The sequence below is a fragment of the Elgaria multicarinata genome, chromosome 2 (genome assembly GCF_023053635.1).
Source record: "Elgaria multicarinata webbii isolate HBS135686 ecotype San Diego chromosome 2, rElgMul1.1.pri, whole genome shotgun sequence".
Classification (NCBI taxonomy): Eukaryota; Metazoa; Chordata; class Lepidosauria; order Squamata; family Anguidae; genus Elgaria; species Elgaria multicarinata.
Window position 1 is genome coordinate 3,712,373 of NC_086172.1, and position 1,067,628 is coordinate 4,780,000.

The 1,067,628-nt window shown below is 42.3% G+C and overlaps 2 protein-coding genes across 10 annotated transcripts; one reads left to right on the forward strand and one right to left on the reverse strand.

Annotated features, from left to right (window-relative positions):
• Positions 1 to 193,509: 193,509 nt before the first annotated feature.
• Positions 193,510 to 539,637, reverse strand: RUNX2 (RUNX family transcription factor 2). Of its 8 annotated transcripts, XM_063115930.1 has the most exons (8): positions 539,528 to 539,637; positions 539,205 to 539,326; positions 451,068 to 451,342; positions 434,711 to 434,867; positions 421,707 to 421,811; positions 357,779 to 357,952; positions 329,262 to 329,423; positions 193,510 to 194,429 (listed from the first exon to the last, which is right to left on the reverse strand). In XM_063115930.1, exons 2-8 carry the CDS (start codon positions 539,260 to 539,262, stop codon positions 193,717 to 193,719), a joined length of 1,644 nt encoding a protein of 547 aa, XP_062972000.1. In that variant the 5' UTR covers positions 539,263 to 539,326; positions 539,528 to 539,637; the 3' UTR covers positions 193,510 to 193,716. The 8 variants fall into 8 exon arrangements, with proteins under 8 accessions (XP_062972000.1, XP_062972003.1, XP_062972002.1 ...); XM_063115933.1 differs by lacking the exon at positions 357,779 to 357,952; XM_063115932.1 differs by lacking the exon at positions 329,262 to 329,423.
• Positions 478,839 to 828,761, forward strand: SUPT3H (SPT3 homolog, SAGA and STAGA complex component). Of its 2 annotated transcripts, XM_063115942.1 has the most exons (13): positions 478,839 to 479,014; positions 498,050 to 498,150; positions 649,373 to 649,457; positions 709,085 to 709,171; positions 710,596 to 710,686; positions 713,719 to 713,852; positions 741,263 to 741,338; positions 746,142 to 746,254; positions 746,643 to 746,750; positions 753,298 to 753,480; positions 761,527 to 761,637; positions 825,763 to 825,848; positions 828,078 to 828,761. In XM_063115942.1, the coding sequence occupies exons 2-12, from the start codon at positions 498,050 to 498,052 to the stop codon at positions 825,802 to 825,804; spliced, it is 1,131 nt and encodes a 376-aa protein (XP_062972012.1). In that variant the 5' UTR covers positions 478,839 to 479,014; the 3' UTR covers positions 825,805 to 825,848; positions 828,078 to 828,761. The 2 variants fall into 2 exon arrangements, with proteins under 2 accessions (XP_062972012.1, XP_062972013.1); XM_063115943.1 differs by lacking the exons at positions 478,839 to 479,014; positions 498,050 to 498,150 and adding an exon at positions 537,839 to 537,873 and having other exon boundaries at positions 828,078 to 828,758.
• The last annotated feature ends 238,867 nt before the right edge of the window (positions 828,762 to 1,067,628 follow it).

Genomic DNA, 1,067,628 nt, shown 5'->3' on the forward strand with positions numbered 1-1,067,628 from the left:
CTTATCTTAAGAGGCTCAGGCTACTGGGGAAGCCTGAGGGGAAGCTGGAACTGCAGGTGCCGATCCATCTCACCACAGAGCCCTAAAGTGTGGAAACAGTAAGTGGAAGAGGTTCGTGTACATTTGTGATTCAGGAATATTTGGAGGAAGAAAGCTGATACAAAAACAGCCTAGTAAACTTGAAAAGACAAGAGGATACGAAGGCATGACACTGATTGAATTCAGGTATATACTGAAATGTTTAGCTGACTCATAATCAGCAGTATACCTGCCAACTGAAAATGGATGCTTCATATAAATTCTAGGGTAAGGAATCAATTCATTGTCATTTTGTCTGAAAATCTTGAAACCGGTAGCAGTGTCTTAAAATTATTTCTCCACCCCCCACTCGGAGAAATTACTAATAATAGCTGGACATTGGGTAGTTATGCAACAAGTGTCCCAGAGTTGGTGGCTTGCCTTCGTCTTTCATGCTCACAGATTGATTTTTTTCAGAACTGATTATTTTGAGTTACATTCATTCAACCTTTGCATTAAGAGTTCTGCTTGAAGTCACTGAGAACATTTGTTCTGTCAATTGCTTGAAAACCTGTTTTCCTATTTTTCTCTTTCTGAAATGTAGAGGTTATAGTTGGTGCTTTGGAAGGCCAAAGTTTCAGACTAAATAACAGTTAGCTTGGTTGAGTTAGTGCACACTTGGAGTCCTTTGACTTCATTACCCCCCTCTCCCCAGAAGTGCAGGCAGATGTTCTATTTGAAACCAGAGTTATATGCATATCTATTTCAGACTTGGGGCAGAGCTACACCAAGCAGGATATGACACTTTGAAATGGTTTGAAAACTGTATATGGAATGTGTCGTGGGCCCCAACAGTTGTCACTCTTGTTATAAGAGTGAATTATAACAAGAGTGGATTCCTGCATTGAGCAGGGGGTTGGACTCGATGGCCTTGTAGGCTCCTTCCAACTCTGCTATTCTATGATTCTATAAACCATTTTAAATCAGTAGTGTAGATCCTGCCTTGGTGTGGTCTCATGGACCAAGACACATGGGTTGAAGTCCCCAGTCAGCTGTAAAGCTCACTAGGCAGTCTTAGGGAAGTCACTTTGGGCTTTGCTGCACAAGGAATTTATTGTGCACTCATCATTCCTTATTCATGGTTGTATACAGGTTCTTAAGACAATGTTGTGACCCTCCAGTTTAACTTCTATGTCTCACCAGCACTTTCAGTGAGCTTTTTAGAGCAGGGAAAATGCAGTATTTCATTGTGAAAGCAGAAGGAAGTGTGATTTCCTCTTGTTTATTTGTACTATTCTGCTATACCACAGTGCCGCCCAGAGACTATGGCCTTAGCTAGACCAGCGGTTATCCCGGGCTGATACCCGGCATCGCCCCTGTGCGCCCCTACACTTTGGGCCCAGTTTTTCCCATGGTCTCAGGCTGAGCCCGGGACCGCAAGCATGTGGCCCGTTTCCATGGCTTTTCCCGGCTCTGCGTGATTACTCGCACGGAGCCGGGAGCCACACACGGGGTGCAGCACTCCTCAGGAGTGGGGGGAGTGGGGAAAGTTGGTAAAAAAATTAAAAAGCACTTACCTTTGTGCAGGATCAGTAGACTGCTCCTGCCTCTTTAAAAAAAATGGCAGGCGCGAAACCTCTCTTCCTGAGGTCGTCGTGCCTTACGTGTAAATGAGGGCGAGATCTCGCATTATTCATAACGCGAGGGCTCCCCTCCTCTCCCCCAGAACAACAGGTACATCTAGCGAAGGCCTATGCAATGGAACACATGAAACACTTCTCATGTAGTGCTTGGATCTCAATTCTGTGATGAAACTGAAAGTAGATACAGCAGATTAACAGCCTCACATAGAAAAGCTCTTTCACTCAGCCTAATCTAATTCACAGGGCTGCGGAAATAAATTGTGGGGCGGACGCAAGAAATAAGAGACGACACAATATATTGGATTTAAACTGGGCCACTTTTATTCAAGATCTGCAAAGGGTTCCTATCGGGCATCCAGTCAAGCCTGCAAGCAGACCTTCTATGCGAAGGGGCGAGCTTTCTTGGCCCAGTGGGTGGTGCTCTGCTTCTCGCCGCCCTGCTGTCCATCCCCTAATGGGGTAGGGAGACCTTCCCTTGTCACCCCCAACCCATGCCCCCTAGGCTCAAGGTGGGTGAGAGAGGTCGGCCTCATAGATGGTCCTTATCCCCCAGCCCGGCCACAAGGCTCAACACTGGGAGCCCTCGGGAATCACCTATCACTGTAACAGTGCCTATGAATGCTTGCCATTCAGTTCCCTCTGGATGCCCGCCCCTACCTGCCACGGGGGGCGTCAAGCCACTTGGGGTAAGTGACCAGCTTATATCTGGTCAAGTCCCCTCCCAGTCCAGAGTGGCGCGAATTCCTGCCCAGTGCAGGATGGACACGTCTCCCTCTCGCTCCGCCCACAAATCCCTCCCCATGCCTAGGCTTTGCCTGGCATGGCAGAATGGGCAATGTGATAAAAAATATCCCCTTACACTGATGTAATTCTGACATAATTACCATTAATTCACAGAAACCTAAAATGAGACCAAATAAAATAAATAACAATCTTGGCCAGAGATAGTAAAGATACTGCTTGCTTTATATTTATTTACTGCATTTCTATACTGCCCAATAGCTAAAGCCCTCTGAGCAGTTCACAAAAATTAAAAACATAAAATACAACTTAAGTATAAAATTTAAAGCTACAATATAGAAGTACAACCAGAATAAAACTGAGCAGCAGTGCAGAGATTTAAAATACACATTTAATACAGCAAGTTAAAAGACCAGGATTTTAAAATATTAAAATACTGGGAAAATAAAAAAGGGCTATAGCTAGACCTAAGGTTTATCCCAGGATCATCCCAGGATCATCCCTGCCTGAGCACTGGATGCCCTGTGTGGCACTTAGAGGAACAGGTTTGACCCCAGAACAAACCTGGGATAAACCTTAGGCCTAGCTACGGCCAAGGTCTTCACCTGGCATTGGAAAGAGTATAATGTAGGTGCCACGTGAACCTCTCGGGGAAGCTCATTCCAGAGCTGGGGTGCCACAGCAGAAAAGGCCCTTCTGGTAGCCACCTGCCTCACTTCCTTTGGCAGGGGCTTATGGAGAAGGCCCCCAGAAGATGATTTTAGGGTCAGGGTGGGTACATATGGAGGGGCGTTCCTTCAGATAACCTGGCCCCAAGCTGTTTAGGACTTTGAATGTTAATACTAGCACTTTGAATCAGGTTTGGACCTGGACTGGCAGCCAGTGAAGCTGGAAAAGTACTGGCATAATGTGGTCTCGTTGGCCAGTTCTCATTAACAATCTTGCTGCAGTAATCCACATTGCAGTAATCCAGACAATAATCCAGCATTTTATTTGCACTAAACTTGCATGAAAGTCCACAAACTCCTCAGTTTTCCCTCTGAGTGGACAATTTAAAAACAGCCAAAGGCTCACACAATTTTAAATACTGCTGAGAAATCAGCTGGCTCGGAAAATGCACATAACAGCCAGAAAAATCCAATGAGATCACAAAAATCTGTTGAGGCACATGAATCTTGTAGGGTAGGAAAGGAAAGGAAAGGAAAGGAAAGGAAAGGATAGGATTTACCTTCATAATAAAATTAACAGATTGGAATTATTTCTATTTTAAAAATATTAAGGGATTAGTTTCCCCCCTTTTGATTCATGCTCCCCCCTGCCCTTATTCAACATGAAGCAACAGTTGACCCTATCAAACTGTTATGAACATGGTCTGTATATTATTGTACAAAGAAGAGTGATGTCTGTTTATTTACTATTTTGTACTAGATTCAGCTTTTATAATTCATCATCAACACGGCTTTCTAGAACCAGATGTAGAGCTGCCAGTCTCTCCTTGACTACAACGTCAAGTGATAACTTGCATGTGTTTTTCACCTGATACCAATTAAAACACAACAATGTCAAATTCAAATAGTTAACCCATTTCGCTGTGAGTTATCATGTGATGAGACATGAAGTGGTTTATGAAAATATGCGAACCAGCAAGCAGATAGAAAGCCACAGATAGGTGAAGCAGCTGAAGACATAACAGCTTCGATCTTGACTTTGCTCTTGCTGGCTGGAGCATTCCAGGAATGGAGTTCTGTTCAGCAGAAGTGGGGAAAGAGACTTTCACTGGTTCTCCTTCTCCTAGAGATCTCTAAAAATGGAGTGGTGGAGGGAAGAAGGGAATTGGCAAAAATTGCTCCCCCCCCCCTTCTGCCAGCAAGATCATCATGAATGGAAGAAGCCCTTCCATTTGCAGAAGGCGTACTTGGGATCCCAGCCATAATGACTTGTTCCTTTAGCATTCCTCCCATTTCACCAAAACTGAGTTCGCTGCTTTACCTTGCCATTTTTCATACAACTGACTGATGTTATTCATGCAAGGAGTTCTACAGTCTGCATGACATCCTCTGATCTTTCACTGTTTACCCTTCACAAATCCAAATATACCATTTAAGAAAGTGGCATTTTTCAGCCACCATCACTACCACCTCCACCTCTCTCTTTATCAGAGCTTTCTTCCTTCATAAATGCCTATGTAGACACCTTCCCAATTTTGTCCACTAACTTAAGGCAGAAACCTTAACATTCTCAAAATTTGTCTACTTCACTATCCCATGTCAAGGTGACCCCTTTTTTTAAAGCCGGCGTCAAACTTATTGGAGGAAAGGTAACAATTCTGTGATGCAATTCACAAATTCAGAATTTATTGTAAAAAATCAAAACATACCGCCCCTAGTGTATAATTTGGGGTGGTGTTGGAAGAGGTAAGCAAGTGGGAACAGGAAATTCCTTCTTGGGCAGCAGAGATAAAAGGTGAAATACATTAAATGAACAGTGATGAGAGCTGGTGTGGATGCATTCTTATTACTAGTAGTAATTACAAGTGTTTTAGCTTTCATGCCCAAACCACTATCCCTTGTTCTCTAGACTGGGAAACTGAGAACCCAAGATAATGATTTCTTAAAGGCCAAGAGTATGGAAGTAGGGTTTAGGTTCATGTCTTTCATATCTGAGTCCAGAGCTGATTGCTAGATCACATAAAGTTTTTAGCGTATGTTTTATGCTATCACAGTAGCCAAGTGAGCTGTAACCCCCTACTATGTGAGCATTATGCGCCATGCTTACATTAGTGGTTTAAAATTTTATCTGATAAGATAGGATGCTATAGGGTGATAATTATCTGATAAGATAGGATCCTATAGCATCCTACCTGATAAGATAGGATGCTATAGGATGCTAATATGTAATATTTTCACAGTTTTCTGCTTCTAGATTGGAGCAGGGGATTTAAAAAATGAGTCTATGGCTAATATTGGTGGGGAACTAGATTTCTTTAAAATGTCTGCCTAATTCAGTACACCCAAAAGGCTTAGATAACCATTGGGAAAGCATACAAGTTTCTAATGTGTGTCCATTGACAGCTACCGATGGGCTTTAGTTAGAACTTCAGCCTCTTGTTGCTTTCTTTCCTTTCCATTTTGAATACGAAGTAGTATGTGTTAATCATGCTGGAGATTGTTTATCTACATTGGCAGAGCAAGGTCTCTGAAAAGAATCTAAATGACAAGACAGACAGTATGGATTAACAATAACTTTGTTCATAAATTTTGCACAAGATGTAAAGAAGGATGCAGATCAGAGGGGAAAGTAGCCAACAATATGGATTTAATCACTGATGTTTCAGAAAATGCAGACCAAATGTCTGTAAAAATGTCAAATGTAGCCAAACATTTCTTAGATATTTGTTTCAAAGACACCAGTACTTCACACAGTACTTCATTCCTTTCTGGGATCTACATTGATCTCTCTTTTAATATGAGCAGAAAAGTAGCTGAAGGACACCCTTTTCTGATGGAGTAGTTGAACTGTTGACAATATAGTTTATCTGTAAAGCCAAGCAATGGAGTTTCAAGGAATTTAAAATAAGAACTGTGGCAAACACCTCTATCAAAGATTTCCACAGACTGTGTTAGTCTGTCACAGCAAAAACTAACAGATTTATTGTGGCCTAAGCGTTTGTGGACTAGAATCCAGAAAAGTGAACTCTAGTCCATGAAACGTTATATCAGGGGTCACCAACATGGTGCATATGGGTATCATGGGGCCTGCAGGCCTCCAGGGGTGGCCAAAGCTCTCCCTCTGTGGCAGCCATTTTATGGTGGTGTCAATTTCCTATAACTGCACTCCCAAGATTTTAATCACCACTTGATGTAGCATTTTTCTTACAGTATGTGTGTTTCCAGGATTAGAAGCGGACACTCTAAACTGGTTCACACATTACATAGAAGCAGGGAAGAAAAGAAGGGCCTAGTTCTTCTTCCCCCATTTCTACTGTAATATACATGGGGAGTGGCACTCTTTCCCCCAAAATTATTATTATTATTATTATTATTATTATTTATTTATTTATTTATTTATATAGCGCCATCAATGTACAACCTGGAGTCATGAATTTCACCATTCGTGAGATACACATATAACCCACTTCCCACTTTTCAGTGGAAGCATGGAAAGAGATTCTAAATGTTACTTAATTTTTTATTTTTTATTTCCATCAAGTTCATTGTTGTTAAACAAAAGCATTTTGGGGTAATAAGTGAGCTTTATAAGTGTGCAAAATTAAAAAGTTTGATCCAAAGAAGTGGCATACATATAAAAAAGACAAAACCATATGGTTGCCTTTTAATCGCTGCAATTATTCCTAATGCCAAGCTCACCCATCCACCCACTCAGGACATTTTAAATAGCTCAGCTGCTTTGACTCTCTGACAATGGGAACTGCTGAAGCAACAAGAGCAAGCTACTGCTGCCCACGTGTGCCTATTCTTTGGATTTTTATAATTATCTTATTAATGTATTGAATGTTAGTTTCTATCTCAAAGAAAAATATTAAGCACTTTTTACTAAATTTTAGGGAAAGTATACTTGGGACAAGAAAGAAACTGACTAACTGGCACTTAGCACTGACCCTAAACTTGTATTTATTTGTTCTGCAGTAGTTGCCCACCCTCTCTATCCTTTCCAATCTCATAAATTCAAAGTTGGGAGTTAGTTGATTGCCTTCCTGTTGACTGATTCTCATGAAACAGACTTCATTGGAAATCCCTTGACACATAAATTCCACAAATAACAACAGTTTTCACTATAATTCAAAGTTGGGAGTTTATGCCAATAAAGCTTTTTTAAAAAAGAATTACTATATTTCTTCGATTCTAAGATGCACTTTCCCCCCCATATAAACATCTCGAAAAACAGGGTGCGTCTTAGAATCGCGGGTGCATTTATTATTTCTTAGAATCAAAGCTTTTTTTCTGTTGGTGGTACTGAAATTAGTGTGAGTCTTACAATCGATGGCGTCTTAGAATCGAAGAAATATGGTAGTCTATCTTCTGTAACAATGTACTATAAAGTTTTATTTTTAATATCAAAAAGTCAAGAATAAATAAACAAACACAATTAATTGCAAACTGGAGCAAAATGAAATATGAACACCAAAACACTCTCTGTACACCTTTATAAACACAGGTGCAGGCCAAAGTACAATGATATGCCAGTAACATATGACCTATAAACAAATAGGTCATATGTTACTGGCACACGTGTAGTTAAAAGTAACCCAGTCAAAGTTTAGTTAAACCTCTTGTTTGATTTTCTCCATGAACGGTGTTCATGGGTAACCAACTGGTTCACTTACATTTTATTCCTACTTTTCCCCTTATTAATAATTAAACATTGAAGAAATACACAACAGAAATAGAAATGTTATAAAAAAGATATTGTAGTAATATCTTATCACGAGTAAACATGAATAGTACTGCACCATTACAACACAATCCTACACATGTCTATTCACAAGTAAGTCTCATTGAGCTTTTCTACAAGAGGCATTTGTTGTGCACTGGTCATTCCCTGCTCACAGTGGTTTATGGGTTCTTTAGACAACATTCTGATCCTCCAGTTTCATTTCTCTTTATAAACAGGACTTTTTGCAAGGTTTTTTTGAGGAGGGAAAATGGGATATTATTTCTGATTGGCAAAAGAAAGCACAATTTCCTCTTGTGTATTTGCAATATTCTGCTATACCACAGTGCCACCTAGAAACTATGTAGTGGAAAAGCAGGAAAGGAAGTGCTCCTTCAGATCTCAATTCTGAAACAACCAAAAGTAGATGCAGCAGATTAACAGATTATACTACATTCCACAAAGTTTAATTAAACAAATACAGGAGAATGTGGCCTTTAATCCTCCATACATTCAGAAAGTGGCTTTTCGATTCAGCTTCATTTATGTGAATATTTTGGTATATTTGCAACATTTTTACATATTAATATCATTCAGATGTTTGCATAAATGGGATTGCAATTTTTATAAGGCTCCATGAGATATATCCAGTGAATCTAAATTATTAGGAATCCTTAATAGCTATGATTTAGCTGACTATAGTTGAAATCTAGATTGTAGTATTATTTTATTATTTATTTATTAACAATATTTATATACCACTCTTCATTAACAAATTCCAGGGTGGTGTACAATATTAATTAAAAACAGACAATCTAACAAAGCTAGACACAACCCCAGCAAATGCTTTGTTAAACAAATACAACTTTAATAGGTATTGAAATCTAGAGTTGGCACCTGTCATACTGCAGGTGGTAGAGAATTCCAAAGGGTGGGCACCATAATTAAAAAGCCCCCTTACTTTCTGTCAGAAATATCTGTGCAGGTAATAGAGCAACCAGAAGAGGCCCTTATCTATACATCTCCATGATATGGAAGATAGATACTGAACACGGATATGGGAGAAGGCACTCCCTCTGTTAACTTGGTCCCAAGTTGTTTAGGGCCATCTACATCAATAACATTAATTTGAACTTGGCCCAGTTACATATCATCAGCCAGTGCAGTTCTTTGAGCAAAGGTGTAACATCCTTGTGGTAGGCTGCCCCGCTCAGCAACTTAGCTGATGAGTTCTGCACTAGCTGCAGTTTCTGACCCTGTCTCAAGGAAAGTCTCATATTGAATATATTTAGGGTGACCATATGAAAAGGAGGACAGGGCTTCTGTATCTTTAAAAGTTGCATAGAAAAGGGAATTTCAGCAGGTGTCATTTGTATATATGGAGAACCAGGTGAAATTCCCTCGTCATCACAACAGTTAAAGTGCAGGAGCTATACTAGAGTGACCAGATTTAAAAGAGGGCAGGGCACCTGTAGCTTTAACTATTGTGATGAAGAGGGAATTTCACCAGGTTTTCCATATATACAAATGACACCTGCTGAAATTCCCTTTTCTGTGCAACTGTTAAAGGTACAGGAGCCCTGTCCTCCTTTTCATATGGTCACCCTAAATATATTGCAATAATCCAGTGCTGAGTTTATATCTGGCCCAGTTCAGATGACACTTTAGGTTTTGTAGTTAATGTAACCATGGCCAGCTGTGGTTACACTAACCACACGCAAAACAGGTGCAGATGACACCATTAACCCTTTTGTGGTTAAATTTTCCTTAATCACAAAAGGGTTAATGCAGCACCCGAGTCCTCCATCGGGTAGAAATCATAGAGCCCGAAGTATAGGGTGGCTGAAATTGCTGTGGCTGCTCTATACAGCAGGCTCAGTGTCCATTGGGGGTGTGCTGGGGGGAGGATGAGGGGTTTTATTTTTAAAAGTGCCCATGGGGGGCTGGGCTGGGGGAGGGAAGTTTGTTTTTGTTTTTTGTTTTTAAAAATCTACTCACGAGTGCGCTGCAGCGGTCATGCGCATCGTTTCCTTTTTTTAAATTCAAATGGCGGCCGTGTTGTGCTCCACACTCCAGGCACATCACGTGTAGAATGAGGGGGCCCACCCCCTCATTCTACAAGTGGCACACAATGTGCCTGGAGGACAGAGCACATCGCAGCCACCATTTTGATTTTTTAAAAGGAAACGGAACACAGGAGCACTGCCACTGAACTGTTAGTACTTTTTTAAAAAAATAAAATCCCTTGCCCCCCCAGCCCCCCCCCATGGGCACTTAAAAATAAAACCACTCGCCCTTCCTCCACATTATTTATTTATTTATTTATTTATAAAGCACCATCAATGTTCATGGCGCTGTACATTTATTCTAAAACAGGGAAAGTGTAGAAAAACCTAGACAATCAATAACAACCTATTTTCAATATAATAGAATAGGAGATATTTTGATGAATATAACTTGGAATACTTAAGGAATATCCTGAACTGCATCAGAGTTCATGCATGCTTTATTTCTATGAGGAGGGTATTCTGAAGAGGTGCACCGCCACAAAAAAGGCCCTTTTCCTGGCTGTCATCAGAATGTGGCAAAACCAGGAGGACCTCTGGATGATGATCACAGTGGTTTATTCAGAAAGCATTCTCTCAAGTAGGGCTGTGCACCGCCTCGGATTAGAATCCCGAATCTGAAGCAGATCAGGGTGGTTCGGACCCTTCTGAACCATATCCAAGGTGGTTTGGGGGAGGTCCAAATTGATCCGAAGCAGTTCGGATCAATCCAAAGTGCTTCAGAACTATTCGGAGCTTCAAATGACATTTTAGGCCAAACCGTGTTTTTCCCCCCATTGGGTTTCATTGGTTTTTAAAAAGTCTATAACTTGGTTAATTTGGTTAAGCACTCCACCAATGTATCCCCCAATCCTGCTCAAGTTTCCAGCAGCCTCCAATGGCAATGCTGGAGGAGGGATTAAGGAGGGAGAGATCAGGAGAGATCTTTCATCCTGGTCACTTTGTGGCGTTGGCTTTGGTGGTAGAAAGATTGTTTTGTTGGAGCTCTGTGGTGGTGTTACTTAAGAGGATTTTTGAGTGTGGCTTTGGTCTTATTCTTATCTTTAGCTTTCCCTGTTCTCTCTCTCTCTCTCTCTCTCTCTCTCTCTCTCTCTCTCTCTCTCTCTCTCTCTCTCTTGCCTTTCTTTCATTCTGGTCCGTATATTATATAAACTTTAGTTTGCTCCTGTTGAGTGTTTGTTTTCTTCCATTCCCCCTTTCCCCTTGTTTCAGCCAGGTCTCCTTTCCTATGTAAATCCCTGTCTTTCTCAGTGTGTTGATTTTTTCTTTCTGTTCATCTTTTCTATATAAAAAAACCTATATATATACTCTTCCTCTGTGTGTGTGTGTGTTCAATCATTCTTTGTCCTGATCTTTAAAAAAACAAATATATATGGTTTAAAAAATATTCTATCATCCTCTTTCTCTCTTTCCGTCTGTGTGTGTGTGTGTGTGTTTATGTATGTGACTGTGTGTGTGTGTGTGTGCACGCGCGTGCTGTTGGGCTGCCTGTTACTGTAAAGCAAGGTGTTTACAGTTACACAAGCATACCTACTGTGAGGGCAAAGCAGCACAAAACACAATTTCATATAAGAAATACTTATATAATAGTATTCAAAATGAAATGCGAAACAGCAGACGCATTCAGGCTGTGCGTGGCAGGGGGCAATTTTTTCATATTTGAAAAAATTATTGCGACACAACCGTTTTAAAAAATTATTGCGACACAACTGGTGCACAGCAAGGTCTGAAATTTTGCACACAGGACTACCTATATGGCATCTGTACATTGCTGAAGTTATATCTGTGTCTCTTGAAAAATTAGAATCTTAGAGCACCTTGAAATGACTGGATTGCCTGAAAAATTATTTTTTTAAAAAATCAGAGCAACACAATTGCTGCACAGATGTGTCTCAAATTAGGCACACATGAGCATCTCCAAGGTATCTGTAAGCTCACCAAATTTTATTTTTCTATCATTAAAAATAAAATATTTATAGGTGTTTCTTTCAGCCAATGCATGTCAATGGGAAAAATAAAGTCCGAATAGCTATTCGGAGGACCAAATTTTGCTTCAGATTTGGTTCCAAACTGAAGCGGGGGGAGGTCCGAAATGAACCAAATCGGGCCTGGTTCAGAAGGTCCGAACTGAATCGGGCGGGGGGTGTCCTTGCACAGCCCTACTCTCAAGTATTCCAGTCCAAACTTGTTTAGTGCCTTATAGGTTAATACCCAAACCTTAAACTTGGCCTAGTAGGTTAAAGGGTTAAGTACAGATAAAGCAACGTATCAGATCAATTTATATGTGGATGATATTGGTGGCCATTTTGAATATTCAGCCCTCAGCAGGAGGTTGCCAGGGTCTGTCATGCCATCTGAAACAGGGTGGCAGAGGTTGTTTGAGGGTTATTTTAGGCCATGGCCGGTTGGCCTCGGCTAGCCGGTCCGGGTCCCCGCCCGGTCCGGTGAGGAGAGCCGTCCGTCTCGGGAGCGGAGCGCAGCTGGAAGGGGGCCGCCTCTCGCCCGTAGCGCACCGCATGTTCGTGGGGCACCCGGCGCTAAATCATTTGTAGATGACCTGATTCTGGGTCAGGGTTTCGTACGTAGCAGAGCAGCTCCCTCGCTGCGATCTATTGAAAGTCAGCCCTCGACACAAGCTTTTGTAAATTTAATTTTTTCATTTTTGTGAACCGCCCAGAGAGCTCCGGCTATTGGGCGGTATAGGAATGTAATAAATAAATAAATAAATAAATAAATAAATAAATAAAGGCTTATTTTAGGGTTGTCTAACTCACAAACATCCCCTGCCACCTGGGTGTGCATGACATGACAAGCCCTGGCAAACTGGGCACTCCAGGCACCATGCAAAAAGGCACCCACTGGGGCATGCCATGACACAGCAGCCCCCACAAGTTAAATTTAAGCCACAGTTGGCTGTTGAAACAGGTCATTGTCATCACTATCCAAGAGATAGTGTTATTAGGAATATTTGGACTATCTGTAAAAAAAGAACACTAATGTTTAATAAAGAATTTGTTTATTACAGTTTATTATTTGCAAAATATTGGAAGAAGCCAAACTTAGCTACCATGGATGATTTGTTTCCATTCACTTGGCAAACACTGGTGTTGATAAAAACTAGTAATTATAAAAGACTTTGGAAAAATAGACAGTCTACACTCATAGACAATTGGACTCTATTCTTGTTGTACTGGAACAAAATTAATTTATATGAAAAAGTTTGCCAAGAAAAACTAAATGTTTGTATAATAGCTTTTCTAGTTTTTAAAAAAGTGTTGTAAATGTAATCTGTGTCTAACCGACAGTCTTGTACACAAAGGGTCAGTGGCAATTGTGGGTATGCAACTAAGTGAAGTCAATAGAAATTTCACTACTTCTTTGTTTTCGGGGTTGTTGTTTTTTAAAGATAGTTTAGAAACCTAATTTTCCCTCTTAATAGGCACTTAAGCCCTGGTGCATTCTCTTTATTTGTTACCTGTGGGCACAGCTCTAACGTAGCCTGTTGAGCACTGCCAAGAAAGCTGCCCCAGGTATATTTCCAGCCCTTCTTATTGCCAACACATGTGAAACTTGTGCTACTGTAGAACATTGTAAATTATTATTTAGAAACCAAGTACTATAGATTGGCTATGAGTGAGTCAGACCCCATATGCCTGCAGCACAGCCTCTAAATTGTATTGACATCAGAAACTACAGGGTGAGAACGCCGGCTCTGAAGTGAGGTTTTTTTGTCACCAACAGCATAACCCAATTTTATAACAACATAATAAAGCACAACAGGAGCCGGCATTGTTCTGCTCAAATTGCTTTCTCGTACGGGTACATTTAAAACACACCCATTGGCCTCTTGCCTCACACCGCACACACCCAATGCATGCAATTCAGAGACAACAACACACACCCTGTGGTGTCTGAACGCACGAAGCCCACTCACTGCATTTCAGCAGCAATCTCCTAAAACACATTTTTAGAAAATACGGAGTCTTTGCTCTGCTGCCTGTGGTGTTCTGCATGCAAGCCTTTGGAACAGAAGCATTGCTTAGCGCTCTTGAGATTAAGAAAAGTGGGGGATGCTTTTAATATATTAGTGGAGAGATTAACTGCTGTGGCTGACATTGCAAACGATTTTGTAGCTTTCTACAGTCCTGTCCCAGTTGGCTATCATGTTCCACTGAAACAGTGACTTTTGTATTTATTAAGTTCAAAAGTGAATATAATTGGGGGAAATGAGTACCTAGGTTATTTATATTAATTGTTTTAAATTTGAGTCTCAGGAAAGTACTTTTATTAACAACATCTTTAAGCAGCAATATACAAGGAAGTGTCTAGGGAGATGCCCTTTGAACCTGGAAAGAGAACCCTAATGCCAATTATTTGTTTCTGCAAGCAAGACTTGCCGAAAACGTTTTGCTGCCTAAGACAGTTCCACATGCAGAAGACAATACAGAAGGATGGGCAGTTGACACTGGTAACAGGGCAGACCTTCCATTACATCTGAGGGCAGCAGGCAGGCCATCTTAGGGGATGCAGAGCAGATTGTACATAACAAGCACACAGCTCTGTCCTTCTTGAATGAACAATACATTTGAGCTACAGTAATCTGCAGTTGTTTTTAATTCAATTAATCCTTGTTATTGAAGTTTGTCATCCAGTCCAAAAAGGAAATCTTAATTTTATTGCTGCATCTTAAAGGTAAACAAGACGTTTGCCAGCTTTTGATTTAAACAAAATGACCCACTGCCCCCTGGGAATTCTTTGACTAACAGCTGGATGGACATTTGTGATGTTACCTGTAAAGTCCAGTTCTGTAACGCTACCAAAGCACTGAGCTCTGTCCAGCGTCGCCCACTCCCTGCCCCACTTCTCCAGATTAGTCTTGGTAATCCTGCCCCTTGGTAGAAGTTTAGGGCCCTGCTGTCAGGGAGGAAGAGGCAGATGTTATTTAAATGTCAGATCCATGAAATACCCAAAATGTACAAAAAATCTACAATTCCCCCAAAACTTGTATTATCCAAATAGGTACAATACTTCTGTATTAGGTGGTAAGATATTAAGATAATTCTAATGAAGATAATATAGTGGCAATATAGGAATGTGATGGTATAGGCTTGATGGTATATTTGATGTGCCTCAAAGGTGGGTAGATATTCTATTCAAAGCAGTGTATAACTTAATGGAATTCTGGGTTTTACACATGACAGGCATCATGTGAATGCATTATTTCCAAATAAGGACACAATAATTAGCACATTTATTGATGACCCCATGATTTAACACAGGCAAAATAGAATCCAGTCTTGCCACAAACCTACCTACCTTTATTTTTTTGAATGCCATGTGGAGAGGAGTCTGTGAGTGAAATTTTGCTACTGGGCAGTTTGGTCATGTTAGTAAACATTAGTTTTTTCAAGGGCTATAGAGTTGCCTTTAGAATACGTGCTACAGTTTTGCAATCTGCCGACTGTGAATTTAATAAGGTTGAAATCCTATATCAAGGTACCTGGGAATAAACGTCATTAAACTCAATGGGGCTTACTTTTGATGGTTAAATCCAATCTTACGTTAGTGGAGATGCACTAGCACAATGAGAATTTCTCCTCCCTCCTGAGGCCCTCCACACCACCTGAAAAACTGCCAGGTGTGGGTGGGTGGATTCTTAAGGCATGTGGGCAGAGGGGGGAAATCACCACCCTTCTGGTTCCACTGATGGAAGCAGTTCCATCAGCTGATTGATGCCATTGGATTCAACCCTGAATCAACACATGTAAGATGGCAGTGTAATACACCTGACAATAGCAAATAGTTCAATAGTAAAACAATATATTTTCTTTTCAGTATATTAATAAAAGAATGCATTATATTATTTTAGAGCAGCTGAATTTATTTCACTTTGAAACTAAAAATAAAATCTGTTCTTTTCGATAGCTGTGGATAAAAAGGAGAAATTATTTTTGAAGTATTAATATTTGTATGTGTTGAAAGACACAATAGAATTTTCCAAAGCTGAGATGTTTTATAACACTTTCTCCCATTCTTGATTTGAACCTGATGATTTCAATAAAAATGGTTTATTTTCTGATATTAACTAAGCAGCTGTCTGTCTTCTTTAAGCGGTTACTGGGTTTTTCATACTTAGCTTTGTTGTAAATTACATTATGTTGGGGGGTTCTTATCAGTGGACGTTTTAAAAGGTAAATTAAACTGAACAAGTCAAAGCAGATAATCTGGAATCTTTAAAATATACCACTCTTCTTTTACAGAACCACAATTATTTTCACTCACCTGTGGGCACCTCTTGTGTGCTCCAGTGACCCAGGGAGCATTGTTCTACCAACTTTCTGAAGCTGCTGGAAAATCTGAATAGGAAATAGGGGTGGTTACATTGGACTTAAGGCTACAGATGACCCCTCCCCACACCATGCAGTTACAGACACCACATAGCAAAATTATAAGCTCCTGCTGTTTGGTTTGCAGTCATCAGAAACCACCGTTAGAATGTAAATGTACTGGATCAAATGAGATACACGTGGGCATACTTTTTATGGTTCTTACTGACTTAGGTACAAAATATGATAACTCACTATCAGTAGTATATTAGAACCAAAGTTTTGGGCAGCGTCCATCCTTCATATCTTGTGCACGTCTTTACTCAGCAGATGCCTTTAATTGCTAGCTACCGCTGTGGGTTTGTTTTTTTGAAGTACCCAGGGAACTTTGGTTCCTTTGGCATGGGATGAATCAAAGGGGCCCAGCAATGTTATGACACTTCTTGGCACTGAGCTTAGTTCTGGGAAGAACATGGTCCTACCTCCCTTTAGATAAGCACAGAAATCTCAAGCAGATGCTTGAGAAAGAAATGGATGCAGCGGCAAGAGTCCCATTGAAATGGTAAAGAGCTCAATGTACATTTATTCCCAATAGTTATGTTTTGTGCATGATGCCTGCTGGTGTTAATCAAAGAATCACTGCAAGTCCATTTCTTCCATTACTGCCTTCACGTTTTAGAGAAGTGAAGATTCAGAACTAGCAGTATTGGCTTAGGGTGACAGTCCATCAGACCATGGATTTGCATTTGGGCTTAAGAGAAATGTTATAAAGGTGTACAAGCTCCTGTATTAATACTCAGATATACTGTTTCCTGGGGTGGAAACTTTCCTGCAACAGTACAACTTTTCATTACCCCATGTAAGCTAACAGATGGATAGAACGCTGCTAACGTTTTGGACACATAGCACCCCATAAATTGCCGCTGCAAAAGGATAACCCTGTTTAACCTGGCTTCTTCCTGCAAAGAGTCATGCATGAATAATGATTGCTGCCACATTATATATTGTGGCAGAGTTTTCTATGGAGATGGCTGTTTTCTTGCTTCTTTGTGACAGTTGTCCAGCAAAATCACCCTTATGGAACTTTGCAATGAGTATGAGGTAAGGTAAAGCTCTGCAAACCAATACTCCACTTGCTCTCACTCAAATATATATAATCTGCCAATAAAATATTAGAGTGGAAATGTTCATAGTAAAGTTTATCTGCATGATTAGTGGCTGATTAAAAACAGTCCAAATTGGGATCCAAAACCCTTCCTAATTTTAGAAGCTTATCGAGCAAAGCTCCCATGGGCATTTGTCAAACCACATTGTCAAACCACAGCCATATTTGAATACAACTGTTACATAGAACACAATAAAATCCTGTTGTGATGATACTAGTGGGAATCCATACTACAGTTCTTCAGGACATGAACTGTAGTGGGGGAGGCCTACATGGCCAAATGGGTATGGTGGAGAATGGGTTGAGCTTCCCTTTCAGAGTTTTGCATAGCAAAATAGTGATGCTTCATCATGCATCCCCATCCACTCCAACTCAAGCAACCTTTAACACCATCACTATCACTGCAAAAGTGCTGAAAGTGGAGGAAACCTGTGCAATACATTTGGGCTGAGTTATATATGAGTACTTTAGCCTTGTGCCAGATTTAATGTGCATTCAAGAGATCACATTCTCACCACATTAGGCTGATCATGGGAAACTAACAAAAGAAGTTACCTAGTTACCCACCCACCCCAGTTACCTAGGGAGGTTGCGGGCTCTCCCACACTAGAGGCCTTCAAGAGGCAGCTGGACAATCAACTGTCAGGGATGGTTTAGGGTGGATTCCTGCACTGAGCAGGGGGTTGAACTCGATGACCTTATTGGCCCCTTCCAACTCTACTATTCTATGATTCTATGAAGTATATAACCTCAAATGCTCATGAAAAGATTTACAAATACAAAACTGGTTGCAAAAACTGAACTCCAGTTGGAACATTTTAGATTTGTTTATCCAACATGGATTGCTTTGTAATAGGGACTGCAAAACTGGTCATAGGTATGAATGGAGCTATGTACACCCTGATCCCTATTCCCACCCCTCTAGCACCTGCAGACTTGGAACTCCATCACACCAGTGGTTTAACACACTCTTGTCATGCCTGGTATCTGGTATTGCAGCGCAGGACTCGCATGACATTGTCCCTATCCTGCACCCATCTTGCCTCTTTTCCTCTATTTTGCATATTATTTTGGTGTGGGGAAAGTCTGGATTATTTTCCCAAAGCAGATTTAATGCACCCTTAAGCCTCTATGTATTGCTGTCCTCTCACTTTTTCCTCTGTTGGGGGGCATGTGCTTTGAATGAAGTCTTGCTGATGAAAGGGGAGGGCAGGGTGGTTCTACTCCTCCAGCACGCCATGTCAAATGAACGGACTTGTGCTTAGTCTGTTGAATGGACTTTTTACTGCTCAATCCCACCCCTCATTGTCCACAGAAACAGAGCCCAACCAATGAAACATTAAATCAGTAAATCGCTAGACAACAAAGCCAGAGCAAGGGGGGAAGAGCCCACGTCCCTGAGGACCCCAGCAGATCTCTATTTTTATGAACTGGAGATGCACAGCTGTGCATTATCAAAGTAAAGGGAAATGGATCCTTCACAAATGCAAACAGGTGGGATTTTGCATTGGTGGAGTATCAGGAGAATGGTTTGAGGGGGGATTCCTAAAAATCAAAGCATGATTCAAACTTGGCATGGCTAAAGTCCTCCTTAAGTAGGGTGACCATATGGAAAGGAGGACAGGGCTCCTTTATATTTAATAGTTGCATAGAAAAGGGAATTTCAGCAGGTGTCATTTGTATATATGGAAAACCTGGTGAAATTCCCTCTTCATTACAACAGTTAAAGCTGCAGGAGCTATACTAGAGTGACCAGATTTAAAAGAGGGCAGGGCTCCTGCAACTTTAACCAGTGTGATGAAGAGGAAATTTCACCAGGTTCTCCATATATACAAATGACACCTGCTGAAATTCCCTTTTCAATACAACTGTTAAAGATACCCTACCTTAAGAGCCATCACGTGCCAAGGGTCATATCTTCATCTCTAAAAATTATGCAGGTATACGCATTTTGATTAGCCACAGATGTCAATATCAAAGCTACCCTCACCCCACTCAGAAACTTTTTTTAAAGCCTAAAACAGCAAACTGGAAAGAAGTGTTCTGCAACCCTATGCTTACTTCTGAGGTGTTACTTCTGCTTACTCAGAAGTAAGTCTCTGTTCAATGAGGTTTACTCAAAGATAAGCATGAATCAGATTTTAGTATGACTTGGATGTAAATACAGTTGAAATCAATGGGAACTACTCTTGAGTAGGAGAATCAAGCCCAGACAATAAACGTGCTCCATTGAACACACACAGACACACATCCCTCTGATTGTGCCTTAATTCACCCCTGCACAGAATCAGAGGTGTGTGTGTGTGTGTGTTAATGGGAAGGAATGACTGGAGGGAATTAAAAATTCCTAAAAAATCAAGGGATGAATTGAACTGATTCAAACTTGGCATGCCTAAAGCCCTACTCACTCTAATACTTTAAAAAAAAACAGTTGTAGAAAGAATACTCCTTCTGTTCACTGCCATTTTAGTGGTGTGGTTAATATTGGTGATCAGACCCAAGCTTATCCAGGCCCAAGATTTATATTACCTAGCTGGAGAATAGATTTTTTAAAAGCCTGCAATCTGGAGCACCAGGTAAAGTCAGGTGGCCAACACACCCTACCATACCACACTAAATACCTAAATACTAGGCATGTGCTCCACTCCGATTAGAAGCGTAGAAGCAGGAGTGAATTGGCCTGCTCTGCCTTGCCCAGAGGCAGAGTAGAAGCAGACCGCAGACCCCTAGAAGCAAGGCGAAGAGAAGCGCCCATTTTCGGAGCGCTTCTCTTTCGCGGACCGATCCGATCGCCATTTTGAAACATTTCGCCCATAGGATTGCATTGCGGAAAAGAAGAGGGAATAACTGTGTTGTTTTTGAAGCTATCTTTCTGAAACTTCTTGTGCTTCGAGAGTCATGGATGGGGGTCATTTTGAGCCTACTCTCAGCTCTCTGCGTGGTGCAGTTCGCTTGCTAGATTTTTTTAAAAAAAGGGAGGGGAAAAAACCTTTTCCGAAGGGCTGAGGGGCAGAGTCAACTCCCAGTCATGATCACATGATCCCAAAGTTGGAGGAGGGGATAGGCAAAACGGGGTAACTTGGGATTCTGGGAACTTCTCTTTCTTAGTCTGAACGGACTTTTCCCAGTGTTTTTTTTAAAACAGTAGCCCCACCAAATGCACAAACACAACCTGAAATCATATACTAAGCCAATTATTATTATTATTATTATTTATTTATATAGCACCATCAATGTACATGGTGCTGTACAGAGTAAAACAGTAAATAGCAAGACCCTGCCGCATAGGCTTACATTCTAATAAAATCATAATAAAACAATAAGGAGGGGAAGAGAATACAAACAGGCACAGGGTAGGGTAAACAGGCACTGGGTAGGGTAAAACTAACAGTATAAAGTCAGAACAAAATCCAATAATAAGCCAATAATAAAAGCCAATAATAAGAGAGCACTGCTACCCACCCTAACTTTGGGGAACAACTGAAAAGATGTGGTGCAAGGGGATGAGCTCCCCTAGGGCATGCCATGTGGACGTGCCCTCACTCTCTCCTGTACTTGGAGGGCCATCAGAGCCCTCCAAAGAGAGTAACCTGGTGGAGCAATGCCTTTCATGAGTTGAAGTGAGAGCGTTACTTCTTAACACTGGGTCTCAGACAGGACCAGTTAAATTGGCCGATGATTCCCCCTCCCCTGGGCACGTCCCCCTCTTACTGGTAAAAGACAGATATAGCCTTTTAAAAAAAGTTATTCTTGTTGTTTATTTATTTATTTATTTATTACATTTTTATACCGCCCAATAGCCGAAGCTCTCTGGGCGGTTCACAAAAATTAAAACCATCATAAAACAACCAACAAGTTAAAAATACAAATACAAAACACAATATAAAAAGCACAACCAGGATAAAACCACGCAGCAAAATTGATATAAGGTTAAAATACAGAGTTAAAACAGTATAATTTAAATTTAAGTTAAAATTAAGTGTTAAAATACTGAGTGAATAAAAAGGTCTTCAGCTGGCGACGAAAGGAGTACAGAGTAGGCGCCAGGCGGACCTCTCTGGGGAGCTCATTCCACAACCGGGGTGCCACAGCGGAGAAAGCCCTCCTCCTTAAAAACACTGCTGCTTTTAATTCCACCCCTCCTTCATTTATTTATTTATTTATTTATTCCATTTTAAATGCATTACTGGCTTATCCTTGGCTCACTTCCTTATGCCCCCAGAAATGTCTGCTGCCTGCCTACCTTCCCTCCCTCCTCCCCTGCCCGCCTCGTAGGGATGGTTTGTGTCTGGCTTTGACTCAGGGGAGAAGTCCTTCCTGCGCTCACTTGGAGTTTTGGAAGTTCCAAATCCATTTTTCAAGTGTGGAAGAAGATTCATATTAGGTTGATGATCTCTACTCCCCAATTCATGGCATCTTGGGATTTCCTTTGAAATGGCCCCATTGAGCTGTCTGCAGGTTTAAGCCCCGCCAAAAATCAGGGGTTGATGGGATTGCCTTGTACCTTGGCATGATTGTGGGTCTAGATGGCATCTGTGAGTGTGCCCACTTCCCTTTTTTTTAATTTGTCCAAATGTCAGAGAACAGTCCACGTCTGCAAATGGGGTGCCCGGTTTTCATAAATTCCCCAAAAATCAGGGGATGATGCAACTGCCTTGAGTCTTGGCATGCGTGTGTATCCCTGGATAAGCTGTCATGGTGCTGAGTTTGAGGTAACTTTCTAACGTGCAAATTGACGGAGCTATCGAAAGGGGTGTGAATGGGGTGTTGGATTTTCATAAATTCCCCAAAAATCAGGGGATGATGGGACTGCCTTGAGTCTTGGCATGCATGTGTATCCCTGGATAAGCTATCATGGTGGCGAGTTTGAGGTTTCTAACATGCAAATTGACGGAGCTATCGAAAGGAGTGTGAATGGGGTGTTGGATTTTCATAAATTCCCCAAAAATCAGGAGATGATGGGACTGCCTTGAGTCTTGGCATGCATGTGTATCCCTGGATAAGCTGTCATGGTGGTGAGTTTGAGGTTTCTAACATGCAAATTGACGGAGCTATCAAAAGGGGTGTGAATTAGGGTTATGGGTGGTGCGTTAGAGGTTAGAGCCCCGCCAAAAATCAGGGGATGATGGGACTGCCTTGAGTCTTGGTGTGCGTGTGTATCCCTGGATAAGCTGTCATGGTGGTGAGTTTGAGGTTTCTAACGTGCAAATTGACGGAGCTATCGAAAGGGGTGTGAATGGGGTGCCCGATTTTCATAAATTCCCCAAAAATCAGGGGATGATGGGACTGCCTTGAGTCTTGGCATGCGTGTGTATACATCCATGAGGTGTCATGGTGCCAAACTTGAGGTTTCTAACTTTCACAGAAAAAAAGTTGTATACTTTTTTAGCTTAATGCAAGCCTATGGGGGGAAAACGGAGCTCCGATCCGGATCCGGAGCTCTGCAGCGGAGCGGAGCGGACATAGGCGGAGCGGGGGTGGAGCGAAGCGGCTCGATCCGCAAATCGCAGATCTGGAAGAGAAGCGGAGCGGGGGGTCCGTGCACACCCCTACTAAATACCTAGTGTGGAAAGACACATGCTCTCACTACTGTTAGATTTGCAGGTTTTGCAAGTTAGAATTCAGAGCAAAAGTCCTGCTTGTTACTGAGACAGAGGCGGGATTTTCAAAGGAAGAAGAAAATGTGTTGTTGCATATTCTCCACCGCCCCAACTGTTATGAAGTTCCAGATACAGTGCTACTGGGTTTGGTTCCAATTGGGTGAAAGAGCACTAAAACTTATGGTCAGGGGCAGCTTTGTGTGGGCCTTCAGGCATGTCCCACCCCCAACCATGCGCGTCCCTCCACCACACCATTGATGGCAGGCAGACCCAGATCTCCTGTTACCCTCCTGCCCACCATCCTATAAAAGTCTGCTTTTGGTGCATGGGCACAGAGGCATGACTACTTCCACAACAAAGTTCAGGGTGAGAGAGGAAGAAGATGTGGTGCGGTAGGGCTGTCAACAGGGGAACTGAAAGTGACAGTGGAGCAGGAGGCGGCACTGTTGGGGTATCAGCAGTTGACTGACCCTGCAGACTGGTGCCACTGGACCTGCTTGTGGTGTTTTTGTAATAGTTGCTTTAGTCACAAATATCAGGGTAGAGCATAAGTGTAGAGCAGTGGTTCCCAAACTTTTTCAGGTCACCAGCCCCTTGATTCCACAAACTCATGCCCAGTGCCCCCTAACCTACACTATAAAAATAATTATTTAGAATAGCCGTTTTCAACGACCCACGAAGGAAGATAATAATGATAAAATTCAAAACAGTAACAATTAATTGAATATTTAATCAAAATCCAAAGCACCAGGCTTGCCGAGGGAGGGAGGGAAAAGAGAGCGAACGCCTCTGTTTTGCAGCCGGTGTGGCAGGGCACACCAAGCAGGATATGTCTCTTCATTAGCGTTTTGGTGCTTTTGAAACATTTCAATTCACCATTAAAAGGACTCTTCTTAAACGGTATTAATACATGTGTGGATTCTTCCTCTATATGGCTTGGGACCAAACTACCTTCTCCCATAAAAATGTCCCTGGGTTTTAAGACCTTCTGGAGAGGCGCTTCTCTGAAAAGACCACCTTGAGTGCCCCCCTGCCACCCCTTTGCCTCTTATCGCCCCCTGCTGCCCCCTTGCCTCTTAACGCCCCCCTATGCAATCCCACCGCCCACTTTGGGAACCACTGGTGTAGAGGCAAACATGCTATCTTCCGTAAGCTCTATCAAGACCCTCAAGAAAGGTCTCTGGGAAAGAACAGGAGACCATCTCCTTAACAAAAGAATGGTACCAGAAGCCATAACGCTATTTAGCGGCAAAACTGACAGTCATGTCCATGTGGAATAACTTTTATATTTATGGCCTTTGGCTATAAATCTTTGCAAATTAAATAGAAGATTTTGCCCTTTCACATCAGCACAGCCATTAAACTGCTCTGAAAAGGTAAAGAAGGAAAGACACTGGAAGAGAAAAATGTGTGAATACAATGTTACTTACACACACACACACGCCATCACTGTCTTTACCTTAAAAATAACTCACTACTTGCTGTCAATTTAGTCTTTCTATTAGTTACTTTTACCTTTAACGTTATGGATTCTTTTTAAGATTCAGACTTTAACATACATAACTTTAAATCACTAACATCCCTCATTGCCCTATGATTTGCTAGTTCCATGTGTAGCCTCTTGGCCCATTCAGCTGGCTCAGATTCAAGTCTTGTTCTGCCTTTGGTTTGGGGTTTTCTTTCTTTGATGGTGGAGGGAGGGGGAAGAGAGAGAGACAGAGAGACAGACAGAGACAGAAAATTTGAGAATGCCTTTCAACTCTGGTTCAAATCATTCATGATCGTTCCTCAGGAATACCCATACCTTTCTATCCTCAGTCACCCTCCCCCACTCACCCCCATTCTCTCTCTCATGCACACGCACAGATACACACAGGCAGAGCACTGCTCTGTTGCCACCTTAACCTTGAGCTCATCCACCAATGCCAGAGCCCCAGTTCTGAAGTAAACCAACTTGCACAGAGCAACAGCTTAATCCAGTGCACAGCAGAGCAGCCCCGCCTGTGTCTATCTTGTGAGTCTTGACATGTGACTTTTTGCGCTACTTTTTTCCCTTCCTCTTTTCCTTTTTCTTCCCTTGGTTGACCTCTGTCCTCCATCCGCACAGCCTTAAGCTTTGCAGTACATTTGTGTGGAGTCAGGTTTGACAGCTGTCTTAAATTTGCATTTCTTTTCTGATTTATCACAGCTGCTGATGTACACCCAGGTGATTTAGTGCTGCAAAAATATCCAGGAATGCGATGCAAGGCAATTTCTACGTTATTAATAACAATAATAATAAAACCCAATGTCCCTTCTCAGAGCTTTTGATGGCCATGCCACTCAATTTAGCATTTTAACAGTGGCATGTGGCCTCTACATGGCATCTGGTTATTGCTGATGGATTTGAGCAGGCAAAGAAAAAGTTATTTGTCAAACATTCCATCGTAACTGTGTGCTGTTTGGAAAGCTCTAGGTCAGAGCAGATCCAGCTGCATTCCTGCCCATGACACTGAACGAGACTGAACTTTGTCACATTATTAAGCTGTCAGCAGGGCCATGGTGTTAGTTAGATTTCTGGTGGGAACCCTGTGCACATGCTTAGGGTATTCTAGTGGAATTATATCAACACTATTGTAAAACATGCAGAACAGAGCTGTGCCATAATTACCACCTGAAAATCTTGCTCCGCCAGGAAAGCAAATGGAAATACCCAATAATCACCACTGTAAGGAATCTAGCAAGATGATCATCTCAAAGCAATGCAATGGTTGATAAAAGAGTTTAAAGTGGAACCTTCCCTTCCTGGCTGTTTTCACTTCCTGGGCCTGCCATTCTGGGTGAGGCAACCAATCTCCCTGTTTGGAGAGAATATGTGTGTGTGTGTGCAGATATAAAACATTAAACAAGCCTTTGCCCCTGAAGAATTGCTTATTTGATTTATTTATTACAACTGTACTCTGCTTAGGGCTGGTTCCAAGGCCATCCCAAGACATGTTACTTCTTGTAGAAAAGGACAAAATGGTGTGTCCTCCTTTCACCTACACAAGTCAATAGGACTGAATAGTACTTCAACAGTGATGATGGGACACTGGTCCTCCACTGCTTCGAAGCAAAGCAGGCTAGCTTAGGAGGCACAGGACAGATCACATGGTACATATAGCTCTGTCCTCCAACACCACACTATTCATCTTGACTTCAGCAAAGCTTTCGACAAAGAGCCCCATGATAGTCTGATTAACATACTTGCTAATAGTGGGCTACATGGAACAACTATTAGGTAGTTCCACAGTTGGCTACAGAATTAGACTCAAAGAGTGCTTATCAATGGTACCTTCTCAAACTGCGGGGAGCTAACGTGTGGGGTGCCACAGGGTTTTATTCTGGTTGCACTTTTTATATTGTATTTTGTGTTTGGGTTTTTAGATTGTTGGATGTTTTATTATGTTCTTAATGGTTTTAATTTTTGTGAACCTCCCAGAGAGCTTCGGCTATTGGGTGGTATAGAAATGTAATAAATAAATAAATAAATAAATAATAACGTTATTAAGCATGGGAATAAACAGGGCAAGACAGCTGAGACTCCAGGCCAACTTTGTTGAATTATAAGTATTGGCAAGGCTTGTAATATGGGAATTTCCTTTAGGCAACTTAATTCGTTGCTGCCCTAATAAGTGGGTGCAGCCTGAGGGAGGATGCTGATCAGTGCAGCTGAAATAAGGTGAGCAGAGGGGTGCTCAGGATGCATGCCACATCAGCACAACCATAATATGTTGGCATATCAGGTCAATCCAAGCCGTGAACTGAACTTTGATCTAAAGGCCGTCTGACCCAGCAAAGATGCTGTGCACAGATGGTCACAAATATGGGGTCTAGGCCCAAACGATGATCTTGGTCAAAGGTTATGGTGTTTGCTATTCCAAGCCTGGCCATGTGACTGAATGAGAATGAAAGGATTGGTATCATAGGGATCCACTACCTGATAGAGGTTGTGTTACTTTAAGTGCATGTATCATGCACTGAATTCCTGGAAGCTCCCATCATTCAGAAGAGGGCCCAAGCCAGCCAATAGCTGAAAACTTCTTGGCGTAGGCCTGCAATTCCCAAAGCCTAGGGGTAAAACTTCAAGTATATGGAGAGAAAACACAAATTGAGATATAAATGTAGATGAAGGCTCAAATGTACAGGCTTATGCAGGAACTGCTTTTACCAGAACCAGAGAAACACAACTGTATAAAATAAACATGAAACATTTATCCTACTAAGGGAATTAAATTCATAGAGTTAGGGTGTACCACCAGGGCACCCCTGGCACTGAGCGTTGCCCGCTCGTTAGGATATACAGCCAGGGTACCCAAATCAACCGAGCTATGCCAGATCTTTACCTGTGATCATGGGTGCATGTGAACCCAATGTTTTCTCCCAGTACCGAAGGCAACCAAGCCTACCGGTAGGTGCAGCCTACCACACATCCACATCTAAAAAGATGAGGTTTCTTAAATGGTTTAGGAAATAGTCATGGACCTGAAAATACAGCCTATACTGACCCAAACCACCTTTCCATCCAGCACCGAACATCCATATTCATTGCCAGCTGCACTGCCAGCTTCCCACCAACTTCTTCCCTCATTCCTGGGTAAGTTTAGATGTTGCTGCTTGTCTTGAATAGACCAAGTGGGTTGTTCCCTGACACATTGGCAACCTCATCTATTCCTACTTACCCAGGAGTGAGGAGTAAAGGAAGCTGCCTGATACTGAATTCATAGAATCATAGAATAGTAAAGTTGTAAGGGGCCTCCAAGGCCATCGAGTCCAACCCCCTGCTCAATGCAGGAATCCATGTTAAAGCATTTCCCCCAGCACAAAAAACAGGTGTTGGCCTTAATCATAAACAGTATACTAGAAAACCAAAAAGGTGAAGGTGATGGATTTTAACAAAAAATTATAGTAAAATAAGATGAAATACATTACACAATTAAAAATACTAATTGACTATACATGAATTGACCATAGGAATTCCTTTCTCCTTATCTGTGGCACTCATAAATGTTTTGTTTTTATATATATATTGTAGTGACTGGCCATTGAAGAAGACTTCCGAGTCGAAACGCGTCTGGCCAAGCCAATCAAGCTTGTGAAGCACTTTTTTTACTGTATTTTTAAATGTGTAATGTATTGTATATTGTAAGTGCTCTATAGTCTTGATTGTTTATTTCATCTTATTTTACTATAATTTTTTGTTGAAATCCATCACCTTAACCTCTTTGGTTTTCTAGTATAAAGCATTTCCCCCATCCATAAGACCTAGGGGAAGCCTGAAAGCCTCTGATAGCCTGTCCCCTATTTCTGAAAAGGAGACCCAGATGAAACTGGGATAATAATAATAATAATAATAATAATAATAATAATAATAATAATAATAATAGGGCAAGGCTGTAATTGGGTCTCTGCATTCCACCCTTGAAGAAAATTGTGGGGGGGGGGCAAGACATGGGTGCAGACTGCCCACATGGGCAAAGCCCTGCTAAAGCTCCGGAAGACTGTCCTGGCCTCCCAGAAATCTGTGGCCTGTTGTTATGGCCCAGCAAAATAGTGATCTTGGCCTAGTTGTGCCCTACCCAGAAAAGCCGCTGCCTGTCCTGCGTGCCTGTTCAAATAACTGCAGATCGTGCAGCCCTGCAGCCCTTGTGAGTCTTTAAAAGGTCCTCTCCCCTCACACGCTGGGCTGCTCAGGCCAAGAGGTGGGTATGTGCCAGTGGTCCGTTGCCACTGTGGCCTCACCCCCTCTCCGTCTGCTGCTGTTGAGAGGAGACGGAAGGCTGCAGGAGAAAGCAGTCGCTGCGGCTCCCCCTCTCCTCTGCGTGCCCTGCTGACTGCCTGAGCATGTCTCCAATGCTCGGCAGCCATCAAGTGTAGAACTCGCACCCGAGAACGAGAGCGCCGCCGCCGCCACCTCGTCCCCCTCTCCTCATGCAATCGGCCGCTGGGGCTCATCCGAGGTGCTCGGCAGCCTCGATGCCAGCTGCACAGCAAAGAGGATGCTGGGAGGAGTGAGTCTTGTTTTATAGACCCATAGCCCCCTCCCAGCCTGGTGGCACCATGTTGTGGCTAGCCAATAGCGGGCAGGCACGTCTTATCAGCTCCCTGGTCCACAAAAGCCTCCCCATGCCCAGGCAACGCCGGGCGTGGCAGAACGGCATTCCCCTAACTCCAGGAAATAGGATTTAATGGCAGGCCACGAGAAGAGTAGCCATTCAGCAGCAGGGAAAGTAGTGTTTCCATGGTTGAAAAGTATATGGAACTTCATGCCAACCTCCTAAAAACATTCCCTGAATATTTCATTTTGAAGAATGTTCCAGGAGAACACAGCATAAACTTTACAGAAAAGGGTCTACATAGGCTTGTCTAGAAACACTGTGGAGCTCATGGCAATAACAGTTGTGCCTTAACAAGAGAACTCTGGTGTGTTTTCAGTATCTGGAATATCGAATATTTTGCCACATAATTTACAGCAACATTGTCTGCTAGTTAAGCAACTACATTTTCAATAGATCACTCAAAATCATTTAAAGGAAGTCGAAAGAAGGCTGTCTCTGATGGCAACTCATTGAATTCCAGCAGTTTCTCCTGGACTCTCAAGGTCAGCATCAAAGTACCCCACAGCCACAGGAAACATTTTATGTTTTCTCTTCTTGGAAGCATCAGTGGCAATAGAAAAATGAATATTATTTATTTATTTTTAGTTATATGGCCACCCAGTGCCTGCACAACTGATTTGGGTCCAAGCACATTTTCAATTAGGCTCTCTCCCTTGATTCTCCCACAGTGTATTTTCTTGGCAACAGCACAGTCCTCAATTATTGCTGGTGAGAGTTTTATTCCACAGTCTGTACTTATATAAATGTGCTGGTGCATGACAGCATGACCCACATTGCTAACTTCTAAAGCAGCAATGTTGAGCACCTCTGAATGCTTGAGTCTTTGAAAAAAGGAAGACAAGGCAGCATTTCACTTCCCAGGTGCTTCCTTGATGCCATCACATTTAAGTGTAAGGTTAATATTACGGTGTCTGCACTTTGCAGTTGTGCCTTCAACTTCCACCACCCATTCTTTAAATTTGTTGCTGTGTCTTCAGACACCTTGAAATGATGCTGAGTATGTTTTCTTCTTGGCTGACTGAATCTGTGCCTCACCTTCAGGTTGCATCTGCAAGACAGGGATTGTGACTGAATGTCCATGACCCATTACTTGTACTCTTACAACACAACTTCACATCCCAGGAGTTGGTAAAAAATAGTTCTGTTTTAAAATAATATTGCTTTGAAATTCAAGATTGAAAGATAATAATTTGAGACTAGCTAAAAACCCTGAGATATAAACTTGGCGCCCTAAGAATAGACCCCCAAACCTAAGTCTCAGGGCCAAATCTGGAGACTTCATGATTCCTGTCACATTTCTCTGCCTTGAGGTAGACATATTTATATAAACTATCAAAAATGAAATAAAAAAAAGAAAGTATTTCAATCACCAGTATATGGGGAGGAAAGTAAACATAGTCTGGCAGTCTCTATGGCCTTTGATCACATTTGCTACATTTTTATTTGTCTTATATAAAGATCGTTCATAGATTTATAGGAAGAGATTTCCACACATGTCTTTCATCCTCTTTGGATGAAAGGCATATAATATTCTGAAAAACACATCTGATAAAACAATGTTCATTTTCTGGATAAATCCAAATGTAAAAACATCTGAATTCCCTGAAAAAGAGAAACATGCCAAATCTACTTTACTGTGCTGTGCATAATTTTGGAGCAATATTGTTTATATATTTTAGCTTCCATTCCAGAGGTATTGCTAATGATATAATTCAGAAAACTAAACATATCCAAATGAAATCATTGTCTTTATCACTGACACACAAATCATGCAAAGGATGCAGAAAATGAAAAAAATATATTATGGTCCATATTCTTGTCTTTATGGTTTACAGCACCATGTACATTGATGGTGCTATATAAATAAAATAATAATAATAATAATACTGCTTGTCTCTGCCATGTAATAATTACTCCTCAGGAGTGCACTCATAGCTCTGGTGAGCTCCCTTAGTCTGCACATTGAGTGGTGATGATCGTCAACAATGTGATAGACCTATGTAGCAGATGTGCACCTCAAATGATGCAAATCCCTTCTTCTTCTTCTTTTTAAAAAAAGTATATTACAAGTATATAGAAAAATAACCACAATAGAAATCTGAGAAGGCACCCCTGCCTGCTGTGATGATTAACTAGCTCTGCCCGTACTGTGTCTCCCAGTTCTATGTAGCTATGGCCTCCTCTGTACACTAAGGAGAGGAGCTGATCAGGAAATAGAAATAGGACTTTTCAGAGATTAAATTCCAGAGATTGCTCTTTAAACAGATGCAGGGTCTGAAGCTGCTGTGTAAAAAGCCAAGAAGAATTTCCCCAAGGTTAGATTGGCTAGAGGCTGAGATAGAGGGAAAGTGGGGGGATGTGTGTGAGGGAATGATGAGGCACTTGCTGTGTATTGTACAAAACTTGGCTCATGTGCTTGAATGATCTGGTGCTTTTTGCTCAGTGGACAGCTTTCATGTAATACAGCTCATCTCTGCTTATGGCACAATGTGTCATGGACTGTGTAGGTTGATTGGTGGTGAGGAAGAGCAGGGATGTGCCTCCACTAGGCCCACTCCTATCAGGCAGACTGAAGTGGTTGTCTCAGGCGGCAGATGCTGGGGTGGCAAGGAGCAACTGAAAGATACTGAAGAACAGAGCTGTGTGGGCCATGAAACCTGCCCTGTGTTCTCTAATCTACCCTGTAGATCATAGAATCATAGAATCATAGAATAGCAGAGTTGGAAGGGGCCTACAAGGCCATTGAGTCCAACCCCCCTGCTCAATGCAGGAATCCACCCTAAAGCATCCCTGACAGATGGTTGTCCAGCTGCCTCTTGAAGGCCTCTAGTGTGGGAGAGCCCACTACCTCCCTAGGTAACTTGTTCCATTGTCATACTGCTCTAATATAGGGTGACCAAATGCCTGGATTTGCCCGGACATGGCCGGAAATCCCACCCCCAAGTGGGATCCGGGGGAGATTTCAAAATCCCCCCAAATGTCCGGGAAAATCGCGGTCCTGCCACTCCCTCCCATGACCCAGGCCTGCGTTGCTGGTGGGGAGGAGCTGGGAGACTCATCATCCAAGAACGTCTCTCCCTGCCTCCGCCCCCCAATCTACCCTTCTCCTCTGTGCTGGGGTAACCGCGCCAGCATACAGGAGAAGGCTTGCATCCTGGGAGCAAACACGGAGCCCCGCCCCTTACATCTCGTCGCTTTGATGCTTGTGTCAAGGCGACGAATGGTAAGGGGCGGGGGTCCGTTTTTGCTCCTCTTACCTCTGAGCGGCTCTGAGAGGGCTGCATTTTTCACTCCCCTCTGAGCAGCTCTGAGAGGGCTGCATTTTTCACTCCCCGTCCTGGGAGCGAACATGGAACCCTGACGATGAGAGGAAAGGGGCGAGGTCCGTGTTTGCTCCCTGGATGGGGAGTGAAAAAAAGCAGCTCTCCCAGAGCCGCTCCAAGCCGAAGCCAAATACAACACGGGAGGAGCACTTCTGGGAACGCGTGTCCAACATTTCTCAGAGCCATCCGGGGCTTGTTGTAAGCCTGCGCAATGGCGCTGGCCCAGGAAAAGGCCTGGATTGCCGAGGGGGCTGGGCTGGAGGACACGTTCCCAGCACTTCCAGCTTCTGCAGCCCTTCCCAGAGCCACGCGGGGCGCGAACCAGGTGGCCATGATCCAGGTAGGCGCACGGGGCGCGAGATTGAGGTGGGAGTGCAGGGCATGAGATCCAGGTGTGCATGTGGGGCATGATCCAGGCAGGCGTGGGGGGCGTGAACCAGGCAGGTGCGCAGGGCATGAGATCCAGGCGGTCAGGTGGGGCATGATCCAGGCAAGTGAGCAGGGTGCGATCCAGGCGTGCGCACGGGGCGCGAGATCCAGGCGGGGGCGCGGGGCGCAATCCAGGCGGGCGCGATCGCATGGGTCATGTTTGGCAGTAAAGTAGATTATTCCATCCAGACAACCTGTTTCACTGCCTCTCAGCCAGCAGAATGGGGAACAGTAATACCGAGCATATGTGGCCAGTGCAGCTTCCAGGGCTTCCATGAAGCATTGAAGCAAGTGTGGCTGCCAATGTAGCACAACTCCGCTGGTAAGGAGGTATTTGGAGAAAGGATGGGGATTGATGCCACCCCATTCATATTATAGTACCACCCATGTATAATTTAAGATTCTTAGCTTTGTATTGAAAATTTTAAAAGTTGAGTTCCAAACAGGAACAAAAAGAAAAATCATTTTAAATAGACTATTCATTGTGCTATTTGTCTCTGATGAATTTAGTTGATTTCGTGCTGGTAGATCTAGACAGAAAATCCTCCTTAATGTGTAACCTTTAAAAAAGAAATCTGTTTTTATCTGGTTGAGCTTTTATATTGTATTTTATATTATGGTTTTATACTGTTGTTTCATACTTTGAATGGTTTTAATTTTTGTGAAGTGCCCAGAAAGCCCTGGCTATTGGGCGGTATAGAAATGTAATAAATACATAAATACATAAATAAAATAAAATAAAATATAGATTCTTAATGGGAAAATGGGACATCAGAAAAACAGATTGCATTAAACTTGCTTTGCTTGATTACGTAATTTTTTTTAACAACATGATCTTCCCCACCACCACCACACCCCTTTCCCTGTGGATGTATAAGGAATTACTGCCTCACGAAAGCCTAATTTACTGACTCTGGACACAATGTGTTGGCCAGCCCTCTGCTCCTGCTCCCTAGCTATCTGTGATTGGTCTCAGTGTGTGTTGTTCAAGAAGGGGGAGTGTGTAGAATATTTAATATCTGTTTAGGTACAAGAAGAGCTCTCTTGCTAGAAATGAAAAAGTGAGCATTTATCAATACTGCAACTGTCCCTCAGAACTCTTGTTAAAAATAGATCCTTGTCTGACAAATTGTGAATGCTATAGCAATGGGGGGGGGGTTCTGTTCCCCTCCACCCCCTGAAAAATATATCATTCATTTCAACAGCTTTAATCTAAGTAGGGTTTATGTTGAGTGTTTCCCTTTGTCCTTAAATGCTCAGGGAACTAGCAGAGAGGAAACACTATTCTTTAATGTGCTACCTCCAGTATCAGAGACAGTAAGCCTGTGTGCACCATTTGCTGGGGAACATGGGTGGGAGGCTCTTGTTGAACCATGTCCTGCTTTGTTGGTCTCTGGTGGACAGCTGGTTGGCCACTGTATGGCTATGTCCTGATGGCTATGTGCTACCTCTAGAATCAGAGACACTAAGCCTATGTTCTCCAATTACTGGGGAACATGGGCAGGAAGGTTCTGTTGTACTCATGCCCTGTTTGTGGGTTTCCCATAGGCAGCTGGTTGGCCACTGTGTGAACAGAACCCTTGGTCTGATCCAGCATGGCACTTCTTACATTCTTATGCATAATTCTATTTGGGCCATTTCTTCCCACCCTACGTGCACATGAAATTAATTGCTCGGCAATTCCAAAGGGTTCTATCCTTAAAAGCAGCCTAAAAATAATGTAGAATAAAAATACATTTTAAAAAGGAGAGGAAGGGCAGGTGGATGTGGGGGAGCATAGCACTTAATTAACTTGCCAGGGATGGAAAACTTACAGAAGGATATCAGTAACTTGGGGTCTGAGAGTGCACGCATTGCTTTCTCTCTGTTCCCGACCAAACACTAATCTACTTATGAAACCTCCACTCCCTTGTGCTATTTCTTGTACTGCCTTTTGGCCCTTTACATGTGGAACTCTCTCCTTTAAATAACTGACTGCCCTCTTTTGTATCTAGTCAAGAGGGCTGGGCTCCTTGACTGTTCTGATGAAGAGGGAATTTCACGAGGTGCTGCATGCATACATTTGATACCTGCTGAAATTCCCTTTTCAGTACAACTGCTAAATGTACAGGAGCCCCGTTCTCCATTCCGTATAATCACCTTAACTAACAGAATAATTGTAACTTTTTTCCTGTTGTCATAGTTCTTTAACTTCCAGAGGCAGTGATGTATATTTCTCTCTTTTTTCTTCTTCCTTTAATGCACCATTTTTTTCACTAGGTATTGCTATGTCAGTAAAGTAGTTGTGTTTTTCTTTTTTGTTTATAAGTGTTATATCTGGTCAATTGCAAAGTATTGTCTTGTCCAGAATTGTTCTGTCCCAGCAAGATAATATGTGAGTGCATAGCATGGCTTGTCTTGACTTGTCTGAGTGTGTCAGATCTCCTAGGCTCTGAAAGCATCTTTCTGGAGAGCACCTGCTGGTTGCCTGATCCACGAGGCCAGGTTCTAGTTAGAGCATAGTTCTTGACAGGAGTAGCTTGCACTTGCTAGAGTAAGGTGAACAGATATGAAAAGGCTGCAATTCTATATTCATTTACGTGAGAGTAAGCTTGCTACTGACCATGGTCTTGTTTACACAGCTAATGTTCCTGAGCTATAATGACACATTTTTAGATTAGTTTCTCATTGATAAACCAGAGTTGAATTAAGCTAAGAAGTGCTAGTGAGAAGTGACTGCAACAAGCCTTTTAGTCCATTTTGTACCATGGCTAATTTTTGCAGGTTATTTTATGCTCTTTCTGAATGCTAGTTTGCTAGTTTGTTGTACTAGATTTTTTTTGCATTTGTCAGCTGCTTCATTTGTTCCATAGTAGCAGTATGCTGAATCTGTAAGTATGGATATGAGAAAGGTTATGGGGAAAGAGAGTTAAATGTTATGAAAGGTGAGACTATTGACACCCAGTGAAGGATTTGCTGAAAGAAAAGTTATGAAGGAGGGGGAGCCTGTACCACATGCAGTATAGCAAAAGCTTCAAAGAATAGCAAAAGCTACAAAAGTAGCAGTGAGTTAAGTTCATTTCAAATATATTGAATGTCTCACTTTTTCTTTATTTCTGTGATTTTTAACATTAAGATGTTATGTAGAACAGGTGTCTTAATTGTGTGCTGTAAAATCAGACATGCGACCAAGGCTACATTTGGGTGGGGTGTGCCCCCCTGGGGCTTGTCATGCCCCCCTGGGGGGGCGGCCATGTTGGTGGGAACGCCCCCTGGGGGCTGGACATGTTGTTGGGTACGCCCCCTTTGGGGATGCCATGTTGCCCTCCTTTTTGGTTTCCAAGATATGGTCACCCTATCTAATAGTCAGGAAGTTTTTCCTGATGTCCAGCCGGAATCTGGCTTCCTTTAACTTGAGCCCATTATTCCGTGTCCTCCACTCTGGGAGGATCGAGAAGAGATCCTGGCCCTCCTCTGTGTGACAACCTTTTAAGTACTTGAAGAGTGCTCTCATGTCTCCCCTCAATCTTCTCTTCTCCAGGTTAAACATGCCCAGTTCTTTCAGTCTGTCTTCATAGGGCTTTGTTTCCAGACCCCTGATCATCCTGGTTGCCCTCCTCTGAACACGCTCCAGCTTGTCTGCGTCCTTCTTGAATTGTGGAGCCAGAACTGGATGCAATACTCTAGACTGCAGGTTTAGTGGAAGATGCCAGTGTAGAACAAAATTGAATTGCCAGTCTTCTTGGCTTCTGTACACAGAATAAAAAGCTGCCAATTTTTTCTTTACCTCGGGCAGCAAAATATATTGGAACAGACTGGGGGGCTGTCTACACGCAAGGAAAGCCCCGTGGTGGCTGTGGATCTGCACCTTGTCAGACGTCACAGCTACCATGGGGCTTCCCTGTGATGCTGCGTTTTGTAAAGTCAGGGATTTACCCCGACTTTTTCTAAGAGAGCGAGGTCAACATGTCACTTCCACCATGTAACATTGCTCCACTGCCAACCCAGGGGTGGAGTCTAGTGGAGGGTGACCAGCAATTGGCCACCTTCCACCAGGAGCCGGACAGCCCCCCAGAAACCCCACACTCCCTCTTTGGCATTGGGAGAGGGAAAGCATGGGCTTGGGGAGAGAGACGGCACCAACCCAGCACCATGAAGACAGCCCGCTGGTGCTGGAGCTGGAGCTGGAGACGATAGCATTTTGGACAGGTTTATGTGTTACCCAATGACATGGTTGCTAACACCCAGCATATATGCAGAGGGCTGGGAACTTCCCATGTGATCCACCTCTTCCACATTATTTCCATCCATTACTGGAGCAGTGTGGGATGCACCCACAGGAAAACAACATCCAAACCCAAAAACTACCCTGCCCCCTTCTTCCCAATCTGTACAGGGGCATGTGGATGGTTTTGTAGTGTCTAACGCTAATTCAGTGAGAGATATCCTATTGTTATAAATATTGAAAGCAGAATTGTGCTGGAACAATAAAATGCAAACAACCCTTAAGAGACCTAGGAAGAAAATCCCCATTACAGATGTCAAGTAATATTCACCCACCCCTTGTAGCACTGCAGAAAGGAAGCCACAAACCGATGGTGTCGCATGTTGAATTCCTTAGAATGAGAGGTTGTGGCTAACCTGACTGCTTTGGTTTTATAAACTGTTCAGTCCCAATTCACTGGCTACTGTTCTCTGCATTGAATTGTATTATTTTGGTATCAATAAACAGCTGCAAAGTCAAATTAGTACTGTTTACTGTCAAATTAACATGGAAAGTGATATGTTCTGCTTTATGTTTATAGCTTCTGCACAGCCTGCACCAGCAGCGAAGTGACTAAATCAGAACGGACAACTTCCAGTGGTAGATGCTCTTTGAGATCAAACAGAAGGCAAATGTTGTTTGTCTTATAAAATAAACAGTATCTTTTCAGGTTCATGTGTTCAGAATAACAGCTATTATATTTCACCAGCTGTTTTTTATTTTGCAACTAATTGTATGTCTCGTTCGCCAGTCAACTTGCAGACCATTGTTTCCATTCCATTGCTGATTCAGGGAAAGAGAGAATGTGCTCTATGTGAAATGTGTGCCTATGGATGTATATGTGCCTCTGGGGTGGGGGGAAAAGAGTGGTGCGCACTCATCAGTCTGCGGTATGCTGAGCTGCTGAAGACATACCCTCGCTTTTCAACAACACTGTCTCTAGGGGATGCACGTTTGGGAGGGTGGGGGAAGTTAATTTGCTGAAGGAATTGTCTACCAATAGATTCTGAACATAAGCTTGAGATAGCAAAATACCATCAAATATTTTTCTATATTTTGTCATTCATGGGTAACCCCCCCCCTTTTTTTTTGAGGTTCTACTCAACTGTGGCAGTATTCAACCTGCTCTTTGCACTTTTGTGGTGGCACAATCAATTGATGCTGTTATTTTAGCACTTGGTCAATTGAAGATCCTCAGTAGATGCTGCTGCTGAAAATGCATATGTGTGCCCTCCACACAGTAACATAGTGATGTAAAAATGGCAGAGTGATAGGGACACCTGCACTGGGTCCAACCTGGACAGTTATGTAAAATGTTCATGAAAGCTAATCTCTACCTGTAGGGTGGAAAGTATGTGTGTGGGATGTATGTCTAGAAATGTTTACCCACTTCTAGATGAGTTAGAAACTTAAAATTTGACATGTTGATAGGTCTGACTGTACAACGTACCCCCAAAATCTAAAAACATGAAATTTTGGGTTGTAAGTATTTTTAAAGAATTTAATAAAAACCAAGGCTTACACCTATAGCTCTCAGCATGCCTTAGGCAGAATGCCAGACCTACTGGTCTTTGGTGGCCATTCTGAGTGTGCGGGCGGGTAGCTGCTGCATGTCTTTCACAACCCCAACTCCTAGGGTTGGTCTCAAGCAATCAACCTAATTCTACATAAAAGGAAACAACCCACATAAATGGGCTGCATCCATTTGCAGTGCCTCCTCCTGCCCGCTGTGCATGGTTTTAAAATTGTAACTTTGAGAGGCCAAACATGCTCAAAGCCGCCCGCCCCATCCTGATATTGCTGTTTTCTCAGAATCTGGAGAAAGCAAGTGCATAGCCTTCACCCTTAAGAGGGAGGAAGGGGAGGCACTCTTCACATGCTCAGAAACAGACATGAGAAAGGGGGGGAAGTGCCTGACCCGGCCCTTTAGTACAGGCTCCTGAAGGGGCACTTGGTGGGTGAGAAGTGTAGGCTGAGGCAGTCTCAGCAGGATTGGCCAGAGCTGGGTGCATCCAGCGACAGCTGCTTACCTCCCCTCCTTGGCAATCCTACTCCTCGACCCTCTATTAGGGTGACCATATTTTGGAAACCAAAAAGGAGGACAACATGTCCAACCCCCAAGGGGGTGTGCCCACCTACATGTCCAGCCCCCAAAGGGGTGTGCCCACCCCAACATGGCCTTGGTCACAGGTCTGATTTCACAGCACACAATTAAGACAAACCTGTTCTACATAACATCTTAATGTTAAAATCACTGGAATAAAGAACAAGTGAGACATTCAATGTATCTGAAATTAACTTCACTCACTCCTACTTTTGTAGCTTTTGCTATACTTTGAAGCTTTTGCTATACTCTGTGTGATACAGTCCCCCCTTTCTTCAACTATCTTTTCTGACTGCAAATCCTTCACTGGATGACTATAGTCTGACCTTTGCTAACATTTAACACTCTTTCCCCATCACATTTCCCATATCCATAGTCACACATTCAGCACACCGCTACCACTGAACAAATGAAGCAGTTGACAAGTACAGAAAAATCTAGTACAACAAACAAGCAAACAAGCATTCAGAAAGAGTATAAACTGCTATTACCCTGCAAACATTAGCCATGGAACAAACTGGACTAGGGGGAGATTGGGGAGGGAGCTTGGAACCAGGGGGGATCGGGGGTGGGGAAATTGGGGGGGGGGAGATCAGGGGCAGGAGGGAGCAGGGAAATGATTTTTTTTAAAAAAAACAACAACAACCTTACCTTTCATCGTTGGTGCACTCCTATGCACCCAGCCCTTTAAGAATTAAAAAAAATGGCAGATGCGACGGGGCTTTCCTGTAGCCCATCGCATCTGACGTCTGGATTGGAGCAACGGCCCGTGCTACTTGTACCACATGATGTAGAAGCCTCTTGATGATGTCTAGGTTGTCACTAAAGAAGTGTTAAAAACCCATCAGTGAAGTATTAAAGAAAGTACCAAAAGATTCAGTGACAGTATCACTACCCTTTCAGGCATTGACAGTTTGACACCAAATCCTACATACCAAATCACACTAAACAATTATGCTGGAAATCCAATACCTACATGATAATTTGGGAGAAAATGAGAGCTCACAGATCAACTCAACCAAGATAGCTTAGCCTCACTTGTTTTTCAAGACTGAAAATCCTGAAGTATTGCCACCAGCAAGTAATCTTCTTAACTTTCACTTAGGCCTTTGCTAGACCTACCTGGGAATCAGTGCAGGAGGAGGGGCGAGCCCGGCGTTGCCTAGGCATGGGGAAGCTTTTGTGGACTGAGGAGCCGACGAGACATGCCTGCCCGCCATTGGCTAGGCACAACATGGTGCTACCAGGCTGGGAGGGGGTTATGGGTCTATAAAACAAGACTCACCCCTCCCAGCATCCTCTTTGCTGTGCGGCTGGCAACGTGGCTGCCGAGCACCTTGGACGTGCCCCAGCGGCCGATTGCATGAGGAGAGAGGGACGAGGTGGTGGCGGCAGCGGTGCTCTCGTTCTCGGGTGCGAGTTCTACACTTGATGGCTGCCGAGCATTGGAGACATGCTCAGGCAGTCAGCAGGGCACGCAGAGGAGAGGGGGAGCTGCAGCGGCTGCTTCCTTGTGCAGCCTCCTGTCTCCTCTCAACAGCAGCAGACGGAGAGGGGGTGAGGCCACAGTGGCTCTCACAGACAAAACGTGTATTGAATTATTACATGTCACACTAACCTTGTGTCTCCCTATTCATGTATAGACCTGAGAGAAGTTACATGAGTTGTCTTATTTGAGGACTTGACTTCTATCGCATCTGAAAATCCATTGGCCTCAACAATTTCCTTATAGCTTGTTGTAGTGAAAGCAGTTGTGTTGAAAGCAGTAGCATCTATGTACCATTCGTTCAAAAGTTGAAACTGATGTTAGATCCTTAATCCATTGTACTATAGGAGATGAGCATTTACAACATTGTAATATCAGTCTTTTAGCTGAGAATCCATTCGCACTGACCTTGCATTAACGTCAAGGAAGCAGGTAGGTAATTTAAGAGGGCATGAACATCAGTAAATCTTAAAGGTGTTCCAATACAAGATTTATCCATGTAATAATGTCCTCCCCAAAAGAGGCAGCTATTGGGCATTGCTAAAACAAATAGTTTTATTACATATTAAACATTAGCTTTATTACACTTCTAGCAATTAGTTGACTTAAGGCCTTGCTAGACCTACCACTGAATCCAGCCTTTAGGCGCGGTGAGCCCGTGCTACAATTAGCATGGGCCGTCGCGCCTATCCAGACGTCAGATGCGACGGGGAAAGGAAAGCCCCGTTGCGTCGCCCATTTTAAAAAAATCTTAAAGGGGCCATGTGCGCAGAAGCGCACCAACGATAAGGTAAGTCGTTTTTTTTTAAAAAAATCAAGGGTTCCCCGCTCCCCCCTGCCCCCGATTTCCCCCCACAATGTCTGATGCCCCCCACTTGCCAGTGTGCCCCCTGCTTGCCAGTCTGCCCCCCGCTCGTTCGCTCGCCCCGCTCGCCCTCCTCGCTTGCTTGCTCACCCGCTTGCCTGCTTGCTCGCCCACTCACTCTCCTTGCCCGCTTGCTCACCTGCTTGCTTGCCCGCTTGCCCTCCTCGCCCGCTTGCTCGCCCGCTTGCCAGGTCCGATGCCCCCTCCGCCCCCCCAGCCGCAATCTCCCCAACCTGGCTCCACTCTTTCCCCCCCAGCTCTCTTGCCGGGTCCGCTCTTTCCCCGCTTGCCCCCATCACTCCCCCTACACGATTCCCTCGCCCCCGGCCCTATGGGCACAGCGCTCCTTTGGAGTGCTTTGCCCAGTGTGCGGCTTCTCCCAGCTACTTGAGAGTAAGCAAGCAGCCGGGAAAAGCTGCGGAACCTGCTAGACTTTCCGCAGCCCCGTTCTCAGCCTGGGGCTGCGGAAAAACCGGCCCAAAAGTGGATCCGGTTATCCCGGGCCAAGGGAGGGTTCAGCCCAGCCAGCAGGGAGCCTGGGCCATGCACCGGGCTAAACCCTCGTCTAGGAAGGCCCTTAGGCTCTTTCTACACCATATGGATGTAGAGGGAGGGATGGGGGTGATCCTGGACTTACCTCCTTTTGGGATCGTCCCCCATGTCCAAATGGCCAGTGTGACATCCGGGATGGGAGGAGGGATGTCGTGCGAATGGAGGTGGCCATTTTTTTTAAAGCTGCAGGAGCTGGAGAGATAAAAAAGCCCCACCCCCATGCTCCACCCCACCCCCAATGGCCCTGGACCCCTGCTACTCACAGGGAAGAGGAAAGAAGCCAGGATGGGCATCCACACTGCCTGCAGTCCTCGGGATTGTCCCGGGACTGTGGGTAAAACCGGGATAACTGAAGTCTCAGTTATCCTGGGGAAATGGAGGGATCATCCCTCCCTGATCCCGGGATCCCCTGTGTGTCATTTGGACACACATGGATGAACCCTGGAAAAATCCTAGGTGTAGAAAGGGCCTTAAACAACCCCTTATTAAAGAGATAATGGAACAAGAGTTTTTGCTGAATAAGGCATAATCTGAGATGCATAGACACTTCAGATGCTAAAATGGTGGTCCATGGATTAGGAAAAACTGCACAATCCAGTTCTCTATTCTATTCCTGCTTAAGACCCTGTCCATCATATTTACTCACCAATAATCATAAGTCATTATAACTGATTGGCCTCAATAAGTGTTTAAGAACATAAGAGGAACCATGCTGGATCAGACCAAGGGTCATAGAATCATAGAATAGCAGAGTTGGAAGGGGCCTATAAGGCCATCGAGTCCAACCCTCTGCTCAATGCAGGAATCCACCCTAAAGCATCCCTGACAGATGGTTGTCCAGCTGCCTCTTGAAGGCCTCTAGTGTGGGAGAGCCCACAACTTCCCTAGGTAACTGATTCCATTGTCCATCTAGTCCAGCATTCAGTTCCAGCCAGAGGGCATCTACATAGCACTGCTTTCAATACTGATCTCCCCAAAACCCGTTTCATCATTAAAAACATGATTCATACTTCTCCAGCAGATAAAAAGTCACAATTTTTAAGGTTTTATATAGAGTTGTATAGTAAGGGTAGTGAGATATTGGGGCAGGATATGAATACTTTCTTTGCTCAGATCAAGCTCCCTTGTTTAGATTCCTCACAAAGGCAATACCTTATGGCTCCTATAAGACTGAAAGAGATAACAAAAGCAATTAGGGTATTGGGTGGTATAAAAATGCAATAAATAAAATAAATAAAATAAATTATGAAAATCTCCAGGTCCAGACGGGTTTCCAATTGAGTGGTATAAAACCCTTTCTACCTTTCTAGCTCCCAAACTTCATCAACTTTACAAATACATATTTGATACGGATTTGCTTTCCTCATCATTAAATGATGCTTATATTACAGTCATCCCTAAGCCTGGTAAGGACCACACTAACTGTGGTAATTATTGACCAATTTCATTAATAAATGTTGATATTAAAATATTAACGGCAATTTTAGCTGACAGATTGCAACAGGTTATTACTACATTGGTTGGTTCAGATCAAGTGGGATTTATTAAAAACAGACAGGGGGCTGATAATTTGAGATTAGTTGTGGATCTGATAGCTTTAAACAGAGAAAGAAGGGACCAGGCGGCCATTGTCTCTTTATATGCAGAGAAGGCCTTTGACAAAATACATTGGAAGTTTATGCTTGCTGCATTGAGTCATTTTGGCTTTCCAATATAATTTTTGAAGTGGGTTAGAATTCTATATTCAACCCCAAGAACAAGAGTTATGACCAATGGTTGGTTGTCAGCATTTTTCATGCTTGAGCGAGATACTAGACAAGGATGTCTACTTTCCCCATTGATATTCGATTTATGTTTGGAACCCCTGGCTTGTGCAATTAGACAGAATTGTATATTCTGACTTAGAATGTAAAATTATCCTTTATGCTGATGATCTTTTGTTGTTTATTTCTAAACTTCAGGCATCTATTCCTGCTTTGATGAAATTGATTAACATTTTTGGTGATCTTTCTGGCTACTCAATTAATTGGTTAAAGTCAGAGTTGATGCCAATTGGAGATAGAATATCTCCTAGTTTGTTGGGTAATAGCCCATTTCGGTGGTGCCCCACTTATATTACCTATCTGGGAATACATATTCCAAGAGATGTATCTCAATTGATCAAAATAAATTTAAATAAACTTATTAGTGAGATTACATGAGATATAGATAGATGGGCACCACTAAAGTTGAGCTTGTGGGGTAAAATCAACACACTTGAGACGAATCTTATAACTCAAATTCTTTATGTTATGCATGGATTCCTTTACTTATACCTTGAAAATATTTTCAACAATTTAATGCTTCATTTCGTAATTTTTTCTGGGGTTCATCTCCACCTTGAATATCTCTGAAAAGGATAAAAAAGGTGGGTTTGGTTTTCCAGACCTATATATCATTGGGCCTACTTATTGTCTTGTACTAAGTTCTGGTTATCTTCTGCTCCTTCAGAAATGCCACTATGGTCAGTTCTGGAAGCCTTATGGTTAGAACCTCTTCCCAAATGGACAGCACTCGGTTCTCTTTATATCAGAATAAGTAACCCCCCTCCTACAATTTTGGTTGCTAGAGAGACATGGCATAGAATATACACCAATTACAGTTTGATCCATTCTCTCATACTAAATTGACTATATGAGGAAACCCAGATTTAAAAATTGGGGGAAAAACATTTCTGTGGAAGATATGGACAGATAAGATGATTTTTACTTTGCAACAATTAATAGGCCCAGATGATGAGTTTTTGTCCTTTTCAGATTTGGGTGTTAAATATAATTTACCTCCTATGGCTCAATGGCAATACTTGCAATTGCAACACTTGGTGGAATCTAGGTTTGGCCCAGCTGCTTTTACAGCTTCAGAGCCTCCAGCATTGTTAGAAACACTTTCAACAGTTGAACTGACACATAGATCCACAACCCACATATATAAGTATTTAATAGCAGCAAGTAAGTATGATACCCACAGTTTAAGACTAGATTGGAATAGGGAATTGGAGTGTCCTATTTTGCCTAACCAGTGGACGGTGGCTCTAGCATCTGTTTCTGAAGCTTCTGTGAATCTTAGGTTATGTCTTATTCAGCAAAAAAAAAATAATGTTTCGGGTCTATTGGACTCCACAATGCCTTTTCAATAAGGGTTTGTCTAACTTGCATAATTGTTGGAGGTATAATACATCTAATGCTTCTTTAATTCATATGTTTTGGCAATGCCCAGTAGTTGCCCCCTTTTGGGAGGAGGTTAAAATAAGGATGAACTTTGTACTGAAACAATCTATAATAGGGAACAATATGTATGTCCTCCTAAATTACCTATCGGTTTCTTGGAAGTAAACACATGGTCAGTGCAGATGGCTCTTCAGAGCCCTTATGACAGCCGAAAGACTTATATAATCAAATTGGAAGGACAAATTCACACCTCCTATAATGCAGTGGATCGAGGACCTAATAATATTATCAACTTTTGAACGAGTGTTATATAGACGCACTTGCAAGTGAATAAATATACGGATATTTGGTCTGCTTTTCTTGAAACTTTTGTATAACTCCTCCCCACTTTTTTAACAGTTCATACGATGGAAATTATTATAATTCTATATACACAATCTATGGTGGGGTTTTTTTGTTTTTTGTTTTGGTTTTCATGATATATTTTCTATTTTGTTTGTTGATATTCACAATAATAATAATAAAAAATTATCAGAGTACCATAATTCAACCAAATCATTGAAATGGCCAACCCTTTGCATGTTTACTCACAAATGCAGGATTCTTTTTCTTTTGCTGATTTCCATGCCACATAAGGATGATACAGACACCAGTTTTCATGCTAATAGCCCTGTAGTCTTGTGTTATCTCTGCAATTGCCATCTTTTATTTATTTATTTATTTATTTTTTTGATTGATTGATTTAAAATATTTATATCCCTGTTTTCAATCTAAAGCTCTCCCAGGTGGTTTACAACACATTATAGTTCAGGACAAATCTACTAACATATCTGTGGTGGAATAGCTAAGGGCATAGCTAGATAGGGCGATATCCCGGTGATTTCCCCTCCCTTAGCCTGGAATATCGCCCTACATTTTAATCATGGTTTTTCCATGGTCTCGGTATGATCCCAAGATCACAGAACGTGTGGCTGGGTGTTGCTGGTTGCCCTGGCTCCTCACAAGTAACCACAAGGAGCCGGAACCCAGGCATGGAGCCCCCAGGAGCTCTGTGACAATTAGGGGTGGAGTGGTTGGACAGCAAAGAGTTTTTTTTTTAAAAAAAAAAAGGTTTTCGGAAAAGCGCTCGTGCACTCCTTCTCCTTTAAAAAACAAAAAACAAAATGGCAGCCATGATATCATGTGCCCTGTGTAGATGAGTGCAACAATCTCATGATCATAAAGTCACCAGATCGTCACCCTCAAACCCCCTCGTTTAGCCATGGCCTAAGAGAGAGACACTGAGAGACAGGGAATGTGATGTTAAAGCCTCTCTCCAACTCTCCTTATGGGGCCTGCAGCAAATGGAACTCAGCTTCCAACTCATGTTTTGGTGCTGAGACAGTAAAGAGAGAGTCTAGGAGGATATGATTCTACAGCTCCTCCACTGCTCTCTGGAATTCATAGAATAGCATCACAGAATAGTAGAGTTGGAAGGGGCCTACAAGGCCATTGAGTCCAACCCCCTGCTCAATGCAGGAATCCATCCTAAAGCACTAATGTGCCATTCCCTCTAAGAAATGAGCTGAAAGTGGCCATAGCTCCCAGAACTGGACACAATACTCTAGATGAGGCCTAACCAGGGCCAAATAGAGAGGAACCAAGATTGACTTAGAATCACAGAATAGCAGAGTTGGAAGGGGCCTACAAGGCCATTGAGTCCAACCCCCTGCTCAATGCAGGAATCCACCCTAAAGCATCCCTGACAGATGGTTGTCCAGCTGCCTCTTGAATGCCTCTTTATAATCTTTATAATCTGTAATCTTTATAATCTTTATAATCTTTATAATCTGTAAGCACCTTGGAAACAATGCAGTGAATACTATAAGCCAACATGGATTTGTCAAGAACAAATCTTTTCAGACTAATCTGATCTCATTTTTTGATCAGGTAACCTTCCTTGTGGACTGTGGGAATGCTGTGCACATAATATATCCTGATTTCAGCAAAGCTTTTGACAAAGTACCACATGACATTCTGATTAACAAACTAGCTAAAAGAGGGCTAGAAGGAACAACTATTAGGTGGATCCACAGTACAGAATCGGACTCAAAGAGTGCTTATCAATGGTACCTTCCCAAACTTGGGGGAGGTAACCAGTGGGGCATCACAGGGCTCAGTCCTGGGCCCAGTGCTCTTCAACATTTTTATTAATGATTTGGACGAGGAGGTGCACGGAATCCATATCAAATTTGCAGATGACACAAAATTCAGTGGGATAGCTAATACCCTGGAAGACAGAAACAAACTTCAAAGTGATCTTGATGGGCTGGAGTGCTGAAAACAACAGAATGAAATTTAAAATGATAAATGCCAAGTTCTACACTTAGGAAAAAGAAACCAAATGCACAGTTACAAGATGGGGGATACTTGGCTCAGCAATTACTTCAAACGAGAAGGATCTTGGAATTGTTGTAGATCACAAGCTGAATATGAGCCAACAGTGTGATGTGGCTGCAAAAAAACCAAATGCTATTTTGGGCTGCATTAATAGAAGTATAGCTTTCAAATCGCATGAGATATTGGTTCCTCTCTATTTGGCCCTGGTTAGGCCTCATTTAGAGTATTGTGTCCAGTTCTGGGCTCCACTATTCAAGAAGGATGCAGACAAGCTGGAGCGTGTTCAGAGGAGGGCAACCAGGATGATCAGGGGTCTGGAAACAAAGCCCTATGAAGAGAGACTGAAAGAACTGGGCATGTTTAGCCTGGAGAAGAGAAGATTGAGGGGAGACATGATAGCACTCTTCAAATACTTAAAAGGCTGTCACACAGAGGAGGGCCAGGATCTCTTCTTGATCATCCCAGAGCGCAGGACACAGAATAATGGGCTGAAGTTACAGGAAATCAGATTCCGGCTGGACATCAGGAAAAACTTCCTGACTGTTAGAGCAGTATGACAATGGAACCAGTTACCTAGGGAGGTTGTGGTCTCTCCCACACTAGAAGCATTCAAGAGGCAGCTGGACAGCCATCTGTCAGGGATGCTTTAAGGTGGATTCCTGCATTGAGCAGGGGGGTGGACTCGATGACCTTATTGATCCCTTCCAACTCTACTATTCTATGATCTATGATTCGATAAGCCAGGAAGCATGTTGCTAGTTATCACCAATTCTATCAAACCTTTCTCTCCAGCCCATGCACGGTCCATCACTACTAATGTGCCATTCCCTCTAAGAAATGAGCTGGGCCATAGTTCCCAGAGTATTGTAACCTTCAGGTTTTCCCCAACCTGAAGAGAAAGAGGGTTAGAGCTAAAAAGACCAAGGGAATGTCTGGCTGCATGGAGGCTGCATCTTAAGTAAGCACTAGTACATGTTTATTGGTGCCATGGCATGAGACTTAAGCTGGATGGCTTGACTTACAATTTCCATGCATGAGTGAGTTTCTAAGCACCTTAAATTATTGAATGGAGGGCTTTTTTATCCTAGAATTTCTTTCTATTTTGGATGGAGACAGCTTCAATTAGTCAGATTGTTCTTTGGCTCTGATCAAGCTCAGTCCCTGGGGTTGGCAAGCTGTGAGCCTGGTTTGGCTACATCTTCCTACTTTCATATAAGCTAAAGGCCATTAAATTTAGACCAAATATTAAATGTTTTCATCCCCCAATGTCACCGAACACTTAAAAAAGAGTAAGAAGAAACAATAAAGGGCCTATCGAGATAGAACTGACAGATGTACCTCTATGCATTTTGTTTTGTGGCATTTCATATTATAAAACTGCTTTTGGGTGGGGGGAATGCTGATAAAAAAGTTATTATTGAGCTATTCGCTTATTTAAAAAAACATTTCTCTTTGCAGAATTGAAACTTTTATATTCATTTTTTAAAAATACCTTAGAATTAAAGATAGTTCTTAAACATTTCCAGTCCACCATAACCAGAAAAATATATGTTTTACTTTATTTCCTACATATTTTCTTCTTTGCTTCAGAATTCATGTTGTAGTTTTACAGGAACATCTGTAGGTTGTGCTGTTCTTAAGACCTTCTCAGTCATCAGTTTTTGTGAGGTACAGGCTTCAGTAAGACAGTAATATTAAGACCCTCCAATCTGAAACTAATTGAAGCCATACTCCACTATCCGTGCTTACTTCAAACAGGGTGTAATGATACCAGCCAGAACTGTTTGCTCAGTGTCAGTCTGAATTTATCTCCACACCATTTTGTTTTGCTTTAATTTGACATTATTTTTGTGTTTATTTTACCTAATACGTGAATCATTTAACTGTAAAAGACTCATTCCGAAAGGTTAAGAATGGAATTCGGGAATGGGTGAAGCTTGGAATAACCACTGACCCGCTCAATTATATTGCCGTCCTGTGTGAACAATGATGTCACATCAGCACAAGTAGTCTGGAGATCCGTGGGCCTCTGGGTGGAGCTGAGTGTGCTCTTTTAAGCTATTCCACCAGGGTAAGGATGAGCAAACCAGTGATAGATTGGAAGTTGTGTTGCCATCATAAAGAGACCTCTAACAGCCCGCTATTAATTAAAAGTGTCCCTTTTACTCTTATGTTGAGGAAAGGATTATCAAAGAAAGTGGAAGATTCTAATCCCTCTATAGCAGCATTGTTTTAAAATAAAGCAAAATAAGTTGTTAAAAATTAAGGGGTAGATTCCTCCTCCCAGTAAAATAAGAGCAATCAAAAGAATTTCAGATATTCAGGAATCCAACTGACATCCAGAAGATGTTATAAGTTCAGATGAGTTCACACAACTGCTTTCTCACTGGCACAAGGTGATTATGAGAACCGCCTCATTTTGAGACACACGATTTCTGTAAGGGAGTTCAACGAATGATGGGTTTCCACACTTGGCAACAACCGCAAGTCTAGATTTTAAGACTCGTTGGCTTTTTGTTACTGATGGGAGTATCAGATACGTATGAATCATTCACAAGAACATTCTTCCTTCTTAAGATGACTCCTGAAATCGGATATGATTGTGTGAGTCATCTTTTGGATGTTTAAGTCACTACACATTTTCGCTTTTGTCTGAAGTGAAGCCTTAGCTTTTAATATGCAACAAGTATTATACTGCCAGTTTTAATGATTAATATCTTTTTTAGCTTCACTACTGTCAGATGTCAGTGTTGCTCTATTGTATGCTTTTATGTAATTGATCTAAGTTATTTAATCATCAATTATATTTATGATTATATTGTGTTATTTTATGTTTATGTTGTAGGCCAATCTAGTTGCAATAGTAAAAAAGAAGGATATAAATTATCATTACCATTAGCCTAATTATCTGTAATCTCTTTCCCTGTACTGCACTGGTTCCCAGTTCATAAACAGGTCTGATTGCTGGAGTAAGTTCTCCCCAGAGTGTGCAGGGTGGATTGTATGGGAGAAGGCGATCCCGCAGGTAACCTAGACCTAAACCATGTAAGGCTTTAAAGGTAATAACCAACATTTTCTACTTCACCCAGAAACTAATTTGCAGCCAGTGGAGTGATTTTAATTTTGGTGTAATATGGTCACCCCTAGGTGTGCTGGTGACCAACCTGGCTGCCATATTTTGAACTAGATGAAGTTTCCAGACTAGGCACAAAGGTAGCCCTATGTACAGCACATTGCAGAAGTCGAGCCTCAAAGTTACCAGCGTGTGCACTGCCATCTTTAGGTCTACCAACCCTAGGAAAAGGGGCAGCTGGTGTAACAGCTGAAGCTGATAATAGGCACTCCTGTCATTGGAAAGTAGGGGAAGTGCACGTGTACTGCTGGTGAATGACCAGCTGTGCCCTGTATATACATGTTTTCCCTCTAGCACCCATACCTCTGTTGGTCCCAGTTATGGACAGCAGCAGTAAGGACATGCCCTCCCCACCTTGGTGGGAGTACACTGCAGTACTATGCTGACATAGCGCAGGCCAATCAGCAACCAACGAATGAGGAGGAGAGGCAGGCAGAAGCATCCCATGAGAGCATGTGTGTAGTTATCCAATCGCCTGCAGCTATTGAACTGCATGTTGCAGCATCTTCCTAGGCAGTTGAATATTCCAAATACGAAATATGCCCACAGACTGGCTGTTGGATCCTCCTGGACAAGAAGGTCCTGTGATGATGCCTTGCTTGAGCAAAAAGGTCTTCTTAAGTTCTCTTTTGTTCCTGTATTCATAGAATCATAGAATAGTATTATTTATTTATTTATTTATTTATTTATTTATTTATTTATGGATTTTTATGCCGCCATTCAGCCAAAAAGGCTCTCATGGCGGCTTACAAAAGTATTTCTTGACAGTCCCTGCCCACAGGCTTACAATCTAAAAGACATGACACAAAAGGAAAGGGGATTAGGAGGGAGGAGAAGGAGGGGGGAAAGGAAAGCAAATTCAGGCACTACAATCTTAGTTGGAAAGTTCAGCAGTTACAGGTGACAGCAGGAGGGAGGGGGCTCTCAGCTGGAGCTGGACCCAGGCTTGGTGGAGAGGTGCCCGACTGCTGCTTCCTCCCTCACTGGTGGCCTCTGCAGAGATAGTTGGTAGCAGGAGGGAGGGGGCTCTGAGCTGGAGCTGGACCCAGGCACGGTGGAGAGGTGCCTGGCTGCTGCTTCCTCCCTCACTGGTGGCCTCTGCGGAGACAGTTGGTAGCAGGAGGGAGGGGGCTCTCAGCTGGAGCTGGACCCAGGCACGGTGGAGAGGTGCCTGGCAGCTGCTTCCTCCGTCACTGGTGGCCTCTGCAGTGACAGTTGGTAGCAGGAGGGAGGGGGCTCTCAGCTGGAGCTGGACCCAGGCACGGTGGAGAGGTGCCTGGCTGCTGCTTCCTCCCTCACTGGTGACCTCTCCAGAGACAGTTGGTAGCCTGTTGGTAGACAGTAGTAGAGTTGGAAGGGTCCTATAAGGCCATCAAGTCCAACCTCCTGCTCAATGCAGAAATCCACCCTAAAGCATACCTGACAGATGGTTGTCCAGCTGCCTCTTGAAGGCCTACATAGGTAACTGGCTCCACTGTCGTACTGCTCTAACAGTCAGGAAGTTTTTCCTGATGTCCAGCCGGAATCTGGCTTCCTGTAACTTGAGCCTGTTATTCCATGTCCTGCACTCTGGGATGATAGAGGATAGATCCTGGCGCTCCTCTGTATGACAACCTTTCAAGTATTTGAAAAGTGTTATCATGTCTCCCCTCAATCTTCTCTTCTCCAGGCTAAACATGCCCAGTTCTTTCAGTCTCTCTTCATAGGGCTTTGTTCCCAGACCCCTGATCATCCTCAATACCCTCCTGTGAACACGCTCCAGTTTGTCTGCGTCCTTCTTGAATTGTGGAGCCCAGAACAGGACACAATACTCTAGAAGAGGCCTAACCAGTTCCAAATAGAGGGGAACCGGTACCTCATGCAATTTGGAAGCTATACTTCTATTAATGTAGCCCAAAATAGCATTTGCCTTTCTTGCAGCCACATCACACTGTTGGTTCATATTCAGCTTGTGATCTACAACAATTCCAAGATCCTTCTTATTTGTAGTATTGCTGAGCCAAGTATCCCCCATCTTGTAACTGTGCATTTGGTTCCCATTTCCTAGATGTAGAACTTGGCATTTATCCCTATTAAATTTCATTCTGTTGTTTTCAGCCCAGCACTCCAGCCTATCAAGATCACTTTGAAGTTTGTTTCTGACTTCCAGGGTATTAGCTATCCCACCCAATTTGGTGTCATCTGCAAATTTGATAAGCGTTCCCTGCACCTCCTCGTCCAAATCATTAATAAAAATGTTGAAGAGCACTGGGCCCAGGACTGAGCCCTGTGGTACCCCACTCGTTGCCTCTCCCCAGTTTGAGAAGGTTCCATTGATAAGTGCTCTTTGAGTCCGATTCTGTAGCCAACTGTGAATCCACCTAATAGTTGTTCCATCTAGCCCACTTTTAGCTAGTTTTCTGATCAGAATATCATGGGGCACTTTGTCAAAAGCAAACTAGTCCTGGCTCCTCCTAGTTTGCTCATTTATCTTGCCTCTGAGTTTCTCCTTCACGCCTGACTTCTGGCTTGCTCCTTGATCTTGTGTCCTGGTTTGCTCTTCTGTACTGACTATTGGCTTTGTCCCACAGGTCCTAGTTCTTGGGTCACCTCAGACTGCTGCCCTTGGTCCAGCCCTGAGAGAGGCACTTGAAGTCATATTGGCTACTCACAACCCCTTGACCACAACACCAAATGGAGACAGAAGCCCACAATGAGGGCTTTGATAAAGCTATATTAAGCAATGAAGATATATATATATATATATATATATATATATATATATATATGGTTTCTCTTTGCTGAAAGTGGTAAATAGGCAGACTTTGCATCTAGCATACTTCAATGTGGCATCTAGCATACTTTAATGCGAAACAGTTGAGTGCCTTTGCAAACCCAGGCACAACTAAACTAAACATGTTATGTAAACTTGCATTCTGACTTCGATTGATATTCCAGGCTGATGAGCCTTTGCTGAGACAAGGTTTACTGTGAGGAAAAAGGAATTTTGTAAACTTTGTAAAATGGATTAAAATTGGTACTGGGCCACGTTTTCATGACTATCTCCTTGATTAAAGAGAAAGTCAGGACACCAACGTCTAAGGAAGACATTCTGCCAAGGTTGACAGAACCCCCTACTAGTATAATCCTTTGGCCACCCAGGGACTGGGTTTATACATTGTGAGGGGTTTTTCTCACTTCCTTGACTGACCCACTCCCATCCAGAAAAGCCGAGAACTATTTTTGAGAAAGTGATTTGCCATACCACTGGCACAAGTAAGAGAGAACAAAATTAAAAATGGTAAGAACGATCCCCTACACCCATCCCCAGGTGACCCAGAAAATACTATGTTTTGGTGGTAAGCAGCTACAGAAAGCTAGGTGTTTGCTCAGCAGCTTGACTGGGCGCTCTTAGCCTCTGGCTAGTAGGTCAGTGCTTCTGCAGTGTGCTTTAGACTATAGCCTAGAGTTGCAATCTGGACCTCTAAGACTAGGACTGAGCCCATGGGCATTGTTAGGATAGGTCCCACCTGGGCACAGGCCCCAGACCCTCTGAGGCGTTCTCCAGGTTGTCTGTCCTCTGTTTCTTCCCTCTGAGCTCAGTAGCCTTGCAGTTACTAAGGTAGCCGTAGGATTCACTCCCTTAGCAGAGTAATAGGGGGTGCAGTGTGAATGCACCAGCCTTTAAACTATAGAGGAGACTGCCACATTTCTTCAACAATTTGCTCATTATTATTTTTTCCTCCCCCTACTTTTCTGCTCTTACATGTCTATTGCTGGGAGAGCTCCATGTGAAATTCCACTATCTCACACAAGTATCTGATTTTACTGCCCCAAACTGGAAGCTTTGACTTCTGTAGAAATTTAGTAGCTTCAGCACAACAGAAGATTCAACCAACCTCCACAAAAGTCATTCTCTCCCTTCACTTTAAGTTCTACTAAATAGCTGCAAGCTTCAAGTTTATTCCAAAAGGAGAGTTAGGACTATTTGTCATCATGATTAAGGAAGTGCTTGAAGCTTTTAAATAGGGTGACCATGTGCCTGGTTTTCCATGGATGTGTCTGGGGTTTTGCTCCCTCCTGGGACATCCGGGTTTGTTTTTTAAAAAATTAATGTCAGAGAAATTCCAATGGCCCAGCTGCACCAGAAATCTCACATCTCATGACATCTTGCAAGACATCAGATACCTCATCCCAGAAGTCTCACAAGACTTCCAGGAGAGGCAGGGAAGCCACTGCTCACTTGCTGGCTTCCCCACTTCTCATGGAAATCCACCATCTCCTATTACAGGAAGTGCTTGAAGCTTTTATAAAAATAGAGGTCTGGTGCGGTCACTGACAGTTTACTCTAATGGGGCAAAATTGGGGTGGGGGTGCTATCATAGGGGGAGCACCCCTCCATTTCACCCCATTCCAACAAACTGTCAGGGAATGCAGCAAATCCCTGTTTTTCTAAACTGAAGATGCACAGCTGTGCATCAGCAAAGTAAAGGATAAAAGCTCCCTCCACAAATGTGCAGATCCTCCTTTCGGATCCTGCCCTGGATAACGTGGGATTGTTGCTGTTTCCCAGAACATGATCCTGTTTTGTGTTTGTAATTATGTTTATGTTTACACTTTAGGATTGCAGCCAATGGGACTTCTGAGTAGAAATGTATAATGTTGCACTGTTCAAATTGCTTAAATGCTATCACAGTGAAGATTTATCATGAACAGCAATAAAATACTAAAATACCTTTATTTAAGCCTATCTGGGAATAAGCTTTATTGAAATCAATGTGACTTATTTCTGAGTTTTCTTTGGGCAGTTTTCTTTGGGCTGAGCATTACATTCCCTGATAGGAATTCCTGTTCTCTGCACACTGAAGCAGTGTAAATTCCGGCAATATTTGGGAAAAGGAGGGAAATATCCTTGTTCAGCATTGTCATAGTTTCTAATTGATAAACCAGAAGTTGAAACAAGCTAAGAGGTGCTAGTGAGAAGTGACTGCAACAAGCCTTTTGTTCCATGGCTAATGTTTGCAGGGTATAGTATTTTATACTCTTTCTAAATGCTAGTTTGCTGGTTTGTTGTAACTAGACTTTTCTACACTTGCCAAGTGCTTCATTTGTTCAGTGGTAGCAGTGTGCTGACAGCACTCATAGAAACATAGAATCATAGAATCATAGAATAGCAGAGTTGGAAGGGGCCTACAAGGCCATCGAGTCCAACCCCCTGCTCAATGCAGGAATCCACCCTAAAGCATCCCTGACAGATGCTTGTCCAGCTGCCTCTTCAAGGCCTCTACTGTGGGAGAGGCCACAACCTCACCAGGCAACTGATTCCATTGTCGTACTGCTCTTAACAGTCAGGAAGTTTTTCCTGATGTCCAGCCGGAATCTGGCTTCCTGTAACTTCAGCCCGTTATTCCGTATCCTACACTCTGGGATGATCAAGAAGAGATCCTGGTCCTCCTATGTGTGACAACCATTTAAGTATTTGAAGAGTGCTATCATGTCTCCCCTCAATCTTCTCTTCTCCAGGCTAAACATGCCCAGTTCTTTCAGTCTCTCTTCACTGGGCTTTGTTTCCAGACCCCTGATCATCCTGGTTGCCCTCCTCTGAACACGCTCCAGCTTGTCTGCATCCTTCTTGAATTGTGGAGCCCAGAACTGGATGCAAAACTGGATGCCTCATCTAGAGGCCTAACCAGGGCTGAATAGAGAGGAACCAGTACCTCACGTGATTTGGAAGCTATACTTCTGTTAATGCAGCCCAAAATAGCATTTGCCTTTCTTGCAGCCATAGAACAGTAGAGTTGGAAGGGGCCTATAAGTATGGATCTTGACTTAAAATGGCTATGAGAAAGGTGATGGGAAGAGTGTTAAATATTAGGAAAGGTGAGACAATGGTCATCCAGTGAAAGATTTGCAGTAAGAAAAGATATTTGAAGGAAAGGGAGACTGTACCACACATAGGCCTAATCTATACCTGCAGACCTTTTGCAACAGAGGAGGGATGATTGCGATGGTTCCCAGTTTCCACGATCGGCACTCACGGGACACACCATTGATGTTTCCTGCAATTAAAAGAGAGCTGTTGGGGGAGCACGTGCCCCATTATGGCAGTTCTGACTGTGTATCGGCAGAAGAACTAGGCAAATGACTACAGGGCAAGGAATTTTTTTAAATAACTCCTGAAAGATGCATACCAGCACAGACACACAGCAACACAAGGGGGGGGGATAGGTACTGTGTCAAAAATGCACTCCTGTGCAGAGATATGTTTGTGTAAAACAACAACAACTCGGCAATGAAACACATGGATACCCATACACATGCCCCTGACAGTGGGTTGGCTGTTCACTGAGCCAAGAGTTCTCACCAAACAGCGACAGCTTTGCGAAAGGGGGGGGGCACACCAGCCACGGACATTGGGATTGTAGCAAGAAAAATCCATGGGTGAAGGGAAGAGAAAGCAAATCACACCCTCCCCCCAAATTGGAGAACTCTCCTTCCATATGAACTGCTGTGCCCATCCTTCTGAAAATTTTCTTGTTTCTTACGTAGGGAAATCTTTAAGATGGCTGTCATTTTCAGAACAATGGTTTTAAAAAGGGAGAGAAATATCTTTTCTTTTGAAGACCCTCAAAATGTCAAGGCTGACCTTGCACAAAAGACCTTGTGGCTATCATTCTGCAGTTTGGCAGACATGATCTCTGATCAGGCAACCGATCCTGAAATTTCCATCCAATTCTTCCAAGGAATAAAAAATGTTATTGGCAGTTCCTTTTAAAAGAAAATCAAAAGATGAAAGTACATAGCACAAAAAAACGTGAACCTATTTTTCTGACACTGGGCAGGAGTAATCCCCTCCTAAAGGGCTACTGTGCCTGCAATTATCATCCAGTTCTGACCAAGAGAAAAATGTTACATTGTTGTTGTTGTTTTATTTCCCATGATAGTCAACAGGAAGCGTAAAGACTCAGTTTTCTGAATCTTGACTTGGATTGGTACTGAGCTGAAGTGGAGTGATTCCAAATCGGCCCAAGCAATAGAAGGGGGCAGAGGGTCAGTTCACAGTTGTTATCATCTATTTATCTATCCATCCACACAAACATGCACAAACATTTTAGATGTGTGCACTGACCCCACCCCCTGTTTTGACTCGCAAATTTGTGTCATGGGCCTGTGCCCTGGATCCTTTAAGAACCTAGCAATGGCCCTAACTGAGCCAAAAGTTCTCCTTAATGAACTTTGAATAATATGTTGCTAGATAACATATTTGTGTTAGATGTGCACAAATCCATACATATGCACATCTAATAACAAACGTGGCAATGAAGGGAGCTTTTCCCAAAGGTGTGGTGCAGACACAGCAGAGTTATGTACTATGTTTAAACCAAGCTGGGAATACTCTAAAGTGTGTGTGTGGGGGGGGGGAATAGTTCAAACAACCATTCAAGTCAGCTTCATTTTTTAACTCATGCACTTGTTACAAAAGAGAAAATGGCTTGGTTACTATACCAATCTACTAGCACATGGACCAGTATCCTAGTTTTAATAGTCCTAACATAGTGGTAGAGAAATACAGAGAGGGGGGAAGTTAACATTTGCAAACTAAGGACTGGGAGGAAGTGCTATGGAAATTGTAAGACAGGCTTGGAAATCTAGGCCGTGTCTTGATGGCGTCGCATCTGCACCCCGGCGGTGGTGGGAGGCTTGTGCTCCCGCATTGGTGCTCCTCCCAGTTATATGCATGGGAAGGAGCACAACTGCGGACTTTGGGGAAGAAGAGTCCATCGTGTCCATCCACCGAGCCCATGCGTGTCATTTAAGGAGGGTTGGGGGGGAGTTGGCTTAATTCCCTGGATGCTGGAGGGGTCAGCCTTTTTGCAATTTTTTTTTTTAAAATCTGTAAATGCAAAGCTTCACATTTACAAAGAAAACAGAGGGGGGAAACCAGCAACAAGGGGGAGGGGAGGAACAGGGCACTCTGGTTCGAACATCCACCCCTTTTATTTGTATGTTTGTTTATTTGGCATGATAGTGCACAGAGGCACAGAGGTGGTCCAGTGACTGTTCAGCTCGCTGGTCCACCTGCTTCCCTGCCCAGCCTGTGGGTTGCCCCTTCAGTTCCCCTCTCCCTCAGTTCTTTAATTTTAATTTTTAATTTTAATTTAGTTATTTTAAAGCAATGGTCAAGAGCCGTTCAGCTCGTTGGCCTGCCCCGTCCCCTGTCCAGCCAATGGTGGCCAATAAGAGGTCACTATCAGCTGGGGCATGCCTCTGCCACACCTCCAGAGCAAGGAGGCAGATGGCAGATGCCGTCATCACCTCACTCCAAGTAAAAAAAAGTCGAGGTAAGTTCCCAACTTTTTAAAACTGGAGCATCGGGGGTTTGCCCCTGGATGGCTTCAGGATGGCGATTGCATCATATACATGACCTCCTGCCACTCCGAATCCAGCCCAGGGCAAACTGCTTGTCAAGATGTACCCCAATATGCTGGTGAAAATTGTAGGAAATGGATAGATTTGGAGGAGGAAAGGGAAAGAAATCGAACTGAAGTGGTTATAATTACTTTGTTCCAGAGTAAAATGTTTAATGTTCGACCACTTCCTGGTTGATCATGGATACTTGGAAATGCACAGTTGGCACAGGCTACGCCCAGGTCTTCCAGCTTTTGGTTATAATTCAGAATCAGGGAAAAGCCTCAAGCCACTTAGACACACTTGAGTACTACATTGTACAGAAAGAGCCAAATGGATGATATATCCAAAGTTAATTTGAATCTTGGATGTCTAGTAGCAGCAGTGTGAACAGGGATACCATTCATCATCATCATCATCATCATCATCATCATCATCATCATCATCATCGAGCTATGAGCCACCATAATTTGCTTGAAAAAGAAAATTTGAAAATGGATAGCCTTAAAATGGGTCTTACTCTAAACAAAATAGGGACTTCTCCTACACCCAGGAAAATAACAACCATTGGGAAAGACACCAACCTCTGCAGGATTGGAACCCTGCACAACCAAGACTCTGGCTGCCGTGGAAGCCAAGCATGTAAAATTCATCACCTTCCCTAGCTCAGATATCCAAACTCAACGTGTCCAGGCTCAGAGCCAGCAAGCCATACCATCTCAGGGGTGGGGCTGGCAACATGCCCCTTTCAGTATGTGGACCACATTAGTGCAATTAATGTGCAAAGGAATGTAAAATCTGTCATTTAATCTGTCATTTCTAGGTAGTGGACATTTCTTTCTTCTTTTCTTTTCTTTTCTTTTTACACAATCATTTGTACTCTACTCTTTATCTTCTTAGGATCAAACTACATGTGATGTTAATCAAATGGTTTGCCCTTGAATGCAGGATTTTTCTTTTGCCAGTAGAACACTGTGAACCCAACCTGGACTGGGGCCATGGTATAGTAGGTAGGGGGCTTTAACTGCTGCAGTCCCAATCTAAAGGGGGGAGTGCCTGGTATTAGCAAGGGGGAAGAGGCTCCCATTAGCTTCAAGAGGAGCTTCCCTCCTCCACCATGCAGATAGCAAGCCCAGGGATCCCAATCAGGACTGCAGCAGGGAGCAAAGGGTTAAAGCCCCCTTATCCTGCATGCCACTGTCCCTATCCATATCACCCCCTCCAATAGTGGCTATTTGTGAAAGAAAAAACCTGCAGGCAAACCACATGAGTAATAGCATGTATAGTTTGGCCACTAGTACCTGTAATAGTGGAGGCGGCTCGCATAAAAAACCATTAAGATCTGGCAATTTGTGGTAAGATGCTGCTACTTTGCTCATGTTTACTTTAGGCCTATATAAGTCATTTAAGATTGGGAAACAACCCCCCCCCCCCAAAAAAAATCAAATAGAAATCAATATGGTGGCCATCTTTCAAAATGGCGGACTCTATCTTAAAAACGGCGTAGATAAGCAGTTGAGGTGTCTTTTATAAATTTTTTTGGTCAAAAAATTCAATGGTACTATTTTAAAGTAGGTATTTTAATAAATTTGCTTAAAAACTATTTTTGATTGCACTAATTAACAGGAACATTTTTATTTATTTATTTTATTCTTTAAAAACTCTTCACTAATCAAACATTTTAGTCATCTACCGCTGTTTAAGATAGCTTAAATTTTTCAAAAGCAACAAGCCTTTTTATTGTTCATTTAGGTGAACTGATGTGATGGCTATGTGGAAGAAGCTTAAACTCGCCTCCACAGAAGTAGTTCCTTCTGGGTTCGACTGGAATAAATGCTGTTTGTGCCAACTACAAGGTGACCTCATCTGTCCAGCTGAACATCATCATTCAAAACAACGGAGTGCCGGGTACAAGACATTATCAGAGAATCTAGTGAAATTTAAAGAACTTGGAAGCTTACCAAATGATGTAAAAATTGAATATTTTGACAAAGGAGAAGGAATGTAGCATACCTTTGAAAGACATAAGGCACATTGGCATAAAAATGTTCACTTAAGTACAACACAAAAAATCTGAAACATGCAGTTAAACATTCACGGTCTTGTAACCAGGAAGCGACAATTCAAAATGAACCACAATCGTGTGGGGAATCATCAACACAGACGCCACGCAAGACACGTCAAGCATCCACACCATCTCCAAGACTTACGCACAATATTTGTTTTTAATGCACTAAAGGACCACTTTGGAATCAGCCGCTTACCAATGTTGCAACTGTGGCAGTTGATAAATATGTTCGTGAGAAAGCATCACTCAGTGATAACACTGATCTTCATGCTACAACGGAAGGTACAGATTTAATTGCTTGGGAAGCTAAGTACCACGTCAGATGCATGGTCAACCTACGCCACAAAGCAAGATCTGTAGAAACGCAAAAGCAACATGTCGATGAAGACACTGTCTGTCAGTCCATGGCTTTCGCACACGTTGCATCATTTATAAGTGAAAAACTGATTTCTGAAGATACAGAGTACATGTTCCCTATGGGGAATATTTTAAAAATGTTCAGGACAAAACTGGTGGAGCTCACAGGACTGGATGCACAACCAGAAGTTCATACAACCAGATTTAGAGAGAGACTTCTCTACCATTTCCCTCAACATCGGGCCAAGAAGTCAGAACCTAGAGATTCTTTTGTTGACATTCATGCATTCAATCTGCATGGGAGATTACAGTTGCTTCAAAGAAACTCTGCAGAAAATGATACCATGGTCCTTTGTTTTTGATCATTTCAACTATGCACACTGGTTGAGTATTCATATTAAAGATTTAGCAAACTTCCTGAAAGAGCAGGGACAGTGCAAGAAGAATTTTCAAAAGGGAACTTTGTAATCTGAAAGAAAAAAGGCCCTTTTCAGTCGTTGCAGTGGATCAAGCACATGAGCAACAAAACGCTTGTATTAAAGGTGAAGCAGGAGCTATTGGGCTGTTTCAAGATGTAAAAGCACTCATGCGGTGGGCTTTCACTGATCCAGAGATAACCAGGTTAGCTGATAAAGGGCATTGCTAGACCAGGCATCTGCTGTGCGTCCAGATGACGCACAGGGGGATCCGGGCCCAGGCCGCACTGAAGCCTGCCTTAATGCGCCATAAGCGAAGTCGCTTATGGTGCGCCTTTTCCGCAACCCCGGCTTCAAGCTACTCGCTTACTCGCGAGTAGCCGGGAAAAGCCACGGACTGGGCACAGCGCTCATACAAGTGCTGTGCCCATCGGGCCGGAGGGGGGATCCCGGGGGGGGGGGGTAGAGAGGGGCAGGGGGAAGGCCGGACCTGGCAGGAGAGGGAAAGGCAGCCGGGCATTGGGGATGGCACATGGGGCGAGGGAAAGGCAGCCGGGCATCGGGGATGGCACATGGGGCGAAGGAAAGGCAGCCGGGCATCGGGGATGGCACATGGGGCAAGGGAAAGGCAGCCGGGCATCGGGGATGGTACATGGGGCAAGGGAAAGGCAGCTGGGCATCGGAGATGGCACAGGGGCAAGGGGAGGCCAGGCATCGGGCAGAGAGGCGAGGGGAGGCCAGGCATCGGGCACAGGGGCGAGGGGAGGCCAGGCATCGGGCACGGGGAGGAGGATGGGCAAGCGAGGGGGGAGGGGTCATCAGGCATTGGGAGGGGGGAGATGGGGCGGGCGGGGGGGCCTTAATTTTTTTTAGAAAAAAACCTTACCTTCTCCGGAGTCTTCGGGCCGCACATGGCCCCTTTAACAAAAAAACAAAAAAAATGGCCTACGCTGCAGGGCTTCCCGAGTCCCTGCGCGTTGGCCGTCTAGGAGGCGGGGCGGCACACGCTAAAATTAGCACGCCGTCGCCCCGCCTCCCTGCCGGCTTATCCGGCATAGTCTAGCAAGGCCCAAAGTCTGTATTCTGGATGCTAAAATCCATCCATCTCTCCACCATGAACAATACGAATCATACCAAAAGAAATTTCTCAATAAGACAAAACTGTTGACAGATTCCTTCTTAGATGTGTGTAATCCCTTTGAAGAACCGAGCACTGATCTTTTTTCTCTTCATACACGTCTTGTCGTAAGCTCTGATAGAGTGGAGGCTCTTCAAAACCTTGAAGATGGAAGAAACCTCTATCATACATTCATCAAGCAACGACTTTCATAGAACCCAAGTGTTTTCAGCTCTCTTAAGATGGGCTATTATTAGGACGTTATTAGCAGATCTAGAGGCAAGACTGATCCCTAGACATATTAAAGTTGTAAAAGCTTTGAAAAATGACGTCCAACTATTTTCAAAGCTTTTCATTGCTGCCCAATACCGTGAGTTGGATCTAGACACATTTTTCCAACAGGAGAATCAGCCGTTTCCCCCTTCTCTTTCTTTGGATGGAAGAATTCAGTCATGTGTAAAATCAGACCTAGCTTCCATTCTTGAAAACGTAGCAGATAGAAGTGATGATTTCACAAGTCAATGCGATACAATTGTGTTTGATGGTGCAACTCTTATCAACATGCTCCATCCAAGGACATCAAAAACATTTGGAGAATACTGCACACGTGAGTTTCAACGGGACACTGCAAAAGAAATTGACAACTGGGCTGTAAAAAGGGCTGATTTGGTTTGGGAAACTTACTCTGGAGATAGCATCAAGAAACCTACACAGGAGAAAAGAAGACTTGGAGTTCGCCGACATGTGACTGAAGGAAGCCTTGTTCCGAAAAACTGGGCTAGCTTCCTTAGAAATGAGGTTGTAACAAATGATGGCGGAACATTTTTATCATAGTGCTCAAACACTTCTCTCCATGGGACATTTTCGATACTAGAAGCTGATGGTCGCATAATACTTCACACTGTGGATATTGTTTCTCATGGCGCAGTCGATGTTATGATCAGAACTGTAGATACAGATGTGCTTGTCTTACTATCTTACTATATCTTACTATCACTACCTAAAAAGCCCTATGAAGAGAGACTGAAAGAACTGGGCCTGTTTAGCCTGGAGAAGAGAAAATTGAGGGGAGACATGATGGCACTCTTCAAATACTTGAAAAGTTGTCACACAGAGGAGGGCCAGGATCTCTTCTCGATCCTCCCAGAGTGCAGGACACGGAATAACGGGTTCAAGTTACAGGAAGCCAGATTCCAGCTGGACATCAGGAAAAACTTCCTGACTGTTAGAGCAGTACGACAATGGAATCAGTTGCCTGGTTCTCCCACACTAGAGGCCTTCAAGAGGCAGCTGGACAACCATCTGTCGGGGATGCTTTAGGGTGGATTCCTGCATTGAGCAGGGGGTTGGACTCGATGGCCTTGTAGCCCCTTCCAACTCTGCTATTCTATGATTCTATGATTCTAAGCCTTGGCCTTAAGAGACTGTGGATTTTGTTTGGTGCTGGCAACCGGAAGTGCCATATATCTGTGCACAACATCGCAGAGGTTCTAGGAAAATCAAAGGCTGTTGCCCTAAGTGGCTTCCACGCTTTCACCGGATGTGACACTACATCGTCATTTTCTGTTAATGGAAAATGAAGTGCCTGGAATTGCTGGATAAAATTTGAAGATGCTACAAGCTCATTTCTTGCACTTTCAAACCCTATGCCATATCTAAGCCCAGAACTTCAGCAGAAACTTCAAACTTATGTTGTTCTGCTTTACAGTACAGAATGTGCTGGCATGTCCATCACTGGAGCCAGGGAAATGCTGTTTACATCAAAAGGTAGACTGCTATAAAATGTGCCTCCTACTGCAGCTGCCTTGCAAAAACACATTCTAAGGGCTGCTTATCAGGGTGGACATATGTCTCCTATTGCAAATCCAGTCTTACCTCCACCTTCAGAGTGAGGTTGGATAAAAACTGATGGTATATGGACACCACTGTGGACATCTCTTCCAGCAATATGGGAGGGTTGTAGAGAGTTGGTCCTCTGCAACTGTAAATCAGGATGCCAATCATGCTGCAGTTGCAAAAATGCTGGCATCCCTTGTACACTGCTGTGTAAGAACTGTAAGGCAAAGTGCTTGAAGTCTACTGGCCCAATAGTAGAAGAAGAACCATTTGAGGACACTGATGTTGTATTACAATATTTAAGTGCCTAAACATCAAAGACAATGATTTCATTTAATTATTTCTTAAATGTAGTTTAATTTACGTATACTTCAATATATAACAATGTTACACATTAAATTTAGAAATGAGGAATACTGTAATAACAGTTAATAGTTCATATTTTTGGTTGTTTATCCCTATATAAATAAAAAATTGAGACATTTTAAACATTAGATGGGGCTGTTAAATGTTTGATTACTGAAGAAATTTTACAATAAAGTATTTATTTTTTCATTTTTAAGCAAATTTATTGAAATACCTACTTTAAAATAGTACCATTGAATTTTTTGACCAAAAAACCCCCATAAAACACACCTCAACTGCTTATCTACACCATTTTTAAGATAGAGTCCACCATTTTGAAAGATGGCCACTATATTGATTTCTAATTGATTTTTATTTTATTTTTTGGAGGGGGTCCCCTATCTTAAATGACTTAAATGACAAGTAAACGTGAGCAAAGTAGCACTTTCTTACCACAAATTGCTGGATACTTACATGAACAGACCCAACTATAACCTTCCTTTAGCAAATAAAGCACCGATAATAATCACAAAATTGGTCTTTAAAGGCCCCGAATTCAAAGTGAGTTTTGCCATTGTGTGTTCAACCTAACCCCTGCTTGACTGAAGCCAAAGCATCTTTAAGTCATATGAAAGTATTAGACTTTTAGGCTGCAGATGTGCATTGCAGCCAAACACAACTCTGAATTTTGGTAAGCATGATAATGACAGGGTAGAGAAATGAAGCAACCATAGCTGAAAGCACAAGTCATAGTTTTATGAGAATAGAAGACACATGTTTGGGGCTACTTTTATGAGAAGTCTAGGGCTAAAATACTGCTGCTCTTGAAAGCCGTTGGTCTTGTGTTTTCTTAGTGCCAGGAATGATTTATTTCTTGTAAACAATTTTGTTCAAGTGGGGCATCCAATTACTACAGAATTTTGTTTGGTAAGAAAACTAACTGCACAGAAAAATGTATTGCTTTTGCAAGATTTTACAAGTTGACAGCCCAAATATGTAGCCAAACATGAATTCCACTGCTCAAAATACCCTCACGATGCTTAACAACATCATAATATCAAGAGAAGATTATAGGCATCACTCCTAGAGAGCCGTGACTTGGAAGCAGTACATGGCAAGGGGACATTTCCAGAAAAAGCATAGTGTGGAAACCGAAATAGTGTAAGTCTTCTCCTTAGTTAGAAAAGAAGGAATGTCCTTCTTTTAAAAGCTTGGGGTTTCTAGTAAAAGCATGGCTTTTGCTAGAAACACTAGAAAAACATACTTCATATCAATGGTTCTTTCCCCATGCATACTCAACATAGCACATTTCATCACCTAAATATATAAATTTTTATATATTTAGCAAATACATAAAAGCAGAGGGTTTTTAAAATGGACTTTCAATAACTTTTAAAACAGAAAGTGGTTTTGCATGCATTGCACAAAGATTGTTCTTAGCATACCTCAGATGTTTTCGAAAGTATGGAAACGTTTAGCAACTGTGGAATGAAGAAAATTGGCTCCACTGAAATGTGTATCAAATGAAACATAGAGGAACTAATAATGTTGCAGTTTTCATGTTTAGTCCTTTCCCCACAAACTTGCAATAACATGTATAATCTGAAATTAACTGGGTAGTGATTAAACAAAGAGGCAATGAAATTGCATAACACGTATCCATACATAGTAATGCATTCCTCTATTTGCCAGCAAGAATCATATGTTTATCTGTTTCCTCTGATTTTCTAAAACTCCATAATGAAATCCTCTTCCAGTAAGGACAAAGAGCCTTATCACACCTTAAAAACAAACATTTATTGTGGCAGAATCTTCCCTGCACTAGACCAAAGCAAGTCTGTTGTGTCATCCTTCCTGCAAGACAGTTTCCTGCTCTCCTGCAGTGATTGGAATTTTTTAAAAATATATATTTTTATTTTCTACAATACTTAAACATACACCATTACAATTAAAGAAACAACATACTACATAAATGTTGAATAACATCAATATCATATCTATATAACATGATCAAACTTAACATATAAGTGCACCCCCCACCTCGGGATCTCATTCCTGATTCCAAAATCTCATACTTTCTTCTGCTGGTGGTTCCCCACTACCTTAGAAAACACAAATATTAGGAACTGTTTCCAGATTCCTTCAAAATCATTTGTTTTAGCTATACCTCTTCTGAATTTAATATTACAAGTCAATTTATGATTAATAGTTATGTCCCATACTTCTTTATACTATTCTTCAATACAATATTCATAGAATCATAGAATCATAGAATAGCAGAGTTGGAAGGGTCCTACAAGGCCATCTAGTCCAACCCCCTGCTCAATGCAGGAATTCACCCTAAAGCATCTTGAATGCCTCTAGTGTGGGAGAGCCCACAACCTCCCTAGGTAACTGATTCCACCGTCGCACTGCTCTAACAGTCAGGAAGTTTTTTCTGATGTCCAGCTGGAATCTGGCTTCCTTTAACTTCCTTTAATTCCCCTTGAATCTTCCAGTTCCTAGCTATAATCAATCTTGCTGCAGTCAGCAAATTCGTTATAAATTCCTTAATTTCTTTTTTACATTTTAAATCTTCAAATAGTGACAGTAATACAACTTTTGGTGTTTGTTCTATCTTCATTCCCACAATTTCTTCAATCTCCAAAAACACCATCTTCCACAATTTTTGAACATATTTGCATTTCCACCACATATGTAAATACGTTCCTTTTCCCCCACATCCTCTCCAACAATTTGCTGAATGCTGATTATTTATCTTATTTAATCTAACCGGGGTTAGGTACCACCTCCATATAATTTTAAAGTAATTCTCTTTTATTCTTACTGACATGTTTCTCAACACTCTTTGTTTCCATAGTCCCTCCCAGCTCTGTTGTCTTATTTGTACATTCAAATCTGTCTCCCAAACCATTTTACCTGAACTATCCATCGACCCTTTCTCCAACAATATTCTATATATTTCACTCATTAACCCTTTTGACGCTGTTCTTTTTCCCTTATCATTTTCTTTTTTAACTATTAATTCCTCAAACTTCAGCAATTCTCTACAATCTCCATTTTCTCTTACCCACTTTTTGGTCCACTGTTCTAATTGCCAATAATTTAACCAAGTTAATTTTTTATATTTTAAAACCTCTTCCAAATCCTCTCTTGTATTCATTTCTCTTAACCATTCCCTTAATTTCATTTTATTTTTTCTATTAAAACTTTACTTAATCTACTCCTTAATTCCTCCAGGAAATTCTTAAGCATTATTACCGGTGATAAAGGTGAGTTGCTCGGGAGCAACTCCTCTTTATATTTACTCCAAACTTCCCAGTGAAACCTCAAGAGCGGATTACCTATACTTTCAACCCATTTTTTTTCTCCTTCCCTAAAAAATACATTTTCCAACTTCATCTCTATGTTACTTGTAGTTTTATCCTCCATCCAGTCTAAATCTCCTACTCCTATAATTGCTTCCACAATATGTCTTAACCTATTAGCTACGTAATATAGGTTAATATTTGGGAGACCCAATCCTCCCTTTTTTTGACTTAAATACCATTTATTCTTATTTACCCTCGCTTTCTTATCCCCATTACAATAATTGTTTATGATATTTTGCCAACTTTTTATCTCTGATTCTGAAATTTTTATTGGTAACATCCTGAACACAAAATTAATCTTTGCTAAAATCTTCATTTTATTAATGCTATTCTTCCAAACCAGGATAAATTTAATCTTTTATATTTTTCCAATTTTGCTAAAATCTCTTTTTTTAAACTATTTAAATTCTCCTTCTCTAAACTCTCTAATTTTTTTGTAATTTTAATTCCCAAATATCTAATCTGTTCCTTAACTCTCATTTCTCTTCCCTTTCCTTCCCATTCCTTCTCTTCCTTTTTAGTATAATTAAATAACATCATCTCTGATTTGGACCAATTTATTCTTAACCCAGTAATTTCCTCAAATTCTCTCAATTGCTGTTTAATTCTTTCCATCTTCTCTATTGGATTTTTAATAGTTAGCAAAGTATCATCCGCAAACATATTCAATTTTATTTTTTTAATACCACCTATTCCTTCTATCTCCCCATCATCTCTTATTGCATTCGCCAATAATTCCATAACCATTATAAACAGGACCGGCGAGAGTGGACATCCTTGTCTTGTCCCTCTGGCTAGTCGTATCTTATCCGTGACTCCGTCGTTCACTACCGCTACGGCTGTATTTTGAGAGTACAGCTGTTCTATTACAGCTTTAAATTTATTTCCAAATCCCATTTTATTTAAAACCATCTGTAATGCCTGCCAGCTCACACAATCGAAAGCCTTAAAAATATCCAATGCCAAAATTCCCGCTTTAATCTTAGACTTTTTTATCCCCTGTATTACATTTAAAACCCTTCCCACTAAATCATGCATTTGTCTACCTGCTACAAATCCACATTGGTCTTCCCCTATATATTCAGCTATAAATTTATTTAACCGTTTTGCTAAAATAGTTGAAAATTTTTTAGCATCTTGATTTATTAATGAAATAGGTCTATATGAATCAGGGACAGTCAGGTCTTTATCTGGTTTTGGAATTAAAATTATCAATGAATGTTCCCATGATTCTGGTGTCTTCTCTCCTTCCAATATGGCATTGTACAACTTCAATAATTTCGGTACCAAAAACGTTTTAAAAACTTTATAATATTCCGGTCCTAAGCCGTCTACCCCAGGTGATTTATCCACTTTCAAATTCTCAATTACCTCTTCAACTTCTCTTTGAGTTATTACTAGGGGTGTGCACGGACCCCCCGCTCCGCTTCACTTGCAGATCCGCCATTTTCCGGATCGGGCCGCTCCGCCCCGCCCCCGCTCCGCCCACTTCCGCTCCGCTCCGCCCGGAGCTCCGGATCCGGATCCGGAGCTCCGTTTCCCCCCCCATAGGCTTGCATTGAAAGCTAAAAAATTATACAACTTTTTTTCTGTTCAAGTTAGAAACCTCATGTTTGGCACCATGACACCTCATGGGGATATACACACGCACGCCAAGTTTCAAAGCAATCCCATCATCCCCTGATTTTTGGCGAATTTTTGAAAATCGGGCACCCCACACACAACATCCCTGCGAGGTGGGCAGGGGAGGAGGGAGGGAAGGCAGGCAGGCATGCAGCTGGCATTTCTGGGGGCATAAGGAAGTGAGCCAAGGATAAGCCAGTAATGCATATAAAATGGAATAAATCAATAAATAAACAAAGGAGGGTGGAATTAAAAGCAGCAGTGTTGCTCAATAAACAGCAAGAAGAATTTTTTTAAAAAGGCTATATCTGTCTTTTACCAGCAATAGGGGGACGTGCCCGGGGGAGGGGGAAGTAGCTGCCAGTTCAAGACAGCCACCAACAGCTCTGAGAAGAAGTAAAACGTTCACTTCAACTCATAACAGGCATTGCTCCACCACTGAAAAGTGACCATTCACTTCAACTCATGATAGGCATTGCTCCACCGTTTTACTCTCTTTGGAAGGCTCTAATGGCCTTCCAGTGCAGGAGAGAGTGGGGGCACGTACACGATGAGATGCCCTAGGGGAGCTCATCCCCTTGCACCACATCTATTCAGTTGTTCACCAAGGTTAGGGTGGGGAGCAGTGCTGTGTTTCTATCTCTTATTCTTGGCTTAGTATATGATTTCAGGTTGTGTTTGTGCATTTGGTGGGGCTACTGTGTTAAAAAACACGGGGAAAAGCCCGTTCAGATGAAGAAAGAGAAGTTTCCCAGAATCCCAAGTTACCCGTTTTGCCTATGCCCTCCTCCAACTTTGGGATCATCATGACCGGGAGCTGACTCTGCCCCTCAGCCCTTTGAAAAAGGTATTTTTCCCGCCGATTTTTTAAAAACTTCTAGCGCGCGACCCGTATGATGCAGAAAGTTGAGAGTAGTCTCAAAATGACCCCCATCCACGACTCTCTGTGCACAAGAATTTTCAGAATGATAGCTTAAACCCCCCCCCAGTTATCCCCGATTCTTTCCCTCAATGCAATCCTATGGGCGAAAAGCTGAAAACGCCGTTTGAGCCGTGCGGTTGACCCGATTTTCACAAAAATATAGCACGCGACCCAGACAACGCAGAGAGGTGAGAGTGGTCTCAAAATGACCCCCATCCACGACTCTCTGTGCACAAGTATTTTCAGAATGATAGCTTAAACCCCCCCCCAGTTATCCCCGATTCTTTCCCTCAATGCAATCCTATGGGCGAAAAGCCGAAAACGCCGTTTGAGCCGCGCGGTTGACCCGATTTTCACAAAAATATAGCACGCGACCCAGACAACGCAGAGAGGTGAGAGTGGTCTCAAAATGACCCCCATCCACGACTCTCTGAGCACAAGAATTTCTAGAACGATAGCTTCAAAAACAACCTAGTTATGCGCGATTATTTGCCGCAATGCAATCCTATGGCGAAATGTTTTCAAGATGGCGACCGGAGCGCTCCGCCTGAACTAGGAGCTCCGAAAAATGGCCGCTTCTCTTCGCCTTGCTTCTAGGGGGTCCGCGGTCCGCTCCTACTCCACCTCTGGGTAAGGCGGAGCAGGCCAATCCGCTACTGCTTCTACGCTCCTAATCGGAGCGGATCACACCCCTAGTAATTACCTTCTCCATTAACTCTTTATGTTCTATTTTTATTCCCTTCTTTATGTACTTTTCTATATAGGCTTCCAACTTCTTTTTTTGGATATCCTTTCCCTTATATAATTCTTGATAAAATTCTTGAAAGATTTTTATTTTACCCTTCATTATATGACAATAATTCCCTTGTTTATCTTTCAATATTCCTATCCCATTCCTAGCTTTCTCCTTTTGTGTGAGTCTGGCAAGCAATCTAGAGTTTTTATTACTATTTTCAAAATACTCCCTTTTCATATAAATTAGATTTTTCTGAACTTGCTCTAAATTTATATTCTCTAATTCTTTTTTCTTTGCTTGTATTTCTATTAATTTATGTTTATTTTTACACTGCCAATAATCTTTCTCCAAATTCCTAATCTCTACCTCCAATTTTTCCTGCGCTGCAAGCTGTTGCCTCCTTAAGTTACACATTTCTCTAATACAAATCCCTCTTGCTACCGCCTTCATGGTATCCCAAACAACTGCCCTTACTGTTCCACCCTTTTCATTAATTTCCCAAGTCTCTGACAGTTCCCTCTGCATTTTTTCTACCACTTTATTATACTTCAATATTTTTGTATTCATTTTCCACCTATACGCTTCTTTATAGTTCTTCCTAACTGTAAACTCTAAACTTAGCAATGCGTGATCTGTTACCTTTATTACCCCCGTTTCCATTTTACAAACCTTAGTTGCAAACTCTTTTGAAACAAATATATAATCTATCCTAGAGTATGTATGATGAACTGGGGAGTAATAAGAAAAGCCAGGATTCGCCCCGCTAAGTAAACGCCAACAATCCACATAATCTTTTTCTTTTACCAATTTATTCAATATAGTAATATTATTTCTCTTTTCAACATTAGTGGGGTTTGACCTGTCCAATCTATTATCTAAAACCATATTAAAATCCCCAGCTAAGATAACATACCCCTCCTTAAACTCTTCTATTTCTTTAAATAATTCTGTATAAAACTCTTTATGTCTCTCATTACGGGCATAAACATTGACTATTGTATATGCTTTACCTTCAATTTGACCCTTTATCATAAGATATCTACCATTATCATCCTTTTTTATAGTTTCTAATATAAATCCACTTTTTTTAAAATCAAAATAGCCACTCCATTTTTTTTTTAAGTCCCCAATGACTTTTCATAATAAACTGACCATTTTAATCATATTTCGTTTACCCCATCGAAGCTTTGGTGTGTTTCTTGCAGCAGGCACCCGCTTTCTCCGCTGTGGCACCCCGGTTGTGGAATGAGCTCCCCAGAGAGGTCCGCCTGGCGCCTACACTGTACTCCTTTCGTCGCCAGCTGAAGACCTTTTTATTCACTCAGTATTTTAACACTTAATTTTAACTTAAATTTAAATTATACTGTTTTAACTCTGTATTTTAACCTTATATCAATTTTGCTGCGTGGTTTTATCCTGGTTGTGCTTTTTATATTGTATTTTGTATTTGTATTTTTAACTTGTTGGTTGTTTTATGATGATTTTAATTTTTGTGAACCGCCCAGAGAGCTTCGGCTATTGGGCGGTATAAAAATGTAATAAATAAATAAATAAATAAATAAGGATAATGTCAGATCCTTCTCTATTTAACATTTGTTCAATTCTCCTCCTTTTCACGACTGCCCCCAGACCTTTTACATTAAGCGTTGATACTTTTATTTTCTTATCCATATTCAACCTTTTGATACTCCTTCCGATCCCATGTGTTCTTCAACTCAAATTCATATACATAAAAACACAAAAACCATAAAAACCCCTTCAAATCCCTCCCTCCCACTCAATCAACCCAACCCACCCCCCACCTCTTCCCCCCCCCAAATCCCCGTAAGTCTATCACTCCGGCCATTATCTACCCTTAGGGGAGGGGGGAGAGGCAGTGCTCCGCCTGACCGGCAAGACCTCTATGTTTTAACAAAATTTATATACTATTATCTCATAGTCAATTTATCAAGTTTATTACATCCCAGACACCCCAGCTTCACTTCCGTTCCCACCTGCTTCATTCAAACTTGCACCATTATACAAACCCAAACTCTTCAGTAACTCCTTGCCCTGATCCAAGGAGGTTACTCTGTGTTGCCTCCCACCATGTGTAAACCTTAAAAAAACAGGTTAAGCCCAGGCATACTTTATTGTATTCTTTGTTAATATTTCAGTTATTGGCTTGACACTGCGTCTCCATTTGCTGACAAAGATCGTTGTAAATTTGCAGTGATTTGCCTTTGTATTGAATCAGAACCATAGACCTCAGTTTCTTCATAACTTGCTCTTTTTTGTAGTAGCTGCCAAATTTCACCAAGATGTCTTTAATTGCTCCTCTGTAATTTGGTCCTCCCACTCTATGATTCCTGTCCACCTCACAGTCCTTTATTTCCAGATCAGCCATCATGTCTTTAAACCACTGCAGAATTATTTTTCTCAAATCTTCTCCTGATACTTCGATAAAATTCTTAATTCAAAGTGTAGATCATCGATTCTGGTCTTCTAATTGGATCAGCCTTGTCTCTTGGTCCTGAAACTGTACATTACAACTTTTTTCAAAAACATCTTGCCTTTTCTCCAATAGGTTTACTCCTGCTTCTAAAATCTTTATACTCCTGTCATTCTGAGCAATCTTGTCAGCTAGCATATCCATTCGCTTGTCTGCCTTTTCAACATGTTCATCCATCTTTTTAATGAGAATTGCGTTGTTTTCTAATATGAAGCTCTTAATTTCAGCCATGGTAGCTGGCCCCTTGCCAGCTTTCCCCACCATCTTGTCACTACTCCCCCTCTCCCTCTCTCTCTCACTGCTATTTACCTCCTCTTCCGAGGACAGCTTTTCAAGGCAGGGGAGATTATGATTAGAGGGGCGTATACGGCGTCGCCAAATTACTTTTTCAGCTTTTTTTCTCTCTAATGTTCGGCATAGGGCATAAATCAATTGCTTAATGTCCCGAATAACAATCAAAACAGTCTCTCATTCCATGCACGTAAACAGCTTTTCTCTCTCAGTACTTTCCGATAGTTAAATTTATTGCCAATTCTCGCTCTACCCAGATAAGGAGTGATATATCACAGTAATTCAATTCAGCAGTCACTTGGAGAGTTCCAACAACAACAAAGTCTTTGGTTTCAGTTTTAAACTCTCCACTCTGAACTGACTGATTTGCAAGCACAGAAACCGGGCTTGCAAACTGGGCTTGATTTCCCCACTCCTTATACCGATTATACTTTCAAAAAAGTCATCATCAGCATCAGTTAAAGGTCATAAGCATTTTCCGATAATGTTCATTAGAGATTCATGCCTTTTTAAATGTGATAATTGGATTCTCGGCTGTCCCGTCCAGGAGCCTCACAAGAAATCTTACTAGTTCATGGTCATCAAGCTCCGCTCCCCAGTGATTGGGATTTTTAAGTCCTGACGTAGGAAGGCTTGCAGTCCTTCTAAAATTATATTCTTAACTTGTTAGAAATATGTTACTCAATTGTTTTTTGAATATGCTTTCATGGCATTGGCTTCTTTTCCATGTCACAAAGACAATTGTTCATTGTTTATTTTCTCCCCCCCCTTTTTTTCTTTTTCTTTTTTGCCGTAAGTTTACTGTCTCCCATTCAGTATAGCCTGAAAATTATAAAAGGCTTTCAAAGGCTTCTTCAGTCTCTTTTGCTCTCCCTCTGGACAGTCTTTCCAGTCCACTCCCAATTTCCTTTTAACTGCTTCTATTCTTTTTCCATAACTGTTAATGGCTTTTGTTCCCTCTCATCTCCTGCCTGTACTGTCCCCTTCTCTCAACCAGGAACCTTTCACCAGTATTTTGAATCTCTCCCAAATATATCAGGCCCCTTTCTTCCACAATGGGACTTGGGCCATTTCTACATCAGAGGGAGGGAGGAGGAGGATCTTGCGAGATCCTGATCCCGAGACCGTGGGAAGAATCAGATTTTCCCAGGGAGCCAGTGTCAGACTGAGAGTTTGGAGATCTGGGTTCTAGTCCCCACTCAGCCATGAAAAACCCACTGAGTGACTTTGGGCCAGTCACAGACTCTCAGTCCATCCCACCTCACAGTGTTGTTGTTGTGAGGATAAAATGGAGAGAAGGAGAATTATGTACACTGCTTTGGGTTCCTTGCAGGAGAAAAGGTGGGATATAAAGCAATAATAAAAATTAATAAAGAAAAATCCCTGGGAAAACCTGTTCTCGTCCTTCTTTCCTCCCGGGAGTCCCTGTGCATCATTCGGATGCACAGGGACTTGGCTGTGACCAGCCCACATTTTTGGGCTGGTGTAGAAATGGCCTTGGTCAACTACAGTAAGGCCTTCTGGTTACTCCACTAAAGGCTTCAAAGTAGAAAAACAATGCTTGGAACTGAGTGTATCACAAGTGAGATAACATCGACAACCTCCATGTATTGAAAACAGGATATGGAAGTGAAACCATTGTGTCCCAGTGTTTGCTGTCAGCAGTCTGGTACCTGCATATTACCAACTTGTGGGTTCCAGAAAGATGAACTTAGAAACCACTGGCTTAGAATATTCAGTACACAGAATCATAGAATAGTAGAGTTGGAAGGGCCCTATAAGGCCATCAAGTCCAACTCCCTGCTCAATGCATACCTGAGAGATGGCTGTCCAGCTGCCTCTTGAATGCCTCTAGTGTAGGAGAGCCCACGACCTCCCTAGGTAATTGGTTCCACTGTCATACTGCTCTAACAGTCAAGAAGTTTTTTCTGCTGTCTAGACAGAATCTGGCTTCCTGTAACTTGCACCCATTATTCCCTGTCCTGCACTCTGAGGGCCTTGCTAGACCTGCTGGCTTACGCCGGAAGGGAGGCAGGGCCAAGGTGCGCTAACGTTAGCACGCCTCCCCTGCGGCGTCCGCCATTTTTTTGTTTGTTTGTTTGTTTAAAGGGGCCGGGTGCGGCCTGAAGACTCCGGAGACGGTAGGAGTTTTTTTTTAAAGGGGGGGGAAGGATGGCAGGGTGGGTGGCAAGGGGGCAGGGCAGGTGCGATCGCGCCGCCCGAGCAAGCAGGCGAGCGGCGCTTGCCCAGGCAATGCCTGGCATGGGGCAGCAATGCCCGGGCAAGCGCCGCTCGCCTGCTTGCTCGGGCGGCGCGCGGCGCGATCACACCTGCCCTGCCCCCTTGCCACCCACCCTACCATCTTTCCCCCTCCCCTCTCTCCCCCCCTGGGCCGATGGGCACAGCGCTCGTATGAGTAAGCGAGTAGCCGCGAAAAGCCGCGGAAGTCGCTAGACGTTCCCCAGCTCCGGCCTGAGGCCGGAGCTGGGAAAAAGGCGCACCATAAGCGAATTCGCTTATGGCGCGTTGGAGGAGGCCTCACTGCGGCCTGCCGCCGGTTTCCCCTGTGCGTCATCTGGACGCACAGCAGGGAAACCGGGTCTGAAGGCGCGCTAAGGCCTCGTCTAGCAAGGCCCTGAGATGATCAAGAAGAGATCCTGGCCCTCCTCTGTGTGGCAAACTTTCAAGTATTTGAGGAGTGCTATCATGTCTCCCCTAAATCTTCTCTTCTCAAGGCTAAACATGCCCAGCTCTTTCAGTCTTTTCTCATTGGGCTTTGTTTCCAGACTCTTGATCATCCTCGTTGCCCTCCTCTAAACCCCATCCAGCTTGTCTGGATCCTTCTTGAACTGTGGAGCCCAAAACTGGACACAATACTTAAGATGAGGCCTAACCAGTGCAGAATAGTAGGGAACCAGTACCTCACATGATTTGGAAGCTATACTTCTATTAATGCAGCCCAAAGTAGCATTTGCCTTTCTGTTGGCTCATATTAAACTTGTGATCTACAACAATTCTAAGATCCTTCCTGCTTGTAGTATTGCTGAACAAACTATACCCATCTTGTAACTGTGCATTTGGTTTCTTTTTCCTAGGTGTAAAACTTGGCATTTATCCCTATTAAATTTCATTCTGTTGTTTTCAGCCCAGCACTCCAGCCTATCAAGATCACTTTGAAGTTTACTTCTGTCTTCCAGGGTATTAGCTATTCTACCCAATTTTGTGTCATCTGCAAATTTGATAAGCATTCCCTGCACCTCCTTGTCCAAATCATTAGAAAAATGTTGAAGAACATGGGGTCCAGGACTGAGCCCTGCAGTAGCCCACTTGTTACCTGCCCGCATTTTGAGAAGGTACCATTGATAAGTGCTCTTTGAGTCCGATTCTGTAGCCAACTGTGGATCCACCTAATAGTTGTTCCATCTAGCCCACTTTTAGCTAGTTTGTTAATCAGAATATCATGGGGCACTTTATCAAAAGCTTTGCTGAAGTCAGGATATATTATGTCCACAGCATTCCCACAGTCCACAAGGGAGGTTACCTGATCAAAGAATGAGATCAGATTAGTCCGGCAAGATTTGATCTTGACAAATCCATGCTGGCTTCTAGTAATCTGCATTGTTTTCAAGGTGCTTACGGATTGACTTCTTTATAATCTGCTTCAAAATTTTCCCAGGGATGGATGTCAAACTAACTGGTCTGTTCCTCCTTTTTGCCCTTTTTGAAGATAGGGACAACGTTAGCCCTCCTTCAGTCATCCGGCACCTCACCTGTCTTTCATGATTATGCAAAGATAATAGACAGTGGTTCTGAGAGTTCTTCTGCCAGCTCCTTTATTACTCTAGGGTGCAGTTCATCAGGCCCTGGAGATTTGAACTCATTCAAAGAAATTAGCTGTTCCTTGACTATATATTTCCCAAAGGTTTGGGCCTGGTTGTCATCAATAGGCTGTTTAAACTCAGCTCTACTTCAGCTTTTTGCCTGAATCTAAGGAAGCACTACATGTTCTGAATCACTCTCTGGAGGCAATCATGGACTTAATCCAGACAAGACAGAAATGCTTGTGATCAGATGGAAATCTTATCCAGGGGCATGTCTACACCAAGCGATATCCAGGGGATCATCCCGGGATCATCCCTGTGCATCCACATGACGGACAGGGGATCCCGGGAACAGGGAGGGATGATCCCTCCATTTCCCTCGGGATGTTGCCATACCCTTTTTTCTCAGCTTTTCCCGCATTCTCGGGGTCATCCCGAGACCACGGGAGGTGTGGGCGGCCATCCCGGTTTCATCCCGGCTCCTTGCAAGTAAATGTGAGGAGCCAAGAACCAGGCACAGGGCATGGTCTCAGCTGATGAACTGTCTAGAATACTGCACTCTTTGAAGCCTTCCACTTGTTCTTTTGATCCGATTGTTTCTCGGGTCTTTATTAATCTTATTCCTGCTATCCTCCCTTCCTTGCTTCATATTATTAATTTTTCTTTGTCCTCTGGTTCATTTCCTTCTGCCTTTAAACATGTTACAGTCTCTCCTATTCTTAAAAAGGCTTCTCTCGATGTGCTTTCTCTTTCTAATTACCGTCCTGTCTCTTTGTTGCCTTTTGTTTCAAAGAACCTGGAGCGTGTGGTCTACTCCCATTGTCTTGATTTTCTTTCTAGTAACTCTGCTTTGGATCCTTTTCAATCTGGATTCTGTCCTTTGCATTCCACTGATACAGCTCTTACTAAGATTACCAATGATCTTCTTATTGCCAAGTGTAAAGACCTTTATTCTGTTCTTCTTTTCCTGGATCTTACTGCAGCCTTTGACACGGTTGATCATGATCTTCTTTTGGATTCCCTTCATGACCTTGGATTTTGTGGCTCCATCTATAACTGGTTTGCCTCCTATCTAGCGGGTCGCTCTTTCAACGTGTTGGCAAATGGCAGCTCGTCTTCTTCTTTTCCCCTTTCAGTAGGGGTTCTGCAAGGCTCGGTGCTTGGCCCGTTGTTGTTTTCTTTATACATGTTGTCCTTGGGTAATCTTATTCAATCTCATGTTCTCCAATATCATCTGTATGCTGATGATACACAATTATATCTTTCAGCTCCGGAACTTTCTCCTGATGTTCATGATCGTATCTCGGCATGTCTTTCAGATATCTCAGCTTGGTTGCTTCATCGTCGTTTGAAACTTATTATGGCAAAGACAGAATTGCTTGTTTTTCCTCCTGAACCTTCTCCCCATCTTTCATTTTCTCTTACTGTCAATGATGTTACACTTACTCCAGTCAAGGAAGCTCATAGTCTTGGCTTTATATTTGATTCCTCGCTCTCCTTTATTCCTCATATTGAGGCAGTAGCTAAATCCTGTCGTTTTTCCCTATATAATATTTCCAGGATTCGATCATTTTTGTCTGCCTATTCTGCCAAGAATCTTGTTCATGCATTGGTTTTTTCTCTGTTGGACTACTGTAACCTTCTTCTGACTGGCCTTCCTTCTTCTCACATCAGTTTGTTGGTTTCTGTTCACCACTCTGCTGCTAAGATCATCTTCATGGCTCGCCTCTCTAACCGTGTTACTCCACTTCTGAAATCTCTTCATTGGCTTCCAATTCACCTCAGAGTCCAATATAAACTTCTCCTGTTGACCTACAAAGCTTTTCACAGTCTAGCTCCTTCCTATCTCATCTCACCCTATTGCCCCGCTCATGCTCTTCGCTCCTCTGATGCCATGTTTCTCACCTGCCCAAGGGTCTCTACTTCCCTTGCTCGGCTTTGTCCATTTTCTTCCGCTGCCCCTTATGCCTTGGAACGCTCTTCCAGAACATTTGTGAACTGCAAGTTCAATCACAGTTTTTAAAGCTGAGCTAAAAACTTTTTTTTTCTAAAGCTTTTAGAACTTGATTTTGATCTTACTTTTATACTGTTAGTTTTACTCTACCCTGTGCCTGTTTGGTGCATTCTCTTCCCCTTCTTATTGTTTTATTATGATTCTATTAGAATGTAAGCCTATGCGGCAGGGTTTTGCTATTTTATTGTTTTACTCTGTACAGCACCATGTACACTGGTGGTGCTATAAATAATAATAATAATAATAATAATAATAATAATAATAATAATAATAACGCTTTTTCAAGCACTCCATGCCCATGGGGGAGGAGGGGAGTGGGGTCAGGCCTTTTTTAAAAACAAAACAAAAAAAAAACTTACTTTTGTTCTGGAGCACAGGTGCACTCCAGGTCCTGTCTTTTTTAAAAACAAAACAAATGGGCGGTCGCGATGTCCTCTTTCCTCCCTGGACGTCACATGCCGTGTGTGGACTGAGGGGGAGGATCTTGCGATCAGCGTATCGTGAGATCCTCCCCCTCCACTCCCCTGGTGTAGTCATGCCCCAGGATTAGATGTACAGCATATTCCCAAGCTGCAACATCTAAGACGCCTCACCATGTGATAAAACAGCAGCCCAATGTCCATCCCTCTGAGTGGCATTCAGTGATATGGAGCAGGGCTGATCATGATCAAAGAACATGATCATAGAATCATATCATAGAATAGCAGAGTTGGAAGGGGCCTACAAGGCCATCGAGTCCAACCCCCTGCTCAATGCAGGAATCCACCCTAAAGCATCCCTGACAGATGGTTGTCCAGCTGCCTCTTGAATGCCTCTAGTGTGGGAGAGCCCACAACCTCCCTAGGTAACTGATTCCATTGTCATACTGCTCTAACAGTCAGGAAGTTTTTCCTGATGTCCAGCCGGAATCTGGCTTCCTTTAACTTGAGCCCGTTATTCCGTGTCCTGCACTCTGGGAGGATCGAGAAGAGATCCTGGTCCTCCTCTTTGTGACAACCCTTTAAGTATTTGAAAAGTACTATCATGTCTCCCCTCAATCTTCTCTTCTCCAGGCTAAACATGCCCAGTTCTTTCAGTCTCTCTTCATAGGGCTTTGTTTCCAGACCCCTGATCATCCCGGTTTCCATCCTCTGATGATGTTATGTCACCTATGGAGTGGCAGAGAGCAGGGAGAACTCACAATCATGCAAAATGCTCTGTACTACATATTTTTTTTGTTCAGCCCCCTTGCTATTGCCCCAGGCTTGTGCCTTTCTAGTCTGCAGGAAGCACATGTGTACATATGAGGCAGGACTGGTCAGTGTTCCTAATACAGCCTGTGGCGTTGGCTTTTTGGCTGTTCCAGAACCCAGCCTTTCTTGAACTAGGCTGTCACAGCATTAGCTGTTCTCACACTAGCTCTGGAAAAACACATCTTTGCAGAACATTGGTATGCTGCAACTCAATATGTGAACTACTACTGTAGTGCAGGACTGTCCTATGGTTAAGAAGCAAGAGTTCAAAAATTCCAGAACAACATTTCGTGTAGGCAGGGCCCTAGAGAAAATATCTTTGCCTCACTACCCCTCCCGTTAAATGGCCATTACCACATGGTGTCTGTCAAATTTTGAGAGCAAAATGAAGAAACCATCTGGAGAGGAGGGGGAGATTGCTTTTTCACAAGTAACTTGTTTAATAAAAATAAAAACCCGCCTGCATTTCTGACACAAAACTGTAATCATTCCACCCTAACATGCTTTGTCATACTCAACTCGATGAGGTAAGAGGAAATTGTAGACATTTATCATGTCTGGGTTCTCAGGATTGATTATGACTCACTGCTTTTATCTTCCAAACAGTCACTAAATCTAATTGCCTTGTTGTAATGGATTAACCTTTGCAGTTCTCAGTAGCATTCATATTATGTTCAAAGAAAATGGTAGAAGACTTTGCAGCAATGTGTTTTTCTGGCATGCACTTGCTTTATGATACAATTCATCCCATTACAGAAAGCCAGGAGATGACCTAAGCAGATTTTCAAATAAAGGTTTTAACAGGACGTTAGTGCTCTATAGGCTTTGTGGCAGCTCTCTGCTCAGGGATAATGCATATTTCTTAATGTTTCCAATTTTGGCTGGCTATACACGGGAGATCATTGAACAATTCAGTGGGCTTCTAGGAATAAGGCATATTGCTGATGTATCTTGAGAAAGCAACTTCCAACAGCTTCATTCAGAGTAATCTGCAGGAGATAGAGAGGCCAATCTATACCATTAAGGCTGTAGTTTGGCTCAGAAGCGCTGAATGCTTCTACATATAAACACTCTAACTATCCCCTTTGGGGGCTCTGAATTCTCAGATCTTCAATATTAGCAACACAAAATGTAAACATTGTTGACGGTGACTGGCAACAACTTTCCTTCAGCCTCGAATTTGTACATACTGTCAAAGGCTTAATTCCTGACATTTACTTAAGCAGTTAGAATGTAAAATAAGAGCCAGCAAGGGGCTTTTGCTCAATGGTGGAGCAAATGCTTTGCAAGCTGAAGGTCCACAGTTCAATCCCCAGCACCTCCAGATTCAGAGGTATAGTTTTTAGGGCGCCCCCGTTTCTTTGCGATCTCTCCTCCGATGGAGCCACTGTCATTTCATCCAGATTCACCATCTTTTGTTGAAGTGGCTGCAGTTGTGGGGGCAGTGCCTTGCTCAGGTTAGTTAAATGTCTCTTACTACAATTTTTTATTCATTCTACAAATCCTGGTCAATGGAAATTCAGTGGAGCCAAGGACAAATGTCACCAAGGACTCCTGAACACCAACAACAACAACTCTGTCATCCCAGACAAGTTGTGGCACAAAACTAGGGCGACCATATGAAAAGGAGGACAGGGCTCCTGTGTCTTTAACAATTGTAGAGAAAAGGGATTTTCAGCAGGTGTCATTTGTATGCATACAGCATCTGGTGAAATTCCTGCTTCATTGCAATAGTTAAAGCTGCAGGTGCCCTCCTCTCTTTTGTATCTGGTCAAGAGGGCAGGACTCCTACAGTTTTAACCGTTAGGATGAAGACAAAATTTCACCAGGTGCTACGTGCATTCAAATGACACTTGCTGAAATTCCCTTTTCTATACAGCTTTAAAGATACAGGAGCCCTGTCCTCCTTTTCATATAGTCACCCTAACAAAACGGCACAAAACTAGCACAAAACATTGGCATAGGTTTGGAGGTGATATGGGAATGTGGCTTTTAAGCATTCACCAAGCCCCACCTAAGGGTATGTCATTTTCACACTTTTGGTAGTAGCACAAAACAACACAAAATTAGCACAAAAAAATTGGTACAGGTTTCAAGGAGATTCATAGGCCTTTGCTAGACCAGGCTATATCCCGGGACGATACCCAAGATCGTCCCTGTGCATCCAGATGACGCACAGGGGATCCCAGGATCAGGCAGGGATCAACCCTCCCTGGCCCTGGGATATAGTCTACCCTACCCCTTCAAGTCCGCTTTTTCTCAGTCTCACACTGAGCCCAAGACCGCAAGTGTGTAGCCTGTTTTTGCAGCTTTTCCCAGCTCTGCGCGATTGGAGCCAGGAGCCGCACACAGGGCACAGCTCTCCCCAGGAGCACTGTGCCAATCGGGGGCAGGGTGGGGGAGCAGGAAAATCAATTTAATTTTTTAAAAAACCCTTACCTTCACGCACGAGCGTTCATGCGCATCGTCCCCTTTAAAAGTTAAAAAAATGGCGGGCGCGACAGCTCTCTTCTTGAGTCACCTTGCCTTATGTGCAAATGAGGACGGGATCTCGTGTTATTGACAACATGAGATCACTCCTCCTCCATCCTGGGATATCATGTAGGTCTAGCAAAGGCCATAATTAAAAATCTTGAATTTTGTGCTACTTAAGAGACTGAGGGCCTTGCTAGACCTACCTTTGAATCTGGCCTTCAGGCACGGCGAGCCCGTGCTAGAATTAGCACGGGCCGTCGCGCCTATCCAGACGTCAGATGCGACTGGGAAAGGAAAGCCCTGTCGCATCCTCCATTTTTAAAAAAAAATTAAAGGGGCCATGTGCGCAGGAGCGCACCAACGAAAAAGTAGGTCTTTTTTTTAAAAAAAAAAGGGTTCCCCGCTCCCCCTGCCCCTGATTTCCACCCCCACAATGTCTGATGCCCCCTGCTTGCCCCCCTGCTCACCCACTTGTTCGCCCCCCGCTTGCCCACTTGCTCACCTCCCCGCTCGCCCACTTGCTCGCCCCCTCGCTCGCCCCGTCCGCTTGCCACCCCTGCTTGCCATGTCCAATTCCCCCTCCACCACCACCCTGGCCGTGATCTCCCCACCCTGGCTCTGTTCTTCCCCCCCATCTCTCCTGCCGGGTCTGCTCTTTCCCCCCTGGCCCCCATCACTCCCCCCCCCGTGGTTCCCTCACCCCCAGCCTGCGAGTAAGTGAGCAGCCGGGAAAAGCCGCGGGCTGCAGAAAAACCAGGCCACAAGTGGATCCGATTATCCCGGGTCAAGGGAGGGTTTAGCCCAGCCAAACCCTGGGATCCCCTGTGCATCATCTGCATGCACAGGAGGGAGCCCGGGCCTCGCACCGGGCTAAACCCATGTCTAGGAAGGCCCTGAGCTTCTACCTGGCTTTTCCTAGTTTATTTATTTATTTATTTATTTTTATTCATTTATTACATTTTTATACCGCCCAATAGCCGAAGCTCTCTGGGCAGTTCACAAAAATTAAAACCATCATAAAACAACCAACAGGTTAAAAACACAAATACAAAATACAATATAAAAAGCACAACCAGGATAAAACCACGCATCAAAATTGATACAAGGCCAAAATACAGAGTTAAAACAGTATAATTTAAATTTAAGTTAAAATTAAGTGTTAAAATACTGAGTGAATAAAAAGGTCTTCAGCTGGCGATGAAAGAAGTACAGTGTAGGTGCCAGGCGGACCTCTCTGGGGAGCTCATTCCACAACCGGGGTGCCACAGCGGAGAAGCCCTCCTCCTAGTAGCCACCTGCCTCACTTCCTTTGGCAGGGGCTCACGGAGAAGGGCCCCTGTAGATGATCTTAAGGTCTGGGTAGGTACATATGGGAGGAGGTGTTCCTTCAAATAACCTGGCCCCAAACCGTTTAGGGCTTTAAATGTCAATACCAGCACTTTGAATCGGGCCCGGACCTGGACTGGCAGCCAATGAAGTTGTAAAAGGACTGGCGTAATGTGATCTCGCCAACCAGTCCCTGTTAGTAAATGGGCTGCCCTGTTTTGAACCAGCTGAAGCTTCCGGACCGTTTTCAAAGGCAGCCCCATGTATAACGCATTGCAGTAATCCAAACGAGAGGTTATCAGAGCATGGATAACTGTAGCTAGGCTATCACTGTCCAGATAAGGGCGCAGTTGGTATATCAGCCTAAGCTGATAAAAGGTGCTCTTTGCCACTGAGTTCACCTGTGCCTCAAGTGACAGTTCTGGATCCAAGAGCACCCCCAAACTATGGACCCGATCCTTTAGGGAGAGTTCAACCCCGTCCAGGACAGGGCAAACATCACCTCGCCGGACAAATGAACCACCCGCTAACAGTACCTCCGTCTTGTCTGGATTGAGTCTCAGTTTGTTAGCCCTCATCCAGTCCATTACCGTGCCCAGGCACTGGTTCAGAACAGTCACTGCCTCACCTGGGTTTGATGAAAAGGAAAGGTAGAGCTGGGTATCATCCGCATATTGATGACTCCTCAGTCCACATCTCTGGATAACCTCCCCCAGCAGCTTCATGTATATGTTAAACAGCATAGGGGATAAGATAGAGCCCTGTGGAACCCCATGGCTTAGGAGCCATGGCACAGAGCAATAATCCCCCAGCACCACCTTCTGGAATCGGCCATCCAAGTAGGAGCGGAACCACTGCAATGCAGTACCTCCAACTCCCAGTTCAGACAACCTATCCAGAAGGATACCATGGTCGATGGTATCGAAGGCCACTCAGAGGTCTAGGAGAACCAACAGGGTCGCACTCCCCCTGTCTCTCTCCCGACAGAGGTCATCCCACAGGGCGACCAAGGCAGTTTCCGTTCCAAAACCAGGCCTGAAACCCGATTGAAATGGATCTAGATAATCTGTTTCATTCAAGAGTGCCTGGAGTTGTCCTGCAACCACCGGCTCAAGCACCTTGCCCAGGAAGGGGATATTAGCCACCGGCCTGTAGTTGTTAACCTCCTCCAGGTCCAGATTAGGCTTCTTCAGGAGTGGTCTAATTGCCACCTCTTTTAAAGAAGCCGGCACCACTCCCTCTCTCATGGAGGCATTTACAACCTCCTGGACCCAGCCGGCGATCCCCTCCTTATTTGATGTAATGAGCCATGAGGGTCAAGGGTCAAGCACACAGGTAGTCGATCGGACATGGCCAAGCACCTTGTCCACATCCTCGGGCCTCAATAACTGAAACTCATCCAATAAAACTGAGCCGGATGGCGCTCTGAACGCCTCTACTAGTGGTGCTGCATTAAGTGTGGTGTCCAATTCATGGCGAATCTGAGCGACTTTGTCTTCAAAGTGCCGTGCAAACTCGTCACAGCGTGCTACCGAGGGTTCAACTATCTCACACCCTGGCCCAGAGTGTAACAGGCCACGAACCACTCGGAAAAGCTCCGCTGGACGACACTGAGAAGACGCAATGCTGGTGGAAAAGAACTGTCTCTTTGCCACCCTCACCACCACAGAGTAGGCTCGATAGTGAGCTCTAGCCCGTGTTCGATCAGACCCAGCACGAGTTTTCCTCCACCTGCGTTCTAGCCGTCTCCCCTCTTGCTTCATCACCCTCAACTCAGGTGTATACCATGGAGCTGACCGGGCTCTGCTCAGAGGGAGAGGGCGCTTGGGCGCGATCGTGTCAACCGCCCGAGTCATCTCTGCATTCCACAGAGCGACCTGGGCTTCGACAGGAGCACCGGCCATATCAGCAGGAAAATCCCCCAGAGCCCTCTGGAATCCATCGGAGTCCATTAGCCTCCGGGGGCGGACCATTTTAATAGGCCCCCCACCCTTGCAGAGGGGAAAGGCCGCTGAGAGTCTAAACCTCAGTAGGAAGTGATCTGACCATGACAAGGGGGTAGATGTTAGTTCCCCCACTTCCAGATCACCATCCTCCTGCCCAGTCGAGAAAACCAGATCAAGCGTGTGTCCCTTTGCATGTGTTGGGCCGATGACATGTTGAGACAGCCCCATGGTTGTCATGGCAGCCATGAAGTCCTGAGCCGCTCCGGATACAGCAGCCTCAGCATGGAAGTTGAGATCCCCCAGAACCACCATCCCCCAGAACCACCATCCTGGGGGTCCTCAACACCAGGTCCGAGACAACCTCCGTCAGCTCAGGCAGGGAGACTGTTGGGCAGCGGGGTGGACGGTACACCAGCAGAATCCCTCATCTGTCTCGAGTACCCAACACACAGTACAAACACTCCAGACCAGCACTCGACTGAACAGGAAGCCTAGAGAGGGAGATTGTATTCCTATAGACCACGGCAACCCCCTCTCCCCGGCCCTCGAGTCTGTGCTGGTGCTGCACCGAGTACCCAGGAGGGCAGAGCTGGGTGAGAGCAACCCCCCCCCCAGTTCACCCACCCAGGTCTCAGTGATGCATACCAGGTCAGCCCCCTCATCCACAATCAGATCATGGATGAGGGAGATTTTATTCTGGACTGACCTGGCGTTCAGCAGCAGCACCACCAGACCCGGGAGCAAGCTGATAAGGCTGCCAGGAACTATCCTGTTGGGGTAGGAACCAGAAGAGGGAATAGCTGTAAGGAATCTATCCCCTCTTCTCCTCATCTGGCCTGTTCCTCCCCTAGCACCATACCTCCCCCTACCCGTGACCACAGTTATGTGGGCATCCCCATATCCCCCAGAGCTCCCCAGGCACATATTAAAAACTAATTAAAACATTTTTTACAAATTGCTGCTGGTTGGCTGGTTGGAGATCTTCAGCAGGTACACAGCAGTACAGCAGCTCCTCTGCGTGTCGCTGAGACGCGCGCTGAGGCGCTGCCTCTGGCAGGCTGCAGATGTACCTGTTAGGGAGAGGTGGAGCACTTGGTCAGCTGACGCCCAACAGGTGAGGGGAGAGACTGCAGAGGCAAGCCCCAGCAGTCTCCGGTCTTCTTTTCCCCCCACTAGCCAAACACACCCCACCTTCCCAGCCTCTGACAGGCTGCAGATGTACCTGTTAGGGAGAGGTGGAGCACTTGGTCAGCTGACGCCCAACAGGTGAGGGGAGAGACTGCAGAGGCAAGCCCCAGCAGTCTCCGGTCTTCTTTTCCCCCCACCAGCCAAACACACCCCACCTTCCCAGCGTCTGGCAGGCTGCAGATGTACCTGTTAGGGAGAGGTGGAGCACTTCATCAGCTGACGCCCAACAGTTGAGGGGAGAGACTGCAGATGCAAGCCCCAGCAGTTTCCGGTCTTCTTTTCCCCCCACCAGCCAAACACACCCCACTACTTGACTACTTTCTTTTCCTTTCCTTCTGATATGTCTTGTCATTACCTTCAGATAGCCAGAATCTGGGCAGGGCCTATTTAATTTTTATCTTTTGTACACAACCTAGTGATTTTAAGTGTAAATACAATGATGATAACAACAGCAGCAGCAGCAGCAGCAAATAATGTATATTATTTTGGCAGATCCATGGCTGGCAATTGGTTATTCGTTGTTCATGTCAGATTACAATGAGTGGAAGAACACTTGCTATGCTCAGTTTTTTCAAGATAGGAATGAGGTGTTAGGAAAGAATCCTTCTTACTTGAAAACTGTCCAGAATTGCCAAAGAATAATGTTTGGCTGTCTGGCCCAGGTCCAAATGAATAAGAACAGTTGCTGGAAGTTATGTGGTTATTTGGCGAAACTGCACCGCAAAAATCTTCCAGTTTTTCTAACTGATGAACTTTATTACCTAGAATATAAGTAGGGGAATTACGTCCACTGAATTCAAAGTTTGAGAAGTTGAATAACCTAGAAAGGGATGTTAGCCCAGCTTATCTTCTATTCCTATCACAGAATGATCAGAAAAGCAACAGTTTTAAAAATAGATGGGAGACTGTGCTTAATCTACTTGTTCTATCAGATACTAGGAGATGAATATTCACCAAGGCCATAGCTAGACCTAAGGTTTATCCCAGGATTGTCCTGGGGTCAAACCTTTTCATCTAAGGCCATTGCTAGATGAGGAGTTAGCGCGGTATGAGGCCCGGTCTCCCTCCAGTGCATCCAGATGACGCACAGGTGATTCCGGGGTCAGGCCGGGATAAGTCCTCGCTTGAACTGGGATAAGTGGATTCGCTTATGGCCTGGCTTTTGTGCAGCCCCGGCCTGAGGCCGGGGCTGCGGAAGGTCTAGCAGGATCCGTGGCTTTTCCTGGCTGCTCGCTTACTCATGAGTAGCCAGTAGAAGCCACAGACTGGGCACAGCTCCATAGGCTGGGGGGGGGGGAATCACAGACGGGGGGCTGCGGAGGGGGCATCGGACATGACGAGAGGGCAGGAGGCAGGCATGACGAGTGGGCAGGGGGTGGGCATGGCGGACGGGGGAGGACAGGCAAGCGAGTGGGCAGGGGGGCATCAGGCATTGTGGGGGGGAAATCAGGGGCAGGGGGAACGGGGGACCCTTTATTTTTTTTAAAAAAATGACTACCTTTTTCGTTGGTGTGCTCCTGCGCACACGGCCCTCTAAGTGAAAAAAAATGCCGGACACGACAGGGCTTTCCCTTGCCCCGTCGCGTGTTACGTCTGGGAAAGGGCGACGGTGCGCGCTACCTGTGGTGCGCTGTCGCCCCTCCTCCCAGACGGATTATGTGGTAGGTCTAGCAGGGCCCTAAGTGCCACACAAGGCATCCAGTGCTCAGGCAGGGATGAACCCGGGATGATCCTGGGATAAACCTTAGGTCTAGCTACGGCCCAAATCTGACTTGGTGACCATACTTTAACATCAAAGACAATAGCTATACAATTTTATACCAGTGGTATTTAACATTCAATTGTTGAAATAATAATAATAATGATGATGATGATGATGATGATGATGATGATGATGATAGAAAAAGAAGAGAAAAAGAGAGATGTTCTAGAAAAGGAAAAGAGAGGAAAATATACACCTCTGGCTATGGAAATTAAAGATCTATGGCAACAGGAAAAAGTTACAATTATTCTGTTACACATCAGAATAATGTGACTAACTGCCCAGAGAGCTCCGGCAATTGGGCGGTATAGAAATGTAATAAATAAATAAATAAATAAATAAATCAGAAATAAGTATTCAATGGCCAAGGATTTTCTGAATCAGTAAAGACAGCATGACTTGGCAAAGCCTGTCAAGTCTGTCTGGAAAAGCTGCCACAAGCCAGAAAAGAGAGATAATAATAATAATAATAATAATAATAATAATAATAATAATAATAATAATAATAATAATAGAATGTTGGAGGTGTAACCAGCATAAAGCTGATTTCTTACATATGTGGTGAAAACAGAATAAATGGGAAAACATAATATAAGCTGTCAAATTATAGAATGATCTTGGGAAAATGCAGAAATGTGTAAACTAACAGAATATATCTGTTAGGGAGAGGATAGGCAGCACATAGTATGTCTGAGAGCTGCCCATGTTGAGATCATTTTTATTGTATTTATGCTATTTATATGTTTTAATGAAATTATTTATGTATGCATCACATTTATAAAAAAAGAAAGAAAAAAGAACGAACTTACATCTAAGTTATTGGTAGAATTCCCAGACTTCAGAGAACAACCCACAGCTCAGCTCACAGCTGTCCTGCAAGTTGTATGTGTTCTGGATCTCTTTGAAGCCAAAAAAGAACTGGATTTCCCAGCAAGAGACATTGCTAGTTTCAGTGTAGTCCACTCAGAAGTATTTATTTTATTTATTTTATTACAGTTATATACCGCTCCCATAGCCAGGGCTTTCTGGGCGGTTTACAGAAATTCTAAAATTGAGATAAAAACAAGTATACAAAATTTAAAACTCTAAAACACAGAACATACACACATAAAGCATTAAAAACCGATTAAAAACTAAACATGTGGGTGATTAAGATGTGCCGCCATATGCCTGGGCAAAGCCACATTGACCCTGTTCAGAAGATACGCTAAGCCATGGTGGTTAAGCATATTGAGCTAAACATTATGGCTTAGCGTGTCATGTGAACAATGACATAGCATGTGTGTGAACCATTCCTAACCATAGTGGCTACATAACCACGGTTTAAACATGCTGACTAACCATTTGCTGCAAAGGGATTAGCAGCCTAACTATGGTTTAGCATGTTGTCTGAACTAGGGTGACCATATGAAAAGGAGGGCAGGGCTCCTGTATCTTTAACAGTTGTATTGAAAAGGAAATTTCAGCAGGTGTCATTTGTATATATGGGGAACCTGGTGAAATTCCGTTTTCATCACAACAGTTAAAGCTGCAGGAGCCCTGCCCTCTTTTCTATCTGGTCACTCCTTCAGCTCCTTCAGCTTTAACTGTTGTGATGAAGAGGGAATTTCACCAGGTGCTGCATGCATACCAATGACACCTGCTGAACTGTTAAAGATACAGGAGCCCTGTCCTCCTTTTCATATGGTCACCCTAGTCTGAACAGGCCCATTGTGAGTTCAGTGCAACTTACTCCCAGGTGCGTGTGTATAAGATGGCAGCCTTAGGAGTTTTCAAATGTTTAGATTAATTGAATTGATTGTGGTAAAGTAATTATATTTATTAACTTGAGATCATACTTTTGGAATTTACTGGATTAGTGATATTTGTATGGTTTTACAAAATTATGCATGTTTTTATATGCTCGTGTGGCGCAAAGTAATAAGTGGCAGTTACTGCAGCCGAAACTCTCCCCACGGCCTGAGTTCGATCCCAGCGGAAGCTGGTTCACAGGCAGCTGGCTCAGGTTGACTCAGCCTCCCATCCTTCCGAGGTCGGTAAAATGAGTACCCAGCTAGCTGGGGGAAAGGTAACTGCGACTGGGGAAGGCAATGGCAAACCACCCCGCTAAAAAGTCTGCCAAGAAAACGTCAACGAAAGCAGGCGTCCCTCTAGGAGTCAGCAATGACTCAAATGCTTTGCACGAGAGGTTCCTTTCCTTTTTATATTATATATACATAATTATATTGTATATATATATATTGGAAAAGTGTACGTACAATTGCAGCCAGAGAAAGATAAGAATGAAGTGGCACACAAAATATTCACAGACGCTAAACCTGGTGCTCGAAGCCAGGCTCGTGGTGACTCAGCGTTGGCATACAAGGTGCTGACGTGGAGCACAACAGTGCTCAGTAAGGCCACTTCAGAGAGGGTGGTGCCATAGTGGAGCTGAGCAAAGGCAGGCTCCTGGTCGCTGAGGTCAGCCATGGGGAGTACGAGCGCTCACTGCAAGGAGGGGAGAAGATGCCCTTGAGTTGACGGCTGCCAGGTGGGACTCATGCATGTCGCAGCTTCTCCCCACAAAGACACTCGGAGTAGGTGGGGGGAAGAAAGGCAAGGGAAGGACACAAACCCAAGTGATGAGCATTTCTCCCCCAAAAAATTCTTCAGCATTTAATTTCTTTTCAAAAGCAATTTCTTTTCTATCAAATTGGATGAGAATGGTAAAAAAAAAAATGTGGTAGAAATGTTCAGCTCAGCACTAGTATAAATAGCACAACAGTAACACTGGAGAAACACATTTTCTTTCCACAAGTTTTCTTTCATGTTACCCTAGCCTAGAGGTCAAATCAGGAGATGGGAAAATCAAGCTTTATTATATGTAAACATATCCATCTATCACGAGCTTTAGGACTTTTTTGTCAGAGAGAGAGAGAGAGAGAGAGAACATTGTTAGGAAAAGAGGCCTGTATTGGGGGGGGGGCAGGAGGGAGGGAGAGATAAATTATGGATGTGGGTCGAACCAAAACATTTCTGCAATCAACAAAGCTTTCCTATCTGGGACTGGCTTAACTGTCCTTCTTACAATCAGTATTTCTGAATAGTTTATAGATGTTCAGCAGAATCCCTGTGGACAGAGAGAAAGAAAACAATGTTTTAATACATAGTTTAATAGAACTGCAGCAGCACGCACTACTTGGATTAAATAAGTTCACCACCTTTTAAGGGGCATTTTCCAACAATCTGATACAGGCTTCTCTCAGAAAATAGATGCTTTATGCATACGTGGTTCAATGAATTGTCTCTGTATAGCCTCCTTATTTTTGTAAAAACAAAAGCAAAAAACAAAAGCAAAACCCTGCTATTCTTCTTTAAAAGATTCACAGGTCTGAATTCTGAGCCATCAGGTGAGTTATTCCCACAAGTCAATTATGAGACGACAGAAGATATTTTGGCAGAATTTTTATGTCACAGTTTTATAACTTTGGGTCTCCATGTTGTTTCTTTAGTATTACCTCTACAGTAACGCTTGGGTTTGGAATTCAAAAATTCCAAGTAGAATATCTTCTTGCCTCAGGGATGTCATGTTTTTTGAGGGGGGAGATATCAGGGAAGGACAAGATAACAAAGGCTCAAGGGCCTGCTTTTGGATATTGTTCACTGTATTGTAGTCTGGGACATGGCAATATGGCACTGTGGGCTTCCGGGCAGGGGTTGTGGTTGGTCATGTGCTTCTCAGTATCCATCCCATGAACAGCTGGGCAGGAACAAAACCCCAGCAAGCCCTGTAATGGGCACATTCCACAGGTTCAACAGAGCCCAGTCAAGGTCAGCACTATCTTGCATCATGTTTTTAATGTTTAGTTCCTGCATTCGTCCTCCCTATTAAAGTCTGTGTAACCTGAGCATGAGTGTGTCAAGACAATGTCCACTAAATCATAAATTGCATTATCATGTGGCTGGCATATGGTTCATGGTGATAAACAAACTCATTGGTGTCTCACGGGTTGCACCATGTCCTGCTTTGTTGGTCCCCGGTTGACAGCTGTTTGGCCACTGTGTGAACCAAGATCTACACCAAGCAGGATATAACACTTTGAAAATGGTATATATAATGTGTCCTGGGCCCAAACAGTTGTCAAAACCATTATAAACCGTTATAAAGCAGTAGTGTATATCCTGCCCTGGCCTAGATGGACTCTCAGTCTGATCCAGCACGGCACTTCTTATATTCTTACGTTCATGGCATGCAAATGTTGCCATTTGTCTTTGGCTAAATCTAGACCAAGCAGGATATGACACTTTGAAAACAGTTTGAAAACAGTATACGGAATGTGTCCTGAGCCCAAACAGTTGTCAAAACCATTATAAACCATTATAAAGCAGGGGTGTAGATCCTATCTTAGTTTGATGAACTTTGGGAATGTGGCAAAACACATATATGTGGGGGTGCTGGGCGGGGAGGTTCCACCACATGGAGAGGTTCCACAGCCAGGGCAAGCACATAGAGTCCATCTCTTTTTATGAGGGTCAGTCCCTATTATCTAGTTCTGTCCCTGGTAAAACACTGCTCCTATATTGTTCCTACATTATTCTTTTTGTCATTTGTGGAGTCATTAGAGTAGCCTTTTAAAAATGCTGCTAATCTGCACTCATGCACATTGGAGTTCTTCTGCTTTCAGCCAACTCTAAGGTCCCTAGAAATGAAATCTTTGCATGAGAGATGGATGAATTTTGACTTTGGTGCATATGCACATGGGACACGAAACATGCAGTTAGTGCACTACGTTCATTCCTTCACTATCCCTCTATCGCAGGGGTTCTTAACCTGGGGTCCATGAATGGGCTTCAGGGGGTCCGTGAAAGTCAAATAAATGTACCCCTGTTTTCAGCTGGAAAATAAAGGCTGGCTCCAGGTATTGGGGAGCCTGAATTAGCTGCTCTTGTTAGGGCCCCCACCTGGAGCTTATTACCTGGGAGGCAGCTGGTCCAGCACTAGTGCTGACTGCAGCCCCAGCACCACCTGCATAGAGCCTCCCACACCACCACCTTAATTCCTCTGGCCCACCCCAACATGTACATGGTGAAACTATCAACATGGTGAAACTATCATGGTGGCACCGTGATTCCTCATAAAGGGGTCTGCATCACAGCAGGGTTATCTCCCCAGCTATGTAGGCAGTCTACCCAGCAGCAGCAGCAGCAACCCAGCAGTTGTCCTGAGATTTAAGAATCCCACCCTCTGCAAAGCATGGCAAAGAGAGTAAATAAGAATGAATGAATTTGAGGGGCAGCTTTCCTAGAATAAGCACAATTAGACCCATTGCGGGAATGTGGAGTGTGGGAAATCAAGAGGCGGACACAAAAGTTGGGATTTAAAAAGGGCCACATTTATTAATAAATCTGTAGAAAGGGTAAACCTAAGCAGGCATCTTCTCTAATCCAGCCTTATGCTGTTGTTTCATCAGGCGAGACATTCAAGGCCTGAGAATGGCGCCTCAACATTTGCAATCTCCTCGGCTTCTCCTTTTAGGGTAGGGAGACCTTCCGTGTCACACACACACACACCCCTTCGTGCTATGGGGCGAGGAAGGTTGGCCTCAAAGGTAACCCTTATCATCACCAGCTGGACGGGGAGCCTCAGGCATTACTGATCACCACAACAGTGGCTCTGAATGATCACCGACCCACGGAGAATTGTGGGAGGACAAGCTGGCCCTCCCAATGAGGCAACATCCCGCACAACCGGGACAGGGACAAAGGAAGGCGCATGGCCCCGGTGTGATCTACGCCAGCTTGGGACAAAGGAAGGTGCTCGGCTTACCCCACCAGGTCCAGACCTGCAGGGAAACATGGGAGGACCAGGTGGTCCTCCTGGCAAACCTGTGTCCCGAACAGTCAAAGATATTCGTCATGTACAAGACTGCAATGCCGCCAACACTCCACCTCTCCTCCCATTCTCCTGACATCCCTGAATCGCCACCACCTTCAATGCAAGGTAAGCAGCTGATAAAAGGCTGCACGTACCAGCAGCTCTTGCTGCTGTCATCGCCTCGCTCCCCAATGTGTGATTTGGCTACTGGACCACATTCTGTGCCTTCAGCGGCTGCGCTTTGAAGAGGAAGAGGGGAGGGGAAGGAGCCAATATATGGGCTCAAATTCTCCCTCCCTTCTCCAGTGGCACCACAGGGAGGCCTCCTATGGCATGCCTCCCCGCCTTGTCTCCCACCCCTACCCGCAATAGCCTCCCCACACCCAGGCTGCGCCAGGTGTGGAAGTAAGGCATTTGTGAGAATAAACATTGTTCATTTATTGCAATTTGTTGTTACTTTCATTCATGCTGTATATGTCTTCCTATAATGTATTCTCTTACCAGCATCTGTAGTAGCAGCACTGGGGAGTCTTCTTTGGGCCCTGCTTGCTAGTGATCAACATTTATTTACCCCCAACGGACTGAATGTTGTTTTGGGTCATTGTGAAAAACTATGCTGTTCCCCACTGGTGCTTTCACATTCTTTCCTCCCCTTCTGTACTTTGTTTCAATTAGTTACTTCCTTGTTTAATCAAATTATTCATTATATGATATTGATTATATGACATTGTCTAAAGAGCCCGTAAACAACCATGAGTTGTGACAAGTGCACAATAATGTTTTGGAGGAGGGATGTGAGTCTTATTAGGCTCTTTGCTGTGGACTGTTTCCTGCTCTTTTGCAAGTTGTCCTCTGTATTATCAAAGTCCCTGGAAGGGCTTAGGTGGTTCTGTGACGGTTTGACGTGTGCATGGCTTCTGTTCTCCTGATTCAAATCTCCTTCTCGATCCTTCTCCCTGATGGTTTCTTGCAGTGTAATTTCTCCTTTCACAATTAATTTTAAATATATCCTTATCCTCCCTGTAGAATTGCTGCTTGCTGTTATTTCTCTTAGTCTGTGCTGCTGTGTGCGTGGGTTCCTCTTGTGTAGAACTTAATTTTACGCCAGCAATTATTCCACCACCTCTAGAAAAACTTCTTTGAACCCATTTTTGTTTCATTCTCCTTTTGTTTCTTTAAGCATGTGTTTCATGATGATGGTGATGATCAGCAGCAAACACAGCAGCAGCATTATGGATGGTGCTGCACTCCCCCTGAAAAATCAGTTTTGTAGCTTGGCAGTGCTCCTGGATCTTATGCTGTCCTTGGATCTTCAGGTGGCAGAAGTGCCTGCTGTAAACAAGGGACATTGTCTGTTGGGATGGGGGCGGGCTCTACCTCCTCTGCCTCTGTCAGGGATGCTTTAGGGTGGATTCCTGCATTGAGCAGGGGGTTGGACTCAATGGCCTTGTAGGCCCCTTCCAACTCTGCTATTCTATGATTCTATGATTCTTGCCATTATACTGCCACCAGAAAGCTGGACCAAACCATGAGCAGGTTTCTGATACTCAGCAGGTTTCTTGTCTAGGGGCACATCCATGGCACATGCCATTTTCATATAAACTGTCTCAAAAAGCATGGAAAGAGGAGGAGGGAAAACACTCCCTTCCTCCCATATGTGAAGGCTTCCCTACCACAGAAAAGATTGCACCTATATTATATGCTGTTTTTATAACAACTGCCCATAAAGAACATAGGGGGATAAGGGTTTGCTTTTTTGGACTCCCCCCAAAATGGCTGCTCTTGCACAAAATTCCCTGTGCCTGTTCATTTGAAATTGGGTGGGGTTGATCCCATCAGAAGGCTCTGCTATGTCTGCACATTTCATTCTATTCTGTCAAACAAACAACACATTATAGCTGTTCGTGGATTACCCATACTAGTCAATGGAAGGAAGCTTTGGATTCCTGAATCTCGCCTGTGGGCCCCAACTTGGTGCTTATGTCCTCCAAAACAGTACAAGCTGAAGTGGCCTGCTTTCCAAATATTTGATGCTGGGTCCGAACCAAATTTTGAGGTTGGTGCACATCCCTACTAATGATGGTCTGTGCTTGCACTACAAGCCACCACTTGACCCTGGTTTACAATTGTGGTTTGGAGGGCAAGTGCAAACCATCGTATCTGACCCAAACCCATATGTTCACCCACATTTAAGCAGTTGACTATTGGAACCTCTGATCCCCCAGCAAAACCAGCCTTATTTGGTTGTTTCATAACATCTGATAATGCTTTCACCCACCCGCAGTTTCACATTGCCATTTACACATCAGAGAGATATTGTTAAAATATCTTTGTCCAAAGAATGTAGCCACCAGGACTAATATTTTCTAACACCGGCAGGAAGGATAGTAGAAAGAGTAATGCGCAAATATGCTCATTCCGTCTCACCTCTAGAACATTCCCAGATCTTCTTATCATAGAGCATTGTTGTTGTTGTTGTTGTTGTTGTTGTTTAATGGCAGTACTGCTCAAAAAGATGGACGCGAATCCACATGGAAAACATAAAAAAGATTAAAAGGGACAAGATGAATTGTTCTGCTGACTAAAAGTCCATCGTTCGGGGTCAGCAATTTGAGGATGCAAGTAATTTGAATGTTACACTGAAACTTTTATGAACTGCACAAACATTTATACTGTAATTTATTGCAGTTGAAACTTTTTATCTGGGATGTTTGATGCAGTAACCCTGATGTGTAATTACACTGATGTGTATAAGATCACATGAATCAGATGACCATAAGGAATCAATAGATTTCTCAAATTTCTTCAGATTTCATGGACAGTTTTGCAGGATTAAATGTAATTTTGCTCTTCAGCATTTCTGCTTCAAGCTTTTGTTTCCTTTCCAAAACAGAGATGTTTTTCCAAAAGCTTTCATCATTATTTTTAGCTGCCTCAGATTTTTTTTAATGGGCTCAGACTACGCTTATTATCAAAAAGGCTGCTGCTTAGGAAAAGTTTCAAATGCAAACCTTTTATTCAATTTCTTTTTCAAAGCAGTCCTCCTAATAAATTCAATTCCCAGCTTTTCTTCAGCCTTCTCTTCTGAAAACATCTTCACATTCAAGAGTCTATTCTTGGTCAAGGCTTTGGGGCTTTCTTCTTGGGAGATGAAGAAGCAAATTTACAGCTGGTCTGCATGGATGTAATAATCCCATTGACTTCAGTACCAATATATAGACAAATGTCTGCACATTGCATTTGTGAAAAACATTAAACGCTGTAGACAATATGAAAGAAAGACATAACTAATCATACCACAAACACCTTTAGGACTTCATATTGTGGGAATGCCTGCTTTGATAATGTCAGACAACATATAAAAAGTATAGGGTTCTTGCAAGCCTAGAGTGAATGTGCATCAGCATGCTTTCCAACTTTGGGGCCAGGCACCATTCACTGTCTTTTCCTCTCAGTTCCAACTCCATGGCAATCTAAAATACTTGTATTCTACATTATTGCTATGGAGTTGGAACTGAGAGGAAAAGACAGTGAATGGTGCCTGGCCCCAAAGTTGGACATCATATTCAAAGGTACATTCAAAGGTCCTGGATTTGGTAAGCGACCTGTTCTGGATGGGGTTGCACTCCTTCTGATGGAGCAGGTGCATAGCTTGGGAAGTACCATGGAGATTCAGACTGTTGAGTGAAAGCTGAGTTTTAGTTATGGTAAATTTCAAGTTATCTGTGTGTTTTTGAGGTATGTGTATGGATTAGGGCTGTGCTCCGCTCCACCTTTGGTGGAGGCGAATCAGGTTGGGGGGCAGCGGAGCAACACAGAGCAGTTCTCTCATTTGCAGAGCACTCCACGTCTTTTCAGAGCTCTGTCCGCCATTTTGGGCGTCTTTTTCCATAGGATTGCATTGGGTGAAAATAAATGCCTATAACTCTTTGTTTTTAAAGCTAGATCCCTGAAACTTACTGTGCTTAGAGATTGATCATTGGGGGCCATTTGTGTAGATTTTCAGAATTTTTCGTCATGCAGTTTGCTTGCAATTAATTTTTATTGAATGGGTAAAGCGGGAGGGGGGAATCTTTTTTCAGCATTGATAGACAGGTTCATCTCCCAATTGTGTTGATAAGTGATCACCTGATGTGAAGCAGCCTCCAATCCCAATGTTGGGTTGGGGGCCTAAGACAGATGCACCAAGAGACACTTTTCTCCCTGTGTTCATTTTTGAAGTGGTTAACCTGAGAGGAAGATTCTGATTTAGGTTTAACTTTAAAAAATCCCCAAAAATCAGGGGATGATCTGATTTCCTTCAAAATGGGTATGAATAAGGATCTATGTGGAAGCTCTCATGGTGCCCAGTTGTATGTGTGTATCTGGAAAAATGACAGCGATAACTGCATTTCTGTAAATGGGGGGAATCTTTTAAAAATACGCTAAAAATCAGGGCATGATCTGATTTCCTTCAAAATGGGCATGAATAAGGATCTATGTGGAAGCTCTCAATGGTGCCCAGTTGCATGTGTGTATCTCGGAAAATGACAGAGATGTATGCTGTTTTGTTAATTGGGGTTATGGTTGAGGGTTAAATCATTAAAAAATTCGCTAAAAATCAGGGCATGATCGGATTTCCTTCAAAATGGGCATGAATAAGGATCTATTTAGAAGCTCTCCTGGTGCCAATTTTGATGTTTCTAACTTGAAAACTAAAAAAGTTATAGGTATTTTACATTTTCAATTCAAGTCTTTGAGGGGGAAAGTGGAGCTCCGGATCTGGGTCTGCCGCGGAGCGGAGCAGAACGGAGGCGGATCATCCCAAAGCAGAGTGTACCCGATCCGAAAATTGCAGATCAGGGGGTCCGTGCACAACCCTAGTATGGACGCTTTCTTTTGATGCATTTGTCATGGCTTTTGGCTAGTACAACAAACTTTGGATTGATTGATTGATTGATTGATTGATTGATTGATTATTCCTAGCTCCATCCTTGTCACTGGAGGCCCAGGTGGACTCTGTGGCCCAGAGTACTTGGGAAACCAACAAACAAAAGGCTACAGTTGATAATAACGGGAAAAAAGAATGCCGAGGGGCTTTCAACTGCATGTAATGATTTGCTTATCAAGAATGTAAGATAACTGAATATAGTTTATCAACAGTTTTAAATTTTAAACAAGTCCTTGAAACACTGGCAATTTGTTTCTCAAAAGTTTCATCCTTGTCTTCTCCTTGATTTGGTGGTCGGTAGTAAATTCCAACTATCATGTTCTTTTTATTCCTTGCCCCATTTATTTTAATCCAGATGCTCTCAATGGGGCTCCCAGGCTCATCCGCCTGTGTTGCTGTGCAGGGATCTGTATTTTTTACATATAGTGCAACTCCACCTCCCTTTCTATTTCTTCTGTTCTTTTTGAACAAGTTATATCCTTCAATTGCTATATTCCAGTCTTGGGAGTCATCCCACCAAGTTTCAGTTATACCTATCAAGGCTTATTTGCCTTCATGTATTAAGAGTTCAAGTTCATTCTGTTTGTTTCCCATGCTCTGGGCATTAGTATATAGACATCGAAGACCGTGTTTTATAGTCTGGCTTTGTTCCTACATTGTTGTGGACACTATTTTTAGGTGCTATTAGAGCTGTTCTCTGTGTTATGGCATATGGGCCTTCATCTGTTGTTGCCTTGAAGTTTACGTCTCCAGCCCATGTAGAATTCAGTTTAAAGACATGCAGCCCCCTAGGTGGCAGGTTGCGCACCCCTGCTATCAGAGTTACTAGAACTTCTCCTGACATTTCTGAGGGTCTGGGAGCTGGCTTATGAATCTGCAGAAAGATCTCAGTATCTTTTAATTAATAAAGTGCACATGTCGAAGACTCCTCCAACCCCTCCTTCATCCTATTCCAACACATTTCATTCATTTGGAGCCTGAGTCCTCTGCCAAACAGGCCTAAATTTGGGCAAGGGAAGGGGAGGGGAGGTCTATCCAAAGTACAAACAACACTCTGTTCTACTTAATTCAGTTTGGTGAAAATTCAGTTTGTCAAATGACAAGATTCTGTATTTTGACAGTTGCCTATTTATGCTAAACTGGAGGCATAATAAAATCAGTTTGGCGTCTTGCTTGCTCTGTCTGTAGCTTTTACTTAGGGACATGATGCTCCTCTTAAAAATTTGACTGACGTTGGCATTTAGGTTCTGTTTTTCATTTTTAACAAAACTCAAAGGCTGGTGGTCGTTTCTGAGCTGCTCATTTCCATCTGCACATATGAAGAATGAACATAAACATAAGTGGCAGTCTTTCCCCATTTTCTTCCTGTTTTATGATTAAAATTTCATAATGTGGAAAATGAGAGCCTGTAGCAAAGAAGCAAAAATATATCTAGGTTTATTTTATATTTTATATTGTTAATTTCCCTTTTTCTAAGTACCCAATATAAAAATCCAGTTGCCTGGATTTTGTCATCATCAGGAACTAGAGCCCATGGCGGGGCTATGTAAATGAAGGGCTGGGGCTATGCAAATTGCCGCTAACTTGGTTTTCAGTCCTGAGGCCTGATTTAAGCCTGATGCCAGTTGAGGGAAACACATAACTTTATGTGCTTGCCACCATGTAGGGATGAACAAATCTATTTCTGGTCCATGTCACTTTTACATGTTTTTAATCCTATTTTGTTTCTTTTCTGTAATAGTCTGCATTTTTAAAAACAAAAATTTCTCCCAAAATATTTATTTAAATGCGTATTTTCTCTCAAAATAGTGTTAAAATGCATATTTTGGCACTTTCAAACTGCCTAGAACTACCCCCATTCACCAGTTTTATCACTTCTCCCAACATTGGGAGAAGTGATAAAACTGGTGAATAGGGTAGTTCCAATCCTCACATTCATCCAAGAGGTGCAGATAAGATTATTTCATATTGAAATATGAAGGTGGAGAAATATGAAGGTGGAGGAGAAGCGAGTGGGGGGGGGGGGGCTGTGGATCAAGGCAAAGAGGATCGCCTCAATCCGGAGCTCCAGACACAGGTAAGTGTGGGGGGAGGGGGACTTATCTGGCACTGCCACCACCACCGCAGTCCCTGCAGCGACAGCAATGGAGCCAGATAAGGGGGCAGGGAGGAGAGAGGCTTGGCTGTGTCCATCGCAGTCTGTTGCGGGCTTCAATTGAGGCCCTGGTTGAAGCTGGAAGTGAAGGCCAAGGCCTCTTCCAGCTTCAATCCTGGGCCTCAATTGAAGCCCATGATGGATGCAGGTAAGGGGGGGGGGAGTTGGCCTACCTGGCACCGGCGCTGCCACCGCTGTCCATGCAGCAACGGAGCCGGATCTTGCTCTGTGGAGCGGAGCGGAGCGGGGCGAGTGGATCGGCCCTAAGAGGATTGGGCCCGATCCAGAAGTGGATTGGGGGGTCCATGCACAGCCCTACTAGAATCATGTTCAGATTGGATTTCTGGCGCCTATGCACGCATTGTTATCATGCCAGTGTCAGTTCAAACAAATAAGTTTGAATGTGATGCTGAGTGTATGGAAACTCACATAGAAAATGGATTTTGTTTTTGTTCTTTGTTGTTCACAGTGTTATGTTTGAAACACGGAGGGGGGGGGCATCTATACAGTGCTGCTTTCACTGCTGATCCTCCCAAAACCCTGCAGCATCGCAGCTGGGAAACCAACTAAACCAGCTAAAGAGAAAAATGCAAGCCAGAGGAGAAGCCGCTGGGGGAGGTTATCCGGAGATGTGGACTGAGGCGTCATCAATATGCGGATGATACCCAGCTCTACCTTTCCTTTTCATCAAACCCAGGTGAGGCAGTGGCTGTTCTGAACCAGTGCCTGGGCACGGTAATGGACTGGATGAGGGCTAATAAACTGAAACTCAATCCAGACAAGACGGAGGTACTGTTAGCGGGTGGTTCTTCTGTCCGGCGAGGTGATGTTTGCCCTGTCCTGGACGGGGTTACACTCCCCCTAAAGGATCGGGTCCGTAGTTTGGGGGTGCTCTTGGATCCAGAACTGTCACTTGAGGCACAGGTGAACTCAGTGGCAAAGAGCACCTTTTATCAGCTCAGGTTGATATACCAGCTGCGCCCTTATCTGGACAGAGATAGCTTAGCTACAGTTATCCATGCTCTGATAACCTCTCGTTTGGATTACTGCAATGCGTTATACGTGGGGCTGCCTTTGAAAAAGGTCCAGAAACTTCAACTGGTGCAAAACAGGGCAGCAAGGTTATTAACAGGGACTGGCCGGCAAGATCACATTACGCCAGTCCTTTTACAACTTCATTGGCTGCCAGTCCAGGTCCGGGCCCGATTCAAAGTGCTGGTATTAACATTTAAAGCCCTAAACGGTTTGGGGCCAGGTTATCTGAAGGAATGCCTCCTCCCATATGTACCTACCCGGACCTTAAGATCATCTACAGGGGGCCTTCTCCATGAGCCCCTGCCAAAGGAAGTGAGGCAGGTGGCTACTAGGAGGAGGGCTTTCTCCGCTGTGGCACCCCGGTTGTGGAACGAGCTCCCCAGAGAGGTCCGCTTGGCGCCTACACTGTACTCCTTTCGTCGCCAGCTGAAGACCTTTTTATTCACTCAGTATTTTAACACTTAATTTTAACTTAAATTTAAATTTTACTGTTTTAACTCTGTATTTTAATCTTATATCAATTTTGCTGCGTGGGTTTTATTCTGGTTATGCTTTTTATACTGTATTTCGTAATTGTGTTTTAAACTGTTGGGTGTTTTACTGTGGTTTTAATTTTTGTGAACCGCCCAGAGAGCTTCGGCTATTGGGCGGTATAAAAATGTAATAAATAAATAAATAAATAAATAAAGGCAGGACCAGGTCACTGCCTCTGCTTTCCCTTCAGCCACTAACTGCGCCCCATTTAAATTAATTAACACATATTCCTTTTGGTCCCTCGCAACACGTGAAGGGGGGTATTGGAGTCCATCGAAGGGGAAAGCAAGGAGGTACTGAGAATCCGGATGCACAGGAATGCTAAAGAAAGCATTGGACAGGTCAACAGCTGAGAAACCATGAGGATCAGGAAGAATCAAAGACAGAATAGTGACCGGATTGGGGACAACAAGAGAAAAAGGGATCAAAATGTGGTTAATCAGTCTCAAATCATGACAAAAATGATAAATGGGGCGCCCCTCTGGGGTGGAACGATTTGCAGGGGCTGACCATCAGCACCAGTAATGATTAGGTTTTAGACAATCTGTCTGCATTTCTCATAAAAATTCTCTGACTTATTTTCATTGTTTTAAATGATGTTGCTGTTTTTATTCTTTTAAATTTTATATATATTTGTTTTTAATGTCCACTGATTTTAACTTTTGAAAACTGCCCAGAGAGCTTTGGCTATGGGGCAGTATATAAATGTAATAAGTAAGTAAGTAAGTAAGTAAACAACAATGACAGCAGTACATGGCAGGATTTGAACGCAGGCTGTCCTGTCTGGAAAATTTACAGCACCGTTGTCATACAGTGGTAATGCACAGCAAAGATCAAGTAATAGTGGAACTGTCTTAGTGTATTATTATTATTATTATTATTATTATTATTATTATTATTATTATTATTATTATTGAACTCTGCACAAGTTTGTAGCATTGAAAGCCTGTAGCTACAGATCTAAGCAGCTACAGTTCATTGAGTCTTTGCATTATACAAATTTACTGTCCTTGCTTTCATCTCACAATTGCAGAACTGTTACCATGGTGACCATTTGTAAACACTCACCTGGGTCACACCACCTACACTGCATTCTCACAATGCTAGGCAATTCTTTCATATTGTCTAAACCTCTGTTCAGTCCAGCCCATTATATTTATTTATTTATTTATTTATTTATTACATTTTTATACCGCCCAATAGCCAAAGCTCTCCGGGCGGTTCACAAAAGTTAAAACCATAATAAAACAACCAACAGGTTAAAAGCACAATTACAAAATTACAGTATACTACGCTTCCATCATTAACATTGAAATATTTATTTCTTTAATGTATTTTGAATCTCCCTCCACTCAGTGAGTGCTTGAGGTGATTTCCAATAAAATGGTAACAGAGTGTAAAAAACTAAAAACTAAAAACAAAGCAGTTAATATTTGATACTTGAGCTATTGGTTCCTCATACACATGCGAAAAACACATAAGCCCTGAAAGTGTTCTGAAAGTGATTAGAGTAAATGCACGAGAAGAGGCCCATGCTAGCTCTGGCCTTTCCTCACACATTTCCAATGCCCTGTACTCATGGAAGGTGACTTTTTGAAGAGAAGAACCTCCTGCATCCATGAAGACTCTCCATGCAAATGAGAGCCCTGATCTTCCAGCATTCTCATCACATGGAGTGCCTCCATGGATACAGAAGGCTCTGAACAGATACTGTAGTACAGCTTGGTTCTTCCTTCTCCATGGTGGTGCCCAGCCTATGGAATCCCCCTACCAGTATTCAGGAGACATCATCATCATCATCATCATCATCATTATGACGTTACCTGCCTTTCCCTCTGGATCGAGGCGGGGTACAACACAAATGCAAACACCATAAAATACGTATAACTAATTAAAACATTTAAAACTAATATATTGTTAAAAGCAGCTCATTTTTAAAAAGGCATCTTAAAATTCAACTGGGTAGGCCTGCCGGAAGCTTGCTTTAGGCATCAGTCAAAGACCCTTATCTTTACCCAGCCTACCCTAAGTGAGTGAGTGCTGCCCAGTTTGTTTGTTAATAATAGTGTTGTGAGTATTGCTTTTTATCTATATTTTATATAAATCTTGTAACAATTAGTATGTATTGTAATTGTATTTTAATGTATATTATGATGTATTTTAATGTATTTTAATCTCCCTGTTAACTGTTTAGAGATATTTTTAAATATGGTAAGCAGTTTATATATCTATTAGATCAATAAATTTCTTATTACCATGATCTATTCTTTCTGATTCAACACATTCTGCTAAGAATCACAGTAAGCCAGATAGGAAGGTGGGGAGCCAAAAAAACCAAACTCTCCTTTCCCAGACTTCAAAGACCAACCACTAGGGGGGTCCCAAAGCCATTCAGAAATTTCAATCCAGCAAGGCGAAGTCGGTTCTTTAAATCTTCAACATCAGAAGTCGGTTCTTTAAATCTTCAACCTGTCCTGAAACACAAGTCGAGGTTAGAGAGATTAACAGGGTATGAGCTGTCAAGCTGGTATATATTAATGAATGAGGGTTGTTCTGTCTAAACTCATTCAGCTCATAATTAGCTGAAACTGTACAGAAAATGATAGGAAACAAGGGCCTTTTCCATCACTTGTTTTTAGAAGACCTGGAAAGGGATAAAACGTGTGATGTGGTGTTTTATTTTCATTTTCATAAATAATAATATTAGCCTATCCATTCTTTATACATCCCCAGCTTTCCTTAACAAGGAAATTACCTCTTAGAGTGAAATCCTCCTTGAAGTACTAATGCTGAGAGAGGTTATTCAGGCTACTGACCTCTGTTAGTGCACAACCACAGTGATTTCACCTAATCTATATTTTCAGTAGTCAGAAGGGTTGCTTCAGCCGCTTGTGAGAAGGGCACAGAAATTGATAGGCCATCCTCTCAATGGCTCAGCAGGTTTGCACACTTGGCACAATCCTGTACTCCAGATATACAAATGGGGAGCCATACTATATGACAGAAGCCCCATTGACTCCGGATATGCCTCTGCCAGTGGAGAGATGTTCATGTGACTTCGCTGACACTGACTGCTCGCTGAAGCAGTTGCACCATCACTGCAACTCTGTCGGTAGAGTGGCTAAAACAGGGCAGAATCGGAGGCATGAGTGAGACCAAAAAGGAGAGAACAAATGCCAAGTCCTCAGACCCTGATCCTGCCCCCATAATGGTGGGTTTTACTATGTAGTGAACTCATGGCCTGATTTACACCAAGCAGGATATAACACTTTAAAAACATTATGAAAACAGTATATGTAATGTGTCCTGGGCCTGAACAGTTGTCATAACCATTATAAACCGTTATAAGCAGTAGTGTAGATCCTGCCATGGACATAGCTGCTGTGAGAATGCAATTCTGTTATTATTATTATTATTATTATTATTATTATTATTATTATTTATTTATATAGCACCATCAATGTACATTGATGGTTTCCTTTGTTATTAATCTCAGTTATTTCCTTTCCTTTCTGGCAAAAGTGTTCTTCTCTTCCCACTGCCATGCCCCCCCCCCCCCCATCACCTACACTTTCTAGTGGGTCTTGAATCCTTGCTCTGGGAAGCCCATGGCATTGTCATGTTGGGTGTGCAGAGGGGCAAGGTAGAGTCATGGGGTTTCTCTCCATCACACTGATTGGATTGGATTCTTCCATGGCTGTCTTTCATGGGGGCATCATCACTGTGTCAGCTCCTATTAGTTGGAGCTGATGTGTTACCATTAGGGATGTGCTCTGCTTCTAATCGGACCGGCGAATTAGAAGTGGAGCAGGGTGCTTCGCCTCCCCTTAACGCGGAGGCGAAGAGGAATGGGGGGACGGTGGAGTGTGGCGAAGAGGATCGAGGTGAAGGCGGATCCTTCGCCTCGATCCGGAGCTCCGCCGGAAAGTTAAGTGGGGTTTACCGGGCCCTGCCGCTGTCGCCCATGCGGTGACAGCGGCAGGGCCCAGTAACCCCCCCCCTGCCCTCCTCTCCTGGCCTTACCTGGCGCCACTCCCCTCCACTGCGGAGCTCCGATTCGGAGCCGGAGCTCCACGGCGAAGAGGAGCGGAGTATGGGCAGAGCGGCGCGGAGCAGGCCGATCCGAAATTTTCGGATCGGCCCACGGGGTGGAACGGGGGGTCCATGCACACCCCTAGTTACCATGGATGTTGGGGGCATGGCTGTTAGTGTTCCTCTGAGGTGCATATTGGATGCCGACATAGGCCAAATCTATACCAAGCAGGATATTGCACTATGAAAGCGGTATGAAAGCAGTATATAAGAGGCAGGAGCCACACCAAGCAGGATATTGCACTATGGAAGTGGTATGAAAGCAGTATATGGTATGTGTGATGAGCCCCAACCGTTGTGAGTGCACTTCAATACCACTACAAAGCAGTAGTGTGGCTCCTGCCTCTTAAATACCACTTTCATAGTGGAATATCCTGCATGGTGTAGATCTGGCCTAAGTCTGCTGTTGCTGCAACATAAGCATCCCACCAGCATTCACAACCTTAGGATTGTTCCCTGTCCTTAACAAACGCTAAGTTTGTTTTTTAACGGACCCCCAGAACTGTTGTTTTTAAATGGATACTGTTGTTTTTATACTGTTGTTTTTTAAATTTTGAATACTTTTAATGTTTACTGTTTTTAACTTTTGTAAACTGCCCAGAGAGCTTCGGTTGTATATAAATGTAACAAATAAATAAACAAATATACTTCAGCTATACACTTGGATCAAGGATAAATGGTGTGTGTGGGGGGAGGTCTTGCTTTTGTCCTGTGTGTCACATTTGTAAATTATAATTAACTCTATTTTTAACTTGCAAGGTCCTTACCTTTATTTTTATCATACCTTTTTACAGATGATTTTTTTAGTTCAAGAAGTGATTTGCTAGCGTGCTTGGTAGGAAAATGTCCACATTGGTATGTTGGCCTGCCTCCTCTATCTTTGGCCTCACCCCTGTGCCCTGGGCCCCACCTGCTGCTGGAATGCCACTCCTGAGACTCTTCCCAAACTGGAATTTGTCCCCAGGACCAAAAAGGTTCACCACCCCTGCCCCAAGGACCCCTGGCTGCCATAAGAGAATAGTGGCCTGTGTAGAATAGGGCTTTCCAGCAGGCCCATCCTATTAGACGTGGCCCCGCTCAGTTCAACGGGCTTATTCAGTTTAAAAATTGTATTTTAAATTTGTATTTCTGCACTGCTGCTGATTTTATCATGGTTGTGCTTTTATATTGTATTTTATATTATGGTTTTATCCTGTTTGTTTTATACTTTGAATGGTTTTAATTTTTGTGAACTGCCCAGAGAGCTTCGGCTATTGGGCGGTATAGAAATGCAATAAATAAATAAATATTCCTAAGTAAGTGTGCAAACGATTTCAGTATCAGGGAGTTGGAGGCTGGAAATGTGGCCCTTCTACACCTTATTCTCAAAGTGGCCCTCCAAGAAAACTAGGTATGGACAAGGGCTCTAGCCATTACCTAGACCTTTTCTTTGCATGGATAATTCTTAGTTTTATATAATAATATTAATCCAGACATGAAATCTTGGCTAAAGTCTTCCAGAAAAAAGATGAAATGCAATAGATGCATCATAATAAATTTACATGAGGACTGAGAGGTGTAGTGTGATACTGTATTTCATACTACTTTATGAAAGGCAAATGTGCATTATATGCCAAAAATATGCAAAGATAAGTAACTCAAGTTTTCTAAGACACTCCTTCCCCTGAGAAAGAAAAGAAAAGAAGAATGCAAACTGGCCTAATTGATTCCCTTACTCTAGTTCATGATTTTAGAGTAACAGTAAAGTAGCAGCCAGAAGAAAAAGCAAGTCCTGACTTAAATATCAACATGTTCTTATCATTCCCAAAGATAATTAGACATGAGGATCCTGCTCACAATAGTGTAAGGAACTTGGAATTCTGATGATTAAATGCACGCTGAGTTATAACTAAAAGCTTAAGGCATGAAACTCCCATATTTAATGTACTACGCTGGCTATTCAAAGCTGTTTAAAAGCAGTGGCAGCTGTTGATAAAAGCCAGACTTTAGGTAACAAAATGTGTGTGGGAGGATGGGAAGCAACTTAAAATGACAGCTTTGTTAAGATCTATTGTCTTGGAGTGATTCAGTCTTGGGGCCTTGCTAGACCTACCTGAAAATCCATCTGGGAGTCGGGGCGACGGCGCGCTACAGCTAGCATGCGCCGTAGCCCTTTTCTAGACGTCAACACGCAATGGGGCAAGGGAAAGCCCCGTGGCGTGCTCCCGGTTTTCCGCAGTTAAAGGGCCATGTGCGCAGGAGCGCACCACCGGAAAAGGTAGGTGTTTTTTAAAAATATATATATAGGGTCCCCCCTCCCCCTGCCCCTGATTCCCCCTCCACAATGCCTGATGCCCCCCTGCCCACTCGCTTGCCCATCCTCCCCCTTCCCGATGCCCTGTCCCCCATCCTTCTTTCCCCCCTCCCCGATGCCCTGTCCCCCATCCTTCTTTCCCCCCTCCCCGATGCCCTGTCCCCCGTCCTTCTTTTCCCCCCTCCCCGATGCCCTGTCCCCTGTCCTTCTTTCCCCCTTCCCCAATGCCCTGTCCCCTGTCCTTCTTTCCCCCCTCCCCAATGCCCTGTCCCCGTCCTTCTTTCCCCCCTCCCCGATGCCCTGTCCCCTGTCCTTCTTTCCCCCTCCTCGATGCCCATGCCCGTCCTTCCTCCCCATCCCCCATCCCCCATGCCCATGCCCATGCCCGTCCTTCTTCCCCCATCCCCCGTCCGCCATGCCCGTGCCCGTCCTTTCCCCCCTCTCCTGCCGGGTCCGGCCTTTCCCCCGGCCCCTATCTCCCCCCACCCGTGATTCCCCCCCGGCCCGATGGGCACAGCGCTCCTATGAGCGCTGTGCCCAGTCCGTGGCTTCTCCCGGCTACTCGCGAAGCGAGCAGCCGGGAAAAGCCACGGAAGTCGCTAGACTTTCCGCAGCCCCGGCCTTAGGCCAGGGCTGCGGAAAAGCCGGGCCATAAGCGAATCCGCTCATCCCAGCTTAAGGGAGGTCTTAGCCCGGCCTGACCCCGGAATCCCCTGTGCATCATCTGGATGCACAGGAGGGAGACCGGGCCTCACTCCACACTAAGACCTCGTCTAGCAACGGCATTGGTCTCAGATTCTCTTCAGCCTCCTATTCAGGTCTGATTCTCATGTTCACTGGGGCGGTGAAATTGAAAAGCTAACTCACCACTCTATATGATATCAGAGGTGATATTGACCACATCCTGGGCAACAATCAAGTACTCCAAGCCGTTGGTACTATTGGTCTTACTTTCTTAGGGATAAGTCAGAAGAAATGTTCACTGAGCTCCAAGGAAGTCTATCCTCAGTCAGGAATTGCGCAATGTAGCAGCTTTTAACAGCACAACAACCTTCATTGCAATGCAAACTACTAGAATATGGCTGAGGGTGAAACTACACATGATGATAAACATACTTTTAAAAAACCGTGCTTAAACTGGCCACTTCTATTACAAAGAAAAAGCAGCCATGGGCCCCCAAACTAGAATCAATTCCCAATCCAGATTGGGGCCCTGCAGATAGTTTTTCTTCAAAATAAAATGGCCAGGTTAAGCACACTTTTTCAAAAACATATTTATTGTAACTTGTAGTTTAGCCCTGAAAACAATGAAGGAGGTTTGGAAGAAATTCGGGAGGAACAGAATGCGGGTTTCATGAAGTTCCACTCAAAATTTATCACAAAAAGGAATGGCATATATTAGCTAGATGTGATAAATGCAGAGTCCAAATTGCTATGGTAACACTGTTACACACAAGAGCTGAAGATTGGGGACATATAACCACCTTTTTTTAAAAAAAAATCTTCCGAGTGTGCACTTTGGTAGTTGTCCAATCAGACAGTTCAACTGATTTAAACAATCTTAATCCAACCATACAGGGTATTATTATTATTATATTTATTTGTATCCCGCCTTTTGCCCAATGCTGCGCCTCAAGGCGGCCTTACAAAGTTTAAAACATACATTGGGGGGGACATAAACATTTAAAATACACAAGAAAATTATAAGACATTAACATAGATGGAGGGCCAGATTATTCTCCAAAGGCCTGCTGGAACAAAAAAGCCCATCAAGGAGGGAGCCAGCCTAGCTTCCCCAGGAAGAGAGTTCCAGAGCACTGGAGCAGCCACCGAGAAGGCCCTCTCCCATGTTCCCACCAAGCGTGCCTGTAAAGATGGCGGGACTGAAAGAAGGGCTTCTCCAGAAGATCTCAAAGCACGGGCAGGCTCATAAGGGAGAATCCGGTCTTTCAAATAACCTGGACCCGAGCCATATAGGGCTTTATAGGTCATAACCAGCACTTTGAATTGTGCCCAGAAACAGACTGGAAGCCAGTGGAGCTGTTTTAACAGGGGAGTTGTAACCAGCCCCGGTCAACAATCTGGCTGCAGCTCTTTGAACCAGCTGGAGTTTCCGAACACTCTTCAAAGGCAGCCCCACAGTGTTACAGTAATCCAATCGGGATGTAACTAAGGCATGTGTCACCGTGGCCAGGTCCGACATCTCTAGGAACTGGCACAGCTGGCGCACTAGCTGGGCAAATGCACTCCTGGCCACCGCCGAAACCTGGGCATCCAGGCTCAGGGCTGAATCCAGAAGCACACCCAAGCTGCGGACCTGCGTCTTCAGGGGGAGTGTAACCCCATCCAACACAAGCTGAATCCCTATTCCCTGATCTGCCTTTCGACTGACCAGGAGCACCTCTGTCTTATCTGGATTGAGCTTCAATTTGTTCGCCCTCATCCAATCCATTACTGCCAACAAACAGCGGTTTAGCACAGAAACTGCTTCCTTGGAATTGGGTGGAAAGGAGAAGTAGAGTTGGGTGTCATCAGCGTACTGGTAGAACCGCACCCCACAACTCTGGATAACCTCTCCCAACAGTTTCATGTATATGTTAAATAGCATGGGGGACAAAACAGAGCCCTGAGGGACTCCACAGGCCAACGGCCAAGGAATCGAACAGGAGTCCCCCAGTACCACCCTCTGGGTCCGTCCATCCAGGAACAGTGCCTCCAAGACCCATCCCAGAAAGGCGGCCCAGAAGGATACCATGGTCAATGGTATCGAACACCGCTGAGAGGTCCAGCAGAACCAGCAGGGACACACTCCCCCTGTCCAGTTCCCGGCGAAGATCATCCACCAAGGTGACCAAAGCTGTTTCTGTCCCATAACCAGGCCTGAAGCCAGATTGAAATGGATCTAGATTATCCATCTCATCCAGGAATCCCTGGAGTTGGGAGGCCACCACACGCTCCAATACCTTGCCCAAAATGGGATTTTGGAGACTGGCCGGTAGTTATCCAATACAGTGGGGGCCAAGGAGGGCTTTTTCAGTGTGGGTCTTACCACTGCCTCCTTCAAGCAGGCTGGGACCCTACCTTGGCGAAGGGAGGCATTGACCACTCTGCTTACTCACTCAGGGTAGGGGAGGTGGGGAACATTTAGATAATATGCTTTTGTGCTGTGTGCACACGATTCCTGTGTTGAAAAAAATGGCATATCACATTAATATGTGTGTATAAAATTAAGTATTGCAACTTCAGAAGGGAAGGGAGCATGAAACACTGGTTTCCTGGCCATTCTTCCTTATGTTACTGTGTTCATCCAAGTAGAAAAATAAATACCTCTTTCTACAAGGATTTGATATGTGGGACCTGCTGTTTCATAACTTTTAATGCCCTTGGTATTGTATGTTCACATGACTGGAAGCACACATCCACTCCATTAGGAAAACCTGTGTTTCAAACGCAACCAACATAAAAATTCCTCAAAAATTGTATTTTATAGTCCCCATTTTTTCCTCTTTCCGGACTCATTTCTTCCTCTCTCACAGACATAACATCTACAATTAGGGACATTTGGGGTGTCATGAAAGGGCAGGAAATGGTTAGATATTTAATGTGTTGTTGGTGGTGGTGTTTTACTGCTGGGTAGAAAAAGAGACACTTGTGGGATTTTCTGTCTCAGGTACCAAAATAATTCGACTTGCTTTGGGTATTATGCACCTTGTCTGGGGGCATGTGGCTACTATTTGCTGCTCTGTTTCAGGCAGAAAAAAATGTGTTGGATTGGCCTAGCATAACCTGGCCCCATTACATCCCTGAACTGGCCATCACTGCTTTAAAAAATTGTTTCCAGCCAAATGCAAACTCGTGTTTGGCCACTTTAAATGTGAATGATGGGGTTGCCAATCTTCCATTATTTTATTTGTTCAAAGGGCAAAGCCACGTTCTGGCAAGTAACCAGTATAAGGAGCTCAAGAGCCAGTAAATGTCAGAGCCAAGACTTTTTTATATATTGATCCCAGATACACTGGGGGGCTCTCCATGTTGCGTACCAGTTCCCACAAACCTCAGCGCAGAGCACATCCTGAATTTGAGTCAGAGGAATGGGAAAGTTTTATCCAAACCCATAGGCGTCTTACTAAGAAAAATGTTTAATTAATTGCTCTTCTGTAGCACTGGACAGTTGGTAAGATGATCGGTTGGAAACTTAGCCTTGTATAGAAGAGTGAGAGCATTGTCAAACAGGGCTTAATATGTGCCAGTGCTCACTAGGGTTCAGCCCAGTGCCAGGCTTCAGCCTTGAAATATATGAAAGAAGAAGGGAGGAAAGTTCCCATGCAGAATGCATTTTCTTACCACTGAGTAACCACAACATCAGGAAAGGGCTCCAGATCAGAGGGCTTTGTCTTCTTCAGATTCGAACCTCAGCACTTCCCCCCCACACCCACCCTAGAAATTAGCTACTAAGATTAAGCCCGTATTTGGTGCAATGATGATCTGCACACTTATCGTTTCAATGCTCAAGCAGTTTAAAGAATATATATTCTTTTCCTTAAACAATGTACAGTATACCTATTACATGCAAATAAGTATAATAAAAATGTAATTGCAATTCCGTAGACATGTAATTGCATCAGATTTGTAATAAAAGTGCTCATTGGTGCTTTAAAAAGCCTTACCCTTTTCCACTCTGCTTGCTCCTTTTGTTAACCAAAAATAGAGCTACATGAGCATATCTTCCAACACCCAATAGGAAGCAGATGTAAAGCATCTTGATTTTAAAGTTCTTTCCAAGGCCTGTTATAAGCTTTGGCATGTATGTCAACATGAGTCAACATGTTACTTTTTAGTGACAGGTTAGTTTGGTTTCTGATTTAGTACTGGTTGAAATGCTGTAAATCTGTTTGGTCACAGAACACTGAATCCTTACAGAAAATTGTTCTAAGAAAGCTCAAGTGAAATTTTCCAATCCATTTTATGTGTCTTCTCCCAATTTCCTCAAAATTGCAGTGAAAAGGAATTTGGTGATCAAAGTGAATGAGACTGGCAGAACATGAATCAAGACAAACAAACGAGGATCCCAATTTTAGACTGCTTTGATTAAATCCATACATTGACTCTACCTACATTTTCTGAGCTAAAACTGAACATATTATTCCCCCTTTACTCTTCACAAATTGAACACAATATCTATCCAGTACAATGGTGATGGGTCAGCATAAATTCTAATAATATGAACAACTGGTCATTTCTCAGCCAAAATATCACAGCCAAACCCAAAGCCTCTGGTTCCAAAATCAGGCACCATTCTTACACAGCAACTCTAAGCAGAGTTATGCACAGTGGACATATTGGGACTGACTTACTTCACGTGGTTGGAATGCATTCGAACACAGGGCAACAAAATTACAGCACATGTGGAGAACCCAGCAGCTTTTCCAGAAATACGCATTTCTAGTAAAGGGGCAGGACATTTTTCCAGCACCCAAACGACAATCATTGTAATTGTGATCCACCTTCTGCTCAAGAATCCCTCACTGGATGAAGAACCACACACACAAATGGGTGTTGCGCGTGAGCTTCCTTTTCCAATTTAGCTGCTGGGACTCTGCATGCAAAGTCTTGATCAGAAAATTATTATTAACTAGCTGTACCCTGCCACACGTTGCTGTGGCTCAACCTGGTTAAATTGAAAAGAAAGAAAAGACAAAGCGGATGTTTCTAATATGTTTAATTTCACAATGCTTTTGGATATACAATATTTTTAGTTGTTCCATTGTCTGTGTAGATATAGAGATTGTCTGGTTTGCCGACTCTAGAACACGCAACATATAATTGTCCATGTGAGAAGCAATCCGTGTCTAGATCTAAACCACACAATTCTAAAGATTGGCCCTGAGCTTTGTTGATGGTGATTGCAAATGCCAATCGAATTGGGAATTGCAATCTCTTAAATTGAAATGGCATATCTCTTGGAATCATAGGAATGCGAGGAATGAGGACATCTTCACCTTTGAAAGGTCCTGTCAAGATTGATCTCCGACTATAACAATTGCCACTTCGTCTATAGTTGGAGCATTGAATCTTCGCACATGTTCTCCAGCAGGCGTTTTGTCAGCATGAATAACAATCTTGTGTGTATCAGATGGCATCATGTCAATTGCTGTTTTGAACAAATGTACTAAATTGTTTTTTTCATGAAGTAGCTGTTGCAGTTTTGAAACGATGGACCTTTTTATGCCGGTAGAAATTCCGCAGCATGCATTCAATTCATCATTGCCATCACCAATGAAATACATTTGTAGGAATTTATGTCGACTATCTTGAAACGGAAGGAAGGAGCCGGCTTTATGATAAATTTGTCCTTTGACTTTGAAAGTTGGCATAAATGGAGCTGTTACGATTTCTGCGCCGAACGACGTTATTTGGAAGCATGAGTTGTATTTCCTGAAGTTAGATAGGAAATGCTTTGATTCTGCAGTATATCCGGCAAGCAAAGTTTGTAATGGCTCTGGTGGTTCTCCAAGTTGAGGCAGTTTAATTTTTCCATCAGCGCAACACATTCCTTTTGTTTCTCCATTAAATTTAAGAGCCTTGCAATAAGGACACACTTCAGTCCTAGTGCCAATGAGAACATGCCGCCTCAAACTATAATCATCAGCTGGGTTGTACCGGAATGCAAGGCGATTGTAATCGTGTGATTGTTTACCACGGAGTCGTGTTTGACGCTGATGTGCTGTTTCTCGTTGACGTCTTTCAGCCACTCTCAGCCTGTCGCGTTCATTCTGTTGAGAACAAAGCAGATCTGAAGCTGTAGAACGCGACTGCCGTGCTTGCAACCGTGCATCCTCAAGTCTGGCTGAACGTTGCTTGGCTAGTTCCTTGGCACGTATTTGAGGCGTTCTTTTTCTTTTTTTCTCGTTTGCTGATGCCCATTCTTCCTCAGTCTGATTTGCAATTTCTCATCGCAGTGCTTCCGCTCTGCGAGTACGACGACCTAAGTGTGATCTTCTGCGAGGCATTATTTGGATGAAGTAAAGCAGATTGTTTGGTTTTTTAAAAAGGATGTTTTTACGGTGAGGAGGTTAGTGGAAACTCCTGGCAGTTACCTTTCTTCAGAACGTGTAACTGTCACAGGTGTGACATCTATATTCACTCAGCCAATTGTGAGAGAACATGCAAATAGGAGAGGAGGCAGAGGCAGTGGATTGGCCTACTGTTTGGTTTTTTAAAAAGGATGTTTTTACGCTGAGGAGGTTAGTGGAAACTCCTGGCAGTTACCTTTCTTCAGAACGAGTAACTGTCACAGGTGTGACATCTATATTCACTCAGCCAATTGTGAGAGAACATGCAAATAGGAGAGGAGGCAGAGGCAGTGGATTGGCCTGCTGTTTGGTTTTTAAAAAAGGATGTTTTTACGGTGAGGAGGTTAGTGGAAACTTCTGGCAGTTACCTTTCTTCAGAACGTGTAACTGTCACAGGTGTGACATCTATATTCACTCAGCCAATTGTGAGAGAACATGCAAATAGGAGAGGAGGCAGAGGCAGTGGATTGGCCTACTGGTTGGCGATGTCACAATGACCTATAAGAGCAAATAGGAGAGAACATGCAAATAGGAGAGAAGGCAGAGGCAGTGGATTGGCTTACTGGTTGGCGATGTCACAATGACCTATAAGAGCAAATAGGAGAGAACATGCAAATAGGAGAGAAGGCAGAGGCAGTGGATTGGCTTACTGGTTGGCGATGTCACAATGATCAGCAGGACTGGTTTTGAGGAGGCCTATTTCTTCAATTTTAAGATAAACTTTTGTCCCCATATAGAACATAGTTACATAACAACGCTCGCGTATTCGAATGCAACGTTGTGTCAAAATTTCAAAGCAATCGGTGAAGAACTTTCGGAGATAGAACGTCTGTTTCGAACTAACATTTACATTTTTATTTATATAGATATATAAAAACAGCAACCACACTGACGAGCTGTCCAGGAAGAGGAAGAGGAAGAGGAAGAGGAAGAGGAGAGCAGGATTTAGGCCTGCCTCCTTTTTCTTGCCAAATCATTAATTGTGGAATTGCTGATAGTGCTACACTTATGCTGCTCCAACTGCTGCACACACTCACCAATGCACTGGGACTGTGAACCAGATTATGTTCTATTATGTTTGAATTGGGTTCCATAGGACTGTCCTGAAAAGGCCAAAAATGCAATCAGGGCATGTTTAGACTGATTTCCTTGATAAACCCTAAAATGCTTTCATTAACATTCTGTTAAGGAAAGCAACAATGAGAAGCCAAATGTAGTTCTTTTGCCTTTCTTTAAATGATTTATAGGGAGCCGGAGTTAATTAACTTCAAAAGATATAATCCTAGTTTGAGTACATCCAATGTGAAAAGTATCCAGGCAGAAGTTCTGTAGAACAAAGATCTGGAACTCACTCAATTTCCTGGAATCATTCTTCATAACTTTTTTAGAGTAGGATATTTTTATGACATCCCTCACTGTTTGCTCAAGAAGCTGTTGCTAAGAAATGTGATCAGCACTCAAGTACATAGAATGTTCAGAAATGTTAGTGGCAATGTCAACTCCCAGAGAGGCAGTGCTCGGCAAAGAAACTAGGTCCCCGACTATATGACAATGGGATTGCTCCTTATTGAATATAAACCCAAATTTTCATTGATTCGAATGTAGGTAAAGAGCATAATACTGCAGCAGCAATAGCAATTTATCTCCAGATTTTTTTTATAGTGCAGTTATTACTGCACATATGCATACGTACACACATTTACACATACAAGGCTATGGATTATAGACGAGAGAAGCTATAAATTTTATCTGTGGAGCTCCACAGATTCATAGAAGAGGAAAAGCTAGTGGGGAAAGGAATGAGGCAGCAGACAAGGATGCGAGAGGGGGACTGAAAAGGTCTCCTCTCTCTCGCTGCCAATTCCACTCTCTTTGTTTTCATTTTAAAAGTTCCATCTTAATTCAACATGAAAATGGCGGGAAGGAACGAGGCAGCCAGAGGACGTGATAGGTGGGAAGGCAGGAGATCAGCCAATCACTTTGTTCTGCCCTCAAAGTTATGCCCACATGTCAAAATGCGATTTAACTCCCCCAAGGACACATAACTATGATGTGGTGCAAACTTGGACGTTGATCAAAAGTCACAGTAAATCGCAAATGCAAATATGGGCATTATCGCGTTAAAAACCCGGCGGTTTGGCAAATGAACGGCTGCGTCATGTGGCCTAAAACACGAATCTGCACATTTACATTGGGGTAAAGAAGCCATATAGACAACAGACATGTTAGCCCAAACACATGACTTGAGCATATTAATTCATCCAAATAATTCAACAGAGAAATTTTGTTATTTGGTAACCTTCATAATACACTGCTCCTTTGCATAATAACCTTTTCAGGCACGTTTGCTTAGGCAACAATAGCTGTATTTATTACACAATACCATATATTTGACTTCCAGCTTATTTGCTTATTGGGAACTACAAGTAAATGTTCCTATCCTATGCATATTTACTTTGGAGTAAGTAAGCTCAGTGGGACTTACGGCTGTAAATGTGTTTATAATCAGGATTTAAACTATTTCTCCCTAAACTAATATAAACATTAACATTCACTTTGAGCCAAATCCTAAATCACTCCTTTTCAAATAGGACACAACATCTGGGGGGGGGGGTTGTTGTTGTTGTTGTTGTTGTTTAAAAAAAACAGCTAGAATTTAGTGTAGCTTGATTGAAAAATGTGGCTATCATGGACTGAAATGTTTTTGAGAATCACTTCTAATTGGCCCAAGCTGGAAGCAAACACAGAGCTAACAACTTGGGACGTTCTGCAACAGGGGACTGTTCATAAAGTATGTCACACAGCAGAGGGATCAGGAGATAGCAAAATTGTGAAAAAGAAGGGATTGCGTTTAAGTTAAGCTAGAGTAAAATGCAATCAAAGGTAGGTTTAAAACAGCCTTTTAAAAATATGACAGACTTTATGAATGAAGTCAAACACAGAATATCTAGCCTCCCTAATTCAGAACCACATTTCTTCTTTTCTGGATGAGGAACTTCAAAATGTCAGTTCTGGGAGCCCTTGTGTTGAAAATTGTTTCTATCAGCACAGAATGTTGGGAGAACAAGTGGTGCTAAGTAATTTCTTTTGAAATGTCTAGATTTAGTTCTGTGAGTGAGGTTGGGTCCCACAGCTACTATGCTCTAGTAGAAAGACTGCTGGATTGGGGCAGTAAGATTATGTTCAAGCAAATTAGCCTTGGATTTACAGGATTTTTAAATTATATTATTTATCCATTAATTAAGTCAATTTATATCATGCAACTTCAAGTGACTGTGGGCCGGTCCACACGATAGAACGGCCCACCATGGTATAGCCACAGTGGGATGTGGTGCGTCCTGGCTCATGCAGGCAGGCATTTTGAGTATTCAATGCCTGACTCCAGCTTGAGATGCCATGCAAACCCAGAGACAGTGGTGCATGCAAGGGATAAATAACCTTCACATAACCCATGGTCTGCATAACCCTCTCATAACCCATGGTCCCCAGGTTCTCATGACATGACAAACCACAGCCAGGCATTGAATATGCAAATCCTGCCTGGCATGCACCAGCACACACCACCAGTATCCAGGCTTCTGAATTTTATTTTATTTATTTATTTATTTATTTATTTCATTTTTATACTGCCCAATAGCCAAAGCTCTCTGGACAGTTCACAAAACCTGATCAATTTTATACCAATTGGAACTTCTGAATTGTCTCCACGTAAGGTGCATTGCAAAATCCAAGTCTGGAGATAACCAGTGAATGGGTCACCAAGCCAAGGTCTACCTGTTCCAGGCAGTGCTGCAATTGCTGTACAATCAGAGCTTGTAAAAAGCATCCCAACTACAATCACCACTTGACAACAGTGAATCCAGGAGACTCCACAAGCTCTGCAACTAATCCTTCAAGGGGAGCGCAAGCCCATCCAGGACCATTTTAACATCCCTAACCAAGCTATTCAACTTCCAGATGCACAGAACCTCTGTATTTCATAGCTCATGTTTCAGGTTGTTCTCTGTCATCCATCCCAACACTGCATCCAGATATTTATTCAAGATGTCCAGAGCCTCCCATGAAAACTTAAGAAAGTACAGCTATGCGCGTATCTGCATACTCAGCCCCCTTAACAACAACAATGCAGGATATATCCGATCATAAGATCCGAGATATTGTGTTTGGTGAAGATGCCAAAAGAGATTTTGAATACATAAAAAACTGTGAATTTGCTACTTGGTATACCAAAATCAAAACAGATCATAAAAGGGCTACTTATTTGCGAGAATTAACCTTTTCCCCTGTTAGGCATGCTTTTACCCAGCTAAGATTTCAAATGATGCCTACTGAGTATCTGGCTGGAAGATTTTCTAACAGACCTGCAAAAGAGTGCTTTTGCATATGCGAAGCAAGACATAGTGAAGATCTCGAACATTAATATCCTATACTGGCCATTATATAATTCGCCCAGGGCTAAATTTATTCTCCCTTTCCAGACCACCTTAGATGGCCAATCAGATGATTTTAAAATTAGATGGCTGTTGTCTGAAGTGGACAAATTCATCAGCTATAGGATAGCTTCATTTGCGCTAGCGGCAAGAAAAATGAGAGCAGCCTTTCTAAACCATACCACTATCAAATCCTAAGGAGGTTAAACAGAAGGGATGTTCTAAATCCTGATCATTTTATTGTATTCTTGTTTTATTGTATCAAATGTTTTTCTGTTTTATACTTGTGTGCTTTGTGTTTGTATTGTGATTGCCATGGGCTATAAACAATAAAATCTTGTGGCGTATCCATATCTGCATGTTGGTGACAACAAAGCTCAAACTTCCAGACAACATCTCCCTACAGCGTCATATTCTGTGGGACGGGGTGAGGGCAAACACTCCTACAGACAAGTAGTTCATCTTCCCCATTGCTGGAACATACAGTTACTTGAAGGAAAGGCTCTTTTCACATATTTAGAGAACATTTCTTTATTCTCTGTTTACCCATCTCTCCCTCTAGCAATGCAGCCAGCACCCTATGTTGGGGAAATATTGTGATGGTAAAGAAAACTTTTGCGGTGGAAGGTAGATGATGACATGTTCCCTTCCAAGTGATGCTGGCCCAGAGGGTGCATTTGGGCAATTGCAGCGGGGTGGGGGAAGCCACTGTGGCTGGCTGCTCACTCCACTCCTTACATATGTTGTGCACGCAACTGCCATTTGCATTATTCCCTGCACTGCAGTACAGGCTGGGATGTCATCTGAACCCGTTGCACAGCACAGGGGGTGGGGGCTTCAAACCCACCCTACAACTGTTACTGCACTTCATGGATTGTAGAGTGGGTATGATTCCCGCCCCGCTCCCCCTGCTGTGCCGTGCACTGAGTTCAGACAACACAGCAGCCCACACTACAGTGCAGGGAATAATGCAAATGGCAGCCACACACTCACCACACATGGGGGCAGGAGGAGGAGCTACAATGGCTTCTTCTCCCACCATGATCCTCCAAACCCAGACAAAGATGGCTCTATAATGAGCCCACTGAAATACACCAAAATGACATGGGCTCAAGCCCCTCCCCCACCCTGAAAGTTTGAGGAACTAGCAACGCCTCTGACATCTGATCTTGGGTGTTCTGTAAAGGTGCCAAAATTCTAGTGACTTCAATTGTATTTCAATTTGGGGTAAGAGGATGGGTGCTTGTGCGAGTATCTGGCTCAAGTGAAGCTTTTAAACTAAATCCTGGGGGGGAAACCAACAGGAGCTGGGAAGCATCCGGTTCAGGTTAAATCATCTGAAGGAGATGAATCTGAACATGTTTTTGATTGTCCCAATGTAGAAGGGAAGCAAATAGGCCATGAATACCAGATAGAACATGATAGCCAATCAAAGAGGCTAAAGTGCAACAGGAAAAAGGGACACAGCAGAGACAGCTGGGGAGGGACACCATGTATAGGTGTTTCTATGCAAATGCTAGAAGCCTCTGAGACAAAATGGGAGAATTGGAGTGTTTGGTTTCAAAGCAGAACCTGGACATAGTGGGCATTACAGAAACCTGGAAGAATGGAGAGAACCAGTGGGATACGGTCATCCCTGGATACAAACTTTACAGGAAGGACAGGGAAGGACATACTGGGGGCGGTGTTGCTCTCTACATCAAAGAGGGCATTGTGTCAAGTAGACAAGAGCACCTAAATGGGGAAGACTCTTCCACAGAAGTGCTGTCGGTGACCATGCAGGGCCCTAAAACTAATGTAGTGCTAGGAATGTGCTACCATCCCCCAGACCAAAATGCTCAGAGTGACCTTGAGATGGAGAATGAAATCAGGGAGGCCTCCAAACAAGGAAGTGTTGTAATAATGGGTGACTTCAATTATCCTCACATTGACTGGAGAAATTCATATTCCAGTCATGACAAAGAGGTTAAATTTCTTGATGTCCTAAATGACTGTGCCCTGGAACAGTTGGTCATGGAACTGACCAGAGGGGAGGCAACCCTGGACTTAATCCTACGTGGTGCTGCCCAGGACCTAATACGAGATGTAATTATTGTTGAATCAATCAGTAACAGTGACCACAGTGCTATCAGATTCAATATATACTTAAGTGGGAAATTGCCCAGGAAATCCAACACATTCTCACTTGACTTCAAAAGAGGAAACTTCTCTAAAATGAGGGAACTGGTGAAAAGAGAGTTGAAAGGGGGAATCAAGAGGGTTAAATCCTTGGAAAATGCATGGAGCTTAATCAAAAGCACAATAATAGAAGCTTAACTAAAATGTATTCCACAGGTTAGGAAAGGTAGCACCAAGCCCAACAGGTCACCAGCATGGTAAACAAGCAGTGTCAAAGAAGCTATTGTAGAAAAGAGGGCTTCTTTCAAAAAATGGAAGTCTTGCCCAAGTGAGGAAAATAAAAGGGAGCACAAGCTGGCGCAAAGGAGATGCAAGCAAACAAGAAGAGATGCAAAAAAGCATTTTGAAGAGCACATCGCTAGTAATATCAAGTAGGGGTTACTCCGCTCCGAGTAGAATCGGAGAATCAGAAGCGAATTGGCCTGCTCCGCCTTGCCCAGAGGCGGAGTAGAAGCGGACCGCGGACCCTTAGAAGCATGGCGAAGAGAAGCGGCCATAGGAGAAGCGCTTCTCTTTTCGCGGAGCGCTCCGCCCGCCATTTTGGATCATTTCGCCCATAGGATTGCATTGCAGAAAAGAATAGGGGATAACTGTGTTGTTTTTTAAGGTATCTTTCTGAAACTTCTTGTGCTTAGAGAGTCGTGGCTGGGGGTCATTTTGAGCCTACTCTCAGCTCTCTGCGTGGTGCGGGTCGCGCGCTATATTTTTTAAAAAATATATGTAAAAAAACCGGGACAGAGGGTAAACCGGCGGGGGTTTTTTGTTTTGTTTGTTTTTGTAGCGATGACAGGCACATTCAACTCCCAATCCTGATGAGAATTGATGACCTCATGAAGCATCCTCCAATCCCAGTGTTGGAGGGGGGACTAAGGCAGAGCCACCCTGAGAGCTTTCTCCTTCAGTCTCTTTGTGGGTTTGCGTTCGTGGAGAAAGGAGTTAGTTTATAGGTGCTGCTGCTTTGTTTGGAGTTGGAGGAGATTAGATTAGGCTTTAGCTTGGGTTGTGTGTGTGTTTGTTTGCTTGTTTCAAGCAAATCCCGTCATCCCCTGATTTTTGGCGGGGCTTTAACCTCTAACGCATCACCCATAACCCCAATTCACACCCCTTTCAATATCTCTGTCAATTTTCATGTTAGAAACCTTAAATTAGGCACCATGACACCTCATGTATGTATACATGTGCATGCCAAGACTCAAGCAAATCCCATCATCCCCTGATTTTTGGGGAATTTTTGAAAATCGGACACCCCATTTTCAGACATGGACTGTTCTCCAACATTTTGACAGATAAAAAAACTGGAAGTGGGCACCCTCACAGATGCCATCTAGATCCACATTCATGCCAAGTTTCAAGCAAATCCCATCATCCCCTGATTTTTGGCGGGGCTTTAACCTTTTAACTCACGCCAAATCAAGTCCCATGCTAGAACTATGTCAATTTTCAAGTTAGAAACCTCAAATTAGGCACCATGACACCTCATGTATGTATACACACGCATGCCAAGACTCAAGCAAATCCCATCATCCCCTGATTTTTGGGGAATTTTTGAAAATCGGACACCTCAGTATCTCAGGGATTTAAAGCTGCAGACAGCTCAATGGGGCCATTTCAAAGGAAATCCCAACATGCCATGAATTGGGGAGTAGATAAACCTATATGAATCTTCTTCCACACATGAAAAATTGATTTGGAACTTCAAAAAGTCTAAGTGAGCGCAGGAAGGACCGTGTGCTATTTTCCTCTGCCATCCCCGTCCTTTTTTCCTTGTGTGTCATGTCTAAGCCTGCGGGTAGGGACCGTCTTATTTAAGTGATTGCATGTAAACTGGTCTGGAGAGGAATGAAAAAATATAAATGCTCAAAGCGAGAACCCAACATAGGGAGCAAGGTGTACATCCTGAAAGACCGTGTGCTATTTTCCTCATCCGTCCACGTCCATTTTTCCTTGTGTGTCGTGTCTTTTTAAGATTTTTAAGCCTGCGGGTAGGGACTGTCTTAGTAACTTGGGATACTGGGAAACTTCTCTTTCTTAGTCTGAACGGACTTTTCCCAGTGTTTTTTAAAACTGTATCCCCACCAAATGCACAAACACAACCTAAAATCATATACTAAGCAAATAAATAACAGTCAGATAGGAAACACAGCACTGCTACCCACCCTAACCTTGGTGAACAACTGAATAGATGTGGTGCAAGGGGATGAGGTCCCCTGGGGCATGTGGACGTGCCCAGTGCATTCCTTGGAGGGTCATCAGAGCCCTCCAAAGAGTAACCAGTGGAGAGACTGGAGAAGCTAATGCCTGTTATGAGCTGAAGTAACAGGTAGCTTCTTAATTACCCCCTCTTACTGGTAAAAGACATAGTCTTTTTAAAAAAATTCTTCTTGTTGTTTATTCAGCAGCACTGCTGCTTTTAATTCCACTCCTCCTTTATTTATTTATTTATTTATTTATTCCATTTTACACCCCATAGACCAAGCTCTCCTGGCTTTTCCTCTTCAGTGAAGTCAGGCAGGCTTTCATTGTGGTTCAACTCCTTATTGTTGTTGTTGTTATTATTATTGCTATTAATATTAATTAGTACTGCTATTAATAACATTATTATTTTGTTGTTGTTTAATAATGGCTGTGATCACAATGCAGTCAATCAACTCTGAAGCAAGGCTTTACTCTTATCCTCCTAGCCTCCTAGTTATGGGATGCAAAAGAAAAGGCATCTCTCTGTGCTGCTCCCGCCTCACAGGGATGGTTTGCATTACTGGCATCCTTGGCTCACTTCCTTGTGCCCCCAGAAATGTCTGCTCCATGCCTGCCTTCCCGCCTCCGCCTGTGTGCTGTTGTTTTGGGGTATCTGCCGGGACTGACTCCCCCATAGATCTATGGCATATCTTTGCCTGCCTCTCTGCCCGCCTGTCCTCCTCCTCTGTGCCCACCTTGCAGGGACGGTTTGTGTGTGTCTTGCTTTGTTCTCAGGGGACAAGTCCTTCCTGCGCTCACTTAGACTTTTTGAAGTTCCAAATAAATTTTTCAAGTGTGGAAGAAGATTCATAGGTTTATCTACTCCCCAATTCATGGCATGTTGGGATTTCCTTTGAAATGGCCCCATTGAGCTGTCTGCAGCTTTAAATCCCTGAGATACTGAGGTGTCTGGTTTTCAAAAATTCCCCAAAAATCAGGGGAGGCTTGGATTGGCTTGAGTCTTGGCATGCGTGTGTATACTTTGGTCCCTTTGATTCTAGGGCAATCTGAATAAGGATGGGCACCCCCGCAAACAGAACATTCATGCTTAAATTTACATTGCGTACGCAAGCACGTTCCTTTGGAGCTAAACTCCCAGCACAGCAATCGGGGTTGAACCGCTTGCCCGGTGGGCACACGCGATTGTGTAGACCCCACCGGGTGAGATAAAATGTGTCCACTACCATCCCTCTCTCCCAAAATTGTTTTGGCAGGGGTCATAAATTGCAGCCACAATTCTGGCTCCTTGACATCCCATTTAATGTCAGGGTTGAACTGGGCTTTCACTCTGAAAGCCCTATCATACCCAAGCCAGGCTGGGCCCAAATATTCCGTATAGCACCTAAATATAATATCTAGGTACTTGACCAAAACTGTGGCTTTCTCTGGGTGCTTTTGTAAAGCCACACCAAAGAAAATAATATATCCAGCTTACCAATTAACCCATGTCCTTTCTACTTTCTTCTTTATAGCACGTTCATGTTCCCTGTCTTTGTCTTTCTCCTTATCTTTTTGTTCTTCTTCCCTAAATAGTAAAGAAAACAAATCTACAAACTCCCCTTTCCATATCTTCTCTTTAGTAGCGGGCAACAAATGATATCCTACTGGAGTAGAAATGGCACCATAAGGGATTGTAGATCCTTGCGCTGATGTGTAAGGATCACCTTTTGCCACTTCCTTACTAGGTACTGTCTCTGTTTGAGTGGTTTGGGATGTAGTGATTGGGCTAACTTTGAGATTATTGCTCACTGGCACAGAGACCGTCTGCGTCTCAGCAGTATTCTTTGCTTGAGGCCTGATGGATGTCTGCCATACAGGGGCACAAGCCTTAGAAATTGTCTGCTGAGGGGTGACTGATTCCTGGTTCTCCTCAAATTCAATGGGACGAGAAAAAGGCCAGAATGGGCTCATAGCCCATGGTGAAAAGCCCCACTGAGAGATTGGTGATGCGGATAAACCTGCTGTGGTGAGAAAGTACTCACTGTGTTCTGCACTACTAGAAGCCAGTGGATTGGATACTGCATCTTCTATGGCTGCAGTAGCTTGGCCTTCAAGATGATGGTCTTGGTCTGGATCTGTCGAGCCTACAGGTTGCACCATAGGCTGAGGATCAGCAGATTGTTCTGAAAGAAGAACTTGCACTGCATTATTAGCCCTCTTACCTTTGCTTATATTACCAGCACTATTCTGTTTGCTAGCTTTTAATTGTTGTTTCAACATGGCATTGTCCTGTTCCAACGCTGCAATCCACTGTAAGACTAAAGCCATACTGTCCCCTTCTTCATCTGATGAAGAAGCTAGAGGTGCAGGAGGAGGGCGCTTAGCCAAGGGGCGTGGTGCACAGCCCTTGCCCTTAGGCCCTCCACGACCTTTCTTGGAAGGCATACTAAAATAGGCCCCCCTGTTATACAATATAAAGCAAACCTCCAAAAAAAAATTAATTAAATAAATTAAATTATATATATAAATTAGGTACACAAATTAAATAATTATAACTCCAGGGGAAACAACAATAGTACTGCAGCAAAAAATTGGGCAAACTAAACAATTCCAGAGAAAAAACAGCAAACAAACACACAGGAATGAATTTTAACAAAAGTGAAACTAGAATTAAATTGCTCAAATTGGCCTCCCGTCCAAACCCTGCCTAGACACAGCCCTGCTTAGCTTCAGCAGAATGGCTGGCTCCTATATGGGCAGATGATTAAGATACAGGGAGATGCTAGCTGGAAGAACAAAGCCCAACAAATAAAGAAAAAGAAAGAAAATCACAGGTAAGCCGCGCCGCGCAGCTATGGCTTAAAATGGTTGGCTCCTATGCATTCAAGCAGCCCCCGACTAGTTAAATGCTGCAAGGCCAACCGCCTGAATTCCAGGGACCTATTGATAAAATGAATAAAGAAAAAGGGGGCCACAGAAAAAAGCCCCACAGCCCAGGGACACAGCCGCAGCCAACCACTGCTGAAGAACCGGGTGTGTGTGTGTGTGTGTGGATTTAAACTGCCCGATCTAAAGACCAGGCAGCCGCCCAGCCGCCCGCGGGCCAAACCTCCGCTTGGGAAGGGAGCAAAATAAGAGCCAGGGGGAGAAGAACCGGGGGTGGGGGGAAAACAGCCCCGGCGTAGAGGCCAGGTAGCCGCCCAGGGGAGATAGGGGCCGAATGGGGCAGACGCCCGGGACAGCGCGCCCGGGCGCCAATCAAACCGCCTCCGCTGTCGCTGCTGCTGCTCCTTCGTCCGGAGTCGTCTCCACCAAAGAAAGGAAAACGCCACCGCAAAAGCTCAATCGGCCGCAGGGGCTAAAAACAAACGCCCAGAAGAGGTGGGTATCGTAAGGCAAGAGCCTCGTGGAGCCCTAGGCAAACAGCCTTCTCTCCCATTCGCTGCCAGACCCGCCGCCGATTTGCCGCCGAAAACGCCGCCACCGCTCTCTCTCTCTCGCACACGCGCGCTGCAATGCAGCCGAAAACGAAAGAGGCCGAGGACTCGTGCAGGGCTGCCTTTTATAGGCGCGTCCCTGCCAGGCTACACGAGGCTCCCAGTCTGAGCCTCGTGAGCGTCTTCCCCTGGCGCTGCCCTGGCTACAAACCTCAGCGTTGGTTGGGCGGGAAGCGTCTATTTAGGAAATAGAAACCAAAGGCACAGTTGCAAGATGGGGGATACTTGGCTCAGCAATACTACAAACGAGAAGGATCTGGGAATTGTTGTAGATTGCAAGCTGAATATGAGCCAACAGTGCGATATGGCTGCAAGATAGTCAAATGCTATTTTGGGCTACATTAATAGAAGTATAGCTTCCAAATCACGTGAGGTACTGGTTCCTCTCTATTCGGCCCTGGTTAGGCCTCATCTAGAGTATTGCGTCCAGTTCTGGGCTGCATAATTCAAGAAGGATGCAGACAAGCTGGGGTGTGTTCAGAGGAGGGCAACCAGGATGATCAGGGGTCTGGAAACAAAGCCCAGTGAAGACAGACTGAAAGAACTGGGCCTGTTTAGCCTGGAGAAGAGAAGATTGAGGGGAGACATGATAGAACTCTTCAAATAATTAAAAGGTTGTCACACAGAGGAGGGCCAGGATCTCTTCTCGATCCTCCCAAAGTGCAGGACACGGAATAACAGGCTCAAGTTAAAGGAAGCCAGATTCCAGCTGGACATCAGGAAAAATTTCCTGACTGTTAGAGCAGTACGACAATGGAATCAGTTACCTAGGGAGGTTGTGGGCTCTCCCACACTAGAGGCCTTCAAGAGGCAGCTGGACAACCATTTGTCAGGGATGCTTTAGGGTGGATTTCTGCAGGGGGTTGGACTCGCTGGCCTTGTAGGCCCCTTCCAACTCTGCTATTCTATGATTCTATGTAGCCCCAGGAACTCCACCTTTTCCATCTGGATATGGACCTGATCGACCAAGGAAAAGTGTGCATGCACAGCGGCAAATTGTAAGCAAGCATAATTTATGACATTGCACAACACCATCATTGATTCTGAGCCACTAAGGCATCAGCTTTAGTGTCCCTGTTCAGAAGACACCTTAAACCATGGCTTTAAGCCGTGGTTTAAGGTGTCTTCTGAACAGCACCAGTGTCCAATTTCCTGGCCTTTTGGAGCTTGAACCAACATGAGATGGCCTTACTTTGGGTCTTAAACCAGAGGGGTGTGTTGTGGAACCCGAAACCACGGGTTCCTGTGGTTCGCTGAGTGGTGGTCAAAGACTCTCAAGACACAATTTCTCTTTCCTTAGAAGGTTTATTACGAGCAGCCTGCAATGCTGCAAGGTGACAGCCTCAGAAGACTTGAGGAACTGCCCAACAATTTCAGGAAAGGTCAACATTTTTATAGGTCCCCTCAGATACAATGGCAGAACCTTCCTACCAATCATAATACACCAAATCATCATATAGAATACAGCTCAGCAACACAACAACCAATGAAATAGCAAAGCACCTAGGCATATACAGAGTTCAGGTTCTTCTCTGACTAAAATACCATAATGGGTATTGTAATAGCTACAGGAACTACATCTCCATCTGTTTCCTAGTTGTGGTTAGCTTGCCTTACAAAATGTACTACAATGGTTTAACTATCTTGTGACATGTTATTTCAACAGCAGCTAGTGCAGCAAGTGTAACATTAAAAAAATAGGTTTTAATTAAGCAAGAAGATATAAACTTTAAGATATATGTGTTATAAAGCTAGTTTTCTTATATCTGTGGGCATTAGGTAAAAGAACCAGTTTAATTTCCGCGACAGGTGGCAGGGGGGTTAAACATTGAATTTATTGTGCTTTGGGAGGATCACTCCCTTTTATAGGCTTTTCTGCAAAAATATTAACGTTCTGTAAGCTAGAACTATTTTAGTTAGAAAAGCATTAGTCATAGGTAGGCAAAATTCCCCTATTCTCAAATTATCCTTTATTAAAAACAAATTATGTCAACAATGCTACGGTCAAGGCTGCCATCATTATCTGTTCTCTATATAGATGGGATAATCAGAGATAAATTACTTTCCTTTCATATCTCACATCATATTTTACCAGATTACTGTTGGTAATCTCAAAATTTTGATAATTGGAATTTTCTGTCAAGAAAATCAGAAAATAGAATCAGATAACTTTTATAGTAAACTGAATGTAGTTTGCCATTGTGCACAAACTGGTTTTTTTTTTAATCTTGATGTTTATTTGAGTAGCTGAAACATGAAAAGAGGATACCATATGCAGAAGGATGGAAGGAGTGCTATACCTCGCAAGTGAAAACAATTAAAAAACAATCTTTCCATTTTAGAAACAATTCATAAAATCTTAACATAGGCCGTTGCTAGACCAGGCGTTAGCGAGGTGTGAGGCCCGGTTTCCCTCCTGTGCATCCAGATGATGCACAGGGGAACCTGCCTTAAGCTGGCATAAGCGAATTCGCTTATGGCCTGGCTTGCGGAATGTCTAGCACTTTTATAGACTTTTCTAGTATAGCAAAACATCTAGTATAGCACTTACTCGCAAGTAGCCAGGAAAAGCCATGGACTGGGCACAGTGCTCATACGAGCGCTGTGCCCATTGGGCCAGTGGGGGATCCCAGGGGGGAGAGAGGGGCAGGGGGGAAGGCCGGACCCAGCAGGAGAGAAGGGGGGGAGAAGGCTGGGCATCAGGGATGGCGGACAGGGGTGAGGGAAGGAGAGCCGGGCATCGGGGACGGGGGCAAGGGAAGGAGAGCCGGGGACAGGGGATGGGGGCGAGGGAAGGAGAGCCAGGGACAGGGGACGGGGGCGAGGGAAGGAGAGCTGGGCATCGGGGATGGGGGCGAGGGAAGGAGAGCCGGGGACAGGGGATGGGGGCGAGGGAAGGAGAGCCGGAGACAGGGCATCGGGGATGGGGGGAGGACAGCCAAGCGGGCAGGGGGGCATCAGGAATTGTGGGGGGGGGATCAGGGGCAGGGGGAGCGGGGGGGATTAATTTTTTTTAAAAAAAAACCACTTACCTTGTCCGGCAGCTCTCCGCGCACATGCCCCCTTTAACTAAAAAAAAAATGGCCGACGCTACGGGGCTTCCCATTGCCCCTTCGTGTCGTAGGTGTAGAAGCTGGCAACGGCGCGCGCTACCTCTAGCGCGCTATTGCCCCTCCTCCCTGCCGGCTTATCCGGCAGGTCTAGCAAGGCCCATAGTGCTTCTGATGTCAAATATAAATGGTTTTTTGGGAAAGTATTATATGGATATGTAAGGTGTGTGTTTCCATCTAAGAGGGGAAATGACACTGACATACAGTGCAGTAAGAAGGGGCTTTAAATGAATATTCTGCTCCTTTGCCTCTCAGAGTCTTGTATCATATATTCTAATTATGCTAATTATTTCTATATTGGATGTGATAATGATGATGTTTTTCATTATTTTCTTGAAATGTGTTTGGATTGTATAATTGAATTGGATTGCTAATATGAGTATGTGATGTTCATTTATGGGGTATGATTTGAAGATAACAAAAATACTTACAATCAGGGGCTGCCACCAGGGGCAGATACAGCCCTGTGATTTGGTCCCGTCACTCCCTGTTCACATCCCCTATTCCATCCCACCACTCCCTGTTCACATCCCCTTGTCCCATTCCCCACACTTGTCACCTGCACTCTGGTGGCAAAGCTCTCTGAAGAGCCATGTTGGCCACTCTGGCTGGTGCAGCTCTGCAGACCACAGGCTTTGGTCAGGCCCAGAAAGAGAGCTAGCCAGGTCCAAGTGCCTGGTCCTGAGGGGGTCCTTCCTGGGACACCCCTTCCACTATGCCTGGCTACAATATCTCTAGCATCTACAGATTCTTAGAGTAAACCAGAGGGTAGTGGCTGCTCTGGGGAGCCCCAGCCAGCTGCATTTACCACAGTGGGGTCAGCCGGGCTCTCCAGAGCTGCTCGCCAGGTGGCACTGCAGCAAACGCTCGGGGGTGGGCAGCAGTTCTGGAGTTCCTCTCTGGCCCCATTCTTCTGCTGCAGCAAATGCAGGTCATTGGTGTTGGATACTTTCTTTGCATTCACTGACCTGTCTAAAAGTGATTGGCAACACCTTTAGACACAAAGGGCCCAGCCAGCAGGGTAATCAAGGGTGAAAGAGGAGATAGCATGTGAATTTCTAACTTTTCTTCACCTCACTCTACATTTTCGACATATACTGCTACAGTGCCTTCTTGCCATAATCACGTTAATGTTGGAGCCCTCACTGCTTTGAGTTTGTAGTCTCTGAGCTTGCAATAGGGTAAAACAGTGGTCCTAAAATTAAGGTAATTGAGCAAGTTAATAATTCAATCAAATCCCACAATATCCTGTTCTCAATTTACAGATATATTATTTACATAATAAACATTATTCTTCTCCCTGCCAAGGCAAGCTTGGTGTGGAGAATGTGGGGAGACATTTTTCTCCCTCTCATGATAGTAGAACCTGATGTCATCTCATGAAGTTGATTGCTGGGAGATAAAGGTGCAAAGTTCTTCACACTGTGCATAGTTAAACTATGGAATTCGTTACCACAAGATGTAGCAATCTTCTTGTCACCTTCACATCCCTTATATGACCCTTCCTTGTGCTTCTTGCCTATTAGCTCCACATGGCATTAGTATATGGAAAAAAGACTCACCATGGCATTGCTGGAAGTAGAACTCCCACCTCCCAGCATTGTCTTAGGCCGTTGCTAGACAAGGCGTTAGTGCGGTGTGAGGCCCAGTTTCCCTCCTGTGCATCCAGATGACGCACAGGGGAATCTGGGCCTCACACCGCGCTAAAACCTGCCTTAAGCCGGCATAAGCGAATTCGCTTATGGCCCGGCTTGCGGAACGTCTAGCAGGGTCCGTGGCTTTTTGCAGCTGCTCGCTTACTCACGAGTAGCCGGGAGAAGCCACGGACTGGGCACTGCGCTCATAGGAGTGCTGTGCCCATCGGGCCGGGGGGGAGAGATAGAGGCCGCGGGGGAAGGCTGGACCCGGCAGGAGAGGGGGGGAAGGCATGGGGCATGGAGGGAGGGAAGAAGGCATCAGGCGAGGGAAGAAGGCACAGGGCATGGAGGGAGGGAAGAAGGCATCAGGTGAGGGAAGAAGGCACGGGGCATGGAGGGAGGGAAGAAGACACGGGGCATGGGGGGAGGACGGGCGAGCGAGTCGGAAGGGGGTCATCAGGCATTGGCGGGGAATCAGGGGGAGCAGGGGGGCTTTATTTTTTTTAAAAAAAACCACTTACCTTCTCCGGCGGCTCTCCGGCGCACATGGCCCCTTTAACTAAAAAAAAAAGGGCCGACGCTACGGGGCTTCCCGTTGCCCCTTCACATCTTCCGTGTAGAAGCTGGCGACGGGGTTTATCTGGCAGGTCTAGCAAGGCCCTTAGATTGTCCTACATTATTTCCAGCATCCAACATGGATCCAACTCTCTGACTACTTATCACAAGGCCCCTGTGCCGCCCCTGTTGGATTCCCCATCTCTATTTAGGAGTCATGGCCTATTGGTCTTACTTTTATAAGCTATTGTTAATTGTGAGACAGTTTCTTGGAATGCTCAAGAAACTGAACAGGGCCAAGAAGCTCAGTTTACAGAATGTTTGTGAAAATCGTTCTATTTAAATAGAATGTTCAGTGGTGTCATGGAGGGAAACAGCCTGATGCACATCAACCTGTTGCGTTACTTTAGATGAATGAAACCCCCAGATGCACCATAACTATGTTTACAATGAAATTAAAGGAGTTTTCTCTCACAAGGCAGAGCAGAGTCAGGGAAGGATCAGGTTAAATAAATTATTTATCTTTCACAGACAAGGTTCAAGTGGAGCATAACCAAAGAAAGAGAAACTGGATTTATTAGGCATATATCTCGAAGCAGTGGTTTGCCTTTTCACTCCATGATGTTCAGTAGAATGCAGCAGTAGATGCAGTTCAGATAGCCATGATGCAGATAATGTAGACAGATGTATGGCTATGTCATCTTGAACTCAAAGCTGCTTGGAGTTTTCTGTGGGCTTTGGATCATGTCCACCATAGATATTTAACATGGTCAGTTTTATTTGTACTTAGCCTTAAGTTAAAGTGACTGTCAGTCCATAGTTAACAAATGCTAACAGGAGGGGTCAGGGCATTACATAACAAAAGAGAGATGGCGTATTAAAAGATGGCATGCCTTCCCCCCCGCCCCAACACATCACTTTTCATGTGCAGTGTAAGAAAGATATATATTCACTTCAAACTGTCTAGAGCACAAACAGGGACATACTGAAATTTGAAACATGTGAAATGGACTGTATGTGCAACTGAAATCACAGAAATCTGTACTATAATAAAGTGCCAGAGTCGTGAAAAGGGGCTTTAGTTGATAAAGAGTCCTTAAATGAGGGTTGGGCTGTCTTTACATTTTTCTTTTCCTATTATTTTCAAGGTCACAGTGGTTCAAGTAATTGAAACATAATTTCTCAAATGCAGCAGTCATTTCCCTCCATGACCTTGGTTGCCCAAGGCTCGAGACTTTTTTGGTGACTAATGGGGTGGAATTCAAGGCTCAGTCATGTGCCAAGCTCAGTCCCCTGCATGGATCCCATTTGGTGCCTCAGACAATGGCAGACGTTGCAGAAACAGAAAAAATCATGGCTGCATTCTTGAAGTTGGCACAAAGCAACAACTTCTAGCTGGAAATGGCAGGGTGTCAACAAGGAGAGCCTTGCAGAGGGGCCTGGAACTCTGTTGCTGGGTGGAAACTTCCACCAAAGAGTGAGGAAGTAAAGATTAACATGTTTAATGCTTCTTGCATGTACATTCATTATGGAGAGGGACAATCTCAGACGCACAGAGGTCTAGCAATAAAAACATAACTAATCAGATATAGGCTGTAAAAATTGTTCAATAGGTTTGCAGGAGTAGTCTGGAAGTATTGAAATTACTCTAATATAGCTCCTGCAGCTTTAACTGTTGTGATGCAGAGGGAATTTCACCAGGTGCTGCATGCATACAAATGACACCTGCTGAAATTCCTTTTATATACAACTGTTAAAGATACAAGAGCCCAATCCTCCTTTTCATTTGTTCACCCTACCACTACCACCAGTTCTGTACTGTGAAAATGGAATGCACCGGGATGAAAGTTACCGACCTGAATTACTGAATCTGAAAGAGACACAGCCTTTAACTATGAACGTTGGATGGCCCAACAAAGTTTATCTATTTATTTATTTATTTATTTATTACATTTCTATACCGCCCAATAGCCGAAGCTCTCTGGGTGGTTCACAAATATTAAAACAATAGTAAGACAACCAACAGGTTAAAAGCACAAATACAAAATACAATATAAAAAGCACAACCAGAATAAAAACCACACAGCAAAATTGATATAAAATTAAAATACAGAGTTAAAACAGTAAAATTTAAATTTAAGTTAAAATTAAGTGTTAAAATACTGAGAAAATAAAAAGGTCTTCAGCTGGCGACGAAAGGAGTACAGTGTAGGCACCAGGTGGACCTCTCTGGGGAGCCATTCCATAACCGGGGTGCCACAGTGGAGAAAGCCCTCCTCCTAGTAGCCACCTGCCTCACTTCCTTTGGCAGGGGCTCACGGAGAAGGGCCCCTGAAGATGATCTTAAGGTCCGGGCAGGTACATATGGGAAGAGGCGTTCCTTCAAATAACCTGGCCCCAAACCGTTTAGGGCTTTAAATGTCAATACCAGCACTTTGAATCGGGCCCGGACCTGGACTGGCAGCCAATGAAGTTGTAAAAGGACTGGCGTAATATGATCTCACCGGCCAGTCCCCGTTAGTAAACGGGCTGCCCTGTTTTGTACCAGCTGAAGCTTCTGGACCGTTTTCAAAGGCAGCCCCACGTATAACGCATTGCAGTAATCCAAACGAGAGGTTATCAGAGCATGGATAACTGTAGCTAGGCTATCTCTGTCCAGATAAGGGCGAAGTTGGTATATCAACCTAAGCTGATAAAAGGTGCTCTTTGCCACTGAGTTCACCTGTGCCTCAAGTGACAGTTCTGGATCCAAGAGCACCCCCAAACTACGGACCCGATCCTTTAGGGAGAGTGCAACCCCGTCCAGGACAGGGCAAACATCACCTCGCCGGACAGATGAACCACCCGCTAACAGTACCTCCATCTTGTCTGGACTGAGTCTCAGTTTGTTAGCCCTCATCCAGTCCATTACCGTGCCCAGGCACTGGTTCAGAACAGTCACTGCCTCACCTGGATTTGATGAAAAGGAAAGGTAGAGCTGGATATCATCCGCATATTGATGACACCTCAGTCCACATCTCCGGATAACCTCCCCCAGCGGCTTCATGTATATGTTAAACAGCATAGGGGATAAGATAGAGCCCTGCGGAACCCCATGGCTTAGGAGCTACAGCACAGAGCAATAATCCCCCAGCACCACCTTCTGGAATCGGCTATCCAAGTAGGAGTGGAACCACTGCAACGCAGTATCTCTAACTCCCAGCTCAGACAACCTATCCAGAAGGATACCATGGTCGATGGTATCGAAGGCCGCTGAGAGGTCCAGGAGAACCAACAGGGTCGCACTCCCCCTGTCTCTCTCCCGACAGAGGTCATCCCACAGGGCGACCAAGGCAGTTTCTGTTCCAAAACCAGGCCTGAAACCCGATTGAAATGGATCTAGATAATCCGTTTCATTCAAGAGTGCCTGGAGTTGTCCTGCAACCACCCACTCAAGCACCTTGCCCAGGAAAGGGATATTAGCCACCGGCCTGTAGTTGTTAACGTTCTCCGGGTCCAGATTAGGCTTCTTCAGGAGTGGTCTAATTACCGCCTCTTTTAAAGAGGCCGGCACCACTCCCTCTCTCAATGAGGCATTTACAACCTCCTGGACCCAGCCGGCGATCCCCTCCTTATTTGATGTAATGAGCCACGAGGGTCAAGGGTCAAGCACACAGGTGGTCGACCGGACTTGGCCAAGCACCTTGTCCACATCCTCGGGCCTCAATAACTGAAACTCATCCAATAAAGCTGAACCGGATTAATTACTGCCTGGAGCCAATTAATCAATTTATAATTATCAGATAATTCAAAAGGGTATTATCAAATGTTAATGGGGGGAAATATTAGGTCCACCCCCACAAACGCACTTCCCTTCCAATCACCCCTTTGCCCTTCTTTGGCTCATTTTGAAACTATATTTCTGCTCAGGCATTCAAAAATGCTCAGCGCCTGAAGCAAACTAGTAGAATAAGCATGTTTCTCTACTGTTCCCTGGCAGGGCTTTCAACCCAAGCCCTGCTTCAAATTAAAACACATGTGGCTTGAGTTTAGCATTATCATGAAAATGAAATTACCACTTTAGAAAAGTCAAGTTATTTTGGAAGTGAAAACTGCAGGTCAGAGCCCACCAAAATTCCCCCCAAACATGTTCAAGAAACATCTTGCCTAATGTTCAGGGCTGCTGGAGCAGATGCTCTGTCCCCTTTTCCACACGGTGATTTATGTAGAGTTCCCCCACACAGTTTCCTACATTTGTTACATCTTTTAAGTTAGGAAGAAAAAGAAAACTCCCTTTGAAAATCTCTGTTGCCACTACAGCCCTGTCTGCAACTGAACTAAAAAAAATGGAATCTGCAAGTAGGGATGCCGTAGCGTTCCAATACAAAATAATTTATTGCAGAACTTTTAAATTCATTACAACAAACTCTGCAATGAGACAAAAGGGCAAGTTTCTTATGAGTTCTGAAAATATCCACTTTGGATTTTTCTCTCTCCTCGTATGAGAGACAACACACAAAATAAATGCAGAAATATGTGATACACACATTGTTCCATTCCAGCTTTTTATTTATTTATTGCATTTCTATACCACCCGTTTAGCAATTGTCATACATTACCATGGTTTTCACACTCACCCAGAGTCAAGAAAGACCCCTCAGAATTTCCTCAGAAATTTGCAGTAATATTTTTGTGGGTGATTAGATGTTCTACATAAAAATGGGAAGTAATTTTCCTATGAAATTTTTATAAATATGAAATTTTAGAAGAAAAAGTTCTCAAGCTATGAATTTGATATTTAGGATAGTGAAAATGTGGGAAATAACATTACCATGGTTTTCACACCAGGTTACCTTCTTGACCCTTGTCATGCCATCATATGTGATTCTGGCCATCTAGTAAATCTAAACAGAAAAAAACATGCCTGTGCATGTGTAGGTATGTGTGTGTTGTTCAAGCAGTGCACAGCATGTGTTGGAGACTGCAGTTGTAATTTTTATTTGTAAACTAGCTGTACCCGGCCACGCGTTGCTGTGGCTCAGTGTGGTTAAATGGAAAAGAAAGAAAAGACAAAGCGGACGTTTCTAATATGTTTAATTTCACAATGCTTGTGGATATACAATATTTTTTGTTGTTCCATTGTCTGTGTAGATATAGAGATTGTCTGGTTTGCCGACTCTAGAACATGCAACATATAATTGTCCATGTGAGAAGCAATCCGTGTGTAGATCTAAACCGCACAATTCTAAAGATTGGCCCTGAGCGTTGTTGATGGTGATTGCAAACGCCAATCGAATTGGGAATTACAATCTCTTAAATTGTAATGGCATATCCGTTGGAATCATAGGAATGCGAGGAATGAGGACATCTTCACCTTTGAAAGGTCCTGTCAAGATTGTTGCTTCTACGACGTTGCTCAGTAATTTTTTTACTGCAAGCCGCGTGCCGTTGCAAAGCTTTGGCTGGTTGATATTTCACAACAAGATAATTGGCACGGCGATTTTCAATTGCAGTACGTGCGGTGGCATCCCTGGCAGATCGAGTGAATTCAAAAATTCTGTTGGATAATTAACCGCTTCATCTGCTTCCACAACAGTGTCGACGGACTTGTATGTGACTGCCTCGCTTTGAATGTTAGACTGAATAATATTGTTAAGTTCGTAGACGTTTTTGTTCTTGGCTGCAAGAATAGCTCGTTCACTCAGCCAATCGTGATTCTTATAATTGGTTTGAATATTGGGAAATACTTTTTCAACCAATTCTTCTTTTGACGTCACTAAATTGCAGAAGTTATGAGGCAATGAAATTCGTCCTGAGGTCAGATCAACCGGCACCTTTCTGTTCCCAATTTCCAGCAATTGACGTGAGAATATCTCAGCTGATCGATCGTTTTGCAGCTGGACACGCATATTTGTAGTTAATTTTAACGTCTTGACGTGTCGCCATAAAGTAGAGTATTTCAGGCAAGCATTTATTTCATCTGCTGGTGTTGATCTAGGAATTACAGGTAATGTTTGCCTGAAATCTCCTGCAAGCAATATTATTGCGTTCCCAAATGGTCTGATGTTTCCTCGCAAATCTTGCAATGATCGATCAAGAGCCTCGAGGGATTTTTGTGTGCCATTGTGCATTCATCCCAAACAATAAGTTTGCATTTTTGCAATACTTTTCCCATGCCGGATGCTTTGGAAATGTTGCACGTGGGAGTTTCAATGAATTGCATATTCAATGGCAATTTCAAAGCGGAATGAGCAGTTCTTCCACCTTGTAGCAATGTCGCAGCTATTCTGGATGACGCAAGAGCTAAGGCTATGTCATTTTGGGATTGAATTGTTGCCAGAATCAATCTAATTAGGAACGTTTTACCAGTTCCTCCTGGCGCATCTAAGAAGAAGATTTTTCCAACCCCATTATTTACAGTTCGCATTATTTGATCGTAAATGTGATTTTGCTCAAGCGTTAGCTTAGGAATATTTGATTGCACACGCGACAAAAGATCACCCGTAATTTTGTTCACAACGCAATTTTACATCGAACAAAGCAGGAGCAGATTGATTCGGTGATGGCATTCCCAATTGATTGAGAACTTTGTTCGCGATTTCTAAGCACAAATCTTCAATCATTACCAATGCTTCGTTGTAGATTTCGCTGTGAAATCCATGTTCATATTTGAATTTTCGTTGCGTATTCGACGGAAAATATCTTCAGCCATGTCCGATTTATATTTCTCCCATAACTCTGTTGGAGATGAAGGAGAGCAGGCGGTCAATATGATTGCAAACAATGCACGAATTTGATTTGGATGTGACGTGTTGCACCCGTCATTAATGCATACATCCCAGTGTCGGTCGTTCTCCAATAAATTCAGAGCTTGACATGCACTGCAGAAAGTGGCATGCGTAACGCCGTTGACAATTCTCGTTTGCTGGAAAGACGTTGGACCGGCCACATTTAACAACAGCATGCGAAGAAAGAAGCATTCATCTTGATTGGGATGCATGGTGTACAGTCTGCCTATCGTAGTTTCTTTGAATATGCCAGGTTGTCCGTCGACTCGTTCTCCTCGTTTGCGTCGTTCAAATGTTTTTCTACTTGCATTCCATGTGTAATACGTAGGCACTTCCGAATACAGCAGTGTTTTTGCAAACGCGTCATTTTGACATAAGGTGAAGAAAGCAGTTAATGTTGTAGCCAGTGGATTCAGGGCTATTTGTTGCACATTTGCAGCTGTGAAATAAACGCGTTGTCCATTTTATAGATGTACTGCTAAGTGAACAACAGCTGGACTTCGTTCATGTATGGGAAATGAAAGAATTCGCCATACAGATTCATTGCTGCTTATGTATCTTCCAGACTGATACTGTGTGATTTCATCGATATGTATGGCCGCATTCCTATCACTTCTTTCTGGTTGCACGCCAAAAACTGCCATGTCGCTGCCTTTATTCACATACTTACAAATGTATTTGATCGATTTAACGGAGTTACAGTATTCCATGTTTATGTGCGCTTTGTATGTTTTTGATAGCAAAGGCGAATATGGAACAACCCACCGGTTATCTACTTCGATGTAACCATTTCGCATTTGTATGGTTGCTAATTTACCACCATCTTCTGCTGATCTTCTTCTGTATATCCATCGTTTCCTGTAACTGTGTTGGATACTAATGCTCGAGGATATCGCTTAGAGCATTTTCCGTCTATCATGCATGGTGAATGTGGATTCAGTGTACCGCAAGGTCCATGTATCATATTTTTTGTTACAACTTCATGCAAATCCTTATCAACGTCGGCATCGGGTATTTCAGCGCATATTACATCGTCAATTTTGTTTGAAGTGATTTTGTTATAGAGCCAGATTAGTATATGTGAGTGTGGTAATCCTCTCTTTTGCCATTCCACTGAGTACATCCAGCAGTTCACAGACCCAAACACTTCATGTTTTACCATGAAATGCATCAGCGATTTCAGCTTCTGTCTAAAAACACGTGCTGTGATGTCATGCCTATCCACCGGCGATTGGCCAGGAAGTAAGAGCTGTTGTATATCGTCCCAAGCTGGATTGCATGTGAATGTAATGAATAGGTCTGGACACCCGTAGTGTCGAACATACGTAATTGCATCTTGAGCGTACTCATGCATATGACGTGGACTGCCTGTATATGAAGATGGCAAAATCGTTAGTCTTCCAACGTTAGTTGTATTACCGTCATTTACAACTGCATCTCGCAAATGAAAGTATTCTTCAGAGCGAAGCTTGGTCTGATTCAAACGGATGAATATCAAACATTCTGTTTCGATTTTTGCATACATATCTACGATGTATTGGTGAAACAATTGACGGCATTTCAAAATGTGATTGTTTTCATTCTCTCGAATCATTAATCAGTATGAATAATAGTTCATTGCGCTGCATTTCATATTTGTTTCTTTGCCACTGACTGGATTTATCATCTTAACGTTGAAGTGATATCCATCGGCACCATCCCAAAAAATGATTGGATATTGCAGGGCATCGTAGCATCGATGAGTTTCTGCAACTTTTGTCAATTGATCGTTTCTCCGATGAAGAACAATATCTCTAGGTTGGAATTGATCTCCGACTATAACAATTGCCACTTCGCATTGAATCTTCGCACATGTTCTCCAGCAGGCGTTTTGTCAGCATGAATAACAATCTTGTGTGTATCAGATGGCATCATGTCAATTGCTGTTTTGAACAAACGTACTAAATTGTTTTTTTTGTGAAGAAGCTCTTGCAGTTTGGAAACGATGGACCTTTTTATGCCGGTAGAAATTCCGCAGTGTGCATTCAATTCATCATTGCCATCACCGATGAAATACATTTGTAGGAATTTATGTTGACTATCTGGAAACAGAAGGAGGGAGCCGGCTTTATGATAAATTTGTCCTTTAACTTTGAAAGTTGGCATAAATGGAACTGTTACGATTTCTGCGCCGAACGACATCATTTGGAAGCATGAGTTGTATTTTCTGATGTTAGATAGGAAATGCTTTGATTCTGCGGTATATCCGGCAAGCAAAGTTTGTAATGGCTCTGGTGGTTCTCCAAGTTGAGGCAGTTTAATTTTTCCATCAGCGCAACACATTCCTTTCGTTTCTCCATTAAATTTCAGAGCCTTGCAATAAGGACACACTTCAGTCATTGTGCCGATGAGAACATGCCAGCTCAAACTATAATCATCAGCTGGGTTGTACCGGAATGCAAGGCGATTGTAATCGCTTGATTGTTGAGTACGGAGTCGTGTTTGACGCTGATGTGCTGTTTCTCATTGACGTCCTTCAGCCACTCTCAGCCTGTCGTGTTCATTCTGTAGAGAACAAAGCAGATCTGAAGCTGTAGAACGCGATCACCGTGCTCGCAACCGTGCATCCTCAAGTCTGGCTGCACGTCGCTCGGCTGCTTGCTTGGCACGTATTAGGGCCATTCTTTGTCTTTTTTGCTCGTTCGCTGATGCCCGTTCTTCCTCAGTCAGATTTGCAATTACTCGTCGCACTGCTTTCGCTCTGTGACTACGACGACCTAAGTGTGATCTTCTGCGAGGCATTATTTGGATGAACTAAAGCAGATTGATTGCACTGAAAAAGAAGATAGAAAGTTATAACAAAAACATATAAAATTGCAAAACATTAAAAAAGGAAGAAAGACGAACTAAAAAACAAAGGTAAAAATTTAAAAACTAACGAAATATTTCAATTGAAACGCAGAAAATTGGAAACATTGAAATGGAATCGTACAATATGTAGTATAGCATGTGTTGCTTTTACGTCCAACAGATGGCGATGTTTTTCAAAAAAAGATTGTTTTTACCTGTCACAGGTGTGGTGAGGAGGTTAGTGGGTTTTGGCCCCTCTGCTAGGCCGGAATCTCCTGGCAGTTACCTTTCTTCAGAACTTGGAACTTCCATAGAAGGCCGCAGTTCCGAGAAACATTGCTAGATGGCGCCAAATAGGAGAGAACATGGAAATAGGAGTGAAGGCAGAGGCAGTGGATTGGCCTACTGGTTGGTGATGTCACAATGACTTCTCTCCTATTTGCATAAGTGGCTTGGAGGAGGCCTCTGGGCTTTTATATACCCTATTTCTTCGATTCTAAGACACACTTTTGTCCCCATCTATAATATAGTTACATAAAAACATGCGCGTATTCAAATGCAATGTTGTGTCAAAATTTCAAAGCAATCGGTGAAGAACTTTCGGAGATTTAGATTAGGAACAAACAAACAATAACATTTTTATTTATATAGATTAAACCCCCACATCATGCACTCATGAGATGCCGTCACTTAATAGAAATCATCTTGTCATAGTGTCAAGGAATGATGTTGTTTTGACTTGCGAAGTTGGACAGTCTGACTCTCCCACCAATCAGCTTCATGGGCTGACCCTGGTTTCTAAGATTATGAGAGAGGGAGAAAAATGTCTCTATCCATTTTCTCTACACCATGCATAATTTTGTACATCTCTATCATGTCTCCCTTACTTGCCTTTTTTCTGAGCTAAACTATCTCAGTTGTTATCACCTTTCCTTTTCGGAGAGTTGCTTCAACTCCTTCGTCATTTTAGTTGCTCTTTTCTACACTTTTTACAACTCTAGAATATCCTTTTAGAGGTGCGATAACTAGAACTGTACTCCTCTAATTCCATTGTCATCCAACGGTCTAACTGCCTCCCTAGCTGGCTTCCTGCTTCTGATGTATTTAAATCATTCTTTATTTGTTATTAGCGATACACTCCTCAAATTGTTATCTTGCATCTCTTATTGCCTGCTTGCATCACCTTTGAGCAAGCTTGTACTCCTTTTCGTTTACCTCATTTGAGCAAGGCATTCATTTTCCAAAAGAAGACTTCTTTTCCCTAATAGGTTCCTTGACACTGCTACTTAACTTAACCATGCTGGTGACTTGATTTGTGCTTGTAATTCATGAGTCAAGAAGACACAATCTTCTTATCTTCAACACATTTTTGCCCCAACCTCACACCCACTAACTACATTTTATATTACTATTTAAACGGAACAGTCTTTGCAATGAATAACTCAAATGCAGGTTTTTGTCATTACACTAATAAGGTGATTATCAGTATTGTTTCATAACGGCTGCCAATTTTGTCAAATCTGAGATGGTCCTATAGCCAAAAATATTCACTATGAATATATTCACTACAAGTGTGCTGAATTTCATGCTTTTATCATCAAAGTAACAATTGTTTCACCTATCTGCTGGACTACAACAGCATTTCTTCACATTCCTTTAAGTGCTACTGGAAGTAATTTAATTGTTTTGTTTACAAAGGTTTTATTTAGTGGCTTGTGAAGATGGAGTAGCCCTTTCATCATTGTCATATAAACATATGACCAGAACTCTGGGTTTATTATCCAGTTCCATAGCAAAGTTGAACAATGTCTGGTTAGTGTGCATCAGTGTCCTGTGACAGTACTGTGTATCAGTTATATAGAAGGGATCCTCTTGGATAGGCACAGCATTTTGAGGAGGAGGAGGAATCATAGAATAGCAGAGTTGGAAGGGGCCTACAAGGCCATTGAGTCCAACCCCCTGCTCAATGCAGGAATCCACCCTAAAGCATCCCTGACAGATGGTTGTCCAGCTGCCTCTAGAAGACCTCTAGTGTGGGAGAGCCCACAACCTCCCTAGGTAACTGATTCCATTGTCGCACTGCTCTAACAGTCAGGAAGTTTTTCCTGATGTCCAGCTGGAATCTGGCTTCCTTTAACTTGAGCCCGTTATTCCATGTCCTGCACTCTGGAAGAATCGAGAAGAGATCCTGGCCCTCCTCTGTGTGGCAACCTTTTAAGTATTTGAAGAGTGCTATCATGTCTCCCCTCAATCTTCTCTTCACCAGGCTAAACAGGCCCAGTTCTTTCAGTCTCTCTTCATAGGGCTTTGTTTCCAGACCCCTGATCATCCTGGTTGCCCTCCTCTGAACACGCTCCAGCTTGTCTGCATCCTTCTTGAATTGTGGAGCCCAGAACTGGATGCAATACTCTAGATGAGGCCTAAACAGGGCCGAATAGAGAGGAACCAGTACCTCACGTGATTTGGAAGCTATACTTCTATTAATGCAGCCCAAAATAGCATTTGCCTTTCTTGCAGCCATATCGCACTGTTGGCTCATATTCAGCTTGTGATCTACAACAATTCCAAGATCCTTCTCGTTTGTAGTATTGCTGAGCCAAGTATCTCCCATCTTGTAACTGTGCATTTGGTTTCTATTTCCTAGATGTAGAACTTGGCATTTATCCCTGTTAAATTTCATTCTGTTGTTTTCAGCACAGCACTCCAGCCTATCAGGATCACTTTGAAGTTTGTTTCTGTCTTCCAGGGTATTAGCTATCCCTCCCAATTTTGTGTCATCTGCAAATTTGATAAGCGTTCCCTGCACCTCCTCGTCCAAATCATTAATAAAAATGTTGAAGAGCACTGGAGGAGGAGGAGGAGGAGGTCTCTGCGGATTAATGAACTCACAGTGACTTAGCGTTACATGCAAATGGACTCTTTGGCCAGATCTACACCTTGTGTCAAATAATTACGAGTGTGTAATAAAAAGCAGTATATAACACTATGAAAGGAGTGCACTTCAATACCGCTATAAAGAAGTATTATTTATTTTTATTTACAATATTTCTATGCCGCTCAATATCTAAAAAAGATTCCGGAGTGGAGAAGATTAAAAGAACAAATTAAAATTGTTCAATTTAAAATAAGGACCAGAAGAAGAAGAAGATGAAGAAAAAGGTGGCTAGCAAGTTGGGGAAGGATTCTAGATCTAGCCTCTGTTTCATGCAAATAAGCATTCAAATTTAGTTTGGCAACATCTACGGCATAATCATGACATCTAGTTAAGTGGAGAACAATTGTCATGATCATTAAAATAGACTAAGATTAAACCTGTTGTTTTAACATCTTTGGGGAACTGGCCAGGCAGCAGTAGCTAAAGCAATACCATGTAAGTATTGGTGGTTTGCTCAACTGACCCCCTCTTGATGCTGTTACAAACAAGCTGTAGTCAGCTAATGTTGCTCTCAGTGCATATAGTTGCCTCTTCACTCTCATTGGGATTTGGTAAATCACTTCTCATGCTCAATAATCGGTAAAGTTCCGTGTGTTGCAATGGCATGATGGTTTGAACAGGAATGGTTCTAGTTTTGTCTTTTTAACTTCTTTTATATAATATGCCTTTTTAGTTAATTCTTGCCTTATGCTGATATGGTTTTAAGATAGATAGTGTAGGTTTGACATGAGATGAGTCATTATAGTTAGGGTAAGAATATTCTAGAAACTTAGTTTGCATTAGTCATTGTATGAAATTTTCAGAGGCTAGCTGTGGTAGTCTGTTGGTGCAAAATCTTTTGTTGCACCTTAAAGATTAAGGCTTCAATAAACATCATAGAATCATAGAATAGTAGAGTTGGAAGGGGCCTGTAAGGCCATCAAGTCCAACCCCCTGCTCAATGCAGGAATCCACCCTAAAGCACACCTGAAAGATGGCTGTCGAGCTGCCTCTTGAATGTCTCTAGTGTGGGAGAGCCCACAACCTCCCTAAGTAACTGGCTCCATTGTCATATTGCTCTAACAGTCAGGAAGGTTTTTTTCCTGATGTCCATTGTTCATGTCCTGCACTCTGGGATGAATGAGAAGAGATCCTGGCTCTCCTCTGTGAGCCAAGCTTTCAAGTACTTGAAGAGTACTATCGTGTATCCCCTCAATCTACTCTTCTCCAGGCTAAACATGCCCAGTTCTTTTAGTCTCTCCAACTAGGGCTTTGTTTCCAGATAAATGCAAAATGTAGTCACAACAAAGAGGGGAAATTCTAGATACCCTAATGAAGCGATCCTATAGCCCCCTAGGATACCATAGGATGCTGCAGATCTGCTCTATCAAGGTTGGGGACAAAAGTTCCAACCTTGATCATGGAAGTAGGTGGCCCTAAGTTGTTCGTCATCAGTTTTCCACAACCCCACAGTCACCTCTGCATATCCTATTCTCCATCCTGTCCTCATGGTTTATATCTGCTTTGGGAGAATGAGAATTTCACTGGCACTTTCTGCCTCATTGGGGAGGATGTGGCGTTATAGGCCTGTGAGCATTAACTCCCAATTTCCCTGCTTTTTGGAGTTTGGTTGAAAACTGTAGAGCCTTTAACATTGTTTTGTAAACCATAGGTTTTTTGTTTATTGAATTTCATTTTTTGTGTGTAATGAATGACCACACAGGAAAGAAGCCATATAAATGCATGGGATGTGGGGAAAGCTTCAGCTGTAGTGGGACCTTGAGTAGACATCAAAGTAGACACACAGGGGAGAAAAAAATATTTTTTAAATAATTTCCCAATTTACACTATTTAAAAAAATTAAATTATGACACTACAGTGTAATTATTTAAAAAATTACACTAAAATTTATAATTTTTACTATATTGACATTAAAGAATCCACTTAAACCAAGGATCAGACTATCTAGCATTTTTCATATAACTGCTTGATAACCCACATATCACATAACTTCCAGATGAAAGGCATCACCAAATGTTGCTTCCTTGCTCGTATTTTATTGCTATGTCAATAACTGGAGATCATTGTTAACAAAACATTTAGGTATTTATTGCAGAGCTTTGGCTATGGGGCGGTATATCAATGTAATAAATAAATACACCCAGGCTATGGGGCAGTATATAAATGTAATTCCTTATGCCCTGCCCCCATTCCCAGCTTTCCCTCAGCCTACACTACCTCACAGGGTCGTTGTGAGGATAAAATGAAGAGGAGGATGAAGAGGCCTACATGCCCTGGACTACTGCAACTACTGAGGGGCATTGAATTCTATGATTCTGTGAATCTAAGTCTACAGCAACTGGAGGGTGCCCGGTTGTAGCAAATACTAGGTCCCTTAACCATTTCTCTGGTGTGAAGTAATGTTTTGGGTATAAGATTCATGGATGTACATTTTAGAAAATGTTTTCCTTTCATACAAACATAAAGCAGCAGATTTAGATTATAAGAAGCAGGTACAGAGAGAAAGGAAAATATTTTCTTCCTTCACACCAGAGATTTTTTAAGAGACCTATATCTGTATTCAATTTCAAAATACACACACACACACACACACACACACACACAAATCTATAAAAGAAAGCTTAAAATGTAGTTCAGCACCTTTTAAAGAAACACACAGTACCTGAAGAAGTTTAAACTCATGGCAGATAGGCCAGGGTTAACCTCCTCTCATTCCTAGTTTCAAAATATTTCTTTCCGTAAAGTTTAAACTTTAAGCAGCTTGGGTGAGGAACTGCCACCCCAAAGGAAAGTTTGCCATATATTCTTTACTTTGAATTAAGAAGCATGCACCAGCACTTCAAACACACACACACCCCTCCCTCTTCACAATCACAGACACACAGCAAAGTCAATCAAACCCCTACTTGAGCCAGCCAGGTTTTCTTTTTCCTTGGAGGCCAGGGAAGGGCCTCCCTCCAAGCAAGGCAGATAGTTTCTCTCTCCCTCCCTGGCCTCCACAGCACTGTGGGAAAGGAGAGGGCAGACAGGGCCTTGGCTTATCTGCAGAAGGAAATGGCTCCTAAATGAGCCAGGCGGCCATCTTATTTCAGCCAGGCAGCCCTCTTATTTCCATCATTCCAATCTATTTGAGACAGGAGGGAGGGGGGAGAGCGACGCTACTGAGCATGCTCCATTTAGGAGTTATGAGTCCGTAATCACTTTAATGGGGCAAAGAAATGTTCATTAAAAAACAATGGAAGCTAATTTTGAAAAAAGAAAACCCATTCCACCAACTAGAAGGACAGGGAGACAAGATCCCACCACTGGTTTGAAGGGTAAGGGTCCCAATTCGGAGATTTTAGTGAGCAAAAAAATCATCGCCACCCAGAAATAGAAAGCCATTTTGAGCCAGAGAGGTTTTCCCCATATTGGTACTTTGAACTGCCATCCTGCCCTCAATATTTCACAAATCTTCTTGAAACACGCAGGGTATGTAAAACCAGCATTTCTTTCTGGCAGGTCTCCATTTCAGAAAGATTGGTGAAACTTTTTCCATTTTATGAGCGTCAGAATGACCCACCCCCAATTTCGGCCTTAGCATGGTAGAATGCTCTTTTCACTGATCGCCTATAACACAGGGAAACACTCCCGTGTTTCCCTGTAATATTGTGTCAATCAGCTTTGACCTGTTGATGCTTTTAGTACACACAGAGTTTGGATTCATGAACTTATTGCAATATGTATGGAGAAACAGGCATCTATAGAATCACTGGAAAACCCCTGATATTTGGCGGATGTCCTGCACATTTTTAAATGAGCCATTTGGTGGCTCTCCACATCATGATTGGTTAAGCTGTTTAACACACTTTATTGCCTCTGTGATTTATTGCCTGATGAGGACACTTAAACAAGGCTGAGAGCCTCTTTGGGACTTCTTGAGCTGGTACATATTTTATGCTGGTTTCAAATAAATCAATGTCTGTTACAGCCTAAAAAATAGGAGCATTGGAAAGAACATTGTGGAGAACTATTTCCGGAGCTTTGCATTCTGCTTCATGCATAAAGCAAGAGAACTTTATTAACAGAGAAGTATGTGCATGTGAACCTTTAAGCTCCTTTTTCATCATTTTAGTGACGAATGGATATGGAGCCCTGTGATTCTCCCGTACATTTTCTAAAATAAGCCATAATGTTTGTATAATGTTTCCACAAAGCAGTGTCAAGATTCCATTTAACTAATTCACCTCTTCACTGAATAGGTAGCCTTTCTGCATGCATGGGACTAATTGCATACATGATATATTCATTAGGGATATTTATTTATTGCATTTTTATACCGCCCAATAGTTGAAGCTCTCTGGGTGGGTCACAAAAACTAAAACCTTTCAAAGAATAAAACTACAGCATAAAAACATGATATACAATACAATATAAAAGTACAACCAGGATAAAATCAGCAGCAGTGCAGAAATACAAATTTAAAATACAAATTTAAAACAGCATAGTTAAAATTAATTTATAGACTGTTAAAATACTGAGAGAATAAAAAAGGTCTTCACCTGGCATCTGAAAAAATATAGTGTAGGTGCCAGGCGAATCTCCTTAGGGAGCTCATTCCACAGTCGGGGTGCCACAGCAGAGAAGGCCCTCCTCCTGGTAGCCACCTGCCTCACTTCCTTTGGCAGGGGTTCACAGAGAAGGACCCCTGAGGATGACCTATATCAATAATAGTGATATTCTTTGCCAGTAATATCACTAATATTAGCATATTTCACTTCCCTCAGAATTCTTAAGATATTTTGCCCTGATTTTTTTAAAATTAGGCAAAATTGAGTAGAAACCAAAATAAGCTTTCAGAAAATGTCTTACAAAAGAAATGCATAAGAAACAGCAAAAATAGATAAGAGTACTTTGGAGGGCTGACGAAACAAGAGAACAGCTCTAAGGGCTAAATGAGTAGAAGTTCCTTGAAAAGTCTACTGCAGGTATGTGCTACATTTTTTCAAACCTTTCTACACAACCAAAAAGCTCAAAAGTAGTTTTTTAAAGCATTTGATCCAGACATACATTGCAATCCTATGTGTGTCTACTCATAAGTAAATCTCATTGAGATTAGTGGGGCTTATTCCCAGGGAACTGGGTATAGTAAGTGTGCTTTACAGAATTTGGGGTGGGCAGGTTCAGAAGTCATCATCTTCTATTTGTGGCCCTCCCATATTTAATTGGGTCCAGTGGTGAAGGAATGAGAACAAATAGACACCTAGGCATAGGTGAGATAACAAATTGGCCACAACTTTATTGACTTAGTTGAATAGGCTTGGTGCATAGGGCATGGAGCCTGTAACTGGCCAGCCCACCTGCTGACTGATACCCCTTCCTGACCTACATGCGAGGAGCACTGTTGGTGAATAGAAGGGCCAGGGGCACACCATTGTGCAGGCCATTAATGTGAACCACTTTCCACCACCATGAATGTGGCCAGCTCACAGCCCCCACACTGGTCTGGTCTTGGTTCCACGTCCCCAAGAATCCTTTTGGGAATCCTCACCATGGGGGAGCAGGGAGCCCAATCCCGCTCCCCCTCACCAATGGATCCAGCCCAATGCCTATCATGCTTACATAAACTGTGACAGATGTTACAAAATGAAGCATCCACAAATAAATTACTGATAGTCCAGATCAACTTATTTACAATGGACTTAGGCCACAGCTAGACCTAAGGTTTATCCTGGGATCATCCAGGGTTCGCCCCTGCCTGAGCACTGGACCCGAAGGATGTTAACAACTACAGGCCGGTGGCTAATATCCCCTTCCTGGACAAGGTGCTTGAGCGGGTGGTTGCAGGACAACTCCAGGCACCCTTGAATGAAACGGATTATCTAGATCCATTTCAATCGGGTTTTAGGCCTGGTTTTGGAACAGAAACTGCCTTGGTCGCCCTTTGGGATGACCTCTGTCGGGAGAGAGACAGGGAGAGTGCGACCCTGTTGGTTCTCCTGGACCTCTCAGCGGCCTTCGATACCATCGACCATAGTATCCTTCTGGATAGGTTGTCTGAGCTGGGAGTTGGAGATACTGCGTTGCAGTGGTTCCGCTCCTACTTGGATGGCTGATTCCAGAAGGTGGTGCTGGGGGATTATTGCTCTGTGCCGTGGCTCCTAAGCCATGGGGTTCCGCAGGGCTCTATCTTATCCCCTATGCTGTTTAACATATACATGAAGCCGCTGGGGGAGGTTATCCGGAGATGTGGACTGAGGTGTCATCAATATGTGGATGATACCCAGCTCTACCTTTCCTTTTCATCAAATCCAGGTGAGGCAGTGACTGTTCTGAACCAGTGCCTGGGCACAGTAATGGACTGGATGAGGGCTAACAAACTGAGACTCAATCCAGACAAGACGGAGGTACTGTTAGCGGATGGTTCATCTGTCCGGCGAGGTGATGTTTGCCCTGTCCTGGACGGGGTTGCACTCTCTCTAAAGGATTGGGTCCGCAGTTTGGGGGTGCTCTTGGATCCAGAACTGTCACTTGAGGCACAGGTGAACTCAGTGGCAAAGAGCACCTTTTATCAGCTTAGGTTGATATAACAACTACGCCCTTATCTGGACAGAGATAGCCTAGCTACAGTTATCCATGCTCTGATAACCTCTCGTTTGGATTACTGCAATGCGTTATACGTGGGGCTGCCTTTGAAAACGGTCCGGAAGCTTCAGCTGGTACAAAACAGGGCAGCCCGTTTACTAACAGGGACTGGCCGGCGAGATCACATTACACCAGTCCTTTTACAACTTCATTGGCTGCCAGTCCAGGTCCGGGCCCGAATCAAAGTGCTGGTATTGACATTTAAAGCCCTAAACGGTTTGGGGCCAGGTTATTTGAAGGAACACCTCCTCCCATATGTACCTACCCAGACCTTAAGATCATCTACAGGGGCCCTTCTCCGTGAGCCCCTGCCAAAGGAAGTGAGGCAGGTGGCTACTAGGAGGAGGGCTTTATCCGCTGTGGCACCCGGGTTGTGGAATGAGCTCCCCAGAGAGGTCCACTTGGCGCCTACACTGTACTTCTTTCGTCGCCAGCTGAAGACCTTTTTATTCTCCCAGTATTTTAACACTTAATTTTAACTTAAATTTAAATTTTACTGTTTTAACTCTGCATTTTAATTTTATATCAATTTTGCTGCGTGGTTTTTATTCTGGTTATGCTTTTTATATTGTATTTTGTATTTGTGCTTTTAACCTGTTGATTGTTTTACTATGATTTTAATTTTTGGGAACCACCTAGAGAGCTTCGGCTATTGGGCAGTATAGAAATGTAATAAATAAATAAATAATAAATAAATAAATAAATAAATAAATAAATCCCCTGTGTGTCACCTAGATGAACAGGTTTGACCCCTGGACGATCCACGGATAAACCTTAGGTCTAGCTATGGCCTCTATCTAGAAATGGGGAAGGCAAAAAACCTGCACAGTCTTTGCCAATTGGTATGCAGGTAAAATTCCTTTTCAGCCTCATTAACTGGTGACTACTTCTGCCACTGCTAGACATATTACAACTGGGAGTGGGTGGGTGGAAAGTCAGCAACTGCAATCCTGGAGCCTCCTGGGAGGTCTGCCTTTAGGAGCCTCAGGTTGAACTGGAGTCAGGAGAAATCTCACTCTTTGGCCCCACCCCATCAATGCACTGATTGGCTCAGCTGTCCCCTTTTGGAAAAGAGAGGATGCAGCTGAAGCTGTGCAGCTGCTCCTCACCAGCCTCTCTCCTTTCACTGTTGGCCTGCTCACTTCCATAAATCACAGCTCCCCATTAAGGGAGCATATCACTGATTTTTATCTTGTGTAGGAGAGTTCACAGTCTCACTCTAAAGGTGATAACCCTTTCTTCCTTCTGACACTGGTGGCTCAGGGTGCATTGACAATCAGTAAGTAATCATACCATAAATCTACTCTTCCTTCTAAGCTGGGACAAAAATAGCTTAGGTTTAGGAAGTCACATTGCTTAATATATATATATATATATATATATATATATATATATATATATTCCTTTTGCCTCAGTATTCTCGAGTAATTAATAGAATGTAATATTTTGGGAAATCATGTGCAGTTTTGTTTGTGTTTCTTTAGAACACCCTCAACTTCACCATAAAGTACCTTGTGTCTTTTTCTTCCCCAGGACTTAGTTGGTCCCTCAATTCAATGCTAAGTTTATGAGATGTTATGTCCTGGTGGTTTCCTGAGGGATGCTCCAGTAGTAATATATTGCAGTGCTTTTGCCACCTTTTTTTTCCTGGAAGAGTTGTCTGTTTCACTGAAACTATTTTTTCCCAAATGCAAGAAGGAATATGATTCCTCCAAACAACATTTTGAATATTGTGGTACCTGACACTTTTAGGATCACTTGAGGAGAAAGCCAACTGGAGAACTGGGGCAGAATATTGTGCTTCCAGAATGTTCAGAGATGAAAGGTAGCATTGATCTTGGCCCAAGAAAGTAATGACCTACTTCCATTCAGAAACTACTGAGGAGTTCAGTACTAGTGGGGATTGTACTAGGTCTCATCTCCTAGAGCACACTTGTTCTGTGCTAACAAAAGATGTCTCTAACATGTAAGAGAAGGAGTATTCCTTGAATTGTGAAATTGCAGAGGACTGGCAAGCAACCAAGGCATGAATAAAATGAACGACACAACAGATTTGCAATATTTAATCAAGTTTTCAGCGATCACAAATCTTGCAACACATTCCATAATGATGAAAAAGCATGCTATACAGAAACTAGCCGAGCCAATATTTAAAGCCTTTTTAATTTAACAGAACCCATTTTTACAGTATTCATGATATGTTGTTGGCTTAACTGCTTGTCACATGATCTCCTGTCCAGATGTGCTGGTGTGTATCTAGGAAGGGAATAGCCAAACCACAGCACTTTCCCATTGCCTGTAGCTTGTTGCTGCAACTCAATCACACACCTCTCCGTTACAGAAGCACCACATTACTATGTGGTATAACAACAATAACACAGGAGGCGGATTAAGTTAACTATAATATTAGCATGCATCTAAAAATGATAATAAAATTATGAAACCATCTAGCTCAGATTAATTTGTCAGTCTAGAGACATCATCCAATATAAAAACCTCAAAGTATGTGCTTATTTCAAATCTTCCTGACTTTCCCTCCTCACCTGCAATTGAAGCCCCACACTTAACAAAGAAGTCTCCTTTCAGTTTTTTCAGCAAAGCAGCCAGGCCTTTTGCTTTGCTCTCAGGGCTGTACTATACAATGTTAAATGCCTTCCTTACAGAAGCCTGTTCAGCTCAGCTTGCTATTATACTGAATGAAATGGACACTGGGCTGCAGTTCCACTGGGCAGTAGTCCTTGGCCGGAGACCAGATGTTATTCTGTGAGAGAACTGGGTGATGGAGTCAACATGGCCTGTGGTTTACGCACCATTTACTTCGTCCCACCGTCATCTCAGGTTAAACAAGTTTTACAGATTTTTGAAGTGCTACAGACATGATAGTGGGCAGGAATACCAAAAGCAATGATGGATCTGTCATACAATTTCCAACTGTTGTGGGTGGGGGAGCAGCAATTATGTGTCTCCACCCTTTGTTTTCTCCCAGTTCCACCACTATACTCTCCTGGGCAGATACTGATCTCACAACATTTCAAATATCCTTGCCCTGTGAATTCAAGCAAAGCAGAATTATTATTTTTAGAAAGGCAAGTTAAAAAGTGCTCCTAATTAGGTCCTCAAAGGACATTAATTAAATTGTTTACCACTCACTGGAGTTCACCATTTGCCTCAGAGATCAAAGAGTTATGTTTTCCTCCTTTGTTTGTTTGTTCCTTCTGGCCCAGTTGAAAAAGAATTTTTATCAGTGTAAGTTGTTCGAAAAGGGCTGATGAGACCAAATTATTTAGGATGGTTAAAACAAAAAGGGATTGTGAAGAACTCCAAAAGGATATCTCCAAACTGGATCCAGGTAAGCTATGTAAGCAAATGTCGTCATCATCATCAGTTTATTGTGCTAGCCGAAGGCCATGACAAATACATTCATAGAAGAGCATACAACTATAAAAGTACACAATAGTTTCAAATCACCAAGAGAACCATACAGGCAGCCTTAAATTTACTATGACTAAAGCTCTCATTTCGCTCAGCACTCTGAGGCCATAGCTAGACCTAAGGTTTATCCTGGGATCCTCCAGGGTTAGCCCCTGCCTGAGCACTGGATCCCCTATGTGTCACCTAAATGAACAGGTTTGACCCCTGGCCGATCCAGGGATAAACCTTAGGTCTAGCTATGGCCTGAGTCTCCATGGCAGTTTATAGCAATTTTATCTAGTTCTCTCTTCCTAATCTTTTTCGCTGCCAGTGCAAACAGGACCACTTTATGAGTGACATAAGTGTTGGTATCGCTAAGGAGGAAGAGAACTGTTTCTGCTTGGGCATTCCTGCCTCCATATGTCAGCAATGGTTTCAAGAGTCTCTCTCTTGGTGTAAGCAAATGTGGATCAATGTAAGCAAGTGCAAAGTGATGTATGTTGAGAGAGAAAAAACAACTAAACACATATACTGATGGGAACTGAGCTAGCCCAACCTTCATCAGTGAGCAAAATCAAATAGGGGGTGAGCCAGGTGCCTGGGTCAAAGAAGCTGGCATTGGGTAAAGATAGCCCAAAATAGCCTCAAAGCCAAGGGAAAACATGCTCCAAAAGAGAAAAAAAGACTCTTTGGCCTTAACTAGACCAGGCTATATCCCGGGGTGAACCCCAGGATCGTCCCTGTGCATCCACATGAAGCACAGGGGATCCCGGGATCAGGATATAGCCCTCCCCTTTGGGCCTGCTTTTTCCATGGTCCCGGGCTGAGCCCGAGACCGCGGAACGTCTGGCCCATTTCCGCAGCTTGACCCCGCTCTGTGGGATTACTCGCATGGAGCCAGGAGCTGCGCCCATCTGGGTTAGGGTGGGGGGAGCGGAGAAATGAAATGAAATTTTAAAAAGCACCTACCTTCAGAGCACGAGCGTTCGTGCGCTCCTCTCCCTTTAAAAATAAAAATGGCGGGTATGACGCCTCTCTTCTTGAGGTTGTTGCGCCTTACATGTAAACGGGGGAGAGATCAAGTGTTAATCCCAATGCAAGGTCTCCCCACCTCTCCCCAGAACAAAAGGTAGGTCTAGCTAAGGCCTTTGTCTCTCAAAAGGGAGGCAAGAACCAGTCTACTTCTCAGGCAGCAAAACTCTCTGCCCTCTAGGAAAGCCAGGCCTGCTTATGAACTAAAGTTTCACTCCCATTCAATTCCGTAGCTTCCTTGTGATGTGGTAGGGTCTGGTCATGCTGAGGGGATTGCTTGTCCGTACATGTACACACACACACACACGTCACAGAAATTCTTAGCTGCTTGCTGCTTCTGCTTTTAATCCACATAGCAGTTATTCCCTCCTCCCCCTCCCCTCACACTCACCATTCCGAGTGCCATGTTTTTATTTATTTATTTATTTATTTATTTATTACATTTTTATACCGCCCAATAGCCGAAGCTCTCTGGGCGGTTCACAAAAATTAAAATCATCATAAAACAACCAACAAGTTAAAAATACAAATACAAAATACAATATAAAAAGCACAACCAGGATAAAACCACGCAGCAAAATTGATATAAGGTTAAAATACAGAGTTAAAACAGTATAATTTAAATTTAAGTTAAAATTAAGTGTTAAAATACTGAGTGAATAAAAAGGTCTTCAGCTGGCGACGAAAGGAGTACAGTGTAGGCGCCAGGCGGACCTCTCTGGGGAGCTCATTCCACAACCGGGGTGCCACAGCGGAGAAAGCCCTCCTCCTAGTAGCCACCTGCCTCACTTCCTTTGGCAGGGGCTCACGGAGAAGGGCCCCTGTAGATGATCTTAAGGTCCGGGTAGGTACATATGGGAGGAGGCGTTCCTTCAAATAACCTGGCCCCAAACCGTTTAGGGCTTTAAATGTCAATACCAGCACTTTGAATCGGGCCTGGACCTGGACTGGCAGCCAATGAAGTTGTAAAAGGACTGGCGTAATGTGATCTCGCCAGCCAGTCCCTGTTAGTAAACGGGCTGCCCTGTTTTGTACCAGCTGAAGCTTCCGGACCGTTTTCAAAGGCAGCCCCACGTATAACGCATTGCAGTAATCCAAACGAGAGGTTATCAGAGCATGGATAACTGTAGCTAGGCTATCACTGTCCAGATAAGGGCGCAGTTGGTATATCAGCCTAAGCTGATAAAAGGTGCTCTTTGCCACTGAGTTCACCTGTGCCTCAAGTGACAGTTCTGGATCGAAGAGCACCCCCAAACTACGGACCCGATCCTTTAGGGAGAGTGCAACCCCGTCCAGGACAGGGCAAACATCACCTCGCCGGACAAATGAACCACCCGCTAACAGTACCTCCGTCTTGTCTGGATTGAGTCTCAGTTTGTTAGCCCTCATCCAGTCCATTACCGTGCCCAGGCACTGGTTCAGAACAATCACTGCCTCACCTGGGTTTGATGAAAAGGAAAGGTAGAGCTGGGTGTCATCCGCATATTGATGACACCTCAGTCCACATCTCCGGATAACCTCCCCCAGCGGCTTCATGTATATGTTAAACAGCATAGGGGATAAAATAGAGCCCTGCGGAACCCCATGGCTTAGGAGCCACGGCACAGAGCAATAATCCCCCAGCACCACCTTCTGGAATCGGCCATCCAAGTAGGAGCGGAACCACTGCAACGCAGTACCTCCAACTCCCAGCTCAGACAACCTATCCAGAAGGATACCATGGTCGATGGTATCGAAGGCCGCTGAGAGGTCCAGGAGAACCAACAGGGTCGCACTCTCCCTGTCTCTCTCCCGACAGAGGTCATCCCACAGGGCGACCAAGGCAGTTTCTGTTCCAAAACCAGGCCTGAAACCCGATTGAAATGGATCTAGATAATCCGTTTCATTCAAGAGTGCCTGGAGTTCTCCTGCAACCACCCGCTCAAGCACCTTGCCCAGGAAAGGGATATTAGCCACCGGCCTGTAGTTGTTAACATCTTCCGGGTCCAGATTAGGCTTCTTCAGGAGTGGTCTAATTACCGCCTCTTTTAAAGAGGCCGGCACCACTCCCTCTCTCAAGGAGGCATTGAGCTTCCTTAGGCTTTCATTAGCAAGAAAAAAATATTTTTAAAAAAGTAAATTATTTTTTTTTAAAAGAAAAGCTATTCCATCAAATATAAGCTCAAAGGAAAAGGAAATCATCAGGATTTTAATTAGGTAAGCCCTCATATGATCACAAAGGGTGGACAAAAAAATGCCAAGGTTTTAACAAACACTTTGGCCAAAGGAGTTTTTTCTACTTTAAACTGCCTTCCTTCCCTCAATCTTTCACCAACCTTCTTGAAATGATCAGGTAATGTAAAACCAACATTTCTTTCTGGCACATGTAAATTTCAGGAAGATTGGTGAAACATTTTATGAATTTTTATTTTATGAATGTTAGAATGACCAACCCCGATTACCCCTTTATCATGTTAGAATCCTTTTTTTCCTGACAAACCTTTAAGGACACATCTCTGCGCGTCCTTAAATATTATGCCAGTACTTTATTGTCTTCACTGGACCTTGGTACATACCTGGGCCCAACTCAAAGTTCTGCTGTTAACCTACAAAGCCAGTCACAGCTTGGGCAACAGTATCTGAAGGATCATCTCTTCCTTTACATTCCTATCTCAAGTGTCCTTGCATGCCGACGCATAGCAGATTGCTCCTTTGAAGTGGGACGTTTCAGTAGTAGAGAAGTCTGCCTGGGACCTACCTGATTATCTTTTCTGTGCCAGGCAAAAGCTTTTTTATTATTATTGTTATTCTCTCCAATCTTTCCTCTATATTTCTGTGGCTATCTTGTTTTTAACTAGTTTTATGTCTGTCATACTTTACATTTTCTTGTTATGCCTGCTTTAGCCTCTGCTGCTTTTAAGTGATTGCTAATCTTCATTTATTGATTTATTTTATTGGTTTTGATTTGATTATTATTTTTTTGGATTTTTTTTGGTGTGTTTTTATTTTATTATATGCTCCCCTGAGAGAAATCCCTGGGATACTATATCTATTAGATATAGAGCAACTATATGTGGTTGCTCTCCCACACTAGAGGCATTCAAGAGGCAGCTGGCCAAGCATCTGTCATGGATGCTTTAGGGTGGATTCCTGCATTGAGCAGGGGGTTGGACTCGATGGCCTTGTAGGCCCCTTCCAACTCTGCTATTCTATGATTCTATGATTCTATGAACTAATAATTAGAAATAAAATAAGCAGTCAGAAAATGACTTATGTCACACCTATTTGTGATGTGGAAATTATCAGACATACAGTGACTCTTGTGGACCCTTTACTGCACAAGTGCATTTGAACATTTGCATATTACAAAGCACACAATCTATGACCACCTCCTAATTGCTTCCTTCCACATTTCACTCATTATAGAAGAACTTGAGTAAGGAAAAAATAGCCCATGGACAATTGTCCTTGGGCATTTTTAAAATTTTTATTTTTATTTTTATTGTGGGTGATGCATCACGTTAAGAAACATTTCTAGGCCCTAAAGCATTATGTTTTACTATAAATTCAAAGATTAAAAAAACCCTAAATTACAGCTGTCATGTTGGTTCAAACTCCACAAATCCAGGACATTGAAAGCTAAGGCTGATGCCTTAACAGACATGCCATATGATCAGTAATAATGTTGTGCAATGTTAAAAATTATGCTTGCTTACAACTTACCCTCCATGCACTTGAAGAGGGGTTTTGAGCATGGAATGAGCCTGAGCTTAAAACAAGCTAACTGATTCTGATCCTAGTCTAGAAAAAATTAAGGTGTTTTAGCCAAGCCCATTCAGAACTGAGCCTAGAGAAGCTTGTCTAAACAATTTTGGGAGACTTTTCAACTCAAAATAATAATCTCTGGCACTTGAAAACTGTCTTACACTTAACCATCTTTAAGGTATTCATTTCTTAAAAGTTCCAAACATCCATTTCTCTAAGATGGACACAAATATGCCGTTCACCATCAAAGAAGATCAAAAGGTTTTGGAAATTAAAGTCTTAAACTGAGAAACTGCCTCAATTTGTGACATTACTGGGGTACTATGTTAGTTCTGTTTTATTCCCATGTCGTGCTTCTTCATTTTTCATGATTTATGCCTTTGAGCACCAATCTCATGAGCACCCCTATGCTCAAGGCCTGTTCAAGGCTAGTTTGATGGTTGATAATGGAAGATTTACATCCCTAATTTTCTGTCGTTATCAACAGCACTTGCACAGCAACTGAGTGAGACACAATCTTGATGTTCACAATCTTCCACACTATGGTGAGATGTACTATATTTCTATTTAAATTATAATAATTCTTTCTAAATTTGCATCTCTACATATAAATTAGCATATGCAAATTGATGACCTTTTCCGTTTGGTGATAGATTTCCTCTTTTTTTGGCGATTGATAAGTGGTCACCCTAGTGGGAGGGGAAGCCTATTATATTCTCTAACCACACAAACACACACACGGAACACAAAATACAAAATTCAACAGTTTCATAGCATATTTTTGTATGTGTGTGCTCTTTTCTTTTTCTTTTTAATATACTTAATTTTGAGCCTCCAATAGAGGATATAAGTAATTGTTTTTGAACCCACAAGCACACTGCAAATCACAGAACAAATACAGAGTAAGGAATGCTTCTAACCAATAGGAATGATTAGGTTTGCTTGGACAACAAAAAGCTTTTGATACTAATGCTTGTATTGCATGGATGGGACTAGGTGAAGATGACATCAGATGCCTTTGTTATCAGGCATAGCAAATTAGAAATTTTACATGTGTCCTGTGCTACAAATGTCCCAATCCCATTCAAATCACCAACACAAGGAACTCATATGCAGGCAGATCCATGTATACCTTGTATTGCCTGTTGAACCTTGGCTGTTGAATTCAGGGTCCACACAAGAGTTGCCATGATGGTATGATGTGATGGTGAATGTGATAATGATGGTGATGATGGTGATTTAAATTTGTTTGCTGTCTTTCCACCAAATGCAGCTAAAATTGGCTAGCAATTGATTTTTAAAACAAGAGTAGATATGCCTCCCAGCAGCGCCCTTACTACAGAGCAGCAGCAGCAGGATTTCTCCTAGTACAAAAGGAGAGCGGGAAAGAGAAGTCTGAAGTCTGGGTTGTAGTCTGGGTTGTATTCACTGTCCCAGGATACAACACATTCCAGAGTTCATCTCAGGACAGGCAGCCACCACCTTAACTTAGGCTGCAAGAAAGCTTGTCCATTGTAAGCAGTTTCCGTCTGACATATATCTGCTTTTTTCTTCTTATAAGTTGAGTTTCCCATGACCTGAACAGCCTCCTCTGGGGCCTTGATGGTCAATTAGTGTGTGTGAGTGTGTATAAGAGAGGAGGGGCTGCTTCTCCATAGTTCTATTGGACACCCCTGGACAACTCTGGCTGAGCAAATTACTACAAACTTAAGAATGAAAAATAAGCAGCAAAGCTGGATGGCCAGGAAAAAAAGTTGCTCTTTTCCTGACAGAAATAACAATATTCAGTGCTGCATTATGTAATGATGCTCAGAGACTGAAATGTTCATTAATTAAATTTTCATTTTCCCCCATAATCTGCATTGTCATCAAAATGAAAAGTGTTGGATCCTTTGCTTCACAGCCTGTCAGATAGAAGTAGTCCTGCTGACTGACATCTCTCATCTTTCTGATCTGCTCTACTTGGGTTGTAGCACATCTCAAATCCTTGTTTCCATCTTCTCCATTTCTCTGCAATATTTCTTTCTAATTCCAACTGCTACTGCTGCTGGTGTTCCCCAGAACTGATTCCCTCCATGGGATACTTTTATTCCATCTATCATTATAGAATTGACTCTGATTTTACATGGATCCCATCTGGGGATAATAACAAAATAACTCACAGTTCTGCCCAACATTTTCCATTGTAGGATGGTTCGCCTCACCCTGCCTATCACTGCTTCATGAGCTGAAACTGTGTGCCCTGCCAAGAAGTTTACCAGACTACAGGAGTTAATGGACATAGAATCATAGAATCATAGAATAGCAGAGTTGGAAGGGGCTTACAAGGCCATTGAGTCCAACCCCCTGCTCAATGCAGGAATCCATGCTAAAGCATCCCTGACAAATGGTTGTCCAGCTGCCTCTTGAAGGCCTCTAGTGTGGGAGAGCCCACAACCTCCCTAGGTAACTGGTTCCATTGTCGTACTGCTCTAACAGTCAGGAAGTTTTCCTGATGTCCAGCCGGAATCTGGCTTCCTGTAACTTCAGCCCATTATTCCGTGTCCTGCACTCTGGGAGGATCAAGAAGAGATCCTGGCATAAAAACAAGAACCGGAGCTAATATTAATAATACATCCTCCAGATAAAGAAATGCTTCCTTCTCAATTCCCCTGATAAATGGACTATAGCCTCCTATCTTTCTTTCCTTATGATGAAAAAAGGCAGAAAAGAATATACACACAAATAATAAAAGCAAGTAATCATTATGCAAATACTTACAACTATAATTCTTTTTTAAAAATCTAAGAATGAAAATACTAAGAAGGTTAAAAGTTCCAAAAAGCAGTAACGAATAAAATAACTAAATCCGAAAACAATTTTTAAAAGCTGAATTAAAAACTGTTATTCACTAACAGCCTCGTGTGGTGCAGAGCGGTAAAGCAGCAGTTTCTGCAGCTGAAACTCTCCCCACGGCCTGAGTTCGATCCCAGCGGAAGCTGGTTTCAGGCAGCTGGCTCGGGTCAACTCAGCCTTCCATCCTTCCGAGGTCAGTAAAATGAGTACCCAGTTAGTTGGGGGAAAGGTAATCATGGCCGGGGAAGGCAACAGCAAACCACCCCGCTATAAGGCCTGCCAAGAAAACGTTAGCGAAAGCTGGCGTCCCTCCAAGAGTCAGTAATGACTCAGTGCTTGCGCGAGAGGTTCCTTTCCTCCTCCCTATTCACTAACAATTCATTTTATAAATGATAATAGGATACCATATTTCACTCAGATTTTCAAAAATTTACCAAAGAACATATTTATAAATTAGTCTTACTGTGACAGTTAATAATAACCCTCTCTCAAAATATCTTTTGCAGATAACATTTTTCATGACGTTTTCTTTTTGATCAAATGGTAATTAAATATCAAGCATTTCTGGGATTGTACAACCATCTTCCAAAATTCTTTTGATGCAGCCACAAGCCTCAGGGTCCCTGGGGTGGGGGTAGGGGCGGCAGCAGCAGTAGCCCCTACCCCACGTGCAGACCCTGAGAAGCCTGCCTGCCCCTTCACCACCCAAGGAAAGTGAGCAAGCAGAGAACAGGGAAGCACCTGAGGCCTGCAGACTCTCTGCCTGCCCCCTTACAGTCCCAGCATGAGGCCAGCTGAAGCCAGACCCTACTAGGGCGTGAGAAGAGGGCCCTTATCTACTACTTCTCAGCAATGCAGTCACAAATGTGAAACAGCCATAGCTATTATTCAGTATCATTTGGGAATCTAGGATGATGGCGTGAATCCTGAAACAAAAAGACATGGGCGGAGTTGCCAACAAATGATTACGAATATGGAATAAAAAGGATATCACACTAAGAGGTTCATCAGACAAGCATTTTATTGCACGCTCGCTACAGCCCACTTACAGATGTGTGTGCATCCCTTAGACAATGACGTCCACCTCCCGTGCACCTCTCGTTCTGTCTGCTCATTTTTCCATTGAAAAATAGATACCCCAAAATCCAACTTTTTTTTTAAAAAAAAAAAAAAGAATGTGCCACAATTTCCTGCTCTGGGCTGGAAAAGAGGTGCTATCAAAGCGCCTCCTGAATGGGGCACGTGGTCTTTGCTTATTTCCTCTTTCTCGTCTAGGAAGAGAGAGGAAGTTATGAGGGACAGAAGCAGAGGTGGAGAAGTGACAGTAAGGAAATGCGATTTCCCCCCATGTGATGACGCTCTATGAAAGCAGTATATCGAATGTGGTTTGTGCCCACAAAAATCTGTGAGTGCCCAGTAACAAGCATGCAATAAAACGCTTATCTACACTACTCATGGATTTTTGTGGGTCCTTTTGACAATGACATCTGTCTCCTGCACACCTCCCGCCCCTTCTGGCCTTCTTCGTGCAACAAAGAAAGAGCCTGGTAAAGCTGAATTATTTCTGAGTTGGATCTTGCTGCTATCTCCTGCTGTGTGCATGAAAGAGCATGACAAGTGAACGTTGTTTACTTCCTCTTTCAAGAGAGGAAGTAATGTGGGACAATAGTGCGGGCAGAGAAGCGACAGTTAGGAAATGTGATTTTCCCCATGTGATGAAGCTCTAGTTCTAGCCCCAGTCACCCCAGTAGAGCTCCTGTATCTTAGAGCAGAGGTAGGGAACCCAGGTGGGGAGGGGCTTCCCCTTCTCCCGCCAGGGCAAGGAGAACTGTGGGGTGAAGTGTGTGTGTGTGTGTGTGTGTGTGTGTGGTGGAGAGAGAGAGAGAGAGAGGCCTTAGCTACTCCTACCTTTTGTTCCGGGGGAGAGGAGGGGAGACCTCGCGTTGTGAATAATGCAACATCTCACCTTCGTTTACATGTAATGCACAACAACCTCAAGAAGAGAGGCCCACCATTTTTAAAATTATTATTAAAGGGCTGGCAGTGCAAGAGCGCTCCAGCAGAAAGGTAAGGGTGTTGTTGTTGTTTTTGGTTTTTTAAAAAATACTTTCCCCACTCTCTCTGCCCAAATCCTGATGGGCGCAGCACTCTTGAGCAGCGCTGCACCCCATGCGCGGCTCCTGGCTCTGTGCAAGTAATCGCACGGAGCCGGCTCAAGCCGCAGCAACGGGCCACAACTTCCATGGAAAAAGTGGGCCCAAAGTGTAGGGCTGTATCCTGCAGCCAAGGAGGGTTGACCACTGCCTGATTCTGGGATCTGAACGCACAGGGATGATCCCGGGGTTCACCCCGGGATAAACACTGGTCTAGCTAAGGTCAGGGGGAGAGAGAGAGAGAGAGAGAGAGCATGTGGAGTGGTGGTGATCATCTTGAGAAAGAGTATGGAGTGACTCAATGTCAGTTCCCCTCTCCTTCCTTAGACAATGGGCTTGTCTACACCTGCCATTTATCCTGGGGTGGTCACGAGGTCATCCCTGTGTGTCCAAATGATGCACAGCTGATCCCAGCGTGAACCAGGGATGAGCACTCAGTTCTCCTGGGATAGCTGGGACTGCCTTTCCCCCTTTTTTCCTGCCATCTCAGAACCACCCTAAGCTCCATGGGCAGTGTGGCTCTCCCTCTCTGAGTCCTCCCTCTTCCCCATGAGTACTGGGGCTCAGGAAATGGGCACAGAGTTGTGCAGGGAAAGTCTGTGGGCATTGGGGGTGAGGGGGAGAGCATTTTTGCTGTCCACACAATTGCACAAATGTCTCCTCTTTCTTTTAAAAAAGTCATCCCGGAATATCCCTCGTTACTTCCAGGACAAGTTGCTGGCATATGGCCCCTGAGGGACGATCCCAGGAATGGAAAACTTTGTTTGTCCCTCCCCACTCCCCAAAGGGCTGCAGGTGTAGATGAGCCCAGTGACTCAACAGACAGTAGAATAGCAGATATGTCCCTCAGCTCCATATTAGGAACTCCATCCTCTATTGTACAACTGTTTGTCATGGAGCTTGCCAGATATAGGAGCTTGGGACAGGTAGGTTAGCAACCCCATGGAGTAAAAGCTGGGAGCATCTTGGTCATTGCTGCTGGTCATGGAGTCGACATCCTTCATGGCGTGTTATTGGAGTGAATTGTGGGTTGATGTTGTGGTTTTGTGTCTCTAGTGTCATGACTAGGCCTGTTCCCCTTAGGCTGGGGGAAGGAATTCTGAAGCAGGAGAGGCAGCATCAGAAATATTCCATGCTATATTGGGAGTGGAGGAGGTGACTCTCATGGGATCTTCACCAGCTGGAAATAAACTTTCTCCAGACCTTATCCCTGAAAGTGTAAACAAAACAAAGTCTGGGAAAGCAGTATTCTTCCAAAGGGGAGGGCACTGAAAGGCTAGCTGATCCTAGAGTACGCCGCAGACTAAAATGGGTGGAGCTAAAGGAAAGTGAGAGAAGACAGACCCAGGGCAATACTAGACGGGGCTCTAGCGTGCGTTACCTTCCGCAGTCACGTCGAGGCTTCCAGATGATGTTCACCAGGATCCGCCATTATCCTGCGGTGAAGCCTCTTTCTCCCGACTTTAAAAAAGTGAGTTTTAGTGCGCCTTTTCCTGCCATCCCGCGGTAATTCGGAGTACGTGTGGGAGGATGTGAGGTCACTGCGGTCCGCACTGGGCAGGAAAAGGCGTGCTAAGGGGGAGTGGTCAGCGGCTTCGGTCAAGCCGCCTCCGCCATTTGCGCCCAGTCCGCCAGCTGGGGCAGCGCGGCGGAGCGGCTTTTTTTTTATTCCCCCAGTGACAGTTTGCGCAGGAATGGAGGAACGGAAAAGTGGCTGGTGACTCCTTGCGGTGGGCAGCTACCGTGGCCGCATAATGGCGGTGCTGTACACTGCCTGTTAGTGTGGGTACCAGGCTGGCAGAGGGCAGAGCTGTTTGTAGGCTGCTGCCATAGCTACGGCCAGATGTGGGTTGGCTCCTTGGGATGTGGCACAGGGCACAGAGGCGGTCATCGCCGCCGACACCTCAGAGGCATGATGGGAGATGTAGGCACAGAGTGCCCATGCAGAGTGCCCATGCAGATGTAGGGTCAGGAAAAGGTGTGCTTAGGGGAGTGGCCAGCGGCTTCGGTCAAGCCGCCTCTGCCATTTGCGCCCAGTTCGCCAGCTGGGGCAGTGCGGCGGAGCGGCTTTTTTTTAAATTCCCATAGCTACATTTCGCGCAGGACCGGAGGACCGGAAAAGTGGCTGGTGAGCTACTGCGGGTGTGGGTGGGCAGCCAGCTGGAAGGAACCGGCTGGCAGAGGGCAGCAAGCGAGGGTGAGCGGTCATCTTCCAGCGGCCACCCGGCAACAGGTGAAGGAAGCCCCTTTAAAATGGCTCACTACACTCCCCTGCCCTTCGGACTGCATTTGCTAGGGGGTGGAGCAAGGGGTGGTTGGTGTCGGACCTCCGGTGGTGCGGAAAGTAACGAGCCCCGTTCTCTCTGCTTAGCCCCTGAATAGGCATCAGGCATGGGGCCAAAAGGGCGGGGCATGACATGGAGACACCAAGAGATCCTAGATCTGCTGGACATTTGGGGAGAAGAAAGGATTCAGGAGCAGCTGAGGGCTAGCCACCGCAACTTTAATGTGTTCGAACAAGTGGCACAGGAGATGGGCAGGAGAGGCCATGAGCGAACCGCCAAAGAGTGTCGCACTAAAACCAAGGGCTTGCGGTCAGACTACCGGCGTGTGAGGAACCATAATGAGAGATCAGGCAACAATGCCACCACGTGCCCCTACTATCAGAAATTACATTCCATTCTCCGTGGGGATACCACGACGCGCCCCAAACGCGTGGCAGGCAGTCTGAGAATTACTTGGACACAGTCCACACGTGTAACTTCCCGAGCCACTCAGCCACCACCCTCTCTTCCTGTGGGCTCCCAGGACATGTCTGAGGACGCCAGCGAAACCACCTCACTCAGCAGGGATGTGGATGAAGACACATCAGCTGGTGAGTGTGCCCGTCTGGCTCCCCCAGCCCACCCCTACACCTCCCCACCAACTTCGGCAATGGGACTGCAGAGCCACCCCACAGGCTTGCTGGTAGGGGGCGGGAGGTGGGGGCACAAGCACAGCATCCCATGCCAGTGGGAATCCTCTCTTCTCCACGCAAAATGCCTGGAGGAGGGGGGCCTGGAAGGGCTGCATTTGAGGCCCCTGCATCTCTGGAGAGGGGAAGCTGCCCTTCCCCCTACCTCCAATGCTTTCTCCTACATGCCACCAGATGATGAAGAATCCGGCAATGTAGCTGCAGACTCTGCCAGCGAAGCAGGTGAAGGCACCAGCAGCCGGACTGGACTGAACTGCGAGTATGTGCCCACCATACAGCATCCCCACAACCATGGGCATTGATCCTTGGCAGAGGGTGGACTGGCAAACGGTGAGGTATGAGTGTGCTTGGTGACATTGGCCTGACTTTGCCTTGACAGGCCCCCCAAAACCCACTGAAGGTGGCTCCAGGGACAGCCCAGATAGAGGACGTGCTCCTGGTGAGTACTCTGCACTCCTCAGGTGTGCATGTGTGCTCCTGCAACCACTCAGACATGCTGGGGACGTGGCAGCACTAACACACAGGTGTGTGGCCACATGTAGGTAGGCAAGGATCTACACGGCACCCTGGCAGGTGCCCTGTGCTGGATGCCCTGAATGGGGGAAGGTGCAGTTAGTGTGGTGGGTGGGTGTGATTGAACTGCCTTCAGTCCATCACACCAACAGGAGGGGGGCAGTGGGGGAAGAGCTTGGGAAGGAGCCTGCAATTCCCCAGATGCACCAAGGTCGATGCTGTGGGAGTGGGAGTGGGAGTCAGCATTCCTCAGCCATGGGAACGGCTCTCACAGATAACAGAACAGCAGAAGTCTGGGGCTGGAATGCAATGTTGTGAGTTAGCCACCCACCAGCACCACTGCCAGCTGCTTAGTTGCTAAGGGCAGTTCTAGCCGCACAACCACACCCTTTCGCTGCCAGGCAGGAAGGGGCACTTTACCTGCTATGCCCTCTTGTGCAATTGGGCGGCTAGATGTGCAGCAGTGTGCTTGCCCAAGGTGGTGGTGTATCTGTATGGCACTGCACACTCCACCTGATCCTCACCTCCCCTGTTCAGTGCTGCAGCATGTGTCTGAATTGCCAACCTTCTCCACACAGATCCAGGGGTGGCAAACCCCAGGGCCACCCTGTCACCTGCGTCTCGCCTTGCAGAGATTCGCAACCGTCGCTCCCAGAGGAGAGGAGGAGGTGCTGCTCTGGAGATCATGCGCCAGGCAGCAGCAGACAACGCCCGCATCCTCCAAATCCTTGAGCGTGACTCTGAGAACTTCAGCGAATATCTGGACATCGCAAGGCAGCAACTCCAAGTAGATGCTGAAAACGGGGCAGCAATGGTGCGCTGTGTGGATAGGGTAGCCACCTGTCTGGAGGAGCTGGTCGGTGGCATGCGTGGTCTGAGGACTGGCCCTCCTAGGCATAGGGATCGCCCTGTGAGGGCACTGCCTCTTACTGGCCCACAAACTGGTGGAGTGAGAGGCAGGGACCCAGTGAAAGACCTACTCCCTGGCCCACTCTGGGAGGAGGCTCCCGAACCCCCACCCCAGAGGGAGGAGACCCCATCCCTACCCCAGAGGGAGGAAACCCCATCCCCACCCCAGAGGGAGGAGACCCCATCCCCACCCCAGAGGGAGGACACCCCATCCCCACCCCAGCAGCAACCTCTTTGTGCCCCATCCCAGGGGGGGAAAGGCAGGGCAAAAAGCAAGGCAGCCCCACCGGCTGTGGGGCCTTACGGCAGGGATAAGGCAGCCCCACCAGCTGTGGGGCCTTACGGCAGGGCCAAGGCAGCCCCACCGGCTGCGGGGCCTGAGACCAGGGCCAAGGCAGCCCCACCGGCTGTGGGGCCTGAGACCAGGGCCAAGGCAGCCCCACCGGCTGTGGGGCCTCACGGCAAGGGTAAGGCAGCCCCAGCGGCTGGGGGGGCTCAGCCCAGGGCCAAGGCAGCCCCAGCGGCTGGGGGGCCTGAGACCAGGGCCAAGGCAGCCCCACCGGCTGTGGGGCCTGAGACCAGGGCCAAGGCAGCCCCAGTGGCTGTGGGGCCTCACGGCAAGGGTAAGGCAGCCCCAGCGGCTGGGGTTGCTCAGCCCAGGGCCAAGGCAGCCCCAGCGGCAGTGGGGGCTCCGGCCAGAGCAGCCCCAGCGGCTGTGGGGGGGAATGGAAAGGCCAGGAGCAGGCACCTGGAGCCTGCAGCAGCTCCCCCTGCAGTGCCTGGGGAACCACACAGCCCACCCGCCAAGCAGCAGCGCAGGGAGTGGCCGAAGCGTAACCCCAAGGAGCGCCAGCCCTACTCCCCATGAAGGGGGGGAAGGTAGTATTGAGTGTGGGGTGGAGTGGGGTGGCTCACCATTCCTCTTAGTCCTGCCAGGGACCCTGGCCAAGCACTGCATAGAAGCGCACACACACCTTTAAGCAAAATATATTAGATTTATTTTTTTTATAAACATTACATAATTTGTATGGTTTTTTTTAACAACAACAAAGAAAAGCTTTATTTTTCTGATAAACATTATTTTGTAAAACCTTAATAAAAAAATAAAAATGGGACAGTCACGGGTCGTGCCGCTTGTGAGCATCCTGCCTGCAGGATGTCTTTAGCTCCTGGACATCCCGCTCCAGGCAGGTGACCCTCCGTTCCAAGGAGCGCGCTGCGAAAGGAAAGATGGTATTAGTGATGTATGCTGCAGCACCCCACCCCCCATGAGCACACCAAACACTAGAGTCACTACTTACTTGTTCTGCGCACCGTCCCCTCTAAGCGGCTGAACAACCGCATGAGGTCTGGAGTGACGGCCACAGCAGCTCCATCACCTGTCACAGAAAAGAAGGGGTGTTGAGGAGGTGAGGGATGGGAGTGGGGAGTGCACAACCAGAACTGTAGTGAGGGAGTGGGTGGGCAGGTGGAATGGTGCACAACCTGGCAGGGAGGAGGCCACATACGTGTTCATTTGGATGCCATTAGACTGATGTGCACCACTCCCTCTCCAATGAATGTGGCCTCTTCCCCAAGCCCCCAAGCAGAAGGTGCGTGGAACCAGCACCAACCCCTGCTTGTGGTAGGGCTGTGGACTTACCAGGTGGTGCGGTGGGTGGGCTGCAGGGAGGTTGCTCTGGCGGGGCCGCCTCAGGAGGGGGGCCTCCCTCCCCACTGCCCTCCTCTGCTTGGTGCTGCTCCTCCTCAGCTCCCACAGGCTCCTCCTGGCACACAGCCCGGAGGCGGGCATGCTGAAGCCCTGTGAAGGTAATAGGCAGGTATGCATCAGTTAGTGGGCCAGGACATTCATTGCGCAATGAGATGCCACATTGGAACCTACATTACATGGGCATGGTAAGCAGCTCTAGGGGCCACTGCCTACATGGAACCAGGATGGGGGATGGCCTTTGCACCTGGCTGCCAACATGCATTATACATGGGCTGGGATGGAGAAATGACAAGTTGCCCAAGGCAGTGGCATGAGCCTGAGTGCAACCACCACACAGAGGGGCAATGATTATAGCAGGTGGTGCAGGGCAGCTTCAGCATGGCTGCAGTGTTGGGGGATGGGGCACAGTGATACAAAGGGTACTTGTTGGGCGCCGCTCCTCCCACGAGGGTCGCCCAGCCCGATCCCACAGCTCATGCAGGAGGGCGTAGAAGGGGGGATGGGCTCTCCTAGGAGGGCTACCCCGGTAGCACTCCAGAGCCTCAAAGAAGGCCGCCTTTAGCCCTTTGAATTTGCTCCTGCACTGCTCAGCAATGCGGGAGTAGCCCGCGATGGAGAGGCTCCTTGCAGCCCTCCTGAAAATATCTATAGTCTGGAGGCTGGAGCTCCTCATGAGGCGCTCCGACCTTCCAGACTGCAGGAGGAGCTCAAGGAGCATCTCCATCTCGGGCTCCTGCCAGTAGGCGACCCTCCGAGGCTCCATCTTGACCGGGGTAGGCCTGACGTACGCGCCCCCTGTTGACGTTTTTCGGAACTGCGTACATACGCAAATAAGCGGCCAATGCCAATAAGCACAGTTTGCCCTTCGGAGACATACGCTCCCCCTGTTGACGTTTTCCGAGATTGCGGACGTCCGCAAATAAGCGGACGATGGCGATAAGCACGGTTTGCCCTTCGGGCTACATTTAGGACGATTACACGTTGTGCAGTTTGACTGGAGTTTATTATTATTACTAATTATATAGCACCATCACTGTAGATGGTGCTGTACAGAGTAAACAGTAAATAGCATACATGTGGGCGTACATAGCATATATATTATTGCATGCATGTGGGCGTACATAGTATATATTTTATTGCATACATGTGGGCATAAATAGTATATATTTTATTGCATACATGTGGGCGTAAATAGCCTAGATTTGATTGCACACATGTGGGCATACGCCTGTTACTCTGGGGTAAAGGACTGGAAGGACTGCACAGGGGAAGAAGCACAGTCCAATTTTATGAGGCAGGCTGTCAGCAGCGGTTAGCCCACAGGAACTCTCTGACAGCATCCCGCACCTTGTGCCCTTCCCGGGTGTGGCGATTGGCCTCATTGACGTAGGGCTCGCCCAGAGTAGCCAGCTCAACAGAATTGTGCTCCGCCGCCTCCACGAGCATGGCGTGCCCCTTGGTTTCACAGATGTTGTGCAGGATGACGCAAGCACTGATGACCGAAGGAATGTTTTCTTCGGCCAGCTCCAGGCGCACGCCTATGCTCCGCCACCTCCCCTTGAGGCGGCCGAACGCCTGCTCCACCACAAGGCGTGCTCGCCTAAGACAGCGGTTGAAGTGGGCTTGCTGTGGAGTGACTGCCCCACCATAGGGTTTCATCAACCACTCACGCAAAGGGTACGCGCCATCCGCAGTAATGAGGGGTGGAATCTGCTGCCTGTGCAATCTGATTGTTGGATGGGTAGGCACGAAGACACCTGCATCCATCATCTCACAGAGGCCTGAGTTGGCAAAGACATAGGCATCATGGTTCTTGCCGCTCCATCCTATTTCCACATTGATGAACCGCCCCTTGTGGTCGCAGGTCCCCTGCAGAATCATGGAGTAGTCGTCCTTCCTGTTTATGTATTCTGAGGCTTGGTGTATCGGAGATTGGATAGGAATATGGCTGCCATCCACCGCGCCCACACAATGAGGGAACCCCAGCTCCCCAAAACCATGCATGATCTGTGGGGCAGAAAACACAAACGGCATATTAGTGACAGCTCCATTGTTCCGAAGTTGCGGACCTCCGCAAAAGTGAGTGCCTGTTCCCAGCGCATTCCCCCACCCCATCCCCCATCCCCCACTCACCTCTGCCACGTTCCCAATCTTGACTGTACGAGCTAGGAGGGTCATTTCCATGGCAAAGCACACCTCCAGGACTATTTGTGCCGCCGTAGAGCAGCCTACCCCGAACTGCTCTGCTGTGGTCCTGTAGACACAAGGGGTAGCCAGCCTCCATAGGGTGATGGCTAGGCGTTTCTCCACTGGGATAGGTCTACGCATGACAGTCAACCTCCTGTCCAGATGCGGCCGCAACTCCTCCACGATTTCAAAAAAGGTGCCCCTGCTCATGCGGAAATTGCTCAGCCATTGCTCATCGTCCCACTCCTTCAGGACAAAGTTCTCCCACCAGTCCTTGCTCCTCGGCCGGGCCCAGAAGCGGCGGCGTGTCTCGCGGATGTAGTCGCCATACGCGGCCAGCATGGCTAGCCTCGTTCGGCAGAGGGCGGCCCGCAGCTTGCTGCGGCGGAGTAGCCACCTCCCCAGTTGTTCCCTCAACTGCCGCCGCCTGGCAGCCACCTCTGCACGGAGGCACTGATACTCCGACAGAAGCAAGATCAGCATGCCTATGGCCGCGCAAAGATCGTCACAGTCCTCGTCAGGGAGCATAGTTGCCCTCTCTTGGCTATCGTTTCCCACACAGACGCGCACACACAGCCACCTCTGCTGCCCTGATATGCTGCATCCAGACAATGCGCTTCCGCTGGCGCAGCTGTTTCTGCCAGATGTGGGTTGGCTTCTTGGGATGGGGCACAGGGCACAGAGGCGGTCATCGCCGCCGACACCTCAGAGGCATGATGGGAGATGTAGGCACAGAGTGCCCATGCAGACGATTGACCTCGGGTCATATTACACCCGCCACGACCCCCATCAGGAAGTGAGCGCATCAATGCCCTCAACAGCACCAGCAGCACTTCAGCTGGCACTGGCACTGCCGCCGCCGGCTCCGCCGCCGCCGCCGGGGCCAGCGGCGGCATCGCTGACGGCTGCGCAAGTTTGCTGTCTTTTGGACTTGCGCAAACCGTGCAGCGAGCAAAAAAAAAAAGCCGCGGCAATCAGGCCAGTGTGGCTGTGCAACCGTGCTCGCGGCGGCAGCAGCACAACCGGCGCAAACTTCCGCCACAAATCGAAGGCAGGTGTGGATGATGAGGCGTCACGGCTGAACAGGAAAATCCGCTTTCACCGCTCCTCAACGACGGAACACCCGGTAGGTCTAGCAAAGCCCCCAGCTAACTTCTTGCCGAAAGCTTCTACAGAACCAGTCTCCCTGAAGACCAAGCTTTCTGGGAAAAGGCTTCCCATTCTTAAGACAATTGTCTGGCTTAGTTTGCATAGTTTTGCCTAGAGGAAAGTTCTTAGAGGTTGAACTCTCTTCAGGTGGGAAGAGATGTTTATTGCCTGTATAAAGCTTTCTGGATCACATTTCAGGCCTCTTTGTTGTTTCCCAGTAAGGTGGAAGGTTTGGGGAAACACGATATCTAGTCTCAAGACCAGGAGCCTATTGGGACTCTAAATAGAGGTGTTTTCATGTATAGAATTGGAATACTGCTCGTGGCATGCTGTGATATCCAAATCTGTGTCATCCAAAACTGCTTGCAGTTGGTTTGCAACTGCCCTCTCAATCACCTTGCCCGAAAATGGGAGATTTGATATTGGTCTATAGTTATTAACGTCCAGGGGATCCAGGAAGGGCTTTTTTAGAAGCGGTCTAAAATATCACTGCTTCTTTTAAACATGATGGGAAACTCCCCTCCCTGAGAGGATTAATAATACATTGTAATTGTAAACTAACTGCATCTCTTCCCTGGGTGACCAGCCACGAAGGACAGGGATCGAGAAGGCAAGTCATCCTGTTCATTCATCCAAGCAGCTTGTCCACATCCTCGGTACTCACCAACTGAAACTGATCCAGTGTAATCCTACTCGCAGAGTTGCTGGACACTCCATTGTCAGCTTCTGCTATAATGACTATGTCTAAGTTGGCTCTTATCCGAGAGATTTTATCTGTGAAATGGTCATTAAAGGCATCACAGCAAACAACTGAAGGCTCTAAAGTCAGGTTCACGGGGGAAGGTGTCTGCATTAGACCCCCTCACCACCCTGAACAGTTCTGCTGGATGCGAATTCACAGACGCAAAGCATGCAGAGAAGAAAACTTTCTTCACTGCACATATTGCCACCCCATAGGAATGAAGATGTTCTCTATGTCATGTCTTGACAGATATAAGTCGAGTTTTCCACCATCGGTGCTCTAGTTGTCGTCCTTCCTGCTTCAGTTCCCTGAGATCTTCTGTATACCAGGGTGCCCGGTTAGAAGCAGGCTGAAGAGGAAGTTTGGGGGCAATCGTGTCGATAGCCCTAGTTAGGTCTTGATTCCATCTATTGACCAGGGCTTCACAGGGTCGTCAATGCTACCAGCCATAGAACCCTCTAAGGCTTTCTGGAATCCAAGAGGATCCATCAGCCTTTGAGGAAGGAACATCTTAATACTCTTCTAGTATATCCTCTCATAGAAAAGAAGCAAGTCTAGATAATATGTAGTACCCCTCATTGGAAATTTGTGGAATTAGAAACACATTTTTAGGGATTTTGTTTCTGTACATTTTTTAACAAATTAAAGCACATGAACAGTAGAGGGAGGTATTACATAGATATGTTACCCAAAGAAACACTTGTCCCTAGTTCTTTATAGTCAATAATCAAGTTGAATCCATACACAAATATGTCTCTTACTATTTTAGCATCTGGTTTGTGGAGCAAGAATTCTTAAATGAAAAGAAAAATGGCTTTAAAAAAAAAGACACATCTCTTTTATTGCTAAATGCATCTGTGAAAGAAGGCTCATGTGTATTCTGGTACAGAACACTGAGAAACTTCCCCCCACGCACACACGCACACACACACAAGAAAAATAGTCCTGTACATTTAGCAAATATAAGCTCACTATATTGGTTTCACATTATTCTTATTGAGTTACTAAGTGTCCATTTATAGACTGATAACATAAGAAGATCCTGCGAGAGCAGACCAAAGGTCCAAGAAGTCCAGTTTTGTATTCCCAACCATGGCCGGGCAGAAATGCCTCTGAGAACTTGTTCACAAGCGGGACACAAAGGCAAAACTCCTCCCCTCTGGTTGATCTCCAGAAAATGATATTCAGAGGTGCTCTATTAAAACTAACATCTCTGGCCATGTTGAGACCACAGGAAAAGTCGGGATTAGAGGGCTTGTCTACATGAGGGGTTATCCTGGGGATCGCCCCGGAATGATCCCTCCCTTTCCCTGGGATAAACGGGGTGGCTTTAATCCCGACTTTTCCTGCAGTCTCAGGATCATCCCCAGCCATCCCAGTTTTGTCCCATCGCGTGGAGCTGGGAACCGGGCACGGAGCTCCTCAGGCGCTCCATGCCCACTGGGGGTGGAGAGGGGAGCGGGAGCAGGTTGTGGGTTTTTTACCCTCCCCTCCCGGAGCACTCATGCACTCCAGCTCTTCTTTCTTTAAAATAAAATGGCCACCACAACGGGCGCGATGCCTGGGATGTCACGTGGCTGCGTGTGCACTGAGGGAGAGGATATCACAATCAGAAAATTGCGAGATCCTCCCCCCTCCCTCCCAGAACGCCAGGAGCTCTAGACATGGCCAAAGCTGCCCCAGTTATCCTGGGGAAAGGGAGGGATCATCCCTACCTGCCCCTGGGATCCCGTGTGCGTCATGTGGATGCACAGGGATGATCCCAGGGCAATCCCCGGGATAACCCCTCATGTAGGCATGCCACCCTTCTCTCTGTGTGTGAATTGTCCAATCCTTTTTTAAATGACATTTAAGCTAATGGCCATCGATTCATTCTGTGGTAGCCATTTAGTTGGTATTGCACTAGACTGGCAGTGTAATAGGTTTCCCATATGTTGCCTGACTAATGAAGAGCAGAGGCTGCCCCAAAATTGTGTTCAAATTAGAGCTGAAGCAGGTCAGAGTCTACCTCTGAACAGGCTCCAACAGGAGTGGTCGGTAGAGTGGAGCTAGAACTGAAAGTGTAACCCCCATGGAGTAGGTGGCTTAGGGCCCTGGGCAGAGTCCTCACTCGGAGGGAGGGTGAGAGAAGAAACAACTAAAAGAGAGAGAGAGAGAGAGCGAACCAGTTGCTCTGCTGAAAGCTGCATGTTAGAAGATGGCGGTTTAATTATGTGCTCTTATCACCTTGTATAAGGTAAATTGAACTGTTAATTGTGTACAGTAGAATTTCAAGGGGATGGGAAATCACTTTTTTGCATCCTTGATATTTGTCCTAATTATATTATTGCAGGGCTAATACTTTGAACTACAACGCTGAGTTACTGATTGGGGATTGCCCTGTGAAATTAAAGTTAAGAAAAATCTACAAAAGGGATTTCTGAAATACTCAGCACCTGGAGATACAGAACCACGTGGGACTCCGTTACAAGGTTTTTGTTTGCACATAGAAGGACAATTTGTGGCATATTTCTGTAAACTGATGTTTACTACAAACAAGTTACTTTTTTCTTCTTCTTTTTTTGGTCAGTTTATTCTAATTAAGCCCACATGAGAAGTTACAAAAGCACCCTCTCTAGGTTTTTGGTTGTGTGTTTTGTGTTTTGTTTTTAAAAAGGAGGCTCAATCTGGGTTGCCGACTTGGTGGGGCCACGGCAAGTGTGATGGTCTCAGAAGGCGAGTTTGCTCTTCCTTCCCTCCCTCTAGCTGGATTATCCTATATCTCCATTAGTCAGGATGCACAATTCACAAGTATTTACTAATGGGCACACACTTTCCTCCACCTCTTAATGTGAGATCCATTGCTCTGTTGCATTGAATTTCATCCTGCCTTAAATTTCTCCATAATTTCATATGCTGAATCTTGGCATTTTTAGTCTTCTATCCATAATCCAGGTCTCTCTTGGTTCTAATTGCAAACCTAAGGGATATAGCTGAAATTTAAATAGTAATATAATATGAGGGTGGAAGGACTTGATTTGGAACAACCACAAACTGAGTTACAGAACAGTGGGCTAGGGATTAAAATATATACAGAACTATTTTGGAAGACCGCTATCCTTAATGTAAACAACACTTTCATCTTTCCCTCCACCACCACAACCCCACACACTCTTTCACCTTTAATGTCTCTGTCCAAGGAAACTTTAATTCATGAAACTGAAATATCCAGAGCTCTCTAAAAGGGAAGAGCTTTAAGAGGAATCAGATGCCAAAATATTATTGCAGAACTTGCCACCCATTAAAAAGAAACTTGCTTCTTACTTCTTGACTCAAAGTCAAAAGCCACTTTCTTAAAGGAGGTGCAGAAAAAGTATCTGGGTATTAATTTGTATTTGTGGGAGATTTTAGTACTGCCATAAATCGAAAATTGGGCTTTGAAAAAGAGGGCCTTTAAACTGCCTTTTTGCTATATAAGGCTGTGCTAATTGGGGGCATGGGGGAAAGATCGTGGAAATGATAGATGGGGACAGAGATGTGGGACAAAGAGCAGATGTTATTGGATTTCGATTACCTGTATAATAGGCTCCATTGGAAGTATTTTCAGCCATCAGGCTCTTCCAGCAAATAGTTCCTGCCAGACATCTGTAGTTGTACTGATCAATGAAACTGAAAGCTCCATGTTTGTAAAGAGTGCGTGCAAATAACTTGCATTCTAGTTGTCTATCTTAATTCTAGTGTAGTAATGAGTTTCCCCATGAGGATTATACTACATAGCCATTCATATCTTATTCAATAGGTTTAATATTCAAGCACTGTGTTGGAGATTTCCCTAAGGAGGTACAGAAAGTTGTTGGTAGGGCTGCCAATGTTTGAAGTAAAAACAAAAATACATGGTACAGGTGAAGCCACAGCAGAACCTGTCAGGTTGGAACAAAGCAAAGCTATCTCAGAAAATGATGAGTCAAAGGTGAAATCTGTGGGCCAGTGATGGTGTACTCATTTGAGTTAAGAGTAGACCCTGGCAGAATCTGGAGTTGACTTTTAGAGAGCTCTCATAGAGTTATTTACTGCTTATTATTCTACATTATCCAAAATACTGCACCAAATGTCATTGTGTGTCCTATGAGGTATAAATACGCAAGAGGGATATAGTGTTACCATGATGGGATCATAATGATTTGACACAGAACACAGTTTTAACTTTACTCATTCCTACTTTTGTAGCTTTTGCTGTACTTTGAAGCTTTTGCTATACTCTGTGTGATACAGTCTCCCCTTCCCTCAAATATCTTTTCTGACTACAAGTCCTAAACTAGTAAACTACTATTACCCTGCAAATATTAGCCATGGAACAAAATGAACAAAATGGACTAAAGGCTAGTACCTTTAAGCTTGTTTCAACTTTAACCAGACATAACAGTCAAAAACAACCAAGAAAAACACACATACCTCATTGACATAGCAAGACCTACTGACAAAAATGTTGCAGAAAAGGAAGAGGATGAGAGAAAAATATACACCAGCAGCTATGGAATTTAAAGAACTATGGCAACAGGAAAAAGTTACAATTATTCCCTTAGTCACATCAGTCACCAGCATCACATCAAGCCAAAAAAAGGGAGGATTGGGACTCCCAAACATTAACCTATACTATGTAGCAAATAAGTTAAGACATATTGCAGAAGCAATTTTAGGGGTAGGTGATTTAGACTGGATGGAGGATAAAACTATTAATAACATAGAATTACATTTGGATAATGTATTTTTTAAGGAAGGAGGTAAAAAATGGTTTGAAGATATAAGTAATCAGCTCCTGAAGTTCCATTGGGAACTTTGGAGCAAATATAAAAAGGAGTTGCTTCCGAGCAGCTCCCCTTTAACACCGGTAATAATGTTAAAGAATTTTCCTGAAGATTTAAAGAATAGATTAAGTAAAGTTTTAATAGAGAAAATTAAAATAAAATTAAGAGAATGGTTAAGAGGGATGAATACAAGAGAAAAGATGGAAGAGGTTCTAAAAGATAGAAAATTAACTTGGCTAAATTATGGGCAATTGGAACAATGGACTAAAAATTGGGTAAGAGAAAACGGAGAGTGCAGAGAGATGACGAAGTTCGAGAAATTAATTGATAAAAAAAGAAATTGATAAGGGAGAGAATACAGTGACAGGTTTAATGAGTCAAATATATAATATACTACTTGAGAAAGGTTCGTTGGAGAGTTTAGGAAAATCGGTTTGGGAGACAGATCTGAAGATACAGATAGGACAGCAGAGTTGGGAAGGACTATGGAGACAGAGAGCGTTGAGAAATATGTCAGTGAGAATAAAGGAGAATTATTATCAAATTCTATGGAGGTGGTACCTAACCCCGGTTAGATTAAACAAGATTAATAATCAGCATTCAACAGATTGTTGGAGGGGTTGTGGTGAAAAAGGAACGTATCTACATATGTGGTGGGAATGTAAATATGTGCAAAAGTTGTGGAAGATGGTGTTTTCAGAGATTGAAGAAATTGTTGGAATGAAAATAGAAGAAACACCAAGAGTTACATTACTCTCACTGCTAGAAGATTTTAAATGTAGTAAAGAAATTAAGGAATTGATAACGAATTTGTTGACAGCAGCAAGGTTAATCTTAGCTAGGAACTGGAAGATTCAAGATGATTATTGTATTGAAGAATGGTATAAAGAAGTGTGGGATATTGCTATTAATGATAAATTGACATGTAATATTAAAGTGAGAAGAGGTATAGTAAAAATGAATGATTTTGAGGGAATTTGGAAAAAGTTCCTAATATTTGTGTTTTCTAAGGGAAGTGGGAAACCACCAGCAGAAGAAACTATGAGATTTTGGAAACAGGAATGAGATCCCGAGGTGGGGGGTGCACTTTTATGTTGAGTATGATTATGTTAATTAGATTAAGCGAGAACATATGTTATAAATGTTATTCTGAGTTTATGTATTATGTTCTTGTTCTTTTTATTGTATTGATGTAGGTAAAAATTCAATAAAAATTTATATATAAAAAAAGAAAGAGACACATGCCTCAATACTGCAGGTGCTGGTGAACAAGATTCCTGACAGCAGTGCCCCTCAGACGGTAGAGCCTGCTGCTGAGAAAGCAGAGTCAGAGGTACGGGAGTCCCCCCTCCATTATCTAGGGGAGAATGAAGCGGAAGCCCATCACACAACTCTGCTCCAACAGTATTACCTGCCAGAGTTGCAGAGAAAGGCAAAGGAGGGCTCAAAGGCAGCCAAAGCAGTATTCCCCAGAAGCACTGCACCCACTTTGGCCCCACATTCTGTGAGTGTGAAGCACACCTGTTGTGCCTTTTCAACACTGCTGTATGGCACACATCACTGGGAAGGAGTCGCCCAGAGCCTGGAGGCATTTTTGGTTTTGTTTTTTTACATTTAAAACAGAAAGGTTAGTAGGAAAGACAATTGGACATCAGGTGTAGACAATGTGTAACAAAACATGTTTATTGGGTTTTTAAAGAAAGCAGTGTCATGAAAACCTTTAATTTCCTGTAAAACTGTTTGCATTGGGACACATCATTTGCCAGGCAAAAATAAAATGCTTGCTTCAATATGGGGATAATGCTGTTATTTGTTAAGCCTTGGTTCCAGAAAAGGCTCATTAAAAACACAGGGGCTCATTGTTCTGATTTCTGCTATTATTATTACTAGTAGTAGTAGTAGTAGTAGTAGTGTCCCGCCTTTTGCCCAATACTGGGCCTCAAGGCGGCCTTACAAAGTTTAAAACATACATTGTGTGTGTGTATGTGTGTGTATATATGTGTGTGTGTGTGTGTGTGTGTGTGTGTTTAAAAAACACATCAAAATTATAAGTCATTAACACACATGGGAGGGGGGCAGATTATTCTCCGAAGGCCTGCTGGAACAAACAAGTTTTAGCCTGCTTCCGAAAGCCCATCAAGGAGGGGGCCAGTCTACCTTCCCCAGGAAGAGAGTTCCAAAGCAGTGGAACAGCCAGTGAGAAGGCCCTCTCCCATGTTCCCACCAAGCATGCCTGTGAAGATGGCGGGACTGAAAGAAGGGCTTCTCCAGAATATCTTAAAGCACGGGCAGGCTCGTAAGGGAGAATACGTTCTTTCAAATAACCTGGACCCAAGCCATATAGGGCTTTATAGGTCATAACCAGCACTTTGAATTGTGCCCGAAACAGACTGGAAGCCAGTGGAGCTGTTTTAACAGGGAAGTTGTATGCAAAAAAAAAAAAAAAAAAAAAAAAAAAAATGCATACAAAATTAAAAATGCAAAAAAAAAATGCAAACAAAATGCAGATATGTCCACATTATGTAAAAACTGCTGTCTCTTCCTGCTTTTAAAAGACATTGCATTTTAATGGCTAAGTGAATCGCCCTTTGAGGCACGTTCCTCCTCCCTGCAAGTCTTCTTTCTGAGGAACACCTGGTGTTCTAGTCGGGAGACTCTTCTTTCCAGCATAGGCACTGCAAAGGTGGGAAATGGAGGTGTAAGTTCCATGCACTCCAAATCCATAGGCAATGGCCTTGAACAGTAGAAATACTTACTTATCTTAGTGACATTCATCTGCAGAGTAGAGAAGGCCACTAGGAGGTCATCACTGACTGTCTGCCTGGTGCTACCTTCTCCTGCAGTATCTGCAAGTATGAATGCATCAGTTAGTCATGGGAAATTGATAGCAGACCACACAGCAGTCTTCTGCTGTGCATGCCATGTCACATTGCCAATGTTTTATAATGGTATACCTCCAAACCCATTGACATTTCAGAATGTCATGCTGCAGGGACAGTGAGGGGTGGAGTGTCGCATTCCACATGTGACACATTCCCACAGAGAAGTTACATGACCTTCCTTTCTACTGTCACCTTGCAGCTGCAGAGAACTGTGGGCATCAAAGCACTGTTGACTTGCCTGCAGCACTTTTCTCCTGGCTCTGGGCAGCAGCCTCCTGTGGCTCAGGATTTGCCTCCACTCCTTCCTCTGTGGCAGCACCCTCTGTTGAGGGCCCCTCAGTCTCTTTCTCCATGTGCCTGCCTTGTGGCCAACGACTCTGAGGCCCTGAAGAGTTGAAGATCATGGTCACTTGTGAAATGTGGGTTTTTCAGAGGTCTGTGCTGACACTATAGAGATTTCTGCCAACACAGAGGCTCACCGCTTCATGGGGAGTTGTGATTACTTATGACATTTCTCACCAGTGCCCTTGAGTGAGTAGCCATTATTCCTGAAAGTCCAAACTGGCTTTGCATGGGTAAGGGGACATCACAGGCAATTCATTTTATAAGTTTGGAAATGAAGGGAGAAGGGGCAACCCAATCTGTTCAAAATTCACTTGCTGGGTGCCGTTCCTGCCACATGTGCTGACCAGCAATTCTCTTGAACTCATGCAGCTGCTGGTAGTACAGGGGTTCTGGTCTTCTGGGAGAGCTGCCCTGATATGTTTCCAGGGCCTCAAAAAAATGGCCTTTATGGCCTTGAATTTTGTCCTGCACTGCATGGCCGTTCTGACATAGCCGAGGTGGAGAGGCTCCTTGCAGCTCTGCAGAAGATTTAAATGGTTTGGAGACTGGAATTCTACATTAGCCTCTATGCTTTGCCAGATTGGAGCAAGAGTTCAAGGAGCATCTGTACCTAGGCTTCCTGCCAGTACATGACTCTCCTGGCAGCCATTTTCACCAAGAGGACACTGAGACCTAGTGCCCTCTTCTGACATCTGTTCTGAATTGTGGACATGTGTGTATATGCAAATGAGGAAAGGACGGCAGTGATTCAGGCACATCAAATTTTCTTTCAAAGTAATTACAACAGAAGGAGTCAAAGCAATTTGTGTTTTATTTCAACACCTGTACATACTACTCAGAAAATGCTTATTAACACGCCCCACTGTGGTGTGTCCAAAGGAAATTAGTCAGTGTATCCCTAACAGTGTTGCCTTGTTTGGAGTGCTTGTTGTCATAATTTCTGAACTGCAACCCGAGTTGGCAAGACTCTTGGGTTGCCATTGGTGTTCGGAACAATGTCTGTCAGTGCATGTGCTTTTGTTTCGCATTTTCTTCCTCGACCTTGAGCATTCCAGCCAGGCAACACCATCTGCTCTTAAGTCACCTGAATGCTGCTCCACCAGATTGAAACGTGCTTGCTGAGGAGTCAGTGCCCCTCCATGAGGCTTCATTAGCCAGGCACAGATCGGATATGTCCCATCAGCCACTATGATTGGGGAATTTGTTTTTTTAAAAAAGCACCCTAATCTCACTGTAGGGTGGCAGGGAACAAATGTGGCAGCATCCATGGTCTCACTGAATGTGGAGTTGCTGAAGATGTAGGCATCATGGGTTTTGCCACACCACCCAATCTCCACATTAATGAATCTTCCTTTGTGGTTGGTAGTTCCCTGCAGAACCACTGAGAAGACTTTCCTTTTTACAAAGTCTGTGCCTTATCTCACCAGAGAAAGTATGGATACATGCATACCATCACATGCACTAATACAATGAGGAAACCCCAGCACCCCAAAGCCATCCATGATCTGTTGAATGAAGAAGATATTACAGAATCATTAATGCAGTTTTTGGTAGGGATGTGCTCCGCTCCAATTAGAATCGGAGAATCAGAAACAAATTGGCCTGCTCCTCCTTGCCCAGAGGCAGAGTAGAAGCGGACCGGGGACCCTTAGAAGCATGGCAAAGAGAAGCGGCGATAGGCGGAGTGCTTCTCTTTTCGCGGAGCGCTCCGCCCGCCATTTTGGATAATTTCGCCCATAGGATTGCATTGCGGAAAAGAATAGGGGATAACTGTGTTGTTTTTTAAGCTATCTTTCTGTAATTTCTTGTGCTTAGACAGTCGTGGCTGGGGGTCATTTTGAGCCTACTCTCAGCTCTCTGCGTGGTGCAGTTTGTTTGTTATAATTATTTTTAAAAATATGTAAAAAAAGCGGGAGAGGATAAAAGCAGCGGGTTTTTTTTTAGCGATGACAGGCAGATTCAACTCCCAATCCTGATGAGAATTGATGACCTCATGAAGCATCCTCCAATCCCCGCGTTGGAAGGGGGACTAAGGCAGAGCCACCCTGAGAGCTTTCTGCTTTGGGTGTTTGTGGGTTGGCGTTCGTGGAGAGAGGAGTTAGTTAGGTGCTGCTGCTGTGTTTGGAGTTGGAGGAGATTAGATTAGGATTTAGCTTGTGTTGTGTGTGTGTTTGTTTGCTTGTTTCTGACTGTTTGCTTAGTTTGCTCTGTGTTTTCCCTTACTTTGATTTAATATAAACTTTATTTTAAAATTTTGGAGTGTTTGGTTGGTTGGTTCCCCCCCTTCCCCCTCTTAAAGCCTGACTGTGTTTCATCTTCCTTCTTTCTTCTATATAAAAAAAAATACAAAAAAATACAAAAAAAATATTCTCTATTTCTTCTCTCTCTCTCTCTCTCTCTCTCTCTGTGTGTGTGTGTGTGTGTTACTTGGACTATGTGTGTGACTGTGTGTTATTGTGTGAGTGTGCTGTGTGCACTGCTTGTGAACTGCAAAAAAGCCAATACAGTTTGAGCATTTCAAATCCTGTTTGGGCAAAGCATACACACTTGTCCCATTTCCCTAAATACATATTATTAGTAGTATTAGTATTATATTATTATCATCATGAGAAGAGGGAGCAGGCGCACGTCTGTGGCTGGGCATGCTGAAAGCAGTGGTGGTCAAGGGAAGGCTCAGGCTGGCACCAGTAAGCAGGCCGCCTCTCCTGCTGTGAAAATCAAACGGGCAAGTCCGTGGTGGGGCATCTGCCGGGACTGACTCCCCCATACTAGATCTATGGCGTATCTCTGCCTGGCTCTCTGCCCGCCTGTCCTCCTCCTTTGTGACCACCTCGCAGGAATGGTTTGCAATGCATGACTTACTGCTGGCTTTGAAACAAACAATTCTTGCCTCACTTCCTTATACCCCAGAAATGCCTGCTGCCTGCCTGCCTGCCTGCCTTTCTCCCCCCCCCCCCCGGGGTGCTGCTGTGGTGGGGCATCTGCCAGGACTGATTCCCCCATACTAGATCTATGGCATATCTCTGCCTGGCACTCTGCCCGCCTGTCCTCCTCCCCTGCCCGCCTCACAGGGATGGTTTGTGTGTGTCTTGCTTTGTCTCAGGGGAGAAGTCCTTCCTGCGCTCACTTAGACTTTTTGATGTTTCAAATCAATTTTTCAAGTGTGGAAGAAGATTCATATTTAGGGTTATCTACTCCCCAACTCATGGCATGTTGGGATTTCCTTTGAAATGGCCCCATTGAGCTGTCTGCAGCTTTAAATCCCTGAGATACTCTATTTTTTCAAAAATTCCCCAAAAATCAGGGGAGGCTTGGATTGGCTGGAGTCTTGGCATGCGTGTGTATAAGTCCATGAGGTGTCATGGGTGCCGAACTTGAGGTTTCTAACATGAAAATTGACAGAGATATAGAAAGGGGTGTTTGAATTGGAGTTAGGGGTACTGCGTTGGAAGTTAAAGCCCCCCCAAATCAGGGGATGATGGAATCTGCTTGAAACTTGCCATGAATGTGGATGTGCCTGCTTCCAAGTTTTTATCTGTCAAAATGTCGGAGAACAGTCGATGTCTGAAAATGGGGTGTCCGGTTTTCAAAAATTCTCCAAAAATCAGGGGAGGCTTAGAGTGGCTTGAGTCTTGGTATGCGTGTGTATACGTCCATGAGGTGTCATGGTGCCGAATTTGAGGTTTCTAACTTTAACAGAAAAAAGTTGTAGGGTTTTTTGGATTTCAATGCAAGCCTATGGGGGGGAAGCAGAGCTCCGATCCGGATCCGGAGCTTCGCAGCGAACTGGAGCGGACTATAGGTGGAGCAGAGCAGAGCGGAGCGGGCCCGATCCGGAAGTTGCAGATCTGGAAGAGAAGTGGATCAGGGGGTCCATGCACACCCCTAGTTTTTGGCATTTTGGCCCATATATTCACTGATGCACAGATGGGTTGCTTCATTAAAAAAAAAAAAAGCTCACCTCCCCAACATTTCCAGTCTTGACAATGCGACCCAGGAGAAGATGCTCAAATGCAAGGCACACCTCCATAAAGATTTGAACAACTGTTGAGTGGCCAACATCAAACTGCTCAGCTGTTGTTCTGTAGAAGCTGATGCTCATGAGCTTCCTGATGCAAATGGCTATTCACTTCACTGGGATCAGCTGCTACATCACAGTTAGGTTTCGCTCCAGACACGGACGGAGTTCTTAAACAATTTCAAACAGTGTGTTTCTGCTCATGTGGAAATTCTTAGTTCATTGCTCATTGTCCTACTCCTGGAGTACAAAATTCTCCCACTAGTCCTTGCTACTGGGCCGAGCCCAGTAATGGCAGAACACCAAGGTGAATGGAAGATATTGAGAGGAGTTCAGGAACCTGCATCTTTGAGATTGTATAGCATTGAGCAAAGCTACATGATGAAGCCATTGCTATGCCCACAGTCAATGTTCCCTTTGATGTCTGGACTAGGAAACTTAGTCCAAGCTCTCCCTGCAAATATCACACAAAGCAGTTTCCTAATTTGGATGTCGTTTCAAATTGTAGTTTGACAACCCAAGAAGTCTTATATTAATCCAGATTCACAAGAGGAAGAAGGAAGGAGAGGGAGAAGGGAGTGTTTGGACCAGGAATGTTATGGCTGAACTGGGTCCATGAGTCTCTAGTACTCTCTTAACCAAAGGAAACCAAACCCTATAGCACTGTCACTGAAACTTGTCATTACTCAGGGAAGGGGAGGTCATTGAACAAAATATTTCAGGCAGTTATTAACAGGGGGAAGCTGTTTTCTTTCTTTAAAATTAATTCCAGGAAGTAAATATTTAAAGGGCATTTAGAGGCAAGAATGAAATACAAATAAGGTAATGTTCTACCTCAGCTTCTTTTACTCAAGTGCCTACTTATCCTATTTTCTTCAAAAAATAAATCCCATTTTGCTTAAATGTAAGCCTTTGTCCATCTCAGTTACTGTGGATATAAATATGTTAGGGTTTTGTTTTGCAAATATTTAAACACAAATAATTGCTTACCACTTAGTCCTATTTTTCTCAGGTCATTTGTTTTGGAAACTACCTACTCGTTGACCATGCCAGTCCCCATTCTTTTCTCTAAACAGTTATGGTTCTAAAAGCTGTTTTTCACAAAATAGGGTTTACCACTTATTCATAATTTCCTCTGTTAAGTATCCTGTCTGTTTATGGTCAGTACATCAAGTGTACCTTGGTGATCATAGACATTATCCAGATTCATGGCGGTGTCCCCTTTTAGCCCCATGTCAGTGTAACTTTTAGCCAATGTGTAACCCCATGTAAACAGCACTCCAATTTATTTTGACCACTTAGCAAGCCGTATAGATAAACTAAGATATGTTATAATTTAAGGTCCAGTTCCAGCAGACATAATAGTATCATTACCTGTTCCTGCAGCTAAGGACATTCCACAAGAGGAAATGCCCAAATGTGAAACTGTAAAGGAGTTTCCGATCCAAGGCACAGATCCGGGGTTATGGGACATTAGCAATACTAACACAGTGGATTACTGGATTCAAAGTGGGCCAACATAATGTCAGGATCATGACAGCAACCTTTCAAACTTATGCAGAGTGTATAAAGAAGATGGAAGAGAGAATACCTGGACAAGAGAGAGAGCTTCGGGTATTGGGCGGTATAAAAATGTAATAAATAAATAAATCAAAAAATGTGTTCAAACATGAACTGCGGAATGGCGAGAGTGTAAAGCGTGAATGGCTACTCTATTCACCATCCCAAGGTCATTTATACTGCTCTGTATGTCGTTCATTTTCAAGACTGAAACTTATAAAAATTCAGCTTCGCAGCACAATGGGGCAGCAGCGTTTGGCTTTCACTCATGTGTATGGAAAATGACATCCTGAAGACCACTGACTTCAAGCCAATTATAAAGGAATTCTTTGCAAAGAAATATTGCAAATGTTTGTTGAACACTTGATAAATAATAAATCATTCATAGTAATTTCATACTGTGCGCCTGTGCCGTCTCCATCAGTATGATTTACCAACTAAGTACCATTTTTATGTTGAAATTTTTGTTTTTCAAATTCAAGGCTCATGTTATATTGTCCAAACGTTTGTATTGATTCATCTTTGCTGTACAGCATGTTTTTTTTAATAAAACACTGATTTTGTTGGAAGTACCAATAAATATAAGTTAATTTTATTGGTAATTTACATTTTTATTCCTGTGAGTGGTTGTGTAGGCAGGGCCCAGTGCACTGCTTTACCCGGGGGCCTATAATGCTGTTAAGACGGCCCTGGTTCTGACTCCCAATCAGTGATGATGATCAAGGGAGCCACTGCAGGACCAGAAAGAGTCAGGTTCAGGTAGCCTTTAGAAACATGTTCCTAGAGTTGGCATACAGATTACTCCACAAAAAGTAGCCAACAGCTTTTTAGAGGGACTATTCTTGCATTTCTGCTTAAGCCCTAAGAGCAAGCCAAACAAAGCAAGGAGTTGTGATGCAGAATCACACTGATCTGAATGCCATTGCACAGGTTACAGATAAAGAATGAATCTCATACATGTATGCAGTGTAGATTATCAGATTTGCATCCAGAAAAAGTGTGACATTCATGGGGACTCCTTTACTAGATTTGAGTATTTACATCATCACACTACGCAGTGGGCAAATAGCGTATTGTCCCTGAAAATTCCAAGTAGTGTTCTACTTCAGGGAAATGTAATCTTTACATTTAATCTATAATCTATCTAAATTTAATCTATAATTCATCTTTCATCTTCATAGTGAATGAAATACTTTGGCTACTTTTAAAAAAATAAGAACATGTTATGTCTCCTCAAATATCGCAAATATATAAAGAAAGAGAAATATTACATGTTATGGATACAAATAACTTTATAGATGTCGTTACAGTTTTCAGATCTGCATTGAAACAGAAGTAAGAAAAGAAGTCTAGGAAGCCAACATGACATTTTCCATGTCTAGGGAAGGGAAAATCACCAGAAAGTTGTCTTCACCAAAACCATTGCATCAGTAATTGCATCTCTTTCATACTGTATCATCCATATTAGCTGCTTTCCCAATAAAATATTGGAAAAGACTCTATTAAATGGGAATTCTGGAAGAATTCCTCTCTTACAAGCCTGTGGTGTTTGTGGAATCCTGCTGAGATGATGCTACGGAAGAAGCAAGGTGGCTAAGAGCCCTGGCTATGATAGAAAGGTGGTTGTTCATTGTCTTCAACTCTGCCAATATGTCCCCTAGAGTTGCAGGTGGCTGTTCAGAATGTGGGGAGATGTCCTGAAATGGTGGCGGCGAGCAAACAGATTCAGGAGGCTGCTGCTTGATGAACCCTGCTTGAACATTTTCTCCTTCACTAAGTACAGGCAAGTATATGCTTCCACACCTCTTCATGTGCTCACCTGGACCTGTGGATGGCTGTTCTTCCTCCTTCCCCTGCTTTGTGGTGCTCATCACTGAGGAAAGGTACGGAAGCCAATCAATAAGGTGGGGGGCATGGCTAGGTGAAATGGCTGCACCTGCAGGTGAGTACATGCTAGGTTGGGTAGCTGAAGCAGAGGCAGCTGGTGGTACAGCAGAAGGAAGCCCAGAATGCAGAGAGGAAATTGAGGTAGATGATGATGGGTTCAGTGTGGCAGAAGCTGATGTTCGTGGTGGCATTTCAGGATTCAAAGCCATGGTACAGGTGGGCAGTGGTGGTGAAAATATGGAGGCCTCGCAGCCATAGGAAGGGGATGGTGAGGGAGGTGCTGTGAGAGTTGCAGGATCTTCAGAAGATGATGGCGAGGCAGTGGCAGAGGGAGTGTCAGGGGTGCAAGGTTCTGAGTCTGCAAGAAAAACAACAATAACCATGCACTATCAGCCATGAAACCTGAACAAATACAGACAGATATGCCATTGGCTGGAGGCATATCTCATCCTAGGATAGATATTCCCCTTGAAAGAAAGGTTAGACCCCATGAAAACTGATATTTACTGTATCATTTCATCTCCTCCCCTTTCCACTTTGCCCTCCTCTTATTTTGAGGTCTGTAGAGAAGGGTGTGTAGTCCACAGAAATTGCAGCTCACCAGGACACAATTCTCTCTTTCCCCTCCCCAAAGGATTACACTCTGCAGGAGGAGGGCACTTGTAGTGCTCCACATGGAGACACAATGTTGGCCTCCACACTGGAGACAAAGAGTAAGAAGTTGCAAAGTTGGTCTTTTGAACTGCAGACCAGCAGAAATGCAATGGAACTGCAATTAATGCAAAGGCATCATGCCACAAGAGATCCAGGTTTTGGATTTTCAGGGTTTTCAGTACATGTTCTGTATTCTATTCAGTGAACCTCACAGGCTATTGGATTCAGTTCATCCATCTCTAAAAACAGATTTCTGACTATACTTAAACTATTGATCTGTTGGGAGTTAATGTTTTGGTCTGCCTGCTTTTGTTGCATCATTAATTTTATCTAGCCTGAAGTCTAATCACCTACAGCTGTGGTCTTTTCATACCAACAAACTAACTCCAACACAAAAAAGTCCCTTGGAGAAAAGGTTGGGAATTGGGATCTATTGTGGATTGCCATATTGACAGTGACTATTAAGGTATTCCAAATTTTTAAAGAAATGGCTACTTCAATAGTGAGGGCATTGTAGGCTCAGTATTGAATGCAATAAATAAAATTTAGCCTCTTCTGCAGCATATACACTTTTGCTGCACAGGTAGTATGGATCACTGGACAAATGTAGCATTGCCTTTTTGTAGTTGTACATCTCTGCAAGTATTCAAATGAGTTCAAACTGAGCTCACTCTACAAAGATAAATATATACAAAGAATAGGATTCATATAAATTGGTGTTGGTGTTTTGTGTTTTTTGTAAAAAAAAAAGACTCGGTGCCACTTATTAGAAAACTCATGATAACTGCTAAGAGACTGTGTTGGTCCTACATTAATTACCATGGGGTAGGGCAAAGTTTTTCCCTTTATAATTACTGAAGAGCCCTCTGCGGTTGTAGGCACCACTGTGTAATTTCAAGAAAGTACAAGAGACCCACACAGATACTCCAAAGTACTCAAAATCTTGTTCAGGATTGGTGTCTGTAGACAAAGGGTTGGGTTCTGCAGACAAACAAGACAGGAAATGCAGAGAAGGCAGAATGGAACTAGTTATTTTTCTGTACCACTCCAAAGTCCAACTGGAACCCATTTGGGCTACTGTTTTCTATTACCTTTTGTTGGCAAGAATCTATATTATGAGTCACCATGTAGTTTTTCCAGTAAGTTACTCTAAATAGGAAGTAGTGGACACTCTTCCTTTCCAAGTAGTTGGTTGGGAAGCCTATTGATATAGATAGTTTCCCTTTATGCTTGGTCCTACCTTGCCTTTGGGTGGGCCAAGGACACGAGTCTTGCTATTAAGCAGATTGAGACAACCGCCTCATGTGGTTGTAGGAGAGGTTACAGCCCCACTGGTGTTCCTCCTGAGCTCATCTTTCTTGGAGGATAGAGCTGTGTGTGCTACATGGCCTGCTCTGTACCCCTTAAGCTACCCTTCTGTTTTCAAGTGCAAAGGAAGACACTGGCCCTTTCTACACCATACGGGTGTAGAGGGAAGAGGGCAATCCCGGACTTTCCTTCTTCTGGGATCATCCCCCAAATGGCCAGTGCGACATCTGGGATGGGAGGAGGAACTTCACACGAGTGGAGGCGGCCATTTTTTTTAAAAAAAGGTGTGGGAGTTGGAGTGCAAGTGCAAAGTTAAGGTAAAAAATAAAAAGCCCCACCCACACTCCCCACCCCACCCCACCCCCAATGGCCCTAGACTCCCCCTGTCCTGGCTCCCTCCCTCTGATGACTCCTAGTACTTGTGGGGAAGAAGCCGGGATGGGCGCCCACACCACCTGCTTTCCTCAGGATCGTCCCGGGACTGCAGGTAAAACCGGGATAACTGAGGTCTCATGAGGAAATGGAGGGATCATCCCTCCCTGATCCTGGGATCCCCTGTGCATCATTTGGATGCACAGGCATCATCCCTGGAAAAATCCTAGGTGTAGAAAGGTGTAGAAAGGACGTCTGTCCCATCATCTTTGTTGAAGCAAGATTCAGTTACCAGCCTACTCAGCTCCTGGAATGGGGAAGAGCACCATCTTGTCATTCATCTCAGTAGCATAATGTCTTGGGCCAGACCTAGGGCCAAATTTTATCATCTCTCTCTCTCTCTCTCTCTCTCTCTCTCTCTCTCTCTCTCTCTCTCTCTCATATACATACATATAATGTTTTTAAATAAACACATATATATGAAGACCTGAAATTGCAGGGGTTGGAGGGAGGCCAGGAAAAAAAAGGGGGCAAGAAAAATGTAGGCTTGGTATTCTTCAATATTTTTATTAGTAATTTAGATGAAGGGGTGGATGCAATCATTAACTAAATTGCAAGTGACAAAACTGGGAGGGATAGTTAATACCTCACAAGTCAGAATTTTTTAAAGAATGATCTTGATAGAACAGAAAACTAGGTAGAAACTGTGAAGCGGAGGCAATAGAACAGAGCCCCGGGTAGGGGGGCCAGAGGGGCTGAGAGGTAAAAAGGAGTATAAGTTGGGGCCCACCCCTAATGCCTGGTGTGTCTGTTTTCTGGCAAGGAGGAGAGGAAGAACTATGATGTGGGGGCCAGGCCTGGCGTGAGTATTTAGGCACAGTTAAGTTTTATTGTTTTTATCTGTTACTGGGTTCTATGTTATGCATACGTTTATGATATTCTTTTAGTTATTCTTCCCATGTATCATCCCTACTCTTAGTCTGATTAAAGTCTTCTACCTCACATGGTAACCCTCCTGCGTTTTTGTCTCTGTCCGTGCTAAATCCAGTTAAGAACAGGCCGTAGAACGCTGTCCTACCTTTATAGAAACTAGCAAAATGCAAATCAGCAGAGACAAATGCAAAGTTCTCCATTTGAATAGATTTGAGATATTTGGCTTGGTAGTAGCACGTATGAAGGCTGATAGGATTGCAATTGATCACATAAGTCAACAGTGTGATATAGCTGCGAAAGAAGGCTAATAGGATTTTAGGCTGCATTACCACAACCAGAGATGCTAAGTCAGAAAAAGTAGTAGTGCCACTTTATCCTGCACTAGTGATGGTGCAGTACAAGAAAAAGGATATGGTGTACTGCATCCAGTTCTGGGTACCACACTTTACAAAGAATATAGAGAAATTGGAACAGGTGACATTTCTGAAGAAGACCACAAAGCTGGTTAGGGGAATGGAAAACAAGTCTTATGAAGAAAGGTTGAAGGAACTGAGTATGTTTGGTCTGGAAAAGAGAAGACTGATGATGAAAATTATACACTCTTCAAATATCTGAAGGGCTAGCAGATAGAAGAGAGCAAAGGCTTGTTCTCAGCTTCTCCAGAGGAGTGAACTAGATCTAATGTGTTAAAGTTACAGAAGAGTACCTTTTGGTTGAACAGTCAAGGTATATCCTATAGAAAAATATAAACCCTCCTGACTGAACATCAAGAGGAAAGGAATGGGTTTCCTTTCATAACGAAGAAGAAGAAGAAGAAGAAGAAGAAGAAGAAGAAGAAGAAGAAGAAGAAGAAGAAGAAGAAAAAGAAGAAGAAGAAATTTATTTCTTACCCGCCTCTCCATTTTGATTGAGGCAAGGAACAACAGTAAATATAAAATACATAAAACTGACTTAACATAATATACATTGTTAAAACGTCCTAAAAACATTCTAAAAACATCTTAAAACAAAATGGATGGAACAAAACCCATCCAGGAAATCTTCCTAATAGAGTATGTTTCTTGACCTGCTAGCACAGATACCCACTACCCATAATTCTGTCTGGGGTTATCAGATTCCAGAAGGATTTATAGAACCAGTAGATGGAATGATGCAACTGATTTTCCCCTGCAAGTGCTCTCTGCTGCACTGTAAGAGAAATCTGGTCTTGGGACGCCCAGGTTCCCCTCACAAGGTCTAGCACTGCCCTCATAGCTATCTCTCACATTGCACATGGATTAAGCATTAGCCATAAGAATGCTGCTTGCTATAGAACATCTGTCCTATTCATATGATTGATTTCCTTCACCACAGTGTAGCCTAAAAACCCAATCTTTTTCAAATTATTTTGAGCAAGGTGACCTGCTGTTGCTTTATGGAAAGAGTATTGCAGCTCAAGACAACATACCACCTTACAATCCCATCTGAATTATACCCTTAGGCATACAGCAGGCCACCACAAAGCATTACTGTATGATCTTAGGAAATCTTTCTAGAAGGTTAGAATAAAAAGTTGCTTAAATTAAGATAGAATATGAACCCAGCTATTGCTCTGACCCGCCATGTGGAGCGAGAATGAAGACAACTCCATTTGCAGTGATTACTTGAGTTCCCCTCATTATTGTACCTACTTGGAACAGCAGTGGAAACCATGATTCAACTCTGCAAGAAAAAGCAATGACTCAACATGGCAATGTTTCAGGGATGATTTCTGTTCATTAATTCAATGGAAAGTCGGTCTGAAAGCGAGACATAAGAGAGATCCATAAAGGTGAGGTTGAACTGGAGGGAATTTTTTAAAAAAGGAAATGAATGTTCAGAACTTGGTTTTGGGTCCAACCAATAATTATTATTTACACACACACACACACACACACACACACACACACACACACACACACCACATACAGAGAGGGAGAGGGAGAGAGAGAGAATGGGCTAGTTATTAAAAAGAAAGTGTGCTCTGTGGAACATGGGGTGAGACTGTGATTGCTCATAAAGTCTAGGGCTGAGTTTGCCTTTAAGTCTATGGGAAGCCTATTACTGTCTCTGCCACATATCAGCCAACTGACTGGATGATTAATGGGCAATATATAAATAATTGCACTATATAAATAAGAAATGAGATCCACATCAAACATACGTAGTAGGTCTAGATATGCATCCAGAATAGTTGCTAGCTTAAATGCAAAAAAAGGTCTTACCTAAGAATGCAGAGAGAGAGAGAAAGATTAAACTTTAAGATGTTTTATAAGGGTATTCAGTCCATGCACCCCACTAAGTCTGGCTTTAACATAAGACAAGAGGTTTCTCCTTTTCATTGCTTTACCAGATTGCCTGAAGAGGAGTGGGGAAGGGCGATTTTGGTAACAGCAGGAATATTCAATGTGCCAGAAGGAAAAATACCAAAGGCTCACCTCTCTTGAAAGAGGGTAACTGCCTATGGAATATTAGCTCTATGGAATAAAACAGAGCTGTAATAAGGCAATGGTTTACCTTTAAAAACCCTGAGTGTCAGGAACTCAGCCAGCTGGGTACTCTTTGCAAACCCAGGAATATAAGAACTCTCAAAGTCAGAAAAATTCAGGACGCCACTAGGAAAGTGATGAGAGAGAGTCTGACGATAAGAGAAGAACTGAGGTGCAACTTTCTGAGGTTCCTAAATGAGTCAACAGATGAATGACCTAGGCATTTGGTTTGAAGGGAAAGATTGTCTTCTAAGGCAAAAAGAATGAATTTGGCCCTGTATCTATTGACGAATGACGCAAAATAAATGAAAAAGAAAGGAAACATTCATTTGAGACATAAGTATTTTCCATTTTCACTGTGTATTATACTTTATGAGCAATCACAGTCTCACCACCATGTTCCAAAAAGCACACTTACAAGTCTACCCAACTTTACTGTGGCATGATTATTGACTCCAAGCTGAGCAAAAGCAGAGAAGAGGAATTGCCTCAGCTGGACTAGGAGCTACAAAAGGAAGCCAGCCCCCAGAGAGAGAGAGAGAGAGCGATCAGAGTGAGTGAATAGGGAGAGAAAACAGGAGTTTGACAGGGGGAGGTCAAGGGGAAAGTTCTTGACAACATTTTCATCTCATAAGACACACTCATATAGTAGGGGACTTTGTTGTGTACCTTCTGAGAGGAAAGGGGAAAGCACAGGCAATTCTACTATAATCGGAAAGGGAAAAAAACAAAACAGAAATAGACAAGATGGATGGTGACCATTTTATTTATTTATTTATTTATTTATTTATTTATTTATTATAAGCATTTTTACCCCACCCTTCAGCCAAAAAGGCTCTCAAGGCGGCTTACAAATATTTCTTGACAGTCCCTGCCCACTTGCTTACAATCTAAAAAAAATGACACAAGAGAAAAGGGGATTGGGAGGGCGGAGGAGGAGGAAAAGCAAATCAAATAAAATGAGTTTTGCTGGCAGTGGTGGGATATTGGTGGTGACCTGCCAAGTGTGTGCAATGTTTATGTTCCTGCCTGAGATCAACATGGCAGACATCTGCAACAAGTGCAAGCTGGTTGCACTATTGGAAGAAAAAGTGAGAGGACTTGAGTGGTGAGTGTCCACCCTCCAAGGAATAAGAGAAGACGAGGACTTCTTAGACAGAACGGTGGAACTGCAGCAGCAACAAGAAGCACAAGGGATTGAAGACCAACAGCAAGCTGAAGCAGAAGTGGAGTATGCTGAGGTGAGGAAAGCCAATGAAGAGGAAACTCCCTGGAAAAGAGTGACAGGAGCAAAAGAACTAGAAGACATTCTGCACCTGAGGAAGCATTAGAGTTAAGCAACCGCTTTCAGCTACTGGAGGATGAGACTGGAGGACAGTCTGCAGAGGAAGAATTACAGGGGACACCATGCAACTGCGAACAAGAGGCAGAAGGTCATTCAACCAAGAAAAAGAGAAGAATAGTCTTTGTGGGAGACTCCCTGCTACATGGGATTTGAAACCCAAGTTTGTCATGAAGACCCATGGACTCACACTTGTTCTTTATTTCAGCGATTTTAACATTAACATATTATGTAGAACAGGTTTGTCTTAATTGTGGCTGTAGAATCAGACATGTGACCGAGGCCATGTTGGGGTGTCCTTTTTTTTGGTTTACAAAATATTGTCACCTTATTTTATACCACTCTCTTCCTGACCCACAGACCCACACATACACTTTCACACAACATTTAATACAGGGGTGGTAAGTTAGGGCCTTATGAAGTGCGAACACCAATCCGTGTGGCTAAGATTTCCAAATACATTTGATTCAGGCCATTCCAAACCTGATGTAAGCCAGTGCCTTTCAGACACTGTTGGCCTAACATAGATTCAGACTGTTGACATGGAGTCTGAAAGAACCTTTGATCTTTTTTAATATGTTATTCTATGTGCCATATAAATAAATAACCAAATATGGTCACATAATTGCTTTTCTCTGTTGGGGGAAGCTACTTACACAAAACCCTGCCTTCCATGCTTATCCCAGGTAGGCAAAAGACATTTGCCCTGGGTTGTGCCAGCCACAATGGCAACCGCATGCCGTCTGCCTTAGAGGTGGTTGCAGCTCAGTGGATACATATCAGTTAAGCTGATCAGTGTTTTGTAAAGTGCTTTTATAGTCTGAGATGAAATGGCCATATGTAAAAGAAGATATCAATGTAGTTCAAAAAAACTGTTAGAACATTTTGACAGTATAATGATCTAATCTGACATTTCACACAAAAGTTTTTTCCTTACCTTTTGCAGTGGAGCGTGAGTGCACTACTCTCTTTGTTGTTGTTGTTTTTAAAACATGGTGGCCATGCGACGTCCTTCCAGGACATCACGCGTCCGTCTAGACACACAGGGAGGATCACAGAAGCTGGTAAGTCCATGATCCTCCCCCTACACCTTTGTGGTGTAGACTTGCCCATTGTTTACTTGGACTTCCAAAAGGCTTTTGACAAAATACCTCACCAAAGACTCCTGAGCAAATTTTGCAGTTTTGGAATAAGAAAAGAAGTCCACTGATGGATCAGTAATTGGTTAAAGAACAGAAAGCAAAGAGTAGAAATAGTCAATTCTCACAATGGAGGAATTTAAACAGTGATTTAATGGAAGGATTTAAACAGTGGAGTCAAACGAGGATATGTATTTTGAACTTTTTCATAAATGATCTGGAATTAAGAGTAAGCAGTGAGGTTGCCAATTTGCTGATGTTACCAAATTATTTTAGGACATTAAAATAAAAAGGGGTTGTGAAGAACTCCAAAAGGATCTCTTCAACCTGGGTGAATGGGCATTAAAATGGCAAATGCAGTTCAAAGTAAGCAAATTTAAATACTGGGGCAGAAAATCCCAACTTCATGTATATGCTGATGAGATGTAAGCTGGGTCTTGTCTATATGGCTTCTTTACCCCAATGTAAATGCACATATTCACGTTTCAGGACACATGATGCAGCTGTCCATTTGCCGTAGCACCAGGTTTTTAACGCAATAATGCGCATATTCGCATTTGCGATTTACCGCAACTTTTGGATCAACGTCCGAGTTTGTTCCGCATTATGGTTATATGTTGTTGGAGTTAAGTTGCATTTTGACATGTGGGCATAGCTTTGAGGGTAGGACAAAGTGATTGGCCAATTTCCCGCCTTCCCACCTATCTGTTGCCTCGTTCCTTTGCGCCGTTTTCAGTTTGAATTCTGTGATTCTGCGGATCTCTGCATATAGAGGTTATTAAAACAAACAGGGGGAACGGTCAGCCAGAAGGAGGAGATGTGTTCAGTCCCCCTCTCACATCCTCCTCTGCTGCCTCATTCCTTCCCCCCTTCCGATTTGTCTCTTCTATTGGAACCACTGGAGCACAGTGCCCCAAATTCCCAATCCCTCAAGTGGTCCAGAAGGATACCACAGTCGGTGGTATCAAAAGCCGCTGCGAGGTCCAAAAGCACCAACAGGGACACACACACCCTGTCAATACTCCTGCAAAAATCATCCACTAAGGCGACTATAGCTGTCTCAACTCTGTATCCTGTTCTGAAGCCAGTTTGAAATGGATCTAGAAAATCTGTATCATCTAAGACTGCTTGGAGTTGGAAGGCAACTGCCCTCTCAATCATCTTGCCCAATAATGGAATAGGGATGTGCTCCGCTCCGATTAGAAGCGGAGAATCAGAAGCAAATTGGCCTGCTCCACCTTGCCCAGAGGCGGAATAGAAGTGGACCAGGGAACCGTAGAAGCATGGTGAAGAGAAACGCCCATACGCGGAGCGCTTCTCTTTTCGCGGACCGATCCGATCGCCATTTTGAAAAATTTCGCCCATAGGATTGCATTGCGGAAAAGAATAGGGGATAACTGTGTTGTTTTTTAAGCTATCTTTCTGAAACTTCTTGTGCTTAGAGAGTCGTGGCTGGGGGTCATTTTGAGCCTACTCTCAGCTCTCATGCTGCGGTTCGCTTGCTAGAATTTTTGGAAAAATTGGGTAAAACAGCGGGAAAATGTACCTTTTTCGAAGGGCTGAGGGGTAGAGTCAACTCCTGGTCATGATCACATGATCCCAAAGTTGGAGGAGGGGATAGGCAAAACGGTAACTTGGGATTCTGGGAACTTTTCTTTCTTAGTCTGAACAGACTTTTCCCATTGTTTTTTAAAACAGTAGCCCCACCAAATGCACAAACACAATCTGAAATCATATACTAAGCCAATAGTAAGAGATAGAAAATACAGCACTGCTACCCACCCTAACTTTGGGGAACAACTGAATAGATGTGGTGCAAGGGGATGAGCTCCCCTAGGGCATGTGGACGTGCCCAGTGCACAGACAATGTGTCCTGCCCTAGAGGGTCATCAGAGCCCTCCAAAGGTAAATCACTGAAGAGAATGCCTATCATGAGTTGAAGTGTAAGTTTGCTTCTTAAAGACTGGTACCTAGACAGGACCAGTCAAATTGACAGATGATTCCCCCTCCCCTTGGGCACGTCCACTCCCCTCTTACTGGTAAAAGACAGATATAGCCTTTTTTAAAAAATTCTTCTTCTTGTTTATTCAGCAACACTGCTGCTTTTAATTCCACCCCTGCTTTGTTTGTTTGTTTATTTATTTATTTATTTATTCCATTTTATATGCATTACTGGCTTTGAAACTATCCTTGGCTCACTTCCTTGTGCCCCCAGAAATGTCTGCTGCCTGCCTGCCTTCCCTCCCTCCTCCCCTGCCCACCTCGCAGGGATGGTTTTTGTGTGTCTTGCTTTGACTCAGGGGAGAAGTCCTTCCTGTGCTCAAGTTCCAAATCAATTTTTCAAGTGTGGAAGAAGATTCATATTTAGGTTTATCTCTACTCCCCAATTCATGGCATGTTGGGATTTCCTTTGAAATGGGCCCATTGAGCTGTCTGCAGATACTGGGGTGTCCGACTTTCATAAATTCCCCAAAAATCCGGGGATGATGGGATTGGCTTGAAACTTGGCGTCCATGTGGACACATGGGTAAGCTGTCATGGGACCGAAGGTGAGGTTTCTGACATGCAAATTGATGTAGTTGTAGCATGGGACTTGATTTGGGGTGAGTTAAAAGGTTAGAGCCCTGCCCAAAATCAGGGGATGATGGGATTGCCTTGAGTCTTGGCGTGCATGTCTATCCTTGGATAAGCTATCATGGTGCCGAGTTTGAGGTTTCTAATGTGCAAATTGATGGAGCTATCGAAAGGGGTGTGAATGGGGTGCCTGATTTTCAAAAATTTTCAAAAAATCAGGGGATGATGGGATTGGCTTGAAACTTAGCGTGCGTGTGTATACCTCCATGAGGTATCATGGTGCCAAACTTGAGGTTTCTAACTTTAACAGAAAAAAAGTTGTATACTTTTTTAGCTTTCAATGCAAGCCTATGGGGGGGAAACGGAGCTCCGATCCGGATCCGGAGCTCCGCAGCAGAGCAGAGAGGACATAGGCGGAGTGGGGGTGGAGCAGAGCGCACCCCTATAATGGAATATTTGATACTGGTCTGTAATTATTAGGCATGTGCTCCGCTCCAATTAGAAGCGCAGAAGCAGGAGCGAATTGGCCTGCTCCGCCTTGCCCAGAGGCGGAGTAGAAGCAGACCGGGGAGCCCTAGAAGCAAGGTGAAGAGAAGTGGCCATTTTCGGAGCGCTCCTCCCTCCGCGGAGCAATCCGATCGCCATCTTGAAACATTTCGCCCATAGGATTGCATTGCGGAAAAGAATCGCGGATAACTGTGTTGTTTTTGAAGCTATCGTTCTGAAAATTCTTGTGCTTAGAGAGTCGTGGATGGGGGTCATTTTGAGCCTACTCTCAGCTCTCTGCACCCTGCGGTTCGCGTGCTATATTTTTTTAAAAATCAGGTACATTACAAACAGGGACGGGTAAACCGGTGGCGGCACAGCGGGTTTTTTTTATTTGAAGCGATGACAGGCACATTCAACTCCCAATCCTGATGAGAACTGATCACCTAATGAAGCATCCTCCAATCCCAGCGTTCAAGGGGGGGACTAAGCCAGAGTCACCCTCAGAGCGGTGAGCTCTCAGCGTCTTGTGGGTTGTGGCGTTCATGGAGAGAGGAGCTCCTTTTAGTTAGTTGCTGCTGCTGTGTTTGGAGATAGATTAGGATTTAGCTTGGCGCACGTGTGTGTGTTTGTTTGCTTCTTTCTGACTTTTAGCTTAGTTTGCTCTGTGTTTTTCCCTTACTTTGATTTAATATAAACTTTATTTTTAAATTTTGGAGTGTGTGTTTGGTTGGTTGGTTGTCCCCCCCCTCTCTTAAAGCCTGACTGTGTTTCATCTTCCTTCTTTCTTCTATCTATATACAAAAAAATACCAAAAAATACCAAAAAAAAATTATTCTCTATTTCTTCTCTGTGTTACTTGGACTGTGAGTGTGCTGTGTGTGCACTGTTTTTGTGAAGTGCAACAGCCACAGATTGAGCATTTCAATCAAATCCTGTTTGGGCAAAGCATACACACACTTCTTGTCCCATTTCCCTACATATAGTATATTCTTATACATATTATTAATATTTATTTATTTATTATTTATTATTTATTTATTACATTTTTATACCGCCCAATAGCCGAAGCTCTCTGGGCGGTTCACAAAAATTAAAACCATCATAAAACAACCAACAAGTTAAAAAACACAAATACAAAATACAATATAAAAAGCACAACCAGGATAAAACCACGCAGCAAAATTGATATAAGGTTAAAGTACAGAGTTAAAACAGTATAATTTAAGTTAAAAATTAAGTGTTAAAATACTGAGTGAATAAAAAGGTCTTCAGCTGGCGACGAAAGGAGTACAGTGTAGGCACCAGGTGGACCTCTCTGGGGAGCTCATTCCACAACCGGGGTGCCACAGTGGAGAAAGCCCTCCTCCTAGTAGCCACCTGCCTCACTTCCTTTGGCAGGGGCTCACGGAGAAGGGCCCCTGTAGATGACCTTAAGGTCCGGGTAGGTACATATGGGAGGAGGCGTTCCTTCAAATAACCTGGCCCCAAACCGTTTAGGGCTTTAAATGTCAATACCAGCACTTTGAATCGGGTCCGGACCTGGACTGGCAGCCAATGAAGTTGTAAAAGGATTGGCATAATGTGATCTCGCCGGCCAGTCCCTGTTAGTAAATGGGCTGCCCTGTTTTGTACCAGCTGAAGCTTCTGGACCGTTTTCAAAGGCAGCCCCACGTATAACGCATTGCAGTAATCCAAACGAGAGGTTATCAGAGCATGGATAACTGTAGCTAGACTATCACTGTCCAGATAAGGGCGCAGTTGGTATATCAGCCTACGCTGATAAAAGGTGCTCTTTAATATTAATATTATATTCTTATACATATTATTATTACTATTAGTATATTCTTATAGATATTATTATTAGTATTAGTATAATACCATCATGAGAAGAGGGAGCAGGCGCATGTCTGTGGCGGGGCGTGCTGAAAGCAGCAAGGAGGGTCAGGCTGGCAGCAGCAGTAAGCAGGCTGCCTCTCCTGCTGTTAAAATCAAACGGGCAACTCCTTGGCTGGCTGCTCCACAGCAGAAGCAGGAGAAGCAGCAGGCAGAGGCAGTCTCTTCTGCTACTTGTGCCCGGCGTTCTCTTTTTGAGGGTGGGAATGGGAAAAGTGCCCCTTTGCAAGAGGCACGTGGCAGCAGTGCCATTAGAGGAGGAGGAGGAGGAGGAGTATCCCCAACTCCTTCATTATCGTTTGAGCCCATGAGCCCGCTGCTGGACCTGTCTCCAGACCTCCTAGATGAGCAGGAAGAGGCGGTGGTCCTCCAGGATGTGGGGGCTGAAGAGGAGGAGCAGCAGGCGAAGGCTCTCTCCCCAGTCTCATCCCACACCTCTTCCGCTGCAACCCCTGTTTCTGTGGCAACACCAGAGAGCTCAGGCGGGCAATTGGTGTCACCACGGAAGCGAAAGACAAGTATAGTGTGGGATCACTTTGAGGTGGGAGCGGATCCCCTCTTTGCTGTCTGTCGCCACTGCAAACTCACCCTAAGCAGGGGTTCATCTACAGGGCATTATGGAACCAGCAGCATGAAGATTCATCTTCAGAGGCAGCACCAGTCGATCTTGCTGGGGAAAGAGGCGGGCAAGGTGACTGGTTCCATGGGAAAGCCGAAGGCGGCTGGTGGTGGTGGTGGTGGTGGTGGTGGCGGCACTGCGACTGTAAGCTCTCCATCTCCCATCCCCACAAGGCAGGCAACCCTTCAGGACATGGGGTGGGGGAAGTATGGACCCACAAGATGGCATTTTCCAATGCCCACCCAGATCACCACCTGCATCGGTGAGATGGTGGCGTTGGACGACCAGCCATTCAGCCTTGTTGACAACGCAGGCTTCAAGAGGCTGATGGCGCTTGTGGTGCCATACTATAAGCTGCCGTGTCGCACCACCCTGAGCAGGCGGGTGGTGCCTTCCCTGTACCGTTCCTGCAGGGAGTTAGTGCTGGGTCGTCTGTGCCCGGCAGAGGCACAGATGGTGCACTTCACCTCCGACATTTGGTCCAGCGAGGGCGGAGTGCATGCTTACCTGTCCCTGACGGCTCACAGGTGGGCAGCCGTGGGGCAGGAAGCATCCAGCACTAGAGGGACTGGCAAGGAGGGCTACTGCTGGGCCCTCCTCCATACGCAAGTGATGGACCAGTCTCACACAGCAGGGGAGATTACGGAGGCCATGAACCGCATGGTGGATGGGTGGCTAGCTGGGCAGAAGGTCACCCGCAGTTACATGGTCACGGACAGGGGAGCCAACATGGTGAAGGCGGTGCGCGACGGCGGATTCGAGGGGGTCCGCTGCATTGCGCACGTGTTGAACCTGGTGGTGAGGGATGGCCTTGGGATGGGCAGCAAGGCCAACCTCGGTCCCCTGTCCGGTATCAGTAACCTCCTGGAGAGCTGCAGAAAGGTGGCAGGGCATTTCCACCACAGCGTCAAGGGCAGTCGCTTGCTGCGGGAGAAGCAGGAGGAGTTGAATCTCCCGCAGCACAGGCTAGTGCAAGACGTGGTGACACGCTGGAACTCCACCTACCTGATGCTGGAGCGTATGGTGGAGCAACAGAGTGCCATCCACGACTTGTTCAGGGTCAGGGACATGGGCGTCCACCCAGCCCTGGGCAAGCAGAAGTGGGATGCCATGTCCCAGCTGGTGGCGGTCCTCAAGCCATTCCTTGAGGCCACCGAGACCCTGAGCACTAGCTCTGCCCTCCTCAGCCAGGTGATCCCTGTATGCAGGCATCTCCAGAAACAGATGGGCGAGTTTCTGGAGTACAAGGATCCCATCACCGGCAGGCGCTTCGAGCCCGAGGTACGCGAAGCGGTGACTAGGCTGAGGGACGGCCTGACGCGGAGGCTGGAGCCCATCCAAACAGACAGGGTCTACATGTTGGCAGCCATGTGCAACCCTCGTGTGAAGGATGGGCTTTGTGGGCCAAATAGCAGGCAGCACTGAGTGGAAATGCTGGTGGGCGAAGTGCGGGCGGCACGGGCCAAGAGGGTGGGGCAGAGTGAGGCAGAGGAGCAGGCCACCACTCCCCGCAGCAGCACCAGCAGCAGCCTCATCTGCATCCCTCCCAGCAGTAGCACAGGCCAGGGGTATTGGGCAGAGGCTCTGCATGCCGTGGTTGGGCAGAGACCCTCCCCAGCCACCAGCCAGGATGACGCTGCAACCGCCGTGCAGCGTTACCTGGCAGAGCCCATGGAGGAGTGCACCATGGACCCCCTGGCCTACTGGTCATCCCGCTGCCAGATTTGGCCGGACCTGGCGCGGGTGGCCATGGATCGATTCAGCTGCCCACCCACCAGTGTTCCAAGCGAGAGGGTCTTCTCTATGGCGGGCTACATAGTGACACCTCACCACTCTTGCTTGGAGCCAGACTTGGTGGAGCTGCTGATCTTTTTCAAGGGCAATCTGCCCCTGCTGGGATACCCCACCCTCAAGCCCTCGTGGGAGTGACAGTCTGGCTCCCCTCCCTTTAATTCCACCCCTCCTTCGGTTGGCAGGCAGACTACAGTTCAGGCAGGCAGGCTTTTTCTTCTTCTTCTTCTTCTTCTTCTTCTTCTTCTTCTTCTTCTTCTTCTTATTATTATTATTATTATTATTATTATTATTATTATGTGGCTGCGTTTCAGTTCACAACATGAACTCTGAATCATTCGATTCGTCTCTCTCAGTAAGGTCATGCCTTCTTCATGTTACATACAGGCAGGCAGGCTGTAGTCCTTCTACAATTCAGTTCACTCAGTCAAATTCAGGCTATCTCTTCCGTACTACCACAGTAGACGTAGCAGGCACTGCCAGGCTGAATCTTCCCCTAAAGGAGAATACTTTCTGCCTGGTGTGCATCATGAGTCTCTGCAAAAGCTGTAGGCAGAGTTTGTCACTGTGTGTGTGTGTGTGACTGTGAGGGCAAAGCACCACACTCGATAATATCATTTCATTTCTGTGGCGTCTGGTACAGCTTTGTAAACTCATCCGGATAGTTTTCCACCCAGTTCCAAAAGACTCCATGATTGACTGCACGTCTTTGGGTGAGGTGCAAGCAGGGGGCAAGGCAATGCCTGGCACCACCACCACTAGCCAGGCTGCCTCTCTCGCTGTGGAAATGAAACAGGCTAGTCCTCGCCGCACTCACCACAATGAGTTCGTGTTGGCTTTGAGAAGCAAATTGACACTGCACTCATGGAAGTTTCCTCTAAGCCCTCTTCCTCGGTAACGTTCATGGCTTTGAGAAGCAACCTGACACTTTAATTCATTCACTTCCCCAATTGCAGGAGGTAAACAGCAGCAGTCCACGGGTCACCCTTTGGAGTGCTCTGGGAGTGGAAGAGGTACTCCTGATCCAGAACTACCGTTTTGAGAAGCAACCTGTCACTTCAACTCATGAGTCTCTGTGCAAAAGCTGTCATTGTGTGTGTGGTTGTGAGTGTTACTGCGGCTGCCTGTCTCGCTGTGAAAATGAAACAGGAGAGTCCCTCGCCTTTGAGAAGCAACCTTTCAGTTCAACTCATGATAGTCACTGACTTCACCACAGCCATTACTGTAGAGGCTGTGGTCCTCCAGGATGTGGGTGATGACGAGGAGCAGCAGTTGGCCAAGGCTCACTCGATCTGTGTGCTGATTTTGAGAAGCAACCTTTCACTTCAACTCATGGACTTCCCCTATGTACGGGAGGTACTCCAGCAGTCCACCGATCTCCCGTAGCACAGCCACTAGCAAAGCCACTACAGTGGATGCTCTCTGTTCTCTCTCCTCGGTCTCATCCAACCCCTCTTCCTCTTCCGCTGTAACCCCTCTTTGAGAAGCAAGCTTTCACTTAAACTCATTCACTTCCCCAATTGAGGGAGCTAAAACTCCAGCAGTCCATGGGTCGCCCTTTGGATAGCCCAGGGATCAAGTGGACTACTCGACCAGTCTACTGATTTTGAGAAGCAAGCTTTCACTTAAACTCATTCATTTCCCCAATTGAGGTAGCATCCAGCAGCAACGTTAATCCTCCAAGCCTGCACACAAATCTTCAACACTCAAAGTAACTGCTTTAATAACTAGTAGCTCCTTTGTGCCCACCGCCTGCCTGCCTGCCCGCCTGCCCTGGAGCCGTCCTTGTGAGGTAGCTGGATCTGCTGGGACTCACTCCCCCAGAGATCTATGGCATATTTGTGCAAGGTACCAGCTCCTTTGTGCCCACTGCCTGCCTGCCTGCCCGCCTGCCCATGCCCGCCTGCCCTGGAGCCGTCCTTGTGAGGTAGCTGGATCTGCTGGGACTCACTCCCCCAGAGATCTATGGCATACTTGTGCAAGGTACCAACTCCTTTGTGCCCACCGGCCCAAGCCTGCCCGGCTGCCTGCCTGCCTGCCTGCCCGCTGTACTCCAGGAGTCCACCGATCTCCCGTAGCACAGCCACTTAGTGTGTAAGGACAGTTTAAGTTTTCTGAGAAGTGAGCTCTCACTTCAACTCATGAGAGTCATTGACTTCACCAGTTAGCTGTTCCTCATGTTGTCCTTTCCCTGAAGTGGAGTTCGTAGCAGCAGCTGGTCGAGCTTCTCTCCCCAGTCTCATTTGGAGCAATTAAAGTGATCTGAGAAGTGAGCTCACAGTTCAACTCATGATAGTCGTTGACTTCACCACAGCCACTACTTAGGCTTTGCCCAGTGGTTCAGCAGCAAACAAGCAGTCTTCTGGTTGCTCCGTAACTGTTCTTCCACCTCTCAGAAAAAGACACTTGGCACTGGCAGCACGTTCACTTTGCTGCGCATACGGTGCTCCTGTCTAGAATCATGGCTTTGAGAAGCAAGCTGACACTTCAATTCATTCACTTCCCTTATTGAGGGAGGTAAACTCCAGCAGTCGCCCATAGCACAGCCACTTAGTGCATAAGGACAGTTTAAGTTTTCTGAGAAGTGAGCTCTCACTTCAACTCATGACAGTCATTGACTTCACCACAGTCACTACTATGGATGCTCTGGTCCTCCAGGATGTGGGTGAGGATTAGTAGCAGCAGCTGGTCCAGCTTCTCTCCCCGGTCTCGTCCCACCCCTCTTCCGCTGTGTCAACCCGTCTTTGAGAAGCAACCTCTCACTTCAAGTCCAAGTGAACTCCAAAGCTAGCTGTTCCTCATGTTGTCCTTTCCCTGAAGTGGAGTTCGTAGCAGCAGCTGGTCGAGCTTCTCTCCCCGGTCTCGTCCCACCCCTCTTCCGCTGTAACCCCCTCTTTGAGAAGCAAGCTGTCACTTGAACTCATGGACTTCCCCTATGTGTGGGAGGTACTCCAGGAGTCCACCGATCTCCCGTAGCACAGCCACTTAGTGCATAAGGATAGTTTAAGTTTTCTGAGAAGTGAGCTCTCACTTCAACTCCTCTTGTAGTGCGCCGAGTTGAGCACAGCCACTACGGTGGATGCGCATGCCCGCCTACCTGGGAGCCGTCCTTGTGAGGTAGCTGGATCTGCTGGGACTGACTCCCCTGCAGATCTATGGATTACTTGTGCAAGGTACCAGCTTTTCTGGGCCCGCCAACCCATGCCTGCCTGCCTGCTTTCCCCCACCCAGGGTGCTACAGTGGTGGGGCATCTGCCAGGACTGACTCCTCGCCTTCTCTGCCTGCCTCTCTGCCCGCCTGGTGCCTGGGAGATGGGCTTTGCCGTTCGTGCCCAGCACCCTCCGGCACGCTTGCTCCCAGTCGTCCTCCTCTGTGCCCCTCAATGCGTAACTGCTGGCTTAGAAAGAAACAACCAGCCATCTTTGCCTCACTTCCTCCTTGCGCCCGCTTACGGGTTGGTTTGCTATGCGTTAGTGCTCAAGCCATCCTTGCGGCACTATTACGCATGCTGTCTGCCTGCCTGCCCGCCTGCCCTCCCTTCTCCCCTTCCCGCCTCGCAGGGATGGTGTCTTGCTTTGACTCAGGGGAGAAGACCTTCCTGCGCTCACTTAGACTTTATCAAGTTCAAAAATCCATTTTTCAAGTGTGGAAGAAGATTTAGGGTTATCTCATGGCATGTTGGGATTTCCTTTGAACTGTCTGCATTGCATTGCATTGCACTGCATTGCAACTTTGCATTGAGCTGCCTGCATTGAGCTGTCTGCATTGCAACTTTAAATCCCTGACATACTGGAGTGTCCGATTTTCAAAACTTCCCCTAACATCAGGGGATGATGGGATTGGCTTGAAACTTGGCATCCATGTGGACACATGGGTAAGCTGTCATGGGACCAAAGGATAGGTTTCTGACGTGCAAATTGACGTTGCACGTCAGAGCGGACATAGGCGGAGCGGGGGCGGAGCGAAGCGACCCAATCCACAAATTGCGGATCTGGAAGAGAAGCGGAGCGGGGGGTCCGTGCACACCCCTAGTAATTATTAAGGATGGTGTCTTGCTTTGACTCAGGGGAGAAGACCTTCCTGCGCTCACTTAGACTTTATCAAGTTCAAAAATCCATTTTTCAAGTGTGGAAGAAGATTTAGGGTTATCTCATGGCATGTTGGGATTTCCACATGGGTAAGCTGTCATGGGACCAAAGGATAGGTTTCTGACGTGCAAATTGACGTTGCACGTCAGAGCGGACATAGGCGGAGCGGGGGCGGAGCGAAGCGACCCAATCCACAAATTGCAGATCTGGAAGAGAAGCGGAGCGGGGGGTCCGTGCACACCCCTAGTAATTATTAAGGTCCAGGGAAGGCTTTTTAAGAAGCGGCCATACTACCGCCTCTTTTGAACATGATGTAAATCTCCCCTCCCTGAGAGATGCATTAATAATATGCTGTAGTTGTTGTCTAATTGCATCTTCTCCTTGGATGACCAGCCACGAAGGACAGGAATTGAGAGAGCAACATTTCCAGCCTCAAATAATCCCCCACCCCCCTCTCTCTCTGCCAAAGTCTCCCAACGGTCCAGCCAGGCTGTGCACTTGTACCCTGTGGCTGGGGGTAGGGCAACAGCTTATAGCTTGGTTGCATGCGGTGACTCTTTTTTTAAAAAAAATCTCCACTGCCAGCCGCCTCTGCCTGCACCAAAACTGGACTCTGAGACACTCTTAAAAAGGCTCTGTGTGGTACAGCAGTGTCTCAGGGCTCAGCTACAGCCATCTCTGAGTTGTGTCTTCAGTCTAACTCTGTCTCTAAGAGATATACCAGCCAGCCAAAGCCACAAATCTATCTATTTTTCTCTCGTATGCATTTCAAATGTTCTGCATTGCATCCCAGCAGTGCAATCAGAGCCTATCTCACGTGTACAAAGTGAAGTGGAAGGGAAGTGGTAGCGAAGCAAAGCAATGATATGCCAGGTTCCAACATGTGCAGCAACTGGGCATCCGCAAAGAAGAGAGCCTCTCTCTCGACTGGCACCCTACTGTTGGTCGTGAGAGTTTTTCTCTAAAGATGACCCTTCATCGCCCATGATGTGGAAATTTGAGGAAAAGGCCTCTGGCCCATTCTGTTTTGCCCTGTGGGCAGCTTTGACTGACCTCCCCTTTCCCACATTTTGATTTGTGGATGCCTTGCCTCTGCTGAGCTCCAGGTACCCGACTGCACACCAAATCTGCAACAGGAAAGGTGCCCTGCTTGCCCAGGACTTCTTACCTAAAGACTGGAGATCCCCTTAATGCCAAGGGCTGAAACTGCTCAATATGCAACACCCCAAAGAGGAGGTTTGACAACCTGAGTTTGAAGGATATAGCTGCAGCAGTTTTAAAACATAATAATTTTAAAACTTTGAACTTTAAAAAAAAATCCTAAAGAAACAATGGATGAACAGGTCTGATTCAAACTTGGCATGGCTAAATCTCTCCTTAAGAGCTATCATGGTGCCAAATTTCAGCCCTTTATCTTTAAAAATGTCATTTAAAAAAAATAAGTTTAAAACCTCAAACATTTTTTAAAAATTCTAAAACTCAAGGGATAGACAGATCTGTTTCAAACTTGGCATAGCTAAAGTCCTTGTTAAGAGCAATCATGGTGCCAAGTTTCATCTCTTTATCTTTAAAAATAACATTTTTTAAAAAAATGTTAAATCCTCAAATTTTTAAAAATCCCTAAAAATCAATGGATGAACATATCTGTTTCAAATTTGGTATGGCTAAAGCTCTACCTAAAAGATATCATGGTGCCAACTTTCAGCTCTTTATCTTTAAAAATGACAGTTTAAAAATAATAATTTTTAAAACTCAATTTTTTAAAAATTCCTAAAAAATCAATGGATGAACGGATCTGTTTCAAATTTGGTGTGGCTGAAGCTCTACCTAAATCCTATCATGGTGCCAAGTTTCATATGTTTATCTTTAAAAATGATGATTTTAAAAATAATAATTTTAAAACCTTAATTTAAAAAAAAAAATCCTAAAAAAACAATGGATGGACGGATCTATTTAAAATTTGGTATGACTAAAGCCCTTCCTAAGAGCTACCATTGTGCCAAGTTTCATGTCTTTATCTTAAAAAATGACAGAGTTATAAGCATTTTTGTTAATTCCCATTAGAGCTGCTCTTTGAAAAAAATCCGGATTTCCCCTCCCCCTCCTGGATTTGTCGTCAAAAACCCAGACAAATCTGGGCAAACCCGGTCAGGAAGTCTAACAGTCACTAGCTTTTGTTTCAAGTGCAAATCATGGGGCATCAAATCATGGAACATCCATTTTATATTTGATTTAAAAAGAAACCTCAGCAGTAACTAACAAAGCAACAAAACAACCCATCTCTAACATGGCAAACCAAATTGCTTCAACTAAATCAGTACTCCAATACACACCCACATTTCCCCCTAAGGAGTACATGAGAATTTGAGTCATACAATTTGACTGAAATTACTTAGATCACTGTTGGAAGGCATCCAGTTCCAATGAAGATGGACAATGAAGAGCCTAGCTGAAACGGGGTGGCTGGTCTGGTTCATTTGGAAGGTTAAACTGAAACCCTTCCTGTTGTCATCTACTGTATGCCTATTTAAGTGCTTGGGTTGGTATCCATTCATGATGCAGACGGCCTGCAATATTTTTCATAGATCATAATCCTTTTTTTAAAAAAACTAAGTGAAATGTAGATACGGCACAAGTTCAGGTTATCTTTTGGAAAATTATTAAAATAAACGAATTATTTTATAATGTTCATGTAACCAGAATATATAACAGACGATGATAATAATTAACAGGTATCAATGTTATTTCAAAACATTTGGTAGAGAGACAGACTAAACCTCCATACATCTAGCAGAGGAAATCCAAGCTACAGTAATTAAAGGCAAATAAAGCCTAGAGTGAAAATTCCTAGTCTATCTAAGATAAGAGAAAATATATTTCTATACTCTATACTTCATTTATCTCTCTTGAAGACTTTAATTTGTTTTTAAGGGAATAGATCAAACATTCTTCACACAGCTTGTACAACTTCCTCAAAAATGTGAGGAGTACCCACCAGGCTAGGACCACCGGCAATTTTTTTAATGATTTCTTTACACTACAAATATTTGGCAGAACTCAAATCACCCAATAAAATAAACCCATGGATTCATCTGCAGTTTGAGCGTCTCTCCCAAGTATTTTTTGGGCTAGTTCCCAAAATAACTGATGCTCATCATATTCCAATATCGAAAGAAAATAAGCCTCCATTTTCATGTTTCACCCCACCATCTGTATTTTAAAGAGAGAGTTTACTTCTTCATAGCCATCGGAGTGAATATATGAAGGCATCTTAGACTGAGTCAAACCAAGGGTCCGTCTAGTCCAGTACTGTCAACTTCAACTGGAAACAAACAGCAATTTTCTAAGGGCTCATGCAGGGGTCTCAGTCAGCCCTGCCGCCTGAGTTTCTTTTAATCAGGGATTGAATCAGAGCCCTTCTGTATGCAAAGGAGAGGAGCTGCTGTATCCCTGGGCTATGGCACTTATCTAGGGCAGGATCTAAACTACTGCTTTAAAGTGTTTTATAACAGTTTTGACAACTGTTGGGGCCCAGGACACACTCCTTATACCATTTTCAAAACTGTTATAAAGCGCTGTAAAGCAGTAGTGTAGATCCGTCCAAGGACAGCAGCCATGCAGGCACCCAGGAGCAGGGCTAGGCAACCTGGTGCTCTTCAGATGTTTTCAACTACAGCTCCCATCCACCCCCACCAGCACAGCCAATGGGCAAGGATTATGGCAGTTGTAGCCCAAAACACCTAGAAGGCAGCCAGTTGCCTACCCCTGCCCAAAAGTCTGGAGTTTACCAACAGCAGCTCATTTATTTATTTTTTGGGTTCCTACAATCCCTCAGACAAGTGAGGTGTAAATTTTGCAAAGTTTGTATTTTGTGGCAATAGGTAACAGAATACTCTGCTTCCTGAAATCACATCTTCCTTTTAGCTGGGGCACATCTACACGGGTTCCTTACAAGGAAGTAAATGCACAGATCCCCGTTTTAGGACACATGACGCAGCCATCCATTCACCGCAGCATCAGCTTTTAACCATGATAATGCACATATTCGCAGTTGGGATTTACCGCGACTTTTAGGTCAAAGTATAAACTTGCACCGCATTATGGTTATGTGTCGGGGGAGTTAAACTGCATTTTGACATGTGGGCGGAGCTTTGAGGGTAGGACAATCTGATTGGTCAATTTCCCACCTCACCTATCGGCTGCCTTTGCACCCATCATTTTCAGTTTGAATTCTATGGGAGCTCTGCAGATAGAGCTTAGTCAAACAAAGGGGAAAAGGCAGCAACAGTCCCCTCTGGCTTCTTCCTTGCTTCCTTGTTCCTTTCCCCCTCCGTTTGTCATATACACGAGAGGGAGGAGATGCGTTCCGTTCCCCTCTCACTTCCTCCTCTACTGCCTCGTTCCTTTCTTCCCCCGTCCTAGTTTGACTATATGAATATGCGGAGCTCCTCATATAGAATTTATAGATTTACTCATCCCTCCTTCATAGCAAATGTGTACATTAACAAGTACGCTCCTAAACTGATTGATTTTCTCTCTAGCTGAGAGATATGGAGACAGAGTTGACATTTCACATTTGTTGCAAGGTTTGGTTCTTGTGTTTTGGGTTTCTTTTGTATACTTTAGGTCTGCTCTGTACTATATTATGCCTGTTTACCCATTCTGTCTTGTTGATCTGCTTTTTAATTTCACTGGAGGATCGGTATTGTAGTTTAAGAAATGCCTGGTTTAAATCCTCATTGTGAGTCTCTGCCCAAAGGGTCCAAACAGATGCAAATCTACTTTAGGACTTGGCTGTTGACAGTGGATTTGTGGTGAGAACACACCACATACCTCCACATGAAAGCATGTAGGTATATGCATAGTGGTCTGTAGGTTTCTGGTATAGGGTGGTGCTTATATGCCCTTTGTGTATTTGTGCTGTAGTGTGTCCAGAAAGTGAACTTCCTGTGCACACTGGTCTAAGTTCAGATTGAACATGGACGAACGCTCTTGAATTCCTAGTGGAACTTCTAAAGTACCTCTGGTCTGTGGGTCCAGACGATGAAGATACCATCAATTTATCTCACATAAATTAGCAAACTTGGCATACTGTTGGCATATTGTAGAGCCATGTCACTTCTTTTGCTATACATGAATATTCATGTCCTCCCCAAAGCCGAAGTATTTCTGGTAAGTACAAAGTGGCAGAAGTTGCTAACTAGGTGTCCTGTAGCACCATCCAGGCTTGTAGTCCAACTTTGTGGGGGATATTGGTATGCATGATAGCTAGGATAATATTCCCTGGGAGATTGTTTTTTGTAAACTGCCCAGAGAGCTTCAGCTATGGGGTGGTATATAAAATTAATTAATTAATAGTCAGTGGTTTGTAGGAAGTCTGTAATGGACTTCCTAGAAGTAATGGAGGTTTGCTAACACCTAGTCTGAGAACGGAGTCCACTTACTAGAATATCAACTGTGATGGTGCCAAAGCAAGAAATTAAGGGGCATCCAAGATGGCCTGGGTTTGTGTATTTTGTGTCATACATAGAAGAACATTGGTCAAGGCTCCTAGGATGCATCTATGCAGATTTTGTCCTGGACAGTTCTTCATCAGGTCTTTCTAGTATTTTCAGTGGGGTCTGAGGATAGAGGCCTGTAAAATGTACTATATTGGGGCAATAATGCCAGACCACTTCTTAACAAAAGTCACTGAAGGCCCTTGCTTTCGGTCAAGGGTTAAGTAATCGGACATAAGAATGAACAGACATAGGTATCTTGGGTAGAACCTCTCTTTTTTTTTTAAGCCCTTGCTGCTTTATTGTGGGAAGTATCCTATACTGCTGATGCTCCTCCACTGGTTCTGTTGTGCTAGTGGAATGGACTGCTAATGGAACAGGAATGAGAAGTTCCTAAACCAAGCACAGAAACAAGCAGCGATAGTTGTTCCAGAATGGGGCAGGTCAGCAAGTTCCTGATTCTGTTTTTTTCAGGGACCACTAGTTCCTGATGCGCTAGTGTTCCTTGCTAGTGCATTCTGCAAGGTGAGTGTAACATCAACTGCTATCATTAATCCCTTAAATGTATTGCTAAACTGTTCATCCTTTCTTGAAACATTAACAGTAGAATTCATCTGGGGCCTGATCCAGCACTCGCTAAAACCAAAGGAATTTCCCCCCATTAATTTCAATGAACTGCCTCTGATTTAAAGTCTCTGCACTTCAGCTCCGCAGCTGCACAGCTCTTTCCATTGTTAAAAGCCAATGGGAATGTGTCTACTGCCTTGAGTCTTTCTTTCTAAAACTAGTTGAAACCTGTGGGGGAGGGGTCTCACCACTTTACCTTTGTCAGTCAGAACTGGCTTTTATTTCTGTTATTCCCCAATCGAAGCAGATTAGAGAGTTTTCCATTAATATAACTACACTGAGATCAAGGGAGGAGGTCTGGGATTCACAAAAGCCTTTCCGTACAGAAACATTTAAACGTAGTAAAAAAATTTAAAGGTTTACTTTACAGTCCGTCTTACAAATCTCGTAAAGTCCTGGAACATCAAGGCTCGGTGCTTGGCCCGTTGTTGTTCTCTCTATACATGCTGCCCTTGGGCAAGCTCATTCAATCTCACGGCCTCCAATATCACCTGTATGCCGATGATACACAATTATATCTTTCATCTCCGGAACTTTCTCCAGATGTTCACGATCGTATCTCGGCATGTCTTTCAGATATCTCAGCCTGGCTGCTTCATCGTCGTTTGAAACTTAACATGGCAAAGACTGAACTGCTAGTTTTTCCTCCTAAACCTTCTCCTCACCTCTCATTCTCCCTTACTGTCAACGATGTCACGCTTACTCCGGTCAAGGAAGCTCGTAGTCTTGGCTTTATATTTGACTCCTCGCTCTCCTTTACTCCTCACATCGAGGCAGTAGCTAAATCCTGTCGTTTCTTCCTGTATAATATTGCCAGGATTCGACCATTTTTGTCTGTCTCTTCTGCCAAGACTCTCGTTCACGCACTGGTTATCTCTCGGTTGGACTACTGCAACCTTCTTCTCTCTGGCCTTCCTTCGTCTCACATCAGTCCGCTGGTCTCTGTCCACCACTCTGCCGCTAAGATCATCTTCTTGGCCCGCCGCTCTGACCATGTCACTCCACTTCTGAAATCTCTTCATTGGCTTCCAATTCACTTCAGAATCCAATATAAACTTCTCCTACTGACCTTCAAAGCTCTTCACTACCTAGCTCCTGCCTATCTCTCCTCTCTCATCTCACACTATCGCCCCGCTCGGGCTCTCCGCTCCTCTGATGCCATGCTTCTCGCCTGCCCAAGGACCTCCACTTCCCTTACTCGGCTTCGTCCTTTTTCTTCTGCTGCCCCTTACGCCTGGAACGCTCTTCCAGAACACTTGAGAACTACAAACTCAATCACTGCTTTTAAGACTCAGCTCAAAACTTTTCTTTTCCCTATAGCCTTCAAATATTGAGTTTGTTCTGACTTTACACTGTTGGTTTTGCCCTACCCTGTGCCTGTTTACACTTCCCTGTGCCTGTTTGCATTCTCCTTCCCTCTTTATTGTTTACTACAACTTATTAGATTGTAAGCCTATGCGGCAGGGTCTTGTTATTTACTGTGTTATCTGTACAGCACCATGTACATTGATGGTGCTATATAAATAAATAATAATAATAATAATAATAATAGGTCACGTCAACTTTGCACACTTTCTAACAGACAGAAGCATGCTGTTTGTTTCTATTGATACCATAATTTCAAGGGTGCCTTGTTGGATTATATGTAGAAAGGGCAATTGACATTACCTTACATTTGCCAGGTACAAGCAACATTGAAGACCCCAAAGGAAACATGGGATGAGATGATAGGTAGTTAATCTGCATAGTTTGGATACATGTTAACAAGTATCAGAAACTGTGTGTTGCTGCTGCTGCTGCTGCTGCTATGGGGTGACTGGCTTTTACTGGTAACTGTCAAGAGGTGGTGGAGGCTGTGGGTGTCTCAGTTAGGACCATGGAAGGGTCTGGTTGTTTACTGCCTGGCAGCCAATGGCATGGCCACAACTGGCTGATGCTAAGTCTCCTGACCATTACTGCCTTTCTTCTCTCCACACCCCAGCCTCAAACACTTTTCTTTTCTCCCGGGCATTTAACAGCATTTAACAACATATGCTAAGTTAGTTTGTTTTTAATGGACCCCGGAACTGTTGTTGTTTAAATGGATACTGTTGTTTTATACTGTTGTTTTTATATTTTTGATGGTTTTAGTTTTTGTATACTTTTTAATGTTCACTGTTTTTGACTTTTGTGGATCACCCAGAGAGTATAGAAGGCCATAGCTAGACCTAAGGTTTATCCCTGGATCATCCAGGGGTCAAACCTGTTCATCTAGGTGACACACAGGGGATCCAGTGCTCAGGCAGGGGCGAACCCTGGATGATCCCAGGATAAACATTAGGTCTAGCTATGGCCCATATTTAACAAACAAACAAATAAATAAATAAATAAATAAAATCACTGTGTACTGGGGCTACCAACAAACTGTCTCACCTTCCACTGCTACGTGTCACAGGCATAATTTACATATTGTTTTGCATGAAGACAGTAGATGGGACGTTCACAATGTTCAAATTGTTGTCTTTATGACATGATCTTTCCTGACACTGTTAAGCCAATCTTTTGAATAACAGCCTCAGAAATGTGCATTTTGGAAATTACAGTGAATTGCTACTTTTTTCTTTTACCCTCTGAGGCTTTGGAACTTCCCATATATTAATTTTATTTCTGGGACCATGAAGACTTGAATATCTTTTCTTACTCCCCAAAATGTCTCTTGAAGATGTGGCCTTTCCTTGCCCTGTGTCCTGCTAAATTCACTGTGCTGGTCAGTTTAGATTATTTGATTGAACACTATACTCCTTAGCTTTCAATTTACTTACTTATGCTAAAATATCAACATGTTGTCATCTGAGTGCTTCCAAAGGAGCATGACATTGAGGATATAATTTCAAATTTCATGATGGTAGGAAGTATTGGCTGGTTTAAGAGTTACCAAAATTATGAGTATTAGAGAAACTTTTTTTCACTCTGTCTTTCAACTGGAGGAAAGGAAAGGAACCTCTCGTGCAAGCACTGAGTCATTGCTGACTCTTGGAGGGACGCCAGCTTTCGCTGACGTTTTCTTGGCAGGCCTTATAGCGGGGTGGTTTGCCGTTGCCTTCCCCGGCCATTATTACCTTTCCCCCAGCTAGCTGGGTACTCATTTTACCGACCTCAGGAGGATGGAAGGCTGAGTCGACCCGAGCCGGCTGCCTGAAACCAGCTTCCGCTGGGATTGAACTCAGGCCGTGGGGAGAGTTTCGGCTGCAGAAACTGCTGCTTTACCGCTCTGCACCACACGAGGCTGCGTTTCAACAGGAGAGACAGCCTGATGTCAATGCTGCACCACCCAACACAAAGCAGGACGTAGCAGGATGGGAGAATTACATGGGGAGACTATGGTGGTTTCATTGTAGGACCGCAAAAAAACCACATTTTTCCCATAGCAAAATAACACAAAAAAGTGTGGGGGGGGAAGAGATGAGACAACAACTACTGTCTCTCCTGTTGAAAATAAACCCACGCAATATGGCTACCTTCAGACAGGCACTTTCCGTGCAATCATCATGGTTTGGTCACTGGTTTTCCTGCACGCTTTACATGACACTGTCACCATACAGTTGTTGTCTCATCTCTTCCCCCCCCCCCACTTTTTTTGTGTTATTTTGCTATGGGAAAAATGTGGTTTTTTTGCGGTCCTACAATGAAACCACCATCCTCTCCCCATGTAATTCTCCCATCATGCTACGTCCTGCTTTGTGTTGGGTGGTGCAGCATTGACATCAGGATCAGTTGGGAATGTCTCCTCCCGCCCCTCCGCCATTTTGCTTCTGCTCAGTTCTGCATTCCAGGAATGCCTAAGCAGATGGGTAATGGGGAGGGTGAGGAGGGGTTAGAGTGGACGTCAGCACATGCAACCCATTTCCATTTAATCCCTCTCCCAGTGTATATTCAAACGGGGGCGGGGGGAATTGTTACTGTTGTTTTTACAGGGACAATACTGTTTTGCACATGAGGCTGGGGGAGGCAGAGCTCTGTTAGGGGCTGCTCTGCTCGTGCCTCCTGGAAAACTTTTACCCCTTTCCATTCAATCCCCACAAGCGCGCACACACAAGAGAGAAGTGTAACCCCCTTCAAAAGAATCCCCTCTCCCAGTGTATAAACAAACGAGAAAAGTGTTATTGTTGCTTTTACAGGGACATAACCAACTTCTGAACTTGTGAAGAACTGTATCATTTCTTGCCGAGAGTAGGGGAGGGGCTTATGCCACAGGGGTGGACAACTGTTAACATCCTGCCAGGCTCCACCCACCCTTGTAAATGACATATAGCATTATGCACAAAAAGAAAAACCGGCTGTATTCAAATCCCCAAAAGAATCCAGAACAGGAAGAAACGATAATTCACAGGAGAAAACACCCACCTGAAGATGCCCTATAATTCTACAAGTAAGTGTTGCTATATGCTGAAAAAAAAAATTGGAATGAAATCCAATCACATGACCACAATGTGTGCTGTGCAAAACCTATAATCATATGTCTGCAATCACTTTTCTTAGTGATTGCAGCTTCCCGTCAGCGATTCAGCTGAGCACTTTAATAGAACTGGAATCTGTGCTCATAAGGGACAGCTGATGTCACACTTGCTGCTCAAGTGGAGCAACAGCAAGCAACAGGGTCTAAGCCTGCACCTTCCTTCCCCTTGATTTACCGTGGGGTGAAAAGTTAAAGAAAGCAATCCTAGAGGCAATTCTGAAAAGCTTATTTATTTATTTATTTATTTATTTATTACATTTTTATACCGCCCAATAGCCGAAGCTCTCTGGGCGGTTCACAAAAATTAAAACCACAGTAAAGCAAGCTGTTCTTGCTCACATTGTTCTGTGGCCCAGAGAGCAAGGAGCACCTACATAAAAGTAAGCATATGGTATTTGTTGCCATACTTTGCTTAAAATTAACTTTTATGTGAATGTTGCGGTTCTTGCGTTGCCAAAAACAGTAGAAGAATTTTGAGCAAATGTTTTAGATAGTGGGGTTCCTTGAGGAAGGGGGAAGGGCTGCAAATCTGTAATTTGCCATCACGTTTCAGCTAGGGCAAATTTACTGTAAATTATTTGGGCAAAGCACCCAAAGGATTTTGAGGGAAATCAAAAGAGCTTTGATAAGATCAGTGATTGCCAAGCTTCGAAACTATAACACTATTAGCATTTCTATGTTTCAGCTGCTTTAACATTTCTCCTCTTCACTTAAAAAAGCTATTGTTGTGGCTGGTTTAAAAACAAAAAACAAACACTTTGTTAGTGCCATCCTCAGAGGTTGCCACTCTACAGACAGATGTCTCTGATCTACCCTATTGGTTTATCCTTTGCCGTGCCAGCAGGAGCCAGGCTTGTGGGTAGAGTCAAAAGCACCTCCTGTTCCTCCTTTTCTTTCCAGCTAGATGACCTTTTCAGCTGATCAAGCTAACCTACCTAGTTGTGGGCAGGACGAGAGATGGAGAGACTTTCAGATTCTGCAGATCCTGAAATCTCCTCCTTCCACGCCTCCGTTTCCCTCTCCCAAGGTTTTCGAAGGTGACTGTTGCGACCTGGGCAAAGCAGCCACTGTGCTACTTTTCACAACTGCTGAAAGGAGGAGGGGGAATGTCCACAGACATAGAGCATGTCTGCACCATGCCTTATGCACCATGACACACAGGGGATCCCAGAGGCAGGGAGAGATGATCCCTCCATTTCCCCAGGATAACCGTGATGGCTTTTAGCCTGATTTTTCCTGTGGTCTTGGGATCATTCTGAGACTGTGGGAGTTGTGGGAGGCTGTCTAGGTTTCGCCCCAGCTCCTTGCCAGTAAACGTGAGGAGCTAGGAACCGGGCATGGGGCACCGAGCTCTTCAGGTGCTCCGTGCCCATCGGGGGTGGGGTGGGGGGAGTGGGAGCAGGTTTGTTTCTCCCCTACCTTTGGCAGAGGAGCACCCATGCACTCCACTCCTGGGTGTGTGTTTTTAAACACACACCCAGGATGTCGGCAGCCGTCTGGACACCCAGGAAGGATTGCAGAAGCCGGTAAGTCCACAATCCTCTCACTATACCCTTGTGGTGTAGACATGCCCTTAGAAGTGGGGATCCATCTTATCCTAAGTTTCCTGGGATTGTTCTGCCCATACATTTTATCATTTGTTTTATTGTATTTGTTTTCATTGTGTGTGTTGCCCTGAGAGCTGTGGCAACAGGGAGACACAACAACAACAACAATAATAATTTACATGGACACAGCAGTGTCCATGCAGTTAAAGGTGTGAGTAAATTCTGCATTCCGCCATGATAAAGAAGTAATGGGGGTGGGTGGGTCATTCTAACGTTCATAAAATGGAAAATGTTTCACCCATCTTGCTGAAATTTACATGTGCCAGAAAGAAATGTTGGTTTTACATACCCTGAAAATTTCAAGCATATTGGTGAAAGATTGGTGAATGACTGAGGAAAGATTGAGGAAAGGTTGGCATACCCCAAAAAAAGTAAAAACCTCTCTGAATCAAAATAACACTGAAAACAGGCTGGCGAGAATATGTGCTCATGAAAATCGTGGAATTGAGACCCTTACCCATCAATCCATTGGTGGGGTCTTCTTCCTTATTCCTTCTAGTTGGTGTGGAGATGGTGTATCTTTAAGAGAGCAAGGATTGGATCCAGCTGGAGGCTGGGCAATCTATAAGGGGAAATTGGGGATAGCTTTGAGAAGGCTTAGTCAGGCATACGGCTATGCTGCCGGCTTTGCAAGGCATACTTTAAATAAAGGACTTATATTTATACTTTTACCTTGCCTCTTTTTGGATACAACATTTTGGCGACGAAGAATGGCTTTTTTATCATTGAACCCACCAGTACCTTTTCTTCAGAGTCCAGGTGAGCCTCCAATTGAGTTCTCTGCCTGGATTCGGATGTTTGAAAATTACTTGTTGGCAGTCAGCGATAAGGAACTTCCTCAAGCAAGAAAATGTGCGTTGCTTACTCATTGCTTGGGAGTTGAAGGACAACGGATATTTTACAATCTTCCACTTGCTGATGATAAATATGAGACTGCATGTATTGCTTTAAAGAACTTTTTTGTGCCAAAAGTGAATGTGGTAGCTAACCGCTACAAATTTCTTCAACGTGAGCAGAAACCGGGGGAGTCGGTGTTACAGTATACTGCTGCTTTGAGAGACTTAATGAGCTCGTGTAACTTTGGAGATATGGCAGAAGAGATGATTAGAGACCAGCTAATTGAGAAAACATCTTTGCCTCGTATACGAGAACGCTTACTCCTAGAGATAGATCTTACATTAAAGAAAGCAATAACAATTGCAACTCAAATTGAGGCAGCCCTGGCAGAAGCTAAACTAATGAGTTTGGACAAAGGGGGTGTGGTGCAAGCAGTAGATCCATGGCATAAGCGTTCAAATAGAAGGCAGATAGAGGATGATGAAGAGAAAGCTGGTCAAAAGCAATCAAATCAGCCAAGTCAAACTAAATACTGTTTTCGTTGTGGGTCTTCACAACATCTTGCAAGTCACTCAGGATGTCCGGCTAAGAACGTTCAGTGTAATTATTGCAAAAAACCAGGACATTTTGCTAAAATATGTCGTCGTAGTAACCAGCAAGTACATGTAGTTACAATACCAGATGTTACTATTTTGAGTGTGGACAGGACTAGTCCCACACATACAGTAGAAAAAATCATGTGTACTGTTAATATTTCTGTTACAGGAGTATCAAAGGATGTTGAATTAATGTTGGATACTGGCTCAGCAGTCTCTATATTACCTGAATCATTGTATCGCCATTACTTCAGGGATATACCACTCATGAAACCAAAAATGCAGTTAGTGTGTTATCTGAAGAACCAAATTCCTGTATGTGGATGTCTACCTGTAAAAGTAACTTTTGGGCAATGTTGTGCATCTGCCGAGATTTACATTGTTCCTGATGGTACTTCTATCCTTGGGAGGGATGTATTTGCTGCATTGAATCTTGGAATAGTTGATGGGCATGTTGTTCCTCCCCAGTTAAGTACTTTTGTAGAGCAAACATCAGTTTCAGCTGCGTTGAAAGATCAAAGTGAAGGAAAACTTGGTTGTGCACATGGGTTTGTCCATAAAGTTAAAATGAAACCAAATATGATACCTGTACACCAGAAGTTACGGCGTTTACCATTTGCAGTTAGAGATGCTGTTTCTGAAGAGATTAAGAAATTGGTGCAACAAGATGTTATTGAGGAGGTGGATTCATCTGAATGGGTTTCACCTATAGTAGTGACAAAGAAGAAGAATGGTGATATTCGTGTTTGTGTAGATCTGAGGGAGCCAAATAAAGCTATTGTGATTGATAGCCATCCTCTTCCACATATAGAAGAAGTTTTTGCAGAACTTCGGGGAGCAAGGATGTTTTCGACTCTTGATTTGCAGAGTGCATACCATCAAGTTGTGCTGCATGAAGATAGCAGAGATCTTACAGCATTTATTACACATGATGGATTATTCCGTTTTAAACGTGTCCCCTACGGACTTGCATCAGCACCTAGTGCTTTCCAAAAGATGATGTCAATAATCCTTAAGAAGCAAAAGGGGGTCCAATGTTATCTCGACGATATTATTGTGTTTGGAAATACTCCTAAGGAACATGAAAGTAATTTGCAATCTGTATTGAGCTGTATTAGTGAAGCAGGCTTGAAGCTTAATTCAGATAAATGTAAGTTTAGACAAACTGAGCTTTCTTTTCTTGGACATACAATTTCATCACAGGGATTGAAACCTGATCCTGATCATGTGTTGGCAATGCTAGAGGCACCTTCCCCAAGTGATGTACAAACCTTACGTTCCCTTTTGGGTCTTACTTCTTGGTACGCAAAATTTATTCCAAATTATGCATCTATTGTTGAGCTCCTTCATGAACTGCTAAGAGGAACATCAAATTTTATTTGGACAAAGGCTGCACAGTCTAGTTTTGAGAATGTAAAAGTGTTGATTGTGAACAGTCCTGCACTTGCATTGTTTAATCCTGCATTACCAATAATTTTGACAACGGATGCTTCTGATTATGGACTGGGTGCAGTACTTACACAGCTCCATGAGGATAAGACGGAAAAGACTGTTGCATTTGCATCAAGAACACTTACTGAAGCTGAGAGGAAATATTCAACTACTGAAAAAGAAGCGCTTGCTTGTGTTTGGGCTACAGAAAAGTGGAGAACATATCTATGGGGCCATGTATTTAAACTGCGTACTGACCATAAGCCCTTGACAACATTGTTAACCACAAAGGGAGTAGGTCGAGTAGGAAATCGCATCGCAAGATGGTCAACAAAACTACTGTCTTTTACATATGAAATGGACTATAGACCAGGGACTAAAAATGTGACTGCTGATTGCTTGTCCCATTTGCCTTTGTCATCATCTGAGAATTCATTGGAAAGTGATGAAGAAGTAGTTGCTATCATTACTAGTGCACTTAATGCAGTTACAAAAGAGCAATTCTTAGCTGCATGTTTGGCATGTCCAATCCAACAAAAGTTACGGGAATTTTTGACAGGTAAATGGCCTAGTAATAAGAAAAAGCTTGAACCTGTTTTGTTGCCTTATTTTAGAATACGTGATGAACTCTCTTTCCATGATGGGTATGTGTTACGGGGAGCACACCGTTTACTTGTGCCAGAGGAATTGCAGTCTATATTTATAAGTTTGGCACATGATACCCATCAAGGGATTGTTAGAACTAAGCAAAGATTGAGAGATTTGTATTGGTGGCCAGGAATGGACTCTCAAACGGAAGCTGCTATAAAATCATGTATTACTTGTCAATTACATGATAAGACAGCAATAACACGTGCATCACCATTACAGCCAGTTCCACTTCCAGATGCTGCATGGGAAAAGGTTGCAATTGATATTGTAGGACCTTTTGAGGCTGCTCCAATTGATTGTCGTTATGCTATCACTTTAATTGATTATTATAGTAAATGGCCAGAAGTAGCGTTTACATCTCAAGCTACCTCAGCTACAGTTATTAGTTTTCTCTCCACTGTTTTTAGTAGAGAAGGAAATCCAAAAGAACTGGTTTCAGATAATGGACCACAGTTCACTTCAGTGGAATTTGAAACCTTCTTAGAAGAACGTAATATTATTCATTGGAGATCATCTGTGTATTACCCCCAAGCTAATGGGGAGATTGAAAGGTTCAACAGAAGCCTGAAATAGAGTTTACAAACAGCGAAGTTAGAAGGGAAAGCATGGAAAACATTCACCACTGACTTTTTGCAAGTGTATAGAGCTACACAGCATGCAACAACACAGAGGTCGCCTGCAGAGTTATTGCATGGCAGAGAGATGCATACAAAATTGAATGTGGCTGGAGTGTTAAAATCTAGACCAGATAGACCTTTGGAATCCGAGATGAGAGAGAAAGTTAAAGACAAACAAAGGAAATCTAAAGTATATACAGATGGACGTCGTGGTGCTAAGGAACAAACATTCCAGTGCAATTCCTTTGTTCGAGTTAGGAAACCTGGGATTTTACGAAAGGGAGAACAAAGATTCACATCTCCTCGTAAAATTATTGGGGAAAAAGGACCTTATACATATAAACTTTCAGATAGACGTGTGTGGAATGCTTCTTATCTTGCTCCAGTAGACCATCAAGATGATGAAGATACCCATTTTGGGTTAGAGGATTTGCCTTTTTCACCCACAATAGAGACTAGGCCAGCAGCTGGATCTGACCAACCGGGAAGTGAACCAGGAAGACAGCCAGTCCGTGTCAGACACCCACCTGCTTGGACTAAGGACTATGTTATGTAATGTTGGGATGTGGGATTATGGAGGTTTCTTAAGAGGGGGAGAAATGTGGAGATGGTGTATCTTTAAGAGAGCAAGGATTGGATCCAGCTGGAGGCTGGGCAATCTATAAGGGGAAATTGGGGATAGCTTTGAGAAGGCTTAGTCAGGCATACGGCTATGCTGCCGGCCTTGCAAGGCATACTTTAAATAAAGGACTTATATTTATACTTTTACCTTGCCTCTTTTTGGATACAACAGTTGGTGGAATGGCTTTTCTTTTTTTAAAATTTCCTTCGGTTGATTTTTAATGAATATTTCTTTGCCCTATTAGAGTGAATATATAGGCCCTTTTCAAATTTAGCATGCACATGCTCAGTAGCCTCGCTCTCCCCCTCCCTCAGCTAGATGTATGCTGAAACTAACATGGCCGCCTGGCTCCTCTAGCACAGTCATTTCCTTAGTGGAATCATCATTCCTTCTGATGGTTGGGTTTTGCTTTAACCACTAAGCAGCCTGGTTTCTGACCCTTCCACAAGAAAGCTATGCAATTAATGGGACTGAAACTTTAGTCCATAAGCAGTAGGGTTGTGCACGGACCCCCCGTTCCGCTTCTCTTCCAGATCCGCAATTTACGGATCGGGCCACTTCGCTCTGCCCTGCTCCGCCTATAGTCTGCTCCGCTGCGGAGCTCCGGATCCGGATCAGAGCTCCGCTTCCCCCCCCCCCCCATAGGCTTGCATTGAAATCCAAACAAGTCTACAACTTTTTTTCTGTTAAAGTTAGAAATCTCAAGTTTACCACCATGGCACCTCATGGACATACACATGCATGCCAAGCCTCAAGCCAATCCAAGCGTCCCCTGATTTTTGGGGAATTTATGAAAATAGGATACCCCATTTTCAGACATGGACTGTTCTCTGACATTTTGACAGATAAAATAATTGGAAGTGGGCACCCTCACTGATGCCATCTTGATCCACATTCATGCCAAGTTTCAAGCAAATCCCATCATCCCCTGATTTTTGGCAGGGCTTTAACCTCTAACGCACCACCCATAACCCCAATTCACACCCCTTTCGATATCTCCGTCAATTTTCAGGTTAGAAACCTCAAACTTGGCACCATGATAGATTATCCATGGATACACATGCATGCCAAGACTCAAGCCAATCCCATCATCCCCTGATTTTTGGGGAATTTATGAAAACCGGACACCCCATTTTCAGACATGGACTGTTCTCCGACATTTTGACAGATAAAAAAATTGGAAGTGGGCACCCTCACAGATGCCATCTAGATCCACATTCATGCCAAATTTCAAGCAAATCCCATAATCCTCTGATTTTTGGCGGGGCTTTAACCTCTAATGCACCACCCATAACCCCAATTCACACCCCTTTCGATATCTCCGTCGATTTTCACGTTAGAAACCTCAAACTCAGCACCATGATAGTTTATTCTTGTATACACATGCATGCTAAGCCTCAAGCAAATCCCATCATCCCCTGATTTTTGGCGGGGCTTTAACCTTTTAACTCACTCCAAATCAAGTCCCATGCTAGAACTACGTCAATTTTCATGTTAGAAACCTCAAGTTCGGCACCATGACACCTCATGGATGTATACACACGCATGCCAAGACTCAATCCAATCCAAGCATCCCCTGACTTTGGGGGAATTTTTGAAAATCGGACACCCCAGTATCTCAGGGATTTAAAGCTGCAGACAGCTCAATGGGGCCATTTCAAAGGAAATCCCAACATGCTATGAATTGGGGAGTAGAGATAAACCTATATGAATCTTCTTCCACACTTGAAAAATTGAATTGGAACTTCAAAAAGTCTAAGTGAGCGCAGGAAGGACTTATCCCCTGAGTCAAAGCAAGACACACACAAACCATCCCTGTGAGGCAGGCAGGGGAGGAGGGAGGGAAGGCAGGCAGGCAGCAGACATTTCTGGGGGCATAAGGAAGTGAGCCAAGGATAGTTTCAAAGCCAGTAATACAAACCATCCCTGTGAGGTGGGAGCAGCACAGAGAGATGCCTTTTCTTTTGCATCCCATAACTACTAGGAGGCTAGGAGGATAAGAGTAAAGCTTTGTGATCCTTGCTTCAGAGTTGATTGACTGCACTGTGATCACAGCCATTACTAAACAACAAAATAATAATGTTAATAGCAGTACTAATTAATATTAATAGCAATAATAATAAAAACAACAACAATAAGGAGTTGAACCATAATGAAAGCCTGCCTGACTTCACTGAAGAGGAAAAGCCAGGAGAGCTTGGGCTATGGGGTGTAAATATAAAATGGAATAAATAAACAAACAAACAAAGGAGGGGTAGAATTAAAAGCAGCAGAGTTGCTGAATAAACAACAGGAAGAGTTTTTTTAAAAAGGCTATATCTGTCTTTTACCAGTAAGAGGGAAGTGGACGTGCCCAGAGGGAGGGGGAATTATGCCAATTTTGACTGGCCCTGTCTAGGGACCAGTCTTTAAGAAGCAAACTAACACTTCAACTCATGATAGGCATTAGTATCTCTCCACTGGCTAACCTTTGGAGGACTCTGATGACCCTCCAGGGCAGGACACAGTGTATGTGCACTGGGCACGTCCACATGCCCTAGGGGACCTCATCCCCTTGCACCACATCTATTCAGTTGTTCACCAAGGTTAGGGTGGGTAGCAGTGCTGTGTTTCCTATCTGTTATTTATTTGCTTAGTATATGATTTCAGGTTGTGTTTGTGCATTTGGTGAGGCTACTGTTTTAAAAAACACTGGGAAAAGTCTGTTCAGACTAAGAAAGAGAAGTTTCCCAGTATCCCAAGTTACCCGTTTTGCCTATCCCCTCCTCCAACTTTGGGATCATGTGATCATGACCAGGAGTTGACTCTGCCCCTCAGCCCTTCGAAAAAGGTACATTTTCCCGCTGTTTTACCCGATTTTTCCAAAAATTCTAGCAAGCGAACCGCAGCACGCAGAGAGCTGAGAGTAGGCTCAAAATGACCCCCAGCCACGACTCTCTAAGCACAAGAAGTTTCAGAAAGATAGCTTAAAAAACAACACAGTTATCCCCTATTCTTTTCCGCAATACAATCCTATGGGCGAAATTTTTCAAAATGGCGATCGGATCGGTCCGCGAAAAGAGAAGCGCTCCGCGTATGGGCGTTTCTCTTCGCCATGCTTCTACGGGTCCCCGGTCCGCTTCTATTCCGCCTCTGGGCAAGGCGGAGCAGGCCAATTCGCTTCTGATTCTCCGCTTCTAATCGGAGCGGAGCACATCCCTATTCCATTATTGGACAAGATGATTGAGAGGGCAGTTGCCTTCCAACTCCAAGCAGTCTTAGATGATACAGATTTTCTAGATCCATTTCAAACTGGATAGCTTAATGACCGGAGCGGAGCGGAGCACATCTCTAATAAGTAGCCCTGGCTTTCTGCGAAGCAGACTCAGCCTGGTTCTTGCCTCCCTTTTGAGGGAAGAAGAGTTCTCTGTTCTCTTTTGGAACATGTTTTCTTTTGGTTTTTTGAGAGTATTTTGGACTCTTTTTTTCCAAGGCCAGATTGCTTTTTTGCTTACTGGTGAAGCAGGGTGTAGAACTCAGTAGAGATCTCTTAAAGCCTTCCTCTGGATCCATGATCACCTGGTCTTCAGATCTCTCCTTGGAAGAGGGAGCTATACATTCCTTTTACCCCCTGCCCCCTCCTACACACGCAGTGCTCCTGTCCTTTTTTCTAAGAGTTTGGTCAATACTGCTATAAAGTTGAAAGCTTAAAACACTTCATTTAATTAGATTGGGCCGATATAAGTTTTTAAGTACAATTTTGAAACCTTTCGAAGTGCTTCTGGGCCTGCAACATTGGTTTTGGCCTAGTCTCACTGTTTTTCTCATAAGCTTTAGAAACTGTTAAACTGTAGTGTATTTTGCAAAGTGTACGCATGTATTTTCTTTCTAATCATTGCAGTCTAGCTCTTGATGTGTTTTTGGAGGCAGACAAAACCTTCGTTGTTCTGGCAGGCCTTTGGCAAATAATCTGGACCTCTGTCTGTACCTTGGACTTTTAAATAGTTATATATTTTAAAAGATTTAAATGCTTTAATATTGAAATATATTTAATTATGTTTTTAACTTTTGTATATTTCTATTTATAGGTTTAGCTGTAAATGTTTTCATTTTGTAAGGCTGCCTTGAGGCCCAACATTGGACAACACACAGTATACAAATATAATAATAATAATAATAATAATAATAATAATAATAATAATAATAATAATAATAATGCAGCAACAATGTTTCACGTGTCACTTCTGTTTTTGATGTTCTTTTCCATTTACTTTTCTTTATAAACCATTCATATCTTAAGACTCTTTGTGTGGCATGTTTTCATTGGTTTAACAAGTTAAAAGGGGTATTCACTGTTTTCCTGCTTATGTTATCAAGTCTATTTTCAACTTCAAGGGTAACAGAGTTGGGTGGAAATCCTCAATCTCTTTGCGATCAGAGGCACTGAGTAAGGAATCCCTGGAGATAATTTAGACTGACCCCCAACCACATAACACTATTCCCCCTTCAGAAGAGGTCTGCATCACAGACTATTAAAGACAAACAAAGTAGCAGACCATAATAACAGTTCTCATGTGGCCATTTACTTTATGAGGCAGGTGCTCCTGCGGGCTACCAAATGGGGGGACTAACAGGCCATAAAATGGCCTGGCTGGGTCTACCAGAAATCTGGCCTTAACACTCCTGGAAGGTCCATGTTCTATAGCACCTGCTCTCAGATGAACTTGATGGAATCCCACCCTCCACCCCTGGGTTTAATTTACTGGCCTCCCCTGGCTGGGCCTTGCAGGAAACTATAGGGACAGACAGAGCAGGCATTCATAGCATACAGAGTGCTGAGACTGGCAAACCTAAAAGCAAGTATGTTGCTCTTCAAGAACCAAGGAAATTCAATGGGTTTTACTTTTGAGTATAGATCTATGGATGGGTTTACTCTTGAGCAGGGGTGTTCAATATCCTTACCAAATACCAGGACTGCCCAATATTTTTCTCTCACACACATCTCGCATATAGCAGCAAAAAAGGGGCACTATTTGTTGCAGATGTAGAACCAGAGCATGTGCTGGCACTTTAAACTTTTGGTCAATATCCTGCCCTTCAAAGAACCAATGTTTCCCCCCCACCTTAAAATATGTTTAAACAAAATATACTGTTCACTCCCCACAATCTCTCCACAATACATCATCTCATCAGAGTGACAGATGAACAGAAAAGAATTAGTTTGGCTGTCTTGAACTCCTTTCAGATGAGATTAGTTTGCAATCCTATACCACTTGGGAGGAAGCCCTAGTGAACTCAGTGGCAACATCAGTCACACCATCAAGGGCTCTTTCACCTGCATCCTTATATTTGTGTTACATGCCATCCCTGACTTTGCCTATTGTTAAGTTCTTAATAAAGAACTTTTTTCAACTACACATTATCAGATTTCCAACTGCACATTTTTCCCCAACTGCACATTTTGTGTCAAACTGCACACTAAAAAACAAAACAAAACCCTGCTTGGGAGTAAACCCTAGTGGACTCAGTGGCACTGACTTCTGAGAAGACAAGTATAGGATCCAAGTGTAAACCAACCTTCTCCAGCCTGGTGCTCTCCAGATGTGTTATGGGGAGGACAAAAATCATTTTCACATGAAACTTACACATCCTTACACATGAAACTATTAGGTGCTAGCTCTGCCTTTGATCTCACACTGCTGAACACGTAAGAAAAATCCTCTACGTTAAGTCTCCCCCGACACCATATATCTGGTATTCAATAAACAGACAACCTATGCCATGAGTTGAAAACTAATTTTGACATCTGAGGAACTATCTGGGTTAGGTTGCTTCATTTGGTTTGTCTATTTAAACTGATGCACATCTTTTGGAGTTCCTTGATGTATCACATATCTTAATGCTGGAAAACATCATACTTTAGAACAGATGTGGGCAGAAAATAGATCTATCCTGATGTTTTGGAAATCAACTTGCAGCATTCCTGATCACTGTCCATGCTGATAGGGACTTCTATGAGTTGAACTCCAAAACATCTGGAAATCTACATTCTGCCTGCCCTTGCTCTAGAACAGCATTCCCCAACCTGGTACCTGTCAGATGGCTTGGGTTGCAACTCTCAACATGAAGAGGTGCTCTAAAAAAAGAGAAGTAGGTGGCCCAAAGTTGTTCATGATCAGTTTCCACAACCCCACAGTCACTTCTGCTTTTAAATTACATATTATTTTAACTTGGATCATGGTTTAATTTGTTTTTAACTGTGCATATTTATTGTTTTATACTGTACGTTTTTATCTGTATGCCGCTCTGAGATCTTAATGATATAGGGCGGGATATAAATGTTTTAAATCTATATAAATAAAAATGTAAATGTTCATTTGTTCCTAATCTAAAATCTCCGAAAGTTCTTCACCGATTGCTTTGAAATTTTGACACAACGTTGCATTCAAATACGCGCGTGTTTTTATGTAACTATATTATAGATGGGGACAAAAGTGTGTCTTAGAATCGAAGAAATAGGGTATATAAAAGCCCAGAGGCCTCCTCCAAGCCACTTATGCAAATAGGAGAGAAGTCATTGTGACATCACCAACCAGTAGGCCAATCCACTGCCTCTGCCTTCTCTCCTATTTCCATGTTCTCTCCTATTCGGCGCCATCTAGCGATGTTTCTCAGAACTGCGGCCTTCTATGGAAGTTCCAAGTTCTGAAGAAAGGTAACTGCCAGGAGATTCCGGCCTAGCAGAGGGGCCAAAACCCACTAACCTCCTCACCACACCTGTGACAGGTAAAAACATGCTTCTTTTGAAAAACAGCACCATCTGTTGGACGTAAAAGGAACACATGCTGGTCAGGCTGTGAGATACATAAGCAGCAATGAAGCTGTATGGCGAATTCTTTCATTTCCCATATATGAACGAAGTCCAGCTGTTGTTCACTTAGCAGTACATCTAGAAAATGGACAACGCGTTTATTTCACAGCTTTAAATGTGCAACAATGTTAACTGCTTTCTTCACGTTATGTCAAAATGACACGTGTAGAATTGCGTCGTGAACAAAATTACAACATGGGTGATCTTTTGTTGTATGTGCAATCAAATAATCCTAAACTAATGCTTGAACAAAATGGCATTTACGATCAAATAATGCAAACTGTCAATAATGGGGTTGGAGAAATCTTCTTCTTAGATGCGCCAGGAGGAACTGGTAAAACGTTCCTAATTACATTGATTCTGGCAGCAATTCTATCACAAAATGACATAGCCTTAACTCTTGCGTCGTCTGGAATAGCTGCGACATTGCTACCAGGTGGAAGAACGGCTCATTCCGCTTTGAAATTGCCATTGAACATGCAATTCATTGAAACTCCCACGTGCAACATTTCCAAAGCATCGAGCATGGGAAAAGTATTGCAAAAATGCAAACTTATTGTTTGGGATGAATGCACAATGGCGCACAAAAAATTGCTCAAGGCTCTTGATCGATCATTGCAAGATTTGCATGGAAACATCAGACCATTTCGAAACACATTAATATTGCTTGCAGGAGATTTCAGGCAAACATTACCTGTAATTCCTCGATCGACACCAGCAGACGAAATAAATGCTTCCCTGAAATACTCTACTTTGTGGCGACACGTCAAGACGTTAAAATTAACTACAAATATGCGTGTCCAACTGCAAAACGATCGATCAGCTGAGATATTCTCACGTCAATTGCTGGAAATTGGGAACGGAAAGGTGCCGCTTGATTTGACCTCAGGATGAATTTCATTGCCTCATAACTTCTGCAATTTAGTGACGTCAAAAGAAGAATTGGTTGAAAAAGTATTTCCCAATATTCAAACCAATTATAAGAATCACGATTGGCTGAGTGAACGAGCTATTCTTGCGGCCAAGAACAAAGACGTCTATGAACTTAACAATATTATTCAGTCTAACATTCAAAGCGAGGCAGTCACATACAAGTCCGTCGACACTGTTGTGGAAGCAGATAAAGCGGTTAATTATCCAACAGAATTTTTGAATTCACTCGATCTGCCAGGGATGCCACCGCACGTACTGCAATTGAAAATCGCCGTGCCAATTATCATGCTGCGAAATATCAACCAGCCAAAGCACGCGGCTTGCAGTAAAAAAATCACTAAGCAACGTCGTAGAAGCAACAATCTTGACAGGACCTTTCAAAGGTGAAGATGTCCTCATTTCTCGCATTCCTATGATTCCAACAGATATGCCATTTCAATTTAAGAGATTGCAATTCCCAATTCGATTGGCGTTTGCAATCACCATCAACAAAGCTCAGGGCCAATCTTTACAATTGTGCGGTTTAGATCTAGACACGGATTGCTTCTCACATGGACAATTATATGTTGCGTGTTCTAGAGTTGGCAAACCAGACAATCTCTATATCTGCACAGACAATGGAACAACAAAAATTTTTGTATACCCACAAGCATTGTGAAATTAAACATATTAGAAATGTGCGCTTTCTCTTTTCTTTCTTTTCCATTTAACCAGACTGAGCCACAGCAACACGTGGTCGGGTACAGCTAGTAAATAAATAAATAAGATAACTTGCTTCCCTCCAGACGTTTGAGATTACAAGTCCCAGCATTCCTGACCATGGGACATAATGACTTGCAATGATGGGAGTTGTAGTCCAACACCTTTGGAGGGCACCAGGCTGGGGAAGGGCTGCTCTTAAAAAAAAATAGAGAAGTTGGTGGCCCTAAGTTGTTCATCATCAGTTTTCCACAAACCCACAGTCACCTCTGCATATCCTATTCTCCATCCTGTCCTCATGGTTTATCTGCTTTGGGAGAATGAGAATTTCACTGGTACTTTCTGCCTCCTTAGGGAGGATGTGGCGTTAAGGCTTGTGAGCCTTAACTCCCAATTTCCCTGATTTTTGGTGCTTAGTTGAAAACTGTAGAGCCTTAATGTTGTTTTGTAAACTGTAGGTTTTTTTATATAATGATCATAATAATTTGCCATGACAGAAATGTGCAGACTTTTTTTCTGTTGTGGAACTGCATAGAGAAGAGACATGCAGAGAACCATGCATACCGCCATATTTTGGTAGCAGCAGCTGACATTAACAATGATTCTTTTTCCTCAGTTGCCTTATGATGGCCTCATAAAAAATGGTAGTCACTATAAAGGAAATTCTGTTGGGGCATAATTGTGCAATCTGTGCCTGCCCTTTACTGGGCGCATTAAAGCTACTTTTAGCAAGGAGGCATTCCAACTCAGAACTACAGAACGAGCACAGCCATAATGGACTAGCAGAACTGTTTACGTGCTGCAGAGCACGGAAGGGAATGAAGCCAACTACTGTGTAGGTCGAGATGTGACAGAGTTAAGCACATTGCCCAAGGCCACACAGGGAGGTAGTGGCTACGGTAGGAACACTCATGTATTCCTGGCTCATGGCTATAATCATACTGCCACTCCTAAAAGTACAGTGGACTGGAACCATTTCATCAGAATCAGATCTACTTTTGAAGTGAACTGCGATCACTCACCCCTTTACCAAGGAAAACAACTACTGCATTAACATTACAGGCATCTAGTTGCAAATTAATTTTCTTCAGTTTTGTGTTTGTATTCTTTTGTATATAAATATCTAGCTTTAAAAGAATCTTCCTACTAGATTAAATATAATTGCCAAGTTTGAGCCCATAAGACTTTCTCTTTTTTCTACTCCCTCCACCCCCCCCCCCACACATATACACTTTTTTTAAAAAAAATATATCTGGCAATGTTTTTAACCCCCTGAAAATAGAGGTTTATTGTGGAAATGCTGACAGCTTGTTAAGCAGAGCATCACATTTGCAACACTATAATTATGTCTCCTTCCAACCAATCCAAAGAAAATATAAATTTCTTGTTCAAACAAATCTTTGAATGGTTTTAGCCCCAGATTTAAATCATTTGGACTAAAGGACAACCTCATCATGTATTCAAAACCAGCTCTGTAGTGGGCAGATGTGCAAGAAGATAAATGGAGTCTGACTTGACTATTTTATTTTATTTTTGTAATTGGAGCCTCATCTCTGCTTGTCTCAACTGAATAAATAAAAGTCAGATTAACATCATGATGATGATGATTACATATTTTAAATTGAATCAGAAGCTCCTTATGGAAATGCATGTAGTTGTCTTCTCCCCATTCACAAACACACACACACACTGTATTCACATACATCAGCCCTTTCCACCTTCTTAAATTAAATATTTGTTTAATGTCAATTTATCAGCAGAACATTGCAATATTAGATGTAAATGCAGCAGAATGTAGCATTAATGCTTTCAGTGGTTCTCTAAGAAGAAAGTTTCCATCTTGATTATATGTGTCTATATGTTTTCTGCATTTTTTTTCCTTACAGAAAATTCAGTCATCAGGTTTTCCATGGCTTCAGAAATGATTATAGGTAAGTGCGTGGGGCATGAGACATGCCCGACATTTGACTTGCAGAATAATTATTATTACAGTGTATGTTTCCTGTACAAATGTTTTCCTATATTGAAATGTTTCCTGGCTCACATCTATAAAATCTAACCTAACATGTGAGTTACATTCTGCAAACACTTATGGCCATGCAAAATAGTGTTGGGGTGGGGGAGTAATTCTGTTCGCTTTCCAAGCTATTTCCACATTTCTCAATCTCGTTACCATGGTTTAAGGATTACAGCCATTCCTCAGGTGTGAATCTGAGTACAAAAGACATGGGCAGCACATCAAATATGAATCACTGTCCCAGCCCTGACTTAAACATATTCGACAGACCTTGTAAACAGACTCTACATGCAAACACATACCATGTATAGCAAGGAAGAGGCAGAGCATCTATGACAGGGCAGAAATAATACCCACCTTGACATAAAATGATTTAATGCAGTAGTTGTTAGATACTAATCGTTTCCCCTTTTTTTCTTTTTATTTATTTTATATTTGAATTTTTTAAAAAGATACCAATAATTGTTACTGCTCAGTAATTGTTAACTCTTCTCCTCTCCTTCCCCATCAGACAAATGTCTGCTATCATATTTGGAAATCATATCAAAGGTTTGAAATTTCTTCAAGAAATATGATGTTGCCATTAAATGAGTCCCCTGTCTCTTTAAACTTTTGTAAAAAGCAGCTGGGAGTTGGATCAGGACTAAGGTCATAGGGAAAGGAGGTTAACTCTTTAGTCCAGGAGTTTGGCACTAGGTAGGGCCAAACTATTTCAGCTTACTGCCTATTGCAGGTGGACGTTGTATGCGATGGAACTTGGCAAATCATGTGGGAGACTTTCCCACACAGCTCAGATGGAGCAGGGAAGTCCCACTGAAGTCAACAAGCAAATTTGCATATTTAGTATTATTTATTAGTCACTCCTCTGGTAAGGTTCTTGGAGATGCTTTAGGGTGCTTTATGCTTTAGGGTGCTCTATGCTTTAGGGTGGATTCCTGCATTGAGCAGGGGGGTTGGACTCAATGGCCTTGTAGGCCCCTTCCAACTCTGCTATACTATGATTCTAAGAAATATACTAAGGAAAACATAAACATACAATACAAAATAAAATAAATACAATATAATAATATAAAACAAACTCAGTAGGCAATTAAAATCCCACCTAAACTTGAATGTAAAGTTGCATCTTTATGGTGAAAGAGCCACCAAGCTCGGAAATTCCTTAAACACACCTTTTCAGATAACCTTTGCTGCATGTCCCATCGCCCATGGCACTATTTTCACTGGAATCACATAAGGCATTGTGGACTGCCCAATCTAGTACTTTCCCTTGGTCACGTTTAACATCACAAAGTCCAAATCAAATGTGAAAATGGGGAAGGAGAGATGTGGGTCCACTAGATCTACCAGCGTTTCTGCTGCCCATCCCACCCACCAAGGCCACAGCTAGACCTAAGGTTTGTCCAGGGATCATCCAGGGTTCACCCGTCTGAGCACTGGATCCCTTGTGTGCCACCTAGGGCCTTGCTAGACGAGGCCTTAGCACGCTTTGAGACCCGGTTTCCCTGCTGTGCATCCAGATGACGCAAAGGGGAATCCAGGCTCAAGGCGCACTGAAGCCTCCCTTAGCGCGCCATAAGCGAAGTCGCTTATGGCGCGCCTTTTCCACAGCCCCGGCCAGAGGCCGGGGCTGCAGAACGTCTAGGAAGGTCCGTGGCTTTTTGCGGCTACTCACTTACTCGCGAGTATCCAGGAAAAGCCACGGACTGGGCACAGCGCTATGAGCACTGTGCCCATCGGGCCAGGGGGATCCCGGGGGAGGGGAGATGGGGGGGCGGAGAGCGACACATGGGAGGGCGACACACGCGACGGCGAGGCGAGGGGGGCAGAGGGTGACACACGGGAGGGCGACACACGGGGGAAGACACGCGACGGCGAGGCGAGGGGGCAGAGGGCGACACACGGGAGGGCGACACACGTGACGGCGAGGCGAGGGGGGCAGAGGGTGACACACGGGAGGGCGACACACGCGACGGCGAGGCGAGGGGGGCAGAGGGCGACACACACGACTGTGAGGGGGGCGGAGGGCGACACAGGGGATGGCGGAGGGCAACGACGGAGACGGGGAGGGAGGACGGATGGGGAGGCTTAAGTAAAAAAAAACCTTAGCTTCTCCAGAGTCTTTGGGCTGCACGTGGCCCCTTTTAAAAAAATGGCCGACGCTGCAGGGCTTCTGTAGTCCCTGCACGTCGGCCGTCTAGGAGGCTGGGCGGCGCGCACTAAAGTTAGCACGCCGTCGCCCCGCCTCCCTGCCGGCTTATCCGGCCGGGTCTAGCAAGGCCCCCAGATGAACAGGTTTGACCCCTGGACAATCCAGGGATAAAGCTTAGGTCTAGCTATGGCCCAAGAGGTAAATACTTTTGCCTCTGTCATTCCATCTGCCCTGCCTACAAGGGTTTGGAGGGGCGGAGAGCTTCAGTCTCAGGCCCCTCCCTCTAAAGAGTGGCAACTCTATTGAACTATGTTCTAAAACAACATAATCTGTGGAATGCAGTTTAGTTTTTTTTTTTAATGCAGTCACTATTTTATGATATTGATTTTCTTCTGTGCTGTGTTTTTTATATTGATTATCAGCTGTCCTGATAATGTCTTATTTGTCTAAATAGCTAAACGAATGATGAATGAATATTGGCTAAGAGTTTGTATTTACATTTGGAGGGGATGCATGCAGGCTGGTATACTTGGAAATGGCACATTCTTATTTTTTCGAGATGAGCATATTTCTCCATTCAGAAAGTCTACCAATTCTCATTGGATTTGGGGGGTTTGAGCAATCAAAATAAGAATTTGAAATGGAATTGTATATGAATGATGAACATTTTATCTCAAAGATATATAAACTTTTATTAAAATATGAGACAGAGGATGAGCAGGGAAAAGAATGTATGGTAAAATGGGCTCAAAACTTTGGATATAATGTTTTAATGGAACAGTGGGAGTATATGTGGGGGAAGGGTTTGGAATTTACATTATGTTCAAGACGTAAAGAAAAAAATTATAAGATGATGTATAGATGGCATATGTCGCCTACAAAGCTGGCTAAAATGTATAAGGTGCTTTCGGCAAATGTTGGAAATGTGAGGAAGAAGGAACCTTTTATCATCTCTGGTGGACTTGTAAAAAAGCTAAGGCTTTCTGGACACAAATACATTTTTTAATTCAACAAATATTAAAGACTAATATATAAATGAGACCAGAAGCCTTTCTATTGGGACTAATGGACAACCAACTGAAAGAGAAGGGGGGAACTTTGTTTTTATACATGACAACAGCAGCGAGACTACTGTATGCACAGAATTGGGAAAATGAAGCAACATCAACAATGGAAGAATGCCTATTGAAGATATTAGAGTTGGCAAAGATGGCAAAACTTACAGCAATAACGGGCATGTCTACACCAGCCCTATATTCCGGGATAGTCCTCTTTTTTCCTGGGATAACCCTTAGATGTAGAAAGGGCCAATGAGAGATAAATCAACAGACACATTCATATCTGAATGGAAACCTCTGATAGAATTTTTGCAAGAAACAGAGAAAAATATGATGTATTTGTCTGTGGATTCAGTGTATGAGATTTTGGCCTTAGCTAGACCTAAAGATTATCCCAGGGAAATGGAGGGGTCATCCCTGCCTGCTCCCGGGATTCCATGTGTGTCATTTGGATGCACAGGGATGATCCCGGGACAATCCTGGGATATAGGCCTGGTCTAGCCATAGCCATAGTTAACTTAGAAGAAAGAAAAGAATTTGACTATTGTGTTAAATGTATCAAACAAGGAGAGAATATAATTCACATTTGTGATATGTAGAGAGCCGAAAATACAACTTAACCTGTGTGTGTGTTTTCTTCTACCCTTCTTCTTTTTTTCCCTTTTCCTTGGATGTAATGTAATGCTTTTATGTTATGTATGTTTGCGAAACAATAAAAAATTTATAACAACAAAAAAGAAAAAAGAAAACCATATAGCCATGTATTTATCCACTCGCAAGACATGCCTATGTAACACCCGTTCAAATGTTGATAGAGTTAAGTCCTCAATCCATTGCATTATGGGAGGTGTGCATTTGTCCTACCAACGTGATAATATAAGCCTTTTATAAGGGCTCTGAAAATCCATTTGCACTGACCATATGTTAACTTCCAAGAAGCCGGTAGATAATTAGGAGGCCATGAACATCATTCCATATTAAAGATAGTTTCAGTACAAAGTTATTCTTACCATAACCTCCTCCCAAAAGGGTGCAACTACTGGGCATCACCAAAAAATATGAATTTAAGAAGAATTAAGTGTGTTACATCTCCAACAGTTAGATAGACACTTATTGAAAAGGTATTGTGGAGCCCAATAAATCCGAAACAAGATTTTTTGCTGAATAAGACGTTGCCTAAGAACCATAGAAGCTTCAGATACAGGCTCTTTCTACACCTAAGGATTATCACAGGAAAGTGGAGGGGTCGTCCCTGCCTGTTCCCGGGATCCCCTCTGTGTCATTTGGATGCATAGGGATGATCCCGGGACAATCCTGGGGGGAAAGGCAGGTGTAGAAACGGCCACAGGCTCTAAGGCAACAATCCATTGGTTATGCAAAATAGGAGACTCCATTTCTGTATTCTAATCTTGTCTTAAACCATGGGTATCACATTTATTTACTATTGCCACTAAATACTTGTTTATATGGGTCATGGGTCGACGTGTCTGTTCAGCTGCTATAAGTGATAGCTGTTCAGCAGCAAGACTTTTAGTCCATTTTGTTCCGTGGCTAATGTTTGCAGGTTAATAGTATTTTATACTATTCCATGGCTGTTCCATGGCTAATGTTTGTGGGGTAATAGTATTTTATATGCTAGTTTGCTTGTTCATTGCACCAGATTTTTCTGCACTTGTCAACTGCTTCATTTGTTCAGTGGTAGCAGTATGATGAAACTCAGGGCCAGGAGGAGGAGGAGGAGGTGGAGGCGGCGGGGCGGCTCTGGTGGTTGTCCCACCATGGCACCTTCTTAGATGGGAGAGGTTTTCCTCGGTTTTTCCCTTCTTGAAAACAGGAGATGATGCTTTTTGCACCATAATACTGCAGCACTGCGGTCCGCCAAGGACCATGGGTGCTGAGGTACAACGTAGGAGTGGCCTTGAAAAGTGTTTGGAAACTTCAATGAATGTAAAATGTGGCGGACAGACTTGTAAAGGATGTCCGGACTTTGTGAAATCTATCCCACGTGTGTTTCATGGATTGTGCAGTGCTGTTCGTTCCAGTGTCCATTCACAGTGCAGTGCTGTTCATTCTAGCATCCATTAGTACGTAACATTGAGCTTATTGTTCTCCATTCCATTCAGCTTTTCCGCATGTATATTTTCCAGCCTGGCAGATTCAGCCGAAATGTGGGGAGTTTCTTTCAGCCTGGAGGGCTGAGTTATATTTCAAAGAAGCTCTTGGGAGGGGGGGCACACTCCAGTGGTGGGTGGGGCCAAAGGCAAAGGGGTGGGGCCAAAAATACAAAAAAAAAAAAAACCCAAAAAACCTCAGCTCTTACTGCCAATAAGAATAAGGCTAAGGAGAATGGGGTGGAAATGCCCCAAACCCAGGGAACTGTCAAACTATCCATGGCTGGGGGAAGGGGGTGGGTGGGGCCGCCTGGGGAGCCTCCTAGAGCCAGACCAGGGTCCCAACAGGGCTGGAGGCCCCACCCTGAGCTTGAGCTTTGCTGACTCACAAATCCCTCCTGACAACTCAGCAAGCTATTTCACTGCCCCTTTTTTCTTTTTTCTTTCATACATTAATTTCTACCGTTGGAGAATACAGCCTTTTAACTACTGCCTAAACATATTAGTAAAAGAAAAGAAATGTAGAATATTGTTGGCTTTGAGTTTTTTAAATGATTTGGTTTTAAAATATGTACTATCACTATATGGTAGTGATCTACAACAGTTTCCAGCAGTCCAGTTTTTTCAGCAAAAAACAGATCAGAAAGGAAAACACATAGGACATGTAAATCACTCCCACAAAACCTGGTAGAAAATGGATCATTAAAATTAATTCATATCGTAGGTAGATATCTTTGATAATATTAGATCAGCTGACCAAGCAGTTATCTTGATTCAGAGGAAGATCTTATTCATAGTTGAAATATATGCAAATGTGAAATATATGCTGCATTGAAGTGTTGGTAGAAAAGAATTCCAGCTTGGCTGGTTTAATACATTGAAATATAATGATATTGTATTTATTCATAATGTATTTACAAAATTTATATACTATCTTTCACTGAATGCTTTCAAAGTCATTTACAATAAAATGGGTCAAAAACAAGAAAAACTATTAGAAACTATTTAAACAAAAGGAAGGATTAGCAAAAAGAAATCAGCAGTGAAACTGGGCCTCTTTGGTGAATGTGGCTGCTTGCAATGAGGCTGCATCCACTCAGGTGTCAGCCGTTCATTCCTAACACCAGCTCCAAATGGGATGCTCCTCCTTCCAAGCACCACAGGGCTGCCAGTGCTTCTCCTAAAAGTCTGCAAAGATGCTTCACTGGTTGCTTTGTTCAAAGTAGGCCATGACCCATGTATGAAGCAATCAAGGCATTGATCAATAAGTGCAATTAGAAAGAAGTGTACTAAAGTGTAGTTATCAATATCCAGTGGTTGTCTAGTCACAGGCAGCACATGAGAACTTGCTGTGTGCTGCTAACAATATGCTTTCTCTACTGTTCCATTTGCTATAGCAGATGGGTTTTATTTTTATTCGAGAATTTGCTCAAAATATCAAAATGTAATGTATAACCACAGAGAAATGTTATCATATCTACCTCTTTTAAACAATACTGTTATTATTTCTCTTGGCCTGCATCATTTCACAGAGCAGGGCAGCAGTGTAGTTGACTGCAGACACCAAAACTCTCCACCCTGAAGTATTTCTTGACGACATACCAATATTCCTCCCTGGAAGCTTTGAAAATAAGCAGCTACATTATGTAAACCAAAGTAGCAAATTCTCACAGTGAAGCTGCCAAAGAGCAGGATTTGTTTTTGTCTCATGAATGAGCGGTTGTTCAATCATTTGAATCATAAATTAAAGAGAAGGGCAGATAGAAGGGGGGTGGAATAAGCAGGGGACAGGCAAGATTTGCCTTTACAAAGGAGGAGATGGCATAGAAAATGTGCCTTCCACGGTATTGTCTAGAGCTGATTAGATTCATGCTCTAAAAAGGTTTATTGGATGTTCGTGGGAATTAGAAGTGGAAAGGCATTATTGCACTATGAAAAGTAAAACTGAGCAATTCCACAGGTGCAAATAGGGATGTCACAGTCACCCAACAGGCTCCAGGAGTCCAGCAGACTCCCCGGTGTCTGCCCCCTGGACCCAGTCGGGTGTCTGCAGTGTGGTCGCAGACCTGCAAGTCAAGCACCCAAGTGGCCGTACAAGCACCCAACAGCCATCTGACCCATTCTGGAGTCTCCATAGTGCGCTCCGTTCACACCTTTACTCTTGCTTAAATGGGCCCTTTATGACCTCCATTTATGCAGCACAGGGAATTATGTGATTTTCGGCACCTCCATTGTCAAAAACTGTCAGTAAGTTATTAAGTAACATTAGACTGTAACTACCTTGCACTGCATGAGGTCATTCAATCGGCATAGTCAATATGATGTAGTGCAGGGGTCCCCAACCCATGGGCACATTTGGGAATTTGAAATAATGCTGTGGGCACCACCATAAAATGCCTAATCAGTATCTCAAATTCCAAATGTGCTTTGGCATCTACCATTATTATTATTATTTATTTATATAGCACCATCAATGTACATGGTGATGTACAGAGTAAAACAGTAAATAGCAAGACCCTGCCGCATAGGCTTACATTCTAATAAAATCATAATAAAACAATAAGGAGGGGAAGAGAATGCAAACAGGCACAGGGTAGGGTAAACAGGCATTGGGTTTGGGTAAAACTAACAGTATAAAGTCAGAACAAATATCTATGGATCATAGGCTGCATCTTACTCAGCAATTTTTTTTTGGCTTTATGTCTATTGGATACCACAACGTCTGTCTAACTCAGCTAATTTCTGGCAGTGCAATGCAGCTAATGCTTCTTTTATGTTTTGGCAATGTCCAGTACGTGCTTCTTTTTGCAGGCAGGTTATTACACCGAAATATTTTTTAATGAAACAATATTTAATTTTCACTGATGTACACACTCTTTTAAATTATTCAGCTGCTTCATGAAATTAAGAAATGTTTAGCATAGATGCATTCTCTGCACACTTTTGACAGCTAAAAGACTGATATTACAACACTGGAAGAATAAACACTCATCTCCTATAATGCAATGGATTGAGAACCTTACAATGTTTCCAGTATTTGAAAGGGTAGCTGCTGGGATTCTTTCCAGGACCTGGAACCCCTGAGCAATTCCTTAAGAATTTTTTGCCTCCTTAAGAGTCCCACCTTCCTTCCTTTATCTTCCTCTACACAATGTGGAGTTTAGGATGTAGACGTAGCGTAAATGACATTCCAGACACTTTATACAAGTAAAAGTATTTTGTGTGTGCTCCGCAACAAAAATCTGAGGGTCCGACAGAGCTCCAAACTTTCAGTGCAATTGAGGGACATTTTTAAAATCATCAGATACCCACAGTGCATAGCAAAGGTTGTTCAGAGCTCCATCCCATTTTCAAATAACCACTTCATTATAGGCCATGGCAAAACCAAAATGTTTACAGCTCTGTCATTTTAAAAGATAAATAGATGACACTTGGCAGCATGGTAGCTCTTAGGTAGGGCGTTAGGCATGCCAAGTTTGAAGCAGATCCCTTCATCCCTTGATTTCTAAGGAATTTTTTAATTCCCCCCCTCAAACCCCTGATTCTGTGCATCAGCAAAGTAAAGGATAAAAGTTCCCTCCATAAATGTGCAGTGGTGAATTAACACAGAATCAGGTGTGGATGGGTGGGTTTGAGGGGAACTTTTTTTAAAAAAAATACTAAAAAATAAAGGAATGAAGTTTCAAATTGGCATGTCTAATGCCATCCTTAAGAGCTATCATGCTGTCAAGTTTCATCTCTTTATCTTTAAAAATGACAGATGTATGCATTTTTGTTAATTCCCACTGATGATAATAGCGCAGTTCTCCAAAAATGGAGTGGGTTTTCCAACAAGTAATCCAGTGGTGCAGACAGATGGACCCCTCCACAAAAATTGGAGCAGAGAACTAGCTCAATTGAGCTCCCGCTCTGCACACTCCTAGTACTTAGTCAATAGAGCTGAGTGATACAAAGGCATTAAAAGAAAACAAAAGTTGCAAAACGCAAATCCTTTAGCCTAGCTGCATTTAGGCTTTTCCAGCTGCTGCTTCCTCATGTTCTCATCTTTTCCTGCTCTCACTCTCTCTGGCTGGCTCTTTTCTCTCTTTTTATACTCTCTTCCCCAAAAATAGAAAGTATTGTTTGAACCTTGAAGATATGAAACTTAACCGGAGAAATTAAACTACTCCTCTCAGAAATACCCCCTCCCAACAGAAAAAACCCAGGCCTCTAGGCTTGACTTTATTACCTTGGCTCAGTGAGCACTTGGCAACCACCCACCATAGCTGCTGAAATAGCTTACTTCCCCCTGTGTTAATGGCGACTGTCATTAACACAACAGGAGGAAGTAGGCACGTTCTGGAGGCTTTGGAAATCGTACACTTCTCCCCATTGCAGTAAGGGCAGCGGAAGCTGACACAGTGGGGTGAAGTGTGCAATTTCCAGAGGCTCTGGAAATAGCGCACTTCCCCTCACTGAGTTAATGGTGACCACCATTACTGCAACGGGGGAAATGCGTGATTTCAGCAGCTGGGGTGGGCAGCTGCTGAGTTTGCAGGGCCCTCGCAAATATTTGAGCACGTGTCCACGCATGCATAGGGAGCATAGGTCTGGGAGCATAGACACAGGGGTCCATTGGATTCCTGGACCCAGCCGGGCACTTGGGCATCCCTACTTAAATCTTCACAATGGTATTGTGAACCGCCCAGATTTTGTGAACCGCCCAGAGAGCTTCGGCTATTGGGCGGTATAAAAATGTAATAAATAAATAAATAAATAAATAAAATATATAAATACCGCCTTCAAATGGATACTTATTTGTATATTTGGTCCATTTTTATTGAAGCCTAAGTAATTGCTAGAAAGCTGCATGCATTTCATACAAATCCATGTATATATATTATAAAATGTAGGGGTGTGCTCCGTTCCATTTCGGACCCCTGAATCCGAAGCGGAATGGGCCAGTCCGCACCTCCGACGCCCGGTTCCAGAGTGGATCAGGGGAGGTGCAGAGCGGTTCGGAGTGGTTCAGAACAGTCCAAAGTGATTCGGATCATTCTGAAACTCTGGACCCAGGTAAGTGGGGGAGGGGAGCTTCCCTGGCTCCCCCGTCCACCTCCACTGTGGTCCATGCGGTGATGGGGGCAGAGCCAGGGGAGGGGGGCTTACCTGGCTCTGTCACGGTGCAGGCGACTGCTTCAACAGAGGCCCAGGCCTTAGTTGCAGCCACAACCCAGACTGTGATGGATGCAGGTAAGTGGGGGGGAGGGGGCCTACCTGGCTCCGCCGCCACAGTCTGTGCGGCGATGGCGGTGGAGCCAGGTAAGGGGGCAGGGGGAGGGGGGCTTACCTGCATCCGTGCGGTGGCGGACAGTGAAGCCAGGTAAGGGGGGAGGGGGACCAATTCAGCCCCAATTTTGTCCCCCCTTCCCCACTTACCTGCCTCCTCTGCTGAGCCTCCTGCTTCGCTCAGCCTTGTGGCTGAGCAGCATTTTTCTGCAAAGTCCTTGGTACGGGTAGGATTGCATCAATGAGGCAGGTGTGAGCAATGAACTCTTCCTGTAGTGACAAAAACTTGCAGAGTATTATTATTATTATTATTATTATTATTATTATTATTATTTATATAGCACCATCAATGTACATGGTGCTGTACAGAGTAAAACAGTAAATAGCAAGACCCTGCCGCATAGGCTTACAATCTAATAAAATCATAGTAAAACAATAAGGAGGGGAAGAGAATGCAAACAGGCACAGGGTAGGGTAAAACTAACAGTATAAAGTCCGCACAACATCAAGTTTTAAAAGCTTTAGGAAAAAGAAAAGTTTTTAGTTGAGCTTTAAAAGCTGCGAGCTTTAAAAGCTTTAAAATAAATCTCGTTAAGCACGGCAGTAAAACCCTTCTGAGCTCGCTGTTTGTTGGATTTGAAAGCGAAACTAATTAGCAGCAGCAGTATTTACAAGCCTATGCCACCCAAAAAAACTGCCCCGGTGGTGAAGCCACGCTGGGTTCAATACGCGTCCAACAATACCATTAAAAGACTTCAAAGAGTTGTTGATCCAGAGCCGGAGACGGAAGGAAAACAAGAAGAATCTGTAACAATGACAAAGGAGTTGAAGATGGCTGCCGGAGCTGGCGCAGAGCCAGCAGGGCAAGAGGAAATGGTGGATCAAATTTCAGCTATGTTGAGAAGTCTTAAAGCTGAACTATTTATGAAAATTGAAACGGAAATTGACAAAAATAATAAGAGGGTGGATAAGCTGGCTGCAGAAATGGCTATAAGAGACAATCAATTAGGCTTTTTGAAGACAGAGGTTGATCAAGTGAAAAATCAAGTTAAAGAAATTAAGAAGACTCAAAATGATCAAGAGGTGAAATTTAAAGATCTAGATAAGAGACTGATTGTTATGGAAGATAACGCACGAAGAGTAAACATGCGCGTTCGTTATATGGTGGAGAAGAAAGGGGAGGACCTCAGGAAGAATATTCTAAGCTGGTTTAAAGAACTAGTCCCAACCCTGCAATTAGCTGAAGAAGATGTGGAGCGTGCTCACAGGGTAGAGGGTTTCAGAAGTGGTGCACCCCCCAGAGATGTTTTGGTGAAATTTTTAAGCTATTACAAGAAAGAGCAATTGATGAAAGAATTAAGAGCATTGGGTGAGCTGAAGTTCCAAGGAGCATCAGTGCAGGTCTTTAATGATCTGTGCCAACAGACTTTGGAATGGAGACGCAGTGTCAAGATCATAACGGAGGAATTGAAAAAGAAGAAAATTCTTTATGCATGGGGATATCCGATTTTTCTGCGTTTCTCATACAACGGGGAAAATCATAGGGTTTTCTCCGCCCAGCAAGGCATGGAGCTTCTTGAGAGCTTAGGTTTGGGTCCTCAAAGAGATGCTGGTGGTGGTGCAAAAAGCGATGATGAAGAAGAAAGAGGAGCAGTTGGGGGGGTGGTGTAGATGGTTAATATAGCGATGATAAGAAATATATTAATTAGTTCCTGCTGGCTCTGGGTTCCTGGCTTCTTTCCCCCCCCAAAGGGTAAAAAAAAATGGCGGAAGTATTAGACTTCCGGGTATATATTGGGGGGAAAAGTGATGGGAGGGAAGGGGGAAGGGGGGTGGGAGGGAAGGGTATGTTAGAGGTGTTGTATGTTAACATGTGTGTATGTTATGTTTTCAACACGATCGGGATCGAATAGAAGATCAGAGAGCTGAATATGGATAAGAAGTTAAGAATCTCAACGCTCAATGTCAAAGGTCTGGGGGCAGTCGTAAAAAGGAGAAGGATTGAACAATTGTTAAACAAGGATGGTTCTGATATGATATTTCTGCAAGAGACTCATCAAATTAAGGAGAAAAAGAACGTTATTCGATTGAGATGGCCAGTCTATTATGAAGTATCGTTGGGGACATCAAAAAAAAAGGGAGTGGCCATTTTGATTTCAAAAAGAACTGGGTTTATGATGGAGGATATTAAAAAAGATGAGAATGGGAGATATCTCATGATTAAAGGTAAACTGGAGGGGGGAAAATATACTTTGATTAACATGTATGCACCAAACAATAAACAAAAAGAATTTTATGAGGAGGTATTAAGAGAGATGGAAGAATTCAAGGAGGGGTATGTAATTATGGCGGGAGACTTTAACATGGTTATGGACAATAGAGTAGATAGGTCAAATCCCTCTGAAGCAGAAAAGAGAAACAATGTTACTATTTTAAGCAAATTAATTAAAGAGAAGGATTTTGTTGATTCTTGGAGAGTTCTCAGAGGGGCAGACCCAGGATTCACGTTTTATTCTTCAGTCCATCATACATACTCCAGAATTGATCATATTTTTGTATCTAGAGATTTTGTAACCAAGACATGTAGAATGGAATTAGGGACAATCAAGGTATCGGATCATGCACTGGTAAGCTTAGTTTTTGCAGTTAGTAAGGAATATAAAGAAGCATTAAGGTGGAGATTGAATACTAAGATATTTAAGAATGATAAAGTAATTGAGAAAATGCAGAAGGAATTGTCAGAAACATGGGAAATAAATGAGAAAGGGGGAACAAGAATAGCAGTGGTTTGGGATACCATGAAGGCTGTGTTTAGGGGGAACTGTATTAGGGAAACGTGTAAATTAAAAAGACAACAAGAGGCAAGGCAGGCTACTCTAGAAAAAGAGATAATAAAGCTGGAAAAAGAATATTGGCAAACTAAGAATAAACATAAATTAATAGAATTAATGGCACAAAAAAAGGAATTAGAAAATATTAATTTAGAAGAGGTACAGAGGAATTTAATTTATATGAAAAGGGAATATTTTCAAAATAGTAACAGGAACTCTAAGATGCTTGCCAAACTCACACAGAAAGAAAAAGCCAAAAATGGGATAGGGTTAGTAAAAAATAAGCAGGGTAATGATTGTCATTTGATGAAGGATAAAATAAAAAAAATTCAGGATTTTTTTGAAGAGTTATACAAGAAAAGAGATATCCAAATGAAGAGGACGGAGGAATATGTGGATAAATTTTTGAAGAAAGGATTAGAAAAAGAACATAAGGAAATAATGGATAATAAAATATCGCAAAGTGAAATAGAGGAGGTTATAGACCAGCTTAAAGCAGGGAAATCACCAGGGGCAGATGGTTTAGGACCAGAGTTTTACAAAAAATTTAAAACCTTAATAGTGCCAAAGTTGCTGAAATTATATAATGCAATAATGGAGGGGGAGAGGATCCCAGAGTCATGGGAGCATTCTATAATAATTTTAATTCCGAAACCAGATAAGGATCTAACTCTCCCCGATTCATATAGACCAATTTCACTAATAAACCAAGATGCAAAAAATTTTTCAGGCATTTTGGCTAAAAGGTTAAATAAATGTATAGCTAAATATGTAGGGGAAGATCAATGTGGTTTTATAGCAGGTAGACAGATGCACACATTAATAGGTAGAGTGTTGAGTGTAATACAGGGGATAAAAAAATCAAGGATCAAGGCGGGTATTTTAGCGTTAGATATATTTAAGGCTTTTGATTGTGTGAGCTGGCAAACTTTAAAGTTGGTTATAAATAAAATGGGATTTGGTACTAAATTTAGAACAATAATAGAACAGTTATACTCTAAAAGCACAGCTGTAGTGGTAGTAAATGATGGAATAACGGACAAGATACGACTAGCTAGAGGGACAAGACAAGGATGCCCACTCTCGCCAGTCCTGTTTGTATTGGTGATGGAATTGTTGGCAAACGCAATAAGAGAGGATGAAGAGATAGAGGGGATAGGCAGTAGTAATAAAATTAAACTGAACATGTTTGCAGATGATACATTGATGACTATCAGAGATCCTTTAGGTAAAATGGAAAGAATTAAACAGCAGTTGAATGATTTTGAGGAAGTTACGGGGTTAAGGATAAACTGGGCAAAATCGGATTTGATGTTATTCAACTATACTAAAAAGGAAGAAAGGGAGTGGGAAGGGAAGGCTTCAGTTTTGAAAAGCAGAGAGAAAATTAAATATTTGGGTGTTAAGATTACAAAAAATTTAGAAGATTTGGGAAGTGAGAACTTAAATGGATTGAAAAAAGAATTAGAGGAAGAGTTAAAGAGGTATAAGAAACTGAATCTTTCCTGGTTTGGAAGAATAGCTTTAATAAAGATGAAAATTTTACCTAAGATTAATTTTTTCTTTAGAATGTTACCAATAAGAATTTCAGTGATAGAATTAAAAAGATGGCAGAATCTTATAAATAATTACTGCAATGAAGGGAAGAGATCAAGGATTAATAAAAGCAAATGGTATTTAAGCCAAAAGAGAGGCGGACTGGGTCTCCCAAACCTTGAGTACTACTATCTAGCTAATAGGTTAAGACATGTTGTTGAAGCAATTATAGGGGTAGGGGATTTGAAATGGATGGAGGAAAATACGCTAGGGAATATTGAGTTGAAATTGCAAAATGTGTTTTTTAAGCAAAAAGGGAAGGGTAAATGGCTTAATGATTTAGATAACCAATTTCTGAAGTTCCATTGGGAACTTTGGGATAATTATAAAAAGGAATTGTTTTCAAGTAATTCCCCCTTAACACCGGTGATAATGTTAAAGAAATTTCCTGAAAATTTAAAGATGAGGTTAAGCAAAGTTTTAAAAGAAATAAATAAAATGAAATTAGGAGAGTGGTTAAGGGGGATGAATACAAGAGAGAGGTTGGAAGAAGTTTTGAGAGATTTGGAATTAACGTGGTTAAATTATTTTCAATTAGAACAATGGACTAAAAATTGGGTAAGAGAAAATGGAGAATGTAAAGAGAGGACGAAATTTGAGGAATTAATTGAACAAAAAGAAATAGATAAGGGACAAAACATAGGGATAAAGGGGTTAGTGAGTCAAATATATAATATATTAGTTGAGAAAGGAGGGCTGGATAGTGCTGGGAAAATGGTTTGGGAGACTGATTTGAAGATACAAATAGGACAACAGAGGTGGGATGGACTATGGAGACAGAGAGTGTTGAGAAATATGTCAGTAAGAATAAAGGAGAATTACTATAAACTTGTATGGAGGTGGTACTTAACTCCGGTTAGATTAAATAAGATTAATAAACAGCTTTCAGCAGATTGTTGGAGGGGTTGTGGAGAAAAGGGAACGTATTTACATATGTGGTGGGATTGTATATATGTGCAAAAGTTATGGAAGATGGTGTTTTATGAGATTGAACAGATTGTGGGATTTAAAGTAGAAGTTACACCAAGGATTGCATTACTCTCACTGCATGATGATCCTAAATGTAATAAAGAAATGAAAGAATTGATAACGAACCTACTGACAGCTGCGAGGTTGATAGTAACTAGGAATTGGAAAATTACAGGAGATTATTGTATTGAAGAATGGTATAAAGAAGTGTGGGACATTGCTATAAACGATAAATTGACATGTAATATAAAAATGCAAAGAGGCATAGTAAAAACGAATGATTTTGAGAGTATATGGAAAAAGTTCCTGGAGTTTGTATTTTCTAAAGGAAGGGGGGTTCCACCATCAGATGAAACTATGAGTTTTTGGAAACAAGAATGAGATCCCGAGGTGGGGGGAGCACTGTTATGTTTATTATATTATGTTTAATAGGTTAATATTGAATATATGATAGTAAGGTATGATAATATCTTGTATTAAGTGATTTTGATTTGTGTTTGTTGTTTCAATAATAAAAATATTCAAAAAAAAAAAAAAGTACTGGGCTAGACACACTGATGGCACGATTCTATATAAGGCAGGCTACTACATCAAAACAGCCATGTCATAATAAAATAAATAAATAAATAAATAAATAAATAAATAAAAGCTGCGATTGAACTTGTAGTTCTCAAATGTTCTGGAAGAGCATTCCAGGCGTAAGGGGCAGCAGAAGAAAATGGACGAAGCCAAGCAAGGGAAGTACCCAAGTACCCAAGAATTACCCAAGAGTACCCAAGTAGCTTCAAACAGTTCCACTGTCCATGACTTTGGCCAAGCCAACTCAGCTGTACAGTTGGCTGAAAACAACTTGGAATGCAAATCCTCACTGGAGACCTCAAAGACCAATTGGACTGTTTAGTGGCTCCTGCAAAGAAGCTGCAAATTCTTTCCCAAGCCCTCTCCCCTGGTAAAAGTTCTTATCTCCAAGCTGTTGGATGGGAAAGCGTCTGAGAATGCTCCTCCAGCCACTGGCCCAACCCCAGATGCTTCAGCTGCGCAGCGGCTTCCCCAGCGACTTGGCCGCATAGGCGAAGCCACACGGCTGGGATGGTGGCTGGAGGAGCACTCCTGCTGCAGCTCAGTCAGTGTCTCCGCCTGCCCCACATCCCCTCCTCAATGGGAGAAGATGCTGGGCAGGCAAAGCGGTGTTGCAAGCCTTCTATGCAAGCCTTTTTCAATGGTAGAAGGCCAGAATGCAACATCCCCCCGATGTGGCTGCCACAAACTGAATTACGTCAGGGCCCCAATCTACATGGGTGATGCAGTACAGAGTGAGGGCACTTCAGAGCCATTCATGGCATATGTGGCATTGTCGCTACTCTGCAACTTTCCCTTAAAAACAGGGCATTCTCAGAAAGATGTTTTATGCTCTCCCCCTTCAGTGTGTTCCTGCGTGGTTCCGCTGCAGTATGACCCATTCCCCCCAATGAAATCCTCCATGCTGAACATGCCAGTGTGTCTGTGACCTGGCTGTGACCTGGTCAAGGTGTGGGGCTGTCCCCTTTTTCCCCATTCCTTTTTTCTGACATTGGCAGTTGCATGCTTTTTGGACACAGGCTTAGACTCCTTTTCTAGCCAGTTAGCACTAATTCACAGCAGTGCTATTTCTTTGCAGATCTTCGGTTTAGTTTTACTTGGCACTATATCGCAGTAGCACGACTTCTTAATAGCGCTGTTCCAGTCTCCCACTATTGGCACGCCCCTTTGCTGATCTTCTCTTTAGTTTTACTTGGCGCTCTATTGCAGTTGTGTTGTTTCAGGGGGGAGTGGCATGGGGTAAACTATACCCATGTCTTCCAAGCCTCTCTAATTTGCTAAGCAGCATCTAAGCAGTTGATGATGTTCAGTTCTACTGCCGTGTCTCCACCCACCCAACCCCAAAGTACAGTGGTTTCAAGCACAGTTTTACCTGTGAAAGCAGGCTTTTACGTAATGTATACTCCACTTTACTTGCTTCATGTGCCGCTGACAGATCAAGGTGGTTTCATGAAAATCTGGATAAAACCAGAAAACGCTCCTGAAAGTGTTCCCAAGTAGACTGTGATTGCATCCCCTTTGCCATCAGAGGCTTGGCAATGACTCTGACATCAAGAAGTTTGGCCATGCCCCTTGACACCATTTGGCCTGTGATGGGCTGAGTGTGAGGTCTCCCCCCCTCCACTTTTGGTTGCCCTCCCTTACTCTACAATATGAGGGTTTTCCAAAAAGGAAATGCCTCTACCCCTACGGTTTGTGGGCAATTGCTATGTACATGACATACAGCATAGAGGTAGTCCTAGTAAGAAACCTGCAACATTTCAGAAGAATAGGTGCAGAGGTTTTTGTGAAAGGGGAGTCTTCAAATTTTGGAAGGCAAAAGTAAGTTGTTTCCCCACTCCCCACCCCCATGGTTTTTTGAACAGAAAACATGCTCATATTTCAATCCCATTAGCTAACCACAAAGCCCATGCCAAGGAAACTCCCAAACAATGGCTGGCCAGCCCATTTCTCATCCAGGCCCATTTCCCACCATGGCCTCCTTCTTTCACCAAGGAACCCAAAAGCATGCACCCAGCGCCAGTTCATTTCATGACATGCATCAAATGGCAGCTCGGGTCAGTCAGGACCCTGCCTTCCCTTGCCAGCCTGCCAGATGGAATTAAGACAGACGAAGCCGCAGTGACCAAGTCTTGCAAGATGCGCTGAGACCCTTATGGTGGCTGAGGCAAGGCACCTCTGTTTCTGCTGCCTTGCAGTAATGCTGTTAGCTTTGAGTTTAATTTGTCTGAATTGTAACATTTTATATTAATATTTTGTTTTTGGTTTGCTACTGTTAACTTGGTGATTTGTATTAGTTTGAAAGGTTTGTTGATTAAACCATGTTGGTAATAAATGTTCTTATTTATGACAGGAATGTTTTATCTTATGTTCAGGGAAATATTTTTATTAGCTTTCTAATGTGGATATTACATTGTGTAATGTTTTTGTTATACCTATATAGCGACTATATATATTCTTGTAAGGTGCTTTGGAAAAATTACATGTAAATTAACTTGCTGATGATTATGCTACCTTAACGCACTGGATCCAGGCTTAGGGCAGTATCCAATCCTGCCTATCTGCTTGGGACTCAGTGCCTCTTTCATTCTGCCTGTCCATCGCTTGCACAACAGTGATTTAGTGCTTCCAGGGCAAGCCCCAAATTGAGCAGGATGTTCATTTCTGGAAGGAGGCAGGTTGGTGGAACTCTTATGTGAGCTCCGCCAACATCTTCCATTCTAGAAATGAGTGTTCCCACTAATTTCAGCTTTCCCCCAGAAGTGCTAAATTGCTGTTGTACAAGTGGCCGGGGGGGGGGGGGGGCGCTTGTAGAACAGAACCTGCAGGACCTGCCCAAAGACATACGTCAACCCACTGAATGGGATTTAAGTCCATCGATTTCATTGAGTCTATTCAAAGTATGACTTTGGCCATAGCTAGACCTAAGGTTTATCCCTGGATCGTCCAGGAGTCAAACCTATTCATCTAGGTGACACGCAGGGGATCCAGCGCTCAGGCAGGGGCGAACCCTGGATGATCCCAGGATAAACCTTAGGTCTAGCTGTGGCCTAAGTCTGGGTCCGGCCCAGTATGAAACCACATGGAGGTCGGGATTCCAGGACTCAGGGAAGCATCCACATTTAGAGGTGTGTTTGAAGGGTTCCTTCCCTGCTCTAGACAAAGTGTGATATGTCTAAAGGTGCAACCCTCCCCAAATTGGGAGAAGCAGTGTGATATGTCTAAAGGTGCAACCCCCACAATAGTGAAACAGGTAGGGCCAAAGTTAGCAAATAGATCACATAAGTAATGTTTAAAAAGAAAGAGAAGCAAGAGAGGGGTACAAATGCAGAGATGGATTTCATGGAGAAAGAATCAGGAAGGGGGCTTACTGATTGAAAATGTGGTTAGAATTAAGAGTATTAGAACACAAAGAACATGTCATTGCCCCCCCCCACCTTGATTTCACATTTTTAGAGCATTTTTCAAGACCCTGTGAGCTGCAGGAGATACCACCAGCCTGAGATGCTGGCTGCTACCATAAATCAGACTTTGAACCCTCCCTCCTTTCAATGCAGAGGCGCACTGGAGAGTTTCATGCAACTTCCACTCTGCACCTTCCCCATGCAAAAATGTAAAATGTACCTGACTATTCAGTGAATAGTACTTTTGTGTGTGTGTATATATAAGCACAGATAATCTTTAACATATGTTAATCATTGACTTTATGGAATTACTGAGAAATTATAAATTGCTCAGGTATATTTTAAACTTATGAATTAGTGTGAGAAGCAAAATTCAGTTTAGAAGAGGGAAAGATTATACCTAATGTGCTACACACATGCTGGAGATGAAAATTAATTTCCTTTAAAGAAATAAAGCCACAGCAGCCACGTGTTTCACCTGGCAAACATTGGTGGTGGGGCTCATTCCAAGGACATTCTGAAAAATCCTTGCCTCCCTTCTTCACCTTGAGGAAATTCCCCTTTCATGGAAATAAAAATCTCATCTTTCCTGCTCACAGCTTTCCAGACCTTGGCACGGTGGAAAGGAAGCCTGGAATAAGCTGCGGCCTCTTGCAACCGGAAGCAGCAAACCTTGGAGAGAAAAAAACGTCAAGCTTCCTTTTCCCTGCAGGGATCAGTCAGAGGTGTGGGTTGTTGTCTTTTAATGGTGGGTTTCACCTCTTCCTGTGCTCCAGTTATTGCTTTTTTAAATGTCTTTCCCCTACCATTGGGTGAAACCTCCAAAGGGAGGGATTCAAAAGGAAAAACAGAGTGGGGGAGAAAATAAATAATGAGCAACAACAACAACAACAATCTTTCCCTCTCAGTGTAATAATGAATGTATGGAAAGCTTTAAGCTGCAGCAGTATTTTGACACTGTGCATCGAACTGCTCCCCTCCCCATATTCCTTTGAGGTTCATCTTTCAGACCACAGCTCTGTTCTCCTGCCAACTTGTTGGAAGTGTTTAGTGACTGGAGAACTGTTGCCTGCTCTCTTCAGGACTTCACACTTCATTTTTCCAAGTTCCTGCAAGCAGCAGCAAATATTTCACCATCCTGGTTTGCTGGCTACTGCCATAAATCAGACTTAGAACCCCACCCCCACCCCCCCAAAAACCACAACCCTGACAGGGCATTAAGCTTTTCTTTTCAGGCTAGATCCAGTGGTAAATGAGGGCTTGTATTTTTTTCTTTTAAAACTGTAAAAGGAGTTTTAAGGATTGGCATCATCCAAATGATACAACACAGAATATAAATGGATAGAGGAGATTTAAAGAAGTCAAGCCTGAGAAATGGCTTTCCTTACATCTGTTTTACAATGGAATAGGAAGCTGTATTTCATTTCTTTAAGGTGCATGAGATCTACTGTTGTGTTGGTCCTGGAGATTCACCCAGTAAGAAAGGTGATACTTTAAGAACATAAGAAGTGCCATGCTGAATCAGACCGAGGGTCCATCTAATTCAGCACTTTGTTCACACAGGGGCCATGGATAGCCTTCGCCTCCAGGAATTTATCCAACCCCCTTTTAAAGTCATCCAGATTGGTGGCCATCACTACAACTTGTGGCAGTGAATTCCATAGTTTAACTATGCGCTGTGTGCAGAAGTACTTCCTTTTATTTGTCCTGAATCTCCCACCAATCAGCTTCATAGGATGACCCCGTTTCTAGTATTATGGGAGGTGAAAAATGTCTCCCTATCCACATTCTCCACACCATGTATCATTTTGTACACCACTAGGGTGACCAGATGACCCGGAAAACCCCAGAGACCTCTGGAAAAACGGAGATCTCTGGGGCAACCGGGACTGGGCCCCAATTTACTGGGGAAAAGGGTTGGAGGATGCATTCCTAAACTTCCAGGAACGCTTCTTCCAGCCCTTAGCTGGTGCAATCACGCAGGCCCAGCAGAAGACCGAGGACAAGTCTGAGATTGGCCCTGGGGTGGATTGGAGGACACATTACCAGACTTCTAGGAACACATCCCCACCCCTCCCAGTGCCGATCTAGCCTTCTGCTGCACTGGTGCGATCGCCAGCCCAGGAGGAGGAGGAGGAGAAGCAGCAAGTAGCAGGTAAACTAAGGGGTGTGTGTGTATGGGTGAACAGGGTGCCTGGTTGCTTGAGTGAATGGATGTGCATGTGTTTTGGAGTGGGTGTGCCTGTGTGTGTGCTGGCAGTGTGTGTATGTGTATTGATGTCTGAATGGGATACCTGATTGTTTGAGTGAATGGATGTGTGTGTGTATGTGTTTTGGAGTGTGTGATCCTGAATGTGTGTGTGTGTGCTGGCAGTGTCTGAATGGGATGCTTTGCTTTGAGTGAATGGATGCATGTGCATGTTTGCAGTGTGTGTGGAAGGACTGTAGTTTTCTGTGTGTGAGCTGGGGGTGATTTGGAGGTGATATTCCTATTAAATAATGCATTTTAGACCCATAGACCTTCCTTTCCAATTTGTTTCATATAATTGGCATGATGTATGTTTTGTAAAAATTGCTGATAATTGTCTCTTCTTAATTTTTTTTAAAAATTAACAGGGTTGCCATTATTGTTATCATCATCATCATCATCATCATCATCATCATCATTTATCTCTCTTTTCTTGCTTGTGGTGGTTTTTCTAGATGAGCATGATGGGCTTTGCCAAGTCATGCTGTCTTTTACTGATTCAGAAATTTCCCGACTATTGAACATGTTTTAAGTATGACTGCTTTCTGGATGTTGGCATGCATGTATTTTGGTAGGCCTAATTTCTGAAGGATTTCTATAAAAAAAATGATGTGATGCTGGTGACTGATGTGACTAAGGGAATAATTGTAACTTTTTCCTGTTGCCATAGTTCTTTAGCCAGTGGTGTATATTTTTCGCTCTCGCTCCTCTTCCTCTTCTGCAACATTTTTGTCAGTAAGTATTGCTATATCAATGAGGTAGGTATGTTTTTCTTGTTTTTTACTGTTATGTCTGGTTGAAGTTGAAACAAGCTAAGAGTTGCTAGCCTTTAGTCCATTTTGTTCCATGGCTAATGTTTGCAGGGTGATAGTAGTTTATACTCTTTCTGAATGCTTGTTCGCTTGTTCATTGTACTAGATTTTTCTGTACTTGTCAACTGCTTCATTTGTTCAGTGGTAGCGGTATGCTGAATGTATGAGTATGGATATGAGAAAGGTGATGGGGAAAGAGTGTTAAATGTTAGGAAAGGTGAGACTATGGTCATCCAGTGAAGGATTTACAGTCAGAAATGATATTTGAGGGAAGGGGGGGCTCTATCACGCAGAGTATAGCAAAAGCTTCACAGTACAGCAAAGCTACAAAAGTAAGAATGAGTGAAGTTAATTTGAGGTACACTGAATGTCTCACTTGTTCTTTGTTCCAGTGATTTTGACATTAAGATGTTATGTAGAACAGGTTTGTCTTGTGTGCTGTGAAATCAGACCATGTTTGGGTGGGCACACCCCCTTGGGGGCAGCCATGTTGTCCTCCTTTTGGGTTTCCAAAATATGGTCACCCTATACACCTCTATCATGTCTCCCCTTAGCTTCCTTTTTTCCAAGCTCAGTCCCAGCTGTTGTAACCTTCCCTCATAGGAGAGATGCTCCGGCCCCTTCATCATTTTGTATGCTCCTTTCTGCACTTTCTCCAGCTCTATAAAAAAAAATGTAGGTGTGTTTTTTCTCAATTCCTGGCAAGTAATCCAAAAGCTTAAACAGCAGCAATGCTTCATGGTTGCCGCTGTTGAAGCATTTGGATTTCTTGATGGGGTTTGAGAAAAACCTCCTTTTGAGGGCTTAAACTAAAAAACAGGATGGAAGGACTATTTAAAGTTTACAAACTCCTATACTCCCATGGTATTGCTCATTCATGGCGATAACGGAACTGTTTTTCTGACGAAGTCTAAATATATGATGAAACAGGACAACCCATTTGATTTATCTGACTTATAAAAAACAACCTATTTGATTTGTATAAAACAATTTGACTTTGTATGCAGTTGTGTGCTCTTTAGTATTGTTTAGTTAAGTTCTATGTTCCCTATCCATTTTCTCCACACCCTTACTCACCCCCTTTTTAAGCTAAACAATCCCAGATGTTGTAACCTTCCCTCATAGGGGACTTGCTTCAGCTCCTTGATCATTTCAGTTGGTCTTAGTATTTTCTGCACGTTTTCCAACTCTATAATATCCATTTTAGGTGAGGTGACCAGAACTGACCATAGTATTACAAGTGTGGTCACACCATAAATTTCTATAAGGGTAGTATGATATTGGCAGATTTATTTATACAGTCTGCCCCGCACACTCAGGTCCTCTGGGGAGAACTTACTTCAGTCAGTAAGCCAAGACTAGGCTGACATCAGTTTCCCAGAGGACCTTTTCTTCTGTCGCCCCTGTATTATGGAACAGCCTGCCAGAGGAGATTCGTAATATTAACTCCCTCTGTGATTTTAAGGCAGCTTTGAAGACCAGCCTTTTCCGGCACGCCTACCCAGATTAATGTAAAATCAAGAATTTTAAAGATGTGTTGACTCCTGTACTAACATTGTTCCCCGCCTCGATCCAAAGGGAGAGGAGGGTAAGAAATAAATAAATATATTATTATTATTATTATTATTATTATTATTATTATTATTATTATCAGTTCCTTTTTAATTATACCCAAGACAAAAATTACCTTTTTCACAGCAGTGGGTTGATATTTTAATCAAGCTGTCCACCACAACCCCAAGATCTCTTTCTTGGACACTTACCACTAGCTCAGATCCCATAAGCATATATGTGAAGCTGGGATTTTTTTGCCACACTTGCCTACACTTGCATTTGCCATTTTGATGGTTATTTTGGAGAGATCCTTTTAAAGCTCTTTGCAACCCCTTTCTGTGTTAACCATCCTAAATAATTTGGTGTCATTGGAAAATTTGGCTCCCATACTGTTCACTCCTAATTCCAGATAATTAATGAACAAGTTTAAAAGCATTGGTCCCTATACAGATTCCTGTGGGACCCCACTATTTATTTATTTACTGCATTTCTATACCAACCGATAGCCGAAGCTCTCTGGGTAATTCACAAAAATTACTTCCCTCCATTGGGAAAATTTGCCTTTTATTTCTAGTCTCTGCTTTCTGTTCTCCAACCAGTTACTGGTACATAAGGGGACCTCTCCTCTTAATCTATGACTGCTAAATTTGCTCAGGAGTCTTTGGTGAGGGACTTTATCAAACGCCTTTTGGAAATTCAATGTCAGGATCTAATGAGGTGTTTACACACACACACACACACACACACACACACACACACACACACACACAAATTCCCTTCTGTCCCACTGTTTCCCTTCCACAAGTGGTTGGTATTGTCAATTCCATTGCACATGCGTGACCCACTGCTTAAGCAAGGAATATTAAGCACTTACTTGAAGAATCCCCAAAACAAAGCACTCATTTCTAGAAGGAAGCAGGTTGGCAAGCTCCATTTTTGAAGCATGATACATGTCTCATGTAGAGAAGAGCCCTATCTGGGCCTGGTGATTTATTTATTTTCATCAATAAGGTCGAGAACTTCATCTTTTGTCACTACTATTTGCCTCAGAATCCCTCTGAAAGCATCAGTTCTGGCATGGGTATCTGTCCTACATCTTCTGCAGTGCAGACAGATGAAAATAATTCATTCAGCTTCTCTGCAGTCTCCTTGTCCTTCTTCAGTTCTCCTTTAACTCCATTGCCATCCAATGGTCTAACTGCCTCCCAATCTGGTTTCCTGCTTTCGACATATTGAAATAATTCTTTACTGTTGGCCTTGATATTGTTAGCAATATGCTCTTAAAAATGCATTTTGCATCTCTTATTTTATCCCCTTTGTGCAAGTTTGTGCTATCAATTGTTCTCATTTGGATTCCTTACACGGCTTGGGACCACAATACCTCTCCCGACATGAACCTACCCGTACAATATGCTCAACATCTAAGATCCGCCTCCGAGTGCCTACTCTGAGGGAAGCTCAAGGATGGCAACAAGGGAGAGGGCCTTTTCAGTGGTGGCCCCCCGACTGTGGAATGATCTCCCCGACGAGGCTCGCCTGGCACCAACATTGTTATCTTTTTGGTCCCAGGTTAAGGCTTTTCTCTTTTCCCAGGCAATTAACAACATATGCTGAGTTGTTTGTTTTTAATTGCCCCCAAAATAGTTGTTTTAAAAGGATATTGTTGTTTTTATGTTCTTGGTGGTTTTAAATTTTGTATACTTGTTTTTAATGTTTACTATTTTTGACTTCTGTAAACTGCCCAGAGAGCTTCAGCTATGGGGCGGTATATGAATGTAATAAAATAAATAAAGATTTCCATGTTTTGAAAGAAGCCTTAACTGGAAAACAAAGTTACTTACTAGGAAAAGGCATTGTTTCTTTATATTTACTTACTGCTAGAAAGCGAGAAAGAGTTTCCTGCCCTGCCCTCCTCAACTTGCTGCCTTTAAGTTTGTAAAGGGTTACCCTTTTGGGATTTAGCTGCCTTTGCTGTGCCCTTGTTTTGGCTTCAACTGATGATATTAGTGGAACACTGCGGAGAGCCTCTTTAGTAGATCTTAATGAGTGGGCAAGTTCATCTGGAAGGAGAATTTGTTCCATTTTTATTTCTGCTTTACTGTGAAAAATGATGTTGGCATCTGGAACGTTATCTGAGAAGCCAGTGTTTGCTCATTAAATGGCCACACCTATTCCTTGCTAACTTTTACTACACATCAGGTTAAACTTAGGACATAGAAATCCTACTTTTCTAGGAAAAAGAATCACCAATTTGCTACTTGTGACTGCTTGGAGAAGGTCACTGTGACACTAAAGCCACAATCCTATGCATACTTACATGGCAATAAAACCTACTAAATATAGTGCCACTTATTTCTGAGTAAACATGTACAGGATTGTGCTCATATCTGCATTTTTGCTGAATAAGTGGGTCCAACTGAAAATTACAGCTTTAACAAACAAAGACTGTGTTTTATTCTGTGCAAAATCCATACCAATAGTCTCCACTGAAACCACAGGTCCTTTTCTTTCATAAAGAATTCTGCATACTCGTAGTGTTCTGTCTTTAAAAAAAATTAAGAGAAGAGAAATGGAAAATAAATTCTATTCTATAGTAGTGGTAAATTCAATTCCTGACAATGGAGAAACAACGTTTTGCGTTGTGATGTTCATTTTTAAACATTCAGATTGATTGCCTAGAGGTTTCTTCTCCAAAACAGATGGCACGTCTGTGAGGAAACTACATAATTTAAGCATACTTTATATGGTACAAGAGCAAGGAGGTTATTCTCTGGATTCACTGTCTCCATTTCATGAGCAGATGTAAGGAAAGGGCATCCATAATCATTGTCAAATCTCTTTTAATAAGCCAATAAATTCCTCAATTAAAAGCAGTTTGTGTTCCCTTTTGGGTTCCCAATCAAAACAAAATCCTCCCTGACTTTTTTCATTGTTGCAACTTGGGTGTTCTATAGCAGGCTACGAATCAAATAATTTCCAAAAATTACAGCTAACTCGGCAAGCAAATCAAAAGTAGCAAAGGGTACTTTTGCTGGAGAAGAAGAAATTGAGCTTTATGATTTAGCAGGTTGTGTAGCAAAGCTGAGCAAGGAACTGGTTTGGGCACACAATGTGGGGTATCTTGTGAACGCTCCACCCTAGATGCATCCTAGATGCAAGGCTGCTAACTTTTGTTGTTGTTTCTTAAAAAAGGGTGTCACTGGTCACAGGAATCATGACCATTCATATTTGAACTGAGTTTTGAATTAGGTATTTCCCAGCTCTTTAATATCTTTAATCACTACAGCACACTAGCTGTCAATGTCTTAAGGATGCTACTGGGAAGAATGTTTTCCAGGCTTCTTACTGGACTGAATATTGATTAAAAGTTGCAGTAAGATTATTATTTTTCATATACTTTCAGAGAGGATGACACTTTCATCTTTTATTAACGTCATGGCAGAAGCACGAAAGAGGACTATCTATAAGAAATCTATGACAATTGAAAAAGGAACAGATGACTAACTGAGGAGAAATGGAGTTGTATAATTTTAATATAAAACCTTTTTAAAAATTAAAATAATTTGGGGTTAATTTAGTTTTAACAATGAACCCTATGACATATACACCCAACTTGCAGCCTTTGGATTATATAATTCATTAAACAAAAAAATCTATGGTTTACAAAACAACATTAAGTCTCCAGAGTAGGGCTGTGCACCGCTTCGGATTCAAATCTGAGGTGAATCAGGGTGATTTGGACCTCCCTAAAACAGATCCTAAGTGAATCGGGGTGAGGTCCGAATCGCTCCGAACCAAATTGGATTGGTCCGAATCGATTTGGACCAATTCAGAGTTTCAGACCCTTTCCCAAGCACATATAAACATGAAAATTGGCACCATGATAGGGCTTCAGTAGGGCTTCATCTCTGCCAACTTTGAAGCATATCAGTTCATCCTCTGATTTTTAGGAATTTTTTAAAGTTCAAACTCAAACTTCATTGGGGTCTAGCACCTTGTGAAGTAAAGTTTCCCAAAAAAGAAATGAAATTACAGATACAGACATGAAAATTAGCACCATTTCAGTAGGGCTTCAGCCATTCCAAATATGAAGCATATCAATTCAACCCTTGTTTTTTGATGGAATTTTATATATTTTTAGAATTTTGACTATGTTTCCAACCACTGTGCCCACCTCACAGGGCCAGTTTGTTTGCTTTCTGCGGGCCTCTCTGTGCCCGCCCACATAGCTGCCTGTTTGCCTGGTTTGTGTTTCTGGCTTTGAATCGAGACAATCCTTGGCTCAATTACTCGTGCCCGCATAGCTGCCTGCTTCCTTTCTGCCTGCCTTCCTGAGCACTTATACACATCTCCAATATTACCTGCCTGGTCCCGCCTTTTAGGGCTAGTTTGATTCAATTTCTGAGGCATATTTATTTATTTATTACATTTATATACCGCCCCATAGCCAAAGCAATCTGGGTGGTTTACAAAAGTTTAAAACAGTGAACATTAAAAACAAATATACAAAAATTTAAAAGCATAAAAACAACAATATCCATTTAAAACAACCAGCCAGGTCATGTGTATATTGCAGGCTGCCGACTTTCCCTTTTTCTTATCTGAATGTATTAGCTTCAGAACACACAATAGACTCGAGTAGGCGAGATTTGCACTTCAAAAGCTCAGTGATTAGGGAAGAGACAGTGTGTGCTGATTGTTGATTAGATAGACACCTCAAATTGCTCTTTGCTGGCTGCTTTGTTTCCTTGAAAAATTGCATTTTTAAGAGTGGGTTACAGGAAAACCGCTGCACAGATGTGTCTGAAATTTTTCACAGATGGCTAATACCAGGCCATCTGTACGTTGCCCAAGTTTCATGTTTCTCTCTTGAAAAAGAAAGTTATAGCCCTTTGCATTGACTGGCTTGCATGAAAAAATCAGTGCGAGGCCATCTGTAAGGTCACCAAGTTTCATGTTTCTATCTTGAAAAATAAAAAAGTTATAGGCGTTTATTTTTTCCAATGCAAGTTAATGGGAATGATCATAGAATCATAGAATAGCAGAGTTGGAAGGGGCCTACAAGGCCATCGAGTCCAACCCCCTGCTCAATGCAGGAATCCACCCTAAAGCATCCCTGACAGATGCTTGTCCAGCTGCCTCTTGAAGGCCTCTAGTGTGGGAGAGCCCACAACCTCCCTAGGTAACTGATTCCATTGTTGTGCTGCTCTAACAGTCAGGAAGTTTTTCCTGATGTCCAGCTGGAATCTGGCTTCCTTTAACTTGAGTCCATTATTCCGTGTCCTGCACTCTGGGAGGATCGAGAAGAGATCCTGGCCCTCCTCTGTGTGACAACCTTTTAAGTATTTGAAGAGTGCTATCATGTCTCCCCTCAATCTTCTCTTCTCCAGGCTAAACAGGCCCAGTTCTTTCAGTCTCTCTTCATAGGGCTTTGTTTCCAGACCCCTGATCATCCTGGTTGCCCTCCTCTGAACACGCTCCAGCTTGTCTGCGTCCTTCTTGAATTGTGGAGCCTAGAACTGGATGCAATACTCTAGATGAGGCCTAACCAGGGCCGAATAGAGAGGAACCAGTACCTCACGTGATTTGGAAGCTATACTTCTATTAACGCAGCCCAAAATAGCATTTGCCTTTCTTGCAGCCATATCGCACTGTTGGCTCATATTCAGCTTGCAATCTACAACAATTCCAAGATCCTTCTCGTTTGTAGTATTGCTGAGCCAAGTATCCCCCATCTTGTAACTGTGCCTTTGGTTTCTATTTCCTAAATGTAGATTCGGTCATCCGATTGCTTAGGATTTGAACCAAATCGGGGGAGGTCTGAATTGACCCAAACCAAATCGTGCACTGCCCTACTCTACAGCTTTCAACCAAGCACCAAAAAGCAGGGAAATTGGGAATTAAGACTTACAAGCCTTAACGCCACCTCCTCTCTTCACTTGCACGCAGGAAGTGCAAGTGAAATTCTCATTCTCCCAAAGCAGATAGACCATGAGGACAGGATGGAGACTGTGGGGTGGGGAAAACTGATGATGAACAACTTAGAGCCACCAATCCAAGGACCCTGTCCACATCATCAGGCTGTGCAAATTGAAAGGAATCCAATAATACTGGACAAGCAGGTGCCAAAGTTACATCCCCTGGGTCTGTATCAACAATAGCATCCAAGTCAGAGCGGATCCAAGTGATTTTGCTTGCAAAGTGCTGGTCAAATTGGTCACAGCGGACTGTTGAAAGGTCTGAAATCTCCTCTGGGGGGCCAGAGTGTAGAAGGCCCCTGACCACCCGAAACAGCTCCACTGCACAGGTCTTTGCAGACACAATAGTGGCAGAGAGGGGGGGAAATTTTGCTGCCTGAATTGCCACAGAGTAGGCCTATAAATAGGCTCTAGCCCGTGTTCAATCAGATTCACTGGAAAACCAGGGGGCTGGTGTGGCTCCACATCATGAAAGAGGACGCTCAGAAGCAATCGTGTCCTCCATTCTGGCCATTTCTCCATTCCAGAGATCAACCAGGACTTTTACAGAATCACCTGCCGAGGCAACAAGAAAATCCCCAAGAGCCATCAGAAAGCCATTCGGATCCATCAGCCTCCTGGGGTGGACCATCTTAATCAGTCCTCCACCCCAGCAGAGGTTCTGAGTGCCAGCAAGTCTAAACCCCACCAGGTAGTGATCTGTCCATGACAATGGAACTATAGAAAATTCCTCCACTATGAGATCCCTGTCAACCCATCCAGCACAGAAAATGAGGTCCAAAGTGTGCCCAACAGTATGGGTGGGGCCAGATACTATTTGGGACAGACCCATGGTTGTCATGGCGGACATGAAGTCCTGAGCCGCTCCCGACAGGCCAGCCTCAGCATGGATATTGAAATCCCCCAGAACAACAAGCTGGGTGGACTCCAACCCCAACCCAGAGACTACCCCGGCTAGCTCAGGAAGGGAAAATATTAAAGGGATTTTTAAAAAAAAGTGGGGGGGGGGAAGAACAGCTATTCCATCAAATATAAGATCAAGGGAAATGGAAATCATCAGGATTTTAATAATCACAAAGGGGGGACAAAAAAATTGCCAAGGCTTTTTAGAAAACAATGTGGCCAAATGAGATTTCTTTTCTACTTTAAACTACCCTCCTTTCCTCAATCTTTCACCAATCTTCTTGAAATGTTCAGGTTATATAAAACCAACATTTCTTTCTGGCACATGTAAATTTCAGGAAGTTCGGTGAATTTTTAATTTATTTTATGAATGTTAGAATGACCAAACCCCGATAACCCCCTTTTAATGGTAGAATGCTTTTTTTCTGTTAAACCTTAACTAAGGATGCATGGCTATGCAACCTTAAATTTCCAGCAAAATGATATTTTACTGTAGCTGGGTATCCAAGTGGATACCTGGGATTTTAAAGGCTGCGCAGGAAAGGTTCTGGGTATTTCAGTATATCTACTACCCAACGAAAAGTGTGCCTTTAAAAGGAACGCCAAAGGCAAGGCCCTGCCCCAGCTGATCTGCCCGCCATAGCGCAAAATGAAACTTCAGATGAATCTTTCTTGTAGAGAAAAAAAGGGAAATGACATTGTTCCACTTTTCTTTCCATTTCCTTTCTATTGTAAAGTAAAAGAAACTGGTGCCCCAAAGGGAGCAGGTATTGGACTAGAAGGCCTCCAATATACCTTCTCATTGCAAAAAACTATTCTGCTCTTGCTCTCTGTCACACACACACACACACACACACACACACACACACACACACACACACAGAGCACTCCTGCAATATGGGAATAATAATCCTGGAATATGTCAGGAATATTGATATATTTTATGTGAAGAATTTGGAACACTTGAAACATGGTATATAAATTGTATATGTTATTAATCATTCATTCATCTCCCATTCCTTTCATTTTAACCTATTATATTTGATTTATACTTGTCTATATTCTGCTTATTAAAACAAGAAGTAACTACATTCAATAAACTTATCTTTACAGCTGGGTTATTATTATTATTATTATTATTATTATTATTATTATTATTTTAAAAAACTGAATTTATGATGCATCACATTGTACACTTTCCTTTTCTTGTATCTTACTCACGTAGGAATCATCACTCAATAACCATACTGTGACTGTAATGCTTCTCACATGGAATGAATTGGATTTTATTGATGGCAAATGCTGTTTAATGTGCTTTCATGTCAAGAAGAAAATCTGAAAAAGAAATGTTTTTAGTGCGTGCCCTGTATGAAGCCTTTGCATTGTTTAATGTTTACACTTGTATGAAGCAGGACCAGCATTTTTATGTAGTACATGCTGTGTAAGGCTTACATACTGTAGTACATGCTGTTCAAGGTTTACGCTCTGTAGTACATGATGTTTATGGCTTACTCTTGTATAAAGCTAGCCCAAAGTTAGAAAGGTTTGAAGACACTAAAGAGAATTTCCAACTCTAAATTCTGAAGATAATGTATGGTAATCTTGTAGGAGCCAAAGGAGCCCCCCTCCATTCTTTTCCACACACAAAAAGCAATTCCCTGGCTTACAAATCTGTTTACAGGTGGTTGATTCAGTGATAGTTGGTGAGGAAATGTGCCTTTAGTTTGGGCCATGGCACACTGGTATCATTGGTACCACATGGAGTGGCTTCCTGCCGGTATTTTAACAAACCATGCAATGGTGGACTCCTCATGCACCCACAGGTCACTTAAGTGGTTTGTAAACACACCATGAAGTTGAACCACACCTACGTGGTAGGCGCCCATGCTTCATTTCATTTATTTAAAGATATGTTTAGAAAAGCAATAAACTCTGCATAGCAACTTCAGTGCTAACTTATATAATAGAGGCAAGCTACCTCTTGGTTGGGGATAAAATCTTCGGCGAGCTTCTATTTTAGGGGACAAGGCTCCTATTGGCTGGAGATGGATTCATGTTCCAATCACACCTTGTTGTGCACTTTGTTAAAATTCTTTAAAAGCACCTTTTAAATGGTGTTGTCTCATTCTTGCTAGAGCATTTGGAGAAAATCGTCTCTAGTTCCCTTTGTAGCATAGGAAAGGAAAGGAACCTCTCGTGCAAGCACTGAGTCATTACTGACTCTTGGAGGGACGCCAGCTTTCGCTGACGTTTTCTTGGCAGGCCTTATAGCGGGGTGGTTTGCCGTTGCCTTCCCCGGCCGTCATTACCTTTCCCCCAGCTAACTGGGTACTCATTTTACCGACCTCGGGAGGATGAAAGGCTGAGTCGACCCAAGCTGGCTGCCTGAAACCAGCTTCCGCTGGGATCAAACTCAGGCCGTGGGGAGAGTTTCAGCTGCAGAAACTGCTGCTTTACCACTCTGCACCACACGAGGCTCTTTGTAGCATAGCACCAGGTATAATAAGGAGAGGTTTGCCATTGGGTATATTATCACATACATGCATAGAAGCTGGACATTCGCAATTAGCAATTATTCACATAAAGCAATAGCATTATTTAATTGATTTTTTTTTAAAAGCAAATGCGGTGAATGGGCAGTATCCAACGATGCCTGTGTGCCAGCAGGATCCATGACTGATGCAATAGGAAGCCGGCAGGGCTTCCTAAAACAACCAGAAATGAGCCAAAATGCTTAGTTCTGGAACTAAGTATCCCATTCCAGAAATGGGCAATTTGCCTAGTTTCAGGGATGGCTCGAGGAAGCACTCGCTTGCTGTTACACCAGCAGTGGCTCCTGCTAGTGCACCACAGCTAGAGGCGTCCCACAGGCAGCACTGAATACTCCCCATTGTCATAATTTTCACAGACTTTTTATTAATTTATTACACTTTTAGACGGATAAACAGTGTTTTCTGTGCAGTATACAAGTATTATGGACCATATATAACGGTTTTTAAAAAACACATTAAGGAACTATTGTAATCATCTTTTCTCAGGGCCAAACTAGATGTAATGGTAGCAGATCTGTGGATTTAAACACGAATCTGTCCCAGTCATGAAGAAAAAGTTAGATTGGTTTGTTTAACAGCAAAATGGGTTCGTGGTTGAGGGGTGCTGAATCCTCCCATGCCCCTTTGTCACCTCTATAAAGGTCCTCTGTCCACATGCTTTTCTCCTAGCCAAGCACATGTCTGCTGTCAGGCAGACATGTGCCTGGATAAAGAGAAAATCACCTACAGGCAGGTTAAGTGCTGGCACAAGGAAGAGACATGCAGTCCTCTTTTTGTGTAACTGGGGCAGATCCATGTGTAAACACATATTTGGTGTTGTTGCGTCTAGGCTGGCTCTCAGTATAAACCTGCATTTGATCAGAATGATGACAGATGCGGCCTCATATTTGCTCAATCCTGCCGTTCTTTAATGGCACACGACTAGGAGCCTCTTGATGAGGCAGGATCTTGGTTCCTTGTGCCCGGCTCGCCCCTCCATCTCAGGAGGCCCTCAAGAGAGGCTTTCCATTCTCCATCTCTCCCACACACCCTCCGCTCACCACCCACCATCTCCTCCTCCTCTGACCAGCAGAGGGCGTTGCCAACGAAGGCCACTCTCGGCCCTTGGCTGGTCTCACTCTCGCAGCCTTTAGCCAACTCCAGGCCAGGCGTATCTTGTTTTCGGTATGAGCAGGAGACGTGAGACGTTAGACAGAATCTGTGGCCATAGAGTTCGGCACCGAGATCAGCTACAGGATCCGGAGTGTTATAAAGGGAAAGCTACAGGAACTGGGAGCATATGTTGATGAAGAGCTGCCTGGTTATATCATGGTCATGGTGGCCAACAAGAAAATCCAGGAGCAGATGATGGAGGATCTTTCCCTCGTTCTAAGAAACAATACTGTGAGATTGACTGTCTGGCTTCATGGTGTATTAGGTAAGCTTTGGTCTATAACTACAGAGTCTATTAGCCTAAAATCTCCTGAAACGAACATCTTCGAGACTAATCTGCCTTCAGGCAAAAGCACATCGGATGGAAGTGAGGAGAGAAGAGCAGAAGAAATCCTACAGCCTCTTACAGTGTCAAGTTCTTGGCCAGAATGGACTGACTCCCGCGTTTCAACTAGCTCCCAGGAACAGAGAACCTCTGCTGCCCTGCCACCCTGCCAAGATGTCTTCCCACCCCTCTTGATGTCAACAGTGAAACCTTTGAGGGAGCTGTCCCCGTTGGAAGCTGTGATCGACCTTAAGCCTGAGCCAGACGATCTCCTTGACGAAGACCTCAATTTTGTGGATGGAGAACTGGTTGCCCTAGAAGAAGCCTCTCTTGACGGCGACAGTAGATGCGGAACCATGACAAGGCTCGGAATGAGCTTGTGTGGTCTTCAGTGGCAGGAATGACAAGGGTTCCAGGAGAGAAAAGCTACCTTTACACATCCATTTCGTAAGGAGACACCATGGATACAAGGGGGCAGCAGGGCTGGCCCCAATGTTGCGCTTCTCCCCCACCCCTGACCTCCATGCTTTGAGTGTGGATATCTGCATAGGTGAAGCCTAAGTATGTAGATGTTGATAGGCATGTATGCCTACAGAAGCAGGAACTCTTATCACCAGGATGCAAACTCACATGGAAGCCTACCTATGTAGGCTTCACCTACGCAGAGACCCATGCTTAGCACAGGGAGAACAGGGGACCGGGCCAAGAAGCCACATAACACCTGGGACAGAGCCAGCAGCCCCTGACCTTCCTTTGTACACATGGAACCTCTTTACACAACTAATGATGTGAATGGAGCTAAAGTAGCATTAAGCCCGTTTGGAACCCATCTATTTCTTCTTCCCGGTGTCTGCCATAGTAGAAGTAGTAATATAGAGGGGTACTTCTCTGTTTCCAGCTTTTCAAATGAAGAACAGCTATAGTCCAGAGAGTCAGTTACAAACGACAGGAGACCACATTTTGTTAGGCTGGTGGTTTGATAATAGCTCAGGATAATCAGATGATACTTCATCAGGAGATATTCTCCTGCAGCTCGTGAGTAAAAGTAAAGAAACAGCTAGGAGCCAGGCTGTACTGGGAATTTGGAGAGAAGCTGATGGGGAGAACGTTTTAAAAGCGATTAGTTGACAGAAAATTACAAATTGCACATTACAGGTGTGGGGGAAGGCGGGGTGGAGAGGTTGGTCTGGATCAGGACCAGAGCAAGTGGCAACGGGTTCAAGGCCACCTGCATCGGACAATCCATCCTGATCTGGATTGAATGCTCCCATGCCTGCAATTTACATCGGGGGGGGGGGAATCTCCTGGAGTGAACTGGAATTTTTTCCCCTAAGGCAAATTGCATGCACGGAGATCCAAATCTGGATGAAGACCAAAACAGTGGGGAAAGGTTTATAAGCAGGGGTAGGACATCTCAGGCACAGGGGGTCAAACCCAGCCCTCCTGTGGTCCCAATCCTGGTCTCCTGAGTTCTCCAGATGGCCACCCCCTCCCCTCCCCCTCCCCTTGCACCCTTTCCCCCTGAGTGCTGATCATCAGGTGGTTTCTCAGCTTTGGCACTGCTTCCCCCCGCCCCGTTGTAAAATGCTGAAATGCTTCCCCTAACGTTTAGTTACTTACAGTACACGCTTTAAGCTAAAATATTTTATTCCCTCAGCCCTTTTGCTTTTGGCTGCACCCCTTGCCGGAATGCGGGCCCCAAGCAATTCTCTTCTGGGTAAAGTCTCCCTGTGCCTCATGCCAGGGCCCAGATCTGGATGGTGACTCCTGCACCTGCCATTTGCAGAGCAGTCTGGGGAGGCAGAGAAATGAGGAGGGGGCAAGCCAAGGAGGAGAGGTCCTGTGACCCGATGGCAATATGTGCACATCAGCTGGGTGTGCATGGGAAGGATGAGGCTGGCTGGAGCTTTGGCCTGGCCCACTTTTGGCTCTGGCCCCGCCCATGGCATGCTCCATGGAGAGAGAGCCCCTGTTCCTGGACCAAATGCTGTAGTGCTGCCTCTGAAACTGCTCGCTGTCCAAGGGAGAGTGAGTAATGATATGTTTGATGCCCTTTTCTCTCAAATATAAATCCACTTGGGCTATCAAGATATTGTTAGCAAAGCAGAAATGCACCTCCATGTTTAAGAGAAAAAAGAAGCCAGGCTGGATTGGAAATTCTGATCCATTACCTTTTATATTGATAGAGAAAGAATATTTGGTTTAATGAATTTAAAATGAAAATGAAAAGGCTATTCCTGTCTGCATTTCCTGTATGTTAGTTTGCCAAAATAAATGACTATCTGTATAGTATAAACAACCTTTAAAACTGTTTCTATTACACACACACCCCAAAGGCCAATGTTTTATTGAATCATTGTTGCATCTGCACCAGGTTTTAATTTGCCGACAGTTCAGCTGACTTCCCCATTTTGGCATGATTATTTCTGGCCTGTTGTTTCACCTCAAAGGAGCTTGCTTCCAGTATGCCATCTTATTCTTCAGAAATGTTAGGTTGTGTTTCCTGAACTCCTACACATTTCCCTTATCTCTGAAAACTAGCTGAACTTCACATATTTCACCAAGCAAGACTGATTTGTTATCAACAATTGCAGTGTGGCCAACTGCTATTTAACAACCGACTGGAGTTCTTAGATTGCAATCTCTCCAAACAGCCTTGGAACTATGAGAATATACTGAGTCAGACCAATGAAACTCTTACCAACCCTGCTACAATGATGTTTTCACAGGAATGGCAAGGGATGAGACATAGGCCTTCTCCACATGCTCCCTAAAGGCCATTTCATACACCTTACAGAGTCAAACCTATGTTTGTCACCTAGTGCTTAGTTATTTGTGGGAGGGGGGTTTTGATAGTTGCTTTGCAAAACAACTGGGAGTTAGAAATGGGTCTACTGAAAAACATATTGTGTTCTCCCAGTAGATCCAGATGTGCCCAACTCTGCTTAGTAGGGAGCTGCAACCAATCAGGGTTCCCTTAGAATACCTCTATGATTTGTGTGTGTGTGTGTGTGTGTGTGTGTGTGTGTGTGTGTGTGTGTGAGAGAGAGAGAGAGAGAGAGAGAGAGAGAGAGAGAGAGAGAGAGAGATTAAAGTTCCAAAAATTAGAGAAGTTGCCTGGCCTTTCTGCTTCTTGGACCTTTCAGATAACAGTGGTATGAAGCAACACTCTCTTGTAAGCTGCTTCATTTAATTTCATTTGTACTCTACTCATCAATCTTCATTCCCCCCCTTTGGCAAGATCCAAAGTGGTCCTGGCACACATGCTCTTGGTCAGAAATTTGGTCCCCAATCTGACTCTGGCACACAGGAATGGCTTGCATGCCAAATACTTGAAATACGTAATGGTCTCCGTTTAAAGAATCATTAATGACCACCATGAAAAATCCAGCCACAGAAGTCATCCCAGTACATGGCTCACAGGGTACATGTGGCAGGATTCCGCTTCTTCAGAAATGACACATTTAAATAAGCTCTGCTTTTTGATAACCATTTTGCTTTACAGCCACAGGCAGTATGCACTTCCTCATCTAGCTTAAAGCATGCATAAGGCAGCGACCTCAAGGTAAATTCATTCCCTTTAAAGTCCCAGAGGATGAGAACACATTCTCTCCAGAAGTGCCAAACTGTTTAGCACTTTCTTTTTTTTTAGCTTTGAACTATTGAGACAGGTTCTTGCACCCTGTCACTGCGTTTGAAGTTGGTGTTTTATGTTACATGATAAGTCAGTGGCTGGGAGCCCACAATCAGCAAAGTGCCAGGCTTAACTTGGATATCCTGTAAAAATATCTTTCATAGAGAAATATATTGCCTTAAAAACTGAATGTACCCTGTTAACTAATCTTGTAAAATGTGCTAATAATTGGAAACATATGTAAATGCTCAATTTTGACTGAAAGGCACTTTTAGAAATCTCCAGGCCAAAAAAATAAAAAATGCATACATTCTGTGTTGTGTGAATAGTAAGGCTAATTTATATTCAGGAAAATTGTTATATAAGTAACTAGTTCAAAGGTTATAAGACTTGGTCTCTTAGAGAGCATCTCTAATTGAGACTCGCTAGTCTAACTTGGATCATGGTTTAATTTGTTTTTAACTGTGCATATTTATTGTTTTATACTGTATGTTTTATCTGTATGCCGCTCTGAGATAGTAATGTTATAGGGCGGGATATAAAGATTTTAAATAAATAAAATAAATAAATATATCTGTGATCTCCCATATGGTGGTGTTCATTTTCTTGACCAAAGCGGCTGCAGCCCCACCCCTCCACAAATTCGATCAGGGACGTGGCACAGTGGGAGGTGGTACTTAACACACACACACACACACACACACACACGGAAAACCAGGAAACTCTTCTAGTGGCAAGAGCTCTTGCTAGAGGTTTAGAAGCAGAGGACACAATCCACTGGAAGTATCTCTTGCACAGCCCTCATTGATGTGAAAGTGTATAGCTCTTGTATGGTTCTTATTCATTGCCATGGGGCTTGCACAGGAGAACATTACAGTGGATCATGACCAGAGATTTTAAAACCCACCTCGTCTACCTCCACGTTGCAAGCCAGGACCCACCAGTTCTCAAAATCACGCAAGGAAAGAGCACATGCCCTACAGAAAGTTGCAAAGGAGTTTGCTGAGGAAGTTGCTCTAGATAGCTCATTTAAAAATAAATAAATAAATAAATAAATGCCATATGCTTCACAACGCAAAACAACTGAAATATCAACTGCAGGTATGTTCCTTTCTGACTCCAAATGTGGCAATGTCAGACTTGAAATATAGGTAAAACCTATAGCAAAGACACCACAAATGGAAACGTAAGACATGCATTGGCAGAATAAACAACATCCCATCACCAGGAATCTCATTTAGGGAGGACACGGGACATTCCTCCTACCCCCACTGAGTGTTTCACACTACAGGTGAGTATTTTTGGCCAGACAAATCACTCATCAACAGCTCTTCTGTCTTATCTAGACTGAGCTTCAGCTTATTGTCACACATCCATCACTGCTGCCAGACCTTGATCGAGCACTTCCACTGACTCACCTGAATCAGATGAAAATAAGAAGTAAAGTTGGGTGTCATCTGCATATTGATGCCACCTCACTGCAAATCTCTGGATGACTCCAATCAACAGTTTTCACACAGCTGAAGGCATGTAAATAGCATGGAGGACAACTGGAGGGCTGAACAAAAGTGACTTCCCCTAATTCGCTATTCTATTTGAAAGTGAAAAATTAAAGGCAGCCATTTTGGTTCTGTTTTCAGGGGAAATATTTCAGGGAAGGGGTCTTACAGTGACAGGAGGGATGTGTGTCTTCCCCCCCTCCCTTTTGTTTTGCAATTTAAATGCCACTTGTTCTGCTGGCGGATTTGGTGGCACCACAGCAGGAGCAGAGTTCTTGCTGCCACTACCATCCTGCCTTCCTAGAGACATTCTAGGAATGTCAATTTGTGCTAGCAGCATGGCACTAGTGTGGACACCCGAGTATAATGGAAAGATGGCAAGTGCACCACCAAAGCTGCCAGCAGATCCAATGGCTTCAAAATTGTACAATGAAAGAGGGCCAAAGAAAGAAGCTGCCACCACCATGGCAAGTCCAATCCCCTAACACCACCCCTCCCCCCAATGGTGCAATTCATTCAATGCATCCCCACCCTGGCTCTGTTTGGGAGTTCACCTGAAATTCTCACTCCTAATCAGGCAAATCCTGAAAGAAGTCCAACCCTAGGGCCAAGATGGAATCCAAGATGGAATTCCCATAGGATTAATGTCATGGATCTGAGCAGCAGTCCCCTAGCACCAATGCCTGGAATCAGTCTCCTAGGTAGGAACAGAACCATCATAATATGGTGTCCCCGGTTTCCAGTCCAGAAGGATCAAAGATACAGGACACCACTGGGTGATCCAGGAGAATTTACAGGATTTAATTCCCCATCATCCATCCAGCAAAGTGTGGTGACCAAGGCAGTAATCAGTCTCAACCAAGAATACTTGGAGTTGTGTGGCTACCACTCATTCAAGCATCATGCACAGGAAGAGAATATTAGCAACTCTCTAAATGTTCTGGATCCCAATATAGCTTCTTAAGGAAGAGAAGCAAAGCTTCCTTCTTTGAGGCAGCTAAGGCCACTCTTTTCCAAAGTGATGCATTCACTACCACTTAGCCAATCCCACCCCCCTGCTTAACACTAAGAGCTTAAAAGGGCAGGGTTTGAGCATACTAACCTCAACTACTGAAATTCATCCAGTAAAAACTGGCCAGATGGCACAAAGGACACATCGAAGGACTGTCCGGTCCCAAAATAACGTCCCAAGTCATGGCACCATGTGAATGATTTTACCCTTAAAGTGCTTAGCAGCATACTTCTGACACTTCCATAACATCTTCCACTAGACCATGCTGGAGCAGTCACTGAGCAAGGAAGCAATTATGGTGGAAAGAACTGCTTCTTTGCAGACAATACCATCACAGAGTTGGCTCAATAACAAATTCTTAATTGTGTTGAATCAGATCCGCAAGGCATTTGATGCTACTTGCGCTCTAGACATCTGCCCACCTACTTCATAATTCTCAGTTCTCCAGAAAAACCGAGAGCCAAGAGACAGTACTCCTAGCAATTGTGACAACTCTATATTCCACACTAGGGTCTCAACAGGAGTAGAAGCCATACCAACCGGAAACTCCTTGAGGGTTCTGAGGAAGCTCCTCGGAGTCCTTTGAAGAGAGCCTGACTGAAACCCTGGAGAGCCATTGTTGCCAGACAGTGTTGACAATTCTGGGCTAGATGGATCAATGGTCTGACACAGAATAAGGCACTTTACTATGTTCCGTACATAACCTTATTATGGACCAACTTGGCATTAAACAAGAGCAGCACCAGACCTGGTAATCTTACATTGCTACTGTCAAGTGGGTATATGGAATTGAAATTCTGGTACACATAAAGCACCTTTACACAAGTATGTGGCAGAGCCAAGAAAAAGCACTTAGTTCCTCCTCACATTATCTTTGGACTATGATTTCTCCAACAAGTCAGGGTCCCCCCACCCCACAACCTGCCACTACCCTCCCTATCCCTCCAAACTAGTTTGCCTGATGAAGTGATCTCAAGTTATTGAAAACTTGCACAATTTTTTGTAATTTTTTGGTTGGCCTATTAAAGGTATTACACTAATATGGGTTTTGAATTTTTTCTTATGGTCAACACAGATACCTTTCCCCACTCCTCTCTGAGATATTCTCTGGAATTCTATCCTCCTCCATAATCATAACACTGTCATTTAGATGTTCCACTTAATTAAAACAAAAGACAAAGGAAAAGGAGAGAAAACATAAAAGCTGCAATGCTAATATTATTGGGTTGTATTCAAAGGTGCCCTTCCATATGTCTTCGGTGGTTTTTCACATTATGCTAGTTCTGCATGAGAAAGGTTAAAGTAAATCCAAATATGTCCTTCTAGTTGTGCAAGAGCTTGCACCACCTCTTACAGAAGGTGGAAGCATTAGACAGTGTGGTATAGCGGTTAGAACATTGGACCTGGACTTGTGAGAGCCTGGTTCTGGTCCCCAATTGGCAATGAAGCTCACTGGGTAGTTTTGGGCCAGTTAATGACTCTCAGCCTGACCTACCTCACAGGGTTATAAGGAGAAAATGGAGAGGACGAGGAGGACCATGTAAGCTGTCTTGGTTCCTTGCAAGAGGAGAAAAAGGTGGGATATAAGTGTAGTAATAAAAATAAATATAAATCAACACTGCTACAGAACCTACCTCTTCTGCTAGCTCTTGCACAAGTATTTGTGAAACTGTTCCAGTGGCTACTTTTATTCTGTTCACAGTTCTTTGGAACCAAGCCATGGTTTCCTATTCAATTTTATTTTTATATAGTAGGCATGTTACTTGCTTAGTGATGCTTAAAAAAACAACCTACACATTTGCAAAAGATAGATGTTAAAGGACTACAACTTTTAATTGTAAAGGCAAATTATAAAGCCAGTAATTGTTTGCGTTACGGTGTGTGTGTGTGTGTGTGTGTGTGTGTGTGTGTGTGTGTGTGCTACTCAGAACAGCAAGGGGCTACACTTCATAACCAGTTCAAACAGGGATAAGAGCATGGGCTCCATGTTTTTTGTTTTCAGCCTTGATGCTGTGATCTTGCTGCCAAACAGGGGTTTACAACGCAAAGGCCTCTGGAGATTTCTCATACTTTTTGGCTTATTCTGTTGGTGTTCATCTTAACAGAAGTCAGCTGTTCCCTTTTCCCACTTATCCAGGGTTTAGCAGTGAAGTGTTTAGCATCTGGCCTGGCTATTATTATAAAAAGAGAACATCTTGCTCTGTTGGGAGAACACCATCACTGGCAGTAAAATGACAAGGAGCCTTTGAGGACGCCAGGATCCCCAAGATCTGCCTCTTATCTGTCTCTAGCACTAGTTTCCCCTCAGCAGACCAATGCAACACACCACTCCCCTTTTGACTGGCTAATATTTCTTTTACTTGTGTTATGCCCTTTACTCAAATCTGGATAAGGATCTTTCTTCACAGGAGCAAATGCACAAAAATGTGGATCTCACAGTCTGTTGATGCACTATAATGAGATCAAGCAACCAAAGACAGTAGATCTTTCTTTGTGTGTGTGTGTTTGTTCCTGACAACTGCGGAAATGAAAAAGTAAATAAAGCTCAAGATTGCATCAGTATCCAGGATGCTGTTTAAAAACAACCACCACAACCTAGACTAGATTAAGGATGAGTAATAGACCAAGTGTGAAATACACAAAAGTGGTTATTATTATTTGCATGCTAACTTTCAAGGTGTTCAAGATTTCTCAAAGTTAAAATTGTGGTGCTTGTATTAAAAACTTTACAAACTTAACTTCCATTTTGAAGACCTCTCATTCCAATAGAATTAAAGCTAAAACAGAAATAAGGAGGGAAAAAATCTGTTTATTTTATCTGTCAAGTTCTTGTGGTTTTGAAACCAGTTCCATTACAGCTCCCCTGTTAAAACAGCTCCGCTGGCTTCCAGTTTGTTTCCGGTTACAATTCAAAGTGCTGGTTATGATCTATAAAGCCCTATATGGCTTGGGTCCAGGTTATCTGAAAGAGCATATTCTCCCTTAAAGCCTGCCTGTGCTTTAAGAACTTCAGGGGAAGCCCTTCTCTCAATCCCACCAACATCACGGGTGTGCCTGGTGGGAACACAGGAGAGGGCCTTCTCGGTGGCTGCTCCTGTGCTCTGGAACTCTCTTCCCAGGAAAGCTAGACTGGCTCCCTCCCTGATGTGCTTTAGAAGGCAGGCAAAAACGTTTTTGTTCTGGCAGGCCTTTGGTGAATGATCTGGACCTCCATCTGTGCCAAGGACTTTTAAAATTGTCATTTTAAATGTTTAAATGTTTTAATATTGGAATATGTTTAATATAGTTTTAACTTTTGTATATCTCTATTTATAGATTTTAAATGTACATGTTTTAAATTTTGTAATGCCGCCTTGAGGCCCAGCATTGGACAAAAGGCGGGAAATAATAATAATAATAATAATAATAATAATAATAATGTGATGTCCTTAAAACATCATTTTGAAATAAATTTAAAATATCATTTTGAAATACAAGTAAAATGATCTGCCTTGATCTTTCACAACAAAAATATAAGCTACTATGAAGTTGTTATTGATATATTACATCCCGATCCCACGCACATTTACTCAGAAGGACCACTAAAAGTGCAACTCTATGGGCTGTAGATGTCCGAGGAGGCCATAGGATGCTGGGGATTTCTGCCTCTGAAGCCATGAAAATCTGAGTGAGGATTTTTCACTGCCCGCTCCCCCAAGTACCTCTCAGCTGCTATGAAAAGTACCACAAAGGCTCCCTTTCTTGAGGTCAAAGCACACACACACCTGGAGAAAAAGAGGGACAGATTGAGGCATGCCAGTGGGCGGGAAAGGGAGAGGCAATGGATCTGCCCGATTCAATGGCTGCTCAGATCCTGTCCCTGCCCCAAGCAGCACAAATCACCTGGATGGGCTCGGAGGCCCTCTAGCAAAAAATACTGCAAAGGAGGACATAGAAGCTATAAAGTCTGTTGCTCCTTCCACCCTCCGGGCAAGAGCCCAGCAGGGCATAGAATGATTGAAAGACTCCAATCTTAGAATCGCCCATCATTTGGGCATCTATCCCATAGGATTGCACCCTAAATTTACCAAGCTTTACAATCAATTCATATGATTGTAACCTAAGCAACAAAATGTTCATTTTAGAAAATATTATGGTTGCAGTCCTATGTGTCATAGTACACACATCAAGACTGTTCTAATATGTACATGGAAGAAATGCTATTGAAATCTAGAGAAGCTGCTTCTATGTAATTGCACCAGCCTAGAGGTCTTGAATGCAGAAGTAGACCATGCACATTGATCTCCCCTATGAAAAAGATGGATCAAAGTAGGTGGTCATTGTTGACAGGGATGAAAGCCCACCACCCAGACCACTGTACATAAGAACCCCAAGCATGCTCCTGGTTGGGGAATTTGTTTCTCCTGTTCACTCTTTGGCACACACAGGAGAAATCCAGGGAATTCTGCACATTGAAGCGGATTTCAGTATGGGAATCAATAACCCATCCCAGAATTGGGGCAAATAAGTTTAGAATTACTGGAGTGCTAAATCTGGTTAAGAAAATGGCAAATATTTATACGAATGGGTTTGTTTGTTTTTTACCTTTTTCAATTAAAGTACACCAAAATCCAACTTCGTGCCCTTTGACCTAAGTTTTAAAGAGGTACAAAATTTGCCACTCTTCCTCTGCAAAGGATACACTATGCTGTTTGCTCTGGCTCAACAGTTTATACACCACTCTGAGAGGGAAGCAGTGTAAGCTGATATATGGCTGTTAATATAAAGCCGGATGCTTTAGTGAAGAGTAGCCTTTAGGAGGGCTTCACCATTCTTCTTTTCCCACCCCTCCTGTCCCGTAGTTCTCAAATGTGCCGATTTAGTGTATGTCATGATGGTCCTAGGTTACTTCTCTCTTCCCCCACCCCCATTCCTCTATGGTCTGATCATCAAACTGTATTATCAGCACAAAATAGCAGAGTCCCCACAGGGTAAACGAGGGACAAGGTGCCTTATTTTTCAAAGCGCTGCTTTCTTACCTTCTGGCTGTATACTAAGGCCTAAACCTCAGAACACACAATGCAGACATTATGCGAGGTAAGTATTTGTCACCTTCTGCTACTCTCAGCTTTAGGACTGCTCCTGTCTCTTATTCCTCCACAGCACAGAATGTTTAAGAAGGAATGCCTCACCCATCTAGTTACTTCATCTTATATAAACACACTCCTATTTAGACTGGAGCTATGAAGCTACATTGGCTGTGCATAATGTATCAGGATTACTAGGAATGTCATGTAACTATGGTTAAGATTTTGGCAGTTCTCTTTTAAAATAGTAATGTCTATCCTCCAAAGGCAAATGGAGGTCTCAGCCAAAGGGTGGTATGATGTTTCAGTTCATGCTGGCTCCAGTCTGGTCTAGTCTATTTACAAATATACACTAGATAATTATGGAGATGCAGCAGAAGACAAAGAAGCAGGGAACAATATTAACAAAAAAAGCCATTTTATTGAAAATGATTTTGAAACCTCAAAATTAATATTACAATCATGAGAGAATGTCAAACAAAGTCAATTTACAGTTGCAACATACAATACAAATAGTCCCTTTGAAGATAAAGTAAACCCTTCCACAATCGCTGTCTGCGGCACAAAGAAGAACGTGTTTGTACAATATGTGCATGAAAAGCAAATCTTGGGCAACAGCAATTGAGAAAAAATGAAAGAAATTAAAGCTTGTATTTACAGGAAATGCTACAAATATTTTGTTCCAGCAGAAAGTCAAGACTGGTAAAGCATATTTAAGCAAAAAATAATGTGGAATGTTGCTTAGTGTACCTATGAAACAAAAATTACTGCAAACATATGATTTCTGGCTGATGTATTTAAAAGTGTTGCAACAAAAATAAACAGCTAAAATGTTGGTTAGAACATTCTGAAATGTATCAGAGGCTTTAAGAGATTAGAAAACTTGGTTTTCTTTGACCTTTAGTTATGATTTGTACAGATTTAAATTATTGCTTTTGTTCATGGCTTATCTGTGACTCCTGATAACATTATTTCACCAGGAATCGTATGGCAGGCTCCAAGAATAAGTTGGAGCAGTATTCCGGTAAACTTAACAGTGCAAAACTTTCCCCTCTTGACAAAGCATGGAGAGGTGGGAGGAGGCAATGAACAATAAATCCATGCTCAGGGGATCTGCTACTTGGAAGCTGACAATGAAATGGAGCACCCTCACAGATGGGTTCTTTTAAAGGGTTCTAGAGATGATGGTTCCCAGCTCACTTTATCTATTATTCCAATCCCTTGAGCAGCCTCACCCAAATTTGGGATTATATTCTCTATTTTATCCAAGGACATTAATTTTTATTCCCTTGCATACAAGTCTTTGGTACCATTTTTTAAAAACATATTGGCACATGTAGTTTCGTATCATTGATTCCACAAACTGGACCAGCATTTCCTCTTGTCAAAGAAGTAATTCTCATCCTTCAGATACTAATCACAGCCCATATGATTACATGACGTTAATACCTTCGCACATTCCCTTCCTGAATCAAAATAAAATGAACTTTGAAAGATAAAACCTTGGTGTGTGTTTTTAAAATGTGTGATATACATGAGTAATTTTATAATAACTGTCAGTTCAAAATAAATGCAGAGCTTGAATAAAATGTCATTTTGAACTATTTATGTATTTCTGTGATGCCATCAAGGAATCAGGTACCATCCAAGATTGAATAAAGAAGTTCTCTATTGAGAACTTGTCTCTAAAAAGAAAAGCACCCTAAGTTAAAACATGAGAGTGAATAGAGAAGGGGCCTTGTGCTTATCAAGGTGCTTCCTTGCTAACCCTTCAGTTATTGTTTGTTAATTCATACTTGCAAAGGGAATCATTAATTTGTGCAGTCATAGTAACAGGGCATAAACTGGATGTGTTTTGGGACAAACAAAACTGCACATCTGACTGATTTGGAGTTTTAATCCAAACGATCCAGTTTTAAAATGTGACGATACAGAAAGGTTACTGTAGGTACAGAACAAAACAGAAAAACAATCTATGCTGGATTAAATCCAGGAATATAAAGCAGTACTTTAATTGTACAAGAACAAATTTCTTGTTTTCTTTCTTTTAAATGTATTTGAGTTGCTGCCTGCAGCCGCTGTAACAACACAAAAATATCCCTACAAAATTACTTAAGATGCATATACTATAATATCTTTAAAAAGCCCTTTTCAGCAATAAAAAATAATGTACAAATATAGTACCTTTTATTAAATACACAACAGCTTTTGCACTAGCAGTTCATTTCCCTTTTTCTTGCTTAATAGACAACAACAAAATCCCACAGAACTTGAATTGTGTAACCAGACACTGGCTCTTGTAAGTGCTGCTGAAATTAACAAACTTATCTTACAGATACAAATAAATGGACACGGGTATGCTTCAAGCTACCACAAACAATAAATAGGACAACAGTTTCCATCTTTGAAGGAAAACTACACACCAGGAAAGTGTTTCTTACTTACGAAAAGGATACTCGATCTATCACCTTTGGAAGGCAAAGACGTTTCTTAAAGAGCAAACTAATCATATTAAGTTGTCAGGAATAATCCATGGGAATGTGGAATCTCCTTGGTGGGCTGCCTTAGTAATCAGTAGATGAGGAGGCTGACACTGTCCAATTACATTCTGTAAATATTTAATCATTTCTTATTGTCAGGGTGGCCTAAACATATCCCATAGTTATCATTAGTTTCAGCACCATTGCACCCCAAAGAAAATACTGTTTGCTGCATGCCCTTGAGGCTAAAAGCAGTGCAAATGAGAATATGGAGAGGATGAGGAGGACAATGCATTCTCCTTTTAAAGGAGACAAGCAGCAACCTGCTCTATTTCATCCCCAGCCCCAGGTCCTGCTTAAATTAAGCATGTGCATAAATCTGCTGAACAGATGACTGCTAGAGGTTTCAGTGGAAGGTGCCGATATGAGCTTACTGCCCACTGAAGCCTAAAGAAGAATTCCCAAAGACTTCAGGTCGCTTTGGGTTTCAGGCACTTGACAAGCAGCTCCTCCTGCTTGTCACCCTGGCAATACAGAGTTTGCAGATGGGTTAAGTGGCAGATGGGTTAAGCATCCCAGGGGACTTTCATCGTCTGTATTCAAGCTTGAACCATTATATATTGCTGAACACTGGACCTGCAGAATGTAGATTTGCACTACAGTGGTTCACTTGTGCTTATTCTTTTAAAAAACGATGGTTACCATATCTTCTGAAAAGATTAGGTTTTGTTTTAAGAAATCAGAAAAGACTCAGAAGATCAGTAAACATAATTAATTTCCCGCAAGGGGTTTGTTAATATTTTATTTGAAAACACTTGACATCTTCCCTTTATCATTTCATTTCTTTAGAATTAGAAGATGGTTTTTCTCTGTCTTCCAAATGTTGATAAAAACTTGAGCAACTTTGCAATTTCATCAGAACATATTGGCTGAGATCTAAGCACTGGTGTGTGAGAAAAATGTACTTCTGTACGTGCATGGGGAGAGCAATGCTTCCTGCTGGTGATGGTTCTTTCCACCTGATAGGATACCCTTCCAGAGGATCACCCAATTTTAGAGGTGTGGGTGCTTCCGGAGTGCAGAGGGCTTCCAGGGGGAGGGCAGAGATGAAAAAACCTGCGTGTGTGTGAGCAGAACATGAGCTGCACGTGGAACTTTGGATCCTACCCATTAAAACTGAAGGAACTACAAACAAACTTATCAGAAACGGTTTTCGCTCATTCTACTTCTCTTTCCAGTTTGATTCGAAAGGCAAAAGGCAACCCAATATTCAATAACATTTAAAACAGTATTTTCTTCATAAATTAAAACAATGTACTATAACCAAATTCCTTTGAGAGAAGCTTTTTTATATATATAAAAAATCACATTGCAGCAGTTTTATACTGGAATTCAGAGCTCAGGCATGGCCTTAAGATTTTGTACCACTGAAAGGCTGCCACTACTTAAAAACAACAAACATTTTTAGAGACCGAAGTCAGCATATTATTACATTAAGAAAACTTTAAAGGGACCAAATATCATTAAATAATTATAAATATTTCTTTAAAATTATATGACAATTCTTTTTTTTGCAACCCCCCCTCAAGTTTTACATATTTATAACTTAATAAAATTAAACAAGATAGCCAAACACACATATTACCGATACTGTTTTGGTTTGAGTAAGATATATTGCCATTATTGTTTGCTTCTTTGCATAAGAAATTAGGTTTCATTTTTTTTATTTTCGGGGCTTACCCCGCCAATATTTTTATATTTGGTTAACTCAGGCAAACATAATCACATAAATGCATAACACAAAACAAACAAGGTTGTCTTGATACCTTGTAGGATGCTCTTTCAGCACAAAACAAGCTGTGTGCATCTTAAAAGTTCTATCTTTTAAATGCTGCCAGGCTTGGATAAGATGGCTGAAAACTTACTAGGAGCTTAGCATAAACGGGAGTGTGTGTTTTTCTATATGCACAAACACAAGTGGTGAATTGCACTGCGCATGCATAGGGGGTCCTGTATACTGTACGATTGCAACTGTTCCTGAAGTTCAAGGTGTTTTTGATTATTTTGAAAAACAAATATAAAGCACAAGCTTTGTCTTGATAATTGGCAGGAGTCCATTTCTCCTTTCTTGGCAAAGGAATTCGCTAATGTTTTAATTTTTAATTATCTTTTTTACAAGTGCCTGGACAGAAAGGGCATCTTTTTGTTTGTGTGTGTGTGTGTTTGTGTGTTGGAATCATTATACATCTCAGACAAATGTTCCCAACAGGAAAATAAAATATGCTTTGACTGGAACTATGTTGCAGAAGGTCATATTCTCATGTTGTATGTATATAATTAGCTGTTAACATCCCAGCTATACAGTTGCACATATCAACAAACTCTATTTTTAAAAAACCAAAACAACAACAACGCAGGCACTTTATAATTAGCTGACAGTTGTTTGTTTGCTTTTGGCTCACAGACTTTAGGCCATGCAGATAAAATTTCAGTACGGCCTCCAAACAGACTCATCCATTCTGCCACTAGAATTCAAGACTGTTGGGGAGCTGCTGTGGCTTCCATCAGCCTCCACACCATCATTCTGGTTAGGCAAATTAGGGTTTAATAATGTGCTGCCGTTGGATGTGGTGGTACAGGGAGGAAGCATTCTGGAGGGAGAGCGGTCTCCCCCTGGCACCATGGGGAACTGGTATGATCCTGACGATGTGCCATAGTAGAGATATGGAGTGCTGCTGGTCTGGAATGGTCCACTTTGGTTTTGGGAAGAGCCTGGGTAAGGTGGCGGTAAGTAGGTGTGGTAATGAGTGGTGGCGGACATACCCAATGACATGCCTGAGGTGACTGGCGGTGTATAAGTAAAGGTGGCTGGATAGTGCATTCGTGGGTTGGAGAAGCGGCTCTCAGTAAGGGATGAAATGCTTGTAAACTGCCTGGGATCTGAAAATGGGCCCAGCTCTGAAGCACCTAAAAATTATAACAAGAGATGGGGGAAAATTCTGTAAATATCCATTTTTTCTGAAAAGTGATGATATAACTTAAACCCACTCCTTTGGTTCCCCGAAAGCATAGCAAATCATTCTATATAAACACTGCAAGAACAGCACCCTATACAAACAGTGATCATGCATAACCTGTGAGAGGTGCTCTACCAATATCATAGTTTTTTTTTCTGAAATCCATTGCACTCCTACTTTTGATGATAAATTACACAAACCTCAATATTAATCAATGAGAAATCTTGAAAATTTTAAATTGGTCCTTGCTAGCTATGAAAGCTGCCCATTTGACACTCAGTTTTTCACCAGTACATGCAGCCAGCCTTCTGCTGCTACAAACGTCAACTGCCCAGCATTTTTTGGGTAGAGGTACTGTACATCCATGCACACATTATATGCATGGCACTGCATTTGGCATCCTCATAGCTTAGCATCTGATAAGTAGGATACAAAGAATTTCTAATCTAGTTTCTGTGTTGGAATGTGAGCATGGATTAGTGGAATAATTTTGCTTCACTTGAAATCAATGACTGGAAGACGAAGTGCAATGGATTCTATGGCCATAAGGGGGGAAATAAAGTTTGATGAAAAACAGCCATGGAATAATGTGATACAATGTACTGAAACAATGTGCAAATGCAGGGCTTCCCATCCCTTCGCCATAGTTAAAGGATCAGGAATGAGTCATGATTTGCGCCTCCTCCACTCTCATGCATATCCGCCGTTTCATCCTTGGCCATAGTTTCTCCCCAACATTAACCATGGTTAACACTAGCCAGATTATGGCAATCTAGAATTTTCAAATAGGGTTTAAATCTGGAATTAAAATTAGGAACACTCTGGTTTAATCTTGGGGAGGCGGAATGTATGGTCTTTGATCTATTCCTGATCTCTTAATCATAGGTAAAGCATGGGACATCTTCTTTCTACCCTGGGCCTATGTAAGAGAGAAAAAGAAGAGAGAGAAGGACAGGACAAGAGGAAAAGTGTTCCAAGAGAATTCTAAATATAGATGCAAAATGTATAAAATCATTGACTAGCATTTATAGAAAAGGATTAAAAGAATTATGAACTCAAACAGACTATCTTTAAACTTTAAGTCAAAAATGGTAACTTTACAGACCTCTCAGGATTATATAGATTCATTAGCCTATTTTTTCACCACCACAATTACATGTACTGTATGTGAGACAATGTAGAGCTTTGCAAGATGCCAGAAGTCAAGCTTTGCAGATAGTAGGGCTGGACTTTTGATTAGTCAAAAATATTTGCCAATGAACTATTCAAAGATTAATCAAATAATCGCTCCTGGATTCATGATACCATGATACTTTTTTGAAAAGGCAGACTCCCCAGTTACACAAGAGTATTCTTGGTAAGAATGGCTCGGTATCCTACTTCTCAGAGAACAGTCCTTTATTTTGGAGAGGTGGCAGAGAACAATCCTCTATCTCAAGGTATCCTCTATTTGAAAGGGTGCCCAGTCCTAGTCTGGTTTGAAGTTAAAGAACCTTAAGGCAGGGGGAACCACAGGGGCCTTGAAGCTGTCCATCAACACTCAGCACCTGGACAGCAGACTGAGCGAGCACAGGAGTCACTTAGGCAGTCTTCTCAACTATGGTGAGATGTATTGTATTTCTATTTAAACGATAATTATTTTTTAAATTTGCACCTATAATATAAATTTATATATGCAAATTGGTGTCCTCTTTTTGGTGATGCATCTCTTTTTTTAGCAATGTGTAAGTAGGGATGGCGCAGGTGTCTGATTAGGGCTTGAAGCTCAGCAAGAAATTGCTGGCTTGGCCCTCCAGATGCCAGTTAGTGGCCCCCAGTGCTTGCCTAACTGGGGGGCATAGTGAGCTGGGTAAGCGTGTGGGTGCCCAATCTCTTATCAAGACACCACTTTCTGCAGAAATGGCAGGCCATTCTTGTATGTAAATGTTCCATTTGTGCAAATAGCAGCCTTAAAGGGGCTATGTACACAAAATTCCAGATATGTTCGCCTATAATGTTGTGCACAGAGCCCCTTTAAGCTTCAGTTTTCAGAAATGGGACATTTACAGACATGAATGAGTTGCCATTTCTGTGGAAAGTGGTGGTTTGCCGATGAAGCGGGCGCTCCTATGCCACTGCCGAGCACCCGCAGACCACTCAGAAGCTTGCCCTGGCCCTGCGCTGTTTGCAGGGGTCACATAAGTGGCAGGGGCTCGACAAATGCTGTGCAGGGAGGGCACGTCCATCCATTTGTGTAAGTGGCCACCCTAATTCTTGGTGTCATGAAATATTTAGCTGTGTTCAAATAAGAAGTAGTCATTCAAGGTCAATTATTTTACCAATTACTGGTCAGTTTCACCCAGCAGGAATTGTAGCTTCTTCTACTAGAGCAAGCATGCAGAACTGCCAGCTTAAGGGAGGAACTCAGCTAGCCACTTTTTTGTCCCCTACATGGCAGTTCATGGGGGGTGGGGGTGGGGGTGGGTTCCACTGCCAGTGTGCTAGCTTAGGTAGGGATGCAAAAAGGATTTGCAGGGTTCACACCATGCCTGCCCTAGCTGGACTGCAGATTCGACAGCAGTTGCCCATTCTAAATTTTGTGTCTTCCCCTTTATGCTGGAGATAATAGGAAACAAAAGAGTAGTTTGTCACTCTAATTTAGTATTGGGCAGAAGAGGGATAAACTGCAGGGGGAGTGGATTGACTAATCTAAGTGGAAAATAACATTTTGCTTGGGAAATTAATTTTAAAAATTGATGAGAATCTATTTGGTGAGAAATTGGATGGGAAATCAATTTAGGAAAACTAGTAAATTAACTGAAAATAAACTGATTTGGGTGAGGGTGGTTGGGGCTCAGTATCCTGGCCCCTGTCTATACGACAACGAGATTGCTCCTCATTAAATATAAAACCGAATTTTCGTAGATTCAAATCTACGCAACGAGTGTCACACTGCAGGATCAACAGCGAGCGAGGGAAAGGAACGAGGCAGCACAAGAGGATACGAGGGGGGGAAGCAGAGCACTGAAAACAACATGTCTCCTACCTCTGGCTGCCCGTTTCCCCCTGTTTGTTTTCATAGTTAATATAAGCTCTGGAGAGTCATAGAATTAAAAAATGAAAGGGCGCGAAGGAATGAGGGAGCCAGAGGAGGATGTGATAGATGGGAAGGCGGGAGCTCAGCCAATCACTTTGTCCTGCCCTGGAAGATACACCCACATATCAAAAGGCGATTTAACTCCCCTGACGACACATCAGTTTAACGTGGTGTACATTTGGACATTGCTCAAAAGTCACGTTAAATCGCAACTGTAAATATGCACATTATCGGGTTAAAAACACAGCGCTGCTGCGAATGGACAGAAGCATCATGTGTCCTAAAATGTGAATCTGCACATTTATTTCGATGTAAAGAGCCTGTGTAGATGTGCCTCTGCTCTGTTTTATACTCAGTAGTTGCTTGGACAAGTTATTTGTCTCTCAACCTCACTAATTTGCTTTCTCTAAAATAGATGTTGCTGCAGAAAATGTGGGGTCAAAGAGGCAATTTGGTTTGGGGGCTAAAAACTCCACTTCTTTCTTGCACGTAGTTTGCAGTCTTTTTGGTTACTCCAAAGTTAGCCTGTAGAGCCCCAATCCAGACCACCACATGGGAACAGGGGAAGTTTAATCCCTCCCTCCACAGTCACTTCTCATCCGAAATCTCTCCCCCTTGGATGGCAATTTAAAGAGGGGACTGAAAGCCTCCAACAGTGCCAATAGAGATCCTGTCCCCCAAATGGGGATTCAGTCAAAATTCAGGAGGGAAGCCATCTGGAGAGGGAAAGATTACACTTCCTTTCCTTGAAAGCACTGGTCCAGGTCTATGCTAACCCTGGAATAAATAAAAAGGAGAAGGAGAGCTGCATGTTATATAGTTAATGTGATATACAGTTTAACCCCTAGACCATAGCCAACTTGGGGGTTGTCTATACGCCTTCAAAGCCTCACAGTGGCTGTGAATCGGCACTCCATCGGTTATATGACGCAGCTTCCAATTCTCAGCCACCGCAAGGCTTTCCCCACCAAGCTGCAGTGTAAAAAAGCCGAGGACTTACCCTGACTTTTTCCCTTGGGAGGACTTACCCCGACTTTTTACGTTGCGTGACCGCACTCCAGGGTCTATCCAGGAGACATTTCGGGATGGATGGCGACCCTGATTGGTCACTGGACGCAGGGAAAAGCGCAGAGGGTGTGCTCTAGTACCCACAAACCTCGTGCTCCCTGCTAGTATGGGGATTTCCTGACCCACCCACCCCACAGCAGCGATAACACGGAGTTTCAGCAGCAAGGAGTGGTGAAGCGGCACTATGAAGGCAGGGCCTTGTTTTGAAATGTCAAGAGAATTGTTGATATACAATTCTCATTTCCTCATCCTTGAACCTGATACCAATATCCAACTTGTACGATTTGCAAGAAATTCTCTTAAGAGCAGGCAGCATACTTTTTCCTTCATTCCTGCCTACTGAACAACAGCCAGAGGCAATACCACCCAGAAACAAAGTTATTATTTTAGAATCCTAGCATGTTGCTTCCCTCTTCATGCTGGAAAAGGAACTAATATGTATTATGAAATTTAAAGTTACTGTATTATTTCCATGGATGCAGAAAAGATTAATTGTGATCCTCTTTCTACTTACAAGACAAGGTTTGTTAAATTAGTTATGTAAGCAAAAGAAGGATTACAATGACTCTTTTCTGCATGCATACAAAAATAAACTAGGGGTGTATGTCTCATTGGTCTTATTGGAGCCTATAGGAGTCTTCCTCCTGATGTAAATAGCAGCTGTGGAGGCCCCCAATCCTGATCAGGACCATGGCATAAGCAAAGGTTAATGTCCCCCCTTACCAGCTGCCATGGTTCTGAGTCAGAGCACGGCCCTGGCAGCTGGAACTCACTTTTTAAAAAGCATTCACACAACTAGCAATTGCATGAATAATGTCACGTTGAGTTTGGCACATTGCATCCACACATCCTTTCTGTTAAGGGTGTATAGGGCAGCAGCCCCTATTAACTCAAGATGAATGGGACTAGCTTTCACTCAAAAGTTTAGGATCTTGGTCCCAAACTTAATAAAATGAAAGCTGTAGTGGACTAATGCTTGGATCAAGTCGAGAGACAAATGCCTCTGTGAAGATGCCCACATATCTAGTTATTTGCCCCAGATACTGAAAAAAGCTGTTAGTGTCTCAAAAAAATATCGAAGGCTGCATTCCCATACATACTTCTCTGGGAATAAGTCCCATTGAACTCAATGGGGCTAACTTCTGAGGAGATTATGTAGAGGATTGCACAATAAGAGGCTGGACTTCATTATATTCTTATAAATAGAATCAAAGGTCCTAGTTGAAATTCATTTTCCAAAGTTCATAGAATCATAGAATAGCAGAGTTGGAAGGGGCCTACAAGGCCATCGAGTCCAACCCCCTGCTCAATGCAGGAATCCACCCTAAAGCATCCCCGACAGATACTTGTCCAGCTGCCTCTTGAAGGCCTCTAGTGTGGGAGAGCCCACAACCTCCCTAGGTAACTGATTCCATTGTCATACTGCTCTAACAGTCAGGAAGTTTTTCCTGATGTCCAGCTGGAATCTGGCTTCCTTTAACTTGGAATAACTCCTTCCGTTATTCCGTGTCCTGCACTCTGGGAGGATTGAGAAGAGATCCTGGCCCTCCTCTGTCTGACAATCTTTTAAGTATTTGAAGAGTGCTATCATGTCTCCCCTCAATCTTCTCTTCTCCAGGCTAAACATGCCCAGTTCTTTCAGTCTCTCTTCATAGGGCTTTGTTTCCAGACCCCTGATCATCCTGGTTGCCCTCCTCTGAACACGCTCCAGCTTGTCTGCGTCCTTCTTGAATTGTGGAGCCCAGAACTGGACGCAATACTCTAGATGAGGCCTAACCAGGGCCGAATAGAGAGGAACCAGTACCTCACGTGATTGGGAAGCTATACTTCTATTAATGCAGCCCAGAATAGCATTTGCCTTTCTTGCAGCCATATCGCACTGTTGGCTCATATTCAGCTTGCAATCTACAACAATTCCAAGATCCTTCTCATTTGTAGTATTGCTGAGCCAAGTATCCCCCATCTTGTAACTGTGCCTTTGGTTTCTATTTCCTAAATGTAGAACTTGGCATTTATCCCTATTAAATTTCATCCTGTTGTTTTCAGCCCAGCACTCCAGCCTATCAAGATCACTTTGAAATTTTTAAGTTAATGCTAAGCAATCACTTCAGATGTCTGCAAAACACAGAATTACTGGAAACAAAGATAAAATGTACCTTTTCAAGGAGGATGGAGTTAGGTCTTATTTGATAGCTTCAAGATTATACTATTTACAGGGTTCCTGTAAGAATCTTTAATAACTGTTTTATCAGTTAAAACTATCACAGAGGGTTTAGAAAAATGCAACTACTAAAATGCTCTTTTATACAGTAATTAAAAATACAGGAGCTCTGTCCTCATTTATCTAGTCACTTAGTGACATGCATGTAATGGTGCTATATAAATAAATAATAATAATAATTAAAATCCTATATATGTTAACTTAGACATAGTCCCACTGTGTCCAATGGGGCTTACTCATAGAGAAGTGTGCAAAGATTCTAGAGTCCTACTTACTATTCTGATTTGAAACTCGTGTCATTAAGTTGTTTGAAAAGACAAGACACCCAGTGCATCTAAAAAGCTCTACTTTCAAGCCTAACCCTCATCACTGCCTCCAGTAGCAAACTCAGGCAGCTGAGAACCAACAGGATTGTAAGCAGACCAGGGCCATTGAGAAATAAGAGGGAGATATCAGCCATGCTTCGAGGAACTCCAAGCTGGGCAGAAGTACATAACTCTCCCTCCCCACCCCAGAGAGTGAATGGGGAGAGATGGAAAATTAGCGGTGATAGTGGAAATGGAATGGAATATCCTGGAAGAGAGCATGGTTCACTAGCTGGAACTCTGAACTAGCTGAAACCCTCCACTCTGCAACAGTTTGCTGTAGGTCCCACTTCTTATATAGTTTACTGCTATCACTGTTGTTGTGGTCTTTAAAATAACCCCTTCCCCTCACCCCTGAAAACTGTTGCTTTCCATACTGATCTCTCAGCACAGATTTTAAAAACCTTTCTACATTTCCTGACTGTGCCAGTGCTTCCTGTTGCTTGGTCCCAAACTTCCAAACTCTTTTCATGCAAACACAATCCTTGCTCCATCCCATGCAAAGGGCCATTGCATATGCATGTATAGAGGCACGCTCCACAACATTGCTGAATATACTACACAAAGTTTTGTTTTGCATACAATCTTCCTTGCCACATGACTAATTCTTACAGTGATATTTATCAGATGCAATGGAAAAGATTAAATTGGGATCACTAAATCCTTCATCTCACTTACCCTTTTATTGTGGTTCTCCCTAGAATTATCCTACTTCGTTTATATAGTGCTTCTATACCGTATGAAAACTTGCAAACTTACACCTCTCCTGTAGCGCATTGCTGTTACCCTGCTGAGGTTCACTCTCACACCTTGTTGTTTTCACCCTGGCCTCGCCCATTGATCTCCTTTGTACCTCCCCCTACAGTATATTGATTGTTGTAAGTTGGACAACTCCCCCTCCATTCATGCTGTCCGAAAACCTCCCTCCCCCTTCCATGATCTGCATGTGTATGGGCATTGTTCTATATGTGTTTACTCAGAAGTAAGACTCTCTCTGTTCAATGGGCTTTCCTCAAAGGTAAGCCAGCATGCGATGTTAGCAGTTGAAATCAGTGGGATTTATTTTTGAGTAAGGGAACCAGCACATCTGTAGTTCATGAAGTTGAAGATGCAAGCAAGCAAGCAAGCACACACGCACACCACCACCACCACTTTGCGGGCTGGCTTTCTTTCCCGCTTCTCCAAGAGAAGGAGCCATGATCGGTGGCTGCTCGTCCTCCCCTCTCCTCGGCTGGGAGTTGGGCCTGATACTCCCCCAGATCTGAGATAAAAGGGGGCAGGAAAGAGAAACAGAGGGAGGGGGCTGAAAAGATTTCCCCTCTTTCTGCACCCTTTTCCTAAGGAGGAGCCACAGAGGGAGGGAGGGAGGGAGCCTCCGGGCAGGGTTAGGGGATTTACTTTACTCAAAAGTAAATCCCATTGATTTCAACTGCTAACATGACATGCTGCCCCTTGGTCTGTGCTTAGGAAAAGGGCACAGAAAGAGGGGAAATCTTTCCAGCCCTCCTTCTCTCCGTTCCTCTCCCATCCAAGCACAGACCAAGGGGCAGCAGATCACGCTAGCACTTGAAATCAATGAGATTTACTTTTGAGTAAAGTAAATCCCCTCACCCTGCCTGGAGACTCCCTCCCTTCATGGCTCCTCCTTAGGAAAAGCTCCCATGTGCGGAAAGAGGGGAAATCGTTCCACCACCACCCTTCACCATTTCTCCGCCCTCCAAGCACAGATCAAGGGGCATCATGTCATGTTAGCAGTTGAAAACAATGGGATTTACTTTTGAGTAAAGTAAATCCCATTGAAGATGCACAGCTTCGGATGTTCAAAGGAATGGAAATGTGATCCTACATTCCTCCACACTAGCAGACTATAAACTCCAACGGATTTGAGGTAGGAAATGTAAAAAATCATTTAAAAAATCAACAGATAACCCAATCTGGTTCAAATTCGGTATGCTGAAAGCTCTCCTTAATACTTACTACTGTGCCAATTTGGATTTCTTTATCTTTAAAATTGAGGGTGCTGCTGGCAAGGAGGGTGCAGTTCCCACATTTCTTTTAAAGTGAAAATGGAAGAAGCAGGGGGAGGAAGGATTTGAATTGGCAATTATTTATTTTATTATTTATTTATTTATTACATTTTTATACCGCCCAATAGCCGAAGCTCTCTGGGCGGTTCACATTAAAAACACCCCCTGGAGTCAAGACACACCCCTTTCTTTCATCAGCAATTCTGCCCCTTGAAAACACACCCACAGAACACCAGATTCAAGACGAGGGATGAAAGTACATGTTGCAGTTTGAGTAATGTCCTTTCACATGACCGGAAGAACCGTACTTTCTGCGCACCAAAACATTTCACTTCTTTTGGCTAAGAAGTGCAATTAAAGCAGGATGCATGGGAGTACTTCACAATAAAAGGAGATAGTAAGCTGGAAAACTTCGGAGTCCTTTGCATGCAATTCGCAGTGATTGCACAGAATAACGCTGGTGTGATAAAGCTCTAATAGTGTTTTGATAGAATCACTTTAAAGAAACATGACAGCATTTTTCCTGGTCAATACATTACCAACCATATTACCCATTCCTGTCCATCTGCACACTACCAAGAAATGGAAATATCACTTGCTCCAGCATAGTTCTTGGTTACCTGTGGCTACTGGGCTAGTGCTTAATTTAAAGGCTGATTTAGAGAACAATCCTGCCTTCAGGCTATTCCTGCAGGATAGGGAGACGATGCGAAGACACACATATGCAGTACCCCCACACAGGTAATATAGAGGGGTAGCTGATATCTTAAAGTGGGTACTTTCACACAACCTCCATCCCACCGTGAGCACTCCCAAGCATGTGGCCTCCAGTGTACCTCTATTCATTCACTCACATACACCATTCACAAATACATCCCATTCATTCAGTTGAGGACCAGGAAAGGGAGGAAGAAGGAGGTGCACTCCTCGAGCGAACAGCTCAGTTGGAATCCACTCTCCTGCCCCTCTCCATTCTCTGAAATGGCAGTGGCTTAGGGAGATGTCAGGACTTCTGGGAGGGGCCTCACTGGAGGCCTTCACAGGCCACCAGGGAAGGCCCAGCACACCAACTTTGACCTGCAGGCAGGAGAGTCTCCAACCCTGCCCTGGGGTATTTTCAGGCCTTAGCTAGACCTAAGGATTATCGCAGGCAAATGGAGGGTTCGTCCCTGCCTGCTCCCGGTATCCCCTGTGTGTCATTTGGATGTACCGGGACGATCCCGGGATATAGGCCTGGTCTAGCCATGGCCTCAGTCAGATCGGGCATTATACCACTAGGCTTCTAGTTGACACCTCCTGGCTACATATCCCTTTGCTCTACTGTATACTGGGCCCTTCAAGACAGGCTGGGAGGCCACTGGGGAGCAACTTGAAGCCACATCACTTGATGGATATTGAAGCCACATCACTTGATGGAGCAAGAGAAGAAGGAAGAAGAGCCATTACCTCTCTTGAATAACTTCTCCTTTTACCCCAACACCTCCAAACATATCACCCCTGCCAGATATTGAGCCTGTACTGAGGCTCCAAAGCCACAGCGATCTCCTCTCCAGGACAAACACATCCTCTCAGCCCTCCCAACAACTCAACTGAATTCTCCACTCTTCCCTGTGGCCCTCTCCTTGCAAACAGCTTGTCCTCCTCTCATAGGCACTGATAAACCTGTGCTTTGTGGAGTGTTTGCATGTGATCTGTTCTTCTAATGAACCTGAGCCCTTCTCCTGGGGGTTCTCCCCACTGGTTTATAGAGCTAGTTATGCCTTGATACAGGAATGGTACTCCCTTTTCCATGTTTGCAGGCTGTATTGGGCTGCCAAGTGATTCTGCAGGAAACCCCAGAGTTAGCGGCTATAGCCAGTCCATGTCATTACATGTGTTCATTCACACTTCCATTGTTTCCGTATTAGTTCGCATTTTAACACTCATGGAAAAAACATTTAAATACACTCTAACTGTATTTTCTCTCAATATTAAGTACATCTTGATATTTTGAGTCATGAACTGTATTGGAATGTTTGGAAAGTGCAAAGGCCAGTGAATAAGTAAGTTACAATCCACACATTTGTCTGGGAGGTAAGGATCAGGTCAGTTTGTATCAGAATTCATGAAGACTGAGAAGCCCTTTAGAGATTAAAGGGAAACTGTGTTTGCTTTCCGTAGATTTGGTTCTTGCTTTTCTTCCGCATTTGAAACGAGCTGAATTACACAAGAGGAGAGCAGCGACCACATGGTCTGTAATTTCAAACTTCCCAGCTCATACAGCGACCTCTAGTGGGCATTTTGTAGAGCAACTTCAACAGCATACGTCAGGAATTCCTGAGGTATTTCAGAAGAATCGGTTTTTCCAAGGTTTATTTTTAAGCAGAATAACTGAGAGGAGACATGCAGGAGATTCATGATGTCATCAAAATGATCCGCAAACTTCCGTGAGCATGCTATAAATCACTCATTTAAACAAGCCCTGAATCCTACAAGCATTCCTAAGTTCTGTCCTCTTTTGCCACGAGAGTCTACATTGGGAAAGGTATTGTGATCTCTTTTCAGCTGCCTGGTTGTGGACAGTGTGCATGTTGGGTTGGTAGGCTGTTGCCAAATGTTGATTGGTGCCTCTTCTGCAGGCCCAGTGTGGGGATGTCATCGGTGAGCAACCTCTGGATTAATGGGTGATAGTGAAATTACCAGATGCTGTGGTTATATCTATCTAGTGTTGCAACATTGGTTTATGTTTGTGCAGATATTGTACTAAAACAATATCTACACTGAAGCAGTAAGTTCACATTATTATGTCGTTTCCTTCCTGCATAGAATGCCATGTATGTGTATTTTGTATTTTAAAGATCAAAACAATTTAAATTCCATGTGGTTTCATTTATTTTGATGCTCAACTCTCTCTCTCTCAATTTTTTTTTGACTTGGGTGCCTCTCAGCAACATTTACTTGGGTTTGCATTAGGTTGCTTTTTTGTGTGGGATAGGTGGGGTTAGGATTAACACCAGTCTGCATATATTTTAGCATGTGTCATGGTCACTTCTACACTGACATTTACAAAAGCATGATGATATTAATTTCTTAGGTAATGAACTTGGGTTCTGGTTTATACAAAATAATGCTACAATGTTTTGCAAGATTGCCCCCAAATTTTCAGTTGTTTTAGATTGCATTAGATTGCACAGATTAACGCCTGTGAATAACACACTGATGTGGACTTTTAAGGTCACCACGGAACAAATTTATTTATTTATTTATTTATTTATTTATTTATTTATCATTGTGATCTCTGCACCCAAGATTCAAGTTATGCATTTTCTGTTAGCTAGAAAAATTATTTCTGAGGATTTTGCATCCATCCATTTTAGAAGGATTCTGAAACATCTCTTTATAAGGAAGATGAAAGTGGTATTAGCATTTTCTCTGACATTCTTGAAAAGAACAGGTTGCTTACCTGTAACTGTGGTTCTTTGAGTGGTCATCTGTGCAGTCACACATATGGGCTCTGCGCCTGCGCGGAGTCTGCCTCGGAAAGAACTTCTATAGCTAAGAATCTTGGCGGGAACCCCTCCCCCGCTGCTATGTGCGCATGTCTGAGGGGTTCCCGCCCAAACCCTCAGTTCGAATGAGACCCCCTTGCGGCCTCAGTACCGAGGGATACTGTTTTCAACTTGTCTGTATGAGATCCTTCGTACTTCCACCTAGAGGGGTAGGTGGGTGGGTTGTGTGACTGCACAGATGACCACTCGAAGAACCACAGTTACAGGTAAGCAACCTGTTCTTCTTCATCGTGGTCTCTGTGCATCACACATATGGGCGATTAGCGAGCTAAACTTACCGGAGGTGGGTAGGTGGTTCTTTTAGTTGCAGATGGATGATAGCACTGCCCTGCCGAAAGTGCAGTCCGCACGTGCTCTGATGTCCAACTTGTAATGTTTCACGAAGGTGGTTGGTCTTGCCAATGTCACTGTTCTACAAATTTCTGGAATTGAAATTCCTCTTAGAAAAGCAGATGATGTCGCCATTGCTCTTGTTGAATGGCCTCTTACTGCTGTTGGAGGTTCCAATTTTGCCAATCTGTACACTAGTTGAATTGTCTGTACTAGCCAGGACAATAGTCTCTGTGCTGATACTGGCATGCCCTTTTTGCTTTGGCCATAGCATACAAAAAGGCGGTTTGACTTGCGGAATTGTTCTGTCCTCTCTTTGTAGAAGGCTAGGGCGCGCCTTACGTCAAGCATATGTAGGGTCTTTTCTAGACTTTGGGGATGGAAAAAAGGTAGGTAACACTATGTCTTGGTTTAGGTGGAAAGCCGATACTACCTTTGGAAGGAAGTGAGTGTCTGGTTTAAGTACGACTTTGTCTCTATGGAAGATGAGAAATGGTTCGTCTATGCGGAGTGCGCATAATTCACTGGCTCTTCTGGCTGATGTGATAGCTACTAAGAAAACTACCTTCCATGTTAGTAGCTGTAGGTTAGTTGTAGCCAGTGGTTCGAATGGTTTTTGTGTTAATTGGTGTAGTACCACCGAGAGGCTCCACGACGGGCATGGAGGGTGGGATAAAATTTTGCAGGCCTTTTAGGAATTGCTTTACCCTGGGGTGTGAGAAAAGGGTGTATCCTTCAATTTGATCATGGAATGCCGAAATGGCTGCTAAGTAGACCTTAATTGAATCAAACTGCAACCCTCCTTCCTTTAAATGTATTAAGGATAGGAGATGCTGAATTGAGCAGCTTGATGGGTTGAATCCTCTTTTTTCTGCAAATTGAGTAAAGGAATGCCACTTTCTATTGTATGATGATCGAGTTGATGGTTTTCTGGATGCGTCTAAGATGTCTTGAATCTTTCTTGTAGTATCGGCATCTACTGGGGAAATATCTTCCAAACTGTGAGGTGTAGCGATTCGATGTCTGGGTGCTGGATCTTGCCCTGGTTCTGGCTGAGTAGGTCTGATCTCACCGGGAGGTGGTAGAAATTGTGCTGAGACCTGTGTAGAAGCGTTGTGAACCAGTTTTGTCTGGGCCACCACGGTGCTAGTAGGATGCAATTTGTGTTGTCCTCTGCTATCTTGGCTAGGACTCTGGTAATTAATGGGAATGGGGGGGAAATGAAATATAGGTGGTAGGTCCAATTTTTCATGAAAGCGTCTCCCATTGACATCCACCCTTTCCCCCCTCTGCTGCAGAATTTGTTGCAGACCTTGTTGCTCTGTGTGGCAAACAGATCGATGTCCGGTTGACCCCAGATAGCTATGATGTCTGCTAGGATTGTGGGGTGTATTTCCCATTCGTGTGCCGTGCTTGTCTGTCTGCTCAGCCGGTCCGCTAAGTCGTTGTCGTGACCAGGGATGTGTACCGCTGTTAGAGATATCTTGCGGCGTATACACCATTCCCATATTAACAGGGTTAGTTTTGTCAGTGGGAGTGATCTGGTTCCGCCTTGTTTGTTGATATAGTACATTACGGTTGTATTGTCGGATGTGACCTGTATGTGGTGACCTCAAAGGTTTGAGTCGAGTGCTCTCAATGTCTTTTGAACTGCTTTGAGTTCTAGAAGATTGATATGGGCTTTTCTCTCCCTGGCTGTCCATATTCCCTGAACTTTTAAGGGTCCACAGTGTCCTCCCCATCCTGATTTGGACGCGTCTGTCATTATGATCTTTGTCGGTGTGGAGATCCCGAAAGGAATTCCCTTCGAGAGATCTTGAGAGATCTCTTGACTCCATGTGGCAGCTTTAGTTTGAGTGTCCTTGTGTCATGCCACGGTTTTAGGATTCTTGTGAACCAGAGTTGAAGGCGTCTCATTTTTAGACGTGCGAATGGAATAATTAATACTCTTGATGACATGAAACCTAACAGTCTTTGAAGGTCGTAGGCGTAAGTTTCTGTCTGCTGTAAAACTTCTTGCGTTAGAGTGATAATGTTCTCTGCTTTTTGTCTTGGCAGGAAGACTCGTCCGGATGGGGAGTGGAGTAGTGCTCCTATGAAGAGGATCGATCTCGTTGGATTTAGATTGGATTTTTTCTTGTTTATCTGGAGACCTAACTTGTGGAGCAGATGTGTCACTTGGTCTATGTCGTGGAGTAGACTTTCTCTTGAGTGGCCAACCAGTAGCCAGACGTCCAGGTATGGGTGTACATGGATGCCTTGCTTTCTTAGATGCGCGCACACTACCGCCATGCATTTTGTAAAAACGCGTGGAGCGGATGAAAGTCCAAAAGGGAGGACTGTGAATTGAAATGCCTTTGTTCCAATTGCGAATTTTTGTCTCAGTTGCCTTTGGCTGTTTTGTCTTTTTTGACGGTCTCTTAGCCAAGGCTGCTGTTTGCGCTCTCCCTGGGGTCGGAGGGTTAGTTTGTTGAACTATCCCTGACCTTGTTCGTGAGGTGGGAGGTGGGTGTAGTCGGAGTTGCCATACTTGGGGTCTCGACTGCTCTTAATGCCTTATTCCAGAGCTCTGCTCTGAGTTTGTCGGCACGATGCTTGCGCGTTTGTCTCGAAAACGCTTGGCAAGCTCCACACGTTTCCACGTTGTGGCTTTCTCCTAGGCAAGTGAGGCACAAACTGTGTCCATCTGCGGTTGGGAGTTTGCTCCCGCAGCGTGTGCACTTCTTGAATGGGTCCCGGAGGGCCATGCGCCTGAAGGCAGTGATCAAGGATCGCAATTCTGAAGAGATGTTCTCTACTAATCCTTCTATTGTTATTATAATGTTTTAAAACTTAGCTATTCTCTTTCTATCTCTAGGTAACACGAAGTCGTTCCCGACGATGCAGCCGCTATGGCGGTCAAAGAAGAACTGAGGGTTTGGGCAGGAACCCCTCAGACATGCGCACATAGCAGCGGGGGAGGGGTTCCCCCCAAGATTCTTAGCTATAGAAGTTCTTTCCGAGGCAGACTCCGCGCAGGCGCAGAGCCCATATGTGTGATGCACAGAGACCACGATGAAGAACAGTACATTATTAATGGCCTAAGAAAGGCACTGATACACTGTCCCTTTTAGGTATAGTGTAAGACCTCTAAGACTTAAAGCCTCATCCCACGTACACTTTTGTTCTGGTTTACCCTCGAATTATTTCATTTTGCTTATATAGTGCTTATGTAGTGCTTATATAGCATATGAAAACTTCTAATTTTGTATACTGCCCAGAGAGCTTCGGCTATTGGGCGGTATAGAAATGCAATAAATAAATAAATAAACAAACAAACAAACTTACATCTCCGCTGTAGCACATTGGGGAGATCCATTGAGGTTCACTCACAAGTGTTCTTATCCCCACCCCCCAGATTTTCTTTGTACGTCCTCCTACCGTTTATTGGTTGTTTGAAGTGGAGACAACTCCCCCTCTGATAACAGGAATTGGGATTTGCTTCTCTTGTTACTGAACACCAAAGTAGAATGTTACATAAGACTGCAGTGAACTCTTTTGCATGCTTACTCAGTAAATAAATCCCATTGAGTTCAATGGAATGTATTTCCAAATTAGAGCCCCTCGGATTGCATTCTTAATTTTTGCAACTTTAAAAAGGAAAATAACATGGGGTGGGCAGGGTGGGGGAGAGAAGCGAGGTAGGAAGTGGCCATATCAACTCCCAGGGTCCGGAGGAGGAGACTTCCAATGACAGAGAAATTGAGAGGGAAATCACAATTAGTGAGAGGATTAAGCCATCCTTTCCCATGTGGGGGCTCCCAATAAAAACTGGAACCCCCATTGTAAAAAGAAAAGAAAAGAAAAGAAAAAGGTGGGGAGATGCAGGATCCCCCCCATGCAGAACACTTCCATCTCTGCTTCCCCCTGCCATCCCCCACTCAGCTTCACATGCTCAAAGGAAAGAACACACACACACACACAGAGGGATTCATTCAGAAGCAGTCAAAGGACTTCGCTTGAAACTGACAAGACATTTGGGTGAAACTGACAAGCCTTTGAAGAGTGCACTCTGACAGACCTACAGTAAATAACAACATCTTCCTTTGCAGTGGAAAATGGTTAAAAACACACAAACAGATCTAAAGAGTCTCTCCCCCCCACCCCATCTTCCTTTCCTCCCTCACTGTCCAGTCTACTTGATTTGTATATATGTGGGTGAGGGTTGCTGCTGCAAATCCCGTTGATTTCAACCACTAACATGACATGCTGCCCCTTGGTCTGTGCTTCGGAAAAGGGCGCAGAAAGAGAGGGAAACCTTTCCAGCCCCCCCTTCCCTCCCCTCCAACCACAGACCAAGGGGCAGCAGGTCACGTTAGCAGTTGAAATCAATGGGATTTACTTTTGAGTAAAGTAAATCCCTTAATCCTGCCTGGAGGCTCCCTCCATGGCTCCAGCTTAGGAAAAGCTCCCAGGTGTGGAAAGAGGGGAAATCTTTCCACCACCACCCTTCACCATTTCTCTCCTCTCCAAGCACAAACCAAGGGGCAGCAGGTCACGTTATCAGTTAAAATCAATGGGATTTTTTGTATTTGTGCTTTTAACCTGTTGGTTGTTTTATTACTGTTTGAATTTTTGTGAACCGCCCAGAGAGCTTCGGCTATTGGGCGGTATAAAAATGTAATAAATAAATAAATATTACTTTTGAGTAAAGTAAATCCCATTGAAGATGCACAGTTTCGGATGTTCAAAGGCATGGAAATGCGATCCTAAGTTCCTCCGCACTAACAGACTATACAAGCTCCAATGGATTTGGGGGAGGAAATGTAAAAAATCATTAAAAAATCAACAGATAACCCAAATTTGGCATGCTGAAAGCTCTCCTCAATACCTACTACTGTGCCAATTTGGATCTTTTTATCTTTAAAAATGAGGGTGCTGCTGGCAAGGAGGGTGCAGTTCCCACATTTCTTTTAAAGTGAAAATGGATGAGTTAAGATGGAGGAAGCAGGAGGAGGAAGTATTTGAATTGTCAATTAAAAACACTTGCTGGAGACAAGACACACCCCTTTCTTTCATCAGCAATTCTGCCCCTTGAAAACACACCCACAGAACACCGGATTCAAAACGAGGGATGAAAGTACATGCTGCAGTTTGAGCGATGTACTTTCACATGCCCGGAAGAACCAGACTTTCCCCGCACCAAAATATTGCACTTCTTTTGGCTAAGAAGTGCAATTAAAGCAGGATGCATGGGAGTACTTCACAATAAAAGCAGATTATAAGCTGGAAAACTTCGGAATCCTTTGCACGCAATTCACAGTGATTGCAGAGTATAACGCTGGTGTGATAAAGCTCCAAGTCACTCCAGAGAGAAGAAAACAGGTTATGAATTCAATAAACTAAATTCTCTGCTGCCAGAGTATTTCCAATATTGTGAGTTATGGACGTAGACTGTTGTCCAATACATATGGAGAAGGGGGCAGAGGGGTTGCACTGCTGACCATGTTCCCTCGATGTCCCCTGAATGTCTGCAGATGGTAACAGCTGGACAGTCCTTCTACAAGCTGCTTCCACTGAAATGTCTTTCAGAGAGATGCAAAGGGTAATCCTCAGGCCGAGAACTAAATAGTTTGAGTAGTTTTGTAGAAGAGGTCTCCTCTTTCCTCTTGGACTAAGACATTATCAGTGTTGGTGACGTATTTAGAGGCGAACCCTTGTACCTGAGCAGATGCAGGGCTGGATCGCATATTATCATTCCATTGATGATGGAAGCAGTTCCATCAACAGAACTGGGATGGGTGTGGATCCCCCCTCCATACCTTCAAAATCTGCTTCAGAAAGCTGGGAAAGCCTCCGGAACAGATTTTAGGGTGGTGTGGAGGGCTACAGTGGGAAAGAGAGAGAGAAAATCAAGTCATGCTAGCCTTAGAACTTCTGTTGGGCTCTGGGTGAAGCAGGAGGTACACCACTGCTCCCCTTCAGATGTCCTGCCCAATCCACAGAAACAATTCAGGAGGAGAAGGAGAAGGAGCGGCGGCTTAGGCTGCCTTGCTGCCCCTTCAAATTACCATCTCAGCTATGTTTTATGATGCTCTTGGCATGTACATAATGTCTTGTTTAGGTGAGTAGTGTCAGCTGAACTGTCTTGCAACTATTCCCACAAGGAAGTTGCACTCAGGGATACTAAAAAAGTTTGAGTACATTCTAACTTGTGGAACCTTCTTTAATTTTGAATTCCATCAGTTTTATTACATATAGCCCAGGTTCTTATATGACAAAAGAGGCAATAGTCAGTCTCTCTCTCTCTCTCTCTCTCTCTCTCTCTCTCTCTCTCTCTCTCTCTTTCTCTCTCTCTCACACACACACACATGGAAGTTGAACAAGCCAATCAAAATCAATTTATCATGAGGATAGTTTACAGCAACACCTTTTGGAACTTTGCTTTAATCTTTTTAGCAGCCACAGTGAATGAAGCTACTTGATTGGATACATAAATATGAATATCTAGAAGTAGTTTACACATTTGCTCAGCCAATGTTCTATCAGACATTCCTTCCAACAAAGGTGCAAAGAATATGTAATGAACAATATCCTCTATTTGCAGAGACCTGCATATTCAAAGATGATGAACTATGTGAACATTGTCTGGAAACATATTCCCACAAATGTCTTCCTTGGCTCAGAGTGAGTCAAGGAATTAAAATAATGAGAGAAAAATCACTCTATAAGATGGTTATAAAAGATGGTTCCAACTACTAAATCCTGATTGTTGAATGGCTTCCACATCTTTGTGAGTATATTGTAAGTATAACTGATCTCTGATTTAAATCTTAGATACACTTAAATGAAAAGAAGCCAATGAGAGAGAAAAAATGAGCCAGTGTTTCAAAACAGGAAAAAGCCCAACCACCCCGTCGTTCTGTTCTAAATATCAAAGTTTAGTCAAATGGTAGTCCAGCATATTGCTCATTTTTTAAAAAGAAAAGAAAATGGCCTTGAGTACTTTGATTAAAACTGATATAATGCATAGCAAGTTTTCAACCTAGCTGTAGGACAAAGAATAACCTAATTTTACTGGAATCCAATGACATGTTATTATATTAGATACTGATCATTTTTGCACCTATGCATTTTAGTATGATACTGGAAGCAGAAATTATATACATCTGTTGCTAAAACTTTTGCATATCTAAACTTTAGACTCTGTTTTCCCAAAACACAAATTTGTTTAAATAGCAAAAATGTTTTGTTCCGTTTCTTGAGAGATTTTTTGGTGGCAAACCATGAATACTATGGAGAATACGCAAGAATTGTGCCGGATAATAACTTGATCAGAATTTCATTAAGATTTAGGAGACACAAGGTTGAACCATAGTACTCATAAACATACAGTATAAGGATGTAGAGTGCAGAAGCCCTGTACATATGCAGAATATGAGGAATAATCTGCACTGTAGTATACAAATACTTTAATTTATTTTTGCAGGAAAAAACACACTGCCAAATTCTGCATTGGCTGGAAATTGTGCAGTGATATTTGCCAGTGAAATCCAATATTATCCAATCCCCACAAACAGGGGAATGAACTATGCCATTAGAATCCCATTCAAATAACATACTTCAGTCTCTCCACCCACTTCCTTTTTTTTGGAAAAGAAACCTTTCCTTGCTGTTTAAGAATTTGATTAAAAACTTTTAAGCAAAGGGAAGGAAGATACTCTTTGAAACTGAATCTACTATAGGACAGGAGCCAACACACAGGGCACCAAGTCTTTCAGAAAAGGCCACCCACAGTGCCAATGTGGTCATATGACTTTTCTGTCACATCCTGAAGCCATTTCCAGCCTCTGCACAAGTTTGTACTCCCATTTAGAAGAGGCTGAGATATATTGGGAACACACATATGGAAACACTTTCAGAGAATCCGTTTCCATGAAATCCATAATGAGCCAAGTGGCTTCAGATGTGGTGGTGTGCCTCAGATTAGCCAAAAGGAGGGCAGGGGGAGGTACAAACCCAACCTTGCAGCCCTTATTTCAATTTCATTAATCTTTCTCTCACACTCATTCTCTCATACGCACGCATGCACACACACACACACTCTCTCTCTCACACACACACTAATGACTTATGGCTACCAAAATACTGGAGCCACATATAAATAAATCAAGCCCAGAGAGAGTCAGCCTTTATGTTCTAAAAATAGCAGCATTCATATCAATATTCTTATCATAAATCAGGAAGAGCCATTAATGTCACAAGAGCTGCCTGCAGTGTTTTAATTAGCTTTTCCTCCACTGGAATGCTATGAAGAAGGGCTATGCAGTGTGTGTGTGTGTGTGTGTGTGTGTAAGTTAGGAGGTAGGAGAGGCCCCTTTATTCAACATGTGTGGTCAATTAAAATCATTTTCCAAATTTCACATAAAATGATACATTGACGATCATGTAAAGCTTACAAAAACACTCTTCAGATGGGGCACCTTCAGGTCCCCAGCCCCTCTTCTTTCAACCTATTTATGGCAATCGGAACATATTAAAATCAGAGATTTCAAGCTGTATAATATTAAGCATATTCCATTGAGATGGCTGGGCGCTATCTACCAGTGCCGCTAGAGCCTGCATTGGTCAGGGAATAGTTTCAAGTCCAAACTATCCCTTGACATTTCTCTCTCTCTCCCTCTCTTTTAACCAAAAGGAAATCTCAGAAGGCTGCAAATTTAGCAGAGGAATAGAAAGGATTATCTTTTTATCCACTGGGGAAAAGCAGCTTAGAGGGAGCAATTATGTTAAGAAAAATAAGCAAGAGAAAAGCATCCCCTGCCCATAACTACCAACCCAGTTCGCAGCTCTCTAGGGCTGCTTTGGGTAAAAGAAAAGAAAAAATCTTGTGGAAATCACGACAGAGCTTAATGTGTAAATAACAATGTGAAGGATTGTTCCCAGTGCTGTGCCTAACTTTGCCCCATGCCCACAGACACACACGTTACCTTTTTTTCCCACGAAGTATTTCTTTTCTACTAAGGCTCAGCACAGTAAATTAAAAGGCCTGCATTCATGAAGAAGCGTTCCTTTATTTTGGTTTAAGTCTTCTGTCTGTATATTTTCAGTATTCCTATGCAGTATCCTCTCCATAATAGGTTGGCTCCAGCAGTGCCATTGCTGTGAAAGAAGTGCTGTCATCAGTGCAACCAGGAGGGGGACAATTCCCCTCCCTCATAGCCTTAGGAGCAGATTTTTAGACAGTGGGGTCTGCAGTTGGGAGGAGAGAGCAAGGAATTGCCGTTGTGCTAACGGCCTTCCACTAGTGTGATTTGGGTTTAACCCAATATGTCTTTAGGTACAATATTTCCTAAAGTTAAATAGACTCGTGTAATTCTGTATCCAAGGCCTTTGCTAGACCTACTTGAAAATCCGGGACTGACAAGGGGAGAGCCCACAATGCAACTATTGCGGGCTCTCGCCATAATCTACACCTCAGGCGCAACAAGGTGAAGAAAAGACCCGTCGCGTCCGACATTTGTGTTTGTTTTGAATAAGGCTGGATGCACACAAACACATCAGCCCGAGACCGCAAGAAAAACCGGACCAAAAGTGGTGCCCACTATCCCGGGGCAAGGGAGGGTTGATCCCTGCCTGAGCCTGGGATCCCCTGTGCGTCATCTGGATCCCCTGTGCGTCTAGCTAAGGCCAAAGTGAGAAAAAGTCACTGCTTCTTTGGAGACAAAAAATTTGTCTCCACATGGCTAAATAGAGGTTCCTATCCTAAATGGAAAATTTCATATGGTGGGGGTGGAAATATTGCCATCTAAATAGGTCGTTCCACACAATCTTCCTACACACAATAACAATAGATGTATACTTGTTATTTTTAGTTGATGCTCCGTATCCAGGCACCTTCCCTCAAATCAGCAATCTTCCCCCTTGGTAGCACTTCCAATGCAATATTGGTGGTGTTATGTGGAACGCAGGTGAGTTTGTAGACAGTGCCTGAGATATCATTTCTCTTCTTTCAAGCCCAACATCATTTTGTGATGGAGATTATTATTTTTACTGTAAACACAGCTTTACTTCTATAAAAAAAAATCAAAAAATTCTCTGCAGTCTCTGCAAATGTCATCTGACATCTGAGTGATTCTCTCAACATTCACCATTAGTAATTTGTACATAGGACGCATAAGTGGAGAAGTAGCATAAATCATTTGAATTTTGTCCTCTGACTCCACATTGTGTAATGTGTAAAGCCACAGCTAAACCATTATTAACAGACTTATCCTTTCACAATGCCACAGTATCACAATAGTGGCGCTGAAACAATGCAGCTAGGGAAACACTGAGTTGTGCAAAAGCCAGATACTTGTTATGTACACTTATGTAGATTCTATGTTGTTACAAATGCACTGTCTTAAAAGTTAAAAATGGGCAGACAATAGGTTGAGGCAGGGGAGAAGTAGAAAAGTGTCTGATTAATCATAATTCTATCTACCATTCCAGGATTGCAACCAATTCGTTGTACAACTGTGCACAGAAAATATGAATTATCATTATATGCATTGGGCAGTCTGACAACTCTCCATTCATTAGCTAAATGTGTCTAGCACAGTAGCCAATCATGGCACAGCACCAGCATATATAAAGAACGGCAAAACTCAGTTCGCATATCAAGATGTATATTGCATGGAGCTCTATCACTCAACTTCCACCACTTATAAATGAGCAGTAAAATTTATAACACTGGAAATCAGTGGAGAAATGAGCAGAGGCAGATTTTCTGCAGAATTAAAATGAAGTAAACTTCTAGTCACAGTGTATATTACTTATCACATTCGGGCAGTTCACACAACATCTGCACTGCATCTCTATAAGGCATATTCACAGTAGAGTGCAAAGGCAGAGTTCCCAATTGTGTGGATAGGTCCTAAAGCACGTTCAAATATATGCACAAGTCTTCCCTGATTCCCAGTGCCAGCCAAAGCCTGTGAATCACGATTGTTGACTAAGAAAACATTAGTCCTGATGTCCTAATCTCAAAATAAGGCTAATTGTACTGGAAGTGTTGGCCAAGGAAATTGCCAAAAGGAGTTGAAGGCTAGTCTTTTAAAATATTTTTCTCAAATAATGAGAGATGATTACACCAAAAGAACAGACCCTATCATCATCATCATCATCATCATCATCATCATCATCATCATCATCAAAACAACAACAACAACATTTAGATACCCCCTTACTTGCTAAAAAGCCATCAAGGCTGCACACAGCAATTTATACAATGAAATCTTAAAACACTAAAAATAACATGGAAAATAGTATAACTTTTTAACATTAACTGTGCAATCTTATGCATGACTACTTAAAAGTAAGTCCTACAAATTTCAATGGGACTCACTCCCAGGTAAATGACTATGGGATTCCAGACTAAAAGAACTGCATAATTTAAAAGGCTAAATATTGCATCAGGAAAAACTTCCTGACTGTTAGAGCAGTACGACAATAGAATCAATTACCTAGTGAGGTTGTGGGCTCTCCCACACTAGAAGCATTCAAGAGGCAGCTGGACAGCCATCTGTCAGGGATGCTTTAAGGTAAATCCCTGCAATGAACAGGGGATTGGACTCGATGGCCTTATAGGCCCCTTCCAACTCTACTATTCTATGATTCTATTTAGGAGGCTTTCTAAAATCCAGAGATTGGGGACCAATGACATCATTTTTAGGATTTTACATACTATCTTTTATAATTTGGCATTTTGTTATATGTTATTTCTAAAATTAGCAGGCACTGTAATTTTAAAAAGACAATTCTCTGCCCACAGACCTAAAATCTGAAACTATTTTAGTATTTATTAATTAAAACTTTTGTATACTTCCCTTTATCTTTGGGGTCTCAGGGCGGTGTATAGATAAAATCAACAAACTTAAAACAATAAATAATGTACACAGCTAAAAATGTATTAAACTATAAATCAACCAATCTTTATTGAAATCAAAAACTAAATGATACAAGGGTAAGAGAATAGATAAGAAAGAGGTGGTGGTGGTAGGGTCCAAACACACACACACACACACACACACACACAGACAGAGAGGATTCTGAATCAAAATGATAACAGTTTAAGAGTTTATAGAAGTTTTAAAAAGCTTATTTTAAGAAAGAGAAAAAGAAGAGGAAAGAAGTATTAAAAAGAAGACCAACGTTCCTAGCACAGGGAGAATCCATAGCAAATAATGAAGGTGAGACTGTACCAAGAAAACAGGAGGCCTAACATGAAGATTAAAATGAGTAGAGGATAAAAAATGTGAGGGAACATGAGGAGATCAAGAAGATAGGAATGAGCAAGATTTTGAAGACTGTTAAAAGTAGATTGTAATGAGTATGGATAGAAAATGGTATGAAGTAAAGAGAAAATGAGAGTTACAATACATGATCAGAATTATGAGGTACAAAAATAAAAATAGAACATCAAAATAAATTTGGAGACCAATAAGAGGAATATTAGTATATTCAAGACAAGAAATAACTAATACTACATGATTTTTTGAGATACTGATAAAAAGCAATAAGCAAGTATTTACAGCAAAATTAAACAAAAACAAAAAGAAATCAAAATACACGCCATGGTTGCATACAGTCTTGCATAAGTATTGCTTTCAGTAAGGTTTACTGGCATGCCAAGAAAAGACTTTGGAAAAAATGTCACAAATTCACTTTTGTTCATCTTCAGATTGTGTTAACATTTCCAAAATAAGAAGCAAAAATATAAGACAATGCTTGAGTTGAAAAATTAATTTGAATAACACCAGAATAAATACAGTAATTCAAATCGAGTAGGGAATCAACTAAGAGTATGCAAAGACTAAAGAGCTTCGCAACTATCTTTAAGAACCGCACAAAGAGAACAACTGGAAGGAGAAGGGGGAAACCCAAGTTTTTGTAAGCGATGGAGAAGAGAGTGGTCCATCGTCTTGAATACTGCAGAAAGATCAAGAAAAGCAAGAATAGGAGTTAAGTTTTCAGCTTTTTAGTCTAAAAGCTTACACTATTTGTGAAGGGAAAAAAGTAGAACAGGAACTTACAAAAACAAAAAAAGGCAGGCAAAAAACCCACCGGGCTGCCAAGCAATTAGCTGCCAAGCATTTGGACTACTTGGGGTAAACTGTCAGCACAAGGGAGGGACAATAAAGGCTGTGCTCTGTTCGTGAAAATGAGGGAGCGCGGAAGGAAGAGACTACATTTCTAACACGCTTTGTGCTTCCTTGGGGGTATGTGCATCATCTTCTAGAGGCAGGCATCATTAAAGGAAGAGAGAAAAGGTTTGGATGCGAATTTAAGTACGCGTATGCGTGTGGTTGGTGGGAAAGCGTAAGGAGGATGTCTGAATTTCATATAAAGCAATTAGAATAAACAGAAACTTCACAGGTGTTTTGTGAGTGTTGCACTCTTAAAACCTCAGGTGCCGAATTCATGAAGCCTTCAGTTTCCTTTAATAGGTATATTTTTAAGCTGAAGTAGAATTGTCAGATGCTTCTACAGATGAGACCCTAGAATATTCAAAACCACAGTGGCAAGAAGAAAGACCGACCTACAAGCCTCACACCACAATAACAAAAGGAGCAAATTAAGGTAAAAACTCATGTAATTATGGGACCACAATTTGTGAATACTGCTCTAATGCCCAGATCCAGGATGCATAAAAGAGAGCTCCCATGTTAATCAGATGCATGCTTTAGAGAAAAGAGAAGTACATTTATCATCCCATTGATTAAAACTTTGTATGGATTAGGATGCAGTGCAAGACATGAGTTACTGAAGCAATTAAAAACAGTGACCACAGTGCTATCAGATTTAATATACGTTTCAGTGGAAAATTTCCAAGGAAGTCCAACGGAGTCACATATTACTTCAAAAGAGGAAACGTTTCTAAAATAAGGGAACTAGTAAAAAGCAAGTTGAAAGGGGACACAAGAGGGTTATTTTTTTTTCTTCAAAATGCTTGGAGGTTACTTAAAACCACAATAACAGAAACTTAGCTACAATTCATACCACAGGTCAGGAAAGGCAGCACCAAGTCCAAGAGGTCACCAGAATGGCTAATACGCACTAACATGGAAGCTGTTAGAGAAAAGGAGGCTTCTTTAGAAAATGGAAGTCTTGCCAAAATGAGGAAAACATAAAGGAACACCAACATGCATGAAAGAAATTCAGGCAGACAATAAGAGATGCAAAAACAAAGATGTTGAAGAGCCCATCACAATCACTAACAACATCAAGGGCATCAATAAAGAATTCTTTAAATATATCAGACGAAGAAAATCAGCTAGGGAGACAGTTGGATAATAGAGTACTAAAGAAGGAAAAGCAGATTGTGGAGAAGCTAAATAATTTATTTTCATCTGTCGTCACTGCAGAAGGTTAGGAATGACAGCTGTGCCTGAACTCATAGAATCATAGAATCATAGAATCATAGAATAGCAGAGTTGGAAGGGGCCTACAAGGCCATCGAGTCCAACCCCCTGCTCAATGCAGGAATCCACCCTAAAGCATCCCTGACAGATGGTTGTCCAGCTGCCTCTTGAATGCCTCTAGTGTGGGAGAGCCCACAACCTCCCTAGGTAGCTGATTCCACCGTCGCACTGCTCTAACAGTCAGGAAGTTTTTCCTGATGTCCAGCCGGAATCTGGCTTCCTTTAACTTGAGCCCGTTATTCCGTGTCCTGCACTCTGGGAGGATCGAGAAGAGATCCTGGCCCTCCTCTGTGTGACAACCTTTTAAGTATTTGAAGAGTGCTATCATGTCTCCCCTCAATCTTCTCTTCTCCAGGCTAAACATGCCCAGTTCTTTCAGTCTCTCTTCATAGGGCTTTGTTTCTAGACCTCTGATCATCCTCGTTGCCCTCTTCTGAACACGCTCCAGCTTGTCTGCGTCTTTCTTGAATTGTGGAGCCCAGAACTGGACGCAATACTCTAGATGAGGCCTAACCAGGGCCGAATAGAGAGGAACCAGTACCTCACGTGATTTGGAAGCTATACTTCTATTAATGCAGCCCAAAATAGCATTTGCCTTTCTTGCAGCCATATCGCACTGTTGGCTCATATTCAGCTTGTGATCTACAACAATTCCAAGATCTTTCTCATTTGTAGTATTGCTGAGCCAAGTGTCCCCCATCTTGTAACTGTGCATTTGGTTTCTATTCCCTAAATGTAGAACTTGGCATTTATCCCTATTAAATTTCATTCTGTTGTTTTCAGCCCAGCACTCCAGCCTATCAAGATCACTTTGAAGTTTGTTTCTGTCTTCCAGGGTATTAGCTATCCCACCCAATTTGGTGTCGTCTGCAAATTTGATCAGCGTTCCCTGCACCTCCTCGTCCAAATCATTAATAAAAATGTTGAAGAGCACTGGGCCCAGGACTGAGCCCTGCGGCACCCCACTCGTTGCCTCTCCCCAGGCATCTTTTCAGGAAGAGAGTCTTAGGAACCGAGGAAAATAGCAGGGACAGCAGATGAAGTTCTCAATCTTATTGACAAATTGAAAATAAATAAATAAATAAATAAATAATAATAATAAAGGCCCAAATGGTATCCATCCTAGAGTTCTTAAAGAACTCAAGTGTGAAATCGCTGGTCTTCTAGCAAAATTTTATAACATGTCCCTAAGAACAGCCTCTGTACTAGAGGTCTGAAGAATGGCCAATGTAACACCATTTTTTAAAAAAGGAATCCAGGTGGGAGCTGGGAAATTACAGGATAGGTAACGTAACGCCATTCCAGGTAAATTGTTGAAAAGCATTATTAATAAGGATAAAATGAGAAAACATATAAAAGGGAAAGTTCTGCTGAAAACTGGTAAACTTACCTAATAGAGGGATGTGAAATACTGGAGTCCCACAGTGATCACTATTGGGACCAATTCTTTTTGTTTTTCATAAATGAACTAGAATTAGGAGTCAGCAGTGAACTGGCCATTTTTCTGATAGCACCAATTGTTAAGGGTGTTTAAAGCAAAACAGGATTATGAAGAGCTCCAAAAGGTTCTATACAAACTGGAAGAATGGGCAACAAAATGGCAAATGCAATTCAACTTTACATACATTCTGATGGGATCTTAGCTAGTGGTGACTGACCAAGAAAGAGAACTTGGTGTTGTGGTGGACAGCTTGAAAATGTAAACCCAGGCCTTAGCTGTGTTCACATGATGCACAGGGGATCCTGGGATCAGGGAGGGATGATCCCTCCCTTGCCCTGGGATCTCGCCCTACCCTGAGCCCAAGACCACAGAATGTGTAGCCAGGCGTCACAGTTTGTCCCAGCTCCTTGCAGTTACTCGTGAGGAGCCGGGACGCGCGCATGGGGCGCAGAGATCCTCAGGAGCACTGCGCCCATCGGGGGTGGGGTGGTGGGAGCGGGGAAGAACTTTTTTTTAAAAAAGAAAAAAAAAGCTTACCTTTTGTGCAGGAGTGCTCATGCGAATCTTCCCCTTTAAGAAAAACAAAAAACAAAATGGCAGGTGCAACGCCTCCTCCTCTGAGGTCGTCGCGCGCCGCATGTGAACAGAGGGGGAGATCTCACGATAAAAATATTGTGAGATCTTCAGCCCTCCGTCCTGCTAGACAGGTAGGTCTAGCTAAGGCCCCAGTGTGTGGCTGCTGTGAAAAAGGCAAATTTAATGTGAATTTGAAAATAAAATTGAAAATAAAACTGCTAATATCATACTGCCCTTACACATATCTATTGTGCGACCACACATGAAATACTGTAGAATTTTGGTCACCACATCTAAAAGGGTATATTGTAGAGTTGGAAAAAATGCAGAAAAGGGCAACTAAAATTATCAAGGGGCTGGAGCAATGCCCCAACAAAGGAAGGTTGTAACGTCTTGGCTTGTCTAGCTTGGTTTATGCATAGTGTAGAGAATGTGGACAGGAAAACATTTTTCTCCCTCTGTCATCATACTAGAGAGATTCAGGACAAATAAGAGGAAGTATGTCTTTACACAGAACATAGTTAAACTAAAGAATTCACTTCCACAAGATGTAGAGACGGCCATCAATTTGGATGGCTTTAAAAGAAAGGTTTAGACTAATTCATAGAGGATAAGGCTATCAATGGCCACTGCTACTGATGACTATGGCCTTTGCTAGACCTACCTGAAAAAGCGCGACGGAGGAGGGGAGAGCCCGCAATGCAACTATCGCGGGCTGTCGCGCTAGTCTGTTGCGCTAGTTGCCTTACCCTGTACGTCAGGCGCAACGAGCTCACAAAGAGAGCAGTCGCGCCTGCCATCTTTTTTTTGTTCTTAAAGGGCCGGATACGCATGAACGCTCGTGTGCCCAGGTAAGTTTTTTTAAAAATCATTTTCCCCGCTCCCCCTACCCGGCCCCTGATGGGCACAGCACTCCTGGGGAACGCTACATCCCGTGCTTGGCTCCCGGCTACGAGCAAGTAATTGCGCGTAGCCGGGGTCAAGCCGTGAAAATGGGCCATATGCCCCAAACAGGCTAAACCCGAGACCGTGGAAAATACCGGGCCCAAAGGGGTAGGCTGTATCCCAGGGCCAGGGAGGGTTGATCCCTCCCTGAGCTTGGGATCCCCTGTGCGTCATCTGGACGCACAGGGGTGATCTCGGGTATCAGCCCAGGATATAGCCTGCTCTAGCAAAGGCCTATATATGCTACCTCCAGTATTAGAGGCACTATTTTGCACCAGTTGCTGGGGAATATGGCTAGGAGGATGCTAGTGCCCTCATGTCCTTCTTTTGGTTTCTTTGTGGGCAGAATGCTGGACTAGATGGAACCTTAGTCTGATCCAGCATAGCTCTTCTTATGTTGTTATTGCTTTACGTCCATCCCTTTTTTCTCTTTGTCTCTCTTTTAAACATTGATCCAGACAAACCTGGAGTCAGAGAACAATGATTATGAAATGTGGAAGCTACTGATATGTTTCTATCCTTGAATATTTTGAGATACTGCATATTAGTCCAAAGTGGGGGGGGATGTTGGGGGGGTGAATAAACACATAAATATGGAGTAATCTGTCTTATCCTTATACCACTTACCCTAATCTAACTTCATTAGAGCTGAAACAGAATTTTGCCAAATTTTGAGATCTAGGCACTAGAGTTGAAATTTAATCATAAAATTTTCAATCTGAATTTCAGAATTAAAATTTGATGTCATCATTGGAAGCCTACCAATTTTGATTGGATAAATGAATAAATGTCTAAAAAATGAAGTTACTAGATTTTGTTGCAAACCAGCTATCAAATACAGATTGTTTCTGAATGTCTACTTTCAATTACTGTTAAATATTGATTGCTACATGTCTCATACTGCCAAAACCTGTTAAATACCAACTACTAATACATGTGATACTATAAAATACTGACTGCTAAAGCATGCCAGATGCTAAATATTCACCTATCAGATAATGTCTAATATTATTAAGTATTCCAACTGAATTGCCAAATATTGTCAAATGTCTACTGCTACATATTAGATACTGTCAAATAATAACTTCTACTGTAGAGGACCTGTTGCAAGTGTATTACTACTGCTACTGCAAAATCTTTGGATGCAATAGGCTGATGCTAAATAGCAAATATCCAACAACTACTTAGCAAAATTTGTGTGCCCAGAGAATATTCTGAGAAAATTTCTCATTAAAATTAGCAGAGGAGAATTCTGAGGGTGGAATTCATTTTATTTCTAACATCAGCCAATGTTAGCTATGATCTCGGTCTGAATCTTACATGAGTAAAGAAATCTAGCTGAGAAATGGGAGTTGGGTTTTACTTTACTTAAGAGTTTTCTCAAATTTTCTATCTACCATACCAATTTTTCTGACTGCATAAATGAAATCTAGTTACGGTGTCTAGGACCCCAATCTTGTAGCCCTCCCATGTTGAACATCCCATTGGTTTTCGTTTCAGAAACTAGAGCAGTAAGAGCTGTTCCTTTTAGATGTCTGGAATCAGACATTTTGTTGTCCCTATTTAAGAATTAGCATATTGTTTACACAAAAGCCAAAAAGGCCAGTTAGGAATAAATCATTACCAAAGCAGTTCAGACTGTGAGGCCTTATTCCAGTTTAAGTTAATATAATTTTAATGAGCACTTCAGAAAAGGGATATGGTGCTTATGGAAAATGTCCCTAATTAATATCAGGCCTCAAATTAGGAATAACAAAAAAGGCAGTATCATTTGGTCTCAAGCTGGAATTCAAGTATATTTTGGCATCATTACTAACTGTTAGCAGCAAGTTCTGAAAACAGATGCAAATCCTGATACGTGCACTAAATATAAAACACATTGCAGAAAAAAGCTGAGATAAAACGTACTGTATATCTATGCACTCACACATTGATTGCAGAGCATGATTTCCTGTACCAGCAACAAATATATTCCACTTAAGAAAACTCCACCAGGTTCTTTTCTTCAGCTAATGGTTTTTAAACCAAAACTCTCAAGAATGTATGAGTTCTTTTCATGTTTCCTGTTGTAGATTTTCCTGTTTTCTTCCTTTCTCAAAAACACTGTTAACTGAATTCTAACCTATGATCAAAATATTCAGCATTTTTTAAATATCAAGATTATCTACTTTGGTGCATTATGTATTCTGGAAGTGAGAACCTAAATTCAGGGCAAATTTATGTTTTGCTCATTGATTTTTGCTCATCCATGCCAAGGTGCTATCATGCCTGGATGGCACTCAGTATCAACTAAACTAAATATGGGGACATAAGAAGCTGCCTTCTACTGGGTCAGACTATTGGTCCATCTTTCCCAGTATTGTCAACACTGACTGACAACAGCTCTCCAGGGTTTCAGGCATACAGTTTTCTTGCCCTACCTGGAGATGAGGGGGGTTACTATAAAGGACACCAAATGGCCACTGGAATCCATTGGTTCATTCAGAATCAACAGAGAATATCATTGCAAAATTTTAAGGACCATCTCCAAATCAAAACACTTGCTTACACAGTGGTTTTTGTTTTGTTAACCCTGTTGTTCCTGGGTTCATTATTGTATTCTTTAACTCTCTTAGACCCTGTTCAGAAGCCATGCAAAGCCACAGTGGTTAAGCACTTTGAGCAAAACATTATGACTTAGCATGTCGTGTGAAGCATGACTTAGGGCTCATATACACCAAGCAGGATATCCCACTATGAAAGCTGTATATAAAAGGCAGGAGCCACACTACTGCTTTATAGTGGTATTGAAGTGCACTCACAACTGTTGGGGCCCATGGACACATACTATATACTGCTTTCATAGTGCTATATCCTGCTTGGTGTAGATATGTCATGCCCCAACAGTTGTCAGTGCACTTCAGTACCACTATAAAACAGTAGTGTAGATCCTGCAGTGCACTTCAATACCATTACAAAGCAGTAGTGTGGCTCCTGTCTTTTATATACTGCTTTCATACCGCTCTCACAGTGGAATATCCTACTTGGTGTAGATGAGCCCTTAGTGTATCATGTGAATCATTACTAACCATGGTGGCTACATTACTCACTAATCATTTGCTGCAAAATGGTTAGCGGACTAATCATGATTTAGCATGTTGTCTGAACAGGCCCTTTATAAACATGGTAAAATGCTGTACTTTTTTACATTCAGAAAGTTTATTGTTTATTCCAGAATACATTTGTTACCATTTCCGATTTTATATATAAGCATTTTAACCTCTATATTAAAAATACCCACCCTGACCCCATTTTGGCCATTTTTAGTGCAACGTAGATTAGTGTTCCATAAAACTCAGTCTTGCTTCCTTAGTTACAAAATCAGTTTTCCTTTCTTTAGAAAATGAAAAAAATATGAAGAAGAGGCTAGCAGAGGAATCAACTTTTCAAAAGCTAAATGACATGGGAGGCTGTTTGATTGCTTACTTCACTTTGATAGGAGGAATTCTAAGCACTTTGGCTCTTCCACATGTTAGGTACTCATGTCTGAATGCATCTTGACTAGAAAGGGCTGCAGGGCAAGAAACCTCACAGCTGCTGCAGTCCCAGGCTAGCCAATTCCCCGCAGGTATTGCCAGTGGCAAAGCTGCAAAAATAACTGATTTGACAACCCAAAGCTATACAGGCTATCAGGAGAATTGAACTAAGTGAAGATGGTCTAAAGCTAAAACTAATTATTTAGGGTCCAATTCAAACAAAAACAAGTTTCACAATTAGAAGACAAGAGATGTCTGTCCGTCTGGCTGGCATTTCTAAAAGCTATGAATTTAAATCTATCCAATGTGGACATCACTATGAATGTATGAAGACATACTGAATAGCTGATACCAAAAAGACACTTGCTGTCCTTTCATTTAAGAAAAGAAAATCCCACCTCTAAGATAAAAGAAATGAAGCTAATTAAATCCCATATACCTTTTGGCTGTAGTTCAGCTTGTCAGAGATGCAGTGAACTGAAGTAGTATTTATATGGTTCTATGTCTGAGTTTTTTAGAGAAGGAAAAAAATAAGATAGACATTCACCTGGCTAGGAGTCAAAAAGGTGTATGAGTGTTTGAGACAATAACAATGCCTTGCAAAGTTGATGTGGGGTTAAGAAAACTTTAGAGAGTAGCCTGTGTTATTCATGCTGTAATCATTAATCCTAAAGTTTCCCTTATGTTACACATACTTCAGGCAGATAGGTCACAAATTTCCAAAACTATCTGTAGAGCATCAAATGTTTCAATGGGGTTGGTACCTTCATTTAAGATTCTTCCTCCCCCATATAATAAATTACAGAAGATGACAATCTTATGCTGTATTACAATATGACAAGCAGGTTATTTTATCCAGAGATGGATCACTGGGTGCATAAGGGTATATGTGTTTATTTACGTATTTGTAAATACGATATGACTGATATTGGTGTCAGCCCTATTTAGTGTCCATTTCCACAAATATTTTCTTTCCTGAATAGTCAAATCTATTTCAGGACTGCATCCTATCCTGGGGCTTGTTTATACGGCTTCTTTTCCCCGACCTAAATGTGCATATTCGTGTTTTAGGATACATGACGCAGCCATCCATTCGCCTCAGTGCTGGGTTTTAACTGCAATAATGCGCATATTTGCATTCACAATTTACCGCGACTTTTAGATTGGGTCCAAGTTTGCACCGCATTATGGCTGTGTGCCTTTGGGGGAGTTATGTCGGATTTTGACATGTGGGCGGGGCTCTGAGAGTAGGATAATGTGATTGGCCCATTTCCCAATTTTGCACCAATCCGCTGCCTCCTTCATTCACACCGATTTTAGTTTGAAGTCTCTCTGCGGAGCTCCGCAGAGAAAGCTTTTTAAAACAAATGTATTCCTCTCTCTCTCTCTCTCTTGCATTTCTGTACCTCCCAATATGCGAAGCTCTCTGGGCAGTTCACAAAAAGAAAGAGAGGGAAACGGGCAGCCAGGCAAGGAGATGTGTTCCGCTGCCTCCTTCCTTTTCCTCTGTAGCCTTGTTCCCCCCCACCCCCGCTCCTGCTCAGTTTGTGCGTGATATTACTGCGGAGCTTCGTTTATAGCTTCGTTGGGTTCTACTCTTTATCATCGTATATGGGATGATGCGATAATGCACATGTGGACATTAATAACTCACTATAAAAAATAATAATTCAGGAAATAAATCACTTGCTACTGCAGTGTGATGCTCTATTCCTACATTCGGATCAACGAAAAATCTGGTTTTTATTTAATGAGGAGCTATCCCGCTGTCATATAGATGAGGGCCTGAAGTAACTCAGATTCTGACAGGATCTTAAGTATACAGTAACTAAGCAAAGTTGTTTTCTCAAACTATTGTCTTCAGAAGAGTGAATGTCAAACCTTTACTATTGTAGATACAGAGATCTTTGACAGTAATGAATAAACTAATTCACAAGAGTGAAACAAGATGTTAGGAGGGTTCATCAAACAGTAAGAAAATGTATAACTATTTACATAAAATAGATAGAGCGAGGCTGAAAATAGAGTGAAGCAAAGCATACTGAAGCCGTAAAGATACTGTGACTTCAAGGGATCTTCAGACGTTCAAGGCACAGGGCCAAAGTAAGATGGGAGTGGGGTTAGCTCACAGAGCAGCCCCAACTGTTTTTGCTAACTTGCAGATGAGGGTATTTACCTATTAAGCCGCCTTAGCTTTCCTTGTGTCTATCTAAGATAACTTGTTTAATTTAATTCAGTCTTTACCTGAGAGCCGCCTGGGCACATCGGTGATGGCAGGAAGGCCTGTGCCTCGCGTGGAGGACAGGGGAGTTGTGGAATGAATGGATGGTGAAGTCATCTGGCTCAAGTATGATGGATAAGACTGGTCATAGGACCATGGAGGGGATGACTGTGCTTGTCTGGGGTCTAAAAACAAAACAAAAGAGAAAAATAATTTTAAATGAAAAACTTACAGAAAGGAACAGCCAGTGGAGCTAGAGAGCCTAAGCACCATTTTCTTTATAAAAGATGGGAATGTGTAAGAGGTAAGAACTCTAAACACTTGGCCCTTTGCTTTATTGTTTATCTTATGCTGTTTGGAACTTAAAGAATTAGCGAGACTCCCAAGAGATGAAACTAACAGCTCTGTACAATTCTGTACAATTCTGTACATGTTTACTTCGAAGGTAGTTCAATTAGATTTAGGGGATGTCTACATGAGAACGGGTTTAGAATCGCATTGGGGTATAATCTGGATTTTCATTAAATTGGCTTTGGTCCATCAGTGGCACACAAAGCAACACACAGGAAAATCACACGCACAGGGGATTATTCTGAAGGGGTGACATGAATGAATCAGCGGCTGTGATTAGAAAAAGCAAACTGCCGCATTCGTCTAAAGGGGTGACCCAGCATGATTTCGTGACTGGGGAGGCTTTCCCCCAGCCCTGTCCATGCTTCCTTGCTGTACTGGCCACCTATTCTCCTTCCATTCTCGGTATTCCTTAGTTGTAGGTGTCTTGCACGACTGCGAAATACCGTAGCTAGCTATCCCCTTCCCTACTGGATATTTCTTAGATGTAGGTGTACCATCATTACTTTGAAGTTGCAGGTGTCTCGCTCCCACCCACCCCCACTACACTTCTCAACCAACTAATGGGAAACACAGTGAGGGTAACTTGCCTGCCATTTCCATTCATAAAAGCAGGCTAGCTATGCTCTTTTCTAAAGCAGTAAGTGCACAATTTCGAGGGAGAGTAAAATCGCAATAGCACATTTATAAAGGGGAATGGCAGGCTAGTTACTCTCACTGTGGCCATAGCTAGACCTAAGGTTTATCCCTGGATCGTCCAGGGGTCAAACCTGTTCATCTAGGTGACACACAGAGGATCCAGTGCTCAGGCAGGGGCGAACCCTGGATGATCCCAGGATAAACCTTAGGTCTAGCTGTGGCCTGTGTTTCCCATTCATAAATGCTCGACAGTTATTTTGCTCCTCTTCGAAATTGGGCACTTACTGCTTTAGAAAGAGAGAGTAGCTAGCCTGCTTCTATGAACTGGTGACAGCAATGTAAATGGGGAGAAAGAGTGAAGGGGGAGGGGCGTCCCCAGCCACTGCCAGGTCACAGTGGCACGCCCAGGATTTAATGTGGAGGGACAGGGCATGCTGCAGGGAGCCCTTGGGAGCCGCTTTAAGTAAAAAAGACAGAGTAAAAGGACTTTCAGAAAATATGGCTTTTCAAGAGGGAAGCATCTGGTTGGCTGCAGACAGGCGACAATGTCATGTGTTGGAAAGGTCCTCAAACTGTTCTCCCTTTGCACCAAATCACTCATGCAGATTGCCCTTTGCTCCCAGATAAGCTGTGTAAGATTGCAGTCCTAAGATATATGAACTGAATGATCAATCAAATGTCTCCCAATAGGAGTATTAACTTCTCTTTGGTGGCAGAATAAGGGAAGCTTCATAGGGGTGTTCTTTAACTTAAGTTTTAACAATTTTCAGTAAGAAAGGATATATAGGGAGCTGATGGAAAGTGCAAGAAAGTAGGAAAAGCTGATGTGAAAGTCTTTGGGGTGATGAAAAGCTGAGGGAGCAGAGCAGAAGTAAGTCTACAATGAGAGAAGGTAGTTCAGTTGCAGTTAATCTTCATTCCAGAAGTGTTCGAAGCTCATGAATCTTCAGATAGACCTTTATTGCAAGCTCCACCATCAATACTGCAGATCTGCTAACCACTTTCAGTTGAAAGAACCAATTCTGACTATTCAGAGGAACGTATATTAGAAGAACCAGCAGTGCTGGAGATGGTGTGTGTGTGTGTGTGTGTGTGTGTGTGTGCAGGGGAGAGATTAGGCCTTCCCTCTCTTCTTTGAGACAACCCTCCAAAGAAAATATCAAAACAATGTGCTGAAGAAATTTCTTGGAAACCCAACATTTTTAACCAGCACTACTGATGACAACTAGACTGAGATTCAAAATAATAGCAATGTCTATTTTTGTAATGGAAATTTGGTGGTGGTGGGGGTACAAAATCAGTACAAAAGTATTGTACTGATAAGCAAAAATTTCTTCTAAAGTCCTTTAAGTGGGGTTTTAAAGGTAGAGCATGCAAACTACTAAAAGAATTCACAATGCTACATACATGAGCATTTTCTCTCTGTATATACATATTACACAAACACACTCTTTGAAATGTCTACCAAGGCCCTCACATTGCTGAAGAGAAAAAAATTGATCGTTTTAGTACGAGCATGTGTTACAAGCCAAAGTATACTGCTATCATTGTCAGAGAAAGGGGAGAGCATGGCTACAGTTCCAGTTTGCTTTTTTGGTCTGCTAACTGTATGTACTCCTTGCCTGCTACACAGGAATGAAGGTTTAAAAAGGAAGTGTGTTGTTATTCACACACTGTATGGCTGCACAGTGCTGTATAGATGTACAGTATGTGGTTATTCAGTGAGAAATAGCTTCAAACAAAAACCAACAGCATGTGCATATTTGCAGCTGTGCAGGAATGGTTTAAAAATAACAGGGCGGATAAAAATCAATTATTTTTTTTAAAAAATAAAAAAATCAGATTTTTAAAATTTAAACTGGATTTTTTTATTTAAATTGGATTTTTTTTTTAATAAAACGCTTTTTGAGGAAAAATCTATCTAAAGATAGTTTTCTATTTAAGATTATAGTTAGTCCAAAGGTTATTCATCATGAAATAAGGATTCATTTTTAATTATGTAGCATGAGGCTGTATATTCATGCAATGTTTAAATTTTTTGGTAAATGAATTCCATTAATCCATTCACAATGTCATGCTCTTCCAGAGGTTTCTGTAAGATTATGGGGCAATTTTTCTATCTAGAATATATTATCACAGATGCTTGGTTTTACAGTTCTCAAAACTGTGAATTTGTGTCTGCAGAGACCACAATCCCATTATTCCTTTGCAAATCTATGTACACAGAATCAACCCCTTATCTCTTAACTGCTAAGTTTCAAAAAATTCAATGAATAGATTGTTGGGAGTGGAATAGATCTGCACAAGAAGCAAAGATTAAAACTAATTTGAAAGGTTGTTATTCTAAAAATGAAACCTTCATCTGGTTGTAAATATTAAGATTATACCAGCAAGAATGAGTCTTTGGTAACTCTGAGTTGTGTAAAATATAGTGAGCAAGAGTGCACTTTTGGGGGTGGGGAGTCGCATGATTAAATCGAGTCTTTCTTGTAGTGATTTAAATCGTGATTTAAGGGGGGCGGAGCCAGCAGCAACATGGGCCGGTAGGATTTTTTCTTAGCTCCGGGACGGTGTGTCCGAGCAATCTTATCATCTAAAGTAAACAAGAATAGCCCGAGAAGTAAAGATAAATTCCAACTTATGCCACCAAGGAAGAAATCAATTAGTAAACCTAAGTGGCAGAGAAGTCATCCATCAAACAACACCGCTGCGCGCCTCCAAAAATCAATTGATTCTGACGGAGATAACGAGCAAAGCAACGGAGACTCGAAAATGGCAGTGAAAGCTGGCACGGTGCCAGGCTCACAGCCTGCAACTGTTACTGAGCTGAGAGAAATGCTGACCTGCACAAAAGAGGCAATTTTAAGTGGATTGATGAGCAAGCTGAAAAAATAAAAAAGCAAGTAGATCAATTAGCTACAGAGATTGCCAGAATGATAAGCAAATAAAGTCTCTTAAAACAGAAGTAGATCAGATGGGGAAACAAGTGCAACAAATTCAGGAAAAGCATGATCTCGAGTTTGATGAGCATGAGAAAAGGCTGATTTCTTTGGAGGATCAAAATAGAAGATCGTCACTTCGAATTTGTAACTTTGTGGAGACCCAAGGGGAGGACCTCAGAAAGATGTTGCCACACTGGTTTAAAGAATTGGTCCCAACACTGGAAATTGGAGAAGACGACATGGAGCGTGTTCATAGGGTCGGAGGCTTCAGACGCGGTTCTACACCAAGAGATATCCTGATAAAATTTTCAAATTATTTTAAAAAAGAGCAGCTTATGGGTAAGCTGAGATCATTGGCGGAGCTGAAATTTCAAGGAGCTATAGTTCAAGTCTAAAATGATCTCTGTCAACAAACTATAAACTGGAGACGCAGTGTTAAGCCACTAACAGCTGAGCTCATGAGAAGATCGATAAAGTATGTTTGGGGCTATCCGGTTTTTCTGTGGTTTATGTATGATGGGAAACATTACAAGATTTCCTCTCTGTAGCAAGGGATGGAGTTACTCCAAAGTTTAGATCTGGATCCCTGAGATGGTGCTGGTTCAAAGGATGCTGATAGCGGAGAAGGAGGGGCTGCAGCAAATGGGAAGTAAATTGGATAAGACTGAGATGATAAGTAGCATTGAATTAATTAGAAGGCTTGCCGGTTCTAGACTGTTGGCTTCATTCCCCCCCCCCACAAGGGTTAATAAATAATGGCCGGAGTGTTAGACTATCAGAGATTTAGTGGGGGGGGGGAAAGATATGGGAGGGAGGGTGGGGGGGAGGAGTATGGTTGGGTGGGAGGGAGGGATTTGAAAGGGGTTTTATGTTCTTATGTATGTGAATTTGAGTTTCAGTGCACAAGGGATCGGAAAGAAAATCAAAAAACTAAATATGGATAAGAAAATAAAAATATCAACGCTCAATGTCAAAGGTCTGGGGGCAGTCGTGAACAATTGCTAAATAGAGAAGGATCTGACATTATTTTTTTGCAAGAAACGCACCAATGTAAGGATGGGGCAAATGAAATTCATTTGAAATGGTCAGTCTATTATGAAAAGTCATTGGGGACTTCAAAAAAAATGGAGTGGCCATTTTGATTTCTAAAAGAAGTGGATTTACGTTGGAGAATATAAAAAAGGATGGGAAAGGTAGATACCTTTTGATAAAGGGTCAAATGGAAGGTATAGCATATACTTTGGTTAATGTTTATGCCCCAAATGAGAGACAAATAGAATTTTATAAAGAATTATTCAGAGAAATAGAAGAATTTAAGGAGGGATATGTTATTTTGGCTGGAGATTTTAATATGGTTATGGATAACAGAGTGGACAGGTCAAACCCCACTACTGCAGAAAAGAGGAATAATATTACTATACTAAATAAATTAATTAAAGAAAAGGATTTTGTTGATGGGTGGCGATTGCTCAAGGGGGCTGATCCTGGCTTTACTTACTATTCTCCAGTCCACCATACGTATTCTAGGATAGATCATATCTTTGTCTCTAAAGAGTTCGCAACTAAGGTTTGTAGAATGGAACTGGGGGTAATCAGAGTAACAGATCATGCATTGGTAAGTTTAGACTTCACAGTTAAAAAGGATTATAGAGAAGCGTTAAGGTGGAAACTGAATACAAAGATACTTAAATATAATAAAGTGGTTGAAAAAATGCAAAAGGAATTGTCAGAAACTTGGGAAATAAATGAAAAGGGAAGAACGGCAAGGGCAGTTGTTTGGGATACCATGAAGGCTGTAACAAGAGGGATTTGTATTAGGGAAACGTGTAATTTAAAGAGGCAACAGGTTGCAATGCAGGAAAAGTTAGAGGAAGAGATAAAAAATTTGGAGAAAGATTATTGGCAATCTAAAAATAAACATAAACTAATAGAATTACAAGCAAAGAAAAAAGAATTAGAGAATAAAAATCTAGAAGTTCAGAAAAATTTAATTTATATGAAAAGAGAATATTTTGAAAACAGTAATAAAAACTCTAAAATGCTCACTAGACTCACACAAAAGGAAAAAGCCAAGAATGGGATAGGACTAGTGAAATTATCTTGCCAAATTATTATTGCCACACAATGAAGGATAAAATAAAAAAAATTCAGGAATTTTATCAAGAATTATATAAGGAAAAAGATACTCAGAAGAAGAAGATGGAAGTGTATATAGAAAAATATATAAAGAAGGGATTGGAAATAGAACATAAAGAATTAATGGAAAGAACTATATCTCAAAGTGAAATGGAAGAGGTTATAGAGAAGTTGAAAGTGGGTAAATCACCGGGGGTAGATGATTTAAATCGTTATTAGTGCCAAAATTATTGGAATTATATAATGCCATATTGGAAGGAGAGAGGATTCCAGAATCATGGGAGCATTTGTTAATAATTTTAATTCCAAAGCCAGATAAGGATTTGACTCTCCCTGATTCATATAGACCGATCTCGTTAATAAATCAAGATGCTAAAAAAATTTCAACTATTTTGGCAAAATGATTAAATAAATTTATAGCTAATTATATAGAGGAAGACCAATGTGGATTTGTAGCAAGCAGACAAATGCATAATTTAGTGGGAAGAGTCTTAAATGTAATACAGGGGATAAAAAAGTTAAAGATCAAAGCGGGAATTTCAGCGTTGGATATTTTTAAGGCTTTTGATTGTGTGAGTTGGCAGGCATTAAAGATGGTTTTAAATAAAATGGGATTTGGAAATAAATTTAAAACTATAATAGAACAATTATACTCTCAAAATACAGCCGTAGTGGTAGTAAATGATGGAGTTACAGATAAGATACAACTAGCCAGAGGAACAAGACAAGGTTGTCCACTCTCACCTGTCCTGTTTGTAATGGTTATGGAATTATTGGCAAATGCAATAAGAGATGATGGGGAGATAGAAGGGATAGGTAGTATTAAAAAAATAAAATTGAATATGTTTGCGGATGATACATTGTTAATTATTAAAAATCCAATAGGAAAGATGGAAAGAATTAAACAGCAGTTGAAAGAATTTTAAGAAATTACTGGGTTAAGAATAAATTGGTCAAAATCAGAGTTGATGTTATTTAATTATACTAAAAAAGAGGAGAAGGAATGGGAAGGAAAAGAAATAGAAATGAGAATTAAAGAACAGATTAGATATTTGGGAATTAGAATTACTAAAAATCTAGAGAATTTAGAAAAAGAGAATTTAAATGGCTTGAAAAAAGAGATATTAGTAAAATTGAAAAAATATAAAAGATTGAACTTATCATGGTTTGGAAGAATAGCATTAATAAAGATGAAGATTTTAGCAAAGATTAATTTTATTTTTAGGATGCTACCAATAAAAATCTCAGATTTAGAGTCAAAAAGTTGGCAGAATATTATAAATAATCATTGTAATGGGGAAAAGAAAGCGAGGATAAATAAGAGTAAATGGTATTTAAGCCAAAAAAAGGGAGGATTGGGACTCCCAAACATCAACCTATATTATGTAGCAAATAGGTTAAGACACATTGTAGAAGCAATTTTAGGAGTAGGAGATTTAGATTGGATGGAGGATAAAACCACAAGTAATATAGAATTAAATTTGGATAATGTATTTTTTAAAGAAGAAGGTAGAAAATGGGCTGAAAATATAGGTAATCCGCTTTTAAAGTTCCATTGGGAAATCTGGAATAAATATAAAAAGGAGCTGCTTTCGAGCAGCTCCCCTTTAACACAGGTAATAATGTTAAAGAATTTCCCTGAGGATTTAAAGAATAGATTAAGTAAAGTTTTAATAGAGAAAAATAAAATGAAATTACGAGAATGGTTAAGAGGGATGAATACAAGAGAAGAGATGGAAGAGGTTTTAAAAGATAAAAAATTAACTTGGTTAAATTACTGGCAATTGGAACAATGGACTAAAATTTGGGTAAGAGAAAATGGAGATTGTAGAGAGATGTCGAAGTTTGAGGAACTAATTGTCAAAAAAGAAATTGATAAGGGAGAAAATACAGTGACAAAAGGTTTAATGAGTCAAATATATAGTATATTACTTGAGAAAGGGTTGATGGATAGTGTAGGAAAATTGGTTTGGGAGACAGATTTGAAGGTACAGATAGGCAGAGTTGGGAAGGGCTATGGAGACAAAGAGTGTTGAGAAATATGTCAGTGAGAATAAAAGAGAATTATTATAAAATTATATGGAGGTGGTACCTAACCCCGGTTAGATTAAATAAGATAAATAACCAGCATTCAGCAAATTGTTGGAGAGGTTGTGGGGAAAAAGGAACGTATTTACATATGTGGTGGGAATGTAAATATGTGCAAAAGTTGTGGAAGATGGTGTTTTCTGAGACTGAAGAAATTGTTGGAATGAAGATAGAAGAAACACCAAGAGTTGCATTACTCTCACTACATGAAGATTTAAAATGTAGTAAAGAAATTAAGGAATTGATAACGAATTTGCTGACTGCAGCAAGGTTGATTGTAGCTAGGAACTGGAAGATTCAAGGTGATTATTGTATTGAAGAGTGGTATAAAGAAGTATGGGAGATTGCTATTAATGATAAATTAACGTGTAACATAAAAGTGAGAAGAGGTATAGCAAAAACGAATGATTTCGAGGGAATGCGGAAGCAGTTCCTAATATTTGTGTTTTCTAAGGGAAGTGGGAAACCACCACCAGAAGAGATGTTAAGATTTTGGAAACAGGAATGATCCCGAAGGGAAGGGGGAGCACTTGTTATTATGTTGAATTATGTTGGATTATGTTATGACAAAGCATTATATGTTAACAATTATATATTCAAGCAATTTGTTAGGTATTAGTATGTTAATTGTTATGTTGGTTTGTATTTTATGTGTTAAAATAATAATAATAAAAAATCGTGATTTAAATCAAATCCATCCTGAAAAATAAATGTGTGGTTGTTCATGATGCAGCTATGCAGGTGTACACTGAAAAATAGCTGCCAAAAGAAGTCACAGCTTCCCTGCCTATAAATCTGAAAATCAGTGCAAGCTGGTAATGAAAGGAGGAGGTGAAAGAAAGTGTAGATCCTACCATAGGAAAGGGGAAAGAGTGAGGGGAAATGTTGTACAACAGTTCTGCAGCTTTAAAGCCATTCCCACAGGTAAGAGTCAGAATACCTGTAGTGGAACATTCATACTTTTGTAGCATGCAGAAACCTTAAGCACTGGGGGAAAGAAACCACTAGAAGCCAGCATGGATTTGTCAAGAACAAGCCCTAGACAAGTGTTTTATTTCTCAGTTGGGTAACTTCCTTAGTAGATCATTGAAATGCTGTGGACATGATATATATTGACTTCAGTATAGCTTTTGACAACATGTCCCATGACATTCTGATTAGCAAGTTAGTTAAGTGTGAGCTGGATGACACTACTATTAGGTGGGTCCACAGCTGAATTCATTGAGTTCCTCATCAAACTGGGAGGTATAGAGTAGGGTGCTGCAGGGCTTGGTCCTGGGCTCTGTATTCTTTAATATCTTTAGTAATGACTTTGAGGAAGAGGTGGGGGCAGATGACACAAATTTGGGTGGGATAGCTAATAGCTTAGAAGGCAGAAACAAAATTCAAACCGATCATGATAGATCAGAAAACTGGCCAGAAAATAAGCAAATGAAATTAAACAGAGACAAGTGCAAATTTCTTCTTTTATGAAAAAGTATTAAAATACACAGGCACAAGATGAAGGATACCTGGCTTGGCAACGGTACATGTAAAAGGGATCTTGGAATTGTAGTCAATCACAAGCTGAATATGAGTCAGTAGATGTGGCTGCAAAAAAGGCATATGCAATTTTGGGTTGCATCAATAGAAGTGTAGTTTCAACATCAAAATAGTTCCATTCTACCCTGTTTGTCAGACCTCATCTTGCATATTGTGCCCAGTTCTGGACACCATACTATAAGAAAGACTCAAATGAATTTGAAGGAGTTCAGAGAATGGCAACAAAGAAAATCAGGGGACTAGAATGTAAGTCTTATGAGGAAAGATGAAAAGAACTGGGAATGTTTAGCCTTGAGAGGAGGTTATGATAGCATTATTCAGGTACATAAACGGTTGTCAGCCAGAAGAAGGCCACAAGCTGTTATATATCGTCCTAGACTGTAGGACACGAAAAAATAGGCTTAAGTTACAGGAAAGCAGATTTTTGTTGAACTTCAGGAAATACGTCCTAACAGTCAGAGCTGTCAAATAATGGAACCAACTGCCTGCAGAGATAGTGAGCTCTCCATTGTTGGAGGTATTCAAATGGAGACTTGACAACCATCTCTCCTACCCTAGAGGCCTTCAAGAGGCAGCTGGACAACTATCTGTCAGGGATGCTTTAGGGTGGATTCCTGCATGGAGTGGGGGGGTGTTGGACCCGATGGCCTTATAGATCCTTTCCAACTCTACTATTCTATGATTCTATGATCTGTCTGGGATTCTTTAAATTGGATTCCTTCCACCAAGCAGGGGGCTGGACTCGATGGCCTAAATGGCAAACTCTTAGTTTCTATGGGATGAGATGAAAGACCATTCAATTAAGCGAAATTACTGAGGTAACTGAAGTCATTGATGATGTATGCTGCTGCATGTATAGTGTGCCTAAGTTGTTAAACAGAAAAGAAAAATTTGAAAAGTTTGAGCAGATTGAAGTGTTTTTTAAAGCCATCAACTGTCTTCTATTTAAGTAAATAATCATTTGAATTAACTGCAGAAAATTATTGTTTTAATTCCCTAATAAATATGAGACTCTGAGATGCTAAATTCATTCTGGAATAAATAACCGTGGCATGTTGCCCAATCACTAGCTTCACATTGATAATTCACAGCATCATTACAGCCTCTCGGGTGTGGCTGTTCTGATTAAAATCTAATTATCAATTCACTTATTTATCTACAATTTATAACCTAATTAGTTAACTATTTATTAACTGAAGCATTTCATTCCAACTTTCTTGTTACCTGAGGTCTCTAAATACACACACACACACTATGGAAACTATTGGTCATTGCCTGCTTTATCAACATCCCTTCAGTTTGTAGTGCTGCCGAAACAACAGCTGCTATGGTTTCCTCCAATATATACCAGATTTAATCCACAAGCCCAGAGCCTATTTTCTGTGACAGGATTCAGTCATGGAACATGTGAAATAACCAGAAAAGAGACAATATCGGGCTGGGGCTGGGGTAGAGTGTCACAGTCTAATAACTCCTATACATTTGCCATTACTTTAAGTGTGTGTCTTACAGCGATACTGCTGGATAGCAAATGCAGCTCTTGACGTGGACACTCCACAGATAAAGTGTTTAACTTTGCTAGTAACGACAATATTATTGTCCCCAACAGTGAATACTCCGTATCAGCTCCTTACAAAGGATCCTGGTATCTGAAACATTGAGCTTTTTTAACTACAAATTTATTTTTTCGACAATACCATTAAAAATTTATTATCCTTCATAGCACCAGAGTCAGGGCTTTGCTAGACCAGGGTTTAGCCCAGGCTGATACCCGGGCTCACCCCTGTGTGTCCAGATGACGCACAGGAGATCCCGGGGTCAGGCAGGGGTCAACCCTCCCTTGCCCCGGGTTAACGGGCTCCACTTTTGGCCTGGTATTTCCGCAGTCCTGGGCTCAGACTGCGGAAGATCTAGCCCATTCCGTGGCTTTTCCCAGCTACGCGGCTTACTTGCACGTAGCCAGGAGAAGCCACGCACGGGGCGGGGGAGAGATTGCGGCTGGGGAGAGATCACGACCAGGGGAGGAGATCGGGGCCAGTGGGGAGATCGCGGCCAGGGTGAAAGATCGCGGGGCGGGGGAGCGGGTAAACCTTTTTTTAAAAAAACCAAACCCTTACCTTTGGCGCGCCTTTAAAAATAAAAAAATGGCGGACACGACGGGGCTTTCCTTTAGCCCGTCACGTCTGACATGTGGATTAGTGCAACAGTCCGCACTAGTTGCAGTGCGGGCTTGCCCCTCCACACGCCTGGATTTTAAGGTAGGTCTAGCAAAGCCCTTCATCTCTTCTCTCGTACCTCAAGTTACAGGAAGCCAGATTCCGGCTGGACATCAGGAAAAAACTTCCTGTTAGAGCAGCACAACAATGGAATCAGTTACCTAGGGAGGTTGTGGGCTCTCCCACACTAGAGGCAATCAAGAGGCAGCTGGACAACCATCTGTCAGGTATGCTTTAAGGTGGATTCCTGCACTGAGCAGGGGGGTTCACTTGATGGCCTTATAGGCCCCTTCCAACTCTATTATGATCCTATGATTCTATGAACTCCTGACCACTGCAATTGTGCTGGTTCGCAGCTCTCTTTGATATTCTGACAACCAGTAGATCGTAGTCATTGTTGTGAACTGCCTAGAAAGTGTCAGCTATTGAGAGGTATAGAAATTAGTAAAGAAATAAAAATAGTACATCCTAACATATAACATATGCTTACGCATAAGAGGAGTTCAAATGAGTAGCAAGACAAAGTAGCAACCAGTTGAACATTTGATTCTTTACAGGGAGAAGGAGATCTGACAATTTCTTATGTACGGATTAAAATAGTGGAGTCTTTCTTCAGTATTTCAAGGGCTTATATAGGACACTAAGACATCAAGTAAAAATTCTGTGCCAAATCTATTGTCAATATGATGTATGTCAAATATGTACTTAGTTATTGATTCTGCTTTGATTTTGTTGCTCTTCGTCATTACATTTGTTCTATTGCTGAACTTAATTGTTATACCTATTTTTGTAGCTCCTCTTCCTCAGTTGGTGATCAATAATAATAATAATAATAATAGAGTTGTACAGCGCTTCCAAATGTTCAAAGTGTTTTACGTGTATTATCAAGTTGTAATCTTTACAACAACCTGCTCTAAGTCAGCATTCTTAACATAATATAGCAGATGGGTTGCTAAGGCTTGCCTAAGCACATCTAGTGAGATCATGGCATGGACAAGGTTCAAACTGGGGACTCCTACATATAGCTCAATCTCTTATTACAAAATGCTCACCTCCAGCCCCCCTTCTGTGCCGTTTTTTAAAAAAGTATTATTCTGTGCAACTCCTACATAGGAGTTCTCATCTCCACTCTATTCAAAACAAAACAAAACAAAAAATAGCCTCAACCTAATTCAGTATTTTATGTAATTTGAAGTGAAATCTATCCAAATATTTTAATATGCATGAATAGCAAATGAGGCTCTACCCCCATCTGACAAATACAAAATATGGTACTAGATTGTGGTTATGGGAATGTTGTGATAAGGTAAAGATGTACAAGGGGCACAATGTTATTGACTGTGTGGAAAGGCACCAGATAAGTTTAACTATAAACAACTGAACCACCTCATTTACAGGCATAGTTTAAATAGAGACTGATGTATGTATGTCGTTCACATCTCTAAGTAAATGTCAATTACTTTATAAAAGAAAACTTTATAAAATGGTTCTAAAAGAGTCCTATTGGACTAGGCTGACCATATGAAAAGGAGGACAGGGCTCCTGTATCTTTAACAGTTGCATGGAAAAGGGGAGTTCAGCAGGTGTCATTTGTATATATGGAGAAACTGGTGAAATTCCCTCTTCATCACAACAGTTAAAAGCTGCAGGAGCTATACTAGAGTGAATAGATTTAAAAGAGGGCAGGGCACCTGCAGCTTTGACTGCTGTGATGAAGAGGGAATTTCACCAGGTTCTCCATATATACAAATAACACCTGCTGATCACTTTTCTATGCAACTGTTAAAGATACAGGAGCCCTGTCCTCCTTTTCATATGGTCACCCTATATTGGACAGTGAGTGTTTAGACATTGCATATTGGTTGCATGCTGAATGTCTCCTCTGCCCAAACATAACAGCATGATTTAACTAAGGCGATGCTGGCTGCAAACTTCTTCAGGTGGCCTTTGCCTGTCCTTCTCTTTTGTGAGGCAAAAATGCTCTTGTTATTTCTGGCAGTGGGGCCTCTGAGACTTGCCAGGTGATCAGGCAGTTGTGTTTGAGTCTCTGTGGGCGAGAAGCTCCAAGCTGACACACAAATCATCATGAGTTCTGACAAGCACAGCATGCTTTCCCAATGGTTGAAAGCAAAGAGCATACGAGAAACCCCAGAGCGGTTTAATCGGAAGGAGCCTGGTTTTGCCTAGAGGAATGCTTAGTGCATTACAGTGGCTGAGATGGAAGGAGGGAAAAGCATATATAGGAGCAGTAGTAAGAAGAAAAATACCTCACCCACCCACCAGCCCATAGCATCTCTCACACCTGGCAGATGGACGAAAGGGAGCAAAGAATCATAGAATAGCAGAGTTGGAAGGGGCCTACAAGGCCATCGAGTCCAACCCCCTGCTCAATGCAGGAATGGCAGCGAAGTGCTTCTATAAAACTGTTTATGCGGCAGGGTCTTGCTATTTACTGTTTTACTCTGTACAGCACCATGTACATTGATGGTGCTATATAAATAAATAATAATAATAATAATAATATCAGCCTTCATTTTTGTTATCCATGTATGAGTAAGAAGAAATGTGCTACTGTCATTGCAGGTCATCCACAGAGAGGCCTAGTGTGTAGGGTGACCATATGACAGGAAAAACTCAGATTTGTCAGGATTTTGGGTAACAAATCCAGGAGGGGGGAATTATGAAATATGAAGAAAAAACCGGATTTTCCCATCCTCCCCAGCCAAAGGGCAGATCTACTTTAATGGGAATTAACAAAAATGCTTATATCTCTGTCATTTTTAAAGATAAAGAGATGAAACTTGGCACAATGATAGCTCTTAGGTAGGGCTTTAGTCATACCAAATTTGAAGCATATCCATTCATCCATTCATTTTTAGTATTTTTTTTAGTATTTGAGGTTTTAAAATTAATTTTTTTTAAAAACTGTTATTTTTTAAAGATAAAGAGATGAAACTTGGCACCGTGATTGCTCTTAAGGAGGAATTTAACCATGCTAAGTTTGAAGCAGATCTGTTTATCCATTGACTTTTAGGAATTTTTTTTGAAGTTTGATGTTTTAGAATTAAATAAATAAATAAATATCATTTTTAAAGGCAAAGAGCTGAAATTTGGCACCATGATAGTTCTTAAGGAGGGATTTAGCCATGCCATGTTTGAAACAGATCCGTTCATTCATTGAGTGTTGTTTTTTTAATATTCAAGGGTTTAAAATTATTGTTTTCAAAAGCAGACACAAGTGCACAGCCCAGATGGACTGTCATGAGACTTTGGTAGAGAGAGGGAGGGAGGAAGATTGTTTGAGGCTGGAGGCTTTGGTTTGGCTGCAATGACTTAGAGAGAGAGACAACAGAGGCTGCACAGACAACCCAGAAAGTTCAAAGTTCAAAGACAACCCAGGAGTACAAAGTCTGGATATGCAAAGTGGTGCCAATGCACAAGCCTTGAGAAGCTAATGTATATAAGTGAGAAGTGTGAACGGGCGAAGTAGTATCTGCCACTCACAACACCCACCCTAAGGTTAGAGTAGCGAAACTTGTGACAATCATACACAAGGTTTTTTTTAGAAAAAAGAAATTTTAAAATAAAAAAGCCATCCAGCCATCCGGCTGGCTGGCTGGCAGCAAACCCTATTAACAGCAGCAGCAGCTTGCAGCGGAGTGAGGATACAGTCAGAAAAGATATTTGAGGGAAGGGGAGAATGTATCACCCAGAGTATAGCAAAAGCTTCAAAGTACAGCAAAAGCTACAGAAGTAGGAGTGAGTGAAGTTAATTTCAGATACATTGAATGTCTCACTTGTTCTTTATTTCAGCAATTTTAACAATAAGATGTTATGTAGAACAGATTTGTCTTAATTGTGTGCTGGAAAATCAGGCATGTGACCAAGGCTATGTTCAGGTGGGCACACACACCCCTTATTGCTGGACACGCCCCCTGGGGCCAGACATGCTGGTGGGCACACACCCTCGGGGGCTGACCATCTTGTCCTCCTTTTTGGTTTCCAAAATACGGTCACCCTAACTATGTTGCTTAATTTCATTGCACAGCTCGGCTGCAGCAAGCCAATAGCCAGTAAGAGTAAGGCTGAACTAATATGCAAACAGCAATTTTCTATCTACTAAGCAGGAAACATCAAGTGTTACTTATTTATTTCATCCAAAATTGCCATGCACATATATCTAAACAATTTTAACAATTAACCATAACAAGTTCCAAAGTCCAGGTGCAAAGTAAGCTGGCTGTAATCTATAAAACAAACGGAAGGGATGACAAAATATCCCCCTGGTGCAGAGGGCATATTTTGCTGTTGTCATTCTCCAATTTATTTCTACCCCATCCTTCAATCAATTTCCTACAGTGGCTTACACAAAATCTGGAAATACAACAAACGCTAGGGCCAGACTGAGAATTTCAACCCAGCTTTTTTGAATATTATCAAGAAGGATGCATGTGTGCGCGCGCATGCAAGTACATAGGAGGAGGAAACCTTCCTAAAGTCTGAAGGGATCTGCAAGTGTTCTGTTGGTGGGAGAGTTTCTTCTGAAGTGGCCTGAGGGGCTTCCTTCCCTGCTTTTAAACTTTACAGACCCAAATCCACCAATCCAAGCAGCCCTCTACCTAGCACTTTGAAAAACTAATTGCTAACGCCCCTGGAGGCAACCACTTCTTGTCACAGGAATGCCCCTGGGAATAATGCAATGTCGTCATGTAGCACAGCCTGGAGCTGCGGATTAGTTTGTGCAAAGAAATAACTCCTAGACCACTGTGTAAAACCTCTCTTACCAACCAAAAGTCAAGTTCAGTTTGGTTCCTCACAAAAACTCCCTTAAATAATGGACAGGCCTGAATAAAACCCACTTAAAACAAACACACGCATACCAAAAGCAACAACATGCATAAAAAACAGTATAACATCATAGACATCAAATAGAAACTTATAAAAAGCAGCATTAAAAACACCATGTACAAAAGGTGCTTGCTAGGCTTCCCCTATGGGCTGCTCTCATGCACAGTGAATACCACAAAATCATTATCATGAATAGAAAAATGAAAGGTAATCTTACTGGTAGACCACTAACCTTAAACACAACAATTTTAGTGACCAACCCGTAAATGCTTGTTACCTAAGACTGTAATGTAATGTAATGTATTTGCATTAAAATCCAGCACTTTGAAGCTTTCTTTCCCTTCTCCAGAGAGACTACAGCCTTTGAAAATATGCTTCTGTCTCTTAATGCTCCTCCTCCTCCTCCAGGCATTCTCAGATCTAAGAATCTATAGGCTTTGTTTTCCAGCACAGCACAGTTACTGACCACAATACTACAGACAATCATCACACAACTGGCACTTGCTATTTAATAAATGGAAACGGGGGGGGGGGGGGGCTGAATTAGAACAGGGCTACAGAAGGAGATTTAACCCTTTGCTCCAACCATGACTGTAAAAGATCCCCAACCGCCTTCACAGAACTGTTTCCAGTGTACCCTGGGAAAGGGAACAGGAATGAAACCAGCTTAAGTCTGTAACATAGACATGCTCATAGAAAAAAGAGGAACCACAAAAGTATAGTCAATGCATATGTTGAAGTGTGTTGTATGCTCTGTTGCTCAGATTTCTGAATACAGTCTGTATATTTAGGATCTGATTTTACGTATATAATATGTTTGCTCTCTGCAAAGTCTGTTGAAGGACTCTCTTGTGGTGTTATGCTTGAAGTTGAGTGTGTGGTTATTATCAATTCAAATTGTTTTTCCAGTCTTAGGAGGTAAACTATGGAATCCTATTTAAGCTACATCCCACATTTTCAGACTGTATTTACATCAATGAGTATTTAATACTAGTTGCCATAAGGGTGGATTTGATTTAAATCAATTTGATTTAAATCATGATTTAAATCACTACTCAGAAAGACTCGATTTAATCATGTGACTCCCCCCCCAAAAAAGTGCACTCTTCCTCGCTATATTTTACACAACTCAGAGTTACCAAAGACTCATTCTTGCTGGTATAATCTTAATATTTACAACCAGATGAAGGTTTCATTTTTAGATAACATCTTTTCAGATTAGTTTTACAGTTATATGATTTGGTTATACTATTAGAAACACATCATATATGAAATTATTGCGAGGTGAACTATCTCCAGTTTAATAGTTTAATCTTTCATACTTTATTGGAAGGAGAAAAATAATCTTACAGAAACCTCTGGAAGAGCATGACATTGTGAATGGATTAATGGAATTCATTTACCAAAAAAATTTAAACAGCCTCATGCTACATAATTAAAAACTAATTCTTATTTCATGATGAATAACCTTTGGTCTATAATGTATCTTAAATAGAAAACTATCTTTAGATAGTTTTTTCCTCAAAAAGCATTTTATTAAAAAAAATCCGATTTAAATCAAAAAAATCTGTTTTAATTTTTTAAAAATCAATTTTTTTTTGATTATTTAAAAAAAATCATTGATTTTTATCCACCCGGGTTGCCATCTTTCTCTCTATAGATGCTCATGAACCACAGGTGTTGACTAAGCAGCATAAATCTATGGGCATATTCTCTGAACTGAGGCATTCCGTAGGACACATAGATCCAGTTGGGTAGGATACTTTAGTAGCAGGTACTCATTTAATGTACACCAACTGCTGTTACAGATACAGCTTTGCTTTACTACAAACTAGTGATAGTACCAAACCTCATAACTACTTGGTTCAGAATATGAATTTGCCTAATTTATGATGCTGAGATGCAATACAAGTCAAACATTATTTCTCTCAGATGTTTTCCTACAGCTCAAAATGTAAGATGATTGTGTGCATAGGTAGAGAGAGTGCTTTTTAACCTGCATCTATTTATTGTCCATGTCCTGGACACCCATCGTTACTCAGATTGAACTAAGCAAACACCCTCAAACAAGACTTTAAACACTCCAGACAATTCTGGGCAAACAGAAGTAGTTCTAGAGTGAATAAATGGGCTATAAACTTCCTGCGCTTCCCTAAGTAATGAAAATCTCCCCAACTCTAATCAACCTGTAGTTGTTACAACAGCTTTCTATGGATTCTTTCAGGGCAAACTCCAGGTTTGAGTGGCCTCCCTCCTGTTCCCCTGTTGAGTTTACCTGGCAGGAGCAATCAGCAGCACTATATGGCTGGAGGCTGCCATTTTAATTTTCTATACTGCCCTGACATAACACTGTTCTGGGACATTGCGGGAAATTAAAATTAAAGCTCTCAGATTTAGCTCATTGCCAGAACAAAAAAGTAAAGTGGCCCTGACATCTGCCAAAAGTCAAGTGCCAGGGCCCTGACATCTGCCAAAGGGTGAAGGGCCCCCCTTACACCACACCTGAATTCTCTACTTATTGTTCTCCTGGTCTATTTTTCTTGACATAGACAGTTTATGTTGGAGTCCAAAAGAGTGACTCCTTGCAAAACCTCCTCAGTGTGCTAACTGCATATTTGCATATAGTACACTGAGGCCTTTGGGAGGAATGCTTTTCCCCTCTGTAAAAGATCACCAACCACCTTCACAAAACTACTGTTTCCAGTGTACCCTGGGAAAGGGAACAGGAATTAAACCAGCTTAAGTCTGTGACATAGACATGCTCATAGAGAAAAGAGGAACCACAGAAGTATAGTCTATGGCATGCATATGTTGAAGTGTGTTGTATGCTCCGTTGCTCAGATTTCTGAATATTGTCTGAAAATGTGGGATGTAGCTTAAGTAGGATTCCATAGTTTACCTCCCAAGACTGGAAAAACAATTTGAATTGATAATAACCACACACTCAACATCAAGCATAACACTGCAAGAGAGTCCTTCAACAGACTTTGCAGAGAGCAAACATATTATATAAATCAGATCCTAAATACACCAGCCAAACGTCTTTTTAATCTAAACATAGTGAGTTAATAGGATTTCCCCAAAATCTCAGAAATGAGAACTGTCTGCTGCTGAGGTTAAAAAAAGTTCCTCATGGTTCAGACCACTTGACCTTGCACGCTGTTATTCCAGTTATTAAAGTCACAAATTGCCTATAGATCAGATGTTACCATAGTGGTGATGGGGTATGAAACCTCACTTAACTCCCACTTACAATTTCTACAACTTCTCCACTGAGATTCCACCAGGCACTCTGACTACACTCTTATTATCATTCCTTTGGCTTTTCTTGTCTCATATATAATAAACCTTGTTGGTTGTATTTTAGAAAAACAACAGATTAAGAGGGGGAAAAACCCACACACCCCTAAGATACTGCAACAGTTTGCTGTCTAAACAGGCTAGAACAGAAGCTTTATATATACAGGCATGTTGTATGAGCTATTAAGATGCAAACAGACCAGTACAAATTTTGAGTTGACAAGAGTCTGTATTTATGATCAATGCGCTGGGTTCCATTTGGGTCTGGACTTCTTCAAGAAAAATATCTGCTTATTGGGTCATTTGTATTTTAATGACCTTTCTATGATGCTTTTGTAGCACACTAGTTAAAATGCCATGTTGAATAAGAGTGACTCTCTAATCTACGCCTTGCAGTGCCATAAAATGCACTGTCTGGGTTTTAAATCATCATATACAATAAAATAAAGTGTGTGTGTGTGTGTGTGTGTGTGTGTGTGTGTGTGTGTGTGAGAGAGAGAGAGAGAGAGAGAGAGAGAGAGAGAGAGAGAGAGGCCTTAGCTAGACCTACCTGTTAGTCCATGACAGAGGGGTGAAGATCTTGCGATGGTTTTATCGTAAAATCCCCCCTCTGTTTACATGCGGCGTGTGATGACCTCAGAGGGAGAAGTGTTGCGCCCGCCATTTTTAAAATTTTCTTAAAAAGCCAGCACTCACTAGCTCTTGTGCGCAAAAGTTTTTTTAATATATATATATATATATATATATATATATATATATATATGTATTACCCACTCCCCCAACCCCAACCCCCATGGGCACAGTGCTCCTGAGGAACTCTGCGCCCATGCGCGGGTTCCAGCTCTTCGTGAGTAACCATGAGGAGCCGGGACAAACTGTGGCGAGATCCCGGGGCAAGGGAGGGATCATGCCTCCCTGATCCTGGGATCCCCTGGGATCACCCCGGGATTTTGCTCTGTCTAGCTATGGCCAGAGAAGCCATAGCTAGATGAGGGCTTATACCAGGGATTGTCCCAGGATCATCCCTGTGTGTCCACATAATAATTATCCCTGGAAGAAGGGAGGGATGATGATGATGATGATGATTTATTGCATTTTTATACCGCCCAATAGCCGAAGCTCCCTGGGCAGGTCACAAAAACTAAAACAATTCAAAGTGTAAAACAAACAGTATGAAAACATGATATAAAATACACATTAAACGAATTATAACATACCATAGATGATTAAAACATCCTGAAAACATTCTAAAATTTCACTGGATAAGCCTGCCGGAATAGATCAGTCTTTATTGCTTTTTTAAATGCTAAAAGATTGTCAAGTTGACGAATATCCTCTGGCAGGCCATTCCACAGTCTGGGAGCAGCAGAAGAGAAGGTCCTCTGGGTAACAGTTGTTAATCTAGTTTTTGCTAGCTGAAGTGGATTCTTCCCAGAGGACCTGAGTGTGCGGGGTGGATTGTACGGGAGAAGGCGATCCCACAGGTAGCCTGGACCCAAACCATGTAGGGCTTTAAAGGTAATAACCAATACTTTGTACTTCGCCCGGAAACTAATTGGCAGCCAGTGAAGAGATTTTATAACTGGTGTAATGTGGTCACCCCTAGGTGTACCAGTGACCAGCCTGGCTGTGATATTTTGGATTAATTGAAGTTTCCGGACTAGGCACAGAGGTAGCCCCATGTAAAGCGCATTACAGAAGTCAAGCCTCGAAGTTACCAGTGCGTGCACTACCGTCTTTAGGTCTTCCAACTCTAGGAAGGGGCGCAGCTGTCGTATCAGCCGAAGCTGATAGTAGGCACTCCTGGCCGTCGCATCTATCTGGGCTGTCATTTGGAGCGACGGATCCAGAAGCACCCCCAAGTTGCGAACACAGTCTTTCAGGGGGAGGGTAACCCCATCCAGAACCGGTTAACACACCTCCAAACCTAGGTTGTGGCCTTTGACAGCGAGCACCTCCGTCTTGTCTGGATTCAGCTTCAGTTTGTTTTTCCTCATCCAGCCCATTACCGCCTCCAAGCATTCATTCAGAGGAGACACACTATCCTTAGCTGACGCTGTTATTGAAGGCATAGAGAAATATATTTGGGTGTCATCACCATACTGATAGCACCCCGCCCCATGCCTCCGGATGATCTCTCCCAGCGGTTTCATGTAAATATTAAATAGCATTGGGGAAAGGAAGGCACCTTGCGGTACACCGCACAGCAACTCCTTTTTTGAGGAGCAGCTATCCCCAAGCATCACCATCTGGAACCTGCCTGAGAGGTAGGACTGGAACCACCGAAGGACAGTGCCTCCATTTCCCTGGGATTTTGCTCTACCTTTGCAGCCCGGTTTTTCCGTGGTCCCGGGCTGATCCCAAGACATGTGGCCAGGCGTCACGGTTTGTCACAGTTCCTCATGAGGAGCTGGGAACCGTGCATGGGCCACAGAGCTCCTCAGGAGTTCTGCGCCCATCGGGGATGGAGTGGGGTGAGCAGGGAAATTATTATTATTATTAAAAACTACCTTTGAGTGCACAAGCGCTTCTTCCTCTTTTTTTAAAAACAAAATGGCGGCTTGACATCCTCTCCCTCCAAGGTTGCCGCGCACCACATGTAAACAGAGGGGGAGATTGCGTGATAAAAATATCGCAAAATCCTCACCCCTCCGTCATGCTAGACCAGGTAGGTCTAGCTGAGGCCAGAGAGAGAGAGAGAGAGAGAACACTAAATTATAGGATACAAATGCATGCCAGAAAAGAGTGGATATTGACTAAAATACAGAAACTGGAAAGAAATGTAAATTTAATACTTGAATCAATGTCTCCTTCTTTGTTACTCAGCTGTATTTGACTCGAGTACGAAATAGTATTTATGGCTAATTATGCATTAATTACACAACCCTGGGGTCATAGGAAACATAGAAAATACCCCTTAGGCTAGATCTACACCTTATATCAAATCATAACAAATGTGGAATAAAAAGCTGGAAACAACACTATGGCCCCGTTCAGACAACATGCTAAACCATGCTGCATTAACCTTAATGCATCCCATTAACCATTTTGTGGTTAAGCAGCATGGTTTAGCGTGTTGTCTGAACGGGGCCACAGAAAGCAATATATGGAATGTGGATTGTGCCCAAACGGTTATCACTGCACTTCAATACAGCTAGGTCTAGCCTTAGAGATGAAGCAATGATCATGGAGGGCGTTTCCCCCACCCAATTTCAGAAGGCCCCCACAACTCCCTCTAAGAGGTTGGAATTCCAATCTTGCAGAGAGGGGTGTGTGTGCTGAGGAGAGTGGTTGCAGATCCAAAGGATCTACAGCCCTCTCAGCCCCGAACCACTCCCCCAACATGGGGAAACATCCAGACCAGCTCAACAGTCTGGTATAAACAATGGGAGGAAATAATTTCTTCTCCATTCATGGGCAGAGAAAAAAATACTGGAACCCTCACTTCCATCCACGCTTCCACTCTACTGGTTCTTGTCGTCAGGGCATAGGAAAGATCGGAGCGCCTCCGATATTTAAGGCTCTGCTGAAAGAGCGTAAGAGTGCTGTCTTAATTATCTAGTCCCAATATCCTACTGTAACTCAGCCAAAGTATGTGAAATGGAAATAATTGCATATTTTGTCCTGTTTACAGTGGCTTCCATTTCTCTCCTCTTCCTCTGTTGTTTGCTTGTCACTGTAAGCTCCCTGGGGTAGGAATCCGTCAAACCTGGTTTTTGTAAAATGCTATGTAACAGATAGCACTGTGTAAATGTTAACAGTAGTTGTAAATAATACAGTGTACCTAATAACACATTTGCACTAGTGCATCTTTCTCTGATTCTGGAATAATTTCTCAGTATAGCATCATGTTTTGTGGCATGCTAATGCAGAAGACGGTGCATGTCATAATAAGACCTGACCCACCAAACTGAAGGCAGCTCACTCACCATGCACAGTGGACGGGCAGAATTTTGAGAAACCTGGTTTTGCTACCTATCTGGGAATGCAAAGGCACAGAAATTGCCAGCCACCCTCTAAGCCACAATAAGTAGCTGATAGGATGCTTTCAAGTTTTGCAGGTCTATGATAAGCATTTATTTCCCAAATGCAGCAAGCAGCCATTTGCTAGTGCAAGTAGAAAATCAGTTCAATCCTATGAATGTTTACTGCATTCAGTGAAGCTTACTCCCTAGTAAATGAGTTTAGGATTACAGTCCTAGCACTTTTTGAATGTCTGTAATTCAGCAAAAGTACAAGGTTGCTTTTATGTTCAGGAGTAATTTAATTGTGGTCCCTAATTTAATTAGTACAAATAACTGTATAGTTTATACAGGTGGAGGCAGAAAGTGATAGAAATAAATTTTATTTATTTATTTATTTATTTATTTGTATTGGTAGCACTTGGGGTTGCTGGTCGAATGAAGTGCAGCGGCTTTCGCACTTACTATCTCCAGGGAGCTCTTTTGACAAATCTGCCACAGAACCTCAGCAAGTTCCAAATGATTTTAAGACATGTTCTGGGGTGCAAACATAATTCATGTGGGTCTCACTATTGAACGAAGCTGTGCCCCAGAACACACCTAGTGCACTTCTACAGCTTCTCAGTGCAGAGGAAGTTCAGTAGTAGTGGGCCAAGCTGTGTTTTAGGAAAGGTTGTTTGTCTTTATACATATTCTCATTGAGATGCCCCAGATAAGGAAACCCCTGGGGGTCCCCAGAACACAGCCTGATCTACTGAAGCTTTCTCCAACGCAATATTGATCTACTGCAGCCTTCTCCAACCTGTCACCCTCCACATGCTTTGGGTTACAACTCCCAAATGACATACTGGCGTTTGTAGCCCAGAACATCTGGAAGGCACCAGTCTGGGGAAAGCTGATGTAATGATATCAAGGACTACAAGAGCATCATGCTACTATTATGGACTGCACAGAAGCACTTCTCTCACTTACAAGAAGCCACCTTTTCTGCCATAGTAAACTAAATGCTTGATTGAGTGCATATTATGACGATTAGAAAACTCTGGTACTGGTAGAACTCTAAAGCTGGAGATTTTAACTTAAAACAGCTTCACATATTTACCATCAACACCACAACTCTAGAAAGGCACAATGGGTATTTAATGGGTGGGGGGGGGAAGCACTAGAATCCACTTCAGGCATTTTGGTGGGATAGTGGAAAAAGAAGTGTTGTGGAAATGCTACAGTTTTATAGTACTATAAATCAAAGCATCTAATATCATTATTGTATATACAGTGTGCTGGCTGTTTTGTGCACTACTTGATTTCTGGTTTACAAAGCCTTCTGATATGCTGGTGTTCCTTCCTAAATACCTCTTCTTTCAACAGAGTTCTTTAGAATATAGTATGTGACAAAACTACATATTCTGACAAATTAGAGCATCAAAAAGTAAAGCATGTAGCCATTCAGGCATGTAAAAATCATCACTATGAAAAAGGCAAACAAGCATTTCAAATGTCTGGCAAGAGGGTGTGTTCTCATCCTCAGTACAAATTGCTCCGTTCTGCCAAGGAGCAGGACCTCTGTTGTCTCATTTGGAAGAGATTTAGTAATCTCTCTGCTGCCAGCTTTTAAGCTACACAGAATGGATGGTGAACTCCTAAGGTTTGTTATAGCAGTCACCACTCACATTCATTTAAACATCTACAGTTTACGGGATTTTAATGTGCTGCTGTTGATTCAGAACAAGACAAAAAGTGGTATGTTCTCAATCATAACCAAGCAGCAGATTTTCTGCAGAAAGCATTTTTGTGAACAAGAGCAGTATGTGACATTTCAAAAGCTGTAAGAGACTGGTCCATCTGTGTGATGATACAAAATGATCACCATATGGATTCAAGACAAAAATGTGTTCTCAGTCACTAGTCTAACATTATACAACAAAAACAACACAATCATATACATGCCTACTCAGAAGTAAATAGGACTTACTTACAGGTAAGGGTGTACAGGAGTGCTCTGCCTACAAGGGTCTACGTTACACGTTTGGAAGCATCACAGTTATGTGAGAAGAAATTCATTTTGCGTATGTATATTACTACCATCTTTTCTATCTCAGAAGAATATAAAAATTCCCAGGAGAGTAAGAAACACCCAGCGTAAGCCAATGTCGACTGCCAATACACACGTACTGTAAGTTGTATACAATCTATTTCCTAGTGCTGAAATGCTCCATTTCTGTGATATGTATCCGAATACCACCATACTCATTCCAAACACATGCAGGACTGAGCATGTGTTTCTTTCCACTCAATCACCAGCCAATCTGCTGGGCAAGAATGAAGTGGGATGGAAACATGATTGGCTGCTACCATATGACCCAGGTCTTAAGGCGCATACTGTGACAGCTTATAGGCTTTTATCATACAAAAGTGGCATCCATGCCACTAGTAGTATGTGCACTAATTTTTTTATCACTTGTTATGAAGTTTTTTTCTGAATTTTGGCTTCAGATAAACCCATTTAACCAAATCAATACAATCTCTGACACATTTAAAAGCCACAAAATATTAATCAAAATCACTATTTTGGCTGTTGCTGTTTCAATCTGGTAACAACGTTGCATTTCATTAACATTTTCTTTCCCCACAAATCTATCTAAAATTATTTCCTGGCCCCCTTTAAGGGTGTATAACCTCTTTTAAGTGAAGCCCCTTTTTACAGGATTCTCTTTCCTGTAGGGTAAGGTGTGCCTCCAATACACATTCTTAGGGAGCCTCTCTCCCCCCACTCATAGCTGGCATTCAGGTGGTGGCAGTACTCAATTGTGAGCCATTTTGCAGCCTTGATGATGGTGTCATTTTTTTTTTTGGTTTGAAAATGAGTCTATTTCCTAGCAACACATGTCTGTAAACATGTTCAGCTGAATGCATTCACAGAACCCTCTCAAGACACTTGTGCTCAATGTGCAAAGGTCCAACGGGGTACTATGTGCTCAGAAATGCTGGGGGTTGGGCTTACATGCATCCCCATGTACCCCTACGCAATTTAGCCCTACACACAAACTTGGGCATGTCTACACAAAGGGTTTGCCCCAGGGTGGCTTCGCAGAAGTGGCACGTCAGCTACATGATGCAGCCACCAGTGTGAAGCCATCCAGGGGCAAACCCTGGAAACTCTGCTGAAAATATTGGGCACTTACCCTGACTTTTCTTGGCAGGGGAGACTTCCCTGATTGGTCACCATGGGCTGAACAGGGAAGGGGGCAGCCCCTCACCTCTGTAAAAATAATAATGAAAAAATGGGGAGGAGTATCTGCGCAGATACAGATAATAAAAATAGAGGGGGGGGACGGGAAGCCAGAGGGAGGAGAGGTGGTTCGCCTGGCGTTCCTCTCCTTGAGTCCTCCTCAGGCTGCTTCGTCCCTTTCCCCTCCCTGATTTTTTTAAAAAATATAATCTGTATCTGCGCAGCTGGACAGATACATGTAATAATTTTTTTAGAAGGGGGAGTAGTGCCCCCTTCTCCCCCCCCCCCGTTGTTTTTTTTTTTTTTTTTTGTATTTGTATAGAGCAGGAAAAGTTCACACTTGTGTTCCTTTCCATGCAGATGCCAGGAAGGAATGCAAGTGCAGAAGCCAGGTGCCTTGCGGTGCCAAAGCACCTCCATCAAGACTGGGGCCTGGTGAACTCCTTCATGGGGCTATGGCCAAACTTGATTGTCTAGGTTCTAAACTCTAGGAAGAAAGTTATTCTTCAGACAAAACATGATGCCACACAACAGCTTTTAGGAGACTTCTGGTGCCCCTAAAAGTCTCTTCTTCATGCCAAAAATGTTCATTTGGTTTGGTCCTAGGTTATAATAAAATTGAAGAAAATCAAAACAAAACTCTGTGAGTAGATGCTGTAAACAACCATTTAAGTTTGGTTTAAGTTTCTTTTTTTCTTTTTCTTTTTAAAAAGAAAGAATTCCTAGAATTTCAGATTTACTTTACTTTCTCTATGTACATTTTATTTTGAATACCAAAATCCATCTCTTGGCTTACAAACATAATGTATATGACTCTCAACACAGTCTAGTTCATAGCTGAAACAACAATATACAGATATGGATGCTAAAAAGAAGCCACAATAGGAATAATAGAAGTGGTAAAATAGATTTTTTTTGAAGGATAATAACAACGCTGTGCAAACCATCCTAAAGAGGAGTCCCAAATAAATATGCACAGTTGGTTTATTTACATGTATGTTACCAATGCGTGTAGACCAATAACAAAGAAGTGACACCAAAGACAAGCAATTTTACCAGTTTCAACCTCAGTTAATTTGTTCTGCAAATTTTGACTTCAACTAAGAAAGAAGAAGAATCTAAAAGATCCCAATTTATGAAAGCTACAGAAAAATCTATCCCTAACTAGGTTTACATTTGCTTAACCTTTCACTTGGCAACAGTCTCATTCGTCTACATTTGAAACAATAAAAGGCCTATAATCAATTATTACCATGGCCCATACAAGTCCATGGTTCTGTCTCTTACCTGTAATCTGACTCTGTCCTTGTGGATTAAAAGGGCTTGGTGCAGAGTTCAGAGGGGGCCGTGGGCTCTGAGTCGGGACCCCTACTCTCATACTGGGATGAGGAATGCGCCCTAAATCACTGAGACGCTCAGAGAACAAACTAGGTTTAGAGTCATCAAGCTTCTGTCTGTGCCCTGGAAACAGCAAATCATAAAATAAAAGTGTTGTTAGCATGACTGAACAATGTATTATTAAATAGCTTTTTTTTACCATTGCAAGGGCTAAATAAGTTTTAGATTTAACCTGGGACTGGTGCAGGCAGTGAAGTACGGCCCCAGCTTCATCTGTTACAATATTCCTATATGGAGGGTACTTATGTCCTTATCCTTACATATGAATAAATCGCTGGACAGTCTTTACAGCAATTTACCTGAGTGCAAGATCATTACAAGTGAATGTTGTAACCCGTATAGCATCCCTTGGAATCTACCATCATAAATTATAATGACTATGTGGTAAATGTGTAAATTTTTCAGGAAGCCTGAGCACAGTGGGAACATCGGAAAACAGGGAGAATTATTCCACAGCAATCCCGTTTATTAGAAAATAAAACTAGGCAGCTAAAATTTATAAAACAAAACCTCCCAAACTCTTTACTTAGGTCTTTACTCTGTAAACCTGCAAAAGGAAAGGAAAGGGGGAGGGGAAATAGCCATGTCACTTCAATCCAGACTCCTTGAACGAGGAGGAAGAGGAGGAGGGCATATTGTCAAGGGAAAGAATGACAAAGCTACCCTTTGATGTAGCTGTTGGCCTCCATAGGTTTCCTCAGCTATCCCATTTCAACCTTCTGTTTGCAAGTTTTCTTGCCTGGTTCAAACAATTTTACAGTGCACTCCTAAATTTAATTGGACTTATTCCCGGGTAACTGTAAGGGATCACAGCCTAAATCCTTTTGTCTCATATATATATATATATATATATATATATATATATATATATATATCCCTTTTAGAATTTGTACAGTTTTATCATGTGTCTGGCATAATATAGCATCGAGGAGGGTATTCATCAAATGCAGTTGATAATGCTCTTTTCTGTTCTTCCTTGAATGTGTTTAAATATGTCCCTGGATGCTGTTAGACTGTTAGGGTTTCATTTTGGATTTCCTTTTCTTTTTTCGAGGGGACGGAGTGGGGTAATGACCACTATAGTAATATAGGGTATTAGAATAGTAACAAGACAGACTTTCAACAAAAAATTACCGCGTATCTTCACCTCCAGCAGGAGTGGTCCTACCCTATTCAACATGAGCATTCTATTTCCTCCTCACCCGCCCGCCCCATATTTAACATTTTCCTTTCCCAAATGAAACTCAATGTTTTGTGGCTACTGAATGTTGAGTGTCAGTCCTAGTTGGGCTGGGCAGGAGGTGTTAGATGTGTGTGCTCCCTTAGAGGGTTTTTTAAAAAATGTATTTTTGTACTTCTACAAACCTCAGGGTTCCCTCCCTCTTATTTTTCATTGGCCCTATTTTGGCTGCATTTCCGTTGACACTAACCACTGGAGTTCACTATTAGAGAGAGTGATAGGCAGCATGTTCTCAGACACATGAATTTGACCTGTATAACTATCAAATGCTTCCTTCCAAGGCATCTGCGTAAACAAGTAAAAGAAACATAAATTTTAAATAGCATCTTAGATTATTCTTTCACGAGAACCTGAAGCTTACTAAAGAATAGAACTGTAACCCTAGCCTTAATGACATTTGGCTTTACTTGTAAGTGCTCCCTCTCTACCCATACATATGTACACAGAACGACGTGTTAATAAAGCTAGGTGTTGGATGTCATTTATGAACACGGGCCTATGTGCACACAATACAATACATGCAGCCATTATTTGCTAGATCTCTACCTCATAAGAATTATTATTATTATTATTATTATTTATTTATATAGCACCATCAGTGAGCCCTGCTGGAGCAGGCCTCAGGAAAACTACATTTCCTGAGGGCTGCAAACAGGCTTGAATATTGCTATTCAGCTCATCAAGTGCCAGAGAAGAAGGAAGACTGGTTGACAGAAAATCTAAACAAGAGAATTATTTCGGGGTGTGTGTGTAGTTGAAATGACCACCATACATTTGAGGCGAGCATTTTTATTTCCCAAGAATCACACTTCCAAATACACACCCTGCATCTTTTTTCTATACTAAACAACCTCAAATACTAGAGGTACAAGTGATTTTTATGGCATGGGGTGCCTTTCACCAGGGTAAGCTGGTAAGCCAACAACATCTCTACCTGAATGGCGATAGCCTGGCCTTACTGATTCATGCCCTGAAAACACATTGCTCAGATGACTACAATGCATTGTGTGTGGGGCTGTCTTTGAAGACGGTCCAGAAATTTCAGTTAGTACAAAATATGGTGCCACCAGTAGTGACTGAAATTGGGCATTACAATCATGTTACACCAGTATTGCATCATCTTCACTGGTACAGGTTCGTTTTCAGGTTCCAATCAAAGTCCTGGTTTTAACCTATGAAGTCCTTCATGGTTTAAGGCAACAATATCTGAAGGACCATCTTTTCCCATATGCTCTGAGATCAAAATCCAACACTGTGCTCTGAATGCCCTCCCTCAAATACTGAAATTCAACAAAAGGCTACTTGTGAAGTGGGCTTTTTCTGTGGTGGCCCTCCAATGGTGGAATGCTGTTCTCAGTGAGGGCTGCCTGGTACAGATCTTTTCATTCTCTTAGGGCTTTTTATGTGTAATACACTGAGTGCCCAATTGTATCTTAAAGTTGTGTTTAGACTGTTTTTTACTTCTATGGTAAAAAAAAGTCTCTTCCGGCAGGCCTACCCAGATGAATTTTAAACCTAAGAATTTTAAGATGCTGTGATTATTATTTTAATATTGTATTGGTTTTATATGCTCTTTTAATTAATTTTATGTATTATATTGTGTTTGGTGTTGTTCCCCACCTCAATCCAGGAGGATGTCCTAGAAATTAAATATAGTAAGAAGAAACTAGAATCATGAAGATACAGCAGGATGAGTTTCAACTGATTTTAATGATACTATGACAGCAGTTCCATTAATATGTAAAATCTCAACTCACCGCATCTCCATAAACACCTAAGATAGATCTGTTATTTCCCTTCTGCTTCTCTATATTGACTTTCAGTTGCAGCAGCACTATCTTCAGCATAAAGCTGTACACAAAAACTGCTTACCATTGACATTAAATCCATGCCCAAAATGAATTTAATGTTCAAAATGAATTTAATTTTCCCTTGCTCTCAAATCCTACGGTGTCTTTATATATAGTATTTGTCTTCCTTCAGATCCTTTCTTCCTTGCACAACAGCACAAATCTGCAGCAAAACTAGGCTGAAAATTTGAAATTGTGCATTTATCTACGAGAATCAAAATAGGTTTTAAAAAGATGGCCTGTGACGGTGGAAAGCAAGGTAGTTGAAAACCACACCAACAAAGCCTGGGGACAGCTTTTGTTTTTGGCAAGGGATGGTGCACTGCTGTGTAATGCACACACTACACACATGGTTCAAATCTAATTTGGCAACAGTTAAAGGAACAGACAGAAAGATGCAATGGCAGAGCAAACATGTTGAAGGAGCTCCCACCATCCAGATAAGCAAAGCCCAAATGGTGCCCCCAAACATTTTTATTTACCTTACTTCATCAGGAGGAAGGAACCTCAGGCCCAGGGGCCATATCCAGCCCTCCAGTTCCCCAGATGTAGGGTGATCATGTGAAAAAGAGGATAGGTCTTCTGTATCTTTAACAATTGTATAGAAAAGGGAATTTCAGCAGGCATCACTTGTATGCATGCAGCACCTGGTGAAATTCCCTCTTTATCACAACAGTGAAAGCTGAAGGAGCCCTGCTCTCTTTTGTATCTGATCAAAAGGGCAGGGATCCTGCAGCTTTAACTGTCATGATGGAAAGGGAATTTCACCAGGTTCCCTATATATACGAACGACACTTGCTGAAATTCCCTTTTCCATACAACTCTTAAAGATACAGGAGCCCTGTCCTCCTTTTCATATGGTCATCCTACCCATCCTACCCTTAAGTTTTGCCCAGCTCCCACAACTGCTGCCAGACCTGAACGGATCAATCCTAGGGCCAACTGCTTCTGTTGCTGACTCCATACACCACTGGGAGAATGAGGGAAGCAGCTCTGGGCCCATCAATGACACCACTGGCAACTGGTACCTTGGTCAGCACGTAGGTGGATAGGTACCATATCGTGCACCTCAGCTTCCTCCTTTGCCCTCAGAAGCAGCACTCTGCTTCTTTCTTCTAGATCAGGATAAATGGGAGGGGGGAAGAGACAAATTATGGAAGGAAGAGTAAGACAATGGGGCCTTTGCCCCCCGCCATTGTACATGAAAATTTCAGCAAGCAGAGCAATGGCAACAGTGGCCACTGGAGCCAACTAGCAGTGGGGACCTGGGTTTGCAGGTGGCAGAAGGTGGTTTCTGAGCCTTTGGGTCCTGAACACTAGTGCTCTATATCAGCCACTTGACAGTCTTGGTCCTTACTTACTGACAAGGAAGGCAATAGCTCTTTTCCACTGGTATTTAGAAACATGCTGTTTCTGATCCTGGAGGTAGTATATAGCCATTCTGGCTAGTAACCATCTATAGCCTTATTCTCCATTAATTTGACTTATCCCCTTTTATTGCTGTCCAAGTTTGTGTGTGTGTGATGTTCCGCTGCCTTAATATGCATTAAAAGTTAATATATGCAAAGTTAATGGTTTATATTATGCATAAAGTTCCAGGAAGTAAGTAGGCCTCAATGTACTTATGATTTGTATCCACAGGTTGGATACAAGGGCTGGCTAAGGGGGGTTGAATGCCTGAGTGCTGATTGGATGGTGGAGGGGGAGTGCTTGGATTGACTGTATGAGAGTGGGAGGAGCTGGAGAAATGTTGCTATATAAAGTCTGGGCTGACAGTGTGGGGGTCAGGATTCTGTGAAGTAAAGAGTAGAAGTGGAGTAGAGAGAGTGAAGGAGTGATTAAGGAATATGTATATCATAGAATCATAGAATCGTAGATTAGCAGAGTTGGAAGGGGCCTACAAGGCCACTGAGTCCAACCCCCTGCTCAATGCAGGAATCCACCCTAAAGCATCCCTGACAGATGGTTGTCCAGCTGCCTCTTGAAGGCCTCTAGTGTAGGAGAGCCCACAACCTCCCTAGGTAACTGATTCCATTGTCGTACTGCTCTAACAGTCAGGACGTTTTTCCTGATGTCCAGCTGGAATCTGGCTTCCTTTAACTTGAGCCCGTTATTCTGTGTCCTGCACTCTGGGAGGATCGAGAAGAGATCCTGGCCCTCCTCTGTCTGACAACCTTTTAAGTATTTGAAGAGTGCTCTCATGTCTCCCCTCAATCTTCTCTTCTCCAGGCTAAACAGGCCCAGTTCTTTCAGTCTCTCTTCATAGGGCTTTGTTTCCAGACCCCTGATCATCCTGGTTGCCCTCCTCTGAACATGCTCCAGCTTGTCTGCGTCCTTCTTGAATTGTGGAGCCCAGAACTGGACGCAATACTCTAGATGAGGCCTAACCAGGGCCGAATAGAGAGGAACCAGTACCTCACATGATTTGGAAGCTATACTTCTATTAATGCAGCCCAAAATAGCACTGTGAGAAGACAATGATATATGAGAGAAGTGGATGATTTTATGAGACGAAAGATAGTTGAGTATATAGGCATTAGTATTCTATAGTGGAACCTTTTAAGAAAGAATTGACAGAAACCAATGCGCTTAGATACTTGTAGCCATATGCATTTCAAACCAAAAAGCTTGTTCACACACTTACTTATGTTAATAAACTCTAATTACTTTAACACAACTGGTGTGGTCTGTGGAGGAAAGACGGAGGAGAGAACAGTTAATGGTGGCAGCGGAAGGGGAAACTGAGGGCCAGGTTGCTGGGCTGTGGAGCTTGAAGAATAAAGGCGAGACAGGAGCAGCAGCAGTAGGCCAAGACCCTCACACACACGTCATCAGCACAGGAGGGATTGAAGTGGTCCTGGGTGCAAGTGGTGTGGACAGTCTTGTCGTGTAGCTTATGCGTGTCTGAGGCGAAGCCAATATGACGCAGGTGGGTAGGACATCACAGTGTCCCATTATCACATCTTGGGGTAGCAAATTCCATAGTTTAATTATATATTGTGTGATGTAGTACTTCGTTTTATCTGTCCTGAATCTTCTACCATTTAGTACCATTGAATGACCCCAGGTTCTAGTATTATGAGAGAAAAACTTCCCCCTGTCCGCTTTCTCCACCCCATGCTTTATTATATATACCTCTAATATGCCCCCTTCCCTTACTTGTCCCTTTCTAAGCTAAAGAGACACACTTGCCATTTTCTGCATCTTTTCTAGCTCTAATCTCCTTTTTGAAGTATGGTGACCAGAGTATTCCAGAGTATACACACAGTATTGCAACTGTGATCACACCAGAGATCAGTATAAGGGCATTCTGCTCTATGTAAATAGGTAGGAATAGGCTTGTAGTCAACAGAAAGTCTCCAGTGGGAGGAAGGCCTTCTGCCACTTTTCTTTCCTGCCTTTCCAAGCTGCGGAGTTTGTGTGCAGGTGTATAACTGGGGAAGCTCAACTGCTCTCAGTAGGAGGGGTGGTGGTAGACTTTGGGCAAAAAAATTGGCCAATTTTAATTCAGAATAAGCTGCATCCAAGCCTTTTCTTTTCTTTTTTTGGCGAACTCAGAAAAATGTCGGGCTTTCCCCAAAAGTTCTCCAAACCTCAGGAAGACCTAGCTCAAGGGAGTCCTCCACCTCCCATCAGCCAGTTGGCCTCCACTTTCCCCTTCCCCACCACATTTTTGACGATTTGTGAAAGCTGAGGTTCGCCTTAAACTCCTTTCTGCAGCGAAGGCTTCTGAGCATGCTCAGTGCGTCCACTGCCAACAAGCACCCTGGGAACAATAGACTTTGTTATTCCTCCTGGTCAATGAGTCAGGAGGAATCCAAAAAACTGCAGCTCCCATGGGAACTTAGGGAGAGCCCCCTCTTTTGCAAGGCTGCTTTGTTGCTGTTTCCCCTCTTCCTTCATAATTTGGGAAAACTGAGAAAACATGGTTGAATTGGGGCAGAGGAAGGGGAAAGTAGGCAGGTGAGGGAGCTGGAGCTGACCATTATAAGCCAAGCTAATATTTAGAGGTGTTTGGATTTGGTTTGTAAATGGCATGAGAATTTCCAAACTGGAAATTTGTGAACACCACACACACAATTTCTGAAATTCATTACAATAATTAGTCCTCAACAGATCGAGATGAAGTGAAAAAAGGTGCAAAACTAAAGCACTCCAAGTACCTTGGGCACCAACTCCTGGACGGTGAGGGAAAAGGCTTCATGGAAGGAGCCTGCAAAGCTTTCCCCAAAAATGACCCTCTTTGTGTGTGTGTGTGTGTCTCAAAACCCAACTACTGCTAAGAGAAGGAAAAGCTGAAAGAAATAAAAGTAAAATAAAAAGTGTGCAAATGTCAGCTGAAGAAAGAGCTCTGATACTCTGTTTTGTTATCCTCTTACACACACACACACACACACACACACACTGGAGATAAAATTAGTTGCAAGGAAATCCCAATGGAACAGGACTTCGGCTGCAAACATATAAACACTTAGCTCAGAACAACTCCCATTGAACTTAGTGGAATTTACCTCAGAGTAAACGCACATAGGATTATGCTATAAGTCAAAGGGACTTTGGCTGCAATTCTATGTATACTTCACAGAAAATAAGCCAAAATGAACATAGTGGTACTTATATCTGAGTAAATATGGACAGAACCACCCTGTATGTTGTGACTAATATTTGCTAGCTTGTGCTCTGTGTCTGAAGCAAGTCTATAGAGAATTAGACCTAAGGTATTTGCAATAAGTTTGTTGTGATGCCTGTGACTGATGTTACTTCCGCTGCATTGGGGCCAGGCAATTCATCTTTCTGTTCTAAATTCCAGGCGATATATCATATCAGTAGGATTCAGCTCCAAAGCAACCATCAAACTTAACTCTGAAGGGAAAAATAAGAGTGTCATAAATCAACTGCAATCAACAAAGAGTAAGCTAGCATTTCCCTAACAGGCTTCCATAAATAAGCCAGAAAGGGAGCTACTGTTTACGAAACCCATATTAATATAAATGTTTATTTGTGACAAACTGATGCTCTCCTTGTCAGCTTTCCTACACAACCCGCTGGCTGAGCCATACAATTCAAGGTTGTTTTTATTTTAAAGGCAACAAAACATAGCCAAACAATTTTTATCCCAGAAAACGGAAATCTTGGAGCCCTTCCAGTCTGTTGGGTAGACATAATTATGAGAAGAAATATATAATCTACCCAAGAGACATAATTACATAATTAAGCCTTAGGCTCTATGTAAGAAAAGTTCTTATAATTCTCCAAACAAGGTGCTGCACAGTGTTCATAACTTTTAGTCACTTACTGAAATAAGGGGAAACAGGCTTGGGTGTGTGTGTGTGTGTGTGTGTGTGTGTGTGTGTTTTAAGTAGCTCAAGGCTACTTGTGCTATAGAGGGGATCATTCTAGTAGGAAAGGTTAGGGCACACCAGCAACCCTTTTCATCAACCGCTTGCAGAAAAAAATTGGAGAAACTGCCCCTGGTTTCAGGAGCCCCAATTATTGCCCACCCTTCACTTTTCAATTCATGCCAAAAGTTGTCCGGTGAGAGTTTTCAACTCAGCTCTCACTCCCAACATTCAAAGTTCATCTCTGCACTTTCCTATTCCAGTAGGACTGCATTTAAGTACAACTGCTTGCATGAGCAGACATCCTAATAGCTGCACCTTAAAAGCTTTGTCAATGGTCCTGGTTGGACAGGACCATTAGATTGTAAGCCTATGCGGCAGGGTCTTGCTATTTACTGTGTAATCTGTACAGCACCATGTACATTGATGGTGCTATATAAATAAATAATAATAATAATAAATTTGCCAACAAGAAAGCGAACACAGAAACAGGTAGCAGTGCCGGGACTGAGTGTACCCTCTCTTCTTTACCACACATGCAAGATATTGTCTGGTCTAGATGATATCATTCTGATCTACACACAGAGACTGGGTTCAGACGACACAATAGTCAATGGTTGATTAAATAGTCCATGGTAGACTAAATAGTCCAATGTTGACTATGGTGTTGTTTGTCAGGAGGAAACCACGCCACGGCTGGTTATTTCTCCAGAATAAACAGTGCCAATTATCAATGGTGTGCAGAGTTGATTATCTGCACAACTGCTGATTATTGTGTCATGTGGTGGGCTCAGTTGACTATTTCCCCTGCCTAGAGCAGCGAGGCAAGCGCAGCAGAAAGCCCTGCTGCTCTTGCCCAGCAGGGCTCTATACCCGGGGGGAAATAATCCTGTTCGAGAAGCGCTTGGGGAGACGCCAATTGTGCTGTCCCTTGGTGAGGTGCTGCGATCTGCAGCTCCCCACATGCTTCCCGGGACAGGCACATGCCGTCCCTGGGTGGGGCTCCGCCAATCACAGAGCCCCACATGTTCCCAAGGACATGCACATCGCTTTCCCCCCCGACCACACCGCAGAGGGAAAGTGCTGGCGACTTGAGAACAGCAGGAGCTCCAAACGTCCCCTGCCGCCAGCCGCCGCCACTTTGCAGCGAAGCCGAAGGACGGGGGGGCGATGTCAGGAGAGGGTCTCCTGACATCGTCTCTCTACACCAGCGACAGAGCAACAACGGGGAATGAGGCTTTGTGGAGGGATACCATCCCCTGTCCAGGTTAGTATCCACCCTGCAATGTCTCCTTCTGCATTTGTTGCGAAGCCAGAGCAGAGAGAGCTAGGTTATCCCTGTCCAGATAGGGGCGTAGCTGGGCCACCAACCGAAGTTGGTAGAAAGCACTCCGTACCACCGAGGCCACCTGAGCCTCAAGTGACAAAGATGGTTCTAGGAGAACCCCCAAGCTACGAACCTGCTCCTTCAGGGGAAGTGCAACCCCATCCAGAACTGGTTGAACACCCCCCATCCGATCAGATGAACCACCCACCAGCAGCATCTCAGTCTTGTCTGGATTGAGCTTCAGTTTATTAGCCCTCATCCAGTCCATTGTCGCAGCCAACCCCTGCGGAACCCCATACTGGAGAGTCCACGGGGCCGAGCAATGTCCCCCAAGCACCACCTTCTGGAGCCGTCCTGCTAAGTAGGAGCGGAACCACTGCAATGCAGTGCCCCCCACTCCCAACTCAGCCAGACGTTCCAGAAGGATACCATGGTCGATGGTATCGAAAGTCGCTGAGAGATACATAGTGCACAGAGAAGGACGCTGTCAGAAATCCTTCCGACCGCACCCTTCTCTGTGTGTTCCATATCCACAAAGGGGGAAAGCAGAGGACACTTGGCAGTGGCTCTCCTAAATCTTCTTCCCCCCCCCCCCCACCTGCCCTCCCCACTGAATGGCAGCACCAGTTCCCGCCTTCCATATCAGGATGTTGCGGAGAAAGACGCAGGAGAGCCGCCCGCCCCTTCAGCACAAAGAACTAGCGGCTCTCCTGCGACTTTCTCTGTGGCGTTCCAATATGGAAACAGGAACCAGCGCCGCCATTCAGTGAGTGGAGGGGTGTGTGAGAGCAATGGTCAACCTTGTGTTCATAGTCCACTCCACGGGTGACTATTAGCATGTTGCGTTTGCGGTACTCCAATGCAACATGCTAATAGTCATCCGTGGAGTGGACTATGAACACAGGGTTGACTACTGTGTTGTCCGAACACAGCCAGTATCTCCTTGGCCCTGCTATATATGCTTCAACATGCCCTATCCTTCAGTCTGGTTAGAACTATGATTTTATTCCAGAAACAAAGTGCTCTGACAATGCCACTTTCCTTTGTGACATTCATTTTGATAGGTATTAGAGGTGGATGCTGCAAACAGAAGTCTTAATCATTTGCATCTATAGTACTAGCTGGCATGGGTGTGCACAGTTCGTGATTTTATTTCCATGCTATAATCCATGTCCAGTTTACCAGGCCTGAAATCTAAATGACCTAACAATTTAGTCTGAATCCTCTGTTTCTGAACTAAAAGGAGGAAAGAAACTGGAGGAAAGAACAGAGAGGAAAAGAAAATGAAGAATCTCTTTTGCAAGCTTACTGGAGACATTTCGCCAGTTACATGCTTATAGCCTCCTTGACTGATCTGTTTTCTAACTGTAACTTCTCATCGTCATACTTTCTCTCCCTGATATTATGCTTTGCTTTCTTTGTTACACCCATCAGAAACCGACATCCTCAGGCAGCTGCTACCCAGCTGGACTCTCCAGTGCTGATGGAATGAACCAATGTGAGTGTTCCCACCACCCAGGTTTAGTTTACTTAGTGGTGGACAAAGGTCAGCCACCCACCATTTAAATCTCCCTGCAATGCTGTTGAGTGCTACTATGTCAGGGCATGGTGGTAAATTCAAAATGGTAGGAATCGTGTAGGTTGCAGCACTTTTGTCTGTTGCTACCATGGGTAATGCTGTTTGTGGGAGGGGGTGTTTATATCAGGGAATTCTGCTGATCGTGGGCAGCCCACTTTGCCATGGGCACCCTCAAACCTAGAGCTGGTCCTGTGTGCAACATACAACATTACAAACATTGTTTGTAACTTCTGTTTTTAGCAGCAGAGGTTGTCAATGAAATGGGGTAAGGGAAGAAGATTGCAGGTTCACAGTGCACTTATTACTCACTTAATAGGAAAATGTGAGTACACCATCAGTTATTACACTATAACCTACTTTGGGTCTATGTTTTTAGAGAAAAGGAGATAAATGTATTTTAAATATATTAAACATTTAGAATATAAAAGAAAGGAGGATCAGCCCCACCTCAAAGCCAGAAGAAATTAAAGGCATTATTTCTTCCCGCTTTGATAGGCCTGCTTACTAAAACATCATCATCATCACACTTTATTCTCATCAGAATGACAGAGTGCACTCTCTCTCTCACAGAGCCACTTGCTATTTTCATTTCTCTTTTTTCTCTTTAATGAATGCATCACTGTGAACATGCCAACAAACTAGATCAACACGCCCGGTTAAAAGGCTGAAAAACATAATTCATACTAAAAAAGAAGAAGAAGAAGAAGAAGACGTCTGTCCCTGCACTGCCATGTTTCCAGTGTAATGCCTTTAACAGGCAAGTATCTTGGCAACTCCCTTTCTCTCCACCCCAGGCAACTCAATCTTTAGGCAAAGAAGGGAGGTGAGTTACAGAATAATTTCAAAGTCACACAAGCTCTTCATTCTGACTTCATCAGTTAATCATGCCATCAACCTAAAGAATGAGAAACATTTTTAATAATAAAAAAGTAGTAATGGCTCAATAAAGACCACGTCAGGTTTTTTTAAGCCTAGTCTTGCTACACTGTGTTGCAATAAAGATCAGAAGAAGGAGGTGAGGAGTAGGAAGATAAGCAAGTGAGGGGAAATCTCTTGCTTGAACTGGAAAACCTCCAATTCCTGGCAGAATGAGACGGCGTTCTTAACGCTTGCGAAACCTGATAACATTGAAGGAATGAGAGAGAGAGAAATGTAAACATAACCATTATAACAGATTTAAGGTGCTTATTTTTAATCTAGTCTAAGAACCTCCAATTGTATACTGCTTTGCAATCCTTTTGCTTGCCAAACATCAATAAGATGCATTTTAATTGCCTTCCCAAACTGGAGTGGTTAAACTGGAGTTCAGGAGTAGAGGAAACAACAGTTAAGCAATAAGGAATGGACTCATATGTGTGTACGTATAGCAGGCAGCTTTCTTGATCTAAAAGACCACTGTATTTCTACTCATGAAGCACATTTTAAGCAGATTATTTAAATTCTTTTACACAAGGGATGGTGCTAAAAATGACTTATCACTAATTAAAATTCTGATGACTAAAAAAAGCTAAGGAAATTAAAAAACGTACCCTTTCTATCTATGTTTGTGTGGATGAACATGAGATAGACTTGAAAAGTTAGCAATGGTCTTTTTCATAAAGATAAATCTGAAGGTCCTCTTAGGAGTCAGGAGCTCTACACCAGAACAACAGTTTATCCACATAATCACCTAGGTTAATTTACTATCGGCCTTATAGGCAGATAATTGCAGTATCCACCTGAATGTCATAAATGGAGTCTACTATGTTAATCCTTGTATTCTTATTGTTTGTAAATACCAAATAAGGGAGAGAGACATGCCCTGAGAAACCTTCTCTTTCATTCCAAGAAGGAGTTAGGTTACTCACACTCAGACCTGCAAAGCCAATGCATCCTATTTACATTCCACCTCAGAGATATGAATGCCAAGTAATGTGAGTAGTATCAAGTTATTGTTATATAAAATGCATGTAAAATCAGACTAACAGCATATGGGTTCAGAGGCTCTTACTCCTGAGAAAGTATGGATGGGATTGCAGCCTAAACATAGTTGGCAGAAGGCAGTGACGGCATTAAAAGAAAAGGGGGGGGGCATCAAACGAAATATTTTTTTAGGATTGACTCCATAAGCCAGACAGTTTATTATTTGTTCTCAGGTATAGGGCTGGCGGAAACCAATTAACTTGAGCTTTAAGATTCAACTTCTAGCAAGCTAGAAGAATAAAACACTTTTTAGCTGTTGACCTATTAGGGTTTTTGTTTGTTTGTTTTACAAAAAAATATATTTAAAATCTTCTTCTTTTAAAAAAGGTAAAAACCAGGCATAGTTTTTAAAAAGTTTACGGATTCTTGGCAGCTCCACAGGGTTAGGTTTGTGGCATCTAATCTGTAATGACAGGTTGATGGATGTCTCTCTTTCTTCCTTTTGAAAGGTATAAAGAATTGGTGGTTTCCCCAGTAAAAATTATGCTTAACACACTTCTTGCTTTTACACTTCCCTAAGTCTGGTTAAAGGGCTAGAATACGATGAAAGCATTTTGCTCCTGGTAATATATGGGCTTAATAAGGTAGCAAGTATGACACTGATTCCGCTCAGCAGTTTTATTAGATAAAATTCACCTTTGTAGAGAAAACAACTTGTGCCTATGAATGCAGGGGCTTTTGCCCTGTTATTAGGCCTTTGATCCTGCACCCTTAAACAACTCCCCAAATAAAGCCAATTGTTAATTCTTATCTCCCCCACCCCACTTTTTCTCATTCTAGCCTAAGTCAGTGGCTCAAATGACTTCTTGCGCTATACCTTCAAGTTAAAAAGGTATTTCTAAGACTCTGTTCAGATTAAACCTTGATTGATTTTATTTTGCATGTATTTCCTTAACAAAGTTACTGTAATGCAAAAATATGACTCCAAGCTGAGCAGAAGCAGAGAAGAGGAGCTGCTCCAGCTGGACTAGGAGCTACAAAAGGAAGCTAGCCCACAGAGAGCGAGTGATCAGAGCAAGCCAACAGGGAGAGCTAACAGGAGTTTGACAGGGGGAGTTCCGCAGGGGAGGTCAAGGTGGAGGTCCCCCTCCAAGCCCCAAGCCTCCAAAAAAACAGTTATGAAGGTAGAATGCCAGCAGGAGCATGGGGGCTTCTCAGTGTATTGCGCTGAGTGCCACATGTACCATTATCTGCCTGCTGGACAGAAATCATGGGTGTGTGCTCGGGGTAATGAGCTCCTGGCTCTCAGGGAACAGGTTCGTTCCCTTGGGGCCAAGGTTGCTGACCTGGAGAAGCTAAGAGAGGCAGAGAGGTTGTCAGATGAGACCTTCAGGGACCTAACAGCGACATCCCACTCCTTTGGTGACAGCTCCTCTGCAGTCACGGAGAATGAGGGTCTCGAGGAAGGAGGACATCACTCTGAGGAAGAGGGACATGATCCCTTAGAAGGGACCCATTCCTCAGGAGACGTGCAAATATCCTCTTGCACCGAGGATGTGCCTATGGGGGGAGGAGGCTTTTGGTAGTGGAAGATTCGATAATTAGACACATAGACAGCTGGGTTTGTGACGGGTGTATAGACCGCATGGTAAATTGCCTGCCTGGTGTGAAGTTGCGGATATCACACGCCATCTAGATAGCATGTTCAAGCCCAGGAGGCATTACATATACCGTTTTCAAAACATTTTCAAAGTGTTATATTCTGCTTGGTGTAGCCTGCCCTAAGATCTTGTCAGAAGAAGGCAATATAAGCAAGAAGTAAAAACCCCAATAAACTGTCCAAGCAGCCAAAAATACAACAGGAAGTCTGTACCCAGAAACGACCTGATAATATGTATATTTGTATGGGGTGGAGGTTTAGTAGGGTCACCATATGGAAAGGAGGACCTGTATCTTTAACAGTTGTAGAGAAAAGGGGATTTCAGCAGGTGTCATTGTGAAATGATTACGCCCTGGTGAAATTAAGCTCTATACGAAGAGGGCAGGGCTCCTGCAGCTTTAACTGTTGTGAGGAAGAGAGAATTTCACCAGGGGCTGCATGCATAACAATGACACCTGCTGAAATCCCCTTTTCTCTACAACTGTTAAAGATACAGGAGCCATGTCCTCCTTTCCATATGGTCACCATGGGTTTAGGGAATTTGGCTTGAGGTAAAAGAAATCATTAAGAGGCTTGTAGCAGCTACATTGTCTCTTGGGACCTTAAGAATGGTTACTAAGGATTCCTGTGAAAAGCACAAAGTCAGTTTTAGTAATTCCTTATGTACAAAATATCATTTTAATAAATTGTTTAATATTTCATCTTGTCTCTAGTGCTGGTGCCCATCTCGTGCCTAGGCCTCGTATTCCAGCTATCAACATTTAACTAGTGTTAAATCTGTTTGAACATACAAAACTGGGTTAAGTGAACTAGGATTAGCAACATCCCTGGACTGAGAACCTGCTCACAAATACAGATCCTTAAATTAAGTTTACAACCAAAATTATTCCCATATGTTTTTATTCAGACATCAACCTGATTTCAGAAAAATAAAAATAGATTCAATATTACATCTGAACTGTGACATGGGCCTTTGATTAGCTTTTCAAATAGTTTGAAAATTCCAAAACTTTAATTCAATAATAACTAACTAGACTGTTTCTGATTAGGCAACTAACGTTTTTGAGATGCTTGACTTATAAGAAAGTCTATCTTCTCTGTGACACAATATGTCCATCACCCATATCATAATAGTATTTATCATCCATTGTATAGCACACTGACGTTAGTCTTTAAAGATCTACTTTTCATTCTGGGAACACTTGTGTTGCCATCTTGAGATCCATCATAGAAGAATGGTGGGATATAAATGTACTGAATAAATTTAAAAAAATTGTGGTTGCCACCACCCCTCACTACTCAGTGGTAAACGGGGGAAAGCCACCCTTCCTATTTACTGAGATCTCTGAATTTTGAAAGAAGGAAGCAGACAGTGCATTTTATCTGACTTTTTGTTGGGAAAGAAAGGAGAGTCCCCCTTCCATCTCCTGGGCTCTTCATGAACCTGGGAAATAGCTTGAGAGAAACAAGGGGTGGTTCTCTTCCTTCCTGCTGGACTTTTGAAGAATGCTGAAGCTGCAAAGGCTGAATGGCAAGGGAGATAATCCATCCCCTTTCCTCACATAAAACCAGATAAAGCACCACTCTCTCACCCCTTCTCTGGATTCTTTGCAGTGCATGAGCAGAAGTACTTGCCAAAAGTGGTAGGGACAGGTTGTTACCTGTGGACATGTGCAGTAGATGGCGGGGGAGGGTTTCCTGCCAAAACCATTTCCCTCGGCTTTGGAAGTCTCCCAAAACGAGCTCCACACTGGTGTAGAGCCAGAGACCAGGAAGAAGAACTGAATTGTTCCAAATAAATAGTAGGGTAGTAGCAGTCAACATAGGCTGAGCTCCTCCAAGCTGGAGTCCAACAAGGCCTGAGAACACCAAAGGTGTTGACAGATGGAGAGCTCCTCCTGCTATCCATAAAAAGACTCTATGCTACTATTACAAGAGTTACAAATGGAAGACAACATCAACTGCACCACCTGTCAAATTATGTGAAGGAGGCAGGGCATTTGGAAAAATAGAAGCCTTATCTGTAAACACGCCTAGTCACTCTACTATGCTTCTAGGACACAAGAAAAGCTGAAAGTAACTTCCCTACAACAATTTTCCAGTCTGGAAATCCTGTATATTCCATGTTCATCCAGAACAGATTTGAAAAGTTTCTTGTCTTGATGGCCACTTAATTAATTTGAATGCTCCCATTAAACAATGGAATCTACCATGAATAGCTGAGAATCAATTCCAAATGGTAGGTGGACTGGAAAGACCATAACCATTGATCTGGTTGAGCTTTTATATTGTATTTTATAGTATGGTTTTATACTGTTGTTTTATACTTTGAATGTTTTTAATTTTTGTGAACCGCCCACAGAGCTCTGCTATTGGGCGGTATAGAAATGTAATAAATAAATAAATAAATAAGTAACAATAAATAGTATATAAAGCTCATATTTTCTACAAATAACTTTCTGGGTTCAATCTCTTGTATCTCCAATTAGATACAAGGAAGCAGGGTTGGGAAAGTCCTCTTACCGAAACCTCGAAAAAATTGCATCCACTCAGAGTAGACAATCACTGTATTTGGAAGTAACAATAAACTAAGGTTCACTGTTACAGGGACAAGTGCGCTGAGATTCAGGTTCCACTCAAAATGTTCATAATCATGCCAATGTGTTCTGCCTACCTGCAATAGCAAATACAGCTTTCAACAAGAAAATTACAGTACAGCATAAGGAGCCCAAAGCAACAAAACAATACGACAAATACTTTTTAATAAGTTCTTAAATAGTGATTCTGTGATAAAATAAATAAACAAGCGAATTGACTGCATTCAAGAGGGTGTAACAATGCTTCTAGTAAATGTTCCAGTCCTGTTGGCAAAGAATATTTGTATGTCATACTCAAATTCACCTTGTTTGGGTGGTGGGGGGAGGGGGAGAATACCATAGTACATGACTGCCATTGTTGAGGGAGACTGTGCAAGCTGCCACCACTCACACCTCTTGTGAATGGTTCACTAACATCAGTATGTCAACAGATGATGTTAATGAACCATTCACAAAATACAAAAAGGATCTTCAGTTCCATAGCAACTATGAAACATCTGTTCCTTGTGCTTTCAAACCAAGAGATTTTCCAGGCACTAAATTCAAATTGAAATCATGAAAGCCAACTGCATGATCCTATCTCACTCTCACTATAAAACCAAAATTATTCAACAGCAAAAAATAAAAAATACTGTGGAGAGCATAACCTGCTAAGAAATTATACAACGATATCAATTATATTATTGTAAACCAGCAAGGAAAGAATTCTGCACCTTGAACAGAGTATAATTTTATCTTTTCAGATCCCAGCTGCAAATGAGTCTCTTGAAGTAATCAAATGAAGCCAAGAAGATTTGCATGCCTGTTATTTAGCATTTTTATTGTTATACTGTTATGCTTTTATATACTGTATGAAGAAAAAAGAGAAGGCTGTGGTTTGGAAACAACAACAGTATAATAAGAGTGATAACACTCAAACCAGAAAAAACATCAAAACAACTATCATAGATGAATAATTCAAAAACTTTACAAATGTACAAAGAACAGGCACATCAACAATATTTCTAGGATGTTCACACTAACATTCACAACAAAGCCTGCAATATAAACTCCTAATATACATATAATGAACTATTCACATAAAGCGTCTATATATATATACAGTAGTCCAGTACAAATAGCTGTTTCGAAGATTCTTCCTCAGTATGACACAACTGGTTTACAAAAGGAGCCACGGCTACACAATTAGAAAGGAACCCACCAGGGTTTATCACCATATCATTCTTACATCCTCCAAGCCAACAGAAATGCTCTCAGAACTTGAGAGCATTTCTGTTGATGCTTTTATATACTGCCATGGTGATGACGATGTGATACAAAAATCTGTAAAGTAAATAAATCACAAAATAGGCCTACTCCAGAGTAAATGATGTCAGAACTGCAGTTTTAGGAGGAGGATAGCTGATCACATGCTGCTTGTTGTTGTACTGAATATTAGTGGATTTACACCATTGTACTTGACAGCAGAGCTTGGCCGACCATTGACTGAGCCATCTCAATACCTCATATGATGTAAGAATATAATTCATACTATTTAAACGGTTAGTAAAGATAATATACTTGGCTGAGCAGGATGTTCTTACGAATTGGGTCATGGGCCAACTTTTGAAAGATTTGAACCTGCTCATCAGCTCATAAAACGTAGGCCTAAAGCCAAAAGTTTGAAAATTAGGGATAAGCTAACCAATCAATGATCTTTGAACTTCAACGGAATGCTGCTTTTGGCAGCAGGATTGACCCTTTTCGCCACTAGTTGCAAAGTTTGTTTAGTAATGGGGAACCTCCTGTGAACTTAAAAACAACAAGAAAATAGATTCATGCAGCATTAATCTTTTCTCCCTTTCTGAGACTGCTGTGTGCTTGGCTACCACAATGTAACAAATCCTGAAGAATGTGCAGAATAAAAACGGAAGGAGGTAGATCTTTATTTAAGAAATAAGCTGGAGCAGTTCCAGGACAAGCAGCGAAAAAGAGGGAGGGTGGAGATTCCTAGTGGATCTAACACAACTGATAAAATACGCTGGAAGAGCTATGAAGTGAAACTTATGTCACTACAACAAAAGGATTGCTCTTAATATTTTGATAACTCTTTTTTTTCCACCAACGAAATGTATTTCTGGTATGCACGTCTTTCACCTGAGTGTTTTCAAGGGTAAATAAAGTTAATAAAAAGTAGTAGTTTTATTCTATTATTCCCTACCTTTGAAACTCTAAATAAATGCAGCACAAAGGAGTAGAGTTCATCATTGTGTTAACAAATTTGGCTCTGAGTCTCCATCTTTGCTGGAATTTTACTTGCTGCTTCATATGGATAGGAGTGAAATTTGTTTGGTTTGCATTTTAATGCAAACTTGCCTAATTATATACTTTTAAACTAATACACAAACTGAAACTTTTATACTTTGAAATTCATATTTCTTTGTATTTTGCAATGGAATTTTGCAATGTGTACAAAATTGGGAACATTAGGGAAGCAAGCACACCAGGGGGCATACGTATGAGTTAAAATAATATTAAAATGCATTATATTAGAAAAAACATTTGCAAAAAACTTTTATATTAGGCAAAATTGCACAAAAAATGCATGTATTCGGACTAATAATTTCCGTGCAAACTTTTTAAAAAAGTGCTCCAAGTTTGGGACAAATCGAACTTAAGATTGGAAACATGAGAAACAAAGAGAAACAGCAATGGGCAGATTTGCCGACCCTTACTCCATCTCTCCTCTTCTATAATACCTCTTAGGTCCTAGGGTCTGATCCTGTCAAAAGTTCTATACAGAACTGCATGCCACAAGTTCCATGAAGAACATAATTAGAGAAACAAAGCATTTGCAATTTTGCAATGTAACTAGCAAGTCATTACTCATAAATTTTCCAACAATATATATGTAAGCCAGCTGTACCCAAACTACGCTGGTAGGTTCCCAAGAATAAGAATCTCTTTTCTCTCATGTCTTCAATAGAGCTCTTCACTTCAAAATGAGTTTTAATTTGTTTGATTACTTATTTAAAGTATAAAAAAGAAAAGAACAAAACACATCTGAGCAGTGCAATCCTTTACATTACCCAGAAATAAGTCCCATTGAATGGATATTATTAAAAGGATTAGGGCCTAGACTACAGTGACCAGATACAAAAGAGGGCAAAGCTCCTGCAGCTTTAACTGTTGTGATGAAGAGGGAATTTCACCAGGGGATGCATGCATACAACTGACACCTTCTGAAATTCCCTTTTCTGTCCAGCTGTTAAAGATACAGGAGCCCTGTCCTCCTTTTCATATGGTCATCCTAAGCATGTTAAGCCATCATACAGACAAGCTGGAGCATGTTCAGAGGAGGGCAACTAGGATGATCAGGGGTCTGGAAACAAAGCCCTATGAAGAGAGACTGAAACAACTGGGCATGTTTAGCCTGGAGAGGAGGAGATTGAGGGGAGACATGATAGCACTCTTCAAATACTTGAAAGGTATACAGAGGAGGGCCAGGATCTCTTCTCGATCCTCCCAGAGTGCAGGACACGGAATAATGGGCTCAAGTTACAGGAAGCCAGATTCCGACTGGACATCAGAAAAAACTTCCTGACTGTAAGAGCAGTACGACAATGGAACCAGTTACCTAGGAAGGTTGTGGGCTCTCCCACACTAGAGTCATTCAAGAGGCAGCTGGACAACCATCTGTCAGTTATGCTTCAGGGTGGATTCCTGCATTGAGCGGGGGTTGGACCTTCCAACTCTATTTTTCTATGATCATGAGCAAACCTGCTGTCCGAATGTAGCCAAACAGTAATCGCAAATGCCTGTTGGAGGTAGAAGGAGGAGTGAGGGTGAAGCTGTGGAATATGTATGTCTTTCTACAGAATGGACAAATTCATGCTTACAATTTGGAAAGGTTTTAAATTAATTGGTTCCTCACTAGCAGGTATTTCAGTTACACTGAGTATAATTATAATTATAATTTTTACAAAGTATATTATATTCTATCTGGTTAATCACAGAGTGTGGTGCACCATTTTAAATGCTGTATCAGAAAGGTATATGCTCTGAAACTAGAAGAAAAAGCAGTAACTCACTTACAGCCCAATTCTATGGATATTTATTCAGAAATGAATCCCATTAAGTTAAAAAGGGATTGTCCCAAGTAAGTATGCATAGGATTGTAGTCTTACAGTGCATGTTTACTCAGAAGTAAGCTCATTATATTTGTTGGGGTTTATACCTTAGGAAGTGTGTTTGGGATTGCAGCCTAGGGCATGGCTAGACTAGGGGGTGGAGGGGATGATCTCGCAATATGATAATTGCACGATCCTGCCCCTCAGTCTACATGTGGCATGCGACGTCCCAGGAGAAAAAGAATATCGTTTTTTGAATCGAAGAAGAGCACAGGAGCACTCCTGCACAAATAAATATTTATTTATTTTAAAAAACTCCTGCTCACCCCACCCCACCCCCAATGGGCTTGGAGCTCCTGAGGAGTTCTGTGGCCCATGCCTGGTTCCCGGCTCCTCACAGTTACTCATGAGGCGCCAGGATGAAACCAGGACAGCCAGTCACACGTCCCACAGTCTCAGGATCATCCCAAGACTGCAGGAAAAGTCAGGATAGAAGGGTAGGGCGATATCCAGGGGAAAGGGAGGAATCACCCCTCCCGGGATCCCCTGTGCGTCATGTGGACACACAGAGACGATTCCGGGACAATCCCCGGGATATTGCCCCGTCTAGCCATGCCCCTAAATTACTGAAATGTTGCCATTGTGCTGCTGCCACTACAAGAACTAAAACCAAACTTTTCTATTACTTGTTTTTTTGCCAACAAATCCTATTTGGGTTCATATAAAAAAGAAATACTGGATTGACAATACTAGACTGACGGCACCATTCATGCTATTTACATAAAGAGTCATTTCTACACTGCCCTATAGCCAAACCTTAGCCAAAATGCACACAGTCTGTACTGTTTGCATTTCAAGTCGCTCTGATAACACAGCTTACATCTCTTCCCCATCCCCACCACCACCACCAATATGTCTTCCTGAGGGGTTTGCTTCTCAGTTTCTGAGGTAGAAAATAGAAGGATGGAACCTGAGCAGGAGTGACATAGCAATCCTTTCCAGAACAGTTCCTTATTCAGCTATTCAAGCTGAACACATGAACGGGGAAAGCAGGGATGTGCACATTAACACAGCCCCCGATGGATAGAGCTTCAGCACTTTGAGTGTTCAGTGCAACGGTCTGAAAAGGGCCCCTATATGTGTTCAACTAATGCTTAGAAGTCTCCATGTGATTGGAAACCTGATCATGCAGGTTCCCAGAGTCATGGAGGCATCTAACAGCATTCAGCTGACCATGTGTGGAAACCCCCTCAGATACACACGTTAAATGAGCAAAGGTTTGAAGTTTTATCCATGGGGCAGGGACACTGAGGTCAGGGCAAACATGCACAACCCTGCTCCCCTCTTCATATGTGAATGTTTAAAAGGGGGCTCAGGCTGCACCCTAGCCCTGAGCTTGTATATGTACCATAAATACCTAGAACACTAGAAAAAGACGGACATGCATGGTAAAAATTAAAGATCAAGCTCATTTTGCAGATTTGGGCTAAAAGTGAGTCCTGGGTCCGAACCAGTTGGAAACTAATGACTCCTTAAGGCCCTTTGGTCAATGAAGCCCATGTAATCATATTGGGAAAAAATAATACCAACAGTTATTAAAACAACTGTTTTAGACTAGAACTTAGCTCAACCACAAAGTTCTGCAAAGCAGATGCTGGTTCTTCCTTTCCTCTAACCTTATCTACAATCTACTTTGAAACCAGCAAATAATCTCTAGAGCATATTTTACATTTTTCCTTTCTCTTGTTTCTTCCCTTCTAAGAATACCTTCTTTTTTAAAAAAATATTTATTTATTACATTTATATACCACCCTATAGCTGAAGCTCTCTGGGTGGTTTACTAAAGTTAAAAACAGTGAACATTAAAAACAAATATACAAAAATTTAAAAGCATAAAAACAGCAATATCCATTTAAAACAACTACTCTTAACTATTAAGAGGAGAAATACTAGTTCTTATTGTTGGACAAACAACACCCAGGTTTACAGTGAACACCAACGACAAGAATTTCCACTGTGCTGCTTCCTTCTTGTTTCTGAGTCAGGACTGGGAGGAGACAGGCAATGCTGCCGCTTAATCACAGCTACGCTAAAATCCCAAATTTCATTGCTGTTTTCTCTGGAGAGCTCTCACTTCTGCACCAGGGCAAATAAAAGAGGAGGCTTAAAAAAGAACTAGAGTTTTGTCAGACTATGTGAGTATACCTATGCTTCTATGGGGACACTCTCCAGAGGCATCATCCCTCCTCCCATTTGGGATTAGCAGCCAGATTCAAAACCTGAGCCTTAGGGCTCATATACACCAAGCAGGATATTCCACTATGAAAGCGGTACATAAAAGGCAGGAGCCACACGACGGCTTTATAGTGGTATTGAAGTGCACTCACAACTGTCGGGGCCCATTGACACATACCATATACCGCTTTCATACTGCTTTCACAGTGTTATACCCTGCTTGGTGTAGATATGTCATGGGCCCCAACAGTTGTCAGTGCACTTCAGTACCACTATAAAGCAGTAGTGTAGACCCTGCAGTGCACTTCAAAGCAAATGGTGTGGCTCCTGCCTTTTATAAACCGCTTTCGTAGTGGAATATCCTGCTTGGTGTAGATGAGCCCTTAGTGTACAGAGTACAGCCAAGGGGTGGAAAAGGGAGAAAGTGTGTATTTTTCTCCTTTCTCCCTCAACCTTCCAAATCCCCTCTGGAGGCCTGGCTGGCACTACAAAGTGCCAGCCAGGCTCCAGATGCCCCAAACAAGAGCATTCTTAGGGCACGGAGCTATTCTGCAATGTATGCTCCACATTCCACTTGTAGATCTTAAAGTAGGGTTGAGTTCTGGGTAGACAAGACAAATAAGGAAATGTTCAAGAAATTCACAAGCAAAGGTTTTAAAAATACCTATATGCTACAACCTTTCAGAAGAAGGATAATCTTTGAGCTTCGTCAGACCGTGGGGGTGGGGGAGAATCATGCTTGCCTGCTGTCGCTTCTCCACCCCCACTTAAAGAGGAAGTAAAAAAAAGGCATGGGGCCCATTCAGTGGGCCGTATTTCTCGTGCTGCTTCTCCTGCACACAGCAAGAGATAGTGGCAACTTCCACCTTTAAAAATAATATGGACTAATTGAGGGCGCTTTTTTTTTGTTCTGCGAAGAAGGCCGTGAGGCAGACAACGTCATGAGAGGGACCCATGAAAATCCGTGAGTGCCCAGTAACGAGCGTGCAATAAAACGTTCATCTGATGACACCTTTGAAAGGTGTTGGTAGGAAGAACAATTCATTTTATCTCCATTTATTTAATTATCAGAATTCTTTTACTGCATAAATCTATTTTCTACATATGACAACACCTTCCCATTGAGCTTCTATAATTGTTTTTTTGCATCTATTACAACTGTTATAACACAAAAGAAGCAAGTATCTTTATCATGCAGAAAAGATGAAAAGATGCAGCTTTCAGCAGAGGAAAAGGAGGCTACTTTCCATCCAGATAGAAGAACAGGAAGTTGATGGGTAATGGTTGAACAGCAGCTGCGTTCCTGAAGCAGGGGAGGACCTTTCAATCCAACCCAAATAATCATGCAGACAATTTCACTATACCTTTCAGTGAAACAATATCTGTGTGTTCCTTTCATGCTGGAAGACACCTTTGTAGAGACATTAAGCCATTGTTACATAAAATTCCCTTAATGTGTGGGTTATTGGATGAATTTCCTGGAGGATTAGCACTTGTCGCAGCGTAGAAGGCACACTTTTAACTGTTGTTATAAACTACCCTGAGCAAGCAGAGGGCAAAAGTAAAGAATGCAAAGTTTACAATAGGAAACAGACACATTTAGAATGAGCTTTGGAGTATGAGTTTATTTATGGGGGGGGGGAGCTTGCAGTTAAATCTCATAAACCGGATATGCATATATGGTTACTTGGGGAGTAATAATGAAACTAACATTTCATCTCATCAGCAAGCTTTTCATGTTTGAACCTTATCAGTTATAGCACACTAAAGTCAGAATGCAGCTTAAAGTGCTGCTTGCAACCACTAAAAAGTCACACAGGAATTATGTAATACAATGCTCTTTATATAATTATTATTATTATTATTTATTTGTTACCTTCCTCTCCCTCTGGATCAAGGCGGGGTACAACACAAATAAAAACACCATAAAATACATACAACTAATTCAAACGTTTAAAACCAGTGCATCATTAAAAGCAGCCAAACATCATTAAAAGCAACCAAACATGCTTCCAACTCCTCATTCTCTTTGTCCCTCTTGCTCTCTCTCTGTACTGTTCTGCTGAGTCACTTCCTGGTAGCTGTTCTCTTTGTGTCACTGAGTCATTCTTCCCATCTGCTACCTCAACTGTCTCAACTCTGCCCAGGCAAGGAAGCAATTAGTATGTTGCAGCTGCAGCATGCCTGCATGCCCGTCACCCACTTCCCTCCATTGAGCTGCATTGCGAGGAGTCGCACAAGTGCCTGACGAGCCGTCCAGGGGGCTGTCTTCACAGTGCCGGGTCTTCAACCTCATGCTTTTCCTCTTCTGGGGAGGTGTCGGGTAATCCCGACGCTGATGAGCAAGAGGTTTCTGGGCGGCCATCTAGGTAGTGGAGCTGCACCCACCCTCTTCCTGGTGGAAGGCGACCAATTGCTGATCACGTTCCTGACTCTAACAGCAGTATGACAATGGAACCAATTACCCAGGGAGGTGGTGGGCTCTGCCACACTACAGGCCTTCAAGAGGCAGCTGGACAGCCATCTGTCAGGGATGCTTTAAAGTGGATTCCTGCACTCAGCAGGGGGTTGGACTCAATGGCCTTATAGGCCCCTTCCAACTCTATGATTCCACAATTCCACCAGGCACCACCCGCAGATTGATCCTGGATTGCCCCCAGAGTGATGTCACATGGCAGAAGCATTATATTGATGTTGCTCCATTTGAAAAAGTCAGGGTAAATCCCCAACTTTTTCAAATCACAGCATCGCAGGGAAGCCCCACAGTGGCACGGCGCAGATCTCCAGCCTTCCCTGCATATAGGCACCTCCCAGATCTGAGGCTCAACCCAAGTGCACTGCACACCAGCTAGCCATCCGGTAACCTCTTGAACTTTGTGCATAAAGAAGCATGACAGCAAAGAGGCTGCATCCCAAAAGGTCCGAGGTTTGATCTGTGGCATCTCCAGGTAGGGCTAGGAAAGAAACCCTGGAGAGCCACTGCTAGATGAACCAGTGGCCTGACTCAGTATAAGGCTGCTTCCTGTGTTACTATGATCTTGTTGAGTGCACCTTCAAGAATTATATTGTTTTACCCATTGTTGTCTTTACTGGATGGATTTGTTACTACAGATAAGGGGCCCACTGATACCCTGCTACCCAAGGGGCCACAAAAACCTGGAGCCAGCCATGCTAAATTGCATACTGCGCAAACTGATTGCTACTTATGCAAAGTGTAATAGTTTGCATGAAAAAAAAAATCTTCCTTTTTAAAAACATTTCAGTGCAAGACTTCTGCATACGATTGAGTGCTAGAACTGGGCTGAAAAGAGCCAACTGAACTGGACTGACCTTTGCTGCAACCCGAGAAGTCTTCTGTATGGGAAAGCCCCACCTCTAATACTCAAGGTAAGCAATGGGCTACATTGCAGAGCTGTTGCAAGCCACTCATCTGGCCACAGCTTCTCCCCAAACTGTAATATGGGGATAACATGGCATAGCTATCCGTGACTAGTGGCCTTGCTAGACGAGGCCTTAGCGCGATGTGAGGCTCGGTTTCCCTGCTGTGCGTCCAGATGACGCACAGGGGAATCCGGGGTCAGGCCGCACTGAAACCTCCCTTAATGCGCCATAAGCGAATTCGCTTATGGCGTGCCTTTTCCGCAGCCCCGGCCTGAGGCTGGGGCTGCGGAACGTCTAGCAAGGTCCGTGGCTTTTTGCGGCTACTCACTTACTCACAAGTAGCTGGGAAAAGCCACGGACTGGGCACAGCGCTCATACGAGCACTGTGCCCATCGGGCCAGGGGGGGGATCCCGCGGGGGGGAAGGCCGGACCCGGCAGGAGAGGGGGGGAGAAGGCCAGGCACCGGGATGGCATCAGGAAGAGGGAGGACGGGCGACACGGGCATCGGGGAGAGGGAAGACGGGCGACATGGGCATTGGGGAGAGGGAGGACGGGTGGGGAAAGAGTGGGCAGGGAGGCATCGGGGATGGCAGGGGGGATCAGGAGCAGGGGGGGCTTAATTTTTTTTTAAAAGGCGCTTACCTTATCCGGCGGCTTCGGGGCGCACATGGCCCCTTTAAATTGAAAACAAAAATGGCCGATGCTACAGGGCTTCCGGAGTCCCTGCGTGTCGGCCGTCTAGGAGGCGGGGCGGCGCACGCTAAAGTTAGTGCGCCGTCGCCCCGCCTCCCTGCCGGCTTATCCGGCATGTTCTAGCAAGGCCCTTGGTAAACTCCAAATGGGCTTTATTGTATGCAACATTGTCTTTGAAAACAGTCACAAAACCACAGTTGGTACAAAATGCAGCTATTAAATAACTAACTGGTATTAGTTGTTGGGAACATCTCCTCTGTATTTTCATATCTCTATGGGTATCACTACTTCCATTATAAGTCACCCCTAGCTGTGACTTTCTTCAGTGCCTACAACAATGGAAGACAAAAGCATTCATTTATATCCCTTTTTTTTCCTTCTAAGCAGCACAAGGCAGCAAAAATGCTTCTCCCCCCATTTTTATCCTCCCAACAATCCTGCAAGTAAATTGGGCTGAAAGATGTTGACTGGCCCAAGGTCACCCAATGAGGTTCCAGGCTAAGTTGTATTCAAACCTAGCCCAACACTTTAACCATGCTACAATGGATTTCAGGCTATTTTCTGCCTGCAGTGTTTGATAAGTATCTTTTATCTATATATAAATGAAAGGCCCATGTCTATTTAGGGATGTAAGCAGGTCTTGAGGGCTATAGCTGTGGGCAGGTACTTGAGGCTGTACAGTCTACTAGAGAGCAAAGGAGGACTGCAAGACCAGGACAGCAGCCTACAGCAGCCAGGACAATGACTGACTGGCATTTGACCCTCTACTGTACAGCACAACACTGGAGAAGAGAAAACACACAGCAAGGGAGCTGGGTCTGGAGCTGGGTCTACGGATAGGTGTGACTATATCTGTAACACCATGATAAGGTTGCTTATAACTGATCTCACATATACAACATTGATTTTTTTTTTTTAAAAAAAGAATTTAATAACATGTTGGGAATACTACTGTTCATTGACAGAAGATGCTACCATACTTGATAGGGCACATCCCTGAAATTAGCAGCACAAAACTGAAGAAGGTCTAGAATTCTGACTTCCCAAATGCCAACTTCTTCTGAAACAAAGAAATGTCTTCAAATCAAGTACATTAGAATATGAATCACGTTGAGCCATGCTTTGTTTTTAATTTGCTCCCCCACTCCACTTTCAGAGCTTACAAACCTTCCACAATATTGGGGACAAAAGGAAATGTTTCCCAAGAGCTGGAACTGCTGTAATGTTGGAAGAAGAGAGTGAGTCAACGGAGAGAAACAGAGGCCATGTTCAGAAGACACCTTAAACCACGGCTTTAACCATGGTGAATAAAGCAAAAAGCCTTACTCACCGTGGTTAAAGCCGCGGTTTAAGGTGTCTTCTGAAGATGGCCAGAATGGGCCTATAGAGTGGGACCTCTACTGAGTGAACTGCCATCCTGCTCCAGATAACGATTTGAAACTCCCACTTTCACATTTTCATGCTTTGCTTCATCATCACAACTGCTAGAAAACTCCTCCTTCAACAAATAAAAATAAAAATGAGAAGTACATTTTCCAGGTTCCTATAAAAGCTCCTGGTTTCTCTCCTGGGTTAGATTCTGCCGTGTGCATGCCAACATGCATATCTCTAAGCCCTGAACAATGCTGGCAATTAATTCCAGTAATCTCAGTATTGTAATTTTTATCCTAAATAAATAAATAAATAATACTTCGTTAGAAAATATTTCTTTCAGAACGAAAGAATGGAGGTGGGGGAGAAAGGAAGCAGCTTGCAAAATTTCTCTTTTTACTTCCTATATCCAGTTTATGAAACCAGTGAACACTGCTTTTATCTGAACTATTTTCTCAACAAAATCTGAGCAAAAGAATAGACAGAAAGATGCCTTACAATTATTTTCTGCTATTAAGATTTTGTCCACATCATTACTAAGCACCCCACCACCACACACACACACTACTTTCCCCCATTATTAGCTGAATCAAGAACTCTCAAAAGATCACTGGGTTTTTTCACACAGTTTAACTACATTTAATTTAAAAACACATCTTTTGCAAAAACTAAAACAAAAACCCATAACTTGAAAGCAAACAATGGACCCGTTCACATGATCAAAACAAGCTAGTTGCTTGTTGTGAGCCTGCATAATCACTGCCTGGCTGAGATTATCATGTTGTCTGAACCCAGGCGACATGGCTCATTGGAGGGTTAAATAACCCTCAAATAACCCCATATCAGCCCATGACTTGTTTTGATCATGTGATCCACATCAGTGATTAGGAGCATGAGACCACATCAGAAAACAGATACAGTACGCAGAAATAACAACATAATCACTGGATTGACACAAAGTGTGAACTAATTATGGTATAGTAGCCAGAATGATCTTATCTGCAGGTACTCACTGAATGAGTATGTCTTACAGCGGAGTTTCAAGATACTCAATGACCATACCCTGGGTATAGGCCAAGCTCTTTCTCACAGAGGTATAATTTGATTAGGGCACAGTCCTATGGGATTATTGCCCACAGATGCAAAAGTGATATAACTAGAGTTAGGCACATTAATTAAATGGCTGAATTTATTGTCTCTCCACTAAAAAAGTCCTGAGGTAGTGTGCCAAAACTCACGAAGAATCATCAAATCATAAATTAACTGAACTGAACTGATTCTTATTAAAATAAAGTTTAGCTGGATCATGTCTACTGTGTTTCCAAAAATACGACGTATTTCAAACCAGAATCATTCACTTGTAAAAATTCAAAATATTCTGGACCAAAAGCAACTATTTCAAATACTAACATTTGTCTATATCACACTGAAGGGGACAGATCTGTGTTTAGACACCATCACATCAAGCTACAGGTGGGGGTTTACACCATCCAAAAATTCCCTCCACATAGAAAACTGATATGCCAAACACAAAACTAGTCTAGAACCCTTCACCCTGGCATCTAATTTTAGGACTTTAATTATTTTTATATGGAGGAGCATTGACTCATATTACCTCCTCTCTGCAATCTGAAATGGTACAGCCCAGTCGCAGGTTTGCCACCTCAATAATAACTAGACCCAGTGAAATGTGGATATTAGAGTTGTGTTGTTTTGGCTGTATCTTTTAACTATTGTAACTGCTTATTTTAATCCCTGGAAGCCACCCAGAGAACTTACCTATGAAGTGTATAAAAATAAATAAATAAACAGGCCTAAATACCCAGTCACAGCTGTGTGTATTCTAGGTTTGGAAAAAAGGGGGGATTTAGTGCGTCAGCTGGATCGAAGCCAGCATGTTTCCTATCCTACCAGCCTCATCTAACTGTGCGATCACGTTGAGCTGATTCTCCCATTGGGAATATTTAAGGATGCCCTCACTTCTGCACAAATACATGGGGGTGGAGGGGGAGCGTGCTTTTTTTGTCTCCTGAAACAATGTACTTGCCTACAAGAGAAAACAGGTTAAGCAACTTCCTCTCTTTCAAGCCTTAAAATCGTACAATTTTCTATTATATGCCTCATTTTAGAAGTAACTATGTACAGGGAAAGCCCAGCCCAGCCCAACAATGCCAGGCCAACAAGTGCTGACACCTTTTCCAAGAGAAAGGAGAGTAATTGTGCCACTTGAAAATATCATGTTCTCTTTACCCTGATGAAAACAAGTCAGTCATTTCTGCCACTCCCCATTTCATAATTTTCATCCATTAGCTGATACTACAAGCTGTTGCCATGATAAATGTTGTAATGCCAGAAATATTTATATCTATTTCTTGAAAGTTGAACACAGACCACTGAGCTGAAAGTTGAACCACTGAGTATTCTGACACACCCATATCCTTATATATTTTGAGCCAAAATAAATAACCGGTGGCCCCAGTCTAGCTAAACTTAGGCCTTAGCTAGACCTAAGGATTATCCCAGGCAACTGGAGGGGTCATCCCTGACTGCTCCCAGGATCCCCTGTGTGTCATCTGGATGCACAGGGATGATCCCAGGACAATTCTGAGATATAGGCCTGGTCTAGCCATGGCCTTAGTCATGACTAAGATGTAGCTCTGACTGCAGACATTCTTTTATTTTGCATGATTTATACTCTGATTTGTACTATTTTGCATAGTTCATTCCATTTCTGTTGGTCATGAGGGAAGGGCAAGGGATATGCATGGTCCTGAAATCCCACTCCCTGACTACTGGAAGTATAATCCAGCAACCCCTCTTTCTGAGGTTTCAACAGGGTTTTCACACACAGTTCTCAATGATAGCTTTGCAACTCTAAGGATGCAATATAATACCTACTTGCCACTGAAGTCAGTGGGATTTACTTTTGATTAGACATGTCGAGTTTTGCACTGTAAGAGCCAGAAATGTACTCTAAAACAAAGCTGAGATTCCCCAGGAGTTGAATGCTGCACCCAATATCACATTCTGTGTTGTCGTTTTTGAACTTATGCAGAATCACAACATACACCCAGCACTGGTAATGTCAATCTGATTTAAGAACAGATTATATCATGAAGCTTTCCAGCATTATGAATTTCATAATAGAAATGGAGGCAGAAGCAAATCAATCCCATTAATGAAACTGAATCCCTTCCTTGCTTCATATTTCCCTTCCTTGCTTCATATTATTAATCATTCTCTGTCCTCTGGTTCATTTCCTTCTGCTTTTAAACATGCTACAGTCTCTCCCATTCTCAAGAAACCTACTCTTGATAGGCTATCTCTGCCTAACTACCGACCTGTCTCTTTGTTGCCGTTTGTTTCAAAGATCCTGGAGCGGGCGGTCTACTCTCGCTGTCTTGACTTTCTTTCGAGTAACTCTGCTTTGGATCCACTTCAATCTGGATTCCGTCCTCTGCATTCCACCGAAACAGCCCTTACTAAGATCACCAATGATCTCCTTACTGCCAAGTCTAAAGGCCATTATTCCGTTCTTATTCTCCTTGATCTAACTGCAGCCTTCGACACGGTTGATCATGATCTTCTCTTAGATTCCCTTCATGACCTTGGATTTTGTGGCTCTGTCTATAACTGGTTTGCCTCCTATCTAGCGGGTTGCTCTTTCAGCGTGTTGGCTAATGGCAGCTCGTCTTCCTCCTTTCCTCTTTCAGTAGGGGTTCCGCAAGGCTCGGTGCTTGGCCCATTGTTGTTTTCCTTATACATGTTGCCCTTGGGCAAGCTTATTCAATCTCATGGCCTTCAATATCATCTGTACGCCGATGATACACAACTATATCTGTCATCTCCGGAACTTTCTCCTGATGTTCACGATCGTATCTCGGCATGTCTTTCAGATATCTCAGCTTGGCTGCTTCATCGTCGTTTGAAACTCAATATGGCAAAGACTGAATTCCTCGTTTTTCCTCCTAAACCTTCTCCTCATCTCTCATTCTCTCTTACTGTCAATGATGTTACGCTTACTCCGGTCAAGGAAGCTCGTAGCCTTGGCTTTATATTTGACTCCTCGCTCTCCTTTATTCCTCATATTGAGGCAGTAGCTAAATCTTGTCGATTTTTCCTGTATAATATTGCCAGGATTCGATCATTTTTGTCTGTCTCTTCCGCCAAGACGCTTGTTCATGCACTGGTTATTTCACGGTTGGACTACTGCAACCTTCTTCTCTCTGGCCTTCCTTCTTCTCACATCAGTCCGTTGGTTTCTGTTCACCACTCTGCCGCAAAGATCATCTTCTTGGCTCGCCGCTCTGACCATGTTACTCCGCTTCTGAAATCTCTTCATTGGCTTCCAATTCACTTCAGAATCCAATATAAACTTCTCCTGTTAACCTTCAAAGCTTTTCACGGTCTAGCTCCTTCCTATCTCTCCTCTCTCATCTCACACTATTGCCCCGCTCGTGCTCTTCGCTCCTCTGATGCCATGTTTCTCGCCTGCCCAAGGGCCTCTACTTCCCTTGCTTGGCTCCGTCCATTTTCTTCTGCTGCCCCTTACGCCTGGAACGCTCTTCCAGAACATTTGAGAACTACAAGTTCAATCGCAGCTTTTAAAGCTCAACTAAAAACTTTTCTTTTTCCTAAAGCTTTTAAAACTTGATGTTGTGCAGACTTTATACTGTTAGTTTTACCCTACCCTGTGCCTGCTTACCCTACCCTGTGCCTGTTTGCATTCTCTTCCCCTCCTTATTGTTTTACTATGATTTTATTAGATTGTAAGCCTATGCGGCAGAGTCTTGCTATTTACTGTTTTACTCTGTACAGCACCATGTACATTGATGGTGCTATATAAATAAATTATTATTATTATTATTATTATTTTGGAAATATCCTATATATCAGAAAATTCTGGTTTGTTTCTGGTATAGAATATCTATCTATCTATCTATCTATCTATCTATCTATCTATCTATATCACAAAGTACAGGTATTTAGGCTGACTCTTTTAGGTGCAATGAGATCGCACTGTTATCGAACCAGATAGAAGACAGGTTCAATGTTCTTGATTTTCACATAAATGTTCCTGATTTTCACATTAATTCTCAGCACTATGCCAGATTTTTAGATCTTACTTTTTACCTACTCATCTTAGCAAATTTTACTAAAATTCTTTCATTCTTCAGCCCCCTTCAGACTGTTGCTCATATATTTTATAAAAACGTAAGTAGGGCCGCACCGACTAGGCCTCCCCACAACATTGTGCATACTGACTAGCCCCACTCCTGGCACCATGGATATCTGCAGGAAGGGAACCTGTGCGCATACATCTGCACACATGAAGGCTTCCTCACAATTTCACAGGATTCCAGATTACTTTCTCCCTGCAGATGTTCATACTATATGTGCAGATGCCAGGAGATGGGTCTAGTTAGCTTGTGCAATGCCAGAGGTGGGACTACTCAGTGCGCCCCTGCTCATACGTCGATACTACACATCTGAAGGGAGCTGTTTGCACATGTGAGAGAAAAGGGAGGTAAAAAGCTACATGTTCAAGTGGAATCCTGGATTTTAGGGGCCTGGGAGTAGGGATGTATGGGTATTGTGTAATCTGTTCCGACTGTTTTGCAGATTGTCAAGTGTCTTTCATCCCACTGTCCACTCATTGATGGAATCTGATCCTCCCCGAATTTCATTCTACTTGCACAAATTTGCATTAGTGCAAATTTGCATGAGCACTAAAGCACATTAATTAATGCAGCTTAGCACATTTGCACAAGTATACATCAGCACGAAAGCACATTTGAACACTTGTGCATTAATGTGAATGTGAATCAGCACAATCCCCTCCAAAAATGGGGGGTGGGGGATCAGTGCACAAGTCCATGGAATCTCTGTGACTCAAAAAAGCTGCTGAATCCACAGGTGGGATTCATAGAAATCTGAACTCATTTGAATCTCTGCTGCAGATTTCTCCAACATCTCTACCTGGGAGGTTGTGTTCTCTTTCTTTTCTTTTGAAATTCCATGTTCCCTCCCCGTTTCCAGCATGCAATTAACTTTCCTTATACAGGCTGTGAGGCTTGGTACAGAATTTATCTCCCTCGGGATTAGTTGCCATTTATCCATTTGTCTCCCCTTTTTGTTCCCATAAACAGTGTTTGTGTGAACACTTTGTTTTCCCCCTTTGTCCGTCCCATGCTCGCCCCTGATCTTTAGTTTTATACACACACGTGTCAGTAAAAGCAACACCTCCAGGAGGGAGTTATTACAGAAAAGACCTACAAAACTGCTCATGAGAACCATGAGCAGTTGGACACTTCTTGGTATCGAGCTTCTATGGACTAGAAATAATGCTTGTTTTAACATATACAAAAATGAAGACATTTAAGGAAGTATCATCTGAAAGACTTCGCTTTCTTTAAAAAAGTAAAACTGCTTCAAACAACCAGTCTACCTATGATCATTTCAGCTTGACTCACTCATATTACGTCAAGACAAAAGCTTAATTCAAGTAGAAGCTTTAGCAAATTCCAAAACAGAAGCAATCTTAATAATGCTCCAAGAACCCTGCTGTGCTTTGTTATAAAATGGCTTTTTGGTCCATATGGGTTACTTCTAACATTCAATGTGTTGCACAGGCCAAGGTCTAGCCAATGTTTACATGTCATTTATAGAGCTGCAAAATTATTTTATTTTGACCCGACATTTTTATGACGAAGGGTGGATGGTGGTGGAGAAGGAAGGATAAGACAAGGATGGATTTATTTAGTGAAAGAGGGTAAATGCCAAACTTTAAGCAAAATATTCCTTTTTTTAGAAATACAGGCCAGATCTGCACCAAGCAGGATATAGCACTATGAAAGCGGTATGAAAGCAGTATATAAATGGCAGGAGCCACACTGTTTTATAGTGGTATTGAAGTGAACTGACAACTGTTGGGGCCCATTGACACATTCTATACATGCTTTCATACCACTGTCATAGAATCATAGAACAGCAGAGTTGGAAGGGGCCTACAAGGCCATCGAGTCCAACCCCCTGCTCAATGCAGGAATCCACCCTAAAGCATCCCTGACAGATGGTTGTCCAGCTGCCTCTTGAATGTCTCTAATGTGGGAGAGCCCACAACTTCCCTAGGTAACTGGTTCCATTGTCGTATTGCTCTAACAGTCAGGAAGTTTTTCCTGATGTCCAGCTGGAATCTGGCTTCCTTTAACTTGAGCCCATTTTTCCGTGTCCTGCACTCTGGGAGGATCAAGAAGAATAGTGCTATATTCTGTTTGGTGCAGATCTGGCCACAAAATGATACCGGCTCATATTTCTTAAACTCTAAACATTCCTATACCAATAAGTTTTGGAATACCAGGTTCAGGGCAAAATGACATATATATATATATATATTTATAAAATGTAAAAGTCAAACCAATATTAGAGAGAATGTAAATTACCTTTAGAACAAGAGTCCTTTCTGCACAACTCATACAATGTAGCTTTTATAGGTCAAGACTTTTGACTCCAATATACATTAACCCCTGTTCTATTAACTCCTATGGCAATACTTCTCTCCAATTGCTCACTTCCTAATTACAATGATCCACCAAAGAGGCAGCAGAAATGTAAGGAAGATCTGGGATAGAAGTGAATGTAGGATACCTAAGCTGGAATCCTATAGCCAGTTTCCAGGTATTAAGATCGATTGAACTCAGTGGAATATTGTTTGAGTAGACATGTATATAATTGCACTGTAAACCCTTTGACTTTATGCACTTGAAGATATCTATTTATTTATTTATTTATTTATTACATTTTTATACCGCCCAATAGCCGAAGCTCTCTGGGCGGTTCACAAAAATTAAAATCATCATAAAACAACCAACAAGTTAAAAATACAAATACAAAATACAATATAAAAAGCACAACCAGGATAAAACCACGCAGCAAAATTGATATAAGGTTAAAATACAGAGTTAAAACAGTATAATTTAAATTTAAGTTAAAATTAAGTGTTAAAATACTGAGTGAATAAAAAGGTCTTCAGCTGGCGACGAAAGGAGTACAGTGTAGGCACCAGGCGGACCTCTCTGGGGAGCTCATTCCACAACCGGGGTGCCACAGCGGAGAAAGCCCTCCTCCTAGTAGCCACCTGCCTCACTTCCTTTGGCAGGGGCTCACGGAGAAGGGCCCCTGTAGATGATCTTAAGGTCCGGGTAGGTACATATGGGAGGAGGCGTTCCTTCAAATAACCTGGCCCCAAACCGTTTAGGGCTTTAAATGTCAATACCAGCACTTTGAATCGGGCCCGGACCTGGACTGGCAGCCAATGAAGTTGTAAAAGGACTGGCGTAATGTGATCTCGCCAGCCAGTCCCTGTTAGTAAACGGGCTGCCCTGTTTTGTACCAGCTGAAGCTTCCGGACCGTTTTCAAAGGCAGCCCCACGTATAACGCATTGCAGTAATCCAAACGAGAGGTTATCAGAGCATGGATAACTGTAGCTAGGCTATCACTGTCCAGATAAGGGCGCAGTTGGTATATCAGCCTAAGCTGATAAAAGGTGCTCTTTGCCACTGAGTTCACCTGTGCCTCAAGTGACAGTTCTGGATCGAAGAGCACCCCCAAACTACGGACCCGATCCTTTAGAGAGAGTGCAACCCCGTCCAGGACAGGGCAAACATCACCTCGCCGGACAAATGAACCACCCGCTAACAGTACCTCCGTCTTGTCTGGATTGAGTCTCAGTTTGTTAGCCCTCATCCAGTCCATTACCGTGCCCAGGCACTGGTTCAGAACAGCCACTGCCTCACCTGGGTTTGATGAAAAGGAAAGGTAGAGCTGGGTGTCATCCGCATATTGATGACACCTCAGTCCACATCTCCGGATAACCTCCCCCAGCGGCTTCATGTATATGTTAAACAGCATAGGGGATAAAATAGAGCCCTGCGGAACCCCATGGCTTAGGAGCCACGGCACAGAGCAATAATCCCCCAGCACCACCTTCTGGAATCGGCCATCCAAGTAGGAGCGGAACCACTGCAACGCAGTACCTCCAACTCCCAGCTCAGACAACCTATCCAGAAGGATACCATGGTCGATGGTATCGAAGGCCACTGAGAGGTCCAGGAGAACCAACAGGGTCGCACTCCCCCTGTCTCTCTCCCGACAGAGGTCATCCCACAGGGCGACCAAGGCAGTTTCTGTTCCAAAACCAGGCCTGAAACCTGATTGAAATGGATCTAGATAATCCGTTTCATTCAAGAGTGCCTGGAGTTGTCCTGCAACCACCCGCTCAAGCACCTTGCCCAGGAAAGGGATATTAGCCACCGGCCTGTAGTTGTTAACCTCCTCCGGGTCCAGATTAGGCTTCTTCAGGAGTGGTCTAATTACCGCCTCTTTTAAAGAGGCCGGCACCACTCCCTCTCTCAAGGAGGCATTTACAACCTCCTGGACCCAGCCGGCGATCCCCTCCTTATTTGATGTAATGAGCCACGAGGGGCAAGGGTCAAGCACACAGGTGGTCGACCGGACTTGGCCAAGCACCTTGTCCACATCCTCGGGCCTCAATAACTGAAACTCATCCAATAAAACTGAGCCGGACGGCGCTCTGAACGCCTCTACTAGTGGTGCTGCATTAAGTGTGGTGTCCAATTCATGACGAATCTGAGCGACTTTATCTTCAAAGTGCCGTGCAAACTCGTCACAGCGTGCTACCGAGGGTTCAACTATCTCACGCCCTGGCCCAGAGTGTAACAGGCCACGAACCACTCGGAAAAGCTCCGCCGGACGACACCGAGAAGACGCAATGCTGGTGGAAAAGAACTGCCTCTTTGCCACCCTCACCGCCACAGAGTAGGCTCGATAGTGAGCTCTAGCCCGTGTTCGATCAGACCCAGCACGAGTTTTCCTCCACCTGCGTTCTAGCCGTCTCCCCTCTTGCTTCATCGCCCTCAGCTCAGATGTATACCAAGGAGCTGACCGGGCTCTGCTCAGAGGGAGAGGACGCTTGGGCGCGATCGTGTCAACCGCCCGAGTCATCTCTGCATTCCACAGAGCGACCTGGGCTTCGACAGGAGCACCGGCCATATCAGCAGGAAAATCCCCCAGAGCCCTCTGGAATCCATCGGAGTCCATTAGCCTCCGGGGGCGGACCATTTTAATAGGCCCCCCACCCTTGCAGAGGGGAAAGGCCGCCGAGAGTCTAAACCTCAGTAGGAAGTGATCCGACCATGACAAGGGGGTAGATGTTAGTTCCCCCACTTCCAGATCACCATCCTCCTGTCCAATCGAGAAAACCAGATCAAGTGTGTGTCCCTTTGCATGTGTTGGGCCGATGACATGTTGAGACAGCCCCATGGTTGTCATGGCAGCCATGAAGTCCTGAGCCGCTCCGGATACAGCAGCCTCGGCATGGAAGTTGAGATCCCCCAGAACCACCATCTTGGGGGTCCTCAACACCAGGTCCGAGACAACCTCCGTCAGCTCAGGCAGGGAGACTGTTGGGCAGCGGGGTGGACGGTACACCAGCAGAATCCCTAATCTGTCTCGAGTACCCAACACACAGTACAAACACTCCAGACCAGCACTCGACTGAACAGGAAGCCTAGAGAGGGAGATTGTATTCCTATAGACCACGGCAACCCCCCCTCCCCGGCCCTCGAGTCTGTGCTGGTGCTGCACCGAGTACCCAGGAGGGCAGAGCTGGGTGAGAGCAACCCCACCCAGTTCACCCACCCAGGTCTCAGTGATGCATACCAGGTCAGCCCCCTCATCCACAATCAAATCATGGATGAGGGAGATTTTATTCTGGACTGACCTGGCGTTCAGCAGCAGCACCACCAGACCCGAGAGCAAGCTGATATGGCCACCAGGAACTATCCGGTTGGGGTAGGAACCAGAAGAGGGAATAGCTGTAAGGAATCTATCCCCTCTTCTCCTCATCTGGCCTGTTCCTCCCCTAGCACCATACCTCCCCCTACCCGTGACCACAGTTATGTGGGCATCCCCGTATCCCCCAGAGCTCCCCAGGCACATATTAAAAAGTAATTAAAATGTATTTTACAATTTGCTGCTGGTTGGCTGGTTGGAGATCTTGCAGGTACAGTAGTATGGTATCTCCTATGAGCGCCGCAAAGTGCGGCGCCAAGTGCGCACTCGGCGCCGCACTCTGCGCGTCGCCGAGGCGCGCGCCGAGGCGCAGCCTCTGGCAGGCTTCAGATGTACCTGTTAGGGAGAGGTGGAGCACTCAGTCAGCTGACGCCCAGCAGGTGAGGGGAGAGACTGCAGAGGGAAGCCCCAGCAGTCCCTGTTCTTCTTTCCCCCCCACCAGCCAAACACACCCCACCTTCCCAGCCTCTGGCAGGCTGCAGATGTACCTGTTAGGGAGAGGTGGAGCACTCAGTCAGCTGACGCCCAGCAGGTGAGGGGAGAGACTGCAGAGGGAAGCCCCAGCAGTCCCTGTTCTTCTTTCTCCCCCACCAGCCAAACACACCTAGTAACCTATCTATGTTTAGGTTACTCAAGATAAACTATTGCTCTTCTTGACGGTAATTTATCCTTTTGAAGGAAAAATCCCTGGGGCTGTTTCCTTATTTATACAGTATTAAGCAATGCAACATCCCTATACTATAAATGCACAAAATCAGCTGATTGTTTACAGACAGCAGAAAACCAGCCATTTCTACTGCTGAGGTGAGATGGAAGGCGGGGACATGCTGGATTCCTGGGACACACTTTTCCCCTTATGATGTACCCTGCTGATCAAAAGTCACTCTTCTCCTATAAGCAAAACTACGTGTGACTTTATTTACTTAATTCTGCCCTTGAGTGTGGGGCTGATTTTCACAAATTGCCAGGGCAAGAAGAGTCCTGATCCAGATCGAGGTCCTAGGATGGAGATAGAAGGGATATCACCCTTTTCCAATCAAGATCAGACCCCCCTTGCATATGCAATTTACATTGCCAAAAATGATTGTTCCCCACCCCCATATTTACACTGTGCACCAAGCAGAATTTTCTTCCATGGGATGTGCTATCACTTATATGATACACATTTGGTATTGATGTCAATAATAAAAGAGGTTATTCAGATGCATTCCTGATTCAGCACTGTAATAAAAACAACAACAGAAAGCCAGAGTATCCTGGTAAAAAGCAAATGCTACACTAAGTGCAAGAAGCCAGACTGTTATACTGAACAGCCTATGCTCTTCCCAACCTGCCAGTGACGCAGACTGGAAGACAGTGTTTATTGTTCTATAAAACAACACCTAAACTGAGGCTAAAGCTTCTACTGTCGACTTTTGAGTTTACGACATCTGGCATAAAAACATTTCAAGATGATCAACCCCCACTTTTTATACTTAATGGGAACTTAATCAGGGCTAGTCATCTTCATCCCGATTCAGTACTGGTAGCACAAACGCCAACCCACACAGAATGGATGCTGGAGGCATCCTTGCTAGGAAGGTGGGGATAGCCTTGTTGCAGGTGAAAAATCAGGCTCATGGGTTCTTTTTCCCTTTGTAAATTGGGAGTAATGAAAACTACCATACAGGCTCTGAACTACAGGGCAGTGTATAGCTATCAGGGGTATTTTTTTTAATCATATAAACATTCCTAAGCAGATGGAGAAAGCAGGGAGCAGGGAACGTGCTTTTTAAACATTCTTATTTTTAAAACTACTACTGGATGAACAATTCAAGCACTGTTGTAGGGTAGTGCAGGGAGGGAAGGCACAGTGACCAAGAACATAAAAACACTTAATGAGAGAATAATGTCTAAAATCCCTTAGTGATATCACACACTATACAACCATAAGAGTGCCCATCACTACATACAATGTCTGGGGGCGGGGGAAACCCATGTTTTCTCAGCCATAAAACACTAAGGTTTGAAGAAACTGTGGTATCCCCCAGAACACAGGAGACGTTTGGATTCTGAGCAGCAAATGAATATCAATTGTTTATTTCTTGCATTATAAACTGATTATTATTATTATTATTATTATTATTATTATTATTATTATTTATTTATATAGCACCATCAATGTACATGGTGCTGTACAGAGTAAAACAGTAAATAGCAAGGCCCTGCCGCATAGGCTTACAATCTTGTCTGAAAAGATCCCATATGGATTGTACTGTATTTTCTTTGAACTTCAGTACCAGCATAAACCGTATCCAGACTGAATATTGTAAAATCCACTCACCAAGCATGGTTTGCCCTTCCCCTTATTGCAGTCAGACCACCCTCTTTAAATACATCGTAAGGTCTACAACAGAGAGTGGCTCTTATCCTGACTGTTCCATTGAAACAAAACACAACTAACTCAAATCTCATTGTTCGATGGAACTTTAACTGCATTGGATTCCAGAGTATTTAATCCAACTGGAGAAATTATGTAACTTCATCTCTCATTACAAAAGTGGATTTTCAGAATGATAAATGTTTAGCATCCCAAATAATAATATGCTGAGATGCTATATATATAATTTTGGAATGAGGTTAGCATTATGGTTACTATGGCCAAAACTAGACCTAAGGTTTATCCCTGGATCGTCCAGGGGTCAAACCTGTTCATCTAGGTGCCACACAGGGGATCCAGTGCTCAGGCAAGGGCGAACCCTGGATGATCCCAGGATAAACCTAAGATGTGAGGGCAGACTGGTATGAGGATTACTCATAGACAAATCCTGGCTTATCATGAATGAGTTATGCACAGCCCATTCACTCACACATGAGCTCCTCTAGCTCATGCATATGGGCAAACAACCAGAAAAAAGTTTTTTAGCATCATGTCTGAACCCTGGTTTGTCGTTTTCAAACAAGCCAGAAATTATAAGCCCAGAGAGGTTCGCTTGGTGCCTACACTGTTTTCCTTCCGTTGCCAGCTGAAGACCTTTTTATTTTCTCAGTATTTTAACACTTAATTTAACTTAAATTTCAACTTTGCTGTTTTAATCTCATATTTTAACCTATATCAAATTTTGCTGTGTGGTTTTATTCTGGTTGTGCTTTTTATATTGTATTTTGTATTTGTGTTTTTAAATTGTTGGTTGTTTTTATGTACTTCATGGTTTAAATTTTTATGAACCGCCCAGAGAGCTTCGGCTATTGGGCGGTATAAAAATGTAATAAATAAATAAAATTAAAATAAATAATAAGCCAAGAAAAAAGCCGGGTTTATGACAATGGATGCAAAGGGTGCAACAAACCAGGAGCCTGGGTTAAGATGTAACATTAAACAAATTATTTCTGGTATTTTGACCCATGTGCTAGCTGTAGTGAGGTGTAAGTGAACAGGCTGCATGCACCAACAGGTAGCTTGTTGATGGTAAGCAAGGATTTGAAGAAATCCTGGCTTATTGTTATGTGCAAACAAAACCACTACGTCTTTAGTATGGGTTCCCTGTCTAGAAATGGAATGTGCAACCTAAAGAGCTTATTATCCTGCTCTTGAAATTGTATTTTACTAAACATTTTAATAATTCAATTTATGATTGAAAATTCAGAACTCAACAAGCATTAAATACTACTAAGAGCCTAAAGGCACAATCCTATGCATGTTTAGACAGAAAAAAGCCTACAACTCCCAGCATACCCAGTGTTCAAGGCTGCCAGGGGCATACTGGGAGTTATAGGCCATTTTTCTGCACCTTAATAATATTATGACATAAATATAAAATAGAACAACAACCCCCCCCACACACACAAAAAACACACTCCCTAGAACTTAACCTAGGTTAACCTTCACCTATTTTGAACATGTCAATCAAAGTGCTAATTCACATTATGCATGACAGCTGTGTTTGCTGTCTCCAAAATATAAGGCTTTACTGGGGTGGGGGGAGCTTTCCTGAAGAAGAAAAAATTTAATTTTGGATACATATCTTTTGACTCTTGACAGTGGAGAACTCATAACAATATTTTTATTAGTAATAAATATTTCTAAATGATGTCAACTGTTCAACATTAAATGTCAATGTTAATTGAAAATATCCCAGTGCAACTATCCCTATGCCTTAACTATGTCTAGAATTCAATACAGTGTTCCTTTAGTCCTGGTTAAGATCCCAAATGTACAGTACAATTTTATTTATTTATTTATTTATTTAGTTATTACATTTTTATACCGTCCAATAGCCGAAGCTCTCTGGGCGGTTAAATCATGCATGATTTAACTTGCTAAACTGCCCCTGGCCTCCAAAGGGAGTGAACAATGAAGTGTTCTCCAAAGTGTGCATACACTAGCAAGTCACCATTATCTTCTTTAAACTAGAAACTGGAAAAGTGAGAGAACTATCTTTACCACGCTTTGCTAAATGCAGACATACAACACATTCTGTTTTGTAGCTAATTCTTAACCACTGAAGTGGTTCACTGTTTACATCATAGCAGTGGCAGGGAATGTGCGGCTCCCCAGAAGTTGTTGGAATGCAACTCCCAACAATCCTAAACAGCACAGCCAATAGTGAGGAATAATGGAAGTTGCAGTCCAACATCTGGAGGGCCACACATTCTCCATTCTCTCAGTACAGAAATGGACCCAGACAAGTCTCAGGCTCCTACAATCCCCTTCCCATTCCAGTGTTCCTGCAAGCAGGACTTCAGAAGTTCTCATTCCTATTTTTTATTCATCTTGTTGTGTCATTTGCACTGTGGTTAATCTTAATTATAGTTAGCAGAAACAATGAGGCTTCAAACCCTGGTTTATGCAGCTGGCGTGCTAAACTGTGGTTAATCTACAACAGAAGCAAAAGTTTCCAATCCCCTCCTTGTGACCATTCTAGAGGAGAGTGGAAGGAGCAGGAGATGAGCCCAAGTTTCCCTGTACCTCATCCTTGTGTGAAGTGGGTCATTATTAGGGCATTTAGAATCATGGTTCAGGAAAACAAAGCATGGTTAAGCCTTTATAGGCATAGAACATCCTCAATGGATACATCTCTTTTAATTAGTTGTAATTTGTATAGAATTTTCTCTTTAAAATATTGCACAATTTGTCTATCCCAATTGTAACATAAAAGTTTACGTGGAAATAGATGCTGTCAAGTCCACAGAGATGGTCTGTTTGGCCTCACTCTGTTTTAATTCACACCAGTAGTTTTCTAGAGCAGGTCAATTGATTTTTATAATTGACCCAATTGATTGCAAAAGAAATCACTCTGAGACCAGTGTAGAAAACATAGGGGGAAAAGAGAAAAGCTCCGCTGGTAGCATACAACTAGATATGCAGCCTTCATCCTAAATACAGTTTGCCCTAAAATACTACTGAAGTTTATAGTCATATTTCATGCTAAATCCCACCCAATTTCGTTCAGTTGTGAAGTATACTTTTAAAATAGAAACACTCTTAACTATAGTTGTATGATCAGAAATGCAACTGAATAGCATTGCATTCAATTAGGCTTTTATGCAATCAATATTGAAAAATACCTAAATAATGGTATGCCTTTGTTTTGTTACGACGATAAAACTGAACACACACACACACACACACACACACACACACACACAAATACGGAGTTATAGGAAAGTACTGCAATGCCTTCGGATACTGTTTGATGTTCCATCTGCTGAAGTCTGTAATTGTTCAGCAAAGGGCTGGTTTGAATGTCATCTGAACCTGTAGTTTGTGTTATGTGCATGAGTCTCAGTTTTGTGCACTCTCTCCTCTTCAGTGAGACCTCAAAGGGGTCATAAGAATGTAAGGTCAGAATCATTGACTTCCATTTTAAACTACCCACAGTTTATAATTTTGTCAAGGAAAGGAACCTCTCGTGCAAGCACTTGAGTCATTGCTGACTCCTAGAGGGACGCCTGCTTTCGCTGACGTTTTCTTGGCAGACTTTGTAGTGGGGTGGTTTGCCATTGCCTTCCCCAGTCGCAGTTACCTTTCTCCCATCTAGCTGGGTACTCATTTTACTGACCTCGGAAGGATGGAAGGCTGAGTTGACCTGAGCTGGCTGCCTGAGAACCAGCTTCTGCTGGGATCGAACTCAGGCCGTGGGGAGAGTTTCAGCTGCAGTAACTGCCGCTTATCACTCTGCGCCACACGAGGCTGTCAAAACTAGAACAATTTGTGATCAGTCTAAACCATGATTTGTCCAAACAAGCCAAGATCAAAATGTCATTTCTGATCCTAGTGTACTTTAAACTAATTAAAATTCCTAGTTGAGGCAAAATGACAACCTATTCCTCAGGGCCACACCAGGGCAGGAGGAAAACGCAGACCAAAGGCTAACATCTAATACCAAACTCTACTTTAGCTTATGTCTGAACTGAGCAAAAAAGAATGTCAGGGAGCTTCTTCGATTTTTGCAAGTCAGTCCACAACTGTTCTTCCTTCTCTTTCTGATAACCTGTATTGCTGGACTGGAATGTAGTACTTGTCTGTGTAGTGCACTTTTCTCCTGAAAGTTGCTCATGGGTCTTCATTCAAGCTTTTCTTCTTACTCTATAGTGGCTGGATACCAACTTCAAACCCCTCAGCAATTTCTCTCAACCATCCCCTGTTGCAGTTGTCACATAGACTTTATTTCTCAACATCAAACTCTGAAGCTTTACTTCAAGTATGCATGCTAAGAAATTACACTCATTTGAACACAGTAAACCAAATCTGTGCAGTCCCTGGTATTTGTGCCAACACCATGTTCATACCTGGAAATTCAGTATTACTATGTAGATATTATATATTGTCTCTGTGGTCAGAGACAATATATAATTAAGACATAGTGGTAAAAGCATCTGCTGCTTTTAATGCCTTCTCCCAGAGTACAGCACACAGCCTATCTGCTCTACTTTTACGGGTCTGCTTAGTGAAGGACGTATAGCGATGACACGTCTCTACGATATGTCCCTCCCCGAGAAAGTGAGTGCCTGTCTGCGGGAGGAAGCTTGCCCCAACACCTCACACACTTCCTAAACGGTGCCTTAATGGCCATACACCCCTAGGCAATCTGCAACCAGCGATCACAAAAATAAAGCAAGCAGAAAGTAAAACACAAAGGAAAAGAATGATATAACCAAGAATAGATAGAATAAAAATTGTCAAAAGGCAGAAGTCCCTTCGTGCAAGTACTGCTATAATGGCGGTCAATGAAGAACTGACAGTTGGCGGGAACCTGTAGCACATGCGCAGTAGCATGGGGGAGGGGTTCCTGCCCAAAAAGTTTTCCTCAACTGTAGAAGTACCCCATGCAAGACTCTGCGCAGACGCAGAGCCCGTATGTGTGGTGCATAGAGACCACGTAGAAGAAGAAAGCATATTTTTAACTGCTGCGATAATTTCTGCATAAGAGATGTGAAGGTTTAGCTCTTTGGCATTGTTACTCCATGTGTCTGTGAGTAAAATTACTGCCATGCAGCCTGTTAGGAAAAGTTAAGTTTAAATAGGCAGAGTAGCCCCTTGCATCAGTCCCACAAAATGTTGCACAACACAAATGCCTCTTGATGTGTCATTTCCTGCTTGGCTCCCAGCCCAGTTCCTGACAGACAGGCAAAAAAAATTAAAGAGATTTAGAGCTTGTGTATTCATAAGCACATTCCACAGGCCATCAGACAGTACCTCTCTGCCTCCCTGAATGGGAGGAATTCAGTGCGGAAGAAAGATGTAGAAAGAGAGAATGAAATTCCTAAAACTGTTACAATGGTACCACAGCAAAGTATCTAACAAATTAAAGTTATTATGCAGACTGCCCAGTTCTTTCTACTTGTCATGTATAACACAGAAATAAAAGGGGAATGTTTGCTCATACCTTTAGCTGCTGATATATCTCACAATTATTTGAATGCAGATAAATATACCCAAAGCAACGTAATAAAATAAATAAATAAATAAATAAATAAATAAATAAATCTCCATTGCCCCCCAAAATAGTTGGGGTTTTTTTTTGAGTGTTTGATTGGAACACCTGAAAACTTCTGCAACACCTCCCACCACAACTTCTTCATCCCCATTCCCCAAAGCTGAAACCCCTCCCTTGGCATTACCACAGACACAACACATTGTGTTTTTCCACTGCGGACTGGGGTTACAAGTCCTAAAATCCCCAGTAGGAAATTGTTGCTCCGTGTGGCATTTTTGCAGGGGAGAAGGTGGACCTTCTCCTGAGCAGAAATGACATGCAGATGGTTAGTTTCCTGTTGGAAATTCTGGGACTTGAAGTGCTATTCCCAGTTCTGGTGGGAAACGCCATGATGCCAGATCTATAGAAGCGCCCCACTGCCACCTATCCCCGAGAAGGGATAGGTGACAGCAGCCTTAATTCTGCTCACAAGAACATAAGGTTCCTAACCATGCCAGCATCAATTATCTAATTTTCACAACATCCCCAATGAGAAATTGATAATCTGTTTTTGGCACCATTAAGGCCTTATCCTTCATGTATTTGTCCAATTCCCTTTTAAAAGCCATCCAAATTGTTGGCCATCACTACATCTTCTGTTAGTGAAAAAATACTTCCTTTTATTAGTCCTATATATTCCACCAAAGACCTTCATGGATCACCCCAGCTTCTACTACTATGAGAAAAGGAGAAAAATGTCTCCCTCTTTTTCCACAATATGCATAATTTTGTAAAGCTCTATCATGTTTCCACTTCTACTTGCCTTTTGTCTAAGCCAAACAGTCTCAGACGTTATAACCTTTCTTTATAGGGGAATTGCTCCAGACCCCTTGATCATTTTAGTTTTATTTATTTATTTTATTTATTTATTTATTACATTTTTATACCGCCCAATAGCCGAAGCTCTCTGGGCGGTTCACAAAAATTAAAACCACAAAAAACATCCAACAGGTTAAAAACACAATTACGAAATACAGTATAAAAAGCGCAACCAAGATAAAACCACACAGCAAAGTTAATTATAAGATTAAAATACAGAATTAAAACAGTAAAATTTAAATTTAAGTTAAAATTAAGTGTTAAAATACTGAGTGAATAAAAAGGTCTTCAGCTGGCGACAAAAGCAGTACAGTGTAGGTGCCAGGTGGACCTCTCTGGGGAGCTCGTTCCACAACCGGGGTGCCACAGCGGAGAAAGCCCTCCTTTTCCCAACTCTACAAAAAGTTGCCCTTTTCCCAACTCTACAATATCTTTCTTAGGCACAGTGACCAGGCCCCTGTCTATACGACAACGGGAATGCTCCTCATGAAATATAAACCCAATTTTTCATTGATTCGAATGTAGGTAAGGAGCATCACACTGCAGCAACAGCAGCAATTTATTTCTTGAATTTATTTATTTTATAGTGAGTCATAAATCCACACATGCTCATTATCACATATACGAATCTACAGAGGAGAGAGGAGCGAAGCTATAAATTTTAAATGCGGAGCTCCGCAGATTCATAAAACAGACAAACTGGGAGCAGGGGTGCTGAATGAACGTGGCAGCAGAGGGAAAGGAACGAGGCAGCAGAACACCTTTCCTTCATCTGGCTGCCCGTTTCTCCCTCTTTGTTTTTGTGAATCGCCCAGAGAGCTTCGCATATTGGGCAGTACAGAAATGCAAGAAATATATAAAAGCATAAATAAAATTGTTTTAAGAAGCTTTCTCTGTGGAGCTCCGCAGAAAGACTTCAAACTAAAAATAGTGCAAACGAACGAGGCAGCCAATTGGTGCAAAATCAGGAAATTGGCCAATCACGTTGTCCTACCCTCAAAGCTCCGCCCACATGTCAAAATCTGATTCCCCAAACTCCCCCAAAGACACATAGCCATAACGAGATGCAAAATTGGACGTGATCTAAAAGTCGTGGTAAATCGCAAATGCAAAGATGCACATTATTGGGTTCAAAACCCGGTGCTGCGGCAAATGGACGGCTGCGTCATGTAACCTAAAACACGAATATGAGCATTTAGGTCGGGTAAACAAGCTGTATAGACAAGCCCCAGAATAGTATACAGTATTCCAAGTGTGGCTGCACCATAGGTTTGTATAAGGGCAATATGATACTGGTAGTTATATTTTCGATTCCTTTCCTAATTATGCCTAACACAGAATTTTCCTCTTTCACAGCAACCACACACTGGGTCAATATTTTCATTGAGCTGTCCACCAGAACCCCAAGATCTCTTTCTCAATCAGTCACCACTAGCTCAGATCCCATAAACTTCTATGTAAAATTGGGGGGGTTGCCTCTATATGCGTCACTTTACCCTTGCTTATGTTGAACTATATCTGCCATTTAGATACTCATACTAAAAGGATCTCGCCACAACCCATTTTTGTTTAAACCACCTCACTCCTAATTCCAGATCATTTATGAATAAGTTGGAAAGCATTGTCCTAATACAGATTCCTGTGGGACTCATGGTGTACATCCTTCCATTGGGAGAATTTACCATTTATTCCCACATTTTCAGAGGCCTCCATGTCTAAAGATTGAATCTCCCATTACCACAAGCCCCTCCCCACCTGCCCCTCCCCCAGAGGCACATCCTCAGTGTAAAAGGATATTTGCTCATTTTCCGAGGAATGGGTCCCTTCTAAGGGATCATTTTCTTCTTTCGCGGAATGATGTTCTCCTTTCCAGAGACCCTCATTCACCATGACAGCAGAGGAGCTGTTGTCCAGGGATTGGGAGACAGCAAAGGTCTCATACACCAACCTCTCTGCCTCTCTCAGCTTCTCCAGGTTAGCAACCTTCACTTCAAAGCAACCCCTTACTGCAGATTGGAGGACTGAGGCTGAAAAATGGAGGCTAGTGTGAGGTAAGATTTAAAATTGGGATTTCTTGGTTAACAGTTCATACTCTATACTACTACACTATATCATATTTTAGTTCACAAAAATTTCACTTGTACGAGCAGTAATATAAAGAGAAGGATGCACACACACCTACCAGTCAGAAAAAAAAGTCAGTTTCCATTGAACTCGGGGGAGGGGATGAGGATTGTAGGATCTCATAAGTCTAGAACTAAAACATAATATTACGCAGAGAAGCTCTCTTAAAAATATTTTTTAATTCTGTTTAATCTGTTTAATCGAATCATTGATTAACAGAATTAAGTTAAAAATATATGTTTATTAATTTGTTTAGTATGTATTATTATGTATTATGTATTATGGGGCATTATTTTATATTGTATTGTTTGGAAAAATAAAATTAAAATAAAAAATAAAAGGAAAAGAAAATTTTAAATTAAAAAAATAGTAATTAATTTTTTTTTTAAAAAAAAAAGCTTCTAGACTGGTGGTTGCATTCAAAAGTATGAGCAGAGGTTCAGCATCCAAGGTGTAAGTAATAAGGGACATATATGATAGCTTTAAAATGCATCATGAAATACAATTTTATGAAAGATGAAAGAAATCTTCTCCCTCCTTGAAATTCAAGTCCTGGTTAGTATGAATTTTAAGATGGATTATTTTTTTTTAAAAAAAGTTTGCCTATATCTTTTGGTAGCTGAAATGGAAATAGGTGGTGTCTCCAGCTGCTTTACCATGCCCAGCAATAGCAAGACATGTAGAAATTAGGCAGTGGCAGCAGCAGGTCAGGAGCCTATGTGGAGAGCAGGAAGAAAGCATGCCAACCTTCATGGAAAGGGAAGTTTTCTCCAGGTTTTCATGAAATCGACTTTGGTCTGTCAGCGACACATGAAGCAAGAAAAAAAGGCACATGCGCTAACCTAAAACCCCAAAGCTTTTCACGCTTTATGTGCTGCTGACAGGCCATAGCCACTTTCATGGAAAATGTCATCAATCCCATAGGTGGTGCTCAGTGAATGCGAGAGATGTTCCCCACCCTTATCTATGCTCCCCTGCTCAAGGAAGTTTACTGGAAGCCTTGAAGTAAGCCTCTCTGCAGCTTATCTCACACCTTTCCCCTCTCGTCCAGCATTGGGGTGAATCCCTGACATGTCTCTCAAGAAAAAGCAAAGCTCAATTACGCCCTTCCCCTTTGTTTTAGAGCTCAATCAGATGAGAGTTTTACTGCACGCTCGTGGCTGGGCACTTCCTCTTTGCGTGACAAAAAAAACCACACCGCAATAAGTCCGATTTATTTTTAAAGACGGAAGTTGCCGCTATCTCTTACTGTGTGCAGAAGCAGCGGGATCAAAATGGGCCACGTGCACGTTGTTTACTTTCGAACAAGGGAGTAATGAGGGGGAAATGCGCAGGCGGAGAAGCAACGGTAAGCAAACACGATTTTCCCGTTCTTAATCTCCTCCGGAATGGCTTCTTAATTCCTGAAACATCAGATCGAGTTGGATCCTCTTTTAACTGCAAAATTGCATCCTTTTAAACCCTTGTTCATTTTTGCCCTGGCTCTTGTCATACAGTCACAAAACTGCAGGGCAAAAGATTTCTCACCCCACATATAGTTGCATGCAGCATGCTCCCCATTAAAGGCTTACTTGAAAGTAAGTCCAGTCAAACTAAGTGGGGCTTACTCCCCTGCTTGAGACATAATGGGAGCGAGATTTACTTCTTACTGGGAAATGAAAGTAAACATGCACCGAAGGAGGGTGACTGCACAGAGACTCTCTTCCAGCATTGGGATAAGTGAAAGATTAAAAGAGCACTATTGTGGTTTTATCAATGGGAAGAGCAGGCTATATTAGATGATTGGTTGGAGAAACCACCGTGGTATTGTGGTGATTACTCCAGCACAACTGTGGTTTTATCAATGGGAAAAGCAGGCTATATAAAGTGAATGGGCAGAGAAACTACTCAGGCATTTTTGGTGATCACTACAACGCTACTGCAAATGGTGGGGAGATGGAATGGGGTGGCCAGTTCACTGCCAGTTCACAGCAGGCCACAGAGGCACGCCCAGGATTTAATGCAAGGGATGGGGCACGCTGCGGCAGAATCACGCTGGAGCCATGTTAAAGGGAAGAGATGTACTCAAAGGATTTTTGAAAAATGCACCATTTCCAGAGGGAAGTTGAAGGGTCGCTGCAGATTGGCGGTAGCATCATCTCTCAATCCACATTAAATCCACTTTGTAGATTTACCCCAGAATTGTACTGCTTTCTAGACTGACCCCACATTGGCGTGGTTTGAACACACACTCTTAGCTTCATCACACCAGGGTTATACTGTGCAATCACTGCGAATTGCGTGCAAAGGACTCTGAAGTTTTCCAGCTTATAATCTACTTTGACTGTGAAATACTCCCATGCATCCTGCTTTAATTGTGCTATAAAGCCAAAAGACCCGACCTATTTTGCTACCTGTTTAGGAGCGAATCATTTGTTGTTTTCTGAGTGGCCACTGCGGGTGCAGGAGGAGGATTTGATATGGTTAAAGTACAACTTAAGCAAATGCTTACACCTCTGTAAGTTTTAAAGATAAAGACATCAAAATTGGCACAGTAATAGATATTAAGGAGAGCTTTAAGCATACCAAATTTGAAATGGATTGGGTCATCCATTGATTTTTTATGATTTTTTACATTTCCCCCCTTAAACCCTTTTCCTGGTATGCAAAGGATCTTAGGAGCGCTGCCGCCCAGGGTGTGATTTAGCTAACAACAACAATGACAGCTTTACGCTACAGGGGATAATTTGAGGAAAACAGGTACGTGGGATGAAGCCTACACACACACACACACACACACACACACACACGTATTTCTTTTACAATTGTCAAAATAGTTGTGCTTTTCACCTCTTCACAAGACGCAGCTCTCCTGTACTGAAAAAAGAGACTACTTTCTCTCCAGAAAGTAAGCAATCTTTGGGATGTATATCTTCGCTGAACATGGTCCTACTATCAGAAAAAAGGTGGGGAAGGTTCTCCTGTATCATATAGAACATGTGGACAAAATAGAAGTAAAGCACTGAACAATCCCTACAGAAATATGAGATGTCAAAACTTTGAAACAGGGTTCAGTTCTAAATTGGAGCCCAGTGGTCATTATCCAGAGAAAACTTAGGTTTACTTCCAAATAAACTCTTAACTGAGAGTTGCAGCCAATCATAGCTCCCTGAATGTACCTGTCAACACATGTATGCTGCATTCACACATTAGATTTATATATATATATATATATATATATTATATAATCTTAGATGTAGACGTTAAAAAAGGTAAAGTATGAAATGAGCCTAAACAACCCACAGTGGTAACCATACAATATAGGATTTAAGAAACAAATGGATGTGAAAATGGCAATTTCAAAGGATCTAAACATTTTAAACTGATTTTTCAACATACATAGCCAGAACCCCATGTAAAGTGAGCAGGAGCCCCACCCTTCTGAAAGTGAATCCAACCCATGGGCACCCAGGACTGCTGCTGCTGCTTGCCAATAGAAATCACGCAGTGTTTGTTCTCTCAGCTCCACTTGCCAAGAGAAGGTCAAAGTGCCTTTCTTATAAACAAGACTTACAAATTCAGGATCTTCAGCATGATGTCATGTCTTAAAATGATAAGCTGGCAGCCCAAGTAACTGACATTCTGTAAAGATGTGCACAAATTTATGTTTATGCTACTTAGGATGAAGGTTCTAATAAGTCATCGTCTGTGTTCCTTTAAAGAGGAGTTTTATAACTGAGATGAATCACAACGGCAAAAGATCAAAGTTTAAAAACATCAATGATGCCATGGGGTATTTTTTAATCTTGTAATGAATGATGATCATGTGCTCTTATGAAGTTGGTCCAACTGCCAACGCCAGATGTGTATATTAAGAAGTTGTTTGTGATGTGACAGGCCCTAATTCAGCTGCCAGAGAAAGGGAGAACGAGAATGAGGAACAGGACAACATGCTTCAGACATCCAATTGAAATAAATGCAGGTCCTGGCAGAGAGAGGGATTGTCTGTTCCTACATAACTTATTAAGAAAAAATACACATGTTTTATCAGAACTCCTTGTTGAAGAGGCCTCAAAATTAGCTGCAACCACCTAGCTGTCCTTGTGTTACGCCGATGCCAGCTGTATTAATTTACTGCTGTGATTAATTACTGATTTACTAGTGTAAATTAGTTCTAGAATTCTTAGGAGGAAATGACACTTTAGGACATTTCTGCATATAATATATAGACAAATACCTTCAAGAAGGTAAAACGGTTTGAAAAGCTGCATTTTTCTACCTTTTTGTATAAATGCTCACAGGTGACAAAAACTGAGCCACAATTACAAGACTCTGACTCTTCCTCTCCCCGTAAGTTTAATTGTTGCTTTAATTTTTCCCTATTTAAATGTTACGGGTATGGCAAACCCCTTTGCAAGCTGATCTTCTTTCCTCAAACTTTCTCTAGTTTGATATAACGTAACAGATTTCTAATATACTAATGTTATCTCTTAACTCCAGACGGAGCCCCAAAGAGCAGTTTACACAAGCTGAATCAAGCCAAACAATTCCTGAGACACTTTATCAAAAGTGCTGTTTAAAACAAAGAACAAAATTCAGCAAGGTCTTTCTAGTCATACCAGGCTGGCTTTAAAAGAAAAGTAAAAAGGAACAATGGAAATTAGAATACACTAACCCAGCAGTAAGATCCTAACCAGCTTCTCACTGATAGTGATGACCTGGAATTCCTGCTTAAATTACTGAGAATGTTAGGAACAATGCATTTTTGAAATTTATATTAAATCAAATCTGAGATTTTCCTTAGTTGGTACTATCCTAATCCAAACAAAATATTATTACCAATTCACTGAATCACTGGGCAGGTTTGTATGATCACTGCAACCCACAAATAACTCTACAACAGGCCATGTTTTATTTGAGGGTTGTTTAGTCCTCAAAGAACCCCCAGCCATCCGGGTTCAGACAACACAACAAACCATGGAAAAAACCCACCAGAGGTTGAATATTCAAAATGGCCACGACACTCGCCGCAAGGCTTAGTAAGCCACAATGGACTGCAGTGATTGTGTGAACCTGGTCTTCAGTCATAGCCCCATTCACAGATTTTGTTCTAAGCCAGTGGTTCCCAAACTTTTTCAGGTCACCGCCCCCTTGGTTCCACAAACTTATGCCCAGCGCCCCCCTACCCTACACTATAAAAATCATTATTCAGAATAGCGGTTTTCAACGACCCACCAAGGAAGATAATAACAATAAAATCCAAAACAGTAACAATTAATTGAATACTTTATTCAAAATCCAATTGGTGTGCCCTGCCACGCCGGCTGCAAACAGAGGCGTTCGCTCTCTTTTCCCTCCATCCCTCGGCAAGCCTGGGGAGGTGCTTCCCATTTAGAGGGGATTCTAGGAGTTGAAGGACTTTTTTCTGTCTAAACATGCATAAAATTGTGCCTTTAAATCATGTCACACTAGCATGAATACAGGAATCAAATAGGATTTCCTTCTTCAGTGGAACACACTTACTTAGGAGTAAGCACTATTTTGTTATAAGAAAGGATAATGTATTTTAATTAAAATTTTAAAATAATTATCTGCCACCTGGTACAGAGTTTTCCTATGGAAAATCTGGCTGGGACTGAAGTAGAGGGGCACTAATTTTACTGTACTTATTGTCTTTAAATATGGTTAAATATCCCACAATTACCTTGCTATTCTATTTCTACAATTCATTTTCTCCTGTCTTTTCTTCACCCTCTCTTCGTTTTCAGGCTGAGTCCTATGCACATTTACCTCAGAGTAAATTCTATTGATCTCAGTGGGGCTTACTTCTGAGTAGACATACTTAAGATTGTGCTGCAGCTCTGTTTTTATGGTGACACAAGACACACACATACCATGTTTACCAAAAGAATGCTTGAAAAAAGGGGGTTGGGCACCCTGAAATAAGCAAGGGCAGATAGGAATTGTTTCAGCAAGCATTCTGGGAAAAGGTGCTGCTGAATCTTCTTTAGCCAGGAAGGACCTGGGGAATTGCCATTCTCTCTCCCTCCCCCTTTTCTTTTCTCTCCCAATCCTGTTGTAGTCCAGATTTTTTTGGGGGTGGGAGTACACACACAGACACACAGCATCTCTCTCTCTCTCTCTCCAACCCCCCCCCCCCCCACAGCCTCACAAAAGCTGCCAGGCTGATTACGACAGGAGGGCAGCAGCTTAGAGGGGAGATGGTCCCAAACTGCAACTCCTGATGGCGGAAGGGAGCCTGGTGATACCTTGCAGCAGCACAAGCAGTCCTGCTCCCCAACCAGCCTGCTGGCTGACTGCTGTTCTTGGCAGCTGCTCTGCCGTCCTCCACATGCTTCTTCCTTTCCGCCACACGGCTGCTGCTCCCGCCTTGTGCAGCAACTATCGCGAGAGGTTTTCCAGGGCAGCTTATAGGAGGGAGCAGCTCTGGCCGAGGGAGGGAGGGAGCGAGCAGGCGGCGGTGGCTCCAGCAGGAAAGAAGCCCTGGGCCATCCTAGGCAGGAGAAGAGTGGGCAGAGCAGCTGAATTCGCCACTGTTTCCTGCTCTGCTGCCTCCTGTGGGCGCTTCCCCCACCCCCTACTTCTGGTGGGGCTGCTGTGGGCTTGAGATAGGAGGAGAGAGCGGCTGCGTGAGTGAGAAAGTCCTTCCTGAGCAGGAGCGGTGTGGGGAGAGCAGCTGAATTTGCCGCTCTTTCCTGCTCGGTCCCTGGGTTTTAGGACCTTCTGGAGAAACCACCTTGAGCGCCCCCCTGCTGCCCCTTTGCCTGTTAGCGCCCCCTGCCAGTGCCCCCCTGCCGTCCCTTTGCCTCTTAACACCCCCCTACGCAATCCCACCGCCCCCAGGAGGGCAATACCGCCCACTTTGGGAACCACTGTTCTAAGCTGATATTGGCCCAGTCAAAAAGCAGCCAAAACCAAGATACCCAACTTACTCTTGACTTTAATCACTCACATTTTCATTTATGGCGAGTACATGTAAAATGTCCATAGATGCACTAAGAAGTTGGGTAAGATCAGGCCTCATGTCTACCAATCATGGGAAGGAAAGATTCAGAAGTGCCCAGGATCTTTTTCCTTCACACCACAATAAATAAGACAGCCTTGCTAAGTGAGAATGACTCCACAGGACCATCACCAATCAATGGTTATATAAAAAGTCTCCAATCTGCTCCGGAGTGATAATTCTTCCTATACGCCCTTTGGGACAAATTAAACAACAAATACACCATTTGACAGTTTACTAAACACGAAGTAAAATCTAGACCTTGCGTCTCTTAATACATCAGATTGGCAATTATAGCTAACCAGCTATACTGAGTTCAACAAGCTAACTTCCTTACAATACAGCTGATCACTGGAGAAATTTAGGCAGAACATCATTTTGACCCCTTATTTCAAGGCATAGCGCTCTAAAAGGAAATTCTAAAGGTCAAAGACTATTGTTTGATGTAGGTGGGAAAATGCTATATGCAAGAAAGAATCCAAGATTACATTTTAAAACTGTTTTATTTTCATTCTAGCCCTATGTGAGAAGGACGCATCCTACTTAGCCTGTAATATTCCTAGTTCTTGCTACTGAAATGTGTGCCCCTTACTGAGTTGCTGCATATTGTGCTGATGGACACATTAGGCACAAGCCTATTCTATCCTCTCACTTAAATACTGTGTGTCCTGCTTGGAAATTCCCTGTTTCAAGCAATATATCAGCACAAAGGTATATCAGCATCCCATTTGGATACAGGCTTCCAAATAGGAAGGGCCAAATTAATTCCAGATGTAGGCATTCAGCATTTCACAAGGGACAACACTCTTTCAATGCCACGAAATGCTAGCAGTTGCATGTGACAGAAAATCCTTCCTCAGGAACAGCAAATTTAGTACAGATTAATGGTATAAACAGGACACTATGACACAAGGTGAAAAGTAAATGCCCTATACATCAAGAATAGAAGAGATTGATTGTTCTATATTGTTAATCAAAGGGAACAATAAGGATAGGCAGTTTGTGCAGCACTGCAACAACTGAATTTACACTTCAGCAGTATTTTGGGTAACAGTCCTGAAAGGTGTTATCATCATTTGCTCATCACAGACAAGCACAGGAATGGGACGCTGCTATTAGAAGGGTTTATGTCTTTATTAATGTGGTTACTCTTCAAATAACCCTTAATCACTAATTATAATTTAAATTATTAATCCCAACTAGTGTCTAATTAACACTAAGAAGGTGGCGGAACCTAGGATTGTCTCATCAGTGATTCTTGCCTTATATATTTCAAGTATATAAGGGCATTTCAAGGGCATTTATTTCAAGTTAATCTGCCCCAAAGACGCACAGACAGACAGCTAAACCAAAATGGATTAAGCAGGCCTGATGATGTACATCAAAAAGCAGTTTTTACAACAATTACAGAAACATGACCAAACAGCTATCATAACAGTCATTGTAAATAGGTTCTTGGTACTTAAAGAATGTGCCTGCGTGATGCCCAACCTGAGCAGGAATATGCTGCCTGCTCAGCTGCATTATTAGCAACCCAAAGAGGGAAGCAGCACGGCACTAGGAAGCCGCTGGGCTCAGCAAGTGAATGCTGACATCCGGGGCGCCCAGACTGCAAGCACCTCAGCTCCATAAGGCCCCTCCTGCCTCTACTGTCTTCCTTGGCACTTCAATGACAAGAGGGGCAGGGAAAGGAGCCAGGAGCAGGCACCCCCGATGTCCCCTACCCCTCCCAACCAGCCAGCCTCCACCTGGCGCGATGTGTCTCTGGCTATAGCGCTGAATCACACAGGAGGTCTAGACCCTGTGAATAAAGAGGTGTGAATCTGTCGAGCTGAATTTCACTCAGCTTCTCATTTTCTCACTTTAAATTTGTTCTCTCCCAGTTCTGCATCAGGTTGTGAATACTTTTAGTACACATGAAATTTCATACATTATTTTTGTGCAGGTTTCTTCAAAATTTCTGCACTTCTTTTTTAAATGTACAAGTTTTTGCAAGCAACTTTTTCCTATTAAATAATTGCATTTCCCAAAATATATGTAGATTTTTTTTTCAAATGTGTGCCTTCCACACACACACACACACACATTTTATTTGTGAAGTGCATTGTAAACTTCAAAAAAGTATTAATTTCTATGTCTAACTGTATTCTGATTTGTGTTTGGGAGGTAAGCGAATGAATTTCTCTCCTATCTCTAATTGTGAGTAAGAGCGTGGAGTTTAACCAAGCCCTTCCCCCCTTTCCATCATTTGCCTTTGTCTCTAGGAGCTTTAGTTAGTTATGTTATTTTCCATCCATCCCCAGTAAGCTTTCCCTTATCCCATATGGGACTCTTGCAGGACTCTCTTCAAAAATTTTGGGGGTGGAGAAGAATTTGTGCCAAACTCAAGACCCTTTCCCAGAGCAGCATCCGATTCCACTCTAGGATGGTAGACCAGACTATCCCACCTTGCTTGACAGTATGATATAAAGCAGAGATGAACAGAAGGTAGATTTAGATTTACTGGCAGATTGGGATCTACTAATTTGCAGTAAATCAACAAGGGGTTCTGACTCCCAATTGTTTAACAATAGCAACAATAAAACTACCTTTTCCCACCTAAATTGAAGAAAACTGAAAGGAAGAAGGTGTGGGGTAACCAGGAGTGGACATTTATGAGAAAGAACCATGAGCTCGTTTCAGCTCTGGTATAGAAGCTCAGAATACACCCAGGGGCACCCTGTTTTTTAAATTCCAAATGTATGTCTTTTGCACCTGGCTCTGGTTGGTGGCTCTTGGAGTTCTAATAAAAAACAAAGTAGGTCCAGCAAGCCTGAAATCTGCCCAAACCCTGACATAAAGGAGACACACAGCTGAGCAAAAGCCAGGTTTAAATCAATAAAAAAATTATCTTTCTCAGCTAAATAAACCAGTTGAGAGTTGTGAGGCTCCAAGTCCCAGAGACAGGGTCTTTCCCTAGGAAGGACGTATGCCCCCCCCCCTTTTGCTGTCATTTAGGAGGATGCTAATGACTTATTTAAGGCAATCTTTATTTGGTTAATTTTAATGTAGTTTGCTTTTAACAAAGAGTCTATCTGCTGCTGTTACGTATATAGTTTATTTTAATGATTTATGAAATAAGCATTTATCGTTTTAATGGTTTTATTTACCTTCTGTCTGAAAGTATGTTGGAATCTACATCGTGAGGGTTTTACTCTGAAAGGGGACTATATGCTACCAAATAAATAAATGGATACTGTTGTTTTTATACTGTTGTTTTTATGTTTTTGATGGTTTTAAATTTTGTATATTTTAATGTTTACTGTTTTTAACTTTTGTAAACCGCCCAGAGAGCTTCGGCTATGGGGCGGTATATAAATGTAATAAATAAATAAATAAATAAAATCCAGCTGCTCAGCCCCATAAAAAGTGACACTAGGAAAAACCAAGGACGAGGGCAGGAAGCACTGCTTAAACAATCTCGGCATCACAGAGAGCACCATGTTATTTCTGTTTCCAATACTACCCTGAAATGTGATGTTATTGTGTAAATCTTATATAAGCTGTTTTAAGAGCCTCTCAGGAGTTTACAGTGGGATACAAGTAACCCTAGGCCCTTTCTACACCTAAGGGTTATTCCAGGAAAGTGGAGGGATCATCTCTGCCTGCTGCCGGGATCCCCTGGACGATCCTGGCATATAGGGCTGGTGCAGACATGCCCCTAGGATGCAGTGCCGCACTCATTTACCTAGGTGTACATTCCACCTTGCATTAGACTGCACTGCTAATTAATTAAACCAGAGCTTCTTGTTCCAGATGTAACAAGGAACTCTGGCTTAATATGAGCCAGAAATAAACAGAGATATGCAAATTAGCAAAATTTCAGCTCATCAAGGTTCTCAGATTTCCCCCTCGAAGCTTTTTCATATTTGTGTCCATATCAGATTCTGAGTTTTTTCCCCACAATAAAATCTGTGTGTATTTTCCTCCATTTCCCCCCCAGACATACACATCATTGTGAACATTTTTTAAACATACACATTTTCTTCTACTATTAATGTGTTTGTGTGCCTTTTCAAATGTATGCATTTTTTCACGAACATTTTGTGTTGTTGCAAACTTGGAATACAGACTTCAGTCCTCAGACCGAATTCTGGTCTGCATTTGGTTCTGGGAGGTGCAAATTGGATACATTCTGGTGAGAAATGAACTGAAATGAATTCTTCATTCATCCCTAGGAAACAAGCATCAAAGCTGGTGCAAAAGAGGAGTAAGACAGAAAAGGGGAGAGGAAGGAGCATTCAGCCCAAACAGGCAGGAAGCCCCTTTATACACTAGTTGGTTGGGGAATATTTATTTATTTATTTACTTATTACATTTATATACCGCCCCACAGCCGAAGCTCTCTGGGCAGTTTACAAAGGTTAAAAACTGTGAACATGGGGGGGGGGGGTTGCTGTTGCACCACGTCCTGCTTTTGGGTCCCTGGTCGACAGCTGGTTGGCCATTGTGTGAAGAGAGTCTTGGACTACATGGACCCTTGGTCTAATTCAGCATCAGGGCTCTTCTTATGTTCTTATGCTTACTCCTGGCATCAAAAACTACAGTCACAAACCATGAAGCCAGCAACCGTCATCTAAACCAAGCTACTCTTTAGATATGGGAATGACATAAATGTAATGTTGAGATTTTTGTGTTTTTACAATACATTGGTATGTTGTTTATTCCCAAGTTCTGTGGTGATTCTACTGTTGAAAAATGGATTCTGTCCTAAGAATAACTAATTTTATGTCACATAATTAACTGGTATGTAGCTAATAGACCAGAAAAACATAATAATCTGACGTTTTTAAAAAAATCCTCTGAAGCAAACAAGGGCGTTCTTGCACATACCTGGATATTTTTTCCCTTATAAAATGATGAGCACATTTGCTCAGATGCTAGAAAATTACAAATTCAAACACACTGAAATAACCACAGGCGTGTTCACATTTGTGCCTTATTCCTGAGCAGAGGCCCAAATATCTTAATTAGACTGGTATGAACACAGCACTATTAACATTTAATCTCTAAGAAATCACACTTCATTAATGAGAAGCAAAGTAGAACACTTGCTTCCTGGTCTTACTGACGTTAACAGGGAATTGGGTGTGTGGCTTCCAGATTATAGGAATGATATCACAAAAAGTGTTCAGGGAACTGAAGCCTTGCGTTCCTAATTACTGAGCATGTTTATCTAATGCCCTCTTCACTTACTACCCTCACAACAGACCATGAAAACCCAGTCCACATCTGTGTTTCCTTACATTGTTAACCACTTTTTGAAATAGTGCCCATGTGATTTGGGTAAATTTTAATCATACTTCAGAAACCCCTAAAAAGTGGGAGCTAGAATGGCTAAAACTGGCCTAAACAACACAGGTACCACTTCATACTAGAAGAAAACTATGTGGACACACACAGACAAAGCACAGAGGATCCTAGGAGGCTATCACATTGCTCAAATAATCTATAAATTTATTCTTGAGTATTATGAGCTTCTTATGAAGTCATCAAGAGTTACAGTCCCATTATTGGATTGGGCACCTATGCTGTAAACCTAGTTGCAGAGAGGGCTCTTTGTGTTGGATCAAGGATTAGCACACGAGCGAGAATCCGGCTTGGAATATGAGGTGAAGAAATTCTATCATACATTGAAGATATATACCTATAGTTGTTTACTTCCACATATTAACAGCACCAGACTCTAGATCACAAATACGGAACAGATTACTTACTCCTTGGTTCTCTTGGTCCATCCACTGTCACCTTTATAGCTCTGTGGTATGTAGCAACTTGGGGGGGATTTGTAAGGACTGTTATTGTCAGGGTAAAGCTCTTCCCTGTAATGAAAGATAAAAGAGGGGGAAAGAACAATAGTGACTATAAAAACATGGTTGTTCAGATCATCAAGAAAAATCAAAAGCATTCACAATCCCAGGCCTTAGCTAGACCTAAGGATTATCCCAGGGAAATGGAGGGGTCGTCCCTGCCTGCTCCCAGTATCCCCTGTGTGTCATCTGCATGTACAGGATGATCCCAGGGCGATCCCGGGATAGAGGCCTGGTCTAGCCATGGCCCCAGATATCATAAAACTTTAAGTCCGAATGGAATAAAAGAAACATTCTTCTGCTATGGTTTCGCGCTAATACTTGAAACTTAGTCAGGTGTTGCAAATTTAAAATTTCTTATTTTAATATCAGATGATGAGATAATGGTGGGAAAATAGTTAGAAGCAATGTCTCCACAGAGACAATGTCTTTTACAATGAATGCCCATTGCTGCTTTGAGGCAAGTAGTGCTTGTTAGCACTTGTAGACACTTGGTCTTAGGACATGTCCAGATTCCAGACAGCAGTTTTCAGTATCGCAATGCACAACTTGCAGCAGGCAGAATGAACCAAAGAAGAGCAGAGTATCTGCTAAGACTGGGACGGGCAGAAAGGGTACATCCAAATGTTTTGGACTTCAACTCCCAGCATTCCTGACCATTGGCCATGCTGGCAGGGAATTATGGGAGTTAAATTCCAAAACATCCTGGGATCTACCTTCTGTCCACCCCTGCAATAAGACCCACCCCATGGTGAGTGCAAGAGTTCAGCTGTGTAGACTTGCAGAATCCATACCAGCCCTGTCAATTCTGGGAATAAGAAGGGGTCAGCGTGGGGTAGTGTGCATATCTGCAGAGGTAGGACTGCTTAAACAGTGCACCAGACTCAAAAACTAGAGTCCTGGGGGACAGGACTTTGTGAATGCATGTCAAGGACATTTTGGTTCACGTAACAGGATCTCATACAAAGATAAGCAAGGGGCATAAACCGGAACACAGCAGAGATGGACACTTTTCCTTATTTTACTCAAACCAGGGGAGGATCTACACTACTGCTTTTAAAGCGCTTTAAAGCACTTTGAAAACGTTTTGAAACCTGTATATGCAGTGTGTCCTGGACCCCAACAGTTGTCAAAACTGTTATAAAGCACTTTAAAGCGGTAGTGTAGATCCCCCCCAAGGGTCCATACACAGTATTTTACATAGCGTTTTTCAAAGCATCATAAGCAGCTAACGGGCCCTTGCCCCAAGTAGCTAACAATTAAAAAATAGGAAAGGCAACCATGTGGATCCATCAGAAAAAAATAAAACCTGCAGAAGGGCAATACCTTTGTTAAGAACAACCACAATGGGACAAAATAGTGAGCAAGCTTTTCAGTTCTCAAGAACTCTTCATGAGGTTTGATAGGCTGCAGACTTAGGGCATGTCTACACCAGCTCTATATCCCAGGATTGTCCCAGGACCATTCCTGTGCATCCAAATGCCACACATGAGATCCCAGGAGCAGGCAGGGACGATCCCTCCATTTTCCTGGGAGAACCCTTAGGTGTAGAAGGGGCCTTTGTTGACTAAGGCTGTGATATAAAAGATTTGTCTCAGCAAGAAAAGAAAAAACTACCAGGAGTGAGACTAGAAAGAGGATACCCGAAGAGAAGGTAGCTGATAACGGAGGCCTTAGCTAGACCTAAGGATTATCCCAGGCAAGTAGAGGGGTCGTCCCTGCTTGATCCCAGTATCCCCTGTGTGTCATTTGGATGCACAGGGATGATCCCAGGACAATCCTGAGATATAGGCCTGGTCTAGCCATGGCTTGAAATACCAGTGCCACTCTCACACCTTCATGGTTCAGATTCACATCCTAAGGATCATCTCAACACAAAGTAGGATGATTGAACACAAGGCAATAAAATATAAGAAAAGCCCTGCTGGATCAAACTAAGGGTCCATCTAGTCCAACATTCTGTTCACATAGTGGCCAACCGAATGCCCATTGGAAATTCACAAGCAGGACATGAGTGCAACAGCACTCTCACACCCTTGTTCCTCAGCAACTGACGTACATAGGATTACTGCCTCTGATACTGGTGGTAGCATATAGCCATCAGGATTAATAAGAACTGAAGGGCTCTCTTCTTATACAGAGAGACTGAGGCTTCATCTACACCATATTGCACTATGAAAGTGGTATATAAAACACAGGAGCCACACCAAGCAGTATATAGTACTATGAAAATGGTATAAGGTATGGGCCCCAACAGTTGTCAGTGCACTTCAATACCACTGTAAAGCAGTAGTGTGGCTCCTGCCTTTTATATACCGCTTTCATACCAGTTTCATAGTGCAATATACTGCTTGGTGTAGATGAGGCCTGATTTGCACTGGCCATGATAATCTTTGTCCACACAAGCCATCCTTGCATGCTGAGTGAACTGGAATGACTTACTCTAAGCAGAAAGCCAAATTCAATGCAAACATTTACACCAGCGCAAATTTGTTCATTTGTCTAGAACTGCTGTCTATTATACTATGCATCTGAAAGTTATTTGCTCTTCTTATATTTTACTCCACATGGTTTTATTATTTGTTTGACTCCATCAAAATATGTGGAAATAATATATATTACTCCTGGGAGCTATTGTACAGGGAGCTAGGGCCTCCTGCATTTAATATGCCTGTGATAATACGGTATCATTATTACTGGAGCAAACTAGTGTTTTTTTCTCCCTGCACCCCCCCTTTCACTTAGGCATATTCTATCTATTAAACTGTTAAACACACACACACACAGTGGGAGATTTCTTTGCATGTATGAAATATGTATTCCACTGCACAATCAGCAAGTTAGCATGTTAAAAAAGGCTCTACATTTTAGATTTATGTCATGCCCTGGAACCCTACAACTGTTAAGAGTCAAAATTGTTTACAAAGAAAGGGGAGAGGAGAGGAGAGATAGGATCTGAATGTATGTTCACTCATAGAAGGCTGTGTCCTCCGTTCTGCAGAGTCACTGACAGCTCTAATCAGTTAGATATGCAACCGTTAATCATTTCAGATAGTCAAAACTGCAAACTGTTTCAAGACAGGAAAAGGTGGGCGTGTAACTGTGACTCAATAAAACAGTCAGCAATCTCATGCCTTATGGCTCATTTAGGCTCCTGCTTTATCAGAATCTTAAAAAGGTCTTTTTCTTATAACCAGTGACACTTTTCCTCCCTTCCCCCACCTTGCTGAGCTCTTGTGAGCATTAAATCAAAACCCAAATCCTAAACAATATGTAACAGCACAAAACCTAATACAGTCTTTTAAAAGCCTAATACAGAACAGGATGGATATATATAATACAGAACAGGTCTGTTGCTGTCAAATCTAGTAAGAAGGCTTTCTTTTCAAATCCAGCTCTCAAAATCTGCTTGAGACCCACATCATTCGTTATCAGGCATATGGCTTCAGAACATCTTGGATTTATATTTTTCCATACTGAAGGAATGTGGCAGTACATCTTTCAAGGGAATATAAAAGTTACATTAAATCAGAAATCTTCCTTTGTGTGGGCACTGTGTTTTAACACTGGAACCCACCGTACCACCATGACATCGCTTTTGCAGTAAAATTTGTGATTTTTTTTCTTTTAAAAAATTACATTATGGTGGTAGACAAAAATGGAATCATATAAGAAGACATCAACAGTTACTTAGCTCTGAAAAGTATGAGACTTCAGGCAGAACACTGCTTAGTTTAATCTTCACTGATCAATTGTTTAAATTGGTTAGCCTTGGACATGGCAAATGTTATTCTTGATCACTGGTTTATGATTGATTTGTGATGTTTTATTTAATTTTATTCATTAGTTGTGTACATCACTTCGGGTGGTTCTCCTGCAGAGAATGTCACTAATTAAGTTCAGTAATAAATATCCCTCAAAGTAAGGGGTACTGAAATAATAAGGATACACCTCATATTCTTGAACAAGAAAGCATGTCTGCAAACAGGCACCATTCTGACTCTACAAGAGAACTATAGGAGGTACTGCTTCTAGAAGCAATAAAAAAAATTAAGAAGTAATCTTAACAATTAAAATCTAACCAAGGGCATGTCTACACCAGCCATTTATCCCGGCATTGTCCCGGGATCGTCCCTGTGCATCCAAGGCCGTTTCTACACCTGCTTTTTTTCCAGGGATCATCAAGGGATCATCCCTGTGCATGCAAATGACACACTGGGGAGCCCGGGAGCAGGCAGGGAAGATCTTTCCATTTTCCTGGGATAATTCTTAGGTGTAGAAAGGGCCAAAGTGACAGCCCTTCATTAATCCACTTACTTGTGAAAAAGCTCACATGATTACAGTGAACACTTACAGTTACACACCCTTAAATCCCACTGGAATCACTGAGACCAGTATGTGGGACTGAAGTATTCAGCCACAACAAAAACTATTCTTAAAAATTAATTCACTGGAACAATCAACAGTTAACACTAAACCATTTTTTAAATAACAAAAGCATCCACAGTACTCAAAAGAATTTCTAGTGCATAATTACAACATGGAATGCACAAAGAAGGGGGAAACGGGCACATATAAAGTTACCAAGTAAGATTTTCATCAGACATGCTGTCTTATCAGGGAGGTTCAGTGGTCAGGCAATGTGGAAAGCTGGCTATAAAGCATCAACCAAAGTGAAGCACCATTTAGTAGATCACTTTAATTAGAGAAGCATGTACTTAAATCTCTCCCAGTAAAATCACCGAGACTTTAAAAAATGCCTTACTTTGCCTGGATCATGACCAGATTCTCTCTCCATCAGCTGCTTTCCACATATTTTTTACTAGTTTCTTTGTACCCTTAAAAATTTACTTCTGGTAGCTAATTACTAATTTTAGTGTTCTTTTTATGAACCTCACTGCCTAAGACAGCAGTTCTCAACCTGTGGGTCGGGACCCCTTTGGGGGTCGAATGACCCTTTCACAGGGGTCGCCTAAGACCATCGGAAAACACGTATTTCCGATGGTCTTAGGAAACTGTATTGACTGAACTATGTCATGTATCATCTTTTGTATTATTAAAGCTATAGTTATGTATTATTTTCATTAGCAAACCATCCCATGACAATGGATCGTGTAGAGAAGAACGAAAATAATTTTATGGTTGGGGTCACCACAACATGAGGAACTGTATTAAAGGGTCGCGGCATTAGGAAGGTTGAGAACCACTGGCCTAAGAAGTCATCTGGCACTACTGCTTTAGCGTGTCCATACTGTGCATTCTTTGTCATTAACACATCTGAGTGTAACAAGCGGAACTGCGTATGTAATACTGAAGAGAGAAATCACCCTAGAAGTACACACAGCGCTCTCCATGCAGTGTAATTTTTCCAGTCAGATGTTGTTGCAATATCCTGCTCTTAAATATGTACACGAAAGTATCTGCCCACAACTTCAGCATAACAACCCTACAAAGAATGTCTTATTTGTTGCAGCAGTAAGAACTCCAATCCTAACTGCTTATCTGCTGGTGCAGTAAAAGCCTTGTCTACAAAAGGCTTTTGGAGCCCAAAACTAAGAGCATTACTAGACTACAACTTATATCGGTTTTATACCAGTCTATTTATTATAACTTCCCCAAAGAATCTTGGGAACTGTAGCTGCTAAAGGTGCTGAGAATCTCCCTTAGGGAGATCTCTCCGGCTGCCTGCCCACCACTCCCACATATTGCTACAATTTTCTGGGGAGAAGAAATGACTATGATGATGCCGTTATAAGTTTGCTGTATAAATATGTGCTAAATACTATAAAAAACAATAGGCGTCTTTCTGATGACACTGAATAATTATGACCTTAATCAACAAGCTGCTGCCTTAAAACCCATCTTAGGAAACAAAGGGTACACGTGTGTATTTTGACAAAACAGTTGTAAGGGCCTTTGTTTATTTTTTATGACACGAAGCAGCATGTAATGAGGTGGTATTTGAAACTCACACTTCCTCTGGCAAAGGGATCAGTAGTACATTTTATTTATTTATTTATTGCATTTATATACCGCCCCATAGCCGAAGCTCTCTGGGCAATTTACAAAAGTTAAAAACAGTAAACATTAAAAACAAATATACAAAGTTTAAAAACATAAAAAGCATAAAAACAACAGTATCCTTACAAGAACAGCTATTCTGGGGCCCATTAAAAACAAACATTGAAACTGCCCCCACCCCAGTCCCTCTCTGCTTCCTCTCTCCCTTGCCACTATTGTATTTATTTATTTATAAAATTTATATAGCCGAAAGCTCTTAAATATGTTCTACAAAATATTGTAGTGCTTCATAGGCCCAGAGCAGTCAGCTGAAAGAAGGGAAGGTAGTTAGAGAAGATAGTGAATACAGACGGGAGGAGGAGCGTAGTTGGACAGGGCCTCCCTAACTATTTCCAAGGCTCGATTAGATATAAAGTTGAAGACGATTTCATTTGATATTAATGAAGTGTTCAGATATCAGAACTTTTTGCTGAAACCATGGTGAACAAGGGGAACATGGCAGAGAATGTGTAAGAGCAGACTGGCAATTTACAACTCTAATTAAAGAGACAATGAGCAAAACAGGAGTAGCTTAGAAAAAAACATAAAAAGGCAAAGATATTCTATTTCCATTAGAAAAAAGTCCTTTGTCCTTTAATGATTTATGTACCATTAGCTTCCAGAAAAGGGTTCATCTATAAAGCCTTCAATGCATGATAACTTGCATTCCTTAGATCAGGGTGGGCAACCAGAAAGGCTTGATGGAAGACTTGCTCTAATCTTTACACTAGAAGATAGCCTAGTAAGGTTGGTACTCTTGTGCAGTGCAAATTGCTAATCCAGTGCACTGGTTAGAGTCAGCTCCAGAGCACTGAGAACCATGGTCCCAATCCTCTGCACTGTTCTGCTCAGCATGCATCACAGAGCATAAACTTCCTCATGTAAAAACCCCACCAGCCCTCCTCAGCCTGAATGACAGTAGGGTGGGGGGGCTGGCCATACCCTCTTATGTCAAAGGGGCAGGTCACACCCCTGATCTCAACTGTGCAGCACTTGCTATCAATTGAGATAGGGAGTGGCATAAAGCGGAACCCCCTTGTTATCTCCAATCTGTGATCAGAGATAAGAAGGGGATTTCTCTCCTGCCTCCTCACAAAGCTCTTGATAGCCTCCAGGCCAGAGGGTGAAGCCCACAGAGGGAGTCCAAGCCTCTGTGGGTCAGATGGGCAACTTCCATGCAACCTCCATGGGTCAGTTTAGTCCTGGAAGACAGTGGAAGCCTCAGATGCTGCCTCTTCCTTATGTCCTACTGTGAGATCTGTACGGTCTAAGGAAAACTCCCCCATTTAATGACTGCATCTATCCATGCTCCAATTGGAAGATGCTTTGCCCCAGTAGCTGTAGAATTCGTTCCCCTTGGAGCTTTGATAAGGCCTGGTTCTCTTGCCAAGACTTTTTAGTTAGACTGATCTTTTAACAGGCTGTGAAGTTCTAGCTCTTTTTTTTAAAAAAAAATCTCTTATATTTATTTGCATGTTATGTACATGTTTCATATTATTACCTGAGTCCTCAGTCTCAAGGATACCACAAATCAAATAAATAAATAAATAGTCTACTTTGTCTTGCTATGTGTATTACAAGTGAGCTTCTGTTTGCTACTACGGTTTCCTTTCCTGCTATTTTAAGCAGTATTATAAAAATCCATCATTAATGATAACTCTTTTCTTTCTTGCTCTCTGCTCAGTGTCTGAGAGACAAGTCTGGACCAATTTCTCCATCCTGCCTCTGGCAGCAGAATGGAGCTAGCATTTCAGATCCTCTACCAAATCCCAGCTGCTTCAAAGGAAAAACCCTACTTTCTTCCGTTAAGATCATAAGAAATATAGGAGGAGGGGGTCAGCTCTGTTTGGACATAATTACACTTCATCAAAAGAAGCTTTCTTCATCTTCCATGCGTGAAAAGTCTGCAAGCAGTTAAGTCTGTCTCCCCCACCCCAACCCGCTTTCGTTCGTTCTTTTTTTAATATAAAAATTGCTATTTGGGAAAGTAGCCAAAACTTGGAAAGCCAATATAGTAAAACTGTGCACACACCCTTTGTTTTCCTTTGAAGTCTCTTAAATAAATATGTTAAGAGTTTGCAAAGTGCACTATCACTTTTCGCAGATTTTACTCATATTGATCAGAGAAAGCTTCTCATCCATGGGAGGTAAGGGGTGGGGGAAGACTCACAGGGATTCTTTAGATCCTCACTTCATTTTCTACTGTTTAAAATGTATATCATTATCTATACCTATATATCTCATACATTTCAATTGAGATGTGGAGCACACAGGTGCTAAACCCTATTTCTGTTCTTTCTCAACACTAGTTATAGATATAATCACTGCACTTCTATTGTAAACTGTCATGGAATAGTTGCCAGGAAGCCTTCAAACTTAATCATTCAACATAAACCAAAGCAAAAATTAACTTAGAATAATATAGCAAAAAAATAGAAAGCAAAAAATAAAATAAAAATAAATGGTATACATGGTTCATACCGTATCCTGGAGAGCAGTGAACTCAATAACTTTATATCAAATTACTTTTATATTGGAATTGTTTTTTAGTCATTATTATTAAAATGAATTTAAAAGCAGACACTATTGGTCACAGTCCTAAAATAAAAAACATTCAATAGAAAGCCTTTGCTGAATCACTCTTAAGAAACTGGTTAGGATAATAAGAATGACCCCATCTGACTGAAATAATTAAGGTAGTTGTCAGTACTCTGATTCTGGCCTCTCTCACAACTCAATGGCAGTGCCTTTGTTCTCAGATTTGACTTTGGGCCTTGCTAGACCTGCTGGCTTATGCCGGCAGGGAGGCGGGGCCGAGGCGCGCTACCGTTAGCGCGCCTCCCCCAGGCTTCCAGGTGGCGGAGACGCAGGGAGGACGGAAGCCCTGCGTCGTCCGCCATTTTTGTTTGTTTGTTTGTTTAAAGGGGGCCGGAGCTGGGGAAAAGACGCGCCATAAGCGCATTGGCTTATGGCGCGTAAGACCAGGCCTCAGCGCGGCCTGTCTCCGGATTCCCCTGTGCGTCATCTGGACGCACAGCGGGGAAGCTGGGTCAGAAGGCGCGCTAAGGCCTCGTCTAGGAAGGCCCTTTGTGTAAATTACAAACATAGAGTTCTCTGGTTTCTGTTCTTCAAGAACTGTTTTTGTTTTGGTTTTTACATGAGGAAGTTTATGCTCTGTGATGCATGCTGAGCAGAACAGTGCAGAGGATTGGGACCATGGTTCTCAGTGCTCTGGAGCTGACTCTAACCAGTGCGCTGGATTAGCAATTTGCACTGCACAAGAATACCAACCATACTAGGCTATCTTCTAGCGTAAAGATTAGAGCAAGTCTGCCATCAAGCCTTTCTGTCTAGTCCTAAAACTTGTGGACCAGTCCATAGCTCTTAAATCCAAAAGAGCAAGTTAGAAGCAAGGTTTAGCAAGGAGGCTTTTTTTTTCTCATCTTGAGAGGGAAGTGCGATGGAGCTATCCAGGGCCGGATCTACACTACTGCTTTAAAGCGCTTTATAACAGTTATAAAGCACTTTAACTGCTTTAAAGCGCTATAAAACTGTTATAAAGCGCTTTAAAGCAGTAGTGTAGATCCAGCCCAGTTCTGCTTTGCCAGTCTTGCATAGGCTGCCACAATGGGTGAGTTTGCACGTCACACTGAAAATAAGCCATGGTGGGTTGTTTGATTGCTAACCCACATTCCCCAAACAGATAATCAGGCACACTGCAGTTTGCCACCACTTGTTTCCCCCTTACTCCTGCTCATTCCCAGCACATATCCCAAGGGCCTTTGCAGCACAACCTCAGCAGCCTACTCCTCCTACAATTGAGGGGTTTTGTAGATTTTTTTTCATGTTAGGGAAAATTTGAGGAAATTTAACATTTCTTTTTTTCCTTTTTAAAAAGCTTTCTGGGAGATTTGCCCAAGTTCGCAAAAGTGCAGTAGTTACTGCAAATAAGCATGGTAAATACTATGAATTTGTGCAAACCTCCTCAAACTTTTTTTTCAATTAAATTTGCACAAATCTCCTTGCAGGTGGAAACAAATGATAAATTTGTGCAGATCTCCGGGACGTTGGGGGAAAAGGTGTTGCTATCTAGATTAAGTGAGGAACTGGAGGAGTAAACTGATATTTCTTACTGATATATTGGAGGAGGGGTGGATGGGGATGGCGGAGGGCGGATGGAGACAGGAGGCAACAACAGCAAGATCACCAGAAAGCGACCAGGTTTTTCATTGCTCTTGCCAGGTAGCTCTGTAGCCCTTTTCAACAAAGCATGCATAAGCCGCCGCACCAGGCTAGCACACCACGACAAGCCACTCTGGACAACACAACAGCAAGCCATGGGTTTTCAGGGTAGCTTGTGTGTGGTTAAACAAACTGCGCTGAGGAAACTGTGCCACGTTCAGACATACGTTCAAACGTTCAAACAACAAGCCACACAAAACAAACAAGGGTGACAACCCACCATGGTTTGTCATGTCAGGCAAACCAGGCCAATGTATTGTGGGGCAAGTTTGATAAACAAATGGTCAAGGAACACCTAATTTCTTTGAATGAGTTCAAATCTCCAGGGCCCGATGAACTGCATCCTAGGCCATAGCTAGACCTAAGGTTTATCCCTGGATCGTCCAGGGGTCAAACCTGTTCATCTAGCTGACACACAGGGGATCCAGTGCTCAGGCAGGGGTGAACCCTGGATGATCCCAGGATAAACCTTAGGTCTAGCTGTGGCCCTAGAGTAATAAAGGGTCTGGCAGAAGAACTCTCAGAACCACTGTCAATTATCTTTGCGAAATCATAGAAGACGGGTGAGGTGCCGGATGACTGGAGGAGGGCTAACGTTGTCCCTATCTTCAAAAAGGGCAAAAAGGAGGAACCTGGGAACTACAGACCAGTCAGTCTAACATCCATCCCTGGGAAAATTCTGGAGCAGATTATAAAGAAGTCAATCTGTAAACACCTTGAAAAAATGCAGTGATTACTAGAACCCACTTATCTCAAAATATAGTGAACCAGATAAAGAAAATAAGCTTGTTGCATAAAAATAACAATTCTAGAGATGGACAAAGTTCCCTCATCTCAATTCAAAATGGGCTTAGAAAAAGCTTGAGCTTTTTTTCAGAGATCTCTGAAATCTCAGAAAGAACTTGCCCTTTTAAATTTCCTATTTCGTAGTCTCTGCTCCTGTTAAATAACTCCCTTTGTTGGTCTTTCAGGGTTTACTCCCTTTGCCACATCGCCAGCATGTGGCAAATCTCTGAGCAGACAGAAACTCATCTTGCCTCTAGTGTACATGTTTGAACAGTGTGGCATCTGATGCACAGCCCATTACATACTGTCACTGCTGATATATAGAGCCTTCGGGAGTGTGTCCTAGTGATCGGGGAAGCCTTGGGCTTAGTATGAGAATAGGGCAATGGTAGGCAAGCTGGTTCCTTCCAGATGTTTTGGAGTACAACTCTCACAATCTATGATTACTGAACATGCTGACTGTGATTTATGGGAGTTGTCCAAAACATCTGGAGGGCAGAAGGTTGCCTATGCCAGGAATAGGGTGTTAAAGTATGTCCCTATTTACACCTGTGCCATGTTGGGGGGCAAGCAAATACTGCCCTGCCAACCTACCACTGTTCTTAGTCTCCCTCCTCTCCGCCCTTTTCTACGCATCCTTGATCCTTTCCTTTCTCCCCAAAACTTCCAGCAGTGATTCAGGAGAGAGCATGAAGAAGAGACTGCTCCTTGGACCGCCATTAGGCATAAAAGCCATACTAACAGGAAGTTCCCAGCAAAGAAATCCTTGGGATTTTAGTTTGCCGGGGCTTCTGGATCTTCAGTAAGGACCTGGAAGCCCCAACAAATTCTAATCCCCAGGGATCTTTGTGCTGGGAACGTTTCCTTTGGGCAGTTCTCCGCTTTGCACATAGGCAACTTTTCATGGCTGCTGATAGTTTTGGGGGGGAAAGAGAAGGGGATGGGTGCAACTTGGAATGACCAAAGCATATTCACAAGCCAAGAGAAAACTCAAAGGGACTTTGACTTGGATTGTAAAAGGGATATTATTTCCAAATTAAATGGGTTCATTTATGAACATAGAGACACACAGTTCTGAAACTAGGCAACATCTTATCATAATTCTTCCTCCTAGGGAGAATTTCATCCTAAACTGGAATTCTATGCTTGGGTTGTAGCCCATAGTGGCCATCCACCAGTGGAAAAAAAACAACACTGGTGAAATGCACTTCTCCTCCCCACTGCACCTTCCTCAAAACTGTTCCTGGAGTTTGGGAGACCCTCCCGAGAAGATTTCGGGGTACATGGGGAGCTGCAGGGAAGAGATGGGTGTAAGGGAAGGTCTACTTGCATGACTTTGGATATAACCTTTACTTGAGAATAAATCTTATTGAAACCAATAAGATTTACTTCTGAGTACACATACTTAGGATCTGGCTGCATAGCTCACATGAAACCAGTATTTTTATTTTCTCACCACTACCATATAGTAAAGGCTTTAAAGAGAACTGAACCTACATATGAGTGGAAATCAAAACAGAAACTCTTTCGTGCTTCCCTACTACCACCTAGCTGGTGTCAACAAATTAGGAGCTAGTTCTTTGGTAAATATTTTCCCCCAAAATCCAGATCTCATAAATACAAGAAAAATATGAATAGTCAAGTGGGGGGAAATCATGTACCAAATGAACAAACTTAGTACAAAATATTGCAACACCACTGCAAATGAAAGGCTGGAGATGATTTATTTATAGAATAATCAGTATTTTAATGTGGAATCTGTTTTACGTCAATACTTAAGTTTCTATTTGTTGGTTTAACAAATGCATAATTTAATTATGTACCTCTTCCACTTCTGCCCACGAATCTCAGATCATTAAAACGTGCCACTTGATTCTTCATTACAGCAGAGGCGTTCCTCAGCTCTGCAGAATAATTTTCATCGTTCCCAGCCATGACTGTGACCACTGTCCCATCTGGAACTTCTCCTAAAGCTACTACCTGTGACAGTAAAAACACAAGAATAACTTCTTAGAATTATGTGGTTCAAATCTCAAACCCACCACTGAATTTTTATAAGAATTTGGGTGTGAAAATCATGCAATCCATCATGGGGAGCAAGACCCAGGGATCCTGTTGGCCCTCCTCCTCCTATCCGTGTGTTGGGAACACACCTGCTGCCATGAGCCTGTACATGCATATGCTCCCCCCTCCACACACACGACGTAGAACCTTGGCTTCCACATCACTGGGGGAACTTAGGTGTGAAGAGCAGGCTTCCTGCTACAGAGGTGCCACCCAATGGCCCTGTTCAGAAGACACCAATGTGTGGATGGTGGCGGGTAGGACTGACAGGTATTTGATAACAGGCCGGGGCTACTCTCCCACTCCACGTAATTGTTCACATTATTTGTATGCCTAATTAGGGCTACAATAAAGGTAAATTCTTATACTACCATGTTGCAGCATTGGGCCCACATCACACTGGCAACACTTGTGTATAAGAACCATGTGGGACAGACAGATGAAATGTTTCCTTCCCATGATGCCAGTAACACTAGCACTTGGGGAGAGGTAATGTTTGCATTACAATATTCCATTCTGCTTGTTACTTGGATCTCTACATCTATGCATTCTCCTAGGATCTTTACTCCTCTGTCTCAAGATCATGGCCACAGCTAGACCTAAGGTTTATCCTGGGATCATCCAGGGTTCGCCCCTGCCTGAGCACTGGATCCCCTGTGTGTCACCTAGATGAACAGGTTTGACCTCTGGACATCCAGGGATAAACCTTAGATCTAGCTATGGCCCATGTTAAGTTGTAAGTTTCTCTTCTTTTGGTTTTAAAAAATAAAAATAAAAGAGTGGTTCTAGTTTTCAGGATTATGGAGAAAAATCTAAAAATATGTGAATTATTTTATGTTAAAGGTCTGTGAACCTGTGGTTTTCTATGGTCGGGGTTCTTAATCACAGCACAGTTGCTCCTTTTGGTCTATAACCCCACCCCTAATATCACACTAGCTCTACGAAAGGAAAGAGAGAGAAAATTTAAATTTTGAAGAGAGTTATTAAAAATTAAATAATATACTTTGCATCTTTTAAACCACAAAACTGATGTTTGTTCAGTTGATACTCAATTTTTCCTGTCAGTTCACAGAGTCATGATGCAAGGCCAGAAATGAAGCATGTCACAGTGCCTGTAGCTTCACAGGGCCGATTTTAGCTATTCTATCACACTACTGAATACTCTGGCCTCCACCAAGCACCTTTTAATATGCCAGAATATGTAGATCCTGCCATCCCAAGTAGCTGATATAACAACAGGCCACTTGCTTCTATATTACAAGTGACAGATAGTTGCAAAGTGCCTCGAAAAGCAAGAACTCCTATTACTGTAGTGAGTGTAAGCCTATAAATATATCAGTAGCAAAACCTACAGTGGTTTGTGAAGTACGGTTGAACTGAACACACAAAAGCTGGAAAATCATTTTTGCAGCCATAATATGGCACACACACACACTTTCAAACCACAACACACCTTGGGCAAAGGAACCAATTCATGTGATGAAGGACAGGAGCCCATTGGGATGCACACATGACTGCTGAACCACTGGGCTCTGGGACCTATCAGTCAACAGCCTGAATGCTATGACATGTGAGATATTACACACACCAAGTCAGAGTTGACCCCTCATTTCATGTTGGCTAAGCTACAGGGGTTAGCGGCCCCTATAGCCTATACCGCTTATCCTTCTCCCTTTTCCCCCCCAGCTTTCCCAACCTTGTGCCACGAGCAGAAGCTGCTAGCAGCATATAGTACTGCAGGGACAGTATTCACTGTAGTAGCTAAGAGGTTCATCAGACAAGCGTTTTATCGCACACTCGCTACTGCCCACTTACGGATGTGCGCACGTCCTTTAGACCATGATGACGTGCTGCTCCCACTTGTTTTTCCGTAGCTAAATTGACCCCTTTTAATCCAACTTTTTTTAAAAAAACGGAATGTGCTGCGATCTCCTGCTGTGTTCAGAAAAAGTGGCACAATAAAAACAGTGGGCCACGTGGTCTTTGTTTGCTTCCTCTTTCCGCTCCGGGAAGCATGAGGAAGTGCAGAGAAGCGACATCCCCCCACCCATGTAAGGCTTCAGCAATCAGTTGATGCATCTCCAACTAATTACAAACTACTAAAAATGCATCCTCAGCCACTGATAGCCTATTAACATCAACAATGAGCTGATACCACTTGCAGTTCGTGACTGGAACTGCCAGAAATTAACTCCTGCACTCATATAGACAGGTAGAAACGGGGTGGAGGCTATGAGGGAGGCGGTTTGCCTTTGCTGTCTACTATTAATGTTTGTTGTGGTGGGCACTGGCTTTCCTCTCTCTATCTGGTATGACATCCCAACTTCCTCTCTGCCAACCAGCAGTCAAGCGGTTATTTCCTTCAGTGCTAACACTGGCACAGGGTAGGGGTGGTGGAACAAGTGGAAAGTGGGTATAGGGTGAAGGCAATGGATGCCAAACTGTTAACCCTTGTACCGCTGCCTTTCCCTCAGCTGTTTTCACTCAGGCATGAGGGGACAACTCTGACTTCGTATAATATTTCACAGGTCCAAACAGTCAAAGTGTTGACTGATAGGACCCAGAGCCCTGCAGTTCAACAGCCAAGTGTGCATCCTATTGAGCTTCTACCCTTCATCACTTGCCAGACATGCGCTGGTCCCTTTGCCCAAGGTTTGAAAGAGGGCTGCCTTTACGGCTGAAAAAATCATTTCCTAACTCACAAACTACTGTTGGTTTTGCCACTGATACCACAGGTTTTGTTAGGAAAGTTTTTAACACATGTCTTGATCCCACTCCTGCTTCCCCCAAATAGTGAAGCAAGAGCACAAAGGTATATGGAGACTCTGGTATATATCAACACTGGAGCTGTACGAGAAGATTTCCCCACATCTAGAGCAATTCTACATTTTATGTATCATCTGGAGTATACATTGGCTACAAAAACTGGCAGGCTAAAAGTCTGGAAGGCAGGGAAATTCGGCACAAGTGGTGGTCAGAAGAAATCTGTGGTGGGCAGGGGTGGACCATGGCAGCTGGATGCAAGGAGTTCACAGCTTCCCAGTATTTTCCAACGTCTGGTTACCAGTATGCCAGAAGTGGCAGGAGGACACATCTGCTGTGGCTCACCCTGGAATCAGTCACAATTCAGAAGGCCAAAGAAGATGTGAAATCTGGGAGCAGGGAAGTTGGTCACAAGTGGTGGTCAAAGAAGAACGTCTGTCACGGGCAACCAAAGACCTTTCAGAAGACTTGCCTGTGACTAGTACGTTTTCCACTATCTTCAAATTGTCGTGCTGATTAAAACCTCCCTCATCACGCTTCTTTCACGCAGAGCCATGAACAGAATGCATGCATCTTTGAAATGTGCTAGCCAGCACCCATCTGCTTGCTTGCACCAGGTGACACAGTGTCCAGATGTGGCTGTTTGCCCAGATAAAATTCTACTGCCAGTATAGTAAACATGCCTGGAGTGGGGGCTCTGGAGGCAAGGGCTCCAGGCTGGGAACAGTGGCTTGTGGAGGAGATCATGCCTAGGGCGGCTGGGCAGGGGTTCATGGTAGGAATGGGGGTCTGGGGTGGGGGGCTCATGCCAGGAGTGGGTATCAGAGGTGGGAGCTTGTTTGGGGCTCCAGGCTTAGGGGCAGTTGGAGGGGTGGTTTCGGGGGGTTGTACCTAGGTGCCTGGATTGAGAGCTCATGCCTGGTCATGTCTGCGGTGGTGTCTGAGATGGGTGTGATGTCTGAGGTAGGGGCTCAGGGGCATGGGAAGGGTGCCCCAGTAAAGGACTAACCGTTCATAGGGTGTTGTGGGGGGGGAGGGCCTGCCTGGCTTCTGATGCCTTGGCCTCGCCCCAGGTATCAACCCCCTGATTGCTCCCCACACAGACCCAGATATGAGCTCCCGCAACTGCTGTCCAAATCCCACTCAACCTGAAGCCCCACCCTGAGCCCCCATCCGTAGATACCTTCCCCCAGCACGAGCTTTCATCTCCAATACCTGACCTGAGACTTCTAGAATCATAGAATCATAGAATAGCAGAATTGGAAGGGGCCTACAAGGCCATCGAGTCCAACCCCCTGCTCAATGCAGGAATCCACCCTAAAGCATCCCCGACAGATGCTTGTCCAGCTGCCTCTTGAAGGCCTCTAGTGTGGGAGAGCCCACAACCTCCCTAGGTAACTGATTCCATTGTCGTACTGCTCTAACAGTCAGGAAGTTTTTCCTGATGTCCAGCTGGAATCTGGCTTCCTTTAACTTGAGTCCATTATTCCATGTCCTGCACTCTGAGAGGATTGAGAAGAGATCCTGGCCCTCCTCTGTGTGACAACCTTTCAAGTAATTGAAGAGTGCTATCATGTCTCCCCTCAATCTTCTCTTCTCCAGGCTAAACATGCCCAGTTCTTTCAGTCTCTCTTCACTGGGCTTTGTTTCCAGACCCCTGATCATCCTGGTTGCCCTCCGCTGAACACGCTCCAGCTTGTCTGCGTCCTTCTTGAACTGTGGAGCCCAGAACTGGATGCAATACTCTAGATGAGGCCTAACCAGGTCCGAATAGAGAGGAACCAGTACCTCACGTGATTTGGAAGCAACACTTCTATTAATGCAGCCCAAAATAGCATTTGCCTTTCTTGCAGCCATATCACACTGTTGGCTCATATTCAGCTTGCAATCTACAACAATTCCAAGATCCTTCTCGTTTGTACTATTGCTGAGCCAAGTATCCCCCATCTTGTAACTTTGCCTTTGGTTTCTATTTCCTAAATATAGAACTTGGCATTTATCCCTATTAAGTTTCATCCTGTTGTTTTCAGCCCAGCACTCCAGCCTATCAAGATCACTTTAAAGTTTGTTTCTGTCTTCAAGGGTATTAGCTATCCCACCCAATTTGGTGTCATCTGCAAATTTTATCAGCGTTCCCTGCACCTCCTCATCCAAATCATTAATAAAAATGTTGAAGAGCACTGGGCCCAGGACTGAGCCCTACGGTACCCCACTCGTTGCCTCTCCCCAGTTTGAGAAGGTTCCATTGATAAGTACTCTTTGAGTCCGATTCTGTAGCCAACTGTGAATCCACCTAATAGTTGTTCCATCTAGCCCACTTTTAGCTAGTTTGTTAATCAGAATGTCATGTGGTACTTTGTCAAAAGCTTTGCTGAAGTCAAGATATATGACGTCCACAGCGTTCCCACAGTCCACAAGGGAGGTTACCTTATCAAAAAATGAGATCAAATTTGTCTGACAGGACTTGTTCTTGACAAATCCATGTTGGCTTCTAGTGATCACTGCATTGATTTCAAGGTGTTTACAGATTGACTTCTTTATAATCTGCTCCAGAATTTTCCCAGGGATGGATGTCAGATTGACTGGTCTGAAGTTCCCAGGTTCTTCCTTTTTGCCCTTTTTGAAGATAGGGATAACATTTGCCCTCCTCCAGTCGTCCGGCACCTCACCCGTCTTCCATGATTTTGCAAAAATAACAGACAAAGGTTCTGAGAGTTCTTCCGCTAGCTCCTTCATTATTCTAGGATGCAGTTCATCGGGCCCTGGAGATTTGAACTCATTCAAGGAAATTAGGTGTTCTTTGACCATTTGTTTATCAATCTCAAACTGTAATCCTGCCCCCTCAACTTCTGCTTCACTTTTTCCAGGGGGGTCATAGACCCGCTTTTGGGAGAAGACCGAGGCAAAGTAGGAATTGAGCACTTCAGCCTTTTCTTTGTCATCTGTTATCAATTTGCCATCCTCATTAAGCAGTTGAACCACCATTTCTTTCCTCCGTCTTTTACTATTCACATATCTGAAGAAAGCCTTTTTATTGCTTTTAGCATCCCTTGCTAATCTCAGCTCATTCACAGCTTTAGCCTTCCTGACACCATTTCGGCACTTCTGCACAACTTGTCTGTACTCTTCTTTTGTAGCCTGGCCTTCCTTCCACTTCCTATATGTATCCCTTTTCCTTTTCAGGTCATCTCTAACGTTTTTGTGGAGCCTCATTGGTTTCCTCTGTTGTCTTCTATCTTTTCTCCTTGTTGGAATTGTTTGTAACTGTGCCTTTAAAATTTCCTTTTTTAAATACTCCCACCCATCCTGCACTCCTTTTCTCATTAGGCTCATTTGCCATGGGACCTTACTTATCATAGTTCTGAGTTTATTAAAATCAGCTTTCCTAAAATCCAGAGTATGTGTATGGCTACACTCAACTTTTGTCTCCTTCATAATCAAGAATTCAAGCATGGCGTGGTCACTTCCCCCCCCCCCCCCGAGTTCCCGTAACTGCCACTTTATCCACTAAGTCATCCCTATTGGTCAATATCAAGTCAAGGATTGCCGATCCTCTAGTTCCTTCCTCCACTTTCTGTAGGAGAAAGTTATCACCCATACATGTCAGGAATTTCTTGGAAGGGCCGCTTTTGGCAGTAATGGTCTCCCAACAGATATCAGGGTAATTGAAGTCCCCCATCACTACTACATCACACTTCCTTGAAACACTGGCAATTTGTTTCTCAAAAGTTTCGTCCTCGTCTTCTCCTTGATTGGGTGGTCGGTAGTAGACTCCGATTATCATGTTCTTTTTATTCCTTGCCCCATTTATTTTAATCCAGATGCTCTCGATGGGGCTCCCAGTCTGATCCGCCTGTATTTCTGTGCAGGGATAGGTATTTTTAACATATAGTGCAACTCCACCTTCCTTTCTATTTTCTTCCCTTTCTAACCACCCTTCTGCAGGGCGGGGGGACACAGCCCTTTTAATTCCCTCTCCCTGCCTTAAACCTTGATTGATTGACCTGGACTAAGCTGCTCTGCCATAGGGCTCCAGAGGGCTCCTTTAAACCCTTCCCCCTCTGGCTGTATGCTGCAGCTCAACGCAAACATTCCAAAGTCACCAATAAACTTCACTCAATACAAACAAATGGGTTGTTGGTTTGTTTATTTATTTATTTATTTATTTATTTATTACATATTTATACTGCCCAACAGCCTAAGCTCATATCTCCCCCAATCCTTGATGGGTTTCGGTGGCTTTCAAGCTTACTAGTAGTTGGCCCATGGTAAATTTGGTGGCTTTCCATCTATATTTCAGGCGACAGGTCACTCCTTTTCACACTTTTATCTCAAATTTTCACACTCAAAAAAATGTCTACCATAGCCTGTTCACTAGAAGAACTCCCCACAAACCTATACCTAATTTATGTCTATGAGGCCTTACATGGAGGGTGGGGTGAATCCCTTTTCCCTATAACATCCCCAAATAAGTTTTGTTATGCACCAAAACTAGCTAATCAACTAGAAGATTACATAGCTATCTACGTGCAATATTTGGGGTAGACTGGACAAGGGGAAGCTTAGCTCTGCCCCAAAAACTGACTTTTTACCCCTATGGGGGGACACACCATAAAATGGTGTTCCCAACCATAACTATAGGTCACCTGACTGGCCACCCACAACATGGAAGTCATTTTATTTTCAATTTTGTTTTCGGATTGCATTTTTGTATTACTGCACCTGTATTTGAGATACGTTATGAGCATCTGAGAATCCATGGTTCCAATGCAAAAACTCCCATTGGCATCGACTGGATGCTAAAACTGTAATTACCACAAGAAATCTTTATTAGACATACATAGGGCATCACTACTCCCATATCTTTGCTCGAAAGAGAGGGTAGTTCAGTTAAGAATCCACACTCAACTAATAATAAAAAATCACATCACAAATGTGAAGTATTATTGATTAATTTAGGCATTGCTTCCACCCGTAAAAAACAGTCTCGAAGTGACTTACACACACAAATGCAGAAATCCATAATTAGTGTAATGTAAGGTGCTAAGTGGAATCAGGAGGACTTAGAAGTGTTTCACAATGGCTGAATCATGCCTGATTCATCCTTGAGCACTAAGAGCCTCTGAGCAAAAGAATATAAATGACTGCAAAAACATCTGAAGGAGGAGTAAAATCACTCCAGCTTTACTCCAGTCCTTGCAGCCGGGCACTTTGATCAAGAATTGGACAAAAATGAGCATGTCTCTTCTGCAATATTTATGGGGAAAGTACTGAGTGGTCAAAAGTAAAGCTGATGAAAATAGGAAGCTGCCTTAAATTTTGTATACTTTTTTTAATGTTTACTGTTTTAACTTTTGTGAACCGCCCAGAGAGCTTCGGCTGTGGGGTGGTATATAAAAGTAATAAATAAATAAATACATACATACATCAAGTCAGACCATTGCTCTATTTCGTTCACTATCACCCACACCGGGGGTGCAAAAAACATGAAGCGTTGTTGGAAGAAGGAAATGGAGGAGTGATTTCTTGGGTGGAGGGGCAGAGTGGTGTGTGTTCAGTTGTAGTGTGCTGATAGTGCCGGTAGAGTCAGTGCTTGATTTCGAGAGAGAGTTGCCTGCCCTATGTGGGAGATGTGACTTGGTAAACCTGGATTCTTAATTAAAAAGGGAGGATGCAGTTGCACAATTGTGAGTAAAAAATAATTTTGCTCATGCTCAAGGGCACCTGCTTATTTTCTGCTTAAGAATTCTATGCCATGAATTCATCTCAGGCAAGTCTATTCCTCAGATGTAAATTGGGACTAAATGTCCTATAAATGGTATAAAATGCATATGCATGTAGAATTTGGCCTGTGGCTTACCTCACCATTTTTGTAAGCTAGGGTTGTCTGTTTGCATCTACTTTTAGTTCACTTACTGCCGGTGCCATATTTGAATCTAGATTGTGTTGGCCCCAACGCCATGCCACTGGGCTTCAAGACTCCCCCATGAGCCCCACCATTGATGCATAGGAATGTCCCAGCTTTCATTTGTGAAAATTGGGGGGCATGGATTTGCCTTTTTTCCCCACTCATTATTGCAATGCAAAATACAAACGAGCCAGTTTCTTGCTGTCTGAGCAAAGCTCTGCCCCAGCAGCTACGTTGCACTTTCCAAAATTGCCTCCCAGAGCTCCCCTACACAAGTCTGCACTTGGCCGCCGGAAGACATATAAAACTGGGTAGAACAAACAACCAAAATTAACAACTTTCCTAGATTGAGATTCCACTCTTAAACTAAGTTCTCAATTAGGTTTATGGCCAGAAATCAATCCAGATACCATTACTCAGATGTCAGAGTTCAGCCCAGTTTAAGGGAAAGAAACCAGGGCCGTAGCTAGACCTAAGGTTTATCCCAGGATTGTCCGGGGTCAAACCTGCTCATCTAAGTGCCACACAGGGCATCCAGCACTCAGGCAGGGATGATCCTGGGATAAACCTTAGGCCTAGCTACGGCCCAGGTTTCAATGATACATGTGAACTGAACCTAAGAAACAGTAAGACTCATATTCTTGCATTCAACTGCCCAAATATAATTCATATATAATTATGTTACTTTGATCTAAATCTTTGAGTCTACAACCTAAAAATGCAGTTCATTTAATTCAGTGCATAATCCATTTTATCCCATAAACCCAAAGCATCCTGTTTCCTTTTCAGAGTTCTACCTCTTAGAGCAAGGTGTACAACTTGCAGGCTGCTCTCAGACACCTGTTGTGCAGCCCTTCTGCCAAAGCCGCCTCCTCTCCCAACCCCCAGAATGTGGAAGCAGCTGACATTGCTGGCAGTGCAGAAGCAGAATGGATCACTGGAGTGGTGGGAGGCAGCCACCCCTCCCTCAATGGCTCCAAAGCAGACTCCCCACCCCCAAATTCATCTTGCATAGGATCACTGGGATTGGGATCAGGCTAAGGCTTCCCCATCCCAGTGTGTGTGTGTGCGCACACACAGTTCCCTGCCTCCCCTAGCTAACACTGCATGTAGCCCTTGAGGTCAAAAATATTGTGCAGAAACCCCTTCTTCTCTTCACCAACAGCAGGCATGGCCAGGAGGAAGTGGCCAGTGAATGTGGCAATGGGACCAGACGCAGAAATCGAGCCCCGAGTGGGGTCAGGAGCAGTATGCAGAGAGGTGCAGCACTGTTGCCAAGGCGGGTGGCAATAATCTCCCCAACAATCAGGACCAGAATGCCCTTCTCTGCCCTCTTCTCAGTCAAACTCCCTTGCTTGCCAGGAGGAGGCATTTAAAGACCAGCAGGACAGGGCCAAGTAAGGCTGTCTGGCAATTCCCTTGGCAGATGGGATATGCCAGGAAGAGGTGAGTGATGTGAACCCTCTCCTTTTTTTGGAGATAAAGTCAAGAGACAGAGGGAGAGAACCAGACCAGACCCTGCAAGTGATAACTCAAATCCCAGCCCTTTCTGATAAAGAAATATACTTTATGAAAAATAAGGTAAATACCTTAAAAATAAAAAAAATGAATTATAAATGCATTGTTTTAAATGGATACTGACTGTTTTTATGCTTTTTAAGTTTTTGAATTTTGTATATCAGTTTTTAATGTTAAATGTTTTAATCTTTGTAAACCACCCAGACAGCTTCGGCCATGGGGATAAAATAATAATAAAAGTTAATAAAATCTGAAAAATGAATATTGAGCAAAATTTAAGCAACATTATCCTTTATTTTTTCTAAATCCCCAAAGATGCCATTTGTTGAATTTTTCCATACAAAAGATTACCAGGGTGGGGTGGGGCATGTTATGGTTCCAGGAAAAGTATATGACAAAACTGAGTATCTCCTCAAAGCTTGCAAATTGTTTGTTTGTTTTGAAAAGCCATGTTCATCTGTCCTAATAACCAATGCCCCCAAATTCAAGCCAATGACACTAGCAATGGCCAAGGTGTTTAGGCTGGAAGCAGGAGCTGCAAGTGTGAAATGAAAGTACTATGCCATAATGCTGAGCAGCAATACTCTGAATCATAAAAAAGCCTGAACAAGTATTCTGGAGAAATGCTGGAAAAATCAACATCTCTTTTACTGTGCAATCCTATGCCTGCCTGCTCAGATGTAAGCCCAATGGAGATCAATGCAGCTTACTCCCAGAAAGTGTGCACAGGGTTACAGCCTTAAAGGCCCTAATTATAACTGGCTACTGGAATACACTTCTATAAAAAGCAACATCTACATTCAATTTAAATACTATAGAACCATATGCATTATTCTCTTATTGCCAAAAGTACATTTAATAGTTTTAAAAAACAAAATTATACTTTGCTTGATTTAAAAAAAAAATCCTCCATGCTTGCCATTTATATTGAAGCTATTTAAACCAGCTGAGTTACATACTCTAAAAATTGGGGTTTACGTGAAAATGCTGACAGACCCTAAAGTATAGCAGTGCTACTGAACAGAATTAATACTTCACACTAAATTTTAATGTATGTATTTATTTATGCTGTTACCTGGAAACCTTTTTTGCTAATATGTCATCAAGGTCAGCAAAAAGACCTGATTTCCTAATAATTCTCACTACAATCCTTTAACCATTTACTTTGGTACAGTCCCACTGACTCTAATAAGGCTTCTCTGGAGCAAGTGATGTGATGACTGGACACAGTGTTTTGTGAAAATATAATGAAATATTAAAACGTTAACAGTGGGTCAAATGTTGGATTCCTAGTCCAGTTGCACTATATAGAATGGTTCATGGGAATTTGATGGAAGGAGCTGGGTCAGACCCACATTCCTTCCAACATGAAGTCAATAAATGTATTTATCTAACTGTCCTTAATTTACTAAGCAAAAGTGGGAAATTAATCGCATTTCCTTGGGGGGAGAGTTGCTTTGGAATCAGCGGAACCCCTCCAAATAAAAATCTTTAGGCTCAGGGTGTTTGCACATCTTTCTCAGTAAATCCAATCAGAACCCCACCCACCCTTGTCAGCATTTTCCTAACATTCCATAGTGCTTGACCAATATGATTTTTAAAAATTATAATCAAAAGCAGCACAATTTATAACATACCTCATCTATTACAACTGAGCACAAAATAGATTTAAGACCCTGCTTTAAACCCAATCAGTCGCTGCATATAAAAGCGCCTTGCTGTGGGTGATCTACTTTTCTATCAAGTCAATGTGTATTTTCAACTGGCGTTTTATTCAGTTATTACTATTTGGGATTGTTTTCAATTAAATTACCTTTTAGAAATAAATATTTTCCATTTAGTTGACACTGATACTACACCATGCAATTTTAGTCTCTACTATTAAACCCAAAATGTCTTACAAAGTTTCTTTAAAGATGAATATACATCTTTCTATTCATCATGTATCATACTATACATAATGTGCTAACATCATTTTCAACATACAAAAGTTTTCCATTAGAACTAGATAATACACGCAAATAACCTTACATCCTAAACACTTTCATTTGTAAATACGTTTTGCTCATTTCAGAAGAATCTATTTCCAAGTAAGTCCAGAGCCTTTTTATGGTATAAGCAAAGTACACTGCCTGGTCACGTTATACAAGTGAAGTCTGGATTTAAATGCCATCGGGAAAATGCTCAGGGCACAAGGCAGTATATTTGATGCCTCAATTATTTGTTTATATAGTATTGGCACACATAACGAACATACCACAGTATCATTTTAGCACTCTTAATACTGGATCAAGTCACCTAATATAGCTGGTATAACTATGAACCAGTATAAATTATACAACAGATATGTGATTTATTATTAAAAAGACATCTATTTGTCTGTTAAATATGTTACTGATACATATCACCTCTATGTATATATTTTAAGATTTGGTTCAGAGGTCACCTCCCTAACACTTCAAAGTTGACCAAGAACACATATATTAATTTAAATGACGTATAATGCTCAGTTTAATGCACTACAACTCTGAAATAAGTGTAATTTATCATTGTTCAAAATTACAAGCAACATTATCTGAAATACTACCACTAACTGTCAGCAACCCCTGTGATTCAAGTGTTGAGAAGTGCCCCACTCCTGAAAACAGACATGGTTCTTGAGCATGTCTGGCAGATTTACAAGACAGAAAAAAGCACAGGAGAGTTTTCCAAATGTCTATCTCCACTTGCTATCTGCAAGCCGTATCATGCAGAGCTAAGACAAAGAACGACAGTAATCAGAACTAAGACACCAATCATCTCTCTCACAGTTTTTCTAGGAATGAGTACAGATGGCATAGCAGGCTGCCAGTGAGTTCAAGTAACCAGATTCCACCACTCTCCATCCTCAATAACTTTTTGAAACCTCCAATAACTTTTTGAATCATCTTGTAATGAGTGTCCAGTGAAACTAGGCCACCTGAAGGAATTCAAAGCTTTTTCTGCCAAACTATGAACAAAGTACAAAACTAAACCAGTGTTACCATTTCCCAAACAGCTTAGTAATGTTTTCTTTCCCATTTACAAAAACAGCATCTCTTTTAGCACTATATTACACTCTCTGGAGTAAAATGTTCAGTCTGTGTATGATTTGCAGCTCAGAATTACATGTGGCTTTGGCCATGGCTATTACACTAGGGCAAAAGGCTAGTGTCTGGCAGAAGGGCACGGTGCACTCTATTTACATTCCATGTATATTTGTGCACACATCAAATCTCCATGTACAACATTCCAATTTCTAATGTTATCCACCGTTAGGTAATAACTGTCGTGGAACAATCCAACTTAGAAGTGAAAGTTTTGGGATATAGCTGAGGAGTATAAAAACACACCTGGGGGAGAGAGACAGAAAGACAGACAGACAAACACACAGAGAGAGAGAGAGAGAGAGAGAAAGAGGAGGGAAAAGGCATTCTACCTTTCCTAATGTCCATAGGGTGAGAACATGTCAGTATTTATTTATTAAAACATGTGTATCCTGCCCTGTTATCATTGGGATCTCAGGGCGGCGTACAGATAAAATTAGAATAATATAAACATAAATAATTTACACAGCTAAAAATGAATTAAATAGTTTACAAATTAAAACTGGTAGAAATTTTTTTAAAGCAATATTTTTTAAAAAACCAATTAACACTATGTGTAACCATGGGAAATTTAGCCCTTGAAGGCTTTGATAAAAAGCCATGTTTTAACTTGGTGCTGAAATGAAGCCAGTGTTGGTGCCATTCAGGCCCCCAAGAGGAGGGTATTCCACAAGCAGGGTGCCACAACAGAGAAAGCCCTCTCCGACTTCCCACTATAATGTATGTCTTGTGTTGGTGGTACACAGAGGAGAGCTCCTCCAACAGATCTCAAATCTTGGGCAGGCATATTTTCAGTAGAAAATAACAACATTCCTCATTTAGATCTGGGTGGTATTTAACGGATGTGTGATCCTTCTAATAACGTAGCTCTGTTTCCCCTGGCAAAGCAAGCATCTTCTTGGGCAAACACTTTCAAATTTGTCCAGCAGGAGGACAATACAGCCTCCCACTGAAAAGAAGGGAAGTATCCTGCTTCCCCCTCCCTTTCCCCCCTTCATCTTAGACCCAATCTAGAGCCCATCCTGGCTATCACTAGTTTTAAAGCACCTTTCATCCTTGTTACTCAGTGAATCAACAAAGCCCCTTATGTAAAATATATTTTTGTCTTAAGAGTTTCCAAACAGAACTTTAAATCTAACACCTTGACCCAACTGCAAAAAGGTACTCCCTACAATAGTCCTGGAAACTTTTCCTAAGTTTTGTCTTTAGTTCAACAGCAGCAGATCATCAAACATAATACCACTACTTATTTCATGCCTATGAATCTCTGGGTAAGTAAAGGGAAGATGGCTAGTACTGGAATTTGAAAACATTGGGGGGAGCTAAACCACCACTTTCTTTCATTCTGGAAAGGTTAGCTCCAGTGTCCCCAAAAGATCCTGTCCGATGTTTTCAAGGGTCTAATTGACCCTAATGTTCAATTAGATGTAGCATACTTTTGTGGTTAACCTGGTTATTAGCTGAGGGATTTAAAAGATTACTTTGCACTGGTTGGGGTCATTTTATTAAAGAACGCATTTGCTGTATAGTCCTTGCACACAGAAATGCTTCACCATCACTGGAGTCCAGAGCTGCATGCAGTAAGACAGATAACTGGGAAAGCTAATTCTTTTGAATGGTGGTGAAGTCTTATGGCTAATAATAGTGAGCCGAGTACTGTGACTGATAATGGAAAACTAACAGAAATGTCAACAGGCATTCTAGCTCCCCTCAAAATGCAAGCGCCACTGACTTCAACGAGATTTATTCATGAATGAATGAGTTTGGGACAAAGCCATTATTGTTAGCCTTTATCTGACACCCCTATAATATCCTTTAGAGGATTAAGAAGTAGAAATACTTCTACTCCTTTTTGCAGGATAAATATGAAGTTGCATTGCCTGTACAAATTCGCAAAGGGTGTGTGGCTCTTTAGAATGGAGTTAAATGATACTGATTGTCTTTGTAGAAAAAGGCAAAGTAGTTGCACGAAGTGAATTATATTTGAGGTAAAGAAGGCTGGTTTCCCACAAGGTATAATATGCAAACTAAATGGCGCAAGTCTGTTTAAGGTGGGGGGGGGGGGGCAGTAGAAGAGCTTGGAACTGGAAGAGACCCAATAGCTCTTGCCTTACCATCAAGGTAAGAAGAGGTATATTTGTGTTCCCAGGTACATTTGTGTAAATGATGCCTCATATCTGAGGTAAAAACAAAACAAAAACTGAACAGATTTTGCCCCAGGCAGGCAGGAATAGAAAACTGTGGAGAGTGCTTCATATCGAAGGTATAGTGAAAGTGTACATGTGCAGATAAAAGAAGAGAGCTCTGCCTCTAAAATAATGTGTCTTCATGAGAGGTGGAAGCTGTTGTACAGGGATGGCAAGATAGGTGGGTGTTCCTGGGAGCCATGTCTATGAGAACCCTGAGGGGTACTTCTGGGGGAACAGAAGGCCACATCTCTGTCAGATAAAGTTCAGTGGTGAACTTTACATTACTGTAAAGTAAATGGGGAGCCTACATGCAATGGGTGCAAAAGGACGGTGATTTGCCAGGAGCGCTAGGGACAACCCAAGGGGGGGGATCTACACTACAGCTTTAAAGCGCTTTATAACAGTTTTGACAACTGTTGGAGCCCAGGACACACTGCATATACAGTTTTCAAAACGTTTTCAAAGTGCTTTAAAAGCAATAGTGTAGATCCCCCCCTTGTCTCCTTGCCCCCAACTCAGGCCTGGAAGGAAGACGCAAGGAAGTCGCCTTGCGCCACAGGGGCCGGCCGGGCGAGCGGCCGGGCGGGCTGAAGGTTTGCCCAGCTTCCCTTACCTTGAATGCCACCGGGAGGGTCTTGTTGCAGCGCCAGTGCGAGGGCAGCACGGAGCACAGGAAGTTGGGGCTGTCGGTGCGGACTAGCTCGGCCGGGTGATCGGCGATGATCTCCACCATGGTGCGGTTGTCGTGCGGGCGAAGCCTGGGTACCGCGGCCGCCGCCTCCTGGTGCTGCTGCTGCTGGGCTGCTGCCACCACCGGGCTCACTTCGCTCATCTTCCCGGGCTGCAGGCTGCTGGAAGGGGGGCTGAACCTCCGGCTGGTGCTGGGATCTACGGGAATACGCATCACAACAGCCACAAGTTAGCGAGTTCTGCAGGGGGGGTTAGGGGGGTGTCGCTCGAGCAGGCGTTTGAGTGGGAACGGGGAGCTGGGAAAATAGCGGGGCAAAAGGAGTGGATCGGGAGAGGGCAGCGGGCGGGGGGGGTGAGAGGAGAAAAACAGGGTCCGATGAAGTGCAGGAAGGGGTGGAAAAGCCACAGTGGGAAGGGAAAGTGCGGCTGGTTCTGGGGAGGCGCTTCCGCGGCTTCCCCGGGGCTGCCTCCTCCTGCGCTTTGCAAAGCGCCACTGCAAAGTCTCCCGGCTGCTGCACAGCTGCGAAGCGCGCCGCTTCCTTCCTTCCTTCCTTTTTGCTCGAAGGCTCCGCTTGCTCCCCCCCCGGCCCCCCTCCCCCTCCCTTCGACCAAGGCTTCGTCGATTGCTACACGCTTGTTGCACCCAAGCCCCCTCCGTCTTTCTTGTCTTCCTTCGTTTAGGAGGTGCTATAAGGGGTTGTTGGGAGGGCGAGGAAATAAAACTAGTTTCTTGAGCGTTGCTGCCGCCGCCGTTGCTGCTTCAATGTGAGACGGGTTGGTTTGTAAGAACCGAGCGGGGGACCGAGGAGAGAACGGCTCGATTTCCTCCAGGGAGGTCCGCCACCCCCACCCACCACCGGCCGAAGTCTCTGGATCGGATAAAGTTAAGATGCCAGGGGACTTTTCAGGTTTCCCGAGTACTAGTTGGGCCGTTTCTGGTAGGAGCGGAGGACAGGCGGGGGGGGGGGGGGGAGGACGGGGGACTGTCTCTTTTGCAAAAGCGTCTTCTCTCTTTGCACAGTCCGAGGCTGCCCTCTTCTTCTTCTTCTTCCGCATAAGAAACAAGTTCTCCGGGGTGGGGTTTAGGGAACGCAAAAGTAGTCAAAATAATAACGAAAGCGGCAACTTTAGACGGCTGCAGAGGAAGGATCACGCGTTTTCCACCGTTCCAGCTTCCGACTCAAGGAAACGCACCAAGCGGGATGAAGTTAGACGGGGCGAGGGGGGGGGGAAGGGGGGCGGCCGGGCTCAAGGGAGCAACTTGCTGAAGAAAGCAGTGGCGGTGCAATCCTGCTCCTTAAGTCGTTGCTGGAACACAAAGTTGAATAGAAGATTTGGAGTTTAAAAAAATCTTTTTTTAATGACCAAAGAAAGGGGGGACGGTAAGAGTTTAACACGCTTTAAAAAAAAATTGCGGGGGTGTTCTACGAAAAAGTCACGTCAAGAAAAGATTGAGGCAACAGGAAGGAAAGTCTGCCTTTTTTTCTTTTCTTTTTTAAATGATCCCAAAATGTGCGGAGGCTGGGATTTCTAATGATTAGGTTTTTGTGGTTTATATATACAGGACTGTCTAACAGGACTCCCCGGCTCGAGCAATCATTATGCTGATGAGAGGCAGCAGCACGTGGTGCCTCCGCCAGTCCTCAGCCTCCGGTCGCCTTCAAAACAAACGTGCGCGCGCGCCTCTCCTCCTGCGCTCTGCGTTGTTGCCGCCGCCGCAGAGAGAGGGAGGACGCGCTGCCCTTCCTGGGAAAGAGCCGCGCTGCCCAATGGGCAGGGGGTGGGGTGGGGTGGGGGGCAAAGGCAAATCCATCCCGCGCGTGTGTGCGTGTGCGTGTGCCTGGGGGTGGGGGACGACTGCCTCCCACTTAATGCTTAGCGCTATAAACTTTTCTACGCTTTCCAAACAAACGCCCCAAAGGTCCGTGGCCAAAGTCTCCCCAAATCTGGGAGGCGGACGCCTCACGCGTCGTCGTCCCGTCCCGTCCCCCGAATTCCCACCGCTCCTTTCCCGTCTTATGGGAAGGAACGGAGCGTGCCTGGCTGGCCCCCTTCACACGCACACACAAAAGGCAGATCTTATTAAAAACTATTTACATACCCAATAGTAAAATAGGGTAAACGCCTCCCCGTGCAGATAACAACCTATCAAATCCTTTCCTCGGTCCTCCTAATTCCTAAGGCTTGAGTTCGCGTGAGGCGGCAACCTTCCTCACCAAGGCAAACTTGCCAGCGCGCCGCGTGTGCGCAAAGGGGAAGCCGAGACCCGCGAGAGGAGGGGTGGGCTGCTCCCGCGCGCGCGCCTCTCCCCACCCCCTAATATCACCAACAATGCGGGGAGTGTTTCGAGCCGCCAGGACGGCTGCGCGCCCTCCCCGTCGGAGCTTTGCCGCGGGGATGCCCGCACCAAGATACGCACGCGGAAAGGCACAAGCGCGCCTGCCGGCGAGGCCGAAAGACCCCGGGACTTCGCGCGCCTCCAGCTTCCACACATCTCAGCCTGTCACTCGGGGGTGGTGGTGTTTATTTCCAAAACCATTATACCGAACGATGGGGCGGGGGAGCCCAAACTCCTGACAAGTCGTTTTTATCCTACTCGCAACTCGTCTGACGTGACGAAGGCTTACATTTCAAAACAAAAAGAGCGCGGCGGGATTGGGGGGGGGGGGGAGAAGCCATCCCGCGCATTTCCGTAGTTACTTGTAGATTGTCCGCTAACCCATAACCCTCTCTTCTTCCTTTCCTTGGTCCTCCTAAAGAGTAATCCTCTCACTTTGGAGCAAATCTTCTCTAATCGAATTCTATTCCAAAAGGACGTATCCTTGAAGAGAACTTGAAATACACGATACTCTATTTTCGTTTTAGTTCTTAAATCTACCTGTCCCCTCTCCAACTCTGATTATGTTCCGTAGTGACCCTGACGCATCGCGCTCCCTCGATGGTATTTTAAGCACAATACAAAATGCTCCCATCCGCTTTTATGCTCTTGCAAAGCCTTGTTGCGAGTTGCGCCAATATCTGTCCTTCCCATGACTTTTGGAAGACACGTGGCTAAGTTTATATAGGAATACAGTTCCGCTGGAAAAGTGACTGTATGGTAAGATGGTGGTGTTTTCCACCTCAACCCTGAAATATTTAGTTGTCAGTAAATCATGCTGATTTATTTGGGATTTACCTCTACCCATTACTTTGTTTAGAGTAATTGGGTTGTGGATTGTTGTTTAGTAGTTTATAATTTAGGGCACATACATTGACTGCAATATTTAATGAACTTGCATCCACAATAAACAATATAGTTGCCAAGATTTCTAAATCGAATAGAACTAGGCCTACTTTTAGAAAATCACACTGAAATATAAACTTTCTCTGCTAAGTAAAAAAGAAAAGCTGAGATGTTTAAGGAAGCTAATGGAAACTACCAGTGTAGAGCTACTTAAAATAGACTGCAGTCATTTATAATGTGGAAATACAATTTTCCACCAAATGCCTCCACAAAATTTTAGGCTTTTGGCAAAACAGCTTGAGCCTTCTCAAAAAATCTCTTTCTGCTTAATACAGTTACCGGTTACTTACTGAATCCAGGAAGGGGATGCACATCTCAGGGATTAGAATTATGAATACCTTGATTAAAACAGCTGTAGACTTGATCCTGAGCATTTTTTTATTGGAAGCAAGTCTCACTGATTCCAATAGGATTTATATACACGTTGAGAATGTTTAGGACTGCAGATGTATGATTTATGAAGATGAATGACAGTTATATGGATTTTGCAGATATTGTATGCTATGGTTTATATTAGATGAGCTGTAGATATGGCTGAAAAGGATCCTTTGGCTTCTTTCAGCTTCCCCATCAAAATTAACTGATCTGAATATGCAAAAGATGTCAGAGATCCACAGAGTTACAATGAAAGTGTGTAATGGTAAGCTGGTTACACAAAACAGCCAAAGTTGAACCACCTGTAAGTGCTATCAGTGAGGGAGAGAAACAAATGCTTAACTCTCCTGTAGAAAGCAGTGGGATTTAAAAGTGCTTCTCTTTGGCTAGATTATACTCTAAATAGATGACCTTCACTTAAAAAATAAAAAGTTCATTAGCCAAGTTTAATACCATTTTAAATAATATAACACTTAAGAGATTTGTAGCTGTGTAATATGGGTGCTTTTTGTTTAAACTGACGTTCTTTGCCATGTTGAATCTTTGTTAAAATATATAACTAATCATCTCAAAGCCTGTCAGAGTGACTTTTTCAAAAGCCATATTTTGAATGTTTCTGTGGTGGCCTTCTGTGGAGAGGTATAACTCTTATTTCACCAACAGAAAAAAACACCATTCTCGTTTTTTTGTAATTTGCTAGAAACAGTGGCACCATTTATGCCAAATTCCACATGCACACGTGTTTTAAAAAACGTTATTGGCACAATGGATGCTGAGCATATATTATACATTTTAAATTAATTTTACTCCTCACTGATGTAAATAAAGCTCAACTGGACAATGTTTAATTTTATGTGTGTTTTTATTGTAACAGTTATTTGTCACTGTCCTGGCCATACAGTCCTAAAGACAGTGAAATGCTATAATTATTTTCCCCCCATACAAAGCATATGTTCTAATGTATATATTTTATTTCAATCAACAACAATTTACATTAGGGTAAGATATGGTAATACATATTTAGGCTGACTTTGCTTGGAGAGTGGATCGGGGGCAAATTATGTATTTCTTTCACAATGGCATAGCCAGGACCAATATCTTGGTGCTGTCTTTTAAATGGTGAATCATCCGTTCATACCTGAACCTGTCCAGATCTTATTTCTCAAATTTAGACAATTATTCAGAAGTTACAGAATGTTGTAGTTGTTGGAAGTGATGTAGAATCACTTGAGCTGTGCTAGTGGTTATCTTCATCTAATAATAATTTGGATTAACGGGCTCAATGGCCGTGGTACAATACTGCAAACACCGGAAGTCTGGTCTAGAAGCTTTCTTTGATTTTGCCCCAGTTATTTATTATTTGGATGCAGAACAAGAGATTCCTTGAGTGCTATTGTGAAATATCAGCTTAATATATTCTGACATGATCCATTTGAAATTAAGGACTTTAAAAACCAGTTTATTACAGTGGTGGTTAAATTAAGCACATGGTTAACTTTGTCCCTGAAATAGCAAAATTTAAATTTGCTTTCCTTTGACTAGATCCTGCTCATAGTTTCATGGCATCATACAATGGGCAAGGTTTGCAATATGAAAATACTACATATAAAAAGTCCATTTTGGTGTAGTGGGTAAAATGTTGGCCTGGGAGTTGGGAGATCCGGGTTCTAGTCCCCACTCAGCCATGGAAGCCCACTGGGTGATTTTGGGTCAGTCACAGACTCTCAGCCCAGCCTACCTCACAGGGTTGTTGTGAGGATAAAATGGAGAGGAGGATTATTATGTACGCCGCCTTGGGTTTCTTGGAGGAAAAAAGGCGGGATATAAATGCTATTATTGTTGTTGTTGTTGTTGTTGTTGTTGTTGTTGTTGTTATTATTATTATCCGAATAACATTATTGACATTTGAAATATTATCTTACAAATATTCTAGTCAAATGATTGGATGGAGCAGTGGTTCGTTTACAAAAGAGTGTTGGATTTCGACCAGGAAGATCAAAGGTTAAACCTTGAAGTTCCTTGGGTGACCGGGGAACAGATGCCATCTCTTACCCCCACTTATATAGAAGGGTTGTTGTGAGAAGAAACAAGGACAAGCTCCTGTGTACAGTGCCCTGAGCTCCTTGAAGGATGAATGGGATACATACAACTTCCCAGAATGACATTTTCTGGAAACCACACCCTGTGATGTTCATTCTCTACGGCTGAAATAAGATGTATAAGGATTGACACATAGCTGTAAGGGGGGTGAGCACTACACACATGCACAGAATAATTTACTTCATGTGGAACAGGGTTAGGGCCTAGCATAAAAGTAAGTTACAGGACTGAGCCACTGCTTATGATTAAAGTCCTAGAAATATTTAACTAAGATGGTTAAACTGTGTGTCTCATATTGCCACTGAATCATCTCCATTATTATTCCTTTTACTGAAAGCTTGCTGCTGTCTACATGGAATATGTTGCCATTTTTGTCAAGTGACATCACTGAGATTATCATAAAATACATAATACGTCTTTGCAGTTTTTAAAAATGTTAATAAACTGGACACCAACTATCCCAAACTTATCCAGAGCTCTATGTGCACAGTGAGTAATTCAACTTTCCGTATTTCTTCAATTCTAAGATGCACCTTTTTTCCCATATAAACATCTCTAAAAATGGGGTGCGTCTTAGAATCGCGGGTGCGTTTATTATTTCTTAGAATCAAAGCTTTTTTCCTGTCGTTGGTACTGAAATTAGTGTGCGTCTTACAATCGATGGCGTCTTAGAATTGAAGAAATACAGTACATACCAATACAAGTCTTTAATTTGCATCTCATCTGTTCTCAACATTATTTGCACAGATAATTTCTTTTGAAATTTCATGTGCATGTTAATATGCTGGAGCTGAACATTTCTCCTGAAAAGTTTCAAATAAATTGGAGGTAGCATTTATTCTAAGTTTATTATTTACTATCTGTATCAAAAGTGATTTATCATATGGAAACAGCTTGCCTCCTTCCCACTGCACCCCCTGAAAAACTGCTACAAAGAGTTTGGAGGACCCTTTGGAACAGGGTGGGAGGTGGTGGAAGGAGTGCAGGGGGAAGGGAGAAATTGGCAAAAATAAACCCCTCCATTTTATTTATTTATTTATTGCATTTCTATACCGCCCAATAGCCAGAGCTCTCTGGGTGGTTCACAAAAATTCTTCCAATGGGATCATCCACTATGGCCTAATCTACACCAAGCAGGATATTGCACTATGAAAGCGATATATAAAAGGCAGGAGCCCCACTACTGCTTTATAGTGGTATTATTGAAGTGCACAGATAACTGTTAGGGCCATTGACACTTGCCATATTATTATTATTATTATTATTATTATTATTATTATTTTATTTATATAGCACCCTCTTTCATACCACTATATTCTGCTTGATGTGGCGCCTAGATGGAAGAAATAAACCTCTACAAGAAGTGGATAATTTATCTGTATAGACAATGTATTGCAGGAATGAGGTATTAAGTATGGACATGTTTATGTAGGTTAGGCATTCAATCACACCAGTACTTTTGCATCTGGATAGGCTCCCTGCTGCCTTCTGGGCACAAATTATAAAGTCATAAATGCCCTATGTGGCTAAGTAGGATCTTGGACATCCCATTAGTGTCCTTATGTGCAGCTGAGAACCCCCCCCCCTTTTTTTTTCCTTGTGAACCACCCAGAGAGGTCCAGCTATTGGGCGGTATAGAAATGTAATAAATAAATAAATAAATAAATAAAGTGAATGTATCCAAAAGAACAGGATGTAAAGCAAGTATTCTTTCTGGCCTCTCCACAACCATGGAGCAGTATCCCTTTGGGCAGGCCTACACAACTGGTGATGCACTAAGGTAAATATGACCCATCAAGCACACCAGGAGCTTGATCTATCTGCTTCTGCTGTTTGAATGGAACTTCAAAAATGGGGTTGCCCACCCTTTGCACACCAGAACACAGAGCTGGCGAACACAATTCATAAACATGGTGGATTCTGAGTTTTGCAAACCTGTCCCAAGAGTCTGCATGAATTAGACCCTAATCATCTTCCAAATCTAAAGCACTGTAGGACTTTCTCATCTGCGTTGGCTTGGGTGGTTATGGTTAAGCTTGCCATTTTAGTATTTCAGAAACAAATCTCTCTTAGTTTTCAAATCCTGTGAATACGCAGTTGTGGGTTCCATTGTTGCTTCTTGTAGTGGCTCCCCATCCGGGCAAAACATGCATGCCCCTCACACATGCATTGTTCCTACAGTAGGATTTCTTGTGAATCCTCACTAGTGCGCCATGCAAGTTTCATCATCAGTGATCTGTGGAGCTCACTATGTTTTGTGATGGCACCTTTGCCTTTCCTTGTGTGTCCTTCTGACAGTAGGGTGGTTGTTTGCAGGCAGCATGTCTTTGTATTTAAAAAGGATCCAAATTCCCATTTGCAATTATTACTGCAATATATCAGTTGCCGGGTTCACTGGTCGTTGTACCATAGTGGTGTATTTGTATTTGCAGGGTTATATTGCAGTGTGGTATAGCGGCTAGAGTGTCAGGCTGAGAGTCGCGAGATCCGGGTTCTAGTCCCCACTTGGCCATGGAAATGCACTGGGTGACTTTGGACCAGTCACAGACCAGTACACATCCCCCTCACACTGTGCATGGATAGAAATTATTAGGTTTTTAAAAGCATAGTGGATTTTGACTTCCCTTGATCCCCTTTCCCCCAGCCCCCCTTCCTCTGAGACCCCTTGGGTTGCAAAACAGGAGAAAAGAGTTAATTCAGCAATGTGCTGTGGTAACTCCCTGCCCCTCCTCCCTCAAGTCAAAAGATCTGGCTCAGTTCCCACCTCCCCTTTTAATGCATGCACAGAGTAAGGAAGAGATGAGACTATCGATTTGTGATAATGTTCATTCCATAAGATAAGGTTGGATGGGAAAGAAGACGAAAACAAAGAAGTGCAGTGAGTGATAAGGCAAAATAGATATCAAAAGGAAACAGTGATAGAAGTATAACAATGGCAGAACTTGGACAAATCCAAATTCCCTGAATACCTTATTACTATAACTTCCAGTTACAACATGTGAAAATTATTAATAACATTTAATTGTGTGGAAATTAATAAAAATATAGTTAAAATAATGTTATATCATATACTATACAGTTGTGCACAAATGGTTCTGTATTATGGGCTATATTCAGTTGTGTAGTAGAGGCTTATGGTGCAGAAATAAGCCTGTTAATGACCCCCTAGCAGAGTTCCATGTGACAGAATTTCTACCCATGTTGATACATGTTTAGAAGTTATAAATTGGAAGGGGGAAAAGACTAGCATAAAATAATATCTTTAGTTTACCACAGCTTTTTCCAGACATCAAAAATGACCCTAAATGAGTGATCCTCTTGATAAGTAGAGGCTTGGGAAACTCTCTTGCAGTAGCAACAAAAATATTATATGCGGATGTTAAATGATGTAGTACTTAAAGGTTGCTGTATTCTGTTTCTGGTTTACATGTCTCCTGGAATAATTAATTCTTCATTCCTTTCAACCTGAATGGAATCTATTGCATGATTAATTCAACCAGGCTGACCCTATGGTCCTGGTACACCAGTATTATGTTGGTGTAACTTATTTGGTATCCAATGTACTCTCAGCAACCACAGGAGAAAGGAAACAACCCTAATAGCAGTTCAAGCACAGTCAACTTCAGACTTCTCCAGCTCCAGACACAAGAAAGCCCATTACAATCACAATAGTCAGTCAACTCCATGGTCACATATAGAATCCACAGGCTCCTTCAGAAGAAGGATTCAAGACCCACTGTATACCTATGTTTTGATACATGCAACATACATCATAACAATAAATGCACCAGGTGTAGAGGAGGAAGCAGGCTCTTGCACAGTACAATAAGGTCAGATGAGGTAGCTTAACTGCTATCCCCACCCATAAGAAATGTCCACCAGACAATGCCTATCTTTTGGGAGTATGGCTTGCAACAATATTTCTTGATGGAAGAGGGAACCAAAATCATGGCCTTGCACTCTAGAGAGCAAGACCCTAACTATACAGCCTCAGATAAAAGAAACTCAGTAGATTCCAAGTGAGTTGTATGTTCAGTTTTAGTGGAAGAGCACACATTCATCACAGAACAGGTCCCATGTTTCATCCTTGGATGTGCCGGCACACACACCCACACCCCTGACAAACAGCAGTAAATTTGCCAATCAGAGTGACTGGCACATGAGCCAAATGTCTCATTAGCCAATGTATTCGTGCCCTAGGATGCGTTGAACATTGCCCAGCCCATTCATTTGGTTTTTTGCCAGTAACTGTTGGTTAATTCCCCAGCACATCTTTTTATCAGTCTACTACTCATGGCACTGTTTGGTTTATAATTACAGCAGCATTAACTGGAGGTGGGAGTGGAAGGAAGAACAACAACAAGCAGTTGGCCTGTTTCCCCTCACCCTTGCCAGTGTACCAGTAACAAAGCCATGGACAAAATGTACACACTCAACCTGATAGGTTATTAAAGAACTCACTGCCCCTCCTGCTGTGACTCCCCCATCCTGGAGATATCTGAAATGAATTAAGTAAGTGTGTGTGTGTGAGAGAGGGAGAGAGAGAGAGAGAGCGAGAGAGGGTGGGGTTTGGGGTGGGATAGCTGAAAAGCAGTAGCTTTATTGAACAATATTAGTGGTGCAACATCACAGAAAGCTCTGGCGTGGGCTGGTCCATGAAGTCACGAACTCTTTATGTTCTAACCTTTATGTGTTCTGTGCCTCTAAAAACTTGGTGACAGAATGCAAAGTGCACCTGTTGCTTTGCAGGTGCGCTTTCCTCCTCGCTGCGTCTCCATCTTGATTATTGTTGCATTTGTTCAATTCCTGTCTGTCATGTACTTCTGGGAAGCTCAGCAGCCTAGGGAGGTAAAGGCTTGCAACCCCTCATAGGAACAACTAGTTTCCCACCGGGCCCTGCTGCTTCTATAGGCTTTGTTTGTGGTCTGCATAGGTCTCTCATTCTCTGTGTGTGTGTGTGGTGTGTGTGTGTGTGTGTGTGTGTTTTGTGTGTGTGTGTGTGTGTGTGCAACATCCTTGTCGCTCAAGAACGTAGGATTACTGCCTGGTTTCTTTTGGAAATTGATAGACAATTCTTATGATTGGATGCTCAAATGCGATTGGCATATTTGAGAAAGGGTGCTGCCACTTAGGTATGTATCCATTCCATACGTTCCAGTCTCACTCCTACTTCTCCCATGTTTCCTGAGCTGCAGAAACATTTGGGAAACAAAGCTAGAGGCCATAGCTAGACCAGGCCTATATCCCGGGATCATCCCTGTGCATCCAAATGACACACAGGAGATCCGGGGAGCAGGCAGGGACAACTCCTCCCTTTGCCTGGGATAATCCTTAGGTCTAGCTAAGGCCATAGAGTGATGAGCATGGAGTTCAATGTGCTTTAGTGAGTATAACTTCTTGAGCCACGAAGTTGAGCCTTTCCTCGCCTGCAGCTCCCGTGGCATGGAGCGTGCGGTCTACTCTCGCTGTCTTGACTTTCTTTCTAGTAACTCTGCTTTGGATCCATTTCAATCTGGATTCCGTCCTCTGCATTCCACCAAAACAGCCCTTACTAAGATCACCAATGATCTCCTTACTGCCAAGTCTAAAGGCCATTATTCCGTTCTTATTCTCCTTGATCTAACTGCAGCCTTTGACACGGTTGATCATGATCTTCTCTTAGATTCCCTTCATGACCTTGGATTTTGTGGCTCTGTCTATAACTGGTTTGCCTCCTATCTAGCGGGTCGCTCTTTCAGCGTGTTGGCTAATGGCAGCTCGTCTTCCTCCTTTCCCCTTTCAGTAGGGGTTCCGCAAGGCTCGGTGCTTGGCCCATTGTTGTTTTCCTTATACATGTTGCCCTTGGGCAAGCTTATTCAATCTCATGGCCTTCAATATCATCTGTTCGCCGATGATACACAACTATATCTGCCATCTTTCTCCTGATGTTCACAATCGTATCTCGGCATGTCTTTCAGATATCTCAGCTTGGCTGCTTCATCGTCGTTTGAAACTCAATATGGCAAAGACTGAATTGCTCGTTTTTCCTCCTAAACCTTCTCCTCATCTCTCATTCTCTCTTACTGTCAATGATGTTACGCTTACTCCGGTCAAGGAAGCTCGTAGCCTTGGCTTTATATTTGACTCCTCGCTCTCCTTTATTCCTCATATTGAGGCAGTAGCTAAATCTTGTCGATTTTTCCTGTATAATATTGCCAGGATTCGATCATTTTTGTCTGTCTCTTCCGCCAAGACGCTTGTTCATGCACTGGTTATTTCTCGGTTGGACTACTGCAACCTTCTTCTCTCTGGCCTTCCTTCTTCTCACATCAGTCCGTTGGTTTCTGTTCACCACTCTGCCGCAAAGATCATCTTCTTGGCTCGCCGCTCTGACCATGTTACTCCGCTTCTGAAATCTCTTCATTGGCTTCCAATTCACTTCAGAATCCACTATAAACTTCTCCTGTTAACCTTCAAAGCTTTTCACGGTCTAGCTCCTTCCTATCTCTCCTCTCTCATCTCACACTATTGCCCCGCTCGTGCTCTTCGCTCCTCTGATGCCATGTTTCTCGCCTGCCCAAGGGCCTCTACTTCCCTTGCTCGGCTCCGTCCATTTTCTTCTGCTGCCCCTTACGCCTAGAACGCTCTTCCAGAATATTTGAGAACTACAAGTTCAATCGCAGCTTTTAAAGCTCAACTAAAAACTTTTCTTTTTCCTAAAGCTTTTAAAACTTGATGTTGTGCAGACTTTATACTGTTAGTTTTACCCTACCCTGTGCCTGCTTACCCTACCCTGTGCCTGTTTGCATTCTCTTCCCCTCCTTATTGTTTTACTATGATTTTATTAGATTGTAAGCCTATGTGGCAGAGTCTTGCTATTTACTGTTTTACTCTGTACAGCACCATGTACATTGATGGTGCTATATAAATAAATAATAATAATAATAATAATTTTGGAAATATCCTATATATCAGAAAATTCTGGTTTGTTTCTGGTATAGAATATCTATCTATCTATCTATATCACAAAGTACAGGTATTTAGGCTGACTCTTTTAGGTGCAATGAGATCGCACTGTTATCGAACCAGATAGAAGACAGGTTCAATGTTCCTGATTTTCACATAAATGTTCCTGATTTTCACATTAATTCTCATTGTAAAGATTGTAAGCCTATGTGGCAGAGTCTTGCTATTTACTGTTTTACTCTGTACAGCACCATGTACATTGATGGTGCTATATAAATAAATAAATAATAATAATAATAATAATAATAATAATGAGCAATCAAAGGCTGATCCCACTGATTAAAACATGCCAAACTGTAGTAGCTTAATGAAACTGCCACTGCATCAAAAAGCTTGTAGAAATTGGCCCTGGCTTTCTTCACATGTGATTTATTTGTTTACTAAGATTTGTTTAAAAGAGTAAGCAACAAATATAGAAAAAGTATAAATATAAGTGAATAAATTATAACGTTATTGGGGGGAATATAATTGAAGATTGTTTTGAAAGTCATTATTTCAGAAAATTATAAATAAATACCATTTTCCAATAGATTTGTCATAATGACATTACTGAATCCTTCCCACACCCTCTCTCATATGCAAGGCACAAGCTGGTTGCCCTTTCTTTTGCTACCACGTTGCCAAAAAAGTAATTCTAAATTGTTATATGCTTATAGGCCCTTTGTTATAAAAATCAAGAAGAAATTTGCCTAACAAATGGGAAACATAGATGTATTTATTTGCACAATTTAAGCTCCTTGCTGTACTCTCAGAAGGTCTCTGCACTTTTTGTAACTCATAGTTTAAGATCATTTCCACAGTTCAAGACCTAGTGATTTTGTGATTTTTACCTTGTTGTTTTGCTATAATTTATAACATAGTATATAGTTGCAGCCCTTAAAATCAATTGTACTAAATAGCTTAAATCCAAGTACTTAAAATCCTTGGGTTGTATATCAGGGCATGACATCGTCTAAAGCCATAGGAATATGTTCAGTTGAAATGAATGGGACTTGTTTCTAACTGATGTGGACAGTGTGGAACATAAGTCACAAATGATAAAAAATAAAATCTGACATATTTTTCAGGACCTATGAGCAAAGTTGTCAAATATAATTAACATCTGAATTTGAATTCACATTTGGTGGATTTGTGAAGCTTGACCTTGTTAACAGAATACGTATTTCTATTCTAATCACTATGCTACACCCTGATGTTGGAAAAACTAAAGTTAAAAAAAAGGAAAGGAAAAAAGAGCAGCACAGAACATGACAATCTGCTTCGGAATCAAATGTGGTATTACAGAAGTGTGTGTGTTTGGCATGAAGGCTATATGGTGCACATATAGTGGCTTAGTTGAGGTAATAACGGGAGAAACATGTCACAAAACGAATTTGTAGGCTCACCAGAAAACTGGAAAGTATTGCAAGGACAGACATTTTGTACATTACAGATATTTTACTTAGTCATGATAGGCTTGTGAGATTTACCAGTGGTAAGTGTCATATAGTCAAGAACTATTGCTGTACGTTGGTGGTTCCCAATCCCTTTAGTTTATGTATATCTGCAGATAATCTAACATGGCTCCTACCCTTCATTGGCTTTAGCTAGATCTAAGGTTTATCCCGGGGTCGTCCCGGGGTTGTACCTGCCTGCTCCCAGGATATCCTGTGTGTCATTTACATGAACAGGGATGACCCCAGGACAATCCCAGGATAAACCTTAGGTCTAGTTAAGGCCGTGGACTAGGGTAACCAGACGTAAAAGAGAGAGAGTGAGAAGAGAAGAGAAGAGAAGAGAAGAGAAGAGAGCCTATACAACTCTTTAACAGTTGTATAGACAAGGGAATTTGACAAATAGTGTGCCATGAAGAAGTGAAGTGAAAAAAACTGCACCTGCTGAAGATGCCCTCCGCTACACGGCTAAAGGTACCTTTGTCCCCCTTAGCATTATGTCATCTTACTTATGGTGTGGCCCAGTTGGCCCCTACAGCTCCTGTCCTTCCATTCTTTTCAGCCACTTCCACATTCTTTTGCCTGGGCCCCTGCCAGTGTGGAACTTTCTGCATTGTGTTTTTGAAGTGTGCACTTTCTGCCATATATGTATATGGTGGTGTGCACTCCTATTGAGAAAGGGAAAGTACTGGACTTCCTGTGAGGCAACATATCGGACTAGACACTACGCATAAAGCAGAGAGATAAAGAGGCTGTAAAAAGCCCAGGGGGGGGGGGCTCCCCCAGCCAAAGAAAATCTCCCTAGATCAAGGGGATGCCCTGGAGAAAACCGTAATTACCTTTTAAATCGTCTCGTGCAGTTTGTCTGTCGGAGTGAAAGCTCAGTCAGGGAAGCTGTGTGGAACAGTCCTGAGGTGACAGATAATTCTCTCTCAACAGCCGCTTTCTAACCTGGCACAGGCGCAAAGCCCGACAAACCTTATTTCTGAAATAATTTATGGACTATCTTATCGACTCAGAGAGATTTCCAGTACAGCAAAAATGCATTCCTTACAGTGGAGATGGTGAGTTAACACCCCTTTTTTTGAACTACAAAAGAAATATAAGAAAGGGGGGGGGAACTGAGTCATGGAAGATGGGTTATATAACTTTAAGACCCAAAGAGGGACAAGATTTGACTTTGACCAAGAAAACCTACAGAACAATATAATTACTGAATAATGATTACAAGTTATTTACAATAATATTGGCAGAAAGACTTTTTAAAAATCCTGCAAGAATTTATTCATGAGGATCAAAGTGGTTTTTTACCTAAAAGACAGATGAGAGATAATTTTAGAACAGTCTTAAATGTCTTGGAGTATTTGGAAAAACATCTGGAAAAACAAGCAGCACTGATATTCCTAGATGCAGAAAAAGCCTTTGACAACCTTAATTGGAAATTTTTTATTTAAAATATTGGAAGAAATGAACTTTGGAATAAACTTTGTAAAATGGGTTAAATCAATTTATACTTCACAAAATGCACGAATAATTATTAATGGAGATTTGACAAAACCATGTGAAATACAAAGAGGAACAAGACAAGGTTGCCCATTGTCACCTCTGTTGTTCATTTTGGTGTTGAAAGTATTGAATAGAGATATAAGGCAAGATGAAAGAATTGAAGGAATAAAGATTTAAAAAGAGTCTTATAAGTTGAGAGTCTTTGCAAATGATCTGGTGATTACATTGGAAGAACCTCTAAAAGGAATTGAAATCTTAATGAGAAAATTGAAAGAATTTGGTGCAGTAGCGGGTTTTAAGGCTAACAAACAGAAGACAAAGATGTTGACAAAAATATGAAATCCCAAGAGCAAATAAAGTTGATAGATAAATCAGGTTTTAAGATTGACAAAAGATGGTAAAATGTTATTTCATAACAATTATGTTAAAGTATGTAGTTAAATTTAAAAAGATCTAGTAAGGCCATGGCCAGACCAGGCCTATATCCCAGGATTGTCCCTGTGCATCCAAATGACACACAGAGGATCCTGGGAGCAGGCAGAGACGACCCCTCCATTTGTCTGGGATAATTCTTAGGTCTAGCTAAGGCCCAAGATGGGAGAAAATTCAATTGTCTCTCTTGGGGAAAATTGCTACAATTAAGATGAATGTATTACAGAGAATGTTGTTTTTGTTTCAGACAATACCTATTGTGACATCAGAGTTACCATTCAAGCAGTGGTAGAAGGATATATCTAGATTCATATGTCAAGCAAAAAAACCAAGAGGTAAATATAAAATACTACAAGATGCTAAGGAAAGAGGAGGTTTGGGTGTACCAGACCTGAAGTTATATTTTTCTGCCTGCTGCTTGGTATGGATGAAGGAATGGATGTTTTTGATAAATAGAAGTGTTGTAAGGACATGGAGATTTGGGTGGCATGGGTATCTGTGGTATGATAAAGCTAAGGTTTAAGAATCATTATGTAAGACGTGCAATTTTGAGAATATGGAATAAATACAAGTCTAGGTTTTGTCAGAAAATACCATTGTGGTTATCAGCACAGGAGGCATACCATAGGAGAGTAATGACAAGCATGTATAATTGGTTGACGTATCGCGATATGCTAGAATTTTCGCAAAAGAAGAGTTGATAAAAGGTCATACATGTCAATGGTTTTCCTGTTTACAAATTTTAGAAAAGTTCAAAATAGATAAAAGAACCACTGGTTTTGAGCTAACAAAGTCTGAATTTGAAAGGGAATTATGTATGTTTTTGTTGCAAAAATGTATAAACGTTTGCTAAAGTTCGAGACGGAGGATGAACAAGTAAAGTATTCTATGATAAAATGGAGCCAAAACTTTGGATATAATATACAAATGGAACAATGGGAAAATATGTGGTTAAAAGGTTTAAAGTTTACATTAAGTTCTAGTCTTAAAGAGAACTTTTATAAGATGATGTATAGATGGTATATGTCTCCTTCAGAATTGGCTAAAATGTATAAAGGGGTCTCAGGAATCCATTGGAAATATGCACAACAAGAAGGAACATGCTATCACATATGGTGGACTTGTAAAAAAGCTAAGAACTTCTGGATACAAATTCATTCTTTAATTCAGAAAATATTAAAGACTAAGGTCTTTGCTAGACCATGGGTAAGCCCGGGGTGAGCCCTGGGCTCTCCCCTGTGCGTCCAGATGACGCACAGGGGATCCCGGGCTCAGGCAGGGGTCAACCCTCCCTTGCCCTGGGGTAATGGGCTCCAGTTGTAGCCCGGTATTTCCCGTGGCCTCGGGCTGAGTCCATGACCATGAGTGAATAGACCATTCCGCTGCTTTTCCCGGCTACCACAATTACTCGCGAGTAGCTGGGAAAAACGGCAGATGGAGCATTGTGCCCATCGGGGCAAGGGGAGAGATCGCAGCTAGGGGGGAAGATCGCGGCCAGGGGGGAGATCGCGGCAGGGGGGAGATCGGGGGCAGGGTTGGGGGAGTGGGGAAACCTTTTTTTTAAAGTAAAACCCCACTTACTTTGGTCGATTGTGCGCTCCTGCGCATCTGGCCCTTTAAGGAAAAAATGGCGGACACAACGGGGCTTTCCTTTAGCCTGTCGTGTCTTGAATCGTGGGCTTGCCCCTCCTCCCTCACAGATTTAAAGGTAGGTCTAGCAAAGGCCTAATATACAGTTGAAACCAGAATACTTTCTTTTGGGTTTAATGGACAATCAAATGGAGAGGAGTTATGGAAACTTATTCCTATATATGGTAACGGCAGCGAGATATGCACAGAACTGGAAAGGATCAACAGTACCTACAGTGGATGAATGGCTGGTGAAGACGTTGGAGTTGGCAGAGATGGTGAAACTTATGTCAATAATTCAAGAAAAGTCGACATCTAGGTTTACAACTGAATGGAAACCTCTTATAGACTTTTTGCGGGATCTAGAAAAAAATTATTTGTTTATCTGTGGATTCAACGAATAAGAAGAAAACTTTAAGATATCAAAAAGAGGGGAATTTCTCATTTTTTTTGTGATTAAAGAGTAAGAGAACATATTGTTACCTGTTTTTGCTGTGGAGAAAATCGGAAGCCCATTTTAAATGTATGTGTGATGCTTTTGCGATGTTTCTTGTTTTTTTGTTTGGAAATAATAATAATTACAAAAAAATTAAAAGAGAGAAAAAGGGAAAGTACTGCAATAGGGGCTACTGTTGTGGTGGTGGTAAATCTGCCTCAATCACCTGTCATTGGGCAACTCGGGTTGCACTAAGAATCTTCTACTAATATATAGCCCACACATATTGAAGATATTTTTTTCTGAAAGCACTACAAAAACAAAACAAACAAAAACTAATGGGTATTTATGCAATTGTTTTAAAAACATGTAAGGCTTTCAAGAAGGCCTTGAAAACATAGTTGTTGCTTCTATTGACATTGTTGTTGCTGGTTTTATTATTCACTTTTATTGTTTTGATTGCTATTTTATTGTGTTTATATTTTTAGTATTTATCTTTTTAATATATTTTATTGCTGTAAGCCACCTTAGGAGGGCTTCTGAAAGGCAGCCAAGAAATGTTTTAAATAAATAAATAAATAAATGCAAAAATTTCATGCAGCATTTATTAAAAAATTCTAATACCATAGGAAAAACAACAACAAAACCAATGTGAAAACCATGTGAAAAAGAAATTACATGTCATTTAAATGAATATTAAAAATATATGAAACAGTATGGCCCTTACTCAGACAGGAGCTTCATTACCATACAGTTTCTGCATTTAAGTGACACTCCAGTGGTAGTGAAATTCTGGTATGATTGATGTAAATTACGTGCTTTGCAGCAGGAAAATAAAATATATTTTTTCATGTTTTATTATCTGCAGAGCAATAAAAGTTAAAAAAAAACAAATGGCAGAGAAAATCAGGCCTATCTTAATGTGAAATTCAGTACACATTAGGGCTTGGGCCTCCTCCAGTGCCTGGAAATTCTGAGACGGCTCATAATGACCTAAGTATCTTAAAGGTGACCTACAGAGGGAGAAAGATTTTTGTGGCCTGTTTTGGTGCTTTATGATGGGGCAATGAAAGCCTGACATTATTAAAAAAGAAAAGAAAAATCCTATAAAGTTTAGAAAGCCCTAAGGAGGCTTGGTCAGACAGCAGACACAGCATAATTTGACTGCAGAAGTCCACAAGTCATAGGAAAACAAAAATTGCCTTACTGGATTAGACTGGCCTCCAATCTTTATGCACAGCTACCTGGAAACAAGCTCCTTTGAACACATTGGGACTTGTTTTTGAGTAAACATGCATAGGTTGAACTGTAAGATGCCTTTGGATTCTGGATGCTCACAAGTTGAGTAAGACGGGAATGGCGATTCCCATTCTTGCTACTGCCAAGATGTACTGTGCCTCTGAACACTGGAGGTTTTATTTAACTATTGTGGCTTATAATAATCCCCTATGAATGTCTAATCCCTTTAAAAACCTTCTTAACTAGTGGCCATCATTCTGGCAATGAGTTAGATATGTTTAAGTACGCAGTAGGTACTTCTTTCTGCATGCCCTGGGCCTACTGTCAATCAATTTCATTGGGTATCCCCCCCTGAGTTCTAGTATTATGAAAAGAAAAACCCACTTCCTATCTACACACTATGATAAATGTATAAAACTGCATTATGGTTCCCTTGTCTAGTGTTCTCCCCACAACCCCAAACTAAACGTTACTTGTCCTTTTTCTTGATTCTTTCTAGATTCTAGATTTGTTATATTCTTTTGAGATGGAGCAACTAAAACTATACACGGTCTTCTAAATGAGTCCGTGCTTTAGATTAATGCAATGGTATTATGATGCTTGCTGTTTTACTTTTAGTCCTTTTTCTAATAATTGAAGTTACCTATTCACAGCTTCTCATGAACCCAGGGTCCACCTCCTTGTCTTTGAGGGGTGAGGTCATATACTGTATTCAGAGGAAGCATCAAGGAGAGGGATTTGCCTTAAGAAGCAGCCCCAGACTCTCTGCCCATGAAGATGGGCTCGTTTTGCCTGGCTGCAGCTTTTGCGTCATCCAAACCCAGGAGGCAGGGGGTATTTTATTTATTTATTTATTTATTTATTACATTTCTATTTTAGGGTTAAACAATCCTCAAATAACCCATAAACTGTTGTAGGCTTATTTAATGTCGTTTAACTAGGGTACGGTGACCATATGAAAAGGAGGACAGGGCTTCTGTATCTTTAACAGTTGTATTGAAAAGGAAATTTCCTCTTCATCACCACAGTTAAAGCTGCAGGTGCCCTGCCCTCTTTTAAATCTGGTCACTCTAGTATAGCTCCTGCAGCTTTAACTGTTGTGATGAAGAGGGAATTTCAGCAGGTGTCATTTGTATATATGGAAAACCTGGTGAAAGGTTTTCCATATATACAAATGACACCTGCTGAAATTCCCTTTTCTATGCAACTGTTAAAGATACAGGAGCCCTGTCCTCCTTTTCATATGGTCACCCTAGTTTAACCCTCAAACAATCCATGCTACCCAGGTTCAGACAACACAAGAAACCATGGCAATCGCCTGCTGGGCGTTGAATATTCAGGATGGCCAGCTGGATATGCCGCAACGCATTGGGCTGTGGTGATCATGTGAACTAGTGCATTGGTTACTGCATTGGTTACTGGTGCATTGGTTACTTTAATGGAAAAGGTTTTGCTCACTGGAGGTGGAGCTAGTCATTCAGATAGAGCTGCAACTCTATTTAAGACGTTGTCTAGGGCCAGATCTACACAAAGCAGGATATAACACTTTGAAAGTGGATTGAAAATGGTATACAGGATGTGTCATGGGCCCCAACAGTTGTCAATACCATTATAAAGCAGTAGTGTAGATCCTGTTTAGGTTTGCTTGTTAAAACATCATTGAGCTTGTCTGTATGGCTCTCTAGACTTGAGTGTGCCTTGCTTTCCTTGCAAGAACTCAAAAGGCCTGGTTCCGACAACATGCTAACAAATGGTTAATGATTTTGTGGTTAAACAGCATGGTTTAGCGTGTTGTCTGAACCAGGCCAAACTTGTGCTTAGTACCTTTACTTTGGCTTGACCCCCATCCAGTTAAATCATCACCTCAAATAGAACACAGCCTCAGTGCACACTGTTGGTATTGTCTGTATACTTTCCACCACAACCAAAAATCTGTTTCCTCTATGATAGGCACAACCAACTTAGATCCTCAAAAGCATGTGCGTAAAGGGTTAGGGTTGTTTGCTTTGGTTTTTTGTTTTGGTTTTTTGCACATACTTACAGTGAGCCTCAACTATAATTTTATTATTTTACAGCATTTGCACTTACAAATATCATTTTGCTGCCCATTCACATGATTTGAATGAACATTTTAGAACCCTTCATGGTCTGATGAATTATCTGGTGTCAGATTTAAACTGGTTTGAAACTATTCTGAATTAGTTATATTATCAAGGGGTCCCCCAAACAAGCCTGTGAATTTTAGCTTTGGTGAGGGCACGTCTTTTCTACAGACCCCTAGTCCTCTCCCAGTACAAAGCCTTTTCTCCTTGATGGAGAGCCATGATAGCTGATTCAAAATGTGGCCACCAGATTGGCTAGAGCAGCTAACAGGGAACACAAGCAGCTAATTTTGAAACAGCTGCATTGGCTCCCACAGTTTCTGGACCCAAATCATGATGCTGGTGTTTCAGTCATTTTGTTTCTTAAATTTCTATACCCTCCAATAGCCAAAGCATTCTGGGCAGTTTACAAAGATTAAAACCCTTAAAAATATGGTATTAAATTTAAGATCATTTATATACAAACTTATAAACAGACAAAACAAACACATCAACCAATTTTAATGACAATAAGAAATCTCTGGACCCTATTAAAAACCTTATCATATGCTATCAAATGCCTGAGAGTAGAGGAAGGTCTTAACCTGGCTCTGAAAATATAATGTTGGCAGCAGGTGGGCCTGTGGCAATTGTTCCATAGTCAGGGGGCAATCACTGAAACAGCCCTCTCCCTTGTTGCCACATTCCAGGCCTCCCTGAGAGGAGAGGACGCACGTGGAATAGGGTCTTAGATCATGAGAATAGTATGGGTAGGTTTATGCCAGGAGAGTTGCCATTTTGCAACTCAGCAGAGGAGCAGAACACCATACACACGCAGACCACCTGGTGGTTTACCATACACGGCAAACAAGGTTGGCTGGCCAGCAGAGGTCAAGTGTGAAACGCAGGCATGCGTTTCGCAATCCGTGCCACAGAGGCCACTTGAGCCTCAAATGACAGAAGAGCCTACAAGCTATGAACCTGCTTCTTCAGTGGGAGCACAACCCCATCCAGCACAGGTTGAGCACCCTCCATCCGGTCAAAAGAACCACCCACTAACAGCATCTTGGTGTTCTCTGGATTGAACTTAAGTCTATTAGCCAGTGTTAACCTTTTAAAGCTCTTGATCTTGAGCCAAGATACCTAAAGGACTGAAACCTGAAATTTAAGAATGTCCTCAAAGGGGCCTCTTTGGGTCACCTCACTGTTTAAATACTTGGGAAGAGTCTTTTCAGCAGCAGCACCAAACATTAGAACTTTCTCCCCGGGGAGGTTTACTCAGCCTTCTCTTTGTTGGCTTTTTGTTATCAAGTTAAGATGGTTTTATTTCAGAGAGTTCATCAATTAGTCTCCTGTACAATATATTTTAAAAAAATTATGCTGCTAAATTGTGTTTTTCTTTTGACAAATGTAAGGAGCCATTGAATGGCTTGTTTTTACTGTGATGTATTTTAAAAAATATTGTTTGATGTTAGCTGCCTTGTGGGCCTAGTCCCAAAAGTCAAAATATAAACATTTTAAACAAATAAAACTGTAACTGTTCTTTTAAAGTGTCTATCTTCATAGCAGTTTCCTATGCTTGTAGGGTGATATATTCAGAAAGCAAACACCGCTGCTGTGAAAACAAACCAGCATGTAACTTTTGCTGTTAACTACAGATGAAGAACTAGTCAACGAGCTGATATATTATGCATATGTACTGTTGGGATTATATGCAGTGATGCACTACACTCAGCTCCTGCCAATCTCCAAAATAAGAGCCTTGTTGATGTGTCCCAGCAGAGTACCATGAGAGGGCACATGGAATGGAGAGGTGCTTCCGGGGGGGTTTTCTGAATGGGACTGAACAAAAATGCCCCACTCTCCCAAAATCTCCATACAGGGCATTTTGTCAAATAGTCTCCTGGAGGATAGAATTCTCCAGTTGTTTGGGAGGTGCCTGAAAAAGAAAATTATCAGAAAATCCTCTAGAAGTTTTAGCCTAGATAATAGTGAACAAAATCATTCTAGGGGCTCCATGACAGCAGTTTTGCAGTCTGATACCCACATGATGTTGTCCACGTCCTGCACTCATTTTGGCACTTATCCTCCATGTTTCATTTCTTTTTGGAGCGCAGAAAGTCTCGTTTATTTTCCCTCCCTGTGAAATAAATGCTCTCCTCCCTCCTGTGTATTTCTGTGGTTGCGTTCTAGCGACCATCTCATTCTTTGTTGGGGGCGTGTGTGTCTAAGGGCGGTCTTACTAACAAAAGAGGAGGGCGGTGTGATTCTCCACTCAGCTATGAAGGGGGAAGGAGAGAGGTCCCATTGAACTCTATGTTCTTACTCCTGAGTAGGCATAAGGCTCATGATCCAGGGGTACATTTTCACCTTAAATGTGGAAAATGCACCCTCCTTGTCCACAGCTCCCTCATTTTAAAAGATAAAGAGATCAAAATTGGCACAGTGATAGCTCTTAAGTAGAGTTTTCAATAAGCCAAGTTTGAATGAGATTAGTCCATCCCTTGATTTCAGGATATATATATATATATATATATATATATATATATATATATATATTAAAAAAACCTTAAACTCTTTTCCTGGTAGTCCACAAGTGTGAAGGATCGATCCTTTGATCATGCTAAGTTGTGCATTTCCAAGTCCAGAAACTTCCATTAGTCCAAAATATGGCAGCCAGGCTGGTCACTGGTACACCTAGGGGTGACCACATTACACCAGTTTTAAAATCTCTTCACTGGCTGCCAATTAGTTTCCAGGCGAAGCATAAAGTGTTGGTTATCACCTTTAAAGCCCTACATGGCACACTCAGGTCCTCTGGGAAGAATCTACGTCAGTCAGCCAAAACTAGGCTGACGGATATTACCCAGAGAACCTTCTCTTCTGCTGTTCCCAGACTGTGGAATGGCCTGTCGGAGGAGATTCGTCAACTTGACAGTCTTTTAGCATTTAAAAAAAGCAATAAAGACTGATCTATTCTGGCAAGCCTATCCAGTGAAATTTTAGAATGTTTTTAGGATGTATTAAGGATGTTTTAATCTTGTATACTATGTTTTTAGTCAGTTTTTATGTGTTTTATATTCATGTTGTTCCCCGCCTCAATCCAAGTAGAAAGGCGGGTAAGAAAAATTATTATTATTATTATTATTATTATTATTATTATTATTATTATTATTAAAAAATAGCAATCTGCTGGTTCCCTTACTCAAGAGTAAATCCCATTCATTTCAACTGCATTTACATCCAATTCATGCTAAAATCCCATGCATGCTTACTTTTGAGTAAACCCCATTTTAGTAAGTCTGTCTCTGTTCAATGGGGTTTACTCAAAGGTAAGCATGCATTGGATTTTAGTATGAATTGGATGTAAATGCAGTTGAAATCAATGGGATTTAAACAACCCTGCAACCCTCTCCAGTTCACACTCCAAAGCCTCCAAGCAGGGTGAGGGGAATGGGCAACAGGGAATAACCATGAAAGTACATAGGAGTTTTCTCGAAATGAGTTCAGTAACAAGGAAAGCTACTTCCTAGGCAAAAGCAGTGCATGACCAGGAGTGCCCCATGTCAATGACTTGGGAGGGCGAGGTGTCCAACTACCACCAACCAATGAACTGTAGGGGGAGGTACAAAGGAGATCTGAGAGTACCTCTGAATGGAACAACAGCGATACGCTGGTGTGCAGGAGAGAAAAGGTGTAAAGATGAATGAAATGTAAAAGTGCTAAGGTGTAAGTGCTCAGGCTATGGGAATGAAGGTGGCTAATTCGAGGGCAAACCAGGGCAAACGTGTAGGTGCGATGAGCTCTGAATCATACTGGTAGGAAATAATGGGCCAAGAGTGGAGGACTAAGAGCCAAGACACTGTTTCCTTAAGCAATATGAACATATCAAACATCAACACTAGGTCCATAGTTTCACTTGAAAGTCTTTAGCCTAGTGAGTGAAAGTGTGCGTGGGAGGTGGGTGGGGGGATGTGTTGCTACATGTGTTGCCCTTTACCTTTCTCTTCTTGCACCTTAGATGGGAGTAAAACTTCACCCGTTCTCGGAGTGCATTAGGCACCAGAGCACTAGATTGTACAGTGCTCTGCAACATGTATTGTATTAAAAGTGGGAAGGAACCTGAGCAAAGTTGTGGCAAGGGAAGGCAGGGGGTGGTAATGTCTCAAATGCGAAGTCATACTCATGATGGCTTCTCCAGCACAACGTGGTGCAGTGTTAATTTCTTTGTTTTCTCGACAGGCTCTTTTTCCACATGATCACTCACTTGGCTTCTATGTCATAAATGTGCAGTCATTATTTGTGCAACACATTTAGGGCTCATCTACACCAGGCAGGATATTCCACTATGAAAGCGGTATATAAAAAGCAGGAGCCACACCAAGCAGCATATACCAATATGAAAGCAGTATATGGTCTGTGTCAATGGGCCCCAACAGTTGTCCGTGCACTTCAATAACCCTATAAAGGTTCAATAGCTGCTGTGTGGTTCCTGCCTTTCATATACCACTTTCATAGTGGAATATCCTGCTTGGTGTGGATGAGCCCTTAGTCTCTGCGTGTACTGGAGCGACAACGCTGATGGAGGTCTTAAAAGACATTGTCGTGGAGTGTTTAACGTGGACTTGGGAGGCCTGGGTTCAAATTCCACTTGCCTATGCTCACCCTTGACTCTGGGCTAACGCTCTTGGCCCAACCTAGCTGCCAGCTGTTATGATAACAAAACAACAAAAAAAGGGGGGGAGATGCCGTGTATGCAATGTTCTTGTACATATATTGGGAAACAAATGCCAGTGTTAACGAAAGCGTGTGATACGAGTCCACACTGGGCACTCCAAGGCCACAGCTAGACCTAAGGTTTATCCTTGGATCGTCCAGGGGTCAAAACCTGTTCATCTAGGTGCCACACAGGGGATCCAGTGATCAGGCAGGGGCGAACCCTGGATGATACTTGGCTCAGCAATACTACAAACGAGAAGGATCTTGGAATTGTTGTAGATCACAAGCTGAATATGAGGCAACAGTGCGATATGTCTGCAAGAAAGGCAAATGCTATTTTGGGCTGCAATAATAGAAGTATAGCTTCCAAATCGCGTGAGGTACTGGTTCCCCTCTATTCGGCCCTGGTTAGGCCTCATCTATTATTATTATTATTATTTATTTATTTATATAGCACCATCAATGTACATGGTGCTGTACAGAATCTAGAGTATTGCGTCCAGTTCTGGGCTCCACAATTCAAGAAGGACGCAGGGGAACCAGGATGATCAGGGGTCTGGAAACAAAGCCCTATGAAGAGACTGAAAGAACTGGGCATGTTTAGCCTGGAGAAGAGAAGATTGAGGGGAGACATGATAGCACTCTTCAAATACTTGAAAGGTTGTCACACAGAGGAGGGCCAGGATCTCTTCTCGATCCTCCCAGAGTGCAGGACACGGAATAACGGGCTGAAGTTGAAGGAAGCCAGATTCCAGCTGGACATCAGGAAAAACTTCCTGACTGTTAGAGCAGTACTACAATGGAACCAGTTACCTACGGAGGTTGTGGGCTCTCCCACACTAGAAGCCTTCAAGAGGCAGCCGGGCAACCATCTGTCAGGGATGCTTTAGGGTGAATCCCTGCATTGAGCAGGGGTTGGACTTGATGGCCTTGTAGGCCCCTTCTATGATCCCAGGATAAGCTTTAGGTCTAGCTGTGGCCCGAGGCTTTTGCCGGACTCGACACCTCGCCTGCTCCTCCGCGCCAGGGTCCCCGGCTGGCTCGTCTTCTTACCCAGCCTCGGGGGCGGTGGCGTAATGGGCCTGGAGCCAAGCAAGCGCTCCGCCCCGTGCGCACCTGGGTCCCCGCACACCACCGGGCGAGGGAAGAGGGATGCTGGCCGGGTCACAGAGGGCAGCCGACCCAGCCCCGCGTCAACTGCTGCCCAGCTGAACCCGCCCCGGAGCCCGCGATGAAGGCGGCGGCGGCGGCGAGGCACAGCGTGCGGCCTGTCCTGCCACACCTAAGATGGCTGCCGGGCTCTCCGCGGAGTGTGGCGGACTGGCGAGGCTCCTCCCGCTGCTGAGGGGCCGCCCGACGTCCCCTCCCTGCCGCCCCTCCTCCCTGGCCGCTCACGAAGGGGGGAGGCAGTCGTAACCGCGGCTCCCTGTCCCCTTTATCTCTGGACTGTGACTGTCGCGTGTCGGAGGGATCCCCTTGAGGTCCGAGCAGGCTTCCTCCTCCTCCTCCTCCTGGGCCTCGCCGCCCGCTGGGTGGTTGAGCCAGTCACGCGCAGCAGCCGCCGCGAGCAGAGGAACGAGCCCCGATAGAGCCCAGGGCCGCGCATCTCTTAAGTAGCAGTGCAAGGGAGAGGTCAGTGGGGAGGGGAGGGAAGAGCAGTGGCACTTGGGCCGCGAGAGGAACGACTTCCCGGCTTCGGGCCCCCTTTTTTTTCTTTTTAAACATGGCCTATAGGGTAGCCTGTTCAGCGTTCTCATTGCCTTCTAATCTCTACAGCAGCCTTCCTCAACCTGGGGCGCTCCAGATGTGTTGGACTACAACTCCCAGAATGCCCCAGCCAGCAGAGATGCAGTCCAACACATCTGGAGCGCCCCAGGTTGAGGAAGGCTGCTCTACAGAGTCGTGAGCTCCAGGATCCAAGCGAGCAATGCGACTGGACCAAAAGGCATTCCCCCCCACCCACGCACCCCCAAACCTCGGTTATTTATTCACAATATTTATATACCGCTCCCCATTCAACATTTCGGAGAGGTGTACAAGATAAAATAAAACAGAATAAAACACTTTAAAATAGATTTTACAAGAAGCGAAGTGTGCAGTGAACCGTGGCTGGTCATTAGGGAAAGGCTTCCTGGAATAATGACATTTTCAGGAATGCAAAGTTGGCGCCTGCCTGACCTCCAGAGGCAGGGAATTCCATAGGAGGGGGGCCACCACGCTGAAGGCTCTTCCCCTGGTGGACACCAGTCGGAAGATGGGTCTATGTGGAACCACCAGGAGCAGGCCCTTGGAGGACCGGGCAGGTTGGTAGGAACAATTTCTGCTGCCCCCGTTCTCATCCAGAGAACGAGAATGGGGTACAGCTAGGAAAGACCTCCGTCTAAAACTGCCTGCCCTTGCCAGTCAGCAGAGAAAATATCAAGCTAGGTGGGCCAATTTTCTGGCTTGATATAAGGCAGCTCTGTGTTCCTATTCCAGATACGTTGGTTGCCTTGCCCATGGTCACTTAAGGGGTTTCATGACTGAACCAAGACCTTCATGTCCATAACTTTTCTTAGGTAGAGTTAAAGCACAATCCTATACATGTTGAGAGAGAGAGAAAATCCTACATCTCCTAGCATCCCTTCAGCCAGAGAGAGAGAGAGCATTTATTAATTTGCGCAGAATTAATATTGTTCATTTCCTAGCAGTGGACAAATACTAAGAAAACTATTAAGGGAAAATGTGTTTCCTATCCCATGATCCCATCCCCCAGGTCTCAGGGTGCTTCCAGATGAGGCTTATTGTGTCACAGTACCTCATTCATGAAATGTTACAATAGGTCCAGATGATGGTGTGTTCAATTTGCAGCTTCCTCCATCTTTTTCTTTTCTTTTTCCGTATCATAAAAAATCCATTAAGTGAGAGAAGACAGAATAGCTACATAATGCCTTTTGATACTTAGTGCTCGGAGCCCTCTGTCTGAATGCTCAATATTGCCACCTGACACAACTGTCAATGTACCTGTGCATATCAGTTGTGATATGGGTTTAGATATTAGGAGTAATTTCTAGTAATGGCTTTGCCCATTTTGTATTCCTCTATTTTAAGCAGAAATGTAAATAGCTAAGCGTGTCACTGTCTTGTTTATTGATTAGCTCTATCTCTTGAGATACCCCAAATGGGATTTCTTATAACACCATTCTGTTTTTGTATGTTGCATTTCCTTTTTAGTCCTGAACTGTGTAATCTCAGGCCCATTGTTGAGGATGAATTAATATATGCATCTTCACTGTGGTTAGCTGTTCACATTGAGCCAGTTCTCAAGACACAACAGCCTTTGTGCATTAATTAACTCTCAAGCTGTTACGGTGCATATGAATATGCAACTTGTGACCGGGGGTTGTCGTGTTATGTGAACCCAGGTAATGGAGGTTATTTGAAGGCTAAACAACCTTGCATAACCCACAGCCTGTTACAGGATTATGCAACAGACCATGGTTATGAGGGATTTGTTTAGCCCTCAGATAACTCCTGCCATCAGGTTCACATGACATAACAGGGTTGCATATTCATATGGGTGGCCAGCATATGCTGCAACTCCTTGAGGGTTAATTAACACACACTGGACTGCCGAGTCATGTGAACCTGGTCAATATTTAGTTCCCAAATAGCTAAAAGTTGGTTTCTAGTATTGTTTAACAGGATTCAGGCTGAAATACGAGAATGATGGCGGTTATTTTTTTAATTATGAGATATTGGATGTATCCTTGATGTGAGGTTGTATGGTCTAGCGAATCAAGTGTTAGCCTATTTTCACACATAATGGGGAAAACATGTTTTGCATGTTCAATGTCTGTAATACAGATCTAAGCTTTCATTGGTGCAATATATATTGAATGTTTAAAAAGTCATTTTCCTTCTCATATTAGCAATATTAATTTTATTACATTGGATTGACAGTTTTTGGCCAGAACACATTGCAACCATTCATCAGTTCAAATGACAAAATATTCAGATATATGAACTCAGGCTGGAATAGAAAAATGTTTTTATGAGAGAAGATTGTATCAGTATACTATCATAAATATTTGCAGTCCCTCATAGGTAACTGAAAGGTAGAGTCCACTGAAAGCAGAGCAAATTATCTCCTTTGTGTGTATTGCAGGGAAGTCTCAGAAGACTTCAGTGATACCCACCCACCTCCACCTCCATTGGACTTGGCCCAGTAGTTTGTATGTTTTGGAACTATCCAAGTTAGATAAATACGATCCATACAAAAAAATAAAATAAAAATGCACTACATATGTATAAAGCATTATGCATTCCAGAAGGAAACATTTGAGAATGTGTTAAAGCAAAATGTTGAAATATTAAAGGTGCATTGTTAAGGGCATTTGATTTCAGAATGTTTTCAGGACTGAACTAATTTGGTGGTTTACAACTAGTTTTTAATGGAAATGGGCAATGGATGTAGTTGATGAGGTGTTTTATGGAATACCTTGTTTGAAACCCCCCACAAAACTACACAGTTCTCTTGCTCCCTGTTTTGAGCACTGTCTTACTTTTTGCATTTTAATGTTAAAAGTCATAATATAAGACATTTTTATAAAGTGTTTCTGCCTCCTTTTCACCTCCCCATGGAGTTTACCACATATTCTTTTTCTCCCCGAACCATGAGTCTGATCCATGTAATCACTCTTTGCACTTGCTTCACTGAGTTCTTGACCAGGCCTTTTATTTGCAACCTAGTAAAATCCTCTTTTTGTTTTGTGTAAAGGTTTTTTAAGATTTGCTGAACTTGTTTTAAGATCAGTGTCAAATAATGACTTTTGTGGGTGTATTAAAACACAGGAAGTGTCTGAAGTGTGATTAATCAATTAGTTATATGTCAACCTGCAGCAATGTGCAATTTAGTAAACTTACATATGTTGTAGCAATTATTTTTGCATCATAATCTTTTGAAGAGTTTGGGGCTAATGGCATTTCTGCACAATCTCCTAAAGCAATAAGACTTGCTAGCTGCTGCATTCCCAGTGGTTATGTGCCCCCTAAGGAGCATGTTAAGGCATAAGGCCAAGGCCAAGAAGTATGATAATCCCCCAGAAATTAATTGGGTGGAATGCTGGTTGCTATTGAGAAATGTAACATAATGTACAAACTGTGTAGGGAAGGAAATTAGTTGGACCCACGCTTCCACTTGCACTCTTGTTTTGCTGATGTGAGGATGATGGTCTTAGTCAGGAATTTGGTCATTGTGAAGAAGCTTAAGTTAATGATTTTGGAGTGACGTTATATTTCACAAACTGCTTTCAAAAGCACCACAGCTCATTAGGTTTCTGTGATTTTCGTAAGACTGCACAGCACAATTTTAGGGTTGGACATTTGGCAAGTCAAAAAAGATTTGGTCAAATATTGCCAAATAATGGCAAGGTATTTTTAAAGCATTAATATTATTAGATATGCAAAACCATCAACAGGGTTGATACTTATGCTGATTCCACAGGAAATTAGATAGCTGTAGTTGTAAAACAATGATGTTAATTCTTAAAGGATAATGTAATATTTATTTTTAAAACACCTGTTTTCTGTCCTTTCTGCAAGGAGCTTGGGGCAGTATATTGAATTTGATACAGATTTAGGTGGGTAAAGTGGGACTGATGGAAGTGGACATTCCCTTCGCTCATAGATGGTACTTCCATTTGGGAGATCTGCCCCTCAACATCTCTCCCCCCCCCCGCCTACACTATTCAACAGAATGCCCTGATCATCTGTATAGTGTTTTCAGGGGGGCTGGAGGCACTGTCATAGGGGGCAGGGACCGCAGGGAAGGCTCCTTTCACAAGCCAGTTGCATGTACCTAAATCTGGATCCAAGCTTTTGTGTCCTCCTTGCCATCTTAGCTTCATCTCTTTTACCAGGTCGCTATGAGTATGTGGCTGGTATGACATAATTCACAGTGTTATCCTAGGCAAGTCTATTATGGCCTTTTCTACACCTAACGATTTCCTAAGGAAAATGGAGGGATCGTCCCTGCCTGCTCCTGGGATCCCCTGTGTGTCATTTGCATGCACAGGGATGATCCTGGGACGATTCCTGGAAAAAAGGCAGGTGTAGAAACGGCCTAAGAAGTAAGTTCCATTAAGTTCAGTGAGGTTTACTCCCAGATAAATTAACATAGGATTGTAGCCTTAATGAGCTTTATGACTGTTAGGGTTTGAACCCAGGTCTCCCTGGTCCTAGACTGACAGTGTATCCGCCTTTGCAGCTGATGGCTACTTGTGTCCCTGTTTGGAGAAACCTAAAATTATGGCAGACAGGCAGGCAGAGGGCAAAGCTTTGCTACGCTGCCAGGTTTGCCCTTGAGTGCTGATGCTGCAGGGCTATGAGGCAAGCTGCACTCATTCTCCTCTTGTCAACAAATGACACTACAATGAAATAGAAATAGTAATCAAGGATGACATTCAAAGAATATTTGATCATGGTCAAGTAATTGGAAGTCAGTTGGTACACCAGTGTGGTGTAGTGGCGAAGGTGTCGGACTGGGAGTCGGGAGATCCGGGTTCTAATCCCCACTCAGCCATGGAAACCCACTGGGTGACTTTGGGCCAGCCACACACTCTCAGCCCAACCCACCTCACAGGGTTGTTGTGAGGATAAAATGGAGAGGAGGATTGTGTACGCTGCCTTGGGTTCCTTGGAGGAAAAAAGGCAGGATATAAATGCAATAAAATAAATAATAAATAAATATTTGACTGGAGTGGCTTGACAGGCTCAGCTAATTTTCTTCCGTTAAGATCAGGGAACATTCTTTCCCCTATTCCTTGCTCCCATATACTGCAGATTTTATTTGGAAATAATGAACAGCACAATGAAGAAAAACCAAACACAACTTATAATCACAGTAAACAACTGAAGAAATCAGAGGCGCATAATACAGATTCATAAAAGGTGATCCAAATAAGGCTAGTCTACAATTATAAATCTTTTGTGTTGGATATTGTGTGCAGTCTGCATGTACAGCATTACATGTAATAAGTGCATATGTGACTTATTTCACCACATGTACACAGTATAGCAGCCTTCCCCAACCTTATGACCTCCAGATTTTTGGGCTTCAACTCCCAGCAGCCCTAGCCAGCGTGGCCAATGGTCCTGTATGCTGGTAGTCCACAACATCTGGAGGGCACTTAGAGTAGACCCATTGAAATGAATAGGACTTAAGTTAGGCTAACATTGGATACAACTTCATGTTAGAAAAAGCTGTATTACAGGAATCCATGCACAGTGGATTCCCTGTGGAAATTCCATGTAATGAGTCTTTTTGATCAGTTCCTGGATTGTCTCTGGATGATTGTTTTGAGTTGTTGTTGTTTATTTTATGTCCTAATGTAAATGGTTTTTATACTTTATATAATATATGTTAATTTTTTAAATTTTTATGAACTGCCCAGGGAGCTTCTGCTACGGTGAAGTATAAAAATATAATAAATAAATAAAATGAAATTTAATGGGGATAAATGCCAAGTTCTACACCTAGGAAAAAGAAACTAAATGCACAGTTACAAGTTGGGCAATACTTAGCTCAGCAATACTACAAGAGAGAAGGATCTTGGAATTGTTGTAGATCACAAGCTGAATATGAGCCAACAGTGTGATGTGGCTACAAGAAAGGCAAATGCTATTTTGGGCTGCATTAATAGAAGTACAGCTTCCAAATCACGCAAGGTACTTGTTCCCCTCTATTCAGCATTGGTTAGGCCTCATATTGAGTATTGTGGCCAGTTCTGGGCACCACACTTCAAGAAGGATGCAGAGGAGAGTAATGAGGATGATCAGGGGTTTGGAAACAAAGCCCTATGAAGAGAGACTGAAAGAACTGAGCATGTTTAGCCTGGAGAAGAGACGATTGAGGGGAGACACGATAGCACTCTTCAAATACTTAAAGGGTTGTCACACAGAGGAGGGCCAGGATCTCTTCTTGATCCTCCCAGAGTGTAGGACATGGAATAATGGGCTCAAGCTACAGGAAGCCAGATTCCGGCTGGACATCAGGAAAAACTTCCTGACTGTTAGAGCAGTACGACAATGGAACTAGTTACCTAGGGAGGTTGTGGGCTCTCCCCCACTAGAGGCCTTCAAGAGGTAGCTGGACAACCATCTGTCAGGTATGCTTTAAGGTGGATTCCTGCATTGAGCAGCGGGTTGGACTCGATGGCCTTGTAGGTCCCCTCCAACTCTACGATTCTATGATTCTATGATTCTTTGAGTAGAATGCTAGATATACATTTATCTGCTGTTAGACTCTGTGCTTGCTGTGTTGTGTTGCCTTATCGTTGCCATTGTCGTAATTTTGTGAGAGGTCCAGTTTACAAAAGAAGAGTACATAAACAAAATAAAGGAAATGTCCTGCCCTCAGGCTCACAATATAAAACTGTTTTCATGAGTGACGGGTATTGGAGTGAAATTTATTTCACTCTAAAGGAGCAACATGTTATGTGCAGTGTGGTGTAGCTACAGAAAAAAAAAAACACTTCTGAAATGGCTTCACCAATGTTGCGAAATAGAATGACACTGCAGTATGGGATTTTATCACAGCATAGTGTGAGCAGAATTTGTATACTGCTATCACTATATCAGTTTTTTTACAGTTAGGGATATATAAATGCAGCTGCCCAATAGTTGCTTCCAAGTAATGAATCATATCTTTGAGGTCTAGTACTCTGACCAGTTTTAGCATCACTCTGCTTTTATTAAAAGTCATGTGAATGTCACCATTTCTGTCAATTGCCATAAAATAACACTTGATTCTTTTTTTAAAAAAATATCTTTAAACGTTTGGATTGGAAAAGAGTTCTATTACCATATATACAGGCAAATAGTGTTTTGTTTTATTTTGGCAACTCACTAATTGTTGGTAGGATGATACAATTAGTCCTTCTTCATGCTGCCAAATGTCCTTTGTCTTAAGAACTATACCATTTTACAGAAAAGTACAACTCTAGAACATTTTGATTTTCCCATGTATTGCATTGTTCCACATTCCTCTTTATTTTTCTGCAAGTACTTACAGTGCCTGTGGTGGGCTCTGCAAAAAAAGCCCCCTTTCCTTCAAGTGAGTTGCCCTTTGCTGCTTCCTGTGTGATTTCTGATTTTGATTTGCTGACTGAACTCGAACTATGGTTTCCCAATTCAGACTTCATACGCTTAACTATGATTTGGTGTGTATCCAGAATTCATTTTGCTACTAACACATGGGAAGAATTTAAACTGCATATTGAAAATAAACAGACATGATAACTATTCTTAGAATCACAAAATCTTAGAATAGTAGAGTTGGAAGGGGCCTACAAAGCCATTGAGTCAAACACCCTTCTCAATGCACTCTACATTGCAACCATGCCTATTTATTTTTAGGTATAAATGTGTTACGTCTACAAACCCCATTCTCCCAGTCTCCAGAGACATCTCAGTGTACTTGTCCCTCTTTTACAATTAGACATGAATCAAAACAAATCCCTTCTGAATTTTGCATGTGCCAGATATCTTTTCTTGGTGGTCATTCTTGGAAAGATCGTACCACTTTCCTAACTGCAATGCAGGCTTGGGATGAGCAATTTGAGACAAACTTTGTTCCCAATTATAAACATGCATACCTCCTGCTGTATTAGGAATTGTCTGAGATCGAGTGAAAAAGATAGACAACACACATGTAAACATATAGAGCTTACTGATGAGTCTTATTCACAGAATTTTTACAAACACCTAATTGAAAAGCTGAAGGATCTTAGGAATTCGGGAAATGTTCAGTAATTTTAGTTTAGTTAATTCACATTTTGTAAATGCCACACACAGACTCATTTCACAATATCAAGTATAAACTATAGATTCGATCTCTTGCTAGATAAGTTTGAGATTTCCCATGAAATACGTCTTCTACTCTCTTGCTAAAAGAAGCTGTAGTTGTATGGAAGGAAGATGGAAAGCAAAAGAGTTTTTCAGTTGCAAACTGACATGAATCACTGCTTCTAAGAGGACTTCACATTTCAAGAAAAAAGGAACACATCAGAAAGATAATAGATGTTGGAACTAACATGTTGGACTGCATAAACATTGCCATAGTTTGTCCATGAAGCCCCTGTTGGGGAACAGGAAGAGTTGTTGTCCACCTCTACTTTATGTCAGGCTATTGGGGCCTAGCGTAGAGTAGCAACTCTGGACTCGTGAATCTACAAAGCTACTTTAAACATTAGAACTCTGCCTTCATAAATGCCATTGCACGTTATATACCTGCCTTAAATAATTCTTCATGATGAGCTATTAGTGTGCAGTGGCTCACCATTGAGATTGAATTGTCATTTGTAGAAATGTGGGGAAGATCAGTCTATGAGGTAAATGGCTCACCAAGTGGTGACAATGGACAATAGATGGCAACAATCTGCATCGCAGCTACAACGTCTTTAGTCAGCCCTTAACAAACACATCTCTGAGAAGAAAAACAGTGTCCTATTTAAATCAGCAATGTATATTTCATGAGATTTCTTAAAGCTGTGGACCACAGCTTCCTCTGGTTTTTGTAATATTTACCATTGCTAAAAACCTACTTCTGGAGAATAAAAATCTGAAAATGCTTGCTTTTATCCTGCCTTTATAAAAGGTAGAGAGTCTATAACTCAAGTACACCTTTGATTAGGGGACCAAGGAGAAATAAAAAAGTGGATAAAATTACCCCCCCCCCCCATTGCTCTTTGCCACTAACATTATAAGAGGGGATGTCATGTACTCTCCTCCTGGACTGATTAAATGGGGTAATTGCTGAACATGAAGAACTTAGTAAGGAAGCAAGATGGGCAGAGATGACATTCCTTCCTAGGATGAGTTTTATTACTATCATATGTTTTTCTCTTCCCAGTTAATTGGAGAGAGAGCTCATATAAGTTGACGATATCCTCTGCTTTGAACAGCGGCATTATTGCCTTCTCACAAATTGCGAATCATTCATAGTATGTCTGCCAAATTTTGTTCCATCTTAAAGGCTGATTGTTTCACATTATTTGCTATAAATATTATGACTTTGAAAACGAGTAGCATTCGTAATACTTATGTTCTGTCTCCTAATGAGTTTTTAACAAAGGAAGTCTGTAAGTTAGCGTGGATTCGCATGACCACTTCAGGGGCTTACTTCCCATCTGAAATGCCACCATGATAAAAACATTAAAGTGGTGAAATGGTTGTATGATGTCTCCACCATGAACCCAGCTGCCAGTTCAGCACCACTGCAAACCAACCTTTTTGAAGCCTTTGTTGGTGCCATTCAGGAACATCATTTTCATAATGGGTAGAGATTGGGTAGGTTCAGTTCTAGTCACATCAAAATTGAGATTGGCTTTATTTCTGCATGAAAATTTCCTGATTTGGGGTGGAGTTGAAGCTCAGGCCGTTTCTACATCTGCCTTTTCCCCTAGGATCATTCCTGTACATCCAAGTGACACACAGCAGATCCCGGGAGCAGGCAGGGACGATCCCTCCATTTTCCTGGGATAATCCTTAGGTGTAGAAAGGGCCTCTGTGTTCAGTGTGCAAAATAGCATATGTTAAATTGCTGAGTGTGTGATAGCTTTCATATAGATGTCTATAAATAAAACCCCTTTTTATTAAATGAGTTTTTTTTCCTTCCTTTCAAATATTTTTATGGATGCCAGACTTTCTTCAGAAGAAAAGTATTTGGCAAATATCACGTAGATTTAGCTAGAACCTCATAATTACTAGTTTTAAATAGTGTTAATCAAATATTATCATCTTCTTACGGGGGTTCATGTATAAACTGAAGCATGTTGAAATAATCTGCAATCCCATCTGAACATCTGAATTCATTTTGTAGAATATGGCACACAGCTGCATTTAAATTCAAAGCAAGAACAACTGCAGTACATTGACCCACTGAATATTACAGTAGGTTTTGAGTTTCATGTTAGTTGGATTTATTGGAGAAAATTGATTTGAGTGCTTCTGCTTTTGGCTGAGTTTTTTAATGTCCGGAAGAAAGGAAATAGGACATGCATATGATGTGACTTTGATGTGTAAAGAAGTTAATTATCTAAACCATCTAACAAATCTTGGCTGGGGAAGTAATTATTTTAAAGGGTACAGGGTGGTCTTATGAGCTCTTGTGTTCATCCAAATAAAATGCTACACACCTACTTAATTTCTACATTAAATAAGTTGGCCATAAAAGAAAGTGGCTAACTGGTAACAAACCATTCCAGCATTAGTTCTCTACGCTCCCCCGCCTCGTGATCCAGTGCACATCTACAGAGATGACTCACTTGGTTTTACATGACTGCTTAATAGTATTGGCATACTTAATAGTATTGGCATACTAATAGCTTCGGCTATTGGGCGGTATAAAAATGTAACAAATAAAATTAAAAACTGTCATGATCTGGAGTGAGGCTACGTTGAGTAGCCTTTCAGTTCTCACTAGGACCAGTACAGCCTCTTGATATCTGGGGGTGGGGAGACTGAGAGGAGGATGGGTGTATCGCTTTCACCTGCAAACTTAACTTTACCATTGAGGGGAGTCTTCACCGTACAGAAATTCCTTCTATTCCCTGGTTCCCATTCTTTCTTTCCATTTGAACTTACAGTTTCCCTATTCCTTTTAAGGATATATGGAAAGGGCAATGAGACAGCAGCTGGAGCAATAGGGGTCAATTTCTTGGAGGAAAACAGCTCTTTATTACAACTACTTTGAAGCTCTGGAACGATCTCCCCCAAACTGGTGTTCTGTTTTGTAACTTTTTTGGAGATGCTTCAAAACCTACCTCTTTTTAAAAGCTTACAGCTGCTGATAGACCCTGTACCCTTGGGTTGCTGTTGATAGTATTTTGATTTTGTATAAATGTCCTATATTTAGTTTTCTGTTGGAAGCTGGTTCTCCTTTTCTCTGGACCTTTGCATGTTCTTTACTGTGTAGAAGGTAGATTTCCAGATGTTTGGGACCTCAGCTTTTGGAAGCCCCTGCCACCATGGCCAATGGTCAGGAATGCTGGAAGTTGAAGTCCAAAACATCTGGATATCTACTTTCTGCCCACCCGTGCTATAGGGGGTAGAATGCTGTCTGACAAGGATAGCAGTTATGCGAAGGTGCCAGGCAGCTGTACAAATACATTCGCTGCATTCATGCATATGTATGTTAGTAGCAGGAGTACAACTTCTGAAAACAAGAATATAGTAATTAATTATTGATATCTAGTATGGTGTACTGGTTAGAGTGTTGGACAGGGACTCGGAAGACCCCTACTCAGCCGTGCAGGTCACTGGGTGACGTTGGCCCAATCTCAGATTCTCAACCTAAACTACTTCACAGGGTTCATTTGAGGGTAAAATTGAGAGGAGAAGGACCAAGTAAGCTGCCTACATGGGATATAAATGTAATAATAAATAAATACAATGCTAATTTTTTATTTCTTTCAGGATTTTACCAGATGTCTATTCTGTACAGCCATCATTTTGACACTTATTCTTAACATCATGCTGTTTGCTAATAAATGCAGACCAAAAGATAGATTCAAACAGATTGTTTACTAAAAACCTGGAATATTTTCTCTAGAACTTGTAGTTGGATAGAGAATCCATTATTATTATTATTATTATTATTATTATTATTATTATTAAAATTTATATACCGCCTCATAGCTGAAGCTCTCTGGGCAGTTTACAAAAAACTATAACTATAAACTGGATGCAACTATAGAAACTATACTGAGTTTTATACCTCAATCCAATATATATACACTTGAAGATTGCATTTGCTCCCGTGCAAGTGTACATAGGATCACAATCTTAATCTGATGCAGTTTTCCCACCAAAGCCTTGCAGGCTGTTTTTCTTGCTCTGAAATATTGGGGATGGCTACAGCTGGTCAAACTGGCTGATAACCAGTCTGGGGATTTGTCTTATGCTGCAGTGGTTTATGTAACTTATTTGCTTCAGCCACTTGGATTGTTTCACTAAGCGATTGCTTGCCTGCTTATGCCTTTTGTATTAGATTTTCTCTAATTGTAGCACACTGTCAGAGGGTAGTTGGTTGTCAAAGGATTGCACAACATGATCTCTTGGTTCCTACTTGAATCTGGATGAATGACTCCGAATTCTGAATGACAGATGTGGAGTGATATAGGTATTTTAAAGATGAGATTGGTCTGTGTTTCTAATGTCACTTTTCCCATCCATCCCAAGCAGTATTATACAGTCAGGGCAGATTTGTGGCCTGGGACAGGGGTGGGACACATGCAGCCACACATTCAATCCCAATGCTGGCGGCAGGCGGAGTTAAGAGGGGCTTCTGCTGCATTCTTGGCACTTCACCACCCCATCCTGAGTGGGTGGAGTATGGAATCCCTTTGGGGACAACCTGTTTTAGCTACCTAGACTTGGGCTCAGGATGGGGAGAGACTCTGGAAGGACTCTCCAACAGCTGAAGAGGTGTGGGAAGGGGTTCGTTATTACACTACTTTCACCTCATGGCCAGGTATGGCTCATTTTAATTCAAGGCAGGGATAGCTGCTAGTGGCTCCTGCATTAAGAGTGTCCTGCACAGTGTCCTGATTTTTGCAGATGTTGTTATATTAAATAAACTTGTGGCCCTAGTTAACCTGATGACATGTGCCTCATTATTTCAAGGTTTTTGTTAGATGACGGATATAAATGGGAGAGGCTTGAAACCCCCCCCCCCCCAAATAAGCTTATTATCATTAGCAACACAGTCAGGACACAGTTAAAAAACACACATCCGTATTCTGGATTCTAGAGTACAAGCATCGTATCTTATGTATTGAGGCGGTCCTGGCACTTGGGATTTTTCAGTCCTGTGCATATGCGTTTAATAAGAACTTGTTTTGGCAGTCAAGTTGTTTATCTGTGGTACTTCTCTAAAGACTTGGGTAATGGTAAGTTAGCAGTTAGAAATATCTTTTGACAGAGTGAAAAGTGAGGGAGAAGAGAGAGACTTTTATAGAGTGCTCTCCATGACCGAGAGAATGGCACAAAAGAAAAGAAGAGATTGCAGTAAAGCTGCAAACATCCAGCACAGAGAGTTGGCATTGCGCTATTGAGCATGGTCCACATTTTCCAGCTTAGTGAGGCAGCCAGGTTGGGTTAGGGTTAGGGAAACTACATATGTGGAAAATAGTATATGAATTTAATTTCAAAATGTCTGCTAGGAAATGACAATAGTTTACAATATAGTCATAGGTTTATTTACATACTTTATTTTCCACAGATACATTGTGGAATATAGTCTCATGTTATGACCTAGTCTGTAATTCCCTATTCAGTTTTCTTTCCCTTTGGGTAAAAAAAAAAAGGAAAATATGTTAATATAAAACATCCTGCATGATCAAGGAGAGATGTTGACCTACAGTATGCAAAATATTTAGCAGCACATTAAGACTTGCGGATAATATGGTGTGAAATGCAATGCTAATTATTAGAGTAAAAAAAATCTTGTATATTTATATTGGATTTTATGCTTTAGGAAATACTTGCAGGTGAAAGGTAAAACAATAATTGGCAAATATAAGATTGCTTATATTTTAAGACTGCTGACTGAGAGGAAATGATACTAACATCTGCTTTTCATTTTCAAAGCTACTGCTGCTAACAATAATGTAAGAAATGAGTAGACCTTGGATAAATGGAAGCTTACCAAATCTTTTCAAGTCAGACAGATTAATGGAAGACGGAACCAGCATTCATAATACTGGTAGCACTATCATTTTTAAATGTTATCTGATGACTGGAAGTATGATGACTTGGAAGTATGTGGGTTATATTTTGGTTGTTGACTGCAATAATATATTTTGTTCAGCATATGGTGTGCTGTCCGTAATGGCTACAGTGTTGTTGGCATCATGTAAGTGTTAAATAGTCATAGTGTTCATTTGTGGCATTTCCTGTTACCTGAAAAGTTTAGAGTGGGATTCTGTAATATGACAGCAATATTAAGACTTGTACGATGCTGACATTAGCCATGATAAAAATGTAGAGAACTAACGTTGACCTCTCCTGATGTTGAATAGTAGCAGTATACCTTGCCTCATTTTATTTAGTTTTATCTGTCAATAAGGAACTTGCTATGTTCTTATATGTCAGTAAGGATCTTGCTTGCTTTTCTTTTAATTTGAAGGACAAGGCATAGAAATGATTCAATAATGGTACTGGGTATTTAATCAAATCAGGTTCAATGGAAGCTAGGATTCCTCAGTGTTCTTATATGGTCTTTAAATTACTCATGCAAATATTTTAGTAAATTATATATTTTAAATGAATGCAAGCAGCCTGACTGAACAAAGCAGGGGTGAGTAACCTCCTTCCCTGCAAGTTATTTCTGGACTATAGAAGTCATGAAATTCGTAGAGGTATTTATAAATATCCATTCTGTTGGTGAAAGTTTTAAAAGTTTAAAATTTAGGAAATTGAGAGAACTGAAAACTGTGACACACGGGGAATATGGTGCTTATAATGTTAGTGACAGAGAAATTGTGCTGAATTGTATGGGAAGTTTCAGACAAAATTGGAAAGAGTTTTGAATTTCAAACTCCACAAATGGACCCAGCACAAATAGACCCAGATAGTACTGACATTCTCAAACCAAACACAATTGATATCTTTTGTCCCAAATGTTATTTTCTTCTGGATAATTTGTGCCTGTATGTTGTTGCTCAGTGCAATGACTGCAGCTTTTGGGTTCAGGAAATGTACAGAAGGTTCAGTATGGTATGTGAGGATGATTGGTGAAGAGACAAAAAATTGACAAATACATCATTCTCTTTTATCTTTAAAGAACAGTTAAAAGAGGGAACTGGTTTTTTTTTTTAAAAAAAAAATCATGCTGTTTAAACCCTGGAGAGATGAGGGAGTCTCATAAACCTTATGAAAAATGTTATAAAGCAAGTGAAGAAACAACTGATAGTCCTTTTTTCCATAAGTACAGCCTGATCCTTTGCAAATAGATATTGATGATGTCACTGGAGCTCAGAAGCTGAATTTGGACAAAGGCCAAATTGTGAACAGAAAGCAATATACCAAATAATATACCAATGTACCAAACGAGTTTGTCAGTGGATCTGCAGTAACTGGCAAAGGTTTCTTGAGTAATGCAGTTAGAGCTTTTGACTAACCTAAGTCTCAATGATTTCAGTGGTCTGCTTTTCATATGACTAAGTCTGGATCCAACCCAATTTGATAGGGTATCTGAACCAGACAGTCTTGAGGTAAAATTTCAATTAACAAGAGGCAAATATGTTGTGAGGACACAGTTTCCATGCATAACATCATTCATAAGTCACCATTCGTGCTAAGAACTTTCCTTTGACTGTATTATTGTGGGTATTAGAAAGATACTTTTCAAGGAATGCATGAGTTGTTTCACTTTATCTACAAAAATGAACACTACACCTATAGGCATTTGCACCTTTAAAAGCAACTTCTGACAGTGTGCATAGATGAGTATAATTGATTGTGCTGTTTATTTCAGCTTCATGTGCCAACTCTAGAAAGGCCACCAAAGAAGAGAGGGACTGTTATACTGGCTAGGAGTCATTGCAGAGAAAGTCAGGCCAAAAAACTAAAATTAGATGTGTGTGGTGTGTGGCGATTTTCCTATGGGTTTCCATAATGATATTGGAATAAACTGCAATTTTAAACATATTTGTTAAGTTTTATTAAATATACCTGAATTTTAAAAAAATAAAAGTAGAAATTCATTAGCAGGGTCTGTTGGCAGTGCTTTGACTAATATGATTTCATTAAGCCGAAGCCACATACTTAATGTGTGCTGACTTTTTTTGATTTGTGTACAGTAGTGCAGAGTGATCAAAATTTGTTTTCTGAATGAGTTCAACAAGACAGAAGTGACTAATATGTCTTTTGAACTGTTTGTAGCTAGTGGTCAAGAACTTGATGACCGGTTTAGAGGATCTTAAGTGATTCATAGTTTATTCATAGTTTACAAAAAGTATTGTTTTCAGTGCATATTATTTTGAGCAGAGTTTCCTTACATCTTTTGCTTTTAATATCTGTTTTTATTAATTGTACCACAAAGAGGTACTTGAAAACAACTATGCCTCACTCCTTGAAAGTTTTTAAAAATACATTTATATTAGTCATGTAATGATATTTCACCATGGAGAATCAATTATGTTTGGTAGTACACTGCATGGCTGACACTGTCTGATGTGTCATGTCTGTAATGAGAAAAAATATCTCAAATAGGCAAAGATTACCTAATAACCTAAAATATAGTTATACATTAATGTTGAAGAAAGAGTAACATTCTGGATAGTAAGACCTAGACTTCAGAAATAGATTTGAATTTTTCGGTAGAATTTCCAAGCTGGCCCAGCCCTACCACGAATTGTTCGTTTCTTCCCCATGACTTCCAGGAGGGCCTGCCACTGCCTCTCTACTGCCACAGCTGCAGCTGCCGCCTGTCAACTCGGCGTCCCTCACTTGCTTGGTCAGCCAGCTTTCTGGCTGACCTTGTGCGCCTGCCTGTTCTGCCTCTCTTGCCTTATGCTCCAGCCACATGGCTCTTGTAAGAGGTTGTCCCTGCCCCCCAGCAACAGAAATGGAGGCGCCGCAGAAGTTCCATAGAAGGGCGGCTTGCCAGTGCTTCCTGTGCCAACCACAAAGGCAGGCATGCACAAGCTGAGCAGTGCAAAGGGAGCCTTCATGGGAGGGCTGGCAGCGATTGCTGCAGCAGAGGAGAAAGGCAACAGGTGATGGAGTGGCCAGCCAAGTGAGTGAGTGAGTGCAGGTGGATGCGCGGCAGTGGCAGCACCACCTAGTTGAGGCGGCAGTAAACCTTGGGCCGGGCCTCTTTCCGAGGTATGTTTACGTGGCTTGTATGGAGCTGAAAACAAATAAATATTTGTGTCTAAGAATACTAATTAAAATTCTTGGTGTAGGAAACTGAAAAAACACGTGTAGCACAATGTTTCATTTCTAGTTCTGTGTTTGTACTGTGAATAGTTAAGGGTATTTTATTGTATGTGTTGCATATACATTTTGTAGGATGTTCCACTTTATGTGCATTAGCAACATTTTCATTATCATTAAAGTCTGTATCGGAAAATGTATAAGCCCCCCCCCCCTCTAGTGCAGCACAGCCACACACTCGGCTAATACTTTCTGTGTTATTTAGCATTTTAGTCAGATAGGAGCTAATGTAAAAACGGATCTATGCAGATAGAAGCAGGGTTTTCAATGTCTCTCACTCCATTCTATGGGGCAAAGGACAGTCAAATGTTTTCCAAGATACATGTTCCTATTAATGAATTGAGAACAGAGTTTTCCAACCTTTTTGGGTCATTGGGTTCACTTGGAATTTTGAGAAATTGTTAGATTGTTCATGGGTTGCTTTGCCAGGCAACAGAGGCGGCAAGCAAGAGTGATAAAAGAACAAAAAGCAGCTCTTCGTGCCAGTATAAAGCCACAAAAGCATTTGGCATGTAGTGAGGGAGCAGGCAAAGGGGGAGGGAAACAGTTCAGGGATTGAGAAAACAAATCATGGATGTTTTAAGGTCTTGCCAGTCAACACCCCTGCCCCACCCCCCAGGGTAAGGCAACAAACCATGGGTTAGAGTTATGTTCAAACCAGGTCACAGTCTAGTAAATCAGAATAGAATTGCAACCTCCATTTGCAATCCATACCCTTTATTATAAACTGCAGGAGATGGGTTCCAATAAACAACTCTGGACTCTCCTTTTTATTATAATTCAGCACAAAGAAGCCTTCTGTATATCTCAAAAGCTGGCTCCGTAGAGTTTGAATTTTGATTCATTCCTATTGTTATTCTTGCTTTAATTAGCAGACATAGTTACCTGTGCTTATTGTTTTGTGTGAGTTGTACACCTAAAAAAAGTTAAGTGCGCACCTTGAAATGAAATAATGATTACTATTAGTTAAATATTTATAATCCCATATATGACATAGGTTGACTTGCAACAAAGCAGATTCAAATATACTTGGGAAGAATAGTATTGCCAACAATGTAATGATAAGTTTCCTTTTCAAAACCCAAGGGAATTCAGTGATAATTTCACTCACCCCGGCCTTTCCAACATCATCAGTGATCATGGGGGGCATCTGTGAAGGCCTTAGCTCCCAATTGCCTGGCTTCATGGAATTTGAGCCAACGTGACACAGCCTTAACTAGAGTCTTAAAAGAGCTGTTGTTTTAATTGTTGAATAGATGTGCTTTCTCATAATATAGGCCTCTTTATTAAAGGACATACTTCTTCAAGGCTGTCTGATTTAATATTTTTTCTAGCATTAATTTCAAAATAAGTAGCAAAATATGACTTTTAATTTAATTCTATCAAACTAATTCATTACAAATAATTATAATTAATTCTGACAAATTACTGCTACTGTTACTAATTGGTCTTGCATACCTATTTTCTGTAATAAAGATTGAAGCTTTAATTGTCCATGAAAGAGAGAAAACAATAGTTTTTAGTCATGCTTAACAAGGCATTATGAACTTTAGAATGGAACAGTGCTAAGTTTGAGTTTTTAAAGTATGCACATGACCTTTGTGGGTTTTTATTTGCTGTTTTTTCACATGTTATTTGCTAATATATACCTGCAAACATTATGGTTTTTCTCCTCTGTTTACTCAGATGAGCAGTACTGGAGCCAGCCCAATGTCAAGTGTTCCATCAAACAGCGGAAGAGGGACTGGAAAATCAACAAACTTTACTCCTGAATTGCAAAATATGATGTAAGTCTAGTTTTGTTTACATATCTTATGGTATTCCTAATTTACATAACTAGGAAGCAGAGTCAATGGAGGACAGGGCAGTCAGTGAGGAACATTATATATTAATGATCTAATTTGGAAAAGCTTGGAAAGGAGTTTCAAGAGGGATAAAATAATTTAGCAGAGACTGCCCTTGTTGGACTTAAACATAAATGCAATTAGAATAAACATACTGATTTGTGCTACATACTTTTTAACTTTCTGTTTCTTATATATTCATGTGCTTAATGTGTTATTCTTAATGATATCTATGTTCTAAATTTACTTTTTTCTTTTTAAAAAGTGTCTCATAGTCGTTACGTCCTTGTCTTTATGCAAAATGATACATTACATTAAAATAAAGCTACTTGTGATAGAATTAACATGTGTAGACCATTTGGAATTGATTATTCTTGCTCTGGACAATTAGAAATAATTTTTACAAGAACAGTTGATTTATTTTTAATGACACAGGGATCCAATTCTACTTTGTGATGAGATTAGAATCCCCCCTTTTTTTGATCTTGGAATATGTACGTTTTCATAAAGCCATAGGCTTCATCCTTTAAAAATGCCATAATTTGGAAGATTCCATACTTAAAGCTTGATTAGTTGCCTTCTACAACGGGCCAGGCTACAAATCTTGATTTGGTGGAAGGCAACCTATTAATCAGAGAGATTGACCTGCCAGCACATGCCATTTTCTCTTTTATATAAGTCCAAGGTGCATCAGTCTGCAAAAAGTGGGGGAACTCAGACTAATGAGTTCTTTCGTCATGGATCATTATTTCTGATTTATCAAGTAGTTTAAAGAGAATTTTCAACCTAAGACTAAGATTATATCCCCCTCTCAGAATTGCAGAGGGAGAGCAGGATAGATACATTTTTGTATTGCATTTCTTCAGTATTGTAATGAATGTATCCCCTGTCTTTTTAGTATGGATTGTCCTGTGTCTGCATAAATTGCTGTTGTTTCAGTAAATAGTTTAATTATACCAGAAGTACTCCTATGGATAGAGTTTGGACCACTACTGTTAGTTAACTTCAAAATGGAGTGACATTTGAAGTTGGTACCTTTTATAATAAATATGACTGACTTTCGAATTTAGGACAGGAAGCCCAATATCAGGAAATTCCATCCCTATGTGCCTGTTATGCCCACTCCTCATTTTGGTATGTTGCTGTTACCCATTTTGGGCTTCCTTTGGGTACAAATGTTGGAATGAGTTGAAAATGCTGTGGTTGCCTTTTAGGGCTAGAAAGCAGATGATGATGAATTGGAACCAATGCCACTGTTACTAAGCTGTGAAAAAATAGTTCATGGCTGTCTCTCAGCATACAGGTCAAAAGATAGCGGTGGTGAACAGAGCTGCTGGTGGTTGATTGCCTCCTGATTGATTATTTCCATGTCTGTACAAGTGGTTCTCCGTATATTTAGTACTTTTGAAGAACATTTTTGTATTCCCATCATATCTTAATGTGATATACCCAGTTATGTATTTTTTCAGCCTTCATAGTTTATATATTGCCTGCCTCAGTAGGTAGAAATTACACTGATTTTGTATTAGAGGATTTCAAACTGCATCAACAACACTTCATAGTAGGGCTAAGCTCATAGTGAGGGTTCCATAAGTAAGCAGTTCAAAGCTATATTTTAACAATGACTGCCTGACTTGTATGTTAAGAACTATGATGTAAACACCTACTTCTCCATGTGTTCAGTAATATGCACATAAGTCATATGAGAAACTGAAGTAGGATTTGCAAAGTAGCAGTTGATACTGCCATTCTATGTAGCAGCAAAAGATGGCAATGCAAAAAAAAAAAAAAGTTCAGCAAAGTTTCCTTTATTAGGAAATCATACTATTGTCCTTCATTTGAAAAATTGTTTTTTTTATAAAATGTTTCCTTCCTCTTGGTCATTCTCAGACTTTTAAAAGATGTTTTCCAAAATCTAAATTATCTAAATTTAATAATCCATATTTTGTTATTTAGGCTGAGAGAAAGAGTAACAGAACGTTACTTGGGCTTGGAAATCCAAGGAACGGCATGAGTCTGGGGAGCTATGGAAGGCCAGGCTGAACCTTTGGGCAAGAAGCTGAGAAGCCTCTATTTTTATATAATTGTGGACTTTCCTGATTAAGCACTTTTGAAACTCCCCTCCCCGCCAGTATACACACAATTCCTGTCAGTGTAGAAGTTATTGTTGGCTATATAAGTGGAAGACCTAGACGTCTTCATACTGTTTTAGGCCTAGTGCAGTTCCTACTTTAAAAGCTAGCCAAACAAGTAGACTTTGATTCTGAGATACTTTTCATGAACTGTTCTGTTGACTTCATTGGGGCAAATGGAATTTTTCCAGTAGGTTTATTTTGCATGTTTTGTTGAAAAAAAAATATTCGCAGAAAAATAATTACATGACAGGAATAGACTGTGGACAGAAATGTTAAAATTGTTTCTTTTGGCTTCTGTTTTACAATAAGTCGCCACTTTAAAATAACTGTTCTTGGTTCCTTCAGGATATATATATATATATATATATATATATATATATATATATTAAATTTACATCCTAGTCCTAAAATACATTTATTTGAAATAAGGGATATTAATTTCAGTGAAACCTCTGCCCATCTTAGTGTCTTTAGGAAACAATATTGTTCCATAGAAATAATTTTTGATCTTGCTAACATATCCTTGCCATTAAGCTCATTTTAGACGTGTTGCTAGCCAGAGTTGCTACTTATGCCGCCCAGTAACTCAGTTTTGTACAGAAGGGCCAGATAGTGGCTGGATCTACACTACTGCTTTAAAGCACTTTATAACAGTTTTGACAACAGTATATGGAGTGTGTCCTGGGCCCCAACAGTTGTCAAAACTGTTATAAAGTGCTTTAAAGCACTTTAAAGCAGTAGTGAAGATCCTACCAATGAAACATTTTATAAGTTAATATTTTTTTAAAAAATCTTATCTGCATTGCCTGCAGTAACATCATTAATTTTTTATTAATGATGTTACTGCATTAATTACTTTTTTATTAATGATTTGGACGAGGAGGTGCAGGGACGCTTATCAAATTTGCAGATGACACAAAATTGGGTAGGATAGCTAATACCCTGGAAGACAGAAACAAACTTCAAAGTGATCTTGATAGGCTGGAGTGCTGGGCTGAAAACAACAGAATGAAATTTAATAGGGATAAATGCCAAGTGCTACATTTAGGAAATAGAAACCAAAGGCACAGTTACAAGATGGGGGATACTTGGCTCAGCAATACTACAAACGAGAAGGATCTTGGGATTGTTTTAGATCGCAAGCTGAATATGAGCCAACAGTGTGATATGGCTGCAAGAAAGGCAAATGCTATTTTGGGCTGCGTTAATAGAAGTATAGCTTCTAAATCGCGTGAGGTACTGGTTCCTCTCTATTCGGCCCTGGTTAGGCCTCATCTAGAGTATTGCGTCCAGTTCTGGGCTCCACAATTCAAGAAGGACGCAGACAAGCTGGAGCCTGTTCAGAGGAGGGCAACCATGATGATCACGGGGTCTGGAAACAAAGCCCTATGAAGAGAGACTGAAAGAACTGGGCATGTTTAGCCTGGAGAAGAGAAGATTGAGGGGAGACATGACAGCACTCTTCAATTATTTGAAAGGTTGTCACACAGAGGAGGGCCAGGATCTCTTCTCAATCCTCCCAGAGTGCAGGACACGGAATAACGGGCTCAAGTTAAAGGAAGCCAGAATCCAGCTGGACATCAGGAAAAACTTCCTGACTGTTAGAGCAGTACGACAATGGAATCAGTTACCTAGGGAGGTTGTGGGCTCTCCCACACTAGAGGCCTTCAAGAGGCAGCTGGACAACCATCTGTCAGGGATGCTTTAGGGTGGATTCCTGCATTGAGCAGGGGGTTGGACTTGATGGCCTTGTAGGCCCCTTCTAACTCTGTGATTCTATGATTCTATGATTTTAAAGCCATAATAAAGCCAACGTGAAAGCAGGAGATCTGTGAGTGGATCTCCTGCCTTTTTAAAAAAGCTTAATAGCAGCTGCTGCTAGTGGGGAATCAAGTTGGAACTGTATGAATGGAGCAGAGGATTTTTAACCCTTTCTATATGCTCATTCCCTTATAACGCATTCCCCGGTGGGCTATTTTTTGAGTGATGAAAACAAATCAAGAAAAACAGATTACTTCTGATTTCCCAAGTATTCTACAATATCGTGCAATAACTTTGACAAATTACTGATAGAATTGCACTATAGGAAATGGAAATTCATGCCATCTTTTATTTTACTAAGTTAACATTTTTCAGGTTTGGGTCTTGAGAGAGTTCCGTTTCAAATTACCATTCTATATTGAATCTTTAAATTAAATAAATGGCAAATACTTTGTGGATTCATCCTGCTGATTGCTATGGACACTTGTTATGGTAAATGTACCCACAGCATTAAATGCCCCAACGCAGCGCACATTGTACATGCTAATGCACCTATGGATGAGAGGGGTAGCTTGGTGCATGTATTCCTTTGCACATGTGGAGACATCCCTTTCATTGAAGGGAATAGGAAGTCTTTTAGGCAGGAAAGTTCCACCTTTACGTTGCAGCTCCTGCATCTGGCAAGAACAGTTGGATCAGGGCATGTGCCTGTTAGTCATGCCTTCAGTTAGACTGAAGTTGTTGAATTTTGAGAGAGAGAATGCAATTGTTAAGCTATCTACTGTTTATATGTGTCGGAAATCTAGCTGCAATATACTGCACTTGACAGCACTATAAAATATATACAGCACATCAAAATCAGTTAGAGATGGACATAATACAGACTAATATTTTCAATTTAATTTAGGATTATTATGTTTTAAAAGGTAGTTCTGTGCAGGTTGGAGATGATTAATACAGTTTTCCCCTTAAAATATTTACATATATTGACATCTCCACATTAAGAAACTCAATGCTTTGTCTAAAGGAGTAAAAGAGCTTCCAAAACAAGGGGTTTTGGGATTCACTAATCTCTACTGGGGGATTAAGCCAGAAGAGGTAATAACATCCGAAACAGAAGAAACATTATCAACTGCTAGAACAGTTTTAGATGCCAAAGAATGCACAAACAAGAGAGCAAACATTATACTAACACATCCAAGACATCACAAGAGTGGAAGGCAAAAAGTAAGCTAGATGACACCAAGTGTGAGCAACGGAGACTTACAGCAAATATTAGTTATGTCTTTCACAAATTGTTATATAATAAATATTTGCTTTATAGTAACACTGCTTTTTATCTTGCAGTTTTTTATTCTCCTTTTGTACTACCTATTATTTTAAAGAAAAAGTTAAATTCTTGTGATTGATGTTATGCTTTCAACATGCTGGTGAAATAAATAATTCAAGATACCTCTCTCTCTCTCTCTCTCTATAATGACACACACTATAACTGAGAGAAGAATAAAATTTAAACAATCATCCTTTTGCTAACTTTCCCTTGGGGCAGGGGTAAGGGGTGAATAGTTGCCCAGCTATTCTGGCCTGCACAGCTATTTTATCTGGCTTCCAGAACCCTATCAAATTTTAGTCAAATTGTTTTAAAAGCTTTGGCTAATTTTTTTACTTTTAAGAAATGGAAGCTGTGATATTCAGAGAAATTCCACATAATTTGTATCTTTTCAAAGTTTGCATGTAATACCCCAGTCATATGAAGGTGCATATATTCCATGCCTATTGTGAAGCCATTATTACTAGCTAGATTTCCCCCGAAAGGGGCTTGGTTGTGGTGCAAAATCTATTTTAGCTGTGATAAGTCAAATGTTGCAGGCCACTGGCAATCCGTCTTCTAGTCTGCATGTGACTTTTCATGCTTCAGCTTTATTGTGTTTCCTAAAATTTCTACCATTCAAGTCTGCATGCCATTCTTGGTTTGCCCATCATTAAAATCATATCTCACTCTAGAGAGTTAATTTTTGATAATGTTGGAAGGAAATAGCAGTAATGATCTTGCCCATGAGAATGCTGGTAGACCAAACTGTAATTTGAGGTTGTGCTGGATTTCTCCATTCCATTCAGTCCCTGTTTACATATTTGAACCCAGAAGCTTTGCTGAGACTGCATTGTGCAAAAATAACCAGTTTGTCTAGTTGAACTTAGTCTGAATTAGTAGTTTATGATTCTATATGCTTATGAAAGATACATGGTAAGGAAGAAGAATCATGAACCCACCCAATCAAAGCTACATCAAAACAGGTAAGGAACAATTTTGCATGTACATTCGTGCAAGTTCCCACTTATAGTGTATTGTATAATTCTCCTAGTAATACCCAACCAAGAAGGGCATGCTACAATAAAGATGTGTTTTTTTAGAAGGGAATTCCTTGCAAAATAGAAACTAACAATGCTACTATTTATTTTTATTTTTATTTATTTATTTAAGGATTTTTATGCCGCCATTCAGCCCAAAAAGGCTCTCATGGCGGCTTACAAAAGTATTTCTTGACAGTCCCTGCCCACAGGCTTACAATCTAAAAGACATGACACAAAAGGAAAGGGGATTGGGAGGGAGGAGGAGGAGGGGGAAAAGGAAAGCAAACTCAGGCACTACAATCTTAGTTGGAAAGTTCAGCAGTTACAGGTGACAGCAGGAGGGAGGGGGCTCTCAGCTGGAGCTGGACCCAGGCACGGTGGAGAGGTGCCTGGCTGCTGCTTCCTCCCTCTCTGGTGGCCTCTGCAGTTACAGTTGGTAGCAGGAGGGAGGGGGCTCTCAGCTGGAGCTGGACCCAGGCACGGTGGAGAGGTGCCTGGTTGCTGCTTCCTCCCTCACTGGTGGCCTCTGCAGTGTCAGTTGACAGCAGGAGGGAGGGGGCTCTGAGCTGGAGCTGGACCCAGGCACGGTGGAGAGGTGCCTGGCTGCTGCTTCCTCCCTCACTGGTGGCCTCTGCAGTGTCAGTTGGTAGCAGGAGGGAGGGGGCTCTCAGCTGGAGCTGGACCCAGGCCCGGTGGAGAGGTGCCTGGCTGCTGCTTCCTCCCTTACTGGTGGCCTCTGCAGTGTCAGTTGGTAGCAGGAGGGAGGGGGCTCTCAGCTGGAGCTGGACCCAGGCCCGGTGGAGAGGTGCCTGGCTGCTGCTTCCTCCCTCACTGGTGGCCTCTGCAGTGTCAGTTGGTAGCAGGAGGGAGGGGGCTCTCAGCTGGAGCTGGACCCAGGCCCGGTGGAGAGGTGCCTGGCTGCTGCTTCCTCCCTCACTGGTGGCCTCTGCAGTGTCAGTTGGTAGCAGGAGGGAGGGGGCTCTCAGCTGGAGCTGGACCCAGGCCCGGTGGAGAGGTGCCTGGCTGCTGCTTCCTCCCTCACTGGTGGCCTCTGCAGAGACAGTTGACAGCAGGAGGGAGGGGGCTCTCAGCTGGAGCTGGACCCAGGCACGGTGGAGAGGTGCCTGGCTGCTGCTTCCTCCCTCACTGGTGGCCTCTGCAGAGACAGTTGGTAGCAGGAGGGAGGGGGCTCTCAGCTGGAGCTGGACCCAGGCCCGGTGGAGAGGTGCCTGGCTGCTGCTTCCTCCCTCACTGGTGGCCTCTTTAGCAGTTACATCATGTATTTCAATTATTTATCACACTTCATGTACATTAAGAACATGAGCCATGCTGGATCAGATCAAAGGCCTATCTACTCCAGCATTCTGTTTGCATGGTTAAAACCAGATGCCTGTGGGAAGCCCACAAGTAGTGCTTGAGTGCAATGGCATCTTCCGCTTTTGTTCCTCAACAACAGGTGTACTTAGGCTCACTACCTCTGACACCGGAAGTAGCGTATAGCCATAATTTCTAGTAGGCATTGATGGCCTTATATCCCATGAATTTATCTAAGCCTCCTTTAAAGCCTTCCAGCTTGGTGGCCATCACTACCTCTTGTGGTACCAAACTGTGTGATGAAGTACCTGGTTTTTTCCAGCTTCATGGGATGATCCTGGGTTCTAGTATTATAGGAGATGGAGATAAACTGTTTCTATCCACTTTTTCACACCATGCATTTTTTAATTCTAGTTTCTTTTTATTCATTTTTAAAATTTTGTATGTATAGAAAAAAGAACTACAAAGGGAATTGATTCCTTATGGTAATGTAAAGAATCAGTAAGGATGTATATCATCTTCAAATTTATTATTCCACAAATTTACAAAAATTGACCACCTTCTTATAAATTGATTTTCATACAGTTGCTTTTCATGAGTATATGTATAGTGGTATCCCAAATCTTGTGTGGGATGGCTTGTTGGAGGGGGAAACAACCCTCAAATAACCAATGGTCTGTTGTTGAGTTATTTGAAGTTTGTTTCACCCTTCAACAAGCCATGCTGCCTGGGTTTGGACGGTACAACAAGCCAGACCCAGCCAGGTAATTAGACAAATGGAAACCTGCATGCAGCACAGTGATCATGTGAACTAGGCCATTGTGTAGTCCTGGTGTTGCTCACAGATGGTTTAAAAACAAGTGTGGGAAAGGCTGAACCACATATTGGATATCCCTTGTCTAAGTATAGTTCTATAGTAACATTAATATGCTGACAAAGAGTAAATAGTCATATGCAAGATGCTGATCAGTGCAAGAACTCAGCAGCTAAAAACTGTTGAGGATTCCAGTAGGAACACTGTTTAGGGAGGATGAGCAAGAGTCTTTCCATCCTTCTCTCTGTGATTATTTGTCAGGATCTTTTATTTCTCTGGTGGCTGGTGAACTTGTTGATTGCACATGCTGATTAACTCTTAAGACACACACATCCCTGTACTTTAAAAGGAGTGGGGGAAGAGATTCACCTGCACTGATGTTGTATAGTTGTTATGTCATATAAAAGAATAATGTGCTGAGTTCTTCCTCCATCTACTTTTTCCATCGAAGTTATGAAGGTCATCCACAAGGGAGAGGATTTTCTTGGTGGTGACATCACAGTTATGAAATGCCCTTTCCAAAGAGCTTTTCTGGTGCCAGCATTACTATCATTTATGTACCAGGCAGAACCTTTTCATTGAGCCAGGCATTTTATGGATTTAATCAATTTATTTTTATACCGCCCAATAGCCAAAGCTCTCAGGGGGGTTCAAAAGAATTAAATCAAGCAAAGTTTAGACTGTTTCAAAGTTTTATATGTTCTTTTCTTGTTTTTGTATTTTGTTTATACTCTGTGGCCCTGAAATCTGCTATGGTGAACGGCAATATAAATATATTTCTATGTAACATTGACCGTACCCACGGTCATCTGGAGAATTCTCTCCCCAATTTGAAATTGCATACCTATCTCCAACATAATCATTTATGACAGGGTGGGAAGACTTTAGGCTTGTGGGATCTACTTGTTTTTTTATCGGAACACCAAGGTCCACCTGGAATAGCAGTACACAGCTCCTCTTAGCACATGCTCAGTCCAGGAATTTGTTTTCCGTACGTACCCAAACTGGAGATCACACAATCGTTTCACATGCAAATCTAGTTCTGTTTTCCTTCAGACCCTTTTTATTTGAAACAGGAAAAAAGTTTTTTGTTGTGGCTGTTGGGAATTGGATTTTTTTTTTAAATCTACAACAAAAGAACATAAAAAGAGCCATGTTGGATCAGCCCAACAGTCCATCTTGTCCAGCACTCTGTTCAGACCCACAAGCAGGATATGGTGCAACCCACTTACCCCGGTGACTAGTGTGTACAGGCTTACTATCTCTGATATTAGAGGTTGCATTTAGCCATTAGAACTAGTAGCCATTGATAGCCTTCATCTCCAGGAATTTATCCAACCCCTTTTTATAGCCATTAAATTAGTAGCCATCACCATATCTTATGGTAGCAAATTCTATAGTTTAACTATGCACAGTGTGTAGAAGTACTTCCTTTTATCTGTCCTGAATCTCCCACCAATCAGCTTCATGGAATGACCCTGGGTTCTAGTATTATGGGAGAGGGAAGACAATGTCTCCCTATCCATTGTCCACAGCATGCATATTTTTTTTCACTTCTATCATGTCTTTCCTTACCCTCCTTTTTTCCAGGCTAAACAATCTCAGCTGTTGTAACATTCCCTTATAGGGAAGATACTCCAGTCCCTTGATCATTTTAGTTGGCCTTTTCTGCACTTTTTCCAGCTGTATCTTTTTTCAGGTGTGATGATGAAAACTAAGTGTGGTTTCACCATAGATTTGTATAAAGGCAGTATGATACTGGCAGTTTTATTCTCAATTCCTTTTAAAATAATGGCTAACATGGAGTTTGCCTACTTTACAGCAGCTGCACACTGGGTTGGCATTTTCAGCTAGCTGGCCACCACTACCCCAAGATCCCTTTCTTGGTCACTCTGAGATCTACCAGTAGATCCCAATCTTCTTTCTGCTTTCTCCTGATCTAAAAGAAGGTGTGTGTCTACTGTAAGGAGGGTTGTTAGATTTGCAGTGTTGATCTGTAGAAAGGCTTACATTGCTTTCAGCTCTTAAAGTAACATTATTGTGCTAGAACTCAGCAGGCTATGTCTGACCCTGGAGATCCAGATTGATTACAGCTATGATAATGACTGAAGAGTGTGGTCTCTTCAGTTGCCTACTTACATCACTGGTTTTATCTGCCTTTGTTTCAGGAATGTCTGATGTGACAGTAGAGGAAGTTCTGTTTTATTACTTTCTTGCTGTGGAACATTTATTTAGTGAAAAAAGGAGAGGAACATGACATACTGTGATTCGGTATTATGAAGTTTTGCATATTTATACTACAGTGAAAATTAGAGCAAAGGTCTTGGTTTCTGTATACAGCCTGTTAATCAGATCAGTTGTCTGGAAGACTGACCCGAAGAGAAGCTGGCAGCAAAGAGAGAGTAGATAATATGGACATGGGAGAAAGCAGGAAGAATGAAAGAGAGAAGTAGATATTTATTTATTTATTTATTTATTACATTTCTATACTGCCCAATAGCCGAAGCTCTCTGGGCGGTTCACAAAAATTTCTCTTAGGGCAGTTCTCAGTCAAAGCTACATCTGAAGTCTTGTAATGGTAAGGGAAGCAAGATACAAAACTGAACATTAGGGGAAGTGGTAAAAATTCCAAAAGTAATCCTTGATAGCCGTAGAGTAGAGACCTGCACATTATTTACTTCCTATGTTACATATCTTGATTGAAAATGAGCGGTGGCACTTGCCCAGCTATCAAGGATTCTTGAGCTACCAGTAACACTTGGGAGAGTATGGAGATAAGTCAAGGACTTGTGATGCACTAAACTAGCCTTCCCCAGCCTACTGCCTCTCCAGATGTTATGGACCACAACTCCCTGCATTCTTAGCCATTGCCCATGTTGGCTAGGGCTGATGGGAGCTTCAAAGCTTTTCACGGTCTAGCTCCTTCCTATCTCTCCTCTCTCATCTCACACTATTGCCCCGCTCGTGCTCTTCGCTCCTCTGATGCCATGTTTCTCGCCTGCCCAAGGGCCTCTACTTCCCTTGCTCAGCTCCGTCCATTTTCTTCTGCTGCCCCTTACGCCTGGAACGCTCTTCCAGAACATTTGAGAACTACAAGTTCAATCGCAGCTTTTAAAGCTCAACTAAAAACTTTTCTTTTTCCTAAAGCTTTTAAAACTTGATGTTGTGCAGACTTTATACTGTTAGTTTTACCCTACCCTGTGCCTGCTTACCCTACCCTGTGCCTGTTTGCATTCTCTTCCCCTCCTTATTGTTTTACTATGATTTTATTAGATTGTAAGCCTATGCGGCAGAGTCTTGCTATTTACTGTTTTACTCTGTACAGCACCATGTACATTGATGGTGCTATATAAATAAATAATAATAATAATAATAATAATAATAATAATAATAATAGTACAAAACACCTGAAGAGCATCAAATTGCTGTACCCTATAGAGAGGTTGTTCTTTGTAACTCTTCATTTGGCAGATTAGCCTAGTATTATAACTGCACTTAATAAATCCTCCCCTGAAAATAGTAGAGAATTGGATTTTTTCTTTTTGATAAAGAAGCTTTTTATTTGTGTTACAAACATTACTTGATGTTTAGCCTTCTTACTCTTTCTATGTCTCAGGACATGTAACCACATGTTAAAAAGATTATTTAGTCACATTAGTAGTGTTTTGGGATAAAACATCACCCCTCCTAGCAGTGGTTTAGAGTGTTGGACACCAGGCTCAGATCTCAGTCACACATGAAACTCATTGGCCGAGTCACTGTTTCTCAGCTTAACCTTCCTCACAAGATTGATGTGAAGATTGATGCGTAGGGAGTTGGAAGAACTATGTACATTATATTGAACTCAATGGAAGAAGGGCAGGATATAAAAGTAATACATACTTTGCAAGCACAGAATGCTGAATATAAAACTTGTTTTCACTCATGATGTGGCAGTAACATTTTTCTTCTTGGCCTTTTTAAAAGAGGAAGCAGAGATCAAGTCATGGCATTAAATAGTATATGTTTATCTACTGTTTCTCTATATTAGTGCAGACTGTTTTTGTTCCAAATACTATTTTTATAGCCTGAAAAATTTGCATAGTCATCATTTTCAATTATTCAGCCACCCCTACCCACTTTTAGACCGAGTGGAGTGGAGTCACTGTCTTTCTAGCTCTAAAAATAGGTCTCAGTAAGAGTAAATAGTGCTGACCCATAACTTTTAAGGGTCGTCTCTGGAAGGGGACCGTAAAATAATTATTCTGTTGCTGAACCATTCTTGCATTGTGAACAGATGTTCCATTGTCTTCCTCTGATTATGATTCAGAATCATTGGTAAATATACTCTGAAGTGCTCTATGAAAGAAAGCTAGAGTACTAAATCTTCTTGTAACTTAATTAGTTATGAATCAATCTGTATTTGTTATGTTGTGTTGAATATACAGACAGAAGTGTGTTCAATTATGCATCTTTGCACTTATGAGTAACAAGCTGGCTTTGGTTTCAGAATACAATGTTCTTCTTAGGTTTTAAATAGCTCAGTGCACAAGTTAATGATTATACTAAATGCCAAAATTGTATAGTCCTCCTTGTGTATAGTCCTTCTTGTGTCTTATCTGAAATATTTCATCATAGCTCCATGAGGCAGATCATTTACCGTTCCCGTTTTGCATATGGGAATTGAAACTGAGGCATAGCGATTTGACAAAGTCCTCTATTGAGTATGTAGCCAGGCCAAAGCAAGCACACTCATGCACTGGGTTACACACATTCATATAAAGTATGACAGTTTTGGTGACTGTTACAATACATATGGGTATGAGTAGAAGGCAATACTCTTCTATTGGGAACAAGTTGCCTGTGTTGAGACATATCTCATGGCATTGGATTGGTTTCAGAGCCTAAATCAGTGCTGGTGCTTGCCTTTGAAAGCCCTTCACAACTTGGAACCTTGGTTTAGTAAAGGAACATCTGCTTCCACATCCTTCTATCAATTCGCTGTGTTCATTCACATCAATCTATCCATTCGCCCTTGCCAAATTGAGACAATATGATTTTACAAAATGGTAAATGATCTGCATTTGAGTAGAAGCTGTGCATGTAGGACGTGGGAGATGGCCCATAGCAAGAAGATGTTAAGATGAAGTATCCACAAAACTATGTCCAGATCCCCACATTTGTAAATAATAATAATAATAATAATAATAATAATAATAATAATAATAATGGCTCAATAACTGGTCTACTATATATTTCTATATAAATTTCTATATATAGCTGACTCTCAGTTCCCATTTCTGTACTATGGAGGCTAGAAACTTTTTTTCTATGACTCATATTAGAATTAATTATGTGGGGTTTCTGGAAACATTTTATTTTGAAAATTTTCTGGAAAAAAATCCGGTGCAGATAAGGCAATTTGTATAGAGTAGTTTGCATTAGAGCATTTTCAGTTTTAATTATAATGTTTCCTGATGCCCTCGAGACTGATCAAATTTAACATACTTATTTGACTTTTTGTCCTACTACACTCTTAATGTGATTTAAATGTTAAGTTATCTAATCATTTTCATTGGAATACAGTAGCATATACTTCCCTTACATAGTTTAAATTTATGGTATTGAAAACAGTTGACACATTAATAAGTTTTAGCAACCCAAAGAACTGTACACAGTATACTGACAACCACTCAACTATTTCAGCAGAGTTTAATTCTCTTTGACTGTGGCGTACCTTCAGCTTCACTGCCACTATATATTAGTTATATTTCACATTGAAACATATATGTATTTCAATCATATATATGTATTCTCCCACATACTGGCTAGGGATAATCATCTGAAAACTATTAATTACAAGTTTGAAACTGCCATACTTGTCTAATTTTGAATTTTGAATTCATTGTTACTAATGAACTTACAAAATGGGGTGGGTGGGGGGAATCACAGAAAAATAGAGCACTGGGAAATTCCCTGTGGAATATTTTCTGCCCCACATCACTAGATTCTCCCCAACTAAATAGTTCATGTCTACTGAGTTTTGCAAAAAACATTTGTGGAATGGGATGGGCCATGAAGAGGGTAAACTACATTGAGTGGAAGATGGCGAGATTGTACATCTAACTTGCAGCAAAACAGGTTAAGAAAGAAATATGAACAACAATTCTGAACTAAAAATAAAGCTGAGCATTGGAATAGGTCGGCCAGGAAAACTGGGGAATCAATGAAGATTTTAAAAGGAGACAGCATTACTGGCAAAGTTGTTCACTGTCCTAGTAGTTCCTATTGAAGTTCTCTGAGTTTGCATCCAAACTGACAGGACAAAACAAAGATACTAATTTTTTTTGAGTAGAAGTAAAAAATGCCAGTAATTATAGAAAAATAGAGCAGCTGAAAACTAAAGTCTAAAAGCATAAAAGTAAAGGTGAGGAGGTAAGAATGAAAGTTAGCAACCCCCAGTTAAGCACAGCAGTAGCAGATTGTTCTTTAAGCATGGGATTTCATCTCTTTAGCTGGCAACGCAAACACATGTTTGGGTTTTTGTAAATAGTTGGTATTGGTTATATGGTTCTAAGTACAAATGCAGAGAAATGTTCAAAATGAAAACTGTCCATCGGGGAAAAAATGTAAGCGCAATGTGAAGCTATGAGAGATCTAAAAGTATTAACACTTAATGTGAAGAGGCCGGGAACACCTGTTAAGAGATGGAGAGTCTCAAGTTATATTGCTAGGGTCAGACCTGAGTTAACTCTCCAAGAAACATATCAAAAGGAGAGAGAAAGATTCCTCCCCCATTTATGGTTCGTTAACAATACTCTGCTCCTGGCTATTATCCTTGCTATTTTTTTTTTAACTTTCAGAGTGTCGCAGAACTCAGAAATCCAAAGAGAACAAATTTGTTCATTAAATGGAAAAATGGGAACAAAACACTCATAATTTTAATAAATTATGCTCTAAATTTGGGAGAATTAACATTTTTTATGGAAGTTTTTTAAACTATAACTACAGTCAAAGAAGGGGAGGTGATTATGGGCGTGATTTCAACAAAACCTGTTATGAGAATTAGATAGAAAATGAACTAGGTCTCTTAAAAACACTTAACAGGGAAACACAAGGAACCTAGAAGAGCTGAACTTGGCAGATTTCTGGAGAAAATTTAACCCAGATCAGAGAGATTTCATCTTTTTCTCTCCATATTGCAACACCTAGTCATGTATAGATTACATATTGGTGTCTAAAATGGTGCTGGTATTAACATTTAAAGCCCTAAACGGTTTGGGGCCAGGTTATCTGAAGGAACGCCTCCTCCCATATGTACCTACCCGGACATGAAGATCATCTACAGGGGGCCTTCTCCATGAGCCCCTGCCAAAGGAAGTGAGGCAGGTGGCTACTAGGAGGAGGGCTTTCTCCGCTGTGGCACCCCGGTTGTGGAACGAGCTCCCCAGAGAGGTCCGCTTGGCGCCTACACTGTACTGCTTTCGTCGCCAGCTGAAGACCTTTTTATTCACTCAGTATTTTAACACTTAATTTTAACTTAAATTTAAATTTTACTGTTTTAACTCTGTATTTTAATCCTATATCAACTTTGCTGTGTGGTTTTATCCTGGTTGCGCTTTTTATACTGTATTTCGTAATTGTGTTTTAAACTGTTGGATGTTTTACTGTGGTTTTAATTTTTGTGAACTGCCCAGAGAGCTTCGGCTATTGGGCGGTATAAAAATGTAATAAATAAATAAATAAATAAATAAAAGCTTAAGTCATGAAAAACTCAGAAATAGATTCAGAAATATGGGGAGTGAGTGTAGCAGATAACGCTCCTGCCTTTACAATGTTCAATATATATGGTCAACAACCCACTTTTCTCATATTGCAATTCAACCCTCTTTTATTAATCCACCTAGAAATCTCGGGCAGAAAAAAACATGGCTGAAATGGTTAACTATTTTAAAACTAATATTCCTGAAGGAACATCACAGCGTGTTCAGAGGAGGGCAACCAGGATGATCAGGGGTCTGGAAACAAAGCCCTATGAAGAGAGACTGAAAGAACTGGGCATGTTTAGCCTGGAGAAGAGAAGATTAAGGGGAGACTTGATAGCACTCTTCAAATACTTAAAAGGTTGTCACAAAGAGGAGGGCCAGGATCTCTTCTCGATCCTCCCAGAGTGCAGGACACGGAATAACGGGCTCAAGTTAAAGGAAGCCAGATTCCGGCTGGACATCAGGAAAAACTTCCTGACTGTTAGAGCAGTGCGACAATGGAATCAGTTACCTAGGGAGGTTGTGGGCTCTCCCACACTAGAGGCCTTCAAGAGGCAGCTGGACAAGCATCTGTCAGGGATGCTTTACGGTGGATTCCTGCGTTGAGCAGGGGGTTGGACTCGATGGCCTTGTAGGCCCCTTCCAACTCTGCTATTCTATGATTCTATGAATCTATACCATGGGATGCAATGAAGGCGGTAATTAGGGAGAAGATTATTGGAAAGTTGACAACTTCTAAAAAAATTGAATAAGGGAAAACAGATATTACAAGAGATAAAGAATTTAGAAAATAAGCACAAAGGAACAGGTGTTGTTGTTAAAACATAAATTCCAATTAGAAATAAGGGAGAAGCTTGAAGTGTTAGAAATGCACAAAACCACAGCAACACTACAAATTTGGTGACAATTTTAAATTTTGGTTTCTACTTTAAAGAAGAAAATAAATTGAAATAGAATAATGTTAGTACAAAATGATCAGGGAGAATTATACAAAGAAAACAGTAAATGTTTTGCTAAATTTTAGTAATAGCTATATACATTAAAGAACCCACCTGAAGCTAATGTAGAGCTTCCTAGATAAAATAGGAATTTAACAGATATCAGAGAACCATAGTAGTGAGCTGAACCATAATATTACAGTAGAAGAAATTCAAAGATCAATCACTAAACTCACGAACAAGGCTCTGGTGCCCTATGGCTTCACTGAAGAATGTTATAAAAATACAAGGAGCAATTGACACCATATTTACTTAAACTTTTTAATAGTATTCTAGCTGGGGAGGCAATTTCTAATACATGGAAAGAATCTAGACTCATAATAGTGCTGAAGCCAAGAAAGGATCCAAAGCTGACACACAGTCAATAGCACTGCTAACTCAAGACTTAAAATTATTTACAACTATCCAGGCAGCAAGACTTAATTCCTTCATATACAAGTGCAGGCCATAATTTGTGGCTTTATGCCACAAAGACAATTAGTTGCGCTTATTAGACAGGTGCTAAATGCTGTCCATGGAGTAAGAACTCCAAGAGATCCTTAGTGATACTAAGATTAGATATATGCAAGTCCTTTGACTGCTTGAATTGGTCTTTTCTATCTAAATTGGTTGGCCGTATGGATTTAGGAGAGAAGTTCACAGGAGTTGCCTCAGAGCTTTATCAAACCTCTAAAGCAATAGTGAGAATAAATGGCTATGGTGCAGAATCAATCTATTTAGAGTGACAAGACAAGGCTGCCCACTCTCCCCACTGTTTTTTTTTGCTGTGTCACTAAGACCCTTGTTGAAAGCGCTGAATGAAAATCCCAGTATAAGAGGCATTGATACTGAAGGGACGAAACACCTTATTTGCATGTTTGCAAATGATATTTTTCACAGATCCATTAGGTTCCATCCCAGAGATTCAAACAGAAATTGCAGAATATGGGGCAGTAGCTGGGCTAAAAATTGAAGAGGCTGCATTTGGATGTCACGATAGCTCATGGTGAGTTAATAAACTACTCACAGTAGCTTATTTTTTAAAATAACCCACAAATCCCTGCCACATGAGTGTGCTCATAATCAGCTATGTGCATCACCCGAGTCATCCCCCCACCTACTGGCCTGCTGCAATCCTCCCTTGACAAAAGCAGTGAAAATCCCAGGTGCACCAAAAAGGTGGTGATACCTATAACACCGTGGCGATTTGCAGGGTCGGATCCAAACCTGATACCCCACCTCCTCTACTTAGAAGGCACCCGATACATCATCAAAACCCTGCGCCCTAACTCTCAAAGAAGCAAAAAATCCCAGATGCACCAAGAAGGACTGGATGCCTATAACATCTTGGGGGAGAACATCCAGATCGGGACAGAAAAAAGGGAGAAACAGGTTCTCCAGATGCAAAAAAACCTTAATTTCAAAGCCTGACGCGTTTCGGTCTGTGTTCTTTCAAAGGCCTTCCTCAGGGGGCTGTAATATTAAAAAGGAGTTGTCTGTGCAATTCAAAGAAAGAGGGCATCCCGTTGCTGTAATCACACAAGGCCTCAGAAAGGCACAGGCGAAGCCACGGGTGGAGCTTTTAGCTAAAAAGAACACAACAGTCTCAGACCAAATCAACTGCAGTCTAACGTATGACTACATAACAAACCATCTGCAAAGAAGCATAAGGAGACACTGGCACATTGTCCAACGTATTCCAGGTTGTCAGGAAGGACCAGGAATGTAAGAAGTCTACTTATCAGAAGTGATTACAAAGAACATGACAGCAGTTCATTCTGTGATTTTACCCGGTACTTCCATGCCCAAGGGTCACCATCCCTTTGGACACTGCTGCTACTGTAAATACACCCTCAAAGTCACAGAATTCAAAAATCCCTCCGACCAGCAGAGATATTTCCTGAAACATTTTACCACCTGCAGCAGTACTTTTGTCATTTATGCCATCCAGTGTAAATGCTCAAAGATTTATATAGGCAAAACAATTAGACCTCTGAAAAGACTCATAGGAGAGCACCTCCGCAATTTAAAGAACAACAGACCAGTTGCTCCATTAGGAGGCCACTTTCAGAACAACGTCACTCCTATGCAGACTTAAAGTTTTGGCACTGGATAAGCTTAGCACACATGATGACAAACTGCTACTAAGAAAGGAAATAGAATGGATTCTGAGGTTAAAAAACTGAATCCCAGTGGCTTGAATGAAGAACTTGAATTTCTGCCACTCCCGTGACTTAGCAATTACTTGCAGATACTCCTACACAATAGCAGCAGTGTTGTATTATGAGACCTTGCACTTATCACTACTACATGGAAGCACCTGGCAAAGTCCCCCAAAAATGAACTAGTATATAAGGAGGGCTTTTTGAATGTTATTCCTCTTAGCTGCCATTGATTAGCATAGGAGACAATCACCTTGCTAGGAGTGTTTCTGCAGACATGTCTTATCAAGTAAGAATCTGTATATTATACTTTTGTTAAAAATGACTTTAATATGATTTGTATAAGCTTTTATTATTATGAAATGTGTACAGGCCTTAGAGCCTTCATGCAGTATCAGTATTTTTTAAAAACTTACATATAGGCATAGGCCTTTGTGCCTAATTATATGTTATGTGTTGTCCCACAAATGTAATTTAATGCATTTTTAATATTACAGCCCCCTGAGGAAGGCTGTTGAAATAACACAGGCCTAAAGGTGTCAGGCTTTGAAATAAAGATTTTTTTATAGCCCAAGAACCTGATTCTCCCTTTTTTTCTGTCCAGGATCAGGACGAAACTTCATAGCCAGACTCCTCTAGTAAAGAAGCACTTGATGCACCATCAAAACCCTGCACCGCAACTTTCAAAACAGTGAAAATCCCAAGTGCTCTAAAAGGGGGACGGACACCTATAACACTTTGGGGTTATAGTGAATTTGTGCAAAAGCAAATTCATGCAAATTCACTTTTGCACAAATTTGCTATAGCTCTGTTGTGCTATGATGTTTGATTTATTTATTTATTATTTATTGCATTTTTATACCGCCCAATAGCTGAAGCTCTCTGGGTGGTTTGATTCCAGTCCTGCAGATCCCCAAGGTGTTATGGTCATTGTCCCCTCTTTGGTGCTCCTGGGATTTTCACTAGCTTGAGAGTTAGGGCGCAGGGGTTTGATGATGGATCTGGTGACTCCTCTGTAGAGGAGGCTGACTATGAGGTTTGGTCCCGATTCTGCAAATCTCCAAGGTGTTATAGTTGTTCCCGCCTTTGCACAATTCCTCCCATTGATATTGCTGGTTGCTTTAACTTGTTTCCTTTAGGTAAATTGCTCATTCCCCCCACCCCCATTTATACTGCTGGCTTAGTTGCTTTAACATGTTCCCAAGCGCTAAGCCAGTAAAGAACGGTGTGGCAGCGGCCTTGACCATTCTTGCTGCACAGATTCGTAGGCGGTCAAAATAAGCCACAATGACCGCCAGACAACACAATAACCCTCAATGGTTTAAATAACCCACTCTGTGGACCATGAGGTGACAATGCTGTGGAATAGTAAAGCCACCGCTGTGCTTGTGATAGCAAGTACAGAAGTTGATAAAACTGGAGCATCCTATTATGGAGAGCAGACACTGCATTACATCGCAACAAATGGGGAAAGTGCTGTCGTGCAACTGCCGATCAGAATGCTATCAGAATGGGTTATTTTGGCCAAATAAGTCATCATGGATTAAAAAACTCCTACCAGACAACACGATAACCCATGATTGTTTAATTAACCTATCGTCACTTAATTAACCCAACGTGAGTTATCTTGATGTCTGAACCCGGTCATATTATTGTTAACATACCTAAAAATTATGAAGTGTTTCAACTATGTCAAATCATATTTTTGATACACGGAGGAAAAATACAAACCTTGGGGCCAAATGGAATTGGCAATACCCTTGGATGTATCATGGGGGAGTATTCATTTTATCCGAAATGTATTAAATAAGATTATGAGGAATGTAATTTTAAAAGTTGGAAAAAATGGGGGAAATGGTCAGTCCCATACATGTCCCCCTTATTGCCCTCAGCAGACCTCACCCCTTATTCTTCAGTAAAGATAGAAGTATGCAATTCAAGAAATAGGAGGAAAAGGGTCTGTACAAGATGCAAGGTTTCTTTATAAATAGGAAAGCAATTTTGGAAGCTCAACTTAGAGAATAATTACATCCTCTAACTGTAGATTGGCTACAACTGAGACAAGGGGTATTTTTTATCACTAACACATCAGTTAGGGAGCAAGCCACTCGAAAATATACTCCAGTGGAGGAGCTTATGAACAGGACAACCATGAAGTCTAAAAAGGACGTTTCTGAAATATATTACATTCTTATGCAACATGAAACAAGCTCTTTAGAGGGCTTCAGTGTGGTCTGGGAGAAAGATATGGGAGAACCCCTAAATGAGAATAAATGTGTAGATATCTGGAAGTTGAAACCACAGCATTCCATCTCTGCACACACATGAGACTCTTCCCTTAAACTAATTCACTGCTAGTATGTCACTCCACTGAAGCTGTCATACATTTCACATATCCACTCACCCCTTTGTTGAAGGGCATGTAATGTTAAGGGTACATGGTAGACATGTCAAAAGGCAAAGCTATACTGGGAGACCATTTTCGGAGAAATATCATTTATCACAAACAAACTAGTGTATTTAGATCCAGAAATCGTGCTACTTGGTATATTTGATGGTCCCAGGGCTGGACTGTTGCATAAAAACTTGCTAATCTTTCTCTTTGTGACAGTAAGACTACTGTTTGCAAAAAGGTGAAAAGATAGTGCTTCAATCCATGTGGACATTTGGTATCAAAAGGTGTGGTACCTAGTATTAGCTGAAAAACTGACACAACAAACTAGACTGCTAAAAACAAAACACCTGTGTTTCTCATAAACAACAATAGCAATGGAAAAAGACCACCGGCATTATTTGCAGATTTATGGGTTCCTGAATTATATGGAGTAATGAAGAGAAATAGTACAGAGCTGAAATGAACAGAAAGGGCACTTAAATTAGACACCTTGTAGTAGAAGCATGTAATGAAATGAATGATAATAAGTCCTTGTTATTTGTTGTAATGTTTGGAGATTTAAAGTAATAAAAACATTTGCAAAGTCAACACTCATTGGTTGAAAGCTGCGCTCTAACATAAGAACATAACAGCTTCCTATGCTGGATTGTACCAAGGGTCCATTTAAACCAGCACTCTGTCAACCAGATACTCCAGGGAAATAAATAAGCAGAGCTAGAGAGAGGCTGTTTCTACACCTGCCTTTTTCCCCGGGATTGTCCCGGGATCATCCCTGTGCATCCAAATGGCACACAGGGGATCCCGGGAGCAGGCAGGGACGATCCCTCCATTTGCCTGGGATAATCCTTTAGGGGCCCGAGATTAGTCATCTTGCCCAAGGCCAAGATGGGCTGCAGGATAGCAGCAACTTTTCCACTGAAGCAGTATTAATATGTGCACCTTAGTCATCATCATCAATTTATTGAAGGCAACCAAATACAGGTTTTAGCCAATTACGTAGACAAAAGTTATACACAGAGTATAAAAGCATGTCATATAAAAAAGAATAGATAAAATGTTATAAAATTTTATAACACAGAATAACGGGTTCAAAGTTACAGGAAGCCAAATTCCGGCTAGACATCAGGAAAAACTTCCTGACTGTTAGAGTAGTACAACAATGGAACCAGTTACCTAGGGAGGTTGTGGGCTCTCCTACACTAGAGGCATTCAAGAGGCAGCTGGACAGCCATCTGTCAGGGATTCTTTAGGGTGGATTCCTGCATTGAGCAGGGTGTTGGACTCGATGGCCTTATAGGCCCCTTCCAACTCTACTATTCTATGATTCTATGAAAATGTTAAAACATACATACACTTACAACTAAAGCCTTACAGTACATGTTAAAATATTAAAACATACATGTGCATACAACTAAAACCTTACATCTCAAAGTTTGTCTAAGCTGAGCAGCCTTCACAGCAAATTTGTACTGGACAGCAGGTATTTGACCTTGTTCATATCACTGAGGGTAGGAATCACCCTTAAGCGCTTCTCTAAATATGTTTCCCTAGGTGTTTCATACAGTTTGCAGTGTAGCATATAATGTATGGTGTCCTCTACCCATTGGCTGCCACAGATGCATAGGCACTGATCTCTGGGGATTTTCTTAAGCAGTATTAATATGCGCACCTTAGTCACATCAATTGTTTTCTTTCCAAACTGTATGGCCATAGCTAGACCTAAGGTTTATCCCTGGATCATCCAGGGGTCAAACCTGTTCATCTAGGTGACACACAGGGGATCCAGTGCTCAGGCAGGGGCAAACCCTGGATGATCCCAGGATAAACCTTAGGTCTAGCTGTGGCCAAAGTAAAGAAACAATGGAGTATTTGCTAATTTGGCTATAATTGCCCATTGCAGTCTGTAGAGGCTTGTTCCAGCCAGAGGTTCATATCTTCCATCACTCCTGCCAGACTCATGAACTCAGTCTATAGAGTTTAACCTTGTGTTTTAATTTCTATAGCTCAACAGGCAATTACAATATAAGATGAGGAGTAGAGAAATAAACTTTGTATCTGACTAACTTGCAGTAAGCAGCCATTTAATGTAGCCAAACCCATGTACAATGTAATTGATTGTGTGGATGCTTTACTGCCATCCCATGAGGTCGTATGTGCACATGCTAGTTTACAGTATGTGTGCACTGAGCTTCCAGCTGTTTAATGTTTAAATCTGTGGCTTTCTACTTCTTTTTTAAAAGAGATTTGAAGATTTGGTGAAATGGGAATGTTGGCGGAGGGGAGGGGAATCCCAGGAAAATCTCAGGTGCATGTTTTTGATACACTTGAAGTTACAGATCAAGGTTGTAGCTTGCACATAGGCTTGCACATAGGCTTGGCAATGCACAATCACCGAGAAGCTGCCCAAGCAATTAGAAGGTCCTTCCAAGGCAGCATTCCATGAGGTGTTTGTTGTTATATCTCAATTATTCTCTAAACCCCACGCATACCAGTTAACTTCTCATACATTCATGAACTTCTCCTATGTTCATGACCTCAAATGCTTTAAATTTATAAAGACAAAAAAGAGGAATTTTGAACCATAATCCTCATTTTTTTTATAAGATTGGTGGTCTTTCATCTTGCTAATGTAAGCTTCCCTTTGCTATTTTTCTTCCTTGTAATGTGACTCCTTGATGCATTGCTGTCAAGCATTTTCTTTCTGTGGCTGGGGGAACTTTTTACATAAAACTCTCCATTGCACCTGGCATCTTGCTGTATCACTATGCAGTTGTGATGTTTGATAGAAATTCAAATGGACAGGTATCAAGAACACTTGGTATCTTTTTCAGTACAGTATGGCTAATCTCTGTAATAGTGTTTTGTTTTGTTTTCTTTTGGCATTCGTAATATATTGGTTATTTCCGTACTGTTTTAGAGAATTTGAGACACTTGTGCTAGTTTATAGTGAATCATAAAACTGCAGATAGTCTCTCTGGGGTTAAAACATTTGTAAACCATTCCACCTGTTATATCCAAAGCTGCAAAAACAATATTTCAGGTGGGTTTTGACTTTAAAATACAAAACAAGGCCAGTGGGAATTAGTTCTTGGATTTGAAGATGAACCATAAGTCATTTTTGGTACACTTTAAAGCTCTACAGTTTTTACTTCTGGACTTTATGACAACTTTTATCCATTGTCACTAGGCTTTTCATTTGGTTTTCATTCCCTGTATATTGCAGGGTAGATTATGAATGCTTTAGTGCCAGGTTGACCATCTGAGTTTTCAAGCGAGTAGGTATGAAGAACTAAGGAGTTCCCCTGAACGTACTCTAGAGTAATAAGGTAAAAATGGGGTCTGCTTTAAACTTCCATAACAGCTTACACAAACAGTACTTCTGCACAGCACAAAAACAAACAGAAAACTTGCAGTGCCCCACACAAGACAATGTGCATATAAGTGGTTTTTTTATGCTTTTGTGATTTTGGAAGTACTGCCTATATATATATGTGTTGTTGGTCATATCTGAAACAACCAGTATGGGTTAGAACATTACACCCCTGAACATTGTGATTAAGAAATCAGGATGCAAGCTTCAAAACCTGTTCTTAAATGCTGGTTAAATGGAAAACCTAAAGAGCTGCCAACAAAATTGCTGCAATAAATAATAATAATAATAATAAGAAGAAGAAGAAGAAGAAGAAGTTACCTGCCTCTCCACCTGGATCGAGGCGGGGTACACTACTAAGAGGTGAGGAGAACATGTGTTCCCAACTCTTCGTATATTAACAGTGGTTATTGGCTCATAGGAACTAGCACTGTTAGGCTGGAATCCCTAATATATAACAGTTTTCTATGTGGAGGAGATTTTTGGATGGTAGAGTTTTCAGTCATGGAAGCACCCCACATGAATCTGAAATTGTGTAGCCCAGGTACAGTTTTGCCACCCCAGGAAGAATTTGGATTTGTTCTCTTAACAAACTATGTAGATCTTGAATATATATGAATAAAAAGTTGATCTTAACTAGAAAAGCGTGTCACATGCTATATACCAGAAGGAAGATTTTTCTGGTAGATATATCTTAATTTTGCATTGTCTAGAGAGGTTGGAATATCGATCCTAAGTTTTCATCTTGATAGTTAGTCTCATTGATTTCAATTAACCTTATTCTAAAAATGTTAGGTTGGGCGTGTATCTTTAGCACAAGGATCCCCAACCTTTTGAGGCCAATGAGCACATGTGGAATTTTGAGAGAACGTTGTGAGTGCCATCACGAAGTGGTTGTCATAGGGTTTGTGTGCCTATTCATGAAACAGATTGGGCATAGCCAATCTCAAAACATCAGTTTCACAGAACGCAGACTGGTGAGGCTAAAAGACAAGTAACTATCCCAAGAACCTGAGTTCAAAGTAAAAGTGGCTCTGAGCCCTCAAACTTAAAACTCCTCATTAAACCACATTATTAGAAAGTTCACCCTCAAATCAAATTTAGGCATACATACAGTAAGTACCTAAAAAACACCCCAAGCCCCCCAAAAAACACATGCATACAAATTACTGTTTTTTTTCTCTTCCATAATTGCCCTGCCGTCCTGCCCAACTTCTCCACAATCCCCCCACCATTGCCCCACCACACACAACCTTTTAATTGCCCTGCACCTCCATGATCACCTACCAACCATCATTCTCCAAGCTTGGTATGCAGTCACAAGTGCATTTTTTTCTTTAAGTCTGAACAGGCCATCAGGACATACTTCATGTGCTGGCCTCTAGTTGCCATCTTCGTTTCCTGAGAATGCCTCTGGGCATTGGCTTTGGCTTTGAAATGTGCTCCAGTTGCCAGGTAATTAAAAAAAAACATTTTAAACAATTAGGGGTAGGGGACTTCATGGCAGCCAAGGGATGTGACACTGTGGTGCACATGGGTGCCTTGTTAGAGACCCTAGCTGTAAGGTTGAGCTGTGTTGCAAAACCCCGATGTTGTGTTAAAGAAATAGCTGGCAACTATGGCCTAATCTACACCAAGCAGAATATTGCATTATGAAAGCAGTATATAAAAGGCAGAAGCCACACTACTGCTTTATAGCAGTGCTGAAGTGCACTGACAACTATTGGGGCCCATGACACATACCGTATACCATTTTCATACCACTTTCATACCGTTTTTCCTGCTTGATGTGACTCCTGCCTTTTATATACCACTTTCATACCACTTTCATAGTGCAATATCCTGCTTTGTGTAGATTGGGCCTTTGTGTCTCTCCTCCCCCTTACTCAAAAATAAGCATAGGAGACCTGATCCAAATGGTGATCCTAGTATGGGGAGTTGAGGGTATTTAAACTTTTGCCCCAATTGGGGATCTAAATCATAAAGAGGGGTGGAGAGATGTAGCGGATTTAAAGTACTGTGCAGTTTGATTTTGAGAGTGTGTCACTGACCTGTCTTTCTATGTATGGGAGGGGACAGGCACACACTGGATAAGGGATGAGATGGTGTTCAGCCTTCCCTCCCCCTCTCTGGCAATGCTGCAAATAAAACAAAGTGCACTTATTTTGATCATTTTTAAAAAGAAGCTCTGGAGACACTATAGTTGTAGGATAAAACGAGAACACCTCCAGAAGACTCAATGCAATTTTGGAAACTAGAATAAGATCCCGAGGGTGGGGGGCACTTATTAATGAAAGTGAGTTAAGAAGTAGAATGTATAGTAAGAAATAAGAGGAATGTTATGTTATGTATGTATATGATGTATTATGTGTTGTAATAATAATAATAATAATAATAAATTATAAACAAACAAACAAACAACTAGATTTTGAGTGCTGTGCATCACATTTGGTAGTTATTTTCAATCTTAAAATATGAACTTGTTTGTGTCCCTTGTCTTGGTTGTGACTGTTACATTTTTTTCTCTTCCTTAGATGGATTGTTGTCCTTTAGTATTTGTTATATAGTTTGCAACTTCCCATTTATTTATATCTATGTTGTCTGAAGAATGGCTTTTTGTTCAATCTACCTGTTAATCCTTATCCCTTTATCTGGTTAATACTTCGATGAATCTCTGTGATAGGATAGTTCCAAAGTTGTGGGGAGCCTCTGAGAACCTCCCAGTCTCTATATGACTTTGCTGTGCAGTTGTCCTTTGTTGATCTTAAAGATTTGAGAAGGGGCCAAAGCTTAGTTATAGGGCTCATCTACACCAAGCAGGATATTCCACTATGAACGTGATATGAAAGCGGTACATAAAAGGCAGGAGCCACACTACTGCTTTACAGTGGTATTGAAGTGCACTGACAACTGTATTGACACATGCCATATACTGCTTTCATATCACTTTCATAGTGTTATAACCTGCTTGGGGTAGATGTGTCAATGGGCCCCAACAATTGTCAGTGCACTTTAGTACCACTATAAAGCAGTAGTGTAAATCCTGCAGTGCACTTCAATACCGCTATAAAGCAGTAGTGTGGCTCCTGTCTTTTATATACCGCTTTCATAGTGGAATATCCTGCCTGGTGTAGATGAGCTCCTAGTGCAGAAGCCTTTTAAGCAACAGGTCTGAGGTTCAGGTACTAGCAGCTCCCATTGTAGTAGCTTCAGTAACTTGCATTTTGATTAGAAGTTTAGCATCTTAGCTTGACTGAATTATCACCATTATTATTTTGGTAAATACATTTGAAACTCCCCACTATGGGCAGCTGCATAAATGGGTCAAAGTTAAGCTCCTTTTTCCTTTGCAAGTTTTCTACGAATAGTTTTTCTGTGCCCACTGCCCCTTATAGTACATCTGCACCAGCTGTTTTTCATGTTATATGTACCTGTACATACCACTGATAGTTGGTGTAGTCCGTACCTCAAACTGATTAGAGATTCTACATTTCTTCATAGAACAGTTCCTTGTTTAAGCACTGCTAACCTTCTTCTGATGACTTCCATGTTGGCTTTGCTGCTCATCCTGGCTATTGTGCTGCAATTCCTTCTCCATTATGATTTTTTTTTTAAATGATTGTTTTAGTTTATGCAGCAGTCACTATAAATAAAAAAAAACCATAGGCTTGGCTCACACATAATGGCAAACCATGGTTTGGGTGTTCGTAATCAGGGCTCATATGCTCTTCTAATTTCCCCTCATCTTGCAGAAATCATAGTGTGCTATTTCAGCTGAAATGGGGCAAACTACAGTTTACACACGCAAGAGGATGGAGGGAATTGGAGTGCATATCGGAGAAGTGAGCCACATGTCTGAGGCCTGGGTGCAAAGCATTGTTTGTATTACTTGTAGATCAAGATACTACGAGTCCTTGTGGACTTTGCCCAATCCTGTATGCTGCAATATTCAACATAAGTGTCTCAATCTCCCTTCTACCCTCCCTTTTTTGGTCACAATGCAGTTATTTTTGTGTATTTTTTTTAAAGGGCCTTACTCAAAGGAGCAGCCAACAATCCTGGGAAGAGGATTACAGGAAATACAAAAGGAAACACAGACACACACAGGCAGCCAAACAAGCTGCAACAGTTTGCATGTAACCAACTTTTCTACCGAAAGAGTTTGAAATCCACCCCTTCATCTGACTATGGGATGTCTCCATCTATATATCTGCTCTTCATGTGAAAGTATGGTTGCCCATCAGTTATGGCACACAATAATGGCTGCACAATTCATAACACCTATATCCAAATACATCTTCTTTCCTCTTAGAAAAGGAAGCACAAAGGGGTTGAGCCAATTGAGATGTATAGAAAAGCATGTGGTGATTCTTGGACTGTATATGTTCAGATTGGTAGAGTATTAAATGCCTGTTCGATCTCCCATGTTAAAAACCACCTGCAGGATGTGGAAAGCTAGCATACTGGAGAGAAGGATTTAACCCGGCTTTCTCTGTGATACGCTATTACAATATGAACAGAGGTGTGTTTTCACATAGCAGAGCATTCAAGCATTTTCTGCAATTGCACCCTGAAATGGTTCATCTGAAGGAGTACATTTGTACTGCTCCTTGGAATGTTTGAAGATGCTGTGTGTCCCTTTAACTAAGGATACTGGGTTTCTAGAAACTAGTAGCTTCCCTCCCTCCCTTCTTGTGATACTTCACTCAGTGTTAGTATTTATCACCTTCCCCACAGGTCTTATACCCCTAAGTCATGCTCTTTGTGGACAGACCTTGGCATAACAATTTAGGAAATCCAGTTATAGGTGAACAAGTTCTCCAATTTATAGGCTGTTAGGCTTTTAACTGACTTCTTATTCTTGGCTTATTTTCACACTTGCCTTATTTGGCCAGGTAGCACGGAATGTGTTAGTTTTATTTTCAGGGGCCAGGGTTACCTTTTCAGAGCTGTTTGTGTTCAAGGTTTGAGAATGTAATAAACACAATCAAAACTGAATTCTAACTATTCAGTTTTAATATTCAGCCAAAGTGTTTGCATGAAGAGAGTGGACCGCATTCAGACTTTCATGTGCGCTAGCTAGACCCACCACTGGAGCAATGGGAAACTAGCAGTTGCAGTAGTGCTAGTGCAGTAGTGACCGAAATATAGTGGAAATACTTAATTCTGTAATGGGGTAGATCGGCAAAGTTTGTAAAAGGAAGCTCCACTGATCTATCTTGATCTGGAAACAAACGTTTCTGCTTGTTTCTGGGGTTGCTTTTAGAGCCACTAACTTTCTGTTTCATAAGAGGTGGGTGCTGTTTGTGGGACAGATTGAGCGAGACCGCAGCAACAGTATTGAATATTGCCAAGTGTCATTTACAAAAGAGATGTATAAACATAGTACTTGTAGAATTCTGGGCAAAACTACAATTTTCTGGAAGTTCTCAACTTTCTATGTATGCCTTTGTGAACTGGCATATGCAGCTTTTCCTCCAAATTCTGGAAGTGTAAACTTTATGTTTATAGGTGTCTTGACTGACATATAGAATTAGGGTTAAATATGTATTTAGACATAAACACAGTCCTATGAGCACGTTCTGTCTATTTCCATAGAAATAACTATTTCCATAGGCATGCTTACTTAGTAGCAGTTGTTGAACTTGTATTTGTTCAGATTTTTTTTAAGAAATAGATTAGACCTACACAGCTTGCAACCTACCAAGTCATATACAATCTAGTCTACTAGCCTTGTATGAAAGTTCTTCAGGAATTTGGTATCCTTCCCTTCCTCCCCTTTTTACGAGCTGTATTGAGGGTTAAATGGTTACAAATTGTGAATATCTTTTGAAGTTTGACGATCAAATCTATCAGCCACGGCTCCTACTCTACCATTCAGTAGATTGCCTTTCTGTGTCCCTCCAGTGCAATTAAAAGGAGGCTTAAAAACAATGAAAGCTTGTTAATCAACATACCGAAAAACTGAACGGAATCATGAAGGGTAAGGGAGACTGTCTTATAACCTTAGATCTTTTTTTTTAAACGTAGACTTCTCAGAGGTGTGTAGTATTATAAATACATTAGAAATGTTTTGCTCTGAGGATATGTAGCATTCCTGTAAAGGTTAAATCAATAAAAATGATTTGGCCACATTCCTAAGCATCGCTAGAACAGGTAGCCTGTTGTTTAAGATACCCTTGAGTTTTTGGATCAGATCATTATGGTGCTGCAGAAGGGGCTTGCTCAAGGCGTGTTACTGTATGCAGACATTCTGCATTTCTTCTAGAAGGCATCATCAGTCTGAAAATGTCAGATCATGTGGGCAGCTAAAACATATTATCTTCAGACCTTGCATATACATATGACAATTGTACAGTGCTTTCTGTATGTTGCATAGAGTTTTAAGCATCCAGAAGGAGGAAGCTGCTTCAGTAATTGCTAAGAACCAGGTATGTCAAGGACTACATTCAACAGAGAAGGGCCAAGGCAGGGAGAGAAAGGAAAAGCAGCATCTTTTAAAATATTTTAGAGATGGTGAGAATCTTGGAAGCAGAGAGATTATATTGCATTTTATCAGAACCAAAAAGCTATTCATTTGATTCAGCTGTTTTTCTTCTGCTGCATATCTGATGAAATGTAACTGCCATTCAGGAACGTTTACCTACTATGGGAGCTCTGTAAATGGTGTTTGCATTTTGACCAAATATTTCTCTGTAATGTATTCACACATTTTTGTGTTGTGTGGTTCAGAAATAAGACCCACTGGGTTCAGTGGGACTTACTCTCGGGTACATATGTATAGGATTGCAGTCGTATTCTACTTTTATTCGCCATTTATTACTTAATCGCCAGATCCTAATCTATAGATGTACTAGCCCAGATGTACTAGCATTTTACAACGGATTTCCTCTTTCCCCTCTCATCTGTTTAAATCATTAGACATCTTAGGGTCACACATTTTTAAAGTGGAAGGGGATAGAGGAAGATTGCTGGGAGTTCTTTTTAGATGTATATTGAAATATATGGTTAAGAGAAAAAAAACCATTCTTTGTAAAGAATGTGAGCTTTGAATAACACATTAAAGTGTCTGTTTCTACAACATTGTTGGATAACATTTGTGTCCAGACATGGAATATTCCATGACTGTTCACTGCAGATTTGCCTTAAATTAATTAGTATGTTGATGATACTGCAGTCTTATATATGTTTATTCAGAAACAAAATCTATTGATTTTATTGGAACTTGCTGCCAAGTAATGATGCATAGCATTGTTGATTTATTCTAGCATTTACCAAAAACCAAAACAAAAATCCTTTTGTGTTTGTACTTATAGAAATGTATGCTCTATGAGTTAAATGGTTTACATATCTACACATGAACTTAAGACATCCATCTCATGATGTAAAAAAATGTAATTAGAAAATCTGTTTGATGTATTATGTTTTATAATAGAAATACTGGCAATTTTTATAGAAAAAAATGTATTGCAATAATTCATACTTTCAAGTTTTGCAAACAAATTTATCTGACTTTTAAAAGCACATGTTGGTTTGATGGGATTAATCAGTCACTTTTAAAATTCTTCATGGTTTTTTTTAATCTGTAATTTAAACTTTTTTCATCTAAACAGTGTTAAGTATGTTATTAACCATATGACTCCTTTTCTGTTCTTTGATAATAAAATGTTGATAAACATACCTGCTTGTCTTGAGTTTTAATATTTTTAACATTTCTCAGTTTATAGTTAGAAAAAGTGACAGGATCAATATATATCTAAGTGAAATGTAAATAACAAAACAAAAAACCCAAAGTGCCCCCCTGAACTCAGATATGGGAGTGGTTTGGAAAGGAAGTGAAATGAATTGAATAACCTTCATGCTAAAAATTCTTTTGGGAAAAAGGGAGAAGTTCTGCTAATGTATACTAGGTTATGCTACTTGAGTAAACAGTGGTTTGGGGGCCTTGCCATTTAAAGAAGTCATTCATTGTTGTAATTGCTAAACTGCTTGATGGAAAAGGATATTTGAACTGAATTTTAGTATTGCTTACTGGAAAACTGGGAAGCCACAGTATCCATTTATAAATATATAGTTTAGTGAAGTTTTTCTTCAGGGAAGCAAATAGTACTGATTATTTTGGGGAATAAATAATGTATAACAAGACTGTTTTTTTATTGTACATCATTGAACTTCTACCTCTATTTTTTAAATGATCTCCACTGCTGCCTTATTAAAGTCCTTTGATATCCCAAACAAGCAGCATTCCAGTGGTTTTCTAATTATCCTTTACAAATTGAAAATCAATTCTAAAATAGAAGAAATGCACTCTGAGATCTTTTTTGTTAGAAAAACAGTATAAATTATTTTTCATAAATAACTTATTGATATAGTATTTTCTAGGGTGTGTTTATAGGTTATTTTATAGGTGTTCACTTGAAGATAGCAGGATGGTTTTCTTACTGTTTTTCAATTAGATACTGAGAAGCTAGTGTAATGGTGGCTTCTAAATATCAACCATGCTGCAAGTATTTACATATTTTGGTTAAGTTTAGTCTGAGATTTCTTCATCAACCATAATATTTACATAAAGGTTTATTGTGTTCCTAAAATTCTTTACGTTAGGGATGTTTCCCTTAAAGATAACGTAAGTGTGATAACTCTCTATTTTAAAGAAAAGTACATATAATATAGGTGTGAAGCATTTCATGAAAACTTTTTGTCCCTATTAAGTTTAATACCCCTTTACTTTAAAAGATTTATATACAGTATTCTCAAGAAAATAAATCCTAGCAACATGAAACAGTCACTACAAAGATTAGCAATTTACTGCAAAAACCTTAAGAACAACTTACAGTGCAATCCTATGTATGTCTATTGACATATGTATGTCTTACTCCCAGGAAAATGTGTATAGGATTGCATTGTTAATCTAAGCACTTAGTGGAACATTTGTGTTTCACGTTGAGAACGGTAGCTATCTTCTCCCTCCCATCCCCACCTCCAGTGCATGCAAACACTTGACGTAAACAAAGTAGCTTTCTGAGTTGCAGCCTATGATTAAGGATCTATTCAGTGACACAGTCTTGCTGAAGCTACGCTCATCTGGGTCTGGTCAGTACCTGGTTGTACACTGCCTCAAAAAAGTCACGATAGAAATGAAATGAAATTATTTTATTTAACTGTGCCATTGGTTGTATGAACTAGCGGCTTACATGCTGCTCCTAAACAGTTGGGCAGGCTTCCAAATAATGTATTTCAGTTTGGGCTGTCTGGCAATGATTCTAAACACATGAGTCGGGAGGTTAGTCCCATTAATTTCAATGGAAAATATATAGAAGTTTGCATTTATGATTGCAGCGCATGTCTGTCAAAATATATAATACTGATTTCCATTTTATTGAATTTCTGCTGAAACATCTTTGCCACGTGTTTATTAGCTCTAATGTTTTAAAAGTTGAAAGCCATTCTTAATTCGAAAAGTACTTGACTTTAATGAATGTATCACTTCTTAAAATCAGAAAGTAGAGGAAATAACGTTTTTAACCTTCAATTTAATCATGTGAATTATTTTTATAAGAATTACAGAAAATATTCTTGACATAAATTGTTGAAAATACAGGCAACTTGATATGAAGATATTTTTAAAAAAATTTAAAAAAATTCCAAAGAAGTGTAATCTTTTTTTTTAGTCTAAATGAGTGTTGCCTTGTTGGGACTAAGTTATGGGATCTATGTCTAATGTTAGAGGATGCACATATTCGGAGTTACACATAACTCTTCATCTGATATAATAGAAGAGTAGCTAATTCTGAACTTTAGAAAGAGCAAGCTTGGATACAAAATATTTTTCTGAGACAGGTCAAATTTGAAAACTAGATTTTGTTACATACATATTAAATTTTACATATAGTATTTAATCTAAATTAATAGAAATGATATTTTTCACAAAATGGTACATTAAGAAATTGAAATGACCCTATCTCAGTAGGTTAATAATCAGAAATCAATAGGCAGTTCCTCGTTTCCTCCTCCCCCCTTTCCAAATCTGCAAGCATTTGTAATGAAATAGGAAGCTTATATGTTGAAGCACTCAGAGCATTGAATGCGGACAAGTAGAATTGTGTATGTGTGCATAGATAGACAGATCCGTGTGTGTGTGCATTTGAGTGTGAGCAGGAAAAACAATCAATGAATAATGGATACTTTTCTTAGTGGAAGTGTTAAACAAGTTTACGATGAAGTAAATAGAGCGTGAAAAGATATTTTACCTGATGCTTATCTTTAAAATGTTTTCTCTAGCACTGTGTGTGAGAGAGACTGTGAGAACTATTGCTATGATCTAGCACAGTGTTATATAGGTGTAAGATCAGTATCTTCAATGGCTTTGATGCACTAAACTCTACTGATTTTGCTTTCCTAATTACACAAGCAATTTGGGTTGCTTACTGTTTGGGGTGTGTGTTAAACCTCCCCTTTATTTTAGTGTGGCTCATCTGCTATTGTATTTTTATTGTCATTTTGAGCTAATTTTAAATAATGTACGCCATCTTGAACATTCCTGGAAAAGGGATATAAAAATCCTATTAATAAATAGTGAACACCCTTTGTTTATGAAAGGAAATGCCATAAGTTTAAAAACAAAAAACACGCAAGAGGCCATTAAGAACAGAGCTGAGCAGCTTCAGGTGGAGTGATGCCATAGAAATGGAAACATTGGGCTCCATTTTTGCAGACAGTTTGTTTAAATTCTATTGAAGTAAATGGGAGTTAAGCAATCTAATGTGTGGAGGGTGGTAGCCTTTATCAGCAGTATAATTGAAATGTAGCTGGTCCAGTTGCTGAATTGTTGGCTTAAAGAGAGGGTGTGGGGGGAGAGCATTTAAAGTCACATGAATTATGTGGCAGTCTGCTGTCTATAGACAAAAAGCTGTGGTCGCATTGTAAGCCTGACATGTTTCGAGAGGGAGATCCTTGCATTTTTCTGATTTGTCTTTATGACCAAACCCCCAATCATATGCATGTTTACTTGAAAGTAAACCCTACCTTGTCCAGTGGAACCTCCAAGTTAACTTGCATAGGATTTCAGCCTGAGGTACAGTGTTCTAAGCCTAATTTGTATATAGTTTTAAAATTATATCTCATGAGAAAAGCAGAAATGCATGCTTAACATATAAACAGAATTCTTAGTTGTTGTCTTTTTAAATTCCTGGGAAAGTTGGATTTCCAGCAGCAACTTGAAAATGCATCAGGATTTACCATTCCAATGTTGTTACTTTGGAGCTCCTCAGTTCCAAGTTCTTATACTCTGGGGTATACTAAATGGACAGTTCATTGTGATGCTTTATTAATGGTATATATTCACTGAGTGTTCTGAACTTATTCCATTAACTGCAATACTTGGAGTAGGAATTTGCTGCATATCTATTGCAAAACTGTTATTTGTGTGCTTCTTCTTTGTGTTGTTTGACAGAGATACTTGAAAAGGAGGAGACTTCCAAGATGCTCGTGCCCATGAAGCGAGTGTCTTGCTCCACTTCTACATTATTCCTTCAGGTTGCTCTTTATGTTGCCATATGATAGGGGAAATGTTCATGTGGACACTTCAAAGCATTAAGTATTATTTACATTTTATTATTTGATGCAAATTACAGTCATAGAAAGTTTAAATGGAATTGTGCTTTTGGGGTTGCATTCCCAAACACTTATTTGTGAGTGAGCCCCATTGAACACAGTCAGACTTATTTTGGAGTAAACATACATAGGATTATGCTTTTAAAACATAAAGTCAATCCCACTGAAAAAAACACAAATGTTATGTATTCTAATTAAAATGTATTTTTAGGCCATTACTAGACTACCTCTCAAGAAATCACAATACATTTGAGGGCTCGCAATATTGCTATGTTATATTAAAGTGGGGTGGCAGATTCTTTTAAAAATTCTCATAGGCTAGTTAATACAGCCTACCAGATTTGACATTTGCCCAATTTATAAAGAAATTTGAGGTGTTACCCCTACTTTGAGTTCAGTTTTCAAGTATGCACTGGTGCATCATTAATCATAGGAAATGCAAAAATAAATAATATAGTTCCCTTGGATTTTTCATGTGAATACTTAACTTTTCCTCTTTTTTTGTATATACAGTTGAGGTATTTTGATAACCCCTAACCTTTACTTCAACAAGGAGGTACAGTATAAAAATATTACCACAGACTTCATATGAGCAGCTCTCTCCAAAAAAAAAAAGAAAAAAAAATCTAAAAAAAAAATCTCTAGATGAATATTTATTGGGAAAAAAGCAAAAGTTTCTATACAGACTGACTTAGCTCAGCTTCATTTCTATATTTTAGACCACCAGTGTATGAAATTAAAAGCACATGGATTTTGAATCACTAGAAAAGGTTTGTAATTGATTAGCGTTGTATGAAAGTATTGAAGTAGAGTTAAGTTTTGATTTGTGAATGCTTCCATTCAATAAAAATTAATCCTGTATGCCTGATAAAAATCTTAGCCTCAACTATGAATTAGCTTTTTTTCCACTTACTTGTTTGTTTAACTGTCAAATATTTTGGTGTTCTTTTAACTAACATTTATCCTTTTAGGGGACTTGAGCAATAAGGGGAATATCGATACTTACAGGATCAATAAACTAATTCATTTTGTTTTCTGTGTAGTATTACAAAAGAGTGTAAATGTGAAAGATGTGAAATAAATAAAAAACATAGCAAAAAGGGATGGACTTGTGAGTTTAAACGTTTTGCATGCTCTTCCCTCACCAGAGTTTAAAAATACTTCAAAAATACTAGAATGAGTTCAGTTTCCCTAAATTGTCTGATTTTTGCAGATGCCCACTGACTCTGATAGGTGTACTCTGGAGTAAAGAACAGATTGTAATCAATGGTAATTCACGTTTCCTTATTTCAGGGAGTATGATTCATATGAACGGCAGCATTATGTGACATTTTTATTTATATAAACTGGTGATTTATTTTAATTTGGCTATCAGCATGTAATGGAATACAGCATAATATGTAGATTCCTGAAAATGCAACCTACCCTTTCATTTTGTACTTTGGACAATGTCTTTTAAAAGCAATAAAGGATGAACAACATGAATATTGAACAATTTGGGCCTCTCATCCCTTATATTCTTAACTTAAAGATCACATGTAAATTATGGGCATAATCCAAAAGAAAATTTTCCATCACAAGCCCCATTGAAAGGAATGAGAGCTGTACGAAAACTTATTCATTTATATCATAGAATCATGGAATAGTAGAGTTGGAAGGGGCCTATAAGGCCATTGAGTCCAACCCCCTGCTCAATGCTTGCAGGGGATTGTGCTCCAGGCCTGTTGTACATTGAACTACACATTTAGGTTATATTTACTGTTGCTGTTACAATAAGTTAACAAGTTTAATTTTAATATTTACATTTGATTCTTATATGGAATATTACAATTATAGAATGCAGTTACTGGCGTATTCAGACTTTCTGCCTGACATATGAGGATATGCTTCTTAAGGTTACATAAATGTCTATCAGATGTGAACTGAGGAAATCAGATGTTTCCTTTCCAACCCACAATATCAGCCTTTGTTCACTTCATAACTGATATCTGTTAATTTGGTTGATAAAGATAATATGGCTGATTATTAGAGCCCCGGCAGAAGAAAGTGCAGAGAGACTAATGAAGGGCCAGATGAAAAGTTCCAGTGACATGAACCAGAGTACTTCATTAACACGTGTCAGCAGTAAATGACTAAAACGTGGATAGTGTAGCTTGCCTGTATTTGTCTGTTAGAAGACAGTGATTGAACAAAACAAATAGCTTTAACCTGTTCAAGTGCTGCCGCCACGAAAATGTCAGGAAGAGTTAATATCTTTTCCCTGAAAAAAATCATTACAGCTTTTCTCTAAGGACACATTTTCTTGGACGGCCTTATTTGAATGTGGCACATTTGGAAGGATGCTTTGCCCATGTCCCAGGACCTTTCAGGTATTTTAAAGAATGGCCCAAAGTAGATGAATTAACCAGTCAGCACTACATGTTATGATAACTTTAGCCAATTTTATTTCTAGTAATCTCTTTTTGGATTAAAGGAAAAGAAAGTCTTATACATGTAAACTGTATTTCCTGTTGTAAACACCGGGATAATGTGGTCTGGCTACATTTATGCTGTGCTTCATTAAAGCAGAAGTTTCAGTAGATTTTTTTTTTACCTGCCACTTTAAAAAGCCTTGGTTTTTTGTGCCACATTTTAGCATGCTGGCTGCCTAATTACACTGTAACTCAGTGTGACGAACTTGCAAAAAGTAGGTTTTGAAGCATCGGGCTATGTAATGCATCAGATGTCTTTGTATATCAGAAATTAAATAGGTCCCTCTGTTCCATGAGTACAAGCCTTACTTCATGTCTAATTGTGCTCACAGATTGCAGTGGATTCATATGCTTCCAACAAGAGCCAGTTGAAACGTGTGAAGTAGGAGGGGTAAAGTGAACTCCAACCATCAGCTAGATACAATACAAGCTCAATGTAGGTATATGCACTGAAAGTATTTCAGGCATCAATCAGATTTTTTTTCTTGAAGGAAAATTCATTAGCTTACAGCCCCAACATAATTCTGAGCCAAGATGGACAACTTTAAGAAAATATTGTAAGTGTTCTGAATTTTTTCCTTGCTATATGTTGGTCATGTTTAGATACTTTTAAACAGATACTTTTGTAGAAAGAAAGGGAAAAATCTCTACTCTTTGGTCAAAAGGCTTTGAATAGCCTTTGGGTTTAGCCAGGTCTTACATCTTTAGAAACTAAATCTCAACTACTTTACTAACTCTATAGAGGTCAGTGAAGCTATTTGGATATATTATGTATTCTTAAACAAAAATTGGCAATGTTTTATTTCATGTGGTATTAATATATGTACTGACATAATTTCAAAAACAGATCATAGTTGGGTAAGATCAAAGGGATGTTAGAGGTGCTGTTTTATAGCTTGGGAGATTTCCTCATGTGCAGACATTCAAATAAGTAGAGTATATATGCTGAGTTATTTTATTATCCTATGATGATAATTTAAGATGTCTATTTTAACAGGTATGTTATGCAGCGCTTCTTTAAACATGTTACTACAGTTGTAGAATCATGCATCTTTGTTCTGTTTTGCTGCTTCCTAGTTTTTATGCCAAAGGTTTCTAGACCTGTAACTTTTGGTGCATTTGTAAAAGCAATTTCTTTTAATTTCTGTAGAGAACACAAACAAATACATAAGTTCTTAAGTTTTGTGTACATATTTGGCAAAGTCTGTGATCCGAAGCGTGCTTTCTTGTAAGTAAGCTTATAATAAAATCAGTAAGATTTACTTTCAGTGGAACTTTTAAACTTTCACAATTAAAGGCGTTAGGATCAGGATGCCATTTTCATGTTGTTAATGAAATATTGAATGAGCAGTACGTTCTTATCTTAAGAATTTTTACCAGGTATTGGGAACTATGTAAATTATCCTATTTGCATGCTGCAATGACTTGGACTCCTTAGTGATGATACAATTCTGAAATAGTTGACATCTTACTTCCTAGTCCTTCACATGATATGCTTAAATATTGAGTGTCAGCACAGTAACTCTATATTTTGAATGCTGCTCTTAACAGCCAAGCTTTTTTCTTATATGAATAATCATATAGGGAATTGCTAAAAGGTGAGGACACCTGCTGCTGAAGCAAGTGTAGGTACTGTAAAATGTGTTAAGTTCTACTTAGATCTCTCTCTCTCTCTCTCTCTCTCTCTCTCTCTCTCTCTCTCTCTCTCTCTCTCTGTGTGTGTGTGTGTGTGTGTGTGTGTGTGTGTTTAAAAATAACCATGTTTCGTTCATTTCTGTTTTCACTGTGTTCATACATAGTGGTTTTTAAGAAAATGGTAGTACATAAGCAGCAAAAAGTTCGTGACAATCAGCAATATTTCATAGTATTTGGACATGCAAACACTTACCCCAGAAGAAGTTTTGTTGACAAGGTGTCACTGAGCTGAAGAGACTGTTCGATGCCATCTCTCTCCCCTCCTGTCACACAGTGTGTGTATCCTCTTGTGCAAAGTCTGCTTGAAGCCTTATACTGAAATTACAAACCATAGCCAAGCTTTGTTTTACTTTTACAGTATGCCTGGTCCACATAGATTCTATGTTTTTCCCTTCTGTTCAAAAATTCTGAAGCACGGGTAACATGCAAAAAGCAAGGCAACAAAACAAAAAAGAAATGAGCAAATATTTGACAGATCTACTATTACTGAATAGACTGTGGTTTGAGAGCACTTACTGACTTTGTTGGTCTCGGTGGCTGCTGGTGACCTGTTGAGATTAACCATTTAAAAACCAAAGGCTTCTTGCTGTGTTCTTTTGGAGAAAGTTTGCACCGCACTTGTGGTTCTGTGGTTGTTTGTGAGGCGAATGAAGCATTCACACAATCCAAAAAAGCAAAAGCTTTTAAAACTCCTTTTTTTTGCAAGCACTGTTACTGGAGAGACAGAATCATGTGGTTTGTGACATCACAGTAGTCAAGTAAAGTGGGACTGCCCAATTCTGTGGCTTTTCCTTTCCTCCCCCTTTTTAAGTTTGACAAAAGGCCCGTGGTAAGGCCCTTCCTGGCATCCAGAAGGATATAGCTTTTTAATTTTTGTGACTCATGAGGATTTGGAGAGCATACAAAATGCTGAAAGAGCCTAAACTCCTGTGCCGTTAAAGCATATGGACAGCAGAACTTCATTTATACTCTCACAGTTTCCCTGCCCCTGCCTCTCTCTCTCTCTCTCTCTCCCTCTCCCTCTCTCTCTCTCCCCCTCCCTCTCCGCTTCCTTATTGTGTCTGTGGAGAAGTATACCAGAATTGGCACAAATGTCTGTGTGAAATTCTGAACAACAGTGATGATTTACAATAATTTACATCTTTGGATTGTATCACGATCTTGGGGTCTGCTTCACATTTGCCTGGTAGCTGGATTCCTTCTGTTTTTCTTTTTCTTCTTGTCTTCCTCTGCTTGTGAATCTGTAACTCATTGTAAGAAACTTTACCTTTCCTCAAGTTCTACTAGCAGACTGCTTACTGGGGCTGTGTTTTTGGGACTGTAATTGGCTGTCACCGAAGTGTTAGTCTGGGGATTCCTTTGCAAACCTTAAATCATGTCTGTCTAGGTTACGTGCTCCCAAGGTTAGTTGGCAGCTTTATGTAATGAACATTAAGTGCAATTATATGTCAGCCTTTTCTGTTTCATAGAGAACCTGTCATCTGCATATTGTGACTTGCACATTTTAAAATGGAGACAGGGAGGATGCAATATACGGGATATTTGATATTGGTTGTGATAGCTAATGTTAAATGGTTATATACTTAATGCATTATAGGAAAAACAGTGCTTATTTAACTCTTCAAAAAGGGATTTCTGTAAACACATTTCAGCAGTCAATGGTAATGCCGGCTTCGAAAGTGAACACAAATCAAATTCATATGCACTGCATGGGTAATTTGGCATGTACATTTATATGGCCTCTTTAAATGTGTCAAAATATGATGATCAAGCTTTTAACCATATTAGTGCACATAATTAAAACGAAGGTGATGTTCTGTCTATAATTTAGGCCTCAAAATAAATTGCAATGTGCTGTGAAGACGAAAGAATAATGTGCGCAGACATTGTAAGTTAGCGTTTTTGATTTGCTCATTTGTGTTTAGGACAAAATTGGAAACATCTTTGAGAAACTGTCTGATCCCTGGCCCCGTTTCATATATTTGTACGTGTTAGCTTGTTAACATGGTCATAGAGAATTGGAACTTGATAGTCATAGCTTTAGTGGCATTATTGGGGGATTGAGCCAACGGTAGTAAAATACTGAGCTACCATTTTCTAAACATTTTTCTAGCATTTGTGCTCACCATTCCTGAGATGCATTTGGGTGACATGTTGGTTCCAAACAGGGCTGTGATTAGAAATTGCAGGGACATGATGCTGGGGTTATATGTGGACTCATGAAGTACATGGAGGTGGGGATGATCATTGATAAGACAGAGAGGTTAGGGGACGAGACAATCTGTACAGCTTGGAATGGGGGGGGAAGGCATACATTTAATTTTTAATAAATGACTTTGACCATCAACTTTTACATCTGCTTATGAACATGCCCCCCTTGTTTAGAATGATCTATATTGTCTTTAATAGTTCTTAAGGTGTCTTACCTCTTATCTTTCTCCACTCTTAATGTCATCATTTGATTTCTGAATTAGGTAAAGTCAAATAACTTTAATGGTGACATAGATGTCAATGAAATAATCAAAAGAAACAAAAAGTGGAAATTACCCCAATTAATTCTGTCACATATACAGGGCACTTATGCTTCATGGTTATTCAGTTTTAATATAATAGTATCTTATGCATAGTTATGTGGAGCTAATGTGCATAGAATTTCAGCCTTTCAGTGCAATCCTATGTGTGTCTACACAAAAGTAAGGCCCCTTGGAGTTCAGTGGGACTTAATTCCAAGGTAAGTATGTATAGATAGGATTGTGGACTTAGTAAGTAGATTTTATTTGTAAGCATTAACATATTTGAGAGTGTGAGTTTAGTTTTTCCTTAATTGAAAACTATGATATTTTCATGTTTCTTGGACATTATTTGGGGATTTGGGATTTGATATAGAAATGTAGCTGTAGGTAAGCCATATCTTACATGAAATCTGCAGCTCTCAGCAACCTGACTGTAATTTTAAAATGACTTCCCTATTAGGATTAAGCATTTGTGCCACTATTTATGTGACTTTGGTGTATTTCTTTATATTTCCTTTTATGTATTTTACTTATTATTATTTATTTATTTATATAGCACCATCCGTGTACATGGTGCTGTACAGAGTAAAACAATAAAATAGCAAGACCCCTGCCACATAGGCTTACATTCTAATAAAATCATAATAAAACAATAAGGGAAGGGAATGCACCAAACTGGCACAGGGGAGAGTAAAACTAACAGTATAAAAGTAAGGTCAGAATCAAGTTCTAAAAGCTTTGAAAATCAACTTCCCTATTTTCCTCACTGATGATATTAAGTTGTCTTTCTCCAGATTTCTTGATGGGGGAGGAGAGATGCATCTGGACATAATGAAAATTAACCTTTGTGCCACTATAGTGCTAAAATAGACATTTAACTATACCTTTGTGCAGTTGTATTATGCATTTGCTTTGTTGTATTGGATTTCTTTTTAATTCTCATCACAACAGTAATTATAATAGAAAATTTCTTATGGATATTTAAATATAAGCAATTTTTTATGATTTGGCTCCTCAAAAATGGTTTGTACTTCTTGGAAAGGAAGAGAGAGAAGTCATGTGGTCCTTTTTGTTTTTTAAGAAAGAGCTTTACAGAGGTAAAAATACATTATTTTATTGCGAAAGTATAATACTTAACCATCAATTATAACGATTTCTATATATACAATGAAGCAGACATTGATAGTTATCTCTCTAACAACCTGACAACACTGTTTTCTAGAAATTTCTGTCTCAGCTTAATAGCAACAAAGGCAAAGGAGAAATTATTGGTAATATATTTTTCTTTGCTTTAAAAGTAAATATTCAATTTTCTGAAATGAATTGGCAAAAGGTGTATTTGGTTATGAATGGGGAAAGAATTTGAATCTGACGGCCCTGTAAAGTTTTCATTCTAGCAGGTAGTGAGGGATAGCTTCCACCACCTGATATTAAAAGGAAAAACACAGAAGTATTTTGGATTTATTTTGCTATAAAATCATAAACAAGGTGACTTTCCTACACTTTTATAGTAAATTGAATCACAAAATGTTCAAATTCTGTTTGGAAAGCCTGTATTCTTCAGTTTTTGCGTGGTGTTTAAACATTTGTGTGTGTTCACTTTAAACATTTTGTACATTGTACCTAATATGTCTTAGAACGTTTATTTGTACTGAAGAAATTTGTTTTAATAACAGGTTTAAACATTGACTACTTGAAGAATGTCTTGTATTAATAGTATATAGATGATGATTTCAGTTTTACCACAATAAATAATATAAGATGTCTATGACATGACTACTGGATGGTTTTTTCACCAACTTGCGGACATTGCTGTTTTAGCTGACACCATCGAAATCAAATATTAAATAAATTTAAAGGCAGCAACTTTTGTTATGCAACTTTGTTCCATAAACTACCTGCAACTCTCTCTCCTTTGTACTGTAGCATTCTTGAGACTTTTTATCTTGTAATTGTCTCCCCTTAATTTATTTAGCATACTACTCCAACATATAGTGTATAATTATAGTATTTTAGCATTTGCATCAACATGTTTCTTCCAGAACAAACTCCCATTTTTGAAATAGATTTGATATCACCAGTTATAAAAACTGTTGTTTTGCCCAAAATACCAAGCAACTAATTGGAGTAGTTTGTTATGTGTAGATGCCTAAATCAGTGGCATATAAGAGTCCACTCGCCAAACCCTGCCACTACATAAGATACAAATTTGAAGACATTATATACATTCAATAATTATTAGAATATTTTCGAAGAAACTTTTATTTCTTTTACATTTTTATCCTTCTACCTGCTTACATATGGAATAGCCTTACAGTAGGAAGTTAATTTCAGAAGACTGACTAGTCTATAGAAATTTATTTATTTATTGCATTTCTATACCGCCCAATAGCCGAAGCTCTCTGGGCGGTTCACAAAATCATAGGATTTCCCTGTAGTGCTAATAAATATATTGATAGGGTGTTGTTGTTTTGCTTTGCTTTTCTTTTTATTTTTTTATCACACATGTATCCTGCCTCCCTACCAAGAAGCTTAGAATGGCTTCCCCCCCCCTTTTAAAAATAATAATAATCTTGCAACAACTCTGTGAGATAGGTTAGGCTGAGGGTTAGTGATTGGCACAGAATTACCCTGTGAGCTTCATAGTTGAGTGGGGATTTGACCTGTATCTCTCTGGTGTATGCACACTACACCACAGTGGCTTTCTTGCTGCATCACATTAGCCACTTGGGATTAAAGATTAGTTCATGCCTAAAATTGGTTTCCTTATAAAAGATTAAGGGCTTATCCAAACAATAATTCTTTTGAGTTCCTGAAGTGTTTTTCTTTGCCCCATCTCCTCCTGCTTACTAGGTAACATATCTTCTTTTTGCAATTACAACAGAGTTTTCAAGTGGAGAAAAAAGGGAGCCCAATCCATTATTCTCATCTAGGTGTTTTCTGGGGGAAATGGTGTGTGTGTGTGATAGAGAGAGAGAGAGAGAGAGAGATTTGCACCTCAGAGGAAGGGTGGGTTTCTTTTCTCTCCTTTTTGAGATATCTATGTTGAAGTGCGCACCTTCAAACATATGACTGAGAGGTAAAGAACAAACACCCTCATTAAGGTTCAAACTACCGTAGTAAGGCAGGGTGTGTCGTGTCCATCCACGCATTCAACCAATGCCTACAGAGGAGTGGAATCATGTTGGCTGGTCCTTCTCCTGACCATTATATATGGGGCAGAATGTGAAAACAGGTTTTCAGTATATACAAACTCAAGTATGTGGAGGCCATTACTCTGCCCAACATGTGGAGGCCAGAGGATGCATTCAGGTTGGGGATCCTGCTCTCCCTATGTTGAATAAATGCATGGATGGGAGCATAAGAAGATAAGAAGAGTGTTAAGAGATTTCCTGTGTGTGTGTCCATGTCCTCTTTTTAGGATGATGATCAGGAGAGGGCAGATGCTGCCTTCTAGATACTCTGGTCACAATCCATTAGAAAACATGGGGAAATTATGAGGAATCCATACTTAAGCCCCAGCCAAGTAAAACAGAGGACATGCTGCTTGTCCTCTGTTTTACTTGGCTGGGGCTTAAGTATGATATCCTCTCTCACAGCAGATCCCAAAGGAGAGCAACCACCTATATGAATCTTTTGGCTACTAGGAGAGAGCAGATTAGCTTAGGGAAATTGCAAGTATAGGTCATACATGCAAGGATTGCAGCTTTGATCTGCAGTGGGGACTTGTTTCTATTAATTTGAGGTTTAACGGCTTCCCCCCTTTTTTTCTTTTGTTATCAGATGGTAGCCATTTTAACTCTTAGAGCCAGGCCTGAGCGATGTGGTTCAACACATTGTGTGGTTTGTGGCAAGCCATATCTCCATCAATCTCAGTTTTCCTTCTGCACAAGGGGTATATTAATGACCCTACTCCAAGCATCATTGTGAGAATAAAAATAGTTGAAAATCACTTTGTGTGCTAAACATGCTATAGAAATAGTGATAAAAATCCACATTTCCCTCTTTTTTTATCCATAAATGCATTTTTCTATTCAGTTGCCTTTCAGAATGGGTTAATATATATTTTTATTTAAATATAGCCCTCGTACAAGCAGTTAATCAAATCATTATCTTTTTTGCTTTATTCTCCAGTCTTGTTTTGCTTTCAAGGGGTGGGGGAGTCAACTTTGCACAAAATATGGGGAACTTGTCTCATATAACAGCTGAGGATGTGGCTAGGTTAAAGCAGGAAACTGCTACCCACAATGCAATGTTACTTACACTACCACTTAATAAAATTTATTTCAAACATGCTACTGACAAAACCAAAGAAAAATAATATCCAAACTATGTTAGTTAGTATTCTAAAAATATCTTGGGAAAAGAGAAAGTAATCTCTCTAGAGCCTTTTTGCTCAGTGGATAGAGTACTGCCAATAATTAAAGTTCAGGAGTTTTCTCAGTAGCTGGTGAACTGAACTATTTTTAGATAATATTCACATCCCTAGAAAGTTAAGTTGCACTCTTTTAACAGCAGATCAGCGGCTCTGTTATGCACACAGTTCAAAGTCCTAATTGCTCTGTGGGAAGGCGGGTGGTATGGGATTTAAATATTTTGCCATACTCAACCATTGTTTTACATCCTCTGACCTTAACAGCCATGGAGTTGTTTATGTTTATAGGAAAAGGGAGAAAGCCTATTTTTCTAAGCCATAACTAATTTTCTAACTTTGTCATCATCTGATTCTGCAATCAAATGCTTTTTATGAGATAGTGGATGAAGAAAGTATCTTTAAATCTATTTGTGATGCTGCTAAAATCTATATCAGTGAATACATTTGCAGATACTCAGATAGAAGGTAATTATAGCGTGGCATAGACATTCTGTGTATGTGTGCATGCTAAAGACCATTCACATTAAGGGTGATTCTCTTAAGCAAGAATTTTGAAGTGTTTCCTCTATAGTTAAAGAAACCTTATCAAGAACAGCTGCTGCAGCACTATGGATCCTATCCATGGACTCATGGTGGTCTGCTGAACAACGTTCTTCAACTTTGACAGGTGAGACAGAGACTCTCCAGTGCCACTGCTTTTGGATGACTCTAGCTGTGGTTGGAGAAAGTGCATCTTGCCAAAATATATGGGTAAGACCACACACAGCCTTTAAAATAGTCATTGTAAGCTTATTTTTTAGGTAATACGGTTCTTGACAGTTTTTTAAGTTGCATGCCAGTTTCACTGCTCCTTATAGATTTTGCATTTATTTTAGTAATTGCAATTGCAGATTTCGATCTGCATTTGTAAAACTACCTCACAGCATTTGCACTAGGGAAAAATACACGCTAATTCTTTTAAAGCCTCAATAGAGATTCAGGTTGAAATATTATAGCTGAACATTCATGTTATCCATCATTTTGTGTTCAAGCCCTTCCTTACATAGTTGTAGTTGGGCAAAACACGTTTCTTCCTGGCTTCGCATTTATTCTTGTTCCAGATGCTTCCAGTACATTAGGAAGTATGTAGATTTAGGGCACGTTCAATAGGCTTAACCAAAATCATTTTAAAATGTTCAAATGTTGGGCATTGACGTGTCAAAAGATACTGGTTTTGAATTGTATTACTTGACACAAAAGATTTTAATTGTCTTTGGTATGTGGAGTGTATTTTGAGTCCTGGACTGACTAGATATGTTCCACCTGGTAAAAGATTTGGCAGGTAGAAATGTAAAATCGGTGAATATATTTTAAATATTTCAGAGACATTTAATATAATGTTGAGATGTAGTAATATAAAGTAACCAGAATGCAGGGGACCTTGTAACTGTGAATATACAACTGAAAACTTTTATTCCTTTTCTTGTGGTTCTGAAATTCTAACAACATCAGAATGAACGGGGAATGGTTATTTCCTAGTTAAACTTTTATTTTGTTCAGTGAAGAATAATTGTGCTGGGGCATTCTGCAACCAAATTAATGGCAGGGATGATGTGTGAGAAACAAAATACTGTGAAACATTAAAGCAGTAAAAAAAATCATAGAAAGATAATGAAAGGAATTCTGAGGAGAGGAGATGGTTAATTTAAGTTTTGTTATGTTGCTAATTGTTACTAGGCTCTGGGGACACCTTGGTCTGGCTGATTATGCAGGGGTTTGAGTAAATTCTGTTCTTCCAGTCTTATTGGTAGCTTTGCCCATACTGCTTCAGATGGGAGCCAATCAATCCTTTCCAAAGGAGAAGTTAGATATCGGATTAATAACAAGCTTTGTACAGCTAGTCTCCAGCTTGGGAGACTGTCTACCTAGGCAGTTGTCAGACTGGAGCAGCCTATTTCAAAGGCTTAGATCATCCTTCCCCAAAGTGATGTTTTGGATTAACTCCCATAATCTTTGACCATTAGCTATGCCTGCTGGATCTGATGGGAGTTGTAATCAGGAAGCCTGGGCTAGTTGCTTTCATTATACTTTCATTATGTCTTAAACACCATTTTTAATCTGCCTTCAAACCCACAACACAAGCCTGCATTTTTTTAAAAAAAATTTTTTTTGCTACATTATGCCTACTTACAGATCTTCTCAAGAGCACACAGGTTCAAAAAAACCCATGAAATTCTGGTACCTTCTTCAGTTTGTTTCTTGTTGTCAATTCCATACATTTGTTTATTGGCTATTCCATTCCCTTCTCTCTGCTCCCTCCTCCTCCCCAATATACCATTAAGATCTCAGGATTGCCAGGAATTTTAGCAATTTTCTGAACTCCATTTTCTCTCTCTACTAGATGCAAAATTCCCAGTCCCTCACCCACAGAACCAAGTTGCATATTCAGAAGAACCATGTGATAACATGCTCTCTTAAGGTTGCACCATTTTGGAATGCACATATGGAAAGTTAGTATATTAGGGGAAAGGTAGACTAAATTCCTTCTTCCTACCTTTCCATGTGCACGGTGTTTTAGATGTCGCCTATCTTCATTCTACAGTGGTACGATCCAGGGAGGGCTATAACATATGATTCTTCTAAGCTTGTTGACCACCTTTAAAAAAGTTTAGGTTGTACCAACTCACATTTGTCAATTTATACCAGGATTCTGAAACATTATCGAAATGGTCCTTCCTAAGAAACAAGTCATCTGTTTTTGAGTCTTTCAAGCCTATGGAAGGTTTCAACAGTAATACTATGGATGCCTTTAAAATGCAATCCTCTTTCTGTTTACTGAGAAGTAAGAGCTATTGAATTTATTGGGATTTACTCCCAGGTAAGTGTGTGTAGGATTGCAGCCCTAGTCTCATACTTAGTGTCTGCATATTGTTAACATTATGTTAACAGAGGAAGAGGGCTTATTTGAAAACTCTAATAGACCTTTCATTTGTGATACAGGTGTAGGAAATTTCACAACTACTTTGAAGACACTTGTGATTGCAATTTGATTAAAATGATTGTAATTAATTGTTACATTTTTAGTTGCTCTACCAATTATATTTGAATTAAACCAACATTTTAAATGAAATTGAAAATTACTAGATTAAGGCATGTGATTTCTCTCTCCACGTAGATAAGGGATAAGAGAGTAAACTTTAATATCTTTGTTCAATATACAGTGTTATACTGTAACAGGATATACCAACATCACATCTAACAAACTGTATTTGTTTTTTATGTTGTCTTCAGCATTGTTCAGGGTATTTGTTGTTTCTTTGTTGATTTACATGATCTTTCACTTATTAAAAAGAAAAGCTAAATATCACTTTGCGGTACCCAATGTTGTTTAGGGTTGGTTTGCTGTAGCCCTGCAGCAGTATTGTTTATAGCTCAGTTTCAAGAAAAATGATACCAGACTTTTGAAAAATGAAACACTTGTAAAAAATTTGTGGCATCTCTACAAGTTAAACATATATTGATGAAAGAGCTATGAAGAATACCTAATTTGGATCTACTTCAGACAAATTACAAAGAATCATTGCGGGTTTTGGGTTGCGGGCAAAGAGAGAAAGGGCTGGTAGTTTACCATTCAGTTTGATCCCCCCCCCCCCGGTTCAATCTACAGAACGTAGGCAATTGACTTCTGTTTACAAGTCATACTTTTTCTGGCATTGGTGGAAGATGATATTCTGCATGCTTGTATATATGAATGCAATCGTTTGTTTTCTTAACTGTGTTTAAGATATTCTTTATACCTGAAATGTCAGCATTAATTCTATTGCATGAATAGACATAATTACGTTCATACATTATAGTTTTGGTTTCAAAGGGTGTGTTATAGCACCCCAACGTGTTGTCCTGAATGTAGGCTTTTCTTTGGCAGTTCATAGAATTACCAGAATCAAATTTACTGGACAGCACCATAGCAGCAGTGGGAACAAATGTTTAAATGCACTCCTGAAAGAATAAGTCCCATTTTAAAGACGTTAGCATTATATAGGGGAAGCTTCAGCCTAGACTTTTCCCCCCTGTCATGCTGTTTTTCTATATGGAGGCATATTTTTCTTATGTGGGAATATTCCAGCACACTCCTGCAACCTAAAGGAGTACAGTCCAGGGAAAGCTTTACCACTTGTGAATTGTGGCTGCACCTTTTTTATCACAACTGATTTCATTCCTCCTAACGTTCTTTTGCCGTAGACGCATGTCTGTTAAATCCAACAAATGTAATTTCCACAAATCAGTTGAACATAGATGGGAATTCAGTCCAGAAGAATTGCTAAAAAAAAAAAAAATGTAAGCCCATATGAATTGCCTCTTGATTTCACATTCTGTTACACATTTCGCACATGCTACAGAACTTTTTTACTACTTGGGTGAATAATACAGACAGTTATCATGGAAAGAGAGAGTTCATTGTGTGTTAGTTTGTTCATCTCTGGGGTCTCTTTTGATAATTTGGAATTGTCTAAATGTTAAAGAATTGCTTTTTAATTGTTCTAAGTGCTCTCTAATTTAGAAGCGAAAATTGTTTGCCCCTGACTACAATGAGTTTCTGAAAGATCCCCAGTGTCCCCTGTCCTTACCAGATCCCAAAGTCCTGTCCTAGTACTTTGTCTGTTGTGAACAGGTTACCCTGAATGCTATTAAAGATCATCCAACTTTCATATTCCAAACTCTGGTTTCCCCCCAGGCCTCTAGCTTGTAGACTTTTAAGCTGATGTATTACATGATATGAAGTGTCACTGTAATTCAATTTACTAAACATTGCCCGAAGGAGGCGTTTATAAATGTAGTCTCAAATCTACTTTTGTACTGTGCATTCATTCCAGCTTATTGCCCTATAAAAGGCGCTGCTTTGAAATGTACTTCAGATGTACTTCTCAAAACAAGACATTTCTACTGAGATCAACATTTTGTTGTTAGAGTAACAGCTTGACTCTGTAAGCTACTGTTAGTGGTTTCTGGAAGCTAATTTGTCAGCTATCTGGCACACTGAGCTCATTTGCCAAAATAAGTTGATGTCATCTGCCCATAGTTCTTCATGAAAGGGCAGGGTCTTCTACCAAACGCTTCTGAAACCAAACGCCTGAAGGAGGGCTTCCTCCCTCCACCCGATACCATGCGCTCTTAGCATATAATTCCAGTATAGTTCATCCTTGGTTAAGTCAAAACTGTCCTGCATAGCTTAAAGTTCCAGTACATCCATTTAATACATTATGTTTTGAAGCAGTCTTGTGAATATTGGATGTTTCTGGCATATTGCAAATGCTAAAGTGCTACTTCTATATATGAAAATATCTTAGATTTTATCATAACGGAACTTTTCCCATGCTTTAGAATTAACATATGTAATTTGGAACGTAGATCAAATAGCTTCAAATGTGACAGGCTATTTTCAATGGCAGTTTTGAGTTTCACAGTTCATAAAAAGTTATAGAACTCTAGTTTTAATCTTAAAACTTTTAAAACAGAAAATGCTGAGCTACAGCTTGTAAATATTTGCTTTTTACTTAATGGATATATAATCGTAACACAACACTTAAGTGATATTTTGGGTAATACTCACCCTATGACAAGCCTCCGTTGAACTCAGGAGTGCACAGTCCTGTGCCCTCCGTGATCCCCCTCTGTTGAATAATCTGTGGTGTTGCTGCCGTCATGCAGTCTTGGAGCCCCCTGAGCATTTAGGGCTGCTTCCACCAATTTCTGTCATGTCTGCCCCCTATCATGGCAGATGACCCCCCTTCCCCCGCCGCTGATCGGCTGCACCTGCCATTTCGAGGATGCGGCTTCCAGTTCCCTTTCCTCTTCCTAGAGAATGTTCTAAGAGTGGTGCTTCGAGGACAGGGGCTCTAAAGCCCTCTGGGATCAGCTTGCAGAGCAATGCTCTTACAGCTGATCTTGGGGGGTGCTGTGATTCCCGTCTTCTGATTGCTGGTGCTGTTAACAGGCAACAGAGAGGAGTACGTTTATCAAAGTAAGTGAAAATGTGTGAAGGGGAAGGAAAACATTCAGTGCAGTGGAGGGAAAGGAAAACCAATGTAAATAAGTTTGAATTAAAATAAAATAAATCATCCCACCCCAGTGATCTTGAGCAGGACTACTCAGATGGCAGCAAGGTTAAAGTTTTAGCTGGTTGGTACAGTCCTGTGAGTCCCAACACAACCTGATTTTTTTCTTTTCTTTTTTACTGTCTGCTAATTTGTAAAGTCTGTAAAGCAGAAGTGGACAAAAATTATGCATGAATGAATCACACCTTTCCCTATTTCTCTTGTAAATATGGAGGGGCTCATGTGTCTCATCTATGCTAAGGGATGTGATCCCTAGATGGTAAGTTACGTGCAAATCTGCTTACAAAATCAGGCAATGAAGCAACACAATAGCCCTATTCAGGTGTGCACCTGCTCACATGTAAGGCTAAACTAAGGATGAGGATATGAGCGCACACATTCCCATACCCAGTTTAGCTCTACACGTGAGCAGGCGCAACCCTCAGTAGGCTAATTTCTGATACTATATTTGGTGCATGCAGAATTGCTTGAAATTATTTCTGTGTGGCAACTGCTTAACCATTTCAATTTGCAGCCACCACTTCAAGCAGTTTCAAATGGCTTCCATTTGGGATGGGAATACACAGCCCACGGTGGCTTCTCCAACCAGCCCACCAGCTCCTTTCAAAGTACGTACTCCTCTTTCCAGGTAGGGAATCTTTTAGCAGCAGCTCATCGGAGGTGATATTTTTCCTGTCCCTCCCTGCCTACTCACGCCATGCAATCAGGTTTTTAAAAAAGCCTGATTGCGCACTCTGTGTGTGTGTGTGTGTGAGAGAGAGAGAGAGAGAGACAGAGCATCTTTTGGGGAGAGTGGATGCTGGGGAAGAAAAGGCTAGCCCCCCATCCCTGAATGCTACCCCCCCTTGGAAATCCCCCCGGTGCAATTAGGTTATTTAAAAACCTTCATTCATGCCAATGGAAGCATTTAAAAGCCTAATTGCTGTGCCAAGGAGGGCATTTTGGGGCAGGAGGTGTATGTTGTGTGTTCTGTGTGTGTGAAAATGGGGTCTGGATAGTCATGGGGGGTTACATGCCGGCAGTGGGTGGCTTGCTTGTTTAGTTCTTGGGCTGGAAAATCCCTTACCTCTGGTTATTCCTTTCCTCTTTCTTCCCCATCTTGTTTGATGAATTAACTGTCTTGATGTTCTTGTTTAACTGCTCCATGTGCCCTATGTGGGTTCAGACATTCAAACAAGACGCAGTTAGGCTAAGCAAATCCTGGCTTATTGTAATGAGCGAACTAAGCCATTTCCAAGACTGAACTTCTCATCTTGCCTCCCAATCCCTCCTTTCCCCAAACACTCTCCTTAACTATTTACAGTGTCACCATTCAGCCTGTTGGCTTTATCTTTGACTCCTTTTTCACTTTTGTTCTCCATATTCGGTCCTTTGCCAGGTCATGTCAATTCTCCTTTTACAACATTGCAAAAATACACTCCCCTCTCAGCAAAACTCTGGTCCGTGCCATGATCAACTCTTGCCTAGATTTCAGCAATCTTCTCCTTGGCTCTCCATTTTCTCACTGTGGTCCCCTCAGTGAGAAAATGAAAACCTGTCCACTATTATGCTGCTAGAAGCATTTGATGCTCTCATCAAGTGACAGCCATCCTTAAATCCCTGTGCTGGCTTCCTGTTTTTGGATGCAGCGCAAGTTCCTTAGGCTTACCATCAACATCCTCTGTGACTTGCCACCCTTTATTTACCTGCTCTTATATTCCAGTACATCCCTGCCCATCACATTTGGTCTTCCCTCTCCACCACCCTTATCCAAAGGTGTGCTGCTTTCTCCAAAACCTTACCATTTCTCCCTTGCAGCACCTTATGCTTTGGAACTGCATGCCAGACTATCTGCATGATGCCACCTCTCTTACCTCCTTCAAATGCTTCCTCAGATCCCACTTTCTCAATAAAATTTGTATCACAGTCCCCTAGTTCCCATGCTCCACGGTAACTTAGCCAAAGTAAAACTGAAAATTGCTTCCCTGTTTAGCCCTGCCTCCACTTCTCTACCTCATTTGTTTCCCCCTTTATTGAATATTAAATTGTTAACTCCTTGGGGGCAGGGACATGTTCTCTTATACTTTCTAAAGCACTATGCACACTGGCACTAGGTGCTGGTTTTTTGTGCGTGCTATATGGGAAGAGATTTCCACTCAGCCGACAGAATCTCCTGTGCTCCCACAGACCCAGAGATAGCATGTGTGTATTACACTTTGCTGTTGGGAATTTCCCCCAAAAGCTGATGATAGTGTGCAGTTCTCTACCAGGGCTAGTTTTGAGAGAAACCTTGGGGTCATTCTGATGCATCCTTATCCACTGTCTTTCTATATTTCTGCAAAAGCAGGGTTTCTCTCTTTGATAGACATTTTCCGATATCCCTCTCCCCCAGTTTAGACTCTGATTGTATAGAGACATACTACTTTAGCAGTATCGGGAGTGAGAAATTTTACAAATTATATGAATAACACAATAAACACAGTGTTTAATATAAATTTGAAAGAGTAAACCTTAATTTCCTAAAGGACATTCCATTAATTTTTTTCATTTTTTTTAGTTTTTAGTAAACTGTAGAAAAACCATATTTAAACACAGGGTCATTTCAGGTTAAACTAAATAAATAACAATCATCAGCAGCTTAATGCTGGTCTGTGCCTTGAAAAAAAGTGAATAGTTGGAAATTCATATATGAGTTCAATCTCTAATAAAGTCATAGATAGAGTTATATTCCATTCAGTAGAAGGGTTCGGCAGATCCATTCTCGTCCAACCAAAGCAGAGAGTAGTGCTCACCAGTGTCTGCAAGCTTTATTTAACAGATCAAGTCCACGGATGTGTGTGTTAATGGAGGTTTATGTGGACTGAATTCCCTTCTACACAATGGGCATGTTTCCCAGAGAAAACATGATACTACTTTGCTAATCAGGACGGAGACTTATCCTGCAATGGGACCTACATTTTGGTCTTTTCACCACATCATTTCTGTTTTCTATGTAGACAAAAATAGACATAGAGTAAACCAACCCCAGAAGTCAATTACAGGGTTTTATAGTGATGTACTGTGAAAAATTTGGTCATGTTTTTCATTATACAGAATGTTCTTTCCGAAGACATAAACAGAAAAAAGCACATACGTTTGATTTTTTTAAAATAACTTTGCCTAGTTCTTTAAAAATGTTGATGATGTTTTCGTACAGTTCCAAATGATCAGCATTTTAATTACATAATACGTTTCTGTAAAAGTAAATATGAGTTACAATTATTTTATAGTTAGGCATTTTGGTGTCCGAGATATACTGTCTCCTCCCCCATCCCGATGAATGTAGGAAATGGGTGGACGTTTTTTTTCCTTCTTTCCTAATTGGAATTGGATAATGTGACTGGTCACATTATATTCTGTGATATAGGAATCAATAATAATAATAATAATAATAATAATAATAATAATAATAGATGAGAAGCAGTGAAATCGCAAGGCAGTGATGTTTCAAAGGGGCATACTTAACCCAATAGACAGAAATAAGATGCAATAGAACAAATGGAGTGATACTATGGGAGTGATAGCATACTGGCACCCCTATCATTACTTATTTATTTATTTATAGCGTTGATATACCGCTAAATATAATAACATTTCTCAGCAGTTTATGTTAACCCTTAGACATGGCCCCTATCATGATGCACCCATACAGCCCTGAGGGAGGGGTCTGCCCAGTCTATTACAACAGTTCGCTGTGATGCCTTTAACGATCATTTCACAGATAAAATCTTTTGGATAAGAGCCAACTTAGACACACTCATTATAGCAGAAGTTGACAATGGAGTGTCCAGCAACTCTGTAAGTAGGATTACACTGGATCAGTTTCAGTTGGTGAGTACCGAGGACATGGACAAGCGAAGAGGATGATTTGCCCTCTCGATCTCTGTTCTTCTTGGCTGGTCACCCAGGGAGGAGATGCAGTTAGATTACAATTACAACGTATAATTAATGGATCTCTCAGGGAGGGGAGTTTTCCATCATGCTTAAAAGGAGCAGTGGTACAACCGCTTCTAAAAAAGCCCTCCCTGGATCCCGTGGACCTTAATAACTATAGACCAATATAAAATCTTCAATTTTTAGGTAAGGTGATCGAAAGAACATTTGCAAACCAACTCCAAGCAGTTTTGGATGACAGATTTTCTAGACCCATTTCAAACCGGTTTCAGAGCAGGATACGGAGTTGAGACCGCTATGGTTGCCTTAACGGATGATCTATGATTGAGTATTGACAGGGGGAGTGTGTCCCTGCTGGTACTTTTGGACCTCTCAACAGCCATGATATCCTTCTGGATAGCCTGAGGGGATTGGGAATCGGGGGCACTGTGCTTCAGTGGTTCCAGTACTACCTCTTGGGCAGGTTCCAGATTGTGATGCTTGGGGATAGCTGCTCCTCAAAGAAGAAGCTGCCGTGTGGTGTACCACAAGGTGCCATCCTAGAAAAGGAAAGGAACCTCTCGTGCAAGCACTGACTCATTACTGACTCTTGGAGGGACGCCTGCTTTCGCTGACATTTTCTTGGCAGGCCTTATAGCGGGGTGGTTTGTCGTTGCCTTCCCCGGCCGTTATTACCTTTCCCCCAGCTAACTGGGTACTCATTTTACTGACCTCGGGAGGATGGAAGGCTGAGTCGACCCGAGCCGGCTGCCTGAAACCAGCTTCCGCTGGGATCGAACTCATGCCGTGGAGAGAGTTTCGGCTGCAGAAACTGCTGCTTTACCTGAAACCACTGGGAGAGATCATCTGGAGGCATGGGGTGGGGTGCTATCAGTATGCTGATGACACCCAAATATATTGCCTTCGACAACAGTGTCAGCTAAAGATAGTGTGTCTCCTCTGAATGAATGTTTAGAGGCGGTAATGGGCTGAATGAGAAAAAACAAACTGAAACTGAATCCAGACAAGATGGAGGTGCTTGCTGTCAAAGGCCGCAACCTGGGTTTGGAGGTGTGTCAACCAGTTCTGGATGGGGTTAGAGATGTGAAGGCCTGGGAAAAAAACCCGGAAAAATTAGGGGGGATGTTTTTAGGGGGGTTCCGAAAAATTGAAAAAAATGTAAAAAAAAACCCGGATTACAGGATGTTTTATTTCAGCATGATGAATAAAATGTTTAAGACAAGGTGTTCAGAGATTTACTTCTCCAAATAATTCCTAAAAACTGTACAGTATCAGATTATTACAATTTCTGTGCACCAAGGACAAACAAGTCCTAGGTTGTAAACTGAGACTGCAACTCTCAAATGCAAGAGCAAGATGCATTTCTGCCGCTAGGGGGCAGCACTGCCATTGAAGCAGAGACTGAAACTGATAGTGATAGCTATAGGTCAGAAAATGAGTCTGATTAAATTTCATGCATATTCATTGAATCTTGGTCCCCCCACTTTTTCTCAGTTCTTTTTATGGGAATGGGGGCTTTATGTTTTGACACTGGAGGACTAGCAGAGACATATATAATTTTCTTTGTTACTAATGTTGGTGGTTTCTTCTGTTGTTGTTTTTTAAAATTGTGTTTTGCCTGCTCCTCATAAACTGGCAGAACCAAAGAGATTCCTTACAGTTCAGGTGTTCCTAACAGTTCAGGAGCTTGTAGCTCCATTTATTACCAAAAAAAAGTTAAAAAGTAAATTAAATTTGTAATAATTATTTGAATACACTACTTTTAATATACCAATTGTAATAATTTTATGCCAAATCAACTGTGTTTGCAGCTTGGGGGTGCTTCTGGATCCATCGTTCCAAATGACAGCCAAGATAGATGCGATGGCCAGGAGTGCCTACTATCAGTTTCGGCTAATACACCAGCTGCACCCCTTCCTAGAGTCAGAAGACCTAAAGGCGGTCGTGCACACACTGGAAACTTCAAGGCTCAACTTCTGCAATGCACTCTACATAGGGCTACTTTTGTGCCTAGTCCGGAAACTTCAACTAGTTCAAAATATAGCAGCCAGGCTGGTCACTGGTACACCTAGGGGTGACCACATTAAACCAGTTCTAAAATGTCTTCACTGGCTGCTAATTAGTTTCCAGGCGAAGTATAAAATGTTGGTTATCACTTTTAAAGCCCTACATGGTTTGGGTCCAGGCTACTTGTGGGATCGCCTTCTCCTGTACAATCTGCCCCACACACAGGTCCTCTGGGAAAAATCTATTTCAGCTAGCAAAAACTAGATTAACAACTGTTACCCAAAGGACCTTCTCTTCTGCTGCTCCCAGACTGTGGAATGGCCTGCCGGAAGAGACTTGTCAACTTAACAGTTTATTAGCATTCAAGAAAACTATAAAAACTGATCTCTTCCAGCAGGCCTATCCAGTGGAATTTTAGGATGCTTTTAGAATGTTTTAACAATGTATATTATGTTTTAATTCAGTTTTATGTATTTTATATTTACTGTTGTTCTCTGCCACAATCAAAATGGAGAGGCGGGTATTTATTTATTATTTATTTATTTATTACATTTCTATACTGCCCAATAACCGAAGCTCTCTGGGCGGTTCACAGAAATTAAAATCATAGTAAGACAATCAACAGGTTAAAAGCACAAATACACAATACAATATAAAAAGCATAATCAGAATAAAAACCACGCAGCAAAATTGATATAAAATTAAAATACAGAGTTAAAACAGTAAAATTTAAATTTAAGTTAAAATTAAGTGTTAAAATACTGGGAGAATAAAAAGGTCTTCAGCTGGCGACGAAAAGAGTACAGTGTAGGCCCCAGGCGGACCTCTCTGGGGAGCTCATTCCACAACCGGGGTGCCACAGCGGAGAAAGCCCTCCTCCTAGTAGCCACCTGCCTCACTTCCTTTGGCAGGGGCTCACGGAGAAGGGCCCCTGTGGATGATCTTAAGGTCCGGGCAGGTACATATGGGAGGAGGCGTTCCTTCAAATAACCTGGCCCCAAACAGTTTAGGGCTTTAAATGTCAATACCAGCACTTTGAATCGGGCCCGGACCTGGACTGGCAGCCAATGAAGTTGTAAAAAGATGGTGCTGGTGGTGAACGACGAATCCGATGTTCTAAAGATCAACACACCATAGGAACCTGGAATGTAAGATCTATGAGCCAGGGCAAATTGGATGTGGTTATTGGTGAGATGTCAAGATTAAATATAGATATATTGGGTGTCAGTGAACTGAAATGGAATGGAATGGGCCACTTCACATCAGATCACCACCAGATCTACTACTGTGGACAAGAGGATCACAGAAGAAATGGAGTAGCCTTCATAATTAATAATAAAGTGGCTAAAGCAGTGCTTGGATACAATCCAAAAAATGATAGAATGATCTCAATTCGAATTCAGGGTAAGCCATTTAACATCACAGTGATCCAAATATATGCCCCAACCACAGATGCTGAAGAAGCAGAAGTAGAACAGTTCTATGAGGATCTGCAGCACCTACTGGATAATACACCAAAAAGAGATGTTATTTTCGTTACAGGAGATTGGAACGCTAAGGTGGGCAGTCAAATGACATCTGGAATTACAGGTAAGCATGGTCTAGGAGATCAAAATGAAGCGGGACATAGGCTGATAGAATTCTGCCAGGACAACTCACTGTGCATAACAAACACTCTCTTCCAACAACCGAAAAGACGGCTTTATACATGGACTTCACCAGATGGCCGACACCGAAATCAGATTGACTACATCCTTTGCCCAATTAAATGCAAAATTCCAGAGGTTAGCCAGAAGAGATAAGGAATTATTTTTAAACAAGCAATGTGCGGAAGTGGAATAGAATAGGAAGGACAAGAGACCTCTTCCAGAAAATCAGAAACATTGGAGGTAAATTCCAGGCAAAAATGGGTATGATCAAAAACAAAGATGGCAAGGACCTAACAGAAACAGAAGAGATCAAGAAAAGGTGGCAAGAATATACGGAAGATCTGTATAGGAAGGATAATGATATCGGGGATAGCTCAGACGGTGTGGTCAGTGAGTTAGAGCCAGACATCCTGAAGAGTGAGGTTGAATGGGCCTTAAGAAGCATTGCTAATAACAAGGCAGCAGGAGACGACGGTATCCCAGCTGAACTGTTTAAAATATTGCAAGATGATGCTGTCAAGGTGATGCATGCCATATGCCAGCAAATTTGGAAAACACAAGAATGGCCATCAGACTGGAAAAAATCAACTTATATCCCCATACCAAAAAAGGGAAACACTAAAGAATGTTCCAACTATCGGACAGTGGCACTTATTTCACATGGCAGCAAGGTAATGCTCAAGATCCTGCAAGGTAGACTCCAGCAATTCATGGAGTGAGAATTGCCAGATGTACAAGCTGGGTTTAGAAAAGGCAGAGGAACTAGAGACCAAATTGCCAATATCCGCTGGATAATGGAGAAAGCCAGGGAGTTCCAGAAAAACATCTATTTCTGTTTTATTGACTATTCTAAAGCCTTTGACTGTGTGGATCATAACAAACTGTGGCAAGTTCTTGGTGGTATGGGGATACCAAGTCATCTTGTCTGCCTCCTGAGGAATCTGTATAACGAACAAGTAGCAACGGTAAGAACAGACCACGGAACAACGTGGTTTAAGACTGGTTTAAGATTGGGAAAGGAGTACGGCAGGGTTGTATACTCTCACCTTACCTATTCAACTTGTATGCAGAACACATCATGCGACGTGCTGGGCTTGACGAATCCAAGGCTGGAGTTAAAACCGCAGGAAGAAACATTAACAATCTCAGATATGCAGATGACACCACTTTGATGGCTGAAAGCGAGGAGGAGCAGAGGAGCCTTATGACGAAGGTGAAAGAAGAAAGTGCAAAAGCTGGGTTGCAGTTAAACCTCAAAAAAAACAAGATTATGGCAACCAGCTTGATTGATAACTGGCAAATAGAGGGAGAAAACGTGGAGGCAGTGACAGACTTTGTATTTCTGGGCGCAAAGATTACTGCAGATGCTGACTGCAGCCAGGAAATCAGAAGACGTTTACTTCTTGGGAGGAGAGCAATGACAAATCTTGATAAAATAGTTAAGAGCAGAGACACCACACTGACAACAAAGGTCTGCATAGTTAAAGCAATGGCATTCCCCGTAGTAACCTATGGCTGCAAGAGCTGGACCATAAGGAAGGCTGAGCGAAGGAAGATAGATGCTTTTGAACTGTGGTGTTAGAGGAAAATTCTGAGAGTGCCTTGGACTGCAAGAAGATCAAACCAGTCCATACTCCAGGAAATAAAGCCAGACTGCTCACTTGAGGGAATGGTATTAAAGGCAAAACTGAAGTACTTTGGCCACATAATGAGAAGACAGGATACCCTGGAGAAGAGGCTGATGCTAGGGAAAGTGGAAGGCAAAAGGAAGAGGGGCCGACCAAGGGCAAGATGGATGGATGATATTCTGGAGGTGACAGACTTGACCTTGGGGGAGCTGGGGGTGGCGACAGCCGACAGAAAGCTCTGGCGTGGGCTGGTCCATGAAGTCACAAAGAGTCGGAAACGACTGAACAAATAAACAACAAAATATGATCTCGCTGGCCAGTCCCTGTTAGTAAACGTGCTGCCCTGTTTTGTACCAGCTGAAGCTTCCGGACCGTTTTCAAAGGCAGCCCCACGTATAACACATTGCAGTAATCCAAACGAGAGGTTATCAGAGCATGGATAACTGTAGCTAGGCTATCTCTGTCCAGATAAGGGCGTAGTTGGTATATCAACCTAAGCTGATAAAAGGTGCTCTTTGCCACTGAGTTCACCTGTGCCTCAAGTGACAGTTCTGGATCCAAGAGCACCCCTAAACTACGGACCCGATCCTTTAGGGGGAGTGCAACCCCATCCAGGACAGGGCGAACATCACCTCGCCGGACAGATGAACCACCCGCTAACAGTACCTCCGTCTTGTCTGGATTGTCTTTAAAATTATTATTATTATTATTATTATTATTATTATTATTATTATTATTATTATTATTATTATCATTGAGGGGAGGCTGCCACACATCAGTGGAGAGGGAAAAGCCATATAACTGTCCCTTGAACTACATCCCCCTGGCTTCAAACTGTCTTGACTGCAAAGCTGTGGGCTGGTTAGGAAAAGTCTGCCGCCCTGTTTTCATTCCCCCAGGTTTATATTTATTTATTTATTACATTTATATACTGCCCCATAGCCGAAGCTCTCTGGGTGATTTATAAAAGTTAAAAACAGTAAACATTAAAAAGTATACAAAATTTAAAACCATTCAAAAATATAAAAACAACAGTATCCATTTAAAAACAACAGTTCTGGGATCCATTAAAAAACAAACTTGGCATTCCCTTAGTACGCATTCCAGTTTTCCGGTGTCTGGGTTTTATGGCTCTGAGAGATGGACAGACAGACCAACATACCTGCTCTTTTCACAAAGTGTAACATTTGGCCAGCATTGCAATAGTGCTACTTGTTTCCTCCTCACAAGCATCTGTCCCTATGCCTAGTATGCTCAAAAGAGGTTTTTAAGTTGTTCAAAAGTGCTTTCTTTTAATAAGACGACGATCATAAAGGACCTTATTTCAATGTAGTGAAGCCAGATCTCTCCTAAGCATTTTTTATCTACTCAGAAGTAAGCCCCATTCAGTTTGATTAGACTTACTGTGACACAGGAGTGTCTTGTCTTTCATTGTACAATCATCTCTCCAGCATCCTGTGGCCTGCTCAGCTTCCCACATTTCAATTAAGGCTCAGGGAAGACATCATGAGCAATTCTTCCTATAGGGCGTTTTCAGATGAGGAGTGCAGGCAGCCCGGGAAGCTGCAGAGCAATGGAGAAATATGCAATAGAATGACACACACACACACACACACACACACACACACACACACACACACACACACAGCGCTCCCTTAGTTGCCTTGCAGTGGTTTGGTAACCCTAGGATGACCATGGCCACAGCTAGACCTAAGGTTTATCCTGGGATCATCCAGGGTTCGCACCTGCCTGAGCACTGGATCCCCTGTGTCACCTAGATGAACAGGCTTGACCCCTGGACGATCCAGGGATAAACCTTAGGTCTAGCTATGGCCCATATGAAAAGAAGGGAGGACTCCTGTATCTTTAACAGTAGTGATGAAGAAGGAATTTCATCAGGTGTCATTTGTATGCTTACAGCCCCTGATGAAATTTATTTATTTATTTATTTATTGCATTTCTATACCGCCCAATAGCCGAAGCTCTCTTCTTCATCACAACAGTTAAAGCTGCAGGAGACCTGTCCTCTTTTGTATCTGGTCACTCTAGTATAGCTCCTGCAGCTTTGAGAATTTCTCATCCCCCTGGAGAAATTGTCCCTCCAATTTCTTTCCCCACAAATAGGGTGGAGAATTTTGAAAGGCCATTTGCGCATAGCTCTCAAATTCAACAGCAAGAAAAAACTGTTCTCGAGATGGCATGTGTACTTTGTAAAGAATCCTAATTAATACAGCTTCTTGCAAATGTTATGCTATTTTCCCCAACAACATGCACACTACAAGGTACAGTTATTTCAGTATACTATGCCCTTAATGTATGGCGTTGGACCTTCCAGTGACAGAATACTTAGCTACAGTATAGCACTGTTATCAGTATTCTTGAAATAATTCTTACCATGATTCATTGTATTGTTTTGCGAACTAACATTCCAATTTTGGTTGTATAATAATAGGTAACCTGTTCTTGTAATATTTGGATATATTAATCTTCTGGAAATCCAGAATTATTTGTATGTGTTCATAACCCTATCACTTATAGAAATATCCTGGGCTGTTGCAGAATTTATGGCACCTCATTAAATATAACATTCCTGATACCTTTTCTTGGCAGGCTCTGTGTGTGTTTTCTAAAATGGTGAAAGGTGATAGGAAATTGGGAGGTCTCATACTCCCCCCTCCCATAAATTCTGTTAAGCCCAGAAGCCTTGCTGCTGTTTCTTTTGAACAGCCAGTATTTCTAAGCTGGATAAAGGGCTGGGCATGAGATTTGACTATTAGCATGAGTCAAAACAAATTATTCTCCGTTCAAAGACACACTTCATTCTGGGATCAGAATATTCACTCATATAGTTGTTTTCCCTATAACAAACATTATTTAGGTGTAATCACCACTTGCTGTAAACTAGGGTGCAAATATAGAGTGCAAAGAAGGAGGAAAAAGAGAGGGTTTGATTGGATTTAACAACTTTCACTGTTAAATGAAGGCTAAAATCTCTAGGAATTCCACAGAGCAAAGCTGTTTTGATCAAGCTGTATTGACTAATAGCTTGAGACAGTCTGACCACCTGGCTTGTCAGGCAGGAATAGTGCCATAATTTCTTGCCGATCACACTTTGCATGTTCTGTTAAAAAAGCTAATAAATCACTGGGCTTCTTTTTGTTCCAGTATATGTAATTACAACTGGCAGCTAATTTGCCATGAAATTCTGAGAACAGCATTGAGGAAGTGTCTTTCAAGATTTATTTATTTATTTATTTAAATAAATATGTTTAATGGAACATATTTATGTTACATGGAAGTGGAAAATTTTATCTGTACTATGAAATATTTTATGTGCTTTTGCTTTTAAAATAATACTCTTGTCATGCTTTTTAAGGGGGCTTTCTCCTTGGTACTTTGATTTGGGTTGCGTGGGGAGAGAGCCTTTATTTGGAATACATGCTCATTTGTCTTTTTAGCCATTACGAAACCTCAGAAACACTAACTGAAAACTTTTCTTTGTCAAGCCAAATAAAAATGAATTTGTGTTCGGAGATGTCATTATACAATGTTATATTCACAGAACAGTACTATAAGCTATGATTAAAATAAAACATTTTAAACACCTTATAAAAAGTACCTGTTAGGTAGACATTGCTAGTAGCTATCTTTGGGTTTGTCATCTCTTTAATTTATATACCCCTTCAAGTATATCTTTTCTAGCTTCAGCAGGTGTCTTTGAGGAAAGGATTTGAATAGCATAGCAGCAGTTGCCGCTATTCATCTTCCACGTGCCAACATCTTTGCAAGGCTTTTAACTTTGATACCTTAGAGGAGGCAAGTCAGGGCTGTCAAGCGGCCTATTCATTGCACTCTGAATGAAATTACTTAATGTGGTTTTGAGAGCCTAGTTGGCTAATGTAGAAAATACTGTAAATTCTAAGCCTAACAGCAGCCATTCTATTTTCAGCATTTCAGTTCGCATGCAGTCTTTCTGCTAGAACTTTAGCAGGTTTACCACCATATTTGTAATACTCTACATAACCCCTCCCGCAAATACATAACCTATTACCTCAAGCTTTGCAAGGAGTCCTGACATCAAGAAAGACTTCCTTTTGTGTGTGTGTTTGTTGGATCCTGACAAGAAACTAACTGAAGCTTTTGGCAAAACAAGATATATATTTTTAACCTTAGCAGTATGTATATTATAATCTCAAGTGCATTTTTATGATAATTTTGATGTGGCATATTGAAGCCACAACTGTTGTCAGGGCCATATTGTGTGAAATATTGAATGGGCCCAAATCATAGAATCATAAACCTTCAACCCAGGGGGACTCTCTTGACTGGATGAGAGCTGGCCCACAAGTGGGACAGGTGGCCAGCCAAAGGTTGGAGCCCATTCCTCTGCAACAGCCTGATCCCTCTACCCTGTTCTCAAACTGAAAAATGGCTGTGACTTGGTTCCCTCGACCCCAACTCAAAGCACATCTCTTTTACTACAGGAGCCCAACAGCAGGACTCAAACTGATTGAATATATAAAGAGTTAGTGTTAACTCCAGTCCAGGGGTCATGGAATCATAGAATAGTACAGTTGGAAGGGGCCTATAAGACCATTATTATTATTATTATTATTTGCATTTTTATACCGCCAAATAGCAGAAGCTTCCTGGGCAGTTCACAAAAACTAAAACAATTCAAAGTTATACTGTAAAACAAACAGTATAAAAACATGATATAAAATACACATTAAAACAAATTAAAACATACCATACATGATTAAAACATCCTGAAAACATTCTAAAATGTTGAGTTTAGAAATTAATTGAGTCCAACCCCCCTGCTCAGTGCAGGCATCAATGCAGGGAGCTTCAGCTATTGGGCAGTATAAAAATGCAATCATCATCATCATCATCCACCTTAAAGCATGCCTGAAAGATAGCTGTCCAGCTGCATCTTGAACGCTCTAGAGGGACAGCCCACAACACCCAGGTAATTTGTTCCATTGGTTCCTTTGACTAGATTGAGGCTGGGGAACCAAATCTGTTCTAGCTCTGCATTTAAGGGTTCTCTGTGCAGTAACAGGCAAGAATTGGAAAAGAGCATGACTTAGGGTAGCAGTGGGCCATTGAGATACCATCTGGTAACCCGTTCCAGTGCATATATCTGAAGATATATGTGCAGGACAGAATGGGGATTCTATTGGTATGCAGTCCATTGTGCAGGCTCCATTTCTGAGTTAGCTGGCAGTCTTAGCAATGGTGGTGTAGTTTGGAGAGGCTTTAACATTCATTCACAGTCTGCCCGCTTGGGAGTTGTTCACGACTTCATGGTCGTATGGCCAAATGGTTTCTTGATCACAATCTTCATCTTGTCTTCTGTGCTGTATGGTGATCTGGGTGTGAATATTAACAAGCAAAGGATGCCCCTTTAGTTAATGGGATCGAAGGAATAGGGTATTTATACTTATTGTTTTTTGGGGGGGTTGTATTAATACTTTTATTAATTTTCCACATAAACAGAAAACATAAGGAAAGGTAAAACAACAATACAAACTGCATCACAACATAAACAACTACTAAAATAGTCACAAATACATAAGGCTATATTCCATTTAGAGCCATCTTCATGTCAGACGGCAAGCATCATATTTCTAGTTTACCAGATCCGGATTTCATAAGAGCAAGCAAGTATATTTATCAAATTCAAGAATACAAGTTATATATAAAATCCACATACAACAAATAAGTCATTCTTTTGCAGTTCTTTTATATATTCAATAAAAGATTTCCAGTCCGTTACATAAGAAGCTATTGTTCTGCCAAAGGAAGTGAGGCAGGTGGCTACTAGGAGGAGGGCTTTCTCCACTGTGGCACCCCGGTTGTGGAATGAGCTCCCCAGAGAGGTCCGCCTGGCGCCTACACTGTACTCTTTTCATCGCCAGCTGAAGACCTTTTTATTCTCTCAGTATTTTAACATTTAATTTTAACTTAAATTTAAATTTTACTGTTCTAACTCTGTATTTTAATCTTATATCAATTTTGTTGCATGGTTTTATCCTGGTTGTGCTTTTTATACTGTATTTTGTATTTGTGCTTTTAACCTGTTGGTTGTTTTATTATGGTTTTAATTTTTGTGAACCGCCCAGAGAGCTTCGGCTATTGGGTGGTATAAAAATGTAATAAATAAATAAATAAATTATTTTACTAACGCCATCTCTGCCAATTCCAATACCTTGAGGACCCATTCTTCTGTTGATGGTACTTGTGTTTTTTCCCAATATTGCCCATATAACAATCTTGCCGCCGTTGTCATATATTGGAATAACAGTCCTTTCTCTTTTAATTGAGCATCCATCAGTCCAAGCAAAAACATTTCTGGTTTCATTTCTACATTTACTTTTTTAAAAAATTGCATTAATGCATGTATTTTAACCCAGTATGCCTTTGCCCTTTTACAAGACCACTGCATGTGGTAAAATGTTCATTCTTGCTCTTCACACTTCCAACAGTCCCCCAAACAACCATTATACATTTTTGCTAACTTTGAGGGGGACATATACCATCTATACATCATCTTATAAAAGTTCTCCTTTAATCTAGTACTTAGTGTGTACTTTAAACCTTTTGTCCACATGTTTTTCCATAGTTCTATTGGGATTTTATGCTCCACATTGTTTTCCCATCTGACCATACAGTCCGTCACTTGTTCTTTCTCTCCCTCCAACTTTAACAAAGTTTATATACTTTGGCAATAAGATGTTCTTCATTAGTACATAATACCTCTTCAAACAATGACATTGAGCCCTCGAATCCTCCCGCTTTTACATCGCTCTTAAACTTCTCCTGAATCTGTAAATACGAGAACCAGTGTCCCTCTTTTAGCAACTCTTCTCTCGTTTTTATACTTATTGTTGTTTCCCACCTCTATCCAAACGGAGAGGCAGGTAGGAAATAATAATAATAATAATAATAATAATAATAATAATAATAATAATTTTAGCACAGGTTTTATGTGGACAGAGCTAGGTGTCCCAGTGAGCACCCTAGCTGCTGCGTTCTGCACAAGCTGCAGCTTCCTAACCACACACATGGGTAGCCCCACATAGAGCTCATTACAGTAGTCTAATCATGAGGCTACCAGCGCATGAATGACCATGGCTAAGCTATCCCTATCCAGGAATGGGCGTAGCTGGCATATTAACTGAAGTTGATAGTGGGCACTCCAGGCCACCGAGGCCACCTGGGTCTCCAGGACAAAGATGCATCTAGGAACACCCCTAAACTGAACCTTCAGAGGGAGTGCAACCCCATCCAGAACAGGCAAACATCCCAATTCCCAGACCTGGGAACCACCAACCCACAGGTCTCTGTCTTATCGGGATTCAGTCTCAGTTTATTAGTCCGCATCCAAGCTATAACTGCATCCAGGCACTGGTTCAGAATGTGCACGGCCTCTCTTGATTCAGGTGTTAAAAAGAAATTCAGAGAAATAGATCCCAAAATGGGATAATATGATGCACTGGACACCTCAACAGATGCTGTTAAGCTAATCACTTTGAAAAGCCACTGCTGAAGATTGGGAGATCCTCTGGATTATTATGGGATATGGTGTAGGGAGTTGTAGCAAGAGAGAAGAATTCGTGGAAATCGAAGAGGGCACATCTTGCATGACTGGAAGTGCTTTCTGCTTGCTCAGGCCACCTTGGATCCAAGCCATAAAATGTATTATTTGCAAAAATTCAAGGTGGCTAGCAAAGTAAAAACAAAAACTGATTAGATAAATTGATTGATTAAAAACAAAGCAGGTTAAAACAAGGGTGACCATATGAAAAGAAGCACAGGGCTCCTGTGCCTTTAACAGGTGAGTAGAAAAGGGAATTTCAGCAGGTGTCATTTGTATGCATGCAGTACTTGTTGAAATTCCCTCTTCACTACAACAGTTAAAGCTGCAGGAGCCCTGCCCTCCTTTTCATAAGGTCACCCTAAGTAGCGAGCAAAAACACTATGCACTAATTGCTACAGGGTCCCTCTAGCATCCCTAGCCGCTACAGTCTAGGTGTGGGTAGACAGAAAAATCCTGATGCCCCAACTAGTTGTTCAAGATCATCATTGAGGAAAAACGTTTTTATTATTTATTAATCTGAACTCCATTCACGCATTGCATGCCTGAAAGAGAGCCATGCATACAAAGGAACAGCATGGCTACACTGTTGGCTCTGCCCCAAGATTATTTTGCTTCCCTCAACACATGGACAATATTCCGTTGCCAATTGGTTGTTCATCACTTTTAAATTAATGTGTACTCGAAAATTTGTCCTGCTAATCAAATTTGACTTTAATAAAAATTTGAAAAATTTCATAGGATTGATGTTTATTGCAGGTATGTCAAAATTTCACAATTAATTTTGTTCTTGCAGTTTTAACCCGTGATGAGCAAAATAAAACACATTTTCTCCCTAATAGGTTCTGAGAAAAATGTGAAATAATAAAATATAAATACTTGAATTCATCTTGGTGCATGGATAATTGTTTTTATTTTATGTAAATGAATATTTTTTTAATTAAAGAGTGGCCTACAAATGTCTTAAAAGCAGTATTTGTACCATGGGCATTTAACAAAATTAACAAATGGGTTTACTGTTGATGTGTCTGGTGGCTTTTTCCTAGACATTTTTCATTCTGCCTGGGTGAACAACTTCGATACTATTTGCTCTTAATTATACACATGCACACACACACACACATACACACTCATGATTACCTGTTAGTTCAATCACAGCCTTCTAAGTGAAGTTAATACATTATTGGAGTTTTTTCATTTCCAAATATAAATATCTACCCATTAGATTAACTGTGGCTTGAAACTATATTAGAGTTTGTGTGGTAGAGCCGTACATTTGTGGAAGTTGGTATATAATATTTACAGTTATTCTAAAAGTTTTTGAATCATAGTTCCAGTCTATAAGCTGATATTTTTCCTATGTATCAACAGTGTCAATGTTTTAGATGTCAAAACTTGTCACGAAGTATTTACAAGGTGGCTTAAGTCCATTTTGTTTTCATTGATATCCCTCCCTCTCACATTTGCTCACTTACAGATAGAAGTTGGTGGCTGCACAAAATGCCTTTTTGTCCACTGAAATTTACTTTATTTTTAAAATGTACTTTCATTCTCAATCTACCATCTTTTTGCTTATTTAAAACATGTGGATCTGCAGCTTATTGTTTATCCTAAGGTGTTTTGGTTTGTGTTCGTTAAGCACTCAGGTTAAGTTTTCCTTCCCTCCTTTTAAAAGGTGTTTCTATGAGGGGGTTTTTAAAGCCCCATATCTTTAAAAAAAAATCCCAGGAGAGGAATTTTCACTTTGTGAACTGTAGGGCACAGCTTTGCAAGACGCCGAGTCTATTTGACTATTTCCATCTTTAATAAGAGAGGCTTTATGTCTAGTAAACCACCTTTTCTAGCTTTTTATTGAACTGGACAGTGCCCAGGTTCATAAAAGAAATACTTGCATCATGGGTGTAAGGGGTAGTCAGTCTCTAAGGAAGCTGTAGGAAATACTCTTCGTTTATTAATTGAAAACCTTTTAAAGATGGTAAAGTGTTGTATTCAACGAAGCAAGATTTCTTGGTACCTTTTTTCCTGCAAATCCTCCAGTTGCATTTTTAGCTACTCCTTTTTGTTTGCTGGGGAAAGAGGGGGAAGGCAAGAAATTCTGTAGGAAGATGACTGGAAAGACCCTGGTGCACATTCCAACCCCCCCCCCCCCCCGCGCCATGGAGGTCTCATATTGTTCATTGGACTTCGTTGCATGTGCGTAAAGCTTGTTAGACTAAGGTTGTTCTAAAAATTAAATCTCATTGTCAAGTCTGAATGTATGTTGGCTGCATTGTTCCTTGATTATTTTATAAAAGTAAGAATAAGCTCTAATAAGTCCATGTACAGTGCAATCTAGTCACATTTCAATTGTTTTAAATCCCATTGGTTTCAAAGGAAGAAATTTATGCATATGTATGATTAACACATCTGTTAAAATCAATGAGACTTAAAAATGTTTAACTTTGGCTGGGTCATAGCCATCATTTATGCTTCGCATGAGCTGCGGATGTTTGCTACATTTTTTTTGTCACAAGCATTTACTTGGAGAAGGCCAGTTTTAAATTTAAAATGCACACTTGAAAGTTTTGCCATGGGGTAAACACAGAGCGCTCTTATGTTTTCTTACCATTTTTGAGCTGTGCAGTTTTTCAAACAAAAGCTCTTTCATATTAATTTATTGTAGAGGCAACCTTCTGGGCTCTCTTTCTGTAACAGTTCATCTAAAATTTAATGCGAGTTACACTTGGGCTTCCATATGTTCACAGATGTCTCCAGTTCCTATAAATATATCCCTATCTACTCTTTTGTAGGTCTATGAGCGGGGCTGTATTGTGTCTCCTAAACAGGGCTGTGGTGACCTAGGCTTAGCATTATTATTATTTTTTTTAAAAAATCTAAATTCTGTGCCACAAAAAAGCTGAATTCTGTGACTCAGATAACATTTTGCATTATTATATTATTTTTGTTACTATATTAAGGAATTTCACTGGCCACTGAAAATGTTATTTGTCATTCTTCTGAATTTTGAGATCTCAGTAAGAAATCCAATTCATCTTCTCCTTGCAGCCTCCCACATGCTGCATGGGGAGTCTTTAAAGCTGGTTGGGGGCATGTGCCTGCTTGGGGTGGGGGGAGGAATTCCTATTGCAGGAGCAGAAGTCTGCTTGCATGCCATTGGTTTTCAACCTAGGCATTTAATTTAGTTGCTTATGCTCACACCTGAAAGCACAATTTTTACCTATAAGGGATGCTTCATTGTTTTTGTTTTTAAATGAAAGCTTGTGGTTCTCAGGAAAGTTACTCTGTTCAGTGTGTGGACTCATAGAGCACACACACAACCTTAACTATGATAACTGTAAGAAAAAAATAGGACCCACGAGTGTTTGGTAACATTTGTTAGTACAGAGAACCTTTCCCCCCCTGTTTACCAATGGACTGACTTTGGGAATGCATGATCTATTGGAGGAAGATATATTGTTTTGTGATCATTTTTGCCTGATCCTTTAATATATTGGTGCCTAAAATTACATGTTTTGGGGAAATTAAAATTTTAAATGCTAGCCTAGTGTACATCTTCTATGACTTGAAATATTGAAATACTAATTTTTCATCTCTCTGCAAAGTGCTAATTAAAGTGGAGTACTACAGACAGGTGTTTTATGCCTTATGAATTAGTACTTTGAGCAAAAAAAAAAGAGAGAAGCTTGTATACAAGGTTTAAGAGAAAAGAAAATATCCACTTGTCTTAATTATTGTGGTGATCAGACTTCTTTCTGAGTTTTACACACATATCAGTTGTGAAACAATGTAGAGTTTGTAAAGTGTAAACTTTTACAAAAGTCTTATCCTTGTGTTTCTAATAGTCTGCCAAATTTGTATAATGACGTACCTTCAAGGAGACAAGGCTGTAATTTCATTTTTTTATTATTATAGCAACCCTGCAAAGTAGGTTAAACTGAAAGAGACACTTCTCAAAGTCATCCCTTTAACTGCATGGTGGAATGTTGATTTGAACCTATGTCTTCCTAATCCCTATCTAACATGCTGCTGTCCAGTACATTACACTGGCTCTCAGAGTTTAGGTTGCTATTAAGTTCTACTTCTATGACGCCATACCACTGGAAGAGCTCTGAACATTTTTGCACTATGCTGTGGTTTTCAAGGCATTTTCAGAAATATTAAACAAGATTAAAATTCTAACAGAAGCCAGGCAGAGTTACCAACCTCCCTTCTTGATCTTATGTCATCACTAACATAAGCCCCAGTGATTTCAATGGGTCTGCTTTAAGTCTGACTGAGTTTGGATCCAGCCCTTTCTCTCTGGGATGATGGGGTTGGAGTTACTGATTTGAAGTGGTTCTGGTCCTACCAGGGAAGTATGTCCTAGGTAGTGGTGGTTAGGGTGACCAAACCGCCTGGAAAATTCTGGAGACCTCCAAAATGGTCCAAGTCCGGAGGAACCCGGGGCTCAGGGTCCATTTACTGAGAAATGGACGCCCCCGCGACTCACGTCCATTCGTTGTTCCAGCTCACAACTGTCGTTCTGGCCTCACAAGAGTCGTTCCAGTTTGTCGTTCCCCAGGAAGTCCCATCTCTCGCGAGTCTCGTGAGATTTGAGACAAGGAAGTCTTGGCGTGCTTTCGCACCAGTCCAGCGTGTGTGGTAGATGTGAGCAGGCAGCAGCTTCAGCAAGAAGGAGGACGAGGTGGCGGCTTCAGCTTCAAAGAAGCGGCGGGCGGCGGCGGCTTCAAAGAAGCAATGGCAACGGAGGGTCACCCTGGACTTGCTTCCGTTCTTCCCTTCTGGCAGGGCCTCCTGGCATGGCCTTCATGTGCAGGTGGGGTCCCCTCCCCTCATCACCTTAACTGGCCTCCCACTCCCTCCCTTGGAGCCCCATTGGATACTAGGATCGGGGCCTAGTGCTGCCTCCCCACACACACACGAAGGCAGCTGAGCTCATTTCTGTGTAAAATCGGGGCTGCACTTGAGAGCAGACTACTCTTCCCCATGGAAAGCAGAAGGGCCTCTTCCATCCCTCCCTCCCTCCCGCCTTTGCAGCCCCATCCCACCCCAGCCTTCCTTCTGCTTGCAGTGGTGCTGGGGTGCCTTGGGTGTCGGTGGACGTGGGACCCCGCCCAGCCTGGCCTCCCTGGTTCTCTGTTCAGGGGCATCAGAGTTGTCCCCTTGAGTAAGGGGGGGCTCATGCAAGGCTGACTTCAGTAGCCCCATTGAATCCATTATGTTCCAGAATTATGAAAGAGAGAGAAAAAGTCTCCTATCCACTTTTTCCATACCTGGCATCATTTTATACATCTCTATCTTCTCTGCCTGTACTCGCATTTTCTTTCTGAGACCTTAGCTAAACCAGGCTTTATCAGGGGATCCCGGGATCAGGGAAGGATCATCCCTCCCTTGCCCCAGGATAGAGCACTCCCCTTTGGGCCCGGTTTTTCCACAGTCTTGGGCTGAGCCTGAGACCATGGAACATGTGGCTCATTGCCACGATTACTCGCACGGAGCCAGGAGCCGCACACGGGGCGCAGCGCTCCTCAGGAGCACTGTGCCCATTGGGGGAAGGGTGGAGGAAGCGCGGAAATGAAATTATTTTTTTAAAAAGCACCTACCTTTAGTGCACGAGCGTTCGTGCACTCCTTTTCTTTTAAAAATAATTTTAAAATGGCGGGCGCGACACCTCTCTTCCTGAGGTCATCACGCCTTGTGTGTAAACAGAGGAGGGCTCTTGCATTAATCACAACACAAGATCTTCCCTCCTCCGTTGGGGACTATCAGGTAGGTCTAGTTAAGGCCTAAGTTAAACAGTCCCAAATGTTGTAACCTTCCCTCATAGAGGAGTTGCTCCAGCCCCTTGGTTGTTTTGGTTGCTTCTTTTTCGTGGTCTCTGTGCATCACACCATGGGCTCTGCGCTTGCGCTGAGCTGTGCTTCGGAAAGGATCAGTAGCTGAGTAAAAAACCGTTTAGAAGGCGGGAACCCCTCCCCCACCATCTACTGCGCATGCCTCTACCCGTTCCCGCCTTCCCCTCAGTTCCTTTGCGACCGCTTACCTGCTAGCTTCGTCGGAAGGATCCTCGTAATTAAACCAAAAACTTGTTGCTGAGCTTTTTTTCCCTTCTCTACATCTTCCTTTATTTTCCTTCTTACTTTATATATCTTCTCCTAAAAAAAAAAAAAATTATTACCCCTCTTTAAAACTATTTCTTCTTAACTTCTTACTGATTCCCTCTTCTTAACGTTGTATGGCCCTTAGAGCCCCATTCAGAAAGTGTGTCCGCTGTGGCACAAAACTTCCAGCAGCAGACGGCCACTCCCTTTGTGTCCTCTGCCTAGGGGAGGCCCATGTTGTAGAAGCCTGCCACCATTGCCAAGCGTTCTCCAAACAAACCAGAAGGCACAGGTCTGACCGCCTAAAAGCCGAGCTCTGGAAGAGGACTCTGTTATCCGTTGACAAGCCTAATCCTACAGATCCTTTAATGGCGTCATCTTCCGTATCGATACCGAAAGCTTCGACATTTACAGCTCCCTCGGTATCTACGGCAAAAAAGGAGCCACCGCGCTCTATTACCATATCAACGGCGAAAAAACTCTCCAAAAAGGCGAAGAAGCCGAGATCGTCTCCCGACTCCCAGCCTAAAAAGAAGAAACGCCCACTTCCAACACGGGGATTGTCGGCAGCGCCACACCCGCCACCAGCTAGAGAGAGTTCAAACCCGGTTGATTGCCCGGTCACTGAACTACTCTCGACGCCATCGGAGGGCGAGATCAGGGAGCCCTCGTCACCTCAGAGGCCACTCCCTCCCCCTCCTCCTAGGAGGACTTCGAGTACTGCATCATTAGCCAGACCACCCTCAACCAATCAGGGTACTACACAGCTTTCCCCTCGAAGCCCAACTCCAGATCGAGAGCGCTCCAGGCCGGCAGACACAGGCACAATACAACCCTCCTCTGAATCCTACCGTCGATATCAGCATTCTCCAAGATCGGTCTCTAGAAACCGCTCTTCCTCGCCGTACAGAGACCATCATTCGCAGTACTACTATGACAACTTCAGGGATCGATCTCGATCACCACCAAGAGACTGGGACCGATACTCAGAATATCGCTACCCCAGAGATTACCCTTACTATGACAGGGATCCTTATCCTAATCCCTACCCGGACAGGCACGGACCTCGCCATCCACCTACTCAGGACTTGTCTTTACCACCTATACCTTCTCGATCTATGTCTCTACCGCCACAAACTCAAGACGAATCATATCCCATATTACAACCTGACCAGGCTTCCCAGGAAGGTTTTCAATCAGATTCATCCTCATCGACTCTGCCACCGTCGTTGCCCTCTCCCGGCGATGAAGTTGGTACGAAGGATCGCCCCTCACCATCAGAAGACATGGGCTCCTTCTCAGAACAAATCCTCTACATGGCCACTGCCTTGGGTGTCGATCCCCAACAACATGAAGAGCAAATACAGGATCCTTTTTTCGATACCGTATATTCAGAAGCATCGACCCCAATAGAGATCCCGTTTTCGCCTATTTTGCTACAAACGCTAAAACAAACATGGGCGTCCCCCTCACTTATCGCACCTACATCACGCAGACTCGAATCTATGTATCGGGTTCAAAGCAGTTGACTTTCTGTTCTCGCACCCGAAACCCAACTCGATAATTGTAGAATCCTCACACTCTAGGTCACAAAAGGTGCACTCGTCTCCAGTTGATAAAGAGGGAGGCAGACTGGATTTTATGGGCCGTCGTGCTTACTCTGCTTCAGCCTTAGGTCTTCGAGTGACAAATTACCAGGCATTAATGGCACGTTATCAGTCATTTCTTCGGGACAAAATTGGGTCCCTATGTGACTACTTACCAGAGGACCATAGGGAGCTAGCAAGGGTTTTTCAGGCTCAAGCATCTAAACTTTCTAGACTCCAGACTAACTTTACTCGACATCAAGCAGACTGTTACTCTAAACTCATGACAAATGCGGTGGCTCTCCGCGCCACGCTTGGCTTAGATCTGTTGGCCTCACACCGGAAGCCAGGTCACGAATCGAAAGCCTCCCCTTTGACGAGACGGTCTTTTCAATTCAAAGACTGATGAACAAATGGACAATGTCCAAAAAGCAAGAACAACTGCTAAAAAAATGGGCCTCAGCCCACAACAGCAACATCAACAACAATCCCAGAAACCTCGCCGCTGGTCTCGCCAGTACCAACCATATGTGCAAAAGCAATCTTTCGACAGAACACCGAGATTCCAATCTTCACAAACCTTCCAAAGAAAGACAACTACCCCCCCAGAACAAATTCAGATCACAGAAAAAGGGGGATAGTTTCTCTAAATGCCGCTTTTGACGCCACACCAGACTCCCAATATCATCTCTTCCAAAACCGACTCGCCCCGTTCTTTCACGCATGGGAAAAAAATACTACAGATTCGTGGGTCCTAAACATTGTCCTTCTAGGATACAAAATAGACTTTGAGACCTTCCCTCCCCTCGGCACTGTAAGATATACAACACCATCAGAAGTACTCATCCAAGAAACCTTAACGCTTCTGCACAAAGGGGCAATCGAAAAAGTCCCCAAACATTCGGCAACAAGAGGCTTTTTCTCCCGTTATTTTACAGTACCGAAGCGGGACGGGGGTCTCAGACCCATATTGGACTTAAAAGATGTCAACGCTTTCATACGTCCCAAAAAATTCAAAATGACAACCCTGAGCACAACACTACAATTCTTGAGAAAAAACACTTGGTTCGCCGTCGTCGATCTCAAAGACGCGTATTTTCATATTACCATCCATGAATCCTGTCGTCATTTTCTACGCTTCGCCATAGGCACAGACGTCTACCAATTCTGCGTACTGCCCTTCGGCCTTACATCTGCCCCGAGAGTATTCATCAAGTGTATGGCAGTTGTCTGCGCCCACCTCCGCCTACTCGGCATCGAGGTCTACCCGTATTTGGACGACTGGCTCCTCGTCTCAGATTCCAAACAACATCTTCAAAGCCACATATCGATCACCATCTCCCTGCTCAACGACCTCGGGCTATGTGTGAACCACGAAAAGTCTATTCTCCAGCCTACCCAGTCAATAACTTTCATAGGAGCTCGACTCGATTCGCTATCTGCAAGAGCCTACCTACCACTCGAACGATCCCGTATACTAATGAAAAAAGCACAAGTCATAATGTCAACTACTTGCACCTCGGTGCACTCCATCCAAAGTCTACTAGGCTATATGGCATCGACCGTGTCCGTTGTCGAATGGGCCAGGTTCAGAATGCGCCCCCTGCAACTTTGGTTCCTCCGACACTTCAACAGACTACGCAACCCCAAGCTACATTTCCTCAACCTCCCTACACATGTAGCTCACTCTCTTCAGTGGTGGACAAAACCCAAGCACCTTCTCTACGGTGTTCCATTCCACCCAACACCGCCATCACGCGTCCTTACCACAGACGCTTCTACCATAGGCTGGGGAGCCCACTGCGGCCCCCTCCAAATCCAAGACCGATGGTCACAATCAGAGGCAAAAAATCACATCAATTTTTTAGAACTCGAAGCGGTCAGGAAAGCCCTGATCGCATTCGAACCAGAACTTTCCAACCGACACGTCCAAATTCTGACAGACAACACCACCGTATTGTGGCACATCAACAAGCAGGGAGGTACTCACTCCTCAAAGCTCGTGAACCTTACCCTGAAATTACTCAGCTGGACTATCCCCAGAGGAATCCACCTCACTGCAATCCATATTGCCGGCACAGACAATTCCCTCGCAGACTCCCTCAGTCGTCACATACATCCCCAACACGAACGGAAACTCTCAACCTTCGTGACCCAACACCTTTTTCAACTTTGGGGCCAACCGGAGGCGGACCTCTTCGCCTCCGAAGACAACAGAGCTTGCGAACGCTACTGCTCCAGAGGGGGTGTAGGTGCTGCCTAACAAGGGGATGCATTCCTCCACAATTGGCACGGTCCCCTACTCTACGCGTTTCCCCTGTTCCCTCTGCTGCACAAGGTAATAGCCAGAATCATCACAGACAATGCCAACTGCATACTGGTCGCCCCTCGATGGCCCAGACAGACTTGGTTTTCCCCTCTTCTCCGCATAGCGGATCAGGATCCCTACACTCTGCCACTCATCCCATCTCTCCTGTCCTGCAACCACGGCCGGATTCATCACCCGGACCTACACATCCTCAACCTCTCGGCTTGGAGGATACACAACGCCTGACCGACCCTCCCACCATATCAGATCTTCCTGCAGACATCAGGGAAATTCTGTCCGCATCCATAAAACCTTCCACCAGGAGCTCATACTCAAAAAAGTGGACATCTTTTCCCACTTTTACTTCCACCAATTCCTTCCAACCTGAGCGCTGTTCAGCTAAGGACGTCCTCCTTTTTCTCCACTACTTATACTCCAAAGGACTTCAGTACTCTTCTATTAGAGTATACCTCGCTGCAGTGTCAGCCCACAGAGGCGATATTGGAGGCAGAACCCTATTCTCCACTCCAATCATAAAAAAATTCTTAAAAGGCCTAAAAAACTTAATTCTGCCTATAAAACCTATATACCCAACTTGGAGCTTATCTGTAGTTCTCAACGCCCTCACTACAAAGCCCTTCGAACCTCTAGCCACTACATCACTACACCTACTTACCTGGAAAGTTGCCTTCCTCGTCGCCATAGCATCTGGCCGCAGATCTAGCGAACTCTGTGCACTCCATGTCGACCCACCGCTCACAGTCTTCCACGCCGACAAAGTTGTCCTCCGTCCAGACCTTGCCTTCTTGCCTAAAGTAGTTTCAGAATTCCACATTAATCAACCGATTATCTTACCAGCCTTTTTTCCCTCCCCCACCACCTCCCTCGAAAAGCGATTACACTGCCTCGACGTCCGAAGAGCCCTCGCCTTCTATAAAGACAGGACCCAAACTTTTCGCACTACCAACAGACTTTTTGTCTGCTATGGAGGCAATCAAAAGGGCCAAGCAGTCTCCTCCCAACGCCTTGCGGGATGGATAGCTAGCACCATTCGCCTTGCTTACCAAACTTCAAAACTTCAACCCCCTACGGTGGTAAGGGCACATTCCACCAGAAGTTTGGCTACATCCACTGCTTTCGCCAGAGGAGTCCCGCTCGCTGACATCTGCAAGGCAGCTACTTGGTCGCGCCCACTGACATTTGTCAAGCACTATAACGTTGACATCCATTCTAGGAGCGACTCCTCCTTCGGCAGAGCGGTCCTTTCTGCAGTCTTACAATGACACCTACCCTCCTCCGGTAAGTGAATGCTTGGTAATCGCCCATGGTGTGATGCACAGAGACCACGAAAAAGAAGAACAGGTTGCTTACCTGTAACTGTGGTTCTTTGAGTGGTCATCTGTGCAGTCACACAACCCTCCCTCCGTCCTCTCTGCGGTGTCATAGAAATTCTCCGTCTTCCTCTCGGTACCAGGTTCGATTCTGTCGCAAAGGAACTGAGGGGAAGGCGGGAACGGGTAGAGGCATGCGCAGTAGACGGTGGGGGAGGGGTTCCCGCCTTCTAAACGGTTTTTTACTCAGCTACTGATCCTTTCCGAAGCACAGCTCAGCGCAGAGCCCATGGTGTGACTGCACAGATGACCACTCAAAGAACCACAGTTACAGGTAAGCAACCTGTTCTTCTTTCTGCTCCTTTTCCATCTCTACAATATCTTTTTAGACGTGGTGACCAGAACTGTATGTTTTTGTGGTTTTTAATGTTTGTATATTGTTTTAAGTGTCTTGAAAAGAAATCTGCTATCATCGCCTTTTTCTGTTAGGAACAGACACCTCACAGCTTCTCTACATTATTTCAGAAACATTTGTTCAGAAAGATCTCTTTGAACATGTAAGATAACTAAGATTCAATTCTATGCTTGTTTAGACAGAAGAAAAGCCTACAACTCCCATCATCCTCAGCCAACATGACTTGCTGAGGCATACTGGGAGTTTTAGGATGCCTCTCTGTCTAAACATACATCAGATTGCACCCTTAATTAAGAACCTTTTTTAAAAGAGCTGTTTCTACAACTTCAAACTAGAGAGCAGTGTCAGAGCTTTTAATGTGAGTGATAAGAAATTAATGTGACTTAAATTAGTCAGGATTAACTTAACTCTCAGTCACTCTTCCATGGCACACTGGGAGGAAGAAAAGTCGTACAGCAACTAAAAATAAATGTTAATTTCTGATACATTAAATGTCTTTTTTGTTATTTATTTCAGTGATTTTAATATTAACATATTGTGTAGAACAGTTTTGCTTAAGTTGTAAGGTGTAGAATTAGACATGAGACCAAGGCCATGCCACCTTGGGGGCAGGACATGTCAAGATGGCCCTGCCTTGGGGGTGGGCATATTGGGGAGGGCACGCCTCCTTGAGGGTGGCCATTTTGTCCTTTTTGGTTTTTAAAATATGGTCTGCCTAGTGGTGCTAGGAGATTGCTTCTCTGCCCCATGGCTATGGGGTAATTGGGATCATACAAGATTTCATCCTGTATCCCATGCTTTTTAACTTCTACATAAAATTGATGGGAGGGGTTACACTAAGATATCATCAGTCCATCTCCCCCCCCACCCTTCTCTCTTATTTCCAACTTCCAATCCTGAGGAGGAGTAGAAGTTCTGAATCTATGGTGAAAGAAATGGGCTTGCTGCTGCTGCAAATATCACAAAAACACGTTATTCTTCTGTTGGTTAATTGACTGACTGGAACAAAATACCAAGAAAAATACCTACAATAGGACTCACCAGATACAGAGATATTATCCATAGTGGTCATACATAGAACCAATTTAGAAAACCACTTCTGAGGAGCTTTAGAACCCAGATATGTAGAAAACACAAGGAGAGCAATATTATTACTCCTACCATATCTACTATTACCTCTGCTATTAGTACTGCAATTACTATGGTTGCTGGCAGGTAATCTTAAACCATCACTAGAAGATGGTGTGAACTAAGTAATAAGGTTGTGAATGTATTTCATAATTGCCTATAGCCATAGTTGTATTTTTCTAATGAACACAAATGCAAATATAAAATTAACTCTTTGTTCTAGCACTTGATGACCTAGTGGGACAAATCTTTCCCCTCCATTGTATCCAGATTAATTATGTTTATCTGAGTATATTTAACAACCGAAGTGTCATTGATCTGGGCCCAGAGGATACGTCCTCATTGTTTTATTGTTTTATTTTCAATTGTTGCTATTCAAATAGTTGGATTGCATCGTTCTTTTCTCCAAATAAAATTTAAAATTAGAACCCCCTTTTTATTTTTAAGGGTTTATTTCTTTTTAGATTTGGCAGGATTCATGCTTCCTTAAAAGATTTCTTAGCCACGTATAAGTTTCAGCTTGTTAAATTCATATTGTGAAGCTAATGTTGTTTCCCAAAGCCTTGAGGATATCCTGACTCTGTAATTAGAGGTTTATGCAGCAGATATGCAGACGTTATTATTACCAATAGTATGAATAATTGCACCACTTGGCTGGCTTGTGGTCAGGTACTGTCTAGTTACCTGAATGTAGAGCAGTTACAATTAAAAACAAAACATCAAAATATGAAGATATTGCTAAAATACCTTAAAGGCGTTGCTTCTGAGCAAGTGTGTTTTCCATCTTCTTAAGTGTGTGCAGTGATGAAACTTAATTGATAGCAAATCCTCTAAGGTTAAAAACTAAAAAAAAATGCTGGTTACTGTAAGAAGATAATATGTGAAAGTGTTACACAACTTCATTGTTAATGTAACTATTTCCCACCCTGTCTAGAAATGTTAATTCCTTTGCAGGGAATGCAAACAGTGTGTACTGCATTAAAAAGCTATTGTTCAGATCAAAGAGAATGCTGAAATTTATTTCCTTATAGACAAGTGCTATCTACATCCCAGTCAAGAACGGCTTATCCAGTTCAAAGTATGCGCCCAGCACCTCTCCTTTTGCAGGGAAGTCTTAAAAGTCAGATTCAGAAATTATCTCCTAGATGCAGGGCAATAATCCTGCTCCTCTCCACGGTTCATGTGCCTGCTAGCATGTGAGAGGAGAAGCACTTGTCCCATGAAGCACTTACTTGCCAGGGAGCAAAAATCCATTATTTTCAAGGCAAGAACTGAAGGCTCCCCTCCTCAGGACAAACTGACAAGGAGCATTTCCATGCTTTGCCCCCAAAGCCAATTCATTTCCCATATTGAACCAGCCCCTCTCTTCATAGGCCTGTGCTGATAGTAGGGTCCCAACTTTGCATACAAGGAGGAAGTGGAGTTGGCATTCATCTTGATGCCATTGGAATTTCTGGAAGCCTGGTGTTGGTCAGAGTGGATAATACTGGGTCAGCTGAATATTGTCTGACCTGGTATAAGGCAGGGTTGATTTGATTTAAATTAAATTGATTTAAATCATGAGGAAGATTCTATTTAATCATCTTTTTATTAGAAGTACATTACTGTTTAATGTAACCTTAATGTATATTCAGAGATGTATCTTTCATTAAAAGGTGGGTACACATTAAGCAATTATTCTGAATAGTTTTCAGATTAATTTGCACCAACAGTACCTGCGCTCTTTTTTTAAAAAACTAATTTCAAAATCTGATGTAAATTTAAAAAATCTGATTTAAATGACAAAAAATCCAATTTCAATTTATTAAAAATCCATTATTTTTTGATCAACCCTAGTGTAACGCAGCTTGCTAGGTTCACATTTGTGATACTGAAGACTAATAATCTGGAAAAGAATTGAGATGCACCGTATGTAAGGTGATTTTTTCACTGGAACAACTTTAGTTGGTGTAGGGTAGGAGTAGGCAACTTTTTGGGGCTTTTGAACACATTTGGCAATTTGACAAACTGTCCTGGTTACCAACACAAAACAGGCATGGTTTCATTTTCATTTCGTTTATTACATTTATGTACTGCCCCATAGCCAAAGCTCTGTGGGCAGTTCACAAAAATAAAAACCATTAAAACACATTATACAAAGTACAAAAAGAAAAGGATTTATATAAAAGTCATATAAACAGATAGCATACAGAGAGACAGCATATATCTAAGAACAATTTGTTAAACCATTTATAACTCAACTTTCATGTAGATGTTGACTAACACGGGGATGGGGTGGGGAATAAAGTTGACTATATCAGAGAATCTATGGGGCTGAGCAATATTCCACAAGTACCATCTTCCGGAGTTGACCATTCAAGTAGAAGCGAAAACAGTGCAATACAATGCTGCCTGCTCCCAACTTAGACAATCGTCCCAGAAGGATGTCATAGTCAATGGTATCAAAAGCCTGAGAGATCAAGGAGAGTCAACAAGGTGACACTCCTTTGTTGATCGCCCTGCAATCTTCATTTCCTAAGAATGTCTCTGAGCCCCATGTATGGCCCAGGGGCATCTATGGGAAAAGATGAGAGGGCCTCACTTTGCTTCAAAGTGATCCCAGCTAGCAGATGATTCTTTGTTTTTGTTTTAAAATGGAGAAGGGGGTAGGGCCCCTTGGCAGGCACCAATATAAGTGCCCAAGTAGTCCACAGGTGCCAGTTTGCCTACTCCTGTTGTAGGAACATGCAACCTCATGCATTTCTCCTTAGCAGTAGTTCACAAAACTTGGCTTGGCTTAATATTTACTGATTTATTAAAATCTTGGTGCCCTATATTTCTGTGGCACATGTTACTTTATAGTTATGATAAAAACAACACCAAAAGAATATACAAGGTTCATGAGTTAGGGGGCTTTTAAGAGACCAGGGTACCTTTCTGGTCCAAAAACATTTAGCACTTTGAATCGGGTTTGGAAACAAATTGAGAGCCAGTTAAGTTATATAATATAGGGCTGTATCCAACACTGCTGGTCCACTTAACACTATTGATGTATCACTAGTGTAAGAGACCTGTAGCGATATGCCAATAGCATAAGCTGGTGTGATGGGTTTTTTAGGGAAACTTGAGCCAGTTTATGCAATCGGCAACCTGCAGTTTATGCAATTGGCAACCCGCTAGAGGATTTGGACTTGAATTCCCATCAGCCCCAGCCAGCATGGCTGATGGTCAGGAATACTGGGAGTCATAGTCCAAAACAACTGGAGGGCACCAGGTTGTAAAAAGTGGGCTTATACAATAAAAAACTGGATTCCCATCATTAATCTAGCTGCTGCAACTGTACTGGCTGAAGTTCCCAGATACTTCTCAAAGGCAAGTCTTGTATTACAGTAACCTAATCTGAGTATAACCAAAGTATATATAGCCCTGGCAAGAGCTGCATGCTCTAGGAAAGATAACAGCCCCCCTGAAATTTGGATGCAAAGGACAATAACGCTTGGTGTCAGCCTCATGCTGATGGTACCACACGCCAAATACCTGAATAACCTCTCCCAGGGGTTCCATATAGGTGGTAAAAAGGGGACGCAATAAAACGGGTTCTAACTTGATGCTGGGCTTTTGTAGCAGTCAATCCATTCTAGTAGTCTCTTTTGATAGCCACAGACTCAGAGGGTTCGGGGGAATTCTTGAGAAATCATCCAAACTAGCCCCAGTCTCATTACAGGATCATTCATGGAGAAATTTGGGGAGGGGGCAAAATGGCAATCTAGCAATCAAAGTGGTTAAACCTGCTTCTTGGAACATGTAAAATAAATTTTGTGATTTAACATATTTGCAGTAGCAAATATTGCTCTTCCTATATCAGATTTCCACTTTTACCTCTAGATATACCTAGATAATGTTTGTTTTATTAACTGTTGAGTTTAAAAATTGATAGCATTTTATTACACATTTAGATTGTCTGATTATTATTATTAAATTGAATTTATAATAAGCCTTGATTTTAATACAGGGAAGAGCAATAAAGAAATTAATATTGAAGAATATGTTCTAAAGCATTGTAAATCGCCACCATACTATCTTCATTTAGGGAGTAACCCTATGGCCCCTAGACATTGTCTGAGGGGCTATAGGATACTTGGGATTCCCCACTCTGAGGTCAGGGACAGTGCTCCCCCTCCCCCTCACAACTGGCATGGAAAGAAACCACGCCAGCTGAAACACAACCTCAGAGAAGAGGAAAGGGGGACATTTATGGTGGGTGGGGAAGCAAGGAGAGTGGAGCGGGTAGGATATGAACTACCCAGAGGTCTCCCCAGTCCCCTTTCCTCCACCTTCTGAAGCGCTGTTGCTAGATGGGCAAGAAAAAAGTTCTGAATGGCTGTTACAGATTTACAGAAAAAATGAAAAAGGTGATAGTTTGTTTTATAATATATTGTACAATTAAAAGTAAAGAGCAGCCTGTGGCTTCTTTTAGATTCATAGTTCAGGGACCCAATTTGCATGCCCGTGAGCTGAATGCTGTTATGCATACTTCCATCTGCATTGCTCATTTGTCCAGCCTCTTGCTACCCGTCTACCACTGCCTCCTCCAAATGAGGGATGTCAGGAGTGCCCCCACAGCTTGGGACCTGGGATGGGAGGAAGCTGCACTCCTCAAAGTGAGAGGGCCAGGCTCACCTCCTTTCCCACCCTTTTGATCATTAGTCATCCTTGGATTAAAACAAATGAATCACAGAAAATACTTAGGCTGTAGTAAGGTGTGGTTGCTTCATTGTCTACGTGCTAGTGATTTCAAGACGCCCAATAATGCACAACTAAGAACGTTTTAGAACAAATTGTTAAGAAACCTAAGTCTAACACATTCTGTTCAGTATTGTTATTGTTCTCGTCTTTAGAAGGCACACTGTTTCTTAAGGTATCTTTTCAAAACCACAGGTAAGCTCAAAATACTACCGTTACAGCCACAGTGAAAATCCTTGTACTAATGGCCTGTAAAGTTTTGTTTTAAAACTTCTAGAATATATGAGGCACATGGTGTGATTTTATCACAGGTTAATTTTAGTGATATAAAATATACAATCATTTTCTGAAGATGCATGAATGCTTTTTTCAAGGTTTAAAAGAAAGCAAGAATATTTTCCAGTGAAGCAACTAGGATTATTCTATATAAATATTTCCATTTTTTTGAAAAAGTGACCTGCTCTTCCCTTCAGCCTCATGCATTGTTTCTTCCCCCTCCCCCTTTCTCGTTTTCTCCCTACAATAGAAATTTGGACTACAAGCTCCTTGATGTTAGGACCTGCCATTTTGCTCACTTTACTTAAGCTCCAGCTATAGTGAAAGTACTACATAAATAAATAAATAGCATCCTCCCAGTTGTGTTTGTTGAAAGGCCGTCCAAATAAAATGGTCTTGTGGCACTTCTGAAAGCCATTGCAACTGAGGCCATAGCTAGACGGGGCGAAATCCCGGGGTGATCCCCGGGATCATCCCTGTGGGTCCACATGATGCACAGGGGATCCTGGGATCAGGGAGGGATGATCCCTCCCTTGTTCCGGGATCTCACCCTCCCCTTTAGCCCCGGTTTTTCCATGGTCTCGGGCTGAGCGCTGCGCCCATTAGGGGTAGGGTTGGGGGGAGTGGGGAAAATAATTTAAATTTTAAAAACTTACCTTTTGCACACGAGCCTCCGTGCGCTGCTGCCCTTTTAATCAAAAAAAAATGGCGGGCGTGACACCTCTCCTTCTGAGGTCGTCGCGCATTGCGTGTAAACAGAGGAGGGATCTCGTGATAAACACATTGCGAGATCTTCCCTCCTCCGTCGGTCTAGCTAAAGCCTCTGTCTGTTTGGAATCATGGGAATCCCATGATTGTAGAAAACCGACTGAATGCACCTCTCCCTGAATGCGTTCTAGTTTCCTGGACTTGGCAGTCTCCCAGAAACACTCTAAACTGTTTTCTTCCAAGAGTTAAATGGAGACACTCAAATATCTGTTCCCACAAATTATCTACTATATACTGACACCAGAGAGGGAAGATGAGAAGGACAGGCATCCCTCTTTTGTGCTCCCTGAATGCTGCCTCTCCTCCTTTTGTCCTAATTTCTAACTGTTAAGCTTTTAAAGGGAAAGAGAGGTTTTAGGGATTGGGGAGGACTGGAAGGAGGAGGTGAATGAGACTTTTTAAATCTGAGACTGCCTGAATCAACTTAGTCAAAATGTATATTATGTCTAAGATTTAAAGAGATGGAAAGCAGAATATGGCTGGTGAACTTGTTTTACTTGTGGCCCATTTAAGCATAAATCATCACATTCTGTCATACAGGCCTGGATTAAGGGTACGAGGGGCCTAAAACTAATAGGATGGAGGGGCTAAATTTTATATATATATATATATATATATATATATATATATATATATATCATCATCATCATCAAACATCTAAATTAACAATTGAATTGAAAACAAAGAGAACATCTTCAAACATAAATCATTCACTATACTTCAAGCATTTTCTTTTCTTTTCGTGGCTTTGGCTGTGACAAAGTCATGAATGATATGGTTGTAATCCTAAAATCTGGCAAATTCACACTGAATTCTCAAGAGGGACAAAGCCATGAGATGCTCTTGAGTCATGGTGGATCAGAGGACATTTCTGGTCCTTTCTGGAAGGGAGGTCTAGATGGAACCTCGGTCTGATCCAGCTTGGTACTTCTTATGTTTTTATGTTCTTAATCTATTGGAAGATTGCCTGGGTATTTCTGATACCAGTGTTTCATAAACGCACTGATGTGGTAATTTGAAATATTAGGCCAAAGACTCGAAAGGTTTTGTTAAGATCCGTGCAGGCCTTGATCCTATGTTCTAACACACTCCTCAGTTTGTCAAGAATTATGATGAAGGTATTAATTTGTTGCTACATTGCCTATCTTCTGTTTCTTGCAGTGTCTGGCTGATTTACACTCTTGGTTAGCAGTAGTTGGAACTCCTTAGTCTTGTACTCATGCATCATATTCTCACTGCTTTAGGAAGGGAGTGTTCAAGCCTAATCTCCTCCCTATAGATAGAATCACAACATTTCTTTCCCAAAGATTCCCATAGATAGAATCCCTATCAGGCTATGAGGCTTTTCACAATCCATTTACTTTAAGTAATCATAGGAAACCCCTCACTGTTTTCTGTAGAAATGCTTCAGGTCTGCTCCAAAAGAAGCAGAACATCATAGCCCGAGAATGCCAGGTGCACAGACGTCTGATAACTTTGCAGTGTTTAGACAATAGGTAATATCCAATAGGGGTCGTGCACATGCAGGCCCCGTCCCGCCAGCACAGGTAAACACGCAGCCGTGATATAGCACTTCTGGGTCAAGCCCTGGTGTGTGTGTGGAAAGCCGGTGGGGCTGCAACCTGCCCCTTCCAAAAACCAGCATTTTCCTGTGCTTTGGAACTTAACCCCCAGAAGTGCTATTCTGCGGCTGTGGGGCTGTGCTTGGGCGTGGGCTGGCTGTGTGCATATACCACCCCTATTGGATACTACCCAATATTGCAGTACATGATAAACATGAGAGGATTTGTTTCTTAAGAAAACCTGGAAGTTGTGTTAGTTTTATTATTTGCCAGCTGTTAAAGTTGCCTACTGCAGGGGATGGCAGAAGGTGGATCTACTATTGTATCTCTGGATTGTTTGCAGTTGATCAGCAAGGATTTCTGATGGCAACAAATGAAAAATGCTCCTTTACCCAGATTAGGCTGCTGAAATGAAGAACATGGTGAGGTTTGGGTGGACAGGACTTGGAGTGGGTTTCTAGGTAAAAACAACAACAGTGAGCTCACTTCGTTTGCTAAAAACAAATTCCTGGTCTGAGCATGTGGTCAGAGTTACCCTGTTCCTTAAATCATGTGTATGCCTCCCCTCCCACCAGCCAGTAAAAAAAAAAGGTCCAGTTGGTGGATTTTAGGATTCTAGATCCTATAAGCGTGAAGTCTGCCTACCCCGATCTACTCTGTGGTCCATTGACCCAAGAGTAAGCTTGGTGTTGAAGGCTTGTTTTGTCCCACTTTTTTGTTCCACTTTGGGCAATCACATTTCTGCTTAGATATACATCAGCCAAGTGGAAGCAGCCCACGCAGAGGTGCTTGACTTATCTGCACAGAGCAGTGGGCCAATGGGCCATGTAGCTTCGCTCCACTTGCCATTTAAAATCTAAATTACTGCCCTTTTTTTAAAAAAACCACACACGTAGCTGTGCTTACACAACACATGATAAGCTACTTAATGAACTTCTAAATATGGTGTAAGGCGCTGCCTGCTTCCTCTTGCCTGCAACAGAACAGTGTGAATGATTAACACCTGAAGACCACGGCTATAATATCACTGAGGTTGGGAACTGCCTTAAACAAGAGAATAGGTTGCCCACTTGAACTGCAGCTGGGATTCCACTGTCTGAATGAATGAGTGCGTTTGGGTGTTTGTAGTTTTTCTTCTGTAAATGATATTCCAACTAATGAGAGAATAATTCAGAACATTCTAATTCTGCAGTTAGTAATTTCAAAGGTACTATGTTGAGTCTTTCTGACGTTTTATATTTAATGGTTTTGTAATTAGATAACTGGGCTTTTGTGACTTAATATTTGAAAAGGATTTTTCAAACAGTTTCTGTTTTATTATAGCTGGAATGGTTCTTTGGGTTTTTGGATATAATATTTCTAAATGTAATCAGGAGGCAAGTACATAGTTTTATAAAATATTTAAATGTATGTTTCCCCTGCCACATTGTGCATGCACGTGTGTGGTCATAAAGATGTTTTTGAAATTGTTATAGGAAGCATATTACTTCTAAAAAAAATTCTGTACATGGGTGGTCACTGGCTTGGTACTGTGTGAAACACAGTCATTCATTTCTATATAGCTTTATTGTTTGAAATTTCTTCCTGCAGTTAATTGCTCTCATTATATAGTCATTTTTCCCAGTTTTATTAAGTTTAGTTTTCAAGATTTTGACGATCTTTAACTGCATAATGTCAACACTCTGCTTAGAATTTATTGAAAGAGTGACATTTAAATCAGTAAAGTATTAAGTAAATTTCTGGTGTTTTTGGAATAAATAGAATTGTGAACCTTGTTTTCCAGCTTTTGCACTTTCTCCCTAATTTTAAAAGTCTTCAGGTCACTGTAAATTATTCCTCTTTGTATTGAATAGCTGTGTACTGCAGTGCGTTCATATCACTCTCTGTGTGTGTGCTTTCAATATTATAGTCCAGAGTCCACCAAGCTTAAACAGTTTTACATGCTATGTGTTACTTGCATTGTAAATAACGGCAACATACCTAGATTTTTTTTGATGAAAACATATTTTTATAAGAACAGCATGGGCTGGTATGACATAGAGGAATCCATTGAATTTGTGAACAGATTAGTTTTAGGATGTGTCACAATAAAAAGCATTGTAGGCTGACCATGAAAATATAGTAACAGTAGTAGTGATGTGGGTCATCACTACTACCTGGAACCGCTTCTATTGCAAAATGTGCTACAGTACCATCACAGAAGTCTATTGAGTGGCACAGTGGGTGAGTTCTGGGACAAATCACCTCTGTTTCCGGCAGCAATTGTTCCAAGTAGAATTTCAACTTCATGTTACAGCAATCAGCGGTGGAACCAGACCAGTCAGTTACAGCATTTCATAGTGCTAGTCTGAGATAAGATGGATATACCTATACCAGGGGCTCCCACAGGGGACATCCAATGGCCACATAGAGCTCTCCACACCCTGCCCCTTCCTTTAAATATAAAATAAAATAAAAACATTGAACAGGGCATCATGTTTTCCTTCCTGTCCTCACTTGGTTGCAGATCAGCTGTTGGTGGGCAGGCGGAGAAGGAAAGAGTTGCTTTCTGGCCCCACTACATCTTCCACTCACACAGACATTTGCTGTGTCTGTGTCTCCCACCCCAAGTCTCTAGCCTCACTATTTCCCCCCCACACCTCTTTATAGCACTTTTGATTAACCAGGTCTACCTGGAAGCCATTATATCTAGCCATATCCTCCAGTGGTGCCATTTTGTAATGGTGCCCGTAGCTGTTTCTCAAATTACCTAATGTGCCTATTAATCCAAAAAGGTTGGGACCCCTGCTCTATACATAATGAATATGTCTATACTTAAATCTTGGCACTCCTTCTAGTACAGAGTGAAATTCTTGCATTGTATTGGAGAGGCAAAGGAGTATATTGCTTCTTCTTTGTCTAGCTGTTTTATAACCCCTTCTAAATGTGTGATAGAATGAAGATTTTTCACATTAGAAGCTATACTGATCTTGCTGATTAGCCTGGACTGAAGTTCTCCTACAGCAAATGGCTTATTATTTAAGAGTTATTTGGCCTATAGCTGTTGGGGTGGTTCAGGCTTTAATTGATGTTGTATTCAGTGATGTGGGTTTTCTGGAAAAAAAATCCAGAAAACATTCCAGTGCAAATCAGTGTCAGTTTGTAATGGAAAAACTTCTGATACTCTAGAGAGATCTAATTTAGCATGTTTATTTTACTTGTATTTGGTAAACAAAGGGCAGGGGGAAGTACTCCATGTTCATTTTTTACACAAAGTTTCCTTGAGGTGTAGCCCAATCTTTATCATGTTACAGATTACATGATTATTTATTTGTATTTTATATTGAGATTTTTATGCTGTTTACTGCTTTGGTATCCTTTTATAAAATGGTGCATACATTTGTGTAATAAACGTGGGAAATCACAATCCTGGTAGTATCTAACATGTGACAATCACATTACACCAATAGTATTCAAACTTCTTCAGTGCTTGTATCAAGCCCAGTCAAATGGGAAGATGCCCCTCTTAATAGATAGTCAATTTAATAGCCTGTTCCATCATATGCAGTTCTGATTATTGTCCATTCCCTCTTGTAAACAATCTCAAACAGTTATCTCAATGACATGAAAAATTAGTTAATAGATGTGTATTGCATAATATTAAGATAAGATGCCCTACAAACAATCCTAAACCAATGTATACTGTTTTTAATCTCTTTAATGCCAACTTACAGATCTAAAATGTAGAGATGTAAAAGCCTGAGAAAAAATGGAAAAATTCGGGGGGGGGGGGATTCTCCCCCCCAAAAGCCTTTTTTGTTTGTTTTTCCAAAACAAAATGGAAAAATTGGGGGGGGGGGAATGAAGAAAAATGGATTATGGGATGTTTTATTTTAGCGTGATAAATAAAAAGTTTAAGAGACGGTGTTTAGATATTTACTTCTCCAAATGATTTCTAAAAACTATGTACAGTATCAGATTATTACAATTTCTGTGCACCAAGGACAAGCAAGTCCTAGGTTGCAAACTGAGGCGTCAACTCTCAAATGCAAGAGTGAGATGCATTCTGCTTCTAGGGGCCAGTACTGCCATTGAAGCAGAGACTGAAACGGATAGTGATAGCTATAGCTCAGAAAATGAATCTGATTAAATTTCATGAATACTCATTGAATTTTGGTGCCATTGTGTTCTTTTCATTTCCAAAATATTTTAAAAGGATGGACCATTATTTTGGTGGTTAAAATGGCCATTATTAATTTCAAATGAATCAAAATTTTTATCTTTATAAAAAAACCCTATCATTTTGGTTTACTGCATACTACTTGTATCTAAGGAATTACCACAAGATGAAGTTCTGGCCGCTGGTTTGGATGGCGTTGAAAGGGGATTAAACGAATTCATGATGGATAAGGCCTCTAGTCCTGATGGCTGTATGCTGCCTCCAGTATCAGAGGTAGCATGACTGTATGCCTGTCGCTAAGGAGCACAAGTGGGAGGGTGCTATGTCCTTCACAGCCTGCTTGTGGGGATGGCCACTGGCTGGCCACTGTGTGAGCAGACTGCTGGACTAGATGGACCCCTGGTTTAATCCAGCATGGCTCTTAGTGGTATATGCAACCAGCAAAATTCTTCTAGAGTGATGATTCTGGAATAATGCCACTGGAGGAATAGCCAGTGGAGGAATAGCAATGTCCTACTGCTGGAGCTTCCAGTGGCAATTTAACACTGCTGGTTGACCCACTTCTACAGTTGTAGGAGCACATCCACCAGTTGATAAACTATGAGGGGAAATGCATCCTCTACAGCAGACCTTTCCAAACTTTTCATGTTGGTGACACACTTTTTAGACATGCATCATTTCGCAACACAGTAATTCAGTTTTACTAGCAAACCGGAGGTTAAACTAACCCCTTATAAGAGATACGGACACATACATAAATTGTAATAACGAATTGTATGGGGACACAACATATCTCATGAAAACCTTTCATTTATATTTTAAAAAATATATGATTTGCAATTTCCAAGACTTTTCACATTTTCACCATACATTTCCAAGACTTTTCACATTGAACCAATTTTGTCGAGCTGCAATGGAGCAGCGGTTGAGACGGTGTTCTATCAAAAATCTGGACCCATGGAATTTCTAGAATGTGTCACTTCAGGTGCAGCTGCGTCACCGGAAGTGACGCGAAATCAGCTGTTTAGACCCGATTATGCATACTGCGCATGCGCAGTACCTGTATGATCCTTCGACCGTGGTGTGCATACATGAATACGACGGAAGGGGAATATACTAGTCCACCATACCAATCAGCACCTTTGCTGCATAAAAATGCGTGCAAGTTGGTATTGCTTATTTCACATAGACTCAGAGGTTTCTCGTTATGTTCGCGTGACACACCTACACACTGCAGCTGACACACTAACGTGTCGCGACACAGTTTGGAAAACTCTGCTCTACAGTGTGCTTAATACACAGAAGGTGGTGAATACATGGAAAATTGGAACTTAATGTTACAGCATTAATCCAAAAGCATTATAAGTGGGTTATCTAGGTTCTTGAATTGTAAGGCTGTGCCATAATAAACTCAAATACATTAAATTTGCGCATACCACTGTGAAAGGATGTATAATTAGTTTCCGACTATAAAATGCCAGATAATTCAAAAGGCAAGTTGATGGCAGAGTGTAATTAGTTATGCACAATGTTATATAACTTTGAAAGGAAGGGGGGAAACTTTTCAGATTTTGTTAAATGTGAAAATAGCTACATATTTAAGATTTGAGCAATACCCTTTTTATAAAAGGAAACCCTGTAAATTAAAACAAGAAGCTGTAATCTTGTGGAAATTCAGCTCTAGGCATCTTAGTAAAAAGCTTTAAGAACATTAATGTTTTAGTTGGAACTGGTGTAGAAGAGGTATTATTTTAAACCAAAAAAACAAAAAAAAAACAAAAAAAAACCCACTCTACAGCTATCTGGTTGTGAATGTTTCTCAATTACAGTGGCGTCCGTGATCTTTGGGTCTGGATGAAGATTTGGCTAGAACTGCTCCACATCCTAGTCTGTTGTTCCCTCTGAATTAGAAACAGCATGTGAGAATTATATGTCCTATAATCCGCTCCATACTGCAGAATAAGATATTCTATGAAAAATTATTATGTATGGTATAAAATTACAATGATAATCTATTTCCTTCTGTTTTAACTAGCTACATGTAACAACATTCATGAAAAGTATATGACTGATAATATTGTTGGGGGCCAAATGCATTTGATTTAGAATTAATTTGTAGCTTAACACTACCACATTTTACTATTGTTGGTGTTTCTTTTTTCACTATTGTTGGTGTTATATTTTTTCACAGCATGCTACCCAGGCAAGTAAAATAAATTAGTGCTTTGGTAATGCTAATAAATTAATCTGTATTTAGTGATCTGTAGGAAAGAAACTAAGAAATATAGACACTGTAAAATATTTGTACAGTTAAAGACAGAAAGCTTATTGAAAATATTGTAGTAATTTCAGTTTGTGAAGTTGAAATATTTGTATTAGAGAAACAGTTTCAACTCTGCTATAATATACTTTCATTATTTTGAAATATAAGTTCTGGTATGAAATTACTACAGTCAGTTTTACTTGAATCACAAATTGTTTTTGTTGAATAATCTGTAATAATCTGTATTAATCTGAATCCCTTAAAATGCATGGTTATCTCCATTTATGTATTAAATCATCTTAATTTAATGCTACAGGTATAATATCAGTTTGAAGTAGAGATGTTGGAAGACCTTGGCATAAACTGAGATTAGGTACAAGCTTCAGGCCAGGGGCTTCTAATAGTCAGCTCAAAGAAGAGGTGTGAATATTATTGTTCTCAATTCTTCACTGGCTCAAATTAAAATCTGACCTGGAGAGAATTCCTCATTATTTATTTATTTATTTATGATGTCTGTATACTGCTCCCTCTCTGTGGATTTCGGAGCAGTGAACAAATTGGATAAAAGAATAAAAACATAATTAAAAATTTAATTAATTTAATTAATTAAAAACATAATTAATAATTTTAAAAGAACAGGCACAGATTGAACCACGACCAATCACACTGGGAAAACTTCTTGGAACAATAAAGTTTTCAGGAGCCGCTGAAAACAATACAATGTTGCCGCCTAACTGACCTCCAGCAGCAGGGAGTTCCATGAGAAGGGGACCACCACACTGAAGGCTCTTCTCCTGGGGGACTCCAATAGGGCCATAGGTTCATGAGGAACCACCAGGAGAATGCCCTCAGATGACCTCAGTGACCAGGCAGGTTGACAAAGGAGCAAGCGCTCTCTCAGGTATCCTGGTCCCAAGTTGTTTAGGGCTTTGTACACTAGAACTAGAACCTTAAACCTGGCCCGGTAGTGAATAGGCAGCCAGTGCAGTTCCCTCAGCAAAGGGGTTTCATGCTGAAAAGGGGTAGCTTCTGACAACAGCTGAGCTGCTGCATTCTGCACTAGCTCCAGCTTCCAGAGCAGCCTTAAGGGCAGCCCCACATAGAGTTCATGGCAGTAATCCAACTTTGAGGTTACTAGGCTGTAGCTGGAGAACCAGGCGAAACTGGTAAAAGGCACTCTGAGCTGCCGCAGCAGCCACTTGGGCCTCCAGCAACAGAGATGGATCTAAGAGTACCCCCAAACTTTGAACCTGATCTTTCAGAGAGAGTGCAACTACATCCAGAACAGGTAATGAGCCTATCTCACAGACTTGGGAACCACTCACCCGCAGGGCTTCCAACTTGCCAGGATTCAGTTTCTGTTTATTGGCCCTCATCCAGCCCATTACTGAGTCCAGGACTTGTAAAGCCTTACCTGATTCAGATGTCACAGGGCAATACAGCTGCGTGTCATCAGCATACTAACGGCATTTGGCTCCAAATGACCGCTCCCAGCAGCTTCATATAGATGTTAAACAACATTTGGGACAAAATGGTACTCTGCGGAACCCCATAGCTCAATTGCCAGGGAGCCGAGGAATAATCACCCAGTGTTACTCTCTGTAATTAGCCCAATTATAATAATAATAATAATAATAATAATAATAATAATAATAATAATAAATTTTTATTAAAATACATACAACTAATTCAAACGTTTAAAACCATCATTAAAAGCAGCACACCATTAAAAAAAGGCATCTTAAAATTCAACTGGGTAGGAAGACTGTTAAGTTGACAAATCTCTCCCGGCAAGCCATTCCACAAACAGAGCGGCAGAAGAAAAGGTCATCTGGGTAATAGTTGTCAGCCTTGTTTTTGTTGGCTGGAGTAAATTCTTCCCAGAGGATCTTGAGTGTGCGGGGCGGATTGTACGGGAGAAGGCGATCCCACAGGTAGCCTGGACCCAAACCATGTAGGGCTTTAAAGGTAATAACCAACACTTTATACTTCTCCCGGAAACTAATTGGCAGCCAGTGAAGAGCCTCCAATACATGTAAATGTTAAATAGCAAAGGGATAAAATAGAGCCCTGTGGAACCCCATGGCCTAAATGCCATCGCACAGAGCATTAATCTCCCAGCACCACCTTCTGGAATCAGCCACCCAAGTAGGAGCAGATCCACTGCGACACAATGCCTCCAACTCCCAGCCCAAATAACCTATCCAGAAGGATACCATAATCGATGGTATCAAAGGCCACTGAGAGGTTGAAGAGAATCAACAGGGTTGCACTCCCCCTGTCCCTCTCCCGGCAAAGGTCATCCCACAGGACGACCAAGGCAGTTTCTGTTCCAAAACCAGGGCTGAAGCCCAATTGAAATGGGTCTAGATAATCCATTTCATTCAAGAGTGCCTGGAGTTGTCCTGCAACCACCTGCTCAAGCACCTTGCCCAGGAAGGGGATATTAGCCACCGGCCTGTAACTGTTAACATCCTCCGGGTCCAGGTTAGGCTTCTTCAGGAGTGGCCTGATTACCGCCTCTTTTAAAGAGGTCGGTACCACGCCCTCTCTCAGCGAGGCCTTTACAACTAGGGCTGTGCACCACCTCAGATCCCAACCCCAAATCTGAAGTGGATTGGGGTGGTTCAGACCCTTCCGAACTGGATCTAGGGTGGTTCGGGCGAAGCCAATTGGCTCCAAAGCTTCAGGCCGCCTTGGCTCTTTGGATCTGCCCACACCCCTACCAGTCTCCTTACCTGTTGCCTCTGTCACTGCCACCATCTTTCTTCTGACGGCTTCCGGTGCCACCGCCAGAAATGAAAGGGAGTTGGCAGTGCGGACCCTCCCCCCTTACCTGCGTCTGCCACTGCCGCAGCTGGACGCAACCCGGTGGCGGCAGACTCAGGTAAGCCCCACTTCCCTGGGTCCGCTGTTACTGGCTTACGTCTGGTGGCTTCCACTCTGAGGACACTGAAGCCCGGAAGTAGGCTGCAGAAGCTGGCGGACATAAGCCGGCGGCTTATGGCAGCAGACCCAGGTAACCCCCCCTTCCCCCCTTACCTGGTTCCATTCTATTCAATCTAGAGATATAAAATTTCTGGAAATTTTAAAGTCATGGGAGGGGGGAATGTTTTCCCCAGGATTTTTTGGAGTGGGGGGACACGAAAATTTAAAGAAAAAATCCAATTGAAAAATGAAAAATACAAAAAATGCAAACCTTCAGAGTATACAGTGTAATTATGTACAAGATGGTTTGGTATAGAATTATCACATTTGGTATATTAAAAGTACAGTGTATTACAAATTGAAATTGCTTTTTTAATGTTTTTATTTTTGTTAACAAATGGAGCTACAAGCTCATGAACTGTCAGGGACCTTTTTGGTTTTGCCAGTTTATGAGGAGTAGGCAAAACAAACAAACAAACAAACAAACAAACAAAACAACCCAATTTAAAAAACAAACAGAAGAAACCATCAACATTAGTGACGAAGAAAATTATTTTTGTCTCTGCTTGTCCTCCAGCATCAAGCAGACATAAAGCACCCATTCCCATAAAAAGAACTGAGAAAAATGGGGGATTCTCAATGAATATGCATGAAATTTAATCAGACTAATTTTCGAGCTATCGCTATCAGTTTCACTCTCTGCTTCAGTGGCAGTGCTGCCCCCTAGAGGCAGAAATGCATCTCACTCTTGCATTTGAGAATTGACATCTCAGTTTGCAACCTAGGACTTGCTTGACCTTAGTGCACAAAATTGTAATAATCTGATCTCCCACACTCTCCCACCCTAGAGGCCTTCAAGAGGCAGCTGGACAGCCATCTGTCAGGGATGCTTTAGGGTGGATTCCTGCATTGAGCAGGGGGTTGGACTCGATGGCCTTAGAGGCCCCTTCCAATTCTACTATTCTATGATTCTATGATATTGTACATAGTTTTTAGAAATCATTTGGAGAAGTAAATATATGAACACCTTGTCTTAAACACTGTAAAATAAAACATGCTAAAATAAAACATTCAATAATTCATATTTCATTTCCCCCCCCCCCCCCAATTTTTCCATTTATTCCCCAGGATATTTTGACTTTTATTTAAATCTTCACTGCAGCTGTGTTAACATGATGTGCCCTTTCGCCATTTTGAAATATTACATTTTTATTAAAGGCTTTACGCTACTTTAAACAAAGTAGGAACACTAATAATTATTATTATTTACAGAAATTGAGCTGATAATTTAATGTAAATTATTTAAACATCTTTAAACCTTGGTCCAAGTAAAGTATTTGTAGAAAGCAACATGAAAACCTGCAAGTCCCATGCAGTGACGCCTGGGGGTCCTTGTGCAAGACAACCCAAAATGGGGCCCCACCCTCCACAAGCCACCATTGTCACCAGCTATTACCGCTCCTCATCCCCTTTCTCCTCATTGCTCCCACTTGCTTGCTTGACAGGAAGAGAGCCAGTGAGCAAGTAGGCCGTGGTGTGTCCTGCTTCGCTCCACCTCCATTGCCTGGGCCAGAGCAGGAAGGTTGGAATAGTGACGGGCAAGAGCAACTCCAGGGGACTCTGGTCAGTGAGCCCCTGCTGGGGAGTGGAGAACTTCCTCAGGGCTTCAGTACTTACCTTGCTGTGAGTCCTGCTACCTTCTGAATGCCTGGAAGAAGGGATTCTCCTTCTAAAAATCCAACCCAACCAAAAATGCCTCTCTCCACTTTCAGGCACTCAGCAGACAGCAGCCGTGAAAAGCCCCAAGGGAGGAAATCCTGGGGAAGTCCTCTAAGGAACTTTCCAGAAAGCTCAAGCAGTGGGGCTGGGGCTGGGGCTGGGGCTGGGGCTGGGGCTGGGGCTGGGGGGCTGGGGCTGCAATTAGAGAACGGGTGAGTGGGGAAGGATGGTAATATTAAGAACGGACACACCAGCCCCCTATTAGAGTAAGGTAAGCACCGAAGCGCCGCAATCTGAGAAATTTCTCCCAAACTCTCAACGTTTGTGAAAGAGGCAGGAATACAACTGTCTCCTCCACAGGGAAAGAAGGAGGCCCTGGCAAGGAGCTTTTGGTACAGCGCTATGTCAGGCAGATGAGCATGCAATCTACAAGCACATTTACATTCTTATGTACCGAGTAGGGCATATCTGACGACATCAGTGGGTGCTAACCCCAGTATGACTCCCACAATTTTTCATGCATGTTTAATGGGAGAGAGATAATTTTATGTTTAAGTCATCTTCTAGTTCGCTCAGCTGAAGGGGATCCACAATGATGCAGAGCCCTGTCTTGTGATCCAAATTATGGAGTAGTCTGTGTTAGCTACGGAGTGGAAACCACATATTAAAGCTCACATATTTACAACATGATTTTTCCTACTTAAAATTATCCTTTGCAAACAGCTTTAAAATTTAAACCAATATTTTTCTTCTAATGAGTTTTTGGCATCAGTTTTCCATAACAAAGCATAATGTCGAAGGCAGGCAGCCCATCTAAGTATATGATTAGGGCAGTGAACTCACAAACTAGCTAAGAGGTCCAAGGTTGCTGAGCTACAATTATTTTTAAATTAAATGAACAAACTCATCAAAATAAAGCATAATTACTTCAGTTATTTAAATTGGAATTCAAGCTTGCCTATTTTATGGTGAGTAATATAAAGCTAATATTTTTAAAGGAAGTTTATTTAACATGATAAATTCCAAATGATTTCTATGGATTTTTTAAAAATAAGTTGTTATATATTAATAAAATGTTAGCAATTTTAATTGTGATTGTCCATACTTTGGGAGGGGCCCCGTCTGTTTAAGATAAGCAAGAGCCTTTTTAAAAAACAGGAGGAGGAGAGAATGAAAGCAAATATTGGGAAGACTCCTGTACCTGTTCTGGGTTTAAAAAGTAGGTAGGTAGGAGGATGGTCTATATCTGGAAAGAGCTGGGGCAGGGCAGAAGAGGGTTTCTAACTTTACTAGAAACCCCTACACTGCAAAAACAAACAAACAAAAGAGTTGTGCTTTCTCGGGCCGCCTGGGAATATCCTCAGCAGCAGATGCCAAGAGCTATCCCTGGCCAGATGTATGTTGACTGAGGGGGCAAAAAACAACCCGAGCTCTCCAAGGAGCTGCCAGATTAGGTGACTCTGGAAAAGCGGGTCCTGCATTGGGCATCCTCAGAGTCATCCCGCCTTTTGATTCCTGGAGCTGCTGGTTGAAATGCTGCTGGGGAGACCCACTGTAACATCCTGAGAATTCTTGGCGCAGTTTGCTGGCTTCTCCAGAATTTTCTAGCCACAAGCATGGTGTGCAAATTAAATAATTTTTTCATGTTGTTTTATGTTAAATAACTTTCCTGTAGCTCACTGGTTTATTCATTCCTTTATTTAATTAATTAATGCCCTGCCTTTCCATTAAATATAGCGCTCAAGGCTGCTCACTAACGTAACTGCATAGGCTGCATACAAGTTGGCATAATGGACACAAGCCAATGATATCAATGAGACTTAAATATGCTTAACGTTGGATGACTCATAGTCAAGGAGTGCTCTGAATATGGCAGGTGGGATAACAGTCCTACAATCTTGGCTTTCAGTTACAGATGATAAAGCAATTTTCTAGCTCTCATGGTTGCATGAGATACTGCATGCTGTAACATCATCATCATTATTATTATTTATATAGCACCATCAATGTACATGGTGCTGTACAGAGTAAAACAGTAAATAGCAAGACCCTGCCGCATAGGCTTACATTCTAATAAAACCATAATAAAACAATAAGGAGGGGAAGAGAAAGCAAACAGGCACTGGGTAGGGTAAAACTAACAGTTTTACCCTACGTACTCCAGACACAACTGGGTCTGGAGTACCCAGACCCAGAGACACGACTCCAGACACGACATGGCTTCGTACTCCAGACACGACTGGGTCCAAGCCCAAGTATTATTTCAAACAATTTCAAGTTTAAAATAATACTGAATAAGATTGCAATGGTTCAATTCAGATAATCCCTCAAACCATGTCTTGGGGGATTGTGGATGAGCCATGGGGGGCTACCCTTGCGTGAGACTTCCCGTTGTGGTTTGATTAACAACCTGAGGGAGCTGGTTGTGTCTGGAGAGCTCTTGGGCCCCCAGTCTTGGCCACTTCACGATCTTCTCACTCATTGATTCTCTGGAGTTCACTTCCCTCTAACCCTCTAATGCTTTGGGGACAGTCCTTGGCCATGTCGTCGGTGACCTAATATTTCCCCTTATTGCTCAATGTGTGGACAAACAGGGAGGAGTTCTGTTTTCACTTCTAGCTCAACTGGGGCTTAGAGTGCATGGAACAGGAAACAGGACTCCAAAACTAGTCTTCCATAACTACTTCTCTCCATCCATGTTCATCGTTTATACAGTGGTGGGGTTAAGCTCCACATGGTGAGTAAGCTGTATATATATGTAGTATCATAGGGAACAGTGGGTACCACATTAGAGAGTTGACCAGTAATGTGGCTGGTTGCAATCCAGTGGTGTCTGGGCAAATATGGTTGCTAAATCTAACCTTTTTCTAAGTCCCACAACTCCATGCTGGCTGGGGAATGCTGGGCGTTGTAGGTCTTTTTTCTGTTTAAACATACTTAGGATTGCACCGTACATTAATTAAAGCCTTGAAAGTTTATTGGGATTTCCTATAATTGTAACATATTTTAAACAATACAATGGCACATTAGTCAGATTGGGTAAAAGATATCCCTCCCCAAAGATTACCTGGACTTTTTTTTTATTTTATTTTTTGGAGAGTACATTAGGTATTGTTATATATGAAAAACCTATGTTGAGCTTTACACTGTTAAAGGAGTGTTTGTGGTATATGTTTTCCCTTATAGAATATTGGTGCATTCAGCGCAGCCTTGTCAATGCTGACTGTCCGTGGCCCTCCCACCTTTCAGGCAGGCATTTTTCCAGCTCTTCCTGGAGATGCCAAGGATTGAACCTGGGACCTTTCCACATGCAAAGCATGTCCTCTGCCACTGAGCTATGGCCCTAAATGTGGGAAGATTTTGATTGAATGTATTAATGCCAGGGGATATCTAAGGTGAAAGCAGTTTGTGTAATGCTAAACATAAGTGTAGAGCCTGTGGTTTTAGCAAAGGTACCATTGCTGTATTTTATCAAGTGCCAAAAACTGCATACTGAATGTCTTTCAGCTTTTTTTTTTTAAAGAGAAACACATAAATGCAAAAATGCCACCCAGCTAGTCGAGATCTTCCTAATTTTACCTGATTGTATTTCTGAAGAAATATGGCAAGACTGTCGTAAATTTTCAACATGAACTGCATTTTTGTTGCCAATTTCCATATCCTTTTAAAAGTGCTGAAGCGTGCATTTGCTATTTATGTTTGCAGTAGACGGAGTACACTTTTACTATTTGTGGTTTTAGAAATTGGAAACAACCAAACAGTGGTGCTATGGTCTAAAAAAATAAATTTTAAACAGCTGTGGGACAATATTTTTAGAATGGTAGGAGTCCCTATAAAGACAGAGTGGTAACCATGCCTATAAGTGCAGCAGTGTTACCTAGTAAAACTCTTAAGAAGCCAGAATTCCATTATTTTCAAACTTTCATTCAGATCTTTTGAATAATCGTTTTTGCCAATGGAAGGCAATACTGTTGGAGGTGAAATTAGTCACATGATTGCCTTTATTGGGGAGGGAGAGTTTGAGAGCTCCAAAACTCCTCCCCCAATATCCGGTTGTAAGAAATGTCAGATTCTGCATTAGGAAAAATGCATGTATTGTGAAAATGAAGGTTGCATGCTGCCATTCCCTCTGTGTACTTTTGAACTCTGTTTAGTTATTTTAAAAACAACTACAATTAAGAAAATAAATACATCCTAATTTATTTTAATCAAGTACTGTGGGACTGTAACATTCTGCTTAACCTATTCATGGGCACAATATAAGTAGTTATTTTAAAATTATTCAGAATAGATGATTCATGGGCACTAAATTTACAGATAAATTCAATTTTCATTTTGGCGCGCCAGAGCAGGGAATGCTCTGCTTGAAAGAAGCTGACATAGACTACGAAAAATCAAGTTATGTTTTCTAGTTTGTCTTTTCATTTATTTATTTATTTATTTATTTATTTATTTAAAATACCCTAGTTTCCCCTGAATTGTCTCAGAGGCAGCTTAACATTAAAATTTAAAACATGAGAATAGAATACAAAATAAAGCAGAATAAAATCAACAGTAGAAATTACATCAGCATTAGTAAAGGGTGAAAATCACAACATTTCATATATTTTACCTTTGGGAGAATAGGACAAGCTTTCACTTAGGAAAGATAATAGGATAGGTTCCAGATTAATATGTTAGGGGAGGATGTTCCATTAATACTGCATCTTACTAGAAATGGCCATTTCTGTCGTGACTAGCCACCTTCTCCCTGGAGGTGGATCCACTCAGGGCATCGGCTCACCATCTCATTATATGGACAAGCAGATTTGGGAGTAAGATTGTTTAGGGCTTTATAGCTCAAAATTAGCACTCTGAGATGAGGCCAGAAACCAACCAACCAAGCATCACTGGTGAATTGCAACCAAAACAATGAGTTCCAGTTAATAGCCTGGTCTCTGTGTTTTGAATCAGTTTAAGTTCCTGAACAGTTCCATGTATAACACAATCTGACCTGCACATTACCAAGACTTTGATAACTGTGGCATGATCATAGTTTTTATATTAAATGTAAGCAGTATATATAATTATTGAATACTTTATTCTGAACTCAGTATTGGACTTCAACCACGATTTGGAAAAGAACTGCAGACTTGCTTTCTTTGGGCATGTCTAGACCTGGGGATAACCCGGGGATCGCCCCGGGATCATCCCTGTGCATCCACATGATGCACAGGGGATCCCGGGGACAGGGAGGGATGATCCCTCCCTTTCCCTGGGATATTACTCTACCCTTTAATTGCATTTTTTCCCAAGACCGCAGGAGGTGTGGCCCACCATCGCGGTTTCGTCCCAGCTTCTCATGAGTAACTGTGCCCATCGGGGGTGGGGTGGGGAGAGCAGGAATAATAATAATTTAAAAAACAACAACTTACTTTTTCATTTGAGTGCTTGAGCACTCATCTTCATTTAAAAAAACCAAAAACAAAATGGTGGGCACGACGTCACGCACCATGTGTAGACTGAGGGGGAGGATCTTGCGAGCATAATACCGCGAGATCCTCCCCCTCCCTCCCGCAACTCCATGCAGTGTAGGCATGCCCTCTCTCCCTCTCTCCTCTTGTCCGGTTTCTTTCTCCATTTCCTGTTAAATGAAGCTAAACATAGCTTGCCATGATGTCTGATTTACCAAAGGATGGCTTGCTGATCCTAGTTTGGTTATTTGGATGTCATGGCAAACTGTGTTTGGGGAAGCCACATGTGAGATGGGAAGAGGGAAAGCATGACTCCATGGCTTGTTCATAATCTTCCAAGCCATGGTTTAAGAATCTTCTGAACCTACCGATTGAGTTTCTGTGCAGCTTTGTTTAATATACGAAATCTTATGGCGTTGGCTACAAAAGGACAGATCTTGAGAAATGGTGGAGCTTAGTGTCTAGAGCATGTAGCCTTGATGCTTTAAAGTAGTGGTTCCCAAAGTGGGTGGTATTGCCCCCTTGGGGGCGGTGGGATTGCATAGGGGGGCGTTAAGAGGCAAAGGGACGGCAGGGGGGCGCTGGCAGGGGGCGCTAACAGGCAAAGGGGCGGCAGGGGGGCGCTCGAGGTGGTCTCTCCAGAAGGAAGGAAAGAGCGGCAAATTCAGCTGCTCTCCCCACACCGCTCCTGCTCAGGAAGGACTTTCTCACTCACGCAGCCGCTCTCTCCTCCTATCTCAAGCCCACAGCAGCCCCACCAGAAGTAGGGGGTGGGGGAAGCGCCCACAGGAGGCAGCAGAGTAGGAAACAGCGGCGAATTCAGCTGCTCTGCCCACTCTTCTCCTGCCTAGGAGGGCCCAGGGCTTCTTTCCTGCTGGAGCCACCGCTGCTCGCTCCCTCCCTCCCTCGGCCAGAGCTGCTCCCTCCTACAAGCTGCCCTGCAGATCTCTCGCGATAGTTGCTGCACAAGGCAGGAGCAGCAGCCATGTGGCGGAGAGGAAGGAGCATGTGGAGGACGGCGGGCGGCAGAGCAGCTGCCAAGAACAGCAGTCAGCTGGCCGGCTGGGTGGGGAGCAGGACTGCTTGTGCTGCTGCAAGGTATCACCAGGCTCCCTTCCCCTGTCAGGAGTTGCAGATTGGGGCCATCTCCCCTCTGAGCGGCTGCCCTCCTGTCCTAATCAGCCTGGCAGCTATTGTGAGGCTTGGGGGGAGGGGGGGTTGGAGAGAGGGGGGCTTGGAGGAAGGGGGGTTGAAGAGAGAGAGATGCTGTGTGTCTGTGTGTGTGCTCCCACCCCCCAACAAATCTGGACTACAACAGAATTGGGAGCGAAAATAAAAGGGGGAGGGAGAGAGAATGGCAATTCCCCATGTCCTTCCTGGCTAAAGAAGATTCAGCAGCACCTTTTTCCAGAATGCTTGCTGAAACAATTCCTATCTGCCTTTGCTTATTTCAGGGTGTCCAACCCCCTTTTTTCAAAAGTTCTTTTGGTAAACATGGTATGTGTGTATCTTGTGTCACCATAAAAACAGAGCTGCAACACAATCCTAAGTATGTCTACTCAGAAGTAAGCCCCACTGAGATCAATAGAACTTACTCTGAGGTAAATGTGCATAGGATTCAGCGCAGGATTCGTTTCTGAGGTAAATGTGCACAGGATTCGTTTCTGAAAACGAAGAGAGGGCGAAGAAAAGACAGGAGAAAATGAATTGTAGAAATAGAATAACAAGGTAACGGTGGATATTTAACCATATTTAAAGACAATAAGTACAGTAAAATTAGTGCCCCTCTACTTCAGTCCCAGCTAGATTTTCCATAGGAAAACTCTGTACCAGGTGGCAGATAATTATTTTAAATTTTTAATTAAAATACATTATCCTTTCCTATAACAAAATGGTGCTTACTCCTAAGTAAGTGTGTTCCACTGAAGAAGGAAATCCTATTTGATTCCTGTATTCATGCTAATGTGACATGATAAGTTAAAGGCACAATTTTATGCATGTTTAGACAGAAAAAAGTCCTTCAACTCCTAGAATCCCCTCTAAATGGGAAGCACCTGCCCCAGGCTTGCCGAGGGATGGAGGGAAAAGAGAGCGAACGCCTCTGTTTGCAGCCGGCGTGGCAGGGCACACCAATTGGATTTTGAATAAAGTATTTAATTAATTGTTACTGTTTTGAATTTTATTGTTATTATCTTCCTTAGTGGGTTGTTGAAAACTGCTATTCTGAATAATGATTTTTATAGTGTAGAGTAGGGGGGCGCTGGGCATGAGTTTGTGGAACCAAGGGGGCGGTTACCTGAAAAAGTTTGGGAACCACTGCTTTAAAGCATGCAGTTAAGTAGACTTCATTCTTAGAACACAGGTTTGTATTCAGTTAGCCCTTCTCACCAATGGAACTGTTTCCATCAGTGAACCAGGGGTGATTTCCCCTCCCTCCTAAAACTTCCTGCACCCCTCCAAAATCTGCTCCAGAGTATTGCAAATACTCCAGATCCAATTTGGGGGTAGAGGGCTGCAGTGGGGAGGAGAGAAGGAGAATGTTCTGTCGCATGAATGGAAGTCTGTTTGCATAATGTTGGTTCTTCTTCGTGGTTTCTGTGCATCACTCATATGGGCTCTGCGCTTGCGTGGAGCCTCGATTTTGGAAATCTTCTATAGCTGAAGAACTTTTGGCAGGAACTGTTTCCCACTGCACATGCTCCAGCAGGTTCCGGCCTTTTCCCTCAGACTTTTGTTGACCGCCATTGTGGCAGCACTCAATTTGAAGGGACTTCTTAATCTTTTGTGATTGCGCTGAGGAAATTCTTCATTTTATTCAAACTTTGTCTTTACTGCTGTTTCTTTTTTTACATTCTTGCAGTTCTGATTTCACTTCACGATTAGTTTTGTGATCTCTTTGGTTGTGAGTGCCTTTGGGCATATTGCCGTTAAGGCCCCATTTAGGACGTGCATCCATTGTGGGAGCAAGTCCCCCACCCCCATGGACGGGCTCTCCGTGTGTGTCATCTGTTTGGGTGAAAGACATATTGTGGAGTCTTGACAACTTGGACATTAAATCCTTTTCCAGGCAACCATAAGGGCTAGAAATTTGTTTTGTGTTTTTATGAGTAAATGAAAGCCAAGATCCTAATGCCTCCTTAACACTTGCCAGGTTCTGCCCATTATCTAGCCAATGTTAATCATGTTTAAACCCTATTCATATCACTGGATTATGACCATTGTGTCAGCTTTTATACAACTACTGTATCTACTTGTATATTTGATTATTACTAGCTATAATGAAAACTTAAGTTACTTAAAGATAAATCAATATGAACAATTTATTTCTCACAGCATAGTGTTATCTGATCTTCTCCACAACTGAACAGATGTGTGCCTGTCCCATGGACTTTTGGTGGCAATGTATTTGCTTAACTCATGTCAGCTTACCAAGTTGTCATACACATCCTAATTGTTTTGATCATCTGCAGTGCTGATACAGAAAAAAATGAAAGAGCAGTCTTGCAAACCCTTGTATGACATAAGAATAAAGGATAGGTACAAACCTAAGTGTAAAAATTTGTTTAGCATGGGAGCTGCAAAAACAAAAATAGCTAGAAATACACTGAATGTGCCAATATTGTGGCTAGCTAACTGTCATACATTTTAAGGGCAAACTGGACAATAATGCCAATCTAGTCTTGCTTGCTGAATTCAATTTCATCTAGTAACATTTAGTTTCATTTAACATGTATATTCTGAAGATAACATCACCTTTCCCCCTTACTACTCTCATACTAAAATATATGCTGTACTGAGTGATTGTTCTTTACATGGTTTCTTTGGGCATGTCTACACCAGGGGAGGGGAGGGGGAGGATCTCACGATATGCTGATCACAAGATCCTCCCCCTCAGTCCACACGTGGCACGCAACGTCCTGGGAGGAAGGAGGACATCATGGCTGCTTTTTTCTTTTTTTTTTTTAAGAGAGGAACTGGAGCGCACCTGCGCTTTAGCACAAAAGTAAGGGTTTTTTTTTAAAAAAAAGCCCCAACCCCGCTCCCCTCCCTATCCCCAATGGGCATGGAGTGCTTGAAGAGCTCTGTGCCTGGTTCCTGGCTCCTCACATTTACTCACGAGGAGCTGGGATGAAACCAGGACAGCCACCAACACCTCCCGTAGTCTCGGGATGATCCTGAGACCGAGGGAACAATCGGGATTAAAGCCATCCCGGTTATCCCGGGGAAATGGAGGGATCATTTCTCCCTGCCCCCGGGATCTGCTGTGCGTCATGTGGATGCACAGGGATGATTCCGGGGCGATCCCCGGGATAAGGCTTCATCTAGACATGCCCTTTGTTGGTTTGTTTTTTTGGGGAGCGTCTTTTTTAAAAAATTCAAGCTTTAGAAAAAACATAATTAAAGAGAATTCAAGTAGCATTCCTCTCATAAAGTACCATTGACACCAGTGGGTCTACACAAGAAGAAGTGATTTGTGAGCTATAAATTTGAATATTAAACAAATTGTAACATATTATTTCACAGTAGATTACAGATGAGATATTTATAAAATATGTGATTACCTTCAAAAAGCTCATGCTACAATAATAATGCAATCCTAAATCCCTATTGTAGATGGCTGGCTGTGGCGGGCGGGGGGCGACGGCTAGGATCTAGCACCAATGGACCTTTGCTTGTCTCAGCTTGCAGAGAGAAGCTCTTCTGGTGTGATGGGGGTGACCAAGTGGGTGGAAAGCTACTGCTGGCAGTAGGAGGTGGAAAGCCCTGAAACCTGGTATTTCAGGAGCAGATCAGAGGTCTGTTCCCCAAAGAGGAGCCAAAGAGGAGTCCCCTTGCCTATTCAAGCCTGGAGCTAGCATTGTAGAAATTCTCTCCCATAAAACAAACAATAACATCAACCCCCCCACACACCATTCTGCTGGAGGAAAGAGAAAAAGAAGCATGGGTGAACATAGCTGTTTCCCCCACCTTCCAGCTGGTATAAGCTGGCAGGGCCATGGAACCACCTCCCTACCCACTTAAGATTCCTCTTCCCATTAGTTAACTTTCTTCTACTGCTCCACATCACAATGTTCTGGTAACAAAACTTAAATGTCTCATCTGTGCTGCACATATTGATCACATTTAAAAATAGAGTAACTGATAGAATAGAGTCATAGTGTTGGCGTGGGCTACTTAGGCTGCTGAGTGCCATGGCCTGCTCAGTGCAGGGATCCATATATATAATCATAGAGTTGGAAAAATGCTTTCTAAAATGCATGCTTCTGCAAACTTGATGTTATCGTTCATTATAAAGTAACATTTGTATAAATTTTGCTTTTTAATATAAGTAGGACTAACCAATGATGTGGTATTCTGGAAAATTTTGATTTTTTTGTAAATTAAAACTTTTGAAAAAAAATTTCAAGGTTTCTGAAGCATATCAGTTCATCCTCTGATTTTTAGGAATTCTTTAAAGTTTGAGGTTTTAAAATTATTTTTTAAGAATACACTGTCATTTTTAAAGACAGAGAGGAAACTTAGCACCATGATAGTTCCTAAATAGTGCTTTAGGCATGCCAAGGTTGAAGCTTATCGGTTCATCCCTTGTCTTTTGGGGGGAATTTTTAAAGTTCAAACTCAAACCTCATTGGGGGTCTTACCTTGAGAAATAAACAAGTTTCCCAAAAATGAAATGAAATTACAGATACAGACATGTAAAGTAGCACCATGGCAGGTGTTCAGTAGAGCTTCAGCTATTCCAAGTTTGAAGCAGATCGGTTCAACCCGTGTTTTTTGATGGAATTTTATAAATTTGTGCTTTATTGTGTACTGGTTGTGCACAACACACAGTAGAAACACACACAAAGTAGAAGACAGTGGGAGACTAAACAACACAGAACTCAGAGAAGTTGTTGTTGTTGTTATTGGCTGTGTTTACCATGGAGTAAGTTAACTCTGAGGACCCTGAAACTATCTTCCTCCTAGCCTCCTATTAAGGGGATGCCACAGCATCTCTCACTGACTGTTTAGAACCACTGTGCCCACCTTGCAGGGCTGGCTTGTTTGCTTTCTGCTAGCCTCTCTGGGCCAGCCTGCCTCTCTGCCCTCCTGGTACCTGGGAGATGTAGATGGGCTGGGTGGGTCAAACCCCCAAGCCTATGGCATACTTGCTCCCAGTGCTTCATGGGCATAGCTGCCTGCTGCCTTTCCTCCTCTGTGCTTGCCTCACAGGGCTGGTTTGTTTGCTTTCTGCCAGCCTCTCTGGGCCCGCCCACATAGCTACCACTTTGCCAGGTTTGTGTTTCTGGCTTTGAATCGAGACAATCCTTGGCTCACTTACTCGTGCCCACATAGCTGCCTGCTGCCTGCCTGCCTGAGCACCTGCACACTTCTCCAATATTACCTGCCTGGTCCCGCCTTGTAGGGCTGGTTTGACTCAATTTCTGGGGCATATTGCTCCCAGCCAGGTAATGTGTGTATTGCAGGCAGCCTATTTTTCCCTGTTCCTTGTCTGAACGGGAAGGGCCTCAGGGATGTGTTAGCTTCAGAACACACAAAAGAAAACTCAAGATGGGGAGATTTGCACTTCAAAAACACACAGAGATTAGGGAAGGGATGGTGTGAACCTGATTACACACCTTCTCAAATTACCCTTTGCTTTGAGTGGCTGCTTTGTTTCCTTAAAAATTTGCATTTTTAGCAGTGGATTACAGAAACTTCACTGCACAGATGTGTCTGAAATTTGGTATACATAAGCAGTTCAATGGCATCTGTAAGGTCACCAACTTTCATATTTTTATGTTGAAAAATAAAAAAGTTACAGGTGTTTATTTTTTCCAATGCAAGTCTATGGGAAAATGAAAAACAACAACAAATTATTTCGACCACACACACACACACACACACACACTATCAGACAACTTAAGTGGGGAAATCTCCAGGCCCAGATTCTTTACCATGTGAACTGCTGAAAGTACGCCTAGAGTAGTGAGCCTGTCCTTTGGCAACACTTTTTTACTCTTATTAATCAGACTCTTATTAATCAGTCTACGGCCGTTTCTACACCTGCCTTTTTTCCAGGGATCATCCCGGGATCATCCCTGTGCATGTAAATGACACACAGGGGATCCTGGGTGCAGGCAAGGACTATCTCTCCATTTTCCTGGGATAATCCTTAGGTGTAGAAAGGACCTAAGACAATCATAGTTCCTATTTTTAAAACGGAAGACCCAAAGGTTCCAGCAAATTAACATCCAATAAGCCTTTTGTCCCTCATAGGGAAACTATACATAGGGCATTTGGATGAAAAATGGCTAACTGGATGGAGGATGAGGACATCTTGGGACATGAACAAAATGGATTTCATTTGAATAAATCCACATTGGATCATTGTATTGTGCTAGCTCATTTAGCAGAGTAATACATTAAACCAAGCACGGGGAAACTGTTTACAGCATTTATTGACCTGAAAGGGGCTTTTGACTCTGTCTCAAGAAAGTCATTGTGAGATAAACTAGAAAAAACATCTATGAGTAAAAGATTGTTGATCCTTATTTGTAATTTGTGCACCGAAACAAGTCCTCAAGTCCGTTGTGGTCAACAGGGCTAATTGACAAATGAGATAATGACAAGCAAGGGTGTAAAATAGGGTTGTATTTTGGCCCTATTCTTATTAAATTTATTCCTGAATGACTCAGCCCCATCATTGCTGCTGGTAGAAGACGTGCCCTTAAGCTCATTGTTATTCTATACAGATGACACTATGATATTATGGATCATCGATTTTGAACACTCAAACCTTTCTACTCTACTTAGAGAAGTGTGTGATGACAGATATGAGTCCTGAAAAGTATTTGGCAACTTTTAAGCCTTTAGTTACAAGGTTTTGGTCAGGTTCATGAGGATCTAAAGTTGATTTGGAGTTAACTTTGCTTTTTTCAGAACTGTTGTTTAAATGGATACTGTTGTTTTTGATGGTTTTAAATTTTGTATATTTTTAATGTTTACTGTTTTTAACTTTTGTAAACTGCCCAGAGAGCTTCGGCTATGGGGCGATATATAAGTGTAATAAATAAATAAATAAATAAATATTATCTCTAACCCAATTGGGGTTGAAACAGCTGTTAGAGGCCTTCTCAAAGTATTGTGATTAAAAACTCACTGATTATAAATTTTGTAAAATATAAAACTATGTTTTCACTAAATCATGGAAAAAGTTTTGGAGGACAATACAGGGAAATAGTTTGGAACAGGTTAAACTAATCTTAATCCAAAACAGAATTTGCAATGCAAAAATGTAAATTCAGTTCTGCAAATTGCAGTGCATCGGCTGTTGTTAATTTTTGTTATACCCAAGGTGGTCATAGTATACCCTCAGACCTCAGGGTATTCAGAGCCAAGTCATTGAATCAGGCATTATCTCTGTATGGATCAAGATGACTAATTCTTCTTCGGAAAAAGCCCAAACATTTTTCTTGCATCATACTTTGGGGGCATCTAATTGTGTAGGATATGCAGCGATGCGTTTGGAAACAGCCGAAGGATTTGTCAAAACCAGACCGTAGGCCCAGGTATTAAAATTCTGGTTAGCATTCAAAGTACAGAGTGTACTCGGATTCATGGCAGCAACCGTCAGTGTTATACCTTGGGCACGTCTCTACGTTGGAGGTAGTGGAGCAGGGAGAAGTGGTGCAATTTGCCACTTCTCCTACTCTGCTGCCTGATGCAGGTGCTTCACTCTGTTTCGTGCGGGGGGCAGCTTTCCTTTTGCTTGATTACTCCTTAGGAAGATCTGGAAATTAAGCCCCCAAAAGTTCTATAAATCATTCTGGTATGTAAGTAGATCTTGTTTGCCTGTTGATCCATGATTGATATATTTTGCTTCATATATCGAAAAGGTAGAATTGTTAGGTTTATTTAACTTGGACAAGGTGTTTGGGTGATGATTTGGTGGTCAGTTAGCCAAATTGCCAAGTTATTATTAAAGGGGATTGCATTGTTTATGTCATTTTACAAGATAGTAGCTGCTCCTGTGACATCAACTGATGTGTTATCACTAAAATAAAAAGGGAAATATTCATTTATGAGAACCTCCTTTGATAATCGGTTTAAATGCATCACGCTTAGAAGAGTTTGTGCTCTAAGAACCTGAGTTAGGTCTGTCCTACAAATAGTTCTTCTGGAAAAGGTGCTGTTTTCTTTGGTCCACAGGACTTCCTTTTGGAATTTCTGAGCTTTGACCAGTTAAAATGTCTTTGTGTGGTCTACTGCTTGAGGATTGAAAGGGGGACTCATCTATATATATTTTTTCCTGAGAAAAAGCAACACCAGGCTTACTTTTTAAAAACTCTTAAAAAGAAAGGAAAGAAAACAGTCGTCCTTCTAAGACTTAACCAAAAGCTTGGATTGGATTGTGCATTAGTGTGTGTTTGAAGATCACATTTTGATAAGGGCTATTCCTCCCTAATTTCAATCCTGACCTGATAATTTCACACTATTCTGAAGGTCGTATTTTTACTTCCCTCTTACGTAGTAAAAGTAATTTTCAAAATACTTTGTTGCACTCTGTCTGGCGTTTTGTTTTCCTACAGTGAAAATATTCAAAATAGCTATTTGAATTAAATAATAGATTCCTTAACTAAAATTATTAATATTTTCTATAGTTTAATCAACTACAATTCAGCGCCTGTTGTGAAACTCTCAAAAATGCAGAATTAACCCTCCCTATTAGGTTTTCCAGAGGGACAAGGCAAGGGTGCCATTTGCATTAGAACCCCTGGCTACAGCCACTAGAAACAGCAAATCTGAATTAGTGCAGAACAAAATCATCTTAAAATATCAATGTTTGCTGCTGCTATGCTTTCTTTCAAACATCCACAGAGCTTTGTGGCAGATGATTGAGCTATATAACCACCATCAGGTTACAAGGAGAATAAGGAGAAATCAGGGTTACTTGCCTTAAATTTAACTGAGGACATTTTTGCTCTGGTCAGTTGGTGATTTGGCTTCTTATATTCAGATGGCACAATTTAGATGGTTGTGCATAAAACTGTCAAGTAAGTTAGCTACGTTTATTTGAATTGGATTATAATCCAGCCATTCACTGAGTAAAAGGTTTTAGAGAGATACAGCTACTTGAAACTGGTTTGCCAATTCGGAGAAAATGTTAAGAATTATCTATGGACTGGGAAATAAAATAATCCACATTGCAAAAATCTACTTGCATTTTTCACAATAATATAAAATTACTGGCACCTTGAAATCTAGTGGAGATTCATGTAAAATATTATGAGCAAGGGTATTATTATTATTGTTATTGTTATTATTATTCCACCTTTCCCCCAACATCAAGGTGGCTTTACAAATTAAAACATGTACAGTGAAAACAAATAGAGATATACAAAAATTAAAACTTTTAACAAGCTACAATATTAAAACATTTAAAAACATTTGAAATATACCATACCATACATCTTTATTGCAATCCATAGATCCATAAGAAAACAAAAATCAAACATGAAACATCAGACAGTTAGAGCTATTGTCAGCTTTCGTCATTTAAAATATGATTTATTTATTTTTTTAAAAATTCCAATATATAAACAGTGCATAAACAGAGGTCAGACTACTCCCCAAAGGTGAGGCAGAACAAAAAAGTTTTAGCCTGCCTCCAAAAGCACACCAAGGAGGGAGCCAGTCCAGCTTCCGTGGGAAGAGAGTTCCAGAGCACTGGAGCAGCCACCAAGAAGGCCCTCTCCTGTGTTTCAACCAGGTGTGCCTGTGATGGTGGTGGGATCAAGAGAAGGGCTTCCCCTGGAGATCTTAAAGCCCAAGCAGGCTCGTAAGGGAAAATACAGTCTTTCAGATAACCTGGACCCAAGCTGTATAGGGCTTTATAGGTCATAACCAGCATTTTGTATTGTGCCCGGAAACAGACTGGAAGCTAGTGGAGCTGTTTTAACAGGGGAGTTGTGTGCTCCCCGGAACCAGCCCCAGCCAACACTCTGGCTGCAGTTCTTTGAACTGGTTGAAGTTTCCGAACACTCTTCAAAGGCAGCCCCACGTAGAGTGCATTACAGTGCAAATGGGATGTAACATTAGGCATGTGTCACTGTGGCCAGGTCAGACACCTCTAGGAACGGGCACAGCTGGCGCACTAGCTTTAACTGTGCAAATTCACTCCAGGCCACCACCGAAACTCGGGCATCCAGGCTCAGGGCTGAATCCAGGAGCACTCCCAAGTTGCAGACACAGGTCTTCAAGGGGAGTGTAACCCCATCCAGCATAAGCTGAATCCCTATCCCCTGATCTGCCTTTCGAGTGACCAGGAGCACCTCTGACTTATCTGGATTAAGTTTCAATTTGTTTGCCCTCATCCAGTCCATTACTGCCGACAGACACTGGTTTAAGCAGTGAAACAGGTCTTGATATATTATTATTATTATTATTATTATTATTATTATTATTATTATTATTATTATTATTATTATTATTTTATTTATATAGCACCATCAATGTACATGGTGCTGTACAGAGTAAAACAGAGTAAAACAGTAAATAGCAAGACCCTGCCGCATAGGCTTACAGTCTAATATAGCAGAGAGTCTCTGGAGAAAGAGTCATAATACAATTCTACAGTTTCCATGTGGTTCATTTTTAAGGGAAACTCAGTATAAACTGCTGTTCCAGTAGTACATGACTCCTGTATGATTAAATAAGATTTTTAAAATTAATAAAATTAAATGTTGGGAAATGTCAGAGTGAGTAGAGACTTTCCCCCCATATGCAGTGAGCTTGTTCATGTACTCAAAGATACATTTTTGCCAGGCTGAATTCAAACCAATTGCTATTTGTTTGATCTACACTGTGCCTGGCTGTGAGCCAGTCCTACATACTAGCGCTTTACATGATGTTTGCTGCAGTTGCTGTCACACCCCTACTCTTATGTATGTAGATCCCTTTTCCAATTTCCAATCATACAATATCTAAACATTTTCTTAAAATTATCCCTGATAATATACTAATCCACTGTAGTTCTGCTTTTACACGTTCTATGCTGCAGCCTTGGGAACAGCTCTGAAACAGCTGGCCTGAATTTAAAACACAAAACTGTGTACCTTAAGCCCCTGTGGCTGAAGGCAGTCAAAATCAATAATGATAAAAATGGGCATGACAAGTTTGGGAAATCCATATTTAAAAGAAATTGGAAAATCCAAAGTGGGATGAGAAAGCTTTGCTTGTTGTCCGAACTACAAGCACTACTGACATACCTATATTTTCTGAAATTAAATGACATTTTCTCATGTGGTTTGGGCATCCTTTGCTTTTCAGATCTTCAGGGGGTATCTGCCTATCATATATTGGCAAATGTCAAAACCAATAAAATAGGAAAAATAGAAAGCCTTAGAGAATATGTAATCCATCTTCAAAATATTATATTCCAGCAGAAAAAGGAGCAATTAACCATATAATTTTGGGAATGGTTAGGAGTCAGACAAACAATGTGAGCTTCATAGGCAATTTGTTTCATATTTAAAGTTAAGTTTAAAGCCCTAGAAAATTTGCAGTTGTGATGTGAGCAACCAAGAAAATGGAGTACATATAAGAACACACCAAAATCCACATTATATAGAGATGAAATGAATTCCGATTCATGAACTGCACAGCACACTGTATGTATGCCACACACTGGTGTGGAGAGAGGCACTGATTTCCTGTACTGTGTTTTCATAATGAAAAAAACATTGTTTTGACATAAAAAATACTTCCAGTATACTACGAAGGTTACTGTCAAGGTTCTAGATTTTACATTCTTCTGTAGGCAAGTCTAAAAAACATTAAGAGCATCGTGTTAAGAATGCAGCCAAAATTTAAGCACTTTGAAGTTCCATTGCTTTCAATAGAAGAGGGTCAAGCACATACTTCACTCTTTTATCCACAGCAATGGTCTTAAATATTTTTTAACATTGGCTAGATCGTGCCCATAGTATTTACAACAACAAAGTTTCTTGTTGCACATAATCTGGAATGAAGCAAAAGCTCTATCCAGTAGTAGCTTATTCAAATATGGGATGCACTCATTATGATGAAGTAATCCCAGCAAGTAGGATTTATTTAATTTTGAAAAGTGGAATCCTTCCGTAACTGCTACATAGATATCTCCAGAACCTGATAACTATAATGTTTTATATATTGATGTAAAACGTCTAAAAGATTAATAGAGAAGCACTGTCATTATGACTCACTCCAGGGCACTATTGAAAATATATGATCAATCAATAGTAAGCAGGCGGGAAGGAGGGGAAATCTATTACTTTATTATTATTTGGGGTGGGTGGGTAGGGAACAGACTCGTTTTCCTTTTCACCAACATTTACCAACATGATCATATTGGATTTAGATACAAGAAATCATACACATTCCAGTATCATCATTTTTTAATTTATTCATATCTTTAAAATAACATTAAAAAGCAACTATTTTCCATCCTGGCCATGTTTGCAAATAACTGTAAGCTAAAAATTCTGGATTAATAACCCATGACGTAAACAATATGATCACTCCCCTTTCTCATAAGCAGGTACATGAAGCAGGAAGGAAGAGCTTTATGTTATGTCCAAACCTGCAAACATGTTTCAGTGTATTCAGACAAGCCATGATTGTAAACCAGGTTTAAACCAAGCGATGCTCTTGGTTTATGATTGTCGGCATCTTTGGGCACACTTGACTATAATTCTGGATTCAGATGTCATGTGAACCTATCTCTTCCTAGTTTGTTTGCTCACTAGTGTGTGGGGAGAAGTGGCTACACTGGCATGCAGTCCATTAAGCCAGAATTTTTGGTTTCTGGTTACATACAAATACTCCTGCTATTGTTGGTGTTTATTCGTTCAGTCGCTTCCGACTCTTCGTGACTTCATGGACCAGCCCACGCCAGAGCTTTCTGTCGGCTGTCGCCACCCCCAGCTTCCCCAAGGTCAAGTCTGTCCCCTCCAGAATATCATCCATCCATCTTCCTTTTGCCTTCCACTTTCCCTAGCATCAGCCTCTTCTCCAGGGTGTCCTGTCTTCTCATTATGTGGCCGAAGTACTTCAGTTTTGCCTTTAACACCATTCCCTCAAATGAGCAGTCTGGCTTTATTTCCTGGAGTTTGGACTGGTTTGATCTTCTTGCAGTCCAAGGCACTCTCAGAATTTTCCTCCAACACCACAGTTCAAAAGCATCTATCTTCCTTCGCTCAGCTTTCCTTATGGTCCAGCTCTCACAGCCACAGGTTACTATGGGGAATACCATTGCTTTAACTATGCGGACCTTTGTTGTCAGTGTGGTATTTCTGCTCTTAACTATTTTATCAAGATTTGTCATTGCTCTCCTCCCAAGAAGTAAACGTCTTCTGATTTCCTGGCTGCAGTCAACGTCTGCAGTAATCTTTGCGCCCAGAAATACAAAGTCTGTCACTGCCTCCACGTTTTCTCCCTCTATTTGCCAGTTATCAATCAAGCTGGTTGCCATAATCTTGGTTTTTTTGAGGTTTAACTGCAACCCAGCTTTTGCACTTTCTTCTTTCACCTTCGTCTATATCACACACATTCTGACAGACTTAACCAGTCAGTGGCTGCCATGGCTGAGTAATCATGACAGAGGGGTGCAGGTAGAGAGAGAAACATTACTACTCCCTACTGCTCAGAGGGAGAGGGGAAAGAAGATCCTCCATTGTCTGTATTGCGCTAATGATGTACCTACCAAATGCTGCCTGGATCAACAGTCCCTCAGCACTTCCACCCACCACTAGGCACAGTGTCTTTCTTCTCCACTAACCCCTCTATAGAGGCAAGGAGTTTGGAAGCCACAGTGCAGAGCAATGAGTAGTCTGTTGGTTATGGGTTTAGGAAACTTGGGTTCAAATGTCAGATAACACATGCCATCACTGGTTGATGCATCTTCCATCCAGTCACAGGCTACAATGTCAGGATGTTTGTGCTATCAAAACTGCTTTGTGAATGGTCACTAAAGATGTTACATACCTCTGATCTTTAATGCAATTGTCACAGTCTGTATTTCTTGCATTTCATTTTTCTGTGACTCCACTGCTTACTTTTTAAAAATCTATACTGAAATATAAATATACAACAAATATACATTTGTTGGTCTGTTAAGGTGCCACAAGACATTGTTGTATTTTGCTGCAACAGACTAACGTAGCTAGCCTTCAAGAAGAGGTCTGTTTTTGTTATTTCAATTCAAAACATACACTGGAAAAGAGATGTGTGAAGGACAGGACTTTCTGCAGACCCTCATCTGAGCCAGAAAAGAAACTCTTAGGATTTGAATGCAAGTTGCAATGTCATTTGGGCCTGCAGAATGTGGCCCACCAAGCAAACCCAACCACCCGCACTTATTTTCCTAGAACTGTCACACACACACACACACACAGAGCTACTACCTACGATAAATATGTAGCTATTGTTCTAATCTCTCCTGTTTATATCACCAAAGGTCCTTTGCAATTGCTGGTGTTTGCGTTTAATTTTCAGATCTTTTTTTCATAATACCAGACAGCATACTTTTCTTTCTTAGCCTCCATTTCCTTTGAGAAATAATACACATTTTCTAATTCTTTGCAAAATCAAAATTATGGGCAACAGGAAAACCCACCATAATTCACTTACATATGAAAAAAAAAATGTTTTCACAAGCTAAAACAATATTTTTCATTTCTAGTTCTGCTTATACTTGCAAAAACTAGCCATGTTGTTCACATTCATCTTAATGGAAAACTTTGCATCTAGATTTTCATGATTAAGTATTCTTTGTGTAAACTAAACATAAAGAACCTATTTTACAAAATGTGCTGGTATCATCCTACAAAGATTAAAATAAAAATAAAATAAAAATTAATAAAAATAAAAACAAGCTTCCCTATCCAGAAAGAGGATTCCACAAAATGATAGCTTTTCAGATGGTGACAGGACCCCCATCCACTCCCGTTCTTTCAACTGCAAGGCAGGGTAAGTATTATAATTTAATGGATATAAGCAGTTTACAAGGAGATTTAAATACATTATGATATACATTAAAATACAATACATTGATATAAACATTGATTAAAAAATATTTAAACCAATAGAACACCACAATTAACAAAAAGACTGGGCAGCATACTTACTCAGGGAAGGCATAGGTAAAGAGAGCAGTCTTGAATTGGTGCTTAGAACATGCTACACTTGGCATCTTCCGAATACCAGGGTAGAGGGCATTCCATAAGGTGGGTGCTACCACAGAGAAGGCCCTTTTCCAGGTCGCTGCAAGATATCAATCTGTAAGTCATGACACAACCAGTAAGGCCTCCTCTGTTGATCTTAATGATTGTGCGGGTCTGTATCGAGGAAGATGATCTGACAGATAACCAGTCCCAAGGTGTTTAGGGCTTTATATGCCAATACCAAGGTTTGGGGCAGCTGGTGGAGCTGCTTCAGCACCGGTGTAATATGTACAGCACCAGGTGCTCATTCTGTCAGTCACATAATACACCAGCTGCAGCTTCTGGACCAAGTACAAGGGTAGCCCCGCATAAAACACATTACAGTAATCTAATCATGAGGTTCCCAGTGCATGAACTTCAGTGGCTAGGCAATCTCTGATCAGGAAAGGGCATAGCTGACATACCAACCATTGCTGGGAATATGTTCTCCTTGCCAAGAAGTCACTTAGGCCTCTAATGAAAATGATCAACCCAGGCACACCCCCAAATTATGCACCCCCATCTGGAGTGAGTGCAACCCCATCTAGAACAAGCAACCACCTCACCACACCCACCCAGTTCCTGCAACTGGGAACCACCCACCCATAGAATCTCCACCTTGCCAGGATCCAGTCTCTGCTTGTTGGCCTTCTTCCACCCTTCACTGCATCCAGTTCAGAACACATGCAGCTTCCATTGATTCAGATGTTATCCAGGGCTAGCTGTCATCAGCATACTGGACACTGTGGCGTTACACCCCACAAGTCAATTCCAAATATATGTCTACAGTTTGTAAGTCTGTGGTTTGTAGAATGTTGGCCTGAGTGGGCGGAGTTAGAATGTCTTGGGAGGGGGGAGGAGTGATATATAAGGGAAGGACGGAGGGGATGGAGAGTTCTTGTTCTGTTCGTGTTCGGTTCTGTTCTGTTCTTGTTCTGTTCTTTCCAGGGAGACTTGTTAGGGACTCTTAGAGTCTGTAGTGCTCTCTGTGTTTATGGTACTTAAATTCTGGGAAATTTGAGAGTCAGTGTAGTGAGTGGTGTCTTTAGAGTGTGGTGTGCACATAGTGGTAGTATATTAATCAATACTGATAATAAAGAAAGTTCAAGAGTGATTGTGTGAGAAAAAGGAAAGCGCGAATGTGAGAGTGACAGGATTGTATGGAAGGTTTCAAAAAGGTTTTTAAATGTTGTTATTTGAAACAAAGCTTATGAACTTTTAAAAATAAATTTTGATTGTTTGTTTTAAAACTACCACAAAAATCCCACGTGTCTGTTTGGCGTTTATCATCTTAAGTTTACACATTCAGCACCCACTCTGACAATCATTCACCTAAGCAGATATAACTCACAGCGCATTATTATATATATTAAAATCCATTCTCCATTTTAACCCCTTTCTCCACATAGTTTGGAAGAAAGTGGGCTTTATCCCTTGCCTCAGGCGTATCAAGTGGTGGTGCTTGGCTTGAGCAGGGAGTAGCCTCGGCCGGGTCTGGTGTTCAGAGCCTGTGTCGCCCCATAAGAAGTGGTGGCAGACGTGAGGTCTGGTGTTCAGAGCCCTTGTACCAAATCTCCTCTGATGACTGCCCCCACCGGCTTCATTTAGATGTGTGGGTGACAAGATGCTGCCCTGTGGCATCCTGCAGCATAATTTCCAGGGATCCAAGGCACAGTACCTGAATGCTACTTTCTGGAACTATCCCTGGGTCAAGAGCGCTTCGGCTATTGGGCGGTATAAAAATGTAATAAATAAATAAATAAATAAATAAGGTTTCTTTTTTCTAAAGCCTTTAAAACTTGATTTTGTTCTGACTTTATACTGTTAGTTTTACCCTACCCAGTGCCTGTTTACCCTACCCTGTGCCTGTTTGCATTCTCTTCCCCTCCTTATTGTTTTATTATGATTTTATTAGAATGTAAGCCTATGCGGCAGGGTCTTGCTATTTACTGTTTTACTCTGTACAGCACCATGTACATTGATGGTGCTATATAAATAAATAATAATAATAAATAATAATAAGGTAATCAGTATCCTCCCAGGACATCTGCAATTGCCCAGTCACCACACTCTGAAGCACCTTGCCCAGTAAAGGGGCATTAGTGACTGGTCAATAATCGGAGGGGTTTTTCAGGAGTGGATGCACCACCACCTCCTTCAAGGTGGTGGGCATCACTCCATCACACAAAGACACAGTCCACACACTGGATCTACTCAGCCAACCCCCACTCAGCTAGCTCAAATAAGTCCGGATGGGCAAGGGTCAAGTGGGTAGTAAAGCAGGAAGCCAGAATTGAGTTGTGCAGTTGCTGAAATCAGGGGCTTTGTTGGTTTTTCATGTAATTTGTTGGCTTCTCATGTAATCAAACATACACACACACACTTCCCTACCTTAGATGAAGCTTCACACACCTAACAAATAGCCTTCCGCCTTCCTGTTTTGATTTTAATTATAATCAATATGGATACAACCATTTTATAAACAGACCAATCCAGTTTAAAACTTAATTTTCTGGTCCTTTTCATTGCAAAACCATGAATAATTTCCTCCAAATCAATTTCTCTTGCACGTTCACACTTAACAGATGAAATTCTCAGGCCGCTTATCTGTTCTTTGTTCATCACATTCCTAGTCAGCCATGGCATACAGGCTTTGTGTGTGCGTCTGTATACCAGACATTTACTCGCACATATATTGGGCCTGTATATCTTTTCAGCAGCACAGGCTCCCACTGTTCCTGGGATAAATGCCTTTCATTATTATGGTGTTTGTTCCACCACCAGCAGCTCTCTCCCCACACCCCCATGCCTATGCCCAAGGAACTCTGGGACTGGTTCTTATCATAGAATAGTAGAGTTGGAAGGGGCCCATAAGGCCATCGAGTCCAACCGCCCCCCCCCCCCGCCTCAATGCAGGAATCCACCCTAAAGCATCCCTGACAGATGGCTGTCCAGCTGCTTCTTGAAGGCCTCTAGTGTGGAAGAGTGTGGTTCTTAAGAGAGTTTGTCACATTGGGAAGCACAGAACGTCCTATCTCTCAAACTACAAGTCCTAGTCCAATCGCACAAGCACACACTCCCTGTTGCAGAGAAGGTTCTGGGCCAGCAACCCACTGTTCAGAATGTTGCTTGTTTTGTTCTAGTATTACCTCTGATTAGTTCCAGCAAATCTCACATGATCTAGACAATAGATATATAGATTTTAGCCTTATTTGGGCATGCAAAAAATAGGCTTTACCTAATCATGTGAGCGGGGCTGTGCTATGTTTCCCCACTTCCATGTTGTGTGCGTTATGTAGCCTTCCTGCAATATTCATGTGTGTGGCACAATGTCAGTAGAAGGGAGGCCTACACACAGACAGCTGCATGTGTCAGCCTCCCTTCTACAGACATTTCCACTGCAAATGCAGATGTTGGTGGGAGGGCTACGTCACACATTCAGCATCAGGTGCAGGGCTGCAGGGTTCAGCCCTGCTCGCGTGAGTAACTGTGCCTTGCGTGCCCGAATAGGGCTAGAGAAAAAGAAGTGCCCATAATGATCCAATAACATAATCTACCGTCTAGCCTTCATTTTTCTTCTTCTTCATAGCAAAGGGGCTGCCCCATACACCATCCTGTCAGTGTTAAGAAATTCTCAGTTCACACATCATGTCCTTTCCAGGTTAAGAAGAGCTCACTGGGGATGCCTTGCTTGGGGGCGTCTCAAACCCTTGAGTGTGTACTGAACTGGTTTATGAGGATGTGTTTCACTTGGTTCCTTTCAACTTACTATTTTTGGGTTGGTGTGACACAATATGAAAGTTCTGTCTATGGTGCCTTGGCCTATGCACTGCTTTATGCTGCTACTTGAACGAATGAATTGATGTGTGGATCAGCCTTCAAAGAAAAGGCTTTGATATTATTCAGTGGAGGTAGCAATGCTGGCCATAGACAGCAATAACTTTTCAAATTTGCTTCAGTTTGCTGATTGAGGTGACAAACCTGTGTCCAAATCATACATCTTTAAGCTGCTGGTTATAGCTCAGATGAGTAAATGTTCCTGTTTTGTGCAAATAAAATAAAATAAAATAAAAAATCCATAGAAATTTGCTATGTCAAGGAGAAAGGTTTTAGGCTAGCTTTGGCATTGACATGCTAGTTTCCTGTGTTTTGTATGAAGGAGCATTCATTCAGGTTGCAGGCTGCATGTGGGCTCACAAGAAGTGGCACAATCTGGCCACAGGCTGACTCCTTCAGCTGTTCAAACCTTGCACCAAAAACATGGTTGGTTTTGTCAATGCATTCCTTGTAGGTATTATGCCATCTTCCATAACATTGAATGGGTTTTAAAAAAACCCCATAAAATTGTGATTCTAGCATTTTACGTGGTGTGCTTGTTTTCTGGAGTCTTTTGAAAAATATATTGAAAATGCCAATTTCTGTATTGCTAGGAGTCCCATAAGCAACATTTCAAACTGTGGTCCTTTGCAAGCAGCTGATAGCATTAAGCACATTAAAAGTCTAGACATTACTAAAGCATTGGTCACCCGCTTACTGGCAGGTAGAAACAACAGGAGACCAGAATCTAAAGATGTTTCTTAGTTTTTTGAAGTATGATTTAAAAACAGATGACATGTGCTGTTTAATTAGAGATCTTTAAAAGTTAGCCAACTCATGTAAGGTTATCTATAATTCTTGTGATCTCAGTTTGTATTTTAACAAAACATAACAGTCTTGAGTCAAATTACCAATGCTAGCAAATTTAGATGCTTTCCATTTTCCTGATGGGAAATCAGTTTTCTTATGTTTTAGAACAGTCACCATAAAATGACAGTAACTGAAAAACATTCTACTTGTCTGTGGTTCTCAGTAGCCATGGATCTGTTGTTGTTTTTTCAAATATGAAAAAAACATCGAGCTGGAAATACTATGCATAGAAAAACAGGTTGACTCAAGTTTGTGGGAACATGTTTGTTCTCTCTTTATTTGAGAAAGCATAATGCCGATACAACAGGAATTAGACTGGTGTGCCTCTCACTGTAAATCCCTTTAGGCATTTAACATGAATGAGTGGACTGCATCCTCCTGAAGGATTTTAAGGGTTATGGTACAACAACCATGAGGAATCTCAGCAAATTCAACCTACGAGACTCCCAATGTGGCATGCTGGTCTGCTTCTCTTAGAGATGCCCCCTTTCCAAGCCCTGAGCCAGCACCTCGAGGTGGCATCTAAGAAGACTTTGCTCACCTCTCACCCAGCCAACATGCTTGTCTGGAGCTAGTTCAGCTCTTGGGCTGAGAAAGTTTCCCCACTCCTGCTGTATAGGGTATAAATACACAGGGTCCCATGCCCTGTGTGTGGCAGTCTATAGTGGATTAGGTTAACTTGTGCAGTCTAGCAGTTGTTTAACACTAGGGATGCAGAAGCATCTCTTTGCTTGCCACGAAAGTGTTTGAGGCTTTGTGTTAATTCCAAGAGAACACATACAGAGATGCCCCTGCTGGTGCCTTGCCCTCCAGTAACAGAAATTGCAGGCATCATTTCCACAGAGAGAAGACCTTGGAAGCCTTCCAGGCAGGAATGGCACGTAGCTGATTTTGAGTACTGAAATAGTTGTGGAATTCTATTAGAGTTCTCAATGTATAAATGAGAAAGGTTGGTTGTACTAACCTTAGGTCACTGCTTTTGGTGTGATAGAGCCAGGCCAATGGGGGTTTTGCATTTAGGAAGTCATAAAAACAATGCTGTGGAAGGATGTTGCAATTTTGTTAGTTAAAAATCTCTATACAAATGTTGAGCATGTCTATCAGATATTACCAGATTGAAACGCTGTTGTCATCCTGCATGAAGAGCAAGTCCAGGTGTCTATAGTTTGTGGCTTAGGATGTGGGTTTCTTCAGGCCAGGTTGTTCCAGATGCTGGGGAAGCAAGTTGAGTATGCAAAACAAGCCATATTACTAAATTTCCCTGTATTCATGCCCTGATAGATATTCTAGGCGTGTGACTTAACACTGTTGTCTCTTTCTTTCTCTTTCATGACCGGAGAGCTCAAATTTCTTCCTGCTGTTTATATGGGTAGCATTAATCCCATGTTTGAGTTTCTGGACAGATGCTTCAGTACCTGTCATATAAGCTCTGTATCATTTTGTCACATGTAGAATGACTTCTGAGTGGTTAAGATGCTTCTGCCCCAACAGTGAAATGTAAATACCTTAGGAAGTGGGTGGGAGATGGGAGTTTCTACTGAAAATTCTGGCTGGGTGCTCAGCTTCAGTCCCTCTGAACTGAGAGAGAAATTACACAGAGGTGGAAAGATGTAGATCCATAGAAATGACCAGATTGCTTCCGGTTGATAACTGTCACACCAAGATAGTTTGTTTACCTCCATTATCTTCTAGGCAACAAGGAAGATTTACCACATTATCTTCAGAAGGGTGGTAGAATGTGAAGTTAATTAGGATGCAGGTATATGATGCATCATCTTCTCTCTGCCTGTGGCTGTGCTATAAATTCAGCCTAGAATCATAGAATAGTAGAGTTGGAAGGGGCCTATAAGGCCATCGAGTCCAACCCCCCACTCAGTGCAGGAATCCACCTTAAAGCACACCTGACAGGTGGTTGTCTTAGGAGATTCTCCAAGTTGACCTGCTTTCTGGTAAGTGGTGACTAGGAAAGGGCCTTTTCTGTCATGACCCCATGCCTCGAACTAAAATGCAAGTACTTCTGAACAAGACCTGCTGTTAAATCCTTCACAGTTATAATGAAATGTACTTGCATGTGTGTCCCTAGAAAAGCAGAATGGTGTCTCATAGTTCATGGCATTTGGGAGCATTTGACTTATAAAATTGCAACATAAGAAACAACTGCATCGTCTAAAAGAGACTGCATTCCAGACACGCACCTCCTCTCACACATTTCAGAACTGATATTACATTGTGAGTTAAATCCCTTGTTGTGCCACTGGGCGTCTCTCTTTGTCCTGCCCCCTGCAGCCTTCTGCAATGCGTGAAAGGGTTTTTCATCCCTGCTGATCAGATTTAGAGGGGTTGTGGGGGACTGCAGGCAGGAGGGGAAATCTCCACCCTCCTGGATCAGGAAGTGGAATGATACCTGTGGATGCAGCCCAGTATACACAACACACAATATTTCAGAACAAAAAAACAGACAACAAACCATGAGATGCAGAGCAGACACATTTTTTCATTTATTTATTTCATTTCATTACTTAGCCAAGCCCTTTTCCAGGATATTCCATTCCCCTTTGGTTTTCTCTCTTATTGTTCCCGACAGGCAGCATTTGGGTCCGCTGAGCATGTTCAGTCTTCATTGAGCTGCTTTTGTATATCTGCAAACCTTGAGGGTCCCATCAGTACACTGATACCTTCCTCTTCTTTCTCAGTGACCCTGTTTTGGCTATAGCTCTGTGGCACTAACTACCTGAATTCGCTATTAGAAGGACTTATTCTTGATGCTATAGTGTATTAGTTTGGGCTGTTTTCATAATTTTCCTAAAGGGAATAAAATAAAAAAACAAAAACACTGGGGCAGTCTATCAGTCTTCTAATCTCCATGGTGGGTGCAAATGTGCGCTATGTTGGTTGTACGACACAACTACCGATTCGCAGCCACCACAGGGCTTTTCCCAGAAGCTGCGTGGTGGAAAAGTCAGGAACTTCCCCTGGCTTTTCCTGCAGAAGCAAGGTCACTGCAGCCCTTTCGTTGTGTTCCCTTGCTCCAGCGTCAAGCCGGAGGCGGTCTGAGACAGATGGCCACCACTGCTTGGTCGCCAAAAGCCAGGCAGAGGGCCGGGGCCAGGCCAAACCTACCAAATGGCTGTCTCTGGGATTACCCACCGCCACCCCCACGGTACTGAAAACCCGGGGATTAAGGGCAAAATGGCGGCAATGCACCACCATGAAGACAGAACCACAAATACTTCTGAGTAATGGTGTAATGGAAGTGCTTAGTTTTCTGTAAGTACTCACTTTGAGAAGAAAATCTGCGGTGTACTCCTAATGTAGCAAAACTAATTACGTTCAAATCACAATTCTTAATTGACTGCAATTCATCTGCAAGAATTTTTTCTATATAAAAATTATGTGCGTGGGTAGCTTTAGTGACCTGCCTTCACTACTTACCTCATGGAAAGCATTGGACGTGTATAAGCAAAGATGAATGTAGTATTTGACTTTATTAATTCATTTTCATTTAAAAACTCAGTTGAAAAAAACAAACATATAATACGTGTAAATTGAAAAGTTGTCTTCTGGATAATTTACAGGATTTTTATTTAGTTCTGATATCTGCATTTTCTTTACCAACAGCATCTTTGGTTTTATTTGGTAGAAATGAGGACTTATGGATAAAGCACAACTCTTCCCCCCCCCTCATTTCCCTCCAATAACACACACACTTAATTTTGCAAGTAGTGTTGTGCTTATTAATAACGTCACGCATAAATCAATCAGTGTGTGATGTTATAGAAAAAATTGTTTGTAAATGTTTGTAAATATTTAGTTACCTGAGGCTAAATATCTTTTAACAGAAAGTATCCGTGTTTTTCAGTTCCATGTGACTACACCATGGCTCACAATATTGTACAGTAGGTATTTTAGTGGATTTTTTTCTTTAAGAAAAGTAATGGGAATTAGAAACATAGAGTCATAGAATAGCAGAGTTGGAAGGGGCCTACAAGGCCATCGAGTCCAACCCCCTGCTCAATGCAGGAATCCACCCTAAAGCATCCCTGACAGATGGTTGTCCAGCTGCCTCTTGAATGCCTCTTGGGTGGGAGAGCCCACAACCTCCCTAGGTAACTGATTCCATTGTCGTACTGCTCTAACAGTCAGGAAGTTTTTCCTGATGTCCAGCTGGAATCTGGCTTCCTTTATCTTGAGCCCGTTATTCCGTGTCCTGCACTCTGGGAGGATCGAGAAGAGATCCTGGCCCTCCTCTGTGTGACAACCTTTTAAGTATTTGAAGAGTGCTATCATGTCTCCCCTCAATCTTCTCTTCTCCAGGCTAAACATGCCCAGTTCTTTCAGTCTCTCTTCATAGGGCTTTGTTTCCAGACCCCTGATCATCCTGGTTGCCCTCCTCTGAACACGCTCCAGCTTGTCTGCATCCTTCTTGAATTGTGGAGCCCAGAACTGGACGCAATACTCTAGATGAGGCCTAACCAGGGCCGAATAGAGAGGAACCAGTACCTCACGTGATTTGGAAGCTATACTTCTATTAATGCAGCCCAAAATAGCATTGGCCTTTCTTGCAGCCATATTGCACTGTTGGCTCATATTCAGCTTGCAATCTACAACAATTCCAAGATCTTTCTCGTTTGTAGTATTGCTAAGCCAAGTATCCCCCATATTGTAATTGTGCATTTGGTTTCTATTCCCTAAATGTAGAACTTGGCATTTATCCCTGTTAAATTTCATCATGTTGTTTTCAGCCCAGCACTCCAGCCTATCAAGATCACTTTGAAGTTTGTTTCTGTCTTCCAGGGTATTAGCTATACCACCCAATTTACAGAGTAAAAGTCTTAGGAGGAAACAGTATTCTCATAAAAAAAGCTTTCCCTATGTATGTATTAATTTTTTACCCCACCTTTCCACCAATGATAGCCCAGATACATGTGATGGCCAGGAGTGCCTACTATCAGCTTTGGTTGATATGCCACCTGCGCCCCTTCCTAGAGTTGGAAGACCTAAAGACGGTAGTGCACGCACTGGTAACTTTGAGGTTCGACTTCTGCAATGCGCTCTACATGGAGCTACCTCTGTGCCTAGGCCGGAAACTTCAACTAGTGCAAAATATGGCAGCCAGGTTGGTCACTGGTACTTCTAGGGGTGATCACATTACACCAGTCTTAAAAACTCTTCACTGGCTGACAATTAGTTTCTGGGCGAAGTTTAAAGTATTGGTTATCAACTTTAAAGCCCTACATGGTTTGGGTCCAGGCTACCTGCGGGATCGCCTTCTCCCATACAATCCGCCCTGCACACTCAGGTCCTCTGGGAAGAATTTACTCCAGCCAACAAAAACAAGGCTGGCAGCTATTACCCAGAGGACCTTCTCCTCTGCTGCTCCCAGACTGTGGAATGGCCTGCCGGAGGAGACTCCTCAGCTTGACAGTCTTTTAGCATTCAAGAAAGCTATCAAGACTGATCTCTTCCAACAGGCCTATCCAGTAGAATTTTAGGATACTTTTAATATGCTTTTAGGATGTTTTTAGGATGTTTTTAACAGTGTATGCTATGTTTTTAATCAGTATTTTGTGTATTTTATGCTTGTTGTTGTTCCCTACCTCGATCCAATCAGAGAGGCTGGTAAGAAATAAATTATTATTATTATTATTATAAAATGGTTCACATGCTTAGAATTTCTTGTACGAGTCATTCTAAAGATTCCACTGCTATTAGGTGACTAAAAATATTTTGCATTTGTGCCAGTAGTGGAAGGTAAGAAGAGGTCTTATACACCATGCTAGGATGGAAAAAGACTTAAAATGTAGGACTTACTTCTGTCTAAATATGCATAGGATTATGCTTAATTTGGCAATTGCAAGCAGAACCTCCACAGTGGGAGTATTTAATCGTCTGCCCAGGAATTAGAGAGGAACATGGCGTGAGGCGGAGGCCAGTACAAGTCGATGATGATCAGCCCTAGCCATTCTCCTGGGGGCCATGACTCTCAGTGCTGCTCAGTTGCAGGACACAGGCTCAGGTAGCCAAGGCTCCCCGCTTAGGGTACGGGGGTACAACATCCCTCTTACCCCAACTCTGCCCACGTTCCAGCCCATTGAAAAAGAAGACAATGGCAACAGCACTGACGCCATCTGAACATCATACTTCAAGATCACTACGAGAAGGTGAAAAACTCAGGATCCCATGGCTAATGAGGGATCTCAGTGAAAAAAATCCTTCCTGACCCCATTAGCCAGAAGCCAACCTTGATCCATAGTGATTTCTATGCAGCATATCCAATCATTCCTGAGGTGGGTGGCAGAGGTTCTCCATAGGATGCTGCTCTAAATTGTAATTACACATCTCATAGTTCAACCTCCTCTTAGAAGCATCTTTACCTTGTGTGAATTCATTTGGATTTTAAAAGACCATATTTTCTATATAATCTGAATTTAGCCTCAAGCTCTACTGGATTCAAAACATCTTTGCTTGTTTCAGAGTGATTGAATGTTTTTCACAATGCTGCAAGGTTAGTGTTGGATATAGCTCCTGAGCTTTTGGAGGCTAACTCAGCAACCAAAATGTAATTAATGGTCATAAAATGTAGTCATCCCCCAAACTTTCTGGCTTTGTTTTTGTAGCAAATAGATCAGAACTTGAGTGAATCTAAAACATCAATTCTCTTCAACATTCTTCTTTTCTTGTTCCAAAAATTCTGCCAAATTGCACTTAAATAAAGTCTTCTAAGGAGAAGCATGTTTGAGTTCTTAACTATAAATATGTTTTTGTGATTTTAAGAAGAATTGAGGTATTTATAATGGATTGAACTAGAACTTCTGCTATCTTTATAATGTTTGCCATAAAGTACTTCCAGGCGACATCTTGACTTCTGATATATATATATATATATATATATATATATATATATATATATATATATTCCATCCTTCATTGATGCCTGGAATAGATTGTGGGTTTTAACATTTTTAAACATTTAAGTATACCGTTTGAAAGCTGAAGTATCTTATGCTGGTTTTTCCTGAAGAGATTTTATCATGTAATATTTCAATTATTTTCATTACGAAAGCATGTTCAGTACTTAAAAACATATTAAAAGAGGTATGGTTATACTAGTAACATGCTAAAGCTCTGAGAATTACTTCAGCTGGCAGCGTTCGCGCCTAACAATAAGCAAGGAATCCTGATTTAATCATCCTCAATGTGAATCAGCTGCATGCTAGTGCCTGCACTTCATTTGTTCCTCTCATCGTACAAGCAGATAAAGAAACCAGCAAGGGGATAGCTTTGCATGGTGTTTGAACCCAGGATTAATATTAAACATGGCTAGACAAGCCAGTACTCCTACGCCAACAACAAACCCTAGTTTAAAGCTGGATTCCAATCCTGGCTTGTTTGAGTGCATTTAACCAAAATCCTGGATTTGGACATCACACAAAGCTATGCTATTGCTGGTTTGCTTACTTGTTTGTGGGAAGAGCAGAGCAAATGGGATGCATGTACTAGCATGTAGCTTGTTATTTTTTACAAAAATTAAGTCAGGGTTGTTAACTTATTGTTATGTGCATGCGAATGTGGCCATTGTATCACAGCGTAGAACATTGTTGCTGAAGTTATTTAACTCCTGTAAAGACAACCTGAACTAAGCATTCTAAAGACCTATTTTTATGGAGCCTTGTGGCCAGCAAAGCAAAAGGTAAGACTGTGTCAGCCAAGTGGCACATTTAATGTGGTCCTAGAGCTAGACATCTGCACGACACTGTTCTGGCTCATTCAGATGAGTCTGTGTTACAGTGCTTCTGTAGATGAGAGAGCATTATGATCAGATACAGAGTGTAGTGACATTGAGCTGAGCTCCTCTGAAATCATAGGTGGTGGGACTGGGAAGAACCTGTCTACCTGCCACCCTAAAACATATTAGCCACTCTGAAACAGTTGATGTCAGTGCAAACCTATGCACCTGATCTATAATAGAAACCTGTTATAATAGTACACCAATGAATAGGCTGGATTTTAGATGTAATGCTAAACCATGGTTTGTTTAGCTTAACTGTGGTTTGTATGCACATCCAAACCTGCCCCAGGTAACTCATTTTGGTTTTGTGTGGGCCATGACACCACAATCTGAAATAGAGATGTGAAGGCCTGGAAAATAATGGAAATTCATGAATGGGGGCAGTAGTTTTTTTTCGGGGGTTTTCCCAAAGGACTGTTTTTGTTTTTTCTTAAAAATTGGAAAAATGAACAGCTTTGGAATATGAAATATTTTCTTTAGGAAATTATAATACTTCAATACTACAACTACATACTACAATACTACAAACGAGAAGGATCTTGGAATTGTTGTAGATCGCAAGCTGAATATGAGCCAACAGTGTGATATGGCTGCAAGAAAGGCAAATGCTATTTTGGGTTGCATTAATAGAAGTATAGCTTCCAAATCACGTGAGGTACTGGTTCCTCTCTATTCGGCCCTTGTTAGGCCTCATCTAGAGTATTGCGTCCAGTTCTGGGCTCCACAATTCAAGAAGGATGCAGACAAGCTGGAGCGTGTTCAGAGGAGGGCAACCAGGATGATCAGGGGTCTGGAAACAAAGCCCTATGAAGAGAGACTGAAAGAACTGGGCATGTTTAGCGTGGAGAAGAGAAGATTGAGGGGAGACATGATAGCACTCTTCAAATACTTAAAAGGTTGTCACACAGAGGAGGGCCAGGATCTCTTCTCGATCCTCCCAGAGTGCAGGACACGGAATAACGGGCTCAAGTTACAGAAAGCCAGATTCCAGCTGGACATCAGGAAAAACTTCCTGACTCTTAGAGCAGTACGACAGTGGAATCAGTTATCTAGGGAGGTTGTGGGCTCTCCCACACTAGAGGCATTCAAGAGGCAGCTGGACAACCATCTGTCAGGGATGCTTTAGGGTAGATTCCTGCATTGAGCAGGGGGTTTGACTCGATGGCCTTGTAGGCCCCTTCCAACTCTACTATTCTATGATTCTATAAGACGGTGTTTATATATTGTTACCAAGCCTCTATTCCCCCGCAGAAATGATTTCTAAAAACTGTGTAATAAAAAGACTTTTACTGAAAGACTAGGGAAGTAAAATGTGTGGAAATAATGTTTTCTTTCTCTCTGTAAGATTCTCCGCATAGTTATTTCTTCCATTCCTTATTAAAATGATTGATTCCATGATAGTTTGGGTTTTGTTCTTCAGAGTGCTGTGTTTCCCGACTTGACTTCCTCTGCTTCCAGTTCTTCCTGCTTTTTCTGGATGATTCAAATATTTCAGGGACTACTTGCTGAAGTTCCCTCTTGTCAGACATGAACTAGGAACCTAAAATACTTTATGTATAACTTAATGCCCCAAAGTAACCAGCTATATAGGCCAAACCTTTCAAAGCAGTTTGTGGCATGACCAGGTTGTGAGATCCTATCAGCTGAGCCAACAACAGCCACATGATGGGACATTTGGGCAGTTGACCCAGGGCCTTGCTAGATGATGCCGGATAAGCCAGCAGGGAGGCGGGGTGATGGCGCGCTAACTTTGGCGCGCACCGCCCTGCCTCCTACACGCATGACGCGCAGGGACTCCAGAAGCCTTGCAGCGTCGGCCATTTTGTTGTTGTTGTTGTTGTGAAAGGGGCCACGTGCGCCCCAAAGACTCCGGAGAAGGTAAGTTTTTTTTTTTTACTTAAGCCCCCCCATCTGCTCCTGATCCCCTCCCATGCCTCCTGCCCACTCTTTCCCCGCCCTCCCTCCCCGTCCCCGATCTGTGCCGCGCTCCGCCATCCCCCTCTCCTGCCGGTCCGGCCTTCCCCCATCTCCCTCCCCCGGGATCCCCCCGCTGGCCCGATGGGCACAGAGCTCGTCTGAGCGCTGTGCCCAGTCCGTGGCTTTTCCTGGCTACTCGCGAGTAAGCGAGTAGCCGCAAAAAGCCACAGACCTTGCTAGACGTTCCGCAGCCCCAGCCTCAGGCCGGGGCTGTGGAAAAGGCGTGCCATAAGCGAATTCGCTTATGGCGCGTTAGGGGAGGTTTTAGCGCGGCCTGACCCCGGATTCCCCTGTGCGTCATCTGGACGCACAGCAGAGAAACCGGGCCTCACAGCGCGCTAAGACCTCATCTAGCAAGGCCTCCACTTGCAAGGGTAATAAAGATCCACTGTGCCTTCAGAGGGCCAAGCAAATTGAAGTAGCTGGCTTTGCGGGGACTCACTTGGCAAAAGTAAGGCAACCAGGGATAGACCAGACGGGACCTCCAGCTAGTTTGCTGTAACTGAGAGATATTTAAGCCATACAAAAAAAAACTTTATTGTGGCCTTTAATATGTGTAGCAAGCTTCCTACATTTTTTTTTTTTTAATCTTCAAAATTGCTACGGCACCTAAATGAAAGGGAGTATATAAAAGCATATCTAATGTCTGGTGTGACTTCCAGAAATGTTAGTACCTATACTTCTACTGAACAATTAGATTGTTCAAAACTGGACCACAGTATTTAGTATCCAAATAAGGATATGGACTTAGAAATCGACATTTAGCTTAAGTTCCTCTGTGTATTTTATAAAGCCTTGGGGTTTAAATATTGTTTATGACTATTACAAATCTGAATAGGGTGTTTAAAAATGACTTCAAAATAGTGTTAAAGCCAAGCATTTTGCTGCATTCAAAATTATTTTAAAATACACATGCACTTTTAATTTAGACTGAAAATAGCTAGGGATTTCCACATTTAGTTAACACTTGCCATGTATATATACAATGGGATTGTGTTTTGACGTCCTCTTTTCTTTATCTCTTTTTTCATCCTATTCCCTTGAAAGAAACATTTGAACACTCATCTCTTCTGGGCCTTGCTAAATTCCTTCATCATTGGATGGTATTGTTGGGACTGAGACAAACTTATTCCTTATTTTACAGAAATGATTGATCATAGTCCAGTTTGCATATTCTAGAAAGACTATTGTCTCATCTTTTTCTTGATCCAGACTAAAGCCCTCTGTGCCAAATGGAACATATTAGATACAACTGGATTGAATTATGTTACATGTTTTCTTTTTTTGTCAGTCAGAGGGTTTATACAGTTAATTTACACTGAAAGTGCTTAACTTGAAATGTACTGATTTTGGGAGTGACTAAGGTATTGTTTGCTTCTGTTTTATGTTGGTTTAAATCAAACAGACTAGGCTGAGTTACTGTTTAACATGTACAGAACAAAATTTGGTGTGGTGATGGTGTAAGATTCTTCAGGGGGACAGAAAAATGCAAAGAAGTGGTCTAGCAGAGATCAAACTTTGGTATTAAACAAGTACTTAGATTGAAGCCTACCAAAATCTTTCATGGCTGCCTGACTAGGTCAGGTTTGGGTAGAAAGAGTCCTCAATATTCTGATATGCTAGAACACCTACAAAATTATAGTATCATAGCATTTTAGGGTTGGAAGGGATCTTGGAGTAATGTAGTCCACCCCCCATGTTCAATATTTCTGTCTAGTGCTCCAACCAGCCCCAAGCAGAAGCCTTGTAGCATGTTTAGAATCCTGGGATGGGGGAGATGCACAAACACACACACACACACACACACACACACACACACACACACACACACACGATGTTCTACTTAACAGCAGATATATCAAGCTTAGGCCTGGCTGCTAGTCCTGAAATTGAGCGTTTTATTGATATGTAATGGGGCTGAGGGAGCTGGTTCTAGGGAGAAGGGAACATCTTTTGAAACATCTCTGTATAGATGAGTTTTTCTAATCTCAGGGAACTTAACAAGTCAGGCCCTCTGTACTCCATTTTCTGCTCTCTTTTTTTTCAAAAAAATAAAACCATAACCACACCGTTCCCCCTTCCCACAAGGCAGAAATGAGAGCTACGCATAGAAAGCAATGGAGAAATTTAGGAGTTTAGCATATGTGGTTGGGCAACAATATATTCCTCCCTCCCAACACACATCACAAACAAAAGATAGCAGCTGAGAGAACAGGTTGTGATTTTGGCATTCATTGCCTCCAGAGAATGAGAAGAGTTATTCTAGGGTGGGGATCTTTTTTTGTATCTGTGCCCTCAATTCTTCAGAGGACCTAGACGTTCACAGGGCTGTTGGGATTTCTGGATAAAAATCTATTTTTATCGAGGATGATCAGGGGTATGGAAATAAAGCCCTATGAAGAAAGGCTGAAAGAACTGGGCATGTTTAGCCTGGAGAAGAGAAGATTGAGGGGAGACATGATAGCACTCTTCAAGTACTTGAAAAGTTGTCACATAGAGGAGGGCCAGGATCTCTTCTTGAACATCCCAGAGTGCAGGACATGGAATAGTGGGCTCAAGTTACAGGAAGCCAGATTCCGGCTGGACATCATGAAAAACTTCCTGACTGTTAGAGCAGTATGACAATGGAACCAGTTACCTAGGGAGGTTGTGGGCTCTCCCACACTAGAGGCCTTCAAGAGGCAGCCGGACAACTATCTGTCAGGGATGCTTTAAGATGCATTCCTGCATTGAGCAGGGGGTTGGACTCAATGGCCTCATAGGCCCCTTCCAACTGTACTATTCTATGATTCCATGATTTTAGTTTACAAACTTTTGCATACCTAGAGAATCTTCCAAGTATGTAGAAGCCCGTATCTTAATTTTGGGTGGCTCTATTTTGTTTCCATACTTTTAACATTCAACCACCCAGTTTCAATCTTAGAAGAAACAAGTGAAAAGTACAAGAATATAGGTAATAAGAATGTTTTTCATGGTGCCAGCAATGCTGTCTTTCAAGACACTCTATTATCCTATCCCAGGTTCCATCCCCCGAAACTGGCAACTCAGTGGCTACTGAACGAAATACACAAACCAGGCAATCCCGGGTGCCCCATTGTTTGGTGCATTGGTACTATCACAGATGTCTGGTTATATGGACTGTATTCTCAGACCACATTACACCAATACTCCATGTTACATAACCGACATCACTGACTTCCTGAGGTTGACATTCTCCCACAATACACTATTCTAGCTACTATGGATCTCCTTTGTGGTCTCTGTGACTTGCACATATGGGTTATGTGCCTGCGCAGAATATTCTTAAACTAAACAGAGTTTTTAGGTGGGACTCTCCTGCAGCGACTAGAAGTTGCATTTGGAACACTTTCTCGTCTTACAGTAAAAACAATAACAACCCTCTAAAAAAGTCTTGTTCCCTCCTGAGATGCTGAACAGAGTCCTTTTCTTTCTCCCTTTTTTCTTACTTTCCTATTTAATATGAGTTTTTCTTTTTCTTCATTGCTCCTTTGGGGTGCATGGCCTTCTTCAAAAAAGTGTATCTGCTGTGGTGAGAAGATACCACTGACCATCGGTCAGGTCAATTGCCTTCTCTGCAGGGTGGACTTCTGTATCCACTGCCAGGCCTTTACAAAGCAGGCCATGGAGAGCATAATGGCACATCTTCTGTCCTATTGTGGAAACAAGCCATCAAGGCTCAATTAGCCTCTACATATTGACTCATCTTCCATTTGCAAGAAGCTGGCTCTGGCTCTTTCTCAGCTTTTTCCAGTGCACAACATAGTGGAAAGCGCTTCAGGACAACCATCCTGGTATTGGGAATACCAGCCTTTGCAGTACCAACTGCTTTGGCCATTCCCTCAGATCAGCAGCTCAAAATTGGCCCTTCAGTATTAACAGTCCAGATCAAACAGGTCAAGCAGACCAAGTCCCAAAACAAATGCTATGCTAACCCCAGGGCTCTGGGACTGAAAATGAAAAAGGGGTGATGGCTTGTAGGACAGAGTCCAACATCAAACCAGGGCCTATGCTGTCTCCAAATCAGCTACCCTCGGTGCAGACAGCACCTCAACCTCCAATGCAATTGCTGTCGCCTATCGTAGAGAAACTACAACTTCCACAGGACCATAACTCCAGTGCCTAGGTTCAGTATCAGAAGGTGAATCTAGGGAACACTTCTGGCTTCCTTTTCTTCATCACTGCTACATTATGCTGTGGAAAAACCATAGATGCTCCCACTTCTACAGGTCTCCCTCACATTATTTTAAGGACCATTCCCTGCCAAGACTGTATCATTATGAATATTGCATTAGAAACTACCCACATTACCTTCCTCATCACCTATGTTCTCATTCCCCTCATTTTCTGGAATGATCTAAGGCAACTTCTAATCATGCAACAACTTCTCACATGATATCTAAACTGCCTGACACTTAGTTACTGGAATCTACTGCAGTACCAAACTATACGAGTTTGCAACTCACTTTCTGCCCTCCTCGTCTGGCCAGCTTTTTTCAGGATTAATCCTGGAAAACTCCCAAAGCTACTGGTCCACTACACAGTCATTGCAATTTACCCAACCATCGCTGGCCCCTAGCACACAAACACCAACTAACAACCCCTCTTTGGTGTGGGATGACGATTGCTCAGACTCGTCTTCTGTTACTCTGCCAGGCTTCAACCTCCTTACCAGATGCTCCCACAGGGTATCAAAATCCTCCCTGTGATTATATCTCAGATTATATCAGGCCATATGTGGAACAATTCCTCAGAAGAGCAAGATCCCTTGGACTATAGATTAAAGTTTTAACAGCATTTTAACAGCATTTAATAATGTTAAGTTTGTTTTAATGGACCCCAGAATTGTTGTTTTAAATGAATACTGTTGTTGTTTTTATACTGTTTTTATGTTTTTTAAATTTTTTGTATACTTTTAATGTCTACTATTTTTAATTGTTGTAAACCGCCCAGAGAGCTTCGGCTGGGGGGTGGTATATAAATGTAATAAAATAAATAAATAATAAATAAATAAAGTCCCCTTCCCACCAGTCACAGTCATGGATCCCATTTTTAAAAGGGTCCATCTAGACTTAGCTCCACCACTTACCATCCCGATGGTTCCAACATTATTGCACATAATCTAACAACCTTGGATGAAACCTTTTACTCTTTCACCCATGTCTAGAAAAACAGAGAATCTATATAAGGTTCAAGAGGAGGTTTGTTTTTTCTTCTTCAAACATTCCATAATGGAACCACCCTAATCAAAAATAAAACAAAAGCCTCCTTCTGCTCCCTTGGGTTCAGAGGCAAGAAATTAGACTCAATGGGACACAGAATCTACGACACTTTCACTCTCCATGGTGAACTATAAGACATGCTTAGCAGTCTACCAACAGTTCTTATGGGGAAAAGCTGCAACCTTCTTTGGCCATCTCCTCGAAGTTGTCAAAAATCTGGCAATGTTGTTCTAAGCTGAAGCCCAGAGGATAGCAGGCCAAGAGATCAATACAGCCTGCCACATGGCTGGTGGCAGCTCAAAGGCTATGGCAGCCACTATTTCTTTGAGATGTCATGTCTGGCTCCAAACTGCAGGACTCCATCAGGAGGCTCGATCAAGAGTGGACAACTTCCTGTTAGATGGAGAAAGCGTTTTCAGTGCATCCACAGGTGACACCCTTGACTGCCTCTACAAAATGAATATCCACCTGTGAGATGTGATTGAGATCCCAATCCTCAGTGATCTACACCAACTGTCCACATCCATACTGGCAACACCAGTGGCCAATTTGGCACCAACAGAACTTGGGCCCAAACCGAGCTTCCAAACAAGGCTCGTGCACCACCTTTCACTCAAAAAGTCAATTTCAGAAAAAAATATCTGCCAACCCACTCATGGGAAACATCTTGACCAGTCTAAATGGTGTCTTTGACTCCTACCGAGGAGCCCAATCACCAGCTCTTTTCCACCAGAACAAGCTCAAACCCTTCTCCTTGCATGGCAGTCCATCACCACTGACAAGTGACTACTTTCTATTATCACGCAAGGCTATTCCATCAAATTTGAAGAATCCTCTCCCCTCATGGGGATCTTCTGCTGTACTTGTCCTATTTGGGTTCTAAGAGAAGAAATTACTGCCTTCTTGAGCAAGAACATGATAGAAAAGCTCTCCCCTGGCAGTCCCCCCAAAGGACCTCCCCGCCTTCCAGAAACAAGCATTTTTGATCATTTTAGGGCTTGGTTGCAGAAGTGCTATACTGTGTCACACAAGCAGTTGGGGCCACTTGCGGACCGGGGCCGGTGGGACCGGGTGCACACAAAAGGGCTTGATTGGATACTTCCCTCAGATCACTGATTCCCACACTGCATGAAGATAGAGTCTGTGAGAGAGTTAGCCCCAACAGGTGGGCGCTTCTTCTATTATTGGAGCTCAAAGAGATCTGCAGCATGTCTAATGCAGGATTCTCCGCTTTTGCTCAACAAAACCTTGACATGCTGATTAAGCTGTTAAATCAAAGCAAGAACCATTTAAAATGTATTATCAATCAAAGTAAATTAAAGAGCATTCAACTTATTATTATTATTATTATTATTATTATTATTATTATTATTAATTTATATAGCACCATCAATGTACATGGTGCTAGGACCCATAGTTAGGATAGGAGAAAGGCTGAAGTGACTCTTACCATCTCAACCCTATACTTGTCTGCCCAGAAGTAAATTCCACTGAGTTCAATGGGACTTACTCCAAGTAATTGGGTAATAGGATTGCAGCTTAAAGGATAAAAGTAGAGAAGGAATTTCAGAGAATGGCAACTAGGGAGAGGGCTTTTTCGGTGGTGGCCCCACAATGGCATCCCGACTGAAGTCTGCCTGGTGTCATCATTATCTTTGGCTCCAGGTTAAGACTTACTTTACGCCCAGGCATTTAACAGTATATGATGAGACTTTTTTAAAAAATCCATTGTTACATTGTATTCTGCTAGTTTATTGTTAATTTTCTTAGCTGTTTTAAATCTTTTTAAATTTTTGTATTTTAAAGTTTTCTTATTATGGTTTATCATATTGTATTTAAGGCTTTTAAGTTTTGTGACCTGCCCAGAGAGCTTTGGCTATTGTGTAATATGGAAATAATAATAATAATAATAATAATAATAATAATAATAATAATGCTTTTGAATTTTCCTCATATGCTCTTCAACTGAGGCTAGAACCAATTATAACAGGAGATGTGTGGCTCTTGCTGAAACTTCCTTTCTACTAATGAAAACTACCCCAACTGCACACAAAACAGGTGATACGTCATTACCTCACAGAAAGTTTCCTCATCACTGCTGCTACCACATCCAGGAGAAATTTTCAATATGGTGATGCTATGTTGCACATTTTTTAATTACTGTCAGCCAGTTGCTGTTCACACTACAACTGATTATTATTATTATTAATAATAATAGTAATAATTTTTATTTATTTATTTATTTATTTATTTATTTATTATCCGCCTCTCCCTCCCGATCGAAGCAGGATACAACACAAATGTAAACACCATAAAATACATATAATTAAAACATTTAAAAGTAATACATTATTAAAAGCAGCACATTATTAAAAGGCATCTTAAAATTCAACTGCGTAGGCCTGCCAGAAGAGATCAGTCTTTATAGTTTTCTTAAAATCTGGAAGACTGTTAAATTGATTAATCTCTCATGGCAGGTCATTCCATAATCTGGTAGCAGCAGAGGAAAAGGTCCTCTGAGTAATAGTTGTCAGCCTTGTTTTTGTTGACTGTAGTAAATTCTTCCCGGGGGACCTGAGTGTGTGTGGCAGATTGTACAGGAGAAGGTGATCCTGCAGGTAGCCTGGACCCAAACCATGTAGGGCTTTAAAGGTGATAACCACACTTTAAACATACTGAAGGTGTTGAAAGAGCGCCTTACATTTTGGCTTGTATTGGAGAAAATATCTGAGGTCCATAATAAGGAAGGTTCTTGGCTCAGACCCAGATGGGAAGCCTTTGGACTAATTTAAATGATAGGCTCCATCACACCTACTTTTTTTATCCAGTTTTCATCCGCGGTTTCTCCCCCCATTTCCTTAGCAAGTTGAGTGCTAGATACTTTCATGTCTTTGCATTGTTCATAGAATCATAGAATCACAGAATAGTAGAGTTGGAAGGGGTCTATAAGGCCATCAAGTCCAATCCCCTGCTCAATGCAGGAATCCACCCTAAAGCATACCTGACAGATGGTTGTCCAGCTTGCCTCTTGAATGCCTCTTTCAGCTCATGTATCTTTTCACCTGGAGCGCTACTATGCCAGTGAAATCTCAAGCCTTGTCCCTTGGGAAAGGTTTACAGGGGAAGAGGAGTGAAGGTTTGTTTTGCTCGTTTCAAAGGGTGAGCAGATGAACAATCATTTTAATTTCTTTTGTAAAGGTGGTCCAAGGTAACCAAAATGCTTACATCTGTGTAAGTTTTAAAGATAAAGAGATCAAAATTGGCACAGTGATAGCTCTTAAGGAGGGCTTTCAGCATGCCCTTGATTTTTTAAGGAATTTGTTAAATTCCCCCACTTCAACCCATTTTCCTGGTAGTCCACAAGTGCGAAGGATCAATCTTCCTCTCCTTTGATCAGGCGAAGTTGTATATGTCCAAGTTCATAAACTACAGATCTGCAGGTTCCCTTACTCAAGAGTAAATCCCATTGATTTCAACTGCATTTACATCCACGCCAGACTAAAATCAGATGCATACTTACCTTTGAGTAAACCCCATTGAACAGAGAGAGACTTACTTCTGAGTAAACACATATAGAACTGACTTTTGATAGTGTGGTCACTCAGAAACTTTTTTTAAAAGTCTAAAACAACAAACTGGAAAGAAGTGCTCTGCAACTCTATGCTTACTTCTGTTTTCTCGGAAGCAACTCGCTGCTGTGATGGACCTCTATGAGTGCTAGGACACGTGTTTTCTTTTCCTTTTCTTTGTTATTTTACTGCAAGCTTTTATCTCTGTTGCAAATTATCGTCACAGATACACTGGATAAAATCACATTTTGTTATGAAGTAATTGTTGTATATTGCCCAGATAGTACTTTCATATGACAAAACAGAAGAAGATATTAAAATTCCAACACTTTTCAGAAAATATGTTTTCTGTTTTAGATTGAGGATGCATAGGAAGTGCTTTCTTTGCATCTATAATTGTTCCATCTGGAACCCTTTTAGAACTAAAAGACAATAACACAAACATTTTGATTAAATATAAGAAAACTGAAATGCTTGTAGATCCATTTGTATACAGAAGAGAAAAACAAAAACTCTGCAAAACTACCATGATGAGAATGTGGAAGTAGCTCACTACAATCAGAAGGAGTGGGGATTTCTTCAGTCGTTCATTCCATTTCAACTTCTAAAACTGGATTCCTGACAAAGACTTTGACCTGAAGTGCACTCCGCCCTGTTTGCTGCTGTCAGTTAGGCTCAGTCAGTGTAATTCCCCAAGCAGTGTTTATCCGGCCTATAACACTTTCCCCTTCTAAAGGGGCTTCTGATGGTGGTTTACTGTCGGTTCAGTCTTCTTGGGAGAGAGTTATTTTGCAAACATTTTAAGGCAACGTTGTAACATCCTTCTTTGTTCTGTATGATTGGATGATTGCATTTTTGTACTGCCCAATAGCTGAAGCTCCCTGAGCAGTTCACAAAAATTAAAAACATTCAAAATATAAAACAAACAGTATAAAAACATGATTTAAAATTCTATATAAAAGCACAACCAGGATAAAATCAGCAGCAGTGCAGAAATACAAATTTAAAATACAAATTTAAAACAGCAAAGTTAAAATTGAATTTATGGACTGTTAAAATACTGAGAGAATAAAAAGGTGACTGAAAGAATATAGTGTAGGTGCCAGGTGAACCTCCTTCAGGAGCTCATTCCACAGCCGGGGTGCCACAGCAGAGAAGGCCCTCCTCCTGGTCGCCTCCTGCCTCACTTCCTTTGGCAGGGCCTCACAGAGAAGGACCCCTGACGGGCAGGTACATATGGGAGGTGGTGTTCCTTCAGATAGCCTGGCCCCAAGCCATTTAGGGCTTTAAATGTTAATACCAGCACTTTGAATCGGGCCCGGACCTGGACTGGCAGCCAGTGAAGCTGGAAAAGGACTGGCGTGATGTGGTCTCATCGGCCAGTCCCTGTTAGTAACCGTGCTGCCCTGTTTTGTACCAGCTGAAGCTTCCGGACCGTTTTCAAAGGCAGCCCCACGTATAACGCATTGCAGTAATCAAAACAAGAGGTTATGAGAGCATGGATAACTGTAGCTAGGCTATCTCCATCCAGATAAGGGCACAGTTGGTATATCAACCTAAGCTGATAAAAGCTCTTTGCCACAGAGTTCACCTGTGCCTCAAGTGACAGTTCTGGATCCAAGAGCATCCCCCAAACTATGAACCCGATCCTTTAGGGGGAGTTCAACTCCGTCCAGAACAGGGTGAACATCACCTAGCCAGACAGGTGAACCACCCACTAACAGTACCTCCATCTTGTCTGGACTGAGTCTCAGTTTATTTGCCCTCATCCAGTCCATTACCGTGTTTAGGCACTGATTCAGAACAGCCACTGCCTCACCTGGGTTTGATGAAAAGGAGAGGTAGAGCTGGGTGTCACCTGCGTATTGATGACACCTCAACCCACATCTCCGGATAACCTCTCCCAGAGGTTTCATGTAAATTTTAAACAGCACAGGGGATAAAATAGAGCCCTATGGTACACCATGACCTAATTGCCATGTCACAGAGCAATAATCTCCCAGGACCACCTTCTGGAGTGGAACCCCTGCAACACAGTGCCTCCAATTCCCAGCCCAGGCAACTTATCCAGAAGGATACCATAATCGATGGTATCAAAAGCCGCTGAGAGGTCCAAGAGAATCAACAGGGTCACTCTCTCCCTGTCCCTCTCCCAGCAAAGGTTATCCCATAGTGCGACCAAGGCAGTTTCCGTTCCAAAACCAGGCCTGAAGCCCGATTGAAATGGGTCTAGATAATCCATTTCATTCAAGAGTGCCTGGAGTTGTCCTGCAACCACCTGCTCAAGCACCTTGCCCCGGAAGGGGATATTAGCCACCGGCTATAATTGTTAACATCCTCCGGGTCCAGGTTAGGCTTCTTCAGGAGTGGCCTGATTACCGCCTCTTTTAAAGAGACCGGCACCACTCCCTCTCTCAGGGAGGCATTTACATCCTCCTGGACCCAGCCCATGATCCCCTCCTTATTTGATGTAATGGGCCATGAGGGTCAAGGGTCAAGCACACAGGTGGTTGACTGAACTTGGCCAAGCACCTTGTCCACATCCTCGGGCCTCAGTAACTGAAACTCATTCAATAAAACTTGACCAGATGGCGCTCTGAACGCCTCTACTAATGGAGCTGCATTAAGCATGGTGCTTTGGTCAGGCAAATCACTTTGGGTGGGTAGGCCCCTTTCTCTTAAAAAGAAACAACTGCACACATTTCAGATGTGGGGTCTTAGACAAGTTGGTTACTTTAATTTCTTGGCTGCTTCTGTATATGTGTATGTATACACACACACACACACACACACACGTTAAGAATACATATGGCATAGGCATCAAATTCTTGATGAGGAAGGGGCCAGTGGTAGGATCACTAATTAAATAATATCCCTCACCACTCAGTCCCAGTGTGTAACCCTTCCAAATCTTGCCTGCCAGAATCAGCGATCCCATACAGACTCCTAATTCTGAATCCCCTCTCCATGTGCTTCTACTCATCTGCAATCCTAGCTACTGGCCATCAACTCCCATCCCACAACTTTTCCCTTGATTAAAGGGCAAATTCAGTGCTTTGCTCTGGTCCAGTCCTCAGCACTTCATTATCCTACATACTTTACAGAGAATAGTGGGTGAAGCTGAATCATGTAGCATCAGCCATTGCTTCCTTAGCTCTTCTACCCTATTAAGGACATTGCCCCTTTCCCCTGCATTTAATTATCAAAATGGCTTAGTACATTCTGTGGAGAGTGATATTTATTTAATATGTATTATGTTAACACATATAAATTTAGACTTATTTAATTTTATTTATCTTAAACACTTAGGTGCTGCTGTTCATAAATATTTCATAGCAATGCCATAGGCCACACTGGAGATCCCAGACATCCTGGTTAGCCCCCAGCCTTTAACAGTCTTGTTATAAGACTTGGTGTGGCTACTGCTTGCAGAGATAAATATGTGTACCAAATACTGATTAAGATGCACCTTGAGACATTTCTGCTGAAGCCTTGAGGTTCCAGGGCTTTTTACACATATGCATACTCACACATACACACACACACACAAACAGCAAAGGCATGGATGGTGCTAATCTGACCTCCCCACCACCACCACTTTTGTCCACTTTCGTCTACCATCTCAGGGTTGTTGCTGTGAGGATAAACTGGACAGGAGGAGGATTATGTAAGCTACCTTGGGTTCCTTAAGGGGGAAAGGGGGGACATTAATGTAATAATAAATAAAGAAATCTCTCATGGATGGTCTGGTTACTCTGAGAGCCCTCTCCCGCTATTTACTTCCTTGGCATATGCTGAAGCTGAAGGCAATGAAACAGGCCAGGAGACAGCTAGAACACGTGGGGAAAAACTTGCTATGAATCATTATTGATCCTACTCTGTGGTGTTGATGATGGCAATGGAGCAGTTCCCTTCCACTGTTGTGCCTTCACACTGTCATACAGTGCAGCCTTTCTGGGTGATTTGGGACTTACTTTGCCTGGCCCCAGAATGACACTAAAGGCCTTTTTTATTTTTTTCCGTTATAATTTAATTTCTCTTATTTTCTAATTGCATTTTAATTATATCTGTTATAATGTAAGCTGCATTAAGAACTTGTTGCGGGGTAGGATATAAATGTCCAAATTAAATACTTCCGTATTGGTTAGTGAAAGGTAGCAAAAGTATCAGTGATAATTTGCGCAATAATTTCAAATTAAATTCTTCTATTGGTTGTTATATTTAATTTGTAATGTGATCTATTCTTACAATCCATTTGCATCATATAGTCAAATTCCTTTTCATTACTGTTTTAGCACAGAGAGATTTTTTTCTGTGTGTATGTGGTATGTGTGTGTGTGTGTAACATTTTGTAACTCTTAATAATTGCCTTTTAGGTTTTCCTTAGGAGATGCTCGTAGGCCTCTACATGAGTCTGCAGTGTTGGTGGAAGACGTTGTCCATACTCAGCTGATTAATTTGGTAAGATATTTTAAAAAACAAAGTAGAAGTTCCACAATTCCAGTCAGAGACCAATATGTGGCAAGGTGGGAAAGTCATTATGGGAATTAGCCTACTCCATGAATGGTTGTTATGAACAGAATGCCTTGGGGAATCTCTACTTTCTACATCCAAAGGATGCAGGAATCCGGCTGGGAAATCTTATCCAAGGTGGATATAGCATCTCTCTCTGTCTCTCTTGCAGATATGCTTGCATGAACACACCAGGAAATGCATGCATTGGCCTTCACACATACTTTTCTTAAGAATTTAGTATGAATCGAGAGCCGGTGTGGTGTAGTGCTTAGAGGGTTGGACCAGGACTGGGGCAACCCAGGTTCCAGTTCCAGTCCCCAATCTGCCATGAAACTAATTGGGTGACTTTGGATCACTCGTTGGCTCGCACCCTAACCTTCCTTGCAGGGTTGTTGTCAGAATAAAATGCACACCAACCGGCTCCTTACAAGAAAGGTGGGATATAATTGTAATAAATAAAGAAACCTAGTCCACCCCTCAGAAGATGAATGTCCAGATGCATGTCCATACACACTCACACTTCGGGAAATGCCCAAATACCTGGTGGACCTGGGTAAAGGACTCTCTACCCCCCCCCCCACCCCTGGGCTTCCTTTGTTCCTATTGCTGTGGAGAAGTCGGAGCAGCAGGAGCCACAGCAGTTGGGCATCAGCCTCAATGAGGAAAGCCCATCCCCACAAAGACTGAAAAGACTTGGTTGCTGAGCAGAAGCCTGATATTTCTGGAGGGGGGGGGGCTATTTTTCCTGTGTCTACTGTCACAGACTTGTTGAAATAGCATCACCAGAAGAGGGACAGGAGAGAACGCATTGCCTCCAACAGCCACTACCTCTGAGTATTGTCAGTGTTGGGACCCACTGATTCTATCTGCCCAGAGCAGCAAAGGCAGCAGGAATACCTGATACACTGAATACCTGATAGACTGGGAAGAGGACTCTATAGAACATCTGCCCTCCAGGGCCTCCCTTTGCCACCAGCGCCTTTGATGGAGAGCAGAGTCAGGAGCCCTGGCAGTTTGATATCAGCCAAGGTTCATTTGTTACCATCTACAACACATGGTATTTCAAAGACAAATTGCTTGAAAGAGGCAAGGATTTGGGTAGAGCAAGGAGGGATGGAGAGTAGAGTGAAAAGGAGGACAGGGCTCCTGTATCTTTTAACAGTTGCGTAGAAAAGCAGGGTTGGAGTGATGCAACAAACTAGGATTAAGCCAGGATAATGAGTGTGGATGTAAAGACAAACCCCAGTTAACAGAATTCAGGATTCACAAACCAATTTCAAACCATCAGTTTCAACTATGGTTTGTTTTGTGTTTGAACATACAAATGAATCAGAGTTAAGCTAAACAAATCATGGTCTAGTGTTGTATCCAGATCCAGCCAATATCTCATTAGCATTTCAATTATAATTTCTCAGCATTTAGTGTGGATATGTGTTATTGATCAGTTTTAATTGTCAGTAATGATCCTTTCATGAAAAATAAAAACTGATCAGATGCAAACAGCAACTACGAATTTAGGTTTAATATTATCTGGACCTTTTGGGGTTTCCTGGATTTCCCCGGAGACCCCGGCTTGACTTGTATTTGCAGGGTGAGCCAAGCCACAGGTTTTGTCCTGAAATCTGAGGACTTACTCATTTTTCTTTTTCTTAAGTTGCCATTTACCCAAATTTTGGCCACAATTTGCATAAAGTATGCAATTTTCAGCTGTAATTTGCACAACTTGCATCTGTAATATGCTTAACTAACACAAATTGCACCTACAATTTGCGCAAATCAAGTATATTACGGTAGCATTTTGCACAAACTATGGCTGAAATTTGCATGAATTACACAAAGTTTGGCTGCAATTTGTGGTGTAGTGGCTAAAGTGTCGGACTGGGAGCCGGGAGATCCAGGTTGTAGTCCTGACTTGGCCAAGGAAACCCTCTGGGTGACTTTGGGCTAGTCACAGACTCTCAGCCCAGCCTACCTCACAGGACTGTTGTTAAGATAAAATGGAGAGTAGGAGGCTTATGTATGCTACCTTGGTTTCCTTGGAAGAAAAAAGGCAGGATATAAATGCAATAATAAAATAAAAATAATAAAAATAAAATAAATAGTGACGAAGAAAAAATGCTGAAAATCTGTGAGCTGGCTGGACTCAATACAGATCGAGTTGGGCCAGCTCACAGGTAAGGGAGCTGGAGTCCGCGGCCCAAGCTGCTGAAAGCTCAGCAAACTTTACACACACACCCTGACAGCTTTCTCTGACATCTCTATTTAACTTAGGCTTTTCCTGAATTTTCTGCATTTTTATTTCATATTCATTATTACATACATATTTCATACTGCATTGTTACATCCAAATCTCAAATACATTTTTTGAATTACTTAGATGCAAGGCTCTTGATTTTTAATACGGTGACCATATGAGGAGGAGGACAGGACTCCTGTATTTTTAACAGTTGCATAGAAAAGGGAATTTCAGCAGGTGTCATTTGTATGCATGTAGCACCTAGTGAAATTCCTTCTTCAGCACAACAGTTAAAGCTGCAGGAGCCCTGCCCTCTTGACCAGATACAAAAGAGGGCAGGGCTCCTGCAGCTTTAACTGTTGTGATGAAAAGGGAATTTCACCAGGTGCAGCATGCATACAAATGGCACCTGCTGAAATTCCCTTTTCTATGCAACTGTTAAAAATACAGGAGCCCTGTCCTCCTCCTCATATGGTCACCCAATTTTTAATAGCTTCCAGGTATATATGCTTATGATATCTGTCATGCATTTTGAGATAATGCCAAGCAATAATTTCTAAAGCCAAATAATAGCGTGGTGCAACGTCTGAACTGTGTCAGTTTACAAACTAAGGTGCTTTCAAACTGGGATATCAAAACTCCAGTTTGCAACTGCTTTACAAAGTAGAGTTTGCTCTTTGTGTGGCTTGCTGGTACGTCTGAGTTCACAAAGCCTTGAAAATCATAGTTAGGGATACTGCGTGGCCTAAGGAGACTGCTGCATTATGACAAATGAGAGTTAAGCTGTGAAGTGGAGTGCTTAGTAGTTGTAGTAGTAGTAGAGAGGCATCAAAAACGGACAAGCTCTAAACCATGGATTGTCTGTTTTAAATCTCAAAGGTCAAACCATGATGTGGGTTCTTAACTAGGGTTCCCAACATGGTTTGATGTGATGCCCGAATTGAGCCACCGAGTGTCTTTAGTACTTTAAAATATAAAAGTGACTTTTCCACTATTGTCAGATACCTAGAGTTAGTAAACCTTAATGAAAGGCAAACATTTCTATTTGTGAACTAATGATATGTGCCTTAATTCTATGTGTCTCTTAGATTTTTTTTTTCAAAAGAAGTAGAACAAGACAGTGTGATAAATTCATCATTAGAAATTATAACTGGTGTCCAGAAATACATGAAAAATGCCACTTGGCCATCTTTAGTAAGTTATTTGCAGCTGTCAATTCTTGCCAACCCAGTACCAGGAAAAGTCCTTGTTTTATGAGATTGTTTAAAGAAGTAATAAAGCTTCCTGTGCAGGACATTAATTAAAGGGGTTATCAAAATAGGACAAACTAATATAATTTGTGATTGTATAAAATAAAGGAAGTGGAGATCCCACAGGGATCTAATGAATCACAGGATGGAAACAATCTTCTGGTTAACTAAACATTCAGGCTTAGTACAAAGTCGTAGAGTGTATATACAACTCAGCAAACCGGAAAATATGGCGTGTTTACATGAATGGTTAAAGGAGGTCACAAAAACCATCTGGGCAAAATCCTGGAAGTATTCATTCTGTTTCTACCATACAGTCAGTTAAACATATCTGCAGTGCTGCAGATTTATGGCACACCTGTCTTGGTGAAGAACCAAGTTGAGAAATATAAAATACTACAAAAAGGCATATTTTCATTTGTCAAAATGCCACAGCAGGAGTAAGTCGACAATTGGCAGTATGTTTTCTAAAACATGATAATTCAAGAAATAACAAATCCATAAAAAATAGTTTGCTTCTGTCCTGATCAAATACCTTTTTTGTGAAAATCTCCATATTTTTAGAAGTATTTTTAAAATATACATAAAAAGGTGGATGCTATAATAGAATGGAATTGGATATGGAAATACATTTCCAACATCATCTGCCAATTTAGAAGAAAAGCTCTTCAAAATTCAGTATCAGTAGATTTGGTTGTATTTATCAAACGGAAATTCTTCATTGGTGTTGTAGTTTGACACATTTCATCAATCAATCAATCAATGTACCTTTATTAGCATAAAACAATCACAGACCATACAAAAACATCTTGACATCCTCCAGACAAACTAGTACTCTTACATTGTGCAATTCAGCCTGCTAGTATAGTAGACAGTACTAATCTCCCTGCTAACTATTCCACCATGCCTCTGGGTGTAGCTCCCAGTCTTTGATAGGTCATTACATAATGGGCAAATAATGCAACATTTTCAAGCATTTCCCCCCCCCCCCCCTCCACAGATAATAGGGTCCATAGAGTGCCAGACCCTGCGGATCCTTGACAATTTAATAGGATCTTTCCCAGATATCTCTTCCGTTGGGATACGTGGAGAGGGCAGTGTAAAAATATATGTTCATGGGTCTCAATACAACCGCCTTTAATTCAAGGTTTCTGGACAAAAGAAATGACTAATTATTTGTTTTGTGAAGTCCCAAAATAGTACTGTTATGCTATCTCAAGGGCCTGGTCAACCAATCAGATTTGGAACTGTTGATAAATCTTTTTACTATGGCCAAGCTATTTATAGCAACTAACTAGGGAAACAGTGGCCCATTGCTCTAATGTCCAAATTAACTGATTACAAAAGAACTCATAAAACTTCCCAATCAAATTTAGTTCAAGATGGATATTGGGTTGGATCCAGAGTTGCATGGAGCATCCGGCAGGAGGAAAGGGGAATATGTTCTATGTGAATTCCCCCTCCCCCTATGCCCCCCCAAAATCTACAGGGAGCAGGGAACATTTGCAAAAACTCCCTCCCCCTTCTGCACTTGGGGGCGTCGAGTTCTCAGAGAAGGAACCAGTCCTGTACCTGACTCACAGGTGGTAAACAAAAATGTAAAACAATAAAACCTTAATGCAATGGGGGGGGGGGGAGAACATTAAAACCTGAAAAACATTAAAACAAGTACATCATTTAAAAGGCTACATTAAAAAGATGTAGTTCTTGAGAGAGTGCATTCCATAGTTTGGGAGCCACGCAGGAGAAAGCCCTTCCATGTGTGACTGACCAATGGGCCTCTGCAGAGAATGGTGTCCTCAAGAGCACCGCTCCTGCAGATCTGAATAACTGGGCAGGTCCCAATGAGACTGGCAGCCCCTTAGATAGGCAGTTTAGGGCTTCAAAAGTTAAAACCAACACCAAGTGCTGCCATTCTGGAAACTACCCATCTTTTACTTTATGTGCAATTGTGCCCAGATGGAGACAGTGTGCTGAGATGTTATAAATTTAAGGTTATTTCGCTAAAAGTGATGATTTCAGATGAACAGTTTGGCATAATCAGGCATACTGAAATCTGCGCATTTGAACATACTGGAGTGATGATGCCAGTCCAAATGGATGAGCAGGAGCGGTGCCTTCCAATTTATCTATTGTAGCTCTAAAACCATGTGTTAAATTATTCCTCCTAAAAGTACTTTCTTTGTACTATTCTTGGTAGGGTCAGCTGCCATCTGCATGCACCCTTGACAGGTATTGACAGATTAAATTAATGCCTAATGTTGTAAGGTACTTGGATGAATTTTTAACAACCACTTCAGTGGCATTTAATAGAGAGAAATCATTGTAGCTTCTAATACTCAACTTATCTGATTTCAAGTGAACCTGATGGTTTGGGATTCAGGTTGGGTTTTTTTTTTAAGGGAGATTGGCTTGTTAACAGTATTATGCAGTTACAAGCAAATGTGGTCACAGCTGGTTCTGGTTTTTTAGCTTATCCACCTGATTGGAAACAACAGTTTTTTGATATTTTTCCATTTCTTACACTGACACCTAGTGTTCAGTGTTTCTTTGTTTTCTAATGCTTGCAGCGTAATCCTACTTGCCTACTCAGAAGTAAGCCCCATTGAATTCCATAGTGATTACTCCCAAGTAAGTGTGCATAAGATTGCAGCCTTAATTTTGTTAGCGAAGCTAAGGCAATGCGTTTCTCAAAACATTGCCATCTTATCTTAAAAGTATGTCTACATTTAAGGGAGGATTGTATGTTCTTTCTAAAAAAATAAATACTAGTATGCATGATGATTGTAGTAAAAAAGGAGACACAGAACTGACATAATTGAGTGACTATGTAGTAGGGAGAGGAAGCACTTATACTCTTACACATGGTTTTAGACATGATAGCACTCTTCAAATACTTAAAAGGTTGTCACACAGAGGAGGGCCAGGATCTCTTCTCGATCCTCCCAGAGTGCAGGACATGGAATAACAGGCTCAAGTTAAAGGAAGCCAGATTCCAGCTGGACATCAGGAAAAACTTCCTGACTGTTAGAGCAGTATGACAATGGAATCAGTTGCCTGGTGAGGTTGTGGGCTCTCCCACACTAGAGGCCTTCAAGAGGCAGCCGGGCAACCATCTGTCAGGGATGCTTTAGGGTGGATTCCTGCATTGAGCAGGGGGTTGGACTCGATGGCCTAGTAGGCCCCTTCCATCTCTGCTGTTCTATGATTCTATGACTATGGACCACATTAGTTCTACTCTTGGCAATGTATATTGTCACCAAGGAGGAGGAGGTGAGGATAGGGTGACCATATGAAAAGGAGGTCAGGGTTCCTGTATCTTTAACAGTTGCATAGAAAAGGAAATTTCAGCAGATGTCACTTGTATATATGGAGAACCTGGGGAAATTCCCTCTTTATCACAACAGTTAAAGCTGCAGGAGCTATACTAGAGTGACCAGATTTAAAAGAGGGCAGGGCACCTGCAGCTTTAACTGTGGTAATGAAGAGGAAATTTCACCAGGTTTCCCATATATACAAATGACACCTGTTGAAATTCCCTTTTCAATACAACTGTTAAAGATACAGGAGCCCTGTCCTCCTTTTCATATGGTCACCCTAGGTGAGGATTTATTTCAGCCCCATAGCTGAAGCTCTCTGATAATATTTTCAGCCTCTGATAATATTATGGTGAAGATTGTAAGCCTATGCGGCAGGGTCTTGCTATTTACTGTTTTACTCTGTACAGCACCATGTACATTGATGGTGCTATATAAATAAATAATAATAATAATAAAAAAAACCATACACACACACGGCACAATCTACTGATCAAGTGGAAAGAAATCCCAATAGCACTTCCTTTATCCACTGGCACTGGGCCAGACAGTACGAATGCAGTATTGAGTGCACTTCGATGCACCTGGCTAGCATTGACTGGAAGGAACGTGAGCGCTTCCTGTAGGGCAATCCAGTGACTTCAGTCTGTGCAAAGAGGCTACTCATGCAGCCGTGGGCATGATTCCAGGTAATGGCAGGACATGTTGCTGTGCACTCAGTAGGGCAGTGGAAAACGCCTTCCATGTGCACAGCGGTACATGAGGGGGTGAATTATACTCATTACTAACAAAGGCTAGAGCTGTCAAGAATGAACAAACATGAGCAGCAAATGAAGTTTTACATGGCAGTTGTGGGAAAGGCAAAGAGGGGCTGCTGTCATGTGCTGTCCTGGTAGGAGGGGCTTCTGCTGCTTGAGGTGAGTCACTGAACTGGTTGGGTTTGAGGCCAGCCACTATACAGCTCCATAAGTGCCTCCCTGTCCCAAGGATCTTCTGATCCAGACAGAGCAAACAATCAGGAATGGCAAACAGGGAGGTTTACATAGGACTTATAAAAGAGGCTATTTGCTTGAGGCTTCTTGGTGTTTTTGGAACTGTTTTGGTTCTGACACTAGCCCTATCCAGGCATTATAAAATTGAATAAACACATAAGGAGAAGGAGCATAGTTGGCCCACCTCTCCACATGCATTTCTATAGCCCTGTACTTGTGGAAAGTCAGTGTGGAGAGCATACACGGATACAGGAGCAGCAGAAGTGATGACGGGCGCAGCTAGTACACGCCCTTTCCTTGCGCGTTTATTCTACTCAGTTTTATAATCCATTTTATAAAGGGTTATTTTGTCTGTTGTTTGATGGCTGGATTGTTTTTTTCCCCTTGTTGTTGTTTATTCGTTCAGTCGTTTCCGACTCTTCGTGACTTCATGGACCAGCCCACGCCAGAGCTTTGTGTCGGCTGTCACCACCCCCAGCTTCCCCAAGGTCAAGTCTGTCACCTCCAGAATATCATCCATCCATCTTGCCCTTGGTCGGCCCCTCTTCCTTTTGCCTTCCACTTTCCCTAGCATCAGCCTCTTCTCCAGGGTATCCTGTCTTCTCATTATGTGGCCAAAGTACTTCAGTTTTGCCTTTAATACCATTCCCTCAAGTGAGCAGTCTGGCTTTATTTCCTGGAGTATGGACTGGTTTGATCTTCTTGCAGTCCAAGGCACTCTCAGCATTTTCCTCCAACACCACAGTTCAAAAGCATCTATCTTCCTTCGCTGGGATGGTCTTCTGCTTCTGCTTCTGCTTCTGCTTGAGTTGAGTCATTGAGCTAGTGGATGACAGGGTCAGAAGCAACACAATTCTATAGGTGAGCTCCCAGTCCCTGGGAGCTCACAATCCAAAGCAAGTAAACCGGAGCAGCAAATAGGGAGTGTTATGTGGAAGTTTATGGGGAAAGCTGAGCATATTTAGAGTGAGCCCAGCTTTATGACCACAAGTGGGAACCCCAGTTGATGAAGTGACCAGTCCCAAACGTCGAGGTAAATAAAAGGCTGAACACCTGAGTCAGTTTAGAAACAGAGTGAGAGGTCCAGGCCAGTTGACCATTTCCTCTTACTGAGAAGTAAATAACTTTGTTTTCAAGGTAAACAAACTGAATAAAAAATAATGATAAAGCTAGAAAGCCAGCAGAGCTGTGGGAACTAGCTGGAGAAACGAGGCAGAGGGATGGGTAGAACAGGTCTAATGAGATGTAATAGCAGTAACCCACTGCTTGGGTAATAACTCCTCTGCAGTCACAGAGATTGCGGGTCTCTAGAAGAAAAGGAAATGATCACATCCCCATTCTTTGGGCGATGAACAGGTATCCTCTAGTGCCAAGAGTATGCCTTCTGGTAGTGGGTGATTTAATCATCAAAGACATTGATTCTAATTATCAATGTAATTGTGATGGGCATATAGACAACATGGTTATATCCCTATGTGGTAGGAAGAATCCAGATATATACGTAGATAGCTTGATAGATATTGCTGGGGTGAAGTACAAAAAGGGCTGTACAAAAGGGATGGACTCCACTTGAACCGGAATGGAACCAGAGTGCTGGCAGATAACGAGAGTCATCAGACGGGCATTTTATTGCGCACTGGTTACTGACCACTCACAGTTTTTCACAGGTCCTTTTGACAACAACATCTGTCTCCTGTGCACCTCCCATGCCTTTTCCCAGTTTTAGAGTGACAAAATAAACCTTTTTTAATCCGAGTCTTCTGAGGTTGTGCTATAAATTGCCCACTAGAAGGTGCTGTCGCTATTGAAATCTACAGGCCACATGGTTGCTGGTCTCTTCTCCTTGAAAAGTGCTCGTTTTAAAAGCGGAAGAGAACCAGCAAGAGAGCCAGAGGTAAGGAAACTCAATTTCCCGTGATTCCCCCCCCAATCTGGTGAGCCCCAACATCCAAAAGGTGGCAGAGCAGCTATTAAACTGACCTTTGGAGAAAAGCTGACAGAAGCCAAAGGGTGTCAGGTTCAGGATACATAATCCCAAGGGGATTAGAGTGAAAATGCTTTTAATCACTCAAAGTGGGGGGGGGGGGGAATGAAAATAGGCCATAATCACAATTGCCTTTTTAAAAAGCCAAAGGGTTACATGGCCAAATGTAAGTTGTTCTCCCTCTCCTTAATATTAAAACCTGAGGTTATCAAATGAAGCTGAATGATGGGAGATTGAAAACTACAAGAAGGATTTATTTTTTCACACAGCGCATAAATAACACAACCTTTAGGGATGTCCACCAACCATAGGCGTGCGCAGCACATTTCATTAGGGGGTTCAGCCAGGGATTTTTTTTTTAAGGTAAACATTGATTAAATATACAGTAATAAAGGACTTTTTTTTTCATTCATCAAACAAACAAAATAAACGAAAACTGAAGTAAACTGTATTTTTTTTAATTAACAAGTAATCTGTACTTTAAAAATACACATTTTAAAATGGAGACTCTGAATACTATTTTTTTGCTGTAGTGATAACCAGGCATATATAAAGATACAGTCAATTTTCACCATCTTTAAATTTAATCAGATAATGACCTAATCCAAACTTACTAAAACAGATTCACATTTAAAACAGTTTCTATCACATTAACAACAATGAGTGTCATCTTAAGTTCCAGCACCATACAGAGAATACACCATACATCAAATGCCCTAATAATGATTTTAAAAGATTGCCCTGTGTGCTGCTGAGCAAAGAATTTGGAATGAGGTCCAGGAGAGAGACTTCTGGGGTGAATATAGTGAGGACGAGGGGTGGCTGCGAGCCTAGCGTAAGAGAGGGCTGGCTGGCAAGATTTGGAAAACTTGGGGGAGTGTAGGAGATCTGGAACTAGGGGCATCTCTGGAAGGCCGCGAAGGGGCTATTGGCAGAAGACAGGAGATGAAGGAGAAAAGAGAGGATGGGAAACCGTCACAAGGGCACATCAGTCTTCTTTACTGATCAATTATAAGCCGCTCCGGGAGACTTTTAGGCTGAGGTGCGGGATAAAAATACTCTAAATAAAAATACTCTAAATAAAATAAGGGCAGAAGAAGAGGATTGGCGTAGGGGGAGCCCTGGGGAAAGAAGAGAGAGAAATGCCCCTATGTGTGGGGTAGAAGAGGGAGAGAGGGTGCAGACAGGAGAGGTACGAATGTCCCGGAGGGGAAAGGAAACAGAGGTAATGTTTAGCCTTGAGGAGAAGCCTGAGGGGAGACATGATAACACTCCTCAAATACTTGAAAGATTGACACACACAGGAGGGCCAGGATCTCTTCTCGATCATGCCAGATTGCAGGACACGGAATAATGGGCTCAAGTTACAGGAAGTCAGATTCCAGCTGGACATCAGGAAAAACCTCCTGACTGTTAGAGCAGTATGACAGTAGAACCAGTTACCTAGGAAGGTTGTGGGCTCTCCCACACTAGAGACATTCAAGAAGCAGCTGGACAACCACCTGTCAGAGATGCTTTAAGGTGGATTCCTACATTTAGCAGGGGGTTCGACTTGATGGCCTTGTAGACCTCTTCCAACTCTATTATTCTATGATTCTATGAAAACAGTAGTGTAGATCCTGCCTGAGACACCTGGGCCCTGTACACCTAGGAAACCCAATGCATGTTGTTCAGTATCTAAATTATAGCCAGCTCTTGCCAGGGCTGGCCCAAGACATTTTGCTGTCCAAAGCGGAATAGTCCTTTGCCTCCACTCATCTTCAATTGATGGGTCATACCCCCCACAACTGGTTAATTATTTAGGTGGGGGGGGGTTAAGTGAAAGATGACGACGAAGAGAAAGAGTATGAAAAAGGCAAAAATAGTTAGATATTGGGAGTGAGTGATAAGTACAGTAGCTTAGATGGCTTTAAAAAGGAATTCAATATAGTTATGGAAGAGAAGGAATCTGTGAACAGCTACTAGTCATGACGGCAACATGGAACACCCTATACGCATTTACCTGGGATTAAGTCTCACTGAAATCAATGATTACTAGACAACTCCAGGATTGCACTGCAAAGACTTATAGAGTGATCCTACACCTGCTTCCTCAGAAGAAAGCCCAACCAATTTCAATGAGACTATCTCCTGACTGGACTCTGTATTTTGGTGCTTTTTTGGGGGTAACTTTAGTGCCAATTACACTCTGAAATTCTATGTTTTGCTTTTGTGCAGACGTAAGCCACCTTGAGACCAACCTATACAGGCCATATACATATATAAAAAGCAACTAGGGTTGCAATCTTCATGCCACTCTTCCATTTTTTAATACGTCCTCTTTTATTTGTCCATAGGAACCTTAACACACTAGAGGCCTTCAAGAGGCAGCTGGACAAGTATCTGTGGGGGATGCTTTAGGGTGGATTCCTGCATTGAGCAGGGGGTTGGACTCAATGGCCTTGTAGGCCCCTTCCAACTTAGGTATTCTATGATTCTATGATATATTGTTACCATCCTTGGGCTCAATTCTCTGCCTGTTCAGACAGAAAAAAAGTCCTACAACTTCCAGAATGCCCAAGCCATCTATGCTGGCTGGGACATGCTGGGAGCTGTAGGACTTTTTCTGTCTATAGGACTGCACCCTAACTCAACCTAACTTCGCAAAAGCACAAGCTCCTGGACCTAGTTCTAACCTTAACCCTAAAAAGAGCCCTGTGCAACCCCATGCATGTCTCCTCAGAAGTAAACATGCTGGCTGGGACATGCTGGGAGCTGTAGGCCTTTTTCTGTCTATAGGATTGCACCCTAACTCAAGCTGACTTCTCTTGGGCCTAGTTCTAACCTTAACCCTGAAAAGAGCCCTGTGCAACCCCATACATGTCTACTCAGAAGTAAACATGCTGGCTGGGACATGCTGGGAGCTGTAGGCCTTTTTCTGTCTATAGGATTGCACCCTAACTCAAGCTGACTTCTCTTGGGCCTAGTTCTAACCTTAACCCTGAAAAGAGCCCTGTGCAACCCCATGCATGTCTACTTAGAAGTAAACATGCTGGCTAGGACATGCTGGGAGCTGTAGGACTTTTTCTGTCTCCAAATCATCCCCCCAAGTCACAGAAAACTACAGCCACCCCAACTACAAACATACATTCATTCAGTCAAACAACCAGGCATCCCATTCAGACATCAATACACTCACACTGTCAGCACACACATACACACACTCAGCATCACTCACTCCAAAAACACACATGCATGCACACGTGCATTCACTCAAAGACCCCATGCACCCCCACATTCTCTCTCACACACAAACCTCAGTCTTGCCTCCTCCTCTATCTTCTCCTCCTCCTGCTTGCTTCTTCTTGCTGCTTCTTGTGCTTCTTCTTGCTGCTGCTGCTGCTGCTGCTGCTGCTTCTGAGCTGGGAGGTGGGGTGCTGGAGGCTGCGTTGTTGCACGCAGCCCCCAACCCCTCACCTTGCTCTCACCTTGCTCTCAAGGGCCTAAATTTCTCCCATGAGTGGCGGCGGCCATCTTGAATCTCGCCCGAACTCACGTGAGATCTCGGCTGTTGGCTGGGTCTCACAGAGTTCCCAGCCAGCTGCCGAGATCTCGCGTGAGTTCGGGCGAGATTCAAGATGGCCGCCGCCACTTGCCGGGGAAATTTAGGCCCGGTAAGTTGGAGTTGTGGTTGCTGCGGGCCCAGTAACCACAACCCCGGTATTTTGGCAGGGACGGGGCAAACATGGCAGCAGCAGCATATTAGGGGGTTCAGCTGAACCTGCTGAACCCCCTGTCTGCACGCCAATGCCGCCAACTATGTTTTATTTTAATGTTGTATATCTACGGTTTGTAATTTTTGTGAATTATTTTGAACCGCCTAGAGAGCTTTGGCTATTGGGTGGTATAGAGATTATTTTTTAATGTGTAAATGTATGGTTCTTCTTCGTGGTCTCTATGCATCACACATATGGGCTTTGCGCCTGCGCAGAGACCAGACCGGAACCTTCTATAGCTAAGTGGAACGTTTTTGGCGGGAACCCCTCCCCCACGCTACTGCGCATGTCCATGGGGTTCCCGCCCTTACCTCAGTTCTTCGTCGTCCGCCATCGTGCCTAGACCAAAAGACTGAACCTCTAGCGTTTCTCTGCTTAAATCTGTTTAAAAATATTTTCTACTTACCTTTTTCTTCAGCTTTCTTCAGCTTTCTTCTTTTTCGCCCTTTTTCTCTTTTCATCTATAAAAAAAAAAAAAAAAAATTATTATTATATTCTTGTAGATAGTTTATCTTAGCGACTACGGTCGCGACTGCCGCATGGCAGTAAAGGCCCCGTTCCGCAAGTGTGTCAAGTGCGGAGCCAAACTACCTCCTACAGACGGACACTCCCTCTGTGTCCTTTGTTTGGGCGAAGGCCATATTGTACAGGCGTGCCACCATTGCATGTCCTTTACGAAGCAGACCAGAAAGAACAGGGCAGACCGCCTTCGCTCGATACTTTGGGAGAAAGCCCTCAGAGCTACAGAAGCTCCAATGGATAAAACGGCAACTGATAAGTCCGTTTCTGACCGAAGCACAGGGACGAATGTGCAAGCCAGAGCAATTGATAGGGCACAGATACCCCTGACGCCTGGCCGGTCTTTGGCAAGTTCTGCAGCCAAAAAGATTGCTAAAAAGGCCAGAACGCCAAAATCTTCCATTGAAATGGAAAAGAAAAAGAAAAAGAAGAAGAAATCTGCGGAGAAAACCTCTCATGGCTCTCCCAGACTATCTGAGCCCCCTCGAGGGCAAACGACTCCTCCTACCGCTGTTACGGTATCGAGGCATGTCTCGACCCCGAGACCTCAGTCGATACCGAGGAAGACGGTACCGACACACCCTCCTAGTCTATCAGAGGGTGAGTTACGAGACTCCGCATCAGCAGCTTCGGCTCGGGAGCCTACAAGACCTCAAACATCCCAGAATGTAATCCCTCTGCAGGTGTCGCCTAGACGAACACCGAGGCGTGATTGGGACAGAGTCTCCCGATATTCTGAGCCCCAAGACAGGCAGAGTTTCTATGATTGGGATCGATACCGGACCCAAAGATACTATGATACAGATCAAGCCTATCATTATCCGCAGGAGGAATGTTTTCCTCAACCTCCTCCTACCACTAGGGTCTGCCAATTGCCGCTACGGCCTCCATCAGCATATCAATCTCCATCTCGACGTCGAAGCCACCCTTCGACACCAGCTGCTGCAGCTGCCACGGTACCGACGGAGCGGGATCCTATGCAACTGGTTACCGTATCATCCCCAGAGGGTGACTACCCATCTGATTCGGACTCAATACACACTGTAGCAGCATCGGTACCGTCACCTAATGATGACGTACATGGAGAGGACCCCTCATCACCTTCGGATGATATGGTGAGGTTTTCGGACCATATGTTAAGGATGGCCCGTGCACTCGGCTTAGACCTGGAACAAGCGGTTGAACCGGAGGTCGATCCCATCTACGATGTCTTTCAAACAAAGACTAGTCTGTCAATTGCGATCCCTTTTCCACCGGCACTCAAACAGACAGCACAACTCGCATGGGAGACACCATCGGTAACACAACCAGCTTCAAAGAGATTAGAATCTCTTTATAGGATTCAAGAACGGGATGCTGGATTTTTAATTAAGCACCCAAAACCGAATTCCATTGTGGTTGAATCAGCCCAGGGTCAGTCTCAAAGAGCTCATGCCGCTCCCGTTGACAAGGAGGGTAGGAAGTTGGATTTGGCAGGCAGAAAGATCTACGCCGCATCCTCCCTCGGTATCAAAGCTTCAACGTACGAAGCAACAATGGCACGGTACCAGCTCTTCCTCTGGGAGAAAGTGGGGTCACTATGTGACTACCTCCCAGAGGATAAAAGAGACTTAGCGAGGGTCTTCCAAACGGAGGCTTCGGCGATTGCGAGGCAACAATTGTCAACTGCGAGGCATCAAGTCGATTGCCATTCAAAGAATATGATGGGGGCCATTTCTTTGAGGAGGCATGCCTGGCTACGATCAGCCAACCTCCCTACCGAGACAAAAGCCAGAATCGAAAGCATGCCCTTCGATGGCGAAGGGTTGTTTAATTCAAAAACTGACGAGACCTTGGATTCCATCTATAAGGCTCGTACGACTGCTAAAAAGATGGGTTTTTCTGCCCCTCCTGTACAATACAAACCTAGAAGATGGACAAGGCCTCCCCCACAACAACAATACCAGCAGCGGCCTCAATACCAGCAACCAAGGCAGCAGCAGCAACAACTTCAAAGGAAACGGCCTTATCAGAGTCGTTTCCAACAGGAAAAACGTCAGCCCGACTTCTCTAAGAAGCAGCGGGTTTGACTCTTCGGCCCCAGATCCACTCCCTTTTGCGAACCGCCTAGCACCCCATTACCATCAATGGGAGTCAATAACATCAGACTCCTGGGTGCTCACTATCATCAACTCGGGCTATGCCATCGAGCTCGATGCCCTTCCTCCTTTTTCCGGCGTGAAAGTAACGACTCCATCCCCCCCTCTGCTACTCGAGGTACAGACCTTGCTATCGAAAGGAGCCATCTCTCCCGTACCTACAGAGGAAATCAACCAAGGTTTTTTCTCCCGTTACTTCACGGTCCCGAAGAAAGATGGAGGTCTTCGACCGATCATGGACTTAAGACAACTGAACAAGTTCATCACCCCGAAGAAGTTCCGTATGACAACGGTTACTTCAATTTTGCAGCTTCTACAAAAAGGAGTTTGGTTCGCAGTGGTGGATCTGAAGGATGCGTACTTCCATATCTCCATCAGGAAGTCGCATCAAGCTTACCTGCGGTTTTCGATCGGTGCATCCCAGTACCAGTTCACCGTTCTTCCGTTCGGGTTGGCCACGGCACCGAGAGTCTTCACGAAGGTCATGGCGGTGGTATGCGCCCACCTAAGGCAGAAAGGCATTTATGTTTATCCATACCTGGACGATTGGCTCCTCGTAGCGGACAGCAGCGGGGCGCTTCAGTCAGACATATTAACCACCCTCAACCTGTTGGACTCGTTGGGGCTGTGGATCAACCACGAAAAGTCCATTTTGACTCCGCAGCAGAGATTGGACTTCATAGGAATAACCCTATCCTCTCGAGACGGGAGGGCATACTTACCTTCTACCAGGGCAAAAACCCTTCAACAGTTAGCCATCGATACCGAGAGCCGCCGAAAAGTTTCGGCATGGACAGTTCAGAGACTATTAGGTCTGATGGCAGCTACTACGGCAGTCATCAGATTTGCAAGACTCAGAATGAGGATATTGCAAGCTTGGTTTTTGAGGACTTTCGATCTCAGGCACAATGCTCGACGAACTTACCTTTCGATACCGAGGCAGGTGAGGGCATCTCTGAATTGGTGGTTCTCGATGTCGACTCTTCTCGAAGGCGTTCCATTCCAACAAGACGCACCTTCGGTAACGATCACGACGGATGCATCTTTAGAAGGATGGGGAGCCCATTGCAGCTCTTTAACATCGCAGGGTCGTTGGCCTCGATCACAGAGGGAGCATCACATCAACCATCTCGAACTCCTGGCAGTAGAAAATGCAGTAAAAGCATTTGCACAGATGATCGAGGGCCGAAATGTCTTGATCGCAACGGACAATACTACCGTGGTGGCATACATCAACAGACAGGGTGGAACAAGATCACACCCCCTGAACCGTTCTGCACTCAGAATATGGAACTGGTGCATAAAGAGAAGGACTTACCTGACTGCGATCCATGTAGCCGGCAAGGAAAATGTCGTTGCGGACTCTCTCAGCAGGTCCTTCCATGTCGACCACGAGTGGGAGCTCGACGTCGAAGTGCGGGAAAGCCTTTTTCGGTACTGGGGCCGCCCTGCTGTCGATGTCTTCGCTACCGAGGACAACGCAGTCTGTACCAAGTTTTGCAGCAGGGCAGGAAAAGGAAAGCGCTCTCTAGGAGACGCTTTCACCAGGACTTGGAGAGGAAATCTCTTGTACATGTTTCCTCCCTTTCCACTTTTGACAAGAGTGATAGCCAAGATCCAGATGGACAACTCCGATTGCATCCTGATCACGCCGTGGTGGCCTCGACAGACGTGGTTCTCCCACGCTCTTCGGTTATCGAGAGGGGATTACATCAAGCTTCCGTCGATACCGAAGCTCCTGTCTCGACATCAGGGCAGGGTTCGACACTCAGATCTGTCGACCCTCAAGATGACTGCATGGAGGATAGCAACCACTCCTCCTCTGGAACCAGAGTTTTGACTGTGGACCACATTATATTGGCAGCACTAAAGCCTTCCACAAGAAAATCTTATGCAGCAAAGTGGCAGAGATTTCAGAATTTTGCATCGGAAAAGGACAAAATACCAGAATCTTGCCACTTATCCTTCATCCTCAATTATTTATTGACACTTTTCCAGCAGGGACTTAAGCTCGCATCCATCAGGGTTCACCTTGCTGCGATTACATCTTTTCATCGGGGTGTGGATGGTTTTACACCTTTTACCCATCCAACAACCAAGAAATTTCTGAAAGGTCTGAAGAACACGATACCGACTGTGAAGACTATCGTGCCGCCATGGAGCCTGTCAGTTGTGCTGCAAGCATTGACACGCAAGCCCTTCGAGCCCATGGCTTCGACAGACCTTAGGCTGCTTACTTTAAAGACTGTCTTTTTAGTAGCCATCACATCGGCAAGACGTGCAAGTGAGCTTAAAGCTCTTAGGATAGATGTCCCGTATACTATTTTTCATAAGGACAAGGTTGTGCTACGCACGGACCCAGCCTTCCTACCTAAGGTAGTGTCAACTTTTCATCTGTCCCAGCACATTACTTTGCCTGCTTTCTTTCCTAATCCATCTACACCTCTTGAGTCTTCCTTGCATACTCTCGATGTAAGAAGGGCTCTTGCTTTTTACAAGGACAGAACGGACAATTTTAGAAAGACAAAACAGTTGTTTATTTGTTATGGGGAGCCTTCTAAGGGACTCCCTGTCTCCTGCCAACGACTGTCACGTTGGATAGTGGAGGCAATTGAATTGGCCTACTCTATTTCTAAAATAGAGTTAGTGAAACCTGTGACAGCTCATTCCACCAGAGCTGTTTCAACTTCGGTGGCCTTCACCAGAGGTGTTCCACTGACTGAAGTCTGTAGAGCTGCAACGTGGTCCACTCCATCCACGTTTGTCAAGCACTACAGTTTGGACACCCGTGCGAGGCAGGACTGCTCGTTTGGGAGGACAGTGCTCTCCGAGATCTTCAGATGATGCACCAACCCACCTCCAAAGGTATGTCAGCTTGCTACTCGCCCATATGTGTGATGCATAGAGACCACGAAGAAGAAATGCAGGTTGCTTACCTGTAACTGTAGTTCTTCGAGTGGTCATCTATGCATTCACACAACCCACCCACCATCCCCACTTGGTGGTGTGAGACTTACAAATGACACTGTTTTATTGTGGAATGTACTTTATTAAAATTACACTCAGGTTTATGGGGGCACGATGTCGGACTCCTGTAAACTGAGGTAAGGGCGGGAACCCCATGGACATGCGCAGTAGCGTGGGGGAGGGGTTCCCGCCAAAAACGTTCCACTTAGCTATAGAAGGTTCCGGTCTGGTCTCTGCGCAGGCGCAAAGCCCATATGTGTGAATGCATAGATGACCACTCGAAGAACTACAGTTACAGGTAAGCAACCTGCATTTCTTATATGGGATTTGTTTGTTTTTCATGTTGTGTACACAGCCCTGGGATCCTGTGGGATGAAGGGCAGTTTGTACATTTTATTAATGAATTAATGATTATGCGGGAACATGAGCAAAAGAGTGCTATTGTGCTTTATTTATTTATTTATTACATTTCTATGCCACTCAATAGCTGAAGCTCATGTCTTGGCTGTGTGTTTTCCTTAGGCATTTGGTTGGCTACTGATCCAACATGTTTCCTCTGATGTAATGTTACAATCCTATACAGACTTCCCTGGGAATGAAGCCCATCGAATTATATGTTTATGTATTTCTGAGCAGATACGCTAAGGATTGTGCTGCAAGATGTTTTCTTCAAATGAGTCCATTACACGTTAAATGGTCAATATATACTGTATTTCTTCGATTGTAAGACGCACACTAATTTCAGTACCACCAACAGGAAAAACAACAACCCTAAGACACGCCCGCGATTCTAAGACGCACCCCGTTTTTAGAGATGTTTATATGAGGAAAAAAGTGTGTCTTAGAATTGAAGAAATAGGGTAATAGTCACACTTATTCTTCAGTTTTATGTACTTTCAATATTGTAGCTGATCACCATTGTAAAGAAAATGTACATGGTGTTGAATGCAAACCTATTTCTAGTTGCTCTGAAGCATTGTGCTTAATTTTATTAAATGTCTTATGGTTATATTGGGCTCTTTTTTATTCAGAGCTCTAACTTGAAAAGTAGATTTGTGGAACTGCAGTAGTTCTAAAATATTTTACTCCTGGGCTTGATAAAACACTGAACCAGAAATTACTTTAAAATAATTGCCTGCTGCAGCAATTTTAGCAAGTTTTTGCACCTGGAGCTTGAAGGGGATGTGGGGGAGGGGAGCACACCAGCAAAGCAGGCTCCCGTTCACGTGTTGCATGTCAAGTTCAATGTGATGCCTTTCTTCTGTTTTGTTGGGGTTTGTAACTGGAACAGACATCTAAACTAAACTTAGCAGCCAATCAATTTGTACATTCTGAGAATGCAATAAAATTTGATAGCAAAAAAGTTTTCTTTTACCAGACTAAGGAGATTAACAAAGTTATTTGTAATATTACCCTGCTTTCTTCTTCCAACAGAACAATTGCTTGACAAGTAAGCCAAATCAACTGACAAATTAAAAGGGCACAATTAAGTCAGTATATATTTGGGAGTAGGATATACACTAAAAAAGGCTTGGCCTGGAAAAACCTCCATCATTTATTAGTCTTCATATTTTTTCTTCTCTTCACTGTTGTAATGGAGGATTATGTACTCTACCTTGGGTTCCTTAAGAGGAAAAAAAGCAATATAAAATAAATAAAAACAACAACAGCTATGCTTTCAGACTGTCAAAGCTGACACTGCCTGAGACACAGATTATCAATACAACATAGTGTAGCATTGTTGCTGCTGCTTTGCCTTATTACTAGTACATTACTTTCCATCTTTGAAATGGAATCTTTCTTTGATATTACAACAACAATTATCACATTTTTTCACAATGACCTTTGTTCAAGTACTGTGTGTATAGCGAAACAAAAACGTATAAAATAAAATGAAGACAAATGTATGTTAGGATGCTAACCCTTCTGCAGCAAGTGTTAGTGAGCTTGTTTAAACCATGGTTATGTAGACACCACGCTAAGTCATGGTTCACTCAAAATGTTTAGCTCAACATGCTTAACCGCTGTGGCTTTGCATGCCGTTTGAACAGGGTCAGCGTTTAGCTCAAAGTGCTTAACTGTCTGAACGGGGCCACTGTGTTTTGTTTGAAACAAGCCAACTACAAACCATAGTTATTGAAGTTGGCTTGTTTCAACAAACCACAGTTAAGTTTAACCACAGTTTAGGGTGTTTCACTTAAACTGTGATTAATCAAAATGGAAGTAAAAACTTGTGAACTCCTTGAACTGCAGTTGGAGGAGGGAGATAGAGGGAGGAGAAACCACGTGAGCCAAAGGAAGACTAGGATTATTTCTATTATGATAAACTATGGTTTATTCTGACATCTGGATGCAGGCTATATAAATGTATATTTGCATTCCAAAGTATTTTTATCCTACCTTTATGTTTCTGGGAAATATTAAAAGCAGATAACAAAATATAAATCACATCACAACAAAACACATAAAAATTAAAAACATACATAATTTAAAACACACACATCAGCAGACATCATTTAGAACAACATCAGCTGTTTGCAGTTATTAAAACAGTACTACAAACATGCTGTTAAAAAACTTGTGGTTTTGTTGAAAGTGGGCAGAGTTTGAGCCAAGTGGCTCTTCCTTGGAGGCAGTGTTCATTATCTTGTTGCCCCAACAGGGAACAACCTGTCCTTTGTGCTCAGTTGCTGCACTTGACAGCAGAGGGGATCGGAATAGCAGTTCTGACATCCTCAGTGCTCAGACGGATTCATATAAGACTTTACTTTCTTATTAAATATATTTATGTCATGGCACTCAAGGCAGCATACATCATGTTTTTCAGCTTTAGTTAATGAAATGGATGAGTGTAAATATGCACACAGACTGTCTTTGGTAACTTTCCTCCTAATTTTCCATTAATCTTCACAGCTCCCCACCTCTGTAGTATTATTTATTTATTTATTTACAATATTTATATACCGCTCCCCATTGAAAATTGGGGAGCGGTGTACAAGCTAAAATGAAAATAAAAACAGAATAAAACAAAACAGATTTTAAAAGAAGCAAATACAGTGACTCATGGCTGGACATTAAGGAAAGGTTTCCTGGAATAAAGATGTACAAAGGAGTACAAAGTTGGCGCCTGCCTGACCTCCAGAGGTAGGGAATTCCACAGGAGGGGAGCCACCACGCTGAAGGCTCTTCCCCTGGTGGACTCCAATCAGAGGATGGATCTATGTGGAACCACCAGGAGCAGACCCTCGGATGACTTCAGTGACCGGGCAGGTTGGTAGGGGAGAAGGCACTCTCTCAGGTATCCTAGTCCCAAGTTGTTTAGGGCTTTGTACACAAGTACAAGAACCTTAACCCTGGCCCGGTAGCGAATAGGGAGCCAGTGCAGTTCCCTCAGCAGAGGAGTTGCATGCTGGAAAGGGGCAGCTCCAGACAACAGCCGAGCTGCAGCATTCTGCACTAGCTCCAGCTTCCGGAGCAGCTTCAAGGGCAGCCCCACATAGAGCGCGTTGCAGTAATTTAATCTTGAGGTTACCAATGCCTGTACCACCGTGGTCAAGCTATCCCTGTCCAGGAGAGGCCGTAGTTGGCGAACCAACCGAAGATGGTAAAAGGCAGTCCGAGCTGCCATAGCCACTTGAGCCTCCAGCGACAGAGATGGGTCTAAGAGTACCCCCAAACTACAAACCTGAACTTTCAGATGCAGTGCAATGAGCCTCTCTCCCGGACTCGGGAACCACTCACCCACAGGGCTTCCATCTTGCCAGGATTCAGTCTCAGTTTATTGGCCCTCATCCAGCTCATTAGGCACTGATCCAGGACCTGCGCAGCCTCACCTGATTCAGTTGTTACAGGGAGATAGACCTGTGTGTTATCAGCATATTGATGGCATTTAGCTCCAAATCCCCTAATGACTGCTCCCAACAGCTTCATATAGATGTTAAATAACATTGCGGACAAGATGGTGCCCTGCGAAACTCCATAGCTCAATTGCCAAGGGGCCGAGGAGTGGTCACCCAATGCTACTCTCTGAAAACGACCCCGTAGGTATGACCGGAACCACTGTAACACAGTGCCTCCGATGCCCATCCCACGGAGTTAATCAAGGAGGGTACCATGGTCAATGGTACCAAAAGCTGATGAGAGATCGAGCAGGATTAACAGGGTTGCATTCACCCTGTCCCTCTCTCGATAAAGGTCATCCATCAGGGTGACCAAGGCTGATTCAGTCCCGTAATCAGATCGGAACCCAGACTGGAATGGGTCCAGATAATTAGTATCCTCCAAGAGTGCCTGCAGTTGCTCTGCCACCATCCTCTCAAGTACCTTCCCTAAAAAAAGGGGTGTTTGTGACTGGGCGGTAGTTGTCTAATACCATCGGGTCCAGGGTGGGCTTCTTCAGGAGTAGTCACACTACTGCCTCGTTAAGGACAGCAGGGACCACCCCTTTCCAGAGGGAAGCATTTATCACCCCCTGGACCTACCCAGTCAAACCCCCTCGGCTTGCTTTTGCAAGCCAGGAGGGACAGGGATCAAGAGGGCAAGTGGTTGGTCACATTGCTGCAAGCACCTTGTCCACATCATCAGGCCCCAATAATTGGGACTGATCCCACAAAATTGGGCAGATGGTGGCATCGGACACCTCAACTGGAACTGCACTAACGACAATGTCAAGCTCGCTGCAGAGGGAAGAGATTTTGTCCTCAAAGTGCGATGCAAAAAAGTCACAGCGGGTCCTCGACAGGGCCAGGGCCCTATTTGCTGGGGAAGATGTTAGCAGTCCCCAGACCACCCGGAAGAGCTCCACTGGATGGCTACTTGAGGACGCAATGGAGGCAGAAAAATAAGCCTTCTTTGCTGTCCGCACTGCCACACAATAGGCATGATTATGCGCTCTACAACGTGCTCTAGCCAACGTCCAGTCTGTTTCACTGACCGCAACTCCTTAGGATACCAAGGAGCAGAGCGGGCTCTACAGGACTGGAGAGGGCACTCAGGTGCAATCAAGTCGATGGCCCTCCACATCTCACTGCTCCACAGTGAGGCTAGGGCCTCGGCTGGATCATCAGCTCTCTCTACTGGAAAATCCCCAAGAGCATTCAGGAATCCATTGGATTCCATCAGTCTCCTGGGGCAGACCATCCAAATGGGTCCCCCACCCTTGCAGGGGGTAGTAACGCCGTGAGTTCAAATCTCACCAGGAAATGGCCCGACCATATCAGTGGTGTTACTTTGACCCACCCACCCCAATCTTCAGGCTACCCATCTCACAGCTTGGAGCAAAAACCAAATCAAGGGTATGCCCTGCTTCATGTGTTGGGCCGATGACAAACTGAGACAGCCCTAAGGTTGTCATGGAGGCCATAAAGTCCCGAGCTGGAGCTCCAGAGACGGCCTCAGCGTGAAAGTTGAAGTCGCCCAGAACCACCGTCCTGGGTTCCTCCAACATCACACTCGAGACTGCCAGCTCAGTCAGGGAGGGTGCTGGTCAGCAGGGTGGGCGGTACACCAATTATTACATTGTTATAATCAAAAATAACAATCAGAATCTCCAAATGCCCAAACTCCAAAAAAACACCATTTATATCAGGGTAAACAGAAGGTGGATCTGGATCTACTGGTAAATCTCTGACTGATTAGTAGTAGATCAACAAGGATTTCAGGCTGCCAACTGTTTAAGCATAGCAGCAACAAAATGGCTCCCCAAGGTTACAGTGCTGAAATGAAAGAAGGAGACTTGAAGTCATTAGGGGTGGATTTGCGGGTGGAAAAGCTATGAGTTCTGTTCAGTGCTAATACTCAAAACAAATTCTTGGACTCTGAATTCTTTAACTCTTAAGTGTATATCTTCAGTTGGTGGATCTCAGGGTTGCAATAAAAAATAAAATAGATCTCACAAGTCTGAAGTCTGCCCACCGCAGATTAACACACTTCATTATCTGCTTTTATTTATGCATTCCTAAGTGTCAGTCTTTTCCTCACAGTTCTAATTTCCCCCCTTTGCCATTTTAATGGTCCTTCTTAGAATTTCATTATAATGTATATGTGAACCATTTCTCTATATTATGCAACGTAAAATTGCCTGCACAACTGTCAGAACATTAAAAACAAAGATATCCTCAGTTTCAAAATAGTGATTGGTTGAATTAGTCACTGGTAGTGGATCCTATAATTCAGACTGATGATAACAAGATCAGACATTTAAAAAAAATATTTTTTCTGTTTCTTCCCCCATTCCATGTCTCTTCTACCACCTAGGGCAGTATCCATCACTTCCTACCTGTTACTGCACCAATTCAAAATAAGTTGAAACACTCATTTTTGGAACAGGGCAGATCAACAGAGCTTTCAGGAGGGAGCACTGCTGACCTGTCCCATTCCAGAAATGAGCATTTCTGCTCCAGGATATCTGTCAGAACCTCTAGTATTTGTTTGTTTTGTGCAAGCAGTGGGTTCTTAGCGCAACAGAAACTGCAGGAGCACAGCGACAGTATTAGATGCTGCCTCTAGGGTGATGATGACTTGAAACCTTGCACAAACTATTGTGCTATTTTGTTGCCTGAGTGGGTATTTTAGGGCAGAAACCAATGCTGCCCAGGTGTTAGCAGAGCTGGCCGCCAAGTGTGTTCCGAATGCATCTGGTCCCACCTCGTCTGGTCCACAAACGGGCCCAACCTACCACCCACGTAGCTGCAATTTAGTGCTTCAGGAAGCAAGCCTTAGAGCAGTGGAGCAGGTTGGAGGAGCTTGATTCCTTGACATCCCTTTTAGGGGGGGCAGAGCCAGCGAAAAGATGGAACAGTAGGGCATTTCTTTGCTCCGGGACGGTGAGTTCTAATAATCTTATCATCTAAAGCAAACGGGCTGAGAGTGGCGAAGAAAGCTATGGGAAGCTTTGGGCTAAAGGCGAGGGGAAAGAATAAACTATTTTAGTACGTGAAATGGACAATTAGGCTGTTGAAAAGCGGGGGCCTGGAGAAGTGGATCTCTCCAAGCACTGTTCCTGATGGAGTGCGTTATCTTGAAAGGAAAACCTAGTTGGAAGAAAGCCAGCGTCAGGAGAGTGATTGATGGGAATAGTCCCATTTCAGTAATTACTGTTTAATTACGGCAATAAATCCCCCGCCTGTGTGCTCAGATGCGTCACGGCAACTGTTCCCGCTGAAGCAAAACTAAGAGAGCAGCCCGTAAACAAAGTAAAGACAAAGCCAATTTATGCCACCTAAAAAGAAGCAATTTGTGAAGCCTAAGTGGCAAAGAAAACATCCGTCTAATAACACAGCCTCGCATCTCCAAAAATTAACTGATTCGAACGGAGATAACGAGCAGAGCGAGCAGAGCCAAGGAGAAGCGGAAATGGCTGCCAAAGCTGGCATGGAGCCAGCAACGATTGCGGAAATGACAGTTTTATTAAAAGGAGTGAAAGAAGCGATCTTTGCGAAAATTGAGGATGAAGCTAGAAAAATAAATAAGCGTGTGGATAAATTAGCTGCAGAGATTGCTAAGAATGACAAGCAATTAAAGTCTCTTAAAACAGAAGTGGACCAGGTGGGAAAGCAAGTGCAGCAGATGCAGGAAGAGCATGAGTTAAAATTTGATGATCATGAGAAGAGATTGATTTCTTTGGAAGATCAAAGCAGAAGATCGTCACTCCGTCTTCGTAATTTTGGGGAGAAGAAAGGGGAGGACCTCAGAAAGACCTTGCCACGCTGGTTTAAAGAATTGGTCCCAACCCTGGAAATTGGAGAAGATGAAGTGCAGCGTGGTCACAGGGTTGGAGGCTATAGGCGCGGCTCAACTCCAAGAGATGTCCTGCTGAAATTTTCAAATTACTTCAAAAAAGAGCAGCTGATGGGTGAGCTGAGATCATTGGGAGAGCTGAAGTTTCAAGGAGTTCCAGTGCAAATTTATAATGATCTATGTCAACAAACTTTAGTTTGGAGGTGCAGCGTCAAGCCTATGACAGCGGAGTTGAAGAAAAGATTGATATCCTATGCGTGGGGGTACCCAGTCTTTCTGCGGTTTACATATAAGGAGAAATATTATAAAGTTTTTTCTTTACAGCAAGGCTTGGAGTTACTTGAAAGTTTAGATTTGGGTCCCCGAGACGACGTTGGCGATGGTTCAAAGGAGGATGACAGTGAAGAAAGAGGAGCTGCAGGGGGTGGGATGTAAATTGGATAACATTGAGATGATAAGCAGCATTGAATTAATTAGAAGTCTTGCTGGTTCTGTATTCCTGGCTCCCTCCCCCCCCAAGGGTTAATAATTAATGGCCGGAGTGTTAGACTCCCGGGGAATTAATGGGGGGAAAAGATATGGGAGGGAGGGTGTGGTGGGGAGAAGTTTGGTTGGGTGGGAGGGATGGGTTTGAAAGGGGGTTTATGTTTTTATGTATGTAAATTTGAGTCTCAGCACACAAGGGATTGGAAAGAATATCAAAGAATCAAGTATGGATAAGAAGATAAAAATCTCAATGCTCAATGTCAAGGGTCTGGGGGCAGTCGTGAAAAGGAGGAGAATTGAACAATTATTAAATAGAGAAGGTTCTGATATTATATTCCTGCAGGAAATGCATCAATGTAACGATGGGACAAATGAAATTCATCTGAAATGGTCAGTCTATTATGAAAAGTCGTTGGGGACCTGAAAAAAAAATGGAGTGGCCATTTTGATTTCAAAAAGATGTGGATTTACCTTGGAGAATATTAAAAAGGATGGGAATGGTAGATATCTTTTGATTAAAGGCCAAATTGAAGGGAAAATGTATACTCTGATTAACGTTTATGCACCAAATGATAAACAAAGAGAATTTTATGAAGAGTTATTTAGAGAAATAGAAGAATTTAAGGAGGGATATGTTATCTTGGCTGGAGATTTTAACATGGTTATGGACTATAGAGTAGACAGGTCAAACCTCACTAATGCAGAAAAGAGAAATAATATTACTATTTTAAATAAATTAATTAAAGAAAAGGATTTTGTTGATAGGTGGAGAGTTCTTAGGGGGGCAGATCCTGGCTTTATGTTTTACTCTCCAGTCCACCATACATATTCTAGGATAGATCATATCTTTGTCTCTAGAGAGTTTGTAACTAAGCTATGCAAAATGGAATTAAGGGTAATTAGAGTAACATCATGCATTGGTAAGTTTAGATTTTACAGTTAGTAAGGATTACAGAGAAGCGTTTAGGTGGAGACTGAATACTAAGATACTTAAGCATACCAAAGTGGTTGAAAAAACGCAAGAGGAATTGTCAGAAACCTGGGAAATAAATGAAAAGGGAGGAACAAGGACGGCAGTTGTTTGGGACACCATGAAGGCTGTGACAAGGGGGATTTGTATTAGGGAAACGTGCAACTTAAAAAGACAGCAGGTTGCATTGCAGGTTACGTTAGAGAAAGAGATAAAAAAATTGGAAAAAAATTATTGGCAAACTAAAAATAAACATAACTTAATTGAATTACAAGCAAAGAAAAAAGAATTAGAGAATATAAATTTAGAAGAAGTTCAGAAAAATTTAATTTATATGAAAAGAGAATATTTCCAAAATAGTAATAAGAATTCTAAAATGCTTGCTAAACTCACACAAAAGGAAAAAGCTAAGAATGGGATAGGATCAGTGAAAAATAAGCAAGGGAATTATTGTCACATAATGAAGGATAAAATAAAAAAAAATTCAGGAGTTTTATGAAGAATTATATAAGGAAAAAGATACTCAAAAGAAGAGGATGGAAGTGTATGTGGATAAATATTTGAAGAAGGGATTGGAAAAAGAGCATAATGAATTAATGGAAAAAACTATATCACAAAGTGAAGTAGAGGAGGCTATAGAGAAGTTGAAAGTGGGTAAATCACCTGGGGTAGATGGTCTAGGATCAGAATATTACAAAAAAAAAAATCATTATTAGTGCCAAAATTATTGAAATTATATAATGCTATATTGGAAAGTGAGAGGATTCCAGAATCATGGGAGCACTCGATAATAATTTTAATTCCGAAGCCGGATAAGGATTTGACTCTCCCTGATTCATATAGACCGATTTCGTTAATAAATCAAGATGCAATTTTTTTTCAACTATTTTGGCAAAACGATTAAACAAATTTATAGCTAATTATGTAAGGGAAGACCAATGTGGATTTATAGCAGGTAGACAAATGCATAGTTTAGTGGGAAGAGTTGTAAATGTAATACAGGGGATAAAAAAGTCAAAGATTAAAGCGAAAATTTTAGCGCTGGATAGTTTTAAGGCTTTTGATTGTGTGAGTTGGCAAGCATTAAAGATGGTTTTAAATAAAATGGGATTTGGAAACAAATTTAAAGCTATACTAGAGCAGTTATACTCCCAAAATACAGCCGTAGTGGTAGTAAATGATGGAGTTACGGATAAGATACAACTAGCCAGAGGGACAAGACAAGGGTGTCCACTCTCGCCCGTCCTGTTTATATTGGTTATGGAATTATTGGCAAATGTAATAAGAGATGATGGGGAGATAGAAGGGATAGGTAATATTAATAAAATAAAATTGAATATGTTTGTGGATGATACATTGTTAACTATTAAAGATCCAGTAGGAAAGATGGGAAGAATTAAACAGCAGTTGAAAGAATTTGAAGAAATTACTGAGTTAAGAATAAACTGGGCAAAATCAGAGTTGATGTTATTTAATTATACTAAAAAGGAGGGAAAAGAATGGGAAGGGAAAGCAACAGAAATGAGAATTAAAGAACAGATTAGATATTTGGGAATCAGGATTACCAAAAATTTAGAAAATTTAGAAAAAGAGAATTTAAGTGGTTTGAAAAAAGAGATATTAGAAAAATTGAAAAAATATAAAAGACTGAACCTTTCATGGTTTGGAAGAATAGCATTAATAAAGATGAAGATTTTACCAAAGATTAATTTTGTTTTTAGGATGCTACCAATAAAAATTTCAGATATAGAGTTAAAAAGTTGGCAGAATATTATAAATAATTATTGTAATGCGGAGAAGAAAGCCAGGATAAATAAAAGTAAATGGTATTTAAGCCAAAAAAAAGGAGGATTGGGACTCCCAAACATTAACCTATACTATGTAGCAAATAGGTTAAGACATATTGCAGAAGCAATTTTAGGGGTAGGTGATTTAGACTGGATGGAGGGTAAAACTATTAACAATATAGAATTAAATTTGGATAATATATTTTTTAAGGAAGGAGGTAAAAAAATGGGTTGAAGATATAGGTAATCAGCTCCTGAAGTTCCATTGGGAACTTTGGAGCAAATATAAAAAGGAGTTGCTTCCGAGCAGCTCCCCTTTAACACCGGTAATAATGTTAAAGAATTTTCCTGAAGATTTAAAGAATAGATTAAGTAAAGTTTTAATAGAGAAAAATAAAATGAAATTAAGAGAATGGTTAAGAGGGATGAATACAAGAGAAAAGGTTGGAAGAGGTTCTAAAACATAGAAAATTAACTTGGCTAAATTATGGGCACTTGGAACAATGGACTAAAAATTGGTTAAGAGAAAACGGAGAGTGTAGAGAGATGACGAAGTTCGAGAAATTAATTGATAAAAAAGAAATTGATAAGGGAGAGAATACAGTAACAAAAGGTTTAATGAGTCAAATATATAATATACTACTTGAGAAAGGTTCGTTGGAGAGTGTAGGAAAATCGGTTTGGGAGACAGATCTGAAGATACAGATAGGACAGCAGAGTTGGGAAGGACTATGGAGACAGAGAGCGTTGAGAAATATGTCAGTGAGAATAAAGGAGAATTATTATCAAATTCTATGGAGGTGGTACCTAACCCCGGTTAGATTAAACAAGATTAATAATCAGCATTCAACAGATTGTTGGAGGGGCTGTGGTGAAAAAGGAACGTATCTACATATGTGGTGGGAATGTAAATATGTGCAAAAGTTGTGGAAGATGATGTTTTCAGAGATTGAAGAAATTGTTGTAATAAAAATAGAAGAAACACCAAGGGTTGCATTACTCTCACTGCTAGAAGATTTTAAATGTAGTAAAGAAATTAAGGAATTGATAACGAATTTGTTGACAGCAGCAAGGTTAATCTTAGCTAGGAACTGGAAGATTCAAGGTGATTATTGTATTGAAGAATGGTATAAAGAAGTGTGGGATATTGCTATTAATGATAAATTGACATGTAATATTAAAGTGAGAAGAGGTATAGTAAAAATGAATGATTTTGAGGGAATTTGGGAAAAGTTCCTAATATTTGTGTTTTCTAAGGGAAGTGGGAAACCACCAGCAGAAGAAACTATGAGATTTTGGAAACAGGAATGAGATCCCGAGGTGGGGGGTGCACTTTTATGTTGAGTATGATTATGTTAATTAGATTAAGCGAGAATATATGTTATAAATGTTACTTTGAGTTTATGTATTATGTTCTTTTTCTTTTTATTGTATTGATGTAGGTAAAAATTCAATAAAAATTTATATATATATATAAATATATATATATATATATATATTAAAAAGACATCCCTTTTAGGGATGGCCTGACTCGATATAAAAGTGGCGAATCATCTTGGCAAATACAATTCACTACCCGTCATAACCTCCATTTCTGCCCTCCTGCCACTGCCTACCACACTTTGCCTCCACTCCCACCATGTTGACGGGTGGATTTGCTGCTCGTCAGTGCATTTCCCACCACCACCACTGAATTCCTGCTTCCTGGCCCCACGGAGGTATGGGAGATATGGTAGGGAGAGATTTTGTGAACCGCCCAGAGAGCTTCGGCTATTGGGCGGTATAAAAATGTAATAAATAAATAAATAAATAAATGGCGTCGGCCCGAAAGTGAGGTTGGTGCATGCAGGGAGGTAAGGAAGAGGTCATGTGAGTGCAGTCAGGGATCTTGACGTGCACCAGTGTCCCTATGTTGGGGCATACCAAGATTTCATAGAATCATAGAATAGCAGAGTTGGAAGGGGCCTATAAGGCCATCGAGTCCAACCCCCTGCTCAATGCAGGAATCCACCCTAAAGCATCCCTGACAGGTGGTTGTCCAGCTGCCTCTTGAATGCGTCTAGTGTGGGAGAGCCCACAACCTACCTTGGTAACTGGTTCCATTGTCATACTGCTCTAATAGGCAGGAAGTTTTTCCTGATGTCCATCCATCATCAGTTGGACTGTCACCCAAACTGACTGGTTCTAAGCACTGATGCAGACCCCAGAGCATTGCTCCTGGATATGAAGAAGAAACATAGGCCATAGCTAGACGGGGTGAAATCCCGCAGCAATCCCCAGGATTGTGCCTGTGCATTCACATGACGCACAGGGGATCCCGGGATCAGGGAGGGATGATCCTTCCCTTGCCCCAGGATCTTGCCCTCCCCTTAGGCCCGGTTTTTCCATGGTCTCGGGCTCAAGACCACGGAACGTGGCCGGGCGCCACAGTTTGTCCCAGCTCCTCGTGGTTACTCTCGAGGGGCTGGGACCCGTGCACAGGGCGCAGAGCTCCTCAGGAGCACTGTGCCCATGGAGGGGGGAGGGGGGAATTTTTTATTTTTTAAAAAAAAAAAAACACTTACTTTTTGCACACAATTGCTCGTGTGCTGCTGGCTCTTTAAGAAAATTGTTAAAATGGCGGGTGTGATGCCTCTCCCTCAAAGGTCATCGCGCACCACGTGTAAACAGAGGAGGGATCTCGTGATAAAACAATCGTGAGATCTTCACCCCTCTGTTGCGGACTAACAGGTAGGTCTAGCTAAGGCCATAGAATACTGATGATATTTGGCTCCCAAATTCTTGAGACTCTCCTCCTTTTAATAATATTGGAGGCAAGTTGAATTGATAACTCAAATGGAACAAGCATTAATAGTATCCCTTTGCAAGCACCTAGTTAGCTAGACCCTGCACTACTGTGAAAATGTGTCTGCATTCCAACTATATTGTTAGGCCAATCAAGAAGAATTGGATTGCCAATAATATTGGGCACTGATTACAGGTGTAACAAGACCAACAGGTCATACTTTCTTTACCAATCTCCAGATGAACCTAATCCACCAGGGGCAGCAATAGCATAACATCCACCCCAAATGGATCCAATAAATTATCAGTTGATATGCTGAGATGCACAGCCACAGGGCTTTGGTCTGTATTGCAGCAAAAATGTGGGATAGTCTAATATTGTAAATAGTATCCCTAGAGTAATAAAGACATCATTAGAAAGTTAATATTTGCCATTGCAGACTAATTGCTTTAACCTTGGTCTGAGTTGAAGGCACCTTTGCAGGAGTTCTGCATAGTTTCAACGTATGCAAGTACTAAGGAAAGAGCTATATAAGTCAACATCAAGGTCTTTGCCAAGGTGCTTGTTTCACAGTATATTCTTTATTATATTGAGCATGATGTTCAATAAGAGCATCCCATCTGGATGCTATTACCTGTAGGATGTGCAGCTTGTATATGTCTTCTGGAGGTTAGTTTCTAATGTTAAACAAAGGAAGCTGATTAGAACCAGCTGTAAAACAGTTTTCATAGTTCATATTTTTTACAGTGAGTATTGAATTACCTTGCACATGACTGCATGTCTGAACTAAAAATAAAGTAAATCTTTCCCCTCTTATTAAAATTAGTATAATATTGATATATTTTTTAGTTGAACTAAATGTAGCTGTTTCCTAACTTGGCACTGGAATTTAATACTACTGACATCACTACGTACTTTACATGCCACTGAGAAATAATTGTTCATTTATTCATGCAACGTGCTGCAATAAGCACATTTTTAGGTGCAGACCAGAATGTAAACATTATAATAAAAGTACATGCTTTTTAATTTAACATACAAGATGTATTAAATTCATCTGTGAAGACTTGCTAGGGAAATGTGCAGTGTTACTGATTGTAAAACGTAGTGTGTGAGAAATAATTACATAGAACTGTCACTTATTGAGAGCAATTCTATTAAAATATTTTTACTGATTCATTTTGAGGTTTTCAGTACCGGCACCACTCCTTCGCCAGTTCTGGGTTGTATCCAATGTTAGTCTAACTTAAGTCCCATTCATTTCAGTGGGTCTACTCTATCATTGGATACAACCCTCTGATTTTAGTGTGATTAGGGCATTATATATAAACATAGGAAACTGCTTTATACGGAGCCACTGTCAGTGATCTGTTTAGCCCAGTGTTTTTATGCCAGCCAATAGCAGCTCTCCAAGAGTTTTTCCAGCCCTTCTATTACCTGACACCCTTCTGTTACCTGGAAGTGCGAGGGATGGGGTTTTATACACGTAAAGCACGTTCTGTTAACTTTAAAAAGGAAGGGTTCTAGTCCCCAGTTCACTCTCCTCTCTTGAGTCTCATCCTTCTCCCCCACTTCCCCCCTCTCCCTCCATTTTTTGGATTGCAGTGGGTATTAGAAAACAAATATGGATAGTTGGAACAGATAGAGTAGACTGAGGTGATTTTGCAGTAGTTGTTAGATTTATGCTCTTAAACATCTATTTGTACAATATAAATTGCATCGCAAGCCAAGTGCACAATAGTGAATGCTATTTCAAGATAGTATATGTTCAGCGTTTTACCAGATCAGTATGAAAACAACAAATAGCATAAATAAAATCCCACAAAAAGGCCCATAAACACTCAAATGTGTGTTGAAAAAGAAAGTTGCAAACATGATTCTCTGAGGAAAATTTTTTGAAATTCAGAAAGCATTTTGAGAATGATTAACATTGTTGTTTATTGTACATGTTCTCTCAAGAAACTCAAGTTTTCCTTATGAATACCACACAGGTCAAATGGCCACGGTCATTTCTATTCTTTAATAGACATACTTCAGCTTTATCTCCAACCAATTGCATCTCTTTTTACTGTGTTTTTCTCTGTGTGTTCTGTTTAATTTAAATAAAAGAGTGCCTTTTTAAAAAAACCAGACTAAACAGCAGGGTAAATAAATAAATAAATAAAATGAATCATAGAATAGTAGAGTTGGAAGGGGCCTATAAGACCATTGAGTCTAACCCCCCTGCTCAATGCGGGAATCCACCTTAAAGCATACCCGACAGATGGTTGTCCAGCTGCCTCTTGAAGGCCTCTAGTGTAGGAGAGAGCCCATGATCTCCCTAGGGAATTGGTTCCATTGCCATACTGCTCTAACAGTCAGGAAGTTTCTCCTGATGTCCAACCGGAATCTGGCTTCCTGTAACTTGAGCCCATTAGTCCGTGTCCTGCACTCTGGGATGATTGAGATGGGATCCTGGCCCTCCTCTGTGTGACAACCTTTTAAGTATTTGAGCTTGCCACTAGCCAGCAAAAGTGCTACAAAAAAGAGAGTTACTAGGATAACAATCATCCAGGTTATAATTACAATGTTAACCAACATATAATATTGGTTATTAGAATTTAATCGTTTGAGTCAATCAATAGTTTCCGGACCTCCATCGCCCGGTGTACAAACTTGGCAGTCCTAAATGATGTATAATAGTCTGTACCAAGCAAAAGTGTTTGAACTACACCTTTAGATGACATGAAATTAAACCTGGGAATTAAAGGCTCAAGGTAATGTTTCCTCAGCTCCGCATACCTTGGGCACTCAACTAGGAGATGAGTCATATCCTCAGCTTTAGGGCAGCCTGCTGGGCAATCTACATTGGCGCTAGGGTGATTTTTATAGCGCGCCTTCACCTCCATCAGCTGGAGTGAATTTAACCTGCACCGAGTAAATAGCCATCTCAGCTCTTGTGGCATTCCAGAGGTTAAATATAGGGGAATCCACCTTAAATATAGGGGAATCCATCCCTGCTCAATGTGGGAATCCACCTTAAAGCATACCCGACAGATGGTTGTCCAGCTGCCTCTTGAAGGCCTCTAGTGTGGGAGAGAGCCCATGATCTCCCTAGGGAATTGGTTCCATTGCCATACTGCTCTAACAGTCAGGAAGTTTCTCCTGATGTCCAGCCGGAATCTGGCTTCCTGTAACTTGAGCCCATTAGTCCGTGTCCTGCACTCTGGGATGATTGAGATGAGATCCTGGCCCTCCTCTGTGTGACAACCTTTCAAGTATGGTCTGCTTTGTACACACAATTTGAACAATTATTATTACTATTATTATTATTATTATTATTATTATTATTATTATTATTATTATTATTATTATTATTATTATTTTATAAAGCACCTAAAATTTTCTAAGCACTGTACAGATATTAAAAGATAGCACAGTCCCTGCTTATAGTCTCATAATGTAAGAAACATGATACAAAAGGTAAAAGGAACAAGGAGGGAAGTCAGGATCAGAGCACCACGCCTTCTTTGACAGATGGATAGAGCCAGGTTGGTCTCAGTTCTAGTAGGTGTTCTTTCTTGCAGAGTAGGGTGAAGCAGGGTTCCTGCAGCTGCAACATCTCTGGGTCCTCTGGCCAGTAGATGAGGCCAGAATTAACATTCTCAACAGTTAACTGTCAGTATAAAAGGATTAGGGACAGAATTGTAAGCTGTTATTTGCAAAGGGGTTTCAAGAAATAAGGAGACGTCACTAGATTGTAACTGCAGTAGTTAACTGTTAGGAAGAGTGTGTGTGTGATGTGTGTATGTGAGAGAGTTCGGTGGATACCAATAAGGTATGATTTTCACACCTAATTGGTATTTTTCAGTATGTGGAGCATGTGTGTGAGTATGTGTTAAATTGGGCTTCCAAATAGCCATGTTGTAGCATCTTCCCTTCTAGATGCAAGCCTGGCCAGGCTCCTCCAGACCTCATAAAAACTCAGCTACAGGCCTTGCACTTGCTGTGAGAGGGCCTTGCCAGGTTATGTTCATGCTCCCTTTTTCCACGCTTCTGCTTTCAAAACTCAACCTCCAGCCTGTCTAGGATGCTGCTACCTGCTGCTGCACTTCCTGATCTTTGGTGGCTTTTTTCAGAACATCTGTCTTGTCTGCTTCTCTCCCTGCCCATCTGTCCTTTTATGTGCATGCACACATACACACGTCCATTCTCTCTCTTACATATATGCATACACACACATCCATTCACATGCACACCCACCCACCCATTTCATTTGCATGCCCACATGCACACCCATTCATTTGTGTATGCAGCCATTCGCTCTCATGCTTGTGTGACCACATCCACCCATCAAACAGGTTGAATTCCTGTGACTAGTACAAGAATTCTTCCATTTGTAAGAATGGAGATAGATCAGTTCCAAATAACGATAGGGCCAAATAGTATTCTGTCAGTTATTGGTCAATTATATGCACAATTCTTATTAATTTGAAGCCTGGGTTGAATCTGAAGATATTTTTGGCATGGAAGAAGCTAGATATTGACAGCTGAAATCTGCTGTGGATCATTGTGTAGTTTTAGCTCATTTCATAGAGAAATATTGTAGATCTTCCAGAGGAACCTTCAGAGGTCTTAAATCTAACTCTATAGCCATGACACTCGAACTCTACAAAGAGATTTGGGGATAAATTGTCACAAACCTTAACTGAGAAAAGACTCTTGTTTTCATAAGAAATGCTGTTGTCCACAAGGCATGGGGCAGTATCCAACACAGCACTTACGCCCTCACCGATTCTCATGCACTCTTATTTTGCAAAAGGGAGCTAATTCTGTCCTTCTGCCCTTCAGGGCCTGACATAACGTTTGTTTGGAGCAGAGGGGGTGTGAATTCTAAACTTGAGTTGTTTTTGTGAAACATTTTGCATGAAACATTTGGTGTGAAACATTTTGCATGAAACATTTGGTGTGTCCACATATGTGACATCAGCAGTACATAGAATAGAAGGTGGTTCTATCTCAATAGTAGGCAAGGCTTGGCTTCTGGCTAGAACGTACTGGCTATGAGTTTTATTTTTGGATGATGCATTTAACTTGTTATATTTACCATGCAACGACTCTTAAGAATGATTGGAAGAATCTTCCAAAAATTGTGGTACTTGTAGTATATCAATATCTCTTTTCCCCCCCTTTGGGTTACAATGGGGTAAAATCGTTTTCATCTCAGCTGGTCAAAAACATTGATTATTATTAGTGCACCATGTGATATCTTATTTCTTTATGGAGTATAGTAAAATATCTCAAATAAAAAATACCTGGCAAAATGATATTTCAATTCAAATTTTCCTCTTTTCTACTCAGGCCTTTTTCCTCTTGTGTGTTGTCCTGTTTTAATTGATCATATATAAGCTGTGTTGATAGCCTTTTTTTACTGAAGAGCAAGTGTAAAAATACTTTACATAAATAATAAATGAAATACATTTTATGACACAGTAAATCTTTAAATGAGAAAAAATGACTTGTATATTTCTTCTTTTTATTAGATAATATTATCTGTACTTGAGGAAAAGTATATGTTCTTCAGTGTACCTGCTAAATTATATGCAGCCTGATAGCACTGTCTGCACACTTGTATTTGTCCTTCAGAAGTATATCATTTAAGAGTTCCTGAACACAGTGGATGTTTTGGGGAAGCCGGTTGACCAAAAGCATATTTTATTATTTCAGTGTGGTTCTGCTGTCTGATAGCAGGGCCAAAATAAAGATATAAAGATATATCATCAAAGACAGCCGTTTTCCCAAAGTGCTGATCTACACACACCAATTCAATGGGTTGTTAAGCAATTAAGAGTACATAACATATGAGCAGGTTATTACTTAAATTGTAGTCGGCACTAGCTTGGCTGTTACCACTGCTGTCAGCCGGGGCTTGGACACCCTCTGACCAGGGACTGAAAAAATTGCCAGGAGGGTTGCTGTCCTCCTACCCTTTCCACCTTTACATTTCCTGATTAGGGCTGTACAAGAATTTAGTTTTGTTTCATTTTTGACTTGCATTTCCCCCTGTGCTCCTCCAAACATGAAGGCAAGCGCATTGGGGGGGACGGGGACTCACATGTTTCCAAACTCGTGTTCACATTTGAAAAATGTGCACTTTAAAAAATGTGCATTTTTCAGAAAATACGCATCTTCATGCTTTAGACTCTGGGGGAGTGCACATTTGAGTGCATACTTTCAAAAATGTGCACTTTTCCCATTCAAAATACATATTTTTCTTTTGTACAAAAATAAAAACAGATCACAGTCTGTCAAGACGGCATTTGTAGAATCGTCGCAATTTCCCCATCTCCCTCAGTGAGTGTGGGGTGTTTGTAGTGGAGGAGGGGGATACCCTCCGCTCCCAGCTGCTCATTTTCTCTCTGCCCTGTTGTCCACCCACTCCCTCCATCATCACTGTGCTGAATTAGACAGGCAGTGAGGGATGGGAGATGCATGACAGGACCAGGGAGGGAATGGGTGGGAGGAACCGCAACAGACTTGTCTCCTGATGTCTCCAGAGCGGTTTAAAAGGCCTGCCGCTCGGTTACAAGGTAGCTGCCATTTGCGTCTCCTACTCTGATTGCTATTAGAATTTCTATGTTGCACCCAACCTCCTCTTCCTGCAGTACTTCATTTTACTTAGCTAGATCTAAGGAACAATAGTTTCTTTCACCCATAGAAAATTTAAAGAAATAACTATATTTATATTCTTCCCCATAACAAAATGTTCTCAGGGCAGCTCACACAATAAAGCGACTTAAAAACAATGCGTACAATAATAAATATCTAAAAGTTTCAGTACACGTTTGCTGTAAAAACTCCATGTTGGTGAGAAACTTGGCCACTAATTTCATCTGTATTTAGTGGTTTGTTTGGATCTTATATTAGAATTCATATAGCATATAGCAAAGGTAGAAGGCTAGGTAACCCCTACTGCAGGTATAGCAAAATTCTTCTTTTTTCAAGAGTGAAGTTTGACATGAAAAAGTATATGGGGAAAATAATAGTGATTATTTTTCTCACATATTTTTAAACACTTTTCCATTTCAAAATTCAGTCTCCAGTTATTTTAAGGTATGAAAAACATAACAAGCCCTTCCCCCCCCAAAAAAAACCTCTAAGCAGGTAGAGACCAGTGATTATAATGTAAGCTACGTGCAATCCCACTTGCTGCAACTGCAGTAAAATGTTTCAACCAATGTTTATTTAGTTGAGCACTATATAAACACACAAGGAATATTTCTAGTAATGTCTCTAGTTAAGCCATCCAAAACACAATTTGTCATATGAACTTAGCCAAATATATCTTAGTGCTTTATTTTATGTCAATCATAGTTTTTATTTACGGCAGACCTGAAAAAGTTGTGAATCCTCCCATCCCCTGCAGATGAAACACAACCCATCAGCCACGTATGGTGGCCCAGGGAAGGAGGGGGGGCGTTGCCAAGTATTTTGGCGTTGGTGGGCTGTGTTGGCATTTGTGAATCACAGGTTGAGCACTGCTTTTTTTAGGGCATCAAAAATATTCCAGGTTTTGTAAGATCCAAAGGGAGAGGCGGGTAAGAAATAAATAAATAGATGATGATGATGTCAGAATCACTCTAGGAAGCTATTTTTGTATGTTTTTAATGTAAGGGCATTTATAAAATTAAAGGTAGATGTATTAGAAGCCTCAGCCATTATTCTTATCCACAGAAAGAAGAACACATTGAGTGTGTTATAGCATAAAATTTCCCACTTTTCCTTAATACTGACCTCAATTCTCTTTTGGCTTGAGAGATAATTAGGCATCTGTTTTTCATTATTGTTAAATCCTAAGAAGAAACTACCAGTGATATCAAACTTAGAATAAAGAGTCAAGGTGTGTGCAGCTTTCAGCAGTGAGGGAGATTTCAAACAATCCCTCCAAATGCCCTGTTTAAAATGCTGGTACTATTTCTCCATTCTTATCCAAGGCCTTGGCTTAAATAAACCAAAAAAACAAAGCTCAACTCAACTAAAATTATGCTACACTGTCTCCATCAAACTAGAGCATTAAATTTCAGGATCTTCTTAATATCTCAATATACCTGGTATTTTGGCAACTAAAGCTGATTTAAAATAGAATTTAATAACCACTATGAAAGAGTTAGGAGAAATCAAGGCTAGCAAGCAGGCAGACAAATGCACAATTTAGTGGGAAGAGTTTTAAAGGCAGTACAGGAGATAAAAAAATTAAAGACTAAAGCGGGAATTTTAGCGTTGGATATCTTTAAGGCTTTTGATTGTGTGAGTTGGCAAGCATTAAAAATGGTTTTAAATAAAATGGGATTTGGGAATAAATTTAAAGCTATAATAGAACAGTTATACTCCTAAAATACAGCCGTAGGGACAAGACAAGGATGTCCACTCTCGCCTGTCCTGTTTGTATTGGTAATGGAATTATTGGCAAATGTAATAAGAGATGATGGGGAGATAGAAGGGATAGGTAGTATTAAAAAAATAAAATTGAATATGTTTGCGGATGATACATTGTTAACTATTAAAAATCCAGTAAGAAAGATGGGAAGAATTAAACAGCAGTTGAAAGAATTTGAAGAAATTACTTGGCTAAGAATAAATTGGGCAAAATCGGATTTGATGTTATTTAACTATACTAAAAAAGAGGAAAAGGAATGGGAAGGAGGAGAAATAGAAATGAGAATTAAAGAGCAGATAAGATATTTGGGAATTAGAATTACAAAAAAATTAGAAAATTTAGAAAAAGAGAATTTAAGTGGTTTGAAAAAAGAGATGGTAGTAAAATTGAATAAATAGACTGAACCTATCATGGTTTGGAAGAATAGCATTAATAAAGATGAAGATTTTACCAAAGATTAATTTTATTTTTAGGATGTTACCAATAAAAAATTCAGATTTGGAGTTAAAAAGTTGGCAGAATATTATAAATAATTATTGTAACACAGAAAAGAAAGCTAGGATAAATAAGAGTAAATGGTATCTAAGCCAAAAAAAGGGAGGATTGGGACTCCCAAACATTAACCTATACTATGTAGCAAATAGGTTAAGACATATTGTAGAAGCAATTTTAGGAGTAGGAGATTTAGAGTGGATAGAGGACAAAACCACAAGTAATATAGAATTAAACTTGGATAATTTTTTTTTTAAGGAAGGAGGTAAAAAATGGGTTGAAGATTTAGGTAATCCGCTCTTGAAGTTCCACTGGGAAATTTGGAGTAAATATAAGAAGGAATTGCTTCCGAGCGGCTCCCCTCTAACGCCGGTAATAATGGTAAAAAATTTCCGGATGACTTGAAGGGCAGATTAAGTAAAGTTTTAATAGAGAAAAATAAAATGAAATTAAGAGAATGGTTAAGAGGGATGAGCACAAGAAAAGAGATGGAAGTGGTTTTAAAAGATAGAAAATTAACTTGGTTAAACTATAGGCAACTGGAACAATGGACTAAAAATTGGATAAGAGAAAATGGAGAGTGTAGAGAGATGTCGAAGTTTGAGAAATTGATTGATAAAAAAGAAATGGATAAGGGAGAAAATACAGTAACAAAAGGTTTAATGAGTGAAATATATAGAATATTACTTGAGAAGGGGTCGATGGATAGTGTGGGAAAAATGGTTTGGGAGACAGATTTGAAGATACAGATAGGACAGCAGAGTTGGGAAAGACTTTGGAGACAAAGAGTGTTGAGAAATATGTCAGTGAGAATAAAGGAGAATTATTATAAAATTATTTGGAGGTGGTACCTAACCCCGGTTAGATTAAATAAGATAAATAATCAGCATTCAGCAAACTGTTGGAGAGGTTGTGGTGAAAAAGGAACGTATTTACATATGTGGTGGGAATGTAAGTATGTGCAAAAGTTATGGAAGATGGTGTTTTCTGAGACTGAAGAAATTTTTGGAATGAAAATAGAAGAAACACCAACGGTTGCATTACTCTCACTACAAGAAGATTTTAAAGGTAGTAAAGAAATTAAGGAATTGATAACGAATTTGCTGACTGCAGCAAGATTGATTGTAGCCAGGAACTGGAAGATTCAAGGTGAATATTCTATTGAAGAGTGGTATAAAGAAGTATGGGAGATGGCTATTAATGATAGATTGACATGTAATATTAAAATGAGAAGAGGTATAACAAAAACGAATGATTTTGAGGGAATCTGGAAACAGTTCCTAATATTTGTGTTGTCTAAGGGAAGTGGGGAACCACCAGCTGAAGAAACTATGAGTTTTTGGAAACAGGAATAAGGTCCTGAGGTGGGGGGGTGCACTTTTAGGTTAAGTTTGATTATGTTAAAAAGGTTAAGCGAAAATATGAGATTTTAATGTATCACAATATTATTGTATTAGGTTGTTTTTCTTTAATTGTATTGTTGTATGTTTATTAGTAAAAAATAAAATTCTAATTAAAAAAGAAGAAGAAATCAAGGCATTACATTTTACTTCTCACTATATAAAGGCTTTTAGGGATTAGTAAAAGATTACAAATTCAATTTTTAAAAAACTCACTGACCTGTGAACCGCCAAGAGAGCTTTGGCTATATGATGGTATAGAAATATATTAAATGCACCCAGATTATAAATGTCCCTGAAAGGACCCAGCTTATTACGTCGTACAAATCCATGGGTTATTTTAGGGTCATTTGAGGGTTGTCTGATCCTCAAACAACGCCTGCTCCCTGGGTTCAAATGATATAACAAGCCATAGTAAGCCGAGCGGCTGAAAGCACTATACAAAAATGGCACCTGTGGGTGCTGACACAACATGACTGCCCCATGGGTAAATTAAGCCCTGATGTCATGTGAATATATATTTGTATACGTATATTCACCTCACTATTATTTGAGTCCTTCATGTAGTGAAAAATTCCCCCTTCATTATAATGCCCCCTTCCTTTTGTGAAAGGCTTCACTGGATCTATGTGTCTTCCGTTCGGGACACCATTTGGATACAATCCTATAACTTGAGGAACACACAGAGGCCTAGTGCAGAGGTAAGCATGATTAAGAGATTGGAAGCAGGCTACATATATACACTTGCCATTTTCTCTCCAGTCACTCCATTCTCTTGTTGGGATGAATCATTGCCTAGCACTAGACTTGCAAACAGGCCCAAGCATGGTAAATACCAACTGGGGTTTGAAGCTAGATTGCAAAGCTTTGTTTTGAGGGAGCCTAGTTAGAGTTAATGAAGGTTAGTGCATATGTGACTGTGTTAGGGTGACCATATTTTGGAAACCAAAAAGGAGGACAAAATGGCCGCCCTCAGGAGGCGTGGCCACCCCAACATGCCCACCCCCAAGGCGGAGCCAACTCAACATGTCCGGCCCCCAAGGGGGTGTGGCCTCGGTCACATTTATTTATTTATTACATTTTTATACTGCCCAATAGCCGAAGCTCTCTGGGTGGTTCACAAAAAGTAAATTATAGCAACCAATGAGTGCCAAAGGCACACAACTACTATAATAATGTATTAAATACTAAAAAAAGAATTAACACTTATATAAAACTATTTCTTTATTTTTATAACTTAATAAACAACCACAACAGTCATAGAACACATTAGAATAGTGGTTCCCAATTGGTGGTCTGCGTAACCCACCCAGGAGGTCCACCATGGCTTGGCATTTGAAAATCAATATACAATTGTAGAAACATATAATCACAAAATCTCAGCAATATTTTATCAATTGCCATAAACTTCTTTCAATAGGCTTTTAGCCTGTATTGCCACAAAAATTGAAACCATAAAAAAGTAATAAAACATCAAGACTAAAAACACAAATACAAAATACAATATAAAATACAATGCCTAATATGCAGTTTCAGAATTTAACATATTTTTATTTCCTGTACAAATTCTAAGACTTTTCTTCCTGACATGGCCTGGAATATTTTTCACTAGACCTTATTTTTCTTAAAAGGGGTGGAGTGTTTAACAGGAAACGGTAAAACTGCTTGCAAGTCCATTTCTTGTAATTATATTTAAGCTGTAAGAGTCCTTTCAGTGTCTCCACAGACAACTGGCTCCTTTCTCTCGTCCACTGTGTTTCCATCATCGAGAAGATACGTTCCACATTTGCATTGTGTGACGGAATTGCATAAAAGAACTGTGCGATCTTCAGCAGTTCAGACTAGTAATCTGCAGTTTTTGAACTTTCAAAAAATTTAGTCCACTTTTGATGTGCCATCAAGTCTTTGAAGTCAACGTCATCACACATACTTTCAAAATATTTTTTCAGATTTGCAAACTGATCAAAGCAACTGACATCATTGATGACCACTCCCTTCTCTGTCAAGTACTGCATGGTAGTCTGCACATCAGCCCATTTTGGTTCCTCAGTCAGGGCAATCCATTTGAATATTGAGAACTCTTCTAGGGGTCTCATCCACTTCTGGAGATAGTCAATGCACCTCTTGTACTGCTGATTTACTTGGGCACAGAATGAGTCACACCGTGCATCAAGTCCCTCCCTGCGATTTTTCCCCAGGAGTTCCCTAACTTTAAGAGACAAAAAATTGTTGGTCTCCCGTTCACAGAGGATGTACATGACAGAGTCCAAACATTTCAACACTTCCACCACGGAGTTGTTCTCACGCTCCAGCTCCTCGATGTATTTGTGGAACATGCTCAAGAGTGCGTGCATGTGCCAGAGGTAGATCTCACTGAAGCTGTCTTCAAAGAACTTCTGGATCTCAGGAGGTGGATCGTCTAGAGAAAGAAAGAAGGACTTCACGGCTGGAAACATCTGTAGTAGCCTTGTGATTGCAGGGAATAAGGATAGCCACCGTGTCCTGCAGTGGGAAAGCATTTCCACAAATTTGCAATACTCCTTCAGACTCTCTGTTCTCACTGTGTAAATGTGGAAGAATTGGTATATGTTAGAAATATTAGTATCCACTTTCACATCTAGTTTCTGTGCCCCGTAATGTACACAATTGTTCAAAATGTGTGCTGAGCAACCCACACCAATCAAAGTGGTCTTCTGCAGCAGCCTTTTCAAGTTTGCAAAGACGTTATTCCCTTGCTCAGCCCGCCGTAGTCCACCAAACATGGTATTGCAGTTGTCACCTGTGAAGGCAATGCACTTCTCCAGCAAGCCGTTCTTCTCCAGAGTGCCCTTCACATAGTTTGCAATTGTATCTGCTGTCTCATTTGGTGTGTTTTTCAGTTCGATGAGCTTGGACTGCAACCCACCATTCTTCCAGTCAAAATACTGAACTAGAACTGGAAATATTTTCACCGCACCATGGTTGCTTGCATCCGTTGAGACTCCACAGTATGGAATGTTGTAGTCTTTCATTGCTTGCAGGGCATATTCCACAGACTGTGGTGCAAGCACAGAGCTCACAATTGCTTCTGTCTTGGTGCGAGCACTTGCAAACTTCCGGGCTAGTTCCGAGTCAGGGAATAGTGTCTTGAACAAGTCAGAGGTGCAGTCCATTGATCTAAAGGTGTGGTGATGCATCACAGTGTGGAAGGCCATTGTACCCTCCGATGCAGTGATCTCATCCTCCGTTTTGGTTCCTGGTTTCACAAAGAAATCAGTCACTTTGCAAGAAGACTTTTCTCCTCGAACAGCCGCCCTGTGCTTCGCTGAGTCCACATGGTTTTGCAAATCCAAAGCAGCTTTATGTGCAATAGACACGTAAGTGCCAGGCCTGCATATGGTGCACTCAGCCTCATTCTCATCACGACCCTTCTTGAAGCAGGTAAATTTGGCCATCAGCTGTGGTGTGAACTTGCACTTCGTTTTTGGCATGATAATGTATTTATGCAGTGTTGTAAACCAGAATCTAAAAGACAAGACAGTAAGAGATCACTGAGCATCTCTGAATCCTACAACAAATCTGTTACTGTCGTGAAATGCAGGAAAAAGGGACAGAACTACAACAACAACACTTCCCTTAACATAGATTTAAACTTTGAAAAACTGTGTAACTTCTTGTCCAAGGCAAAAATAATCTGGACATACTATAATTCTTAATTTTAAAGTTCAGTTGTATTGAACACCGAAGAATCCACATTAAGTGTATGTTCAACACAATAAAACAAAACCACCTTCAAAGCAGTTAGCTACAATTCACAGGCAAGTTCCTTTTAAATGCAATCTCAAACACGTCACTTATTTCAGCTCACCCTAAAAACCGTGCCACTACACAGTATAGCATAAGTATATGGATTTAAAGCATCCATTTTTCAGAAGCAGGTAAGATTCAAGACTCAAGTACATTTTACACAACTGTTTCCTTGTCTGGAGAGCTATGTAGAAACAGTGAGTAGCAGTGAAGATGCAGGGCAGTTGTTAGATATCAAGATGTCTATCACATGAAAACACTTTCAGACAACATGTAAAATTACTGGCAAGAAAATGATATGGTTTAGAATATGTCTAAAGTCATGAATGGCCACCTTTATAACTTTGATCTTGCATTTGCAATGCAATGCATAGCTACTGGGTTTAAAGGCCCAGAGCAGTTTCCATTAAAGATAATGGTTTTTGCAGGTTCAATGCTAATCTATTATCTCCATGGCACAAGGAATTATATTAGGGCGTGGAAAAGTAAAGGATAACTGGCATTATTAATATCATATTATCAGCATCAACAGCAAGAGACGGAGCCTTATTAATATTAAAATCACCATGCATTACAACACCAGCAAGAGACGGAGCCTTATTAATATTAAAATCACCATGCATTACACACCGGCAAGAGACGCAGCCTTATTATAGCATCACCACCCATTATCAACAGCAAGATTATTATTATTGTTGTTGTTTATTTATATAGCACCATCAATGTACATGGTGCTGTACAGAGTAAACAGTAAATAGCAAGACTCTGCCGCATAGGCTTACAATCTAATGATTGTAAGGAGCATTTTTAACATTATCACCACCCATTATCACATCACCAGCAGAAGGAGTTTTATTAGCATCACCACCCATTATCTGGACACGTAGATACTGGGAAATAAGTTTGCATGGTCTTGCAAACCGGGCTAGTTTCCCTGGACCCCAAGCCTTGGTCAAATGTACCTGTTTCCCCACACATCCAGCATGGGAGCCCAGCCATCTAGCATGGGGAAAAGTCCTGCAATAATAATAATAATAATGGAAACACACTCTGTGTACGCTCAGAGGAGCTTTAATATACTTCATTGTATTTAGCACTTTAAAAATATGGACAAATGGAAGAGAAGGAGCATTTTTAACATTACATCACCATTATCCATTTTTCAGGGACAAAACTTGTAAAATAGCCATTTTAAAGTGGCTGAAGCAATGAAGCCCCTCTCTCAAGCTCTAGCCTCCCCCCCGCCTTTCCCTAGCCCTGCATCCCAGCCTCTCCCCCCTCCACCTCACCATTATTATTATTATTATTATTATTATTATATTTTATTATTATTATATTATATTATTATTATTATTATTATTATTATTATTATCACCACTCCCATGCCAAATTAGGGAGGATGGTGGCCTTGCCTTGTCCTACCTTTTCCCACGTTGTCGTTGCAGAGTTGCCTCCTCCCTCCTCACCTCGTGTCCTGCTGCTGCCTGGTGCGTGGCTGGTGGATGTCCTCCGCCTTCCTTCCGCTTCCGCTTGACCGGCCCACGCCTTGCCCTGCCAGGTTGTCCCCTTATGGCTTCCCTTGTCCTCCTGATGACCACCTTGGTCCGCCACCAGGCTGCTTCCCCCCCCCCACTGCTTGTTCTGCCCCCCCCCCCGTTGCCTTGCCATTTGTCTTGGTGGCGGCGGGCCGGAGGCACAAGCGGCGGCACTTGCTCCGCACCAGGCCGCGCCGGGTCGGGCTGCGCCAGGCCGCGCTGCGCCAGGCCATGCCGGGCCGCCCGCCTCGCTGCTTGTCCTTGCTGCTGCGGCCGCGCCGGGCCGCCCGCCTCGCTGCTTCTCCTTGCCGCTGCGGCCGCGCCAGGCCGCGCCGGGACCGGCCGCGCCGGGCTGCGCCGGGCCGCGCTGCCCGCCTCGATGCTTCTCCTGTCCTGCCGCTGCGGCCGCGCTGGGCCGGGCCGCGCCAGTCCACGCCGGGCCGCGCCGGGCCGCGCCGCCCGCCTCGATGCTTCTGCTTGCCACTGCGTCCGCGCCGGGACGGGACGGGACGGGCCGCGCCAGGCCGCGCCGGGCCACGCCGCCCGCCTCGATGCTTCTGCTTGCCGCTGCGGCCGCGCCGGGACGGGCTGCGCTGGGCTGTGCCGGGCCACGCCGCCCGCCTCGCTGCTTGCCCTTGCTGCTTGTGTGTTCTTGGCGGCGGCGGGCCGGTGGTGACAGCGGCGGCACTTGCCACAGATTGCCCTCCACCTCGCCGCCTCCGCCCGCCTCTGCCTCGCTTGCCTTGCCAGGGCAGGGCCTGTGTTGTTTGGATTATAAAGATGGCCGCCGCTGCACCCGAAAAAAACGCTGCAAACAAGTAAGAGCGGCCACGGCCGAGTCCCCCCCCCCGCCCCGGTGTTTCAGCGGCCCACTCCGGATCCTCTGGATCGTGCGGTTTCCCCGGTGGTTACCGGAGTAATCCGGTGCCTATGGTCACCCTAGACTGTGTACCATGACTAACCCTGGCAAGAAAACGGAGAGAAGAATTTATACGAGCAATAAGGTAAGGGAGTAAACTCATGAGCCTTTGGACCATGAGCTCTGATCCACACTAGTGTCTGCACTTGCAGAGCGAGGGCACATAGCCAGATCAGGCTAATATGAGCATAGAACTCTACTTCAGAGTTGCCAATATGTTGGGATGATGGCACAGAAGGACGCATATGGGTTTGTGCACTGGAGAGACATAAAAGCTGAACTATGCATATATGAGGAGGCTTTGATTTTTCTTAATATCCACAAAACCACGTCTTTGGCTCAATTAGACAAGTTTTAGAAGTCTGATAATAAGGAAAGCAAAAAACAAACAAACCCCAGACTTCTCTGTGGACTTTGAACAGGAAACAAATAAGTTTAAAAGCTCTTACGTATCAATATTAAGGCATTGAGTTTTTTTTGTGTTTAAATGCTGAAGGGCTTAAGGTAGATATGCTGTCTTACATTTCCTTCTTTTTTTTCTTTTTTTAAAATAGTTTTTATTTTTATAGTTCTGGTTACAAAGGTCTAGTAAAACAACATATATATCCAGAGTCTTTCTTGAGAATTAGTTTGATAACCCTTTACAGTGAAAGTTCTAGAATCTTGCTTATTGAAGTAACTCTCCATATGTTAGATTCTGTACCAAAAGGAAGGACGTACAGTAATTATTGTGGATTCAATATTACTTTCCCTTCCTGTTGTTTAATCCAATGAAATTACAAAATAGATTCCATTTCTTATTTTTGCAGCAGCAATAAAAAGGAAACGCTGGCCAGCAAGTTTATTTTCTTTCACCACCCTCTCACAGCTTAAAAGCTATTATTTCTCCTTGCTCCAAAGCAATGTATAAAAGTCCATAAAATAGTCTGAGAAATCACAGATAATTAAGAATTGATGTTAAGTGAGATTTGGAAATCCAGCGCTATTTATTCATTCCTTTGGCACCTTTGACACTTTTTGGTTAATTGTTCGCTGAATCTAAAATCTGCACCAATAAAAAAGAAGCGCTTATTGTTCACTGCTTGACAGTTAAGTTCCTTTCCCCATCTGCTCCCTCTGGTCCAGTTGTACATGGAACATTTCCAGACTTCTTAATCATAATGAAGAGTTGACGTGTGTTTCCTTGGACTTGTGTGCTGCCACCCCTCACTTTACTTCCCAGCATTAACCACAGCATAGTCCTAACTTCTGCACAAAGCATTGTTAGTTTTAAATCAGAATTTGCAACCATGACTGATTGCTCTTCCAATACAGTTAGGGTTGGGGGCATTCCTATTGGGTTCCTTGTCCAACTGTGCTCTTCTGAAAGTCACGCTCTCCACGTGGCAATTAAGCTTAGAAAAGAAAACTTCTTCAGATGGTACCAGTGGAAGTTCTTTTCCTAAACATAATTGTCATGCAAGGGTGTGTGTGTGTGTGTGTGTGTGTGTGTGTGTGTGTGTGTGATGGGGGGAATTGCAGAAGGTGGGGAAGAGAGGGTTAACCCTCCACTTCTCAGCAGCACTTCCCCTTTGAAAATTGCTCCCCTGTATAGCAATTAAGCTTATAAAAAACTTCCATTGGCACCGATGGTCCCAGATCTAGGTCTGGGAACTAGAATATTCAAGCTTCTAGCAGCTCGAATAGTAACATACTGAAGTATTAATACAAGTAGAGCTAGACCTGGTGCATAAAATAGCTCCTTGTCATTCTAAAACCACCTTATCAGGTGGGACAGGAGGGCATATATAAAAGCCACTAGCTTGAGAAACAACTTGAATCCAGTAGGCTATTTATAGCCTTTCCAAAAAGCAACAGAATAGTGGCTAAAATGATTTAAAAACAATTTTCTGTACTTCATATGTATGTATATTTTAGTATACCACTGAGGAAGACCATATTGGGTCGAAACGCGTTTGGTTTTATTGCTTATTGTTTTTAATTTATGGTTTTATGGAATACTATATAGTTCAGATGTTTTTAAAGTATACCGGACAGCTTTAGTACATAATATATTAAAGACACCTTAAGCACTTACCTGTATATGACCATTGATAGTGGAACTATTAGCAGACTTTCCACCCCTTTTCCGCAGTTCACCGCTTTAATCGCAAGGGGTTAGGCTAGGTAAAAATGCGGAGCCACCACTGAAATGCATCTTGTCCATTATATATGTCTTGCATATCATGTCAGGGTGTATTATGAGAATGAATTGTTATATGGCAACCTATATGGAAAAAATATTATTCCAAATATTGTCATAAAAAGTCTTTATTAGAGATGATGTCTAAGTTTCGTTGTGTATGACTATGGTTTTCTGCCATTAGTAAGTTTTACTTTTCAATCTGTTGTTGAAACAATGCCAGATGGGCAGGCTAGTCCTATGGAAGCTGTTTGCGCTATTGCAGTGGAAAGAGATGTTTGTGCCAAACTGCGTGCTGTATTTTTTTAAAAAAAAGTGAGGTAGAACTATGAGGCTCTGTCTTACTTGCCTCTTAAAAGCCTTAAAATGATTAATAGTACAGGAAGTCCTAAATAAAATCTTGCCTCCAAGCCACAAAACCAAGACTATTTAGTGGCCTCATTGGGTCCCATGGAAGAGAGCGTCAGTGGTCCCGATGTTGCCATCTTTTTGCCTTTGTGTGGTGCAGCTGAGATATGCAAGGAGTTAGGGGAAAGTACTGTCTGAGCTTGGTGATTCCTAAAATTGGGCTGCTATTCAAAGTTGTGATTCCAAGTCTTATTTTATCTACTCAGTCCAAAAGTCTGTACATGTTTTTTTCAGCAAGCATATGTATACCTGATTTTTGATTGGAAAATCAGTGACGTTTATTGCTTTAGATCAGGGGTAGGCAGAAAGTAGATCTCCAGACTTCAACTCCCAGCATTCCTTACCATTGGCCACAGTGGTAGGGGCTTCTGGGAGCCAAAACATCTGGAAATCTACCTTCTGCCCACCCCTGCTTTAGTTTTGAGCTTTACTGCTGTTGGGAATGGGCCAAAATCTACTTTTAGATATGCTTAGATATCCCAAGTGAAAGCACTCACACACCACTATCACCAGAGAGGATATTTTGCCTTTTTTGCATTTAATTTGATAAATCATTATGCTGTTTCCTTATGTAAGCAATTTAAGGATGCAGGGTTTGAATAAATTCTACTCTACAGCAACAAAGGAAGTGTTTTCATAAGTTTATAATAGACCATGTAATCGTCACCTAGCATGAGTTGTAACCAACAAAAGAACATTTTACTGACTGTCTCAAAATAATGCAAATTTGTGCCAGTGTGTATTCTTCAAATGTATTTAAAAGTATCAGAAAAGAGGATATGACATCATGTAAATCATTTCTTAAAGGAACCCTAAATAAGGCTCCACAAACACACAAACCTTATCCTTCTCTGTGTGTGTGTGTGTGTGTGTTAGAATGTGTATTTTAGTCTGAAAGTACATTTGCATAGGTTTGTAATGGCAGTGTTCAGATTGATTTGGGGGTTTGTCATGCTATGGGATCTTCTGATGATGTGTCCTGTGTGTTCCAACTGTCCCTGTTTACCTGGGACAGTCTCCGGCAGTTTATTGGCTCTTGCCTTTTTTGCCTACTAGGGGTGTCTTATTAAAATTGTGTTGCTGTGAGTTGTTGCTCAGGTTGTTGTTCTTTGGAGAATCGGTCACTTTGTGCCGTCTTAGCTGTTAAACCTTGCTACGGGTGGGGTGGGTGCATTTTGCCTCTAAGGTGCATCGTCCTAAACGCACATACATAGACCATGCAACACACAGCCTGTCCCTTTTCACACAGCAGCTCTGTGGTCTATGTCGAACATACTGTAGGACAACTGTGTTTTTCTAGCATATCTTTAACCCAAAGAACAGGCACCTCTTGGCTTTTAAATCAGTGTAAGTTAGGTAATAGCAGAGTAAATTAATACAGCAGAGGGAGTAGAACCTTCTGCAATTTGTGAAAATGGCTGTGAGGAGGACTTAGTCTTAGGCAGTGATCCTTGGACTGAGAAGAAGGACATTTTCTATCTTCATCTGTGATATTTCAGATGTTCCAGTGTCAGAATGGTTTTCGATGAGAGTAGGAAAGGCTGTAGCTCAGTGGTAGAGCAAATGCCTTGCATGCCAAAGGTCTCTGGTTTAATCTCTTGCAGCTCCAAGTAGGGCTAGAAAAGACCCTCATCTCAAACCCCAGGAAGCCACTGCCAGTCAGCGTTGAGTCTATATTAGCAACAGCATTCAGAGATCCTGGCAGCTTCAGGGTTGCTGCAGAAGGGAGAAGGCTCCACTCCACCCCAGTGACCCTGAATCGATTGTTTGCTTATTTCTTCTCTCTCTCTCTCTCTCTCTCTCTCTCTCTCTCTCTCTCTCTCTCTCAATCACACACACATGCATAGGTGCATGCACATTGTATAGTCTCATCCTGGCCAAGTTTTCAGTTTGAATCCTAGGTGCATCCTGAACCAGTGTCTGTTTAATAAAGTCTCTTGGCACTTCCTGGGAATGCTTTTACTGGAAGTTCAGGAGCTCTGAGAAGGAAGTCTAAATACAAAATATTATCCTCAGCTTGCTGTTTATTCCATGCAGTAGGCATCATATATCCTGTCCGCCCAGATCTTCAGACTTTAAAAGTGATTTTATTATTTTTAGGAGTGGAACCAAGTAAGAGCACTGTGTGTGTGCAATGCACCATTGTTTTCCCGACAATTCTTATGGGAATCGGTGTGTGGGCGTGGGTGTGCTGGCATGACAGTGCTTCATGGGGAAGTAGAATTGATGCACACATTCAGATACACACACATTTCCCTTTTGTCGGCTCTGGTATCAAACACTCATTTCTTTTTAAATTTATGGGAGCTTAAAAATAGATGTTGGGATTAACGGATGAAGAGGCCTAACATGAAACTATTGGGAAAGAACACAATTAGCATACACAAGTTTATAGATCATGGTAAAAGATGCTGTTAAAAATAAATGTTTTCAGTTGACTTAACAGTCTTTATAATATCTGTAGGCACTCATGGGCACTTCAACACTTCACTTGTGGAATTTTTTCCTTGTTGACTAATAAAAATAACAAGCAAAAACCACTTTTTAAATGTTTACATTTTGGAGAATTATTTTATTTATTTAAGTTATTTCTATCCCATCTTTTATGGCAAGCCCCCACAAGATTTCAGCAGCATACAAAAATGCATGAAATTATCTTCAAAATACAGGATGGAAAGATATAGAAAATCTGTTAAATATAATAACATTTAAGGTTCTGGATTGATAATGAATTGTTGTTTAGATTATCTGACACAGTATAAATTTAAAATTTGACAATTTATAAATGCCAGAACATACAGCTAGATGAATTATGACTGAATTTCACTCATAAATAAAGGAGATACATTATTTCTTAAAATATTATTTTGGATCTCATTGCTCTAAAAATATAATTTTAATTATAGCTTTTTTAAAATACAAAATATTGTATCTCAAAGTCAGAATTTATACTTCAGACATTTTAAAATCATTGTTATACTGATGAAATGGTGGCAGGAATTATGAGCGAGAAAAGACTGAGAGAAATGATGTATGAAAATGGCATAGTGAAAACTTAGGTTGCAAGCTTTTGCAGAGTTTCTCATCTTTCTATATTCTGCTGCTGACTTACTTTTGTAAGCTGCCGTGAGAGCCTTTTTTGGCTGAATGGCGGCATAAAAATGCTTAAATAAATAATAAATAAATAAATGTTACCACTCTGTTTTTCTCTTCACTGTCTACCTTTTCCTATCCATATTCATTTCAAGTTTCTTGTTTTTAAGGATTTTTATGATACTGGAAATTCTTAAGTCTCTTCCTTGATTTCTTCTTATGTGCCATCTTCTCCATTATGCTCTTTAGTCTAATCTTCTGGTTTGGCTTCCTGTTCCTCAGTATTTCTCATCTGTGCAACTTCTTTCTTTCTTCTTTCTTTTGCAATCTGCCCTGAATTTCCTTTTATAAACTCTTAAGCTGCCCTGGTTTTTGATTCAGAATCCATTTCCCCCATTTCCTTTATCCCCTCCCACTTTCCTGTCCACTCTTTTGCTCTTTCTAATTTTTATTTTTTTATTTTTAGATTGTGAGCCAGCAGGCAAGAAATTATCATTTAAAAAAATTCATTTTACAATGCCTAGTAATTTTAAGTGCTTTATAGATAAAGGGTGACATCCAACATTGTATACAAAGAGACTTCCCCTTCCTCTCCTCCCCTTTGCATTCTCCACACCCCCAAAATCTGTTTGGGGGTGTAATCCAATTCTCCACCCATTTTGAGGATGTGGAGGGGCCGCAGGGAGAGGGGAGAATCATTCCATTGGCAGACGGACACCACTGGATTTCATCCAAAATGTATTAACGGTAATAAAGTGGGGGTTTTCCCTGGGTTTTTTTACAGGCACAACATAGTACATAGAATCATTTAAATTTTCATTAGAAATTTAAAATGTCACTCCCTAGTTATTTCTTATAATATTTTATAAGCATACACTGCTTTCTTTGTTATATACAAAATAGAAACACATTATTTACTTCTCTCAAGCAATTGTTGGCTTGCTATACTGCAAATGTGTTTCATAACTTTGCTAATTTTCATACAATTCATAACTTGGCTGTAGTAATACAATATAGTTGCGGTCTAAGATCTCAGTTTTTTTTTTCATATTTCAAGAAAACTGTTGTTATAACATTCTTAATAAAACATAATCATACAGTGTCTCATCTGGGAGTAATATGGCATGTAGATAGATAGTTATAATCCAGAAAATAGTGTTGCTGGGCAGTTTCCCAGGAGTTATCCTAAAGTTCTTTCACAGTGGTATTGGGCACATATACAAGGTGATGCACAAAGCTTGCAGATCAATATGTCTGTAACTTTGTGCTATGCCCCACAATCTTTTCAGTTGTGACCTTAATATAAATCTTCAGCTGCCTAGCATTGTTACAACAGCAAGCCTTCTGTTTCAAATGCCACATAGTCCCACCAATTTAAATGGGACAGAAGTATGGTTAAGTTTCTGCAGATTGTTTCCATTGGAATTACTTATTTTCCATAAAGGTAAATGAAGTCACAATATTGTTTTGTATTTGATTTATGACATTCTATAAAAATGAAGGTGCAAATATATATGTAACCTACTTGCATAAAATAGTAATACAGTAAAACATATTCAAGTATATACACATAAGAATGAGCTTTGCATGTAAGAATTATATATGCAGTCTTTCTCTTATTGAAGTGGGCAAATCTCTTATAATTTTAATAAGATTGGTTGCTATCCTGTGGATACATTCATACACACAGGTGTAGTGAAATCATAGGCGTAAGCACATCCAACTTGGTATTCAGTTGTGGCCATAGCATATTAAAAATGTGTTGCACTGTGTGATTTATATTATACTATCTGTTTAGTTCAAAGGGCTCTGTGGCTCTATATGAAATGTGAAAAAGATGTGTTCTATTATCAGCATACTCACATCAATTTTCTAAGCGCTTATTAAATATATTGAGTAAATGCATGCTTGAATCTAAGTCTACTGAGTTCATCCAAATTACACCAGTGAGGTATTCATCCTGTTCTTTGTATTATAATTTTACCCAGCTTTTCTATATTTTATGTTGGAAATTTAAGTACCTTGTGTATCCTTAAACTAATCAGAATAAGAAGCTACTTTCCTGTGCCAAAGAAATAGAACTATCATTTTTCACATTCTTATACTTTGCAGCTAGTTTCAAGTAAGATTATGTTACTGTGACTTCTGAATTCCAGAAAGTTCTCTTGTCTTTGTAGCTGCAAAGGCCCTCCTGAGCATTTCAAAGGGAAAATGTGAAGCCTTTTCCTCAGTATGTTTTGTGTTGTATATACCAGATACAGTTCACATTTTGTGTGCATGTGATTAGAGTTGAAAAAAATAATAATGCAGTCCAGTATTATGATTTATTGACTGAATCTTTTTCCTGCTGAACACTTGCCAAAAGTGAAAGTTTTCCCCCCTTGCATATTAGAAACAGCTACTGTTTTTGTTGATCTTTTAAACTCCTGAATAGGCCTATTTCAAGTCATACCAGCATGATATCTCAGATTAATAATATCCTTATTCAACCAATACTACAGAATAAAACTATTGCAAGCATAGCATATGAAAATTATAATTTCTTCAAATTATTTTCAGGTGCATTTGTGATAGGTGAGTAAGAATGCTTTAAAGCATATTTTTCATAGAAAAAAGGATTTTTCTTATTGTCTCATCTTACAAATGTGAAAGTGAAATTTCACATTTAGTTTCTGGAAAGCCTGTGTCTGTACCAGCACTTAATTTTGTTTTGTATCTTTCCCAATGTCCCCACGTGGTACATTTTGGGTTTCCAGTGCTTATGCATTTCCCAATTAATTCTTTGTGGGAGGCTTGGATTTGGAAAGTTAGTTGTATGTACTCCTGCAGAAAACCCATTTTGATGAAGTGCTGAAAGGAGGTCTCACTGAGATTTGTTTGTGAGAATGCAAAAGAAAGAGGAGACAATTGGCAGAGATGGTAACTAGGTAGACTTTTTACAATTATGCTGAAATTGTTTAAATAAATGGAAATTCACAAGGAAAAAGTAGTTAGGCTAGGACAAAACCCAGAACAAAGGACACTGCCATTGATTGATGCATGAAAAGCAAACATTTTAAACGTGTGGCAGGTGGCTTCATGCAGACTTGCAGATTCAGATACCATAAAGTCATGTGTCTTTGTCCCCTCATGTTCTCCATAACTTGATGGAGGTCTGGGATCAAAATACTAACAGTGTTTAATGAAATTGCCCTGCTTTGAAATACAGAGCTAGTTCAACAATGCTCATAATTGCTCATAATTATGCTCATACTTAAAAATTTGTGAACCGCCCAGAGAGCTTCGGCTATTGGGCGGTATAGAAATGTAATAAATAAATAAATAAATGCTCATAATTATGAGTTATTGAATGGATTGATGCTGTTGAAGTATTCCAGTTGTTAAATATGTGAAATAATACCTACCATGTGACTCTACATCCCTGAATTATATTTCTTATCCATGATTGCCTTATTTAGCTCAGTGACTAACTCTGTATTACCCCACTAGGGCTATATCCACTGTTAGGCCTACTTAGAATAGACCCATTGAAATGATTGAGATTTAAGTTAGATTAACATTGGATACAATCCTTGGAGCGTGAATTCAAAATGTTACATGAATACGTAGTAAATATATAGTGAAGGTTACAAAGGCTGTAGCTAGACCTAAGGTTTATCCCAGGATTGTCCTGGGGTCAAACCTGTTCATCTAAGTGCCACACAGGGCATCCAGCGCTCAGGCAGGGACAAACCCGGGATGATACTGGGATAAACCTTAGGTCTAGCTACGGTCAAAGACTGAAAAAAACAAGTTTGTGTGCTGGTTAAGTCCAGCAGATTCCTACCTTGGTATAAAGTATTTCAAAAAGATAATAGTTTGAAAAAAGCTACACGGATCTAATACAATGGCCCTTGGGAGCAACCTTCTCCATCCTAACATTTCAGGCAATGCTGACTAAGCTGCTGGAAGGGTGATATCAGGAAAGTTAGTCTTGAATTGCAGGGCTGCATTTATGAGGATTATTGAATCACCACATTACTTACTCTTTTGCTCCCTTGATGTGAAGGCTAGATTGTTGTCTTCAAATCTACAGGAAATTTCACATGCTACAATTGCTTGTAAGATAACATATCTTTTTAGGAGGAAAAGACCCAAAGATAAAGTGCTTTTGCAATAGCAGCTGTCAAAATAAGGTCAGGAAAACGAAGTCCTGAATGGGCCTGTGAAGATAGAAGTTACAATTTTACTCATGTTTTATCTTCTGAAATTCTGAATTTTGCTATTGAGGAATCGTACTTCAGCTCAGATTTTGTTTCTGTTCTGCCAGCGTGTACTTTTTGTATATTGCTATGGTCTGTGGCTAATGCATTTCAAAAGAACAGTACTACAAAGGCTAGCACTGCCTCTATTCACCTCACCTTGCTGCTTTATTTACAGCTGCATCAAGCCTCTGAGATTTCCCAAATGAGAGGAGCAAGAGTTATCTCTGCAGAAGATCTAATTTTTCTGATGCGCAAAGATAAGGTACAATAATTAAAATTAATTGTTGATCCATATTAAGTAGTTAATGCATGTAGCTAAGTTTAAAACAAGCTCTTTATAAACAGAATTGCTTTGCTGTAATTAGTTTTTCAACTTTGTTTCCTATATCTCATTCCATTATTCTTCACGTCACTTATTTGCTTCAGAGTATAAAAATATTTATTTATTTAATAATCTATTATATTTCTATACCAATGAACACCTGAGGACCTTTTAAAATAGGTTTAAATGGAAGCCTTATCAAGCTGAATTCTATTTTTCTATTTTTCTTTTTTTGTGTGGGGGAAAAGCCCCATCTGACCTAGATTTCAGAGGGCTTCTGAGCCCTGCAGTCCAGCTATTTTGATGTTCTCAGCCCTTGGAACATCCTAGCTATTTCCTCACTACCTTCCAACTCATTACAAGACCTTCAATAATTCAAACTAGACTTTTCTTTTCTCACTCACCTCATCCCAGACCATCTAGTTAAAAGGTATCCAATTGTGTTTGATTAGGCATTCTAATCAAAGTTATGGCAGACAAATGACTGGTAGTTCCAGTTAGACCTAGGACCAAGGTACATGACAATAAACATGTGACTTGGGAGTACATCAAAGGTTTTAAAAAGTTAATGGTAGGCGTGGGGGGATTTTTATTTAACTCTCCTTTCACCAGCTGTAATCCTAATGAATCCATCACACTGCATCCCATCTAGTATTACATTTTTAAAAAACCTTGGTATGCTTCCAAGTAGAGTTTCGCCCCTAATCAATGTGAACTGATTGGCAGGCTTCGCCTTCTCTCAGAAGGTTGACATGTGTAAAAATATGAGGTGACAGACTTAAGAAGAATATCAGACAAGTCCATGTATTTCTTTTTTTCTACACTGCAACAATAATAGACAGTTAGCTTCTTAAAACCACATATGTTGAATTGAATCAACACTAAATGTTCTTTGGGTGATTACCTTGCTCTGTGATAAATGCAAAGTATCATCCAGTTTACCAGAAGAAATAACATTTGCTTAACCAGAAAGCATTCCAACCTCATAACCTACTTTATTCATACACCTTCCAGCTTCTGAAGTAAACAAAGGAATGCTGAGCCAATAGACATCTTCGTTATTTAGCTTGATTGGCTTACTGACTACTTTCCACCTTGTGCATCCAGCAAAGGGATTGTACAAAGGGATTGGATTTTATGTTCATTGACAGACTTAAATTTGATATTTTAACTTTGATTAATCTTGAATATCTATAAATGGTATTCTATCAATGACTGTGTTGTTACTCTGTGTGCCTAATGTTGTGTGCATATTCTAAAGTTATTGATGTGATTCTTGAAGTTGTTGCTATGATTCTTACTCTGACAGTTAATGTCTATGTTTATTGTAATAAATGTCTGTTCTTCTTTTCTTTCATCCCTAGAAAAAGCTTAGAAGGCTACTTAAGTATATGTTTTTCCGAGACTACAAATCTAAAGTTGTCAAAGGCATTGAAGAAGATGATCTTCTTGAAGGTAGGAAAACTTCTAGATAAGTCGCCTTTCTATGAGAATATTCAACATATGCACATTATATACCAAATAAAAAATATATTCCTCATCTAGATAGCTTTAGACATCCAAAAATATTTACTCAGTTGAGAACTCCATTTAACCTTGTGCTTTTCCGTTCAGATTACTTATAAAAGTGCAATATGTCACTCCAGCAACCTAATGATAAGTAGAGCTGCTTAATGTCAAGAGCTGTGTTGAGCTAAAGAACTGTTGCTGATTAAAAGGCTTAATTGAGTTCAGCATGTGTAATTTACATGTGGCAGCCTACATCTGCAATGGCGGCGGTGGGAGGCGGTGGGCTTCAAAATTCATTTGGATAGACATTTGGCTAATTTATTATCAAAGAACCCGACACATTTTATGAAGCAACCATAATCTAAATTCACTTAATTCTGATATACAGCTAGGAGGTGTTACAAATTTTAAGCTGCCAGTGTATGTTGAAAACAGTTTTATTTCTCCCTTTTGTGACCCAGTTGTCAGATGTGCAATCACTTGGTTGGCCTTCGGTAACTGCAAGTCGGTAGTATCACTTCTCTAAATTTCCAATTGTTCACTTAGCCCTGATGCTCACATAAAACAGAGATGACTTACTAGGAGAAATTTTGTTCGTCCCCATTTATATACTGTTTTTAACTTTTGTAAACCACCCAGAGAGCTTTGGCTATGGGGTGGCATATAAATTTATTTATTTATTTATTTGCAATAAATAAATAAATAAATATTTAGTACATGAAATTATTTTTGTGTGAATAAAGATTGGAATGTGGAAAATTTAGCAAATGCCAGGTTTTCTTTGTGGTATAGACATATATAAGGTAAATCACATTCTGCAGCAATATGGTGCAGGGAATGCTTATCATATTTGCAGATGACACAAAATTGGGTGGGATAGCTCATACCCTGAAAGACAGAAACAAATTTCAAAGTGATCTTGATAAGTTGGAGTGCTGGGCTGAAAACAACAGGATGAAATTTAATAGGGATAAATGCCAAGTTCTACATCTAGGTAAAAGAAACCAAATGCACATTTACAAGATGGGGGATACTTGGCTCAGCAATACTAAAATCGAGAAGGATCTTGGAATTGTTGTAGATCACAAGCTGTATATGAGCCAACAGTGTGATGTGGCTGCAAAAAAAGCAAATGCTATTTTGGGCTGCATTAATAGAAATATAGCTTCCAAATTGCGTGAGGTATTCTCTATTCAGCCCTGGTTAGGCCTCATCTTGAGTACTGCGTCCAGTTCTGGACACCACACTTCAAGAAGGATGCAGACAAGCTGGAACGTGTTCAGAGGAGGACAACCAGGATGATCAGGGGTCTGGAAACAAAGCCCTATGAAGAGAGACTGAAAGAACTGGGCATGTTTAGTCTGGAGAAGAGAAGATTGAGGGGAGACATGATAGTACTCTTCAAATACTTAAAAGATTGTCACACAGAGGAGGCCCAGGATCTCTCCTCGATCATCCCAGAGTGCAGGACATGGAATAACAGGCTCAAGTTACAGGAAGCCAGATTCCTGCTGGACATCAGGAAAAACTTCCTGACTGTTAGAGCAGTGCGACAATGGAATCAGTTACCTAGGGAAGTTGTGGGCTCTCCCACCCTAGAGGCATCTGTCAGGAATGCTTCAAGGTGGATTCCTGCATTGAGTAGGGTGTTGGACTTGATGGACTTATAGGCCCCTTCCAACTCTACTATTCTATGATTCTATGATGTGAGCTTTCATTTATTAATGTGCTTTCAAACCATGCCTACTGCCTATTTCAAATGAAGGTTCCTTTAAGTACCATGGGACTTATAAACATATCTGTTTATGGGTGAGGAAAAGTAGAAGGTATCTATCATTATTTGTTGTACTGCCCCTTGTAAATCACCTAGAGATTTTCTTTACTGCCATGAGATACCAGATTTTGAGTAAATGTGTGTAGTTTTGACTGGTTAGAACAAATATGTATAAAGTTTTGTTATTTGCAATGGCTGCTTTAAAAATAAATAAATAAACTTGATATGGATCCTTGCCAGAAATTGACTCCCCCTCATGATGAATTATGTCATGTGTGATGTCATATCATGTGAATTAGCCAACAGACAGCAATATTATAGTTTTGTCCAGGTTTAAAATTCTCATCTTCATCCGTGGGTTAATAAACAATATTGCACCACATTTTAAATTGACTTATAGTCAAGGGAGATGAATGTTTATATGAGAAATGTGGGGCTACATTTGAACCATCACACCTGATTCAGTGCCTGTGTATTGTTTTTGCGTGTGTGTGTGTGTGTGTAACTTGTATTGATATGTAACTTGCATTTAAGGAACAATGTTTTGACAAAATATTGGGTCGCATCCAGCGTGTTATTCATAGAATCATAGAATCATAGAATAGCAGAATTGGAAGGGGCCTACAAGGCCATCGAGTCCAACCCCCTGCTCAATGCAGGAATCCACCCTAAAGCATCCCTGACAGATGCTTGTCCAGCTGCCTCTTGAAGGCCTCTAGTGTGGGAGAGCCCAAAACCTCCCTAGGTCACTGATTCCATTGTCGTACTGCTCTAACAGTCAGGAAGTTTTTCCTGATGTCCAGCTGGAATCCATTAGCATTCCATTAGCAGCAGCATTCCTGAGTGTTGCCCAGTGCACTCCCTTCCAGGGGAAACCCGGGCAGGGTGGGGGAATGGAGTCGATTTTTACTGATGAACCACTCCCCCTGCAGCCCTCTGTGCCAACTCTCCCACTGTTCCAGAGGTTCCCCAACCCTCAAGCAGATTTTGGGAGGCTTCACAAAGAGGGAGAAATCAACAAAAATTACCTCTTCTCTCATTCCGCCAGCAGAATTCCTCATCTTGATGCGGAATTTTTCATCTTGATGAAAAAGCCTTCCATCCTCAGGAGGTGACATTCTGGAACCAAGGTTTTGCACATTGTGAACTGTTGTACCAAAATAGCATTGTTTGTTTGTTTGTTTTTCTCTTCAATCTCTTTCAGACAAACTCAGCAGCACCACTAACAAGCGTCAGAAAATTGCTCAAGACTTTCTTATCTCAATTGATCAGACTGGGGAACTCTTGGCCTTGTTTGAAGATGATGAGATTGATGATGTAAAACAAGAGAGAATGGAGGTACATTCTGGATTTCTTCCCTAAACAAATAATTTTAAAGTTTTACTTCACGCAATGAACTGAGGGCCATTTAATCCAATTCCTTGCTCTGCGGCAGGATCCTGCCCTCACCCACAGCCCCCATCTGCACGTTGTGTTGACCCACTTAAGTGATCATGCAATATCACCCTTCAGATAATGAAGAGCACGCCCCATGTGAAAGAGCCTTGGCTATGTAAGTGAGCAGAATTAAACACTACAGGAAAAAGCAGAACAGTAACTATTTCATCATTCGATTTCACCTGTTGGTCATTTATGTAAAAGTTTAAAGATGAGCCAGTCCCAAAGCCAGACTAGGATTTATTTACCCAAAGAGTGCAAAATCTTAGTGAATTTTTTTTTGTTTATATATGACAGAAGTGTCTTAGAAAAGTGAGTCTTACAAAACTCCAGTGGTGGGGGAGGGGTCTGCGTGATGACACTTCGAAGTTCTTGGAAACTTACGGAGCTCTTGCACATAAATTGCTGGAGCACATTCCTAGTAGTACACCAGCTAAGGAAGTGCACCTGGTGTTTGACACTTACGGCTATCAAAGTATAAAAGACTGTGAACATGAATGGCGAACAACTGTACCAACTAGTGACATCAAAGTAACAGGCGCAGATCAGAAGACCCCCAAAAAGGCAGTTGATGCATTCCCTTTGATCTTGGGAGATTTTCTTTGGCTGGGGATGAGGGGTAACCGGCTTTTACGGCCTCTTCGTCTCTCCGCTGCGAACAGAGGCTTCAGTCCGACATGGCGCCTCACTGGAAGTTGGGAAACTTCTAAAAGCTGAGCACGTTTTCGTGGGAACCCTTCCCTACCGTCCCACTGGGCATGCTCCAATGGGTTCACACCTGTTCCTTTAGTTTCTTCTCAACCGCCATTGTGGCTGGACTCATTTTGGGACTTCTCCATCAGATTTGACGTGCTGAGCCTTCTTTTTCCTTCTTTTCTATGTTTTTCTTCTCACTTTTTCTTCTTTTATTGTGTTTATATAAAAAAGTTATTCTCCCCCACCCCCAAGAGATCATCAGATCACTTCGCACCAAAAGGTGTATGGCTGTTAAGGCCCCCTTCAGGAAATGTGTTTGTTGTGGGGCAGAATTACCTCCAACTGACAGACATTCGCGTTGCATTGTGTGTTTAGGTGAAGACCACATACTGGAGATGTATCACCACTGCATGTCGTTCACTAAACAGACCAGAAAAAAACAGGCAGATCATCTTCATGCGGTTTTGTGGGAGAAGGCTCTTAAGGCTGCTGATGCTCCTAAATCCTTTTCAAGGATGGAAAATAGAGAAGGAGGAGAGAGTTCCAGGAGTTCTCCACCTCCTCAAATTGTAACCATGGGCTCTCCTAATCCTCCCACTCCTGGCTGCTGCCAAGAAAATATCAAAGAAAAGCTTGAACCCCCAAATTGGGGGACCCTGAAAAGAAGAAGAAAAAGAGGACAGAGTCAGTTAAGCACTTGTCCTTTCTATGAAAACAATCAGTTCAGCTGCCTTCATCGCCGCTCCTTGACTCACCCATACCAGTCGGTATCGATCCCTTGATACCGACATCGCTGCAGCCCTCAGAAGAGACAACGGTACCAGGGCCGGTTGCTTCACTGTCGGAAGAAGTACAGGACTCTACCTCCTGCCCATGGGAAGAGACAGTATACTGAGGGACTTGGCGCCTGAGAGGGGCAGGCAAAAGCACCCTCCCCGCCGTGGTTCACCCCACTCTTCACTGAGACGATTGGTCTTGCAGGCACTGGGACATGGTGCTCACAGAGAGAGACCCCCTCTGTCAGTAAACTTGGACTGGGACAGGGACTCAATATGGTCAGTACCAAGATCCTGTTATGGCTGGGCTGACTGGACGTGATTAGCACTACCCACAATACGATTGTCCACAGTATCATGCCAGTCATTGACCTATAGAGCAAGATATGCAGTGGCCTAGAGAGCAATTTATGTCCCCACTGCCTTCTCCCCTATCTCATCTCTTACCACCAACCATGGCGAGGACACCACAGGGACCCCAGTGTGCCCTTTGCAATCCGGGCTGGAGGGGCAGTTGACATCAACTAGTTTAAAATATGGCAGCCAGGCTGGTCACCGGTACCCCTAGTGGTGACCACATTACACCAGTTTTAAAATCTCTTCACTGGCTGCCAATTCGTTTCCGGGCGAAGTATAAAGTGTGTGCATTAAAAGTCAACCACCCTTAACTGGTGTTTCACGGGGATAAAGCTGTACTACACCTGGACCACACTTTCCTACTTAAGGTGGTCTCAGACTTCCATGAGGATATAGTTTTGTGATCCTTCTTTCCCTCACCAAAGATGCCCATCAAGACATCCTTGTACTCATTAGACGTCCGGAGAGTTTCAGTCTTTTATAAAGACAGGACCAAGCAGCTTTGTCAATCTCCCCCGCCTCTTCATATGCTACGGAGGCCCCAGGAAAGGGTGCCCTGTCTCATCCCAAAGACTAGCTTCTTGGGTGGTACAGACCATTTGATTGGCCTATGAGCTAGCAGAGTTAAACCTACTGGGCAGGATTACAGCACACTCGATGAGAGTGGTTGCTACTTTGGTAGCATTTGGATGGGGCTGTTTCACTTCTAGACTTACGTAAAGCCGCTACTTGGGCATCCTCCTTCACGAATATAAGACACCACCGTCTTGATGTCGGAATGCGACAGGACGGCTCATTTGGCAGAACGGTTCTCTCTGAAGTGCTTGATGGTTTTCTTATGATCAAATTATGGAAAGGTTTAAAATGGACCCAAAAAATGGTGGGTTTGAGCAATCAAAATTTGAAATGGCATTATGTACGAATGATGAACATGTTATTTCAAAGATATATAAACTTTTATTAAATTATGAGACGGAGGATGAGCAAGTAAAAGACTGCATGATAAAATGGGCTCAAAATTTTGGATACGATGTCATAGAATCATAAAATCATAGAATAGCAGAGTTGGAAGGGGCCTACAAGGCCATTGAGTTCAACCCCCTGCTCAATGCAGGAATCCATTGAGCAGGGGGTTGGACTCGATGGCCTTGTAGGTACAGACCATTTGATGTCTTAATGGAACAGTGGGAGAATATGTGGGGGAAGGGTTTGAAATTTACATTATGTTCAAGACTTAAAGAGAATTTCTACAAGATGATGTATAGATGGCACACAGCTGGCTAAAATATATAAGGGGGCTTCGGGCGAATGTTAGAAATGTGAGGAAGAAGGAAGTTTTAATCATCTCTGGTGGACTTATAAAAAAGCGAAGGCATTCTGGACACAAATACATTCCTTAATTCAAAAAACATTAAAGACTAATATACAAATGAAACCAGAAGCCGTTCTACTGGGACCAATGGATAATCCATTGAAAGAGAAGGGGGAACTTTGTTTTTATATATGACAACGGCAGCGAGACAATTACACGCACAGAAGTGGAAAAACAAAGCAACACCAACAATGAATGAATGGTTATTGAAGATATTGGAATTGGCAGAGAAGGTAAAACTCACAGCAATAATGAGAGAAAAATCAACAGCCACATTCATATGGGAATGGAAACCTCTGATAGAATTTTTGCAAGAAACAGAGAGAAATGATATATTTGTCTGTGGATTCAGTGTATGAGATATAGTTCACTTAGGAGAAAGAAAATAATTTGATTATTGAGTTAAATGTAAATAAGTAATGAGAGAATATAATTCACATTCATGATGTGTAGAGAGCCTTCATGTTCTTTTTCCTTTTTTCTCTCTTCTTTTTCTTCTTGTCTTTGCTTTTCTCTCTCATTTCCCCCCTCTTCTTTCCCCCCCCCCCCCGGATGTTTGTATTTTATGTAATGTTTTTATGTTATGTATGCTTGTGAAACAATAAAAAATTACTGCAAAAAATATTGAGGTCAGTTAAATAAATAAACTTCAGTTTCTAACTCTTAAGTTTTTTAAACTAATGTGCTAGAATATACAGGTCATTTCTTTTTTATGGGCTACAGAGGATCCATTTTAGGAAACGGTCTCAGGGCCCAAGTGTTCCATCTGCACCAGTGCAAACTATGGGTAGTAATAACTGGGGTTTACGCAAACCCAGTTCAAACACATACCTACCTGTGTTATTTGAAACCAAGAAGGAGAGGAGAAGGGGTATGCCCTAGAGTACATATGCACACTTCAAAAGGAAAGATTCAGTAAAACAAACTTGTTTTGTTATATTAGGAAATTTAAAATTGACTGGAAAATTACATTCTACTTTCTCCAAGGTGGATTGGTCAACCCAGTCTTTTCTTATTGAAGACTCTTTGTTAAAAAAAGAAAGAAAAAGAATTATTTTGTCCTGGGCTATAAAAACAATGCTGAAATAGATTCCATTCCCTAAAAGAAGGTGGTAGTTAGTATATAAAGTAGTATGGAATATCCTATTTGCCATGTTTAGTAGAGTATGGTTTCTGCATGCTAAGTTTTGGAGGAAGTCCAGTGGGCTCTTTAAAATCTTTAACAACCTCCTTTAAAGAATTAGTGTACTTAAATCATGAACTGTGATCTAAAGGCTATGTTCCTTTTAGGTATCAATTACTTCAGAAATGTGTGGTTATCTTGGTTTGGCCAACTGCAAATGGTTTCAGTTCCACTTTGCCCTGGGCCAAAAACATGCTAAGTTGTCCAAAGCAGATGATAAACATGTATTTCTGATGTCATTATGACCCAAACAGGATATGATTGTTTAGTGGTATGGTTTCACTTATGATGAGTTGTACAGAAAGAAAATATTGTTTGTGCTATATTTCTTTAAAACTGTCTTGGTGATTTTTTTTAAAAAGAGCTTAAATTGAATGATATGACTTTTTATTTCTAGGGAATGCATCATGTAGTGGCATCACTGATGCAAAAAAACAAAACAAAACACAGTATGGTAATTCCAAGACATTTATTATAAAAAAACAGATTGAAAAATATCCAGTTATTCTTTTAAATATTATGGGCTGAGTATATATCTGTTAACTTTCATCTAAGGAAATTAGATAAAGGAAATTTCCTGACAAAGGGATGAGAATCACTATGGAAGAAAACAAAACTCATATAATGATGTGTAAAACAATAGCAAGAAGTATTTTGTGTTAAGCTCTTGTGTTTAAGTTGTTGTTATGTCCCATTGGTTTATATTTTAAATGCCAGCAGTCAGTGGTAGTGGAGGGAGGTATACAGCAATGAAAGTTGACTTGACAAATTTAGTGTTGTTCCAAATGCAAGGTCTGAAATATCTCTAATAGTATCTCTGTTACTAACTGTAAATGTATCAGCAGTAAAATATTCAGATACTTCTTGATTGTAGATAAGACATAGTACATTTCTGACAACCTGCTTATGTTTTCACAAGTTGCTCATGGGTAGCGCATAAGTGTGACAAATGAATTACAATAAACAGAGGAGCCAAATCAGCTGAAAATATTATTCAAAGCTCTTTCTGCTAAATCTTTGCACATTTGGCACAACAGCCCACTTCCTGGTTGGATTAAACCTCAGTTTACTATAACTTCCAAACTGTTGGAACTGTGGTTTGAGTGACTCCTGCAAAGCAGGATAAAACTGTAATGTGGAATCCTCATTTGGAAGGCTCATGTACAGTATAGCTGTGATGGCAAAGTGTAGTTTGATCAAAGTATTCCATAAAGTTGAACTTGTATGGGTGGGGGGGGGGGCATGGGGGAGCAATGGCAAGTGTCAGAGTTCATTCCCAATCTTCCAAACCATGATCAGTGGCATGATGTCTGAATGCCACCAAAGTCTAACTGAAAGTTGATGGGATTTGTGTTTTTTATATTCTCCAGTATACAGTTCTAATATAGTATTCCTTAGCTTGTCCATATAAAAGGTTCTTTGTCCTATATAACCTTAATATGTTGTAGTAAAATAAAGGGGGGAACCTGAACCCATTGTTTCATCATCATCATTATTATTATCATTATTATTGAAAGAACTTTTGCATTTTAAAAAAATGATTTACTGTAGAAAGTCTGTTTTTTTTCTTTTAAATAAAATTACTTGCTGTCATTTGTTTTATAATGGAGATCTCCCCCACTGCCCCCCTCTACAGGAAGAAAAGCCCTTCCCATCAGAAATTTAAACTGGAATGCAAACAATATTGCACTCTGTGAATGCTGCATTTCAGTTGTTGTTCCCTTAGGATTAAAAGGAACACTATTCATCTGTCACTCTGCCTTCTAGTTTAGGAATATATTTCCAACTCTTGGGTGTTACATAGCAATAATTCAGCAGCACAGGCACCATACTGCTTTCATAGTACATTTCATGTTTGAATAAACAGTGGAAGGCCAACAACTTGAATAGAAGAAAATAGTACCTGAAAAATAGTATCCTTGCCAACCAAAGTTGATACTAGGTTCTTTTTGGAAACAGCTTGATGACAAAATGTGAGACATTTTTTAAAAGATACTAAAAATGGGTTTTAAGCAGCACCTTTCCAAAATATAGCTTTGAAGGCTGCTCTTCCATTAACAACAAGCAACTTTTATTTGCTTATTAGACAAGGAAGCTATTGATAGTAGCAGAAGGATTGGTTTGTCTACTTTGATGCTTGTGTGGTAGTGTACACTTTGCTAGATTTCTAAATATGTTGATCTAACAATAGTAACCATGGATAATGGCCAGGATTGCTCCTGAGGTCATGTGCTAGACTGTTTGTCTTTGTGGTTCTGCTCATTAAATGTGTGCAAAATCTGCCAGCATATAGTTTTGCATCAAGCCCATGGTATTATGTCAAGCTGAATGTAGGGTTGATTTATTTGTCAGAAGCATACTTTTAGACTCCATAGTTGTGCAAATATAATTAAAAAGCCTTCACTGTTCAAGGGTAGAATATATTTATGTATTGTAGATAGCTACCTGGCATTTCTTCCCCCGTATGCTTACAGCTTGTTCTTCATGATCTATGTGGAGGCACTCAAATGGGTTCTGTAGCTGCTCAGAGGAACTTTCTGGAACTTAAGCCCACAATTTCGCGGCAGGTTTATGTCCAAATTCGAAATACTTCAAAACTGTGCATGTGAATAACAATGTAGGCTGAGTTCATACAATGTCTTTTTTAGTTTAAAAATTGCAGAGTGAATCAAAGAAATCATTGCTAATCATTTTAATTTTCCCCTGACTTCTCCTGGAGTAGCTCCAAAGGTATGGGTTAGCCTCTGGCTTCCCATTGATTGGCAGAATGTTTCAAATTTTCAAAGAAAGGTTCAGTCCCCGCCTCCTTGGCTCCTCTTCTGGCTCATATCCCCCAATCTCTCTCTTCTGCCTGCTGAGGGCAGACATTGTCTTTGGAGCTCGCAAGCTACAAGAGGAGGAACGTGGGAGAAACTCCTGAATGGGAGGAAGGTGGCCTCCCTCCACCCTCGCCCCCAATTTAAGAGAGACCCAGTGCTGGGGTGGATTGCTTGGAGAACACCCCCCCCCCGGCTTCCTCCATGCTGGACCTGCCCCAGAGGCCCATCCGTCCTTATGCCACCCACTCCCCCTAGTTCAGAGGGGACCCGGAGATGGCAGCTCTTTTTCAGGGGGAAAGGCTCGTCCCCCTCTTGTGCCCACTTTTAAAGGACCAACCCTGCCAGAGCCTCAAGACCGTACCCCCTATTGAGAGAGGACCCAGTTTCTTGTCTTCTCACCATAGAGCAGTTTGGAAGGGAGGAAGCGGGTTACTCCCATCAGCCTCTCTTTTCCTGGACATTCCTCTAATGCATGTTCACCTAGAGGAGGATTGCGCATCCAGTGGCACCTCCACAGCCTTTCCTTTGGATCCCAGCTTCAAGGATCTGGTCTTTCAGGAATGCCAAGACCCAACCAGGATCACCAAGCCTCCCAAATCATAACTCACTCTCTCTCTCTCTCTCCTGCCTTGCCAAGGAGAAGGAGCCACTCTCACCACATCTCTGGTGGACACAGCAGCTGCAGCTTGGGGCAGAAATGTTGCTGGCCCTGCAGCGGGGAGGCTCCACTCAAAGATGCTCAGGACCATAAGTTGGAGGCCCTCATCGACACAGCATTCAGACCACGACAAGCAGTGGTCTGCTCATACCACATTTTAATGTGGTAGTACACTGACTAAGCCATCTGGGACTAGGTCCATCCGATTGGGCCCTTCACCTCTGTGCATTCAACCTGGAGAGGGGTAAGTTCAAGAATCCATGCTTGGACCTGCAGAAAATATAAAAGTCCCAGGTTTTTCAGCAGACATCGGGGCCCAGGGTTGAACATCCTGAACACCAGGCAGCCAAGGAGCCTGGTTTATGCCTTACCTAGCCATCCTACCCCTGGTCCTGACCCAGATGGAACTTCATGGGGTGGAAATACTTCATTCCCCCCTCCCATCTCCTAAGCTGGCAGTGGGTCACCCATACCACCTCTCCCTGTCCAGCGATCTCCTTTGCCAGGGTCCCATCCTGCATTGGGACATGGAGTTCCTTGGTTTTTGTAGCCTGGAGGTTGAGCACAACAGGCCAGAGGCTTTGGGGTACTTGGGGAAGGTCATTTCCACTGTGCTGCTATAGGGCCCCACCACTCTAGGATCTACAGGGCACTAGGGAAGTCTTCACCTCCAGGTCTACCAATACTTTCTGGTCTCCATGCTTGCCCTAGTACAGCAGGCTCCTTGCTTCAGACCTTCGCCTTCCAGCACAAAGAGAGCAGCAGGGCTATGCAATGGTGATGTAATGGAAGGGGGCAGTGATTACATTTTTGCCTCATCCCTTGTTGCATGAGTGCTTTAATACCTGATTACAGCTACTGTCGCCCATCTTTCTTCTGGATTATTATTATTATTATTATTATTATTATTATTATTATTATTATTATTTATGCATCACTCACTCCCTGCAGAAAGCAGGCTCAAAACGACTTACACAATATAGAAATCCATTACTAATATAAATGTGGGGGGATACACACCCAAAATCATTATAAACCATAATCAGCACAATAATACAAATACAAATAAATATACCATAATAACATAATCTGAAAACAATTCAGTATGAAAAGTGTTCATTCACAAATACACAAAATCATCCCCCACCCCACTGAAACCCTAGAATGAATATCACAAAAGCAGCCCACAACAACTGGGCCAGAACTAACGTCCAAGTCCCTGGGAAAATAAGTTTGTATTTGCCTGGTGCTAAAAGCATGATAGCATTGGCGCCAGACCTGTTTCCTTGAGAAGAGCATTCCATAAACACAGGCCCATTCCTGAACTAACACCCCCTGAGGTTCTCTCAGAGACGTTCCCCTGAAGCTGACCTCAGGGACTGTGTAGGTTCAAACAAAGAAAGGCGGTCCTTGAGGTATTGAGATCCCTAGCCATGTTGGGCTTTATAGCTTAAAGCCATCTCGGGGGGAAATTGGCAATCAGTGCAGGCGACCCAGGACTAGGCTTATATGTTCACATTGCCTCGTGACACTCAACAAGCTAGCTGCTGAATTTTGCATCAACTGCAGTTTCTGAATTATCTTCAAAGAAAGCCCAGGATACAAAGTATTGTAGTAATCGAATCCAGAGGTTACTGGAGAATGAGCCACTGATGCTACGCTATCCCCATCCAGATACAATCACAACTGGCCTTCCAATCAAAGCTCGCAGAAGGCACTTGGAGGTTCCAGGAGTACCCGCAAGCAGCACACATGCTCCTTTAGGGGGAATGTGACTCCATCAAGAGGCAGCTGCAGTTTCCCCATCCAGGCAGAGGAAACTCTCAAAACTGTAGCCTTAATCTTGTCTGGGTTGAGCCTCAATTGATTTGCTCTCCTCCAGGCCATTACTGAGGCCAAATGGAAGTTCAGCACATCCACTGCCACACCTGCGTGAGATTAAAAGAGAAGTAGAATTTTGTGTCATCAGCATACTAATAACTAAGCACCCCATAACTCTGGATGACATCACACAGCAGTTTCATGTAGATGTTAAACAGCATGGGGGATAGAAATGAATCCTGCAGAATCTCAAACTGGCGGCTCCATGAAGCCAAGCAATACCTCCAAAGCACTGTCCTCTGGAAATGGCCATCCAGGTAGGAGCAAACTACTGCAATAACCCCAACTCCTAACTCAGACAGCTGCTTTGTCAGGGGACCCAGGACCGCTCCCTCTCGCAAGGAGGCATTTATCACTTCCCAGATTATCATTTCCCAGATTATTCATTTATATATTACGTTTTTAGTTTACCCAATAACAAAGGTTCTCTGGGCAGATTACAAAGATAGAAGAATAAGAACACAACACAAAAAACAAACAGCAATAATAAACAGAACAAGAAAAAATACAATGTAAAACATATAAAAGGTGACATTAAATCTAGAATTCAGAATCTCTGCTTTGGAAAAACTTTTAAGAAAGGTTCTACAATTTCATGGGGCTACCTGTCATGCCCAGCTTTTAGTCTTTTTCTTTATACTCAAATTCAGGCTGCATTTCAAGGCCATTACTTCTTACACTTCCCTATATGAAAACTTGATCTGTCTGTATTTTGTAAACTTATTCAGATGGAAATTGAAACTGTTGAAGTTACAAAATAAGACGATGATAGAGATACAAATTTTAATGTGCTTGTTTGCACATTAAAATTTCACTCATTAGTGAAAGTTTTGCAAAAGGTCTTCTTGTTTTGTAGGGATGCAGGGAAAGGAAGAGAAGATGGTGGATTAGTTGTCCTAGAGAGAGATGGGCTGAGAAGGGGGGAGGAGTTGATGAAGAGAAACCAGAACCCTTCTGGGAGGTGAAAATTAGAGGCAAAAGCCACAATCCTTCTCTTTATTGAGAAAGGGTTTTGATAGGGATGAATAGGATGGGGAAAGCCAGTGTTTGAATCACAGTAACTACTATATTTAGAAGGCTGCAATAGACATTATTGGGCTAAAAGGATGGGAAGTCAGGTAGTAGAGCTTGTGGCTTTCATGAAAGGGCTTCCCTAATTTTTCCTCCGTAATTTGAGCATTGAACAAAACCCGGTGAGATAAATAAGAGAAGTATGGATTAGGATGGAAGGCTAATTTCAAAGGAGTCTAAAGTAGATGAGAACTTCTTTAAACAGAGAATGCTGGGGGAGATAGAAAGGTATCATAAACCAGGCATTTCATCACGATTTGTCACATGAAGCAGTGACTTGAGGATTTTTTTCCCCTTCTCAGTCTAAGGATGTAAATATTAGTCAATGAATTTCTGGCAATTATGCTTTTACAAACTGCAAGAAGAAAATGATATAAACAAAAGTATTTAAAACAAATAATAACATGTGCATGCTGACCTAGAATTTAAAATTATTCTTCATGCTGATGATCTTTTATTGTTTATTTCTAAACTTCAGACATCTATTCCTGCTTTGATGGAATTGATTAATACCTTTGGTGATCTTTCTGGTTCCTCAATTGGTCAAAGTCGGAGTTGATGCCGATTGGAGATAGTATATTTACTAGTGTGTTGGCTAATGGCCAATTTCGGTGGTGCCCTGATTTTATTACCTATCTGGGAATACTTATTCCAGGAGATATATTTCAACTGATCAAAATAAACTTAAATAAGCTGCTTAGTGAGATTGCACGAGACATAGACAGATGGGCACCATTAAAGTTGAGTTTCTGTGGTAAAGTCAATATACTTGAGATGAACCTTATACCTCGAATTCTTTATGCTATGTGTGAGATTCCTTTACTTATACCTGGCAAATATTTTCAACAACTTAACGCTTTGTTTCGTTAATTCTTCTGGGATTCTTCCCCACCTTGAATATCTTTGAAACAGATGCAGTTTCCAATTAAAGAAGGTGGGTTTGGTTTTCCAAACCTTGGTTTGTATCATTGGGCCTATCTATTGGCTTGTACTAAGTTTTGGTATTCTCCTGTTCCCTCAGAAATGCTGCCATTGTCAGTTCTGGAAGCCCTATGGTTAGATCTTCTTCCCAGAAGGATAGCACATGGTTCTCGTCATATCAGAATAAGTAACCCCCTCTTACAATTCTGGCTGCTAGAGAGAGGTGGGGTATAATATCATGTTAAGAGAGCTTCGGCTATTGGGCGGTATAAAAATGTAATAAATAAATAAATAAATAAATACACATTGATCCATTCTCTCATGCAAAATTGACTATATGGGGAAATCCAGATTTAAGAACTGGAAAGAAAGCGTTTCTGTGGAGGACATGGATAGATAAGATGATTTTTACTTTGGATCAGTCAATAGACTCAGGTTTTTGTGCTTTTCAGATTTGTGCACTTGCTGGAATCTAGGTTTGGTCCAGCTGCTTTTACAGCTTTGGAGCCTCCAGCACTGTTAGAAACACTTAATACAGCTGAACTGACATGCCGATCCATGATTCATATATATAAGTATTTAGTAGCAGTAAATAAATATGATACCCATAGTTTAAGACAGGATTGGAATAGTGCATTGCAGTAGCCTGTTTTGCCTAATCAATGGGCTTCACATGTGTGACAGGCATATATGTGTGACAGGCAAGCCCCCACCCTTAACATCACACTCACCAATTCACTCTGTCTCTGGTGTCCATGTATATGGTACAAATGTCTACAAGACGAAGCTTTCATGCACACAGCTAATAGGTACAAAGGCTTCCACCCAATATGAAACCTTGTGCAAACCATGGACATACAGTTGTCCATGCAGGCATTTTTTCTGTACATGCACATACAAGGGGGCATTGGACTAACATTCTGCCTCTCAGGTTAGTCTAGCAAATGTGGTTGACTTCAGAATCTTCCTTAAGCGTACTTCGGTTTGGGAGACAAGGGCCCTTTCTACAGCTAAGGATTATCCCAGGAAAATGGAGGGATCATCCCTGCCTGCTTCCGGTATCCCCTGCGTGTCATTTGCATGCACAGGGATGATCCCGGGATGATCCTGGGGAAAAAGACAGGTGTAGAAACGGCCATGTTCTTGTGAGAGAGCCATTTTGTATATTGCCAGAAAAATGTCTGTTATGTGCAGATGGCTGGAGGTTTCACTCAAGTGAAGTCCCCTGTAATTACTCATGCATGCACACCTGTTTTATGTCAATGTGCAATGAGTTTTTGGATCTCATGTGTTCTTGTTTTAGTTGACCACTACACTGTATGAAACAGCCTTAAATGAGTTGGGATGTTGCTCTTCACAACAAAATAAGATTTTGAATTAGATGTATAAAAGGAAAGGTGATAACGTCTTAATTAGTATTTAAATGATGGTAAAATCTTTTCTTGTGAATATTTGGAAACACAATATTTAACAATATTTTGGTCTGATCAAAGGGAAGAAGGATGAGCCTCCCCCCACCCCCACCCCATGGCCTGGATTTTATTTCCCAAGGCTAACAACCATTTCCAAGGCTTTGTCAGACTTCTAACTTTTCTCTCTCTTTGTCAGATGGTATTATTTAAAGTCTGTTCATCCACTTGTGTGGGATGCATATGCTATAATATACAGCACCGATGACAAGAGGACTGTTATACTGGGGGTGTTATTCAAAGCACTGCTGATTCTCACAGGCTGCAGACATCTGTAGGAAAAACATTGTGCTACTCACAGCATCTGGCAATGGAAATCCTTATGAAAACCAAATCAAACAACTTTTTGGAAAAAGAAAAAGGATGCACACATTACATCCGCTTTGAAATAATTGAAGATATTTATATATGCCAGCCATGTCAGATTGTATCAAATGGAAATGGTCTTCTATCCTATAATTGTAATGCTGTCTTCACACTTCAAAATTGAGGGGCTGGTCACTAGCCCGGTATGATGGCTGTACTCTGCATCCTAAGGGCTACTGAGCTGGATTTATAATTGAAAAAATGGCTTTGCAGGTTTCAACCGAGTGCCATTAATAGTGAACTCTGTTTTTGTGGAGTGTAGATTTAACCATTTTAGTTATTTTATTTTATTTTATTTATTTATTCATTCATTGCATTTCTATACCACTCAATAGCCAACGTTCTCTGGGCAGTTCACAAAAATTAATGATATGAGGCAAATTTCTTTTCCTTCCAGGTGTGAAAAAACTGATGAAAACAAAGAGAAGGAGGAGGTGCCTCTACTTACCTCGCATCCTCCCTCTGGGTGCTGGTGGACTTTGCACCTGTGGGGAGAGGGAAAGCAAGTGGGTAGCTGTGGTGGCAGTGAGCTGTGCCTACCCTAGGATTTGGGGGCCCAGATGATCTGTACCAAAAAGGTGCCATTCAGAAGATCATCTCATCTGAGCAGCAATGGATGGATTAAACTCCACCACAGTTTTTGACTCATAGCAGCAGGGGGCAGGACATGTGGCAGGGCGGTGGTTGAAGGAAAGGCCACGGTGGTGGGAAGTACGTGGCTGTGCCGGCCGTGGGGGAGAGGGAAGGCCATGGCAGCTACAGCTGGGGACAGGGCAGGGAGAGGAATGGTCTGGTGACAGGAAAGGCCGCTGGGGCAGCCGCTGGGGCAGGAGGAAGGGAAGACTGCTGCAGTGGGTGCGAGGGCAAAGAAAAGGCAAGGGAAGGTCTGAGATCCAGCAGGGTCGGGCAGGCCCACTTGGTGGTCTTAAAGTGCGCCTTTGGATGCTGCATTGCTGACCACTGGTTTAAAGGTTAAGGCAGTGATCGAAAAAGTGATGTGGTAGGAGGATAAAGAGGGAAGTAAGGGAGAGGGCGCATGGATTACACTGTTAACCAATCGGCTAGGAACATGCAAGTTCTGCAGTACAATTTTTAAAGAGCAACGACAACTTGTTAGATCAACAAGAGCTGTTGTCTCATTGATTCAGCTCCAGGTTTCTGTAACAAAACAAATCCAGGAGCTGCCTTTTGAAAATAATAGTTTGTTTTAATCATTTAACAGATCCTAAGTGGTGTGTGTGTGTGGGGGGGTGTTCTGCTGCTTCCAGAGCCGTGGCGGCTCGTACTGCCCACGGTAGGAGGTGTGAGGAGAGATGGATTTTCCCTTACCTTCCACCCCCCCACCCCCCAACAAATCCGAATCTTTTTCTCTCCCCATCCCATTGGTTTCAGTGACTGAACATTAGCTCTGGCAGCCCCTGGCCTCCCTGGCAAGTGAAGCGGTTTTCTTCCTTTTTTTTCTTTTTTATTGTGAATTGAATGGGACAGAACAGAACAGAACAGAAATTGTGGAGAGAGAGAGAGAGAGAGAAGAACAACCATTACATGCATAAGATACACCATTCATAAAAGGGGGGTAGGGGAAAAGGGAGTTATGCATAGGTTTCAAGAAAAGCAGAGCAAATACCCATGTATTTATCCACTCACAAGTGGCATGTATATACCACCCGTTCAAACGTTGATAGCATTGTTAAATCCTCCTTCCATTGCATTATGGAGGTGAACATTTATCCTCCCAACGATGATATCAGTCTTTTAGCAGTCATAAGGGGTCGGAAAATCCATTTGTGCTGACCATGTGTTAACTTCCAAGAAGTTAGGTAGTTTAGGAGGACTTGCACATCGGTCCATCTTAAAAGACTGCTTCAATACAAAGTTCATCCTTACTATGACCTCCTTCCAAAAGGGGGCATTGCCAAAATATATGACTAAAAGAAGCGTTTGGTGCGTTACATCTCCAGCAGATCCTAGGCTGGCTCTGTTCTTCCCCTAGAATGCCCCTTTTCACAGTCCGATGCCTGGTATTGCCAGTGGGTGTGCTGGGGCCTCTGCAAAGTGCCCAAACATAGTGTCCGGGGAGGGGTACTTCTGCATCATCCAAACCCCCTTTGGATAGCTATCCTCAGGAGTTGAGATAGCTGTGCTGGTTTTACTGTACTGAGGAATTGTATTATCACTCAGGCCAGCCTTTCCTTTGTTCATGCTTTAAAGGGACAGATTCAACCAAAATGTATGTTGGAAACATCATGTATGTTTTTCTTTTTATTAACATTTTTAGAATTTTTAATATTTAAAAAATCCATTAAATTTCTAGAATAGGTAAGCAAAGTCACAGTTTGAGCAAATTCCAAACAAATTTAGAAAAGTTACACAAGAACCATATAAAGTACAATGTTCACCATAAAACTAAAGATAAATGTATAGAATATATTCAGTATAATACAAATATAATACACAAACAAATCACCAACCAAAATGCTTATATGCTTTTCCAAGTACATTTGCACCTAACAGTTCTATGAATCTGGATTATTATTTTTTTATAAAGGCAGGTTATGCATCTTTCACCAAGATACAGAGATGCATACATTTTCTCATTTTTGTGCACTGTGTTGATATACTGCTACAGATGTTTCAGGCTGATGAAGGCACTGTATCTGTTTCAAATATTGTTGTGCTTCAAAGTTACAGCAATAAAGCAGTTTATTTCTCAGGAAGACATTTGAAAGCAAAGGAATTCCTCATATAGCCTCTAGGAACAATCTGCATGCTTTATATTGCACATTTTTCTTGTTAGTGGTTCTATGCTATCAGAGCTGTCAATGTGTCATGTAGCTAATATTCAGTATTTTCTGTATACCTAAACTGTTAACTGAAAACCCAACTTCATGTATACTGTGATGGGATCCAAGCTAGCAATGAGTGGCTAAGAAAGAGATCTTGAGGTTCTGGTGGACAGTTCGATGAAGATGTTGACCCCATGTGCAGCCGCTGTGAAAAAGGCAAATTCTATGTTGGGTATAATTAGGAAATGAATCATAATGAAACAGCCAATATCATACTGCCCTTATGGTGTGATCACACTTGAAATTCTGTGTACATTTCTGGTCACCACACCTCAGAAATGATACTGTAGAGCTGGAAAAGGGCAACAAAAATGTCCAGGAGGCCGGAGCAACTCCCCTATGAGGAAAACCTACAATGGCTGGAACCATTCAGTTTAGGGGGGCGGGGGAAGGCGGGAGACATGATAGAAGAGTACAAAATTATGCCTAGTGCTTGGGAGACACTTCTGTGCCCAGAAAGTGGGGACACTTTCCTTCTTCTCTCATTATGCTAGAACCTGGGGGTCGCACCATGAAGCCGATTGATGGGAGATTCCGTACAGATAAAAAGAAATACTTCTTTACAAAGTGCACAGTTAAACTATGGAATTTGCTACTACAAGATTTCGTAATGACCACCAATTTGGGTGGCTTTAAAAAGGGATTGGACAATGGCTACTAAAGCTGATGGCTATATGCTACCTCCATTATCAGAGGCAGTAGGCCCCTGTATATGAATTGCTTGGAACACAAACAGGACGGTGCTGTTGCACTCGTATCCTATTTGGGCTTCCCAAAGTGTTCTGGTTTGACATTGTCTGAACTGAATGCTGGATTAGATGGACCCTTGGTCTGATACAACAGGGCTCTTCTTACGTTCAAATAGGTGTTTCTTATATGTGTGTTTGGAAAAATAGCATTAAATAGGGGGGCCTTTTGGTTTATAAAGCCTTTTAACAGAATAGAATATTAAAGTAATGGGAACCTATTAGAATGGTCTGCCCCTGCAAAAATTCTTAAGAGCTTTGGAAGGTTTAGCATTGACAGGAAGCAGCAGGTCTCTCTTTTAAAACCTTTTTTTCTACTGTTGAAGTGGTGGTGGCAGCAAAGTTGTCTAAGTCAGCAGGCAGCCACCATTTTCTTTTCACAAAATGGTCTAGATGTAGCATTGTTCTTCTTCGTGGTCTCTGTGCATCACACATATGGGCTCTGCGCCTCCACTGAGCCTAGTTTTGGGAAATTTCTATAGCTGAAACTGTTTTGTCGGCAACCCTCCCCCCACTGTCCTACTGTGTATGCTCCAGCAGGTTCCAACTTTCACCTCAGTTCTTGGTGCTTTGTGCGAACTTCATTTGTTAAGAACTGTGTTTTTTTCATCTAGGTTTAGCTGAGATTCTATCTATTTCTATTATTTTCTAACTTTTTTATCTTATTCTTTAGTATATCAAAAAAAAATTCTCTTTCTTCTTCTGGTTAGTTAGTTGAGTTTCACGGTCCATACCGTGGAGCTTTCCTTTCAATGTTTTGTCGTTTATGGCACAAAGAGTGTTATTTAAGAAGTGCTTTTGCTGTGGGAGTAAACTCCCATTAACAGATGGCCATTCCTTGTGCCTATTGTGTCTGGGAGAGTCCCACATATTTGACGCGTGTGCACACTGTATGAGCTTATCCAAGCAGGGTCGTCGAAATCGCTCAGATAGATTGAGAGCAATTCTTTGGAAAAGGGCTCTGGAGGCAGTCGATACACCAAAATCGCCACCAGCTGTGCCCCAAATGGCGGCCGCATCTGGGGACAAATAGGCGCTACCCATAGACCGTTCAGAGTCTCCAGTGCCAGGATGTTCTTTAGCCATGAATACAGCTAAAAAAAATTCAAAAAAAGGCTAGGGCACACAAAACTCCTGTGGAGACTGCGGAGAAGGAGATATTTAAAAAAGAAGAATCTATTTTAAAAAGCAGAAAACGCTATGCTTCTGTTCTGCCACTCACAGTATTGAAAGTTTTGGTCTTGACATACCCAGATAGCCCATGGTAGGTCCAGCCTCGAACCCAATGGGTGCTGATTCTGATCCCTGCGACTCTGCAGGCAATCTTGATATCTTCCACATTTGCCTCCACCAAGGGAAACATAGCCTCAACAACACTGTACACTCCTTTGAATGCAGGGAATGAAACTCTATCCTTATTTAGACAACTGGTTGATGGTGGCAACAGTATATGTCGTCAGATGGGCTCGTCTCCGGATGAGACTTCTGTAGCAATTTCTCCTGTGTTCGATCAACAGCAACATGGCTACCCGTCGCGTATGCTTATCAATACCAATCAGCATTTGAACCTCCCTGAGATGGTGGATGAATCCACACAACCTTTGGAAGGGCATGCCATTCATGCCTGACCAGAATCCTGACAACAGATGCATCAACAATGGGCTGGAGAGCTCACTGTGGTTCACTGTTGATGCAAGGAATATGGTCGTCGGAAGAGAGTGTGTTGCACATCGATATCTTGGAGCTTCTAGCTGTACAAAAAGTGCTTCAATCATTTGAGACCGATCTCCTGGGCCATCATGTTCAAATCCTCTCAGACAACACCATGGTTGTGTGGTATTTGAACAAACAAGGGGGAACACACTCATTTCAGCTCCTCGAACTCACAACGAGTGGGCAATCCACGGAATTTTATACTGTCAGCCTTACATATTGCTGGCAAAGACAATCGCCTTGCCGATTAACTCAGCCGGAGCTTCTGTGATACCCATGAGTGGAAAATGGCGCCTCAGCTCCTGTGCAGAATATTCTGCCTATGGGGCACACCGACTATAGACTTACTTGCTATTCACTGCAACACAATATGTCAGAGGTACTGCACCAGAGTGGAAATTTGCTCCTCCTCCCTTGGTACCGTGGATAGAAGTTTTTTGCTATCTTTTTCCTCCCTTCCCACTGTTAACAAGAGTTGTGGCCAAACTCAGGAGGGATCGAGCAGACACGATCCTGATAGCACCATGGTGGCCGAGACAAGTATGGTTCACCCCACTTGTCAAGATGGCCAGAGGGATGCCTTCTGGCTTCCCTTGGTACTGAACCTCACTTCCAGGAGTCAAGGGAGGATACGTCACCCCGATCTGTGTACCCTTCAGCTGACGGCATGGAGAATCCAACACATTGGGAACATCTGAATCTTCCTCATAACATCATACAAGTCTTTGAGGCCGCTAGGAAACCATCCACCCATACTTCTTATAAAACTGTCCACCCATACTTCTTATCTTATGTGAACTGCCCAGAGAGCTTCAGCTATGAGGTGGTATACAAATGCAATAAATAAAAGCAAATGGGAAAGATTCACACATTTTGCCAGAGAGCAAGGGTTTGATCCGTATGCAATTGATGGAGTGCTACGTTTTCTGCATTCGCTGTTTGAAGCTGGACCTAGCGGCGATCTTGGTGAGGCACAACCTGATTCAAGGCTTCTCTGTTTTTACTCAGCCCCTAACAAATTTTTTTTTTGAAGGGATCACATACAGTAACTTGGTTTCTCCAATACACCCAATAGTTCCACAAAGGAGCTTATCAGTTGTGTTGGTAACCCTGATGTCTAAACTGTTCAAACCCATGGCAACTACTAACATTTAAGACTGCCTTTTTGGTAGTGATCACATCAGCCAGAAGGGTCTCGGAACTTTGTGCGCTCCAAGTTGACCCACCATAACTTCAGCTCTACAGCGACAAGATTGTTTTAAGGCCGGATCTGTCATTTCTTCCTAAAATCATCTCTGCCTTTCATATTAACCAAGAAGTCGTCTTGCCAACTTTCTTTCAGTCTCCTTCTGATCCACTGGGAACCAAATTACATTCTTTAGACTTCAGAAGAGCACTCACATTTTATAAATCCAGAACGCAACCATTTCAAAAATCTCTTAAGCTTTTTGTCAGATATAGCGGATGTAAAACAGAACAGCCAGTATCGCCACAGGGACTGGCATTTTGGATTATGCAAACTATAACTTTGGCATATCAACTTGCTGGAAAGGAGTTTCCAGGACCGATAAGGATGCATTCCACTCGCAGTCTGTCCACATCGACTGCGCTGACTAGAGGGGTAGCCATCCCTGAGCTCTGCAAAACCACTACCTGGTCCAAGCCATTGGACATCAGGACAAGGAAGGACTGTAACTTTGGTCAAGTGGTGTTGTCTACAGTGACTTGATTGATGATATCACCAAGTAAGTTAGCTCGTTAATCGCCCATATGTGTGATGCGCAGAGACCACAAAGAAGAAATGCAGGTTGCTTACCTGTAACCATAGTTCTTCGAGTGGTCATCAGTGCATTCACACACAAAAACCCCTTTGGTATCGCTACAATTCACTGTGGTACCGACACAGTTTCAGTGCTTGCACAACTTGTTATAATTAAAATGGGTAGATTCTTTTCCTTGGTTTTGAGGCCGATGTCGATCTCAAGGAACTTAGGGGAAAGCGGGAACCCACCGAAGCATGCTCAGTAGGATGGTGGGGGGAGGTTTCCTGCCAAAACAATCTCAGCTTTTGAAGTTTCCCGAAGCTAGGCTCCGCGCAGGCGCAGAGCCCATATATGCGAATGCACAGATGATCACTCAAAGAACTACAATTACAGGTAAGCAACCTGCATTTTCAGGGCATTCTGATTGAAAAATAGTGTCTTCCAGTAAAATATGAGAATCTACCTCTTCACCTCAGTCCATGAACTAATACAGAATGGATGGTTGAGACTTTCATGGGAGGGAGGGGGGATGTTTAAAGCAGTAGATGCCAGGCTCAAACAAAAATCCTGCAATCAATGTAAAAGGTGGTAGATTTGGGTTTTATTATTATTGCAATTATACCCCACTTTTTTTCCTCCAAGGAACCCAAGGCGGCATACACAATCCTCCTCCTTTCCTCTTCATTTTATCCTCACAACAACAACCCTGTGAGGTAAGTTGTGCTGAGAGTCTGTGACTGGCCCAAAGTCACCCAGCAGGTTTCCATAGCAGAGTGGGGACTAGAACCCAGATCTGCCGACTCCCAGTCCAACACTTTAGCCACTGTACCACACATTTACTTGAAATAGTAAATTTACCACACATTTACTTGAGATAATTTGAAATAGCCATGGCAGCTGCATGGCAGCTGGTCCATGCAGCAAGCCGTTTGGGTATACTGTAGATCAGTCTCCTGAGGCGTGTTTTCCCGCCTGTGGTGGTGCAGGTCACTACCAGGAATCTTTGGCAGACATATAGAGCCAGACCACACTGCGTTGGCTATCCATGTAACCGGCCCGTACACAGGAACAGCTTTGCGGCTTGGAACAGCCGTCATCCTGGGGCAGCCATATCAGGAAACACAATACGTTGTTGTTGTTGTTGTTGTTGTTATTCTGTACTTTGTTGTGATATTTTGCGTAAGTAAAATATCAAATAATCATAGAATCATAGAATAGCATAGTTGGAAGGGGTCCACAAGGCCATCGAGTCCAACCCCCTGCTCAATGCAGGAATCCACCCTAAAGCATCCCTGACAGATGGTTGTCCAGCTGCCTCTTGAATGACTCTAGTGTGGGAGAGCCCACAACCTCCCTAGGTCACTGATTCCATTGTCGTACTGCTCTAACAGTCAGGAAGTTTTTCCTGAAGTCCAGCTGGAATCTGGCTTCCTGTAACTTTTGACCGTTATTCCGTGTCCTGCACTCTGGGATGATCAAGAAGAGATCCTGGCCCTCCTCTGTGTGACAACCTTTCAAGTATTTGAAGAGTGCTATCATGTCTCCCCTCAATCTCCTCCTCTCCATGCTAAACATGCCCAGTTCTTTCAGTCTCTCTTCATAGGGCTTTGTTTCCAGACCCCTGATCATCCTGGTTCCCGTCCTCTGAATTGATGAGAGCTTAATTTTTATTTTGAGATAACACTAATAATGAATGTTTAAAAATTATTTGGCCATCCTTATACAGTGCTATCCATATGTGTAGTGTTTGTCAAGGCACTAGAGGACGGATCCTTCTCCTTAGGGGAAGCGTACAAATCTTTAATTTGACAGAGGTGCAACAGAGGAAGGAGAGGGGAATAGAGCCGGGGGGAAACGTGATTATTTCAGTGACAGGTGCTTAGCCTTGATTATAGACTTAGCTGCAGTAGGGCTTGGGAGTCTTTTCCTGGGTTGCCATTTTCTTGACATCTGAAGATCCTTTTCTTGGTTAGAATGACTGGTGTTATAAACTCAGAGTAAATAACTTTTTTGTGGTGAAATTTGAACCAAATTAGTCATGTTGGTGAGTCAGAGTGTATGTAATGTTCAAAGTATTGCTGGCATTGAGAAATGGTTACATTTTAACAAGATATACTTCTCAAAAGGTGATCCTATAGAAAGTTCAAAGCTGGTTAAATGATTGTTTTGAAATAGTCTTTACTGAAACTCAGTACACTGAGATGGACGTTTTATCCTCTGAAAGCAAATGGGGTGTATAATGAACAGAACAAAAAGTATGTGATCTCATCAAAATGTATTGCTTCAGTGGAGTGTTCTTCCTCAAAACTTTCAAACATCCTGACAAAGATGTATCTTCTAATGTGTTGTTTTAAAATAGTATATTACTTAAGCAAATATTTAAATATTAAATTAGGTTTTCTGTAGGCTTGATGTGAATATAATTCTGCCTGCCTGCCAAGCATGTCAAAACCCCAAGCCCTACTTTCGTTTGCCAGGGTAAATGTTTATTTTGTTTCCCCACATAATGTGCTCTTTAAAGTGTCACCAACATACCAAATCTGATTGCTTTTTAATAGAGACATGGTGGGTTCTTGGGGAGGTTTTTTGCTTTCATTAGGAAACAGGATAAATGATCAGTAAAGCTCATGCTAATGAATCCACATACAGTTGAAGGTCTTTGCGCTCCTTCCCCCCTTCCATCCCATTGGACTCCCCGGCATCCCAGGATAAACATTTAGGAGGACAATTGTGTTGTTATATCGGCATTTGAACCTTACATTATTTTATATTTAGAACATCTTGAAACAGTGCCTTGATCATGAGAAGTATGCAAAAGCTTGCTTGCAATCCATTCACATTTATGAACACTTTTCGACTGTTTTCAGAATCATAACTTCTCTGTGCATGTTAGATAGGTTCAAAGATGTTGTTTGGGAATAAGGTGGGATAATTACATTCACAGTTGGGTGCAAACAACTTTATAGCTTTCTCCTTGGTTTGGGTTTTGCATAGGTTTGTTTTTTAGTGGGTTTCACTTTGCATTTCAGGCTTGAACAAACCCTCAAAATTAGCGTTCTCCAACCTCAACCATAACAAAGACCTTCTGCAACCTTTCAAACTTTTCTATATGACATTGTTAAATCAGCTGTTAATCTCCTGTATGTACAGTATCGCACAATAGCCAAACATCTCTGGATAGGTCACAAAAATTATCTGCTTTCAGATTCGTCACAGAATTGAGATCCAAACACTATACAAAGTGTGTTTCCCTTCCTGCTTTTCCACTACAAAACCTCTAGGTAGCATTGTGAAAAAGCACGTTCTTTCGCTTTCACAATTAAATGTCTAATTTTCTCTGTTCTAAAAACAAATCACCAAAACTGCTAGTTAGAAACAGAAGTGAAAATTGAGGTTCACAACATTGTCTAAAGAATCCATAAACAACCGTGAGTAAACAACCTCTTCCGACGTGAATATACCCGGTCACTACGCTCAACATCTAAGGTCCTCCTCCTGGTGCCTACTCCGAGAGAGGCTTGGAGTGTGGCAACAAAGGACAGGGCCTTTTCAGTGGTGGCCCCCAGACTATGGAACGATCTCCCTGACGAGGCTCACCTGGTGCCAACACTATCTTTCCGGCGCCAGGTTAAGACTTTCCTCTTTGCCCAGGCATATGGCGGCACATCTTAATCACCCACATGTTTAGTTTTTTAACGGTTTTTAATGCTTTATGCATGTATGTTCTGTGTTTTAGAATTTTAAATTTTGTATACTCGTTTTTATGTTAATTTTAGAATTTCTGTAAACCACCCAGAGAGCCCTGGCTATGGGAGCAGTATATAAGTGTAATAAATAAATAAATAAAAGAGAATGACAAGTGCACAATAAGTACCTTGTGTAGAAAAGCCCCCTTTCAGTGATCCTTGGTGCACCATCAAAGGTGGTTTCACAAGCAATGTCCTAATGCAGATCTTTCTCTTTTTTTTGTTCTTAAACAAGCTATTTGTGCATATATTTGCATTTTATGTATTTTGTAATGTATTTTATACCATGTAAGCTACTTCAAGGACGTTGCCAGGATGTGGGGTGGAAAATGCACACATCCTTCATCACTGTGCTTTTTAAAAATCTTAAAAACCTTTTTTAAAGAAGTTCCAACTTTGATCCAGGCGTTAGAGGTGTTGGTAGTGATGTATTAGCAGTTAGAGGAGGGACCTATATCCCCCTCCCCAAGAAGAAAGCCCATTTTTACATTATGCTGCAGTTGCAGCATGCCAGTTTTACACTGCTGTTGCTTTCCATAACAAATGTCTAAATTGTGGTAAATACTAATATCTTTAACAGCCTGGGCTGGAAACTTTGAATGGGCCGGAACTGCTCAGTGCATATACATTAGCATTTAGACGACAGAATGAAGGTCATACATTACATATTTATTGCACGGGGCATCAGTCTTAAAACCAGTTTTTGCTCTAGTATTTATTTATTTATTTATTACATTTTTATACCGCCCAATAGCCGAAGCTCTCTGGGCGGTTCACAAAAATTAAAACCATAATAAAACAACCAACAGGTTAAAACACAAATACAAAATACAGTATAAAAAGCACAACCAGGATAAAACCATGCAGCAAAATTAATATAAGATTAAAATACAGAGTTAGGACAGTAAAATTTAAATTTAAGTTAAAATTAAGTGTTAAAATACTGAGAGAATAAAAAGGTCTTCAGCTGGCGATGAAAAGAGTACAGTGTAGGCGCCAGGCGGACCTCTCTGGGGAGCTCATTCCACAGCCGGGGTGCCACAGCGGAGAAAGCCTCCTCCTAGTAGCCACCTTGTCATATAAAGTCAGTAGCTATTCTTAGGATATTTTTCCAAATAGGAATAAATCCACAATAGATAGCATTTCATCAGTTTGTCAAATTTAATAATCACTTGAAGTCCAGATACAGACAGTGGATTGGAAGTACGAAGGGCAAAGAGTTTTTTACAGTTTTTTCCTAAGGAGAAAGCAAGAAGTGGGCGTGAGCGTTCCCATTTTGTAGCTGACCTGCCTAGTAAGCTACTGCTGAGGGACTAAGGGCATGGAAAATTCCACAAACAACACATTATTTCAGATAGAAGGAGAGAGAAGAGATCCCATGATGAACTAGCTTCCTTTCAAGGTTGAGATCTTATCCTGCCTTTGGTATATATTAGCTTTGCTTGTTAGGTGGGAAGATTTAGGACAATGTGTGTATGTATAAAACAGCTGCATGACATCAAAGACTGCTATTTCTTACATACTCATTCAAACTAATGGATGGGATGGAAAGAAGGTCTGCTTTATAATGCAAGGATAAGTAAGATAACAAAGAATTGCCTGTGTATCTGTTCTTTATTGCCAAATCTGCAGTTTTATCACAACATCCATCAATCTGTCACAAAAAGTTTTGTTAGTTTCAGCATGAAACCCTAAGTCTTTAATATGCTTTGTGCCCCTCTGCCCCTTTTTTCTTTGGTTTCCACTTAAGTTAAAAGTGTATTTAGGAAGAGCAAGTCAGTTAAATTGTATAATGAAAGTGCTGAGATAAGTTTTAAGACTTCTAGGATTTGCAATGCAGTTTTCAACTATGATATTTAATTACTTTGTAGGACTCCCCCCCCCCCATTTTTCTGTTCATTAAAAGCAGATCTTTATTTAAGTGTAGGCCAGTATGTGTAATAGATGTCCTTCCTTGCCTCTATGTAGTTCCATATTTGGCAGGTCTCACAGTCCAGAAAGCTATGGAACCTCATCAACGAGTTTCTATCCATTCCCTTTGCCTTGGTTTGTACATTTCTCACCCTGCTCAGTTCCCCTACGCTCACCATAAAGGCTGAAATAGTTACTTCAAATATAAGCAGGCTTCTAGTCATGGTTTCCCTTTGTATTGCTATGCATGTGCCTCGCTTTAATATGTTACAGTACAGCTGTGGTCATAAAGCCCCTGGCTTTTCTGTTACCTCTGAAGGTACCCTTGATGCCACTGACGTGTGCGTTCACATCTGTTTGTATGACTGGATTGGGCAAATTGCATGACTGGCAAACTCCACTTCAGAATTAGGAAACTACAATGTAAAAGTATAATGTTGTAAGCCAATGACTTCTTCATAAACATTGGTGTCAAATGTGGGATGTGGGTGGGTGGGATGTATTTTTATTAAAACTTTAGAAGCACAGCTTATCTAAACAATTAATTTAACTAAACCATCCTTAGCCTTTTGCTTCTGACCTGTCCAAAGAAATTAACATATCAAGAGTAGATATTTCAGATAGAATCGAAATATTTTTAGGTCTTGATCTAACTGTTAATTTCAGTGTTGCTTATTGAAAGAAAGATATAATGCGATCCACTTTTTGAAGGCTAAAATTATATTACAAATGGCAGCTTATTTATTTATTTATTTATTTATTACATTTATATACTGCCCCACAGCTGAAGCTCTCTGGGCGGTTGACAAATAGCTTCTATCTATTGTATCATTGTACCAAGGAAAGCATGCAAAGTATTTTTTGCTGTACAGCACACTCTATAATTCATCTGTTTACCTGCTTGGAATTAATATTAACGCTATTAAGCAGATAGGTTAGTGTGGTTCTGAGGGCTTTGTGGGTGCCGGTATTTAGAAATGTATAAGAATAACAAGTGTTGTTTATTTTATTTTTCAGAGGGCAGAGAGACAAGCACGAATGATGGACTCAGCGCAATATGCAGAATTCTGTGAGAGTCGTCAGTTGAGCTTTTGTAAGTGTTGTACTGTACCTGACTATGATTTCGTATATTCTCTTCACCTGGCAGGATAATATATTACATCTTCAAGTGGGTAGAGGATGGAGCATCCTACCTACAGCCACCTCCCCTTCGGTGTCTCCTCCTCTCACCGTGGTGGCTTCATAAGAACAGCAGACAGGGACAGCTTTGGAAAAGGAGGTCTGACCTTGCCTTTTGCTATGTCAGAGCTTAGCTTGGAGGCAGTTGTTGAGTAGTAGAAGTCTCTGACGGGTCAAACCAGAAGTAGAAAATAAGCAAAGAATCAGAAGTCAGAGCTTGAACAGGGAAAGTCTTGGCCAGCTCTGGAAGCATTTATAGTTCTTCCAAGTGAGGAGAGCCAGTGGTGGAATCATACTGGAGTTCAAGAACCCTTTATTGCCCAGGCAATAATCCAAGATTTATCCTCAGTGGCTCACCATATTAGGCAGCGTTTTTTCCAGATTTTTAGGCTCCTATTTCTAGCTTTATAAATCTCCTACCATGCCTAGGTTAGTCTCCATACTGCGGCTCTGACTGAGATCATGGTCAGAGCAGGGATGGGGGGCTGATGGCAGACAAGTCAGGTTCTGCTTCCAAATCTCCTGTGATGCCAGGCAAAGCAGGCTGAAGAACTCCGGGGGAAGTGGGCGAAGCAAGCTATACACCGTGAGAGGTGTGCCCAATCATTTGCCAGGCACACTAACCAGACACGAAAGGAGTGCGCAGCACTCAACCACATATAAACCAAACAGACAACAGTTATAATGTGTCAGCAACTTTTTCATAAGAATTTTTCACCATATTCACACATATTTCATAAAGATCACATTCAAATATTTCTTCAACATAGACAATTTCTTCACTATATGGATATTTATGCAGCGTATATATATTTTCCAAACAAACATATATTTCTTTCATTCATTATATTGAATAATGACCCTTTCATTAGAGTAACCTTCAATATTATCTATTTTATTGCAGCGTTTTTTCTGACGAAGCAGATGCGAAAGCAGGGTTTATGAAACCGGTCACCTGTTAAAATATATATGCGCTGGATAAATATCTATATAGATAATAGATATATATTCTGGATAAATATCTGCATAGTGAAGACATGACCAATGTTGAAGAAAATGCGTGAATAATTTGTGGACACATTATAATTGTTGTCTGTTTGGAAAATATATATACGCTGGATAAATATCCATATAGTGAAGAAATTATCTATGTTGAAAAAATATTTGAATGTGATCTTTATGAAATATGTGTGAATATGGTGAAAAATTCGTATGAAAACGTTGTTGACACATTATAACTGTTGTCTGGTTTATATGTGGTTGAGTGCTGCGCACCCTTTTCGTGTCTTGTTGTTTCAACCACTGCCTCTGTTTATATTGTAACAAAGGCACACTAACCAGGCAGTGTGGGTTGTCTACAAAACAGCCCACAGTGCACAGCTTGTCACCCATTGTGGGTTGCCACGCCATGTGAACATTCTTGCTTTGTTGCTGTTGCTCTCACCTGTGATCAGGAATGCAAAAAGAAACTTTGGCAATGGAAGTTGTTCAAAAGTTCATTGGTTTGGGTAGTGCTGGAACAGAAGATAGTCTTCGGGAAAGAGGATAAGTGGTCACAACAGTTTCCTTTGCCAAACAACTGTTCTAGAAAGAGCATCTCTCATCTCAATGGATTTTATTTTCAAGGGAACCTTTCCATATCAGTTCATCTGCTGAAGCACCTTGAATGTGTACCATAGAAGCCCAGAGTGTTGCAGAGGGTCCTATAGCATATACTAGGGCTTTGCTTATGCAGAACACTAGTTATGCCCATGGGTCTGCTTCGCTTCATTCTATGTGAATTAAGGATGGATATTGTCAGAATAGTGGCATCACTCTGGAAACTCCCTTCCTGCATTCCATCTCAATGTACATTATCTGTACAGAGTTGAGCTCTGGAAAGAAATGTTTCTGCAAGTTTTGTGCAGAAGCTGGCTGTTCATGATATTAGTTGGCTAGCCACCAACACGTAATCAGAAAAATTGGAATAATTGTACACCTTAAAAAGCATTTTCTGAAAAATAAAAAGTTGATGAAATGATAAGAGCATTCAGTCTAACTTAATTTAATTGTATTCAGACTAGAATTCCAAGCAGGGAAGAGGAAAGTGGGATGGCAGCTCAATAGGATCATTAGTAATGGAGAAATGTGCAACTAAGGTTCTGGTGTAGTTTAAGGCCCACAGGAGCAAGTTACACCATTGTTCCACAGTATCATTAAATTACAGAATAAGTGGATAATAGGATATAAGTGAACATTTGGGTGATGGGTAAGGGCACAGGAATGCAGGTCAGCCACCTGCTTTTTGACCCCGGACGTGGATAAACTGGGTTTGAAAAAAACATTAAGGAGTTGATATTTCTCCAAGTAACGGTCTGTATCTCATTAGCGAGGCCTGGCAAAGTTCAGTTGCAGGTGATGAATAAAGTTCTCAATCATTAGTCAGTCATTATTTCACATTAGCTAATGTTAACAAATTTCACTTAATTTCTCTGTCTATTAAACAGGTTTTCTGAATTAAAATCTGTAGCTTCTTTCCATGGGGCTTATTTTAAATTACAAAAAGCATTAGTGCATGCTGCTGTTGTACCAAATAACATAATGAAAGCATTAAGGCTTTCCCATCTCTGAAAAACAACGCACCAGACATATTTGTGGCCACAATTACAATGGTTTCTAAATTAATGGTCTTCATCATATAGCAACAACAACAAAAATCACCACAGAAGAAGTTAGATAATGCTTAAGAGTTAGAAATCAGAGAGAGAGAGAGAGAGAGAGAGACAGAGAGAGTGCAATGAAAGAGCCTGTAAAAAGCATGACAAACTAGCACATGACATTGCAATTGTCAATGAAAGCACAACAGCGTCTTTAAATAAAAGGCACTTATCTTGTTTTCCATAACAAGAATTTGATTTGGAGAAATGACTGGTTCACTTGCAGATCACAATGTGAAAAATAAATGACACATCCACAATTGTATCCTCTGTAAATGTCAAACAGTAGGGTCTGTAGTGGTGTTTTTGCTATTTCAGTGCTTTTTTGTGAGCTCAGTTTAGATCATTTCATGACATCTGTAAATGGTTACGTTGATGATTCTTCAAATTAAAGTCATCTCAATATCTGAAAGGGTCGTGATGAACTCACATTTTACACCTAATAATTATAATCAAGACTACACCAATATAAAACTTCAATATGCAAAATAATAGGATGGAAAACTCTTGAACTTGAGAAAGTATTTAAAAATAAATTCATGGTATTCTTCAAGACTCTGAAGTTGCTTTGTAGCAGTCATGCATACACAAAAATGAAAATCCAATATGAAAATAAGAATAATAGCTATGTATCAATCATCTGATTTAAAGCCTGTTAACCTGAGAAGTACCATATAGACTTTGCTTAAAGAATGAAGCGTACTTTGACAGAAGTGGAAGAATGGATCAAACTGACATGAACTTTGGTCAGACATCATAGGCGACAACATGAAACACTCTTTCATGTCATTCCACACCCAGCTTATGAGTGACCTGTGATTTTTTTCCAAGTCAACCAGAAATCAAAGTATTAGAATCACTTTACCCATGACTTGAACTGGAAACTATCTTGATGCAGGAACTTGCCAGAAGTGGGGTAATGCCTACCCCACTTCTGTGTTCAGAGTGTCATATAGTCTTTTTTTAAGGGTATCTAAAACTGATATAGAAGTGTATTTACGTTTTCATGATTTTTTTCATTATTTTGATGTGAATTACATTTTAAATCTATAGAGTCTTAAAATCAACAACCATGGCCCATGTTATATTTTGGTGCAGACTCACAAAACCACACAAATAAAGCATATATTCCTGCCATCATTGCATCTGTATAGAGCCATCCCTTGGAGCTGCTCTGAGTGATCATCTTGGCCCCAAGGGAAAGATAAGGAAACTTAGTGGCCTCCTGTAATCAGTATGCCAGGAGCTTTGCAGATAAGATTATATATCTGTTCCCCCTATGGCTCTGCAGTTAGAAATGTGGTCCTGATGTACCAATAGCACTTTGTCGTGTTTACTTGGATAATTTTTCAGCTTGTGTAGCCTGTGATGGTGCACAGGATTCTTGAGACAGTCAGACTTACCACCTGCATCCTTGATCCCTATCCTTCCTGGCTCGATTGGAGGTACCAAAGAAGAGTGGCCTCTTGGTGGTGGAAACTACAAGGGCTTCACTGAGAGAGGATGTGGTTCTGGTGGCCTTAAAAGCCGCACTAGAAAGCCCCTCCACCCAAAAAACTTAATTGTGTTCCACCAGTATTATTAGCCTATCTCGAATATACTGTGCCTGGGTAAAATGTTTGAGTACATCATGGTGATGGCTCAGTTCCAAAGATTCCTATAAGAAAGGGATTACTTATATCCTTTTGAATCTTGGTAGCCAGATTCCTACCTGGTTGCTCTGGTGGACACTTTACCCGAGGAGACAGAAAGAACCCATCACTGTTGACTGTGTCAAAAAAAGAAGAAGCCCACCCCTGCTCCCCACCCCACCCCTGATGGCCCTGGACTTTTCCCGTCCCGGCTCCTGTGCGTCCCCGGGATATCGCCCGGTGTAGACATGCCCCTAGTCTCTCTTACCAGGGAGTTCCATAGCCTGGGAGCAACCACTGAGAAGGCCTTCAGCTCTTACACTTCATAAGTAGCTACCTGGAAGAGAAGAGATAGTGTTAACATTACACCTCTGTGTTTTATCTGCACAGCCAAGAAAGCTTCCAAGTTCCGAGACTGGTTGGACTGTAGCAGCATGGAAATAAAGCCAAATGCAGTTGCCATGGAAATTTTGGCTTATTTGGCATATGAAACTGTGGCACAGGTAAATGAATGTATTTTTAAAAATAATTGCCCTTTTATTGCAGTTTTTCAGAATAAACCAAATTGTTTTCTTCTTACCTACCACATACTAAGTCTAATGGAGAATAACGTGCAAGTTCTCTTCGGTTCACCAGTTTTTCTATGTCATAATTGGAGCCTCACTTGGGACCTTACCAGCCCACATGTGAAAGGCAAGGACCCAGACCTGTCCAAACACATAATGCATAATGGCTGCGATATTTTCCAGGATGAAATTGAAATGAAAACGTGAAAAGATCATTTCCTCTTACAGCACAGTTCTTTTGTTAATTAAGTAGCTTAAAAAGTTAGTAATTCTGGCTCCTTAAACCTTGACTCTCTCTTTTTTTTAATTGTCATTGTTCCCTTAGCTCGTGGACCTGGCCCTTTTGGTTAAGCAGGACATGGCTCCCAAAGCCGGGGACCCTTTCAGTCATGCAATATCTGCTACTTTCATTCAGTATCATAGTTCTACCGAGGTAAATATATATGTAGTCTTTTCAGTGCATTGATTTTCTCATAAGAATAGAAATAAGCATTATATGTGTTTATCAGCACAAGCTCTTTCTCTCAAATTCTAGGAAATAAAAATATTGCTGGACGGCAGCTAGGCTGTTTCTGTTGAAGCCCCTTCCTCCCTGGGAGAACCCCCCACCCCCATGCCCTAAGGGTATTACTGTGTTACTTTTTGCATATGTGCAGTCAACAAGGAGCAGCAGATGAATGGCCTTTACCATGGTGGGATGCTTGGTCTGGGCTATCTTTCTTTTTTGCCCAGATTGAGAAGAGAGATCAGGCTGCAGCCTTTCATTTCAAGAAAAAACTGAATAAGACTAAAGTGTTTAGGAAGCCCCCGCAGATCTGTTTGTAGGAAAGAGCTGTAGCTTGCCTTACTATGGTGAGATTAAAGCCTTTCCATGTATGCATCAACTGATGAGGAAGAGCATTTAAGACCTCGAGACCACAAACTGCAGCCCTCCTACTTGCGAATAATATTGGCAGGGTGAGAGAGTATCTCTGGAAAAGATATATTACTCAGTACCAGTGTGTACTGAGTAATATATGGGCTATAAAAGACTTGCAAGAGGGAGAGCTGGGTTCAAATCCCAGATTCTGAGTATATATGGCTGTGGGGATTAAGTGCCAGCAATAAAACCGGAGCAACTAGAAGCTCCCCTAATCAGTTTCCATGTGACTCCTCTTCCCCCAGCACCAAAGTAGTTAGATGCCTGAGTGCTCCAACTTTACCACGGGGACTAAAATACACAAAGATTCATTACCTGCCACCATTACAGGGCTAAAGAGTAGGATATATATTATGGGGGAGAAATTTGATTGGGCACCACTTGGAACTTTCCATCTCTTAACTATTGAGCTCCAGGCCTCGACAGTTACCATAAACTCTCTTAATAAGTTAGTTGAAGCCCTTTGTGCGTTATTCCACGTGAAAGGGCACCACACAATTAAAGGGTAGTGGGCCTACACTCCTGACAACGTGGAGAAGCCACCATGAGTACAGCCGGTTCCTCCCCCTTCAGAACTTTCCTCAATGCAGCAGTCAGGGACTGAGCCCAGGAAGGAGGTGCGACGTTGAAGGTGGAGCAAATGTTGTGGCCCTTTTTGTCTTTAATTGGAAAGAGCCTCTTCAAATGAATAACACGTGAAGGGGGAATGAAAGGACAAGGGAATTAAGTTGGTGTGAGGTAACATTAGCTAGAATTTCCCCAGATTAGAACGTGTGGGTTTATTTAACCTCAAGTGTATTAACAATCACAAGGAACTATTAACTGCTATCAAGAAAATTAACAAACCAAAATAGAATGTAAGCCTATGCGTCAGGGTCTTGCTATTTACTGTTTTACGCTGTACAGCACCATGTACATAGATGGTGCTATATAAATAAATAAATAAATAAATAAAATAATAATAATAATAATAATAATAATAATAATAATAATAATAATATGTTGGTTCTAGTTTTTTGCTATGGCTAATATAACAGATGGGACAAATTAGTATATTTCTAATCTGTCACATTTGCATGAATTCTCCCAGCCCATCCATGCTTTAATCCGCAGACACACACACTAAAAATATTCATATTTAAATACACATTTCTGAATGTATTTTCTCTCAAAATATAGATTCTTACATGTAGTTTGATTTTTAATTCTTGGTAGTTTTTGCTGAGGATTGTATTGGAACATTTGGAAATGCAGAGCCATTAGAATTCCATTCTGCACATTAGTGCAGATGAGGCCAGCTCATATTGGAATTCACAAAGATCAAATTCCTCAAGCATCCTATGGGCAGGTGGATTATATGTCTTAAATGGCTACATAAGTTCACTCTAGATGTAGTCTGGATTTCTATGCAAGTAATCTGAGATTCTGCCTTCCTTCCAGGCTGAGAGATATAGCATGGAATTCAGCTTTTTCTTGCTCCACGGCTAAAGACTGGAGCTTCAAGTATTTGGCTATATTTTTATAGCCAAAAGTGGCTTTACAATTGCCCCTACAGCACAGTGTGATCTAAAAATGAGGACAATGGACCAGGGGACCAAGATGGTTCCCTTATTTAGATCATAGGGCAGGATTGTCCTGATATACATATGGAAGTGTTGATACTGACCACTATGCTGTTGGCACACAGCTGTGTGCTGTGATGAGTTTTCCAAACACTTCAAGCCACTATAGATACAGTGTCTGTTGAGGTGTCCAGTGTCCAGATCCCTTGTTCTGCTTTCTGGGATCCATTTCAGTTTTTGAAGCCTGAGGATGTGGATAAGATGCTTCCATCTATGCGACCCACCATATGCTCCCTCAGTGCTTGTCTATCATAGCCATGGGGGACTGACCAGATGGATCACATGATCACTGCATGATCATATGATCCCACTGCTTTGAAGGAGATGGTGGTGTAACTAGTCCTGGGGGGATGACCCTCCTGGGGGAAGACCCTCCCTGGACCCAGAGGTTTATACTAACTGCTGTCCGGTCACAAATACCTGCTTTAGAGGGAAAGTGCTTAAAATGGTGGCGGCATCTCAGCTGCAGGCACTCCTGGATGGAACTTTGATCCATGCTAGTCTGAGTTCTGGCCCAGTTTCAGGGATGCCCTGATGGATAACCTCCTTTGGGAGAGGGGCAGGGGGAGTATGACCCTGTTACTTCTTCTCAGTCTCTTGGTGGCTTCTGATACTATTGACCACAGTATCCTCCAATACCAACTTTGGGAGTTGGGGCCACCATTTCAGGTCTTAGTTCTGGGATCAGTCAGAAAAATAACATCGGATGCCTATACTTCAGCCCCCTGGCAGTTGAACATTCACCTCAGGGCACTGTTTTGTCCCAATATTGTTTAACATCATCATCATCATCATCATCATCATCAATTATTTGTTACCCTTCCTCTCCCTCTGGATTGAGGTGGGGTACAACACAAATGCAAACATAATAAAATGCATATAACTAATTAAAACATTTAAAACTAATACATTATTAAAAGCAGCACATTATAAAAAAGGCATCTTAAAATTCAACTGGGTAGGCCTGCCGGAAGAGATCAGTTTTTATGGCTTTCTTACATTCCAGAAGACTGTTAAGCCACTTGGGGGCGGGGGCGTCACTGGGGGATTTGGGGCCAGGTGTCATCAGTATGCTGATGACACCCAAAACTATTTCTCCATAACATCTCAATCAGGAGAGGACATGCGTATTCTGAACCAGTCCCTGAATGCAGTTATGGGCTGGCTGAGGACTGATGAATTGAAGCTGAATCCTGATAGGACAGAGGCCCTTAACGTGGGCAGCTAACGGGTTCAGGAATTGGGTTGTTAATCTGATCTGGATGGGACTGCACTCCCTCTGAATTAGCAGGTACATAGTTTGGGGGTGTTCCTGGAGCTGCCCTTGTCACTAGAGGTTTAAGAGACTTCAGTGCCCTGGAGCACCCATTACCAACTTTGACTCTCTAGATAGGGATAGCCTCCCCACTGTGATCCATGCACTTGTTACTAGACTACTAAAATGCATGCTATGTGGACATGTCCTTGCAGTTGGTATGGAAGCTGCAATTAGTACAGAATCTATCAGGTGGGATCCTCAGTGTAGCTATATACATATTACACATGTGTTAAAAGAACTACACTGGTTGCCTATTAGCTACCAGACCTGTTCAAAATGCTGTTGTTGACTTAAAATGCCCTACATTTTTTTAATTTTATTTTTTAATTTAATTTTATTTAAAGTGATACAAAAAAGGAATGAATACAAACAACCCCCTAACAATTGATATCAAACCAACAGTTATATGACTATGTATAATATACAAAGAATATAAAAGTTGATTGATACACCTTCTACGGGAAGGAAACTTAATCAAAGTAGAGGGGGTGGAATTAAAAGGAAAAGAGGAGACAAAAAAGGAGACAAAAAGGAAACAACAACCCCAAAATCCTAAATGCATTCCTTCATTTGTTGTTACAATGTCCATATATTCAGAGCTAGGGCAGGCATACATTGTTGTACATGCGGATGTGATGCATATTGAACGAATCTCCCTCATATGACATCGAACGATGTTGATTCTGATTTCCCTTGAATTTGAAACAAGTCATAAGTTATTTTATCTGATATTGCCACAGACCATATATTTCGATACCATGCAGATAAATTCAAATTATCCTATTTTTTCCAATTCTGCGTGATTGTCTGATGAGCAGCCGACAACAGGAATGTTATTAAGTCTTTACATTTCAATCCAGCATTAAGCCCTTTGTATATTGATAATAAAAATAATTCTGGATCATATACAATTGTTTCTCTAGTAATAACCATTAATTCTCTATGTACTGATCTCCAGAATCCCTAACAGACCACCGAAAATGAAAATACATGCTTTTTATCTTGCAGCCTCTCCAACAGAGGGGACTACAAGTTTTAGTGATATGCGCTAGTTGTACTGGTGTTCGATGCCATCTATGCAGTGTTTTCAAAGAAGTTTCTCAAATAGAAGCTGATATTGATCTAAATGGTCTGTTGTTCCATAATTTGTTGCATCTAGCTTCCTCTATTTCTCTTTCAAAATCTCCTTCCCGCACTTTCCTCAAGCCCTTCATTGTGCCCATCTGGGCATCTGTTAATATAGCATACTCTAAAGATACTATTCCCTTCCCTCTTTCCCCTACCATTAACAATGCTCGTTCAAGTGCTGTTAAAGTTCTGAGTGTGTGTTAATGTCCCTAAGGAGATAGGATAATTGAGCTTCTTGAAGCCATCCCAGGCCTAATTCTCCTATATCAACTCTAAGGGCCTTCCTAGACGAGGCCTTAGCGCGCATTCTGTCCCAGCTTCCCTGCTGTGCGTCCAGATGACGCACAGGGGAATCCGCAGACAGGCCGCGCTGAGGCCTGGTCTTACCCGCCATAAGCGAAGTCGCTTATGGCGCGCCTTTTCCCCAGCTCCGGCCTCAGGCCGGAGCTGGGGAAAGTGTGGAGAGTTCCGCGGCTTTTCGCGGCTCCTCGCTTACTCGCGAGGAGCCGCGAAAAGCCACGGACCTGGCACGATGCGCTGTGCCCATCGTGCCAGGAGGTGGGTGATCGGGGGGGGGGGGAAGATGGCAGAGGGCGACGAAGGAGACAGCGAGGTGATGGCAGAGGGCGACGAAGGAGACAGCGAGGTGATGGCGGAGGGCGACGAAGGAGACAGCGAGGTGATGGCAGAGGGCGACGAAGGAGATGTTGGGGGGGGCGGAGGGCGACGAAGGAGACGATGAGGTGATGGCAGAGGGCGACGAAGGAGATGGTGGGGGGGCGGAGGGCGACGAAGGAGACGATGAGGTGATGGCAGAGGGCGACGAAGGAGATGGTGGGGGGGCGGAGGGCGACGAAGGAGATGGTGGGGGGGCGGAGGGCGACGAAGGAGATGGTGGGGGGGCGGAGGGCGACGAAGGAGATGGTGGGGGGGCGGAGGGCGACGAAGGAGATGGTGGGGGGGCGGAGGGCGACGAAGGAGATGGTGGGGGGGGCGGAGGGCGACGAAGGAGATGGTGGGGGGGCGGAGGGCGACGAAGGAGATGGTGGGGGGGGCGGAGGGCGACGAAGGAGACGGCGAGGGGGGCGGATGGGGGGGATTAAATTAAAAAAAAACCCTTACCTTCTCCGGCGGCTTCGGGCCCCACATGGCCCCTTTAAAAAAAAAAAAACATGGCCGACGCTGCAGGGCTTCCGTCGTCCCTGCGGGTCGGCCGTCTAGGAGGCTGGGCGGCGCGCGTTAAACTTAGCACGCCGTCGCCCCGCCTCCCTGCCGGCTTATCCCGGCAGGTCTAGCAAGGCCCTAAGTTATTCTATTGTTTGGAGTTTATCCTGGGCATAGAAATCTTTCAGTCGAAAATATTCCTTCATAACTCGGGACTAGGATATCTAGCAGACTACCTTCCCCTACCTTCACCCAGTCAATCCCTGAGATCTTCAGAGGAGGCCTTACTGGATGTTTTGTGATCAATAGAATATTGCCAGATAATATCATGAAAGTGGTCCTTCTCAGTAGTAGCACCCACTACCTGGAACACTGTCTCATGCCTGGTTCAAGAGGCAGAAATTGTGGCAAGTTTCAAATTTGTTTGAACATAGATCTGTATACAGGCTTTTCCTGGTCTGTAATGGACTGTGACACTGCTCTGTTTTACTTTTGTTTTGCTGTTGTTAATTATTTTATACTGTATTACATATGCATTTTAATGTAAACTGCTTAGAGATGTTATTATATTAAGTGGTATATGAGAATTATAAGTAAATTAATTAAAATATTTGTCTTGGATTCTTCCATTTGGCTTTTTTATGGCAACAGCTTACTTAAGAAAGGAATATTCCAGTATTATTCCAGTATTATTTGGAGTGCCCCAGCTTCTGACCAAAGTCTAGAAATCTTCTGGATTTATGCCTGCACTACCAAATGTATGATTCACCATTCTATATACACAGAGAACATTTGGCAAACATTTATTTTATCTTTTGCTCTTTCTTAGATGCATGTTTTAGGGCAGACAGCAAGTATGAAGACCAGCCCAGATTCTCCAGAAAACACACCGCCACCAACACCTACCCCTCCATCAACTGGCTCACAGCACCTTGGGAAAATGCAGTCTGGAACCATTGGGAATGGCAGCATTGGACAAGATTCCAAAGTCAAACAGCGAAAGAGGAAAAAAGTAGGCTTAAGATGATAGTCCAGGGAACAAGTATTTCATCTCTTTCCAAACTGTATTCTGTACATTGCAAAAAGCTACTTTCCACTTAGAATCGTAGAATTGAAGTAGATCTTGCAGGCCTAGTCCAACTGAGTTTAATGTTGGAAATGCAGAGTTAGAGCATCCCAAACACATGTCCCACTTCTATGCTACCAAATGTATCATTTCAAATGGAAATTAAAGGTACTCTGGAATTATGATTTTTCTTATCTAAGGGCTGACAGTCATGTGAATGTACGCTGTTGTGGCCAGTTTCCTACGTTCAGCATCATGGAAAATGCTATTTTCCTGTAATTTTCCAGAACATGATATTAGTGAGTTTCAGAGAAATCCTACCCCCCTCCTGATCTAGCTTCTTGTAGAAGCCAAATATTAGTCTGAGGTGCCCTTCCAAAGGTGGAGTGGAGCCCCCTGCTATACCCGCTGAGACCTGTATGGCTGTAGCTGTTTTGCTAAGTGGTGTCCTTATGGGTGGTAGCTGACAGAAGACCCAGAAGTGGGTGTGGCGGAGTCATGTGATCTGTCTGGTCCCTGAGGAGCCCAGAATTAGGCCCCTCACCTTTGCCAGCCTAAAGCTGTTACAGGAATTTTCTCTCCTATTCTAACCAAAAGGAGGAGGAGAAATTTCAAAACCAGGAGAAAAACTTTAACAAAATACACATACCTTTCTACTTTGGCTGGTGTGAACTGGCAGGGCTTTAGATAAGGCATATATGGAGAACCTGGTGAAATTCCCTCTTCATCACAACAGTTAAAGCTGCAGGAGCCATACTAGAGTGACCAGATTTAAAAGAGGGCAGGGCACCTGCAGCTTTAACTGTTGTGATGAAGATGGAATTTCACCAGGTTCCCCATATATACAAACGACACCTGCTGAAATTCCCTTTTCTATGCAACTGTTAAAGATACAGCAGCCCTGTCCTCCTTTTCATATGGTCACCCTAAGTAAGGTGCAGCAGTGGCTTTCTCAGAAAGTATATCAGAAGAGAGTATTTTTCCTACCAGAGTTCAAAAATTATTTCTCCGTCCCAATGAAATTCTCATTTCAGAGGAAGTGCCCAAAATCTTGCATGCTGTTTGTCTAGAATTCAGTCTGAATAAACATTTGCTTTAATCTTAAAGGTATTGAATACTTACACCTTGAAATATGTACACATGCTACATCATTTCAGTAGTAATATTGCAGAGTACTCTTCCTTTGCTTACTGACAACTATAAAAGGAATGTGAAAACCAAATATTTTCTACACCTCTAGGCCCTAAGGCAAGATGAATAGCATTTTCCATTGAGTATTTAGGCTGTATGGACACCTTAACTGTGCCCAGGATATGAATGTCAGTGCTCTCAATGCAGCCGCATTAGCAAAGCACTTAAGTAAAATTGTAGCCATGGCATAACACTCATTCAGATTAAAAATTTAGTAGAAATACTAAACTTTTAGTATTTCTGGCAAATTTAAACCTGAACTTAAACAGAAGCATCATCTCTTCATTTCTGTTAAAAGGATGGCAGAGCAAATACTTCACATCGACATTAGACTTTCCCAAATATAAAGGTGAAAGGAAAAAACCCTGAAACTTCTACACCGCCACCATCTTCCTTATTGGAGAGCAACAAGATAATCATATTGTGAGAAGAATGACCATTAATCTTACCTTGCACTAAACATTTTATCTATCACCACCAAAGTGTATGGAGTACCTGGGCAAACCTCATGCAGTTTTGGATGGCTTTTGTTTATTAATAACAGTGTTTTGAAAACAACTAGTTAACACAATTGAAAAATAGGAGGTATTTTGGGTGAGAGAACCTGCAAACCGCAATACAACTTGCTTAAGTCTGTTTAAACTTATATTAGAAGTGTAAATAAGAAGTGATACCAGAGAGCAATATATATTTTTAATTTATAGCAGAGACTGTGTAGGAAATATGTGACATCCTGCTTCAACAATTTGCAGGTTGTCAGCTCTCTTTTTATTTTTATTTATTGCTAAATTAAAAATACTACATGTGTAGAGCATAGTAACAATATGTGCCAATATGTCCTCAGGATTTAATGATAAAGATTCTCCTGGAAGCCTATCAGATACCTCAAACAGGCTTCCCCTTCCTTCCCTAGTCCTACAGGTAGGTTTTCTTCCCTGGGACACACAGATGCCTGCACAACTATATGCCATGCTATCTGGCCTTGTTTTGGAGGGGGCGTTGGCAAGTGGTCTCCCTGGCATGAACTGTTTTCTACCACCTTAGGCTGGTATGCCAGCTTCAACCCTACCTGGAAAGAGATAAAAACATAGGAAGAGCCATGCTGGGTCAGACCAAAAGCCTCTCTAGTCCAGCATTCTGTTTCCAAGAATGTTGCAGCATGCTGTGGACGTAATATACTGCCTATAATTCTGGGAGTAATATAGAGCCATCATAGTTAGTGGGCATTGATGGCCTTGTCCTCCATGAACTTGTCTAATCCCCCTTTAAAGCCATCCAAGTTGGTGGCCATCACTACATCTTGTGGTAGCAAATTCCATAGTCTAACTATGCTCTCTGTTAAGTACTTCCTTTTATCTGTCCTGAACCTCCCATCATTCAGCTTCAGTGGGTAATGGTCCTAGTATTCACTTCACCATACATAATTTTAGACATACCTATAATCTTTTCCCTTACTCACCCTTTTTTCTAACCTGAAGTGCCCCAAATATGGTGTTCCTACAACCCCTTTATCATTTTGCCTGCCCCTTTTTTAATATCCTATTTGCAATACAATGACACAGCATTCCAAATGTGGTCACTCCATAGATTTGCAGAAATCCATTATAATATTGAAAGTTTTAATTTTTTTTATTTCTTTCCTAAACATCCCCAACCAGAAATTTGTGGGTTTTACGGTGGCCAGACTGTTCCATTGTGTGGTTGCTTGAGACTCACAGGAGAAACTGGTAGCATCCAATGGTAGGCAGAACAAGGCAAGAAAAAAACAGAACCTTGCAGCTCCAAGTGGTCCTGCTGGCTGGAACTCTTCCACTACTCCATTAGTAAGAGCTGACTGGGCTCTTAAAGGGCCCTCAATTAATTTTGTAACTTGAGAGTTCTATGAGGCTGGGAAGATGGAGTTTCTGTGAGGGACTCATCCTCTGAGCTTTAGGACGATGGCAAGGCTGTGTCCTCTAGCCAGGAGAGTCTTGAATAAGGCACTGACTATTCTACCCCTGAGAAAGTAGCCTGTGTCATGTCCTCATCAGAATCCTTTGCTGCACACTGGAAAATCCAAGGGCTGGTCCAGCATTTTGATAGAACTAGCTGCCGCAACCCCAAGATCTCTTTCCTGATCAGTTACCAGTAGCTCAGACCCCATCAGTGTGTATGTGAAGTAAGGATGTTATGACCCTAACATTGAACCACATTTGGTTTTTACATCAAACCACATTTGCCATTTTAATACCCATTCCTCCTGTTTGGAGAGATCCTTTTGGAGCTCTTCACTCTCCCTTGTTTTAACCACCCAATACAATATGGTGGTATCAGCCAACATGGCCATCTTCCTGCTCATCTCTGACTCTAGATTATTTATGAATGTTGCAAAGCACCAGCCCCAAAAACAGATCCTTGAGGAACCCCACTGTTGTTCTCACACCGAACCTCTTCATTGTGAGAACTGACCATCCTTACTCCGTTAAGTTACTGAGTAACTTTAACCAGTTACTAATCCATAGAAGTGAGGGAGACAGGAGCAGGCAGAAAGACCATTGAGGCCTGCTCCAGTTTGACACACACACCCCACAGGGTTAACTGACATCATGACCCTGTGGGGAAGAAGAAGGAGCTGTTGGTCTGCCCCTCCATTGGGAGGTGAGAGGAGGGAGCAGGGCCTTCCCACCAGCCCGCCTAAACAGTCTCCTTAATTTCTTTTCTTTCCCCTCTCTTCCCTCCCCATCCCCTTTTCCTTCTGTTTAGAATGTAAGCCTGAGGGCAGGGACTGTCTTCTTTACTGATTGATTGTAAGCTGCTCCATGAGCTTTTTTTGGCTGAGGTGTGGGATATAAATACTATAAATAAATAAATAAAGAAATAAATGAGGGTCTCTCGTCTCATCCCATTATTAGCAAGCTTGCTCAGGAATCTTTGGTGAATGATTTTGTCAAACACATCTGAAATTCCGAGTAAATTATATCTAATAAATCACTCCTACCCACAAGTTTGAGGCACTCATAGAATTCTGAAAGGTGAGAATGGGACTTACCTTTCCACCAACTTACTTGGAACAAACTTTAAAGTAAGGGTCTGTAATTTCCTAGAACCCTCCCTCCAATCTTTTTTTAGAAATTGGTGTTAGACTTTTCTCTAGTATGAGGCCAATCTTGGAGTACGTTACATATTTTTATTAGCAGTTTCACATTTGAGTTCTTTAAGAAGTTCTTTAAGAAGTTTAGGATACATATTGTCTGGACCCAGTGAGTTGTTTGTTTTCAATTTGTCAGAATGTCATCTCTTGTCACCCCCTGTTCCTCAGATTTCCTTCTTCAGAATATCAGTTCAGACAGGGGTATCTACTGCAATGAAGGTGTTGTTGTTGTTGTTGTTTAAAAAAACTTCATTCATCTTCTCTGCCTTTCTTCCTTTATCCTCCTTTAACTCTGTTGTCATCCAACCAACCAGCTACCTCCCTAGACTCTTCAGACTCCATTTTTGTATCCCTTATAGTCTTATATTTCTTTTATGCAAGTTTGTATTTCTTGGTGCAAGACTTCAGTTTTCTTAATAGCCTCATTCCTGTTACCCATGTTGTGGTACCTACCTCTTTGGATTGCTGCAATGCATTATCTGTGGGGCTTTGGGAAACTGTTGTTGTTGTTTATTCGTTCAGTTGCTTCCAACTCTTCGTGACTTCATGGACCAGCCCACGCCAGAGCTTTCTGTCGGCCATCGCCACCCCTAGCTCCCTCAAGGTCAAGTCCGTCACCTCCAGAATATCATCCATCCATCTTGCCCTTGGTCGGCCCCTCTTCCTTTTGCCTTCCACTTTCCCTAGCATCAGCATCTTCTCCAGGGTGTCCTATCTTCTCATTATGTGGCCAAAGTACTTCAGTTTTTCCTTTAATATCATTCCCTCAAGTGAGCAGTCTGGCTTTATTTCCTGGCGTATGGACTGCTTTGATCTTCTTGCAGTCCAAGGCACTCTCAGAATTTTCCTCCAACACCACAGTTCAAAAGCCATCTATCTTCCTTCGCTCAGCTTTCCTTATGGTCCAGCTCTCGCAGCCATAGGTTACTACGGGGAATGCCATTGCTTTAACTATGCAGACTTTTGTTGTCAGTGTGATGTCTCTGCTCTTAACTATTTTATCTATTAACTATTTAACTATTTTGGGGGGAACTGTAGTTGGGTCAAAATACAGCAACTAGACTACTAAATGGGACTGAGTGTATGGTTCTGTTTTGAAACAGCTAAGTGGCACAATTCAAACTGTTGCTTTTTACCTTTAAAGCTGTAAACAGCTTGGGATGCAGATGCCCAGAGGCCTGCCCTCCTCTCAAGGACTGCCTCCTTGAACGCGCCAAGATCTTCCCCTAGATCCTCCGCAACATCGGAGGTGAGATGGGTGGTGCATGGAGAAATGGACTTCTCCACTGTGGTGCTACTTTGGAAGGATCTTCCCAGGGAGGTTTTATTTATTATTTATTTATTTGTTACATTTCTATACTGCCCACTCGACTAAGTTCTCTCAATGGTTCACAGGAGAAAACTTAAAACAATAAAATACAATAACATAGTAAAACATAATATAAAAGCCATAAGTTTCAAATAGGAAAAACGAAAGTAGGAACTATGATAAAAGCCAGCAGCAGTGCAAAGAGCTAAAAATATACTAAAACCATTTTTAAAGGTAAAACGTCTGGGAAAATAATAAGGTTTTCACCTGCTGCTGAAAAGACGTTTATGTAGACATTAGGTGAGTCTTTCCGGGGGAAGGCATTCCACAGAGTCATCTGTCACTGGGTTCTCTTCTCCCCCTGGAGTGAATTTAAAACCTTTTTTTATTTGTCTAGACCTTTCCTGTTTGGTTTTAATGCTGTTCTTTTTAATTCTTAACTCATGTTCTCTTAACTGTTTTACTTAAAAAAAAAATGGTATGTAGGTGCTGTGGGAATGCTCTTAGCTGAAATGTCTAAAATAAGCGTCCGAAATATTGATATTTCAGAAGCCTGATGGGGAGGGACTGTCATTCGTAACATTTAACATTCATGTTTAACGATGTCAGGGATTTGTTATCATCATGGCTAGCTGTAAGACTTAGCTTGTTGTAAAGGATTTGTTAGACTTTCCAACCTGATGAGAAATGCTTCTTAAAAATGAAATACCACATAAGTCACAGAATTAAAGATAAGTGGTCCATGTGGAAGAGCAAACATTGCTGAACAAACATTAGGAATCTCCTCTGGTGGAATTTTACCAGCATTTAAATATATGTAAGCTTTGCACAACAGGTACATAATACTAGCTATTACTTTTTTTGGCACTGTGCACATTTGCAAGCAAACATACCTGACCACAGAGTGTGTAAATTGAGATCTCAATTAGCCAATGATCACTGCCAGAACATCAGAAGAATTTAATTTTCTCAGTCTTACATTGGAAAGTGCACAGATGATATCATTAAAGTGTAACACATCAACTATTCAGGGTCCACTGTTTGTCACAAGTCAAGATACATGACTAATGTAGCCAAACTAAAGCTGGTCTTCCTTGACAAATGTAGTTAGAAGCACTCAGGGAACTTACTGATGATTTTGCTATGCTAACCAAAAATGCTGGGCAACTAGAGCTTCCACAGGATTTCACTTAGGAAAAAAAATGAGGCAAATTTGGGCATGGGGGTGGGTGCTACTAAGTCAAAAATAATAACTTTAAAAATGGTGCTTGCAACCAATAACACACTCCTAATTTCTTGATATAAAGAAAAGAGCCTGGTCTTAATATTGTAAGAGCCAGCAAAGCCTATGATTACATTAGAGGATGAAAGTGCTGGCATGAAGAGACCCCTCTTCAAATACTTAAAAGGTTGTCACACAGAGGAGGGCCAGGATCTCTTCTCGATCCTCCCAGAGTGCAGGACACGGAATAACGGGCTCAAGTTAAAGGAAGCCAGATTCCAGCTGGACATCAGGAAAAACTTCCTGACTGTTAGAGCAGTACGACAATGGAATCAGTTACCTAGGGAGCTTGTGGGCTCTCCCACACTAGAGGACTTCAAGAGGCAGCTGGACAAGCATCTGTCAGGGATGCTTTAGGGTGGATTCTTGCATTGAGCAGGGGGTTGGACTCGATGGCCTTGTAGGCCCCTTCCAACTCTGCTATTCTATGATTCTATGATTTAAATGTTGTAAACCGCCCAGAGAGCTTCGGCTGTGGGGCGGTATATAAATGTAATTAAATAAATAAATAAATAAATTCTATGATTCTTTTCTTCCAATGCAGAAATTTGAATCAATTCTCCATTGAACAATGGAGGAAAGAGGGTTGGGACTTGCTAATAGCCCTTTTATGCTTTGTCCTAAAGGCTTCTGCAGCTCCATGCACTTGCCCTGACTTCTGAAAGCTATAGCAAGGGATTTTTTTCACTTTATTATTATTATTATTATTATTTATTTATATAGCACCATCAATGTACATGGTGCTGTACAGAAACCAGCTTTCTGGAGTTCCGTGATCCTTAAGAATTTATCATTTGGATTTGAGCATCGAATCTCTCTGTCCTAAAATGCTAGGTGGAAGACTGCGGGCATATGTTGTGTTCTCTCGATCTTCTGGGAAAAGTTCATATAAAAGTACCCTTTGATTTGTTAATGGCCAGTTTGGTTTCATTTTAATATGAAGAATGTGACAAATGGTTGTGTCCTCAGAAGAAAAGAAACCAGTCCATTTTGTAAAGGTTTATTTTCTTAATTAGTGCACTGTGTATGGCTGTTGTGTGTTTTTGATTTAGTCACAACGTCTGTGTTTTTTTGTTGCAGAGCACTGCAGCTTGTGGCGCAGAGGCTCAGAGCGATGCCATCCAGCCTGCCCACATCAGAGAGGCCATTCGACGCTATGCCCACAAGATTGGGCCCCTTTCCCCATACACAGTATGTAATAACAGAGTTATAAGAAGCTATATTTATAATTTTAAAGAACTTTGATTTTCAAGTGGTCAAATGAAGAAGCTTTGGAATTGTTGAGAGCAATTTGTGGGAGCTATAATTTATCTTTATAAAATGGCATAATTCTTTTGGGAAATAAAACAGTATTTTCTATCTTTTTTTGGCAAGACAAAAAAGTTTTTTTCCTTTAAATATTATTTCCCTTTAATTATAAATTATTCTTTTTGTTTGTTTGGAATATTCCTGGTTTCTACATAGTTTAAGTGTGTAGTTATTTAAATTATAGGTATTATAATATTGTGAAAAGTGAATATTCTAAAATTAGTTGCCTGCCAGAACTTTTTTCTAATACAGATTCATCTCTGATGGAAGAGGATTAGAAATTCAGAAAGATTGGTTTTTATGGCGCCTTCATCTTCCATTAAAGTGTAACATAGGATGCAACTTATAAGAAAACCACACTAGTTTCTTTGGTTTTAGCATCAACCTATTTTTCCACATAAATACAAAATGAAATTTAAAATTAGCCAAATTTTATTTTATTTTAAATTAGAAGCATTGTTCATTTTTAAAGTACATTTTTTCTATGAAGAGTAGAGTTCTAAGGGTGCAAGCTGTCAGAAAAGATTTGAAAGATGTGCCCATGCCTACTACCCTACACACATACACACAGACACACACACTGTATATACGGTGAGAATGGAAGCGTGTCTAAAGTGCCTTTTGCTGATTGGCTTCCGGGAAGCTTCTGTTTTTTCACTGTTGGGAGCATAATGCTGTGCTAGATGGATCATTGCTACAAACCATCAGGCCTCCCTTCTTTTTCCTTTTTTAAAAAACGTATTCATGCCTCTCATTTTCAAAATATTTTCCAATGTCCCAAAAGTATCTTTTTAACATGCAGGAGTTGGAACTTCAGTAATTAATGGAACAATAAATACATTCCAGAGCCACAGATTGCGTTGTGATGCACGCATGAACTCCTGCACTTGTGGTCTTCCCAATTCATTTCATCAAAGAGTACAGTTCTATGCAGCCTTTGCCTACAAGAGATCACCAGGAGAACTGATCATTAACAAGTTAATCTGCCTTGGCTAAGTGAATAATTCCTAATTGCTTTTTCACCCCTCTTACAAGATCTTCCATTAGAATGCACCTTTTGTCCCAAACTGTGGTATTGATCACCCAGATTATTATCTGTGGAGACCATATTCCAATTGCTAACAAATTACGCTGTCCAACATTTACACATTAATATCAGTACAGGAATATTGCATGCTAGTCAAAGTGACTAAATATACAATGAGGTCCTACAGGGCCAGCAACCTCTGCTTATCCAGCTTTCCTGATACTGTGGCTTCTAGGTACCCAAGTTTATAGCAGTTTCCTTTCCCCACAAGCATCCCCTGGCAATCCCTGAATATCAGGTCCTAAGTGTCTGGCTCATGTTGGTCATCCATCTACATCTCTTACCTGCTAAACATTTTCCCCCAAATGATACTGCTAGTATGTCTTAATTGTTGTTTGTCTCTTTCTTGCCCACTGGGTTCTCTCTGTTTCTGGCCCTCCACTTCTCCAGCGGCAGACACATTAAAGTGGAAGTTTGCTCACCTATGTTCTCCTGCTGGAAGAGAAGGGCTGTCCTACACAGCTGCCTAGGCTTGCCTCTGGCAAAATTAGGGCAGATAATGAGCGCATAAGTTACATATTAATACGTAAATATTTCATAGTGTAATTGGAATACGGTTTCCATGCAGTTATCTGACAAGGCCCTAATTCTATTCATTAATTAAATATGTTTCTAAGCAGTAATGCTTAAGTAATTTAGAGTAATACATTATGCTCAATCACATGGAGCACAAGTAATTAAATTGGACATTGTTGAAATGTTGGGTGGTGATATAGGAAGTGTGTATGTGTAAAGGATGAAACTAAGAATAACAGTGTTCATAATGTACAGTGACTGCCTCAGCTCAATATATATTTGACAACTTAGAATCAATTAACAGTATGGACTCACCAAGCCCCTTGCGCTGCCTGCGCATGTGCTTTCTTTGGAGGGCTGATGGGGAAAACAAGGAAGGGATGATTCAAACCCATGAAGTTCTCTTCGTTTTTAACAATGTCAGTATGTATTATCTTTCTGGTTGAGATCCAAGACAGATGTTTTTGTTTATGTGCCTTGAATGGGATTGCAAGCATGATATAGAGATGTAACATTTCCGGAAATTTTGAAGCCATGGAAAAAAAACGTGGTTTTTTGGGGGGGGGGGGGCGGGGGAACAGAAATTTTCGGAAAGATTAAAATAATGCAGTATTAGCCCTTTTTACAGATTGAAAGTCACTTTGTTACTTTAGTAACATAAAATGTAATTATGTCCAAGTTCGTTTGGCATAAAATTATTACATTTGGTATATTAAAAGTACAGTGTATTCAAACAATTATTAAAAATTTAATTTACTTTTTTTTACCTTTTTTTGGTAACAAATGGAGCTACAAGCTCCGAACTGTTAGGAACACCTGAACTGTAAGGAACTTCTTTGGTTCTGCCAGTTTATGAGGAGCAGGCAAAAAAATCAATTTAAAACAACAATGGAAGAAACCACCAACATTAGTAACAAAGAAAATTATGTCTCCGCTAGTCCTCCAGTGTCAAGACATAAAGCCCCCATTCCCATAAAAAGAACTGAGAAAAAAGGGGGAACAAAGATTCAATGAATATGCATGAAATTTAATCAGACTCATTTTCTGAGCTATAGCTATCACTATCAGTTTCAGTCTCTGCTTCAGTGGCAGTGCCCCCTGGAGGCAGAAATGCATCTTGCTCTTGCATTTGAGAGTTGTAGTCTCAGTTTGCAACCTAGGACTTGATTGTCCTTGGTGCACAGACATTGCATCTGATACTGTACAGTTTTTAGAAAGCATTTGGAGAAGTAAATCTCTGAACACCTTGTCTTAAACATTTTATTCATCATGCTAAAATAAAACATCCCATAATCCGTTTTTTCTTCATTTTTTTTTTCAAATTTTCAATTTTTTTGGAAAAAAACCAAAAGAGGCTTCAGAAAAAAATGGGGAAAAAACCCCTATTTTTTTCGGGTTTTTTCCAGGCCTTCACATCTCTAAGCATGAATCAATTAAAGTCTTTAATACGGCAGGCTTTGAGACTTTTTAAAATTATGCAGCCATGCAGATTTGCCAGTTCTCTTCCCCTTTTGTAGCTGTAAGATATCTGCCTGTCTTGCAACTTAATGTTCTGTGTCTTATATTTCAAAATTTGTTGGGTAAGGAAATATCAGGCCAGGTTTTGGAATGGAAACTGTCTTGGTCGCCCTGTGGGATCACCTTTGCCGTGAGAGGGACGGGTAGTGTGACCCTGTTGATTCTCTTGGACCTCTCAGCAGCTTTCGATACCATCGACCATGGTATCCTTCTGGATAGATTGTCTGGGCTGGGAGTTGGAGGCACTGTGTTGCAATGGTTCCGCTTGTACTTGGATTGCCAATTCCAGAAGGTGGTGCTGGGGAATTATTGCTCTTTGCCATGGCATCTAGCCGATGGGGTTCCACAGGGCTCTGTTTTATCCCCTATGCTGCTCAACATCTACACGAAACCACTGGGAGAGGTTATCTAGAGATGTGGGCTGAGGTGTCATCAATATGCAAGTGACACCCAGCTCTACCTGTCCTTTTCATTATACCCAGGTGAGACATTGGCTGTTCTGAATCAGTGCCTGTGCATGGTAATGGACTGGTTGAGGGCCAACAAACTGAGACTCAGTCCAGACAAGATGGAGGTACTGTTTGCGGGTGGTTCATCTGTCCGGCTAGGTGATGTTCACCCTGTTCTGTAGAGGTTTGCACTCCCCCTAATGGATCGAGTTCGTAATTTGGGGGTGCTCCTGGATCCAGAACTGTTTCTTGAGGCACAGGTGGACTTTTAAGACCTAAACAGGTTATCTGAAAGAACACCTCCTCCCATATGTGCCTGCTAAGAACCTAAGATCATCTTCATGGGTCCTTCTCCGTGAGCTCCTGCCAAAGGAAGTGTGGCAGGTGGCTACCAGGAGGAGGGCCTTCTTTGCTGTGGCACCCCGGCTGTGGAATGAGTTCCCTATAGAGGTTCGCCTGGCACCTAAATTATACTATTTTCAACGCCAGGTGAAGACCTTCTTATTCTCCCAATATTTTAACAGTTTATCAAACCTTGCTGTTTTATATCTGTATTTTAAATCTGCATAAATCTTTGCACTGCTGTTCAGTTTTACCTTGGTTGTGCTTTTATATAGTATTTTTATATTGTGTTTTTATACTGTTGTTTATTACTTCGATTCGTGTCTGATGGTTTTAACTTTTGTGAACCTTCCAGAGAGCTTTGGCTATTGGGCAGTATAGAAATGCAATAAATAAATAAATGCATTCTGATAACGTAAAGTAGCTTAAGTTCTAAATTGGCATAAATGCTCCCCTTTCCTTAGATTTTTTTTCAAAAGGCAATTTTATTAATGTTTTGAAATATGAATATTTATTTTAATATTAACAGCCAATTAAGAGGAAGATGGTGGCTGAACAAATCACTAATTAGCTTGCAATCCCAGTTCTGAATTACCATTTTAACATATCTTATGATTTCTCAATATGTCTTCATTTAAAGTGTACGATTTTAGTTTTTAGTTCCAGGTTTTTTTTGTCTGGTTCCCCTTCATATATGCTGCTGATTTAAGATTAATCCACTTGTGCTAACAATATAGTCATTCAAAAGACAGTGTTGTTTTATGCTGAAGCATTAAAATATGACAGGCTGTGAATTTCTGAGAGATTATGGAGCACCTCAGGTGAAACTGTTATGGCAGTAGGCCAAAAAGTGTCTCTAACTAAATGAAAAATAATCTTCTAAATGAAAAATAAGTTGGTATTCTCTACTGGGAATAGACTGATGCCATGGGATGGAAATTGTTTTCAAAGAAATATATAGACTTCTGCACTTGCAAAGTATTTTCCTTCTTGGCCATTTGCCCCGAGTTTAAATTTCATATCAATTTAATACAGGATGTAACACAGAATAGGAAAGCTAAGGGTCGTTGCATATGATATGGCCACCGCATAGCTGCATTAAATTGTTCCCTATGTTGGCAGTTTCCAAGTAGAGTTGGTCATGAACGTTGTCTATGCCTGAAGGAGAGGAGTAGCCCAGTGTAAATGGTGGGCCAGTGCACACAACTGTGCTGCCATGTGGAGACACCCAGCATAGAAAGCCATTTCAGGCAGCCTCGACATGGCCATTATCACCTCCATGTAAAATTATATAAATTTCAGGATAGACTGTTCCTTTGTGACAGATCTAGGAGCAGAATGCAAAATTTCCAACTCTTTTGAGAGTTATAATAACCAGTACAAAATGTTGCAATGGATTCATGTGTGTTGAATATTCTGTCCCTTATTAAGAATTCAATTTATTATTATTTAAAACAAAATCCAGTCCAGCAAAGTCATTTGGACATATGAAAACAAATGCACACTACAGGGTTTGACTTGTTTTGCTCTTGTTTTGTTTTGTTTTGTTTTAACAACTGCTGCACCGAAGCTGGAAACTGTAGTTTAAACGTGGTGGGATTTAAAAAGTTGTTTAGAGAGCAATCCTGTGCTCCTTGGACAACATCTGAGGGGCCAAAGGATGCTGCAAAGCTTTGACCTCAGAGGAGGAGCTCTGATGGTGGATCTCCTCTTGCGCCCCACCTGCCACAGAGAGTTCTGTCGTGGCTTCTTCTCCACAGCTTGGCATCACAATCTCAGGAAAGGAGGAAAGGAGTGTTTTGGGGGCTGGAGAGTGATGGCGTGGGGGAGAGAGGATGAAGATCGACCACACTTACAAACCTCTCAGTTCCTGTCCCAACCCACCGCAGAGAGACAGGCTCAGAGGCCCACCTAACCTAAAGTGCATTTAAGGAAAATGAGAAGTTTCAAAGCCATTGTTGTTCCTCCTGCCCTGCAAGGCACTTGCTGGCACAGCATGGGATAGATGGAGGGTCTGAGGGCAGAGTGTCCTGCCTAATAGGCATCTAATCCATAGGATTTCACCTATTGTGATTTATCAGGGGATGCTAAACAGACCACAGACTCATGGTGCTACATGCATTGGGTTGGATCGAGATTGAAACATGTGCAGCTGGGTTGCTGGAAACAGACTTACCTTGTCCCCTCCTCCACACAGCAGCTCCTCCCGTGCTGCACATGTGTGTGTTCTGTTTATCCTGCCTAAAGCCGTGGTGGGAAGTTTTCCAGTTCATTAGATAGACAAATCCCACTTCTCACTCTTGAAAATCTTAGAATTAGTCAAAGCACCTACACTGTTAATTTGTAATTAAATAACAGTGAGATGCTTTTTCTACATACATATGATAATTCAATATTTCATTGCCTAGACTACAGTTCAGGCTGCAACCCTGTACTCCTTACCTGGGATTAAGCCCGTAGCGCTTACTTCTGGATTGGGTTAATTGATGAATCCTGTATATGCACCTTGCTCTGTATTGGCCCCTATTCCCTGATCCCATTTCTCTTATTATTTCGCTCTTTTGGCTCTATCTGATGTTGCTGACAATTGCCATTAATATAGTGAATTAGAAAAAAATACTTGATGTTCTGTAATATATTAACTAACAGGGTGCAATTCAATTTCAGTGTAACTGCTCTTCTTGCTATATCATGGCTTAAAATAAGAAATAGGATCATGATTGTCACAGTTCCATTCATTTCTAAATATGTAGATCTGCATATATCCACACTAGACGTAGAAATGGATGATATACAGGCAAAAGGAGTAAGAGGCCCCTGTGGGGAGGCAAAGTTGCAATTTGTGCTTGTTGTCTATTGCAATATGATGTAGTGCACTTGTAATAATGATAGTTCTACTGGGCTCTTGGTATATAATGCACATCCCCTCCAGCACACTCAACAATTTCTGAGTGCTGGCTACAGATAATTTATTTTAATATATCTATTATAAATAAGGCATTGCCATACTATCAGTTTAATAAAGGACCTACATTCATGGAAGATTGTAAGTTAGGGTTGATCATTTATAGACCAAAGTGTATTAATAAGAATGTAAATACAGTATTTAAAACCATATATATTGTAAACCAGAAGTTCCCTGGTGCATATTTTGGATACTTTAACTTTTGCCATTTAAATTTAGAGTACAAATTGCTAGGGTAAGGCTCTCTAATATAATTTGACACGGCCATTATTTTATCCCAAACACTGAATTAAATGTTTCCAGTAGAACCTTAAAAATGAAAGCTCAGTCTGCCCAATGGATTTTAGCGAACGGAGTAAATTATTCTCCCTTTCCTAACTCCCATCCCACCCCCACCCTTTTACCCCATTTGTGGTAAATCATCCACTGCTGCACACATTGTTAGACATTTGGAGATCCTGCTGATCAACCACTAGCACTTACTCTACTCTCGGCTAATGGTTCTGCCCTGGTTTCCTGAACGTTTCCCTCTACTGATGCTGCAGCCTCTGCTTGTTGCTGGTTACGCCTGGATTTTCTTTTGGCTGAATGCCACTTCCTTCTTTTATTGCTCCTCTCCCTCTTAAGGCGCTGCCTCTCTTACAGCCACATCAGAATGTATACAAAATGGGACTGGAGAAACACCACTGTTCTCTGCTTTCCATTGCTCTGTCTCAAGCTGCAGCAAAGACATGCTGCTTACATTGCACATTGCCTTAAAACAACAATTTTTCTCATTTCTGGGTCATGCATACTACCAATCACTGGCATAGTGACCTTGGCAGGCAGTGTTAATGTACTTATCTTAAGTACGATGTTAATGTACTTACCAGAGTTGCAAAGATTCAGGGCTTAAAAGATGCTGTACACTCTGTAAAAGGCCCCAAGAATGAGAAGAGTCGATTCAAGACTTTTTCTCACGGAAAACAGTCCAAAGGTGTCCCAACATTTCTTGTCAACACTTGTTGTAGTTTCAATCTATTGAACTGTGCCTGCTGCTGTTCTAGCTGAAGCAAGTCTAGAGAGTTCCAAAGATCTGACCATTGGATGCTAGTGGAGGCAGGAGAGAGCTAAGGGAATGGCAGAGGTCTAAAGGAAGAGCGTTACATTGCTGCAGCTTGAGAGTCATAAACTGCCACATCTCACAGTTCACTGTTGTCACAGTTGGATGATTTCTGTGAATGAAAAGAGCATGCGGACCAACATCCAAAGAGCATTGTTAATGAATGTGTATTAAATAATATTAGGATGTGGTCACGTGTAATTCTTATGAACCATAATAAAATATAGAAGGAGAAACAAAGCAGTGCTTTATCTCTTTTGAAAGTCAGCTTTACTATTAATTTGAAACTAAACACAAACTTTGTCAAAACTGAACTGAGCACTGCAGTGGGAGCCAGCCTGTCTTAACAGCCTATGTTGTTAAATGTGCTTGGATCAAATGCTGCGAAGTAATCCTGCCTATATAATTTGCATAATTTATGAACCGCTCACTGAGCATGTAAGACTTTTATATATATATATATATATATATATATAAAGAGGTGGAGAAAAATGCACAGGAAATTCCGTTTTCTTTAAGAGCAAAATTCTTGCCATGTAGAACAGTAGTGAGAACTGGAGTTGAAGTCATTGGGGCCACGTCAGTTGTAAGTGCTTTATAAAATACCCCTAGGTCTTCTTTTTGCTACCAAACCATGATTATATTAAAAGTTACATAGTTTGTGCAATATTTCAGGATATTGTTTTCTTGTGTGTTACACGATGTGTTTGGAAAAAATGAGCAGTTCCATAAAAGCAGTAGGAAGTCAGGTCTCAGTATGGAGCCCGTTTTCCTCTCCCCTTTACTCAAGGTTCCTCCCTTCAAATTTATGAAAGAAAACACTTCTTTCTGTGAAAGGTTTTTGTACACCAGCATCTGGAAGTGTTTATTTCAGTGGCGTGTAATCTATCTGTGGATTTAGTTAGCACCAGACCCCCTTTTGTGTATTCCCGACTTACATTTTTTATAAATGATCTTGTTGAATTTGCGCCAGTGTGCACATGGTTTGGCTGATTGCTGCATATATCCTTTACCTGCCAGTCACCTTTGATTTATATTCCTTCCCCTCTGCTTTTGCCTTCCAAAACTGGTGCCATTGAACTGTCCCCTAAATCATCTTATTGGATAAATTACTCCAAGATGAGATGGTACATTTTTGGCTGCCTGTGGATAAAGACACAATTCCTACTGTTACTCCTCACCAACTTAGCGCTGAACCACTTAGGAAAGGGCATTATTGAATGAGAAGAATCAAGTTATCTTCTATTTTATTTTAAACACTGCACTTGAAGCTGTGGACAAAAATATGCAGAAATGGAGAAATAGCTTAAAATACCAGTCTGGAATTTATAGACATTTTCATTTTCATTTGTTTATTTGTTTATTTTGAAGTACAGTATTCCCTTCTGAAAGGGACTCATTACTTCTAAAAGATGTGGAGTTACAGAACTGGACACTGAGGGGATTGGTGTTATAAAGCAGTGTGTGCACGGTGCAACTGAGGGCATGGCCACATGACGCACAGGGTATCCCGGGAGCAGGGAGGGAAGACTCCCCCCTTTTCCCAGGATATCGCCCTGCAGATTAATTCCGATTTTTCGGCCGTCTCAGGATGATCCTGTGGCTAGCTGTGGCTAGCTGGTATGTCCCGCGTCCCGGCTCATCGCAAGTAAATGCAAGGAGCCAGGAAATGGGCACGGCACATGGAGCTCCTTGGGAGCTCTGTGCCCATTGGGGGGTGAGGGTTTTTTTTAAAAAAACTTACCTGTTGTTTGAGCGCTCCTTTCTCTTTTAAAGGAAATATCCAAAATAGCGGCTGCGCCATCACACGCCGTGTGTAGACGAGGGGGACAATTTTGCAATCATAAAATCACGAGATCTTCCCCCTCAGCCCCCCTCATCTAGCCATGCCCTGAGTTAATACTAATGCAGAGAACTAATTTAAAAACTTATTTAGAACGCTGTGTTGTATGCAATGATAGGTTGCAATTTTTATTTTCAAAACTTTTGAATCAAAATTATTTGAAGAAATTATTCTAAAAATATCTAACTAACTTTTTATAAACAAACCATTCTTTCCAGAAAACCAAGGGTTCTGTAGATGTGCATTAATTCATAAGTTTTATGAAGTGGCCTCTGAAAAAAACAGATGACTTGACAGTAATTAAACATTTCACTGTTTGTGGTATTGTTTTCAATGAGTTTCATATTTCCAAAGCAATACAATAAAGAATGTATTAATTGGGGTTATCTGACATGATGTATTATTTTGGACTAGGTATCCAGTAATTTACTAGTAATTAGACATGCTATTTGACTTTATGTTGTCCTTCCCCAAAATTTCTGTTAGGGGAAATTAGAACTCAAAAAGAGTTTAGTAATTAACATGTAAAAATGCCTGAGAATAAAAAGACACTCTGCATATGCTCAAAGACACACATTCTGTGGCTGAACATTAGTATTAAAATCAGTTCCAGGGCTATTCCCTGCTACATGATAAGCCCTGATTTTATTAAATAGGCAGAAATATTGACACACAATTATTGAAATCAGGAAACAAAACTGCTGATTTTAATGGATCACTGTGCATTTACTAGTCTGGATAGTAGGTAAGATTCTACTAATGAGAACTTTTAAAAATTGGAGAGCAGATAAAGGTACTGAAACATTTGTGTTATTAGTTTAGATGGAAATGTTATAGGGGATGCTTCCAGACAAGCTTTTTGAGTTGCAGTCACCTTGCCTCATTCACGGATTTTTAAGCATCTTCGATTTGTAAACCCTCCTCCGTGTTTCCACTGCATCTTCCGGGGTTTTCCCCCCCCACAAAAAAATCCATTAAGGAGGAAAAGGTGGAATTGGTGAACAAACATCCAGTGTCCCTTTTCTTTCCTCCTTCATTATCTAAGTAATTTTCCTTGTTGTTTTTAAAACTTTGCATTTGGGATTTTCTGCTTATTTGCTCACTTCACCAATGTGTCCTTTCACTAAATCTTCTGAAGTAAATATAAAATATAACCATGAACCTGAAACGTGGTTAAAAGGGTTCGACTTTTGGGGGGTGGGACAAGCTGCATGATATTAACAGAGGGCATGTGGGTGCATGAGTACAATTGTGTTAACGTAATATTGTTTAAGAAAATTAAAATCCAATAATTTTTTGAGGACGAATCACATATGTATGGGAGAAGGCATGGCGATTAACCGTGACAGGGTGGGAGACAAAACCGTAATGACCTCTGGTGGGAGACAAAAACTGGAATAAGCGCTGGTCTATAGACAATTCTAACACCAACACAGAACCTGAATGACACCTTAAGGAAGTTGTAAACTTTTCTATAAAGTGCCTTGACAAATGTTCAGCAGCAGCATTCCTTGTGCGTTGAATTAGTAGTGCTTGAGAAAGTGTAGGTTTAACCGTGTACGTGGGGTAGCTTATTTTTAAGCTTTATTTTACTTACTCTAGCAGCTGCGCAATCAGCTGCTAGAGAATACTCATTTTGCTCTTTAATACAACTTAAAATGGGAAGCAGCATCAAGGCCGTCACCATTACACTGCAGCCGCCCGTGCAGTAATTCCTGAAACACACTGAGATAACGCTAGCGGAGGAAGCAAACTGAATGGCAGCAGGCACCTATTGAAATGGCAGAAGCCGCCGGCCTTGCCAGAGCACAGAGGGCTGCTAGTCCTGAGCTTTGTTCCCAAATGATGGTCTGGTAATCCAGGAGGCTCTTCTAGCTGGCAACAGTAGCTCTATAGGCTATTGCTGTTCGTTGTGTGTTTTGATACTGCCATCTCAACTGAAATAACGTGTTTTTGTTGGTTTCCGTGTTATATAAGCAGCTGTCACAGGTTTAATCCCATGCATTAATTCAAAGAAATGCTGAAACACATTTTTGTGACTTTCCCCGTTTATATTGTTGTACAGCTGTGAAAATATTTGCTTGAAATAACTGTTAAACACACTGAAAATATTTGGAGTATAAATAGCTGCAATGATTGGCTATATTAAAATACAGAGAACTGAACCAAGAAAGAAGATAATATTTATGGTTGTGTGGTGGATAAATTGGAATTGAACCTTTACAAAAACTAAGACAAAAATCCAATTTGCCATTATAATTGCTTCAGCTTCCATTATTGGTTCACTATATATGTCATGTACTAAAATTAGATCCACTGAAAAGCTGTTGTACATGCACTCATAATACTACTTGCCTGTTGTGAGCAAAACACATTAAACAGGCTATCTTAATTATAGTAGAAACACAATTTTGTTTATATCATTGGTCTACTTCCAGCACATATATATATATATATATATATATATATATATATATACCCTGCCACGCATTGCTATGACTCAGTCTGGTTAAATTGAAAAGAAAGAAAAGTGGATGTTTCTAATATGTTTAATTTCACAATGCTTGTGGATATACAATATTTTTAGTTGTTCCATTGTCTGTGTAGATATAGAGATTGTCTGGTTTGCCGACTCTAGAACACGCAACATATAATTGTCCATGTGAGAAGCAATCTGTGTCTAGATCTAAACCACACAATTCTAAAGATTGGCCCTGAGCTTTGTTGATGGTGATTGCAAACGCCAATCGAATTGGGAATTGCAATCTCTTAAATTGAAATGGCACATCTGTTGGAATCATAGGAATGTGAGGAATGAGGACATCTTCACCTTTGAAAGGTCCTGTCAAGATTGATCTCCGACTATAACAATTGCCACTTCATCTATAGTTGGAGCATTGAATACATTGAGTACATGTTCTCCAGCAGGCGTTTTGTCAGCATGAATAACAATCTTGTGTGTATCAGATGGCATCATGTCAATTGCTGTTTTGAACAAATGTACTAAATTGTTTTTTTCTTGAAGTAGCTGTTGCAGTTTTGAAACGATGGACCTTTTTATGCCGGTAGAAATTCCGCAGCATGCATTCAATTCATCATTGCCATCACCAATGAAATACATTTGTAGGAATTTATGTTGACTATCTTGAAACGGAAGGAAGGAGCCGGCTTTATGATAAATTTGTCCTTTGACTTTGAAAGTTGGCATAAATGGAGCTGTGATGATTTCTGCGCTGAACGACGTCATTTGGAAGCATGAGTTGTATTTCCTGAAGTTAGATAGGAAATGCTTTGATATCCGGCAAGCAAAGTTTGTAATGGCTCTGGTGGTTCTCCAAGTTGAGGCAGTTTAATTTTTCCAGCAGCGCAACACATTCCTTTTGTTTCTCCATTAAATTTAAGAGCCTTGCAATAAGGACACACTTCAGTCATAGTGCCGATGAGAACATGCCGCCTCAAACTATAATCATCAGCTGGGTTGTACCGGAATGCAAGGCGATTGTAATCGTGTGATTGTTTACCACGGAGTCGTGTTTGACGCTGATGTGCTGTTTCTCGTTGACGTCTTTCAGCCACTCTCAGCCTGTCCCGTTCATTCTGTTGAGAACAAAGCAGATCTGAAGCTGTAGAATGTGATTGCCGTGCTCGCAACCGTGCATCCTCAAGTCTGGCTGAACGTTGCTTGGCTAGTTCCTTGGCACGTATTTGAGGCATTCTTTTTCTTTTTTTCTCGTTTGCTGATGTCCGTTCTTCCTCAGTCTGATTTGCAATTTCTCGTCGCAGTGCTTCCGCTCTGCGAGTACGACAACCTAAGTGTGATCTTCTGCGAGGCATTATTTGGATGAAGTAAAGCAGATTGTTTGGTTTTTTAAAAAGGATGTTTTTACAGTGAGGAGGTTAGTGGAAATTCCTAGCAGTTACCTTTCTTCAGAACATGTAACTGTCACAGGTGTGACATCTATATTCACTCAGCCAATTGTGAGAGAACATGCAAATAGGAGAGGAGGCAGAGGCAGTGGATTGGCCTACTGTTTGGCGATGTCACAATGACCTATAAGAGCAAATAGGAGAGAACATGCAAATAGGAGAGGAGGCAGAGGCAGTGGATTGGCCTACTGGTTGGTTTTAAAAAAAGGATGTTTTTACGGTGAGGAGGTTAGTGGAAACTCCTGGCAGTTACCTTTCTTCGTTAGAACGTGTAACTGTCACAGGTGTGACATCTATATTCACTCAGCCAATTATGAGAGAACATGCAAATAGGAGAGGAGGCAGAGGCAGTGGATTGGCCTACTGGTTGGCGATGTCACAATGACCTATAAGAGCAAATAGGATAGAACATGCAAATAGGAGAGAAGGCAGAGGCAGTGGATTGGCCTACTGGTTGGCGATGTCACAATGACCTATAAGAGCAAATAGGAGAGAACATGCAGGACTGGTTTTGAGGAGGCCTATTTCTTAGATTTTAAGACAAACTTTTGACCCCATATAGAACATAGTTACATAACAATGCTCGCATATTCGAATGCAACGTTGTGTAAAAATTTCAAAGCAATCGGTGAAGAACTTTCGGAGATATAACATCTGTTTCGAACGAACATTTACATTTTTATTTATATAAATATATATACATATGAATATAAATAAAACATTGATGGTTTGTTTTCCCCGTTTGTCATACTTAGTAAGTTGTTAATTGCCACTAATAACTTATGTTGCTGTTTAAAATAATTGTATCTTCTGTAAGCAATGTCCATATACATACCAATAGGTCAGTAATTTAACCACTGACCAACACAGAAATGTCAGTAACTGAGCTATTGATCAACATGGCAAGGTACCCCAGCGTGGTGCTTTTTATGCCTTTACTACATCTACCACTGTTTTATAGGGCAATATTCTGGCCCCCTTTTTATTTGCATTCGTTATTGGCCCGTGTCCTCAAACAAATTGACGATAGTTTGGGATTTCACATGGATTCCTCTCTAGCATCTTTCTAATTAACCTTGTCTGAGCTGCTGTTGCTGCTGCTCTGTTCAGTTTGTTTTTGAGTCTTTACAAGAATATGGCAAAATTTCCCTAGAAGCAATTAAGTTAAAAATGAAGGCATGCTATTGGATTGCTAGGATGAATTTCTGTAAAGTCAAGGTTTATAAATCTATAAAGGAGCTTTAAGCTACCAAAGTAGTAAATTAATTGACAATGAACTAACATTACATTTTGAAATATATAGCCCTTGTTGTGGTTGCTTCCTCAGTAAGAGCCAGACAATAGCCCGGATCCAGACTCAGTGGAGGAAATTATGAATGAAAGGAGGTGTGAAGGGAATTCCCCCGCCCCCAGTTCTCCATTCCTCCTGACCAGAATACTGTTCTGAAGGGCTGGGGACCATCTGGAATGGTATGCGAGGTGTCACTCTAGCCTGTAGAGGGAAGAAGAGAAAATTGCTACCCCATGCCCTCCCTCTAGCAGTTTCCTCCACAAGCAGAAGGAACCCTTTTGTTCATGGAGGGCAAGTCTGGACCCATCCCAATGTGTCTGGAAAATAGGTGATAGATTACAGGTTAGAGTCCTCTCCCGTGTGAATAACTCCTGCCTATAGAGATCTAGGCCACAGCTAGACCTAAGTTTTATCCTGGGATCATCCAGGGTTCGCCCCTGCCTGAGCACTGGATCCCCTGTGTGGAACCTAGGTGAACAGGTTTGGCCCCTGGATGATCCAGGGATAAACCTTAGGTCTAGCTATGGCCTTAGACCATCAGCGAGAAGGATCTGACGTAATTGCTTTCCCTCAGATAGATAGATAAGTATAGTTATTCCAAGTATGCAGAAGAACACAAGTTTTTGCTGTGTGTACTCACTTGGTACTAAATGATGCAGAATTAAGACATAGGCCTTAGCTAGACCAGGACTATATCCTGGGATTGTCCCGGAGTCATCCCTGTTCATGTAAATGACACACAGGGGATCCAGGGATCAGCCAGGGACGACCCCAGGATGACCCTGGGATAAACCTTAGGTCTAGCTAAGGCCTTAGTTTTATTCCTATGTGCACCACTTTGGAATCTAATACATTTCTACACAGAAGTCAATCCCATTGAGTTTAAAGGGGCTTATTCCCAGGTAAGTATGCATAGGATTGCTCCCTAAATTTCTACTTAAATTATTTTTAAATGAATAAAATAGCACTACTTTTTGAAAAGTAGTTCAAACCACATAGTTAAACTATTTTTGATGGTAGTAAACTGCTGCAGTTTAGATAACAATAATAATTACTTTCATCCATTGGGGGAAATAACCTTACTATTTTTAAATAATTCAGTTATTATTATTCTACAAACTACATAAAAGATAACTAAATGCCAAGACTAATGCCATATCAAACACTAAAACTATAGGCATACTTGTATGAACTAGCAGATGGTAACTGTGTTCCATTCCTTCCAACTAGTTGCTAGGAATATGCTTAGTATGTAGCATTTGGGGGAAGAGGGCAGCCAATCAGAATATTCTAGTAATTCAGCCTGGCACAGGAAGAGAAGAGAGGGAAGGCCTGCATGAAGATTGCAATTGACCCAAGTGCCTAGAAAAGAAGATTTTATGCTGTTTGGACCTTTCTTTGAAATTCAGCTGGAACAGAACAATTTGTACAGGTTATTTGAGTAAAGTAGATGTCTAAAGTCCCTAATAACTCCAGTACACTGCTTTGTTTGCCTCAACAAACAAACAAACAAACAAACAATGTTTTGTGTTTTAACTCAAGGAAAGTTAAAAAAAAAGAGAAAAAAAGAGAGAAGCTGAAACTACGTAACCACTTCAAAGTAGTTACAAAAGTAGTTACAATTACTTCTACAAAGATGTCGCTAAATTGTCGTTCAAACTGCTTGTTGCAGTTAAAATACTTTTAAAATTTTATTATTTATTTATTTATTTATTTATTGCATTTTTATACCGCCCAATAGCCGAAGCTCTCTGGGCGGTTCACAAAAATTAAAACCACAATAAAACGACCAACAGGTTAAAAGCACAATTACAAATACAGTATAAAAAGCACAACCAGGATAAAACCATGCAGCAAAATTGATAAAAGATTAAAATACAGAGTTAAAACAGTAAAATTTAAATTTAAGTTAAAATTAAGTGTTAAAATACTGAGTGAATAAAAAGGTTTTCAGCTGGCGACGAAAGCAGTACAGTGTAGGTGCCAGGAGGACCTCTTTGGGAGCTCGTTCCACAACCGGGGTGCCACAGCGGAGAAAGCCCTCCTCCAAGTAGCCACCTGCCTCACTTCCTTTGGCAGGGGCTCACGGAGAAGGGCCCCTGTAGATGATCGTAAGGTCCGGGCAGGTACATATGGGAGGAGGCGTTCATTCAAAATAACCTGGTCCCAAACCGTTTAGGGCTTTAAATGTCAATACCAGCATTTTGAATTGGGCCCGGACCTGGACTGGCAGCCAATGAAGCTGGAAAAGGACTGGCATAATGTGATCTCGCCGGCCATTCCCTGTTAGTAAATGGGCTGCCCTATTTTGTACCAGCTGAAGCTTCCGGACCGTTTTCAAAGGGCGTAGTTGGTATATCAACCTAAGCTGATAAAAGGTGCTCTTTGCCACTGAGTTCACCTGTGCCTCAAGTGACAGTTCTGGATCGAAGAGCACCCCCAAACTACGGACCCGATCCTTTAGGGAGAGTGCAACCCCGTCCAGGACAGGGCAAACATCACCTCGCCGGACAGATGAACCACCCTTTAACAGTACCTCCGTCTTGTCTGGATTGAGTCTCAGTTTGTTAGCCCTCATCCAGTCCATTACCGTACCCAGGCACTGGTTCAGAACAGTCACTGCCTCACCTGGGTTTGATGAAAAGGAAAGGTAGAGCTGGGTATCATCCGCATATTGATGACACCTCAGTCCACATCTCCGGATAACCTCCCCCAGTGGCTTCATGTATATGTTAAGCAGCATAGGGGATAAGATAGAGCCCTGCGGAACCCCATGGCTTAGGAGCCATGGCACAGAGCAATAATCCCCCAGCACCACCTTCTGGAATCAGCCATCCAAGTGGGAGCGGAACCACTGCAACACAGTACCTCCAACTCCCAGCTCAGACAACCTCTCCAGAAGGATACCATGGTCGATGGTATCGAAGGCCGCTGAGAGGTCCAGGAGAACCAACAGGGTCGCACTCCCCCTGTCTCTCTCCTGACAGAGGTCATCCCACAGGGCGACTAAGGCAGTTTCCGTTCCAAAACCAGGCCTGGAACCCGATTGAAATGGATCTAGATAATCTGTTTCATTCAAGAGTGCCTGGAGTTGTCCTGCAACCACCCGCTCAAGCACCTTGCCCAGGAAAGGGATATTAGCCACCGGCCTGTAGTTGTTAACCTCCTCCGGGTCCAGATTAGGCTTCTTCAGGAGTGGTCTAATTGCTGCCTCTTTTAAAGAAGCCGGCACCACTCCCTCTCTCATGGAGGCATTTACAACCTCCTGGACCCAGCCGGCGATCCCCTCCTTATTTGATGTAATGAGCCATGAGGGTCAAGGGTCAAGCACACAGGCAGTCGACCGGACTTGGCCAAGCACCTTGTCCACATCCTCGGGCCTCACTAACTGAAACTCATCCAATAAAACAGCCTCAATAACTGAAACTCATCCAATAAAACAGTTAATGATCCTGAGTGACCCAGGCTTTACCACTTTTTATGCACTATGATATGCATCTGACATATTGGATTTGGCCTTGAACCACTCTCCATTCTGCTGAATGACAATACAGAGTAGTGGTTCTTCTGGAATATGGTGTCATAATACATTTCCATTATTTAAGCACATACTGAACGAAGCAAGAGCACAACAATGCTCACTTACAAAATCATGACCTTGCTTATCTAGAAAAGACAATATTATGTAAAATATTTTGAAAGGTTGTTAAGCATCTTTCCCTGAAGAGGGGTTTCATAGATACTAGTCTGATGCTGACATTGACGTTGCTTCTTTATCATATGATAAGATATCTTATGACTCACTCCTTGTTGGGATCAGTTCTTAAAATAACTTTTGAGATAGAATGTTCATAACAAAAATATACAGAAAGAGAGAAATGGTAAACAGATCCCCCCCCTCCCCGGCTTCAAGGTTACTTTATAGATATATTCTCATGAATTATTTTCTCAAAATACTAATTCATCATCTTGTGTTTTTTGTGCTCTTCTCTTAGTTCTCCTCCCCCCTCCAGCCATAATTAGATTTACTTAACTTGGCGAGTAGTATTTAGCATTTGAGCTATGCTTTTAATAATTTTCTAAATCTTTTCTTTAACTTGCTTGCAGCAGATGGAAATCATTGCCATTCTTTGCTGTGTTAGAACTGCTGCCTTGGCTCCCAGTATCTACTTCAAAATCCAACTGTTTACTGATGGAAGTGGAAGCCAAAATATTTCACTAAATAGTTTTTTGCTTATTTCTTGGTTTCTGTCACTATTTTTGCTCTCTCTCGCTCTCGCTCTGTCTCTCACACACACACTGATTCCCAGGTTCCATCCTACTTTCCTGAAATCCTGTCACACTTACTGTGACCTAGAAATTGAATCTAGAATGGAGTTAGGTAGATAGGAGCAGGCTTGATTCTTAAAGGGGGAGAAAACAAGAACCTCCCACCTCCAATAGTATCAATTAACTTTCTCATATATAAACAAATAATTTATATTTATTTCTGCACATCATTGTGATAAGGGCAAAACCATCCCACTCCACCCCCACCCCACCCCCCGCTGCTACCACTGGGTGGCCCTACTCTCACTGACAGGGATTCTGTATCAAGAATGAAGAGAGCAAAGCTGTGTTTGGGGGCAGACAGGGCCGGTGCTACCATTAGGCTGACTAGGCATCGGCCTAGGGCGCAGACCTCAGAGGGGTGCAGTACTGACCTTTAAGGGTCACTGTTTTATACAAATTAGCTGTTTTAAGAAATAAATAAATAAAAGGAAAATATAATATTTCAGAAACTCTTCTTGAACAGCTGAATTGAAGTTGGAATTTGGGGTGTGTGTGTGTGCAAGTAGCTCGCCTTGCCCAGGGCACAAAATAGTCTGGTACCGGCCCGGGGGGCAGAGGTGCTCTGCACACCACTTGGCTTCCCTGTAATATGCAAGCCTTAGTGCAAAAATGTAAGGATGTGTGATTTGTTTACTTGTATGAAGGTCACCTAAAAGCTCATTAAGTGGTAGTTCTTGACCTAATGGGGGAACTGTTGTCCAGCCTCCAGTCCCAAGCTAACCATTTTTATGCTCCCACAACCACAGAAATCAGGGAAATGTCTAGGAGCACGATAATGCTGTTTACCACATGGCCAGAAGCCACACACACTGAATTCTCCATGCAGAAAACGTTTGCTTGATTCCTTTCTAAGAGGTCAGGGCATGGCCCTGGAACAATTCGGAACGCTCAGTATATTAATTCAATGAACAAAAAACCTACGGTTTATAAAACAATGTTAAGGCCCTACACTTTTCCACCAAGCACCAAAAAGCGGGGAAATTGGGAGTTAAGGCTCGCCAGCCTTAACGCCACATCCTCCCTAAGGAGGCAGAAAGTACCAGTGAAATTCTCATTCTGCCAAAGCAGATAAACCATGAGGACAGGATGGAGAATAGGATATGCAGAGGTGACTGTGGGGTTGTGGAAAACTGATGACGAACAACTTAGAGCCACCTACTTCTTTTTTTGTTTAGAGCAGCCCTTCCCCAACCTGGTGCCCTCCAAAGGTGTTGGACTGCAACGATTGATCATTGCAAGTCAGTATGTCCCATGGTCAGGAATGCTGGGACAGCAGGATGGGGAACGTAGGGCGGCGCCTCCAGGCAAGCCCCCCCCCCCACCTCACCCTGCTTACCTGCTCTGTCGTCGTTGGGCCCGGCCTTGAACAGAGTGCCCTGGTGCACCCAGAAGCAAGGCCACACTTGCAGCCTTGCTTCTGGGTGGACCCAGGGGCTCAATTCAAGCCTGGGCCAGGTGACGACGGAGCAGGTAAGAACCCCACACACACACCTGGCCCCTTACCTGGACCTGCTGCCACCGCTGCACTAAGTGCAGCAGCTCCAGCCAACCCCCCTTCTGCCTGGCCCCTTACCTGGAGCTGCCACTGCACAAACTGTCGCACCCCACAACTTGCCTTCTCCGTCATGGCCTGACCCATGCTTGAATTGAGCCCCTGAGTCCACCCAGAAGCAAGGCTGCAGGTGCAGATTTGCTTCCGGGTGGACCAGGGCACTCGATTCAAGCCGGCGCCCAGCGACAACGGAGCAGGTAAGTGGGGTGGGCTGGGGTGGGGGCTTGCCTGGAGCCGTTGCTGCAGTTTGCACAGCAGTGGCAGTGGGTCTAGGTAAGGGGCAAGGCAGGAGGGGGTTGCTTACCTGCTCCATCGTCCCCAGGCCCAGGCTTGAATTGAGGTTCTGGATGGACCAGGGTGCTCAGTTCAAGTCCAGGCCCAGTGACGATGGAACACGTAAGTGGGTTGGGGCTTACCTGGCAGCAGAGCCAGGCAGGAGGGGGTGGGGTTTCTTACCTGCTCCGTCGTCGCAGTCCAACATCTTTGGAGGGCACCAGGTTGGGGAAGGGCTGCTCTAAACAAAAAAAGAAGTAGGTGGCTCTAAGTTGTTCGTCATCAGTTTTCCACAACCCCACAGTCACCTCTGCATATCCTATTCTCCATCCTGTCCTCATGGTTTATCTGCTTTGGCAGAATGAGAATTTCACTGGTACTTTCTGCCTCCTTAGGGAGGATGTGGCGTTAAGGCTGGCGAGCCTTAACTCCCAATTTCCCCGCTTTTTGGTGCTTGGTGGAAAAGTGTAGGGCCTTAACATTGTTTTATAAACCGTAGGTTTTTTGTTCATTGAATTTCATGGCTTTTTGTAAAGGATAATGAGCCTAAATGCGGTTACTTTAGTATAGCTCCTGCAGCTTTCACTGTTGTGATGAAAAGGAGATTTCACCAGGTTCTCCATATATACAAATGACACCTGGTGAAATTCCCTTTTCATCAGAACAGTGCACGCTGCAAGAGCTATACTAGAGTAATCAGATACAAAAGAGGTCACGGCTTCTGCAGCTTGCACTGTTGTGATGAAGAGGGGATTTCACCAGGTTCTCCATATATACAAATGACAACTGCTGAAATTCTCTTTTCTATGCAACTGTTAAAGATACAGGAGCCCTGTGCTCCTTTTCATATGGTCACGGGCAGGGGGCTGGTGACTCCGATGTCAGTGAATCCATGGGTACATAAATCCTACAATCCTATGCAAGGTTAGACATAAAATCCTACAATTCTATGCATATACCTACGGATTCATAGAGCCACTGACATCGGAGTCACCAGCCCCACCTTGTGACCATATGCAAAGGAGTACAGGGCTCCTGTATCTTTTACAGTTGCATAGAAAAGGGAATTTCAGCAGGTGTCACTTGTATTCATGCAGCACCTGGTGAAATTCCCTCTTCATCACAGCAGTGAAATCTGCAGGAGCTGTACTAGAGTGACTCCATTTAAAAGAGGGCAAGGCTCCTGCAGCTTTCACTGTTGTGATGAAGAGGAAATTTCACCAGGTTCTCCATATATACAAATGATATCTGCTGAAATTTATATTTATAAATATAACTGTAAAAAATTTATATTTTTTACTTAATTAACATTAAAGAATGCACAACCATTGTGCATTCTTTAATGTTAATTAAGTAAAAAATATATTTTTCTCCTGCACCTTTAACTGGTGTGATGAAGAGGGAACTTCACCAGGTTCCCCTCTGCTGAAATTCCCTTTTCTATGCAACTGTTAAAGATACAGGAGCCCTGTGCTCCTTTTCATATGGTCACAGGGGCAGGGGGCTGGTGACTCCAATGTCGGTGGGGCTATGAATCTGTGGGTACATAAATCCTACAATCCTATGCAAGGTTAGACATAAAATCCTACAATCCTATGCATATACCACGGATTCATAGACCCACTGACATCGGAGTCACCAGCCCCACCTTGTGACCATATGCAAAGGAGTACAAGGCTCCTGCCTCTTTTACAGTTGCATAGAAAAGGGAATTTCAGCAGGTGTCATTTGTATGCATGCACCTCCTGGTGAAATTCTCTCTTCATCACAACATTTAAAGCTGCAGGAGCCCTGCCCTCTTGACCAGACACAAAAGAGGCAAGGCTCCTGTGACTTTAAATGTTGTGATGAATCCCAGGTGGATTCCTGCATTAAGAAGTGGGATGGACTAGATGCCCTCATAGGCCCCCTTTTCAACTCTGCTATTCTACGATTCTATGAACATGGGCAGAGTGCATTGCCTGTGGCTGATGTGAGCCAAACATGCAACGATAACTGGAGGGAGGAAGTTCTCCCTAACTGCCAGCTAAATTCCTGCATTAAGAAGGGGGTTGGACTAGATGCCCTCATAGGCCCCCTTTTCAACTCTGCTATTCTACGATTCTATGAACATGAGCAGAGTGCATTGCCTGTTGCTGATGTGAGCCAAACATGCAACGATAACTGGAGGGAGGAAGTTCTCCCTAACTGCCAGCTAAATTCCTGCATTAAGAAGTGGGATGGACTAGATGCCCTCATAGGCCCCCTTTTCAACTCTGCTATTCTACGATTCTATGAACATGGGCAGAGTGCATTGCCTGTGGCTGATGTGAGCCAAACATGCAACGATAACTGGAGGGAGGAAGTTCTCCCTAACTGCCAGCTAAATTCCTGCATTAAGAAGTGGGATGGACTAGATGCCCTCATAGGCCCCCTTTTCAACTCTGCTATTCTACGATTCTATGAACATGGGCAGAGTGCATTGCCTGTGGCTGATGTGAGCCAAACATGCAACGATAACTGGAGGGAGGAAGTTCTCCCTAACTGCCAGCTAAATTCCTGCATTAAGAAGTGGGATGGACTAGATGCCCTCATAGGCCCCCTTTTCAACTCTGCTATTCTACGATTCTATGAACATGGGCAGAGTGCATTGCCTGTGGCTGATGTGAGCCAAACATGCAACGATAACTGGAGGGAGGAAGTTCTCCCTAACTGCCAGCTAAATTCCTGCATTAAGAAGTGGGATGGACTAGATGCCCTCATAGGCCCCCTTTTCAACTCTGCTATTCTACGATTCTATGAACATGGGCAGAGTGCATTGCCTGTGGCTGATGTGAGCCAAACATGCAACGATAACTGGAGGGAGGAAGTTCTCCCTAACTGCCAGCTAAATTCCTGCATTAAGAAGTGGGATGGACTAGATGCCCTCATAGGCCCCCTTTTCAACTCTGCTATTCTACGATTCTATGAACATGGGCAGAGTGCATTGCCTGTGGCTGATGTGAGCCAAACATGCAACGATAACTGGAGGGAGGAAGTTCTACCAAACTGCCAGCTAAATTCCTGCATTAAGAAGTGGGATGGACTAGATGCCCTCATAGGCCCCCTTTTCAACTCTGCTATTCTACGATTCTATGAACATGGGCAGAGTGCATTGCCTGTGGCTGATATGAGCCAAACATGCAACGATAACTGGAGGGAGGAAGTTCTCCCTAACTGCCAGCTAAATTCCTGCATTAAGAAGTGGGATGGACTAGATGCCCTCATAGGCCCCCTTTTCAACTCTGCTATTCTACGATTCTATGAACATGGGCAGAGTGCATTGCCTGTGGCTGATGTGAGCCAAACATGCAACGATAACTGGAGGGAGGAAGTTCTCCCTAACTGCCAGCTAAATTCCTGCATTAAGAAGGGGGTTGGACTAGATGCCCTCATAGGCCCCCTTTTCAACTCTGCTATTCTATGATTCTATGAACATGAGCAGAGTGCATTGCCTGTGGCTGATGTGAGCCAAACATGCAACGATAACTGGAGGGAGGAAGTTCTCCCTAACTGCCAGCTAAATTCCTGCATTAAGAAGTGGGATGGACTAGATGCCCTCATAGGCCCCCTTTTCAACTCTGCTATTCTACGATTCTATGAACATGGGCAGAGTGCATTGCCTGTGGCTGATGTGAGCCAAACATGCAACGATAACTGGAGGGAGGAAGTTCTCCCTAACTGCCAGCTAAATTCCTGCATTAAGAAGGGGTTGGACTAGATGCCCTCATAGGCCCCCTTTTCAACTCTGCTATTCTATGATTCTATGAACATGAGCAGAGTGCATTGCCTGTGGCTGATGTGAGCCAAACATGCAACGATAACTGGAGGGAGGAAGTTCTCCCTAACTGCCAGCTAAATTCCTGCATTAAGAAGTGGGATGGACTAGATGCCCTCATAGGCCCCCTTTTCAACTCTGCTATTCTACGATTCTATGAACATGGGCAGAGTGCATTGCCTGTGGCTGATGTGAGCCAAACATGCAACGATAACTGGAGGGAGGAAGTTCTCCCTAACTGCCAGCTAAATTCCTGCATTAAGAAGTGGGATGGACTAGATGCCCTCATAGGCCCCCTTTTCAACTCTGCTATTCTACGATTCTATGAACATGGGCAGAGTGCATTGCCTGTGGCTGATGTGAGCCAAACATGCAACGATAACTGGAGGGAGGAAGTTCTCCCTAACTGCCAGCTAAATTCCTGCATTAAGAAGTGGGATGGACTAGATGCCCTCATAGGCCCCCTTTTCAACTCTGCTATTCTACGATTCTATGAACATGGGCAGAGTGCATTGCCTGTGGCTGATGTGAGCCAAACATGCAACGATAACTGGAGGGAGGAAGTTCTCCCTAACTGCCAGCTAAATTCCTGCATTAAGAAGTGGGATGGACTAGATGCCCTCATAGGCCCCCTTTTCAACTCTGCTATTCTACGATTCTATGAACATGGGCAGAGTGCATTGCCTGTGGCTGATGTGAGCCAAACATGCAACGATAACTGGAGGGAGGAAGTTCTCCCTAACTGCCAGCTAAATTCCTGCATTAAGAAGTGGGATGGACTAGATGCCCTCATAGGCCCCCTTTTCAACTCTGCTATTCTACGATTCTATGAACATGGGCAGAGTGCATTGCCTGTGGCTGATGTGAGCCAAACATGCAACGATAACTGGAGGGAGGAAGTTCTCCCTAACTGCCAGCTAAATTCCTGCATTAAGAAGTGGGATGGACTAGATGCCCTCATAGGCCCCCTTTTCAACTCTGCTATTCTACGATTCTATGAACATGGGCAGAGTGCATTGCCTGTGGCTGATGTGAGCCAAACATGCAACGATAACTGGAGGGAGGAAGTTCTCCCTAACTGCCAGCTAAATTCCTGCATTAAGAAGTGGGATGGACTAGATGCCCTCATAGGCCCCCTTTTCAACTCTGCTATTCTACGATTCTATGAACATGGGCAGAGTGCATTGCCTGTGGCTGATGTGAGCCAAACATGCAACGATAACTGGAGGGAGGAAGTTCTCCCTAACTGCCAGCTAAATTCCTGCATTAAGAAGTGGGATGGACTAGATGCCCTCATAGGCCCCCTTTTCAACTCTGCTATTCTACGATTCTATGAACATGGGCAGAGTGCATTGCCTAGAAAAGGGAATTTCAGCAGGTGTCATTTGTATGCATGTAGCACCTGGTGAAATTCTCTCTTCATCACAATGTTTAAAGTCACAGGAGCCTTGCCTCTTTTGTATCTGGTCAAGATGGCAGGGTTCCTGCAGCTTTAACTGTTGTGACGAAGAGGGAATTTCACCAGGTTCTCCATATATACAAATGACACCTGCTGAAATCCCCTTTTCTAGGCAACTGTTAAAAATGCAGGAGCCCTGTCTTCCTTTTCATGTGGCTAGGGAGGCCATATGCAAAAGAGTACAGGGCTCCTGTTTGCTTAATAGTTGCATAGAAAAGGGAATTTCAGCAGGTGTCATTTGTATGCATGTAGCACCTGGTGAAATTCTCTCTTCAACACAACATTTAAAGTCGCAGGAGCCTTGCCTCTTTTGTATCTGGTCAAGATGGCAGGGTTCCTGCAGCTTTAACTGTTGTGACGAAGAGGGGATTTCACCAGGTTCTCCACACCCCCCACCCACCCACACACTCCACACACACCCACACCCCACACACCCACACACACACCTCCACCCACACACACCACACACACCCCCCCCCCACATCCCCCACCCACACCCACACATCCACCCCCCCACACCCCACCCCACCCCACACACACCCCACACACACCCACACACCCACATCCCACACACCCACACACACCCACACCCCACACACCCACACACCCCACACACCCCACCCCCACACCCCCACCCCCACCCACACACACACACCCCACCCACACACACACCCCACACACACCACCCACCCACACCCCCCACCCACACACACACTCCACACACACACACACCTCACCCACCCACCCACACACCTCCACCCACACACACCACACACCCCACCCCCCCACATCCCCCACCCACACCCACACATCCACCCCCCCACACCCCACCCCACCCCACACACACACCCACACCCCACACACCCACACCCACCCCACCCACACCCACCCACACACCCCACCCCCACACCCCCACACCCCACCCACACACACCACCCCCACACACCCCACACCCACACACACACTCCACACACACACGCACCACCCACCCACACACACACCTCCACCCACACACACCACACACACCACCCCCCCACATCCCCCACACACACCCACACATCCACCCCCCCACACCCCACCCCACCCCACACACACCTCCACCCACACACACACCCCCACACACCTCCCCACCCCCCCACACACCCCACACACACCCCACACACACACTCCACCCCCCACACCCACCCCACACACCCACCCACACACACACAACACCCCCAACACTCCCCCACACCCCCCCCCACACACACACACGCGCGCGCGCGCGCGCGCGCCATGGGAGAGGAAGGACTTCCCTTACCTTCCTCTTGCTGCTCTGGTGGGGAAATGGGCTTCCCTGCCGGAAACAGAAGTGCCGTCACTTCCGTTTCCGTCGGGGAAGCCCATTTCCCCACCAGAGCAGCAAGAGGAAGGTAAGGGAAGTCCTTCCTCTTCTTCCCCCTCTCCCCCGCCCAAGTCGGCTGCAAGCCGGCTGTGTGTGTGTGTGTGTGTGAGTGAGTGAGTGAGTGATTGACTCCCTAGCCTCCGGCCGCTGCCGCGGTTGGCAGCAGCGGAGACCAGGGAATCAATCTCTCTCTCTCTCTCTCTCTCACACACACACACACACACACACACCAGCGGCGCGGCTCTTCCCTGCCCTCGCCGCCGCAGTTCGAGCTGCGGCGAGGCTAGGGAAGGTCCCCCCGCACCCCCACCCCAGCGACGCGGGGGCCCCTCTCCTCCCCCCCCTCCGCCCAAGTCGACTGCAGCCCGGGGTTTCAAGTGAGCGCCCGGCTTGCTTTCGGGTGCAGCCGGGCGCTCAATTGAAACCCCGGGCTGCAGCCGACGGACAAGGTGAAACCGGGGGGTGGGGGGCGACTTCTCCCCCCCCCGATTTCCCCCCCCCCCGCTACGCCTGGGCCCGCCGCTGCACGAATGCAGCAGCGGCTCCAGGCAAGCTCCCCTAACCCCACTTACCTGGCCCGTCGCGCTCTCCCTGCTCTCCGTTTCCCTCTGGGGATTCTGATGCTCACGCGCATGCGTGAGCTTATCAGATTCCCCATTGAGAAACATGGGGATTTTAAAAATTAATTAAAAATTGATGGAACGGTCTTTTGAAAAAAGAAAGGCCATTCCATCAATCGGATGGATAGGGGAATTTAATCCTGTTTTTGGATTCCACCGGGAGGCTTCCCCTTTTGCGCTACGAGTGCGCAAAAAAAAAGTCGCCACCCCCGAGAAAAACAAAGCAGATTGTGACGGACAGAGTTTCTCTCCCTTTTTCTCCTTTAAACTCCCACCCAGACCTCAATATTTCAGGAATCTCCCTGAAACGCGCAGGGAATGTAAAGCCAGCATTTCTTTCTGGCAGTACCCGCGTTTCAGAAAGATTCCTGAAATATTTTTCATTTTAGGGTCCTAGGTTCCCCTCCCCCCCCCCCGCTAAATAAATATAATGGTGGAATGCTCAACTTACTCATCGGCCTTAACAACAGGAATCACTACAGTGATTCCTGTAAACCATGTATATACCTTATGTGTATTTATATTTTAACCTTTGTGAGCCACCAAAAGGTGTCACAGAAATAAACGGAACCATACCAATATCTGTGTATGCTGAGTGATAAATTTCATGTAAAATCCTGTGTTCAACTACTGGGTACATAAAGTAAAGTTCTATTGTTTGGTTTGTGACTTCAAATTCTACTGCTATAGAGCACATGGGGTCCAACACTGAATTCATTGTAAGGAGGGAAGGGAAGGGGAGAAAAAGGTAAGTTATTAGCCAGGACAGTTTTCTGTACAGAGCTGTGAGTTAATAAGAGTTGGAATGGAGCTTAAAGTAGTTATAATGATAAATGTACAAAATTTCTGTTTGTTTTTCATTTAGTACAGAAAGACCATTTTTACTAAATTAACTGATTTTTAGCCCTGAATCCTGAGAGACCTGTTGGCATTCCTGATCAACACATTTATCAGAATATGTCCATTTATTTCAAGCACATTCTATGGGTCTCTTAGGCACTAACTACTTAACTACACATTTTCACTGGTAACCATGTAATGGCTACACTGCAAAGAGTTGCTGCATATTTCAGTAAGCGGGATATATAGTAAATAGGCATCTGACAGGAAAAAAATCCCTATAATGCAGATGAAGCTTGGCTATAATTTGTTCCAATTGCTGGCGCTTTCTATCTGAACATTTATAGAGGTAGGGTGTGTGGTGGGGGTGGGTCTTTTGAATGCAGATAAGAACAAGTGCCACTCTGTGAAGTTGGTGGTGGTGGGGACCTAGACCTGTTTTCTCCTGCAATTTTTATCTTTATGTGGTCTTAGATATTATTCTACTCTAGTATTTTTGCCACGGATACCTTTCCTCGGAAGATCACATTATCGCTATAACCCTCTTTTGCTGTAAGACAATTCTGGATTCCATGTTTTGCTATCTTGAGAACAGACTGTGAATTATGTTGCATTAATGTGGAATATTTTCAGAACTATTACCTAGCCCACTCTTTTAGACTGTAGCAGGTTAAAGTTAGAACTGTGCAAACTTTGAAATGCCAACATCCAAATTAAGCCTGGCAAATTCCCAGAAAACTTTGTAGCTGGCAAATTTAAATCATTTTTAACTCCAAACTGGGTTTTCCCCCCTTAGCTTTATGTCATCACATGTGAGTTAAAACCTATAAAAACGGGTTGTAACAGTTTAACCTATTTAAGCCTCCGTCTTTTTAGTTGAGAATATTTTGTTTTGTTTGAAGCTTTTAAAAAGATTGCCTGGTTTGGGAGCTACCCGAGACCTTTTCAGATATTCAAAGTATGTACAACAAATGTACTTGGGTAAGGTGAGTGGTCTCACAAAAGCAGACTCTGCCTTCTGACCCATATGTGTTCGTTACACTGCTTTTACAGTATCTATGCATATTTAGGCTTTCTATGGGTAAACATTGCCCCTCCAAAAATCAGGATTCCTCATAGCACAGAGAAGCCTGTGCGTATGCAGTTCATATATACATGTAGAGGCTGACATGAAAGTTGGCCCATCCCATCTGCATTGGCCCATCCCATCAGCATCCGCTATACTTTCATTGAATTTCTGAAGAGGGCTCTTGTCATTTCTCAGTCCCATATAAATTGCATGGATTTTTCTGATCTTTAAAAAATTTTGCTTCAGAAACTAGAACTTGCTTTCAAAATAATGTTGAAAGTGACTTACAGCAGCAACTAATACTTGCTAACCAGGCTACTCAGGCCTCATCTACACCAAGCAGGATATTCAACTATGAAAGCGGTATATAAAAGGCAGGAGCCACACTACTGCTTTACAGCGGTATTGAAATGCACTGACAACTGTTGGGGCCCATTGACACATACCATACACTGCCTTCATACTACTATATCCTGCTTGTTGTGACTCCTGCCTTTTATATACTGCTTTCATAGTGCAATGTCCTGCTTGGTGTAGATGAGGCCTTAGCCTTTCCCAGGACTAATGATAGAGGAAGATAAAGTGGTTTCACTTAAATGCTAATTGCTGAAAAAACTTCTCTCTTTTTTAAAATAATAATCCTGGATCTGCCATAGACACCCATAAAAATAAGATATTCAAAGTTTGTATGTGTTTCAGGGCCATGTTCACATATAGACATGTCCATTCTGATGCATGAATTCTGTAACTGCCACTTTCTAACAGCAATGGAGATCCATAACTCAGGAATGAGTGCATGCATGTAGAAAGGTCATTTTGGTTGAAAATATTGGGGGGGGGGTTGTTTTCTAAAGAATGGTAGAATAATTCTTACTAGCCAAGTTCTTTGGAAGAAAGGTGGGATAAAAATGAAGTAAACATATATAATAACATTGAAATGAGTCAGAAGCAATATTCAACCAGCAGCATAGATTTTTACTGATAATTGCAAGTAACGTTTTAAACTTGAGTTTGTTTATGTAAGATTTACTGTGGCACTAATTTTCACACATGCGTAAAGTACAGCAAATAACTGAGACCCTCTTGGATTTGCACATTCTTGTGTGGCATATTTTACACCTCCACATAGTCATCAAATCTCCTGGTAACAAGCATAAAGCACTTAGATGATGGCAAACTGCAACACTGCACAGTTCAGCAGATTCAAACTGGTCACAGTTCAGCAGATTCAAACCGTAGAGTCATGTTCCTAGAGGTTGAGTGACTCTCTGATAGGAAGGAATGCTCTTCATGTGTTCTGTCATCGAGTTGGACGTTGGTGGCATGATTCTGCACATCTGGTGTTTTTTTATGGGAATATATGGCAGATCCAAGTATGACAATAGCTAGCCTAGCATTATGTTGCACACATGGATCGCCATTTTTTCTATCTCTTCTGAAGGCTCACTCTCCTGATTTCAGGAAGCAAATAACACCTTGTTCCTTTTTACAACCAGGTATATTCTTGGGTATGTCAGCTGAAATCTTGTGCTGTGCCAACTCCCATTCTCTCAATATATTCACTAAGCAGGCATGAGCAGAAAGGAGATCTCCAGCTGTTTTGGACTTCATTGACCACGCTGGCAGGGACTTTTGCTGGCAGGGACTTCTGGGAGGTGACGTCCAAAACATGTGGAGATCTACCTTCTGCGCAGCCCTGCTCTAAGCAACGTCATGATGAGAAGAAGCAAAGAGAAAGAGTTTCCAGGCTACCTTGTATTGACAGTATTATGCACTGTTGCTATTCTACATGTCAAATAAAAATTGGATATTATGTGAATGAACAGTGGCTGTTTTCCCAGATTCTTATAATGAAAAGGTGTAATTAATCTTCAATATAGCATAGTTCTTGCATTTTAGATTATTTGCAAATTTTTTCCACATTGGGATTAAAGAAACAAATTCTGCATCGGAGATGTAACATTATATTGAAACCTTTCCCAGCTGAAGCTGAAAATAAATTCAGCAAGATGACTGTTATTTCCTTTTGGATTAGATTCTCTCACCAAAGGCATCCTGAGCGGTAAGCGTGCCATTACTGCAGTTTGATGAATAATGGTTTGGCAGTGATACTTAGGGGTTTGCTTGCTGGTTACAGCACTATCCTTGTGGGTAGAACACCAATGCTCTACAGCAGAGGAAGATGGTAGAATGTCAAAAAAGATTAGGTGCAGTGCCTAAAAACAAAAACAAACAGTCATTTGCAGATTTGCATCCTGGTGCAATTTGGTTAATAGTGAGTTAAGGGGTAGTTGCATTTGAACCTACTAAAGTCTTGTGCTTCCAGTTAAAATATTTTTCCTTGGCTTTATAAGAATACATTGAATGAAATGTCTTTTTCCTACAGCTATTTATATGAACCATTTGCTGTTAGCTCACCCGTAACTTATAGCAGAATTTATAAGAGTTTGCATGCTTGCTGTTAAATCAATTGAGTCATCACCTTGGCCTTAAATTACCACAGCAGATAATTAAGGAAAGCAGTGCTGTGTGTTAATTGTCCTAGCAAAGGATTCTCCCCTATCAGACTCCCAGGATCACCCAATGCTTTAAGAGCTTTTCTTTTCTAAATGTAATTTATAATAATGAGTTTGATTTTCATCAGTGTTTGCTGTTACTGCTTTCCTGTTGCTTGTTAGCTGTTAGAAGAAACTAGGCTGAAGTGTTCTCCGGTGAATGGCCATGGTTATGGCCACTCTCACTCTCTGAAATACAATTAAATTAGAAATAATAGAGTACAAGAAGAAGGCAATCGTTAAGTATTGAGGTGAAAAAAAGAGAACATTATGAAATGTCAACCCACATTTTTGTAGGATTCTTTTTTACTATATTTCCATAAATGCTGAGGGAATTATGTTGCATATACTTGAAACTGTTTATTTTCATTTTTGGCTTGATTTTCTAGCATTGAGAAAACCATGTCTAATGATCTTGAGCATTCTTGAAGAAAAAAACCCCCTTATATTTTACATAATGGTTTGCATGTGTGAGTTTCCTCTGGCAGGAACACTATAATTAGCCTGTCGTCTTCCTGAGAGGAGACTATCTGTCTTAAAGATACAGTGGTTAGTCTTGCCTTTTAGAACATTGTGATTTTGTTTTTTAAAATCATATTTTTTCACTTATTTGTTGTTTCACATTGTGATTTTTTTGGGGGGGGACCGACCCCACCCCATCCACGCCTCCCTTTTTCACATCCATCTTCCTGCTCTTCTGCTTCTTTGGCTCAAACTTGGGTTAGAGAAAAGGACAACTGAGTACAGACAGTCTTCTTCCTTCCTTGTTCAGCAAACCATGGCAAAAAAGATCTTGGCTTCTTGACATTAATAACTTCTGAACTTGGAAGAGTTTGGGCAGGCTTTCAGAAATAAAAAAATACAATAAAAAGGATCTGGGCTTCCTTTTTAAATCATAAGGTAGTTGATACATCTAAGGACCATGCTACTAGGGGACTGTCCGTGTTCTGCCTGAGAGAGTGAAATGTGGAATATAATTTACTTGCAAGGCTTTTATTGTAGCTATTAAAATACAATAATCTAGAACAGGGTGGTGGCTGACAAAGTTGTATGTTTCATTCTTTTGTGGTCTTGTTACTAAAGGAAAATAAAATTGGCAAAAGTACTTTCCTGCTTTTGGGAAGTCATATGATCAAGGCTGGAAGGTAGTGGGTGGGGATAGAGCCACAGAGGCACAAAGTATTACAACCCTAGTGTTAGGGTGACCATATGAAAAGGAGGACAGGGCTCCTGTAACTTTAACAGTTGCCTAAAAAAGGAAATTTCAGCAGATATCATTTGTATATATGGAGAACCTGGTGAAATCCCCTCTTCATCACCACAGTTAAGGCTGCAGGAGCTATACTAGAGTGACCAGATTTAAAAGAGAGCAGGGCACCTGCAGCTTTAACTGTGGTGATGAAGAGGAAATTTCACCAGGTTCCCCATATATACGAATGACACCTGCTGAAATTCCCTTTTCAGTACAGCTGTTAAAGATACAGGAGCCCTGTCCTCCTTTCCATAGGGTCACCCTACCAAGCTTGGTTGAGACTGGGGTGTTTTAAGTGTTGGTCGTGTTATCACGGAGCCTTATCTTCTAGTATTACCTTGGAATGATCAAATCCTTTTTTATTGGTGGTATATTGATGAATTTGGACTAAGGTAAAGAGAATGTTTGAACCAAACGCTCCATATTGATTTCAGCTTTGTTAAAATGAGAAATTATATTTGTACAGAAATGAGAAACAGTGTTTGGAAATTTAAAAATTATACTTATCATTCATTAACACCAATGGGCTGTAAAACATTTGCCAACTTTTAAAAATTAAAGAGAGAATATTTTAGAAATATGTGGATAAAGTTATTTCACAACTTGATTGTGTGTGTTTTTCTAATGCAGCAAGTAATGCTGGGTTGTGTTCATTATAGGGGATATATGGTTGGTATTTCTTACCAACATAAAGAAATAGAATTTACCGCAATGTTTAGACAGGAAAAAAGCACTCTGGAGTTGTTGGACTCCCCCCCCCCCCCGTTTTTTCCTAAAACAGATGCCTGCTAGAGGTGTGGTTCAGTTGCAGTAGACTGTTCACATGTGGTGGCCCTGTCTATTGATTAAAGTTCTGGGGGAAAGTAAAGATAAAAATCCAGAAGGTGGTTGGACACAAAATAAAGACAGAATCAGGAACAATACTTTTAGACATTAATTATTAAAATATTATCCCACCACCACAGAAAAAAATTGAGACATGGTCTCCTTTTTATTGATTGTAGCTAAAATAATAATAAGAAATTGGAATATTGCAAAAACTATCACAGTTAGTGAATGGAAGGGTAAAGTTTGGCAAAAAGTGCAACTAATCCAGTTAATTAGTCAAGATTACCTCTTTATTGGTTTTTGGCAAATTGGACAAAATACTTGTTTTAATTGTTTTGCATAATCTGATTTTTCAGTTAAAGTTGATTAATTAGATGTAAGAATATAAATTAATTTGATTCAAATATCTAAGTTAGAGAATATGTATTTCTTTTTAAAAATACATGCTATTTTTTGAGCAGGGGGTTGGACTTGATGGCCTTGTAGGCCCCTTCCAACTCTGCTATTCTATGATTCTATGATTTCAATATATAGACAATTTTAGAGTATTACAGGTTATACTTATTGTTAATGTATTGTTATACATTATATATCTTTTAAAATCTTTTCTGATTCTAAAGCACTATAGCATGATGGATTATGCGAAGAAGGGGATTTCCTGGGGTGAATGACCTCCACCTGGTTACAAATAACCACAGAGATTTATAGAAGTTAGGCACAGTCGGGGAAGCAAATGGCTGAGAAATGGCATTGCCTTGAGAAAGTAGCCTTTCCTACTCCAGCACTACCACCACCAATTTTTTAAGTATTACATGGTCTAGGTATGGAAAAAAAAATACTCATCCAAAAAAGTACTTATGAGACTGTCTTATCATTACTGTCGCCATCCAATCTGCTACTTGCAACAGTCACCCAGGGCATATCTAGATGGGGTGATATCCCGGGGATCGTTCCTGTGCGTCCACATGACGCACAGGGGATCCCAGAAGCAGAGAGGAGAATACGAGGATGAAACTTTTGAGAAACAAATTGCCAGTGTTTCAAGGAAGTGTGATGTAGTAGTGATGGGGGACTTCAATTACCCTGATATCTGTTGGGAGACCATTACTGCCAAAAGCAGCCCTTCCAAGAAATTCCTGACATGTATGGGTGATAACTTTCTCGTACAGAAAGTGGAGGAAGGAACTAGAGGATCAGCAATCCTTGACTTGATATTGACCAATAGGGATGACTTAGTGGATAAAGTGGCAGTTACGGAACTCTGGGGGAAAGTGACCATGTCATACTTGAATTCTTGATTATGAAGGAGACAAAAGTCGAGCGTAGCCATACACGTACTCTGGATTTTAGGAAAGCTGATTTTAATAAACTCAGAACTATAATAAGTAAGGTCCCGTGGCAAGGGAGCCTAATGAGAAAAGGAGTGCAGGATGGGTGGGAGTATTTAAAAAAGGAAATTTTAAAGGCACAGTTACAAACAATTCCAACAAGGAGAAAAGATAGAAGACAACAGAGGAAACCAATGTGGCTCCACAAAAAGCTTAGAGATGACCTGAAAACAAAAAAGGATACATATAGGAAGTGGAAGGAAGGCCAGGCTACAAAAGAAGAGTACAGACAAGTGGCGCAGAAGTGCCGAAATGGTGTCAGGAAGGCTAAAGCTGTGAATGAGCTGAGATTAGCGAGGGATGTTAAAGCAATGAAAAGGCTTTCTTCCGATACGTGAGTAGTAAAAGACAGAGGAAAGAAATGGTGGTTCAACTGCTTAATGAGGATGGCAAATTGATAACAGACGACAAAGAAAAGGCTGACGTGCTCAATTCCTACTTTGCCTCGGTCTTCTCCCAAAAGCGGGTCTATGACCCCCCTGGAAAAAGTGAAGCAGAAGTTGAGGGGGCAGGATTGCAGTTTGAGATTGATAAACAAATGGTCAAAGAACACCTAATTTCCTTGAATGAGGTTAAATCTCCAGGGCCCAATGAACTGCATCCTAGAGTAATGAAGGAGCTAGCAGAAGAACTCTCAGAACGTTTGTCTATTATCTTTGCAAAATCATGGAAGACGGGTGAGGTGCCGGACGACTGGAGGAGGGCTAATGTTGTCCCTATCTTCAAAAAGGGCAAAAAGGAGGAACCTGGGAACTACAGACCAGTCAGCCTGACATCCATCCCTGGGAAAATTCTGGAGCAGATTATAAAGAAGCCAATCTGTAAACACCTTGAAATCAATGCAGTGATTACTAGAAGCCAACATGGATTTGTCAGGAACAAATCCTGTCAGACTAATTTGATCTCATTTTTTGATAGGATAACCTCCCTTGTGGACTGTGGGAATGCTGTGGATGTCATATATCTTGACTTCAGCAAAGCTTTTGAAAAAGTACCACATGACATTCTGATTAGCAAACTAGCTAAAAGTGGGCTAGATGGAACAACTATTAGGTGGATTCACAGTTGGCTACGGAATCGGACTCAAAGAGTACTTATCAATGGAACCTTCTCAAACTGGGGAGAGGCAACGAGTGGGGTGCCGCAGGGCTCAGTCCTGGACCCAGTGCTCTTCAACATTTTTATTAATGATTTGGACGAGGAGGTGCAGGGAACGCTGATCAAATTTGAAGATGACACCAAATTGGGTGGGATAGCTAATACCCTTAAAGACAGAAACAAACTTCAAAGTGATCTTGATAGGCTGGAGTGCTGGGCTGAAAATAACAGGATGAAATTTAAAAGGGATAAATGCCAAGTTCTACATTTAGGGAATAGAAACCAAATGCACAGTTACAAGATGGGGGACACTTAGCTCAGCAATACTACAAACGAGAAAGATCTTGGAATTGTTGTAGATCGCAAGCTGAATATGAGCCAACAGTGCGATATGGCTGCAAGAAAGGCCAATGCTATTTTGGGCTGCATTAATAGAAGTATAGCTTCCAAATCACGTGAGGTACTGGTTCCTCTCTATTCGGCCCTGGTTAGGCCTCATCTAGAGTATTGCGTCCAGTTCTGGGCTCCACAATTCAAGAAGGATGCAGACAAGCTGAAACGTGTTCAGAGGAGGGCAACCAGGATGATCAGGGGTCTGGAAACAAAGCCCTATGAAGAGAGACTGAAAGAACTGGGCCTGTTTAGCCTGGAGAAGAGAAGATTGAGGGGAGACATGATAGCACTCTTCAAATACTTAAAAGGTTGTCAGACAGAGGAGGGCCAGGATCTCGTCTCGATCCTCCCAGAGTGCAGGACACGGAATAACGGGCTCAAGTTAAAGGAAGCCAGATTCCAGCTGGACATCAGGAAAAACTTCCTGACTGTTAGAGCAGTGCGACGGTGGAATCAGTTACCTAGGGAGGTTGTGGGCTCTCCCACACTAGCGGCCTTCAAGAGGCAGCTGGACAAGCATCTGTCAGGGATGCTTTAGGGTGGATTCCTGCATTGAGCAGGGGGTTGGACTAGATGGCCTTGTAGGCCCCTCCCAACTCTGCTATTCTATGATTCTATGAGAGGGAAGTTCCCTGCATTTCCCCGGGATATTGCCTTATACTTTTGTCCTGGTTTTTCCCACAGTCCCAGGACGTGTGGGCATTCTGGTTTGTTCTTGCTCCTTGTGAGTTACCATGAGGAGTTGGGAACCGGCACGGAGCTCCTGAGGAGCTCTGTGCCCATCGGGGGTGGGCTGGGGGGCGTGGGAGGGGTGTGGTTGTTTTTTTTAAAAATATGTATCTTTATTTCTAGAGCACTCTTGTGCTCATTTTTTATTAAACAAATGACAGGCGTGACGTCCCCTTCCTCCTGGAACGTTGCACACTGCGTGTAGACTGAGAGGGAGGATCTCACGATCAGCATATCGTAAGATCCTCCCCCTCCACCCCCCTGGTTTTGACATGCCCCCAGTCACCATTGGTGAGTCTATATACATCCTGTAACTAACAGGTTACAAAGAAACTCTAATTGCCCCCGAAAGAAGAGTTATTACACAGACTAACTTCTAAGGAACGGTATTTAGAATTAAACATTATATTGTTGTTGTTTTAAATGCATTTTGTACAGAACCTATTAATGTTATTTTTCAAAGAGGTTGTAGATGAGGATGTCAGTCATGATCTGTCAAGTATAATTATAATCCATATTTCCTGGGAAAGGCTAAAAGCAGAATAGGAAGATGTGAACTTGGAGTTTCATGCATTGCTGTCACAAATGTTCCAGAGATCAAATATTTGCAGATTTTCCATTTCTTTTAGGTTGTAGCACGTTGCCATTGTGACGTTGTTCAAACAGGAGCATTAAAAAAAGCTTTATTTGGAAAAATGGAGGTGTATATTTTGTTGTGAACTGTTTAGTGGTATATTGTGCCATCACTTAGCTGAATGGCCTTGTGGGAATTCAAAACATCACTGTACTATGAATCTCAGAAGATAGGGAGTGAGGATTACACAGCATGGCCCTACCTGTGAGCTATATTGTTTTAACTCAAGTCCATCACAGTCCATCAAGCTGTGTTCTTGCCTAGCTCCCATTCATTTGAATGGGATTTAAGCAGCAAAATGCCCTGCTGGATTGTGTCCTTGTAATCAACAACACTTCCAATAATGGCTGCAGGTGTTTGGGTGGACTCTTCACACAGTGCAGAAACAAGTAGGGCTGTGGTATTTATTTCATACATTTATCCCCAAAAATATTTCAGGGCAGTGCACATAAAAGTGATATATTCAAAATAATAAAAAACATCTAAAATAAAATGTCAGCACAATATTTCAGCCAGCTTAAAAACAATTTAACACTTAATTAAAATGCCTGGGCAAATAAGTTTTTAATGTGGTTCCAAACGGAGTATAGTGTTGGTACCAGGTGTTCCACTAGTGGGAAGGCCCTCTCATTATTATTATTATTATTATTATTATTAAAAATAACATCATAGAATCATAGAATAGCAGAGTTGGAAGGGGCCTACAAGGCCATCGAGTCCAACCCCCTGCTCAGTGCAGGAATCCACCCTAAATACATCTGTTAGGTATGCTTTAGGGTGGATTCATGCATTGAATGAATGGGGGTTGGACTCGATGGCTTTATTTATTTATTATTTATTACATTTTTATACCGCCCAATAGCCGAAGCTCTCTGGGCGGTTCACAAAAATTAAAACCATCATAAAACAACCAACAAGTTAAAAACACAAATAAAAAGCACAACCAGGATAAAACCACGCAGCAAAATTGATATAAGGTTAAAATACAGAGTTAAAACAGTATAATTTAAATTTAAGTTAAAATTAAGTGTTAAAATACTGAATGAATAAAAAGGTCTTCAGCTGGCGACGAAAGGAGTACAGTGTAGGCGCCAGGCGGACCTCTCTGGGGAGCTCATTCCACAACCGGGGTGCCACAGCGGAGAAAGCCCTCCTCCTAGTAGCCACCTGCCTCACTTCCTTTGGCAGGGGCTCACGGAGAAGGGCTCCTGTAGATGATCTTAAGGTCCGTGTAGGTACATATGGGAGGAGGCGTTCCTTCAAATAACCTGGCCCCAAACCGTTTAGGGCTTTAAATGTCAATACCAGCACTTTGAATCGGGCCCGGACCTGGACCGGCAGCCAATGAAGTTGTAAAAGGACTGGCATAATGTGATCTTGCCAGCCAGTCCCTGTTAGTAAACGGGCTGCCCTGTTTTGTACCAGCTGAAGCTTCCGGACCGTTTTCAAAGGCAGCCCCACGTATAACGCATTGCAGTAATCCAAACGAGAGGTTATCAGAGCATGGATAACTGTAGCTAGGCTATCACTGTCCAGATAAGGGCGCAGTTGGTATATCAGCCTAAGCTGATAAAAGGTGCTCTTTGCCACTGAGTTCACCTGTGCCTCAAGTGACAGTTCTGGATCGAAGAGCACCCCCAAACTACGGACCCGATCCTTTAGGGAGAGTGCAACCCCGTCCAGGAAGGGGCTTTATAGGCCCCTTCCAACTCTACTATTCTATAATTCTATTATTCTAATTTTTATTGTTTTGCAAACATACATGACATAAAAGCATTACATAGAAACATTCAGAAAAAAAGAAAAAAGAAGGAAGAGAAAAAAAGAAAAGAAAAGAAAACACACACAAAGTTTAAGGTGTATTTTCGGCTCTCTACACATCCCAAATGTGAATTATAGTCCCTCCTTGTTTAATTACATTTAAGGCAATAATCAAATTCTTTTCTTTCTTCTAAGTTAACTATGAATCCACACTAAAATACATCATTTTTCTCTGTTTCTTGCAAAAATTCTATCAGAGGTTTCCATTCAGATATTAATGTGGCTGTTCTTTTATCTCTCATTATCGCTGTAAGTTTTGGCATCTCTGCCAATTCCAATGTCTTCAATAGGCATCCATCCATTGTTGGCGTTGCTTCATTTTTCCACTTCTGTGCATATAATTGTCTCGCTGCTGTTGTCATATATAAAAATAAAGTTCCCCCTTCTCTTTCAATGGATTGTCCATTAGTCCCAGTAGAAAGGCTTCTGGTTTCAGTTGTATATTAGTCTTTAATATTTTTTGAATCAAGGAATGTATTTGTGTCCAGAATGCCTTCGCTTATTTACAAGTCCACCAGAGATGATAAAAACTTCCTTCTTCCTCATATTTCCAACATTTGCCCGAAACCCCCTTGTACATTTTAGCCAGCTGTGTAGGCGACGTATGCCATCTATACATCATCTTGTAGAAATTCTCTTTAAGTCTTGAACATAATGTAAATTTCAAACCCTTCCCCCACATATTTTCCCACTGTTCCATTAAGACATTGTATCCAAAGTTTTGAGCCCATTTTACCATACACTCTTTTACCTGCTCATCCTCTGTCTCATATTTTAATAAAAGTTTATATTTCTTTGAGATGACATGTTCATCATTTGTACATAATGCCATTTCAAATTCTGATTTTGATTGCTCAAACCTACAAATTTTTTTGGTCCATCTTAAACCTTTCCATAATTTGAACATATATGCTTGTTCATGCACTGGTTATTTCTTGGCTGGACTACTGCAACCTTCTTCTCTCTGGCCTTCCTTCTTCTCACATCAGTCCGTTGGTTTCTGTCCACCACTCTGCCGCTAAGATCATCTTCTTGGCTCGCCGCTCTGACCATGTTACTCCACTTCTGAAATCTCTTCATTGGCTTCCAATTCACTTCAGAATCCAATATAAACTTCTCCTGTTGACCTTCAAAGCTTTTCACGGTCTAGCTCCTTCCTATCTCTCCTCTCTCCTCTCACACTATTGCCCGCTCGTGCTCTTCGCTCCTCTGATGCCATGTTTCTCGCCTGCCCAAGGGCCTCTACTTCCCTTGCTCGGCTTCGTCCATTTTCTGCTGCTGCCCCTTACGCCTGGAACGCTCTTCCAGAACATCTGAGATCCACAAGTTCAATCGCAGCTTTTAAAGCTCAGCTAAAAACTTTTCTTTTTCCTAAAGCTTTTAAAACCTGATGCTGTTTGGACTTTATACTGTTAGTTTTACCCTACCTTGTGCTTGTTTACCCTACCCAGTGCCTGTTTGCATTCTCTTCCCCTCCTTATCGCTTTACTATGATTTTATTAGAATGTAAGCCTATGCGGCAGGGTCTTGCTATTTACTGTTTTACTCTGTACAGCACCATGTACATAGATGGTGCTATATAAATAAATAATAATAATAATAATAACATCAACAACTCCTCCCTTGGTTTTAATTTTCATTCTTCTTGTGACATTTCTAACACATTGTTGTATGTTATCCATTTATGCATAGATGACAATTCCCTCCTATGAATAGCCTCCTGGGCAGACACCCAGAGCGGTATTTTCTGACCGAACCTTGGTTTATAAGAAGGCCCTCTCTTTTGAAGATAATAAATGTGCTTCTCTTGGAGTGCAGAGAAGAGCCTCCTCCAGCAGCTTACTACATCCATGGTTGTATGAGCATGTGGGAGCACTGCTCCAGCCCTTTATCCAGAGCTAGAGCAATAATGTCATTTACTCTGGAGGCTTTGCCTGTTCACTCTGAACTCAGCTGCACACTCCCGCCACAGTGGCAATCAGGCTGTGATCCATTTCCATTTCTATTTATTAAATTTATATACTGCCCCATAGCCGAAGCTCTCTGGGCAGTTTACAAAAGTTAAAAACAATGAACAAAAACAGTGTAAAACAACAGTATCCATTTAATCAACAACAGTTCTGGGGTCCATTAAAAACAAACAAACGTAGCATATGTTGTTAAATGCTGTTAAATGCCTGGGAGAAGAGAAAAGTCTTGACCTGGCGCCGAAAAGATAATAATGTTGGCGCCAGGTGAGCCTCATCGGGGAGATCATTCCATCATTGAAAAGGCCATCTTCCGAGCTAGGCACTCGAAGGAGGACCTTAGATGTTGAGCACAGTGTATGGGTAGGTTCATGTTGGGAGAGGTGTTCCGTCAGGTATTGTGGTCCCAAGCCATGTAGGGCTTTATAGGTTAAAACCAGCACCTTGAATTGGGCTTGGAAACATATAGGCAGCCAATGCAAGCAGGCCAGAATCGGTGTTATCTGTTTGAGCCTACTGGTTCCTGTTATCAATCTGGCCGCTGCATTTTGCACAAGCTGCAGCTTCCAAACCGTCTTCAAAAGCTGCCCCACATGGAGGGCATTGCAGTAGTCTAATTTGGAGGTTAGATTACTGCAGCCAGCACCTTTCCCCCCTGCTTCTTTAATTTCAGGTCATTTCATCTACCCACCTCAGGGTTGACCCCTCCCTCAGTGATACAGCGCCCTCCAGATAGCATCAGGGCGTGCCCAACTACATGTCCAGCCACAGGGGGCGTGTCCAGCACCAAGGGGGTCTGCTTGCCTGAACATAACCTTGGTCACATATCTGATTTTACAGCACACAATTAAGACAAATCTGTTCTACATATCATCTTAATGTTAAAATTACTGAAATAAAGAACAGTAATAACTGGCTTTTTTATTTTTAAATTTCAATATTTTCTTAGACTTGTGTATGATTGTCACAAGTTTCTCTGCTCTAACATTAGGTTGGGTGTTGTGGGTGGTGAACACTACTTCGCCCATTCATACCCCTCTCTCTTGATTGTCACCTCATGAGAGGTTTTCGCTAAGGATGACCCTTCATCGCGCATGGTGTGGAACTGTGAGAAAAAGGCCTCTGGCTTGTTCTGTTTTGCCCTGTGGGCTGCTTTCACTGACCTCTCCTTTCCACATTTTGATCTGTGGACGCTTCACCTCTGCTGAGCTGCAGGTGCCCAGCTGACTACCAAATGTGCAACAGAAAAGGTGCCCTGTTCACTCAGCACTTCTTAGCTAAAATCTCAAGATCCCCTTGATGCCAACGGCTGAAACTGCTTAAGATGCAAGACCCCAAAAAGGAGATTTGACAACCTGAGTTTGAAGGATATCGCTCCAGCGGTTTTTTTAAAAAATAATTTTAAAACCTTGAAATTAAAAAACTTCCTAAAAATCAACAGATGAACCTGTTTCAAACTTGGCATGGCTAAAGCCCTCCTTGAGAGATATCATGGTGCCAAGTTTCATCTCTTTATCTTTAAAATTGACATTTTTTAAAAAACAACAACACGATTTTAAAACCTCACATTTAAAAAAATTCCTAAAAAGCAACAGATGAACAGATCTGATTCAAGTTTGGTACAGCTAAAGCCCTACCTAAGAGCTATCATGGTGCCAAGTTTCATCTATTTATCTTTAAAAATGATGGAGCTGTAAGCATTTTTGTTAATTCTCATTAAAGTAGAGCTGCCCTTTGGGTGGGGAGGTTTGAAAAATTCTGGATTTTTCTTCTAATTTCATAATACCCTCCCTTCCCGGATTTGTTACCAAAAATCCTAACAAATCCGGGTTTTTCCTGTCATGGTCACCTGTTGTGATGTGGTACAGTGAGCAAGATGGGTGTGAACCATTGAGAGAAGGCAGCAGCAGCCTTAGCAACTGATATCTATATCCAGGGTGCCTATGTCTGCTGCTGCTAGAGGTAAGTCACCCATGGAGGCTTGAGAGAGAGAATTAATAAAGAATCCATACACCTGCACAGAGAAATCAATGGAGAAATCTGTGTTTTTCATGTTACAAATGTCAACAGCAAAGGGGTTGGCCTAGATCATGTCCAAAGTTCCTTCCAACTTTATGATATTATAATTTTATTGGGAAGGAAGTCCCATTGGGTTTAGGGTTGCAGTCTTAGGGCCTTGCTAGACGAGGCCTTAGCGCGCTGTGAGGCCCGTTTTCCCTGCTGTGCGTCCAGATGACGCACAGGGGAATCCGGGGTCAGGCCGCACTGAAGCCTCCCCTAACACGCCATAAGCGAAGTCGCTTATGGCGCGCCTTTTCCGCAGCCCTGACCTGAGGCCGGGGCTGCGGAATGTCTAGCAAGGTCCGTGGCTTTTTGCGGCTACTCGCTTACTCGCGAGTAGCTGGGAAAAGCCATGGACTGGGCACAGCGCTCATATGAGCGCTGTGCCCATCAGGCCGGGGGGGGGGAGGCCAGGCACCGGGATGGCATCGGGGAGAGGGAGAGCGGGCACGGGCATGGCATCGGGGAGAGCGGCACGGGCATGGCATCGGGGACAGGGAGAGCAGTACGGGCATGGCATCGGGGAGAGCGGCACGGGCTTTATTCCCAAGAATGCCCCTGGGCCCTGACAATAAAAATGGTGGGTGGCTGCAGCCCAACACTTCATTTTGAACCATGCCCAGTTATCCAGGAAAAGGAAAGAAGTAAGCTGGGAATAGTAGGGAGTAGCTGGTGGAGTGAGGTGTGTCTGTGTTTGGGGAAGGGGTTGCCTGTGTGTGTGTGTGTGAGAGAGAGAGAGAGAGAAAGAGAGAGAGAGAGAGAGAGAGAGAGAGAGAGAGAGAGAGAGAGAGAGGGGGGGGGTGAGAGATGATTTGTTCATTTTTAATGTGGTGCATGCTTGTGTGTTTGTGTTGTCTGGGACGTTTTTTGGTTTGTGGTGTGAGTGCATTTTGTACCTGTGTGTATTTGGTGATGCTCAGAGAATCACAGTTTAACTTGTGTGAAAATGGTATTTTGCTGTGCTTTTGAGGGGCAAAGACATGATTTGGCAGACCCCATCTCTACCTTGTACGCAGTTCCTTGGCCAAGTTACTTATTTCTGAACACCATCAGTTTGCTTTCTATAAAATAGATGTTGGGCTGTGGGTTCAAAAGAATGCTTTTGTTTCTTGGATCTCAGACCCCACTCTAGCTTCTTGGGCAAGTTACTTTCTTTTCAGCCTGAAAAAGCCTTCTGCTTCCTGAAAGTGGGTGTTTTGCTGCTGACCATGCCCATCCTGGCAACCGTTTTGTGAGTGGGCATCCTGCCCTATGGCAGCAATTTTCTGAGAGTGCTGACAAAGTAGTCAGATTACTACCCAAAGGTTAAAAGTCAGGGAAGTAGGGTCACTTCACTGCCATCACTGCCACAAAATAGGCATTATAATGTGCTTTTACTTGAGTTCAGTCATGATCACTATAGGACATTTTCATTCTAGTTAACGTGCTGTCTGTTTCATTGCCCCCAATTACATTCAAAACCAGGCTCTACAGCAAGGGAGAGGGCACTTGAGAGTGACGTGGGAGTTTGCATCTAACCGTTCCAACATGAGAACAGAGCTTTGTCATTAGTACTAGCCACATCAGCAGGAAAGTTCCCCAGAGCACTCAGGAATCCATTGGATTCCATAAGTCCTGGGGGTGGTGGTGAACCAACTGCGCCCCTTCCTAGAATTAGAAGAAATAAAGACGGTCGTGCACATGCTGGTAACTTTAAGGCTCGACTTCTGCAATGCGTTCTACATAGGGCTACCTTTGTGCCTAGTCTGGAAACTTCAACTAGTTCAAAATATGGCAGCCAGGCTGGTCACCGGTACACCTAGGCGTGACCATATCACACCAGTTTTAAAATCTCTTCACCAGCTGCCAATTAGTTTCCGAGCAAAGTATAAAGTGTTGGTTATTACCTTTAAAGCCCTACATGGTTTGGGTCCAGGCTACCTGTGGGATCGCCTTCTCCCGTACAATCCGCCCCACACACTCAGGTCCTCTGGGAAAAATCTATTTCAGCTAGCAAAAACTAGATTAACAACTGTTACCCAAAGGACCTTCTCTTCTGCTGCTCCCAGACTGTGGAATGGCCTGCCGGAGGAGACTCATCAGCTTAACTGTCTACTAGCATTCAAGAAAGCTATAAAGACTGATCTCTTCCAGCAGGCAGCAGGTATCCAGTGGAATTTTAAGATGTTTTTAGAATGTTTTTAGGATGTTTTTAACAATGTATATTATGTTTTAATTCAGTTTTATGTATTTTATCATTTATTGTTGTTCCCTTCCTCGATCAGAATGGAGAGGCGGGTAAGAAATAATAATAATAATGGTCCACCAGCCCTGCAGAAAGGAATAGCAACTACTTAGGTAAATTTCACCAAGGAATGGTCTGACCATGACAGTGGGGTTACAGAGAACCAACCCTCCCTCACTCCCCCATGGTTGTCATGGCAGCCATGAAGACCGGAGACAGCCCCCTCAAGGTGGCCTTGATTTTAATATTGAAATTCCCCAGGACAAACATGGAGTTTTCCATCACTATGCTCAAGGCCACCTCAGCTTGCTCAGGCAAGGAGACTGGGAGGTGGCAGTGTGTTCGGTACCCCAGCAGCACCACTAGGTTAGAAGGGCAACCCAAAACCATTGGATGGGGAAGAACTGTGGGGGAGCAGCTCTATATCTTACGCTCCCCTAAATATAATATATTTGCTATCATCTAAATGCCAAGTTGTCTTGTCTTCAGCCATTATATTAGTATTTCTGTAAACCTCAGTGAAGAACCTCCATTAACAGTAAATGGCAGCGTCTTTTGGTCAAACGACCTTCTCAGCACCAGCTCCTTGGGTTTTGTAAATGATCTGAGGGACTGCTTTACTTCTGACCCTCCTGGTCCTCAGAAGATGCCTTAAAGTGCTAACATGTTCATCTTCAAAACCCCAAGTGTTATCTAAACCGCCTGGTTCTTATGCAGTTCCAGTGTGTTTAGGAACTCGGCTCTCAGCAGCACAGTGCTAGGGCGGCCTGCCCTGCTCTCCTGAGCCATGGGGCTCTCTCTAGACTCATTCTGCAGTGTGAGAGCAGTGGAGAGTGGGGGACGGCAGCGTTGTGCAGTACATATGGAAAGCATCTGCTGTTGGCATCGTATCTCCCCATAAATAAATGGCTGCTGTTTTCATAGTCACTTTAAAGTGTGTAATACAGGTCCAATGCATCAACTTGAGTTTGTAGAAATGTTGATTATCACCAGATTCCAGACCTGGGCTACTCACAGAAATTCCAAAATAATTGTTTCAGCCAGCCAGACATTAATGCTTTGTACTGTGCAGGGGCAACATTTAATGCAACAGAAACAGGGAGAGTATATGGCAGTTTAAACTTTTCAAAAACTGAAAGGAAACAAAACAATCCCTTGCCATTTTGTTGTGGACTTTTTAGCTGCAGCCCTCTGAGAGCTTCTCAGATTGAAACCAGAAGTGCAACCTGAAAATTAATATCAATTACTGAAAACAAAATGCCACATCAGTAATGTTAAGAGTCTGTTTTAAAACCCACAAACCCAAGGCAATTCAGAGCTACTGTAGGACTAAAAATATGAGCTTGACATACAAGAGTTACCACAAACTGCTTTACAATCCAAAGCCAGTGAGCAAAAGTGGAGCCTGCCGCTTGGTGGAGATCAGTGCTCTGCTAGCGGCCATCCTCTGATCGGTGGGTCTCCATCCGTCACAGTTTTGTATTTTGCCTCCGAGTAGCAGAATTCCCCGAAGAGTTCAAACTGACGTATGTTGCGAAACATACATTGGATATGTAATTTTAATTCAATTTTGAAATATGTTCCTTTAAACCCTTGTACTAATCCTTGGCTTAGTCAGCTTCTGTTTTTGTTATATTAAAGGAAATGTCCATTTTGGAATTAAATATTTGATAGGCAACTATTCCGTGATATATCCTGATCATTTTGTTTGTTTGTCTTGTTTTGTTTATTTTTTTTAGTACCCAGCATGAAAAACGGCTTAGTAGATGTGCAGTTTTAGCCTGTTCTTGCATTGCATCACAGTATGCCTGCATATCAGCACATGTAGATCTTGAAAAAAGTACAAGTCTCTTTCTTCAACTCAGCTATGCTGGAAGTAAAAGTGAATAGACCAGAAGCTACTTGCAAAAAATGGGGGGCACAGGGGGTTGGGGGAACCAAGCGGGCACCTATGTGTCTACAACACACATTTCAATGTGGCTGGATGAAATAGCTCATAATACTCAACGTATGAAGAATGGGGTGGGTTGAATAAATTAGCAGAATCACAAAAGGAAACCACTCTAGGAAATAGTTTTACACTTTATAATCATTGAAATACTCTAGTGAATGTGTCAATCTGTACTAAATAAATATATTTGTTTATAGACATGTTCTGTATTAGCTTCCACTCTTCCCCAGGACTTTGCCAAACAAAATCCCACTAGAAGTAGGATGTTCGCACCCGAGTAGGAGTTTCTTGGATAAATATTTTTTCTATATTGAGACCAAAACCACTTCTACAAATTTCAGACTTTGATTGAAATAGTATATTTCTTTTGCTTTTTATTTCTTCTCATCTCCGCTACTGGCAACCACTGATGCATTACCTTAACTCCTCTTACCTCCCACTGCTTTGGTGAACAAGAGCCTCAGTAGAAACTGAGCACATCAGGCAGTAATGAGCACTGAGCAGTAATAGAACTAGCCGCACCCAAAGCCTCTGCCAGTGAAGGACCAGGCGGCCCGAGGAAATCTCTGTTTGCAGAACAACTTTCTATGCGCGTGGCACTAGCTGAGCAAGATTTATCAAGCCGAAGATCAAATAAGAACACATATATGATAAAGTGAACATGCCTTTCATAAAACACCTATCGGCCAGGAAACTGTTAAATATACTTGCTTTAATATATGTGTTTATGCTGTGATAATATTATAAAGAGAAAATCTGTACCCAAGTAGCCAGTAGCTGCAGCAACTGATGGAAAATATCTCTTTTTCTCCAAGCCTTTTCAATTGCTTACATGAAAATTCCACTCCTGCAGCCCAGTAGCTGCCTATTTCAACATCCACTTCAGTAATCCTGGTATCTAGCCATAAGAAACAATGGAGAGAAATGGCCTAATGCAAATAATAATTATACGACATGCTATATTTTGAAAGCATTAAACAAACATTCGCCTTATAATCCATTGAAACACTCTTGGGAAGTAATAGTATCCCAATTTTAAAGACAGGGAAACTGAAACACCATAAAGGGCGAATGGTCTTTTGGAGGCCACACAGAAAGTAAGTAGTGTAGTTAATATTAAATCCCAGCATCTTCTGGCTCTTGCAACCCTAACCCTCTCCCACCCAGCTCGGTTTCTGAACCACACTGTTTCTCTTCCAAGCAAATTGCCTTAAAATACTCAACAGAGTTTGTCAGGAATAACAATATCTAGGACACAGACTCATTTGTCTGGCCCTGGCCAGAGCAGCAATCCCAAATAAATGTTTGTAATCTAAATAAAAACTTGAGATACTGTATGCAGCCCTATTTAGTGAAGGGTCTAATCAGGCCACTACACACTGTACTAATAATCTTCAGTTAGACTCTGTGGGAGGTCTTAATGTTAGTAGGGTGCATGTCTGAATTTTTATGCTCTGCCCTGATTCTCAAACAAAATCCAACCTTAGAGTTACGTTCTTTCTATGGCTCCCTTAAGGCTTCCAGCTTAACTTTATTTCCAGAAGTTTTCTTACTCAGAAAAATAAGTCTATTAAAGTCTGTGGCAGTGATGGGAAGAACTTTGCATAAGTATGTTTGTTTTGCAAAAGCTACTGCCAAGTATTGTTTTTTTCTTGCTTTCTTTCTTAGCTTCTCTCACCATTGTTTACAGTAGCCTTTGAGAAACTTAAAATGATAGTTCGTTCCCTACCAATTTCCTTCTTTCTCCTTTTGGCAAACACTCATGCACTATTCCCGCACCTCGAGTTTTTACTGGAGCAGATGCCATCATCCTTTTGCCTTGTTTTCTTTCTTCATGATGATATCAGACAAGTCCTGGGAAGTGGGAACAGAATTTGTTATAGGCTTTTGATGCAGTGCCAGAAAAAGGAACGAAAAGACCAGGATGCAAAATTCTGTTAGGCTTACCCTGAAGACAATATAATTTCAGTGAGATAAGCTAGATCTGAGATTGTCCCATTGCTGCTGAAAGTTAGAAGAGCTGCTAATGAGAAAGCTGTTAATCATTGCAGACAAATTAATGTGAATAGAACTAAGGCCATAGCTAGACCTAAGGTTTATCCCTGGATCGTCCAGGGGTCAAACCTGTTCATCTAGGTGACACACAGGGGATCCAGTGCTCAGGCAGGGGCGAACCCTGGAGGATCCCAGGATAAACCTTAAGTCTAGCTGTGGCCTAAGAGGGGAAGGATTCTGTGATTGTGAATATAATTATTGTGTAACATGTGTTTTTTACTCCCCTGAGCTTCATTCCTAATCCTTGGAACATGTTTGCAATGCCAGGGTTCTATGGATTGGTTGAGATGAATCTGGCTTCCAAATCTATATAACCTTGAGTTTGATCAGCTTCCAACCGTGTTGAAAGCAGATACGAGGCTTGAACAATTTGTGATTCACCAAGTCAGACATAGCCCATCAGCTAGGTTATCCCGGGTATCATGGTTTGCTAGATACTTGACATTCATCAGATTCTGTTTTGGCAGACCTAAGCAGCAGAAATAGGTGGATTTGCATGTCTCTGGTGGGGTAGGTCACCATCCATGGCTCAACTTGGGTCACAGGTTGTAGAGGCTTGAATGGAAGCCACCACCAATAGCTACTAAACTGCATTCTGTTTTGTATGTCACAAGTTGTGCAGGCATGGGGCCTACACTGCAAGCAAAGTCTGTACCTTCTGAGCAGCAATCACATTGGTTTTGCCAGCATTCTTACTTCAACCTTATTATTTGTTGTGGAGTGAAGCAAGGAATCACCAGTGACTTCTACCCTGCAAATAAATGCTTAGGCTTACTCTACTGCGGTGATTGCAATTAACACCATATGAAATCAGAAGTAATCAATTCTAATTTAACTATTTGGATTGCATCTAGAGTTACAGACTATAAAATCAAACTGCATAGATTTGATTCTTGTATTTCATGCATGTACACCAGGATTTGGAGAATAAGTTGGATATCTCTGTGGGGAGCAGAGACTGTATATGTAAAATCCAGATAAATGACGATGCACTACAAAGAAAAATAAGTGAGGATAAACTGCATAATCTGATTGAATCAATGGTCAAAGAATGGCTGCAATCTAATGAATAAAACTGGGAGTGAGGGCATCGAGTTCACAGCCATAACCACTTTAATGGCATGAATTTGGGTAAGGCACACTGCTACTTTACATTTTAAGTTCCTGAGCTATAATAATAAATACAGTGTAACAATTTAGAGTGGGGTGGGATGTGATGACTGCTCTTATTTATTCGTTTATTTTTTAAAAAATCCCATTTTTCCATTTAAAGAAATCCAAGGTAGCTTACCAGTTTAAACTTAATACAGTATGATAAATAAAAGTAATGCAAATAACGAAAACAATAAAATAGGAAGAAAAAATTAAATAAAACTTGCTCCAGCAAGTAAAAGCTCTGTACAACAGCAATTTAAAAGGGCCTGGGCAAATTAAAAGGGCTTCATCTGATGCCTAAAAGCCTATAAATTTAGCACTAAAGTAAAGGCAGAGAGCAATAATTGAAAGTCCCTTTCCCCAGTCACCACCTCACCTCTGATAGCAGAGACAACTGGAGAAGAAGGGCATTAGATGATGACTTGCATTCACAAAACCTTGTGCAAAGTAAATGGTTTGTGGATTTCAGCCAAAGGTGATAAAACATGCATGCAGCAAGCAAAGCATAGAATTTTGGGCCGTTCCGGAACTATGCCCTACGAACACAGGGATTTTTTTTTTTTGTCAGTGTTTTATTTATTTTCACTACTTATACATTGCCCTTCTGACATTCACAAAGGGAAATACTGTATAAAGGTTTGCAAATTACCATTCTTCTTGGGATAAAATAAGTCTTACTTAAGTGAGCAGGCAACATCTAGCAGTGAATGTTTTGTGTCTGAAAAGTGGCAAAGACGCATTTCCAACTCTTGAGGACAAAAATACTCTTCTACTTGACAGCTTGATTCATCCTTGCAATTTGCCCCTTGCTGACTTCTCCCGGGACAAGCAACAACTGCTTCTGTGTGGGCAGCACAGTGTCAACCTGCATTTGCGCTGCTGTTTTCCCTGTCCACAGAAAAAGCAAATGGAACACAGAACTCTAGTAATATACCAATTGTCTAATAGGATGGGACTGCATTTGGCATAGACCTGTGTGTAACAAAAGTCCATTGGGGCTGCTTTTTCTGGAGAAAAGCAGCCTCAGAAGAGGGGTTTTGAGCAAGGATGCTTAATTCTTTCCATGCTCACTCTTCTTTGCTCAAAAGCAACCCCAAACCACTTTGCTCTAAGGCCAAGGTATGCGCTGCAGGAGAAAAGCAGCTAGAGGGGGGCAATTTGGAGCAAAGAAGCCATGGGTGGTGAAAAAGTGCAGCACCTCGTCTGCCTTCGCCCCCCCCCCCACTTCAAATCCTCCTCCTAAACCTGCTTTTCCCTAGGTAAAGAACTCTTTCATCAGTCTGGTATTTGTAGTTTGACCTGATTGACTGCGGAGAAGCTAAATTAGAGCCTTTATTGCTACTGTTACAAAGGGAAGGAATTTAATATAAAGAGGTACACTACTTTAGCATAAGATACAAGTTTTAGTTACAGAAATCTAGATAATTACTGAATTATACATCCTTTCTCTCTTAACAATGCCATGTAACTGTTATATAATCTCCCAATAAATTTACACTTCTTTGAATGTGGTTTTACCAAGAGGTTTGGGGAAATAAGAATAGTGATAGTAACCTTTAAGATACCTTTAAGGAGGAAAATGAAGATATTTTTATATACAAGGGCACTATGAAACTGTCCAGAATAACTTGTTTGATATGATATGGGGCTTTCAAAATTTCCAAGACAGCATTCTAAAAGCAAAATGGGAAGAAGGCAAGAAAAGGATGCATATTAAAGAACCTGACCATCTTAAAGCTTCCAAGGAATTTGGAGCACAATGTAAGTAAATGCAACATCCTTCTCTGCCACCCCGGGTATATTAAATGACAAGGTTCTCTTCTCTGTTTTAAGGTGAAGAGTGTTGTATAGAAGGTAGGAAAGAGTCTATCCCAATAGAAAGAGAGGGAAGCCTCACCCCAGACACGCCTTAATTGGAGCCGAGACCCATTAGAGCTTAGGCTTAGAACCCGTTTTTAGGACTAAGGTTTAGTCCTAAAACATGTGAAGTAGTAGTAATGAATAAGGGCCAAACATCAGCTGGGCGCGTCCACCTGGGTCGGTGAGGGCTGGACATGGAGCCCAGATAGCCTGTGCATATGATGTCGATTCTGCATCAGCTTCAGTGGATACTTACTCACTCAGCTCAAGTGCTGGCTTAATCTTTAGACCCACAATTGGGTGATACCATACAACCTCATTTATTCATTCATTCATTCTTACATTTCCAGGCATCTTAAATGGTCCCCCTCCTCTCCATTTTATCCTTATAACCACCCTGTGAAGTAGATTAGTCTAAGCATCAGTAACTGACCCAAAGTCACCCAGTGGGCATCATGGACTTGGGGGTCTACAGTCCAGACCTCCCAAGTCGCAGTCCAACACTCTAACCTTATGAGCCTGTGTGGGCCCTAAGGCCAGCCTCTATAACCCACCGTTAAGAACAATCAGGTTGGCAGTTACTAAGGATGGGGCCTTTTCAGTGGTGACCAACAACTTTGGAACTCCCCCCCCCCCTGAAAACTTTTGTTCCTTCACTTCAGTTTTAAGCAACCCCAAAAGACCTTTCAGTTTTTCCAGGCATTTGTTTAATCTGTTGCTGGCTTTTGTCTGTTTCATTTTGCTTCTGTTTTTAGTAATGTTATTCTGTAGGTTAATTGTTTCTTTTAAAAATGTGTGCTACCTTGGGAAGGCTTGCTCTGAAAGGCAGCTTGTAAATAATGTAAATAAATAAACGTTATAATTATCCTGTATCAACCAAAGTTTCCAAATGATCTAGAATGATCTCAAGTAAGAGGTTTAATGTGGTAGGCATAAGTGGTAGCCCCACGACATATATTCAATGAAGTGTGACCCTATATATTCATCCTCCACTGTAATCTGTGCTCTTTGCATGAGTGCTGCTTCATTGCAAAGAGCCCCAGTTCATACTATTGTTCTTATTCCCTCCAAAAAAAAATTGAGGGAAGAATCACATGCAGTTTGGTGCCCGGTCTCAGTCCTTGCTATATTACTATGGCATCATATTTGTGGTAAGGAAACATTAACCCATAAGTCCAAGTTTCTAAACATAGTATAACAGAAAAAGACGGTCAATTCTAAGCTTGTATTTGATTACGTGCAGCAAACCTTACATTTATTTAGAGTATAATGATTCTAATCAACATATTCGTTGAACGGCAGGGTCCATTTTGTATCTTGTAATACCAAAGTGGATAGTTTCACTATAGGAAAAGTAGGGTCACGTTTGAAAGCGTGGGGGGATCCTTTCTAAGACACTACAGAGGACTGGAACACTCGAAAAGCATACAGCACTAGCTGTCTTATTATTGTCATAAATGTTTTTATGTGGTTTGAATACGTTTTTGTATGTTTGTAACATTCAAACATTTATTTTATTTTTTGCCCTAACCTTATAAGTACGTGTTCATTGTTTGATTGTTAGGGAGCGTCTCCCTCCCCTCTTCATTTGTTTGTATCAGGGCCAGCTGGGCCAGCAACATAGGCTGATGACCCTGGCACACGTTGGTCAGCCCAGTGCACAAAATATATTCCAGGGCCTTCCTGGACCACATCCACAGCCCAATAAAACTTTTGGGAAATCCACGCCTTCCTAGGAGACGGAATTCAGAATTTGCTGTCAGAATAGTTTGTTTTCTGGATTTCTCTATCACATTCTAGTTGTAAGGTACTTAGGGACACAGCCCAGAGTTGGCGTATACAGCAGCCTTCTCGAACCTGATGCCCTCCAGTTGCCTTTGACTTTGTTTCCCGTCATGCCCAAGCAGCATGGCCATCAACAGCACCTAGAATCATGGAATAGTAGAATTGGGCCTCTATAAGGCCATGTAGTCCAACCCCCCTGCTCATCCTCTTCCTTCTCTCACTTGAGTATTCTCTCTGTTACCTCTGCTGATCTTCAAAGCGATGCGCATACACAGGGGTGATTGTCTGCTGCCCTGGGTGCACTACAGGCAATTGTTTGTTTTGGGGGAGGGGGTTGGAGCCCTCACTAAAGCTGGGACTGACTGAAATACTCTGCTGAACATAGCAAGATAAGACGTCTTCAATGTCATCTTCCAGACATGCAATCATTTGCTTGCAAGAGACAGGGAAGTGTGTTTTGAATATGAGGGGGTTGGGGAATAGATTACATTGGTTCCTGGATGACCTGAATCAAACTTGAGCATGTTTTGCTGCCAACAATCCATCCCCAAAACAGTGGAGAATTCAACTATTTAACTTTAATCTGAATCCAAGTTTATTCTCAGGTTCATTTATCTCAATATAAGCTGCACGGTAGCTTGAAATGTTGTATTTGTGAGTTAAAGGTTGTTGCTGTGGTTATAAAACTGTTACAATTTCAAGGTCAAGGAGGTAAATGCATTATTTTTGCATGCAATTCAAAATCTGAACTCTAATAGCTTGGGCAGGCTGCAAAACTATGACATCTTTGGACTTGTGGTTGTTGTGGTATATTGAATCTCTTTTATATGGTTAATGTCTGGCCTAAGTTTGAATATTTCATTCTAGGCTATTAATTTTTATGACATTGTCTAACCTTTTTTTTAAAGTACGCTGTATGTTCAGACTCATATTCTTTACCATGTAGTGGTTAATTAACACACTTGTAACACAGCCCTGTGCATGTTTATTCAGAAGTAAGTCTTGCTCTGTTTAATAAGGCTTACTCCCAGGTAAGCTTGCATAGGATTGCAACCTTAAAGAGTGAATTCTGGAGCCTCAGTCATGCATTGGCTCCCCATCTTTGGAAAACAATAGGAGAAATGCTCTACACAAAGTCAAAAGTTTTCCATTTTTCAGAAAGAACATTTCTTCTCATAAACAAGAACAGGAAGTCCCTCTTTGGGTGCAGTCCTGAACTGCAATCCATGTATAAATCCCTCTGCCTCTCTCTCTCTCTCTCTCTCTCTCTCTCTCTTGGGGGGAAATGTTTTGGGAAAGTCATTGATTGCTGTACTCTGTGATATGGGTGTGTGGTCTCCCAAGCCCCCTTGTGCAGCCCCCCAATAGTCCCACCACCCCAGTCATTCACAGCTCACTTCTGTCCCTGCAATTGCAAGAAACGGGTGCTCTGGGAACACGATTTATGTTGCAGCAACCACAGAGCCTGTAAAAGCTGGGGAAATGTTGTGTGCATAGGGTGTGGGGGAAGAGTGTTCATGAATGAGTGTATATGCATGTGTATATATGAGCATGTATGTGTGGCCCTGCATTGAATACTGGATGAAGCCTTTGGGGGGCTAAACGTTGAGCACCCCTTGCTCAATGGGTTTGATTTTCATAGAATCATAGAATAGCAGAGTTGGAAGGGGCCTACAAGGCCATCGAGTCCAACCCCCTGCTCAATGCAGGAATCCACCCTAAAGTGGATTCAAATTTTGTTGAAAGAAGAAAACAGTGGATTAATTCAGGTTGAGAACTGGATTTTTCTGCTTCATTGATGAGACCTGTAGAGACATTACAGGTCTCATCAATGTATTACAGGATACAGAGGAGGCCTTCTCTGCATCCCACCAGCACAACACATTCGCTATGATGGGACAAGGGAGAGGGCTTTCTCTGTTGTGGCACCCTGACTGTAGAATGCCCTCCCCTTGGACGCCCGATTGGCGCCAACGCTGATTGCATTTCGATGCCAAGTAAAAACATGGCTTTTAAACAAAGCCTTTGATGGTTAAACACACTGGCACATTGTTTTAACTGTTTTAACTGCTTTTACTGCTTTTAAATTATATATTGTTTTAACTTGGATCATGGTTTAATTTGTTTTTAACTGTGCATATTTATTGTTTTATACTGTATATTTTTATCTGTACGCAGCTCTGAGATCTTAATGATATAGGGTGGGATATAAATGTTTTAATTAATTAATTAATTAATTAATTAGAGGCTGCATGGTTTTATAAACAATTATTCACTTCATAAGGCCCTGCATTTAGAGTTACAAAATTATTTATTTGTATTATTATTATTATTATTATTATTATTATTATTATTATTATTAAATTTATTTATTTCCCACCTTTCTGGCAAGGAATGGCACTTAAGGTAGCTAACAATAAAAAATCAATTAAAACAAAATCTTAATTAAAAATACCATAAAAACAAATACATTGAAAATACAATTAAAATACAACCATCAAAGAAATCAATGGCATGAGCCATTGAAAACCCCTTTCAAGCAGCTGACTAGCTTATATGCTGAAAACCTCCCAAAATTAAAAAAAATATATGTTTTTACTTGCTTGTGGAAGGACAGTAGAGAAGCAGCCAACCCAGCCTCCCTCAGCAAGAAGTTCCAGGACCTGGCAGTGGCCACTGAGAAGGTCCTACCAAACTGATCTCTGATGGTGGCAGGATCAAGAGAAGGGCGTTCCCCAAAGAACTTAAAATCCAGGCAGGTTTGTATGGGAAAAGGAGATCTTTCAGATAGCCTGGTCCCAAGCCGTATAGGGATTTATTGTCATATGGATGTCAGAGGATATCTGGTTGAGGTTCAAGTTCAGTGATTTCTCACCAGCTTAAGCCTCTAGATGCCAGTGTGCAGATCACTGTGCTTGCCTGACTGAACATACATGGGGATCCCCGCTTACCTGCGAGTGCCATTTTCGTAAAAATCACGGGTAATAGACTATTTATGCCTGTAATTTTGCCATGTTGCGGAAATAGCGATTTCCATAAGTAGTCTGCCCACTCTTTTTATGCAAAATGGTGGCTCATGGGAAGAAGAGGAGCCATGCCCCAGCGCCCCATGGAGCAACCGGCACCTCACCCAGCACACCAAACAGGGTCAGGTCAGTGCCGGGGGCCTGGTGGGCTGAGCATGGGACGGGTGGCCCATCCCTAATTGGTCATAACTAGCACTTTGAATTGTGTCCATTATCCAATACAGTGGGAGTTAGGGAGGGTGTTTTTTTTTAAAAAAACCAGAAGACTGAACATTGCCTCTTATAGGCAAGATGGAATCATACCTTGCTTTAAAGAGGCGTTCACATCTATTCCTCCCATCACTTTTATTAGCCAGTGAGGGCAAGGGTCTAGCACACAGGTGGTAGGTCTCACCTCTCCAAAGTTCTTGTCCACAAAGGAACAACTGATTGTTTCTTTTGCAAAGTGGAATGTAGTCCCTCCCCCACACTCCCTCCCTTGTGGAATACCTGATAATGGTTACTCTTTGGACTTCAGCACCAGAGTGGCCTGGAGAACTGGATTATGTGTGTTGGGGGCAAGGGATAAGAGTGCCATCATTACTATTATTCTGGACAGGGGACATACGGCAGTTGCAGTTGGACATGCCAGCTGAGGGGAAAGGTAAGGTCTTCCCACATTTCCAGCCCCTCTGCCATCCAGATTGGTGTGACAACCATTGGACAGATTTGGATCAAGGAGACTTGGATTGCACATGATGTCTCCGTCATGGAGAACTTCCAGTATTGCCCCGGAACAAAAGATCTTTTGTTGCCTAACACACCAGATTGGTCAGTCACTGCCATCACCGTCCCATCTTTAAAATTCTTTAGCACACTTCAGTATAACACAAGATGCTGTAGATTATCAGACATTTTGTTGCCCAATCATCAGTTACAGATACGCTTTTCAAATTCTTCTGCCTGCATTACATTATACTATTCTCTTGATATTTTTACTACTCTCTTGACATAGTTATTTATTACAATCTTTTAATAAATAACACTTTCAACAAACTTCCTTAACATAAATATTGAGTTGGATGGGCTTGTGTTTCTAAGCATCTCTCCTTGTCTCTTTTTAAATTGTCCCCTCCTAGTAGATCATAAGCTGAATATGAGCCAACAGTGTGATGTGGCTGCAAAAAAAGCAAATGCTATTTTGGGCTGCATTGATAGAAGTATAGCTTCCGAATCGTGTGAGGTACTGGTTCCTCTCTATTCGGCCCTGGCTAGGCCTCATCTTGAGTACTGCGTCCAGTTCTGGGCTCCACAATTCAAGAAGGACGCAGACAAGCTGGAGCGTGTTCAGAGGAGGGCAACCAGGATGATCAGGGGTCTGGAAACAAAGCCTTATAAGAAGAGACTGAAAGAACCGACCATGTTTAGCCTGGAGAAGAGAAGACTGAGGGGAGACATGATAGCACTCTTCAAATACTTAAAAGGTTGTCACACAGAGAAGGGCCAGGATCTCTTCTTGATCCTCCCAGAGTACAGGACACGGACTAATGGGCTCAAGTTATAGGAAGCCAGATTCCAGTTGGACATCAGGAAAAACTTCCTGACTGTAAGAGTAGTACGACAATGGAACCAGTTACCTAGGGAGGTTGTGGGCTCCCCCATACAAGAGGCATTCAAGAGGCAGCTGGACAACCATCTGTCAGGTATGCTTTAAGGTGGATTCCTGCATTAAGCAGGAGGTTGGACTTGATGGTCTTACAGGCCCCTTCCAACTCTACTATTCTATGATTCTAGTTACTTGTTTTGTGTAATATTCTACAGTTTAATGTTCTATTTATTTAGAATTTTTAGTTGAAAGTAACACAATATTGATTTAGTTTGAATTACTTTTTACAACTTTTTGAGCTAATTGTGTTCTCCCCTCCCCCTTTTCAATTTGTAGTTATAAGGATAGTAATGCTGAGTTTGTGTATGGAAGATAAAAGCTTACATGTACCAAGTGTATATACTACTGTGAGGAGAACTAGTAGTTAAATCAACGTTCCTTTAAGTAGAATGTTACCCCAGGATGAGATGTTTTCTTAGAAAAAAAAGTGTTTTAGGGTGGACTTGTGTCTGTCAGTAAGGTTACTTTCAGCAGGTATTTATTTGATGTGCACAATACTTACATTTGGTAGAAATTAGATGCCACATGTTCCATTATTCTATACCATATACCCCTATAACATAATGTAATCGGCGTCACTGAAATTAATCCATATTGATGGTGATATCACAGCTCACAGTGTATATTTTCTACCATTAAAAGGAATGCCAGGTATCTTGAACTGCCTTAAGTAAAGCCGTGAAAATATTTCAGTTACTCTAAGGGCCTTGCTAGACCTACCTGATAATCTGGTGGGGAGTCGGGGCGAGGCCGCGCTGCAGCTAGCGCGGGCCGTCGCCCCTAGCTAGACGTAACACGCGATGGGGTAAGGGAAGGCCCCGTCGTGTCGGCCATTTCTTTTATCTTAAAGGGGCCATGTGCGCACCAATGGAAAAGTTTTTTTGCTATAGTTTTGTCCTTGGTCATTTCTGCCCCTATTCCAAAAGCTGGGCGGTCCTATTTGGCAGCGTTAGAAACAACACAACTCCTGGGAGAAATCTATCTGGTCGATGAAGTGATGGGTATCGTCATGATACTGATGTCTGTTTCTATAACTGAAAGAGCTTATAGCCTAGACCAGTGCCCAAAGTGGGCGGTATTGCCCCCTTGGGGGTGGTGGGATTGCATAGGGGGCGCTAACAGGCAAAGGGGCAACAGGGGGGCCCTCGAGGTGGTCTCTCCAGAAGGGCCTAAAACCCAGGGACCGAGCAGGAAGGAGCGGCAAATTCAGCTGCTCTCCCCACACCGCTCCTGCTCAGGAAGGACTTTCTCACTCACGCAGCCGCTCTCTCCTCCTATCTCAAGCCCACAGCAGCCCCACCAGAAGTAGGGGGTGGGGGAAGCGCCCACAGGAGGCAGCAGAGCAGGAAACAGTGGCAAATTCAGCTGCTCTGCCCACTCTTCTCCTGCCTAGGAGGGCCCAGGGCTTTTTTCCTGCTGGAGCCACCCTGCCGCCTGCTCGCTCGCTCCCTCCCTCGGCCAGAGCTGCTCCCTCCTACAAGCTGCCCCGGCAGACCTCTAGCGATAGTTGCTGCACAAGGCAGCAGCCATGTGGCGGAGAGGAAGGCGCATGTGGAGGACGGCGGGCGGCAGAGCAGCTGCCAAGAACAGCAGTCAGCCGGCAGGCTGGTTGGGGAGCAGGACTGCTTGTGCTGCTGCAAGGTATCACCAGGCTCCCTTCCCCTGTCAGGAGTTGCAGATTGGGGCCATCTCCCCTCTGAGCGGCTGCCCTCCTGTCCTAATCAGCCTGGCAGCTATTGTGAGGCTTGGGGGGAGGGGGGGTTGGAGAGAGAGAGAGAGAGAGATGCTGTATGTCTGTGTGTGTGCTCCCACCCCCCAAAAAATCTGGACTACAACAGGATTGGGAGAGAAAAGAAAAGGGGGAGGGAGAGAGAATGGCAATTCCCCAGGCAATTCCCCTGGCTAAAGAAGATTCAGCAGCACCTTTTTCCAGAATGCTTGCTGAAACCATTCCTATCTGCCCTTGCTTATTTCAGGGTGTCCAACCCTCTTTTTTCAAGCGTTCTTTCGGTAAACATGGCATGTGTGTATCTTGTGTCACCATAAAAACAGAGCTGCAGCACAATCCTAAGTATGTCTACTCAGAAGTAAGCCCCACTGAGATCAATAGAATTTACTCTGAGGTAAATGTGCATAGGACTCAGCCTGAAAACGAAGAGAGGGCGAAGAAAAGACAGGAGAAAATGAATTGTAGAAATAGAATAGCAAGGTAATTGTGGGATATTTAACCATATTTAAAGACAATAAGTACATTGAAATTAGTGCCCCTCTACTTCAGTCCCAGCCAGATTTTCCATAGGAAAACTCTGTACCAGGTGGCAGATAATTATTTTTAAATTTTAATTAAAATACATTATCCTTTCCTATAACAAAATGGTGCTTACTCCTAAGTAAGTGTGTTCCACTGAAGAAGGAAATCCTATTTGATTCATGTATTCATGCTAGTGTGACATGATAAGTTAAAGGCACAATTTTATGCATGTTTAGACAGAAAAAAGTCCTTCAACTCCTAGAATCCCCTCTAAATGGGAAGCACCTGCCCCAGGCTTGCCGAGGGAGGGAGGGAAACGAGAGTGAATGCCTCTGTTTGCAGCCAGCATGGCAGGGCACACCAATTGGATTTTGAATAAAGTATTCAATTAATTGTTACTGTTTTGAATTTTATTGATATTATCTTCCTTGGTGGGTCATTGAAAAACACTGTTCCGAATAATGATTTTTATAGGGTAGGGTAGGGGGGCGCTGGACATGAGTTTGTGGAACCAAGGGGGCGGTGACCTGAAAAAGTTTTAGAACCACTGGCCTAGACCGTAAAATGACGATGAGAGAAAGTTAAAATACCACAGCAATTTATTATACTTATGGCAGAACATACTTGTACATACTGAAGAGATTGCATGAGTTTGTGAAGGACACAAAGATAGTAGTAGTTTTGACCCCCATTTATTTGTGTATTAGGTAATTAACAAAATAGGATGTCGTATTTTTGTACATGTCTTGAAATAGAATCACTAACCACTTGCAAACCACACTGAGCTTTTAATAGAAAAAGTGGTGGCTTAATGCTTCCCCACCAGAAATGTTAAGATTAAGTTTGCTATTAGATTGCAGCCAGAATAGTCTTCAAAACAGGAAGAAAGCCGTGCTCCGCTCTCTGCCTCTTTTCCTTGTTTAAGTTGATGTGATAATTCATTACAGATTTTCTTTCTTTGACAGAGTGCCTACCGCAGAAATGGGATGACTTTTCTTGCTTGCTAATATGGTTGTGGCTACAGCAACAGGAAAGACAGTGTTATATTAAGGTGACTTTTTCCTTTGTCCCCTTCATGGAAGGGGAAAAACCATTTTTGGTGGGTGGGGGGACCCTCCAGTGTCTGCCTCGACATTTGTGAGTGGGCTGGTTTGTTTTGACTATCAACTGGCTGTCTCTGACTCTTTCTTCAGCCCCCTCAATTGTTACTCTTGTATTCTAAATGAAACATTTAGCTAATTAATGGCAGGATGTTTGGGATATTGTGTAGGTGGATAAAAATGCAGTTACACAATTTTGAAATATCCAACAGATTTTATTGTAGTACCAGCCCACATATCTAACTGTAGTATCCTTTTTGTTAATTTTAATCCATCACTATATATCATTTATACATCAGGACAAAAAGGATTTCTTTTCTGTGCTTTAAACTACAAATTATCTTGCCTGTTCTCCTTTACCAGGAGGATAATTTTCAGAGAGGTGTTGATTGATGTATTTTTAAAACTAGGCTTATAAAGCCATTATTCCTTCAGTGTAATTTGAAAAGAAATGTATTGTCCAGGAGCTGTGAGCCAGGAAGTCCTTGCTATAAAATCTCAGTCTAGCTATGAACTCACTGGGCAGCCCATCATTTCTGAGCCTCAGCATTCTTTCTGCAATATGGGTATAATAATACTGGTCTACTTTCCTGGGTTTTTGTAAGACGGTAATTGCCAACTGGTTTAATATGAGAGAACTGCTATTATACTATGATAAATTAATTACTAAATAAAGCCTCCTGTGAGCCCAAAGCACCCTCCCACAGTCATGTTAAGGTGAGTAATTCTGGCCCATCTCTGCATCAGATCTGGCTGAATCATTTGTAATCACTCCCTATGCAGAGATGCTCCAGAATCTACCCCTCCTAATAGAAAGATGCTTGTGTCTGTTCAAAGATCTGGGCAAAGCTCCTTCAGTTAGGTAGCAAACATGGATCAGTGAGTCATACAGAGACACAGGGAGCAGACTCCGCAGAATACAGGTAAATTACTCTGTTGCTCTTTAAGTACACATTTTCAGTTGCAAGAGTGAAGTGTGTATACGATAATGTTTTAACTCAAGAAAAGATAAGTTTTTGTTTTTCAGCAGCAGTACTGCTGAAAACAATGAATTTTACATTCGCTGAACACTTAAAGATTAAGTATTATTAATAAACTTGGTGCTCCAGTTTGCCAGTGGGGCTGACTCACTGTTCTCAACAAACTCAACAAATACAGATGACCTACTATACATGTAAGCATTCCATGCCCCAGAACAATTATTATTATTTATTATTATTTATTTATATAGCACCATCAATGTACATGGTGCTGTACAGAGTAAAACAATGCATATTTCTCTCTCTCTCTCTCTCTCTCTCTCTCTCACACACACACACACACACACACACACACACACACACACACACACACACACTCTCTCTCTCTCTCTCTCGCTATCACACACACACACACACACACAGAGAGAGAGAGGAAGACAGAATTATGCTTTGATCTTTGGTCTGTACTCTTAAACATAGGGCATTTGAGCTGAAATACATGGCAGTGCCCAAGATCCGATAAAATGTCTTCTCCATTGAAATAAACAACACCACATCTTAATGATCTTGAAAAAACAATATTAAAATGTAAAACCTGACTGAAGACAATAAAATCTTATGAGTGACTACATAAAAGCTTATCTTTGCTCAGATGTCACATTTGTGCTTTCAGTATTTTGTTGAATCAGAGCATTGAGATCTATGATTCCCTTTGCTGCCCCCCGCCCCCAACTCTTCCTCTGAATTCTGCGGAAGAAGCCAACAGCTCTCTTCAGTCCATCCCATGTACCATATTTCTTCGATTCTAAGACGCCATCGATTGTAAGACGCACACTAATTTCAGTACCACCAACAGAAAAAAAGCTTTGATAGTAAATAGAAATAGTAAACGCACCCGTGATTCTAAGACGCACCCCGTTTTTAGAGATTTTTATATGGGGGGAAAAGTGAGTCTTAGAATTGAAGAAATACAGTATTTCATTTTGGTGGTATTTCGTGCATGGCCTGTTCTTCAGTCTGTACTTTTCCTTTTCTATTAATTTCAAAGAAGATAAAGTTACAAAACAAAATCCCCTCATTTACAGTAATTACAACTGTTCCAGAACAAAATAAAATGAGTTCGTTTCTCTCTTTTTCTTTTCCCTTTTTTACATGGGAGAGGAATCAATTATTGTTATTTTGTTTGTACTTTTCATACAGGATTTTCTTTGTACTTCATGAAGATTATAGCAGTACACAGTGCAAACTGTGGTAAGATCTGAACAGAAAAAGGAATGGCTTTGGCTATCATTTTAGACTGGAAACTCATTGAATGTTTTGCTTAAACCTTCCATTGACAAATGCTATTGTAGTAGAATTAATGACAAGGGCCAACGACTTAAAGATTCCAAACAGAGAACATTTACAATCAACGGACAGAATTATTGTATGGACTTCCCTCCTGACTCTGAATTTTTTTTAAAATGAAAATGTGACTCTTCATCTGGTGAATTATTGCAATTAATATAGTCAATATTATAGTGGCATAGTTGTACTTAAAAACATTTTATGTCATTTTCTGGAACTAATCTGCATGTTGAAAAACTAAAAATAATGTGCACAATAAAAAAACATTTCTGATGTTCTGTCTGCGCTTGCAGAAATGTATGATTAAACTTTCTTTTTATCATGATTTCTTATTTTTCTTGGCGTCCATAATGATGGAAAATTATATGCTTGCTGTAAACATCCAGACTTTTTAAAAGGACACCAGCATTTATTGTATTTGGTTTCGATCTGCAGGCATATAGGCAAAAGAAAACATTTTGGGCCAAGAATACTGGAATAAAAATTCCTTCTCTAGCTGTATCTTTCCCAGATTTTACATTTGTTTAAAAAAATATGCATAAGCAGGAAAAGGTACTGGCATTTCTCTCTTACTGGTACACTTACAACCCCAGAGAATGAAAAATCAACATATATTTCTCTTAGAAATATGACAGATTATGTTTTTGTTGGTCTGCTGTATAGTTGTTTGTCTTGAACAGTTTGACAGGCAATTATTTATAAAATCTAAGTTTGTTCAATAAGACCATATAGTAACCTTTCTTTTCTCGAAGAAGCAAAAGTTATAAGGAAGCCAAGAAGCAAACATTTATATGGGAAACTACTCACACTCTGTCACACTCTCTTGTACCAGCCTATATATACTCACAGAATGGGTGAATACAATATTCTTTGAAGTTTTAACTTTTGCTATATCACCTCATATTCTTTGTATTTATTCCTATATTATTTACTTATACAAAAGCACATGTTATAGTAGTTGAAAATCAAAAGTAATTAATGGTGTACAACCATGGCCAAGAACGACTATACCAGGAAATGGGTGCAGTTGGCACATAGTAAAAGCTGGGCAAAAGCACTTCTGGCCACAGCAGATGACATCTCATAACAAAGCCAGGTCCAGGTCTTACTCACAAACTACGAACTTAATCTTTTAAGAGGAGTGCAACTCTTCCAGAACAGGTTGACAGCCTATCCCTGAACCAATAAGCTTACTAATGACTAGCACCTCTGTCTTGTCCAGATTTAATGTCAGTTTATCTTCATCCAGCTACTCACTGACTCCAAACATGATTCAGAACCTCTACAGCCTCACCAGAATATGATGGAAAGCAGATATAGAGAAACATCTCAGCATACTGATGAAACCCACTCCTCACCCCCTAAATTATCGCTCCCAGTTGCTTCATATAGATGTTGAAAAGCATAGGGCCCAAGACTGAATTCTGTAGGACCACATAAACCAATGGTTTGAGCACGTTTCTCCCAGCACCATGTTTTGACACCTACCGACTGGAGCTACCACAAAAAGATACACACACACCTGCCCTATCCCAGCAAGGGAGGCCAGAAGGATACCACAGTTAATGGTATTAAAAATGGCAGAGATGTCTAGCAGAATTAATAGGAACATACTTCTATATAGCTCCCAGTAGGATGACTAATGTAATTTCTCTCCCAAAACAGGTCTGAAACCAGACTGAAATGAGTCTGGATAATCAGTTTCATCCAGGAATCCTTGGAGTGGCGTTGCCATTTTATTCTATTAAAGAAGGAAGTTCTGTTAAGTTAGGAGAGGGGTGGGGAACCTGATGCCTCCCAGATATTGCTGGACCCCAACTCCCTTCTGTCCTAACCAGCAAGACCAATGGTTAGGGATGATGGACTTTTGCAGTCCAAAGACATCTGGAAGATCACAGCTGCCCACCCCTGATTTAGGTTCAGGGTGTCATTCATAACAAAGAGAGAAGTGATGGGACAATGCTGTGGATTATACTTTATATTCGCCATCCTTGGGCTGCATAGGTAACATTCTGACAAGGGGTTTTCTACAAAAGGCGTTTTATCATCGTAGTCATCATTCCATACCCACATTTGTTTACAGATTCTGTAGACAATGATGTGACTTTTCCCAAGTTTCATTTCTGTGTCGAACCCAGCACTTCCAGTGAGATTTTTTAGAGCATCAAAAATGCAGTGTTTAATTGTGAAAGCTGAAGTGTGATTTCCACTTGTGTACTTGCACAATTCCACTATACCACAGTACCACCTAGAGGTTATGTAGCAGAAAAGTAGGAAAGGAAATGCTCCTTGTGTGGTGCTTGCATCTCAAATCTGCAATTAAACATAGATACAGCGGATTAATCGCCTTGTGTAGAAAAGCTCATACTAAAAGCCTCATGAAATCAGTCAACATCCCTTAGTGCAACCTTCCTCAACCTGGGGCGCTCCAGATGTGTTGGACTGCATCTCCCAGAATGCCCCAGCCAGCTGGCTGGGGCATTCTGGGAATTGTAGTCCAACACAAATGGAGCACCCCAGGTTGAGGAAGGCTGCCTTAGTGTTATATTGTAATATGTCCCAAAGGGCTAAGAAGCAGAACTAAATCTTCTAGAAAGACATTATGTAAAAAAGAAGTAGTTCAATATGAAATTAATAAGCTTAAGCACTACATATTAATAGACTGAGTTTACATACCTCTTTGTTTGCAAATAATATTGGTTCCTTATTGGAGATGCAAATAGTGGAAACAAGGATGCACATGCCAATCAATATGATTGGGAGTAAAATAAGTCATTCAAAGTATAAACCCCTACATGTTTGTATTAACAAAGAATGCCCACCTGAGCTTTTAGAATTGGTTTGTATGTTATTTACACAAGCAGAGAAATGACATCATAGCCCTGGGATTCTGCCATTGGATACAGGGGTTTCATTATCTGTGCCTAGATTAGGAATAGGTCTGACCACTATGTAGGGTGAGAAACCTGTCTGGCCTTTAGTCTACTTACATGTGAAACATGTAAAATCTGTATGTTTAAACATATAGAATCCTAAACATGCTTACATAAAACTGGTTCTCATATACCGAATTCCTTCGATTCTAAGATGCCATCTATTGTAAGACGCACACTAATTTCAGTACCACCAACAGAAAAAAAAGCTTTGATTCTAAGAAATAATAAATGCACCCGCGATTCTAAGGCAATGTTTATATGGGGGGGAAAGTGTGTCTTAGAATCGAAGAAATACGTGTCAGGTGTTTAATCAGCTTCAAGAGTTTGAATAGAAAACAGCTAACATATAATTTCTCGACTGAGGTGCCATTCACTACTCCTCTCCCTGCAGCAGGGAAAGGCCACTACTGTCTTCCATTCCAATCAACCCATGTTGGCGTTACTACACGCTGCTCAGGAGGCTCTCGGGCTTGCAAGGATTGGAAGCTGTTTCTTTAGGACAAGGGCGTCTTGGGTCAAAGTAGGATTGCTGTGGAAGGAATTCTTTTCTGGCATTCTTCAGATTTAGATGAGACCATGTTTGCATTAAAACTCTGCCGTCAGCCGTGTGCAGTTCTCATAAAATATTTTATAGCTTCCTGTCTAGCTCATGCAGAATGTTTCATAGTACATAAACACTTCCACAGATAATTTAAGGAATAAATAGATAGTGGCATTTGTCACAGGTCTAGCCCCAAGTTGAAGACTATTCTATTACATTTTATTGGCAAAGTGAATCTTCTTCATTTTTTTAAGACTATGGACCAGGTTAGGTTTTTAAAACTCCCAACAGTACATCTGTAAAGAGCAGCAGTACAGCGAGGGAAACTTGGTGGCATGCATTAAATCGTTGACTTTTTCAGAGGGCAACAAGCCAACATTATGCAACAAAACCATCCCTGGAGGAATTGAATGTACATTTGGTGGCTTAAGTAAGGCCAGATGGTCTTTAAAACCAGTAAAAGGCTAGATACCCTAATATAGGTTTTTATGGTGCCTTAAGATAATGACACTTTTAAAAAAAACCATATATTGTGGAAGGACAAGAATCAGATACTTTAACTTTCATAAATCATTGATGTGTTGGCAATGGAAACAATCCTTTAAAAGGTATAGGATGATATATTCTGATGAAACCTTCATATTTTATTCCTAGGAATGATAATTACTGCTGGATCAATTCTGTATAAGCAGAAGAATCATATGGTCATTTCTCTTATTGTTAACTATAGGAATTATAAGGTTTATAAAGACAGAGGAAAAGCTTTTAGAAAATAAAAACACATATCTTACAGTGCATAAAATACTGACATCAGCGGTGTGGGGGAACCATGTTGGATTTTAGTACCATGAACCCAGAAGTGGTGCAAGCAGTCTTTCTAACACTAGGAAGGTGAACCTATCCTATTTTCCTTTTCACTACAACATGGGCAAGATGTTTAATTGTGGCCCTAAACGCGTTGGAACCCAATACATAATCATTGCTTGAAGGAAGTAAAGAAGTATTTTAGTTCCCACCATATAAGGGGTTTTAGTTTTAAAAACTCAAGACTAATATTGAAGGGGTATACAAAATTAAGTGTGCATTTTAAAATCTAATACAATTATTTGAAAAGCAAAGATATCAAACAAGAAATAATTTTCTGGTTTGTGCAGTGAGGGCAACAGCTAGTATATGACACACATGTATTAGGAGGGAATTTGTCAAGAGCTGGATGCTCAAGAAATACTGCTTGCTGAAATTATAGTTGAAACTTCCTTGAACTTTATTATACATGGATTGTGCTCTTGGCTGCCATTTGCTTCCCTCAGACTCCCAAAGGTAAGTCTATTGTGCCCTCTGGGGGTTCTATACTGCTTCAATTTAAAACATTTCATTATTATTTTTTGCTTATCGTAAAATATCACTGTTTCCCCCCCCCCCCTACTTTTGCTTGATGAACAAAGAAATTTATAGCCTTCTTTACATCAGGAAGTCTAGCCTTTCCTGACGTTTCATTACTTTGAATATTTGAAACATTTCAATCCCAGACAATAAATATTATGTGATTATTGTTTTCATATGGATAAGACAGACTGTTCCCGCCATCCCCAGTTTTACTATTGCAAAGTTATCTTACTGAGCAACACCCCAAAATTTATGGACGCTTGAGATTTTGATGCTGAACTGCTCTCCAAAGGCCAGATACAGGTCCCAGAATTTGCCAACAGGTTATGGACAAAACAGCTTAAAATACACGATGCAGCAAATTTTAAATTTTAGATTTCACTGATTTCAGAGGGAAAGCTTAGTCATTAATTATTTCTAACACCTAGATTCTGCACAGAAGCTTTGGATGTGTACGTAATATAACTATTGAATCTTATAGTGCTTTTTCTTTTTTACATTTGTGAACTGCATCTGAAATTGGGCATTTTAGACTGCAATTCTGTATGCGCTTGAGATCAAGTAACATTGCACACAATGGGACCTAAGCCTGAGTAGACGCGCATTGCATGGTGCTGTTAGAACTTGATCCTGCTCCTAGAAAAGTAGTTAGAACCTGTACAGCATCATGTACACTGATGGTGCTATATAAATAAATAAATATAATTAGAAACATGATGTAGCAGTTGGCAAAATGGATTCTCCAGTGACACTATTTTTGTGAGTCGCTTTGCATCTTTTGTGGGGTGTGGAGGGCTTGCAGTTCTATACAAATATCCCCTGCTTATGAAAAATCATCTGATGTGCTGGTGAGAAAGTTCAGTGTACATTTGTTCAGTGTTTGCCTACCGACGCTTTTAGGAGTCTGGTACAAACATTCAGCCCAGATTTTTGGAGAGGAAGGGGATTTCAGGGGGTGGGGCAAAAATGCTCCCCACCAAAAGACTGGGTCAACATTGGGGGGGGGGGTATGGAATCTAAGAATGTTTGAGTGGGCTTACCTTTGAAGTGTCTGAGGGTTTGTTATTTCTTTTCTTTTAAGAGGAAAGAAAACTTTGCCATGCTGCTTGAAATGGTGTCTTGGCGTCATCAGCAGCCAAGCACCATTTCCTTTATAATTTGAGGCACAAGAGTACAGAAGAACAAGGACCCACCACCACCATTCAAGGGAAGATCTGCTGGGAGACGGGTGGGGCAACCGTGGTTGGTGTTTGAAGAGCGATCATCTGCTCCACCCCTCTTTGCAGGTATATAAGTCTCCAGCTTGCTGGAGGCACGAGCCGAAGGGCGAGAGCACAGGGGCTCTCCGCCTGAGGCTCTCCCCCTTGGGCACGTCGCTGTGGACAAACAACTGGCCACCCTGGAAGAGTGAAAGTGGAGTGATACCTTAATAGATGACCAATGTCTGCAGACAGAGGAGCAGGAAACCAACGCCACCACTTAGGAAAAAAACACGTATTGCCTGCCTGCCTGTTGCTGCTCTTTTATCTTCTGTCTGTCTCCTCTGCCTTTTTGTGGGTTTTATGCTATGTGCCTGGGAGGGAGGATACAGAGCCAAGTGGGGGGATCTGAAGGGGTGCCCGTTAGTGTAGTGACGGGTAGAGAGAGAGATGGCGTTGCGAGAAGGACTTGCCAATTTAGGGGAACTCGGAGCAGACAGTTAATGACTGTCCTGTGTTCTGGCCCTCCTTGCACCCGCAGGTTTGTTGGTTGCCCTATCAGCCAGCCCTCAGGCCTCCGGATGCTGCTTTTAAATGCCAGATCGGTGCATAATAAGACTCCCTCATCCACGACTTAATTGTGGATGAGGCAGCTGATCTGGCATGTATAACCGAGACCTGGGTGGGAGAGCAGGGAGGAGTTAGTCTCTCCCAGCTATGCCCACCGGGGTACTTGGTTCAGCATCAGGGTAGACCTGAGGGCCGGGGAGGGGGGGTTGCTGTGGTCTATAGGAATTCCATCTCCCTCTCCAGGCTCCCTGTCCATGCAACTACTGGTCTGGAGTGTTTGCACCTTGTGTTGGGCCAACGGGACAGATTAGGGATCCTGTTGGTGTACCGCCCACCCTGCTGCTCAACAGGCTCCCTGGCTGAGCTGACGGAGGTTGTCTCGGATGTGCTGTTGAGAGCCCCCAGACTGTTGGTTCTGGGGGATGTCAACATTCACGCCGAGGGCACCCTATCCGGGGCGGCTCAGGATTTCATGGTCTCCATGACAACCATGGGATTGTCCCAGTATTCCATCGGACCGACGCATGTAGCAGGGCACACTCTTGACCTGGTTTTCACAACTGGACATGGAGATGGTGATCTGGAAGTGGGGGACCTTACATCAGTCCCTTTGTCATGGTTGGATCACTGCTTGCTGAGGTTTAGACTTACAGCGGCTTTTCCCCTCTGCAAGGGCGGGGGTCCCATTAAGATGGTCCGCCCCCGGAGACTAATGGATCCGGATGGTTTCCAAAGGGCTCTGGGGAGTTTTTCGGCTGATAGGGCTGGCTCTCCTGTCGAAACCCTGGTTGACCTGTGGAATGCAGAAATGACCCAGGCGGTTGACAGGATTGCTCCCGAGCGCCCTCTCCTGAGTAGAGCTCGTACGGCTCTGTGGTATACCCCAGAGCTGAGAGCGATGAAACAAAATAGGAGACGCTAGAGAACAGATGGAGGCGAGCTCCAGATGGATGTAATCAACTCCTGGTAAGTGCATATAATACAACATATTCAAAGGCAGTAAGGGCAGCAAAAAAACAGTATCTTGCGGCCACTATTACTTCATCAATCTGCCGCCCAGCGGAACTTTTCAGAGTTGTTCGGGGGCTATTAGATGCTGACCCCAAGGACATTGTAGAACTCTCTGAGGACCGCTGTAATGAATTTACCAGGCACTTCCAGGACAAAATCTCTGACATCCGTCGGGACTTAGACTCCAGTGTTATAGCAGTTGAATCTAGTGAGGTGTCCAGAGTACAGGCTTGTCCTGTAATCTTGGATGAGTTTCAGTTGGTACAGCTCGAGGATGTGGACAAGGTGCTTGGACAGGTCCGCGCGACCACCTCTGTACTGGATCCTTGCCCCTCTTGGCTAATAAAAGCTAGCAGGGATGGGACAGCCGGCTGGGCCAAGGAGGTGATTAATGCCTCTCTACGAGAGGGAGTGGTCCCAGACCGTCTGAAAGAGGCGGTAGTGAGACCACTCCTGAAGAAAACTTCCTTGGACCCGGAAAATCTTAGTAACTACAGGCCGGTAGCAAATGTTCCATTCCTGGGCAGGGTCCTTGAGCGGGTGGTGGCGGGCCAGCTCCAGACACTCTTGGATGAGACTGATTATCTGGATCCATTTCAGTCGGGCTTCAGGCCTGGTTTTGGCACGGAAACAGCCTTGGTCGCCCTGTATGATGACCTGTGTCGGGAGAAAGACAGGAGAGGGAGTGTGACTCTGTTGATTCTCCTTGACCTCTCAGCAGCTTTCAATACCATTGACCATGGTAGTCTTCTGGGACGACTTGCTGAGCTGGGAGTGGGAGGTACTGCTCTGCAGTGGTTCCGCTCTTACTTGGCGGGTCGGTTACAGAAGGTGGTGCTTGGGGAACATTACTCGGCCCCGTGGACTCTCAAGTATGGGGTCCCGCAGGGATCGGTTTTGTCCCTTACGCCTGGAATGCTCTTCCAGAACATTTGAGAACTACAAGTTCAACCACAGCTTTTAAAGCTCAACTAAAAACTTTTCTTTTTCCTAAAGCTTTTAAAACTTGATGTTGTGCAGACTTCTACTGTTACTTTCTACTGTTAGTTTTTCCCTACCCTGTGCCTGCTTACCCTTCCCTGTACCTGTTGGCATTCTCTTCCCCTCCTTATTGTTTTACTATGATTTTATTAGATTGTAAGCCTATGCGGCAGGGTCTTGCTATTTACTGTTTTACTCTGTACAGCACCATGTACATTGATGGTGCTATATAAATAAATAATAATAATAATAATAATAATTGTCCCCCATGTTGTTTAACATTTACATAAAGCTGCTGGGGGCGGTCATCCGGAGCTTTGGAGTGTGCTGTCATCAGTATGCTGATGACACACAGCTCTATTTCTCCTTTTCATCTTCAGCAGGAGAGGCTGTGGATGTGTTGAATCGGTGCCTGGCTGCGACAATGGACTGGATGAGGGCTAATAAACTGAGACTCAATCCAGACAAGACTGAGATGCTGTTAGTAGGTGATTCCGCTGACAGGATGGGGGGGGGGGTGTTCTACCGGTTCTGGATGGGATTGCACTCATCCTGAAGGAGCAGGTTCGTGGCTTGGGGGTTCTTTTAGACCCATCATTGTCACTTGAGGCTCAGGTGACCTCAGTGGCATGGAGTGCCTTCTACAAACTCCAGTTGGTGGCCCAGCTACGCCCCTATCTAGACAGGGATAACCTGGCTTCAGTTGTCCATGCTCTGGTAACCTCCAAGTTAGATTACTGCAATGCGCTCTACGTAGGGCTGCCTTTGAAGACGGTTCGGAAGCTACAGCTCATGCAAAATGCAGCGGCCAGATTGATTTCGGGAACCAGAAGGTTTGACCATATAACACCTGCTCTGGTCCGCTTGCACTGGCTGCCTGTATGTTTCCGAGCCCAATTCAAGGTGCTGGTTTTGACCTATAAAGCCTTACACGGCTTGGGACCACAATACCTGACGGAACGCCTCTCCCGACGTGAATATACCCGGTCACTACGTTCAACATCTAAGGTCCTCTTCCGGGTGCCTACTCTGAGAGAGGCTTGGAGTGTGGCAACGAGGGATAGGGCCTTTTCAGTGGTGTCCCCCAGACTGTGGAATGATCTCCCTGATGAGGCTCGCCTGGCACCAATGCTGCTATCTTTCTGGCGCCAGAAAGACTTTCCTCTTTGCCCAGGCATATGGCAGCACATCCTAATTACCCACATGTTTAGTTTTTAATCGGTTTTTAATGCTTTATGTGTGTATGTTCTGTGTTTTAGAGTTTTAAATTTTGTATACTTGTTTTTACCTCAATTTTAGAATTTCTGTAAACCGCCCAGATTGCCCTGGCTATGGGAGCGGTATATAAGTGTAATAAATAAATAAATAAATAAATAAGGTTCTTACGTTTTTACCCCACTTCTCAAATATCAGCGCCCTCCTCCGGTTCCATGGGGGATAAATGGCTGTGCTGCAGTATGGAGAATATTCAGACCAGACTTCATACAAACCTAATAAATAAAACAACACTTGTTACAAGCACAATATCCCAGTTATATAAGAAAACTGTGGTGTAAAGTTGTGCCTTTGAATTTGGGGAAGGGGCATAACTCCGCAAAAGAGCACAGGCTTTACATGCAGAAGGTCCCAGGTTCAAATAAACACCTGCCTGAAAACCTGACAACCTGCGGGGAATGGAACAGAATCTTGATGTTGCACCACCTCTGCTATATTAACCAAACAACCAAGTCTGTTAAGATCAATTAACAGACCAACCAATCAATTAACAGATCAACCAAGTTTGTTAAGATCAAACACGGAATAACGGGCTCAAGTTAAAGGAAACCAGATTCCAGCTGGACATCAGGAAAAACTTCCTGACTGTTAGAGCAGTACGACAATGGAATCAGTTACCTAGGGAGGTTGTGGGCTCTCCCACACTATAGGCCTTCAAGAGGCAGCTGGACAACCATCTGTCAGGGATGCTTTAGGGTGGATTCCTGCATTGAGCAGGGGGTTGGACTCGATGGCCTTGTAGGCCCCTTCCAACTCTGCTATTCTATGATTCTATGAAATGCACTGGAAGGTTTAATTTAGTAGAACCCTACACTGCATATGGAAGCACAGGGGTTAATTCAAAATTATGTTTTTACACTTTACATCGTTCTCTCTTATGCATCGTTCCCTTTCAGGAGGGCAGGAAATAAAACTGGATTTTCTGTACTAACTTTGTTTGCCCTGTCACATTTGGTAAACAGAGTCTTTCTTTTCTTTCTCCCTAGAGCCCAAGCTAACACTGCCTTCCTGTTTACTTCCTTGTCAGAAGTGTCATCAATGGCATCATGCTAGTTCTAGAAATAAGCTGGACCTGTTGTCTTTTCTAGTACTGCTTTTACATCAATAGTGCATTTCACAAAAGTGCATTTATAAAAGACTTTTAAAAATAATTTTACAACCAAGACCTAAAGTATTTTAAAGCCATAGAGTTGGCTAAAAGACTGAATTGCATTTCGTTGACCTACAGGCGGTTGCTTGCTTTGCAGCTAACAGCTTCTTGCTCTGAGCTCACTTTGACAATTCCTTATTTGCAAGACTAAGGCTGCAATCTTATACGTAAGCCTCATGGAACCCAACGGGCATTATTTCTGAGTAAGTATATATTGGATTATGCGGTTAGTCTGCAATTCTACCAATAATATGTTCCTTTGAACTCAGTAGGACTTAATTCCCTCTTCATCACAACAGTTAAAGAAGGAGGCCTTCCCTCTTTTCTATCTGGTCGCTCTACAAAAGAGGGCAGGGCTCTCGCAGCTATAACTGTTGTGATGGACAGCTTGATGAAAATGTGCAGCTGCTGTAAAGAAGGCAAACTCCATGTTAGGCATTATAAGAAAAGGAATTGGGAATTAAACTGCCAGTATCATACTGCCTTTATACAAATCTATGGTGCGACCACACTTAAGAATACTGTGTACAGTTCTGGTCACCACACCTTAAAAAAGGATTTACTGGAGCTGGAAAAAGTGCAGAAAAGGGCAACTAAAATGATTAACGGGCTGAAGCATCTCCCCTATGAGGGAAGGTTACATCAACTGGGATTGTTTAGCTTGGAAAAAAGGAGGTTAAGGGGAGACATGATAGAGGTGTACAAAATTATGCATGGTATGGAGAATGTGGATAGGGAGACATTTTTCTCCCTGTCTCAAAATACTAGAACCTGGGGTTACCCCATGAAGCTGACTGGTGGGAGATCCAGGACAAATAAGAAGGACTTCTTCACACAGCGCATAGTTAAATTATGGAACTCACTACCACAGGATGTTGTTATGGCCACCAATTTGGATGGCTTTAAAAGGGGTTTGGATAGATTCCTGGAGGCAAAGGCTATCAATGGCTACTAGCCCTGATAGTTGTGTTCTATCTCCAGTATTCAAGGCAGTAAGCCTGTGTGCCCCAGTTGCTGGGGAACATGGATGGGAGGGTGCTGTTGCACCATATCCTGCTTGGCCGATGGCTGGATGGCCACTGTGTGCTGGACAAGATGGACCCTTGGTCTGATCCAGCAGGACACTTGTTATGTTCTTATGATGAAGAGGGAATTTCACCAGCTGCTGCATGCATACAAATAGCACTTGCTGAAATGCCCTTTTCTACACAACTGTTAAAGATACAGGAGCCCTGTCCTCCTTTGCGAATGGTCACCCTAAGCACACATGAACAGGACCAGGCTATGTGGCTACAGTCCTGGCAGGGAGGATGTATAATTAAACTCAGCGAGACTTCCTTCTGAGCGGTGGTGTAGTGGTAAATTCTGAAGTGTAGTCACTCATCATGACAGCCCCATAGCAAAGCCCCCAAGGAGAATCCAAACCAGTTCTGGGACTTTCTTTCTCCACCAAGAGCAGGTCTTTTGTAAAGCTTGTGGCGCTGTTCAGATGACACGTTGGGTTTTAACGTAACCATGGTCATCTGTGGTTACGCTAACCACATGCAAAATGGGTGCCAACGACACCATTAACCCTTTTGTGGTTAAATTTTCCTTAACCACAAAGTAGTTAATGCAGCACCTGAGTCCGCCATCGAGCAGAAATCATAGAGCCCGAAGTAAAGTATAGAGCGGCTGAAATTGCTGCAGCTGCTCTATACTGCGGGCTACATGCTTATCAGAGGTGTGTTGGGGTGAGGGCGAGGGGTTTACTTCCATTTGGGGGTTGTCTGGGGGGAGGGGGAGGTTGTTTTTTTTAAAAAAAAACTACTCAAAGCTGCGCTGGAGCGCTCCTGCACTTCGTTTTGGTGAAAAAATTCAAAATGGTGGCCGCGACATTCTCCACCCTCCAGGCACGTCATGCGCAGTGTGTAGAATGAGGGGGTGGATCCAGCGCCCATCGCCTCATTCTACACACTGCGCATGACATGCCTGGAGGGTGGAGCACATCATGGCCAACCTCCCCCTCCCCCCAGCCCACCCCCCCAATGGGCATTTAAGAGGGGGAAAACCCCTCGCCCTCCCTCCAGCACCCCCCAATGGGCATTTAAGAGGGGGAAAACCCCTCGCCCTCCCTCCAGCACCCCCAATGGGCATTTAAGAGGGGGAAAACCCCTCGCCCTCCCTCCAGCACCCCCAATGGGCATTTAAGAGGGGGAAAACCCCTCGCCCTCCCTCCAGCACCCCCCAATGGGCATTTAAGAGGGGGAAAACCCCTCGCCCTCCCTCCAGCACCCCCCAATGGGCATTTAAGAGGGGGAAAACCCCTCCCCCTCCCCCAGCACCCCAATGGGCATTTAAACAAAAAACCCTCCCCCCCAACCACCAGCCCATCCACCCCCGATGAACCCTGAAAAGAAAACCCTCTCACTCCCCACAACACACCTCCGATGGGCACAGAGCCCGAAGTATAGAGCAGCCGCAGCAATTTCAGCCACTCTATACTTCGGGCTCTATGATTTCTGCCTGATGGCCGACTCAGGTTATTATTATTATTATTATTATTATTATTATTATTATTTATTTATTTATTTATTTATATAGCACCATCAATGTACATGGTGCTGTACAGAGTAAAACAGTAAATAGCAAGACCCTGCCGCATAGGCTGCCCTCTTTCATATCTGGTCACGCTAGTATAGCTCCTGCAGCTTTCACTGTTGCGATGCAGAGGGAATTTCACCAGGTTCTCCATATATACAAATGACACCTGCTGAAATGCCCTTTTCTATGCAACTGTTAAAGGCACAGGAGCCCTGTCCTCCTTTCCATAGGGTCACCCTACTTTACACTGAAGCTTCTGGTCACCCCAGCCTACTTCCCTCCCCCACTGAAGAACCACTGCTGGACAGACGGAATTGCCCATCTAGTAGAAATGCAGGGCAGCTGAAGTGCAGGAATCGCCTTCACGCTCTGGCTGCCCTCATTGGATGCTCCAGGTAGTATGAAGGAATTGAATGCCTGCCTTTGGCTTATGAATATGGGATTAGCACATTTTGCATTGTCCTATCAGTTTCATTGACCACAGCAAATCTGGTGCATAGTAGCTGCCATGAAGAATTTTATGTTGCATCTCAGTTAGGTTTCAAACCATTGCAGAACTTGCACTGCTTATTATTTCTTCCAAAATGCATGTTTGCATTTTCCAGTTATCTTTGTTATATCAATTTTATTAGTTGTAGAGAAACGTCCCAATTTAAAATATAAAAATCATTTTTTTCATAACTGAGATTCAGTTGCCCTAAGATTAAGTTGCAGGCTCTATAAGGAGGTCAGCTCTTACGTCAACTAGACTGGGGAGATACTTAGCATAGTCCAGGGGAAACTGCCCTGTCTGACTCAAGGGCTGGAATTTCTTGCCACCTTTTCTTCCCCTCCTTTTGATCCTTTGGATCTGTCAAAGGTGCTTGAGCATTATGCGCAGGACAGGTCTTACCCAGTAGTCACAGAACACACCTACAAGCACTGTTAACCCATATGACCAGCTTCTGCCCTTTGGATGGCGGCACGGACCCAATTTCCATTCCTAAGGAGAAATTTGGAGGACTCATTTTCCCATAGCCTTTCTCCGAGTAGAGCACTGAAATTTCCCCATTCTGCCTCAGTAACTGCTAGCTGTTTTCTGGGGAAAACATTGTTCCTCCTGTATAAGGGTCAAACTAGTCATGATGTTAAGTACTGCTTTGAATCCTGTGGTTGGGATTCTCTTCTTTTAAAATAAATACAACCACAGGGTCCCTGATCCAGATTGGAACCATGGGGCAGAGGAGTGAATTTTAACTCACCCCACTCTGTGCTGTTTTAGTGCTGAAAATTCTTCGCTCCCTGAAGCAGCAATTTACAGCAAATAGCAGCTTTGGGATAATTTTAAGGAAGAGAATTACTCGGGAAAGGGTTAAACTGCCTCTCTTCTTGCTACAGTCTCAAGGGGAGAGCGGTGGATGGGGACCCCAAAGATGGGATTCAAAGACATGGTTAATTAGTTTGACACTTGGTGGAAGTACAAAGGGCATGAGTGTGTGTGTGTGCGTGTGTGTGTGCGTGTGGAGAGAGAGAGAGAGAGAGAGAGAGAGAGAGAGAGAGAGAGAGAGAGAGAGAGATTATTTTAATATTACATTTATATCCCACTTTTTTCTTTCTTGCAAGGAACCCAAGACATCTTACATGGTCCTCCTCCTCATCCCCATTTTATCCTCACAACAACCCGGTTAAGCTGAGAGCCAGTGATTGGCCCAAAGTCACCCAGTGAGCTTCATGGCGAAGGGAAGACTAGAGGATAAGGAGGAGTTATAACAAAGTTAGAAGCTCAAGTTCTGAATTACTGCTTGCTTTAATTCCCTCTCAAGATGCTCACATTTCAACTTCTATCATAATCCCTGTAAAGGAAACCACACTCAGCCAAACCGGCTGTCCACTGGATTTTGCGCAGATCTTGGAATAAAGCACACAGCTCTCTAATTGAAAGGGTTAGGCCCAATCCTTTATTGAAATTGGAAGGGTAAGAGGCAAGCATCACATCAGATTAGCTACTAAAATTGATACAGAAATAACACCCTGAACCCCAACACCAGCAATATTAATACATTGTTACAGAATATACTTCCCCAGCCAGGTGTCCTTCAGCTCAGGCCCCAGACTTTTATGGCCACTCAGCTATTCTACTCCCCCCTCCCTCCGGATGGGCCATTTTTTCCCTTCACAGATGCAAATTGCCCCAAGGCCACTTCTCTCGCCTTGACGGAGCCAGGAGATGGCCTCACGCCCATGGCCAGGTGGAGAGATAAGCAGTACTTCTGCAATTCTATAACAGACAATAGACAATGAATAAAGATTCTTAAAAACAGCAATTCTTTGTACACTTAACCGCTTCCTTACAATCCCCATCCTTGCTTATGAAACCTAGCCTTGCTTTAACCTGTTCCTCAGTTGCTTGTGCTATTAAAAATGCTGGAGAGATAGAGGGTTGGAGAGTATTTCAAAATGTCATAAATTAAAATGGTTTGGGGTAGAAATATTGGAAATAGGATTTTTAAAAATATAAAACATCCAGTTAAAATTAAGCATGTTTGAATCCAAGGGATTTTGAAGACAATCCTATGCATATTTACTCAGAAGTAAGTCCCATTGTGTTTAAGGGAGCTTTCCCCCCATAAAGTACGCATAGGATGTGTACTTAAGAATGTGCTTGACTTTCCCATAGAAATCATTGGGACGTCAAACAGCATAATTTGTACCTCTGCACCTGGCAGTCATAATAACAAAATGGTAAAAATATTGTTATCAGGAAAAAGGCTAAGGCCAGGAAAAAGAAAGACATGGCTTCTAGAGGTACGGAGACCTAGCTTCCATTAGAATTGTGTGTGCGTGTGTTGTAGGAGAATGGATGGAGTTGCCTTCCTAGAGCAACCCTCTACCCCTAAACTGATAATACCTCTGTGACTTTAAAATGCTCTTTCAAACCCCACGGGACAGAAACCACAAGCCCTTTACAGACCCGTTTCAGAAAGTCAGCTGCCTCCCTCATGTGGGTTTCCCCCCTCTCGTTTCCCATTAATTTTTCATGACAGCCTACGTATGTCAGAAGTATTACCAAGCCTATATTTAATGTAGGTTTAGTTGCAGCTGCCTTTGTGGAAAATTAAATGCTATAGAAAATCTAATGCGGATGTCCTATGAGTCACACTGGGGTAGGGTTCTTTTAGTTAAAGAGCCAACAGCACCACTACTTTGGGATAAATGGGAAACAGACCTCCAGGACGCTGTAACATGTGTCAAGCAGCTTTTTTTAGCTTGTCCAACCAATTTTGTTTCCCCCCCCCCCAGAAAGGATGAGCTGACATCCACAGCTCTGCCTAATTTCAACACCAAAATACTCCTATTCCCTCACTATGCAATAGATGGGGGTTAGATGGCCATTTGTGGTGTGCTAATTGGCTGCTGCGCAGCTGTTATTGTGTTGGAGAACAGTGGTGGAGTGGGGAAATGCTGAAGTGCAGGCACTCAACGTGACATTCCCCATAGCCACGCCCCCCCAAACTGCAGGCCGCTGTGTAGATCCGTATCCACTACCCAGTTCTAGGAGTTTTCTCTTCCACCAGGAGCAGCCCTCTTTTGCCCATTCAAGACCAAGCCACCCCAAAATACTCTGCATTACAACAAGTAAAGATATATTGTTGCTAGGAAAACTATTTCGCACCGCACCCACCCAGTTATTGTATTGCAAAGGGAACAGGGAATTCAGAGGGGCGGTGGGGGGGGGGATGTCAGCATCCCTGCAAGCCTGGCTCCATTACACTACTGGGGAAGAGCCACCACCTCTAATACCCCGCTATACACTGAGAGGAGAATTTCTATACTCTTGGAACTGCAGAGCAATATGGACTAGTTAGGACCATGGTAAAACATCTCTCTCTGTGTTGCTGTGGTCTCCAGGTTGCTGTCTGTCTGTGCTGCTGCAGTTGCTTCGCAGTGAGTTCATAACCCGTCATAACTGCAAATGATTGTCTGAATCTACCCAATCACTTCACAAAGTGGTCACTACACGAGAGGAATAAAGCTCCAGATGAACCATTTATCCTGCAATTGCTCTGCATCAAATACAGAAATTTGTTCAGGTCAGACTGTCTTCCATTTGTAACCCTCCCCTATTTTCCCACTGCTTCTCACTCTAGTATAGCTAGAGTGACCAGATACAAAAGAGGGCAGGGCGCCTGCAGCTTTATGATGAAGAGGGTATTTCACCAGGTGCTGAATGCATACAAATGCCACCTTCTGAAATTGACTTTTCTATGCAACTGTTAAAGATACAGGAGCCCTGTCCTCTTTTTCATATGGTCACCCATCTTTTTTTTGGGGGGGGGGTTTAACCAAAAAAACCTGTTAAGAAGGAATAGATGTAGTAGGTGCACACTGCCTTTTCATTGTCAGTGCAACAGTCCACCTAGAAGCATACTTTTAACTCAAAGTGCCTGATTTTAGGCTTAACAGCCACAGTACTTGGTTAGAGCAGCTGGGTTCATGCACAACAACTCATGGTTTAATGACAACTCATACTCAACTCATAGCCTTGATTGTGGATTGTCATGTGTGAACCGGGTTCAGACAACATGCTGCGGCAAACTGTATTTATTTATTTATTTATTTATTTATTGCATTTTTATACAGCCCAATAGCTGAAGCTCCCTGGCCAGTTCACAAAAAATTAAAACCATTAAAAGTATAAAACAAACAGCCTAAAAACATGATCTAAAATACAATATAAAAGCACAACCAGGATAAAATGAGCAGTAGTGCAGAAGTACGAATTTAAAACAGCAAAGTTAAAATTAAATTTATAGACTGTTAAAATGCTGAGAGAATAGTGCCTGCAGGCAGCAGTTTGCATAAGCACCCTTGCTGAGGGGTTGCCATGTCATGCGACCCTGGTGAGCATGCCTTATGTGACAGGTAAAGAATCCTTGCATAACCCTAAAATAGATCAAAGGTTATTTGAGGGTTGCTTAACACAGACTTAACACATAACAGAGTCTCACAGGGTTCGTTTGAATGACACAACAATCCCTGAGCACGAGTCGCACAGGCTGCAGCCTCACCGTGGGTTAAATACTACACGGTGGGCTGCCATCCATTCTAGAAACAAACCCCTCTCTCTGCCTCTCACACTCTTGTTTTCACTCTCCATCTTTTTCAGTCTGTTTTGGGGGCTGTCCCAAACACGTTCATTTATTTTGCTTCTAAATACAGCGCGATTTCCATTTAAAAATTTGCCTTGCTTTAGGAACAGCGTGAAATATTGCTGAAGGGGATTATATTCAGTTAATAAGTAGTCTCTTTGTTATGGTAAGGTTTCCCTCCTTCTTCCCTAGAGTTCATACTTTGGGAGTTACTTAAAGTGCACCAGGCACCTGTGAGCCCATGCGCCTCCTCCCTCCATTTTATATTGATCAATTTGGCTCTGTGCCTGGGACAAGAGAAATACTGGGGCAGTGAAGTCTGAAAATCATGCATGTTGGGTTAAAAGTATAGAATTTGGCGTACTTAAACAGTGACGTGTGCTAAGGATTTTTTGATATAGATCCCAATTAGTAATGCCTTCTGGTGAGCAGGAGAATGACATAGAAGTACCCTTCTGAACCTTCTGTGCTCATTGTAACTATATAACTTAAGTGAGGGGTGTGTGTGTGGAGGGGGGAGCTTAAGTGCTGTAGCTAGGGTTTCCTGGTGAACTGCCCTGGAAAAATGCGGATAGGTAGGTAGGTAGATAGATATCACCAGCATGACTGACATAAGCATACTGTGAGATGGAGGTCCCAATTCAAACCCCAAACGCTGCATGTTAATATGTAGCTAGGACTGCAGACTCTGTGGTTCAGGGCAGTCTACAGTGCTCCCTCCAGGCCTGCAAGATCCTTCTCCTGGCCGCATCCTTGCAGCCTCCATTCTTGAGGACCACCTACCACCTCTTCTCAACATCCATTTTAATCCAGCTTTAGGCCTAGGATGGAGACAGCTTTGGTCATCTTGGTTGGTGATCCACACCAGGAACTGGACAGGAGGAGGTGGTTCTTCCAGATCCTCCGTGGCTTTCAGTACCATCAACCAAGTTATTCTGGATGCCTGGCAGGGATGGGCCTTGGGGACACCCGTTTGCAGTGGTGGCTCGAGTCCTTCCTGGGAGGTTGAACCCTTTGTGGGTGCTTGCCAGTGGACCTCGTTGGAATGGATAGGAAGGGCTTTACTTACTTCTGCCCTCTTAACTTCCTCCTCCCCGCGTGCTTTCCTTTCTTCTCCTGGCTGTTCTTTCCCCTCGGGCGCCTCCTCCTTCCCACGCCCCACGCACTTTCCACTCGCTCTGGCTCTCTTGCCTGCCACATAGATGTAAGAAAGTCAGATGCAAACATATCTAGAATTTAAAGTTTCAACCAACATTTAAAAAAATCTCTCCCTGGTTGATAGAAGTCAGAGAAATTCAGGAGTTTAATGTAGGTGACTGGACAGCAGTTCCCTCCTCAAAGAAACAGTGTGCGCACGCGCGCACACACAGAGAAAGAACTAGCAAAGACAAGAGTCCTTGCTTTTAAATTTGGGCCTTACATAGCATGCAACATTTGTTTGTTTTAGATTTGGCTTGGCAGGAGGCCTGAGGGGGCAATTTAAGTAGGCTGCTGCAATCTGGGGTGGTGGTCTTATATGGCTGTGAATACAAAGCAGCCTCGGCCCTTCAGTATTAATAGTGTAGTTCTGGACTATATTCCAGTGAGTTTCTCTCAGCACAGACACGCCACCCCCCCCAAACATGCAACAAGATGTAACAACAGTATATTGAAATATACTGCAGTATATCATAGTACGTTACTCTTTCAACACAAACTTGCATCACTGCTAGACAACACTGCAGGGTTATTGTAGCATCAGGCCAACCTGCAGGAGAAGTAGGATGTCACTGGGCAGCCGTCCACTGTGTTGTAAACCACCCTCATCTGACTCCTGAGGGGGGGCAAGATGGCATCCTCTTCCATTTGTAAACAGAACATATACGATGGAGCAAAAGATGGGCGTGCCACACTATGGCTTTTGACTGGCAGCGCTAGGAGCCCTGTCTGGAAGCAACCGGAGTCTCCCTGCAGTGCCTCAGTTATGTGGCACGGCTGCTCCCCAGTCTGTTCCCTCCTTCATGCTCTCTGCCTTTGTTTCCATTTTTCTCCCAGCTGCTCTGCGGCATTTTCAAGCTGCCCAGGCTGCAGTAGCTACACCTTCTCTACTCTTCTTATACATTTATGATTTATATGTTTCTTAAATTTATACCCTATCTTTCCACTGAAATAGTGCTTAAGGTGGCTAGTAATAAAATGCAGAAAAGGTGGCATTATAATTAAAATATTAAAACATCCAATAAACCACATCAAATAGAAGAGAAATAGAAGCACACCCATAAGAAATAAGAGCCACTGTGAAACCTTGGACCCAGATGTCCCAAGGGCTCCTCACTTCCTGCTTGGGTGGTGGTGGTGTCCCAGGCACTTCACCTGGCTTTGGGCCTGAAAGAGCAAGGAAAAGTGTAGGTGCACGGAAAGGAAATTGTAAGCAAGCAGAACTCGTGTCATTGCACTACATCATTACCGATTAGTTTCAGCTTCTAATTTTCAGGCATTGTGGAGCTCAAGCCAACATAAGATAGCCTTAGCTATGGTACTAAACCAGGGAGAAAACAAAACAGCTAGAATTTGGGCACAATACTGAGGTAGAGGCAAAACGCTGCCCAAACACTGACAATTAAGTTGTCAGATGATGGGTGGAATGTTTTGCTCTCCGTTCCAGTTCAACCATTTTCCTGATTTGCAATATCCTATAGAATTCAATGGGTGCTGCTTCTGTGGGAGAAGACGAAGGCGATAATTGTGAGGCTCTATGTGGGGCAAAAGGTATGCATTAAGACCCATTGATTCCACCCCACCCCAGTGTATCTTTCTCAAAAATCAAAACCAGCCCTCTGTGACCAAGGGAGGTCAGCGAATGGATTGTATATGATGTTGCTATGTATGTGAATGAATGAATACCTTTATTGAATAAGTCTTCAGACCATTTCAAAAAATCACATAATCATTAAGAACAAACAGACATTACTTAAAATTTATGATTTAAAATTTTAAAACAATGTACAGTTCGTATATGATATATTATATATGACTAACAGTTATTAAGACCCCTTGTATATTACGTTTGATAAAAACTTATTAATTAATCCATTTTTTCTCATTCTTTTTTCCTTATACTGGCTGCTTTAAGAACAAAGAGAGCAATCCTCTGGGTCATAAAATAGTTAGAACCATGTAAGAGGAAGGACAATTTATCCTTGGCTGTCCAGTCTCTCATGCGTATTAAAAACATAGATAGATAATGTTCTCTACATTTTGAATATAAACAACATTCAAGTAAATAGTGGGCTAAATCTTCTATTTCAGGGTTGCCATATATACATGTTATGTATGTGTCTAACTGTTCCGTATCATAGAAACAATTCTAACCACAACTTGCATAGGATATGACAATTCTTCAATAAAGATGGTTAATACGGGATATCTGGGGGCATCCACTCCTGTTCTCCCAGTGCTTACTTCCAGGCATTTTCTTACCATCTGATGAGTTGGGGATTTAACCAGAATTTGGCATATTTTCCGGATCCTGTGGCATCTAGCTCATGGGACTCAAACTAGGAAAGTTTTGTGAAATATGACCAATTCCAAAGTAAGTTCTTTCTGTTTGTGTGTTCACATGATCATTTTAAAAAGTCATTGTACAGCCACCAAATATTGCATCCAAACTGAATCAAAGTGAGGACCATTTATGTGTAGAAAATACTGAAGAGGGGGAATGAAGAAACCAGTTGTGTTCATCACCATGTTTGACAAGGCAAATCATATCAACTTTCTATTTGTAATGGATTGAGAGAAAATCACAGGGTCCTATTGGTCAGTTGCCTGATTTACCCAAGGAGGGAAGAAGAGAAAACATTCCATGTAGCTTTTTTGCCTGCTTCCACCTAAGCTGCGATGGCTCCTGATTTTTTTAAACAGACCAATGCAGTTATATGTGCAACTGCCCTCGTGATTGGACTTGTCCTGTGAACTGACCAAAGTGTAAAGTGGTAGAGGAACAAGTCATTTAGCAATTGCCTGTGAGCAGGAAAAGGTCAGCCATGGGATCCCTTCTATGTGAGAAAGCAATCCCCATGCTAGCGACATCTTGAAGCATTTTTAATATAAAGAATGCAAATTTTTGCACACGCCTATTTGTTCTGTTGCAAAAGTTGTTTCTAGCTGAAGCACAAAAGGAAATCCAGGGAGACAGGCTAATAGGCATTGAAGGCTGCTAATGAAAAGATTAGGTCCCTGAGCTGTCAAACTTGTCGTCCTTAAGCACATGTTTATGCTTCAAGTCAAACAATCTAATGTGGGTATTTTTACACATATATTAACATGGGTCTATATAGCGATACCACAGACCAACAGTTCAGCATTTGTGTTGTATTCAGCAGATGCAGCCTTTTAGCTGGTGTACTTTGAAAAGAGAGCGAGCGCACAACAGATGACAAGCCAGCGTGGATGCTGATAGAATGTCCATGTGTTAAAGATTATTTCTGAATGCTCATGCTGTAAGATAGAGAGAATCTAATTTTCACTAAAACACTGGCTTTAATGCTGTACGTTCCAGTATCAGTTCTCTGTCTCGCCTTTATACCGTGCATAAAGGATACATTTCTCAGTATTCTGTAAAAAAAGAAAAAAGAAAAAGAAAAGCAAGGTGAGTAGTGCTTTCTGAATTTCTTTGCCCAACCTTCACTATTATTATGGCTGAAGCATTCATGGACTACAGTCCACTTCATCAGATGCATGAAGTGTTATTCTCAGTTACATGAACATATGCTTGGGGAAGATTGTAAAAAGTTAGGTAAGAGGCAAATAAAAGTAGACGTTGACAATTCCTTTATTAACAGTGGCCATTCACAAAACAGTTGGGTGATAACATAGACGCCATCCTTGCATGTGGTGGAGTTAAAAAACAAACACCTTTATCCTTAGACAAGCCATAGCAGTTAGAGCCAACCCTCTTGATGAATTGTACTCATCAATTAATACTAGGTGGGAATCTACACTGGTGTTATTCTAACGTTTTGAATGGGTTACTGTGACGCACAGCGTCACGTGACCCTGGGTCTCCAACGTTGCAAATGAGTCGTACCTACAGGTTCTCTTCCTTAGTTCCAGCGCAGCTACAGATTCATGTGCCTTATTCTACTGGTAATTTTCCTCTCCCAACCCAGAGCTGCTGGGTTTGCTCCACCCACTTCCTGTTCTCCTTCCTTCGCCCTGTTTGCTATCTTATCTGCTACAGCAGATAAATCACACCAGCGTTATACTGTGCAATCACTGACAATTGCATGCAAAGGACTCAGAAGTTTTCCACCTTAGAATCTGCTTTGATCGTGAAGTAGTCCCATGCATCCAGCCTTAATTGTGCTCCTTTTGCAAAAGATTTGCCCCAGCCGCTGCTGTGGGCGCAGGAGCAGGATTTAAAACAAATGCTTACATCTGCGTAAGCTTTATAAAGACACCAAAATTGGCACAGTAATTCAAATACCAAATTTGAATCAAATTGGGTCATCGTTTGATTTTTTTTTTTTTAACATTTCCCCCCTTTGCAAAGGAGCTGAGGAGCACTCAACGGATCGCTGTTGAAAATTAACAAGGGTCCAAAGTCCAAAACTCATGATCAGCAGGGCTGTTGTTAACACTTTTCAATTTGGTCTCCCATCCAAACTCTGACCACACCCAGCCCTGCTTAGCTTCAGCAAAGTGGCTGGTTCCTACACATTCAGGCAATTCCCTGGGACTTGTGTTAAGGTGTTTTGGGAGGAGGTTTGTGTGTGTAAAGCAGTAGAGAAATGAGTACACGCCACCCGGTGGGGGGGAGCAGGGAAAACATGCCCTAACATGAAGGAGCTCATTTGCATATAGTGTTGTACATGCAACAGTCTCTGGCTGCAGAAGGAGGAGCTGAACTTTGACATGGTTAGTGTTGGAGGTGGTTCCTGGTTTGGGCCTGCTGAATCAGCTCTCTTTTGCAGCGCACCCCAGTTCCTGGTTTAGGCCTGCTGAATCAGTTCTCTTTGCAGCGCACCCCAGTTCCTGATGCTGCTGAATCAGCTCTCTTTGCAGCGCACCCCAGTTCCTGGTTTGGGCCTACTGAATCAGTTCTCTTTGCAGCGCACCCCAGTTCCTGGTTTGGGCCTGCTGAATCAGCTCTCTTTTGCAGCGCACCCCAGTTCCTGGTTTGGGCCTACTGAATCAGTTCTCTTTTCAGCGCACCCCAGTTCCTGATGCTGCTGAATCAGCTCTCTTTGCAGCGCACCCCAGTTCCTGATGCTGCCACCTACCATCCACCTTATTGCATGCCTGGAGGATCCCTCTTCATTCACTGTCTCCTGGGCTTGTGAATAAGGCTAAAGGACACAGGCCTCCATCGGCCTACCTAGACCTTGGGAGGGAAATGTGTTAATCAAAAGGTTGTCTCCCATGTTCTATTTTTGTTGCTTGTTGTCAAACTGAATAAATACCAGTACTTATACCTCAGGTGTGTGGGTGAGGTTGCTACTCAGACATCTCTAAATTGGTGTCCCAGGTTTCCTGGGTGGGGGCTTGAGCCTGAGCTAACCTTAAGGGAAAAACAAACAACCCCTAGACGTAGAACCCGGCCCTGGGTACCGACCCAAGGGTTACATGTGTGCTTATGACTATTACCCTTCCGGCTAGGAATGAGGCAGGCAGTGGGTGGAGCAAACCCAGCAGCTCTCACAGAAGAGGGAGAACAACGGAAACAATTGAACCATGTGCCCTGAAGTTCCGTTGCAGCGAAACGTAAGTCACGCTAGTGTGTCCCGTGATACAGAGAAACGATACAGAGAACCACGTTAGAAAGGGACACTAGCAACGTTATAAGACTAGTGTAGATCCGGCCTAGGATGTCTTCATTTAGACTCTTGTCATTACTTGTTGATTGCTTTGCTTATTGCTACAAGCAAAGACCAACAATTCAGGAAATCAAAACTGCCTCATTTTTCTCTGCAGTTCCTTTGGTAATAGACATTGGCCCCGTTCAGACAACACGCTAAACCATGCTGCTTAACCACAAAACGGTAATGCATTAACTATTTTTATTTATTTATTTATTTAGAATATTTATATAACACTCCTCATTTTGTGGTTAAGCAGCATGGTTTAGCGTGTTGTCTGAACGAGGCCATTGATGGATTGTACTGCTGATCACTCAGCTGCCAGGAGCTCAGACTCAAGGATGGTCAACTTCTGTGGGCAGGTAGATAGATGGCAAATGGACAGGCAAGCAATAGTCTGGTACTAATCCACAATCTGTCTGAAGGTGGTAATCTGTAGTGGAGATGGAGAACCTGGTAGACTTCCTCAGCAATAAGCTGTCCACAATGTAGGAAAGCAGATTTGGGAGCTGTGTACCAGACAGTGGAATTAGTTTGACTCCCCTGGGCATGGTGGATTCTGGACAGTTATGTGAGCATTCCAAGTAGAATCTTGTGCAGTTCCGGTAGTCCAGGGAGCAGGGGGCTATGCCTAGGGTTGAAAGATCTCAGGACCTGGCTTTCAGTTTCAAGGTTCAGAGCCCTGACTCTGGGCTTCTAGGCTGACAGCCAAAATCTCCAGGCTGTCAACTAGCCTCAGTCAGGCACGCACATTGATGTCTTCTTCTTTAAAGCCATCTACACATGCCAACTTGGTCCAGATGTGACACCCTGTTGGAAAAGGTGTGTAGTGTGCATAAATGATTGTCAATCTATCCACCTGGGAAAACTGGGAGGGAGGAGTTAAAAAATGAAGAAGTGCCCTCTTTTTGTTTTTTTCTTTAATCTATTTTTCCTGAGCCTTCTCATCCCTAGCTCTGCCCCTTTACTGCTAGGCCCCACCCCTAAACTCTGCTCAGGTATCAAATTTGGTTTTTCAACAATTGGCAACCCCAGGGTGTCACAGGTCCCCGTCCTGTGAGTCTCAAGCTTTTACATTCTGGATACCTAGGAACCCCATCTGCACCTGACATTAGCACTGCTTCCCTAGTTGTGCTTTCTGGCCACATCCTGGTTCCTCAAGGTAAACAATGACAGGCCAACCAAATTGTGGAATTAATGGCTTTCATAGAAATGTACCTTTAAAAGGACTGCACATTATTAGACAAATTGGCCACTTCAACACATGCTTATTATTGGAGTTGGGGGAAGGTGTTTGTCTGTTACTGATAACCATGACCTATGAAGTAAACAAACCTGAATGAAGTGGTGGCACTAATCCTAGCAGTTATTATCCTTTACTATGAGTGAGGGAGAAAACACAGAACAAAAATAAATTATAAATTTCATTTTTTTTAAAAAAAAAAAAGAAAAGAAAAAGATGCATCTCAAGAGTAGTCATTTATTCTCACCACCATTAATTATCAGGGTGGCAGCAGCTATTTTGAGTTCACTTTGTTTATTTTACAGCATTCTGTCACCTGCTGTTTGTTTATGCCAAGTTTATTCCCTGCTTGCGTCTTATAGGACCATTTAGAAGCAAATTTTGCACAGACCTTGTGTCCGCTGCTATCATTTGGGCTGTTATTTTTTTAAAAAAGGCACACCATAATATACACAAGTATACTGTCAAGTAAAAATACATACTTTAAAAAAAGATTGAGCTATCAACTTGAGTTCTGAGGAAAACCAACTGGATGGTAGGTACGACCCCAAACCCCAAAATCTAAAGTTATATTGAGTACATGTATGTTGCTTACAAGAAGAGATGGTTAAGGTACATGTACATTTCTGCTCACGTCTTCCAACAGAGCAACCCCCAAGAGCCTTCAAAAGACCTGTCCTACCTGTGGGACATCCTAGATCCTGAATGTTCAGCTTTTTAAAATGAATCTGTGGCCTTTTTACTTCGAGTGCAGGCAGCATACCTGGTTAGTGGCAAAGGAGGCGGCAAACTCCAATGCTTAGGACAGAAATACATTAATTATGCTCTACGTGTTTCGGAGGGATTTCCCCCTTCTTCAGGAGCTGTTTGTTGTTCTTTTTGAATTTCCTGGTCTCCAAGAACAGTAATATTTCCTTCTTTTTTGAATGCTGTAAACACTGTTTTTTGAGCTTTTGTGGCCTTTTTACTTAAAGTGCAGGCCGCATACCTGGTTAGCAAGATATACAGCTCCTCCTGCCTTCCAGTGTTCTGGAACTGGGATCATGCACAACTCCTTGGACATTAAATAAATAAATAAATAATACTTATACTACCTGGAAGAGAATAAGAACCCGAGAAGGACTTAACACCAGCATAAGGCCCCAAAATAGGGAGGAGCAGAACTTAGTCAGAATGTAATTTCCTCCTCCCTCCCAATCCCCTTTCCTTTTGTGTCATGTCTTTTAGATTGTAAGCCTTTGGGCAGGGACTGTCAAAAAACACTTTTGTAAGCCACCATGAGAGCCTTTTTTGGCTGAATGGCGGCATAAAAATGCTTAAATAAATAAATAAATAAATAATTTTGCAGGACATAATCAGGTGGGCCCCACTTTCAGTGATGCCATAACATGATACAGCCAAAAGAGATCGCTGAAGTTAAACCATTCCAATTGAAGTCAATGGAGAGCCCAAAATGACTGCTGTTGCCCTTCCCCACGCATGTGGCCATAATGAAGTATAGGGTGCTGGCTAGAGTAGTGCTAACATAGCCCCTCTGGTGACAGTGCATAAACTGTCAATGAGAAAAGGATGCACACAGAAATTCCTTGCGATCAGGAATAATTCCTTGCAATCAGGAATCCCTGACAGATGGACAACCATCTGTCAGGGTTGCTTTAGGGTGGATTCCTGCATTGAGCAGTGGGTTGGACTTGATGGCCTTGTACGCCCCTTCTAACTCTGCTTTTCTATGATTCTATGAAGAGCCCTGTGCAGGTACAAGCCTTTCTCACTAACACTGTAAGTGTGGCCACCAGAAGAGTGTGTCCAGGCTGTGCATCAGCATAAGGGCAGGACTAGTGAGTTCAATCCTACTCCTCCCACATGTATTCCACTCTTGCTTTCTTAGCCTTACAGCCAATCATAGCACAGCATGGGTGGTACATAAGCCCCAGCCAAGGAACGCACAACTCAAGTATTGGAGGCAGGGTGGATAAAAATAAATGATTTTTTTAAAAAAAATTAAATTGGATTTTTTAAAAATAAAATGCTTTTTGAGGAAAAAACTACCTAAAGATAGTTTTCTATTCAAGATACATTATAGTCCAAAGGTTATTCATTATGAAATAAGGATTAGTTTTTAATTATGTAGCATGAGGCTGTTTAAATGTTTTGGTAAATGAATTCCATTAATCCATTCACAATATCATGGCTCTTCCGGAGGTTTCTGTAAGATTATTTTTCTCCTTCCAATAAAGTACAGCAGAAAAGTTGTCCAAATATGAATGATTAACCTATTAACCTAGAGATAGTACACCTTGCAATAATTTCATAATTATCTATCTATGATGTATTTCTAATAGTATAACCAAATCAGTATTTTTTGATATAACCGTAAAACTAATCTGAAAAGTTGCTATTCTAAAAATGAAACCTTCATCTGGTTGTAAATATTAAGATTATACCAGCAAGAATGAGTCTTTGGAAACTCTGAGTTGTGTAAAATATAGCGAGGAAGAGTGCACTTTTTTTTTGGGGGGGGGGAGGAAGTCACATGATTAAATCGAGTCTTTCTGAGTAGTGATTTAAATCAAATTGATTTAAATAAAATCCACCCTGATTGGAGGCTTGCTGTATAGGTCTCTATTGCTGTGTACTCACACCTAGACACAGCCAGCACCCTAATAATAATGATACAAATTTATATTGTGCTTTATACCAAAGCACATTCCAATTACCCAAGACATACACAATTTATTTATTTATTTATTTTATTTATTTATTACATTTTTATACCGCCCAATAGCCGAAGCTCTCTGCACAACACAGCAATATAAACAAAAATCAATAAATACATATTAGATAAACTACTAACTGGCTTCTAGTCTGTTTCCAGCTACACTTCAAAGTGCTAGTTAGGACCTATTAAGCCCGATGCAGCCCGGGTCCAGGTTATCTGAAAGACCGTATTCTCCCTTACGAGCCTGCCTGGGCTTTGAGATCTCCAGGGGAAGCCCTTCTCTTGGTCCCACCACCATCACACAGGAGAGGACTGCTCCTGTGCTCTGGAACTCTCTTCCCAGGGAAGCCGGACTCACTTGCTCCATCCTTGATGTGTTTTCGGAGGCAGGCAAAAATTTCCTTGGGCAGGCCTTTGGTGAATAAGCTGGACCTCTGTCTATGCCAAGGACTTTAAAATTGTCTTGTATTTTAAATGTTTTAATATTGGAATGTATTTAATGTATTTTTAACCTTTGTGTATTTTGTAAGGCCGCCTTGAGGCCCAGCATTGGGCAAAAGGCAGGAAACAAATAAATACAATAATAATAAGCAAAATGTAAAATAATTCACAACCACTCCTGAACCTGTTTTGGAATTTGTCTCTTTTGTCTTTCCGCCCACCCTTTTTGTGGCTTTTTAAACGTTTGTGTTTTTTTTCTTCCAGGATGCACATGGCAATGCAGTGCAATTGCATGAAGCTGTTACCTACTTGCATGCTTTGATGACTGTTTTATCTGGTTACATGAGTAATGTGATGGTGTCATCATGTTTGCAGTGCCGGTGCTACCATAGAGGCCACTCAGGCAGCCGCCTAGAGCGCCAAGGTAAGGGGGCGCTGAACGCCGCACCCGGAAGCCGCTCTCCCACAGCGGCTCTTGAGAGGGCGGCTTCCGGGCGCACCGTTCCAAAGCCGCCCACCGTACCCCAGCGTCCTGGCTTCGCTTCGGCTGGGCAGGCGAGATGGTGCCCTGCGCCCAGGTATGCTGGGGTGGGGGTGGGGTGGGTGGCTGAAAGCAGCTCGCATGCCTAGGGCGCAAAATAGTCTGGCCCTGGCCCTGCGTGTTGGCTGCATAGTGTTTTCCGAAGGTTGGATTGGCTGGTGCCACGGTTTGGTTCATTTGCTTGAGTGTTCTTCAGCTACTTGCTCCACAGGCACCTGGTTGTGATGCATATTCTTTTATATTCCTTTTCAGCTGTTTTCTATGAGCCTGCTTTGGGGGTGAACAAATTAAAAGAGCCAGCTCTTCGTGAGCATAATTCAATTAAAACGAATGGGAACTTTATAACAGCAAACGATTAGCTCTGAGATGCGAGGAGTGTTGGGATAGTTTTTTTTTCCTTTCGTTCTAATACTGTAGTGTAGTGTGTACCTGTTACATGATCTATTTAAAGCGGGGGGAGACACTGTTTGCTTATTATGATATCATGTTGTACCTACAAATATTCTTGGGCCTTGGGCTGTCCAGATTCATTTCTCACATTTGTAGAGCTTTCTCCCATTTCATAGATCAGGTTGTTAAAATGAAAAATCAGTGATATATTTTAGGAGGTGTCTGTACTCTTGTTGGCTGCTGGACAGCCATATCACAAGGATTTCCCTCTGGTATGAAACACAGAGCTCTTTCTGTGTTGGTGTGGAATGCAGTAGCAAATCACTGTACAGTGGCCCATAAGAATACCAGCTACCCTTATAAACTTTTTATAGCTGAGGAAAATAAACATGTGGTTTCAGAGCTCTACATAAGCCAGTAGTAGGAGAGTCTGAGCCTGCTTTTACTGAACTAAGGAAGAAAATACTAGCAAGGCTAATAAATAGATGAGGCAGCCAAGGAACTAGGGTTGGAAATATTCAGGAGCAGCCTGAAACTTCTTAGATCATCCTGTTTATTATCTCCAGAATCGTAACTCCAGATCTGCTTTAAACAAATGAATATAATGATCTCTGAGTTCCGTAATTATTATTGCTGTTGAGAACAGGTAGATATAGAGGACAGCCTCCTTCACTCTTTGCTAACATTCTAGTAAACCAAAGAAATTGCCTTATTTTCTTTGCAGATTGGTGTATTCAGCCAAAAAAGTAGTACTTTCCAAATGGGAGAGAAGGAATATTATTAAAAAGGTGTCTTCTTTTTCTAAGAAATAGCAAATTCTTTAATAAGGAATGTCTGCTTATTTTTAGTGACAAAACAACAGTAAAATTCTGAGTTATTATATCTATATTTTGAATGTTTTATGTACCCTATTTCTTCGATTCTAAAACACACTTTTTTCCCCATATAAACATCTCTAAAAATGGGATGCGTCTTAGAATCGCAGGTGTGTCTTAGGTTTTTTTTTCTGTTGGTGTTACTGAAATTAGTGTGTGTCTTACAATCGATGGCATCTTACAATCAAAGAAATACGGTAATATGGTACTATAACTGGTGGTGGTCTGCCAATGTTTTGCTTTATACGTTGCAAGCAATATGTGCCTCTTTGGATTCCTTACCAGGATGGATTGAATCATCATTTTTATCCACCCTGCCCCTGTCCCACATCTTTCCAATTTTGCTCACTTCACTATGTTATACCTAGACAATGGGTAAGGTTTTCTTGTCTCACTGGCAATCAACTTATTGCCTCTTTTCTTTAAGCCATACGCACCCATTTGTTGAATGGCAGCAGTGGGATGGGTTGAGAGAGAATCTTTGAAATATCACTGCTAATCCAGATTCCAGTATAAGTAATGCTATTTCACCAACACAGACTTGTAGGCTGTTGGAAAGGAAGGAAAGGAACTTCTTGTGCAAGCCCTTGAGTCATTGCTGACTCCTAGAGGGACGCCTGCATTCGCTGACGTTTTCTTGGCAGACTTTGTAGAGGGGTGGTTTGCCATTGCCTTCCCCAGTCGCAGTTACCTTTCCCCCAGCTAGCTGGGTACTCATTTTACCCACCTCGGGAGGATGGAAGGCTGAGTCGACCTGAGCCGACTGCCTGAGAACAGCTTCCGCTGGGATCGAACTCAGGCCGTGGGGAGAGTTTCGGCTGCAGTAACTGCCGCTTACCACTCTGCACCACACAAGCTGTTGACAGATTCTAAATAACATTACAGGCCAAATCATGATTAGATATTTTCAGCACTAAAATTCAATAAGTGTTCAGAGTCAGACAAACATACTTGAATATAATCAGAGGAAACTGAAGGAGGAAGGAGCACTAACAGCACCATCTTGTACATGTCTGCTCAGAAGTCAGTCCCATTGAGTTCAATATGGCTTATTCCCAGGTAAGCGGGAATAATAATAATAATAATAATAATAATAATAATAATAATAATTTTTACCAGCCTCTCCCTCTGGATCGAGGTGGGGAACAACATTGAATACAAAAAGATGAAATACATAAAACTGATTAAAAACGTAAGAACGATACATTCTTAAAATCTATTAAGACATCTTAAAATTTGTCTGGGCAAGCCTGCCAGAAGAGAGCAGCCTTTATAGCCTTTTTAAATTCAGAAATACTGTTAAGTTGGCGAATCCCTCCCTGCAGGCCATTCCACAGTCCAGGAGCAGCAGAGGAGAAGGTCCTCTGGGTAATGGTTGTCAGCCTAGTTTTCACTGGCTGAAGTAAATTCTTCCCAGAGGACCTGAGTGTGCGGGGTGGATTAATAATAATAATAATAATAATAATAAAAAAATTTTTATTTCTTGCCCTCTCCATTTTGATCGAGGCGGGGAAAACAATAAATGATAAAATACATAATACTCAATTAAAACATAATATACATTGTTAAAAACATCCTAAAAAAGACGACGATGACGATCCCGCAGGTAACCTAGACCCAAACCATGTAGGGCTTTAAAGGTAATAACCAACACTTTATACTTCACCCAGAAACTAATTTGCAACCAGTGAAGTGTTTTTAAAGTTGGTGTAATATAGTCACCCCTAGGTGTGCAGGTAACCAACCTGGCTGCCATATTTTTAACTAGTTGAAGTTTCCGGACTAAGCACAAAGGTAGCCCTATGTACAGCACATTGCAGAAGTCAAGCCTCGAAGTTACTAGTGTGTGCACTACTGTCTTTAGGTCTGCAGCCTAACCACATAGATAAAGCACCGCAGGACACTTCTAACTCTCTGTGAATTAATTAAGTGCTCACCGGAACCCTGTGACAAAGCAGATAATTTAAATGTATCTCCTGGATTCCCCTCTAGAACCTCAATGTTGACGACTCGTTTTTTATGATATTCTTTAAAATAGGCTGTTTGTAATAAAGGTCACGGAGAGCCCGTTAAACAACTATAGGGGAATGTTGGCTAATATGATTGGATGTGGTTACTAGATTCATGAAAATTATGATTATTCCATTATAAACTTGCTGGTGATTTAAATAAAAAGTGAACAGGATTAGCTCCCCCGCGTATATTGCTTTTTCAAAAGACAAAGGAAGAAAATAATACACTTTTATGTATTAAAAAAAAAAAAAAAGATTCAGCAGGGAACTAAATTACTGTTTGGACTTAGAGCCTGCAACTTGTCTGTACAGACATTACATCTGATGTTTAACTAGCATATTCTTGTGCCAGCAAAAAATGTCTGTCTTCGGTGAGGTCTTCTGGGCTCTAATTTGAGAATTCCAAAAAGCCTGTACACATATCTGCTTCTGAATGAGGTAACTGGCCTGCCAATAAGTGATTTGCAATATGTTTCCCCATGTTTTACATTTTCATCATTTCTTGTTGCAATCCAATACTAATAATTGGAAATCCAGCTTCTCTGTTTAAGCTGGGAATGAAGGAATAGAAGACAGTGCCTCAGGCAAGACTAAAGAAACACTATGTACTTACATGACAGAATCTGAGGTGCTGCAAACACATTTCCCTTGAGATTTTTAGTGCAATTTGCTAGGCAATGAAATAACTATGGCCTTGTTTGGAAAAGATTCCTACTGCCTGACCATGGGAGCTTGGATCTCAGGTAATATGCATTTGAAGGTAGTCGAGAATCTGTGTACATGGTAGTAACACACTGAGAATTTAGAGAAAGGCTCCATTTCTTACTGGTAGAGCACAGGCTTTGTTTGCCGAAGACCTCGGGCTCTATCCCCTGGTGTCACCACTGAAGAGAAGGGTCTAAGGTTGGGAAAGACCCCTGCTGAAGAACATGGTGAACTACTTCGAGGCAGAGTAGATAAAGCTGTTATAGAGGAACTGATGGTTATGTGCTCTAAGTAACATGGATGTGTGTACATTACATACATGTAAACCAAGCATACGTATGACATTGAACTCTATGCCTATGGGGAAACTGGATACCCCTAAAAGCTGAGGGAGTCAGAAAACACAGACAAAGTCTTTGAAGAAAGTTGTTTATTTTATTTAGGAATTTAAGTGAATTAAAATTACATATCCGGGGAATTAGTCATACGTACATCAAGGGAATTAGAATTGCACATCCAAATGACATTAACACCAAGAAGGTTAAAAAAGAAATATATAGAACATTGTAGGTGTGATCAACAAGGGCTGATGGAAGTGTGGCACTTCAAAAAGAAATGAATTAAAACAGCATTAATGAAAACGTGCCCTTAAAGAGGGAGGCAAATGTCAGCCCAAAATCTGTGATCATGAAGTATGTGTGTGGCTAATTATGGGGAAAGGGATAGAAATTCGGGACTGAAAAGAAGATTCAGCCTGGGATGATTTGAATGGGGAACAAACAGGTGCAAGGATTTGGGAAGAAATAGGTGAGGAGACTTTAAAGAGCAACAGAGCACTCCAAAGCTGCTATTTGTGAGATAGACAAAGAAAATGGTGAATTGCCCTTCTGAGCAGCAAGTGTAAGGGTCCTTCCTGATTTGAAAGAATGCCTTCAAAATCCAGAGACTTAGGGTGGTCTTTTATCCCGAGATCTTATCCCTGAGATCTTATTGATATAGGGCGGAATATAAATGTTTTAAATAAATAAATAGAGTGAGTCTCATTTCTACCAGGTTGGCGTTCCCTGCCCATTTGCTTCTAAATTGCAAGAATAGTTGCATAAACCTTCACATTTGCTGGTTGAGTTACTATGACCCTGACTAATGCACTGCTTCCCTAACATCATAGACATATAGTACAATTATGAAAGTTTTCTTTTTTAAGGGAACACCATGTCCCTTGTATGTAGACATGTGGGAGCACAGAATGCATACATGTAAGTGGGGTTTTAGACATGCCAAGTTTGAAGCAGATCAGTTCATTCCTTGATTTTTAGGTGTTGTTTTTTTAAAATCCCCCGCAACCCCCCCCCACATACCCCTCTGATTCTGCGTTAATTCACCCATGCGCATTGAGCAGGGGGTTGGACTCGATGGCCCTGTAGGCCCCTTCCAACTCTGCTATTCTATGATTCTATGATTTATGGATGGAGCTTTTATCCTTTACTTTGCCATAAATGCGTATGGGTGAATTAATGTGGAAACAGAGAGGGGTGTGTGTGTCTGTTTATGGGGGGGGAGGAATGGTTTGAGGGGGAACCTTAAATTTTTTTAAAAGCTGAAGCATTTTTATTAATTCCCATAGGCTATAATTGAGTGGTTATCTGAAAACGGAACGGAGCAGAGAGACAGAGCCACTCCGAAAATCACAGCAGAGAATCACCTCATCAGAGCTCCTCTCCAAATTTCAGGGCAGAGCAGACCCCTACTACACAGGATTGTTGTGAGGATAAATTGAGAGGGCCACATATTCCTTGGAGAAAATGTGGGGGATGAATGTAACAAAGGCAATCTTGTCTGTATATTTCATTATACTTGTTCTAAACACAGTTTAGCCACACAGTATTGCACTGATCTCCGTTGATGTCTCTCCGGGCTTTTGTCATGGCAGCACAGGCATTGTAGCCCGGGTAGCAAGTCAAACTGCCTGGAAGTAGAGGACTGTTTAAAAAAAAAGAAAAAAAAAGAAGCTCTGCCCTCAGGACAACTCTCACCTGGTGAGAGTTTTAAATTGCTCTGGGACTAAGAAAGCAACTCCTTCAGCATCAATCAAAAATTGTATTTCTGATTTATTCTGTTTAGATAAGGGTTTAAGGGGACTGCTTCAGAGTGTCTTTGTGCTCTGATGTGGGTGGAAGTTTATTCAACCACTGAAATAGACCTGTTACACTCCTGCTCCCTTCCTCAGCATGCGCTTTCTGCATGTGACTCAAACATATGGGCCTCATTCAGTTGGAGACTAAACCTTTTTGCTAAAACTCTGGTTAAAAATTATGACCTTGTATAATGAAATCTTTGTCGATGAGAACTTGAAATAGCATCTCAGGCTGCGACTTATAGGCAGAATGATGATGGAAATCAGTTAATCATTCCAGTTCCCAAAATCTGAGTGAGGGAGAGCAAACTGGAATCAAACGAAAAACATCTATTCAGTGAAAGAGTCAAATATAGTAAGGCTGTGGATTTTTTTAAAAAAAGGAAACAGTGAAATGATAGAGCGATAGATCTTGTTACACAGTGGGCTTCCTATTTACTTTCTCCTGAAAGGCTTTCATTGCATTTGCTGCAAATTATTTTAGGTTTAGGGAGTCCAGACTGTAGTTTTTGTATTTTAAAAACAGCTTATTGATAAAATTTTGTTGTGGAAACATTTAGGATGGGGTGGGGTGGGGGCAGGAAAAATCAAATGTCATAATTATTTATTGGATTCTAGATCTACACCAAGCAGGATATAACACTTTAAAAACATTATGTAGTGTGTCCTGGGCCTGAACAGTTGTCATAACCATTATAAACCATTATAAGCAGTAGTGTAGATCCTGCCATGGAAACAATGGATGTGTTCAGGTATAGCTAAATCTGAACACACCCATTACTAAACTGTAGTGTGTTTGCCCTGCTCCCCACACACTCCCAGCACAGCCTTGAGGCGCTTGGAAGTATCTGTTTCCATTCTCAGCTAACCACAGTTTGTTGAAACTGGGACAAACTAAGGTTGGTTTAAACTAGGGTTTGTCTGACCAAGCCACAGTTAAAGTAGAGTTTCTGATCCTGGCTTGTTCAGATAAACCATAGTTTAAAGCAACAGTCATTCCTGGTTTAGACAAGATGAAAAACCACGGTTGGATGCTTCTCCTCACAGTCGCACCATGGTTTAACATTATGTTTGAACCAAGAGCGTCATCACACGGAGGAAAATTGCATTTGCTTACTTTCGCTTCCCTCATTACTTCCTCTTTTGGACACAGCAGGAGATAGTGGCAAGTTCTTCCTTTAAAAAATAAGTCGGACTTACTGGGGTGTTTTTTGTCATGTGAAGAAGGCTAGAAGGGGTGGGAGGCCTTCAGGAGGCGAATGACATCATGAGAGGGACCTGTGAAAATCCATGAGTAATGAGCGTGCAATAAAACACTTGTCTGATGGAGCTCAAAGCCAGACTGAAGAATAGCTACATCTGCAGCCTCCTCTCAGGCTATTTGCACCTGCCTGGGAGAATTCCAAACATTGCTTGTGTCCATTTTCCATCTCTTTGCAGGAACGTTGATGGATGGGAGAATACTTGCATCACTGTCTCTTATTAGTCCTCACTTCTCTGGATTTAGAGACATGTCGTGGAGTTAGCACCAGTTTTCTCACCCTGATGCAGACGCAAGGCACTAGGCACAACTCACCTGCATCTTGTGCATTGTTGGAGGAGTAAAAATCTTGTGTTTTGTTGTCACCAAACTTGGTAGACAGGAGCAGAGGTGAGGAGAGATAAAAAGAATGCACGAAGGGGGAGAGAGAAACACAGATCTTTTAAAAGGAAAAAGGGCAAAGCTCTTGCAGTTCCCATGAGTACTAAGTGACATGAAAGCTGTGAACTTTCTGGCTCCTGTTTCATCTCAGCTATAAAAATGCTAGTCTGGCCTTCCACAACTTGGTCCCCTCCAGAAGTTTTGGACTACAACTCCCATTGGACATGGTGGCTGGGGCTGATTGGAGTTGAGATACAAAACATGTAGAAGGCATCAGGTTGGGGAAGGTTGTGCTACTTGTTCTCACTAGAATGCCTCTCTTAATACTGACCATTTATATTATAAGGGTTATTGAGATAATGTAGGCAAAACACATAAATTTTTTGAAAGGTAATATTTTGCCCTCTCCTCTTTCCTTTGTCGCTGCTCTGTAGACTCTGAAGTTGTGGCCTGCAGTTCACTCCTGTCATCAACTCTTGACTCTCTCGGTGAACTCGGCACTGGCTCACTCACTGCATTCAATAGCGTTGCTCTTACTCTCCTGCAGCTGATGCCTCTGGAAAAGAACAAAGGAGCGTGATGATTTCATCCATTATAAATTCATGCTGTCCTCCTCTTTGTTTGGCATCTTCCTGGCCAAACAACATTCCTACCCTTCTCTGATCCACACCAACTTTTCAGATCCTTTTCTTGAGCTTTCATGCCATGCTAAGACCTGCCCCATTGCCTTCCAGCTCCCCACGTCTCACTATCTCTGCTCCTCTTTTTATGCTAATCCCCAAACCATGTGCTGTGATCCATCCCTCTCGCTCCTCTGAGCCCCTCCTGACTCCTAGTTGTCATTATCCATCACATCACTGCCTCTCCCTCTCTTCTGGTTCCTTCCTTACTGTGTTCAAACATTCCCCTGCCTCTCCTGTCGTTAAAAAGGATCATCCTTAACTCACCTTGCCTCTCCAGCTACTACCCAGGCCCTTTCTACACCTAACGATTATCCCAGAAAAATGGAGGGATCCCCTGTGGGTCATTTGCATGCACACTCATGATCCTGGGACGATCCCTGGAAAAAAGGCAGGTGTAGAAACGGCCCCAGTCTCCCTTCTGCCCTTTACCTCCAACTGCGTGGAGTGTGCTGCTTAATCCTGTTATCTTGATTTTCTCTCCTCTTGCTTCACTCTTGACCCTATCCCCTTCAATCTGGCTTCTGTCCCTGTACTGAAACTGCCCTCATAAAAATCACTGACAACCTCTTCACGGCAGAATTTAAAGGTCTCTATTGAGCCTAGGTTTTTCCTGATCATTCCTCTGTCTTGGAAACAGTTGGTCACTCTTTTATGTCATAGGTTTACGTAGTTTTTTCCTCTCGTGATTCTCCCAACTTGTCTAATCAGTCCTTCTTAGCTGTCTACTCTCTCTCTCTTTCATACACACTATTCCTGGTTGGTCTCATCAAACAACATGGGCTTTCAGAAGCACCTATATGCTGAGCTCACCCACCTCTAATCCTCTATCCCAGAACATTCCTCCTTCCTCCAACGATGCACGTCCAACCACCTCTTTGGTATTTCTGCTTGAATGCTCCATCATCATCGTCTGAAACTCATTGTGTCCAAGACTGAAAGTTGCAGCGCTGTGCTTAACTCCCCCCTCTCCATGTACACTGTCCCATTGACAGCAGCCCTGTGCAGGCATTTGCCTGTGGTGCGCAGAGGATTAGACTCGGAAGGTGAACATGTGTACATGAAAGCCTTGCACCCAGCTGCTTTAGCATGAAGGTCTCAAAGGGCATTGTGAGCACATTCAGCTGAAGGCTCTTACAAAGCCCCCTCCCTTGGGAGTCCTGCTTTATCAGGGTTGCTAATAATGGGTAGAGTTAGAAGGGCATTCAGGTGATTGCACTTATAACTCTCCTTCAGAACTTTGTGCTGATGCATAAAGTTTTTCAAAGCAGCCAGGCATGCGGGGACAATGAGGTGTGGCTTGTATGCCTGCCCACATCCTCTTCCCTAGTTCAGCCCTACTCATGTTGCAGGCAAACACCAGTATAGGGCCAGTTTGATCATCCAACCTGTTGATCAGGTGTCTCTCTTTGGCTTGATCTTTGTCTGTTTTCTTCTTTCCTTATCTTCAGTCCGTCTCCAAGTCATGTTGCTTCTCCCTTTACAATGCTGAAAGAACATGGCCCTTCCTCTCTGTCCCTTTGGCAAAACCCTACTCATCACTCACGTAAGCTATTGCAACCTTCTCTTCTCTGGTCCTGCAGTGCCTCACCTTGTTCCCTTCACCTCTGTCCAACACTGTGTTTCCAAAACCATTGACATCTCCTGGGAGGCCCTCCTTAAATCCTTCCACTGTCAACTCTTCCACTTCTAAATCTAAGCATAAGCTCCTTGTCACTTCAAAACCCTCCGTGGCTTTGGCCCTCCTTTTTTCTTTGCTCTTATATCTTGCTACATCCCTGCCTGCTCTACCACCCTCCTTCAATTGATGCCACCTGAGCTGCCCCTTATGCTTGGACCTGTCTCCCAGAACACTGCTCTCACTGCTTTCTAATCCCTCCTCAAAACCCACATTTTCCATGAAGCCTTCAGCACAGGCTCTTGCTCAAAACATCCAGATATTTAATCACCGCTACTCTCCGTTTAATATATCTTTCAGTCATACCAAAAGTTTGACTTTACTGAGGTTTAGCTGTGACCAAATGGAAGCACCAGCTGAGGAAATTTTAGCTTTGATCAAGCAGGTCTCAATGCTGCTGCTGTAGGATCTGTGGAAAACTTCCGGAAACCTCCAGAATAGAACGAAGTGTTCTGAAAATGTGGAGCACTCGCTGGAAGGTCACCAGAGGTCAAGAACAATCCAGAACATGTAGCAAAGCACAGATTGCATTCTGGCAGCAAGAAATCAATGGAACTAAACAAAGGATGAAAAAAAAAGTAGAAACCACGTTCAGGGAACGAGATCTCAGTGGGGATGGAGGAAGTGATCAAAGACAAGAAGAAAGCAAGCGTGGTGGTAGTGGTGGTAAGAGGGCATGCCCAGACATCCTTGCAGGCCAGATTGGATGACATGGATGAACTGGAGGTTCTCCATCCCTGCTGTAATTCAATGTACACATTGATTACACGGCATAAATAATAATGATTGAATTGATGTGATATTTGAATTGACAGCCATGCTCTGTCTTCAGAGGCTATTGCAATTTGAGACTAGAATGCTGTGCAAGGTGGCAAATGAAAGTTGGCAAAACAGCTGTAAACTATGACTTACGTGTGTTTGGAAGCTCACACTATTGTTTGGGTTCTAAACTGGTTTGGCTTGGTGTCTGAATTTAAATTATATTTTCCTCAAGCCTGTTCAGGATTTTGGGCTTGATGTAAGTAACTGAATATGTCAGCCTGTAGCATGCAGTATGGTGGCTTGGAAATCTTGCTCTTTCATTGGTTTTGATGTGTGTTTGTGGACGGATCTTAGTTGAAGCTTATTATGTGTGGACCATGCATTATTTCCTTAGTTAACTTTATTCCCTGACAGTGGGAGTAACCTAAATTAAAATAGGGAGATGAGCAATTATTGGGGTTTCTTACCTTGAATAAGGACAACTGACACACCATTTAATGGGAGCTGACAGCTAAATACCCTGCCACAGCAGTAAAGTGTTGAACAATGCATATGAAAATAAACAGCCCAAATGAAAGCTATTTCTGCAGAGGCCTTTGGCATGCTTTCTCAACCCTAGGCAGGTTATTTGAGATGGTAATTGCTGCCAAAGAATCTTTTATTTTCTTTTTTAATATACCTTATGAGATTTACCTCAAGGCGAAATGGAGTGCTTTTATGGATACGCTTAACTTCAAAACAAGCAAAATCAATACCAGAAAGAGCAAAGCTGTCTTATGCAGCTTAGCTGATGCTTATTAGGGTGCCTCCAAAACCTCAGTTTAAGTTGACTGGCAGGACCGGGAAGAGCAAGGAGGTTTGGGTTTGGGTTTGTCATGGAGGCATCCAAATCCAAAGGGCTTGCAACTGCCTGGGCCCCAGCGTCTCTCCTGCAGCTGATGTCAATTTATGCTGCACCTATGGGATCAACAGGGCCCTCCAGTTGATTTACAACCTAAAATTCAATATACATATTTGGGCTACAAGGCTATGCACACTTCATTGAAATTAGTGGGATTTCACTTCCAAGTGAGCTTGCATAGGATCTGAATGCACACAATATTAAAATCCATTGTTAAACACAAAAAGCAAAGAGACGATTCTTTAAAGATGGGTATTTACAAGCAGCCATCTTCTGTGGAAAAGATCTGTGCTGCCAGGGAGAGGCTAGAAGCCATGCACAGTGCCTAGAAAACCACACTGAAGCTGCTCCCGGAGCAAGGAGGTCACCTTATATTTGTGTGCAAGGTGGTGGCTTCTAACTGCGCCTTCCTCTGTAGGCTTTGTGACTGCATGAAAGGCACAAGGCTGGGACATCATCACATCAGGGCATCGGGCCAAATTCATGCTGGCGTCCTTGTGTGCTTGGAATTCCTGGAGTTTTACAATGTTGTGCCCTTTTGTCCATAGGAATAGGGTTGCCACATGTCCTGGAAAAATGGGAATGTCACGGTTTCCAAGCATTTCCAAAATGTCCTGGCTGGGCAGTCAAGAATCCTGGATTCCTGGTCCAGCCAGCCGAAGAAATTCCAACCTCTGAAATGGTGCCTTGAGCCTGCTCAGTGGAGTGGCAGCAGCAGCAGAGATGCATTCATCGGGCACCTTTTCCAGAGCACCGCTGCTCCTCCACAGGTTCAGCTGAGTCACTCACCATGACTCACCTTACTGCGGCTGCGTAGAAGAGGAATAACAGCAAGGAAAGGCGCACTTGCTCTCCTCAGGCTGCCTGAGTGCCATGCAATGCAAAGGACTTTGGTGAGCGTGGCTGGTTGTGGTCACAGCTTTAGGGTAAGCGCCCGGCGGAGCTGCTGGGTTATTTGTGGGGGAAGAAAAATAATTTTGTGGAGGTGAGTGGGAGTGAGTGAGTGTGTGTGTGTGTGTGTGTGGGGTGAGTGTGAAGGAGAGGAAAGAAGAGGGGAGGAAGAAAAGTCCCTCCCCCAAAAACCGCCCTTCAAAAATCTACCTCCTTGGATTTGGGTTGCAAGCCTCAAATTTGTTACTTGGAAGTAAGTTGCAGTGAATTTATGATGTCTGGTTTTACAGTTGTTGATGTTTTAATTAAAACATTGTGCTTTGCAGAAACGTGAAGTAGCTTTCCTTGTATACTCTTGTGTCATGCGTAGGAAAATATTTCTCAAAAAGAAAGAAAACAACAAAAACATTACTTTGCAACAAAGCACAAAAGCAAGCTTCAATTTTAACTGAATAAATACAGTAAAGTAGATTTTCCTCTAGATTTTAAACACACACACACACACACACACACGTACGTAACAGTGCGATCCACCTACGATCAAATTATTTTAGCTACCCAAACTTATGCATGTTTAATTAGAGATAGTTTCCACTGAACTCGCTGGGACTTACTTCTTACCCATTGTCTTACCCATTGTTTGCTTCCAGGTAAATGTGCAGGGAAAAGCTGGTATTTAGCATTCTCCCATTGAAACCAATGAGATCACAGAAACCCATGCATATTTGCTCAGAAATAAGTCCCAGGGGGGATCTACACTACTGCTTTAAAGTGCTTTATAACAGTTTTGACAACTGTTGGGGCCCAGGACACACTGCATATACAGGTTTCAAAACGTTTTCAAAGCGCTTTAAAAGTAGTAGTGTAGATCCACTCCCACTGTGTTCAATGAGTCTTACTCCCAGGTAAGCATTCATGGAATTGCAGCCTTAAAAGTGCTTCACTTTGGTTGGATCATGCCTTGATTTTAATTTGGGCTGTGTGGGGCGGGGCGGGCAGGTGGGTTGCTTTTTAAATATGTCTAAGAAAATCATCATTGTTATAGTTATTGTTTATAATTCATTTTGATCTCTTCAGCTAGTGGCGCTGAACAGTACATATTCTGCTAGAGCCACCACTTGAACATGAAGTAGACGGCTACTTTGGAGTTAAAAGATATCTTTTAATATTGATATCCTTAATATCCTATGGTAACTACTTGGGTGATTGCTGTGTGTGTGTGTGCGGGGGAGTGTAAGTCTCCATACTGAAGTCTCCTCTAGCTTTTGAGAACTAGTGGAGAAATGTAATTTAGTGTCATTTTTTCTGTTTGATTGCTTAAACTGTTCTTTGCCTATTATTTATTTGCGGGTGCTTAAGTACTTTAGGCTGCAATCCCATGCATACTTACCTGGGAATCAGTCCTATTTAACTTAAAAGGATTTGTTTCTGAGTAGACACAGATAGGATCGCACTGTTAGATAACTAAAGCTTAGATAGATTTCTTCCTTCCTTTCCCTAGACCTTTAGGTATTGCTCAGTTTTTAAAAGAATCCTACCCACCACCACCACCCAAAATAAATTGTCCCGGTTTTGTGGATTCAGAATATGGCAACCCTACATAGGAAGCTGCTTTATACTGTGTCAGACTCTTGGTGCATCTGAGCCCAGTGCTGTTGACACTGACTGGCAGTGGCTCTCCACAGTTTCAGGTAGGATTGTTTCTGAGCTCTATCCGGGGATGCTTGAACCCAGAATCTTCTGCATACCAAATGTGCGCTGCCACTGAACTATGGCCTCTTGGAGGCAGGACCTTCTGGAGGCTGAGCTGCAGGGAGAGAGGTCACCTGTTAGGTTTATGTTAGGAGCTGCTGGTGTGCTGAGAAATGGCCTCAGCTGTGGATAGGTCTAGACATCACCAGGGATTCAACTTCTTTATATTCTAACCCCCACCCCCACCCCCAAATCCTAATTGCAATCTACCTCTGGCCTACACAATGTAGAAATACTGTTCATTTCCCGTCGACAACCATGCCACATTCATAAACTCCCAGGCCTCCTGCTCCTCTAGGGTTATATGGCTCGGATTTGTGTTACAGTACCTCAAAGAGAATCATCTTTCTTTCCCATTACATCTGAAGCCTAGAGCTTGGAATGGCCAATGCCTTCTCTCATTTGCAAATGCAACACTTGCAGGACTTGACACCCTCAGCAAGGGCCAGGCAGGACAGGATGCCACAGATGCTTTGGAGGTGGGAATGATATGATCCAAGCCATGGGGCTACTCCTATGCCACCAGATCTAGGGGGACTTGGAGTCATTAAAATCACATGCCCCCAAGCTGACAATTATCTGGTCCGAGATGTCAGAGAGGAGAGAAGGGATCATTGCACCCCAACAGGATTGATAGGGGCAGCCCAAGCTGCTGCTGGGTTTGCTTCTTTTCCTCACCACGGGGTTAGGCACAATCTGCCACACCTGTATTGAGGTGATGGTGTCCACCTGTGAGCAAAGTATTCCTCTGGGATCTGCAGCGGGGCCCTGTACAATTTATAGTCGGGAAGTGTGGGAGGTTAGCCTAGCATAAATGGCTTACTCTTATAGTATGGCCACCCAGGATGGTGAATGGTTTACACTAGAGAGCACTGTGAGGTACCTCTTCTGGCCAACCTGCTCAAAAGATGGAGGCAAGAAACAGCTCTTCGGCCTTCTAGTCCACTGAATGCTGGCAAGCCGGGGATAGGCTGGAGTCACTGGGGGTTCAGCTCACCTTCATGGTGGATAGGTAATAAGTCCATACCACCTGTTGGTTGCTCTGGTGCGTTGAGCCAGGATGAGATCACCCAGCCTCATACTAGGGCCTGTAGAAGAAGTCTTCTGGGGCTAGAGGGTGCCCACAATTAACCCGAGAGCGTTGACTGCTGCAGATCCTTCAATATTAGTCAATGCGGTTGTGTCCCTTTCCCTAAAGGCTTGTCTTATGTCTTCATTCCAGGTGGGGGAACAAGGATGTAACAGGTATTAGAAAGTTGTTATTCTGAAAATGTTATGACCAGTATTATAACATTGTTTTCAGGTAAAACAGAGTGCCTTCCAAGTAAATGAGTGTGCTTCTGTGGGTTTATGGAACAGAAACCCAATTAATTGCACTTGAAGCTGAAAAATAGTGCTCCGAGGCCGTTCACTGTGTTCCATGCATTTCTCACAAATAAACATAACTTTTAACTAGTTATTTTTTAAACTTAGCTTTTATCTAGTTTAAATTTGAAATAATATTTTTTTTACTTAACTCAAGTAAATGTTAAAAGGTACTAACTTTTAACTTTAACTAAGTTAAATTTTTCATTAACTTTACCCATGACTGAATGGAAGAATATTAAGTCAGTTGAGCACGTGTGTGTGTGTGTGTGTGTGTGTGTGTGGGTTTCAAATATTTTTATTGGAAGTGCAGCAGCCACAGAATACGCTATTAATTTCCCCCCAAGAACATCTTTCTCTTCCTGTGACATAATATATGGTAAGAGACAGCTACAGCATGAACATTTATTTTCTTTGGCAGCCTTCAAGTGAGGCTATAATAAAATTGCAGCATATTCTTTATACACAACACCCTGCCTTTCACAACTTTTACCTTTAGGCATGCATATCTAGTCATGTCCAACAACTGTGGCTTAAGCAATACACGGCTTAAACAATAGGGGTGCAGGGAACCCTTTGAGATTAGAAGGCCAAAGAACAGGAACATTAATCGGGTAGACTTCCATTTTTCAATCATTGTTCAAGGGGTAAAATTTGAATTCTACTTTAACCATTTTTTGGACGTTGATTTCTTTACTGTATACAACAGAAACATGGTTCAAGAAGCAGCTGTTGACATTGACTTGGTTTGCACATCACACTAAACCACAGTGCGTTGTTATCATGGGTGGTTGCAGGGTGGCTTAGTGTGACATCCAAACCCAGAGCATTTTTTTCTGTTGTGCGTTATTTTTCACAAACAAGCTATCCTCAGAACCCGCAGCTTGTAATAGGTTTTGTTTTTATTATTATTATTATTATTATTATTATTATTATTATTATTTATTTATTTATATAGCACCATCAATGTACATGGTGCTGTACAGAGTAAAACAGTAAATAGCAAGACCCTGCCGCATAGGCTTACAATCTAATAAAATCATAGTAAAACAATAAGGAGGGGAAGAGAATGCAAACAGGTACAGGGAAGGGTAAGCAGGCACAGGGTAGGGAAAAACTAACAGTAGAAAGTAACAGTAGAAGTCTGCACAACATCAAGTTTTAAAAGCTTTAGGAAAAAGAAAAGTTTTTAGCTGAGCTTTAAAAGCTGCGGTTGAACTTGTAGTTCTCAAATGTTCTGGAAGAGCGTTCCAGGCGTAAGGGGCAGCAGACGAAAATGGACGAAGCCGAGCAAGGGAAGTAGAGGCCCTTGGGCAGGCGAGAAACATGGCATCAGAGGAGCGAAGAGCACGAGCGGAGCAATAGTGTGAGATGAGAGAGGAGAGATAGGAAGGAGCTAGACCGTGAAAAGCTTTGAAGGTTAACAGGAGAAGTTAACAGGAGTTGCTTGTTTTTAGGGTTGCTTGTTCTCAGCAGGCCATTTTTATCATGGCTTGCCAGGAACAACTAGAGCCACGATTTTGTAAACCACCCAGAGAGCTTCAGCTATTGGGCAGTATAGAAATGCAATAAATAAATAAATAATAAATAGCCATCCAGCAAGAGCAGCAAAAAAAACCTTCCCCCTCCTTGTGATCCCACTAATGCCATTGCCATTGTCCCGGATCTCTTCTCAGTGCCCTTCACCTCAGGATGGATAAAAAAAATAATCATAGAAATCTTGAAGAAATCTGGGAGAGTGTCCCAAACACATTCACATTTTTTCCTGGTCCTGTTTTCTGACACCTAGCTGAGCAGAGCACAGGAGCTGTCCCAGCTGGACTAGAAGCTGCATAAGGAAGCCAGCTCCCAGAGAGCAAGTGATCAGGGCGAGCAAGCAGGAGTTTGTCAGGGGGAATGTAGTGGAAGAGGAGACCAAGGCAAGGAGGAGAGAGGCCTCAAGTAAAGCCAGGAGGCTGCCTATTCAAAGTGGTTGTGTGCTTGACATGTGCTCTTCAGTGCCGATTCAAGGGGCATGTCCTGAGCGCTGCTGCTGGGCCTGAAGGGGTGTGGCCTGATTGCTCTCAGCAGCTGAGTGGGTGGGGAGTCTCATTCTGTTTCCTGACTCCTAGCTGAGCAGAATAAGCTACCCCAGCTGGACTACAAGCTACATAAGGAAGCTAGCTCCCAGAGAGCAAACGATCAGGTCAAGCAAATGAGTTTGTTGGGGGAGGTATAGTCGAAGAGGAGACCAAGGCAGAGAGGCCTCAGATAAATTCAGGAGACTGCCTGTTCAAAGACACCATGTGCTTCTGAGAGCTGTGATTGAAGGGACATGTCCTGAGAGTTGGTTCTGGGCCTGAAGAGGCATGGCCTGATTGCTCTTGACAGCTGAGTGGGCCAGGAGTCTCATTCTGTTTCCTGATGCAGAGCAGAGGAAGCTGCCCCAGCTGAGCTAGAAGCTGCATAAGGAAGTGAGTCCCCAGAGTGAAAGAGAGAGAGAGAGAGAGAGAGAGAGAGAGAGAGAGAGAGAGAGAGAGAAATCAGAATGAGCGAACAGGGAGAACTAACAGGAGTTTGTATGGGGAGATCAAGGTGGAGGTCCCTAGCCAAAAAAAAAAAAAAAAAGTTTTCTTGTAACATACTCATATCGTAGGGGACTCTGCTGTTAACCTTCAGGGAGGACAGGACAAAGTACAGGCTATTCCAATGCAATCGGAAAAGCAGAAACAGAAAGGAATAGAGACTATGGATGGAAAGAATTCTTCAGTGGTGGTGACCTGCAAAGTGTGTGCAATGTTTGTGTCCTTGCCTGAGATCAACCTGCAACTAGTGCAAGCTGGTTGCATTATTGGAAGAAAAAGTGAGTGTATTTGAGTGGTGAGTGTCCACCCTCCAAGGAATAAGAGAAGATGAAGTGTTCTTGGACAGAACGGTGGAACTGCACCAACAAAGAAGTGCAGGAGGTGGAAGAGCAACAGCAAGTTGAAGCAGAAGCGGGGAATGCTGAGGTGAGGAAAGCTGAAGAAGAGGAAACTTCCTGGAAAAGGGTGACAGGAGCAGAAGAACTAGAAGACACTCTGCACCAGTGGAACCACTAGAGCTATGTGACCACTTTCAGGTCCTGGAGGATGAGACTGGAGGAAAGTCTGCAGAGGAAGAATTACAGGGGAACCTGTGCAACAGTGAGCAAGAGGCAGAAGGTCAGTCAAGCAGAGGCAACAATACTCAAGGCCTTCAACATGAAGAAGAGAAGAGTGAGAGATGCCCTGCTGCGTGGGATTGAAACCCAAATATGTCACGAAGACCCATGGACTTGCCAGGTATGCGGTCTCCTGGAAGACAAATTAGACATGTGACTGAAGGGTTGCCAAAGCTCATAAAGCCCACTGACACATATCATTTTCTTCTCATCCATTTTGGGAACAAATGATACTGCCAAGCAGAGCTACGAAGAAATTATGTCAGACTTTGAAGCTTAGGAAAGGAAACTCAAGAACTTTGGGGCCCAAATAATTCTCATCCATCCTTCCAGTTATTGGAAGAGCAATAGAAAGGGAAAGAAAAATACTCTGGGTGAATGACTGGCTATGAAGGTGGTGCTGATGTGAGAGATTTGGTTTCTAGGACCACTGGCTGTGCAACTTGGAAGATGGAGTCCTGGCAAGGGACAGGTTGCACCTCACAAGGGCTGGGAAGAATGTGCTTGGCTACGGCATGGAGGGCTTTAAATTGAATCCTATGGGGAAGGAAGGTGTAAATTTGGAGGCAACAAGGGATGAAGGCTAATGCACCATAATAGAGAGAATAGCTCTAACAGCCCCCCAAAATAGTTTTGAAAACAGTATAGGAAATAAACCAGACTATAAAGCACATTGTCTTCGATGGCTATATACTAATGCCCAGAGTATGGAACACAAAGAGAACAAACTTGAACTCTTATTGCATGCAGGCAAATACGACTTGGTAGGTATAACTGAAACTTGGTGGGATGACTCCCATGACTGGAATATAGCAATTGAAGGATATAACTTGTTCAAAAAGAACAGAAGAAATAGTAAGGGAGGCAGAATCACACTATATGTTAACAATATTTCTCCCTGTGTGTGGCCTGATTGCTGTGGCCTGATTGCTTATTGTACTCTGTACTCAGCAATCAGTGGCCTGATTGCTGTTGATTGTTGTTGGCCTCCCAGTGACCTCATTCTGTTTCCTGACTTGGAGCTGAGCAGAAGCAGGGAAGAGCAGCTGGCCCAGCTCAAGTAGAAGCTAGAAAAGTAAGCCAGTTCCCAGAGAGCGACTAAACAGAGAGCGGGCTAACAGGAAGAGCAAACAGGAGTTTGACAGGGGGAGTTTGGCAGGGGAGGTCAAGGGGAAGGCCTCTAAGGAAAAAAAAAGAGGGGGGGGAAACAAAGAAAAACATAAAGAGAACCCCCCCACAAAACCACAAATCATCATCATCATCATCATCATCATCATCATCTTATTTTCCCTTAAGACATCCTCATATAGTTGTGTACCTTCAGAAAGGACAGGACAAAGCAAAGGCAATTCCACTATAATCAGAAAGGAAAAAACAAAGCAGAAATAGACAATATGGATGGAAAGGAGCCCCTAGAGGTGGTGACCTGCAAAGGGTGTGCAATGTTCGTGTTTCTGCCTGAGCTCAACATGGCGTATACCTGCAACAAGTGCAAGCTGGTGGCACTTTTGGAAGAAAAAATGAGAGGACTTGAGCGGCGAGTGTCCACCCTCCAAAGAATAAGAGAAGACGAGGAGTTCTTAGACCGAACAGTGGAACTACAACAGCAACAAGAAGCACACAAGATTGAAGAGCCAGCTGAAGCAGAAGTGGAGTATGCTGAGGGGAGGAAAGCCAATGAAGAGGAAATTCTCTGGAAAAGAGTGACAGTTAGGAGCAGAAGAACTAGAAGGCATTCTGCACCGGTGGAACCATTAGAGTTAAGCAACCGCTTTCAGCTTCTGGAGGATGAGTCTGAAGGACAGTTTGCAGAGGAGGAAGTACAGGAGACACCGTGCAACAATGTACAAGAGGCAGAAGGTAGGTCAACCAAGAAGAAGAGAAGAGTAGTCGTTGTGGGAGACTCCCTGCTGCGTGGGATTGAAACCCAAGTATGTCGTGAAGACCCATGGACTCGCCAGGTGTGCTGTCTCCCTGGAGCACAGATTAGAGATGTGACTGAAGGGTTACCGAAGCTCATAAAGTCCACAGACACACACCCCTTTCTTCTCATCCATGTGGGAACAAATGATGTCGCCAAGCAGAGCTACGAAGAAATCATTTCAGACTTTGAAGCTCTGGGAAGGAAACTGAAGAACTTTGGGGCCCAGGTAGTTTTCTCATCCATCCATCTTGGAAGAGGATTAGAAAGCGAAAGAAAAATACTCCGGATGAACGACTGGCTACGAAGGTGGTGCCGACGTGAGAGTTTTGGATTCTAGGACCATGGGCTACGCTACTTGGAACATGGACTGCTGGCAAGGGATGGGTTGCACCTCACAAGGGCTGGAAAGGATGTGTTCGGCCACAGCATGAAGAACTTGATCAGGAGGGCTTTAAACTGAATCTCATGGGGGCAGGAGACGTAAACCTCGAGGCAACAATGGATGAAGGCCAAGGCACCACAGTACAGAGAACAGCTCCAATAGTGCCCCAAAATAGTGTCCACAACAATGTAGGAACAAAGCCAGACTATAAAACACATGGTCTTCAATGTCTATATACTAATGCCCAGAGCATGGGAAACAAACAGAACGAACTTGAACTCTTATTATATGAAGGCAAATACGACTTGATAGGTATAACTGAAACTTGGTGGGATGACTCCCATGACTGGAATATAGCAATTGAAGGATAAAACTTGTTCAAAAAGAACAGAAGAAATAGTAAGGGAGGCAGAATCACACTATATGTTAACAATATTTCTCCCTGTGTGTGGCCTGATTGCTGTGGCCTGATTGCTTATTGTACTCTGTACTCAGCAATCAGTGGCCTGATTGCTGTTGATTGTTGTTGGCCTCCCAGTGACCTCATTCTGTTTCCTGACTTGGAGCTGAGCAGAAGCAGGGAAGAGCAACTGGCCCAGCTCAAGTAGAAGCTAGAAAAGTAAGCCAGTTCCCAGAGAGCGACTAAACAGAGAGCGGGCTAACAGGAAGAGTGGAGTTGCACTATATGTTAAAAATACCTATCCCTGCACAGAAATACAGGCGGATCAGACTGGGAGCTCCATCGAGAGCATCTGGATTAAAATAAATGGGGCAAGGAATAAAAAGAACATGATAATCGGAGTCTACTACCGACCACCCAATCAAGGAGGAGACGAGGATGAAACTTTTGAGAAACAAATTGCCAGTGTTTCAAGGAAGTGTGATGTAGTAGTGATGGGGGACTTCAACTACCCTGATATCTGTTGGGAGACCAATACTGCCAAAAGTGGCCCTTCCAAGACATTCCTGACATGTGTGGGTGATAACTTTCTCCTACAGAAAGTGGAGGAAGGAACTAGAGGATCAGCAATCCTTGACTTGATATTGACCAATAGGGATGACTTAGTGGATAAAGTGGCAGTTACGGGAACTCTGGGGGAAAGTGACCACGCCATACTTGAATTCTTGATTATGAAGGAGACAAAAGTTGAGTGTAGCCATACACGTACTCTGGATTTTAAGAAAGCTGATTTTAATAAACTCAGAACTATGATATGTAAGGTCCCATGGCAAATGAGCCTAATGAGAAAAGGAGTGCAGGGTGGGTGGGAGTATTTAAAAAAGGAAATTTTAAAGGCACAGTTACAAACAATTCCAACAAGGAGAAAAGATAGAAGACAACAGAGGAAACCAATGTGGCTCCACAAACAGCTTAGAGATGACCTGAAAACAAGAAGGGATACATATAGGAAGTGGAAGGAAGGCCAGGCTACAAAAGAAGAGTACAGACAAGTGGCGCAGAAGTGCCGAAATGGCGTTAGGAAGGCTAAAGCTGTGAATGAGCTGAGATTATGGAGGGATGCTAAAAGCAATAAAAAGGCTTTCTTCAGATACGTGAGTAGTAAAAGACAGAGGAAAGAAATGGTGGTTCAACTGCTTAATGAGGATGGCAAATTGATAACAGACGACAAAGAAAAGGCTGAAGTGCTCAATTCCTACTTTGCCTCGGTCTTCTCCCAAAAGCGGGTCTATGACCCCCCTGGAAAAAGTGAAGCAGAAGTTGAGGGGGCAGGATTACAGTTTGAGATTGATAAACAAATGGTCAAAGAACGCCTAATTTCCTTGAATGAGTTCAAATCTCCAGGGCCCGATGAACTGCATCCAAGAGTAATGAAGGAGCTAGTGGAAGAACTCTCAGAACCTTTGTCTATTATCTTTGCAAAATCAATATCAAGTCAACGGGTGAGGGGCCGGATGACTGGAGGGGGGCTAACGTTGTCCCTATCTTCAAAAAGGGCAAAAAGGTGGAACCTGGGAACTACAGACCAGTCAGTCTGACATCCATCCCTGGGAAAATTCTGGAGCAGATTATAAAGAAGTCAATCTGTAAACACCTTGAAATCAATGCGGTGATCACTAGAAGCCAACATGGATTTGTCAAGAACAAGTCCTGTCAGACAAATTTGATCTCATTTTTTGATAAGGTAACCTCCCTTGTGGACCATGGGAATGCTGTGGACGTCATATATCTTGACTTCAGCAAAGCTTCTGACAAAGTACCACATGACATTCTGATTAACCAACTAGCTAAACGTGGGCTAGATGGAACAACTATTACGTGGATTCACAGTTGGCTACAGAATCAGACTCAAAGAGTACTTATCAATGGAACCTTCTCAAACTGGGGTGAGGCAACGAGTGGGGTACCGCAGGGCTCAGTCCTGGGCCCAGTGCTCTTCAACATTTTTATTAATGATTTGGACGAGGAGGTGCAGGCAACACTGATCAAATTTGCAGATGACACCAAATTGGGAGGGATAGCTAATACCCTGGAAGACAGAAACAAACTTCAAAGTGATCCTGATAGGCTGGAGTGCTGGGCTGAAAATAACAGGATGAAATTTAATAGGGATAAATGCCAAGTTCTACATTTAGGAAATAGAAACCAAATGCACAGTTACAAGATGGGGGATACTTGGCTCAGCAATACTACAAACGAGAAGGATCTTGGAATTGTTGTAGATCACAAGCTGAATATGAGCCAACAGTGCGATATGGCTGCAAGAAAGGCAAATGCTATTTTGGGCTGCATTAATAGAAGTATAGCTTCCAAATCACGTGAAGTACTGGTTCCTCCCTATTCGGCCCTGGTTAGGCCTCATCTAGAGTATTGCGTCTAGTTCTGGGCTCCACAATTCAAGAAGGATGCAGACAAGCTGGAGCGTGTTCAGAGGAGGGCAACCAGGATGATCAGGGGTCTGGAAACAAAGCCCTATGAAGAGAGACTGAAAGAACTGGGCATGTTTAGCCTGGAGAAGAGAAGATTGAGGGGAGACATGATAGCACTCTTCAAATACTTAAAAGGTTGTCAGACAGAGGAGGGCCAGGATCTCTTCTCGATCCTCCCAGAGTGCAGGACACGGAATAACGGGCTCAAGATAAAGGAAGCCAGATTCCAGCTGGACATCAGGAAAAACTTCCTGCCTGTTAGAGCAGTGCAACGGTGGAATCAGTTACCTAGGGAGGTTGTGGGCTCTCCCATACAAGAGGCCTTCAAGAGGCAGCTGGACAAGCATCTGTCAGGGATGCTTTAAGGTGGATTCCTGCATTAAGCAGGAGGTTGGACTTGATGGCCTTGTAGGCCCCTTCCAACTCTACTATTCTATGATTCTAGTTACTTGTTTTGTGTAATATTCTACAGTTTAATGTTCTATTTATTTAGAATTTTTAGTTGAAAGTAACACAATATTGATTTAGTTTGAATTACTTTTTACAACTTTTTGAGCTAATTGTGTTCTCCCCCCCCCCCCCTTTTTCAATTTGTAGTTATAAGGATAGTAATGCTGAGTTTTTATATGGAAGATAAAAGCTTACATGTACCAAGTGTATGTACTACTGTGAGGAGAACTAGTAGTTAAATCAACGTTCCTTTAAGTAGAATGTTACCCCAGGATGAGATGTTTTCTTAGAAAAAAAAGTGTTTTAGGGTGGAGCCGTGCCAGCATCTTACCTTACAAAAATTATTGGACTAGTAGTTAGGAAACCCAGGATTTGCCATTACCCAAACACAGTCAAGGACAGCTCTGCCAGGGATGAAGTATTTCATCCTGTGAAACTGGCCTTTGAGGAGTGGTGACACAGAATATAAACTGCCACCATCCGCTGAACAGGTGTCCTTCCTCAATTGGCTGCGTTTCACCCAGACTACAATGAAGGGTGGAGCTTGCCACCTTATTTTAAAGAGCTCCCTCTGCATCCATCCACCCCTCACTTCCTTTGGCAAACTCTTTTAGTTATAACTTCTCATAAAGGAAGTTGTTGTCAGCGTATGGCCACCACTAATTGACCAAGCAGACAAAGCAAAGGGCAAGAATATTAATGTTATATTTGAATAGGTCATTACAATAATTGTTTGAGAAAGGGCAACCAGGTTTGTTTTTTAAAGGAACTTTTAAGTATATTTCTGATGGAGGGAAACAAGTGTTTGTTAATCTTAGCCTGGATTGAAGCCCCAAAGGCAGGGTCCTTCCCCTTTGCCGTAACACTCCCGGAGTTTATAATCTCTCTTGTGCCCTCTGTTTAATCTCCATGGGGATCTCCATGTATCTGGCTGGCAGGTCGTATTACTAGTCCTGCACTTGTAACTGATCTCCTCACTGGCTTCTACAGTAGAAGTGCTATTGATAAATTACTGCACATGGCAGTGAGCGTTAAGTTGCTGTGTCATTGCTTTTCATCTAGGGAGCTTTCTCAGAAACTTTCCATGACAGCTAAAGAGCTTTGGGCAAGATGCAGCAGACATAACTCATTCCAACCAATAAACCCAGGGAACAAAAGGGATGAAGAAAAAAAAATTCAAGATCGAATGCACTGGTAGGGTAATAGGGTCTGCAATTACGCTCTTTGTGAAATTCATCTTGCAGTAAAGATGCTGGAAACAATAGCAGCTGACTGATATCAAGATTTCAGCCAGTAACATGAGGCCCCAGTGGCTCTTGGGTCATTGTGGATGGATCTTGAAACTACCCCACGGCAGCACCTTTGAACAGAACAGTGCAACAGAGAGCTCCTCTCCCGCATCTCAGCCGTGTCTGAAAGCATCGGGTACCATTCACACTCCCACCTCTCCAAGCTCTCCTATGGTGTAGGAAGCAGGATCTCCCATTCTGCAAGGGCAGCTTCTGGTACAATTTCCATGTGGGAGGGCGCCTTGAGGCCTTATCACAAGATGGAAAACACCTGGGATTTTCCTTAGCGTTCTTCTAGAGCAGCCTTCCCCAATGTGATACCCTCCCCATCACCCACAGCCATCAGGGCCAATGTAGAGAGGTGCTGGGATTTGTAGTCCAAAACTTTGTGGTTTTTTTTTTGGGGGGGGGCTGTTCTAGAGCTCCATCGCCACATAATGGTGCAGGAGGCATGCAGCCTTGCTGAAGGGGTATTTTAGTTACTGTAGTCAACAGATGCATTCATTTCTGCTGCTTTTTTGGTAAAAAAGAGAGAAGGGGGGGAGACTTCTATACCAACACTTGTGTATGTCAGACAATTTAAAATAACACCAATTTTAAATAAAGAACAATTTAAAATAAAAAGGGATTCATGAAAAAGGGATTCAAGGGGGGGAAGTAATCAATTTTTTGTACCACCTAACCTGATGAAGAATTCTGCAGAACTCAAAAGCTTGCATGCTTTTGTGAAAATGTGGTTGGTCCAAATAAACTATGGATTTTGAATATTTTTCTCACGGACCAGCACAGCTATCCTTGCTTTTTCAACACTTGTGCAGCATCCTTACAAGGGGATCATATTTTCATGTTTCTTTCCTCATACACAAGCAGACTTGTGTGTGTAACATGAAAGAGAGCTCTTTGGGAGAACACGCTGATAGCTGCTGTATCTTCAGAAGATCTTCTGCTCACAGTGACCAAAACTAAAGAGAGATTTCTTCTGTGTGCTCCTTTAGCAAAATCCAATTTGTTCCAAATCTCAAGTAGAGACATGCTGATGGCAAATCATTATTGTGTTGGAAAGCTTGGAATTTCTAAGAAGATTCTTAAACATTCCCTAATCAAAAGATCAGTAATGGTTGACAAATGGTGGGTCATTACTCTTGACATTGCCCTGCAATATGCAGCTGAAAGACTGTTATTTGTGTTCGAAGTTGCATTATCATGAAGAGCAACAAGAAGGCCCAGCAGGACACACCAGTCATTTGTGTGAATTTACTCACACAGGAGCAGGCAACCTGTGACTCTCAGCCTAATTTTATGCATCCCTTAGCCTAATTGTAAAAGCCTGTGATACATGGAGAGTTCTGGCAAGAACCATCTGTCCCTCCCTGGGCTGGAAGGGTGAGAGAGAGAGGGGGGGATTCCACACGTAGTACTGAGGGCGCTTTCATGCGCCCCCAGTGCGGCCCCAAAGCGATGGTGTAACTTGCCTGGAGAAGAGACGAGGAAGAGGCGTACTTGCTGCTGCCGCCGCCACCCACCAACCTCTGACCCGACTGGGTCGGAGAGCTCGGCGGAAGAAGGCGGGGTGGAGAGCTTCCGCCGAGCTCTCCGTCCCAGCCGGCGAGGAAGTAGGTGGTTGGCGGCGGCAAGGACGCCTCTTCCTCGTCTCTTCTCCAGGCAAGTTACACTATCGCTTTGGGGCTGCACTGGGGGCGCATGGAAGTGCCCTCAGTACTACGTGTGGAATCCTCCAGAGAGAGAGAAGGGGAGGGGATGACGGGGTGGGGTGGGGGCGCAGAAGGAGGAAAGGACTGAGCCACCTAATTTTGATCTGACCCTGCCCTCTGCTGGCTGGCTTTGGACCCACTCATTGCCAAAATGCGCCCCCCAGCAGATTACCCACAAGCGAATGCAGCCCTCAACAACAGTTTCTTGAGTATTTAGCCACTTTTGATGTGTTCACTTTAAGAGACTCCACATGGAGCAGAGCCGGCTCAAGTATGGACCATGGCTTGGAGTCATGTCAGGACAACTAGCCCAGCTTGCCAGAAGGAAAGCAATATTGAGTCATATACACAGGTCCAAATTTAGCAAATCCATCCAAATCAAGGCTCCCCAGATTGCGTGGACAATAATTAGATTGCAGATGTGTAATAATTAGATTGCATAATTAGATGTGTAATAATTAGATTGCAGATGTGTATGCATGCTTTGGACACTGAGTGATTTTCCCCAGGGATGAGTCAAACACCTGACCAGAAATTTCACAGCTTTTGAGCATTACGATCTTGAGGCACCACACCGATTGGATTGAGCCAAATTAGCCCTTTGGACCCTTGAAGATGTGAGTGACAAGCCATCCCATTCAGTTGCTGTGAGTCCAAAACTACTATTGATACCGCCTGGGAGTCTTCCCCTGTCCTTTGTTGCATTGTCACCTTCAGACTGAAAGCCTTTCTGAGCGTGCCTTGGACTGCAAGAAGATCAAACCAGTCCATACTCCAGGAAATAAAGCCAGACTGCTTACTTGCGGGAATGATACTAAAGGCAAAACTGAAGTACTTTGGCCACATAACGAGAAGACAGGATACCCTGGAGAAGATGCTGATGCTAGGGAAAGTGGAAGGCAAAAGGAAGAGGGGCCGACCAAGGGCAAGATGGATGGATGATATTCTGGAGGTGACGGGCTCGACCTTGGGGGAGCTGGGGGTGGCAACGGCCGACAGAAAGCTCTGGCGTGGGCTGGTCCATGAAGTCACAAAGAGTCGGAAGCAATTGAACGAATAAACAACAAAGCCTTTGCTTAAACTGTCTAAGAACCCTAAGCTTCAAGCCCTCAGTGTTCCGGTTCATCTGACTTGTCCCCCTTTTGCTGAAGCCAAAATTCCTAGCATCCCCAAGGCAAGGTCCCACTTAGCTGCATAACTCAGTAACCCATATGGGTTCTTACTTCACTGAAATCACTTGGTTTCCTGGCTGGCCCACAGAGGCAGAATACCACACTTGTTCCTGATGCTTGACAAGGGGGGATCTACACTACTGCTTTTAAAGCGCTTTAAAGCGCTTTGAAAATGTTTTGAAACCTGTATATGCAGTGTGTCCTGAGCCCCAACAGTTGTCAAAACTGTTATAAAGCGCTTTAAAGCAGTAGTGTAGATCCCCCCCTTAGCTCTATCATTTTGTGACTTTCCAAGAGTGTGCTAACTCACTCCCTGATCGTGTGATAAGCCCTGTCAGTCCCAGATCCATCGGCTCTCACGCACTCTGCTGAAAGGTTCTGCCTTGCTACCTTTCATTCCACATCTGGCCATGTTAGGCCTCCACTTTGGCTGAAGTGGGGACCTGCCAATAGCTTCTTTCAAGGACCCTTTCTCTTTTCTCAATCCTCAGGAGTTTCAATGTGCCCCAGTTTCATCTATAGGATGGAGCTACCAAGATTCAAGCCTTCTACTTCCTTCTGGAAGTTTTCCAACTACAAATGGTAGCTTACTACTCTGTAACCTCTTTCCTATTGTTTGTTTGATTATGTTACAATGTCTATTTTTGGAGGTTGTATTTGGTCGGAATCCCAACCACTTTGGTGCAACCTTCCCCTGGTTGTCTAGTGGGAAGAATTGTGGCAAGCCTTCATATTTTAGGAACCCCACCCCCAGCTCTCTCTTCATCTCACTGTGATCAAGCCAGTTACATCAAAGAAGCTAGCTTGACACACAGTGTAAGCTGCAGTCTCAAGGACTCCGTTAATTATAAAGATTTGGAAGAGAAAGGAAGAGGGGCTGTGCACAAGGCTCTGGAAATGGGTGTGAGGGTGTGAATCATAACTAGGTAGCCCCAATCCTGCCATCCCCCTTTGTCACTGTGACTGTATGCATGGACTAGTCTTGGTCTACCATCTTTCAAACTGTTAAGTCCCCCTCTCCTCCTCTTCGTTCTTGCAAGCTCATCCCCAGACCTTTCCTTTCTCTTTGTCTCTCTGCAGTAGCTTTAGGGCCCCATTTTATTTAACCTCGGCTTTCAGCTTATCTTTTAGAGCCTGTAGCCCAGCCCAGTTGGACCCAGACGCTCCAGACTTGTCTGTGACCTAGTCCTCCTTGCCCTGCTGCTCTCAGTTGAAATGCCAAGTAGAATCTAAAGCTAATTTCCCCTTCATCTGAACCCAGTGCATAGATATTTACACTCTCCAGTTTACCTCTTTGCGCATTTTACTTGCTCTTCCTATTTTTATTTGTTATCTATGAACTAATTGAATCCATCTTAGAGTCTGTATAAGTGCCATTTACCAACCAATTAATTCCCCCAGAGAAATCTTGTGCACATTCTGATTCTTGTGTGCTTAATAGAATTCCCTTGTTTTTGAAAAAACTTCTCTCTCTCTCTCTCTCTCTCTCTCTCTCTCTCTCTCTCTCTCTCTCTCTGTGTGTGTGTGTGTGTGTGTGTGTTTGTATGTATAATTGGTTCACTTCTGCCAAGACATGCTATTGCCAAAATTAAAAGGACCCTTCTACACATGTCCAAAGAAGACATTCAGTAACACCACCCCTGATAGAGGGCATGGATACAATAAATCATAGCTTTAGGGAAAATCTGCCCATAGATTTTAAAGGAGGCTGAATGCACAACCTAAGTATACTTGACACCCCACCCCCATCCCATATACCCCTAAATCTTCACCCTCTTCTCCCTGTGGCACAATTTGCCCATACAGGATTCTGTGGAATCACATCACACCTTTTATCAGCTTAGGTTGATATACCAACTACGCCCTTATCTGGACAGAGATAGCCTAGCTACAGTTATCCATGCTCTGATAACCTCTCGTTTGGATTATTGCAATGCGTTATACATGGGGCTGCCTTTGAAAACAGTCCGGAAACTTCAGCTGGTACAAAACTAACAGATACTGGCCAGCGAGATCACATTATGCCAGTCCTTTTACAACTTCATTGGCTGCCAGTCCAGGTCTGGGCCCGATTCAAAGTGCTGGTATTGACATTCAAAGCCCTAAATGGTTTGGGGCCAGGTTATTTGAAGGAATGCCTCCTCCCATATGTACCTGCATCTACAGGGGCCCTTCTCTGTGAGCCCCTGCCAAAGAAAGTGAGGCAGGTGGCTACTAGGAGGAGGGCTTTCTCTGCTGTTGCACCCCGGCTGTGGAATGAGCTCTCCAGAGAGGTTCGTCTGGCACCTACACTGTACTCTTTTTGCCGCCAGCTGAAGACCTTTTTATTCTCTCAGTATTTTAACACTTAATTTTAACTTAAATTTAAATTTTACTGTTCTAACTCTGTATTTTAATCTTACATCAATTTTGCTGCATGGTTTTATCCTGGTTTGCTTTTTATACTGTATTTTGTATTTGTGTTTTTAACCTGTTGGTTGTTTTATTATGGTTTTAATTTTTTTGAACCACCCAGAGAGCTTTGGCTATTGGGCGGTATAAAAATGTAATAAATAAATAAATAAATAAATCACACCTGCTTGGATTAGCTACATGCCCCCATGATTTGAGTTTAGCACTACAGTGTGGAGTTAAGACGATAGGAGGTTCTCTTGAAGATGCACCTTTGTCGTCGACAGCTTGTCACCTCATGGTGGATTATTAGCCTTTGTCTGCTGCCCTTCAGAAGTTTTGGACTCAACTCCCAGCATTCCTTCCCATTGGCCATGCTTTGTTTGAAGCTGATATGACCAATGCGAATTCATGGCAGACCCAAAGTGGAGATATATGCTGTGATGGAAAAAGTGTTCATATGAATATAACCTCACCTGGCCCCTATAGTCTGGTGCTAAAGATACCAAGTAGTTTTTAGTTTGGGGCAAAGCCTGAATGAGACTGTCCTTTTATCTCCTCTTTGAGCCACGTCTGCCTCTCCATTCTCAGCCAGAACAGGCCTTTTCAATCAAGGCTTACTCTGCATTTGATTTCTTTGGCTGCCTCTCTAATGAGTGTCTAGTTTTTGTGCTCTGCCTTCTCATCCGCTGCTGCTATTTTGACACAACTGTTGTTCAGTCTAGGACGTTGCTCTCCCATGTGCTTCAAAGCAATCTCGGTACAATTATACACCCACTTCCAAGACTATGGAAAATCCTCTCCCAAAGCCATGACCATCTTGTTAAAATAAGGATGTCTGGCAGCATGTTATTCATCGCTTTGTTTAAAAAAAAAAAAAAAACAGCAAAAGAAATAAACTCCCAAGTATTGGTGGCTTTGTTAGACCCACACAAATAAAAATGTACAATACAAGCCTAAGCATGTTTATTCAGAATAAGTCCTACCATGTTCAACAGGGCTTAGTCCCAGGTAAGTATTATAGGCTTGCAGCTTTAGCTTTGGTCCACACATGTGAACTGCCTCCATGTGATACATTTTGATAATACCTGGTTTACGGGTAGCTTAGAACACAGTGCGCCAGGGAACTGAGGCTCCATGGATATGTTCTGAAAAGAGACACTGCTATCACAGAAACCACAGTATGAAACTACGGTATTGTAACACACAATTGTTTCTCTACCTAGTAATCCAGAGGGATCGAATGTAGGCAGGCCACATGTGTTAACTGGTTCTTAGTTAGCTTTAATTGAACCAGCCAGTAGTTTGAAGGTTTGGAAACTTCTCAGCTTCATCTGTAATCTTTATTGGACAAATCTGAGCATTGAGAACAACAAAATGTAGAATAAGATCCATTTTAGGTTTTATTATTGGTGGTTTCTTCATACAAAGCCTCTTGGAAGAGGCAGGTTTTGAAACTGAGATGTTTCTTAGAACTGTGAACTGTAAACTCTAGACCTGGGATGTGCCCCCCACCCCAGACGTTGGTAGGCTGCAACTCCCGCCTGCCCTAGCCAGCATACGGGAGTTGCACTCCAACATCGTCTGGTGGTGGTACATGTTCTAGACAGATTTCAGAAAGAAAATTCCTAATTAACTCTGTTATGGTAGATTTAAAAACAAACAAACGATGCACAACTCCACATTCTGCTTCAACGTAAGCTCTGCATCATTTGGTGTTTGTTATTGCAAACAATATTCAATATTTATAAAGTCAAAATGAAAATATTAGGTCCAGATACTTAGCCGAAATAAATTTGTGGACTTCTAATGAAGGGCCACTTTGAGTGATGTAGTGGATTTCCAGTGAAATCATCACATTTCCCATGTTTTGAGTTAAGTGGACAAGAAAGGGCATCTTGGAGGAGACAATTTTATAGTGAGAGTTGGTGGGAGGGTGGGGTGGGAGAATCCCTTTTCAAACTTCCCCTTGTTTGGCTAGTACTATAATGTGACCATGCCAATTCTTCAGTAGAAAGTACAGTCCTAATGTAAACAAGATCTTGGTCATCATTTGCAATCGTATAACTGAGAAATTTGCAATACGTCTTTCCCTACAGACCTCAACTGAACTTGCTTGCAAGTAGCAATGACAACTTTGAATTATGTTGCCACTTTCTAATGGGTAGCAATAAAATTGTCTCTCTGATCCCCCACAGCATTCTGAATTCTCACATGCTGTTTCCCCTGTCTGTTTATCTTTCATTGAAATATAGTAGCCACATCAGCAGAGGATGAATGGCTTCAATACATTCACCTCTTCTGCTGTGTGACATGATACCATGCTGTGGAAAGCCACGGAGGAAGAAAGAGAGCGTACATTTGTGTGTTGGAGGGTAGGAGGAATTATTCCCACTGTGCTAGTTTTAAAGGGGCATGATTTTTCTTATGTTGACACCAGTTTCAATCCCTTACTGGTTCAGCTTTGAATAACTGTCAGTGTTTATTTAGAACTTGTGAAAAAAGTGTATTTAAAAGTACTACAATACTGAGTAAATTAGTGAAGTTCCTGCAATGGCAGAACTTAAACTGACTTAGCTCCAGTGAGCAGAGTGAAAAATAGTTGATTAACACAAGCTGAGATTCCTTTGTATCCTCTTCAGCTGCATAATCCTTTTCTTCCTAACTAGGGATGGAAGAGAATTTCATTTGGCCTGCTTTTTAAGTGAACTCACTTAAGTCACATTTCCTGGATGAATACATTTATCCTTCAGATTGCAAATTCTCCAAATTTTGTGATGAAGTTCTTGGCTGAAAAATTACATAAAAATGTGTACGTATGGGGAAGTTGTGTATGAAGTCTGTGTATTAGGAAAGAATGCATATGAAAATGAATTCAAATTCACTTCCATTTTTTTAAAAATTACAGACTCATGCAGACATTTTATAAGTGAACCCATGCGACGCCAACATGGACTGGAAATAGACAGATTCATCCATAGCTCTGGCTATGGGGGTGGTATAGAAGTGTAATAAATGAATAAATAAATAAATAAATCTCTGCCCTAGGTTTGAACTAAGCTACTAGGCTCCCGTTTTAGGCTGCCTGACTGAACCTCTCGTGCCACTCAGTCCTCCTGCAGCATTTTGTTTTGTTGTTGTTCAAAGTCTTTTTAACAACAAGAAGAGAAGGAGAACAACAACACTCAACAACAACACAAACACTCAGCAAGCAGCAGCACATGGAAAGTCCTGCTGAAGTCTTCTAGGGAGCTTTCCAGAAAGCCCAAGCAGCTCAGGAGGGCCAGAATGGGGGTAAAATGGTGAAATAAAGGGTGCAAACTGCCCCACACCCCTCCCCAGCCACCTCCTTACAGTAAGGGAGCTTTGAAGCGCTGCACATTGAGAAAGGTCTCCAAAGTTCTCAACATCCATGGGGAAGAGGACGTTTTCCTACGACTTTCTCCTTCGTAGGGAAATGAACAGGTTATGAAAGGGGAGGTGGGGTTTTGGCATGGCACTGGTGACTGTCAGTCAGTACAGTAAGACATGCTACTCAGTGCCTCTCACTGTTTAGCTAGCAACTGATGAATCCTGCCAGCTACTGATGTAAGCAATAAGCAGGCACGGACCAATTCACGGGAGGATGCCTCTAGCAATACAGGTGCTTCACAAAGCAATACAGGATCAGGATAACGCGGGGCATTTTTGCTGGTCTCAGGTTTGGGCTTAAAAGGCCAAAGAAAACTGAGGGTGCATGGAGGGCAAGTTGTAAGCAAGCACAATTTGTTATATTATAACAACATTACTGATCACAAGGGCACATCTGTTGAGGCATCAGCTTCCAACTTCCTGGCGTTGTGCAACTTGATAGCCTTACCTCCGGTCTTAAACTGCCAGTGTTTCTGATAATTGAATACTATTTTTGGCTGAGCAGGGGCACAGGGAAGCCCAAAATATCTTAGGCTGCAATTCTGTACACTCTTACCTGGGAGTAAGCCCCCACTGGGTGCAGTGGGACTTACTTTTGAGCAGGTCTGTATAGGATTGCAATGCTAGGTTCCTTTGAGGAAAATACTCCTAGCACAGGCAACAATTTAGTGGAGAGGGGACCCTAAATAAAATTCCCTTGTTCATATGTTTAATTAAAACTAACCAACCCCCCCCCCCCCCCGAAAAAAAATTGCATGTGAAATGTTTTCATTCTGCTTTGGTGCTTTATCACAATTTTCTCCATTCTTTTTGCAATGGCCCATTACCAAAAAATATCTGAGCAATTCAGGAAAATTCCAAAGCAGGTAATATAAAAGACTGAATTAAATCCTTACCTGGGGGGTGTCTTCACGGTGCCAGGTTGCTGCCGCACTGCAGCTAAACCCCGTGCTTTTGCTGCTGCAGGGTGGTGGTGACTTATCTTGATGGCAGGAGGCAGCACAGGTGGCTTCCAGTGACCAATCATTGGTCATCATCTGCCTAGAACACCCCTCACCAAGCAAAGCAAGAACGATGCTGGAGTGAGGTTAGACAGTGGAAGGGACAGTGACACTGACTAGACAGTGACCTCGCTCCAACATAAAAAGTCAGGTAAGTCCCTGACTTTTTATCTGCACAGGTTTGTTGATTTGCTCCACAGTGGCTCTGAATCAGTGGTTGTGTCATAAAATCGACACAGCACCGATTCTGAGCCACTCCAGGGCAAAGATGACGTTTAGACAGCCCCCTGGATTGTTGTCCTACACATGGTGAAAGGTCAGCGAGAGCGTGCCTGTCCTGCCTCTGGTGCATCCATGTGGAATTTGGGAATCAGCAATACAGTCTAGTCCTATGTGTGTCTTGAGCATGTAAAAAAAGGCATATGTATATAATATTCATGGATGGATGTCCAAGAGCATCAAAGGGCATCAAGGCAAGCATGCCGGCAGGGTTGGGACAGAACATGCATTCTTGCCCCTCCCCCCCCCACTAGTTAGGGGAGTAATGTTAGTAAGGATATCCTCCAATTTGGCCTTGAGAAGCTTGGATGTCTGTCTGCCTGGAGCATCTAGTGCAGCCTCTCTCAATCTAGTGGACTAAAACTCCCTTCATTGGGGTCATGCCTGCTAGGAATGATGGGACTTGTAGTCTAACATATCTGGAGGATACCAGGTTGGGGAAGGGTAACCTACTTCATGGGGCAGGAAGTGGGGAAGAGACCATTCTGTGCTCCTTGGACGAATGATGGGAAGTACTTACTACAGTTAACTGAAGGTACAGAACCACTAGGCACTACTATTGCCCAGGAGGCACAGTCACATTCCTAAACTCTGAGTGACCAGGCAAAATGGAGGGCAGGACACTAGAAGGCAATATTAATTGGGCCAACCTGCAGTTAAGGTGCAGGTCTGCCCATTGTTTTTTGGAGTTGATTGAAGACAAAATACTTGCACCTTTTGAAATGTGAAAGTGTGCTTCCGATCTTAATCCAGGGTGGAAACTTAAGTCAAGTATTACAAATTTAGGCAACACTAGAATAGACAATACTGGACTATAAGGTCCAATAAACTGAGTCAGTATGAGGCAGCCTATAAAAGTTAAGGTGCAGAAAGATGGAGGTGCCAAATCAACACACATACTCACTCTTTTCTTAAAATCCTGTAGCCCTCATTTAGCTCTTAGGTTGAATGTAGATTTAGTACTAAGATGAAAAGAATCAAGTGGTTGCTATCAATTCAAATCGCCTTCCAATATCTTAAAATATCCAATTTGACTGCTTTACGTGGAGAGTGACATCCAGGTTTGGCTGTCGCACTGAACAACCTATGAATGAGCTGATTGTAGGTTGTTGAGTAAAAGTGCAAGTGGCTGGCACGCTGCAGGCATATTTCTCTCCCACTCCTCCACAACAGCCCATGGTTTGTTTAACCTATGGGTTGTTGCTACAGCAGCATTATAACGTATGTGTCATTATTTTCTTGGGAAAGCTATTACTAGCATATTTTCCTAATACTTTGTGAACAAGTTTGGGAAGTTGTATGTATAACGAAAAGCAGGCTATAAATGCTGAAAATACAACAACAACAACCCCTATGGACCCAAAGACTTCTGTTTCTTCCCACATTGCTTTTCTCATTTGTGAAGGAAAGCTGGGGTCCACCCAGCGCCCCTGCACGGTAGGCCCCCAGACCTCTGGTCAGGCAGCAAAAGCTAAAGGAAAGGGGAAAGAGGGAGGAAGGAGGAAGGGTGGAAGGAGGTAGAGTGTTGAGGAAAGGTTAGCAGCAAGCAATCACTCCATAAAACCATTAACCCCACTCTAAAACCTGCTGCTACAGTGGACAGCCTCCCCTGAAGTATCCAGACACTTTAAACATAAAAAACCCTATCTAAACCCGACGCTGATCCACTTTACATACGTGTAGCCCCCAGGAAGATGGATGGTCCCTGGCTACCCGCTTCTTTATCCCTCTGCAGGTCGAGAGGTCCCATAACCTGCCTCCGCCAATCCTATGCCCCACTCGGGCCATTGGTGGCCCCTCCCTCACGGGCGAGGCCCCCTCCACCAGGCCATTCCTTCTCACAGCTGAAACAAATCAACGTCCCAATTAGCCCGGCCTTGGCTAGACTGATAACTCTGCAGGTGCTGTGGTAGGAGGCAGGGAGTGCTGGGCGCAGCCAATTACCCAGCTATGAGATTGACCTTGAGGAATGTTCCCCGCAACGCCCTCCCTCTGGCCCAGCGGCCTGAGCCAAGTTAAGCAGTTAACCGGACAAGACTTAGCTGAACAAGACCACAGCCATTTTGACTGTTCTTCACATCATTGAGTTCAATTACTTATTTATTTATTTCATTTCATTTCTATACTGCCCAATAGCTAAAACCCTCTGGGTGGTTCACAACAATTCATAAGATAAAAACACCATAAAAATTAAAAATATACAGAATTGAAAACAATTTATACATCAAGCAACATCTTTAATAAAATACTAGACCTGTTGAGACAGCTGGCATAAATGCCCCATCATATGCAATTAAATGCCAGGGAGTAGAGGACAGTCTTAACCTGGTGCTGAAAAGATGACAGTGTTGGTGCCAGGCAGGCCTTCCATAATCAGGGCCACAACTGAAAAGGCCCTCTCCCTTGTTGCCCCCTTTAAGCCTCCCTTGGAGGCACCTTGAAGGAAGCCCCCAGAAGTTGATTGTACTGTCTGGGTAGGTTAATTATGCATACATTGGAAAAGTAGAACACCTCAAAAGTTGACCCCTGATATAAAGGCATCTATGGAGAGCGTTATATTTTATGGGTGTGTTAACACAAGCAAATTTAGTGCAATCTCTAAATTTGGCTATAACAAAGCCAAAACAGGCATACCAGCACAGATTTTGAGTTATATCTATACCCGTGACATTTCCTTAACTCCCTTTCGTTTCATTATGTTTCATTGTGTTATTTTCAGTATATGTAGTTTATATATTGTGGATTACTTTTCAAAACAATTGTTTACTTTTTCGTTTATTGTATATTTCATTTTTTTTTTAAGTCATAGCATTGTGCTTCAAGGTTAAGACTCTGTGGGTAGAGAAGCTGCAAGTCCAGCTCAGTCAGGTATGAAAGACTTTTGCTGTCTTTGCTGGAGCTATGCTAAGCACAGAAATGACATCATTGCTACATTATGCAGACACAATGCTCTCATAAACTTCTGGGAAGAGTGAGGACATTGGGAATCCATCTTGCAAACACTGGCAGCAAGCTTGTGAAACCCTAGATACCTTTTGGTGTGTGTAGACATCTTTTCTATTTTGCAGATTATGTAAGGAGCTATTTCATCTTTCCAGCTTGGCTTCCCACTTGCAGTGTTTTGCTGGTTTAATAAGGGCTGAAGGGGATTATCAAGTTGTGAACAACTTTGCATTCTACAGGGGCCTAATGAATGAGGGGATTTGTTTGACCTAGGCCTAGCTGAACGCTGCTTAATTAAAGAGATCATCAGTTGGAGGGGCACGAAGCGTTTTCATATATGGTTAGTATTTGACCACTACATGATGAAATGGTGGGGGCAGAAACTCTTTGTTAGTTTTGTAATATGTATCCTTTTTCCTTGCCCACAAAACTTGTTTTGTACTATAAAATCCCAGTAATATTTCTCCAGCCAGTTGTAGTAGCTCACCGTTCATTGAGTGATCAGAGTTTTAACTGGGGGGAAGGGGCAGAGGATGATTTCTCCAAATCCCATCGTAAATACTCAACACATAAGGCCACTAGCCCTATTCAGGCATTATAAATATGCTTCCATGCCTGCTCCCTCCACCCCTAAACTTATTTGACTGATCTGAGAGGTCTGCAGAGAGGCTGTAAGCTGTTCTACACGAGGCTGTTAACTGCTGTATCTATTTTCAGTTTTGTTGCACAGCTCTACACAAAGAGCTGTTCCTTTCTTGTTTTTCTGCTCTATAACCTCTAGGTGGAGTTGTGCTTTAGCAGAATAGTGCAAATATACAAAGAGAAACAGAAATTACATCCCATTTGCTCTGTTGTAAAAAAATGTGAAAGTGCTCCAGAAGTGAAACTGGAAAAACAGGAGTGAAACAGAAGCGGCAACTGGATGTTGACTAAAGAGTCTGTAAACAACTGTGAGTGAGGAATCAGGAAAGCACAATAAATACCTAACGTGGAAAAGTTCTCATTCAGCTGAATGTGAATACTAGGGCTGTGCTCCGCTTCGCTTAGGGTAGTAGAAGCGGCTTCGGAGCGGCCTGATTCGCCTCCAGTAAAGAGGCAGCGGAGCGACATGGAGCGGGTCGCTGATTTGTGGAGCGCTCCACTTGTTTTCGTTGCTCCGCCCACCATTTTGGTTTCCCCCCCATAGGATTGCATTGGCTGAAAATATGACTATAACTTCTTCTTTAAAAAAAAAAAAAAGATAGATCCCTGAAACTTACTGTGCATAGACATTGATGATAGGGGGTAATTTGTGTCGATTTTCAGAAGTTTTCATCATGCGGTTTGCTTGCTATAATTTTTATAGAATGGCTAAAACGGGAGGGGGGAAGTGCTTTTTTTCCACCTTGATGATTGACAGATTCAACGCCCAATTGTGATAAGTGATCACCTGATGTGAAGCATCCTCCAATCTTAATGTTGGAGGGGGGGAATAAGCAAAATGGGATACTTAGTAACTTGGGATACTAGTAACTTTGATTTCTTTGTCTTTTGATCGGACTTTTTTTTAGTGTTTTGAAGCAGTAGCCCCAGTAAACTCACACACACAACCTTATTTATTTATTTATTACATTTCTATACCGCCCAATAGCCAGAGCTCTCTGGGTGGTTCACAAAAATTAATTAAATCATATACTAAGTAAAATAACAGATAGGCAACACACCACTGCAAGGTACCCACCATAACATTGGGGAACAACTGAATAGATGTGGTGCACGGGGATGACGTCCATACGGCATGTGGACATGCCCAGTGCACACTGCCCTGCCTACCACCCCATAGCCAAAGCTCTCCGGGCTTTCCCTCTTCAGTGAAGTCAGGCAGGCTTTCATTGTGGTTCAAGTTCTTATTGTTGTTGTGATTATTATTATTAATAATATTAGTACTGCTATTATTAATGTTATTATTATTGTTTAATAATGGCTGTTATCACAGTGCAGTCAATCAACTCTGAAGCAAAGGAAACAAAGGTTTACTCTTATCCTCCTAGCCCCCTATTAGTTATGGGATGCAGAAGGCATCTCTCTGTGCTGTTCCAGCCTCACAGGGCTGGTTTGCATTACTGGCTTTGAATAGCCTGGAAAGTGGAAACAATCCTTGGCTCACTTACTTGTGCCCCCAGAAATGTCTGCTGCATGCCCGCCTTAGGCGGATCAACGTGGGGTGGAGCAGAACCGATCCAGAAGTTGCGGATCGGGATCCAGAGTTGATCAGGGGGTCCGTGCACAGCCCTAGTGATTACAATCCCCCATGTGCAATCAGGGATCATGCAGAGGATCATAACTGCCTTTACTGACCGTAACTACACACAAATCAACCTACCATGCTTTGTGGGCACCCATTTCATAAACCAATAACATTACCCCCGCCCCGTAGCTTGTTGTTTTCTGCAAACACAGAGAGTGTGGGCTGTTGCCGTGTTTAATAAACCACTCACAAACCTAAAACAGCCCATGCCAACAACTCGTCCACTGCAGGTTCGCATAACATGACAAGCTACGAAGGGGGCTGAGAATGGGATGGGTGTTTGCTGCTCCCATTCCTTGTCAACAAACCAACTTCTGCTTTTCCCAGGTATTTAAGGTGAGGCTGCCAGAGGCAGTGCCTTCGTGTTGTGCCAAGTGCGATGCTAAGTGTGCTCTTGGTGTTGCAGTTTGAAACAGACTGCCTAACTCTTATGCATTTTGTAAGCAAAATGGTCTCTATATCACATTGAAATCCACCAGGGTGTAAGGACACATCTTGAGATGTTTGAAGAATTCTGCAAGGGACTTTGTCTCTGTGACATTTTGTTCTTTTAAGATGGGTTTTATGGTAATAAACTTCTTCCCGGGGAAGCTAGGCTGGCTCCCTCCTTGATGGGCTTTTGGAAGCAGGCTAAAACTTTTTTGTTCCAGCAGGCCTTTGGAGAATAACCTGGCCCTCCATCTACATTAATGTCTTATAATTTTGTTGTGTATTTTAAACATTTATGGTTTTGTTTCCCGCCCCCCCATGTATGTTTTAAACTTTGTAAGGCCGCCTTGAGGCCCAGCATTGGGCAAAAGGCAAATTATTTGCTCAGCATTGGGCAAATTATTATTATTATTATTATTATTATTATTATTATTATTATTATTATTTTAAGGTATTTTATTTAGAATTGATTGGAATTTTGTAAGAATTGTAATTTATTATTCTTTTTTTAAATTACTTTTTTAAGCTATTTCATTTTTTGTAATGGGTGGTAAGAAGTGTCAGTGAAGTCATTCAAATTCACCTTCTGACTCCAAGTAGCCTAAGATTTAGAAGGCTTTAGGGGATGAGTAATGAGTGAGGTGTTATTTTTATACTGCATTACTTTTTATTTTTTTTATTTTGGTACCATAGTTAGTCATCTACAATATATAAAATGGGAAAGAAAAATCAAATCAGTCAAGCTATGGGGAGGCAGTTTAGTTTATGGAATGGGTGCCCATGGGCACTGGCAAACCATTGTGGCTTAACCATGGGTCAATTTGATCGTGTGTGTTGGCCATTGTCTTTTCAGACCTTCACCATCAACATGGGGAGGTTGCGCATGCACCTGTGTCCCAGCGTCCTCTCCATGCTTACAATTTTATAAGACTTGAGACAGACTACTTGCTATCTATTGAAGTGGTGATTCAGATGTGACATTGTTTTCACATAGAGATAATCTTCAGAGGATATTCCAGATGTTTTTGTCATGAAATCACCAGGTCTCATTCATGGAATTTTATGGGGAAGCCAGAAATTGTCATCTGCAACTTGTGACCTTCCTTTGTTTTTTCACTGCCTCTTCCGTCTTTTTTCCATCGTCATTAAGGAAAAAAAGACAGAAGAGTACATCATGGGGCTGTTCACATTTCACAACAGCCCGCTATGGGTTATTTAACTGACAGTGAGGCTGCAGCACATGCAGGGTGCATGCGGGCACCATTTTGAATATGAAACCCCTGGTCGAGTCTGTTTTAGGGTTATGCAAAGTTTGTTTAGCACTCGCATAACGCACGCTCACCAGGTTCACATAATATCACAACCCCCGAATGGGGTTTGCTCCAAGACTTGTCATGGGATAAATAATGAATAACAAGCTGTGGCATGTCCTCTGGACCCAGTCCGTGTCTTTGATTGATATCCCAGCCAGCCTGGGATAAAAAACAAAGGTATCTAAGGCCTTAAAACGTATCTCTAGAAAGAAATGTCTGTTCCCTTATTGGACATGGCCAGTCTCTCTCATCAGCTAGCTGTCCTGATGATAGGTTGTAGGCAGCCTACAGAGCCAGAAAGAGAGGAGGCATGAGAGAAGCCTGAAGGAAACCCAGCAGGCAAGCAATGGAGCTTAACCCGGTTCCAACCTGGCCCAGATGCTTTTGAAGCCCTATGGTCAGGTGAAGCCAATGTACTGACTCAGGGGCGAGAGTCATCCCGGGACTTGGGAGGACATCCGAGCCCAGGGAGCCTCTCAGTCTGTAGCTCTGAGTGTCTCACCACAAAGAGAGGGGAGCACAAATCCAAAGGTTCCTGGTCACAGCCCCAGCAACTCCTGATAGTAGTTCATGTAAAATAAATTAGGGGTCTTAGTGTAATTTCTGGCACTCTTGCTAGTATTCTTGCCAGGAAAAACAACCACCACCACTCTGGAATGACTGTGCTGAGAGACTGAGCTAACTGCAACTTTTGAAAGAAAAAGAGAGAGAGAGAGAGAGAGAGAGAGAGAGAGAATGCTGTATGACTGGAATAAAAGTGTTGCAACAGCATCATTGTTTTTTGTTCTGACTTGGGCAGAATTCTTGGCTAGCAAAAAGGTGATTTCAGGAGTACTGAACGGAGCTCTTTACACATTTCTCTACCATTACTAGAACAAAACTCAAAGCTCATCATTTTATATTCCTCTTAGCCACGACAGCTTCAGAGTAGTTGACTAAGAAAATGCAAAGTTGAACTGTCTTTTTTCCTCCCTCTGGGACAACCACAATTTGATATTGTGGGTTCGAAAATGACCAGTAAGTGATTTCATGTGCTGGAAATGAAGAGAGAGAAAAGTGGGAGGGGTGGTTCCCCCCCTTTCCTTTTCTCTTCTCTTTAAATGGATTTCTTATAAATGTGTAAGCATGTTTCTGTTCCAAGCCACATAAAATAATTCCTAAAATCTGTATTTTATAATCTGGAATGTGCATAATATGTGAAGCTTGGGGAATAAATGCACAAATATGATGGTGCTGGATTGTCAGTCAATGGGAGGGAGAGAAAGAGGGAGTCTAGAACACAACTTCTCAAACCACGTCAACATCTTGATGAGAAAAACTTTCTAAATGTCTCTCATCAGTGTGAGGTAAATTAAACCACATCGCTGTATAACATGAATTCATTATTCTAGAGAAATCCAGTTAAGTATTTTACAGTATCTCATCTTTATGTATTAATGTACTTTTGGACCTTGGTGGCCATATTTTTGTGGTGCAATTATCTTTATGGTAAAACTGAGTCATGTTTAAACAAAATAATTTTTATGGCTGCTTTGCTTTAATGCACGGAGCAATTTGGTATAACATTATACCATCATTGCACATGGAAAGGATAGATCTAACCATCTCTGAGGTACGAAGAACGAATTGTACTTCTCAGAGGGACTTTTCTGTAAAAGGTTATCATGGTTATTCTGTTAAGCCAAGTTGCTTTCAGTAGCGTCTGCAAAGGTGGGAGTAACAAACTGCAAATTATATAATTAATATAAAATGAAAAATTGGCACGTTTGAAACCACATTATAATTTTGCAGTGTATTTGGGGATTTTCTTGGTAAGGAGTTTGAAATGCAGCTATAAGCCTCTTGTCCTTTTCCACTATGCCAGAACACTGTTGTTGCATAGAGAATGTAGCTCATTTTCTCCTTAGGCTGGATTCCTCTGGATGCTGTTATTCCCCTGTTAAGTTGGGGTGGTGGTGGTTCTAAATTATGGGAACTTTAAAGCTCCATCCAATGAGCATTTCATTGCACGTCCGTTACTGGGCACTCACGGAGTTTGCTCAGGTCCCTCACATGACGTTGTCTCCCTCCTGTGCGACTCCCGCCCCTTCTAGCCTTCCTTGTGCGACAAAAAATCCAATATATTTTAAAACTGGAAGTTGCTGCTCTCTCCTGCTGTGTGCAGGAGAAGCAGCGCCATTAGAACAGCGGACACAATGGGCCTCGTGCTTGTTGTGTACTTCCTCTTTGAAAGAGAAAGTAACTTGAGGAAGGAAAACACAGGCAGAGAAGTGACGGTAGGGAGCGTGTTAACCCCCGGTATGATGGAGCTTTTAAGGATAAGATTGTCAACTCTTGAAATAAAACATTCTGGCATGTGAGTGGGTCTTGGGGTGGAGACCTGCTGTTTCTGGCAGCTCCAATGGTGGAGCTAGGTGTTTAGTAGCCCATTTTGGGTCCACACTAACCCCAAACCTGTCAGAGGTAAGCCTCTGCCACCACCTACTGAGCTGTAATTATTATTATTATTATTATTTACAATATTTATATACTGCTCAATTATCTAACACAGATTCCAGGGCAGTGAATATAGGTATAAACAGTAAAAGAAAGAAGATTAAAAAAGCAGTAGGTCTTATTGCAGTAATTCAATAAAGAATAGGAAATAATACCTCAGGAGGGGCATCTCCAGGTGGTACTCACAGGAGGACTATCAGCACCCGCCAGCTCCCCTCGGCCCCAGCAAGCTCTAGGACCTCCTCTGAGATCTCAACAAGTTCTGGGCTGGTCCTGCCAGAATGCTGATGGGGCTCCACAGGGAGATGATTCTTTAGGGATGAGACAAGTCCCCATGCTTGCCCCTCTGAAGCACATGAATCCTCTCATGCACAGAAAAAAAAATGCACGAGGGGGTTGTGCTGCTCCATAGCTTGCTGCCAAATTCATGCTTACCATGACCCTGCCCAACAACTGCCCGTGTGAAGGAGCACTACAGGTGTCTAGAACTACTCCATGCAAGAGGAGATACTGATTGGCCCAGGATCCTCCCTTGCCTGGAGGAGTCCTACATGCATACATTTGTGTGCACATGGGCACTTCCACACATAGAACCATTGAACAGTAGAGTTGGAAGGGACCTATAAGGCCATTGAGTCCTCAATGCAGGAATCCACCCTAAAGCATACCTGACAGATAGTTGTCCAGCTGCCTCTTGAAGGCCTCAAGTGTGGGAGAGCCCACCACCTCCCTAGGTAACTGGTTCCATTGTCGCACTGCTCTAACAGTCAGGACGTTTTTCCTGATGTCCAGCCAGAATCTGGCTTCCTGCAACTTGAGCCCGTTATTCCGTGTCCTGCATTCTGGGAGGATCGAGAAGAGATCCTGGCCCACCTCTGTGTGACAATCTTTTATGTATTTGAAGAGTGCTATCATGTCTCCCCTCAATCTTCTCTTCTCCAGACAAAACATGCCCAGTTCTTTCAGTCTCTCTTCATAGGGCTTTGTTTCCAGACCCCTGATCATCCTGGTTGCCCTCCTCTGAACACATCTGTTGAACATATGGCTAGGGGGATAATGACTGCACCAAGTCGATCTTTAATGACCTGGGCAGGTAAAACAACAACCACAAAGGGAGATTACACAAATTAGGGTGGGAGGCAGCCTCTAGCATTATTTGTCTGCTAAACCTACTTCATACTGTTATCGATTTCTGAATAAGATTTCTGAAGGATTTTGTGCGCTAATATTAATGTAATGCACCAGAATTCAAGTAAAACTTACATTTTCAAGCCATATTAAGATTACCCACATAGAATTTTAATGTTTATTAGCTAGTCTCAGCTTCCTATTGATTTAGCAGAGGGAGTATTTGAGGCTTACAAGGAAGTGGACACTTGCCACCATCTTGCTTTAGCACAGACAAAAAGCACAATGTGGTTCCAGTCACCAACAACTTCTGGGTTCCTCAGGTTCTTCCTATGTTTACAAAAGATTTACTTCCCCCTCCTTAGCCAGGGACAGCTAGATAGCAGCCCAGCTGAGGTGGAAGGGAAGTGCTGGCTCCTAAAGGCAAATGAGAGAGAGAGCCCAGGTGGGAATCTACACTGATGTTATTCTAACGTTTTGAATGGGTTACTGTGACGCACAGCGTCACGTGACCCTGGGTCTCCAACGTTGTAAATGAGTTGTACTTACAGGTTCTGTTTCTTAGTTCCAGCGCGGCTACAGATTCATGTGCCTTGTTCTACTGGTAATTTTCCTCTCCCAACCCAGAGCTGCTGGGTTTGCTCCACCCACTTCCTGTTCTCATTCCTTTGCCCCGTTTGCTATCTTATCTGCTACAGCAGATAAATCACATCAGCGTTATACTGTGCAATCACTGACAATTGCATGCAAAGGACTCAGAAGTTTTCCACCTTAGAATCTGCTTTGATTGTAAGTAGTCCCATGCATCCAGCGTTAATTGTGCTCCTTTTGTAAAAGATTCGCCCCAGTCGCTGCTGTGGGAGCTGGAGCAGGATTTTAAACAAATGCTTACATCTGCGTAAGCTTTATAGGTAAAGACACCAAAATTGGCATAGTAATTCAAATACCAAATTTGAATCAAATTGGGTCATTGGTTGATTTTTTATGACTTTCCCCCCCCTACATTTCCCCCCTCTTTGCAAAGGAGCTGAGAAGCGCTCAAAGGATCGCTGTAGCTCCCTGCAGGAAAATTAACAAGGGTCCAAGTCCAAAACTCATGACCAGCGGGGCTTAAATGGGGCTGCTGCTAAAACTTTTCAATTTGGTCTCCCATCCAAATTCTGACCAGACCTGGCCCTGCTTAGCTTCAGCAAAGTGGCTGGCTCCTACACATTCAGGCAATTCCCTGGAACTTGTATTAAGATGTTTTGGGAGGAGGTTTGTGTGTGCCTATGACTATTACCCTTCCAGCTAGGAATGAGGCAGGCAGTGGGCAGAGCAAACCCAGCAGCTCTCACAGAAGAGGGAGAACAACGGAAACAATTGAACCATGTGCCCTGAAGTTCCGTTGCAGCGAAACGTAAGTCACGCTAGTGTGCCCCGTGATACAGAGAACCACGTTAGAAAGGGACACTAGCAGCGTTATAAGACTAGTGTAGATCCGGCCCAGGAAAGAGAGGAAGCAGGCTAGTAGCAAGAGGGGCATGGTTCCCCACCTGGGTTACCCAAGAATTTAGGGCTGGCCCTAACTATTAAACTTGCACTGCATTTCATGAAGATAAATCTGAATGTTAACTTAAAGGTCCTGCAGCGTATCAGCCACAATAAGAGACAGACTTTCCCCACAGAAAACTAAAAATAGAATAACACTAATTGTTAATGTAAGAAAGCCATTCATTACAGAACTACTTAATTATCTGCATACCAATGGATTACATATTAATTTGAGGAGGCCCTTTCTTGTGTACATATTTATTTAAATACTAAGTTCATCACAAGAAAAGCAAAATATATCACGGATGGGCAACATGCAGGCTACATGCCATCCCTGCCATCATGTCTAAATCAGGAATACCCCTCCCACTTGAAAAAAAAAAGCATCTCTGGTGGATATAGAGCACCAAAAGGGTCATAACTAGCAATCTAAAATATTATATTTTATTTTTTCAGTGCCTGCAGAGGGTGTGTAGCCTGTGGGGGTTGGGGTGTGTGTGTAGGGGGCCAAAATGGCTTCCAGTCCTCCTACTCTATATGGTTTGGGGCCAGGATTTCTGAAGGACCATTTCATCCCATATGTAGCTACCTCTGTACTCTGGTCAACACCTGAGGTTGTTTCTTTACCTTGAAAAGTGAGACAGAGGGGTACAAAATAAAGGGTCTTTCTCAGTTGCAGGCTGCTCTCCTGAAGGAGTCTGCCTGGCCCAGTAACAGCTTGCCTCCTAGTGAACAGTGAAAACCTGTCTCTAACCTACCACCCCAAATTTCATAGAATCATAGAATCATAGAAAAGCAGAGTTGGAAGGGGCCTACAAGGCCATTCAGTCCAACCCCCTGCTCAATGCAGGAATCCACCCTAAAGCATCCCTGACAGATGGTTGTCCAGCTTCCTCTTCAAGGCCTCTAGTGTGGGAGAGCCCACAACCTCCCTAGGTAACTGATTCCATTGTCATACTGCTCTAACAGTCAGGAAGTTTTTTCTGATGTCCAGCTGGAATCTGGCTTCCTTTAACTTCTGGATCCTGAGGCTGTCACGTGCCTCTAGATCCTGTTGGTTGGGTTGGGTTGAATTTTGTACTATGATGTTGCTGTTTGAAGTGCTTTTATGTATTTATTATGTTTTATATACTTGCATTGATTTTATATTCTATTATTAATGTACTTTTTAAACTGACATGGGGATTAAAAATGTACCATGTTAAATACAATGAATAAATAAATATTGTCTGTCACTGCTGGTGTTCTCTGTCTCTAGGCTAGTCCCATATGTGAACCACGTAAGAAAATGCTTCGTAAGCCATTCAGGGGGAAAAGGAAAAGAAACAACAGACATCTCCTTTACCCAGACCAAGTTCCCGTCACCTTAAAGAAAAAGTTTGCTATGCCTATTTAAAAACACACACAAATAGTACTCCTTCCCTCCCCTCCCCCTTCTTTTGGATGAAGATAATTGGGATTTCCGCAAAACAGAGTCAAGGGAGCCAAAAGCCCGTAGCAGCACTTGCAATTTTTAGTCAGTGTGTTGGGATGATCAATAAATTGGCTCTGGCTGCTCTCAGAATCTGAAGATGTTGGTATAAGCAGCTCATTTTAGGTAAGATGGAGCAAGTGAGTAAGTCCGGTAGCACTTGGCCAAACCTTAAAGTAGATACAAAAACATACAGAGAGAGCCAAGCACTGGGATTTCAGTACACGAGTGATGTCATGATTGACTGCAGTTCAAGTAAGTAATCTACTCATCTGTTCACAATTTTGAGCTATGGCTGATGTAAAGTCTGCCTGCAAACCAGCAATAACCAAGAGCAGGAACTACAAGCTCTGAATCATGCCACTGGTGGTGATTAGCATCTTGGCATCTACCTCAAGGAACACAGATTTCTTAAAAGGGCAGCTTACAGGAGACTCTTCTAAGCAGAGGTCTCTGGGTGCTTCAGCGGCTTCTGAACAGGATGGCGTTAACTGGCCTTTCAGTGTTGCCAGATGATCAACTTGGAATGTTTCCCAAACCTCAAAATCAAGTTCAGAACTCATATGGAAGGAGGGGAGGGGAGAGGAGGGAATAGAATCTCCACCTGTAGCTACCTACTTTCCCCCTCACAGGAGCCACTTAAGCTACTTCACCTTGGAGGAGCACAGCTGCCATGTTCCTCAAAGAGTTTCCTCTTCTCAGCTGAAGCAGCAGTGACCTCAGCTTTCTCTCTGCCCCTCACACTGAAGTAACTTAGTATAAAGTTCAACTCTCATCAGTCTCAGCCAACAGAGCCAATGGTCTGGAATGTTGTGAGTTGAAATCAAATTGGAGGGCACCAGGTTGAGGAAGGCTGCTCTAGGTCCTCGGATGTTCTAGAAGGACACAGAATATGAAACTGCTCCAGGTGGGGGCAACCACCTTTCCTTTCTAGCGGCCCTCCCAAAAATGGTTGACAGCAAAATTACTGCTGCATTGAACTAATTTCTGGTCTACAAGAATGCAAAAAATGTTGTACATTGTACTTAGGCCCTTGATTCACACGTAACTGACAAAGAGAATAGAAACGCCTGGCTCTTATTCCATAACACCTTTTGCAGCAAAGAGATTTCATAGAACCATAGAATTGTAGAGCCATTGAGTCCAACCCCCTACTCAATGCAGGAATCCACCTTAAACCATCCCTGACAGATGGCTGTCCAGCTGCTTCTTGAAGGCCTTTAGGGTGGAAGAGCCCATGACTTCTCTAAGTAATTGGTTCCATTGTTGTACTGCTCTAACAGTCAGAATGTTTTTCCTCATGTCCATCTGGAATCTGGCTTCCTGTAACTTGAGCCCATTAGTCTGTGTCCTGCACTCTGGGATGATCAGAGAGCTTTGGCCATGGGGCAGTATATAAATGTAATAAATAAATAAATAATAATAATTAATAATAATGATCGAGAAGTGAGCCTGTTCCTCTGTGTGACAACCTTTCAAAGTATTTGAAGAGTGCTATCATGTCTCCCCTCCGTCTTCTCTTCTCATGGTGTAACATGCCTAGTTCTTTCAGTCTTTCCTCATAGGGCTTTGTTTCGAGACCCCTGATCATCCTCATTGCCCTCCTCTGTACTTCCTCCACCATGTCTGCATCCTTCTTGAAGTGTAGTGCTAAAAACTGGACGCAATGCTCAATACACTTCAAACAACCAATAAACAGTAGGAGGAGGTACAAAGATCTCGGGGGTGGGGATAACAACATGTGTGAGTGAACCTCAATGGATCTCCTCAATGCGCTACAGCAGAGGTGTAAGTTTACAAGTTTTCATATGCTATATAAGCACTATAAAAGCACTTCATAACCCAAATGGGATCATTCAAGGGTAAACCAGAACAAAAATGTACATGGGATGAACCTCTAAGTCATCCCTATTGGATAGTATCAAGTCAAGGATAGCCGATCCTCTCATTCCTTCCTCCACTTTCTGTAGGAGAAAGTTATCAGCCACATATGTCTGAAATTTCTTGGAAGGGCTACTTTTGGCAGAATTTATCTCCCAACAGATATCAGGGTAATTGAAGTCACACATCACTACTACGTTTGTTAAAGAACGTTGTCTGAAAGCTTTAATGTTTGAACTCTCCACTCAGTTTTTGGGGGTTGATGAAAGGGGCTTCCAAAATGGGGGGGGGAGGTTTAATTTTGGTGTGTGTGTCCGTGTGCACACATTTTTTGAACACTTTCAAAAGTGTTATCACTGAAAGTAGAACACTGTTTTATTTATTTAAAGTTTTTCCTCCCCTAAAAAACTTTCCCTCATAGCCTGGGTCAGCAGTGATGGCAAGTCAGTCCTCATGGTGGGCACTGGCTGGAAACCACCATGTCTCCCCCACCCCAAATGCCCCTGAAACAATGATCAAGCTTGATATAGCATTAGTCTGGGGTCTGGGATTCTGGGGTTTGCCATTCCCACACACCCCAGTACAACGCTCCTGGAAATATTCTGTGTTATTGCATAACAGTGTTCCAGTGGAATTCTGAGGGAGAAAAATGGCAGCCACCACCTGGCAGTTCCCACAAGGAGCTGCACCACCATTACTACGGGCTGTACTCAGAGCCCGTGGAGAAGGCGGAGGCGAAGCGCTGCTGCCCCTGCCTCATTGCTAATCGTAACACTCACCCAACCATTGGGCACTCTCCCCACACAATGAAATGTCTCACTGTCAGGGACATTTTGTTTCAGCCCCACCTCAAAGTTTCCAGAACAAAAAACCCCCTCATTTTTCTTGAGACAACAAGCTTTAAATGAATCACCACAAGAACTGGTGCTAAGGTCAATTGTGGGATAGCAATATCTTGTCTCCTGAAGAAGGCAATTATGTATGGGATATTGTGTCTTGTCATACATTTCTCCATTTCAGGCATAATATTGAGGCTTTGCCTCCTTTTTTTCAACTTCCAGAAAAATAGAAACACATTGAATCAGAACAACAAGCAATGGATTTTGAGTATGTACCACCCAGAGAAATATCATCCATGATGTTTGAATACTGCTTAAAATATTTTTGATTCATACAGTGTCTGACCTCTACAAAACCACAATGGCAACCCATAAACCACAAGGTTGGAATCAACTGTGTAGGGCAAGTAAAATAAATAAATAAATAAAGAAGTATCCTAATTTAATTAATGTTGTTTTATTTATTGGAGAACTTAGAGCTGCCTTTCCAGCTCAAAAAACAGACACACCAGCTTACAGTGAATCAAAACCAATATAACAATGTTAAACAAGAAATACAACATTAAAATTTATGTATTTATTTATTGCATTTCTATACCGCCCAGTAGCCGAAGCTAATATTAAATTAACACTTGAAAAAGCCAAGACCAAAAAATAAAAAGAGCATCTGAACATATAAATGAAAAGCTGGAGAGAAATTATTTCAAGGGGGAAAAAACTTGTAAAGTGGAACACAACTGAACCTTCTCATGTCCTACTTCTAGGTTTCCCACAAGGCTTGTTGGCCACTGTGTGAACAGAATGCTGGACTAGATAGATCTTGGTCTGAACCTGCACAGCTCTTTTTATATTCTCTGGAGGCTGGAAGTTCTAGATTTTGACTGCCCCAGCAAGGGGGGGGGGAGCTTTCTTGCACCTGAACCATATTACAGCACACACACCCCAGAATGCTTTTGAAAGAACACCGGCCGAAACACATCAGGCTTTGAAATAAAGAATTTCTTGCATCCTGAGAACCTGTTGTCATCCATGACTTATTTATCTCTTGGTCTCTTCACCTCCTCGCTCTGACTGAAACCTGTCTTCCTGCCCGTGATGCCACCATTGCTGCTGCCCTTTCTCTTGGAGGGCTCTCTTTAGCCTTCATCACACCTACCCATTTCCCTCGAATTATCCCATAGCGTATGAAAGCTGTTGTCATTGTTAGCCCCATCACACCCCCACAGGGAGAGGGGGAGGGAAAGGAAGGAAACTTCACGCCGGCTAGACGATCTCTTTATGGGGAGGGGGTGGTGGCAAGGGAGAGACGCTCCCTCAGGGCCCCTCTGCTTTTTCTGCGTGTGTTTTTACTCGAGAGTAAGCACACACACATCAGCAAACACAACTTGAAAAGAGCTTACTATTTCTGTGACTGGCAAGGGATAGGATCAAGCTGTTAGCATCTTTACTCGAAAGTAAGTGCCTTCTTGAGTGCCAGAACGCTTACTTTTCAGTAGGGAGGGCTCCATGCGGCACTCGCTTGGGAGCTGCAGAGGGAGGCAGCTGGGCAACTCTGCTCTTGTCATCCTCCTGCGCCCCCAGTGGCCGCTCGGAGAACAACAAAAGATTACTTCCTAAAGGGGTAGTAAAATGCATCAGTTCTTTTAGCTAAGAAGTAGGGCTGTGCACGGACCACCCCCCGATCCGCTTCGTGACCCGATCCAGAAAATCTGGATCAGGCCCGATCCTCTTCAGGCCGATCCGCCCATCCCCTGCTCCGCTCTGCGGAGCGAGACCCAGCTTCACCGCCATTGCCGCATGGACGGCGCCGCCACCGCCAGGTAAGCCACCCCCTTACTTGTGTCTGTCGTTGCGGGCTTCAACTGAGGCCCTGGCTTGAAGCTGGAAGAGGCCTCAGACTTCACTTCTGGCTTCAACCGGGGCCTCAATTGATGCCCGCGACAGACGCAGGTAAGCCTCCCTCCTCCCTGCCCCCTTACCTGGCTCTGCCGCCGCTGCATGAACGCTGGCAGCGCCAGGTAGGCCACCACCCCTGCCCCCCTACCTGCATCCGTCGCAGGCTTCAAATTGAGGCCCCGGCCTTCACTTCCGGCTTCAACTGGAATTGAAGCCCATGACGGATGCAATTAAGCCTCCCTCCTCCCTGCCCCCTTACCTGGCTCCATCGCTGTTGCCGCAGGGACTGCGGCGGCAGCACCAGATGAGTCCCCCTCCCCCCCCACTTATCTGCGTCCGGAGCTCCGGATTGAGGCGATCCTCTTTGCCTCAATCCGCAGCCCCCCAGACTCTCTTCGCCTCCGCCTTTTTCAGAGGCGAATCAGGCCGCCTCGCTACTGCTTCTCCGAACTGAAGAGAAGCAGAGCACAGCCCTACTAAGAAGCACAATTAAAGCAGGATGCCTGGGAGTGCTTCACAGTCAAAGTAGATTATAAACTGGAAAACTTTGGAGTCCTTTGCACGCAGTTCGTAGTGTTGCACAGTATAACGCCGGTGTGATGAAGCTCTTTTTCTCACACTAGCTGCTCAGAGGGTCGTGGTGGTGGCGTGGGTCTTTTATTATCTAGCTTGTGGCAGTTCTAGCCTCTCTCTACTCCACCTTCACATTGTTTTTCTTCTTTTCAGATACATGTGGTAAGGCTTTTCGATCCACTATAGCTGTGGATTGCAGTTGTGTATCGCCGCCGCCCCCGGCCCATTCTCAAAATGTATCTCTGATTTTGATTCATGGCTGACCTTTTTCCTCTCTGATAATCCTCCAACCTTTATCTTGGGTGATTTTAATATTCCTGTGGATCATCCTCAAGACTCTGCAGCTTTATGATTTCTCTCATTATCCTCCTCTTTTGATCTTAAGCTTTGGTTTGATTCACCCACATATTCCATCAGACACTGGACCTTGTCTTCACTAGGAATTGCTCTATCTTGGACCTTTATGCTGATTACTTTCCTTTATCACAGCATCATCTAGTTTCCTGTATGATTACTCATAATCCTCCTTCCTCACATTCTGTTCCTCGCTCTTGTCATGATTTGCAATCTATTAATTATGAGGCCTTTTCTCAATCTTTAGCCTCCTCTCTTCCTTCTGTCATTTCTGCCCTCTCCTTGGACTCAGCTGTCTCTCTCTTTAATTCTTCTTTATCCTCAACTCTTGATAATTTTGCTCAATCTTTGACAAGGATGGTTCATCCTTCTCAACCCCAACCTTGGCTCACCTCTTTCATCTGCTATCTTCGTTCTTGTACTTGGGTGGCTGAATGCCTTTGGCGTAAGACCAGGGACTGGGCGGATTTTGTCCATTACAAATTTGTTCTTTCTTCTTTTTCTTCTGCTGTTTCCTTGGCCAAACAGCAGTATTACTCACTGCTAATCCAGTCAAATGCTACGCATCCTCAGCGGCTCTTTGCATCTTTCAATTCTCTTCTGAAGCCTAGTCCAACATCTCTCCCCCCCCCTCCCACTCTGTTTGCCAATGACTTTGCCTCTTTCTTCAATACCAAATTTCAAACTATTCACTCTGGTCTCACCATCTCTGCCCCTCTTCCAGTTCCTTTCCCTCAATTGTCAGTTCCTCCTGCAACTTTCTCTGTGTTCTCGTCGGTCTCAGCTGATGAACTGTGTAGAATACTGCATTCTTCAAAGCCTTCCAATTCTTCTCTTGATCCAATCCCTTCTCATGTCTTTATTCCTGTTATCCTCCCTTCCTTGCTTCATATTATTAATATTTCTTTGTCTTCTGGTACATTTCCTTCTGCTTGTAAACGTGCTACGGTCTCTCCTATTCTTAAAAAGCCTTCTCTTGATGTGCTTTCTCTTTCTAACTACCATCCTGTTTACTTGTTGCCATTTGTTTCAAAGATCTTGGAGCGGGTGGTTTACTCTCATTGCCTTAATTTTCTTTCTAGTAACTCTGCTCTGGATCCTTTTCAATCTGGCTTTCGTCCTTTACATTCCACTGAGACAGCCCTTACAAAGATTAACAATAATCTTCTTCTTGCCAAGTCCAGAGGCTTTTATTCTGTTCTTATTCTCCTAGATCTCACCACAGCCTTTGACATGGTCGATCATGATCTTCTTTTGGATGCCCTTTGTGACCTTGGATTTTGCGTCTCTGCCTATAACTGGTTTGCTTCTTATCTAGCGGGTCGTTCATTCAACGTGTTGGCAAGTGGCCGCGCGTCTTCATTCTTTCCCCTTTCAGTTGGGGTTCCACAGGGCTCGGTGCTTGGCCAAGTGTGTGTGTGTGTGTGTGTGTGTGTGTGTATATATATATATATATATATATATATATATATATATATATATATATTTGTCCTTGGGTAATCTTATTCAATCTCATGGCCTCCAATATCATCTGTATGCTGATGACACACAATTATATCTTTCATCTCCAGAACTCTCTCCTGATGTTCCAGATCAAAGGAACAAAGGAACAAAGCCAGACTATAAAACTATATATATATATATATATATATATATATATATATATATAGTATATTACTAAAACTATTCCTATTATACTTTGTACGAACAAAGCCAGACTATAAAACACATGGTCTTCGATGTCTATATACTAATGCCCAGAGCATGGGAAACAAACAGAATGAACTTGAACTCTTATTACATGAAGGCAAATACGACTTGATAGGTATAACTGAAACTTGGTGGAATGACTCCCATGACTGGAATACAGCAATTGAAGGATATAACTTGTTCAAAAAGAACAGAAGAAATAGAAAGGGAGGTGGAGTTGCATTATACGTTAAAAATACCTATCCCTGCACAGAAATACAGGCGGATCAGACTGGGAGCCCCATCGAGAGCATCTGGATTAAAATAAATGGGGCAAGGAATAAAAAGAACGTGATAATCGGAGTCTACTACCGACCACCCAATCAAGGAGAAGACGAGGATGAAACTTTTGAGAAGCAAATTGCCAGTGTTTCAAGGAAGTGTGATGTAGTAGTGATGGGGGACTTCAATTACCCTGATATCTGTTGGGAGACCAATACTGCCAAAAGCGGCCCTTCCAAGAAATTCCTGACATGTATGGGTGATAACTTTCTCCTACAGAAAGTGGAGGAAGGAACTAGAGGATCGGCAATCCTTGACTTGATATTGACCAATAGGGATGACTTAGTGGATGAAGTGGCAGTTACGGGAACTCTGGGGGAAAGTGACCACGTCATACTTGAATTCTTGATTATGAAGGAGACAAAAGTTGAGTGTAGCCGTACTCTGGATTTTAAGAAAGCTGATTTTAATAAACTCAGAACTATGATAAGTAAGGTCCCATGGCAAGTGAGCCTAATGAGAAAAGGAGTGCAGGGTGGGTGGGAGTATTTAAAAAAGGAAATTTTAAAGGCACAGTTACAAACAATTCCAACAAGGAGAAAAGATAGAAGACAACAGAGGAAACCAATGTGGCTCCACAAACAGCTTAGAGATGACCTGAAAACAAAAAGGGATACATATAGGAAGTGGAAGGAAGGCCAGGCTACAAAAGAAGAGTACAGACAAGTGCCGCCAGAAGTGCCGAAATGGTGTCAGGAAGGCTAAAGCTGTGAATGAGCTGAGATTAGCGAGGGATGCTAAAAGCAATAAAAAGGATTTCTTCAGATATGTGAGTAGTAAAAGACAGAGGAAAGAAATGGTGGTTCAACTGCTTAATGAGGATGGCAAATTGATAACAGATGACAAAGAAAAGGCTGAAGTGCTCAATTCCTACTTTGCCTCGGTCTTCTCCCAAAAGCGGGTCTATGACCCCCCTGGAAAAAGTGAAGCAGAAGTTGAGGGGGCAGGATTGCAGTTTGAGATTGATAAACAAATGGTCAAAGAACACCTAATTTCCTTGAATGAGTTCAAATCTCCAGGGCCCAATGAACTGCATCCTGGAGTAATGAAGGAGCTAGTAGAAGAACTCTCAGAACGTTTGTCTATTATCTTTGCAAAATCATGGAAGACGGGTGAGGTGGTGGACGACTGGAGGAGGGCTAACGTTGTCCCTATCTTCAAAAAGGGCAAAAAGGAGGAACATGGGTCTGACATCCATCCCTGGGAAAATTCTGGAGCAGATTATAAAGAAGTCAATCTGTAAACACCTTAAAATCAATGCGGTGATTACTAGAAGCCAACATGGATTTGTCAGGAACAAATCCTGTCAGACTAATTTGATCTCATTTTTTGATCGGGTAACCTCCCTTGTGGACTGTGGGAATGCTGTGGACATCATATATCTTTCGATAAAAGATATATAAGCTTTCGATATAAGCTTTCCATAAAATGCCCCATGATATTCTGATTAACAAACTAGCTAAAAGTGGGCTAGATGAAACAACTATTAGGTGGATTCACAGTTGGCTACAGAATCGGACTCAAAGAGTACTTATCAATGGAACCTTCTCAAACTGGGGAGAGGCAACGAGTGGGGTACCGCAGGGCTCAGTCCTGGACCCAGTGCTCTTCAACATTTTTATTAATGATTTGGATGAGGAGTTGCAGGGAACGCTTATCAAATTTGCAGATGACACAACATTGGGTGGGATAGTTAATACCCTGGAAGGCAGAAAGAAACTTCAAAGTGATCTTGATAGGCTGGAGTGCTGGGCTGAAAACAACAGAATGAAATTTAATAGGGATAAATGCCAAGTTCTACATTTAGGAAATAGAAACCAAAGGCACAGTTGCAAGATGGGGGATACTTGGCTCAGCAATACTACAAACGAGAAGGATCTTGGAATTGCTGTAGATCGCAAGCTGAATATGAGCCAACAGTGCGATACGGCTGCAAGAAAGGCAAATGCTATTTTGGGCTGCATTAATAGAAGTATAGCTTCCAAATCATGTGAGGTACTGGTTCCTCTCTATTCGGTCCTGGTTAGGCCTCATCTATAGTATTGCATCCAGTTCTGGGCTCCACAATTCAAGAAGGATGCAGACAAGCTGGAGCGTGTTCAGAGGAGGGCAACCAGGATGATCAGGGGTCTGGAAACAAAGCCCTATGAAGAGAGACTGAAAGAACTGGGCATGTTTAGCCTGGAGAAGAGAAGATTGAGGGGAGACATGATAGCACTCTTCAGATACTTAAAAGGTTGTCACACAGAGGAGGGCCAGGATCTCTTCTCGATCCTCCCAGAGTGCAGGACACGGAATAACGGGGTCAAGTTAAAGGAAGCCAGATTCCAGCTCGACATCAGGAAAAACTTCCTGACTGTTAGAGCAGTGCGACAATGGAATCAGTTACCTAGGGAGGTTGTGGGCTCTCCCACACCAGAGGCCTTCAAGAGGCAGCTGGACAACCATCTGTCAGGGATGCTTTAGGGTGGATTCCTGCATTGAGCAGGGGGTTGGACTCGATGACCTTGTAGGCCCCTCCCAACTCTGCTATTCTATGATTCTATGAGTCTATGATCATATCTCAGCATGTTTTTCAGATAACTCAGCTTGGTTGCTCCATCATCATTTGAAACTTAGGCCTTAGCTAGACCTATCTTTTATCCCACGATGGAGGAGGGAAGATCTCATGTTGTATTTAACGTGAGATCCCTCCTCCATTTACATGCGTTGCCCTCACAAGGAGAGGTGTTGTGCCCGCCATTTTAAATTTTTTTTAATTGGACAGAAGCGCACGAATGCTAGTGCACACAAGGTAAGTGGTTTTTTAAAAATTTAAATTATTTTCCCCACTCCCCCCATCCTTCCCCCGATGGCCGCAGCACTCCTGAGGAGCGCTGCACCTGGCTCCACGTCAACGGGCCACACATTCCGTGGTCTCGGGCTCAGCCCGGGACTGCACAAAAACCAGGGCCAAAGTGGAGGGCAAGATCCCTGGGCAAGGGAGGGATCATCCCTCCCTGATCCTGGGATCCCCTGTGCATCGTGTGTTTAGCCCCGGGATAAAGCCCCATCTAGCTAAGGCCTTAATATGGCAAAGACAGAATTGTTTGTTTTTCCTCCCAAACCTTCTCCCTATCTTTCATTTTCTGTTACTGTCAATAATGTTACACTTACACAAGTTGAGGAAGCTCATAGTCTTGGTTTTATGTTTGACTCCTCACTCTCCTTTACTCCTCATATTGAGGCAGCAGCTAAGTCCTGTCATTTTTTCTTACATAATATTGCCAGGATCCGATCGTTTTTGTCTGACTCTTCTGCCAAGACTCTTGTTCATGCTTTGGTTATTTCTCGGCGGGACTATTGTAACCTTCTTCTGACTGGCCCTCCTTCTTCTCACATAAGTTCATTGGTTTCTATTCACCACTCTGCTGCTAAGATCATCTTCTTGGCTCATCACTCTGATCATGTTATTCCACTTCTGAAATCTCTTCATTGGCTTCCACTTCACCTCAGAATCCAATTTAAGCTTCTTCTGTTGACTTTCAAAGCTTGTCACAGTCTAGCTCCTTCCTATCTTTCTTCTCTCATCTCACATTATTGCCCCACTCGTGTTCTTCGCTCATTGAATGCCATGTTTGTTACCCACCCAAGGGGTCTCTACTTCTCTTGCTCGGCTTCGTCCATTTCCTCTCACTGCCCCTTATGACTGGAATTCTCTTCCAGAACATTTGCGGAACACAAGTTCAATTACTGTTTTTAAAGCTCAGTTGAAAACTTTTCTTTTTTCTACAGCTTTTAGAACTTGACTTTGTTCTTAGTTTAGTTTAATTGTCCCCTGTGCCTGTTTGGTGCATTCTCTTCCCTTTCTTATTGCTTTATTATGATTTTATAAGAATGTAAGCCTATGTGGTGGCAGGGTGTTGCTGCTTTTATTTTTTTACTATGTAAAGCACCATGTACATTGATGGTGCTATATAAATAAACAAACAAATAAATAAATAATAACTAGGGACAAGTAGAACAAATAGAGGGAGTTGCAGCTCAGGATAAGTAAGGATATGATAAGAGGGCATTTTGCTATTTTAAATAAGTTCATCTCAATGGCCAGACAAATTACATCCTTGGATGCTGAAGGATTTGTGGATGTTATTTCAAATCCCTTCTCAGCTCCAACAAGGGTTGTGCAGTCACATTAAATGTTGGGGCATTCCTTTGACTGGGCCTGAGATGGATCCAAGAAATAGAGAGCTCACCATCTCAGGTCTACGTGAGGCTCAGCTCTCATCGAAGTAGTCAGTCACTTAATTTGTTATCAGGGTTCTAACACTCCCTGGAGAGAAAGAGGAAGAGAAAGAGAGAGAGAGAGAGAGAGAGAGAGAGAGAGAGAGAGAATCACTCAATCATTTGCACCACCACCTGCAACCTGAAAAGATACAGCTCAAACACAGGTTAAACAGAGTATCACTTATCAATGGACCTTTTAGAGAGTCATGATTGCTGCCTCTGAACTTGAAGCTGAACCTGCAAGAGAAAAAAAGATTAAGTTATACATAGATCTCCATGGATGAGTGTAGGGAACGTACGAGGAGAATCAAGACTACAAAGATATGACTGCATGTTCCTTGGAAGTAGAAAACTATACATCAAAAGAAGGCTATTCAAGAGTATGGATAACAGCAACGGGTACAACAAGATGCCACACGTGAGCAGGAATGATGGCAGCAGGAATGACAAAAGGTTCAGTAAGAACAGTGGCAGAATGGGTGTAGCAGGAGGCACATCTCATCCATAAACATCTCTATCTTGGCAATATTAAAAGCAATGCTGGCAACAGGAAGGTCCTTGAATATTCTTAATCATCTTGGACACTGTGTTGGCTAAAACTGTGTTAAAGTAGAGACTGAACTAACATTTGTTACTATAATCTTGATGACCAGCGAGCCACCCCAGAAGGATTGAAGTTATTGCCAAAGCTAGTAATGGAAGTTTATTTATTTATTTATTTATTTATTTATTTATTACATTTATATACCACCCCACAGCCGAAGCTCTCTGGACAGTTTACAACAATTAAAATGGTAAACATTAAAAGTATACAAAATTTAAAAACCATCAAAACATAAAAAACAGTATAAAAACAAGAGTATCCAACAATTCTGGGGTCCATTAAAAACAAACTTAACATTGTTAAATGCTGTTAAAATGCCTGGGAGAAGAGAAAAGTCTTGACATGGCGCCGAAAAGATAACAATGTTGGCACCAGGTGAGCCTCATCAGGGAGATCATTCCATAATTGGGGGGGGGGGCACCACTGAAAAGGCCCTCTCCCTTGTTGCCATCCTCCGAGCTTCCCTTGGAGTAAGCACTCGGAGGAAGACCTTAGATGTTGAGCGCAGTGTACGGGTAGGTTCATGTCGGGAGAGGCGTTCCATCAGGTATTGCGGTCCCAAGCCATGTAGGGCTTTATAGGTTAAAACCAGCACCTTGAATTGGGCTCGGAAACATATAGGCAGCCAATGCAAGCAGGCCAGAATCGGTGTTATATGCTCAAACCTCCCTGTTCCAGCTATCAATCTGGCCACCGCATTTTGCACAAGCTGCAGCTTCCAGACCGTCTTCAAAGGCTGCTCCATGTAGAGGGCATTGCAGTAATCTAACTTGGAAGTTGTCTAAGATAGATACAATACCTACATTGACACTTTAGTGGAAAGGAGACTTTCTGCGACACAGCTGGTTTTTGCTTCCAGAATGTTGCAGGAGAGAATTTGGAAGAAGAAATGCATTGAGACATCATCACATTGAGACTAGTAGCTTCTCTACATGAGCAATTTATTGTACATCCATGATTGGCTACTCACGGAAGTTTGTGGGTCATTTATTTATTTATTTATTATTACATTTTTATACCGCCCAATAGCCGAAGCTCTCTGGGAAGTTCTCTGGGTGGTTTACATGATGCCATCAACCTCCAGGATGTCTCCCATGCCTTCCCCCAGTAATCTTGCTTTAAAAAAGATTAGAGCTAGTGCACTATTTAAAATTATTGTGGGATATCCCTAGTGTAAAATTGTGTTGAGCTATAATACAGCCAATAGATGGTGTGTTTTGTTGAACTTTATGGAGCAAAAGGGGGAAGTTTTCAGTTATAAATAATGTGATTGCTGGTGTCTGCCATCTAAAGGAGCCATAGTAAATGTGGAAAAGATCCCAGAAGAAGAAAACCTGGTAAAGATGGAGGTTTCCCCCCCTTAAAGTAGAGATGCTCTGGGTTAGAAGTGTAAAATGCCGCTGGTGCTCCTCCTGCAATCATGAATTAGCATTCCCACCCCACAGCTGCAATTCTGCAGGGTTTCAAAGGAACAAGCAGCAAAGGAACAAGCATCAAGCCATGGCCTTTGACAAAAAGGCGGCATAGAAATACTTCTAAGAAATAGTAATAAATACTGTATGTATTGAATCATACTTAGCCTTGTGATTAATCTGGGACTATGCATAATTGAAAATATCATCTGGAAATGGAACACCTAGAGCTCCATCAGACAAGCATTCTCTTTCACGCTTGTTACTGGGCACTCCTGGATTTTCGCGGGTCCCTCTCACAGCGTTGTCTGCCTCCTGCCCCTTCTAGCCTTTGTCGCACAACAACTCCCCCCCCAGTAAATTTGACTTATTTTTAAAGACAGAAGTTGCTGCTCTCTCCTCCTGTGTGCAGGAGAAGCAGCAGGACCAAAACGGCCCACTGAATGGGGAACATGCACTTTGTTTACTTCCTCTTTCAAAAGAGGAAGTAATGAGGGACAAACGCACGGGCGGAGAAGAAACGGTAAGCAAACACAATTTCCCCCTGTGTGATGACGCTCTTAATCTCAAGGATTTCAATTGGATTTAACGCTGCCTCGAACACAAAGCTCTGCTCAGCATGTGAGCTGGTTTTTGACATGTGGATTCTATATTTAGCATTAGCCATGGCTGCTTCTTGTATCACTGCTCTAATAGTTCCTTTTCCAAAGCAGCAGACAATAGGCTCTTTCCTATTTCATTGTTTTCAGAGCTATACTAAGTGTGAGAGCTTTCTCTGCTGTTGTAAATTGGCTTCTTTCTTTCCCAACCTGTCACTCACCAATTCTAAAGCGGGGGCTTCTTTAATCCTGTCCAGATGAGCAGGGGATTCCAACAGGAATCTATTTTTGTTCTTAGGCTTTCAACTCTATGCTACTGTTGGGCTGGAGTTCATTCAGAGAAATCTCCTTGGCTGCTACGCAGATTCTGTTCCTCAGCAGAGCAAGAGCTTTGGGTTTTCATAGATGCTGAAGATGTATCTACTTTTAGTGCTGGCTGTTTTAAAACAACTGAAATAGCATTCTTGAACAGAAGTCAGTTATTTTTATAAACATTCAGGCCTGCTTTTGAAATTAGAAGCAAACTTTTCATCAGTCTCAGAGAAAGTATGATTAACGGTGAATGTCTGCTTTACAGCAGCAGGTTTGCAACTTGTACAAAGACATGAATATCATTGTGCCAGACTCTGTGAAAACATATATAATGTAATATATTTTTAAAAGTGTTTCTTCATGCTCCTAACACCTCAGTTAAAGCTGCAGTTCTCAAGGCACTTTTCCCAAGTAGTCCCAACGAAGTCAGTGGGTTTACTCTGGAATAGTTGCAAACGGATTTATTACAATAGATTTAATCCTGTTGCAGACAAGAAAACTGCTGAGAGCAAAGGGCAGCAGTCATATATGAAAAAAGCACAACTTTCCTTCAGAATAGTGGGACCTGTGTAACAGAGACACTTATCTTCTGCTACTTAAACAGAAAACTTTGAACAAAAATGAAATGTACAGATTTCATGATGTATCTCTAACTGCCCATTTACCTTTTATTTCATAGCATTGCAAAATAGACTTAGCAAGGACTGATTGTTGATTTGTTCAATAATGCAATGACCTCCATTTCTGATGTCAGTGGTTTAGCCAGCAAATCAGCAAATTTCTAGGTGACTGGATCTACCTAACTAATTACTGTAAACTTACATCTCAAAGAACTGATCTAGTTTGTGCAAGTTAACCTATGAAGAGAAAGAGTTTTGGTTGCCTTTTTTTTTTAGGACAGAAAGGTGAAATAAGCTTAACAAAGTGTGGAGATGGTATAGTAGTGTATCTTTAAGAGAGCAAGGATTAGATCCAGCTGGAGGCTGGGCAATCTATAAGGGGAAATTGGGGATAGCTTGAGAAGACTTAGTCAGGCATACGGCTATGCTGCCGGCCTTGCAAGGCATACTTTATAAATAAAGGACTTATATTTATACTTTTACCTTGCCTCTTTTTGGATACAACATTTTGGTGACGAAGAATGGCTTTTTTATCATTGAACCCACCAGTACCTTTTCTTCAGAGTCCAGGTGAGCCTCCAATTGCGTTCCCTGCCTGGATTCGGATGTTTGAAAATTACTTGTTGGCAGTCAGCGATAAGGAACTTCCTCAAGCAAGAAAATGTGTGTTGCTTACTCATTGCTTGGGAGTTGAAGGACAACGGATATTTTACAATCTTCCACTTGCTGATGATAAATATGAGACTGCATGTATTGCTTTAAAGAACTTCTTTGTGCCAAAAGTGAATGTGGTAGCTAACCGCTACAAATTTCGTCAACGTGAGCAGAAACCGGGGGAGTCGATGTTACAGTATACTGCTGCTTTGAGAGACTTAATGAGCTCGTGTAACTTTGGAGATATGGCAGAAGAGATGATTAGAGACCAGCTAATTGAGAAAATATCTTTGCCTCGTATACGAGAACGCTTACTCCTAGAGATAGATCTTACATTAGAGAAAGCAATAACAATTGCAACTCAAATTGAGGCAGCCCTGGCAGAAGCTAAACTAATGAGTTTGGACAAAGGGGGCGTGGTGCAAGCAGTAGATCCATGGCATAAGCATAGGCGTGCGCAGCACATTTCATTAGGGGGTTCAGCCAAGGATTTTTTTTAAAGTAAACATTAATTAAATATACAGTAATAAAAGACTTTTTTTCATTCATCAAACAAACAAAATAAATAAAAACTGAAGTAAACTGTATTTTTTTAATTAACAAATAATCTGTACTTTAAAAATACACATTTTAAAATAAAGACTCTGAATACTATTTTTTTGCTGTAGTGATAACCAAGCGTATATAAAGATACAGTCAATTTTCACCATCTTTAAATTTAATCAGATAATGACCTAATCCAAACTTACTAAAACAGATTCACATTTAAAACAGATTCTATCACATTAACAACGAGTATCATCTTAAGTTCCAGCACCATACATAGAATACACCATACATAAAATGCCCTAATAATGATTTTAAAAGATTGCCCTGTGTGCTGCTGAGCAAAGAATTTGGAATGAGGTCCAGGAGAGAGACTTCTGGGGTGAATATAGTGAGGACGAGGGGTGGCTGCGAGCCTAGCATAAGAGAGGGCTAGCTAGCAAGATTTGGAGAACTTGGAGGAGTGTAAGAGATCTAGAAGTAAGAACATCTCTAGAAGGCCGCGAAGGGGCTATTGGCAGAAGACAATAGATGAAAGAGAAAAGAGAGGATGGAAAACCATCACAAGAGCACATCAGTCTTCTTTACTGATCAATTGTAAGCCGCTCTGGGAGCCTTTTAGGCTGAGGTGCGGGATAAAAATACTCAAATAAAAATACTCTAAATAAAATAAGAGCAGAAGAAGAGGATTGGCATAGGAGGAGCCCTGGAGAAAGAAGAGAGAGAAATGCCCCTATGTGTGGGGTAGAAGAGGGAGAGAGGGTGCAGACAGGAGAGGTATGAGTGTCCCGGAGGGGAGAAGAAACAGAGGTAATGTTTAGCCTTGAGGAGAAGCCTGAGAAGAAACATGATAACATTCCTCAAATACTTGAAAGATTGACACACACAGGAGGGCCAGGATCTCTTCTCGATCATCCCAGAGTGCAGGACACGGAATAATGGGCTCAAGTTACAGGAAGTCAGATTCCAGCTGGACATCAGGAAAAACCTCCTGACTGTTAGAGCAGTATGACAATAGAACCAGTTACCTAGGAAGGTTGTGGGCTCTCCCACACTAGAGGCATTCAAGAAGCAGCTGGATAACCACCTGTCAGAGATGCTTTAAGGTGGATTCCTGCATTGAGCAGGGGGTTGGACTTGATGGCCTTATAGACCTCTTCCAACTCTATTATTCTATGATTCTATAAAAACAGTAGTGTAGATCCTGCTTGAGACACCTGGGCCCTGTACACCTAAGAAACCCAATGCATGTTGTTCAATATCTAAATTATAGCCAGCTCTTGCCAGGGCTGGCCCAAGATATTTTGCTGCCCAAAGTAGAATAGCAAATGACATGACCCCCCACCCCACCCCCAAACTCACAGTGCAAAGCCAGTAAAATCATTTTGGCACTTGAGGCCAGTGGACAACAGCTTATTATGCCATAATAAAGTTGTGAGTCTTCCAGATCTCACAAGATACTTTACGGCTTTTGAACACAAAAGAAAAAGAGGACTATACCACAACCTGGCCTTGTGGATCATGCAACCAGCAAGTACAGTCCAGAAAAGAAATCCAGACACAAGCAATTCAAGCCAAACCACACCACATACCCACATACTGTATTATTTTGCCCCAGTCCAAACATTGGTGCTGATATCCCTTTTTGCTGCAGTGCCACTTCTGCCCCCTTGACCCAGATAAAGGGCCTGGGCAGCTTAGAAGAAGCAACAAGAAGTAACAAGTAAAGCACTCCACTGAACATATCAACAGCCAGTCTACCCACTCCTCCCCTTGCCAGGAGCCACGCTGCCTATAATGGCAAAGTATAGTAATTGCCTGAGCATCTCTCTCTGCATAATCAAGTAGTAGCTTACAATGGTGTTAAGCAATTTTAGAAACCATATGTAATAGTCTTATAGACCCCTTTATGTCTTAAAATGCGTTGCTTCAGTTCAAATGGCAGATATATCTTCCACACTGACAGCTGCTACATTCCTGATACTAGAGCAATAGTATATATATGATTCAACACATGTGAGGAGTTTCACATTTTAAACTCATTTAAGGTGCAAGCCTTAATGGACTCTCAAACGGAAGCTGCTATAAAATCATGTGTTACTTGTCAATTACATGATAAGACAGCAATAACACGTGCATCACCATTACAGCCAGTTCCACTTCCAGATGCTGCATGGGAAAAGGTTGCAATTGATATTGTAGGACCTTTTGAGGCTGCTCCAATTGATTGTCGTTATGCTATCACTTTAATTGATTATTATAGTAAATGGCCAGAAGTAGCGTTTACATCTCAAGCTACCTCAGCTACAGTTATTAGTTTTCTCTCCACTGTTTTTAGTAGAGAAGGAAATCCAAAAGAACTGGTTTCAGATAATGGAGCACAGTTCACTTCAGTGGAATTTGAAACCTTCTTAGAAGAACGTAATATTATTCATTGGAGATCATCTGTGTATTACCCCCAAGCTAATGGGGAGATTGAAAGGTTCAACAGAAGCCTGAAATAGAGTTTACAAACAGCGAAGTTAGAAGGGAAAGCATGGAAAACATTCACCACTGACTTTTTGCAAGTGTATAGAGCTACACAGCATGCAACAACACAGAGGTCACCTGCAGAGTTATTGCATGGCAGAGAGATGCATACAAAATTGAATGTGGCTGGAGTGTTAAAATCTAGACCAGATAGACCTTTGGAATCCGAGATGAGAGAGAAAGTTAAAGAGAAACAAAGGAAATCTAAAGTATATACAGATGGACGTCGTGGTGCTAAGGAACAAACATTCCAGTGCAATTCCTTTGTTCGAGTTAGGAAACCTGGGATTTTACGAAAGGGAGAACAAAGATTCACATCTCCTCGTAAAATTATTGGGGAAAAAGGACCTTATACATATAAACTTTCAGATGGACATGTGTGGAATGCTTCTTATCTTGCTCCAGTAGACCATCAAGATGATGAAGATACCCATTTTGGGTTAGAGGATTTGCCTTTTTCACCCACAATAGAGACTAGGCCAGCAGCTGGATCTGACCAACCGGGAAGTGAACCAGGAAGACAGCCAGTCCGTGTCAGACACCCACCTGCTTGGACTAAGGACTATGTTATGTAATGTTGGGATGTGGGATTATGGAGGTTTCTTAAGAGGGGGAGAAATGTGGAGATGGTATAGTAGTGTATCTTTAAGAGAGCAAGGATTGGATCCAGCTGGAGGCTGGGCAATCTATAAGGGGAAATTGGGGATAGCTTGAGAAGGCTTAGTCAGGCATACGGCTATGCTGCCGGCCTTGCAAGGCATACTTTAAATAAAGGACTTATATTTATACTTTTACCTTGCCTCTTTTTGGATACAACACAAAGAAGTGAGATAAGCCTAATTAGGGTGCTAATTTACCAGATGCTCTAGTGTGCGCTTTCCCCCCCAGTTTTATTTTTTTTATTATTTTCACATCAAGCTAATAAACATATAATACAAAAGAAGACTAAAACTCACACAAAGAAAACACAAAGTTAAGATGGACTTCCGATTTTCTCCACTGCAAAAATAAGTAACCATATTTTCCCTTGCTCTATAATTACAAAATGCCAAGTTCCCTTCTTTCTTCAGTCTTAAAATTTTCTTCTTATTCGTTGAATCCACAGGTAAACAAATAATTATTTTCTAGATCCTGCAAAAAGTCTATAAGAGGTTTCCATTCAGTTCTAAACATAGATGTAGACTTAGCTCTGATTATTGCTGTAAGTTTTGCCATCTCCACCAATTGCAACATGTTCACCAGCCATTCGTCCGTCGTAGGTACTATTGCACCTTTCCATTTCTGTTCATATAGTAGTCTCGCTGCTGATGTCATGTATAAGAATAAAGTCCCTTAGTTCCTTTTCATCTGGTTGTTTAGTAAGCCCAAAAGGAAATATTCTGGTTTCAGTTGTATATTAATTTTTAATATTTTCTGTATTAAAGAATGGATTTCTATCCAAAAAGTTCTCGCTTTTTTACAAGTCCACCAAATGTGATAAAATGTTCCTTCTTGTTCTTCACGCTTCCAACAAGTTCCTGATACACCTTTATACATGTCTGCCAATTTATGAGACATATACCATCTATACATTATTTTATAAAAGTTCTCTTTCAAATTGGAACTTAATGTAAATTTTAAACATCTTAACCACATGTTTTCCCATTGTACCATTGGTATACTGTATCCAAAATTTTGACCCCATTTTATCATACAGTCCTTTATTTCTTCTTCCTCTGTCTCAAACTTCAGAAAAAGTTTATATATTTTTGCAATAACATGTTCATTATTTGTACATAATGCTCTTTCAGATTCAGATTTTGTGTGCACTGTTCAGCTATGTCAGAAGTAGGGGTTTGTTCAAGGGTGCTAAGCCCTTGCCACCTATGGCTTTCTCCCATTGTCCCTCCAGCAGGCATTCTTCTCCCAGCTGGGCTCCACTACCAACATTGAGCTCAGCTGGCAGAAAAGCACCTGGTGAGACAGAATGCAGAGTCAGAGTACCCCAAGGTGCCACACCTCTCTGGCCTTTTAGAATCGTAGAATCATAGAACAGCAGAGTTGGAAGGGGCCTACAAGGCCATCGAGTCCAACCCCCTGTTCAATGCAGGAATCCACCCTAAAGCATCCCTGACAGATGGTTGTCCAGCTGCCTCTTGAAGGTCTCTAGTGTGGGAGAGCCCACAACCTCCCTAGGTAACTGATTCCATTGTTGTACTGCTCTAACAGTCAGGACGTTTTTCCTGATGTCCAGCTGGAATCTGGCTTCCTGTAACTTCAGCCTGTTATTCTGTGTCCTGCACTCTGGGAGGATCGAGAAGAGATCCTGGCCCTCCTCTGTGTGACAACCTTTTACGTATTTGAAGAGTGCTATCATGTCTCCCCTCAATCTTCTTTTCTCCAGGCTAAACATGCCCAGTGTTTAAATCACTCAACCCCAATGTTACACACATATTTATAGATTTATTTATTTATTACATTTATATACTGCCCCATAGCCGAAGCTCTCTGGGCAGTTTACAAAAGTTAAAAACAGTGAACATTAAAAAGTATACAAAATTTAAAACCATCAAAAGCATAGATGCAGGTTGCTGCTATCACACATAGGCTGGGGCCCAATGAGCTGTATGATATAAATGTTTTTTAAATTTGTATTTATCACATTCCCACTTTTTTCATTCTTAGGTGTACACCTAAACATGCAATATGTGCATTGGTCCTAAACATGGCTGCACTTACTAGTAGGAAGTAATTTTGATTGACCTCTGTTGAATTTACTTCTGATTGATTGATTAACCTAAAAGAATTTTGACCTGCTTTTCTGGGCATGCTGCCTACACAAGGTGGATTTCAAATTGACAAAATACATGAAAATGCAATGATAGGTACCCTAGAGGCCTTCTCAGTGGCTGGTTGATGGAAACTGCTGATCTTCACCACAGCAGTGACTGGGAAGCCCAGGGGAGATGCTGACAGCAATACAGTCCTTCCTCTGGTTTCCCTAATGGACCAACTGCTGCAGTATTCCTGGTAGCTCACAGTTGTTTTGGCCACCCACGCTGTGTCCAGATTCAATGGCTTGAAGCAGGAAGCTCTAGGCTCCTTGTGGAGATCACCTCAGTGGCCAGCTGGTGGTTCTGTCCTCTGCCATGGGCAGTACTCAGGAAATGCAGGGGGATGATGGCAAAACAAAATTCCTTCCTCTCCTCCTGTGTGAAGGGTATGACAACCACAGCTGAATCCTTTGACCTGGGAAAAGGTAGGTGAGGGAGGAAACAGTGCACAGATTCCAAAGACGCTTGGGGGGAAATTAGTAATTAACTATTTTAATGATGCACACATTCATCAAGGAACATTTTTTCAGTGGCACACAAGGTGAAATGTATAAGTCAGTGCTGTTTCTGGAATTGTCCAATTATCACAACGTTTCTACAAAGTGGGTAGCCTACTCATCCTGGTGACAATTTCATTACAACTAAGAGTCAGAAAAATGTAGTGGCCACAGAAACACATATGCATATACTAATGGTATGCGATTAGAGGAAATAAACTGCCAGGTTGACCAAATGGGATGACGTTATCCCTAACCATCAGCAGTTTCTGTTCCTCATTGTCTAATTAGAGAAACAAGTTTTGGATTTCTGTTTTGGGAAACAGATTTGTCATGTCAGAAGCACATGTTCCAGAAAGTAAAATGATGTCTGTTTGAAAGATATTTGAGAAACAACGAAGTTTGGCCATGAGCTTTAACGGAGTAGAAAACAGCAGTCAGTACAATCCTTTCTTGGTGTTTGTAAGGGTCCATGACATTTGAGTAGTGGGCATATAAAAACAAGGGCGGTTCTTTTATTACTTCCTTGTTCACCACCGTAAACTGAAGAAAAATAATATACAAGTAACATCCTGCCAGCCCCAGAGTTTTTATTTATACACATGTTAAGGAATGGGAATTATAGCACGAAGTACTTTATAACAGTATCCAACATGAAGCTCAAACATATTGCAGTTCACTGGATGCTCCTTGATACAGAATATGTGATCAAGCTGCCTGTTCTTTGAGCTTTATCACACCAGGGTTATACTGTGCAATCACTGCGAATTGCGTGCAAAGGACTCTGAAGTTTTCCACCTTATAATCTGATTTGACTGTGAAGTACTCCCATGCATCCTGCTTTAATGGTGCTATAAAGGGAAAAGCCTCGCTGTATTTAGCCACTAGTTTTTGAGCGTATCTTCTGAGCGGCCACTGGGGCGCAGGAGCAGGATTTGAAAAAAATTAAACAAATGCTTATATCTGCGTAAGCTTTAAAGATAGAAACATCAAAATCGGCACAGTAATAGATATTAAGGAGAGCTTTAAGCATACCAAATTTGAATTGGATTGGGTCATCCATTGATTTTTTAATATTTTTTTTTACATTTCCCTCCTTAAACCCTCTTCCTGGTATGCAAAGCGCTGCCACTCGGGGTACAACAACAACAACGAAAGCTAAACGCTGTAGGGGATAATTCGAAGGAAACAGGTACATGGGATTAAGCTCTTTGTCTCCTTTCATCTCAGAACATAAAACACAAGAATTGTTATGCCATCAAATGACATGGGAAGAGTGGCCCATATGAGTTTTTAAAATTGCAGCAGATTTCGCAGGAGAGGCTCCAATTAGGGCAGTGGTAGCTCACACACTTAAAAATGATGATTCTCCAAGCCCCACCCTGTGCCTCATCCACTCCAAACCTTCTTACCTTCTCATGAACACCTTTTCCCACCCAAGTCATTTTCTACATCCCTTCTGCCTTAACAGAGGATGCTCCCAGATGAGACTTTTACTGTGCAATGGTCCTGCCTCAGTCGTGGAATTTGTAGGAGGTCCAAATGGCACTGTCCTCCATTTTACAAACGCCCATGTTTTATCATTGCTTCTTGCAGCCTTTTTCTTTCTGCAACCCCCCCTCCCCCAGTAAAATAAATCATGGCAGGCTGCTGATTGTGTGAACTGGCTTCTCTGTGACAGAGAATATTTAAACTCAGTCAGTCTGTGACTTACTGTTTACAGATTGGGAACTGAAGGTCAAGAGAAAAGGATGTGGTTAGGGCTAGACAACAACTCTGTGGCTGTCTGACAGAAAACCCCCAAAGGCTCCTGTGCGGAAGGGAGCATTTTGGCGGGAACAGATTTAGTCATTGTATTTCCCCAGGACTGTGCTCTACAAATTATGTGAATACAGCAAAGAGTATCTCTGGATATATGCAGAATATAGTTGTCCCATCACTAAGTATCTCTTTACTTCAGATAAGGCAGGAAAGGGACTGTTTGATGTGTGTGAGATTTCTAACACTTTATTTTAAAAACTGAATGCTAAATGGGGATCCTGGAGAGGATGTGGGGGAAGGCAATCACTGGATAAGAGTGGGTAATGGCAGGAGAAGAGCACCGAGGAAGGAGTGGTTGAGGAATGTGAGAAAGGGAGCACAGGGCAGGAGACGGTTATGGCTAGAAAGCGTGTTGGCCAGAGGAGATATCGACATAAATCCCAGTTGTTGAGAACATGAGGGTGCGTTGGTGCTGTTGCACTCATGTCCTGCTTGTGGACATCTGGCTGGCCACTGCATGAACAGAATGCTGGACTAGATAGGCCTTTGCTGTGGTGCAGCAGGGCTCCTCTTACGTTCTTATTGTATTCATGGAATCTGAGGAAAAGTTGCACTTGGCTAGGGGGTATTTATCATGCAAAGGATATGAAGATTGGAATGTGATGTAGCAAATTAGTGTTTTTCGGTAAGAGCATGGAGAGAGATGGAGGAGATCATTCATCTCTATACAAAGCAGAAGCTTTTTTGTCCTGGCCTCCCCGATCCTTAGACTTGTTGGGAATGGAGGAAAAAAAACCAATAGCCTCTATTCAGGAGTCCTTACTGCTGCTTTGGCAGACAACACAAAAAGAAACTGCCCTGCTGACTAACATCCAATCAGCAGTAGCAACCTGGCAGATGACATCATATGAACTTACACTCTCTAGACCAGTGGTTCCCAAACTTTTTCAGGTCACCGCCCCCTTGGTTCCACAAACTCATGCTCAGCGCCCCCCTACCCTACACTATAAAAATCATTATTCAGTAACAGTAACAATTAATTGAATACTTTATTCAAAATCCAATTGGTGTGCCCTGCCACGCTGGCTGCAAACAGAAGCGTTCGCTCTCTTTTCCCTCCTTCCCTCGGCAAGCCTGGGGCGGGTGCTTCTTATTTAGAGGGGATTCTAGGAGTTGAAGGACTTTTTTCTGTCTAAACATACATAAAATTGTGCCTTTAACTTATCATGTCACACTAGCATGAATATAGGAATCAAATAGGATTTCCTTCTTCAGTGGAACACACTTACTTAGGAGTAAGCACCATTTTGCTATAGGAAAGGATAATGTATTTTAATTAAAATTTTAAAATAATTATCTGCCACCTGGTACAGAGTTTTCCTATGGAAAATCTGGCTGGGACTGAAGTAGAGGGGCACTAATTTTACTGTACTTATTGTCTTTAAATATGGTTAAATATCCCACAGTTACCTTGCTATTCTATTTCTACAATTCATTTTCTCCTGGCTTTTCTTCACTCTCTCTTCGTTTTCAGGCTGAATCCTATGCACATTTACCTCAGAGTAAGTTCTATTGATCTCAGTGGGGCTTACTTCTGAGTAGATATACTTAGGATTGTGTTGCAGCTCTGTTTTTATGGTGACACAAGATACACACATACCATGTTTACCAAAAGAACGCTTGAAAAAAGAGGGTTGGACACCCTGAAATAAGCAAGGGCAGATAGGAATTGTTTCAGCAAGCATTCTGGAAAAAGGTGCTGCTGAATCTTCTTTAGCCAGGAAGGACCTGGGGAATTGCCATTCTCTCTCCCTCCCCCTTTTCTTTTCTCTCCCAATCCTGTTGTAGTCCAGATTTGTTGGGGGGTGGGAGCACACACACAGACATACAGCATCTCTCTGTGATACCTTGCAGCAGCACAAGCAGTCCTGCTCCCCACCCAGCCTGCCGGTTGACTGCTGTTCTTGGCAGCTGCTCTGCCGCCCGCCGTCCTCCACATGCTCCTTCCTCTCCGCCACATGGCTGCTGCCTTGTGCAGCAACTATCGCGAGAGGTCTGCCGGGGCAGCTTGTAAGAGGGAGCAGCTCTGGCCGAGGGAGCGAGCGAGCGAGCAGGCGGCGGTGGCTCCAGCAGGAAAGAAGCCCTGGGCCCTCCTAGGCAGCAGAAGAGTGGGCAGAGCAGCTGAATTCACCGCTGTTTCCTGCTCTGCTGCCTCCTGTGGGCGCTTCCCCCACCCCCTACTTCTGGTGGGGCCGCTGTGGGCTTGAGATAGGAGGAGAGAGCGGCTGCGTGAGTGAGAAAGTCCTTCCTGAGCAGGAGCGGTGTGGGGAGAGCAGCTGAATTAGCTGCTCTTTCCTGCTCGGTCCCTGGGTTTTAGGACCTTCTGGAGAGACCACCTCGAGTGCCTCCCTGCCGCCCCTTTGCCTGTTAGCACCCCCTGCCAGTGCCCCCTGCTGTCCCTTTGCCTCTTAACGCCCCCCCTATGCAATCCCACCACCCCCAAGGGGGCAATACCGCCCACTTTGGGAACCACTGCTCTAGACTGATCTGAGCAGGGCATTCACAGCTTTCTCTGCCCTCAACAACTGAGGGCAGAGATCCCAATGACTTTCTATGGACTGAAGCCAAAAGAAAGCACTTAGAGAAACCCTAGTGAATCATTACTTTATTGTCCTCAATGCTGGCCATAAACATTACTCTCAGAACATGCGAAAGCTTCAGTTAATTGTATAAATAACCTTTTTGTGGAAGCCAGGCCTGCTTTTCTTTCTGGGTGGAATTTGTTTGCCTGTGAAGGAGGCTTTTTGCAGACACACAAAGTGATGGTTTGTAGGCTTCATTTCACAATGTTTGGGGAAATACACATCAGTATAAGGCCACAGCTAGACCTAAGGTTCATCCTGGGATCATCCAGGGTTCACCCCTGCCTGAGCACTGGATCCCCTGTGCGTCACCTAGGCCACAGCTAGACCTAAGGTTCATCCTGGGATCATCCAGGGTTCACCCCTGCCTGAGCACTGGATCCCCTGTGTGTCACCTAGATGAACAGGTTTGACCCCTGGACTAGCTATGGCCTTAGTTATTAGCCGTAGTAGTTTTTGCTGAACTAAGAGAAAATGTCATGGTACACATCGATGTATATATTAAAACTGAGATTGATGTAGTGGTTCAGTTAAGCACTTTTAGGCCTTAGCTAGACCTAAGGTTTATCCCGGGGTCATCCCTGTTCAAGTAAGTGACACACAGGAGATCCCAGGAGCAGGCAGGTACGACCCTGGGATGATCCCGGGATAAACCTTAGGTCTAGCTAAGGCCTTAGACTCTGGACTTAATGGTCTTATGGAATGGAGCAGGGGAAATTACCCTGCTGTGTTTAGAGGCCCTCTTGCTCATTCTGCCCAGTGGAGCTATAGCCCAGTAAGAGAGAAGATGTCTTGCATGGAGAAGATCTCGGGTTTAGTCCCTGGCATCCCAGTTAGGGCTTGGGAAGACCCCTGTCTGGGAACCAGGAGAGCTGTTGCTGCTGCTAATCAGTGTTGACAATACTGAGCTAGAAGGCACAATGGTTTGACTTGCTATAAGGCAGCTTCCTATGCTCGTACGGCTGTTTGTTTTAGGGACTAGCAGCTCTGGAGGGGATGATATGGAGAACAGACAGGCACGTTCTTCCTCAATTTACCACTTTTCCACTTCAACTTTCCCTGTAAAACTACTCCCTCCCCCTCCCTGGAAGCTTCCCAGATTTGTGTTTATGCCTCCACTCTTTGTTGAAATTTAAAGCAGCAGCCTTGTTCCATAGGTCATGTTAGCAGGGAATTTACTTCTGTGTTGGGTCATTTGTTTATGAGTATTAGCAGAAAAGAGATTGTGAATGTAGAAATGCCTCGAAGTCAGAGCCACGCACATCTTCAATTCTATTTTTAAGATAGAATCTTGTGGAGGCGAGAGTTCTCTCAATACAGATTTTGTCAGCATCCAAGCTCTATGGTACTTATTAATGTTATTATTGCAGTTTGCTAAATAAACAGCAAACCAATAAGACAACCACATTTAAAACAACACTAGACAGCTAAAAACACACATTAAGAGCCAGGATAAAAATAGTCCTAAAAAGCATTGCAAAATAAAAAGGTTTTCAGCGCCCATCGAAAGACAAGAATAGGGTGGTCTTCATATAACAATACAAGGTGGGAGATGCTCTGGGTGCAATCAGCATAGAGATACATTTATGTGCTGGAAGTATTTCATAGCTCTTTTAAGAATAGATGGTTCATAACGCCAGCTAGCTTTTGCCATATTTTTAAATAAGACATCACTATGCTGCAATTTGGGGAGCCAAAGATTATGTATTTAATACTGAGAGCTTCACCACATTTAGCAAAAATCCCACAGCTTTACTGGGGCTTTGACTTTCAGATTCTTCGCAGGTTTAAGGATCTGCACAATACATGCGCCCCTCCCCCCTTGTCTCTGCTGGTTCTTTCCCATATGTTTAAATTTTACCACTAGCAAAGTGGTAAACTTTTCAATTTATTACCACATTTTGAGGATTTAATAAAATGGTGGATTCTTACTTGAAAATGGCGGGAGAGGCATGTCATGGTGATGGTGTCATGAAAAGGACCTGCAAATTTTCATAAGTGACCAATCACAAGCATGCAATAAAACACTTTTCTGATGAGATTCTGGGCTTTGCTAGACCTACCGGGTGTTCCGTCGTTGAGGAGCGGTGAAAGCGGCTTTTCCCGTTCAGCCGTTACGCCTCATCATCCACACCTGCCTTTGATTCGTGGCGGAAGTTTGCGCCGGTTGTGCTGCTGCTGCCGCGAGCACGTTTGCGCAGCCACACCGGCCTGATTGCCGCGGCTTTTTTTTTCGCTCGGCGCACGGTTTGCGCAAGTCCGAAAGACCGTAAACTTGCGCAGCCGTCAGCGATGCCGGCGCCGGAGCCGGCGGCGGCGGCAGTGCCAGTGCCAGCTGAAGTGCTGCTGGTGCTGTTGAGGGTCAACATTGATGCGGTCACTTCCTGATGGGGGTCGTGGCGGGTGTAATATGACCCGAGGTCAATCGTCTGCATGGGCACTCTGTACCTACATCTCCCATCATGCCTCTGAGGTGTCAGCGCCGATGACCGCCTCTGTGCCCTGTGCCACATCCCAAGGAGCCAACCCACATCTGACCGTAGCCATGGCAGCAGCCCACAAACAGCTCTGCCCTCTGCCAGCCTGGTACGCCCCCCGCGAGGAGTCACCAACTCCCCATGAAGGCGGACTGTGGGATGCCCGGCTTTCCGAAAACTGACCCACGCAGAGGTTGCAGTAGAAAAAACAGGCGCACATGCCCCAGCAGCGCACCAGCCACTTTTCCGGTCCTCCGGTCCTGCGCAAATTGTCACTGTGGAAATTTTTAAAAAAGCCGCTCCGCCGCGCTGCCCCAGCTGGTGGGCTGGGCGCAAATGGCGGAGGCGGCTTGACCGAAGCCGCTGGCCACTCCCCTTAGCACGCCTTTTCCTGACCAGTGCGGACCACAGTGACCTCACATCCTCCCACACGTATTCCGAATTAGCGCGGGCCGCCAGGAAAAGGCGCACTAGAACTCACTTTTTTAAAGTCGGGAGAAAGAGGCTTCACCGCAGGATAACGACAGATCCTGGTGAACGTCATCTGGAAGCCTCGACACGACTGCGGAAGGTAATGCGCGCTACAGCCTCGTCTAGTAACACCCTCTGTCAAATTCTAGTTCCCAGTGCAATGCTCTCGTTGTAGTGGCTTCAACTTACAAAACAATGTTACAGTGAATCTAGAGGCACTTCCAAATAGCTTCATTTTCATGGTGGAGTTGACTTGACTGCATTTACAGTAGTACATGGTTACAATAGTGCTGCGGTAGAAAGAGGATTTACTATGGCTTTCCCTAGCCTCTTGGCAGATTGGAATGGGGTTGAGTCTTCCTTTCCAGTTAAAAGAGGTATATTGAGATAAATTGGGCTGTCCAACAATAACTTTCAGAAAAGGAGGTATTAAGCTACACTTGGAAAAGGTTTTCAGAACCCTGGGTGTTAGAATTGCTATACTGTCTGCTAACCCACAAATGCACACTGCCAGCAGATGTTGTTTGCTGTCATAGTCCAGAGGAGGGGCTGTGGTTCAGTGGTAGAGCACATGCTCTGTGGTTCAGACAACACAATAACCAATGGTGGTTTAAGTTGCTGAGTGGTCAACGGTTTGTTATTGTGTTGTCTGTCAGGCAAAAACCACCCCCCACGGTTGATTATTTCCCCCAAATCACCAACTGGGATAACCAACACTCTGCAGAGTTGACTATCTGCGCAACCGTTCATTAGCATGTTGTCTGTCGGGCTCAGTGGACTATTTTGAAGGGTTGAGTGGCCTATTTCAGCTGGCTACAGAGTTCCTGGGCAAGAGTGGCCAAAACCATGCTGGCCACCATGCTACAGCCGGCAGAACTCATAGAGGCTGCTGGGATAGCACCGGGAGGATTGAGGGAGGGTGGCGAGAGAGGTGGGGGCTGTGTCAGTCAAACGCCAGGTTGACTTAGTTCACTAAATGCCAGCCCCAACCACTCCACAGTTGTGTAGGAACATGTTGTGCGGGGAGTACCCACAAAATAACCAACTGTGAGTTGACAATTAACCCACCATTAACTAAAGTGTTGTCTGAACTCAGTTGGAACCCCAGTATCTTCAGGTAGGGCTGGAAATATTCCTGCCTGGAACCCTGGAGAGCCATTGCTACCACTCAATGTGGACAACGGTGAGCTAGATGGGCCCATGATCTGACTCAGGCCATAGCTAGACCTAAGTTTAACCCTGGATCAACCAGGGGTCAAACCTGTTCATCTAGGTGACACACAGGGGATCCAGTGCTCAGGCAGGGACGACCCTGGGATAAACCTTAGGTCTAGCTAAAGCCTCAGTATAAGGCAGCTCCCTATGTTAACAGATTAGTTATTGCTGCTTTAGCTTAACTTTATTATTTCATGAGTCATTAGAAAATCAAGTCTTCAACTAGGAGCAGAGGCACTAAGTATGATACCTGCAGACTTGGGGAGAAAAACAGAGAGGGGAGAAAGAGTTGAAGGAGCACTTGCATGTGGGAATCTACACTGGTATTATTATAACGTTTTGAATGGGTTACTGTGACGCATAGTGTCATGTGACCCTGGGTCTGCAACGTTGTAATTGAGTCATACTTACAGGTTCTATTTCTGAGTTCCAGCATGGCTACAGATTCATGTGCCTTGTCCTACCGGTAATTTTCCTCTCCCTTTCTCAGAGCTGCTGGGTTTGCTCCGCCCACTTCCCGTTCTCCTTCCTTCGCCCCGTTTGCTATCTTATCTGCTACAGCAGATAAATCACACCAGCCTTATACTGTGCAATCACTGACAATTGCATGCAAAGGACTCAGAAGTTTTCCACCTTAGAATTGTGAAGTACCCCTATGCATCCTGCCTTAAAATTTGAATCAAATTGGGTCATCGGTTGATTTTTTATGATTTTTTTTTAACATTTCCCCCCTGTTTTGCAAAGGAGCTGAGGAATCATAGAATCATAGAATAGCAGAGTTCGAAGGGGCCTACAAGGCCATCGAGTCCAACCCCCTGCTCAATGCAGGAATCCACCCTAAAGCATCCCTGACAGATGGTTGTCCAGCTGCCTCTTGAATGCCTCTAGTGTGGGAGCGCCCACAACCTCACTAGGTAACTGATTCCACTGTCGCACTGCTCTAACAGTTAGGAAGTTTTTCCTGATGTCCAGCCGGAATCTGGCTTCCTTTAACTTGAGCCCGTTATTCCGTGTCCTGCATTCTGGGAGGATCGAGAAGAGATCCTGGCCCACCTCTGTGTGACAATCTTTCATTTATTTGAAGAGTGCTATCATGTCTCCCCTCAATCTTCTCTTCTTCAGACAAAACATGCCCAGTTCTTTCAGTCTCTCTTCATAGGGCTTTGTTTCCAGACCCCTGATCATCCTGGTTGCCCTCCTCTGAACACATCTGTTGAACATATGGCTAGGGGGATAATGACTGCACCAAGTCGATCTTTAATGACCTGGGCAGGTAAAACAACAACCACAAAGGGAGATTACACAAATTAGGGTGGGAGGCAGCCTCTAGCATTATTTGTCTGCTAAACCTACTTCATACTGTTATCGATTTCTGAATAAGATTTCTGAAGGATTTTGTGCGCTAACATTAATGTAATGCACCAGAATTCAAGTAAAACTTACATTTTCAAGCCATATTAAGATTACCCACATAGAATTTTAATGTTTATTAGCTAGTCTCAGCTTCCTATTGATTTAGCAGAGGGAGTATTTGAGGCTTACAAGGAAGTGGACACTTGCCACCATCTTGCTTTAGCACAGACAAAAAGCACAATGTGGTTCCAGTCACCAACAACTTCTGGGTTCCTCAGGTTCTTCCTATGTTTACAAAAGATTTACTTCCCCCTCCTTAGCCAGGGACAGCTAGATAGCAGCCCAGCTGAGGTGGAAGGGAAGTGCTGGCTCCTAAAGGCAAATGAGAGATAGAGCCTAGGTGGGAATCTACACTGATGTTATTCTAACGTTTTGAATGGGTTACTGTGATGCACAGCGTCACGTGACCCTGGGTCTCCAACGTTGTAAATGAGTTGTACTTACAGGTTCTGTTTCTTAGTTCCAGCGCGGCTACAGATTCATGTGCCTTGTCCTACCGGTAATTTTCCTCTCCCTTTCTCAGAGCTGCTGGGTTTGCTCCGCCCACTTCCCGTTCTCCTTCCTTCGCCCCGTTTGCTATCTTATCTGCTACAGCAGATAAATCACACCAGCCTTATACTGTGCAATCACTGACAATTGCATGCAAAGGACTCGAAGTTTTCCACCTTAGAATTGTGAAGTACCCCTATGCATCCTGCCTTAAAATTTGAATCAAATTGGGTCATCGGTTGATTTTTTATGATTTTTTTTTTAACATTTCCCTCCTCTTTGCAAAGGAGCTGAGGAATCATAGAATCATAGAATAGCAGAGTTCGAAGGGGCCTACAAGGCCATCGAGTCCAACCCCCTGCTCAATGCAGGAATCCACCCTAAAGCATCCCTGACAGATGGTTGTCCAGCTGCCTCTTGAATGCCTCTAGTGTGGGAGCGCCCACAACCTCCCTAGGTAACTGATTCCACTGTCACACTGCTCTAACAGTTAGGAAGTTTTTCCTGATGTCCAGCCGGAATCTGGCTTCCTTTAACTTGAGCCCGTTATTCCGTGTCCTGCACTCTGGGAGGATCGAGAAGAGATCCTGGCCCTCCTCTGTGTGACAACCTTTTATGTATTTGAAGAGTGCTATCATGTCTCCCCTCAATCTTCTCTTCTCCAGGCTAAACATGCCCAGTTCTTTCAGTCTCTCTTCATAGGGCTTTGTTTCTAGACCTCTGATCATCCTGGTTGCCCTCTTCTGAACACGCTCCTGCTTGTCTGCGTCCTTCTTGAATTGTGGAGCCGAGAACTGGACACAATACTCTAGATGAGGCCTAACCAGGGCCGAATAGAGAGGAACCAGTACCTCACGTGATTTGGAAGCTATACTTCTATTAATGCAGCCCAAAATAGCATTTGCCTTTCTTGCAGCCATATCGCACTGTTGGCTCATATTCAGCTTGTGATCTACAACAACTCCAAGATCCTTCTCATTTGTAGTATTGCTGAGCCAAGTGTCCCCCATCTTGTAACTGTGCATTTGGTTTCTATTCCCTAAATGTAGAACTTGGCATTTATCCCTATTAAATTTCATTCTGTTGTTTTCAGCCCAGCACTCCAGCCTATCAAGATCACTTTGAAGTTTGTTTCTGTCTTCTAGGGTATTAGCTATCCCACCCAATTTTGTGTCATCTGCAAATTTGATAAGCGTTCCCTGCACCTCCTTGTCCAAATCATTAATAAAAATGTTGAAGAGCACTGGGCCCAGGACTGAGCCCTGCGGCACCCCACTCATTGCCTCTCCCCAGTTTGAGAAGGTTCCATTGATAAGTACTCTTTGAGTCCGATTCTGTAGCCAGCTGTGGATCCACCTAATAGTTGTTCCATCTAGCCCACTTTTAGATAGTTTGTTAATCAGAATGTCATGTGGTACTTTGTCAAAAGCTTTGCTGAAGTCAAGATATATGACATCCACAGCATTCCCACAGTCCACAAGGGAGGTTATCCTATCAAAAAATGAGATCAAATTAGTCTGACAGGATTTGTTCCTGACAAATCCATGTTGGCTTCTAGTAATCACTGCATTGATTTCAAGGTGTTTACAGATTGACTTCTTTATAATCTGCTCCAGAATTTTCCCAGGGATGGATGTCAGACTGACTGGTCTGTAATTCCCAGGTTCCTCCTTTTTGCCCTTTTTGAAGATAGGGACAACGTTAGCCCTCCTCCAGTCGTCCGGCACCTCACCCGTCTTCCATGATTTTGCAAAGATAATAGACAAAGGTTCTGAGAGTTCTTCTGCTAGCTCCTTCATTACTCTTGGATGCAGTTCATCGGGCCCTGGAGATTTAAACTCATTCAAGGAAATTAGGTGTTCTTTGACCATTTGTTTATCAATCTCAAACTGCAATCCTGCCCCCTCAACTTCTGCTTCACTTTTTCCAGGGGGGGTCATAGACCCGCTTTTGGGAGAAGACCAAGGCAAAGTAGGAATTGAGCATTTCAGCCTTTTCTTTGTCGTCTGTTATCAATTTGCCATCCTCATTAAGCAGTTGAACCACCATTTCTTTCCTCTGTCTTTTACTACTCACGTATCTGAAGAAAGCCTTTTTATTGCTTTTAGCATCCCTCGCTAATCTCAGCTCATTCACAGCTTTAGCCTTCCTGACGCCATTTCGGCACTTCTGCGCCACTTGTCTGTACTCTTCTTTTGTAGCCTGGCCTTCCTTCTACTTCCTATATGTATCCCTTTTTGTTTTCAGGTCATCTCTAAGCTTTTTGTGCTCAAAGGATCGGTGTAGCTCTGTGTAGGAAAATTAACAAGGGTCTCTTGGTCCCAGTCCAAAACTCATGACCAGCGGGGTTTAAATGCGGCTGCTGCTAAAACTTTTCAATTTGGTCTCCCATCCAAACCCTGCTTAGCTTCAGCAAAGTGGCTGGCTCCTATTCACTCAGGCTATTCCCTGGGACCTGCATTAAGATGTTTTGGGAGGGGGTATGTGTGTGTGCTTATGACTATTGCCCTGCACTGCTGGCTAGGAATGAGGCAGGCAGTGGGCGGAGCAAACCCAGCAACTCTGCTACGCTCAGAGGGAGGGAGAACAACGAAAGGATTTAACAATGTGCCCTGCAGTAACGTTACAGCTAAACGTAAGTCACGCTAGTGTGCCCCGTGATACAGAGAACCGACACAGAGAACCACATTAGAAAGGGACACTAGCAACGTTATAAGACTAGTGTAGATCCAGCCCAAGTGAGGTAACCTCTTCTTCTTCTTCTTCTTCTTCTTCTTCTTCTTCTTCTTCTTCTTCTTCTTCTTCTTCTCCACAGTGGCTTTGTAAGCACGTCTCTCTCACTTTTTCCTCTCTCTTTAAAGGTTAGAGTGAAAGGGTTAACAGAGAGGTCATGTTGTTTTAAAAAATTATGGTTTACCTTACAAGCTGGGTTGCCTTAGGTCATGGTGATACAATTCTTTCCCCTTGTCCTGTGAACTGGTGGTTCACAAAAATTTTACTAACACAAGGAAGGAAGGGAAGGCGGGCTGCCAAGTCCCTGAGCAATGCAGAACAGACTTACCTGTTTTTATACACTGTTTAACTAATTATTTTTTAAAAAAGAAACAGCCAAGTTGGAACAACTGCCTTTTTCTTCCAGAAGGAGCTTTCCCCCCACTCTTCCCCTCCCCCTTTTTTTCTACCCCTCCTCCAATGCTTGCTTTGGCCTTTGGAAAGCGTTCTCGATACCTGACACCTCTTGAAAGTGTAGTTTGGCAAACAGAAATTGAGATCAGCTCCAAAAGGGCCCAGTGCTGGGGCTGCTTTGAAAACACCTGGGTGTCTCTTGTGCCGACAAGAACCAGACCCCCTTCTGTACAAATAACAGCCCGCTTCTCCTCCACCACCCCCACCCACCAGTCCCCTGCACTGCAATCATACAAAGGAAAATATAATAAAATGCTAGCACTGTTCCTTTAAAAACAGGTGCCTTGCAAAACTGAAGAACATTTCAGTGGGTAGAGGAAAAAAGCCCCCCAAATGGAATAAAAATATGTCTTCAAGAAAGGGCTTCGCTTTGCAGAATTTACATCTGCAACTAGTTTGCTCAAGCCAGAATGAATTAAGAAGTGTCTAGCAATTAAAAATGAAAGCTTCCAAGAGCAATCAGTAGTTCTCAATGGAATGGCTTAGGATAATGCAGTTAGCATGCTATGAGTCCTCTTTTTGCCTTCACAATGTGTATTTTCCAAGGCCAAATTGTGGGCTAGTTTTCAATAGCACCATATAAAATAACAAACACGTAGCTTTAGGAAAACAGTTTTTAAGTCACAGTGGAACCCACTTTAATACAGGAGACTGTTTAATGCATTGTCCCACACACGCCCGTTTAGCATACCTGAGAAATGTGCTAGAAGTGTGAACTATTAAACCAACAAAACAGTTAACACATCATAGTGCAAGGCGAGAAAGTGGATGAGGAATAACAAGGCAGGAAAGTTTTCTAACTGTAACCTGCAGTCCACTTTAGTGTTCACACTCTGTCAAAATTATCTAGTTTGTTCCTAGAGTTAAAAAAAAATACCACAGAAAAAGGAACATTAATTTGTAGTTACCCCTTTTAACTATAGTCTGACTGACCAATGCAAAGCACTGCACTCTTGGTTAGCTTTCAGGTAACTGCCTTGTGTATACAGGAGGTTGAAGGAACAGGTTTCTCTCGGTGTCTGTGTGTGCGGTGGGGGTGAGCAGCAGGAGAATGTAGAGTCTAAAACTTAAACTGAGCTTTAATTTATGACTGAACTGTGAAAAGTGAGGTCAGGGTCACTTTTTTCCACAGTAGCTTCTCTGTGCTCCTTGGTTTCAAATGGATATGGCAAAACCTAAATGGTGGAAGCTCCCCACACCTCGCCCTCAGATTCCTCTAAAGGCCTGGAGGAAAAGCCTGTTTCCAGGAGATTTCCACATCAAAGATTGATGGATGAGATTCTAAACCTGCAGCTGAGCTGGCATCTGCTCTTTTGGGAAAGGAGTAAATAAACTAGGGCTGGTAATGGAATCCTCCTCCACCAGATTCCACCCCAGATTTGGCAGTTCCGTACTTCCGGAATAGTTTCCTGGTTGGAACTTGGCAGGGAGGAATCCAGTTGGAGTAATGTTTCTGAATTTTTTGAAGGAAGAAATGAACTGCTAAAACTGTTTATTTTTTAAAAAAACAGTTTACTCCTCCCCCATTTTTAATTGATGAAATAGTGCAATACTGTGTGAGTGAAATTATGATATAGTGCGATGCTACCATTATGCCATTTCATAATTGCACCATTTCACAATTTCAATAAAATTGGGGAGAGAGGGGATAAAACTGTTCTTTCAAATTAACTTTATTGAAGATTTCATGAAAAGTGAAATACACCAAAGGAATCATCCCCTGCCTTAAAGAACAATGGCACCCCCCCCCCCAAAGGACAGAGACACAATCTCATTATTGCACAATTGTGGAACAGGTTTTTAATAAATAAATAAATAAATAAATAAATAAAATAATTTTTCTGCTTTTAGGTACGTGGCAAAAGTACAACAAACAGAAGGCTGTGGTTGAAATAACAAAACACAACAATGGTGCTTGGCATTCAGCCACAAAAACTCGCATGTGAAGTGAAAATAAGCAAATTGTATTACTAATGTGGGTGATATTTACAACAATCCTACATATGCTGTTTGTAATCAAGCGTACGAAAAGATATAATTCTTCTTGCTGATACAGAGCCAATAATGCCTCAAAACAAATCCAACAGGGCAAGAAGCCTCCGATAATAAATAAATCCAAACAAATCAAAAATTTTTTTACAAGAATAATGTACAATTGTATCAGCAATTAATTATCAATGACAGAATTTTACAAAACAGCATGTGGACATTTTTTTTAGTTAAAGCACAATCTTGTACCACCCAACACATTCATTGTTCTAGGCGTCAGATAAAAAACAGGTGTCCGGTACAGTGTCCGTTTCGCAATGTCTTCATCAGTTGGACGCACCTTATTCATAGAAGGAGCCGTGGCTGTAAATTTGGGGTGGAGCCCTCCCAATGACACTAATCACCTTGTAGTTCTCCTGTCTGATTCACCCACATAATGCTCTCAGCTGCTTGACCTGTGTAGAATTCCATGAGTTACATCCGAGAATATAAATTTCCAACTGGAATTAAACCTGGTGGAACTGCTTCCCACTGCTCTTCTCTAAAATAAATATGTATTACCTGGATAATACATATTATCCCTTCTCTCACAGTGCTGGGGTGGGAGGGGGGCAATGTTACAACAAGGTAGAGAAAGTGTCTTTCTCATGCTACATCATTTTGAGCTTATTAATGAGCCAGCTCCTTCCAGTGGCGGATTTTAAGTGCTTGATCCCAGTTTTGTTTACACACACACACACACACACACACACACACACACACACACACACACACACAGAGAGAGAGAGAGAGAGAGAGAGAGAGAGGCTAGGGAGATTTGAGCAAGGCATTTCAAATATAATAAGTAATTTGCTTGTTTTGTAATTGGTGATCAATAGTTAAGGGTCAAAAGAAGGACAAATTGGCACCCCACAACCACCACTAAGTGGTCCGTGCCTCTGTCATCTTCTTTGGCTGAGCATGATGTAAGGATGATGCAGATTTGTGCCAGGGTTAAGTGTGAAACTGCAAGGTCTGCACCCTAAGGAGAAGCAGGTCCTAAGACTGGTTAAGAGTGTGGGGTGGGAAGCCAGACAGCTACCCGGAAGTCAATTATTCTCTGTGACCTTTTACATGGACTGAAAGCATCGGGGTATGTGGTAATGGGGACCTGTCTGGACTTCAGAAGTTGTTCAGCAGTCTGTGGACTATAGTGCTTCAGAGTCCACTAATTCCTATAACACACCTTCTTGATAGTGTGGGTAGCCTGGTTTTCCCGGCTGCTTCTGTCACCTGGGGCCAACTGGCTTCTCACACACTGTGAGCCAGGATATGTCAGTGTCATGGGGGCCCTGAGGCATGTGCCCACTTTTCAGTTTTCTGGAATGGTTTGAGGATTCCTTATCAGGATGCTAGAGTTCCTACAATAATTAGGATATTCAAAGCCAGTTGTGAGTTTAGGTTGAAATTGAAAAAAAGGAAAATTGAATGGGCGAGTGAGCTGACCTCTTTCCAGTTCTTCCCCTTCCCTTAAATGACCCTGCTTGGGATGGTCAACCCAAAAGCTCCAGGGGACTTTAGCTAGGCTCTTGCTGCTAGATTAATTAACCATTGGTCCAACCCAGAGTGTGACTATGACCGTAGCTAGACCTAAGGTTTATCCCAGGATCAAACAGGATTCGTCCCTGCCTGAGCGTTGGATGCCCTGTGTGGCACTTAGATGAACAGGTTTGACCCCAGGACAATTCTGGGATAAACTTTAGGTCTAGCTACGGCCTGTGAATCAATTAGCAATGCCATTCTACAACTCCATCAGTGAAGACTGAGCCAGAGGACATGACAAAGGCAATTTGCAGTCTTGGAGCAATGAACTTCACCAGGCCACGCAAGTGTCTTTGGTCCCCTTTGACATGGGGCAGCTATTCTATGTCAATTTAAGAATGTTACTGGTTTTGTTCTTTCAAGAATTTGCCTGATAATTGGTCTGCCTGTGCCTCTTTCGGAAATAGTATTTGAAGCAGGCAGCGTTATCAGGTATGTCACTGTTTGGACAATTCAGGTAAAATTCAGGTAAGTGATTTTTATTTTTCTAATCTTGTTAGAAAAACAAGATTCAGACTTTTATTTAGGGCATGATGTATCCCCAATGTCAGAACAGTTTGGGGCCATAAACCTGGTTTTTCTCTTGGCCATTTGGGATGCATTGTTTTCCCATCAGGGCAGCCTGTACAGCTGCTGCTGCTCTGGGGTTTTGTGCACAGCATTTTCAGAGAGTAGGCAGGTGGAGATCTGGGGGCGTTTAAGTGATCTATCAGACCTTTGGTAAGGATACATTTTCAAAAGATTTTAAACATAAATAGTGCCTTGGGCAGTTGCCAGATATCTTGTTTCCTGACTTTTCTTCTTTCCTGTTCATTTTGGGCTGTAATGGGTTTAGATTGTTCGTTAATTATTTATTTGAATGGATTTGTTCTACCCTTTCTCCGTTCCTGGCTGTGGAATGCTTGAGTCAAGCTTTGCTTTTTGTAAGCTTGTCATTTTTAGCTGTGGCTTATTTTGTTGTTTGTTTTGCAGGTGTGGGCATGGGGAAGAGCTCCCATGAGGGTGCTTATTTTGGGCCAAAACATCATTTTCTGGGCAAGAACGTTGGCCTGTAGTTCCAGTATTGTATCTCAGCTGAGCATCACCTCAGTGTCAGGATTAATGGGCATATGGTCATCAGGGCGCGTGCTGTGGAACGAGTTCCTACCTGATTTCCCCCTGCTTTTCATTAGCTTAGTTTCAGCTGAACAGCAGCAAGTCTTTTTGATTTACCTGGTTAAGAAGGACGTTTGTAAAAAGATGGGAATATCTCTTAGTGAACTTGTAAAGCCAGATCTTAAGTTAATGAGGGCTAGGCTGCCTGAATTGTGTATAGTATGGTCTGAGATGCTGATGAGATGCATTTGGTAGGATGCTGCGTATCCCACATGTGTAGGCAGGTCTCATAGGCAGGTGAATACAGATGAGGTGAGTCTGCATGTCTCTTGAGAGGCATATTATTCCTCACCAGGCAACAGGCAATTAAGATCCATTAGCATTGCAAAAGACCTGCTCCTGGTGGAGATGAAAATTGCTAGAACTGGGCTGTTGATATGGATTAACAGAGCTGCCTGAATGTTTGGACTTTCCTTGGGGACGTAACTCTGGAGAGTGTCACGAGGAGCCCCTATCCTTCAAATGTTGCCATGACACTACTGCCCCGAGGGTATCAAGTACTTGATACCTCACCTGTTTCAAGGAGATGCTGCTAACCTTTTGAAAGGTGAATGTGACACCTCCCTCAAGGATTAGCAGCATGGCCTGATGGATATTATCCATGGTAGGCTGGAATAAAGGCATTAAGCTAAGCTAGTACCTTTTTGTGATAATGGTCAGTGAAGGTTAGGGTTTCCTAGTTAGAGTTAAGTTGGGGACAATGGTGAACGCCTCAAGACATCAATTGTATGGTGAAGGGATCTTTGTCAGATCTGTCTGTCTGTCTGACCCACTCAGAGTTGGTTGATCTCTCTATGTGAATGTTTCTGTCAGACTTCTACATTCAGTGACACAAAAGAAAGGAAAAATTGAAACTCTGAATTCCTTTCTTTCTTTTTATTATAGTCATTTAGACCCATTTAAGTAAAAGTAAAAATACAAAGACACAAATATCAGGATACAAAGGTACAATTTCTTCAGTTTAGCTAATACAACTAATGAGCTGCTCTTGTACACATAGTGATTAGAAAAAAATAAAATAGCCACCTGTTCAGTGATGTGTGGGACCTTATCCAAAACACAATTGATTACCAATCTGGATGCCCTTGGAAGTTAGTCAGAAGATGATAAGTTATATAACATCACAAACCAGAGTAAAAATTATAGTAAAAGAATCACAAAATGTCAGTGTTTCAGGGGCTTCTGCTTTACATGGGCGCAGTGTGCTTTGAAATGAGATTTTCAAACATCTGCCTTGAAATATTACTCTTAGTAGAGCAAACTTTTGAATTGGCTTGGTTTGGCATGGGAAAAGGGTAGCTGGAATAAGCCAGTTCAATGAGAGAAATTCCAGAGAAGACAAAAGGACCCTAGAGGGAAAACTCCATTTTAAATTGTTTGCTATTCTTTTTCCTTCCTGGCACACTCCTGTGCATTCTCCCTTTTCAACACTGGAGCACACTATATGTGTAAGTATATTAAAATTAGGACTGTGCACTGCCTCGGTTCCAAACCCCGAATCCAAAGTAGATTGGGGTGATTCGGACCTCCGGATCACGAATCCGAGGCGGTTCGGGCGAAGGCCGAGATGGTCCAAAGCCAAAGCCAATTGGCTCCAAAGCTTCAGACCGCCTCGGTGCTTTGGAGCTGCCGCCCCCACCAGTCTCCTTGCCTCCTGCCTCTGTTGCTGCCGCCATCTTTCTTCTGGCGGCTTCCGGTGCCGCTGCCGGAAATGAAAGTGAGTAGGCCACGCGATTTTAAGATATCGCGTGGCCTCTGCTGTGATCAGTACCTCTGATTAGTACCTCTACTAATCAGCAGAGGCTGCCCTGAAGTAGGCCGTGCAGCCTACTTCCGGGCTTCTGTGTAGTCGGCAGTGAAATCCACTGGACACAAGCCGGCGGATGGCGGATGCAGGTAAGTGGGGCAGAGGGGCGTACCTGCTGCTTCTGTCACTGCCACCATCTTTCTTCTGGCAGCTTCGAGTGCCACTGCTGGAATGAAAGGGAGTAGGCTGCGGCAGCTGCTGGCAGATACAGGTAAGTGGGGAAGGGGAGAGGGGGGCTTACCTGGTGTCTCTGCTGTCTGTGGTGCTGGTGATGGCCGGCAGAAGTGCCAGGTAAGTGGGGAAGGGTAGCTGGCACCCAGAAAAGTCCAAGTCACCTCAGAGGGCCCGAAGTTTGCTTCGGCTTTGATGCCGAAGCAGGTTGGGCAACCCCCAAGGCAGCCCCGAGGTGGATCGGGGGTGCTTTGGGGGCTCCGGATCGGGGGGGTGGATGCACAGCCCTAATAAAAATGCAAATAATGAAGTGATTTCTTCTATTAGTAGTACAGTTTAAAATAGTCTGGAAAGACCAACAACGTAACAATATGAAAGAACTGCTGGATCCAACCTGAGTAGGTTGTACTTCCTGGGAGGAACTAGGAAGTAGTTAAGGGCAAATCTCACTGTTTCTGGCCTGAGGAGAGAGGGGCCAGAGATCCCAGTGGAAAGGCTTTGTTTGAATAAAACTTCTACATTTGTTTGGAAGGCAGAGGCTCTGTGGGGTGCAGTCTACCAATTTATTTTTTAGAATAAAAAGCAAGTGAAATCTTTTTCCGTCTCCTAGAAGCCCGTTCTAATTTGGGATGATATCATACTACTAGAGTTGAAAATCCTATAATTATTACAGTCCTATATTCAGTCATCTATTCCATATCCTTCTCTTTTATGTCTGCTCATATACCAGCATGTTGAATTCAGGAAGTGGCAGTGACATTTTCTGCTTAATTCTTCTTCACTAATCCTTGGTAATTTGGGGACCTTAGATGCACATTCCAGGCTCTTGGATTTACATAAAGATGTATGAATCTCTTTGCAACAATTCCAGTTTTAGCCTGTAATTGTGTTAAATGGGGTTGTGGAGGCCACAACATACTTATGTTATTGCAGAATGGATTTGTAGGCATTTTTAGCAGTGCCAGAAAAAGGAAAAGGAAAGTCTAAGGAAATTATGTGCATGTTGATATTAACAAAACTTAATTTTGTGGACATTAAAGAATGGATACTTTTGTTGGCAGTTTCTTAAAATGTGTGTGCAGTTTTTTTTCAGAAAAAGTAAAAATATTCAGGCTTTTCTCTCTTCTCTCTTTTTATTTTCTTCTGGTGGAAACATTGCCTCTCCAATTTTGTTCTTTTTTCTTTTTTTTAAACAGGTTTATGAATTCAGCTTTATTCTATTTCCGCGTATTACTCCATGGGTACAGGAACACTTTGGACTAAGGCCAAACCATATGTTCATAGGTATGGGCACTGCCAGCCCCAGTCATACATGAAAATAACATGTGACCTGTGAGGAAATGCTAACACAGTTATGCCATGATGAGTATTACCTGTTTTTTCAACTACAGTTATTTCACGATACCAGAGAGAACGGTGAGAGATGCAGGTCTCCCCTTGATACATATTTTGAGCCACTGAATAACATAGACTACAATCCTATACCCACTTACCTGGGAATAAGCCCATTACTTATGAGTAGACGTGTATAGAATTGTACGGTTAGTGTGCATTATTCAATTTTGTATCAAATGTGGTCCATTGATAGTGTACCAAGTTCTATTAGAAAGACTCCACAGAATCACAGGAAAGACAAAGCTAAAACCAACAGACAAAGCAGAAACTTGCTCTGTTTGCACAGGTTTCATCAACAGTCCCATAATTTTAGCAAAATTTGGTTGGATGGAAATTTAACCCAGACCTGCTGGTTGGAAACCTGCTGGTCCAAAATCCTATTCAGTCAACTGATGTGATAGCACAATTACAAACCACTGTGTTAATCAACCAAGATGGCCTCCCTCCTTTCAAGGGTTCCTGGGAACACCAGCAGAGAATAACTGAGCACTACCCAGATGATAATTCTAAAAATGCTTCACAGATGATTGTTATTTTACAATAAGTTTCAACCTTTGCTGGGTATTTTTTAACGTATAATCCTGCATTTTATTTTGCTCTGCTTAATGCCAGGTTCATTCAGAATAGAACCCCTCTCACAGAGGATTTGCTCCTGAATGAGAAAGCCAGTGTGGCCTGTATTACTAAAAGCTTTGTTTGTCAGCTGGGGCGGGGGTGGATTTTCAGAACAGAACAAACACAGGTTTACCAGGACAGTAATCCTTTATATAATTGTAAATTGGGCTTGGAAACAGATCAGTACCCAATGCAGTTTCAATAATATTGGAGTAACGTGCTTTGAAGAATAGACCTCTAACAACACCTTGGTGGCAACATTTGTACCAGCTGCACTTTCTAAATACTCTTTTGTACCAGGCCACCCATAGAACCTCTCCTTGCTCCTATGTAATGCCAGATCAGTTAAAAATAAACCAAATATCATCTATGACCACCTTCTAGGGGCTGACCTGGCATGCTTTACAGCAGTGGTTCTCAACCTTCCTAATGCCGCGACCCTTTAATACAGTTCCTCATGTTGTGGTGACCCCCAACCATAAAATTATTTTCGTTGCTACTTCATAACTGTAATTTTGCTACTGTTATGAATCGTAATGTAAATATCTGATATGCAGGATGTAGTTTCATTGTTACAAATTGAACATAATTAAATATGTGTTTTCCAATGGTCTTAGGCAACCCCTGTGAAAGGGTCGTCCGACCCCCAAAGGGGTCGCGACCCACAGGTTGAGAACCACTGCTTTACAGAGACCTGGTTGGTAGATGACAGTGGCCCGACATGGGCCTAGGCCCTCCCAGCTGGGTACTGTGTTAGTGAGCAGGTGAGGAAAAGTGGATGTGGGGCGGAGTAGCTGTGGTCTATAAGGATAATCTTAACCTGACCAGACTTCCTGTCCATGAATTGAATCACATCAAGTGTGTGTACCTGAGTCTGAAGACCAGGGATAGACTAGGGACTCTGTTAGTGTACCGGCCACCCCGCTGCCTAGTAGATGGAACTGGTCTTGGAGCTGGTGTTGGAGTCACCTAGGCTTTTGGTCCTGGGCAACTTCAACATCCCATTCGAGACCAGTTTGTCAGGTGCAGCTCAGGAGTTCATGGCATCCACGACAAACATGGGCCTATCCCAATTGGTCTCTGGACCCACACATTCAACACGTCACTCCCTCGATGCTGTTTTCAGTTCCGAACAGACAGATCTGTGGGCGGAGATGATAAATACCTCTGCGTTGTCATGGACAGATCATTTTCTGGTGGGGTTAGTATCACGGCTACTATCCGCCCCTGCAGGGGCGGATGGACCTATTAGGATGGTCCGCCCTTGAAGGCTGATGGATCCTCCTGGATTCCAGAAAGTAGAGGGTTCTTTGGCCAGTATCATTGATGATCCTGTTGAAGCCCTGGTTAACAGATGGAATCAAGATCTAACTAGGGCTATCGACACGATTGCCCCCAAACGTTCTCTCCGGCCCACTTCTAACTGTGCACTCTGGTATTCAGAAGATCTCAGGGAGCTGAAATGGGAAGGATAATGACTGGAGCGCCGATGGCAGAAAACGCTACTTATATCTGACAAGACACGACATAGAGAACATCTTCATTCCTATGGTGTCGCAATATGTGCAGCAAAGAAAGCTTTCTACTCTCCATGCATTGCGCCTGCGAATTTGCATCCAGCAGAACTGTTCAGGGTGGTGAGGGGTCTACCACAGACACCTTCCCCCTGACACCAACTTTAGAGCTTATGACAGTTCACTGTGATGCCTTTAATGATCATTTCACACATTAAATCTCTCAGATAAGATCTGACTTAGACACACTCATTATAGCAGAAGTTGACAATAGAGTGTCCAGCAGCTCCATGAGTAGGATTACACTGGATCAGTTTCAGTTGGTGAGTACCGAGGACATGGACAAGCTGCTTGGACGAGTGAAGAGGACGACTTACCCTCTTGATCCCTATCCTTCTTGACTCATCACTCAGGGAGGAGATGCAGTTAGATTACAATTACAATGTATCATTAATGCATCTCTCAGGGAGGGGAGTTTCCCATCATGTTTAAAAAAAATGGTGGTACGGCCGCTTCTAAAAAAACTGTCCCTGGATCCCCTGGACCTTAATAACTATAGACTAATATTAAATCTTCCATTTTTGGGCAAGGTGATCAAGAGGGTGGTTGCAAACCAAATCCAAGCAGTTTTGGATGACACAGATTTTCTAGACCCTTTTTAAACCAGCTTCAGAGCAGGATACGGAGTTGAGACCGCTATGGTAGACTTAGCGGATGATCTACACCTGAATATTGACAGGGGGAGTGTCCCTGCTGGTACTTTTGGACCTCTCAGCAGCCATGGAATCCTTCCGGATTGCCTGAGGGGATTGGGAATTGGGGGCACTGTGCTTCAGTGGTTCCGGTCCTACCTCTTGGGCAGGTTCCAGATGTTGATGCTTGGGGATAGCTGCTCCTCAAAGAAAGAGCTGCTGTGTGGCATACCACAAGGTGCTATCCTATCCCCAATGCTATTTAATATTTACATGAAACCGCTAGGGGAGATCATCCAGAGGCATGGGGCGGGGTGTTATTAGTATGCTGATGACACCCAAATATATTTCTCTATGCCTTCGACAACAGTGTCAGCTAAGGATAGTGTGTCTCCTCTGAATGAATGCTTAGAGGTGGTAATGGGCTGGATGAGGAAAAACAGAGCTGAATCCAGACAAGGCAGAGGTGCTTGCTGTCAAAGGCTGCAACTTGGGTTTGGAGGTGTGTCAACCAGTTCTGGATGGGGTTAAACTCCCCCTGAAAGATTGTGTTCACAGCTTGGGGTGCTTCTGGATCTGTCACTCCAAATGACAACCCAGATAGATGCAACGGCTAGGAGTACCTACTATCAGCTTTGGCTGATACGCCAGCTGCACCCCTTCCTAGAGTCGGAAGACCTAAACACAGCAGTGCACGCGCTGGTAACTTTGAGGCTCAACTTCTGCAATGCGCTCTACATAGGGCTACCTTTGTGCCTAGTCTGGAAACTTCAATTAGTTCAAAATATGGCAGCCAGGCTGGTCACCGGTACACCTAGGGGTGACTACATTACACCAGTTTTAAAATCTCTTCACTGGCTGCCAATTAGTTTCCGGGTGAAGTATAAAGTGTTGGTTATCACCCTTAAAGCCCTACATGGTTTGGGTCCAGGCTACCTGCGGGATCGCCTTCTCCAGTATAAACCGCCCAGCACACTCAGGTCCTCTGGGAAGAATCTACTTAAGTCTGTCAAAGTTAGGCTGACAATTGTTACCCAGAGGACCTTCTCTTCTGCTGCTCCCAGACTGTGGAATGGCCTGGCGGAGGAGACTAGTTTATTAGCGTTCAAGAAAGCTATAAAGACTGATCTCTTCCAGCAGGCCTATCCAGTGGAATTTTAGGATGTTTTTAGAATGTTTTTAGGATGTTTTAACAATATATATTATGTTTTTATTCAGTTTTATGTATTTTATATTTACTGTTGTTCCCCACCTTGATCAAAATGGAGAGGCAGGTAAGAAATAAATTTATTATCATCATCATCATCATCATCATCATCATTATTATTATTCTGAGGCAGCCCTACATAAAATGTGTTGCAATAGTCTAGCCTGTATGGGGACAGTGGCTGAGAAAGACCACTGCTAGTACTCTGTCTGAAGCTGAACAAAAGTTCATCATTCCTGTCCATCCGGGTCTGGAAACATTTCCATGCTGCAAGATGGAGCACCACCCTATCCACAACTAGCTGAATACCCATTCCCAATCTTGGGTCAGTTTTCCTATGGATGAAAAGCATCTCAATCTTCTCTCAAGCTTGTTAGGCCACATCACAGCCCACAGGCAGCAGTTCAAAGTTTCCACTACTTGAAATCAGATAGAAAGAGAGATAAAGCTGTATTCATGCATTCCCTCCACATATAGGACTAATTCATGTAGGGTGGAAAGGGATCCCACCCCCTATGTCCATGCACTAACCAAACATTTGCAAATGGGGCAGCGGGGGTGTTGATGTGATGCAACCCCACTCCCACTTCACCCTCCACACGTGAATAGGGCTAAAGAGTTGATAATTGATAAAGATGCGAGGGAGACTGGAGCAGGCAGGCACCATCAGAGCCTGCTTCAGTTGGACCCCCCCCCCCAAGGGCTAACTGCCATCTTCACCCTGTGGGGAAGAAGGAGCTGTTGGTTTGCCCCTCCATTGGGAGATGAGAGGACGGAGCAGGGCCTTCCCACCAGCCTAAGCAGTCTCCTTAATGTCTTTTTATTTTCTCCCTCTTCCCTCCCCATACACTTTTCCTTGTGTGTCATGTCTTTTTTTAGAATGTAAGCCTGAGGGTAGGGACTGTCTTCTTTATTGATATATTGTAAGCCGCTCCGAGAGCCTTTTGGCTGAGGTGCGGGATAAAAATACTCTAAATAAATAAATAAATAAATAAAATAATGCTAAATTCCAAATCTCCAGTCAACCCCGCATGCAATTCATTGCGCCATGAATTCTAAGGGGGCCTCTCTTGAACCTTGACAGAAAATGTGAGCTTAGTTGAAAAGTGGTGCCGGGTTAGCCACAACCCATTGCTGAAGAGCTCTAAGGTGCTGCCTCCCTCTGTCCATGCTAAGCATGTGCTCCTCAGTGAGAGAAGCTTTGTGGTCCAATCTACACGTTTTGCATGGGAAAGGCCCCCCAGGTTCAACTTCTGGCGCCTCTAAGTAAGGCTTGGAAAAGCTCCTGCTTGAAGCCATAGAGAACCTTTGCTGCCAGTCAGTGTAGACAACACTGAGCTAAATGGACCAATGGTTGGACTTGGTAGAAGGCAGCTTCATATATATATATATATATATATATATATATATATATATATATATATATATTCACATGGTGAATGTGAATATCTGAACCCACCTAAACCCTTGAGGACCCATTCAACTATAGATTTGCTTCCTAAGTGAGAATAAGAAGATACTGTTATATGGCAGTTATGAAAAGAAATGTTACATACACTATCTCTAGGACCCAGCTATGAGTTGCTGAGTTTCCTTAGACAAGTTATCAAAGGCAATTATATATATATATATATCTCCTTTAATTTGGATATAAAGCTGGGATATCCAAATGTGTCTGTCAACCTGTTTGCCTTCTTATACCTTTTTTTCCTTTACAAAATCTGACTGGAATAATAATATTTGCTGTACAACAGCGTAGTTGTGACTACAGATTTGACTCTCTCTCTCTCTCTCTCTCTCTGTAGGAATGTAACCAATCACATCACTTTAGAAAGTTGTCCCAAAGTAGGGAGGGGGTGGGATTTCTCTAACTGCTCTTCAAATAGCTGTTCAAAAGTCTGCTCAGCTCCAAGTAAGAAAGAGTTATGTCTGGAATATTTCACTCCAGCTTTCAGAGAGCAGCTTTGTGTATCCCTTGGTGTGTGAGCCCTCGATGAATAGCAATAGCAGTTTAAACTGTTTATTCCTTTCTTAGCAATAATGTTTAGGTTGAGGAAAGCCTTCCAAGATATATAGAATTTCTCATGCTGAGTAAGGGCTCCTTCACTTTTTGCTACTGCTGCTGCTTCTTTCCACACTATGGACATTATTATATATGCCCCTTTCCATTCATACCACGATAGGGAGAAGGACTCTCAGTGTTATCATAATAATATAAGCCTTTTATTTTTCAGGGTGCATAATACAGCTGTAAAAAAAAGCCCTAGGCTGAAATTTGGCATATGAATGTCGGATCAGGGGAATTAACTCTATGCATGTGTTTTTAGAACAAATTTTTCAAATTCTATCTATATATACTTATATGATCCTATGATGATATAAAAGTTAAGACCAGGAAAAAAAAGTTTAATATTTTTCTGATTCTTCTCTTAGGCTTAAAAATAAAAATAAAGATTATTATTTTTTTAAGCTGAGAGCTTAAAAGTTACCTTTCAATAACTTGAATTATCTTGTTTTTCAGTATTCCCTTAATAGAAAAAGAAACAAAATAAGTCTTTTTAGACTTGTATTTTCATTAGCCTTTTCCATAGTTCCATTAGTGACTGTATTCTTTGTAGAGCCAGAATATGGAAGGAGGAGAGGAGCCTACCCCTTGAGAGACGACATCACTCCTGCGGTGCTTTATTGCCCCCCGACCTTCTCTGTGTAGCTCTGTTTTCTACCTTTGCGCCCCTCCTTGCCTTGTCAACAGCCTGTAGTAAAACCTTTTACTGCAGTTCTGTAATGCTTAGCATTTATACGACAATCTTTATATATGCTCTGTAAAGTAAGCTATTTTATTATTATCCACCTATTATTCCTGTTTTTATTATGATTTTTATAGTTTTATCCAATGGTTTAAGATGTATGCCACACACAGGGAGTGTTCAGATGACACAGTAGCCAACCCTGCCCTTATTGTCCACTCCACGGATGTGTATTTTCAGGTTGTGCTTGGGTGACATGCTAATAACGCATCCATGGAGGCAGGTTTGTCTATTCCTCTCCCCTTCCCACCCTCCCCTTACCGTATCAGGGTGCCGCCATTTTGTGGGAAGGGATAAAGTTGGGGGGAGAGAAGCTGAGAGCTCTCTCCGGCCTCGACATCAAAACAAATGGGCAAGGGCAGCCACTGGGAGACATGCACTGTGGCCACTGCTACAGCAACGGGGGGGGGGGAGCGCCTCCACCTCTCCTTGCTGCAGCGGCACCAGCGGCGCATGTCTCCCACAGGCGGCAGTGGTGCGTCACCATCTCTTTGCCCATTGTTTTGACGCTGAGGCTGGAGAGAGCTGTCAGCGTCTCTCCCCCCACCAACGGCTCCCCAAGGGCTTCCTGGGCTGGGATTATTTCCTCTGCCTAAAGAGCCCTGCAGGGCAAGAGTGGCAGGGCTTTCTGCTGCTCTTGCTTCACAACTGTAGGCAGGAGACATAATCCATGGAGCCTGACAGAATAATCAACGGTTGTGCAGATAAACAACTCTGCACAGCATTGATTATTGGAGTTGGTTATTGTGTTGAAATAACCAACCGTGGAGTGTTTGTTGCCCCACGGATGACACAATAGTCAATGGTGGACTATTTAGTCTACTTCGGTTATTTAATCTACCATTGACTATTGTGTCATCCGAACCCAGTCACAGTGTAGTCCATTGTTATTCCATTGCAAAAGAAGGAGCTGAGACAATAAAGAGACAACACAACTGTATGAATGAAAATCAGGCCACATTTATTAAATCTCATCTGCAAAGGGGGATCCTTGGGCAGCTACTCCATTATGCTGGCACTAGCCAGTCAATGTAATCGGGCAAAACATTCTTGCCTGCTGGATGTTGATTATAGCATTGGCACCCCCAAGATTTCCCCATTTGGGGAATGGCAAAAATCTTAAAACAAATGTTCAGCAGATAACTTGAGTAAGTGAGCCAAATCACAGATTACAGCTGATGTCACCACGGAGGTTATAGGGTCAAAAATGAATTATTTAGAAATTATTTACCCCTCTCCAGAGAGGGAACAGAAAGAGAGATTCCTTAGGAACACCGTAAGCTGCCTCACAGTCAGCCAGTCCATCTAGCTCAGTCTATATTGACTGGCAGCAACCCTCCAGCTTTTCAGACTGGGGGCAGGGGCGGTTTTTCCCAGCCCTACATGGAAATTTAATTATTTAATTATTTATCATTACTTATAATTATCTTTACGACCAAGCCCTTCCAAAGAAGTTTCTGTCATATAAATATAAAATCACAACATTTCATTTTTTAAAATCTCCAGTAAACACACCATGTAAGAGACAGCATACAAACAGCAGTAACAATGAATGAGGATACTGGCAATTTCGCCTGGGACCTGAGCTACAAGCCTCTCCACCCTGCCATCCATGTGAGTTCTCTTTCCCTCTCTCACACGCTACACGTATGCAGAACTCTTCCCTCTCACGTATATGCAATAGCCCACAGTACCCACACCTCTCCCTCTCTCTCTCTCTCCCTCTCTCTCTCTCTCCCCCCCCTCTCTCACACACACACACTCACACACACACACGTTTGTCCTGGAGTTGCTTCACTCTACTCAGTCTGCTCAGGGTGGCCATTTTCCTTTTGGAAGTAGGTTGTTTTCAGTCTACTGACCAGATTTTGCCCTTATATCACTTCCCATTGATAAAGATGGAAACACTGAAACCCCGTAATCTCAGGATTTTCAACAGCAAATGTGAGTTCCGTAAACCATCCTTGAAACATTGTTACTATCTAAATAGACAAAAGAAAAACAACATTAAAGGTACGATTTGGATGGGGGCAAGAAATAGTTTTCAAATAGTTTTAACAATTCCAGGGTCCTTCTGTTATAAAAGTAAACCCTTTAAACTGTTATGGCACAAGCATTCTTCATGAGATTTGACTGAAATTTATCTAGACCATTCCCCTCAGCAAACAGATTCTCCATTTAAAATGTTATGCCAATAAAAACAATCTTCTTTATTTTATGATGATTAGAATATTCAGGGTTTGTAATGGTACAGAGTGCTGGAAAATCAAGATGCCATGCTACTCTCATGGATCCTTAATAAATGTGGACCTTCTTGGGATCCTAGTAACTTACCAACATTTTATTCTTTAGATGTTTTTGTTGCATGATACTAACTGAATATGCGACCACTAGGATTTCACATATTTTTATTTATTCCCGTCTGAACATATTTGTCTGAGGACAGTTTCTGCATATCTTAAAAACATGTCACAATGAGCAAATAAAAGGTTCTTTCTGTTCTAATATTTCAAGCACATGGATTGGACTTCCAAATGGCTTTTGACAAAGATCCTCACTAAAGACATGGACTGCTGGCAAGGGATGGGTTGTACCTCACAAGGGCTGGAAAGAATGAGTTCGGCCACAGCATGAAGAACTTGATCAGGAGGGCTTTAAACTGAATCTTACGGGGGTGGGAGACGTAAATTTCGAGGCAACAATGGATGAAGGCCAATGCACCACAGTACAGAGAACAGTTCCAACAGTGTCCCAAAATAGTGTCTGCAACAATGTAGGAACAAAGCCAGACTATGAAACACATGGTCTTCAATGTCTATATATTAATGCCTAGAGCATGGGAAACAAACAGAATGAACTTGAACTCTTATTACATGAAGGCAAATACGACTTGATAGGTATAACTGAAACTTAGTAAGATGACTCCCATGACTGGAATATAGCAATTGAAGGATATAACTTGTTCAAAAAGAACAGAAGAAATAGAAAGGGAGGTGGAGTTGCACTATATGTTAAAAATACAGATCCCTGCACAGAAATACAGGCGGATCAGACTGGGAGCCCCATCGAGAGCATCTGGATTAAAATAAATGGGGCAAGGAATAAAAAGAACATAATAATCGGAGTCTACTACCGACCACCCAATCAAGCAGAAGACGAGGACGAAACTTTTGAGAAACAAACTGCCAGTGTTTCAAGGAAGTATGATGTAGTAGTGATGGGGGACTTCAATTACCCTGATATCTGTTGGGAGACCAATACTGCCAAAAGCGGCCCTTCCAAGAAATTCCTGACATGTATGGGTGATAACTTTCACCTACAGAAAGTGGAGGAAGGAACTAGAGGATCAGCAATCCTTGACTTGATATTGACCAATAGGAATGACTTAGTGGATAAAGTGGCAGTTACAGGAACTCTGGGGGAAAGTGACCACATCATACCTGAATTCTTGATTATGAAGGAGACAAAAGTTGAGTGTTAGCCATGCACATACTCTGGATTTTAGGAAAGTTGATTTTAATAAACTCAGAACTATGATAAGTAAGGTCCCATGGCAAATAAGTCTAATGAGAAAAGAAGTGCAGGATGGGTGGGAGTATTTAAAAAAGGAAAATTTAAAGGCACAGTTACAAACAATTCCAACAAGGAGAAAAGATAGAAGACAACAGAGGAAACCAATGTGGCTCCACAAACAGCTTAGAGACGACCTGAAAACAAAAAAGGATACGTATAGGAAATGGAAGGAAGGCCAGGCTACAAAAGAAGAATACAGACAGGTGGCGCAGAAGTGCCGAAATGGCGTTAGGAAGGCTAAAGCTCAGAATGAGCTGAGATTAGCGAGGGATGCTAAAAGCAATAAAAAGGCTTTCTTCAGATACGTGAGTAGTAAAAGACAGAGGAAAGAAATGGTAGTTCAACTGCATAATGAGGATGGCAAATTGATAACAGATGACAAAGAAAAGGCTGAAGTGCTCAATTCCTACTTTGCCTCAGTCTTCTCCCAAAAGCAGGTCTATGACCCCCCTGGAAAAAGTGAAGCAGAAGTTGAGGGGGCAGGATTACAGTTTGAGATTGATAAACAAATGGTCAAAGAACACCTAATTTCCTTGAATGAGTTCAAATCTCCAGGGCCCGATGAGCTGCATCCTAGAGTAATGAAAGAGCTAGCGGAAGAACTCTCAGAACATTTGTCTATTATCTTTGCAAAATCATGGAAGACGAGTGAGGTGCCGGACGACTGGAGGAAGGCTAACGTTGTCCCTATCTTCAAAAAGGGCAAAAAGGAGGAACCTGGGAACTACAGACCAGTCAGTCTGACATCCATCCCTGGGAAAATTCTGGAGCAGATTATAAAGAAGTCAATCTGTAAACACCTTGAAATCAATGCGGTGATCACTAGAAGCCAACATGGATTTGTCAAGAACAAGTCCTGTCAGACTAATTTGATCTCATTTTTTGATCGGGTAACCTCCCTTGTGGACTATGGGAATGCTGTGGACATCATATATCTTGACTTCAGCAAAGCTTTTGACAAAGTACCACATGACATTCTGATTAACCAACTAGCTAAACGTGGGCTAGATGGAACAACTATTACGTGGATTCACAGTTGGTTACCAAATCAGACTCATGGAACCTTCTCAAACTGGGGAGAGGCAACAAGTGGGGTACTGCAGGGCTCAGTCCTGGGCCCAGTGCTCTTCAACATTTTTATTAATGATTTGGATGAGGAGGTGCAGGGAATGCTTATCAAATTTGCAGATGACACAAAATTGGGTGGGATAGCTAATACCCTGTAAGACAGAAACAAACTTCAAAGTGATCTTGATAGGCTGGCTTGCTGGGCTGAAAACAACAGAATGAAATTTAATAGGGATAAATGCCAAGTTCTACATTTAGGAAATAGAAACCAAAGGCACAGTTACAAGATGGGAGATACTTGGCTCAGCAATACTACAAACAAGAAGGATCTTGGAATTGTTGTAGATCGCAAGCTGAGTATGAGCCAACAGTGTGATATGGCTGCAAGAAAGGCAAATGCTATTTTGGGCTGCATTAATAGAAGTATAGCTTCCAAATCACATGAGGTACTGGTTCCACTCTATTCGGCCCTGGTTAGGCCTCATCTAGAGTACTGCATCCAGTTCTGGGCTCCACAATTCAAGAAGGATGCAGAAAAGCTGGAGCGTGTTCAGAGGAGGGCACCCAGGATGATCAGGGGTCTGGAAACAAAGCCCTATGAAGAGAGACTGAAAGAACTGGGCCTGTTTAGCCTGGAGAAGAGAAGATTGAGGGGAGACATGATAGCACTCTTCAAATACATAAAAGATTGTCACACAGAGGTGGGCCAGGATCTCTTCTCGATCCTCCCAGAGTGCAGGACACGGAATAACGGGCTCAAGTTAAAAGAAGCCAGATTCCAGCTGGACATCAGGAAAAACTTCCTGACTGTTAGAGCAGTACGACAATGGAATCAGTTACCTAGGGAGGTTGTGGGCTCTCCCACAGTATTGTCATTCAAGAGGCAGCTGGACAACCATCTGTCAGGGATGCTTTAGGGTGGATTCCTGCATTGAGCAGGGGGTTGGACTCGATGGCCTTGTAGGCCCCTTCCAACTCTGCTATTCTATGATTCTATGAAGACTCCTGAGCAAACTTATAATGATCTGGACCTGGGATGAGTCATGAGGCAGCCAAGTTTACTAATGACACTAAATTATGTAGTGTGATTAAAACAAAAAGGAATTGTGAGGAGCTCCCAAGGGATCTCTCCAAACGTGTGGAGTGGGTTTTAAAACGGCAAGTGTGGTGCAAGTCTAAAATGATGCACATTGAGGCAAAATAAATAAATAAATTCCAACTTCATGATTACACTGATGGGATCTGAGCTATTGGTAACTGACCAAGAAAAAGATCTTAGGGTTGTGTTGGACAGCTTGATGGAAATGTCAACCTGCTGTGACAAAGGCAAATTCCATGTCAGGATCGTTAGGAAAGGAATAAGAAAAAGAACTGCCAATAACATAATGGCTATATATAAATGTATGCATGACCACATTTGAAATTATGTGTACAGTTTTGGTCACCACACCTCAAAAGGATATTGTGGAGGTGGAAAAGCTGCAGAAAAGGGTGACCAAAATGACCAAGGGTCTGGAGCAACTCTCCTATGAAGAAAGGTTAACGTTTGGGACACCTTAGCTTAGAAAAAAGGCAAGTAAGGGAAGATGTCATAGTGGTGTACAAAATTATGCATGTGTGGAGAAAACAGATAGGGAGATGTGTTTCTCCCTCTCATAATACTAGAAACTAAGGCCATCCAATGAAGACAAATAGCGGGAGATTCAGGACAGATAAAAGGAAGTATTCCTTTACACAGCACATAGCTGAACTATGGAATTTGCTACCACAAGATGTAGTGATGGCAATTATTATGAGACCAGGAGGGGGCAGGATAACTTTCCCTCCTGGTGGAACCCTTTTTTATGTGGGTTCCCCAGTAAAAGAATCTCTGATAGGCTTCTACCAGCTGGGATCAATCTCCTGACAAATCCTAGTCCAACCAGCTGTTTGGGGAGTTTCTGAGCCTTATTGCCAAGGATCCCTCCCTTCCATCCAGACCTAAGAAATGAGAAAGAAAGGTGCTTTGGACTTTCCTTTCCATAGCCCCAAAACTGAGAACTTTCCAAAACCCTTCTAAAAATCTTAAAACACAAGTAGTAGCTTTGTAACTATATGGTCTTTCACGTCAGGAAGATCTACCAGAAGTCTTGGGGAATCATCTATGAGATCTTTAGCAAATTTCAGATGGGCTGCAATGTTCTTTTTAGAGAGCAGTGATTTCCTCTTGGCTATCTTCCCTTGAACACCATTTTTGTTCAATCTTTTTCTAATCTTTGAGTCATGAATACTCACATTAGCCATGGCAAGAGTGGCCTGCAAATCATTGGATGTTTCTCCAGTGTTGTTTTTGACTTGCCAGATGATGTGATAGTTTGTTCTTGGAGATATTTTATTAGGATGATTGCTCCTGTGGTCTTGAACCTTTTTTTCATTTGTAGAACTGTTTTACAGTGGATTGGTGGAGCTCCAAATCCTTAGAAATGGTTTTGTAACCCTTTCTAGACTGATGAGCAGCAATAACTGCTTTTCTGAGGTTCTCTCAGAGATGTCTTTTGATCACAGCATGATGTGTTTCCACACAACCATATGGTGAAGACCAAACTCACAAAGTTTCTGATCCTTTTGTAGGGTGGGGCCTCCACAACTCACCCCTGAAGATTTACGTAATTACTTAAACACCTGATTCTAATTATTCCCTTTAAATGAGATGATACAACTAGGGGTTCAATTACTTTTGCACATACCCTCACTCTTAAGTACTCATTGTTTACTTAATGTATGCATTGTTTTATTTCACAAGACATAGAATTGGTTAATATGAACCCTATAGGATGTTTAAAACCAGACTGGTTTTGATTCATGAGGGCTATGCAACTTCTGTAACTATCACGAGGGTTCACAGACTTTTTCTTCACCAGTGTATATAATCCATTTCTTTACCTTTGCTCTTCTAAAAAATGGAAGCCTGGAAAGGCTGGCCCTTTGCAACTATTGTCATCACTATCCCAGCTAGTTCCTGGTCTAATCTACACCTGCTATTTATCCCGGGAGAATATCGAGGTTGTCTCTACGGGGCCACATGATGCACAGCTGATCCCAGGGTGAACCGGGGACAACCACTCCATTCTCCTGGGATATCAGGCACTGCAATTATCACGATTTCCCCTGTCTCTCAGGGCAATCCCGGGAGCCACGGGCAGTGTGGCCCCCTCCAGAAGTCCTCACTGTTCCCCATGAGTAGCAGGGCTCAGAAAACAGGCAAGCAGCAATGCAGGGGGAGTCCATGGGTATCGGGGGTGAGAGGGAGAGCATCTCCTGGATGGTTCTTGGCGTCTTCCAGGGCCAAGTTGGTTGTTGTTGTTGTTGTTAAAGAAATCGTACCTTCACACAGGATTGCTGTTCCACAATTGTCTCTCTTTACTTCTGGGAAGACTTGCCGGCCCCTGGCCCCTGGGGGATGATCCCAGAAGTATAATACTTCCTGATCATCCCTTCCCACTTTCGAAAGGCCTCTAGGTGTAGACCAGCCCCCTGATTATGAGTGTTGGAGTAAAGATGAGGAATTCTGAATGGTAGCTTTTCTAGGTGGGCATAAGTCAGTTGAATATTAGACATCCTAAGCATGAAGTGGAAACAGCTTTTCTGCCAATCCATGGGGACAGGCCAGAGATGGTTGTAACACATATTTAGATCATAATCCATTTACAGTGGAATTTTAATAGCAATGAAATCAAAGTGCCTAATTAAGCCAACGTCTGTAAATCATTGTCTATGAAATTACAAACTGTTCATAACTGTAAGTGTCTTTTGGAGAGCTGTTTGTTATTATGTCAAGGGGAGAGAGAGAGAGAGAGAGAGAGAGAGAGAGAAGTGCTTTGATTTACTCTGTCTTCCACTCTGGAGTCATTATATTATTCAAGAGAGCAAAACAAAAGAATGTGTAAACATGAATCAGCACACTCTCAAGTAGAACATTAAGGGAGAGATCTGGTGTGTGTGTGTGTGTGTGTGTGTGTTTCCCTAGATGGCAAGGTAAGATAATAAATCATGTCTGGACTTCCCATTATATATCGCTGAAGCAGCTTGAAAGGAGCCGAGCGAAACAAAACATCAGGAGAGAAATAGGGTCAGCTGAAAATCAGGACATCTTCCATAAGCATGGACAAGTGAGATCCACAACTATGTAAGTCAGTACTGAACTCAAGCTATTTTAAGTATACTAAAACTAGTCTTGCACAATTTTTAATTGGGTTAGATTGCCAAGATGGCATGTTGGCTTTCATTACTATTTTCATGCCCGTTCACAGCCTCAGTATACAACTGCATTACTATAACTTTGTTAGCTTCTTTCTTCACCATATGATCCCAGCTAGTCAGGGATCACATAGTGAATATAATGACATCATGGCACCACATAGCCAATCGAATTCAGCTACATGGCAATGGCATTACGGGCAAATAAAACCCTCACATTGCTCTCATTCTAATGATATGTGTCCCGACACAGCTCTATTAGCTAGGATGAGGGGGAGATGTGATTTCAAATGCACATGCCATTGACAACTGCCCATTCATACGACATTGCTTTCTATGCACGATTGGATCAGTGGGGGGCATATCAGCCTTGTTACCTTGGCAATGGAACCACCTTTTCCCTTGCAGAGAGTTCTGTATTCTTTCACAAAGTAGTATGAAAAATTGCTGGAAGGGAGAACACATTTTGTGGCAGTTTAAATGCAAGCAACTGTGTGGTTTACACAAAAGATATTAGATTCTGCAATAGAAAAGCAAACTGTATGAATCATAGCATGACTGAAGCTGTGTGGACACAGTGTAAACCATCTTGAGCAACAGAAACATGTACCTCAGGCCAGCCCAGGAAAGACAAAGTCTTCTCCATTTGTGCTGCAGCAAGAGCACAGCCATTGCAAATACTATTCTAGGCAGTTTGCCAGAGTTGACTGCGCAGGTACAAGAGATGGAAGTGAGTAAGGATATGCAATACCAAGCCAAGCACTAGTGATCAGCAAAGTCAGGAATCTATAGGGGCCATGCACTCTGGCAAAGGTCTCACCATTGTCTAGAGGTCCCAGACTCACTGCCTTAACTTTTTAAATCTTGTATGTAACTTGTATGTGTTCTCTGCTGGAACTGATCTAGTTAATGTACAGCCTTCGGCTCATTTGGTTAATAACTAGCCCACTTACTTTCCAAGCTACTTTGCTTGTTTCTGGGTGCTACTGAAGAGTTAAGGGAACACTGAAGTTAATATAAAGAATGGGGGATGTAAGAAGCTAATGTGTAGTTAAGGTAAGGACGGCATCTCCAAGGATATGAAAAAACTTCATGCCAAGTCGAGATGATAAGAATTCATATCTATATTTTGTCCTAGTTATGTCATCATACTAGCCTCGTGTGGCGCAGAATGGTAAGCGGCAGTTACTGCAGCTGAAACTCTCCCCATGGCCTGAGTTCGATCCCAGCAGAAGCTGGTTCTCAGGCAGCCGGCTCAGGTCGACTCAGCCTTCCATCCTTCTGAGGTCAGTAAAATGAGTAACCAGCTAGCTGGGGGAATGGGAACCATGACTGGGGAAGGCAATGGCAAACCACCCCACTACAAGAAAACATCAACGAAAGCAGGCGTCCCTCTAGGAGTCAGTAATGACTCAAGTGCTTGCATCATAGCACGGGGCATCATAGGTCCCGTGTAGGTGGTTGCAGGTGGTAGTATCTCAATGTTTACAATAAGGGCATTTCTGCAATTGGCTGTCTGAGTAAAGCAGGACTGCATCTCAGGTAAGGTAACAGGCTCATTCAACAACATGTTGAGTGGTCTTTGTTTTTTGGCTTAACCAATTGTTCATGGCAATGTATTACGGCCAAGAAAGTGAGCTGGAAATGTCTCACAATGAAGACTGTTGGCAGGCATTGTCTGACTGGAGCTGAAGTGGAGAATATTAGCATACAGTGAAATATAGATATAGGAAATAATACACTGAACCAACATGTACCTTGGGTATGAAGTACATTGTGACACAGTCCTATGCGATACGCACAATTGTTCTTTAATTCTGATAGTATCAGAAGAAAATGCTGTCCAGAAATTCAAAGCAGCCTAGACAGCTATAACCACATGACAGACCCAGAGAGAAGCCTTAAGCCACCCACACAATTGCTTGAAGAGATTTGCCAAGAAGTTAGATCCTTCAGGGAACAAAACAATCTATATAAATAAAAATGTAAATGTTCGTTCGAAACAGACGTTATATCTCTGAAAGTTTTTCACCGATTGCTTTGAAATTTTGACACAACGTTGCATTCGAATACGCGAGCGTTGTTATGTAACTATGTTCTATATGGGGTCAAAAGTTTGTCTTAAAATCGAAGAAATAGGCCTCCTAAAAACCAGTCCTGCTGATCATTGTGACATCGCCAACCAGTAGAACAATCCACTGCCTCTGCCTCCTCTCCTATTTGCATTTTCTCTCCTATTTGCTCTTATAGGTCATTGTGACATCGCCAACCAGTAGGCCAATCCACTGCCTCTGCCTTCTCTCCTATTTGCATGTTCTCTCCTATTTGCTCTTATAGGTCATTGTGACATCGCCAACCAGTAGGCCAATCCACTGCCTCTGCCTCCTCTCCTATTTGCATGTTCTCTCACAATTGGCTGAGTGAATATAGATGTCACACCTGTGACAGTTACACGTTCTGAAGAAAGGTAACTGCCAGGAGTTTCCACTAACCTCCTCACCGTAAAAACATCATTTTTTAAAAACCAAACAGCAGGCCAATCCACTGCCTCTGCATCCTCTCCTATTTGCATGTTCTCTCACAAAACTTTGCAATGGCACGTGGCTTGCAGTAAAAAAATTACTGAGCAACGTCATAGAAGGAACAATCTTGACAGGACCTTTCAAAGGTGAATGGATTAAAGGAGATTTTCTTTTCCAAAATGAGAGAAGACACTATGCTTGGTAGGCCATGAAGTGCTGATTAGTCTGGGTCCTTATTCTGAGGGAGAGGACAAAGCTCAGGTTTGATTTCCAGGTTTAAAGCATCCCTGACACATGGCTGCCCAGCTGCCTCTTGAATGCCTCTAGTGTGGGAGAGGCCATGACCTCCCTAGGTAACTGGTTCCACTGTCATACTGCTCTAACAATCAGGAAGTTTTTCCTGATGCCCAGCTAGAATCTGGCTTCCTGTAACTTCAGCCCATTATTCCATGTCCTTCAGTCTGGGAGGATCGAGAAGAGATCCTGGCCCTCCTCTATGTGACAACCTTTCAAGTACTTGAAGAGTGCTGTCATGTCTCCCCTCATTCTTCTCTAACCAAGACTAAAGATGCCCAGTTCTTTCAGTCTCTCCTCATAGGGCTTTGTTTCCAGATCCCTGATCATCCTTGTTGCCTTCCTCTGAACACGCTCCAGCTTGTCTGCATCCTTCTTGAATTGTGGAGCCCAGAACTGGACGCAATACTCTAGATGAGGCCTAACCAGGGCCGAATAGAGAGGAACCAGTACCTCACATGATTTGGAAACTACTTCTATTAACGCAGCCCAAAATAGTATTTGCTTTTTTTGCCGCCACATAACACTGTTGGCTTATATTCAGCTACAAAATTCCAAGATCCTTCTCACTTTTAGTATTGCTGAGCCAAGTATTCCCCATCTTGTAACTGTGCGTTTGGTTTCTTTTTCCAAGGTGTAGAACTCAGCATTTATCCCTATTAAATTTCAATCTGTTGTTTTCAGCCCAGCACTCCAGCCTATCAAGATCACTTTGAAGTTTGTTTCTGTCTTCCAGGATATTAGCTATCCCACCCAATTTGTGTCATCTGTAAATTTGATAAGCGTTCCCTGCACCTCCTCGTCCAAATCATTAATAAAAATGTTGAAGAGCACTGGGCCCAGGACTGAGGCCTGCGGCACCCCACTCGTTGCCTCTCCCCAGTTTGAGAAGGTAGCGTTGATAAGTACTCTTTGAGTCCAATTCTGTAGCCAACTGTGAATCCACGTAATAGTTGTTCCATCTAGCCCACTTTTAGCTAGTTTGTTAATTAAAATATCATGGGGCACTTTGTCAAAAGCTTTGCTGAAGTCAGGATATATTACATCCACAGTATTCCCACAATTCACAAGGAAGGTTTCCCGATTAAAAAATGAGATCAGATTAGTCTGACAGGATTTGTTCTTGACAAATCCATGCTGACTTCTAGTAATCACTGCATTATTTTCAAGGTGTTTACAGATTGACTTTTTTACAATATGCTCCAAAATTTTCCGAATGATGGATGTCAGACTGACTGGTCTGCATTTCTCAGGTTCCTCCTTTTTGTCCTTTTTGAAGATAGGGACAACGTTAGCCCTCCTCCAGTCGTCCAGCACCTCACGCATCTTCCATGGTTTCGCAAAGATAATAGACAAAGGTTCTGAGTGTTCTTCTGCTAGCTCCTTCATTACGCCAAGATGCAGTTCGTCGGGCCCTGGAGATTTGAACTCATTCAAAGAAATTAGGTGTTCCTTAACTATTTGTTTATCAATCTCAAACTGCAATCCTGCCCCCTCAACTTCTGCTTCACTTTTTCCAAGGGGAGTCATAGACCCGCTTTTGGGAGAAGACTGAGCCAAAGTAGGAGTAGAGAGCATACTCGGTGTATCTCTCCTTTCAGCCACACCAGGACTTAAACATATAATTCTGAAGCTACAAACTGGAAAAAGAAATGCAAATGGTTTTTTTAAAAAATGCTTCCCGCCCCCCAGCTGCCATCCCACAGTTCTACTCCACGGCGTGTGTGTGTGATACCAAGAGAATCTAAGAGTAGGATTAAATAGTCAATTCTCCCGATGGAGGGAAGTAAATAGTGGGGTCCCAAAGGAATCGGTATTGGGACCAATTCTTTTCAATTTATTCATAAATGATCTGGAATTAGGAGTGAGCACTGAGTGGCCAAGTTTGCTGATGACACGAAATTATTTAAGGTTGTTAAAACACAAAGGGATTGTGAAGAGCTCCAAAGGGATCTCTCCAAGCTGGGAGAGTGGGCATTCAAATGGCAGATACAGTTCAATGTAAGCAAGTGTAAAGGTTAGGCATTATAAGAAAAGGAATTGGGAATAAAACTGCCACTATCACACTGCCTTTATACAAATCTATGGTGCGACCACACTTAAGAATACTGTGTACAGTTCTGGTCACCACACCTTAAAAATGGATTTACTGGAGCTGGAAAAAGTGCAGAAAAGGGCAACTAAACTGATTAAGGGGCTGGTGCATCTCCCCTATGAGGGAAGGTTACATCAGCTGGATTGTTTAGCTTGGAGAAGAGGAGGCTGAGGGGAGACATGATAGAGCTGTACAAAATTATGCATGGTATGGAGAATGTGGATAGGGAGACATTTTTCTCCCTGTCTCAAAATACTAGAACCTGGGGTCATCCCATGAAGCTGACTGGTGGGAGATCCAGGACAAATAAGAAGGACTTCTCCACACAGCGCATAGTTAAATTATGGAACTCACTACCACAAGATGTAGTTATGGCCACCAATTTGGATGGCTTTAAAAGGGGTTTGGATAAATTCCTGGAGGCAGTTTCCACTGCAATGGCACAGGTGAGACATTTTTTCATATTATTTTGTAGTGCTTCAAAAACCTGAAACAAAAACAAAAACACCCCTTTGTGATTAGAGACAATAGTGGTAGAAAAGAAATAGGATGTGATGTCATGCCATGCCCAATTCTCTTAAACTATTCTCTGTCTCCAGTTCAATTGTGACTCACTTTGTGACATTGAGTTCTTTGAGTATGTCTCACCTCTGCCATTGCACAGTTAACAAAATAAAAATAACTGGTAAAAATGCAATAAGATAAAATGCAGTTTTCAAACATCTTCCTATCCCTGTATTTCTTCTAAAGTAAGTGGGTAACTTCCAAAATGAACCCTATTTAGCGTAGAGCCATTAAAACGAATGGGACTTAAGTTATCCTAAATTTCAATCATTTAAATGGCTTTAATCTAAGTTGGGTTTATGTTGAGTTTTACTGGTTGAACTAGCAGAGAGGAAACACTGGCATCTATGCTTTAATGTGCTACCTCCAGTATCAGAGGCAGTAAGCCTGTGTGCACCATTTGCTGGGGAACATGGGTGGGAACGTGCTGTTGCACCCATGTCCTGTTTGTGGGCTTCCCATAGGCAGCTGGTTGGCCACTGTGTGAACAGAATGCTGGAGTAGACGGACCCTCAGTCTGATCCAGCATCAGGGCACTTCTTACGTTCTCATGCATAATTCTGTTTGGGCCATTTCTTCCCACCCCACCTTACACGCATGTGAAATTAATTGCTCAACAATTCCAAAGGGTTCTATCCTTAAAAGCAGCCTAAAAATAATTTAAAATAAAAATAAATGTTAAAAAGGAGAGGAAGGGCAGGTGGATGCGGGGGAGCAGAACACTTAATTAACTTGCCAGGGATGGAAAACCTACAGAAGGATATCAGTAGCTTGGGGTCTGAGAGCGCACTCATTGAGTTCACCATAGTGCTTTCTCTCTGTTCTTGACCAAACACTAATCTCCACTCCCTTGTGCTATTTCTGGTTCTGCCTTTTGGCCCTATACGTGTGGAACTCTCTCCTTTAAATAACTGGCTGCCCTCTTTTGTATCTGGTCATGGTAGGCAGGGCTCCTGCAGCTTTGACTGTTCTGATGAAGAGGGGATTTCACGAGGTGCTGAATGCAGACAAATGACACCTGCTGAAATTACCTTTTCAATACAATTGTTAAATGCACAGGAGCCCTGTCCTCCTTTCCATATGATCACCTTAACTAACAGAATAATTGTAACTTTTTCCTGTTGCCATAGTTCTTTAACTTCCATTGCCAGTGGTGTATATTTTCCTCTTTTTTTCCTTTTCCTTTAATGCAACATTTTTGTCATTAGGTGTTGCTATGTGAGGTGGTTGTGTCTTTCTTTTTTGTTTATGACTGGTCAATTGCAAAGTATTGTCTTGTCCAGAATTGTTCTGTCCCAGCAAGATAATATGTGAGTGCATAGCGTGGCTTGTCTTGACTTGTCTGTGTCTGGATCTCCTAGGCTCCAAAAGCATGTTTCTGGAGAGCACCTGCTGGTTACATGATCTACGAGGCCAGGTTCTACTTAGAGCATAGTTCTCCTTGACAGGAGGGGCTTGCACTTGCTAGAGTAAGGTGAACAGATATGAAAAGGCTGAAATCTTATATTCATTTATCTGGGAGCGAGCTTGCTACTGACCATGGTCTTGTTTACACGGCTAATGATCCAGAGCTATAATGACACATTTTTAGATTAGTTTCTCATTGATAAACCAGAGTTGAATCAAGCTAAGAAGTGCTAGTGAGAAGTGACTGCAATAAGCCTTAAGTCCATTTTGTACCATGGCTAATTTTTGCAGGGTATTTTATATTCTTTCTGAATGCTAGGTTGCAAGTTTGTTGTACTATATTTTTCTGCATTTGTCAGCTGCTTCATTTGTTCAGTGGTAGCAGTATGCTGAATCTGTGAGTATGGATATGCGAAAGGTGATGGGGAAAGAGTGTTAAATGTTAGGAAAGGTGAGACTATGAACATCCAGTGAAGGATTTGCAGTAAGAAAAGATATTTGAAGGAGGAGGAGACTGTACCACACACAGTTTAGCAAAAGCTTCAAAGTACAGCAAAAGCTACAAAAGTAGCAGTGAGTGAAGTTAATTTGTATATTGAATGTCTCACTTGTTCTTTATTTCAGTGATTTTTAACATTAAGATGTTATGTAGAACAGGTTTGTCTTAACTGTAAAATCAGACCTGTGACCAAGGCAATGTTTGGGTGGGGTATGCCCCCTTGGGGATTGTCATCCCCCCCCGGGGGGGTGGACATGTTGGTGGGCACACCCCCTTGGGGGGCGGCCATGTTGTCCTCCTTTTTGGTTTCCCAAATATGGTCACCCTATTTTATCAAAGGTTGACATACAGCATTTTTTAAAATTTTGCATCCTTAAAAGCAGGGATATCAGTATTACAATCCAGGTGGCTATTTGGACCCATGATGGAAGTCTTTTCATTGTTTATACTAGTTAGGTCCATGACAAGTTTGTGAGACCAACAAATATATAGTTATAGAAAGATTCCATGGCTACAATCATAGAATTTCCCCCTTTTAGAATTTGGAATGTTTGGATGAGGAATTGTAGTGTAGGTGATAATGCTTCTTTGGGAGAGGATGGAACTTAAGGCCAGAAACTGCGTAAATAGAAAATAGTATTCAACAAGAGTGATCCTCTGATGCTTGTAGATGCTTAGGCTGGAAGTTTTTATTAGCTTCCAGTTTCAAGTGCAGAAAATATGAGCATGTTTTCAAGTTTGGGTACTGTTTTTGAGTAGCAAGGAGACAACCTAGCCACAGTAGTGCATGCACTGGTAACTTCCCGATTAGACTACTGCAATGCACTCTATGTGGGACTGCCCTTGAAGACAACGTGGAAGTTGCAGCTAGTGCAAAATGCAGCAGCTAGACTGCTGGTGGGTACATCTTATAGAGACCACATAACACCGGTCTTAAAGGAACTGCACTGGCTGCCTATATGCTTCCGGTCGGAATTCAAGGTGTTGGTAATGACGTTTAAAGCCCTAAACGGCTTGGGACCTCAATACTTGAGAGAACGTCTCTCCTTATATATGCCTGCCCGAGACCTCAGATCTGTTGGAGGAGCCCTTCTCCGCATCCCATCAATGCAACATATAGACTATGATGGGACAAAGGAGAGGGCTTTCTCTGTTGTGGCACCCCGACTGTGGAATGCCCTCCCCTTGGAGGCCCAATTGGTGCCAACATTGATTTCATTTCGACACCAAGTAAAAACATGGCTTTTTAACAAAGCCTTTGATGGTTAAACTCACTGGCACGTTGTTTTCACTGGTTTAACTGCATTTATTGCTTTTAAATTATATATTGTTTTAACTTGGATCATGGTTTAATTTGTTTTTAACTGTATATTTATTGTTTTATAATGTATGTTTTTATCTGTATGCCACTCTGAAATCTTAATGATATAGGGTGGGATATAAATGTTTTAAATAAATAAATAAATAAATAAATAAAATCTCTACTAATGGCCTTTGGCAACAATTCTGAAAACGGCCAGCACCAAAACGGCCGAACCTTACAGTTTCTGTTTCTCCATATGAAAACTACAGATAATAATGCTTCCCCTTCTATCAAACGCTGATGTATTGTTGTAATTAAAACTAACTAATTAGTTAACTTGGAAGATGAGAAGTGCTTGTTACTGCTGGAGACCATTAAAAAGGATAATGCATAAGAAGGAGGGGGTGAGGAAGAGGAGCACACGTTGAACCTTGAACTCCATCAGATCTCTGGACTTGTATCCCTACTGCCTGCTGGGAGGAGGCCACTCTCGAACCATGTAATTCCCAAGCAGTAAATTGCACAGGGCTGATTTTATTCCTGGAAACCACAGCTCTGAGAAGCCGGAATGTAGAGCATCACTCTATGACTTACTCTGTTCCTTGAGAAAAGGTCTCCGTGCCGCAGGGCCAGTTGTATTGGAAAAAACACTCTTAGAAAGGTTTATCATCATCATCAACTTTTTATTAATTATATTTATTAAAAGCTGCATCAAGTTGTTCTCGAAGTATTGTACAGAAGCTAAAACATAATATAATAAAATCACAATAAATCATTAAAAGCCAACACAGCATAAAATCCAGATTTATTTATTCATTACATTTATATACCGACCCATAGCTGAAGCTCTCTGGGCGGTTTACAAAAGTTAAAAACAGTGAACATTAAAAAGTATACAACATTTAAAACCATTGAAAACATAAAAACAACAGTAAAAAACCAACAGTATCCATTTAAAAACAACAGTTCTGGGGTCCATTAAAAACAAACAAACAAACTTAGCGTTGTTAAATGCTGTTAAATGCCTGGGAAAAGAGAAAAGTCTTGACCTGGCGCTGAAAAGATAACAGTGTATGTATAAAACACATACCAGCATAACACAATAAAGAGCAATGCAAACATTCTTGGGGGGAGCATTCCAAAACCAGGGGGCCACCACCAAAAAAAGCCCTGTCTCTTAAGGCAAAGACAGGGCAATGAATTATGCCTCATACTTCTTTTAGCCTCATTAATGCAACAGAGCACAAAGAGTCACTATCCTATCCTTTCTGGGTGCCCCCCTTGCCCTCTGGGGCAACCTTCCATTTCCTGCTTTGAGGCTTTGGAGCAGCAACTTTCTCAAGATTTAGAGCCCCATTAGGGTGTGGGGCAGAGGGCAGGAGCCATGCTGAGAGTAGGTCCATGGACACCCTCTGCCCAAGGGTCTGCAGTAACAGTAGCCTGTCCTGAGCTGAAGTCATCATGAGAGTTCCTCCACTCGCAGCCCAGAGCATTTGTGTCACAGACAGAATGAATCTCCAGCAACATTTCTGGTGGTTCTGAATCAAACGTGGCCATCTGTGGAGTAGGTGCATTATGATGAATGGCGATGGTAGTAGCATAAGGCCTTGTTTAGCTGGAAAATGCAAGCGTTGCTAGAAATTCAGTGTAACTCCTTTGACTGAACCAGCATATAGCTCATCTCCGGGGGGGGAGGGGTTGTATGTGTGAAGAATCCACTGTGACTTTGTCTTAAAGTTATGTCTGGTTTCACTCCTGTCTGCCCATCAGAGGCAACCCATACAGATGACTATTGTACTGTACATTTTATGACATGTCTGTGCCCAACAATTCCACTTGGCAGGACGATACAATTGATCAACCCAGAGTGAGAGAACTCAGCCCAGCATAGTCTGTGGTGTGGCTGCTGTTTATCAGTACAAAGCCACACCAAAGATCCAAAGGAAAACAACAACAGTGGTACAGAAATCAACATAAAAAGCAAGCTGAGCTAAAAGACTATAAATGAAGGATGCAGTTTGACTTTGATAAAAGTCCTTAAAAGCAGAGCAGGGCTTTGGCCACAACCCAGAAACCCATATCAAGAGACTGAAAACTCAGCATTGTATGCAATATTTTGGTCTAGGTCTAAAGACTCCTCCATTTTTGTCAACATAAGCTAGAAAACTAACTGTAAAACTTTCTCATACATTAAAGTGCTTGTACCTAGCAATGATGCTGAAATATGCAGAGGCATCTCTCTCTCTCCCTCTGTCTCTCTCTGTCTCTCTCCACCCCCCACCCCCAATCTTGTTTAGAGAAAATAGCAAGGTGAAAAGGAGAATGGCTTTTATTGCCTAAACTACATACCGGAGGGGTATCAAGTTCCCAATAAAGTGGCCAGGCTCCTTGTACCATACCCCAAGATCTAAGACTCCGTTGCCACCTTGTGGACAACCAATGATGAGGCGTGTGTGTGTGCACGCACACGCGCATATGTGTTTGTGTTTGCCTGTGTGTTTGTGTGTGTACACTCTCTCTCTCTCTCTCCCTCTCTCTAATTAACAAGCTTCAGAGAATTATGTTAACCCTTTGCAGGAGTCTAAGAAACAGTTATGCAGGTCAGGGGGAAAAGAAGAAAGCCCCACAGGTTTCTGAGTGGAAATGTATAAATCTCAAAACCTTGGCTTCCCTTTTATTTATCCAATAAATGAGCCCCTTAGCTAGGATTGTTTGTCATATCAGTAACCGGTAGGCATCATGCCTACAAATACCAGTTGCTATGAAACATAAGCAGGAAGGTGCTATTGGCCACCATGGGATGAAATTGTTGCACTAGGCAGGCCTTTGCTCTGATCCAACATGGCTCTTCCTATGTTCTTAGGGCCAAATTAACCATTCTGCTAATCACACATAACAGAGCTGTGTGTGATTGGCATACTTACTTGAGTGTAAGTGCATCTGCCTCCATTTGGATTGGGACCATTGCAATTCAGGAGGAGAGTGATTTAAGCTTCCCTACTCCTGTTTTTCTCCTGAAATTCCACATTCCACCCCCACCCACCCCTGCCCACCACAGGGCGTTAGAAAAAGAGACTCTCCATGATTGGAATCCAATTTTGGAGAAATTCTCACGGATTGAATTTGGGTTTCTAGTGCTTACCTTACTTCAGAAGTGGCCAAGGAGTATGCAAGAGTGCTCTGCTTGAACAATGATCTCTCTGGCAGCATGAACCTCCTCAGCTTCCCACATTTCAATTAAGGCCCAGGTAATTCCTCTCACAGGGCTTTTTCAGATCAGGAAATGCAGGCACCCTGGGAGGCTGCAGAGCAATGGCGAAATGTGTGATGCAAAGACAACGCGCGCGCGCACACACACACACCACCTTCGGCCACCTCACAGTGGTGATATAAGCTCAAAAACACCACAAAATAAATTATAAAACACCCTGAGAATGAGGCAGAACAATGGAACCTGGAGGAAATTGGAGGACCTATTTTGACTCAGCACTAACTCCACCTCTTCCCTGGAACTCCACACACAACTTTCCCCCTCACACTTACATTGTGGTGGATGCAAAATGGGAGCTATTCCAGGATTGAGCAGGGAGTTGGACTCGAGGGCCTTGTAGGCCCCTTCCAACTCTACTATTCTATGATTCTATGAACACAATTTCAAGAGATCATTTGCACACAGCTCTCGGATAATACTTGTGTATTGTGACTGGATGGAAGAGTTTTTGTGTGTACACACACTATCACTGTATACATAAAACGTCTTCCATCCAGTCACAATCAGGGAACTGAAAAAAAATCTGCATTTAATTGCATATGCTATAAAAATAATCAGACGACTAAACAAACATTTAAAAAGCAAATTCCTGACTTGGCTGGGTGTGGGACATGTTTGTATTGAAATGCTTCTAAAGCATTAAACTATGAGTCAAAATTTCTTCAGTAAGATGTCTTTTCTTGTTACAGTTGTTCTACATTTGAGGGTGTTTCCTACTTATGCCCAGAAAAAGGGCTGGTGAGGAGCACTGGGCCGTCTTGAAAAGGTTGCTTTGTTTTTAATGATCCCTCCTGCAGAATAATATACAAAGATCTTTTTTGGCTTTTAGACTCCCCCCCCCCCCCCCAATGCAGATAAAATTCACTGCATATCAGCGTTTTATTCTGTCCCCAGCTTCTCCCCGCACCCATTTGAAGTGTTATTTATTGTTCCTTTGCTACTTTTTATGCTGTTAAATGAATGGCCACATTTCATTTTAAACAGACCCCAGCGGAATTAGATTTTTATTTTAAAGGCGTGAAAAATCTTCACGAAAAAGAAAGAAAACTTTAGCATCAGCAGTGGGGAATTGTTTTTGCTCCCTTCTTCTTCCCTTTACTATTTTGTATTTCCCCCTGTAAACATTCAATCAGTCCCACCAGGGGGAAAGGGGAGTTTGTTTGTTCGAAATGGGCTTGCTGTTGCCTTTTAAGTACCTTTAGAAACCCAGGAGCCTGTGCCAAAATGAGGTCTAGAGCAGAATGTTTCCTTTCTGTGGGACCAAACACAGGAGAAGGTGCCAGTAGGTGGTCATAGTTCAGAGGCTTCAAAATGCAGATTAAGCTCAGCGGAGGTTTGCCAAACCTTTTTCAACCCCAAAGAAGTCCAAAATAAATTCACACCTCCTCATTTCTGTCCTATTAATCAATCAATTCAAGAAACTACAGTCTGTGGTGGGTATTGGTCAGAGACTCGTCTGTTCGCTTGGGCTGATGCACAGAATGAATGTTTTCATATATTTTAAAATTAATTTTATTTCCTGCATCTATACTTTTAATTCCCCCCCCCAAGAATGCAACTGTGACTACCTGTTGTCAGAGAGGACATAAATTTAAAAGTTAAAATAACGGCATATTCCACTATTTATTTGTTTTTTTAAAAATCAAAATAGCAATCTAAAAAAAATAAAAATAAAGAGGAAACTGTGAAGCCACCTTGGCATAAATGTACAATAAGAAGATTTATTTTTTCATTTGGCTCTGTGAACATTTCTAAATTTAAGCCAACAAACATAGGTAAAGTCCATGCCTTCCCAGCACAAAGACAGGTTTCTGTTTTATAGAGTTGTCTCTACAAAATGAAATTGTTGAGCATGAGAGTTGATATTAATAGCACTCAGTGATATTAAAATGTTCCTTTCCCCCTTTTTTTCTCTCCCACCACCATATCTTCCTTCATAGATTTCAAAATGATTTAGAAACACACATTTAATTATTCCCCCCAACATCGATTTGAGATGAACCAATAAGTGCTCAATAAAGCCATGGCCAGGAAGTGACCTCTAAAACTATGTCTCTCCATAAGTTTAGTGGTCTCGATAGTATTTATTTGTTTATTTATTTATTTAAAATGTTCTGCCCAACTTAGCCATCAAGGTGAGCTGGCTGATCCCATAGCCTCTTGCTGTCACATAGCTACACAAGGGTGAGGGGACCATAGATCAAAGGTACACAACATGCTTTAGATTTAGAAGGCCCCAATTTTAATCCTTCGCATCACCTGCAGTTACGTTATCTCACCAATTACAGAGATAGTTTTCTTTGCAATGTGCAGTACTGCACAAGGGTGAGGTGTTCACCAAGAACCCTATACCTCCCTGCCCTGCCCAGTGGTTTTTTTGCTAACATTACCCTGCCCACATGCACCTGGTATTGGTTTTCTTTAAAAAAAACCTTGTGGCATTATTGCTAATGTATACATTCCTGTGAATTAAGTGGTAAGGCACTTCCTGAATTGTACAAAGATTGCATGTCTGAATATTCCACCGTGGTGGGCAGGAGGAGAGTGAGGGGAATCCTCTCTGGATGTAGAAAGGGAGAGCAGCATGGGGGAAGGAGATGCACCCTTCCTCTTCATATGCCAGTTTTGTACGTGCAACGAGATTTTTGATGTGCGTGTATTGGGTCCTGACTTCAGCTGAAAGTGGAATGGTCCAAGAGAAGCTTTACTACTACCACTACCACAGAATCCATAAACTGGCCACTTTCTCTCCAGCTGTCCCATTTTTCCTGGGATTGTCCCATTTTCCCAAGCTCTGACATGGTGAAAACCTCACTCTGAAAACATCTTGTTTTTGAGATACTTCTTTCGCCTCTCCTTCTCTCTTTTGTTTTACCCTACACATGCTCATGGCAGTTAATGCTGAAGCCCAGAAGTTACAAAGGGATTGCCTATCAGATTGCTGTGGGTGCAGACACACACCAGGCTAAGGCCCTTTCTACACCTAAGGATTATCCCAGGAAAATGGAGGGATCATTCCTGCCTGCTCCCGGATCCCCTGTGTGTCATTTGCATGCACAGCGATGATCCCGCGACGATCCCTGGAAAAAAGGCAGGTGTAGAAATTGTTGGGGTCCGAGAAAAATTCCTCTACTCCAAGCAGAGAGAATTAGCAGAGTATTACAACGTTCCAGGCAGGATTCAGAGAAAATGAATACAGCCACAGAGACAAACAACAGACAGCAGCAATTTCTTCAGCAACGCTTTACTGAGGCATAGACATAGAGATCTTATTTACAATATCATACAATATACTCACAGAATGTCATGATCACACAGGAGAGAGAAGATATGCTTCTACACAAGACTTATATACACAGCAGTATCTTCCTCTACCAATTTACAGCTTAATTGACAATCAATCACACTTGTCAGGTCGTTAACCAATAAACCAATTATCTCTTGACCTTTAAAGTGGCTGATGTAACTCCTTGCAATTCTTGCAACTGCTCTGGGTTGGACTGAAACTATGGATATTAAAAATCAAAACCCGGCCTAAGAAATGTTCAAAACCCCACTTAGCCATGGATTTCACGGCGAACCCTGGTCCAGCCTTGCTCCCTCAACCATGGCGGAACAGAGTCCTGGCTATCAATACCACTGCTAGTTTGGGGAAAGGGTGTGTGTTTGCTTTATCACAGCCGGAGCAATTGATCTGGGGTGAGGAGCTTCACTTCACATGGTTTGGCGGAGGTTTTGGGGGTGAATAAGCTAATGGAGAATGCCCCCCCAATGGCTCCAGAGAAGAGCCTGCTGGGCCCTGGGCCACTGCCGCCGACAAGAACACAGGGCAGGTATACAGGCTAGTGGGGAATAAGGAATGCCAGGAGGATGGATGGGGAATGATGCATCAAACACACCCCAGTCCTGAAAATGGCCTGCTGGGAACAGTGCTGCCAATATGGGCAAGTGGGCAGACATGCTAGTGAGAAATGCTCCCATTCCAGAAAAGGGCCTGCTAGAAGTGATTCCTTTACCTAGTTCCAGTGCCACCACCAACACGAGGCAGGCAGGGAGGCAAGTCGGAAATGCTCCCCAAGTTCCATTGCACCCCCACACTCAGTACTTCAGACATGCTAGACATTCCTGAGAGGGGCCAGTTTGACCCACTACCATCACCATGGAGAGGAAAGAGGCAAACTTAGAGTGTCATCAGATGGGTGTGTGTGTCACATTTCCCTGCTGTCGCTTTTCTGCCCCATAGTAGGGACGAGCAGCTTCTTCTTTCTTCACATGGGCGAAACCGAGGAAGCAACAACGACCACATGGCCCATTCAATGGGCGTTTTTAGAGCGCTGCTTTTCCTGCACATAGCAGGAAATGGCGGCAAGTTTTGCCTCAAAAATAAATAAATGGATTTGCCAGGTCTTATTTTGTTGTGGAAAATAGAACAGAAGGAGCGGTAGACACACAGGAGGCAGACGGCGTTGTCAAATGGACCCTCGAAAAACCATGAGTGACCAGTAACAACACTCATCTGATGATGCTCTCAGTGTATACCGCCCCCAAGCATTTGCGAGGAGTGTGCTGGTCCTGGTGCCTTCACCTCCCCGCAAGTCCACTTCCCCCATTTGCCCGCTCCCCTTGCATACATGGCCCTCTGCTCCCCGCACCTCTGGCTGCCTTCTCCAGGTACAGCGGCTTGCTTTCTCTCAGAAGCCTCTTCTCTCCTTCCTCTTGCTGGCATATAGAATGGAAGGACGGATATCCAATCAGACGTGAATGGGGGAAGGCAGCGGGTTCACATTATGAGAGGCAGGTGTAGACCTAAATGGCGTGAGGAGGAACTGATTGTGGCAGAGGAGGGAAAAGCTTTATTGTTTCCTTCCTCTTCACAGGATGCTGCAAAGGACAGCTGGAGACTGCAGTTGTTCAGTGGGGACGGAAGGTGTTCTGCACAGGCTTATTTCCCATGTTCCAGAATTCAGCCCAGTATTAAACGGATCCTGGGCTGCCCTCATAAGATCTAGAGATCTCAAGGCTGGGGGAGGCAAGGTGAGTGTCCACTTGACAAGGAAAGGAGGAGTAAGAGAGGCTGTTTGTGTGGCATGTTTTTGTGTGCCAGAAACGTAGAGAGTAGATTTGTGTGTGTGGAGAACTGGGTTATGTGGACTTTGCTTGTAATTTGCTGGCAATGGCGGTGGAGTCAGCACTTAATGACAAAAGAGGGAAGCGCTGTGGGAGAGCTGCCCTCACTCTGTAAGCTCTTCATGCTAAGTGTGTGTCGGGACGGGGGAAGCTGCGATGGCTCAGCCATGAGGGCGAGGGCACTCTGTCTAGCTCAGAGGCTCTGAACTGTTCTTTCTGCTTAAGAATTCTGTGCCATGGATTCCATGACTGGTCTTGGGCTGATCATACATTGCTGTGCCTCAGGGCTGGCATGGCCAAGGGTCAGAGATTATGGGATTTATAGGCCAAACCATCTGGAGGGCACCAGATTGCCTACCTCTAGCCTAAATGCAACGAAGTGCATATTTATTATATATATATATATATATATATATATATATATATATATATATATATATTATATCTTGATGCTGTTGTCACCTGGAACCTTCTGCTTTAACAGGACTTTAAGTTCCTGTTTTATACTTGTAGCGCATCTGAATCTGGATACTGCTGGCCCCACCATTGTCCAGCAGGCCATACCAATGGACTTCCAGGCTCCTTCTTGGAGCGCCAGGGACCCATGCCCATAATTGTCTCTCTTTCCATCTGTAAGAGTGTATGGGCTCATTGTTCCCCTCCCCTGACATCACCACTCACACATGTGGCAAGGCCTGAGGAACACCCCCAACACTTTCTAATCAGAGGCAATGGTGTGTCTGACAGTGGGCTATTTCTTGAATGTAATTAAATTCCACACTGGGAAGAGAGGGTGTGCAGGACATATGATCTAATTTTCCTACATGGTAGCGGCTAGAGCCAATTCCTCTTCTGGAATTAATACTGCTTTTGTGTCATCTGCTCCTCCCATTGTTTGGATGTTACTGGTGGACAAGGCAGATAGCACTCTTGGCAAGGAGTACCTTCAGCAGCCCCCATCAAGTCAGAGCTTTCTTAAAACATTGTTCGTAGTGCTCAAAGTTTTGTAACGCTTTCTAATGTTGCTTCAATGTACAGCCATCTTCCACTATTTTTTATCTAGTATGGATGACATCAGACTGAAATTTGGGGTGGGGGATACTTTAAAGCGAATTGATGGTAGTTAATTTTTGCCCAAACAACTTATATAACTGAGGGGGAAAAGGTAAAGACACTTATTGCTTCCTGTCAGCCGAGCTCATTGCAGACAGTACACTAATCCCACCCCCATTGCCAAATTCAGCTTGCTGCCCCCAAGTGCCCAGCTGACCCATCCCTAAAGTCAGCCCTGCTAGTGGGGCACAAAGTACAATTGCCTGGGGATGGCAGCCATGCTATTAAGAAACACATGAACTGACTGGTCCAGTGGAGAACCCAAGGAAACGATAAAACAAGGTTTGCCTGGAAGTAGGCAGTTTATAACATCTGCTCGGCCCTTGTTGGACCTCCAAAGCATGAAAGAACTTGTAAGAATGCACTTTACGATTCCTCCCTCTCAAATCCCAACCCATTTGGTAAGCAGCCTAGCTAAAAATATGTTTTAAAATATTCCGGGTGGAAAGTAAAATCTTTATGTCCTGGGCTGATATTAAGAAAATATACAGCCATAGAAGCTGGATGTTTATGAATACTGCACTGTCCCCTCCAGCCAACGCCAGCAGTCAGATACCAAGGAGATAGGTGCTTTATAAATACATGAGAGAAAAATGACAGAAATACTGTTTATACAAGTAACAGCAGTTTGTTCTGACTTAAAGTTTTAGATAGGCCTAGAAACTCTCCCTGCCCCATCGAAAATATGCTTGACTAACTGAGCAATCACAGGGCATGAGGGATGCCGTCTGACCACGAGCCAGCTGCAGCCCCCCTCCCCATAACAAATGCTTTCCCCTGGATATTATTTTAGTATTTGTACCTTGTATTTTTTCTATTAAAAATAATGCTCAAACTGATTTACGGTGAAAAATAAAAACACAATAAGATAATAACAGAACAATGTCTGCTTATCACACAGTTCATCAAATTTACAGTATATGAAGGAAGAAGGAACATATATGAAAAACTCTTTCTCCTAGAATTGAAATCAATGATTTGTGAAGGCTTAGTCCTTATGTCTTCAACAGAACAATTATCTTTTTCCAAATTCTGAAGCAAATTAACATATAGCAATCTGTGTGAATAATGCTCAAAGGAATCAAATCACCTAATCTTCAAAACTGAGTAACAAGGCAGTACAAGCTGGAGACAAGGTAGGAGACAGCGTTAGATAGAGGGTCCTGTCACTTTGGAGGGACCAACACTGGTTTGTCACCCTCTTTAAAAAAAGTGCTCTGACTTTGTCATTTTAAATGTTTAAATGTTTTAATATTGGAATATGTTTAATATACTTCTATCTTTTGTATATCTCTATTTATAGGTTTTTAATGTTTATGTTTTAAATTTTGTGATGCCGCCTTGAGGCCCAGCACTGGGCAAATGGCCGGAAATAATAATAATAATAATAATAATAATAATAATAATAATAATAATAATGAGATGTTTGTTCTGTTAAGCTTCCGGCATCGGAGCTGCAGCAGCAGCGTCTCCAAGAACTCCAAGAACTCAGAGCGTTCTAAGTGTTTTTTCAAATATTTTAATCATTTTTAACCAATGACTTTGTCCTTGAGGTGAAAGAGCTCTTCAACCGCAGTCTTATCTGCCAGTCGGACTTTTGTTATTATTTTATCCTCTCCAACAAACTCCCAAGGTCTTTTGGTGACTGGCTGAATTTTTGATTTTATCGACCATTAATTGAGCTATTTTGTCATTGGATTCTTATCGTAAACCGACGGTGAAGTCAAAATGAATAGCTGCCTCCAAACGGGAGCCTTCTCTCCGACCTAAGGAGCCGTTTGGATTTTTTTACCTCTACTGTTATTTACTACCTGAGGAGTTTATCAGGGTCTCGGCCTGTTGGTGACTGTTTGTTGTTTTACCTCTGCCAAGCCAAGCTGCCTGACACCATTTATCTTAACTACGGCAGGACGCCGAGTAGAGGGGGTGAATTGACAAGACTCTTGGCTGTTTTCTGCCAAAGCCTCCCTCCTTTTGAACCCTCATGCAGTTTACTCCTCGGAGATTAAGTTTCAAAGTTATCCATCTGGAAGCTGAGAAGATTCCTTCCTGAATTTGCATCGCTGGTTTCGCACGGGTCAGTTTTGACTCCACACTTGTAAGTTAATAGTAGCCCTTGGGATAGGACAGGTCTGGTGGAATTTCCGAATTTTACTCCTGCTGGACCTTTCCTCAAGAAAAAACTCAACCGTTAAAGGAAGAGGGAAGTGAGCCAATCTAAGAACCATTATTGCTTCAGGGTGCTTCATACCCGTCTAGGACTCACTTCAGTTATAAAGGTGGATGGGCGGGAGTGTCAGTTTGCGAGGATGGAAATAAGGTTAATGTACACTTAGAAATGCATTTTTAATTTTTAACTTCATTTTATATGACATATTCCTAAGATTAGAATTTGAGTTTTATTTGTGTTAAGACTGTGTTAAGGCTATTATTATTATTGATTACTGATATTATTGATTCTGTTTATTTTGGGGGGTATTTTATCGGCCACACCCCAAACTTTGAATTGTTAGTGTGGCCGTGGTTCAAGACTTTCTAGTTCTATAAATTGTCCCTATTCAGCTCCAATTCAGAAGTTTTCTAGTGTTGTTTTCCCTTCTCCCCTACTGCCTTCTAACACTGAAAGTTGAAAACTCATAAATCAGTATTAAGATACCATCATATAACATGATCAACACCCGAGCCCAGCTTCAGAAAGCCTCACGTAAGGAACCTCTGCCCAACCTAGTCCAGAAATCAATATTGGATTATTATGACTTTAAGTCAGGAGAAACAGAGTTAGCTGAGAATGAGTACTGGATAGATCCAGATACCGCAGTCTCATTTTTAAACGAAAAAGACGGTACACCAAATGGTGCCTTCAGAGAATCAATGGTAGGGGACACTACCTCTCAGAAGGAAGACTCAACCGTATATTCCTCTAATGAGTTTTTAATAAATGAGACAAATGATCCCATACTCATAGAGAGAGGAATAGAGGGTCTTTCACCCTTAGAAAGACAAACTCCCTTATATAAAGAGGCATTAACACGCTCAGAAAGAGTTTAGGCAAAGCTGACTCAGTAAACCCAAAGAGTGACTCCACCACCTTGTGTGGGTTATTAAGAGATCAATGTTTTTTATCTAAACAAACAGCAGAGAAAATATTCCTCAGAATGGATGTGCTACAACAGGAAGTCTCTGGCCTGAAAGCCATTATTGGAACTTTGGTTGGACTAGTAGAGCTTGGTATTCTGGCTGCAGCACCCCAGACGGGTCTGATGTCCCAGGGAAGGCAGATGGAAGACAGCCTGGAGGACTACCAGGGCAGAGGCAAGCAAAAGGATGACAGGCTCTCCACCGACTTAGTGATTAAAGAACTAAATAATATATTTCAAGTTTGGAAAACCAATGCAGAAATACTTTCCCACCCCAATCAAATGGAGCACGAGGCCGGCTCTGATAGTTCCTTCTCCATTCTCCATTTAACTCCATCCGATCCAAGACTGTTGCTAATTGATGAGTTTCCTGGCAAGGATTTAGACATTTCCCAAGTGAACAACAGTACCACATTGTTAGATTTGACTCAATTAGGCCCAGATCCTACATCATTAGACTTGGATATTTCACAGGAGCCTCTCTCCTTCTCAGCTGAGAAGGTAGGGCAACCAGCTATACCTCAAATCTTAGAGAATAGGGGGACAAATTCTCCCCTGGAAAATGGCTCTCCTCGGGAGAGATCTCTAGATGATCTGCATGTAGTGATACACAATTGGCCACTCAGGAACTCAGGGCGGATAACAAGATTAGAACAAGAACTCATAGCAGAAATTCAGTCTATTCTGGGAACATCACTGGACATAGGAAGTAATGTACGTTGTAAATGTTTGTCACAATATGGGGATAGTGGCAGTTTGGAATTAACTTTTTCGGACTCTGATATCCGGAGTAAATTTTGGTCCTTACTGCACAGGTTCACTGACAAAGAGCTATTGTTTGAACTAAAACAACCTCGATACGATTCAGGTGGGCTAGATATGAATTTCACATCATCTCTACAAGAGAGAGGAAGAGAAATCCACCCAAGAGCTGGAAATGAGGGGGACAGGAGCTGGGAGAACCACAGATATAAGATCCCTTCTTTCATCACCTACCCAAATAATATACAAATATATGACCACAGAAATGGAAGGAAGATCACACATTCCAACTCAAACACAAGCCATGGGAGATATCTGAAGAGACCTGGGGATCGAAATCATCAGCTCATATCAAAATCTTCCCACAGAGTCTGGGCTGATCCCCATAGGCCGAAACCTCCAGGAAATCCCAGATCTTGGGATAGTTACAGAAGAACAAACTTTCACGATCCAGAGACTTATAAATCAGTCCGAAGACATCAGTTCTGACTAGGCACAAATCAAAAAGGGCTGAATATAATATCTTGGAATTTAGCTGGCTGGGGAAATAAATTGGTGGACAAAGAATTCGTTAGAATGCTCCGACAATATGACATAGTCTGCCTGCAAGAAACGTGGTGCCGCGAACATAAACCCCCCCCCATCTCCAGGGCTATATATCCTTTAACCAACCAGCCATAAAGACAAGCAAAAATGGCCGAGGGAGCGGGGGCTTAGTAACCTTTATTTCGACAGAATTGGCAAGAGAATCTCAGTTAGTGGACTTTGGAGTACAAAATAATCATCTTTTACCCTTACAAATTAAAACCGAAGATGGAAATATCCTCCTCTGTATAAATATTTACTTCCCCTCTACAAATTGCCTATTGGTGGTCAACAAAACATGGAAGGATTTAACATTCCTCCTGGAACAGATATCCCAGAAGGTTCCAAGTGCACTTATCTTCCTCTGTGGGGACTTTAATGCACGAATAGGAGCAGTCTCAGAGGGGCTCCTGCAACCACTCGGTACAGAGTTGGAAGATATTTTTTTAACAGCTCACAGTTCCATCGATAGTAAATATAACAAGCAGGGAGTAAAGTTCCTAGAATTCCTATATCATCACAACTTCTATACTCTCCATGGGAGCCCCTTGGACAAATCAAGAGGCCGCTTTACTTACCTGTGCAGAGGAGGAGGCAGTGCCATTGACCATGTAATGGTCTCTCCAGCATTGTCCCCTTCAGTAAGCTCTTTCGAAGTGCTGGACCGTCCTGAAAGTGACCACCTCCCAATACTAGTATCATTATCCCCACTAATTGAACGAGCAGCATTGACCGAAACCGTAACTCTAACTGGAGAATTGCTGGGAGAGAGAAGACTAAAATGGTCCATAAAACTGAGTAGTGATATCCAAGAAAAATTACACAGTCAGCAAGTGATAAACCTACGCCAAGTATTCTGGGATAAATCTGCAAATCATTTAGATGCCTTCCAACAAATTACTACAGAACTGAGGGCTTTTCTGGTAGCACTGGCAAATAAAAGCCAACCAACAGCCTACACTGGCTGGTTTGACGCCCAATGTAAAGCGGCTAAGAAAAACCTGTCTAGGGAAATAAGGGAATTCCGCAACAAACCACCTGAAGAAGCCTTAGGAAGCCTTATTAAATGTAGGTCGGATTACAAAATACTGCTTAAAAACAAGAAAGAAAAATACACTAAAACTCAATGGCAGAAACTAGAACAGGCAATTTCAGAGCGGAATGAAGGCAAATTTTGGGACCTAGTTTCTCGGGGCTCAAATGAGATAAGATCAACACTGGACATATCTATCTCCGCACCAACTTGGGTCAAGTATTTTTCTAATATATTTGATGCCTGACCCTGGCAACTGGGTGAGCCAGGGGCACATCAAGAACTGTCTAACCCACCTGAATGGCAACCGGACACTAGCAGGGAGATAAAGACTCTTGTCTCATGTTTGCAACTTAAAAAGGCTCCTGGGGAAGATCTTTCACCTCCGGAGCTTTATAAAGAACACTCAGAATGGTGGATACCAATCCTTGCTGCTCTGTTTACCAGGATTAATAACACCGGACAAATGCCCTCCGGATGGAAAGTGAGTATCATCTTCCCAATTTATAAGAAAGGAGACAGGAATGATCCAAAAAACTATCGGCCGATCAGTTTGCTGGACATCTCCTCAAAGTTAGATCAGATTTTTATTATGCGGTCACAGACCCAATAAAAGCAATACCAACAATCATTAATTTTAAACCATAAAATCACAGTCTTTTGTTCAACAGGCTAAAAGAGTTATTTAAAACATACACATATTTAAAATATATAGGCATAGTTAGTAAAATTGGGAAAGTGGGCCCCATGCTGCAGGTTGGGAATCCGAGGTGGATCCTGGGTCTGGATCAGTTGAAGACCACTAGCCTATGAAATATTCTGGCCTCTGACCACTGGGGGCAGGAGCGTCAAATCTCTTTCACCCTGAGCACGGAGTTACATACATTTTATTATGTGGTCACAGACCCAATAGAAACTATACCAACTATACCAACAATCATTAATTTAAAACCATAAAATCACAGTCATTAGTTCATTATACAAACAGGCTAAAAGAGTTATTTAAAACATACACATATTTAAAATATATAGGCATGGTTATCTTGTACAAAAGATAAGCAACAGCAGCATGGGATAGAAGTTACAATTAAGATAAGATCAATTTGTGATTCCTTTGTATGGAGAGGAGGAACTTAGCCACTAACTCTGTTGTTAACTTGTTTGTACCTGCCAGAAAATATTCCAAATACTGTTTGGGTGTCCTTCCAGGGCATTTTCTCATAAGAGGGCCAAGAAATCTATTTCTCTCCACCCTGTGGAAGCTACATTGGAAAAAAACATGGTCTAGTGTTTCAACTGCTTTGTCACCACAGGGACACAAGCGGTCCTCATATGGGATACCCTGATAACGCCCTTCCAAGATTGCAGAAGTAAGGCAGTTAAATCTAGCCCTTGTAAAAGCATGTCGGTACTTGGGGATGGTCAAATAGTCCAGATATCTAGCATATCTGGGAAATTCAAAAATTAGACCAGAGTGTATTGGAGATCAGGAACTGCGTGCCTTTGTCATAGCATATTGAAAATCTATATCTTTAATCCGTTGTTCTACTATGGATTTTACCACAGAGTAATCTTGTGTATGTAGAAAATCCATTGATAGACCTAATATGCACAATTTGACAGTAAAACCTTTATACCATGAACTGGTAAAAACATCCCTTTGCAAAAGATAAAGATAGCTTTGGGATGAATTGGCATATACAACCTTTAGCCAATATCGAAAGGCAAGGGACCAAGCCCTGCCTTCTATAGATGCTAGGCCAGCCTCCAGGCGCAATCCAGCAGATGGCACACACCTCGGCATTCCAAAAAGTGAACGCAAGAAGTTTGACAGAACACTCTCGGCAGTTGTATTAAATCCCTGGATCCTTATTGGGATAGCGTACAGCAACTGGGCCAGAATTTTAGCCTTCAATATTTGTAGGGCAGCAGGAATAAATTGTCCCCCCTTGATATAAAAAAACCGAAAAACTGCCTTACTGATATTCTGGGCATCTTGAACTGCAGACTGCCTATGGGTAGCCCAGGAAAGTGTGGAGGAAAACACAATACCCAGATATTTATAGTTCTTAACTTGCTCTATGAGCTGTCCCTCTATTAACCACTTGTTTGTTGTTCTACGCCTGGAAAATACCATAATTTTTGTTTTACTGAAGTTAACTGTGAGTAGATTATCCTTACAGTAAGTCATAAAAACTCGAAGTAAGCGTTTAAGGCCTATTTTGGACAATGCCATTAAGACAGCATCGTCTGCATACAACAATAGAGGGACTTTGATCTCTGCCAGTTTTGGTGTATGAAAGTCAGATGCTAAGCAGTTCCCCATCAAATCATTTAGATAGAGGTTGAACAATGTAGGGGCTAATATACAACCCTGGCGGACCCCCTTGTTGGCTAAAATAGGTTTTGTCAGGTTACCCTCCAGCCCCCACCTTACTCGGAGCGTGGTGCGTTGATACAAACATTTAATAAGGTGCAACAATCTTTTGTCTATGCTAGAATGTTGTAACTTAGTCCATAGTCTTTCTCTTGATATTGTATCAAAGGCAGATTTAAGAGCTATAAAAGCAACAAACAGACCATTTCCATAAGAATTCATATATTTTTCTGCCAGATGGTTTAGGACTAAACAATGGTCAAGAATTGATCTGCCCTTCCTAAAACCGGCTTGTTCTTCTCCCAGGATATTTTCCTCTTCTATCCAAGTGGTGAGCCTTGTATTTAAGTAACTGGCATACAGCTTCCCCACAACTGACAGTAAATTAATAGGCCTATAATTGGATGGATCCTCCCTGTCACCTTTTTAAAATATTGGTATCACATCAGCCTCCAACCATTCTGAGGGGAGCTGTCCAGAGTTGTTAATATGTGTGAAAAGCTTGGCTAGAATGGGAGCCCACCAATCTAGCTTGGCCTTCAGGATTTCAGAAGTTATTAAATCTAATCCTGGGGCCTTTCCTGGTTTAAGACATTTAATTAAAGTCTTTATTTCAAGTGGGGAAACTGGGTCCCATTTTGGTAGGTAATTTGGTTCCAGAGAAGAAAGTTTTTCAATTGACTGCTCCCTAGAGTCCATAAATTTTTTGGAGAAATGGCTCTCCCAGATGTCAGCTGAAATATTACAGGTAATTGAGCCTGAAGCATCACCCAAGGCACCAGTGACCAGTGTCCACAATAATTTGGGTTTGTTATTCAATGAGGAATCTATCAGAGCCTTCCACCCTAGTTGCACTGCTTGCCTCTTCTTTTGAGCTAGCAGTGTCTTATAGTATTTTTTAATCAAATAATATTGATGGGGTAGAACAGCCTGATTTTCCTTTCTGTATTGATTGTATACATCTCTCAGATGTTTTTTTTTTTACTACTTGGCATTCCTTGTCAAACCACTTGGGAGGGCTCTTCTTCAAGACATTTCTCGGGGCGGGTTGTTTCCGGCTGAGGGCAGATTTCAGAATAGATACCAATGTGGAGTAATTGTTTAAGACAGATGTAATTTCAGTGGCCCCTATGATTGAGTTTTTCAATTCTTCACCCACTGTAGAGTTTAGGAGGCCAGTGATTTTACTATTTATTGCTTCAGACCAATAAACTCTCTGGTACCTAAGAATTAGATCTGAATCTCTGTACTGGTAATTGGAAGCAATGTGTACAGAAACAGATAATAATAGGGTGAGATTGAGAGGTAGATGATCACTTTCAATCCTATTTCCAACAGAAAACTCCTTAATCATGCTTGATAAACAAGAGGAAAGCAACACATAGTCAACAACACTACTACCACGTCCGGAGGCAAAAGTGTATTCTGCACAGTGGTCAAAGGAATGGTTTCCATTCAGAATTGTGAGGGCGAGGCGGCCCACCATTTCTGTCAGGCATATACCACCATAATTAACTTTGGGATCTTTTGAACTTCTGATATAGCTAAAAACATAATTCTCATTATCATGTGTCCCCCATAAACAAGATGAAAAAAGTGCCTTATTATTAGGACCAATTCTAGCATTAAAATCCCCCATTAAAATGAGGTAAGCCCTTGGAAATTTTGATTGTAGATCTGTTATATAGCGTTCCAAGTCTTCCCAGACCTTTTTGGTACAGCTTCTACTCGGAAGTGGAGGAATATACACATTAATAAACAAAAAAGTCTTAGTTCTAAACTCCAGGAGGCCCGCTACAACAATTTTGCCACAGGGGATGAGCCATTTAGTTGTTGCTTGAAGGGAAGTGGAGATCAACAATGCCAAGCCAGCCTTTGGTCTGCTCTTTCCTTTTCCAGACTCTGCAAAAATATCATTTACTAAGTATCCATTAAGGACAATCTTTTCAGTAAGCCAAGTTTCCTGTAGTGCAATCACATCATAGGATCTGAAGTAGTCCAAAGCATCAGGGTCTCTTTGCTTAGACTTCCAGCCAGCTATGTTCCATGTCAAGATTTTCAGCTGATCATTGTCCTTGTCCAGTTCTTTATGTTTTTCCCTGGGTCTGTTGTTAGCATATTGGTTGGATATTTCAGGTGGCTGTTCAGTGTGATGCACCAACTGTCAGTCCAACTCTATAATTTGGTCCAGTGCTCCTCTTGTATCCACAAAGATGGATCCATTTCCTTTCTGGCATTTCAAGTGTTCTTTTTTAACTGTTGTATTTTGTTGTCTGAAAGGGGATTTGTATGGGTGCACTTCTTCCTGGCTAAGCTGTCTACTTTGTAGCCATTCTGTGTTGGTCATGGAATTCCTAAAAGGCACACTGGAATCATCTTCTTTGCTGTGGAAATATTTCTCTCCTGCATTATTGTCTAGATGTGATGGAGAATTATTTTCCTCACTTATCACCTGTTCTACTCTCATTTGGTGATTTTTTACTTCTAAATCCTCTACCAGAGTTGTTTTGGTTTTGTCATGGGCTCGGAAATGGATTAAAGTATCTCAGAGAGCTGATATTCGGTCAATTATTTCATTCTGTGCCTGATAGGGTAAGGCTAGGAAAGAGTTCAGAAGTTTGTTGTCTTCTGAAGCAAAAAAATCTTCACTCGCGAATTCTAGACAGGGGAGTCCTTGCTTTGGACTATGCTGTATTGATTTATTATTATAGACATGATTTTGTGGGACCTCCAGGCTAATAAGATTGCCAGTAATATTATCTTTTTGTTCGGCTCTTACATCCTTATATACTAGGGAAGTGCAAGTAGTGTTCTCAAAGACTCTAGTCACCACCAGACCCACATCCATAAAAAGAGCCTTATTGCTATAAACTTTTTTTGCAGACTGCCAAGATGCAAATGTCACCATGGCACGTGCATGGTGATAATTATAGAAAAGATACTGTATGTTTATTATATCATCAGTGTTAAGAGTCCCTGGAATTACTTCATCTGCTAGCTGTAGAAAATGAAGGTTACGTTGAGCCTGGGAGAGCATGCCTTTGGGTTTAGGGAAACTAGAAAAGGCTAGCTTTTGACGTTTTAGAACTATTTCCCATTTGTGACATCTAGGTTTTAGTTTGTCTTGGGTGGAGATTTTGTTCTTAAACTTGTTCATTGGGCAAGGCCTCCTGTTGAGAACATGCTGCCATGGGTCTTGTATTAGATCCGTGTTAACCACTGGTTCGTTTGATCCATTTGTTGGTACAGGTAGCTCAGGGTCATTTTGAACTACAGGCTTCTTTTTGCTATGTTGGCATTGCTTACATTTCTGCTGGGTAGGTTTTGAGGAATCCTCCAGCAATTTAAAGAGTTTGTTAAAATTCATTTTCTTATATTGCTGAGTCATTTTTTGACTTTTCCTACCAACTTTGATATTTTTGCTCTTTTTTTGTGGGCCTTTCCTTTGTTTACTTTTCTCTTCCTTGATAGATTTTTTATGGAGCATGTTGTTTTTCTGGTCAATGTTTCCATATGTCTCCTTTTGGTTGCCCTTGCTTGTAGTAGCAGACTGGCTCCATGACTCCCTTACATATTTCAGCCATAGTGGTTAACAGCTGGTGGCATTTTGACAGGAATTGCTTAATTAACTCCAAATCTTTGGTTATTGGGATGATATAGTTCTCAAACATTCTTTCTTTTGAATCCAAAAGTCTCTGAAGAAAAATCTTATCTTGTTTATCAATAACAGGGGAATATACATAATTTATCTCCTCAAGGGACTCGTCACCCTCTTGGACCCTTAGGTTGGTCCATGTGGTTTGGCTCCTCCCAGAAGTTATTTCTTCTGGAAGTTCATCAAGAGAGTTTTCTAATTTCATCTCAGGTGAATCAGGTCTTCTTTGAGAACCAAGGGTTAGACCTGCTGAGCTTTCAACTTGGGCAATTTCAGTTGCTAAATTTGTTCCCTTTGTTTCAATTGATGTTTCATATTTGTTCCATGAATAATCCACAGACCAGTCTGAAACATTTGTATTGGTGGTAACTGCTTTCCCCTGTTTCTTTTTTTGCTCTTTTTTTAAGGGGAAAAAGGATGATATTTTTGTTTGCCTTTTCCTTTGAGGTAGTTCAAGCACTATGGGGGAGAAAATCCCCAAAGCCTTACATCCATGCCTTGTGAGTACCATATTCAGAGTAATCTTCTATAGCTCAATGAAACCATTAAATTGCCTGGGCACCCCAGATGCTAGGCTTCAGAGACAGGTCCGAGGCTGGGGTCCTTCCTCCAAAGTAGCTGTTCCGCTTGAGCGGCTTCATGCCCATGGCGGAGAGCCGCAGGCTCGTGCCTACAAGATGTTGAAGGCTTTAATACCTGGGGAAAGAGGACAGGTTGCTGGCAGCTGCTGGGGTGGAGGGTAACAGCAAACACTCACACGACTCCTCCAGTGCAAACCCAACCCTCTCCTGGCCCTCCTCAAAGTTATATGCAAGACATTTACTTCAAAAATTACTTGATTGGCTAGAAACGAACCAATTTATACATGAAGAACAAGCTGGTTTCAGAAGCGGATATAGCACCATCGATCAATGTTTTACTCTGAATTACATCATCAGGAAATATACCAAGAATATCAAGAGTCATCTATATGTAGCCTTTATTGATCTTTCAGCCACCTTTGATTCAATAAATAGAAATAGATTGTGGGAAAAACTACAAAACACCAATATTGACCGTAGACTATTGATGCTGATAAAAGAGCTATATAGTAACACTGAAATGAGGGTTAGAGTTGGCCTAAATGGCTTTCTAACAGAACCCTTTAAAACAACCTGGGGAGTTAAACAAGGATGTCTCCTGGCCCCTTCCCTCTTTAACATCTATGTTAAGGACCTAGTGTCACAGTTAGCCCAAGTAAACTCCCCTTCCCCAGTAATCATGAACAGAAAGATCTTTACTCTAATGTACGCAGACGACATAGCACTAATCTCTCTCTCGCGTTTGGGCCTGAAAAAGCTTTTAGGTACTCTCAGCTCTTATTGCAAATCTGAAAACCTGGCAATAAACTATACTAAGACAAAGATAATGGTCTTCGGCAGTCGCAGACTTACACACAAATGGACTTTGGACCAACAGGTCATTGACCAGGTTTGCTCATTTAGATATCTGGGTATTCTCTTTAGTGAGTCCCTCTCGTGGAAAGGGCATAGGGAGGCAGCGAAACTGAAATCACAAAAAACTATAGGGGCTCTAATGAAGTTTTATTATAATAAAGGGGGACAGCTGATCAAACCTGCCCTAAAAATCTTTAACACCAAAGTAATAACACAACTGCTTTATGGGTCTGAAATCTGGGGGTCTGACAACACCACAACCGAAGCCTTGGAGATTGTGCAGAACAACTTCCTTCGAAAACTTTTCTCTCTTCCAACCCCTGCAGCTTTCTTGCGCATAGAAGCTGGTAGTCCTTCAGTTAGGGCAAGAATTGAGAGAGCGCATCTAAAATATTTTAAACGAATCGCCATCTTGCAAAGTGAGCGTCTTCCTACTAAGTGTTTTCTAGAAATGGATAACAATTGTCATTGGACGGAAATATTCCAAAAGCTCCTGTATAGTTATCATCTCCCTGAATTGAAGTTTGCTCTAAGCATGGATAAGAGGCAACTAAGGGATTGGTGTTTTGGGGTAGATTCCAGGAGGGACCTACAACTTATTAAAAATTCTAAATTCTCTCGGTGGTTCCCTCTTCTAAAAACAGAACACTATAGAGCATGTTATCTGTCCAAATTGAGGCCACTGCCCCTGAGAAATGCTTTCATTGAATTGGGGTTTCAAGTGATGCCAACCGCAGTGCTGGATGGACGCTACCACAAGGTCCCATTCGAATCGAGATTATGTATCTGTGGTCAACAACAAGTGGAAGACATAGCACACTACATGTTAACTTGCCCTCTGTATAGGGACCCAAGAGAGAGACTCCTGAAACCGCTGCTGACATATGGAGGCAGGAATGCCCAAGCAGAAACAGTTCTCTTCCTCCTTAGCGATACCAACAGTTATGTCACTCATAAAGTGGCCCTGTTTGCACTGGCAGCGAAAAAGATTAGGAAGAGAGAACTAGATAAAATTGCTATAAACTGCCACGGAGACTCAGAGTGCTGAGCGAAATGAGAGCTTAAGCTTGTCTGTCTTGGTTATTTTAAACTGTTGTGTACTTTTATAGTTGTATGCTTTTCTATGGATGTATTTGTCATGGCCTTCGGCTAGCACAATAAACTGATGATGATGATGATGATGATGATGATGATGATAATAATAATTTGGGAGTATACAAATGGGGTTGTTTTGTTTTGTTTTACTTTAAATTTCTTTGTAAGTTACCTATTTCACTTTGGTTCTCCCTTTTACAGCTGAAACGTATTCACACATTTAGTTGCCAGACTTGAGTGTTGTACATACATGTATGAACCAGGCTTTGAACTGGCAGCCGATACTTAGCTCAGCAATACTACAAACGATCCAGAGGCTGTGTACCTAGGGGTTACTGTTTGCTTAGGCAAATTGAGAGTAAAGTTCTTTACAAAATAGTCTTTTATGCACAGAAAAGAAATTCCCCTGATAAAGAGAGATTCTTGAAACATGTCAGGAACCTAGTAATATATGTGCAGCTGCTGTCTTTGTTGATGGCTCTCTCCACCCATGCCCTGCTTGTGGGCTTCCCAGGGCCATCTGGCTGTCATTGTCAGAAACACAATACTGGGCTCCATGGATCCAGCAAGGTGAGTTCATGTTCTTACACTTTTGATAGCAACCATGGGAATCGGGCCTGGCCCCCTCCACTTGAAACTTAGCTGAAGTTGACACTGACTAAATTTATATGCAGGGTAAAGTCATGCATAGTGATCTGGATGAACAATTCGCCTTGAAAAGAATTGTCCTTGATTTTGATATACTTCTATAATGAGATGCAGCCCAGCAGCACATGTGTTTATTTTAACTTGGCCTGGAATTGATTATGCCACAGTGCTCACATTCACCCTTAGCATGATGAAATAAATATATGTGAGTTACCACCAAACCTTAAAAACCTTTAGAATAATGTTTCTTCAACTTATATATAACCCTAAAATATCTGTTTGCCAGAGGAAGAGAAATTCCTGTAAATAAATAAACAGCCTGCATCCCTTGCAAAAGGGAAAATGATGTCTGAGGCAGTTCTCTCAAACACTGCAGATCACACTCTGCTTTCAAGCTCTAAGAAGGCTGAAAAGTTGCCAGGGTTTAGAAGTAGTGTTGCACAGATCCTGCCATTCCGAGCGTTTCCAGTCATCTTTTGTTATGATGAACAAGCAGTAGCTCTTCAAAGTCAAGTAGCCTCTTCAAACTCTATGAGGTCCAGATTCTAGTCCCCACTCAGCAATGGAAGCTCACTCTCAGCCTAATCTACCCCCCAGGATGTTGTTGTGAGGATAAAATGGTGAAGAGGAGGATTATGAATGCCACCTTGGGTTCCTTAGAGGAAGAATGGTGATATGGTATACCTTAAACTGCACTACTACAAGGAATTCCATATCCTCAGGCAACTATAACTGAAACACTGCCAATAAGCAATGATAAGAGGCAGCCCTGGACCCCAGTAATTTTGATGGAATCCCAAACCAGAGCAGATGAGAGTAATATAATTTGCAAAACAGACAATATGGATGTTGAAGAGAAGGCTCCACCACAGCTCTCAAAAGAGTTTCAATGTATAAAACGGTATGATGCAATAGTAGCAAATAACTAAGGCATTTGCTAGACCTACAGGTAAATCCGGGCCTGACCAAGGGAGATCCCGTGATGCAAATATCGCTGGATCTTGCCCTAGTCTACACGTGCCCGCCATTTTTTTTATTTTCAGGAGGGGCCGGATGCGCAGGAGCGCTCCTGCGCAAAGGCAATTTTTTTTTAAAAAAAAGATATGTTCCCAACCCCCATCCGCGATCTCCTTCTCCCCGTCCGCGATCTCCTTCCCCTCGTCCGCGATCTCCTTCCCCTCGTCCGCGATCTCCTTCCCCCGTCCGTGATCTTCTTCCCCCGTCCGTGATCTCCTTCCCCCCGTCCGCGATCTCCTTCTCCCCGTCCGCGATCTCCTTCCCCCGTCCGCAATCTCCTTCCCTCGTCCCGATCTCCTTCCCCCCATCCATGATCTCCCCCCCATCCGTGATCTCCTTCCCCGACCCCGATGGGTGCAACGCTTCTGGGGAGCACTGCGCCCCGTCCGCAGCTCCTTGCTCCTTGCAAGTAATTGTAAAGAGCCGAGAAAACCGCTTGCTAGAGGGGCCACATGCTTGCGGTCTCGGGCTCAGCTTGAGACCACGAGAAAAACCGTGCTACAAGTGGTGCCCATTATCCTAGGGCAAGGGAGTGTTGATCGCTCCCTGAGCCCGGGATCCCCTTTACGTCATGTGGATGCATAAGGACGATCCCGGGGGTTCACCCCAGGATAAAGCCCCATCTAGCTAAGGCTTAAGAACACTTTTCTGCTATCACCACCCCGGTGTACACTCTATCATGAGCTCTAGGCTGTGTTTGGTCTCTTGATTCAGTTTTGTCAGCCCTCTAGAAATTAATTGCCCACACTTCGCAGTTGTACTAAGCTGCAGTTTGCGTTCAAGTCCATGGGATAGCTAGGGTGACCAGATGCAAAAGAGGACTGGGTTCCTGTACCTTCAGCAGTTGTGTAGAAAAGTGCTTTTCAGTAGGTGTTATCTCACCAAGGTGTGAGATAACAAAGAGGTCTGCTGTGCAATCCACAAACTCTTTAGTCCGTAAAAAAACCAAAACAACAACAACAACAAAACTCTTCACACCTGAAAGGAGAGTGAATGCTAAGAGCTGTCCTCTAAGCTTAATTAGCCAAACAAAGCAAGGCAGTTGCCTATCAACTTAATTGATTGTTTCGCACCATGCCCCACAGACTTTTACCAAATTCCTCCTTCAGGGAGGGTCCTCATGCTGCAACTTCTGACATGTCACTAGTCTGGTGGGCCACCTCCCACCTCTGCTCAACTCTGCCCACTTAACCCCGCAGCAGACTCTGGGATCTGTCAGTTCTGATGTTCCCTCCCCCACTGACAAGGACTGAGTTCCCTAGGGCGGTTGGAGGGCGGTGCAGTGGGGAAGAAGACGGTCTCTGAACTTGGGCTTGGGTGACCATATTTTGGAAACCAAAAAGGAGAACAACATGTCTGCCTCCCCCCCACTCCGGGTGGTATGACAAGCCCCAAGGGGGCGTGCCCCACCCGAACATGGCCTTGGCATAGGTTTAGATATTTTGCTGGTCAGAATTTTGAACAGTAGAACTCCAATGGAAATACTTCATAGGAGACTTGCCAGTGAGATACTGTGGCAAGGCAGTTATAAAGTTCCACCGTCCCTTCAAAGACCCTGGAGTGATGCTGTGCAGCCCAGGTCATGCATATTTACTCAGGATTAGGCATGTGCTCCGCACCGATTAGAAGCGCAGAAGCAGGAGTGAATTGGCCTGCTCCGCCTTGCCCAGAGGCGGAGTAGAAGCAGACTGCAGACCCCTAGAAGCAAGGCGAAGAGAAGCGCCCATTTTTGGAGCGCTCCGGTTTCCGCGTTTCGCTTCTATCGCCATCTTGAAACATTTCGCCCATAGGATTGCATTGCAGAAAAGAAAGGGGGATAACTGTGTTGTTTTTTAAGCTATCTTTCTAAAAATTCTTGTGCTTGGAGAGTCGTGGATGGGGGTCATTTTGAGACTACTCTCAGCTCTCTGCGTGGTGTGGGTCGCGTGCTAGAATTTTTTAAAAAACCGGCGGGAAATACCTTTTTCGAAAAGACAGATATAGCCTTTTTTTTAAAGTTCTTCTTGTTGTTTATTCAGCGACACTGCTGCTTTTAATTCCACCCCTCCTTTGTTTATTTATTTATTTATTCCATTTTATATGCATTACTGGCTTATCCTTGGCTCACTTCCTTATGCCCCCAGAAATGTCTGCTGCCTGCCTGCCTGCCTTCCCTCTCTCCTCCCCTGCCCGCCTCACAGGGATGTTGTATGTGTCTGGCTTTGACTCAGGGGAGAAGTCCTTCCTGCGCTCACTTGGAGTTTTGGAAGTTCCAAATCCATTTTTCAAGTGTGGAAGAAGATTCATACTCCCCAATTCATGGCATGTTGGGATTTCCTTTGAAATGGCCCCATTGAGATGTCTGCAGGTTTAAGCCCCGCCAAAAAACAGGGGATGATGGGACTGCCTTGAGTCTGGGCGTGCGTGTGTATCCCCGGATAAGCTATCATGGTGGTGAGTTTGAGGTTTCTAACGTGCAAATTGACGGAGCTATGGAAAGGGGTGTGAATGGGGTGCCCGATTTTCATAAATCCCCCAAAATTCAGGGGATGATGGGATTGCCTTGAGTCTTGGCGTGCGTGTGTATACCTCCATGAGGTGTCATGGTGCCAAAAATGAGGTTTCTAACTTTCACAGAAAAAAAGTTGTATACTTTTTTAGCTTAATGCAAGCCTATGGGGGGGGGAAACGGAGCTCCGATCTGGATCCGGAGCTCCGCAGCGGAGCGGAGCGGACATGGGCGGAGTGGGCGCGGAGCGAAGCGGCCTGCTCCGAAAATCGCGGATCTGGAAGTGAAGTGGAGCGGGGGGTCTGTGCACACCCCTACTCAGGATTAAGTCCCACAGAGTTACTCCAAGGGTTCCAACTATATGTACGTAGGATTGCTGCTACTTATTGTTATCACCACTCACCCTCAGTTTCCATTTGCAAAAGAATATTACTGACTCCCATTCCAGACAGAAAATTTATTTATTTTATTTATTTATTACATTTATATTAGCCTGGAGAAGAGAAGATTGAGGGGAGACATGATAGCACTCTTCAAATACTTAAAAGGTTGTCACACAGAGGAGGGCCAGGATCTCTTCTCGATCCTCCCAGAGTGCAGGACACGGAATAACAGGCTCAAGTTAAAGGAAGCCAGATTCCGGCTGGACATCAGGAAAAACTTCCTGACTGTTAGAGCAGTGCGACGGTGGAATCAGCTACCTAGGGAGGTTGTGGGCTCTCCCACACTAGAGGCATTCAAGAGGCAGCTGGACAACCATCTGTCAGGGATGTTTTAGGGTGGATTCCTGCATTGAGCAGGGGTTTGGACTCGATGGCCTTGTAGGCCCCTTCGAACTCTGCTATTCTATGATTCTATGATTCTATGATATACCGCCCTGTAGCTGAAGCTCTTGACATGTGAGGCTAAAAGTACAAAAGGATGAGAGGCAAAGGGGAAAATTTCAATAAGACAGTTGGGCTGCAATCCAATTGCACTTTTCTGGGAGTAAGTCTCACTGAACATAGGTGGGACTTACTTCTGAGTAAACATACTCCACCACCACCCTCCCTTGGCCCAGGTCTCTTTCCTCCCATTTTCCTTGCTCCTTGGACTCCCCTCCTCTTCTTTTTGCTAAGCAAAGACAGTCAGGCCAGCCCAGGCTCCAAATGCATCAGGCGTTGGCCTCCTCTTCCTCCATCCCCTCCCCAAACCCACTCACTCACTCCCTGCCCTTACAGAAAGCACTTTAGATGAGGTGTGTTGGGGGTGGGTTTGTTGAGCACACGTGCACGAAGGCACAAGCAGCGGCAGCCTCGTTTCCCCAGGCCTATGAAATTAAGGTTATGGCCGCTCTGTTTTACTACAAACTAAAGCAGCCATAAAGGGCCATTTTTGTGGCCATAGATATAGGAAAAATTGAGAGCTGCCATCATAGACCCTGGAGGGCAGAAAAAAATATCCGGATTTTCTTCAAATCTCACAAATCTCCCCAACCCGGATTTATTAGCAAAATTCCTAATAAATCTGGATTCTTCCTGTCATTAGGAGGGGATCTACACTAGTATATGAAACGTTGTTTTTACAGTAATTGAACGTTTTGTTTTTGAACGATTCAAAACTTAGCAGTTTTTAAAATGTTTACTTACTTTTCTCTTTCTGTGGGAATGCATTCCTGTTGGCCACACTAAGAAAAGAAATCCATTTGTTCTTTTTCCCAGTCTGCCAATTTCCCCTCTCACTTCCTCTTCTCTCTGAGAATCCTCCATTTACAAATGATCCAGCCAGCAGCCTCCCAAAAGTGAAACTAATTATTTTTTTTGCAGAAAAAGAGGCTTGAAAGAAAAAAATGGCTCCAACTTTGGGTGCAGAAATTACATAAACATGCCCCCCCAGGAATGTGATTGGCTAATTAAGAATTACAGGAAACCCATTTAATACAATGAAATTGGCCACATCATACCAAATTGAAGGACTTATTTCAGAGAAGTTCAAAATAAAAACTGCAGAATAGACAACAATAAAACATCACAAACTGAATGTCATGTGGCGAAATACTACCAAACTCACACTTAAAAACAATAAGCCACGTTCTAACTTGACTAGTGTAGATCCCCTCTTGGTCACTCTAAGTCCTGGGCCTCCTGTTCTTTAAGTTCCTGGGAAGATTCCTCCCTGACTCCTGTTCGTTAAGCTCCTGGGAAGATTCCTCCCTGACTCCTGTTCATTAAGCTCCTGGGAAGATTCCTCCCTGACTCCTGTTCATTAAGCTCCTGGGAAGATTCCTCCCTGACTCCTGTTCGTTAAGCTCCTGGGAAGATTCCTCCCTGACTCCTGTTCGTTAAGCTCCTGGGAAAATTCCTCCCTGACTCCTGTTCATTAAGCTCCTTGGAAGATTCCTCCCTGACTCCTGTTCGTTAAGCTCCTGGGAAGATTCCTCCCTGACTCCTGTTCATTAAGCTCCTGGGAAGATTCCTCCCTGACTCCTGTTCGTTAAGCTCCTGGGAAAATTCCTCTCTGACTCCTGGAGTGTTGGGGAATTGCTTCCCCCACTCCATCTTGGCTGGGCACCTTCTAGTTCTGCCTCCAAGTCTGACTCAGCATCTGAGACCAAACCTTAGCCTGACACATAATTCTCTAGGTTTATCTCTTCGGCAACGTATTGTTGAACTCTCACCACTTCTCTGAGCAGTGAGATGATCCAGAGGCAGTGCCACTTGCGTTTTGGTGTCCTTTTGGAGGAGAGAGCACTAGAAGCTTAGAGTATTTTTGTAATATCTGTTTCACTTATAAATATGGAGGCATAGGAACATAGGACACTTGCCTTATACTGAGTCAGACCATTGGTCCATCAAGCCCAATATTGTCAAATGTTAATGACATTTCAGCAAATGTCAGTAAATGACTCTTCAGGGTTTTAGGTAGGATTCTTTCCTAACCCAACCTGGAGATGATGAGCGTTAAGGCATATGGCACGTGCTCCTACCCAGCAGCAGATCCACTGCCGGAGCCAGAACTGTGCGGCACATAAGTTGCCTTCAGTTATCTATCTGTCTCTGTTCCAAAATGGCCCCAAGTGCTCTTCCTTCACACATATATCATTCCCCTCGCTTTCAACTGTGTCACCTTTCTCAAACTCTGGTGTTTTTCCCATTCAAAAAACACTTTAGAGAGATCTATTTCGTAACCATTAGCTCCCACTCAGGAAATATCTACCAACCATCTTCAGCCATTAACCTGTGTTCTGGAAATGGGTCAGCCAGCTGAAACAATATGCATGGTATGAATGAAGCATGCATTGCTGTCAGAAGAATTCAATTTTCATATTTTGTGGTCAGGTTATGGGGGCCTGAGAGATGCTAACAATTAGCTATCCCCATTTAACCTTTTCACAGCTTCTTTTGTGGTAAAACCAAAAACATCCTGAAATGTCTATGAAGAATTTGGCAAGAAGCCAAAAACATAACCATGAATAGCTATTTGCAGTAGTGTTTTTGAGCTATTGTCACTGATGCCCAACAGTAACTGGGGTGAATCCATCTAAAGGGTGGATTCATGAATGGCCATCATTCCATGGTCCAATCCCCTTTCAGAATACGCCATTACACCACAGTGAAGGTTGGCCTTGCCTCAAACGAGCAGAATTTCTGCATTCCTAGTCAAGTGCGGCCCTGTAAGCTGAGCAGGAACATAGGACAATTTTTCTCATTTCTCTGCTAAACAGAACTCCAGCTCTTAGATTCTATAAGTGTGATTCTGTGAGATGAGAATTTGACACACATAATGTTAGTTAAGCATGTTTATTCAAGGCAATCTTTTGCATACATGCCATTTTGCTGGTTAATCATATATTGCTATTTTGAACACTACAGTAGGATCCCAGGGGTTGGATCCAGATTTAGTCATACTTCGAGTAGATCCACTGAAATCAATGGAACTTATGTTAGCCTATGGCAGGGGTAAAGAAAAGTGTGGCCTACAGACATTTCTGGCAGACCGCCAGACCGCCCTGTATCTGTTGTGGTGGTAGCACTCCCTATCTCTTGTTTACTTCTGATCTCTCATCAGAGATGGAAATAAGCAGTGATCACATCTGGGATACAGGGGCATGGTGGAGGCTCCTCCCCCCCAAATCCCAAATCAGTCTGGATTGATGATGATGAGAGATTGGAGATAAGAGACAGTCAGGTCAAGATCTTTGAGAAAATTAGGAGGCTTTAGCTTCCTCCCTTCCCCAGCAACCTAGAAGCAAGTGTATGTGTGTTTCCCCCCAGCATGAGTGCGTCTCTCCCCACCAGTATATGTGTGTACATTTCCCCTCACCCCATTGTGCGTAACCTGGTTCACATGTAATAACAGAATGTGCTTTAATTACCCAAGGTTTGTTGAATTGTGATTTGTCATTACATGCAAACCCAGAACTGTGGATTAATTATGAGTTGTTAGCCACAAAAACTCACAAAGAGAACCCATGGCTTGTTGCTGGATTCGAACTGTAGGTTGTTTAAATCAAGGGTTGTCATTATGTGTGAACCCATAATTGTGGGTTTTTCCAGTGTTGTTACACTATAGGCTACAGAGGCAGTGGGCAAAAGCAGTCCAAAACCCCAGCCTCTTTGCCTGTCAGTGGTGCAATACCACAAAGGCATTTGAGATATAGGTAGAGAGAAGGTGAAGGAGGAGCAAAATAACCAGCCCTGGGACTGAAAACAAACTGTGGCTTATTCAACTGTTGGCCAGACAAACCCTGGTTAGGGCAACAAACCATGCTTGAAATAAACTGTGTGTTAGTGTTATGTGCAAAGCAGGTCTCTCTCTGTGTGTACAGCCCTTGGAACCCCTTCCTTAGCAACACCATATTTGGCCCTCAGGGCCAAAAGGGTTGTGCACCCCAGTCAATGGGACCAACTATAAATGGGAACTTATGTTTGTCAATGGGGCTAACTCAACCTCCATTGATTTCAATAGGTCTCCTCTAAATAAATCTGGATCCAAGCCCAGGAATATTTCAAGGCATGATTGTGCTATGTTAAGTACTACTAGGGTGATCCTATGAAAAGGAGGACAGGGCTCCTGTATCTTTAACAGTTGCATAGAAAAGGGAATTTCAGCAGGTGTCGTTTGTACTTATGGAAAACCTGGTGAAATTCCTTCTGCATCACAACAGTTAAAGCTGCAGGAGCTATACTAGTGTGACCAGATTTAAAAGAGGGCAGGGCACCTGCACCTTTAACTGTTGTGATGAAGAGTCTATTTCACCAGGTTCCCCATATATACAAATGACACCTGCTGAAATTTCCTTTTCGATGCAACTGTTAAAGTTACAGGAGCCCTGACCTCCTTTTCATATGGTCACCTTAAGTACTACTCAATGAAATGATTCCACTAGCAGTTCCACAATATCTTTGGAGAGATCAAGTGAGAAAGGACAATTTGGCTATATCTACACTACTGCTTTATATCTGGCCTTTGTCATAACAAGAAAGATGGATAGGCAGTGCAAACACAGTATTACAGTAGGTGTCTTAGGCCCTGCAGGTCATTTAAACTGGATGAATTATTCCCTGGGTCAATAAAATAGTTCCTGCCAGCTGTGGACATTGATGTGAAGTGCAGGCAGAGAAATACACAACGTTATAACATCATGGCACAGGTAAAATATTCCTAAAGGTAATAATGTGTTGTTTTGCTCACAAAGAATCTAATCCATCAGCTTAGCTTGTTCCCTCTCAAAACTACAGTTCTCAAGGTTTCCTGGGAGGATGCTTACAGAGTAAAACCCATTTGTTTGTAAGTGCCTTTATACCTTTGTAATATAGGAAACAGCTGGATGAGTAGGATTGTCTAGAATATAGTTGCTAGGAGCCTCTGAATTCTTAAAGCACCTACCTCTCAGACACACCTGAGGACAAAGCCTCTCCTTCTTGCAATACTCGGATTAAGTTATGGTCCTTGCTAATATTTGCTCAAAAGCCAATGATAAGTAGGTCTCAGGGAGCTCATCAGAGGAAGCTGATTTATAATGCCAGGAATTAAAAGGCTGAACAATCAAGAGTTCTGGGAAGAAATAATAATTTTAGAGAGAGACTGAGAGCAAGCTTTTGAACTTGGCTAGTTACTCTGAGTCCTTGGTCTCTGAAAAGAGAAGATGGAATCTATACCAGTTCAGGAGAGAAGACTTAATAGTTTATTTGAAAGAAAAGAGGTACCAAGGGACTGGAATGAAGTAAATGCAATCCATGCCATGAGACAAGGACTAAGATGATGTCAAAGACTTGAAGATTTGCAGTAAAGTTTGCTTTTGACAGTAGGCAAGGCCTTGGAGTCATTAGTAAGGGATGAGATCACAAAACATCTGGAAAAATATGAGCTGATATAAAGTAGCCGGCATGGTTTCTGGGAGGAAAACTCTTGTTTGACAAATCTGATGGAAATTTCTGAGGACATAAAGAAGAAAATCAACAAAAGAGTGACATGCTGAGAGTAATCTCCTCCGGTTTCACAAAGATACGCAGCCATCTAGCAGACAGTGAACTGATACATATTATTACATATGTGTGCATAGAGAAAGACACCTCCTTTGAATGAATCGGGGACATATACAGTGATGCAGTGGTAATGGGTGATCGGTCAGATAGAAAGAAGAGTATATAGTACCTCCAGCAATTGGTTGGAAAATGCTTTTAATCCTGTAGTCACTGCTATTGCTTACCATATTCTTTATTTTTTAGAGAACAGAGCAAATAAGCTTGAAATTCAGTACAGTCTTGACTAAAATTTTATCAAGCTTCAAGTTTTTAAATATGACATCTTGATTAATGCTGAAATGAATTTGATTATTTATTTCGGTATTCATTAAACCAAATTTGACATTCTTCATTTTCTGCTGGTACCAATTAGCACCTCAGCAGAGGTGACTCCAGGGAAAATCGATGGTATGGTCAACAAGGGGAAAGGCAAATTCTGGAGCAGGGAAGCTGTGTTACACATATTACTATTTTCCCAAGAGAAATGTTTATATTTCATATTATGTATTTCTATTTCAGGCAGGGAAGCTAGGCATTTAGGCATCCATGTTCATAAGGCTGCAATCCAATGTATCCTTACTTGGGAGTAGGGCCGTTGCTAGGTGAGGGTTTAGCCTGGGCTGATACCCTGGCTCACCCCTGTGCATGCAGGGGATCTCGGGGTCAGCCCGGGCTAAATCCTCCCTTGACCCGGGATAACCGGATCCGCTTGTGGCCCGTTTTTTCACAGCCCAGGGCTGAGCCCAGGGCTGCAGAAGGTCTAGCTGGTTCTGTGGCTTTTCCTGGCTATGCGGCTTACTCGCAAGTAGCCAGGAAAAGTATTTCTATTTCAGCCAGAAAAAGCTGCGCACTGGGCACAGCGCTCCATAGGAGTGCTGTACCCATCAGGCCAGGGGGAGCAAGAGCAGACCCGGCAGGAGAGATGGGGGGGGGGAAGAGCAGAGCCAGGGTGGGGAGATCGCGGCCGGGGGGGGGGGGGCGGAGGGGCATCGGACATGGCAAGCGGGGGGGCAGGCAAGCGAGCGAACATGATGAACTTGGGATAGCAGCCCACACCTCCCGTGATCTCGGGATCAGGAGAAGTCAGGATAAAAGTGGTGCCTATTATCCCACAGAAAGGGAGGGATCATCCCTCCCTGCCCCCAGGTTCCTCTGTGCGTCATGATTCCCCCGCTGCCGCCGCCCTCTTAAGGCATGCCTAGTGGCGTAGTAGTGCTCCTGCGCTCATTTTCGATTCCCCCCCCCAAAAAAAACATCCCAGGATGTCACACGTGCGTGTAGCCAAGGGGGACAATCTCGTGATCATAAAATAGCGAGATCATGCCCCTCCACCCGCCTCATCTAGACATGCCCTTAAATAGAGTATTGCGTTAAGAAGGTGAAAGCCACGGAGCTCCCATTTTTAGTTGTCAACAGCAACTTGTCTGTTGCTGCTGCGCCTTGAGATGAGAAGGTCATGAGAGTCAAACTAGCTTACTTTTGTAGTGTAGGTATTCTGTTGGAGAGTCAAACAGTTTTTGAGGCATGTCACCTTGGAGTACGTGCCCAAATAAAAGCGATAAAAATATGCTTCCCCTTTTGCCCAAACCACGTGCAATTCAAACCGAAGTTAAGCACTTTTTAGTAGTATTGATTTCAACAGAAGAGTTACATGCATATTGAAATCAATGAGAGTTAAAAGTGGACTTTGGCTGTATTGTGCCTGTCTTTTTCATTCTCATGTAACTTTTTAAATGGCTAAATTCGATTTTCTTCCAATATTGCAACAGAGAAAATTGTTCCCTAGCTAAGAATCCTGATATTAGGTTTCAATCCTTATGCTGTTGGATTTTTTCAGGAAAAGTTACAAAAGCCTGCATACAGGACAGTTTATATAATGAACGTATTGGCAAGGGTTTAGCTCTAGCATTTCCAGATGTGCTACTGCAGTCGGGGACAGACAAACCAGCTTGGATACTACAAAAAGGGATCAAAATTCTTTGTTGAAATCTTGAAAGAAACCAGAACAGTCCTGTGGCAGGGTGGGCAACTTGTGGCCCTGCGGATGAACTCTCATCATCCTTCAACACTGGCTGTGCTAGCGAGGAGCTTATGCAAAAAGGTCTGGAGGGCCATAAATTATCCACCATTGGGTGCAACTATGGGATTCAAAATGCTTGGTTTCCCTTTTTCCTTCCTTTGTTTTGGAACATGGAACACCTTTGAGATGCAAGTGCATTAGGAGCTGCCATAGGACTCAAAAAAATCTTGTCGTATGTCATTTTGTTCGTTTTTAGTGGAAAACAGGAAGGAAAAAGGATCAATATTGCACTGTCGATTCCCCCTAAAACGTAGTTAAATACATCTTCAAATGCAACCAAATAATGGGTGTTCTCTTCTTCTGATATGGGCTAAGTTAACATCAATCTGTATGTAACATAATTTTGTTTGCTGGTCTTTAAATGACAGTAATATTTTATATTTGATCCAGCCAATGGAAAACTCTTCTATGTTCCATTAAGCCCATGCTTAATTTGGGAAGGAAGGGTTCCTCCCTGCTTTGCTTAATTTGAAAAGGAAGGTACTTTCAATTAAAGAAGGCAGATGTAATTGACCATGCGTGGGGATGGAAGGGGAAGGGTTACAGAATAAGTATGGATGGGGTTTGTGTGTTTTAAAATAAAATAAAAAAATAAAGAAGGCAGATTTGGTTTTCCAGATATTTCTCTATATCATTACATTTATCTCTTAACTTCTTCAAAAATTTGGTATTTTCTGTTTATGTCGTGTCTTCTGCTGTTGTCTGTTTTGGAGTCTTCTTGTGTGTTTTCTATCTCTAAATGTATGGTATTATGTTCTAGGCATACAAGTACCTTCTCAAACTGGGGGGAGGTAATGAGCGGGGTACTGCAGGGCTCAGTCCTGGACCTAGTACTTTTCAACATTTTTATTAAAGATTTGCACGAGGAGGTGCAGGGAATGTTTATCAGATTTGCAGATGACACAAAATTGGGTGGGATAGATAATACAATGGAAGACAAAACAAACTTCAATAAGGGTAAGTGCCAAGTTCTACACCTAGGAAAAAGAAACCAAATGTACAGTTACAAGATGGGGGATACTTGGCTCAGCAATACTACAAGCGAGAAGGATCTTGGAAATGTTGCAGATCACAAGCTGAATATGAGCCAACAGTGTGATGAGGCTGCAAAAACAGCAAATGCTATTTTGGGCTGCATTAATAGATGCATACCTTCCAAATCATGCAAGGTACTGGTTCTTCTCTATTCGGCCCTGGTTAGGCCTCATCTAGAGTATTGCGTCCAGTTCTGGGCTCCACAATTCAAGATGGCCGCAGACAAGCTGGAGCGTGTTCAGAGGAGGGCAACCAGGAAACAAAGCCCTATGAAGAGAGACTGAAAGAACTGGGCATGTTTAGCCCGGAGAAGAGAAGACTGAAGGGAAACATTGAAGGGTGTCTGGGGCTGGGGAGGTTTCCATCTTTGCAGCTTGCTTCTGCTACACTCCCCTCCCCACCACACTTGTTGGGAATTACATCTGCTGACCAAGTGCTCCTCTTTATAGGTAATGAAGGGCCGAGCTGGCAAGAGGCAGTGCCTCTGCGTTGCGTGAAGTGCGATGCTAAGTGTGCACTTGGCATAGCACTTTGAGTCACAATTGAGGAGCACAGAAGAGACTGGTCCTGTTCCCTGTGGATATTGACAACCAGAGTAATACAAAAACTAACAGCAAGTTGCAGCATTTTATACTATTTTATTCTATTTTATAAATTGCATTTTTATAATATGTACCTGGGGAGCTCAGGGGGGCAAGGGGGTGCCCACATAGCTGCGGTCACAGGTAAGGGGAGGTATGGTGATGGACAATGGGCCAGATGAGGAGAAGAGGGGGTAGATTCCTTACAGCTGTCCCCTCTTCTGTTTTTTCCCCCAACCGGATGGGTCCTGGTGGCCTTACCAGCTTGCCCTCGGGTCTGGTGGTGCTTCTACTGAACGCCAGGTTGATCCAAAATAAAATCTCCCTCATCCATGACTTGATTGTGGATGAGGGGGTTGACCTGGTATGTATCACTCAGACCTGGGTGGGTGAACTGGGTGGGGGGGTTACTCTCACCCAGCTTTGCCCTCCCGGATATTTGGTGCAGCATCAGCACCAACTTGAGGGCTGGGGAGGGGGGTTGCCGTGGTCTATAGAAATACAATCTCCCTCTCTAGGCTTCCTGTTCATTCGAGTGATGGTCTTGGGTGTCTTTGTTTTGTGTTGGGTACTCGAGACAGATTAGGGATTCTGCTGATGTATCACCACCCTGCTGCCCAACAGTCTCCCTGCCTGAGCTGACAGAGGTTGTCTCAGATCTGGTGTTGATGACCCCCAGGATGATGGTTCTGGGGGATCTCAACTTCTATGCTGAGGCTCCTGTATCCGGGGCGGCTCAGGACTTCATGGCTGCCATGACAACCATGGGGCTGTCTCAACATGTCATCGGCCCAACGCATGCAAGGGGACACACACTTGACTTGGTTTTATCAATTGTGAGGATGGTGATCCGAAAGTGGGGGAATTAACATCTACCCCCTTGCAGCCTTTCCCCTCTGCAAGGTTGGGGGGGTATTAAAATGGTCCTCCCCAGAGACTAATGGATTCCGAAGGACTCTGGGGGATTTCCTCGCTGGCATGGCTGGTGTTCCTGTCAAAGCCCAGGTTGTTCTGTGGAATGCAGAGATGACTCAGGCGGTTGACATGATCGCGCCCAAGCGCCCTCTCCCTCTGAGCAGAGCCTGGCCAGCTCCTTGGTATACGCCTCAGCTGAGGGCAATGAAGCAAGAGGGGAGATGGGCAGAACGCAGGTGGAGGAAAACTCATGCTGAGTCTGACGAACACGGGTTAGAGCTCATTATCGAGCCTAGTCTGTGGCAGTGAGGATGGCAAGGAGACAGCTCTTTTCCAACAGCATCTTCTTAGTGTCGTCCAGCGGAGCTTTTTTGTTGGTTCGTGGCCTGTTACACGTGGCCAGGGTGAGAGATGGTGGAACCCTCAGTAGCACGCTGTGACGAGTTTGCTCAGATTCATCATGAATTGGACACCACGCTTAATGCAGCTCCACTAGTAGAGTTTTATTGGATGAGTTTCAGTTACTGAGGCCCGAGGATATGGACAAGGTGCTTGGCCAAGTTTGTCGACCACCTGTGTGCTTCAGAGGAGGGCAACCAGGATGATCAGGGGTCTGGAAACAAAGCCCAATGAAGAGAGACTGAAAGAACTGGGCATGTTTAGCCTGGAGAAGAGAAGATTGAGGGGAGACATGATAGCACTCTTCAAATACTTAAAAGGTTGTCACACAGAGGAGGGCCAGGATCTCTTCTCGATCTTCTCAGAGTGCAGGACACCGAATAATGGGCTCAAGTTAAAGTAAGCCAGATTCCAGCTGGACATCAGGAAAAACTTCCTGACTGTTAGAGCAGTGCGACAATGGAATCAGTTACCTAGGGAGGTTGTGGGCTCTCCCACACTAGAGGCCTTCAAGAGGCAGCTGGACAAGCATCTGTCGGGGATGCTTTAGGGTCGATTCCTGCATTGAGCAGGGGGTTGGACTCGATGGCCTTGTAGGCCCCTTCCAACTCTGCTGTTCTATGACCCTTGACCCTCATGGCTCATTACATCAAATAAGAAGGGGATCACCAGCTGGGTCCAGGAGGATGTAAATGCCTCCCTGAGAGAGGGAGTAGTGCCAGCCTCTTTAAAAGAGGCGGTAATCAGACCACTCCTGAAGAAACCTAATCTGGACCCAGAGGATGTTAACAATTACAGGCCAGTGGCTAATATCCCCTTCCTGGGCAAGGAAAGAATGCTTCCTCTCATATGTACCTGCCCAGACCCTAAGGTCATCCTTAGGGGTCCTTCTCCATGAGCTCCTGCCAAAGGAAGTGAGGCAGTTGGATACCAGGAGGAGGGCCTTCTCTGCTGTGGCACCCCGGCTGTGGAATGAGCTCCCTAAGGAGGTTCACCTGGCACCTACACTATATTCTTTCAGATGCCAGGTGAAGACCATTTTATTCTCTCAGCATTTTAACAGTCTATAAATTCAACTTTAACTTTGCTGTTTTAAATTTGTATTTTAAATTTGTATTTCTGCACTGCTGCTGATTTTATCCTGGTTGTGCTTTTATATAGAATTTTATATCATGTTTTATACTGTTAGTTTTATACTTTGAATGGTTTTAATTTTTGTGAACCACCCAGGGAGCTTTGGCTATTGGGAGGTATAAAAATGTAATAAAATAAATAAATAAATAAATAAATAAATGTGACAGGACTCTTCAAGTACTTGAAAGGTTGTCACATAGAGGAGGGCCAGGATCTCTTCTCGATCATCCCAGAGTGCAAGACACGGAATAATGGGCTCAAGTTACAGGAAGCCAGATTCTGGCTGGACATCAGGAAAAACTTCTTGACTGTTACAGCAGTAAGACAATGGAACCAATTCCCTAGGGAGGTTGTGGGCTCTCCCACACTACAGGCATTCAAGAGGCAGCTGGACAGCCATCTTTCAGGTTTGCTTTAAAGTGGATTCCTGCGTTGAGCAGGGGGTTGGACTCGATGGCCTTGTAGGCCCCTTCCAACTCTACTATTCTGTGATTCTATCATTCTATAAGAACAATAGGGTTCTTCCCACAGTTTCTACAGTTACAGATTATATACCACTGAATATAATAGTCTCTCTCAGCTGTTCATGACATTAAAATACGATATTAAAATGCAGTATTAAAACATGTCCAACTATAATAAACGAGCAGTAAAATGGAGTGGCTTAATTAACTTACAGGCTAGGGAAAGCCTGGGTGAATAAGTGAGTCTTTAGGAGACGTTTAAAAGATGCCACATTTTCTGCCTCCCAAACTACACAAAGAAGGGTTTTCCAAATGGTGGGTGCCACTACAGAGGGCTAAAGGGGCTTCTACTCTCATTCACGTCAGTGTGAGTAGAAGCCTCCATGTGATCAGAATCCTGATAAAACAAGTTCTTTCTCACTGATATCTTTTCCTCGCGGAAGAAAAGTATTTTGATGAATATGATTTTTTGAACAGAATTTGAGCAGGATTATGTACTGGTTCCATTCAGACATAACACCAAAGACTCTCCCAGGTTTATTCCTGAAACTGTAAATTATGCTTCGCATTACATCTAAACTGGGCCACTACCTCCCCCTCCTTCGCCTTGGCTACTTCAATCAAATTCACATCCCTCTTAGCTGTTCTTCAGGGCAAAAATCCTCAGGAAACTGTTCTTGTGTCAGTTCTAGTAAAAGTTTGGACCTTGGTGCACACATGAAGGTGTGAACAAGGTATACCATGCCAAAGGGATCTGCTGTTCTCTGTTGCCTTGGCAATGTCTGTTGCCTTCATATTTGGTCTCCTTTGCCTGAACTAATCTTCAGCTTTTAGTAGTAGTAACTTTATTGCTTGGAGCCATAGGCCACCACAATAAACATAACAAAGAAAAAACAGTACAGTCACATATTTGTATATACATACATAAACATATCCAACAGGATCATTCCCCTAAACCTTTTGGGATTTGGTGTGTATTTTCCTTGCTGCCAAAGCAAATGTTGCCACCTGGACAGTGGTAAAACATCAATGCTAGAAAGAAGAGAGTAACCGGTCTAAGAGGGGTCTGTTCCACAGGGACTGGAGAATAATAGAAAGAAATTTATGTCTAGGATGGTCATAGAGGGGACATCCTCAACATTCCCAGACCAAGGGACTGTCTTCATGACACTGGGTTGGCGCTGCCTCCCTCCTCAACCCCGTGCTTTCCCTCTCCTGGGGCAGCATCAAATAATCCCAATGCTGAAGAGGGAGTATGAAGTTAATGGGTCCCAGAGCCACCCCTGCCCTCTTCCTGGTGGAAGGAGACCAATTGCTGGTTGCCTTCCACCAGTTCCACTCCTGGGTTGGTCCCAGATTGGCCGTGGAGCAATATTACACAGCAGAAGTGCTGTGTTGATGTCGCTGCCTTTGGAAAAGTTGGTGGGGAAACCCTGCATTGGCTGTGATGGGGCACAGATCCACAGCCACTTCGGGCCTTTCCCTGCATGTAGACAGCCCCCCCTCCCCAAATGCAAAGTCTTTGATGGACTGGAGCATGATCAAATCTTTCCTCCAGAAAGGCAGAAGGCATATATTGTAAGCATAATGTTGTATATGATTTTCTTAGTGGGGCCACAGTAAGAGTTATAAAATACCTCTCAAATCAAATGACATCTTATATAATGGGTACAAATAGGAATAAGACATCTGTGAGATCATAACTAGATCCAGCCGCTTAGAGTAGAGATGTATCTTCTTCTTTTTAAGTGTCTGCTTAACTCTATCAGAAGCAAAGGAACTTAAAGACTCAGCATCAATCCCATAAGCATGCAATATGGGTCTGGTCAAGTTTACCTGAGAATTTTGGGATAAGGTCTGAAGTTGCTCCTGAAAGCATTTTTTGAAAGGTGGGAAACACTCATATAAGCCAACTTGAACCAATATATAGTAAGTACAACATAGACATTTTAACAGAAGTCAGTCCTTTTTCTGCTCTTAGAAGTGATGCAGATGTACCCTGGGGGACAGTTAAGAGGGATCTCAAAAGAATTATGGGCCACCTCAAAAATAGAGGCATTTGTATATCCCTATACCTCTGCCCCATATATCAGTTGTAGAACTACCTTCTTCTAGAATACCTTAACTTCAGGGGTGACCAAACTTGTGATCTAAAAAAACTGAAGTAAGGATTGCGTAGACTGAGGTGATTTCAGTTTAGTTGCATCTAGATGTTTCCATTAGGGTGACCTATTGTCAGGATTTCCCCAGATTTGTCCTGGTTTTTGTTCTAGCCTGGGTGTCAGGAGGGGTTTTCTGTAATTTTCTATAATGTCATGGAATGACACGTTTTCCCCTTTTAGGCCACTGTTAGCATGGCAGGGGGGGAATGACGTGCTTTCTGGAGGTGTGACATCCCCCCCCCCCGCACACACACACTGCTTCGATTGGGGCCTTAAAGGGGAAAGTGTGTCATTCCCCGATATTATAGAAAAGGCTCTGATTGGAGTGGAGGAGAGGAAAGTGCACTTTCTAGGGCCTCCTGAAAGTGTGTCATACCTCTTTATCACATTAATGGTGGCTGCCACTAGCATGATGGGGGAATGACACACTTTCTGAATGACGCTTTCCCCATCACCGCCACATTGCTCCAATCAGGGCCTTCAAGGCGCTTTACCCACCTCCACCACCCCAGAAAGCCATTTCCCCACTCACCTCTACTGGGTGTCCTTTTTTTTGGTTTCCTAAATATGGTCACCCTAGTTTCCATGAAAGTTGGGCATTGAAGCTGTTCAACAGAATTATTGTCCAGCTTCGACATATGAGTTTTCCTTTTCAACTTAATCTTCAATTTATCATTCATTTCTAATTATTTGTTAGGGAATAAAAGTATTTGCTCTGGTCCCTGGTGCACCAGGCTTTTCGTTGCTGGCTGTGAACGAGGCCAGACTTTTATGTGGTGAAAAGCAAATTGATTCCTCCCCCTAACAGCCAGCATGGTGTCCAAGTCTGTGTATTACTGTGCCCAGGACAAAACAGAGAGCCTGTGTGATATAGTGTGACAACCACAATATATCACACAATCATAAGTATATTACCAATCACAAGTTACGTTTTCAATGTTTTTTGTTCATTTGTGTAGATTAGTGTTTTTTTAATGCATGCTCTCAACGGCTCTGCTTGTAACGTGTCTCAGATTGGAAAGGACATTAGACAAGTTTGAGGTAGCTAGAGTTGGTGGGGTTTATGTTTTTTGGGTTTTTTTTGCATATGATTGCTTCAACTCAAGTATGTATAAGATAGTCACACTAAGAGCTCAGTTGTACATTGTTTCTTGATAGTACAGTGCATTTTTTTAAAAAAAAAGATTTGTAAGAGACCATGTCAGCTTTCCTAACAATGATATCACAAAGAAGTGCCCCAGAGAAGCATTTAGAGCTACTGTCACTGGTTTTGTATACCGGCTCCTGCTGTCCCTGTGTAGAGCAAATGCTGCTTCTCCAGAGTAAGATGGGGGTGGATTTGCTCTTCCTGCCCAAATAGGCAGAAATGAGGACACACAGGATTTGTTTTTTAACACACATTTATGTGGTTGCGTGAAGGGGAAAGGTGTCAGCACCACTGTGCCTTTATAAGGCATTCCTGCCCATACTTTGTTTCAAGCGGCCACCCACCCACCCACTATTCAGTGTGGGATTAGCTTGTGGAGGGCTGAGCAGAATTTTTTTGGTAGGCCCCATTCTGGGCCTGCCCTTTTGGGATCATCTTTTTTGCCTGCCCCACCCGGGAGAGTATGATGGAGTGGAATTTGTCTTTGTCTAATCTGGCTTTCCTTCTGGACACAACTGGCAGATGGTATGGGCCGCAGGGAGGTGAGCGACACCACCCTGAGGCATCTGAAAGGTGATGGGATGTTGAATTAACCGAATTCACCTTGCTGTCTGGCTTGAGAGTACACTGCGTTGAGAGCTGCCCTTGGCACATGCAGGCTTTTCCTCATTGACTGCTGGCCAGTGGCAACAGGCAAGTTCAGTCATGGGCCAATTCACCAACCTAACAGGCAATGAGAAGCTCAGATGGCCTCCAGGATTACTGGTGCTTCAAGCTGGGGTGGAATCACTCATAGGGAGGCTTGGCTGTTTACTAAGGTCTCCCTAAGGGAACACTGCCTGTACTTCACCTGATTTTCTGGTTTGCCTTGTTGCAGGTTTTTCTTACATTCAATAAAATTGTGTTTCTTTAACCCATCCATGTCTCTGGTGTCTTCATTCCGTGGGGGTGGGAGCAGCGATCAGCGAGGGGATTGCTGCTACAGATATCTAGCTTGCAGGCACCGAGCACCTCGGGTGTCAGTCATTAGCATCCCCTGTCACCTGCAAAAGCGCTCCAATTGCAGGTGCAACCAATTGCAGGCACAACTGAATAAACCAGCAATTCCTATGAAACAAATGCAAACCCCTCCAAAAAACCCACCTTCAAAACACTGAAACTAGCCAGTTCTTTTCAAGTTTGCAAACTTTCAGCCTAAGGTCTCGAAATACTTTGTCAATGTCTCCCTTTTCACAGCTGTTTTTGTTTTCCACAATGTACTAGAATTAAAATCTTGATTGGAATTCCAGTCTCCCTTTTAAGGATTCAGAAAAGACTTTCACTCTCTAATTAGGGCAATCCGTTTCATCATCTTCTTGATGGAAAAACACATGGTATTCACTTTCTGGATGTTCCAGAGGGGAGAACAGCGTATTTGCAATTGCAATGAGATTCTTCTCCAGTTTTTGCTAGATCCTTAATTCATGGGTCTTTTGTAACATTTCCAAAAAGATTACTTTCCTGTTCCTTCCCCTACCACTGAGACTGGGTATCAGAGGCAGAACAGATTAATTGACCATTGTTTCTATGGGAAAATCCAGCGGCAATACCTTCAGTTCGAGATAGGACTTATGCTGCAGTTTCAGATTTCCCTGCAGCAGGAATTGGGCCAATTTGCACGGCTGAACAGCCTATGTTTAACCCATGGTGGGCTGCAGTGGGTGCCGGTGGCCATTTTAAATATTTAGCAGACCATGGTTATTATTTATTTATTTATTACGTTTTTATACTGCCCATCAGCCGAAGCTCTCTGGGCAGTGCATAATTAAAAACCATAAAATACAAGTATACATTTAAAACATTAAAAGTTTAAAAGGTTGTTTGCATAACCTCGCATAAGCCATGATTCCCGGTGGCATGGCAAGCCTTGGCTGCGGCTCAATTATTCAAAATCTGCCAGGCATGCACCATAGATCGCCATTGTGTAAATAAGCCATAGTGGGCAGCGGTGACCATGTGAACTAGGCCATTAGGTGAGACAAGGATGTTTGGTCCTTCTGTAACAAATCTCCAGGCTATTGTGTCTTTGGTGCTGATTAAAATGGTTGGCTGCAAAGGTGTCTGATTGGTTAAACACCTCAACTATATATTTTGAAAAACTGTTCGATTAAATCTCACTGTTTAAAAATACATACATCTATAAACCATTTTTAAATTGAAAAAGAAGGATAAATGCCTAGAGCTAAAAACAGCAGCAGCAGCTGTAGTCAATATATACACGGTGGCCTCAATTCAGCAAAAATTAGTTAGGACTAAATTCTTCTATTAGTTTTAATGCGACATGTAGTGCAGTCCTGCAAATGTTCACTCAGAAAGAAGACCACGTGCTCAGTGAGACTTACTCCTAGTTACATGTAGACATGATTGCGGGTCTTAATCGTTATTAACTTTAGCTCAGTTGGAGCCAGAGCCCAATATTTTGAGCTGTTAGGGGGTTCAACGCACTGATTATTGGCTTCCTATTATAGGGTTCACATGACACACACACACCTCAATTGATATGACATATCGGGTGGTTACAGGGTTGCATCAGCTAGTCCCACTCCCCAGCAGTCATGTCCCATGGCAGTTGTACATTTGGCAGTCATGTGAAGGGACCCTTTGTGTTTACCACGCCTGCGCACATGGGGCTCCTGGTTGCCCAACGAACCCCCTGTCAGTGTGCACATTGTGTCCCTTTACATGACACATTGTGTCCCTTTACATGCACAACCACTGCAGTGTACAGCTGCCTCACCCATCCTCACCGGGGGGGGGGATTAGCCAGTGCAACCCCGTGACACCCCCACATATGCTTTCAGTGTGTGAGGGGCCCACTAATAAATTACAACAATCCTGGGGACATGGGAAAGAGATGGGAGCGGCTTCTGCCCTATTGAAATGAAGAGGCACTTTTTCTCACAACTTCCATTCATTCCAGTGTGGCTTGTCTAGGACTGTGGCTTGCGTTTTATGCTTTCAGAGCAGCAGAAAAAATAAAAATTAAAAAAGTTCAGCAGCCTCTGTGAATTCAGTTGATCTCATTTATATGTAGCATTTAAGAAATCCAGCCAGATTATCTCAACCTGAGATCTGAAATATTAATTAATGACGTCTGTACATTTTAAGAAAAGGGTGGATGCTGGAAGGAGCAGCAGACAAGGAGGGCGTATTGCATTAATTTCACAACTGATTATTGCCATTGGCTGTTAACTATTACGCTGGTGTGCGATGGAGAAAGCATTCAGAATATGCATGAAAAAGGTAATGAAATAAAAGAAAAGAAAAAATGGCAATGCAGAAGCAGGGGCTGTTACAAGTTTGGGACATCCTTGGGCCTACATTCCTGAGTGCAGCTACCTCCTTCTCAGCACTGTTCTCACCACTTGGACTACCTCCTTCTCACCACTCTTGTTGCTGCCCATTTACTTCCCTCTGGGTCCAATCTGGACCACCTTCCAAGGAGAAAGAAGAAGTTGTCCGAATGGTACTGCTTCTTCTTATTACTTCACTCTGCTCACTGAGGATTTTTCAACATGAGACAATTATCATCGGCTTGTCATTCCCTACTCACTGTTCCTTCTGACCTTCCATTTTCATTTCTGTGGCTAAAGAGCACTTTTGCTAGGCCGGTGAAGTAATGTTGTTTTTTCTTCTCCCTCTCTCCCTCCCTCCCTCCCTCTCAAAGCAGTCCAGGTCTGCCTTCTGCTTGGGGCTCTTGGTGGGTACCGGGAAACCTCTGAGGGTGGCCAGGTTGAAGGCTTGCGCCTGCCTTGGCCTGCGCTTCTCGCCCACCAAGTGCGCCAGCAGGAGGCGATGAAGCCTGGCCGAGCTGGTCCATGCTGAACTGCACAATTGTGGCCTGTAGGTAGGCTGTGAGGGAGCCGGCTGGCTGGCTGACAGTTATCTCAGTCATTGCTGTTGGCAACGGGCCCAGAGCTGCACCCTCCTTCCCTCCTGCTCCTGATGGTGCCTAGCGACCGAGGTAGCTGGCCCCAAGCAGGCCCAGGAAGCCGAGCCACTTCCAGATGATGGCTTCCAAAGCCCCGTAAATCTTGCCTCCCAATCAAGGCATGCTGGGAGTTGTATGTGTAAGCCTAGGTCCATGAATAACATATTAACATTTGAACACCGTCTGAGGTGTGGTGGGAGACAACTGGAGAGCAGGCCTTCTTAGTTGTGGCATCCTGCTTGTGGATTTCCTTTTTCCCAGGCAGGCCTGCCTAGTGGCTGCATTAATGGTTCTCCAGTGCCAAGTCATTCCACCACCACCACCACCAGGCCTTTTAACTTGATAAGACTTTTTATGTTCTTTTTTTCCTGTTATAACTAAACCACAACATTCCAAGACAGATGCCGGAATTACTGAGTAAAGTTTTTGATTTTTAAGTAAAAGCCGGACTATACCATTGAAACAGAAGAGTGAATGGAGGAATGACTGATAGCTGAGGCTAGAATGGAATGGTGGGGGGCAGTTGGAGAAAGTCAGGCAGAAGAAGAACAAAGATAGTTAGTGAGTTAGGATTGAGAAATAGTGACCTCATTTGCACATAGTGACCTGGCTTACTAACCCATGCTTTATTTAAAACCAGCCACTCCACATGCCAGTACTACATTTTCCAGCATGCCTTTGGCAACCCACAGGTGCTTGTGTCCTTTGAGATGTGCTGCCCTCCTATTTGCTAATGCTGCTTCTTGATAGAGCATCAGGGAGTAGCATCGCCGAGAAGGGGAGGTAAGCGGCTGTCAGTAGACATGCCTAGCTCTGGCCAAGTCCTGCTGGAACTGCCTTAGCTCCAGACTTCTCACCCACCAAGTGCTCCATCAGGAGCCTGTACTGAAGGGCTGGGGCCAGGCACTTGCCCCCTTTGTCAGGCATGCACAGAGTGCCTCCCCCTCCCCTCCTCCCACTTAAGGGTGAAGGCCGCACACACACTTCCCGCAGTTTCGGAGAAAACAGCTGTATCAGGACTTTTGAGCATGATCAGAGTTAGGCCTCTCAAAGTCATGCTGTTGTATCCAGTTATGATTTTAAAACGATGCATGGCGGATGGGAGGAGGCACTACAAATGGATGCAGCCCATTTAAATGGGTTGTTTCCTTTTATGTGGAATTGGGTTGACTGCTCGAGACCGATATTAGCAGTCTGTGTTGTGTAAGACACACAGCAACCACCCATCCATGCACTCAGAATGGCCGCCAAAGGCCGTTAAGTCTGTCCTCCATCCCAAGGCATGCTGGAAGTTGTAGGCCTAGGCCTAGGCCTTTTTAAAAATAAATTCTTTAAAAATACTTAAACCCAAAGTTTTGGGGTTTTAGATTTTTCTGGTACATTGTACAGCCAGACCTAGAGTGACTGAAAGAACTGGGCATGTTTAGCCTGGAGAAGAGAAGATTGAGGGGAGACATGATAGCACTCTTCAAATACTTAAAAGGTTGTCACACAGAGGAGGGCCAGGATCTCTTCTCGATCCTCCCAGAGTGCAGGAGATGGAACAATGGGCTCAAGTTACAGGAAGCCAGATTCCGGCTGGACATCAGGAAAAATGTCCTGACTGTTAGAGCAGTACGACAATGGAATCAGTTACCTAGGGAGGTTGTGGGCTCTCCCACACTAGAGGCCTTCAAGAGGCAGCTGGACAGCCATCTGTCAGGGATGCTTTAGGGTGGATTCCTGCATTGAGAAGGGGGTTGGACTCGATGGCCTTATAGCTCCCTTCCAACTCTACTATTCTATGATTCTATCAGCGTGCCAAATTTCAAGTTTCTAATTCATCTGGAAGTGGTAAGCATTTCTAGACATACATCCCCCACACATACTTTCAGCTTTATAGGTAGATTATTATTTATTTTTTAAAAAAATCAGTCCTAAAACACTTTTCTGGCTATATTCTTTTTAAAATTAAAATATTAGCAAAATACCGCTTAAAATATGGAAGAGTGTTATAATGGTATAACACTGTAATGCTAAGTGAAAAAGAAAGAGAGACTTTCCCAGTAGCCACCATCATTTTAGTAATGCATTTTCCCTTCCCAGTTTTACACTATTTTATGAATAAAATGTTAGTGAAAAACTGCTTGAATGAAAGAATGTTTAGGGCTGCTACACAATAACGCGTAGCACAATAATGCTAAGAAAATAATAAATAAACAAATGGGAAACCCATTTTCAGGTCACCATCATTTTAGAAACCTACTTCCAAGCTATACATTGAGTGCATTTGCATGGGGTGTGGTTGGTGGTGGGGAGAAACATTTCATGAGTAGTAATGGGCAATCATGCTTAAATTAGTAAGTGCTTAGTGCTAAATAAATAGTTGATTTCTATTTTCGTTTAAGAATCACTTGAATTGTTTTTGTTTAAAATGATTGCCCACATGAATTGGACTTTCACCTTCTCCATTCACAGCAGCTATGTCACACCCACTAGTGTGGAGAGAATATACTGGGATGAAAAGTCATTTGCAATCCTACTTCTACCTTACGGTGCTTCCATTTATTTATTAGCACTAGGAGCCCCCTATCTTGAGGCAGCTGCCCTATTAATTGGTTGAAGGGCAGGTAAAATAAAGAAATAAAGTAAAATAAAGAAGTATATTACATGTGGCTGGAAGCCATTGACAGATCTGTCCTTCATTAATTTACCTAATCCTTCAGCCCCCAAGCGTTCCTTCACTGTTTCCTCCATGGTAATGGTATTTATAGGGAAGAGAATCCTGGTGAAATTGTTGGGATTAGCACCCAGCACACATGGATGTGGTGGCTATTGTCAGTATCCATAATTTGTTTAGATTTTTGTAGACTATCTGGATTAGAAAATCAGGTAATACTTAGTTAAAGATGTTAGGAAAGACACAGGGAATAAATACTCATGATTCAAAGATGGAAAGTATGGCCTTCCATTTATGTGCAGTGGTAGAATTAGAAACGATGGCAAAAACTTGGACCAGCCGTGGAGATTATATACTAATCGGGGGGAAATGTATGCACCGAGGCCCTATAACAGAAACCTATTTCGGCAGAGTAATTTTTTCAACAAACATGTCGACTGGCATGTGGAGCATGCTGTGTTGAGGAGATTGAAGCTTGATTGTGGTTTCATATCTAGCATTCCTGAGTAAGTTGAGAACTACAAACCTTATTCATAATAATTGGGTGCTTGGAGTAGCATGGGCAGGGAGGGGGGGAGAGAGATGCCTCTAGTCAAACTTGGTTTTTAACTGAATTCCAAAGAATATTTCTCTCTCCTATTCATTAACCCCTTTGAAACTTGCCTGGAACTGTACTGTGGCAACATTGTGTCAGACAAAATGGGTGGGCCTGTATGAAATGATGCCATATACCACTGAGCCAAAATTGTCCATGGAATGTCAAATGTTCCCCCCATACACACATTATAATTCTAGAAATAATCAATTTGTCGTTGTTATTTTGGCAACTTGTTGAAATGTTTTCTATTTTTCAGTCAAGACCTGGACACAAAGCACTGATATACAATCATAGAATCATAGAATAGCAGAGTTGGAAGGGGCCTACAAGGCCATCGAGTCCAACCCCCTGCTCAATGCAGGAATCCACCCTAAAGCATCCCTGACAGATGGTTGTCCAGCTGCCTCTTGAAGGCCTCTAGTGTGGGAGAGCCCACAACCTCCCTAGGTAACTGATTCCATTGCCGCACTGCTCTAACAGTCAGGAAGTTTTTCCTGATGTCCAGCTGGAATCTGGCTTCCTTTAACTTGAGCCCGTTATTCCGTGTCCTGCACTCTGGGAGGTAGTTGTGCAGGGCTATAGGAAGCCACAAAAGGCCTTTTTCAAAAATTACAAGAGCTGTGTGGTTTTTGATCTAGCTTGCAAGAGAAACTCCTAGCTTTGGACATAAGGAATTTCTACAGTTCCTCAACTGGTCTTCAAGGATGAAGCTTGAGAATGAAGTGCAGTCAGCTTCTCCTTATGGAGCTTATGCAAGTCCTTCCACACCCATGTGATTATGGACTGCACCAGAGATGTAAACACAGTTGGATGTAAACACTTCCATCTGAAGACCTTTGACACTAGCAACATTACAGAGGTGTTATAGCGGTGGCTCCTGCATTCTAAAGGCAAGAGTTAGGCTTAATACAAGGGTGTTAAAATAAATGTACACCATCCACATCAGTTATGAAGAGTCCACACTGAATAAATCAGCTTTACCCTTCAAAATATATGCAAATGGCTGTTAAGAAAGGATTCGGCCCAGGCTGGTATATATTTCAAAAAAGACTGTGATTTATGAGTACATGCTGTGCATGCATTTTTAACCAAATTTATTTGTTACATTTGTACCCCACCTCTCCTCTGAGAAGCTCAAGGCACCATTTTATTCCATCTGTGAGGTAAATGCTGCTGAGAGAAAACACCTTGAAGTGACCAGGAATTTGAACTTGGCCCGATGCTCTACAACAGTGTCTCCCAAAATGGAGACACAATTTGCTTCATAACAGAACTAGAAATCTGTTCACTTCCATTGAGATTAACGGCATATCCACCCTACATATTTAAACTGGTGGCACAGTCATTCACTCCTCCCAGGAACTCCAGAGGTTAGGGGAGACCAGGGATCTTTAACAGAGAATTCTCAGCATTGCACCAAATTATAATTCCCAGGTTTCTTTGAGGGAATGCAATCCAGTACATGTCTACTTCGAAGTGAGTCCCGCTCAACTCAGTGGGATGTACTTCCAGGTAAGCAAGCACAGGGCTGCAGCCTTGTGGTGGTCTAAAATCAAGAGGATTTGTAGTGTAGATAAGGAGTTTCACTGCAATTCTAGGCATACTTACTAGAAATTACATCTCACTGAGGCCGTTGCTAGACCACGGGTTAGCACGGTGCGAGGCCTGTGCTCGTCCCTGTACGTCCAGATGACGCACGAGGGATCCCGGCCTCAGCCAGGACTCGAGCCGCCCTGGCACCGCGCTAACAGAGAGCTTCGGCTATTGGGCGGTATAAAAATGTAATAAATAAATAAATAAATAAATAACAGGAACCACTTGTAGCTTGGTTCTTCCCGCGGTCCCAGCCTCAGGTCGGGCTGAGGCCAGGACCGCAGGTATGTGGACCAGTCCACCGCTTTTCCCGGCTACCGCACTTATGTGCGAGTAGCTGGGAAAAGCGGCAGACAGGCCGCAGTGCTCCCGCCGCTGCTGAGTCCCCGGCATCCATTTCCCGCCCCCCCCCCCCATGAACCCGGCCTTTGATGGCCTCTGCTGCCAAGTCCCCGGCCTGTGATGGCCTCTGCCGCCGAGTCCCCGGCCTGTGATGGCCTCTGCCACCGAGTTCCTGGCCCAGGGACATGGCAGTACCGGCTATCACAGGCTGGGAACTCAGCGGCAGAGGCCATCACAGGCTGGAGACTCGGTGGCAGAGGCCATCACAAGCTGGGGACATGGGGGGGGGGGAACAGAGGCTGGGGACATGGGGGGGTAGGAAACCGAGGCCAGGGACATGGGGGGGAAAACAGAGGCTGGGGACATGGGGTGGGTGGGAAACAGAGGCCAGGGACATGGAGGGCAGGAAACAGAGGCCGGGGACATGGGGGGGGGAAATTGCGGGCGTGGGACTGGACATCGTGGGGGGGCGGGGGGAGGAGAACGGGCCGGGGGACTGGACATCGCGGGGGGGGGGTGGGGGGGAAGGAGAACGGGCCGGGGAGGGGAGAAGGAGACTTTTTTTTTTAAAAAAAAACCCACCTACCTACCTGTCCTGGCTCCTGCGCTGCTGCTGCCTCTTAAAAAAAAAAAATGGTGGCCACGCCAGCTCTCCTCCAAAGCTCGTCGCGGCTCCCGTCTGAATAAGGGCGAGATCTCACGTTATTCCTAACGCGAGATCTCCCCTCCTCTCGTCCGGATTATTTGGTAGGTCTAGCAAGGCCCTGAATGCAATGTCACATCCTTCTGTATAAATAAATTTTGCATTGAGCTGCTAAGCTCCTAAATCATTTTGCACCCTCTTTGTCCTTATTCTGGGATTATTACATACTTCAGAATTCCTTGCATACGCTTTGGATAAATAGATTTGTGCTGCATTATAATTTTACAGATTAACGCGGAATTGTTATTTACCCAGAAAATCCTGGATCTTCATTTTAAACTCCAATAAATCTGTATCCATGAAATCAGGGCCCCTGAGCAACTGGTGATACATAGCAGATGATTCAGCTTCCACTATTGATGGTCTTTATGTGAGCAAAGCCTCCCTCAGAATGGTCAGTGCTGAACAGCTGCTTCTGCCTATGCACTAGCTTCATACCTCCAGCTCCCCCACTGGACAGACCCATGCAGCTGACCCTAAAGCATCTGGCTCCATGTATTCTCAATAGCTTGCTCTATTACTGCTCAACTTGCAATTTCATTTAAATCATCCTTTAAAAATGCTCCCCAAGAGCCTGAGATTAAATAGAGTAGCAATGATTTCTTATATGAAAATCCCTCCTTCGCTGAGCCCTAATGTGGCATGTGCCTGCCAAAAGACTATTTCCCCCTGGCTGTCCTGAAATGTGCCCTCTGCTCTGTGCCAAAAGACTTCCACTGTGCTTGAGCCCCTGGTAATAAGTACAAAGCATCACAGCAATAAGCAAGATATTTTCCAAGGCTCTATGACACTCTGCTCTAAACGTTGCTGCACAAAATGCTTACACTGCACTGTAACATATGTCGGTGAATATTAAGCATATAACATACATATGGTGGATGAGTGTTGTTCACTTTGTAAGACCCATTGGAATACCCAGGGGTTGCATAGGACACTGCCTCTATAGTTAGAGGCATAATCAAAACCCCTGTCATCCATGTAATAAAGAGGAGGCTAGCTTTGATTTGTACAAGTTGGATGAGGAGGTGCAGGAGCGCTTATCAAATTTGCAGATGACACAAAGCTGAGTGGGACAGCTAATACCCTGGAAGACAGAAACCAAATTGATCTTGATAGGCTGGAGCGCTGGGCTGAAAACAACAGGATGAAATTTAATAAGGATAAATGCCAAGTTCTACACCTAGGAAAAAGAAACCAAATGCACAGTTACAAGATGGGGGATACTTGGCTCAGACATACTGCAAGTGAGAAGGATCTTGGAATTGTTGTAGATCACAAGCTGAATATGAGCCAACAGTGTGATGTGGCTGCAAAAAAAGCAAATGCTATTTTGGGCTGAATTAATAGAAGTATAGCTTCCAAATCGCGTGAGGTACTGGTTTCCCTCTATTCGGCCCTGGTTAGGCCTCATCTTGAGTACTGTGTCCAGTTTGGGCACCACACTTCAAGAAGGATGCAGACAAGCTGGAGGAGGTTCAGAGGAAGGCAATGAGGGTGATCAGATGAAAGAACTGGGCATGTTTAGCATTGAGAAGAGAAGTCTGAGGGGAGACGTGATAACACTCTTCAAATACTTGAAAGGTTGTCACACAGAGGAGGACCATGATATCTTCTCAATCATCCCAGAGTGCAGGACACAGAATAACGGGCTCAAGTTACAGGAAGCCAGATTTTGGCTGGACATCAGGAAAAAGTTCTTGACTGTTAGAACAATACAACAATGGAACCAATTACCTAGGGAGGTTGTAGGCTCTCCCATAAAAGAGGCATTGAAGATGCAGCTGGAGAGCCATCTTTCAGGTCTGCTTTAAGGTTGATTCCTGTACTGAGCAGGGAGTTGGATTTGATTGCCTTATAGGCCCCTTCCAACTCTACTATTCTAGGGTGACAGATGACCCGGAAAACTCTGGAGAACTCCGGAAAAGCAGAGATCTCCGGGGCAACCGGGACTGGCCCCCAATTTACTGGAGAAAAGGGCCAGAGGATACATTCCCGGACCACTGGGAACATGTCCTCCAGCTCCCGCCCCCAGCACTGATCTGGCCTTCCCCTTGGCTGGCACGATTATGCTGGCCCAGGAGAAGGGCGAGGACAAGGCTAGATTGGTCGGGGGGGGGGCTGGAGGATGCATTCTTGGACTTCCAGGAACGTGTCCTCCAGCCCTCCCAGGGCTGATCTAGCCTTCTGCTGGGCTGGCACAATTGCCGGCCCAGCAGCAACAGCAGCAGCAGGAGGAGGAGCAACAGCAGCAGCAGCAAGTAGCAGGTAAGACTAAGGTGTGTGTGAGAGAGAGTGTATGGGTGAATAGGGTGCCTGGTTGTTTGAGTGAATGGATGTGTGTGCGCGCGTGTGTTTTGGAGCTGGTGAACCTGAGTGTGCTTGTGTGTGTGTGTGTGTGTGTGTGTGTGTGTTGATGTCTGAATGGGATTCTTGGTTGTTTGAGTGAATGAATGTGGGTGCACGTCTGTTTTGGAGTGGGTGATCGTGTGTGCGTGTTTGTTTGTGTGCTGGCCGTGTGTGAGTGTATTGATATGATGATGTCTGAAGGGGGTGCCTTGCTTTGAGTGAATGGATGCATGTGCATGTTTGCAGTGTGTGCGGGGGGAGGGCTGTAGTTTTCTATGAGTGAGTTGGGGGGATGATTTGGAGGTGATATTCCTATTAAATAATGCATTTTGACCCATAGACCTTCCTCCAATTTGTTTGATATAATTGGCATGATGTGTGTTTTGTAAAATTGCTGATAATTGTTCACCCTTCTTAAAAACCTTTAAAAAAATTAACAGGGTTGCCATTATTATTACTATCACCATCTATCTCTCTTTTCTTGCTTGTGGTGGTCTTTCTAGATGAACATGATGGGCTTTGCCAAGTCATGCTGTCTTTTACTGATTTAGAAATTTCCTGACTATTAAACATGTTTTAAGTATGACTGATTTCTGGATGTTGACGTGCAGGTATTTTGGTAGGGGTAATTTTTGAAAGTTTTCTGTAAAACACACACACACACACACCACAATGTGATGCTGGTGACTGATGTGACTAATGGAATAATTGTAATTTTTTCCTGTTGCCATAGTTCTTTAACTTCCATAGCCAGTGGTGTATATTTGTCTCTCTTGTCCTCTTCCTTTTCTGCAACATTTTTGTCATTGCTATGTCAATGAGGTAAATGTGTTTTTTCTTTGTAGTTTTCGACTGTTATGTCTGGTTGAAGTTGAAACAAGCTAAGAGGTGCTGGTCTTTAGTCCATTTTGTTCCATGGCTAATGTTTGCAGTGTAATAGTACTTTATACTTTTTCTGAATGCTTGTTTGCTTGTTTGTTGTACTAGATTTTTCTGTACTTGTCAACTGCTTCATTTGTTCAGTGGTAGCAGTATGCTGAATGTGTGAGTATGGATATGAGAAAGGTGAAGAGGAAAGAGTGTTAAATGTTAGGAAAGGTGAGACTATGGTCATCCATTGAAAGATTTGCAGTCAGAAAAGATATTTGAGGGAAGGAGGGGACTGTATCACACAGAGTATAGCTAAAGCTTCAAAGTACAGCAAAAGCTACAAAAGTAGGAGTGAGTGAAGTTAATTTCAGATACACTGAATGTCTCACCAGTGATTTTAACATTAAGATGTTATGTAGAACAGCTTTGTTTTAATTGTGAAATCAAACCTGTGTCCAAGGCCATGTTTGGATGGGCACTCCCCCTTGGGGGCTGGGCATGTTGGTGAGCACGCCCCCTTGGGAGTGGCCATCTTGGCCTTTTTGGTTTCCAAACCCAGTGCCTGTTTACCCTACCCTGTGCCTGTTTGCTTTCTCTTCCCCTCCTTATTGTTTTATTATGGTTTTATTAGAATGTAAGCCTATGCGGCAGGGTCTTGCTATTTACTGTTTTACTCTGTACAGCACCATGTACATTGATGGTGCTATATAAATAAATAATAATAATAATAATAATAATAATAATAATAATAATAATAATAATAATAACATTTGGTCACACTAACTATTCTATGATTCTATTTACGTTCCACATTAATTCACAGGCTCCTTCACACATTGCCAGTCTACAGAATGGCTCTTCACCTCCCCTGATGGGAATATCACATATAGGTATGTCAGTAGTTCCACTGGGCTTCTTCACCTGTGCTGGCCCAGGTTTTGTACATGCTTCTCTGGAGGCTCAGGACAGGGGGCTACTTCAGACTGTAATTATTGGGACAGAGCCCAATAGTTGAACAATGATATTGGTAGTGTGTGGAGGAAACCTGCCTTGCTGCCCCTAAAAGCCCCATTACACTGGGAACCTGATGGGTTCATTACTGAAACCTCTCCCCCGGCTTTCCTTGGCCCAGTAAATAGATTATCCTCTTTCTGCTTCCCCATCCTGGCTTTCTCCATTCGTAGTTCTCCTTCCTCCTAGGGCTAGTTCACACATTATGGGTTATTTGAGGATGACACTACAAACCATGGCAACCCTTTCCAGGTGTTGAATATTCAAAACAGCTGCTGGCACATGGCACAACCCACTGTGGCTTAAATAAGCCATGGTTGGCTGTGGTGGTCATGCAAATCCAGTCCATGGTAGCTACGTTCAGATGATTGTGGCGGTGAAAGAAGCCATGTGGCCTCTTCCCCTGCATGTGCTGTGCATGACTGGGATTTGCATAATTACCTGTAATGCGTGGTAGGGATGGCCTCTTACTAATGCCACAACCCCTAATACAAGCCATGGGAGTGGGGGCAATGATTTATTTCCTCCTGCAACTCAGTGAGAGAGATGAGTTTTGGACTCTGGAAAAGCTCTAGGTCTCCTTATTCTTTTTGTCTTGCCTCCTCTGTATCCTGCATCTACTTTTCTGTCCCCTTCCTGACCCTGTGTTCCAATTTGCCATTACCCTTCGGGCTAATTCACCATACCTGCAGCTCCAGCTGGGTCCCAGACAACTCAGAAACCAACAGGTTTCTGTTGGTTACCAGTACCTGTTGGTAACATCATACATGTGTGTGCTGCCACTCAAGCCCAACCCAGCCACAGCCATGGTTATGGGTATCATTGCAAGGCGGTGACCCCTGGTGGAAGCCCAGCTCACTAGTGATGACTGTGGAATTTGGGGGGGATCTACACTACTGCTTTTAAAGCGCTTTAAAGCACTTTGAAAATGTTTTGAAAACTGTATATGCAGTGTGTCCTGGGCACAAACAGTTGTCAAAACTTTTATAAAGTGCCTTAAAGCGCTTTAAAGTAGGCATGTGCTCCGCTCCAATTAGAAGCGGAGAATCAGAAGTGAATTGGCCTGCTCTGCCTTGCCCAGAGGCGGAGTAGAAGCGGACCGCGGACCCCTAGAAGCAAGGCGAAGAGAAGCGCCCATTTTTGGAGTGATTGCCATTTTGAAACATTTCGCCCATAGGATTGCATTGTGGAAAAGAATAGGGGATAATTGTGTTGTTTTTTAAGGTATCTTTCTGAAACGTCTTGTGCTTAGAGAGTCATGGCTGTGGGTCATTTTGAGCCTACTCTCAGCTCTCTGCGTGGTGCGGTTCGCTTGCTAGAAGTTTTTAAAAAGTAGGGTAAAGGCGGAAAAAAGATTACCTTTTCGATTGCTGAGGGGCAGAGTCAACTCCCGGTCAAGATCACATGATCCCAAAGTTGGAGGAGGGGATAGGCAAAACGGGATACTTGGGATACTGGGAACTTCTCTTTCTTAGTCTGAACGGAGTTTTCCCAGTGTTTTTTTAAAACAGTAGCTCCACCAAATGCACAAACATAACCTGAAATCATACTAACAGATAGGAAACACACAGCAGTTCTACCCACCCTAACTTTGGGGAACAACTGAATACATGTGGTGCAAGGGGATGAGCTCCCCTAGGGCATGTGGACGTGCCGTCACCCTCCTGTACTTGGAGGGCCATCAGAGCCCTCCAAAAGAGTAACTCAGTGGAGCAATGCCTATCATGAGTTGAAGTGAACGTTTGCTTCTTAAAAGACTGATACCTAGACAAGACCAGTCAAATGGCTGATGCTTCCCCCTTTGGGCACGCCCACGCCCCCCCTCTTACTGGTAAAAGACAGATATAGCCTTTTTAAAAAAGTTCTCCTTGTTGTTTATTCAGCAACACTGCTGCTTTTAATTCTAACCCTCCTTTGTTTATTTATTTATTTATTTATTTATTCCATTTTATATGCATTACTGGCTTATCCTTGGCTCACTTCCTTATGCCCCCAGAAATGTCTGCTGCCTGCCTGCCTTCCCTCCCTCCTCCCCTGCCCGCCTCGCAGGGATGGTTTGTGTCTGGCTTTGACTCAGGGGAGAAGTCCTTCCTGCGCTCAATTAGACTTTTGGAAGTTCCAAATCCATTTTTCAAGTGTGGAAGAAGATTCATATTTAGGTTGATCTCTCTACTCCCCAATTCATGGCATGTTGGGATTTCCTTTGAAATGGCCCCATTGAGCTGTCTGCAGGTTTAAGCTCCGCCAAAAATCAGGGGATGATGGGATTGCCTTGTACTTTGGCATGATTGTGGGTCTAGATGGCATCTGTGAGTGTGCCCACTTCCCTTTTTTTTATCTGTCCAAATGTCAGAGAACAGTCCATGTCTGAAAATGGGGTGCCCGATTTTCATAAATTCCCCAAAAATCAGGGGATGATGGGACTGCCTTGACTCTTGCCGTGCATGTGTATCCCTGGATAAGCTATCATGGTGGTGAGTTTGAGGTTTTTAACGTGCAAATTGACGGAGCTATCGAAAGGGGTGTGAATGGGGTGCCCGATTTTCATAAATTCCCCAAAAATCAGGGGATGATGGGATTGCCTTGAGTCTTGGCGTGCATGTGTATACATCCATGAGGTGTCATGGTGCCAAACCTGAGGTTTCTAACTTTAACAGAAAAAAGTTGTATACTTTTTTAGCTTAATGCAAGCTTATGTGGGGGGGAAACGGAGCTCTGATCCGGATCCAGAGCTCCGCAGCGGAGTGGAGCGGACATAGGCAGAGCGGGGGCGGAGCGAAGCGGGCTGATCTGCAAATCGCAGATCTGGAAGAGAAGCGGAGCGGGGGGGTCCGTGCACACCCCTACTTTAAAGCAGTAGTGTAGATCTCTTTGTGAATTCCAACTCAAACTTACCTGATCTCAGATGAATGTGAGGATCGGAACATATCCTTCTCATTTCATATTTTTCTGAATCTTGTGATGGCAGTTCTCAGCTCAAAAAGCATACTAAAATGCATTTAAGAAAATTTATTTTTTAATAAAATGCTTTTAACAAAGTGTACATTGGGATAAAATGCATTTGGAGAAGTATGTTTTGTGAGAAAATTCATTTCAAAATATGTATTGAAATACACATTTATATATGATTTTTTTGGTGTGGATTTTATTCTAAGGAATTGCATATTAATATAGAAATAGAACTGAATGGACTTATGAATGAACACATGCAAAATTGATGTGGACATGAAACAGGCTGATCAGTCTGTCCCTACAGCACACTTTCAGATGGAACAAGCATTACAAGGGAAACATGGGATTTCCTCCATAATATTAATGCAGGGACTGGGGTTACTTTCAATTGGTGGGTGGGATGGGTTGCTTAACCTCCACTGCTTGCTGATTATTCTTTGCAAATACTGCTCCCTTCACCCCCTCTTAGGGAGGTTCAAGTCCAAAACTTCCGGAGGACACCAGGTTGGGGAAGGATGATGTCATTATATTTGAATATTGTTGACTTTCTCATTTGAGGCAGGAGTGGAGATCCTTAGGTCCAGAGGCCAAATCCAGCCTTCTTCTGGGGCTCCCCAGATAGCCATGCCCCCTTCCCCTGACCTAGCCCCCTTCCCCCAATCACCAGTCATTTGGTGTTTTCCCACTCTATCCCTTATATCAGGATATAAGGAATTGTGTAGACCCTGGATCATGGTTCCAAAGACGACTAATCATAGCTAAGGGACATGAAATAGACTTTGAAGAGTTACTACAGTACGAACGATGTGCCTACCCACCAGCTCCATTTGAGTAGTCTAGGCAAAGCAGGTAAGCCTCAGTTATCACATGCTACTAGGAGGTATGGTCAGATGAAAGGGGGAGCTGCTGAATTAGAACATCCCCAGAACAGTATGTGTTAGATGGAGAATTACTACTTCATTGCTGCTTCATTTCCTTGTGTAAGGACAAGACTTGAGAAATCGTTGCACATTCATATGTTAACATCATGGAGAAAAATTATGGAAAAGTCATTGTTATCTTCAACAGTTCTGTCAACTCACCTTCCACTGAAGAGGTGACTCATAGACCCTGCAAGAACACACACATTAGCAGGACTGGCCCAAGACCTATTGCTGTCTGAGGGAAAGGACAAAATGGTGCTTCTCTCCCCACATTCCAGGCATTTAAAGTGATTGCTCTACTACACCTCTGAATTGTATTGTATTGTTTTATATTTAATGTTGTTTTAATATTGCATTTATTTCAAATTATTATCCACCCCACCCTGTAATCCATTTGTGGTACAGTTTGTAAATTCTATAAATAAATAAATAAATAAATAAATAAATAAATAAATAAATAAATGGTTCAGCCATCTTTCATACTATTTTCCTAGGCTCCAAGCCAAAGAATCCAGATTCCACTGGTGAATGCAACTTCTGCAGCAATCACAAAGTAAAATAAGCAAATCTACCCAATGTAATTTGGGCACAGAACTTGCATTTCTGTGACTTTCATGATGCAGACCTCACAGGAAGTGAGCCATGATTACTTGCATAATCAAAAGATTTCATGGCTTCTCATATTCAAACACAGAAACTCAACAGGAAAAATAATTCTCTTTCAAGCCTGTTTGTTAAGTTCAGAGCTGTACATTGTCAGTTATTATAAACCAGGGCTCAAGGAGAGTGTGTGTGTGAGTGTATGAACATGTCTCTTTAATGACCCACCTGCAGACAACTGGATAAACACTAAGCTATGTGTGAATGTGTTAAGCGTTCAACAGGTTGTATCACTCCAAAAGGCATCTGTCTCCTGTCCTGCCAATGACTTGAATGTAAGCAGCAGGGTGGCGGCATCTCTGACTTTGCAGCCAGCAGCCTATCAAAACTCTCAGACTACGAGTCGACTTTCCTCCCAGTTCATTGCCAGGGCTGCTTTGACATTTGATCAAATGACTCACATCAAATTTTTGTGTCAACTATTTTGAGTCTTTAAAATGGGAATATCTTGGGAAAATTTTAAATGTTTGGAATTTCACCACCCAAACCTCATTTTGTACACGAAAATAACTCCTTTTTAAGGCAATACTTAATCAAAACTATTATCAATCTGCTAGCAACAGATAATCTACTCCAACATCCCATACAGGAGCCATCTCATTTGAAGGAACGCCTCCTCCCATATGTACCTCCCGGACCTTAAGATCATCTACAGGAGCCCTTCTCCGTGAGCCCCTGCCAAAGGAAGTGAGGCAGGTGGCTACTAGGAGGAGGGCTTTCTCCGCTGTGGCACCCCGGTTGTGGAATGAGCTCCCCAGAGAGGTCTGCCTGGCGGCTACACTGTACTGCTTTCGTCGCCAGCTGAAGACCTTTTTATTCTCCCAGTATTTTAACACTTAATTTTAACTTAAATTTAAATTTTACTGTTCTAACTCTGTATTTTAATCTTATATCAATTTTGCTGCGTGGTTTTATCCTGGGTGTGCTTTTTATACTGTATTTTGTAATTGTGTTTTTAACCTGTTGGTTGTTTTATTGTGGTTTTATTTTTGTGAACCACCCAGAGAGCTTTGGCTATTGGGCGGTATAAACATGTAATAAATAAATAAATAAATAAATAAATCTCTCATCTATTGGCAAGTCCCACTCATCCCACAAAATATCCCCTGCTCCCACCAAGAGTTGCTCTTTGCTTATTGTGCCAAAGAACAATAGTGGGCATGGTAAGAGAGGGAGCACCCATGGTGTTAGTCTGTTGTGAACTAGAGTCCACTTCATCAGAAGCAAAAGGACTTTAAGGTGCCACAAGACTCTTTGTCATTCTTATGACAAAGGTGTCATTACAACTAACCGATACAGATTAATAGAACCCAGACAGTGCAAGGAAGTCCATCATGCCATATACTACAGACACTCCTCCCCCTTCTTCTCCCAAACCAGCCTTCCCCAACTTGGTTAGCTCCAGTTGTTTTGGACTTCAACTTCCATGAGCCCCAGCCAGCATGGCCAATGGTCAGGAATGCTAGGAGTTACCTAAAACATCTGGAAGGCCCTGGGTTGGGAAAGGCTGCTCTTAGCCAATCCAACCTAGGGAGAAATTCCTTTCTAATCAGTAATACAAGAAACTTGTACTTACTTGACTCTCTGCCATCTGTGCTCTCCCCCATAAATTCAATCTCCAGCCAGAAGATCCTGGTGGTTCCACATAGATTCATCCTCCGATTGGAATCCACCAGGGGAAGAGCCTTCAGCGTGGTGGAGCCCCTCCTGTGGAATTCCCTGCCTCTGGAGGTCAGGCAGGCGCCAACCTTGTACTCCTTTCAGCGCCTCCTGAAAGCATCTTTATTCCAAGAAGCCTTTCCTTAATATGCAGCCTTGGATCTGTTTTTGCTTCTTTTAAATTTTGTTTTAAACTGTTTTATTCTGGTTTTATTTTCATTTTATCTTGTACACCGCTCCGAAATTTTTCAATGGGGAGCGGTATATAAATATTCTAAATAAATAAATAAATAAATAAGATCCTCCAGGTTCCCGCTAAAGCTAACTTTTTACTAGTTCTGAGACTGATATTGAGCTTCTTATAGTAAAGAAAAATTAACAGACCACTGCATGTGCAGAGTGTGCTGCCCTGTGTACTGCATAACCACAGCCTGCTTTTACACATATGGGATTAGGTAGGTGGAAGTGACATTTAAATAGTTCTGAACCTGGCACTTCTCTATTTCAAAATTAAATAGGGTCAGTTAGCCAATCTAATAGCTGATACAATCTAAACCACTTAGAACAGTGGTTCTCAACCTTTCTAATGCCGCGACCCTTTACTACAGTTCCTCATGTTGTGGTGACCCCCAACCATAAAATTATTTTCGTTCTTCTCTACACGATCCATTGTCATGGGATGGTTTGCTAATGAAAATAATACATAACAATAGCTTTAATAATACAAAAGATGATACATGACATAGTTCAGTCAATACAGTTTCCTAAGACCATCGGAAATATGTGTTTTCCAATGGTCTTAGGCGACCCCTGTGAAAGGGTCATTCGACCTCCAAAGGGGTCCCGACCCACAGGTTGAGAACCGCTGACTTAGAAGAAGCACACTGGCTGTCAAATTTCTTTCCTGGAGGTTTTTTTTTAAAAAAAATTAGGCAGTGGACCGTTGGTGATGTTTTGGGCCTGGGTTGTCGTGTGTTTTATGTTGGGAGTTACAGGAAATAATTGGATTCCTTGTTTGACTACAGGCCAGGATCTTGGAGATTTTATCTACTCAAATCACCATAGATGACTAAAATAGAGATGGATGGGCAGAAAAATAGGGTGCGGAGACAATTTCTCCAAATTTCTCTAGGGGAAGGAGAAATTCTCAGACAGTTTCTCAGAGATAGGAGGGTGCAGATCCACCACAGGGCTTTCCCTGCACGTAGACAATTCCAAGGCTCATCATTAGATGTTGTATCACAAGTTCTTTCTTTATTCCTCAGGGCATTTGTTTATTGTGCTGTTACTTCAAGTGGCAACAGCAGCAAACGTGTGGGTAGCCTGGTTGCAATTTGCATCCTTCATCATACCCCATACTTAGTGTCATTCAAGGACATTGTGTGTTGTGGGCAAGCGGGGGTGGGGGCGATCACAGAAATGGTGGAGAGAAAAATTGGTGATGGCCAAGAATGCAGTGTGTGTGTATTTTCTTTCTATTATACATCCCTCCATTGGTCTGCAGCCTCCCAGGTTGCCTGCATTTTCTGATCTGAAAAAGCCCTGTGGGAGAAAATTACCTCATGATGTATTCTGCTGGGCTTTAATTGAAGTGTAGGAAGCTGAGAAGGCTCCTGTCTGCCAGAGAGATCAGTGTAGAATCGAATTCAGGACACTCACACACACTCCTCAGCCACCTCAAAAGTAAGGTAAACACAAGAACACTGAACTCAACCCATGAGAATTTCGCTGAAATGTTCTTCTCCTTTGAATTTTTTTTGGAAAACAAGTCTTTTCTATCAAATTGAGTAAGAGTGGTAGAAAAAGTTGTGCCAATGATTTCTTCCACAGCACTACCTAAACTGTGCTTATGTTCAAATTGTATCAGTCCTCAGACAAAAATTATTCTTGATGCTCAGGCTCCCAAGGAGCAACTTTACCTCTTGAATTGACTAGAATCAAAGGGCAATGCGCTTCTTGTACAAAAGCAAGCAAACTTACCATACAAAAGTAAATCCAAAACAATAATCAGTAAACATAAAGTGTCCTTGCACCCGGTATGGAGTAATAGCACCACCTGTTGACGAACACAAACTGTTGCCTTAAAGGTGCCTTAAGCATCAGTGACACGAGGTTTTGTGCTCCCTGCCAATTGCAGACTCCAAGCTTATCATTCATTTTTCTTCATAAATGCAAAGAGGTCATTATTAACACACTCTGCAGGTGTTCGTTGGTTGCTGCCACTCAATGAAGTTCAGAATAGCTCATTCAGGGATGTAGTCCTACACGTTGCAACTTGACACCAAATATTCTGGGCCAATTCATTCATACAACGTTTTTTCAATCCCTGAACATCTCTTTATAGAAGACAAATGCAAAGAGGCCACAGGATTGTGTGACCTTGCAAAGTCATGTAGGTTCTCTCAGGTTTCAGTAAAAGTATGGAATATCAAATCTAATTTTCTATGAAAGACAAACAAAATTCATTTTATTTATTTATTTATTTATTTATTACATTTTTATACCGCCCAATAGCCGAAGCTCTCTGGGCGGTTCACATGAAATAGAACTATTTATTCATGAAATAGAGTTAGTCCGTAGCTAGACCTAAGGTTTATCCCAGGATTGTCCTGGGGTCAAACCTGTTCATCTAAGTGCCACACAGGGCATCCAGTGCTCAGGCAGGGACGAACCCGGGATGAACCTGGGATAAACCTTAGGTCTAGCTACGGCCTTAGTCACAAAAGGCACTAAACCTCACTGATTTTCAGTTTGAAGGCACATCTAAACAGGTAAGCAAATTTGAAAACCAAAGTCTGGAATTCTGCCCTGTTAGCCCTGCAGAAGTCTCACACATGTTATTGGGTGGAAGGGTGTCGAGTGTAAGACAATTAACAGGTGCATATCAAAATTTCTAAGTGTTGAAGAGACAATTCCTAAAGGAAATTGCACAGATAGAAAATGTAAACAATAGTTGAAAATTCACAACTCATGTATATAGATTTTATTTACAAAAATCAAAATGACCAGTCCAATGATATAAAGAGACAAATTTGGAGGCTTTTTTTTTTAACAAAAGAAAAGAAAAGGTAACTACAGGTGTAAAATAATTCCTTTCTAATACAAAGAAAGAAGTTATTCCCCCACCCCAAACATTATACGTAAATCGTTTCTTTCATTTTGAGAGTAAACCCACAGTGGCTAGAATGTACCTTTGATTTTAAAATGTCTGACTTCGACCTACTATCCCATGTTAACAATACCCCAAAATGACACATTCTGTAGTAAAAAGGTGTTTCTCGTTTCACTTGTGGAAAACGTCCTTCCTAGATGATGCTCTGAAGTGGTACTAGTCACACCTGTCCAAATTAAAACAGAGGTCAAATGTCTCCTGCCACTGCAGGCCTTTCCTGAAACGGCTCATAAAAGTCCTGCTCCCTGAACTCAGTGCTGCAATGAACCAGAAGAATGAGCCAGCAACCACCCCCCACCCCCCAGCAGCGCAAAGCAGTGAAGTCGGTGGATGTTTTTTCTTTGACAGTGACATAAGGATTTCCAGGATGAATGAGTTCTCTCACCACCTCCCAGCTACCAGGGCTCTGGAATAACATTCACACCATGCTTCCTAGGGTGCCACTCTGGAAGGTCTGAAGGGGGATGCTGATAGATGGAGCTGCCAGTACGCCAGTGCGTTCAGCATCACCAGACTGGTGAGGAAATGGGAGAGAGAACAGCCAGAGCAAAACATCCGGATCCTGTTGCAGCAGCCAGCCGCTTCTCTTCCACAGTGTGTCTCAGAAGCAGGGATGATGGAAATGCTATTATTACCCAGACTCTGGCAGGAAAAGGTTCTGCTGCGATGCAGCCAGCTCTTTCTGCTGAGGGACCCAGCTTAAATGACAATAAGACAGAATACCTGGCAGCCTTCTTGTGTGTTCTCCTTTTCCTTTCAGACAATGCAAAGCACAGCTTGTGCTGTTTGGGCTCTTTTGTTGTTAAATAAGCAAAGGTCTGTTTGAAAGGCGCTTTCGGCCAGGTCGTGACGCCAATTGGGCAGAACGGAGGAGCAGATGCAGACCCTACATTCTCTTTAAAGCTATAATTGCCACAACACGAGGAGCAACATAGGGAATAACAACATTACTGTGATAGCAGATCTAACATAGGAAAGATCCACACATGGAAAACTGGGCAGAAACTATGAGGTAGCAGAATTTGAGCCTATGACAAAGATGTGAGAAAGACAAAGCTGGGCGTTTACCCACTGTCATTCCAGGTCACACATGGTGGCTGACATGGCCCCTGACATTTGTTGCTTGAGGTGTACAGTAACCACTTTTGAAGAGGAAATGCATCACCAAAAAGAGGACACCGATTTGCTTAAAATTTGCACTGCAAATTTTGTCATTTAAATAGAAATTCAAAGTATCTCATCATAGTATAGAAGACTGTGAACAGGGGGCCAGTGTGACTTGCTCAGCCTGCTCTGCACGTGCTGTGGATGGGCAGCTTCAAGGCCCTTTAGCTCTTCCTTTGGATGGTTCATTATCTTTAAACCAGACATGGACTGGGCAGCCCTTCAAATAAGGAGACCTCCAAAACAGATGGCAATTCTCTAGCAGGCCTTCAAATAGATGAGTGTCCTCTGTAAAAGAAGGGTGGCATGTAGGGTGGCACATAGCCACCCTACATGAGGTGGAGCAGCCACCCAAGTCGAAATGCATAGTACTCAATGTCAGCCAAGTTATTATGGCAGAAGATTCCACAATCAACTTTCCCACTCTGTGGCAGTAAAAATATAATAATAATAATAAATTAAGGGTGCAATCCCATGCATGTTTAGACAGAAAAAGGGCTGTCTGTCTGGGGAATGCTGGGAGTTGTCGGACTTTTTTCTGTCTAAACAAATCCTAAACATAGGATTGTACCCTAAATAACCAACAAGGTCATGCCCTTTCATAACACCCAAATTCAGCTGCCTGAGGTGGTCATCTCACTCTCGTTAATAGCTGGGATGGCCCTGCGAGGAATGCTAAACAGTCATGGGGAAAGGAAATGGAATTGCAGAAGTTGACCCTGCAATTGGCCAACATATGTTCAGCAGAACCTATATTCAGAACATATGAATGTAAGCACCATTCACACAATCAAAAGCTCTACATAAATTGAGGCCTCTGGTTGTGTGGACAAGCCTACATGCATAAATCTTATATATGGGTACAGTCTGTACCAACAATCTATTGAATATGCATAGGTCAGGAGTGTGTGTGTGTGTGTGCATCATAATCCTGTCCCTTTCTACATATACATCGTGTAACATTTGACACATGTAAAGGACCTCTGTTTCACATCCAGTTTTGGCACTAATGTCAACTTGCAACCTGATCCTATGCATATTTATTCAACTTCGTTCCCATTACCCACTCACCTGCGATTAACCCCATTGAACTTAATGAGACCTACTTTTGTAAAGGACAAGGCTGCCCATATCTTTGCTTAATGGTATCCTGTTCTCATTAGCTTTGTGGAGGCTTCTTAAAGTTTGGAACTTTTCAAAAGTAGGTGAGATTGAGTTAAATATGGTGTGCCTCGTGTGGCGCAGAGCGGTAAAGCAGCAGTTTCTGCAGCTGAAACTCTCCCCACAGCCGAGGTCAGTAAAATGAGTACCCAGTTAGCTGGGGGAAAGGTAATAATGGCCGTGGAAGGCAACGGCAAACCACCCCGCTACAAGGCCTGCCAAGAAAACGTCAGCGAAAGCTGGCGTTCCTCCAAGAGTTAGTAATGACTCAGTGCTTGCATGAGAGGTTCCTTTTCTTTCCTTCATAAAACCAAGGATAATAGAAATAACTTTATAGACAGAATTAAATTTACCTTAAAAATAATTATTGACCCATGTTAGGCCATTTCAGAAGGTTATGGCATCTCAGGATTTGCGTATAGATTTCATAAAATTCATGCTAATGTTGACTCTACTGTTCTTCCTGAAAAGAATATGAACAAGCTTTATGATTCTGGCATTTCCAGTGTGTGGCATCAGGCACTGTTTAAGGCTATTTTGTTGAAAGCCACACACACACACACACACACACACACAGAGCGAGAGAGAGAGAGAGAGAGAGATTATACCACTGCAAAGGAAAAACAAATGCACAATAAAGTGATACCCCCATTGCTTGGATCAGCTCCTAGTCCAAACCACCTATCACATCTCATTAGGACAATGTGGAGCCCTTTGGAATGGAGGTGCCTGGCTGGTCTGTTTTCAAAGAAAACTGCTGGGAGTTTTTATAGGATGAAAAAAAAAGTTACAGTACTTTATAAAAACCAGAGAGAAAAGAATCCCTTGCTGCTGTGCAATTGTTTTATTTTAAATATGATATTAAAGAATCTATTTCTCTCTCTTTCCTTGCATCACTGGGGATACGTTTCAGTGTACATCTTGAACTGGGTTTTATAGCATTCTGATTTCCAGTGGCATTTGGTTTTGATAAAGCGTATATATGCCTTGAAGCAGTTCATTCCTTTGGCAGGCATACAGAGTCTGGCAATTGTGAATTCCCCCTTCATTGTTGCCAGCAGTAAAGAAAGGTTTGAACTCTCTTTCAGCTGTAGCAGTTTTGGAAGTTTGGAATCAGAGTAGTGAAAAGAGGTGGAGAAAAGAAGGGGGGAAGCCCCTAAATCTGTTCTCCTCTCTACTGTAAATTACAACCCTGCTTTTTTAATTTCCGTTCCCAGCACAATGTTATTCATTCGCTTCCAAAATAAACAGGGGGCTTAGAGACCGAACAGCTTGGGAGAACAAACTGTCCTCTTTTCACAGCCTTTACCTGTCAAGAGCCTGATTAAACACATATATCTTGATGATGGCAAATATCAAAAGGTACCGTGGCCTACCAGGAGCTTTACTGTCTCACGGGGTGCATGACACAGTGTCGATCCTTCAGCCAGATATTGGGAGAACTGAAGAATTCTTGTTTGAATCAGACCCTAACTGAGGCTAAAAATATGAAATCCTTTCCCCCCCCACCCCTAAGGGGATATGGACTTTATGCACACCGACTAAAAGCCCAGATTACAAGAAGCTTGGTATTGATTTCCTAGTGCAATAAAAATTTTGAAGCTCCTGGTTTGGGAATGAAGCCTCCCTAGCCCTTAGAAAGTGATTCAGATCTTGTATTGTAAACCAGAAATTTGATGAGTGGGACATAAAACTCTTGCTTTGTATCTTGAAATTTAGTTGATTCCCGGCATTAGGAAAGGCTTTTGTTTTGTTTTTAACTTCATATTTCTATGAAAGAACTAAAAGCCTTATCAACTGTGTAATTAAGTACATGTAAAGGGGTAGCAGGTCCTGGTCCTTAGCCTCCGTGTGTTGATCAGGTCTTTTGAATTGAGCCTTTGTGTACACAGGCTCGTTTTTGCAGGGCACAATCGCACATACAACATCTATGCGTACAGTCTGGACACACATAGGCTTTGTTCAGAAGGCCCAATCAGTGTATGGGGTTGTCAGGAATAGAGCCAGCAACCACAATTGTGCTCCTCATCACCACCTCCACATGATGTCTGTATAGGTCTAAATTGTCTCTTTTATTTCTCCTTTTCTCTTAGTTTTCGTGAGTATTTTAAGGGAGATAGAAAACTAGACAAGACTGAGCTCTCCGAATATTCTCAAGAGGGTTGAGAAGGAAGGTTGAATCTGATATTTCCACACTTGAAAGTAATGACCTTAATATTTTTTTAAAAAAACCATAGTACTACAGAATTCCTGTAATCTGAAATACAACTGCTCAATTATCTTGATGATTAGAATTCAATAATAATAATAATAATAATAATAATAATAATAATAATAATAATTTTATTTTTTACCCGTCTCTCCATTTTGATTCAGGTGGGGAACAACAGTAAATATAAAATACATAAAACTGAATTAAAACATAATATACATTGCTAAAACATCCTACAAACATTCTAAAAACATCTTAAAATTCCATTGGATAGGCCTGCAGGAAGAGATCAGTCTTTATAGCTTTCTTGAATGCTAACAGAATGTTAAGTTGATGAGTCTCTTCCAGCAGGCCATTCCACAGTCTGGGAGCAGCAGAAGAGAAGGTCCTCTGGGTAATACTTGTCAGCCTAACTTTGACTGACTGAAGTAGATGATTCCCAGAGGACCTGAGTGTGCGGGGTGGATTCTATGGGAGAATACCTACAGGTAGCCTGGACCCAAACCATGTAGGGCTTTAAAGGTGATAACCAACACTTTATACTTCACCCGGAAACTAATTGGCAGCTAGTGATGAGATTTTAAAACTGGTGTAATGTGGTCCCCCCTAGGTGTACCAGTTACCAACCTAGCTGCCATATTTTGAACTAGTTGAAATTTCCGGACTAGGCACAAAGGTAGCCCTATGTAGGGAGCATTGCAGAAATCAAGCCTCGAAGTTACCAGTGTCTTTAGGTCTTCTGACTCTAGGAAGGGGCACAGCTGGTGTAACCCCAAATCAATGGACCTCTATGCAAATAATGCTCCAATTTATGAGAACAATGGCTTATTTGAATGGGGCAGTCTGAATAGATGAAGTTATTCATTTACAAGTCGTTTACTTGTCTGTACTGATAACATTGAGCCTCAGCTAATTTCCTTTTCAGAAAAGCACTCTACACAGATGTATTCCAAAACCAGAATATGATACCATCAAGAAGATATCCAACTCACAGCTTTTGTCCACATGTTCAGCCTTTATAGCCTAGGAACTGGTGAGCCATCTGCCCATTCACCAGGAAACTCCCATACAGTCCAATAAATAGGGCTGCCTGCCCCATCCAAGCATTCCTCTATGGCCGTGATACCCAGAGTTGTAGTTCAACACATCTAGAGGTTATGAAGGGCTGCTTTATACTTTCTCTATTAGCTATGGCTCCCCTGCCCTTGCCCACATCCCATCTAACGTCTCTTCTTAGTTGGATGTAATTCTAGCACTAAAGATATAGTCTTGTCTCTTGCTTTATCTGGTTAAAAATGCATGGCTATTAATATGGAGGCACCTGCAATTAGCAGCTTAGTGTTTTTCACATGTGGAAAAAAGCCCTGTTGAAAATCCCAGAAAGCCATGACATTAGTAGAGTATGTCCACTGTTTTCAGTCAATTCTACACCTTGTGTCAAATCATTAAGAACATAAGAAGAGCCATGCTAGATAAGACCAAGGGTCCATCTAGTTCAGCACTTTGTTCACATAGTGGCCAACCAGCTGTTGACCAGTGACTTACAAGCAGGACATGGTGCAAGAGCACCCTCCCACCCATGTTCCCTAGCAAGTGGTGTACATACTGATACTGCCCCGGATACTGGTGGTAGCACATAGCAATCAGGACTAGTAGCCATTGATAGCCTCCTTCAGGAATTTATCCAACCTCCTTTTTAAAGCCATCCAAATTGGTGGCTATCACTACATCTTGTGGTAGTGAATTCCATAACTTAACTATGTGTTGCGTGAAGAAATACTTCCTTTTATCTGTCCTGCGTCTCCCACTAATCAGTTTCATGGGACGCCCCCGAGTTCTAGCATTATGGGAGAGAGAGAGAAATGTCTCCTTCTCCAACCATGGTAATGCTATATCCATATTGTGCAATTATAGTCACAGGACACACAATGACATTTGTTGTGGTATTTTTGATAATGTGGAATAAAAAGCAGGAAATAACACTATGAAAGTAGTAAATGGAATGCGTAATGTGTCCCAACAGTTATCAGTGCATGTCAATACCACTATAAAGCAGTAGTGTAGATTTATCCTTAGAAAGGGGCATGGGCAAAAGAATTTCCCTTTCCAATGGAGAAAGGTTTGTGTAGGTTCCTTAGGAGATCTATATTTATTCTGGGGAGATGGAAGGAAGAAAATGGCCATGTTTTGGTTTTTCCCTGGTTACATAGAAGACTGCTGAATTTGCAAAGTCAGTTTTGTTGATATTTTCTTTAGTGCATATAAAAAACCAGTTATCCTGGATGTCTTCTCAGACATTCCTATTTATGTAAATGGGCCTTTTCCCTCTGTAAAGCTGGAATACACAATAATGATTGGTTTGCTGAAAAATGAGCCAGATGCTCCTTTTTACCCAGTCTCATCAGCCAGGAACTAAAGGGACAAAGCTCAAGTCAATTTGACAGGCAGCAAATTTAAAATGAATGTGAGGAAATACTTCTGTTCGAAGCATATAATCAACCTGAGGAATTCCCTCCCACAGGAAATAATTGAGGCAAAGAACACAAGGTGTTCGGCTAGATATTTTTAAAGGCTTATATGATTTTGGAGACAACTAGCACTATGTGTCACATGCAACGAGTAACTGGCTAGGAAGGTGGGTCAAATGTTACATAGAGAGTTGCTAGTAGGGTCACATCATGGCCATGAGGCGCCAGAGCATGTGTGAAGCCCTGTATTCACCATTCTTTCAAGCTCTATGGAAAGCTCTATGCCAGGCCCACCAAGCTGAACAGAGTCTAACGGTCCTGCTTCATGGCTTGGTGGGTGTATGAAAATTCCTCGGCTTTTGTAGTTACAGGCAGACAGCAAACTGAGGGCAAGCCCTTGAACTTGTGCAGGTCTGTTCAACATACAGATGCACTGCAAGTGCAATGTTTTCCCTGACATTGAAGAGTGCCACCTTGCACTCATCAACATTGGGTATCCACTGTTGGAGCACATAAAAAATAAAGGCCCCAGTTCTAAGCATATTTCACTGTGAGTGACATGGAGATACTCTGTATCTACAATAGGTTTATGGAACATATCAAAGACTTGAAATTCTTAATTATACCTACCCAGACAGTAAAGTCATCACCTATGGCCATCCTCCAGCTGCCTCTGCCAAATGAGGCAAGGTGGGTGGCTACAAAAAGAGAAAGGGACTTTTCAGTGGTGGGACCCTGTCTGTGGAATGTTCTCTCAGAGAGTCTTCCCTGATGCCTATGTTATGGTCTTCTTATATATATATATATTTTAGGCATTTTAAGAAGTGTGTGTGTGTGTGTGAGAGAGAGAGAGACCACTGCATTTTATTGCTCTTGGTTTGATTTTGGCTGTATGTACTGGAGTGTTTTTATTCTTTTTTGTTAGTCTAAACTTGGTTTTTATTATCTTCTGTTTTTTCTTGTTTGCATTTGATGTTTTTAATGTATTGTACACCACACATAGAACTTAGGTTATTGGGTAGTTTAAAAGTAAAACAAGCAAGCAAGCAAACAAACAAACTGTTATTAAATACGAAGTAAAAGTTTGAAGTAAATACTATTGATTAATTTTAAAACCAGTAATTTCCAGGGTCTTTCGCTGTTCTCCCCACTCTAATCTAGCAATAAAGAAGGCAGCACAACAACAGTTTTGCTTGGATGGATAAAGGTTTATGGAATAAACTTCAGAACTTCCAATATCATCCTTTTCCTATGAAGAAGAGCCAACCTTACTGTCTCACTACTATTCCCTTTGACATAACTCATTTCCTGGCAACTAAAATGCCCTTCAGGTGCCATGTACCTCTAATTTCCATCAGGGAGCCAGTGGAAATCCTGGATCATGTCTTCAAACTGTTTTGGTGTGGATGAGGGCAAACAAATGGAAACCCATTCAGATAAGACAGAGGTACTGTTGTTTGGAGGATCTGCTGATCTAGACAGAGGTATTCAGCCATGTTTTGCACGGGGTTGTATTCCACCTGAAGAATCAAGTTTGCAGTTTGTAGGTTCTCCAGAATTTGGCATTATTACATGGACACTGCAGCGTCCATGTAGTTAAGGATGGTGAGTAGATTTTGCTTTCCGCCGTTATAAAGCAGCAATTGGGGGTGGGCATTCTAACATTCATAAAATCAAAAATAAATTTGCTGAAATGTACATGTCCCAGAAAGAAATGTTGGTTTTACATACCCTGAAAATTTCAAGAAGATTGGTGAAAGATTGAGGGAAGGAGGGCAGTTTAAAGTACAAAAGGAAAAAACCTCTCTGAATCAAAATGGTTCTGATAATATGGGGCGGCAATTTTTTTTCTCCATGAAATTTGAACTATTGAGCCCCTTAGCCATCAATCCAGTGGTGGGGTCTTCTTCCTCATTCCTTCTAGTTGGTGGAATGGCTTTTCTTTTTTAAAAATTCCCTTTTGTTCATATTCATCCCATTAGAGTGAATAGAGAGGCCGGCTTCACCCATAGCGTGACACATGCTTTAACCACTAAGCAGCCTGGTTTCAGACCCTGCCACAAGGAAGCTATGCAATTGAATGGGACTGAAACTTTAGTCCATAAGCAGCCCTGGCTTTCTGTGAAGCACACTCAGCCTGGTTCTTGCCTCCCTTTTGAGGGAAGAAGAGTTCTCTGTTCTTTTTTGCAACATGTTTTCCTTTGGCTTTTTGAGAGTATTTGGAGCTGTCTTTTTCCAAGGCCAGATTGCTTTTTTGCTCACTGGTGAAGCAGGGTGTAGAACTCAGCAGAGATCTCTTTCAGCCTTCCTCTGGATCCATGATCACCTGGTCTTCAGATCTTCAATTGCATAGCTTCCTTGTGGCAGGGTCTGAAACCAGGCCACTTAGTGGTTAAAGCAAATCCGAACAACCAGAAGGAATGATGATTCCACTAAGGAAATGACTGTGCTAGAGGAGTGAGGCAGCCATGTTATTTTCAGCATACATCTAGCTGAGGCAGGAGGGAGAGGGAGAACGACGCTACTGAGCATGTGTTGCACTATGGGTGAAGCCAGCTTCTGTATTCACTCTAGTGGGGAAAAGAAATATTTTTAATGGTTTTTAATGCTTTATGTGTGTATGTTCTGTGTTTTAGAATTTAAAATTTTGTATACTTGTTTTTATCTCAATGTTAGAATTTCTGTAAATCGCCCAGAGAGCCCTGGCTATGGGAGCGGTATATAAGTGCAATAAATAAATAAATATTCATTAAAAATCAACCGAAGGGATTTTTTTTAAAAAAGAAAAGCCATTCCACCAACAAGAAGGAAGGAGGAAGAAGACCCCATCACTGGATTGATGGGTAAGGGGCTCAATAGTTCAAATTTCATGGAGAAAAAAATCACCAGCCTATGTTTTCAGTTTCATTTTGATTCAGAGAGGGTTTTTTTTTCTTTTGTAATTTAAACTGCCCTCCTTCCCTCAATCTTTCACCAATCTTCTTGAAATTTTCAGGGTGTGTAAAACCAACATTTCTTTCTGGCACATGTAAATTTCAGCAAGATCGTTGAAACATTTTTGATTTTATGAACGTTGAAAATGACCCACCCCCAATTACTGCTTTATAATGATGGAATGCAGAATCTACTCACCACCCTTAACTACATGGACACTGCAGTGTCCATGTAATTAAGCGATATAGAAGTATTTTAATAAATAATAATAAATAAGACATTGCAGTACAAAATGCATCTACCAGCCAGATTGCTTAGGACATATTAGACATATTTTATACCGACTACATTGGTTACCAATCAATCTCTGGGCCCAATTTGAAGTGCTAGTTTCAACCTTTAAAGCCCTTAATGGTTTTAGGCTCAGGTTATTTAAAAGCTCGCTTACCCCCCACCCCACCCCGGTATGAGACTAGCAGCCAGGGTTCCTGCTTTCTGGTCCTGTTCCTAGGTACTTCCTAGCAGTAGCTCTGCAATGGTGGAGCTCCCTTTCTGAGGAGCTACGCCAAAGCCCCTTTGCTTCTCTTGCTTCTACCCATTTTAACTTGGCAGAACATTTTATGTATGATTTACTGCTGGTTCTGGTATAATTATTGTGTGGATGTGGCTTATTTGTTAATTTTATTTATTCTGCTTTAGTTGTAGTTTTAGAATTATTCTGTTGTTTTTATAATGTCAACAACTTGAAGGAGATTTTGTTTTTGAATGTGGGGTACAAATGGTTAATCCCAATCAAGAAAATAATAAATTTATTTATTTCATTTCTATACCACCCAATAGCCGAAGCTCTCTGGGCGGTTCACAAAAATTAAAACCATGAAGAGCATAAATGCAAAGAAATTATTCTTAGGTTCTCCCCTGAGAGCCTTGGGCTTTGAGTGTGCCCGAAGAGAGATGGTTTTCCCCTTTGGCTCCAGTTTGCCCAGGTGCTGTTCTTCAATAGAGGGAAAACTGGGAAGCCATCTCCAGCTTGGATTTTCAAGTGAGGTACATGAAAATTGGGGACTCTGCCTCCACAGTGCCACTTCTCTGCTCCTTGCCACTGAAACCCCACATTATCGCTACTGCAGGGTGCGGGCAGGAAATCCTCATGCCAGCAAGGAGCATGGGGGTTCTGGGTACTGGAGTCTGCCCCCTGCACTCTTCCCAGCATCTGGTGACCAATCAGGGTTGCTATCCACCCTGGAATGCTCTCTGGATCAATCCGTGGTGACTTCGTTCTCAAGGAAAAAGTTGGGGTAAGTCCCCAGGTTTTTTACACCACAGCTTTGGGGGAAAGCCCCACGGTAGCTGTGAATCGGCGGCTGTGCTGTATAACCGACACAGTGCTGATTTGCGGCCACCACAGGGCTTGAGGTGTATAGACAGACCCTGATGGTTGCTTCAAAGGTACTAAGATATTAATAAACTTTAAAAATCAGGCTGCCAGAGAGATCAGAGCTGGAACAAACTGTGGTTTTAAGCAGCCTGTTAAGAATATGAATGGGACTCGGCAATGAAAATGAGCCACCACTTCCTCTTCTGTGTCTAATCTGTGAATACATAGATTACTGTGGTCTGCAGTGAGGTCTGTCTGGCACTAAAAATCTACACGCACTAAAAGAAATAGTGGAAACCATCATTCTGTCCTTCTTATTTACTTGCTGATGAACAGCATTACACCAGCCTAAGCCACCCGCTTCTGGTAGTCTAATCTTAGAGCAGATGATATATTTTAACTTTTTAATGGATTGAAAGATGTGCCTGAGTTTGACTTCCAGGATTCCATTACAGCAGCATGTATCACCATGGCTCCAAAGAAATAAAGGAACTGCCATATCTATGCATATCCTTCATAGCAGTACATTGGCACCAAAAATATAATAATATGGACTGCTTTGTATTCCCCTAGAAAATTAAGAAATCATGACATCTAAGCAATCAATGAAGGACAGACCATGTGAATTGTGAATTTCCTTATTGGGCTTGCAATGCTATGAATCCTTAAACTGAGCCTGTTAAACCTTAACAATAGCCATAACTAAGAAATTAGCATAGAGCATTGTTCCATATGGCTTTGCTCAGCATCAACTTCCCACAAGTGTGGCAAAGTGCAACTGAGTGAGTCTTGCAACAAAGCCTGGCTCCTTCTGTGAAACTCTTCCTCTGATTTCTCAGGTATCATTTCTCATCAAATATAGCTATACTCAGATAATATTAGCATTGTTTTGGTGACCCACAGAACAATGCTAATCCCCTCAAACAGCCTTCTTTTTTATTATTTTTTATTGATTAACAATACACTAATACAATACTACAATAACATCAACAACAAGAAAAAATAATAATAATACATAAATTGAATAACCTTATAACATTTCTAATTTGATATTTTAACATCATTCCATAACATAAAGTGCACCCCCCACCCCAGGATCTATTCCTGTTTCCAAAATCTCATTGATTCTTCTGGAGGCGGTTTTCCACTCCCCTTAGATAATACATATTCTAGGAACTGTTTCCAAATTCCCTCAAAATCGTTCGTTTTTGTTATCCCTCTTCTTACTTTTATATTACATGTCAATTTATCATTTATAGCAATATTCCAAATTTTATTTATTTATTTATTTATTACATTTCTATACCGCCCAATAGCCGGAACTCTCTGGGCGGTTCACAAATCTCTTTATACCAATCCTCAACATGATAATCTCCTTGTACCTTCCAGTTCCTAGATATGATCAGCCTTGCTGCTGTCAGCAAATTCGTTATAAATTCTTTTGTTTCTTTATTACATTTTAAATCTCCATATAATGATAGCAATGCTACTGTACGTGTCTCTTCAATCTCCATTCCCACTATATCATTTATCTCTTTAAACACCATTTTCCACAGTTTTTGAACAAATACACATTCCCACCACATATGTAAATACGTTCCTTTTTCTTTACATCCTCTCCAGCAATTTGCTGAATACAGCTTGTTTATTTTATTTAATCTCACCGGAGTTAGATACCACCTCCATAAAATCTTATAGTAATTCTCTTTTATCCTCACTGACATACTTCTCAACACTCTTTGTCTCCATATTCCCTCCCAACTCTGTTGCCCTATTTGTATCTTCAAATCCGTTTCCCACACCATCTTGCCAATGTTTTCTGACTCCCCCTTCCCAACCAATATTCTATATATTTCACTCGTTAAACCTTTTATCATTTTATTTTCTCCTTTCTCAATTCCTCTCTTTACAATCATCACCTCAAATTTCGTTAATTCTCTACACTCTCCGTTATCCTTTAACCATTTCTTCGTCCATTGCTCTAGTTGAAAATAATTTAACCATGTTAAATTCATCTCCTTTAATACCTCTTCTAATTCTTCTCGAGTGTTCATCCTCCTTAACCAATTTTTTAGTTTCATTATATTCTTCTCTATTAATATTTTCCCTAATTTTCTTTTAAATTCCCTGGAAATTTTCCTAACATTATCACTGGTGTTATTGGGGAAATACCTGGAAGTAACTCCTTTTTATATACATGCCATATTTCCCAGTGATTTTTTAGAAGGGGGTTCTCTATTTCTTCCCCCCATTTTTTATTATATTCTGTAAAACATATGTTTTCCAATTTCCACTCTTTATCCATTCCTTTTCTATCCTCTAACCAATTTAAATCTCCCACTCCTAACATACCTTCTACTATGTGTCTTAATCTATTAGCTACATAATGTAATTTTATATTTGGGAGTCCTAATCCTCCTTTTTGTGTGTGTTAAATACCACCTTTTTTATTTATTCTCGCTTTCTTGTTCCCATTACAATAATTATTTAAAATATTTTGCCAACTTTTTATCTCTTTTTCAGATATTCTTATTGGTAACATTCTAAATACAAAATTTACCTTTGGTAATATCTTCATTTTTACTAAAGCTATTCTTCCAAACCATGGTAGATTTAATCCTTTATATTTTTCTAATTTATCTATAACTTCTTTTTTAAATTGTTTAAGTTCTCCTTTTCTAAATCTTCTAAATCTTTTATAATTTTAATTCCCAAATATTTAATCATCTCTTTAATTTTCATTATTCTTCTCCTTACTTTCCCAATCCTTCCCTTCCTTTTTAGTATAATTAAGCAACATCATCTCTGATTTTGTCCAGTTTATTCTCAATCCCGTAACTTCTTCAAAATTATAATTCTATAACCAACACAAATAGGACCTGTGAGAGTGGACATCCTTGTCTAGTCCCTTGGGCCAGTTGTATCTTTTCTGTAACTCCATCATTTATCACCACTGAAGCTGTGTTTTGTGAATATAATTGTTCAATTAGACCTTTGAATCTATTTCCAAACCCCATTTTTCTATTATCCTCTTTAGTGCTTGCCAGCTCACACAATCAAACGCCTTAAATATATCCAACGCTATTATTCCTGCTTTTGTCTTTATCTTTTTTACCTCTTGTACCATGTTTAAAACTCTTCCAACCAAGTTAGGCATTTTTCTACCCACCACAAAGCCACACTGATCCTCCCCAATATAATTGCCTATAAAAGTATTCACCCTCCTTGCCAATATAGCTGGAAAATTTTTTGCATCCTGATTTATTAATGAAATTGGTCTATAGGAATCTGGGACTGTTAAGTCCTTATCCGGCTTTGGAATTAATATAATTAATTATTGTTCCCACGATCATGGTATCTTCTCTCCTTTTATTATTCCATTATATAATTTCATTAATTTTGGTACCAACATTTTTTAAAATGTTTTATAATATTCAGATCCCAACCCATCTAACCCGGGGGATTTACCCCCTTTCAATTTCTCAATAGCTTCCTCTATTTCCCTTTGAGATATATCCTTTTCCATTAAATCTTTGTTCTCTTCTATTAGACCCTTCTTTATATAATTATCTATATATATCTCCATTTTCATCTTTAGTGTGTCCTTCTCTTTATATAATTCTTGGTAAAATTCCTGAAATATCTTTGTTTTCTCTTTCATAATACTACATGGTTTTCCTAATTTATCTTTCACTATCCCTATCAAGTTCTTTAACTTTTCCTTTTGTGTGAGCCTCGCTAGCACCTTTGAATTTTTATTACTATTCTCAAAATACTCTTTTCATATAAATCAAATTATTCTGTACTTCTTCTAAGTTCTTATTTTCTAATTCTTTCTTTTTTGCTTGTAATTCTATCAATATTTGTTTGTTTCTGCTTTGCAAACACTCTTTTTCCAACTTCTTGATCCCTTCCTCTAAATTTTTCTGTATTCCCTCTTGTTGCGTCCTTAAATTACACATTTCTCTAATACAGATCCCTTTAGTCACAGCCTTCATTGTATCCCACACAACTGATGGTGAACTTCCCCCATTTTCGTTAATTTCCCGTATTTCCGACATTTCTTTCTGCATTTTTTCTACGACCTTATCATATTTTAAAATCCTAGTATTCATCTTCCATCTATTCGCTTCCCTATAATCTCTTTTTACTTTAAAATCAAGGCTTACCAATGCATGGTCAGTTACTTTAATTACCCCTAATTTCATATTACACACCTTTATTGCTAAATCTTTTGAGACAAAAATATGATCTATCCTAGAAAAAGTTTTATGAACTGGAGAATAATACATAAAGCCTGGTTCCCCCCTTCTGATTAAATGCCAACCATCCACATAATCCTTCTCTTTTATCATTTTATTTAAAATTGTGATATTATTTCTTATTTCAAACCTGGTAGGGTTGGACCTATCTACCCTATTATCCATAACCATATTAAAATCTCCAGCTAAGATAATATAACCTCTTTTAAATCCATCTATTTCCTTAAACAATTCTTTAAAAAATTCTTTTTGTCTCTCATTTGGGGCATATACATTTATTAAAGTATAATAATTACCTTCCAATTGTCCTTGTATCATAATATATTTCCCTTTCTCATCCTTTTTACTCTTTTCTATATTAAATCCACTTTTCTTTGAAATTATTATAGCTACCCCCTTTTTTTTTTAAAGTCAAACAGCCTTCTGAGGCCCCCCTGCACTGGCGGGGAGGAACCCCACTGGTGTGGGGGGTGGGGGAGGTCCACCCCAGAAGCTCCAATTATGCCTGTGGAAAGCTCCACCATCAATGGTGTATCCTGCTGGCAGTAAGCAGTGGAAGCCCCCAAAGAGGGTGTTCCAAGCATGGGACAGGGGTGGGATGGAGGAAGCCTTGTCCACCAGGGAAGCCCCACACCAGCCCGGAGCTGACATTACAAATTCTCCCCCTCATTCCAACCAATTGGGGCAGGGGGAATAAAAGCAAAACAGCACTGGACAAAAAAGCACACGTCTGTCTGCCCCTTCCCCTGCCTCCCACGCTGGCTGCTGCACAATGGCACCGCTTTTAAAGTGGTGTATGTTCATGACTATCCCACTGATTTCTGTGGACCTCCTCTAATAATGACAAAATCTGGATCCAACTCCATATCTTCGGTCGCATTGCCCTGCTGTGAAGAAAGGCTATGAGTCTATCTGAAGAATGTAGAAAAGTTACAGAGGCAAAAAAACCTCACACCATTGAAGAGGTATTCCAATCTTATTGAGGGCAGCTGCAGCTTGATTTCTGTCATCTCCCATAATTCCTCAATAGATGCATAGTTATGACATAACTAGTCAGTGCATGGTGACATTCCTTGTTTCCACATTCCTCGTTTCAACCCCATGAAGAGATCAAGATTGCTCTCTCTGTGAGCGATGGGCTGTATTTCCCTCTAAGCTTCTCACTCCCATACTGCAGCAGTGCTGAAACTAGCAGCAACGCTCATCTTCACGGCCCCTGGGAGATCATCAGGCAGCATTTAACTAGCATGGCCAATAAATGCTTTCAAGATCTTGGATGAAGGACCATCAGTAAATGCTTTACTGCGCATTACTGTCAAAAGTGAATGATGACTTGAAGTCTGAAAGTAAGGGGTTTGAAGCAGCATTTCAGGGACTATAATTTTATCTCCAAAATGTTGTGTAAATTACACAGCAGGACACCAAAGGTCCCATTAAGTCATCTTGGGAGCACAGATAAAGAGGATAGCAAGGTCCTTGAGTGGGTGGTTGCAAGCTAGCTCCAGGCACTCTCGGATGAGACCGATTATCTGGATCCATTTCAGTCAGTTTCCAGGCCTGATTTTGGTACAGAAACAGCCTTGGTCTGATGACCTATGTCAGGAGAAAGACAGGAGGAGTGTGACTCTGTTGATTCACCTTGATCTCTTGGTGGTTTTCGGTACCATCAACCATGGTTTCCTTCCGTGACAACGGTCTGAGTTGGGAGTGGGAGGTACTGCATTGCAGAGGTTCCACTCCTACTTGGCTGGTTGGCTCCAGAATGTGGTGCTTGGGGAACACTGCTCGGTTCCATGGATTCTCCAGTATGGGGTTCCGCAGGGGTCAGTCTTGTCCCCCATGCTGTTTAATATTTACATGAAACCATTGGGTGCAGTCATCCAGAGTTTTGGAGTGCGTTGTCATCAGTATGCTGATGACATGCAGCTCTACTTCTCCTTTTCAACTTCATCAGGTGTGGATGTGCTAGCTGCAACAATGGACTGGATGAGGGCTAACAAACTGAAACTCAATCCAGACAAGACTGAGATGCTATTAGTGGGTGGTTCTGCTGACCGGATGGAGGGTGCTCAACCTGTTCTGGATGGGGTTGCATTCCCCTGAAGGAGCAGGTTCATAGCTTGGGGGTTCTCCTAGAACCATCTCTATCACTTGAGGCCCAGGTGGCCTGGTGTCACGGAGTGCCTTTTACCAGCTTCAGTTGGTGACCCAACTATGCCCCTCTCTGGACAGGGATACCCTGGCTTCAGTTGTCTATGTTCTCGTAACCTCCAAATTAGATTACTGCAATGCACTCTACGTGGGGCAGCGTTTGAAGACAGTTCAGAAGCTGCAGCTTGTGCAAAATGCAGCGGCCAGATTGAGAACCAGGACCAGAAGGTTCAAACATATAAGACCCACTTTGGCTCACATGCATTGGCTGCCTGTATGTTTCTGAGCCCAATTCAAGGTGCTGATTTTAACCTATAAAGCCTTACACGGCTTGGGACCACAATACCTGATGGAACGCCTTTCCCGACATGAACCTACCCGAACACTACATTCAACATCTAAGGTCCTCCTCCGGGTGCCTACTCTGAGGGAAGCTCAGAGGGTGGCAACAAGAGAGGGGGCCTTCTCTGTGGTGGCCCCCCAACTGCAGAACAATCTCTATAACGAGGCCCACCTGGTGCCGACATTGTCATTTTTTTGGCGCCAGGTCAAGACTTTTCTCTTCTCCCAGGTGTTTAGCAATATGTAATGAGCCTGGGTCTATTTTTCTGGCTAATCATTTCTAAAATTGATATAGTGATTTTAAATGTATGTGAATTTTGTATGTCTTTGTGGTTTTTAATTTTTGTATATTGTTTTTAAATGTTTTATCTTATGTGAACCTCCAGAGAGCTTTGGCTATGGGCAGTATATAAATGTAATAAATAATAATAATAATAATAATAATAATAATAATAATATGCAGTAGAGATGGAGAAGCAATTTCTCATTGCTGCCATCAGCCCAATGGAAGTCTCTAAAAAGAGCTCTAACTTGTGTTCTGTCACGTTTGCATCAAGTTTTCCTTCAGCTGCATTGTAGCTATTGTACTTTATGTTGGATGCACCAAGATACTCAATAAACGAGATTGCTGCATGAGTGATTGTGCCAAACATCTAAGTTCTTTCTGCAACCCACAGCTTGATCAGGGCTTTGACAGGAACACCAATCACATCAGCTGAGAGTGCTGTCAGGAAACTATCTGGATCATTAGCCTCTGAAAACACACCGACTGAACTAGTTAGAAGTCAATGTAATTCTAAATCTTACCAAGCAGTGATCCATAATGACATAAACATACCCAACTCCCAGATCACTATTTTCTTGGTCTGCAGAAAACACCAAGTCCAGTGTGTGAGCTACTGTACTGCCATTGCAGCCTTGAAGTCCTGAGCTGAACCAGGTAAGAGGCCCAAGGCTTTTATTTATTTAATTTATGTCCCGTCTTTCCATCAAAAATGGCACTTAGGTGACAATCTATATGGAAGTCCTGAAGTATGAACATCTCAACCTGTCCACTGCTCAGCTAGGCAATCTGATGACATGCAGCTCTACATGCAGCAATCTAGATTATAAAGAAGTCAATCTGTAAACACCTTGAAATCAATGCAGTGATTACTAGAAGCCAACATGGATTTGTCAGGAACAAATCCTGTCAGACTAATTTGATCTCATTTTTTGATAGGATAACCTCCCTTGTGGACTGTGGGAATGCTGTGGATGTCATATATCTTGACTTCAGCAAAGCTTTTGACAAAGTACCACATGACATTCTGATTAACAAACTAGCTAAAAGTGGGCTAGATGGAACAACTATTAGGTGGATCCACAGTTGGCTACAGAATCGGACTCAAAGAGTACTTATCAATGGAACCTTCTCAAACTGGGGAGAGGCAACGAGTGGGGTGCCGCAGGGCTCAGTCCTGGGCCCAGTGCTCTTCAACATTTTTATTAATGATTTGGACGAGGAGGTGCAGGGAACGCTGATCAAATTTGCAGATGACACCAAATTGGGTGGGATAGCTAATACCCTGGAAGACAGAAACAAACTTCAAAGTGATCTTGATAGGCTGGAGTGCTGGGCTGAAAACAACAGAATGAAATTTAATAGGGATAAATGCCAAGTTCTACATTTAGGGAATAGAAACCAAATGCACAGTTACAAGATGGGGGACACTTGGCTCAGCAATACTACAAATGAGAAAGATCTTGGAATTGTTGTAGATCGCAAGCTGAATATGAGCCAACAGTGCGATATGGCTGCAAGAAAGGCAAATGCTATTTTAGGCTGCATTAATAGAAGTATAGCTTCCAAATCACGTGAGGTACTGGTTAATCTCTATTCGGCCCTGGTTAGGCCTCATCTAGAGTATTGCGTCCAGTTCTGGGCTCCACAATTCAAGAAGGACGCAGACAAGCTGGAGCGTGTTCAGAAGAGGGCAACGAGGATGATCAGGGGTCTAGAAACAAAGCCCTATGAAGAGAGACTGAAAGAACTGGGCATGTTTAGCCTGGAGAAGAGAAGATTGAGGGGAGACATGATAGCACTCTTCAAATACTTAAAAGGTTGTCACACAGAGGAGGGCCAGGATCTCTTCTCGATTCTCCCAGAGTGCAGGACACGGAATAACGGGCTCAAGTTAAAGGAAGCCAGATTCCGGCTGGACATCAGGAAAAACTTCCTGACTGTTAGAGCAGTGCGACAGTGGAATCAGCTACCTAGGGAGGTTGTGGGCTCTCCCACACTAGAGGCATTCAAGAGGCAGCTGGACAACCATCTGTCAGGGATGCTTTAGGGTGGATTCCTGCATTGAGCAGGGGGTTGGACTCAATGGCCTTGTAGGCCCCTTCCAACTCTGCTATTCTATGATTCTATGATTCTGTTACGCAGCAGGTGGGTGGTACATTAACAGAATCCATAATCTGTCCAACGCGTGCCAGTACAGTCACTTAAAATGTGAACGTTATTGGACCAGACACTGGAACCCGGCACACTCCAGCTCACTGACCATCAAGCTAGGATTGATGTTGTACTGAGAATCCAGAATGAGACAACTGCAACAGGCTAATCCGCCTGCCTGGTCCAACCAGCTCTCAGTGATACATGACAATTTGGCCCTGAGCCACAGATGCCACTTGGGCATCCATGGGAGAGGTGGATCTAGCAGCACCCATAAACCTGATCCTGAAGGGGAAGCGTGACTCCACCCAGAACAGATTGAGGCTAACTCCACTATTTACCAACAGCACTGAAGGCCTTAACTACATGTTACAATAAATATGTGGTTTAACATATCTGTTGTTTTAATGGGAGACCCTATAGGGATTGGGACCATGGCATGTATGGCCCTCCACTGTGGGCCCAATAATAACCACCCCTTGAAGTTGCTGTTTGCCATCAGTGGCACACCAAAGGGAAAGATTTCTGTTGGGGTAGCAGCCAAGCTCCCTCCCCTTGTGCCACAGTCCAGATCCTGAAGCGTCTGACCCTTGGTTGCTATTTTAAGAAGAGACACACAATGCAACCACAGCATCACCACAAGCTGTACTTTGGCCCTCAGCCTTGTCTGCATTGAGCTTCGCTGTATTAGCACTCTTGTGGCCCATTATTGACTCCAAGCAGCCACACCTGGAGAGAAGTAGAGCTGGGTGTCAACCAGTTCTCCAGACAACCTCACCCAGTATGCCTACGTAGATGTTAAACAGCATAAAGGACAAGATAGAGCTCACAAATGGCACGTCAGAGAAGTGGTTTCTCAGCACAACCCTCTGGAATTGGCCCACACTGCAAGTAGGAGCAGAACCACGGGAGCAAGGCTTCTGCCATCCAAGAGAGGCGGTCTCAAATAGGGTCAGTGATATTGAAAGCTACTGAAAGGTCCATAGAATAATGTGGGTTTCATGTCCAGGGCCGGATCTACACTACTGCTTTAAAGCGCTTTATAACAGTTTTATAGCGCTCTAAAGCAGTTAAATCGCTTTATAACTGTTATAAAGCGCTTTAAAGCAGTAGTGTAGATCCTGCCCTGTACTTTCACCCCATCAAAGATCTTCCCCCCGGTCTACCAAAACAGAATTAAAGTCAGACTGAAAAGGGCCTAGATAATCTGTACCTTCCAGGAATGTCTTGAGATGAGCTGGCTCCACCTACTTAAAACACTTTCCCCCAAAAAGGGAGATTTGCAACTGATCAACAGTTACTAAAATTGTGTTGGTCCAAGAATGATTTCTTCAGGGTTGATCTTATATCCACCTCCTTCAAGAAAACCAGCACCACCTCTCTCAAAGGGAAGTAATTTACTACCCCCTAGACCAAGCCAGTGAATCCCCTTTGATTTATCAGCCAGGATGGGCAAGGATTGAGCCTGCAGGTTGTTGCCCATACATCTTTTTTAATTTATTTTTTATTATGAATACATCTTCTAGCTAGGGCTGGCCCAAACATTTGGCCCAGGCAGATCTCTGAGGTTATAGATGGAGTGGACAAAACCCCTCCCAGATTGAGTTGGTGTGTGTGTGTGGAGGGGGGCATTTGGGTGTGTGTGGATTCTTATGAGGGGCCAATGGGTCTTTCTGCTTTATTTTTTTAACTTAATTTCAAAGGCTCCGATTTAAAAGCTGACAACCTATTCTAATAGTATATATACACACTGCTATGAAGCACCCCACAAATTTTGCTGTTCAGAGAAAACACGGCCCATATCTGGAAGGAGACTAAAGTTTTCTGGTCTTGGAGAAAAACAGGTTCCATAGGATATTGAAGCCTTGCTTAATTCAGGAATCCACCTTAAAGCATCACTGACAGATGGCTGCCCAGCTGCATCTTGAAGGCCACTAGGGTGGGAGAGCCCACAACCTCCCTAGGCAATTGGTTCCATTGTCATACTGCTCTAACAGTCAGAAAGCTTGAGCCCATTATTCTATGTCCTGAACTATGGGATGATCGAGAAGAGATCCTGGCCCTCCTTTGTGTGACAACTTAAGTATTTGAAGAGTGCTATCATGTCTCTCCTCAGTTTTCTCTTCCCAAGGGTAAACATGCCCAGTTCTTTCAGTCTCTCCTTATAGGGCTTTGTTTCCAAACCCCAGTTCATCCTCGTTGACGTCCTCTGAACAAGCTCCAGCTTGTCTGAATCCTTCTTGAAGTGTGGTGCCTAGAACTGGACACAATACTCAAGATAAGGCCTAACCAGTTCCAAAGCGAAGGGAACCAGTACTTCAATTGATTTGGAAGCTATACTTCTATTAATGCAGCCCAATACAGCATTTGCTTTTTTTGCAGCCATATCACACTGTTGGCTCATATTCAGCTTGCGATCTACAACAATTCCAAAATTCTTCTTGCTTTAGTATTGCTGAGCCAAGTATCCCCCATCTTGCAACTGTCCATTTGGTTTCTTTTTCCTAGATGTAGAACTTAGCATTTATTTCCATTAAATTTCATTCTGTTGTTTTCAGGCCAGCTTTGGATGACTTTGGAGTTTGTTTCGTCTTCCAAGGTATTAGCTATCCCACCCAATTTTGTGTCATCTGCAAATTTGATAAGCATTCCCTGCACCTCATTGTCCAAATCATTAATTAAAATGT

Excerpts from the sequence above, each read along its gene's own strand:
- SUPT3H (XM_063115942.1), top strand. The coding sequence starts at position 498,050 with ATGAGCAGTACTGGAGCCAGCCCAATGTCAAGTGTTCCATCAAACAGC. Across the intron at positions 498,151-649,372 it reads CCTGAATTGCAAAATATGAT|GTTTTCCTTAGGAGATGCTC; the intron begins GTAAGTCTAGTT and ends ATTGCCTTTTAG. Across the intron at positions 713,853-741,262 it reads TAAAACAAGAGAGAATGGAG|AGGGCAGAGAGACAAGCACG; the intron begins GTACATTCTGGA and ends TTTATTTTTCAG.
- RUNX2 (XM_063115930.1), bottom strand. The coding sequence starts at position 539,262 with ATGGCATCGAACAGTCTCTTCAGCTCAGTGACACCTTGTCAACAAAAC. Across the intron at positions 451,343-539,204 it reads TCAACAAAACTTCTTCTGGG|ATCCCAGCACCAGCCGGAGG; the intron begins GTAAGTGTTTGC and ends GTATTCCCGTAG. Across the intron at positions 329,424-357,778 it reads AGGACAGAGTCAGATTACAG|ACCCCAGACAAGCACAGTCA; the intron begins GTAAGAGACAGA and ends TTTTGTTTTTAG.